Consider the following 1,135,663-nt stretch of genomic DNA (forward strand, 5'->3'; position numbering starts at 1 on the left):
AGACTCACTGCCAAAACAATCAAATCTGGATAAAGCTGGTTTAAAGCTCTTGCTCCATGTTGATTACTACACAAAAAACATGACAAATATTGTAAGATTGGAATTTTACTCCAGTGCAGAGCGTGTTACTGCACGTGTCTCCTTCCCAGTGCCACGATCAATAAATATAACCTCAGTGCAGTGTCCTTGGGATGGCCACAATTCACTGCCCAGCGCTGCCATTATGGCTCTCCCCCTCCTCTGGATCTCTAGACTCACTGTTACCGCCCACCCCTAAAATACACGCACACACATACACCATCCACTGCATCCTTCCTTGAATTAATCCTTCCTCTACATCCTCTTATCAGGTCCACATACTCTTTCACCAAACTCACATGGTGCTATCTTTCTCCTACATTACACCCAGAGGAAAAAGCTCTAATAATGGAACAATGTTGTGCTGCTGTTTTCCAGAATTACAATATTTAAATAAAGGGCATCTGGCAATCATTAGAATGACAGAAGTGAAATGAAGAGGAAAATTTAAGCCACATTCAAAGTAGAACAACATCCTTGATAATCTATTAGCTACAGTGCTTTGTTGCTCTGATTGGCCCGTAAAGATGTGACAGACAGAACGTTCATCAAATCACACTCCGATTTTTTTTCAAATCCTTTACCCTTTCCCAAACACTTAGTATTAAAGGTTTTCCAGTGTCAGGTTACATTCTAGTTAGTTTAATTTGTAAAATAGCCTAACTAGCTGGCAAAAGCGGTGTGCAACAATACTTGCAGAAACGGTTGAATCTTGACCCTTTTTTCATCTGCACCAGAATTACGAGCCGGCTAAACTTTTTAAAATTTCTTATTAGTTTCAACCTTGCCCTTTAATCCAATATAAACATCTGCTAAGTGTTTTAGCCTCCACAGCCTGTCATAGGAACAGCATGGTTTAGCACTATTTAATCTAGAAAATGGGGATAAAGTTTTCCATAGAATGTCTGCAAAAGAATCGAAGGCCTGTGATGCTAGCACTGCTAACTTTAGCCAGATTCAACAAACATACATACTAAAGTGTGATGACATTGTACCATTGCAAAGTGAAGTTGGTTTATAGAATGTTTTTATCTAGTGAGCACTAACTTTAGCTGTCTTCAGTTGCTAAGCTGTAGCTAATGAGCCATCAAATGTGGCCAGTTTCTTTTTGGAAATTTGAATATATGTCATAATGGAGAAGCTAACCTGTAACTTCATTATGCTTGAGTGATGAAGTATCAGTGGTGGAGCTGGAAGTGGTACATATCCAGGACTTATGGTGTGTTCCAGCTGATCTCAAAAAGTGGAAATTCTGAGTTGCCAGTCGTATACGTCAATTCCCTGAAGTCAGGATTCCTACTCTGAGGAACTTCAGTACAATGAGTTACCAACTGATAGCAACTGGAATGCAATCAATTCAGGTGTGATGCAATTGCCAGCTCCAACGTCTGACTTCCAAGATGGAACCAACAACCCCAATGACAAAAAAGTTGGGTCACTATGTAAAATGTGAAAAACCAAATGCAATGATTGTCAAATCTCATAAGCCCACATTTTGTTCACAATAGAACATAAGCAACATATCATGAGTTGAAAATCAGACATTTCACCATTTCATAAAAAATATTAGCTCATTATGAATTTGATGGCAGAACATATTTTAAAAAATAGGGACAGGGCCATATTTACCTTTGTGTAGCATCCCCTCTTCTTTTAGCAACAGTCTGCAAATGACTTAGAAGTGAGGAGACCACTTTCTGGACTTTTGGGTGAGGAATGTTGTCCCATTCTTATCTGATGTAGGATTCTAGCCGCTCAACAGTCCTGGGATTTTTCCTTTTATGATGCACCAGATGTTTTCTATTGGCGAAAGGTCTGCATTGCAGGCAGGCTAGTTCAGCACCCAGACTGGTCTACTAAGAAGCCATGCTGTTGTAACAGGACAGTATGTGGTTCCTTCCATGAAACAGATGTTGTCTGGATGGGAGCACATGTTGCTGTAAAACCTCTTTATTCTTCTTAGCATTGATAGTGCCCTTACAAATGTGTAAGCTGCCCACGCCATCTGCACTAATACAACCCTACACCATTAAAGATAATAACAAGCTGGATGGTTTCCAAAAAGGAATTCAAATTTTAATTCCTCTGACCACAGAACAGTTTTCCATTTCCATGCCTATAACTTCAAACAGCAGTACGAAAAAGCATTTGATCACTTGATTTGGTCTAAATAAAGGGGTAAATGAAGGAATAGTTGTACAAATTTGATTGCCCTCTATGAAAAAGTATATGCAAGATAAATGAGGGGTAACAATTGACACAAAGTTTATAATTAAGGGAAACAAGTTATGAGTGAAGAGGATATTTGCTTGACCTTCTTAAAAAATTAACAGTGCCCGTATCAGATGGCTGGCTTGATTCATAAAGACACAAAAATTATGCTGCATATTTTCTGATCTAAATGCACTGAAACATAACCACGGACCAGATGGCTGGACTGTGGTAAACCATGCGGTGAAAATGGGAATAAGAAGGGGTTCTTTCTCTCCCAGACTGACCCCTTGTGATTATGTGACATTTAAAAAAAAAAAAAAGCTTAAGAAGTCACCAAAATGTTATCTGTATAAGTAAAAAAGATCTCATGCAAGAGTATTTCCAGGAGAAGCTTCTGTCTTCCCTTTTCTCTTCTACTCATCTCTCCAGCTGCTTTCCTCCCCTACCACGGGTCAGGTAAATTGCTCATCATCATTTAAATTAGTTCTGAAGCATTAGGCAGAATTGGCCCTGGGTATCAGTTAATTTATGGCCCAGTTGAGGCAACATGCACCACTACACAGAGCCATATTGTTGAGCTTCAGGGCCATTATCTTTCCCATTTGTTTCCCTTCACTTTCAGAGTTTGCAGCAGTGAGTTCAGTTCAAGTAGTTTTTAGTGAGAACCGAGCCAACATTTCGTTTCGATTTGTCCAGAAGCGTGTGAGGTGGGTCTGAGGTCGACCTGTGTGCGCAGTTGTGTGTAGACTGAGGTGCGGCTTTCACTCATACTGTGATCACTCTTGGCAAGCTGTAAACACAAAGGTGAGGATATCGCCTCTGGATGGGTTACCATGTCTGTCTGTATCTGTCTCCATTTAACTGAACCAGACTTCTCAGGCAGGAAGACACCACAGCTCTTGTTAATTGTGTGCTTCAACTGTGGTACATGGTATTTTTTAAACTTTGTTTTATATTATATTTGGTGGAATTGTATATTGTTGCATGCTTACTGATAGAATGGTTTTGAAGTTTTTTTTTTTTTGGGGGGGGGGGGGGGGGGTGGTGTGGCACCATTTTTCATGCTCCTGTTTCCTCACAACTTGGTCCCTAAAAATGAATGTAGAAAATCCTGGTTTAATAAAAAAATCTGACTGTTTTGATCAAACATGCAATGCATTTTATATTAAAGACACTAGTTAGCTAGTACCTGTCTGCAAATCCATTGTTCGTCCTACTAGACTGATGAACTCAACTGTAACCACCATTGCCTTAAAACTATAAAATCCAACAATCATGGTTTATTTGGAATAATCTCGAAAAAAAAAAAAAAAGATGAGAAAAGTGTCCTTTTGGAAAGTTCACAGCTCTGTCAATGGCTCTTCCCTGCATCTTATGTTCACTGCTGCTGCAGAATAGCCAGAATTCCCCAAGAAAATTCTCCCAGCATCAGTTAACTGAGATGAACACTCCCCTCCAAAGATATTCAAACAGTGAAACCAATTTATTTATTCCTGCTGTAAACTGAAAACAATTGGAAGATAGAAGATTGCTGATAGATAGCACCTTTTGTAACGGAACACCAAATTTTTAGGTGAGCAAAAGTAGTGGAACAGATAGACTTAAAACCGATCGAAGTGAATAAGACTTCAAAACGGCATCAAGCCTGTGATCACTGACATCACCAAAGTTTTGGGGTTTACTCCCACCAGTATGCTCTTTAGCAGGTAAAATTCATGCTCTATAGGGTTTAAGTTTAACTTTCTGCTTCTTGCCCCTGATGAACTCCTTTGTTGTTTTGCCAGTGTGTTTTGGGTCATTATCTTTCTGCATGATGAAAGATCTCCCAATCAGTTTGGTTGCATCTTCCTTAAATTGGCAGACCAAATGTTTCTGTAGACTTCTGAGTTTATTTCTGCTCCCATCATGTGTTACATCATCAATGAAGATTAATGAGCTTGTCCATCCAGAAGCCATGCAAGCCCAAGCCAGGACATCACCTCCACTGTGTTTCACAGATGAGCTTGTACGATTGTTTCTTTCTCCAAACTTTAGCCTTTCTATCACTTTGGTAAAGGTTCATCTTTGTCTTGCCAGTCCATAAACTTTGTCCAAGAATTTTTGAGACTCGTCTCTGTATTTTTTGGCAAATTCCAGCCTGGCCTTCTGTTTCTTAACGCTAATGAATGGCTTAGCCTTTTTACTTTTGTTCATGAAGTCTTCTGCCAACAGTAGATGGTGATACCGTCCCTCCTGCCCTCTAGAGGTTGTTGTTGATGTCACTAACAGTTGTTTCAGGGTCTTTCTTTACAGCTCTTACAATGTTTAACTGCTGCTGTTTTCTTGGTCTACCCGTTTGACATTTGTTACTGAGTACACCAGCAGTTTCTTTCTTCTTCAGGACATTCCAAATGGTTGTACTGGCTATGGCCGTTGTTTGTGCAATGGCTCTGATTGATTTTACATCTCTCAGCTTCACAATAGCTTGTTTTTCACCCATAGGCAGCTCTCTGGTTTTCATATTGGTTACACCGAGTGAAACCCAAATCCACCCACTTTGGCAACAAAACACACTTACATGATGCAGATGTCAATACCTGGAAATAAAAGCTGAAATTTTGATCTCTTGTCTCATATTCATCTTTTGATGTCAAAACCAAATGTTTTCAGTCTACAGCAAAAAAAGGAATTGGCCTCACTGTTCCAATACTTCAGGAGGGGAGTGTATGTATTTATGCTTCACTGGTGCGAGGCAAGTTTGGGGAAGTTTGTTAGACAATAATATAGAGAATATTTTGGGTGCAAAACTTGCCTCTGTTTCCCTTTGATGGTGTTTGTTTGCCTTTACCCAAATTTGGCCAGGCCTTAAGCTTCTGTCTGCTAGCCCAATATTGTCGGACTCAGCCTAATATTTGTCTGAATGCTAGTCAAATACTTGCAACATGTAAGGCAAATAGAGGAGAAACTTCACATTAGTCTTTGTTTTGCTTCTTGGCTTAATCGCTGATGGGCTTTGCAGGAAGACATCCTTCTCATTTCTAAAAATGTTTCCCCTTCAGATGTTTTTTTTCTGTTTTCATGAAATATGTTGGAAAGAGATACTAATAAAAGCAAAAAAAAGAGCACTGGGCTTCTTTATAGAGAGCTTAAATTCTCAGCAAAGACTGGCAGCTTTCATCAACAACACTTACAAATCCCTGATAATAAAACTACTGCCAAAACACTATGACAGCTTTTTCACTTTACAGCTACTGAATCAGATCACTCCTCATCAGGTTTTCAAATCCTTGTTCAGCCTTTTTTTAAAGCCTCTCTCATTTGGTCGACTAGAACATTCTTCATTCCTACAGCTCATGCAAATCACTGCAACACTTTCTGACCGGCCTGTCTGAGAGGTCATTACCCAACAGTCCCAGGTAATTGTGTTTGCCGTGAGCTGGCCAAGGTGTCAATCAGAGGCAGGCAATAGCTCTCATGTGTTTCTATGTTTGATTGATTTACCCTTCATAAATGTCACTAATTGGTCATACTGTACATTTTAAATGTCAGTATTTTATTGGCAACATTTGAGAGAGAAGCAAACAAGTCAAACTGGCTGCGTAGGTGATAGTCACTGCTCAAAATCTGCTGCTGATCTCACACTGTGGGTTTCAGTCCAGCTGTGTCACAGTCTCAGGAATCTCACGATCAGTACAAATGCTGTTAAAAATCCTCAAATACAGAGTCATCTGCAGGCTGTTTGATTTTTTTTTAAAAGTTGTGATGAAGATTATGTACCTGCTCTACTTACACGGTCCTGTCAGACACACACAAACATCGAAACACACACACACACCCTTCCTGCCATTTGCTGATAAGCTCTCCCCGTCAGCCAGCTGCAGCCACAGCACTCTCACTCCTGAGGGACATAACATTTCCATCCTTGAGGACATCTAAGCTGTAACTAATCTCTGGTATCTACATACAGTGATGATGCACTGATATTTAAGTACAATTCACAGCATCTGACCTTGATAAGTTATGACATGTGCTCCCAATGCAGCTTTACATTCAGTGTCGTGATAGATAAGTACTGGGATTCCCCATAAGACCAGCTTTCTTTGAAATCATTCATCAGCCTTGCTCCTTTATTTCCATTTAGATGACAAATACAGTTTGATAAACAGGCCTCCCTTTGTGCCATACTGTGAATGTACTCCATGTACATTATTCAGTCATTACAGCAAAATGGCAGAACATCAAAGGTTAAAGACTGCATTTCCTGTTTGAATGTCCGTGAGGTTCACCGGCCACAGCTTTGGTTAGGGGATCTCCAAAGTCATTATGTTTGTCCTCCGGGTATAATAAATATGTGCATAAATATTGTATCTACTGAAATGAAGGGGTACTCTCACATGACTGAGGGCCTTAAGCAACAATGCATTTAGGTAGACAATAGTATCAATACTTACCGTTTCAATACCACGGTCTTCATACAATACAATATCAGTTCTTGTTATTATGTTTGATTGTACTGAAATGTACCAAAGTGATGAAACAATGCTTTAAAATGTTAACAAAGACCTCAACATCTGCACACAAATGAGGAAGAAGCAGGATGTTTTTAGTAGCTGTTGTAGTTGTGTTGCTTTCTGCCGTCTGCATGTCTCTCTGCTCTACACCGTGTTCCAAATTATTACTCATGTTTTTGCTCATTTTTCCTAAAAAATTCGATATAATGGGGAGTTAACAGGTTTTTCATTCCTCACCAATTACATTGTAATCTGGGTTTATTCGACAAAATTAGGGTTAGAGTTAGGGATAACCCTAAACATAGGAGCCCTTCTTTGATATCTCTATAACAACTCTCTCATCCATTGAACTTGTATGTCCATGTATAGTTTCTGCCTGTATTTGCCCAGAGCTGCTGTTTTGAGGTAAACTGCCATCCACCCTCATCAAGCTCCCATTTAAGGATGCTCCACAGGTTCTCAACAGGGTTTAGGTCAGGGGATGATAGTGGCCACACCATGATTTTTTTTTTCTCCCTTTATGCCCATAGCAGCCAAGGCCTCAGTGGGATTTTTTACAGCATAGGATGGTGCGTTGTCTTGCATGAAAATGATTTTACCCTGGAAGGCATGGTTCATCTTGTTATACCATGATACAAATGGGAGTTAAAAACTCCACACATTTTGCTGAAGAAAATTTCCTGAGTACACTTTTATCTGAACAAACCCATCTGTGCTCTGAATCACACACAAATCTTTTCACAGTGCGATAATCTTTCTTAACTTTTGATGTCATATCCCGTGTTTTCATACTTTTTGCAAGATTGCACTAGACTGCACTATTTCACGCTTTTCATCTGCAGAAAGATTTTTCTTCTTCCCCATAATGCATAAAACCTTTGACTTGCTCAATAATGTGGAACAACCTCCTTAAGTAGTCTCCCTTTGATTAGTCTCACCTGGCAAACTAGTTATCAAACCTGTCTGAGCTCAATGTCAGTGATGTAACTGAAAGGATAAGGAAAAAAAAAATTGAATGTCTGTTTCATTGGAATCCTATTTCCATAATAATTTGCAATATGTTGGAACACCGTGTGCGTGTCTATATACAGTATATGTATATATATTTGTACCAGTGTTAATTTTGGCAGCTTTTTAAAATTTTAGTCTTAGTTTTAGTCTGTAAATGAAATTCATCCTAGTTTTAGTCACATTTTAGTCATTTCTATCCTTTAAAGTTTTAGTCTAGGTTTCCTCGACGAAAACTCAAAAACATTTTAGTCTAGTTTCAGCCCATAAAAGTTCTGCACATTTTAGTCGTTACTTTTAGTCAAAGCATTTATGTTCTCTCCTAAATCTGGTATCAAATCATGTTAGTGTGTTCTATGCACTCCTACAAACCTGGGGTCCCTGCTTTCTACAGCTGAGAGGCAGAATAGATACAGATGCACTGTATTTTGACAGATTTACCCACAATGAAAAAATATTACAAATTATGTCGGACGAAAACAATATTACATTTCAGTCTAGTTTTAGTCATCTTGACAAAAACTAAACTTAGTTTTTGTACGTTTTATTCATCATAGATCAATTTTTGTTAGTCTTAGTCATGGAAAAAAAGGCTGTCGACAAACAGTTTTAGTCGACGAAATTAACACTGATTTGGATGAGTATCAAATAGACAGCAAAATTAAAAAAACACTGAGACCAAACATTTTTTAAAGTGGCTTTGGATATGATTTGTGCTGTTTAAACTGGTATTTTCACATGGAACCCAGTGGAGATTCATTGGCTCAGTCAGCCTCAAGTGGACTCCTAAAGAACTGCAATATTTTAGTTGCCAACTGGAATAACCTAATATTATGTCCCTATGGCCTCAGACTTTATTTTATCTTGGTAATGTTAGTTTTGAGTAGGCCTACTTATTTAAATTTAATTTATATCGCAGTTATTCATTTTTATAGAAGTGCAACAAAATACAAAATACACTGCTGCAGTACTTTTGGACAGACATGCAACATCAGACCAGCTCAGAAATTCAACATTCTGTTGTTAGATTATATTCCTGTATGGACTGTGACTGATAGATGTCTTACATTTTACCTTTAACAAATACAACCTTGCACTATTTATTGTGCCCTCACACTTTTTGTAGAACAAAATTGTACAAACAGAATGACCATTCCAAAAAGGTCCAACACAAAATGACTATATCAGAGATAGCTTGGTTAGTGACCTGGATATATACGGCCAGTGTTAAACCCCTATAGACTGCATACATTTATAGTCCATCCTTTTCCCACCACCATGGGCTAACACTGCCATATCCTGCTGCACTTTACACTTCAACTGCTGATGTATGAATGTGTTGATTGTACTGCACAGGCCACAAAAGTAATCACTGCTTTCTAACTGGGATGTGTAGTGAGGCATCATGCTCCTGAGAAGACCACTAGCACAGAGGCAAACAGCATGACACATGCTTAAGTAACCGTCCACCGACTTGATGTACATAAACACCATTCTGAAGCCATTTTCACACTTCACACATGGCTCTCCATGGAGACTTATATTGTGCAGCTCTGTGTGGTGCGTGCTATTTATCAGTGTTTGCACTCCCATGATTCTGCTCCTTTACAAAATGAGCACTTTTAAAAGTCCCAGTATTAACAAGGCAGCAAATGCGACTGTAAATATACAAGTTTTCTGTTAAAGCAGTGAATATTAAACTCTTCCCACGCTCCTTACATTGTTCTGAACACTCAAAGCCCTCAAGCCTCCTCAATAATGCATTAAAGAGTAACTTTCAGGTCAATGCAGGGAGGCGGTGGTGGTAAATACAGCATCAATATGGATAAGACTCACACGGGCCGCGTCGCTAGAGTCTCTTGGACTTTCCGCTCGCTCTCTCACCTCAGCCTCATGGTCATTTCTCTCTTTCTCACACACATAGAGACAAATTCACACACACACACTACTGGTAGGGCATGATTGCATAACACTGACGCTCACAGCTGCTGGTTTATCATTTATTAATGCTTCTTTCAGAGGCATAATTTGCTGTGCTCTGTATGGGACAGTAATAATTCAGGTGATACGCTGAGAAAAATGGGAGATGAGCCAGGAAATGAACCTAAAAGAGTTTTGGAGAAGAAAAGTATTTTCATTCCCTTTAGCAAAAGGGTCATTTAACAATTTAAAGGCAGCCATATAAAGAAAAAAGCCCTTTGAACTAAGAGATAGGTATTTCAAAATCAAACAAGTAAGTGGAATATATTTCCTGAGCTTTCCAGGGTATAAGTCTGAGAATATCCTGTCTGGGGGAAACCATTACAAATCTATGAACACCTCTCGGGAAACCAGCCTGGAGGAATACAGAGAAAACATCAGCACAACAGGATTAAAGCGGTATAAGAGCATCGATAAAACAAAGATGTTCCTTAAATATGGAAATTTGCTCATACCCTGAATAGAGCTCTGAAAAGCTTGATGAATCTGACCCCACAGGAGAAAAAAAAAGAGCAGACATATTGAGATGGTAAGCAGACAAAAAATCTGAAAAAGGAAAGAGAGGAGCAAGAAAAAGCAGCTGAAAGTCAGAGGAGACAGACAGAAAAGTACCAAGAGGAGAAGAGGAGGCAGGATGGCAATTTAACAAAAAACCCCTCTGAGAAAATGAAACAAGACCAACAGAAGGAAGAGAGGCTTCAGTGTCAAAAGGTGATGATGGTGGAAGAGGAGCATGTCCAGATGCCTAGGTGACTGTAAGTGCTTTGAAAAAAGAGCAACAGAGAAGGTGGAGGAGGCTGCCAAGAGTGGGACAAAGCCAGTCAAGAAGTGAAGGCTGAGTGGCAGATCAGAAATAAACCTCTACAGGTCCCGCATAAAAGTGCAAAATTTAGTTTTGGTGTACCTGTCAGAGAGAAGGTCAACCAAAACAGCTCAATCCATCTCTGCTTGGATGCAACACCCGACCTATGAAGTCTATTTCACTTCTCTTACATTCTGGGATAGAGCACAGTAAAGTTATTTTGAAGTGAAAGACTATTTTTGAGTGTGAGGAAGATAAATCTATTAAAGTTAAACTCATAACACAAACACTGCTGTGCTGAAGTCAGAGGTAAACAAAATGAGAGTCTGAACCCATTCTAGCTGCTCTCAGAGCTTTGGGATGAATACTGACCTTCATAGCTCCATGTACGTTAAAGTGTCACAAACACCAGGAATGTTTCTTTTGTGTGGCAAATATAGTCCTTACCTTAGATATTTTGGTTAGGTCAAGGAGCCCCTAGTAGGCCATCTCATCTGTAATAATTTTACAGATCCCTCATTACATGGGGTTGTGCATGCTCTTGCTGGCAAACAATGTTAATATGCAAACACAGGTCAACTGGAGGCCTGTTTGCTCTGGAAATATATCAATTGGTTGAAGTACCTGCACTTCTCCTGCTAATTTAATTACCAGGGAGCCAGCACAAGGACAGAAGATGGTGACAAACTTGAAATTCAGAGCATGATAGAGAGGAAGACAAGGCAGGACTGCTGAGGAATTTCTCAAAGGTATAATAAATAGCAAATCTTTTCTATAGATTTTCTGCACCATTTTCTCCACAACCTGACGTGATTTCTTTTAGGCAGCAGAGAGATGCAGTAAATCAACTGTTAAGAGATGAATGCATGAATGATTTTTATCCGGTCAGCTCTTTTCAACTGTTTATCAAAATTCAATTTGGCTTCATAAGCTGACTTATGGCACCGATGGACTAAGGGCACACATTGTCCTCATGGTATATGGATGACAGATGTATGAACTACAGGGGTTTATGGTCCACAGCATTCAGCATATAAGGGACCCTCTGTTAGTGTGGATTTTTCTGCAATATAACAAAAATGAATCTTCAGATCTCTTCGATACTAAAACCCTGAAATAAAGGTAGGTCTCATTTGCTGTAGAAGGGTAAAATAATACAACAGTCAAGTGACATAAGAGACTGACATGTCAGAAACACAATGCATTTTTTCCTTATTTGACATCTTAAGGGAAGGTGATGCACAGACTTTTTGAAAGTACAGGATGAAAGAGTTGCATATAAAGTAAGAGAACTTATCACAGTCTTCCTAAAGGGGCACTTCGCAAAATTTACACATCAAAGTCTATGTACAGGTCTGGGTTAGCACTGCTGCATTACAAAAATAAAAAAGGGGGCTTACGCTGACAGCAACGTATTATTATGAACCATATATACTCTGTAAAGTTAGTCATAAAGAGCTTAGTGGACAGTGGCAATGAGAACATGTAGATTTTACATAATTTGACATTGTTTTAAAGTCCAGCTAGGAATGTTTGGTTTGCAACTATCCAGCTTGTTATCAGCGCACAGTTCAAAGGTCTTCATCTCTTTTTTTTTTTTTTTTTTAAGGTTTATTTTTGGCATTTTTGTGCCTTTATTTGATAGAGGAGGATAGTGGATAGAATCGGAAACAAGGACAAGAGTGGGGGAGAGACATGCAGTAAAGGGCCTCAGGCCAGATTCAATCCCGGGCCATCCGCGTACATGGGGCACGCCTTAACCACTCCGCCACCTGCGCCCCAAAGGTCTGCATCTCTGATGGTATGGGGTGGCATTAGTGCCTTTGGCGTGGGCAGCTAACACATCTGGAGAGGCACTATCAGTGCTGAAAAGCATATAGAGGTTTTAACGCAAACATATGCTTCCATCTAAACCATGTCTCTTTCATGGAAGGCCTTGCATATTTAAGCAAGACAATGTGAAACTACATACCGTCCCATCACAACATCATGGCTTCTCAGTAGAAGAGTCCGGGTGCTGAACTGGCCTGCCTGCAGTCCAGACCTTTCACTGATGGAAAGCATTTGGTTCAGCTTGAACTGTACATCAGACAAGAATGGGACAGCATTCCTCACCCAAAACTCCAGCAACTGGTCTCCTCTCTACCCAGTTGTTTACTGTTGTTAAAAGGAGAGGGGATGCTACACATTGTTAAACATGGCCCTGACTGAGCCAATGGGGAGTTGGCACTTTAAAGAGAATAAGTACCATTTGTAATGTGTCTGAAAGGTGCACAAAATCAGCACCAAACATCTCACTAAAGACCTGAAATTTAAAAAAAAAAAAAAAAAAGTCTACAAAGAGACTTTAGCCAGACAATTTAAAGTGGTTCTGTGTTCTAATCTACCAATGTTTTGCCTGAAACACTGCACAGCCATTACCCACTAAAAAGTGTTTTTAAGCTGTCAGTGTTGTTAAATATCTACTGCTGCACTGCACCTGCATCCACCTGCTGATTTCCCAAGAGAGAGCCTAATGGATGTATTAATTTGCATTTATTTATTTCAGGAAAGACATGATAAACAAGCAAAGTGATGCAAATAAAAGCAAAATATGGAAAAATATGTCTCTAGTAATAACATACTTACTTATAAGGATATAAGACACTACATAAAGAAGCAAAAGTCAACAGTGAGGTGACCCTGTAGGATTACTGTGATAAAGAATGCATGTTTGATGGTATTTATGTGCTTATTATGAGACCATCAGACGGCATAGAAGACTATTAAGGCATATTAGATCAACAGTGATGTATTGTTGGAATAATATGGATAAAATGCATTAAAGTCACACAGTTTCTGGACCACGACACTGTCAGTGCTCTCATGCACTGCCTGAGGACACTCACATAAAAAACAAGAACAAATCCATCGTCATTATGCTTCCCGTTGCTTTTTTTCCCTCTCTTCTCCCCTATCTGTTTAAGACGACAAGAACAAATGGCAATCATTTTGTTTTGTGAGATGAGATGAGAGAGGATACTGTGCTGAGCAAGCCTCACGAGCTACAACAGGCTCTGAAATCTGTCGTGTGTGCTGCAGCAGAAAATGAAACACAGATGTCATGCTGGACTGTGTATCACAGAACAATGAGGGCTGAAAAGACTTAGAGTGACAAGATGGTGCATGATGAAGAATCCCAATCCTTGTCTTAATGCAGGCTATAAATCTACATGTTTTCTGTTGGTCAGAAAGTTATAAACACATACTATTTCCATAGATGAATATGAATGACAACAGTAAAAAAAAAAATCTTATGGAGCTCAGTGACACCTACCACTATCTCTTTATGGCAGAAAGCACATTAAACACATCTATCAACTGATCTTTTTTCTACTTTGAACAGGATAAAAGTCTTTTTAATTTTGTCATTCTGCTTCAAGGCAAGCTTCACGTTACTTCATGCAGGGTATGGAAGCCATACACCCCAGCTGTAACAAGCTGGCAGCCTGCTGATTCAATGATTGTTTCTCATCTTCCACTAACCAATCACAGCTCATTCTTTAAACCCCCACTTCTGATCCATATACACCAATGCTGCTGCTAGAAAAGTCTTACTAACTCAAAGCTCATGTCCAACCTTGTATTGGGGGGCCCCCTGAAAAGCCATGGCATGACAGCACTAAGTTTAAGATTATTTTTGGGCTTTTCCCTTATTTGATAGGACAACTGAAGAGAGTGTGGGGGAGTGGGAGTAGGATAGAACATGCCCATAATAGTGCCAGGATTTAGGATTTGAACCTCTGACAAGTGTGTTGAGAACTGTCGCCTCTGAATATGGGGGCCTACCCTGTCAGCTGAGCTACACAGGTGCCATAACACACCACATTTAACCATATCTTGAATTGGCAATAAATTGTTAATCTAGGATGAGTGTTCCTCAACTTTTGCTTTTACATTTGGACCCTCTTTCTTAAAAACCTTTAAAGCTATCTACAGTTGGTAGATTTATTTCATTATTCACATAAACAATTATGTAGAAATATTAGTGATGCGAAGTTTCACTTTTATGCTGATGATACTGTTGTATATGCCTATTTATCTTTTCAGAAAATACAACTTATAACCTACAAGCAGCACTTAAAGCTGTCCAGAGAAACATCTATGCATTAAGACTTGTACTTAATGCCTACAAGACCAAAATGATGTACTTTTAAAGGTCAAAGCCACAAATCCAAGATAGTGTTCATATATTTACCTTAAAAAAAATAAGTGAAAATAAGTGACTGAATGTGTTCAAACATAAATCAATGGCTGGGCTTTTTACCAGAAAAAAAAATACTGTTAACCAGCATATTGATTTGTCTAACAGAAAAAATAAAAGAGGTTGAAATTGGGAAGAAACCTATACAAGCAAGGCTCTTGTCTGTAATTGATTATGGTGATATTCCTTACATTCATGCTGCATCATCTTAGCTGAAAATATTGGACTCTCTGTAACACGCCACCTTGTGATTTGTATCTGGTTTGTGTCCGCTACTTTATAGAAATTAACAATTACTCTGGATACTTGTCACACAAAAGCTACTTTACTTAAAATAAAAAAATGTTGGTTGGTAATCTCTGACACAGAGGCATGAAAAACACTAGTTCCTTTAATGCATAAACCCCTCGTTGGGCATTCACCAGCTTACATAACACCCATGCTGAACTGGACCTCTGGGCTCTACCAGACTCACTCTACTAACAGTCTAGTGCTTCAAGTCCCACAGGTTTACTCTGAACTCTAAAATTCCACATTTAGCTTTCACGCTCCAAAAATGTGGAATAATTTAAAATGAATTCCTCGAGACACTCTGCTTTACCTTGGAAAAAGAAAATAATAATCTCATACAATTTTTCCTTAGTTTTTGCAGAGAATCATCTTTTCTTGGGTTGTCTTCATTATGATTTCTAGCATCTTGACATCATTGGATTTGGGGAAACCTTATTGACTGTTTAAGCTGAAGTAAAGGGTTAATAATGGAAGTTATTTAAAACCACTTCACATGAAAACATACTCCATGCTGTATAGTGTCTTGCTGTATTGCCAACAAGCTGTAAATATGTTATTGGGAAGATGTAATGCCAGTGAAGAAAACATATATCATTGCTTAGATGTGATGCTGACCAACACTAAATGTAATTTGCTGTAGATGCAAGGCTAACCAACTATATATATGTTGTTTTGGAGATGTCACGCCCACCAATACATTATGTTATGGATATGTCACGCTGTGCAGAAGTAAGGCCATTTTTTACATTTCTAGGATGTGCTTCATACAATGAAGGTCAGCAAAAACTCCATATATTTTATGGATCCATCAAACTATAAATCTTGATTTCTCTCTGGTTTATTACAATGACAATTTAAATATGCAGAGCATCAATCAGTGAGGCAACATTGTGCATTAAATCATGGTGAGTAGCTGCCTGAGCAGGCTAATAGCAGCGTCAGCCGAATAGCATCAAAGTAATTCCAGACAATCCCCTCTTTGAGGAATTTTAACATCCCCTTCCTCTAGTTAAAGATAACGTTCCAAAAAATCTGAAACCAATTATGACATATGTCCAATCCTAAACCTTCGTGATATAATCTCACTGTCTTATACTCTCTTATTGTATTACTGGGCCTTGCTGTAGAAAGGATTTTCTCATGTGGGATGTGAACTGAGCTGAGTTCAGGCAGCACTTTCTGAGAGAGAAAATCAAGAAAAGGAGGAAGAAAGTGATTGTCAGTGATTGAAGTGGTGTGGTTTGAAATGTGCCAAGGGTCCAAGCGAAGGTCAGTCCTCTGCAGAGAAAAACCAGACAGAAGTTTTTTTTGGTATGACTGGGGAAGACTGCTTATAAAACTCTAAAAACAGGAAAAACACAACACTGATTTAATGCAAACTTCTGGCGTTTGGGGGTGAATGACATTGATTTAAAAAGGTCTATTAGAAATCATTTAAGTCAGCGTATATCTAATGATGGTATTTGGCCTCCATTAATGATTTGACTTGCCAATTACTCATTGATTTTCCTCTCTAAGGGCGTTGTGCTCAGGTCATCTGAGGTTTGACCAGTGGTGTATGTTAAGTAACCCAACAGTTTCCCTCTCATCAATAAACCTCTGGGATGCTACATCAGAGTCACAAGCAAACACGGATCCAGAAATAGCTTTTCTCCAATGTCAGGATGACAAAGAGAAACTTTCCACTGCAACATCTGAGCCCAGAATCCATGCAGACGCACAAACACACGCTCACACAAGAGAGGCACAGATAGCTCACCTGGCTCTTTGTTATGTAAATCAATGGAATCAATATGACAAATGTTCTGTAAAGGGGGGAAAATACAATGCTTTTTCATCTGCACTCACATTCATCCTTAACCACTGGTCTTATCGCCATTCCCAGCCATGAGCAGAGACCTGATTAATGGCCGCCACGTGTCAGATACGTAAATCGTCGGAGCACGCTTGGTCGCATATGAATGGACTGGGTGTGAATTGGAGGGCGACACACATAACCAATGGTTCAGGGTTTCCACCTCTGAATCTATAGAGCTATACTAAGGCGCTATTTCAGAGGATTATTCTACATATTCTGTAAAATATGTAAAAGAAACTGGTGGATTTTCAATACATTCAAGCTAAATTGAAATAATTTCTCACAAAAAATAAATAGTAATGTGAAATTACTGCATAAAATTGGGTTTTAAAATTAAAAACTGAACATTTGAGTGGATTTTGTATTTTAGGGATCTGATTGTACTCCTTCAGAGCCAAAAATGACCATGACTGAACTGAAAATGGGACTTATGGCGCTTCAAGGTTTGAGAGGCATCTGGTTGCAGTTGGGATTTTTCTTAGTTTGAGGTGTTATTTTTAATTATACCCCACCTCCCCCTAATCTTTTGGTGTGGGTGCCTAAACCTAACCCTCTTTGGGCTTTCCTTAGTTTGTAGCATTATCTTTAATGCTATCTCAGACAGTGGATGACAGAGGAAGTTCAGAATACTTTAGCTATTGAATCAGCAGAGTGTTGGCGACTTTTCCACACCATGCACCTTAGCAGTGGATGACCCTGCTCTTTGATTTTATGTGGTCTTACACTTCATGGCTGAGTTGCTGTTGTTCCTAAATGCTTCCACTTTCTAATATCCAGCAGGGATGAAATTGTACGAACAGTCTTACTGTAAAGGTAGCACCCATCGCAGCACTACACTTGAAGTCCCTGAGCTCTTCAGAGCAGCCCATTTTGTATCACAAATGTTTGCAAATGAAGTCTGCATGCCTAGGCACTTGACTTTATACATCCGTGGCAGTGAGTCAGACTGAAACGCCTGAATTCAATAATTAACAGGTGTGGCCAAATACTTCTGTTCATATAGTGTATATTCCATGCAATGGATATATGAAACAGTCTATCTGGCATGTTTGGTTTGGAATAATATGCCTTGAGTTACTGTCATCACACTAACATACCCTCAATACTAAAATCAGCTGCTATGAAATAACAAGATGTCCACTGTCAGAGCCCTCCTCAGGTTAATTGTGACCATTGGTGACTATGTATTATTTAATGCACCTTCGGGTTCAAATTGTGCAACTTTGCTGCCTGCATAACAGCCACATGGCCCCTCAGTGTGCCTGTAACATTACCTCAGGCTGATCATCAGCGTGCGGTTGCTTACTTTTATACCACATCTGTACATGTCCATTCCCTCTCTGATGTAATACTTCCTCCTGATGACACACACAGGAAACAATCTGATTATCGCATAGCTTCTGTCAGAGCAGCCCAGGAACGTCCTGCAACATAAGGGAGGGGATTTCGGGTCACGCAGATGGCATTTTTTCCCCCTTTTTTTAGACATATTGATGTTTTCATATGCTTGTATTTCAACCTTAAAAGGATTTGCTCTCTCCAGTGAGGCTCCACTCTGTTACTATTTAATATTCATGATTTTCACAAAAATGACAAGATACTTTTTGATGCTACAGTTTCTCTGTCATTCCTTTTTCTGTCAGGTTTGTAGTCTCATAAATACATAAAATCTCAGCTGTGAAGATGCAAAACTTAAACACCTTTATGTCAAATTTCTGATTGTTACTGCAACTTTAGAAAAAGAAAATATATGACTCAGTGATTTAGTGTATAAATACTGCATTACTAGTAAAAATACATGTAATACACTCTTACAAAACCTTAGAATAGCGCAAGTACTATTCATTGTCCTTAAAAGTAGTTCAGTGTGCTTAATAGGCCATCTGGGGGATGCAGACGTAAATCTCAGAATCTAGGGCTCACATGTTGAATAAAACAAAAACATCTACTACTTAAGATAACTATGGCAGCACATGCATAAAAAAGAAAGAGAAAGAGAGAGAGGGAAGGTATTTACAAAGTCTCCATTCATCCATCCTTAATGCCAGATTATATCGAGATTGCATGAAACATCTGTCATGCAAGGAGCCGAGTTAACTGCACAATATGACTTTGAATGTCACAGAAGTGAAAACTAATCTGCTGACCTAAGAAGGAGAGAGAGAGTTTAAGATGTGTTTATCTGCATGACATGCTACAATAAAAAGGACTACGAGTTATGGAGCTCTGGTCTGTTAATGCTGTGAAGATAGTGTATGGATCTTTCAGATATGTCAGTGTTTTCATTGAATTCCTGAGTTTAAATGAGGGGTATTTAGATTCGTTTATATTGTTAAACTCATATCTAAGTTAGATTTACTTCTAAGAGGACATTAAAAAGGGGGAAACGCTAAAAGATTCCCCATTCTGGCCAAAGTTTGCAAAGGCCAGAAAATCTGATAGTTCTAAGATGATCTTGCTATGTTTTTGTTTAGTCTTTGGTGTGGAGCCTATGTCAACAGTCACTTTTCTTGGACTGGCAGTGCTCATTTTCAATATAAAACCAACGTAGTTTGAGTTCTCAGCATCCTGAGTGCGAAAACGCCCTCAGTGTCAGCTTTTTTTTGTCAATTAAATTTGCACACACAAGTTTTGTGTGTGCAAATTTGAGTTTTGAAAGTGGAGAATCTGGCTTTGTGAATGGTAGTCTGTTAGTTCAGAGTGCTGTTTTGACTTTAGATCTGTTCTTTAAGATTTAAAAGAATCGAAGAATGCAACTTTATTTTTGGTATTTTTGCCGATTTTTTGGAGAGCAAAACAGTAGATATCAGGGGAAATCGGGTAGAAAGCCTTGAGGATGACATGCAGGAAAGGGGTCACAGGTTGGACTTAAACCTGCACTGCCAGCTTGGAAGACTGCCTTCCGCACATGGGGTGTGACCTTAACACTAGGCTATATGTACCACAGCTTTTGAAAATCTTTTAGTGTGTTAAGATAAACAGCAAGCTACAGTCCTTCAAATATAAAAAATCTAAGAAGAACTGTATACCAGTGATATTTCTGCTTCTTAGTATCTACAAGAATCCCAGATCTATAACATCCCAGAGTTGCAAAGCGATCAGTATACAGTGCCGTGAAGAAGTACCCCCCCCACCCCCCGATTCCCGAGTTTTTTTTTTTGCATATTTATCACACTTAAATATTTCGGGTCATCAAACCAATTTTTATATTTCACAAAGACAATCTAAGTAAATAGAAAATAGAAAATGCAGTGTTTGAATGATTACTTAATTTTTTAAGGGGGGAAAAAAATTCAAACCTATCTGGCCCTGTGTGAAAAAATAATTTCCCCCCTGAGCCTAATAACTGGTTGTGCCACTCTTGGCAGCAATAACTGGAATCAAGCATTTTTGATAACTGGTGATGAGTCTTTCACAACGCTGGGTTAGGGTTAGAGTTAGAGGTGGACTTACTGGTATATTTTAGGTCGCTGTCCTGCTGCATAACCCAAGAGCGCTTGAGCTTGAGGTCATGGACTGATGGCCGAACGTTGGCCTTCAGGATTTTCTGGTAGACAGCAGAATTCATTGTTCTATCAATCACAGCAAGTGGTCCAGGTCCTGAAGCAGCAAAGCAGCCTCAGACCATCACACTGCCACCACCATGTTTGACTGTTTGCATGAAGTTCTTGTTATCAAACGCTGTTATTTTTACACAAGATGTAATAGGCCGCACACCTTCCAAAAAGTTCAACTTTTGTCTTGTCAGTCCACAGAATATTTCTCCAAAAGTCTTGGGGATCATCAAGATGTTTTTAGGAAAATTTGAGACAAGCCTTTGTGCTCTTTTTAGTCAGCAGTGGTTTTGGCCTTGGAACTCTCCCATGGATGCCATTGTTGCCCAGTGACTTTCTTATGGTTGAGCCATGAACTCTGACCTTAACTGTGGCCAGTAAGGGGCCTACAGGTTTTCGGATGTTGTTCTGGGTTCATTTGTGACCTCCTGGATGAGTCATCGTTGCTCTCTTGGAGTCATTTTGGTTTGCTGACCACTCCTGGGAAGGTTCACCACTGTTCCCAGTTTTCTCCATTTGTGGATAATAGCTCTGACTGTGGTTTGCTGGAGTCCCAAAGCCTTGGAAATGGCTTTGTTACCTTTTCCGGACTGATAGATTTCATTCACTTTGTTTTTTCATTTGTTCTTGAATTTCTTTGGATCGTGGCATGATGCTTTTCCATTTGAGATCTTGTAGCCTACTTCACTTTGTCTGACAGCTTCTATTTAAATGATTTCTTGATTCAACAAATTTGGCATTAATCAGGCCTGGTGTGGCCTGTGAAACTGAACTCAGCTTTCAAAGAACTGTGGCTAATCATAGTTAACTCATGATTTAACAAGAGGGGCAATTACTTTTTCACACAGGGCCAAACAGGTTTGGATTTTTTCCCCCCTTAAAAAATTTAATAATCATTCAAACACTGCATTTTCTAGTGTGATAAAGTAAGTGTGATAAATATGCAAAACATCAGGTATCAGAAAGGGAGCAAATACTTTTTCACAACACTGTATCTAGAAGACTGAAAAATGCATTTTCTAACAAATAAGTCAATTTAGCATCACAAATATGCCCCAAAACACCCGATAAAGTTCACGCAATGTAGCTCATATAGTAGAGTTTCCAGGAAAAGCATGAGTAGGTGAACAGGCAGCTGTAACAGAGCCATAATAGAGTTACATCAGATCCCTTTCATATTTATTCGAGGGCTAAATAAATAAAGTAAAGGCTTACGTGCCATCTAACAGACGGTTCGGGATTCCACAGCTTAGACTAAACAGGCTGTAGAGGTCATTTATTTCCCTATCCATCAAATTACAAATAAATACATGCTTTGTTGATCTGAATGTGCTGTGTCTCAGTTACCTTCACTGTAGTTTTCCTTCATGGTGAGATGGGTGTCTGTCTGAGTCTGCTCTGTTTGTACAGTCCAAAACAGCTCCACAATCTGCTCACATCCTCGCCCTGATGATACACAGAAGACAAAAAAGAGGGGAGAGTTGAAATATTATCGTTAATATGGTTATAGAAACAACAACAAAAAGTCAATTCATAAGGGATTTGTTTAATCTGGCTGGGTTTAATGAAGGCAGGATTATTTACTGTTACGCAGGAGGCTTTGGTGTCACATGTCCACAGCGTCTAGGATAGGGATAGGGCTCTGCACCACAGGGAAACCTCTTACATCCTTTTGCCCTCCAACTGACCAGATTATGGTTTACTTCAGTGATGACTAACTCAGTCTGAATGACCACAAATTCAGTACATTTAGGTGTGCAGGGTACACATAAACATATGTTCTTTTTAATTTTTAAATTATTAAGCCTTTACTTCCCTTTTTCAAAAATGTGTGCATGATTGTGAAATTATCTGCATGGAAATGAATGCTTTATCCCAAAGAAGTCTGAAAATTACTGTGAGTGTCATTCTTTTGAGCATTCTCTGCTGTTCAATTTTTCTGAAGCATTTTATTTGTGCACAGTGCTTTATGCTTTTTACAGATGCCCTCACATGAGAGATTGTCGGATCAGACTCCATTCATTCATGCTCAGAAACAGTGCACACGTCATTCCCTCAGATTTAATATAATCCCACCATAACAATAACAATAGTAATTGTTGAAAGCAGTTCTCTGAAAAAAGAGGGATTCATCCACAATGGACCTTAAGGACTGGCTGTTCCTTTCCTTTCTAAACAGATGATATGAAACAATGCCATGAACTGTGGCGCTCTTATGTAATGGCATGTGATTTTCTTTCATTACATTAGAATTCAACAGCCATGCATGGTTGCATGCTTGGTAACATAAACATCAGATCAGATGTGCTCAAAGAAATCATGTGCTTTCCCTGACAGAGACAGCATTTTGAGTTATTAAAGTAGAGAGGATGTACATGTCACCACCAATGAAAAGTATACTCCATCTAATATATTATCAAAGTAAATATGGTGAAATTTTCTTGTTCTTGCATGACTGTTTTGTTTGAGAGATAATGTTTTTGTATGGATAATAATAACTCATAAAATATATCAAGTTTAATGATTCAAGTAGGGCCTAGTTATTTAAAATCAACAACTTGAAATAGATCACAGAACAAATTCAGTACCCATTTTAAATAAAAGGTTGATTTTAATAATTCAGTAAAACTCTGAACGCAGTACCACTGCTATTTTCTTACCAGAAAAACATCACTCCTGATCCGGGACGCTTTGCTGGCTGCTGTGGTCTGGGTCAGAAGTGTCGTGGATGGGCTTGCTGGCTAAGTTCACCTGGCTGAGGCTGGATCTTCTAAATTCTAAAAAACAGTGGAACAAATGTATGATGTGTTGTCTCCTAAAAATTTCTTAAAGGTAAATTAGTGATGAAACAGTGCACCAAAGTCTTTAAAACTCTCCACTGCAGGTGTGAAGTTTCAGACATTTCTATCTAGAGTCAAGCGAAAGTGCAAAGTTTTTTCAAGCCAAGTCACAATAATTGCATATTGGAATGCTAAAAGTCAAAATCACGGAAATTACATGCAAGGATTATGTGTTGTTAATGATAAGAAATGATTATGCAATTACTGGATTATCACTTTTTTGACTTCACAAACAATTTCACCACTCGTTATTCTAATTTGTGTGCATTTCCAAGTCATTTACTTTCATCATTTTAATTTTTCTTCATCACTTTCGTTACTTACACCCTTTGACCACTTTCCTTAAACGACAAATGATTGCGCTGTTAATGAGAAATGATGAGTGAAAAACAATGAAAAAGATGAAATTCACCACTATTTTGATCAAATTGCAACATCAAGTTTCAATTTTATTGAATTTTTATCATTTATTTTTTTGTTACTTTCATCCTCCATACAGGTTTATCGGTTCTCAAAGAGAAAAATTAATAAATGTGAAACTCGGTCATAGTTCTGGTCTTACTGCGCAACAGCTAAGCTAACATTGCATGACAAGGACTCCCCTTGCTTTCAATAGGCTATTTTGCCCTGTCATTGTTTTCTACACCTTATATTTTCAGACGCTTAAATGTGTAATTAGGAGTTATTGGCTCCCCCAAATAATCAGAAGGGGGTCACCGTCCTAGTAAACTGGCAACAAATTTAAAAATAGAGGCTGCCGAATTCATTAGTGCGCAACAGCTAGCTTGACTAGCTAGCTAGCTAGCTACCTGTCGGTAGCTTTTTGATGTGACGACGAGGCGAGAGCTCTGCAATCCTCCTCAATCCATTTTTTAAAAAGAAATTTAAAACTCTTCCTACAGTATTTAAGTAAAGCAACGTGGCGCTGGATACGTATCTTTAAAGTCTTACCTTGAATTTGAAGCGAAAACTTCCCCGTCGTCTGGCAGGGTTCCCACAGGATTGCGGCTTTTCCAAAACCTCATATTTGTACCAAGGTAAGACTGTTTTCTCGCAGTTAATTTATGTTTATGAACGTTGACAGAGCATTTTATTCATTTGTGATTTAAGTCGTGTTTGTGGTCCGTTTTCCCAGACCAAAATGTCTTCAGTTCGACTTGTTATTGCCCTCTAAAGTTGGTAGAGATTTAAGCTAGCCGTCATCTGTAAACTTCAATTGACATCAGACACTTCTGTCAGCAGAGGCTTGTGAAGTCAACCTGGCTGTTATGGTGAACTATGATCAGTGTTAGTAATATTTAAGCACAGTGAGTGATATGAGTTTAGCAGTGGCATGTTGTTTTTTCCAGTTAGTGCTTCATATCATGTAGTGGTATGTAATTTGTGAGCCTCCAGCAGAGGGTAATATAGCACTACTCTAGGGTCTTGTGCATCAAATTTTGTGGGCTTGCAACTAACCTCTTTTTTAGCAACTGAACTGCATTTTTTGTGTGCCTTGAACATTAAAGCCATGCCTATTGATGCTTAGTTTTTAATTAAATTCAGTTCAATTAAAAAAAATGTATTTTTCCCTTGGGTGCGGTTCAAGGCACTTAGAGCAGCAGCATTACAAAAAGCAAAGAGTAGAAGTCTAACAAACCCCCCTCCACCCCCCACCCCAAAAATCAAGTTTAAATATATTTTCATAAAGAAAAGAGAAGTATTTAAACAATACATACAATATATGAAGTCTATATACAAAAATAAACACTGTAAACAGATCATTTTAAATATTGTTCCCAGATATTGATAGTAACAACATTTTAATATATGGACCAAGATTTACAATTACAGTTAAAAAAAAAATGAGAGCCAAAAAAAGGTTGTAGTGCGAAGAGAAGAAAGATTTCAACTGGAAATAAATATATAAACAGGTGAGTAAAATGAAATGTACCAATAATATTAACGAAGTGGTTGGAATGCAATAAAATTAAATCCAAATATTTAAATCTTAATATAAACAGAGGTTTATGAAGGGGAGCAGGTGTATTAGTGCAAAAAAGGACAAAGTTAGAGTACCTACAAAGTAACTGTGACTGTTGAGTGGTCATCAGAGTAACTGTGTGTCTGCTGAGTGATTTTCTGCTGGCCTAAACTGATTGAGATGGATTTAAGCAAAGCAAATGTCTCACTGATGGTATCAGTGCCAATTTTTCACTCCCAGAAGTCTCCATATCTTTTATTTAAAGCAGGGAACTGTTCATAATCCCTGAAGGAACATGTTAAGAATCTGGGCAACAGTGTTGTACATTAAGTATATTAAGCTATTTTTAACTGGCTGACTGAAATTCATTTGATTTTCATTTTTATACACAAGGATTAGATCCAGCACAGTCATTTGTCACCAAAACAGCAAGAAAAAAAGGAAAAAACACAATTTATCAACAAGACGTGTTGAGTACTGAGATGACATGGTGCAACCAGGATCATGATAACAACCACAGTACAGCTCATACTATAATGAAATAAAGCTTTATTATTATAGCCTGATAAGTGAAGCTGTTTGGGCCACTCAAGGTCAGCAAAGAAGTGATTAGAGGAGAAGGTGGTAAACCTGAGGCTAGGGTTGATACTTGTTATTAATTTACAGGATTTTATGAATAAAACGCAGCTTTGTAGTGAAGCTTTTGTCAAGTGTAATACTCACACAGTGTCTATGATGTTAGCCTCGCCTTAGCCTTTAAAACCTTTAAAACTATAAAACACCTCTGTGCTTTTTTAATTTAAGTTTTGGTAATTAGATAATCTTGGGAATTTTTAAAACCAAATGCAAAACATTTCAGTTAAAACTTCTTAAATGTTAACATTTGTGTCTGTACTTTATTTTTCTGATGATTAAATTGAATGGTTTTGTTATTTGGACTGGAATCTTTAATACATTATTTGATGACCCCTTAGACTTTGGGAAATCATGATTGGTTATTTAACTTTTTCTTAGAAGACAGTTTCTTAAGGGGTGCTGGTGGCCTTGTGATTATGTCCTAGTGTCCTTTGTGTGGAGGTTGTTATCCTCAAAACAGGTGATCCACATTCTGGTCAGGCCTGTGGCTTTTTTATCGTGTCATTTCCCACTCTCTCTTCCTAGTCTCTGACTCTATCCAGTGTCCTACCTAAACAAAAGCCTGATTATACACTTTTATATCACTCAACAAGTAACATCAAAACTGTGACAGTAAGAGTAAAGCGTATGAGTTATTTTACAATATAAAGGTAGCACAAAATGTAAGGAAATTTGTGTTTGGTATTATCTGTTGTAACAATGCTTCTTGGAAATAAATCTGATATCTGTTATAGCCTGTTTATTTCTCTTTTAAATGGTGCCACATTTGTAAGGAGCATGCATGGTAACATGGGATGCTGAGTGGACAAAGCTGAGTATGTGGGTTTCGCCCGTGGAAAATTAGCCAAATCTTCTCTGGCAAGGACTAACAGCTTATTTTTCTGTCACTATTGACTCTTCTTTGGAGCTTCTTGTACCCCCAGGTGCTGACAATCAGTTATCTGATTGCCACTTGATTGTCAGCACCTGTGAGCATGGGCCCTGCCACAGTGGTCAGTAGGTGTATACTCCAAGAATCAGCATGCCGTGTTTGACTTTCTAGATAGGGCTGTGTGACAGGGCATCTTTTGGTGGAGGCAGTGTGATGGTGTGGGGCGGCATCTCCCTCTCTGGAAAAACAAGGCTTGTCATCATTGGAGGCAATCTCAATGCAGAGAGATATGGAGGTGAGATTCTGCAACCATCAGCAATCCCATTTCTCCCACTCTGTCTTCCAAGATGACAACGCTCACCCCAACAAAACGAGGTTTATCAGAGACCACCTCCAGAATTTGGAAGTGGAGAGGATGGAATGGCCTGCCAGCAGTCCTGACCTCAACCCCACTGAACACTTGTGGGATCATCATTGTCTGACTTGCGACAAATGCTGGTTGAAGAATGGGATGCCATCCTGCAGCAGTGTGTGACCAGCATGAGGAGGAAGTGCCAGGCTGTTGTGGCTGTGTATGGTTCTTCCACACGCTACTGAGGCTCCTTTCAGTTTAACATATAAATTGTTGAATTGCCAATGTCTTGTTTGTTTGGTGGATCAACTAATCCACCAAACAACAGTCAATGACAGAATAAGATGATTGGAACTGGCAGGGATTTGGCAAATTTTTCATGTGCGCAGCTCACCTACTCAGCTCACACACATGCATATACCCTACAAATGTGGCACCATTTAAAAGAGAAATAAACAGGCTTTCCAACAGTATATTTATTGCCAAGAAGCATTGTTACAACAAAGAAGTAATCTACTAAATACAATTTCCTTACTTTTGTGATAAGTTAATAAGGCAGGGACTTCTATTGTCGAGAATTTTTCCAGTATTATAAAATCCACATGAGGAATTTAACAGACACATTACACACTAAAGCCCTGAACATATTTAACAAATAAACCTTTGTAATAATACTGTGTGCTGGACTTTCTGGGAAAGTATTAATCTTGTCTCGTTCAGACAGATTAATGTTGGAGAGCAGAGGAGTAGGTCTGGTAAAGGGATATTGTATGTTGTCCTTGATGCAGTGACAAGATAATCTGGTGATGGAGACCCCCTAAGAGGACCCCTGCTGCATGTGTGTGGGATCAAAGCCGCCAGTCAATCAGAGAGAGGGATTCAGATGAGAGACTCAAGATATGGAGGGTCTCCAAGGGTGTTGTAGTCATCCACCATTGAGTGTGTGGTGTGTTTGATATGACATCAAATACAGCGCAAGACAAGAATCTTTGAATAGATTTTATGAATTCATGGTGTTTACTCACAGTGACATATTAATCTTTGTCAGGAACCTAAAAGAAAACGGAGCTGGATCACATTTGTGCATGCAAATGAAGATGAATGATCTTTGAAGAAGCTCAATAAAATTTTTCAATAAATTCGATAACATCCCCCTCCTACTGTATCAGATCTAATATCCTTCTCCCTGCAGTTAGTCAGCACTTTATTCAGCTATTATCTCTGCATTGTGGAGCACAGCTGGACTGAGGCAAACCTGTGGGGCTTTGTGCCTTTTTAATCTTTTTAGTTCCCTCATGGTTGCGTTCTGGTGCTTGACTTTGTGCAGATGTTGATGTGATTTTAATCTGGTTACCTACGACTGGGAGGTATTTTTTGGTGATATTTGTCTTTTGGCCTGTTCCCTTTTGTCAGCAGGATTAAAGAGAAGTGCTGGATTGATTTTCATGATACTCGGTGAAAAGGTGGACCTCATGTTATGTTTTTTACTGGGTCCAGAGCTGAATCAAAGAAGCTAAAACAGCAAAATATTAGTTGTTAAAAAAAGCAAACATTCTCAGTGAAATTCATATCTTGCCTACCTGTGGACAAAGCCTCAGTCAGGAGTATTAGGTTTGTGGAGGTCTGTGTGCCCTTGGAGAAATCATCAAATTTATTTTGATGTATTTTCATTGATTGAAAGGTTGAGATTTAGTTGCCTTGACATGTTTTGACTGCTGACTTTCTGTAATCTTTAGACTGCTGATAGAAAGACTGCAGTCAAAACACGTCAAGGCAACTAAAGTTCTAACTGTTGATCAATGAAAATACACAGAAATAAGTTAGCCTATATTTGTAAGATATTATGGACTTATTTGTTTATAAGTTCAAATGTTTATGTTTACGATAGACTAACTATAATTTGATATGGTATATATATATATATTTACAGCTTCTTTTAGTTTTTCTTTAATAGAAAAAATAACTGCGTTGCTGGGGTTCAGTACACGGCATTAGCCTTGCCTGCCACCCGGTCTACATTGCACCCCACCCCGATGCCTATCCCTGCAGGTGGTGGGCTCACAGCGTGGCTACTTCATGTTGTCTTCTTGGGCTCAGCCTGGCTGGGAAAGAGGCCCAGCCACCTGACACTTCCTGTCAAAAGTCTGTGGCCTTTTACCTCAAAAGTTAACTTTTCCTCGTCAATGGTGCCATTGTAGCTCTGTGACCCCCCTGAACTCCTGATGACCTTTTGCTCATGCTGCAGAATGAGCTGCATTCTTGATATAGTGATGATTTACAATCAGGAGTCTGTGCATTGTGGTATATATTGAAGTTGTCTGGATACTTTGCTGATTTGGATCGATCTGCTCTACGTGGATTGGTGCGGCTTGGCAGCAGCCTGCAATGAGACCTTCAGCATATCTCCATCAAAGCGGAGCAGAATGTTGCTTCAGGGACGTGCTGGAGCTGGACTGGAGAGCGGGCAGTGGAACTGCTACGATTGACTAGAGAAGGAGCAGTTTGCCCTGCAGAATGATTAGCCAGCGAACTGTGGCCATTGCATGTGGAAATTTGAGGTCAGGATGAAATGGAAAACATTGCTGGGGAGAGGAGAGATGTCTGGGTTGACTTACTTTGCCTGCTGCCACTGCAACCTTACCTCGGAAAAGCGAAAGAAGTAGGATGGATGGATGGATTGAAAAATGACTATCGATTGAAAAATATGTGCTCTCTTTCAGCTGTAGTGGCTTCTGAATGTATAGAAATGTTGAGGTTTATAATCAGTTATCACTAAAACCAGCCCTATTTAAAAAGCTTCTTGGCTGACCATACTGTTACAGAATTTCCTCTATTTTGACTTTGTATTGACAGCTGTAATAATGTGGTGTAGAGAGTATAAAAAAGGAGAATAAAAGTGCAGGACCGGCAAAAATCTGCCAACTGCTGACAGTTCATCAATAGGTGTTTGAGTTGTGGAGGCAGAGCTGCGTCAGCAACATGAACGCTGAAAACAAAGAGCCAAGGTTGCTCATAAAATAATATTAACATTTAATTTCACCTCACGCAGCCTTTCATGCTTTCATGAGTTTTCCTTTCCTGGGCAAACGATCAAACTAGTTAAAGTGGGTAATGAGGATCCTAATTATTCTAACACTGGTGGTAGAAAAGCTTTTAGTAGGGGAGAAACAGGACATACAACTGAGTTTGTGCGTGAGAGCAAGGAAGTAGAAAGTGTGTGAGTTAACAAGAATCTCCTGGCCTCCACCATGAGGTCAGCGCAGACGTCCTGCAGTCATATCTGAGGTTAAATGCTATGTGAAGGCGAGGTGCTTGGGAAAGGTCAAAGTGACTCACAGCACATCTGGGTACCACACGCAAGAAACAAAACAAAAAGAAACAGAAACAGCCCGCTATAGTCGGAGGAAATGTCATTTGTCTTCAGCTTGATCTCTGTGGGAGCAGAGATGAGCTGCTGCACGCATACTGCTTCACTGAAGAGTTCATTTCAGGTTACTGAATGGATCAATTACTCAGTCAACTAAAAACAAATCAGTGACAGGTTCAATAATCAACTAATTACCAGTCAATGTGTGGGTACTGAGTATTTTCTTACACATTAGTGTAAATTGATTACCTTAAATTGGGGTGTTCCCTTCAACTGCAGTGCAGATTTTCAGAAAAACGCAAAAGAGTGACTAATAAATGTTCTTCTTCTATCCTGTTTTAACATTGGTGGTTGGTTCTTTGAGATAAAGAGGCAGCTGCCATCAGAAAAGAGGTGGCAATGAGGTGACGTAAACCCCATAGACAACAATGTAAAGGAGCCAAACAATATAAGAAAATAGCATTTTGTTTGAGTCATGGATCATATGACCACCAGCAGTTAAATGGGAGAGTTGATCCAAGTCATGTAGTTTAAAATCTGTCATCCTCTTACTGCTTAGGTGACTAAAGAATACAGTTTTAAAATTTACCTGTACCAGACCAACAGCTGCTCCAGTTCATAATCATATAAAGAGCTAAAGTACTTGCCGTCACAGTGTATAGGCTGAATGCCCAGCACCTGTGTACCTCCATAGACCTCCGTAAGCATCTATTTATAAAAAAAAAACATGGCTCATCATCTTATTTGGAGTGGATCCAAAGTGTCAATACCTGAGTGCTATTTATATTACAGAGTGCCAGCTGCTGTGAGACATACACAACAAGGTGATCTGTCATACAGCGCCAAAGTGAAACTGAAGCCTCTGGGTTCTGTTCCAGAAGTGAGAAAACATCATTTAATATCCTGCTGACATTTGTAGCAACATGTATAACATTATCAAGTCCTGACATAAAACCTTGCTTAGAAATACTTTTTTTTTTTAATCATACCATATATGGCTTGAACTTGGAAATCTAGTACCAAATATAGTCTGTTGTTTAATAAACTTCTGCAGCTATTAGCTGCCTCTAAAGGCTGACTATGCAACTTTCAAAACAGATATTCAGACCAAGACAAAGTCTGTCTTTGGATCTCTCCTCCCATCATGCCTCCAAACTTATAAATCATACATATAAATCTTAGAATACATGTAAATCCTAGATACTGTGGCACTTTTTTTTTTCCAGGCACAAATTTGCAACCCACTGAAAGCAACGACACAACCCAATTTTTTGGTCCCGACCCACCAGTTGAGAACCACTTGTTTATAGTAGAACTAAGCAATTAATTGAAAAATTATTAAAAACCAGTATTTAGAGCCTCAAACTGACGAAAACCTTCCATGTCAGTTATTTCAGTTTTTTCCCTTGTAATATCTATCTCTACTAATGTACCAACCCCTTTAAAACAAACTACTAGCTGTGTAGTCACGTGATAGGCAGCCAGGTGTCACAAAGGCATGCAGACTGCTGGAAACCCAGCAGAAGAAGAAGTGCTAGTCATATGACATCATCCCATCCAGTCCACTAAAACTCAACCAACAGTGCAACATGAGCAGCCGATTTATTTTCTACTTTTTATACAGCAGCTCCTGAAACTGCTCTAGGAACTACATGGAGTCCACCCAGCCTATTCGATGGCCACATCTGGCCCATGTAATTGAAACACAAGAACATCAGTTTAATTTCAGCTGATGTGTGTTTTGATTTCAGTTGTTTCAATAAATAACCATAAATTTTTCATCTTTGTATGTTCCTTTCAGTTATATGTTTTAAAATTAGGCAAATACTTACAGAAAAAACAGAGTTGGAGGTTGGTGGTGGAATAATCATTCTTTAATCGCATTTGAGGTAAAGAGTTCAATTAATCGTGGTTTTGATTTTTGCCATAATTGCCCAGCCCTAGTCTATGGCACCATTTGCACAGGATTAGGACTACCTGTGGAACTCTGGTGATTTATGAGTTAGCCCCTGACATTAGTGTTTGTCGCAGTGCATTTGTACAGGAAAAGCAAAGTCTGTAATGTACTTACATTTCTTGACATTTCTGAAAAAAAACTTGGAGATGCTGTATGACAGCAGCAATGAAAAAGTGCACGGTAAATTTTGAATTCTATTCAAAATTGCAATGTTCTGCACATTGCATTTTGCAGGTAATGTGTCCTTCATATAGCATATCCTAGACATACTGTTAATCAGAGTGTACGATAGATAACATGGTCCAAAGTGTTTTTGTTAAACTTTTTTATAATCCTTAAAAAGCTTTTAGTAATTATGTAACTGGAGAACAATCTTCCCTGCCGTTTTTACTCCACAAATGACAGATAAGGTCAATTCACACAGGATTATAAACACAAACATTCCACATGATTTTTTAAAACTACAGGGGCTCCCAGGGTAATACTAATCTGGTCTGAATAAGGCTTATATTTAGTTTAGTTTATTATGATCCCCATTAGCTGCTGCTTTGCTGCAGCTATTCTCTGGGAAATACTAAACAAAGCATGTATGAAACATGTTTAAGCCTTAAAATAAAAAAAATAACTAAAGGAAGCACTTTCTCCTCAGTGTGAGCACAGAGCTGAGAACAACAAACCCAGAAGAACTTGGATTTACCTCCTTTTGTAAGTCATTATTACACAATATACGTATCTCCATGTAGCATATTTGCTATATTAGTATTCAGAACGTTGCATTATAAGCCTTTAGCTACCAAAACATTGCAATGAAACCATTTCAGGTAAAATGTTGAAGGTCTGCAGAAGAGGTGTAGCATGCTGCTTTCATGGCTCACAAATTGATCTGAGATGTCTGTAATGACAAGAGTGAAAGGACTGAAGTTATAAACTGTTTCTAGAGCAGCAGAGATTATTGCATAAATGTTCTCACATATTGGGAGAGTGTCAGTAAATTTTGGATAGTGAGAGACAGAGATGTCTACTTAAGCACCTGTTCTCTGAGTCTGGTAAATATTAATCAGCAATGTAGGATTTTGTATTAGTTCTTAGATCCAACTTCTTTAAGTCCTGCAGTAAACACTGATTTTTCCTCATACAAATATTAGATTTCATCTAGAAATGCTGATGAAACTGGTAAAAACAAGTGTTAAGTGACCTTTAGATGCATTTTTCATAGCAAATATTGGTCTAGGTGTGTTGTTAAATCTAGGCATATGTTTTCTATTCAGTACAACTGAATGGCCCTGTAAACACAAGCCCCATTTTTTAATTTGGCTTGTATGGAAATTATTTTAAGGGGCTGTAAAGCAGAATGAGACAGACAGCAACCCTCCAAAATTTTAATTCATGCAGTCGCGCCGAATATCTGTTCCACATTAAAAACATCCTCCATGAAGGGCAGACTGAGACCTCACAGAGCTAATCTTGATCGACTTTTGTGTTGCTACAGACTTCAGTATTGAGCTCAGATCACAAAGGCAGAACTCCTACTGCGCTCTGTTTGAAGAGGGTGCATAATGAGATCGCTTTTGCAGTGCCAAATTACCTCTGACTATTTGATGTCCTTATTAGTGTATTTAAATGAATGGATCCTTACCTTAGACAAACCTTTCAACATTTTTGTGTAACTTTTTTGATTTGGCTGTGAGATGAATGAAAAATGAAGTCTTTTATGAGAATGTTCCCTTATTATTTCTTTCCACTGACATCAAAGTTTATATACAAATTTCTTGCCCCATATCAACATGGTTTTGAATTTATTCTGAATTTGAAATAAACACTGCCTATAAGGTTGATAAGCTTAAGCACTGTAATGTTGTACTGCTTTTTTTTCTTGTCGCAAGTCACATAAACATAGGAAATCTAGCAAGTATAGTAATTATAATTTTCAGCACCTAATTTAATTTGAATGTCAACATAACGTCAACCAGTGGTGGAATCAAGCCATCTTAGCACCCACAATTTCCTGGGAGAAAATCCTAAACCACAATTATGGCATAATTGTATTCATTTGTTTAACCTAAAGAATCAATTACTGCAGCCCTACTGCATACAGATAGCCATTACCATGCCTCTGGAGCTCAGCTGGCTACTTTTTCTTTGGCTGAGAGTGGCCTGATTGCCTGCTTTTAGCACTTTGTAACTTTTGGCAGTGGGCTGCGGTTCCTTCACAAGAAGTGCAGACAACCTAAGAGAGGGAAAAGGACGGTCACAGATGAAGCTAAGAGGAGAGAGTGACCAAGCAAAAGGTCAGACTGAAGTAAATATTGGACTGGCTTTTAAATGTTGGTGAGAGCTTTGCAAAACAGTAGGCTGTAAGTCTGGTGCTCAGTCAGCTATGTTGCTGTTGGACAGTTGCAAGTAGGTATTATAATTCACCCTGCGCCTACTGGGAAAGTCACAGTCCAACGGCTGAGTGTCACAGCCCTGCAGATATTATTCAGATCACATTGTGATGTAATGTTAGGCTGTATTATTGTCATTGTTTTCTCATATTTAGCTGCTTGGATGCAAAAAAATAATGAACACAAGTTATGTCTGAAGTTGGCAAATGAAGTTGTTATCATAAGTTGTTATATGTTGTAGTTTAAGTAGGTTGATATTATATGAGAAAGATCCATCTAGTTCAAAGGTTACAGGGTTCATAAAACAAGACACGGGCTTGAGAGTGTGTTACTGAATGTGTGTATGCCTGATCTGTAGACAAATAGGTTGAGTAGACACAGACAAGAAGAAGAGGACAAACAGCAGCAGGACAGCTCTTGAATTCTAATCAGTCGCCTGTTTTGATTCCCAGAAAGCTCTCACCCAACAGGCCTGGACATTGTGCATCTCATCAGTGCTTGCACAGATACTGAGTAAACACAAACACACACACTGACAGAGCAACATGAATCTGACTCATGACAGTGGGGAAATATCGGATGGGAAAGAGCCGGCTGACCATGGGACGGACAGAAAATGAGATGACCCCACTTAAATGGGTTCACAATCAATTTCTGGTCTGCTGTTGAAATGAAAAGCTGCATAAATTTGACTAAAACCTCCCAACATGATCTTGTGGATTACTGTGGTTGTCTTTCCTGTTAGGTGTGACCTTACACGGGCACCTGAGGACGATCGCTCAGTTCTTAATGTCACAAATGTCTTGGGGATGATTGCTGAAATGAAATGTGACCGAGGAGGGAAGTTAAGCTGACATTGATTGGACTGGCATGATGAATTGATCACAGGGACAAACAGGGCACACACTGAAGGGGCTGCCTCCCTCTTAACTGACAAGAGGTGGTGTGCATGCAATAATTAAATGAATGAATGAGCTTCAGACAATAATATAGATGAGAATATGCAGTGATTTATTTAGTCCTTAAGTGAAATGGCTGAAAAGTCTTTACCAAACTGGCAAAATGTGTTCCATGTTTCTCTAACTTAGCATACTGTAGCATATCAGTACTTTCCCTTCATTAAATAAGTACATTTTGGTGTTTTATTGTTTTAGAGTATGTGTCTACACTAAGATTCTGCACATTGTCAAAGTTACCAATATATTTGACAGCATGCAATTTTTGACAGCATGCAAGATGCAGTATGCAGCAATTTTTGATAACTGAAAATAAGAAATTACCCTGGAGATACTGTAGGTACTTCAAGTCTGCAGATAAGCCTTCCACTGTTGTTTACTAAGGCTTGGTAATTAATCAAAATTTAGATTAAATTGCAATTTGGGCTTCTGAAGTTTCCAAATTGCAGAAGATGCAATATTTCTTTGACCTAAATTGTGTCAAAAAAGAGTTTAATATAACTTTTTATGCAGCATTGATATATTCTACATAATTCTAGCATCGAAGTGTCAATTTTATCTACTGTAGAATAGTTTGCAAAACATCCTACCTTCCTTATTAGAATGACATAAAAAGGATCATACCCTTCAATACAACAGTTCATATTGAGTTCTCAATGAATCAGAATAATTGCAGTAAGACATTTTTTCAAACAAATGCAGCATTTATGCTGCTAAAAGAAGCAAAGTAAGCAGTAAAAGGCCATACTAGTTGTAAAAAGTCAAAACAGATTTATATGAAAAAAGTCATTTTTTAGGAACTGTTACCTTCAGATAGAAGAAGGTTATCTAAATTGTCGACACTTTCCAATACATCGTTTTAAACATTACATCTGCCATTCTTTTAAAAAAGTTCCTGAAACCTCAGAGCACTTCTGTTACTTGAACATCTATGTACAGTATGGGCATTCACTAGTATTGTAATCAGTTTGGATCCAAATCTTGACATACTAAAGTATTGAAATTCTACATTTTGTGTTAGAAATATGCTTAGTGACTGCCCTCTACTCACCAGCCACTTTATTAGGTACACCTTTCTGGTACCGGGTTTGACCCCCTTTTGCCTTCAGAACTCTGACATAGTTTCAACAAGGTGTTGGAAAGATCCTCAGAGATTTTGGTCCATATTGACATGGTAGCATCACACAGTGGCTGCAGATTTGTTGGCTGCACAACCATGATGCAAATCTCCTGTTCCATCACATGCCAAAGTTGCTTTATTGGATTGAGATCTGATGACTATAGAGGCAGTACAGTGGGTACAGGGTGAAGGGAAGTCATTGTCATGTCAAGAAACCAGTTTTAGATGTTTTAAGCTTTGTGACAAGGTGCATTATCCTGCTGGAAGTAGCCATCAGAAGAGGGGAACACTGTGGTCATAAAGGGATGGACATGGTCAGCAACAATACTTAGGCTTTGGTGTTTTAACAATGCTCAGTTGATACTAAGATGTTCAAAGTGTGCCACAAAAATATCCCCCACACTATTACACCACCAGGACGAGCCTGAGCTGTTGATAGAAAAAAGCATGAATCCATGCTTTCATGTTGTTTACACTAAATTGTGACTCTACCATCTGAACATTGGGTCGAAATTGAGACTCATCACACCAGGCAATGTTTTTCTATTGTCCAATTTTGATGAGCCCATGTGACTTTTAGCCTCAGTTTCCTGTTCTTGGCTGTAAAGAGTTGCACTTGGTTCGGTGTTCGGCTGCTGTAGCCCATCTGCTTCAAGGTTGACATGTTGTGCGTTCAGAGATGGTATTCTGCGTACCCTGGTTGTAACGGGTGGTTATTTGAGTTACTATTTCCTTTCTATCATCCTGAACCAGTCTGCCCATTTTCCTCTGACCTCTGACATCAACGAGGTATTTTTGTCCACACAACTGCTGCTCACTGGATGTTTTCCCTTTTCGGACCATTCTCTGGAAACCCTAGGCATGGTTGTGTGTGAAAATCCCAGAAGATCAGCAGTTTCTGAAATACTCAGACAAGCCCAACCAAGACCCATGCTACGTTCAAAGTCACTTAAATCCCCATTCTTCCCCATTCTGATGCTTTGTTTGAACTTCAGCAAGTCGTCTTGACCATGTCTACATGCCGAAATGCATTGAGTTGCTGCCATGTGATTGGCTCATTAGTATTTTGTGTTTACAATTGGACAAGTGTCTAACAAAGTGTCTGGTGAGTGAATGTCTTCTGCAGGAGCATACAGCTTTGGTTATTACTCGGGTAGAATGTGGTAAGTCTGCCTTGGATTATTATTATATTCTGACTGATAATGAAATCAGTAAAACCTGCCTAGACTGAACGATGTTGTGGATGATAGGAAGGAGTGAGTCTGCGAGACTTATCTCTCCCCCTCCTGGCCCTGTCCACCGCATTCCTAAGACATTCTTTAAATCTCAGTGTAGATGCCCTCAGCTGGACCTCTGGGGTGTAGGTACTCTTTAATCTCATAGTTCTATTACTTTGATAAAGATCATAAATCACATTTTACTAAATCTCTGTAAAGCTGGCAGACGGCCTTAAAAGTATTTAAGGTGGAAAATCCACCATCGGCATTGTCATAAAAATTTTAAACAGTTGAAGCAATGACATGATAGTTTAACCTATGTTTATTTGTCATACTCTGAAATCTGTGACGCTGCAGTGACTCCCTGCAGCATGATTAATTTTCAGAACTACACACATGTGTGTCATAGAGCACAGCATTGATTCTAATACACAGACATGCCACCAAACCCATTAAAGTACTTGGTGTATGGCAGAAGCTCATTAAGCCCTTGATAAATGATAAAAATGTTGCCAGATAACTAATTAGTTTCGTTAGATATATGTGAACGGGGAAGTAATTAAATTTCATATCCATTTCCTCCCAGCTGGGAGCACTCCATAGATTTTTATTCCATCTCTAGCCATTTGTCTCCAGTTTAAACCCTACATCACATTTCTATTTCTCTCCACCTTATACTGTGATGTTTTGTCCTTGGTACACGTCAGCTTACATGACTGTTGACCTCGGTGCTGCAGGATGAACAAACTCTGTCCATATGCAATCTTAAATAATTGAATCTATGGGATAACATGCTTCTAGAGGACAAACAAATGTGTTTGCAGGTCACAAGTAATTTCATGGTCATACCAAGGTTAAACTGCATGTTCTTTCTGTGTAATTCTATAATGACAACACCACACAATTGCTACACAGATGGATGTCATACAAAGACCTCTACTTTACCTGGCTGAATACATTTCAGCTGGTAATCACACGGAAGAGTACTGTATAGATTGGAATTATTCCCCTCCATGCCCCTTATCAGGTAATCCTTAAGTCTACCTGCAACTTGAAATCTGGAAAACTAATTCCTGTATACACTAAAATGATTTTGCCAGGTGATACTAATGCTCTCTAACAAGCTAATAATAACCAGATTGTTTGTTAATAAAGGAGCTTATTTTTTTCTCTTTAACATGTTTTTCAACCTTGACTTACAGCTGGATCAGTAAGGGTCAAGCCTAAGCCTGTCACCTTATTTTAGCCTTCTTTCAAAGGACATAACCCCACCAGCAGTAATCCTCACTGTATACATAAAGATCTGCCAGAGAGGTCAGAGCATAACCAGGAACTGGGACACTGGTAACCTGGAAGACAACATTTTAAAATAAATCTATTTATTTTTATGGTCTACTTTCAAGAATTTCCCTAAAATACAACTACATTAAAGCAACTATTTTATATAATATTGTCAAATATCGAGAACTGATTGATTAGCAATGATTGTTTGTCTCTTTTAACAACCAGGAAAGTAGCTGGTTGTACTTTAAAAAAAACTAAAGCACAGGCTTGGTCAGTGTCTTTGGTGTTCCTGGATGTTCCAGTGCCTGTAGCGAGGTGTAAGGAGAATGGAGAAAAACTGATTGTTATTTAATCAGTTAAATAAACTATACAGTTTTCTTTTCCAGTCCTTTGAGACAAAATTAGCTAGTTTTAACAAATTAATTTCAAACAGCTAGGGTTGTTCTGATTCCAACACCGGTATCTGAAATACGTCTGACACTGCTTAAAATTCAGGCATTGATATTGCGAGTACATGAGTTTATGCACCAATCCGATACTGTTTGGTTTAGCTTTATATTTTGCTCTAACTAGCCATGCTAAGTGTTAGATATTGGTCACCCTTTGTGAGGGTCTGTCGGCCAATCGCAGGCTGTTCCATAATCATGTCATGCTACCCAAATAGAGCACAATGGGGTGAGATAGAGAGATCCAGTGATGCAGTCCACTGTACCATCTTATTTAAATATTTAGCAGTAAAAATCAATAATCAGCAGAAAAACAACTCTAGGGTCAGATGCCCCACGGAGGAAACTCATTTCAGCTGCCTGTATCCATGATCTCTTTCTTTCGGTCTCTACCCACAGCTCGTGACTGTAGGTGAGGGTAGGAACGTAGATCAACTGGTAAATCGAGAAGCTCTGCCTTTCGGCTCAGCTCTTTCTTTATCACAACAGACTGATGCAGAGACCACATCACTGCCGACGCTGCACCGATCCGCCTGTCCATCTCCCGCTCCATTCTCCCCTCACTGGTGAACAAGACCCAGAGATACTTGAACTCCTTCACTTGGGGCAGGATCTCATTCCTAACCTGGAGAGGGCATTCCACCCTTTTTCGACTTAGGACCATGGCCTCAGATTTGGGGCACCTTATTTTTTAAAATATATATGTCATCATTTGGCAACAGAGATTTGATAATTGATTCACTAAAGTCAGGAAGACACTATTGCCATACCTACAATGTGGCCCACCCCTTTTATCCATAATGAATAGGAGATGTTGCTCATAGTGTTGGTTCTGGAAGTGTACATGAAGGTTTTTATTTACCTTTGCTAGTTTATCAATGTGAAACACAACCTGATGCAACCCTTTGGCGTCTCGTTTAATTAGCTAACTAGCTCTAATGGTGCTGGTTTCAACACAGAGTTTAACATTGGAAAAATAAATTTACCAAATACCAAGTATACCAAGTATTAAATACTTACTGACCAGCATATCAGTTGTATTCAAAATCTTTATTGGATATTGTTTGCTCAAAATTTGTTTGATTTAAATGAGTTAGCTCTTTTAAGATTTAATCACATACAGGACCCGTAAGACTCAACAGCATTATTGATAAACTCAAATATTAGTGATTTCTGGGTTTTACAAATGTGGAACCAGGTCCTCAGGGAACCATTCCTACATTAATCAGGAGCTCTTTCTGGTTTTAGGTCACCTTAGTTCATTTTTCAGAGCTTTTGTGCTCCAGCTGTTCTGCTATATATGAACATCCAGTATTTATGCTGCCTAGCATTGACACACGTGAATATTCAGAGATCTTTCTACACTTCCATGTAATATTGTCCTCAGTGCTCAGAATAAAGGTAGATAAAGGATGCTCCAATTCTGGATCAGGTTGTGGTTTCTTTCTTTTTTTATGGCAGCTAATAATGTTGGCTGTGGTTCAATTACCCATGTTTAAGTACGCTAATCAGGCTGTTCATTCATCCCATTAAGCCGTGCTATCTCTATAATTAAACAGAAGTTGAACAGTTTTACCAGCTGAATGGAAGATGAATGGATGTGCTTTGTTCCTGTAGCACGCTGTAACTCCCAGAACAGTAACAGATTTAGAAAGGCCTGGCATGCCCTACCCCACAGCAAATGCATCTCTGCCACACTGTAGAGGAAGTAAGGAGCTCTACTGGTGCATGATATCCTCGTACATATATGCATCAACCTTTTTCAAAAAAGCACCATAGTGGTTTAGGTTGTCAGAGGAAACAAGTAATCATTGAGTCAAATATAGCACAGTTATTAATAAAACATTTTCTCTTTCTACTTACCTCACAGTCCAAAGAGCAGACTTTTATTTTATTCATTTGATTCTTATATACAAGCAGGAAATATAAAAGGAAAATTAATATTTCAAATATAGAACTAATATTATTATTTAATGCATTGTTTACTCAAAGTCTAAATAGAAATCAATATATTCTCATACATGTTCTCATGTAAGATGTATGTGACAGCTGTGGTCATTGTATCCTGGGAAACAAAGCTCCTTTAACTCAGTAGAAACTCAGAACCGTCAGTCACAACACACAGACACATAGTTAAAAATTTAATTCCCCCTGAATACAATTACTCACATTTAATGAAGACTTAATGCCTAATTGAGGGCAGCATCCCTGAGAATGGAGAGCCATGGATCAGCTGAAGTGTGCGTCACCTCTGCGTAACCCCTGCGAGTCTGGCTTTCAAAAGGTAACTGCAAACCACCTCTGCAATATGAGCTGTGCTCAACTTCTACTTTATACTGAAGGCAGAAAACAGCAACATAGAAGGGTAGAGTACTCAGAGATGAGGCTTTGAGATGGTTTTAAAAAGTGCTTAGGAATGTACCACTAGAGATAAGAGCAGGAGTTGTTTCAGGCATTGATGTAAGTTATTTGATCTGTTTGCTCAAGACAACTTTTTTCAGCATTAAACCCACATATTTACAGTGTAAAGAAAAAAAACATTCATATCCAGATGTTTAAGTGGTTCCTTTGGGGTGACATGATCAAAGAAATGCATTCTACACAGGCCTGCACCATTAGAAAAGTATACCACTTTTAATAACATTTATTGTCATCAGATTCAAGTCCCTGCAAAATGAAATCAAACTTTGTGTTTTCACACAACAGACATGTTGGAATAAGGTTGTTGTAAACATGTGAAAACACTGAGATCTGTGTGTGACTGAATTTTGGTTATAAACTTGTTAAAGAGTTTTTCATCTCTTTCCTGGCTTGGTTTAATTTGAGCAGGGCAAAAATTTGAGCTCTAGGCATTACAGGTCTTGATGGGGAAATTACCCCGACCTCCTGATGCTACAATGATATAAAATCACAGAGAAGTTCATCTCAGTATAGTCTGTCTGTGCAGTCTGTCACTGCCTTCACTGAAAGTTAACAGCCACTTATATGCTGTGTTTTTGTTCATTGTGAGGTAAATTACCAAAATCTATCAGACACAGTAGCCTACGGGTCATTAGAAGTATTATAACAGAGAGATTTGTAACAGAAAGCAGTTAATTTAATACCCGAGTTCTGCCTGATTAGAAGCATTTTTAAGATTTGAGTAGATTGCTGAGTGGGCATGGCTCCCACTCATTCAACCAACAGGCCCACACCATCCTAGAGCAGATTTTACTGTCTCATTTTTCATGATTTTGAAGCTTTATTTTATAAACCTAGAGATGTTTTTTTGACTGAACGGTCCACAACACAGTGGCCTGTCATACAACAAACACAGAATACATATTTTTTTATCACCTTACAGGGACTTTAATAGTAAAATCATATGTTAAGTCAGCACAGGCTTGCATTTGTTGAGCTCTCTGAGCTGTCAAGTGACTGAAGTTAATATAATGGCTTTTACAAGCCTGATTTGGACCTCTCAGGCTTTTATTTTGAAATCTGTCACGAGAGACTCACTGTTAGTTTTACTTATGTACATGTTTAAGTGAAAGCAGTCATGCCAAACTAATTTTAGTCCTCTAATGTCTTGCCCTGTTCTCCACTATTTTGCTGGTGTAAGCTAATTTTAGTGCTTTGCTAACCAAATGATGTGGCTGCAGAGACTTTGTAAGGCTTAAAGCAAGCTCATTACCAACATTTAGATAAATGGCAAACTTCCAGTGACCGATTATGAAACCCATGTGAGCTCAGAGCTTTGACTAGTTCTGCTCTCTGACCATCAGGACACAGGCTACAGGTAGCAGGTGAAGGCATGGAATTTCAACAATCGGGAAGTGAAAAACCAGTATGGACACAGAGCTTTGAAAACAGGGTTGTTTGGATAGAAAGCTGTGCTTCTTTTGTAAAAATGAGGGGTCTGAAAGAATGATACTGACAGTAGTGTAGGTCTGACGCCATAGTAAATAGCCCCTAACTCAAACTCTTTCTGATTACTTCAAAATGTCTCAACCTGGGCTATTACACGTAGGCCTCAAAGGGTAAAATGTACACATGCTAAGTGGGAAAGTGTTGCTTATTTACAGGAATGTCTCTGTAGTTTTTTTCAATTCTGACTTCTACAATGTGTTTATCAAAATTGAGCTCTTGGAAGCTCATCTGGGATGTCCTTTTCATGTGTCTTGTTTTGCTGTGATTGTTTTGATGGATTCTTGCTTTTGGCGTATGAATCAAATCAATCAATCAAAATATTTCAAAATGAGGTAATTTACCATGAATTGCTAAGGGAAGCTGCAGATTAGTAATATGTATAACTCAAAATGTAGTTTATTGTTGCTCCTCTTTTGATAATACAGAATAGTTTTAGTATGAGCAACATGCTAGCCTGCATTTTGACTTCAGAAACAGCATGATTGATCCGTCTCTATTTATAATAACATGGATTTAGAGGTAATAAATCAAAATCCCTCTGTGCCACATCCAGGGATTTTCCACTTGGGCTAAAGCAGCTGACAAACACTGTTCCTGAAAATGCCTCACCCTCCATCTCTGCTTCATCTCCCCAATCATTCCTCCAGTTTCTCCCTGGATCGAATTATAAATGAGTAAAATCCCCCTCACATCCAGCCTGTCTCCATCAAAACACTCACTGCTTCACAACAGAAAGACACACACTCGCTGTAAGATGACAATATGTCGTTTATTTTCTATATTTTAAAGGTTTATTATTTACAAACAAAATAAACAAAAAAAAATCAAAAAGATTTTTTGACAAACACTGTTTGTCTGCATATTGTTGTAAGAAAGTTTACATTTATCTTTCTTTCGTCTGTACCAAGTAACCAACTGAAAGTTCGTTTTCTCAAAGCCTTGGATTACATAAATGAGCTGAACAATGACCATGTGAGTGGGGTTGAAGAGGACCGAGCAGCTTCTTGTAGCTTCTGCCCCTCCCTCCACTCGGCATATCATCAGTAAACATATGAAAACCTGTGATCACACAAACCAAATGAGCATCTGGTTTGTCCTCCATGGGCATTATCCTCAGTTCCTTTTTGCATCTCTTTTATTCTCAAACCAACAGAACAAGAAAAAAAAGAAATATACAAATATATGTGCTGGTTTGTTGAGTCTCTATACTGCTAATATGTAAGCTTGTAAGTTTGTGTTTTACATCACCATTAATGCCCATTCCAGTATGTTATTTGTGATTGGTAAAGTGAAAAAAAGCACATAGTTGGGAAGCTCTCCCTCCAAAGGCATGTATCAAGAACAGCACAAACTAACAGTGCTGCTATCCATCTCAACTGTGTACTAGTTCCTATACACTATGGCATATTCACGATTAAGCGCTCTTAGTTGTAGAACACCTCCCACCCTAATTTAAAACCTCATACAGTATCAGGGTAGCACAAACTCTCGAGGATATTCACCAGATTCACACGGAAGCCATTTTTCTCTGACATCACATTCAGGATGGGAGGCTTAAATGCTCATATAACGCTGCACTGCCGTTTTCCAGGTTTTGAATCATATAAATGTCAGATTTCAGAAATGTTCCTTTATTTGAATACTCCCCGATCGTTAAACACATAGAAAAACAACTTATGGTAAAAACTTGGAAGTAGATCAGGCCATACTTCAAGGTAAAACTGCATATTTTTAAGTTTGTTTGCTGCTTTTCAACAAATGCTAACTTCAGCATTCTGGTGCTAAGCACAAACAACTTACATAATGTAATAAGTGACTTAGACTTGTTATACTGACTGATAGTTTGGATGGTTAAATTCCTGGCTAACTTCACTTTAACAAGGAAGTAGAGAAGGAGATGACAGCATTATTGGACCACTCTTTTTCACCACACTGTAATTTAAAATGTTGCCTTTTGCTCATAATCACACACTTTATGAACTAAAGCATTCAGCCTCACCTGTAAATTGTTTTTTTTTTCAGGGTTTGGGCTAGACTCCTTATCTCCGGTGAACGAAAATCTTGATATTTCAGCATACTAAGTCATTTTGTATGATGCTATGTTTGGAGGTCTTTTTCTGCTCCAACGTGGCTGTGCCCTGATGAACAAAGCAAGTTTTATAAAGACATGGTTTGAAGAATTTGGTGTGGAAGAACTTGACTGGACCACACAGAGCCCTGATCTCAACCCCATCAAGCACCTTTGGAATAACTGGAACATAGACGGCGAGCCAGGCCTTCTCGTCCAACTGACTGTAAACGTTCCACAGAATGAGGGGTTCCTGATTCCTGTCAAAATCAAATATTTTACAAGAAACAGCTAATGGCCAATGTTAGCATTTTAGCTAACATTACATAAACATTAGCAACACTCCTCGGTAAAATTTCTCGAGCTAGGAATGTTAGCTTTTCTACCTCAACTTATAACGCCAAAAAACGACATATCAGTTAACCATTTAGAAGCTTTTTTTAAAAAATATATTATACCTTATACGCTTAGACAAGAGTTAGCACTCAGCCAGTAAGCTAACATTAGATTTGCCAAAGTACATTTTATTTTAAAACAAAACACTACAAAATAGAGACATAAGCTTTTAGCTTTTTACTAGCTTAAAACACAAAGGGACGTACTAAAGGCTATTTTCAATCAAAACAATAAATATCTGTCTAACAGAACAGTATTTTTTTGTTTTTAGCTATCGTCAGACAGCAATAAATTTTCCCATTCATTAATTTTTATGGCAAACATTGCCTTTCCAAGGAGTGTGCCTTTCCTACTCCATGTTTCACTGTTCAGCTGTATTATAGCTGGTAGCCACTTCCTGGTAGGGATGCAAGTGGTTAAATAGTTTAATTTGTTGATCAAATTAGCTGGCATGAGATTTACGAGTAGGTTAAATTTATTACATATAATTTTTATAAACACGGGCTTGAAATCCTGGTCTATGATGTTCTTTTAAACTGTAATGAAACTCCCACCACGAGAGGCCGCTGTAGCTTCAGTTAATGGCCGCTGCCTTCCCATCTGAGAATTCCCCTGGCACTTGGCCAGATGTAAATATGTCCAGTTAGTAGGAACAGGGTGGTATGACAGTTTTTTTTAAGGTTTAAATTGAAATATAAACATGTATGTAGGCTGTCAAGGGTTGAACTCACGTATAACCAATCAGCGGAAGTGAAGGGAGGCCACACATCAAAGCATGATATTAATCTGCAAAGAGGTTAGAAGGCTTGTGCAGCTAGCTGCTAATGTTAGCCACACTGAACAGAGTATCTCTGGCTCACCCCCCCCCCCCCCCCCCAAACACAGTGGCCCTGTGAGGAATTTGACTGTTTTCTAAGTATTTTCTTCTCTTTAGACTAGTTGGTTAAATGCAGTTTAAACAGGCGCTTAGCTGAATGGCTTTTCTCAGGCTGTGGATGGTTAAGAAACTATGTTGTGTTTGAGTAATTTTGTCTTGGTCAAAGTGGTATCTCTTTAGAGAAGCTCCCTCAGCCTGATGCCTACCCCATGTCAGCATTCATAGGGATTATAAACAACGGTACAGAAATTGTTCACGTTAATACTGATGATATTCTCTGCTTTTGTATCTCATATAGAGGCAACCATATTAATTTGAGTCAGTTTCGTGACCAACTAAAAACTTCTCATTGTAGCTCTAAACTTGAAATATGACCTTGTCATTGAATGGCCACCATCCATTGTCTTTTCAGTTGTTGATCAATGAAGAAGTGTTGAAATGATAAGTCCTTTGACTTACAACCTGGAACACAACAGTACGGCATTTAAACATTTGAGCTACCAACCTGTGAGTGACATCAGAATGAAATGGCTATTTTGCAAATATGGTCAATCGCTCCCTTGCATACTCATTCAACATCTAAGTATAATCCACACCCTTTTTATTAGTAAATCAGAAAGTGCAATTTAAAACAAAGACAATGACTCAGAATGTTGCTTTGGCCAGTTTCCTTCCACACATCAATATTCAACCCAAACATCAGTGGCTATAGCTACAAAGAAAGGTATAAAGGTGCTCCGAATTTGTACAATGTCTCATCGAGCGTGATATGACTGCAAGTCTAATGATTGCACTTTTATTTTTTTCAAACTGTACACGACCTCATTAAATATTCTATATAGCTTGACTGACGATGTTAGAAAAACCTGCCTCTAGGAGTTCACATTGTGAGTAAAGATACCAATTGGATAAAGTGAGACATTTGGCCATCATCATTGCTTACTCCTTTCCTGTCTAAAAACACTGAGACATAGAACACATAGAGTATAGTAAGAATGAACGCGCAGTTGTGTGCAGAAGTGTCCCCCCGTACGCACCGAGCTCACACTCGTAACAAAGGATGGAACATGGCTATAGTTTAGGCACAAATACTTAAGAAATGTCCATGTGAAGAGTCAATGCTTCTGTTCACACACAGGTAACGTCTAGGCAGACAGACAGTGAACAAAACAGAATCTAACATTACATTTAACGTCAACATTTTTGAGATAGTATCTTTTTAAGTATTTGTGACAGTGCATGCTTTCATGACATTTGTGGGTTGACTGCATTGGTACACTATCGACACAATCTGTAGCGAAGACTTATCTTTTTAAAACGGCAGCTCAAAGGGCTTAAGCGCTCCAAACTGACGGGATATTCTGCGCCGTGAAAACTATGACTCTATAGGAGATTTTCCCTTACAGACTGCAAGAAGGCCATTTCTAATCTACTGTACATGCAGAGAAAAGGCCTGTGAGCCACAATGGCTGGCTGAGTCATCAATTGTTATTGTTAGATTGAAATAGTCTGCTTTAATGATAGAATCATAATATTCAGGCTTGACCTTCCTCTAACTCAAATCCAGGTCAGTTCAGAGTACCTAAGCCCACATAATGGATTTACACGAGACAGAAACCTTAATGCAAACCAGCATTTCTTTTTTCTTACACTTTAGGGTGAAAATGTCCACATACCTGACGTCTTTAACCTCTAATTTGTGTATTGAAAAATGTCACGCCAGGCTCTTCGGCTACAGTGATTGTGATATGACAGCGTACGGTAAAATTGGACTGGAAATGCAGCTTTGCAAGCACAATATATCAACAAAAGAAAAGGTTTAACGGTCGACAAAAGAGCTGAATTTCAATTATTGAAGAAAAGGATGAGAATTTGTTTTGGTTTTTGGGAAATGAGGCAATAGTAAAGACACATTTTCATAGCATGATTTGAAATAAAGTTGTGGGTTTATATATGAACTTAATGTGAAATTAAAGCCTACACTAGGATTAGGAGTAGTATACAACAAGAGAAAGGGGGATCCTTTAGTCCTCCAATCAGGCATTTCTCAGCATCAAGTACTGCTAGCTATTGCATTAAGGTTTGTCCATCTCTTATGAAACATATGTATTTTGTCGCTTAACCTTTTTCGCATATAGATGATATCCAGGTTCCTGATAGAAGTAAGACATTGTTATGATAGAGAATGCACCACACAGTATCTGTAAATACTAGATCTACAAAACTATTTACAGCACACATATAGGTAATCTTTATGTCACAGTCTATTGCATAATGGTGATAATCTTTAGTTTATAAATATTATAAATATACACAGAAATTTAAGCAACATTACATAACATCTCAGCCATCTAAAATCAGAAATAGAAAACAATAGCATCCATCCATATCTGTCTCCACATGACACTCTCCTGGAAAAACAAACAAAAAGTAAGCAGCATTTCTATGATCTATTCCCTTTGGACCCATAACACTGTCATGGTTTGTATGTGAGCCGCTGTGGGGGCAGAGTGGCTCAGCAGACTGTATTTTTGTTGCCAGGAGCGAAATAACACTTAGTTACAGTATCAGTGAGTTCTGAAATGAGCATTCAGGAGATTGGTTTTTATGTGCGTGTGCTTTTTCAGATTATTTTTGAGTTGCTTGCATTTATTATTCCACAGTGGTGCCTAAAGCTGCTTAATAGAGAAGATAAATTTTCTCTCATTGGTAAAAAAAAAAAAAGTCATTGTCAGAATCCACAATGCATTCCAGTTTAAAAAAAGCAAAAAGAGAAATCAAATAAAAATCCTCATACATTGTATATAATTCTTTATATTTCTCAGAAAGGAAGACTCATGTTTATACTACAGCTTTTAAATTGCCATTGCCAAATATTCTAGTGTGATTTTACACACACGGTCACATGCACACACTCATACACTCTCTCATACACACACCCATTCATACAGCAGCATATATATCCACACACATATATATAAATATATGTGTGCATATATATTTTGTATATAGCGCAAAGAAAAAGAGATGTATCTGTATAATATACATTCTTAAGTTTAGGGAGACAATGTGTCTAAAATATAATACAAGGGCTTGTATGTACAGGACTTCTATGAGGTTATTTTAGAAGATTGGAGAGAAACAAAAATGCTGAAGTTCCTCATTTTTATCTCTTTTGTTTGTATCTCCATTTTTAAAAATGAATTGAAAGATATATAGGTTTAAAAAATGAATAAAGGAAAAAAAAAATGGGATCATAAATTAGATGCAAAACGCATTTTGTCTTGCTCAGTCTCTGTACTGCTCAGGACAGAATCTCTCCTAGACCCAGGGGATTCCCTGTGCTGGGTTGAGGACGATGTTGATGATGCTGCCGCCACTGCTGCAGCCGCCGCCGCTGCTGCCGCGGCCGAGGCCGAGCGCACCGGAGGCAATGCTCCCGACGACATCTGGCGGAAAAGATTGACCCGCTGTGGGACTGTGGTGCGGATGCCGCTCTGCAGACTCATACCTGGGATCGCTGCGGCCGCTGGGGGCACGATGGAGGCCAGAGAGTCTCCTGAGGCTGGGTGTGCTCGGGGCCCCAGAGATGTGTCGTGTGGCAGTGATGGTTGGGAGGCTGATAAGTGTCTGACATCTCTGCTCAAGCTGCCTGACTGAAGAGCCTGTGTGCTCTTGTGGATTTCTCCCCGTTGAGGTGACGGCACCTGCTGCTGCTGCTGTTGCTGCTGCTGCTGCTGAGGCGATGCCTGCTGCTGCTGCTGCGGCGGCGGCTGTGTCTGCTGTTGTGGTGCCGACCCTGCAGCTGTAGTTGACACGGTAGGTTGCTGTGGGAGCTGCTGCTGCGTGGATAGAGACGGTTGAGCAATAGGCTGCTGGATAAGCGAGAGCTGGGAGGCTGTGCGTGAGCCGTACTGGAAGCTCCGGTTAGCCAGAGGGGTCTGCACAGGCGGACTGCACATGGCAGCGGTGAAGGAGCAAGGGGACATGATGGCCCCCTGCTGCTGGAGCGGGGTCTGTGGATTGGTGGAGGAAGAATTCAGGTTGCCATGGGATAGACTGGGTGCAGGGTAGACCCCTTGTGCTGCAGCAGCGGCGGCCGCAGCGGCCGGCAACATGCGAGCAGCAGATGCATTGGCGATAGCTGAAGCGCTGTAGGTCATGGGCACGGAGGACTGCTGGAGCTGGCTAGTGCCGAAGGCGGTGGGGAATGGTGGCTGCGCTGGTGAGTTAATGATTGAGTTTCCTGACATTGGAGTTGAGTTCATCCCGGTGACCGACTGCTTGCGGTCCACCATCATCACCATCTCCCTGTCCTGACGGATAATCTGCTTCAATATCTCGTTCTCCTGCGTGTTGAAAACGCCGGCGTTCAGGTCCTTCTGAAACTTCTGCAGCAGCAAGGAGTTCTTCTTCCCTGTTGGGATGCAGTCAGGAGAGGTGAGCACATAGAGAAGTGGCAAACTTTGGTTACTCTATGAAACAGGAAATAGTAAGAATCACAGCAATAGAAATGAAGATGCAGCTTGTAGGTTTTTGTAGGGAAACTTTAGCTTTATTTGCTGTTTTGCATCATCAGTTGATAAACTTTTGCTACTGCAATCACACACATGCCCTCCATTTCTTTCAACTCTTACAAGCTGCATCTTTCCATGTCTACTAACATCTGCCATATTGAATACAAAGTGTGAAAGACATTGAGTGGTTATGACTATGGGATATATACGATTGGAGAGGAGTGAAGGACACATAAGGAGACAGATTACTGAAAGAGTAATGTGAGTGCGTAGACTGTGAGGGTGCTGATGTGGACAATGAAACACAGAAGAATACTCAAACCCACACGTCACGCTACAGGAGCTTTTATGTTTTTTAAGAAAGGGTTAAAAGTCTGATCTCTAGTTTACATTGAAAGACTACTTCTACTGTATTTGAACCACAAGAATTCAACAAAAACAGCACAAAAACAACAAGGATTACCTTTAATTTTACATAAACACAAGCAAAAGAAGCCACAAAGATCTACTGGAAATACACCAGGAATTTGGTATAGTCTATAATGATCAATATACGTTAATCCATATATGGAAAACTACATTTTACTCATTTTACCACAGAATGTGTTATCACTCCTGAAAACAACTGAATTCAATTGCATTGTTTCCTTATGATTTACAGATAAGCAAAAAATGTCAGCTGAAATAAATAACAATAGATACACATTTCCTTAATATGGTAATCAAATTGTCTGTAAAAGTGGTATATTTAAGCACTACGGAGGGAGTTGTGAGCCCAATGGTCTGGTAATCCCTCTCGGCCTGTAACAGGTCATGGGCAATGATAATAAAAAAAGGCCTGACAGATGGATTTTAAACACCAAACACTTCTGTGGCTTTGGGAGTTAGGGAACAAACTGTGGTAAAATGCTAAGTGGTGCTAAAAGCCTAAAAGATGTCTTGATACTGGTCTTTAGTGGAGAAAAAAAATCCCTTTTTGAGTGTGCTAATGTTAAAGATCTGTTAATATGTTTACTCTGAATGACTGAGTCCAAATGTATTTCCTGTAATTACTGTTGACCTTGAGTATCGACAGGCTGCGAGACATTATTTGTCAGTGAAGAAGACAGAGTTGACTTTTAGTGTGCTGAGGGTTTTAGCCTCAGTCAATCAATCATTAAGCCCCGTCCTTGAGGGCAGAAGATTTCTGCAGAGTTTACAGCCGAGCAGCATTTGTTGGCCGGATTTCTCCCCTCTCAAGGCTGCCAGCGAGCCGGGCGCCGAGCTGTGAGACAAGACTCGCAGCTGTAACCGCTGAACACAGACTGATGTTATGTTGTGTAGCCATTTCTCAGAATCAAGTTCTCCATTTTGACTGAGACAGTCGCTACAGGGTCAGGGAGTCGAACGCTAAACTAGCACCAAATACATACACTACTGTTAACTTACAAGGCCTGTTTCATTGCATTTTTAAAGGTGACAGGGTTGAACTCTGTGGATTAGAAGGACAACATGTTTATTTATTTAAAGTTATAGATCAGGGTGCTGTTAGGAAATCCAGGAAACATCAGTCAATATGCCAATTCCATCAATTTTAAAGAATAATTACCACAGTTTTTCAATTCCTTGTCTAACACATGTTTAATCAGGCTGACAGCAAAGCAGTGAGCCATTTCACTTATCTATCCCTGTTCAGACTGCCTTCCTACACTCCCTTAGCCTTTTCAACACTTTGCTTTGTTGTTTAGTGAACTTTTCAAGTTAACATATTGTCACACCTACATCATCAAATAAGACCCCTCCGTTTGAGCCCATTAAAATTACAACATAGGTACCCTTCTAGCATTAGTTAGCATTCAAATGGCTACAAAGTCAAGCCAAGCAAATCACCATTACAAAGCAACATCCAGTTAGACATTCAAGATAGAGCTTTCTGAAAAACATTTATTTTTTATGAGTTTTGAATAGTAGTATGAAGAAAAAGCTAATCACTTAGGCTAGCAAAAGAAATCATGGTTTGGGTAGAGATGATTGCCAAGCTATGGATACTGGTTCCATACATAAGTTTAAGGGGCCTCCTTGGTTGAAAAGTGTGGTGATTTTTAGACCTATTTATTTCACTTGCCCAACACACAAATAATTTTCTTATCAAAGGAGTTCAGGACTGAATGCTAGTGGGGTACCTACATCATCACAACTCAAGGTACAGAACAGGCTGTGTTAATTGAAGACCTGGAAGTTGGAATTAGCAGTAAAGTTAAATATTCCAAGAGTTTTCTATTAAATGGAACTTGGCATTTGCTTTAGCTGTTAAAATTAAATGCTAAAACATAGCTATAATAACAATGGAAAAAAACACTAGTCTGAGCATCTAGACCATGGGTTCCCAAACTTTATCATGTCAAGGACAACCACATCGGATTAGCGTCCCACCCCATGAAACATTTGTGAAATTCTTTGTACATTTCAGTGGAAAATATTGAAGAATTTTCATTAACAATAAATACTGGTGATACTCATTGATTTCATTCAATGTTTTTTTTGTAAAATGTCTTGTAGAGTGTCTCAACAGTCTCTAATAGTTATGCAAATGGTAAACTTTTTAAATTATTGCTGTATTTTTATCTGCTCATGACATTACAATAGTCTTTTTTTCTGTTATAAACAGTCTTTGGAATTCCTCCTTACAACATTAAACAGACATTAAAGTAATAAACAGTAGATTGGTTGATTGCAGAGGTGTAACGGTATTGTTAATATCGTGGTATGGTGGTATCGTGGTATGGTGCTTCAACGTCCTCATGGATGTGATAGTTTCAATGATATCTTAAATGGCAAAAAGTGTCATTTTTGTTTTTTTTTAGTAGAGCAAAACAAAGGGAAGTGGGAGCTACAGGTAGTATCGGCTCTTGCACACCCATTATCCTTTGCACCGTACTCACTGGCTTGATCTAACTGAAAAAGCTGGATACTATGAGTGGTGAGGGAGAAATGAGTGTCAATGTTTTTGAGATTATCGAGGCTTCAGCGACTTTTACACTGCCAGACTATGGTGACACACTTGATGGGGAATACGAGTAGCATAAGGCAGATCATCACTCTTAAAAGAGTCGAGAGGATACATGGAGCAGAATCCTGCCAGGCTAAAAGACTCTCAAGGAAGCGTTCACAATCTCACTTCCCCACAACAGTGCAAGAGCACGACAGATCACAAGGTTATCGGTGAATATATCTGTAAATACCTACAGCTGTTTTCAGTGGTAAATATTGAAGGTTTAGAAGGTCAGTAAATATGCTGGAGCCAAAATATTAAGCACCTACAGAGCCTTTTTTGCACATATTGAAATATTCATTTATTAAATGCTGATGTCACTTTTTTCCACAAGTCTTTATTTGTTGTTTTGTTTTTTTTTTTATAGTGCAGTAAATACTTTCTGTGGACTTGTTACAGATTTTTATTGTACCATGAGATTATGATACCGTTACATCCCTCGTCAACTGGCACAAAAAGGGAATACAGATTTGAATACGCAGTGATTAATACCTTTAAGAAGTTATGTATTAAGATATTGTTGCCAAAAATAATTTTATTCTTTAACACCCCAACCCTATTTTTACACCTTTTCCCTTCATATCCCTCCACTGCCCCTTTGTGACCTTTTCTGAGGGTCAAGACCCCTGCTTTGGAAATTCAGTGGCCTTGATGCTGAACTTAAAATGCTTTTTTTTTTTTTTTTAACTAATCTGGCCTACTTTTCCAGGGACTCCCAGAGTAAAAAAAGGAACATGTTAAGCTGATAAATGCACGTCAAAGGGAAATATAACTTAAGAAAAGAGATTACAAAATTTACTAAATGAGAACAAACAAAAACAAACCTGAAATATAAACATAAGTCATGAACAAAAATATTTTTTCCCATTCAAAATAAAAGCAAATATTTTTACAATTTTAAAACATCAGATATGGTTGGAATTACAGTTAAACCAATTAAGGCGTTAGTTCTTAAGTCGAACCTTCAGATGAAGTTTAAAATTCAGTCATAGTTAAAAACAAAAATCATAATTCAGTGACAACCATATCTGAAACCTAAAACATCCTTATATAAAAACAGTCCGAAACCCAACTTCAGCACCAAACACATAAAAACAAACACCAAAACAACATTTATAATGTAAACAAACATCATAGAAAGAATGAAGGCTACATAATGTCATGCAGTCACATAAAGAATTAACTCGGTTTAAAAAAAAATCAACATATTAGCTTGATTCAGTACAGGGAAGATTGTGTTCTACAGTCTCTCTTGTTGATGGTTAAGGATAACAATACAGATGAGCATATTTAAGAGTGGAATACTCTTGAAGAGAACTGATCTTTACAGATTCAATCTAAAGTTTTTCTTTACATTCATTCAACATAATAGTTTAACTATTTGGGGCAAAATATAAGATTGACTCCCCTTGGACTATCACTCGAAAAGTTGTAATTTTGTCCTGAATTATTTACACAGACAGAATTCCTATTTAAGTCAGACAATCAGAAACAAACCTTTTTTTCTATTGGTGAAAACATGAATAAATAATGAAATGGGATTTCTGCATGTAACAAAAAGAGTTTGTGGCATTGCATTAGTAAAGTCTTTACTAATCTGGAGACATGGTGTCATTTGTGAATACACTTTGAACATTTATTCAAAGATTAAACAAAAAAATGTCACACAAATAAAGCTGAGCATGTGATCATAATCCAGTCGATTATTCTATTTCAAAATAAACATGGCATGTGACACTGAATGAGGAATCTTTGTTTCATTGATTGTCTTAGTTGTTGACATTTTGAATGTGTCCATCAAAACATCTGCAGGACTGGTGTGGGTGACTTGAGTTATGTGTCACTGATGCAGGAATTAAACAGTTCATGTAACTTCCAGCAAGAGCTCAAACTCTTGGAGGATGAATTTGAGACCGGCTCCATTTAGCAAACCTCTACAGGTCAATTTGTCCCTGTTTGTTTTCGAATGTTGGAATTGGAATAAAGTGTTTACCTGATGCCTACTCGTCGGCCAGGACACTCTTGAAAACGAGATGTGCTCGTCTCAAGACGGACTCCTGGTCAAATAATTTTTAGATAGATAAAAGATAATGTCAAATGTGCAACATGTTATTGGTTTCAAAGCATGGTTACTTTAATTTTTTCTTTCCTTTTATTGAGCAAGACAAGCATGTAACCAAATGCAGTTCATATATAGAAACGATACAACCAGCACGGATCATGACAAAGTATCTTCCCTCGTATGAGACAAAACCCCCTTCATGGTTAGTCTGAAAAGATGGATCCAATCTATGTCACTCTCTGAAGGGTTGGTCAGATTGGGATGCTAATTATATAGCCTGTAGTGAAAAGTTACCTTAGCTGGTAGCTCTCAGAAAAAGGGCAAATGTAGATTTGGACTGTTGAGGGCATATGGTATGGCAAAGCTCCATACACTTTAATAAAGGGCAAAAAAGATTACATTTCTTATGTTTATGCCAAAACATGCAACCTTTTCTCATGTGAAATACATTCATATGTAACTCTTTTAGTCTATAGTGCAAAGTTTCAATGAAAGAACATGTTTGACAATGATATATAGAAAAGCATGGATGTGACATACAAGTGGACAAAGTCTAGAACATACTGCTACAAAACACTGTTGTTAGCTTCTAAGTAAGACCACTAGGGGTGGGACATTTTTGGCGGCAGTATTATGGTCATCCTGACTCATGATAGAATTATCAGATTACTGCTGGTGTCAAATTTTTAATTTAAAAAATAAACCCCTCTTAAGCCAGGCATACACTGTGCGATTTTAAGCCGACCATACAACAGTTGTGGCAGAATGTCAACTCATACTGTGTGTCTGAATTGCATACGACACATGAGTATCACGCATGATTTATGTGCTCACACTATACGGTCCGGTGGTCGTGTCCGACCTGAGTGTTCACACTGTATGAGTGAAGTCTGGACGGACTGTGACAGAAATCTGTAGAGTTTCCTTTTTAAAAAGTCTCACAGTCTGACTGTGAAGTGTTTCCACTTATGTTCTCTCCCTCTTCCCTGCTTTCTCTCTCTATCTCACACACACCAACAGCATCACCATCGGTGTCAGCTGCAGGTCCACGGGTAGGAATATTTTCTGTTCATTTATTTCCTTTATCATAGCCAGGGGGCATCAAATTCCAATCAGACATTCCAATGGTTGTCATGGTAATTTAGGATGTTATCTGACAGTTTAGAAAGGAAAACAATATGGCCAAAAATTTTTATTCTGCTCGCTTTTATGCTCTCACTATGAAGTGTCTGGAGTCATATGACCAAAATATCAAACATGCCAGGAATACATGGGCCAGTCGGGAGCAGGTCATCGGGTCGTAGTCAGGCCGTGGTCAGCCGTCTTACAACAAATGGCGCCTGATCCAACTGAAAGTCAGCCTGACTTTAAAGTGAGTTGTGCGACTCAAAATTTGTGGCTAAATTGGATGAAAATTGCACAGTGTGTGCCCGGCTTTAACAGACTTCCCTGCCAGTTGGAACCATCATGTCACTATGTGACTTCTCAGTGTGGCACTTACAGTCATGGATGAAAGTATTGGCACCCCTGGAAATGTTCCAGAAAATACACCATTTCTCCCAGAAATTGTTGCAGTTAAAAATGTTTTTGGCATACATGTGTTTATTGCCTTTATGTGCATTGTAACAACACAAAAAAATCAGAAGAAAAAAGACAAAATTGACATAATTTTACACAAAACTCAAAAATTGGGCTGGACAAAATTATTGGCACCCTTTTAAAATTGTGGGTAAATCATTTTATTTCAAGCATGTGAAATAAAGACCATCTCCAGAGATCCTGAATTCCTTTGTCCACTGTGCGTAATATAATCAAGAAGTTTTTAACCCATGGAACTGTGGCTAATCTCACTGGACGTGGATGGAAGAGAAAAATTGACAAAAGAATGCAACGCAGGATAGTTGGAATGGTAGATAAACAACCTCAGTCAACTTCCATACAAATTCAGGCTGTCCTGCAGACTCAGGGTGCAAAAGTGTCAGCTTGGACCATACATCATAATCTGAATGAGATGAAGCACTATGGCAGGAGACCAAGGAGAGCCCCACTGCTGACAAAGAGACATAAAAAAGCCAGACTGGAATTTGCAAAAATGTACCTGAGTAAGCCTCAATCCTTCTGAGAGAACATTTTGTGGGCAGATGAGACTAAGGTAGAGCTTTTTGGAAAAGCATGTCATTCCACTGTTTACAGAAAACAGAATAAGGCCTACAAAGAAAAGAACACAGTACCTACAGTCAAACATGGTGGAGGTTCAAGGATGTTTTTGGGTTATTTTGCTGCCTCTGGCACTGGGTGCCTTGACTGTGTGCAAGGAATCATGAAATCTGGAGACTGTCAAAAAGTTTTGGGCTGCAATGTAGGGCCTAGTGTCAGAAAGCTAGGTTTGCGTCAGAGGTCATGGGTGTTCCAGCAGGACAATGACCCCAAACATACCTCAAAAAGCACCAAGAAATGGTTGGAGACAAAGCACTGGAGAGTTCTGAAGTGGCCAGCAATGAGTCCGGATCTAAATCCCGTTGAACACCTATGAAGAGATCTTAACATTGCTGTTGGAAGAAGCACCCTTCAATTCTGAGAAATCTGGAGCAGTTTGCAAAAGAAGAGTGGTCCAAAAATCCAGTTGAGAGGTGTAAGAAGCTTGTTGATGGTTATAGGAAGCGATTGGTTTCGGTTATTTCGGTGTGCAACCAAATATTAAGTTGAGGTGCCAGTAATTTTGTCCGGCCCATTTTTTGAGTTTTGTGTAAAATTATGTCAATTTTATCTTTTTTTCTTCTGATTTTTTGTGTTGTTCCAATGCACATAAAGGAAATGAACATGTGTATACCCACAACATTTGTAACTGCCACAATTTCTGGGAGAAATGGTGAATTTTCTGGAAAATTTCCAGGGGTGCCAATACTTTTGTCCATGACTGTACGACATGAATGAGGGAAATGTGAAAAAAGAAGTGGTTAACGGTAGGATAATGTTAGATAATGGTGATAGGACTTACAGGAAGAGGAGTAACTGAGGTAAACTGGCACCAAGTTAAAAATAAGCACAATTATCTCAAACTTAATCACTTATAAATCACTGTATCATATCGCGTTGCATCGTATCATTATATCATATCCTATCCTACCACTGTATCACATTCTGTCTTATTGTATCCCACCAAACTGCATTGGGTTTTGTCGAATTGCATTATACAGCATCCAATCGTCACATCAAGTTGTATCATATTGTAAAGTAATGTTTTATGGGGTTTTATTGTATTATATCACATTGCGTCAAATTGTATCTTCATATTGTACCTTCTACCCTTTGACTTTGTGTCCAACTGTTTCATATCATATCCTTAGTCACTGCAATTCCTAGCCTTAATAACCACAACTCTTACTTAAATTCCTAATTAGTTTATAATTGAAATTCACAATTTTTATGAAAGCAAGAACCCTTATGATAAATATTTAGCAGAGGTATTTAATATTTATTGTTACTATACAAATTGTGTGTTTAATTCTGGTGTGATTTTGCTTGTTTTTCCCCCAGAGATTTTAAAACAATCCACTCAACCTGCATCTATAAGGGTCCCTTCCCAAATCCTAGTTTCATATGAATGTAATTCTGAGGAGAAAAGGTTGTCCCAACAGTGACACAACTTCTGTTATATGCTTCTGATTCATCTCTTAATGGTCTTGCCCTGAATTTGTTGTTTAGCACTTGTTGCAAACTGCAGTATTGCATTTGTAAAATGAATAAAAATGTATTCATGTGCCTGTGTTGGGCAAAATAATGCACAAATACAAAGCCATGACAAAGAAAAACAACAATAACAGATAGTAGATTAGGTACAGACTGCAAGCTTAACCACTGATGTGAGACAACATTGGCACACTGTCATTATGCAAATTCAACTTTACTTTTGGAGACAGGCAATAACATTTTCTGGCACATAGAGAATCTAATCACCAAACATTATCATCTGTGGTGTTATTTGCAGGCATTAAACTTTATTGACAATGAGATGGCTTTTTTTGTAAAACACAGCAGCTACACGTTGACACAGTTTGGCTGATTAATTCCATAAAAGGCAACAATAACCATAAATCATGTGTTAAATGGTTATTTTAGAAATCCACTGCTTTAAGCTGTGAAATTATCAATAGGAAAGCATTTCTATGTAGAGCATGTAATAAAAGTGTTTTTGCAGCAGTAGTAAATGCTCATGGAGTACCTGATAAATTAGCTCTACTGCCGTTTATTTTATATGAAACAAAAATGCTCTGTATCATATAGTTAACAAGCTCTAATGGGGTTTAAAATATCTACTTTTGGGTATCCTTTATTATCACTTTTTCACTATTTTCCTCTGATGTCACACTGAGCTGGGGAAGCTGAAACACTTTTAACATATTACATTAGTCCAGGTTGTAAGTCAATTAAAGGCAGAGAATCTGACAAATCTCCTTCATTCCACCATAATCTACATATTTGTAACTATAGACAAAAGATAGTGAAAATCTGGAGGGCCATATTTTTGAAGTTTAATGCTTGTATGTCCATAAGCTACTGTAAGACAACAGCTAGTGTAGGCATTGAACACGTCCTGGCTAATTTTACCTTAGCTAGGAATTCAGTCCTTTCCAATTGTTTTTAGTAATAGAATCAAACATAAATACAAGTCTTTAGCCTCTTCCTAGCTAACATAAATATTAGCCAGTATATACCTAAATGCTAACATTAGCAGCTGTCTGTCTGTAGCTATTAGGTTATAGACTATGTTCTTATGTGTTAATTATTTTAGATTCACCCTAAATGTTTGTTCTTTTGTTTTAAGTTGGTGGGCAAATCTAGAAGTCAACAAGTGTTGATGATTTGTTAGTTATGCAACATTTAATTGTCTTACAACCTGGACTAAAGACTGTTTAAAGCATGGTTGCAGTCTCAAAAGCATTATCCATTGGTTTCTGAGCAACAGTCAGGCTACAAAAATGAAATGAGTTGAGGGGAGTTGGGCCTTAAACCTCCTGGTAAACAGGTGGTAGCAGCATCCTACTGTATTTCAACTCAGCCATGCCCATAATTCTGCAAATGTATGCATAACTCTTTGCCTAGACATCATCAAAATGTAGCCACATTTTCATTTCAGCTGTCAAAATGGGCTTTATAACGTGGGTGTTAATAGGACTTTTGGATCCTGCCTGAAATGGGACCTGCAAGTTATTGCATTTAATAACTGGCTTCATTTTTCAACACCATATGTTGAGTTTTTCTGAAACACAGTTTTTCAGGATTATAGGAGAGTGTGACATCAGAGGGAAACGGCTTTGTGAATGTGAATATCAGTGTTTAAGCTTTTCCTTTTTGAAGTATTTTCTAACTCTTTAATCTTAATGGTTTTTATATGGGTGTTATATGGTTAAATGTTTTTCTTGACCTCCATAACTTTAGCAAATATTCTTCTTTTTTTTGTCATCACAGGCTAACAATATCCTCTTCTAAATAGCGCATTAGTATAACCTGCAATTTCCATATAGTCTGTCTGCAGCATTCTGTCCATGCGGGGGTCTTTCTCTGCCTGACAGTGTGGAATTGCACAGGAATTGCAAATTCGCACAGTAACATCAGTAACAACAGTAACAACAGTAAAAGTGGGAGCAACAGGTTACTTTGCCTTTGTTTCATTGGTTTCATGTGCTATTATTCCTTGTTTTTTAATGATTTTTTGGGGGGGGGCATTTTTGCCTTTTCTTGCTTAGGACAGCTGAGGAGAGACAGGAAACACAGGAATAGTTGGGGAGGCTATTTGCCAAACATTGCTAAGACTGGTAATCAATCCAACAACCAGTGAGGCAAGGACAGACTCTGCCCATGGGCGCCCACTCCTACCACCAAACCATACTGGTGTCCATTATTCCCTGATTTTTTTGCTTCTACCGTGGCTTGTTTGTCAGGTAATCCAAATGTTTATGTTTTCTCAGTGTCCATTTTAAATTTGTGCCTCTTTGGGGGCTGTGGCTTGGTGGGTGAAATGGGTGCCATTGGGCAGAGGCTGTGGTCCTCAGCGTACTGGTCGTAGGATTGATTCCCAGTCTTGGTGCATGTTTGGTGCATGTCTTCCCCCGTTCTCTCTTCCCATATTTCCTGTCTCTCTATAGCTGTCCTATATATAAAGGCAAAAATACCTTAAAGATTAATGTTTTAATATGTGCTGCTTTGGTGGGCTGTAACCCACTAACACTTAGTAATTGTGAATCTGTATATATTGTTGTATTGTAAGGATGCCTTGTATTGGATTTTTGCCATTATCTGATTGATGGTACCTACAGACTCATTTTAGCTGATACAGATATTAATACCTATACCAATACACATCTATAGTTCAGACCTAAAACTTAAGTCCTTGAAACACACTGTAAAGTTTAAGGAATGCAGATGAACAAAGAAAAGGACTGTTAGTCCTGCTGAAAATTCCAAAAAGTTCTTTGTATTAACAGCCAATATAGGCAGCTATTGAGAGCCAATACGTCGGTCTTAAATACTGGCAGAAAGTTTCATATCTGCTCATACCGTGGTTAAATTTTTAAGCTAATATCAGACAATACTGATACTATACTGGTAACATTGTGCATTGTTGCATCGGACTCCTTGTATGGGTTGCTCTGCTCAGATTTATATGTTCTAGTGGTAGCGACTTAATGTGTATCTTGGGGCATGCACAGAACGCTGAGCAGGTGAACTATATGGAAATTGCAGATAAAGGTTACCACAGCATAATCACTTCCACATTTTTTACATCAGGTGTGCGCTGAGTGAAAGTACTTTAAAGTTAGCCACTAAACTATTCACATTTGTTCATACAGTACAGTGTGTTTTGCATTTTGACTTTCCCTTCAGTGTATCCTATCCTGTAATAAACAGAGTATGAGTCAGACTGTTACTAGAGCTAAAAATAGGTACATTAGTGTAGTACCTGGTGGATAAACACGTGATAAAAATAATCTTCATTATACTCCTAAGTCTACTTACTATAAAAGTCTGTAAGGAATGTAGGAGTAATATATAATGCTTGAGTGTCCCTCTCTGACATTGCTCAATTATTTATACATAAAAGGTTATAGACGGAGAAGATTATTTCAAAAAGATACGTAAAACTAATGCAGCCAAACATAAGCAAAGACAAAGACGTACAATCTACGCCTGCCACTCAGAAATGATCCTTTTAGGCAACACTTTCACATCATCTTAGAATCATCTACATGTTTTATTTATGAATATGTCGGTTCCAATTAATGTACTGGAGCAGACTCTTACAGAAGGAGTGGGAGAATGTGCAACATACAGGTCAGTGCAACCAATTATTGCCCTGTTTGCGTTACATACATGTGCCCCTTTTTAAAATGGTAATACAGCTTATTTTTTAATCTCGGCTCTAATCTGTCATGGCCGAGTTGTTTTGAGCTCTATCAGACAGTGAAGATAGGGGAGCTTTGTAGAAGGGGAGGGTTTAATGGGTCCTGCCTGTTGGCTAAGTGGGCAGGACCTGATGTACGAGGGGCTGTCAGTGCCTGAAACGACTCCCTGTTGTGACCTGGCCCTCCTCTTTTTGTTTTCATTTGACAGGGGCCTGGTTGATTTGGAGAGCTCTGATACGGGGCGGGGTGCTGCTCATACCCAGGAGTGCAGATGAGTGGAAAGAGGGCCGGACACACATGCATGTGAGGTTAGCTTCCATCCACTCGCTGACATCCAGTGGGGGGGTCAACACCAAACCAACGTGGGGGCGAAGTGACTCCCTCCCGGACAGCGACATGCACTGCCTTCCAGTTAATCCAACCACAAAACGCTACTTTGGTTCTTTAGAAGGATTAATGCTGGTTACAACAGATTTTCTTTTTTTTTGTTATTTAGGACAAAGACGAAAAGTTAAAGGAAAGAAACAAAATAGCATACAGGTCATGCAGCACAAGATGGCAGACACAATGCTTTTATGATGAATAAAAGGCAAACAAATTCTGATAAAGACAAGACAACAAGGCACAATGACAGGCAAGAGGTTCGACCAGTCAGGACAGGACAAGAATTAGATGTAGGCAGGTCTTACCAATACGGTCCAATCTGTCGATGGCAACTGTTTCGAAAGCACGTCGCATCATGGGGTACTCTTCTAGCACCTCATTGAAATGGTCGACAGAGAGGGAGAAGAGTCGGCAGTAGGTGTCTGCACGCACACTTGCTGTCCGTCTGCCCTTGGTGAGCAGACAGATCTCTGCAAGAGAAGAAGAGGGACAAAGGGAAATTATTTTAACAAGTAAAAAAAAAAAAAAAAAAACAACAACAGAAGAGGAGTGCACAGGGACATTAAAGGAATTATCCTGGTAATCACAATACAGATTAGCATATAGATGAAGCATGAGAACAAAAGGTACAGGAGCAGAAGCTAATGGGAATGTAAATAAATTGAGAAGCCCATCAGAGGTGCTGTCACTTGCATTATACTAAGATAATTCATCATCCTGCTGAGGCCTAATGGACCCATAATATCATACAGTAGTCAGCTTTAAAAAAACCTGTCAGGAATTGCTGCATCACTGCATCAAGCTCTGCATCAGCTCTCTAATGTAATGTACAATCAGCTCTCGGCACAGTTACATAGCATTCCTGTATTATGCTCAGTCACTCTGCTTTACTTGCATAAAGACACAAAAACAGACTTTTCTTATAATTGTACACCAGCTGATGATGAATGCACAGCCTTATCTCAGGTGTCAGTGTCACTATGTGTGAAAATTTAACAGTAATTTAGTAATTACTCAGCACGGTTTGATATCTAAAAGGACCCCACTCTGACCCGACATGCAAAGTCTAATTCAGCTCACTTAATCAAGAGGAAGTTAAATATTTCAGAAATTTATCTCCAAGTAGGGTGCTTGTTATTGCTTATACTGATTCAAGGGCCAAAATCTTCTGAACAGCATTTAAATGATTACAAACTGAACCCATGTTGAGTGGAAAAGTTCACACTTTTAACTGAAACTAAATGAGAAATCTAGCGGCCAAAAATGTGTTTCACTTCTGATGTCAGTAACGGCGGACAAAAATCCCTTTTCTGTGATCCGTTGAGTGAAAGCTTGGACTATTTCTAACTGTTTACAAAAGTAATCCTACACAACACAAGGGTTCAAGGCCATCAGAATCCCCTCAATGAAAATCTTACTTGGCTAGCATTTTCTAAAGGATGCTTGCTACTTTAGAGAATCTGTGATGATGGAGAAAAACGCTGAAACTGTGGCCAGTATAGAAAATGTTGAGCTGGAATAAAAATACATCTTTTACATGGGTGTAAGTAGGGCTGAATTATATTTTGTTGTATAATTCTGATGGCAATGTGTGATGTGAAACATGTCCTGCTGCCGCTTTTGTGCTTACTAAAACTGTGAGTTTGCTCATTTTTATGACTAATCTATATTAAAAGTCTGTTGTATCACCATCGGTAGTCAGACAGCTGTGTGCTGTGTTTGCAGTCTGTGATACTGATTTTTATCAGGGATGCATGATATTATTGGCTGATAATAGTTTAAAAACTTTATTATCTGTATCAGCTGATAATAAAATTTATGCCCATCTGTATGGCCGATAATGTGATGTCATAATTAAGCACATGCGATGACACTGGATGTGTGCCAACAACAAACTCAACGTGTCGGCTGTGTGGAAGAATTCTTAGGTGTGGGAACAAGACAACAAGGTAGCTGTTTGCATCGCTTGTAAAGTACATGTGATGTGAGGACTCAACAACACGCCGTTAACACCACCAGTTTAATTTTGCATTTAAAAAAACTGTCCCCGGTTGACTACAAGGACTTTCTTAAGATAAAGAATGACAAAACTTTGTGCCAGGGAAAACTCTTAAACAGCCTCTACTTAAGTCATTCCACAAAGCTAAACAATACAGCAGTGACCACCCAAAGGTAGGGAGCAGGACAGGTAAATCAGTGAATTTATAGCTCTTGATAATCAGCCTTTCAGCGTGGTGGAATATATGGGCTTCCGAGGGCTAATGATTTATTTAAAGCCCCGCTACGTTATACCTAACAAAGCTAAACATATTAGCTTCACCACGGATATATGGACATCCAGTGTCTGTCCTGTTAGCATGTTGAGCCTCACTCCCTCAGTGGATAGATGAGGGTTTCACTCTTAAAAAGCCTGTCCTGCACTCACAGGAGTGCTCACTCAGCAGCTACAGTTGCAGCTGCTTTTGATAACATGTTTCGGATATGGAAAACAGAGATAAAGAACATGCATGTCGTGCTAGGTGACAGTGCAGTAACATGGCAAAAGCAATGACGGACTTCTGTGTACCAAGTCTCCCTTGCATGGTGCACATAGGGTCTCTGTCTTCAGCATTAGAGATGTGGGTGTCACTTGGTTGTTACAGAGCTGCTTACAGTGAAATGCCCGTTAAACTTGTTGCTTAGTTAGTGCTGTGACTTTGGCTGTACTGTTAAAAATACATGTAGCATGTAATGCACATGTAACCCAAAAACATTACTCTAAGTTTTTCATTAGTCTATGGCTATATTTGAAAAAACAAAAACAAACAATACATCCTTTATTTCTAATAAAAAAAATAGACCAATATTTAAAAATATTTGTAGTACAGGATGGAATTGGTGTCTTTACAGTGGAAAAATTTAATTATCAGCATATCTGATATCGGCAAAATCCAGTATTGTGCATCCCTAATTTTGATCCTTTTTGCATTAATTTTTTAAAAAATTCAATAAGACTCAGGCACAAGTGGCCAAGAGGTTTAAGGCACGCACCATGTACGCGGTCAGCCCCAGTTTGAATCCGGCCTGTGGCACTTTCCCGCATGTCTCTCCCCAGCTCTCTTCTCCCTGTTTCCTATTCTATCCATTGTACTCCTCTATCAATAAAGGCATAAAAAGCCCAAAAATAAATCTTACATAAAAAAAAAAAATCCAATAAAACTGACTTTTTTGATCACCAAACTGGTGTGATTTAGGGCTAAATTTAACAGCTACTTACATATCATTATCTGGATATAGCAAAAATATATCACAGTATAAATTTTCTTCCATATTGCCTAGCCCTAATACATCTGTGATAGAACTTCATCGGTTCTACTTTACTGGACAGCTGATTTATCAGTCAAGCTGTGATCAACCCATTTACCCTCAGAGAGATTAATACACTTTAAACTGAATGTACTACACCTGACCATTACTTCACTAGCATTTAATGAATCAGTTACACAAAGCACCAAGTGCACAGTCTGTTCATACAACCCTTTTCCTCCACGCCCTTTCACTTCTCCTGTGCCCTTTGTTTCTCCACTCTTGTTCAACACCGCTCAACCTCCATCCACATTTTACACTTCCATCCAACCTACAGCCATGACTTCCATCTTCATTAAATTGTTAAATGTTAACTTGTCGTGGTGTGATCTTTCTCTGCAGTGCCATGAGCTGTCATGAAAATAGTGCGCAGTGTGCAAGGTGTAAGAGCAACACCCTCAAGCTGTGATTGTGAAGAAAGCGTTAGTGATGTTATAATGGAAAAGCTCCCTTTTAAGTGGTTTCTCTGTTAAAATGTACAGAGGAAGAGATGAGGGGAAAGAAAACCCAATCTTTAGTTGTAATTTTCAAAAGTGTGAGAAACAAGATTGACATATAAACACTCTAGCTAAAGTTGGCTGTTTGGACAAACTGTTAGCTTCTACTTTGAACCTCTATGCAAACCAAATTAACAGTCCCTGGGTGTAGCTTCATATTTTATTTACATTTTTCACGGCAGCTTACATTTTTCCTGGACAGCATGGACACAAAAACAGCAGGAAACAGCGTCTCTGCTCTGTCTAGGGGTTAAATGTGACTTCCTGCTGTTTAAAAGCTCTCTAATAAAGATGTTTCATATGTTTTTTAATCTGTAAATAAACTGAAGACGATTTTCTGCCCCCCTGCCCTCTCTGCATTATAATGTCTGAGTCACAATAACAGAATAACCTTCAAAATGCTTCAGACAAAGCTGAAAGAGATAATCCAAAAATCCCCGAGGAGCACTAACTGTCTAGCTGCCTAAAATCATTTCCTGGATTTACAAATAAGGCTTCCTGAGGTCAGCTTTCAGGGGAACAGTTTGTTCAGACTCCTGTCAGCTGAACTCTTTAGTTACTGTTGCTCAGACTAGGTGAACAATAGAAAGGGTTAGTTCAGGTTGAAGTTTCTCACTGTGCTCTGACATGATGGGAAAAATAATAGTCACAGCTGTACGCAATGCTCAAACCAGCTATGAATGAGACTTTAGGCCTTTTGCAAAAACAGCCCTGACCTTCAGGTACAACTAATAAAACAACAAAGACAGAAACATCACAGTCCCCTTTACTGACGACAGAAAGCTTAAATATTACCAGAAGCAGCTTAATGGCTCAAGAAATAGTCGGAGATAAAACTTTTTCTCTGATTTTGCTTTCCTCTGTAAGAAACTGCAGCACTAATTCACTCTGACAGTCTACACTGAACTCCAGTGGTGAGTGATTGTTTGGGAACATGGAAGGATCACGCTGACAATGAGCTGACAGAGAGCTGACAAAGAGCAGGAAAGTCTGTATTTTTAGGGCTTTGTGGTTTTAACATAATATACAGTACATACTGTACAGTATGCTGAGCCACGATATACTTTTATCTAGAGCTGTCTCAACTTCAACTTTTATATCATGCTAGTGAAAATTAAACAAACGATACCTGTGTTGATAACACAGGAACTAAACTAGAAGCCCTAGACATCTGACTTGGATAATATGTTATTTTTGATTACCAGAAGCTGTAGATAAGCTCCTCAACACTTTCCACTGATTCATTCTGATGGACTCATTCCTCTCCTATGCATCTTTCTTATGAAATAGATGTTTTTCAGTGCTTCAGTATTTTTCAATATCATTCATCGAAGAGTAACTAGCTGTGCTGCTTTTCCAGGTTTTTTTGGCAATAATATTACAACATCCACAGTAGTTTTACCATGAGCTACCTGGGTGTGAAATAATTATTTATGCCAGGGTTTCCCAAACTTTTTAGACCCAAAAAATAACACAGAAGCGACTGGGTACTGATCATCCCGGAGATGGAAAGTATATGATGTTGCACAAAGAATCATGTACGGGTTTACAATCTAAGGTGGTTTTCATACCTAATAGTTAGGGGGACTCGGTCCATGTTGGAGCGGAAATTGCAACATTGTTGCACTTTCCTTTTGGTTTGGTTCGAGTTCACATTGCTCATGGTCAAATGGACCAAACCGTCTGAACACCGACCACTCCTGCCTGTTAGGGGCGATGTCGTCACAAATGGCGACCAAGAAGAAAGGAATGTGTAGACAAAGACGAAACTGGAAATCAGTCTCCTTCCGCCAGTCTTTTTTTCCACATAAACAATGAAAAACACCACAGTTACGCTGTCTTGGGGTTTCTGCTTTTGCATAGGGGTATTATGAGCAGCAAGAAAGATGGTGAGCTGTCCAGCATGTTGTTCTTTACATGATACGGATAAATCAGCACCGACTACAATGTGTTGCTATGGCTATACAGACGCCAAACATGGTACTGACATGTATTTGAATGTATTAAATCACATATAAATCCATATATCATCACCTGCCTTTGGTTCACAAGTTGGTCCACTTTGCTTTCAAACCTCAAACCAACCACACCAGGGTTCGTTTGGAAGCGAACCAAGACCCCCTGTTTTCAAGTGGACCAGAATCCACTTGTTTTGTCCGCACCAGAGTTCGTGTGAGCTTTCACACCACTCCAAACGAACCGGACTATCCAGGAAAACGGACCAGAGTTTGTTTAAAGTGGACCAAACAGCTCTAGTTTGAATGCACCATAAGGCAGGGGTGTCTAGACTTTTTCTACCAAGAGCCACATACAGAAATATATAAGGATGTTTGGGCTACTTTAATATCCATAAGGCGAGGTATATGACATTGAATCACTCAGAAGCAGAATAAAGGAGGAGCTGGGTTGGAGGAGGGCTACAAGAGTAGCTTGTAAAGAGAGCAACAGAATCTGGCCAGACAGGAGCAGTTTGAATAAGGCAGATTAGTTTAAAAAAAACACATTGTGTCACATTAATCAGGCACATTTGAGTAAGGCAGTATAAGAGCAATTGGCCACACAATTTGGATTTGTGATTGTCAATCATTTTGGCCACAAAATATGGTTGTTATTTTTGACTTGTAATAACTATGTTGGGTAAAAGAACTGCACTACCCAGGATCCTGGAGTGTCACAGCCACATCTTTGATTGGCGAAGCCAACTTTATTAAACCACCAAAACCTTTGTGTTCAGCAGCTCCTTCTGAATTTTCTGACAACCGATGATTTAAATGGGGAAACGTTGGTATATTGCCCTGTAGTAGATGCTCGTCAGCTTGTTTACTATCAGTCTCATTTTAAGAAAAACATGGTTTATTTGCTCTCAGGGAAAAGAACAACAGGATCCCCAACCCTGTAGTATTACAAGGTCTCTGATGTCCGCACTGCTACCCAGTGGCATTCCTATCCCAGTCCTATCGGCTTCCACTATTGAAGTCAAGGATTGTGGATAAAGTTAATGGTAATGGTTGAACTCTGTGATCATGAAAGCTGGCACCACATATGCCATCTGCCTCTAAATCAGCCAGTGGCAAAATTTCAGTTGTAGTAGTTAGGTTTCTGTGGCGGGCAGGTATTTGGCATGTTTCTTACACAAAATGTACAGTTGAACTACTTCGCACTCAAATGTCAAGACTTAGAACCTAACTGATCAAAAATATAAAGAAAGTGGTCTGAGGATTTAGACCTGCTTTGAAATAAAGGTGTATATGTAGTTGTAATATAATGTTAAGTAATGGTAGCCTAAAATAATCACAGTCTTTAAAGTAACGTTTAGACCTGAAGTCATTCCCAACTGCAGCAGCAGCCATTAGCCTCCATACTCTGCTACTTTTAAGCCACCCAAAATGCTGCACTCAGGCACAATTTGGGTGCCTACTTTACCCTCAGCTGTGACTGGCAGGTGATAAAATTGCCAAAATTGCAGACGTGGAGCACAGCAACATTTTAAGCCTCTTTGCAGCATCATCTCAAAGGCACATGTGTGCACATCTGTACTCATTGGAGTGTTTGTGTGTAAGGCAAGGCCCTGTTAACACTCCCCATAATGCAGTTTGACACGTGTCAGTTGCCTCGCCATAGAGCGTCACCACTGACCCCGGGAGCATTGCTGATAATTTGCCATCACTTCATGTGTCACATACTCTCATGGCAACCAACCCCCCCTTTGTTGCCCGTCTCCCCTCACGGCTGGGTCTGAGGAGAGGAAGTCCCTCATGACTCAGACAGTCAAGCTCAATAGGGATTTTCACCCACAGTCTGTCATTGTCCTAGCATTACACTCTATTAGTCTCTTATTCTCAAAGTGACTCCACTGCAGAGCTGTGCGCAAGCGATATGTAATCCCATCTACGGTGGCCTGGGAGTGATTACTATGATATCTTTTTAGCATGCAGTCGTAGCGCTGACCGTGGATGGAGGTGCTTTTTGACCTACTGTCCTCATAGATGTCCTTCTCATTACTACGTTAATAGTTTCACATGGCCCGGCTTGCTTTCTGTTACCCGCTCTCCCTCTCTTCTGTTTCTATCTCACTGATTTCTTATTCCGGCCACGGTTTGGCCTGGTTGTAAGGCGAATGTGAATCATCGGAGAAAAGGGGGGAAGAGTGATGTGCCTGGCACAAGCAGCTGCTCCCAACCCAGGGCTCATCACTAATGCCATACAAAGGGGGAAAATACCAGCTGGGCAGAAGGCAACAGCAGGTGGCTGGGCACAAACAGAACACGGTAAAATGAGAAGAGCACCCTTATTATTTGGGCAGCTAGAACACATCTTTAATTAAAAGTTTAAATGTTTCATTGAATGGGGACATCTTCTACATGATCTGTTTGTTGTTTTCCCTTTTGTTGATCAGATTGCAGATGCTACTTCAGCTTCTGGCCTCTCTAATTGCACTCATGAACTTCTATTGTTTTCTACTGAAGCGAGCAGCCTTCATCAGACAGCAAAATACAGGATAAGTGACTTATTAAGCTACAAAATAAGCTCAAAATATTTTATTCAAAACACCTAAAAAGGCCATAAGAGCAAAACCTGCAAGACCTGCAACCTGATCTTTTCCTGCAGAGGTCAGTTTTCAGAGAAATGGTGTGTTTAGGCTCCTCTTAGACTTTAGACAGTGGTGTTTACACCAGGCAAAGCCAACGTGTTCACATTTCACCCTGTTCTTTACCAAGGAAATACGCTGTTGCATAGCAGACTATAAAATGTATCGACTGAGCCTCAAAACAACCATTATATTTTCATTGCTCAAAAGATAATTCACACAGGCCCATTCTTTCCAGCACAAATTGACAAGGCAATTAAAGCCCATTAAACCAAGAATAAAGTCGTTCCACAGTTGAAAACATTGTTAGTAAAACACTTTATGGCAAGGATTCTGGAGCCGTCTAACTTAAGCCAATTGTCCAACTTAAAATATTAATTTGGTTGAATTATATATAGTTATGTGATTTGAAACACAAAGAGAGTTGTCTTGTTTCAAAGTGCAGCAGACAGCTGGTGATAATTACTGAACTCAGATAAACCTCCTCTGGCTTTAAAAAATGATGCACTTTGACTGAAAATGGAGTTACAGGAATTGAGGGAATTGTCAAAGTTTTGTAAAAGCAGCAAATTTAAGAGTCACATCCCGGCCTTACTCTGAGTTACTTGTTTCATAGTGCCATAATGGCATTTATTGAATCAAAGTTACATTTGTAACGATACCTTATTTTTTAGCTTTGATATAATTGTAGTTATGATCAAATGATATCGGTTATTGTTTTGATACAGCAGAAAAAAGCAAGTCCTTGGCCAGGGATGAACAACTATGGCTACTGAGGCAGCCACATTAATATGTTGAATTACCAAATTTTTCCTAAGTGTATGGTAATTTTGATTTAACACTATAAATACTTTTAATTTGATTTTTAAAAAAAGAACAAAATATACAGGTTTCATCAATGCTAGCATTAATATTTTTGAAATCAAATGTTAATTTAATCTACTTTTCAAAAAATTGAAACCTGATGACTACTGGTTCTAGGCTCTTTGCAGATAAAGTCACACAGCAGCAGAGAACACCCCTAGGGGGCAATTAATGATTTCTGCATCCAGAAACTCTACCAAAAAGACCAGCTTTTGAGCTGCGTATGACTATCCCAAGCATTCAAGTTGCAAAAATTTAAAAAAAAAAAATTATAATAATAATCTTAATTCTTAAGCTACTTTTGTGTACTCAAATTAGTAAATTATTCAGGGGGAAGAGAATAAAAAAAGAAAGACCTCAGATAGCCTAGAGCTCTGAGCTATCCTAGGAACCAAAATGGTTCATTTATTGATTATATCAAAAATTGCAAGCACACTGCCTAAATTATGAAAGGCTGGCAGTACCAAATCTTGTCTATGTGTCGTTGTTATTTAATATTTTTTCTCTTCTTGTGGCTGCATTTAATTTTCTCTTTTTTATAAGGCTTTGGTGCTTTTCAATTTGAGCACTGATATGACAGACTGTATCATTTTAAAACGTGAAAAAGTATTATAGCGTAAGTTATTGTTACCTCCTTAATAATTTTTCCAGAAGTTATAAACTCCACATTGGGAAAGGCACAAAATGCCATGTCACAGTGCTTTATAAGGCTAAGTAAACACTTTCACAATAGTCCAAAACTCAAAGATAGGAGTGTAAGCTACCATTAATTTGATGGTCCTCTAACTGAAAACAAAAGCATTCAAACTACCTTTTTTAGTCTGAAACAGTTTGATAAATGCAGCCACTTCCACTGCCATTATGATCCATTTGTCAGAGCCTTATTTGCCGTAGGTTTTATCCTGACATTTCTGCTTGGTTTCTTGAACATGCTCGACTTGCTCTGCACCACAATGACTCCGTGGCAGAACGTCTCTGGAGCTGCTGCAGTCCCACAGGATTAATTGTTGGCATATATCTTCCTATATGACATGTCCACTCCATGTGGAGTTTAAAACGCCCCTTTTCTTCAGGCAATCCCACATTATGAGCCGGTAACTTTGACAGAAATTCTGTGTTTTGAACAAGAAGGCAAAAATCAAATACTTTCTTCTTCACTCCCCTGCCTTTCCTCAGCTCGCCTGTGAGACAAGCCCTGCATGCAGCAGACACACCAAAGCGAAGGTATTCTTAGACTCCTCAGCCTGTTTCCATAGCGGGGATGAACTCGTGAGATAAAATATGCAAGAACCTCTAAAATAGGAAACTTTGCTTTGCTTTCACATTGACAAAATCTGCAGGCAGGCTGTGTCATGTCTGGGTAAACAACTTGCAATGAAATTACATTTGACTTTTAAAACATTAATGCTGTCTGTAATGCTTTGGAGAGGTAATGGGACTGGAAAAAAGGAGAGAAGATGAAGACAGAAAATGAAAGGGCAGAGAACAGAGTGAGAAGACAGCTCGATATGCTGCTCATCAGCGTCAAGTATAGGCAGCAGGAGGAACGTATGGATGGAGGCGGGGGGAGAGAGTTCATGCATGTGGATGAGAGTGTGAGGGTGAGGATGAGAGTGGGGGAGGAACCTCTGTGTGTCCTAAGGGATGCCTGATCCACGCCTTGGCCTACTCCAACAGCCAGATGAGAGGTTATATAACTGCTGAAACTGACTAACGTCCAACACTGGTTAATGAGAATCTTCATCCACAATAAGTTCACTTCAAACAGCATCAAACGCACAACCTCAGGCTAGAATCACGTCTCGATAGATAATCGTATGAGCATCCTACAGGAATGCATGTGTGACTGTGAGGGTGGTGTTCATGCATGGCAGCATCAACATGTATAATTCACATTAGCAATAACATTTCATCATTTAACACAAGGAAAATAAGCACAAAAAATATATAGTGTCACCTTTTAAATCCCTTCTTAAAACACATCATAAAAGATTATAATTCAGAATAGAGTTTAAGTCGCACTGGTACATAATGCATCATCTATTTTGGGTGTTTACCAGAACGAAAAGGGTTTCCTGGAAAGAATCGGAATCCACAAACCTCAGGAAGCAGATGGGAAAAGTTAAAGACATCTTTGTAACAGAGAAGATGACACTTTCTAGGATTTATAGGAGCAATCTTTGCAAAACAGCAGGAGAAACAGACCCTTACTATTTGGACAAAAACAGATTTTGGGCTGTGTATATGAGAGTAGCTTTCAAACTTAAGCAACCCATGGGCTGCACGAGGTCATATGATGAAAAAAGGTAAAAATATGAAAAAAAAAAAAAGGTTTAAACCCTGCTTTTGTGGGACAGTGCCCCATTTGTTTGAAGATGTGGAGTTTGCAGTCCTTTTAGCTTTGATAGGGTAGTGGTGGGTGGTAACCCAGTATCAGTACTGTACCCCTCAACAGTATTACGTGAGCCATAAAAGGAATTTATTAATTCTTTCATCACCAATTCAGGCATAAACCTTTGTTTTAGTACACACATGAACCAGAACCCCTGCCACCAATTGCCCGACCTTTCAGCCACCATGGCAGAGTTTGTGCTGGAATGGACCAATTTGATTTTCCTGGAGGCCAACACAGCAGTGCTCTGCATCTCTAATACAACTTTAACGACTGCTCAAAGGTGTGTTTCAGCTTCTGACTTACTTTTCATTGTCCCTGCCCAACACAAAGATGTGAGCTATAGCTCTGATTGTGGTCAAAGTACTGCTAAAGGTCAATTAATTCAATGGTCAACACCTTATTCCTAACAAATTATTTACAACAGAAGTCCCTAGTTGTTATGTTGTTTGAATACTCTAACTATGAAAGAGCCATATCAGGAAATGGGGTGTTCACACAGTTTCAAAATAGACATGAAACTTGAAACACATCAAACTCCTTTACATCCACAACATACTGAGATCTGAACAAAGGCTAATTAAAGCATCTTTCTGTCATCTTATGCCCAGACATGAATTGAGTATTTTATCACAGGCTTATTTTTGGAAGAGGACATCTCTATTACAACTTTAACGACTCTCGAAGGTGTGTTTCAACTCATGACTTGCTTTTCATTGTCCCTGCTTTATTCAGAGAAGTGTGCTGTGGCTCTGATAGTGGTCAAAGTAGCAGCTGAAAATACTGTAATTCATTTCACTAGCTGCAAAAAGGTCAGTAAATTCAGTGGTAAACATTTTATTGTTTACTTATGTTTTTTCCAACAAATCATTTACAATAAAACTTATAAGTTATGTTGTTTGGGTGCTTGATTATGAAAGAGCCATATCAGGAAAAGGGGTGTTTTTCAGCAGCAGCTTCATTACGACTACATAAAACATGCTAAGATCTGAACAGAGGTTTATTACAGCATCAGTTAATTTGTTTAAAGCCATGCTGACCATCTCTTTAACGAGAAGTCAATTTATTAAAACTTCCCCCAGGTATTTACTTGACAATAGATGATTGTTTACTTGAAGTGCAGGATTATTTACTAACCAGGGAGAAAAGCTGATAAAAGAGCTACTGCTACCCTGATCTGGGTCAATATGCATCAGAGCATGCTTTGTGCAGCAAAGTAGACAGAACAGGTGTCGGGCAGTGGGTGACATGCCAACTGCACTTGTAGATATGATGGCTCATGTCTCAGCATTTTATACTGGTGTTGAGGCTGCGCTTGTATATTGAACGTGACCACTTTTTAGTTGTGTCTTTTGCGATGAACTTGTTTAATTTATTGTTCTTTCAAGGGAAGCATAAAATGTCCTTAAAAATGACATTACTTTCAGACTATAACTTTTATATAAAAAGCTAATAGATAAGAGATATAAAACAGTTTTTCCAGTCATTGTGTGTGTGTTCATACCTCCAAAGTAGGATCCGTCCGTCAGCTTCATCTCTTTGTTGAACTTTGTGATGACACTAGCAACACCATGTTGAATAAAGTACATCTTCTTCCCCACTGTTCCTTCTCTGATGATGTAGTCATTTGGCTGAAAAACTTCAAACTTCAACTTGCTCAGCATCCCTGTCACAAAGTTGGGGTCTGCATTGGCAAACAAAGGCATGGTGGCCACGAGCTTCCGGCAATTGAAGTTGACGATTTCCTGCAGGAGAAAAAAGGGAAATTTTAGTCAAAAGGAAAACTTCATGGCTTGAATATTTAAGTAATTTGCATTTAAAACTGAAAGAAGGGCGTTTTAGTTTTGTTGTCAGACATAAAACACTGCAAATCCTTCATCTCCACTGCTTTTAACTCAGGGTATAAAAGAATTGGATGCATATGGCAGCTTTATCCCTAATTCTTCTAAAGCACTTCCCATCGCTCCTGAGAAGAAACTTTTTGGCACATGGGCCACATCCTGATGAGTTTGCCCTGCGGTGCCGGCTGCAGGCCATGTCTCCGATCTCATCCTGTCCCCTCAGACTCAGCAGGAGATTAGGAGCGTGTTGTCTGTTTACCCATACATCTCTGTTGCTGTGCAGATGGAGCGCCGGGGCATTTGGCATCTCGCGGTTGTGTGTTGTTGACCCCCCTGTGACGGATAACTCTCCTCCAGTGACAACAGGACATTAACAGACAGATAACCAATCTCGGGGATGCTCGCTAGCTGAAGATGTTAGCACACGGGTCTCAGATGCCGGTGTCAGCTAATGCCACGGGGCTCTGACCTCAATCATGCACCAGAACTAATGAATTAGAGAGTAAGCAGTTTTCATGCCCAGCCAGAAGGCCTCGTGGGGAAACAATCTTTGGCTATGCCTATTTAAAGATTTGTCATATGGCTGGGAATGAAGACGAGACAGAGAAAAGGAGAGGAGGGAGGGGAACAGTAAGACAGCTTGGAAGTTATATCATATGCTAGCCCATTAATTACAAACTGTAAACATTTGACAGTGATTTATAATTTTTAAATCATTTGGCCAGCATGAATTGTTGAAAAACTAACAAAGAGAAGCAATCCATCAAAATAAACTTTTTGTCTCGTCATTGTTTTTCCACTGTCACTTTGTCATTTCAGGGTAATTAAGATGTGTTTTTTCAGTCTACAGAGTGTTTATCTAGTCCTATTTGAAATATGCTTTTTGAATATAATATAAAAAAGTTCAGTTAGAAAATCGTTAAGTATTCCCATGGTTAGACAGCAACTCTCTTAAAACAATTCTCCTGCACAGAGTAGTTTTTTTTTCCTAAAGTCAAGCGTGTGCATTTAGAAAAAGTACAACTGTGTATCAAATGCATGCTGCAAAATTATAAAAGCTTTAGCAAGAGTAGGTGCAAAGCAGTGAATGACACAGTTGTCTGCATAGAAATGAAAGCAACCATGGATTCTTTTGTCTGAGACGACTGGTTCGAAACTAAACAACAATGGGCCCGAAAACCAACCCTGAGGTGCCCCTTATGGTTTTCTGCACCTCATTTTTCTATTTCTTGTGAAAGTTACAATGGCATTTTTACTCACTGTAAACAATAAAGACCTTATTTTTCACAACTTGTATCTTAAGAAAAGATGTTCATCAGGACTGTCTAGGCGAATTTGGCTTCTAGTAAAGGTATCGATATATTTTTGAACAGATATTTTAAAAACATACTTGTCAATTTGCAGTTTTTTTGAGTATCTGATAGGGTGCTGGTTTGGCTCTATTGGTGGAGCAGGCGCTCGTGTACGAGGGCTTTAGGGCCTGTATAGGTGGCTTTTCAGGGTACTGGCAGCACTCATTATTAATTTTAAACTAATGAAGTCCAGCGTTTTGAGCGCTCAGCATCCTGGGGAGAAAAAGCTCCCTCTGCATTAGCTGTTCTCGCTGCCGCACTCTCAGCGCTCTCAACTGAAAATTGTTCAACTTTAGGAACAGCGCAGCGCTTGTTAATGTCACTTCTTCTTCACTTGCCAATCAAAATCAATAAGGGGCGGGACTTCTGACAATAGCGGAAGAGTAACAGATCCTCGTCTTTTTTCAAGGGGAGTTTTCAGGTGTGCAAGTAGTGCCTGTGCCAGGACAGGATTCCTGTACATTGTCTGCATGCCTTCTGTATGATATTGCATTAATATATGAAAATATGAAGCACAAAGAGCTATTTTAAAACAATGTTACAGATGCTCCTGAGGAAAGCAAGACTCTTTTTTTCCAAAGATAGCCCAGGTTGTACATCTTTGTTTTTTAGCTTGATGCTAACACATAATGCAAGAGTCATTGAAAGGCTAGCAGTAATAGCATCCAAAGGGAACTTGAAGAGGTGGGTGTTTCCCTTTTGAGGTCTTCAGGGCAGGGAAATGTGACTGGGGAGGGGGATGTCTGGGTTGCCTTGGGTAGTCTGCTATCACTACGACCCAGCACCAGATAGGCAGAATAATATGGTTCGAGAATATCATACAAAACAGTCTAATATTCTTGACAATGTTTAAGCAAAGAAGGCCGTTTCTTAAACAATGACAAGCTAAGGTTGATTTTTAGCATGCCTACTGCCATGAACTGAAGACTGTAGCTGGTGGTGTATGGGCAGAATGAATTTGGCCTGAATGATGAGTGAATCAGGAGGATGTAATGACATTTTCCTCTTGCTTACATTGAGAAACTAGATGTTCTGATATATTTTTGTATTGTGTGCAGGAGCAGTATGATTCTCCCTGCTGGCTGGACTCTGGGTTTTTTATGTGTTTTGTTGTACAGATTCTCTGATTTCAGACCGCATCAATGAAATACATTTTGCCAGCTTATAATCAATTATTGCACATTAGAGCGACCTTGAAAGTGACACCAAGGAGGGGTTTTAAAGTGGTTTCTGTCCACAGTGACAGTACATAAACAAACAGTTCAATTTGATGGATTACCTTCCTCAGCATGTTTGAATTCACTGCTTTTCATGGTGACTACAAAGGGTTATTAGAAAGAATTTGTGAAGCAGTGAAGGAATAAAATACAGAAAAATCACCTGAAAAGTAAAGCTAGGTCACATCTCAGCAGATCCATTTTGAATTACCATTGTCCACGGCAGCTGATTAACTGAGGACTTTGCTTTAAGCTTCATTACCTTTCACCTTCCCACAGCCCACACCTAGCCCCAGAGCTGTTTCATCCACTGAAGCACAGCTGTTATACTGATAATTGCTGGAGCTAACAGCGGCCTGAATCAGGCACACCTGGTTCACAGGCTCATAGATGACTTGCCAGAATCATCTGAAGTATACTTGGACTGATTTCACGACTCTTCTTTGGACCAAAACGAGTCTGAGTGCTGCTGAGTGGAGCTGATTCTGATCCCACATTGACCTGCGAGTCAGCTTCCCCCAAAAATATGGTGCAGAAAGAAAATAAGAGCCAACACTCAGCGGCAATCAGCCCGGCTCTGATACTGTCCCAGTCTGCCAAACAGGAATGGGCCGGCTTGAAGAGAATTATTGATTTCTGAAGCTAAGTGGTGAGGGACTGGGACACAGCCTGAGGATACAAAAACGAAAGCCCACTGCTCTTTTTAGCTCTCCTGTCAAAACTTATGGACACTCTTCTACAGAGGTCAAGGAGGCTGAACCTCACACAACAGAGAGGAGGCCATTAGCTGTGCCACACTGACGTATCATGGGGTGTCTAATTCAGGCAGCTATAATTTATTCCTGTTTGTAAAGTGTGACGGTTGCTTTTAGTCTGAAATGATTCAAATGGCAAAAGCAAAGGTCATTCAGAGAGGTGGTATTGGCATATTCATGATGGTTGGCATTTGTCTTTTGGCTTTTTAAAAGGATGCTCTAATAACAGGGAGAGGGGGAGGCAGGTTTTTACATGGGAAGCACAAAAGTGATCGAGCTAAAACCAACTAATGACAACAGCAGGGTGGCAAGTAGGGTCCTCATGGAGGCTGTCTTGAATTTTCCAACGACTTAACATTGGTAGAATTTTAACGTAATTGTTCCACTTAAAAGCACACACCTCCTTCTCAATGTATTTGCAAAATCTAAATGCATCAATCACACTTTTTAAACAACTAGAATTTTATTTTAACCACACTGAAAGTTCTCTACACCCAAATTTGGTAATATTATTGTTTTTAATGACCATAATTACAGACAAACTCCTGCACTGTCAAAAATACAGGCAGTGCTTAGATATTGTTATTGTTTTGTGCCATTTACCTGTGACTTGTGACGGTATCATTCCTCTATTACATGCCTGTCTTTTAAGATATGTTTGTATTTTTGTAGAGTGGCATGTAGAGTGCTAAGAATTCATCACAGGCCTGATGTGGGCTGGAGAGGGGGACTAGCCGGACAGAGTTAAGCTCGACGCCATCTCTTTTGTCCAGGCCTTTCACCCCTGGTGATACGCCTGAAGACCACCAGGTTTTTTTTGGCCCTTGGAACATCAGTAAAGCGAGACCAGGGGCTCATGGCACCCGGATGGTACCAAAGGCCATGCTTACCCATCCCATCCACCCCTTACTCCACCCTTAAGGTGTGGACTTTGTTAGTTTTCAACAGATTATTTTCCCATGCCCCTGGTAATGTGCAAGGACTTCCAGAGCATGGCCGGGGGTTGTGTCAACCCTCTTTCCCGCCCAGTGGTGCCCTCAGGCAGCTTAATTTCCACACCTATGCCTTACGTCAGTCTCATATTTTGGCCCTAACATGCCTGAAGGCTCTGACTAGTACTGTTTATTTTTCTTTTACTCTTTACAGTTAGCGTTTTTAAGCTAAATGTATTCATTTTACATTTGAATTTTGATATCTAAATCATTTTGGTTGCTTGTATTACCACTTATATGTCGAATGGTTGCGGTCTAGTATGGGTTTTCATGTTTTTGTTTTTTTTTATTCCTATTGAAATTGGTGAAAAACAGATTTTATGTGCAAGATGTTTGTGTTTACTTGGCTGGACAGGTAACGAAAAACATTTTACAAGACTTATTATTCAAAATAGTAATGTGACCAGTGAATGTGAATTTGAACTTCCATTATAATTTTAACTACTGTTGGTATTTTATGAGCTTCACTTCCTGCAAACAAAGACATTATTATTCATTCCTGTTTTTTATGTTGTCATAAAAGCTGTATAGTTTATTCAATGTGCAATTCTCACTAATATTATCCAGGAAATTATTTTTATTCATCGTATATAATACATTTTCTAGCTTATTATTTTACTATCAGAGTATAAAGTTGTATTTTTCATGGCTTTATTTTTGAAAATTCTGCTCTCTTCAACCAGGACCTGAGAACCTAATTTTATTCCTTTCATGCACCAACATTTTCTGGAATAATAACAGAGCCTACTCGCTTCAATATCCTTGAAAGTCAATTCAAAGATAATGCAAATATCATTTCTTTTCCATTGCTTGCCGTGGAGGAAAACTCAGAGCAGTGACTGGGTTGATTGAGTAGTTGTTTAATCCATTAGACATGTTACAAAGTGGCTTTAGGTGGAATAATAGCAATCAGGTGAAACTAACCATGATCATCAGCCTGCCTTTTTGTTGTTTTTCCATAAATTAAGCACAATAAGAAATATAAAGGAGCTTTAGAGGCACTTAACATCTCCGTCCTTGTAAAATAAAGTCAGTGTAATAATGTGCACTATAGGAATGATGATTGAGTATAGGATGATTATTGAGGTACTGACAAAGTAAAGAAACTCCCCAATTAGTAAGATTAAAAAAGCAGCCAAAAGAAGCTCTGTTGGCAGTACAAACACTGATCTGATTTTCCTGTCTTCCTGTGTGAAAGCACCAAGCCAACAGAGTAAAAAAACTGCACTAAGCTTGTAAACATACAGGAAAAGTAGAAGACCCACAGGGAGCTCATTTGGAACCAAACGTGGTACTAAATTGTAGCGTGATTTATGCATAAAGGTAATTTAAAGGCCCTGGGATTTAAGTAGTCTACAATTTAGAAATGAAGTCAAACCAAGGGTCCTTTGCTTAAAGATTGGTTCGGAATTAAGCAGCTTCTTCATTCGTCTCTTGGAGGGAACACGCTGTTGAAATAACCCGTACCTGACATTTCTTCAGAACAGATATTCGGTGAAACAGCAACCTAAGCTACTTTTTGTGTCCTGTTTTGCTCTGTCGCGACTCACTTTGTTTTTCCCCGTCAGTCCCGCGGGCACACAGCCTTCTTTGTGTGACACTGTCTCCATGCAGATTCTAACTTTTGCTTGCTCTGCACTGAGAACTAAGCCTGCAGGATTTTTTCTGTGTGGGAAGTCGTACCTTTAAAATCCCTGCACCTCCCTGTGAGTGTCTGGGCTCGTGCAGCGACTCCCCCCACCCTCCCTCGCCTTAGCGTTCCACTCTGCATGTTGACTTAATGGGGCTACATGAGGGATGGTCATGAATCCCAAAATCACCTTGCTTTTCTTTTTCTCCTCTCTCGTGTACCTGTGCATAATTACCTGTGCAATCTGCTGATAGGAGGAGGTTAGCCAAGAACTCAAAATCTGGTCAGTGAGTCCACAAAAATATTATTACCTCCACCGAGGAGGTTATGTGATCGGCAGGGTTTGTTAGCTTGTTTGTTAGTTTGTTTGTTAGCAACATAACTCAAAAAGTTATGGACGGATTTTGATGACATTTTCAGAAAATGTCAGAAATGGCACAAGGAGGAACTGATTAGATTTTGGGACTGATCAAGATCACTGTCTGGATCCAGGAATTTTTTAAAGGATTCTTTACGATTGGGAGATAAGGCTAATGGCGGAGGTCTGCGCTCTCCAAGTGCTTTTCTAGTTACACAGTGAGGTCTTGACTTTAGTGAGAGTTTTTTTTCCTTAAAGACCTTCTTTTTTAGCTGGTTTAAGCCTTGTCTTAGTTGAAAAGCATTTCAGTTATAGTTTCATTTCCAAACAGTACGCCAAAGTTTTAGTTTCATGGATTATTTTCTCTCTTAAAAATAGCCTTCCTGGTTCAGACTATGAGTGTTCCCAGAATGCTTTGTGAGTAGTGCACAGGGACAGTAGTGGATGTCACACTGCTGGAAAGGGCAGTAAGGGTCAGAAATCTGCTGGGAGCAGGCACCAGTGAGCTGAAGAAAATACTAAGCCTGTATACAGCTTTGGTCTACAACAGGGGTGTCCAAATTATGGCCTGAGGGCCAAATGTGGCCCACAGCCCAATTTTGATTGGCCTGCAGCAAATTCCAGAGAAAAAAATGAAATATGTCCCACATTAAAAACATGAAGCTTGTGCTTAAGTGTATTGTATTGCTTGTTTTCAGCACGAGATAGCGCAACCATATTAAATCTGTAAACAAACATTTTGACAAGAAGATATCTTAATTAATAACGTCCTGATGGATTATCAAAGGATATAGCAGCCCCAAAAACTTTTTAGGGGCAGAGCCAGTGGTAGCCAGGGCTAAATGGGGCCCCCTGAAATCAGATTGGCTCCTAGAAATTCTGAAAATGACTGTGTATTTGCCCTGTAAGCCATTAACTAGCCATTTAGGCATACTCAGTCACTGAGCATGTATTAACTTACATTGGATTAGTCTGACTAACTTTAAAATCCTCATGGTGAGGAATATAAAAGTGGCCCCACCATCCTAGTACATTTCTGTGTGTGGAAAAAGTTTGGACACCCCTGGTCTACAAACTAACCACCGAGATAAACCTGATTTATTGTTTTTATGAGGTAAAAAATAACACTTTATCTATCCCAAAGGATTGTGATGTATAGTCTTGCTAAACTTTAGCATTTGTCGTAGATCTCTGTGTTCTCCACTTTGGCTGCGTGTCTTTCTGACAGGTTCTGTATAAATAGTTGTTTTGTGCAGCTTCAAACCTGTAAATAGTGTAAATAAAACAGGGGTTGTTGCAGTTCTGGTTGATTCTCACAAGCCCATTCTGCTCTTTGTGCTGAATATTTCCTTGTTTTGCTCAGTCTGTGTTCACAGAAAATGCAGAGGAGAATCCGTTTTACTGTTTCCTCCCCGACCTTGTAACAGGAGCTGACAGGTGTTGATACATTTTTTCATCCTCAGTGACTAAACTCATTCATATCCAAAAACTTACATCTATGTCTCTTTCCTTTTTAAGATTTGGGCTGTTTTTTTAATATATTTTCTAAAAATACAGCCCAGCCTTCAAACGGAAGCCCTCAAAGAGATTTATAAATGTTATGAAGGAAACAAGGCTGGGATTCAGTTTTAGAAAGACGCCGTCTCACCTCCTTGAGGGGGTCGTTCAGTTCACTCAGGATGTTGTCCTCGTCGAAGATCTTGCCTTGGTAGCGATGTTCGTAGTAGTCGTGGATCTTCTGCCTCATGTCTGCTGGAAGCTTGTGGAAGGACATGTATTGCTCCACTTGTTTGTACTGGAAACACAGAAACAGATGGATTTTAGTAAGCACAAAACGAGCACACAGTATGTTTGGGGTTGTACCTAAATATATACAGCAAAGCTCTAGTCTCCTAATAATCTGTCCTCATGTTTCTGTATTGAGGACAATGCTCACTCTCACACAGTCTCAGTGCCACGTCCCGGTTCTGTGTGTGGAGGCAGAGACAGAGCAAGGGAGGCAGGTGGTAAGCCAACGAGTACAGGCCTGGGGCGATGTCAGACCAAGGTAGCGGTCCCGATTATCTCGCCTGTGCAGGAAGCTCCATCCTAATAGGCATCTGAGCTATGTTCAGATGTGAACTAGCACGTTTTACCTGATCCTGCAGAGAATTTAGAGCTTCATGAACAATGAAGCAGATGGAATAGATTGCACAAGTAATAAAGTGATAATGATTTGCATGGTTTCACCGAAAATACTATTATGATATCATTCATTCTGGCACATGTAAACAGGAATGATTTTAGGGCTTGAAATAAGAGCTAAGAGTTTCTCTGAACTCTCCCATGGAGAGGGGGTATTGCTGGTATCCTGCTCTACTTTATCAGCTGTACATGTAATCTTTAAAAATATTGAATATATATTCTAAAGAATGGAGCAGTTTCAGATCAGTAGATAATCATACATTTGAGATCTCAGAGCTCTGTTTTCAGGTAGCTTACAGGTTTCACAGTCAATTCTACCATGGACCACCAAAATCAACACAACTTCCCCAAAAATTCAAAGAGATTCCCCAAAAATTCTCAGAAAATACTTATGAATATTTTTACTGTATCCCATAACAAGTACACCAAAATTTCTACAAATTATTCAGTGAAAATTTAGCATAAAGCCTAAAACTTCCAGTAAAAAGTTCCTCAAAATATGTAATGTAAATTCAGGAAAAAATTCTAACAAATACCCCCTAAAGTTTCTTTAACAATTCCAAGATTTACAAACACATTCCCAAATTTCCATGCCCATATTTGAAAATTTCTAGACAGATTTCCCCAAACATCCAAATAAATTTCCCAAATTCCCATGAAAATACTAAAATACAAATTAAAAAGTGAAAATAAAAGCAAATTCTCCTAAATATGAAAATTTTCCATGAAAATACTTTATAAGCAAATTCCCAGAATAATCCATACGTAAAATTCTCCCAACATTTCAAACAATTGTTTGAACTTCAATGGAATTATTAAAAAAAAAATGTTAATAGCAGAATGATTAAAATGTTGTAGGAAAGCCAAAATCTAATGTCCCCATTTACTGTTCAAGAGTCCCACTAAGCAATGCCATAAGTAAATAATTACTGTACGGTAATTAACATGTTAATTAACATGTATCTTTAAATGTTAATTATAAACTTTACTTTTAGAACAAACTGAATAAACAAACAGAATATCTTTTACAAGTTCAGAAGAATCTCTGAATTGAATTGTTCTTGGCAACATATGCCCTTATTTTGCTTTAATATGACAATATTAGGGCATAAATTAGTAGACATAAACCCATATAATAAGAGTACTAGTACATCCTGACATTATAGAAAACTGTTGTTTGGAAAAGTGGAGAAAGAGGAATGGAGGATGTAAAGGGAGAAAGAGAATAGATAGTGGAAAGGATGAAGTAATGTTGGCCACACTATTAGAAAGCCAGATGGCCTGTGACTCTACTTTTTTTCTCTGTTCTGTGCATGCATGGCTGAATGCAGGACTTTTCCGGTTGTGCAATACAGCCAGTAACAGAGATGGGAGAACCATCTTGTTCCTGGTTAATTAATTGAATCTTAGAAGAAGTAAAAAAAGAAAAGAAAAAGAAATCTGTCCATGTTGACCTCGAGGCGAGTGTCGACCCTGAGAAGAGACAGAAAAGACTTCAGCTCCTCTGCTTTGATTAGTCTCTCCTGCCTCACGGAGGCTTTTTTCTTTGTCTGCAGATACAGACGAGGCTGTGAAAACAATCTGCCCAGACAGTCTGAGGGCCCTGACACCTGAAAATAAACACTGTCTCTCTGGCGGCTGGTAATCACAGTGGAGCTGTAGGTGAGAGCAAACAGCAGCCAGAGCAGAGGTTGGTAGCCCAGTCCAGTCTGATGTTCTGCTGCCACTCTGGTGAAAGAACAGCCCACAAAATAATCTTTCTCTTTAAGAGAGAAAAAACTTAAGTTTAATTTTACCATCTTTTAATCATATTAAACATGGCAGCCACTTTCCTCTGACACCATGAAGCTAAAATGATGTTATCAGGCGGTATACCAGGTTTAAAGTACAAAACAGTACAACATGTGAATGGAATTGAGATTGTATAGCACTTTCTAATCATATGAGTACTCCAATTCAAATCACAGCAAATACTGCTATGTAGAGTGGCCATAAGTATGAACCAGTCTCATTCCTTTGCATCTATACAAGCCACTGATGGAGCAGTGGCAGCAGTTTGGGCTGTCTTGCCCACGGAGACGTCAACATGCAACAGTCATGGCTGCGTACCTGTCGCTGAATTTGACCGAAAAATCAACCATTTTTTTAAATGACTCAAAATTTGACTAGAAGTCATGACTGCGAACCTGTTGCTCTGTTTGAGTGAAAAATCGACCATTTTTAAAAAGATGCAAAATTTGACCCAACAGTCAAGACTGCAGAGTTGAAAATTGACTGTTTTTAGAAACAACTCAAAATTTGACTCAAAAGTCATGACAGAGGACCTGTTGCTAAATCTGAGTGAATTTGAACCACAGGCCCCCTACAAAAAAATCATGAAAGTAGGAATGGCTGCTACGGCGAGCTTTACTGGACTGCCAGATTAGAAAAGGAAAGACTAAGTGAAAATGTAAAGAAAACTTTCTATAAACATTAGTGACTTACAAGAGAATCTGTTCTGCTATGGACTGAACCGACTTTACGGTCTTGTTGGGTGTGTGCTGTGGTCAGCAAAACAAGCTGTATCAGTTCAGCAATTTCACCTGCTAGTTCTAATCTGTGCATGTCTTGGCTTCAGAGTAGCTCATTATGCCAACACCTGTCACATGGGAGTATTTTGGCTTCACTTTTGTACAGGGGAAGGAGACGGGGATGCACTGTCCATATTAATATACAGTCAATGATAGTATCGTGCATCCCCATTAGCATTGATTTTAGATGGGAAGTGGCTGACTGCTAACATTGTTGTCCAGCAGAAACTAATCAGCCATTAAATGTGTTTTTCTTTTGATTCAAACATGGCCAGATAACCAGTGCCATTTTTATGACTATCCGAGGAAGCAGCGATTTGTCAAAATCCTAGCTTATAAATCCCAAGAACCCTACCCTAAAACATTCTAACATTATTTGAGCTTTCCATCCTGCGTGTGACATAAGAGCCAAATGTTAGCTGTATTGATACGGCGAATGCCTCTCATTGATCTTTCTCCTGATTCTGTGACCACGTCAAAAAAAAGGTCTCGACCGGGCCGTTTTCACAGGATTGTCAATGAACACAGAGTCAGGTCTCTAGCTTTAGGTCATGCCAGCTTTTCATAATGATGACATAATTCCCCCCTCCCACACAACCCCAAAATTGTATTGGTTTATCATGCAGGATCAATGCTGACCACATGCTGACTCCATTCATAACCATTTACCCTCTCTTTGGGTCTCTCATTCTTTCTCTCTCTAGAGATAGTCAGGCTGAACTATTGGTTCAAAAATGACATTTTTCTGGATTCTTGTTGTTATAATTTGCCCTGAGGGACTCTTTGTTATCTGCAAACAATATAATTACCTGCAAATGTATTTTTTTATGTAGGCTTAGGGCAGAATGTGGTAGATTCTAATTAAATATATCTACGATTGGAAGAAGTACTGAAAGAGAAAAGACATGGACAGATTGAAATAATATTTTAAGATTGTATTCTAAAAAGCAGATTTTATAAATATTTTTTAGAAGTTGCAATGACAGTGTGTCTTTGGCAAAGTTGTGGTGTTTGCTAATCTTGCAAAGCAGATAGACTGGCAAGATTTGGGGCTGGGTTCAAGTCCAGCATGTGGCTCCTTTCCCGGATGTCACCCCCCACCCCAGCCACCCACACTATTTTGGATTCAATCCACTGTCCTCCTTTATAAATAAAGCCTCAAAAAGCCCAAAAATAAATCTTCAAAACAACAAAAAAAGGCAAGAGTCTATGTTGATCATCAGGCACAAAGCTTTAAGCTCATAGAACAACCAGACCAATCAGCACTGTTTGAGGAGGCCAAGGCTGTAGCTTCTCTTGGTGGGAAAGATGTTTTTGCTCTTCTCCTGACTGACTCTGGCAAGAGTAGGTTTACTAACTGGCTCCACTGACGGTGAAAAAACATGTCCAATGGCTGCCTGTCAAACTTGCACCATGTAGTTTATTTCTTGGTAGCGCCTACTATGTTATGTTTTGTTGCTCTGATTGGCCCTTAATGAATGTGGCAGCCCTTCCCAAACACCGTCTGTGAGCAGTTGCAGATGGATGTGAAATACATCCCAAACAATGGATATGTCAAACAGTCCAAGTGGCATACCAGGTGGCATACCACAGCTGATAAGAGCTGGTTTATACAGGATCAAAAAAACCTCCTCTGCTGCTAGATACACATTATGTTTGACCAAAGCACGGCACAGACATTTTATTTAGACCGCAGTGGACTGTGTTCAGGAGTATGTCTAACATTGATGGCTGCACATTCAAGCTACTAGTATGCCACTCAGTTTGCACCTGACATAAATTCCCCTATATCTTGAATCCCATTTTAACCAGTGCAGTAAACCAGCACAGAGTAGTCAAGAGGGTTTGACATTACTGTCTAAGCCCTGTATAAGAGATAAGGACAGCTTTATAGTTGCTGGATGACACACAGCTGTATGCTGGCTTACAGTGATTCAGCACCAGGGCATCACAGCAGGCATGTCTACAGATTATGCATGCTTTACATCATCCCTCCCTAACCCCCTCCCACAATTCTTCTGATTCCTCTCTTCATCTTTTATCTCTTAGTTTTTCCATGTTATATTCTTTTAGTGTTTTTTAATTCAATTCTTAACTAAACATGGCATGAGAATATAAAATAACCAGTCAGTCAGCTGAGGACAGGGTGTTTGCTGTGAAAGGAGAAGCTATTGACAAGAATGATTGCTTCCATCATTCTTCCTCTTCCTTCCTCATCTTCTGTCCTTGTCATCATAAACACCTCCTGTCCCAAGCTAACCTCTAACCTCACACCTGCATCTATCTCTGTGTCCATGTCGCCCCCCCCCCAGCTGTGGCAGTGATAGATGTAACAACTGAGCGCCCTGAACTCGTCCCTGCTGCTCCACTCATATGCACAGCCACGCAGCAAATCAGCCCTCGCTGGATCTGGCTCCACACTGCAGCTCTGTTACCATGAACATGGCATTCACAGCCTCAGAGCTGTCACTTCAATGTCTGGAGGGATGCTGAGGGGCTGGAGTGGGATGTAGATTAAGCAGATTAGCTGGGAAGCAGATGTACATACATACTGAGCACGACACATGTCACTAAAGCAACTTTCAATGGCTAACTTGTTTGCTTTTGGTGGCCTGCTGTCATTAATTTTTTTTTTTTTTTTCAGTGGAGTGTGCTGTGACATCTGTGGGTCTGATCAATCATAAAATTATATTTTGGGTTAAAGTTAATGAAATTCATGAAAAAATCAGCCTCATGCTGGGAAATAAATACCCATGCAAGTGATTCTACTCATGTTTTGCAACGGGATTTTTTAGCCTTTAGTTTTTTATGGATCCTTGGCATGCTCTGTCTCACCACATTGGCATCTTCTGTCCTAATAGGGGTTTTGACAAAATATTGATATTTTAATTTTAAAAAATGGCCTATAAACACATAAACTCTTCCAGTTTGATCAACTGTGTTCCTACTCTCTCACTCACAGTATGCTTATTTGATTATATTCCCTTTCACTCCCAGAAAGAAAGAGGTCTTTCATGCTGTTTGCCCCAGCATCCTCTATAATAAACATTTTTAACATTCAGAGGTTCAGCCCCTTATTAAAAAAACAAGATATATTCTGACATTTTAGTAATTTTTTGACCAATCTCCAATTCTGTAACATGTCATTAATCAACAAATTAATTTATTTAAAAGCATAAATTCAGTATTTTAAACACTGAAACCAGGTAAAAGAGAGAATTACAGCACATTTTTGTAATTTGTTATGATTCATTTTAAACAGGAAACCTTGAGATTTGAGCAGTTGTAATACTTTAAGATTCCAGTGCTGTTGACATAGCCGCTCAGCCACAACCTGCTTATAAACAGATTTAAAGGGCAGGTTGAGATGTAGTCGTAAGCTCTAAATCTGTTCAGATCTTACCTGTAAAACAGAAATTTTGACGTGAGCTTGAGGAATACATCCTCCTCCTTAGGCCTCGTTACTTTTGGGGTTCCCCAAGCCCCCCATCTTGTGCCTTTTCTGTTTTTTACTTTATCTCATTAAGAAACATCCCACATCTTTCATCATTTTGCAGATGACACCCAGATGTATGTGCCTTGCACATCCCAATATATTTTAATCACTGAAACCAGGCTTTGAGAGAATTAAAGCCCCCAAACAGCTTATTGAGAAATGCATCATTCTCCTCATTACCTTGGGCCATTTCTTCAAGGCTCTGTTCTGGCACCTCTTCTGTTTTAACTTTCCCTTATTAAGATTTATGGCACAACTTTTAATTGTTTTGCAGATGACACCCATATATATGTGCCAGCCATTACAACCTATTTTTTTAATAAGCCAAGGGTATTTACATCTGCAAGGCCGAAATCTTCAGTGAATTGCATATAAAGAAGCAAATAAAAAGGAGTGTCTGGGGTGTGTCTGGCCCCTTGCCAGCTATTACAGAGAATGGGGGTTCAAGCCTTCACTTTTAAAACAAGACACTGCAACACTGCACCAAAAGCACACCAAGGGTTGTTTCCCTGGATTGCTTTGACCATGAGGGGATCTGACAAGGTCAGGCCATTGGTTTAGAATGAATTGATAATGGCTAAATGCTTTTATGTGCAAGTGTAAATTAATGAACTGGTATTTTAACATGTCCTGGTATAGTCACAGCCAAGGTGACTCTGCCGATTCCCTGATAAGAATTATGGCTGCAACCTTCTGAAGGATAACTGATGTGTGCTTTGTGTGTCAATCCGAGCCTACCTGAGTGTGTGTTGGTGTCTCTGTATTAGCACACACATATAAGACGGGTTGCAGCTAATATAATGAATAACTTATTATTATTTATTGTGTCATACAGCTGAAATGTAAACTGATAGAATAGTTGTCTTTAGAGCAAATTAAAAATTTCAATATTCACTGGTTGTTGAGCTGTTTTTACTTCTGTGATGATGTTTTTGACCAATTTAGGAAAATAAAAAGGTCATCACATTAATTCACAGCTCTGTTTTGCTTGTTCTTTTTTTAATTGTTTATTTGGTCAATTTAATTCCAAGGTTGACCTACAAAAATATTCTTAATTCCTGTTCAAATCATCTATTTCTAAAGCCAAAAAGCCAAAGATATTTCTAGGAATGGCCTCAAATAAGGCATTTATTGATTAATAAAAGTGATTCTTACTTCCTGGTAGTTTTAGCTCTTAAAGCAGTATGCTCACTCAAATGGGGATTTTTATGATTGCAACTTGAAAACCACACTAATACAAAATATGCTTTCATTCTTTCTTTCGACCCCATGTCCTGAAATGGCCTACAATAAATTGGTTTTCCCATTTGTATTCGTATATTCTATATTAATGGTAGATGAATCTAAGCTTACATCATCTCTGTAATCACATGGGTTAAAGATCAGGTCTTTATCTTTATCATACAGTAACTACAGTATCTCCTTAAGTAGATCATATCGTTCCTAAAGCTCTCTATGGTACAAACATACCGTAGAGAGCTGTAATCCCCCTACATTGAAATGCTCTATGCACGTGGAAATCTGCAGCATAAGCACAGGAAAAGTTTTGGAGTTGAAATGGGGCTCTTGCGTGCAAGCAGAGAGCATCAGTCGTGGCCTTGTGTTCTGGGAATCGCCCAGGCCCCCTCAGCGGAGATCACAGATGGTGGCTCGGCTGAAGCGCTGGATAATCACCCTTCATGCAACAAAAATAAAAGTGATGTAATAGGGGCCGAATTGAAAGTAAAGAATCAAATGTGTTCTCTGGCAGCATTCAGACAATGAGGTGGCCGGTCATGTCAAAGACCTTTTCACCCTGTTGGCCTTGTATGATCTGCTTGGGGATAGAAAATCCTCTTTCCTCGTCCTCGCCCCGGATATTGCGATTTGTGAAGCTCAACACTCTGGTCCACAGGGCCAATGTAAAATCACCTAATTTATTTAATTCTAGCTTCATGAGCAGGATTTTATGCAGATGTAAAGAGCAAAACCCCTTACAATAATACTATAAGACCATTTCAGTGGTACTTACTCGCCTTAAACAACGCATAGATGATCAGTAGTTCTTAGCATGCTGTTCCCTTTTTTGTGTATTGTTATGTAAAGCTCTTGTGAGTTTTGAAACAGGCTAAAATAAAAAATGATGACTGGATAAAACCTGCAAAAGCAAAGGCGGCGAGCAGCAGCAGGATTGACTGTCACTGTAATGTTACTACTATTGTCAAATCAAGACATCTAGAAAGTACCGCACAGGAGCTTTAATTGAAATTCCAGCATTGTTCTGCTGTAATGTTTACCTCTGTTTAGTTCTTACCTTTTCTTGGTATTGCCTTCGTGAAGAGTCCAGTGACTGGATGAGTGCTGTAGCATGTCCAACAAACATGGCGTAGCATGTAGCCCCTACGATCATACTCAGCATGGTGATCCACAGGTCGGACATGCTGACGGGCGCCCGGGCACCATACCCGATGCACAGCATGTGGCTCATGGCTTTGAAGAGGGCGTAGGAGTACTGCTTACCCCAGGAGACGTTCTGTAAGGACGGAGAGACAGCAAAGGGTTGGGGAGAGTTACTGCAAGGCAAATCTACCACAGTTCATCCACCACAGTTAGAAAGTAGTCATTATTCTCTGAAGTCACACAATGCTGGTACATTGTTCAACTGCTGAGTTACAGGATGTCAGTAAAAGTTGGAGAGAATCTCAAAAGTCATTTTCATTTTAACACTCCCTGATTAAACAGAAACTTGAAGACCAGGAACAGGAAAAAGGAGGAAAATTGGGCCATGTTTCAAAGTGAAAGTATATATTTGATTACATATTGATAGGCCTGCCACAGGAATGGCAGGGCTCCTGAAAGCCAAGTAAATGAGCCTTCCTCGGATGTCAGTTAATAATATTGACATCTGTACCTTGGATTAGCATTGCCAACACTAGCCCCCTGGCTAGCGTCTTCCTCTTGGGTATTATATCACCAAAATAACAGTTCATACCAGTTTAAGGAGAAGATTCTTTGGCATGACTATGTGATAGTTGCGGGGAATGGGTTAGTTGTTGTAAACAGCTAATGAGTTGTTGTGTCCCAGCTAACGACTCTAGCAGACCTGTCATTACCTGGGACTGAGCCGAAGCGGCGCTTTTGTCTGAACCAGACATTGTGTCTCATACAAACAAGTGCAGAGAGCAACACTGGAAGCTTTCTGTGACAGGAAAAAAATGTTCTCACTCTACTCCCAGTCTGTTACGGCATGGCTTTCCGATCATGGCGGTGGGCTTGTCCATATTTTCCAGCGTTAGCTGTTAGCTTGGATGTTGCTGTAGGACCGCTGCTGTTTACTCTGAAACTGGACTGCTGTTCTTATACTTGATTCGGACTCGTGATTTTAGACTCATGCACAATCTTCGGTTTTTAAATTTTCCATCATGATCTCCTGTCCCCCTTTCACTCTTTGTCCTATCGCCCCTTTCTCTTTGACCGTTCGTGCGTCATTTACACAGCAGCGTCAGCTGCTCTCTTCTCATTCTCGCCTGCTTTCATGCTGCATAAGAGGGACACACAGAAACACAACGCTCACGCCCACACCTACACTGAAACACACGCTAACATGTTGGTAGTGTAGACTCAAGGCTTTTATCTGTTGAGGGAAAATTTTCAGAATACTGGAGGATAAACAGCAGAACTTTCTCCTCTTAAAACTCCTCTCTGACCGTGGAGGACCAGCACATCAGCGCTGTGTGTTTGTGCTCCAGCTTTGTGTCTCTTTGTCACCCGCATGAGTCAGGGGTGTGCACTATGTTAAAAATATAAAAAAAAAATTGGTAAATATTCCATTGATACTATATGATTATGGGGAACAAATAAATGTTAAAATCTTCACATTTGCATTGTTAAGAGAACGCAATTTAAATGTTTGGCATGTCTTTATTTGCAGGGAATATGATAAATTTGATGTTTATTTAAAATAATGGATATTAAAAAACATTAAGGAACACTAAAGTAGAAATTCAGCTTAATTTTACACATATAAAGACCCTTAAATACCTGTCTGAGGAGAATTACAACTGTTCATGGAATGTGCTGCAGTTTTTATTTTATTTTAGAATAAACAGTTCATTAACAGTTAGTGTTTTATTGTTGGTATAAACTTACTACCATTAAAGACTTATATCTGACAAAAAACAAACGTTTAATCTCCAGTGACACTGTCTCAGTGAAGTCTGACACATGTCTCTGTAGTGTTTCATATGTACACAGAGAAGAGCTTTATTAAGAGGAGAGACAGAGAAAGAGGACAGCATGTAGCTATACATTAAAGTTGCAACAATAAATTTGGCTTACAAAAAAATAACAATAATGACAAAATCACTCTGCCAGTCAGGCATTTCAACAGACATCCCAGATAGGTGCGGTCAGCCATATACTAGGTTTTAGCATAGTCTTGTTTAAGTAAAAGAGAGTAATTGGGCTGTTAAATGAAGGGTGGATCATGATGGCCCCAATGAACCCAGCCATGATTCTAGGCCTCAGAAGGCTTTACCCTTTCCCCCTCTTATGGGCAGCCTAGCATCTAAGTACCAGGAAAGACAACAGAAAAAGCATACTCTGACCACTTCCACTAACATTACATTAGCTAGCAGTTAACACCTTTCCCACCTCCACTTCCGAGCTGTGACAAAGCTCTAATCAGAGAGTCCAGAACCTCTACCACGCGCTCAAACAGAATAGTATTCATTCACAATGTTTACACAGCAGTCATCTTTGCTGACATCATACTTAGTGAGAAAGGGCAGCTCAAATTCTGTTGTAATGCTAAAATGTGTGCCATGATGCAATCACAAAGAAGCAGGTAATTTCACTGTTTTACAATGTCAGAACCCTGTGGATAAGCAAATAAAATAACAATGGAATGGGAAAATCTGGAGTAGCATTTCTCAACCTTTTTGCTGTCAAGGCACCCTTTAAAATTTTGAGTCACCCCAAACAAAATGTACTGATGAAAGCATTCTACATTCCTATGACTGTTAATTTAGTTACAGAACTAAATAAATCTCTTATATAATCTCTTAACAATTAGAATGCCTTTATCTTTATATAAAGTTGGTGTAGAGCTTAAAATTACACTGATGGATTTTGGCACACCTGCTGATCTACTGTATGCTTTTACATTCACTGACCTCCATGCTGATGTGATGTCAGGAAAGGGCACATGAGACAATTAATGAGACTAGGAGACTTAATAATCTGTAAATCATGGTAACTCTTGAATGATTTGAAGCACTTTAAAGGCACATCTGTCAATGCCAGAAGGCTGTTAAGAATGGCTGATCTGGAGTGAAAACAGGCCTTATTCAAAGTTAGTATCAACATATATTCTTATTTTATTAATAAGTCAATAACTAGTATTAGATACCAGCAATCATCTGCCTTAAAAGACTTAATAGACTGTATAGAACATGGACAACATCTTATTGGTTTCTCAAGTGGTGTTTTAAAGTTAAATGGTGGCAGTCCCCATATTGGAAATGCTTTCTCCACTTAACTGACATTTATTCTGACAACAGGCAAAAAGTCGGCGGTCAGGTGGGTCTTAAGCTCCCTTGCAAACAGCTGTTCTCTTGTCAATCAGACTGGCCTCAGCCGTAATAAAAACAACAGATAAGTCTGAAATATCACCTCTTGTGAGCAAAAGTAGTTATTTTACCAGGCTGTAAACATGCTAATGTCTGCTGTGAAAATAGGAGCTTTAACATAGATGTGAATGAGCATTCCTTGGCTTTTGAAGCCAGCCTCAAGTGGACACTTAAAGAACTGCAGTTTTTTGGCTTCTTCTTTTTTTTTTTTGTTTTATATTCACAGGGAAAGGCTTCCCCCTACTTATTAGTGAACGATTAGTGAACTTACATAAAGATACGCTTTTTTTCTGTTTTCTAACTCACAGGTGAGTCTTATCAGCTGATCTTATGCAAGTTTGTTTGTCCTGACGAAGCCCCTTTTGCTGTCTGGCAATTTTTTGAGGATAGCATCCCAGGTGTGGGGCATCATTTAAGTCCTGGCTCATAATCCTATTGACCTATTTGCTGAGGGCCAGCTGATCCTAATTATCGTCTCCCAGCTTCCACAGCAAATCACACCTCTGTCTCTCAACTTAGCAGTTTGTTTTAACATGAATCACTTTCTCATTAATGCTGATGCACTACACTTCTGCTGCTGGCAAAGCTTAACCTCCTCCACCCCAGCCTCCTCCTTTATAGCATAAAGCTTGTTGCATAGGGTTATTCGGATTCATAATTTCTTTGGGACTAATTTAATAGTATTCAATACACATAGTTATTAATGTTTCTATTCATATGGGGGTTTCTAGCCATATGCTCCCTGGAAAGTCAAAGCATGCTGCTTCCACCAAGTAAAACAAATAAAATGGTTAAATGTATGATGAGTGTTCCTGACTGAACTAGCTTAACCAGCTGACACAAATGTAAGCTAGCTGTTATTATTATTATATAACACTACTGCTAGCTTAGAGGTGGTTGAATTCTTATGGACGTATAGTCATGTGTACCCTCAGATTCTCTCTGTCCTTTGCCTTTTAAGATGCTGCTGTGGGATTTGTAGGACTATAGCAGTATTTATGTCTTCTATGTGATGTCTGAGGAAAATGGCTGCTGTGTGAATTTGGCGAATGCCTCAGAACTGAGTGCCTGCACTGAGCAGCTGAACTTTCTACCTGTTTTTTTTTTTCAATGTCTGTGTTCAGCTCACTCAAAGCCTTTCTGCTCTCCCCCAGCCTGAGGGATGGAAAACAGCTCAGACTTGAAGTGCTCAAACTTGCATTATTTACCAAAGTCTGGGGCCCTGTTTTCCTTAAAACCCTCCTTCACAGCATGGGGTGCCGATAAAGGAGGGGGGATGGCCTGGATTGTTCTGTCATCTCTGTCAGAGGTTTGGTTTTCATAAGTGTTGTAACAGGACTTAGTATGCTGGAGACAGAGGAGCAGAAATACAAGGCTGAGAGGAAAGGATGACAGACTTGTTACATATCAGCTTGAACTTCGAACAAGCTTCCTAGTTGTAAATAAAGAACATCTGTCACGAAGGACTCCTTTGAACAGCTCTTTGTTAAGATCCGAGGATGTGATTTGCACTGGCTGGGAGTCGTTTCCTTTTACCGTTCACAACATGTGTTCTGCTCGCAAAGTGACATTGGATCATGTTCCTTTAACTACACAATGGCTGAGAGTTAAGTTCATAAGGCTGCTGTTATCTAATAATGTGTCCAGCTGGGTTTATGAGAAGCCAGTTCATTGTTGTGTCATCAGACTGAGTTGTGTGGAAAAGTCGCTGCCGACTGGGAAACAAGAAGAAATGCTGCCAGGCTGGACTTTAATTCTGCCAGTCAGGATCAGCCCCTTGACTCCTCCTGTATATCAATAGCATAGTTATATAAGTTATTACGTGACCAACTATAGTTTCTGACAGTATATTTACTCTTAAGACTGCAGTAATGTAAGGAGTGAGTTTTTAACAGTGAAGGTCAGTGCATATTTCTTGGGGATGGTCAACTTATGCAGTGGCACACTCCTATCATGAATTTGTGCTGAAGTCTACACACCTAGTCTGACATGCACCTCCACAAAAATACAGCCTCATGCAGACCAAAAGCCCTGTGATTGGTTCATTTAGTAGCATTAGGTATATGAGCATACTGTGTGTACTCTGGTGTGAGATAAATGGCTGCAGATGACAATGTCAAATCTGCATGCTGGAACTTTCTGATACAACAACCATACAGTCCATATAGAAAAAAACTTGTTTTGATTTAGTTCAACTCAACTGATCTACACTCTATCCACTGTAATTTCAAATCCCCCATCATGCCCTTGGGCAGAGTGCTTGGAAATTTTTTATGTGTTAAGTTCTGTTAAGCTGTTGCCTGGTCTACAGTAATTATTGCTTAACTGTTTAAATTTTGAAAATGACTGTCCCTGTCAGCCATTAACCAGCCATTTAAGCATACTCAATCGCTAAGCATGTATTAACTTACGTTGTATTAGTCTTACTAACTTTAAAATCCTCATGGCGAGGAACATGAAAGTGGCCCCACCCTCCTAACATATTTCTGTATGTGGCCCTCTGTGGAAAAAGTTTGGACACCCCTGCTCTATACAGTCAATTTTGCTGTGTATTTTACTTTACTATTTAAGAAGAGTGACCTTACCTGAACAACCTGGTTGAAAAACTGTTCTCTTGTTGTTATGACTGTACAACTCCTCAGTTGCTCTCCATACAATAAACTTTGTATTAAATACTTTTTTATTTTCACTGGAGTAAACCACCTGTGCCTGTGAGTTTAGCCATATTAACCCAAATTATTATGAAAAAAAGGGCAGCCATGGCACCTGCCATTCAAAACACTATAGAAGAAGGTGAACAGCTTTGGATTTAAAAACAAGCTTTTTTGGATTCGTGCACTTTTCTCTTAACTATTAAGCTTGGTTGTGACTCTGGGCTCTAACAAAATTAAAGCCACTCTATTATAGGTTATATGAAGACAAGTTTTCTCATCTTTACTGTATGAGAAAGGAAGGGCTCAGCCCTTCTAGCCATCTTATACCAGCCATCCTTTATAATTAATACACCAATAGGTTCACGGCACAGATGCCCCAAAGATCTCAACACTATCTATAGAATAAATCAAACATGAAGTTTTGCTTTCAATGATATCTGTCAGCGAAAAGGACTGTATTTTGGTGCAGATGGCCTAGTGGTTAGGTTGCTTCCCATGCATGCATGGCCCATGCTCAAGTCTGGCCTGTGGTTCTTTCACCGTGTTTCACTCCTCATCCCTGTTTCTGGCTCTTTCCACAAACCTTTCTCTCTCTAATAAAGACAACAAGCCCCAAAATAAACCTTATATTTACATAAACAGTGATAGGTTATAACAAGGTCCTTGTGCCACCAATATATGCTACAGTATGTTCCAGGGGTCAAAATGTTTTACTCAAAGCTCTCATCAGCCATTAAACAGAATATGATACTCACTCCCACTGTGTCCAGCAATTTCAGTTGCACTCCCAAAATTGACAGTGATAAAATCAGGACAAATTTTAATGTGATTGAGACGTAAAAAAAACGGAACAAACTTTGGATTGTCTTCATATCACTATTGCTTGTCCTTCACCCTTCAGCCATGTAAGATCTTAGAGCAAATATTTTAGATATCGAAAAGGCCTTTTAACCCTTCACCATGCAATCAGAAATCACCTTCCATGGATATGATTTACTGTAGACAGACATTTATCCCATTACCCATTAAGTGCTCTTGTTATGACAATAACAACAGAGTAAGATAAAAAGTATGGATGCATGACCTCCATACAGAAGGTGTTAAAATGTGACATCTGTCTTGTCTCTTCTCCTTTTTGTTGGTCTCAGCATCCGGGTTAGTCTCGTCTCAGTGTCAGAGCAGGATTTACTCTCCTCATTAATACAGTAGATGTCAAACGACCGCCTTTTTGCCCAGAGACAAGCAAAATCGTCATTGAGCAGCCTCACAGGCCCATCAAGCCTTCATGTGTGAAACCGGCTAAGTTCTAACCGGAGGCAGAAGTGACAGCTCTTTGGTACAGGCTAAAAACCACAGCTGAGCCGCTGACTTGTCGAGTTGTTTCACCTCCTGTGAGTGGGAAATGCTGAGGGAGCGCTCCATGCACAACACCTATCTCACCCAAAACAGAATAGCTAATGAAAGAAATGTAAAACCTCCAGAAACAAAAGAGAAAAAACATTTTGTTTTCTCCTGCTGGCTGACATAGTTCCTGTTACATGCCACACTGCAACAAGGCACATCTCATCACTTCTATTTTGTCATGATGGTCTACTTTCAGCTCATCATCATGCTGTCCATCAATTGGGATTAAATAAGTGAATTTACATCTGATCATGTGCCCTGGATGACTCACAGACTTATCTCTGAAAAAAAAAAGTGATAATTATATTTGCTGACTTTGATAATGAATCAAGTTCAGTGTTTGGTTTTTTCTGAAAGAGCAAACAAGAAACAGAGCTTCAGTGAAGGAACTGTTTCAAATGTTTGTAGTCAGGGCTGCATGATTAAAACAGTCTTGATAAAGGATGGCAGTAACATTTACAGAGGCCATAGAAAAACTATGGATATTCTGAATTGTGTTTTAATTGATGTGGTATCAATATCAGTAACAGTATCGATATATAAATGTAGATCAGACATAATACTTTGGTCCCTAAAACACATTTTACAGTTGAAGGAATGAGAATTCACAAAGAAAAATACTTTGGCTGATGTAGGTCTGTTGATCCTGCTTAAAATGGCAGATCATGCATCCAACCAATAATTACAGCTGGTACAGGCTGATATTTACATGCCCTTTAGGCTGATTACAGTTGATATAAACCAATATCTAAAGCCAATATAGCCTATATCTAAACCGGTATTTATAGCTGATGTAGGGTGATATTGACAGCAGATACAGGCTGAAATTTGCAGCCAACATAGGCTGATGTTTACAGCATAGAAAAGGTGATATTAACAGCTGATATAGAAAAAATTTAAAGCCAATATTGGCCAGTGTTTAGAGCTGAAATAAGCCCGTATTGAAAGGCAATATAGGCTGATGTTTACAGCAGATATAGGTCAATATTTACAGCTGATATAGGGCCATATTAACAACTGACATAGGCCCTTGTTAGTATTTATATAGGCCCATATTTACAGCTGACATGGACTGGAAATTTAGATCTTGTAAAGGCAATTTTTACAGCTGACATGACCAAAATTTGCATTAATATAGACCAATATTTACAGCTAAAATAGGCCCATATGTAGAGCTGTTATAGGCTGGTATTTAGAGCTGATATAGGCCAATATTTACAGATAATATTTGACCATATTTACATGATACAGGCCAATATTTAAAGATGATATAGGCCATCATTTAAAGCCAATTAAAGCCAATAATAAAAGCTGATATAGGGCAATATTTAAAGCCAATATGGGCCATCAATCACAGCTGATATAGGCCAATATTTAGAGCCTATATAGGCCTATATTTATAGTAGAAACAAGATGAGATTTACTGTTAAAATAAGCCGATATTTACTGCAGATACAGGCTGATATTTACAGCTGGTATAGGCCCATATTTACACTTAACATAGGCCCTTATTTACAGCGGATATAGGCCCGCATTTCAAACCAATTTAGGCCAATATTTACATTTGACATTTACCAATATTTACATCGATATAGTCCAATATTTACAGCTGATACATGCTGGTATTTAAAGCCAATTTAGGCTGGTATGTATAGAAGATACAGGCTGATATCTACAGCCAACAGAGGGCCAGATTTACACTGATATAGGCCAGCATTTAAAACCAATTAAGGCCAATAATAAAAACAAGATATAGGCCCATATTTACAGCAGATATGTCATTTGTGAATACTGGCAGAATATTTCACATTGACCATCTTTTCACACCAATATCTGCCAATACCAATATCCCTTTTTGCTTGAGTCAAATACATTTCTGTTCGCGCTGATCAAATGAACCAGATTTTGGGGAAACGTGTTCTCAAATCCAAGCCTGGCTCCAGTGTGAAACCACCATGAGACTAAGTGCTGTTCTCTGCTTCCATTATACACTCTGGAGTTAACACCCAGTTTTAACTATAAAGCATTGTTTCATCTGCCACTAAAAAGTGTTTTTTTTTTTTTCTATTCAGGCTTTTAATGCAACATTCTGAATATGAATAAAACAAAAATCCAATATAGCCTATGCAAGTGCTGTATATCACTGAGTAAGGACTTCAAAAAACAGAAAGAAGTCAAACTCCCTCTGGTTGTGTTGTTCTTCGCAGTGCTTCTTTCAGCTTGTTGTTGGGGGCGTCAGAGGCTCAAAAATGTTACATACATGCCTTTTTCATGTGAAATGTTGACTCTCCAATCATTTGCTTGGCCACCACATGGGGAAGAAGTAACGGTCCTGCCCACTCAGGGAAGAAATGCTGGGGCGTAACTGCTGAATGTCTTTGAAAAAGTACAACTCATGGAGAACCAATACAAACTTCTATCTTATTCATTCATACATTTCCAAATTAATTAAACACCAGCATCATGTTTGTTGCCTCATCATCCAGCATCTTAATGAGAATAAAATGTCATACTTTATAGTGAATCATGACAATAACACTGAATAATCTCTTAACACACACAGATAACAAACCCACCCGAGCATGTGACTGGAACAAATACCTTTTTTGGGGTCATGAGCCTTAGGTGTCCTTTCACATGCTTACTTTTAAGGTGCGTGCTTGAGATGGTTATTGAGCAACACTGCAGAATGCTTGTGTTGACATTTGTATGCATGGGAACACAGAGAAATGTGTTTTTGTCAGATGAAAACAGAAAGGCTGAGCTGACTCACTGCACCTTTTTGCTTTTTTTTCTGCATGTGTGCATTTGATGCACAGATAAACACATCCAACAGGGAATAAGTGCACTGGATGAGACCATGATATAATCCTCCTGTTGTATGGGTGCTATAGGGTTTGGGGATTGATGTCACATCTCGTAGCACCATATGACATGCATTTGATCATTGTTTACATAAAGAGAGGATACAGATGCTATTTTGGTGCATATTTCAGAACAGATTTTTCAAGGGAGCAGATACTGAGAAAAATATCATTCACCTCAGTTATTTAGCTGTTTCAAGTGAAAGAAAATTCTGTCTCTGTGTTGCCTTTAGTCAAACTGGTGATCTTCAATGAGAAGTCAAGTCCTTATTAATACAACCAGATACCAGCAAAAGGGTCCAAAATTTAACTCACCAAGTATTCTTTCAAGTCCCAGTTTCATAATAAATCAACGAAGTCATCTGCAAAGAATAACACTTTTTGTGGAGTGAGCAAAGCGTGGAGTTTTTATATTCTCCCTGTGCATGCATGGGTTCTTTCTATGTACAACAGGTTCCTCTTACAGTCCAAAGACATGCAAACTACATTAATTGGTGACCCTAAATTGCCAATTGGGATGAGTGTGAGTGACTGTGAGTATGTCTCTATATGTCAGTTCTTTGATTGATCTCAAGACCAAGAAAAGACAAGACTAGACTGAGACCAAGGACATAAAAATCTATTTAAAAAACCATCACATGGTGGAACAGAAAAGGGTACTCTCTCTTTAATTTTAGTTTACTTTTATATAAATTTGACAGTAAAAAACAAGGTGTTTGAAACTCTGCTTTCAAAGCACAACATTGCAAAAATCTCAAATCTTAACTTATAAATAAATAAATAAATAAATCTTTGTATGTATTAAAAAGCCTCTTACAAGTCTGGAATTATTTACATATCTGAATTTAACATGTTTATTGAGATTTGTCAGGTGAATGGGGCCTCAAATAATGTTAAGGGGCATTTCTGACTAGAAATAAGATGGACTGATTTGTGAAGATCTAAATTTTTGCAGGTGTCTGACACATACGGCACTTGCAAGGATTTCCAAGGAAGCATAACAGTCACTGACCTAATAGAAGCTGTTTTAAGTCAAATTACAACATTGCTTAATCAGGAACAGTTCAACTGAAAAGGACAATATATGCCAAGCCTTCACAAAATTCAGTAACAAAATGCTTAAAAATCTTAGCATTAATGGTGTCAAAAAATAGCATATCAGTGGTGGTCCGAGACCAAGACAAGACCGAGTAAAAAATGCTCCAATACAAGACCAAGACCAAGACCATTCAAAACGTGGTCTCAAGGCCGGTCTTGAGAGCAAGACTGTTCCGGAATACTACAGTGCAACTCAGTGGATAACCTCACTCATCATGCAAAACATATACCATCAAAAAGAACAACAATCTGACAGAAAAATGAGGACATTTCTAACTCTGTTGAATCAACACTGTCAAATAACTCAAACATTGAAGACCGCTTAATTCAGATTTGAGTTAAAATAACATTTTAAAATCAATTCTGCAATGTTTAACTCAACTACAGTTTTTGCTGTGTTGGGATCGGCTTCAACCCCAGTGTCCCACACTGGACAAGCAATGCCCGCCTTATTCCTGGGGGCTCTGTTGTATATGATTATGGGTTGCATTCATCTTTAGTTTAGCAAATACTGCTTCATTTTTAAAAAATCAAACATTCAACTAAATGTTAATATACACTGCAAGATATAAGTCTTTAATGTCTAAAAATGTTGCTTGGTCAGAAGGAACCGCAAGTCATACCTAGAAGTCAGGCAACATATCATGGGGGCTAGGAATAAGGTGGACAGATAATGGATAAAGAGATGAAAAGTTTAAACTTTGCAATCTGCTGATCGGTCTCAAGAGTTGTCACTTCCTGTGTCACAGCAGGGATTTAACAGCCATGACTGCAATGGTTTTTGAGAGTGTAATTTCAAGGCTGCTTTTGGGTTTTTTTGGCAATAATTTTAGCATTCAGCACTGCTCCATGCACAACCCCAGAGGTGCATTCTTACTAGGAATCAGTGGCGAAGAGGAGGTGCAGAGGAAGCTGGACAATAGCTGGATAGCTGGAACAAATACATGTTCCAGCTTTTATCACAAAGGATGGGTACATCCTGTTTACTCCCCAGCATACCAAGTAAAGGTATGGTTGGCTGTGGAAATGCAAGGAAGATGCTGAAAGACACCAGACAGCTAGGTGGAAGCACACCATTATGCAGCAGTTTATGTGGCATGATGTTTCCTTTAACATGCTGAACAATAACAGCAAATACAGAGAAAGAATTTCAACCTGTAGTTGGTTAAACGTCTTTGAGATGCATCACAGCAACACAGCAACACAGCATTTACAGTCACTTTCATTTGCTCGATCATTGCAGGAATATTGCAGCAATAACATCTGTGTAAGTACCAGTTTTATTCATGGAGTTTGTATTTTTCCTCATACTAAGTGACTCACAGCTGCTCTGGCGTGTTGTTATTGTAGCTATCAGCACAACACTACCTTTTCTGTCCACCTACAGTAGTAAACAGCACTGACACAAACATGTATTTTCCTCTGCATGTTCAGACTGTGTCAAACCTGCAGAAATCTCTCGGATTGACGGAGTTATTCTGTTGCTGTGTCTTGCTGTGCAGCCTTTCTGTCCTTTGGGAAGAGTGACTCATTGCAGTATTAACACATTCTCTCCACAAAATGCAGTTTCTAGGTTTTTTTTCCCACAGTCCTCCTGATTTTAATAAATATGGCTAACACAGCAGATGTATTCAGTTCCTCCACTGCTCCAAATATAATTAAGCTCTGGCTGCAGCAAAACAAGTGACATCAGATCCTGCATATTCATGTTCCAGCAGCTCGGCCTTTGTTTACAAGCTGAGCAGTAAAGTGAGTTCACAGACTTCATTATGCAGCTGGCATTAATACCAATCTAACCCCACACCATTGTCTGAGTGTTCACAACAACAACTATAGTTTCTATAATTAGTCTTGGACTCTGCTGCTCTAACAACTCGCCTACATTTTAATTCATTAGTCACAACATAAAGCCTCCAACAGACACGACATGTTACTGGTTATGTGACCAAGGAGGTGATCGATGATTCACCGTAGTCCCAGTGTAGAGTGGGACCCAGAGGTGTTGGTTACTGCACTGTCAACGGAGAGGTATGAAAGCAAAGAGGTGTAAAACACAGAGGCAGACCCTTGAACAGCCACAAAGATGTGCTATATTTCTTCAACCCCATTCAATCATTCCTATTTGAGATTCCAACTTCACTGTTGACATGGAGGCTAAATGAACTGATCTGATTCAAGCCAGCTACAAACAAGATAACTGTGCCAGTTTTTGCCCTGATTCCCCCTGTCTGACTTAAGTCAGCAAAGGCCCGAATATCCGACGGTTCTGGAGATTATCTTGCTAGATTTTCTTGTGATGCGTGGTGTGTGATGTCGGAAGACATCTGCAGCCACTCCAATATGAAAATGCAAGTATCAAACATGCTCAGTATTTACAATCTGAAATCCTGTTGTGTGGACAGACACTGAGTTCAGCAGAGTAGGTTTGAGAAAGATTGTTACGTGGAACTGAATAAACAAGCTAACAGAAAAAGGAAGCACAACAAACACAGCCATGGCAATGGTACTAAACATGAAGGAAAGTTAGATGGCCGCAGAAAAAGAGGATCAACTTCTTGATTATGGCAACACAGCAAGTTTTTATACAACATGTCCTTTAACACATACCATAATTTAACTGACACAGAGAAGAGCTGGACTAAAATAGCTGCCACAGTGGATGTAGCAGGTAACTAACAGCCAGCCAATTTATCATGATGACATCCATGGTAGTTACTTGTTTCATGTACAGTACTAGTGTGCAGAACTTTAAAGCATGTTTGGGCCAAAAAATGAGTCTGAACTAAGGCGTAGATGTGGTGGGTAAGCCACCTGAGGGCACAATTAGGCAGGAAGTAGGACTGGCACAACCTCGGTCATGCTCTTGATGTCCTTGCATTTGACAAGGGTCATGGGAAAATAATCTGTTGAAAAACGTGACAATGTCCACACCTTTAGGGCACAGTAAGGGGTTGATGTGAAGAACAAGTATGGCCTAGGGCAGTGGTTCCTGACCATTTTTCCTTGAAGGCCCCTCCTACTTGTATCAAAGGCAAACTGTGCCCCACCCAAAAAAAACTTGTCAACATACTGTAGCCAAAACTCAAGATCAATTAAACTGTTTCATTGAAAGAGCCTGAAGAATAGCACCCTACACATGTGTTTCTCACTAAAAGAGCATTGTATAAACTGTTCATTAAGCACATTATCAGATTTTACTTAGAATGTTAAAATCCAGTTTGAAAACCTCAGAGAAGACCAAGCTGAAGTCTTTGGTGCCACCTCTTAGGAACCACTAGCCTGGGATACTGTCCTGGGCAGGTAGTATGGTTGCCAGGAGCCCCTGGTCGTGCTATTAATGTCCCAACGGTCTAAAAACTGCTGCCGTTCTCCAGTTGATTACCAAGGGTGAAAAGGCACAGACAAAAGAGATACCATCAAGCTTGACCTTGGCTGCCGAGGGACAAGGTCAACATCTGTTGTGTTGTGGCCCTGTGATAAATCCTTAGCGCCATACATGCCTCAAACTACTACTGACTGTATTAATTCATTTCTTATCATGTTATCATTTTCTGTTGTAAACCATATTGCTCCTCAGGAACAAGATTTTCCAATCCAAACCAATCCAATCAGGTCTGGTTGTTATATTAATGATCAGTACTATTAAAAAGTTGGAAACTTTGAAAACTCTTTTGTTTCATTAGACTGGAGGATAGAAAGGGAATGAATTCATCAAAATTGCAGGCCAGCTCCTTTCAGTGTCTCAGTACCACTTTATTGTCAACAGTTTTGTTCAATTCAGTCGGTGTGCATCAGTTTGCTTGCATTTTTTAATTCAAAAGCAAAAACAAAACAAAACAAAAAAAACAACAACACAGTATTAGGTGCCAGGATTTTACTTTCTTAAATTACTGTGGTATCCAAACAGGTATAAACTGAAAATCTAGTATCAAAACAGCCCTGCATACTTGCATAAGCATGTAATCAGAATAAAACCACTTTCACATTTGCAGAGCTTCTCTAATATGCTGGAAATAGCAAAGGATGAGATAAGACGCTCAAGCATGACTTTTTAGAGTTCATCTACAGATCAGTTAAGTTTTCTCTTGCCTTTTTTTTTATCCATTTAGGCAATATCAAAAGTGGAAAGTTGTCATTTGTCACATGCCATGGGGCAGACAAATGCAGTGAGAATAATTTGACTCTAACCAGGAATGAAGTGTTTGCATGGATGTCCTGGAAAAAAAACAGCATACACCATCCCTCTCCACTGGGATGAAATTTCTTGCCAAGTGAGCTAGATGGGACTAATGTCTTCCTACTGACATGAGGTATTATCCTTTTAAGTGGTCAGAATAAACAAAGCAGCAGTTTCAGTCTTGTTGATCAATCCTTCCCTAAATCCTCTCACTGTTTTTGGTATTGTCTCATGCTAAAATGTGTGATTTTGCAGTGGCTCTTTAATTTAAGATTTTTGTTGTTCAATGAAGTTGCAGGGCAGTATGAATAATGCAGTAGGTGTACCTGTGGTGAATGTTGTTAGTGACCTTTTCAAAAGGGCTCCTGATTACAGCAAACTTTATGTCAAGAAATGCACCTGAGTCTTCCTAAACAAGCATCTAAATGATTTTTTTTTTCATCAAAATATCACTATTATTAAAAAAAAAAGAAGTTTAGGATGCAAAAACCAATGATAAATTTCATTAACAAATATAAACCTTGCACAAAGATATTTAGGGTCCAATAAACCTCATTATGCTTTCTCATGATGAGGTATCATGAACTAAAGGTTATTTTTGATTACATGTAATCAGTAAGGGATTGTTGTTGAACATACAAAAATTGAATAATTGATCAAGTTTACAGCATTTATGTGTTGATTTATCAAAGTAGCACGTGCAGGATTCAAAGGGATTGGTTAAAGTTACAGTTTTGAGTCTTTTTTATTCAAACAGTAAATGAGCGTTTGAATAAATCAATCATGTAACTCAGCAAGCTGTCCCATGCATGGGGAAAATTTGATGCACAATATTCATTTCTCAATTACATAATCAAACTGCAAGCTGTTCTCGATGGGAGGACACAGAAGGGCCCGACAGTCTTTGAACGCATCAGTGAGGCAGCACAGGGGTCATCAGGCCAGAACCCGATACAAACTGTAAGCTGGCAACAGAGAGTGCTCACAGCGGTGAGTCTCAGAGTGAACGACGTGCTTCTCTTTGTCTTATTAGTCTCACACTTACAGAAAGAATTATTCATTTAGTTGGTACGCCTTATGTCCAACCTTCCTACAGTTTTTACTTATTTTTCTTTTATTCAATTTTTCCCCTTTGTTTTCATTTTTTTCTTGGATTGAGATAAAAACGTTTTCAAAACGTGATATTATATCATAGGGCCATGGGCCTATGATAAAGTTGGACGTTTTTAATTTTTTAAATTTAAATTTCTATTAAGACAGGATCCAAAACATCCCACATCACAACTTAGCCCAAAGACTTCTTTTTTTTTTTTTTTTTTTTTTTACAGTTTTTAAAAAAAATATTGCTTATAATCTGCTGTTTTTATGTCAATCAACATCAAACTTGACATGCATGACAAGCGGCCCCTCTTCACATTAATGCTTTTAAAATTTCATTTAGTCATAGCGCCCTTCTGCAAAGACGAAGTTACTTCTCCTGAATCGTAATTTCTCATTTCTTAGTTGGTCGGATCTTCCTCAAACTGGCGTGGGACATCCCATAACCTGTGCCATACTACCATCAAACCTCCAAATCTGTTACCATGAAGCTGTGGTTAATGCCATCAAATAGGAAATAGGCTTAACATACTCCTACAGTCACAAAAATTCACACCCATTACCACGTTGGAAAGATGGGGCTACAGGGTGATTTTGATGGGTGGGCGTGGCTTATTGGCGAAGTGGTGCCCCCTATGATTTTTCCTAAAAAATCAGCCACTGCATCCTGTTTAGTTGGAATGTGCATCTTCTTTTTGAGTTCTTGAAGAACAAAGCTATGAAGGTGCCTATGTTGCCATTTGTATGTGTTGATGAGGTTTATTTCTTTTGTTTGCACATATATACCACCCCTGCAGAAGTCTGTGATTTGGTTGTGTAAGCCAAGTCCAAGTCTGGAAACACCTGTGATTTACCTCCCTCCTATTTTCTTTCATCTTAAACTAAAGAATAGGGTGCCAAACCTTGCAAATAATATAAGAATAAGTCTTTTCTATTGTATATAACAGATAGCATATTATTCTGTTTAAACACCATAGTTTTAGCCCTTTACCTTTACTTTTACTTTAAAAAGAAATGTTATAAATGCTCGCCTACAATCTGAGGAGTGACTTTACTTTTTCTTTTCCTGTCCAATCAGGTGCAATCAAGCATGCAGCGGCCACTTTTTCTGATGAACTCCCCCTCAATCACAGAGGTTAGACTATGAAAAGAGGTGAGCCCGTTTTAAATTTGCTACTCAGAAACTGCCTGCACTCTTGAAAGAACTGTAACTTTCACATGTGTGCAGTAAAGTGTTTGCTTGAGTGTCCGTACTCAACATTTGAATCCTTCAGATGAAGTAATCTCACATTTCTGGACACGCAGAGACAAGTATGGTCAGATCCTTGTGCTGTAATCAGCACTGATTCAAGACAGCTAAACAGAGCATTGAGACAGCACTGAGCAAGAATAAGACATGAAAACAGAAAATATGAGAGCCAAGGTTAGGGGGAAATGTCCATCACAACTCCCCAGATTCTTCAGTGACGTATTCAGATTGTTTCTTTTGTCAAACTAGAAAAACACTCATTCATAAAAGCACAGATTGTCCACATAAAAGAGGCTGTTAGCAGCTCTTTTAAATGACTATTTAATTGCTGCATTTTCAGTAAACAGTAATAAACCAACAGAGCGGTCCACAGCTTCTGGAAAAAGAGTGTTGCCTTCTACATTTATGAAGCCACTGTGTCCTTTTGTTGACTGACGTGTCCTGAGAGAGAGAGGAGGCCAAAAAGTTTGATTAATTCATAACCTCTGGATGGAGCCTGGCTGTGACTCATTCAGAGGTATGGAGAAAAAAAGATGGAAAGCAGCGGGCGGTCCAGGCCATAAAAGAGGCCAGAGATGGGTGAGCAATGCAGTAGATAGATGGTTAGCTGGGTCTGACCACTTTCAGTTTGCCTTTGAGAGATGAATCCTGATGTGTGAAAATGCAAACAAAATGCTTCCTGAGTATTACAGAAATGTATCTGAGATAGGGATGCATGATATGATATTTTTGTCAATATCTGATAGGCCAATGTTTCCAACTCATTTTTGCTGATACAGATACAAATCCTTTAACACTTTTTAATTAAGAACACTAGATGTCTTCTGTACTACAATTTACCAGTCACTATGATCCTGAAAATAAAACTGTTTTACAAACAGCCATAAACAAACATGAAAGAAGGCAAATATTTGATAAAAATGTAAATGTCTCAAAAACATGTTTTTCAACCATTTTTCTAATAACTCAGTCATGACCTTGGACTTGTTGCCAAACTTTAGTGAAGAATCAAGCTCCTTATTTGGCTAATCAAACATCGAGTTTGCTGAGACAATCCTGAAAAAGTGCTTGAAATAACCTAAAAACAAAGTATTTTTAAGCTAATATCTACTAATTCTGATATTTTAATAATATCATACATCCCTCATTCTGAGTATCTTGACTGTTTGTCGGGCCTAATAACGAATTAATGTGGATAATGGGCTTTTTATAGCTATTTCCTATTATCTAGTAGACCAATCAAATAGTACCATAAACTCTTACATGTAACACCCTCTTCAAACACTCATTTTTACGCCTCAGTGCTGATGATAGCCAGGGGTCAGGAGTATTACAGTATTGTGTTGGGGTGTCCATTGGTCCAGGCCATTCATGTGAACGTGGTATCTCAATAATTCTTGGAGCAAATTTCTTCAGTCTAAGCATGATTGTTTACTTTGACTCAAAGATGAGCTGATTACAGATTGGAGGTCAAAGGTCAATGGGGCCTCTTGTTTATTCCTGGATTGTGAGAGAAATATTTCAACAATACTCTGAGGATTTTCTTTAAACTCTTCAAAAATGTGCTCTCTGGCTCAAGGATGAACTGACTTTGGATGTACAAGGTGGGAGATCTGATGTGTGGGGGATCTTTACTGTAAGATCATTACCTCAGATGGCAATCTGAGTCGTCTAGTGTGTGGGTACAGGAGACTGTCACTGGAAAAATAGTTTGTCTGTCCAAATGTCTGTGGTCTCCCATGTTTTTGAAATCTTTAAGATTTGTAAATGGTCTATTGTGTGGCCAGCCTAAGAGGTCTCCTCAGGTAAAGAGAAGAAGTGGCCTGCAGATGGGCAGCATGGCTGTGGGTCTGTACTTAGCTATTGTCACCACAAGTTAAGGGCTCAACTGCCAGCCAGTAGCTAGCAGGAGAGCAAGCTCCACATGGTGAAAACAGATGGTTCTGAAATATCTACACAGCTGCAAACAAACTGAACATTGTGGACTTTGGTGAATGCAATGGAAGTTGTCACATAGATTCCCAGAAACAGACTGAGTCTCACAGTATATACACACTGAACCTATATTCCTATATTTTGTTTTTTACAAAACTATTCTGTTTTTTAAACTGGTAGATTTTTGTCCCTAATCATCCCTGATACACAGCCATCTGTTATTCTCTCAGTTTAAACCTAAAGAGAAGCAGTTAGCCCAAAAACACAAACAAAGCGCTCTTTAACACATACTGTTACAGCATTCAGTACATGCAGACAAAAGCAGCAGCCTGTCACCCTCTGGCCCAGGCCAACACAGCAACAGCAGCACTATCTGCTCTGGTGATTAAGTAAAAGCAGCCTCTAAAGAGTAAGACGCTCCTCTCAGGCCATTAGTCAGGACGATAACAGTGGTGCACCCTGCATGTACTGCAGCACTCAGCAGTATCTGCAGTCCTCGTCGGGGCCCGCTCTTCTTCTTCTCACAACCGGAGACACAAAGTACAGAGCCAACACGCGACAGAAAATAAAATATGACGCAATGTGGAGCTAAAGCAGCCCAGAGACACGCTCGACCTTCACCCGAGCGCTCCCCTCTCTCCTCACTTCTTGTGTTTTCTACCTGCAGTAAACAGGAGGGGGAACGTCTCATCAAGATTTTGAGCTCATGAACGCTAATGTGCTGTGATGGTGTGAGAAGAGGAATCCCTCATGCAGGCAGGGCTTTTCACTTTGGATTTGGCAGGCCACATTCAGCACACAGGCCTGGAGTTCTGCGCAGATCCACAGGGAGGAGGTTTCACAAATTGCTCATTCTAGCACATCGCAGTCAGTTACACTATGTTAGACACTCATGAGCTCACTGGAAGTACTGAAACAAACAAAGATGTTACCTCTAAAAAGCCTCATTTAAGGCTGCATATGGTGAGTCTTTTCTAAATGAAGTCTTCATCCATCAAGGAAACTGAAAGACTACACACGCAAAGCATTGAGGAATTTAAAGAGATCTCAGTCCGAGTATAGTTTCATTATTTTGCATCCCTTATTGTTTATGTATTGATTTCTCTTCAGCTATTCAAACATAGGCGACACACTTGAAGCTTCTCTTGAATATATATTATAAATAGTCCAACAATCAACTGCATTTTCCATGACTGATTAAACTAATAAGCACAACAAGAATTGAGATTCTTTCTTTTTTAACTACTGCCATCTATGGTGGAAGTTCTGCCAGTAAGCAGGTTTTCTTAAGTTTTTAAGTTGTAATAGTTCGACTCATTAGTGGTACATGATGCATAAGCCAACATTCTTGGCTTCCCTTACTGAATATAGGCTACTCTGTAAGAAAACGCTAAAAAGTAATAAAATAAGTCATACATGAATGTAAGATTTCTCCAGTTATAGCTTTGGCAACAAAAACTGCTTTACTGCAGCTACAGTAACGCTTAAAAGCCACATTACTCAAAAGACAGCTCAATGTCCAACATTTTTTTCAACCGAAAACAACATAAAGTATGTACCCCTGAGACCCTGCATGTACATACCACCACATTACATTTTGGTTTCCTACAACAAAGTAATTCTTCAGATATTTGTCAGGAATTCCAATAGAATTTGACATAATTTTCTTGTAATATTAGGGGGAATTTGCTTTAAATTATTTCACTGTCATGAAAATCTTTAGTGATATATTTTTATTTTTAATTTGAAGATTTTTTGGTGCGTTCTTGGAAATTTGATTAGAAATTTTGGGTGAAATTAGCTCCATTATTTTGGAGAATCTGCTTGCTTTTTCAGGAATTTTTATCCAGTTTCTTGGGAAAAATGTATATGACTCTTAAGGCCTTTTCAGAAAGTTTCACTGAAATGTTAGAGGAATATTTTCTTCTTTTTGGTAAAACAAAAAAAAAAAGATCTAAAAATATAAATTTCAGCATTTTTACTGATTTCTTTTTCTAAAATCTTGAAAATTTTAGGGAAATTTCAGGGGATTTTAACTGTTTTCCAAGTCCTCCCAAGAAGATCTGGCTGCAGACCTCTATGGGGGGGTGGGGGGGTTCGGGCTGTTGCAGACCTTTACAATTGGGCAACCTCAATCACAGGGTGGGATGTGACGTACGGACATAACCCCAGCTGGAACCAGGTTGGCGTACTGAATGACGTATATTTTCTGCTTGCTGTCAGAGGGTTATGGTAAGTTGCAGTTTTTCACAACAGCAGAATATTCTGAATAAAAGTCCAAAATTTACTGAGGGGATTTAAACACACCACAAACTAAGAAAAACCCGAATAAGGTTGGGTTAGGCACTTGAATCCTAAAGGTAGGGTTAGGGTAAGGGGGATAAAATTAAAAATAACACACCACAGACTAAGAAAAACCCAAGAAGGGTTATTACATCACTTCATGCCCCTCGGTCGAGGTTGCCCCACCATAGAGGTCTGCAGCCAGATGCCTCTCAGACCTCCAGAACTTTTAGTGGAAATTTACTTTAAACTTGACCTCTGGTCTCTTAATGACGGACTACATTGCCTACAGACTGAATGGCTCCCTACCAACTGGCGACACATGCCAAAACCCTGTTCAAAGGCGTGTTGTTCCTGCAGAAACCTGGCCTTCCAGAGATGTGCTGTGCTGCTGACATCTTTAGCACTTTAAAAACATATTCACTGTGAAAATGACTTCATACAAGTAAACAAATAGAAGTCTTATTTGTTGTTGTTGTACAGTGAGATAAGCCTATTGCCCCTATATGCAGACATCATTTATTGGTGAAAACTACTTCCTGTCCAATGATAAGGCTAAGTTGTTATATATATCAGGTCCTACTGATCCCAAATAAGTGGGATAAACTAAAAATGCTTTCAAGGTTGGCTCTCAGGAGGACATACAGTTTGTGTGTACCTGGGTACATGCTCATTAGATAATGCGAGTACTAGAAATTAAGAGTTAATCCTTATATCAATTAGCAACATTTTCAGTACCAACAGAGATGGAGCAGCAGTGGTCCATTATATTTAAGGACTTGCAAATACTGATATTTTTCAAAATAAAAGCTGTGTATGTTTCTTACAAACAGGCAAAGAAACAGACAAAGAGTTTGCTTGGAGTTTTAGGTAATTAAAAAGAAAAAAAAATACCCAATATTGGTCACCTGGGACTTCTATTTTTGCTGTTGTGGTATCAAACATATCAGTATGGTTTGATTTTTACCAGAAACATATGAGGGTTTGAAATTCTGCTACTGTGACTACCCTCTTTAAAAGCGATGGTTCATATTACCCAACCAAAGTCCAAGGACTCCAGAAGGTTCTGTAAATTAAAGGACAAAAATAACAAACACCTTCACATAAGAAGACTGAAGCAGATGCTGTTTGACCTCTTTTGTTGATAGCCTGACTGGAGCTGCAAAGCCATATTTTTGCATGTTATATCCGACTGACAAAGATATATTTTTTTTTAAATCTGTAAAGAAATAATAAATAATCGAACAAACGAATCACAAAACCAGAACTGCAAATTTTACATAGGATTCTATTAAAAATGAAACCATATCTGCTTAATGCCATGTCAGAAATATGTTCCAGCCTCTGACTGAAACATAAACAAGGATGCACCATCCTGTCAGTGTTAACTCAGGGCTGAGAACAACAAACCCAGAAGACATCATTACACCAGAATTTATGAATATAGGATGTTTTTTTGACATATTATGACTAAGAATTAAAGCATCATGGCTTTTCACGGTTAAATATTTTCTTTCACAGACAGCCAAGTGTTACTGTAGGAATTTCCACAGGGTAAACCCTGATTTAATCATGCTTACAGCTTTTTAATATTCCTTTGTGGTATGGCACGTCAGCATTGTCTGATGAATTCTAACCAACTTTGCACAGAGAGATCAACACATCAAGCCTGTAGTAGGCCTGGGCAATATGGCCTGAATATCATATCACTGTATTGTTCTTGCCCTTTATGATAACAATATTATACCACTGTATTACAAATTTCAAGAGATAACACATTTAAAAGCATAATCATGTTATAACCACCCTTTCTACAACAGGGGAAGTCTTTTACACTTAATGTTGAGCAATTTTTTGTTTGTTTGTTTTTTTTGATTGTCCAAAATGGCAGACAAATTCCTACACATGGTCTAAATTGTAAAAAAAAAAAAAAAAAAAAGTTTGCATCCTCTTAAGTTAAATACTCTTAAAATAAAAGATAGGTGTAATAATTTCCAAAATTCACAGCATGATTTTATTTAACAAGACATTCTGCTTTTAGTAGATATTTTTTGGTGTTTATAGTCTTGCAAAACAAAACTTCCATGTCCCCTTTCATATTTATCTACAGCTGTTTGCATCCTGAAGCACAGGCATCACCATCAGAGGACTTGATTCCAGCTGCAACCACTGCAGCAGTGATGTTCTGAAAGAGTCTTGTTGCATTGCAAATCGTGGTCTAAACACTACTTAACTCCTGAAGAGGTCTCATTGCTGCCAAAGTCAGTCTCTTCCACTCTGATGTCAAGAGGTAAAATTGAACTGATTGATGAAATCTATTGTCCTAATCCAGGAATGTATGTAAGAGAAACTGCTGGAATGTGGAAGCATTGTTGTGCTTTTACACAAACACTCTGAGCGTCTATATTTAGGTGTGAGAGTCTGAAGCTACAGCTGCAACATGTCACCACAATCCTTGAATCTGCTCAGAGCTGGGAGACATCTTTCTTCTGAATACAAATGATCTCACTGTTTCCGTCTTCCATAGGAGAGAGAATTGAGATTAATGAGTCGTCAGAGTCGTTTGAACTCACCTCTGATGCAGCATATTAGCTCTCTGCTTCAGAGGCCCATTTGCCATGTGAAGCTATGGCTATAGATTTCCACAGCGTGTGTGATCCTACCACACAGGGGGCAGTAAGTTAGCTTTTCACATGACTCCCATTAGGTATTGATTAGCATACAAGAAAGGGAATATATATCTGAGGAGGGGAGCAACACGTGTTAATAATTAAACTCCAGAGAGTTTAAAAAGTGAGCGGAGCTGCAGTAAATGAGAGATGTGTTGGCACTGTTTTGCACATAAGCATTAGCACAGATGAATTGTGACAGTTAAGTGGGAAATAATCTCACTGCACATTCATTTTGGTGCAAGTAGAGATGGATTATGTCTGTTTGGATGAATAACACATGCTAGTTGGTATCAGGGCTCACTCGGGCATCTCATCGCCTCAAAGTAAAAAACGGGAGTGGGATACAGAGTTTGTGATGTGGACGAAAGCTGACATTTGCACCTCCAGCTTGATGCCTGTGAGGCGTCAGTGTGCATGTGGAGAGCTGAGATGTAAGTTTCTGAGAGAGGGGGGAGAGAGAGAGAGAGAGAGAGAGAGAGAGAGAGAGAGATGAGCAGGCAGAAGAGCTCCTTGGGCGAGCATTTACAATCAGCATTACCCAGGAGGGCCGTACACACTTCTACACTGTCACGTCGCTCGGAGAGCAGCAACTGCAGTCCGTTTGACCCCCAGTCAGAGAGAGAGGGAGGAGGAGGAATACAGAAAAAGAGTAGAATAAAAAGACAGAGGAGACAGCCTGAGAAATGCCAAAAAAACGAAGCAATTTTCCTCCACTGAAATCCTCTCAGTTTAATGGGAACAACAGACATGAGTGCAGAATGAATGCTAGAGTTTTAAGGGAGACATTAATGTAATTTTTTAGAAAAGGATGCCAACGAAAACAAAGGAAACTGCTGCAAACGTTTATCAAGGTCTGACACTAACAGGGGTTTCCATAAGCGTCAGCTGTCAGCCAAACAGCAGACGATTCACTTAACTACAGCTGGCTTCTTTTCTCAGATTACTGACTTAATAAAATGGCTTCCTTGACTAGATGCAGCTTGTCTTTCCTGTACATTTTGGATTTATTCCAATGGTAGTTCGAGTCAAAGCCATTTTAAAAGTGATTGTTTGGCACTTCGACATAAACCTTGTCTCCTTATTGTAATTGTAACTTTATTTGAAATTAAAACAGTCATTTTTAGGATGGCCGTGTGTAAAACAGCATCAAGTGTGTGCAAGTGTCTGAAGGAAGAACACATGAAAACCAGAAGCTACAATATCCAAAGCTTGATCTGAAGAGGCTCCTGGACTAGAGATGTTCTAATACCTTCCGAATACCAATTCCAGTACCAGAGCCTTGAGTATCAGATGATACCGTGTACTTCTCTGATACTGGTATTAACTTTCTGGGCCAACCGGCTGTGGAAAACTGGCACATTATTTTAGCCCTACAGTGAACTCAGAACATGGTTCAGCAAATAAAAAGCCAATCTCCAGCTTCTCTGGGACCTTTAAAGTTGCTTTCCCTGCTGATTAATGTGAGTTTGCTGCTGAATGTGAAAATAACAGTGACAAGGAGGGACACATCGCAGTCTCTTTCTCTCCATTATGTGCTATTTAGGTCATGTCCATAATGATCTGTGTGTTTGTTTAAATTATTGAAAATTGATTAACAAATGGACACTAAGACATTCACCATCAGATATACCAGGGTGTATTTAAGTCCTGAAAATTCACCAAAGTTCCAGGCCTGCTAGAAAAGCTTCTGTATGGGGTTTGAAGGTATGAATATCATCACTGGAATGGTGCAAAAGCTGGCATCAAGAGGGTAAAAAAAAAGTAAGAGACTACAATTTATGGTTCAGTAAATAAGTGATGCAGGTAATAAGTTATTTAACTTTTATTACCTGTATCACTTATTTTAGTATAGAACAATGCTGGTATTAGTGAGTACATGTGTGTCAACCCGCAATTTCACCAGTATCGAAAGCATTTCCCATACTGGTATCGGAATTAGAACAACTCTAATATAGACTTTGCTTGAAGCCTTGAAGACAGTTTGCCGCTTCTCCAAAAAACTTCTGCAGTTCAGAAAAAAGCTTACAAGGACTTCAACCAAGCCTCTTTGGCTCAAGCTTTGGAGCTTTTTTTTTTCTTAAAGATTTCTTTTTGGCCCTTTTCGTGCCTTTATTAGATAGAGGAGGACAGTGGATAGACTTGAAATAGGGACGAGAGTGGGGAGAGACAGCTGGGATAGGCTCCAGCACCCCCGCAACCCCCCACGGGATAAGCGGTATAGAAAATGGATGGATGGACTACTTTACTGCTATAATTATTAATAATAGTTCTCTCTATTCCATTATCATCCTAGCTGCTAATTTTAATATTGCATTGTTCTATTTTCTATCAAGCATAGCTGGTACTACTAATTTTTTACATATTGCTACCATCATTACCTCCACCAAGGAGGTTATGTGATTGGGTGGGTTTGTTCGTTTGTTAGTTTGTTAGTTTGTTAGCAACATAACTCAAAAAGTTGTGGAAGGATTTTGATGAATTTTCAGGAAATGTCGTAAATGGCATAAGGAAGAACTGATTAGATTTTGGGAGTGATCCAGATCACCGTCTGGATTCAGAATTCTGTACTATTGGGAGATAGGGCTAATGGCGGAGGCCTGTGCTGTTACCACTTTACACCAGGAGATGGCGTACATGAGTAACTTCAATCCCAGCAACATTTTGGGTGTGTTGATATTCAAAGTTTTGGAGTTTATAGAGTTTGAAAGATGCACACCCGGTTGAGGAGACAAGTCGGAGCGTAACAGAGAGAAAGGCAGCGAATTGTAGCGAGAATACTCACAATGCTGGGAGGAATAGAGGAATATTCACCCTCTGCCATGACTTCCAGTCGTCTGGTAAGACCATGGGTGAGACTGTCAGTGCATCTGTTGGCACCAGTAGGCAATGCTTCCACCATGACAGTCCACCCGTAGCGAAGCCAATGCTTTGCCTCACGTGTGTCCACCCCACTGGGGAGGGAGTAATTGGCAAATGCCGTGGTGGGGGGTACATGGGAGCGGATCCAGGAATTTTTTAAAAGATTCTTCACTACTAGGAAATAGGGCTAATGGCAGAGGTCTGTGCTCTCTGGGTGCTTTTCTAGTTCATAAGGTAATGGCAATTTCCTACAAGATGAGAGATAAGTTTATGACCATAACTGCCGTAAAATTGTCTTTCAGTTGTTGTTTTGTTGTTTCTCTTGTTCCTTATTCTCTGCTTGCTTTTCTATCACTTTTACCCCTCCTTCTAGCCCTATCCAACCCCAGCACAGCTTCAGCAGAGAGCTGTCAACATGAGTTCTACTCGACATTTCTGCCCCTTAAGGGAAGGTTTTACAGTGTGCCACACTGTAACGGGACTTAATACTGCTAGTGCTGTGCTAGTTATGATTACACTGGTCTTTATTATAATAGGCCACATCAGAGAGTATGGGATGGACCTGCCCCCTTTGTAAAGTGTCTTTAGATAACTTTAGTTATGAATTGGCGCTATACAAACAAAGATTAATTGACTGATTGATTGATTTGGATAACTATGACCTGGATGAGTGAGAGCCTACAAAGACAAGATACCAAAATGTATTTCAAGTTACAATATCCATCTCAAAGCTGATTCAGATGCTATCAACCTCTTTTTTAGGCCAAAGTAAAATAATTTCATCTGTAAGTCTCTTGCCTTCATTTGCATTCTTGCAATGACACTTCTTCACTATGGACCATGAAACAATGCCCCTAGGTACGCAGGTCCATTGCTCTACCCCCACATGGTGGTGGAACTAATGGAGAGGGAGGGTTTCAAGTGAAAAAAAGCACCAAATAAAAAGGTTCAAGCCTTTGAGTTAAACATAAGCTAAAGGAAGCACCATCCTGGCAGTGTTAACTCAGAATATATTAACATAGGGTGTTTTTTTGCCATATAATCATTCAGAATGTCACATATTAAAGAATTATGGCTATTCACGGTTAAATATTTTCTTTCATGGTTTTAATCATACTAACAGCCTCTTGATGTAAACCTTCTTTGTGGTATGGCAAGTATTGTCTGTAATGAATTCACCACATTTTAAACATAGAGCCAACAGAAATAAGTTCATGATCAAGCCCATAGGTTTCCCTCTGCACTTACAAGCATGGCGCAACTCAACACAAACATTTCTTATTTTAGTTATTCACAAATTCCTTGCTCTTACCTCCTGGTGTTTTGTATGTAAAACACTTACTAGAACTGCTGCGTCCTCAAAAAGTAGAGCAATAGCTCAATATTACATTTAAATAGGCTGATCTCTGCCCAATGACTCGAGAATCCAGCTCCAAAGCTGGGTCAGACTTCGTAAGCAGCTCACTTATCATGGTGTGACTCACATTTTTACTTGCATCTAACATAACTGTTAGCCAAACAAAAAAAGGTTTCACCCTGGGAGAAATAAAGTAAAGTATGTTTCCCTATGTGTTTCCTGAATGGTCCTAGCAGCTCCAGCAGATGAAGCAATGGCAACACTGGACAGAGACAGAAGCAGTGGTTCAGGGTTGGTTAAACACGCGTCGCAGGAATTCACCACTGCGGCTGTGAGCAGCAGAGCGGGGAGACAAAAAGGATCGGGTGAAAAGGGCAGCTCTTTGCATATTGTTACACTCCTCTTCACCTCTTCCATCACCCCTGGATCTATTCTATTGACAGCTGGGTTGACAGTTATGTAATTTGGAGACACAAAAGGGTTTTTAAATCTAAAAGCCATTCATCATCCTGGTACTTGTTTTCAGAGTACAACAATGCAGCAGGAATAGAATCTACTTCACTGACAGTGTGATGCTCTCTGAGGTTAGCCTTTAAAATTGCAGAGACGAAGCACAGAGGAATACCAAATACTGGTCTGACATACCAAAGTTTACCTTACAACTATTATAAAGTCAGTTTGTAGCTTACTTAGTGATATCCATTGCAGTATTCCTTCTATGGTGAAGTATTACAAAAGTGCAGCAAGTTATTCCAAATCAATGCAGTGAGTTTTTATAGGCTCAAATGTTAGCAGTTAACATTTAAATACTGTCCTGGACCTTAAATCTGTGTTTAGCTATCTAGGGGCCTGCATTATAGGTGAGAAATATGATATGCAAATATTTTTTCATATTACAGCAATGATATAAAGCCAGAGGAATCAACTGATAGAGAATCCATATTAGAGTTAGCTATAGCTGTTAACAAATTTCTCCTGAATCCAATAAAAATCAAGTCATTTTTACCTCTTAATATTCCATCGTTACTCTTGAAAGTAGCTGATAGCTAGCTCGTGTTTCCCTGACTGCATGCAAAAGGTGTTTAAACGGACTAAAATATACTTTTGTACAGGAGCAGAGTGAAAAATTGCTTGTTGCATATTTTTTCTTATTTATTGCATAAATTCAGAGTTTTGCATTGTATATATTAAAAAGCTCACATTGCTTTACTGATGATATTGTGATTTATTTAGCACCTATTTTAAATTGTTTCACTTAAAGGCAATACACTTTGAGAAAGTGGTATTGGAAAAAAAATCTTTTCCACAATGCATTTTAATGTGGATGATCCTGCATTGATACAGAGACAGAACATAGTTGATTAAAAATTGTTAAAGGTGTAAAAATGTATTTTGTAAAGAAATTCACATTTACATTAAGAGTTTTGGTTAGTCAGACTTCTTGCCTCCATAAAAATAAGTGGCCATGTTTCATTTAAATTGTAAGATACATTGGATGAATCGTGATGCATCACCAATAGAATCAAATCATTTACCTGATGATCATAATTTAATCAAATCACAAGACAAGTCAGGTCTACTTTGTGACATGCATTACTCCATGGTTAAAAATGTCAAACTGGTTCGCCATGTGTGGCCAGTGTTAGCAGTGCTAACATCACCAGTCTCTAACCCTATGAGCGTGGTTTCACTTTGCTCCAGCTGGGTGGTTACATGCCAGTTCAAACTGTGACAGCATACACACAACTTTAACTCCATTCTCTAGATCAAAAAGTGTCAAAACTCAACAGATGCTATCTGTCCACTGTGCAAGTTTGAATCTAGACAGTAGAGCGAGGAGAGAAAGACTATTTACAGAAGCCACAGCTCCATCTAGTGGCAGGTAGCTGCATCAAAGCTAAGACACTACATGGAACCAGGATTGTGGGCCTGCATTTACTCACAGAGTAATTCCAGTGCACACTAGTCACCCATTTGTCCAAAACCCTCATTCAAAATAAGATGGTACTAGGTTCAAGGATACTCCTTAAAACAGCTCCTTTGATTTAACTTTTCTTACATTCTTAAAAATCCTTCCGCCAAAAATCAAAGACACATTATTTGTAAAACTGAGCTTTCCAGTAGTTCTATCTGCCTTTATCAACATGAAAATATGAAACCTAACAGTCATTGCAACAGTTTTATAGGGGCTCACTGGGCTTTGTAAAAGTAAGACTGCTGTATTGGATTGCTCTGACACATTAAAAAAAAGTTTCAATGCATTTAACTGAAAATAACAAACAAAGAGAAAAAAAGCGGGCAATACTTACAACCATACCGTTTAGCGACACCCAGCAGTCAGGGGGAAAGTCTTGGAGGAGCGGCACCAGATACTGGAGACAGCCATCCCAGTGACAAAGAAGCAGCATCATCCCTATTAGATTAAATATTCTTACCACTGCACTGGCCAGGTCATAAGTCATATGGAAGATCTGCAGAAGAGAGAGAGACAGAGAGACCCTGTAAGACCATTCAAGGAGTTCTTGGAGTTGTGAGACCGGAGATTTAAACATCAATACAATAATAATGACAATTTAATGGTATCAATGCCTGTTTTTATACCACAGTAGTAAAAATAATAGTCCAAGGCGAGCAATTTAGTTCTTTTGCTTTCTGTTTGTAAGAGACACACAAGAAACTTTAATGCCAAGTGAACATGTTGATTGTGATGGGTCACGACTACTACCTCTTATTTTCTTGCAGCAGATTTGGGTTAAAATGTGACTGAAGATCTGTTGGTTTATTTCAAGTTTCTATACTTCTGATAATATAAATCATTTAAAAAAGAGGTCGTACCAAATATTGTATTTAAAGCATATAGTATCAAAAAAGTTACTAGGTGTCAGAAATTTGGACAATCCTCAATGATTTTGATCTGTCAAGGCCAGGGATGGGAAACTTTGGTTACCTAGAGGGCTGCAATAACATTATTGTCAAAGCTAAAAGGCTAAAGGCTATCTCCTAATTTCTTGAAAACAACTAAACAAATACCAGTTATCAAAGATAAGAGAAAGGACTGTGTTGTCATGTTTTCTTTTTTGTTTATGATTGACAGTTATTTAAACCATGGCTGGGCAGCTGGCATCCTGGGGGCCACATGTGGCCCTTCACGTCATTTAATGCGGCCCCGAAGTCAATAATTGTGACATGTACATGCCATGTGCTGTTTTTGTTATTTGTATTGTATGTTCTGTTGTGCTTCTTACTATGTGATCATGGTCTGAGTCAGAAAAATAAATAAAATTAAATGAATTTTAAATACCAATAAATAATGAACCTTGAGGAAAGAGTCAAAATCTGCAAAGAAAAGCAATAAAAACAAACATTTCTCATATGATCTTTTGCTCCTGGCGATTAGTTTTCTTATAAAGATTTTTGATTAGATTTAAATAAAATAAAACCTTTTTACAATGTCTTTTGATAAAATTTTCTCTTATTTCTTAATTTTGATTTCTTTTTAATTTGTTTAGAATATACTTTTTTGTTTTATTTGATTGTATTTTTAATTATGTTTTCATTTTTTTTAATTGTGTCTGTTATTTATTTTTTAAGTTTTTAGTTTAAATAATATAAGATATATTCATTTATTAGTCCCGCATGGGGAAATTCCAAATTTACAGCAGCAAGAGTGGTGTTAATAAAGCACACAAGACACAAGAGAGTAAAAGAGCATTCAATTAGTACTATTAATAGTACAAAATTGGAATTACAAAATTGTAACTTACAAATTGAAAAAATTACAAGTTAAAAATTATAAATAGTATTTACAGCTGTTATGTACATGTTGAGTAAATTACAGATTGGATGGGGGAGATATTTATATGTCGAGGTCAAGAAATGTATTCATTTAATTCTTCATTTGTTTTATATTTTTTATTCTTGTTTTATCATCATAGTTTTATTATATTTTACTGAAATTTTCTCTATTTTAATTTTCTTCATCAGATTTGTAATTATCTTAATTTTCTTTTTATTTTTCAATTATTTTTTTGTTTTTTAGTTTAATTTAATTTGATATTTTATTACTTATTACTTATTTTTAAAATGTTTGAAATTTAGTTCCTTCTTTTTTCTTTTTAGTAGATTTAATTGGCTGCAGTTGTTTCTGTTAAAAGTTCTCATGCATCACAAAATGCACTTGTAAAAAGAATATGCAAATAAAATTCTAAGTATCATGTTCTGCATTGAAAAAGCAGCTTGAAATTGAAATAATTCTGTATTATCTCATTATATAAGCTAAGTCTACTTGCACTTGAGTTTAAAAACATAAATGTTGGTATAATAAGTTATCAGGAAAACATATTCTTCCTTGCATTGAATTATTAACAGAATTAATGCGACGGTTTTGGTAATTAAAGGTGCCCATCTCTGTTTGAACCTGACATGGGGTGTCATTGAGTTAGGTGGAGGGCTGCATGTGGTCCCCGGACCAGTTGGCCACCCTTAGTCAAGGCTTATTAATACTTCACTCCCACCCACTTCTCCAAAAGTTGCCAACTATGACCTACTATTTGGCGAACATGGAAGGAAAAAGCCCCCCAACACCCCCAGCTTCACCAACATTCCATGCTGTATATGCATACAGACATAAATAGGGCCTTCTGTCTCTGACCAGCAAAACAAAACCAAGAGGAATACTTGAAAATGGCTCAACTTTTCTAGGAAGGATAGCAGTGAGTTTGCCTGGGCAGGGGGATAGAAAACTATAACAGAACAGCCAGACATGAAGTAGACAGGAGCTAGGTGATGGCAGCAAAGGAGAAGTGGAGCTCGGTATGAAACCATGAAGTTTAGTGGATGAATTTCTCAGCATTCATATCAGTGTAACAGATTTACAAGTATATAGACAGGAGTGGCTGTATCGTCTAAAATGTACAGATAGATTTTTATATGTAAAGGAAGCCTAAATGAGCCGTTTGTGTCTCTGAAACATCACATGTATTGGTATTTCAGAGACACAAAAGATTAAAAGATACTTCACCTAAGTACAAAGTCACCTTTGATGTGTAGGGCAGGGTGTGTGGGTTTGTCCACCAGAGAATCTGGTTACCACCAGTGTGTGATTTTGAGTTATGAGTGTGTGTTTGTGCTGTGCATCACACAGATGTTGAGCTGCATAATTCAACATGGCTGCTCTCCAAAACAAACTGACCAGTGGAGGAAATCCTCACAGTGGCAGTGCAGAGCGAGCTTAATGAATTACTGAATGATGGAGAAATGCAGAGCTCGGGGATAATCAGGCGCTATGTGTGTTTAAACACCAGGAGCTGAGGCGGCTGTAACTGCAGGTGTGGCTATTTAATCAGAGCAGGAAGTTTGAGAATAGAAAGTCATCAGCTGGGTGAGTAAGCACATCCACCGTGTGAAACGGTTTCATTTACACAGGATCTGAGCGGGGAGAATTGACACACGCCCGGCTGGCTTTGACGCTAATTCAGAGTTTCCCATTAGCATGAGAATCCCATTTCTTCTTTCCAGGTTAGTTATTCCGTAATCGTCCTCACCCTCTGAATTTCTCTGTTTATAAAGTTAAATATGGAAAAAAGCGACTAGTAATGGCTGATTGATGAGTTTTGCATCATAAACCTGCCTCATCTGCTAATTTGCTAAATAGATTTTGAGTAATTGTTATCTATTTTTAAGTTTCCATTTACTTAACTGCCTATTTTACCCAATCAATGTTGTGGGAATTTAATGGGGAATATAATGAGTTTGGTGCACCATACTGTCATTAAGTTAAAAAAAATCACTGAAATATTTTGTCACTGTTCTAGTAGTCTTGTTCCTTACTAGCATAAATTCCCCAAACTGAATTTATGCAAATGAAAAAAATAAAAAAATCTAATAAAGTGATGCCAGAGGTTTGAAGTCACATATAAAGTATCCAAGACATTCAGTTTTCTATTGATATATTTCAGCCAAGACATAGCAGCTTTATTTATAGTTTACAGTGAATCCCAGAGGCATTACAAAAGGTCCAATATAGAAAAAGAAGTAGCAAAAAGGAGTATCAGACACTAAGTCAATACGTGTTAATAATTAAAAAATAACTTATTGACTGTAACATTGATATGAAATGAAAATAATAAAGGGAAAAAAGCAGAGACAGATGTAATCGCAGGTTATGGAGAAAAACTGAAATTTAAACTTAGGGCTGTTTCACATTAAGGACCCGGGCCTGGATCCAAGTACACTTAACCCTAAAGTCTGATTCATTTGTTCAAGCTTACTAGACTTAGGCATCATGCCAACGTCCCCTTGAGGAGGAAGTTTCAAGCATGTGTGCTCAAGCATGATCCATAGAGGATGTCAACACAACCATGCTCGAGTACAAGGTCCTCATCAGCTACTGGAGTTGTCAAGACAATTGTAAACATCTCCTGTCTCTTTAAAAACACTGTATCTGTGCAGCATGGGACCCAGTAACATTGTAAATGTAGAAGTAGGAGGAAGGTCACTGTTTGCATCTCAAAAAGAATGAAAACATCCATAGTAACTGGATGAACTCACACATAAACTACAGATTTGCAAGCCAGTATGTGCATACTGAAACCTACAGAATCAGACTGTGTCCATATATATGCAAGTCTGATCAAACAATATAAGTAATGTAAAAGCAGACCACGAGGGGAGAGGGGAAAGGCAATCAGAAAAGCAACATCAGCATGGTCTGGCCAAGCGCAACCTCTGCTAGTGATGCCAATGCAGGCCGACTGCAGAAAAAACATGCCCATTTTTGACAGCAGAAATTAACGTGATTATAATCTGGTTCAATAAATAGTTTGGGTCTAAATAGTGAACTTCTGTATTGCTAAAACACTCATCTGTTTTAATAACTCATCCTTTTTATGAAATAGAGGCTAGGAGTTGTAGAAGTTGCATAACATTTAGTTGACCTATGATGTGCACATTTGTCAGAAGGCTAAAGACTAGACTCAGTTCCGGCTCACTTCCTATTTTCATGTTTATTGATAGTATATGGTGACCACCATTGTTGGGTTTTGAAATGCTTCTTCAAAGTTGTTGGGTGATGTGACTGAGACTACATCCATGTTTTATACAGTCAACAAATTTACCTGACTGAAAATGTCAGTTTTGAATGATAGTGTCTCAAGGAACCCTGGGGAACACCACTTTCCATGCTAATTGATTCACATTACGTTTCACCAAATAAAACAACACACCTGGTCTCCATCATACAGTATATTCTGGACCAGCTGAGGACTATGCCACACATACCTGCCCCTGAGACCTGAGGACCCTGGAAGCTTAGCTGCTGTTACAGACTGTGATCTCTGCCAGATACGTAGGTGTACTTTTAAACGGTTAAATTCATTTATCAAATTAGCCGGCGCAACGTTGGTTAAACTTATTACCTATCATTTTTTTATCACTAGAGGCCATTGCAGCTTCAGTTAATGGCTGCTGCTTTCCTGTTAGAGCTTTCCCGTGGCACTTCACCAGACGTAAACTTGAGAAGCTTAACCGTTAGCATGTAGCAGGAACTGCTCAGTATGCTTTTTAAGTACAAAATGGAAATAAAGGGGTATGTAGGCTATCGAGGGTTGAACTCACGTATAACTTCTAAACAGAAGTGAAAAGAGCAACATATCAATCTGCAAAGAGAATCAAAGAAGCTGGCGGAGCTAGCTGCTAATGTTAGCCACACTCCACAGTGTATATCAGGCTCAGTCATACTCACTGACACAGAGACCCTGTGAAGACTGTTTTCTCTTAAGACTAGTCGGTTAAATGCAAGTTAAATGGGCATTTAGCTGAATGGGGAACATCCTTACTTTTTAATTCCAACTTTTCATTCTAGCCAGTTGTGTATCATCTCCAAAACATAAAACAGTAGTCTCTGGAAAAACCCATCCATGCGTTCATCTTCTCCAGACTGGACTATTGCAATTCCCTTTTAACCGATATCACCCATAAATCCCTCTCTCGCCTCCAACTAGTTCAGAATGCACTAGGTAGGCTTCTAACTGGTTTTAACAGATAACATCACACCAACCCCAATGATACCTTCCTTACATTGACTCCCTGTTAGTTTTAGAATTGTTTTTAAGATTTTACTCATTACTTTTAAAGCACGTATAACTTGACCTCTAAGCCAGATATCAGAATTATTAACCTGCTACAAGCCAGCCTTTGATGCTCAGGTGGGGGCCTCCTGGTCATTCCAAAGTCAAGACATAGAACCAAAGGTGAGCCAGCATTTTCCATCAGGGACCCTTGACTTTGGAATGACCTACCTGAGATAAGGTGTGCAGAACCATAGACTTCTTTAAAATCACTTTTTAGCTTTTATCTTCTAACATTTTTTAAATTATTTAGCATCTTTCAATTCCTCTTAATCTTTTACTTGCAGTTAATCCTTGTTAACCTCAATTTATTTAACCCTCCTTTTGGCTGTTTTTAATTGTTATAGCAGCCCTCTCTTTAATGCTTGCATCTCTTATTACTCTTTCCCCTTTACCTTTGCTATTATATTTGTTATTTTCACTGCTTTTGTATTTGTAATTTGTCTATCAAGAAGATTTTCAAGCAACAACAACAAAACAAATGTTTATCTCAACTAGTATTTAGACAAATATATTCCAACATCTTTATCAGTGAGGTCTCAGAGCTGTGGTATTATAAAAGGACAGCATGAAATCTTTGCAATGCCCATTTCTGTTTAAATGTTATTGAGTTGAATCAGAGCAATTTTCTCAATCGTATTTCAAATAAATAAAAGATTAGAGATTCGTCTTTGGTTATGCAATACGGTTGCTCAAAGTTGCCTTATTTTATTTGAGTAGGGGATTGTGTAACAGATTAAATCAGCAGTACTTTGTCATATTGAACATATCTACTTTTTGCATGATCTTTTCCTCTATATTTAACATCAAATCCAATCTTTTTGTGGTGTTATCTGCCTGTTATTTTCCATCCTTTGTTCTATTTTTGCAGAATTTGGAATAATACTGACCACTTCTGACCAAATTGCAAAGGCTTCTTGCTTCCTCTTCTCAGGGAGTGCAGTCACTCCAGAAAGCACAGAGAGGGCCTGAGCGTGGACCTCATTTTGTGCTGACATGCACCCTGCCATAATTCTCATCCTTTTTTCCTACATGTAGGCAAAATCTGCAAAACCCCAGGTGTTTTAAAAGCTCTTTGAATCCACATCTCTCCACCCCGGCCCATTGTGACTGTCCTGTAACCTTCTGCACAAAGGACACTGTCCACACAGAGAACAGATGAGAGAACAAGAGGCTGAGGCTGATGCTCAGATCCCTCTATGGTTCAACTCATCCACAGGGAGATACAGTGCACTGCCCTGACAGGCTAAAATTAGCCACTAGCTTACTGGATGGCTGTCTCAATGCACCCAGTATCTCTTCTGCTGCCTACATCTTTATTCTTAATATAGCAGAACTCGCTGTCCCTATGTTGAGCGACTGTGTCTTTACATTCTTTACATTCATTTCTTCATGATGACATAATTGTAGATAACAGACAGAGAGGTAAGGGGGAGACAAAAACAAAGGCGGAGATATAAAGGTAACTAATAGAAGCAGACATAACTGGAGGATTGCAATATGACTGGAAAAGAGGAAGTAGCACTTTGGTCCCTCTTTGAATTACAAATGATTCACAGCAGGCAGAAATAGAAAAGGGTCGACTGCCTGTCTGCCCTTTTCTCTTTTAACCGATGCATAATCAGAAAGCTCATCAAAGCAGACTCTCCAAACATAAGGAGAAGGGTCCAAAGGTTACAGGGTGGCTGTGTAAAATTCCCAGGGACCATTTCACTTTGTTGAAAGCCTGTGTGACCTCAGGGTCATGCTTGGGGCACAGGGGAGAGATGTAAAAGCTCATTAACGCAGTGTGGGATTTGTTTAGGTTTGTACTTCAGGGGCAGCAGGCTTCTGGTGGCAGCAGGTTGCCGAGAGGTAGCCATCTAAAAATAGAGTTGTTAATTATAGACAGTCCAGGTGTAGAACACTCTTATGTAGGGATATGTGAGGATGAAATTTGACAACTGTTGACAATGACATGTTAATGTTGTTTTCACCCCATTAGAAAAAAAACCAAACTCATGAGCAAAAAAAAGCCTGCATACAGGTTTTTTTAAGATACAGTTATTGTGAAAACGGGGGCTGATACTGCGATCATATTTCACTATAGCTCAATTGTTCTTTTTGGATTTTTTGAAATAAGTTATGAGAGCTGACAGTTGCCTGTCCTTTTGAAATGCCACTGGAACATATCTTACCAGCAGCATACTGCTGATCTTTCCCAGAGGTGGTGTTAAACTCCAAAACTGGCAATATTTTCTTGCACATTTGACCATGAAAGCAGATCAGTTTGACCAACAGGTGACTTCCTCTGCCCAATCAAAAGACTCTTTTCTGAATTAGCGGTTAGGTAAACAAGTGGCCTGCCAGTTTTAAATCCATGAAAGGCACCTCCTGTTACAATTCCAAATAATAATAATTTCCCTGTCTTTGAAAATTTTATGAAATATTTGGGATACTTTCTACATAATAGAAGGGGTAACTTTTAAAGTTATTTCAGTGCAGAAATCCTACATAATGTCTTAAAGTCCAAATAGCTGCAAAACTTCAGTGATAACTTGGCCAGTGTTTTAAATGTTTAGTGTTAAAGCTAAAATGATCATTTTCACTGCCAAGATCAAAATAGTTTTGGCCCCAAAAGTTTGTATCTTTTTTTCTACATAGTTTTAAGTGGGCTGTTTTTTTCTTAACTTCTTCAATCTGATTTGATTGAGCCGTGGAGTTTTTGCGTAACTTTGCATGAATTTGGAATGGTCAAGTCGACTGGTAGGTTGATGCATTGTATCTGCTTTTTAGGAGGCTGAAGGCCCAGCTTCTCCCCTTTGCCTGTCTCTAGATTATCAAAAGTTAGGTTAAAAAATCTTCTAATACAGCATCTACCATTCCAGGGCTTCATAATACCTTTGCAGGAACCAATGCTTTATGTCTCTAAGATCACCAGTACGGCTGTTTTTATCCAGGCTATGCTGGAGAATGTCTCTTACTGAAGGAAGTGAAAGCTTTTCAGATGGCCCATGGTCCTTCATGAATGTCATCCTAAGGATATGTGTTGTTAAACTAAGTCCTCTCTCTCTACAACTAGCAAACATGTACACATTGTACCATCCCTCAGGCTTTATCTGGGAATAAAAGCCTGCCACTGTTTTGTCCAACACACAAAATAAAGAAGCCAGTTATAAAAAGGAAAGCAGCACAACACTGACAGTGTTTTGACAATGTTTGAGCACACAAGTTAACAAGTAATCAACTTCTAGCTTGAATGAGAAAAGGTCTCTGGCCCTGGAAATATACTGTAAACAAATAAATCCAATCATCCTTCAAAACAAAACAATACTACATTTTTTCACCCTGAGTTCAGCATTCTTATAATGAGTGATAAATGTCTTTTGCACATGGGGTTTCCCCATTACCAGGTCTGCTTCTTCAAATTTCAATTCCTGTTGAATTTCAGTATCAAATAATGATAAAAACAGAACAGGTAATGAATTCTGCTAAAACACTTTGTGAAAAATTGCCTCCCAGAGCGGTACCTGAAATAATGGGAACCACTTTGCACCCTACCAGTGAAGCAAATGATCGAGGGCTTTTTTCTGAGAGAATTCTGGGCTTATAATTGGTCAAACCTGTGACACATGGGAGTGTGGTCGCCTTTCTTAAAATATAGGAGTAGTGTGAACACAGAAACAGCATTAGTATGAGTTTTAAATGTGTCATCAGGACAGACCCTGTTTGGTTTCAGTTCATCACTGAGCTGTTCCTTTACTGATTTATTTCTCTGGTTTTGAGACTCACTCTTTTTGTTCAAGTCCACGTATTTCATCTAAGGATGGGTGTTGCAGGGTGAGTCACAACAGAATATGAAACATATTATAATAAGAGATACAATAAGTGATACCAAATGCAATACAATACACTTTACAATATGCAAACTTGTGGCTGATGACAGCAATATCACAAAATAATCCTACAATAACTGATCTATCACAAGACAACCATATAATGATAAATCACAATATTTGATTAACTTGAGAATATAAAACAGCCAAAAGAAGTCAAATGCAAGGTCAATTATCAGTACACCATAATTTTAAAGATTGTTTTCTAGATTTTTGCCTTGATTTGAAAAGGACAGGACAATGGATAGTGTGGATAGGAAATCAGGGGAAGAGAGATAGGAATGACATGTGCATACATCTCTAAATTTCCTTTCAAGGCTCTCTAAAGTTAACCCTCCTGCTGACATTCTCACCATTTTTCACAAAATGGTGTAAATGTCGTTTTATAACAAATTAAGCTACATTAAAGTTAACCCCATTCATATATAAGCTTCACTGTAAGACTCATGAAGGAGTGACACGCCGCACCATACATTTATTTAATTTATTCATTTTCCAGTATTATTTTTGTGTCTTTTTATACTTTTATTTCAGAGCTAGGACAGTGGATAAAGTCAGAAACAGAGGACAGAGAAAGAAGGGAATGACATGTGGTAAAAGAGCTACAGGCTGGATTTGAACCCAGGCCGCCCTCTTCAAGGACAACAGCCTCTGTGTATGGGGCACGTGGACATAACTTTGCTACAGGCGCCCCAGGAGCGCTATAATTATTTCAAACTCCAGCATCAATTTGAAGCATTAATATCATAATTGAATCACAAGTCAGGGGACTAGAATATGGCTGTATTGTAGAGTGGCTTGTCTAAGTTTTATAAAATGTTTAATACTGTGATACTTTTTGGTGTCCTGAGCTTTAAAATGACACAGTAATATTGTAACCAATATTGGTTTTTAAGGATTGATATTGATGCAATTACTAGTTTGTCGTAAGATCGATAACCAAGAGTTGGAACTGCTTAGTATTATTATGATATACCAAATATACTTAATGTCGCAAAAGCAAATTGCATGATCAAAAAAGTGAAGGAAAATAAAATTTATTCCTAGCTCTATCAGCATGAGAAATGGCACAGAGCAGCCTAGTGCTAGCAGGAAAACAGGAAGTGATGCAAAACAGTTTGAGGGAGCGCAGATGGTCAAGTGGTTTAAGGCGCTACCCATGCACGCGGGCAGCCCGGGTTCAAATCCGGCCTGTGGCCCTTTGCCCCATGTCTCTCCCCACTCTCTTCCCTGTTTCCAAGTCTATCCACTGTCCTTCCTCTATCAAATAAAGGCATGAAAAAAAAAAACATTTTTTTTTATACAATTTTTCTGCACCAGAGATTTTTTCCCCTACACATTATGCATAAATTCAACTGTATTTTTTTTCGAATAGTTTACAAAAACCCTACTTTTCCTGTTAAAAAAAAATCTTAAAATGAGAATAACATAAAAATTATCCTCCCCCTCAGTATAGCAAAATCGCAATTAGATACTTTAAAAAAAAATAAAATAAAATTGTACTGATATACGATGTATTGCTTGTGTTTGTTGAACAATACATAAGCTGAGAAACCAAAAATAATTGCAAATCAAATCACTATTGCAGTATTGGGAAAAAAAAAATTGCAATTAGATTATTTTCACAAATCATTCAGCCCCACCGATAATTGCCAAATAATTGGGCAGGCTGATAATTGGTCTACCATCAATCTTAATAATTGATGGTAAGTGACAAAAGTTAAAAAGTTTTTAGACAGGTGCTTGGGAGATGAATGAATCCATCAAAAGTTGGCAAATTCCAACGGGGTGTCTAAAATTAAAAAAAAAAACAAAAAAAAACATTGGCAATGTTCCATCAATATATCCCTTTTCTTCCACTTCTCTTGGGCTGGGTGATGATGGCAGTAGGCTACATAAGTTAGACATCCCTTCCCCAAGCATCATTGTCCAGTTCCTCCTGGGTGATCCCAAGGCTAGAAGGGATATAGCACATTCTGTGTCTACCAAGAGATCTCCTCCCAGTTGGACATTCCCAGAAGACCTCCAAAGGTGTCCAAGAGGCATCTTGATCAGATTCCCAAACCACCTCAACTAGCGAGTGTGAAGGAGCAGAAGCTCTACTGCTGGTTCCCTCTGGATATCTGAAGTCCTTATCCTGCGTGTAAGGTTGAGCCCAGCCACCCTCCAAAGCACTTCTGGGTGCTTGTGTTGACAGTGTTTTTGAGTGATTCAGCTAAGCAAGCAGGAGTTTGCCTGCAAAACCTTTTTTGCCATGGTTCCAGTCAGGTATTGAGTGTTTGGTTCAAGCACTGTCCAGAAGTCATGTTAACACATTTATTTTATTTTGACTGTCTGGGATACTTAGAGATCCTGTTTGCAATTACACTCATGAAGACATTTTCTATTTTGTGCACATCATGAATGCATCTAGCCATGCAAGTATGACTTTCAGTTTATAAATTTGCAGATGATGCCTGTGTGTAGCTTAAAGAGACATTATTATTCCTTTAACTATTTGCTCATGTTACAGACACAAAGGTGAAGAAGACATTGACAATCAACGCACACTTCTAAAGCAGCTGACTGTTTTATGTGTCCACTAGAGAGATCTGAATCCATTTCATAGCTCTCTCTCTGCGGCTATAAGCTCCCATCAGCTGCGTGATTTCAGGAAATAGGTAGCACTGACTGAGTGCCAAAAACAACGCCAACACTCCCAGCTGGCATTGGCAAAATATAGGCTTAAAATTAAGTGCATCAAGCTTAAAATTGACGTGGATGGGGGCAAAGTTCGGCATAATCCTCTAATACAGGAGAGAAAAACAGCCAAGATGTGATGTGATAGCGGCACAAGGTCACACGCTGAATGTGTCAAGCCAGCATGGCGCTCATTCATATTTGGAACCATTCAACAGAGCAGAACAGGACATGTTTACATGTTTACATACACAAATATGCCTCTATTACAATTACCACAACCATTTAAACTCAATTTATCCAATCCATATTGGTTCTTATGTCGAGGTCTTACAATAACTCAAAATAATGCAAAAATCAACTTAGCCACTTACATGGTGCGTACTGATTTGTAATATTAGGAGTGTAGATCTGAGCTGATTGGACATATGTTTTACTCTGAAAGGGTCTGTGCCAGCTCAAAGTGCCAGTACTTTATGCAGAAATTGTCATGAAAAAGAAAGAGTTGAAGAACATCATCATGGAGCTGCCGTGGCACCTCCAACACGCAATTACGAAGCGATCTTTATGCATCTTCAAATTGGACATGAGTGACCTCTGCTCGAGGTTAGTGAGGATTAGCGAGGGACTAATTTGGGGGGATTAAATCCACCACTGGCTATTGCATTGGAGGATGACACAACTGCTTCCAGGAAAATCTGGAATTCTCCTGCTTCAAATCGTCTTGTAAATCTCCTTTTTGGACCTCGCCTGTTGGTTTTTTCCTTAATCACAAAGTTGAACTTGGATCTGAAAAATCATATGATCACGTGCTGAGAATTCACCGGGATTTAGTGAGTTGCTGCTGTTTTTGCCATGTCAGAAAAAGCAAATACCTCCTGAAGAAACCTCATGTCACAGCAGAGCTTATTATCACTCTTATCCATGGAGTGGGTGCAGTGTAATGCTGGAAATAGACTTTCAGTGCCCCCAAAAGAAAAGCAGCTCACTGAGAGAAATTATGTTTCACATGACTGCAATGCCCCGTGCATAATCATGTTCATATATGTAGAGTTCAGCAATAAACAAACGTAAATAGAGCTGGCATTTTTTCAGTGCTCCAGGCAGCATACTCTGAAAGCTCATCAGTCTGCAAATCCGTCTACAGCACAGACGGGAATAGAAAGGACGACACGGGCAGAGGAGAAATCTTATCTTGCACATACATGTACATGCTGGGTCATTGCCAAGCCATGTGAAAGCTGTGTTAAGAAACTGCTAAATGTTGTTTGCCAGCATTTAAAAGCTGCAGCTCCGAGCGGCAGTACATTTAGGTAATGAGGCCCAACAGTAATTTGTAGCCAGAGACTTAATTAAAAGGCAGGTGGTGATCAATGGGCCCTTTACACAGGCAGAAAACAAGTAGTGATCTATTAATGTAGCAGGATGCACTTTAAAGAGGAGGTCATTATTTCTTCACCGCATTCACTCCTGCCCTGCATGTAAATACTCCATTCATCCTGGGGTACAAAGTACAAGACAACCCTCCCTAATGCAGTGAAATACAAGTTTAAAGATGAAATAAAAGGGACTTTTTCAAGTAAAAGCTTGCATACCCTGCTTAAAGAGTAACTAAACCTTCGGACCACTTTCTTTAGATGAAGACCTGTGCATATGCTATATTTTGTGTTAGAAATATGCATAGCAACTGCCTACTACTGCTGCAAAGGAATTTATTGGGAAATTTTCTACTGGCTGCTCTCCGCTAACTTCACTCATAGCAGCCTACAGACAAAATCAGCAGCTCTACCAATCAGTGACAATGCTGTGACTCTCCAGGATTGTGGGTATTGGAGTGCTGTTGACTGAGATAACAAATAAGTCACATCTTTCTAAGGTCAAGGTAACACAAGGTCACTGATATACTTGCTTGGGTCTTGTGTATGACCACATCTTTGTTACCACAGCTTCATTAAGGTAGCGGAAGAACCCAGAAGTTTCATGGACAAAGCCAGGATCTAACAAAATGAGAAGTCAGGGTGACACTTAAGGATTATGGCAAATAGGGGTGACCCGGAATAGTTGGTGGTTTGATGATTTGATTCGGAGGAGTCTGATTCGACTATCACCTTAGAGTTGAATGTTGTTATGTAACCGAGATTGTACCATTCTGACTACATGGGGCTGATAAGCCTGAGTTTCCGTTAACCGGCATTTGCCGGTCATTGGCCGGTAAAAAGGGCAGAAGTCCGGCAGATAAAAATATAACCAGTCAAAATGTCTGGCAGAAAACATGCAAATGACCAGATAAATAAATACTGAATACTTGCATATCATATTTTGTGTAACCTAGAAGATATGTTGCAAGAATAATATAATTAATATAAACTAAAAGTTGTCTAATCTTACTACACCCACTGTCCTGCAGTGCTGGGGTTGTTTATCTCCTCAGACGGCAAGCACATGGCTAATTATGTATGCACGATGACGTCAAAGCAAAGCTATCTCTCTGCGCATGGTCAGTATTGCTGGGGACTATGCAGGGATAGTGGGAAAATTTGTCCAGAGCTTTCTCGTACAGCAGAATTTTAATCTAAGTGAGGTTTTCCTGGTTAACCAAAGGTTTAGTATCATCAGCGGTATGGAGGGATTTTGTGTCATCGCTGCGAGTAATGAAGAAGCTAAAACAAAGGAACTGTATAGCTGAGCGTCGTAAACACCGATGCAGCAGCAGAGAGAGAGAGAGAGAGAGGCTTACGCCGAGCAGAGTTGTAGTGAACTTCGATAAACTACCTATGACCAATACTCATATAAAGTTGGATTGTAGTCAACACAAAATCACATTGTGCAGAATGGCATGGACTGCTTGGAGCTTATAATGAAGGCTCTGTCTTTCTTCCTGGCTAATTAGCAGAAGCAGTTTTGGATAAGCCATTAATGAGAGGAGGACTGGACCGGACTACCTGCTGTGGAGCTTTTGTCTTTTCAGGACTAGTCCAAATAAACCAGGATGGTTGGATTTCCAGCTTTAGCAGAGGTTACAGTTTTATCATCATGAGATCTGATGGTAAGACTCATTTATCATTTGAAATGTAGAGTTCTAACGCAGTGTCCAATTAGGAGAGCACTTTTGTTATGTGTTTGGATGCTTTGTTGTTGTCCGTGGAGGATGGTATTTGGCTGTTGTAAGCTGCAAAGTTATGATAGTGGCCAAAGTGCTAACAGGATAACGGTGCTAATGTGAAGCTAACTGTTGTTGTTTATGAGTTTAACGTGGGCGTATATTGTGTAACTGACTGCGTGTGTAAGGAAAAGCACACAGCTTTCATTTTGATTCTTTAAACCACTTACACAAACAAAATAAGAGAGATTTATGCGTTTTGCTGCTGTTAATGCAGCAAAATAATGTTAAAGCATGTCCAGTAGTTGTTCTAAATGGCCGTAATTCTTCAGGACTGCCGGTCATTTTGACCGGGGACAAAAAAGTCTAGCGGAAACGCTGTTCGACTATTAATCGACTAAAGGCAAAATCTGACAAATCAGATTTGACTATGAAAATCCTTAGTCGAAGACACCTCTAATGGTGAATGCCTGAGATTGCAAATTAGCCATGCTTTTCTTACAATGAAGTGGAAATTGTGCAAAGTTGTGTCTTCTACATGACCATATTGTATTGTTTGACACTCCAGCAGCTCATGGGTATTTCACCTTGAATGGTTATTACTTTATGGCTAATAATCAGATCTAAAAAGCAGCACAGACTGAATGATGTGGCTGATGAGGGACAGCAGGAAAAAGGGAGTGGGTGCAACTTATCACCCCTTCCTCAAGATCAGTCTGTGATGTTCTAAGGGCGTATTTTGTCTGGTGACAGTTACATGCAACACTCTTCAAGAACGTTGCCTTAAAAAGTGCATGAAAAACACAAAAAAAAACCCTGTTTTATTATGAGTTAAGGTTGTCAGAATTTTTGATACGTTTTTGAACTTTTTGGATATCACATTTTTTCAGTGATACAATATCTATTATTTTTGGGCACTAAAAGTTATTTAAAAAAATAAAGAAATAAGCTTAACAGCATACTGCAAACTGCAGGAAGTTAATTGAGGGATAGGGGAGGGTAATTACTGGGGGGCTTGCCAGAATATTTAAATGTGTGTTTACACATGCAGGGAGAAGTCTAAACAAGTAAGGAAGGTAGGTTTCTCTGAAATTGAATTGAACAAGAAATGTTCAGGGTTTCATGTGTGGTAAGGGCTATACTTGCACAAAACTCCTGAAAATTTCCCTGAATTTACCTGGGTGAGCTGCACATGTGAACTTTTTTTCATTCTGGCTTTAACCTGAATTTCCAAGCAAGCCCCCTGGTTGCGTGGGGTGGTAAACAGGTATCAATACTATCATGAATGCACAGAATGCATTTTTACAACACCATCACCACGGGTTTAAATGTGTGCATTTTGTTGTAGTTTACAGGTGAAAACTGATGCCACTGCTAGTGTAGCAAGATGATGATTGACAAACAACAGCTCAGCCAAAGTACAGTCAGCAAGAGCAGCCATATAACAAACTCAACATCACTCATTCGAGCTGTTTAACTTAACATGCAACACAGTCAACAGGTAAAACGTGTCTTTATACCTTCACAATAAAAGTCCATATTTATTATTTCTTGAGTGTTTTAATTGTGACTCATTAAATCATTTTTTTGTGATTTTAAGCTTAGATAAGAGTTGAGTATGCCATCAAAGGTTTGTTTTGGTGGTAAGACGAGGTCTGCAGAACCTGAATATGTATTTCAATGTGTTATCTATTTAATTTTGTAATACCGCTGTATAATACTTCTACTGTAAAAGGTAAGAACAATTCTGTGTTATAATATTTAGGCCACATCACATAGGCCTACCCCTAGTCTTCTCCTCCCCCATCCTCTATTTACTCAAATGCAAACTACAGGAAATTCCCTGCTGTTAGAGACTAGTGTGAACAAAGCCCTTTTCACACATACAACCCTGACATTTTCATGAAATTTTCAGGGTAACCTATACAGAAAATTTCTTGACTTGTTTGTTCACACTTGTACTTTAGTGGAGGAGTGGGGGAGGGGAAATATAGGCGGCTTTAAGGGAATTTTCAGTATAAAAGTCAGGATGAAGAACTCTGCCGTTTGCGTTCACACATGCAGCTCACCCAGGTAAATTCAGTAAATTTTCAGGAGTTTTGAACAAGTGTAAATAAGAATCAAGTAAGTCAGGAAATGATTGGGGTAGGTTACACTGGAATTTCCCAGAAAATTTCAGGGTTGCATTTGTGAAAGGGGCTTGGAAGAAGGGGTGGGTTTATTGTCTTTTGTAAAAAACAAAGTAAGGCAATAATGAGACCTAAGATGCAATCCTTCTAATACTATTGGCATATTTGCCTTAGAGTTATTCATTAATCACAAAGCTTGTAATTAATTGTGTTTTTCAGTGATTGACAATGCTAAAAAACCTTGCCAGTCCCACATCTTGTGAATTTTTCTGACAAACATAAGAAAAAATAAGAATCACTCCTCCTGCCAACACTGCTAAACCACAAAAGCAGAGTCGTAGCTCTAACCAACACATTAAAACTCTTTGGGAATCACACGTTGACGTGTTAGCAGCACATGGCTTTCTTTAAAGTCTTACAAAACAAAAAAGGACTAGGAACTTTTACTTATGAGTGCTAAGGCCACTATTTTCATCTGTTAAGATTTATTTGGCTATATTCTCCAATAAAGATTGATATGATCTAAAAATAAGACTTCATATAAAAGTGAGAATATCTTGAAAAAGCCATCAGCAGAAAACCTACTCTTAATAATTAAAATTCTGCTCACGCTCAAATATCACTACTGAATGTGAGAGAGTTGGATAAAAATAGACGCTAGGCGTGGTGCTGTGGAGGATACGGTTCTTTACAGGATTAGCCCATTCCAACCATCAATCAGTGCGTTCATTTAACTGGAAAAGCCCTCCCTTGTAGATGTGTCAATCACAAGCTTAAATAAACATTCTGTTCTGCACATGTAGCTCTTTCCTGCGGGACTTCATCTGCTCTGTTTTCCATCATTTCTCTGTCCGTCAGCATTATTCTTCTTCTCCTTCTTCTCGCTCCTGCACTAAGCACATCACACTGTACTGCGAGCGGAGCTGCCTTGCCCGCTGTCTCACCCGCTCTGCGTCTATTTTGGTCGTGTGAGCGTGATAACCTCAACACTACAGTTCTGCCTTAATCTGCGCTCAACCATTCAGAGCTGCATTGGCAGGGGCAGCATTCTCTGGGGCACAAGCTCACACGGCTATGGGCGTCGGATTCGGGATGTTTTGTGCTTGGACTTTGTTGGAGGATGTTGTGTTTTTTTATGTAACACTGTAAACATTAAGTTGAAAAGTTGTATAAGAATTCTTCGCTTCTTCTAACAGCATTTATATACCCTGCACCGCTAAGATAAGCCTTTCTTTACCGTAAAAATGTTCTGTTATTCAGCGAGTCTAAAGAGATTAATGTATGCTGTTAATTTATGCACATTTTTACAGAAACGCCTATAACAAGTCTCTCTGCAGGAAGACAGGCTGTGTGCATCAGAGGAACAGCTAAATGTATTTCTGGCTGAGCGGGATGGTTTATGTTCTATTGATTTGTACCTGAAACTCGAGCACAGTAACAAAATAACATCAGCTCAGCTCTAAGAAAACATGTACACATGAATGACAACACCAAACACAAGCGTAAGAGCTCATCAGTGCAATGAGACTGTTGCAATATGTGTGGACATATTGTTCAAAAAGCACGCCAGTAGACTCAGCAACAACTGTTTTCCCACATGACCCATTTTCCCCTCCAATTGTCTGGTTATGCAAGTCTGTTTCAGGGCGACAGTTTGACAACATCATTCCAGGAATTAAATCAGTGTCCTCAGTCTATCGCTCTGTCACAGAGGGCTGAAGGAAAGAGACAAAGACAGCTGGCTGCCATGGAAAAACACAAACAGATGAATTCTGTAAAGTATTTAAATTGTGTGGATTATTATGGTTAAGTAGGTTTATTTTGGTAACCATGATTGATCTGTCAAAGGTAAAGAACTACTTAGTTTCACTTTTACAATTAGTAGAGATGCGTGACATTGGACTTTTGCTTTGCTCTTTTCTTGCAAAATCCAATATTTGCAAATTAATTGTATAAGTAATTTAGTTCAGAAATGCAAAATTATGTCACTTTGAAGTATAAGGATGAACAAAGAAACCGAGCTGAAGCCTTCAAAGTCACTTTGAAGTTAAAGGATGGTTAAACAAACAATCTGGAGCCCTTTAAAGGGATACAAAATAATCACGGAACATTGCGAGACAGAGATGTTTTAAAGCTAAATGCAAAGCCGGATCTACACTCCAGACATGGCTGCTGCACTGTGTTATTTTGCCCAGTGGTTTACTCAAGAAATAGTTCCGAGTATTTGCTTCATGTGTTGTAATGTTACACAATTATACGTTATTATTTCATAGCGTGGTGAATGTGCAGGTCACAACTTGTCCACGAGAGCGTTTTGGAGTTGTTGGATTGTGTATTTGATGAGTTTGATGAGGGAAAGCCGGATTACCATCTGCTTACATTGAGTTGGCACAGCAGGTCCGAACTCAGCAGCGCCGATCTAAAAACAGCTTGCATCAACAACTAAAGGTAACGAACCTATTACTAAGACTATAGGAATTATGGCAATGGGCGAATTTGCCAAAATGTTGAAGTATCCCTTTAAAGTCTCTTGGAAGTTTAAGGATGAACAGAAAACACTCTTGAGTTTTTCAAAGTCCCTTTAAAGTTTAAGGATGAACAAATAAACAATCATGAGTCCTTCAAAGTCACTTTTAAGTTAAAGGATGAACAAATAAACAATCTTGAGCCCTTCAAAGTCACTTTGAAGTTTAAGGATGAACAAATAAACAATCATGGGTCCTTCAAAGTCACTTTTAAGTTAAAGGATGAACAAAGAAACAATCTTGAGCCCTTCAAAGTCACTTTGAAGTTTAAGGATGAAAAAGAAAATGACTTAAACTGATGTTATTCTGTCAGACCTGACTTACACTCCACAAACTTTTCCAGATATAGGCCAATATGTACAGCCAGTATATCGGTTGTAAATACTGTCAGAAATGTTCACATCCACCAACACGTTATAAAATTTCTTAAGCTAATATTTGCCAGTACTTACATCATGCTAATTATATTGTGCGTCCCCAATGGCAATGCAGACAAACCTGGTGGTGCCATGTTTTGAACAGCTTTTCTCATTCGTGATGTCATAACCTCAGAGGAAATGGTGGTGTATTCATTTTTATTCCTCAAGCTGTGTGTACATATCTTTACGTATAAGATAACTGTGGCATAAACCTTTTCCTTTTCTAGACCCAAAAATAGGTTGCCTTTCATGTGCAACTTATATTTTGGACTTTATATTATATAAAGATTAAAGGGACTTTAAAAATAACCCTACATTATTAGGGAACTATCAGATGCCACCTTGAAGGTACTCAAAAGAACATCTTTCCATCACAAAGCATAGTATTCTCAAAGTATATGTAGTAGATGTTAGTCCAAATATTGGTGGGAATGGCAGGGTACTTCAGAAAATTAGATATGAGATGGTATGATACTATACAAAATGATTAGGGTGATTAGGAATGCACATTATTGGATTTTTTGCTGTTATCCGATATGCTATTTACAGATTATTTTCGCTAATATTGATATGGATATATTCAAAAATGTATTTCATACCTAAAACTTCAGTCCTTTAAACACATTTTAATGCGAGCATGAACAAAGAAACAAACTTCACTTAAAACACACTTTGAAGTTAAAAGATGGAGGAAGAACAAAGACAAAGACTTTACTGGCATAGGTCTATTGGTCTAGCCTAAAACTTAATATTAGAGTTATTATTATTATTATTATTATTATTATTATTATTGTACTTAATTTGTACAAATGGCAAAAAATTTAAGTTGTTATATTCTGATATTCACAGTCTCAGTAGAACAAAAATTGATATTACTATATCTCTGGTCATTTGAAAGAAGCTCATCATTAACATACACTTACTGTTAGTTAAACAAGTTGCACTAGCTTGATTGCAAATAGCTGTTAACTAACAAAAAAAATAACATTTCATGTGGAGTCACGTTTTTAATCTCTTGAAGTCCGGTATTAATTGTTTTTATAGTCCCGTTTTGTTCTCAACAAAGGATAACATGACATACTTTTTTAGCTGCGAAATGCTTCCCGTTAAGTTAGCTAGCTGCTAGTTAGACCTGTTAGCTGTTTGTTGCTGACTCACTTGTGTGCTTTCCTGCCAAGAGTTTCAGGAGAGGATTGACATGCAGAGCTTTTGTGTCTGTGTCTTAAGGTTTGGATTGGATCCAGTATATAATTAGCTCACTACATAAAATCACTTGTAATTGAGCTAAACAGCTGACCTGGCTCTTTCCCAAGTTTAATAATAGGCTACAAGTGTGGGTTGGCTAACAGGCCAACTAACACTTCTCAGCTTGGCAATGGTTGCAGAAATAAAACTCAACGTAAATCCAAACCTTCTCATTTTAACATTTTTTGTTTTTTTTTTAATTAGCAAGCCCAAGGAAAGCAGTTTCCTCGTGCCTTCGGTCTTTATGCTAAGCTAATCTAAGCTAAGAGCTACCTAACTTTGGCTAAATGCCTAACACACAAACACAGTGGAGTCAATCTTCTCATCACACTATAAGGGCAATGTTCCCCGTGTGTTTTAAATGTAATGTGATTTGAATTTAAGTGACATAGCATTTTCTCCAATAAACTGAGATGTCTGAAAACTTCACATCTAATTTTGAACTTTGTAAATACAGAATCAATCTTTTCCCTTTTTTGCATGTGCATTTTTTTAAATATCAAGCATGATTTACAACAAGGGGAGTGCAATTCAAGGAGGCAGAGGGAGAGAAGATGCAAGATGCAGTTTTTGCAAGTGTCAAGGAGGGCTGAGAGAGAGGAAGGGCTGGAGTTGTAGCCTGAGTCGCAGTTATGCTAAGAAGGCAGTCAGGGAAGATTAGTGCCCATGTGAGAGCAGGAGGGATTTGACCGGATTGCACAGGGTGACCTGCTGTGCTCATGTAAACATCAGCATGAAGGACCCTTCCTACCACTGTTTGCAGTGAGGACACACCATCCTCAGGGGAGGGGGAGTGATTAGAAAAGTCACTATGATGGCTCCTGTTATAAATATGTTTCCAGTTAGCACTGTTTTGACAGAGAAATTGACTTTGTAGCTTCCAATTAGTTCTAAGTAAATTTTTTTGGTCAGGATTGACAATAACATTTTCTGAATCTGAAAGATTTGGTTATAAAAAAACTGAGAGTGATTTCTTTGGTTTATATGCAAAATGTAACAGGACAGTAAACCAGAGCTACAAACAGCACTGTAACAACCTGTTGGCAAACAGTGAGCTCTGTTGTGTATAAAATTAACATGTGCTCTTTTTTAAGGAGCTTATACTATCACAATAAAATCAATTCTCCTAATTACACAACATGTTTGTCTCAGGGTGGTTCCATAAGACGATCCTGACAAAGTGCTAAAAATAACACATTACTCTCAAGAGTGAAAAATTAAACTAATCGTAGTGCAGGCTTAAAAATCACTCCTTAGACCATATTCTTAAGTTTAAGGAATGAGGTTGAAAAATGAACAAGGCCTAGAAATATTAGACTAAGCAAGAGTGACGCCAGCTGTTTTTCATCATGATGGGGCTTTTGAGTCCAATCCTCTGTGGTCACCATATTGAAAACGCTGTCTCAAACTAAGTTTATATCCACGGAGAAACAAAAAGGTAGAGTTAAAGTCAATGTGACGCCTCCTGATAAAGCTACTATGTCCCTAAAAAGGCATGAATCAATGTCCTTATTTAAAGTACCTGTAAAGTGATCCAAAAAATCTTTATTTAAGGTTCATTGTATGACCTGCCACTGTGTTATGAACCACCAGGCCAAATTTAAGTCATGAAAGACATCTCTAAGTTTATAAAATCAAGCTTAAAAATCATTAAAATTGAGGCAGTAGAATCGGCTCTAGGATGGTGTGGGCATGTCAGTTGTATGAGCTGAAGCCACGCCCACTCACAAGAATTACGATCCTTTCAAATCTAAAAATGCTTCTGATCAGAACGCAGCTGCCTAGCTCTGTGCCAGCGCAGAGAGACAGAAGTAAGGGTTGAATTTACTGTTTTCTGGCACAAATCTCTCTGTTATGAGGCCAATGTGGCTGATTAGTTTGGGAAATTTACCTCACATGTTTACACCTCACATTTTTACACCTTATTCCAACATATCTAGTGTGTTAAGACACAAATTTGGGGTTTTACTTTACAGGGACTTTAAGATAGCCAACATTTAAAAATGATTGAAGTGCTGATATTTTCGACAACTTCAGCTCTGAAAAAAAACCTAATTTGTGATTTGGCACTGTATAAATAAATAAATAAATAACTGATAAATCAGCTAAAGTGCCTTTTCCCTACAACAAAACTATAGGCAGTCATAACCCTGAATGGAGCATGCCCTGTTAGCTGTTGTCTCCAGACTAACTACACATGATAAGCTGCAATATCTAATCAGTGTTGTAGTAACAACCTGAACCCATAACACTGCATCTCTATGGTGTAAAAATAGCCCTTCCCTATAGTGATCATCTCATACAAACAATATAAATAGTTGTGTTTGGTTTCATATTGAGAGCCAGGCCTGAATAGATGATGAGCACAGCTGTCGTTGTAGCAGATGGATGAAGGGTGCTTCAGTAAATCCATCCTCTACTACATTAACTCCCAGGAAGTGAAAGTAGAAGAACCCTAAATGCTTCGCTAGTTACTAATTAATTATTTTGCACAAGACATCATTACAGGATGTGTGCGATGAGTGGTGCTGCTACCCCCCTAAATAACAAGCCGTCATTAGGAGCCTTAAGCAGAATCAGTGGAGAATGGAGAGCTTTCCCAGCCAACGACCAGGGATCACCAATGCATTGGTGATCCCTGCTAGTAGTGGGCTTACTTGACCGCACCCCACCCCCCTCATACAAACATGCCTCCCCCTTGACAACAGCCCAGCGAGCAAAAATAACCAAGATTAGCCTAATCTCCACACTTATCACTTTAGCCCCCTCCCAGGACTATATCTGTCATCTGTCTGCTTACTGTATGCTGCACACCAGGCTGAAGAAGACACAGGGATATCCCACAGGCATGGACCAAAGATCAACGCTGCTTTCATGGGCTATTCAAAAATGACGGGACAAAAAAAATTCATGCCGGTCTTGAATTTAGAAAATGAAGCTAAAAAACAACAGCAGATGTTGAAAGTAGCAGCAGATGTTGGTTTTGTTTTCCCCCTGCAGGCTGTAAAACAAAACACTGCATGTATAGCTTCTCATTTAGTGGTTTGGCTGCATCAAACCTGCTTGTATTTGTCTTTATTGCCATATTTATGATACGAAACACTACAAGTTTTAGCCTCCTGTCCTGACAAACTCTCCTCTTTCTCTATGTTTCTTCCCTCTTGATGTCACTGCCTCTCTGTCTCTGTGTCTGTACTGCGTGGACATGTCTGTTTCTATCTTACATCAAATAAAGAAAGGGCCAGGCTCAGAGACAGACTGACGTTGACAGTATAAGATGAAAACGCAGAGACAGACAGAGAGAAAGCCAACGCGAGAGAGATATGGAGGTACTCCCAGTGGAGGAGTATACAACATTTTAAATGTCATACATCAGCTGGCTGTGACAGTATGATACAAAGTGACCTATAAAGCCTGCTCACTAGGATAAAGACTGACTTATTGGGACTCCAAGCTAGGACGAAAATGATCTGTAAGCAGCAATGTTTTGATGTTTGAACATACACATACTAGGGTAGCCAGGATTTTAAACTGGGATATAATACTAATAAAAATAACACAATAGTCATTGTCAGCAACAAAATATAAGTGGCTGGTTTCAATATTGGGTAATGTCTTGGCCTTAATCATCAATGAATTGAATCACACGGTCTAATTTGTTCTTATGCTTGAGTAACATCGCTTTAAACATGACCAAATAATTTAAGCTTTAGCTCTTTTGGTCTAAATAAATCATTAAAATAATGAATAATGTACTGTTTTAAACATATAGGATAATTAAATGTCAAAATATTGAACATTTTCACAATGTTAGTTACAAAATAGTTCTCTAACACTGTGGGCGGGCATAGGACATCAGAATAGGCTGACATTTGAACTGCAGCTAACGTCACATGAGCGTACTAATGTATGAGGGTTCTTGGCTAAACAATAATATTTTTTATGGCTTTGTCAGGCAAATACTTTTCAACAGCTTCATGGAGGTGTGGTGCTGTGTTATTAAAGAGCAATGTGTGAAAAGGTAAGTTAAATATTAACATTTGATTTTTTTTTTTTTTTTTTTTTTTGCATAATTTTCAAATTTAATACAAGACTAGTTTAACTGGTGAGGCTACAAAAAACAAGTCTCATGTACGTCAGCTTATTTAACTGATGTTAAATGAGCTAACATCATTTTAGCTGAGCTTGTTCCAAGATTCTTGGCTAAACAATCATTTTTATGGCTTTGTTGGGCTAATACTTCTCAAAAGCTACGTGGAGGTAGGGCGCAATGTGTGATCAGGCAAGTTAAATATTAACATTTGAGATTTGTTGGTGAATATTTCAAATTTTATACAAGATTAGTTGAACTGGTGAGTATACAAACAAGAGGTCTCGCATCCACTTTTCTCACGAGAACTCAACCTCAGTTAAATAAGCTAACATCATGTTAGCTTAGCTTGTTCCAAGGTTCTCGGCTAACATTAATAATTTTGTGGCCTAGCTGATGACTACTCAAGAGCTGCATGGATTTAAGGTTGCAGTGTTACCAAAGAGTGCAACATGTGATTAAGTGAGTAAAATATTAACTGTTGGTGAGATGGGTGGTTTTCTTAAAATCCGTATGCAAGATTAATTTAACTGATGAGGCTACAAACAAGAAGTCTTGCATTTATTTTGACATACTTAGTTTAATAAGCTTACATCACGTTAGCTTAGCTTGTTTGGAGTTGCTTGGCTCAACAACAACTACAATGGCTTCCACTGGAAGTTACTGATCAAGAGCTGCAGAAGGAGAGGACAGGGTTACCAAAGAGTGTAACGGATTAAGTAAAATATTGACAGCTTGTTTTTTTTAGATTATTTTTTAAAATTCTGTACAACAGTACTGCTACTGGTGATTATGGAAACAGTAAGTTTCTTGTAAAAAATAATTTCTCAACATGTCAATGACAGAGGATGAATAGATGGATCATTATGTGAGCTACAGCTAATGTTACATTAGCTTAGCTTGTTGCAAGGTTCTCTTCCCAAACGTAATGTTATTATGGTCTCGCTGCTGAGTACTTTTTAAGAGTAACATGAAGGTAGTGTGTGGTGCTACAAAAGACTTTCACATGTAATAAAGTTGTAAAATTTAACAGTTGATGATTTTTGTAAGTGTTGGTTTTTTCAGATTTTATCAAAGATACCTTCATCTTTTAACAAGAAGTTTATTATAAAACAAAAATAATTTCTTACATCAAGAAAGACATGATGTCAAGATAGGCTATTATCTGTGATGCAGCTTAGCTTTTGGGGGGTTCTTAGCTCTTTGTAGGGTATACAGCAGGGTTAGATGGCTAGCCTGAAGCTGTCATGTTATATATATTTTAAGTGCAGAAAAATTGCCAATCTTCTGTCATGCTTTGATTAATTAAGCAGAGTAGAATTTCATTTAAAATACTATAAAAACGTAAATATGACTAGCTGATTTGCATATGCAGATTAATCCCATTTTCAATCACAAGGTCACACATTAAGATAAGTTCACGCATCAAAACATTATAATATAAATAGCAGAAGTATGTTTTTGTTTTCTCTACAATGAAAACCAATTTTAAGCTCTAAATGTAGTTTCTTCTTCAGCCCCATTCACATTACCAAAGACACTAGAAATTTGTGTGATGTCTGTGACTCATGGTTGCATCTCTTTTACATGCTTCATGTTCAGCTTTTTTTTCTGTTCCAGATTCATGACGGCAGTGCTGGCAATTAAAAATTAAAGTTTTGAAAGCATTTTGGCAGCAAAGTCAGGAGACACATTGGAATGCGCATCATAGAGACTGATTCACAGGAAACCAGATCTTAAATCCATCGGATGAGCTAAATCTCAGAATGATTCAGTACTGTAGATGGCATGTATGGCAGCAATAGGGAAAAGTTTTCAGTCCGTTAGAGCTTCTTCTTATGTTACACAAAGTCTGGACATTACAGCTTGGGAAATAAAAAATTAAAGACTGCGTTTTCTAAGATAAAAGAAAAATCATGGCAACATTATTAGCTCTAATTGGTCTTCAGTGAAATTTCAATCAAGGAGGAGGCATGTGCTCAGCATTCCTCTTATTTAAATACAAATTGCTTTTACTTCCATATTAATAGTCATTTTTTTAGAAGGGTATCAGAAAGACTTGCCATAGTGGCTTAACGTTTATAACCTCACTGCATTCGGTGCTTCATGTGTAGCAAAATGATCAATTTTTGCTTCTGTGTCGTCATTTAACAAAACACAGACATAAATTGTAGCTGTGCTTATTAAAATAAGTGCATTAAAGGCTCCATTCTCTCTCTGCTTTAACACCGAGGGTGTGACGATTAACTCTGTACTCTGAACCATATGGTCCAGCAATTAACACTCTCTACTGCAGTTAACAAGACCAACTAGCAACAGAAGGAGCGCCGTGCGACTTGGCGAGGAGAAAATGGGTTAAATCTACACAAGCAGAGGAGGAAAAAGTCCGTCTTTCAGGGCAGAAGAGGAAGCTGGGATTTTCCACCCTGTGGGCCGAGAGCGAGCTTCCCTCGGTGGGCTGAGCGAGAACATGATTCAAAGCACATTACGTTCATCGTCAGCGAGCAGCGTCTTAAAACAGAGAGGACAAGAGCACAGGCAGCATGTGAGGGGGAAAGCATTGTCCTTCATTTTTGTTTGCTAGACAAAATTGGACTGGAGGACTCTATTAGGCTGTGACTTCACTGGCTTTTGTGTGTATCTAGAGGTTTGTGTGGTAAGAAAAGAAGGAAATCGACAGAGTGAGGAGAGAGATTTTGGAGAAAATCCATTAAACTATAATTAGGATGATATCAGTAGGAATGTGAGGAGATATTAAAATGTGTTTTATATCTAATGAGGCTCAATAGATCAGATTTAAAGCGACAGAAACGCACATTTTCCATTTCTGCACATATTTCTTATAGTACAAAGAACTCATCATTATTCAAGTGTGCTTAACATTGATGTTAGCGCAGACCGACACTGTTGTTGCCTCTTAGTTAAACAGGAAAAGGTCCCTCTCCTCACAACATGTCAGATGTGTGACAGGCAGATTGTCACACATAAAAACACGTGACAGAGCTCTTTAGCCCCCCGCAGGCTGCAGCTCCCCACAAACAAGACAACAAATGTCTGCTTCGCCTCCCCACAGCCTGCTTGGTCATGCTCTGCTGCGCTGTATAAAGGGCGGGGTTCCCAAACAAAGGCTACAGTTCCCTATGAGGGTCTCCTGAATAGAATACAGCTCGTTTTCATCATCATTTAGACTAAATGCAAAGTGAAAATGATCTGATTTGAATACAAAATAACAGCACTCCCAAGCTATCCTGTCGGAAAGCCAAACTTTAATGCAAAAGATGCCAAACATGATATTAAAAATGCAAATCTGTTTGCGTTTTCCATGAAAAGGCAGCTGCTGTTTTTAGGCTTGCTCAACCAAACGGGATGAAACATGCACAAACACCACTCTGCAGCCGAACGCTGATGAAAAATGCAGGAGAGAAGAAGAGGGAACAGTGAATTCACTGCTCCACAGCCAAGTGCTGCAGCACTGGACAGCCAATGTGCTTCTTCTCCTGCTTCAGTGACAAATGCAATCTGCCCAATTATGAATATTTGTTTTAAGCATCCCCACAGTGTTCACTGATATCATATAGAGCTGTAGCTTTGAGTTTCCATAAATAATGTTCTCTTCCTCAGCTCTGGGCCTGGGCGGAGAGGGAGTTTAAATCCTAGTCTAGGATGCTACATGAACCCACAGTTCAAACATCCACGGCACCTCTTATTAAACAGGCATTTATTTTGGTGTAAGTCAGCAACTATGTCAACTTCCTGCTCACGCTGAGCTGACAGGCTGCAGTTTAGTGGTGGTATTTGTCCATCAGGCTCAGTAAATGAGCTCTTAAACACAATCCATCTGCACCTGCAAAAAAAACATTTAACATCTAATACTTATGAAGCCATCTTAATCAGTAAACATACAGATAGAAGTTTTGCAATGCTTAATGACCTATGAAGACAGTCTTAGAAAATGTAATGACATAATGAGTAACAGTACAACAAATACAGAGGCGGGGAAGATGATTTCAGCAGGAGCTCAGTTCAGAGCTGCATGTAGGAAGTAGGTGGCACTTGTATGACTAAACTCCCACATAACTGTGTCTAAATGTACAGTAGAAATGGCTGTCAGAGTGTCAGGGTGTATTCACCGTTGTGGGTTGGTCAAAGAATATCAAAGCCTTAACGGGGCAAAAAAAACCCAACAACACTCAAACCTGTACATTCATCCAACTTTACTGACCTCCATGCATTGTTGAAGACTCACATATTTTTAGATGTAAATGCATTAAAATCAAAAGTAACCTCACACAGAACATTTGGGCTTTAGTCTGCATCCTTTCACAAAGACTATAAAATCTGTGAAGCAAGAATCAAATCTTTGCATGAAAAGCAAATGAACATACGTATAAATGACATGTACACCTCCAGACGCAGAGATGTTCTCCTCCAGTGTCCTCAGCGCACCTTCTCGTGAAAGCAGTCCTTTGTCTGCAAAACCCTGTCCAATGTACTAAGTTCTCCCTGCTGGGACATTAAATATAAACAACCAGCTGTGCAGCTTTAGCTGCATGTGCAGGAGCAAAAGGAGAATCTGGGCTAAGAAACACCTGCTGAAAATCCAGCAGTGCTTGCTCCTTGTCCTCACAGAGTTCCTGAAAAAGTGATTTATTCCAAGAGAACATTACAGCTCTGCTCAGCCGATACATTAATGGGCCTAAATTGTCTTTAAGGTTTAAAATGCGGCCTTTTAAACATTGATCTAGCAGATATACCAGATAGATATCCTAAGGAAATAAATTGCTGAGTAATGACTCCAAAAAAATGAAGTTAAACTCCTTCTGGGTTTGTTGATTTCAACTTTGTGTTTACACTGAATCAGTGCTTCCTAATGCTTGTTTACTATAAAACAGGGAATGTAAGATACAGTCTGTCTCTCGCCCTGCATGACTGCTACCATTGCATTTAGCAAAGACCAAACAATGCTAAATACATGAATCAACCTTTGTCCTGTACTGCTCTGGCCTCTTGATAGTAATGGCCAAGGCCCATGCTCCATCTTTCCAGGTCTTCTTCCAGCAACCCTCTCCACGATGCACATAGCCACCCGACATTTGGACCAGCCCACTGGGTCCTGGGCACTCAGTATGCGTTGAGTTGGGAAAGCACACAAGGGGCCCATAAAAGCGCAGCTGCAGTTCCTGTATCAGGCAGCTGATCCTTTCCTATCCCTGCTCTCCTGAGCACTTCAGCATTAGAACCCACTGTAACCCACTGTAACCCTCCAGCTGGCATCTCTGGCCATCAGTCAACATCCAGGCCTCAAAAGGGTATAGTAAAACTGGAGGACCAGGGACCGAAAGACTCTGACTTTTGCCCGCCTGCTCAGATACCAGGAATGCCACTTTCTCACTTAGCAAACCCATTTCCCCATGCACGAGTCCATGACAAGTCTGTGGTTGATCTTATCCACGCAATCTATGGAATCGATGGGTTATGCTGCAAAGGTAGGTGAACTGCTCTACAACTTCTACGTTCTCACCAATCACAGATATAGATTTGATGGCAGCATCCAATGCATCCCTAAATGACTGGATCTTTGTTTTGGCCCAGGAGACGTGCATTCCCAAAAATTCAGCCTCCTCACTCAGCAAGTTAAGAGCCCCCACAAAGACAATCTCTGCAAGGATCAAGCATCATCAGCAAAGTCAACATCGGGACAGTGCCCAATGACACTCCTTAATTTGCTGCCCCATTATCCAGTCCATACAGGTACTGAAGAGTGTAGGAGTTAAGACGCACCTTTGCCTTACTCTAGAATCAACTAAAAAAGTCAGAGGTGGGGCCACCACACTTCACAGCACTCTCTCCTACAGCTATAGTTGTTAAGTACAGACCCATAGCCCGCAAGTCAGGCTGTCCACATCCACTGGCCATTTGTTGTTTGTAACTGTGGGGTCATTAAAATCAAATCAGTGCACCATAAGGTTTATTTACTAAACAGTACACCTAATGTAGTAGAAAAGCTGGTAAAAACTGGTGTCAAGCTAGTCTGCATAATTGTTTCCCAGTATGTTTTGAGTGATGAAGTAGGTGCGTGAAATACACAATGAATGAGGGCAAATTTTCACTACCACTTGATCTCATGCAGTGGGTATTGGTGGCGACTGCACTGGAGGTAATGATGGCGCAACTATCTTAGGATTTTATCTTAGAATATTGTTTGCACAGATATCAAGTTTTAAGACCATAATCCATGGTTGAAGTTTTTTTCACCGCTAACCATTGGCATCCTTGACACATGTGCGAGGTAAGCTGGCCCAACCCACTACGTGTCTACCGATTATGACCCTGGCAGATTATCAGGGCCAGTGCTGAATTAGAGAAGTTTTTTACTGGGCAGAAGATGAGACCTGTTGGGCAAACTATGATCTGTATTTAAGGTTTTAACGTGAGAGAAAATGACGGCATTGTTGAAGTTTGGCACCAAAAGAAGCAACATCTTCTGGGCATTTGCTCTGAAAGTCCCATGTTAATGAAATCAAATTGTCTTTGGCTGACATCAAACTCTATTGCTGCACTGTTTCTGTATGTTATCACAGAAAATCTACACAAGACCAGTTAATATTTGAGAGCTTATAGGTTACAATGTGTGATCTGTGTATTGACTGATATACTTGCAAACTGTTCTATTTAAGGCAAGTTTTGCAACAACTGGACTCAAAACACTATTTTTTGGTCAGTTTTGTGCATCATTTGTCTTTGCTGCAGTTAAATCATTCTAGAAATTGATCTTCGCTGAGTATCTGGCTGCAAAAACATGTTTTTTTTGTATCTATGAAATATTAAAGCAAAAATGATGTGCAAGCAAATTTGTGTATTCCACCTTCAGGCTACTCTGTATGAAACATCCAGATGTACGCACACAAACACCTCGATATGACACATTCTCTTGACAATCCTCAGCCCCACACATCGCATCACATCACATCACATCACATCAAAACTACGTCACATAACAGGAAACAGTTGTATACAGTCATTAGCCGGGGCTCAGCTCAAACGCAGCTCTGTCACAGACTCGAGTCCTGCAGCACGTCACACCCCCGCTCCTGTACGTGTGTCCCACAACTAAATGCCATTTGAGAGAGCATGATAATGAGGCCAGGCTCCTTTAATTATCCTCCCATGAATGTCATTTGCTTTTCTCCATGATGAATGCATACTTCCTTACATAGTCTTTGTTTAAGTTAGCGCTGTGGTCACTGTGATAAATTGCATGTAGGTGCAGCTTTAAGAGAGCAGAGGTTGATTGCATGTACCAAACTCTAAACCAACACCCCACAGTAAGAGAAAAAAACACAACCGGGTCACATTTTAAAATCTTTTGTACTCACTTTGGTTACAAGCTGCAATTACAGGGAGAAATAGGGTCACCACAATAGAAAATCAATCAGGGTAGCTTTGTACAGAAATCACTGTTGCTGTAGTGTGACAAGCGCAAAGATAAAATATAACCAACACGGCCCTCTTCCTTTTGTTTCTTCCTTTTTTTTATCTGTATCTATCAGTGTTTCTGTCTCTCCTGCTCTCTCTTTCAGATGCACACATGATTCAGCACTTCATGATTCAGCACTCCTTCTGTGTATGCACTTGTGTACCTCTGCACCTGTGTCCCTGCATGAGGCGGGGCGGTGGCCTCAAGGCTCTGTTGACTTGGCAAAGACTATTCTGATCTATAAACCCAGGCCAACTAATCTCCTTTGGCTCCAAACTATCTGTTGCTGAGGTGGCGAATTACAGAGAGCAGTGACTTCATTGAGATCTCCTTTTCTCACCTTACCCTGCTTCTGCCCTCGGCCACTTCATTAAGCTAACCACAAGTGGAATTTTCATGTATTTGTTTCCAGCTAGTGCTGGATGCAGGAGGAATTACGTTATCAGTTAAGTTTTTAAGTGGAATTGTCGAGATCAGTCAGATATCAGTACTGCATCTGATTCTACCGGGGCTAAGGTCCAGTATGCTAGTCAATGCAGTAGAATGCTACTTAAAGGCCTGAACCCTTCAGATCACTGCCCACAAGCACTTTTTATTACTAGGCTAAAAAGAATGACTTCTACCTCTCTCTGTAGAATTTATAATGTCTGTTTATATTCAACCCTAATTCCAAAAAAGTTGGGGCACTGTGTAAAATGTAAATAAAAACAGAATGCTATGATTTACAAATCCCATAAACCCATATTTTATTCACAACAGAACATAAACAACATATCAGATGTTGAAACTGAGACACTATTTGTGAAAGGTCTGGACTGCAGGCAGGCCAGTTCAGCACCTCTAATATTGTGAAACCATGCTGTCGTGATAGATAGGGGATGGGGTTTAGCATTACTACGCAAGACAATTAGGGATGCACGATATTATCAGTCTGATATGGGTATTGGCAGATATCAAAATTTACATCTGATATTTTGCCTGTGTATTTCAGCATATATTGACTGTAAATTTTTGTCCATGTACTAATAAATTAGTGGAGTTTTAGACTGAACCAACAGACCTATGTCAGTTGAGTTTGTTGTCTTTATTTATCTTCATTCTTTAAACTTTAAAGTGTTTTTTAAGGACTAAAGTTTTTTTCCCGGGTCATCCTCAAACCTTAAAGTGAGTCCAAAAGGACTCAACTTTCTTGTCCAAAAAGTATATTTAAATATTGATATAAGTATTGGCTAAAACAAATCTGTAAATATTGACGCATCGGATATTGGCAAAAATCCAGTATCGTGCATCCCTAAAGACAATGTCTGGATGGGAGCATATGTTGCTCTAAAGCCTCTATATACTTCTCAGCATTTATAGTGCCTTTCAAGATGTACAAGCTGCCCAAGGCACCTGTGCAACTCCAAACCATCAGAGATGCAGGCTTTTGAACTGCGTGTTAATAACCAGCTGGATAGTCATGCTCTGCAGAACACAGCGTCTGTGGTTTCCAAAAAGAATTCAAAATTTGGATTAATCTAACCACAGAACAGTTTTCCTTTTTCCTCAGTCCATTTTAAATGAACTTTCACCCAGAAAATACAGCGGTGTTTCTGGATCATGTTCACATATGACTTTTTCTTTGCAGCTTTAACTTGCATTTGCGGATGACACGGCAGGCTTTGTTAATAGACAGTGACTTCTGGAAGTGTTCCTGATCCTGTGATTTCCAGCACAAAATCATGCCTGTTTTTAACACAGTGCCTGAAGATCATGAGCATCCGATACAGACCTTCAGTCTTGTCTCTTGAGGATAGAGATTTCTCCAGATTCTCTGAATCTTTTGATGATGTAGACTGTAAATGGTTCGATGTTAAAAGTCCAATTTCTTCTAAAATTGTTCAACAATTTTTAGATGCAGTTTTGCACAGATTGATGAACCTCTGTGCATCTTTACTTCTAAGAGACTCTATCTCTCTAAAATGCTCCTTTATAACCAGTCCTGTGACTGACCTGTTGCTAACCTAATTAGTTGTTTTTCATTTGTACGACTTACTTTTCCTGCCATTTGTTGCCTTGTTGCTACTTTCTTGAGATGTGTTGCTGCCATCACTTTCAAAATAAGCTATTATTTGTTCATGAAATGGTGAAATGTCTCAGTTCCAACATCTGATATGTTGTTACGTTTTATTGTGAATAAAATATGGTATTGTGCATTTTCAACCTTTTCTTGTAACATGACTTGTTTTCTTTTCATTAATGCTTCTATTATTGTTACTTCACTGTGTTTTATTGTATTAAGTGTACAATAGTGTTTTAATTCATAACTAAAAACAACTTAAAGCTCTGTCTTTGTGATCAAACACTAGAACCAGGCATGGTTTAAGGTGCAGACAAACATTCACACCTCCACAGACAGTGTGTTGACATTCTGATGGAGGAGTTTAAAAAAGGTCTGTGGTCACGCTCTCACACTAGTGTTGTTTATTTCTGTGAGGACCAAATTTAGCCCGTGTCATTGTTACCGTAAGGTCTCCTCTTCTGCTCCCACGCACTGAACTAGATACCCAGGTCGGTCGGCTCACATTTTCCCCTTTTCAGATCAATTTACCGACCCAGGCGTGAATCAATCGTGCACCTTTGCACTGGCTGAGGACTATTCCTGCAGACTGTATAATTAAACACATCACCTGCATCACGCTCTGCAGCCTCCTGTATCTCTCAAACAAAAAAGCAGCAGATTAAAGGGTTGTAATCAACTGTTCTCTGTTATAAAGGGGAATATGTGGAAAAATCTGATCATGTAGATGTGACTCAGTTCACAGAAACAGGTTGTACTGTTGCATGACGGCTGACAAAGTGAAACTGCACTTAGGGGAACTAGCATAGCTGCCACTTCCTACATACAGCTGCTAAGTGCCTCACACACATAATTCATAATCCTATGAATATACTGTAATTGCATGCGAGAGATCATGAAATGAATCACTGATTAAGGAAAGGCCCCAACATAACAGTAGATTGTAAACGGAGCCCCTGATTGGCAGATGCTCATGAAAAGGACTCTTCAGGGCATATTTATACCACATCTCATCTCTGCTGATGACACAGTGGCATGAGATGATGAAACAGTCACATCACCGAGCGATGAACAAAAATGCACCACTCAGGAACTCCACTGTATGTTTTATCAATGAAGCCTCTCAGCAGGAAAGGGAATAAATAAATAAATAGAAGTAATGTATCTACAGTAGCTAGTATCACATAGGCAGGTGGAAGTGGTAACATTACCTCATTTCCTGTTACTGTAGTATGTTTATACTGACAGCAGGATGGAGGAATGGTTGTGTAACTCTCCACATGTGAGTATCAAATGTATCAAATGGTATCAATGTACGGTTGACTCTGCAACATGACCAGACGACATGTGCTGCGATACACTACAGTGTCTGTTCAATTAAAGATGAAAACAAGGCCTGGGCTGGAGAGACGACGTGTCAAAGACTTAATGCACATTTAGTCATTGCATTCAAGCATGCTTTTTTATTATTCTGAGCCACTGGAGTCTGTCTTTTTCAAAGCAAAGACACACAAATGATTAATTCAAATTAAAGCATTTTAAAACAGCCTTTGCTGCAATAGGGCATCTTTATGGAAGCCTGGAGAGGACATGCATAGAACACAATTAACAACTACATTACATATGTTTTTCGAGATTAGAAAATTATCATTAAAAAACAATGTTATTATCAATTTATACTGTAAATGGGGATCTACAGATAAGAACCTAAATGTACTCGATATATGGGGGTGTGTCTCCTTAGGGCTTCCACACATCTTCTTTAAAACCAGATAGAGAATTTCTCTTCAACTTTTTGCTAAGAATGATGTGCATTATTTAAAATATTTTCCTAAAAAATTAATCAAGTTTATAAGATTTTCCACCAATATACGAGCTCCACTTTTTGCAGTTTGCTTTACTAGCATGCAAAATATTTTCCTTGTTTATTTTTAATACTTATAGCACTACTGCATCCAAAAAAGTGTGTATTTTTGATCAGGATTAGACTTGTTTTTATTGCCAAGTACATAAGGAGTTTGACCTTGTATTTTGGCACAAAACAATGAAAACAGAAGAAGAATAAAGATGTTAAAGGCTACTAGATAGCAGTAACACCTGATAGACTGTTTCATTTATACATTGCATGGATATATGTTACATTCATCTAGAAAACCTCCCTTTCTGAGTGTTGAGAAAGGGCAGGACTTTTTAGGAAATCCTTGGAAGGTGATTGGATAACCATTCTGTCACATTCATTACAGGCCAATCAGAGCTCAAGACAAAATAAGGTAGTAGGCATGTTCTCAGCAGGCAGGCTGCTGTAGTTTAACGTTTGAGCTTGTTGGTGGATAAAATTAATGCTGAGGCCAGTCTGAAGAAGAACAACAACATCTGCTGAGAAAAATTTTCAGTTTGGTTTTTTTGCTCCACTATAAATTAAGAAATCCAGATCTGATAAAACTCTTGCGATTCTACAGCTATATTCAAGCTAATATCTACACTGGTAGGTGTCATTGCTGCAAACTTAAAATACAACTAACCTCTGCCCTAACTTCTTTTGATAAAGAAATGTGTTCCAGTTCAGGTAAAACTGCTTCTTAACTATCACTAAGACCAACAACAGTCATTGCTTCCAGTCCAACTAAACCCCGCCCATACCTAATGCATCATTCTCCTCAAATGATGTTGTGTGTTTTGATTCATTCTTAGACCTGGCACAGTCGTTTCAGACTGGATCTGCACGTCGCTTCAGACAAAATACTGCTAAATGACATTGTAAACTGGTGCCTGTTGCTCTTCTGTTTTTACTTAATATTAAACTTAAACTGACCACAGAACAGTTTTCCATTCTGACTCTCTTACACTTAATATTAGGCCTATGTCATGCCAACTCAAAAAGCAGTACCAAAAAGCTACACTTAATGTGCTAGTACATTTATAAATGTTGAATTTTGTGAGGCAAATGGAAGCAATAAAGAAGCACAGAAACAATTTGACTTTTTGAGACACATGGATGCTGATGAAGACCGCATGTCAAATGCCTTTGTTTTGGCCTGTCCACTGACAGCCCAGTAACAAACATTACCATAAAGTACATTTCAGAGCGCAGACTCTTCCTTTTTTAATACATTGAGACTGAAGATGAAGATTTACTTGCTGTTAACTACATGTACCCATACGCATCATTGCTGCCATGTACTCCTGTTCCAATTTAACACATCAGCTGTGCAGGTCCTCAAAAATTAACACAACACAGTCGCTAGATGCAGAATATACATGACTGGTAGGGGCATTGTGAAGGCAGAGGAGGAGTGACAGTCAACACAGCAGCAGAAACAAAACCCACTGAAAGTTTTAAAGACAAACTGTCAAACCAAGTCCACAATTAAACATATCTTTACAATGTGTTACTGTCACTCCACAGAGACAAACATGCCTGCAAAAGTAGATGACAACAGATAAATTCTGTTGTATGAGTCAACATGTAAATCTCTATAAGTGATGAAAGTAAGATTGGGGTTGCATCCGTGTCTGTGTTGTATTTATTTAGTTTTGAATTAAAAACATATCTGATGAGTTTACTTTGGCTCTTATGACGACAATGATGACATTCAGGAGATTTACATTAATGCGTGGAGAAAAATGTAGAAACAAAGTGCAGTGATGTTCTGAATGCCAGTCATCAGTCTGAGCTGAACTGATGTTACTATTAATAATTGATAAGCAATTGTATGGTACTTCTGATCCTAAAATTGACATAATAGAAACTTCATTAGGTGTAGCCATGTTTGTAGTTTACATCCCACACACCAGGTAGTTGTATACAGACTGGGCTCTCTGGTGAGCCCTCTCTAGGAGTAGAGTGAAATGGCAAGTGCAGTGCAGTAAGCACAGATTTCTATGTCTTTTTGTCATCACAAACATCTCAAAATCTAGACCTAAAACTAACACTTCCACTTTTGCTTGATTACTAATGAACTTAAATCTTAATTTACCCTTTACTGAGCATAGAGACAGTGCAGCAGAGCATAAAGTTATAGCATTTGTCATTTAGAGTAAAAGGCACATAAGAAATGCTTTGTTTTTATCTGTATAAAATCAACTGTACTGAGTTTAAATGATTTGTTACAGTTCAGTTTTAATCTGTGAGTAATGAAGAAATGCAGCCTGGGGGCTTCAGAAAGGCTACAGGCACCCATGGGGGCTGGTACTCTGCCACAAACCCAACCTGAGCCCTTGTCCTTGGGCTGGGATGTGGTGGGCGGTCTGGTGGTTGTGATGAGCCAGATGTGGCACTGGGAGCAGAGGGGATTCTCTACTGCAGTTTAAAATGCTGCCTCCTCATAAGCTTTTACATTTGTAGTCAAAATAATGAGCTATATCCAAAATCTGGAAACTTCTTCTGATAACCGGAAGATTTCAATACTAAATTAAAGCCGAAGTTAGGACTGTAAGGTCATTGAGATAATTAGCTTTGTATCTAAGAGGACAGGAAATAAAAAGAAAAAAACATAAGAGAAGCAGGCCCAGGAATGAACAGGGGCACGGGGCATTAATGTCCTTGAAAGATCTTGAAAATCCTGTGAAATTACAGATGAAAGGGCAAAAAATGCCCCTCTGAATGTTCTCATTATTTTATTGAATTATTAAATACCCAGTCATTAAATATGATTGCTGTGGGCTAGGCTAGGTGAGAGTCGACGAATCGTGACTTAAGGATTTTCTCTTGCAGCTCTCTGCTTCTGAAATTTTGAATCATGGCATTTGAAGTTCTTTAACTACTGTTCTGGGCCATGTGTGGGCAGAGAAAAGGCTGAGACAAAAACAATGTTTGAGCAACTTATGCAGTTTAATATGTTGGAAACTAGGGTTTCCACTAGACCAGAGTTTTAAACTTCAATATGATCCTTGTAAAAATCAAAAATATCTATAGTTAGGCTAGAAAAATAAAATATAGCTTCCCTATATTGGATGACTTCTTGTTCACTTGTCCAAAAATGCATGCAAGCTCCTACATCCCAAGTGTATTACACAAAAACATCGGCAAGTTTCTGTTTTTGTATCAATTTGACAGTAGACAAGAGTTTTCCTGCATATTTTGATGGATTCATTCCTCTCCTTGCTTTTCTAAAAAATTTAATACGTTTTTGAAAGTTTTAGTAGTTTTTATGCTTCAAAGCCAGCGATAGCATGGGCTGTTCATTTAGGGCCCCTCTTTTGAAGTAATATCTCGAGATTGCTTTGTCCACCCTGACTCAAGGATGTACTGATCAACTTTTGGAGGCCAAAGGTCAAGGCCACTGTGGCCTAAACCTGTTGAGCACAAGCATGCATCAAGGGTTTTTTTTCCCCCAACATTTGGCACAGACCTACACTGGACTCGAGGGTAAACTTCATAGTTTTTAGGGGTCAAAGGTCACTACAACCTTACATATTGGAAGTAACAGTTACCTTGGGCTATATGGCATCTACTTGGGAGCTATACCTTGGCTAAAATTTCATCTTTTAAGTGGCTACTAGGGTTGAGTATCAGAATTAGATACCAATAGTGCACTGGTACCAACACATCCAATACACCAGACTGAATTTAAAGACAGATTTCCGTGCTAAATGTCTATACCTTTCCACCCTACCATGAACCTTGTCTCTCCAAAGGAAAGGCATTAATATGAAGAAGTTACACCTGCGTCATTACTTAAATGTTCTATTGGCATCTTGTTTCTGAATCATTTATGATACAGAGACAGTCAATGTTTTATTATGGACATGAAATTGAACTTCCATTTTCAAAAAAGGGGGGGGGGGGGTTGGTGTCAAAACTGTTTTTTAGGACCAAAACTGGTCAAAATCTTTATCAGGAGGCCAGACCAGGAAACAGTCAGAAATTAGAACTGGCCAGTCGAATTTGAATCAGTGAAGGAAAAAACCCTGTATAGAAGTACAATTAGCAGACATTGCACACCACTTTTTGCTTAGATTTGGTTTCCACCACTTCCTGAGGGGAACATTTAAAGTTGGGCTTCTTCTGTTAAATACAACATTCACTTGCTAACTAGAGTTCAGTATTGTTTGGGTTGTCTGTGATAGTGTTTTTAAAATGGTGCTAATGCCAAAACACTTTGCACTGCATACAAACAACAAAGGATATACAGTGCATACATTTAGGAAAGTTTGGGCCAGTAATTCGAGACTGATGTAGGGTGTAGACGTGGTGAGTAAGCCCGTCTGAGGGCACCATTGGGCAGGAAGCAGGATTGACACAGCCCCAATAAGTCTCTGGATGTCCTTGCATATAATCTGTTGAGAAAATAACAAATTCTACACCTTAAGCACAGAGTAAAGGGTAGATGTGGTGATGCCACAAGTAGGGTTGCCACAAGCCCCTGGACATGCTGTGAATGTCCCAAAGGCCTGAAAACCATCCGCAGTCTCTGGACATATTGCCAGGTGTGAAAAGGCCCAGACAAAAGAGATGCCATTGAGCTTGATCTTGGCTGCGAGTATAAATGTGTCAAGCTTGACTCTGGTCATCCCCCCTTCCCTCTCCAGTCTCTGGTTGTGGTAAGTCAGGCCTGCAGGTGAATACTTGGTGCCCTACATGCCTAAAACTTGAGGAAAACTGTCCCTCAGAACCTGCAAAAAGTGCACATAATTTACCTAAATTCCATAAAGTAGCATTATTTTTGCTTTTAATTTTAAGTGGCAGGGAGTCATGTTGGAGAGGCACCACAATCCGTGTTCTTATGCAGCCTGGTAGGCATGGTTTTCATGGATTTCAGTGTTGATCCAACGCTATAGGCCTGATGTTAGGTGCTGAGTAGGAAGCACACAGTAGGATTTCACAGGTTTTATTCACTGAAAACAGACACCTGTCATGCCTGGAACATATATAAATGTGGGCTGTGAGCATCAAAACAGAAAAGCCAAGGGGCTAAAACCAAAACAATGAGCTGAAAGGTGCTAAAACATCCATTAGAGGTGAGGATGTCTTCAGTCAGAGGTTAGAAGAATTGATTTCTTACAACTAAAGTGCACTCTTTGGCTTCTGTAAATCTGCAGACAAATGGCCAAAACTCTTAAGTCCATGTCAAGAAGCAAAACAACATGCCCTTGAAAAAGCATAACCCCAGGCCTAAGATGTAACTTAATGTTCATTCCTTATTGCCCTTTCTAGCGCACATACAAAATGCCTGAAACTCTTTCTGTACTCTCACGATAGGGTGCAGGTTACACGATATGAAGCCTTAGATACCACAGTAAAAACATGTTGATGTCACTAAGAATCACTAAAAATTTAGTGTTAAAATGGCCACAAGGAAATAAGAAAAGCGGAGTTACTTCCAGATGCGTACACAGCGAACCCGCCTCTGTTTGGTTAGTGCCTGTTTAAATCGTGGTGTTTGAGCATGGAGCATATTTACAGCTCTGCATGACCTTCACACTGAATGCTGCAATTTCCCTAAGCACTGTGCATTGCAATAATTATGTGTGAGCAAACAAATGAATGCATGATTGAACAAACACACAGAGAGTCAGGCATGCAGATGGGAGTAGTAGCATTGCCTGTGGCGTTGAAGCAAGCTCGATTCAAACAATGCAAAATCAAATCTTAGAGGTAGTATGCTCCTTCAGACTTCGATACAGACGTCATCATTTGTTGGACTAATTGGCACAGCCAGATGGAGTCATCTACTACTCCTCTCTAATGAGTGACATTCGAGTGAGTTCCTTAAATTAGATGCATCAGTTCCTCTGTGGCTGCTAATACTGTACACGCTCAGCTGTTTTATGTGGACCACAACACCCAGAAGTCACTTCCCAGAGGTACAGTTCATTAAAGGTTGGCACAAGAACTTTAAAAAGAAAAGTTGAGTAATGACCAAGAAAAATGCTACACAAAATAAGCAGAAATCATGTCAGCTGAAGTGTTCTTAAACTATTTTTTCTTTTACAACTCTGCTACCCAGACTTGAAGCTGCCTGATGCCAAGTTTCCAAATTCCCCCATGATTGAAAATGATCATTTTTATAAGGGCTATATAATACTGACCCTGTATGGTTTTGGTATCTTTATTATCAGGCCTGTCAAAGTAAAATAAAGTATTTCTAATGTTAAATGAATTACCTATTACTTTTTTTATAAACGCGGCCCTAAAAACCAACTCAAATGCTCTTTAAAATTGTAATAAAGCCTCCCATCACAAGTAGCTGCTGTAGCTTCGGTTCATGGCAGCTGCCTTCCTGTCGGAGCTTTCCTCAGTCGTAGGAACAGCATGGAATGGCAGTGTTAGGAACTAGAACATGGGAATAAAGTTGTTTGCAGGCTGTTGAGGTTTGTACTCATGTTTAACTACTCAGTTGAATTAACAAGTAACTACACTAAGCACAATATTACTCTGCAAAGAAGAAAAATGGCTGGCGGAGCTAACTGCTAACTTTAGCCACACTCAGCTCAGCACACCAGCCTTACATCATAGCCACTGACGTAATGACCCCGGGATGAATTTGACCATTTTTGGAGCATATCCAGAAGTGATGGTAAGACTTTCTTGTTGCTAGCTAAGCCAAGAAACTTGGCAGGAAGTGTGTCAACAACAAAGTCACATGGTGGAGAGATGAAAAGTTGAAGTCTGGTGGAACAGCGTCCTAACCATTTCCACAGTTAGAGATGCACGTTATTACATTTTTGCCAGTATCAGATATTTCCAATCTCATTAGAACAGATAAAGATGCCATATACCATACTGTGCAGAACATTTTGGTAAGCTTGGGCCAAAATTGAGGCTGAAGTAAAGCTGAGATTTGGCGAGTAAGCCGACTCAGGGCACCATTGGGTAGGAAAGAGGATTGAGATGACCTCGTAGTGCCCTGGATGTTCTTGTATATAACCAGGGGCGTGGGAAAATAATCTGTTGAAAAAAAAAAAAAAAGTCCACACCTTTAGGGCAGAGTAAGGGAGGAGTGGGGCAAGTTTGCACAGCCTAGGGTACCGTTCAGGTGGGTAGTAGGGTTGCCATGAGATCCAGGCCATGCTTTAGGACCTAAAAACTACAAACTAAAAACTATCCTTTGGGTAAATTACCAAGATTTAAAAAATGGACAAAAGATATGCTGTTGAGCTTGACCTTTGCTGCTTGTATCTCTAATTTTACTGACTAATCAAAGAAAATCATAGAAAAATAGAAAGTAATGGAAATTAACTTGAGGGCCACATTGAGTTGACCACCACTGAACTATATGGTTGTAATCTTCTGGGTTTTTTTTTCTGAATGAACAACATAACTATCATAGTACTTTGGAAAAAGGGCAGAATTTACTAGTTAACTACCTCATAAATTCAGAAAACATTACTTTTTTCCTGAAGTAATGGGTCAACTCTCTGCTTAATTTGAAAAATAGAGCTGTTTACATTTTACCATGAAAAAAAGTCTCATAATTTACTTGTAATGTCAATTTAAAACAGTAATAACTAACAAAAATAACTGAGAAATGACTTCAACAAGGTAGGTGTAAGACTGAAATGTTTTACCGAGTTATTAAAAGAATGCAGGTAAGATAGTAAGATTTTTGATTTAAAAACATGACCTACACAAGACATCAGCAGAGGTGTTTTCTCCACAGGTGGCACTGGAATCAACACAAAGTCAAAGTTCTTCAAAGGAGCTATAAGCTAACTCTCTTTTCACTTGGACACAGCTAGATTTGCTCATAATTAACAGAAAAAAAATCTTCAATGGTATAAAAATTAAGTTTGTGGGGGTGTGAGGTGTGGTAGATAAAGCCTCTTCTTGCTGCAGACCTTCAATGTGTGTGACATTTAGATCTATGAGAAATATGGAGGAGTAGTTCTGATAGACGGTGCTGATGAACCAACAAATCTGACTTAGCCCGGTCCTGACCATCCAGCCTGCGCTGATTAAATAACCGCAGATGGAGAGAAGAGATGGTGACAAAGTGAAGGAAGGGGGGGGGCACGGAGCACACGACAGATGAAGGAGTGACGGACACACAGGCTGTAGGATGATTTATAGTCCAAACTAACAGTCTGATTAACCAACCGCGTCCATCCCAAAGCTGATGTAATGATGCTGCGCTGCTTGAAGCCCATTATCATGGCAGGAGACTGCATTTGTCCCTCCATTACAGTGCTAATCCAGCATCCTACACCTAACATGTTACGACAGCTTGGAATTTTTCCACCCAGCTCTTTTTCTCTCCTCTCGAGTCTCCTGTGGATGTGTCTGATTCACTGTTGTTTTATTATTCAGCTAATGTGGTGACACTGCAAAAACTGTGTCCAATTTTTTTTTGTTTTTTTGAGTACTGGAGTCAGACACAACATCCAGAGATGTACAGAGGGCTAAAGGAGAGGAGGATGATATGCTGTGCGAGTGAGAACAGGCACGCAAGGAGAAGAGCCAGAGAGGAAGAAACGGGCAGAATTTGATAAGCAGAACGGAGACAAAGAGGAGTGACGGAGCGTGAGAGAGAGAGAGAGACATAGATTGAGAGAGAGAGAGAGAAACGAGCTGAGAGTGCAGGGCTGTAAGCTCTACTCTTGTATCCGAGCATTTCTGACACATCCCTACATACTGCACTGCCTGCCTCCCTGCATGCTCGCTGCAGAATTACATTAACCTTGAGGCACCGTCTATTTGTGTTTCTAACCTGGACCATACCGTCTCATCCTCCCACTGCATACAGCTGTGCAAACGAGACAGCAATGTAATATACAGGAATACTGGAATTCATAATCAACAGCCCACGTGTTGTGCATGCAGAGATAATCCATATGGTGCTCATGATCAGAAAAGGGTTTGCAGTATGTGCTTGTGAATCCTGAAATGTAGGATTTTATACTGAAAGGGCTGCACGATAAAAACATGGTTAAAGCTCCTGTGAGGGATAGTAATATGGCCATGAAGTTTATTGAAATTAATGTTGATGCCTTGTTATGAGCTACAAAAGCAAATGAAACCATCAGAAAAGAAAAAATGTACTATTTTTAATTAGGTATTTTAATTGCTTGCGACTATTGTGGTGGGATAGGTGTCAAAAAGTGATTAAAATCAGTTGCAACAAAATTATTCTCTTCAGTGACTTTGTTAGAAATCAGGAAGAGTCACAATAAACACTTAAATATGTGCAGAACAATAAGGCAAAGGAAAATAAGGTATAGTTAAGTCCACAGGGGGTGCCAAAATCAACACAGGATGAAGTTCCTCATAGGAGCTTTAACATTTTTGTTCTAAAAGAAAACCACTTCTCTTTAACAATTAAAGCATGATTGATGAGTTCAGGCACTTTTTCGGGTTAATATTGAAACTTAAAGCTTCTGTGAAAAAAATCCATCGAGTCAAGCGCTGCCACGTAATCAAGAACAGCTGACCTAACACACATCCTCATGACCTGAAGACCAGCTGATTCACTCTATGCATGCTATTGGCTAATTGCACTCATGCTGCTATATTTACTCTGTTGTAGCCTGGCTATGCTTTGCTGCTCCCTCTGCAAACTGCTTTTTTCAGCCCTCCTCCACACCAGCTCCTCCTTTATGCTATATCTGACTAAATCAATGTCATTCTGTTGTCACTGACGGATGCCCTGAGCCGACGTTTGGGGCAGGGAGATCCCAGAAAAGCCACACCTCCAGATATCGATAACAGCATTAAAAGAAAATGAATAACTGATAATAAGGGGCAAAATTTATAACCGCAAATCGTGTGTTTCTTGACAAAGTGGTCCTGACTGAACTGTCCATTTTTGTGCGTTTTGGCGCCCCCTGAGGACACTGCTTATCTTCTCTTGTACATAAAGAGAAGTTTCATCATGCTTTGTTTTCAGATTCAAACGCATCACTTGTCAAGAATCTTTGTCGAACTAAATGAAAACAGCTACATCAGCAGTGAACAGTTTTACTCAAGTGTTTGTTGGTAAAGAGACGATGTACATTAAAGCAATATTATTTAGGAGTTTTGGTTTGATACACTTTGACGCCCACTGAAGGCCTCTTTGTATTGTCTTGCTTGGCCACTCTTTGTACCTCTTTGTAGCCTTATCTATCACCATTGTCATCCATTTGATAGCCTCAGTCATATCAAACAGGACTGCAACAGACTAACTGGCTTCTTTTAAGCAGAATGCTGTTGTGTGAACTAGTGCTATAAAGCCACTTCTCTAGAGAGCAGCGCTTCAAGTTTTTCTATTGCACATCATTGTACTGTTAGCCACAAAAGGTCATGCTTATCTGCAGTCCCCTCACTAGATGATGTTTGGGTTCCTAGAATTGATTCCAATCAATGAATAATGATTAGTAATCACTGTGTCTGACACCTACCCCATACTTGCTGTTTCAGGCATCAAAATTAACGAGATAGAATGATCAGTCTTATCTCCGATGGTCTTCTGGGTATTTGTTTATAAAGAGACTTCAGTTTTAATTTGAGTCTATTTCATATCAAGCTTCACAGGGTCTTTAAATTGTATTGCTTCCTAATGGTAATGAAGGGTTCTTACTAGTTAATTAAAATAATAAAATACGGCCTAAAACCCTGCATCTATAATTATATGTAGAGAAATTAGACTTTATCGATTAACATGAAATCCTTTACAGAGACACAAAGTTATTGTAAGGTGCATCTGAGAATAAAGGATTCTTCTTCTTTTCCTTCCTGCTTAAAATTTTAAGTAATTTAGCAAAACTTGCTTTGCTGAAGCATGAGTAATGCTTTTGTTTTCTAAATGCCACACTGTGAACCAGGGGAAATAAAACTCACTTAAAAAAAGACACACTAACAGTAAAATAAAAGCCAACATAAACATTGTAAAAGCCTGCTGCCTCATTGGTACCTGAGCACAAAGATGATCTTTCCCTGCTCCACAATGTTCACTGATCCACAGCGAGGGGGGCCGGGAATAGGACACGCTTCACAATTTCCATATTTTTAATAAGTGCTGGGTGGAAATATTTGGCAGTATAACTTTAAGGGAGCTTGTAAAGGCTCATGCTGGTAGGTTAGGATCATTTAGCCTACAAAAAAGCTATTTTTTCACTGTTTATTCTGCCTTTGTTAATACAGAATCTTAAAAAACTCGGTACAAGACAATGGAGGTTTTCAATACTCTGATACTTTTAAATACCACCTGCAATTTTTTCAGGTTTGATTTCTGAGAGTTTTGAAATATTGGGTGAGCTCTTGTTTGTCATGACTATTTTTTGGTAATTATTTAAAAAATTCCCCCAGTACTGGGTGCCTAAATCTTCTATTTTTGTTGCACTGATGTCAATATATATTTTTTTTATTGTACAGTAACGAAGTGTAAAATGCTGGTTCTGTGACAGCCATAATATAGTATGTAAGCCTGTAATTTACATAGTGTCAGAGTTCTTATTCTGAAGCCCAAACAGCTTGTATTTCTGTCCGCCTATTATGATTGTGCCTGTATTCCTCCTTTTGACATTTTGTGAAAATGATATCTTCAAATAATACAGCGTGTGCCCTCTCTACAATGTAATCTCAGATTGAGCCCTTCCCTTACAACAACACAATTTGCTTCATCCAGAGTGACAAACAGCCTGGATAACAGCCCTGATAACAACAGGCAGAGTCAGACGACGAGGGACGAATAGGGCGCTGTGGGGCAAGGACGCTTAGGACGAGGTGTGTCAGAGAGCTCATTAAGAAGGACAGCGTTACGGTCAGCAATTTGCATTTTTATCTGGGCTATAGTATGAATAAAATGTAATGTGGTCTGCTTTGGTCATAGAGTCCAAATGTATCTGTCTGCCGGGGCGTTTCGGTCATGATATGAAGAAGCACAATCTTTCTATCAATCAGTGTGTAATGAAATCGTTACCAGGAGGAGGAGAGTAGAGCTTTGTTAAATAGTCTCAGTCAGGGAGTGCAATGACTCAATGGAGAGTAATAACGTTTCACTCTCCCTTATGTCCAGTGGGGTTTGACCTTGTGGATGTTAGCACAAAATCCACAAGACTCAACTAGAACCACTATCACCAGCAAATCACTGACAAAGTAGCCTCTAATGTACTTTACTCAGAAACCTCTTCATGAAAGGTATTTATGCACTGAATCTTTACATACCACTATATAGTTAGAAATGAAGCATTTCAGTGTGAAAAACAGAAGAATGAATTCATTTCACCCATCAGTGAGCCGAAACTGGCATTACCAGTTGTTATCCACAGATAAGCCTTCTGACTAGTGATGATTGACAGCATCTATTAGTTTTATATGTGCACAATCACATCCTGTGCTGTAACCTTTCAAGGTTGTTACCATGCTGCCTGGGAAAGCACCCCAAGAGCTGCAAAAAAGCAAAACCATTAACATTTACCTGCATCATTTCCCTACTCTTGCTTTAAAATCCATACTTTTTTTGCTTATTATATCATGCATACGCACCTCCTCCCACTGATGGATATATCTGATGAGTCGGGACAGTCTCAACAGACGCAGAAGACTGAGGATCTTGGTGAAGCGGACGATTCGCAGGGCACGGGCTGTTTTATATACCTCCGAGTCAAAGCCTTTCTCCACTATTAAAAAGATATAATCCACTGGAATGGAGGAGAGGAAGTCCACGACGAACCAGCTCTTCAGGTAATTCATCTTGATGACCTTGGGGTCGAGGATGATCTCGGAGCTCTCCTCGTTGACGATCCCCGTCCTGAAGTTCATGACCAGATCCACCAGGAAGATGGTGTCTGAGGCCACATTGAACACCAGCCAGGTGGTGGTAGTCTGCTCTGAGAAGAAGGTTATTCCCACAGGAATGATGATTAGATTCCCCATCATCATGATGAGCATTATCAAGTCCCAGTAGAACCTACAGAGAGAGACACGAATCAGTAAAGACACAAAGACAGGTGTAGAAAAAACAAGCTGAAAGATTGCCATTACACTTTTTGACCTTGAATATCGCTATATTTCCCAGCAGTCTATCGAATAGTTGCTGAACTTTTTATTAATCCAGTGTAAAAGTAGTGGTCCAACAATGCAGACACTATCTCCTAGTGCCATAAAGCTAATTATAGGCAGATACACATAACATAATTTGACATTTACACAAGAGCCATATTCCAACTTCACACTGCAAGTCTTTTATGAGAGTTAATAACATTTGGTACTTCTAAATTAAACAGCAATTGAAAGGCAATGATTAATTAATCTTGTGGAATATGCTACCATATATTAAGGGAAAAAGTTATTTTGTTACCCATTCATGACCACAAAATACCAGTAAGTGTTTGCAGTTAACCTATTTAGCTAACAATACTGTTAGTTAAGTTTTATTACCTTTCATGTAAACTATTGACATGTCGCATTGCATTACCAACATACTAGCCATTCAACCATTAATCACCCTACAGTAGCCTACTGTACTGATTTTTCTTGACCAAACTTTTTCACCTTGTAACATTATTAGCATGGTATTACAGCAGTCAACCTCCTATCACTGTTAATGGGATTCTTATCTTTCACTTTTCCTGTATCAGAAAAATGAAACTATTTATTAGCCTACACCGTTAGCAGGTTTTAACCTAATATCTGATAAAACTGTGGAAATGGTATTACGGCATTCAACCATCTATGAGCTAACAGTTTGTTGGAGGGTGTTCCATGAGCTTGGTGCATCAAAGAAAAATGTAGTTTTACCATGTTCAGTGCAAGCTCGAGGAACTTTAAGAACAAACCAATCAGTAGAGCGGGTCATGTGAGTGCTTGAACTCCACTCCAACAAATCTGAGATGTAAGGTGGTAGTTTCCCAATGAGGGCCTTAAGAATGTATAAAAACCAATGTCTGTTGCGCCTATTTTATGGTTACAGCGTTCAACCACTTATGAGCTAACATTGGCGTAAGCTAGTTTTTTGTACTTCTTCAAGGTATCTTATAACAATACTTAAACTGTTTGTATTATAGCATTAAAGTACTTAATCGCTAATAATACTATAATGTTTTCATCATACCTTTACCTTCATTTAAAGTACATGACATTACAGCATTCAACCATCTTTAAAATTACATTATTGTTAGCTAGTGTCATGCACTGTTTTTCTTTTGTATCTTTAAACACTATTAACATACTATTATAGCATTCAAGTACTTAATGGCTAACGATACTGTTATGTAATTTTTTTACACCATTCCTTTTGTTCAACATTGTGTATGGTATTACAGCATTCAGATATTTATAAGCTAACAGTGCCGTTAGCTAGTTTTTTGTACTTTGTGGTGGCGTATTACTATACTAAACATTCTCGTAAGATTAAAGTACAAAATAGCTAATAACACCATAAGGTATTTTCATACCTTTCCGTTTGCACGCTAAACCATATTTAGTATTACAGCATTCAACCATCTATAAGCTAAAAGTATTGTTTCCTAGTTTTAGCACTACTTTAATTTTGTATCTTGTAACATTAACTGTATCATAGCATTCAAGTAATTTAGTATATAATTTAGTATAGTTAAGTTAAATAGTAGTTTATACATAGTTTTTAGTATTCAACCACTTACTGTAAATGATGCATTTGGCTCGTAATGTTTTATTAACAGAATTGTAATGGGGATTTTTATGCTAACATTTCTTAGATGCTCTACTGTTGAAATTAAGCAGCTTTGAAATTGAACATTAAATTGTGTGGCAATGGTAAATGTGCCTGAACAACCAAAAACATACATTTTATTTAGAAAGATGTGTGGTTGTGCAAAGGGTTTTACATCCTTACATGGTAAGTCAAAGATTCAGCTCTGACAGCGACACGTGCTTGTGTCGCTGTCAAATCTCTTCTTACTTTGTCAGATAAAGCCCAAAGATAACAATGATTCAAGGACATGGAGAAAAGTGCTGCTGGGCTTGCACTTACTGTATGTATTGAGGGCTTTGTTAGAATGAGACCCTCTGACTGTGTTAATGTCTCTGCCCTCTGTCCTGTGATGAACAGAGTCAGAAGTGATTCATCAGCACCCCGCTCTGCTCTTTTCACCACGTGTCCTGGGTCTCAATAAAGGCCGAGCAACCATGAATGAAAATAGATGCTTTCAGGAATCCTATCTCATGCTAAAAACTCTCCACTGACGCCATCCTCGCAGCCTGTTTCTGCTCTGCCTTGCTATGCGTTGACGTTTACGATGAAAATGGACTTGCAGGCTGGTTGGCAGGCTGCCTGTCTGGCTGGCACAGTAATGGATCTGTTTGAACGAGTTAAGATGGGGCCTTGGCTTTATAAATATCCACAGATCATGTGTCCGATAATTGTCTCCGCTTCAGCCACACAGTGGCCATCTAGGTGGTGCAGAATATCTACTATAGGTATTTTTACACCAGCAGGTATTGAACTGAGGGCCTACTGAGTGGTCTCTATATGGAGATTGACTTAACTCCCTGAGTGGAACATCAAAGCACTGAGCATCTTTGATTTCTCTCATGTTAGCCTTCCCTCTTGAGGTTGAATGTGAGCAAATTGCTTCAACAATATAACGAGAATTAACTGTTAAAAGGACCAGAATTTAAACTCTGAACCAACACTACCAAGAATCAAACAACACTGATACCAGTTATGAAAAGACAACAAAATAAATAAAAGTCAAAGGCACCAATATCAGGTCATTTCTTTGCTCTGGGTTATCAGAAATTACAGGAAAACTCCTGCATAATGTCTAAATTGCTGAAAAACTGCCAATGTTGATGTAAAATGTAGACATGAAGCAAAAGTTTGCATTATGATTACATTTTTTTTTAATGGCGTCATTCCTCTACAATGCAACTGCCTTATAAAAAATAGAGGTAGAGGTTTAAACCTTAAATACTTGTAAATAATTGAAATATTAGAGATTGCATTTTTATAAGTGGTATCAAAAAGAGTATTGAAGTATAAAAATTTTGACTTTAAAGTCTTTTGATGCTTCCTCGTCTAACACGTCAGGAACTTTTTATGCCATTTGCATCTTAAAAGGGAATCACAATATTATTGGTATGGTATTGGTATTAGCAAAAAAGGAATCATCAGTGAACTGTGTGTTTTAATTGTTAGCTTTAGTTCAGCATATGCTCCCATACCTGACCCAACCTGACTTGATATGAGGGGGAACAAGAGCAAAAATAAAAATGAAAGCCATGGGCAGTCGAAGTCTGAGTGACAAAAGACAGGGGGTTGGGGTTGCTAAAGGGGGCTTTTGTAGTCAATTCACAGCGGCAGCCATATTGAAAATCCTTTCCCAAACTAACTTAAGATCAACCTGGAAACAGACAAAGATGTGAAGCATTAAGCTTTTACAAACAGCTATAATGTGCTAGCTTGCAGTCATATCAGCCATGCTGCAATTGCGAATCTTAAAACAAAACACACAACTTCTGAAAACAAAACTAATCCCAGTATAACATGTGCCTATAAATACATGAATTCCAACCAAAATCATTTTTGAACCCGAATGTGAACATGGTTAATTCTGCTGTAAAACCAGCATTTATACAAAGAGTGTCTATGTGACTTCTGGTGCTTCTGCACTCAGCCTCAAGTGGACACTTGAAGAACTGCAGTTTTTTGCACCCCTGCATTGGCATCATTAGATATTATTGGTGCACCTGTACATGTGAAGTAATATTTTTAAGAGCAATCTCATTCTGTTTTCTCTTAACAGTTGAATGTATCACTCATCAGGAGTCATGTTTAAAAAGGCAGATTTGGCAGCATGCTGTTGATTGCTTCTCTCACCTCCCCTACGGCAGACATTAAAAATAACTACAGGTAAATAATTAATCTTCATGATGATGGTCCCTTTTGCTTTTGTAGCTCATAAAGAGACTTCAGTATTTATTTCAGTCTGCTTCACAGCTACCTACAAAATCCTTGCAAGAGCTTTAAAAATTGAGCAGTATTATGAAAACAGAATAAGAAAATGGTAAAGTTAAGCATTAAGTCCTCAAAAATGTTTGGATATTATTGACATTTTTGGAAACGTTTTTATAATAAGTTATTCTAGAAATGTGTTCAATTGATTTGAATGAAGTTTCAAAACTCAAAGATGAAAATGATGCAAACAGTCAAAAGCTTTGCTTTGAAACCGAGAGCCCACAGAGTGCCCACATCTCCAATACATCTCCGTTCCTCTGATGGCTTGAGTAGGTGGTATTTATACTGTGCATGACCTCTAAGACACCCACTCTTCTGATGAATAAAACATTGTTTCACTTCTGGATTTAGAAGTAGAAAATGGTAGACTGTGAGCCATGCTGCATGAGACAGACTGTGTTTACAAAGTTCAAAGTTTGGAGAACAATCGCTGAGATATGAGGAACGTTTCAGATGTTAATAGTTTTAATACAGTTTGCTGAGCGAGCTACAAAGCAGTCCACTCAAACCACTAAAGGTTCAAAGTTTTTGATTTTTTTAAATACTGTGTTTTAAAATGATACAATCGCCATAAGTCTAGGGTTTTGAAACATCAAAATATGTTCAAGATAAAAAAAACTTCAGATCTTCAGTCAGATTTTTATTCTAAAGCAGCTATAAGAGAAAGAGAGAGACAGTTAAATTTGATGGGTTGGTTCATCTGTTTAATGAGTACAGTACTGTCAACTGCGCAAATACATTGGCAGCAGTTAATTATTAAAATCTTGCCAATGTATATGAGAAATATAGAAAGTGTTGAGGAGTTTGCTTGTATTTCTCTTGCAGTGGTAAGGAAACAGGTTGGTATCTTACTAGAATGGTACCAGAGTTTACACCACAGCTCTAAAACTGCACCCAGAACCTTTTACATTGTTATGTTAAAATCATGCTTTATATGCCTTTATCTGAAGCACAAGCCCAGCCCTGATAAAACCAGTAAATTATAGCAGAGCACCTCAGTCCATACAGTACATTTCTAACTCCACCTTAAACCTTCCAACAACAGGAGCTGTAGAACCCCAAGAAAAAAATGCACTAATTATCATAATTTAATGCACAGTCCTTGAAACCCATCAGAGAACCAGCTCAGGCTCAAATAGAAGACTTCTGATTGGTCCAAATCAAGCCGACTCATTTCTTCTTGTAGGTTTTCTCTGAAGTAAGTCAGTCACAGTCAGTACCAGAGCTCTCCTGCCAAGCAATAGAGGGGAACCCACGCAGTCTTCTTCAGCAAAGTCTGACCCAAAGTAACTTCAAATTTCAGACTTTTTTTTATGCAAGTCCACAGTGAGATAAAATATGGATTTAAGATGGAATAAATGGAAAGAAATCAACCACTTTATATTGCTTTGTTCATGCATGCACAGAATCTCTGGAAAGTGTCACTCAAACCTTACCCAGAATTTTTCCGTCAAGCTCACTGAGCTCTTGTGCCAATGCAGCAGGAAATACTTGGAATTCACAGAAATGGACTGAAATATGATTTTTATCTCATAAAGATTAACTTAGATTCATAAAGCATTTGGGACATCTCTTTTTGAAAATCAGAAAAAGTTCAAGCAGGAAGGCTGTTTGGACTCATTCACTAGTCACCACTCGTTCATATCTCTCCCTTTTTGATTCTTTCTCTCTTCTCGCTCTGATGAACAGCTGATATGGGCGTTCCAATCATCATGCACCCGTCATATTTTAAATCTGTCATTTCATTTTCACAGTCAGCCTGTTGTTTCAGCATTGACGCTGCCACCCTCCTCCCCCCCAGCCACCTCCATTCAGTTCATCAGCATCTAGCCCAGATCCTCTTGTGCTCCTGCATACCTCAGTCTCCTCCTCCAAGCCACCTCATTGGTTCCTGGTCCAGCTTCTCAGAAGTCTACTCTTCATCTGATCCCTCATCAAAACTACCACAAGTGTATTGACCCCCATAGGGGGGTATCCTATTCCTGTCGTTTGCCTCACTACCCCTTAAGGTACATGAGGTCATCACCATCATTCTAATCGCCGAAGACTTTGCACATTTCCCGTTGCACATATTAGGACTGCTCAATCTATTGAAAACATCCACTGGTTGCTTAAGACAGACCTTTTTGCTCTGGCTTTTAAATCAAGCTTGACATCTTGACATTTTATGGTGTAGATACTCTGTTTTATATAGTTTTTTATTGGTATTATATGACTAAAGGTGTTTTAAATGTGCCATATAAATAAACGTAGACTTTTTTATAGTCATCTAGTCCACTATCAATATAGTTTACTGTTTCGTCCTTATTGTGCATGTACTGAAGCTCTTTTCTTGTTGCAAGTATCCTCTTTACCTATTAAATGACACTGTCAATAATTTGAATAGCACCCAGCACTCATATGTAGGCAATAAATTGACAGAAACTCTCACTATATGAGGTGCATGTGTGAAACAAATGACTCCAAGGAAGATTTCAGGGATAGTCTGTTCTAAAACTTTCAGGGAATTTTCAGTAGTGCAGAAAAGGCTTTAGATAAGGCTTATCTAAACCCAGACTTAGGTATATAAAAGTCCTTATATCAGCACATAGAGGCATAATTCAATTTGGGGATTTTGACATGTGAATCCCTAGATGTAGGCACAAATCATGCAATTTTAAAAGACCTCTAGAGGTTAAAGGGAGAGAAATTTTTCTGTTTTCATGCACACTACTCTGGTTTCAGGCCAATGAAAAAGGCAAAGGCATAAAAGGCAAAGAAAATGACAGTGAGGTCATAATAACAAGCGTGTGACATTCTTAACTATGATATGATGTTGCTTTGTAATGGCTCAGAGCACACCCATGCGTCCACTTTGGAAGAAACATGACTGAGTCTTTCAGAGCCTTGACAAAGGCATCTCCTTAGCAGAAGCAGAAGTATATGAGGTCCATGCACAAGGCCTCTCTGAAAATCTATGAATAATGAATATTACTAACCTGCCATTAAACTTTAAGCAGCCACTGTGTACAAAGAATATGTCAGATATTGAGTTTCAAACACTCGCACAAAGCCATATAAAGCCCACGTGAATGGTGGTGTCATTCAGGGACTGTTCTTACGTAAGAGTTTTCATTAAAGGACCAGGCTGTTGTTTTTTTTTGTTTTGGGCATGCGGGGATCTGCCACAGTAAATGTTTAATATATGATATAACAATGAGGAGTCTCACTGGTAGAGTCATGTAGCCAAAAACACACAAACAAAAATAATTAGGTTGTTAAGTTGATCCCCAAAGTAGAGGGAGAGATTACTTTCTAAGCCTCGGTACAAGGGGAGCTGCCAGGCAAAGTGTACCCTTCACCTCCATCATTTATGCACCAGTAGGAGAGGCAGCTCAAAGCACAGGGATGTAACCTTACAGCTCTGTGGCACTTTTAAAGCCAGGAGGCAATCTCCCCCTGGTATAGAGGGGCTGGGTCTTTAAAGTAGCTCGAGGACAAGGACTGCCTATGAAAAACCGCCCTTTGCAAAATGTCATGTGGAAGGAACCTGAGGGGGGGCCGCGATGGTGAAACAGTTTCCAATACAGCAGAAATAAAAGGGCCAGATAGATAACATCAAAAAAATCCCAATTTGTGGCCATTTTTGCTTACAGTTTTGAGCAAAGATGTATGGTGGCATAATCCATCATTTCACAAGACTAACTTTTTCCTTGCACTTCTTCCAAATTCTACCACCATAGATTACAAATGCAGCACACTCACATATTAAACAGGTTCTTTACTGCTTTCTAGGATGTCAAAATTTGGCAAGATTGCAAGTATTGATATCATTTGAGTTTTACTAGTATAACATTCAAGTTTAAATATCCAGAATCATGAAAATAGTTTACAACAAGCACTCTGGTTGTTAAAATTCCCCAAATTGTGATACTTTTTTGATACCAAGTGTTAAAAAAAACCCTGCTATACCTCTGTTATTTTGATGATCACCAGTGCTTAAATGCAAGCCATCCAAGAGGAATTGCTGGGCTCCTCATAAGGCCTAATTAAAAATCCCTCCTCAGATGTGATTTAATAATATCCACATATCAATCAGCTGATGTTAGTGATAGCCTCCAGGCAGATATTCCTCACCTTAGCCAGGCTCAGATCAGGTCTGAAGCTGACTGGAAAAGTTCTGCAACCTTCATTCAGGTCCCAGCATGCCTACGCAGAGTTTGGATTTACTAGCTTAAAAGTTAAGTCTGAAGGGCAAGCCAGATGTTTACAATGCAAATTAAAGGCTGACATCATTTTAAGTTTCTGTTTTCTAAATTGACGGCAGCAAAGGAAAAAAAGACAAAATAAAACAAATAAATTTAATCAATGCTTAAATTTATGATGGACCATAAATCTGCTAACCTTCATGCCCCCTTAATGTAGAAAACTTTCTTCTTGTTGGCAGTATTGCTTGAAAGTACCAAAACAAGGCCTGGGCCAGGATTTGAAAAAATAAAATTCTAGATTTTCTTGTGAACATCCTAGTTCACAGTTATTCCACAATTTACAGCTACTCTCAGAAACATTGAGTTTCTTAGCTTTTAGCAATGATGTGCCATTTTTATACACTGCTCATACACAAGTGTTCTCCAACTAGAAGTAAAGCATCCTGTTGACATTAAAAAATAAAATATATCCCTAAACCTTGCAAAAATGGACTGGCCAGATTGTTTGTCTGTCATCAGGCAAATTCGTCTTGCAAAGTTCCAATCTAAAACAACTATGCCAGGTCTGGAAACAGCATCATTTGAGGAGAATGGCTGCCACTGATGTAGCAATTAGCTTGGATCTATCTATAGTAAAGGAGCAGTTTTATCAGAACTGGACCACATTTCTTTAGTGAATAAAGAGCAAAGAACAGCACTGAAAGCTTCTCATGGCAGGAAAGATGTTTTCGCTCTCCTCCCGGCCTGCTTCTGCATGAGTTTGCAATGGTTACAGGTGAGGTTTGGTTGTACTGTAAACTGGTACAATATCTGCCACCAGTGCAGCGATTAGCTCAGATGTCGCTATAGTATAGCAGCATTGAGACACATTTCTTTATTAAAAAATGAAAATAGAGCAACACCAAGAGCTTCTCTTGGCAGACGTGTTTTTGCACTTCTCCCGACCGGCCACAGCATGACCAACAAGCTCTACCGTCTGTTCAGCTCAGGTTGCAATTGGAGCTGCACATGCCTGACTGGGTCATTTTGTCTTGTCGTTCTGATAGTCCTATCATGAATGTTTGTCCAATCACCTCCTAAGAAATCATTGGAAAGGTCCCTCCCTTCCATCATGCTTTAATTCCAGTCTGTTTTCTTTAACAGATATAAACTTTCAGATCCTGAATGTTGATTTAAGTAACTTCCCCTCTCCTGAAACTACACCATGCACTTTTAAAAACAAGCTTACACTTTAACTCCAAAAGCGAAACTCGGATAACCTTTGCTAAATGTTATTGATTTTTCTTTGTTGTCTATTTAAGCTACAAAGAAAATCGATTAAAATCATTAATCTAGTTTGGGGTGGGAAAAAGTGCTGCCCAGACCTAGCAATATCTATTTTATACAGTGTGTAAGAGAAAGAACTCTTCACCAGTCATAGGCAAACTCCCGCACGGTATCTATGTGGCACGATGATATAAAAAGGTTCCAATGTTTTTGTATAATGTATGAAATTCTGTCAGACTGGGTGCCTAGGATCACTGTTGAAACAGCTGTTGATATAATTTTCTGCTTTTATATCCAAGTTTAAACTAACTGAAACCAGGATTAAAACCTGAAGAAACAATATTGTTAGTTTGAACCAAATATTAAATAACCATGGTTATGAATTCATTTCTTTTGTCATTCAAAAAGAGACTAATACATTCCCTGCTGTAAAAAATATATACATAATAAAATGACCAGTTGAAAGAACTTCAAACTGTACTTGTTATGTATGGTTTTTATACTTCTAAAAAAATTATTGGTGATTGTTTATGTTTATATGACTTTTTTATACTCAAACAAATCATCTACAGGGTTCTGTCACTCCAGCATGCAAGCTTTCGTGGATTTATCTTTATATTTTTGTGTGAAACAAATAAACCAGGCTAAACTTAACTAAAAAAGAGAATACATATAAAAAGAACCGCTCAGCTCCTACCCTTTAGTCATTTTTCAGAGGGGGCAATCTCCTTACATAATTGTTTTCAGAGACTGTTAAGCCCATTGACTGTTGTGTTGGGCTTTTAATCCATGCCCACTGTCATTGTACATCTGTGTGTGCAGATGGGCGTGTACATATGCCTGTGCCTTTGTTTGGGTGGGTACAGGATATCCCGGTGCGGATTAATTATATGGTGAGTGCAGTTCAAAGCTATGGATTGATAAAATAATTCCAAATAGTTTCACTTAAAGATTGGTAAATAATTAAAAGTAAGAAAAGCTTTAGAGTCCCAAAGGCCAGAGGGAGAGCAGCAGTAACTGAAAAATCCAGCGTGCAGGCTCAGAAACGGAGTGCTGCTCATACTGAGGCCTGCTGTGAGTTCAGCACCACGGACAGCTCCATGTCGGAGGCACAGGGCAGATCGACAAGCCTCAGCATGTTACATGTGGCTTCAGTGGAAAACGGAGATGATTGTCACCATCAAGCTGTGTCAGGGGACCGTGCCGGTGCACAGACCGGGGCCAGATGAGATGCTTAATTGGTTTGAGTGGTGAACTGTAAACACGCGGCTGGTGGAGGACGAGCCTGGGCTCTATACCTGAGCTCGTATGTTTGCTGGTTGGAGTCACTGTGATGGAAATGTGGAACACATGAAAAGTCGAAATGGCTGGACTCGTCTGCGACACATATGGTATTCTTTTCCATCAGGCTGTTTTATAGTCTAGTCTACTTTTACTTTGCCATTATTGAGGACAATAAGACATGCTTTAGGGCCTGGGATTGTTCAAAGAAAAAATCAACACCTAATATGGTGCCCTGTTAAACTGTCATCAATAAGCTTGTATTTCAGTTTTACGCCCTAAAAGCAGAAAAGAGAGTTTAGTTTGTGCTTGCTTATTTATCCTTGTTGATTACAACACAACACTGGCCCTGTACATTTTAAGAAAGCTTGTGGAAAATGTATTCCTATACAGTAGGGTTGTCACATTTACACATTTTAAACTTCAGTGTGATAATATTCAAACAAAGGATACTGACAGCTGTTTTGATACAATAGCAACAAAAATAGAAGGGCTAGAGCTGCCAAAATTGGGTAATTTCATGTTTTAATGATAAAAAATAGCAGGCAAACTCCAGCATGATGTCTAAATTGCCCAGAAATACTGGCAACATTGTGCTACTGAAACATTGCCAATGTTTAGTGCAATTAACTAGAAATTGTGCAGGAGTTTTAATGGAATCACCCCTCTTTGCACATATTTTTTTGGAAAAAGATTTATTTTTCTAAAATTTCCTTTTCAGTACTTCAGCCTACATTAGAGTTGTGACATGCCAGAACTTAAAGCTTGGCTAGGATGCTCAAAAAATTGAACAATATTGATGCCTTGTTCATTACAGTCCCTAGGAGTCCTAAGCAATCAGTATTGGGTGCTTTCTTGTTTTTTAGATAAAAAATTGCAGGCAAACTCTGGCATATTGTCTAAATTGCACAGAAAATTGGCAACATTTGAGTATGGAAACACAAAGTTTTGAGCAAATATTTCACCAGTTTGCCTGCAATTTTTGGAGTCATCCATCTTCAGAGTGCACATGTTTTGAAATACATATAATTTTCACTTTTCATTACTGTGATGTACATCAGAATTGTTGCATGCTAGAAGTTCTATCTTCCAATTTATATTAAAAAATACAAAGATGATAATAATATCTGATTTGATACAAAAATTACAGCTCTGGGCAACCAAAATTTAGTCATTTCTTGTTTTAAATGATCAAAAATGGCATGTAAATTCATGCAAACTGGCTAAATTGCACAGAAACATAAGCAACATTTCGGTCTCAGAACATTGCAAATGTCTGCAGGAGTTTGACTGCAATTTTTAAGGAGTCTTCCTGCTTCTCTGCACCTATGATTTGGAACATATCATAAGTGTGCTTTTCAATATTTTGATGTGCATTAGGGTTGTAATATGCCAGAATTTGAACTTGGATGTGAATCTTAAAACACTAATCAAAATTGTTACCATATTCAAATCAAAAATAGAAGGCCTAGGCAATGTACAATGGGTAATTTGTTGTTTTTAGGATCAAAAATTGCATTGGAAGCCGCTGCAGACCGTCTCAATTGTGCAAAAACACTGGCAACATTTGGGTAAGGAAACATTGCCAATGTTTTATGCAATTTTCAATGCAGTCGCCCCTCTTCTTTACACACATTTTTCAAATATATCTAGTTTTTTAAAGTTTACTTTTCACTACATTTGGGTTGTCACATGCCAGGATTTTAAACTTTAATATAACATTAAAAAAATATATATTGATACCTGATTAGATACAAAAATGAAAGGCGACTAATAACAAGTAGTTTCATCTCCAAAAACTGCATGCAAAAACACTGCAAACTGTCTAAACGGCACAGAAACATTGGCAACATTTCAGCACCAAAACACAGCCCATGTTTTATGCAGTTATGTCAGCACCCCAGAGTTTGCCTGCAATTTTTGACCCAGTCATCCCTCTTCTTTACGCATATTTTTGAAGTAGATGTAGTTTCCTTTTCAATACTTCAGTGAACATTAGGGTTGTCACGTGCCAGAATGTGAGCCAAATATACCAGAGTGTTATGACATAATAGCAACAAATTATAAATCTTAAGCCCCTAATATTGGGTAATTTCTTGCTGCCAACATCAGGCAAACTTCTGAAAATATTTCCCATTCTCCATTTAACTAAATTTTGTTTAAAATATGGCTAATTATTGGAGTTTTAGAGATTTTGGTGCTTTAAGGTAGAGATTGCATCATTTTGAAACAATTGGTACCCAAGAGTGATGAAGTTTTGACTATTTTGACAGGCTCACTATGTATTTAAGGCTGATTTGAGCCTGTCACTGTAAGACTTGTGGCGTTTAGATGAAGCCAATAGAAGAAGAGTTGCATGATGCTCCTGCAGCTCCTCTCAAACAAACACATTCCATCACATTTCCCAAACGCATCCCTCATGCATCAGTGCAGCTGATTGCTTTATGTGCGCCTCCACCACTATACCATCATGCTAATTTGAGCTAATTAATGCCAAACACGCATGTTTTCCCTCTTTAATCGTAGCCCTGCACGTTTTTTTTCCGCATTCAGTGCATATATTTTGGTGTGCAGGCCCGTCGCTGTCTCCCCGCCGCCTACAATGAAATGTTTACACCCGTGATGGTGCAATGGCACTGTCACGTTGTGTCCAGGTACACGGGGGGATGTCGCAATGAGGAGCTGACTGTGTGCGTTGTTGTGGATCCAGACAGTGTGTCTGCATGTGTGAGTCAAATGATGACATTCAGCATGCTTTTTCCAAGGACATCTCCCTGATACACCTTTGAAGCCTTCACGCGTGCCTCGTTTTGGACTAAAAATGCCGCAATGAGACACGGAGCCACTCCGTGGAGGGTGTTATTGCCTGAACACAGAGGTAGATTAGCGCTTGTGGGCTGCTTGTGTGAGTGTGTGCCGATGACAGAGCGTTATGTGTGAAAGTGTATATCTTGCAGACCCTAGGGGTGACAGGAGGAGGAGGAGGGGAGGGGAGGGGGTGTGAGGAGCAGGTGTCTCTTCCAGCTCTTACCTAAAATCGCTATATGGATGAATGATCCAGTATCCGGCCGTTTGCACCCTCTCCTGCTCTTTCTCCACCGCTTTCTGACTGCCGAACATACGCAAGGAGAACTTATTGACACCGGGCTGCATCATGGCCCCAAATTGCCTCTGCATAAACCCGTGTTGCCTTGCCGCCCCCTCCAGATCGTCAAAGCCGACCATGGCCTCTTCCCGCTCCCCCTTGAAGCCCACGGAGTTGCCATGGTCCTTCTGGCTTCCCGTGTTATTTTTCTGTATCGAGTCTTGCCTCTGAAAAACATTATTCCCATCCGCCTTCTCCTCCTTGCTGCTGGAGAACGAATTCGATTTGTCTTCCATGGTGTTTGGACTTCTTTTCCCGTTTTTTTCTTCTTCGTCTTTGCGGCAGAAAAAAAGCGTTCCGGCTCCGGGCTCGCGAGGGCTGCGCGCGCTAAACTCGAGAGGACCCGCCGTGAGCTCCCCTCTCTCTCTCTCTCTCTCTCTCGCTCTCCCTTTCGCGCTCTCTCTCCTGTGAGTGTTTTTTTTTATGTCCTTCAAAAGTGTTCAGCTCCTCTGCCTTCAGTGTGAGTGCTGCAAACTGAGACAGGGAGCCCGAGAAGCCGCTGGATCAGGTTTCTTGGGTTACCGCCATCTACCGACGGCCTCGGCACCTGCCGTCCAAAGCCTCCTGTTCTTCTCCCTCGCGCTCCGCACGGCACTGCGGTTTAACTGGCACATGCCCCTGCACCTTATTTACATAATGTGGATCATGATAGCCCCGCTCCCTCTCCCTTCTCCTCCCCCCTCCTCTGTCATCACTTTCACACATGACAGGAGGAAACCAATATCACAGGGGCTGCAGCGAATTCACTTCAGTGCTGGATAGAGTTAATAAAGAGCGTTTTTAAAAATCAATTGCAGCATGAGTGTGTGCTCTGGTGTGTGCGTGTCCACTTCCTGTGACTCTCTCTCTCTCCTGGCTGCAGGTTTGTTTCCCACTGAGCAGTGATAATAGAAGGCAACACGGTGAAACAGACTGTAATGTCGTAGAGAAAACTAGTGGAACATCTTGTGGAAATCACACCTTGTAAGGTGTTGCAGATATGATCCAACATTTACAGTGTGATTGTGCTAGATGGACTACTTTTCTGTATGCAGGCTGCAAGCACTTGTTTGCATAGGAGCCACCTGGAACCCATGATGCATTGCAAGTCATTTAAGCTGCAAATCAAATTATTTGCATGCTGTTTTAAATCACAGTCAGGAGAGAAAACCTGCTTATAGCTCCTCTTGAACATTTAGTTCCAAACTTCACATTCGCTTGAAAGGCTAATAACATGCTACTTTGGCTGGATTGTTTTAATTTAATTACAGGGTTTCTTTTTAGTTTTGACAAAGTTTGATGCAACGCACCCAAATTAATTAGATTGTTTATTTATCAAGTGCAGGTGGCCTGGTTTAGTTGACCCCATGTATGCAGGTGGTTAGGGTTCAAGTCCGGCCTGTGGCTCTTTCACCACGTCATTCCTTACTCTCTCATCCCTGATTCCAACTCTCTGCACTGTCATATCTCTTTGATCAAGGCAAAGAAGCCCTAAAATAAATCTTTTAAAAAAGTGATTACTCATAAAGCCATCCACAAGTTGAGTCCTAATGTCATACTGATATAGTTTCATTTCTTTACAAAAAATGTGCAAAGTTGAACACAGTTATGCACATGATATAGCACTGTAAATGTAATGGGACTCATTGCTTTAAAAAAAAAACAATGCCCCCTGTGGCTGTCCCTGTTATGTAATAAAAGATCTATTGAACCTCATGCATTGATGTAAAAGCAGCATTTTGGGATTGTTGGTTCGACTAAGCCTGTTTTCCCTGTGCATAAATGGCTCCAATTATATCACATATGAGCCCAGTTCTAGAGTCTCTTCTCTGGCTCCCAGTCCGATATGGCGGTGGTTCCCAAAGTGGGCCATGGAGTATATCTGGATGGGTAAAAGTAGCACCATGTAATATGATTATATAATCATATTATTATATTTATTCAATCAATCAACCAATCTTTATTTGTATAGCACTTTTCTTATAAAACAATGTAGCACATATTATGATTATATGATGATGTGATAGCTTATCAGATGGTGCTGGGTAAAACTTGTGAAAGTTGTTGTTAGTACCCTTCCCATTTTGATTTCTGCCGCTTCTGCATACATGGGCGTGACCCTTCCTATGACGTAATCAAGCACACTTGCTATCCTGTTCCAAATGTGTGTTCAAGAGTTGCCAGGGAGGACTCTGGCCTCGCCTCAGAGGGACCTGACCCAGGAGGCTCCTTCCTACAGAGGAAGGATCGTGGACTTTTAGAAACAGCTATAGTCTGCATTTTAGATTACACTGGAAAAGGAGTACCCACTGCTAAGCAGGAGAGTCCTGGTCACATCTTTTCTTTTTTAACATCCCACCAGTGTGAGACCAGTTTTTCTGCTGTTGCTCAATCAAGACAAAATGCAGCTCAAAGCTGGACTCTGAAAAAGAAACCATGAGTGGCGGTCTTACAGCTGCACCCAGATCCAGAGGTCTGTAGCACAAAACAGGCCCACTAGTTGCTGAAATCATTGCAGGACTGGAAGTATAAATCTTGACAAATGTTCACAAGGTTTTTCTTTTCAGGCAATTGTTCATCTTTAGAGAGTCAGATTTTTAAAAGTCTGTCAAAGGCGATGGTTTTTATTTCTTTAGAAGTTTGAAGTTCTATGTTGTGGTAATATAAAAAAATGATTTTTTATTGTGAAGTGTGACTGATGGTGTGTTTTACATACATTTACATATTTTTACATGTTGATTTGTATGGTGGGGGGCCTGAAAAATATTTTCATCTGCTAAAGGGGGGCTGGCAGAAAACATTTGGGAACAACTGCGGTGGATAGACTTTAAGATAGAATTGTTAGACATGAATAGCCCCATCCCATATAGCTAACCTTCACTACCATACATATGTCACACCAGCAGAACCCTCAGATTGTCAGATATGGGCCTAATGAAAGTCCCCTGTTCTGATTATAAACTTGGAGAAGATCATCAGAAATGGCCCCTTGACTTTGGAACAGCCTTCCATTCACAACCAGATTTGAAACTTAAGTGAAATGTATAGTTATCTAAATTAATTGCAAGCTATAATTATTAGATAAAGATATAGTTTTGTATGTTTGTTTAGCTGGGAAAAATGATAAAATTAAATGTAATTAGTTGCTGATTTTAACATCAGTTGATGATTGATAAATAGAGCAATTTTCCAATAAAAAGCTAATTTTCTGCACAGTTTGTCCATCAAAAAGTGAGTTTCTTAAATTTTTTGTCTTGTTTGTATGAACTTTTTCCTTCAAGTAATAATATCATGATGCTCTCCTCTTAAACGTAGTGGCGTTAAGAAGTAAATGTACTTTATTAGATCTCACTAAAAAGAAAGTCAGAAAAGGAAAGAGAGAGTGAGAAAAGAGACCCAAGCTGAATACGATTAACAAAAGAGGGAGGTGAATGTGCCGATTAGAATTACAAAACAGTGAAACATTTCTCAGCGGAATCATCAGAGGAGAGAAGTGATGCAGAAGAGTATTTACTACAGATGAGGAGGAAAACACGAGGAAGAGCAGAGAACAACTCAGAGGGTGTAACTTTACACAACAAACATTGTGTCAATCAGTCAACCTATAGATAATTTTATCACAGCTTTTATGACGAGTTAGTGTTAGTCCAACTCTGTAGTGAGTTAATCCAAGCTCCACTCACTGCCATTTTGAACCTGGGCCAATATGTAGGCATAGTTTTCCCATCATGCTCATGGGCAAAGAGTTTAGATGTTGCCTTTAATGCAGTGATCACTTCTGTGATTCCTTTGCTCATGTTTCTAGTGGATTATTGTTTTTTTTAAGTTAGACATTTTTGCACCATCAGAGAAGTTATCCACTGAGTTAGTGACTCCCCACCTGTAAAAATAAAACATTTAAAGTAATGGGGGGGGGGGGGGGGCAGAGAGCCAAGACCTTCTCTTACCCTGACCTTTGGCCTTCAGCTCAAACCACAAAGCCCAGACCGTCCCTTACCCTCACCCTTACTCCTGGGCCGTGACCTGGAGCGGCACCTTACTGTCCCAGGTCTCAGGTTTTATAAGACGGTGTTTCCTATCTTTGCATTGGTCTCTTAACACGTTCTGCAGTAAAGGTAGCAATCTTGATTAAATATGAAAAGTGCTTTGCAATGTGTAAATAATTAAAATGAAGAACATTGCAAATTAACACTTCAAGTGAAAAGAAATAGTGCAGCGCTGTGTTAAAAGTACAGTTTAATTTGAAAAAGCAACACCATGGAAGTTAAAAAACAGCAACCATTCCAAGTTTTCTCCATTTGTGGATAATGGCTCTCACTGTGGTTCCTTGAATACCCTTTGTAACCCTTTCCAGACAGATGTCAATGACTTTATTGATGATGATGTATTGCCCTCTCAGATCCCTGTTTACCCTACCCTACTTCACTTTGTCAAACAGGTTCTATTTAAGTGATATTGTGATTTACATATTGTAACACACCATTGTCCTCTTTTTAAACACAATATTTGTATGTACAAAACAGAAAACAGCTCAACAAAGATAAAAATATATGTGTCTTGAAACAGAAACCATATATAACCTCTTACCTCAGCAAAACACAGTGGATGGTTTTCAAAGGAACAGAGCAAAAGTCGTGCCTTATTCTGGGAAATGTGACAAAAAAAGAACAGGCTGTTGTGCTCACTGTTACACATTAACATTAATATGCATAGCTTACAAAAACAGAAAGCAGATGTAATCTCTGCAAATTCCCAGACTGTAGCTACATTAGTGACAACTATAAGCTTCCACCAGCAGAACTGATTAAAAAAGTAATGTCCTGCTGAGTATTAGAAGGGGAAGTGGTCCTCAATTGTTACGTAACACAAACATTAATTTATGTGACCGACAAAATAGACAACAGCTAGAAAAACATTGAAGAGTTCAAGCTGTACCAACATGAGTGACAGTCGTTATCACCCACCATCGTTATCATCAATCAGACCTGTTGCCACAGGTGTATAAAATCAACCACCTACCATGCAGTCTCCATGTGCAAACATTTGTGATACAAAATGGGTCGTTCTGAAGAGCTCAGTGACTTCAAGCGTGATACTGTGATGGATGACCATGCTAAAATGACAGTTTGTGAAATTTCAACACAGCTGAATATTCCACAGTCAGCTGTAAGTGCTATTATTAGACAGTGGAAGAGTTTAGGAACAACAGCAACTCAGCCAGTGGAAGGACCAAGTCCAATGCCACGCATCAGATGGAGAGGTGTAAAGCACACCGACATTACCGTGGAGCGGTGGAAATGTGTGGAGTGACGAATCACGCTTCTCCATTTGGCAGTTGGATGGGTGAGTCTGGGTTTAGCTGATAGGAGAACAGTACCTGCCTGACTGACTGCATTGTGCCAGCTGTGAAGTTTGGTATGGAGTTGTTTTCAGGGTTTGGACTAAACCGCTTAGACAATCTTAACGCTTCAGGATACCAAGACATTTGGATGATGCTATGCTTCCAACTTTCTGGCAACAGTTTGAGTAAGGGCCGTTTCTATTCCAGCATGACTGTGCTCCAGTGCACAAGGACTATACAGACATGGTTTGATGAGTTCAGTGTGGAATAACTTGACTGGCTTGCACAGAGCCCTGACCTCAACCCCATCGAGCACCTTTGGGATGAACTGGAACAGAGATTGGGAACCAGGCCTTCTCGTCCAGCATTAGTGCCTGACTTCATAAATGCTCTACAGAGTGAATGGACACAAATCTTGTCATCATAATTCCTGTTGGGTCATGGTCAGGCGTTCAAATACTTTTCTCTATAAAGTCTATCTCAGTTTACCAGAGGATGCTAGCAACCACACTGTAGATTTATGCAGTGCAGATATTTCTTTGAAAACCCATAATTTGGAAAAAAATGTATTTGGTACAATTTTGTGCCATTTATTCACATCACCTTTGGTGTGCAAAGACTGTAAATACAACAACAAAAAGTGGTAAAGAGTTCAAAGACTGCACTGACATAAGTGACAACCATCAGTTTTCACCAGCAGAAATGAATAACATTTGGAATCATAAGAAAGAATTGACATTGAGAGTACACAATGCTATTTGTGACAAAAGCAACAAATCAATTGTCATGTAGTTTTCATGTAAGCTTCAGTCTTGATAATCTTGTATACCTTGAGCTTTATCCTCTTGTCCCCTGAGTAACACTGAGGACAAATGTATGAATATTCCGTTATCCCAACCTGGAGAGTTATTCTATACATACACTGAGAACAAATCCCAAACATTAGGGATTTTCACCAAGTAATTACATTGTTTCACGACTTAAAGTTCAATATTGGATTCAGTTAATCTCCTCCATGAATATTAATCCTCCCAGGTAGAGTAAAGCAGTGAACAATTCTGACGTACTGTAAAACTTCTATTAATATCCCCAGCTTTATTTACTTCGGTCTATAAAATTACCCAGCCTTTCTTTGGGTTGTTCATCTATCAATAAGAGACAAATTTTCAGATATTATTATATAAACTTAGCTGTGCACAGAAGTAGAGAATAATTAAAAAATATTAAATCACTTATTTGATCACTGGTACATAACCTTTTATTATTATGTCTATCTGGACTGATGTTGAAGATTACCTATTTATATGTTTAAAAATGGGTCCTACCTATACCTATGTTTTAAGGTATTTAGCATGGGAAAACAAACAATATATCCCTTGAAATTCAAGGACTAAATACAGTGCATTCAGACCCCCTTTACTTTATTCAAATTTATGTTGCTGCCTGAAGCTATAATCAATTAAATTCATTTTTTCTCTCATTAATCTACATCCAGTACACCTTAATGACAAAGTGGAAACAAGATTTTTAGATTTTTTTGCAAAGTGTATTAAAAATAATAAAAAAAAAGACTTAAGCATACAGAAGTATTCAGACCCTGTACTGAAGTACTTAGTTGAAGCACCGTTGGCAGCAAATACAGCCTTGAGTTGTTACCTCCGCCAAGGAGGTTATGTGATCGGGTGGGTTTGTTAGTTTGTTAGCAACATAACTCAAAAAGTCATGGACCGATTCTCATGAAATTTTCAGGAAATGTCAGAAATGGCATAAGGAAGGACTGATTAGATGTTGGGAGTGAACCAGATCACCATCTGGATCCAGGAATTTTGTTCAAGTAACTTCAATCCCAGCAGCATTTTTGGGTGCGTTTATATTCAAAGTTTTGGAGTTTATAGAGTCGGTCGAGGAGATGAGTTGGAGCGTAACAGAGAGAAAGACAGCCAATTGTAGTGAGAATACTCACATTGTGGGGTGAATAGAGGAATATTCACCCTCTGCCGTGACTTTCAGTCATCTGCTGAAACCATGGGTGAGACTGTCAGTGCGGGAGGGAGTAATCGGCAAATTAGATTTTAGGAGTGATCCGGGTCGCCGTCTGGATCCAGGAATGTTTTTAAAGGATTCTTCACTATTGGGAGAAAGGGCTAATGGTGGAGGTCTGCGCTCTCTGAGTGCTTTTCTAGTTTTAGGTATGACCCACCAAGCTTTGCCCACCTGGATTGTGGATTTTCTGCCATTCCTGTTTTCAAGTCCCCTCAAGCTCAGTCAGATTGGATGGGGACCATCACTGGATTTTCAAGTCTCTCCAGAGATGTTTGATTGGGTTCAAGTCAGGGTTCTGGCTGTGCCCCTCTAGGACATTCACAGACTTATCCCCAAACCAATCCTGTGTTGTCTTGGCTGTGTGCTTGGGGTCATTGGTAACCCAGCACGCCAGATGGATGTGTTTCACACATCCATCTGGGAAACCCCTCACAGACAGGGATTGGGAAAGGGAAGAGCATTTGAAAAAATCTGGGAGGATGATTGGGTAAATGTTCTGTCTGTCACATCTTTACGGGCCAATCAGAGCAACAAAACACGTGATGTAGCCGCTACTGAGCTGCATCTGTACCGAAGGAGTAAACTCCATACAGAACTGCATGCAAACCACAGCGACTGTAGACATGTTAGTACACGACTTTTGTTGATTTTGAAAAGAGAACAGCTCATTGCTGTTCTTTGTTCTTCTTTCAACAAAAAAATGTCGTCAAGTTCTAATAAAACTGGTGCTTTAGCAGCATCCACGCTAAGCCCTTCTGCCATAATTGCACCGGCCTCTTGTTGCTGCTTGCTTACGTCACGACTCCGCCACACCTGAAAGTACTGCCCCTCGCCGCTGATTGGTCCTGTCACTTTCTAACTGGGCCCAAACAGTCCAGATGGGAGCTTTGCAAGATGGATTCGCCAGTAAGAAACACGGAAACGGGCGTATCCATCTGCTTTGCGAGGTTAGGTCATTAGTATGTTGGATGGCAAACCTTTGACCCAGTCTGAGGTCCTGAGCACTGCAGAACAGGTTTTTAGTGAGGATATCTCTGTACTTTGCTTCCTGTCCATGCTGCTGAAAAACACCCCCACAGCATGATGCTGCCACCACCATGATTAACTGTTGGGATGGTATTGGGCAGGTGATGTGTGTGCCTGGTTTCCTCCAGACATACTCTTTCAAGGTGAGGCCAAACAGTTCAAGACCAGAGAATCTTGTTTTCCACAGTCTGAGAGGCAACATTCCTGTCTCTGAGCATTGTGGGCAGTTGCTTTGACCTCATCATGGCTTGGTTTTTACCCTGATTTGCATTGTCAGCTGTGGGGCCTTCTATAGACAGATGTGTGCCTTTCCAAATCATGTTGAATCAATTTAATTTACCACAGGTGGACTCCAGTTAAAGTGGAGAAACATCTCAGCAACAATCAAGAGAAATGGGAGGAGCCTGAGCTAAATTTCAAGTGTTGTTTCAAATGGTTTGAATACTCATATCAATGTTATATTCCATTTTCTTCTTTTTCATAAATTTGCAAAAATCAGAAGGACTCTTAGACTGTGAGAAAAAAGATTCACTGGTCTGATGAAACCAAGATTGAACTGTTTGGCCTCAATTCTAAACGTTATGTCTGGAGTAAACCAGGCACCGTTCATCACCTGCCCAAAACCTTCCCAACAGTGAAGCATGGTGGTGGCAGCATCATGTTGTGGGGGCGGTTTTCAGCAGCATGGACTTGGAGACTGGTCAGGGTTGAGAGGAAGGTGGAGCGAAGGGCAGAGATATCCTCAATGAAAAACTGGTCCAGAGGTTCACCTTCTAACATGACAATGACCATGTGGATTTTTTTCTTTATGAAATAATAAATTTTTCAATAATTACAAATTTTAAGTCAAATTCTGACAGCATTCTTTGTTTTTTGTGGCTTTTTTCTTTAACATCGATTAAGAGATGTTTTTCGATTTTTCTTAAGTTAAAGGTTGTGGATGGTTTGTTCATTACAAATACAGATATGTCTTTTTTATTTCATTTTATTTTAAATAGTTTTATTTTAGCTTATTTTATTTTCAGTTTTGTGGGACCTTATACTGAGAGAAAAATTGTGTTTAACGCTGAATAAACTGAAGCATATTGAGCCGTCTTAAGCCGCCCTGACTTCATGAAGTCTGTTTACAAATAATCACAGAAACACTTCCTGGATTTGTTGTGTTGGTAGGGCAAGAGAGAGGCATGCAGCACACAATGTGGCATTACAAACCCACGCTGAACCCATGTGCTCTGTAATTTCATGACCACACAAAACCACAGCTGGCTGTGTCCACCACTAAAGAGAACATTAGCTCAGATATTTTGCATGTTTAGTGGCGGATTATTACGTAATGATCCAAATGTTATCCTAATTGAAACAGACATCCCTTGATTTTTTGTGTGTTTTTTCTCTCGGCTGGGGTTGGATTAGTTGGCATGCCAACTGTTTCCCCTCCACAGCGCTTGTGTAACTTCAGTCCCACGGTTTGTGGGGCGGGGAGGGGTACTGATGGAGAAAAAAAACATTGCATAAGATTTCTGGCTTAAAGTAATACTGGTATTGAACAAAGTGCAAATCCCAGATGGCCCCTTCACATGTCAGAGAAATACAGAAGAATTCATTCATCCGGTGAGGAAGGTTTGTTGGGGAAGAAAGGATTCATGGAAGAAAAACTTTTGGGGGTGGCTTCTTAGATTATCATCTGTGTTTTCAGTGGAAACATTCATCCTACTGTGAAGAAACCTCATTTTATTTAAGCAAGGAGAATGATAAATCATAGGAAAAAATGCTCCATGTGAAAGTTTAAAAATGTGGTTATTTTCTTTCATAATAAATGTTCATAATTTTGGGTGGTAATTAAAGAAAACTGTCATCATGTTTCTAAACATACATAACAGCTCAACTATTAGGATGAAAATAGACTAGGGCAGAGTACTGGAGGTAAAAATGTCCCATTTCTGCACATTTAAAAAAATGAATCCCCAAAAGGAGGCACCCAAGATCCATTGATCCGTCCATTTATCATCCATCCATCCATCCGTCCATCTGTCCGTCAGTCTGTTCCTCGGTTTGTCAGCACATCCATCCATCCTTCCATTCATCTGTCTGTCCATCTATCCATCCATGAACATAAGTACATCCATCCATCCATACATCCATCCATCATCCATCCATCCATCCATCCATCTCCCCACCAACACTTTCCAACTCTTTAGGAGGACTGAAGCGCTTCCGCAACCAGTGTTGGGAAAGTTACTGAAAAATAGTAACTAGTTACAGTTACTAGTTACTGCTTGCAAAAAGTAATTGAGTTAGTAACTGAGTTACTGCTTTGTAAAAGTAACTAGTTACTTTGGAGAGTAATTCAGGCGTTATTTTTTGCTTCTATCCTCATTATTGTATGCATCATATTCATTTGTGTTGTTGTGGCAGTGTGAGAGGAAATACCTCTAATGTTATGTAACATTGTAGCCATTATTATTATGTTGGAAAGTGGTGAAGCAACAGAACACAGTAGAACTGTTCCTCAACTTTTGATAGTGTGAAAGCATTTTACACTGTTTATGAAGTCTAAAACAGTTCTCTAAAAGTCTTTCAAAAGTCTTTCTGCATGGCAGTCCTTTCTCTTGTCTTATCTGGGATTTTTTCCCATTATTTCTCTGAAGGCAGCGGACTCCACAGCTTATATCAGCAGCATGTCTTTAACAACATACCTTGCTATCAGTCTGTTTAGTGCTTCCTTAGTGACACTCTGCAGTTGGCAGTGAATTAAATCCAGCCATGGTTGTTTGAATAGAGTGGCACCTCCTTGGTCTGCCGGGCTAACGGGAGCTGTACCTGGGTTAGCGGTGTTTGTAGCATCCGGCTCTCTGAAAACTAGTTTAGCTGAAGTGTGTTGCTTAACTTGGTACTTCATGAAGTTAAGATCACTGTTCTTGGAGGTGGAAAGGTTTACTTCCCTGTTCTTTTTAGTCCTTTATCTCGAAGAGGGAAAAGTAATGCTCGTATTTCCAAGACAGAAAGCTCACGCTCGAGTGCTCAGCCATGATGTGTGTGTGCGCCTCAGTGCCTGTGTTTGTTTGTGTGTTTCTGCAGAGGCTGTTCTCTCTCCCAGGATGCTGATGTGCTTACAGTCCTGTCATGCTGTCCGCCAAACTGGATGTTTACTAACCTCATCAACGAGTTGTTGGCTGTAAAAGTAACGAGTAACGCCTGATTTAAATTCCCACTAAATGTAACAGCATTATTAATTTTCAAAAGAAGCACGTTACACTACTAGTTACCATAAAAAGTAACAGAGTTACTGTAATGCGCTACTTAGTAACGCGTTATTCCCAACACTGCCCACAATAGACACAATTTATAATCCCCCCAGCCTATTCTGGGTGTTCCCCAAGGTCTGCTTCCATTCGGATGTGCCCAGAAGACCTCCTAAGGGAGGCACCCAGGACACATCCTGATTAGATGCTTAAACTGGCTCAACTGGCTCCTTTTGATGTGAAGGGGCAGCGGCTGCATCCCTAGTTCTCTCTTGGTGTCTGAACTCCTTACCCAATATCAAGGAATGAGCCCAGCCACCCTCTGGAGAAAACTCATTTCAACGGCTTGTATCCACAGTCTCATGCTTTTGTTCATTTCCAAGAGTTCATGACCATAGTTGAGGGTTGGGAGGTAGAGCGGTAAATCAAAAGCTTTGCCTTGGGGCTCAGCTCCTTCTTCACCACAATGGACTGGCACAATAACAACAGTACTGCTGATGCTGCACTAATCTACCTGTCAGTCTCATGTTCCCTTTTATACCCTCATTTGTAAATAAGACCTCGAGATACTTGAACTTCTTCACCTGAAGCAGAGACTCACTCCCTACTCTGAGGTAGCAATCCACTGCTTTCTGGCAGAGAACGATGGCCTCAAAAAAGTCCTGACCCTCATTCTTACCACTTGGCATTCAGCTGCAAACTGCCCCAAGGCCTGCTTGAGGTTCCCAGCTGAGGAAGCCAACTTAACCACATCATCCACAATGGCCCCATATTTCCACAGTACCCTCCATTTGACCCTTGAGGGATTGTAAACCTTCTCCAAGTCTACAAATCACAAGTAGACTTGATGAGCAGGACTGCTATATGAGGAAGCATGAACTGCTACTGGAAGCTGCTGTCCTGTTGATATATCTCATTCATAGTTGTTGCTGCTTACTTGAGCTGAACCACTTCAATTCTTTGCTATTAGCTGTGCATTCTGTTGCCCAAACTACCCCTATAATGCAAAACTTTATCCCCCACTCCGCTTCCCACCCTTGTTGCATTGTGTCCTCACAGGACATTTCAAGTCAAGTACAGATGCACTACTCAGCTCCTGACAGCCCCAATACTTTCTGCTGGTTTTAAAACCAGATGCTTGCACTTCCTTGTCTGCACTGAGAGCAATCCCAGAATGCTTCGCGAGTAGTTCTGGACACGAACTAGGAAAGCCACGCCTCCATCATGTGAAACACCTAAATAAGTCTTATAAAGGGCAGTTATTAGTGAGCAGAGCACTCAATTCAGATCAAGAGGTGGGCAGCAGAGGTGGACAGAGCTAAGCAGTTGGTCTTGTGTTATTATTCTGACTGAGTCTGGATGGTGGCTGAATTCTTCTTACTATGCATTTCAGTATAGTTGTGCAAGGACTGTAAGCAAAGAGTATGAGTGAGTAAAAATGCTTTTAAATAGGAAATGAATTATGCTGTATCCAGCTTAAACTGAATCATAGTAGGATTTAAACCTGTCTCCCATGTTTTCTTTTATGAGTTTCAGAAAATAGTGGGTCACATGTCCAGTTTTCTGCAGGATAAAATGTGCTCCTGATTCTTCTGATGGTCTTATTGGCTCTGCTGAAATTGCATTGTGTCTCTAAGATTACATCCAGTCATCTCTGCTTACAGTCAATACCTCATCTGGACATGAAACATTACATTCCCCTGCTCTGCCAGCCATTGCTTGTGCCGCAAATAGCATCAGGATGGCAGCATTGTGTTACAATAACCCCCTCATGGCCCCTTTTCATTTTCTGCAAGTCATTCAATGTATAGAAACCTTATTCCCTGGTCTGCTCTCCATAGTTTACAGTGTAATATACAATGATCCTTACATTGAAACTGAAATAATAGCTTTATAACGCTGTTTGAGGAACCAATCTTCCACTGTGTTTTTGTTTTTGAACACTTTTTGTGAATTTTGTAAGTAGGTAGTAAATCACCTGGAATATCACTGATACATCTAAGATCTAAAGCTGTGATAAGTTTAAAAAATCCCGTTCTTCCACCTCCTGGCTCAGACCATGTCCACTACTTCACTTTTCCTCTCTGGACTCAGTTTCCATGACTGACAGCTTTAATTAAAGCATGATTGGGGCTGAGTAGTGTTGTAATAGGATTGTGAGCTTTGGTCTGAGTCCAGCTGCACCTATCAGGGTATGGACCTCAGGGATGAGGCTGCTCTGGGCAGAGATCAGCTGACACCAAGGTTGACTTAATCAGCAAACAGACCGGGACAAAAAAATGAGAGTTTTACCGAGCTCAGACAAGATGATCAAAATGATAACATAATGGGCATCCAAAGGTACAGGAATTCAAATACTATCAGTATAAATGTTTGTTTTCTGTGCCTGATCGAGTCAGATGCTTTATTTTTTCTTGTTTGGGTCAGATCCAAATGCACACTAAAGTTTAATAGGTTCTTCCTTTTTTTCAGTATAATAAAGGCAAACCAACTGTACAGAGAGTCAGGCCTGTAGTTTGTCAGTCACCTTGCTTACAGACTAAAGCAGCAGCAATGAAAATCTCTTCTACACTGCTGAGGTATAAAGGTGGTTTGCATTATCCAGGGGTGGCAAAAAGACAAACAGATAGTGGCCACAAAATGCACCAAAGAATGTGTATCAGTTGCGCCACTATCTTCTCCATCTCAAGGGCTGATTGATAAATAAGGCCTTGAGATGGAGATGTATTCTGATGTTTTTGTTTAGGTCATTCAGACATGGATGAATGGAAGTTTCATCATCATTATTAGAAAGTCTGGGCATGACATTTCTTAAGGCTGGATCTACCTACACAAAGTTAGATATTGGCCAGATTGTGTTGTTGCCCATCCCAAAAATTGGGACCAACAGTGGCTGACTCAGGATGTTTGAGAGGCAGGGGCAAAAATAATAAAAGAGGCCCCTGCTATGGGGCCTATACTGTGGGGTATCAGCGCACATGTTTGCCCACTTGAAGGGCATATTGTAGGAAGGCACTGAAAAGCATATTGTCAAATTTCGACCATCTTAAAGGCACCAGAGAGTGATCTTTGGTGTCTTCTTAGGTGGCAAATTTTAAATTGGGAACACTTTGTCAAATTCTGCCTAAGAAGGAACCAAAGATGACATTTTATCAATTTTTTCTTACTAAGAATGGGAGAAAGAGGGCTCTTTGACAAATTTTGCCCACACAGTGTACCAAAGAGAGCACTTTGATAACTGTCCATCCATCTATCCATCCATTTTCTGTGGCAGCAGGCTAAGCAAGTCAACCCAGACATCTCTCTCCACCGCAAAATTTTCCAACTCCTCCTGTGGTATTCCAAGTGGTCCCAGGCCAGATGAGATATATAATCCCTCCAGCGAGTTCTGGGTCTACCCAGGGGTCTCTTTCCAGTTGGATGTGCCCGGAAGACCTCCACAGAGAAGCAACCATGGCATCCTGATCAGATGCGCAAACCACCTCAACTGGCTCCGTTCGACACAAAGGAGCAGCGGCTCTATTTTGAGATCCTCCCATATGTCTGAGCTCCTCACCCTATCTCTAAGGCAGAGCCCAGCCACCCTCCTGAGGAATCTCATCTCGATCACTTGGACCTGTGATCTTATTCTTTCAGTTATCACCCAGAGTTCATGACCATAGGTAAGGGTTGGGACAAAGATCAACCGGTAAATTTAGAGTTTTGCCTTCCTGCTCAGCTCCATCTTCACCACGACATCTGCAACACCACAGATGCTGCACCAATCGATCTCATGGCCCATTCTACCCTCACTCGTGAACAAAACCCTGAGTTACTTGAACTCCTTCACTTGGGGCAGTGACACACTTTGATAAATGTTTCCCACTCAAAGGGCAGCAAAGAGGGCACTTTGTCAAAGATATTCATTTGGAGGGCATCCTAGCAGAAAATTAGTCAATTTTTTTCCACCCAAAGGTACCAAAGAGAGCACCAAAGAGAGCACCAAAGAGAGCGTTTATGAGGTCAGGCACTGATGTTGGATGAGAAGGCCTGACGGATTAACACTGCCCTGAAAAACAGCCCCATACCATTATCCTTCTCCAAACTTCACAGTTGTGATTTTACGTGGTCTTCTGCTTGATGGCTGAGTTGCTGTTGTTCCTAAACTCTTCCATTTTCTAATAACACTTACAGTTGACTGTGGAATATCTAGCAGGGATGAAATTTCACAAACTGTCTTATTGCAAAGGTGGTATCCACCACAGTACCACACATGAAGTCACTGAGCTTCTCAGAATGGCCCATTTTGTATCACAAATATTTGCAAATGGAGGCTGCATGGTAAAGTGCTTGATTTTATACACCTGTGGCAACAGGTCTGATTGGAAAACCTGAATTCAATTAGTTACAGGTGTGGCCAAATACTTTTGTCTATATCGTGTATATCAGCAGTGTGTACGTTGGTGGGTGAAAAGTTTCAGAACATCCCATGCCTATGACCTGTTTTCAGATGTAACGGGAGTGGGCGGGGCTTACTGCACCAATTGAATAAATAAACTAGTTATCTGACAGAGGGGTTAATGTGACAGTTGGCAGAAACAGATTATAATAATTATATCCACAGAGCTGAGCTCTTGTTTAACCTTTACCAGATTAAACAGTAACAAAGCTGCAGCTGCACCTAACCGTGCTACACTTAAGCTTATGTCCATGAATTAATGTCAGCCACTGTGACTGCTGCTGAATAACATTTTGTAGGAAAGAAAGTTAGTGTGCCTCACAGTTAATGAGGCCTGTTGTGGCATTGTGCCATCAGTGGATAAAGTTACGCTGAAATATATAAAGGATGACCTTTGGCTGATCAGCACATGCAGCTGTTAACTAATGTGGATGAGATCCACAACCTTGGACTAAACACAGTTGTCACGATATCAGGAATTTAATCAATTTAATGTATCTTTATTTTTCAGAGATTAATCAACATGTTTGTAAATATAACAAAGGAAGCCAAAGGTCTAGTGTTAAACTGCAGTATCTGGCCAGATGTTAAAGTAAGCTCCCCAAGAAAAGCAAAAGTCCTATGAACATCAAGATGTTCTTGCAAATGTGAGACAAGCCTTTGTGTTCAAGTTGGTCAACACTGGTTTCGGCCTTGGAACTCTCCATTGAATGCCATTTTTGCCCAGTCTCTTTCTTACTGTTGAATCATGACTTTACTGAGTCAAATGAGGCCTGCAGGTCTTTAGATGTTGTTCTGGGTTCTTTTGTGACCTTTTGGATGAGCCATCAATTCGCCCTTGGAGTCATTTTGGTGGGCCAGCCACTCCTAGGAAGGTTCACAACTGTTCCAAATTTTCTCCATTTGCGGATAATGGCTCTCATCTTGGTTGGCTGAAGTCCCAAAGCCTCAGAAATGGCTTTGTAACCTTTTCCAGACTGATGTCAATTAGTGAGAATGACATGTCAAGCTATTAATCAGGATCATTCATTCAGGTTTTTATAACACATGGACAACATCCAAAAAAATTTTTAAAGTTTTTTCATGTATCATCCTTGGTTAATTTACAGTAATGACTCAATGTAGGACATTACAGCTGGCTAGCAGAGGCACTGAAGCTTAAAATCAGTGCTTTGCCATGTTAGAGGCTGGGGGAAAGGATTTTTGTCCCCTGCAGGAAGCCTTGCCCCAAGCTATGTGTCCATTTCTTTTATGTGCAAACTCAAAATTAGAAACTTTCCCCCATGCTTTCATTTTAATATAAATATCCTCCAATGGCTATGTTTTATTTTGGATTGAACTCATTTCATGTGTACATTTTGGGTAAAACAAATTCATCCATGCATCCTCTGTCTACACTGCTTATCCTGTTCAGGGTCATGTTGGGCTGAAGCTGATCCCAGCTGTCATTAGGCGAGAGGCAGTGTTCACCTTGGACTGGTCGTGAGCCAATCCCAGGGCTGACACATGGAGCCAAACTACCAGCCATGCACACATTCATGCCTACAGCAATTTAGAGTCACCAATTAACCTAACTAGCATGACTTTGAATAGTGAGAGAATCCTGGCATGCATGGGGAGAACATGCAAACTCTGCAAGGAAATGCCCTGGGATTCAGAACAGGAACCTTCTGGCGTGAGGTAACAGCACTAAATATTGCAGCCCCATTCAGCCAAGGAAAATAGTCCCAGCCGCGAAGCATATCACAACCCCCCCAAAACCCTGTGATTTCTCACAATTCCCACTTTTGTGGCTACGGGACTTCTGCACTCAAAGTTCCAGGTTCATAGACACACAATGGCATAAATCTTTCACAGTATCACTTTCTGTTTGTGAGATTGCTGTCTCACCCCCAAACAGCTAACTGCAGACATACCTGTAACAAAGTGTGGACTATAAGCATCCTGTGGAGTAGATTTGAGTCACAGCCAAAGTAAGTTCCTAACACTGTACCACAGCGGGCTGCCTGCCCAACCTGGATTCAGCCCAGCTCTCACAGACTCCACTGACCCAACACCTGAACCTGATTAGCTCCAAGTAGAAACTTTTGCTGGCTTCTACAAACAGATCTCTTTAGGTCAATTAGGTCGAGTAATGTACTGAGTACACAAGACTGCAACCTGGAATTGTGTCCAAATCTTAACAGGAAAAATCAGTGGATGTTGCCTCTTTTATTTGAAAAGCAATTATCCAACAAATCTTGCATTAATAGATAAAAGAAAGTCTTCAGATACACTATATTGCAAGAAGTATTCGCCCACCTGCCTAAACTCGCATATGAGCTTAAGTGACATCCCATTTTTAATCCATAGGGTTTAATATGACATTGGTCCACCCTTTGCAGCGATAACAGCTTCAACTCTTCTGGCTTTCCACAAGGTTTAGGAGTGTGTTTATGGGAACTTTTGACCATTCTTCCAGAAGCGCATCTGTGAGGTCACATACTGATGTTGGACCAGAAGGTCTGGCTCTCAGTCTCCGCTCTAATTCATCCCAAAGGTGTTCTATCAGGTTGAGGTCAGGACTTTGTGCAGGCCGGTCAAGTTCATCCACACCAAACTCTCTCATCCATGTCTTTATGGACCTCGCTTTCTACACTGGTGTACAGTCATGTTGGAACAGGAAGGGGCCATCCCTAAACTGTTCCACAAAGTTGGGAGCATGAACTAAGGGGACAAGCCCAGCTCTTGAAAAACAACCCCACACCAGAATCCCCCCTCAACCAAACTTTACATCTAGCACAATGCATTCAGACAAGTACCGTTCTCCTGGCAACTACCAAACCCAGACTCGTCCATCAGATTGCCAGATGGAAAAGCGTGATTTGTCACTCCAGAGAACGCGCCTCCACTGCTCTAGAGTCCAATGGCAGCGTGCTTTACACCACTGCATCCGATGCTTTGCATTGCACTTGGTGATGTATGGCTTGGATGCAGCTGCTCAGCCATGGAAACTCATTCCATGAAGCTCTCTACACGCTGTTCTTGAGCTACTCTGAAGGCCACATGAAGTTTGGAGGTCTGTAGCAATTGACTCTGCAGAAAGTTGGCGACCTCTGTGCACTATACTGCCTCTGCACACCCCGCTCTGTCATTTTATGTGGCCTGGGTTGCTAGCATTCCCAGTCACTTCCACTTTGTTATAATACCACTGACAGTTATCTGTGGAATATTTAGGAGCTAGGAAATTTCATGACTGGACTTGTTGCACAGGTGGTATCCTATCACAGTACCAGTACCTGGAGTTCACTGAGTTCCTGAGAGCGACCCATTCTTTCACAAATGTTTATAGAAAGAGTCTGCATGCCTAGGTGCTTGATTTTATACACCTGTGGCCTTGGAAGTGATTGGACCCCCTGATTCAATTATTTGGATGGGTTAATGAATACTTTCGGCAATATAGTGTATATCACTACATGGATGCAGTTACTTATAGGAGTAAGCTTTACTTTGTAAGTTTAATTCTACTATAGTTCTCGCAGTGGCACTCAGTGCATAGATCCTTTAATCTGTTGTTTTCACAATGAAATTAACCTGCCACTCTCCCTTTAACCTTTTTCATTCAAGTTGACAAAGTTCAGTGTAACATAGGGCACAGGTCATTTGAACCGGCACAGTCACGGCCACCTTTGCCCTGGGAATACTCACACTCAGTGGATCAGGTGCTGATGCACCATTGACAGCCTTTCAGTGCCTAATTCCAGCTTTGTGGCACACACAGTGTCCACTTGCTACGCGTAGTAATCCCAAAGGATTGGCAAGTATTTTTAGTAATGGATTTACTGACGTCCGTTGATCCCTTGATGGGTGGCGTCTTTCAGAACAGTCATGGAGGTGTGGGCCTTTGCTGAGCATGGCGCTCATGAGTATGCACGTGTGGGTGTGTGCACGGTGTGTGTGTTGGTGGGCTTCTTAGCAATGCCTTTGCAGGACAAGGATGATGGAGGAAACGTAATGGAGAAATGTAGTTTTCTTCATTCTAACTTTAACTTAAATGCTCTGTGTCTGCTATCTTACCTCATCTAAAACTCACTTAAACAGCAAAAAAATGTGATGTGGAATTAATCAGTGGCCTCATGGTACTCCTCTGTGTTCAGCTATGTTGGCTTCTTTAAGCCCGTCCAGTTAAGGCAGACTGCTGTACAACAAGGAATTTGGTTAGAGCAAAGTTTGTCCTTGTTGCTGTTGCAGAAGTGGCTACTCCTTATGATGGGTCTCTCTATAAAGTATGTTGAGCCTTCCTGGGGATTTTTGCCTTTATTCGGACAGGACAACTGAAGAGAGACAGAAATTATGGGTAGAGAGAATGGGGGAAGACATGCACCAAACAGCACAGAGACCAGGAATCAATCCAAAGACCAGTGTGCCAAGGATCACAGCCTCTGCACAAGAGTGCCTGCTTCACCAACTGAGCCAAACTGGCACCCATGTTGATTGTATGCTTGTGTGAAAGGTGCTGCACATCCTAAACTGGATCGGAATTATTATGAATTGTTAGATTGGTATTGCTTTCAATCATGGCTATCAAAGGCTAAAGCACTGCAAAAGTTCAAGTGATTTCCTTTGCAGAAAACAGGCTGCAAAAAAAAGAAAAAAAAATTAAATTAAAAAAAAAAACACAAACAGTAAAACCTACAAATTCCTATACTGCGCCATGCTGACAATGCTGACAATGATTCATGGCTTGTGCCACAGGATGAGTCGTATAGTGATGAGATTTACAGCTGCGTTGCGTTTCACACTTCGCTGTTGCAGGAACGTGAAAGAGCACGGCACAGTGGGAGCTCCACATGCACACACATTCAGATATAAACACCCAAACTCAGTGCCCCTACCGGCTCCACTGATCTGATTCTCATCTCTGTTACTATCTCTGAAGCCATTTCCTCCCTGCATTATGCCTCCAGTTCTTGACTGATCAAGTGTTAGTTTTAAAATGAAATTCATCAATAGAGCAACCACCATTGTCAGGCTTCAGATGCTTCTTCAGAAACCAAAGGGTGGCAAGGTTTACTAAAGTCCTTTTTTTTTAATGCCCCCCTATACTCCTGGACCATTTGACTCGAACAGTAAAGATATTTAGTACAAGCAATGTTCCCTCCTTTGAAATGTTTTAAAACACTGAAGCCTTACCTTCCCTGACTCACAGATGCGTCTGTTTCCAGACAGATCTGCCTTCAGAGAGCTCCTGCTAATGCATCTGTAATTGCCCGGGCTCTTACCATCTCACTTTGTGTTTCTGTCCCAAGCAGGATGAAATCTGAGTGTTTATCACCTCTCCGAAACAATTTTGTCCTGCCATTACAGGAGCAGAAAAAAGAAAACTGCTTTTCTGTTCTCACTATAATGTGAGCTAGCACAGCTGTGTGCAGTTCACAGCTGAAAGTTTTTTTTTTTCTCTGTACTTGGAACAAAATAATGAGAACAGGCTTCTGAGAACTCACGTTTTGGCTCTGCCTCTCTGTCTGTTTGCATGATTACTTCCAATATCTGCTGCATTAGTGGGTGTTGGACTTGGTTAGTGTGGCTGTCTGTCTTTGCTTTATGAGACACCTGTCACCTGAAGTCGTTTTACCTCACAGTGGATGTGGCTGATGGGAATATTTTGTGGGTACTCAGCTGGAAAATATCAAGACATATAAAAAAAGGCACGTCAAAACCATATGCAAGCAGCTTCTTGTCTCATATATATACAAGTCAGACTTTTTTTTTTTATCAAGGTTCCCTTTCAGATTTTATGATGGATGTAATTCATGCAGCAAATTATTTCTGAATTTCGGTACGGGGGGGTCAAAAGCCGTAAAATCTAGCACTCTTCACTGCTCCAGGTTGTAAGTCATCAGAAAAAGGATGTCCAAAATTAGTTGCATTTCATGAAACTGCTCCCATATTTTTCAGTGACTGAAAAGACAACTGAAAGGGAAAAACTGAAGGTTAGTCAGGGCATAATTTCAGTTTTAGCTACAACATGTCCTAAAAGCATTTAAAGTGAGTGAGAAACAGTGTCAAAATAAGTTTAAAGTCCCCGTAAAGTGATAAAAGAAAATTTATGTTAGGTTTGTGGTATGACAGGCAACTGTGTTATGAACCACCAGGCCAAATTTCAGTAATAAAAAACATCTTTAAGTTTATAGAATTAAGCTTCAAAATCAGGAAAAAAAAAATGAAGCAGTAAAATTTGCTCTAGGACAGCATGGGCATATCGTAGCCAAAGCCACACCCACTCATGAGAAATGTGATCTTCTCAAATAAAAAAAAAATGCCTCTGATCAGAGTGCAGCTGCCTGGCTCTGTGCCAGAGACAGAAGGTGGGGGTTAAATTTACTGTTTTCTGGCACAGATCTCTCTTTTATGATACTTTTAATGGCCCACTGTGTCTGATAGATATGGGAAATTTACTTCAAAATATACAAAAACGCAGCATATACCTGGCTGTTAATTTTCAGTGAAGGCAGTGACATTACAAAACAACAGACTGTACTGTGATAAGCTGCTTTGTGATTTTATATCATTGTAGCATTAGGGGGGCGGGGTAATTACCCTTCAAGACTGGTGATGTCATGGGCTCATATATTTGCCCTGCTCAAACAAAACCAAGCCAGGAAACAGGTGAACAACTTTGTAAAAATTCGACATCAAAAATTCAGTCACATGTAAAATTCAGTGTTTTCACATGTTAAAAGCAACCTTTTTCCAACATATCTAGTGTGTTTAGACACAAAGTTTGGATTTAACTTTACAGGGACTTTAATATATTTGCCCCATTTCCATTTTCCTCTCATTACTGCTTGCATAGACACAGACAAGAAAAAAGGAAGGTACTACAAGGCACTGGAAGTGTATGACAAGAACATTTTCTTGACTTTCTTTCACTTTTCTCATTTAGTAGAGCTTTTTAGCTTGTTTTACTAAGTAGAAATAGTGATGCATTATTAATGCCCATCTCTTGGATCAAAACATTTTGGTCTGACTTGTGAACACGCAGGCAAAATTATTCAGCTCACTGCCATCAAAGTCTCACTGACACAAAGTTTGTGTTTTTCCTCTTTCAACATAAAAGTTCAAGATATCTGACTGAGTACAAAGGGGCAGCGAGTGTCCACTATTTCCCTGTGTAAAGTCATATCTGTGCTCAAGTATGAGTAAACAATGTTAGTCAAAAGCTAAAGCTAGCATTCAACTGTCATGGCTAACACAAATTAGCTAATGTGCATTAGCTAAGAATTTACGCCTTTTTCTTCTGTAAAATGTAACACTAGAACAAAATATGCTCTCAGGTAACTTCTAGCAAACAAAATTATTAGCAAGGAAGTGTTTGAATTCTAATATAAGCTGTAGCTTGATGGTAGTTACTGGGTCAGCACATGTCTTATTTAAACATGAAACATTAAGAGATTTCCCTTCAGATTTCTCTGTTTATTATCTTTCCCTTTGTTATGAACCTAAATGCTGTGAAATGAACATTTGTCCCATCCACTGAATTTACAAAACATGAATACTAAGACACATTAGTTTGCCATAAAATCAGCATTTGGGCTTCAAACACTAAGCAGCTGAGAAAAATGGATTCTGTGTGAATACTGTCATTACTAGTAGAAGGCAGGACATATCCATTTATTAAAGGGATATTGTGGTATTTTTGAAGTTACTTTGTATAAAGTGCTTGGCAATAGAGTTGGAAGGAGCCTCTAGAGATTTCAATGAGCGCTACTCCTTCATACACAAGGCACTTTAATTTAGCGAATTTAAGGTATCAATGGACCAACAAATAATCTTGTCACAATTGTACGCTATATTGAAAAATTTTGAAGCATTTTGTTTTTCACTCTGAAAGCCTCAGTGTTTGGCATCTTTGTGTTGTAGTTTAATTTCACATGGAGGGAGAAAAGCTGTTAAAAGTGACCTTCCTGGATGGCGCCACAAGCTATCCCCAAAGCACTCTGGGATTGCTTGCAGGATAAGTCATTAAAATGTTTTACTTCTTATTAAACGCACCTTTTGAAGTGTAGATTATGTTGAAAAGACCTGTCGCTTTTGAAAAGTAAGCAACAGAGGTGGGCAGAGCCAAGCAGCCTATATTTACTTAGCTTTGAAATGTCTAGTGGGACCACACAGATCCAGGGTTTGGGGAGGGAGCTTGGACAGCAGAATGGCAGAGTAATTGAGGTCAAGTAAGCAGTGCAAAACATGAAACAAATACAGCAACTAAGCAGTAGCACTCCTTTAAGTGTCAGTCAATGACATAAAATCCAGCATTTTCGTGATGATGATATGTCATGTCATCACAGCACAGAGGCTTACTCAGGATGTTTAAAGGGGAGGTTTTAAAACCTCAAAGAATTAACTGTTTAAACATTTGTTTTACAAAGATAAAAGATAAAAGGGATTGTTAGTGAAAATTAACGTAACATTGAGAAACCTTTGTCACTTAAATGCACTTCATCACATTTGGTGCATGGAGAGTGATCCTTGGGACTTTATCATTTCTTCACTGAGATGATACCCTTTACAGTGTTTTTCCACAAGAAAGCCACCCAGTGGTAATTTCACCTCATTTGTCTGCTTAAAGGGAACCAAAGGGGGAACTTTCTTACAGTTTGTCCACTTGGATGGCACCCTGGAAGGCATTTTATCAGGTTTTCTAACTTGAAGGGCAGCCCGCAGGCCACTGCATCCCATTTTGTTCACTGTAAAGGCAAACTAGAGGGCCCTTTGTCATGCTTTATCCACTTGAACGGCACCCTGAAGGGCACCCTATCATATTTTGACTAGAATGACACCCCAGGGGTCACTTTATCGCATTTTGTCCACTTAAGAGGTCCCCTTATAGACACTTTATCATGTTATCCAACTGAAAGGGCACCTGGAAGACACTTCGTCAGGTTTTGACCACCAGAAGGTGATCATAGCACTTTTTCATGTTTTGGCCATTAGAAGGACACCGCAGAGGTCACTTTATCCCAATTTCTTCCACTGCAAGGACACCCTAAAAGGCACGTCATCCCATTTTGTTCAATTGGAGGGCACAGGCAGGAGGTCACTATATCTCATTTTGGTCACTAGAAAGCCAATGAAAAGGCACTTTATCACATTTTGTCCCATCACCCATATGGGCACTTTATCATGTCTTCCAACTGAAACGGCATCCTGGAAGGCATTTTGTCATGTTTTGATCATTAGTAGGGCACCCCAGGGGTCACTATAACCCATTTTCTCCCACTGCAAGGGCACCCTACAATGCACTTTATCATATTTTGTTCACTTGAGAGCCTCCCTGAATGGCACTTTTTTAAGTTTTCCAACTGAAAGGACACCCTTGATAGCACTTTATCCCGTTTTGTTGGAGGAGGCACTAGTGGACTCTTTGTCATGTTTTGACCTCTTAAAGGGCAAAGGTCGCTTCATCCCATTTTGAGCTCTTGAAGGAAACCCTATAGAGGGCACTTAATCATTTTTGTCCACTGGAAGGGCACCATTGAGGGCACTTTGTCACTTTTACCTTACATAGGGGTATCCAAAAGGGCACTTTTGCAGTGTTTTGCCAAACATTTAGCTGCTTGTTATACTACCCAAATAGGTCCAATCCCACCTCAGGACAGTTGCAATTTTGTTTCTCAGACTAGTATGTTGTGTTTTAAGTATGTTGGAAATATTTGAAAAAATATCTATTTTGTTTAAGAGCACTATGAGCTAGAATATCCATATGACACTCCCTGAGTCAGAGTCAACCTTCATTTTTGACTCTAAATGGCCTGTCTTTCTGCAAGTATGTTTTTGTCTCTTTGTTAATGTCCTATGTCAGGCTGCCTTCTTCCTTACATCCACTGTTACAGGCTGGAGCCGTCCTCCCACACCTCTCATGTGCTATAGCAAATGGATGTCTGTCTGTAAAGTTGCGTATACATGTCTGCCATGCTATGAGGAAGTTGAAACCCTGGATAAAGCGTTGCCCACGTCAAAGCTGGCAAAGTATGACTGGAATCTAATCGTTAATTATGGCTCCAAAAAGTCAAATCTCCCAAAGGTTGAAAGCCAGAGATTTTAGATGCCGCTGGGAAAATCCCATAGTAATCCATGGTGATCTGGAGTGGTCCAGCTTCCAGACAGCGCAGACAGACATGTGTGCATATGGTGCGTGTAGCTTGTACGTGTGTGTCTGTCTGCCTTCAGGGCAGTGAACGAGAGGAGGGAATTACTTTAGATGAATTCAGAACGTTTTATGGTAAGAGGATACGACGTGTTCCTGGTCCAAGGCTGAGGAAATGAAGTGAAGGATGCTCTTCAGACCTCGGAGAAAATACGTAACCTGTGACGTCAAACTTTCCCACTTTTTTCCTCTCCAAACACACAGCCTCCCTGACGACTACTTCTCACAACATATTTTTAGCCCTCCCCTCTTCACACCGCCTTTGTATCCTCTTGTTACCTCCTCATCTGTCCTCCTTAAAAAAATCTTTTTTCCCCGTTCTGTCATGGCGGTTAGACTTCCTGTTGTTTTGCTCTGCTGCCTCAGCAGCACAGCAAGGTTAAATCTCCCAAAAGAAAGAGGTTCCCTGCAGCTGCTCATTACCACATGCAGAGCCCTCACCTTGGAATAGTGAGTGTTCGGGTGAGATTATTCATTTCACTTTCAAAAAAGGGGAACACAGAGGGGAAACATAGGAAATATCCAGAGTGAAAAATGCCCTCTGTATAATCCAGGTGGCCGAGTGTTGTAATAAAGGTGAAGGTGTCAAGGATGAGTCAAGGTTATGTCACAGTGACAAAGTCTTAAGGTCTTAATCTCTGATATTTCTTGCCTTGAAATCAGCCCTTCAAGCAGGATTTAATCCCAAGCAGCTCCAACATGCTCCACCAGTCTAATGATTATGTTTAGGGTTTGCAAATCCTCATGAAGAAGCCAGGATTTGTGAAGTGTTATCTCAGCCGCTCCACTCGTGACAAGAAAGTCCCTGATGACGGACCAGGATAACCTCAGTGAGGGGTTTTCAGCTTTTCATGGGATTTCTTATCGATGACAGGAGATAAAACATCAGCCTTATCTGAAGAATAAAACATGAGAAAGAGTTCAGAATGAGAGAAAAATGGTTTAACAGTTAAACTAATTTAGCCCTCATTCTCAAGTTATCTACACTGAAAGATTTTTAAAATTCAATAAATGCTGAAAATGTGTAACACCACCCATGATGACAAATAATGATAGATCAAACTTTTTTTCATTTACTTTTGGGGCTTTATGCCTTCAGGACATGTCTGGGCTCCTAAAAATCCCAGAGAATGGGCCCGTCCCAGGTGTCATTTCTTAATATCAGTGCATGAATGTTGGACCGGTAGCACTGGTACCAGCCTGGCTAACAATTGCTCCCAAGAAGGTTGACGCAGTTCCTTCCCCTGTGTTTTTTCTAACAATGGTCTGTCCCCACTGATAAAATATAACATCATAAAAAGCGTGTATTGCTTTAGTGTAAAGGATTTACATGTTGCCTTTTGAAACGGGCTACATTTAATAAAAATAGATACAAATGTTTTTCATAAGAACAAATAACAAAAATGAAAAAATGTCCCATTTTGGGCTCAGTAAAGTACACCAATCTATCTTCATTTATTTATTAATGTAAACAGCAAAATCATGTGTTAAATCAACTCCAACAGTGTTTAAAACATTTAAATGTAACACTTTTTCTGAGTATATAAAATTTTTATAGGTTTGAAAAAAAACCACTTCATAATATAATAATAGTGTTAATATTTGATCTTTCCTGTAGTGTTAATCTTTAACAAACAGTGTTGTTCTTATGCATTAATATACTTTTAACAAAGTATTATGTTATTTCCTTTAACTTTAGATGAAATTCTGTAGTATTGATATTTATAATTATTGACACAGTACAAAGCAACGTTCATATTTAAGATTTAAGATTGCCACCTGGCCTGAAACACCTGAGGCAAATTCAGGTGTCTTATGGCAAGGACAAAACAAAGAAACAAATGCAGAGCTTATTATGTACCATCCCTTACCACAGACAGGAGCTGACCAACCCAGTGGATAACTTCACTCAAGTGTTTAACATCAAAAACAGCAATGGTTGACCAGAAACATGTGCAAAGGAATCCCACCAGTGATCACTGTACAACAGACAACAGCTACACACTCTACCCAAGGGCATGATGGGGAAACCACCAACCACCAGATTGGAAATGGCAGTAGGCAGAGCTTAACTCTGTAGGGTCATCTCTCTGCAGAGTTAAACTAACACTAGTGGAGTTAAGATTACATTTTGGCAGTTAAAATCATCTTTGAAAAGTTTAATACTGAGAATTCAACACTCCAGATTTTGCTAGCTATCCTTAAGCTGGCAACAATTTTAGATTGGATTTTAAGTATTTGGTAAGGGGAGGCAAATTTGCCCAATACTGTAATGGTCAAAAATTCCTCATCAAATTCATCCATTCACTCATCTATCCATCTTGAAGGCTGACTACAACTCTATAGGCCAGGTTTTCAGATGGGATTTGCCTGGTAATGTTATAGTTTGCGTTAGTTTGCATAACCGCCCAAAACCCCAACTCAATCCCTGTGGGATGACCAGATTTAAGGCATGTTGCAAATGAGTATTAGTCCAAATGATCCTCAAGTGTGTGGTGTCACTTAGATTTTTTTACTACTCCTAACTGAATGGGAACCTCCCTGACCTTGAGTTAATTTCTACAATTCCAGGTTGAGCTGCCTTCAGCTAAGTACCTACAATATGCGAGTGAGAGTCAAGACCGGCTAGGTCACCAACTGGATGTTGTGACTTTTTACAGCTCACAAACATCATCACAACTATACCGTCCTGTCAGCAAGGATTTCACCTATGTTTTTAACCTCATTTTTTGCCTATTGCTGCAAAACAGAACACCCACCAGGACAGCCAACTAAGGAAATGTCTTTACATTGACAACCTCAATGAATTGGTATAGCCACGGCCAAAAGACGAGAACATCGGTATGCATTAAGAGATCACTCTAAACTTACCTTAAACCATGGGAATATGTTGACAGATAATCTTAAGAACCATCAAAAAATCATGACCTTTCTTACTTTGTCTGGAGGAGAATCTGGCCTAACATCAGCCTGATTATCTTATAATGTGTACTCTGCTTTAATGTCCGCTAAATGTCCCATCTGTACACAGGTGCTGCTAATAACATTAAATATGGCTGACCTAGTTCCAGGTTCCTGCTGATCTGATTGGCAGGGCTTCAGGGAGCCCTTCAATTGATCGTTAAGGTTATTAGCAACACCTGGGCCTCTTCTTCTCCTATGACACGTCAACATGTCCCCCATAAAGGAGCCCATTAAGCGTGTGATATAGTGCCAACACCTGACAGAAGCAAAGTGGAGAAATGTTCACGGACGATTAAGACTCTGGCGTTTAAAGGTTGAGTTATTGATCTGAGAATCTCATGAGGGCTATTGAGTTTTAGATTGTCTTCAGTTAAACTGCTTCGTTATGACTCTTTAACTGCTTGTTGTACTCTGATCTACTCATTTGTTCTTGAAAACAAGACTTCAACATACAACAGCTCCATCTTTTATACATACGGACATTAGCATGCACTTTTAACGGCTCCTTTTAAGTCATTAGCAGACTTGGGGCAATGCTAAAGAACGTTTTGGGAAAATTAAGACCATTCATCTCTGACAGCCGCTCTCGCAGACCATTCGTCTGAGATGCCATATATTCAAGAACAGAAATACAGGCTAACACGGTCTACAACCAGACCCCTGTCTGGAGTTTAGGTAAGATTAGCACAGAACTAATAAAGAATAATTCAGGGAAGTAACCCCTAATTTCCACATACTCTGAATTGTAAAACGCAACATCCATCCATTGTTGCAAATGGTGGCACAAGATAGTCCACCTTAAGTATAATGATAATTTAAAAAACCTGTACAGAGAGTACTATCTGATGTTCTAAGGTAATCCGTTATCTAAGATATTTTGAATGCTATGAACTTATAAGTGTGTACAGTGCACTAAAAATATTAAGTATTGCACACTCAAAGTAGATGATTTAGCCTAAGTCCTGCAAACTTAAATTAACATTTGAATCTCAGTTTTGAGAACTTAATATAATTGATTTTAAACAAGTAGTGAATACTTAAAAAGTTCAAGTAGGAAAAGTACTGTACACTAAAAACAAACATGTTTTTTTAACTCACAAAAGTCAAGAGTAGTTTACTTGTTATTTTTGAGGCAACAAGTTTCCATATTTTTTTAAGTAAGCTCTATTAATTTTGTCTTACAGTGTGCCTGCTCAGCACAGCCCTGAAAAGCTAGAGACTTGAGATTACAAGATCACGGGAGAGCTATGAATTTACACTGGAGAGTATGTAAGTAATACACTGTTTTGCCTTTGTGGGGTTGATTTGCCATTAATTTTGATATAATTCCATGATTTTCTGCTTCTGCCATAGGCGAGTACATTAGGAAGTTATGAGGTTTGTTTAAATGGGATGCATGATGGCTCAGGGGTCAGCACTGTTGCATCACTGCAAGACAGCAAGAGTGGTTCAGATTCCAGTCAGACAGGGCCTTTCTGGGTGGAGTTTGCATGGTCTCTCCACGCACTCCGGCTTCCTCCCACAGTACAAAAACATGCTTGTCAGGTTAACAGGTGATTCTTAATTGCCCATAGGTGACTGACACTAGTCCAGGGTGTACCCTGCCTTCTGGCCAGTGACAGCTGGGAAAGGCTTCAGCCCCCCGAGCAATGAAAAACAGATTTGAACAAAGATGGGCTGCTAGAAAATGCTGCAGACGGACTGGAGTGTGTAACACCACCCATCTTTGCAGTGGAACCGCTAAAAATTGACAAGAAAGGGAGCATCTTAAAGATGTATTTGCATCTGTTGAATGTCACTGTAACATAAGGGGCTCCATAAAAAATGCTATCACTGATCTGGTCCATCATTTATCAACAGTACATAGAAAATATTGTGTTTTATGGATAAAATGCAGAACAGTTGCATTCAGAGACACCGCCAACGGGTGGCAGTTTAACTCAGTGGGTAGAACAGGTTTTGCACTGGAGTAAAACTATCCCAGCCTCAGTTGAATTTCACCTTCGAACATCTCAGTGTCCTTAGTAGAAGACAATCTCTTCTACAAAGGGATGCATTAGTTTAGATTGCCCTGGCAGTCAAAACCAATGCAATATTAAACATGTTCCCTGTCTGCCAGGATCTGAAAGTGAGATAAGAACCTCCTGGTTACAGCCGTACTCTCAAGATCACTTAAAGTTTAATTGGCCATCAGGCATCAAGTTTTTACGTGTGAGGTGTCCTTTTTTAAGTTACACCTTCAATTAAACATATGATTTCTTTCTGAGGGATTTATCTGATTCATTAGTCGAAGGGTTGTTACATCAATAAGAAAGAGTAAACTTTTATCTTTAATGTTTAAAATCATGAATATGAAAAAAGTGTTTTTAATCAGCTGGACCAGAGCGAAAACTCCCGCTAATAAAGGTTTGAATAAATATCTAAGTTGTAGCCACCACAAATGCTCTTTTCCATTGTGACATAAAGAGATTTGGATCAACAGGATGTCTCTGTCTCTTCACCATTCATTAGGACAAACAGAGGCTCAGGACAAAGCTGTAAATCCAGGTTTAAGTCCTTTGAGCTCATCCTTATGAATAATGAAGCAGCCCACAATGGCAAGGTGCCCCAGTTCGATCCAAAGCTAATGAATCTATCAGTAATGAGTCACTTACTTCATCAGGCCTGACATCAGTACATCCAACACTTAAACAACACAGCAGGACTCTGTTAGCTTGACGCATTACCGAGAGGTGTCAAAGTTCCTCTCTTACTCATGTCCAGCAACTCTTATTTCTCATGAGGATGAAACTCATTCGAGGACAGCCAGGAGTTTGTCTTACTGTCTCGCTTCTGAAAAACTGGGACTTTATCAGGCAGACTGACTGACCTAATCTTTTAGTCCCTTTGATATTTGGGTGGCTTTATCCTCTGCTAGAACGCATACTTCCTCAGTTCATGCAAAGAATGAAACTTTACTTAGGCACTAAAAAACAAATATATTTTTGGCACTAGCATTTTAACTGCCTCAGAAAGTAAGCTTTCTTTGCATTAGCTTGGTAGCAATCTCAGTGGCCATTGTTATGCTAATATGCTTACAGAAGATTTCAGTGGCAGTATTAAAGAATTCAACATGTTCTCAGTTATTAACTCAGACATTTTGAATTCTGTTAGTTAAAAAAGAATAAAACCACTTAAGAATAAAAGGGTTTACTAGTTTAATTAGTTTTTGGATCAGTAAATGAGGCTGTAGCATGTTAAAAGCAGAACTAAAACTGATAAATAAAGACGTGCATAGGCCTTTGGGTCTTCAAGGTGTTTCAGTGAAAGTCGGGTGATGCCATCAATGGTGTCATCTGTACCCCGCCTTCACCTGTAAGCAAACTGCAGAGGATCTAGGTCAGATTTATCTCTGATTTTAAAATGGACACAAGATATTTCTCAAAGCATTTCATCACTACAGAAGTTAAAGCCACTGGTCTAAAATCATTGTTAACAGATGGGCAGGGGGTTTTTGGGACATGAACAATAACTGATTTTTCCCAGAGCGAAGGGACTGTGTGCTGATCTACAGACTGCTGGAAGACACCAGGCTAATGTGAGCTCTTCTGAAAAAGTCTCTAAAAGAAAAGCAGAGATGCCATCTGGGCCAGCAGATTTAATTTTGTAAACCCCACTGAAAAGTGACCTGATTTTGAAGGGATGGATTATTAACCTAGTGCACAAATCAGTAGTTGTAATAGATTTTAAAATATTAGCACATTCCAAAGAAAATGAACATTTCCTTGTCAATGGCGCCAAAGTAGCTCCTTGACCCACTGACCTCCTCTTGACCTTTTGCTTGTGCCACAGGATGAGATGTAATGTTGATGCATTGTGCGTTGTGTTGTATTTTGATGTTGACTGGATGCTTAGCATGTTTTTCCAGGTGTGTGGATCTATTTGCTTTACATGGATTGATGCAGATTGGCAGCCGCCCACACTGAATATAGACTTGGCGTATATCTCCAGTGAAGCAGAGCTTAAAGGTGCTCCTGGTACATGTTAGAGCCAGACCAGGACGACTGTAGAATTGCAAAGATTGCTTAAGGAGAGAGCGATGCACTTTACAAGCAGATCCCAAACAGGATTCTTCAGGAACTCATTTAAAACCACTTGTTTTTGATACTTAAAAGGGACATAACTTGCCTAAAAGACTTGACTTAATGCAAATCATGTGAGGATTATACAATAGGCTTCTCCGTATTTAACATCTAATATCATCTCCAGTGTAACCTATCATACCATTGACTTATTTGCTATGTAAATTTGGAAATATGTAATTAATTTTAGCTTGTCATAAAAACAGAACTAATATAGGGTTATTCTTTTTTCCTGAAAGGAAATGCTTGAAAGCAAAAACATATTTTTATTTTAAAAATTGTCAGTAGATTTACCATTGCAGCAAACTGCAAAAATGTCTTTCCCAATTATTTGCAGTATCATTACAGTGCTCTCAGCTGCTTCTGGAAAAGTTTCCACCCCCAAACCGAGAGGTCAGAAGATAAATATCAGCTTGAGGCACACCAAAGCATTGTTCATAAAAGTGTGGGCAGTAACTCTCTGTCCTCCTGCTCATACTATCTGATTATACACAACCTAAAACACACAAAAGGCAAAGTGCATCTCAGCAGCTGGCAGACAGAACCAGAGCCAAACAGCGACTGAATGACCAGTTTTTATTTAATATAGAGAAAAGATTGTGTCAATACATTGTTCATTCTGTGATGTTGTTTATTGAAAATGTACTGTATTTGATAATGCAAACTGATGAAAGATGATTAAGGTAAAATGTCACCATGTTCATCCTTCAGTTATGTCTGTCAGGTCCATTCATGCAACCACTACATTTCAGGGAAGCATTTAGGGATTTCCTTCAATATTTGCATAAATTTCCACTCAGACTTAAGATGACCTGAGGCCTGTACAGCAAAGGTGGATTTTCTCTTATCGAGATAACTTCAGGATTAACCCTGGATTTTCTGTACGATGATACTGGTTCACTTCTTACTGGGATAAATCACCGTGGTAACTTATGCTGAACAGTTAACCTGCACCGAAGCAGGTTATGTTCTGGATACGAGATCAGCGAGTATAAAAGCACTGCCTCCTGACCAATCAGTTCTCTTGGAAAATGGCCTGCCCATTCTTAGAAGATCCTGTAGACGCTGGAGCACGGGTCGTGAGAAGCACTTAGGAGAGAAAGAATATTTAGGGTTAGATGATGGATAAATTCCAGTGATTTCATCCATTCAAAGCCTTGTCACTCGTCGCTTTGATGTATGTTTTTACATTTGATCTTCACTTGTTCCTAAGTCCTTGTTGCTCCACTAGGAACTCACGTTTACCCATTGCTTTAGAGTGGAAAAGGTCACCAAAGTTTTAAGGGATTTCCTTCAAACTTTGCACACGTTTTCTCTGACTCAGGTATGATTTGATTACATTTTGGAGGTCAAGTCCATATTGGCCCTTTTGATCACCCCTTGTTGATAAGATTTATAGGACTCACACATTACAGAGACCACTCCAACCCTTCTTGACCCACCACTGGTCAGGGTTATTAGGCCTTATGTTCATTCCTTGACTATGAATGTGAAATGTCATGAATGCTTTGAGGGATTTCCTTAAGACTTTGCACAAAAGTCCATCTCTGACAGATCTGATTAGATTATAGAGGCCAAGTCTGTTGGCCCCCAAGGCTTACACCTTGCTTATAAGATTTGTAGGAATCACACATCCACAGAAACCACCATGCTGCTTTGGACCTGCCAAGGTCAGTGTGCCTTATGTTCATCCCTAAATGTGAAATGTCAAGAACTCTTTGTGGGATTTTCTTCAAAATATGCATAAATATCCACTATGAGTCAAAGCTGGACTGATGGCGTTTGGAGGTCAAAGACATTGGGTCTCAAGTTTATCCCTTGCTTGTGAATGTGAAATATCAAGTTTTCTCTTTTGTTCATAAATGATTCTATTTTGGAAGTCAAGGCCATTGGCCTTCATGTTCGTTCCTTGCTTATGAGTTTTTTAGGAATCACATATTTACAGAAGTCACCCCAGCCTTTTTTGACCCACCACTGATTAGGAATATTGGCCCTCATGTTCATTCCTTGCCTTTGAATGTTGAATGTTGAATGTAATGAATGCTTTGAGGGATTTCCTTCAAACTTTGCACAAATGTCCACTCTGACTTGAGTATGATATGATTATATTTTGAAGGCCATGTTTATCCCATGCTTATGAGATTTTTCATAGTCACACATCTACCTCCTTTCTTCACAATCAAACCTTGTGGAGGAGTATAACCACCAGGGTTTCATTCTGTATTCCAGATCTTCTAAAATTGCTTCTAACAAGTATATTTTGAATGAAGTCATTGGTTCAGAGTCAGAAGATAACGTCAAGTCATCCTCTAGATATCCTGCCTTCTTAATGGCCCATGTGAGACATACAAAGAAATATTGCCAGCATCCTGATCACCATACATCTTTGTAATTTAGGATGAAAGTAAGCATTTAAAGCTCCTGTGAAGTGCTTTTTCAATGCAGATAATTTGGGGGCAGTATTAATTTCGTTGACTAAAACTATGACTAAAACTATTCGTTAACAACCTTTCTTCCATGACAAAAACTAGACTAAAACTGAAAAAAATAGATCTGTGATGACTAAAAATGACAAAAATACGTTTAGTTTTCGTCAAGATGACTAAAACTTGACTAATATGTAATGTAGTTTTCATCTGACATTCAAAATCTGTGATATTTCTCCACTGTGGGTAAATCTGTCAAAAAGCAATGCAGCTGTAGCTATTCTGCCTCTCAGCTGTGGAGAGCAGGGACCCCAGGTTTAGCAGAGTGTATAGAACACACTACCATGGTTTGGTACCAGATTTAGGCAAGAAAATAAATGCTTGGACTAAAAACAAAGCCTAAAATGTGTGGACTTTTTATGGACTAAAACTAGACTAAACTGTTTTGAGTTTTCGTTGACTAAAACTAGACTAAAACTAAAAAGGATAGAAATTACTAAAATGAGACAAAAATTAAAATGCATTTGATTTAAAGACTAAAACTAAGACTAAAATTAAAAATAGCTGCCAAAATTAACACTATTGGGGGGCCAAGTTGACAATGGTTTACCTCTTATTTCTCTGCTTATGTTGACCCGTGCATTGTTTTGTGATTAACACTCTCCACTGTCTTTGAAGAGTCAACCATATCACTAACAGTGATTCTGTGCTGTTTTGCACTTTTTTGTTTGAGCATTGTGTTTTTGCATGGTAGTTGCACATACAAAGACTTGAGCCAACAGGTTGTGAAGTGTGAAGTCCTTCCAGGATCAATATAAATGTGTTCCTACACACAATCTATCAGTCTGTGAGGGATAGTGGACAACATGTAGGATAGTGGGTGTTCCGTCTTTCTATTAGCTATTGCTCTCTCTGCCAAGCTTGCAATAAATCTGCTCTGCTGGGACAGACTAAGGATGACTCGGAGTCAGTCCACCTACTTCCATCACACTCATGCATCACAGGAGAAAAACCTTTGGCTCTGCAGCTGTAACCCCCGCTGACAAAGAGCCATTGTGTAATGCAGAAGAGCTCCAGCTGAGGGGATACAAACTGTCGCTGTATTTCAGACGCCGATGGCGGGAAGTTGGCAGCGTCCAGCCGTTGACTGATGTTACAACCGTGAAGAGGCTTTCAAGAAAATGAGGTTTCCGAGGCAGAACGTGCAGCCACTGATGGATTGCTCTCAACTTTAGACCTTTATGGACATCAGGGCAGGAAGCTCCTTCCTGCTCCCCAACCTTGTTACTCAAAGCACAACATGGTTCGATGGAAGGTCAGTCAGAAGTCCTTCAAATAAATCATATTACACAACAGCTACGTCTGACTGGTTAAGCACAGGACTTTCAATGAGTGCTGATTTAGAGTATAACTGCACTGGGCTATGTAAAATAAACATCACAGCAGAACATTTTTGTTTAAATAAAGTTTAATCTCTGAATCATACAGACTGTTGCGCTGTTGTATAGCAGTTTTTACAGCATATGCTGCCTGATGACCTGTTGTATGATTGCAATATCATACTCAAGACGGTGCTCTTAGAGGTCTTCACACCAAACCTCAAGGGCTGATCGCTTGTGCTGGTATGAAAGTTGTCAACTGATCTGTGTGCGGACCAAACAACAGTTAAAACACTGCTTCAAAAGGGGGGTCACAGAATGCAATTTTAGACTCTGGAGAAGTTCATTTGTATTGAGAACATGAACCTACCAGAAACCAACTTAACTGCAAGAAATCCAACTTTCTGAATTGAACTCACTACAGTAAATTTCCCAAGCCAATATCCACAGTTAAAACAGCCACTGTGCTGCTGGACATGCAGTAAAGAACACAGAAATACCTGACAAATCTTTGGAAATAATTTTGGCGGGATGTCTTGGGGGCATGGGTCCCTGCTATGACATTGTTTAAATCAGATATTCATATATTCTTTCTAAAATCATGATTAGAAACATGATGTACGACTGCATACAAGGGCAAACTAAAAAGACTTCTTTAAATGAAAATTCTGTTCATTTTTGAGGGGAAAAAGCTCTGCATTTTTGATATTAAGGAGTTTTTTATTTATAAGAAACCAAACTCCTTAATATCAAAGTTTTAAAGGTAATATATTTGTAAGGAAATACTGGATATTTTCAGGCTTAAAAAGTAAAAGATCTCCATAAAATAATTTAAAATCATGTTTTTAAAGTAAAAAATTTAAGAATCAAAAAGAATATTTTCAACACAAAATTCATGAGTCAGTATCAGTGATGGTGTGTGTGGGTGTGTGAGTGCCACTGACATGGGTCACTTGCATATCTGCGAAGGCACCATTGATACTGAAAGGAACAAAATAAGTCTTTATCCAGACATGTTTTTTAGGGACATACCTGCTAACTGTAGTAAGTTAGCAGGTAGCAGGTAAGTAACTAAAGTTTCAGTGCATAGAAGTTCAGTTGCTAGAAAAAGTATGTGAACCCTTTGAGATTTCTTGGATTTCTCCATAAATTGGTCATCAAATGTGTTCTGATCTTCATCTAATTCACAACAATAAACAAACACAGTCTGCTTAACCTAATACTGCACAAAAATGATATGTTTTCATGTTTTTATTGAACAAAACATGTAAACATTCACAGTGCAGGGTGGAGAAAGTATGTGAACCCCTAGGCTAATGACTTCTCCAAGAGCTAATTGGAGCCAGGAGTCAGCCAACCTGGAGTCCAATCAATGTGATGAGATTGGATGTGTTGGTTAAAGCTGCCCTGCCCTATAAAAAACACACACCAGTTTTGAGTTTGCTCTTCTCAAGAAGCATTGCCTGATGTGAACCATGCCTGGCACAAAAGACCTCTCAGAAGACCTACGATCAAAAATTGTTAATTTGCATGAAGGTGGAAAGGGTTACGAAAGTATCTCTAAAAGCCTTGATGTTCATGTGTCCAAGGTAAGACAGACTGTCTACAAATGCAGAAAGTTCAGCACTGTTGCTACTCCCCCTAGGTGTGGTCGTCATGTAAAGATGACTGCAAGAACACAGCTCAGAATGCTCAATGAGGTGAAGAAGACTCCTAGAGTGTCAGCTAAAGACTTACAGAAGTCTCCGGCACATGCCAACATTTGTGTTGACAAATCTACAATTAAGTAAAACATTAAACAAGAATGGAGTTCATGGGAGGACACCACGGAGGAAGCCACTGCTGTCCAAAAAAAACATTGCTGCACATTTGAAGTTTACAAAAGAGCACCTGGATGTTCCACAGCACTACTGGCAAAATATTCTGTCCATAGATGAAACCAAAATTGAGTTGTTTGGAAGGAACACACAACATTATGTGTGGAGAAAAAAAGGCACAGCACACCAACATCAAAACCCTCATCCCAACTGTGAAATATGGTGGAGGGGCCATCATGGTTTGGGGCTGCTTTGCTGCCTCAGGTCCTGGACAGATTGCTGTCATTGATGGAAAAATGAATTCCCAATTTTATCGAGACATTTTACAGGAAAACTTAATACCATCTGTCCGCCAACTGAAGCTCAACAGAGGATGGGTGATGCAACAGGACAACGACCCAAAGCATAGAAGTAAATCAACAGAATGGTTTCAATAGAAGAAAATACGCCTTCTGGAGTGGCCCAGTCAGAGTCTTGACCTCAACTTGATTGAGTTGCTGTGGCATGACCTCAAGAGAGCGATGCACACTAGACATCCGAATAATATTGCTGAACTGAAACAGTTTTGTAAAGAGGAATGGTCCAAAATTCCTCCTGACCATTGTGCAGGTCTGATCTGCAACTACAGGAAACGTTTGGTTGAGGTTATTGCTGCCAAAGGAGGGTCAACCAGTTATTAGCCTAGGGGTTCACATACTTTTTCCACCCTGCACTGTGAATGTTTACATGGTATGTTCAATAAAAACATGAAAACATATTTTTTGTGCAGTATTAGTTTAAGCAGACTGTGTTTGTCTATTGTTGTGAATTAGATGAAGATCGGAGCATATTTGATGACCAATTTATGCAGAAATCCAAGAAATCTCAAAGGGTTCACATACTTTTTCTAGCGACTATATATATATATATATATATATATATATATATATATATATATATATACATACACATACATATACATACATTTAATGAAAAATTGTGCAGTTTGGACTGGAGACAGAAGAAAAAGAAAAAGGCCAAATGAAATGTGCTTTAAAAGTGCATCATTACAGAAGCCCTAAGGGGACAAGCATGCATACATTTGATTTTACTCGGTTTCCCATAATAACATGTAAAAGATGGTTGTTTTCTCAAGAAATAAACACATTATCATGGGAGAACCAGCCCTGTTATTCCAAGATGGTGAGATAAATAAGTTTAGAGCTCTAGAGAAAATGAAAAAATCATTTGTTATCTTGTTGTAAATTGCATAAAAGTATTAAATATATGGCTGACTGGCTGCTTTGGGCTTCCACATTGTTTTAAAAGCATTTGTTCACCAACCAATGAAAAACCTCTTAACCAATGAAGAACCTCTGAATCATGAGGATTCTCGGTTACAAGGTTATAAGGTGGCAGCATATCAGCATTCGTTGATCACCTTGTGCACTTTACCCATAACTCTGACCCTGTAAATGACATGTAGCCGTGAAGATATTCAGAATTACATCCCCCACTCTCCTGTAATATTCAACTTATACATATCTCATTATACAAATCTTATAATAAAATCTGTCTCCAGCTGTGTATCCATCCTTTTTTCAGATATGTACATTTAAGCTCCATTTAGATCCAAAGCCTGACTGACGTGTTCCAAAGTGATGAGAACACACTGCAGCAGCTGTCTCAGATATGTGACTGCATGAGTCAGAGAATGAGCTACATCATGATTGATAAGCCCAAAGATTGCAATAATTGAAGACAGTGTGCCAGCTTGAAACAAACACACATGCACACATTCACGCAAACTTCACGCACGAATGAACACCAAACACAATGCAAACAGACACATGCTTTTCTCCCATTCATTTACTCTTGTTTACCCCCTGTTGGCTTCCTTTTTCTGCCGTTTCCACATCTCTCCTTCCTTTTGTTGCTAGCCAAAATCCCTTATGCAACAAACCAAAAAGCCTGTCTCCCTGTATTATCTGACTGCATGTTCATAATAATAACACAGCCAGTGCAACACGTGGGGAACAGCTGGTGCAGCTACCAGTCCAAATGTCCCCAGTTACACCCTCCTTCTCTCTGCCAGCATCCGTGCCCCCAGGATTTCACCGTTCCCCTTCTTTCATCTCATTATGCAACTCTTTTTCTGCCTCTAATTGTTACTGTATTCATATGCGTTAGAATGATTCTGTATTTTACAGGAGAGATGTCAGTGTAATCCTGGTATAACTAATTAGTCACGCTGAACTTCAGTGCATTTCCCTTTGTGCCTATGCCTATGAGTTTTGGTCTTCCCGGCTCCCAACCTCCTCACTGGTGCTTGGTTGGGACATTTCACTCGAGTTCTCTTGAGTCTCTGCCACGGACATCTTCATACTAGGCTACATACGTCTGGTATTTCCTTGCTGGAGTGTGATGTGATTTGTGTCGTGTGCAGGTGCGATTGATCCCATACAAACCAATAGGGTGTCAGAATGGTATTATGTTTGTACTTCTCATCCAACCACAATCAAATTCACTCTATTCAGATGGCGCGATTTATCTGGATAGGTTTTTGGGTTTTTTGTGTTTTTTTAAACAATGACAAGCCGGAATGAAAACAAGCTGAAATGAAATAGGAGTAACGAGGTAATTTTAAAATGTAAAGAGTAGAAAGTACAGATAATTGCATGAAAATGTAAGGAGTAGAAGTAAAAAGTTGGCTGAAAAATAATTACTCCAGTAAAGTATAGATACCCAAAATTTCTACTTAAAAAAGGTAACGAAGTATTTGTACTTTGTTACTTGACACCTCTGATACTGATGCACCATGCTGCTACTGCTGGAAAAGCTTAACCCCCTCCACCCCAGCCTCCTCTTTTATAGCATAAGTATTGTTGAACTCATTGAAATTCATGCTACTATTTATTAATTGCTTTTGAACAAATGTTCTTGTATTTAGTACGTATCGTCATAATGTATCTATCCACATCCCCATGCACTCCCTGGAGAGTCAAAGCATGTTGCATGTTGTCTCCGCCAATTAAAACTGTATATAAATTTTTTTAAATGGAAAAATGCATAATAAGAGTGTTCCTGACTGAACTGTGTATAAATAGAACAATCATTTGTTTACATCGACAGGGGCACAAGGTTCTCCATTGCATGGGAACAATGTTCATTTGCAAATCACTTTATTTTGTTTTTATTGCCATTTTACACAACGTCCCAACTTTTTTGAGATTGTGTTGTATATAGATTTCAACAAGTCATGGTGCAAATATATTAAAATAGAAATTATGTGACTGGAGAAGTCTTTTCCAAAGTAATCACACTGACCATTAGCACTTTTAATTACTAATGCCCTTCTGTGCAGTTTTACCGGACATGACGGCTTCAGCACTACACTCCTGCTTAATGATGAATGAGGGAGACTTCATAGATGCCAGCGGGCACCACTGTTTCCTTGTTAGCACCTCCTGTCTCCACACACACTGCGAGTATCTGTATGCTTCAATGATTATGTAAATGTGTGCTCATTTGCATATTTGGTATCAGTATATCAAGCACTTGCTCTTATTATCTTCTACATACTGCTCAGTTTGACATTTCATGCAAGTGTTACATTACACATTTGCATGAAGTTGATATTTAAGTCTGTTTTAACCAGATTATATCTAATTTAATTCAGGAGATTAATGTGTGTGTGTTAGTGCGCTAGAGTCAGTCACGATTCTTCTGGAAATGTGGGCAGAGGCTCTCGAGTTTCACAGAGCCACCTCTCTCTCCGGTATGGATGTGTTTACACATGCACCCATGGCACCTGAGACTTGTGGGTAATGTTAGAAGAGAGCCAACGCTCAAAACGGCACTGCTGGACAAGATTCAATCCTGGATGTCGAAAGTGTAAAATATGGACGGAGGTGAAGTTGGATATCTCTCATTATAAGAAGACATGAAGACGTGCATGTTTTGTTTTTTGTTTTTTTACCTATGCTATATGGACAAAAGTATTTGGCCACACCTTTTAGTTACTGAATTATTTAACCCTAACCCACACTGGGTCAATTTTTTTTCAGAACAGTATCCCCTGCTTCATTCTCACTTGCTCACCACCGCCTGACCTCTCCCCTCCCTTTGTCTCTCCCTCTCTTGCACCAAAATCTCACTTTAAACACTGTCATTTGCTTGGTTATTATGTGGATATCAACCGTGGAAATATAACAACAGATAGATGTGATTGATGATTCCGATCAGCACCTGTTGCTTTATTCTCTTTGCTCGCTCACCTCTGTCCAACCCCTCCCCATCTCTCTCCCGCTCTTGCACCAAAAACTCACTTTAAACACTGTAGTTTGCCCATGTACTATGTGGATATCAACCATAGAAATACTGTATAACAGAAAAAGGCACACGTAGCCTACTCACAGGTCATAACAGAGTCAGAATTAAAAAGTTGCTCTCCAATTTGACTCAGTGCTAACCTGACACGCCAGATGGATGTGTTTCACACATCCATCTGGGAAACCTTTGATAGACTGCGTTTAGGAAAGGGCAGAGCCTTTGAAAAAAAAACTCGGAGTGAGATTGGATGAACGTTCTGTCTGTCACATCTTTACAGGCCAATCAGAGCAACAAAACGTGTGACGTCGTAGCTGCCACCGAGGTGCGCGAGCACCACTACCGAGGTATAAACTCCACAGAACAGCATAACGCGAACCACAGCGACTGTAGACATGTCAGTACACAACTTCTGTTGTTTTTGAAAAAAAAAAAAAAAAAAAACTCAGTGCTGTTCTTTGTTCTTCTTTTGATGAAGAAATGTTGTCAAGTTCTGATAAAACTGGTGCTTTAGCAGCATCCACGCTAATTTCTTCCACCATAGATGCACCATCCTCTTGTCACCACTTGCTTACGTCACAACTCCGCTGTGCTCAAAAGTACTGCCCTTCAACGCTGATTGGCCCTATCACTTTCTAACCAGGACCAAACAGTTCAGGGGAGCTTTGCAAGATGGATTCGCCAGTGAGAAACATGGAAACGGGCGTATCCATCTGCTTTGCAAGGTCAGCTCAGTGCTATGACACTTCGTAAAGGAGTGACAGAGCCAAAGACTCGCAATACGAAACAATTTGCCACATTATATGAATTTTTGCAGTGAAGGCAAATAAAAACACAACGGACTCAGTGTGCAAAGTCCAAGCGCATGATGTTTTTTTTGAATTACGGATCCAAAAAAAAAAACAAAAAAAAACAGACCCAGTGTGTAAAGACCCAAGTTTCCAAAAAAATTTCGACAATGCATGTTTAGTTAATTGAATATGTTGCTGTTTGGATGATTGGACCAAAACACCTGATATAAAAAAGAAAAGGGACAAAACAGACAAATTTTAGACCTTTCTTTTTCTATCATTATATGTAATTTTTTGCCAATTTTCAAGAGAACTTGTGAAATTACTTCATCATCATAGAAAAGTAGCAACTAATTACAAGAAGAAAAGATAAATTAGTTGAAATATTGATCAAACATTTAAATTAACCTAATTTCACAGTAAAAGAGGGTAAAATAAAAGGTATCGATGTATGTCCAACAAGGACTTCAGGACATTTGCCACCTTTTTTTTTTTTTTTTAGACACCTAGTCACGACCCTTTGAAAACTGCTCTGCAACCCACTTTTGGGTCCTGACCCACCAGTTGAGAATCGCTGAACTAATGCATAGAAATAGTACTGGTAGAGGACCATTGAAGTCCAGTGATGTCACATTACCCAAAGCGTGGTACGGACTAAAACAGGACGGCATCCTGGTGAGTTAGCTTAAAATTATATTTACATTTTTCTGAAAATGCAGATATCATGCAGAGTTCCTTTTAATGGTTTAGCATACAAGACATTTTGGACTATGCTATGCTCCCAGATTTGTGGCAACAGTTAGGGAAAGGCCCTTTTCTATTCCAACATGAAAGCAAGGACTATAAAACATGGTTAAATGAGTTTGGTGTGGAGGAACTTGACTAACCTGCACCTTTGGGACAAACTGGAACAAATATCCTGAGTCAGGACTTCTCGTCCAACATCACCTACAGAATGGGGAAAAATTACCACAGAAAGCACTCCAAAACATGTGGAAAGTCTTCTAAGGAAAGTGGAGCTTCATATCAAAGTACATTTATTTAAATGCAGTGTAATTAGAGCCCCTGTTGTTGCAATAGTAAGGCGGCCAGTTTCTTTTGTCCATATATTGTATATCTCAGAATTCTCAACTTCTTGTCTTGTGAAATACAAACAGAAGAAGAGGAAACGATTGTACTCAGATGTAGATTGTGCACCATGCACATTTTCCCTCCATGATTTATACCACTGTTAACCAAGGAGCTGGAGATAAATCACAGCCCTCTGCTTTAAATATAATCTTCAACTCTTTGATGTCAGCACTACTGTATACAAGGACTTTTATGTAGGTCAGGTTCATGGATTATATTTTCAAGGATATTTCACATACAGTATGAAACCAGATCTGATGCAAAAAAGTACAACGATCTGTCTCTGAAGGGTATAAATTCACGAATAAACATTTGTGTTAAATGGAAGGAAAATGCAGAAATATTCACTCTCTTAAAGCCCTCCCACATTATCAAACATGTTTTCAAGCACATGCCTCCTCAGAGCATGTACACACTTACATGCAATAATGCTGGAAATGTATGAACAGCACACTCCAGGGTATTAGCAGCACATCTCGAGCTCTCTTGACCATTACACCTCTTTCCTGCTCTTCACACTAATGCCCTGTATGATGCAGCAGCCACTTCAACATATGCTGGTTCTGAATGACGAAGCATTCTATAGGCTGAGATAACTGTGTGCAAAGACAAACAATTCTGGCCTTTTCATTAAGTGTAATTTAAAAGCCTTATGTATTTTACAAATAATGCCTAATGAGGCCTGCAGACAGTTGTATTTTCCTTCATTGGCTGAGTAAAGAGAATAATCAAATACAAACATCAAAGTATGCTGTGGTTACATTAAAATCCCCTTCAAAGTGAGCTAAATTGGTTCTTGGAGTTAATTGCAATTAGAGTTTTACTATGTGCTTGTTCTGCTGGTCTTAGTTTTTCGAGGCTGAGTATGCACAATGCAGTGGAGCTGATAATTCACCTGCAGTGAGGCAAGTGTTCATGCAGTAAACTGTATGTTCTGTCTGCATCTCACACACCATACAGGTCCTGCATGGATGCACATACGCAGACTGCATTGCAGCACTTTACTGCCCCCTCCCCATCAGAGCCTTTGATATTCACTCAAAGATGCTGAATGCAGTCATATGTTTCTTTTATGCCGTGTTATGTTCTGTTGTAATTGTCTCACAACATTTTTCTTCTCTCACTTGCAACATGAAAGTGCTCCAATGAAGAGGCTTCTGCTTATTTATGTTCATATTAACATGTCTCACCATGAATGAGACATGTGACAATTTTCTGTTTTTTGTTGAGCTTGTAGTCTTTGATCAATATTTGATTGATCCACCATGAGGAAACACTTTGCAACGATGGCAAAGAATAAACATTCAGGCGATAAACTTATAGGACAGAACAAGACTCATTGGTGTGCAATCTTTTGCTAACACTGGCTATAAGGCAGGCAAAATAACAAAAAGAAAAACTTTACAGGAAAGGCACTACCATGACATCAATCACTGCAATGCATGGTAGAAGTACCAGTGTTGCATATGTCTGTGCTCCTTGCAGAATATTTGTGTAATGATATATTTTATGTAATATAATTTCTATTTCTTAGTACCTCATTTGTACCTCATGACTCTCCCATCTGTTGGGTCTCATGTATGTCTATGTAGTTAAATGTCAAGAAAGATTATACTGGCCTGAAACTTCTCTAAACTTTTATTTTCTACTGTAAAAGTACCAGTGTTGACATTGTGGTGTTTCAGAGTGGGTGCATGTTTGCTGCATGACGACCGTGGTGCATGTTTGCTTCGTCTCATACCATTATGTTGTTAATAGCGGGTGCATGTTTGCTGTGTTTCCTTGCCCTGTCTTTATTCATAAGTCTTACCTGTATAAATCTCCCTACAAGTGACTTTTTCCATTGTTTTGCCTCACTAAATAAAATAATTCAGAATAAAAGAATTCTGTTTAAACAAGGTGAGTTCTCCCCACATACACGTCAAACTGGCCTTTTACTTTGAAAAGCAAAAGCCAGAAGTGTAACCTTACAGTTTATCTTGCCTGTGACATGTTTAAGATTTTCTTGTCTATTTTGGCCGAGGAACACATGGCTTATAATTAAAAAAAAGGTCAGCCTCATGTTCATGAGAGTCTTGTGAGGCCAAAATGAAAACCAATCCATGACACAGCTGTTATGCAGCAACCACACAGCCAGTCTAAAACAGCCTTTGGGGTACTTTTGGTCAATAACTTGATTCCAGGTGGATTCTGGGGCTACACAATGTAACATAACAGAAGAGGCAACTTAACACGAATGAGCCAAAGGTGACCTCAAGGGCACTTGAAAACAGGGAACCTTGCAAAACTTGAAAAGAGGATTTATAACTGATGTCTCCTGGGATCATTTAGTCAAAACTTCAATCACACCAAAATTCCTCACACACATTAGCTATTTTTAACATCTTAACAAGAACATTTCTGATGTCTGTAAATGCTAATTTGGAAAACTTTGACCATCACAAAGAAGCATGTAATGTTTAACAGAGATATAACAGTATCAAAATCTCCAGTACAATAATAGCTTGGTAACAGGTCCATGGTTATGGCGCTATAAAAACTCCAAAACATATTCAGTTGTTGGCATTAAAAAACAGGGGCGTTGATTCTTGGGGGATTGTGGACAGGCCAGGGGCACATTTTTGCTAAAAATTCTGAAAAAGGGTATTTTGCATGATATGTGACCTTTAAGATATGTACTTATACTTAACCTCCAGTGTGTTTACTAACCTAAAACCTTCATTGTCCACTGGTGAAATGGACTGCAGGTCTCTGGAATTATATTCACTGATACACCTTGTGATCTGTAGAGCCTTTGTGCTGTTGTGGAGGAGTGGTATTATGAACACTTCCTGAGGAGTGTTTTGGCCCAGCCAGATTTGGCTCCTTTCATCTTTGTGAATCTTTTTATGGTGAATCTTTTTATGGTGATGATTTGCAAAGTGGCTCCTTATGTCGCTCATATTCTCCATCAAGTGTGTCACCACAGTCTGACAATTTCTGCATATTGTCTTTCGTTTTGTCACCTTTTTTCCTTCCCATTTCTTGACACAGTGAAACCAAGATGCTTCCACATGTCAGATTTAAAAGTCACTGGAGCCTCCACAGTCTCTTAAAAGTTCATCACTCTTCTTTTCCGAATTTTGTCAGGCTGTACACTGGAAAGTGTAATACTGCCCAAACTTTGACACTCGTTTCTCCATTGCCACATGTAGCATCCAGCATTTTTGTGCTGTTAGATCGAGCCAGTGAGTGGAGTGCAAAGGATATTGGGTACACAATGGCCAAGTTCCCGCTTCCCTTGCTCTGCTTCACTAAAAAAGACTACATCTTTTGCCCTGAGGTGCTAACATTTACAACTGCACACAACCACAGCGGTATTGAGATGCTCCTGTCACCACGATTCAAAATTAACAATACCATTACATAATATTTAAAGATATTAAGTATAAAAAGAAAAATAAAAATGATTCAGAAATTCATTTTTCTGATACTATCATTTGATTCTTGGGGTTGCATGTAAGGGCTTTTTGATCTAGTGATTGTTAAATAAAATCATCCGCTATTTTGATTCTATCTATTCATGCTTGGTATCTTATTTCCATTCAAAATACACATCTTAATCTTTTAAAGCAAATCTATATGTGAACCTCATATTTGATGTTCTCCTATCGTGGCTGCAAGAGGCTGCAAGCCGTTGCCTAACTCTGCCTGATGGTAAAACGGCGTATGTCTCTTTAAGTATGAAGTCACCTGATCATTAAGAGCTTTGTAGGTAAGAAAGTGGTTTAATTTTTTGTCTTGCATGTCACTTACATTAATTCTTCACATTTCAAACAGTTTATCTTTCTGGGAGTTCCTGAGCTTCCTGTGGATCATCACTGCCGACATCCAGCTGCTGTGGATCTGCCTGACTCACCAACTATTAATATCAGCCTTACTTTTATAATCACCCTTATTATGCTAATGCTCATATTAGGGCAGCTGGACTCCAACTGCTCTAATTGATATGATCAATTCTAATCCTATTATAATGATCATAATTGGATTCTATTATTAGATCTGTTGACTTTCATGGTGCTATGAGATGTTTGTAGCTGGTTGTGAAAGAGACAAATTAATACTGATACTTTTTAATGACTTATAAAAGCAAACAAAGCCATCAGTATCATAAGAGGGTTCACTTTGTATGGTACTTTTAAAGTCCTCTAATTCCTATATGCATACTTTATGTATATCATAGTGCTTTAATGCATTATCCCAGGTGCCAGCTTTATATTGTACGATACAGCCCTACTTAGTTTGTAGGTATTTTAAGCCTGCAGGGAGCTTAACTAGGTCCCTCTGCAACACATGTTGTCCTTTGCTTTCTCCTGCGTCATCACCTCTCTGTCCTGACCGCACTCTATATGAATATAGGGTTTGTATTTGTATGCTGTTATAGTGGAGATGTATGGGCTTTTGCTGCCCCAGAAAACGCCTCTCATAGGGTCTTAGAAAATCTGCTTCAGGTATTCAGAGACACATTAGAGCCTCATTTATTTCTGCTGCCAAACAAACCAGACCACTCATTTTTTCACAGCTCTGCCCACCAAACAAGGTGCATAAAGTCTTCATTCATATTACACTTTTCCTTATCCTGTGCTTGGAAATATATGAACATCACTAATCTGTCCAAAAATAGCCCAACTTCTACATTTATACGTCAGTTTTTTTGACTAATGATCATGGTCAAGCCCATCAGACAACAACACTGCCAGATGGAGCACACCAGATGTTCATGATTACTGGGAATACAAAATGATTCTCGATTTGAACATCATTAGCAAATAAAAAAAGGAAGAGAAGGGGTGGGAGGTGAGTGAGAGAAATTCCTTTTTCTGGCGTGGAGTCAACAGAAGCAAATGGGAATGCCCTTCGTTGTTTCCAACCTACAGTGGTAGAGGAGGGACGGGCTTGTTGGTATTGATGTAATCACTGCTTTAAAAAAAAAAAAGATGTGCTTGTCTCGCAAGGTCCCTCGCCCAGATGTTGTTGCGTAATAGTTCATTGAAAATAAAGCTCTGTTGTTTAGCTTTGGCTTCCAACCTCTGGGAGCAGCTTTGGCTGAATAAAGCTCTGCTGATGCCCACTGCCAGCCACAGGAGGTAAAGCCCCGACCATCGATAATAAACTGAGAGTAAGCCAGGAGAGGGATGGACGCTGCTGGGCAACACTTTAAAATCAGATATATTAGCCAGCTATAGTAGCATCCATATTTAGCACGGTCATGTATAATCACAGGGCTTAAAGGAGAGAGGATTGACTGAGTAGTTTGGGTATTATTGACATTTATTAGAAGATATAGAGAGTGACTATGCTGCTTATTGGCCCTCAGTACAGAAATGAGAAAGTATATATTTTGGTATAATAAAAAAGTCAACAAACCTAGGCCCAAACAGATTTATAAAAGATGCTTTGAATAAATTATTCCACTTGGCGGGACCAGATCCAGGGCTGGTGTGAAGTCAGAGCTTAAACCAAGAGTCTCAGATGCCCGCCTTGTAGACCACTAATGTGAGATGCCTCATCAGTCCCAACAGAAGTACACGCTAAAACTGGAGGCTACATAAGCTATGTAGATAATGTAGTTAAAAAACTGACTTTGCTCAGTCTATTAAAGCTATGCTTTCTATGTTAGCTTATGCTGCCTTGGTTTACCTATCGCTACACAGCTAAGTTAGCTTTAGCAATGTTTGCTATAGCTAACTTATCTACATTGTGTTATGTACTAACATTTATTATGTAGCTAGCATAGCTATGTAAGCTTTTACTAAAGCTAATGAAGCTCAAATGCGCCAACGATGGGTGCAGGTGGCCTAGTGGTTTAAGGTGCACCCCATGTATGTAGTCGGCACAGGTTATTAGGCCTGTGGCACTTTCTCTGTTTCTCATCCCTGCTTCCAGTTCTGTCCTCTATCCTCCTCTGTTGATAAAGGCATAAAAAGCCCAGAAGTAATTATTTTTATTGAGCTAACATTCGTGTAACTGCTTCAAAGATGGATCTACGCACAATTTAATCCCAGATTAGACCTCTGACCTTTTTATGTTTTATTTATGAAACGTTTCTAGTCTGTAATGTTTGCAGCGTGGTTATTTTCTGAATGTAACTGCCAGTGGGGATGCACAGATTGTTCGAGCAGTTTAAGGCATGCACCATGTACGCAGGGGGCCCGGGTTCAAATCTGGCCTGTGGCCCTTTACCGCATGTCTCCACCCACTCTTTTCCTTGTTTCTGAGTCTATCCACCATCCTCCTCTATCTAATAAAGGCACGAAAAGGCCCAAAAATAAATCTTTAAAAAATGAATGTAACTGACAGACTTTGTGTATGAATAAAGTTGAATTTTAAAAAGAACAAAAACTGGAAATACTTTGTACTGGCAAATTCTGGCATTTCCTTTCTGTGATGTATGGTGTCTCAGATGAACGGTCTGTTAGAGTGGCAGACAGAAATGTCTGCAGCCAAAAAAATAAAATAAAATAAACCTCTAGTGTGACACAAACTTCTTTCAGGTCTAGAGCAAGGGTTCCCAAACTTTCCCCCTGTAAACCCCAAAACTACCATACAAGAGACTGAGGATCCCCCACAATCCCTGGAGGTTGTTGAAGCATGTCACGCTGACTTTGGCTTGGTAGGTAGAGTCGGTCATTGACGTCTGCATTCTAATTTCTATGGCTAGGGTTAAGATTGGAGGGTACAAATAACCAGCAAGAATGCCATTTGGAAACAACATAGTTTTGAATGAAATGGCAAGATAACAGTGCAAAACAAATGTGTGCATAAAAGCAAAGCAGCAGTAGCTGTCTTCTGGCTGTGTGGGCCTCGAATGAAGTACAAAGAAAGCTGGAGGGGCTTATGAGCACAACTGCTACTGGGAAGGAAAGAAAGAAAGAACAAAGAAAATTGAATACAACAAGTGCTTCTTTTAAAAATGTGTCACCAGCATGGCTTATTTATTCTACTAAACCAACACAGTTTTGCATTTTCAGCCCTGAGCTGCCTGAGAACAAAACTGCCCTTGAACTTTGGCGTTATGCTGACTGGGAACGTTTAATGTTTGTTTTTTAAATGGGATTTTAAAAAGCCGTTTTGAATTTTTGACACTTTTTTTTGGTAATGTCTTGGAAATTTTAAGATTTCGGAGGATAATTTTTTTTTTGCAAGTTTTGGAAATGTCTGACTTTCCTGACTTCCTGCAAGTAAAGAAATATTTTTCTTTTTCTTGTTAGTAAGATTTTTTTTTTTCATATGTAGACATAACTTTTTGGTGAAAACTACTTCCTGTTCAAAGACAGGGCTTAGGTATGATAATCAATTGCCCCCACTTATCCCAAATAAGTGGGAGAAACTAAAAATGTATTCCAAACAAAAGCATGGGTCTCAGGATGTTAATACAGACCTGGATGGATTCTTCTGAAGCAGAAGACACAAGGCTGTTGGTGCTGCCACCAACAAAAGCAATCACAATGGACACAGGGCCTTTTTCATACAAGATATGAAGCATTAGGAACTTTTTTGCAAACATAATTAGACAAAAAAATGTTTAAAATACAACAAAAAGGACTGAAAGTATTGTGAAGCCAAACAAAAATCCTCATTACTGTTATTACGCCATTTTCAACACTGGAAGCTTGTTTAAACCTCACCAAAAACACAGTTAGTTTTGGTGAGTCTCATTTAACAGATTAATAAGCAGCTAAACATGAATTTCGGCACACTTTTGAAACGTGAGTTTCCATGGATTGCCAGGACACACCATTAAATTATTCCACCTTGCTGGATTAATTCATTATACAGAAAAAACTAATTAGTTTCCTCTCCTTACAATAGAGAAGCAGTCAATCAAGCGCTGATATAGTAAAAGCTTTCACTACCTGGTGTGTAACAGCACCTAATTTATCCTTTTAAGGCTCTGTATTATTTTTAAAACAGATTTTGATGTTAGCTGCAGACTTGTCGTTGGATGGGGTCAATTAGGTGGAAACTAGGCTCCAACATTTATATTCATCAGGTAATGTTTAGCTAAATACCAATTTCCAAATGTGTGAGGAAAGTTAGGGGCCTATTTTGGGACACTATCCACAGCCAGGATTTTATAATATGTGATCATTATTGCTTTTTAGTACCCAAGCAAGTGAATAAAAAACTGCTTAAACCCCTCCGCCTTCTGCAGTATAGGTCTAAACCCTGCCTCCTCCATGTTAACAGACAGGACATGGGGAAGACTTTGAGATTCAATATCTGTAAAACTAATGTGCCTAGTATGACGTAGACCTCAGGTTATTTCCTTGAATAAGTGAAGAAAAAAAATTCAATTAAAAGCTGGGCTAATATAAACGCTGACATCACTATAGATTCCTTCCAGAAAAGTCCACTAGTGTGAGAAGATTGTGTTGCCCTTTCAGACGCTGCTGCATTATTAATCAGAGCAGTCTCACATGGTTGCCAGCTTGTGTCACTTATCGTCCTCAAGTCCAATGACACACCTCAGCTTTTCACTCCACCAGCCGTTTAAGAGGAATCACAGAGCAGGATGGTTAAAGGTTGCTTTCATGACAGCAACATCTGCTTACTCATAATATAATGACAGGAACATACTTTTCTAAAACGCCTAGTTGTAAGGTAATAAAATACCCTCACAATATTACAATATCAGCAAGCCTGTACTTGGGTCTGATGTAGAACGCTTCCTTTGTAGGGAGTTCACTCACCCCTGATGGAACATAACCTGCAACAGACGAGACTAAGCCCAAGAACGGGTCAGTCTCACGTGCAGTCGACGCTCATTGACAGGCCTTACCTCTGTTATCATGTCAGCGACAGCTCCTCAGTGTGGTGTTCATCAGCGCAGCCACACCAGTAGTAGGTGTACCACCTCCCCACTAATCTCATTACTGCCAATTTATTAAATTTGCCAATTTATTAAATTGTATATCATTTAAATACTGTTGTTAATGTATTACACCTCATAACATTATGCTGCTTGTTAAAATAAGGTCGCTTACACTTAGTTATTTCCACCCTTCTGAGGTTGCAACAACCTAACGTGCACCGGGTGCAAGGGCCCTCCAGTGCTGCTTGCAGCCCTAGTTAGCTTAGTTGTTGATCAAAATATCTCATTCAGTCCGTTATTCAGTTATAGAGAAATAAAGAAAGAAACTAAGAAAGAAAAGAACGAAAAAAGGCAGCGGCAAATGTGCACATTGGCAACTTAAAACTCCTGTAAGTAGAGGCCAATGTTTGACATGAAAAAGGTTAACCCAGATTAGATGGGGCGTGTCTGAAGTTTTAGTAGAGCTAGGCTAACACTTTCCTTCTACTTTCATGTTTTCTTGCTAGCTTAGTTTACAACTTGCTTTAGCGCCATAGGACATCTGACAGACAGTATCTGAGCTCCTCTGTTGAAAAGAAAGCTGAAAAGTACATTTTAGCTATTAGCATCCTATATGTAACCTACTTTACAGACTTGCTAGACTTAATCTTAGTATGTTTTTTTACTGCAATGAAAAATGACCGAACAGCCAGTTTTATGGCAGTGGTCTCAATCTTTATCAAACAAAGTATAAAACACAGTTTTATGTTGTCTTTTGTCTTTGAATTTCATTTTTTTCTTAGCAGAAATAGTTTGGCTTCTAGCTTGGCTTAGCTGAGGCTAAGGTCTATTTTAGCTCACTCGCTAAGGACAAACCTTCATCCTGTCAGTTGTTTAGATGAAAAAAGATCCTGAGACTTAAGTGGTTAGCAAGAATGTTTTAGTTTGGAGTCATGAGCAATGGGAAACTTATTTAGACTATAGAGGAATAAGTTGTGTCGTGGAAGAAATACTAGTAGCTGCTAGTTTAGCTTCCCACTAACTGGCTGTAGTTTTATTTGCATTCTAGCAGACAGATCTGCCACTGCTGAAAGTCATTAAGCACATTTTCTCAAACTGGAGAACTACTGAAAGAAATTTTAATAAGTTGTCTGGGCTGACAGACTACTTCAAATTGTTCTTCCAATCAGTCACACTGAACAAAGTGGCTTTTAATGCAGGCCTATCCTTTTACCATGTCCACAGCTCATTCCTGCGCTCTAACTGGCACATATCACAACAGCCTGAATGTGGGTTTGCTGGCAGGCGAGCTCATCCATATCACATCACCGACTGAAACTGTACCACAGTCTTAAGTGTCTCTGAGGAACATGGGTCACACGCTGCCGGGTCCTGTCCTGTCCTGTAATAAGAGAATGGAAGGTGCCAGCTCGCACACTCAAACAAGCTGTTAGCAGCACAGGCAAACATCACATCAGCGCATTACCTCAGCTATTCATTGACCCGAACCCAAGTGCCCTTGTTTTTACAGCAGCCCTCATCCATTCACCGTCTGGATGAACTGAGCTCCTCTGATTTTTGGGGGGGAGCGGGAGGAGGTGGGGGAGGAAAGGGGGGAATCAGGTGACCGGTGACACTCCTTTGTTGGCTCATCGAGACTATGTAGGTCACACCCTCATTTAACAAATTAAAAATTCAGGATGGAGAGACCTGCTTTGTTCTACAGAGGTATGAGGAATATTAGAAAATGATAATAACACAATCTCAAGTGTTTTGAAAACTGAAACTTAAGTGCAACTAAGATTAAGGTTAGATATCTTAGACATCCAGAAAATATTAAACTGTGGAGCTGTGGTGGAAAAAAATTCCTGTATCCTTCAGATATCTTTATTAATCCTTATGATACCTCCTTTGTCCATTTCACTTCCCTCATTATTACAATTTTGCATCATTATTACAATTTTGCATCATCAGATATGGTTTTATTTGAATCAAGCAGTAACCTATAGTCCTGAAAATGAAGCAAGTGCAAATGCAGAAAAAAACTGAAGTTCCCTGGGTGTCCACCTGGGGCGAGCTTCTAAGGTATATTATCCCCATATGGCCCCATATTAAAATCCCCATATTTATAGCAGAATTAAACCAGTTTACTGCCTGGTCTCAAAAATGATTTTGGTGTCAATGCATCAACTATGCAGAAGTTACACTATATGGACAAAAGTTTTTGGCCACCTGACCATTACACCTACAGGGACTGTAGTGTCATTCAGTTCTATAGTCCATAAAGTGTAGGTGAATTTACAGACTACAAAAGGGATAAGTTGTTTGCAAATGGTGGCTCTGTTACAGCTAGAACTGATTATGAAACATTGCCATAAGCAATGGCTGAATGATGTGCACTAGACTCGACTGAGAAGTTGGTATACTCAGTGGAGACTAAAAAAAGCAGTATAAAGTATGTAGCATGCAACCAAACAATTACACAAAGTTAAAACTAAAATAGTAAGTGTGGTACTGTGGTGGATGCAACAACATGGTTCATGGAATTTAATTCCTGCTGGATATTCTACAGTCAACTGTAAGTGATATTAGAAAGTGGAAGCATTTAGAAACAACAGCAACTCCGCCACAAGCGGAAGGCTATGGAAAATCACAGAGTGGGGTCAAGGATTGCTAAGATGCATGGTGCATAAAAGTCGCCAATGATTGATTCTGTAGCTGAAGAGTTCGGAGTTTGGTGAAGCACCAAAACTAGACTGTGAAGAATCACGCTTCTCTGTTCGGAGGTTTGGAGGTCTGTTTGGAGGGCAAGTCTGGGTTTGGTGGATGCTAGGAGAACATTACCTGCCTGACTGCACTGTGTATGGGGCTGTTTTTCAGGGTTTGGTCTAGGCCCCTTATCTCTAATGAAGGGATCTCTTAATGCTTCAGCATACAAAGACATTTTGGACAATACGGGCTTCTAAATTTGTGGCAACAGTTTGCGGAATGCCGTGACTGCACAGTTGAGCTTAGATTCTTTCCTTTCTGCATGTTAGAGCAATATTTGTATGTATGAACAATGTTTACAATGTTTATGTCGACCATCCTGCTGTGTTTTGTAAGTTTCTTTGAAGTGTATGTGGTGTCACTTGAAGCTGCATTCAGCTAATAGATATGCAAATGCTAATAAGCTAGCGCCAACTAGTTAATAAGCTAATGCTGTGTTGATTTATGTTTAGACATGTCTAATTTCATTTCTGTGTAAAATGTTAGCGGAATTGTTTGTATTTTTTCAGCTTCACAGTCAAGAAAGAAACATAGCAACAAAGTAAACCTAATAAAAGTCATCATCTTGCTGTGGAGATCTTTGGGGACTGTTTAGCTGGTGGGAAAACTAGCACTGGACACTAGTGAGGTCTACACAGTCGCCATATTGGAAATGCTGTCTCCACCTCACTTTCAATAAATCTAGAAGACAAAGAGGTGAAGCTAGAATGCACATGCTCCTCAGTGAGATCAGCTGCACCCTCAACTATGGAAATACACATGTAGCTGTTGGCCGTAATATATTCTAAATAGATTAGTGATAAAATATATAATCATCCATAAAGTGTGTACTGATAAAGATACAAGTTATTCATACCAAATTTGTTTTTGAACCAGGCTGTAATTGTGATTATTTCTGCTGTAAAGTGGGTAAATTCACATAGATGTTAATTGACAATCCAGGGCTTTTGTAGCTAGCCTCAGGTGGACACTTGAGGAACTGCAGGTTTGTTTTGTCTTTGTTTTGTTTTTTTTTGTTGGTTGTTTTTTTTTTTTTTTTATCTCAACAGGCTTGAGTTTTTGAAACCTGATTTTGCTTGCACAGATAAAGGCCTACCTTCTTCCCTGTCAGTTCTAATGTTTTGCTTGTCTGTAGGCTGATCAAATGTTAGGGGGCATATTTTTTTTAAACAAAAGTCAGTCTTAAGTTGTAAAAGTAAGTAAATGGAAATAACAAAATACTAAGCTTCATCTCTCTGTATAACCTCCAGAAGTAAGAGCTAAAACAAAAGTCTTTGGGTTGAAAAAGGGAGAAAAATAAATGATCCAAATGACTTTACTCTTTCCTTGCTGATATTGTAATTTTGTTTTGACATCTAACAGATAATAGTGAGCTCAGTGAAGCGGACTCAGATCTGCTTTTAGAGCCCGGGGTTGTTATTTTCATGGCAAACACTTGAGCGTTTTAGATGTTTATGAAATAGAGGAGGATAACTGTCAAGGTGGTGATATTGTACTGTGTTAATGCGCAAATATGTTTATAACTCAAGCAGAACTCAGCAGATGAAGAGGTAAAGAGTTCACTGCAAAGAAAAAAAGTCAGATTTGGATTACTGCGTCCCTTGGACGATGAAGTAAGGTCATAATAATCAAAGTTGAACTAATATCCAATATCTGTTACATTTAAAGAGTGAAACAATGATGGATTCCCTTTGGTTCTTGCACAGTATTTTGCATGTAAGCTGTGCATAACATTTTGTTTGCATGTGACAGAAGTAGCTGACACACGCACTTAACACCGAGTTGATTAACATGTACCAAAGAAGCTTAATGCACTTTGAATTATTCAGCTGGACGTGGGCCCTGGAACATGCTGGGCATTATTGACATTTACAGTTTACAGGCCCTGAGTAATGTTAAAGTGGGAGTAGCAGAATATTAAACAGGGCCCCTGCTGATGCCACTAATAGGAATGTTTTTATACCATGGAAGATAAATTGGTCTGTTTTATATGGTTGCAGTACATGAGCATGTAGCCGGTTAGCTGAACTATAAGAACAGGATTAGAACAGCAAAAAAGAAGCCCAATCTAAAGACAGCACTCCTGGTGGGTGTTTTCTACAACTCAATGACTGTATGGCTTTGACTGTAGGTGGACTATGCTACATTTCAACAATAGGCAGTGTTAAAGTATGAACAGTGCGACTCTGTCTTCTTATGTTGCACAACAATGAAGCCAAAATACCTCCACAGTTGGTACTGATGCATTGCACTCATTTGTAGCTGAGACATGCATAGAAGGGAGCCAGCAGGTGGAGCCAAGGCATTCAACCATGCCAACTTACAGTTGAAGTTTCAAAGATCCAGCAGGGGGAGCTCCAACATTTGTTAAGCTTTCTTGTACCATTCCCTGTATACAATTGTAACAGTCAGAATATCACTGTAGTACCAAATAACACCTCGAGGTGTTGACCTTGCTATATTTCCATACATTTTCTATGCTGTTTTTGGGAGTCACACGGGGCTGGAACCTATTCACCTCTGTTGACTGCACAGTAGCACACAACAAGAGAATTAATTCACTACATCCCAAAACTGGAGTGTTGATGTCTCAAGGTTAAACATTTCGGAGTTGATTTTACCTCCCAAAGTTTAATTTCAACTCCATTCTGAGTAAAATGGTCTTCACTGTTGGAGTTGTTTGACAGTGTTGGTCCACCAGTGTTAGTTCAACTCTGTAGAGTCATCTAAGCTCAGCCCACTGCCATTTCAAATCTGGGCAGATGAGTGGGTGGAGTTTACCATCATACCCCTGGGCAGAGTGTTTAGATGTGTTTTGGATGTTTTTAGTTGTGTTTGGATGTTGCCTGTTGTACAGTGACCCCTGCTGGGGTTCGTTTGGCCATATTTCCAGTGGATTGTTGTTTGTGTCGTTAGACACATTTGTATCATGAATGATGTTATCCACTGAGTTAGAGTTGCCGCCTGGGACTTCAGGTGTAACTGAAGGATGCATAGTGCATTAGTATGCATTGCCCTGCAAAGAGGCTAAATCGTTACATTGGTCTTTCCAGAGGAGACCCACCTTGTCACAGATTTTCAAGAGTTACTACAGCTCTGTCATACTGTACACTTTCTAAAGTTTAGTTCAACTATATGTAGTGTGAACCAACAAAGACACTTTTAAAGAGTCAAATTTAAACCTTTATTTGTTAAATTAACACTGCCAAAATTTGCTGTGTGTTTTACTTTGTCGTAGAGGTGTGACCTTACCTGAACAACCTGGTTGGAGATCTATGCTCTTGTTGTTCTTGCCAATAAAAAAAAGATCTGATTTTACTGTACGACTCATCAGTAGCTGCTAAGTACTCAGGACTTAAAGCAAATCTTAAGCATATGCTTTTTCTTTTACTTGAATAGATTTACAGATCTACCTGATGTCAGACATGCCATCTGGCCAATCCAATATGTACCTTTTTCTGTTGAATAGACATTCAAAAGTGAACAATTTTTTGACAACAATTTGTAGACACAGACAGTGCGTTTACATGATTTCAAATAAGATTAATTTTTGTTAGACTGACTAAAACTGAACTTTTAAAATGTTCATTGACATGTTTTTCTGACTAAGTTGAGTTTCTCAAAGTTGCAACAATCAATACAATTTGCATTTGCTGCTCTTATAAATGTTGGGTTTTTAGGTAAAAAATAAAATTAGGTTTTTGTTGCTTATTAGAAGGATGAATCATGTTTTGCCGACTTCCATGGGCCTTTCCATAGGATTGCTCCCCAGGAAGCTTTCCCTCTTTTCCCCCTTTATAGGCAGCCCTGAAGCACCAAGCAGTAGTCCTTCAAACCACTCTCCATCTCTATATCTATGAAGTTTTTATTAAAGCCACTTTGATGCTCTTTTCAATGCTTTAAATGAAAAAATGATCAGATAAAGACACTAAAGCAGTGTTATCTGACAAATTGATTTTATAACCCTACATTAGACAATTGAAAACTGTTCAAAATAGTTGAGAAGTGTATTTCAACCCAATTCAAAAAATAGAAGAAAGTGATTTTCACTTGCAAGAGCATGGTACTCGTGTAGCATATGAATGCAGACTTGAATGACCATTGATTAAAACATGGTTGAATATACTGCTTGCTCGTGTAACTAAATCAGGGCTCATACTCACTTTAACAGGATGCATGCTGCACTGCTACTGTCACACTACTTCTGCTGAATTGCTTCCACGCAGAGTGCTAAATTATTATGTCAACTCCCCCCTCTCTCCCTCCACAGCACTGCCTTTATTCATGAAGCTCGCTCCATAACAAACATGCCATCCTGAAGGACTGCTCCTCATGACTGGACTGTGGAAACAAATCCAGCTGCCTCTGCCTCACAAAGACACATCCATGTGTTCTGTAATGGATGAAAAAAGTTGAACAAATTAAGAAATCCTCATGTGCTTTTGGGAAAGTGAGCAAAGTCTATTTTTTGGTGAATTGCACCTGGGAGGAAACAAACCGCTGTGCCCTAGTTAGAGCAGTGACGCGCAAGCAATTCTTGTTTTGAAAACAAGTTTATCACGCAAACTAAGGCCAGCTGTGCTTCTTTGACCTTAGCATGTCAATCTAGAGAGATGCATCCGTCAGTTTACTCAGGTTGGTAAAGTTGCATTGTTGGAGTAATTTGACCACGCTTTTGTTGGCGTTTTGCATGTTGTGGTTTGTTTTTTACGGATCAAAACAGCTGATGGAGGACATGGAGTGACAATGATCTGCTGACAGTGATATGCACCATCAACTATACTCTCCCTCTTTTCACTGATGATCTCTGCTTATTCTCAAAGCTCTCTTGAAGTTTTCACATCATAGCACAACAACCAGACTGCCCTCCTGTGGGAATAGAAAGAATTACATATTTATGTCCAGGTCTGGGGACACTTTGATTTGAAAAAGTCTCTCAACATGTTACTGATATTGATCTCTTTAGGGTGTCATATCGCCCTTTCATGAGGTTTTATCTAGCCTGATTGGGACACCAGACATTTTTGAGGATAATAGTACAACCCCAATTCCAAAAAAGTTGGGCTACTGTGTAAAATGTTAATGACAGAACAAAACAGAATGCAGTGATTGCCAAACTTCATAAACCCATACTTTATTCACAATAGAACATACATGACGTATCAGATGTTGAAACTGAGAAATTTTACCATTTCCTGAAAAACATGACCGTAGTCTGATTTTGATGGCAGCAACACATCTCAAAAAAGTAGGGACAGGACCATGTTTATCATGTTTAGCATCCCCTCTACTTTTACATTACCATCTGGGAAGAGAAGAGAAAAATTGCAGGGATGTTGGGAGAGGAATGTTGTCCCATTCTTGTCTGATGTAGGATTTTATCTTGTACTGGGTCTTCTTTTCCAGATTTTTTGTTTTTTAATAATAAGGGGTTAGCGCTGTTGCCTCACAGCAAGAAGGTTCCTGGTTCGCTTCCCTGGTTCGCTTCATTAGGTTAATTGATGACTCTAAATTGGCTGTAGGTATGAATGTGAGCGTGCCTGGTTGTCTGTCTCTATGTGTCAGCCCTGCGATTGACTGGCGACCAGTCCAGGGTGTAGCCTGCCTCTTGCCCAATGACAGCTGGGGGGGGGGTAAGGGGTATAGAAGATGGATGGATGGCTTTAATATTCAAGGCCTTTCCTGAAAGAGAAGTTGTCTGGATGGGAGCACATGTTCCTCTAAAACCGCTATGCACTTTTCAGCACTGACAGTGCTGATTTCAGTGGTTTCCAAAAGGAACTTCAGATTTTGATTCATCTGACAACAGAACAGTTTTCCGTTTTGCCTCAGTCCATTTTAGATGAGCTTTGGCTCAGAGAAGACGACAGCATTTCTGGGTTGTGTTCACTCTTAGCTTCCTCTTTGCATGATACAGCTTTAGATTACATTTGTGGATAGCACAGCCAGCCAGAACTTTCTCTAGATTCTTTTGATAATGTTATATACTGTAGATGGTGGGATATTCAAAACCTTTGTAAATGTATGACAAACATAGATTGATATTTCGTAATTTTTTAAGTCAGTTATTCGCAGATTGGTGAACCTCTGCCCATCTTTACTTTAGAGAGACTCTGCTCGTCTTAAATTGTCCTTTTATGCCTCGCCATGTTACTGGCCTGTCGCCTGTAAATAAGTTGCAAAATGCTCCTCCAGCTGTTTTTAATCAGAATCACTTACTTTTCCAGCCTTTTGTTGCCCTGTCCCAATGCTTTTGAGATGTGTTGCTGCCATCAAATTTAAAATGAGCTAATATTTTTAATGAAATGGTAAAATGTCTCGGATTTAACATCTGATATGTTGTTTGTGCTCTGTTGTAAATAAAATATGGGTTTATGAGATCGACAAATCATTGCAAACTGTTCTTATTTACATTTTACACATTTGTACCAGCTTTTTTGGAAATGGAATTGTATGATATTTGCATGAAATACAAAAAAGATTTTGGTGAAATATATGCACATATATAAACCAAAAATCAAACGGTTAAATTTGTTGGATTACATAAAAGCTTTTGCTGTTTCAGTACACAAAGAAGCTGTAGAGAAAGGTGAGGCTATGTATGTTAAAGTCTGCTTTGTTTTCCCCTGTGCAGCCAAATTTAAAGGAATCAGCGACTGACTGGGGGACTTCAGGCAGTCTTAAGTCAGTGGGTTCAGTTTAACTGATTTTTGAAACAAAATCCACACCTTTTCCTCACTGTGATCATTACAGATACTTGCTCTTATTAAAGTGATAAATGGACTCTATTTTAATACCTGGCTGGTGAGGGTCTATAAGAAATAGCCCCTCCCCCCTCCCAGCTGCAGGGCTGCTGACTTCAGGTTGAATTGTGCGTTACTTGCCGAGCAGGACGCAGGCAAACAGATGGGTAATAAGGTCACAGCAGACGTACTTCTCACTATAGCTCAGACAAATTGCAGACACACCAGCTGTGCTGACTCAGGACAACATTAGACTCAGGAGAATTGAATTAAGAGCTCTTTTCTTGTAATGAGGAGAGTTGTAGCTTTGTGTTTTATTGGCTTTCATGTGGTAAATAAGGGAATAAAAAAACTGAAAATCTTTTTTTCTATCAGTTCTTTTAAATGAAGGCAAGTTTTTACTTGAAACATTTCAGTTAATCGTTTTGTTTATGTATTTGTTTATAATGCTTTTTACAATCTGGATTTTTTTTTCCATTATCCTTAGCCTATCAGCATATTTTTTCTCCAAAGACAGCTCCTTTCTTCACGGGTCAATGCACTAAATCTACTAACAACCTCATCCTCTGCAGAGACCAGCTCCTTACACAGAATATTTTTTATTTCTGCTAAACATACTTCTAGAAAAATCCTTTCATCCTTGAAAAATGTGAAATAAATACACCAGAATCCTTATTTAAACACTTTTATTTTACAATAATACTGCCTGTGATGGGCAGCACAATAAATAATGACATTTTCAAACAAACAGGCACATGTACTCTTTTGTTGTGGCTTATTCACCTATATATTTAAAAATCTTTTTCTTTATCCCTGTAGTTTTGATTCAGAGTTGTCACTGCAATAATTACAACACCTTGCACTTGTGGAAAACCCATAAACTACACGTATTTTTCAATCAGCAGACATAGAAACAGTACACTACAGTACGGGTTTTGGCGAATAAAAATTCGTGTTCAGTGCATAATGTGCATGGCATGAGAGAGATACATTCATCACACCTATAGTGACCACGTGTCTGCTTCATTCCTCCGTGTCCGAGCTGTCTGCGGGGTCTGTGTTGTGTGTCAGCATGTAGTTGTCCATGTCAATGGAGGGGCAGTTGTGGATGGAGTAACGCAGACGCTCGGCCAGGATGGCCTGGCTCGTGTACGGGGGGAGGCGTAACAGGAAGAAGCAGGTCTGAGCAGTGGGGAGGCCGTTGACTGGCTAGAGGACACAAAAAGGGAAGTTTGTTTCACTTTTTTTGTAAAAGAAATCTTGTTTTTAATTCAGGAAAAGTGTCTAATTCACATCCATTATGCAACATAATATTAGGATGACTGCAACTTTATTAACATTCAAAATTATAACTCAATCAATAAAAACAGCAGCAAGTAAAACATCCATTTGATATCACAGCTGTAGCAGAGGCTTTGTCTACCAGAAATATTAACAGCTCTCTTTTTAGTTGCAGTTTGAAAAAATATACCTAAGTTTATCTAAATCATCTGTATTATATATTTGTGCTGCATTGTGATTTGTACTGTAATACCCTGTTACATGGTTGTTTCTTTTTAGCCATAGCCTCACCCTGTCAACCTTGATGATCTGAAACTTCTGTGTGATGTCAGCAGGGTTGGAAGGCAACCTCGACCTGCCAGAGACGAAACGCAGGAAAAGCACTCTCTCCTCGTTGGTGAACTCCTCCAGGCTCTGCCAGAACCAGCCAATGAGCTGGTGGCTCTCTGTGATGTCACGGTAGCGCACCAGCTTCTTCAGCATCTCGACGGAGACCTCGGGCAGGCCACAGACCAGCTGCTCCAGCTGCTGCGCCGTCAGCAGGGAGAGGAGGGGCACGGGGATGATGGTGGACATGCCCTCTCTGACTGCTGCCACCTGGACACGACACAACAACAAGCACAGGGCTACTTTGATACTTCAGAGGGGGACATAAAGGGAACGATAACAGCACTACAAACAGGATGAGCCCTAATGGAAGCTGGTGGGCGACCTGGTGTTCACAATGGATTTCTGCATTTCAGAGAGGGAAAAACCCACACTTAAGTTTTCACTGTGACAAAAATAACACAGCTTCTGATTGCTAAGCATGATGCTTTTTGACAGTTAAAAATATTAAATATGGTTTCAGCAATTGCAATTATTAATGAATACAAACATAATGATTATTTATGCTTTCTACCAAGATTGCCATGTTTTTCTTTATTTTCTGAAGCTAAAAAACTAAAAATATGCTTTAAGAAGACTCTCTTGGCAGAATTGTTATGACTATTCAGGCAAATTCATGTAACTTTTAAATACTAGATTAAATGCTTAATATTTAAAGCTCCATCTTTTGCTTAAAACAATAAAAGGGTACACATTAGAATTTCAAATACAGTTTTGCTTGCAGAAAATGAAGTGAAGTGATGCCTTAAGCCTGACATTCACTGTATAATTTCTAGTGCTGTCACAACCAGTACTCCCTTGTAGAAAAAAAAATCCTCAGCCAATAAAGGTTCAATAAAAAACTTCTTAATGTCAAAGTAAAATAGATTTCAACAAAATGTCAATTAGATAAAATATGTCATGTAAAAAAGTGACTGCATAAATATCAACCCCCTTTAAATTGACTGACCCAATTCAACAGAGGTCCAGCCAATTTTCTCACAATTAGTCAAATGAGGGTCACCTGAGTGCAGTGAATGTGTCTCAGGTGAATGTAGAACGAAGACACCTGTGTCTGGAAGGTCCAGTCGCTGGTTGATCAGTATTCCTGGCTTCCATTACACCGCAAAGACAAAAGGCACTGAACATTTCCTGGAGTTCAGTTAAATCCATCATCAGGCAGGAAATCTGTCTAAATCAGGCCATCCTCACCAACTGAGTGACTGTGCAAGAGTCTAGGAGACCAATGAGAGAGGCCATCAAGACACCTGACTACTCTGAAGGAGTTACATGCTTCGGCAGCTGAGATGGGAGAGACTCTGCATACAGCAACTGGCGCTGGTTCTTCATTAGTCAAAGCTTTCTGGAAGAGCGGCAAAGAGAATGCCACTGTTGAAGAAAACTCTTTGACTGGCGCCGTAGGTGCATCTACTAAACACTAACTTGAGATGGGTGAATATTTATGCATTGCTTATTTTACATTACATATTTTTATTTAATTTACATTACTTTGTAGAATCTGTTGTCACTTTGATATTAAATAGTTTTTTTTTGTATATTTGGTAAAAAAAAAAAATTTACTATGATTAATTTATAAAATCCATAAAGGGTAAATCATCCAAGGAGTAAATATGTTTATAGGCACAATATGTTTGACATTTTAACCAGACTTTTCTTTTTCTGTCCAGTTATTGCTGAGAATGGCTTTGTATTTGGTCTGATTTCAAGTACAGTGTTGGTTGCTTATGCATAGCTTTCAGTCACATGGCCATTTTCGAGGCCTGGAGGGCAAAAAGAGCTCAGGACAGTAGCAGCTACCACTAACCGCTGCATGGAGCCATCACATCGGGTATTTTAATTCTCCACCTATTCAAAATAACACGTTTACACCACCTACCACCCACAATCAGGGGAAAAAAGGCCTAAAGTTGGTAAATCAGTTTATGTCTCTGCTCTCACTTCTTGAGAGTATGAAGCCACACAACCAAAACAGCAAACATGCCAGCAGTTCAGTAAACTCTAGAGCAGCTGATTGGTCATGCAAGCAAAATATCTGGTGAGAAAAAGGCCCCAATATAAAAACTGCATGATACACCTTTCTGACTATAAAGGTTTAGTCATTTGAAACTTTTTTAAAAAGCAAGAACAGCAAAAATCAAACGTTCAACCCGAATATCTTTCACTGCTACCATGAAATCTTTTTTAGTCCATCTTTATGTAACTCTTTTTGTTTGTACCTCAGAATCAGCTAAAACAAACAAACTGTAGCTGCAAGACAGATCTGTATGCCTGCTGGGTTTGACTGGACCTCAGAAACAATATTCAGCATAATGTAGCTTCAAATCACTTTGTGTAATGATGGAGGATATGAGCTACAGAGGACTGCACACTGGTAGACATATAAGAGCTAATGACACATGAAATAGAGCTGTTATGTGTTGTTTCCCTTAAGAAATCAGTTTTTGTAGTAGTTTGCATGCTTATAGGTTTTAAGGTTGAAGCTCAACACCCCCAGAAATATTCTGTGTAATTCTTTCAAACCTGTGAGTCCATCTCATGCAGTCTGTAGTCCAGAGCCCGCTCCACGTATTCATTCCTGTTTGTAAATGTGAGGGAGATGTTCTGTCCTCCAGGAACCACAGGAACCAGCCGTCCGTCTGCACTGTGGGCCATGAATGAGTCCAGAGGGATCATCTTTGAAAACAGATCGGAGAGAAGTAGAAAAGGGGGGGTGAGAAGTCTGAAGGCCATTAAAGAAATCTGAATCAAGACAGTTTTCATATTTTCTTACCACGTGAAAATTTTCCTCTGTGATTCCGCTGTTTTCCAGGTGAAGGATGCCCTGCAGCGTACGGTATGTGAGCACATCAACCTCCTCCAGATCTGGCCCTCCCAGAGGCATCGAGCAGAGCTGCTTCCACACCCACGGAGCCAGATGGAGGTCCAGGGGTTTCTTTGTGCGGATAGCCACAGCCATGAGGATGCCCAGGAAGCGAAACTGGATCATGTGTTCATCTGAGAGTGCCGCTGGGTTTAACAAAAACCTGTGAAAAATAACAAGGACTATTTGAAAATTTGCTGTTCTTTCATTCTTTCAGGGTATTATTCAAAAACACAATGACTTACCTGTCTGTGTTACAGCCCACATCTGCAAAGCTGTTGGGAGTATGAATCAGAAGATCCACAACACCAGACTGCAGCTCCTGGATGAGGAACAGTGCAATGTCAAGCACAGAACATCTCAGGTTCTCTCTGTTGCTCTTAGACCTCCTCTCTGTGTTGTTTTTTATATCCTACCTGGCACATCTCAGTGATGGTGTCATCAAACACTCCTCCAGCATCGTCTGCTCCCTCTCCAACGAGCTTGACCTTCCAGGCTCGAGATGGAAGCCGCAGCTCGAGGGGGTTCAGGCTCACCACTTGCTTGGCGATCTGCACAAAGATGGGTTTGCTCGAACGGCCTCTGTGAAGGTGAGGAGTTTAGATCAGCACTTACAGACAGGACCAACAATAAAACCAAAGTGAAACTACATCAAGTAGAAAGTGTAAAGAAAAATGCAACAAAAACGTGATAAAGATCAAGGGATAGTTGTTTTGCATTTAAGTCCCTAAAATTTTGGAAGGATAGGGCTGAGGAGAAGAAGCCTCCAGAATAAATGACATCCTTTCTTTCTTGATGTTTATATCTTGTTTTACTCCATTTGTCCCAATTGTTTTTACAGTTTTGCTTTGATTTCATTTAATGTTTCAGCTTCTGCTTTTTTTTGCCCTGTCTATTGCTTTAACTGCATTTTTTTTTGTTTGCCTTCCGTTTTATGGCGTTATGACTGTTTTGTACTTTACATTTGTCACCTGTTTTTCCAACTGCTTTTTATGTTCTTTTTTTATTTACTTGGGGGTTGTTTCCCTTTTATTTATTTTAACTGTTTCTCTTTTCCTGATTTTTTATTGTTTCATTGTTAGTATCTTAATTTCCTGTTTTATTTTTTGCCATTTTCTTGATTCTTGCTTTTATCTTGTTTTATTATTTTCGTTTTTGCTTGTTTTATTGTTTTAAATCTTACCACTTTATACCAGGAGATGGCAGACATGAGTAACTTCAATCATAGCAGCAGTTTTTGGGTATGTTTTTATTCAAAGTTTTGGAGTTTATAGAGTTTGAAAGACGCACGCCCGGTCGAGGAGACGAGTGGGAGCGTAACAGAGAGAAAGAGCGAATCGTAGTGAGAATATTCACAATGCTAGGAGGAATAGAGGTATATTCACCCTCTGCCATGACTTCCAGTCGTCCAGTGAGACCATGGGTGCATCTGTTGGTACAAGTAGTGAAGCCAGTGCTTTGCCTCACCATGTTTCCACCCCCCTGGGGAGGGAGTAATCTGCGAAAGCCGTGGTGGAGGGCACATGGGGACGGATCCAGGAAATTTTTGAAGGGTTCTTCACTATTTGGAGATTGGGCTGAATGGTGGAGGTCTGTGCTCTCTGAGTGCTTTTCTAGTTTCTTTCTGTAATGTTTAAATCTCTTTTTCCATTCATCTTATCTTCTTACATATCTGTCTTAGTTCTTAAATTTTGGGTTTTATTTTAATTTTTTTTTTTTTTTTTTACATTTTTAGTTCTTATTTTTGCTTTTGCTTGTACATTAAAGCATTTCAATCTTTGTTTTGAAAGGTGCTATATTAAATAAATATTAATACAAAAAGATTCCAGATGGAAGTCCTGGAAATACAGAGGTCAAAATGTCCCTTTCTATTTTTTCACCAAATGACCCCCTGCAGTACAAATTTGTACAGATTCTGCCAACATACCAAGATCACATTCATCCTTACCTCGTGGAAATCCGCTTCACAGTAATCTGCGGCCCATATGTTTTGCCCTGTGTCATTGTCCTGCCAATGGAGCGCACCAGAGGCAAAGTGTTGACCTTGGGTGATAAAAGGCCTCTGAGTTCACCACGGATGATGGCTGTCGTCCCTGAACTGTAGCGTGAGGTGGACACCTGGATAGAGGGAAGGACAGGGAATCAATCATGGGGAAAGCAGAGGCATCAAAATAGAAGAGGAGGAGACTAACAGGCAGCAGGACTGATTTTTTTCTAACAAGGGTTATACATGGGATCAGAGCTTACAGGATTCCTGGCATCCAGGTTTAGCAGCCTCCAGGACTTGTACATGAGATCAGAGAAGTGGTAGAGGACCCTGAGGCGCATGCTGAGGACATCGGGGCTGCAGTCTTTGAGTGTGTTGTACTGCGGGGGGACTGACTGGGGACGGCCAAGCTGGAAGTTTCCAGGGCCACCTAGAGATGAAGATTAAAAACAGGAGTGTAAAGGATGTTTTTGTTCAGTATCATGGCTACGAAGACTGTTAGTGTGTTCCTGTACTGTGTGTGTACCTGAGTGTTTCATGGAGGTAGAGGGGGTGGTCCATGCTGAGCTGTGACAGCGACCAGCAGAGATCTGTCTGATGTTTTTCCCCTGGAGGGCTGTTACGAGTGTGGGCTCCTTCATAGGGTTTGCGTGTCCAAGGCCAAGCTGCAACACACACAAATAAGACAATGTAACAAGCTTCTAATGAGGAACTTCAGATTGTCGAGGTGTAGAATTTTCCATGATGGAGGATGTTCGTTACCTGTCCCTCGCTGTTGCAGCCCCAGGCATAGACGTCTCCAGTGGAGGACAGGGCGAGCACATGCTCACAGCCCACGGCTATATCCTCTATGAAAAGGCCCTCCAAGGATGGCACCACCTGAGGGCAGGATTTATTCTTCAGCATGGAATCCGGCAGGCCGATCAGCCGCTCTGTGGAATGAACAAACAATACAATGCATAACCCGCTGTGTACAAAAAATAAACAACAAAACAGAACTTTGGTTTACATGCAGCAGTTAAGTTGATTATTTGAACAGAAAAATACCTCTTAACCACACCTTTTCAATCAAAATCACAGAGAACCATCATAAGGAAAGGCAAGTTCATTTCTGGAACACCATTCAAGCAAACCTAAATTCTAAAAAAGTTGGGATGTTATGTAAAATATGAATAAATAGACCTCTCAGTATGAATGGTGCCTTACCAGATGTGCAAGTTAGCCATGCCAAGGGCACTAATACACCCCCACATCATCACAGATGCTGGCTTTTCAACATTGCACTGAAAACAATCTGGATGGTCTTTTTCGTCCTTATCCTGGAGGACACAATGGCCGTTATTTCAAAAAACAATTTGAAATGCAGACTCATCAGACCACAAAACGCTTTTCCACTTTAGATCAGTCCATCTGAGAGGAGCTTGGGCCCAGAGAAATAAGTTCAACTTCTGCGTTATGGCTTTAACTTTGCATGGATGATAGAGTCTTTGCTTATTTGTTGGTTGTTTCCAACTTTGCCCACTGTGTGCGGAAATTTCTCCAGATTCCCTGAATTTTTTGACGATATTATGGATTGTAGACAGTAAAATCTTGAAACTCCTGGTAATTACATGTTGAGAAATGTAAAGTATTTGGGCTTCAAACCTTGCTTCGTCATCGATTTTGAACAACTGGGCATTTCAGGAGTGCTTTTTTTATACCTAATTATGGTGCTACCTACTTACCTGTGGATTATTCCAGGTGCTTTCAGCGCATTCCGCTACTTTCCCAGTCTTTTGTTGCTCATGTTCCAGTTTTTTTTGGAATGAGTTGCAGGCATTGAATTAAGAATGTGTGTATATTTCCAAAACAATTAAACCCTTGTGCTGTATTCAGTTGCATATAGGTTGAGAAGGATTTTCATGTATCACTGTATTGTGGTTTTATTTGCATTTTACACAACGTTCCAACTTTTTTAAACCAGACTTTGAACAATGAGCAATTCAAGATGTGTAACACTGTTAAAAGCATAACATTTTAAACATCATGTGGCCAATAACACATAAAAAAATGCTCAAGTTTTTAACTGTCATTGGTTTTACTTTTTAGCTTCTTTAAGGAGGTAATGCATATTATACCAAATATATCAAAAATACCTTTTTGTGTCAACATGTCACTTGTGCTTATTTGATTTGGTTTTGCCCCTCAAACTCTACAAGATATCTTCTTAACTGATTTCTGAGATGATTTCAAAGCAGCTGATGTGCTTTAGGAAATTTGATGTTTATTAATTCATGTTCAGAATCAGTGAGGGAACTTCAAAGAGTGCAAACACCTGCCTGATGTGCAGAGAGGGAGAAAAAACAAAACCCTCAAAGCAAGGCCCCCCATATATGACAAGGCCCTACACGCTGTGCGTGGTCTGCATATGGGGAGGGGCAGGCCTGGATTATATTCATATGATTCTTAAAAATGTTTCTTAAAAATAATGATGACTGTTAGGAAATAGTGCCTACCATGACACATAAGAATTATTGTGCAACCCATCCGATTTGTATTTTTTCGGTTAAAAACACACTGTTTTTTAAAACATGGGTGAGAAATATTGTCGTCTATTTTGAGCCATCACGCAATCTAACATTTTAACTCATTAGTGAGGCATTTTATAAATCTGATGTTATATTAAAAGTACCTTGTCCAAATGTGTAAACGTGTCCATCACAACCCAACGCCACAGAGAACTGAGTTCCACAGCTGACTTTCTTAATGCCCTTGTTGCAGAGCTGCTCCACTTTCTGAAAATAGGAACAGCCAGAAATAATATTTCATCAATACTCTATCATAGCATGCAATCTAAGATATATTAAATGGATAAATGCAAGCATTACTTTCATAACACAAACTGCATTTACCAGGTAAACACAGTAACTTGCCTGAGGGTAATATTTGGCTGTAGAGGAACCTGTTCCCAGTTTGCCATAATCCCCATCTCCAAACGCCCACACGACCATGCCATCGAGGGACAGCACCAGTGTGTGGTTAAGACCACACGACACCTGGAAAACATTAATGGTTCATTTAGTGAGATTTTTTTTTCTGTTGAAATGTGGAGGCTGTTGTAACATCTTCCTTTAAGAATCAAACAGTCCATTTTTTACCTGCCCCACGTGATACCCTTCCAGCGCTGCAACTCTCTCAGGCAGCATCTTGTTGGATGTTGATCTTTGACCAAGGCGGCCAGATTCCCCACTGCCGAAGGTGAAGAGCTTCCCGTCTGCAGTGACCACAGCTGAGTGGCGGAAACCACAAGCAAGCTGGAGAGGGAAAGGAGAATGTTGAAAGAAACTGAAATATAGGTGGCGGATATTAAGTGGATGATTTATGTGTGTAACTGGAGTATTAAAGCTTCTTTTTAGAGGCTATAACTTGTTATGAAGTGGACGTAAGATCATTCAAGAGAAGACTGATTATTTTATTTTGTTATTTCATATGCTTGTCATTCTTGATATGGCAGGTGTCATATCGAGGAAATGAACTGCAGGAAAACCCCTTTTGAAATTTATTTGCCCCAAAGATTCATCCTGATCTGCAAATTTAGATATTTATAATTAAGAAAAATTAGACTTTTTCATCAGGAAAAATTACTCACACAAGCACAGGACAAAATAAGAAAGACAAAAATCATCTCTCTTTGTCCACAGGGGGCACAAAGTTCACCCTAAGTAACTTTCCAAAAGCAAAATGGAAACATAAAACTACCACATGGTTACCTGAATAACATCTTCTCCTTGTAATGCCTCTATTTGTTTGGGTCTCCTCTGCCTTTCACTGTTGCCATGGCCCAGTTTCCCAAAATCTCCGTCTCCCCAACTGAACACCTCCCCAGTCTCAGTCAGAGCCATGGAGTGTCCGTCAGAACCGCAGGACGTCACCAGCTGAGTCACCACATAACCTGCACACAGATCATTGAAGCTGTCACATCAAATTAACATCAATTATCATCTACTCCCTTTGCATTTTGGATTTTCTGCCTGTCTGAGGTGAGTGGAAATGTGACGGAATAGCAGAGCAGTTTATATTTGAGTTTTGACGATTTATTGAATAGTGTACCTTGAAAAGCAGAGATAATTGTAGGAACGTAGAGGTCATCAGAATTCCCCTGACCCAGTCTGCCATATTGCCCTTCTCCTACTGCCAGCACTGTGCCATTGGACTGGACCAGGAAGGTGCAGTTCTGTCCACAGACAACCTGAAAGATATTCAACACACCACAAAGGGAGAGAAATTTACAAAACAATCAAAGAGAGGGGACTGATTCCTGACTGTGTAGGAGTTTCTACCTGTTGTGTCTGTAACAGTGAGGGTGCGATGGCGGGCAACATGAGGTTGGTTCCCACTCCAGCCAGCTGTCCATAACGTCCATTCCCCCACAAGTACACCTCACTCTTTCCACCTTGTTGCCAGTCCTGAGAAATGCAGAGGATGAAAGAGAAATTACAATTGATTATAAAAGTCTATATCTCTCAAAGAAAATGCAAGTGCTAACCAAAGTATGATGGCTGATATTTTTTGCCTGAAGACTCGTCTTTAAAAGAAAATAAAATGAAGACAAAGCGTAGGATAATTCTCAACATGGTTTCACAAAGAACCAGGCACAAAGCTGGTTTCTTCCCACTGGCAGTCACTCTGGTGAAAACACAACTTGGCCGACAGTGTTGGAAACAATTTATGTGCAAATTACCCCGTGAAAACATCCAATGTGCCAGTCTTTTTCTTGAAAACTCTTATTCTGTACTGTACACTTTTCAAACCACCTATCTCATGTATAATCTGTAAAAGCAACCTGGTGTCATGGCTCATCTTTGTGCTGTTTATTTTTTCACTGCACTAATAGCTGATTGTAATTTGTACAGAAGAGCTTACTTTGACTCTCTAGTTTAAATTTCTATTAGCTGTTTAGAGTACAGTAAAAAACTATTTGCCCCCTTCTTGATTCTTTTGCATATTTGTTACACTAAAATGTTCTAGATCATCAAACAAATTTTAATATTAGACAAAGATAACCCAAGTAAATACAAAATCCAGTTTTTAAATGAGGTTTAATCTAAAAAAAAACATCCAAACCTGCCTGGCCCTATGTGAAAAAATAATTGTCTCCCCATTGTCAAATCATGAATTAATTGTGATTAACCACATTTCTTTTGGAAAGCTGAGTTCAGTTTCACTAGCCACAGCCAAGCCTGACTACTGCCAGACCTGCTGAGTCAAGTAATCACTTAGAAAAGCAAGGTGAAGCAGGCTAAAAGACCTCAAAAAGCAGCACATCATGCAAGCGATCCAAAGAAATACAAGAACAGGTGAGGAACTAAGTCAATGACATCCATCAGTCTGGAAAGGGTTACAAAGCCATTTCTGAGGCTTTGGGACTCCTTCACAGGAGTAGCTGCTAGTCTACTAAATTTTTTTTTCAAGAGATCATCAGTGACTCATCCAGGAGGTCACAAAAGAACCCAGAACAACATCTGAAGACCTGCAGCCCTCACTTGACTCAGTTAAGGTCAGTGTTCATGATTCACCAATAAAAAAAGACAGTGGGCAAAAATGACATCAATGAGAGTTCAAAGGCTAAAACCACTGCTGACGAAACAGAACTCAAAAACTCGTCTCACATTTGCCAAAAACAGGTTGACAATCCAGAAGACTTTGCGGAAAATATTCTGTGGACTGACGAGACAAAAGTGGAACTTTTTGGAAGGTGTAAATCCTGTTCCATCTGGCATATAAACCTGTAATGCAACAGGACAGTGATCTAAAGTGCACTTGCAGGTCCACCTTTGAATGGCTCAAAAAACAAACAAACAAACAAACAAACAAACAAATGGACTAAATCTGTGCTGTGACATGACCTTAAAGAGGTCATTCATTCTCTAAAACCCTGAGGCAGAATTAAAACAGTTCTGCAAAGACGAGAGGGCCAAAATTCCTCCAGAGGGATGTACGGGAATCATTGCCAGTCATCACAAACGCTTGCTTGTAGCTTTTTCTGCCAAAGATGGCACAACCAGTTATTAGGTTTTCGGGCTTTATTACTTTTTGTATAGAGCCAGGTAGGGTTTGATGTTTTTTCCCTTAAAAATTAAATCACCATTTGCTGCACTGTATAATTATTAAGGTTATCTTTGTCTTTTATTTATACTGCAATATTTAAGTGTGACAAATAAGCAAAAAAAGAAAGGAAAGGAAGGGTGTAAATACTTCTTTCACAGCATTGTACATGAACCGACTGGGCACACAGTGGCCCACATAGAACTGTGATAGTGCAAAAATATAGTCAAATATTGGCTGATGAAGTCAGCCTTCCTTTTGTTCTAAGGTCAGGGTGAGCTGATTTAAAAATGCAGCAGATAACACTAAGGATACTCACCAAAGAGAGTGGGACCATATCATGCAACTGGCATGTTTCAGATGTGATATCTACGTGTTATGAAGTTGCTTTACAATATTTTTTCCAGTATATTCTTCTCCAGTATTTTGATATGTGAACATGTCCATCTTAAAGCAGCAATAATGTCAAAGCCAAAACTACTACCAAAACATACAACTCTGCTGCTTCATCAGCCATTTCCCTGCTGTCCTTTTCCATGTCCTGCCTCCCACTGTGAGATGTATATGTGAACAAGCACAGGAAGAACTCAGAGGCAGCCTGTCTGACATTTGCTCAACATCTTGAGGAGAACATGAGTGTAAACAGCTTTAGAAACTTTTACCTCTGGTCTGGATGTTGCCCATGACATCAGCTGTTCATCCATTCTGAAGCTCCACTTACTGTTGTCCTGAAAGGAAAAGAAAGTTGCACAACAGGTGTCTTCATCATGGGAACTTGGAATTCAAATTCTGAAACACATCCAACAATTTCCCAAGCACAAACTCACCAGTGCTTTTAAGAGTCCACAATCTTCAGTCTCGTTAAATTCTGAAACAATGAAGGATTCTGGAAAGGCAGTACCACTGGCAATAGCCTCAGCACTACGGACAGTAGTAGCATACGTGGCGAGCCAGCTCCACTCTGACGGGCAGCAATGAGTGTCAGGACATGTGTGGTGTGGAGGGCGTGGAAAGCGGCACAGAAGTTTCTCTAAGGACAAACCAACACTCAGGGAGGCCAGACTCTGCAGGAAGGCACTGTGGACGAGCTGATCACCGGCTGCCACATGGCTCTGCATTAAGAGAGGGAATTTACAGGACTCAGCTTAGGCTCATGAAAGAACTCAAAGAAACAGCATTAGAGTATAGTTTCAGTAATGACCCGCTCGTAGCTGTACTGCTCCTGCAGCAGCATCGGCAGCCTCTCCAGGAAGACAGCCAAACAAGGGGCCCGATTTAGACCAAGGATGTTCTGACTTCTGAGGACCATCCGACAGGAAGCAAGCACGTGATTCTGGCTGATCCAATCAGGAGTGCAGCAGATCAACAACACGTCCTGGGAAAGAAACAATGACAAAGCAAGACTGTGAAGTGGCACAGGCAATGATGAAAACATTTGGATGTTTAGCAATTTTCTGGAACACACTGCATGTGTGAAAGGGGCTTTTGTAAGCAAAGATAGGTATCACCACAATGCAGATTATTAGACATGTGAGGTATATGTCTTTATTGCACTCTTTCCTGAAATGTTCTTTTCATGTCCGATGGCAATCAAATGTGTGCATGATCTGATTTACCTTCGACCTCCCAAAGCAGGCAGCTACACCTTGGTTTGGTATCCAGGTAGTGCTGACGACTGAGCCCAGACCTGTGACAGTCTGTGCGACCGAGCCATCCTGCAAGAGACGCAGAAAGATTTGAATTTCTTACTAATTCACAATAAAACATTACACATAGGTATGTTTCAGGTTAAGGACTGGCAGCAGCAGTAAATACTGCTTCCTGACCTGTAAGGACCAGATGTTGAGCAGTCCCCCAATCCCTCCAGAGACCAGGGCCAGTCCACTGGAGCAAAACGAGAGCGACTTCACTGCCGTAATGTGGCCATGCAGGACGAATACACACTTAGCACTCTCTTGCTGCAAAAAGAAAAAGTGCTTAACAACACAAAAAAATCCCAAATCACACATGAATAGTTTGCAAATAGAGTCCTGAAATGTTTTGGTTTATCCCCACAAAAAAGAGAAGGGTAGAGTCAGAGATAAAAAGCTTTAACAGCAGATACAAACTGACCTTGACTTCTGTGCTTTTATCCTGGCTCGGGGGGTTGTTCAGTATGTTGGGCAGAGATACAACGGTACCCCCCTGTGGCAATGACCAGACATGCACAGAGCCATTCTGACAGCCTCTGCACAAACGGGGAGAGCATTAACTCAGATGATGACCATTTCAACAAAAACACAACCACCCTACATGCAGCTAACAAACTTCAATTACTAATTTCATTTCATTACTTAGCAATGCAGCAGTGGTACATTTTCATAAGTTAAAAGCTAAAAAGCCAGAGTATTTTTAAAAAGTGTACTAACACAGCCATCATGAGTCTGGGATCTGGTGCTCTGCCCACGAGCGGACACCATTCTGCAATGTTAATGGTGCTGCTGTGGACGAGGGAGTGGAGGGTCACCCATGTGCCCCCAGAGCGCCCCAGTATCTTCACCACCTCTGACCTCCCCAAACAGAGCAGGAGGTATCCTGTGGGGTCCCATTTGAGAGAACTCACACCGTCCTGTAGAATGATAGAACAAAGAGAACAGAGCTGTGAATTAGGTCATGTAAATCCTACATTACAGTTTGTCATGCTTCTGAGTAAATAGTGAGTATGAGAATAAACAAACCTGGAAGACCGACATCTCTACAGGCTGCTCATTCTCATACATCTCTGTTGAAGCCAAAAGGATATTTCCACTGGGATAGCCCACTGCGAAGGGCTTGTCCTCACTGTGCCAGGCCACACACTGAGGAGCTAGGAGAGATCAGAGAAGACAGTTCATCCCTTTAACTCCTACTAGTTCGACATGTTGAAAACACACTTAATGATTTCTTGCCAAAAGTTAAACAGGAGGATTGATACCACTTTCATGTCTCTACAGGCCTACCCACAGCAAGTAATGTCCTCTGAAACTCCCAGTGAATGAGGCCCCCCAGATGTGATTTAATTATATCAGCACATCTTTGTTGGATCAGTAGTGTTAGCAGTAGCCTCCTGGCTAACATTTGTTTCCACTGCCTGGCTCTGATCATTGTTTGGAGCTGAAGAGATTATTAATGAGCTACTGTTGTAGTCAAATGCTATTCTTTCTTTTTCTGATTTTCCAACTTTTGTGCAGGTCCAAGCATAGTGACACACAATGGGGCATCACTGGGCAAACAGTTATGTTCAATTGGCCCGCCCACAGCAATTACAAAAAAAAAAATAAATAAAAAGACTACATTTTAATAAAGCATTAGAAATAGTTTAGATAGTGTAATAACAAGGGAATGAAAAGGATTTCTTTTTTGTCACTGCCCTGTAAAAACCACAAGCTGCAGTTTTACGTCTTTGGTGTACATATAAATTATTATTTTTTTTTCATAATTTATTTAAAAAGTCAAACTTAACATATGTTCTTGATTTATCACACACAAAGTGAAATATTTCAAGCCTTTTTTTGTTTCAGTCTTATTGATTATGGCTTATAGCTCATAAGAATCAAGAATTCATTACCTCAAAATATTATAATACAAAACAATGGTAAAACAAAACCAAATTGTTGATTAGGAAAATTGGCTCAGGGTGTACACAAAAAATTTGACTTTTAATCTAATACTGACCTTTTCTAAGAACCCTGTCAATATACTTTAAGACCCCATTGCATCTTTAATGTTGAACCAGTTACGCAGGTTATAGTAATGTGCATGTTTTGTGAAGACTGTAAGATAAAAATGTGACAGCATATAGTCAAGAAAATACAGATAGTTGTTGTTATTGTAGGATGCAAATGAAGTATTTTTTAAGATGTTAGCAGTGACATTATTTACAGACATTGTGCTAGTATTATACTAGGCAAAAAATTCCCTGTGAAGCTGATTTTTACTTATAAAATATTGTAAAATGTTTACAGGTGCTGGCCCAAGCTCCAACACCTTTTCCTTCAGCAACTTCTCAGAAAACTTTCATTTGCCTATCATTTGCATGCACACATCACTTGATCACAATTAACTTGCTAGCTAAGGACACAGCGGAGCAGTAAGGATGAAATGATAGCTCAGTGGACCAGATTATAAAAATGCATGCAGACTGATGTCATTACATGGCATGGAGACAATGACTCTCTGGCACTGCTTGGGTGTTAGGGAACCAGGTTGCCTTGTTGGAAGCCTTGCTTTGTCTGCACTGATGAGTCTGGTGCATCTCAACTTCACCTGAACAATACCCCAGAGATCCTTTAAGGGGTTTAAGTTATGCCAATCAAGCACTGTAATACCATGTACTGAACCAGTACATATGTCCATAGGTTGTTTCTACTGAATCAGTACATATGTCTGTATGTTGTTCGTCCTGAGCCAGAGTAAGAGAATAAAGGCTCAGGAAACCTTCGCAGGTGTTTTAAGTTATTAGCTGATGAAAGATCTCTTTGAGGCTGAAATAGCTGAGAAGAAATTTGACTTTTTCATAATATTCTAATATTCAGAGATACTTCTTTATGAGCTGTAAACCGTAATCAACAGGATTAAAACAGAAAGTCTTCAAATAAAGTAAGTGACTTTGTTTGTGATTTATCTAGGATATACAGTGCTTAACAAATTTATTAGACCACCCTAACCCCAACCAAATTAAGGTTTATGCCACAGCTACCCTAAATTAACAGCATTGGTAATTACCAAAATCATTTTTTATGTTTCTGCAATGGTTAATACACCAATATGTCGAAGCTCTTTAACCCAAATTATATTTTTAATGCTAAAATATAATTATTATTGTTATCCATGAATTTTCAAATTTACTGATTCACAAAAAAATGAAAAATACTAAAGCACATTATTATTTCTTGATTAACATGTCATACTATAGTTATTTACTTGCATTCCTGAACAGAAAAATTAGTTTTAGAGGTTGAATGTTATGCTTGATAATTTCTGACTTCTCAGAGAAGCCAAGTGAGCTGGCTCAAATTTGGGTGAATTCAGTTTGAAATCCCTCATTCCTGTTCAAAATGGTAAAATGTGGAGAGCTCACTGAAAATGAAAAGAGTCCAGATTAAAGCACTTCATGATGCTGGATGGTCTTTGAGACAAATATGGCAGGTGGTCTAATAAATTTGTTAAGCACTGTTAAGCACTTTACCTTTCTGGATTAAAATACAAGACAAAAATGAACCTTTTCATAATATTCTTATTTTTTAGATGCACCTGTATATATTTGTTAGTATACCTGATTAGGATAGAGCAATAAAAAAATACAGCTATCAGAATTGACTGCTCTTTCTTAAGAATGTATTTAGAAACATTGTGGCTCAATTTAATGGAGGATAAATACACAGTGAAAATATTTTTAGCAGAAACAAAAAAGGTTAGGGTCCATACTACAACAAAGACTGACTGAGCAGACAAATATTGTGACTGATATCCAAAAAAATAAGCACACTTGACATGTCAAACTAGCTGTTTCATCTACTCTAAGACTTTATGTTAAGCTAAGAAAAGCTAATTATCTTCTGGATGTATCATTTTATTTACTGCACAGAAGTTAAAGTGTTACCAACATTCTCATCTCACACTAATCACCAAAGGTAGTTTCTTTGGTTTAATAAGCCTCCAAAAAGGAAGGGGCCTAGAAATACCGTCTCACTACATGTGTAAATATTGAATCTCAGCTTGTAGCAGCCTTCTCACCTTCCTTCCTGTAGCAGTGGGTAAGCTCTGTGCTCTTCACATTTAAGTCGATCTCCTGCAGTGTGACCTGCAGCCAGCAGAGGGACCCATCTAGCCGTCCCACCAGCAGACTCTCAGCAGGTCGGTTCTTACCGGCAGCTGGCTGCTCAAGAACCCACAGGCTAAAGGCCTGAGCCCAGCAGAGGGCCGTGACCCGGGACACCTGAGCCTCCACATGGCAGTGAGATCCTGTGAAGTAAAAAACACAGGGAAAAAAGATTTACTCCTCTTAAAACCAGGCATCACAAAACTTTTCAATCATTTCCTTTTTAAAAAAGGCATGCTGCTTATGACACCAGGAAGGTGATGTAGTTTTCACTCTAAACAATGACTATTTTTCACTTTTGTCTGAATGACATTTCTTTAAAGAAAAAAGTACCATCATCACTACACAACAGGTTTTTTCAGAATGAACAAAAAGATCTGTGTTTTGTCACTTTCTGCTATTATATCAGCATACTAAAGTTTCACAAAAGCATGACTAAAGCAGGAAAAAAAAGGCTACTCTTGAGAAAAAAGCACAAGTTTGAAATAGATGTTATCCTTAAATCAGTGTGTTTTATGCACTTAATTAAGCAATATTATCTAGATTTTTTATTACAACAGCTGAAAAACTACAAACTATATTTAACATTTCTGTTCTAAAATTAAATTTCCATTAAACTCATTAAGACACATAAAGACAAACTTACCCCTGATGTTCATTATGTTGATGTGTTTGTTTTCTGGAGCTGCCAAAAAGTGTCCGCCTGTACTCCAGTAAACAGGAGACGTGTGAGGACATCTAGTGGACCTTTCACTACCTGACCTGTCCGTCTTACTGGAGAGACAGTAGAGGAAGGAAGAGAAGGAAGAGCATTCCCAGTTAATCACATCATAAAGTCTCTAAATTTGTGATTTGTGTGCTAGGTCTGTAAATAAACCTCTTGAATCAATATCCTAAGAAGTAATCTGTGGGCGAAGCATTGCAGATTGACAATTAATCACTTTCTACAGTTAAACAGTAACAAAAGAAAGCTCAAGATCCCAAGATATACTGGACTGTCTATATTAGCATCTCCTAGAGACCCTTGATTTCCTGGTATAAATAGAAATAGAAATTATTTAAAAATGCATGCCACAGAAAAACCCACACAGGTTTGTTAATACCTGGTGATGCATGAGAAAGTGGTCTGTAACTCAACAGCATTCTGGCTGAGGCTCCACAACTGAACCACCTTGTCCTGAGAGCAGGTCGCCAGCAAACTCTGATCACTGTTCCAGGAACAGCTGGTCACCTGAACACAACAGAAATAATTAAAACATTGTTTAATTTCTTCACTACTGATCATGTTTTTTTTAAATACCAGAACCCATCTGACAAAGTGCAGCAGGCTAAAAGAGCTAAAAAAAAAATCATGCTGCGATCTAAGGAAAATCAACAACAGATGAGAAACAAAGTCATTGATCTATCCGTCTGTGAAGGGATACAAAGCCATTTCTAAGGCTTTGGGACTCCAGTGAACCACAATGATAGCCATTATCCACAAACTGGGAAAACTTAGAACAGTGATGAACCTTCACAGGAGTTGCCATCCCAAAAATGGCTCAAAGAGTGCATCAACAACTCATCCAGGAGGTCACAAAAGAACCCAGGACAACATCTAGAATCCTGCAGGCCTCACTTGACTCAGTTAATGTCAGTGTTCATAATTTAACAATAAGAAAGAGACTGGGCAAAACTGGCATCTGGAGGAGTTCTAAGGCCAAAACCACTGCTGACCAAAAGAAGAATTCGACTCTCTACCAGAAAATCCTGAAGGAGAGTGACTGGCAATAAGTGCCTGACCTCGAGCTCGCTTGGGTTATGCAGCAGGACAAGGATCCAAAACACACCAGCAAGTCCACCTCTGAATGGCTTAAAAAAAAAAAAATTTTGGAGGGGCTAGGTCAAAGTCCAGACTAAAATCTGATTGAGATGCTGTAGAATCACTTGAAACTAGCTGTTCATGCTCAAAAACCCATCAATGAATTAATTTAATGAATTAAAGAAATCCTGCAAAGAGTGGGCCATTTTCCTCTACATCGATGAGACAGACTCATTGCCAGTTCTGCTCTATTGTGTGTATTGTGCTCGACTTGATACTTGATCTGTCTGAGGCTTCTTCTAAAAGCTTTTAGGGGCTTATCTGGACTTTTCGTTTAATCTCTCAGTTTCTATATAAAAGCCAATGAAATTTCCCCCAATGGATTAATTAAGTATTGTATGGTTCTGGTTTTGATAATGCATGGATTCTTTAGATGTGGATGGTTTACTTAATCCCAGCTTCAAGCAGAAATTTTTCTGAAAAACATCCAAGAGACAACTCTTTCAGAGTGAAAACAAAGTAAAGACTGTTTGATGAGTAACTGTAAAGATAAAAGGGGCAACAAAGATAAAACATGACTTTCTAAACCATTTTTTGCTATATCCTTCACCTTGTTGTAATGTCCTTCCAGCCTCTTGAGGGGACACTTGCGCAAATCACCAGCCAGGTCGCTGTATGTTTGGGGACGATTAGGACCGTCCCGTCCTGTGGCAGCCAAGGCCTGCACCAGCTGCTGCGCTGCCCACTGACGGTGCCTATCGGTCAGCCTGGCAGACAGAACACACGCTGCCAGAGCGTTGGCCAGCTCCAGAGGGCCCACTCTTGAGCTCAGGTGAGGGAGTGGGGAGGGAGGCAAGGACGAAGAAGACATGCCCTGGTTTCCAGCATCTAGGCCAAAAAGACACAATTTGAGAAAAGGTCTCCTGTGAATTTAAGATATGATTTAAAGACTTTATGATAAACATATGCATTACAGTAGAATTACTGCAGTAACCTTCTTTCTCTCACCATTAGCCTCGTGTTCAACCCTCTCTGAGCTGTAGCATTGAACACCCTTCTCAGTGAGCAGGGACACCAGGCTCTGTGTGACCAGGAACGTGGGAGGCGTCTGCTCATTGGAGCCTTTTTGATGCTGGACTCCTTGAACTACAACTGATAGACTAGTGCTCAGACAGCTCCTCTGCTGCGGGTCACTGATGGCTCCAATGTTGACTCCTGTAGCTGCTGCCATCAAATCCTTCAGCAGAAATATAAAAAATATATTCTTAGATCTATTTTCTAGATTTCACAAGTGTTCAAAATTTAGAAGTCTTTGTGCTTCTCCCTTGAGAAGGTTTAATAAACAGACCAGAATTTATACTTAGTCAGCATGGATGAGCAATAGAGATATTATCACATTAGCTCCACTCTCATCTCCTCACCTCTCTGAGTATAATCACTATGATTTACACTACAAGTAGTTTCATCTCCGCTAACACTGCAATCATGCAATCAGGTACACATTAAAAAGGCTTGAAGGACAATGATCACATAGGAAACAACTAAATGGGGAAGAGCAAAGCAGATGGTTGCCTTCAGTACCCAGAATGCACTGCAGAGTAAATATGGAGGCCTAAGTGTGTTTATAACTTCAGGTTTTCTCAAAAAGACACAAATGTTAATACAATAAGGTGAACATGTCTTAACATACAGGGTTCCTTTAAAGCCTGAACATACAACTTAATTAGCTTGTAAAACATCAACTCTGTGGTGCACAGTCAAGCTCTAAACATCCTTGTAGGACAACCTGGGTTTCAAGAATATGTTTGCTGTCACTTAAACTTAGTCTTAAACTGCTGCGAAAAATAATCAGTCTGTGTTGATTTTGGTGCCCCCTGTGGTTAAAGATGAATGATTATAAATCGGTATTTATTTTGTAAAAATTTAAAAGATGGCTGCTTGTGTGGCTTCATGTGAACAACTTTATCTGACACCTACACCATGGCAGCAGTTTTATATAAAAGGGAAACAAAAAGAAACCGTCTATCTCTTGTTGCTGATGGGCTCATTTGCTTTTCTGTGCCATGAAGAGGTTTCAGTATTAATCTCAGTCTGTCAAATGGTCTGATAAAAACTTAATTCCTCATTTCTTAGGGTAGAAAATGTGACACCTTTGGTTAGTTATTATGATGCAGATTTGCTAATTAATAATAAAAAAGGGTGTTCATTAATTTAAGTGGACTAACCAAAGCAAACTGACCTGAGTGCATATCTCCACCAGCTGTCTGTACGCAGTGGGGCTGTGAGACACCACACTGCCAATAGCTGAGGACAGGAAGCTGATGCGGGTGGAGTTGTTTCGCTCTGTTGTCATCCCTTTCACACCTGGCTGTCTGTCCACACAGGTGTGAGCTCTACCCCCCGCTGCCAGAGTCATCAAACGCACCAGGATACGAATATCTGCCAGACCCAGTGACTCCAGGCCGTTGGACTGACTGCACACAGATGCACTGGAGAGGGAGACGAAAAAAGGGTTGAAACGTATCAGATTGGTGAAAAATATTTTATCGACAAGGCTGGGTGCTGGGCGAACATACCTGGAGGCAGTCTGAGACAGAGCTCTCATCACCATGCTGTATGCCAGCAGGATCTGGGCTGTGGAGGTGACTCTTCTCAAAGCTTTCAGTCTGTCATGAGAGTCTCTCAGTGAAACTGCCTGCTGTCCGAGGCTCAGGGTGGCCTTCGGCTCAACAAGTGCATTACCTGGTGAGGAAACCACAAATTTAGAGCATTTTATTACAATTTATCACTGTACATTTCCCTAAACTAAAATTTTCAAAGCATGGTTCCATTGACAGCCAATCCAGTGTGGGCACACAAACATTCAAAATATGAAAGCAACTGTGGACAACTGTATGAGTATTTGTGCTTCACATGTCCAGCTATGATAAAAGAGGGATGAGTCACTCTGCTGCAGTACGTCTGGCTGTGGCAGGAATCTGCTCCTGCCAACAAACACAGAGGCAATGTGGGTGTGTGTTACAAGTAGGCTAAATCCTCCATCAGAGATAAAGTGACAGAAACAGTCACAACAACATGAACAACCAGAGAGAAAGAAACTGAATAACAACCACTAGATGCAATCCAACACTCAAGATCTGACCAGAAATTTAATATTTATAAATATATGAAGATAAAAGAGTACTAGTCACACAAGTGGGTAGATGCTGTATCACACTTATTCATAAAATTATGATTAAACTGCAAAAATGTGGCAGGAAATTTTCTTTTAAGGTGGTTTCACATAAGAGACCTGGGCCTAGATCTGAGTACACTTGACCCCAATGTCCTTTCCATAAGTCAGTGGGAGTGCAGTCACACCGCACTCGGGCAACATGCCCAAGTCTGCTGGAAGAGCTGTCAGGCATGATTCATGTGTACTCAGGCAGAGTATATGGGAGATATGAATGCAACTGTTCCCAAGAACAGGGTACACGTCAGCAAGTGGAGTTGCAAAGTCAACTCTAAGCATCGATTATCTCTTCAAAAATCTTTGTATCCACAAGGGCCCATTTCATCCTTTGAGCTGCAAAAAAGACGTGAAAGTAGGAAGAGGGTCATTGGTGTCTTTAAAAATATTTAAAAACATCCATATCAGTAGCCGGATGGACTCCACTGTCTGCATGGAGTAAAAACAAATGTTGAGGTGAGTAGCTGCCCTGGTTGTCTCTTCCTATTTTTCTGCATACAAAGTACGCTGGCACTGCCGCCTACCTTATCAGATAGAACACTTGTTCCCAACCTGGGTCTTGGCACCCCTAGAGGGGGCGTCTAAGAGCTCAGGGAGGGTGCAGGGCTCTGTCTACTCTAATGTCAGAATTAGATGTGCATATATTTTTTTAAAATCATGATTAGAAACATAATTCACAGCAGTGTATTAGGGCCAGTCTACAAGAAAAAAAAATAGAGAGGATCTGTTCAGTTCAAGAAAAAAAGGAATTTCTTGAGATCATAAAGTTGTAACAAGAAACCAAACTCACAATTTCAGAGTTTAAAAAGTCATAAATTTCTGAGAAAATAAACAAAATTTCCACTTTTAAAAAGTTTTACCTTTTGGCATTATAAACCAAAAAAAATCTAGTTTTTAAAGTAAACAGGACTAGATTGAAACTTAGTATATGGCTGACTACAACTATCTAGGATGCCTGTTGAAATGCCTGACAGGAGAGGGAAGTAGCTACACCTACTCCCTAGGACAAGGTATCCACAGCGCTATAGACAGTGCATGGCATCAGCAGAGGTCTACAATGCTTAGAGCCCTATGAAATCCATTTGATTTTTTTGACAAATTCTGGGTTTTTTTTCCTACTTTTTCACATTTTAATTTTTGTGAATTTCACTTTTTACCTTTACACTTATTTTACCATGAAAGAGAGTGTCCTGTTTACGTAAATGAATAAAATCTCCAATAACTGAATAGAAATAACCTCAGATTTAGTTAATTGATTGACAGGCCAGAGTTGGCCTGAGAGCCATAGTTAGGACAACCTTAATATAAGCAATGATATTTAGGGTAACAGTAAAAATTGACTTTAGTCATCTTAAACCAGAACTAGTTAAGAAAAACATCATACCTTTGGGAACTACTGCCCTGGTAAGATCTGCTGAGCTGTAAACTAGGGCCCCAAGGGGATCTGGTTCAGTGAAGGCGATGGGGTCTGGCACCAGCTTCTTCTCAGTCAGTCCCAGCGGTCTCAGCAAAACCCCAAAGTCCTCCAGTCCTGTCAGCTTGTCTGCATCACATTCATCTTGGTGGCTGATTTCCCAGTCATCTAAGCAAACACAGGAGCATTTCATTTAATAAATGTCATTGCAAAGTTTAAATCATTCTCTTGTATCACTGATGAGAGTAAAAATGAGCTTTCATACCATCAGAAGTGCCGTCCAAGTGGCCCACCAAATCAGATGTTAGACCTTTTATCCTACAGAAAGGAGGATGATGATAACAACATAGCAAATAGGCTGTTTGTGTAAGGAGAAACTTTTTTGGTTTATTGGTATAACTTCCTAAATCATCAACTGTACCTTTCATATTTAGAGCTTGGGTCGCTTAGGTTTGCAGCCAGGTACTTTTCCCTGCAGGAGCTGCACAGGAGGTAGAAGGGGAAGTTGGAGCCACACTCTCCTTTGAACCAGACGTCCACATAAGCCCCAGTGCTGTCGTAACCTTTACGTGCAGCGCTCTGACCGCAGCCTGGGTGACGGCGCTTTATGTGGTTGTTAAACTGTAGGGTTAGGGTGTTGCAGAGCTCACATTTCACCATCTGACTGTGTTCTTCTCCAACCTGAACAAAGGGAAGAACTTCACTGTAATAACTGTCTTTTACTCCTGCTTTGCAGCCCAGGTGATAAATGTGTGTGTTTTACCTCCACTATCTGGAGTGTGTCTCTCTCCAGGCTAAAGAACGAAGGTGTGAGCAGGTCTTCATAGCTTTCTTCATGGTATGGGTCATCCATGTAGCCCAGCTCAGACTCCTCCTCAGCAGAGTAGGGATGAAACTCAACCTGCTCCGGCCAGTCGCTGACAGATGTGTGCTGTTGGTAGAGCTGCGGGAGGGGGTTTGGTGATGGCAGGTCTGGAGAGAAAAATGTGTTGTCTTCAAGTGAAATTCTAAGGTGTTGTTGTGATTTTTGTTTCTACCTTTGGTAAAAAAAATATCAGAGTCAACATACAAATGGAAGGGATGTCTTAGATAATGTGTTGTGGATGCAAAACAGCTGGTTAAGCTCTATGCTCTTAATCATCCTTCTAAACTTAAAACAAAAAGTAAGGAAATTTGTGTTTGGTACATTATTTCTTTGTTGTAACAATGCTTCTTGGCAATAAATTTTGTACCGTTGGAAAGCCTGTTTATTACCCTTTTCAGTGGTGCCACATTTGTAAGGAACATGCATTTGTGGGATGAGCAGCAGAGCTGAGTATGTGGGTTGCGCCCATGAAAAATGTGCCAAATCTTCTCTGCCAATGCCAAACAGCCTATTCTGCCATTGACTCTTGTTTGGTGTTTGGTGGATTGGATGATTGAAGTCTGAACAAACAAGACATATTGATAATTTAAAAATGTATTCATTTAACAAACAGGAGCCTCAGTAAGGTGTGGAAGAACCATACACAGCCACAACAGCCTGGCACCTCCTCCTTATGCTGGTCACCAGCCTGGTCACACACTGCTGTAGAATGGCATCCAATTCTTCAACCAGCATTTGTCGTAAGTCAGCCAACATGGTTGTGTTGGTCACTCTGGCACAAACAGCACACCCAAGCTGATCCCACAAGTGTTCAGTGGGGTTGAGGTCAGGACTGCTGGCAGGCCATTCCATCCTCTCCACTCCCAAATTCTGGAGGTAGTCTCTGATAAATCCCGCTCTGTGGGGGTGAGTGTTGTCATCTTGGAAGATAGAGTTCTTACTGACAGGGTGAGAAAACGGTATTCTTGGGGTGTCGTCTTCTTGGGACACCCACTTCGCGGCCTGTCTCTGACATTCCCTGTTATATGGAACTTGGCCTTCAGTTTGGAGATGGTACAAGGATTAACTCCAAACAATGCCGCAACTTGGTTTTCCGGAACACCAGCTTGAAGTTGCCCAACCAACGGGCCCTATCCAGATCAGTCAAACGTGTCATGTGGATTCTTGAAGCAGACATCTACTGACCACTGTAGCAGGGCCCGTGCTCATAGGTGCTGCCAATTAGGCACCTGATTGGCAGCACCTGGGGGTACCAGAAGGTCAAAACAAGAGTCAATAGCATCAGCAAATAAGCTTTTTGGCACTGGCAGAGAAGATTTGGCACATTTTTCATGGGCATAGCCCACATACTCAGCTCTGCTGCTCATCCCACAAATGCATAATCCTTACAAATGTGGCATCATATAAAAGGGCAATAAACAGGGTTTCACAGGTATAAGATTTATTACCAAGAAGCATTGTTGCAAGAAAGAAATAATGTACCAAACACAAATTTTCTTACTTTTTGTTTTAAGTTTATTTATCCTATGCTTTCAAAACGTGCCATGACCCTATTCACGGAGGACCTTAAGGACTTTAAGCACTATTAATAACGACTTCAATGCTGTGTCTCTAACCTGCCCTTCTGAAGGAAGTCCTCTGACTCGGGCCTGAGCGTCGCCGGCGGGCAGGAGGAGGTCTGTTCCTGGTAAGGTGGACATCCAGGAAGTTCTCCCTCTCGATCCAGTCCAGCCCAGGCAGCAGACTTTAAACATAAACAGACAGCTCATTATTTCAAAACTTTCTATGTTTTTTTTATATAATACAATTATTCAGTGTAAAAAATGCCTGTATGTTTCTAGTGTCTGACCTTTCACTGGGTTGACTCGTGGGTCGCTCCGGACATTGTACCGTCTCTGGCCCATCTGGTGAAGGGGTATCAGGGGCACCCTCCGGTCGAGCTGACTCAGCTGCCTGCTGCTCCTCAGTCAGCGGGTGCTCTAACATCCAGCTGGCCAACACCTCGATAGTTTGTGAGTCCAGGTCGCCTGCTACATCTGGGAAGGACCACAGGGAAGGTGAACTGTCAGAGTTCAAACAGAAAAGATGGATCACGGAGCACCACCAGGCATCGGCATCACCACCAGGTGACTGTGCATCAGCGCACTGCTTGAGGACAAGTTTGCACATCTGCTCTGATCAAAGGATACCTAGTGTATGAGGAGGGTAAGAGAGTCAAATAATAAGTGGAGGAAACCTGACATTGAATAATGTGGAGGTTTATGGAATTAAAAAAGGTGATACTGACCACATTCCAATGCATGTTGGTGCATGTAAGTGTATCCATACAATTTTACTTTTATTTTCAAACATGTTCAGTTCTATGGCATGCATGAGGAAATAATAAGAATTAATTCGCCTTTACCAGGTTGGAAAGTTGCTGTCTTTGATCCCAGTATTTCCCTTTATATGAAATTTTCATGAAAATACGATTTTATTGTTGAAATAGCTGTAGAAATTTGAGCTCAAATGTCTCAAAGAACAATTGATATTTTTTAATCTTTTTTTTTTTTTTTACAAACTGAAAACAAATAACTTGCATTATAATGCATGCTATATTTGAAGCAACAGTTAAAGATGTCTACCTCATAAATAAAACATTTAGTCTTTAATTCAGATAACATACTCATATATATATATAACACTATAAAAGGGCTGCAGCACATGGTGAAGGACAGATGTTTGAAATAGAAAGCACATAAACAAAAACACAAAGCAGTACCTGCTGCTTCCATGGCCCAGTAGATATGTCTCATAGTGAATCCCATTTCTAGCAACCGACTGGTGACAAACATTTGTGTCCGTTCTGGTGGTTGAGGAGAAAAGTAAAAAACACAAAAAAAACAGAGAACAGAAACAGGCTCACAGCTCCCTTTAGAAATTTTGTACGACTATAGACCGTGATCAGATCTGCTAGATAAATGCCAAACTTTTGCCTCTTCTTTTTCCCTCCATTTCTGCTCTGTTAAAGCAGCTCAAAGATAATGCAAAAGCCATTTGAATTATTCAAACTTTGCTTTAAATAAAAATTACTCTGGCTATAATAAAATATTTAAAGTTTGAAAGTCTAAGTAATTACCTTTTTTTCGTTCAATTTGTTTAAAAATAAAACAAACATAACTGATGATGAAACAAATGGTGCCATTCAAGCGTGAGAGTGCACAAACTGTGCCATGCGTGCTATTTGCTAGTTTAATTATTAGCTGTGTCCCAGTTCAGGAGCTGCATTCTTTAAAGGGTAATTTTTAAGACAAATAGGTTCTTTGCAATCACAGAGCCCAAATGTCAGCTGTTGGTCAGGAAGTGGAAAGTTCGTACTTAACAGCTCTAAATCGTCCTTTGCGCTGCAATAATTATCAGAAAACTTCTACATATATCAAATACGATCCTTATACTTTACAAAATTTAAAGATCTACCTGACTTGGAGGTAATGAATATCACAAATTACTCAGTCCCACAACTTTCTAGCATCTAGCATCATCTAGCCAGATGAAGGGAGACAAGAGTCTTAAAGAGTCTTGAACAAAGCTAAGAGGCTAGCTGAGCCTCTTACGAAAAAAAAACAACATTTTGTCACAAACATGCTTTTAATTGAAACAGTGATATATATTATCAACTGAATAAACCTTGAGGGATAAGCGATCAAGCGATAAATCAGTAACTGATAATACCAGTATTTTAATATTGAGATGCGCCTTAAACATCAAATGATCTTTCATGTAACAGGCTAAGTTATTTGGCATCGGCTAGATCGGTGAAGGTTTGTAGTGTTTAGTTATATTAGTGCAAGGGCAGGAAAAGCTGGAGACACAAACATCTGTGGAACAGACAGTCTCATTTCAATTTGACCTAAGTGTTCTATACAGACTGGGCTTTTAGAAGGTTGCATTTCCTGAATTGGGACACAGCTATCGTCTGTCTAAATGTAAAGCAAAACACATGCTGTTTTGACCAGCAGCTTGGTTGTGATAAATTGCTGAACATAGAGGACCATGCAAGAGACAGACAGACCCCACAAACTAATATAAGTCTCCTTTACTTACTTTAATATAATTCAACTTTAAATTACTTAATAAGCTTGTTTGATCATGAAGCCAACATGAGGAAAAATGTTTAAAAATAATCTACAGAACTGCAACTATTCATCTTAATAACAGAGAAAGGTTAAAACAGACAATTTTCTTTTCCATGTAATAATTTCCAGACAGTTTTTTCCCCCATAAAGGTCACTGCGCTCCTTCTTACCCAGGCTGCTCCTGGCCTGTGTGCTGCAGGGACCTGGTTCCATGAAGCTAGTCTGCTGCTCTGTGAAGGCATCACAAGAAGCAGAGCTGGCCAGGCTGAAGCAGGGGTGAAGCACCGGGGTGGTGTTAACCAGGCCGGTAAGCGTAGGGAACCGAGTTAAGACCATGTGCCTGGAGGGAGTGAAGATACAGCAATAACAACACAGGAAAAAGCGCGGCTACATGGTCACGTCTCAGCCCTGACAAACTATCTGAAAATAAAGTTATCAGAAGGAATAACAATGAGTTCTTTTACTGTGATTTTCCACTTTGAGGTCTTTGAAAATCACAGTCAACCCAGCATGTACCCTTATGTAACATGCTACATTTGATCTTAACGACTCACATTCGAAGGAGGTGGAACCGTGAGTTTTGTCAAAACTCTCCTCTCTGAAGGAATGATTTCAATTTTCTGTTGATTCTGTTTCACAGCAGCAGCTTCTTTTATGGCTTCTAAAGCAGGAATATCACTGACACAACAGTCGGCTGGTTGTGTTAGGAGGAGAACAAGCAGGCAGAGCTGCAGCCTATGTTAAAGACAGTGTAGGCAGAATCCTCACCCACTCATTTAAAATCCTAACTCACCCATTCCCTCCACTTCAGAATAGCTGTCACTGCCAAAAGACATACGTCTGTTGTAATCAGTAACAGCCGGACAAGAGTCTAAGTAATTGTGTTCATTCCCTGGGAAAAATCAGTTACAGTTTAAATGTTTTATACTCACTGGAGGAGGCTGATTGGAAAGAAAGGGTTGAAACTATCCAGGGTGTCCGCCTGCAGGTTTGTTGGTAAAGAGGATGCTAAGTCAGTATTAGACGAGGAGGCTGAGGCTCTGTTTGATTGGCCGAAGATGGCGGTGCCTTCTGAACCAGCGCTGTACAGCGACACAGAGCTGGATGACTTGGAAACAGGCTGAGAGGACGAGTGGTGGCCAGATTCTGCAAGAAGAAGAGGTTACATCACACCCAAGTCTGACTTACTTGTACTACAGTGTTTATTTTAACCCTCAATAAAATAAAATACATGTCAGTCCTACAACACACTATTTCTTGTAGAAAAACTTGGGTTTTCATAAACAAAATGCAATTCAAGATACAAGTATTTCAAGTCTGACTGTTCATGTTATAACACTTTAACTTTTCCTTCAAAGGCTGCATTAATTATGTTTCTAATAGTCCTTTTTTATGTTGCTTTTAGAATTTGATGTTTTTGCTTGTCTTTACATTATAGTAAATCAAGTTTGTAAGGTTTTCTGCAATCCCTCAGTCAAATAAACAAAAAAAATTGTGGGGAATTGCTCTGCGAATAATATTAGATAAAAAAATTAATAAAAAAAACAACACAGACTACATCCCTTCAGTCTTCGTTCCAATATATACAGTTGAAACCAGAAGTTTACATACACTATATAAAAAGGCACATAAACTTTTTTTTCTCACCGTCTAACATTAAATTAGATTAAACTTTTCCTCTTTTTGGTCAATTAGGATTACCAAAATTATTTCTATTTGCTAAATGCCAGAATAATGAGAGAGATCATTTTTTAAGACATTTTTTTTTATTATTTTCTTGAGAGTCAGAAGTTTACATACATTTCATTAGTATTTGGTAGCATTACCTTTAAACTGTATGACTTGGGTCAAACATTTTGGATATGCTTCCACAAGCTTCTCACAATAGTTTGCAGGAATTTTGGCCCATTCCTCCTGGCAGAACTGGTGTAACTGAGCCAAGTTTGTAGGCCGCCTTGCTTGCGCATGCCTTTTCAGCTCTGCCCATAAATTTTCAATGGGACTGAGATCAGGGCTTTGTGATGGCCACTCCAAAACATTGACTTTGTTATCCTTAAGCCACTTTGTAACCAGTTTGGCAGTATGCTTAGGGTCATTGTCCATTTGGAAAACCCATTTGCGCCCAAGCTTTAACTTCCTGGCTGATGTCTTGAGATGTTGCTTCAGTATTTCCACATAATGTTCTTTCCTCATGATGCCATCTATTTTGTGAAGTGTACCAGTCCCTCCTGCAGCAAAACAACCCCACAACATGATGCTGCCACCCCCATGTTTCACAGTTGGGATGGTGTTCTCAGGCTTGCAAGCTTCTCCCTTTTTTCTCCAAATGTACAATGTTCATTATGGCCAAAAAGTTCAATTTTAGTTTCGTCAGACCACAGAACATGTCTCCAAAAATTAAGGTCTTTGTCTCTGTGTGCATTTGCAAACTGTAATCTGGCTTTTTTATGTTTCTTTTGGAGTAATGGCTTCTTCCTGGGAGAGTGGCCTTTCAGCCCATGTCGGTACAGGACTCGTTTGACTGTTGATAATGACACACTCTTACTAGCTTCAGCCAGCATCTTCACAAGGTCTTTTGCTTTTGTTCTTGGGTTGAGATGCACTTTTCAGGCAAAGGCACGTTCATCTATGGGACACAGAACCCGTCTCCTTCCTGAGCGGTATGATGGCTGGACATTCCCATGGTGTTTATACTTGCGTATAATTGTTTGAACAGATGAATGTGGCATCTTCAGGCATCTGGAAATTGCACCCAAGGATGAACCAGACTTGTGCAAGTCCACAATTCTCTTCCTGATATCTTGGCTGATTTCTTTTGATTTTCCCATGATGTTACACAAAGAAGCAGTGTGTTTCAGGTGTGCCTTAAAATACATTCACAGGTGTGCTTCTAATTAACTCAGATGTTGTCAATAAACCTATCAGAGGCTTCCAAAGACATGACATCATCATCTGGGCTTTCCCAAATTGTTTAAAGGCATAGTAATCTTAGTGTATGTAAACTTCTGACTTTGAAGAAAGTAATAAAAGTTGTCTAAAAAAAAATCCTTTTGTCATTATTCTGGCATTTAGCAAATAGAAATAATTTTGGTAATCCTAATTGACCAAAAACAGGAAAAGTTTAATCTGATTTAATGTTAGTCGGTGAGAAGAAAAAAGTTTATGTGCCTTTTTATATAGTGTATGTAAACTTTACTACTGGTTTCAACTGTAAATACATACCTGTTGCATACATGGGCAGAGCTAGGGGCTAGCAGGGACCACACTAAAGAAATAATAGTCCATTTCAAAATCATAATGTATGATTGGGTATTTGTGGCCTTGTCAGAGGAAGGATGAATGTTGAAATCATGTATGTGGGCTGTGTTGTAACAGACTGCAGGATGCTTTCTTTCCTGCATTTTCAGCTGTACACTTTCTTCTATTAATTCTTCAAATAGTGACATTGGACAAACATCTTTCTATTAAGTTCTATAAAATTAAGACAAGTAGACCTAAATGTTGCCACTCTATTTTTTTAAGTTCAACAGTTTAACAGCTTTTCAACACTTTAAAGTTATTAGCTAAAGTAAATATGGTTAGTGGAAATAGATGAGGTGAATAAATGTGATTACGTTGTTTGTTAGCACATTTTACACATCAGGCCAGCCCTGCAAAAGTCAGGAAAGCAGTTGGACCAGATGAGTCAAACTAAGTCTTTAAATTCTCAATATTTTAGTACTTTTTATGCCACTTGTTTTTGAATGATATATGCTTACGTTACTTAAAGATCTACAGTAGCGATTGAGAACTAGCAGTCCGAGGGCCATATCAGGCCCCCAAAGGGTCCCATTCAGCCCACAAAAGATTACTAAATTTAAAAAATGTGAGGAGGATAAAAGATGCTGTGTTTTTTAGTAAAGAGTATTTTTCAGAGGATTAACACTGAAACAGTTTTTAATTGCGTATAACTTGGTGTTTGACCTTCAGGCTCTATAGAGTGCATTTTCTGCATGAGAATCAAAACAAAGGACCTGTTTCCTGCACGATTTTCATCAATGATAAAGCAGCAAATTGGTGTTAAATCCATTGATGGAGAACATGGCTCCATTAGGGGCAGACTAGCATTAATGCCAAAAAATTACTTACATTTTGAATGAAAATACAAACACTTGAATAACTATATGTTGATCAGACCAAAATACTTTTACTTTAGTTTAAAAGTCTGGCCCCTGCAGCGTCTGTCAAAACAAATTCTGGTCCTTGTACAAATGTAGTTGATGGCCTCTAAACTACAGTATCAAAGAGTAACAAAAAAAAACAACAACAACACCTATATCATAACAGAGGTGTGAAGAGTAGGGAATAAATCAAAAATTGCTAGCAATTGTCTAAAACTTATTAATACTTTGGCACAAATCTGTGCATAAACATGCAGGACTTTACGTGTAATTTTTGATAAATAAAATTATACCCAACCCATTATTGGGTGTATGTGACTTCAATTTTTGTTTTATCCAAATAAGCATCAGTATTGTCCGAGTTCCATGAGTAATGTACCAAAGATAAAACTCAGGTATTTTGACAACCCCAGCTCCAGGACCGGTCTAGCTCAAAAGTTTTTCCAGAGTTATCAAGGTTGAAACTTTATACCTAAAAAGTTCACGTCAACCTCTAGCATTGCTTTTTAACTCAGACAAAAAAATCAATTTTCAAGTCTACAGCTCACCTACATACCAACCAAGCTGGAATAACAACCATAGGATCTCGATTCAGATCCTTAAATCCTGGTACCTTTGTGTTCTTTGTCCTCTTGCATCCTGTTGATGGCTCCTTTGTAGATCATGACTTGAGCCCTCTCCAGGTCAGCAAGAGACACGCTCTGTTTGATGGGGCACGGCCTGACTGCCCACTTCACCATGCTCTGCACCACATACTGCAGCACCGACCTCAGCTCGGCACTCTCATCCCACTGTTTGCCGCTAGCTTTCGCCTGGTCAAGGTCTGGACTGGAAAGGGGACTAGTTGTGGAGTTAGGGGGTTCGTGTTTGGGCACCAGGAGCAAATCTGAGAGTTTATCACAGCTAAAAATGACAGTTAGGGTTTTTAAAGCCCCAATGAGGAGGTATGAGACTCTAACAGCTCTCAGTTCAAGGACAAAGGCGTCCAGTTTGGAGTTTGTGTGGGTTTGAGAGGGCAACTCATGATGGTCAGTGGTCTTTGAAGCATCTTTGTTTGAGGTTGGAGATGAGGGGGGGTTGGTTTCAACACTCTGATCAAACTTCTTCTTCTCTTTGTCATCAATCGTGTCTTCATCCTGACGACCCTGATTCTCACTCTCCTTCATGTTCTCTTCAGAGTACTTCCTCCTAGGGGCTGGATTTGCCCCCGCCCATCCCTGCTCCTCAAGCAGCCCCATTAAATAAATAAGATCTAACAACACGGTTGGTTTGAGGCCTCCAAGCTGGGTGATGTTGCAGCAGGATACATCGCAGGGCTCCAGGGAGATGATCGGCGTGTCGCTGGGTGACCAAGAATTCATGGAGCTTAGTTATTGGGAAGGATGGGAAGAAGCCACAGATACAGCATGGAGTGACACCAGGGCGGATTCAACAGGGGTTAATGGATTTAAAAATGAAGAAGAGGAAGCAAGAAGAAAGTAAGATCAGGGGGGTAAATGATGAAAATAAAGAAAAATGTTAGACAAAGAAGAAAAAGGAAACACTACAAAAAAGAATCATACAGTCATAAACATGCTGAAAGGACCAAGACAAGGAAAATATAAGAGAATTTAATGGATGTCAATGGGAATCATCATTTGTGAAATACTCTCAGAAGAAAAGTGGCTGTATGAATAAAAATGTGTGATACCTGACAGAAAGGTCTGCCTCCTCCCACTGAAGCTTAGCAAGAGTGCTCCCCTCCTTCAAGACTCCCAGCAGGATGGCCTGCCGACCACTGGGTTTGTGCCGGCAAAGACCTCCAGCTCGAAGACCATTATCAACTCCTCCTATCAGAGCCAGGACGGGCCAGACCTCAGTGCAAAGAGCAGCCAGCCTGGCATCTGACAGAGATCGACGATGTGACAGTAATTCACCAGAATCTTCACCAGCAACATTTATCTCATTCTCATCCTTCTCAAAATGTGACGAGCTGAGACCTGCAGGAAAATGAGAGATAGAGTTGCTTCTGCAGAATGGTTAGCAATAAAAGATAACTATCCTACCTGTCGTCTTGGTCATAATTACAGGTAGGAAAAAATGTTGATATGGCTTTATACTGGGGTCCTGATTTGTGTGATACAATTCAGACAACAAGATCCAAAATTTGGTAGTTTAATTAAAAAATATGCCACTCAGGGGCGCAGATGGTCTAATGGTTTGGTCATGCCTGATGTGTGCAGGGTGGCCCAAGTTCAACATCAGCCTGTGGCTCCTTCTCACAAATCTCTCCCTCTCTCTCTTATCTCTGTTTCCAACTCTATCCACTTTCCACGTTTCAATAAAGGCATAAAAAGCCCCAAAACCTCTTTTTGTTGTTTCGTACTCTCATCCACAAACAACAATTTAAATTTTGGGAATATTGAGCGTCGCTTCGAGGGGAGCAACAACAAAGAGAATGGCTTGAGCAATCCATTGAAGACTGATAAAACATACTGCTTTACTATGGAACTAATCACTCTCTCGCTGAGGCCTCGGGAAAACAAATTTGAGGAACTGTAGGAGGACTGGAAGTCATTTGTGTCCCCTAAGTACCTTATCTTTAGAGGTCCCCAGGTAGTAATAACCCTGTAAAAAATAAGGCTTCTGGATGTAATTGAAACGATGACGACTAATGATCATCCTATGATGATTCTGTGAGATTCCATAGGAATATATAAAAATAAATTCAAACAAAAGCATGGTGTATTTACAAGGCTAGAATGGGCCAATTGAAAAAGACCACCATTTGAGCTGTATCTGACCTGGGCTGTAGCTCCCAAAGTCGTCCTCTTTCAGCAGGGGACCGATGAGCTCAAGGTGTGAGTGGATGTACTCATTGATGTGCGTGGCCCACTGTTCACACTGATGGAGCCGACGGAGGAGCTGCAATGTGGACTCCAGCAGCACCGTGGTCCGAGGGCTGCAGAGCGGCTCCCCGGGAAGAAGATTACTGGGCATACCTCGCATCTGGAGGTCACGCAGCGCCACCTGTAGGACACACAGAGGTACATTTGTGATATGCAAATAAATGTTCAACAAAACGTGAAATTTCTGATATTTCACTCTGGGGTCCAAGAAAACATAAACAATTTTTCTTCAGGGATTACTGAATTTAAGTTCTTTCTTTTTTAGCCATGATCAAAGATTATAGAGAGCACAATGTCTGATGGGAAAACACATATGCCTAAAGGATTTAAAAAAGAAAGATAAGATCATCTCTTTTCCTAAGGAGTTCATTCATATATGATGGACAGTTTATCTCATACCTTCTCCCCAGGGTTACTGCTGTAGAACAGTACACAAGGGTAGAGTTCAGAGGCAACCACACCTTCAAATGCTAACTTTGGCTCCTGGCAGAACAAAACAAACACACAATGTTAACAGAATTATATAGAAACAGTCCATCAGCTAAGACTTCAGCATCTGACTACTGTGGTTAAATATATCTTTTATAAAACCTTGTCATTCTTAGCAAATGAAATGGTGTGAGCCTCCATGTCCAGGATGCAGGTGATGGTGTCCCCCTGGGTGAATGAAGGAAGTGTGCGGACCAGCTCCCCTCCATGGTACAGGTTACCACTGTAGGCTCGATACAGCCACATGTCAGTGGTGGTGTGGTGGTTGTGATCTCTGACCGGCCAGCGTGAGACGCCGAGACATGTACCCTCATTGCCTCTGTTCTCTTTGGTTATGTAGAACTGAGGAGAGAAATTTGATAAGTGTTAGGATATATAGATATATAGAATAACAGCAAATTTGAAGGTTGTTCCTTGAAAAAGTGCAGTCAATGAATATTAACTGTACGAGTGACAGGTGTGTACTTGTCCTTACCTTCCAGATGAAACATCCAGATGTGATTGCAGTGGTTGCCAAGCCGTAACCTTTCCCCCCTGAGCCGTGCGACAGGATGTTTCCACTCTCCAAAGAACAGCAGACCAGCTTGTGTGGGTCGAAGGAAAAATCTCCAATGGGAATACATTCATCATAGCTGCCATGATTCTGCAGAAGGCGAGTGAGACAAAAGAAAGCACATTTTACCAACAATTCTCAACTTTTAACATTAATTTATAGCATATTGTTTATGTAAATAAGTTAGTTATTATTAGGCAGTCTCACTGCACAGGTGAAGAGCTATCATTATACAGTATATCATGACATATCCGTGCTCTCTCAATTTGACACTAATTAATTTGTTGTTATTTTCTGTCTTCTTCCTCCATCTCCAACATTGAGAACAGGCCCATCTGTTCTACTGAGTAGCCCTGCTGTTTCAATTTTATTACTGCCAGGAGTGAGTTTCACTTCATTTTAATGCAGCACTTTGAGTCCTGGATAACTGCAACTATTCATCATTTCCATGATAAACATATTTTCTGATACTGTTATCAGGGTTATAGTAAACTGTCTCTGTGCAATAATTCTTACCAAACTGTTAAAATTACCATATGTTTTAAAGCTCCCTTGATTATTTTTTTGCTTGTGATGAAACAGAACGGAATTAATATTTTCAATATTATAATATTATTATTATTACTATTCATTAAGAAATAAAAACAAACTAGATCACAACATATAGATACATAATTCCATAAAGTTATTTCAATTCCTGTAAATACTAACGCACACTAGGAGGTACAGCCTTTGTTTACATTTCCCACAACAAAGATTCATAATTTAAAGTCAGAAAGGTGATTATTTCACTGAAAATACTTCTGACACGTGTTCAGGACAAAATCAGCAAAGAATTAGGGTGTTATGTTTTTGTCCACAGGGTCCATGGAACTGATAGAAACTACATGTTCCTCACAGGAGCTTTAATGTTGAAGGTTAGACTTGCATTTATAATGCTGTTTGATTTGTTGGAATAATCTTTTCAAAGGTAAAACACACAACACCAGGTGAAGATTTTCCGGAAGAATATGCATTACTTCTACTGTGATTGGAAGCATGATACCATAGAAGTAAATGAGTAAATAATAATAATTTGAATATATCTGTAAGCTAATAATTCATAGAAAAGTAAGACACAGGTTTAGCTCAGTTAGCAAAGCAGGCATCCCTATGCGCAGGCTATAGGCTACATGTTTGGTGCATTTTCCCCCACTATGTCCCCCCATATTTCCTCCCTTTAGCTGTTCCTTCCAATTTTGGCAAAAAGTGAAAAAATATATAATTACACCAAATTCAAGTCAGGAATACAGATAAATCAGAATCAGCTTTATTGGCCAAGTATGCTTTTGCAACAAGGAATTTGACTCTGGTTAGCTTTGCTCTGAATGGAATTACACATTAAATACAAAAAGATAGATAAAAATGGAAAAAAAAAGTATTTAAAGATTTTTTATGTATGTAAAAACTCTTGTTAGTTATTTTTCCTGAATATACAAGTCCCTGTGCATTGGGTATATGGTTTCAAGATGTGAAAAGGGTGAAAAGGGTGCCCGGATGCTGAATAGACATGATCAGCAGTATAAAATATGCAAGGGTCTGGGCAGATTTACGAGGTGGACAAGATCATTTAAGATGGTTTATATTAATTAGTGCTAATGTGCATATGAGGCATTTCACCACAGTGAGCTTTCTTACAGTATTTGAATTGCAGTATGGATAAATTAGTGTAAATGTGCGTTAAAGCATTTTACCAGGATATTTTACATTAAGCAGGGCTAAGATGCCTGTAAAAAACAAAAGCTCTATTTTCTGACACTCTGTGAGCCAAGAGGAAGACACTATTTCTGTGTCAGGTTTTTTTGGCATGCTGTGCCCTGTAACATATACCTTATATAAATACTTTATTTCAGAATATTAAGAGCAAAAATAAGGTTTCAGATCCTGTTTGCTTTTTATCTTTTTTATTTATTCAACAGAGTAAAAGGCAGATCCTTTCACTACACAACTTTGCTACAAGCACATCATTCATGACTTATTCTTGATGGTATTATAATATTGATGTTTTATAGCAGGGTGTCATACAGCCAAGCCAAGACATTTTAGTGAGACAGGAGACTTTGGAAGATAATTCTAAGAGATTATCATGAATTTTATTAAATAAAACATAATTTGAATAAGATACATGCACACATATCAATTATAGTTCAAAGGATTTCTAAATTTGGCTGATTTAATAGCAGCCAAAATGGCACCAAATGAAGAGTCATTATGGTCTCATTACAGAGCGACCCCAATGAGCTAGCTCACTAACAGCCAGAATTGAAATCACATAAGACATTTTCTCATTTAATCAGGTTTGTAACACTTCTTGTATATATTCAAGGTTTTGGTATAGAATGGTAAGTATGAGCTTACAAAGTGATTTTAATGCAACACTGCTGTCTTACCCCCTTATCTTTTTCAGCCGTCTCCTCGTGGGTCCTCTCTGCTAGTGGTTCTTTCCACATGTAAACAGACAAGAGCTGAAAAAGTTGTTTAACAATCTGTAATAAAAGAGGGAACAGAATGTAATGGTCAAAGCTTTTGTTTACATGTTCACAATTTAAATACTTCGGTGTCTGCCTGTATTTTTGTGCTGAATATAGATTTTCTTGTGGTACTTCACATGCATGTTGCATTTATCATACCTGTTGAATTTGAGCAGGCTCAGAACAAGCAGGTAACAGTCTCTCTAAAACATGGAAGGCCAGAAGCTTCGTACGAAGGTTTTGAAAGCATGGAGACCCTAAAAAGAGAAAAAGTGACGGTGAAAAATGTCCAAACAATATCAAAGCTGTGTTTTCTGTAACATCAAAATGTCTTACCTAAAGTGCACTTGTGTGAAATTATGGCCATTAGTGGTTCAACCCATTTGACAAAAGTAGAAAGTCTTTTCATTACTCTTAATGACAGAACACGCCTCAGAAACACCAAGAAATCTGCCAGCTGAGATTCAACCACTCTGCTGTTTTCCACTCCTAGAAACATCAAAAACAGAGGAAAAAAAGGATGTAAAACAGAAGAAAAGGCTGGCAGTGCCTAATTTGTGCCCAGATGAATGAAAATTTCAATAAAGGACTTTGTTTTAGCAAATTCTAATATAGTCAAGTTTGCAAACCATGCAGATTTGTGCTCTTGCTCCCAGACTCTGAATCTGCTCTCTCAGCTGTTCCTCTCTCTGCTGTCTGCTGTTGGTGGAAAGTATACAGGATGTTTTGGAGCTGTTCACACATCACCTCCATCAGTGCGTGGGATACATCCAATGGTAGCAAATCCTCACAGGAACTACAAGCCAAAGACAAATTGCAATAGAGAAGTTAACATCAAATTTGAAATTCACATACTAATGATTTAAATTACAAAGGAAGAAGTCTACATTTACCTTGCAGCCACTGTCAGTATCTGTAACAAACGAGTGCAAGCCAATTTTAAAGCTCCACTTAGTAACATGGATCCAGATGTGGAGGCTGCAAACCAGCCCTGATTCATCAGTGCACAGCTGTTGTTGGTCAGCGTGGAAAGGATTTCCAGGATGCCACATTTGATGACCAGTACCAGGTCCACTGGCTGGTAGCAGAAATTCAGTGCAAACATTGTGGCCAGGAGAAGATGCTGGCATGATCCTGTGTGGGATCAAGACAAAATCTTACCTACATGAAAACTAAAATAGAAACATGGAGTGATACCAAGTGATATTAAAACAAGAAACGCTGCCAAACAAACCTGGATGCTCTTTTTCAAGCACAACCCTCTGTTTAAGGACACGCACCACCTGCTGGTAGAAGATGTGGGCTGCAGATTGCAGCTCTGTTTGAGTATCCACTGAAGCTGATTGTGTACCAGACTAGTTAGATAAAAGGGATCAGAAAGTAATTCATAAAACAGCATATTAGTGCATAAAATCATTAACACTTTTCCTCTTTTCACATGGCTTGAATCAAATATTAATTAAATCTTTCCAAAAACATCCACACAATCATCATAATAGCAAAATTAGTAGACTTACCATGTAATGCTGCGTCTCGTAATTAGCACCAGAGTGAGAGCTGATGATTTGTGTTCCCAAAGCGAAGCACCCAGAGAGGAACTGAAGCTGCACAGACTGCAACAATGCAGGAAACTGAGAGGAGACGGTGAACCCACTGCTCTTTACCTCCATCTTAGACAGGAAGGATGACATCTGGCACAAAGCCTCCAGTCGCAACTGTTGAAAGAGAAGAAAAAGATAGTCTCAGACAAAGTTAAGGGTGGGAATTACAGCATAAATTCTAATATGGTGTGATGTAAAACATTATGCAACTAGAATGGCCGTCTGAGGCGGCAGACCCACGCCTAAGCAGCCCCACCGAGGAACTCACGCTCCCATTGATTACTATGGTGTTCAAACAGGTGCACAGATCATCACCAAAATCTAATCGATTCTTCCCTGTCACTATCCCAATATTCTCTGAAAGTTTGGTGAAGATATGACTTTCCGTTCGCGAGTTATCTTGTACACATACAAACGAACAAACAAAGATACGGAACCCTTTACATAACCCCCTGCCTATTTCATCGGCGTGGGTAATTATAGGATACAATATGAGGATATTTCATGAAATAGTTTTGTTAAAATTGTTAGTATTTTATTCATGACACTCATTTATGTCCTGACCACCACTGTGAGGAGTCATGAAGTGGGGATGAATTGAGTCAAAAGCCCAGAGAATCGTTTGTGTTCTAGCACCAGTAGCACCATATTTTATCATGAGCTGGGACTATATACAGTCCTACTGACATTTCCCCCATCCCTGGCTCATATTATGCATTCACAGAACACCCTTATATGCTCATATTAAATTCAGTCTAATTTTTATCAAGGCTCTATGTTGCTTCATACCTCATTATCATCATCAAACTTCTATGAAAGGAAAGTAAGTGAACAAAAAAGATGGAGATGATGAACATTACCTCTGCCCTCTGCTGCTGCTGCAGTATAGCAAATGTGATGGCCCTAGGATCTGCCTGACTACACGTCTGTCCAGCAGGCAGTGTAGGTGCCAGGGGCGACAACTGGCTCAGGCTCCCACAGACAAAGTGGAACACCTGGTTGAGAATGGGCAAAGTGTTGTTGCCACTGTGAGGCATGGGGGTGGTTGGGCTGATACACTGCCGCAGGCGATCCCAGGCGTCTTTCATGATTCCCAGAGAGCACAAAGGTAAGCCTGAAACAGACACAAGAAAAGATAGTAAAAGTGTTTTTTAGTCATTTCTAATGTAATTTTTTAATCACATCTTACAGTGACAACTGTTCAGTGTTTCTTCAAAACTAAAGAAATGATTTTCACAAGAGTGGCACATTTGTTAGAGAGAACGATGTGTGAGGAAGCAGCAAAGGCCAGAAGGTCAGATGAAGCAAAACTGTATTTTTATGGATAAGATTTCTTATTGATATTTAACTAAGAGACAAACAATTCCCATTATAGCTAGGGGCCTTTTGAGGCATTAAATTACATAAAATGAAGGTGTTTACACCAAGTATGTTATTTTCATTGTCTTTTTTAAATACTATTTTGGAGCTTTTTGCCTTTATTCGACAGGACAGCTGGAGGGAAACTGGAAAAACAGGAAGAGCAAGAACCTTAGCCAAGACAGGAAATTGATCCTCTGACTAGCGCATTGAGGACCATAGCCTTAGCATATGGACGCCCGCTCTACCAGCTGAGCAAAACCAGCATACTGAGTCTGCTATTTTGTATTTTTTTGATACATAATTCAATAAAACACACCACAAACGCAAACCCTGCACAGCAAGTCTAATGCGTTTATTTGTCTATTAATTGTGAAAAGCTGCATTAGAAGGCAAAATGGTCTCACAAACAAATCAGTGGAGATGATTTTGTAGCTCTTACACTCCTTGAAAAAATAAAAGAAAACTAGGTCCATCCATTCCTGACAGAGACTTTAAGGTATTTAGGTTATTTGAACAAGCTTGTGCCTCATAGTGCTGTTCTCAATTAGTGAGACAAAGCGCAAGTTTTTGAGTTCAGTCTTTGATTTCCATGTAGGACATGGCTAAAGCGTGGAGTTTTAAGTGAAGTTTCAGCGCAAGGAAGAGATCAAAAGAGCTGCAGGAACTGTGACCCATTAAAATTACTTTGATGGATGTGAAGAAATGCAAATATTTAAAACTGTTCTGAGATATATAACGGACAAAAGTTTCAGAGTCAATGCAATGTGATTGCCACAACATAAGATTGTATGTCATTTTTAAAATGCAGCAATTTCTGCCAAAAAAACAGACTCGGTGTGCAAGGGCCTTAAGTTAGCATATAAAAATGATATAATCAGGAAAACCAAAAATGAATTATTCATTTAAGCTACAAACCTTTTTATGTTCAAATTAAACTCTAAAGCAAACTTATCTTCAACATATTGGGCTGTAGTGTGGAACATTACTTACAGTATCTTTTCAAGAAAAAATAACTAAAACAATATTTAGTGTTAACATATTTCACTTACCCATTTTGTTCTTGGAAGATCCAAGGGAGATTTTTAGTTGGTCAGACTAAAAAAAAACAAAGACAGAACAGTAATATAAGCGCCCTATCCCCTCAAAATTTTAGGCATGTAAAACAAAAAAAACCCCTCATATTCAATTGAAAGTAGCACAAGACCATATCAAATGTTAAAACTGAGAAATGTTAATATTTCAGAAAAAAATATATGCCTATTTTAACTTTAATTCCAGCAATACTTTAAAAAAAGGTTTGGACAAGGTCATCCACTACAGATGAAATCCCCTGAATCTTTGGAGTTTTACATTTAAACCCCAGTCTTTCTGCTCTTATTACACCCAATCATGTTTCTGACCAGCTGCCAGTTAACATTTTTATCTGTGAGATGTCCCATCAGGCAAAGCAATTCAAGTGCTTTACAGAGTTAAACCTACAATATCACAAAACAACATCAGGTGTCTTCTTCACAGTGTTTCCAGTCTTTTGTTGTCACTGTCCCAACTTTTTGGAAAAACCCCAATGAAATTTCTCAAGGCTTTTTGTTCATTCGATATGCTGTCTTTGTGCTATTTCAAAGTTTTGAAAATCATCACATTCTATGAAATCTTCATTTAATACAGTGTCCCAACTTTTAGGAAATTAGGGAAAAATCTCAGCACCTGTTTGCGACCATCAGCAGACATCACAAAGGGTTCAGAGGTTGATTTTCTACAAGTGAAATGATTTGGACAGTTAGTTCATAAACAGCTCACTAAATCATAAAACGTACTAGAGCAAAGAAACTCTACCTCGTTCCGCTCTTCATAGCCTGGCTGTTCTCTCTCTCGCTGGGCTCCACCCATGCAGGCCTGACGCCCAGCAGCAGGAAGAGACAGCGGGACACCACCAGATGGCAGGCGGCAGGAAAAGACATGCTCTCCTCAGATTCCTTTTGCTTCTCCCACTGCTGCTTGGGATCCAGCTCCTTCTCTGGACTCACCGGGCTCTCCATGCTGCTGGGGAGGGTGGAAGTGCCAAAAGACTCATACACTGTCACACTCTGCTGGACCTGCATCGCTTCCCTGGTGGCCATGAATGACTCCAGAACCTCTGCAGAGATGGGACAGACAGACAGATGTGTTTGTGTTGTGTATTTCTATGTGAGATTTTGACATCACTGGCTGTGTGGCAGAAACACAGATGAACATTTCTAACCTGACAGGTACATACGACTGTTGCCAAACGTGTCATCCTCTGTAATCTCCTCCTGGTTGTGGTTTGCTGTGGGTGCTGGTGGAACTTGCACCTCCCGGCTGCAGTGACCTCTTGACTGCTGTTCTGGTTCCTTCCCTGCTTGCTCTCCTGAGGTGCTCGGCTCCTGCCGGTCTGCTTCAGGACTTTGAGGAGATTGAGCCGTCTGCAATTTAGGAAAAGCAATCAAAAGAAACATTTTCTTAACATTTTTATCTAAGTGGCATTATTTCCAATAAACCGACGTGGCCCTATGTGGAAAAGTAATGGCCTTTGATAATTCTTGAAAATAACTCCGGTTAACAACAGTTCTTGGAAAGATGAGTTAAATTTCACTAGCCACACCAAGGACTGATTACTGCCAGACCTGTTGAATCAAGAAATCACTTCAAAAGAACCTGTCTGACAAAGGGAAGATGGCGAAAAGATCTTAAAAAGCATCACATCAGGGAGCAGGTGGCCTAGTGGTTTAAGGCGCTCCCCATTTACGCGAGCAGCCTGGGTTCGAATCCAGTCTGAGGCCCTTTACCACATATCTCTTCCCCACTCTTGACCCTTTTTCTGACTCTATCCACTGACCTTCTCTATCTAATAAAGGCACAAAAATACCCAAAAGTAAATCTTAAAAAGCAACACATCCTACTGCAATCTAAAGAAATTCAAGAACAGATGAGAAACATCTATCAGTCAGGAAAGGGTAACAAAGCCATTTCTAAGGCTCTGGGTCTCCAGTGAACTATGGTGAGAGCCATTATCCACAAATGGAGAAAACTTGGAAAAGGGGTGAACCTTCCCAAGAGTTGGCTGGCCTACCAAAATTACTCCATGAGTGCATCACTGGCCCATCTAAGAGTTCACAAAAGAACCCAGAATCATTAATCCCATTAACTTTTAAATTTAAAGGGCAATTTCTTTCATTACTTTTTTAAAATTTTAAACCTTAATATCCTGCAACTAATTTCTTTCCAGAAGTAATTTAGTTAATGACTAAGATATTTTCTCAGTGAACTGTTCTTTGCTGTACTTCTATTTGTTGTTCATATATGTTACATGTCTTTTGTACTGTCTTCTGTACTGTATACTTAACCTCTGGTTTTGGAAAAAGCTCTGATTTTGGAACACAAATCTTCTTCTCGGTTATTGCCTGTTTAGCAGTAACTTAACTACAGTGAAAGAGATGGAAAAACTTAAATTTAGATCACATTGGGCTCATACATGGCTGGAATCATGAGTAAGGCTGTTAAAACTTAAAAATTTTTGTTAATTCAGTGTTTATACTGATGAATTTTACTAACAAGAAGTTACTACCACAGAGAATTGGAGAGGCAGAGCAGAGGCTGTTGTGAAAGATGCAGGCAGTGTGTGCTACTGTTTGTGTACTTATGTGTGCACCCATGGAGAAGAGATGAGAGTAGCTGAGCAGAATCTTCAGACTAAAATCATCTGCAACTAAACATTAGTATAAGAGACTCTTCACAAAACCGAGTGCACAACCAGATGAGATTTAAACACGATGATGCATTTAAAAAATAAATTTTAAAAAGATTAATTTTTCACAAGCGGAACACATATTTAAAACGTACATAACCACCAACAATTGCTGGTGGTTATTTACGTTTCTTTGATCGTTTCTTTGATTGTTTCTTTGATCGTAAAATGGTCAAAACTGTGATTGAGATTTGAATTAAATTCTTTGTGCCACTCTAACTGAAGTAATGGCCAATTCACGTCTGTGGTTCACAGGCTCATACCATATCTGGCTTTGGCTTTAGTCTTCAGTTTTGGTGGGAAGTGGGGAAACGTACAGTATCTATCTATGAGAGGAGGGTTAGGGGTCCTCCCCAGGAAAACGTTGGGATTTAACATTGTATTTCTTGCTTTCTGCTATATTTTATGCTCTTATTCCTCATGAAATTGTTTTTTGTGAGGGAATCATAAAACCAATAATGTCTTTGAAATAAAAGCCTAAATGTCTTGCTTTCTCTTGCCACATGAATTTTCACATGAGGGGGATTAACTTTAAATCAGTATGTTTTTATTCAGAAGTTCCACATACTAGAAAAACACATTGTATTTTTAGCACAGTTGGAATATTAGGCGCAGAAGGCTGTGTTGTTTACCCCTTTTTCTCTGCAATGTTTTTCTGCTTCTCCTTTTTCTAACCCATTATTGATAAATACTCTTTTATAATACTTTCACAATACTTTAGTGTGTCTTTGTTTTTGATTACAATCAAGACCTTAGGGTGCTGAACTATAACCTTTATAAATAAGATGATGAAGTGTTACGAAAATTTGAGGATAGCAATAGAAGTGTGGACAAAAAAAATGAAAACAGAGCTCTGTCCTTTCCTGACATTTTCAGTTAGCTTGCCTTTAGCTCATGCAGAGTGTAGCCGTTCATGTGTACCTTGAAATAGATTGTGGGTTGCCAGGTCACACACAGGGACGGGCTGAAATAATCTGGTTATGTACAGGGTTTGTGTAATATGATTCAGACATGATCTGGCAACTTTGGTATCCTCAAACATACAAAACGTATGAATCTGTGTATGTGAATTGGCATATCTGTAGTAAAGCCATGAAAATGACAGAAGTATCCAGGAGGTGGGTGGAAGGTGGCATAAAAATATGCAAAAAACGTGAGGGAAATGGGAGTGTTAGCAGGTATGCCACTTACAGGATGTCGGCTCCCCAAGGTGTCCAGAAGAGTAACTCTTTTTTCTATAATTTCAAAATTGCTGAAGTAAATGTGGTAAAAAATAGATTTCAAAAGCTCCTTCACAAAGAAAATGCAGTAATCAGAAACTAGATGCTAGTATTTATCATGTATACAGAGATTTGCTTGGTTTAAATGTCTTATCCTGAATTTGATGGGAAACAGGATGGGGCTCATAACTGGGAAAGGTTGCACAAAAGTGTAGTTTTAACTCAGGTAAGTACATTCTTCTGTAATTTAGAGTAAATCTATTCACCTTCAGTGTACAGTTTTCATAAATAAAGTCTTTTAATCGTCTTTAAGCACTTGTTTGTCATAAATAGCTGCACTGTGTATATCTGATTATGCCATTAAGTGGAGTCGTTTCAGTAATGGTACCTGTTTGGCAGCAGTCTGCACCTGCGACATCCTTGGAGAGTTTTTATGGGCCAACAGAGTGCTTCTGATTTTATAAACCATTTCGTAGAGGTCTAACAGCGTCTCACTGGGCTCGTATCTGTCTCAGAGAGGAAAAAGGAAGAGGATAATTAGCTTCTTTCTGCACTGAGGTATGCATTTTAGAAATGCAATTGTTTAGCTCACATCACTTCACCCTAAATGACACATAAAGCTCACTATTTAAGAAGCTCCATCTAGGTTAGTGAAAAGCACAGGAACAGGCATTTTAGTTGATTTAGCATTTTCTATTACTGACCTGTCCTGCCAGCAGGCCTCATTCTGCAGCCCAGTGTGTTTCAGAAGAGCTGCCAGACTGCAGCGACATACAGTCTGCAGTAAACAGTCTCCTGAAGTGCCTCCACTCTCCCACTCTGCTCCCCCAGTGAAACAACACAATTAAATCACAACTCAGCCGATGATAAAATGTGATGCAAGTATATGCAGTGCAATACTATCTAATACTCTTATCTTTCAGAAGTATTACGATAAAGACACACAAACAAGTCAAAGTACCTTTACTGTGTGCGTACTCCTCCATCTTCTGCCACAGGGCCCCTGCTGCTCCTCTGGAGGACCCCAATGCAAGTTCCAGTAAAGTTCTGGTTTCCTCATTCAGACTAAGCTCTGACAGTCGAGCATCACTGCCACCCATAAGCACAACCTCAATCAGCCAGGCCATGCTAGAGTCTGCATGGGGGCACATCACAAGAGAGTAAGAAAAAACATCATAATGATGTAGACCGTTGCTGATATTTGTAACATTTGCACAACAGTGTTAATTTTGTTGACTAATTATTTTCATTACGGTTTTCGTTAACAGCCTTTTTTTCCCTGGTGAAAACGAGACAGTAACTAATAAAAACAAGTGCACATGGACAAAAACTAAAACTAAATTGACTGACATTTTAGTCAACAAAGTTTTGTCACCTAAAACTAGACTAAAACTAAAACAATTTAGGTGACTAAATCATGACTAAAGCTAAAAGATATTTTTGGCAAAAGACTATAAAACTAAATTAAAAAGTGCTGTCAAAATTAACACTGTTGCACAACAAAGAAAAGATGTCTTAAGCTAAAGGTGTTTTTCAGGACTTCATTGGGCCTTAATGGTCCATGACTTACCATGTAAGGCAAGCTAGATGACTTAACTAATTCTCTTATATATCATTCTAACCCAGCGTAAATCCCTTCCATCCTCAAAGACCTCATAAGTCCCTATATGTACATATGAGGACATGACCTTTTGACTTTCTGACAGCATGGTTTCTGCTTTGAGAAATTTTGAGATAATTGAGCAGAATGTCCAGTAAAGTTAAGAAATTGTTTTGAAATGTTGGGAGACTTTGTGGTAAAATTTCAGGAGTATTTCCCCAGAAATGTCCCACATTTTCAACGAATTTTGAAGAACGTATTTGAAAATTTCTGGGTATCTTAAAAAAAGTTCTAAAATGTATTTGCTTTTACATTTGGAGGAATTTGCTTAAAATTTTTAAGGAATTTACATGGCTTCTTTTGTTGTGTGTGTGTGTGTGTGGGGGGGGGGTATTGAAATGTTTAGACTTTATTAAAAGTTTCATTGAAATATTTGGGAATATTTCAAGATATTTTGGGGTTCCTGTGTTGGAATACTTAAAAAATATGCTTAAGGATTTTTCCAGAAATGTTATGTAATTTCTTTGAAATTTCAGGGAATTTTGAGGCTTTTGGAACTTTTCAGAAGAAATTCAGATCTGTTAGTGGAAATGCTGTTTATTCTTGGCCTGATCAAGTCCTTGTGGTCCATCATCTACATTACAGAGAAAAATGACTCCACCATACTGAATGACTGACACCATGTCCTACTGACTGAAGACCCCCAACAACTGACCAAAAGGCAAGACATATGCTCTAAAACCTCTCTAGTGCTGTATTTTCTGCAGAAACAGGGCCTTCAGGGGATTTGTGGACATAATGTTTGGTCAAAACTAATTCCTGCTCAAAGACAAAGCTTAAGCCTTAAACTCATCAGGTCCTACTAATCCCAAATAGGTTGGAGAAACTAAAAATGTATTCCAAACAAAAGCTCATATCTCAGGAGGTGAGGAGAAAAAAGAGGTACACCTATAAACTTTCTGAACAGTTTGCTGTTATTCCATGCCCTGTCATAAATCTAACAACCGTGGTTTATTTTATTTTTAGGGTCCAATCACAGAATGTGTACGCATGGTTGCATCAGATTCTAGGGATGAACATTCAGACTGACAGAACAGTGGTACAGATATGACAGCAGGCAGTCTGTATTCCTACCCAGCTGTTCGTGGTCCGTCTCCAGGCCGTTCCTGAGGAGGACATTTGATAGCCAGAACTCCGACATTTTCTCCTGAAGTGACGGCGGTGGGCCTTGAAGCATACCACTGAGGCAACGGCCGACTGCCAATGCCACTGACCTCTCCAGATCCAACAGCCAAACCCACTTACACTCCTCCTCCTCCTGTTGCTGCTGTCCAGGGCATGCGTCTTCACTTTTATCTGTATGTACACACCATTATTGGATTACTACATCATTTGAGTGGCCATTCATATATCATTCTTTTAATGATGAATGCTTTACAAAATAAGCATATTCAACTGACCTGTAGAGGTTTTCTCCACCTCCATCCCCAGCTCTTGTTCCTCCATGAGGCCTGTCTCTGGCAGGAGCCTGTTGAAATCATTGAGGTGCTCCAACAAGGCCAGTAATTGGCTCAGGAGAGGTTGAACTGTGGCCAGGGGCAGCAGCAGCAAGGAGTACATGACCTGGCACAGCAGGCTGCCAGCAACAGAGTTGTACAAGACCACTGGGAGAAGAGCAGAGACGACAGAGGGGGGATAAAAGTGTGCCATAAAATAACTGAGAATTACAAAAAGGTATCAGATCAAGGAGTGAATAAATGAAGTATGGTAATGGTAGTTTGGGATTTTTCAACATTTTCTATCTTGATTTCATGGTGACCTCTTTTCAAATTCTTAACTAAATTTCAGTTTAGTTTTGGTTTATTTTAATGCAGGTTTGTTAGTTAATGTTATTACTTTCTCAAAATGCTAAACTTAGTTTTGTTGCTTTCAATGTTCATTTTGTGTCCTTCATAATATGGATACTTGGTGGGGTTGACACCACAAATCACCAGAAAAAGTAAATGTAATACATTTCTAAAGAAAATATTTGTTAACATTTTATTTTAGCAGACCCTAATTACTTAGAAATTTTATAGTAAAAAGTGGTAATCATCTGTAATCACCAGATAACTGCCACAATATTACGAGGGTTAGGCTTAGGGTAAGAGGGTGAGGGTTAGGGTAAAATACCAACTAATTACCAGATAATTGCTACAATATTAAGAGGATTATGGTTAAGGTAAGAAGGATAGATACTACCTAATTACCAGAGAACTGCAGCAACATTACAAGGAAATACTTAATAATTAATACATTATTACAAGGTAAATACTTCCTTAATATTACTGCAAAATGCCAACTCATTACTAGGTAGTCCTTATTCTTGAGAAATGATTAGATGTTTATAACTTATTTCTATAAATGTACCAGGTAATTAGGGCTTACTGATAAAACGTGCCATGAAATATTCAAATACTGATTTATTTTACTTTAATTCTAGGAAATTCATACCTGACATCTGAATGCAATTCAACACAAAAAATACCAGCGCCTGAAGTTTTGACCAATCAAATTAGGCCACTCTAGCATTTAGTCCCCCATTCAAAAATGTATGCAGTCACCCGTTTTTTAAACTTTTGTAAGTGCAATCACTATCAGGTCATGTTATTCTCATAGTTCTATTGATGGTTAGACAACCTCTCAAAGATTTGTTCATCTTTCCTTTACTGATCTCATCTCTAGTGATGGACGCTGCCTCTAACAAGAATCACATCTAATATCATAATAGCTTTTACGAGCTGAAACTGAAAAATCCTGATTAATGCAGAAAAGACAGGCGGTAGTACTGAATGTTTCTACCTGATGTAATTGCCCCTAAATTGTCATAAAAGAGCAGACTGTTTCTGATGAGAAACACTCATGAACTGACAGCGCAGCGTGGTGTATCTCTTTGTAGTTCAACAGCAGCATTTTCTCCCTCATCACTATCAATATAAACAGATAACACTCCATTCAGATCAGCAACAAGAGGAGCTTGGTATTTTTGTTTTAGAGGCTCATAAAAGGCTAAAGTCTTTGCCTACAACACCTACAAAATAAAAAAGGCGATCAGCTTTAATTTTCAGTATAAACAAGCTCATGCAAAATGTAAAACACTGTGCCTACGGCGAGGACGTGTGACTCAGTAAGCCTGTGTCAAAGACTAAAACTAAGGGCATTTTGTACATGAGTGTATTTTTGTTTTGGTTTGTTTAGAAACCCATACAGTTTTTTAAAATAATGCCTTATTCTAATTTAGTTACAGTTAATGAGAATGATTTTTACATTTATTTGTATAATGTCATTATTGTTAGTTACTGATAATAACCTGGTATAAATAACAACAAATCTATGGAATGGGAAATCTAAAAAAAAAAAAAAAAAAAAAAAAAAAAAGAAAAAAAAAGGGCTGTTTACACAGCATCCTGTTGACCCGAGCCCCTTAGCAAGGCTAACAGGCATGCATAATACTTATAAAGAAGTAAACAGTCTTGTTTCTGATGGTTCTGACTACTTTTACAGGTCATGTAGAGACATTAGTATCCTTTTCAGTCTGTTTTGCTACATGATAAAGACTCATCACAGGGGCTTTAAAGATCAGTTTTCTTACTGTGCAGCTTCTTAATTATTTGTTTATCCAGGGAACTGTCCTTAAGCAGTTTGGTTGATCTCCTGAGGGTTTCAGCAGCGCAGGGAAGCAGCAGGTAAAGATGCTCACGAAGCAGTGTCACACTGCTGTCATCCTAGAGAGCAACGGGAATGTTGTAAACATAGAGTCAAACATAAAACTAAAGCAGAAAAATTCAGTGTTTATTGGAGAAATGTGAGTATGCAGTGTAGGAATTTGGAATTTCCCCTTGTGGGACTAATAAAGGAATATCTTATCTTATATTATCTTATTTTATTTTATCTTGTATTATCTTATCCTTTTTATCTTATCTTATCTTAGGAAAATTTGCGAGTTTGACCAAAAAATAGGAAGTTTTAAACTTTTAAAATTTTATACAGTATATAGCATAGAGCTGATTGTGTGGCATACCTCAGTGCTTGAATGGATGTAACAATGTGCCAGTAGGTGTTTGTGAAGTCCAGACAACAGCTGGTGGAAGTGTGAGGGAGGATCAGTCTGTCCCTGGTTATCATTTGTTAGCTGCTTGTCACTGTTTTTCTCCAGCTCCCCAAAAGCTCGCTCCTGTATAAGTGGAAAAAGGAAATGGAAGTGAGAGAAACCATGCTTTTAACACTAATGTGCACAACAATTTTCTAGACAAAGAAAATAATGTGTTTCAAGTCAAAATTACACAATCCATTAGCAGCACATGCTCCTCATGTTCATACCGTGTAAAAGCCGATGCTGAGGAGCAGAGTCCTGAGCAGCACCTCTGCTAAGTGCAAGGGATCATAGGCCTCAACAGAGCTGGATGTAGAGGCCATCCGGACGGACATAGCAGGTGTCAGAGGAGGTCCCAGGGCTGTCACCTCCCCAAAGTTGCTGTAGCCCAGAAGAGAAGCCACATGGCTCTGATCCTGAAGACTGCTTAGGACCATATCCAACTGCAGACGCTTTAAAAGATAAAGAAGAATTTTCCAGTACTCTTTCATTAAATGTAAGTTTGCCAAAAGAATCTGCTAGGGAGGAATAATTATTTCACATTTTTCACAACACTGAAGCAGTCTTCAACCCGTATTGCCTAGCAACGCTTTGACTTGGCACCATTTGTCAGCTTAATCCATCCATTTATTTTCAAGCCAACTATCTGAATCATAGGGTAGTTTAAATGAGGACAGCCAAGCAGCCAAAGCAGAAACAATGTCCGTCATTAAAAGAGATAGAACGTAAACATGCAGGTATGTCCTTAATTTACATCAATAGCTCCAATCAAAAAACACATTCATAAACAAAAAAAGACGATTTTGAGCTATGCTTAGTACAAAATGCAATACCAAAACATACAACATAAGTAGTTCTAGAGCTCTCCATACCTGTCCTTTGGAGAGGACATTTAAGCTCTGTGGGCCCTGAGGAAGGAGGGAGAGGAGCAGTTCTGTTCTTTCTCTTAGTGGAGGCAGCAACAAAGACGCACCAATGGACAAAGTGTTCAAAACTGCCTGAAGAGGGAAAGAAATGTCAAAATGGTGAAAACAAACAAAGATTTGTACTATCTGCAGGCAAGAAGTGACACAAATTAGCACAAACATGATTCAGACCACAGTCTAATAATCTATATTATGGTTCTACACCAGCACCAACAATCATACAAGTTTACCTGCTGAATGGAGTCAGGCATGTTTGTATCTATGAGTCTGAAGAGTAGGTTTCTGAGGGGCCGGCCCTGGGCCCCTAGAACCATGGCACCAGTGCCTCCAGCATGGGCCAAAGACAGGTGGATGGACAGCAGCTTCATGCACAGGAGGAGGAACTGATGATGGTCCCTGAGGAGTTCATGCAGAGGGTTAAAGTATGCCAGTGAAGTGAAGAGGACGGAAAACAATGTGGGGATGTGGAAATTTGCCCTTGTTAGAGATAATTATGCTGGATTAAAATATATGACTCTACAGTAGATCCAGATTTAAAGGGCTGCAAATATGTAATTCTTACAAGAGAAAACATTTTTAGCATATAATAACTAAAAATAGACAATAACAGTATCCATGCGTCAGTGATAGGTAATACAATCATAAATTACAGGGTTGACATCCATGGGTCATGAGTAATCATCATGACCAATACAAACTTAAAGCTCCTGCAAAAGCCTTTCAACATGTGTCGTTTTTTGTGCCCGTGTTGCCTCTAACATCTTTGCTGCTATTTTTTGTGTTTTCAACAATCCTGCTTTTTTAACAGTCAAATATATCACTATTTGAGAATTTTTGCCAAGAAAAATGCACATAAAAAAACTCTTTCTAAATAATGTTGTTTATCTTTGTCTAACACCTACCCTGCAGCAAATATTTCAGGCATTTTAAATAATATAGAAATTGTACTTCTTCATAATGATTGCCTGGTTGGTATTTGCAGTTCACAGAAAAGCATTCTTATACAGTCATGTGCATACGTTTTAGGCATGTAGGGCACTAAGGATTCATCATGAGGCCCGATATGCCACAACCTGAAGCTGGTGGGGGGGAGAGGGGCGGCCAGAGTCAAGCTCAACACATGTCAACACACACATATTGCTTAGAAGCAAAGGTTAAGCTTGGCAATTTTCTGGTCCTTGGGAAATCCACAGCACAACAAGGGGCTCCTGGCAACCCAACTATCAGCCCAAACAGTACCCAAGGCCATACTCACCACATCCACCCCTTACTGTGCCCTAAAGGTGTGGACTTTGTTATTTTTCAACAGATTATTTTGCCCCTGTTAATATGCAAGGCTTACTCACCATTACAATACAAGCCTTACTTCTGCCTCAACTTGTGGGCCACGCCAAAACACCTAAAAGTTCTGCACGGTACTGTATTTTAGGCTGTTTTATTGTAAGTAAAAAAGTTCTCAAAGGAGCTCTAAAACATCAATGGAAATGTATGTTTATGATACTTTGACGGATATAACAGTCTACATATACATTTTTTCAAAGTAGACTTTGTGTATTTGAATGCCTGGAGTTGCTATAAATGAAACTGACTGTGTTAAAAACGGCAGATAATGATGTCTCTGTTGGTAGTAGGAACTAGAATTAGATATTATAATGTTGTATCACACCCCCTATGGACAAAGTTGTACCTCATCGTGTAGCTGGTCATGTACAGTACATATGAAATGATGCTTTAAGATAAGAGAACACATCCTGCTGTCTTTGAACATATAAATGGTTCACTCATTGAAAATATTTACTGCAAAAAATGAAAAAAAGGCTGATCTGTAAATCCCTTTGTCTGACACCTACCCTGCAGCAGTAGTAGTAATAGGCATATCATATAGACACTATCAGTCTTGTTGCTGATTGTCTCATTTGCTATTGTGGCTCATAAAAGGGCATCACTTCTATTTTCAGTCTGACTGAAAACCAAAGAAAAACTTCTCACAGGAGCTTTAATTTCATACCTTTTAGATAAGAATGGAGCAGGAGGTGTGTCGTTCCCAATGCCATCACAGTAACTCTCAAGGAAGTTACGCAAGTAGGTGAATGTGCTCTCTTCCAAGTCGACACAAAAGGGCCTGTGCCATGCGACAAGTTGCCTGGAAAAAAAACACTAAGTGGCTTAAAAAGAGCTGTGCCAGCATGAATGTGTCAGAACTAGAAATACAGATCCAAAGATTTGACAGCAAAGGAAAAGAGACCAGATCAGCAGTTTAGAAGAATGCTGAACCCTGAAATCTTGGAAGACAAGGCTGCCACTTTGATTCCTTTGGTAAAATGAAATAGTTATACAGTGTAGAGGAAAAGTATATCAAAGTATAAATACAGAAAACAAAATAGCTGAGAATATGAGACTTTGTCCACTGAGTTAAAAGCCCATGGGGATAGAAATATAAAAACTTTAATTTTCTCCAAAGAGGATGCAGCTGTACCTGTCTGTTGGCACAGCAGTCCAAGCCAGGCTATGAGAAGTGCCAGCAGTGATCTGCTGAATGGACACTCCCTCTAAACCAAGCACTTTCTTGGGTTTAGTGATTGGTGTTGAGGTGTGGCCCTGTCCACACTGACCCATAGTGTTGTTCCCCCAGGCATACACTTCATTCTCTGAGAAAAGGTGACAAGTGTGGAGTGAAGTCAGGAGGCATTCACAATTATACATCCCACTGAAGAAATTGTCAAAATTGTCATACCTATACAGAACCTAAAATGATTATTGCACACACTTAACACTAATGACCTGAACATCATAATGTTGACTGTCAAAATGTCTCCTACCATGTGACAAAGCCAGGCAGTGGCTGTCTCCACACGAGATGTCAATGATCTTGGTGATGCTCAGGTCTTCTATAAACCTTGGTCTCAGAGAGGTCGTCTCAGAGGAGCCACAGCCCAAACATGAGCCACAGCCCCATGCAAAAACCTGAGAAACAAGGGTAAAAAATAGTAAATTACACCTAGCACTGATACACAGCCACCCCTATCAGCCAGAATTATCCATGTAGTTGTTTTTTCTCCTTTGTTGTTTTATCCTTTTATTTAGGTTTTATTGAAGGACACATTTTAGACCAATCATACTGTTGATATTTTGACATTTTTCTTTTTTTTTCTTCCTATCAAAACTTTAGTCTAATGCAGGTGCTAAAAATATTAATCAATACCAGTTAGTCATAGCTACAAGACAATCATACTCAAGTAAAAGTAAAGTTACTTGGGTTAAAGTCTACTTAAGTAAAAATAAAAGTGCTGAGAAATAAATCCATTCAAGTAAAAGGAAAAAAGTTTAGTTAAAGTACCTAGTAGCTACTTTTGATTGGGTTGTGCAATAAGATATTATCTTCCCTTACTGTGCAATAATAACAAGAGAATATGAATCTACAACCAGGTTATTGTAAGGTGTGACTTCACCGAAAGTAAAACAAAACAGCTGTTTTTGGCTGAAATGTGGAAACATTCTCTTGTAATACGCTACTGATGTCATGTGTTGTCAAAGCCAAACTAGAGGCCTATTTCATGTTGCTGGCAGAAGGCTTGGATCTCCATGTTTTGGCTTTCAGTGCTGATTTTTTTACTCAATACTTGATGCTTTTTAAAATGAAGTGAAGTACAATATTTCACCCAAGATACACTCAAGGACAAGTAAAATATTGTAAGTATATAACGTTACTTCGGGCAGCCGTGGAGTCAAGCACTGCTATAATTGAGATCAGCTGATATCATGCAAGTGTTCATTAGCTGACATCCGGCTGATCTGCTCTGAGCTCACTATTGGCATATTCCTTTAATGCTGCCTTATTCAAACTGCTCTTGCCTGTCTACGCTCTGACTCACTCTCCTTATAGCTGTTCTTGCAACCCCCCCCACCCCCCCCACCCCAGCTCCTCCTTTATTCTGCTTTTGACTTAATCGATGTCATTCTCTTGTCACTGATGCCTCCTGCTCTAGGTTTTGCTGCTTCTCTCTCCCAGCCTCAGGCTTTCCTTATCTGCACAGGAAGAGCAGGAACATGTGCTATTCCTGCCTAATGCTATCCACCTAAGCTTGTGAAAGAGTGGGAGGATCCTCGAACAGCCACACCACCAAACATAAGTGCTAATTAATAACTGCTTATTAAGAAATATATAGCCTCTCATCATGTGTGTTTTAGTCAACCATGGCCTTACCCGTGCCTCCTGTTTCGTTTCAACATATCAAATTTGAAGACAAAGTTAACACTTGCTGTCTAATATATCCCCGCTCACTGACAGCTGCCATTGTAAGGGGATAATTAGTGATATTCACTTCCCCTGACTGTAATAAAATTGTTCTGGCCGACCAGTTTATTACAAGCAGACTCTGACATTGACATTGTCCGACATTGTAAATCCATGCCGACAAAACTGGGTCATCTCACCTGTCCAGCAGAGGTAAGGGCCAGAGATGACTGGCTGCCTGCACACACTTTCCTAATGATGAATCCATGCAGAGCCTCTATGACCTTTGGGCGATACACACGGTTGGTGTCTCCATGACCTAGTTTACCTATAATTTATACGTGAGCAACAGAATTAGTTCACACTGACTTAAGACATTTACACTATGACAGAATATAATTCACACTATCATGGTACTGTCCTTCAAGTAAAACAGAGAGAACAGACATACCATTGTCTCCTCCACCAAAGGACCACACAGTACGTCCATCTTGTGCTACAGCAATGGTGTGAGAGCTGCCACAGGCTACTTGACCCACGCCACTGATGTCTTTCACTAGAGTGGGCACATTTCGACTCTGACTGTCACTGTGACCTGAACAGGGGAGACAAAGAGGATTGTCAGGATAACTGAATTTAAACTTGGTAAAAACACTGGTAAAAAAAAAAAAAGAAAAAAAAAAAAGAAAAGAAAAGAAAAGAAAGAAAAAAAAAGTTGATTCTTGTTTCAATACTTGAAAAATACCGGTAAATATGAGACCCAGACACCTAATATCAGGTCATCCATTTCTTTTTTTTTCCAATTACCAACATTTTTCAGCAAACAGGAACACTGGCAGCATGTTGGTAACAAAACATTTTCTATATTTTTGGGCTATTTAGAAATCTGCAAACTGCAGCATTTGGTAGAAAAAAAAAAAACTACCAAATCATAGATTTTAAAAATCTTCTTTATTTTCAGATGCTATCAATCCCTAAAATGATAAAGATTATATTGTTCTTAAATAGATGGTATCAAAAAGTATTGAAAGTATTTCAATATAAACAACTGCGAAAACCTTAACAGTACAACAGCAAAGGGTATTCATTCCAGTGGATGAGACAACTAAGCACAAGCAAACTGAGAAATAAAGCATGTACCAAGTCTGCCAAAGTCTCCTTCTCCCCACGTATACAGCTCTCCATCATTAGTCACAGCAGCGCTGTGTCTGTAGCCAGCAGACACACAAACAACAACCTGGCAAAGAAACAACATTTGATCAAATTTATGCATCAAAAGCAACAAAAGAAGACACTCCCATACAGAATATTACACCCATTCTCTTCTAAGCAGCCTTGTCTGCATGCTTACCTTCCCGAGCAGGGGCCCTTGAATGATTTTGGGATATTTTTGAGTAGCACTATTGCCATGGCCCAGTTTGCCATATTCCCCATCACCCCAGCTGAACACCTGAAAGAAACAATTCAAAGTTAAATTTTTTTCAGATTATTTTTGGAGGGCTTTTTCCTTCACAGGATAGGAGAACTGAATAGAGACAGGAAATATGGGGGGCTGGTAGGGACAAAATATGACAATTTACTGTTAATTTGATAATTATTGTATCAGGAGTCCCAAATATTCATACTTTGATTTGAGAATTAAGAAGCTCCCCCAACAGATTTCCCTGCCAATTAGATTCACCACATCACAAATAATTACTCCTCACTGTGGCGCTTATGACATGAATAATGGTAGCATATCACCTTGTCCCACAAGGTATCCCACAACTCTCACCACTTTTATATACTAGTTCTTTGATTGAGACAAACTGTCAAATGTCAGTGTTATACTCTCAAACGTCTAAAACACAGTATGTTGCAGTAGTCTTCTTAACTTCTCACCTCTCCCTCTACAGTTATAGCCAGCGTGTGACCATCAGAGCCCTTTGAGGATGACACCTTCTTCATGTTCCTGTGCGGCTCCAGAACCAGTTTCTTGGGCATGGACTGATTGTTGGAGTCCCCCAGGCCCAAACGCCCATAGCTGCCTTTACCACACGCTTTCACTGAACCGTCTGCAGACACAGAGAAGGTACAGTACTGTCCGGCCTCGATCTAAAAGAGTAAAACAGAAGAAAAAGTCATAATACCTATTTAGAAAAAATGTCTAAAATTTGGTTTTTCATTTCTGGTATCTTAAATATAAACCAACCCACAAATATCAACAGCTACACAGCAGATTCAAAGGATTCTGGTGCTGCTACAGAAAGTGGAATTTTATTCAGATTTGAATTTACTTTTTTGCCGTAATTTCAAAGGTTTCCCCCTGAAATCTCCAAACCATTTTGTGATAACTGTATAAAAGCTATAGCTAATCTCAAGCTTCAGCGATTTAAATTATGACCAATTAAATTGTGCATGTTATAACATTTTAACCTGTAAGATTAAGGATGCATGGTATAGGATTTTGCTGATACCCAATATGCCCCTTATTTTAAATTCATTTTAGCAGATACTAATTCTGTTCCCGACGTTTAAATGTTAGGTTTAATTTGTGATAGAAATCTGAATGATTTTTGAGGGACATATATACGTATATACCTCTATTTTCTAAAAAGAAGAAAAGATTATGTATGAAGAAGGTATGAAGAAAATAAATGAGCAACATGGACTTTAAATTGCTATGAGAGGATTAGAAATATTAACGTGCCCACAAAGATTAAGCAATGACTTGTTTATTGCAATATGAACCAAATGTAAACAATATTTATCAAAATATTACATGTGCTTATTGGTTTGCCCGGCTCATTTTCACTGCTAAAAATGCCATTTACTTCTCTTTTACTGTTTACTTTGGTAACCCTACAAATCTTGAAAGGCTGTGCAAACATCCCCCATCCATAATCTATAAATTAGGTTGTTAATACGTGACAAAGATGCTGCTGTTCTGCACTTTTTATAGTACTTTAAAAAAAATCTTTGTGTTTAAAGTAGAATTACGTTACATGTGGGTGTTTGTTTTTTAACATGAATATTCTAAACCCTCTCTCATGACATGAACAAGGTTATTAAAAATTGTTAAGTCCAATCCTGATGGCCATACCATTTGGGCATCACTGAAGCCCTGAGTCAGCTTTGGCAGCAAGATTTTCTCCAACGTTCCCTCTGCCAGCTGGTGGCTGCTGTTGCTGCCCCACACGTACACCATCACTGTGTCGCTGTCTGTACCCGGAGAAGTTGCATCTGTGCTGCAGGAGCACAGGCAGTAGGATGCTAGGTTACAAATCTGTGATAGAAGAAGAGATTGAGGTTACAGAAAATTCAGTTACCACAAACTAGAACAGTTCATCACTGTGCCAAAATGCTAGAGCATGTGACTTAAATCTTTCTTACCTCCTCAAACAGGCAGAGAGCTGCCTGAGAGAGTCGACACAGTCCATCAGAGTCCTTTTTTAGCACCTGAGTATTGACAGAGTCTCCACGGAAACCCTAGAAAAGGAGATTTAGGTTTAGTCGAATGTATGTTAGTTCCACTGTACATAACCATGTTTGGATGCCCTGCCCTTTTTTTGTTTTCATTCATGTTTTCTATCTAAACCAGAAGTTTACAGCAAAACAAGTACAGTCTTTCTCCCTGAACAAGGGCATGTAGCTGCATGATTGTCAAAAAGCAGGAAGCCAAAAAGCTTCAGGGCACAGTATTTGAGATCCTTGTCCCAAGAAGCAGACCTTACAGTGTTCTTTTCTGTCTAAGCCTATTACAGAGCCCTAAATTACATGTTGGATGTGGATAACAGGCAAAATCAATCATGAGGTTGTTGGAAACACACATCCCTGGCTGTAAACTGTCAAGAAATGCTGTGAAGCTGATTAGCCCGCTGAGGAGTGAGGCATATCAAGAGACAGCAAGAAGACTGACTCAATCATAATCCTTATCAGCACATGAATGTATCACTCTAAGCTTCGAATGAGTACACAAATAAAAAGCACAGCCTGCAGCAGGGAGCCATTTTCCTGCTCTGCAGACAATGAGCCTCATTCATGAGAATGTTCATACATGTTTTATGTAGGTAGCCTCGTATTATTTATGAACGAACCACTGCTGCCAATGGAAATGCATTAATGCAACAAAGCAAGAACACAACAAGTTGGATGCAAGCAAACCACAAATGGGAAGAGGCGGAGTAAACATACCACTTTTGGCTTTTTTTTTTTTTTCAAGGCACATGTAAGAGAGAAGAACAGGAACTCCTTAAAATTACTAATAGCAATATGATGAGCGATGACAAAAGGGAGTTTTCCATCTTAGTTGTATCAGACCTCCTCCATTATCTGGTCTATCTACAGTTCTAATTTACAAAGCATATCATGCTAATCATCAAGAACCAACACTTCAATAAAGTTTGACAGCTTTGCGCTGTTAGCTCTTGTTTTGCATCTGAACGTCTTTGTATCAAACACTGCTGCACTGAGCATTGCGTTTTTCTCATCCTAACAAGGGCTGGATCCAGTTATAGCCAGGGCTGACCAGTCCCCCCTAGAATCCAACTGGACATCCTAAAACCCTCAAGAATCACTGGCTATTTGCCTTGTCAGCCATAAAATCTGTGATGAAGGCTGCTTTTAAATCAAGCACATTCAATCACAAAGGGTATCTTAACCTACAACGGTTTAAAAATAGTGAACGTAAGGTGTATCAAAGTGGCCCAGCCATCTTAATATTTTTCTGTGTGTGACCTTCAGTGAAAAAGAACAGGACACTATATTAACAACAAGAAGCTCTACTCTGCTTACTTGTCATATGGAGTCCCACAAGGATCAATTCGGGGTCCAATAATGTTATTCGTATGTGTTATCCCTTGGTGATTTAGTCAAGCCTGCCTGTAGCTATTCTAACCAGTGCTGGCTAGATGACACTCAGCTTTCTGACTGTCTACCTTCATTTTACAACCAGATGGCACTAGTGTTCAATTTGGCAGCTATTTTAAATTTAGTGTTAGTCTGTGTATTAAAATGTCCATTAGTTTTGTGCACATTTTAGTCATTTTTAACCTGTTTAGTGTGGTTTTAGCTGACAAAAACTATAAAACATTTTAGTGCCTTTTTAGTCAATAAAAAGTTCTTACATTTTCAGTCTTTACTTTTGTTTATTTTTTGAAACTAACTAATCAGCCAAATTGTAAAATTGATATAAAAGTCAAACACTCATACTAATGCACCATAAATATTTTGATTCATTTAAAATACACTGATGAAAATACTGACATACTTTGCATGCACAGTGGACAAATATCACGGATTTTAAATGCCCAACAGTACAGCGCTAACAAACGAGTCTCAATTTAGTGTCCTTGACAAGGACTAAACTTATTTTTCTTCTGTTTTTATCACCAAAGATCTACTTTTAGCTGGTCTTGGTCAAGCCTTCCTCATGGGAAAAGGTAACATATTTAGTCATAGGTTTAGGTGACAAAATTAACACACGCAAATTTGACATATATACTTATTTGAACCTGAATAAAACTGAGACCCTTCAGCTGGGATTATTTTAGTCAGCAAAAGCCATATTACGAAGCTAGTTCAGTCCTGATTCTATCAGTTAGGAAGCATAGTTAAAACCAAACCCTTATAAAGTCAAAAACACAAAACTTAAAATTCACACCACAGTCTTCTCTTCATTATTACTGTAATTCCATCCTTATATACATAACCTGTTCCTCAATATTACAACTACAAGTCAAGTTCAGAGACTTATCAAAATTTTACTAATCACATACAAGACCCTGAACATCCTGGCTCATGTATACATAACAGACTTACAGTCCCCTTATTCTAGCAGCCGCCCTTTCCAATAATCTCATCAGGGCCTTTTAACAGTTCCATTCATATTTTATAACCAGAGGTGAGGTGGTAAAACCGCAGCTGCTAAACTATGAAACAAGCCAGCCTGTGACAACAGGTTTGCCCAATCTGTAGTTTCTTATAAAAAGCAGCTAAAACCCTAATTTTTACTACCAACATTTTTGGTAGCACTTTATTTTGCTGGCTGCATTTTTCAGGTAATAACTCAGAAATATGGTAATATTAAGGAAGTAATTGTCTGGTTATAATTCATTAATTATCAAGTAATTCCTTGTAATAGTGTGTCCATTTTCTGGTAATTAGGTGGTATTCTACTCTAACCTTAGTAATACTGTGGCAATTCTCTGGTAGTAAGGTGGTATTTTACCAAGTACTGTATTTCCTTAGAAATAAATTGATAATTTTCTACATAAGTTTTCTGATAATCCCCAGGTAATATCTTTATTTTGGCCCACTGTATAAAGTGAGTCCTTACTGAATATATTTCAAGGGTCATAATATTACAAGGAATTACTTGCTCATTAATAAGTCATTACTATGTTAAAAACTTTGTTAATATACAATTTTTCCGAGTTGTTACTTAGTAAAATGCCAACTTCTTTCTAGGTAACTACTAGGTAATAAGGGCCCACAGAAATAAAGTGCTACTGCTTTTTTATAAAACCTGTGTGTCTGTGCATTTTATCTATACTAGTGTGTTTGATGTTGGTTTGTATGGATGTGTTTATTAGTCCTTACTCTTAGTTTTGTGCTCTAAAAGCTGATTTATAAATAAGTTAAAAGAACCTTTTGCTCTAAAGAAGATGGAATATTTTTCATTACCAATTTTAATTGGTCCAGGTGGAATATCACACCACCAAAAAATATATATATCTAAATTATCATGTAATGTTACACTGAAATACTTTAAGAATTAGAACACTATCAGCTTGATCTATGACATCTGTGCTGTCTGTAATCGCCAAATAGAGGCAATGGAATATAATGACGATGAAAGAGTGCCACAAAACAGCAAAAAGGACAAGCAAACAACCAAATATGAAGAACACATTTCATACCGAATATTGCCTCATTTGGAGAAGAGTTTGATGGATTACATCAAAGCCCACACCAGCTGACTGCTGAGAACTCAGTGAGGTGGAGGAGGAAGACAGTGTAGAGGTGGATGAGGACATGGAAGCAGCCAAAGCAACCTCCACCCACTCCAGCAGGAACTTGAGAGATCCTCTCTGCATGGCCAGGCCAAGGAGCAGCTCCAGCGCCAACCTCCGCCCGGTCGGGTCTGCCCCGCCAGCCCCGCTGCTCACAGACGTCTTCTTCAGGAAGTCTGCAACCTGTGCCAGACAGTCCAGCCCGACAGATGGGATCTTATTCTCATTGGCCAAAGAGAGCGGCGGCAGAGAGGCCAGCACGGATGACGCTGTGGTAAGGACGTCATTGCAAAGCACTGACTCTGGATGCACAGATGCTGCGTATCTCCAGTTCTGCTGCAGCAATGAGAAGAGTAGACTCAAACCTGTCCTCACTCCCATCTCTATCAGAACATCCGTGCCCGATTTGACTTTGGATGCAGCGCCCGACAGGCAGGGCTCTGAGGCCAGCTCAAGTTGCCCACATTCAGTCCCGCTGTCCGTGGACTGGGAGGGCAGCTGCACCCTGAACTTGTCATGGTATTTACTGTGGAGTGCGTAGTAGATCCTCTGGAGGACCACCAGCCTGTGGTGGAGGCCGAGGGTGTAGGAGGTTTGCGTCAGCATGCGGTGAGCGAGCCATCGCTGGCTGTGAAGCAGGGATGACAGGTACTCTTCCTTCTCCGCGGAGGCACTAGACTCACACTCAAAGTCTGGCAAGCGTGGGCCGACGAGCTCTTGAACAGGTTGAGCTAGAGTCACCACCTCCTTGTTTTGAAGGAGTTTGTTGTAGAGCTCAGCAGCTCCATGCCTCCTGGCTGTCTGTATGCTGTCCTCTGAAGCCCAGGAGCTGTTAAAGTGCTCCTGCCACTTCAGTAACACATGAGTCTGACAGGGCACCATGTCTGAGCATTATATCTGTACTGTCATGTCCCCCTGAAAAACACAGAGGAAAAAATGATTAACAGAGCAAAGGATGCCTGTGTTTATCTGTGAAAAATAAATTCACACATATCATTCCTTCACACTTGATTAACATAATGAAACGGATCATTTACAAGTAACAGTTGCAGCCAAAAGCTAATGTGATAATGCCTCTCTTGCCAAGTAAATTCACTGTAGAAGTGTCAGGTTTCTCCTTTAATTATGGCGCTTTTCCAACATAGAACACATCCAGGCTAGTGGCATAGGCCCAGTGGGTTTCACTGAAATGGGTCAGCTCACCCTATGCTAACAGCTAATCAACACACCCACACTGAGAATGAGAATTTTTGTCTCATAAGATGTTACATCACACAGCAGCAAAAGGATGCATTTGGTTTATCATAATTTAAAAGTTTCATATGTAAAAGGGTAAGAAAAAAAGGCAAGAGAGTCCTTATAATCTGACCTTCTTCATATCTGATTCATAGTCTTTGTCTCAATCACATCTCATAACAAAAAATATTGTGAGACACATGACCACTTAGCTTCACCAAACCCTAAATCTGGCTGTATTTTATTGTCTTTAAAAAAAGAAAGGGAGAATGTCTTGTTTCTGTCAAATGGAATTGTAGAAGAACAGATTGCCTCAGAGATAAGGAGAATTAGTGTTTTTTTGTTTGCTTTTAGGGCTTTTAGACAATGCCAGTTTCTTTGAAACCAAACAAGGAGAGGTCAGACTTATAATTTGCTTAGGGCTGAAAAGTCATAACCAGAAAAAAACTAAGGTAACATGTTTTTCAAAAATTAAAAAACCTTATATAAATGGGCTAAAGCACCTACGCATTTCAACTTACAAACAGTGCATTAAGGACTTTAGCCTGAATATACAGGCATCTGCTCTACCCACTCAGTCAATCCAGCGCCAACTTTGGCCTTTATTGTAAATACACTCCTCTGATTTGCTTTGATAACCTCTAGATAGCAAAGTTTTTAATGAGAAAAATACTACATTAAAGATAATCTACAGTTGCTCAGCTGTAAGAAACAAACTCTTGGATCATGGTCTTGAATTTTTCCAGCACAAAATGTCAGAGGAGTGAGAGAATGCTAGTTACAGGCAGCAAAAATATGCAAGCATGCCACTTTGACCATTCTCCACAGTCACACAGCCTCATCCGTCTAGCCTTGCCTGAGGCCTGCGGGGCGATATGGTTTCCACTTTCGCCAAAAATAACAGCAAGCATTGATATAGTAATGGGCCCTTCAGTCAGACAACCACCAGCCAGCAACCACCAGAAATGTTACTATGAAATTGTGGGAAATTAACATTCAGGACACCTCTTGGGTTTGACTCTGTTTTCTATTCTTGCTCAGCTAGATTCAGACTTCATCTCCCAGTCACTACACAGCTCTGCTAACAGTTCTATTAATAAACATAGACATAAAAACATCTTATATTACTTGCTGTTAATTACAGATGAAAATTTGAGATGAGCAACTTTCCAGTAAGCTGTAAAATTAAAATTAAAACAAAAGGGGCTCAAGTGTTAGGCTTGGGGCTAAAATTAAACATGCTGTATTCAAACAGTAAAAATCAGTTTAAGTGACTGGCTTTGAATGCACGCAGCACCCTGCATGATGAGAGGAAAAGCAAATGTCAGGGATATTAAGAAGAGCTGACTGGAACTGGGTCACATTTTTCTGCAGATATGTGAACCTGTAATGTGACATATTTTAGTCTCGGTTTTCCAAATAGTTGTCAAAATACTAATTGGATGAAGCAATACTCTTTACTACAGCACGAATGTGATTGTTAAAGAGCTGAAATTTTAAATAATAATAGTTAGATAATAATAATAGTTAGATATGAATAATAGTTAATTTAGGGCTGTTATGACTCCTAACAACACAATTAAATCCCCTTTAAATACATTTTAAATCAATATGACAAAAATTGAATTATGCAACTCTTCATTTTTGATCAGTGGAGGGTGCTACCTGATGTTAGTATCACTTGTTCCACTTCAGTAGCTAAAGCAGAAGAACTTATTGGTGCCACTTACAACGATTAGTTATAAAAAGAGATTACTTGTATTCATTCAAGTGATTGTGTCAATTCAGAAATTCACTTTATTCTTGTGTTTTTCTGTACAAATGGAAAACTAAGACATTGTGATATACTCCAAACCAAGCCCCATTGTTCAAAAACAAAGCCAATGTGGAAGTGCAAAGACTGCAGTGTCCACTTGGGTCTGGCTCTAAACACCCCAAAGTCCCATATACAGTCGTGTAAATGTTTTAGGCTTTCATGTAGGGCACTAAGGATTCATCCCGGGCCCAATTTGCCACAACCCGGGGCTGGAGATGGTGGGAGAGGGCGGCCAATCAAGCTCAACACACTTCTACACATCGATTCGCAGCCAAGGTCAAACTGATAATATGCCCAGAGATGGACATCCACAGCAGGAACAGGGTCTTGTGGCAACCCTACTACCCCCCTGGATGAAACATAAGCCATACTTATTCACCACAGCCACCCCTCCCTACTTCTTAAAGATGTGGACTTTGTATTTTCTTAACAGATTCTTTTCTCATGCCCCTGGTAATACGCAAAGACATCCAGAGCACAACAAGGTTGTGTCATTCCTCCTTCACGCCCGATGGTGCCCTCTGACAGTTTACCCCCCACATCTATGCCTTACTGCAGCCTCAATTTTTTGCTTAGACATGCTTTGAAATTAAGCACAGTACTGTGCACCAAAGTAAAAAGTAGAAGTCAACTGATTATCAGCCCTGATTATCATGGCTGATTATCTGTGTCTACATCACTGTCAGTACAGATAGTTGGTTTAAAAAGTGTGCTACTTGACTCCACTGTGACTTACGTCTTCTGTTCTGTTTTCACTCTCCAGTCTCCCAAAATTCCCACTTCTAACACTATTTGACTGGCTAGATAGAATACCAATTATAGCCTTATTAATTTTTAGCAATTACTTAAGTTCTTTTAAAATACAGATTTAAAGTCCATCAATCCTGCCCTCAGGCAGAACTGCATCAAAAACAGGCATAATTCTGTACTGGGAATCACTGCATGGGCTAAAGAAAAATTCCAGAAATCATTGTCTATCAATACAGTTAACATAACGGCACCATCCACAAATTCCAGTTAAAGCTGTATCATGCAAAGAAGAGGCCATATGTGAACAAAAACCCAAAAGGCTGCCATCTTCTCTGGGCCAAAGCTCATTTAAAATGGACTGACGCACAATGGAAAACTGTTCTGTGGTCAGATGGATCAAATTTGAAATTCTTTTTGGAAACCATGGACGCTGTGTCCTGTGGACTAAAGAGGAGAGGGACCATCCAGCTTGTTATCAGCACACAGCTCACAAGCCTGAATGTCTGTTGGTATGGGGTGGCATTAGTGCCTGTGGTGTGGGCAGCTTACACATCTGGAGAGACACTATCAGAGGTTTAAAAGCAAATATGTTCCCATCCAGACAGTGTCTCTTTCAGGGAAGGCCTTGCACATTTCAGCAAGACAATGCTAAACCAGATACCTCATCCATCACAACAGCATGGCTTCACAGTAAAAAGGCCAGGCGCTGGATTGGTCTGCCTGCAGTCCATACCTTTCACCAACAGACACTGAAGAATGTTAAAACAATGCTACACAATGGTAGGCATGGCCCTGTTCCTATTTTTTGAGATGTGTTGCTGCCATTAAATTCAATATGAGCTAATATTTTTCATGAAATGAAAAAAGTGTTCTATTGTGAATAAAGCATGGGTTTATGAGATTTGCAAATCCATTTTATTTACCATTTGCACAGATCTCCAGCTTACTTGAAAGTGGGTTTGTAGTTAACAATCCACTGAGTAAGATTTGAGGCAGGTCAGAATTTTTCTTTTTTTATCCACCACAATTAGAAGTTATAAAATAAAAACATGCAAACCAAAACCCTGCTTGGTTGTTCTTATAATAAGCCTACCCTGCAGCACAGGTACAGAAGGTGGCCATCATTTACACCAAGGTAAGTAGCTCAGCTATTTGGGAGGAACGTTGCTCTCCTAAATCACAGACAAAAAGGTTGTGGTTGATGACTTTTGGCCCCCTGACTCTCGTGACTCCCTGGGTCTTGGTGAGAGGAGTCCCTCAGGCTAACTTCAGACCGGTTGAAGGTGTTACATTTCCCATGCAAAGGCATGCAGACTGAGCTGGAGGACGTTTTGGCTGCTGTCACAACGACAACACTACAATAAGCATAAAACAATCGATGTTAAGATGAACAGTAGACAAAAAATAATGTAATCATTTCTTTGAGCCATAAACTGAGAATACCCTCAGTTAAATGACTGTACGTTTCATTCTAACCTGGGCTGTTGAGTAAATTAACCGTTAAAAAACCGTTAGTCTATTCACAATGTCATATCATAAGTTTTGAGTTGGACAACTATGCTAATGACATTAGCTGATAGCATCACACAATTAACACACAATTAACGGCACAGTCCAGCCCTGCTATCTGCCTTCTCACTTTGAAGCATCTGTCAACATTTCGTAGCGCCTACATGTTTTTCCATGTTAAACGATAGTAGGCTCCTTCTTACATTATTTTTATTTGCTGAACCGACACTAAATACGAAATATGTGTATTTTAAACGCACTCCCCGCCGTGCCATTCAAAAACACCGGTAATATTATTCTGCATCCACCGTGACAGCTGAGCTAACGCTGGCTGCAGTGCAGTTGCTAGTCAGCTCCATGGCTGTCAAAACCGACCAAGCCCCTCCGCTGCTTGTTTGACAGCTCCAAGAGAAACACTGTCGGGGCTCGTCAACGTCCAAACAGTATTTCAAGCTAAGTATGATAACAATAAAATAGAGCGCAGACATGTTAGTTACCTTGACTGTAAACCCCCGCAGTTTTATGGTTTGCGTTACCTGTCCCGTCCCAGTGAGGTCTCCCTCGGACGTGAATATCATATCAACCTTCTCCTCTTTCCCTCTTCTTCTTCGTCTGTTTGGTGCACAAACAACGGTAGCTAAATTCTACCGCCACCTCGTGATTAGGAGTACGGATTGCAGCCGTTGTCTACAACACCACCATGATTTTTATTCTGTTTACCTAAATTTCGACATCAATTTGGACTCTAGGCCACCATAGTTTTGAATATGTTAAAGCACTTTGATTCAGAAGGCGAATTTTCTGAGCAATTGGACATCAAAGTGTTTTCGAATCTTATAAAAAAGGATATCATATGCTCAAAAAAATAAAATAATTATTACAATAAATCATAGACAACACTAGATCATATGAACAACATGGATCCAATTGCTTTAATCAAGATTATCATTATTCTTTGACAGGGAAATTGCTAAATATAGGCCTATTTTTCTTCATCAGAACTGAAGATCTTTTTTTGCATGGGCATATTTGTCAAACTTTACTTTTTCAGATCATTAAACAAATCTTAATTCAAGACAAAGATAACCTCAGTGAATACCAAAGGATGTGTTTAAATGATGATTTTATTTATTAAGGGGGAAAAAAAACATCCAAACCTGCCTGGCCCTTTGTGAAAAAGTAATTGCCCCCTTAACCTAATATCTAGTTATGCCACTCATGGCTGCAAGAACTGCAAGCAAGCATTTGCAATAACTGATGATGAGTATTTCGCATCGCTGTTGAGGAATTTTGTCCCATTCTTCAGAATTGTTTTAATTCAGCCACATCAGTGGGTTTTCAATCATGAACGGCCTGTTTAAGGTCATGCCACAACATCTCAATCAGATATAAGTCTGTACTTTGAGTAGGCCACTGTAAAACCTTTATTCTGTTTTTTAAAGCCATTCAGGGGTGGACTTGTTGGTATGTTTCGGATCATTTTCCTTCTGCATGACCCAAGTGCCCTTGAGCTTGAGGTCACAAACTGATGGCAGGACATTCTCCTTCAGGATTTTCTGGCAGTGAGAAGATTTAGTGGTTCCATAAATTACGGCAAGTGGTCCAGGGTTTGCCCAGTCACTTTCTTGTTGTAATAGGAGTAATTTTGGTAGACAAGCTACTTCTGGGAAAGTTTACCACTGTTATAAGTTTTCTCCATTTGTGGACAATGGCTCTCATCATGGTTCGCTGGAGTCCCAAATCCTTAGAAATGGGATTGTAACACTTCCCAGACTGATGAATGTCAGAGGTTTTGTTTCTCGTCTGTTCTTGAATTTCTTCAGATTGCAAAATGATGTGTTGCTTTTTGAGATCTTTCAGCCTACTTCACTTTTTCAGACAGGTTCTATTGAAGTGATTTCTTGATTCAAAAAAGCTGGCAGTAATCAGGCCAAAAATGAGGTTAATCACAGTTAACTCATGATTTAACAAGGGGGTAATTACCTTTCCATGTTAGGCCAGTGAGGTTTGAAATTTTTTTTTTCCTTAATGAATGAAAATCATTTTTAAACGGCATTTTTGTATTTACTTTGGTTATCTTTGTCTCATATTAAAATGTGTTTGTTAATCTGAAATATTTAAGTTTGAAAAACATGCAAATAAATAAACAAATCAGTAAGAGAGCAAAAAAATTTTCACAGCATCTTAAATCATTGCCATTATGAGGTTGCATAGTCACTTAAAAAACTACGAATTCTTTTTCTAAAAGAAAAAGGACAGTGATAATGTCTTATGAAATCCATGCATTAAGAGTGCTTGGGGTTCACTTCAGCCTCACACATTTAACCAGGTTCCAATTTATGACTCATCTTTCATGTTGGCAGAAAGCTTGCTCCTTTCCTATATGTCTGATAATCTGGCAGTAAAGTACTTATTTTAAAAACAACTCAAAAATGCACAAAAAAAAAAAAGCCAGTCATAATGGAAATATGAGTAATTGTAATTATTTACTTTGCACCCCTGAATGCAGTGGTAGACTCAGGGTGATCAAGGGGCTGGGGCAAAAACCAAAATACAAACAGGCACCTGCTGTAGTGGGACACCAGCACACCAAAATCTGCCACATATTTATGGTGAAATAGTTTAGATAACATAGTTAAGATTAAACATTTTTTATTAAAAGCTTATATCTACTAGAAAAAAAACTATTTCGCAATTTATTTTACAAAGATACACAAGTGAGGATGTCAGCTTTAGCTTCAGTTTGGACAATGGCTGCTCTACTGGAGCAGCTGTCACTGGGGAGGTGATATATACAGTAGTTTTAGGTGCTTGGTGCTAGGAAAGGGGCACTTTATCACATTTTGTCCAATAAGACGACAACCTAGAGAGCACTTTATCACATACTCCCCATTAGAAGAGCACCTATCTAGAGCATTAATTATGTTTTATCAACTGGAAAAGGCCCTATGGAGGGCACCTTATCCTAATTTGCCTTCTAAGAGGGTACTCTAGAGGGGTGTAACATTCATTTTGTATCATTATCTGTAGTAAATTATGATTAATCACTTCCTTTTTATTGCATTTTAAAATTCCACAGTTTTTCATCTAAGACTGTTTTTGTGCCATTTTTGGAATTTTATACTGTATAAAAATAAGGGTATTTGACTTCTTGTTTGGATACAGAGCTGCTTTAATGGACAAATTAAAAATTATGATATATATTTAACCACAGAAAAAGGAAATTGTTATGGATTGAAATGGAAATAAGTAAACAGTAAAATGTAAAGGTTTGTTAACACACTGTGCAGATGATTTTTTACTTTTCCACTATGAGTGTTTTTTTAAGTGAATTAGGGCTTTAAAGGCAGTGGTGGACTTATTTTACATCACTGTTTTTAATCCAATTTCATTTTGAAAGTTTTTTAAGGGTGTATTTCTCACCAGAGGTGCTGCTAACAGTGGCGGTTTGCAGACGGGGCATCTGAGAGCTGCGGTCTGCAGCCAGACTGTCCTGTGGTACTTTTATCAATATCAAGACTATAAAATAACTGTTGAAAAAATAACTTGCTATGGACTGAAATGGAAATAAGACATAAAAGAGCAGCAATGGACTCACTGCAGTGGCTTCAATGGTGTAGCTAAGGATTTAGGGGCCCTAGAAAGAATGTTACACAGGGACCCCCTTAACCAGCAAGCCAAGCAGCAAATATTGCCTAATTTTTACAGATATCACTGCATTTTAATGTATTTTTAACCATAATTTCCCCATGTATGAGCAATATCTTTACTAAATTTACCTGTATTATTTTGCACTGCTGGACCACACCATTTGGACATTTTTTAAGGGAGGAGCAGGGCCCCCCAGTATTGTGTTTTACTCTATTTGATACAAATTTCAGTCAGTTGACCTATTCAGTTTGTCAATTTTGATTCAATGATGACACCAAATACTAAGAAAAATAAATGAAAACACACTTTTTATTGCAGGCTTCTTAAGGGCCCCTTCCTACTGTGGGCCCTGGTAATCAGTACCCTTCCCCCCCCCCCCGTGCTACGCCCCTGAGGGGCTTAACCACAGTACTCTGCACTGATATGGGACAATAGGGCCTGCGATTTATCGGGTTGTAAACAGTGCACTAACTTAATTCATCGCGATTAATTCAATTGATCTTGACAGTCCTGACAATAACGTAAATTTTCTCTGTGAAAAAAATCACATCACATATTATACCAGCTCCCATTCACAGAGCTTAACCTTTTCAGCTGTGTTAAATGTGAATGTCCTCTAATCAAAGGATGTCGAGCTGAAAATATCCTACATCAATGTAATCCTTCTTCTCCAAGCCAGTCACGACAAACCTGATGCAATGGGATGTTTGGGGGTGCCGTCACCACTCACCAAGACAAAAACAAACCAAAGATAACTTATGACATCAGGTCACACGCATTTCAATTCCTGGACGGCGGTGGTGCAGAGTAAATCCCACTTCCAGGCCGGATTTCTAAAAAGGGGGCTGAGTGGCTAAAGGGACGACAACACCGGAATGAGGAAATTGACGAGGGTAAGTCATGTGCAAAAACAAAGTTGTTCAATGCTGATAACCGTACAACCTGATGCACCACGGGTCACTCTGCACAAGTCTCCCAGAGGTGCTCCCCGTCTCTGTCTCTCCATCGAAACCCACAGCAGCCCCTCCACGCGCTCTCCCCGGATCCAGCCATGTCTTTTCTCCTCCTCACAGTCTTGTATTCACTTCTGGTGCACGATGCGGAGGCGTGGGGCAACAATGTGAAGTACGCGGTGAACTGTCCGGACAGATGCAACGCGGAGCGGTGCGGCGGGACGCAGCGGTGCACACGGACCGTCCTGGACGACTGCGGCTGTTGTCAGGTGTGTGCAGCCGGCAGAGGGGAGCACTGTTACCGCACCGTGTCGGGCATGCACGGGGTGAAGTGTGGACCAGGATTATTCTGCGAGTTCTACAAGGATGAGGACGACTATGGAGACGAGTATGGCATCTGCAAAGGTAGGATAACATTTAGCACTGAAATGTGCCTGTGTGCTGCATTAGGAGTAAAGACTCCTCTGCTGCACCAAACCCCATTATGTTTTTACATTATTTTAAGGTCTGTTTACTGAAATGTCTCCTAACATTCTGATTCTACTAATTCTTTGTGGACATCTGCATTTGTAAGTTGAAGTCATGCATGTTAATTTTAATATAAGAATGGACACCATGCCTGTAGAAGCTTATGATGCTTTCAAACATCACTCTTCCTGCAACTATACATCTGCATTTTTGTGTGCATTGCCCCCTTTATTTTCTCACTGATTACCATTTTGTTGTGCGTGATAATGGAACTGCAGCTCTATAAAAAAGCAGATCTTTTCCCCCACTTCTCATTCTGAATTTGTAGCAGACTACTAAGAAACACCATCTTTATCCCCCCACAGACTGCCTGTATGGGACTTGGGGAGTTGAGTGCCGCAAGACATGCAACTGTAAAGGTGGCATATGTGACAGAGAGACCGGAGCTTGCCTCAACCTCAAATTCTTTGCCAAAATCGCCAGCAAGCTCAAGACTGAGCCACAAATAGGTAAAACAATCTGAAACTTCTTACAAAGAAGATTTTACATGCATATGTTTTACAGTGTTTTTATCAGCGACTTAAAAATTTGGATAAATCTAGTCTCTTAAATGAAATGTTAATTTCTTCATGTATAATATGATTAAATGTGTTTTCAGGTGGAGAGTTGGGCTCAGGAGAGGTCAGCGCTGCTCAGAGCACGGACCAGCACTCAGACAGATCCACGGTTCAGAAGCGGCTCAACCCTCGCTGACAGGTGCTGTGGAGACTGAATCTGTTCAGTGTAAATGTAGCATTAACTTATAAATGAACTGAAAGATATATTTTATTATGTTAAACAATGATGTCAAACCCCTTTTTGCAGCATTACAGAGTTTTATTTGGTTGTTTGGTTCTCAGTTGAAATCATTATCTATAAATATGCAGATGAAATATGTTATTCTCTTCAAGTTTTGTCTTTTATATTTTAATTTAAATAACCTATTTTGTTTGTTCCCATCAGCATCCACAGTATGCTTACATTTCTTGTTAAGTGCACAGCAATGTTTCTCATTGATTTATTCTGATGTGAATAAGTTTTCCATGAATATGGTTTGTTTGTACTGTGAAGGCCAGCATGTAAAATATAATGTATTTGACACCAGCCAATGTAAAGAATGCTCTTACAATTAAAACCAAAGCTATCACTTAGTGTTGTCCTTTATTTCTTTATGCTAATTTATCAATTAACTTCATGTATTATGCATCACTTGGTAGGATTACTGGATCTTCTTAAAACCTTGACACAGCGGTTTATCGAGCATTTCCACGGACATAAGCTGTGGGAAAATAGCCAGCAAGGTGGGTCTGAAAGTTAACCCCTACCCCAGTTTATTACAGTGGGGCACAAGTGTTAAGAGAGCAGGAAACCTTGAGCATCACCATCAATGGTGAATTTTTAGGCAACACTCTGCAGTAGAGATCAATTATATACAGGGAAAGCACTGAAGTTTTAAGTCATTGCAAAAAAAAATCAACTCCTTGATTTACAAAGCTCACACTGTTGCAGGATTTACCTATTTTTTAAACTGGTGGTCATTTTAAATGAATGCTTCACTGCATAAAACAGTATCTGGTGTTCAATACTTCAAAAGCTTGAATATATAAAGACTTTCAGAGTTTAAAACCTAAGTCACAAACTTAGAATAACAGCCAAACATGAAACACACAAGGAGTGATTGCACCACTCTGTTAGTTTTTATTCATTTTGCATTAATCAATGTTGATTTAAAATTGCTTTGAGATTATACAGTGTAGAAATTAATCTTAAATCTAGAGTAAAAGTGAGTCACAACTTGACAGTCAAACTATTTTATCAAGTAAAAAATATGAAAAAAGTAGCCAGCTGTATTTAAGTGAGAAGTCAGCTGGGAGCTGCTGCTTATAGAAAGCCATGCAGTTCTGTTAGTTAAAAATGTGGCTCTTTGACATATTTTTCATTTTGGATTAATGCAACATCTTAAACAGAGGGTGTTTTTTTAACTTTCTGTTTGGATACCAGCCTGCTTTTAATCTCAAAGAAAGTAAGGAACTTCTGGTAGACTGAAGATTTTTTCAAAATAGCATCACAATTACAGCAATAAAGCTGACAGCCTTTGTTAGAAGTTAAAGGCATAAATGGAAAATAAATCAGACTTTTGGTGGTAACTATAGTGACTTTTAAATATTTGCCATTACACAGTTGGCTGGCCTGCATTGTCTTCAATCATGCAAAAGAATATTTGCACATTTTTATTTTTAAGGCAGTACTTGCACTGATTCTTTCCAGTTTTATGAAAATGTTGGAAGCTATAATCTCTGTTCTGTGTAAAACAGAAAACAGAAAAAGTTGGAAAATCTGTCCCTGCTATTTGTTTGGAAAGTGTGCACTGGAAAGGGAGTTTCAGATTTGCTGATCCTGCTTGGATTCTGGTTTGGGGTCTGGAGAAGGTTGAGTCTTTTAATCATCTTTCAATTAGGTTGAAGTATGGAGGATGATTCTGATTCATATGTGATTCATAAGATCCAAAGGATTAAAAAAATGAAAGTGCAGTAAAGTTAATAACAGAACAGCAAAAGACAAGTTCTGATCAAATAAAAAATGGTAAATGGGCTTGAGCACTTCTTAAATCTGACTACTGAAAAGGCTTTTACAACTATTCACTTATTCATGGTTGCTGCTGCTTTATAAAGTGTTTATCAGTGAGGATCCACAATATCAGCATGATAATGATGTGGGCAGATATGGAGATATTCTTAACTTTCTGCCGATAATGGCTGTAATTATCAGCATTTTCAAAGACATTTTAAATAAATCAGCTGTTTATGCTGGAGTCTTCAACAACCTCTCTTGAGTTTTACAACCCTACATCTGGATTTAACCAGTCTTAATGAACACAGATTATTTGTACTTATGCTCTTGAGTATTTTTAGCCCTTTTATATACTTTTAAGTATCTCAGGCTCTTAACTGTAAGGCTACGTGGTTCTCTGGAGTCTGATAAAAAGCTCTGCAGAGGTTTCTCAAAATCTCTGTCATGGTGGCATCCACAACAACATGCATGACCCTTAAGAGCTGGAAAGATGACTCTTGCAGTGGTTTGTTTAGTTCATCCATAATAAATCAAATCAAGCTAGCATTTTACAAATAATCCCAAAGAGGATTAACAGCTCTGTAAATTTGCTTAATCCCAATAATGATTCCAATAAACTCTTAAAGAAGTTCTGTGAAAACAGAAGAAATGCTGGTTTTCTTGAAAGACATTCCAGGGAAAAAAAAGTTTTGATTAAAGGGAAGTGGGAACTGCTTCTCTGAACAGTACAAATGTTGGGAAGTCTGCATAGAAGCATGTCTTTTGCGTTGAGGTTGTCTCGTTTCCCATGTCAACACGACACACAAACTGAAGAGCACAAGAGGTTTTCAAGTGCTGAGAATTTTTCGGGCATCCTTGACTCATAACGTCCTGGAATGCCCTTCTTTTCTCCAGAAATGGTGAAATTTTCTTTGTTTCCCATGCAGAAAGCATTTCTCAGGAATGTCAAAATGTTCAACAGCTAATAGCATGAGAAGAACTGGAGAGTAAAGACAGGGCTACTGGCTTCACATAGAGGGATATTTATGAGGAGAAAACTTACTGTTGTCTGGAAACAAACTGCAAATAAATCAGTGAATAAAAATGAACATTTACATGATAGCGCAAAAAGCTCAAAGAAAAAAAAGGATCACTAGCAACAACATCAATAGCTTCTATAAGACTATACTGAATGCCTGAATCTAATGGAAGAGTAGGTGAAAGAAAAAGTGATTGAATATGCAGCCACAACAGCCTTAGTTACATTTTACACTGTTGTGTAGTTTGCTGGTTTAGCTCAGTCAGTAGGGCAGGCACCTACATAAAAAGGCTACAGACCCTGGCACAATGGTCTCAGGTTCAAATCCACACGCTGGCGCTGTTTGGTGTAGGCCATCTCCCATATTTCCTGGCTCTCTTCAGCAAAAGGCACCAAGTAAATCCTAAAGAGTAATGCAAACAAATGTAATCTATCATCAAAAACAATTCCTGGGGTACGGCTGGCCTAGTGGATTAAGGGGCACCCTATATGTGTGGTCGGCCCAGGTTGAAATCTGGCCAGTGACACTGTACCGCATCTCTCCCCAGCTCTCTCAGCCCTATTACCGGTTCTATCCACTGTACTCCGCTATCAATAAAGGCATAAAAAGCCTTTAAAAAAAAAAAAAAGCCAAAATAAGAAAAGCTTACAGCTGATTTTACCTAATAAAGAAAAAGTAAAATGTGCTCGGAAAGTAACAGACCTTGGAGGATATTATGTAAAACCTAATTTATTTAAATCTATACCTTCAATTATGTGCCACTGATCGCCTTCACAATACATTGAAAAAGTGTATCTGAATTTAAGAGTGTTAGCTGGCATACAGTATTGTTTAGCAGGAGCTAGCTTAGTATTAAGACTGTAAGCAGGCAGACACAGCTAGCCTGCTCTGTTAGCAAGATCCAACCACTTTAATAAACCTTTAAATCTGCTGAACTAACATTAGTTTAGTGTTTTTTTTTTAGCTTGCTTTAATACCCAGATTTGCATCGTGTAAGATGACTAACCGTGAGGCTAGCTTTATAGCCAGCTATTTTGTTTCAAAAGAGTTAGCTAGAAAAAGTTTTAATTGTTTCCTGTACTCATGCTCAACTAAGCTATCAGCTGAAAAGAGAAAAGATTTGCTAAAATCTTTTGCAAAGGCAAATGATTTGAGCGTGTAATGCTGTTAAAATGGTTGTGTTGGTCGCCATGAAACAGGAAGTAGTTTTTTTGATGGACTTAAAACACTTAATAAAGCCATGAAACCCGGCAGATAAAATCATAGCGGGAATGGGAATGGATTTGTATCAAATTGGTAGGTGGGTGTGGCTTATTGGCTCAGTGGCGCCCCCTACACTGTTTCAAAAATTAAGTCCCTGTAACAAGTTTAACCTAAAAATCTGAAAATTAATTGATATAAGGATCATGCAGAGACCTACAAAAAAACCTCTGCACCCACATTTTCATCTCAACAGGAAGTCCAGCTTTTCATATTATGCCATGATAAAGGCATAAAGAAGGCATTTTGAAGGTACCGGCTTATATCAACTCCTCCTGGGATGCTCATTCTTTCCACCTGAAATTCCTTTTACTGGTTGAAGAGACATGATGAAATAAAATCTTTTTTTTTTTTTTTTTTTTTTTTTTTTTTGCATGTATTCTAAACTCTAAGGGTATGGCTGTGCCAATCTGCCAAAAAAAATACATTGTCTATAACCCAGTTAATCAGGGTTAGGCTTCTCAACCTTTAATGGAAGTCATGGAAATTCATAGCTGTTTAACAAGATAAAAAAGCTAGCTTCACACAAAGTTAAAAAAAATCGTTTACCGGAAAGGTAATGCTTTACATTGCTGTTTTTATGAGGACAAAACAAATGTTACATGATGTTTTTATTTGTAAGCTTTAAAGAAAGTATAAGGTACAACATTTTTACACATGGGCAGAGTTTGACAAGCTCTTTGTCTCTTTACTGAGCTAAACTAAGATAGCTTCACTGTATAATCAGGGATATGTATAGCCTTATAAGTCTGGTTTCATTCTTCTCCAACTTATGAGATGACAAATTGGTAATTTCCAAAAACATCAGACTAGAGTTATACTCTTAACTGAATGCATTTGTATGTATTGATTTTTTAAATCATTTTTGGTGGATCAATAGGTAGCGATAACATACCAAACATCTTGCATAGATCTAATTCTTTGGCTCAGACTGCATAAATATCCCTGTGCTGTCTAAAAATATCTCTTATGAGCCTCACCTCTGACTCTTACTGGTACAAAAAAATGTTTTCCAGTATTCAGCTTGTTTATTTCCTGTGCTTCCTGACACCTGTGAAAATGGCCCTTCTTCCTGTTGTTGTTGTGTCTACAGAGGACAGGAATCTAAAAGCATGGGCCCTTTTTTTTTCAGGAGACACTCCAAAAGCTTGGAATTTGTAAGTGACACAAAAAACTTCCTTTGTCGGGTTGTTAGAAGAGGAAACTTCCTATCCGCTTTGTTTAATTTTAATTTATATGAAGGCCTGACACCTTTGCACACATCAACAAACACACTGTCACTGTGACAAAGTTTTAAATACATTAAACATATAAGTTCTTTACAATAAGAGAAATATAGGGGACAAAGATTTGACATGGGTATATCCTCAGTATAGTTATCCATTAAGTAAAACAAAAAAAAAACCTTCATTTCTCCCAAGAAGGCCATTTTGCTTAACATGTAAGACCAACAAACTAAGATACAATTTGTTTTTCTTTCCATTCCCGGTTTGGGAATTATAAGGAATGTCTATTAATCAAAATATTAAGTAGGGGAGAAAAAAATTGCAACATTTTTTACATATTCCTTCATAACTCATAGATTACTTGGAATGCACACGCCATTTTTAAATATAAGAAACATATACTTTTGCACTAGTTAATAAAGCTACTGCTGTATTTTAACTCATAAAGTCGTGACTGTTTTGTTCAGTTCAATCCAAGTAGTCAGGGTGTTATGGTTGCCCCTGTAACAGGGGTAATTGTAACAGTGTTTGGGGGCAATTGTAACATTGACCAGAAACATCATATTTACCCTCTATATTTCAGATTAAGGGTAACACTAAAGTATTCCCATTTCTGCTACAGTATCACATAAATTTACCAAGGTGTTTTTTTTAGCCAATATGGTTTCTTATTTTCCCCAATTCAAGTAGGCTCTAATATGAATTCAAATCAAAAGATGTATCTATTTATGGACACATCAAAACTTATTGCACTACTAAATCACAGTAAGAATTATTTTCTACTCAGTAAATTTTTATTATTTAGATCTATTCAAATCATTTCAGATTCATCAATCAAGAACTCTCTTGCCAAACTTCGATAACACTTTGCAAAATAGACACATTAAAATCACAACATAAACAAGATTGATTAACATGCATTTTCTTTTAAAATTTGTGAAATATATCTATTCTTAAAAAAAATTAAGTCAGCATTTGCTTACATGAGGCAGTATGGCCTGTAGTAGGCTGTGGCAATTGCAACACAATTGAAACGGTGTTATAATTGCCCCTGACTCAGCAGCCATAATAAAGTCTCTCATACTAACTACTGGCACTCATGTTAGCATAGGTTGTTCATGTTGATTTTTTTACCAAAAGGCCAGGGATCAAATTAAACAGCATTGTACTTTACTATCATCTAACCTTAAGACAACAGAAGAAAAACATTTGTCAAACCAAAAAGTAACTTTCATACCTCAAAATCAGTTTTTTTTTTGTTTGTTTTGTTTTTTTTGTTTTTGTGTACAGCTTCTGTGGTGTGGAAGTATTCCTGCTCTTTTTCAGCAGACAGAGAGAATCCTTCTGAGCATGTGCAGAGTAGCTTGTTTCTAATTGGAGGAATTAAGTGTGTTACAAACGTCCTGTGTTACAATTGCACCCGGTCTCTCCTACTTGCATTTGGTGACATTAAACTGGCTCATATTTCAAAATATTTTTTTTGTTATTATTAATGTATTTAAGTTCAAGAAATAAGAACGCTATCAATTTACTTCCAGTCAGTGGACAGTAGTGTACCATTTCTGAAGCCAACAGCCTGTAGAACCGTCAAAAAAGAACTTAACATATTATCAAACAGCAACAGTTAAGCTAACATGTTTATTTCAGCTCCTAAACGTGTCCAACAGATTTGCAGAGATAATAAGTATTTTTTCCTGTGCTGTTTTGAAGCTAGCTAACTGGTTATTGGCAGTTTTACCTCTGTAAATGAAAGGAACAATATGAGCAAGACTGGAAAAAGCTCATGCTAGCAATTTTAATGGCTATGACTAATTACTGGAATAAGCTAACATGTTGATGCTTGTTTTAACTAGACTGAATATGAATGCTGTTTACAATAAAACAAATATTGAGGAGAGTTTTTCCTGACTTTATCCTAAATTTGTTTGAGATATCTGTAAATGCAATGGGATTGACCGTCTATGGGGTGTTGTCCACTAAGATATTAGAGAGAAAACAATTTGGAATTCCAGATGTAGAGTTAAGTATGATCGTTTTAAAAATGTTCAGTGTATGGATAGATGTCTACTTAGGGCTTATATATTTTATTTATATTGACATAATAAGAGCTAAAAATGTAGCTTATTCTGACTTTTATTTGAAGTTTAGTTATTTTGTAGTTATTGACATTTTATAGATACAGCAGAACTTCTAAAGGTCTAGAGGTCTCTCGAAGTTCTCTAAGCCAGATATTTGTCACTTCAGGGATGTATCTCCTTAAAACCAAGGACAAGGTGACACGCTAACAGATAATTATAACCGCACGCACACACACAGACACACACGGTGACACAGACAGGTATGGGAGCAGCCTGCTTTTGAGGGCCAGAGTGTTCATAAGTGCTCAGGCTCAAATGTTCCTCTTGTTCCCCTGAGAACCGATAGGCCTCGCAACCAAACAAAGGACCCTGGAAAATAACAGGAAAGCGTTGGTGAGAAATACCCTTTATCTGACTCCCTGAACACGTCACTGCTGCCTCTACAGAAACAAAGGTGCGTGAACGGAGTAGTAAATAACACTGATTTACTGCAAATAGATGTTCTGGTATTTACAGTCTGGCCCGGCCTCAACAGGTTGTTTATTGGAGCAGTGGAATGACAAAGCTTAATGGAGACAACATAAACACTGTGAACAAGGAAATTAAGCAATTAGATTGATTACACTGATAGCAAATATCTACACCGCACAGTGACACACATGCTAGCATGCTAATTGTTCCCAAAGTAAATTTTGCGTATTTGATGCCTTAAATAGGCTTTTCCCTTCCTTTAGTATCTTATCTTGTCTTTTCTTCTCTCATAAACATCTCATAGTTTACTGGCACAACAGGCGTGTGCAGCCTTGACCTCTTTGACCTGACAGATTACTGACCCCTGGAAGGATTGTCTCTCACTTGTTTGACATGACGTTAGAAGACATTTCCTAACAGGTCAAATATCATTCCTAAGATTTATGAAGACCTAAAATATTTGTACTTTGTTTTTTCTCTGTTGAATAATAGGTGAAGTTGCTGTCCAGACATGATGAAGTTAAGCACTGTTTAAAAAAAAAAAAAAAGAATGACACTCTGTTAGTACAATTCCTTTCACCACTACTTCCTGTTATGTACAAAAATGTTGTCCCACATTGAGCTAAATGTGATATTTGACCATATATGTGTCACATATACTGTGATACTAAGCACCAGCAACTGCAATTTCAGATCCGAGGGGTCTGTGGGTAGAGTCTCCTATCATGCTGTTCTGCAGAATGTTTAGAAGTGTAATGTGTTTATTTGTGTCTAGATGTTTCCTGTTGCACAGTGATCCCTGCTGGGGTTCTGTTGGTCATGTTTCTGGCGGACTGTTGTTATTTTTGTGGCTCGACACATTTGCACCATGGGTGAAGTTATCCACTGAGTTAGGGTCCCAACCTGTGACTTTAAGCGATCTAAAAGCTTACTCTCTGATTTGTTCTTGTCAGAGGAGACCCGCTTTGCAACCCATCTGGGATACCCAGGTGGGTACAATGAACCCGCTAACAATCACACATAGATCCCAGTTTGCAATCCCATGTAGACCCCATGTGGGGCCATGTATTTTGCCCAATTGATCTCCACCCAACACCCATTGTAATCCTGTTTGAAACCAGTATTGGTTGTTGACATGGGGCCATCATGGTACATGCGGACAATCCCACTTAGAACCTATTTCACAGTCCCATGCAGTCTCCATGTACCAACATAGAACTTTCAGCTAGGACAGAGATGGGTCTCATGCATTTTGCCAAATTGGGCCCCATCCAACACCTTGTAAGAGCCATATTGGTAGTTGGCATGATGGGGCCATTAATCCACAGACAATCCCAAAGAGAACCCAATTTACATTCCCATATGGGACCCACCATCTAGCCCATTTTGGCCCCACATAGACATGTTAGCTGGGAAGAAATCGACACATTATCTCGGAGGAAAAAACTCATTTTTTATCCAAAGATGACAAAATAAAAGTAGGTGTAGTCTCAAGAAAACAACCGAAGAGAATCAGTTAAAACGTTCAAACAAATAAAAAATGTATGGTTACATATCCACTTTGGGCATACATACATCATACACTTTTTTAAAACCATTTTTACAGGCACATTTGTGACCCACAAACTTGCTCAGTAACGTCTGACGTCACGTGATCAATGACCGTTGGTTTTTTGTTCCTTGTTATTAAAAGGCATTAGCTGATGGGTTATTCATTGGCTATGGTTAATGCTGTATTAACCATCTTGATTATTTAGAGTTCTAATTTAAAGTCGTGAGATGGATGCCAACCGCCGTAAAACCATAAGAGGAAGAAAAGGCTACTTTTTAACGCCCTCTGATAGCCATCTACGAAGAAGCTTCAGTATTAGTTTCTAAGTAGCACTAACAGAAGATGGCGCAAAAGTTAAGCTAACACGTTCATTCGAGCTCTTAGAAGGGTCGGACATATTCGGTAAAACATCGAAGTTATTGCAACATTCTGTATGTTGCTGAAACTAGCTAGCTGGTGACTGTTTTACTTATTATAAGTCTGTTATTGAAGGAAAAACGCGCGAGAGCGGGTGAAGTTAGCGTCTACAAGTCTCTTTGGATACGGCTAATTCCTGGAGTGAGGATGCTAGCCGCCGAAGTGTAGAGGGGCGCCAACCATGGGCAATTAAGAGATGCTTTAAGGAGAGGAGTGCCTGGAGCCTGATAGCCGACGTGTATGTATAACTCTACTTAAAAAGTTCTTAATTTTTTTGACACACCTCATACATTTATTAAGGTTACCACTCTTCAAACAATGATAGTTAGCCATTTTAGACCTACATATTCTTGATATAGTAAAATAAATTTCCCCCATTTAGATTAGGGAAAGTAATACAAGGACTGAGCCAAATACATATAAGTTTTAAGTGCCAAATGTTCATGCTTTGGAAAAATATTGTTTTGACTGCATACAATTCAGAGAAGTAACCACAACAGGCTGTTCAAGTCTCACAATCAAGAAACTTTAAAAGCCACCAGTAGAGGGCAATGTAGCATCAACTGAAGATGAGATCTGTGGACACTTTCTAAGAAATATAGTTCTTCAAATTTTGATGAAAATTTTGCCTGAGGGGTAGTGAAGGGTAAGCAAAACACAAGGCCAAATAAATTTTTAAATTTTAAATTTAGTGGTAGTCCGATGTTTTAACTTTGTGGAGGTCAGAGTTCACCAGATTTTATATACATAGAAGAGGAGAAGGAATTGCCTGCACAGCCTCACTAATAATAAGATGAAAACGTTTGTAGAGGAGTGTCAGTGCATGCTGACCTTGCATGCAATCATTGTCAGGTAAAAAAGCAAATAACACTTTTTTGCTGCATGTTTTTGTCCCAGTTGAGACAAATTATGACATGGATGAAGAGATGTAGGGAGTGACACTTAGACATATGGTGCTGTGAAACAAGTATTTTCCCCTGTCCTGATTTCTTATTTTTTGCACATTTGCCACATTTAAATGTTTCACATCAGTCAAATTTTAATATTAGACAAACATAACCCCAATAAATTTGTTGGCTTTGTTTATTAAGGGAAAAAGCCATCCAAACCTGCACTGCCCAATGTGAAAAGTAATTGCCCTCCCCCACCAAAAACCCTCAGCTATCCCCCCCTATCTGATTGTACCACAACTGCAAGCGTTTGTGGTAACTGAAGGTGAGTTTTTTACATCTCTGTGGAGGAATCTTGGCCCCCTCTGCTCTCCAGAATTCTTTTAATTCAGCCATATTTGAGGGTGTTCGAGCAATAAATGGACAGTGAAGGCCAGACAGGATTTCTGGTAGTAAGCAGAATTCATTGTTCCATCAATTACAGCAGATTGTCCTGGTCCTGATGCAGCAAAGCAGCCCTGGATCATCACACTAACACTGTTATGTTTGACTCTATGATGTTATGTATATGACATGCTGTTAGTTTTACACCAGATACAACGGGATGCACACTGTCCAAAAAGTTAAACTTTTGTCTTGTCGATCCACAGAATATTTTCCCAAAAGTCTTGGGGATCATCAAGATATTTTTTTGGTAAATGTGAGACAAGCCTTTTTGTTCTCAGTAGTGGTTCTGGCCTTTAAACTCTCCCATGGATGCCATTTTTCCCACTCTCTTTCTTGTTGTTGAATCATGAACACTGATCTTAACTGATTCAAGTGGGACCTGCGAGTCTTTAGATGCAGTTCTGGGTTCTTTTGCGACCTCCTGGATGAGTCGTTGATGTTCTCTTGGAGTAATTTTGGTTGACCAGTCAATCCTGGGAAGGTTCACTGCTGTTCCAAGTTTTCTCCATTTGTGGATAGCGGCTCTCACCATGGTTGGCTGGCGTCCATAAGCTGTAGAAATGGATTTGTAACACTTTCCACACTGATAATGTCAGTGACTTCTTGAATTTCTTTAGGTGGCAGCATGATGTGTTGCTTTTTGAGATCTTTAAGCCACTTCACTTTGTCCAAAACATAAAAAATCAGGAAGGAAACAAATAGTTTTTCTCAGCACTGTACTGTAGTGTACGGTCTTCTCACTTTGAAAATGCAGCAGTCGTCTAAAATATAATCTTATGTCCATTGCATTTTTCAGCAAACTTTTGCCTAGAGAGATTCAATAACAGAGTCCACAAGAAAAAGGGACAGATGTAATCTGGGAAAGTTATGAATTCTGTGTTGATTCATTACCTTTAGTGTGATGGCTGAAAACCTTTGGAAATTAAAAATGCAGTAACTAAATTTGGCCACTTGAGGGCATCAGAGATAAAGTTTAAACAGATCATATGTGCAGACTTTAATCTATGTAGAGTAGTTGTGATACGGTCTCCTTTCAAGAAGTCATTCAACCACTGATTAATGTCTGCATTAACAAAGAATAAAATTAAGAAATGGCTATTAATGGAAATTATTATTCTGTATAATATTGCCCTTATTATACTGTTTTATGATATTCAAAGTAAAAAAGAACAACAAAAACAGTACAAGCAATGTCAGAAGAGACCTGTACTGTATTTAAAAACAAAAGTGCAGTTGGTGCAAGAATTAAGACGAGGCATAGAGACATATAAAGCCATACAGAGATATTTCAAATACAGTATGTTCAATGGATTTCAGCAGCAGGATGTTAGTTGTTGACATTTTTATGACCTCTGAAATGAAGCTGCTATAATTTCTATAATCAGCAAATTCACTAATATTTATTTCAGATTGACCAAAGAATTGTGATGTTTTTTGGAGAATTTTAAAAGTTGATCTGGGATCAGTTATTATGGTGCCATGAAACAAAATAAACTAGAATGGCCGTCTGAGGTGGCAGACCCACGCCTAAGCAGCGCCACCGGGGAACATTGATTACTATGGTGTTCAAAATTCGAAGTCCGAGAAAATGGGTGCGTGCATCACCAAAATCTAATCGATTCTTCCCTGTCACTATCCCAATATTCCCTGAAAGTTTGGTGAAGATCTGACTTTCTGTTCTCGAGTTATCTTGTACACATACAAACAAAGAAAAAACAAAGATACGGAACCCTTTACATAACCCCCCTGCCGATTTCATCAGTGTGGGTAAACAGCAGCTGATGTTTGCTCAGGGGATGCATGCCTTGTATTTTTAAAGCCCAGAGTCTTGCAGGTTATAAATAAAGCTACATTTCTGTGTCATCCCCATCAGTCCCTGACTGAACGGGATAATAGATCAATTACTTGTTACAACCAAACTGAAAGATGATGACCAGTAGACAGTTGTTGTCATGTCTGTTTTTATTTAGTATCATACACCTGTCTCACTGTAGAGAGTAGTATAGCTAGCTGATTAGTTTGTGAACTAACATTAAAGAGGGATCCTAGTGTTTTGATCCAGCGAATCATGGGTATTTGCTTCAGATTGGTGAACGTGTTTTAGTAGAGAGCTCATGTTAGTCTGTTGTTAGCTCCCATGATATATTGGTCTGTTTTTCTTTTTGCACACTTTCTACCAACAAAGAGAGTTACATCAGGAATATGTGGTAAAAACGTTGAACTCAATGTCTGTCAGAGTGTTAGAGGTTTTAAGTTTTTTATTCAGCTACACTGACTTAACGTCTTTGTCTGCACTGTTTAGCAAGGTGCTGATGTCACTGCTCCAGGCTAGCAATAATTAGGGATGTTCCAATACCATTTTTTTCCTTCCCGATACAATTCCGATACCAAGGTGTTGTATCGGCCGATACCCAGTACTGAGCTGATATGCGATTCTCAATCAATATTTTAATAGTATGCTTTAATACTAGCAATGATGTATGCTAAAATATGAATAACTGTTTCAAAAGTTAAGTGTAATATATGGGTTAATAAATTCTGTAGTATTCTTACTACAGTGCAAAAAGAATCTTTCAGTAGGAAATTCTACCTGAATCACTGACTTCAATCTTCTTTGGACAGTTGAGACATAAGATTTTAGCTCGACCGGACAGCAACAGCCATCACTTGAGTGAAAATAATGATGAGACTGGCGGTAGTGGTGGGAGCAGCAGCAGCAACATTAACCTCCATCTTCTGGTCACCGGTCGTTTAAAATCTCTGCCTCAGCAGGTTCTCTTGGTTTAGTTTTATTTATTTATTTATTTATTTTTTGCGGGAGGCTCCGCAAGACCTGGCCAGCATCGCCATACTTTTTACTTTTTTCCTACTTCTTCTCATTCTTTTTTTTTTCTTACTACTTCTTCATCTACGAGCAAGGAGGCAGTGTTGCCAACTCCTCAGCAAGGAAAGTCACTATTGGCTGTGCTAAAAGTCACCAGAGGTCGCTAAATGAGGTCATTGCCTAATTTGCATAATTGTCTGTATGGATTTAATTATAAAGGACGCTGTAGGAGAGAGGAAAAACCTCACAAGAGAGACAAAAGTGAGTAAAAAGACCCTTATGTGTAGAACTACAAATGAACTTGCTTCTGTCGATTCTTGTTTTTATAACATCACAATTCCAACCCTCCTTTATCTGGGCTAGGCAGAATGACTCAAGAAATACGCTGGCAGAGTAACTTTAAATTTTATTTTTGGATTATCATTTATTTATTATTCTATTTATCTTAGAAGTTTAGTTTTCTTATGTTTGTTTTAGCTTTAAAGCTCATGGTCCACTTAAGAACCTTCAACAAATCAATTTATTTTTTTTTGTATACAGTCTTCATTAACAATCTAAATGGACCAAAAAGAGACAATAGAAAAAACTATCAAGGCGCCTTCACAGTGCGGTGAATTATGTCATGACTGACGCACTTACGTGACCAAAGATCATCTCGGCCTGAGTACACATTACTCTGCCAGGAAACCAGCTGATACCAGCATTGTTCTCCAGTAACAAATAAAAGTAAATTTTTGTTGGTAAAAAGAAATAACTCGCCAGAGTGGCGAGTGGTCTTAAAAATTTACCAGCCAGGGACAAAATCTACCCGTAATTGGCAAGTGACGAGTGTTAGTTTTGGACCCTGATAGGAAGTATTTGCGATACTGGTATCGGAATCAGAACAACCCTAGCAATAATATACTAGAAGGGGTGGCACTTGTCACCAAGAGAACAGGGAACACAGATGCTTGTTAGGTGATCACAGAGAAAATGAATTTATGGCAAGTTATTGTGTGGATGTTGATGCTGACTGTTTGATCGGTAATAAGAAACAAAAATGAATGATAAAAAAGCAAAGACTAATGTGTTCATGTGCCTTGTTTTTTGGAGATATTAACTGTGATATCCTCTACCCTATGGTATGATTTGACTGTTGTTTTGGTGTTAAAAGGAAAAGAAAATCGTAATTATTTATACTGCCTAATGGTGACCTATCAAATTGACACCCAAGAATCATGATAAAGTGTATTGGGAGAAAGGCATATCGTCCCAGCTCTAATATTAGCACTCAGCAATGCAAAGACCTTTAACATGAATGACTTGTGTCATCCTGTTGCACTGGGAAAGGCTTCTCTGTCTGCCTCTTAGGATTTTCATTATCTTTCCTAGAAGTCACCAACTGTCCAAAACCTCTGACTGCAAGGCCATGAGAATAGCAATCCCACTGAGGACAACTCAATTCCCAGGGGCTTTTTCTGTGAAGATTCATCCGTTCTAATCTTATGACTTATCTCCTATCAGATACAGTCACCCCTGCACTTCCTCATGGGAGAAGATGCAGCTCCAGCTTGTTTACAGATGACCACTTTTTACGTCACAAGGTCACAGTGTTTCGTGTTCGGCATTCCACATCCTGCAAATATAATAAAACATGCTGAAAGATGGCTGAGGACAGATGGCTTAGAGTCGACTGTTGTTTAGTTCCAACAGTTCATTTCATCTTATTGAAACTTTCACTGTACCTAGAAAACTCTCCTTCTGTCTGTCTTGATATTAGATTTTATTGGGAGGATTAGATTTGACTGTATTCTCACTGCTGATAATTGCTGTAAATATAAATATCCTGAATAGCTGCAAGTAAACAAATTTGATTCCAAGATCTCTTTCAATAGTATGCCATTCTGTTAACAAAGATAATAGAGAAACAAAAGTTTCAAAGTTCATCATTAAAAGTTTTCTACCAAGTGCATAAATGGTTTATGCAGATAAGCAAGCATGAGTCACAAAAGTAATAGCAGTCACATAGTGAAAGAAACAATATAATTGCTGCAGAAGAAACGTAAATGCACTACTAAGGCTCCTCAGAGGGTCTTAAAGAAATCCACATAGGTCACAAGATGTTTAAAGTAGGGATGTGTGCTATTAGGCAGCTAACTCATTGAATGCTGCATCTTTTACTAGTTGGCATTGTAAATATTTTATGTCCTGGCCCTGAGTGTTTGTCAGCGTTGTTTCAAATGGTAGTGAAGCCACCTCCCACTCATTTGGGCTGTAGTCATGGACTGGCTTTTACTGGGCCTTCTCCTTTGGCTCTACTGTCTGGATGTAAACTTTCGCTGGAAGTGGATAGCATTTTGTAGCGTGGTTCACTATACAAGCTGTGCGATATGAACCAAAATTTAATTTGATGCCCCCCTAACACTACAGTGATATAGAGTCGCATTCATCTCAATGCTGTCCGTTAGCTGATGTCCCTGCCTTCATTGAAAGTTAACAGCCAGCTACATGTGGGATTTTTGGCCATCGTAAGGTAACTTTCTCAAATCTATCAGCTATGGTGGCCTTCAGGTCATTACCAGCATCATAGCAAATAGATTTGTACCAGAAAACAGTAAATTGAATCCCCATCTTCTGTCTCTTTGCTTGGGTACAAGCCTGGAAGCTGTGCTCTGACCAGTGGCATTTTTCTTTTTATTTGAGAGGATCGTATTTCTCATGAGTGGGTGTGGCTTCAGCTCATTCAACTGACACGCCCACACCGTCCAAATAGCAGATTTTCCTGCCTCTTTTTTCATGATTTTGAAGCTTAATTTTATTAACTTGGAGATGTTTTGCATGACTGAAATTTGGCCTGGTGGTTCATAACACAGCAGCCTGTCATACTACATACTACAAACCACATACTACAAACTTTAAATACATTTTTTTTATCACTTCACAGGGACTTTAAATATCAGTACCAGTAGTTGTTTTGGTTAGAATTAATTAATAAATATCTACATACTGCATATTAGCAAAAATCCACTGTCTTGCATCCCTAAAATAATTGCCTTAATACCATAATTCTAAACTTTGTTACAACTCTAGTAAAATTAAATAATACTAATACATGTGTGACATCAAGTCCTAAAGCTTCAGCACACTGACTAAATTGTACTAAAAACAGTGACAACATTACTTTACATTGAGGTTGTCAAAAAATGCACACTTATTTATCTATGTTAAAATGATACAAATCTGAACAAAAACAAAAGTGTTTTTGACAGAAAGATTTCTTTTGAGTGTTTTGAATATGAATGTACTAAAGAGGATGAGAAATAGTTTAATTTTCCTGAAAAGTTTTTAAAATACTTTAAAAATAATCTAAATGCTTTTTTATTGTTATTGTAGCTTAATTGTAGCAATGAGTGCATAGTTAGTAAATTAAAGATGTGGTAGACTATTTAAATGAAAGTTTTGATTTGAAGAGCACTCAAACGTACAGTTTGAGTTAGATAACTCAAACTGTGTGTAAGTATTGATAGCCTGTTCAGTACAAGAGGAGTTAGTTTAAACATTTCTGAATAGACCTGAATTGCTCTGCAATTATGACTTTCTGCTGTATAAAGGACATATTATCCACTCATGTATTTTTTCCAAATTTAAAAAACAAAAGAAAAAAAAACAACACAAAAGAAAAAGGAAAATCTTGTCTCATCTTGTTCACATGGGGCCAAATCTCGTCTCATCTCGCAAGATCCAAGTCTCGTCACACCCCCAGTAATGCATAATCTCTCTGTCTTTTGACGCACATTTCAGGTCAAAGAATTAATGTAACTCCTGTGATTTGAAATCTGCAGTAGGACATGTTGTGATTGAATCTAGTTTTTGATTATTTGCCCAGCCTTACTCCCACAACTCTGAACAGGATAGGTGATGTATGGATGGATGGATTTTTAAAAATATTTTTAACTAAAAGAGAGAGAGCACTGTCTAAATGGCACAAATAAGTTTGCAACATAAAAACGTTATATTTCCCCATTTCGACTAAACATTTCAAGTAGATTATCTTGTGGTCAATCAGCATATCACTTTAAGTGGTTCTTACTGTAAGCAGTAATTTTACAGAGCACGAGGCCTGGCATTTATTATTTTTTTGTCCAAAACTATCCATTCAAAAATTGTACTCCCCAAAGGCCTGATAAAGTCAGATGAAATTAATGTTTGTTATAATGCAACATCAGTCGTATCAATATGAATGACACTGTCTTACCCTTTTAAATGCATCTCTACTAAAGAGAAATTTCCCATCTCAATTTGACACTACTTTGTAGAAAGTGCAGAAAAAGTTGTTTTCAAGGAAACTTTGTCAGGTTAAACAGAAATATTGACCAGAACTACATGCAAAGGAATTTATCACAAACGTGGAAGTTCATCTGCAAGGAAGACTGGGAGCTGGTGGTTCTAGCACTGTTGCTATTAGCCATGCTTGGCGAACCTATCAGACATCTTTTACCTGCAGACACTGTGATTCTGCGTTCTGTCTGAAATAGGACACAGCACATTGAGAAAATGATAACAAGTACTTCCTCTCAACTTGACCAAATTGTGCTTAATTTTGAATGCATTTGAGTGTTCTTTTACCTACAGTCAAACCGACTGCTCTAAGCACTATTAATAGAAGAAAACAGATCCTTCTTACAGAACTGTATTCACATTTATGCAAAGATCTGTTTTTTGTGCTGCTGCAATACTGGATGGTTCAGGCTGACATTACTGGACACACATCACCACACACACGCATATTACTGCCAACTATTAGGGGACAGTTTAAATAAATAATGGCTTAGGGTGACCGTCATGACCTCAGATCTGGCTGACCATTAAGAAAATACTTGCCAATAGCTCGCACATCTCTTATTGATGCAACCTGTTCTGTAAGATGCTAGTTAGTTATCTCAGGTTGTCCTGATCTAGTAGGTTATCTGACCAAACCCTGATTATAGCATGTGCAGTTATAAGATTCCCAGTTTGAAGCTTTGGGCAGATTCATGTTCTGCTGCTGCCTCTTTGATCAATCGTTTGACGGATGCTAATCGAAGGTTCAAATGTGACACTGACCTCCCTCCTGCCTCTCCACTCAGGGCGTGCCCGTACATCAAACAGATCAATAGGTAATGTGTTCAGCCTGACCCAACTCATGACCCTCTCACACCTAAATAACCTAGTCAGGTCTGTGTTAGTCCACGTCACCTCCCCCACAGTCGGCAGGGCTCTGAACAACTCTGCCACCAAATTTAACCAGCTCTCCTAAGTCACAAACACAAACTTTTGGCCCAGTTTGCCCCTGTTTTAATGTACTGCATTACAAGTGAGTCTGTAAATGAACTAATTCCATCCTGTTGATTGGATTTTGAGGAAGTAATTATTGTTGACACGTCAGCCGCCTCCCAATCGGATAGGAATTTCCCTCCCTTATTAGTGCTGAGGACATTAGCAGGGGATGTGGCTGACACGTGCCAGAGATACATTAAGATTGCGTAAATGTTCTGTACTGTCTAGGCTGATAATATAAATTGTAGTTGGCATGTTGGTAGCCTCTTTATAATGAAGATTGGGTTTAATAATATTCAGACTCCCAAGAGGAATTGTTTTTACACCCATACTAAAACAACTTAAAAATGTGTATCATCTATCCTCCTTAAAGAAAAGTTTTCAGGTCAAAATAGTGAAAGTAACACTCCCTTTTTGTGAATGGATATGGATATATGAGCCAGACATGACCATGTTTGAGGAGAAGGGGTTCTAAAGGGAAGGGAGGAGATTACAAGCACTAACTGATCAGAGCTGTACAGTCTTTGCTTGTTGCTAATTTATTAACTGGGCAATAATCACGGTATACATAAAATTAGGTGCTTTTTGAGGTGGGAATAATGTATCAGTCCCAGCAAGAAGTTGAGATTATTCGACCAGCTATTTACCCAAATTCGGCCAGTCCCAGCAAATTCTGTTCATTGCTTGCACTTTCTCAGATCACTGCAACTTCTCTTACAGCAATCACATAATCTTTAACCTTTTCTTATCAAGGCCACTTTGAACACAAAAAACAGCTACAACTTTTTTTTGTAATTTAGTAGACCTTACTTTTTTCAAAGCTGCATTTTGCCACCAACAATCATAGAAAAGCCCAAGAAATCCTGGAGGGAAAGGTTTATTTATCAGGCTGAAGAAGGTGAAAGACCTTGTTGACTTTTGGATTGACAAGTGAGCAAAGCTAGCCAGCAGGTATTTCTGTAGCTTAGTATTCTTTCTGTTAGAAAAGGAGTGCAATTTGTGCAATCAGGAGTCCTGTGCAGGCCTGCCCACTATAATGACTGGACTCTGAAAGTGAAGTGGGTCCTCCCCAGGTGTCATGTATAGGCTGATTCCACAGAGTGGTCCGGTTCAGTCCGAAACAGCACAGTGTGTGTTTATTTGTATTTCTGTTATCAAAAGCTGGAAGGGTTCCAAATAACCAACTCGTTCATCCTACTTTTTTGGAACCCTTCCATAGACGTGCCAAGCTTACCAATCTGTGATTTCCCGGTCAGTGTCACCCCATGGATGACCTCTGAGGCACCATCTCGGTGGCTGTCAGTGACAAGGTGCAAAGGGAATTGGATGGTACACTGAGGTGCAAGGAAGAGCTCCATCTAGTGGTGTAGCCTCGCCAGCTGACTTACAACGCCAGCCACCAAGTGAGGGTACGCGTGTACATGGAAATCACTAAATTTTTTGAGGTTTGCCACAACAAACTGTTACTAGTCAAACAGGAACCCCTGGTGGAAATACAGCTTTAGTAATGTCAGCACATGCATGCATAAGTAATGTTAGCGCTTGCCACTTTGCTAATACCTCACCTCATGGGATTTTGCATTTTGAATCATGCTACAGTTAATGAAGTGCTGTTTGTTGCCCTAATACGTAAAGGTGGGTATTAGTTTTTAATAAAAGATTTATTGCTCAAATTTCAAATGGACCATGTAATTGCTAACCTTCTTAGGCACCTCCATGGTGTTGGGCCCAAGAAAGCTTTCCCCTTTTTTTCCCCTTAATAGACAGCCTTGGTCCAATGCATGTTTTAATCAATTTATGTGAAACCCTTCAACAACTTAAAAAAACAGCTACAGTTAGCATAGGGAGCATGGATACTTTATAGCATGTACTTGGAAAAATAATACAAGTATCACTTATCAAAAAAACTGGAACAAATATTCCTAGGATGGTCTATTGTAGTCTTGTCATAATATTAGATAATTAAACTTCAACACAATATCAAGAAATGATATTATGGCATCCAAAATCAAAGTGCCAGACATCTAGTACTGGGTAATTTATTGTTTCTATTACCAAAAATTGTAGTTATCTCCTGCTCACTGTTGTGATACCAAAACGTTACCCACATATTTGTGCAGTATGAGAAACTGTTTTTTAAAACGTGACTAAAGAGCTGTAGTGGCGGTTAAAGATTTTCTACTTCTCAATACCACTGATCATTAAAATAATTGACAGTCTATATTTGTAGAAGACAGTATGGAACAGTATTGACCAACCAGAAATCTTGACAGCCTTAGTCTATTGGTAAAACTGTCAGCATATCAGTTAGGGATGTGCAGATGCATTGATTCAAACATTGGTATTAGCAAAAGTATCATTGGTACCCGCCCAGATTTTATAATCCGTTCATTTATAATAGCAAGTCTAATATTTGGATGTTTTTATTCGTAAAACTGTTGTAATTATTTGGCTTTTTGATAAAAGGCCTAATTGAGATATCGTTCCTTTTAGAGCCACCCTCATGTTGCCACTTCAGGAACTGCAGTTTTTGCACTCCAGCATCTTCCCTGTCTGTATACTGACTGACTGACTAAGTGACTGGGTGAGTGATCCTTTTGTATAAGCCATAGAATACAGAGTTGGATTTGCTTGGACTAAATGCTGTCGGTAATGGCTGCCTCCTCTGTGTTAACTAGAGCCATACATACAGAGTTGCACTATGGGCGGGGTTTAGTGGGACTAAAAACTATACAATTCTTTATTAAAAAAAAGAGAAGAGAGCAACCAGAGATAGGGACTCGAGTTGCACGTAAGTTCCACACACTGGTGACTTGAGACTTGACTTGGACTCGTGCGCAAAAGGCTACAGACTTGACTCTGACTCGTGATTTGAGACTCCTGCACAATCTTTGGTTTTTAATTTTTCCATCATGATCTCCTGTCCCCCTGTCACTCTTTCTCCTATCGTCCCTTTCTCTTTGACTATTAATGCGTCAGCTTCTCAAGTCTCATCCTCGTCTTCTATCATGCTGCATAAGAGTGACATACACACAAACACGACGCTCATGCACACACCTACACTGAAACACACGCTAACATGTCGGTAGTGTAGACTTCAGGCTTCTATCTGTTGAGGGCAAAAGTTTCAAAATACTGGAGGATAAACATCTAAACTTTCTCCTCGTAAAACTTCCCTCTGATCACGGAGTATCAGCGCGTCAGCACTGTGTGTGTGTGCTCCAGCTGTGTGTGTCTGTGTTGCCCGCGTGAGCCAGGAGTGTGCGCTATGTTAAAAAAAAAATTGGTAAATAATCCCTTAATATTATATGATTATGGGGAACAAAAAAATGTTAAAATCTCCACGTTTGCGTTGTTAAGAGAACGCTACTTAAACGTTTAGCACATCTTTATTTGCAGGGAATATGATAAATGTGCTGTTTATAGATAACGGATATAAAAGACGATAGGAACACTGAAACTTTAAATAATGTTTATTAAGGCAGTGAGAAACAGAGGCCGATGGATAAGAATCTTTAACAGATAAATGAGTAACTTAGGAGTCCAGGAGATTTCAGATGAATAAAGTAAAAATTCAGCTTAATTTTACGCATATAAAGACCCTTACACACCTGTCTGAGTGAGAATTAGAAATGTTCATGAAACCTGATGCAGTTTTTCTTTTATTTTAGAACAAACAGTTCATTAACAGTTAGTGTTTCATTGTTAGTATAAACTTACTACCATTAAAACTTATATCTGGCAAAAAAAAAAAAAAAAATTAATCTCCAGTGACTCAGTGTCTGTCTGCATGAGTGAAGTCCGACACGTCTCTGTAGTATGTACACAGATGTACACAGAGAAGAGCTTTATTAGGAGGAGAGACAGAGAGAGAGGAGAGACAGAGAGAGAGAGAGAGGACAGCACGTAGCTATGCATTATAGTAGCAACAATAAATTTGGCTAACAAAAAAAATAACAAATGACAAAATCCCTCTGCCAGTAGGGCATTTCAACAGGCATCCCAGATAGTTGTGGTCAGCAATATACTAGGTTTTTACCTAGTCTTGTTAGTCTATGATGTTGCCACTTCTTGGCTTATAAGGTTTTTATTTTGCAGACAGTTCCGTGGAATCTCTTCTAAGACATCTACAGTTCTGTGTAGAACTTTTAGGCATGTTTGGATCAAAAACTGAAGCTGAAGTAAGGCGTGTAATGGCGAATAAGCCCACTTGAGGGCATCATTGGGCAAGAAGGAGGAGTGACACAAACTGAGTGCTCTGGATGTCCTTGCATGTTACGGGGGGCATGGGAAAATAATCTTTGAAAAAATAACAAAGTCCACACCTTTAGGTTGGAGTACGGGGAAGATATGGTGAATAAGCACCTTTAGGGTACCGTCTAGGCAGGAAGCAGGGTCACCACAAGCTCCTAGTTGTGCTGTGGATGTCCCCAGCCACGAAAAACAGCAGCAGTCTATGGGCATATCATCAGGGGTTAAAAGGCCCAGACAGCAGAAATGCCGTTTAGCTTGACCTTGGCTGCCATGTGACACACGTGAGTCCAGATGTGTTGAGCTTGACTTTGCCCCCCCCCCTTTGGACCTGGGCTGTTGCACATTGGGCCCCGTGATGAATCCCTAGCGCCTACATGCACCAAAATTGTGCACATGACTGTACATGAAATCAAAAATTTGATGTTTAGGTCCTTTCTGTCTTGAATAAACTGCATTTTTGGCAGCTAGGATGGATAAGAAACTCAGCGATTGGATAATAGGGCTAAAAAACGTATTGTTCTGGTTTAAATACCTTTGATTGTAACATGATAGCAGACACAGTGGCTTAACAGTTGACATTTTTCTATTTTTGCACATAAAAAGGAAAAAAAAATCCTCTTAATATGGATGGTTGTAGTCTTCAGAATTACTCACTGTAAGACTAACCAGTATGAGGAAATCTTGAACCACTTGCAGGTAAACAAGATGCACTTTCCACCGGTGTGTATACAGCTGGGCTTGCACCAAAGTGAGGATACTGTCACTGAATAAATGTTTGTCGAGCTGAATGCATGCAGTCATTTGTATGTGTCACCCTGAAGACTCCTTTAAACTAGGGCAGCTTTCTGTGTTTGTTTGCAGAATTACTCACAGATGATGTATGAGGGAATCTGAAGTGATTTACACTCTACATAATGAAGCATGGAAAAGTTTGGAAACTTCACAGCAGATAATGTCTTCAGCTGCTTGAAAATATAAGGGAAAGATAACTGCACTGCTGCTCAATGAGAGCTCTAAACTTGAGACTTCCTAAAACATGCTTACACACACATACACACACTCCCCCCTCCCTCTCCCTCCTCCTCCTTCTCTGTAGCAAACATACATACACGCTCTTCCCAGACTGAGTGTGAGCTCTCACCAGTCAGGATGACTAGAGGAGTTCGGACTGCATAGCCCACAGTGTTTGTGCCGGGAGAGTGTGCGTTTGTGTGCATGTGTCTGGGCGGACTCCCTGCTCCATGTGTGACTGTGCTGACCGCGACAGCCATTCAGTCCACAGCCGAGGCTTTCTCAGCATGCAGATGGTGTGAGCAGTCAGGGGGAAAGTTTGTAACAGCTCGTCTGAGCCTCAACAACTCAATCCTCTGCACACACAGAGAGGTGTTCTGGAGGGAAGTAGCAGTCTAAGCTGAGCCGGACTACAACTTCAGCTCCTGTCAGCTGAGGATTTCTCTTCATGTTGATTGATTACCTGTAACAGGACTGGATACTTTAGTTGTGCATCATCAGAGCCAAGGGATTTAAAAAGGCTGTTTATTTGAGAGGTGAGTCTGCTGTTTTAAGTTGGACACTTTGATGTGTTTAAGCCTCTAAAGTTGGTTAAAGATTTGGGATGTTGTGGCGGTGTGTCTGCATTGTCTTGCTCTCACAGCTCTACACACTTGGCATGTAACATGAGCCTGAAGATGCTGAAGGAAAGTGGTCTGTCTGACAGCTCAAGTCTTATAATCCTTGAGTGACACCTAAAGTTATGTAATTTATATTTTAAGGCTGGTGTGTCTGGAGCTGATACAGCATAAAGCAGCATATGGTAGTAGCTGAGACATTTTATTTTATGAGTTTATTGACATGCAAAAAACACCTTTAGTGAACTAAAAAATATTACGCTAAGAGACATAAGTGTTTGTATTTTTCTTTTGAATCACCTTTTCAAACAAACTTGTTGTCACTCTTCCCAATAGGCTTGATCCATAGGCATGTGAGTCATTTATTTGTTGTGACAGAGCTGTAACACCAGCAGTTAAGTTTTGTGTCAAGATTGGGGTATCAAACTCAATCACAGCAGGGGCTGGATTCTGAATTTAGCTCTTACCCGAGAGCTTAACAGGGTCAACATTTAACCACAAACTGTCAATCTCATTTTCACAATTGAATTGAATTATGGGAAGAAAACTAAGCACTGATGATTATTGATTTTGAGATTTAAAAATTTGACAAAATGATGAGGTTAAAGGCTCAAAATCAGAGATTAAGAGTCAAACGTATTATTTAAGTTCAAAACACAAAATTAAAAGTCAAAATGATGTTTTTCAAAAGCAGATATATATGAAAGAAAGTTGAAATCTTGAATTTTAAAAGCCAAAATATAAGTTTTATTTTCAAATTGTGAGCCTAAAAGATTAAAATTGTGGATTAAAATTCAAAGTTAGGAGTTGTAATGGTCAAAACATGAGATAAAAAGCAAATCACGGGTTTTAAAGGTCAAAATTTGACTTGAAATTTAAATTGTAAATCTAAAGGGTCAAAATGTGTGATTAAATAGTCAAAATCATAAGTTTACATCATATTGTGAGATGCCAAATTGAAAAAATGAAATGAAAACACAAATTAATTTCTTTTCCCACATTACTGACTTTTCATCTAATTATTTTTACCCTTTACTTTTTCACATTTTTATGACTTTACAAGGATATTTTAAATGTTCAATCTTAAGTATACATGCTCATACTAGAGAAAATCTGCAGACCTCTTACCGGTGGGCCAGTTATAATAGAAATATGGTATGGCCTTGTAGGGTGGTATAACTGTACCATGGGCCTTATTTGGCCCCCAGGCCTTTAGTTTGACACCACTGGTGTAAAGGAAGTAGGTCCGCAACTTGTTCTGCAGCCATAAGTTGTGCAGAACTTATGGCTGTTTGATTATGGCATAAGTCATTATCATTATTTTAAATGATATTGAGATCATGATTGTTAAACATGATTACACACTGCATGCATTTATCGAACTTAAACTTTCGTCACACTTAGAATAAACAAGCAAAAATGAGTGGAAATTAATGGATAAAAAACATAAAAGTTGAAATAAATATATTCAGCAACAATGAATAAACTTAAAGAAATACTTTCATGGACAAAATATCACAACAAACACTGAAACTTTTACCATGTGACCATATGAACAGTTCTGTTTAGTGACAGTTATTATGTTTGGATGAGCATGGGAAGCCAAAACTGTAATTGAAATTGAAACTTGAGTAATTGCCAAGCACTTGAAGCATCACTCTATGAGCTGCTGTCTGAAACTTGCTGTAAACAGGGAAACTGTTGCACTCTTTACCTAAAGCAGCATCTGTCTGGAGGTGAATACTTTAAATTTACCAAAGTAATCCCTGCTGAGCAGCTGGAAAGCATTCATTTTTACGTGTTTTTTCCAGATAGTTATTAGTTATGTGATTAATATTCATCACAGTCAACTATCGCTTTGTTGGAGCAGCATTTTGCAACGGTCTGGCTAATTCTGCTGTAGAACATGCAGATGGCCAGACCGTTGCATATGGCATCCAAAACACACTGACCCCCTGTCAGCCTGTCGGCTGGCCAAACAGGCAAGAAAACTCAATTATGTCAGGATTAATGCACTTGTTGTCAGTGTTGTTGCCTGTTACTCACAGTGCATCAGAAAATGAACAACGTGCAGAGAAGAAGGATGAAAACATTTTAAGAATACAAGGACGAGAAAGGCAAGAAGAGTAAATTTTGATAAATGGCAGGGAAAGAACATCGTTGTGACTTGTTCCCCCACCTGGTGTGTTAATGGAAAAGGAAGATGTGAAAGCAAACAAGCCGTGAGCTGAGGTAGAAGGAGGGAAGACATGATGACCCCTGTGAGCCAGGAATGTGCGCAGTGCACAAGCTGTGCTGCTGGAAAGCTCAGGGATCAGGTTCCCTGTGTCAGCTGCCACACTCGACTGTTCCCAGGTCTAACTCTGTGATGGCTGTGTGCTGAGAGAATGGGATGGAGATTGAAATGAGATCTGCAGCAAAACTTGAGTTGAGATAAAATGGAAAAAGCATGAGTCAAAGGAATAGTTTGACATTTAGAGAGATGGATTTATTTCCTGTACTGCAGATGGGTTGATGAGAAGACTGTCACTCGTTTCTGTGTGCTTGATTAACTTCTCATTACAGCTAGCTTAGCTTAAAATTAAGTCTGACTTAATTTAAGGGCATCCAATTTGGCTCCCAGCATCTCAAAATTATTTAAATGGCACATCAGGCCAAATGTTTAAAAGTGTCCCAGAGTTAAAGCATTAAACACAATAACTAATAGTTTTTATTCCATGTTAGGCACACTAGCTTGCTGGAACCTCCACTGGTGATCTGGTAACTGCCCTTGGACAGACCTTCTCTGGCTTAAAGCCCTGCTATAATAATGGCATTTTTCTCTTTGTTTGTACTGTGTGCTAAGGCCTTGTCCACAAGTAGATGGATATTTTGGAAAACACAGGTTTTTCTGTCCATTTTGGCCTTCTGTAGTCATGCAAACTGTGTTTAAGATCACTGAAAATACACCATTTTGAAACTCTTTCCAGGGTGAAAATGTTGAGGAACTCCGTTTACTGCATTTATGTGTAGATGGGGTAGAGAGAGATTTGGCTTCTACTGTCATACCGAGCGCTGGTTTCTCCTATGTTTGATGTTAGTAGTGTGCAACCCATCACTTTTATTTACATGGCAGCAGTGGATGCTAAACTTGTGCTGATTTCAACATTGCTAACTCCAAAGATACAAACCTACCCGTGAATATTGGTGCTTCTAGATCAGACCCAGTTTGGATTGATGGGACAGCCTTGAAAATGAAATTGTCGTTGCAGAAGAACAGCAAGGATATTTTTACATTAAAGACATTGTCGCTGTCTCTTAGTGAGCTTGACTTGCTGAGCAACAAATAAATCTGAATACCACTGCTGTTGACATGTCAAGCTCCTTACAACATGTAAAAGTACATTCCTGCATTTTCATGTAGACAAAGATGTTAAGTGTGGACAAGATTACTCTCCTACTTTGTTAAAAATACTCGCCTACATGTGGACAGTGCCTAACTTAAGGTAATGGCTGCTCACAGTGGCTTTAAATTTGCTGTAAAGATATGATTACAGCTCCTGTGTTTAGCTTAGGATATAACCTGTTGTTATGCTCTTTGGTCTCTAAAACCTTCAAGTTGCTTGGTAAAGGTCAGCTTTAGAGATGTTGGTTTATGATTCAAATGATGTTTTGACTAGGTGTGGGAATCAGCATGACTCACAACACAACACAGCATGATATGATTAGGGATGAGAACCGAAAATGGTACCGGTACCAACACATCTGATAGCTACAGAACTGAATAAAATTGCAGATTTCTGTGCTACATTTAGGGACCCTGCCACCCTGACATGACCCTCTGCCAATCCAGATGAAATCCACAAAAAGCATAAAGTTTGAGACTCTTGGAGGTTACTCCTTTACTTGTATGTTTTATTCACATCTTTGAAGATATTTCTTTGAATCATTTATGATTACACGACAGCTTTTATTCTTTATTTTTCCTTAAAGTATTGATTCAGGCATGATTTTAAAAAGCATCGATTCAACACTGGTATGGAAAAGAGCAGTGCTGCATTACTTCCTGCTTTCCATTGTGACCGCACCCCCATCTGTGGGAAAACAAGACCTCAGATTGAATGGCAGAACATTACAAAACAGCAGTGACAATGCGATTAAAAGCCATTTTGTTGAGTTCTGTGCTTTGAACAATCAAAAAGCCACAATTTAAGCCATGTTTTGTTACTCTCAAATGATGAAAGAGTGTCAGAGAAGAGTTCTGTGTCTTTTGGCTGAAACTAGAGAGAAGTAAAGGGGGCAAATGTTGGACCGATGCTCTGTTCTTAATGCACTAAGGCTAGCAATAGCTCTGGGACAGCAGGAGCCTGTTATCAGCTTTTTCACACATTTACTAACTAATTAACCAAATTCAGTTGTTAAGATCCACACACATAAGGTATGTTATGTCGGATCATGACATAAATGTTCTACATTATATGCTTATCTCACTGGCCATTGGATTTTGGCTCCCAATTATCATTTAACTGCATGGTTTTCATATTTTAAGCTTATAAATTCCTAATGACCCAATCTTTCTGATTTACTGCGTTCATTATGGAATGTTTTCCCCCAGAAAGGGGTGGGCCCGCCATCGTTTTGGCAAAGTAGCCGAATGAGTTGCGCTTATCTATCGGAAATAAAGAAATGATACCCAATCCTAGATTAACCTTGCAAAGCAGATGGATTCGCCTGTTTCCGTGGGAGGGACAGTATTTTCAGGTGCAGCGGGGTCATGAGCCATAAGCAAGCAGCGACAAGAGGTCATTGCATTCATGGCGGAAGAGATTAGCATGAAAGCTGCTAAAGCACCAGTTTTATCAGAAGTTGACTACATTTCTTTGTTAAAAGAAAAACAAAGGACACCGTTGAGTTTTCTTTTCAAAAATGATAAAAGTCATGTACTGACATGTCTACAGCCACCATGGACCAAATATTAATATTAAATATTAAAATGTTTTCATTCTTCTTCTAAGTTAACTCGTGGGTAGCTGCGCACCTTGGTTTGGGGCTACGACGCCGTGTTTCGTTGCTCTGATTGGCGTGTAAAGACAGACAGAACGTCCATCCAATCAACCTCCGAGGTTTTCAAAGGCTCTGCCCTTTCCCAGACGCCGTCTATGGAAGGTTTACCAGATGGATGTGTTTCACACATCCATCTAGCCTGTCAAGTTAATTCTAGATATGATGCGTTATGATACGATTCAATGCAGTACGATACAATACAATAAGATCTGATATGATATATGGTAAAGTAGGATGAGGAGTGAGTGGCTCATAGCAATAATAATATCACAATACAATTCTTCAGTAACTTGATTTATCACCCAATAATCATACAATGATGGGTTACAATTTTATTTACTGAATTATGAAAAATGCCTCCATGAAGGTAAAGTGAAGGCTCCATTTATTTATTCAATACAATTTGGTACCAGTTTGACCTTAAGTCTTTTATCCTAGACCGTCACCTGTGTCCAGCATCACCTTAATGTTTCTGTTTCTGCTGTAAACTTCTTTGGCTATTAAATTCTGTTCATGTCTCCTACATTGATGTTCAAGTTCCATATTGAGGAGTCATGAATTGGTGAGTCAGGGAAATTGGTAAAGAGTTCTGTATTTTTGAATTAGATTATAGATTGTGGCCCCAGTGATTCAGTAAATGCACAATGATATATACTATTGCCATATGGATATTTTGCTCCTACCCCAGTTTTAACCGTTGGCTATCGTTCCCCCTGGTCTTCACCTTTAATGCTGAGCTAAGTTAATTGAATGCTCACTGTAGCTTTAAACTATTAAGTTGCTGTTAAGACATGAAAGAAACATCCATCTTCTCTTCTAACTTTGTGCCAGAGAGCAATTCTGTCAACACAGGCTGGCTCAACCAGAGCATCTACAGTAAGGTGACATTCATGAAGGTTGAAATGCCGAGTCAGCTCTTCATGAACTGCACACAAAGTCCTGGGGGAAAATGACTGTGATCACAGGTGTGATTTTCAGTTCGCCCCTCTCACCTTGTGAGCATAGCATCTTCCATCTTATTTAGTCTGGAAAATATCCCCTTGTATTCACCGTACTGCATTACAAAGGAAAGCCACATCAGCAGTATCACGCTTCGAGTGAAAACAGTGTGTCAAACACATGTAGAGTGAGTCAGCAGCCAATGTGAAATCTTCATCTTCCTTTCTTTGCTAGGCTGCGTCTCAGTTCCCAGACACACTGTGACACATGGCATGGAGGAAAATAAAGAGGGAGGGGTGGCAGTGTGAGTGAGTGGGTATCGAGACATCACACCAAACGGGCTGCGTTGTGGACTATGAAGGGGGCAACATATGGTGTCTAAAATGGTGTGTAGACAAAATAGACTCTGAGTCAACTCTTGATTCAAAAAAGGGAGAAAAGCGGGTACACACATAAGGATTTTCTAAATCTTGAGATTTTTTATCTGTTAGAGACCCACACATAAAGATAAAAAATCAGGCATTGAACAGCCTTGATCTACTGTGTGTGGTGTGCTTGGATAATCTCAACACAGCACACCACACACATCATGATTCTGTCCCACCACCAATGTAGAATCTCGTCCTCTAAGCTAGAAATCTCACATGATCACACATGATCTAACAAAAACAACAAAGAAGAAACATAGCAACAACCGGAAAACACAGCACACAACATAGAAGAGGACATAGAAGAAGAGGGAATGCTGGTGTTCTTGGGACTATTTTTAACGGAAAAATCACAAAGTAAGAAAAAAAAGATAAGACTGTGGAGAAAATCCTGGAGACAGCTCGAACATGGACTTTATAGTCTACTGGGTGAGCTAGAGATGAGTTGTTGTCATAGACATTATATACGAATATAATGTCTATGGTTGTTGTCAGTCAGCTCACTTCTTGATTGGCTACATTCTGTTCCACGTCACAATTCACAGAGTCATGACTTGGGAGTCGTCGGCTTGCCACACACACATGAAGATTTGTAAATATTGAACAAGTTTAACATTTACGATTGTCGGCCCTGACCGTTTTCGGAGCCAATTATCGGGACAAATTCACTCTTAACACACCTCAGACCACAGGATAATCTTATAGGATAATCTTATAAACATACGATGATAGGGCGTTTGCCGTCCTTGGTCGGGAAGGAGGAAAATTGGGACAAAAACAGGCCGATTATCTTAATGTGTGCACCCTGTTTTAGAAATTCTTTTGGCAGAGGATAAGGTCATCAAAATATTAAGTACTTCAGTACTTCTGAATACCAAGTGTTTTTAAATGTTGCAGTTTTTATAGTAATGTTCAGTAGTTTTAGGTACCTAAATGTTTTGATGTATTTAGACTATGCAGGAGTACATAGTCTTGAATTGCGCATTTAAGATTAAAGGTCATTAAAGGCCTCAAAATCCTGGTTTTTACCAGTGAGAGGTCTTAAATTTCTGCAGGCACTTTAGTAAGCATGGCCTTATCCATTTTTCTAGCCAAGCTTGCCCAATTTTAATCATATTACCCAAAAGAATTTTTGCACAAATATTCTCCATATTTCAGGGAATTCAGTGTTGGATGTTTCTAAATTTCCTGGAGAAGGACCCTAGACCCCTCTCTGATTTTGTCTGACTTACTGTGATTTAATGAACTCTGTATTGTTGTGAAACTTTTGTCCAGTTCTCTAACATTTGGGCTACTAGGTTGCCTGCAAAAAGTATCATTCTGCTTTCTAATAGTGAAACTGTTTAGAATCAGGTCAGCATACCTGCTTAGCACCAAAAATGTGATATGATAATATCAGTATACTGTATATTAACAGAAGTCATCCAATTTTAGTGTTTATGACTGAAAGAATTTCTTTTGCCCTGTACCCTTTGATATTTGTCAACAGTTATTAAATCATAAAAATTCAACTGTGGTCGTGTGAGAAATCCAATGCCTCTCCTTTTTGACAGTTTACCATGCAAAAAGTAGTTTTAATTTTTCTTGAGTTAAAGGGCCTTCGATCAGGTTTGAGAGGGAAAAATTCGCTCTTAACACACCACACACACCACAGGATAAATTGGCAAGATAATCTTTAGATAATCAAGCCTAGCTGACTTTGGTTGTAAGAGTGGATTCAGGCCAACAATAAGCATGATTATCATGTGGCCTGCTTAACTTACTGCAAACTACTACTAACTTAGGGGAATTGACTTCCTGTTTGAAAACAGACCTCTTTTATTTTGAAAGAAAACAAAGGAACTTTGGGTAGACTGATGTCATGACCTAGCCTTGGAAAAGGAGCTTGTTATGGATTGAAAAGGTGCAGAGGACTTTTAATTTGTCCACTGAGCTCTCTGTTTTTGTCTCATGTAAAGAAAGACAACTCACCGCCTCTCTGGCTGCTCGTAGGGCCCTATGAATTCCGCTTTAACGGAATCACAGAATTGGCACAACGGATTTACAATGTAACTCAGAAATCGCAGAATTGAATTGATTTGACCGAAATGTGTTGTTTTAAGAAAGAGGAACATATATCTGGGGAATATATTCCAGGGGATCACTAAAGCAGGCCACAACTTGTGCCTAACTTCACAAACACTCACCCCGCCCCCTTTTAAACAATACAAAGCATGTCAAAGCAGCTGCATGAAACGCCAGCGAACATCAGGTAGCTCAACACAGGGCTGTGGTACCATGGAACATAATGTTGCACCTTTAAGAAAACTCATCCGTGCTACGAGTTATTTTACCTCATCACACCAGAGAGTCACGGAGAGAGAGAAGTGTGTCTGTGCACGAGCCTAACAGCTGAAGTCACAACTTGAAGACCTACTCACTCCTTGAGGGCTTCAAACCGTAGTCTAAATGATGTTACATTCGAGTATCCTCCCATAGTGGTTCCCTTTGGTTGCTTAAGGAGCTAATACTTGTCTGCATTAATGTAGCAGTCTGATATGAGGCAGGCGGACAGACAGCGAGGATGGAGGGAGATGATGAGAGAACCGTTACAGTCAGTAGTAAAACACAATGCAGCATCAAACTGCATGGACTGTTACATACTGTGAGAGTAAAGAAGAATTTAGGGAACAGGTTTAATTTTAACCATTTAACTTTAATGTGACCTTCTTATTAAGTTACTATCACTCTGTGTTTGAGAAAACAGAAGAATTTCTTTATTAACATTATAAACATCAGTTAACATTTCAGACAGTTTGCTCCGCTTGAACAAGAGCAGTGTGAATGTGAACCAAACCAAAGAACAGTGCAACAATGTTGCAATTTCTGTTCCAAACCGGACTATCAGGTGTGAAAATGGCCTTAAATTGAAATCAGCTCAAAGTACACTGTTAGCCTATTAAAAGGAATTTTCAAGCTAACATACTCAGGTGTACATCCTGGTCAAGCTCTTAGACTATTCAAATTTCTATCCAGTAATCGTCAGTGACTTTCTAGGAGTCATTTTCCCTGAAATGCGCATCCCTAATTTTAACATCCCTTATACAGGAAAAGGGAAATATTTCATATTGATGATGTGTTCTGTGATATATTTCATCATCCACCTTTACCTCCTCTCCCCTCTTTCTGCTCCGGTCAATTCATGGCTTATAGTGGGCTTCATACTTATGCTGGACTAGCCAGTAATGAAAGAGAGCTAACTCTGCTTGTTAAATAAAGACAGAACTAACATGCGCGTGTGTTGGAAGAAGCAATGGATCAGTTCATTTTTCATATGTGTGAGTACTTCCATCTGTGAGAGCTCTAAAGCCCTTCCTCTTTCACATCCTCCTCCAACAATTACCAACAGCTTCAGCCCAGTGAGAAACATGCCCTCCTCTCACCTCTGTGACTTTACAGCAGGAGTCGGACAGAAACAGACTGCTCTGGAGGTAGCAGCTTGGGTAGCAGACGGGTTATATTTGTCTTTAACATGTGGGTTGTGTAGGCCCGGCTGTGCAGACTGTAAGGGGGAAGTTTGCTTAGAGATATATTAAGGGTCGACAGCATTGACTAGCTATGTGAAGTTCATGTTTCATCTTTATGGTGTTTTTATGCCGTTAGCAGGGTACAAGGTTGGAAACATGCAAACAAGTTGGGAATTACAGACTGTCAATAAGGCTAACTTAAACTTTTTCAAATGTGTTGGTTTTGACCGAACTTGGCATTGGATGGATGGTTTCTAATGAAGCACAGAGTGTCTGTCATTGCCAGGTGGACTGAATCAGCTGTCAAACATGCTGACTTACATATGCTTCAAAGGTGACACATCCAATAATCATATCTTACTGTGTGTATCTGTACTGGTGGTGTACCTAAGATATCATGGATAGATAGATGCTGTAAACATTCTACAAACCAACTTCACACCATTATGGTGTGAAAGAAAGAAACTGGTACATCAGTCATCCCCAGTTTTGTTCAAGCCCTATTTGCTATGAAGATGGATACATGGATAGATAGAAATAAGGGTCCACAGATAGATAAGATGATGGTTATGGATAGCTTTAAAGATGGATGCATGAATACATACAGTATGGAGACAGCGCGATAGAAATGTATATAGATGTGCAGATGGATTGATAGTAGAGGAGAATGATACGTGGATAAAGTAAGTGGGATACATGCCTAGATACAAGATGCACAGACAGATGGGAAGGATGATGCATGGATTGATACAAAGATGCACTCAGATATGATGGTGGATACTCGGACAAAAAGATGGATACAGGGAAAGATACAAGTTTGGAATCTCAGATTGTTATATGGATAGATTGGAATAGGAATTAATGGATTAATACAGGGGTTCCCAAACTTGTCAGCCTACGACCCCCGAAATAATGGTGACGAAGACCGGGGACCCTCACTGTCTCAAGATTGGTTGTGGCATAGTTGAACACAGCCATGCACATTAAAGAATCGTAATGTGCAGGACTTTTTAAACACTGCTTTAATTTCAGCATAAATCAACAAATGATCATGTTTTGTTTTTAATTGAGCTAATTTTATGCAAATATTTCTGCAGAAATGTGCAAAATATACAATTTAAAACCTTTTTAAAATACTCTCTGTCTCTTGGAAGGCATCTCGCGACCCCCATTCAGTGTCTCTTGACCCCCCCAGGGGGTCTTGACCCCTACTTTGGGAACCACTGGATTCATAGACAGTTACACTGAGGGACTGATAAATAACAAAATGAATACAGGGGTAGATTAAAGGATAAATTAATGACTGAATATGAATATGGATATATTGATAGATAAGTAGTTAGGTAAAGAATTATAGTGTTTTCTTAAGTTATTTTTAATGCCTTTAATCAGAGTGGAGATAAATGGAAAGAGTCAGAAACAGTGTTGAGAGACCATGGGAGAGACATGAGGGAAAGGAGCCGCAGGCCCGACATACATGGGGGTGATTGAGGCCAACTGTGCCCCTAATTGTAGCATTTTAGTTAGTGCGATAGATAAGTAGACAGATAAATGATGCAAAGTTTGATAGAGACCTTTATAGATTGATTCATAAAGATTGAAAATACAATTCAAAACCCAGTGGTTGCAATGTTTAGACTCTTCACTGTGACATTTTGTGTTTAACACCCCATTGACCTTTGCATCATCCAAGAAAAGTTGGCCCAGCCTTCCCTGGCAAGCACTGAGGCCAATGTGATGAACAACAGCTGCTGAAAATACAACACTGAGTGCTGAAGATGGACAGATGGTAATGACACTGTCTGCCACATGTTAATGGATATGAATAAAGAATTCATGTCTGCTATTCATCAGTGAATCATTAAGGCTTCAGCAGTCAATTATTTGCTTGACTCACTAATTATTAGTTTCCATCAACACTTTGAAAAATGTCGTTAATTGAAAGTCTACTACATTTGACCCTTTGCTTAACCTCTCAAAAAATCTTGTCAAATCATGCTGTGGCTTAGAGTTTGGAAGTCAAGCCTGGCATGTCAAGCTTTGTCTTTTGGGTGGTGTCTTATTTTCTTAGCTTTCCGAAACCAGGAATTCAAGTGCAAAAATAACCAACATGCTCTGTGGGGAGGCCCAACTGGCACTGGGTGCTAACAGTTAAGGTTAATGTTATAGCAGCTCTGCCAAGCGCTGCCTAAAAGTCAGACACATTGGTTAAAACAAAACAGCAGTTTGAAAGGTGTGAAACTGTGCCACATGATGTCAGTAAAATACACGTTGGCACTTCCATGTTTACCATTTCAGCCCGTGGTGCTTCACAAGCACCACACTGCGGGAAAGTCACTGGATCTAAGTTTGTTGAGTCCAATTTTCCCTCAACAGATTGCTCCCTTGCTGGTGTTGTGACCTAGCCACTTCCTGTGGTCACATAAGATTTCCTTCACTGTCCCTACCCGGCGCCAATATTTTAGACTGTTCGGGAAACAGCTTCAGAGTCTCACTAAGGAGAAAATGTAATGCTCTTCTTTTGCAGTCTAAACTGGATGATTTTTGGCTACTTGTTCTCCTGCACAACTTTTATTTCCCTCAGGACGAACCTGAATGAGAATTAAATAAAGCCTCTCTCTCTCCCCTCCACCAAACCAGCTCAGTTCAAACAAAGATGTGTCAAACAGCAGCTCAGGCTTGCTGTGAGCTGTGAGCTTCACTACTTTCCCATATGGGGAACAAACAGTCTGTGTAAGCAGTGAAAACCAGAAGCCTCCTGATGCTGTGAGTCAGGTCCTGTATAACAAGGAGCTCTGCAGTATCACATTTCAGAGATTTTACTATCTCATCAAACATTCTTTCTTGTCCTCATATTTATGGGTATGATGCAAGTCATGATGTAGCCAACATATGGTGCATTGTGTCCACATGAAAAAAAAAACATTTTACTGATCTTTAAAGGTTCCTAGCAACTTATTTAAGCCTGCATTCATGCAAAATGATCATTCATAGCTCCTGACATAAGAGATTAATCATCATATATATCAGTTTACATCAAATAGTCGTCTTCAAATGATTTAATGGCAGATTGTGTGCTTTCTTGGCTGCCCTGAGCACAGCTTTCATCTCTAAAGACACGTCCAGTAGCTGTATTTTAGGATTTCACTGACAGATGCACATTTTTTAACCACAACAAGGCGTCCCTGATCCTCAGATGGCCTTGCTCAGAATCTGTTTTACCCACGGACGAGGACAGACACAGAATACTAACACCTCAGAGCTGAAACCCAGCATTTATTGCCCTTATCAAGGAGTTTGTGCTCACTTTTTAGATGGTGTTTTCATTGATTCAAAGCCACAAACTATGGATTCACTGCTGCATGGGTGAAAATAGGTACTGAATGATACCTGCCCTGTTGACCTGCTCTGTAGGGAGTATAACAGCATGTCTGAGAAATATCAGTCATCCTTATGGAACCCCTGAGACTCACTAGCACTACCAAAGAGCTATAATGTTAAAGATTTTTGGGTTTTGAAAAATACAGATCTGGGTCCAGAACTGAGTTTTGCTCCTTTAGAACCCAATAGCAATCACTGTCTGTTATCTTCTGATTGATGCTTTATGCCTCTGGGAACAACAGTGAACTTTTTTATAATTCCAATAAAGCCAGCTGTTAGTGGAGAAAACTTCCAGGCAAGACTTCCTTTGCTGTGTCATCTCTTGCCCAGAACAACCTGGGCAAGTGGTTCCCTTTTACCTTTTGAGTCTCAGTCCAATGGTACAATTTACTTGTTCTCACTTCAGGGGAAATACATAGTAAGGAATAACAACACAATAATGCGGATTTGTAAAAAAAAGTGGTGCTGTCAAGTGATAAAAAAGAATTAATTACAGGCCTGGTGACTGATTAATCATAAAAAATCACATCTATGGATAATATGAGCAGGACAGCATTACAGGTAGATTTACAGTATAATCCTGTTTGTAATTGGTTACATATTTAAATTTATGAATATATGATTATTTGTAGCCAATATTTTACTCTGGTCATGGTGTGTAACAGTCACCACCACTGCTGATTCTGTGGCTGAAGAGTTCTGAATTTCCACTGGCATTAATGAGAGCACGAAAACTGTGCGTCAGGAGCTTTATGGAATGGGTTTCCATAGCCGGGCAGCTGCATGCAAGCCCCACATCACCATGTCCAATGCCAAGTGTGGTGTAAAGCACACAACACTGAACTGTGGAGCAGTGGAAACGTGTTGCCTGGAGTGACATGTTACATTTCTCTGTTTGGCAGTCAGATGGGCAAGTCTGGATTCGGTGGATGCTGGGAGAACGTTGCCTGCCTGACTGCATTGTGCCAACTGGGAAGTTTGGTGGAGGAGGGATAATGGAATGGGGCTGTTTTTCAGGGTGTGGGCTAGGCCTCTTACCTCCAGTGAAGGGCAATCATAATGCTTACCAAGACATTTTGGACAATTCTATCGCAGCACACAAAGCAAGGACTATAAAGACATGAGCCTGACACAGTCCTGTCCAACATCAGTGCCTGACCTCTTAAATGCTCTACAGAGTGATTGGGAACAAATTCCCACAGAAACACTCCCATATCTTTTGGAAAGCCTTCCAATAGGAGTGGAGACTGTTGTAGCTGCTGGGACCAACTCCATATTTGTTGTAACAGGTCTGTCAGGTGGTTGAATACTTTTTTCCATCTAGTGAATCATGAGTTGAGTGTTTTGTTGCATTCCCAAATCACATAACTCATTTGAAAACAGTCACATAATTATGTGAAAGTAATGAAAGAAAAGCATCATAATCTGTTTTCAGCTAAACTGTTATTTTAAACATCAGTGTCAGCTCTGATTTTCACAGATGATGCATTTCTATTATTTGGTACTTGCCTTTAAAAACAACAGTGCGTGCCACAAAACCCTCAGGGGCTTTTTCTTGACTGTCTTTGTATTGTCCTTTCAAGCGTACAGCATGGGTTCATGGTGATTTTGTGTTTGTAGTGAAGGTCAGGATGTCTCTTCCCACCGACCTCTGAGTGTGGAGAAAGTTCTCAGTTGGACTGTGAGAAAATAAAGGGATATTTGTAAACCCATGGCATCTATAGTAAATGGAGGGAAGTGTTGAGCAGATGGTAATATAAAGTGTTAATGACTAGTCTGGAGATTGCATGGGCCATCATACTGTTAGGCTTATCACACATCAGATCAGACTTGATGTATTGATTCTTGGAGAAAATCTGTGATGACTTCTTTACCATTAAGCTTTTGGCATCAGTACACCTTAGAAACGTTATTACTTTGTATGTTAGCAAGTAAGCATCAGCCAGCCTCATAAAGTGGATTTCTTTGTTTGTTAACGTTCCTTTCTCAGCCTTGTTGTAAATATTATATGTCCAATTCTTGCTTATTTTGGAGCTCAAGGCTCATGGGACTCATACAGACACCTACAGTATAATACAGTACACATGCACCTGCTCACAAAGGCATATTACAGGGACACAGAATGCACCTGTGAGGGGCTGTTTGCAATATGCTGAATGGACAAAAGGTAGTGATGTGCTCTTGCACTTTTGTCATAAAAGTGTTTAGATAGCACAGTGAGGTTCACTGGAAACAAGAAATCACTACATAAAAAATCTTTGTTCAGAAAACAGGTCACCTACCTCTCCTTTGGTCCATGATGGTTTGTTGTTTCTTGTAAAATCAGGTAGATTAATCTAAATCAAGGTGTGTCAGCTCATGACTCTGCTGCAGAACCTTATGCTGATGTTATAGTGTGATTTATTTAACAAGCATAATGTGAGAGTTTTGTGTATATGTTCTTTGGTATGACCTTCCTCATGACACAGGACTTGAATAATTAGTTTAATATTTTAGATATCATCTAGAAACACTAAGGGTCTTTTTGCACAAGCCATTATGAGTTTAATGATTTTTGTGCACACATCTGCATGAATAGTTTTGTATTAATTTGTGTATATGTTTTTAACTTAAAATGTGTTACTACTTTATTATTATGCTTTTCTATGTATGAGCTTTGGAATGAGGTAGAACCACAGTAGGGAGCAAGATGTGCAAAGCTTTTAAATCATATGAAATTTACTTTTTTGCTTATGAATCAGTTGTCAATGGAGAGCTCTCAGTCAATTGCATTTTAGTTTTACACTAAGGTTATGCAGTGTGAGGCAATATAATTTAACTGGTTCCCTTAAAGGAGTAAATATACTTTTAATATGCATTTTTGTAAGCAAAAATGTGAATTGAAGTCTAGTTTTTGACATTTCCCAGAGTGAAAATGTGCTTACTTTAGCTTTTGTTATTAAAAAATGTATACAAGTTATTTCAAACTATTTCAGTTTATTTAATAAAAATCAATCAGGGAATACTCAAACTGCTGTATACTGGTGAGTAGCAGTAATAAACCACTGTCAGCCTAAGGTGACGTTGACAGTTGTGAGTAGGGCTGAACGATTATGGCCAAAGTGATTATTTTGATGATTTTAATCAGCACTGATATCAAAATTATCAATCTTGATTATTTTTTAATTTCTAAGGACGTTATGTATTGTTTATGATTTATCTTTAAAATTTATATCCATGTACTTTATATCCTGCTGCTCATCTGTTGCCAGGCCTGGACTGGGACAGAAATCTGACCTGGTGTTTTTGGCCCACATCTGCCTCTAAAATCTGTGACGACTTGACCATGACCAAGAAATGATGCACAATATCCATACTCTACTAAAAGAAAGATCAGTGTACAATATTGATCCTCATCTAAGAATGTGTTTTATAAAAAAAGGTACTAAATATAAAAACTTAAGGGGTATTTCAGTGTTTTTGAAGTTGGGTTGTCAAAAGTCATTGGTAACAGTAGTAGCATCAGCCTCAAGAGATTTCAGAGAGCATTGCCCCTGTAAGTAGACTCGCTGTATAGCTAGGTTATACGGCATAACAGACAGGTAAACTAGTTCTGTGTAATTTAGAGATTTTTGGTAAAATTGGCTTTAAAAAATAATGTTGGTTCAGTTGTAGGCTATTCAGAAAATGTTTGCATCATTTTATCTTTCATCCAGAAAGCCTCTGTATTTAGGACTACTAAAGCCAGGCATAGACTTTGCGACTGTCATCTGATTCAGCCACAGATTTTGAGTCGCACAACTCACTTGGAAGTTGCATCGACTCACAGTCTAATTGTATGTCCTTTGTCATGCTGTGTACAGAGCAATACGACAGCCAACTGTGACCCGATCACAGCCCGACCAGCTGCTCTGTACTGATCACTAAGTAATCCATCTAAAGAGATACACTACTCGTGGGTCTTTCAGTCAAACAATTAAGCAAATATCTAAAATAGGAAGTTTAAAGTGGTCCCAACACCATCATCTGAACATTATGAAAGTATTTAGGATTCATCTGTTTATAGCTGTTGTAAACCCACAGTGTCCCATTGTTCTATTAGATGTGTCTTTAAGCAGTAGCATAGAATTTAAATTGAGCATCTTTCTAAAGGTCACAATTCATCTTACTGTTCTCACTTGAGTTAAAGAACCACTAACATTTCCACTGATCTTCCTCTGTTTGTCTGTTAATTTATAGATAAAGTTATGCTCATGCATTCTATCCCTGTCTGACCATTTATTACCTCTGGGCTGGACTGCAGTGTAATGTAAATTTCAAGCATCATCTCTGCTCTCAGGCACCTTTAAGTTATTCCCATTAATAAATCCCTGAGTTATTTACCATTTCAGTTCATGGTGGTGCAGAACAGCCCCAGCAGTGCTGTTAACTAGGCGTTGTGCAGGAGGCATGAAATTGTAAAGGGGCTGTGGTACCAGACTGGCAACACAGCGGGGGAATCCATCAACATATGTGTGTACACACCCCAGACAGTGATGTGTTTGTGTGCTCTTACAGATTGGTTAAGCTAAGAGAATCAAGTGTGTGGGAAGCAGCAAGGTTAGAGAGGTTGTTCCCTAAAATATTAGTGTTAAATGATCCCATGCAATGAAGAATTTTCCCTTCAATGAACCTTTAACAGATGATAGCTTTCACTGCTGTTGAACTAAGAGCACAACCCACTTTTTCCTCCACATAGATCTAACATGGAAGTCAAGCAAAGATAAAGTAGCAACAGACTACAGATAATAAGCAGGTTATGACTACAGGAGTGCAAAACAAGTGAAAAACAGCATTTTTCTCAGAGGAATTCAGGTTAGCAAACATGTCTATGCAGGCACATGGCATGCATACAGGACATACTGACTTGGACTGTGTGCATGGAACAAGAGAGGGGTCTCCTATCACCACAAAAGCTCTGCTACTGCACTTGCTCCACTGCTGCTGAAATGCTGCCTAGCTGCATCTGGTCCTCATCTGGACCTGTGGGCTGTTTGGATCTCCACCAATGCAAGCTCAACCAGAGCCACAGACAACATGGCAATGCTTAACACTGACAGCAGCAGTCTCCAAGTAGTGGCAGATGTCGCTGAATGATGCAGAGGTTTGAACAATGTCTTATTCTTATGGAAACATTGACTTTCTATAGAGGCATAAAAAAGATAATTTGTAGAATGGTCTAAGAGTATCCTATAGCGCATCATGAGAAGTAATGCATAACTCTTTATCCCTGAATAAATACAACCCTAATTCCAAAAAAGTTGGGGCCTTTAAAAAAGTTTAACTGAACACAATGCAATGATTTGGACATCTCACAAACCCATATTTTATTCCCCATGTAACATAACAACATATCAGATGTTGAAACTAAGACATTTTACTATTTCATGAAAAATATAAACTCATTTTCAATTGGATGGCAGCAGCATATCTCCAAAAACTTTTGTGGAATTGGGGTTGTACTAAGGAGTGATAGACAGGTATTGTATTGCATTGCTATATCCAATTTTTGTATGGTATCATATTATACAGTAGTGCATCACTGTTTGGTACCTTATTGTATTTCTACATTTTATTTTATTGTATTAGTGCCTCATATTGAAGTGCTATATCATATAATTATATGGTTTTACATTGCATATTATGGCTGCATGGTATCATGATGTATGGTACAGTTTTAGTTAGGAATGCTCTCATTGTGAAAATTTGGGCCATACTTTTTGTTCATTCAGGAACACTTGTCATACATTTAACCATTTTATTGCAAAATGGATATACAGTTTTCCTTGGCGGAGAAGGCTTTGCTCATAAGATACTCATGAACACATGGCTCGAAACCCTCATATGGATAGATACATTTATGTCAGTGCAGACTGAATACAATAAAATTTGTTCAGAAGCAACTGATCCATATTAGCATGAATCTGAGAATGAGGGTACAACATGTCTTATGCTATGAAGGAGGAGTCTGGGGTGGACAAGGTTAAGCTTTTCCAGCAGCAGCAGCAGCGGCAGCTTGGTGCATCAGCATTATTGCAAGCAGGGACTTATGCGAAGAATGTCATATTTAAATACACCGCTGTGTTGAAAGAGGTGTGATTGGCTGTGGGTGCTGGGAGAAGACAATTAGGACCAGCTGGCTGTCAGCTGATCACAGCTGGCCGTATGACTATCGTGTCCTGCATGAACTAACACTAGGCTTAATTTGTTTGACCATGAAAACAGATCAGAGTTTGTCCAAAAATATCTTCTGCCTTTTTAAAAACTCATCTTTTTATCAAAAGTTCAGTGATTTGGATGCTGAAAAAATTGATTGAACACAACAGAGAGATATGATAATTGATAACTGATAAAAGTATTTCATATTTGAAGATGTTTGCCAACAGAGCTGCTATTGGCCAATACCAATGTTAAACCAGTGCATCCCTATTATCATTGTATGGCATTATATTAGATTGTTGTATTGTATTTTATCATATGGCTGTACGGTGTATCTATGTGTGGTATCATATTTTATTGCTACACTACATCTTGTAATGTATCACTGTATGCTAAAGCTACATGTATCATTTAGCTTAAGTTCAAAACTGTGATTAAAGTTGAGGGTCAAAAGAGAGACGCAATGTTCCTATGAAACATGGCATGCTACCATGTGTAGGTGGGTGTTAGAAAAAAAGGATGAAAGAGATTCAAGGTTTGGCCTGTGGTCATGTTATCTGGCTTATGAATTCCTCCTCCCACGTTATTCTCCTGCCTTTGTCTCCTTTCAACACTCAACTTTGTCTGCCCCTGTCCATCATATTAAGTGAATGGCAAACAGCAAATAAGTCACATCTGCCTGTTGAGGCTGGTTTCTCCAAATCCCTAAAAACAAAAAAGTTTTCCTATTTACCTTCTGTGGTATCTAGCCATGCAGATGGTTAAGGAGTTATTTGCTGAGGTTTTAACAGAGTCAGGAGATGTACGGTAGTTAAATTGAAAATGTCATTTAAAAAAAACAAACTCAGAACAAATCAGAGATTCTACTGGAAGAGAATTGTTTTCATTAGCTGTCATGAATAAATAAATGAACAGCCTTGGTGCTGCCACATTTGTATTGGGAAATGAGGATTGTGGTTTCTGTAAATGTAACACTCTTTCTATTTCACATGCACATTCCCACACTGGTTGCAATCTTTCAGAATGTAAGCGTTTGAATGCTGGATTTATTTATAGTTTTCCAAATAATTCTACATATATTGAATACACACATTCCACGTAAACTATTTTAAAGATGTTGCAAAAAGTTTCTTATTGCCAACTTGTAACCTGCAGTCGCTATAAATCTAAACACATACTGCCTGTTTTTGCAGATCTGAGCTTCTGTAATGGACGACCAGTGTGTGTCCCACAGCAGTCCTCAGCGCAGCGGAGGTCAGGCCGGCACAGAGACGCAGAGGCAGGGACGGCCCAGTGTTATCAGGTGTGGGTGGCTCAGGAAGCAAGGAGGTTTTGTCAAGACTTGGCACAGCCGCTGGTTTGTTCTCCGAGGGGAGCAGCTCTACTATTACAAAGACGAGGAGGAGACCAAAGCCCTGGTAAGGCTGCAACATTATTTACATATTTTAATACTTAAAGACTGTTTCTTTTTCAATCATAACATCACAGATTAGCGTGGATGCTACTAAAGCTGCAGTTTTATCAGAACTTGACATTTCTTCTTTAAAAGAAGAGCAATGTACAGCAGTGAGTTGTTTTCTTTTCAAAAATGACAAAAATGGTGTACTGACATGTCTACAGCAGCCATGGTTTCCGTTATTCCTCGGTAGCTGCGCACGCGCACATCTGTTGAGGCTACTTCACGTGTTTTGTTGCTCTGATTGGCCCATAAAGACGTGACAGACAGAACATTCATCCAATCACACTCCGAGTTTTTTTCAAATCCTCTCCTTTCCCAAATGCTTAGTATTGATGGTTTTCCAGATGGATGTGTGAAACAAATCCATTTGGCGTGTCAGGTTAGCATTGCACTTTATCTTATTATATCTTATCGCATCGAATTGTATTGTATTATATTGTATCCTATCGCATTGTATCTTATCTTATCATATAATTTGGTATTATATAATTGTGGATCATATCACATCGTAGTTGGTTGTATATCTAGTTTTGGACCGTATTGTATCTTGTGCCTTCTCGTATCGTATTGTATCGTATCGTATCGTATCGTATCCTATCATATGGATTGAGTAGACAATGGTTAAAGGAATTGCGCCAGTAGCCTAGTGTCTATGTTTGCATGCTTAGTGTGCAGAGCCTGTTGTCCTTGAAGGTGGCCACCTGGGATGAAACACCTCCTGTGGCATCTTTCCTGCATGTTGTTCCCTAGTCTTTCTCACCAGTTTCCAGCTCTATCCATTGTCCTATCCGAATAAAGGCATAAAAGCCCCCAAAGTAAAACATAATAAAATGATGGCATTTTGGTTGAATAGCTGCTAAATCAACAAACAACTTTAATCACTTCTGAGCTCATAAAGTTTGCAAATGAATGATTCCAGAAGGCAGCTTACTGGGTTGCACAGAAATCTTGAGGAATTTGAACATGTGATTGAACAGATAAGATCAGAAATGGATGCTGCGGATGTAATTATTTTTTTGTATGACACAAAGAGACAGAAGAGGAAAGAATGAGTCTTATTCCAGTGTTCTCTGATCAGCCCAGTAGATAATGAAATGCATGTTTTATTAGAAGTTCCAACAAGGAAGTATGAGTTTTCAGAATTATTAGAGAAGAAGAGGCAACTCTTGAGTCTGTTAGGCCCTTGGGAAAAAATTCACAGGAGGCCAGTCAAACCATTAACGTTTTTATTTTATTAATCACCAAAAAGGGGGTAAGTTGACCTATAATTCCCCCTAAGTTTAAAGTAAAAGTATTTTCTAAACATAAACAAAAACACATTTAAAGCCTTTAATTTCCTGTGGTAAATTTCATTGACAGACTGAGGTTTTCACAGTAATAATGCACTTGCATTATGCAATGCAATGCTTAGCAGTGCAGCTGGAATGAGAACTTTTGCATGGGGCCCACTAAGGGAGGTTTCCTGCTGTCATTGCAAAATTTGCACATTTTGAACCTCTGCAGTGGTTCAAAGTTTCGTAGCCCTTGGGAGTCCCCCAACATTCTGGGGCCTAAAGCAGTTGCCCATCTACCTTGCCGACAAGCAGACTCAGTGTAGAAAACAAATGAAACTCAACTATTTCTTAGTAAAGGTGTGTTTGCTTGACTAACAATGCTCAAAACATAAATTAATATGAATGCATTTCTTCAGTGAATGTTGCAAATCAGGACATTTCCTTTATACATATAGGACCTTGAAGCATTAGACAAGTTACTAAAATAAAACCTGCATTATTGGGAGAAAAAATAATTAGCTTACTTTGAGGAATAAATCTGTTTTTTTTAATTTTAATGATGCAGGTTTTACTAAATCTCGCCAAAGCCCAGATGGCAAAATGGTTAATTTCCAAGTGGTAGAGTCATGACCTCATTACCTGATTCACTTCTATGAATGTAGAATATTGGCTGTACTTTTTTTAAAATTAAAAGACCATCTGTCTTTGTCTGACGCTTTTTCCGGCACAGGAGTGTTATTTCCTTTATTTTTTTATTTATAGATATTTAGCAACATGGAAATCAACAGAGAAATTCAAAGTGTCTCTGAAAGAACGGACAGCTTGTGTCTACAGATCAGATAATGCATCTTCAGCCAAATAAAATGGCAGCATCTAACTCAAATTCAAACCAGGCAGCTTTGTGAGTGTTTGAAGGCTGAAGCAGACACACAAAGCTGTTCTAAAGAAGCAAAGACAATGAGTGATGCAGACAATAATACCGTCTCTAACGTTACTGTAACCAGGCAGCCTCCTTCACTGAGCATGTGCAGATTGAACAAAGATGCAGAAACAAATGGACTTTTGACTCTCATCAGAAAAACAAATCACACTCAGGTGGAAATCTGGACAAGAAGGATGCATTATTCATTCCACTAGGTTATTGAGATAAAGCTCTACCTGCTTGTAACAAACTTTGTGTGGTGAAGTTAAACTGACATCTGGGATAAAGAGAAATTAGAAAGTGATGACATTGATTTATGTTACTTCTGTTTTAGAGCTGCTCAGGGATCAGTTTGCTGGGATTGAGTGTCAGGGAGACAGAGACAGCTGAATACAGACTACAAGGGGTATTAAAGGAGTAGTTCAACATCTTGGGGGATATATTCATTAGATACCGCTTTAATATCCCTCAGCTAAATATAAAACTACAGGAGGTTATTACTAGCGTAGTATGGGTAAAAAGCCAGACTCAGAAGTGTGGGTAGCATTACATCTACCCTTCCTGTGTGGCAATTTCCATGTAGCTCAGCAAGGTCCATAACATGCAGTTTATGTACAGCTGTGTAGCTCTTTATGGTGCCTTCTACTTTGACCATGAGGGTTTTGCAATCCTCCTAGCTACTGGTGCAGTAGTTGAGCTCTCAGGCTATGGTCATGCTGACAGTTGTTCTGTACAGACATACAACTCCCAAAACACACTGCTCACCTCTGCTGGTCACGTGTTTATCTCTAACTTAGAAGTCTTTTGAAACAAATTTGCACTCCATAAGGTTTATTTGCTTAACAGTGTATCCACATTTCCTTTGAAGCAGTAGTGTGGTTTAATGAGGGAGAAAAGCTGTTAAAAAGTGGCACAACCTGTCTGGTCTATGTCACAATGTTTCCCAGAATGTATTTTTCATCAATCAACGATGAATAGGGGAAAATTTTCGGTTCATCCTGTGGACATTGATGGCAAATGCACTTACAGTCATGATGCCACATGTCTCTACATTTTCATTTGGGATCATCTCATCAGTGTACATGGCACATCCAGCTTTTTACACAAAAAAAGTAAATACAATGAGTTTTGTACTTCTGATTTGACAGTTTTTACCATTTACTGACATTTACTGAAATGCACAATGTCTGTCTTTGGCTGCTCTGTGCTATACAACACAACGGGCCTGTTCCACTGGCACAGGAATAAAGAGAAACTCGCCTGGAGGAAAGTGAGTGAGGAGGTCGGATTGCCTGGTAAATTGTGAAAACATTTGTCTGTCACTTGAATTCAGTCATCTACTACCAAGTTAGCACCATAGTTAGCACCGCCTGAGTTAGCATAAACACTTCAGGGAAGCTGTTATTGTTTGTTGAAAACTGACTGAAATGCTGGATGTGGGAGATGGAAGCCTCTCCCCTCCCATATCTTTTGGGCACTCATGAGCACATAATTTTTGCGCAAGTGGAGCAAGTTACTCTCGCAAATTAAAAAAGAGTAAACTCTCTATTTTTGCACATTTAGATATTAGATATCCTTCCTTTTTTTTTCTTTCCCAGGTCATAAAGACACATCAGTTTTGAATTCTATTGGCTTGATTACCAGCTATTAACTCTGCACAAGAGCTTTAAACACTTAAATATTAAATGTGTAATTAACTAAAATTGTGTATAGGGCTCAGTTAACCAACAATTTCCTGGAATTAGGGATGGGGATCGTTAATTTTTTTTGATATTGATATTCTTATCAATACTCCTTATTGATCTGAGTCCTTATCCATACCACTATCTAAACTTTTCTATAGTTTGGTGGAAAGACAGATCCGAGTTTCGATTCCCATCCCTACCTGGAATTAGTTATTCTATTGTCTGTCCATGAGTAAATAACTATTTCCTGACTTATGCCTTACTCATACTTTTATTCCTTTCAGTGAAATGTTGTTTAGTGTTATGGTTTTTGCTTCTAAAGCCCAGCTGTTTCACACCACAAGCTCTGTTCTTTGTTTGCACAGAAAGAAGAAATTACACAGAGGACCACAACCATTTATGATATCTATTCCTTCCAAACAATATCCTCTTTTTCCAGGGGAAACTTGAACACTTGGTTCACAATTGAATTGTTCATTCTGCTCATCTACCCACTCTTCTGAGTCTGGCTGATTTCCCAGAAAGCTCAGCGTGGCCAAACCTAAGCCACATCATCAGCAGAAGTCTGTGAAGGTTAAAGCTCCAGACCTGAGGGTGGGCCAGTGGCCAGATACAGTGAGAGGAGATATTCTTTACTTCTATTTCTGGGTAGCTCTGGTTCTTACTGTGGATTTATATCTGGAGCACCAACAGTTTTTGTTTGTGCTCTTGTTGCTGCCGCTATCCTGAGGGAATGATGCAAAATCTGGGGAGCAGTTTTTCAAAATAATACAAAGAAAATAACAGGAAACAATTTGTTTTCCTTGAAATATTCTTGTCATCTACATAAAATGTTATTTATTAATGTTCCTACAACTTGGATGAAAACTCCACACTTATTCTTAACTTTCTTCCCTATTTCTGAGATGAAGCCAACATCAATTTCAGATACCTAAACCTGCTTCTTTCTGCAGAGAATGGGAAATTTCACTAAAACTAGGTCAGACACAGAGCAGTGTGCTCAAAGTCCTTAAATCTCTGTGACCTCCAAAGCAGAACAGCATGGAATAGCACAGAAAAAAAGGAGTCTAACAAGACACAGCAGTACCCATCAGGAGAATAGAGAACAAGTGTAGAGTTTCTAACATCCTGAAAGACAGAACTCAAGTAGGGCAAAGAGGAAAGAGAGCATCCACTTAAGTTCTTCTTAGCCTTTAACACTGATGTTCAGGATGAGGGTGAAAACAGACGACACATCAGAAAAGTCAAAGCCTGTGAAGAGGAGCCATGAACCACACAATGCAGTGGTGTGATGCCATATTTAGATCAGCTATTAATTAATTCTCTCATAGGCTGTGAAGTCTCCATTTGTTACCTGTCACATTCGCCTAATTGCTGCCTCCTCTGTGGGAGTGGGAACATCTGCCTCGCTCTGATGCCATGGAAACACAGACGCCAGAAATTTTTCATCACACCTGAAATGTCAAATCTTTCCCTGGTGTTACATAGCAGACTTAAAACACATTCTAAGATATTTAGTGCGTCTAACTGTAAGAGGTACTGTGAATTAAGTGTCCTAAATCTTTGGTGTCACTAACATTAACAGCTCCACTCCAAATTATGAAAATGCATAAATTTCACTTGTACAATTTAATATTCAAAACTGAACTCAGGAGTGATATCTTCTTTAAATGATCTGATCCTTTCCAGTGGGGCTTTGCTGCAAATGTGTACCCAGCCCTACTAACCTGACATACCGGATAGACTCTTCCACATATGCACTGTTTCATATCTATCCAGACAACTGCCAATGTCTGTGTTTGGGAAGGGCAGAAAAAAAATCTCAGTGGGTGACTGGAAAAACGTTCTGTCCATCTCATTCATTATGAGCCAGTCTGAGCAACTTAACATGTAATGTGGTATGCATGGGCAGTAGTCGCTGTTGTTGCTAACCATTAGTGGAGCCAGTCAGTGAAACAAACTCATGCCAAAGAAGAGCTAAACATCTTTTGCACCAAAAATAACTTTAATTGTAGTTCTTTTAACAAAGTTTTGATAAAAACAGCTTCCATAGCTACTACATCCAAGGGAATCGCTCTACCAGATGCCAGTGTATACCTACTTTCAGTACAGATAAATCCCTGCCATAGCTGCCGCCTTGTTCTCCTCAAATAATGTTGATTGAACTGTCCGTTCTCAGACCCAGCACAATTGTTTCAGATCGGAGCTACGAAAAAGAAGAGGAAGAAGAAGTCTACCCTATCTTTGTTATTCTATTGAATAGTCAACCCATAGACTGCCTAAGAAGATGGAAGGCACAATGGTTCCCCGAAAGCAAAACCTAAACATTTGGAGTCACCCTTCCCGCTGCAATACATGTCATAAACCCGGATCCTGACAGTGATTAGACAAGGGTCAAACTATAAAATCATAGAACAGCATTTCTCAACCTTTTTTCAGTCAAGGCACCCTGCAAACACCTGAAGTACTACCAGTGAAGTGACTACCAGGGATTTGTAATAGAATTTAAAGGATAAACTTCAAAGCAGTTGCTCTCAACTGGTGGGTCATCACTCAAACGTGGGCCGTGGAGCCGTGGAGCTGTTTTTACTGGAATAGTAGGGATATTTAAATGTTTTTTTGTATTTCATCACATTAATCTCCTTTTTTTCTGACTACAAAAGCTTATTTTCCCATTGTAATGGCATGATTCCACATAATCTTTGGAAATGTGACAAAAATGTACACACTATGGGGAAATGGGGCTTAAATGTCGTGTCTGTTTTTTTTTAAATGTCCTGTACAAAATTGGAACTTTAACATTTCATTTGACAACCACTCAAAAGCTTTTTCTTAAAGCACTTTCTTGAAACAATTGAAATGCCTGTATATTCATGGAATTGGCGTGGAGACCTTCAAAACACACTTTTGTGCATTTTGATCAACCTACAGAAATTTAAAAACTGAATTTAAATAAGCACAATTCTTTAGCAGTGCTAATTGACATGCAGCTATTCATTTGACCCAGACACTAAAATAATTTTGGTAGGAGGGCAAATGAGACAATTTTACTGGTAATGTCAGGATAGCTAATGTTCTGCATATTCATGGTAGTTCTTGGTTGAATTTAAATCATTTTGAAGACACCCCTGATGATGCTAGAAGGCAATGGATTGACCCAGAAGACAAGGGTTTGGAGATGAATCCATACATTGTGCACAGCTTTGACCCAATATTTTCCAATTTCCAACCGAGGTAGTCACTTTAGGATAACCAATCCAAAAGCTTGTAACAACTCAGGGAACTGATATGTTGTGGAAAAACACAAAATATTGAGCAACAGTTTGACAGACTTGTCTGCAGGCAGGTTGCATTTAAAAATACATGAAGATCCAAATATGGAGAAGCACTGGTGCACACTTTTTCTTCAGATATATTTGGAGGACTTTGATAACGTTACTAGAATCAGAGTTTTATTAATATGGTCCATACAGAGGGACAATATAGTGTCCTTTACAGTCGGGCCAAACCTCTCAGAGCAACGTTTGGAATCTGAAGAATGGAAGTCAGATGGAGGTGAAGGGTCACCAGAAAGCATGCACAGGGTATGGCACGTGTGGGCTCGTTGTCGACATGCCATCTGCCTGCCCTCACTCGTCCGTGGAGATGTATGCACGCACAAGCATGTAGTCGCTCACACAGATATGCTCTCAGATTTCATCTGCTGGAGCCATAAACAAAGACAGTATTCATCCAGCGGGTGAAATGGAGTGATTATTGTAATTTAAACCACTTAGCATCAAATCCCTCTTCTAGGGAAGTAAATAAGGTAGCTTCATGAATGAATGAATGAGAGAATAGCAAATGAATATAATACACCAATTATGTTTTATTATACTTTATAAAGAAATGGCAGACTTATCAAAGTTTAATCAGGATTTTAGGATTCTAGCCACAACAAGACTGGAGTTTATTAATATTCATATCACGAGGAGGCTGTGCCTGAACCCCAGACAGAACCTGAAGATAAGTAGTTGACTTTAATGAGAAATTGTATTAAATCAATAATGCAACAGCGCAGTAATTCACTGAAAACCCTTTGTTTTTGAAGAGTTGAGCTGGAAACTGTTTGACCTTGGCATTTAACTGGAGTAAATAAAATGCCACAGTAGCTCTGTAATTATTCATACTACAAAAATGTGTGCTACTGCTGTTTTCATGAAACAATAACATTGAAACAATTGTTTGACCTTCACCACATAAATGTAGCAACTTTAAGCATTAAAAAGCACATCTGAATAACCAAAACAGAATCTGTGTATCCTTGTTTTAGTGGAGGTTTGTGTGATGCAGTAACACACAGACGCGATTTGACGTATGAGTAGTTTGGATGTCAGAGGAATGTGGACAGTAGTGATGTGTACGTCACAGCTGACATCATCCTCTACTAACAAGTCCAAACACTGACTTTGCATCTAAGTGTTACATTTTACCCGCATGTTCTTCTGTGGTCATGGCAGGGTGCCATCTGGAGCACGAGTGGCATACTAAGAGCCAATTACTGCATCGTCTCATTCCAGACATGATTACTGTAGTTAGACAATAATGTCGGCAATTATTTCTTTAGCAGGCCTAATACATTAGTGCAGGAAAATTAACACAAGGCAGTTTTAGTTGTCAGCATTCATAGCATGAACTCTAAATACTGAGGTTAGTCCTCCACTCTCTGTATGGTGACTGCATGTCTGATAAGTTTTGTATTGATGGATGGAAAAGTCAATTAACTCTCACTGGAATTGCAACAAGTCTCTACAAGTTCTGTTTTCTGAGCACTTTCTCTCACACATTTTAGGTGGAAACAGGGAGCTGCTATGAGTCTGAGGTATGTGCAGGTGTAGTGGTATTTGTGCTACTGAGGGAAAACATTTCCTCACAAGTAGTAAGCCTGCAGCTGGTGCAGGAGTTGTGTGATGTTAAATCACATCAAAATTCTTCTCACACAACAGGGAGTTTCAGCTCCTATCTATGGGCAAAAGACCTTATCTGACTTGTGTTTTCACCTTCCAATCACTGCATGGATTAGACTTGATGTTGTCCTTCAGATTAGGATAGTAAGTGTTTTCTGACATTTGGAGTGATGCTGATGCTGCAGTGGCTACAGTCAATATATTGTAGAACACATAGTATATGAATGTTAAACACAACACTGGCTCTGAAGTTCTTGCTCTTTTTTAACAAGCCTTTCAGCATCTTTTAGCCAGCTTTGAGGTTCTCCCCAAGCTGCAAGTGTAAAAAATGATGCCAGAGCCGAAGTGCGAAAAATTGCGGCTCAACAAGTGCTGTTAGGCTTGCTCCAAATAAAGTAATAACCATTAGGCTCCATATTAGAATATCCATTCAAACAGCAGAAATCAACATGTCAAAATCCTGTTCAAAAACAAATTAGTAGCTAGAGATGTTCTATTTCTATGACCATTTTTCCTTTCTGATACGGATTCTGATTCCAGTGCATTGTTTTACCCCTACAGTGAACTCAGAACATGGCTGAAAAATAGAATGGCCGTGTACAACCTCTCTGTGACACTTGAAGTTGTTTTTCCTGCTAATTACTGTTTTACTGATAAATATTAGAATAACCATGACACAGATCTCACAGCTCTCAGTCTCATCTTTTCTCTATTATGAGCTTTTCAGGCCATCTCCATAATGATCTGCAGGTTAAAGCTTGCACAAGTTGAGACAGCATGAGGTAATAGGGGAACACTGGTTAACACCCCCTCACAAAGCAACAATATGGCTGTTAGCATTCGTTAGCATTCAGGCTGGCGGCAAATGGAGGAAAGTGGGGTGAAAAGTAAGATGCTAGGATTTATGGCTCAAAAGTTACTTACCTTTTAATAACCTGTGCCACTTCTTGTCGTATATGGCAAGGCTTGAAAGTCTGGAAGGGTTTTAACAAATACATATAGACAGATAGGATTGGTGCATAAACACGTGTACTTGCTGATAGTCAGTACCAGCAGTATTGGATATATTTCTGATACTGGTATTCGAATCACAACAACTCTTTAAGTTGTTCATTTCTTTTTTGGTAGATCAGAGCTTTCCACAAGCACCAGCTGTCAGCCAAACAGCAGACTACTCACTCAATTACACCCTGCTATTTTTTTCCCTTTGTTGACCTGATAAAGTAGTGTGACTAACATGTTGTGACTTATTTTCCTGTACAGTTTTGATTAAATCAAATGGATTGTCTTCTTTAAATAAGGTAGTTTTAGATTAAAAAGCCCCCCTAACTTGCTATTTTGCAAGGTGACTTCTTTGTATGTGTTTGTAAAGCCCTGGCTATAACATACAGAGGTTTAATTTTCTACTTGGCTATTTGAAGGCTAAAGTAGATGCACACATTTGCACTATTGAAGGCTGGTCGACTTGACTAACAGGTGAACTTATTGTTGTTTGCCAGGAGGCTAAAGGCCCATCTTTCCTGTAATTTCTATATTGTCTGTGTCCACAGCATTCTGTCTGTGCTTCAGTTTTATTCTAGTTTTCCAGAAAGGACATGTGGTTTCATACAAGATCCTGTGGAATAGAGCTCTTAATTGGGCCACACCCCCTGATCACAAGGGCAGGCAGATTGGTCCTAAAAATAGCCTTGACATGTAATTCCTGGATGACCCCCCATATATACCCAGTGGTCAAACACAGAGACCGGCAACACATGAAACAATGCCACACAGATGTGAGGGCTGAAAAGAACAGGTTGCAAAAAATATTTAACAATACAAACAGTAATTAGTCAACTCAAAGAACCAAAAGGGGGCTGTAGGCACTGGCCGAACAGAACAAAAGGTGAAATATGACACAGGCCAACCTAGCATTGTATCATAGGATATACTTCTCAGATGTAATGAGACTTGTATTTCTATAAATACAAAGTTACCTTAAGAGATAGGATGAGTTAATAGCTTAAGTGCTCCTCTGTTTTATGTATTTGACACCGAATAATAAATCAAAGCCATCCTTTAGGTTTGCTTTTAAATTATCCCCTGTCTGCAGCTTTAGAGAGAGCCACAAAGATTGAATTACCTCTAAGGGTGCATTAAGGTACAGCACATGTGCAAAGAGAAACATCAATAATATGACCTTCGTGTTTGCCTATTGAACTGTTTGATTGTCACTGCAAATCTATCGGACCATGCAGTTCATATTTATTTGACTTTTTTCCAGCTATCTCTTATTACAAATCTAAAAACATTTATGAATGTTTCCTATATTATTGTGCAGTTCTTTTGGATTCTAAAGACTAAGCTTATGTTAAAGCTATACATCTCTCTACTGTTGCAGTTTGCTGCCAGTTATTTTTCTTGTGGAGGAATCTCGTCTAAAATGTGGAATCTATTGAAATGATAATTGCATTGAAATCCCTTTTGTGGCATCTCCTTTCTGTTCATTCTTTGCTCAAAATCTTCTCTCCTGATAAGATCAAACTGTATAACAGAGCGTATCTCATTCTGCTGTAGGCAGGCTGTGATGAAATTTGCTGAGCATGTATATTCATACATGCATCTGTAATTCTGGTTACCTGGGATCTATACAGTGTAATCTCAATGATGTTTACCTTTAATGTCTTCAGTTTATTTAATGCATTTTTCTCTATTTGTCAGTCAACATCTCCTGTTTGTAGTAATAGTATACAGAGTGCAAACACTGATAACAGGCAGGCTGTGTATGTCATTTCTTTTGGTCCGGCTCAGCTAAATGTCGTCACATTATCACTTCTTAAGACTCTGTATCAAGCCTTATTTTTGACTTTTTTTTTTTCCTGGTTTGGCTTCTTGGAAAACAGTTATCTTCAAGTCACAGGGATGTTTACCTTTTAAGATTCCAGACAGTCTACCTTAAGATGTCTCATTTGACTCATCTGCTTCTTACAGGCTTTATTAAACAAAACATTGACATTCAAGTTTAATGTGAGGACTTAAGACTTACTCTGGGTTGCCTTGCTGCAGCTAAGATACTCTTGAGTATTACTAATAAATATAGGACACAAGAAATGCAGAAATAGTAAGTTGATTCTATCTGATCTGCAGCTATGTTCTAGTTTTAAAGCTGGGAGCTGTTTTCACCTGATAGTCCAGTTGATTAAGCTTGAAAATGTTCAGGGGAGAATGGGTAGCCTGCAGAAATATGGTCCTGTCTATTCTTTGGTTTATTTGTAAAATTTACAGGACAGTGATGCAATGCAGTAATTTAATTCCATCCTCATCTGTGCTCTTGTTCAGATTGATAACTGTGACTTAGCTTAGTTGAGCACTTTGGTCCTTTTTGTAATAACTACTGAGTTTTGTAAAGCATTGCTATAGTTCTCTTGTTATTTGCCAGTTAAACTGACACAACTTAGATTGGATCTGATGTCAGTTTTAGAACACAATACAACTAAACCACTCAGTGCTATAAGATGCCACCTGACCACTGTGCTGGTTTAGATCCATGTTGGAGAGACTTATGGTTGTTGCCGTTAGGCAGTAAACAGCTGGCTTGTGGCATCTGGCCACATGACAACTTACATTGGTCCTAACTGCACACTAGCCTCAGATATTGATTCCCTTTGCGCAGCACTGGATGCTCACTCTGCACTGCATCTGTTAAAATAGTTACTTCCTTACTCTGAATTTCCAACCTGACATACCAGATAGACTCTTTTGTACATTGTATGTGATGTATTTCACATCCATGTTGACATCTGCCCATAGTTTTTGTTTGGGAAGGGCATAACCTTGGAAAAAAATTGTGTAGATTGAAAAGAAGAATGTTCTGTCACAGTCATTATGGGTTTGTCAAGATATGTGATGTGTTGGGCCTTCGCAGTTGTGAATGTGATGTATGATGTGTGTGGAGTGTTGTCGATTGCAAACAAAACCCAACCAGCTGGTGGAAGCCTGGGAGGGAGAGAGGAGAGAGAGATGTTAGAGTGGAAGCTACTTAAATAAGCTGAGACCTGATTAACACAAGTGTGCAGAGTTAACTGCTATATCCACTGATGGTCCTCCTGACTCTGCCTATTGGCTGCTGAACCAGGAAACCAAACCAACCAAACTCATAGGCATAGAGCAGGCCGTCAAACCATGAGGACAGTGAATAGAATGAGAAAGTGGGGGAGGGACATGTGGGAAAGGAGCTGCAGGCTGGACTCAAGCCTGGGCGGCCAGTGGACAAGGGGTGGCAATCTGGGCCCCCATGTTGTCCAGTTCTGATAGAAGTTGCCACTGTAGCTACATCTAAGCTAATCCCTTCACTGGCAACCATTGTTTACCAGCTTGCAGAACACCTAAACCACACCTGTAGCTATTGGGACTGGGTACGTCCCCCGGCCTCACAATATGATGCGTATCACAATACACACTGATTTGGGGTCATAAACATGACATAATAAACGTCATTGTTCTACACTGTATTCACTACAGCAGCTTGTCATTATTGTAGAGGTTAACAAAAGAGGTATAGTTCAAAGGTTTTTACAGTTTTAAATGGTTATATTCAGATCCTGAGAGATCCAAGTAAATTAAAATAGTCTTTTAATAACCACTAGGCATTCAGAAATTAAAATACAGTAATATTTTATTTTCTAAACTTAAAAAAGACTCTCTGTTGTCTCTCCTCCTGTTGTTTTTCCAACTTTACATGTAATATAAATGGTTTAACTTAACTATAAGCTCACTTTCATTTTTAAGAACATTTTTCGCTTTACTTTTGCCAAAAAGAAATTAAAACAGACCTGCTGTTTCTTTAATGAGTGGACAAGTGAGGGTTAAACAGCAGTACTAACACTGCCTGCAGCAGCTGCCTGAAGCCATTAACAGACAAAGATTCGTACATTAACAGACATAGCTTTGTATATTAACAGAGAAAATTTCATACATTAAGGGACAAAATTTCATATTTTAACATAGTTTCGCAAGAGAACAGATAAAGTTTTATATGTTAACAGATAAAGTTTTAAAAGTTAAAGTGGGGGTATTATGCCTTTCTTCAAAGCTTTACACCATCTCTCTGATACCCACGAAGTAGCTTCACATGGTTTAGAGCTCAAAAAACTCCTCATGTTTCTCACACTAGAGTCCTGAAGAACCCTTATTTTAACCTCCGTCCAGTGTTGCCAACTCCTCAGTAAGGAAAGTAGCTATTGGCTGTGCTAAAAGTCACCAGAAGTCACTAAATGATCTCATCACCTAATTTGCATAATTGTCCATATGGATTTAATTGTAAAGGATGCTGTAGGAGAGAGGAAAAACATCATGAGAGAGACAAAAGTGAGTAAAAAGACCCTTATTATGTGTAGAACAACAAATGAACTTGCTTCTGTCGATTCTTGTTTTTATAACATCACAATTCCAACCCTCCTTTATCTGGGCTAGGCAAAATGACTCAAGAGATACTCCAGCAGAGTAACTTTAAATTTTATTTTGGTTTATCATTTATTTATTATTCTATTTTTCTTAGAAGTTTAGTTTTCTTACATTTGGTTTAGTTTTAAACCTTATGGTCCATTTAAGAGCCTACAAAAAACCAATTTATTTTTTTTGTATACAGTCCTCATTAACAATCTAAATGGACCAAAAAGAGACAATCAAAAAAACTGTCACTGCCTTCCCAGCGCGGTTAATCTGTAGTCTGGACATGGAGGCGTGAGCATCTCCTTCTCTGACCGCAGCTGAAAGGGACTGCTGCACAAGGAGTGGGCTGCCTTTCAGTGCTTTGGGACGGGAAGGGGCCCACGGCAGCACCCGCAGCTCAGAGGTGCTACAACGATATGTGCTTTCACGTCAGAGTCTGCAAAAGTCTCCAGTAACACCAGAAAAAGTCACTAGATTTGTCACTAGTCCCTTTTTGAAAAAGAGTTGCTAGAGCGGTCTAAAAACTCGCTAAATATAGCGACAAAGTCGCTAAGTTGGCAACACTGCCTCCGTCTGCACTGCCTCCGTTTAAAACGCTTTGTTTTCGCTGCTGTCTCTTTAAACCCCCCCCCCCCCCCCCACTGACCTGCTGTCTTTCGATTGGCTGATTTTCTGGAGGCTGGCCGGCGGCAGGACACAATGTTTTGTGCCTGCTCCCTCCAGTGTGGCTATATTGCTATGCTAGTACTTGTAAACTTTGAATGAACCGATCCAACTGAGTAAAATATGGCGAATTTTGATATATGTCCGTACGTGTTAGACCAGGAGTCTGCCCCTTATAGTTTGGAGAGAGAGGGGGAAGAAAACCAGCAGCAGCGAAGGATAGAGAAGGACGTATCTGTTTTGTAAGTGTTTAATTACTGTGTTACTAAATGGCTTTGATTATGTGGACTCTCTGTTCATCTTGTGGGGGCAGTCTGTTCCGCTTTGCCGGCAGCATGGACGAACCAGTCAGGAGGTCCTATTGCGATGACCTCATCAGTTCGCTCCATCAAAATCTCGTCTCGGGAAGATCTCGGAGAGATTCCCGACAAACCGTTTTCATCAATTTACAGTCTAATTCCAAGATAACTGCCACATACATTTATCTTTTGGTTTGAAAATTTTGCTTACATGAAGTATGGACACCCAACATTGTGACTTTATATTTATGTTTTAAAAATCGGAAAAGTATAATACCCCCTCTTTAACAGATAAAGTTTTTAAGTTAACAGATAAAGTTTCTTAAATTAACAGATAAAGTTTGAAAGTTAACAGATAAAGTTTCATACATTAAGTTCATTTACCATTTTGCTAACATTCCTATTATATGTGTGAGTGTGCCTGGGATTGGCTCCGGCCCCCCTGCGACCCCCAGCGGGATAAGCGGTATAGAAAATGGATGGATGGATGGATAGGCTAATATTTTTGCACAACTATCTTAAATTTGCAAAACAAGCTAACTTGATGGTATGGTACTTGAGGGACAAATTTTAAACATTAGCTGTGCAAAACCCCCCTTTTTTTTTTTTTTTTTTTTTTTTGGATAAACACTTCTTATTTTATAGCACTATGTCAAAAAAGTCCAACTTCAGCATGAAAACTGATAGTTTGTCCTTTGAGTGACTTTGGAGTTAAGATATTGGCTGTGGTAAAGGATAAATCCATGAGCACATGAAGCCAAAAAGGCACTCTGACTTTACTATGGTAGCTTAAAGACATTACCTATAAAAGTATAGAGATTTTGTATTTATAAGGTTAAGTAAAGAAAGACACTGAGACAGTGAGAATTGCAGAGGGATTCCTGTTAGTGGGCTATTCAATGAATCATCACACATGAGGGTACATTATGTTTAACTTTGCCCTTCAGTGATAGAAATGTATAAAAACCAGATATTTGAAAATGAGCTATTTTATTGCATTACTATATCCTGTATGTTGTGTAATTGTCAAGATATAATAAGGCCTCTCAAAGGTCAGAAATAGTCATTATCTAAAACTAAAAGAAGAAGGGATAGACAGTAAAAAAATACTAATTAACTTTCTTGAACTTTAACATTCCTCCTCTGAAGGTTTGGCTTTTTAAAAGAGGAGCATTCAATCTCCATGCTTGTATTTTATTAGATTTCAATGTAATTGCTTTCGCATTTAATGTTCTATGTAAAAAAGAAGGCAGATCAATACAGGCACTTTCTGAAAAAGTTTGAGGCATTTTATGAATTTTTTTAAACATGCAAGTTCTTGGATGGAGAGAAAAGTTGTCAACATCATGTAGGCAGCAGCAGAAGAAGGAGCAACAGTGACAGGAATTCCTGTTAGAAAGTGACAGGAACATTGTGTTTTCCAGCTGCTTGCTCTCAAATCACTGAAGGCTTTTTGTCTTCGGGATCTTGTACTTTTTGATGGATTTTCTGTGTTTGTCAAAGAAGCATTCTTGCCAATGTTGTTGCCTACTTCTGTAGCTCTCTGTCCCAGATTTATTTGCCTGAAGGTCCTGTGTTATGTTTGTTCTAGGTGCCAGAGATGTACTATTTTCATGAAAGTCTGCTCAACACTTTTCAGGTGATTGGAAATAAACATTCTCCTTTTCTGATTTCCAGTCCTTTTAATTTTCTTGCTGATTTGAATCTTCCTGATTTATCCTGTCTTACTTCTTCACATCATTCACACACAGTTAATCCACAGGGTTAATAAAATTAATGTAGAAGTTCTCTATTTTTTCTGCCCTGTTGCATTTGACTGGCATATCAATATTTTAGTGAATGTTTTGCAGTCACAGCTGTGGATTTTACTGCGGCTTTTAAAACAAGGCTCAGCCAGCCAGTGCTGAAGATGTGTAGTACCTGTTTTATAACTGTGAACTAAGGATGACATTTATTGGATTGATGGACTCAGTGGAGCGATCAGAGCTGAATAACCTTTGGTAACTCTTTGCCACTTGAATAGAGAGGTCTTCTAGAAGGTGTTCAGGTACAGCTGAGCTTAGGTAGTAGATAATAAAAAACATAGGCAGGCTGATGCTGCAACACACTATAGTTCAGTCATGTACATACCTTACACAGATGTCTGACAGAGTCAGACTTCCTGTTTGAGAGCTCAGTGAAAGTGAAAGTACAGATGAGTCAGTTGATAAAAAAAGACAAGTGCTCAACCAGCCAATGAGCTCTTAAATGACCTGATACACAATGACTTCTGCTTGATTGACTTCAGTGAGAATATTTGTACTCTGAAATCAATGTTTGCCTCAGTATATTAGACTGTTTAATTATCCCGCCACATATCCTGTTTTCTAAACTCATTCTTCAGGCCATATTATGGTTAACAAACTAAGACTGTCTCTTTACTGAAGCTTGAATCTTGCTTCATTTTAACGTTAAAATCTTTGTTTTCATACTTCTACAGAGAAATCCCTTCGGCACAACAGTTGTTATTTTTAAAGCATTATATTGACATATTTTACAACATTCCTGTTTCACCATCAAGTGTCTGTGAGATGGCGAGCAACTTACAATAATGATGAAACATCTGAAAAACAGATGCTGCGGTCAATTATGAGTAATATATGCATCTCAGAGTTGATTCCATTATCTGTCTTTTTAGGCTAAGAAAATATTTTCTTCTGTTTTGAGGGCCTGTTGGTCCTCTTCAGCTGTACTGTGACAGCGACACGCTGTCATTGTACCCTTAAAAACAGCATCTCTGAATTGGTGAAGCTATCACTCTTTCCCAATATGAGGGCATGGCTAAAGGTTGATAATGGGGTTTCACGGATGATGAAATGTGTTTGAGCTTCTGAGTGAAACATAACAGGTGCAATCAGTGTGAATTCAGAGTTGAGAACAACAAACCTAGCAAGAGTTTAACTTTCATTGTCTTTCACAGTTGTGGCTTCCTCACAATATTTTAACAAAGGGTGGATTTGATTTTCTTCCCACAGTTTATTAATGCTCAGACAATATAATTGTACAGAAGTTGCTACAAAGACATAAAGATAGAAACTAAATATAAAAACAGGAAGTGGTTTGATAATTTGGCTATACTATCTAGCTGTGATTGAATTTATTTATGGGAAATATGCAAGAAGTCCAACACCAGCTGCTAATTTATACATCCTTTTTTATTAAAAGGATGAATTATTTATGAATCAGACTTAACAAAAAGCAAGAATTAACCATGGATACTCTCCTGGATAAGTCATAGCGGTAGTATTTCATTCTAAAGTCTATTTTAATTAAGAACCTAATGAAGAAATTGGCATTGCCCCCCTTTTCTCCATAACCATGACTGTACTTTAAACAAGCTTAGAGCGTAGAGGTAAAATGTTTGTTTAATGATCCATTTGGACATTGCTGGTGTGTGTGCCAGCTGGTCAGACTAAGTTGAGAAAAAGCCATTAAATGAACAGACTTGGAGTCAGAATGAGTAATCAGGTATTTGCTTACAGTCAAAGAAAACTCTGGGTTTCATTTAATTTAGAGCATTCATCTTTAAAAACAAACATGAGCTGTCTGCTGTTGCTCTTCTGTTGTAGATTTCCCTTCAGTATTTTCTGTCTCATGTTTGTTTTGCTTTTGGCTGAGCATTGAACATAATTGGATTTGGATCATTACACTGTTTCCAAAAAAATGACCTCAGCTTTGTTAACGACAATATAAAAATGCAGAAATTTCCCAAAATAGGCTGGGACTTTTTGCTCCACAATGGGTTGGGTCAGGCTACCGTACTATTTGCCGGGTAAATATTCCTCTGTCTGTGGTCAGGTTTGTCTGCAGCAAACAACAGCCTAACAGGGAGGATGTCTGTGTGGAAAGTGTGGCTGAGGCTTGGCAACATCAGAGGGACAGCAGCAGTGTTGAGGTTTTACAGTATGTAGGAACGGAGGTTGTAGGAATGTGTACTTTGATACTTTTTGATGCCATGTGTTTTAAATAGGAGTCTGTAGTTTTTATTATTGATCATATCTACAGTTATTTAGACCGTTACAAATGTATTTGTGCAATTTAGACAAAGGCATGACCTTGCTTGCAATTTTGTTGAACAAGTTATGACCCAGTATTAGTTGCTTAGGACTAGTATTTTTGTTGTTGTGCAATTGAACAAGCTTAGTTATGTATGATTTTTAATATTCTGGGAGAGACTGAAATATACACTGACCAAAGGCACATATTTTAGGTATATTTGACCCATCTATGATTCATTGAAGATGTTTCCAGTTTCCCTCAAACCATTACAATGTGCACAACAAAAAGCTCCATGCCCACTTAAAAACTTCTCCAAGAGCATTTTAATCCCATGACACTGAAGCTGAGCAGATTGTCTTGCTTACAACCACATCAAACAATCTCTGTCACTCCCTCATTCCTCCTCTTTGTAGCATGTCTGTCCCATCTTTATGACCCCCTCCTTTAAAAGCACTTCATCTGGGGCCTCAGGTTGGGTTTCCACTTCCTTGTTGTCACAGTTATTCAGTGCTGCTCATTAAAGAGCTCTCCCTCTCAGCAGGAAGGAAACCGACTCCCCTCAGATCTTGTGTATGTGCGTGGGTCCCTAATACTGAAGCTGTCACCCGTGGACATCTTGTTTGCATTAACTGTAACCCAGATAGAGGGCACCCTAATGACTGTCAGATGCTGCCATGTGGCACTGATGTGAGAGTTGTTAATCAAGTGAGAAGTCAGCGAGTACATAAAGTAACAACCTGCTGCTGGCTGTGTTGTAATCCTTTTTATATTCTTAATTAGAAGACATAGTGCAGTAAGAAGCTATGGTGCTGTTCTCACTGGATCAACATATTCAGTGTTTTCAACAACTTAATTCTAAGTTAGAATTAAGTTGTGTGTGGCACGCCGGTAGTCGAGTGGTTAAGGTGCACGCCATGTACGCAGGCAACCCGGGTTCGAATCCGGCCCGTGGCACTATTTCCTGCATGTCTCTCCCGCTCTCCTCCCTGTTTCCGACTCTATCCACTGTCCTATCTAAAAAAGGCAAAAAAGGCCAAAAATAAAATCTTTAAAAACAAAAAAAAAAAGAATTAAGTTGTGTGTGGTTTATCTAACACAAAAATTATGAATTTGTCAATAGATCAATCTGATTTTTTTTCTTTTTCAGCAACTTTAGTGAGCCCATTAAATGTCAAAAATAGGCCTAATATCAAATTGGGTTAAACATCAATGAGTGAATGTGGCTAACTTTAGCAGTGCTAACACAGCTGGCTTTCAGTCCCTGCAGGTTTGTGTCCACATGTCTATGTTGAAAATGGTCACTCATTGCTTTGGTCAAGTGGTTACACGAGATAATGTCCTAAAGCAGCCTACATTCAACTTTATCTCCATTTTCAGATCAAAAATTTGTAAACAGCAAGTGACGTTTTGAGCTTCCTCAGATCAAAACACTGCCAATCTACCACTGCCACTATATGATAAATGATCCTGCAATGCACATAAAAAAGTATTTGGTGTTAGTTATTTCATTGGTAAAACCCTAAGAATGGACCCATATTACCTTTGTATTAACTTAATCATGATTTTGATTAGCAGCTGCAAAGATCTCATTTGGCAAACTCAGAGCAAACGAAGCCCTCCTGAGATCCCCCATTTACAGTGTTTTAGATTTTGCATGGCAGTCAAATTTTTACATGTAAAACGCTAATAAAGTTACTACTACCTGTTTTTCTGCAGCAGCTGTCAAAAATGAGGGATGTTCTAGGCATCTATTTCCCTTTTTGGCTAAACGGCAAGTTAATTTCCATTTATCCAACTAGTCTAAAGAGAAGAAAATACTTAGAAAACAGTCAGATTCATCACAGGGTTGTTTTGTTAGTGGGTGTGATGTCAGCCTGATATACTGTGTAAAGTGTAGCTAACATTAGCAGCTAGCTCCGCCAGCCTTCGTTCCTCTTTGCAGACATAATATCGTGCTTTGATATGTGGCCTTTTCACCTCAGTTGAGTAGTTATATGTAAGTTCAACCATTTTATAACCATTCAACCAGCCTACATGCCAGTTAATTTCCATTTATTACTTAAAAAACTGCACTGTTCCTACTACATGCTAACCTACAAGCTTTTCATTCTTACATATGTTCATGTTCTGGTGAAGTGCCGGGGGAAAGCTCAGACAGGAAGGCAGGCCTTTCAGTGAAGCTACAGCGGCTTTTAGAGGCAGGAGGTTCATTACAGTTTAAAAGAGCATTATAGACCTACTTGTAATTCTCACACCTGCCAATTTATTAATTGAATCTAACCGTTTAACTGCACATCCCTATCAAATACAACATAAGAAGTTTGAATTTGTGGAGAAAAAGTGACTAAAAGCGACATGGCATGCATCTTTTCCATCATTTAACACGCTCCTCTATGGTCTAAATGACAAGTTTGTGCTTTCAAAGGTTAATGTGGATCAAGCATCAGAGGAAGTTTTTGACCCCATGTAAGAGGGACACTCAGAACACTTTGCTTTGGTGTGTGCCTCTTTGAATATGAATGAGCTCCTCCTCACCCCATCCATCTCCTCTGTGGGGTGTGCCCACCATAATACCACTGTAGGCTCCCATGGCTATGGGTGGAGACACCATGCATGTGAGGAGCAGGTATTAATAAAATGAAACCCTTTTAAGTACGCTATATGCAAAAGCAGTTTCTTAACACCACTACTGTATATGACCCTCAGAGGTTCACAGGTATGAAGACGAGCATTTCTATCTCTTCAGGTCTTCCAGTATAAGAGGTGTTATCTCAGGGTTTCTCTTGCCCAGTTAATGAGTGTAGATCCACCATGATACTCAAAGACCACATCACGCATAAATCCCTCACTGCCTCATTAACAGGCAGTGTGACTCTTCAGTGAAGTTGTTGAGAGGTTGACTCTCTGAAAAGCTGATGCTGAAGCTCCTTCTGTTTAAAGCAAAGAATCTCTGGCCTTTAGTGTCACACAGATGATGTATCATTGTGGACAGAGACCACAGAGATGGTGATCTGCTGTAACGTAATCACTTTGCCACTTTTTATAACAGCTCACCTCCAACATCCATCCATAATACTGGGGACCTACTCTGTACACACAACCGTCTCTGCTGTCTGAGTACATTCTGAGTATGAAAGAGCAGGGTCCTTTAACAAACTTGGTAGAGTTTCAGAATCAACTGTCCAGTGATTGTCCGATGTTTCTAAAAAGGTCAAGCAAAGTTAAAAGTGCAAGATCAAAGAGTCAGTTACATAAAAGAAAAATAAGGCTGTTTGATCTTAAACCAGGTGCAACTCTAATAAAAAGCACTGAAATTAAACATCAGACATGTGCCATCGTGAAAAGAAAGTCTTCCTTTGATTTTTTTGTTTGATGTCTTAAAAAGAGCACCTAACATTTTGAGTCTTTTTTCCATACAATTTTCAGCTGAAAATAGCTAGATTTACTGATCAAAAATGCAGAATGTCGGCATTTATTTTTTAATGTTTTACATGATAGATAGTTTTACTGGTTTGTCTACTGATCCATCTGTTCTTTATTCCACAGGGAGCCATTTTCTTGCCTGGAAACAAAGTTTCAGAGCATCCAAGCAGCAGTGATGATGGGGGGAAATTTCTCTTTGAGGTCATTCCAGGTAAGATAGAGCAACTTTATCGATTGAATCTTTGCCAAGGACAAACAAGAAGATAAAGATCAACATGTGTAGTACAAATGTGCATACTTGTACTCTTACATGTGGCTTTTGCCATACATCCAGACTTTGTCTCTGAACGATCATGCCTTCGTCTTTTGTTCAGAATCGTCAAGGCAGTCGCTCTAGATGTTATCATAACTGTACCAACACGAAACAGGTTTTAAGCATTCAGCTTCAATGCAGCGGAGTCTAGCTAGATGAGATTTTACGAGATTTGCAAAGCTCACGCCCAAAACTCCCTTCAATGGAAACACATTCAAAGCACAATTGTACTTAGTCGAAATTAAGGAAATATTGTTTTTATTTTGCGAAATACTGTTATGGAAAGTCAGCTAGTAATAGTTGTGAAGTACAGGCATCAGGCAAGCATCGAACCAGCACTCCACAAAGTTTATTTACTTGATAGTATACCACCGTTTTCTTTAGATGTAGGATTATGACCTAATGAGGGAGAAATGCTGTTAAAACGGGGGCACCACCACCTTGGTCTGCATCCCTGTCTATCTTAGCATGTTTGTGCAGTGAAGTGGCCACTTGCAGTACGCAGTGAATGGGGGTGAATTTTCAGTAACAACAGGTCATATGCACAGTGATGGCGAGGGCTGCACTTGGTGGTCATAACAGTGTGTGTCTCAGCATTTTATACTGGTGTGTCAGCCACACTAGTACACTGGACCAAACCAGCTTTTGAATGAACAAATAGGTACCCTCTGGTCGTCAGATCTCACAGTTTACATTTTTATGAATTCATGTGAAAACCCAAATGTTACATAAGTTATCAGTTTTCAAAGTTATATAACTGATGTTAATAGTCCAAGCTAATGAAGGCTGCTGTTGACTGTGGCTTTCACTGAACAGTGTATAAAAGAACAGATTTAGTGCATTTGCACTAAGCTGTATTGTTGTGTGGTTTACATAAGTGAAGTTTTTTTCCCGGTCAACCTCTTCACTAGACAGCGGGACATACAGTATATCTGTTGTTTTTTTTGCATTACACAAATTGTGCTTAAACACAGCAACATGCTGGCATCCCTATGGCTTCCCAGTATTTTGGATTTTTGGTCAATTTTGCTAAAAATTGCCAGTTATCATGATAAACTAGCCACATCTGTAGGGCTGTATAGTCCAACATTTGAGCTGGTACTGTGGCAGATTTTTCAATAAAGGGACCGTGCTGGCTACCATCTTCTATCAGTGATGTAACGCCCTTAAAGAATAACTCAACAAATACCATTTTAAAAAGTATCTCTTTAAGTAAAGCTAGGCTTCTCACCTAAATAACTGAGCTTGCCAGAATGTTATGCTGCTTTTATTCAGATATTTGAAGCTTTGTTCAAAAGCTTCATCCTCTTAAATAAGGGACCACGCACACAGATAAACTCCACACAAACTCATGTAAAGAGTATAGATGCCAGAAGAGTGCATTGAAGTGTTGTAACCAACACAAAGAATTGTGGGGTATTTTCTAGAGGAAAGCGTTGTCAAGAATGTGAATCTGTGGATATTTAAAACAGACATGCACATTGGGGACACAGACAGCTGGTAAAAGAAACAGTAGCAGAGTGCATCAACAACACCAGTTGATCATCCTACAGTAAAAGTCCATAGAGAAAACACAGGAAGTGTGCAGAAGCTACTTGCAGTTTATTTGTCTTAAGTATTTTCCCTTGTGTGTATTAACTACAAAAACTTGACTTCAGTGGATTCTTTCTCATGATTTATAGCTCCCATTGGACACAGTGTAAAACAATGTGACTTGGGAGATTTTACACCAAGTTCATGCACACATTTGTCAGTAAAGGTCGATAAAAGGCTGGAAGGATTGAGCCAAAATAAAATGAGTGGTGTGGGCAGTTGGCCAGAGCTGACAGATGTAGTCCAGGTGTGCCACAGGTTGTTTGGAACTCTGTTTGTAGTGTTTTATTTTTATCTATTTTTTCTGAATGACTATTTTATTGTAGTTCCTTTAAACAGCAGATCAGCTTTAGATGGCAAACAATTCATAAAATTCTGACAACACCAGCAAAGCTGATACTCACTCAGCCCCTCCCATACCCTCCCACACCCAGTGCAGTGTTTTATTTTTTGAGATGGTAATGTCCTTGGTGGTTGGGCCCTAAAAGATTGAGACTTCACCTTCAGACAGATCATCTCAGCAACCTTAAGTTGATTCTTGCTGGAGACTTTCCATGATCACTTAAGAATGTGACAAAGTTCAAATAACAACTTTGGATAAACAATTGTAATGCTGGAAGATGGTTAAGTTATTGAAAAAAAAAAGCAAAAAAGAGAGCTCAACATTATAATGGGCGCAGATGTAGGATTGAAAGGCAGACATAAAGCCAATGCATCTCTCGCTTTTGATCCTGACATTCAGCTTCTGGTATAAAGGTGAAGGATGTAATTGAAGTACATCCTGCCTTTCTTTGAGTCCAAAAAGTGACTGCTTGATGCTACTCCTATGCTGGACTAGGGTGATGTTTCATAAAGACGCATCTTGTGTCAGAGTTTACATGCCACATGTATATATTAGGGAGCTCTTAATAGGGGTCAACCAAAATTGTTTTTTCAGGGCCGATATCAATACCGATTATTATTTGTACATGTGACCGATAACTGATATTTGGAACTGATATGCAGTTATGACAAACAAAATGTAATCACTGTGGCAAAAGTAAAACTGCATGTTAAAAAAATTAAGGAAAATAAACAGTTTAGTGCTAGCTCTGTCAAACAGCACAGAGCAGCACATGTTGATTGGCTGGTAGTTGTGTGACATCAAGCCATCAGATATTGCTGTGGGCAGGACTGTAGAGAGTGAAAATAAACCAGAGGGGAAGACACATCTCACAGTGGAGCCAAAATAGCACATCTTTGAATGAACTGATCATCGGTACAATAAAATGCAGATACTTATAATCACTAATTGCCAAATATTGACATCAATAATTGCCATCAATAAACACTTTCTTGGTCCTTAAAATGTTATATTACCATGTTGGCTGGTCTTCTTTCTCAACACAAAACTGAAACACTGGCCTATTCTAATATACAAGGCTAGTTTAGGTCTAGTACCTCCATACATACTGACCTACCCAGAAGAGTACAGGAACTTACCAGTGCAAATTCCAAATTTCAGGGGTGATCAGCTCCTAAAGAAACTGTGACATGTAGACATTCTTGCAAGTATTCAGTAAGTCCACAATTACAAATTGGTCTACATATTTGCAGATCTGTGCTAGCATTTGTGGATCTTTGTACAAATGTGCAGATCTTTACACGGATTTGCAGATCTTTACACGCATTTGCAGATCTTTACACGCATTTGCAGATCTTTACACGCATTTGCAGATCTGTACACGCATTTGCAGATCTGTACACGCATTTGTGGATCTGTGCATGCATTTGTGGATTTGTGCACGGATCTTTGTATGCATTTGCAAATACTTTTGCAACAGTAATAGCTCCATACACATCACCCCTACCCTCATCCACCTCCACTGGTTCCCAGTTACATTCTGAATCAAATACAAAATCCTCCTCCTCACTTACAAATCTCTTCATGCCCTTGCCCCTCAGTACCTCTCTGACCTCCTTCATCCATATACCCCAACAATTGAAACTGTAATCTAGGTGATTATGAGTATCGGATTGGGACTCGGTATCAGCAGATATTCAATATTAAAATTTTGAGATTGGAGGCCAAAAATGCTGATCGGGACAACCCTAAAAAATACCCAACAGATAAACAGGTGTATGTAATTTTTGAGTGCTATTTGTACTCTCATAGAGTAAATACTTAACAGTAGTGACAAAACTGTGGTTTACCTACAAGGGAGAAGTGAAACAATGAGGGGCACCATCACTCAGAGAAATGTATGACAGAGATACACAGTAAAGTAGGATTAAATACACCATTAACAATATAATGGTGATTATGTAATATTTCCTACCACTGAAGCCACTGCTAAACGTGGCCCCTCATTAGTGCTTTCTCTACAGGATCAGTCCCACTTTTATCCAGTGGCAATTCTAAATGGTTTGATGAAACTTTAAATATAGTTATGTAAAGAAAGAAAGGAAACTGAAGAGAAAAATGAAACTGTTATTTAGAAGCCACCCTAAATCATTGTGCCACCTGTCAGTCTCACTTCCTACTTCCAGGCATAAAGTATACTTGCATGCTGTTAGCTGTGCTCACTTCAAATGTTCATTTTTTTTTTTATTCACCTAAAAGTTTATGAGGTGTGACTGATTTTTAATTTCTGTGGAGCCTGTGAGACTCACTATTTTCCAGGCGCAGCTACAAACACTTTATATATTTTTCCACATGGGACAGACTGCAGTATGAGGGGAAAACACATTTGAAATCTGGTGACTCAATTTTTTCTCTATCTGCAATAACAGTCACAACAGAGTATCCACATAAAATCAGGTGCTGTCGCAAAGAACTGCTGATGAAAACTAGCCTCTGAGCTACCAATGGTGCATTGACATCTGTCTGATGGGGCGTTTGATGGTTTGCAGTAACAATACCAGTGCAATATTCATAAAAAGCCCTCTAAAAATGTTGTTTTGTGCAGGAAACAGTGATTAAAATAGAAATTTAAGGAATAGTTGCCCTTAGAAGCAGTCCAGATCACAGGAGCAGAGGAAATTTACCCTCTGATGAAAACCTGATTCAAGAAGTATAATAATATATTAGTTATCATTAACAAATACACAAGAAAAATGTCTCCAGCTGGTAGAGTGCAGTATATCCTAATTTATCTGTGATGTTTGGAAGTGAAAACTCTGGGCAAAAGGCCCACAGTAATGAATGACTTCACCTTTAAATCTGTTTTTCCTCTTGTTTCAAAGGCAACATCTTCACTGACTAATGAGGCTTCATAACACTTTATGCTGAAATTAAGTTTTGTTTTGTTCCAGCTGAATTTATGTGGGATTTTTTACCCGATTTGGCATAAACCCAACATACATTAATGGTTCAGACTATTTATTTAGACAAATGATAGTTAGAAATGAAAAATACTACATTTGTATCATCTTCTTATGCACAAATATTTTCCTGGTACTGATTTTATTGTGAGATCATGCAACTTTTCCTGAACAGAGTAGACACAGCTTAATTGTGTCAAGGGTAAACAAAACATGTTTCTGATGACATGCTGCATGCAAGGGGCCCAGGACCGGATCTGAGTGTATGTTAGCCCAAAGTCTGGTCTGGTTTTGTCAGTGTGAATGCAAACAGACCTCACTCATGCACTGGAAATCATTAGGATCCAGTCATGTCTGGAGTTTGGTGATATTTGAAGAAAGATTAGAGCACCAAAGGTAGAGCACACTGCAAACTATGCACTGCTATTGGGTCCAAACCCACCAAGTTGAGAGCCTCTGCTCTACAGGGAACTCCCTACATTGGGTAGGCAGAGGAGAATAAGTGTGTTTGACTCAGCCTTTGTCCCAATGCTAAGCTTAGCTAAGCTAACCAGCTCACATTAGAGACATTGTGGTTTGGATCTGGCCCCAAAAGAATGTCAATAAACATTTTTACCCAAAATGTCAAGTATTCCATCAGCTATCACATGGTTTACTCATACATACCATAAGGCTTCTCTGGTTTGTGAATATAGATAAATCTGTCCAGTGTCTATTGTAAAGTTTCCTCTTCCAACTTTAAAAGGTTGGCTTTGTTCTGGCTTTGCTTCTGATTCCATGAAATTACTCACAGACCAAAACACAGGGATTAAAACAGTGACCGTCTGTATGTTCACTACAAAGGCCTCATGGGATTTTAGAGCACATCACATCTCTGCAGTCTTAATGCGTCATCTGACTTAAAAGAACCACCATTACTACCAAACTGTTTTCCTCAGTGTTCAGCGTCCACTACACTACGCCCTCCTAATGATGGAAAAGAGGAACATTTCTTGTTATGAGACAGCAAATAAAGAGGTCTCACAGAGGCAGAGGGAGCAGTGAAAGGAAAACACAACACATTTATTCCACTGGTCTAAATGGAGCCCTGCAGTTTGAACACAACACAAGGACAGTCGCTGGCAGACGGACAGACGGGAAGTGATGGAGGGGGGTCAGAGTTGTACAGAGATGTCCGTTGTCTTGGGAGGGCGGTGGTGAGGTTTGGACACGAGCAGCATCAGGACATCTGAACAGGGAGAGATTCTGCTCTCCGATCAACACTGTGTTCTGAATCCCAAATCTGTTGTAACCTTCAAGCATTATAATTTAGGATGGTAGTGTGTGCCTTAAGGTTTAAAAAATGGCATTTTATTCAAAGCTGTGAAACAAATATGGGCATCTCAGGTAATGCTGGTTATATATGCTTACTGCAAACCCACCATGCTTTGACCAACTGTTATTCTCTGTATTTTATTAAATTTTAGTTCTGTGTCTTGTATTATATTTGTATGTATGGCTGCTCAATTTTGAATTAATGTTAACTGTGCCCATCTTGTCCAGGATACTCTTAAATAGGAGATTACTCATCTCAGTGGTTTTCCTGGTCAAATAACATTTGTGATACAAACTTGAGGAGTTTGCATAGAAAATACTGGGATATCATCTTAGATTCCGTACAAGTTTAACAAGTTGCATTTTTGTTTCCTACAACATAGTAAAAAAGGGGGTGGGGGGGGGGTAATTGGGTTTTTGAGGGGCAATTTGATTGGACAATTTGCTGGAATTTGCCTCGAAATTTAGGGGAATTTGCTTGAAAATTTGAGGAATTCCATGGGATTTTGTGGGATTTTTGTTTAAGGTGTTTTAGAATAGTTTCACTGAGAAATTTAGAAATTATTATACGATTTTTTAAAAAGTATTATTCTATAGGATTTTGAAAAAAAGAATTGTACAAATTTTCATAGAAATTTTCTTTAAGTTTTGGAAATGTTACCGAACTTAAGCAATTTTTTGTTTCGGAAACGTCTAATAATTTTAATTTTTTTTTTTTTTTTTTTTTTTAAAGACATCCAGTACTTTTAGTAGAAAGCCAAAAACCTGACCTGTAAAACCTGATTATAAAATGTTTATTAAACCGAGTAAACAGTCTGCTTATGGAGAAAAAGCTTGTCCTCTGTGAAAACATTCCAGTGCAGCCAGCTTAACTTACATAGCTCTGTTAGCTATGAAAGCTGTGTAGAAAACTGAGCTACATAGCTAGCAGAGCTAAAGCTAAGCTCACAAAGCAGCAACACAAGCTACATATCTGCATCACTGTGTAGCTAACTTAGCTTTAGATAACCAACCTATGTAGCTATGTAGGTACATTATTTACTTAGCTACATTAGCTTTAGTGACGTTTGCTAATGCTCACATTGCTAAAGCCAACTTAGCTACACTGGCTAATGCAGTAGTGTTGATTATTAAGCTAGCACAGCTATGCTAGCTTTAGCTAAAGCTAACAAAGCTAAAGTGAGCCACTGTCTTAATTCAATCCTGGCTTAGACCTCTGTTCCTTTTTTCTGTTTTATTTTTGAAATGTTGCTCATTCTGTAAAGTTAGCAATGTGGCTACTTCATGAATTTAACTGCCAGACTGAATTCACGCATAAAGTTGAATTTTTGTTGAGTTTTCTACACACTTGCCTGTGGAGCAGACATTTTTAGCACTATAAAAATATTTTTTGCGAAAATGACTTCCCGCAAGTAAAGAAATAATATTTTTGTTCTGTGTAGTACAGTAAGAAGTAAGATTAGTTCTGAACTCTCAGTAAGCAAGAACGAGAAGAGCTTTTTCTGTTCTTCTTTCTTGCTAGTCTCATCTTTCATTTCTCTCTGTCTTTGACTGTTTCTATCAACATCTGGGTCCTCAACCTGCAGAAAGTGTCACTGATGCAGAGAGAGGGGGGGGGTTTCACCACACAGCTAACAATATTTAGACTAGACTCATGGCCTTTATTTTGAACTGTCTGACAGAGACACTCAGGTACAGACACAATAGGGCTTTTGTTCTGCTCACCAAAACAGAGACTTCAAGCACCTCTTGATGTTTCACTCTGTCACGCTGACACGTTCCAGCATGTAAATGCACTCATGGGCCTGAGCTCAATGCACGCATATGTCTGTCAAAACTTCAGGCATTGATGCTCATTTTTACGTAATCTGAGCAAACGTATGTGAGCAGATGTTACTATACAGTTATATTTGGATGTATCTGCAAACTTCTATATTCTGGTGCTTCCTAGGGGATCACAGAGGAAGTCGCCTCTTAAGAGTAGCCTCACACAGGCAGCTCTGACAGAATAAAACCTGGATTTCTCTCAGTCCATATATCTGGAATACATATCAGAACATCCTGCCGCTTAGGATTAGTGTGCAGTTATCTGATGTTGTTGAATCCTCCCAAGAATGTCAGCTATGATGTGAATACATCTGTGGTATATGCTGAGCAGCTACAAGCTGATTTTTTAGACTGAGATAGTGAGAAAGCAGAATAATGAGTTTGGGTAAAATGGCACAGACTTGGTTGCACAAATACCTGTAGCTAAATGTCACTCCCCATGGTTCAACTGTGATTAATCATCCTGTTCCTTTTAAAACGGCACAGGAAGCATTCCCCACTGTGTTTGTGATGGAGAAACTGTGTGCTCCTCTTTCCCCGAGCGCTAATAAACAGGAGACTTCGGTTCCAGCACAAGTCGAGTATGTCTCTCTCTCTCTCTCTCTCTCTTTGCCCCAGGCGCAGTCTTTTCCTCCATTCCTCTCTTTATTTGCTTGGTGGCCTGGTTAAAGTCGCTTGCTGGTCAGGGCGCCCACAGTTGAATTATGGGAATATTTCCCCACTCATCCCCTGAGGCCTCCATCCCTCCATTCATGAGAAGACCCTGGGATCATGTTGCCAGAAGCAGGTGGCTAGCCTGGGGCATAAATGCTGTTTACAGAGCAAAGCCTGGGCCAGTATAAAACATACCTGCAGAGTAGAAGTTTCCTCTGCAGTATAAGAGATCATGTTTGGGTTCAGTGGTGTGTTTACACTTGTGAATAATGTCTTGGTATTTCCTTATTTTGACTTTGTTTTAATAGTGCTCTAGGGAAGTTAGAACCAAGAAGAGCCTCCCTATCTAAAAAAAAGTCTGACAGTGCCATCATGTGGCTATTGAGGTCATTACAGTGCTGGAGAAACCCCCCCCCCCCCCCCCATGATCCAGTCTGCTTAGGTTAATCTTTTTTTCTTAAATGTGAAACTGATCATGCTTATTTTTTTAAACTAAGAGGATTAAGGTGAGAACGTGAGTGCAGGCCCATGTGTTTCTGAAACTGATGCAATGCACTAATGGTGTGTTAAGCTGTTTTAATGAATTATTTATTTATTTACTTATTCATTCTCCGTTAGTGCCTAATGGATCCCCATTAGGCACTAATGAATTAGCAGCTACTCGCCTTAGGGTCTACACAGGAAAACACTAAAAGATTCAGTCAATTTACAGTATTAAAAGTCAAAGAAAAATGGATAAAGACAATGTAGAAGTCATATCAAAACAATAGTAATAGTAAAAAAACCACAGAAACAGTGAGAAAGTAAGTTCACGTCTCTCTGACTACACAAACTGAGTTTGCCTTTCAAATTACTGCCACTTTTATTGCCTCTTATGGTGCTGTGAAAAAAAAATTTGCCCCCCAAGATAACCAGAGTAAATACATAATGCAATTTTTGAATGATAATTTCATTCATTAAGGGAAAATTACCATTCAAACCTACCTTGCCTCCCCCATTGTTAAATCATAAATTAACTGTTATTATCCACGTTTTTTGGAAAGCTGAGTTCATTTTCAAGACGTCACTTAAATAGAACCTGTCTGGCAAAGTGAAGTAGGCTAAAAGATCTCAAAGAGCAACATATGCTGCCATCTAAAGGAAGAACAGATGGGAAATAAAGTCCCTGATGTCTATCAGTCTGGAATGGCCAACAAAGCCATTTCTAAGGCTGTGGGACTCCAGCAAATCATGTTGAGAGCCATTATCCACAAATGGGGAAAACTCCTGGAGTCAAAATTACTCCAGGAGCACATAAACAACTAATCCAGGAGGTCACAAAAGAACCCAGAACAGCATCTAAAGACCTGCAGATGTCACTTGACTCAGATAAGGTCAGTGTTCATGAGAAAGAGACTGGACAAAAATGTCATCCAGGGTAGAGCTCCCCAGCCAAAACCACTACTGACCAAAAACAACACAAAGGCTCGTCTCACATTTGCCATGAACATCTCTATCAGCCCCAAGACTTTCAGGAAAATATTCCGAGGACTGATGAGACTAAAGCTGAACTTTTTGAAAGGTGTTCAGGTTCCATCTGAAGTAAAACTAACAGCATTTCATGAAAAGAACATCATAGCAGTCAGACATGGTAGTGTGGGGCTTTGCTGCTTCGGGACTTGGACAACTTGCTGCAGTTGATGGAGCCATGAACTGTTCTCTCCACCAGAAAATCCTGAAGGACAATGTCTTGCCATCAGTCCATGACCTCAAGGGCACTTGGGTTATGCAGCAGGATAATGATGAGAAAAACATGAGCAAATCCACCCCTGAATGGCTTAAATAAATAAAGGTTTTGGACTGGCCTGGTTGAAGTATGGACTCAAATCTGATTGAGGTACTATGACATGACCTTAAAAAGGCTGTTCATGCTAGAAAATCAATATAGTCTGCAAAACTATTTTTAATTCTTGAATCAGATGAGGTGAGAGTAATGTCTTTGCATTTCATTACTTACACAGTTACAGGACAACCCCAGCAAACAGATAAGGGATACCATTTTGTCCAAATGGGGGCGCCGAAATCAGCACAAGCAGAGATCCTCGCAGGAGTTATAAACTTTTTTATGAAATACCTCTGATTCATAGCAGCTCTCTCTTGTGTGTTTCAATCATTACTTAACAATATGCATGAATCTCATTAGTGACAACTTAAAAGTTTAAAATGTTGTTGTTTGTTTTTTTAAATGAAGTGTGTCCATGATTAATGCTACCTGAGCCTCCGGTGACTGCCTATGTGACATATGCCTGATGGGTTACCACTTAGGCAGCAGCTGTGGTGACCTCTGCAGTGACTTATGAGTGTCACATGTAAGTGAAGTGAATGTTTTATTTACAGTGTGCCTGGTGTGATGGATTTATGATGATCAGAGTGTAAATAAGAGCAGGTAGGCGAGGCAGAGTGGGAGTAAATCAGAGGAGGATCTGAAAACATTCAGCATGGAAATCCTCCTTTTATTATTTTTCTGCTTAACGAATAAAACTGAATACAAGCTGTCATTACATGATTACTCAAGGAATGTGCTGCTTTACTTACCATTATTGCCAGGCTTCTCATTAAACAGCAATTGGAGAGTGATGACAGCCGTGCAGCCGTAGACCACAGACCTCTGTACTGTTTGCTATGTAGAAGCCAGAGTTATTTATTAGCTAGAACTTAAGCCCTTTAAGTTGATGACTGAATGACGGATGGATGAATTAAATTTCAAAAAAAGCCAAACCCAGCCAGGAACCGTGTTAGTAACACACACAATTCCTCCACTTGTTGTTTGCTGGTCATAAATATGGCTGCTACGAGAGCCGTCCCCCAGGCATGAGGGTTTAAGGTGAAAGAAGCCCCAGTGGACTCACTGGGAAAGAGAATTAATATGTGGTGCTGACATTTCAGTGTCAGGGTCTATGGAAGTGCCTCTCAAACTGGCCCCAGTGTCTCATTAGTCATGGATAATTTCTGCTTCTAACCTTGGCTGTATAGAAAGTATATGGAGGTATAAACAAAGGTTCACTGACTGCTGGTGCAGCTTTGACATTGCTATAATTAAGTTTATTTCTGAACTACTACAATCCATTCTTTATAATCTCCTGTCATCTGAGGCTCAACTCTGCACACATTATAATGGTGTTTATGGAGTGTCTGGAAGCCTGTGGGTTATTTTAATCCAACAACAGACTCACAGCTTCATCAGCGGTGCTATTTTAAGGCAAACACAGAGCAGCAACTGGATTTCTCTGTTTTCAGAACTTTGACTTTCCATACTTGTTCGTTATCTCTCAATGCAGTGGTTCCCAACCTGGGGCCTGAGGACCCCTGGGGCACTGAAGATCTCAGGGGGGTGCAGGGCCCTGTCTTTTCTGACGTTGTCAAACTTTGATGCATATATTGCTCATTGAGCCAAAACCTCATATCTCCAGAATGACCACTGTTCAGGGAATGAGAAAAAGCTGTATCTGTCAATCAATTTAACACTGAATGGTAATACTCTGCATATTTTTGAAACTTTTATTGCTTTAAAGTTGGTTAAAATCCACTGCCAGATGTAAAGGGTGACTAATAGCAATGCTTTATAAAAAAAAAAAGTGATTCAAGGCCAGCAATATATTCTTTTAGTGTCATGTATGATGGCATGTAAGGGTTTCTAAAAAGAATTTTAAAAATTAAAATGATCCGTCCTTTTGTGAGCACAAAAAAAGAGATTTTATTTTTTAAGGAGGGGCATTTTATTCAAGATTATAAGGTCATATATTTACAAGAAAACAAACTCAAAGTTTAAAAAGTTCTTAATTTATGCAAAAAAAAAATGTTCCTTGAAGTTTCTTTCTTTAAAAAGTCTTGAATTTTTTCATTAAATGCTCAAATATTTTCAAACTGATTAATCTACAACAATGTAAAATCAAAACTTACATGAAACCAAACTGAAAACAGTGGTTGGAGTTTTGACATTTCAACTTTTTAATCTAAAGAAATTTGATTTGGTTCACATACATTTCTGACTTTCAAAGTAAAAAAAACATCATAAATTAACACATTTTAAACTTGAGAATCTCACATTTTTTTCTTGAAAATTAGCAGATCCTCTATTATTTTTTATTTTAGAGTTGCCCTAATACACTGTCATAACAATAGAATGTTTACAAATAGATATTTTGTCAAGAACAAAAGTATTCAGGCCTGCTATGTTGGGATTTAGTAAATAAGGTGAATTAGTTAGTTCCCATCAAATGTTCATATCGTGGACCTGATTGCACTGCTAGTGAAGAAAACAATAATGAAGAGGTTAACATCAATGATAGTATCTGGGTTGGTCTTCGGTGTTAAGGCTCTGTTATGCTCTCCATGTTAACGGCTGCACGGACACAAAATAATGCAGAATCAGAATGCCGAAACATCTGATGCTTTTATTCCTAGCGCCAGCCTTCTCCTTGCAGTAAATTTATATTTCCCCAAAAGTTAGGGGGAAGTGTCTTAAAATGTCACATGTAGCATGTTTTGATATCTGACACATCTGCGTCTGTAAACATTTCAGAGATGTGCACGGCCGGGCAGAAATTTGCCACACAGGACCTCATGTCTGAAGATTTAAGGTCGCATTTGATGCATGGACACCTGCTGCTCTGCAGATACATCAGGCATCAAACAGGCTTGAGCCTAGAGAGAAAGTGGTCGTTGGCTGTACGTTCTGACTGAAACAAGTCTAAGCAGAGTTGATCACACCTGGTCTGATCATCCCAATATCTCAGTGATCACATGAACACTTACCCACTTCATGTGCAAATAAGCATGGAGCCCCATTCTCCTTCAACAGCCTTTAAAAACAGGAAATACAGACAACATACTGCGGACATGATCTGCACATTCATTATGGATGTGTTGGCTTTATTTCTGTACAGTGGTAGGAGGCTGAGGTGCATTGTACATATAAATATATAGACTTCACACAACCATAGCCTCCTACACGTGCTCCACAGCCAGAGCTAGAATATATTTTAAATCCAAACACAGGTTTGATCAAATTAATCTGACACATAAGATATACACCGTCATCTTTGTAGTTCAAAACGCAAGTTTTGATATATTGATTTAATTAGCAGTGAGATGTATAGTACCCACAAGGCTTCTAATGCATCATAAATCCAGAAAGCAACAGTACCAATGCATGCATTAAAGGGGAAGCAGTAAATTAATCCATGGATATTACTGTGGTGAAAATAAAGCCAGATGACACGTTTCTGTTTTGCTCATAAATGTGTTGACAACCTTCACTGGCATGTCTGATTTTAAGACGTGTGATGCTGTCGTTGTCCTTTCTCATGACATTTTCAAAAAGGTCATAAACAGAACTTGTATTTCCTTTCTCTTTCCTCGCCTTCAGTGTGTGTTTGTACGTGTGGGATTGTTTGTGTGCCGACGTGTTTACACACTCATGTTTTCCCAGCGTGCAGATAAAGTCAGTAACCTGCTGTCTATGACACAGGGACATATGGCCTCTTGGAGGAGTTGTGGCCCAGCAATCTGCTGTTGACATTTGTCATATGAGGCTTCTAAGACTCATACTCCATGTTGTTGTTCTCCTGAAATTTTGAAAAGAAAAGAGCTCCAGAGGGGCCGAAGGCCTTCTCACACAGACACGTCAGCAGGGGAAAAGTCTCTGAATGCACCAAAAATTATTTTATACCAGTAGAGAATTCTGTCAGATTTTTCCCTATTGCTCAATTTTTCATATTGGATTAGGTCATTATATCAGGAAGTTGTATGTGCCTGTTTGTGTGCCAAAATCCAATTACTGAATCATTTCCTCCCAACGCAACATGCAATATAGAAATAGTGAGCCACCCACTGATTTAATTAGGGACATCTTCACCATAGGGTGTATCAAGGAAGGATTTTTCTGATCTGGAATGTTCATTTAATGCTCGCTACGGTGGCATGAGGCATCAGCAGTTATATCAGTGATATTTTGAAATGTGTGAATGGGATTGTGTTGGCTTTTTTCTTTGGTAAATACACATAGTTGTCTTGGAAAACAGACAAATGTTTGTTTTTTTTTGTTTTTGTTTTTGTTTTAGGGATGCAGAGTATTAACAGAAAAAACTGTACTGGCAGATATGAAAATTTCTGCCAATATTTACTACCAATATTTTGACTATAAAATCATCAGCAGTGAATATTGGCCATACAAACAAATAAGTTATTGATGTTCAGGCTGGACCAACAGATCTACATCACCTTGTCTTTTTCTTTATCAATCATCATCCTTACTCTTTAAAGGTGTTTTTTAAGGACTGAAATTTCAGGTCAGATCCATATTTGAATATCGGTATTGATATTCATATCAGCTTAAATTATGTGGAAATATAGTATCAGCATATTGGCATCCCCATTTTTTTTTAGCTGTAGTAGATATTTACATTGATAAGTGGATCTCTGTTTAGCTTTATATAGTTATTAGGTCTGGGTATTTCCCTCAGCCATGTTACACATCACAATACGGGCTACATTATATGTGTTCCGATACATGTTGATTTGGGATGATAAATATACCCTAATAAACACATCCTACACAGAACTCACTATGGCAGTAGTTAGTTATTGTAGACAATAAAAGAGACAGCATTTTTAAGGCTCCTATACTTAAAAACATTTAAATTCACTGCCATAGAGATCTAAATAAATCAAATTTGTCTATTGATTATCCATAAGGTATTAATGATAGCATATACGGTAATATTTATCTTTTTAAACTTTAAATGGCCATTTCTATTGTCCCTCCTCCCGTTGTTTTTCATACTTTTCATATGATATTCTGGGTTCACTTTACTATAAGCTCACTTGCATATAAGAATGACTTTTTGCTGTACATCTGCACAAAACCGGGCATCTCAGTATCTGTGCAGCGTTTCTCAAACTCCTTAAAGACTTCATGATGAGCACCAATGTTCGGTTAGTGTGTACAAATACAGCATAAAGTGCCACTGATCTTCTTAAGTTGAGAAAAGTGTTGACTTTCCAGGGTCATTTAATGCTGGTTGGGACGATACTAGTGAGCCTAGCTGTTGTTGCTAACTGCTAACAAAGGCTCATTTATGCTCTGTGTTTGGAGTGCATATGTTACAGACAGACCTTTCTGTCCATACTCTGCATTCATTTTATCCATTTTTCGTCTGTTTCCTCAATGCTTACAGGTATGGACCAAACTTAGCAATTCCACCACCAATGAGGCAAAACAGTTTAGTAGCAAAACTCAACAAAGAAGAAACATTTGGTATAAAAGGTGGAACTTAACTGGGGTTTCGAAAGAAATATCAGTAAATATCGAGTGAAGTGTTAGAAAATACAAACATATCAGTGGTGTTAGCTCACCTTGGCACAAAGACAACTTCATGAGCACAGCTGGGTAGTAAATGGCCTGTTCTATCTTCATTCCATGGAACAGATGGAGCAGCATCAAAGTAGCTCCATGAGAAATGGTGCCCCTAGTGGATTTGTTTTAAAAATCCTCTGAAATATGAGGGCAGTAGTGGTGGTAATGTTTATAATGCACATGTCTATTTTTAATAGGTGCATAGAGCATAAATGAGCCTTAAGCCTGTTGTTGTGTGTCAATAGAGATTGGTGTTGCTGTAATATTTTACCTTGTTTACTTCATAGCTTGCATGTCTCTCTACCTACTCCTGACTGTGGTTTTGAAGTAACGGAAAATAATCCAGTATCTTTGCTTTTACCCTGCAGGTAGTAGATAGACACTATGATCAATTTTCACAAGTCAGCAGCTGGCAAGGAAATCCTCATTTTAACTGAGTTACTAATACCTTCAAATTATTACAATTAAAACAACAAAGACAGAGTTTGAGGCCTGCCTGACATTATCCCATTTGTTCAATATCTCCTCTTCATGCCAGCAGTGCTGCTATAGCCTAAATTTGCCTAAACAAAAGCTTGGGTTGGGAGAAGATAATAAAGCCAGAGGAGATTCTTTTAAGGTTTCCCACTTTGGTTATGGAAAATCACTCAGTGTCCCAGAAGGTAGATTGAAGACATTTTGTCTTTGCAGAGGGGGTGAAACGCTGACATTGACTGGGAAAATACTTGGAAGGTGTAAGAGGCGGTTTGAGAAAGAAAACCCAGTGGACTCATTCGTTATTCAGGAGAAAAGAAGGAACATTCTGAGTCTGAGAAAATACCTCTGGCAGTGGTTACTCAGATATTTAGAGAACTAGTAAACATAAAGACAAAAGGACTGGAGGAAACTTTGTTTCAAGTTTTGTAATTCTTCATTTACACTGTATTTAACTACTGCTCCATGATTCTGTATTGGTAATTTCTGGAAGCAGAACATTTTTAGAGAACAGAGTGTTAAAAATCTCAGACAACTCAAACTTTTCCCTCTAACAGCCTGTGACAAAGTGCTGGAAAGGAAACTCTGGCTGACTGTCAAATGGATTTAGAAGTAGCAGAGCAGACTCCTGGAGGTTAGCAAAGTAAAGACAAAATCTTTTCTCTTTCCTCCCACACTCCACTTGAAGTTTTGGGGTTGGTAATCCTGACTGCATAAGTCTTTGTGGACTAGGAAAAGGTCACTGACCAGGTTTCCTAAGGTATCTTGCAGGAGGAGCTGTGGGAGTTTGTTCTGCAGAGCTTCAGCAGAAAGCTGTTCTTTTAATGACCAGGCTTGTTAGAAGGGGCACTGGACTTGCTGTCAAGGATGCCGCCCCTCTGTGAGGGATTTTCACAGAGCGCTCATTAAGGAAGAGGGTCTGGAGAATGTTTACTTTTGAGGCATTAGGGGGAGTCTAGTGTTCTTGGTAGTCTTTGTTGAATATTTATTTTCAAATGGACATGACATTGATTTGATGACTAACATGTCTCAGTCTTTGATAGTGTTGGCCATCGCATCCATTTAATATAGAAAAATCAAAGCAATAAAGCTTTAATTGAAAGACTCCACTCTTATATGTGATGATAATGAAGCTACATCTAGCAACTATTTAGACAAGCTTAGCAATAATAAGCAATTAAATTGCAAGGTAACTAGCTAAATCACCAGGAGGCTGCTACAGCTGACAGTGTTGCCTGGCTAAATGGAAATTCACAACTACACAGTATATTAAAGCAGGGCTTCTCAACTGATCTAGCACCAGGACTCATGACCACTTCCTAAATGACAAATCACAAAAATTATTGTAAGTTTAAAAATGCATGCAGGATTTCCTGCACTGTGAGAGCAAAACTTGTGGGAACTGAATATTTCGTTTGCGATTCTCGCAATCCTGCAACTAAGTCCAGGCCTATACCTAATACATATGTGTTACAAATCCTCATTAGGAGGGGGAAGTGTACAGCAGCCAGGGTGCAGAGCAAAGTAGGCTCAAATGCTGATGTACTAGTATATACAGCTGAAACCAGCTTTCTCAAGACCATTGAAATATGAAAATGGACAAAAAAATTCGTCACTTTTCTTGGGTGGGTGTCAATTTACCTGGGCAGGCAAGTATAACCTATGTGTTGGAAACAATGGATATTGTTGATATCATAGATAAGACAGGACCCAGTGTTAGTATTGAACCTTGGGATACCCCTTCTGACTAACAGACAATGATAATTTTAACTAAAACAGAACACTGTAGTCTCTGTGACAGATAGTAATGGAGCCATTTACATGATAGAAAGTCAAAATGAGTCTCTCTTAAGCTCAAAGGAGCAAAGAATTGTCAACAGCATCAAAGACTTTTGTTAAATCTATCATTTGTGACGTATGGATTTAATATGTGTATTCAGTCAAACTAATGCTCCACAAAGTTAATTTACTTAACGGTATAATCCTCATACTTGAAATGCAGGATTATTATCTAAGGAGGGAGAAAAGTTGTTAAAAAGTGGCAACAACCCCTGCTGGTCTCGTCTGGTCTGGTCTGTGTCATTATGTATTTTAGCAACATCTTGAGCCAAGAAGTGACCATGTATACATCAGATTACATAGTAATTGGCTTTAAGTCTAAATGCCATTGAAAACTGTGCCTCCCTGGAAAAGAGCTGGTGAGCCAGTGTGGAATCGTTTCATTTTCCATCATTGACTTGTCACTGGCACACATAGATTTAGAGAGGAATTATGCTTGCATAGCAGCACAACACGAGTGATTGCTGTCAGATGGGGCCCCCTTGGGGAGGTTTCCTACTGTCATTGCTAACTTTGCACATTTTCAGCTACTGCCGTGGAGCGTATTTTAAACTTGAGGGCTACTGGCCAGGGGCCCTAAGCAGTTACTTGCCCTGCCTGTTGACAAGCACTACCTCTATCTGTTGGTGGGCAGATTTTGTCACCTCGACTGGATGTTGGCTTTAGCTTCATGACCTGTCCTGTTACTTTCATCAAATAAGATTGAAACCTTCAAATTAAAAAAAAAGGGGAAACTTAAACTCAGGATTTAGCCATTTTTTTGTAAGTGGAGGTTAACATTTTAAAATAGCACAGTGTTTACTTGATATATTGGAGTGATGGGAACAAAGCCTGTGGTAGCTCATATAATGACTTTAACTTCACTGTGGATAATGAAGGCCATTTTTCATAAGGCCATGATTGATCAGTCACAAAATAGGAAATGACAGCTGCAATAACAACATAAGGTGATAATGTGTAGGATGAGAGGACATACAGTGTTGCCACTACGCTTTATATACTGCACAGGAGATGTGCCCTCCATTAACTGCTAGCAAAGCTGTCATATAATGAAAAGATGATAAAGTAGCAGCTTGTGGTGGTTAATGGTTTTGTGGGTGAGCGTTGACAGACAATAAACTGTACATAAAACACAATGAACAAACTATGACCCTGTAGGTGACAGTTAATTGACCAACGCACAGTCTTCAAATCTCAAGCAGCAACAAACTGTCATGATGAGTTTTTAAAACTGATGAAATACTGATTCAACAATGTACATGACAAAATAAACAGGGGACTTAGGATTCAGCACATCTAAACAATAAGCTGCATACCTTTTGAACATGGTGGATGCTGTTTGAAATGCAGAGAATTCCAGGCCTTCTTCTTCCTTTTTTGTGTCCCTGTGTGTTTGAGTCTGCAGCAGTGAGATCCTCTAGAGGAAACACAGAAACAGGCCGCGTCTCGGGCCAGTGAAAGGGACAGGACAGGAAGCCCAGATGCTTACGTTACTGCCTTATTGAGGAGATTGGTATTTGACATGTCACATAGCGCTAACCCCCGTCCACAACACTTGCTCCCACATGTATCAGGTTGACTGGGTCTCAGCGAGGGCACATTTTGGACCCCGGGGAAGTTTCGGCACAACTTTACAGTATGTTTGTCTTAAGGGGACGCTTGACTTGAGTTCAGTCCAATGGTATGTAAACTGATTTGTCTCTGAATAAATATTTAGATGTCTTTTTTCCTCTCTGAGTTTAAACCAACAGGTAGTGTCAGTCCTTAATTTTATCACCCTACAGGGTCAAAGGGACTGCAGCTGTCGTTTAGAGTAGTTCCCATAACAGTGTTGGCAAGAAACCCTCGCAATTCTAGAAATCAAAAACAATATCAATACATGTTTGAGTATCATGGCAGCAAAAATAGAAGTTCAAGGTGACCTGTATTGGGTGTCTTCTTGTTTTTAATCAATACATTTGCAGCTCATGTACCCTGTCTAAACTGCACAAATGCAAAGACAGCATTAAAGTAACTAAATATTAATGATATATATGTACAATTTAGACAGCCTCAGAGCTATTGACACCAGACCATTAGAGAAACGGAATCCATATTGAATAAAAACATATTAAAAAACGAAGTATTTTTACAATGTCACAATGTAATTTTAAATCATTATTCTTTTTTTTTTTGTTTTCCTAATATTAAAAACATCATCAACAATAAAACAACAAGCCATCAGCATGAGATCTCTCATCATCATGTCATTGTCTTCACCAGCATATTGCACCAAATTACCAAGTGCTGGGATGTTCACAAAGAGCTGGGCCTGAAACTTTCAGATGCAGAGCAGGACAGTGCAAGCCAACTGTATTTGGCAAACTTATTCTACCACTGGGGACAACAGAGGGGAGGAGTCTAGCTGAGTGCATAGTGTTACCCAGAGACTAGATGTGCTGCTGCTGTGTTCTGGACAGAGCCGGTCCAAGCCATTTTGATGCCCTAAGTGTAAATATAATTCCAGGCCCCCTACTCCCCAGCACTTATCATCAACTTGGAGAGAATGTAGAATATTTACTTTATTCACTTATCTCTTTAAAATGTAGAATATTGCAAAGATAACAGGACCTAATCATATCGTGCACAGCCCAAACCTCTGTAAAGGGTCAAGGGTTTTTCCCTCTGGATATTTTTTATAAAAAGCTCTATTTTTAGGCTATTTTATGCACTCTGAACACTTAATTTACAATCAAAATCCTTGATATTTTAAAATGTGTATTTTCTAATTTCATTTATAGTTGTCTTTTAGAATTGTAAATTTTTTTTTGAGCATTTCTATTTCGACAATTTAATTGTTACAGTTAATATTAAAGTCCCTGTAAAGTGAAATCCAAATATTGTGTCTTCACATCCTAAATATGTTGGAAGAAGGTTGCTGTAAACATCTGAAAACACTTAGATCTATGTGTGTCTGATTTTTTAAAAATTTATACTGTTAGAAGTTGTTCAACTCTTGGCTTGGTTTCATTTGGTTTCATGAGCCCATGACATCACCGACATCAAATTCAGAATATCATCCTCTATTTTGATACAATTTTATACATTGTGGACCTCTTATTTACATACAAAAACATTTAACTCATGCACAATTGATGCACACCTGCCATCATTAAACATTTAGGCAAATTATCTGAGTTGGAGAAAAAGGTGTATGCTTATATGTTTACCTCTCATCAGCCGCTGATCTGTCTCTGTTCTCTCCATGACCTGCAGCTATCTGTTTGACCAGATAGCAGTAATCACATAAATGCACATTTAATATTGGCATCAGTGATGGTGATAAATAAAGGCTGCCTCAGTAGTGTCAGTGTCAACATTTTTACATGTTTTTCTGGACTATTTTTCTTACTCGCACAGTTCAACAAATATGAAAGTTGACAGTGTGGGAGGCTTACACTGTCTCTCAGAAAGATCAGTGACATGCAGTTTGTAAGAAATGTTCCAGCAGCATTTCAAGAAGAGAGACCACTTGCAAAATTTTGAATACATTAAATGTCATTACTTACTTGAGAAACAGATTGGGGAATGAGCAGAAAATAAGACAAATATCTGTATTAGCCTATGAGTGTCTCAATCTGAGCACCTATACCCCTTATTGTATTCCTGGTATTGCCACAGGTAAGGGCAGCAGTGTATCAGAACATCTCTCCATTAAACAGAAGCTGAAGCTTTGTGCTTTTCCCTTCAATCCCGGTGCAACTGAAAGACGATAAACAGGCTATTAAGACCTTTCCTCCATGAGGGAGAAACCCCCGTGTCTCAAGGCTTCTTGGCCACCAGTAGCAGCAGCCTCACCGACCCCGCACGGCTGTATTTATAGAGCGCTGTGGATGAGTCATTTGGCCGAGTGCCCACTCTTCGTTCGCCAGATTTACAGGTCCCCACTTTAGGGAGGGCTGCATGATTTACGGTACATCCCCCCTCCACCACCAGCTCCCACCCCACCCCTCTCACTTCCTTCTGAGACGAGCAGACACACCATCTTGCCTTTGGCTTGCTGTCTCACTCGTTTTCATTCTCTCCTGCACTTCTTTCGTGTGTTCGTCTTAGAAAAATGCCTCCTTTGCTCTTGCAGCTGCTTTGATAGAAGTTTGTGCAGAGGCAAAGCTTCCTGAGAGGCAGACAGACTAGCCTTAGCCTGACCTCGCCAAACTGCCGCTGATTGGCGTGTCACAGTGACCTGCTTTTGACTTCACAAAAATGAAGTTTTAGGTGAGAGTTATATGAGGAGGAGAAAAGCAAGGAGGAGGGGGAGAGAAGGAAAGACAGCAGTGGGGTGTGTTTTAGTCGAAACAGCAGGAGGTAAATCTGTCTGTGGTTCAGAACAGATGAAGTGGTGGCACCGGGGGGCCGGCGGTCAGCAGCGACAGCGTGGCTTTTGCTCTCTCGACCACCAGCTGAGAAGGGGGCACGTCTTCCTCTGCGCCCCATGGATCTTAACTCCAACCCAGGTCTGTCTCTTTTACATAACAGGAATGAACACTAACATGCTTGTGTGTGGTTTGGACCGTTGCATTACGGTGGCTGTGATATTATTAGACTTTGCACAGTCTTTAGTTTCAGTTACGACTGCAGGAAGGGACGGAAGGATTTCTCAGACAGCTTTACTTGCCTTAAAGTTAAGACACAAAAATGCTTGCAAATGAGTTGCAAAATGCTCTCTCATCTCATTGAGAAGGGGAGTGTCCATTTATCATGTCAGTCCACTTTTGTACAAATTACACTTCATAGATGACGATTACTAAAGCTGTGACTTCAGATAAAAACTTCTTGGAGTTTGCTTTCCTGATTTTCTTTTTGTTGTTGACAGCATTTCAGCTTCCTTAGTTATTTTGTTGTATACCAAAAACTGTAAACAGGCTCTGTAATAGTGGAGTTAATTCATTCAGACCAAATGTTTAGTTTTATTTGCAGTGATGTCTTTTTATGGTGAGGATTTTCTGTGCGGCAGGATGCAACTGACAATCTCCAGGGATTAATGAAGTTGCTATTTCATGGGGTGGGAATCTCAGGATATGATACAATACAATTTGATACATGGCCCATAATAATGATATCAGGATATAGCAGTGTTTCATGTGTGGGAAGGCAGTCAAATCGGGCAACAGTCACAGTTGGGGCTTAGTCCCATTTCTAAGTTTTACCCCTACCCCTCAGTGCGTGACCCTTGAAGAAGAAGTAGTGGTGAAGTTTTCCCTTAGAAATGAGACAACCCTTCAAGTTCTTGATACATTTCTGTGGACAGCAGTACAGAATATTTCTGTTTTAAGTAATTTTTTTTAAATGCTTGGTCAAAATCTGAAGAACCACAGCACATTAACCCAACATTAGATTATGTCTAAATGTATATCATTTTTAACCAGAAGCTGCTGAGAATATAAGAGAAAGCACTGCTGTGATGTTTGCTAATATTAAATCTCAGTTTAAAAGCTTCATGTCATAACAACACTTATCAGGAGTTAGAATATATTCCAAAAAGGCCTCTATTCATAGTTGTGAATGTGCTACATTATTTTTTACTTCAGTTTGGTTCTGTGACAGTTTCATGAAATTAAAAGCATTGTAATTGTAAATGGCATCAATTAACTATATAGCATATATAAATCAAATTGTTATAACAGTGCACCGCTTTATTTTGATCAGGTCATATGAAAGAAGACCAGGAAAAATATTACAGACTTCAGAAGAGGAAGCTGTCCTGTAAGGATTAGCAGTTATTGTTTGTATCATTGAATTGTGCTTTTAACAGTTTTAGTGCACTTACAGTGCTTAACAAATTTATTAGACCACCACCCAAAGTAAGGTTTATGCCACAGCTGCATCATGAACTGCTTTAATGCGGACTCTTGCGTTTTCAGTGAGCTCTCAACTTTTTACCATTTTGAACAGGAATGAAGAATTTCAAACTGAATTTACTTTTTATACCCAAATTTGAGCCGGCTCACTGGGCTTCTCTGAGAAGTCAGAAATTAATCAAGCATAACATTCAATCACTAAAACTAATTTTTCTGCTCAGGAATGCAAAAAAATAACTATAATTTGACATATTAATCAAGAAATAATAATGTGCTTTACTATTTTTTCAGTTTTTTGTAAATCAGTACATTTGAAAACTCATGGATAACAATAATGATTATATTTTACCATTAAAAATATCATTTGGGTTAAAGAGCTTCTACATATTGGTGTATTAACCATTGCAGAAACATAGAAAATGATTTTGGTAATTACCAATGCTGTTAATTTAGGGCAGCTGTGGCATTAAACTTGCTTTGGGTGGTGGTCTAATGAATTTGTTAAGCAATGTAATTCAGTCAATTACTGTAACAGTGTGATGTGGTGGCTGTGACTCAGTGGCTGAGTCTGTTGTCTATCGCCTGTAAGGTTGGGGGTTTGATCTCCAGCTCTTTGGGTTACATGTTGAAGTGTCTTTGGACAAAACACTATACCCAAAAATACTCTAACTCTGAATGAGTTCATACTGATGGGCACTTCACTTACATTCAAAAAGTGATTTTTGAATGGGTACCATGGGTACCATATAACATCATGGGTATTATAAGAACAAACTAACTAGTATTAACTTATAGTAAATATTAGGGCTGAAAGCTTCCATTCAATTGGTTGGTTGTTTGGTCAGAAAGCTTTGGTCCACCCTGGTTGGCGAGTCTGTACATTTTACAGTATATTTTAAGATCATTCAGAGCACCAAGCAGGTGCAGAAAGGAACCTGTCGTGGATTAAACTGGTCCCCCAGCAAGGGATTTTTTTTCTTTTTTTAAACAGGAACGACTGACCAATCGGTTCGTGGCTGGGTGTGATTTCGGTTGACTAAGTTTTTCTTTGGTTGACTACAGGCCTAGTAAATATAAATGAAAGACATAAAACTAGGGCCTGACCGATTGACTGGCTCCCTGATTCAATTGTCTGATTTTGGCCAATTAAAAATAATCGATAATCCAAAAATTGGCAGATAGACGCCAGTGTTAACACTTGTTTTTTGCTAATAAAAAGCAAGGGATGAGACTTGGTGTTACTCAGGCATGATGTCTGTGTTCCATTATTTATCCAGTAGAGGTCACGCCAACTCCTTGCATGGCACATGCTCCATATTTACCTCCTCACAGCAGAGAGACTACAACCCAGTGCAGCTTGGCTGAGCATCAGATTTGTTGTTTACCTTTATGGTAATTTTACATTTAGTTAGCGAAATAAACAATTACTCAGTAAGTTTCATGTTCCAGTTCAACCCACTTCTCCAAGAGTCATGACGTGCATCATTATGTTGGTCTGTTTATGTTAGCAAGCAGAAGTTATACAGGCAGCCACATGCTGTCGGATAAGACCAGCAGGGTTTCGGGGCATCTCTGGTCGGAGTTTGACTCACAATGGCTTCACAATTCAGGAAGATAGAGGAGAGAAAATCTGCATTTAGAGGACATCAGTCAAATTGTCTTCTGCCAGTGACTTATAAGACTGTATTTATCTGCTTACCTAATACCTAAGGATGACAATAAGTTCATCATTGGTAAATACACTCACTGATCACTTCATTAGACACATCTGTGCAATGTAATGCCTACCAATAACATCTCTACCAGGAATTCTGCGTCAAAAAATGTATGACTTTGTAAATGTTGTTGACACAGTAAAAGAGATGATTCTTTCTTCTTTTCTCAGATAAGACTGAGGGTTGCTCTTGTTGTAAGAGGTGTTCCTAATATTTTGACCCTCTGGTGCATGTGAGTAGGTTTGGCAAATAGCACAGACTCCTCAACATAATGCTCCTCACACCAACAACCACTACCACCTCAATAAGAAGCATACAGAAGAACTGTAAGCTCTCTGACAGTCTCGCTATTTGTGTCGTTTATTAATTGATAAAAGATGTACTGTATGCAAAAACTGAATTGGTATAAGGAATTTTATATCCCCTAGTATCAGTATCGGCATAATGAGATTGGGTTTCATAAAGGTTGGGTCAGTAGATGGCGGCACGTTTCTGTAACGTTGTTTTGTGGTCAGCAGATATAACCAATGAAGAAAAGCATTTGCGTTAAATCCTGGCACTTGCATGATTTGCCCCCCTTCTCTTACATCATTCAAGCCACAGCCTTCTTCTTCACTTCATCATGGACTAAAAGCCAGCTAGCCATAAGTTAAACACTCCTTTAAACAGTTAATTAACAAGCGGACTGCTTATGCTGTCCAAGTGCTGTCCAATCTGGACCAGAGCATACCTGTCAATCCTGATGAGTGCTCCTATCTCATCCTGTACAGCTTTTTTACATTTATGGTCGTCTGTTTTTGACCGGCACAGCTTCTAGCATCACACGTGACGCAACTCAGCCAATCAGATGCTTCACTCAGAAGAAAGGTTGGAAAGACACACAGAAAAGTCAGGGAAGACCAAGAAATGCAGTGGAGGAAGTGAGCTAAGAGCTAAGAGAAGAGTAAAGATACTGAGCTTTAAAATAAGAAAAGATGGCAACGAAAAAAAGAGACATTTAATAGGCCTAATGTTCATTCTTCCCAGGGGCGCAGTAAAACCAGCGTGCCTCATATATTACAACACACGATCATTACATGCGGTAATGTCAAACATTAACGAGTCAAAGCTCACATCCTTGAACATTCACACTGACATCTAGTCTGAGGGATGGAACAATTATTCTCTGACCAGGATTTAAACAGGATAACCAAGAGGGACAGACAGAGAAATGAATATCTAGAAAACAAGAGAGAGGGAGAAACCAAGACTTTGCCTTTTATATGATTTTTCTAAATTAAGCCTTTTTATGTGAACTCGGCACTTTTCAAGAGTAAGCTACTTTGTATCTGAATAGCCTAAAAAGCCTCTTTACTTGCAACAAAAATAAATTATTCTGATTTTTTTTTGATTTGTTAGAATATTCTAATCTTATTTTTTACCTCCAGTTCATAAAATATTGTTGTTTTAATGGTTTTCGTGAACTAAACTAAATTATATTACAGGTTAGATGGAATGATATTCCTGTCCTTGGCTTAAGGAAATTCTGTCCAACTGAACCTACTGGAATTTCAATTATTGACCCCTGATTTAAGCACTTAGAATATCTTGTTAGCATTTAAAGTTTTTAAGCCACACATGCAGTTAAAATACCACCCAGGTGAGGTTGTTGAAGACACCTAGCTGTAAAAAGAAAATCTTGCCAGAGGACTAAAAATCATACTAAGCAATAAAGCCTTCTCATGGCTGGGTCAAATTTCACTTTGCCTTCCTGCTAGAGGCAGATAACAGACTAACACACTCGTGAATTCATGGCTCCCAGCCTGCCTGTAAATCCATCCTGGTAAAAACTTTGTAAAAACCTGAAGCAGCAGATGGAGAGAAATGGTCCAGAAGAATTGCTGTATGTGTGATATGTAAGGAAATTAGATTTCAAGAATCCCTATAGGAGGCGAGAAGAGACGAAAGAGGAGAGGGTTTTTTATGCCTGGGATGTTCTACTTGAAAGTTTTGAGCATCAATCATAGTTCATTTTTAAAGCCTGGCTTTGATTGTTTTGTCTTTTATAGGATCATTGTTGACTGTGATGGATAAAACTGCATCAAAACCAGTCCATGTAATGATAGAAAGCACAGCAGGACAACCAACAACAGCAACTGAACACACCTCTCTAATTACTGGCTCATGATTATAGCTTTTATAGAATGGTGGTACTTATCAAAAACAGCAAACTGACAGCATGTTTTCATTTGAAGAGTTTGGAGACAAATTGCACTCATTTTTATGCTATAAATATCTATTTTTGGCATACATGACTCAAAGAAATTGAGTGAAACCTGGAGAACTGACTGAATAATTTCAGCAGCAGTCCAGCAGTCCACACTCAGACACAGAGGGAGAGCCAACTTCATCGTCAGCATTCCTCTGTCTCTGCACTTAGATCATCACCAATCTTTTTCTCTGTCCAGCCTGCATACACCCCCCACCACTCTGCACTGCAGCCCTCTCCGTCCAACAGTGCTTTGGCCAGCTTTGTCAGAAAAAACAAGGATGTGGAGACAGGACTGCTGCGATGGCCAAAATGAAAACATGCTTATCCTGCTGAAGTTGGCCATCTCTTTCCATCTCGTGTGCAAAGAACTGGACAGAGACATGCATGCAGACACACTGGCACACACCAAAATGATGTAACCTTTAATCCATGTTCCACCTCATCTGTCACTAAGAGAAATATGAAGTGGTACCACATAATGCTTGGTGATGATTGATGGATGTCAGATTTATCTATGCTTTCTATCACTATAATGTTCAGCCGTGACAGGACCTTCAATCTCCTAAAGCAATCTAGCAAATGAAAAAGGTGATTAATGTTTCTGTGACATAACCAGACTGAATTCCATTTAATATAAAATTACTTCAAACAAATCAAAATCAGGAAAAGCATTTTTCTCAAAAGCTAGCTGTCAGGATTTGGTTCCCTCCACATTATAGTCCCTCTGGTCATATATCCTATCAAAACACCTCAAGTTCCAAGTCATTTCTCTCTTCTTTAGCCCAGTGTGTTTTCTTAAAAGATGTTTTTTATTAAAATATTCTAAAATAATTGTTTAGCACAATTTGTCTCATATTTGTTTGTATTTGAGGGTTGATTTTGATGGATGCATTCTTCCTTGGTTAAATTTTGAATGTTACATCACACCTGCTGTCAAAGTGCCTTTTAGCTAGCTGGTGTAAAAACGTGTAAATATGAAGACATAACTCAAAGAAGACCCCAGGTCCAAACGGATGATTTTAATAAAGTTTTTGTGGCATTGATGAATGTGCAGGCATAGAATCTTTTTCTTTTAGACAGTATTGTCAGCCCAAATTCCAGAAAACTTTGGGCACTGTATAAAATGCAAATAAATACAGAATGCAGTAATTTTCAAATCTCATAAACCCATATTTTATTTACAACAGAACATAAAAACATATCAGATGTTAAAACTGAGACATTTTCACATTTCATAAAAATATTAGCTCATTTGGAATTTGATGGCAGCAAACATATCACAAAAGTTAGGACAGTGCCATGTTTACCATTGTGCAGCATCCTTTTTTTCTTTTAAAAACACTCTGTAAATGTCTGGGAAGTGAGAAGACCAGTTGCTGGAGTTTTGGGAGAGATTTTTTGTCCCATTCTTGTTAGCTGGATTCTAGCTGTGGAACAGTCCTGGCTCGTCTAAGCCAGATTTTTGCATGTTTTATGGTGTGCCAAATGTTTTCTATTGGTGAAAGGTCTGGGCTGTGAAACCATGCTGTTGTGATGGATGCAGTATGAGTCCTAGCATTATCTTTCTGAGGTATGCAAGGCCTTCCCTGAAAGAGACATTGTCTTGATAGGAGCACATGTTGCTCTAAAACCTCTATCTACATTTTGGCATTGATAGCACCTTTCCAGATGTGTAAGCTAGCCACACCATAGACACTGATGTAACCCCATACCATCAGATGCAGGGTTTTTTTTTATGTCAAACACTACCTTTTGGACGTTTTGCCTTTATTAGAGAGGAAATCCAAAGTGAGGCAGAAATTATGGGAAGACAGAGTGGAGGAAGACATGACTTGATCCTGTAACCAGTGTAGTGAGGACTATAGCCTCAGCGTTTGGGTGCCTGCTCCACCAGCTGAGCTAAACTACAGCCTAGAGATGCAGGCTTTTGAACTATGGCCTGGATTTAAGCTGTTTGGTTCCTCACCTCTTAAGTCCGCATGCCACAGTGTGCATGGTTTCCAAAAAGGATCTCAAATATGGATTCATCTGACCACAGAACAGTTTTTCATTTTACCTCAGTCCATTTTGAAATAGATAAGATGGCAGGATTGTGTTAATAAATGGCTTCTTTTTTTTGCATGATACAGCTTGAACTTATATGCAGTGATTTCCAGTTCAGAATCATGCCTGTTTTTAATGCAGTACAGGTTGAGGGCCCAAGATGACAAGCATCAAAAATTGACCTCCTGCCTTTTCTCTTGCGCAGAGATTTCTCTGGAACCTCTAAATCTTTAACTTCAGCTTTGCTTGAATCATCCTCGTTTTGCACTGTAGACACTTAATGTTTAAAAAAAAGAGTGTGTAATGGTATTGGCTAAAACAAGTTTGGAAATATTGGCATGTATGACAAATATTTAGTGTTTTGAATCCTTAGTTACATGGCAGTCTATCCTGGCACAGCCTAAGTATGACTTTATCTTCATTTTCTCATTCACTACTACTGTTAAACCAGTCTACAATGGGAGATGTCGTCTGTCCACTGTGCTGGCATAAATCTGGGCAGTAGAGCTGAGACTGAGAGGAAGTGCCCATTGCCTGAAGCGACAGCCCTGGCTAGTTGCCAGTGGTTGCCATACTACTAAGACACAACATTTGACCAGCATCACAGGCCTGAACTTTTAAAAGTATGATTAATCAGACTTGCTTGTCTTCAGACATTACCTCATGTTGCTCCTCGTTGTAGTAACCCATGTAACACAGCGGGTCATAATTGGCCCAAACTGAACAGGGTCCCGGAGGATGACCAGACTCATCTGCCAGACCAAATAAAACATGAGCCCCAGTGTTGTCTGGTTCCCAGGCTGAGTTTTCTGTGGTTCTCATGGGGAGAGAAGTGGATAAATAAGTCGTTCTGCCTGCAGTAGTCACACAATAAAGCTGAAGTCAGGTTTCCATAACGCTGTCTGGAAAGTTCAAAGGGCTTCTCCCAAAGGCCAGGCTGACTCAACCTACCAATTCTGGCTGTGGGGAGTGCAGGTGTGCATCTGCCCTGAGGCCCTCATCAGCACTGAAAGGTGATATTAGAAGGTATTAGTGAGCTGAGCAACAGGTACTTTGTTAAGTCCACTCCTTGTATTCTTCTGGTTTGGATAAAAGGACTATCACTCCCTTCTTTTGGAGCCGGGATGTTTGTCTTCAGTGTCTTTCTCTGCTTTAATTAACATGCAAACGATAATGTATTGAGTTTCAGCATTTTTACGGCCTTATCTGCATCTTTGTGTAAACACGGGTTTGTAAGTGCGTGTATCAGGCTTAGCACAACATCCGGTATCTTAATCAAAACAAATATGGGAGATCATTTATTCTAGGTCACAGAGTTCACATCAAGGATGAATTCCAGACATTCACACCATAAAGATTTACAATCCCACGACCATGAGAGCATGATATACACTTGTAGGATTGGTGATCTGTCATGGTGAGATATGTTTACATAACCGTAAGACGCCTACATCTTTCACACAACATTACATACATATTTCAGCACAGGCACATACAGTGCAGAGATATACTGTACATTCAAAACTCATCCTGTTCAGCACATTTGAGCCCCACAGCATATGTAACAGTATGTTTAAAGTGCCTGGATTTGAAACATGAATTCTCTGAGAGTGTTTCAGGGCTAAAATTGCACTTATAACCAGTCCTAGGTTGATTTTAAGGAGTTTTTCTATAATGGCTGGACCTATCAGCGGCCCCCTCTCAGTCCCCCTCACTGATGTAATATTTAAGCCTCCCAGCATGGCATTTAAGTGTTTAAGTGACAAAAGTCAGCACTCCTAACGTTTAAATGGGGCATTAATCCCCCAGCCAGTCGTCAGTGAAGCTGTTAGTGGTCTCAGTGGCGCACTCGTAAGGTTTTTGGTATTTTAACAAACCTCAAAGTCTTGTTGTGCATAGTTTAAAGATGTTTGGAGTTAGTCTAGAATTACTCTCACTCTATACTGTATGTCCACAATGAGAAGGTTTAGTTCAACAGAGTGTTTGTGGTTTTATAGCAAAGCTCCATGCATTCATAACTGTCATTTGTGATGTTATTAGCAAACATTAGATTTGGCTTTAAACCCTGAAAACTGAAGCAAATATTAAATGACAAATCTGTTGTTTTGTTTCTCTAACAATTCATCTAACAATTGATATTGATATCAATTTTTTACTCTTGGGGTTATGATTCAATTAAAAAACAATCTATGATTCACAGAACTTTCCCCTTTTGTTAAAAATAGGTGAATCTTTTACAGTCTACTCCAGTCTGACTTGCACTATGAAGCAGTAAATTATTTTTACAATGAAAAACCTCCTATCTGCAGGATACTGATGTTCTAGAGCTTCATTTTCCCAAGAAATTTGAAAGCAAAAGTTTGCATGTTTAGGCTGATTTTAGTGGTGTAGCAGCTTTAGCGTCCCTCTGTCCATGAATAATTATATGGGGCTTTACCATTACGTTGAGTGGCTTGGCTTGACTTAGTTTGACTCAGTTGGCAGCATAGCTCTGCAAAGGATTTGCTGTTCCACCACAACTGGGCTAACCATTTGAGGGAGCATCTAAAGCTAATGATATGGCGTTTTGAGTCGATGACACCAAATAGCTGCGCTTCAGTAAGCATTGTTTTATTCTTTCAGAAGAAGAAGAGTTTTATTGGTATTCTGGCAGGTATTTCAAAGTTTGATGCAGTGGTTGCCGCTTAAAAATGACTATGAGACATCCCTGAATGATAATGAACCACTGTGATGTCACTGCAGCGCGCTTGGAGGCGGGGCAGGCATGCTTAAGCTCTGCTCCGGAACAGGACCACTCTGGGCGTAGTCCAGTGTGGCCACACTGGATCGGCACGACCAAAGTCATCGTGAAAAAGCCCCACAAGTTCTACTGTAATACCACAGCTTCATCCTTATTTAGATGAATTGCACTGTGTGATTTCAAGCTGACTATCTTACACTCATGGTGGAAGGTCAGCTCACATGCATCTGAACCATTTATGTCTCACAACAAATGCTAACAGTATGTGTGATCCAATCGTCGGCCATGATCTGAGTGCTCACACTGTCCCAGTGGAGTCGTGACAGATCAGTTTTAGGCGCAGATTGAAGAATGCAGATAAATTTTTTTGTTTACACAGCTCCAACAGCTACAAACAGTGACAGAATCCCTCTCACTATCTCTTACACATACAGTACACCACATCTCAAGCAAACACAACTAGCACCTGAGTAACAAATATTCCATCAGCTAAGTGATGGGAATTTATTAGCACTTTATTTAAGTTGCCCCTGATAACCTAATAGTTTTATTGTAATAAGAAGTCAATATCTTGTAATTTTTCAAAAATAAGCTGCTGAAAGTTGGCATTTTAACAAGTCCAGCTGGAGAGGGAGAAAGCAGCTCTCCTTGAAAGAAAAGGAGAACCTTGAAAAGCTGCTTAAAGCTGAAATGACAGAAGCTACTAAGAAGATTGGTCGCCTCCTTTTTGATCAGTCTGAGAAACATGCAGCAACAAGACAGGCTGAGCTAAAGGCTGCACATCTGGAGGAAGCTCTCCAAGCAGAGAAGAAGAAGAGGGAGGAGGCAGAGATGCTCCTGACAGCAGAAACCACCACACTGAGAGCTGCTCTGGTCCAGGCAAAGCAGAACCTGGAGCAGGAGCGACACCAGTGGGTGAAAGAACGCACTCTTCTAGTGGAGGAACACATGAAAGACACCTCTAAAATGAAGGCCACTCTGCTTCAGCTGCAGCAGAACGTAGACCAATAGAGACTCCTATGGCAGCAGGAGAAATCCAGTCTCCTGGAGACCATGACATACATGAAAGAGGTCCTTGGAGAGAAGGAGGAAGAAGAGAAGAAGACAAGAGCCATTCTGATGGAGAGGCTGATGGATCTGGAGATCAGGATGGAGGAACTCAAAAAGAAACCCAAGAGGAAGTCTCTGTGGCAGAGATTCCTCCAACTCTTTAAAAGAAGTGACCGGTCTGATCCCTCTGCGGACCAGTAATCTTGTCTTGTTTCAATAAATGTATGAAAAGAAAAAAAATGATGTTGTATGAATGAACTTGTATTGTTTCTACAATTTTATAAATCCCGCTTTTTAAAAAATGTGTTAAATTAATATTTGTGTTACATCAGTTGGCTGACAGGCTCTGATGACAAGTTCACCATGCAGCTCATGATGACACAACATCTACAGTTTCTCAAGAACACTTCAGACTGACTGCTAAAGCCTAAGAACCTCTTTAGGCCCCAACCATCTTTAAATGCACTTTTTACAGCATAAATATGCATTTACTGACTGGTACCAATAATTTTGGTCAATGAGCTAAATATGAGGAGATATCAAGGATAAAATAAACCTTGCATAAATGTATGTTTGATTGCATAAAGAGAGCTGTTTACAGAAATTCTAAGGGACAAAGTAAGATAAATATTTATAAAAATGGTCAATGAAATGATGCAACAGGTCAAGAGAATAAACATGTAAGATACGCTGTAATAGGTTAAAGTAAGTCAAACTATGAATTCAAGTCAACTTACATAAAAATTTACAAAACCAAACTGACCTCTAAGGCACAGGGAAGATGGCTCATATATAAGATTACAAAAGATGTCATTGTCTTTTCAGGATAACATCAATTTTTGTTAATCTGCATTCAAGATATTGTCTTTCTATTTTCTTAACATTTTATCAGCTGATAGCAATCATGTTTATCCACAGTGGAAAACCTAAAATCAAGATAATGTTTATGTTAGACTTGGAAAATTCTTACAACATGAATACGATTCGTGGGCTTAAACGCAGAGTGTGTAAAATTAGACCACCAGGGGGCTCCCAACCAAAACAGTAACACAACATAGTATGATGAGTACAGACCAGCATTGTCCAGCTCTGTATCATTTAGCAGGCACTTTGATCTGAAGTGCCATACATCTGAGATAGGTGTTCCTGGCCCTGGGACCTTGCCCAAGGGGCCCATACTGGATACTCATGCCTTGGTCAAGATTTGAACCCCTAACTCTACTATAACTTAGCCAGCAATGTAACCCACAGAGTTATCCAGCCGATTACATTAATTCTAATTTTGAATTGAGGACTCTGTTAAATAAAAACAGAAACTTAAAAGGCGAGTTTAATGGGACAACTGACGTTTTATTTTCATTCATAAATTTCACGTAATGGTGGAGGAAGGCACTAGATAGGCACTTCTGCATTTGCTTTGGAAACAGTCCCAGGACGGGCATGTGCACTGGAAGCATTGCTTCTTTTTGAGCACCTGAACAAGTTGTCCACGCACTCTTGAAGTAATTTTGATAGGCCAGCCACTCATGGGAAGGTTGACCACTGTTCCAAGTTTTCTCCATTTGTGGCAAATGACTCTCATCTTGTTTCTGATAGTTGTCAGTGCCTTTGTTTCTCATCTGTTCTTAAATTACTTTCACAACAGGATGTGTTCATTTTCAAGACCTTTTAGCCTTCTTCACTTTGTTAGACAGGTTGTTGCTTGTAAAGTTGAATTTAGCTTTCCAAAAAACTGGGTTTAATCACAGTCAACTCACAGTCAAGATTTTGGTGACTTTTTCACTTAGTGAATAAAATCATCTTTTAAAAATTGTATTTTGTATTTACTCAGGTTGTCTTTGTCCAATATTAACATCTAAGTTGCTAATATGCAATAAAATAAGAAATCAAGAAGTGGGCACATAATTTTTCATGGCACCATATCATGTGGCCCTTGGAGCTCAAGGCCTTGGGCAATACCCAACCTTTGCCTGTGCCTGTGTGGTAAAACTGCCCATGCCATTAAGAATTATCTGAAAGATCAGTTAAATGGTGCTAGGTACATCAGTCAGTGGTTGTTGGCAGCTGTTCCTTTTATTTTGGATGGCTGGATATGATGTGAGCTCAGACATTGAATCCCTCCTAAAGTACTTGACTTTTTACCTTGAAGATCCCAGAATCCAAAGTGTGCCTTAAAACTTGTCTTCAGTGAAAACAGGACTTGCTTTATGTCTGCTCTTCAGACAGTACAGGCAGTTCAGTAGCATGTCAAACACAGCATACGTTTCCAGTGCTGAAAGCTACTGTAGCTAATGACAGCAGGGCTACTGACCACTCAGGACCGACACTCCCCCACGGTATCAGTGTACAAAGGAAGGTGGAGAGAGAGTGTGTGGCTACTGGTAAAGATTCATTTTGGATGAAGGAAGTAAGTTCTGAAATGTTGATTTTTGAATTGATTCAGAATCTTAGACATTAATTTGCAATTCTTACATCAGTTGATACCCATATTTTTACCCCTTGCAGCCATTTTCCAAAGCAAGATATATTTTAAGGGTTTTCTCAAATCTTCTGCCCTGAAGGCTGCTGCGAGTGTCCTTTTCAGTTAGGCATAAACACCAGCTTTGTAAAAATTGAAACTGTCTGATACAACACATGAAATGTGGCATTCCATTGGAAAAGAATAAGTATATCATTGCTACAAAATGCGATGTTTATAGAAAACTGGTTAAGAAATACAACACAACAGGACCCTTTTTTAAAAAGCAACAGCACATACATCAAACTCACTTTTACTTCAGTATTTTAATCTCATTTTATGATCGACTTGTCAGCTTATGTTCCAACACAAGCTCTGGCCTTTGAGCCCAGCCTGAGCCGTGTTTCCTTTTCCTAAAGTTGAAATTGATTCCCCTTACATAATGGTATATTTACAGCAGCCTTGGCAGGACATGCAGACATAGCTCTTTATTTAGTTGGCATGAAATCAGAACAGAGACACTTGGCTTTTTGACAGAGCTGTGACCTCCCTGAACGGGCTGACCCAGTCGCTTCCCCTACTGTCCTCATGACAACTCATTAAAACTCGGCTCATTCATAATACTCAACAGATGCCTTTGACCAGAGACATCCACTCCTCTTTGTGAGAGAACAGAGAAGTGAATATGTAGCGGCTGAATATCTTCCTTGTTTGAGTCTGAATTCAAAGACCTTCTGCTGAAGACCTGGGTTATTTTGTAGATCTGACTTAAGGTATCATATTTTCCTTTCAGCATTTAAGAATAGACAGAATTCAGAGTGGATGTGGCCATTATTCTTCATTTTTCCTGCTTTGATTTTCAGTGGGCTGCTGTAGAAAGGGACAGTAGAGCCAAACAACCCTTGCCCTCTTTGACGTCCTGTCTTTATTCACTTTGTTTCTCATTCAGCATCAGATGGTAATGGATAGCCGTAGTAACTCTATGGAGTCTGTGTTCTCCACCAGACAAAGTCTTTGGGGACCCAAGCAGAGGGAGGCTAATGTTGTGATGTCTGCCTCCAGATTATGTCGATTGACAGGCAAGGACCACCGTGACACCAGGAAGAGAACTAGCCATCGATACCTGGTTGGGGATCGGGTGACACGGGACACCCGTTATAGATACATGGGAAGATGTAGCTGCAGAGAGAGGAGCTTTATACAAAGAGTCTGTGCAGCTTGACTCATGTTCACAGTAGAGCTGTGTATAATCGCAATTATGCTAAATGGGCTTTTTCAGTAGACACAGTGGATTTGTCTGTAAATAAGGAAAGTCATCCTATGTAAACAAGCAGTGCCTGTTGGATGGAGATCTACTTTAAGTTAAATGACCATTCCTTTGCACAATTTTGAATGTCGTGTGCATGCCTGACTGTGTTTGTATCCTGCAATGAAGCAACGCAATATGAATTAACATACAGGGACATCAAGTATCAATATGAATGTCTTAAGGGGTTGTGAGGTACTGGGTAATTGGTGCATTGTACTTGGTAGTCTGCCGGTGCCTGTAAGCACTCATTTAATAACAGGGTACCTAATTGTTCTGGTAAGTTCCTATATAAATACAGATACTTCTGATTACAAGGATGTAGAACGACTTGATAAACACTGTAGAACTAAAAATACAGACAAACAAATACAAACAGACAAAAAGTTAATTTCTTAAATTTATACATTCTTCATCAAAGAAAACATTCTTATTATAACAAATGTTGACATAATCAAATGCAAGCAAAAGACAAAATATACTGATCACTTTGCCTGCTTGCAACCGATGAGAGGGGTTAGAACAAATGCTTTTGAAGAACTCTGAACTTTGTCTTGAACACAATAACACATCTTTCATTGATTAATATTATACACAATCTTGATGATCATCAAACTATTCACTTTCTTGATGCACACAACACCCCCACAATAAACTCCTGACTGCTTCCCTACAGAAAAAACGTGGGTCTGCTGCCAGCAAACCAGAAAAGAAAAAAAGCAGTAGAAACTGCAAGACAAAGAACTTAAACTGACAAAAATAATTATAGCACCACCAAGACAAGTGGTCAAACACTGCAACTGCACCAAACAGCCAGCAGCTCCAACCGTGCCCCACACCAAAATAGTAAGCACAAAAATAATGTAAATTCATGACTGCATTTACAGCGCATGATGTGTAAAAGTCGCCACTGCTCTGGTGATTTCATAGCTGAAGAGTTCTCAACTTCAACTCCACTGTGCTTCCACTGGCAAGCACAAAAACTGTGCAGTGGGAGTTTCATAAAATGGGTTTCCATGGCTGGGAAGCTGCACACAAGCTTTACATCTTCAAGTCTGATGCCAAGTGTTGGATTAAGTGGTGTAAAGCACACCAACAGTGGACTGTGGAGCAGAGGAACTGGGTCTGGGTTTGGCAGAGGACGTTACCTGCCTGACTGCACACTTTCATCAGCTCTCTCAGACAGTAGGCTAATCTTTACTGTATTTACTGTGTTGTTACCGTCGTCATCATTAAATGCTTAATGCAATACAGCTAATTTGCATGGAAAGGTTTTTTTTTTCTCCAAATAACTGCATAATGGCTCAGCGTCTCCATGCACATATTTGTGGTGATTGGACGACAGGCCCCTTCTGGACAATGCTTCCAACTTTGTGGCAACAGTTTAGGGAAGGCCCTTTTCTATTCAACATGACTGAGCCCCAGTGCATGAAGCAAGAACTACAAAGGCATGGTTTGATGAGTTTGGTGTGGAAGAACATGACTGGCCCTCACAGAGTCCTGGCCTTAACCCCTTCAAGCACCTTTGGGATGAAAGGGCAGGAGATGCTAGCCAGACTTTCACGTCCAACATCATTGAAGAGGGACCAAATCCATATTAAAGTCATTAAGGTCCCTTTGTAAGTTGCGGTGAAAAATCCTTGCACAGAAAAGTCATATTTCTAATGTTCACTGGACATTTGATTTGGGCTTTCAGTAGCCATTAAACTGTATAGTTTTCATATTGTAAACTTTTGAATCCCTGAAGATCCCTTCCTCTACTATACCACCATTTATTTGGGGTTGGGCCAGCATCATTTGGATAAAGTACCTGGATGGATTGTGCTTATCAATAGCCTTAAGCAGATCTCACTGCAGAGGTCTGCTTCACTCATTTCTTTACTTCATACTGCTGTTTCCCCCCTTTTTTTAATCTACTTTCAAGATAAATCAAGCTTATGGGGCCTTGACTGGCATCATTTGAGGCAAACTATCAACACTGGCACCCTTAAATACCTCACAAAGTGTTAATGGTTTGGATAGTTCAAAAGTGAAGTCATTTTTTTTTTTTTACATATTTTATTTGTTCACTATAGTCAGTCGTGATAGACTTGTTCAGTTTAAATAATTGTGTCAATACTATCTACATTCTCAGTGATCTAAGTAAGACTGGTTTGATCCCATTTCAAAAGGAATCAATACCATTACATCACTAAGCTGTAAACAGGCAGTGGTTAAATGTTGAATAGCACCGCGGTGTGAATGGGACATCCCATGTTTGCTTATGGGGTCGTGCCCTGTCAGACCAGTGGCCTTTCTAAGCCCATGCCTTCACAGAGATTTTCCCATTGTTCCCATACAGTGCTCCAGAGAAGTATGTGCGTACTCCCCAACCCCCTCTTCAAACCTCACCTCCCTCCCCTCCTTCCCCTTTCTCTTTCACACCCTCTCAGCTGTGCTCACTCACTCACTCTGAGCCCGGCCAAAAAAACTGGCAGAGCGGCTCCTCAGTCAGGAACTCCCATCCTCAAGTTAACCCAGACGGCCGGGACTCGCTAACCCACTCGGGGGGCTTCTATGCTGGAGAGTGGAAGAGACATGGAGATGGTTCACCAAGGGATTCATAGTTTCCCTCAGTTTGGATTTTCTGATTTCATCTCCTCACATCCAGGTAACAAATAAGTGTTTATTTTTGACTGTTTGAGCCTGTTTGCAGATTTATTCACCACTGAATACGATGGAGGTGTTTCTGTTGGCTCTGATGTCTTTACTACAGACTTCTTTGTTGCAACAGCTGCACCTTTCAGAGGGATTAGATCATGTGGAGGTTATATTACTCATGAATGAAAGGCTGTAAATAAGGCTGCTATCATTTGTATTCAAAGACAAGGAAACAGCGCTTTGTTTGCACTTGCTTTTCCTGATGAAAAATGTTGACTTGTATTGTGTCTTGTTGCCCCGATAGTGACTTCCTCTCCTGTTGGAGATATTTATGATGTGTAGACTTCTGAGAAGACTATCATTAGACACAATATTCAATCTCAACTTGCCCCTGCTTGCATGTCAACAGGAACACTCTTGTAGACAAGATACAAAGAACACCCATGTGTTCATTTAATCTCCCACTGCACACAAACACTCACAGACGCAGACACGCACTGTGAGAATTATGACACATATTTTTGCCATTTAGAGCCAAACAAGGTAGTTACAGTGTCTGCATTGTTTTCAGAGCCAACAGCAGCAGCTGTTTCCTTCACTTGGCAGAGAAGACAATCAAAGTCTGGAAGAAGTTAAAATTTTCTAAACTTGTCTCACACAGAATGTGTCCTGCTTTTGGGAAACTGAATATTTTAGGTCATTTTCCATACTTAATCTCTTTCTTCCTTTGTGAGATGTCTGTCTAATTTTCACTTTTTTAATGTTAGTTTTTGCGATAAGGTAAAGTGAAGGTTTTCATGGATTTCTGATGTGTTAAGAGTGCTTTGAAAGTACAGAGACATGCCTTAATTTTGAAATTATTTTAGACATTCTGTCTTGCCTTACCTAGAGACATTTCTGTTCTTTTTCAAAAATACTACTTTAAAAAATAGCTTGGAAAAATGCTCTCTTCACTAAAGCTTTAAATTTTTTTTGTGACACACTTTTTAGGCTTCTTTGATTGTTTTTATTTAGCTAAATTTATGAGATATTTGGCTTAGTCTAGTATACAGACACTAAAAGTTGGATCTAGCTTGGATCCCAGGATAAGAAAAAAGTTAGAAGTCAGCCTTTTAAACTGAAGCTTACTTATAAAATGCAACATTGTGTATATAAAAGCTTCTGTGAGGATTTTTTATCCAGTTATGTAACAAACTGAGACTAAAGTCAATGTCTCTGTGAGCTACAAAAGCAAACATGTCGAGAAAAAATAATTTTACATGGTTGTGTTTAAAGCCTGAAGTTGACGACACAGGATAGGTGCCAGACATGGGAACCAGCTGCTGAAACAGTCTTTTTTTCTTAACAAAGATTCTCTTTGACTGAAACATTTGATTGTCTAAAGAAAACAGGACAAGATTTTTCTGAAAAATCACAATTTAATATGTTAATGGCAAAATTAACTCAGTGATGACAGGTAATGCTTTGTCCGCAGGGGGCGCCAGATTCGACACAAGCTTAATGCTCCTCACAGAAGCTTTAAATTATTACAAATTTAAAAACATTTTTTTTTAGGTTTTTAGTCCAAACAAAACAGTCTCAATTTGAATTTCTCAAAATTGGACCACCACATTTAGATAATGCAGGCCAGGTCAAGTATGGGAGCCCTTCGCTGTGTCAGCCTTGGTCCTGTACTGCTCGGCCTCTCAACAGTCATCGACCAGGTCTGCACCAGGCCCATGCCCCATCTCTCCAGGTATTTTCCCAGCTGCCCACTCCACAGAGCTTGCAGTCGCCCCTGGTGTCTGGACCAGCCCACCAGGTCCTGGGCACCCAGTATGGGATTAGCTGGATGGGGCCTGGGAAAGTGCGCCAGGTGCCTGTAAAAGGGCAGCTGCTGTTCCATTATCAGGCAATTGACCCTTCCCATCCTAGCTCTCCTGAGGGCATCTGCATCAGACACAGTCTTCTCAAAGATGCGCCGAAAAGAAGTTGCCACATATGCATGTAGATAATGCAGTTGAAGATAAACTTACTCTCCTTGTATATGATTTAATCTGACCTGACTGACTGTGGCATTCTGCTCATGCTCCACAGTCTCTGCACCAGACTTTGACCTGGAAATCGAAAAGCATAACTAAATATAGCAGCCGTTACGTTGTCAACTGTTATCAGTTTTTGTTATCAGATTTATGGCATTCATCTTACTTGTATCAAAAGTCTATGATAGAGTGTGTATGAGATGTGTGGAGCTGTGAAGTATGTTCATGTTTTCACCTTTCAGTATCCTGTTAGATTATTTCTAACTGGTTAGCAAGACTACCTGGAAGGTCAATAGCAGCTAGCTAGAAAGGGACATATTGCCACGTTCTCCCATCTATAAATCTATTTACTTGCTCAGCTCTTATAGTTGGAAAGGTACTGAGCTTTAACTGTTGCTCCATCTAACTTTGCATGCAGATTTATTGATTTATAGACAACGGATATCATTTCTTAGTCAGTGGCAGCAATGATAAAACAGAAGTATTTAAGAAAAACACAACCATTATTGAAAGCATTATCTGTATAGAATATGATCATGTTTAACAAGGTGCATTCCATTACAGTGACAACTGGAGATAAAAATATTATGATAGTTTTCTGCATGGTATTATAGCAGATATTCTGTGATCATCTACAGCAATCACTGTACATATTGTAGAATAGACACAGTGTTGTTTTACCAACCGCGGCACTAGGCAGAGTGAAGTGTATCAGTGCTCCAGGTATTTGTGAGCAATTACAGCACAGTGGGATCCTTTGTAGTCTCCCACCTGTTTTGAGCCATTAGTTAAAGACCAGTCTGCAGCTGGCCACTTATTAAGGCCAGTGGTCCAAAGTGGATTGAACAGTTGTTGGCTGCTCAAACTCAAACTAACTGAGATGTTTTTATGACTCAGGCAGGGGGCAGCTTTGAACAGTAGAATAGTCAGTGGTTGGAGTGATGCAGGACCTTATTGCTTTTGTTTAGTGCTGCGTATAATTTTAAGGTTGACTGTATTGAGCAATGCAGATTAATCATTCCATTATACAAAAGTGAAGCCAAAATTTTTCCATGGAAATCTGAGGTATTGCGCTGGTGATGATTCAAAGCCTAAGCATCATCAACCAGTCCTTAGGTCTGTATAGTTCCCAGCAACATGCACATTGGCCCATTTATAGCAGACACTCATGTTTATTGAACTTTCAATGATTCTAATATGTTTTGTAACTTTTTTCTATCACATTTCATGCTCTAATAATTGGATCAACAACATTGCAAGGAGCTACATTTGTCAATGAAACTGTCAATCATAATGCAATCTTTACTCTTTTGGCATCAAATTAAAAAAATTACTCAGAAAAATGAGCATATAGACATAAATCCCCTTGAAAATAACTTTCACAACCGATTCTGTTTGAGAAAAATTCACAATTTGATGTGTGTTTTATCTTTCTACTTTGCCCTGTGTCCTGTCTGTCAACATGGAAGATGTGGGTTTTATGACATATACTGCAGCCATTCCAGACAAGGACCTCTAAATATCTTGGCTTCACTCCAAACAGGCTGTTTCCCGTCCTTCTTAATATACAGTCAATGGTAAAAACAGATTGAGTCACCCTGAAGTTGGAGTACAGTGTTCCTGTATGTAAATGGCAGAAGTTAGCATGAATCAAGTCGTTTTAATGTTTCACTGAAGAGAATATCATAAAATCACAGCTGAAAAGTGAAATGACGGGGCATTTTCTCTCATCCGTAACTTTTGTAATGGTCTAAGTCTCAAGGTGAAAGAGGTGTCTGGATGTATTTTCTATCTTTAATCCAAGCTGTCGTCTGAGGTAAAGTCTGCATGCTGCTGTTGAGCTGACAATTGTTCACCGCTGAGTGTCTAAAACTTTGCGGCAGTGTGCTGAAGCGTGGTGAATCAGGGGAATTGTGACAGCTGTCACGCTTGTCTCTTCAGGTACAGTCGTGCTGAAAGTGAAGATATTCAACTCTCTCTGGCAGTGAACTCCTGCTAGCATTGGTCTCATTTAAGAGGCGATGATGGAGGGTTTTTTATTTATTTTCCTAGACAGAAATCACAGGCAGTCTGACAATGGTGTGGTGGAGAATAATTCTTGCAGGCAGCTTAACTACACCTTGTAAAGAATCTGTCAAAGGGGAGCCTCCAGTCATTTATTTAATGGACAGATACTGCGAGTTTGCCCACAGGCTACAACATGATATTTGAGCCTTTTATCTCTCTGCAGCCTTTCTTTCAAACCTTGGCTGGGAAAGTTACAGACACCTAATTAAAACACAAATATTTGTTGTTCTCTGCTAAGTGGCCCTGGTTTCTCTGCTTATCTGTTTACTTGATGATTGTCTAAACGAGGAGTCGAATCATTGATCGACTTTTATGAGCCTTAGATCAGCAGACAATCCTGATTTATCTTGGAATGATGTTTGGGATCCAGCTGAAAGTGAGTCTCCAAATAAAAGGACACTTTCTGCATAAAGCTAAAAAAAAAGATTTCCTGTGGAAAATGTCAGACTATTAACTAATAATGTTGACCAAGTACGGAAATAAAACTATTAATGGATGCCTGAAGTAGGCTTAAACACCTATGTCATTGACCAATTGATGACTCAATCATTGCAGCTGCTCCTGTGTTTTTATAATAAACCCGTTAGCTCCTAGTCATGAACACATGGCATTTTGTTGAAAGCTGAATGACACATTTGTGCCAGACAGTAAAACAGTTTTCTCTTTCTCTTTTTTCTCTTTTGATTAAGGTTGTTTGTTACAGGCAGAGGTGGAAAAGGTACTAGGCTACTGTACTCAGGTAAAAGTACAGACACTTTGGTTAAAATTTACTTAAGTAGAAGTAAAAGTATTGTTCTATAAATCTACTTAAGCAAAAGGAAAAAAAGTAGATCATTCAAAGTTTACTCAAAGTACTGAGTAATTGGCTACTTTTAAATACTGATGGGATTTAAGAGAGAAACCCTAATACACTGTCATGAAAATCTAGATAATGTTGACCTTATAAAACATAGCTGTAGTCTCAGTGGCTTCTGAAGAGGCGATGGTGGTCACTATATTGGAAACGCTGTTTTAACCTTATACAGACAAAGAAGTCACGTTGCAGCCCTAACTCCCCTAGCATAAAGCTACAATGTGCCCCCTGTAGGTCAAATCAGCCATGATTGTATAGTATAGTTTTTACCAATAAAGTACAATGACTAATGAAACATTTAGACCACCAAAATGGTTACTTGTACTTGGCCCTGGTTTTGTCATTTAATGGCGAAGCATACTACAGTGTGTTCTTTTTAAAATGTTAGTTTTAGTTTGTTTGCAAAAAGGGGAGCAATGACTTGCCTGTTAACTTATCAGTTAAAGTCCATAGTATAGATGGCAGTCAGAACTGAGAATCTGAGGCACTCTGATGTAATAAAAATCCTTCATTAAACAGGGATATCTACGACTCCAAAGAGTCTTCATCAGGACATAATGAGCAGATAACAAACGTGTTAAAGTACAAAAAAGTATCATGTGACACAATCACGTGACAAAAGGTCACCACAACATATAAAAAACATACAAACATCATTCAGCACAGAACTCTTATTGGAATAGCAATATAAATAGTTCATAATAACGTACAGCATTAAAGGGCTTCACAGATTTAAGTGAGAAAAGTCACCACAAAAATGGTAAAAATTACATCAAACATGGACTCAGTAAAGTGACAGCAAGGTTACTAGAGTGCAAGAGTTGAGCATAGTTTAATTTTTAAAAAGTCAAAAAACACACCTGAAGAGGAGCCATGATGATGATAAGCCTAAGATGTCACCAGTATCAGTTCAAATTACAGTAGGGTTTACCATCAGGATAGCACTGTATCATCAGTTACATCAGAACAAGCAACATAAAGGTCCAACATGACTGATCGATAATAGATGCAGCATCATAACAGTTTGCAATATCACATCACATAAGAGACACATGAAAAAACAGTGACTCTAAAAATGGATGTAACACAGTACTGGGTACACTAAGTCTTAAAAAAAAAATGGGGGAGAAGTCAATCTCGTTGTTGAGACCTGGGAAGGAAGTAGCCCCAAGTGTGTAAATCCAAAATGTCTCTCGCTGCAAGAGGTGTTTGAGTTTGAGTCACTCACCCACCTTTTTTCCTACGTTAGTTTTAGTTTGTATACATTTTCCTCTTTGTAAGATAAACTCTAATAAGATGTCCCCGAGCTGAAACTGCTGGTGATAAAGAAGTGAAGCCAAAAACCAAAGTGAATATGACTGCAGTTCTTAGAGTGACCACTAGGGGTTGGCTCCAAAAGCTGAGGAATTTCTATAAGTTCCTATATTAAAACAACTGTTTTTACGAAGAAATAAACATGTAAACAGCCTGATTCAAACATTGCATTTAATATCAGTAGTTTGGTTCTTTATTGGTTCATATTGTATGGGTGGTGAATATTTGATAAGTCATTAGTTTGGATTTTATTAAGGCTAAATAAATAACATAAATCCGCATCATTAGGGACATTTTAGTGTTCGCTTACAGGTGGATCTACATGGGTTTTTGCCACAATATGGCTTCAGATCAAATGGTCTTGACTCTACTTGTTTTTCTTTTCATTAGGAATTATACCCTATAGCTGGAATGTTTTTGATGTTATCTTTACAAAATTCCAAGCGAGCTGAGCTGACTCTAAAATGTGACATAAAGACACTGTTGACCACCTAGGTGTCAGAGTATTGTTACTAGAACCATTATGAGTGGGATGTCCAGCACAGGATTTAGCTGCACCTTTCGCTGGCTCAGTGCAGCTGTATAACTCCCAGACTTTCCTATGCTTGTACCCTTGCTGTGACAAAAAGCTGCGGACCCAGAACCAGGTACACCATTACTTCAGCGTCCTCCATTCTTGCTGTGTTGGATGTCACAGCATATTTAAGCAGCGCTTTGCATTGCCACTACTGCATACATTGAGGAGGTACTATCAAAGTATATTATACTGTAATGGAAAATGAAGTGCCTGTCATTAAAATTGGGTAAAGTTGAGCTGAATCCATCAGTAGTGCCTTTTTGCCTGTTAGTAGATTACCTTTGATGTAAGGTCAAGATAGCACCCCTAATGTGGTGACAACCATTGTTACACAACACTGTCCCAGAAACCAATGTGACATCACTTTTAAAAACTCCACGTTTCTTGCAATCTGTGCTTCACCTTAAAGCAAATGAGATGATCAATATAATATTCCGTTGTGTTGGATGCATCATTATTTTCAGATGCTATAGAGTATGCATATTTGTGGCAAAAAAAGCTCTGGTATGTGAGTGAAGCATGTGTTCTGCCTCATGGTTTTTGAGATAAATACTTAGATTTGTGTAATAAAAACAGGTTTCAGACTCATAGGTGGACAACAATTTGTTCCTGAGCCATTAAAGAAATCTCTGCAACTTTCCCTCCCATGTTTTGTTATGACAGTTAAAAAGTTTAGTCTAGAAAGTTGTCCAAGTTTAAAGTGAGTTTGACACATCACCCGTTTGTATAAACCACGCGGCCGGTTCAGCCACTGTGGAGGAAAGCTAAGCATCAACAGGATATGGCAGGAGGAACAGGACTGTGTGTAATAGCCGTGGTATGCTGTATAATCCTGTTGCACGCTTGTTTAACAGCTTCACAAGCGTTGTTTCCAACAGGAAATGCTGTCTTCCCATCCAGGCAGCGGAAACACAGGCTGAACACTGAGGGCTGATTGATTTTAAACATGGACAAAAGCACTCACAGTGACACCAGGGAATCACAATTACTGTGCATGACAATCAGAGCAAACAATGCTGAGAAAGTGTTGTGTGGCAAATTAGCCAATCTGTCTGATTGATGGCACTGAAGAATTCAGCTGACAGATCTAATGTGAAGGTCAACACGTCAAATTTAGACTGATGGGGCTGAGGATTGGGACATTCTGACAAGCAGAACTGTGTGGAAATACCTGTCATTCTCTTGATACTGGTACTTTGAAATGTTTATTTTCTAGACACAAGATATCAGCGGTAGTTTCTGCTCCAGCCCACAGATTTTCTTCTCCTTCTTACAGCTGAAGTGGCTGGTTTTACAACACCACTCATTTTCCCAGAGCACATTCACAACAAAGAGTGTTTTCCCGTCACACAGGCCCATAAATTGCCACAAATAGTCCACACCTGCTGTGACATGGTAACCTGAGATGTCAGTAGTAGCTGAGCTGACACAAAACTTCCCAAATCACAGCTCTTTCTGTCAAAGACCATAAAATGAGATCATTACGTTGTCAGTTTTATTGCCTTAAAGTTATTGCCTTTAAGGCAATAAAGTATGCTAAAACATATTATATTTTATGTTTTCAATTAGAATAATTTAGATGTATTTGTGTATTGTTGATAAACTCCAAACATAAAAGGCCCACATGTTCTTGACAAAAGATCTGTGTTAAACTATCCATTATTACGATGGTGTATAAAGGCCATTGTAGAAAAAAAAAACTATAAAAAGGATCTAGTAATTCTTAAGTAAAAAAAATACTCCTAATTCTTAAGTTTAAATAGTCATTAATTGGGGGGAGGGGGTATATTTTTTCACTTTAAAAAAAAAGAAAAAGTTTACAGTGTTGTAAACTTCACATTTTTGAGTTTCTAGTGTCACAATTTAAGGCTTTATACACTTTGAAATTTCATTTTTTTTCATGTTAATGTTTTTCTTTTTAAGTTTGATGTCTTGTAAATATACAAGTTTATAATCATTTTTTTCCCCAAAATGTTGACTTTTTTTTGCACAAAAACAATAGATTCTTTTCAATTTTGTTCATCTTTCACGTTGGCCCTCATTGATTATGTCTCTCATCATGGTTTTAAATATTTATGTATGTACATCTAAGAGTAGATAGCCCCCCCCCCCAGCTCCCAAGTTATAAAACACTGCTCTAAATCAGGTTTTATCTTCTATTATTGTGATTTTACCACACATTTATTCATTGTGTTATTGATTTTTTTAATTGTATATATCTACTTTTGTACACTTTGCTTGTTATAAAGACATGGGGCTTTGACTTCATGGGGGGGGGGGGGTAAATAGAATGAAAGTGTAATAGCAAGAGATGAAGGAGCTTGGTTCAGCACTATTAGAGTCTTCCCAGATTCACATGTGTATCAATCCACTGCTGAAAATGGTCTACAACAAAAAACAACAACTTTTTTTTCAGTTTGACTAACATTAAAACGTCTAAAATGTCACATTGTCTTCTCATTATCACTTCAAAATGTATACTGATAGTTGGTGACTCCTTTTTAAGGCGGTAGAGTATGGTTTCTGCTGGGTTTGGGGTTGGACCCTTGAAAACGTTGTCACGCCCCTGGTCGCTGCCGGGCTACACGGTCTGTATCTCACAGTGGACTCACCGACACATCGATCCTCTTCCTCTTCCTCTCCCCTCCTCCTCCTCCTCCTCTCTGAATTAAATCCATAATGATATCAGCCGCTGTGAGGAGTTTGCCCCGCGGATTAATCTTGTGAAGCGCTGTTAGCGAACGAAGTCTTTCGGAGCGGCGGAGCGTCAACACCGGCAGCAGGACAAATCACATGTGCGAATGTAAGTGAGCTGCATTCACCGGCGCCGTTCAGGGCTGTTGACTAATTGCTTCATTGAATATCTGTTGCGCGTCGCAGGTTGAAGGAACGAAAAGAATAACTGTACCGAGAGGATGTGGCTCAAACACTTACGAGGTGAGCTACAGCTACCTCTTTGTTTATTTTGTTCATTAATGACTGAAACGTGTACTGCCAGACATTAGTATGCACATATTTCCTAAGTTTAATGCAAGTGTTGCTTTGCATGTTCGTGTCTAACTATGGGGGTGTGATTGAGAATCAATGTAGTCCACCTCATGTGAAGTGTAATTAATGAGAGCTCAGGGGGAAAGTCAATAGCGGGTAATGACTAATCACTGGATTAGGAGCTGAAAGCACTAGCCTGGGATTAAAAGGAGGAGGGTACTTCCTGGACACGAATCACAATATGTGTCAAATAGTTAATGTCTTGTGTGTTTAAGCTGTTCAGTGTTGGTACATTAAACATCTTCTATTTGCTACTGTAGAGTAGATAATGATTTGATGCCTGTATTGTTAAGGTTGATCAGAAACTTTGGCTTTTCAATATTGCTTAAAATGCTCTTGAACATAATCTTAACATCAGTTGCACACATAAATTGTAAGTTATTCATAGAGAAATGTCACACAATGATCATCCGTCAAGATGGACTTTTTGGAAGGTTGTAAAAATTAGTAGATAGCAGATATTAAGCTGTGTAAATACATTTGTTATTGACATCATTAACAATCTATACCTTCAAAACAAATTTGTCCATGAAATCCAGTCTGGCTTGCCAAGGTCCAATAATTGTTTATTTATCTATTTTATTTATATTATTCATATAACTAATATCCTATTTCCATCTGTAGTTCCCTGCAGGTTGAAGGTATACATATAAAAGTGTACATGGGGCATGTACACATTAAAAGGACATAAATTAAACCAAACAACACGCAGAGACCAAACAACATAAACAGTACATTAATATATCAAGACCCACATTTAACAATACAGAAGGTGGCTGCATGTCTGTGCTTAGACTGACCAGATGGTAAAGTGCCATAGGGCTTTATTGCTGAAGTGCTATAGCATTGCATTTAATTATAAATCTTGCATTTTTGCTCTTGGCCTGTTTATTCCAAGTCCTGGTGTAATTACACATAGCCCTAACGCCCAGAATTTGCATATACAGACGTGTTAATGCATTTATTATTGAACAGAGATAGTATGCATAGTTGTATTTATATTTATGTATCTAATGTTGCAAAAGGGTGGTGGGGGGCGTGTCTGCTCTGAGGTGTTTTTAAAATTAGAAGTACCTATACTTTTTTAAAATTATGGTAAGAAACATAATGGAAGACGGTGCACTAGGGCCATCCTCAAAGATTAAAAAATAAAGAGGATCCACTAATTTTTTAGAAAAAAGTCAAATTTTTGAAAGGATAAATTAAATTTTTGAGGTTGTAGAGTTGTATATTTACAAGAAATAGTTTAAAAACTCATACATTTTGACATCATAAACCCCAGAATTTCAAGTTTTAAAAGTCGTGAAATTACGACACTGTATAATCAAAAATAATAAATCTGAAAACACCGTTGGGATAACCCCAGTTTACAGAAATGTCTACTCCAAGTCCAGAAGATAACAATAATGTGATGATTCTGGGCTAAAACCACAAGTACTCCCTGATTGCCCCCACCCAGTAAGACGTATCATTTCATTTGGCTCTCAACTGTAGGAAATCTTTATATGGTCACATTTTCTTCCATCCCATCAGCTATTTTCAACATTATCTCAAAAATTCCAGGTTTTGGTTCAAATAAATAAATAAATGGTTTTTAAAGCAGAAAACTTAAAGGTTTTTTTTCCTTGTAAATTTACAACTTTTTAAACTCAAAAAATTTGAGTATGGTCCGGAAAATGAACAGATCCTCTTTTTTAGAGTAGCCTTATATGCTGTCGTACTATTGGAAAGTTTATAAATAGATATTTTGGCGAAAAACTATGAAATAATAAGTCTGCCTGCTATGTTGGGATTTTGTCAATGAAAACAATTAAAGGGGTCTGGGAGAGGCTTAGCTTTTCTTAGATACAAGTGGGGTCCCTAAGGAAAAACAGATTGGGAACCACTGGCTGTATATGAGCTCATAAAGATAATAAAATGGTTGTCTCAGACAACACATTCATTAGATATTGAAGCAAGCAGTAATTACAACTGACGAATAGTTTTAGTTCAGATTTGTTAACTTTTCATTTAATGAAGGAAATGCAAGTGAAAGTAACACAATTAGAACTTCATTAGTGAATCTTACCATGGCCTTGTTTTCTTAAATATGGCTGAAGGGCTTTCATTTTGACCCCCAAACACAACCTGCTGATAATATCCACAAGGTCAGATACACAATTAGCAAGTTGTTGGTATGAAATGCAGCCTAAAGTATTAACTTTATCTGCTCAATGAGGTGAAATTTCACACCATGATAGACCTTACATCACTAAAGAATGCAGCCCAACTGCAGTTACACTTCCCTAAAGACTCCCTGCCTTAAACCCATGGAGTTGATCCTGTCTGTGTTTTAGCAGAGAGCCCATAAACATTGTGGACATGTAGTGTTTGCCCTGTGTGGCATACTCTGGGCAAACACAGGCATCTGCCACCCGCTAATGAGATCTCATTAAGAATGACTGGAAGCATCCATCTCACTGTCAAAGTTTGGCTCCAAATACAGAGGAGCTGTCCAGGGACAGAGACATTTTAGTGTAGATAAATGGCTCGCTTTTTTCTTTGGATGTATCATAAAAGAGTGTTTATGTAATTACCATATCAAATGCACCTACTGGGATCTCTCTTTGACCCGCTGGCGTAATTATCTCATCAAATTTGCATTAAAAAGTTAGCTTTACTTACTCCTCAAAGGGGGAAATATTTAAAGAAAGTAACTTAAATATAGAGCCACATTATGTTGTTGCATTTTGTGTGGAATTGACAGTAAAACAGTAAATGATGGACATTTCATGCTTTTTTTAAACTTTCATTCGAAGGTTTTATAATAAGTGTGTGATTTTCACCAAAATAATCTGGCCTTATTCTCTCCAAATTATTGTGCATCTTTATTGCAACAGGGGTTGTAAATGACTAGTTTAATCATGATATTATACAGAAATTATTCTTTGGACAACAGTGATGTGTTTTCTTTTATTTAACAATAAGGGTTTCTGATTAGAGCTGCTGGCAAAAATCATTAACACAATTATTTTGATTATCATTGAGATCACGATTATTAAACATGGTTTAGATCGGTATCTGTGGAATGTTAAGGCTTCTGTATATTGTTGTGTTACATGGAGGCAGCCACAGTTTTGTACTGGGTCTAAAAAAGAGTCTTAAAAAGTGTTAAAAGATGGTAAATCAGTTTAGCCAAAATTATTTATTTAAAAAAGTATTCAAAGTCTCACATTCAAGACCATAAGGTCTTGAAAATTGAAAACATATACAATTTTTTTTCTGCATTTTTTTGTAAACTTAAAGCAAAAAGTAAGGAAATTTGTGTTTGGTACATTATTTCTTTGTTGTAGCAATGCTTCTTGGCAATAATTGTTATACCATTGGAAAGCCTGTTTATTACCCTTTTAAATGGTGCCACATTTGTAAGGAACATGCATTTGTGGGATGAGCAGCAGAGCTGAGTGTGTGGGTTGCGCCCATGAAGAATGTGCCAGATCTTCTCTGCCAAGGCCAAACAGCTGATTCTGCCATTGACTCTTGTTTGGTGTTTGGTAGATTGGATGATTGAAGTTTGAAAAAACAAGATATATTGACAATTTAACAGTTTATTCATCTAACAACAGGAGCCTCAGTAGTGTGTGGAAGAACCATACACAGCCACAACAGCCTGGCACCTCTTCCTCATGCTGGTCACACACTGCAGTGGGATGGCATCCAGTTCTTCAACCAGTATTTGTCGCAAGTCAGCCAACATGGTTGTGTTGGTCATTCTGGCACAAACAGCACGCTCAAGCTAATCCCACAAGTGTTCAATGGGGTTAAGGTCAGGACTGCTGGCAGGACATTTCATCCTCTCCACTCCTAAATTCTGGAGGTAGTCTGATAAACCCCGCTCTGCGGGGGCGAATGTTGTCATCTCGGAGGATAGAGTTCTTGTTAACAGGGTGAGAAAACAGTATTCTTGAGGTGTTGTCTTCTTGGGATGCCCACTTCGCAGCCTGTCTCTGACATTCCCCGTTATATGGAACTTGGCCTTCAGTTTGGAGATGGTACTAGGGTTCACTCCAAATAATGCTGCAACTTGGTTCTGAGAAACACCAGCCTGAAGTTGCCCAACCGACGGGCCCTATCCAGATCAGTCAAAAGTGGCATGCCGATTCTTGAAGCAGACATCTACTGACCACTGTAGCAGGGCCTGTGCTCACAGGGTACCAGAAGCTCAAAACAAGAGTCAATATCATCAGCAAAATAAGCTGTTTGGCATTGGCAGAGAAGATTTGGCACATTTTTAATGGGTGCAGCCCACATACTAAGCTCTGCTGCTCATCCCACAAATGCATGATCCTTGCAAATGTGGCACCATTTAAAAGGGAAATAAACAGGCTTTCCAACGGTATAAGATTTATTACCAAGAAGCATTGTTACAACAAAGAAATCATGTACCAAACACAAATTTCCTTACTTTTTGTTTCAAGTTTATTTAGGCTCAATCACAAGTGAGATTCTGATGGAACTCACCAGATCTGACATCAGTCTGCACACTTGTTTATGTTCTGTCCTGTTGAGCTATCAGTGCATCCTTAAAGCCCTACTAGCTAGCAAGTTACCTATGTGACTGAGTGATATGTGCATGTATTATTGGCAAATGCAGGTTTTCTGAGAAGTGGTTGGAGGAGAAGGTGTTAGAGGCGAGGCTAGGGCCGATCGATGGAAATCGATTTGGTCATTTTAGAAATGTCTGTTCACTTCCTGAGTGCTGTCAAAGGGCCTTTGGGCAAAGCATTGTATCCCTGAACCACCAGGACACCACCTCGTGGGACACACCACCTCACTCAAACACCATTGATGGTGTGTTCCCTTTTAACCTCAGAAATTCCAAGTTGAAGTCATCAAAAATGTGCAATGAACTCATAATTCTGACTCAGAAAGTTGGATCAACCCCATTACGGCCATTTACGAGCTTGTATAAAATGGAACACATTCAACTCAGGTGTGACATTATTCTCATTTCCAACATCTGACCTCTGAGGTAAATGGAACACAATGTATGCCCGTAAACACTAATGCCGTGTCTCTGCCGCTCTGCAAAACTCTGCCCAAAAAGTTAGCAATGCGACTCTTATGCCAGTTCCTTGTCCTGTTGCCACACTTCCTGGTTTTTTTTTCTGCACAGGAAACCATTGCAGCTAACACAAGCATACTGTTTTAGTGGGAGCTGATTAACATTGAGCATCAGTTGATTATGTTGCAGTTACTGCAAAGAGGAAAAAAGAGGAGACATCGGAGGAGATGGAAAGAATGGCTGCTCAGTCAGCTGAGGCAGAGGATGGGGGGTAAATGTTTTGCTCTCTTTCGCCTCCTGAGAGAGACATTTTCTGATGTCAACAAGTAGCTTTGAGAAGTTGAATCATTCACAGTCATTTGTCTCACCAGAGAGCACGCAGTATGCCTGCATACACTAGTCAGAGACTGATTAGCAGTCTGTTGTTTCTGTGTGTAGTCAAATTTGAGGATGTGCATGTCGGCCACAAGCGTAGGCCTCTGCAGCATATGCTTTGGCATTGCTTTGATGCAGAAGCATAAATCAGGCTTTGGTGCATGTCCATAGCATCCTGATTGTGCATATGTTTGTGTCTCAGCTTATGCATTTAGAATATTTAACATCAAAGTGTAGGAAATGAATTTCCCATTAAGGGAATATTAAAGTATAGCTTTTTCTTCCATATTTTTCTGCCTCAAACGTTTCTATGAGGAGCCACATATGTAGAATACTTTTGTTTTTCTGCTTTCTTGTTTTTATTGTGATCCAGACTTGTGCTCTTTTTGTACCCTAGTCAAAATTTGTTCAATATATTTCACAGATGAACTTGAATAGATATTGTGTTCTCTTCTTTTAGCCCTTCATGCTTTCTGCTTCATTTTATGAAAGTGTAGCAGTTTGAGGTAAGAGTCAGATTAAGGCATTAATCCAGTTTAATTGCAACAAATATCAGTTATTGAAGGTAGTGAATCTGGTAGTGATGCCTTCTAAGATTTTAGTGTACCCCTATTCTGAGGAACATGATGAAATTCCGATTCTCTTGTGTTTCTGCTCTGTTTCTGCTTCATTAGGACTTCATTACAGTAAACCTGATCCCTGAGCTTGTCTGTCATGTAGTGTTGGAGCGGTCTATAAATATTTTCAGTATGCAACACGCAGATCTCATCCTGTGCCTCAATCAATGGAGCAGCATCCCTGGTGGTCAAACTCATGAATAATTCAATGTTTGTGTGACACACCATTTGTCTGGTAATGGCTCATCTCCTCCCATAATACACCAGGTGCATCCGTGTGAAATGCAAAAAAAACAAATGAGTTGTTTTGTCTTAATGAAGCTAAAGTGGAGCAGTGGAAATGGTTCTGTTGTCATAGCGATTGCTGTGACCAGATTGGTCATGTGAAACAGGTCCAGACCCTCAGCTCCAGTCTGTCCAACTTCACATGACGGCAGAGAGCTCGTGGTCAATAACCATGGGGATGGCTGCACCTGTATCTAAAGGCAGATATTTTATTCACACAACATATTACAAACAGGTTTGTGATACATTAAGTCGTGTATGTGTCCAGAAAGCCATGTTTAGAGACCCTTACTTCTTATATTCTAGTCAAAAATTCTGTTCTACTAGGGTTGCAACAATTTTTGATAGGACAGCCTGTTATTGTTCTTACAGGTATGATTCAGTGACTGTATATGAGGTGATAAGAGGTGAAATTGATTAATACAATTAATACCTTTTCATAAGCACCTTATATTCTACAGTTAATTTGGTATTGTGCTGTAACATTGATTGTCTGATATGATATTGCTATAGTAAGCACTGCAATTCCTGACTCTGGGGTATACTGGGTCATAAATCCCCCTGTTATTTCCTACTTTATCCTGCATTGTTTGTATTTCATTTACCATATAGAGTTACCCTGCAATTCCCACCTCTGTTATATTTTGTATCCAGGGATGCAGGATATTGGATCTTTGTCAGTACTCAATATGCCAATATTGATTATTGATTAATTTTAGCTTTTAGATACTGATATCAATACTGATATAAATGCACTTCAGTCTTTAAAACCCACTTTAAAGTTTTAGAGATGAGGATAAACAAAAAAGACTGCTGATTTGAGATGTTCAGATTTGAAAATGTTGATAATGAATAATGTAAGCCAATATCTGTCGCTAATATCATGCATCCATAACTGTATCATATAATATCACAAGTTCCAGTGCATGTCCTTCCCCTCTGGCATATTGTATGGCATTGTGCCATAGCATGAGCTATTTTGCAGTTTCCACTCAAGTTGTGGGCAGTTACCCAGCTAAATAGACCAACTGGCACCAGTATCAGTAGTTGGCTAACCTAACTACTAATATTTTTAGCCAGACCAGTCCATATACCAAATCAAGTGCGCCGTCTAGGCTATAACATAGTCTGCCACTTCTAATAGTTGCCGGTATTAACTCCAGTTAATAGCTACTGCAATGCTGTTAGGGATGTGCATAGTTAGTCAATTAAACGTCTAAATGCATATATCAGATAGACAATGCAAGATTTTACAAGTCGGTTAAACTAATAATCTGTCTTTTTTAATAAACACAGGTCTAAAATCCCTGTCAGATGCCCTTTTTAAACTGCAATAAAGTCTCCCCACCACTATTAGCTGCTGTAGCTTCAGTTAACGGCCGCTACATCCTGCCACAGCTTTCCCTCAGCCCTCTGCTGGACATAAACATGGGAAGCTTATTGCTTGGTGTTTGCAGGAACAGCTCGATATGGCAGTATTTTGATTCAGAAATTGAAATAAAGTTGTTTGTAGGCTGGCGGCACTAGCTGCTTACTTTAGCCACAGTCTATTAGGCACATCAGCTTCACATGTTGTACCTGCTGACATAACAAACCTGTGATGAATATGATTGTTTTCTGAGTGCTTGCTTAACTTTAGACTAGTTGGTTAAAAGCAATTTAGATGCATGTTTAGCTGGACTGGAAAATAGATGCCTTGGTTGATATACTGCTTTTTAACGCAAATGTAAACAACAGTGAACCAATAGCACCCACAGCATTTTTGAGATTTAGCAAAATTTTGATCTAGAAAATGGGGTTAAAGTTGTATGTAGGCTGTGTAACATTATACTTGCATATAAGAGAGGTATAGCGTGGAGACATTCCACAGAAGAATGTGGCTGTTAACTGGCTGAGAAACTCAAAGGCTGGTGGTGCTATCATTGCTAACATTAACCACATTCTGTAAACCAACTTCATACTGTAGTGACTGCTGCTGTTACCAGTCATAGATAAATAGTGCTCCCTTTTAATTTTTTCTTAGTGTTTCCTGAACCTTTGATTGGGTGACGAAACACAATTATGATTTGCATTTAACCAGATTTGAGATTATTTACCCAAGAACATCACTAATTTCCAGGCCTGTTGCACATCATACTGTGAGTTACCCTGTAATTTCCACTCTATTGCATATTGTATCATACTGTTTCATGTGCTGATATCTCGGGATTCCCACCCCTAAAACCTATCCTATCATATCTTATTGTATCCTATTTTATCGTGTCATATAGTACTATTTTGTTTCACATCCTTATGTATTACAATGTATGATATATTGCATTGTATACCATGCATTACCAAGTGATTCACATCCAAATTATCAAAAGACATTAATGCTGTGTAGGTACTATGAGGTCAGATACTGCTTGAAGCTTCATCTTGAAGTCACCTTCCTTTCAATGATACATTTTTCTTATCATCTATTAAACATATTTTCTTTTATTTCAAAATTTAGGTGCTGCAGGGACAGAGTGTCTATGTGTTTACATGGGTTTGATGATTGTATGACATCACATTCAGAGCCTAGCAATGCATCTTGCACATGTGAGATGAGGGAACTTGAAGCCTCCAGGGCACAAACACTGAGAATGTTATATTCATCAAAGCAGGACACATCTGGTGTCTTTTGAAATAAAGGATATTTCCATATCTGAAGATTTTACTTCTTTGTGAGGCACAAAGACTGGGTGACTTTAAAAATGTAGAACAAGGTGATGGAAACTTTTTTGAAACAAATGTTTTAAAACCCCCTAAAAATAATCTGAAGCATCTGCGGATATTATGTCTGGAGGAGATGTTTAACTTCTAAAATGTTTTCAAAGTTGCTCAGTTATCTTAATTCTAATATATTATTGGATTTAAAGATCAGGTTCATGATTTGTCAAAGCTGGGATTTTTTGTTCCAGTTTAATTCTGTATAAATTCATAATGAGAGCTTGCCACTTAAGAGTTCCAGGTATTACTTTCTCACATTTATCATCCGTCCTTATGTCTTTTATGTTTGTCCAGGGGGAGACAGAGAGCGGATGACAGCCAACCATGAGACCTACCTTCTTATGGCCAGCACCCAGAATGACATGGAGGATTGGGTGAAGACGATCCGCAGGGTCATCTGGGCTCCTTTTGGTGGAGGTCAGTAAACATGCCAGCCTTGACTTTGTTTGCTAACTGATACTGCTAACATTCATTTCCTGAGTTTGATTTTTAACTGAGAGATTCAGCATTTTTAGTAGTTAAATGATGCAGACACATGCTGTGATGCAGATCAGTTTCTTCCTCTCTGATCTAATTGTTGATTGCATGCTGGGATACAGACATTCAAATGCATTCTTTTTATGCAAAAAGCATGTCAACATGACACGTAACACTGTGTACGATGATAACTTAGGTGAAGTGCTTAGAAGACACACAGGCAATGAGAGGACTTAGCAGTAATTCCATTGTCCAGCACCCTGCCCTCCCTAACAGTTTCTATTGGGTGTTGCCCAAAGTTGATATGAGTCTATCTGGCATGTCAGGTTAATGATACTCTTTAATGCCCCCTTGTTGAAACGAGTCTTGGCCTCCAGTGCTGCACACTCTGTGCTCCTCTACAGTAATGGTGAGATCATTGTGCTGATGGCTGAGTCTCCTGCTGCCTTGTTTTTGACTTTGCTGGCAGACATTGGCCTACATTCTGTGTTAGCAGGGCAACAAGTGGGGCGCTTGCAACCGGACGGGCCGTTCAGGCAGCCCTCGGTGTCACACTGAATGGATGAGGCTGAGCTGGCCCCTCTGTTTTCAGAGCAGTGAGTTTGATGTCTATTGCAGCTGACTGCTCTTCAAAAGGACGAGCCATTTGTCAAAGATGCCACAAGAAAGGTGGCTCTGTGTTGGAGCCGAGCCGGCTTTCTCTGTCTCTCAAACACACACACACACACACACACACACCCCCACACACACACACACACACCCACACACTCATATGAATACACACATATTTGAGGCTTTCACAATTTGCAGGAGCAGCAAAGACTAACTGAGCCCTGATTGGCTATAGAGTTTGTGTAAAAATCCTGTTCAGAGAGTGACAGACGGACAGGGAGCTCAAAAAACAATCCCCAGTGTTTAACCCACACAAGGACTCGGAGCCCCGGATGGCTCGCTGTCATGTTGTGCTGAACACTCGCTATGATGCTGAATTAATTACCGGGCAGCGTGAACAAACAGTTGGACAAGAGAGCGTTCAGAGTCAGACCTTTGAGAAATGTGCAGCTGTGGCTTCTCCATCTGGATCTTTGGAGATGTATTTCATGGTAATTACCAAATGTTTGTTGTTTTGGAATGAGTTTGCATTTTGATTTGAGATTTCAAAACAGTTTTCAGTTTGTTAAAATATATCACCACTTTTTTTAACTTCATTTTAGACATATTAGCCTATTTAGGCATGATGTTATTGGTTTTAATGAAACATTTCCCAGCTTTTCTGAGCTCTTGTTGAAGTAGAGTGACTTTAGAATAATAATTTTCAGCCCACCAAAGAGACATTTTCCTCAGGTTCTGACGTGTCATGTCTTTTTCAGTCTGCCTTCAACATTTGACATCTATCATTTGAAACGAGTCAGGATTCAGTTCAGTTTAACACATTTGTTAAAGCTACTTTAAACTGTGATGTTTCCCTGCCTTCTGGGTGTAGATCAGAGTTCTCTGCACCAGACAGACAAGCCCTAGAAAAGATCCTCAGTCTGTCAGGGTTCGTCTGACTGCAGCTGATTCGTTTCAGGACAATGAGATCTCACAGTCACTACCTGCTATTTCTATTCTGCCTCTGAGCTCCAGTGATCTGTTCTGTTTAGCTGTGATTTCACCCCTATTGAACTTTTCAGAGAAATGTAATCGCCATGTATTTATATCCATATCCAACTGATGGAAGAATTTGTAGGCTGATATTGGCTGCGGAGGGAAAACATCCACAGTTTGCTGTTATGTTGACTTGTATGTTGATTTTTAAAGGATTGTGGCCTAAATTTGCATCAATTTAACGATGTAAAGGTACTCTAAAGTGTCATGAAAATTGTGTGCTTGTAGAGCTAAGGTTGAATCACTGAACTGCATGAATTATAGATGGATGGAGGCATGTTTTGAAGGTGAATTATTGCACTTGGAGCCAGAGTAGTTATAATCAATATAATTTTGCTTTTTGGACCAAAAAAAAAAAAATACAAAAAAACCTCCTCAATGTCAAACCAAAAACAGATTCCTACAAAGTAATGTCAACCTAAAATATATAATGTTAAATACGTGACTGAATTAATTCATCCCCTTTAAAGTGACTGACATAATTCAACGGAGATCCAGCCAGTTGATCCTAGTAGTCTCACAATTAATCATGTGAATTAGAATCACCTGAGTGCAGTGAATTTTCGTATAAGTGATTTTAGTATGGAGACACCTGTGTCTGTAAGACCCAGTAACTGGTTAATCATTGTTCCTTGCTACTATTACACCATGAAGACTAAAGAACACTCCAAGCAACTCAGAGAAAAGATTATTGAAAGTACAAGTCAGGGGATGGATATTTAAACAATCCCAAGGCTCTGAACCTCCCCTGGAGTTCAGTTAAATCTGTGAACAAGAAATGGAAGGAATATGGCACATGTTTAAATCAGGCCATCCTGAGAAACTGAGTGACTGTGCAAGAAGGAGACTAGTGAGATTGGCTGCCAAGACACTTATGACTACTTTGAAGGAGTTACAAGTTTCAGCAGCTGAGATGAGAGAGACTCTGCATACAACAACTGATACCCAGGTTCTTTACCAGTTAAAGCTTTTTTGGAGAGTGGCAGAAACAAAGCCAATGCTGAAGAAAACTCACATTTAATCTCAACTAGAATTCGCTAAAAGGCATGTGGGAGACTCCATGGTCAAGTGGAAGAAAGTTCTCTGGTCTGATAAGACCAAAATGATGCTGCACGTCACCACAAACACACCATCCCCACTGTGAAAGATGGCGGTGGCAGCATCATGCTGTGGGGATGCTTCTTGGCAGCTGACTCTGAAAGGGTTGTAAAGGTAGATGGTAAAATGAATGTGGTAAAATATAGGAAAATCCTGGAGGGCAAATCTTGTTTAGTCTACAAGAGCACCACGGCTTGTGGGAAGATTTATTTTCCAGGAAGACCTCGACCCAAAGCATACAGCGACAGCTACACATTAATGGTTTAAAGACAACAAAGTTAATGTTCTGGAATGGCCCAGTCAAAGCACAGACCTCAGTCCAACAAAGAATAGTTGTCGGACTTGTTCACACTGTTCACATAGTGCTGACGTAGAAAAAGTCTCTGAACACATGCCAACTCATTTGAAGAGTTGATCTGTTGACAGTAAAAAAGTGTACCACAGTGGAGGGGATTGTGATTAAAAGAATTTAAGCTGAATCAAAGGACATTTTTTAAAATCTGTTTAATGAATCAATGTAAGGAGTGGGGAAATAGATATGGTATTGTTCAGAGTAAACAGCCCCATTACTTACCATCTTTATTATCTTGATTAAGGAGCACAGTAAAAACCAGAGAACATGATGATTTATGTGGATCAGGATGCAATCCTCAAACAGTTGAGCATGTTATGTGTCAGTCAATATCTCATCTAGTTAAGTGAGGAAGGTGCTAGCTTTAGAAACATTCACCTACTGTATAAAAGCAATGAAGAAGAACAAGAGTTAAATAAAGAGCAGAGGCTGAGGAAGGGAAATGAAACTGTGTTGTGGCTGACCCGTTGCTCCCTCCATGTTGTGTACACTTGACTGTGTTTGCAGGATTTGGCTGTGTACCTTAGAAAAGCTGAGACTGTTGAATGACCTTGCTATGTTGTCCTAAAGTAACATTTTCTCTTTTCTTCTCCTCTGAAGTCTTTGCATCGTGTAGTCGGTCCAGTCACAACAGGAAACTTACATATACTGTAGACACACATGCTTCATAAGCCGCGACGCGCACACTCTTTACATGTGACCTGGGAAAACATTCCCAGACTCATGACCAGAACGTCTGGAGGGATGACCTGGTTTTCACTTTGCCTCATTTGTTCTCTGATGCTCTCGCCGATGCGTGAGGATATTCATCATTCTTTCCTCTGCTGAAGCTCAACGTAAATCTGTTTCACTCTGATCTGTCTCAGATTTGGAAAACGAATACACAGCTTTGAATTTTTCTGGGGACTTTCTGAGTGTTTATTCATTCGTCTTATGTGGGCTGTGAGAGGGATTGAAGTGGAAAAAATCTCAAAGGCGTCAGCCCCGGAGAATGAAGAAAAGAATGGAAGATTCTGCTGTTAACTTCTGAGTGAGCAGATGACTGGAAAACAAATTTACTGAGGGATGAGATGAAGACCGTCTGACTGACCTGCTGTCAAACTCTTTGATTTCTTCTTTCTGTCATTACAGCTAAACAAAGGCTGGTTTTTGGAAAATGCTAAAATGCAAACACTTAAAAGTCTGCACAACTGGTGTGTTATCTTATCACAAATTCATTCATGGGCTTTTTTTCCGTAAACTTAGAAGTTGTGTCAGTTTTAAAAGCGGTGAGTATGGGGTTTGGATTGTTCTTATGGGAAGTGTTTGGGTTTCTGTTTGTATAGACTATGAAGTCCTAGCTGTTTAGACCTTCCATGAATCAGCAGAACTTGATATGTGCAGGAGAAATAGCCCCCGTGGACAGCAAAAAGCTGAATGCATCCTACTGCTCCATAGTGTCATGATTCCTCTGTGCTCACTTAAATTCAGTCACCCTGTCGTACTACATGTACACCTTCGTGTTAGTAGCCTCAGTCCTTATCTGAGGGCTGGAAAACTAAGTAGATCCACATCTTTATCCCTTCTTGTTGCATCCGCATGAAACAGCTACAAATGGAAATGAGTTTTTCACCACTGCCTCAGACAAAAGGCGAGAAGGGCTCAGTAGGAAGTCTCAGATTTGATCATCAGACTAAAGCTTTGTGGGTGTACATATTATTTCACTCAGACTGTCTCGCTGGCCTTATCAGATGTTTTTCTTTTCCAACTGATTTAACATATCCCTTTGATGTTGCCTAAGCTGCGGATGCAAGGCTTTTTGGATAATGCTCCTTTCTCTAGAAGGGAGAAAGTAAAGTCATGCAGGATATTAACAGTATCAATATTTCAAATGATAAACTGTGATTTTTGTCATTTCAGGATCATACCCTTAATAATTCAGCTTCAAAAGAGAACTTAGTCACGTATATCTGTTATCAAAACATTAATTATTCATGGGGATATTGCTCTAAGCTTCTTTGGTATGTTAAACTCACTTATTACCACTTTTGCTCAGTGTGGTTATGAAGTTTCTCCTGCAATACAAATTTTGTCATAAAAAAGCTGAGTGGTTATGATCAAAAGGGCTGGTTTCCTCTAGCATTTCCATTCATCTGCAGTACTCTGAGCATCATTAAAATGTCTATTTTTCAGGGATTTTTGGTCAGAAGTTGGAGGAAACTGTGCGATATGAACGCCGCTTTGGGAACAAACTGGCCCCCATGCTGGTGGAGCAGTGCGTGGACTTCATTCGGCAGTGGGGCCTCAGAGAGGAGGGACTGTTCAGGCTGCCTGGACAGGCCAACCTGGTCAAAGAGCTGCAGGATGCTTTCGACTGCGGGGAGAAACCTTCTTTTGATTGGTGAGTCTCTTGGATTACATCAGTGTATTTTAATAAGAGACTGCTATATGACTGGACTTGAATGGACAGATTTTGCACCTCTAAAACCAATGGAGATGTTGGTAAATGTGCATAATTTAGCTGGGTCTAGTTGAGGAGAACATGATCTTACCAAACCATTAACTACATATACAGAGCTTAACAAATTTATTCAACCACCTGTCATAAAAATGAGAAAACATAAATATTTTAGAAATCTTTCAAAAACTTATTTAAAACTAAAAATGTTATTGTTATTTATTTGGAAAATAACAAACTGGAACAACTACATAGTCTTTTTTTCACACATAATAACCAAAAAACTTGATATTTTGTGTGGCCTCCTTTGGCCTTGATAACAGCTTGCATTCTTGCTGGCATTGTTTTTATGTACTTTTCCACAGTCTCTTTTGTTATTGAGTTCCAAATAGTTTCCAGCTGTTACCACAGACTTGCTTTAGACGAAACTTTTGTGCGATCAATCTTTGAATCTACTAAATCCCAAATTTGTTCAATAGGATTCAAAGCCTGACTTTGACTTAGCCAGTCCATCAGTTCCAGTACTTCAGATTCCTTTTTCTTGGTCAAATAGTCTCTGCACAGCTTTGAAGTATGATTGGGGTCATTGTCTTGTTGGCATATGAACCCATGACCAATTCAGTCCAGAAGGGATTCCATGATGCACTAAGATCTTGTGGTAGATGTTCTTGTTCATGGTCCTGTCCATTTTCACTAATTTGCCCACGCCGTATCCACAAATGGAACCCCATATCATAATGGAATCTCCACCGTGTTTCACTGTGGATGCAATGCATCTGGCATCAAAACGTTGTCCTGCTTTTCTGCGGACATAAACACGACCATGCTGACCGAAGGGTTCAAACTTGGACTCGTCCATCCAGAGTACCTTCTTCCAGTCATCAACAGTCCAGTGTTTGTGCTCCCTGGCAAATCTGAGGCGTTTCTGGATGTTTGCAGGCCTCCATAATGGCTTCTTAGCAGCTATTCTTCCCTTTAAGCCTTGTTGCGTCAGTCATCTGCTTATGGTCATTCTGGAGACTTTCTCAGACTCTGATCTAGAAGCATTCATCTCTGCCTGAAGCTGTGGTCTTCCTTTGGTCTCCAGTACTTCAAATCTCAAGGTGTCTGACATCTGCTTCAGTTAACTTTCGATTTCTGCCTTTTTTCCTGCGCATTTTGCAAGTACCAGTCTCAGCAGTTGACTCCAAAGCATACTTGACCACACTGTGAGAACACTTTATGTCTTTCCCTATTTGTCTCAGAGACCATCCAGCGTCATAAAGTGCTTTAATGCGGACTCTTTCATTCTCAGTGAGCTCTCGATGTTTTACCGTTTTGATCAGGAATGAGGAATTTCAAACTGAATTCACCTTTTTATACCCCAATTTGAGCCAGCTCACTGGGCTTCTCTGAGAAGTCAGAAATTAATCAAGCATAACATTAAATCACTAAAACTCATTTTTGTGTTCAGGAATGACAGTAAATAACTATAATTTGATATATATATTAATCAAGAAATAATAATGGGCTTTACTATTTTTTCACTTTTTTTGTAAATCAGTACATTTGAAAATTCATGGATAACAATAATAATTATATTTTAGCATTAAAAATATCATTTCGGTTAAAGAGCTTCTACATATTGGTGTACTAACCATTGCAGAAACATAAAAAACGATTTTGGTAATTACCAATGCTGTTAATTTAGGGCAGCTGTGGCATAAACCTTACTTTGGGTGGTGGTCTGATAAATTTGTTAAGCACTGTACATGCAGACTTGATTTTTGGTACCTGAAGCCCTTAAAGGGATTATAGATCTCATCTGGCCTGGGAATGCCTCGGAATCCCCCAGGAAGAGCCGCTTGGGAGAGGATTGACCGTGACCCATCCCTGGAATAAGTGGAAGAAAATGGATGGATGGAAGGATGGGAATTAACTTGCCATGCCTTATACACTTTGTATTCTTTAAGATAAAAGTTTGAAATAAGTTATGGAATTGTGAACTGAAAGCAAGAAATTGCAACACCAAGCGTGTATATTTTCAGTGGCATTGATGCACAGACTAGTTCAAACTCTCCACAGTCCAGCAGCTTAAAACGTAAGTTTCTGTGTGGCTTCATGTTGTGTAGGTGGCTGTACTGACGGACTGAGAGCTTTTTTTTAATGTGACAACCTTCATCCACCATTCAGGGTGACGGACAAATGCTTGAGTGATAGAAAATACCACCTCCACATCTATTCTTCCCTTCTCTGCTTGTCCTCCTTCATTTACTTGACCTTCCTCTCCATCCTCATCTTCTTATGACCATAAATCAAATTTGGCCATGACTGTCAGCACCCGGCTATACATCTTAGCATTTCCTAGAAACAAAGGGATCAGATTCCCTGTAAGAGCCGTCAATGTTTCATCAACATATCTCCACCCTCTGATACTTGCTTTAACACATGTTACACCCTCCTGTCTCCACCCACGTCCGGTAATTTGTTTCTCACTGTCCTTGTAACATCCTGCCGACCCAACAAAACATGAATTCATGTTTTTAGACCCACAAAAGAAATCTTTTTTTCTCTGGGAGTTCATCTTAGCTGCCCCAGTGTTCTTGATATTACTTTTCTTTCTTGTGCTGTAACCCGTTATCCCTCCTGTTGCTTCTGTTCTGTTTGACACTTTATTTTCTTTTATCAAATCAAATAACCATGAACACTGAATTTTTCTGACATTTTGACAAGATACTCAAAAGCAAAGTAACACATTTTTTAGAAATATTTTATTTGCCTTCTAGCAATGAGTTAAATAGAAGGATTGCTACTTGTAGCCTTTTTTAGATTATATTTTGGGCCTTTTTGCCTTTATTTGGTAGGACAGCTGAAAAGAGACAGAATATATGGGGTGATAATGTGGGGGAGGACATGCATCAAATAGTGCCTGTATTGGGATTCAAACCTACAGCCAGTTTTGGACTGTAAACTCTGTATACGAGTCTATGCTTTACCAATTGAGCTAAATCGGTGCCTTCTCATAGGCTTTTTCTGTACAACACTAAAGCTAGCTGGAGGCAAAGTAGGGCAAGTGTACTTTTAAAAGTAAATCATTACTAACAGAGGAAAGTAGCGCGTTAGAGTACCTCTGCTTTACAAAAATTAAAACCCCTTTAACAATTTGTTCCACTTCAGTTACACATAGCCAACTATAAATCTTCCTTTAGATGTCTTAAGTTTTCAGTCATTCTACAGCCTTTTACTGCCCCTAATGTTTAACTCTACACCCTAATGACAGGAATAACAGACACAAAAAAGCCACAACTCCTTTGGTAGGCAGAGGCATACAGTATTACGCACAGGCTGTGCATAGTACTGTATGCCTCACTTTAATGGAATCGAGAAATCTCAAGCTTTTGAACTTAGATTTTTTTATGATGTCCTTGTTTTCTTTGGTCCAAAAATGCAACATAAGGGGGAATGTTTCAGCTGTGTAAAGCTGTTCCTTCTGACATCACTGCTCAGTCAGGAGAATAAAAGGCACATTTTTGTTGTTAGTGAGGTGGGGTTTGGGAAGGGTAGGACACTTATCTAATAAGTATCTAATAATGCATTACTTGACTTGTAAAACTGGCGTGTTATGTCAACTAGTGTGTAGACCACATGACCCCAACAAATAAGGCAGTTTGTCATTATCATCTTCTGTTTTGTGTTGAATACAAACATGATAATCTCTTAATTGGTGGACTTTAAATATAACAAATCAGCTTGTTCCCAGTCTTTGGTTAGGCTGATGGTTCCCTATGATGGCTGTAGTCTCATTTTTATGCACAAACAAGGGTGGTATCCATCCTTACCCTTTTATTAAATTATGAAGAAGTTGGTTTCCAGAAAGGTCTTGTAAATGTGATAAGTTGTGTTGGTGCTCTGTGTTTTCTCACTTGTGGTATTTCTGTTCTTTTTCCTTCTGATGTCCATCTTATTACCCCCCTTGCTGCAGGAGCATTCCTAGTTTATGATTGTCTCCATGTTGTGTAAAGTAATGAATCACTCAGCCTCTGTTTGTCTCTTTTGTCTCCTCAGTAACACCGATGTGCACACAGTAGCCTCTCTCCTGAAGCTGTACCTCAGAGAGCTGCCCGAGCCCGTCATCCCCTTCCACAAGTACGATGACTTCCTGGCCTGTGCCAAACTCCTCAGCAAGGATGATGAAACGGTGAGAAAGGCTACTCGATTTGTTTCTTTGTACCTGTATTCAACACTAACTTGGCTTTTCACACACTTCAAAGCTCTACATAAAGTTTTCAAAGTTAAAATACCAAGGAAAGTGGTCCCATAAATCATTCAGAGTCCTGCTCTGTGGCATTAAAGCTGCTCCCCCACTGCCCGGTCATCCATTCTCCACTCTGCTGTTTCTCATGTAATGATTTTGCTGTGCCTGTTTTGACCTTTTACAGCCAAGCAGCATTGAGGAGTGTGTTACAGCAGTTTACCATTGCAAACATTACTCTGTTGTGTTTTCACTTACAATTCTGTAGCAGTTCTGTCTTTGTGAATACAAACGCATTTGCCATATTGTATCTAGTGAGAACAATTTAAGATCCAAGCAAGGATTAGAAGCTCCTTCACTTTCAAATTTTTAAGGACATCTGACTAAAGAAGGAGCACAGTGAGCATGTTAAGTTTGCCATAAGTTTCCTTTCCTGTGCCCACAAAGAAAGCCTGAGACAGGGAGAGAAGCAGCAAGAAACCCAGAGAAGAGCAGGCATCAATGACACAGTCTGACATTGATTAAGTCAGATGTAGCATAATGGAGGAGCTGGGGTGGAGGAGGGTTAGAAAAAGCAGCTTACAGTGGAAGCAGCATTTTAATTTGGATAAATTCTGAGAAAATGTGGGATTCATAATAGACTACAGGTACAAAAATATAAAAAGTTTGTTACCTTCTTTCTTTGATTTTGAATTTATTTTTTTTTTCAATTATGTAGTTAATAAAAATCCCAGAGTCTCTTATGCATATCATTCAGTAGTTTGTTACATTTTTCCTTAGGAAGGGTAAAGGCATGGCACACCTTACTCTGCGTCTGATTGGCTTGGACTCAATGTATCCTTCCTTCCTAGAATCAGAGGGAGAGTAGGGCGAGTCAAACTTGACGGTTCTCCTGGGTATCTAGCAACACAAACAGAGCTGGTGGCTCTTATCTCTATCAAGCAACAAAGTTGCATCAATTTCTAGATAAAAAGGTGAACAAGTTTACAAAAGAGGCTGTGTATCTGTTGCTGGATATGTTGCAAAGAAAAGAAGAGGGAAAGTGAGAGATGACATGCACCACACCATGCCAGAACTGGGATTTCATCCTGTGACTGCTTGGATGAGGACTGCTGCTTCTTTACACAGGACGACTGCTCTCTCCACTGAGCTAAACCATGGCCCCTTTTCAAGTTACTTCATCTTTGACTGTTTTGTTTTCTATTTGCTCTGCATGTCCCTGACTTGCTGTAAATGTTTTACATTAACTCTATATTACCTCAATGTGTCTGTGACCTGCAGGGCATGAAGGAGTTGAGAAGGCTTGTTGATTGTCTACCTCCAGTGAACTACAATCTTCTGAAGTACATCTGCAGGTAGTGACTGATGGTTGAAGTGGCTGATTTGTCAAATTCTGACCTTTTAATCAAGTGTCAGAAGCTGATTGGTCTTGTTTGGCAGATTTCTAGATGAAGTCCAGTCATATTCAGGAGTGAACAAGATGAGCGTCCAGAACTTAGCCACAGTTTTCGGGCCAAACATCCTGAGGCCGAAGGTTGAAGATCCAGTGGCGATAATGGAAGGTTGGTACTGGAGCTTGTCTCGCTCTTTAATGTTTGTTTTCTGCTGATCTTAATTAGATGAACACTTTGAAAGTCAAGATCTGACATGTGGTTTTTGTTGTCAGGTACTGTTCTGGTCCAACAGCTCATGGCTGTTCTGATTGGCCGACATGACGTTCTGTTCCCCCACAGCGAGGACAGCCCAACAGCTCTGGAGCTGGTCAACAACAACAACATTGAACCACTAAAACGACAAAAAAACACAACTACTACCTCTGCCATTACTGCTGTGTCTCAGAACGCTGAGAACAACAACACCCAGACAGTCAGGCAGTGTGTCTGGGAAGCTCCTGAGTCTCCCTCACATCGCCAGCATGTTGATAACAGCAGCTCCCCACGGTCAGCGAGCCCTCATAACGGAGTCATAGGACGCTTTGATATGACCCGCAGCCCGCCACTGACTGTAAAAAAGAACCCTGCTTTCAGCAAAGGGAGTGGGATTGTTACAAATGGCTCCTTTAGCTCCTCCCCCTCCTCTGATCCTAATCAAGAGAAGGGTCAGACTTTACCAGGAGGTGGGAGTTTACCGATGGCACGGCGTAGTGGAGCTCTCAAAGGCTCCGGGACAAAAATGGGAACCAGTGGTGTAACGAGCGGAAGCGGCAGTGGGGGTAGCGGGACTGGAGTTGTCCGATTGGGTGTTTCTGGCACTGAGACACAAAGCCGCAATGTTCTGTGGATGCCAAACGGCTCTGTCACGTTACGTGACAGCAACAAAACACACACAGATCAAACATCCAATCAGAACCGGCTTTCTACTTATGACAATGTCCACTTAAACCATCAGAACCAGCAGCAGAACCACGTCACTAACACGTGTCTGAACAGCAGCTGTGAGGACAAGCAGAGTGTAGACAGCGCCACCTGGTCCACCTCCTCCTGTGAAATCTCTCTCCCAGACAACTCCACTTCCTGTCGCTCCTCCACCACCACCTGCCCTGAGCAGGACTTCTATGGGGGTCACTTTGAGGACTTGGATGGACCAGGGCAGGAAAATGACCCTCCTCAGTCTGGAGGAGGAGGAGAGGCAGAGGGCAGGAACAGCAACAGAGAGGCCAGCGGAGATGCAACAGGGCGGAGCAGTCGGGGCACCAGCAGTAGTGAGAACAGTGACGGTCCTACTGTGGGTAACGGACCTGGCAGTCACAGCGCTCTACACAGTTTAGTGGCCAGTCTGAAACAGGAGATGCAAAAACAGAAGGCAGAGTATGAGGCTCGGATAAAAAGGTAGGGTCCTGTTTGTGGAAGGAAGTATTTTTAGGGCACTACTAAACATGATTGAAGGACAATAGCATGTTGACTAAAGTTTTAATTTAATGATGCTAATACTGTCAGCCTGTTAATGATTTGAACTCCACTATACACCTGTATAAGTAATTAAAATGCAAAGACGAGCTTAAGCTGCTTCCTTTTCCTTACCCACTGTTTGCCTCCTTTCACAGCTTGGAGCAGCGTAACCTGGACCTGGAGACCGAAATGGTGAACCTTCACGAGGAGCTGGACCAGGAGAGGAAAAAGTACACGATGGCCGAGATCAAGTTACGTAACGCAGAGCGCGCCAAGGACGACGCAGAGAGAAGAAATCAGATGCTGCAGAAAGAGATGGAACAGTTTTTCTCCACGTTCAGTGACCTCACTGCAACTGGCAACGCCGCTGTAACCGACCCCCGGCGACCAGAACGCAACAACCCCATCTGGATACAGTGAGGGAGGGTGGGCGGGGGACGTAGAGCAAAGACTGAAAATTATATGATGTGAACATTACGAGGGCTCCAAACAGGATTTGGCTGCTGGCTGCAGAGGGGAAGTTTGGAAAAGGAAGGTTAAGGCATGTTTTAATTTAAGAAATAGGAGATGCAGGGCTAATGTGAGCCAACTTTATAAATACAGACATCACCTGGAGTGATGCCACACTGACATTCTCTGTAAATACAGCATTATTTAAACAAAAAGACACTCTGACTTGTTCAGAAACTGAATCAGTCACTCCCCTGACTACGCAGTGAAGTAAAGGTAAAACATACTACAGTGTATGATAATACACAGTTATACCTCTGTTTTACTGAAGCTCCTGGAGCTTAAAGGAGTAAAAAAAAAAACGATTAAAAGGAAGCAATCTTCAAATAAAAAAAACATCATGGTCGTAAAAAGACAAGAACTCCTCCCTATTGTAATCCACTTTTAAAATCCAATCAAACATGTTACTGGGATTCTACATCTGCTCTTGTACATAGAGGGAAAGCTAAGCAGAAACACACACAGTGTCATATGTTTGTAAAAAGGAATGAGAATAATACTTAAATGTTTATCTGATATTTAAGCTCGTATCAATGTGTGATGTGTGTTTTATATTAAGACTTTTCCTTGCACTTACATGTTCTGCGAGTCTCTGCAAGGTGGTACTGAATGTTTTGTTGCTCGATGTGTGCTCAGTTTAAATTGGACAATATACTGTAAATGTGCCTGTGCTTCTGTGCTGTTTCTTTTACCCCCATGACCAAAAAAAGAGCTTGTATGTACATACTTTATGGATATTTGTAGACGCTTCTAGTTAGTCAGCACTGTGGTTTGACTCATAATCTGATGGATGCGGCACCAGTTAGGATGATACTGAATGGGGGATGTTTTTTTTAGCTTTAAAAGATGAATATGAAGATTTGCACGATGAGTAAATGGTATTAATCCCAGGTAAAATGGAAGCAACTATCATGGACTTAAAGTTCAGGCAACACGTTTTAATCTCTCTAATTAGGAATTTGCTTCACATCAACACAAACAAAATTCCAGTTTAAAGCTTTTCCTTGCCAATACTCAGGCTTCATAATGGCTGATACTGAAGACCCCTTAAAAACTTCTAAATACTGATAGAGAAACACCATCTACATTGAAACCAGCTGATTTTTGTAGATTGGCCTATGTATTTGACCAGTACACTGACTGATATGTTCTTTGTTCTACAGATATTGCTTCCAAGGTAGTTTATCAGTACTGGTAGTTTTCTGATGCCAGCATGAGTGGCATTAAAATTATCATTGTTATGAAGCTGATACTAATACAGATTCTGGTACTGGTTTTGGTAGTTTGCTCATACAGATGTGGAAACTGCTGCTGGTGTTGGTCTGATACTGATCTGAACTAAACAGATTTTTCTTTTTTCAAACATGTAAAAAATCAAATATTGCACAAAAAGTAGTAGTTTCTGATAGGGTTACTGATACTGGTATCAATATTGTTCTAATACTGATACCAGTACTTGTATCTGTAATGGTAATCAGTGTTGGGTAGCATTAACTTAAAAAGCGAACTTGTTTGATTGTTCCACTCATTTGGTCATTAAAGGAATATTTCTGTATTTTTGTATGAGGTGCTTAGCAAAAGTAATAATGGAACTAGCCTCCAGAGATTTCACTCTGCATTGCCCCTTTAAGGAGAGCGCGGGGGGCAATGGCAAGGACACTAGGCTATACAGCAACTCAGATCGCTACAGTTGCTCTCCATTATTTAGTGAGTTTTAGGTAGAAAGATGGGACAAAAAAAACAATGCCGGCCCAAATGTACACTATATCAAAAAGAAAACCATGGAAGTGCTTTTTTTTTTTTTTTTTTTTTTTTAAATCCTGAATTAAAGAAAAGAAGCCATGGTAAAAACCAGCTGATCTGGAGATGACAATACACAGAGGGGAATGAACACATAGCCGAAAGCTGCACCACAAATTAGTGGCAACCACGGAGGCTTTCCAGAGAAAATTAAATGCTTTAAATGTTTTGGATGTTGCGTAGACTTGAGCCAACATTACGTTTGGCCCATTTTTACTTGAAACTTGTTAATCTTGCAAAGCAACTGTACCCATCTGTGGTACAAGGGGTTGCTTACTGTTTAGGTTATCTCTAATACCGGTGCTAAATCAATACCTTTTATATGGTGCTGATGCCTAAATGGTGCCTGCTCTGAATCTTTTGAGAGAAAAGGATGTGCTGAAAGTCAGTGGGAGAGGAAGAGTTTACTGGGTAATGTAATTGATTCATAAAAATAATTTTACAAGACACCAGTCTAACATGGGATGAGAAAAGGAAACTGCTATAACTCAACTCCTAATTCACGCAAATTCCATTACATATTCTGGCCTTTCATTCAGTACAAAAGGTATCAAATTCAGTATTGATATCTGTGTTGTAATTTGGTCCGGTACAGGTAGATTGGTACCAGTACCCTGTAGATTTCAATACTCATCCATATGTATTACCATAGAGCTAAGCTTCCTTGCTGATGCCAGCAGTACGCTCTCTCCTTAAAGGGGCAGAACACTGAAATCTCTGAAGGCTAATGCCATTACTGTTGTCAAGTACCCTTACACAACACAACTCCAAAATAGCCAAAATCTCCCTTTAAAATGGCACATAGCCAGCACTCTTGGTAGTTTTCTGATACTGATAGGAACTATTGATATTTTTTCTTGGAAGGATATTAGTGTTGTTATTGTTGGAATAATTGTACTGGTATAAGTACTGGTAACCAGATACAAAAACTGATTTAAGCAGCCTATTTGTGGCCTGTCAATTCAATGCAGCCATCTGGTTCACCTAACTGCTGATTTAGAGACAGAATCTTGTCACGGGTCATGGCAAACTCTGATCAGTTTTCGTGGTCAAACATGACAAAGTGTTGGCATAGTTACTATGAGGGGTACACCAAAAGCAGTGATGAAAGTCACCTTAGTGTCAGTATCAACTAAAATTTTATATTAAACCCTGATTTTCCCTTCTCTAATTGTAACATCTCTAATGTCTAGTTTTAAAAATCAACCTTGAAATCTACATGACAGGACTAGTTTAAATCCTGACATAGTCCAAAGAAAGAGTTGCAGAGCTAGTTTCATGTTTGTTGGTGATAACTGTGAATAAGGGGGATTACTGCATCAAGTCTGTCCACGTCTAGGACATAAACAGCCTGGTTGTTAGCTTGTGTAGCAAGTTGTGCGTGCATGGTGCATGAGTGCTTGAGGGCCAGTGTACAATAAGTGAATGTCTGTACAGTGACTGCATATCAATGAGGAGTGTATTGATGTAGCTTTTAACCAAACGTCTACAAAGCGTGGATTTGCTGATGGGTACAAAACAGGACAGTCATGTGACTGCAGACCTGAGCTGGACTTCTGCAAAGAGAGGTGCGCACAAACCGGCCGCTGGCTCGTCTTTCCTCTGAAGACCAGGTGTCCTTTAAACCTGCTGCTGGTCAATGCAGGACATGAAGAATGTGCACACAGAGAGGAAAAAAAAGTGCCTGAACAAGTGAAAGACGGAGGGCGGGGAGAGCTCAGACTTCTCATTTTGCACCCTTCACCGGGAAGTAATGGGCTTAATCCGAGCTGGCAGCGGCTCCTGGTTTTGTGAATTCAACACAAAAGAGCAGATTATGGACACAGGGCGAGAGGGACGGGAGGACTGGGATGGTGGAATATTTTCATGACATGATACTTGACACACAAAAGAACTTAAAAAAATGACTTAATATGAATAAAAAGGCATTTTCATGTGAATCTTCCATTGTTATGTACTTTTAATGCAAACCTCACAAAACAGACAATATTTAAACTTGTTTTAATGTGTTTATTAAATTTAAGGGTACTTTAAGGCATTTCACTGATAAAAATTCCAGTGTCTATAAGGATAGTATTGTTCACTTGGTATATAAGAAAATGTACCAAAGTAGCAGATGATTTTAGTAAAGATGCCTGACATTTTATAAAGATAGATTTTCTAGTCAATGGCATGGTGTTATCCTTTAGACAGAGATTTTATATACATCTTAGACTCATAAATGAGTAAATAAGAATTATAAGAATTTCACGTTATAACCTGAGGATCTTTTGTGACTTAAAAAGTTACTCTTTATACAGATGGTAATTAAATCATATATGTAATTTAATTTCTCTGAATTGTGATAGCCATGATTCTGTGAGTGTTTCTGTTACAGCCATTTGATCAGCTGCTGACCATCCAGGATGTAATTCTTTCCCACGGCCAGTTGGATTGGCTCAACCTAACATACCACTCGTGTGGGACACTCGTGAGGAAAGATGGTATGGACAACTGATGTAAATATTGTCACGTAGTTCTGAAGAAAAACCCTAGTTCGGAAAAAAGCCCTGTTGTATCCCACCATGGCAGATAAACAATAAAATTTCCTCATAGATGTGGCAGATAAACATTAAAATTCCCTCATAGATGTGGCAGATAAACAACAAAATTCCCTCATAGATGTCTTATCATTGGGCAACATTTGACAAATTGCCCTCTTTAGTGACCCGTAAGTGGATGAAATTTGATAAAATGTCCACTTTGGTACCCTCAATGTAGAATTGGCAAATTGCCCTCTTTGATGCCCTCCAAGATGACCAAGTTTGACGAATTGCCTGCTGTGGCGCACTGTTAGTGGACCAAATTTGACAAATTGCCCTCTTTGGTGCCCTAAACTACATTTGACAAAGTACAATGTTTCATGTCCTCTGAGTGAATTAAATTCAAAAAAGTGCTCTTTTTGGTGCACTCTTTAGTGGACAAAATTAGGCTTAGTGTGCTTTCTAAGTATTAAAAATTTTGCTCAGTGCTTTCTAAAGTTCGCTTTGAATTGATACAGTTTGATCAAGTGCCTTGTTGAGTAGCAAAGACATGCTGATTCGGAGACTAAATTCCCTTTAATGTGATTGTTTCTGTCTGCATGTCAGCCCTGCTACTGACCGGTGACCAGTCCAGGACATACCCTGGTTCATCCCTTATGACAGCTGGGATTTTCCCCAGCCCCCCATAAGTGTGTGCATCATGTCTTACCTCTTCTTTCACTCTCCTCTAACATAGTAGAAAAGTTTCCTGCAGCAGTTTTCTTCCTGCACTACATTTCTGTGCTCTTTCTGCCTTGGTCTTTGTAATGGTTGCCAGCTTTCAGACAGAGTGTCCAGCAGACCTGAGCGGGACTAAAAGCTGATTTGGAGTCTGTGTAGGTGGGACTCAGCATCACTGTGACACTTTGGACAGATGGTTCCTACTTAAAAAGCTGGAGAAACACTCTGATGGACAGGAAAATCCAACATATTGAATTTCAAATCACAGCAGGTATAAGAAAAACATGAGCACAGTCCAAGATCAAAGGTTTTGTTTATTTTCAATCACATACATATACTATTTTTACATACACAGTTCCTTTAAAATGTCGTGTTTACAGTAACAGCTTTCAGTAATTTTTTCTTTATCTTTTGCGTTTGTTTCGACTTAATTTGAAACGCTAGAGCCTGAAGCTTTGAGATCAGCGTGAAACAGATACAATTTCCTTTATTTTTTTGTCTTTATTTTTCAACCTGACAATGTCAAAAAGAATGATTCGTTAAAACAGCACGGAGTAAAAGAAAAAACAAGAGAAGAAAATCAACATCACCTGATTCAGATGAGCTATACAGGGTTTTTCACCTTTGTAGTCCACCTAACATTTTAGCATCACCTGACCTTTGCAGTAGCTTGCCTCCCTGTCTGAGTGCAATAGTGTTTATTGCATTGTTGGGTTGTTGTTATTTACAATATGACACAAAGAAAAATAAAGTGGGAAACAAAAAAAAGGCTGGAGATCACAAGTACTGGGTCCAAAGATTTTATGTTGGCACAGCTGAGATGTGTCCTAATACCATGGCTGTATGACAAGTCGGCCATTTTTAAATAAACGGCTAAACAATCCTGATTCATCAGCAAACATTTTCAGTCCCGTACTTTGATAAAAACTCAATCAGGATTGACACATTTCTAACTCTATGTGACTGAACATGAATACACACATGAAATACACCCAAACACATTTAACAACTCTCCATTAACATTCCTTAAATAATCCCACATCTTATGACTTTATTTTGAAGGACAAATCAGACAACCTTCGCAGCGTTTGTTGCTGGTTCGTTTGATATCACACACACACTGATGACCGAGCAGAGCAGCAATGACGTGAGTGAAAAACAATTCTACATTCAGTGCAGACAACCCGCCTGTTTTTGTGTTTAAATCCGGTCGACTTCAGGCGCAGGACTAAAAGCACCTTTTTAATACAACAGAATTGTCTGGAGGGACGTCTTATAAAAAGATTCACATTCAAAGAAAGGAAAAGAACATGATTGAGTGGTTGTTCTCTGTGTGAAACGTTAGAATATTGAAGTATGGATGGTTAAAAATGCCCCTGTAGATTATCTGCAACAGTACTGTGAGTATTAGTGGTGCAGGAGCGAACGAGTCCCCTGCTGTGATAAAGTCATCTGTACATCTCAGAAACAGTAAAAGTTATTCTTCAAAGTTGCACCCTGTTTTTTTATAGATTTCCCCGACCAGACCCTGGACAGAAAGCCAAGCTAGCCATAGCTTATTATGGAGACGCCACCGCCGCCGTTAGGTGCCCTCTGAGCTCTATGAAGGTCACTGTGAGTCTGAGTGTGGTTTATAGTGCACAGGCTGAGTGTTAACAAAGTAGCTTTCTGGAGTTACATACTCGACTCTAGGGAGGGTTTTGAGACATTGTATGTACAGTGAAGGGGGTTATTAACCAGTGGGAGAAAAACCAGAGAGAAAGTTGGACCATTAAATTACATGCTAACAGACAAATATTGGAAATATGCTTCAAAACAGTCCCCTAAAGACATCCCCATTTATTAAACAATTCATGACGAAACGTTAGAGGAACGCTGCTAATTAAGACATGTACTTTTTGAGACTATCTCTTTTTAGGTGTAAAGAAACACAAAACTTGTGCATTTGAGAAAAAAAACAACATGTAGGCTGCCATTGTTGTGAAATTCACTCTGAGTAATGATGTCAAATGGTTAGTATTTTTATCTAGAAAATGGAATTTAAGTTGTGTGTTAGCTGTTGAGGGTTATAGACCTGTACTACTTGTCAACCAAGGTGATGAGTAACCACATAAAGTCAATATTAATCCGCAACGACAAACAGAGGCTGATGGACGTAGCTGCTAACTTTCGCCACATTCTACTCGGCACACCTGCCCCATGGCACAATGACCCTGTAATGGATTTGACTGTTTTCTGAGTGCTTTCTTCAATTTATACTAGCCAGTTTAATGCAATTTAAATGTTTAGCCAAATAGGGAAGTAGCCGCCTGGGAACATCCTTCGTTTTTGAGTTGATTCTGAACTTTTAAAAAGTCATTAATAAGTTGAATTAGTGTCAAAGACAGATCACTGGCTTTAAGTAGGAACATGACACCAGTCCAGTGTCTGACCACTATAATCTTCTCTAGTTTTGGCCCAAAGCCACAGAGATCTTTTTTTTTTTACACTCTTTTGTCAATTGGGATAAAAACATGTTGTAAATTATGGCTTTTTAATTAATTTTTGCACAAAACACAATGCTAAAGTGTTTCATCGTGTTCAGACATGAGGTTCATTTTCAACCGGATGGGGTCGTGGTCACTTTGGAGAGCAGGAAGTGATGGTGCACTGCTCATAAGAATAAGGAAGGAGCTGAACTATAGTACCATCGTTAGCGTTGTCGCCTCACAGTCAGAAGGCTCCTGGTTTGAGCCCCGGTCATACAGGGCCTTTCTGTGTAGAGTTTTTATGTTCTATTTGTGCATGTGTGGGGTACTCCTGCTTCTTTCACAGTCCAAAAACATGCTAGTTAAGTCAACTTGTAACTCTACATTGCCCATAGGTGTTAGTGTTGCAGGTTGTTTGTCAGCCCTGTGATGGGCTGGCAACAAGTCCGGGGTCCAGGGTGTACCCTGCCAATTGCCCAATGATGGCAACTGCCCCTTAAGACCTCAAATGGGACACACGGTATAAATAAAGGAAAGATGGCCAATAAAGGAGAAGTAGCTGATGTAGATCGAGGTGAATAGAATGGGAAAGATGTAGGAAGACGAACAACAACCATTTGATGTCACTACCCAGAGTGCATTGCACGAGAAAGATGGCCTAAATGTGAGACAATTTTGTTATTTTTCTCAAAATACAGAAATATATTTAGTTTCTTTTCACAGTTTACATATAAAAGAGACTATTGTGGATCCAATAAGGTCTTAGTGTGCAGGGTTTCATTTAAAATCTTAACCAGTGGTCATGCAATTTCCATAAGAGGAAAACATGGGGATTTGGTAATATTTACATTTTTATGTTGTGTTTTACTTTGTTAACAAAGTCAAGTGTCCCCCTTTTCATCCCATAAAATCTGTTGGCTCTGTTTGCAGCAACACAAAGCACAAATCCTGGAAAATCTTTCATCTATCATCGGAATTGTTCCATCAGAAATTTATTTGCTTGTAGAATTAGAATTTAATTTGTTAAAGCTCTCCCTGAATCCAGCGTGGCGGAAAAGGAGTTCTGCAAGGAGATTATCTACACACTGCCGTAACAGCCTTCATCAGCCTGCACCTGACTGTTAAAGACGGCAGAGTGATATCTTTGTTTAAGAGCACCACTTAGGCTGGCTACACAGTAGACAGTTTCATATCTTAACTGATTTTAAAAACTTGCTGTTTTTAGGGTGCGCAGATGGCCTAGCAGTCCATGTACATGGGCTCTCCCCTCTCTCTCTCCCATTTTCAATTCTATTCACTGTCCTCCTCTATCCAGTGAAGGCACGAAAAGCCCAAAAATAGATCTTAAAAAAAAAAAAAAAAAAACTTGCTGTTTAAGGAAACAATTTCACAGAGGAGATTGTAACATCCAGTAGGTGGCACCACCTAGTATGCTTGCTCTCATTGGTTGTTGCGGTTCAGAGGCAAGCTGACCTGGAATCATAAATCTGAAACTTGTGATATTTCTGATTTGAGGCTTAAAGTCAGCTTAAAACTGTCAAGTGTGTAGCCAGCCTTACACAGCAACAAAGAGATAGAAGATATCACTTTGTCCACAGGTGGCAAAATCAACATAAAGAGAAAGTTTTTCATACCAGCTTTAAGAATTTATTGCCTAGAAACCAACTAAATCTGCATGTAATGTAGTGGTGAAATTATTTTTCTCATTCGTGTGTAAATAACGTCATACACATAAGGAGTTAACAGATTGTTTCTACTAGAATTGTATTTGATCTGAAGCATTAAAAGGAAATTTGAATTCCACCTAAAACTGTTATAAAAATAATGAAAAAAATCCTAGAATTTGACTAGAAATGAAGATCATATGGCATGGTTTTTGTTACAGTTTGTTTGCAGATGATGCCACGCCATTTCATTAGGAAGATCTCCAGATGGGAGTCTACAACTAAGTCCATTTGTGATATTTATCACCTTCAAGCCCAGGAAATCGGTCAACCAATGTGAAAAACCCCTCTCAGGGATGATTATCTGATACTCGCTGTATGCAGGTCCTATATATCTTTACATCTTAAAGGCCCTTGCAAAGTTCAACGAAAACGACGCATGTAAGAGTATGAGTGTGTGCTAGTGCCCCAGCTCGTGAATCTCTGGTAGTACGTTCAAATGGGGTTTGAGTAGAGTCCTAAAAGTGGTGGCATTAAATCAAAACTTTATGAAAATGAGGAAACCTTTCATATAATGTCGCATTAAGACCACAAGCATACTGTAATTAGGCCATTCAGTCTGAGGAGTTTGACTTACACCTCAAAATTTCTCTACCTCTTGCTAAAATGTAAAATTAAACTGCAACATGAGTTCAAACTTGTCATTATTGTTCTACCAACAGCAGTGGACTGGGGATTCAGATAGTTTTAAGGCAGAAAAAGAAGAAGCAGAGGGAAAAAAAATATAATTTCTGCACTTGCAATGCTTCATTCCAAAAGGCACTTGCCATATTCAGGTTCCACCTGTCAAAATAAATAAGTCAATAAATAAATCTTCCAGCTAAGAAATAATTTAGTGGAAATATCTAGTTCCAACAAAAGAAGGATGTTAGCTTCTGTAGTGTGTAGTGCGATCATAATATTACAGAATGAAATGTTGTATGGCTACCACGTTAACACTCAACACCAGCCTGTAAACTACCGGCTGTATTCCCTTCAATAAGCCTCCTATGTCTCAGTTAAATCAATAATAATGTTCTCTTAATAGTAAACCCACAGTGAATCAGACCAGCCCCCATGCCTATGAGGGGTTCATGTTACGATTCACCACATTTACACCACGGCCTTTTGCTGATTTCACTCTAAGTGGTGAGCTCAAATGTGCATTACTGTTGTATTCCATGTAGTCCGTCATATAAAAGTAAATAGTAGTGACTGTTAAAAAAGGGGGGTTACATAATGTCATTCTAAGAATAAAGCTTGAACTTCCTGTTTTACAACCCATAATAAAGCGATAGTTAACATCAGCATTCAACTACTTCCTAGCTATAATGGCGTCACAGAGTAACAATAATACAGACAAGGTGTCAACTCCTAGCTAACAGTTAAATTTATCAGTGTCACTGAGTATTATTTCATTTTTCAAGCTTTGACAAAACATTTCAGAAACTACTGTGTCCTCAAAGTAGCCAATCGTGGTAAGGATTAGCATTAAAGCTAAACAAAGCTGTAGCATACTCCTATTTACTTAAAACAAGCTCAAAATATTTAGCCCATTAGCTAGTGTATCCTACAGCTAACTAGTATTTAATTAGTTCCTAGCATAGCATTCAATTTGACATGATAGAAAGTGTCAGAAATTTGTTGCGAACTGTAGATTTAAACATCGTCTGTGGAGGCTGTGCCAAACTTTCAACCAACACAAGATTTCCAACCCCTTTAGCTCGAGTAAGCTACGGCTAACTTCAGCAATTAAACAGTTAGCTATCATAAGAAGCCTGCATAATAGGTAAGTCACAAATTGATAGCTAATGGTAGATTGTTTTTGGTAAACATTTGGCTAGATTTTCAACCAAAACAAAATAGTTTACCCATTAGCATTAGCTTATTTAACCTTCTGCTAAGTGTCATTGATCCAATATGATTTTTATTGCTTATTTGTTGCTATCTATTTCAACATTGTCTGGGCCATATTTTCAACTTACACAAACTATTTAACCCATTAGCTAGTGTAATCTACAGCTAATTTTAGCAATATACCAGCTCCTAACTCATATTAGCAGTGACTTGACTTGATAGAAAAGTCATACATTTGTCGCTAACTTTAGGCTTTCATACTGTCCCTCAACACTGGCCAATACTTTACGCTAACACCAGCTATTTAGGGACTGTAACTTACATGATATGACCTAGCTACCAGCAGATTCTAGCTTTGTTTCTTGACACTGGACCATATTTTAAGCAAATTATTTGACCCATTAGCTACCGTACACTAGAGCTTAATTTAGCATTAAACTGATTCCAAGCTAACATTACTGTCCAACAGTTTTATGAAGCCAGTTAGTATTAGAATGCTTATGTTAATTGTTATTGAGCAGGGTAATCAAGTTTACCCTTGTCCAAATAATCCCCAATTTTTAACTCAAAACAAAACTCTAAAGACACCTTACAGTTAATGTGAAAGTAGTTAAATGTCTAATAAGTCTAATTAACTACATTTTTTCCTTACTACCTGGATTACAGCAGTAACATTATCACAGCATTAAAGCTCCCCAATGTTAGCGTCACATCAGTAATAACGGCCTCTGTGTCAATATGGTGAATGGCATGAAGGGCTGCGGGCCAGCCTGTGGAAAACACTGATCATACTCTACCAGAGGAAATAAAAGGGACATTACACACAAATCAGACTTTTAAAACTCCTCATAAGAAGTCTGAGCACACGCAAAATAATTCACTCTACTGAGTGTACTGACCCTTAAAGTCCCAAACTCAGCCCTGACATTTACACACATCTTGATGACTTGCCTGTGGTTAACATACTCACACTCATACTCACACGCTCACACATACTATCATGTGACCAGACCCCTGATTTCTGGATTTGAGTTAGTTCACATCGTATATAAACAAAAGTCTCTATACAGACTCATCTTAGCATACAGTGAGATTAGCATCGTTTTAAATCTAATCATGCAGGACTACAGCATTAGGCAGGGGCAACTGAGGTGGAAAGCGGTGATGTGGCAAGGTGCGCAAGTCAGAAAAAAAACTCCCAGTGTACTGGCCGTCAGTCCCACTCTATGTGCCCTTCAGCTGTACAGAATTACATTATTTACAAATAGAGCAGGGAGCGCCGCTCAGGGTGAGAGCAACATTGTATCCCTGCAGAATAACCACATAAGAACACAAATCAGGCAACCTTACATGGGGATTGTGTTGGATGAGGATAAGGGCATCTAAGACCAAGCTTAGAGATCAAAATACAACAGTGTTGTTACATAAGGAAAGGGGATGGAGTTTTTATTGTACAGTTCAAATGAGAAAAATGTCCGCCCACCTTGCCACAATGATTGGAGCATAATGCTTTTGTAAGGAGACCAGCAGCCAGCCAATATGCACTTTACAGGAGATGCAAGTCTAAGCATTTGGTCTTTTTTGTTCGGATGCCATATACAAGATATGTGGGGTATATAAGCAAAGCAACTAGAGGATCATTAACATATGTCTCAGCTCATTTAGTTCAGTTTAAATGCTGTTTTTGAATGACAATGCACAGGCTTTGAGATTTCCTCATTTCAGATTCTCTGTTTCCATAACTCATCTTTTGTTCTTCATATATATTAATTTTGATCATTTTCTCTTTTTGTGTGTGTGTGTATTTTCAGTGGGTCGTTTCTTTCGGGGTTCTTCACCTTCGGAAGAACATGGGGTTGCGCAGGCAGGCGGCTAGTCACCTGCAACACCCCAGGGGTCCTGCAGAGGTCTCCAGGCTGCTGTCAGTGTCTGAGGCCAGGGTCTGGTCGGTGGACATGGAGGAGATGTCGTTGATGGAGGAGGAGGGAGGGAGGCTCTCGCTGCTGTTCACGGCTGCACCTGTGCTAAGGGAATCAACAGCAGCAGGGGGTTACAACGTAAAAAGAGTCCAGAGGAAGGCAGCAGCAGCAGGAAAACACAAGCAGAAGAGGTATTTTGAAAGTGCACACAAAGGGAACAGTGAGAGAAATGTTGTAGCTGGAAATGTTCTGTGACACTGAGACGTCAACAACATCCACACAACCTGTAGAACAACGATATCACAGCATGTGTGTGTGTGTGTGTGTGTTTGTGTGTGATGAGAGAGGTGTTGTGGTAAGGTTTGGGTCCAGTGGGTTTCACAGGAAAGATTGTCAGAGGATGCAGCTGGTCCTTAAAGTCCTCAAAAAAAGTCCTCCCCACAAGTTATTTTATTTTGTTTTAAAGGGCCTGCTATGGCTTTTTTTTTGTCAAAATGATTTGCATTCAGGCATTTACCTATTTTTTAGACACACAGTATGCAAATTCTGCCACCAGGGGGCTCTCAGTCAAAACGAGCAGTGCTCAGCTCTGCTCGTCTCCAATGTTTACCTCTTGTTTTGAATTGAAAACTCTGTTCAGCTAAAACTGTGCTACATAAGGTGTATTTTCTAAACAGAGAAACCTAGATTGTAGTTTCATTGATAAATTTCACACAATGAGGAGGAAAAGCTGTTAAAAGTGCCATTCCTTATTTGTGCTACTTGAAAAGCATTCTGGGATCCCTCACAGTATCAACCTTGAAAGGGTACTTTTAACAGCTTTTCTTCCTCATTATGTGATATTCATCCATAAAGTGAAGATACCGTAGACCCTCTTCCGTTGATATTGCTAACAAGTGGACAAACACTACACATCCATACACTTTGCAGACATTGTGTTTTTACTTTGGATCGAACATAATGCATGCTATCCCCCTAGCTTACAGGAAAATCTGAGGACAAATGACTTCACAGCATCTGCTATGTTTAGCAATTATGCTTATCAACTTCCGGGTAAATGTCCAGCATTAGAACCAAAGAGCATGTGCAGAATGTAAAGTCCAGTTTAGGTCCAACTGAGACATAAATATGCAAAACTAAACGCTGTCATAAGGTGTGATCATCTGATTTTGCCCATCTTTAGTCAGGCTAACAATAATTTGACTATTCTTGTATTTGTACAGTGATAAAAATTTGTGCCTTTGTCCACAGAGGGCGCTAAATTAACACAAACAAAAAGTTCCTCACAGAGGCTTTAAAGGTATAAAACCAAACTTTCTGAATTTGAAATAAACACGAGCTACTTTTACCCCAATGACAGAATAAGTGCTTAGCAAAGAGACCCCTACACTACATCATGCTCTTTTCTTTCATCCCCTGAAAGTCAACCACCTAGACCAGGATTGTCCAAACTGTGGCTGAGGGGCCAAATGTGGCCCGCAGCCCATTTTTGATTGCCCCCCCCCACAAAAATTGTTAAATTAAATGAAATATAGCCCTCAATGGAGCATGACGCTTGTGCTAGACTGTATTATTCTTTTTAGTTTCAGCATAAGGCAGTGCTTCCATATTAACACTGTAAACAAACATTTTACAAGTTTTCATGTTTTTTTAAAGACTAAATTGAGACAAAAGTATAATTAGTAAACATGTTGGAAACCAAAGTAATAAATATATCTTGAGTTATAAAGCCCTAATGGATAACAACAGCAAAAAGCAGCCCAAATGATGTTCCAGGGGTGGAGCCAGTGGTAGCCAGAGCCGACTTGGGCCGCCTGAAATCTGATTGGCCTCCCCAAAATCCTTTAAAAGGATTGGCTGTTTGCCTTTTCAGCCATCAACTAGTCATTTAAGCATACCCAATCACTCAGCATATCTGAAGCGACATTAGATTGGGTTTACTTACTTTTATATCAAGGTGAGGTATATGAAAGTGGCCCCACCATCCTTACATATTTCTGTATGCGGCCCCCAGTGGAAATGGTTTGGACACCTAGACTGACTGGCAGCAAGAGCCAGGACACCATCAGAGTTGTCAAGTAGGAACCTCCCTTTATGGGATTTCATCCCACTGGTCCTACAACACCTAAAAGATCAAATATATTTGATGTAAATGTAGTGTGGAGTCACGACTTCTTTAGAAGAAAGCTTTCTGTGTGGCTCTTTGCTCTTATTTTAATAAAGAAATGTAGCCCAGTTCTGATAAAACTGCTGCTATACTAAGGCTACATCCAAGCTACTCACTACACCCATGGCAGCCATTGTGTATACCAGCTACAGTACAACTAAAAAAACACCTGAAAATGCTGAAAATAAATGCAGGCAGAAGAGTGAAAACATCTTCATGAATAGCTTTTGGTCCTGTTCTCTGCTCTTTATTTAAAAACAAGATGTGGTCCAGGTCTGATAAAACTACTGCTTTATAGCTACATCTGAGGTAAATGCTACACCGGCAGCGCTCATTGCTACTGACTTCCAGCACAACAAAACCCCACTCATAGCTACTGCCCCATTCTCCTCAAATGACGCTGATTGGTCAGGTCCAGTATCAGACCTGGCACAATGGTTTCAGATTGGATGGATCTGCCTTGGACAGATGGAATCTGGCCAGGCCATCAGCTTTGCAAAATGAAAATGACAGAATGTTATTGCAGGAGTGCAAATGGATGATAACCAACAGAAGTTACCAAACCAAAGAAATTGTTTTCATTGAGCTAAAAAGTGAGGGAACAACTGAATCAATTTAAGATGACCACTTGGAGTAATTTTCAAACTCTTGTTTGCTGTTAGTTAGCACTTTTTCACTGCTCTGTATCTCATTTTGAGTTGTTTGTGAGATAAGAAGGAGGTGAAGGAGGGATGAAAGAGAGTTGCAGGGAGCTGGGAAGTTGTGTCTAAAAACAGCATTTGTTTCAGTCTGAAAATCTGCTCTAAAAGTCACACAGTAAGGATTTGAAGAACTCCTTATTGTGCCTGCTATTTTCTCTATTTTGCCCTAATCATCAGTAATAATGATAAGGCTTCTCAAATGCCTCTTGAATGTGGGACACACACTTGGAGGACAACAGCTTCTGTATGTGGGGGTGGGCACAACTACTGGGCTAACAGTGTCCCTGTTCTTGATAACTATTGCAGAAAATCATTATTTAAAAAAACAAGCTACCTGCTTCTTTTATGATATTTAAACTCATAAAGACTGATGAAAAAGTATAACAAAAAATGTGTCCATGTGAGGAAATCACTAAGACGGCTCCTTTAGTTCCATGGCATGTAAGCAGTTAACATCCACAGAGGACATGTTCACTGTACAGTACAGTCTAACTGTAAATCAGCTGTTTGTGTCTGCTCTCTGTTGGAGGTAATTGCTTAATGGAGACTGTTGGGCACTTCAGCTGACCCAAAACAAAACAGAGAACAAAGAAGGATTAATGGCTGGCATTAACTTGAGCAGCAGGTTTACTTACTGTAAATACATCAGAATGAAATGTTGAAAGTCGTCGTGTGGGAGCAGCAGGAGTTTAAGGTTTTATAGATGACAAGTACAAAAAAATATACCAGTTCTGAGAAAGTTTATGTTCTATGCTGTTCTTCTGTAATAAATAAGGTCTGCTGATAAAACACAGCCAAATGCCCAAAAATTCTGGATTCTGGTGTTTCCAGATCTCAGTAGATTAAGATAGATAGATCATTTTATTAGGTACACTTAGGCAATGCTTTTAGATATGTAGTCAAGGTCAGAATGATCTGCTTAAGTTCAAACTGAGCATCACAACGGGTAAGAAAGATAATTTATGTGACAAGTTAGCAACAAGTTAGTGTTGTGATAGCTTTATATAAAATAATTAAAGTATCAAAGATGTTGATGCGATAGACCAAAAGGAGCTGCAGAACCAGTCTGGCTCTGTCTCAGCATCGTGTGTGCTCTCAGCTCTTCTGTTTTCTCGCTGCAGTAAAAACACTGCTGTCTGCAGAGCCTGCAATGCACTGAGTGTGCTGCACTCAGCATCAGACAGCCGGCCCATCTGCTTAATTACAAGTGGATGGCAAAAAAAAAAACAGGGAAATGATGGTGATGCATTTGTAAGAGGCAAAGTGAAGAGAAAAGAACAGCTGTTGAATGAAAGCAGAGATTTAACCCATGAGCCGTCAGTTGATTTCAATAATTCAGGATCATTTTTGCTCTGTAATGTTTCTGTTTGTAGATGTTTAAGAAAGATATACTGTTTTAACGGCTGGTTTTCACGATGCTAGTTTGTATTATTTTTGGCTGAGCAAACAGACAAAAGGGTGTTAAGCCTTTGACAAGAAGCTCTCTTCTTGCAAAAGTTTTAACTATAAGGAGAGTACGATAAGAGGTCATGTTCAGTGCAGTGAAATCTGCCTATGTTGCAGTCATTCTTCCTTTTCAAATGAACTCAGAGTACTTTTATGAATTGTCAAAATGTACTTTTGATTTTTTTTTTCTTCCTGTGTTCTTACAATGAATGAAGTCTGGTATTAACCTGGACTGTTTTCCCTCATAGTAGAGGCTTGATGAGCTGGTCAGTGTGCGTTCATGACTCCACACTGCCCCTCTGTGGCAAACACAAAGAACTACACCCGATGTTCTTTGCTGCTCTGCAGAGAGCAACACAGTACAAAATGTCAGCTGCTGCTGCTGACTGAAATGTCCTATGATAGACCCCAGAGGACCCAAATCTTTGTCTGTTCAACATCAACACATACATACTCATAAAAATGCATCATGTGCTAATAGATATTGTGTGATTAAAAGCAACATTAGCAGTTCTTTGGTTCACCAACAGTACTTTTTAACAAATATACTTGTCACAAGAGAACAACACTGCACGTTTAAAAAACAGAAGATGCAAAAGACAGAGACACATGGTCAACAGCACGATGGATTATTTAATTTACAAGAGACTCCAGTAAGGTTATAGTAAATTCACTTACAGAGCGATTAGGGTTATGCACTGAGAGTACCTGAAGGTGAAGGCTGTCCCTTCACTACGCCATTCTTCGTTCTCTCCTCAAAGTTCATCACCTCTTTGTAGATGAGTTCTGCCGAGGAGAAAAGTGAACAGAAAATATGATGTGAATATCAGGACCAATTTTGACTCGCAGATTCTGTTCTCAGCACATCTCTGTGATTCTTGTGTCTGTTTTTGATGTTAGCCCTGAGATTTGATGTATTTGAATTGTTAGTAGTCATCCTTCTGCTTGAAATGTCACTGGAACATTCGTGTTGCTGATATTAACAGATGGTGTAAGACTCCCACACTGCTGATATTTTCTTTCACACTTGACCATGAAAACAAATCAAGAGTTTTTCAAAGACGCGACTTCTCCTGCCCAATAAAAAAACACTTTTCTGAGTCAACAGTAAGGTATAAAGATTGCCAATAGTATATTGATGCGACACAACAGACACATATCTGCGTCTGACAGTGATGCATACTATTTGATTTGCCAATGAGTCAGTTCTCCAAAACAAGTGCCGACATCTGCTAAAACTGAGCTCAACTAATGGATTGTTGTTGCAACACCAGTATCACATTGATGTGATACTGGTAAAATCAAATGACATTTGGGTCATGATAGTCAAACTATCATACAATATCAAAATTGTACAAATCCATCCATCCATCCATTATCAATACCGCTGATCTCTTTTGGGGTCAAAGGACACTGGAGCCTTCCAAGAGGCAGGATACAACTGGGACTGGTGGCTAACAATCACAATGTTATGTGGTTTTCCTGCAATTTCTGGTTGATTTGGCTACACTGTATGGACAAAAGTATTTTGCAACACCTGGTAATTATTGAATTCAAGTGTATTAGTTATACCCCTTGCCACAGATGCATAAAATCAAGCACCTAGCAGTGTAGTCTCTATTTGCAAACATTTGTGATACAAAATGGGTCGTTCTGAAGAGATCAGTGACTTCAAGCTCGGTCTGTGATGGATGCCACCTTTGCAATAAGATGGTTTTGGGAAATTTTATCCCTGCTGGATATTCCACAGACAACTGTAAGAGATACTGTTAGAAAGTGGAAGTGTTTAGGAACAGCAACTCAGCCATGAAGCAGAAGACCACGTAAAATCACAGAGAGGGGTCAACGACTGCTAAGGTGCATGTTGTGTAAAAGGCACCAACGCTCTCCTGATTCAGAGTTCAGAACTTCCTCCAGCATGATTTATGTTTGCATGGCCAAGCAGCTGTATGCAAGCCTCACATCAAAAGTTCAATGCCAAGCGTCAGATAGAGTGGTGTAAGTTACACTGACACTGGACTGTGGATTTGGCAGATACTGGGAGAACATTACCTGCCTGACTGCATTGTACCAACTGTGAAGTTTGGTGGAGGAGGGACAATGGTATGGGACCAATCTTATTGCTTTAGCATACCAAGACATTTTGGACAATAATATGCTTCCAACTTTGTGGCAACAGTGTGGAGAGGCCCTTTTCTGTTCCAACATGACTGTACCCCAGTGCACAAAGCAAGGACTATAAAGACATGATGAGTCTAGTGTGGAAGAACTTGACTAGCCCTTTAGAGAGCCCGGACCTCAACCCCATCAAGCACCTTTGGGATGAACTGGAACAGTGATTGTGAGGAAGGCCTTCTTGTCCAACATCAGAGCTTGACCTCATAAATGCTCTACAGAATGAATGGGCACAAATTCCCACAGAAACACTCCAAAATCTTGTTGAAAGCCTTCCTAGAAGAGTGAAGACTGTTATAGCTGCAGAATTAAAAGCTTATTTTAGACGCTGAGTGAAGTCTTCACCAGATATGTCGCAGACGTGACAAATGTCATGATTAGCTTATCTAAATGCCACAGACATGTGATGCCACACTTGTATTACATGATGCACATAAAGTCCATAGCTGAGGTCAAAACAGTGATGTGCATGAAAATGTATGCCCTCGCCAACCTTGGCACCCACAAATATCCTCACAATTTCATCACGGAGAACTCGAAACCCTGTTAATACACTTGACGGTGCATTAACACAGCATTTGTTAGTAATCCTCACCTTTCCATTCATCAATGGAGTGTTCTCTTTCATCCAGCTGCTTGTCGTAGATCTGAGGTGGAGGCTAAAGGAAATAAAGCACAAACATTTTAGTAACACTTCAGCTCACAATCAGACATTCTCATTGAAGGTAACATGAATTAATATCACTGTGCATCTCCAGGTACAATAAATGAGTTACAGACAAGATTTTACACATTTATGTTGAAGTTAGCTGTATGGTATTGTTAACAAATAGATTAAAATATGGAAATGAAAAATTATCCAAACATGAGAAATAAAAACATCTAACTAATAAGTGATGTCTGTACACAGAGATGTGTTAGGCTGACACGTGTGGATAATGGAGGAAAAAATAATGTAATAAAGGAAAACAATGATTGATTAATAATACTTAATTGTACAAAAAGATGGTTGATGTAATTTGCAAAACATTTTTTCTATAAAAAATGAGAATAAGACATTTGACAGATGGAGGGATAAGAACAGCTCTGGTGATCTTTTCTTGCTAAATTGCAGCTGTCACTTCTTCTAATAGGACACAAATCTGCTGTCTGTCATCCAGTCAGCTCTCCTTAGAACAATCTGAGACCATAATCAGACAGGGGCACCAATAAACCTCCCTGATATGACCATGGAGGGGCGTATTTTCTCTCTTTACTCCTTAGCATTCAGCAGCTACAGCAAGACAGATGAATTCTCACTTGTAAACATCCTAAAGAGGCCGCTGTTATCACACTGCAATGAAGCCCCTTTTCCCACAGTGGCATCACACTACAATGCCAATCACATATTATATTCTACTTGCTATGAATATGTATAAATTGTCTCTTTTATCATCTTTAATGGTTGACAGTGCTGAAATAACTATGTCAAAGTGTCTCTGATCTAAACTCCTCAGTCCCTTTGAGTTTTTGTTTTTGATTCGATGTAGGGCGGTTGTTATTTACCATGGATATTTGGATGAGATCTCTGGCCTTCATCAGCATGAGATGACATTAGAGAAAGGGAAAACAGCAGAAAATGTGTTGAAATGCCATTCACAGCCAAAAATACAAACCACATCAAGTCTAACAACAAAAACAGCATGAAAACCATCATATAGCTACACAACTAAGACAGGTGCATAGTCATGAAATCCTCTGAGAATGATTGGAGGTGTGTCATGTTGTAAAAGGTAATACAGGTAGCACTTTAATTCATGTGCTGGTCATGTATTCATTGGTGTTTTGCTGCAGGTAGAAGAAGTGGTATCTGTGCAAGTCAATAATGCTGCAGATGGCTTTTTTCCCAATCTCACTGTCACCTCATACTAATGAGGCACTGATGAAGAAATTAGACTTCACCAAATAGACCAGAAAACACCACCACTCTAAACAGAACAATGAGCAGAGTCTCTGTTACCAGTAGCAGCAAGAATTTGGGGAATTTTTAAATTAAACTTAAAATATTATTCAAGTATAAGGTATAAAAAAAAATGTGTGAGAATAAGAAAATGAACATGACATGAACAAAAATTTAAAAAAATGAAACAATAAATGCACTGATACAACATTTATTACTGGTACAGAAAACCTGTACAAACCCCAATTCCAAAAAAGTTGGGATGTTGTATAAACTGAAAAACATAGAACACTATGATTTGCAAATCCTATTAAATCTATAGTCAATTGAATAAAGCACAAAGACATTTAAAGTTCAAACTGCCTGCAACACATTCCAAAACAGTTGGGACTAGAACATATTTACCACTGTGTTATCTTTTCTTCTTTTTTTTTAAAAAAGATTTGTTTCTGGGTTTTTGGCCTTTATTAGAGAGATATGACAGTGGATAGAGCTGGGGACAGAGATGAGACAGTTGGGAATAACATGCTATGGGAGAGCCAAGGGCTGGACTTGAACCAGGGCTGCCTGTATACATGGGATGCAACCTAACAATCTGTGTCCCTACACCATACATTTTCTATGGGATGCAGGCCAGTCTAGTGCTTGCACTTGTGGATTGTGAAGCCATGCTTTTGTAACTTGTGCAGAATGTGGCTGGCATTGTCTTGGTGAAATAAAAGGAATGTCATTTAAAAAGACATTGTCTGACTGGAAGCATATGTAGCTTGAAAACCTGTTTTTACCACAGTGCCTTCACAGAGGTGAAAGTTACTATGCTAACTATTGTGAAATGTGGACTCGTCAGACCACAGCACACTTTCCCCTATTAAGCCTACCTGGAATCCCTCATCTGGGTCGACACTTCCTTTTGCCCACTATGCTTGGGCAGCGAAAGGCGTCTGGTATTTCCATCAGACCCCTTAGTCACTAGCTCAACTCTTCTCCTTTGTTGTCCTTTGATTGTGAAATGAATTACCCAACTCCATTTGATCCGCAGAGTCCCTTTCTACTTACAAGAGAAGGCTAAAGACCCAGCTCTTTAGAGAACACTATGCACTCAGCTAGGCTCTTCTCCACAGTTTGTTCCCAGTGGTAGAATGAGTCCCAACTACTGTTGGCTCACACTGTCCTGCTCTACTTCTGGGGTTTTGTGCCCAACTCTTTGTGAGTGACCCAGCCTTTGGTGCTTTGGTTAAGACAATTTAATTGATGGTAATGATGAGAGGTCTTCTCACGTTAATGATTGGTTATTCCACTGTTGATATTTTTCTTTTAAAAATGTAGAAAAAACACAGATTTTCTGCACCATGTGCATTGCCTCTAGTGCTGAATGGCAGCAACTTCATCCGACTGGATTTGAAGCACTTTGAGGCTATAACTGATGTTTTTCTCTCCTGTCTAGATCTTTGCTTGTGTTGCTCTTACTCTCAGATGTGCACCGCTTTGGACAAAAGCATGTGACAAATGACAATGTAACACTGTAGCATTGTAAGTCAGTGTGTCTCAGATGAGCTCAGGTCCAGAGAAGTTGGCTTCACTTCTGGATGATGTTGATATATGACTTTTATTTCACAGGGTAGAGTCTAAACTGACATTTTTTTTATAGAGACAGGTGTTAGCTGACTTGGTTTTCTGCATAAATCCTGAGCCCACTTTGTAATAATGATGTTGGTTTTTAATGGTGTTGTCTGGGACTTCAAAGGTCATGGGCATTCAGTGTTGGTTTTCAGTCTTGACCTCTACTTGCAGAGATTTCTCCAGATTCTGTGCATCTTTTGATATTATGGACTGTAGATGGTGAAATCTCACAATTCCTTGCAATTGCACATTGGGCAAAGTTGTTCAGAAGCTTCTGGACTATTTGCCAACAAAGTCTTTATCAAAGTGGAGAACCTCATCCCATAGTTTATTGTTAATAACTGAGCCTTTCAGGAGTGCTACTTACTCCCCATCACCTGTTACTAACTAACCTACTTACCTGTGGAATGTTCCAGGTAGGGCTGGGCAATTAATCAAAAATTAGATTAAATCGCAATATGGCCTGCTGCAATTTTCAAATCACTAAATGTGCAATATTTCTTTGACCTGTAATTTGTGTCAAAATACTAGTTTTAAATTTGTTTTTGTAGCAGAGATTTTATGCATGACATATCATGCAATCTTATTGCAATACCTTTTTTCTTATTAAATATAAGAATGACAAAAACCCTTAAGTGCAATAATTCACATCCAATTTGCAATACGAATCAAAATCATCAGAATTAGACACTTTTAAAGACTTGTTTAGCCCTTGTTTAGGAATAAAAGAAAGTTGAAGAAAAATCACATATCAAATTGCAATTGCAATATGAGGGGGGAAAAAAATGCAATTACATTATTTTCCAAAACCGTTTGGCCCTAGTTGCAGGTGTCTTTTTAGCATTCAAAAACTTTCCCAATCTTTTCTTGATCCATTCCCAACTTTTTTTGGAACAATTTGCAGGCATCAAATTCATAGTGGGTGTGTATATTTCTAAAAACAGTCAACCTTATAAGTTAATTTACATTTGTCTATATGCTGTAGTCAATTGCATAAAAGCTGAAAAGATTTGTAAATCACTGTATTCTGTTTTTATTCATATTTTACACTATGTCCCAACTTTTTTTGGTAATTGGGGTTTGTAGTTGAAAAATGTATTTAAAGCTCCTGTGAGGAACTTTTTGATTGTGGTGGGTATGGCGCCCCCTTTGGACAAAACTGCTCATATCTTTGCTGATTTGCCGTGCGCATGCAGATGTCATGTTTCCTGGCAAATATCTCATCCTGTGGTCTTTAAAAGGTCAAATACATCACTTATTGTTAATTTTTTCTGTGGAAAATATTGAAAAATGTTTCTACTTTATGTTTCTCTGACACCTACCCTGTGGCAAAGGAAATAGCTATGTTGGAAGTATTCACAATGTTTTGTGTAGTTTTATAATTCCACATTTAGTTGTTTATTTGTTAGCTTTTGTGGGTTACATGGAGGCATATCAGTTCATTTCAGTTTGTTTCATGACCAGGGAAAACTCTTCACAGGAGCTTTAAAATGAAAAGACAATGGAGTCATCCACATTATTATCTTTAGTAACATTCAAATTAACATTCAAAAACATGGAGGAGACTAGGATTAGACTTGGGACAATAATCAATACACAGCTCTGCCAGAGGCCTACTCACCGCCTCCACCTCAGCCGGATCGTACCACACGTTGATGTAGGGGTGCTGTAAGGCCTCGTCCACCGATATCCGTTTAGCCGGGTCGATGATGAGCATCTTAGACAGCAGGTCTCTGGCCTGGCTCGCTGTGGTGTGTTGAAGAAAAAAAAAAAAAGAAACATCTGGTTGAGATCAAGAGGCAAGAAAATGATATTCCTATGTCACCAAAACGCCTGAGGGAACATAAAAAACACAATAAGGACAGGGAGAGAAATGGATTAAAGGATATAATAAACAACAGCAGCCTCAGAGGGGAAACCAGAATCACACAGACCCTTTTCAGCAAATAACACTTTTACAAAAGGAAAGGTTTGGGGGAAAGCTCTGTTTTGACTATTTGTTATGGTGAATTATGTGGGAAATGTAGAACGGATAATTCTGCTATTCCCTATCAGCCATCCTGATCGCTCTTGTTTTTTTTAATCTAATTGAAATTCAAGACTCAGGCTTGTCCCAAATACTGTTTATCTCTGATTCATGCAAAATTCAGGCCTTGGTGCTATTTGTTACGTGATGATTCAGTCATCTCGGTCTTAAATAATTTATGAAATCTGCAAAATTACCTGCTCCCACTGGTACCTTTCTAAATAAAGACGTCAGTATGGCGAATATTATTTTTCTCTGAAAGTGCTTGGATGCTCCAAACCAAGACCTGACTGACTGATGTGAAACTGAGAGCCCTTCAACCACACACCATGCCTCTCCTACACACACTGACCCTGATATAAATAGCTCTACAGCAGCACAGGACTCAAGAAACTGAACCGAGAGCACGCAGAGACAGATGAGCCACGGCGCACACTCTGAGGCTTTCTGCCTCAGCATCCACACGTCGATAACAAAAGGACGGTAAACCAGAAAAATGACTCCTCTATCGCTCTCCTTTAACCTTCCTTTACCCTTTATCTCTCTTTTTTCACTCCACCCTGTCTACGTCTCTTCTCCTACGATTCAAAAATACCAAAGCCCAAAGGATGTCTCCATCAGTTCCTGCCTGTAAGAGCACAAAACATTCACAACAACAGCACTTCAACCCGCTCTCACTCCCTCCCACTCCTACTCTCTCTCTGTAGGTGCTTTTCCTTCAACACCGTCACTCCAGCAGGGAGCAGCCGGCATGCAGCAGTGATTCATGAGGAGCGTACCAGACAGGAACTTTGATGCTAAAGCGGGGATACGAACAAAAAAAGCTGAATTTCCTGTATTTTCATTGGAGGGAATTTCTTCTTTTATAAGTTTAGGAAGAGACGCCAGGAATCTCAGTAGAGATAGAAGCAACATTCTGCATGATGTCTTTGTTAACAGTGCGTGTGAGTAGATTTAATTCACCTAGACTAGAGGGATGAGCTTTAAAGAGGACATTTTAGTGAACACATTTCAGATTATTGTGTGAAGCCTGAGGGTAAACTGAAGAGGAGAAGTTTTCTGAGGTAAAGGTTGACCAGAATAAAGTTTTGTATGAGAATGAAACTGAGTCTGCAGCCTTCCTGGGTGCTGTTTGAGGCTGCTCTTGAGCACAGCTGTTTTAGCTAAATTACAACATTAGCATACTAACAAGGGAATTTCTGTCAAAGGTATTATATGTGACATTATAATCATTTATAAAGCAGATACAGAAAATACCCTAACTATATATATTGCTGAGCAATGTTTCCCTAAAGAGAGAGTAAAGTCAAACTCTCTGGGTTTGTTGTTCTCAGCTCTGTGTTCACACTGAACTGATTGTTCATGTTTTGATGAGAGACTCAAAAATGTTTCATAAGCCCTATTTACATGCTAACAAATGTATATCTCCCCCCATTCTCTCTCCTCATATTTCTAAATATCAGAATCTGCCCAATAATATTGGCCAACCAATATATCAGTCAGGCCCTATCTAGCATTGGCCCCGTTTCCTGTGAGTGTCAGAGAAACAGAGGTAAAGACTGCTTCATGAATTGCAATATAATTACTGAACATTTAATGGACAGATAACATATTAGTGTTCTGATTTATAGAGGCCATTATTATTTTTATTACACATCAGACATGCTCAGTTCTGTGTAAAAAAAAATCATGTTTTTGTCCACAACTAAGCTGTAAGAAAACTATTGGTTGTAAATCTAATTATGTCCCATGAGATTGGCACAGAGTTACACTTTCAATTGCTTCTGTCGTCTTTAAAAATTATTTCCTTTAAGTCATGTCCTGGTGCAAGTTTTCACTTCCTGTTAGGTCATGTAGGAAATACTGTAGGGACAATCCTGGCTGTGAGTACAAGAGAACACCACAAGGACACTAGCGTATGTAAACACAGACGTGCTGAGGTTTTAAATGCTGATAATCAGTCAATGAAATGCAGGGCAGGGATAGGACAGCATATTGATATGTGACTGTATCTTCATATAATTATCCCATCATTTGTGGGAAAATATCAACACTTCAAGCAAAAAATATGGCACTCTAATACGTTTTTACTTATGTGACTTGAGGCATCATATATGACTCCTCATGGTGGTACTTCAACAAAATAAAGTGACAGGAAGTTAACTGGCCAAATAAGAAATTGATAGAATCAGATTGTATCCCATATTACATTGAATTGCTTGGTACTGCAAAGTATAGTATTATATTTCAGAGCATTTTTTCATATCATACCATAACGAATGGTGTCAGATCTTCCTATTGTATCACTTACATGTCATCATATCAAATCATGTATAGTAGTATACTGTACTGTGTCTTATCATATTCAGTCTTTTTAAAATGGCTAGACTGCAGATCATAAATGCATCTTACCTTTGAGTTTGTTGTGCTCAGAGTCAGCAGGGAAAAGGCAGTCAGGGAACAGCTTGGGAAAGGTGAGGCCGGCGTACTTTGGCCGGTTCTCCACATAATTCCTCACTGTGGGCTGCAGCTTCTTCATGAATTCCGGTGAAGGCGTTCCCAGCTGCTCTATGACCTTGTTCCACTGGTCGATGTCTGATGTGGGTTCAGGATTAAGGAATACACGAGTGGAAGAGGCAGCATCCTGTTTACCTACGATACTAGACTCAGGACAAGTAAGAAAAATAATCCTGGACTCTCTTTCTAATAATCATCTTGACTTCAAACTAAAGGATGTGAGACTACATAAAAAAATGTAAAAAAAAAAAAAACTAACAAAGGGACTTTTCTAAAGTGTGATTATAAAATTTCACTGATTTAACGATTCATCTGAACTCCATCAGGCTGACTTTGTGCCATCAAACAGAAAGTTTTTGGAAATGATGGGCCTTGATGTGCATCAAATCAAAAGTTTCTCATTAAGCAAAAAAGATCTCGGTCCAATTTTGTCAATATATTTCACTTCTTTAAACTTAGTTATTTCATTTCTGGAGGAAAATTCTTATAGTCTTGAATTTTGTTTGCTTCCTGGATTTTAATTTATCCTTTTCTCTCTTTGACCAAAACTGTGTCTTTAAACTGCTCTAGAATACATGCATTAATGCCTACTTGTTTTTTTCTCTTCTGTCTATCCTACTTAAAGCATGTTAGGAATTTTCTGTGTGTGTTGATTCTGGCGCCCCCTGTGGACAAAGCAGTATTTCTTATCTTATGTAGAGGCAACAGTATTAACTTAAGTCTGTTTTCTAACAGCTTAAAAACTCCTCATGGGACCTTTATAATACAATAATAGTTCAAGCTGATTTCCAAAAAAGCTGGAATTTCATGAAAAATGAAAAAAAAAAAAACTATATTCAGCTGAATACAGCAGGAAAACAGGTCTGTTATGTTCAAACTGGCAACAATCAACAATGGTTTGAGGATCTCCACTTTGCTAAAGATTGCAAGGGCATATCACATTTGGCCTGACCTTACCTTGAGAAGCCTACATTTCAAATTGTTTTTTCAAACAACACTTTCTTAAAAGAAGAAAATGACCATAAATATTGTACCAAAGCAATGTTTAAAAGCCAGAATCTGTGATGGTGTTGGGTGTATTAGTGCCTATGGCATGGGTAATTTGCACATCTGTTAAGACACGATTCATACTGAGATACAGGTTTTGGAGCAAACTATGCTTCCATCAAAGTAATGTCTCTTCAGAAACAGCACATCATATTTTAGCAAGATAATGCAAAGCCACATTCTGCAGAAGTTACAACAACATGGCTTGAGTCTTCAGACCTTACAGAGTGTTGGTAGAAGAAAAGATGATATAACACAGGGGTAAACACGTTCCTGTCCTGACCTTTTTGAACATGTTGCAGGCATGAACTTCAGAATGTCACTAAATTTCCAAAAACACAAAAAAGTTTATTGGTGTAAACATTAAATGTCTTGTTTTTGTGCTGTATTCAATTGAATTTATGTTTAAAGGGATCTGCAAATCATATACTGTTTGTATTCACAACTCAGGCAGCGTCCAAACTTTTTTAGAATTGGAGTTTGTACTTTATATTCCCTGTAGTGTTGAGCCAACTTATAAAAAGGTTCCATCTTAAAAGAGCAGACCTATAGAGTATATAAATTAGTTTTTCATTAACACTGGGAGTGTAGCGAGTACTGTACATGTGGTTGTTTCCTGAAAAATGTCCTTTCTTACCCCTCCACTACCCCAGCGACCCCCTCCCCTTCCCGTTTTCTCACACAGCTTGCCAGATGAGGCACTTAGCTGCCAGGACCACCAGAGAGCCCCGATACTTCAGCTCACTGGAACGCCTCAGACTTCCACCTCTATTTTGTCTCCGTTGCACATTGGCCATGATCCACCCAGTGCTCTGTGAGGCATTTTGCTTTATCCAGTAAGTTTCTTATCCATGGCTCCTTGGCAAGTTCAGACAGCTTGAGGTGCTCCTTTTTTTCCTGACAGTGTGTCAGTGCCAAAATACATGATGCTCCACTGTGTTTGGAGCTGTCTGGGGCAACCTGTCTCATGAAAATGCTTCCTATAAAATTCATGTGTAGATGTGAGGAAGCAGAAGGATACGATCCGTCCCTGGGAACAGCACTGTTCCTCTTATCACCTCGCCAAAGATGCAGCCCACTGACCACATGTCCACTGGGGTCACACACAAATAGGTTTATTTGACTTCAGTCATTCCTGTACTGGATATTTTGTTTTACAAACCCAATGCCGAAAAAATTGGGGTGCTGTGCAAAATGTGAATAAAAACAGATTGCAATCATTTGCAAATCTCAACAACCTATGATTTACTCATGATAGAACAACAACTTATCAGTGTGTTGAAACTGAGACGTTTTACCATCATAAATATCAGCTCATTTTGAATTAAATAGTAGAAACACATTTTTAAAAAAAAGTCAAGACAGGGCTATTTTACCATCGTGTAACACCCTCCTTCTTTGAGACCTGCTGCTGGAGTTTTGGGAGAGGAATGTTGTCCCTCTCTTGTCTGATGTTGGATTCTAGCCGCTCTACAGTCCTGTGTCTTCTTTGCCCAATTTTTCTTTTATGCTGTGCCAGATGTTTTCTATTGGAGTAAGGTCTGGACTGCAGGCAGGCCAGTTCAGCACCCTGACTCTTCGACTGTGAAGCCATATTGTTGTGAAGGATGTGGAATGTGGTTCAGCATTATTTTGATGAAATATGCCTTCCCCTGAAAAAGTCTGGATGGGATGTTGCTCTAAAACCTCAAGCACTGATAGAGTCTTTCCAGATGTGTAAGCTGCCCACGCCATAGAAACTAATGCAACCCCATACCATCAGATGCAGGGTTTTGAACTGTGTGCTTGTAACAGGCTGGATGATCCCTCTCCTCTTTAGTCCACATGACATGGCATTTCCAAAAAGAATTTCAATTTTGATTCATGTGACCACAGAACAGTTTTCCATCTTGCCTCAGTCCATTTTAAAGGGATATTTCAGTATTTTTGAGATACCTAGCAGTAGAAGTTGCATTAGCCTCCAGTGTTTTAAGTGAGCATTGCTCCTTTAAGAAGGACTCGCTGGTTGTACCCTCCAGGAAGCTGGGCTATACAGTCTAGCAAATGGGTACAGTTTCTCCACAGAATTTGGCAATTTTTCAGTAAAAATGGGCCACAAAACAACACTGGCTTAAATGTACACACTATTAAGAACTTTTGAAGCATTTAATTTTTTACCCAGAAAGCCTCTGTGTTGTTGTCACTATTTTACAATGCAGGCTTTGGCTACCAGTTACATGCTCTTGCGATGCAAAATAGTGACAAAAAAACAGAGGCTTTCTAGGTATAAAATAAATGCTTCAAAGACTTTTGATAATGCCTACATTGTTACCAAACATTGGCTTGTGGCTCATTGTTATCAAAAACTCACTAAATTCTGCTGAGACACTGAACCCATCTGTTACACTGTATAGCCTATCTTCTTGGCCAGTACAAGCGAATCCTTCTTAAAGGAGCAATGCGCATTGAAATCACTGGAGGCTAATGAAAAATAATACTGTAGTGTACCTCATATAACTCAGCTTAAAAAATACTGAAATATCCCTTTAAGTGAGTGGCATTTCTGGGTTCATATAAGGCTTATGCTTTGTGTTGGCAGAAAATAATCTGCGGAAGCGTTCCTGAGCCCACCGTTGATTTCCAGTACAGAATCATGTCTGTTTTTAATGCAGTGCTGCCAGAGTGCCCGTAGATCATGAGCATCCAATACTGACCCTGGGTCTTGTCCATTGAGCACAGAAATGTCTCCAGATTCTCTTATCTTTTTATGATATTATGCAATGTAAATGGTGGGATATTCAAAGTGCTTGCAATATTATGTTGAGGAACATTTTTCTGAAATTGTTTTCCTTTTTTAGACTTTTTAGACAGCCCATCTTAACTTCTGAGAGTCTGCCTCTCTAAAATACTCCTTTTATACCAGGTCATGTTAGTGACCTGCTGCCAAATAACCTAATTAGTTGCAAAATGCTCCTACAGCTTTTTTTCATTAGTTCCACTTGCTTTTCCAATCTTTTGTTGCCCCGTCCCTACTTTTTGAGATGTGTCGTTCATGAATTGGTAAAATGTCTCAGTTTAATCTGATTGGTTGTTTATGTTCTATTAAGAATAAAATATGGGTTTATGAAATTTGCAAATCATTACATTCTGTTTTTATTTACTTTTCACACAGTGCCCCAACTTTTTTGAGAACTAAGGGTTGTAAATTAACATACACATTGCTGAAGTTGATGCTAAAATTCCATTAGAGTGTTACTTGGCCATTAAAGATTCTTGATCAATAAAGAGTGATTCATTTTACTTTTCTCACCTGTTCATTTAAGTTCCCTCGCTATCACTCCATAGCTCTTTGGCACCCTGCTGCTCTATCAGCCATCAAACAGCCAGTCACCCTGAGGCTCACCGTGCTGTGGCCCATACCAACAGGACCACTATTCTTTATCATCATTTGACAGACAGTCAGCTCCAGCCAGGTCAATACACAAAGTCAAAAAGTCTTTGAAGTAAATTTAGATTAGCAACAGTAAAGTACCAGTCTAAAAGTGAAGATTAACAGAAGTGTGCATGACTACAGAGCATTGATGCTTAGTGAGAGAAGATGGAGTGTTAGGGGGGGTGAGGTTGTTCTGAGAGCAGACAGAGAGGACTAGAGAGAGAGATTGCAGAGCTCATTGCAGGGGTTTTCTTGTTCTACTGAGCATTAATCTTTCAGAGACTGCATGTTCAGTGATGTACCGAGTATTAGTGACAAGCACCTGCAGAATCACAAGTGTTGCTTTTCTCACTGCACATCTCCACCTTAATGTGACAGAAGAAACTCAATTTAAAGAGAGAGTTGAGCTTTATTTTCTATTTTGTTGGTGTATAATGCCACAGAAGGAAACATGCCAGCTCATCAGAACATATTAATCTTCAAAAACAGTTCCCAAATACATATTTCTGTCTTTAAAAATGCCTTCAGAATTCCCTTAATAGCTGAAAAACTTTGAAAATGATTGAAATAAATGCATAAATAGCACATTTGAGTTTGTGCTAATTGTTATTAACAGCAGTAGAACTAAGGATTATTATGCATACTTGCCAAAGTAACAGCAGGGTTCCTTTTTTTTTTAACAACAGCCGAGAAATGAGATCTATCTAGCTTCAGCTGGTCCAACGATCACACTTCTTAATGGAGGAATTTATGTTTAATTTGGTCTCTTGTGGAAATATTTGACATAGCTGATGAGATGATTTATTTTGTGCTTCATCTAGTTTTAAATGCAACCATATTAAAGAAGAGGAGAATATAGCCTAGGGTACTGAATAAAATAGCATCTAATGCCTGCATATCTCCTAAAGACCAGCAGGGGGCAACACCAATAAAGTTGCAAAGTCCCAACTGATGGTTCTTAAAATAAATGACACAATAGCCACAAATCTGCCAAGAAGAAAAAGGAAGAAGAGGCAACCATAGAAACCACTCAGGTGGACATTTGTTTATGCTCTGTGCAGACAGTGGAGTCCATCCTGCAGGCTACTATGGATTATTTTTACAACACTATCAATGACCCTCTTCTTACTTCCATATCTAGAGTGCAGCTCAGAGGATGAAATCATCACATATTACACATTTCTGAAGAGAAAACTCTTCAAGTGGACTTGTAAACAATACCCGAGTACACTACCGTTTTCACTGTTCAAATGAACTGGACTTCAGGATTGAGACTAATCGGGTCTTGGCATGTGTCTCTAATGTAAAAACCACCTTTACAGTATGCCTCCACAGAATTCTTCCAAGTGGGGATTTGATGAAGTGTAGTGCTCTGCCCACCTTCATAGCCTACAATCTTTTCTTGAACTTAAGAGTCCTTTCATTTAAAACTGAACTCCATATGTTGTAGGTATAACACTGTAACACCAAAGTTTAATTTTTGTGGATGAATTTCACATATTGAGAGAGAAAAACTGTTTCAAAACCGCTGGCTTGTGCTTCTGGTGGATACAAGCTACATGCAAAGCTTTTCTGGAACCTGAAGCAGCATGAGTCTGGAAGGGAAACTGGAGAGAGTAGGGCATGGCATGCAGTACCTGAACCCAGAAGACTGCAGTCTCAGCACACAGGGTGCACAAACCCGACCACTAGGCCACCAACCCCCCAATCTGTGATTTTAAAAACCTTCTTTGTGAACCAGGTTTAAGAAGTCCAACTGTTGTCCATCAACTTGAATGAATACTTCAGTAAACATTGTCTCACCAAGTCTGTGGTCTCAGTCGCATGGCATACTATTCCTTCTCTAAATTTGTTGTCATTCTACTCTGAAACAGCCAATTTATAACTGTATGTATTTAAGGCAGGGCTATCTTCCATCCAGACACTTTCTTCTGCTTATTTGGGGCCAGGTTGCAGTTGCAGCTGACCACACAAGTTAGCCCAGACATCCATCTCCCTTGCGACTTTTTCCAGCCCTTCCTGGGGTACAATCCCTCTGCAATACTGGGTGTACGCTGGGGTCTCCACCCAGTTGGACACGCCCAAAAGACCTCCACAGAGAGGCGACCAAGAGGCATCCCAATAAGATACCTGAACCATCTCATCTGGCTCTCCAAAAAGAAGGAGCAGCGGCTCTACTTCAAGCTCCTTCTGAATGTCTGTGCTCCCTATTTCTGTCTGAGTTATCGTTTTATACACAATCTTCTACAAACACATCCTTTGGTCCCTTGCCATTAAAATTCCAAGACAGCCACAGTCCAATGACCACACCAGTCTGCACAACAGTTCACAAGCAGCTTCAACCTTTGCACTTTCTTCAAAGCACCAAGTTTCATCAACTTAGCAGCCAAAAACAGATCCACGAAATGAAAACATTTGCTGTTCATTATTACTCACTGAATGCTTATATCTGACTCACATGTGTGGGCTCCCTCAGGTGACAAGATGCACTTAACATGTGAATAAACTCAGCGGTATGATGGTTATTCAAACCCTTCCTACAGAGAAGGAGTCATCTGACAGCCTCTTCACTGCAGGAGAACACAGCAGGTCACTCTTAAGAAACACTCAAAATAACACATACTTAAATATTCAGAGACAAAGATGGAGAGCTTTCTTTAGCCTAAACAAGAGAGTGCAAACTAGATACAAAGAAAAGTTTTGGATGCTCATTTCATGGTGTTACTGAAGGGTCAGTGAGAAATTTTAGAGAGATCAGTTAACAGGAAGCATGTTATGAAGACAGCCAGGAGTGAGAGTGGTTTAGTTCACCTCAGTGACATACAGAGAACATCAGGCCAGCACAGACATCTGACATGCCTATGGTGAAAATGTAGCTACAACGTCAGTTACTCCAGACCCTGGGTTTGAACTTCAGCAGATCGTATTGACCATGTCTACACACCTTTAAGTACTTTCACTGCTATGAGATTGGCTGATTGGATATTTGTATCGATGAGCAGTTGAACAGGTATACCTAATGAAGTGACCAGCAAGTGTACATAAATGCATAGAACTGATATAAAATACTGTAAGTAATATAATTTCATATTAATTTATAAAAAGATAACTGGCCATTACTTTGATATATAAGTATGGAAGTAATATGTTTATATTATTGATTAATATAAAAAGCCACATAAGTAATATATTGATACACATGCACAAAAAATGTTACACATACTTTTTATTTACACAGGTTTAAGAAAATGTATTGATTTATGGGCTTAAAATAATGAGATAGTTATCCATCAGTGGCTTATGGAGAAGTGTGGGGTGATCATTTTTTTCTGTTTAGTTTTACATCCTCAAACTCCACTTTGGAAATGTAAATACAATAATCATAAGCTATGATTTTTGGTATTACTGAATTTAAGTGGGCCCTTATCATTTTGTAATTGTATTGTAATAACCTTAATTTTCTAGTAATTTCTCAAGAATAAGATGCAACTACCTTAGTTAATATTTCACCAGGTAATAACTCAGAATTATGGTAATATTAAGGCGGTATTTTACCAAACCCTAACCACCTTGCCCTAACCAACAAACCCCTTTCTATCTAACCTCTAACCCTAACCAAACAACCATCATATCCCTAATCCTTACCCTAAAAATAACCCTAAGGACTCAATTTAATTTATTCAGCCAAAACAGAGAAACTACCTGGGATTGATCAAGCAATCTATATTGAATATCATCTTATTTGTAAGAAATTACTTGGTAAAATATCACCTAATTACCAGAGAAGTGCCACCATATTACATGGAATAACTTTATAATAAATATATTATCACTATGTGAATATTTCCTGAATATTACCTAGTTATTACTTGATAAAAGCCAACTTATTACTTGGTAATTACACCTTTCTCTTGAACAATTACTCTATAATTACCACTTATTACTATAAAATTGCTCTGAAATTGGGACCCGCTCAAATAAACCGCCATCAGCTTTTCTTTCTTTCTTTATTCTATTCCATTTATTATTCATCAATACTTTTTCTGCCTGCCATATTTTTTGTTTTGATCACTTTTTAGCTTGTTTGATATAAAAATTTCAAATAAAATTTTGAAAAATCAAAACAATATCGTTTTGAAAGGTTTGTGAGCGACACTTTAAATTCAGCTTAAAAATATTTGAAACAATGTTTTTAAATTCTGCTAAACATACAGAGAGCATAAACCTACAAAATAAAAGAAAAATATTGTTACCATCAGGAATATTTGCTTTGTACTAATAAGGATACAGTCCCGGCCAGGGAAGAGGATTTTGTGGCGCACCATTTCTCCCATAATGCACCCCACCGACCATATATCCACTGCACGCATAGAGGTGACAGTAAGACGAAGCAGGAGCAAAGGAAAAGAGAGGAAGGCAAATGGTTAGTGTTTGACACATAAAGCAACAGTGATTAGAAATAGTAGACTGTATAAAGAATGGACAGCACATCAGCCCTTCAGAGGTGAAGCCAATAGTTTTATTGCTACCTCTACTGACCAGCTACAGTGTAGGACATAATCCCCGCCCTTTCCATGTAAACAGATGGGGCATGTGGGAAACTTTAGTTTAAGTTTTTTTCTCCTATATGATTTCTGTCATTGTAGTTAGTTTTTATAACACTGATTAATCGACCAAGTCTTCATTTTTGCATACAACTGTGATTTTGATGATTTATTTGATGCTAGAAAGAGCAGATGTAATATCAGGTATCTGGTGACAAATGAGGCTTCTGCTGAGTTTGTTATTGAATCAGCAGTGTAGAGGAGGAAAGGTGAGAGGAAACCGAAGGAAAACTCACATTAAAGTTATGAGGATTTCCATAACTCTGAATGTCTGCTTCAAACCTTTAATAGGATTTTGTTCTGCTGTGGACTTTAGCAACCAGAGGGATCTTTTCAGCTTTATCTGTTAGCTGAGTTTGTGCTTTGGTTTGCAGAAAGGGCTTGGTGTCAGTTTTGCAGCCACTCATGCCAGCTCCCCTCTGCTCGTTTGGCTACGAATAATAAAACCAGCCAAATTTGTCAGTTCTCTTCAGAGTATTTTGGCTTCAACTTTGAAAGGAGAATGAGATGTCTTGTCCATATAATTATACAGTCTATGTAAGAAATTGTTATTCAACAGAGAGGATTAATTAGCAAGTGGCACATGGAGTAAAATGAGAATTAAATAGCAGATTTATACAAAAAGCAGCAAAGCAGAGGCTTAAAGAGCCTTTTAGCAACAGGAAACTCAAAGTGTTGGCTCCTACAGGCTTTCATCCATGAGAGAAATAAAGCTAATGAGTCATAACTTAAGCTGGCATTCAATCACATGTCTTATGATCTGGTGGCTTTTATTCAGTGACTCATACATCCAACACTTCAGCTCCCTTGAGCTTGTGTGTGAAGTGCGATTAAATGAGAATTGTTTGTCAGGTGTCAAAGATAACACCATGAGACTTTCATCCATTATCATTAGGGGTAACATGTGCGTTATTTCCTTTGTCATTAATGCCCACAAGTAGATAATTACTTTTTCCACAGCTACTGCAGGATTTTCTCGGGTGAATGACTGTCCCAGTGGTTTAAAAACTGCATTACATACAGCACACATAGACGTACAGCTGCTGTAATGTCATCCACCTCCTAAAGCAACTGTGTAACACAGTTTTATCAAAGTTTTATTTGACTGCAGACAGATGTTGGCTGCACTAACTTCAGCTTTCTGTCTTCACAGCCATCAAGAAAAGTAGCTCAGTGCAATTTTGGAAACACTGAAAATAGCTCTAGAAAACTTATTCCGTGATCCTCCATATTAACAAATTCCGCTTTGAGCGAGCGCTAGCCTAATTGTGTGTGTAATTAAGAAGTGGAAATAATAGAATGACTCCAGTGTTACCCCTAAATCTGATCCATGCAATCTTCAACAACCTAAACTCTCACCGTTCTCTTTGTATCCCATTCCCAGGATCACCTCCGGGGCTCTGTAGTATCTAGTCACCACATAAGGGGTCATCATGAAGCTCGTGCCTGCGGTCCTGGCCAAACCAAAGTCCAGGATCTTCAGAGTGCAGTCTGACTTCACCACTATATTGCTTGGTTTGAGGTCCTGGAGATGGGAAAAGACCAGAGTGAGAATGTTTTCTTGTTTCTGGGCAGATTGATAGATGGAGCTGCAAGTTGATCCACACTGAGACAGTCTGTCAGCGTATTTTCTGAATCATTTTTACTGAACAAGCTGAAAAAGAAGATGTAATGATTTTGCAACAGAAAGCTCAGGTTAGGGTTTAAAGGGGAGTTCAATAGATAGCTACATTTTTATTTTAGGGGTGCCAGATAACCTTGATTCTGTTGCATATCCTATGCATCGAGGCAATGATCCTCAAAGGGGAGGCAGCCTGGACTACTCCGACCTGCTACACTTTACCCTTCCTCTCCTGACACAATACGGTTTTATACTTTACAACTGCACAATTGTTTCAGATCGGAGCTTTGAAAGTTTGATTTGCCTGATGACAGATGTGGAATCTGGCCAGTCCATTAGCTTTGCAAGGTTAGCAAAGCTCAGCTCTTCATTAAGCCTGAAAATGGGGTAAAACAAGCAAACTAGCTGTCCTGTCTCTGTCCAAAAGTTAAAAAAAACACCTATTTGATCCTCTAAAAGCTAGAATAGAAACACCAAATCAGCATTTCAAGAGGAGTTTATAAATTACGTCTTTGCCATAATGACTGACCCAGACATGCTGCTATTCAATTTTCAACCTTTATGCTAGTAAGATAAGCTAAAAACAGCATTGTGCTAATCAATGCTGCCTCTCCACCAATGACCAATCAAAATTTAAATGGGGTGGGACTTATAATGCTATTATCAAAAACAATGGCAGAGGAGAGAGAAACAGATCTGACTTGTATTTTGAAGGTACTGTTTCAGGTCTATAGATGCTGCTAAAGCCAGGACAGGAGTCTTGAGATACTTGATTAAAGTTCACAGAGCTTTTTAAAACCTACCATATGGATACCTTCAACAATAAGTGCCTATAAGAAGGGCTCAGAAACTGAGGTTGTGGACACTACCAGTTTAAGTGAAAAATGGTGCCAATGGACACAAACATTAAGTGGTATCAATCTACTCTTCTAACTCTCCCTTACACAGAAAATACATGTTTTTTCCTAAAATGATTTTCTAAATCACCTTTTGTTAATAAAAAATGAACTTTTATCAGAAGCTGCTGGGCTGGAAATAGAAATAAAGAGGAAATAATTCATTAGCACTCAGTGAAAAGGCATTTTTTCCCCTCATACCATGGCTCTACTTTCACTGCTAAGCTGTTTGCTTTCTCTAACCAACCTGCCAGTAGGGAACTTGACGTAGAAGAAGAAGCATGTGCTACATCCCCTTGATCCTATTTTGTTGTTTGCGATGGGCAATTAGTCTGATCTGCTGGTGCCTTGACAATGACACCGTCCCTAACAAGCTTCCAACCTGGGGAACAATGCCAGGTGTGTTAGGATTAAGGCCTGGAGACTCTAGTGCTTTGTGGGTATCCATTAAATGCCACACAGATGACCAAACAATTATTAAGGTCTAAAATGAGCCTACTGATATTGTACTAAAAGTTGATATCTGACAACACAAAAATAGCCCCATTAATGATTGTATATTCAGTGGTGAAATGAGACCTCCCGTTCACTTACCCTGTGAATAATGCCAGCTGAGTGCAGATGTTTGATACCACACAGCATCTGGTAGAGCAGGTAGGACATTCTCTCATGATCAAGCTCCATCTGAATCACCTGGCACAAGTTGGCATCCATCAGCTCCATCACTAGGTATCTGGAAAAGAGTTTGTTGAGTTATAAGCAGTTTGCAATCTTGACTGATCAGTATTTGATGGATTAGCTGTCTGATAAAATGCATCAGCCCAAGTGGTTAATTCCTACCAATTGGCCAGGTCGTTTCAGTTCAGTAGGCAATTATCTGTGTTTTTTATTGGCAAAAGTTGGGAAAAGAACCAAAATAGCCAATCAGAATCATCTTATGTTTTTGCAACCTTCTGCTGGGGTGCCAAGCGTACCTATCAGAACCTAAAGAGAGGAGCTAGACGTACTGCTGAGTTCCACCCCCACCTGTTAAATGATGGTCCAGATGATGCAAACAAGCATGATCCTAGGATGCAAGGATGAAGTGCTACTGAACACTTTGTAGTATTCAGTAGCGCTTCACCTGTTTAGCAGCTAAAGTGCCACAAAGACTCACAAATCACTAGGCAGAATTTTTTACCCAGAGACTGTTCTAAACGTGAAACACTCATTCATCATTCTGTGTGAGAACATGATACTTTCAGCAGCCTCAGGTTACACCTACAATACTTTCACTAATAACATGTTGTGTCATCACAACTGCAGGTGTGAAGGAGGAATACAGAAGCAGATATTACAATCAGTCCCCTTCCTCTTTCTGTCACCTACCTGGTTAAATGAAAATAAGCGATCTTTTATTAGCAGCAACATGAACTCTTTAATTTTTAAACATAGAGATGTTGTTATGTAGGTTTGCGATACTCACACATCCTGGAATTCCTCTAATGATTTCTGTGGTGTGAAGACATTTAATAAACTGATAATCTAAAAGAGAAGAACGGAGAAAGAATCAACAGATGGCTGTTAGAAAAATAAACTAAAAATGTAACAGTGAAGGATAATCAGTGCACTACATTCACAGGAAGATAAAGCTGCAGTTATAGATTGATTAAACCATTGGTTCCCAACCTGGGGTCCAGGACCCCACAGGGGGGCCCGAGGCTTTGCCTGCGCTATGTTGATTTTTGGGCAGCAGCTAATAATGAGTGTATTATGTTGGAGTTGGAACAGATAAGCAGCAGTTTTCGCATTGCTCACACTTGAGCACTGAGAATACCCCTACATTAGTCAGAGACTAATTAGGCAGTCTCCCAGTGGACCAATGACATTGCGGGCTTAGAATCTGCATTGTTTTGGTGTGTAGAGGAGGTGCACATCAACTCAATGCATAGCTTTTTTGCTTTTTATGTTGTAATGGTTTTGTGTTAAAAAACAATGTATACATTAGATCTCTCTCTTTGTGACTTAATATCATTTTTGGCTTGCTGGTTTGCATCCCCACTTTTTTGTGCATTTTATTTTATTATTATTATTTTTCTTTTTTTTCTTTACTTATTTTGCTGGTTGTTATTATTGTCACTAGATTTATAAAAAACGCTACTTGTTTTGCAATTGTAGTTATCAAAGGATATATTTAATAAACATAATTTGGAAAAAAAGAGTAAAACATGATAAGATTGAGCTGATCTTACTTTAAAAACTTAACCCTAGTATGATTTAAGCTTTAAAAACATATTAACATGTATTTTAAAGGGCAAGATTTAGTCAACCCAAATCAGGCTGGCCCTTCTCAACCATTTTTCAAACAGCTCAAACACAGTTAGAACATGCTGCATGTTCATTTAAGTGTCACAAGGACAGAAATCAGGATTGTGGAGGCATTTCTTCTAAATTATTTTAAGTAGCAAAGATGTAATTTCAATGTATTTTTATCCTTTATGCAAACTCTTAATGCACTTTATTGGGTGTGTCACATTATTAGGTGCAAGGACTTTGCTGTGCAGGTCTGACACCTAGGTGCTGACGTAATTGATGGATGCCTAAACCAGAAATTGGTGAATGCAGGACTTACACTGATGCAATTTTAAGATCAAATCTGACTCAGTATTTTTATATTGGTGATTGTAAAACATTGCTAGTAACTTAATCTTTTTTTTTTTTGCTAAATTTAAGATGGGATGTGAATATCCCTTCTTTGGGGGTGAATGTGACACAAATTTCTTGAAATGAACAGATTTTGTAGTAAGCATCCTCAAGCTTTCACATTTAAACCTGTTTAGAATGTCTTTTAATTGTGCACAGTCATTTACTCTGAGAAGTTTGTCATGACCCTGATGAAGGACACTGCCGAGCGAGAGACAGAATCGAGATGGAACAAAAGAGTGGGGATAAATTTGCAGAAGAGGAAAAAGAGACAGAAAAGAGGAAAAAGAGACAGAAAAGAATAAAAGAGCACAAACTGCAGCACTGGAGATTACATTCATGCCTCAGGGGGCTTTCTGTTTCACTTTCCTGCCAGTTCAGTACATTTCTGGAGGCAAGGAATTTAGCACGGCCACAACATCGCAGTCACTTGTCTCCGTTTTGTGGGGAAGGGATTTATCCAGAACCAAAAATAGACCCTGACTCGGGTACTCTGTGAAGCTTTGCTTCAATCTGACAATGGCGCTGTCATCTTTTATTCTTTTGTACCTCTTTTTCACCTCAAATGAATCACTTACATTTTTGTGATTGACACATTTCATGAGCACCAACTCCCGATAAGCCCTCTTGGCGTGGGTCTGGTTCTGGAAGGGTCTGCTCAGCTTCTTGATGGCTACATTTCTGTCCAGGACAGCATCATAGCCCGCACTGCAGAAGAACAAGAATAGCAGAGCATGTTCATTTTTGTCTTCATGGCCTGATATGCATGATTGCATGACACTGTGACAATCCCTGCTGATTATTTGGTCACAAAAACAAAAGGATTATTTTCCAATCTGCAAACACACAGATTCATGGAAACAGTTGTCTGTTGCAGAGAAATATTGACAATGTTAGGAGATATTCTACCTGGCTGCTGAGTGGAAAAAAACACTTCGACCTAACACTTTGTTACCAATATTAAATGGAAAGTTTGACAGGGCTGAAAGTTAATAATCTTTAATACAACACCAACAGCCTTTATCAGTGGTCTCAAGAGCTGTTGCTAGAAATATACATAAACTTGAGATACTGTAACATCTTGAAGAGGCTATTTCACGTGGATATGAATATGGGGTTTTTTTAAATTTGGGCTTGATCTTGGGCATGCCTTAGGCCAAAAAACTTTTCTATCGATTATTAGACTGAGTTAACAGAGGTTTAATCCAGTTTGTTTGTTTTTTTTTTTGTTTTAGCTTCTTTGAAACCCCTTACAATATAAGAAGCAACTATATAAGCTTGGCTAACTAGCAATAAAGTCTTCAACTGGATTACTCTGAGGTTTGTTTTCTAATATAAACATAAACACACCTTTCAGCTTTTTAACCAGAAGCTAAACCCATTGTGCAGTTTCCCTGAGTAATGACTAAAATATAAAAAGCAAGCAAGGAGATAGCTAGCTTACATCGTTTATATAATTTGAAACAAGCTAACAATGGAATAACAGTTGTTATTTTTCTTCTTTTCCCAACAGCACACATACAGACTATTTGGCTCATTTAACATCTAAACCTAGTTTATTTATTTGAAGTTCTCAGAAAAGAAAACCTCGAGATATAAAACGCTGCAAAAGTAGCAAGCTATCAATGAAGTAAAAGCCTTAACAAAGGTGGATTTTTTTCATGGCTAGTTTATGGTATTTGAACAACTGGACAACAAACTAATTAGTTTGGCAGTCTTGAGGTCTGATAGTGGGAGGTTTTCAGTTTTAGCACAAATTTTGGCTATTAGGCTCATTTAAAAGACCCTGAGCTAAACTCTATCTGTTAAATATTTATTTATTCATCACTCAAAATTTATGAAGCGGCAGAAAAGTTAGCTAGTTTAAACTATGTCATCAATCTGGCAAGAAGCTAGCTAGCAATAGGATGTTGGAAATAGAGTAAATGGAAGAGAGTTTCTTCTGTTCTGCATGGGTTTTATAGGACTATATGCAGAACAGAAGAAATAACTTGGATGGGAAAAGAGTTTTGCAGTCGTAACTTTGGACTGAGCTAGCTACCTGCTCCAAGCTAACCTAAGCTAGCTAGGCTCCTAGCTTCAGCTACATGTTGGAAAGAATTAACCAACACCATTTTTTGGTTTTCACTGATGTTTTTTCTTTTAAATCTAATATCTAACAAAGTGCAAAACTAGGTTATACAAACTAGCAATGGAATTAGTCTTTAAATTGAAACATCAGGGAGGTTTTGTTTTCTGTTTATTTTCCCTTAACAGCACACATAAAGACTATTTGGCCCATAGGCTATAAGGGAGCTAAACCTGGTTTGTTTGCAGTACCCCTCAGAAAAGAAAAACCTCAAGATAAATAGTGCAGCAAAATTAAGACCCTTAGCTAAACTAAGTTTTTTGATAGTTTCTATTTTTCACCTTTCAAAATTTATGAATCAAAGTTAGCTAATTTTAAACAAAAAGGAATGATCCGCCACACACTGAGATAGACTTCACTGTTTATTGAGAGCGAACAATGCGTTGAAGAACACGGATCATTTCTCTTCATTTACTTCGGACCTGCTGCCGACCGGCACCTGACTACCTGGGCTGTTCACGTTTAAGATTTAGCTAATTTTAACTTTTAGCATATCACAAATGAAATACTTATGTCAGCATACTCCATTACAGTACACTTAAATGCAGCACAGAGCACTGAATCACAGCAGGTTAGTATTGCTTTTCTGCACTAACAGGAAGCGACATTGTTTCTTTCTCTACTTCTTTTTAAACAGCAAAATGTAAAGCTTTAGGTTAGGTGATTATAATCAAAATGTGACAGCTATTCTCTCACGCTATTAAATTCATGTAACTTGAATTTTATGTTAACATGATTTGATTCGAAATAATATGAAAATACTTTTCCTTAAATTACCTTTTCTTGATTAAAAATCTGCTGCCATTGCTAAAAACAATAACTAGCTTGTGGATGCTAATGTTAGCTTGTTGGCAAGTATGCTAACAGTGCAATATCCACAATTTCATCCTCATTGGGGGTGTGAAGTTTTGAGTGCACCAGCAGTTAACTGCATCAGAGAATACTTATCTGAGTGGACGCACTTTGTACCCTTATGCTCTGAAAATATGGAGTATTTTGTACAATAGTATGCTATTTGACAACAAGCCAGCTAGCAAAAGGGTCTTGAAACTGGAGTAAATGAAAGTTTCTATTCTGCACACATTTTACAGGCCTATTTGCAGAATAAGGTACTAACAAACAATGGGTAGGAGTTTTTCTATCTTACAGAGTAGATAGCAAAACTACCTGCCCCAAGCTAAACAAAACATTTTTTGTTGTTGTTTGTCTTTCAAATTAAATATGAAAATAAGCTAGCAAAGTGCAAAGCTAAGTTATATTCTGTTTCTTTATGCTTAGCTAGCTAAGCAGAAGATTTGAACTAGCTTTAATTTTCTCATCCACTGCCATCCCTAAAGTTTTATGAATGAATGAATGAACGAACAAATACATAAATGAAAATGTCCGTTATTTTGTTTCTACTTACAACAATTCAGATACAAACCATGCTATTAATACACTTTCCCTAATTTTTACAATGTTCAATTATATTTAGCTTAGTTAGCAGAAAATATCTATAAATATAAGCAACAAATAGTTATAGGAATCACTTTGTTGATGCAGCTTTACAAGAATTAGTAGTACATTTCTAAAGCATTGATAGAGAGGAGGGGATATTTGAAAAAAGGCCCCTGTTTCTACTGTGGTGAAGCCCGTTTTAGAGGTCATTACAGCAGAGTGAGCTCTTTGCTAGCCCAGCACAATCTCAACATCCTTAAAAACCTTTGGGATTTCAGCTCTTTGGGTAGATTTATGCTTGTTTACAATGAAAGGCCTACCTCAGCCATAAAGAAGCCATGCACATCAAATATTCAACTATATCACAGTCTGTGCCTTTTCTTGAAAATGCTCCCTACATGATGCTACAAACTGAGTCACAATGCATCTGTATGCAGACTATATGCAACCGAGATAATGCTGTGTGTGGGTTTGTGTATAGCTGGGCTGGATACACTGACTGTGGTTCAGATATCTCCGGAGACTGCAGGCCAGGGATGATGTGTGACCATGGAAACAGTGAAGTCTTCATAAAAGCATTGATTCAATAGGGATTTAAGCCTGTCATCACTTTTCAAGCTGAGTGAAAGATGATGTCATGACCAGCTCAACTACTTAAAGCCTTCATCCCTTCCTAAGATGCTTCTGAAAGCTGAGCCTGACCAAGCACAAGAGTCACAAGGGCAGAGATGTGCACAGATTGCGATGTTTGTAGGCGACAACATTGACAGAGCGAGCCTTAGAAGCAACAGTGATTCACATTTTTTCCTCATTAACATGTCGCCAGGATTTACTGGGGCAAGAGTCTCTGGATTGCATAAGAAGAGCAGAATTGACTGTTGATTTTCTATGCAGAGTCAGCTCATGTGCGGCATGTAATAACTGTTATTAGAAAGGATTCGACTGCTTGTGCAGACAGATGTTGTGTTGGGATGATGTCATGCAGCTGGGGATTATGCTGATAAAAATGCACGGTAAACAAGTCACTCTAATTATTTAATCATCATAGTCCAGTGAAACCTCCCTTTTTTAGCAAAAAAAATACATTTCACGGTTTTGGTTACATCAACATCCAATTATGAGTTCCTCCATAGTTTGTCCCTTTTAATCTGCATAATCATTAAGATATTATGTCAGTCATTTAGTTGTGGTAATATCATCATCAAATGACACCAGATGACAGCTGTGGGCAGAGCCAAACAGCGCACAGCAGAGCAGGTTCAATTAGATTTGCAGTGTCTCCCTGCAATCCATCTCAACAATATCCTTCAAACGGGCACAATCCCAGCATTAGCGGCTACAGCCTGCCTGGCCTGGCCTGTCCAAGCTCCTTTGCAAATGCACAAAATTGCTTTGGAGCGGAAGGGGGAAAAGACTGAGGGCATGGGAAGCAAAGAAGGGACAATGAAAGAGGGCGAGCGGAGGGCAGAGGGTTTACAGTGCTGAGAGCCAATGATTCTTCAAACACTGTATAAAACATCAAAAATGTCAGTGTGGGTCAACTGGGAGCTAGCAGTGACCCAGCATTAGCATAAATATAAGTTATGGGTCTTTTTAGTCATTTGACAAACACTGTGAGTTGCATTCCTTTAAGTGGAGCCTTGGCAGCAGTTTCTCTGCATTCTGACAGGACAGGCATGAGATGAATTACAATGAATACAAGCTCTCTGCAATCTGGATTAAGGATTCACTTAAGTGCTCATCTTGTTATGCTCTTAAAGCCCTCATATCTATATTCTAAATAACAGACATGTATGGCATCATAGACTTGGAGAAGCCTCCTTACATACTTTTCATGGTCCTGGAAAACACTTGATATTACACTGATAATATGCAACTTTCTTAAAGGAGCAGCAACATAACCATTCATTTCTTTACATTGATTTTCTTAGCTTTTCTTTACCCTAATGCATGTTAATGTTGAGTAATCCTCTTGGTTTTGTATGACTGAAAAAGGGACATTTCTCAGGTGGATGCCCTTCCCATTCAATTGCAGCGAATTTTACTGAATATTTCTAGCAGTGTTAGAACAATGGCTCACTCCAGTTTTCTTGGATAATTCACTCGGGCCTTGCAGGGGAAAATCCAGGTAAATTCAGGGTGAAAAATTTGTTAGCAATCACACATGTACAGTAGCTCACCCCAAACTTTTCAAGTAGTTTTCAGGAGTTTTGTTTACATTTCAAAGCAAAGTACACTCTTAAACTGAACAAAAGGATCATATCATATCATTTTGTTGAAACTGATGACATCAACGTTTTTAAGTGGTGGAAATTGATTTTTTTTTTTATAATTCCTGATGAGTTAATAAAACTCAAAACATTAGGGGCAACTGATTACATGAAACTCTAAACTACACTTGTCTAACTGAGTCAGTAACTTTACTCATGGTGCAACAGTGTCTAATTCTGAGCGGTATTCTGGCAAAGCTCTGCAGATTAGGGGTTGATTGTCAAATCATTTGATTACAAAAACTTAAAATACATAACGTGATTGAGTACTGTTCACCTAAAACTAAAAATGTCAACCATTGATTGTCCTTTTTTTGATCAGAACACAATAACAAAAAGATGGAAAACGAAGCAGATCTCATTTATTTTGATTCTTTTAGAGGGGAAAAGGAGAAAAGGACAATAAAAAAATAGAAAACTGAAAATGAAAAAATGTTAATTTTTTTGTTTTCCAGTTTTTGATTCCCAATTCAATATGTATATAAGCTGCCTGAAAGGGCCAAGGGTTGGTTTTTGTGTTTTGTTTTCCAATTTTGAATGGTAATTGGGAAAAAGCTTTTTCCTCCTTTTGGATTTTTGATTTAACTTAAAAAATCTGTTGGAATGTAAATACACTAACTGTAGTGACAGTGTATCTGATTCACAGCCTGAGGCTTTTTTTGTTGCAGCAAGGAGACAAGTTTAGTTCCAGAGACAGTCGCAAGGAACAAGACAAAATACTACTGAAAAGTACCAGAGTTTGGGAACCTGTACAGCTGTGGAAATCTGACCAATGAAAGAAGACAATATTCCGGACAGACATCCCACTCATGACACTGCTAGTGATGATACTCTCTGACCATTCAGTGCTCAGCACTGTGTTGACATCCACTAAGTATCAGCTAAGCTTGCTTGGAACCTCTAGAAAGGTGATACCAAAAGAGCACCAGGTACAATCCTGAATGAAAAATTAAGGGAAAAACTTGTAGAGTCAAGATGAGTCAAGCCAGAAACACAGTGGAAAAGCAGTGTTATATGACTTGTCAGGCACTATATATGTTTCCATGGAAATTAAAAACAAGGCTTCATTTGCCTAATTACTCCATTATTAATCAGGGAGAGTTTCTACAGTTTTATTAAATTAAATTCTTCAGCCCTTCCTTCACACAACATCGTAAAACAATAAACCTCCCTTAATAATCTCCCATAGCAATAAACTACAAGACAATTAGAAAAACAACTTAGAGCCAAATGAGATAATTGCTCATTAAGTACTGCATAAAAACACATAAAGTAGCTTGATATTATGTAAAACAGGACATAAAAGAAATGCATGGCTGGATTCTTACCAGACTATTCCCTGAGCTCCGGAGCCAATGGGCTTTAAATTCTGATAACGTTTTAAAACTGTGAAGGTAGAGTCTCCTACTTCCACGCTGTAAAACTGGTTGTCCACTTTGCTTTTGCTCATGTTGTAATGTTTGGCAATATATGACACATCCACTTGTTTTCCAAAACCCTGCAATGAGGAAAGACAACATAACAGACTCCGTTACTAATGCTAAAGATGATTTTGGTTTTTACTTACCTGGACAGTATAACACACCTGGAAGAGAATTGTCACATTACAAAATAGGACATTGATTCACATATCAAGATATTAACATTTAACATATTTCAGTTGCTGTTATATCATCAGCTCCACTTCTACAACTACTATTCATCAATATAGGTCAAATACAGTGAGTGTCATGGTCTAATTGGTCAAACTGGAAGGTAGGATAAACAGGACGGGGCATGCAGTACAGTTGAGTTTACACTTTGATTATTTCCATGCAGAAATGTGAACTCTATATTAGCCATGTAATGACATTAGTGTCACTAATGTCTTTACTGTAGTAACTGGACTAAAGACATTATTCTTTCATTAGAGTGCACACAACAATCGGGCTATAATTACTTGGGCAGAGCAGTCGAACAAATGGTGCCACAACAAAAAATCAGTTAATTACAGAGGGGCTAATTACAACACAGCTCACAAACCAAACAAAGCTGTGCCACTGTGTGTTATTACTGTGGGGCACACCAGTTTGAAACACTGCCCTCGGACGCCATGAAAAATTAATACATGTGATGTAATACATTAAATCCAGCATGGCTGGTGGGTCATTGAAATCTATGATCTAATTATTTCAATACATTGGACTGCAGCATTTGCTGTGCAGCCACTGGTACCTATACAGCATCAAGCTAAACATGCATCTGTAATGCAGACATTTCATGCAAAGATAACCTGTGCTATTGTGCCCTGTAGGCTTTACTTCTAGTCCTTAAATATATGTTTACTAGCATTTCTTAGAATATAAACTGCTCTGGTGTAAAATCATAACTCCATAAGAGATGGCAGTTAAATTTTGAGATGACTACTGAGTTAGTGGTGTGAAGCTGTGTTTCCACCAAGCTGTCAAGTTCAGTTCAGTTTGGTACAGTACACAGTTAGCCTTTCTAATGACAAAAGTTGGAAAAGGTACCAAAATAACCAATTCATACTGTCCTCCTTTTTGGCACTCCTTCGTTAAGGTACCAAGCGCACCTATTCAACATTGAAGGGGGGAGAAAGACTCACTGTCAGCCCTGTGATTGACTGGCGACCAGTCCAGGGTGTAACCCGCCTCTCGCCCAGTGCCAGCCCAGAGGATAAGCTCCAGCCCCCACGCGACCCCTGACGGGATAAGCTGTATAGAAACCCTGTGACCCCCACTAAGCACTATATAAAATGGATGGATGGATGAAAGACTCACTGCAGTCCATTGATTGGTTGAAATAATCGTCACTTCCTGTGTGACAGCGCTAATGATGAACATACACAATATATGCCATGTTTGTACTGATCTGAACAACTTTTCTTCCTTATTTTGTCATGCACATGCTTGTACAGAAAATAAGGATATTCTATTTGGCAAGAAAAAGAAAAAACTTGTGTCAACCTTGGTCCTGTACTGTCCTGGACTCTGATGGCCATTGTCCAGGCCTGTATCAGGTCCATGCCCCATCTCTCAAGATGTCTTCCATGATGCACACAGTTGTCCTTGATGTCTGGTCCAGCCCAACAGGTTCTGTGTGCCCAGTATGCAGTGAGCTGGATCAGGCTGGAGAAAGTGTGCCAGGTGTCCATGGAAGCACAACTGTGGCTCCTGTGTTCAGCAGCTGACCCCTCCCATCCCGCTCTCCTGAGCTTGTCATCATTAGACACTTGACCAAATGGACAAATGTGCCGGAGACAAGTCGTCACAAAGGAGTCCAGCCGACGCCACTTGCCATCAGTCAGCATCCAGGTCCAGAGCATAGTAAGATTGGGCGAACCAAGGAGTGAAAAACTCGGACTTTCGTCCACATACTCAGAAACCGGGAGCACCACGCCACCTTGCCCATCAAACCCAGTGCCGAAGTGCAAGTCTGCAATTGATCTCAGCCTAGCAGTTATTGGATCGATAGATTTCACTACCAGGGTAGGTGAACTCCTCCACAACCTGCATGCTCTCACCATTCACAGGCACAGATTTGATAGCAGCATCCAAGGTGTCCCAGAATGCCTGGATCTTTGATTTGGTCCAGGAGATGTGCCTTCCCAAAGGTTTAGCTTCTACACTCAGCAAGTTAAGAACTCACAAATGGACATCTACAGTCTCACAAGGATCACAACATCATCAGCAAAGTCCAGATTGGTGATTGTGAGCGTGCTGGTTGACAGATTAATGGTTGTGCACTGAAGCTACACCATAGCCCACGCTGTAGGTATGCATAACCCTGAACCCTACACAGACACCAAAAATGAACTCCATGTCAAATGAAACAGACTGCAAGCCCTGTGACTGTGCCACTGGTTATCACTGGTGACTGCCAGTCCCTGAATAATGTATCCATCTCCTTCGATGTCTCCTCACTTTTTCTCTTTCCTCTTTGTTTGGGTGTGAGTTTGAGTGACACAGACGTACCAACATAAAAGTATGCAGTTTTCACTATGGCATAGTTCACGCCTTGAAATAGATGCACAGACCAGGTCTAAGAGCCAGCTGTTTTACATGACCGGCAGATGCCAGACTCCTTGAGAGCCCATAACTTTTATTATGTTACACTTATACAGTGGTTGCACAGACATATTAAAAGCCTGAACTGGACTCAATGAAGAGCTATTGAGAAGCTGAAACATACTCTTATGATGAAGATGAGCCAAATGATAGGGATCTCTACACTTTTGCTAGGCTGTCTGTAGAAATGCAAGAAGATCTGGGTTTACTGTACCAATATATCTTGAATGAAACAGGACTTCTTAGTGGAAATGCACCACAAGAAAATCACTTTAAGTACTAGACGTCATGAAACCCTCTTTTGCTTAATCATCCTAAACTTTGCATGAAATGTTTTACCTATCCAGAAAGTCTTCCATTTTCATTACATTATACATACATACATTAGTCATATGTATAGTTAATATTTTATCTTTATTCCTATGTAAATGTAGCTTTTGTAAACTCAAACTTGATTTTTTACACTTTACACACATAAAACACAACATATCCACGACAAATAGAGCAATGAAAGGGGAAATGGAAGTGAATGAATACTGTACCTTTTTTACCTGTAAGGAACACACACCTGACAAAAGGCTATCTTCACATCCAGGATTGGTTGGCTGCAGTTATATAAGAAATGTCTGCTCATAAATACCTGCAAGACACAAAGAGAGGAGAGCCAAGATCAGAGGGTAATGTGTGTAAAGTGTGGACATGAGTAACAAGAATTTACAATATGAGCTACAACGGGAAATGACCTGACTCTGAGTCCATAAACTTTTCTCCTCTCCACTGAGGTATGGGTATCATCTATCCTACTGCCAAAACTCTACATAAAATATAGTGCAGTTTCATTTATCGTGGTCTCTCTGTGAACAGAATTCTTTGACATGCCCACCAAAGTGATGGATAAGATGTTTGGACCAGTGTATATACACGCCTCCAGATGTAGAACTAAATTCTTCCAGACAACTGATGGCTTGCTTCTCTTTGTCACCATCATTCTTGTTACATGAGAGGAATACTAGTCTCCTACCTGCCTACATACCCCTGTATGATACAGGAATGGACCAGTATATGGATTCTTATTACAGCATGGCTACAATCACAAATGTCCTTCAGATACTGGTGTGACATTCTATTAGCTTTATTAGCTTAACTCTATAAAGGACTAAGAAACAATATTGACATTTTGTTAGTTTCCTCCTTGCAAGCTGAAGTCTTCCATTTCACCTCTTTGTACTACCCTTTATCTAGGAACACAGCATAAACATAACCTGACACGCCAGATGGATGTGTTTCACACATCCATCTGGTAAAGCTTCAATAGGAAACGTTTGGGAAAAGGCAGAGGCTTTGAAAAAAACTCGGAGTGTGATTGGATGAACGTTCTGTCACATCTCTATGGGCCAATCAGAGCAACAAAACAAGTGACGTAGTCGCTATCGAGCTGCACATGCGCAGCTACCGAGGAATAACGCAAAACATGGCGACTATAGACATGTAAGTACTTGACTTTTGTTGTTTTTTGAAAAGAAAACAACTCAATGCTGTTCTTTGTTCTTCTTTTAACAAAGACATGTCATCAAGTTCTGATAAAACTGGCGCTTTAGCAGCATCTACGCTAAGCTATTCCGCCATAATTGCACCGGCCTCTTGCTGCTGCTTGTTTATGTCACGACTCTGCCGCGCCTGAAAGTACTGCCCCTCGTCGCTGATTGGTCCTGTCACTTTCTAACCAGGCCCAAATGGTTCAGATGGGAGCTTTGCAAGATGGAAGAAGCACTCGGAGAGCACACACCTCCGCCATTAGCCCTATCTCCCAATAGTGAGAAATCCTTTAAAAAATTCCTGGATCCATCCCAATGTGCCCCCCACCACGGCATTCGCCGATTACTCCTTCCCTGGTGGGGTGGACACCCTGTGAGCCAACAGATGCACCCATGGTCTCACCGGACGACTAGAAGTCATGGCAGAGGGTGAATATTCCTCTATTCCTCCCAGCAGTGTGAGTATTTTCGCTACAATTCGCTGTCTTTCTCTCTGTTACGCTCCAACTTGTCTCCTCAACCGGGCATGCGTCTTTCAAACTTTATAAACTCCAAAGCTTTGAATAGAAACACACCCAAAAACTGCTGCTGGGATTGAAGTAACTCATGTCCGCCATCTCCTGGTGTAAAGTGGTAATAGCGCAGACCTCCGCCATTAGCCCTATCCCCAACAGTACAGAATCCTTTAAAAAATTCCTGGATCCAGACAGTGACCTGGATCACTTTCAAAATCTAATCAGTTCTTCCTTATGCCATTTCTGACATTTCCTGAAAATTTCATCAAAATCCATCCACAACTTTTTGAGGTATGTTGCTAACAAACAAACTAACCAACAAACAAACTCACCCGATCACATAACCTCCTTGGCAGAGGTAATTAACTTAACATGCATTGTTGAAAATTTTTTGGAAACTTGGGTTACGATCTCTCATAAGACAGACTGGTGGGTCCTGAGCATGGACCAGTTGAGAACTACTGCTTTTGATTACTATTTAAATCTCCATACATATAATGTATGGAATACAATACAATATTTTCTATTTTAGGACCACAGACCCTTAAAGAGAAAAACAGAACAGCCAATTATAAACATAAACATTTTTATTTTCATCCAGTAAGACTGTATGCACTTATCAGCATTCACATTGTATTGCCCTGACACTTATTAACCTCCTCAACCTACAAGTAGGCTGTGAGTTATGAGATAACAAAGGCAGCTTCAAAGGGTTACATTTAATACTGCCTTCATATATGAAGGCAACTTTCAAAGAGCTCATAACATCAGGCAAGGCATTTGCATAGAAGTAGAGTAGTCATTTTTGGCACAGTCGAGGGGCTTTTTATTGCAAATGGGGCAGTTACTGGGTCGATTTGGTTTTCACATTTTCTGAGGCTTTTTTTTTTTTTTCTTTTGGCAGCACTATTCGAAGGATTGCAATGAAGGAATAAAGGGCAGCTGCTCCCACATTAAGAAGGAGCTGAAAAGGCTGCAGCTATCACCCACAATGACTTTGGCTTCAAGGATTTTCCAGGTAATGAAGCTCCCAGTATGCTGATGATTATGTGTTCTGCATGGATTCATGTGTGGGGCTCATGGTGGCTTTGAAAATGATGAAAGAAAAAAACAGACTGGGGGTAGCTCATAAAACAGCGACAGGGCCTCAAAAATGCTTACTCTGCTCTAGCCCTTCACAAAATATAAATGAACACTCAACAAGCTTTGCAATTTACCCTCAGAAGGTAAATGTAGGACTTTAGAGACACAAATTTATCTGTCAGCTTCACCAGTCCTCCACTAATGCCACAGCCGAGGGTTTAGTGTCTGTGCTCAATCTAAGAGGAGCAGGACGACATTAAAAAAAGAGATGTGGGACACAAAGGCTTGAGTTTTCTGCTTTGGCCTATTTGGGTTGACCTTTTACTTCAAAAACATGCAGTGACACTTTAAAAAAGATGGCTGATACTCCTGTAGTGTGCACCTTTTATTGAGTTTGCAGTGTTTGAAACTCTGAGCAAAATAGAAAGTAGAGATGAGTGAAAAATTATGCAAACATGAGGCTACAGTGATATGGATGAGGTTTAAGCTGTAACTTTTGTTCACAATCAGTACATCAGTTGCAATCTCTCAAGCCACCATTAATATTTCACATCACACTTGTATGTTTGACATGACAACACTGCCACAGCATCAACAAGCACAATGTTTACTATTAATCTAACAGGTCAACACAGACACACCTCGCTAGCGATGTTTTCCCTTCCCTTCCCCTAAACATGTCCCCTTTTTATCTGTAGCCATCAGTACACACAGATATCGAACCCCTCCCATGGTCAAACTGTCTTTTAGTTTGTCTTTCAGCAGTATGCACTGTTACAACTCATACACCTGGATTATTGTTTGACAAGGTTTTGAAGGTTGAAAGCAAACATGCAAAGGAGATACCACTACATTTATGCAGACCTTCAAATCAGACTTAGATAATAGTTTTCTCTGTTTTTCCCAATATAAACACAATTACTTGAGAAAACAACATGATGAAAATGCGTGAAAGAAAATGGCCAAATGTTGCTAAAAGGCTTCTGAACATTGCCACTGCTGATGGAAGAAATTCATATCAAGATCAACGGATTTGAACAGCCAGCAGGAAGATTATATTATAGAGAAGGTAAATGGAGAACAATGTCACTCATGATAACAAGTGACACGACACGATACAAAAAGATGGGACACAATACAGTGGGATAGGTTACAATATGAGGCAATACGATATGAAACCATAAGACACTATACAATACTTTAAGATACAATGCCTTACCAAATGATAAAACATGATGCTGGGAACACAATAGGGATGATATTACAATACAGAATTTCTGTGATAATAAACACTTGACATGACATGACGGGGTAAGACATGATATTCTACAATATGATATACGATACAGAACAATACCATACATCCAGATACAATGCTAGGACCACAATATGGATAATATCACATAGTTTGTATATTATTTTATTACATTGTATTATATATCATTAAAAAAATACTCAAAAGTAAGCACATCAAAACAAGCCCATACATTGAATATGTTTATTATTTGATTAATTTTGAAATATTCTTGTTTGATATGAATAGGGCACTTCATATTTTTTTAGCTATTTGTTAACATTTATTATAGAACAACACAATATTACACAAATCAATAGGATACAATACAATAAAATATAATACTACACGACACAACAGGATAGAATGCGATAGGATACGATAAGATATGATGGGGGTGATGTGATATGATACAATACAAAGAACAAAACAATATAATATGAAACAATATGAAACCATACAAAACAACATAATAAGCTAAAATACAATACAAATGATACAACACAATGCAAAACAATACGCTATATGGATATGCTGCATGAGATACGATGCTAGGAATGTAATATGGATTTATTTTAGTTTTTTATTCATGTTTTATCATACACCAATACAATAGAAACAATACAATACTATATGATATACTTAACAAAACAAAATGATACTATGCAGTACAATATGATACAAAACAATACAAGACAATATGATATGATACAATATGATGCAGTACAATACAAAATAAAACAAAATGAAAAGGTTTGATACAAAACAGTATGATATGACAGGATACATCCAGATACAACACTAGGAACACAATAAGGATAATATCACATAATATATATATATGGTAAAAAATGTATCATTTAAAAATCCTCAAAAGTAAGCACATTCAATTTAGCTCGTACTTTATGGATCTGTGTGGTTTCTGATTAATTCTGAAATTAATTCATTAGAATATAGATAGTGCACTTCATTTTTTTAGTTATTTGTTAATGTTTACAATAGACGGATATGAAACAAAACAATACAAAACCATATGATAAGATATGGTATACAAAGCCATATGATATGGTATGATAGGATACGTCCAGATACGATGCTGGGGAAGCAATATGGACCATATCACAATTTATATATGCAAAAAAATTATGTGTTATTGAAAAATTCCTAAAAGTAAACACATTAAAACTAGCCTATACTTTGTATACAGCGCCTGTATAATTTTTGATGAGTTTGGAAATGTATTCATGGTTTATATAAATAGTGCAGCTCACTCTTTTAGTTACTTATTAATGTTTATAATTGTTTGACCTCAACGACTATACTGTAGTTATCAGCCATTCTTATATGGTCACTGACATTAGAGGTTTTCTATGTGATATCATCAACAGATCATTCAGTTACAAAGCTCCGTCTGACTATAACAATCTACCCTGCTCATTGAAGTTTGGGTATGTTGCTCCTTATTTGCATAGCTACTGACTACTTATAAATCATTTAATTGTTTTTACTGTTGTATCTTTTTTTTTTTTTCCGGAGCCCCTCAAAAATGAGATGCTGCATCTCAAGGGGTTATCCTTTAATAAATTCAATTCAATTCAACATAATACATTAGAGGCTGGAATTACAGAGTAGCTCATGACATGGAACAACTGGATATGTTAGGATTTGATAGGATACAATATGATGCAATACAACATGTGATTTGATACACAGTGTGTGGCCTACAGTAACATTAGGATCATGATATAGCACTAAAACAATGATTGATATATTCAAGACAGTCCCATTGGCACATCACTATATCTGATTTACTGAAGAATACAAAATACCTTTATAGAGGACAAATACAGGCATACTGTATTGGCTTATTTACTGCAATCTGGTTTAACTTTCATCTTATCCTGTGTTACATTCATCTGCCATCTTCTTCAGTCCCCTCAATCATGCCATAAAGGCCACTGTGATGAGTCATGAACTGGTGACGCAGTGAGTCAAATTGACAGGGAAATCTGAGAACCGTATTAATTCTCGTTTAAGTATTCATATTTAGCACCAGCAATCCAATAACTTATCACACAAGTCAGGAAAATATTATTTTGACATACTTGTATTTAATTCAATTACAAAAAAATAATAAAATATGAAGGTGTTTATAATACATTCATGGTGAAAGAAATGCCAATATTGTACACATCTTTAGATTGGTAGAGAGAAAAAACAAAGAATGATTTTAAAATCTTTATCAAAAAACACTAGCTGTGTCAACATTTGAGTCATCTCAAGTGGACTGCTCTTTTCATCATTAAAATCCTGATCTATAACTCAGATAAAGAGTTTATCCTGCAGATTTTATAAAGAGCAAGAGGAGCAGCACTAGTCTTAACTTGATAAAGGCCATAAAAACTTCACAGGGATTTACACATCCCAAAGATTATGAATAAGACAGTCAACGTCTGTCAAGCAATAAAAAAGTCAATTTGATTTGTGTATTTATCAGCAACAGTTAATAATGAAAATGTGATGATGGGGCCAAATCAAAACCCTCCAATGCAATTATTACACTAGTGAGGCAGAGAGCGAGTGAAGCAGCAGATTCTGTGATTGTGTTTGTTCAACCTTTTGAACCAGATTGTGCTGATAGCAGTCACACTCAGCACCGTCTTTAAAATGCTCATATATCACTCCTCCTACAAGGTGTGTCATCAGTGCAAGCCAATGTCTGGGGACTGAATAAAAAAAGGTGGTCAGTGAAGTTTCCTTTTCTACTCCTGCCTCGTCTGAGTTCAGAGGGATGAGAGTCACAAGCGTAAATGTTGGCAAGCACTTGCCAATGTTTGGCAACATGGCTGAGGAAAAATGTCCTTTTAATAGGCAGAAACCTTGAGCAGAACAAGACTCACTGGTGAGCTGTGTCACTGTTAGGGATGAGAAAGTGAGATAGCGGCAGAGACAGAAAAAAGAGGGGGATAGGGATAAACAAATAAAGCTCAGCCCTAAGGTTGTGATGCATGTAGATATATTAAAGAACATTCAATACAGAGATGTGGCAAAATATCAACAAGGCAGATTTTTTCTGACCTGTGTGATACAATTATTGAATCTCTGGTGATGTTAATGTTTGAATAAAAGAGAAAGATGGTACTCAATTAATATCAGGCAGTTGTGAAAAGAAGTTAAAGGATGGATTGTGATAAGAAGCAAAATTGATATCTGATCGTTTAAAACTGAATTTTAAGATTTTACAAATTACTTTTAAGGGTCCAAACAAAGGGTCCAAACTATATAATAGAAATTTTAACATCCTATGTCCCAGCCCGAAGCCTTAGATTCTCAGGTGCCAAAGTCCAGACTTAAAACTAAAGGTCACCAAGCATTTTCCATTAGGGCTGCTCGACTTTGGAACGACCTACCTGAGGAGATAAGGCATGCAGAATCACTCCTTTTAAACCACTTCTTAAAACGTATGTGATGTGATGTGATATCGTCTTCTTAATTCATTTTGTTTAATTTTGTTCTAACCTTTTAACAGATTTATTTCTATTTTTATGCTTCTTTTAGTTCACATTGTGTCGTATATCATTGCGTTGTATTGTATTGTAATGCATGTATCATATTGTTTAATTTCAAATCATTTATTATCATTAGTTTCATAGCAAACTACATCACATTGCATCATATCACCCAGCATCATATTATATCATATCTTATTATATAAAATTAAATCATACAGTATCATTATCCAACGCATAACTTTTTGCACATATCGTTCTGCATATCCTCCAGTTGTATAATATTGTATAATAGTATATTACATTGCATCATTTTGCATTGTATTATACTGTATTGCAGTGGTTCCCAACTTTTTTCATTACCCTCACTATTCATATCCAAGAAAAGCTAAGTAGATCATCACACACTTGTTTTTGCCAAAAGATCCACATATAAACTATCCACTATGCTTCTTATCTTGATTTTAAACTATATTCACATTTGTCATAACGCAGCTTAACATTTTGTAACGTATTGTAGCATAATGAAACACAAGAAAATGTATCTTATCAAACTGCATTGCAATCTAGCAGAACTTAAGGTATGGTACTGTATCATATCGTATTGTATTGAGTCATATCGAGTCGAATCATATCAGATCATGTCGTATCCTATTGAATCATATTGTATTGTAATGTAACATAATATATCATATGGTATGATACTGTATCGCATCATAAAGAATTGTATTGTATGGTGTGGTATTGTATTGTATTGAATTGTACCGATTGCATCGTGTCATATCCAATCAAAAACTGTCATAGCATACATCCATTCTCAGGGCGGTGATCGTATTGCATATTTTGTGTTCCCCTGTGCAATACTGGCATTCATACTACAATGACAGTGACATTTGTAGCAGCTAACGTCAAAGGTCATATACAAACATTGAGAACTATAGTATTGATAGTTTATTGTCTAAACTTTGACAAATTTGGTTGAATGAATTCTACCAAAAAGTCTAAAAATTAAGATAATGTCTTTGTATTTTTTTAATCATTTTAAGAAATGTTTAAAATTGAAGGAAAAATTCATCCATGCATCTTTGTAGCACAAAAACAAGTCTTTTTCTCTTATGCATAACTTAGTTTCTCTATCCAGCATCACTCAAAGTTGATAAAGCAGGGAAAAGATAACATGGAGATAACTCATGGAATGAAAATCAGAGGAGGATAAAAATAATAGATATCTGCTCTATGATGTAAGCATCAACTACAATCTCTATAAGACTCCCCCCTCCTGTGTCTCACTCATGAGACTCTCTTATCAGCGTTGCTTTGTGTTGCATCAGAGGAAACCTAGCATCTGCAGGACAGACAGGAGATCTGGACTTTTTGTTATATACATAGAATGACATTGCCCATTCATATTAATAGTAGGATGTTTTTAGTGATGGAGCATTATTCTTTGTATGAAATCTGATGTTGTTTATGGAATAACCAGGCTGTACAAATCACAGATTCAACCTTCAAGAGAAAACTCAGAGCCTGTGCCAAAGCAATTTAACACCAGACAAGAGGAGGCACATGAGCACACTCCCATTATGCCTACACCAACATGTAATTACTGTGCCGTGTTTTGATGTAAATCATGATTGATGTACATCTGTGTTGAGTGAATGAATCATTGCACCAGACTAGTAATCATGAACAGTGAAACACCATAGGAAAAAGATGCCTGGCATTTGTAAGCTATCACTAGAAGCGTCCTAGGTAGAATAAATTGGATTTTAGTAGGGTGTTGTTTGCATTCAACAGTTTAAAAGTGGTTAATTATTTGATTTTGGGCTCATATGTTGATTTATTTTAATATTTTCTTTATGTAATACTGTTCTCTATGCTCTCTAGAAGCATTTAAAACACACGGATGTGCTGCACAATCCCAAAACGATGCTCCACTCATGAGATAGCAGTCATGAAGGAAAAATGAAAGAGACTCCAGACCAGGAGAGGCAGTTTTAATCATCCTCAATGGGCCAGTGCATTTCACTGATACAGCACACCATTAATCTCCAGGGCTGGCCTCGCTGATGCTGAATAGTGCGGCTGTGTGATGCATGTATGAGTGTGAGCGTGCTCTGCAGTTGTGGCTGGTCCTTGGTGTTTGGATCCTGGGCATTCTGTTACATCCGCCCTCATGGGCACAACAACGCCTCAGGCAAACTAGTGATCACTCTGCAGACTTCAGGAGGGAGAGTGCCGTTGTACAGCAGTAGCTATCAATCCAGGTCAGTCTACTGTATAAGACGTCCAGTTCTCTGATGTACCTTCAAGTTTATCGCACACAACTGGCAGCCAAGTCAGACTTTGATTAGATGGCTAGAGGAGCAGATTCACCTCTATAAAAGAGTCAAGCACTCACATGTCTTTCACCTCTTTACTACCACCAGTTATTGTTTGTTGTCAATTTTGTAGTTTCAAACACAATATTGGTGATGCATAACCTTGCAAAGCCAATGGATTGGCCAGACTTCATGTCTGTCATCAGACCCATCCATCTTGCAAAGCTCCAATCTGAAACAATTGTGCCCTAACTGATCCACGTCATTTGAGGAGAAAGAAGTGGTAGCCACGTGCAGGGTTTAGCTGTACTGGAAACCAACAGCAATGGCTGCCGCAGGTGAGGTGATTACTTCTGAAAGCGTAGCGGCAGATTTGTCAGATCTAGGGACATTTCTTTATTGAAACAGGAGCAAAGAGCCACACCAACAGATTCTCTTAGTGGAAAAGATGTTTTTGCACTTCACCTGAATGATATCAGCATGAGTTTGATCCACCAACAAGCTCAACCATTCAAAAACTACTGTCGAGCTCAGGATACAACCGAAGCTGCTTATGTCTACTACCTCAATTTGTCTTGTCGCCCTGATTTGCCCAAAATGAATGTGACAGACAGCATTTTTCCAATCACCTTCTGAGAATTTTGTGAAAAATCCTGCCTTTCTTAAGTGCTTTGTATGGGAGGTTTCCCAAATGAATGGGAATTTTATCCTATATAAAGTAAATAGACTGGTTTGTCAAATTGGGAAATACATTGATGATGTCAAAGTCTTGACAGTTCTGTTTCAAAGGCTAACATTATTTATTTTACACACTTAGCTGTTTATAATACCTGTATTGTTAGATCTACAAACATGGATGTAGTCCCACTGATGTCAGCCATTGGTTCTTGAAGAGGTGCTTTAAGTTCAACAATGGCGGCCACCGTACTAGTAAATGGTAATATGACTTGAGTCTGTATACTGTTTTAAACTATCTTTACACTACATGCTGCATATGTCCATTCACATCAAATTTACACTTTCTGTACGTTTATATGCACTAGTTACTAGTTAATGGACCTTCTTCCTGTTGACTCTGGTGGATACAAGAAAAAACTGGGTGTACTTAAGATAAACAATGAAGCTATGTACAACACTTCAACATGTGACTACAGGAGCCAGGGATCAAACCCCCGATCTTTCAGATCTTTCAGAAATGACCAGCTGTACTTAGCACACAGTTATTAAAATGCTATCTCACTATGACTTAAATCTAGAAACAGACAAAGAAGTGTGGTTAATAAAGCTTGAAGGCTGGCAAACAGCTACCAAGACAACTCAACCTCATCCCTTTATGCTAATTTACTCATAATATTGTGCTTAATAGCTGAAAAATGAATGAGTTAACAACAAATTAACAACCTATGCTGTGTGTAGCAATAAATAAATATGTGATCAGTACCAAGTTTGTATTTTGAACCAGGCTGTAAACATGTTTATTTCTTCTGTGAAAATTGAAATTTTAATATGGGACCTCATGGGGATTCCTTGCTGTTGGGGTCTGCGTCAAGTGGACACTTTAAGAACTGCAGGTTTTTTCAGCATTGGCTTCATTTGTAACTCATTGGTAATAACAGGCTGAATGCTAACTTAATGATGCTAATCAGAAAGGCCAGAAAGTGTGCATATATGAAATCATTAGGGAAACACCAACAGTCCTTGTCAAGCACAGGTGTAACAAGTTATATTTACCATGGCTTCATATTTTTTTTAGGTTTGTCAGACACGGGGGGCTGCTACAGCTCTATTTATGATAGGCAATAAATGTGAAATGTAAGTGCTGCAGTGAGACACACCACTGAGTGAGGATGCACAGTACAAGGGTTTATTCGCTCCACCTGTGGTTTCTCTGCTATAGCATGCTGTGGCAAAGCTCTGCTATGGCATGCTGGCTCACCGGCATGCCAAAAAGTGGAGCTAAAATTAATGTTTGCAGTTACAGCTGTCATATTAATGTGATGAGAAAAAGAGTGTTTGAGAACAAATCATTGTGGATGAAATACAACTGTGCCTGTTTGTTGGTGGTTAAATGTAGGGCTAGGTAATACTGTATGTCCACATAGTGTATCCACAGCAACAACATAGAAGTCCTAGAATATTTTAATGATAAAAATGCAGGGAAACACTTATTTGCACCAGTACATTAGTAATTTGGAAAAGTGAGTGGAATGTCCTATGAATGAGGGTTTCTCACCCCTCACTAGTTCAAGCCAGACAGTGCTCACTCTCATTTGGTTTGTCATTATGAAACTAACGGTATTTATTAGTACATTTTTTGACAACCTCAGTACATGGAAAGTTGACGGTGTCTGCAATTTTTGATACAACAAAATTAAAAAATGCCCTTTTTGTGAGGGTCAAGGACTTCTATATCCTCCAAAACACTGCATTAGATTCCACAAGCTCTTCAAAGTTAAATATCTCAAATACAGTGATGACAGATCCTACAAAAATGCAAATCTCATACAAAAATTTTGCTTCAGTATGCAATTTCTATGCTAGTCAAAAAGCCAGAGCCCTGTTAATAATACAACCACAAACACTTTGAAGTCATACTATATGGATTGGTGACGTAGCGGAGTACATCACTGATGTTCTTTATTCTACATCTTTATAATATTTGGCCTGAAATACTTACAACAAATGGTGAACAGTTTCTCAGCTTAGATGTAAGACATGTAGAGGTACATTGATCTGCTTTGGAGCTTTTCTTGGCTGAAACATTTATGATTAAAGAACAGGATATGAGATATTTCCCATGTGTCTTCAGGGTACATTTCATTACTTGTTGGAGATGTGCACCCGGGGGACATGGCACATCAATATCTAGTGTCTCAGGAATGAGGGGCTTTTGACTGGAGATGAATTTTATGAACATTTTAATAGTGAGTTATCTGGGAAAAAAAAAAATATAAGAATGACTCATCTTATAATAAGAACACATGTGCTGTTTGAAATATACATGAGGTACATGTTTGAGTAAAAAATGTTGAAAATGTACAATTTGCTTAAAGTTTACTTTTCAGACACTATTTCTAAACCAATCCAGCTCAGGATTGGAAAAAAGATTTATGATGCTATTCCTTCTTCTTGATATCCTGATTGGAGTACTGGTTAAAAGAACCGTTAAATTGTCTGATAGTTAATTCTTGAGTGTCCTGGCTTTCAAAAGAAACTTCTAGGCTATACCCAAATAAATACACCTTTAGAATGTAGACGTTAAGGTTCATTGCAACCACAATTCAACCTAACACAGAGTGTTATGCCTGCACTCTGCGTTAATTTCTTCTACATTTCCATATGTTTTCTGGAAGCTTGCAGACATGGACCAAACTTGTCAGCGCTACAAGAGACCAGTGTCAAGCTGTGCAGTCGACAGATAAAGTCAGACCAGAAAAAACACAATGAAAAAGAGCATTTAACACATAAAACATACACAACCCCAATTTAAAAAAAATATATATATGTATATATATTTTCCTGAAATGGTACAACTTCTCTGTTTGAATATCTGCTATGTTGTTTATGTTCTATTGTGAATATATGAGTTTATGAGATTTGCAAATTACTCCATTCTGTTTATATTTACATATGATTACAATCCAGAAATGCCCTATCTTCTTTGAGCCAAATTTCATTCAAAATGGACTGAGGCAAAATGGAAAACAGTTCTGTGGCCAGATGAATGAAAATTTGAAATTATTTTTAGAAACAACGGATGCTGTGTCCTGTTGACTAAAGAGAGGATGGACGATCCACCGCAGATTCAAAAACCTGAATCTCTGATAGTATTGGGTTGCATTAGTGCCTATGGCGTGGGCAGCTTACACATCTGGAAAGGCACTATAATGCTGAAAAGTGTATAAAGGTTTTAAAGCAACATATTCTTATCCAAACAACAACTCTTTGAGAGAAATTCTTGACTCTTTCAGTAAGATAATGCTAAACCACATACTGCATCCATCACATTAGCATAGCCGAGTGCTGAACTGACTTGCCTGCAGACCTTTCACAATAGAAAACGGATGGTGCATCATAAAAGGAAAAATCCAACAAAGAAGACCCAGGACCCAGAAACCGGTCTCCTTAATTCCCAGACATTTACAGACCGATTTTAAAAGAAAAGGGGATGCTACAGAATAAACAAGGCCTTATTCCTTACTCTGGAAAACTGAGATGACGTGACTTGTTTTAGCATAGTTTGTTGCTGTTGTCTCTAAATATCAGGAGATGACAATAAGTTGTGGTGGAAGGACATGTAGCCAAATATTGCACTGCAAATTAGTGCCAACAAAAGCTTTCTGAGTGAAAAATAAAAAGCTGAAAAAAATTTGATTGAGCATACAATTAAGCCAACATTGTTCCTTCACCCATTTTTACATAAAGATCCCTAAATTATGCAATGAAACTGTACCCATCTGTTCCACTCTACAGCCCAGCTTCCCTGCCCATTTCCCCAATGCATCCTTCTTAAAGGAGCAACACACTCTGAAATCACAGGAGGCCAATGCCGCCACTACTGCCCAGTACCTTAGACAACCCAACTTTAAAAATACAGGAGTCTCCCTTAAAGGTGAATTAATAAGTGAACTGGCTATAACCAGGTGCAGCTTTTTGAACCATATCAGAGGCATTTTGGATACTCAAATTGGTTATCTGAAGTCTTTGGCAGCTTGCCAGTATTGTGTGTTAAATTCAGCCTCTGTGCTGTACATTTACAGCTACGTACGGTTTGCGTTCAGTTATAAACAATATTTTATGTCTGCATTAAAGAGGCTGATTGACTGCTAGGCGTGTTATAAAACACAGTGGTGCCTGTATAAAACCCCACTACACACTAGTGTTATTGTTTCCTGTCGAATCCATCTTTGCTTCCTTTCCTCCCACCATTCTTCTTCCCTCTGTCATGCTTTCAGACTTACACACATTTTGCAAATGTCAAATAATGCACGCCACAGCATCATCCATAAGTCTTCATTCTCTCCTCCATCCTTAGCATTGCTGAGTGCCGCCACTCTCCTTTTCCTGCCTCTCTCTCTCTCTCTCTTTTGTCCCTCCCTTGCTCCCACCATTCCTGCTCCCAGGCTCCCAGCCTCGCTGCAACCGCCTCTCCCCTCCCCCTCCCTCTGAGCTCCATTGTGAGTGCTGCTTGGTTCAGCAGCCCAAGCCTCTCCTGCAGTACGTCGCTTTGCCTTGAGTTGCGTTTGCTGTGCAGCTCCAGCCAAATGCAGCACAGCCTCCCATATGGGCTCAGGGGAGAGGAAGGGAAGGAAAGCACTTCAAACTGCAGACCCAGCCAGGAAAACAAGGCAGCATGGAGTCCCAAACTCATCTAGAGGCTGTGAGAATCTGAATGATCGCTGACATCTATTGATTTGTTTCTTTAGAGCTGAAAATACACTTATCCTCTGTGTTTGCACTGTTGTCTCCCTCACACTCCTCCAGTTACTTGAAGTAAACACCAGGCATGTTAGCTTAAAATCTGCTTATGATGCAGTTTTCTGATCAGCCGCATGGTATCAGCGTGTACAGCTTTGGCAGGTGCATGAGCACGAACATGTGATTTACAGCTTTTCTTACAGAACCTGAATCCCACTCGATGGGAGGGCAAGACTGGAGCACGCTTTTGAAATCACTTTGCCTGCAGTAAGACAACCTCCTCATCTGTAACATGATGAATATATTTCATTTCCCATCATCACTGAGCTGTTCTGATGCCATGGTTACAGCAGGTAATGCTTTCAAAAATAGACACCTGCTGCAAAAGTATGCCTATTCTCTCAGGAGATTTCACCACACCTACTTGTGAAAACAGCACTTTTGCACCAATCTTTAAAGTGAGTACATGGAGAGAGAGAGTAAAAATAAAAGGCAGGTTTTCGGTATTGTATTAAGTCAGGATTTAAAATCCTTTGATGGCCGAGTTGCTACAAAGTCTGACCCCCACTGAGCCGTAATTCTCTTTGCAGATGTGCTGTGAGCAGATTGGGACCAAGGCTACCACAGCTTAAAGTCTTGCACTCAGCAATCTGCAGACATCAAATAAAAGCTGCATATTTGTCTGATCAAATCCAATTATATAACTGTGCATCTCAGTCTGCAGGCGTATTCCTGTTTACTGGAGCCCCGGGGAATCAACTTTCATGCTGCAAGAATTTCATTTTACTTATAAGTACGTGGGGGGGAACCCCTAACTGAATAAGACAGTATTATTGCTGAGCAAGACACAAGGAAGTGTCAACACAAAGCTTTTAGTTTAGAGCTGAATGCTGGCATTTAAATGCAAAAACACCATACAGCAAAAATGACTGAGTAATTCAAATAGCCTGCCGCAATTGTAAAAGCATTAAAAAGCAATAAGGCCCATAATGTCGAAACTTTAAACTATATTAGTTAAGGAGGGCTCACTCATTTACTTCTATGGTATGATATGACTCAATACAACATAATACAGTGCAACTGGATACAGTACCATACCAAACCATGTCATACCATACCATATCATATCATACCATAGCACAGTGATACTCGAAAAGAAGCGACACAATAAAATAAACATGTTTAATAAGCACATTACTGTAGAAGGACATGCTTGAATATATTTCAACTAACTTATTTTCCTAAGACAACATGGAAATGTGGTGTTTCTTGAGGTATTTCCTTACTATTTTGGGAAAACTAGCATTTATTATCTGGGGAAGAGGAGGTAAATAAGTCAAAAACTTTACAAAAATACCAAAAATCACTCGTCATTTAGCTAAACCTTAAAAAAATGAATGTACTGTAGGTCCACTTGGGATTCTGTACATCACTGACTTTTTGTCACTTTCTTTTATTCCTGGCAAACAGTCGCGACCCACTGGACACAGTTTTGCAAACCAGTTTTGGGTTCAGACCCACCAGTTGAGAACCACTACCATAGTAAACTCCTTCATATAGCTGGTTCAGAACCCATAGCATAGCTTACGATACCAAAGGACAGCATAGCATAGCATACTATAGTATACCATACTAAACCATAACATACTATAAAATACAAAAGCATACCATAGCAAACCATACCCTACAATACCATACCCTTCAATCGCAAACCAAACCATACCACACCATACAGTACTATAGCATGATACATATGTGCCACAATAAATATGTCATTCCAATATAGTGACTGCACAACTATTCATACATTTACTCTTTTAAAATCCTTCAATGATACATCATAATATTTGATTAACTAAGAAATTAAACTGTAAAAAACAGCGTTCATTGCTCTAAAAGTTTACTTTTAAATTCTTCTTGAATACTTGCCCTTATTTAAGGAAATATATCCAGAAACCTGCAAACATCACAAATGAATCCCACCTTTGAATTTTCAGCAGGTTTGAATCTGAAAATTGCACCCTCAAAAACATAGGTCATGCAGAGGTACTCTAACAGTTTTAGCAGCATGTAAGACAGTAAAAAGTTCCTTTTCTCAGTCTGTAACACGGTTTTGTAATGAGTTACATTTAAAAGTAACACTACCCAAAACTAGTTGGGAGTAATGAAGTAGTGGCCAACTGAGTCTGACTGGCAGGGGAATCTGTTAGGAGGGATTACCCCTTTTGGAAATGCAATCTTTTCCAACTTTTGATTTATGTAGAAAGAGGTGGAAATGGGGCTTGAAACATGGTACAGGTACAATGCATCAGTTAAATCAACCACTGAAACACTTTATTTCCCCACAAATCTATGAATATCTTTCAGCCAAATATCATAAACATGGATTAGCTATTCTACCAAAAAAGAAACGAGCTATTCAACCCAAAAAATGTTTCTGAGCCAGAATGCAAACACCTATTCTGGCTGGGAAAAAAACTGACATTAACATGGGACCTAATGGGGAAACACTGAAAGATACTGATTAAGGTATATTAATATCAGCCAAATGGTATATAACATTGACCAATTCAAGTCTTCTCATGCAAACAAATGAGCAAGTCATGCTTGGTATGTTTTGTAGCTTCTTCAGTTACTTACTTGCTAAACCTACACAAATATGCTTCAGGGCGACTTGTTTTTCTTATTCAACATTTTTTCTAAACCAAGTGATTCATCTTTCTTTTTTTTAAATCTTTTTATCATTATGTAACATGAACAGGCCCAGCCACTAAAAGTGGCTGGGCCCCTGAAAAACCAAATGAACCCTCCCCTGGTGTCATTTACTGATATCAGCGTATGCACATTGGATCAGTCGTGTTTGCTGGCTAACATTTATCTCCTAGGCCTGGCTCTGATCATCTTTGGAGCTGACTGAAAAAGTTTATTGCAGGTCTTGGCATTGCTACAGTGACATCATGGCTACTCTGAAATTGCTGTCTGGAGTTTAATAGTCCTGCCCAGGGAATTGATATTACAAATAAAGCCTCTTCTGATGACCTTCAGGGTTGCATTTTAATACTGGAAATGCATAAAACATGTAGAAATGGTCGTTTAAAAAGAAAAATTGCCATTGCTTGACAGTAGTCCCCCCCCCCCCGCCATGAACAGCCTTGAACATGGCAAAAATGAATTAATTTAAAGCACCTGTAAGGAAGTCTTGGGTGTGTGTGGACTTTAGTGCCCCCAGTGGACATACTAATAAGTTTTATCCCTTTTTGATCGTGTCCTGTACATATATGTTGTTTCTTGATCTAATAAACAAATCCTGCTTTGTTTTTACAGTGTATGACTCACTGTTAGTCTTTGCTGTGGGAATGTAGTCCGTGTCTGTTTCTTCATCATGCTGTTTATCTCTAGGTCTAACGCCCACCCATGGCAGCATCTACAGACATTAAAAATAACTTAATAGATATAATCAATCTTTTCTCTTATGGTTTCATTTGCATTTCAAGCTCTAAAAGAGAACCAGGAGCTTGAATCTGTCTGTTCTAATATTTGAGCTTCTATGATCACATATTGGGATGGATAATTAAGCACACAGTGTTACACAGTAAGAAACAACACCAAGCCAGGGTCACTGTGTGATGATGGACCACGCTATTGTTCCTCATCCATCCTCCTCTAATGACCACAGTGACCTTCCCTATAATCATAATAAGAACTTTGGCAGAATGGCGGCCAAAAGACTGATGAGGACATTTAAGTAATTGATGGTCAGTGAGAATTGTTCTGGAAAAAGTCCTGAAATTTTCTCATTAGGCCTCTATCAACCTTCAAACAAGCTGAGCTTGTCTGGACTGGGAGGGTATTATTAATGAACTGTAGTGAAGTATGCCCCTTAACTCTGGTGGGTTTGTATTTTTAAGAAACTTTGCGGTTTTGTCAGGATAACAAATGTGAAACTTTAATACCCTTTTATTATCATCATGGCAAAAGCAAGCCCTATAGGTACACAATATTTGGTACATTCTTATTTTAATTACCAAAAAAAATGTAAGTTAACTCTTGGATATACAGTCTAAATTGCAAAAATGCATTGATAACATCAAAATGTTACCAACATATTACACAGTGACAGCAGTCTAGTTCTCTTTAACTTGCAGTAGCTTTGGGTTAGCCTTATGGCATTAAGTTTTTTAAAGCTTTGGTACTTTTTGATGCCACTGATCTTTAGATACAGGAGATTTATACATTTAAATTACATACACATCAACATCATTACGTAAACATTTAACACACTTAGAAAAAGAAAAGAAGTATTGCATATTCTGAAAAACTATAGTTTGTGGTGTCATGAATGTTTCTCATTCTATAAATTTTAACTGTAAAATACGTTTACATGAAGATACTAGACTTCTAAATAGTAGAACAGCACAATAACAACACATTCATACTTTTAGATCCATCCTGGCTTTTATGTTTCTTCAGTGAATCCATTTTCCCTTGCCAATTTGCCAAAATCTTTTGTTACAGTTATTTCTTATGTAGTAGAAATGATTAAAAGCCAGTTGAAGGAGATTTTTCAAACAAAATAAGCCAAACATCTTGATGGTTTCAGCCACTGAATTGCTGTATTTCTCTTTGAACAAATAACAACGCTTCTTCCAGGAACCTAACAGTTCCTTGCACTACAATTCAAAATTAAATCAAATATTGACAATTAAAATCAGTTTGCTTTTTTTCAATGTCAGTCCATAAAGAATAAAGACCTACAGATGTGAAGAATCAAATGAACTTTTGAGATTAAGAATTAAAGTTATTTCAAAGATATGAGAGGAGCTGTAAAATAATACAAGGTTGTAATTATACAACCTAAAACGAATATTTGTGGCCAGAGAACTGGAGAGGGGTTTAGCTGCAGACTGTTCATCTCTGACGGCGACTCTCATAGACCGTTACAATACAAGCTATAAAACTCCCAAAATAAAACTTCGGTTCAGAAATTCAAATTAAACTTCTGTTTAGGGTTAGGGTTAAATAACAGTTAGGCTAATTTAACAAAAGTTAAAAACCTGTCCTTCAAAGCCTAATTACAAAATGTTTTATAATACCAAGTAAACAGTCTGCTTACATAAAAAAACTTGTCCTCCATAAAACCACTCTAACGCAGCAAGCATAGCTTTCATAGCACCGTAAGCTGCATAAGCTTAGCTACGTAGCTACGTAGCTAAAGCTAAGCTCGCAAAGCAGCAATGTATGTACATTATCTACATAGATGTTAGCTTTAGCTACGTTTGCTAAAGCTCACATTGCTTAAGCTAACTTGCGTAGTAATGCTAATTGCGTAGCTTGCGTTAGCTTTAGCTAACATGTTGTTTAATCGGTAATGTTTGCAGATTTAAAGAGAATATAAAACTGGAACTACATTGTACTGGCAATTATGGCCCTTCTGAGATATGAGGCATCTCCGATGAATGGTCTGACAGAGTGGCCATCAAAGAACCGTCTACAGCCAGACTGTCTTGGAGATCCGAAGATGTGAGGACCATATCTGAAAGCAACACTCTATCATTTTTTTTTCCCAGCAATAGGATTGTTTATTTGAGGGCTTTAACATGACCTCAAACTTACAAAAATTTACACGAAAAATACCCTCGACTCACTTTGACATACATGTACGAAAATTGGTAGGCATATGTATCATGGCAAAATCAACAAAAAGTATATTATCATGGTGAAAAATACACAGTACACCGGCTGTTTACAGCTGATTGTCAAATTTTGATGATATTGGCTAATTAACAGGATCCACATTTTAACAAACTTGTCCAAGGGGCTTCATCTGATTGACTACAGATTTTTTTAGCTCATTGTCCACACAGTGATTATCAAAATGTATCAAAAAGCTTCTTTTTTTTGTAAAAGAGGGAGGCTGTAATCAGAGGGCAAAGTTGGATTAGTTTTTTTGGCACAGTGCCAAAAAAGAAATCAATTATAACTATAAAGTACTTATTTCAATCACCACCAAACTTAGCAGATATGATAACACTCATGGCCAGAACACATTCAGGTGCAAAATTTTTCATTTTGTTACAGCGCGAGGGGGGACAAGCTTTTTTTCCTGTAAACAGACTGTAAACTAGGCTTTTTAAATATTTTGTCATCAGGTTTTGCTGGTCAGGTTTTAACTTTTGGTATCCTTACCCTTACCATAGGCCTCAACAGAAGTTTGATCTGATTTTATTTTGAAAGTTTTAGCGTGTATTTCAGTTTGGAAGTAGATGGCATCTCAGATGAACTGACTGTGAGAAAGGCTGTCAGAGATGTATGGTCTGCAGCAACACCCCCCTCTATACTGAGGTAGGTATCATGAGTTGAGTGTATTGTTTCATCCTTATCCTCTCTGTAGGTTAGACAAAACAATCAAGTTAAGAATGTTCCACTGGACACTGGCAAATATGCACATGCAATTTTCACTAATTTGTGACATTATAAATTTTTGTATCAATGAATACTATACACCATAAAAACATTAGTCAGATACTAGAAATGATCGGACATCGCAGCTCTTTTTCTTTACTTAGCTGATTAACCATACTTGCAGTCCCACTATGATCTCATCTAAATACACTGCCTTATTTTGTTGCATAACAAAGGATTAGTATACTCATGCTGCAAAACAAATGGAATTAAAATGCCAGCTTCATCTCTTGCAAGATAACATTTGTCTGCTGTTGACTCGCTCCACTGATGATTCTCCACCAGCCAAACAAGCTTTCTACTTCAAAATCAATATCAGCAAGTGTCCTGCAGTGTCTACTACCTCAAATAATACAGATTGGGTTAAAAACTGAAGCTATGCAAGGAATTCAGCAGAAATACTGACAAACTAGTCAAGACAAATGATGCATCACAAAGTGGAGATGATGACAAGAAGTAAGATTAACCCATTTATCTTCTAAAAGAGAGATGTCATCTCCTCCACCGCTGCAGAATCACCATAAAAAGCTTTGTTTAATTGTTAAGCGTGTTCCCTGCAGCACTTTCACAGGCATGGAAGCCTGCTCCTGAATTATTCAGCAGCCAAGGTCACAGCGCTAAAACCTCTCTCTGTTTGTTCCTCCTGAATGTGGAGAGTTTGTTGTGACACCTTTAAACCTTCACTGACTCAACAACAGAAATTTAGTGCAGGACTGTGGGCACGCACCAAACAAAATGTGAAATCTGAGAGTATAATTGGACCAAAAATCAGCTGCTTGTGTATTCAATTTGATGCCTTGCTATCAACGATAATCCATGTGCAGAGGATTTCAGATTTGGATAAATTACCTTCCTCTGTAGCTTCATCTCATTTAACCCAATATGTCCTGAACAGACTGACTCCTAAGGTGGATAACATCCCATCCTCTCTGCATTATGATTGCTCTAGAGTCCCCCCAGCTGCCTTGATATGTCGCACAAACACATACAAAAGAAAAACACCAAAATGAATCGATAAAGAAGCATTGCTTCAGCCTGATTCCTGCTCACTAAAGCACTTGGGGATGGATCCGAGGGTGGTCCCATCCCTTCAGTGAAGTGGTGATGGTCTGCATAATGCACAAGGTGCGCAGCTGACTTCTGAGGGGGAGGATGGACAAACTCTCTCTCTGCATGCAGGCAGGCCTACAGTAGAGCTGTGTGGCCCGTGCAAGGCTTGTGTTTAGAAGGAGCATCATCCATTTGCAGCACTGAGGGACTTCTAATCAAAAATGCATTGCGTGCTTCACAACAGTGAAGTGATAATTCAGGCTTAAACAAGCCAGAAATTCAAGTTTAAGAGAAAAACATGCATTATGTTAGATTTTTAAGGGTAAATAGTGACTAATAAAACCCTTTATTTGAATGGTGTTAATGCCAGAGTACAGCTAATGATTACACAGGCATGTTTGAATGGATGGAGATGAGAAGGATTCACATTTGGAGAAGTGGAGTCAAACGCCATAATGACAAAGATGCCAGTAGTTATACAATGGTGTTGATGGAGGGGATATTTTTTTAAGTCGCTGTCCCTTTCCCCACTGAGGCATCTCTAGTGGACTTCATTAACCTTCGCTTCCAATCAATATTCATCACTCCACCCTCCAGGGCAGCATCGCACCCACATTAAAACAAACCCGAGCCCGGCCCTCAGCCTTACCATTCCGTGCCAGCTGATGACGATCCCAGTCCTGTGACAGTCCTTTTTCAAAACATCCCGACGCCAAACATTGCGCTGACCGTAGCCCAACGCTTCATTTAGAAATACAAAGATGGCGAAGGAGGAGAAGGGACAAGACAAGACAGAAAAAAAAAGGCGATGAGGAAAGGAAAAGCGGAAGAAGAAGCAGAAGTGGACGAAACCGAGGATTTGCTGATGCTGAATCACTCTTCCCCCAGCTCACCACCACCTTGCAACCATTGTGCTGCAAGATGCTGGCTGTACCATTGTGGACCTACCAGAGCACAGAGAGCGCGAGAGAGAGGGAGGGAAGAGGAAGAGGGGGTATAGGGAAATATGTTGCCATAGCGACTGCACAGGAGCACGTCTGACGTCAAAGCCCGAGCAGAGAGAGAGAGAGAGAGAGAGAGAGAGAGAGAGAGAGGGAGATCACATGGAGGCTGTGTCTCTTGATGGGAGGGGAGGATGGGGGTGTGGGAGCATCTCTCTGATCCCCTTCTGTACCGTCCCGTCAGTGTGATCAGCAGACTCAATAAGAAGATGGAGACGGCTGTTGTTGGCTGGATTTTCTTCCCTGAAAGCCGTTCACATTTTACGCCCCTCATGAATTAACAAAGCCACTCAAAAGAGAATTGAATATTTTTTATTTGAACATTTTTGCACAAAAGGGATAAAAGAAAAACATTTGTCAAGTGTAACAGAGAGAAGTATGGAAGCCCCAAACAGCCATAATTTTTGTTTGTTTTCCTATGATTACACAAATGGTAAATCGATGACAACCAGTTTATGGTTGTTGTACTCAAGTAAAATTACAGGTTAATATGTACTCAAGTGGAAGTGAAGATACTGGCCCATGAATCTATTCAATTAAAGTAAGACATATTTCATTTAAAGTCTACTTTAATTACTGAGTAGCTACTAAGGAAATAAGTGAAATATGGTCTTAGTGGCAAGAAAAACTAGACAAATGATCTCCAACCAGATTGTTCAGTTAAAGTAACACCTCTACAATAAAATAAAATACCCAGCAAAATTGGCAGTGTAAATTAAACTTATGTAGAGTTAAATTCAACACTTTAATGGTGTGTACACTGGACCACACTATAGTTGAACTATACTTTTGAACTTGTAAAATAACTTACAGTATCATAGAGCTGCAGTAACTTTTAAAACCTTAGGCAACTGCTCTAACTCAGTGGATAACTTCACTCATGGTGCAAATGTGTCCAACTACAAAAACAACAGCAATCCACCGGAAACACCCAAACACAACTAAAGAAATATAAAACACATTTAAACACTCTGCCCAAGGGCATGATGGGGATTTGAAATCGCAGTCGGTAGGTAGCTGAGGTAAAGTTTGTGTGTGGAAAGCTATGGTATCTGGTTTTTGACACATACCAATCAGGCTCCAGTAGCTGATTTAATTCAGAAAAGTGCAGTGCTTCATGAAGTTAGGTCTGATTGAAATCCGTTCATGTTCTAACTGTTCTAGGACCTACGCCAGAATCAGAATAATAGTGGACCAGTACCAACCTTTTCAAGCAGTCTCAATGCAGTTGTTTGGTGTGCACCAGGGTTTGACTGACAGCTTTAACACCAGGGCAAATGAACTGCACCAACTTGGCAAAGAACTAAGGTTTGTTTCAACAGCCCTGGTGTACTACAGGTCATTAAAAGTATTAACCTTGCAAAGCAGATAGATCCGCCCGTTTCTGTGATTCTCACTGGCGAATCCATCTTGCAAAGCTCCCGTCTGAACTATTTAGGCTCGGTTAGAAAGTGATGGGACCAATCAGCGTCGAGGCAGTGCTTTCGGGTGCGGCAGAGTCGTGACGTAAGCAAGTTGCAACAAGAGGCTGGTGCAGTTATGGAGGAAGACATTAGTGTGGATTTAGTTTTATCAGAACTTGACGAAATTTCTTTATTAAAAGAAGAACAATGAACAGCATTGAATTGTTTTCTTTTCAAAAACAACTAAGTCATGTTCTCACATGTCTACAGTCGCCATGGTTTGTGTTATGCAGTTCTCTGTGGAGCTTACTCCTAGACAGGGGCACGCCTTGCTAGCGCCCACGTCACATGTTTTTTTTTTGCTCTGATTGGCCCGTAAAGATGTGACAGACAGAACGTTCATCCAACCACACTTCGGGTGTTTTTCAAAGGCCCTGCCCTTTCCCAAACGCTGTGTATTAGAGATTTTCCAGAAGGATTGCATGTCAGGTTACATTTCCCTCAGAAAAAGATGGAAAAAACTGTTATTCTGTTTAAAACTTACTTGAGTAAAAGTAGAACAACTGATTTTAAAATGCAATCAAAAAATTTACAAGTACCTCCCTCAAAATTACTGTCACATTTATTTGAGTAAATGTAATTAGTCACTTCCCTCCTTTCAATGAGTTAATTTCTCAAGATCTCAAGAACTCGTTATTATTATAACAAGAAAGCCAACCATGCTTTCCCAAGATAAGGTATCTAAGTGATAATCTTGAAAAAACAACCTCTCCTCAGGTCAGGTCAAGTATGGGGGCTTCGGCGCTTTGCTGCCAACCTTAGTCCTGTACTGCTCTGGTCTCCTGATGGCCATCAACCATGCCTGTACAAGGCCAAAGCCTAATCTCTCCAGGTTCTCCCATCTGACCCCTTCATGATGCATGGATGTCACATTGGTATAAACGCTCCTCTCCAAAAGTATTGGAACGGTGGGGCCAATTCCTTTATTTTGTTGTGGACTGAAAACATTTAGGGTTGACACAAAAAGCTGAATATAAGAAAAGAGATCAACATTTCAGCTTTTATTTCCATGTATTTACATCTAGATCTGATATACAACTTAGAAGATAGCATTATTTTTAATGCAACACCAAATTATTAGGTGAGCACCTGGGCAACAAAACACACCTGTCCAGATCCAGATGTAAATACTTGGAAATAAAAGCTGAAATGTTGAAGAATTAGCCTCACTGTTTCAATACTTTTGGAGGGGAGTGTATATAATCATCATTTACTTAATGTGAAAGGAACTTGGATGAAATTTATTTTAGTTTTATTAAAGATATATTGAAACATGTCCTCTCTGGGCCTCCGCAGAGAGATTTCTGGAAGAAATTCAATTTAAAAAATTTAAAGAAAGCATCACCCTTGTCTTAATCTTTAGCATGCACACAAAAACTGACAACATGTAGATGCAATAAGGGATGCATGATTTATCAAGTTACTTCTAGTGCAGTCAATAAAACCTATACAGAGGAAATAACATTTGTGTATTTATCCTGCAGTCTTGGGAAACCAAAACACAGATCAATTTGTACAAATACAGACAACGCAAATGAGAAGTGTCTGGGTTGTGTGTGCACATGGTTTCAATCTTTAGGCTCACTTCAGAAAAATTATATAGCCACGCTAAAAAAAAACTGCATCAAAGTAGAGAGTAGGAAAATGTAAAGTAATGTAAAGGGAGGCAGCTCTCACAGGACACCATGATAAACTAGATGAACACATGTAATTGTTTTGGAGACGATATTTACCAGAAAGCAGCTCTGTGCCCTCAATAACAACTTGATTAAATTCTGATAAATATCTGACTGAAGAAGGCTCTTAGAGAGGTTAAATTTTGATTTCCACAGCTGTGCTCAGAATGTAAAATATGTAACGACCTTAAGTTTCACGATGAGATGATTAAAACTCTACAGCATTGAGAGGAATTCAAATAATTTAGTAATAACCTTGAAGCGTATTTATCTCTCTCAGTCAGCTGCACCTAAATGAGACATTAATGCTGTATCAAAACATGCTTTTATTATGAATGCTCAGACATTAATCATGTCATATTTGCAGTGAAAATCGTTGCATGAAGTTCAAACTAAACTGTGACAGATGTGATTCTACAACTTTGATGATTTGTATCATTAATATTTTAAATCTGCATATGCTGTTCATATTAATTGATTTAATCTAGCTTTTTAGCTCTATTCTATCTTCTAATGCTATCCCACCTCCTCTTTACCTCTGTTTTGGCATTTTTAGGTCATTCATGACAAAAGCGTTTGCAGTAATACAGTACTATCCCTTCAGATATATTTGTATTAGCGTTCTTACTGCCTCGCAGCTTCAAAGCTCAAACAGGGTCTGCTATGGTCTAAACCATAAGTCAAGACCATTAGGGATGTGATGAAGTCCCAGGTTGGCCCAAATCAGCAGTAATGTACCCAGACACACATCTGACTAAGCAGAAAATGTGTTCAGACAGCACAGGACCACCTGCCAGGAGGTTTCTCAAACCCACAGAAACCAGTTCTGGCAAAAGCAGCAAAGTTGGGAAAGCACTAAAGCCGCTCTAAGAACTGAAAGAGCCCCAGAATTAGCGGCCTGTGATATGGCTAATTGTATAGAGCTTCTTAGATCTGCCAAAAGGACAGCCCTATGCTGCATAATAAAACTGTCTTTAACCAGAATCACAAAACCATCAAACCCTGAGATGATAAATGTTTTTGATCAGCTTCACGTGGAAATCTCACTGTCAGCCATGGCAGGAGGTTACTGCTTCATTTAAATCATTTACACTTGTTACCTGGTGGGACAGCAACTTGAAAAACTGAAAAAAAAAAAAAAAACAGAGGTCAGGGGTCAGCTTTTTAAATATTCTTTAAGGGTAAAATTCAGCAATACTTTGGGAAATAGAAAAAAAAAATCTGAAATATTTGGTTGAAATTTCCAAAATATTCTCATTAAAGTTTGTAAATTGACAGCAAATAATTTGAATACTTAGGACCAGCATTTCCGACTGTCTTCTGATAAAAGCACTACAAAATTTCCAATAGAAGGTTTTGAAAATTCCTGAAAATTTCCACTTTAATTTCCTAAAATTTCGACTGGAGGTTTTGGGTATGTTCTGGGGAAATTTTCAGGATATTTCCCAAAAGGACCAAAGTTCTTAGAAATTGTAATGAAAGTTCCCATATTATTCTGATGATGGTTGCTGAAAGTTTTGAAAAACTTTAATTCTTACAAAAATGTAATTCTAAAGTTTTTGAAAATTTCAGATGACATTTTGGAAAATTTGCCACAGAGCCCAAAAAGCGACATTAGCAGAAAAAAATGTATACAGGTTTCTCGTGAGCACGTAATTGTTTCTTGTGCTTTGTGAGCACAGGAAAAGTTCTGCTGAGAAAGTTTTGCATGCACACAAGAAACTTACAATATTATTTTTTTCAGCCAGTGTCCCTTTGGTGGCTCCATAATTTGCTGACAAAGCTTCAGTAAATATCTTGTAAAAATTTTCAATTACCTTCTGGTGAAAATTCTTGAAAATTCTCAAGAAAATTCCACTAAAATTTTAAATATTTGAACAAAGGTTCCACACAGGTTTACTTGGACTGAATATGAAATTTTCTGCAGATATTCCCGCCCTTAAAAAATCTAAGCAAGTCGGAAAATTAGGGCAAAGTTTCCTGAAAACATTGAAAAAGTTACTAGACAAATATTTGGAAGTTTCCAAATTTTTACAACTTATTGTTTCTGATTTTTTTAAGATTTCCCCCAAAATTCCTAAGCAAGTCTGACAGTTTCAGCAAAATTTTCTAAAATGTACAGAAAAAAAAAAAAAAAAAGTCAATAGAAATGTTGGACAAAATTTTCAAATTGATTTGGAAATTTACGACACTTTCCTGAATTCAACAAAATTCAATTCAGAAAATGCTGCAAAATTTGCTGCAAAAGTTTATAGAAAAATAACACAAAAGTTCCCAAAAGAAAAGTTCAAAATTTTTCAGAAAATCCTAAGCAAGTCATAATAAATGTCCATACAATTTTGGGAAAACGTCCAAAAATTTCTGGAAATGTAAGAAAAAAGTTTGCAAAGTTTCAAATTAACTCTTTGGGATTTTCTATCTCAAATAAATCCTGAGCAAGTCAGAAAATGTTTGCAAAATTTGCTGCAAACTATGTTAGTTTCGAGAAATACGAGAAAAAAGTTTCCAAACTTTTAAGAATGAATTTCTATGAAAATTTAAAAATTTCAATAAAATAAAAAACCTAAGCAAATTGGCAAATATGTTAAATGTTTCCAAAATTTTCAGACTGATGTTTACAACTTTTGTAAATGAAAGCTTTTTCCAATTTTTCCTTTGATAGTTTACAAACTTTTCGACCAAAGTTTCCTTAGATGGTAGGATTTTTATACATTCAGAATGGTTTTACTACACATCAAGAGTCATGCTGTAATAATATTTGAAGTGAGAGCACAAGCCATGAAAAGCCTGTGGAATGAAAACCAAGCAAAGAAATATTAACACTCTCATGGACCTATGTTCATTTGGATGTCCGACACATTACCAGACATTAGCAGACAAGACACTATTCTATTTGAACTCCAAGCAGACCAAAGGCAGTGGAAAGCACCTCCAGTACAGTTTTTAATGCTCTCCAGCTGGACCCAAAGGCTAAACTCACCAGTCAGCAAACCACATGCCTTCAATCTACCAGGTGCCCCACATTTCCAGGACTTTCTGAGCACTTTCAAGGCTTCAGAGCAAATCACCTCCAGGGCTCAGACCAGCTCTGATGTGAAGGTATTAAGGGCAGTACTGACGGAAATAGGGGGGAAAGAAATCCCAAAACCAGGACCCTGAAGTTATGAGACATCACTTACCTTGTTAGCCGTATCAGTCTCCTAATGAAGCCTTTTTGCCTCAGGTGATGTTTGGAGATTAAAAGCTTTAAGTTACAGGAGATAGAGCGCTGGCAGATCTCTTAGACAGCTGCTGAGTTTCCATGCTTGCCAAAATTAAAAAGAAAGGTTACTCAAGTGATCTCTGGGGAAATTCAGGACAGCTCACATACCAAGAATGGACCTCCACCTACATGCAATAACTCAATTTAATCTCTTCCTCCTTTCCATGGAAATGCCGTGACCTGGAAATGAACAGGAAGTTTAGAAAAAACAATGCCATTCCATCCAAGTCTCATTAAAGCAATATCTTCATTTTAAAATGTACCCTGTGTTACAATTAACCACTAGTCACACACTATCATCACTGCTATCTGATAAAATTAGTGCTCATAGCCATCTAAGGAAGTATTTTCTGTCTTTAGAAGTAATAATTCAAAACCAGATAGGCTACCTAAACTTCTCATATAGCAGGGGTGTCCAAACTATGGCCCGGGGGCCAAATGTGGCCCATGGCCCATTTTTGAATGGCCTCCAAAAATTCCCTATATAGAGCCTGAAGCTTGTGTTAGACTGTATAATTCTTCTTAGTTTCAGCACAAGGCAGTGCTACCATACTAAGACTGTAAACAAACATTTTGAAAATAACTTTTATGCTGTGTTTTTCAGGATTAAATTGAGGCAGCACTATGACTAGTAAACATATTGACGACCAAAATAATAGATATCTTGATTTATAAAGCCCTAAAAGGGTCTTTTTCTGCATTTATTTGAAAGAAAAGATAGTAAATAAAGCTGGAAACTGAGGTGAGAACGAGTCTGGAAAAACATACAGGAAAATAGCCACAGGTTAGTGCTAGCCCATACTAATTTATCTATTTAGAGGAAAGACAACACCTCAAGTCTGGTTACAATCTCTTCCTCTTTCACTAATATTGCCATATTTAATGTTTTTGAGTTGTTCAGTTTTAACTTCCTCGGTAGATTGATAGAAACTTAAAATATCACCATAATTTGCTTCACTTGCTTCAATGTGTGTGAAAAATAGCCTTGGTATAGAAGAATGGAAGTCCTAAGAGGCCATACCTACATTCAAGGTGGTGCCCGATGTGCAACAACCTTTCTTTTGTCTGTGCATTTTCACCCCAGTCATATGCCTGGAGACCGCTGGAGAGTTGGCACAACAAAGGCAAACTCTGGGGCACTTTTTTGATGCACTTTATTGATAAAGCAAATCAAAAAGGGCACTTTATCTATTTTTTTTTCTACTAGCAGGGCACCAAAGAAGACAGTCTGTCAATTGTTTTCATTAAGAGGGCATCAAAGGGAACATTTTATTGATTTTTTTTATTTGGAGAGCATCAAAGGGGGCACTTCATCAAGATTTTTCATGTGGAGGACATGGAAGGGGGTCCTTTAACCAATGGGTTCATTAAGAGGACATCAAAGGGGGACCTTAATCAAATCTGTTCATTTAGAGGACATCAAGGGGAGCGCTTTACCAAATATGGTAATTCAGAGGACATCAAAGGGAGTGTGTTACCAAATTTGTTCATTTGAAAAAAAATTAAAAGAGGGCAGTATCACAAAATGTATTACTTTGGAGGGCATCAAAGGGTGATCTTCATCCATTATGTTAATTCAGGGGGATCCAAAGGGGGCACTTTTTCAAATTTGTACATTTGAAAGGTTTCAAAGCGGGCACTATGTCAAAATTTGTTTATTTAGATGGATTCAAATAGGGCAGTATGACAAAATTTGTTCATTTAAAGGGCACCAAAGAGAGCACTTTCTTAAATTTTGTCTACTTCCATGGTACCCAAGAGGGGTGATTCTTATCTACCATAAAGGCATCCAGGGAATTGGTGCATCGGCACATTAGGGCATCAGTGGGGGAAAATCTCCCCTTGCCCGTCTAAGTCAACCATTGTGATGACTTATCACTCCTGTTAAAGGATAGTGATCATAATCACGCCTTTTAACAGACACAGCCAGGCAGAATGATAACAGACTCTATTTACATAGAGCAACTTGTAATGACGATTAATAGCCACTAGATGGCGCGAGACAGAGCTTTAATGAGGCAGCTTTGAAGTGCACCATAGGAAGGAAGTACTCAGCTGTGAATTGCTTCCTGACTGCTAAGAATGCTCTCAGGAAACTTTGATGTTGTGGGAAATACTGCGAATATATGCTGGGCTTGATTTTTATTGGGTTTGTGAAATGTCAGCACCCTCACACGGTGTAGGGGTGAACGGAAACATCACATAATACTCAACATGGACTCTTCTTTACCTCAGAAAGTTATTTAAAACTAATTTAAGCATGTATTGCACTGTTTTTCTGCCCATATAAACATTAAACAAACCTGACTCACTGTACATTTTACTCCCAGTTGTGTTCGTCGCCATAGAAACGGATAAATGACAGTCCCCCCTCGTGAAGAGCCAATGGACGGCCTCAGTAAGGTGTCTGGTTACTCCCAGTCAGCCCACGCTAGCTGGGCTAAAGGAGGGGTTACTCCGCTCCTCAGCAGTAATGGTGACTGGGTTGCGCTTGAAGGGAGACCAGTTCTGTTCAGTGAGCATCAAACACGACTTTTAAACACTTTTAGAGGAGGAGTTTTTATACTTTTCAATAGCACCGAGCTCGGGATATATTTACTCCAGCATAGTGGATTTTTTATTACTTTACTTGGAGACCTGTTGCCTACCTTGCCAGCCTGCCTCGCCGCATACTGAACCACCGACTACCCAAGATGTTGCTTTGTGGATGGGATGGCCTCAGGTCCTGTCTGTGTGCGCACTCGTAGCCTTGTTGGAGTACGAATAATTCCATTTAAAGTGATTTTGTAGCGCTTCTTGCCCGGTAAGTAACATTTCTGAGCACTTAAACGTGACGTTTGAAAACTTTGCTGTGTTTTAGCTAACGCACTTTAGCGTAACGTTTGCCAGCAGTTGTCCCCGGGAAAACGGAGTCTGTTATGCTTCAGTTTAAAAACGTCGACGTTTCTTTTATCTCCAGAACCGTAGTTAAGGATGTTAGCTATCTGCTTTAGTGCTTTTTAACACGACACTTAGCTTGTTTCGACTTAAAAGTTCTTCTATAAATGTCGTACGTTTGTCAAAACAATACAGCTCATTTTAATATCTGACACAGGGCATCTTCGTTAAGTTAGGGAGGGATAACAAGCTGTCTAAAGCTAGCTTTAGCTTTATTGTTTTTCCTGAAAATGTGCAACATATATGACAGTCAACAGTAAATTTTCCCTTGTGGCAGCTCAGAATGAAGGTTTTATGGGGGTTGTAGGGAGGCATTTGTACCCCCTCCCCCTTCATTACCATAGAAAAGTAGTAAAGTTAACTCAAAGTCAAAGGTCATGAAGGTTTTAAATATTTCACCCAAGACTAAACAGGAAGGTGGTTGAGCAGTCTCCAGGATTGAGCAAGATGTACACCCCCACCCAAAGTGGTTATGATGGTGATGGTGTGAGCATCATCATAGGAAAAATGGGGAAAATAGTCAGTGGGTTGGGTTTATGTGTGTTGGGAAGAGGTTGAGGAAGGGGGGAGTTGCAGTGAGGTTTTGCAAAACCATGCTCTGCATGTCACGGTACTCATAGCAACCCTGTGATTAACAGAAATGGAGCGGATGAGGTGGAGACTGAAATGAAAAGTAAGGGCCGTTGGTCCAGAGCTAGGCTGATTATCATGGAAAGGTCCTCATTGTGTTTTCTGCCTGGTCTCTGACCCTGGAAGGGGCTGAGAAACCCAAAACACAACATACACAGTGGCTGATGTAGAAAGATAAGTCCACAAGGAAGATGTCAGTTACTATAATGTCCTTGTCAGAATTTCCAATACTTTGATTCTTTTCAATATCACGTTTTAAATTGATGCAGTCTAATTTTGTAATAGTTGATAGTATTAACAAGTACCCAGGCTTTTAAAGAAGAGTGATCAGTCGTATTTTCAACCCAAATTGAAAAAGAGAGAGTTGAGACCAGCTGATGTGTTGCAACAGATAGGTCTTACTTTAATGTTTCCCACTAGGGATGACTATCAAAAACACAGTACCAACATAGTACCGATACCAACACATCCAATACCTACTGTACCAAATTACAAGACAAATATTAGGGCTTTGTTTGACCACCTTACCTTGCCACCCCAACAAGATCTGTCATTCCAAAGGAAATGCACGAAATATGCTATGTGAAGAAATTACACCTGTTGCCTTGACTTATATGTTCTACTGGCATCTTATTTCTGAATCATTTACGTCACCAAGAAAGCTTTTAGACCTTTTGAATGCTTTTTTTCTTAAAATTATCATCTCAGGCAATGTTTAGGCGTCAGCATCTTTTAAAAAGTATCAATTTAGCATTGGTATCAGAAAAAACAAGCGATGCCCACCCCTTTTTCTGACAAAGGTGGGCCCCCAAGTATATTTGCCTACCATTTTTTATAATTGCAAGCCATCTGAATGCACAAGAGAGATATCAACTTGATATCCAGCCCCAGCGCAGCTTCGGCAGAGTGTCATCAATATGAGTCTTGTCTGCTTGACATCCCTGCCTGTTAGAGGGAAGGTTTTTGTTACCTCTGTTACAGGGCTAAATGTGACTAGTGCTGTGCTCATGGTGATTAACATCTGTCTTTTTATTATAATGGGTCACAACAGAGAGTACAGTCTAGATCTGCCACTTTGTAGTTTAGAGATAACTTTGGTTATGACTTAGCTCTATACAAACGAAGATTGTTTAATTGATTGACTTGTAGATCCCTCCTGATAAAGCATTTATTTCAGTGCAATGACTTTGATTGAAAATTTGTTTCAGTATTTTTCTGCAGCTCCTTGCAACCTCCAACTTCCTTCCAACCTTGATTGCAGTGATATGCTACCTCATCAGCAATACGTCTCCCAGCATACAGCTCATGCTATGATTAAGGAATATAGAGCGAAACATTTCAATAGGAAAATGATGTGATTTGAATGTCTTCATACGACATACTGTTGATGAATACCGTCAAAAGAGCAGAAACCTTGACAGATAAACATAAAGAATAAGGCTTGGCAGGGTTGATCATCTGCTACCCAAGTACAGTGCCGTAATTAGTGGTGATAGATAAAAAGAAGTTACCCAATAGTTGATCTCCAGGCATAGATATAATTTGATTTTGCTAGAATTGTAAGGACGTTAAAACATATTGACTGTGACATCCCTATTGCCAGTGTTGTTTCCATAAAACATTCTCATCTAGTCATTGTTAGTCCTTTAAAGCTTGTAGGCTGCTCTACAAAACTCTAGTGAAAATAAAGAAAACCAACCATTGGGTGTTCCCCTTTTTGTAGGTGAGTCACAGTGTCTGCTCCATTCCTGCTACTGTTTTCTTCACACGATACTTTAGAAAGGCACAGCTGTGAGTGACAGCCTCTCTGTTTGGAGAGAGCACATCTAGTGCTGTATATAAGGTGGAGGTTCTTCAACTATGTGTCTACACTTCTTCAGCTTAATACTGTACAATCTGGTTTAAGTTTTCTGCTTGCGTTTCAAAAACATCGGTCCTTACATCATCTGTCTTGTTGCTTCAGAAGACATCCTGATCCAGTCCTTCCTCGACGTGTTTCGAATTTGAGTCCTGTGCTTGCAGGCTGCATATGATTCTGGGAATATGAGGTTCACTCAGAGTTTGTTGATGAATTTTCCTGGCATGGATGACTTCAGGAAGATTTTAACCCCATTGTTGGCGCACAGTACCTCCTCTTGAACGGCTTCTGTTCCAAATGTGTTTGCCAGCTGAGACCACAGTTTTGATGTTTGGAGGATATGAACGAATTCCTCCTCATATCTTGTGTTGCAGGTTATGATTTTGGAACTAGCTGTGGAATCAGCTTTTTAAGAATTGGGAAATTGCATCAATTTTTTGGGCTTTCTCTGATTTAAAAGCATGTAAAGATAAGAAAGATTGTGTTGGAGGCATATTTGTGAGTTTTTTAAAGATGATCTAGTGATTGTGATTTTTTTTCAATACTTGAATGAATTTCAGTCATAATTTTAAGCAAAAGCTGCACAAGAGAAGGAGAGCACTGCCTTAAGTGCACCAGTTGTTGCTTAAGTTTCTTCTTGCAAATATAGTCGAGCAGCTGAGGATCAATAGATAATTGCTTTGCAATTTAAGTGATTAAAGACAAGAAATTTCCCAGCATATGGGGCCTATGACTTGTGATTTTTTTTTTTTTTTGCAGTGGTATTGATGTCATTTGAATGGAAGAAGATTAAAAATCTGCTATCATGACAACCTTACGCAGCAGAAAGTGAAATGATGTGTCCCTATTTTGGTATGTCTCACTGAACTGTGCTGCAGTTTTCAGCGGATTGTTTTTAAATCCATTTCATGAGTTGTAGCTGTGTCACTGACAGGAAGGTGGGAGGAAAGGAAAAGCTTCTCTTAAGTGCACAGTAAGGAGCACTATCACGTTTCCAGGATTATTTTCTTTAAGTTCTTGTGACTGAGGCCAAGACTTTCAAACACTTAGCAGCAGCAGCAGCAGACTAAGCCTTGTTTAGATTTTTTTTTCTTTCTAGCTATAGTGTGGGAATACCTGGGAACAAACATCCCCAGTGTTTGAAAAAGAAAAAGAGAATGAGGCGCTGAAGTGGTGAAGGCTGTCTGCTCTCGCTGTTTTGGGCCGCTGCCTCCTAAGCCCCCTCAATAATGAGCGGGACCATAGTCCAATGCGAGAGGAGCTGGCCCGCACAGCAGCCTCAGCGCGGATAAAAAACATTCCACTGTAGGTCTCTGTTGAAATAACAAGGGCCGCAAAACAATCAGTCTTCACAGCACCCGCTCTCCCCATTCTCATGGGTAATGAGCAAGATGGGTAGTAACCCACTTCGCCTCAGCCTTCACGCCTCCCATTGACTAGAATGGTTAACCTGCATTCCTGCATAAACATTTAGGCCTGTGACATGCTTACTCATTAACTCTCTTCTTAAAACTGGGATTCACAGAAAGGACACATAATTCTTTCATAGATGAAGCCTGACACTAATGAGGAAGATGACCCAGATTGAGCAAAAAATTTGGTTAAAGGACATGTCAGAAATGTAGTTTGTCCGTAATAAATTGATGCATGTTCTTTACATTTTCAACCATCCAAGCCAACAGTGTGGCTCAAATGATGCCTGTGTTCATGTCTTTTTTTAGTCACTCTATTCATCACTGCTGGACTTTACTGAAATTGGATGAATTTCCCAAAAAGTAACATTTAATTGTCTTTCCTAAAGCGAGAACCGAACTTTGGAGAAATATGGGGACATGTCTTTCAGAGTCTGTCAGACCATTCAACAAGTATTTTACTAGGATATACTGTTTGACTGGAAATTAAAATGATGTGTTTCTGACAGAAACACAGCATTTAGCAAAACTGAAACATGGCAACATAAGAGACAGGGCAGAAAGTAACCATCAAACTGATGCTAAATAAATACAGAAAATGTTCAGATTTGCTTTACTTATAGGCCAAAAAAACAAGTTTAACGATGTAATAGCTGTTTAAATGTTAACCTTCAGTGGCCATATTGCCAGCGAACGCACATTAACTCTTCACTTTAATCACAGAGAGAAACCAAATGTGATCTGACACATCAAATCTGCTCATCTTTGGTAATAAGCCCTTTTGAGTCTTTAAGCTAAAACTGTGCCCCTACCCTCTCTTTAGATCAGAGATGATGTTTCCAGGTGCAGGCGCTATACTGTTTGACTTAACATTTAACAGCAGCAATGGCTAAATCTGGAGGCAGCGACTTTAAAGCAATAGCAGACACACGTGATGTTCGGTTCATCCTGTATGGGAATTGTGAGTCATTCTTTGTTGTTTATGTTTGCTTATGCTTCAAAAAATTCTGGTGAGAGCTATGATTTTGCAAGTCCAAATGCTCTCTGTAGTGTATTTAATGTGGGTTTTGCTTCATACAGTCAATTGTTTGGGGAAATTTGCGGGATAAAGTGAAATAAAACAGAATGCAAAGATGGCAATGAAAACATCAAGCTTTTGCAAAGGGGGATATTCTTTTGGATTTCAGTTTCATAAGTTTTAGGTTACTTTCTTGTTATATTCTGCCATAACTCTCTGCTATTGTCATGTAGAAGCTGGATGTTGGAGAATTTAGAAGCTGCGCCCTAAATTTTGAGACTTTGAGAAGAAGAGGACAGAAGAAAAAGAGCTGTCAGTTTCTGAAGCCTCTCAGGCACTCAGAGCAAAGGTTTGGACTTGAGATTTTCTAGAAAAATCACATTTGATTGGGCAGGGAAACCTCGACAGACTGATAATTTGAGGCAGATTGTAGAGCATGGGAGACAGGCTGCCTTAAATCACTGTATTTCATGCTCCAAGGACCATCAATCTTATCCTGACTTGTCCTATTCAGACAGCGCAGGTCTCTTTATGTGCTCTCTTTTCTTTGAGAAGGCTGTATATCCTCAGCTTTGTCTGGGGCATTGTCCTCTGTGAATCCTTAGCATTTCCTTACACATAGAACATGAGCATGAGAACAAAAACCTTTGTGTTGGAAGCAGGTGTACATTATCTTTAAATGCCCCTCTGGTGGGTGGACTTTGAGAAATGGAATATCCAGCTTGCTTCTTCCTATATATTATCTAATTTAGATCTTTTTCTCCTCTTTTAAGGATAAATATCTTCTTTACAATCACCACTTGCCCACAAAAGCACCTCTCGTACATGCAAGAATTCAGTGCATGTGCAACAGGCACCAAAGAAGTTGAAACTGGAGCTTCCTGCTTTGCCCACATTTGCATCATGATATGGTTGGATTTGGAAGATTACAGCTCATTGTCACTGGCTCACAAGGGCTAGGGTTTCGATAGATGACAACCAGACTTTAAAGCTCCATAAGACTGATGTTTAACCTGTTTATTGGTCAAACCCTATATCAGCCTGGTGTTTTTGTTTTTGGACAGTTACTGGCTAAGAAAGACATCAAACCCTTGTGACTTCAAATTAAATCATAAAGAAATCAAATCTTGTAAAACAGCCAGCCTTTATGTCACATGAGTAAATTCTAAGTTTCACCCTTAGGCATTGCGTGTTGTGGCCCATGTGCACTCTAAATCCAAGTGAAAACGCTTAAATCATGCTGCTCTGGCACATTAGTTAATAAATTTTCATATATTTTACAGCTAAGCCTGAGTTTGCTGTGTCACTGTCTTTCATAAGACCATATAAACTACTGAGGTTGAGCCTTTCCCACTTGTACTTTTATGACATGTAATCAGGAAACACAAGCAGCTTTAAGACCAAGCCAGAAAAGTGCTGTTTTGCTTTTCTAGATTAGTGTCAGCTGGAAGCTGCCATCCAAACTCTCAGAAGCTTGTAGGCCCCTAGAAATAAACCGGGACTTTAATGTAAGTCAAGTAAAGGAGGGGGTGAGTGTGCATGCATATCATGTGCTTGCACTACCTCCATGGTTGCAGAGGATGATAAGATGGCTTACATTAAAAAGACATGGGGGCTTGCCCAGGGGGAAAAGAGCAAAAACTGTTGATCAGAACTGGTGTTAAATGCATCAGTGCTGAACAGTGATATGGAAATGTGGGCTTATTGCTTTCATGATCAACTGTAGGCCAGTCAGGACAAGTAGATGGCTGATTCTCACAGGAGGGAAGTTCTCAAATGAAATCACGGCTAGAGCCCGTCTGCGAATCCTGTTAAAAATGTGTGGGTTGACATGAAGACAGCCAAGCACAGGAAAAGTGACAGATTTTGGTTACTTTTGCAAGAAAGATTTGGCAAATTCTTTCATGTCATGATAGGTTCTCTGACAGACTACTAACCAAAAAAGACTGAATGTTGTAACAAAATCAAAAAGTATTTTTAATCAGGACCACACAATTTGTGGCTTTAAATATTTATTTATTAGCAGTTATTAATAGCACTTATGCTTTTATTTATGTTTGGTGGTGTGGCTGTCGTGGGATTCCCTTCCCCTTCCGCAAGCCTACGTGGAAAACATTAAGCAGGAACAGCACACAGTCCTGCTCCTCCTATCCCAATAAAGAAAGCATGAGGCAGGAAGAGAGAAGCTGCAAAATAAAAAAAACAGAGCAGAGCAGGCTTAATGACAACAGAATGACACTGATTAAGTCGGAAGCAGAGTGAAGGAGGAGCTGGGGTGGAGGATGGTTGCAAAAGCAGCTTGAAGAGAAAGCGGCAGAGCATAGCCAGGGAAGAGCAGTTTAAAGAAGAAGGCATGAGAGCGGTTAGCCAATAGTGTGCTTAGAGCAAACCAGCAGGCCATCAGTTGATGAGTTATGTGAGATCAGCTGATGTCAATTATGGCAGCCCTTGACTCCATGGCCTGCCTGAACTAATGCTTTATGCTCAATTTAAGGACATTTTATTTCATGTTGTACATCTATGCAACAAGTGTATTTGTGTTACTATTAATCTTCTTGATATTATATGTCACTTAATTATTTATTTCTGTTATAAAAATGTGAAATTTTGACAGAGATGTGAAGACTATAATGCCTCTGTAAATAAGCTCAAGATACCAACCAAAAACTTATATACTTCCTAGACTTGTTTGTCACAATTTATTTTGCCAGCTGTTCCTACAAGATCCAGCAGCTCAGTGATCCTATTTTGGGTCCATACCCACCATTTGAGAACCATAACTCAAAATGATGTGCTCTTAGTCATTATCTTTCACTGTTTAGATTGTACAAATACGTTGGCATTGTTTCATTAATAAACATTTATTTATTTGAGCAATACAGCATGCTGAAAATTGCCTGCAATTGTTGATTCCTTTCCTGTGCATTATTTTTATGAAATAGGTGTAGTTTTCTAAGCTTTGGTGCTTTTCAGTGCTATTATTAAAATGATAGAGATTTTGTCATTTAAAACAGACTGTTTTGAAGAGTGTCAAAAGGCGTTCATTTCAGTACAGTCAATGTAAAGTGCAGATGCTCTGTGTCGCTGGCCTGATTTGACCCTCCTGTCATAACTACATCGTGACAGGAAAAATGTCCCCTTTCTCCAATTATGGTTAAGACTTCTGTACATATGTGCTTGAGTAAGTCAGTTTTTTCCTCTCTGAATTCTTTGCACAGGGAAGATGCACGTGTCTCTGGCAGAAGCGTTGGAGGTTCGAGGAGGTCCGCTGCAGGAGGAGGAGGTCTGGGCGGTGCTCAGCCAGAGTGCTGAAAGCCTCCAAGAACTCTTTCACAAAGGTAAGAAGAGTAGAAGGATGTCATGCATAAGTTTCATCACAATGCAGTCTGTACACTATCTGTCAGATGACAATATTTATGCTTTTGAAATGTTATCAGTAAAATCAGAACATTTAATCACTTCACCCACTGTTTTATCAGTGTTTTGCATTCTGGTTTTGCATCATTCAAGTCTTTAAATGCCCTTGAGCTAAGAAAGAGATGATGCCTCCCAGTTTTGGGAAAGAGCAACTTCCTGGTGCTGAATCTCAGAAAATGTGGACTCTTTAAAGTAAGCCTGCTACTGCATGTAGCACTTTATATTGTTATAACAAACCTCTCTGGGGTATTTTCAATGGCATGTATTTGCACATGCAAGTCAAAGACAAATTTTTGTCTTTTGCATACTAATAGATAGACAATGAAATCTTCTTGTTTCTGTTTTGTTTGAAGCTCCATTGTGCCTCATTCTGGCTTTAGTAGTGTCATCATTGGCTGTGTGAACTATTACCAAGCTGCTACCAAGATTTATTAGTGAGATTCTGCATCAACCAGCTTGACCTTAACTTCCAGTTTTGCTCTCTGGCTCCATTATATACTGTGCTGGTATGCTGTAGGAATTCTCTCTCATCAGCCTGGCCTGAAGATATGTCTTTATCCAGCTTATTTCACATTCATATTTCATAAATGCTCATGTCTCTCATCCAAGGCTTCAGAGATAAAATTCAGAACACTAAGGACAGATTGGTAGGCTTAGATACTCAGAGTTTTTCAGATGTTTGTATACAATCTTTGCATGATGTTATGTAGCACTGGTTGCTAACACGTCCATCTTTTCCTTCAGTGTGGAGTTGTGTAGCTAAACAGAGTAAATTGTGGCCTCTCATGTGTATAGTTTTAGACTGCTGAGCTGAGCTAAAATTTGAAGAGCAGATGTTGGAACCAGCTATTATAGAGTCACTGAGCTATGTGGAGAAGTATGTTTACCACGAGTGTGGATTAATAACATCAAACATTTAAACTTTAGTTTCTGGTGGATTCGTCACGTGTCCTGGTCAACTAGAAAGAAGCAACAACAGGACATGGTTTCTCCTTTTAAAGCATATATACTAGAAAAGTCTGTGTTTATAGGTACGTTTTTCCCCATGAGTTGAAGATAAAGTAAATGTTAGTACATAAACTGCTGATGGAGCAGACAGGCTTTTTATTGACTTAGCAAACCTTTACACAACTTCTCAGACATTGTGTGTAGTCTCACATCATCAAACACTGAACCACCAGCGCTGTGTGTACATAGTAGTGGTTAGTTACAACGTTTGTATAAGAATGATTTGTTTAAAGAAGCAATGTGTGAATATATCTGATTTGTTAGCACAATTCCTCAGAGAAGCTTGGTCTGTAGAATATTTGGGATTAAATATAACCTAGTGCTGCTTTTGCCTCTATCTGCTCCTGTGCTTGGCTTTCTGTTAATGCCACCTACTGCTTTACGTCTGCCCAACCTGTCGCTCTAATGGCAGGTTTGCTTTGGATCTTGGATGCATGGTTCACTGTGAACTTTGAAGGAATCTACTTTGAAAAGAGAGCTGCCGGCTTAGCATAGTAATGTAGTTTTATTCCCTGCCCCTTGCTTAGAAAGCAGCTCATCAGTCTGACTGTAGGGCTGCTCAAAGGTTGTCGAATTTCGAATACTTTTTAGTTTTAACTAGGCCTGTTAATATAAACGCGTTAATGCTTGTGATTAATCTGGAAAGCTTAGCGATTAAAAAGATAATAACACAATTTAATCATATGATTAAGTTTGACCACAACTTCCTCCCGTAATCCTCCTGCACAGATGTTTTCATCCCTGGGGTGAAAAGGTTAAAGGCGGGTCAAATGCAGCCAGCAGTGATGAGGAGACAGACCCAGGTCTGCTTCACGGCAAATTTCGATTTAAAAAGCTGCCTAATGGAAGTCTGGATGAAACAAAAGTTGTGTGTACATAATGCAGTGATGAACTGTCTTTACACAGAAACACAACAAGTCTGAAGTACCACCTCTGGGCAAAATGCATCTTTGCTAATGTTAGCAAAGATGCTAACAGAAACACGGGATCAAGCCATGATAGCTAATGTTGCTAATGTTTGCAAAGATGCTAACAACAACAAAGGGTCAAGCCATGATAGCTAATGTTGCTAATGTTTGCAAAGATGCTAACAACAACAAAGGGTCAAGCCATAATGTCAAGCTACACCGGCGCAGTCGGCCTGTATGACGAAGCTGGATTAACAAGGCCGGGGTATCTCTCCTGGATTGACTTATCAAGACATTCGCAATCCAGATCAGCTGTACGATGGAGCTGGTTATCAACTCGATAACTGCACCCAGGCTTTTCCAATCTTAATCAGTGCGCGCTCACATAAAAGGAGTGGTGTTTGCTGTGTCTGACCAATCGCAGACATAGAGAAACCCTGCAGAGCAGCGTATTTCTCAATGGAGGAACAGACAATCATTCTTCAAAAATATGAGGAATTTAAAGCAATCATCCAGGCCAGAAGCAACACTTTCGCCGCAACAAAAGCCAGGAAGGAATGCTGGCAGAAAATCGCTGACTCTGTTAATCCGTAAATTCGTCAGATTATACAATATTGATTCATTGGACAGTATAAACGGACAGCACTCTGATCACTCAGTTTCACTTTATTACGGCACAGATGTGTGGGGCAGAGCTTCCCCAGCCAATTTTGTGTTGTAATATTAATTCCTCACCTTGATTAGTACCACAAAATAAAGTTTATGAACATGATTAGAATATTAAATGTACAGTTGTCATAACCGGCTCAAGTTTTTGTGACAGTGCAGACTCCCTGAAGATCTGGGAGTCATGAACGGACCATGGCCACTTAGCCCCAAGGCTGGTGACCATCATTTGATGGTCACATGTCATCTGCAGAAGCATTTGGGGTTACATTAGTCAATGTGCACTTGAAAAGACTTGAATAAAGTTCAACTGTGACAACAGTGTTGTGTGGGCCTCTTTGTATATGTGGACTGTTTAATTATGATTTATAATGATTATGATATAAATTATGGAAATTAAGACAAGACATATTGATAATGAACTAACTGAAAGTGAAATGTTTGTGCATTGCAAATGTTTCTGTATTATGTGAACTACCTGAATGTTGAGGCTGTAAAAGTTTTTTTCTGCAAAAATTACTACAAAAAATATATTTGCAAGAGCCTCAGTCTAAGTGGTGAAAAGTGGCAATTAAAATAAGTTAAAGGTGGCAAAAATGGTCAAAAAGTGGCAAAAATGGTCTAAAAGTGGCAAAAATCAGCAAAAGGGAGCCAAAAAGTGGCATTTAATTGCAAAAGGCAGCGTAAATGAGTGAAAAGTGGGTGAAAATAATGCCAAAAAGAGCCAACATTTGCAAAAAGCAGGATGAAACAGGCAAAACTGGTGAAAAATTGGCAACAACAGGATAAAAGTGGCAAAAGAAGTTTTCAAAGTGGGCTTAAAGCAGTAAAAATAGATCACAAGTGGCAAAAAAGGGGGAAAAATTGTTGACGATTAAAGCAAACAGTATTATTGTGGGAAACAAACAGATTAATGTGACTTGCAATGGGTTATTTCTGAAGTCAAAGTCTCTCTTTGTTATGGTTTTCAGGGGGAATAATATTTGAAATGAAGACATAAGAGAGCCACAAATCGTCACAAAAGAGCCACAGGTTGAGTATCACTGATCTGTATCTTTGGTATAGGATGTCATCAGGTAAATCGAAAGGATTGCATCTATCCCTAAATATTCTTTCTCTCCTAAGCGATCCTCCGTGCACCAGCGTCTACAGGATCTTCTAAAAATAGGCAGGCCATTTTTCCAAGAGAACTGATTGGTCAGGAGGCGGTGCTTTTATACTTGCTGATCTCATATCCAGAACATAACCTGCTCCGGAACAGGTCAGCTGTTCAGCATAAGTTACCACAGTGATTTATCCCGGTAAGATGTGAACCAGTGTCATCATACAGAAAATCCAGGGTTAATCCTGAAGTTATCTCAGTAAGAAAAAATCCAGCTTCGTCGTACAGGCCTCTGGATTTGTCCCCAAAACGACAACATCTAAGCTAACTAAAGCGGTTGCTAATGGGGTGCCAGAGACTGCAAACAGACATTGCTAATGACAAGGGGCTTCAAAACATCATCCAGGTCACCTCAGATGACCTGTACCACAGAACACCTACGAGAACTACTGTCACAAGAATCCGTAAACTGCAGCCAGAACCTCTTGATACTGACACAAGTACAAACTTTCAAGGTTCTGCCCAGAAATTCTAAAACCTGACCATTGCCTTATAAAACAAAACTATGGCCAGTGTTTTGGAATATTCAACCATTATTACTGAAGAAAAATCAAAGACGATGAAACTTTTATCCTAGTTAGAAATATATCTTTTTATACTATTTCCACCTCTACCTTGTGTTAACATGGAACTGCCAGAGCAAGTCTGTACTGCATCTGAAAGCCGTTTACCAACTGCAATTAAATAACAAAAGAAGAAAAATTCATTAGACCATTAAAGGTCACATATTTTACTCCTTTAAGACAAGTTAATACTGGTCTCAGAGGTCCCTGAAATATGCCTGTGAAGTCTGTTGCTGAAAAAACACTCCAGTATTGGATTTTTGCATGTCTTAAAACCCCTCTGTTTCAGCCCTGCTCAGAGCGAGCTGTTTCTGTGTCTGTGGCTTTAAATCCTACTGAGCTGTCTGACTCTGCCCCTCTCAGGAAATGAATTTGGCTTAATGGGTGTGGCTCTCCTGAGCCTCCTGGAGGGCAGAACTTTCTTCCAAGCGGGGAGGGCCAACAGAACCTGGGGGCGGGGCTAACTCCCCACATGACATCATGAGGGGGAAACTGAGAACGGCTTGTTTTGCACACATTTTCTGAAAGGTGGAGAAAGAGAGGGAGAGAGGGAATGGATTTTTCTGGTACTTGAGGGGATTGTGGAAAGGACAGGGGCACATATGTTTTTTTTTAGAAAAGCCTGAAAAAATATGTCCCCTTTAAAGGCCAGTTCCATGATGAGTTACCATGAAGCTAACACATGTAGATGCACATTCGTTGTTCATCTTTTAGAGGCTTTGAATTTTCTTATAACCTTGCAAAGCAGATGGATACACCCCCTTCTCTTGTTTTTCACTGGTGAATCCATCTTGCAAAGCTTCCATCTGAACCGTTTGGGCCTGGTTAGAAAGTGACAGGACCAATCAGCGACGAGGGGCAGTACTTTCAGGCGCAGCAGAGTCGTGACGTAAACAAGCAGCAGCAAGAACTGGTGCAGTTATGGAGGAAGAGATTAGTGTGGATGCTGCTAAAGCACCAGTTTTATCAGAACTTGACAAAATTTCTTTGCTAAAAGAAGAACAAAGAACAGCATTGAGTTGTTTTTTTTCTAAAACAACAAAAGTCAGGTACTTACATGTCTATAGTCGCCATGTTTTGGGTTTTTCTCAGTAGCTGTGCACGCGCAGCTCGATAGCTGCCATGTTACGTGTTTTGTTGCTCTGATTGGCCCGTAGAGATGTGACAGAACGTTCACCTCATCACACTCCGACTTTTTTTCTTGCCTTTTCTCAAACGTTCCCTATTGAAGCTTTCCCAGATGGATGTGTGAAATGCGCATCCCTTACTGTCGACATGTATGGCCCGTTTATCGGCTATAAATATTGGCAGAAAATTTTTGTATCTTCTGATACTGATAATTTACTTTTCAAGCTAACATCTGCTGATACTGTTATCATGCTGATACTATCATTACTAGCATTACTAAATTTGACAAGGATTATTCGCAGCAATGTGCTGTTTGAAACAGGAAAGGCCATAGAAAGCAGATTTTGAGTTACAGGGATAAACTCTTTGAATTCTACCCCGCATTATTATTGCAGTATTGAACAATGTTACTGCACATTGCATATTTTTCATATACTAGTATATTTTTCTATATTTTCTTAACTGACATTATTAAAAGATCAAGAACTTGCGGTTAGAAATATTTGCAGCCTTTTGAATCATGAGTGAATCAAATGATGCATGTTTTCAAAGTTTTGATTTCTCTGAGATTCAACAGTCAGTTTCCATCGGATTTTCTTCTGCCAGCGTCTTTAATTTATTGAAACTGTTGATTTATTTGCAATCCTTACTGAAACAAATGTGCTCAGACGAAGTCATGCACATCTGCCAGCTGAATTATCAATATACTAGAGCAAACGTTTTATCTGGAATACACCTAGTCTTCTTCTGAGTGAGATTTCCAAAACGGTCACAGGAATCTAAAACAGGAAACTTATATTTACTTAGTAAATTCCAGCTTTTGAAAGCAGATATTTGGTGCCTCAAATTCAGTTCCTCTGTTCGTCTCTCTGCTCCTCTCGAGGTGAAGTATCAGTAAAAAGAAAAGAATTTTGCAGCGCAGCTCAAACATTCCTCTGTATATTTTTAAAACATCCTCCGACCATAGCTCTGGCTGTGGCTTATGCAGGAAAAGGAGAATTACGTTGTGTAGCCATTCCTTTCTGCTTCTATGCCTCAACAGTTATTTTCTCGCAGGCTAAGAAAGCACCATGTGTTTTTGTTTACTTCAATCTTCTTGAGTTTCCATAAAATGCCAAAGTCTTAGCAAGAAACATCCACTGTGGTTGGATTCAGTTGCAGCTTCTAGGCTGTAAATGCTTGACTTAACTTTGATGCTAGAATCACTATTTAAATCCCCATACTTCTTATTAGCTCTGCAACTTTGGCATGGAAATAAGATAATCACAACCACGGTATGTTGTTTTTCTGTTTTATGTTCCTGATTTTATCTCCAGTGGTTACATATTCTGTTCCCCTCTCCAGATCCTTCAGCCATGGGCTTCATCATCTCTCCTTGGTCCCTCCTGCTCATGCCCTCTGGAAACATCTCATTCACAGACGAGTATGTCACCCAGCAGGACCTGAGAGCCTTCACAGCTCCAGAGGTCCTCGAGGGGGTCTCCCTGTCTTCTGTCTCTGACATAGAGAAGGTACAAAAGCTTTATAACTTCTTTTTGACGCAACATAATTTTTTGATTAGTCTACATCATTCAAAGCTTCCCTGCTGTGATTTTATAAACTATCCTAAATTCTCTTGTTAAAGCTTTGTGGAAAACTGACTTAAATTCATAGTTATGTTTAAAAGTTATGTTTTATGTACCTGTAAAGGCAAGAGACCTTAAGCAATGAGAACTGCAAAATTCAGAACTCGGGTCACACCAGTATATGAGACGCAGTCTGTTTTGAACAAAGATTTTCATTGGGTTTGGCAAAGGCCACAACATGCAGTTTCTGTGCAGCTCTGTTGCTCTTTTAGTATTATATATTATATGCAGTTTACAGTCCTGCTAGCTAACCAAAGCTTTGTGGAACTTTTAGCTGATGATGATAAATCTGATTTATGCCTCTGTATTGACTTAACACAGACCCCTTGCTGCAAAGCTCGTTGATCCACTTGGTAGCACAGGGTAACTCCCAGTCTCTGAGTACTCTTGTTGTTTACTCTAGAGCTTCTCAGCTGGTGGGTTGGGACCCAAAAGTGGGTTTAGACCGGTGTAGAAGCACTGCTCTGTTGAGTAGAAAAGGCTGCAGATGATAAACTAATTTGTCAAAACTGTTTTTTTGAGGTCTGAAAATACCAGAAGTGTATTTCCTCATCTATGTCTTTCAGTGGCAGAGTAAGTGCAAAAAATTCCCCTGTCCTCTGTCGTAAACTTTTTGTCTTCATTACAATAATAACATTTTCATCAACTGCTGTTCAGTATTCATAAGCTCAAAAAAGAACATAATATACTTGGATTCAGTAGCCATGTTTTTTCCTTGGCATTAACAAGCGGAGAATGTGGCAGGACCAGCATGGAAATCGTACTGCTGACTAGCGTTTGGGCGGACTATTTCAGAGCTATGGTGATATGCCAGTATACAAGTATGTAGTGCTCACTACAGCAAAGGCCAATACTTTGAAGCTACAGTGTAGATTGGACACAGCATTATAAACCAGAGGCTGCATGGTGGTGCAGGAGTTGGTGCTGTTGACTCACAGAAAGAAGGTTCCTGGTTCGACTCCTGGTGAGGGCCTCTCTGTGCAGAGGTTGCATGTTTTCCCCATGCATGCTTGGGTTCTCTCTGGGTACTCTGGCTTCCATCATTTCAAAGACATAAAAGTTAGTTCAGTTGGTGACACTGAATTGCCCATAGGAGTGAGAGTGAGCATGCCTGGTTGTCTCTATATGTCAGCGACACCGAAAGAGATTCACGGTGTAGAAAATGGATAGAGTATAACCACACTAGAGTAGAGAAGTGCGGGCCCATGAGCTATGCTGCCCTAACCTTGCAAAGCAGATGGATACGTCCGTTTCCTTGTTTTTCACTGGCGAATCCATCTTGCAAAGCTCCCATCTGAAACATTTGGGCCCTGTTAGAAAGTGACTGGACCAATCAGCGACGAGGGGCAGTACTTTCAGGCGCAGCAGAGTCGTAACATAAGCAAGCAGCAGCAAAAGCTGGTGCAGTTATGGAGGAAGAGATTAGCTTGGATGCTGCTAAAGCGCCAGTTTTATCAGAACTTGACAACATTTCTTCCCGAAAAGAAGAACAAAGAACAGCAGTGAGTTGTTTTCTTTTCAAAAATGACAAAAGTCAGGTACTTACATGTCTATAGTCGCCATGTTTTGCCAGATGGATGTGTGAAACAAATCCATCTGGCATGTCAGGGTAATGCTGCCCACCTCCTCTGGTCTTTTTTTAATCAGAGAGTCTTTTCAGTTAAATCAGCACTCCATCATTTACAGTACATTACCAGTATGGCCTTATGAGGGAGAAAAGCTGTTAAAAAGTGTAACTGCCAGACTGGTCTGTATCAGTATGTATCCCAGCATGCAGTACATGCAGACTGCGGTACTACATACGTATTTATAGGACAACATTAGCAAGACAAGCTTTGTCTTGCTAATGTTGTCCCAAATGTTTTCTATATCAAGGCTTTTTAAAATTTCCCTAACAATGAACTGATGCACTTTTATGTTGAAAATCATACTGCAGTCAAAGAAATAGGTCAATGCATGTTTTGAATGAATAATTCTCCAGATATAGTGTTGAAACCAGTGCTGTTGTGACAGGTTAAGAAGGTGTTTAATAAGGTCACATCTTTCTTGAGTAACTCATCACCTCAAAACCCTGAACATACATTTTCGTTCTTTGCAAATCTTGTATGGTTGTGGAGTTGCAACACTTAGAAGCAAGGTTGTAAGCAAACATAACAAATCCCTACCATGCATGACGACTTGTTTTCCTGATGCACAGGACCACACCCCCCTCTTTTCGTCTGCAAGCAGAGCTAAAAATCTTGCATGACTGGATTCCCGTCCTGGCTTGGTCCCACAGACCTCAACACAGTTTTGTGCTGAGTCAGTTTTCCAGCCGTGGTCCCGCCTCACGAGCCAGCTGAGTTATTTCAGTGTAGAAAATCTAATCTGCTTCTCCCATTATCAGAGACTGTGGGTAAATACACGTCAGCTGCAAGTGCCACAATTTTCCTTACACTCTTTCAACATTCAAGGTGGTGGGGTTCCTTTAAATGGGGGGGGGTCTTGATATTTTCCACATTTGCTTAACAGTACGTCTTTGAGTTTGAGGTCAACTTTGTTCCTGAAAGACCTTGAAGGTTATGTTGCATTCTTTGGCAATCCCTGAATTATTCTTTCCTCTACCAAGCCCAACATTCAGAGGAAGTGATTTCTCTCCCAAATAGTGAGTGCAGAGTAATAAGGAGGGGGAAATGGAAAAAAGTTTTTGGATTTAGGCAGAAAGCCCTGTCCTTTCCTTTCCAAATAAGTATGAATTCAGCTTTTATTATACTCCAGCAGTTGTTGCGCTTTTGTCTGTATCTCTTTTCTCCCTACAGGGCCTTGGGACTTGATTTAGTTTGGTTCAGTTATTTGTTTATCTGAATGAAACAAAACCTGCATCTATTTAATCTTTAAACGTGATCATTTTAGAGTTAATTTTTGAAAACAGAAAATGTACCTTATTAGTCTTGTCCTTTATTTACTTCAGTCTGAGAGTGTCCTTGACTAAGGATTTAGATTGTCGAATTTGAGCAGACTTTGCCTGTAGTCGACTAATCACTGAATATCTTTTCACACAGTATGTTTATGTGTCTGTCATAGAGAGGGGGCGTACTGAGAGGAGATTGCATGTATGAAATCACATTATTTCTCCAAAAACAAATATATAGATTCATTGTTCATAGCCTATCTGGGAGCGATGCTGAGGTAAAGTTTGCGTGTGGAAAGCTAAGGTAGCAGCCTGCTGAGTCGAACAAAAAACACCTATTTCTCAAGATCATTCAGGTCTGCCTCTGGTTTTTGACACATACCAATCAGACTCCAGTAGCTGATTTAATTCAGAAAAGTGCAGTGCTTCCTGAAGTTAGGTCTGATTGAAATGTTCTAACTATACTAAGACCTACACCAGAATTAGAATAATATTGGACCGGTACCAACCTTTTCAAGCAGTCTCAATGCTGTTGTTTGGTGTGCTCCAGGGTTTGATTGACAGCTTTAACACCAGGGCAAATGATCTGCACCAACTCGGCAAAGAACTAAGGTTTGTTTCAACAGCCATGGTGTACTACAGGTCATTGAAAGTATTAACCTTGCAAAACAGATAGATCTGCCCGTTTCTGTGTTTCTCACTGGCAAATCCATCTTGCAAAGCTCCCATCTGAAACATTTAGGCCCGGTTAGAAAGTGACGGGACCAATCAGCGTCGAGGCAGTGCTTTCAAGTGCAGCAGAGTCGTGACATAAGAGCAAGAAGCGACAAGAGCTGGTGCATCTATGGCGGAAGAGATTAGCATGGATGCTGCTAAAGCGCCAGTTTTATCAGAACTTGACAACATTTCTTCGTTAAAAGAAGAACAACGAACAGCATTGAGTTGTTTTCTTTTCAAAAACAACAAAGTCATGTACTGTCTGCAGTCGCCATGGTTTGCGTTATGCTGTTCTCTATGGAGTTTATTTCTCAGTAGCGGTGCACACACACTTCGGTAGTGGCCAGGACATCACGTGTTTTGTTGCTCTGATTGGCCTGTTAAGATGTGACAGACAGAGCGTTCATCAAACCACACTCCAAGTATTTTTTCAAAGGTTCTGCCCTTTCCCAAACGCTGTTTATCAGAGGTTTCCCAGATGGATGTGTGAAACACATCCATCTGGCGTGTCAGGTTATAAAAGTATCACAATGGAGAAATTTGTGCCAGAAAACAGTAAATTTAATCTCCAACTTTGGTCTTTCTGCTCTAGCACAGTGCCAGGCAGCTGTGCTCTGATCAGAAGCATTTTTTTTTTTTTAATCTGAGAGGTTCATATTTTTGTGAGTTGGTGTGGCTTCATCTCAGTCGACTAACACGCCCCCACAATCCATGAGCAGGTTTTACTGCCTCATTTTTCATGCATTTAAAGCTTAATTTGACATACTTAGAGATGTTTTTCATGACTGAAATATGGCCTGGTGGTTCATAACACAGTGACCTGTCATACAACAAACCTAAAATTAAGATTTTACAGGGACTTTAAATTTTTGCTACTCTTTTTTAAAATCCCTAAACCCTTTCAAGACTAAATACCTGTGGCACTTTAATCAAGACATTCCTGTATTTGTTTTTTTTTTTTTTACAAATATGTCAAATTTTATGATATGTCTTCATAAAGATTTCCTGATTTATAATGTGTATAACACAGAACCATTGCTTGTTCCCTACAGATGCACATGTACTCTCTTGGGATGACTCTGTTCTGGGGGGCGGACTACGAGATCCCTCAAAGTCAGGTAAATTCTTAAGCTTCAAGTACAGTTGGCTAAAGATTAAAGTTGATTATTAAAATGTGTTTAATATTATAGGTAGTAGACTTTCCAAGTTAAATTGATACTGGTCCCTCAGTATGATCTATTGAAGCCAACAAGACCTGCAAAGAATCATAACAACTGATACAGTTGGCCTAAAATGAAGCAGGATGAAATTTTCTTAAAAGGAACCCTGCATGATCAGACAAGTTCATCTTGTTGGATAGATATTTGTATCTCTTAAATGTATATTGAACTAAAAATCTCCCCAAATACCCCACATATCTGCATTTTGAGTAAAATTGAGCTCATAAACTCACCAGGAGGCGCTGGTAGTATGATGTCACAGTTCCGCAGTGCTCCCTATGAGCTCCTTACTGTTGCCAACAGTAACTGTTTTTCAGACAATTTTGCTGCTTGCAGCTGTTGCTGACATGAGTTTGCTGCGTGTTGGTTTTGTCTCCCTGCTCTCGTTCCTCCTACGTTTTACCTCAATAAAACTCCCTAAAAGTGAGTCCCTCATAGTATAGTGGAAGCGTGCTGGGAGCTTTTCAAAATAAAAGCAGTATGTACATTCGAACAGAGTTTCCAAAGAAATGCTAAATTGGACTTTTACTTTGAAAATGGCAAACCAGTGCTTTCATACTGTGTTTATCTTTACCTGAACTGTGTGGAAACAGAAAGCATCATAAAGAGTAGAAGTTTGGAACAACTTTGTTAAACAGATGCGTTTTAGCTTTTGGCCTTCATCTGGTTCATCAAGAAACTGATTTCAAACCTATTCTACCCATGTGGATTTAGATATTTGCTACAACAAGGTAAATATGGCTCTGTATCATTTATCATATATCATTTTCCTGTCTAGATGGACAGATAACCGCTTGTGGTGCAAATAAAAAATAGAAGAGATTTCAAATTTAAAATTCTCTGTGCGTGAGACAAGCTGCATTTCTGAGATGCAGCCCTAACGCTGGCTGCCAGTCTGACACAGTAGTTACTGCATAGGAACAGTGAGGAGCGCTGTGGAACTGTGATGTCACAGCGACCAAAATATGGCAGCCTCCTGGTGAGTTTATAAACTCAAATTACTGAAGATGAACTTGTCTGGTCATGCAGGGTTCCTTTTAAGTACACCCTATATAGGGCAGGACAAAATCACCAGAGATGAGAAGTGCTACTAACTGTAGATTTAAAGTTTAAACTTTGAATCTCAAACAGTGCTGTACACACTGGATAGAACCTTCTAAACAAAATTTGAATGCTTAAGTATCACCAGCTATGGATATTAAAGTTTTTCTTCTATTCTACAAGTTAATTCTTAGAGACTGGTTTAATAGGCACACGTGGAATGCATATAAAAAGTTGACACAATTAATGTTGTTCAGGGACATCACCCAAAACAAATATTATTGTCAAAGTTAGAGTTTGTTAGTTTTTCAAATTGTGCAAGTCACAATCAGAATGTAGACATGCAGGCGCTACAGCGTGTAAGTTCAGTTATGTTCAGGACATGACATCAGCATCTCTGTCTTATAATTTGCTGCCAAGTTGCCTCATACCCTCTTAAAAAACCTACATGATGATTCTGATTGGGAACAACTTTGACTAAAATGACGTCTGTATAGAAATATCTCATCTGAAGAGGAAAAGGTGCAAGCTGTAAATATGGAATGTGTCTGTATCTGCCAAGACAAGGAGACGCTCTGGTTCTTCAGGCATTCATATCTCTGCTGGAGTCAGCCAAGGATAAAGAGCTATAATCTATTCAGAGCATTCACATGAGTCTCCCTGATCCATAAAAAGAGGTGCTGTAGTCACGCTGTTAAAACATTTGGTCAGAAACACGCTGCATGCAGATAAAAAGTTGTACATGTTACCCACCATGCAATTTATATATCTATTGTTTCCTTACACATCATGCACAATAATGACAGCTATGTATAATTCATACTCGTAAAATAATGATCCGTATCACGCATGTCAGGAAGTATAATGAAAAGTTATTTAGAGGCCAACAGAAACAAGTTCTCTATTTTGCTATAACCTAATTTCCTAAAAAAGGTGGGACACTGTGTTAATTGTATTTCAAAACAGAATGTGACGATTTGCAAACTTTGAAACACCATATTCTATCAAAAATGGCACTAACAATATTGTTTGAGATGCTGACACTGGGTTTTTTTCTTTCTTTTTTTTCTCAAATGATTGTGCTGTGTCCGAAAACAGACCAGACCAATCAGCATCATTTTAGGAGAACGAGGTTGTAGCTACAGGCAAGTTTTACTTGTAATGGAAGCTGATAGCAATGGCTGCTGCTGGTGTAGCATTTAGCTTGGATGTATCTGTAGTATAGCGGCATTTTTATGAGAACTGGACCACATTTCTTTATAAAATGAAGAGCCAAGAAGGGCACTGAAAGCTTTTAATGACTGAATAGGTGTTTTCACACTTCTCTTGACCTGCTGTTGCACGAGTTTAGGATAGTTACAGACAGGGTTTAGATGTACTGAAGCCGGTGTATACAATGGCAGCCGCTGATAAAGCATTTAACTTGGATGTAGCAACATTTTTATCAGAAGTAGGCCTTATTTCTTTATTAAAACAAGATCAAAAAGTCACACTGAAACCCTCTCTTGGTGGAGAACATGTTGTTGAACTTCTCCTGACTGGCCTTGGCATGAGTTTTATTCACCAACAAGCGCCAACATTCATAAATGACGGTAACGCCTGCCTATTGAGCTGTGCATCCCTACTACCTCAATGTGTTTCATCTCTCTGATTGGTCCATAATGAATGTGACTGACAGAATGTTTGTCCAGTCATCTTCTGAGAATTTTTTGAAAAGTCCCGCCCTTTCCAGACCCCTTGTACAGGAGGTTTCCTGTGCAATGGATACATGAAGCAGTCCATCTGGCAAGCCAGGTTACAAATTCTGGAAATTTTGGAAATCATTAATAACACTCTTAAAGGAGACATACTGTGAGTAAAATCAGTGTTTACTAGTTTGAAAAATAATGGGTATCTTCTAATTCATGAGATGTAAATAAGATAACCTAGTCCAAGTTTGTGATCAACTTATGTCTGAAAACATGAAATTTGACATTCTGTTCAGAATCTGCTCTCATTGGGAGGGATTTTCAAAAGCCACCATCTTTTAAGGTGGGGGCTCTAGTGGTGCATCTGACGTGGGTAATCTGCACTTCTGTGAAGGTAATCTGCACATCTGTGAGGATTCACTAAGTGCAGCATGATACATAGAGGTTTTGCTGCATGTATTGCAACACATGCTGTCTTTTCCAGAAAAGGTGGTGATTACTTCAGCAAGACAATGCCAAACCACATTCTGCACATATTACAACAGCATAGCTCCTTAGTAAAAGTATGTGGGTGCTAAACTGGCCTGTCTTCAGCCCTGATTGGACACCCGCTGAAAACATTATGAAATGTAAAACATGAAAAAGTAGATCCTCAACACATGACTGGCTATTCAACAATAATGGGAAGATATTCCAGTTTCAAAAGGCTAAAAAGTAGTCCCCTCAAGATTGTTACAGGGTTGTTAAAAGATGAGGTGATACAACAGAGTAAAGAACATGACCCTGTGCTAATATTTATGAAATATGTGGTAGGCATAACATTTTAAACAGGGATTTAATTTTCTAAAAACATAGACATTTCTTGGTGTCAACATTTGCTTTAATGCCATCTTTGTTTTTTTCAGTTTTGTATAGAATTTCAATAATTTATATAATGTCCAGTTTAGCTTGTCTTTACGTTTATCACAGTGTCCACACCTTTTTCAAAGTTTTTAGGACTGAGATAAAAATTGGCAGCTTTTTAATTGAAAATATGCAGGGACATTTTGTGTCCCCTAGCTTAACACTATAAAATAGTGCTGCACCATAAACCTGATTTTATGCATTTTTTTTTTTTTTTTTGCCAACAAGCAATGCTTTCTCACACAGCATGTCTACAATTTTCTAGCCCTGCAAAGCTGTGATTGGCTAAATTCTATGTCCATTATCAGGCAGGTCAATCTTGCAAAGCTTCAAGCTGGAACATACTTTCCTGGTCACAGAATGGCTGGACCAATTATTGTCATTTGCACGTCTAAAGCTCTGGATATGGTTTAGCTGGAGTGACTGCAAGCCTGTAAACAATGGCAGAAGAGATTAGGATGACTCTAGTTGTAGCAGCAGTTTTACCGGAACTGGAAAAGATTTCCTTATTTAAAGAAGAGCGAAGAATCACCCTATAAACTGTTTTGGTGGAAAAGATGTTTTTTGTTTTCTCCTGAGCAGCTTCAGCTGATAGTGTAGAATTGAATATTGAAAACAGAGCCCAGCTAAGCGTGCCTTATGTAGTCACTCCTTGGCTGCTGCGTTGCTCTAATTGGCCTGCAATGAACATAGAAGACAGGATGTTCAACCAATCGCTGTCCAAGTTTTATTTTGAAAGGTTCTGCCCTTCACACATAAGTGAGTTTACTCAGAGGAACAGCTGCACATTTAGTTGGTAATTTGCTTGTTTCACATCTAGATTAATGGGACACCAAAGAGCTATGGTTTAAGATGAGAGATTCTTTAACGGTTTTTTATTTGCCACACATCATATCATTATAATATACTTGGGCTGTCAAAAATAATCATAGTAATCGCGAATAATTTAGGGCTGCAATTGCGATCACTCAAGAGCTTTATTTCCCCTTTCAGCACACTTTGGTTAAGTCAATCAGTGCCTTTCTTTAGCCATAGTGATGTAAAATAAAAGGTTTTTTTTTCTGTATTTAAGTCCAAGTAGAACATCAATATTCCTGCGGGTCTGTATCCACAAAGAAAGTTAATTACCATTAGTTTAAGACAGTAGAAAAATCCAAAATAGCACAAAAACTGTTTTGAATCCAAAATAGATGCATTAAAAATGCATTAAATAGGATGCAGTTCATCATGATTAACTATAGAAAATCTGTGATTAATTACAATTAAAATGTTTGTCTTTTGACAGCCCTACATTATACTTCAAATCAGTTTGGTGCATCAACATTTTTACATGTAAGATTCAAATATTATTAATGCCTTTATTTAAGGCAGTTGATGTTGATGAAAAAGTTATTGCAAAGTCACCTTTGCCAGTATTGTCTAGCCCTACTATGAATGCCAATATGATGGACAGATTTCAGAATCAGCAGTACCAGAAGAGTTTGTCTCTTACAAAGAACACTTCCTGTATTTGCTGTTACATGCTGTCTTTCTAATCTCTTTTTCTCTGTAGCCAATGAAGTTGGGGGAGCACCTAAACAGCCTGCTTCTCAACATGTGTGACGATGTAACACTGAGTCGAATGTCACTGCGCACGGTGCTGGACATCTGCAGCAAACATATTCGAAACTCCAGTTGTGACCCTCCCTTCTCCTATATCAGAAAACTGGTCCGGTTGGTACTGGGCAGCCTTTCTCAGGTAGGCTTTTTCTTTTTAAAATCTAGGTCAAATACATTAATCCTAAGTAGTTTTAATGATTGTATTTTGGCTGCTTATTAAGAAAGCCTACTTTTCTTAAGTAATAGCAAATTAAAAGCCTATTCATAGCTCTATTTAAAGAACAGTAGGTTTGTAGAATTACACAACAGATAATGGGGCTCCTGTTGATATAGAATGATTTCCAAATGGATGACTCTCAGGAGGAATGGCCCTCTAACTTCCGTTTTTTCCCTTCCCCTCTCTTTCTCTCTCTCTGTCTTGCTTTTTCACCTCCGGCTCTTTGTTTTCCTTCCTCTCCTGTCATCTTTTTCTCAGCTGGACGGTCTGCTGACTGATAGAGAGTCTCTTCCGGAGCGGAGTAAGGAGATTCGGGAGAGGCTGAGGGGTAAAGGTTTGCCCTCAGGTAAGACAAGCTGCTCTTAAATGTTCATTTAACAGGAAGCCACATTTGTTTTTAACATTCGGACAAGAAAGTCTACCATCTGTTACTGTTTCCCAATGAATAACTGTGATTACAAGTGTGTTGTGTTGACATTTACGTAACTTTTATAAAAAAAATAATTTGAAAGGCCTTTCTTGAAGCTTTTCATCACTTATATCCTCACTTTCTAAGTATGCGTAAAAGAATCAAAAGTACACGGGGAACAACACACTGCAAACCTCGAATCGTTTTTTATTCAGGAAAATATGACCAAATCTTCCCAGTGGTTTCTGAGAGAGCTCCGGCATTTTTCCAGGCCGTGGAAAGGAAAGCGGAGCACAAACATGGCTTCGTTATACCCATTATGTAAGCACAGAATGGCATTGATTACAGATGCATATTTTGGAATCACCAGTGAAGCTGCCCGTCTGCTGTTTGTATTAGTGCTTTGTTTCCTCCGCTGAGCACCAGCCAGCCCTAGGGAAAGTACATGCAAAGAGTATTACTCAGTTCTTAAGCGCCTTTCTTCTCAAGTAGCAGCTCTCCTCTCTCCCTCCTGCGTGTCAGCGCTCCCAAGTTGTAATTGCTGAATTAGAGGAACTCAGACATTGTCTCCTTTCATGTTGGATGTTTTATATCCCCATTTCTTCATTGCTGTGTCCATATGACAGCTTCATCACTCACATTTTTGCTGGGAAACAGATTTCTTAGAAAATAAAAGATCCTGCTGACAAAAATCCTTGCGCTTCTCTGAGTTCCTGGAAGACAGTGAGTCTGTTTGAAGTGTTTCCCTGTTAAGACCAAGCATATGCTTTGTAGATTAAACCACCACATGCAGTGTTTTTTTTTCCTTCCCCTCCCTTATATCTGCATCTCTACCCTTGTTTAACTCTTGCACAAACACTTGCTTACCTTCTGTTTACATCTTTCTCTTTAAACCAGTGCTGCCACTAACAGAGTCTGTATACAGCTCATCTGGAAGTCAAACATGCTCAGTTGAAGAGGAACACATCCATTGCTCCATTTATAGAAAGGCACAAGGAAAGATGGGCTCAGTGCCTGAAATTATGCTGCAGAATAACTTCTTTTGTGAGTTTTTAATGATCAGGAGAAACTGGCTGCAGAACAAAATCGACTCTGCAGAATTGTGGGTATCCCTTAAGGTCAAGAGCAGCATGCCATGTTTCTTAATTTGCTTTTCCTTGTGCTGTAATAAGTTTACTCTACAAATTAATTAGTTTTATGTGCCATTAATGGCTGCTACATTTCCTTCCTGGGGCTGTATTGCAGAAACATCCTATTACTGCTTCTAATTCTCTTTAAAAGGCATCTTATCGAGCCAATAACAATGGAGAAAACAATCTGGAGCTTGATTAGAGCATCTTAATTAGAATTTAAGGTTGAACTAGAACGGAAATATGTTTCTTTTTAAGGCACTTGGCTATAAATGTTCATTTGAGGCTCTCTCTAGATTATTAGATGTTATGTAAGCAGTGTCAATCATCGTATCTTGTGCTCTACATCTCCTATTAAAACAGGACGGTGAATCTGAGGACATCTTCTCATGCCTCCTCCCAATTATTTCTTTACTGTAGCTGCTCATCTGCATCACATCTTTGATTAGAGGGGCCATGAGAGGCCCCTGCAGGTGTTCAGCCTGCAGAGGCCAAGCCAGGGTATGAGTGCAAGGGAGGGGAAGTCTGCAGCAGACAGCGCTGTATTCAGCTGTCGTGTTATGTTGATGCTATTAGAAATGGATGCAAGTTTGGACAGGCACTTAGGCATAATGAGGCGTACACTATTTATTCAAATGTAAATCCTTTTTAATCCCTCTCTAGGACCTCTACTCATCCTAATTTAATGAGTGTAGTGTTAGTAATGATGTTAACCTCCAGGAATAATATGATCATCAGTATAGGGCTTTCAAACTTAAACAGAACTGCTGAAAATTTGCTAAATGTTTTGTTATTGGCTGCAAACAGCAGCATTTTTCATCCTAACTTTATTGTAAGCTTTTCTTTGCTTTTCTTTTGCAAAAATTACAGAGAACACTACAGGAAATATTCAGGAAAACTCCCAGTGAGCAAGCATGTGGGGCTGATGCTGTTAATAAATAAAAATCTAATATCGAGCATTCCTAGATAAAATGAAGGCAGAAATTGTCATGCCAGGGTCAGACCCTTCCATGAGTCCTTTTTTATGTAATGTTCAGCTTTCTGAGACATCTTACTCCCTGTCCTGTCCAATAGGAACAGTCTCCCCCTGTGGGGTGCACATGTAAAAAAACTAACTTAGGAAGATTTCAGAGGTTGCCTCTGCTGACAAACTTTCCAAGGATGTATTTGTGAGAAATTATATTCTGTATAGAGATGATAAAGGAAGAGAACCCAGTTATACATTTACTATATGGTTTATATTTCTTTAATATCCAGCTAAATGGTTTAACTTTGCTAGTGTGATTGACTTGGCATGGTTTGATTGAACATTGGTTCTCTTCTGCACTCAGGGAGGAGCGCAGCACCCAGAGTCCTGGAGCGTTATCGAGCCCGGACACAGGAACAGACGTCTCTAAACCGAGGACTCAGCCGCTCCATGGGCTCTCTGCCAATCCAGGGACTGTTAAAGGGGGATGAAGGGGCAGCCCTACCATACTCCCTACCCAACTCTGACTCCCCCACGGACCTCTACACCAGACCCCCCTCACTCCATCATCAGCACTCCTATCCCTATCTACACCCCCTCCACCCCCAGCAGAAGGGCCGGCCTGTGGAGCTGGACAGGAGGTCTTTACCTTTTCAGAGGGAGGACGTGGGCCCAGGTCAGGCCAGAAAGACTTGGGCTTCCTCTGTGGACTTGGCTTACATTGACCCGGAGGCTCTTCGTTTCGGGGCTCTGGAGGATGCACGGAGGGGAAGCAGTGCCATAAGTACTCACTCCATGGGCAGGCGCAAATCTCCCTTGATGTCATCCCGGGAGAGGGACACTCGCTACTCTGAGTTTGCGGGACTGAAAAGTAGGAAGCCTCATCACCACTCGGCCCTGTCTGTGGGTTCAGGCCTCCCTGGGGCCTACGACAGGATAAAGGAGAAACAGAGGAAACTTCAGGTGCTCAGACAGGCAGTGGATGGTGAGTCAACTTCTTTCTGATTGTGTTTATTTTGGCAAGACCTTTGAGCAAGGTGAAACTTATCGCTCATCACTTTGCTGATTTTGTTCTGTGAGCTGTTTCCTGACAAAAACGTCATCCTATTTTCTTTAAACGGTCAAATGGTTCCCTCTTATATATAAAAAGCTACATCATTATGCAGGTGGTGTTGTTTGCTTTTGTAGCTCTAAATGAGGTGTCAGAATTGCATTCGGTCTGTTTATTAACCAGTGAAAAAATTTTTGCAGAAGCTTCATGTTGAAATAAAAAAGAAGGAGCAGCTGTACTTTAACCACAACTCAGTAAATCTTTTCTTAAATTTGGATCTTATTTTGGGCATTGACTGCAAAGGAAGAAAAAATACTTGTGGAATTTACAAAAGCACATGTCATTAGTATTTAAATCAAATTTCTTTTAGTTTTGCATGAATTTGATCTTCCTCTCAAGGCTGCCTTTCCCTCATTACAAGTACTTGTCAAAAAGACATCAAGCTTATCTCCAAAAATGAGCAACAAGAGGATTCTCTGTTCTTATCATTTGTAAGGAATGCAATAATTATGAGTAATCCTTGTTGTTTGCCTTCTACTATGAGTTATGTAAAGTTAAAATCTTGGCACTTTGTTTCAAAACTGATTGTTACAGCTGTGTCAGACGGTGTGCATGGTGGTTGTGCAACAGCTGCATAATGTCTTGATCTCATTTTGGTGTGCATGTTAACAAGTCAGGGCTCTTAGACTGAGTGAGCAATAGGGCTGAATAATTTGCAATAAAATCGAATTGCGATTTTTTTGTTCCAGATATTGCGATTTGATATGCGATTATTTCTTGGGTTAATCTGATATATTTTTTGAAAATATTCAAGCAGTAAATAATTCCATAAATAAGACCATGTGTATTGAAAACAATTAAATTATTTCCGAAGCAATTAATCCATAATAGCATGAATCTGAATATGGGGTGCAACAAGCTTTTAGCTATAAAGGAGGCGGCTGGGGTGGGGGAGGTGAGGCTGGCTAACAGCTGATCACAGCTGGGGTATGACTTTTGTGAAGTAATGCTAGGCTTCATCAGTTTTAGATAAAATGAGCTAACTATTTTTGCTCGTATCGCAAATGCAATGTCATTTGCTTTGTTTAAGGGCATTATCATTTTTATGTCACTCATTTTGATTAAAATTGCTCTTTTTGCATAAAACACAAAAAGGAGGATTTTTGTAAACCATTAAAAAAGTTGACACTTGAATGTTTGTATAATGTGCATACAATCATACAAAAGTTAAAGAAATATGGCAACGTCAGCAATTTGAAAATTGCAGCAGGCCATATTGAAATTTAATCTCATCTGTGATTAATTGCCCAGCCCTAGTGAGCACTGCATCTCATGCACCTGAAATACACAGTACACACAGTGCTTAACAAATTTATTAGACCACCACTCAAAGTAAGGTTTATGCCACAGCTGCTCTAAATTAACAGCATTGGTAATTACCAAAATCATTTTTTATGTTTCTGCAATGGTTAATACACCAATATGTAGAAGCTCTTTAACCGAAATGATATTTTTAATGCTAAAATATAATTAATGTTGTTATCCATGAATTTTCAAATTTACTGATTTACAAAAAGACTGAAAAAATAGTAAAGCACATTAATATTTATTGATCAATATGTCAAATTATAGTTATTTACTGTAATTACTGAACAGAAAAATGAGTTTAAGTGGTTGAATGTTATGCTTGGTTTATTTCTGACTTCTCAGAGAAGCTCAGTGAGCTGGCTCAAATTTGGGTATAAAAAGGTGAACTCAGTTTGAAATTCCTCATTCCTGTTCAAAATGGTAAAAAGTGGAGAGCTGACTGAAAATGAAAGAGTCCGCGTTAAAGCACTTCATGATGCAGCTGTGGCACAAACCTTACTTTGGGTGGTGGTCTAATAAATTTGTTAAGCACTGTATATGTGGAGAATCTTGAGAATAAAGGGCTTGCCTAATCTTATTGCTAGGGAAAATACTGGATTTTTTTCTTGGTTTAAAAAAAAAACAAAAATTGCAGGCAAACCTACAAATTTTACAAACATATCAGCAATGTTTCAGATCTGAAATTTTGCCTTTATTGATCCCATTTATCATTAGTGTGTATATTGTAGCTTTTTAGAACACTTTATTGAAATGTTTCTAAAATTTTACAACTATTCAATTTTGTTTTTTAATTATCAAAGTTATTGATTCAATCTCAGATGATAATTTCTCACTCCATAAGAGAAAACTTTGATTCCTCACCATTCTTATCACAATGGTTCACCCGTCTTGTTTACCCTTTTCTGAAAACAGACAAAACTGTTCCACGTGTCCCATATAAATCTCAAACTTACTGAGGCTAATTTTCAACTACAGCTTGTTTCAAATGCTTAATGCACACTTTATTTTAGCGTACTCCAGCAGATTACTCAAAACAGTCAGGTCATAAGTAGAGCAAGATCAGGGAGTTCTGGTGAGAGATCTGAGCTTGGTCTTTTGTCATTATTGTGTAATGTGTACCAGTGATTTGTTTAACCATGTAGTGAATATGCTTTAGAGATCATAAATCGATGTCACGAGTGAGGTCGTCCATAATGTCAAACAGTTAAACTCCACAGACGTAATCAGCTTTATCATGCTGCTGAGACAAAGAATAAAATCAGTGAAATAAAGCCTTTTGAGGTCCCAGATGTGTCAGTGAGATGCACAGTGACACGTCAAACACTTGTAAAGTACAGGCAATAAAAGCTCAGCAGCTTGTGTGGAAAGGCTGCAGGGAGGCTTCAGCTGATCTGAAACGTGACAGTAATGGGATGACGCGAGCAGACATCAACACAGACTAGTTACAGGTCCTGTGTCTGTCTGTAACTACCATGTGGGATGGGACCTGGGTGCTCGCTGGCTGGAGTGAAGTATCGTTGGCGGTGTATGTTTAGACAGAATGTATGAGTCACTTCTGCAGAGGTTTCCAAATGACTGCTTCTAATTACAGGCTAGCTTAATTCTAGCCTGCTGCTAGCTGTCATACATGCTATATAGCAAAATCTCTTGCTCTTTTTTTCTAGCATGACTGTAAACACACACATAAATGTTCACTGTAGTACTGCAGGGTGTTTACAGACAAGAAAACAAGCTTCATTTGATCACATGCTTAAGCCCAGCACACACAACACAATTGTTTGACACCTCAACAGTCAGCCGCAACAGCTTTAAGTTTCCCTTAGGAGCTTAATGCATTCTTGGTAAAGTCTCTATAGGCAGACAAGCTCGTGTACAGAGTAGCTGTATGGATCTGCTGGCCATCTGGGGACAGTGGAGGAGCATGAGTGGCTTCATATAATAAACCTCTGTCTACTACCTCTCTTTCCTGCTGCTTTCCCAATCTTTAGCTTCCTCTGACCTCCAGCCTCCCTGCTTTTTTGGCAGCTATTTTAATGCTGACCAAGCCACCAACCAAAGGCATTCTTCTCCTCTTGACTGTGGCTTTTTATCCCCAGCAAGTCCTGCCTTTCTTTGCTTCCCTTCCCCTTTGGCCTTGCACTGATTGTAATCAGAGGAGGGCTTAACGATTTGGGAAAACAGTCCAGTTGCATTCCCCAACCAAAATGGCAATCAAATGTGTGAATATTTTTAAGTTCCTCGTCTTGTTTTTTTTTCAGCAAACACAAGTAATACAACCCCAATTCCAAAAAAGTTGGGATGCTGTGTAAAATGTAACTGCAAATTTCATAAACACACATTTAATCACAATGTTGAAACTGAGACATTTTACTATTTCATCCAAAACTTTAGCTCATTCAAGATTTGAGAGCAGCAACACATCTTAAAAAAGTAGGGACAGAGCAGCAAAAGCTGGAAAAGTAAGTGGTATTAAGGAGAAACAGCTGAAGGGTTATTTTGCAACTGGCTCAATTATTGTCAACAAGTAAGTAACAGGATCGGGTATAAAAGGAGCATTTAAGAGAGAAAGAGTCCCTCGGAAGCAAAGATGGGCAGAGGTTTACCAAACTGCGAAAACTGTCCAAAAAATTGCAGATTTAAGAAAAAATGTTCCTCAATGAAAAAATTTCCATGACTTTGAATATCCCACCTTCCACCTTGTACGGTATATCATATGTTCAAAAGATTCAGGGAATCTGGAGAAATCTCTACACAAGGGACAAGGCCGAATGTCAATGCTGGATGCTGTGATCTTCGGGCCCTCAGGTGGCACTGATGATTCTGTGCTGGAAATCACTGCATGGGCTCAGGAACATATGTGTTATTTTTTTTGGAATTGGGGTTGTAAATCAAAGTCCCAATTATGGCTGAATGATTTTACAGAAATATCTAATTGCGATTATTTTTACTCATATTGCAAATTCAATATGAATTGAATGATCATTTTTAAGCCATTTTATTAAAAAACATACAAAATAAGAAGAGTGGCAGTCAAACTCAAGTTATTTGGTCTGGACTTTCAGACTTTCAGTTTTATCCAAACCAAAATGATAGGTGTGAAACCTCCCCTGGACCATGGTCTGGACCAAACAGCCAGACCTTGGTCTGACCAAAAGAGATGGTCTTAGTCCAGACGGACTAGACCAAACTGCACCATGGTCTGTTCATGCCCAGCGTGAAAGCATTATTCTGAAAGGTTCAAACCTTCGTATCAATGATAGGAAATTACTGCATGAGAGCCAGAAAAACGGAAATCCAACACCAAAACACAATGAGCTACGAAAGCACATGGGGATAAGAGGAGACAAAGTTATCAGGAGCCAACTGGAAAAAGCGCATAAGATAACTTTCCAGCTATTTTCCAAGAGGATGAACGAGAGAGGGTAGGAGAGGATGGGAGAACAGTGCCACCTGAAGATAAAGAAACTATGGCAGTAATATATGAAGGTGTGTGATGCTTAATGAAAAAGCGGTGCTTCACACAACTCACCTTCTTTTCCAAGTCAGTGTTGACATGGCTCACAGGACTGCATACTATCTTCTCCTTTCCTGTATGCAACCATAAAGTTGTTTTCTAAAGAGGAAGCCCATTAGGCAAACTAGTCCTAGCCTTATGTACTGCTCTTCCAGACAGCACTGCTGGTAGCACTAAATCAACAATAACATGATGGTGGAAATGACTATTTCATTCATTTTTTACGACATACAAGCTACTCACATCGGTCAACATGCTGATATGTTTGCATGATGCGTACGGCATCATATCTGCAAAAAAGCAAAGGAAAAAATGTAATGAACTGGTATTTTGACACACATTTTAGGTTCAAGAAATATTGCACTTTCTGAAAGGTTACAATTTTTCTCAATTTGATGAATTGCCCTGCTTAAAATCAATGGCATATTTTGTTTCTTCATATGATGGTGTGGGAAGATGAGTATAAACTAAAACAATGTATAGCCTCTTCTTAGTTTTTGTTTGTTCCTGCTCAGATGGTTATCTTTGTGAATTCTTTTTGATTAATAGTAAATTATGGTTGACACAAAGGAATCTCTACACCCGTGAAAACTAACTGAGGTCGACTGTGAAGGCAGAGCCAAAGTATTTTTGTCTCCCATCCCAGAGCTATTTGGCGAAAGTATGAATGGGGCCTAATTGAGCACAGACCATTTGCAGGGCCTCGTGGATGTGTTACTTGGCAGAGCTCCTCTTCTTTCTTTTCCTCTTACTTTTTTCTGTTCTTTCCTGCAGGAAAGTGATGGCGCAGCAGTGGTCAGTGCTCTCAGGTTTCACCCAGTTACACTCTGCTTTTTTTCTTGCCTTCTGTGTGTGCATTCATGTTCTTTGGAATTACGTGGGCATAACTAAACATTGTATGTGTGCATGCCTGCGTGTGCATGGGCATGTTTATACCTGGTCTCCTTTGCTTCACACAATGGCCCCCTTCCCTCCCACCTTTTTATGCCAAGGTGCTTCAATCAGTAGGAACTTTCCTCGCAGACCTAGAGGCTGCAATTGGAGTCATGCGCAGCGGATGAGGGAATTCCAAACATTATTGGACTTTTCCGGCACTTGGCGGCAGGTCATGTGGCTTTGGACCCGGGGCAGGTCCGGCTTGGACGACATTACCGAACGCTGAAGCCTCAGCAGAAGGAAAGTTAGTTACTAAAGAACCACCCCTCCCTGTTCTCATAATTGGATCACATTTTGGTTTGTTGACTCTGAAAGTGGTAGAGGAAAAGATTATAGTATTTCTATGAAAAAGCTTTTGACAATCGAGTTTATTCATGATCCGTTTTAATCAGCTTCTTGACTCAGTTCCAAGAAGCTCTATGAATGTTCACAGGCACTGTAGGAATTTTGTATAGACATTTTTCATTAGCAGACTTATTTCTACACCTGCAACCTCACAAAATATAAGCTCTAAGTTGTTTGAAACTTGATGTAAGTTGTTTAAACCTTGACGCTCTTCAGTAGTGTTGTCATGGCATCAGGATGTTACACTTTGATAAGATACTAGTAAAAACCAAACCATATTAATATCTCTTTTGATACTGCAGTGGAAAAAAAGAAATAGGCACATAGTATTCAGACCTAAGGTTGTCAAAATATTCTAGACTTTAATACTTTCTTGTTGCTACGTGCTTTAAATGGCACAATATCCCTTATTCCTAAAGAAAAAATAGACACTCATTTTCATCTTAAAATTGCAGCTAAAGGAGAGAAAGAGATAGGCGAGTGCCAGTAGTGAAAACAAAGCAGTGATACAGAGAAACGGCATTTTCTGATTGTTCTGCTGTGCTTATGTTCCAAAAAGCCTCAAAACCTGCCAATACCTCTGCACAGACATGAAGAAGATTTAGACTTGTCCTCATTGCATGCCTCTCCAACTTGCCCTCCATCGCAGCCTCTATTCGTGCTGTCACTGCAAACACAACCCTGGAAGACAGTTGCTCTTGTCTGCTGCCTTTGCTGTACTAGCATGTGGCTGCCTAGCTCAAGGCAAAAGACGCGCACCTTACCATATTTGCTCCAAACAATTCTTCACAAGGTATCTCACAGCCTTTTAGTCATCATTTTTCATACCTGGATTCATTCCTTTCCTAAGCACCTGCCTTATGAAAAAGATGTCGTTTTAGTAAAGCTTATGCACTTTTCAGCATCTTTTCAAAGTAACATAGAAAAAAGCAGAAAACCCAAACACAAAGAACACAGCTCAAATGAGCTAACCAAAAAAACAGCCCAGAGAACCAAGGCAGCAAAAACCCATCCAACATAATTAACCCAGTCATCACAAGAGCCATCATAGGGAGCTCAATAAAATCATTAAATAGCTGAGACTGTGTCATATAGAAATACTTGTTATGGAAACATGCTTCTAATTCGTATGAAAACGTGACATTTTAGCTCCTTTTTTCTCCACTCACTGAAAGCTCATGTAGAGGTGTCAAAAATCCTAGATCTGCTGGAAAACATACGCAGACGAGGAGAAAATAAACAGGCATGTGTGGGAGAGGAAATGAGAAGATGGGAGGAGAGAGACGCAGGGAGATAAATGCAGGTTGCATTTGTTATTCCCTGCAAATGATACTCTTCTGCTTAAAATGTGAACAGAATTTTCTAGCTAGTGCATGTGACTCCACATTCTCAGAAAAAGACATGATAGAGCAGAGAGAAATAGCCTGGCATGAAACTATAATGGAACGGATTGTGTTTTTGTACATTAACCCTCTCATAAATTTAGTTAAAACCAGTATTTCCAGAAAATGACTGTAATCCTCCTCTTCTTTTCATTCTTTTATGTCTTCTAGTAAATTTCTGTGGATGCGTGTACATGCCTGCTACTTACAATTGTGGGATTGTATTGTAGAAGAAAGGATTTAGGGAATCATCAGATTCCATCTGTAGATCTTTTGTCTTAATCTGTTTTGCAGCGTTTTAGACTTCCTGGCAAATTAATGATACCAGCTAGAGCAGACCAAAGACAGTCAAGATGTACTACATATTTTTCTGAGTCAGCCTCTGGCAAAACCTTCTGCTTCCACTGCTGTATAGTAAAATAATTCTAATTATGAGAAAGTTATCAGCCATGATCTTTCTAGTAAACTGTGACTCTCTCTGCTTTTTACCCCTTTTTAATTATTAGAACTAGTGCTTTTTTTTTAACGGGATTTCTTTTTTAAAATATGTGTCATATGTGTAAGCCATCAACAGTTTAAAACATAAACGCTGTTGTTTTTGAAGATGCTTTTGAAGCCAAATAATGATATCCATGTTAGATATTCCAAGTCCTCTTAACTTAAATCATAATGGTTTCACTGACAAAATCCCAAAAGGCCAATGCAAGCTTTTCTTATCAGAATACCTTTGCATATACAACTTAATAACTGCTCTATCACGGTTTTAGTCAATATTTGCAAATGTAATTGTGGCAGCCTCGGAACAGACAATCAAACACGTTTGATATTTACAATTTGGGATTTTGGAGGCTATGATGTGATTTGGTGCAGTAAAACAATCGTGTTGACACCACACACGAGGATTATTCAGGCAAATAGTCGTTTGCGACAAGGCTCCTCTCGGGATACGCCCCCACAATCATCGGGGGAGGCAAATCTTGCCGCAAATCAGGCTTAAAATCATCTGGCCTTAGCAGATGTTTATGTCCATATTAGTAGAATTTATCACAGCCAAGATATAGAAACGGCTAAATTTCCACTGTTTCTTGAATGCTTTCAAGACCGACAACATCCAGGCAAGAACTCACCATAATAAGGCATAAAATAAATCATTTATAACATCTATTTGTCTACTGATTAACAGCTTATTCTACAGTAAATGGCACAAATTCTTGTGAAAAAAAACATTCATCCATTTAGTGAGAAATATAGAAATAATACAGTGGAAATATCGTGAGAAAGTGGGCAAGGACAAGCACCAAATGTGCACCAGGATTAGGGATGGAGATTGAAATGGGGGTTGGAAAAGACCTGGTTCTGTATTTTTCAAAAACTCAAAAATTAATAACATTTTAGTATATCGAAACTGCCACATAGTCTCACATGCTTTGTGACGTAATATCATTTTATGATACCGATATGGTGAAAATGCACACCATTTTTTGCAAGGGGAACATGAGCCGTCACACAGCTGACATGCGCCCAGTCTGAAAATGGCTGTAAGCCTCAGCGTCCTCAAAACTGATGAATTATAAAAGATTAAACCCCACACAGTTTTAACCAGTGAAGAAATGATCTTTATAGACCATCACCGTGTTTGAACCAGGCTCTAAACATGCATATTTATGCTGTGATGGGATGGTGGGCATTTTAATTTGGCACTCAACAGAGATTCACTGGCTCAAGTGGGTACTCAGAAAATGCCTTTTTTTCCCCTCACTTCAACACTTGCTTCATGTTTAACCACTGCAGGTTGCTGCTTTGTTTAGACTTCATCTTGCAATAATTTAGCACCATCTATTAAACACTTGGTGACACTTCTATAATCCCTAATGTTGTTACTTGTGTAAAAAGGTAACAGCAACAAGAAAAGTGTTTTTTTTCTTGGTCTTTAATTGAGACCATCTCATAGTTTGCTGCCTCAAAAATCTTGACACTTCGGTTACCTGTAAGTAAAGTTGCTGTTTTTTAGTCATCAAATTAGAATGGGAGATGATCAATATTTGGCTCAGTTTTCAAGCATTGTCCCCAGTTTAACAGTTATTCTCACAACTTGCTGATTCACCCTCATGTCAAATCTGACATTCACGGAGGACACTTGAAACTTCAAACTTGGAATTCTGTAACAAGACAGTACTTCCTCCTTACATGTTCATCATGTTCACATAAAAGTTACAGATGAAGCTCTAAAGTACAGTGTTATATAATTAGGTTTATTAAGTTGGATTTCAGTTCTGATGGCAAAAAGGGACTAGCTTTTTTCCTCCTCTGCATTGTCTTCTCATCCCTTTTTGTCACCTCGTAGGTCCCTGATGCATCATTACTGCACATATTGCAACCTACTGTAATGTATAGTAAAGGACAGAGCACGTTTCCAGTTGAAGTCCCCTTTTTTTTTACTCGTTTCTAAGCAGAAGAGAAAAAGCTTTTTTGGAAAACTATTTTCAGGCTTCTGCCCTCCAAGTTAGATTAAATTCTTGCTGAAACACAATGCTTTTTACTTGTGATGCATTCATGAGGCAGACATCCTCACAAAGAGGAGTCTGTTGCACTGGGAAACTCTTCAACTAAAGTCTCTGAGCAATAGTTGGGGAATGCTACTCATTCGAGCTATGTAGCTGATACTGAAGAGCAGGACTTTCAAGTTCAGTGAAACACATGACACATCAGGCTTTGGTTTACATTGTTTCAAGTATTATTCTATTGTTTTCCTATTGTACCAGTGATTCAGTATATTACTGAGTTTACCAAGCAATGATTGGAGAAAGGCAAATAATTGTGGTGAGCTTCTGTTTAGAACATTATATCCTCTGCTAACCTGACTGGAGGCATGCCTGTGTGCTAAAGCAGCTTTTCAGTGCGTTCCACATGTCTTTTATTTGGGTTGTTTACCAACAGCATGACTAAAACCTGCTTTGTGTTCCTCGGTCTACTGGTTTGGGGTCACTATTGGTCTCAGAAGGATGAGGAAGAGTCTTGTAAACACAGTGTAAAGCATTTTGTACTACCTGTAGCGAAATAACATTTTTTTGGTCATTTTACATGAAAAAGGGAACATGTTTAATCCAAACACTCTCCACAGTCAGTATAACAAGGAATGTAATGATACACTCGGGATTCTCCACCTTTGTAAATATTTATAAAGAAATTCAATTAGACCATTTCTGATTAAGTTAATTCTTTTATCTCAGACAAAAATTGCAGGTTACTTTTTCTTATATTTTCTTTATACCACATAGCTTGGGTAGAGAATTACCTTTAATTCTAAGAAAAATTGAACATTTTGAAGAACAATCTTGTTTTTAGGAAGAAATCATTTATTTGAAAAAATAAGCAGACATATTAAATAAAAAGATCACTTTTATTAACACCTGTTAAATAAAAACATGTTTTCACTGCATTTTAGATTAAATTGTCACATATTAAATTCCTATTTGAAAAGTTTCACACATGATTCTGTTGCGTTCCTTGTATTTCCGGTTAAGAACAGATGCTGCTCATCTGCTAAATTTTTTTATCTTAGTTGCTTTTATCTTAGTTATCTTAGTTGTTGGTGATTAGTTGTTTATTTAAACAATGCTGCATTGATCATCGCTATCTTAAAATTTGCATCATAACCTTGGATGTCGGTGAACTTGCCCAACTTGGGGGCCACTGTGTTGCGGTTGATCTCCCTTGTGTTTCTCCTCCTGGTGTCTCCCCCTGCCTTTTCAGCTTTTACTTACACTCCCTACACAGAGAAGCAGCGCTGTCTATTGTGAATTAATATTTGCATTTAAAACTCTAGGCCATAGGTTCCAACCTTATCTACCCTCAGAACCCACCACCACTTCCTTACAGAGAGATAATTACTACCCAAATTAAAAAAATGTTAACCTCTTGAATTGGACCTTAGATGGAAGAGAAATCAGTGCATTTTAAATGAGTTTAAGCGCTGACAGTGCATTTATAATGAATGTTTTATATTTATATTGTTTTTACAGTTTGGCTGATTGAAATACTTCTAAGAGAATAAACATTGTGACAAAAGCAAAGACTAAAATGTAAGGACTTCTTAATGACTACAACTGGACTAAAATGTTTTTGGATTTTTATTGGCTAAACTAGACTAAAACTGTAAGGGTTAAATGTCAAGAAAAATTGGACCAAAGCTAAATAATATTTTTATCTAAATACATAGACTACATTTGAAATATGCCTGCATATATTTTATTTTACATTTCATTCTACTCTTTAGGCTGTCTTCTAGAGGTCTGGGGAAATTATTTTGGTAAAACCAGCTTTGTAATACCAAAAGTAATGAGATTTATGAGTCAGGATCTTAAGAAAACAAGCAAAAAACAGAAGATAAAACACTGGTTCAGGCAGGAGTCAAGCACTGACAAGCGTTGAGATCAGCTCGTCTAACGCAAGCTCTCATCAGCTGACAGCTGATTTCCTCAAGCCTGCCGTTGGCTGATCTCTTTCATACTGCCATATTTCAACTGCTCTTGCCTGGCTGCACTATTGCAAGTTACAAACTGCTCTTGCAACCCTCCTCCACCCCAGCTCCTCCTTCATTCTGCTTCTGTGTCATGATGTCTGCTTTGCTCTGGGTGCGGCTTCTCTCCCTGCCTTCAACTTCCCTTATCGACATAAGAAGAGCATTGAGCGTGTGCTGTTCCTGTAAAATGCTTGCCAACAGACACGTGGGGGCAGGGGGATCCCAGAACAGCCCCACTGCCAAACACAAATAACAGCAATAAGTGCGGATTAATAGCAGCTAATAAAGAAATATTTATAGCAGCAAATCATTTGTGTTTCCTGATGAAGTGGTCGTGACTGAACTACTTTTTATTATAGAGAAAATAGAGTAAAAGAAATTGTATGGATGTACAGTATATCCACTTTGGACTAAGGTACATTGCAGACTATGTTTTCCCTGGCACACATTCATCTCCCACTCAAAACAGCCCTGCTACCCACTTTTGGGTTTCCACCCACCAGTTGAGAACCACTAGTCTAGACTTCTCATATGAATATGACCCCACTTTTTTAGGGTTTAAAGGGAAAATATCGTAATATTCGGGCAAACATGGTTCATATTAGGATTATTTTTTAATTTGTCTGATATGGAGCCCCTACCAAAACGTTTGTATCATTTTCTTTATCAAACATATTGTTTAGTACTATTACTTTAAGTACATACTATGTAGTTAAACAAAAGATATTAAAGCAAGCTAAAAACCACATCCAAAAACAAACCAAGCAAAAAGCAGATTTTGACATCTGCAGGTTATAGTAAAGTATATTTATTGATATGAATTTTTCATGTATGATTTGGTTTTAATTCTATTGTGAGGTGTTGTTGCATCCCCATATTTAACCATTTAGAATGTGTCTTCTGTGCATGATGGTTTTGGTTGTAAGCATTTTTTCATCACACAAAAAATACATGATGTTGTATACATTATGCCTGCATGATTTATATTAAGATGTTATTTGAAAAGATGGTCTAATGGTCTTTCTTTTTCCCCAGATCCGGTCCACACCCACCACAGGTACCACAGTGACTACAGCTCATCTAGCGAAAGCCCCTCAGTGACCTCCTCTGATCCAGACTACAGACAAGGTACACGATGCATCTGAGGGAATATCTATCATTGCTGTTATCCCGTTCGTTGAGGCTTTTATGGCATATGTGTGATTTGTGTGTGTGTTACACTTTAGCAACAGGTGCAGATGCTGCACAAACATAACTTATCTTGGTGCGTGCAACTGAGGTAAAATTTAAAACCCCAAGGAGCGAATCCTTCCTGTGTAGTATAAAACGCCTATTAAAGTACACTAAATAAAACACCAGGACTGCATGGTTTTCAGTTCTATTCCTGCCGGTTTTCTTTTTATCCATTCACTAAAGATCTGATTTATACCCGGAACAATGAGCAGATCATTTAACAAGAAAAACAGCAGTAGTTTTACCGCTCACAGTGAATATCCTGCTGTTCTGTTTGAAATAATCACAGACAGAATAATCACACAAACAAAATATCCCTTACTCCAAATTTTTGAAGTGGAAAGAATCTTATGTTTATTCCAGGTAAATGCCACGTCAGTGTATCTCAGTCACTTTCTAGGTGTGTAATGGAACTAGGTCATGCTCTTAGCATTGAGAGATTGCACAAGACTACATACAACAGACAGTATCAAAGCAGTGTGGGAAACTGGCTGGATTACAGTTTCAAGTGGTAAACAAATCTCTGGCTCCAGTATTGAAAAAAACTCATCAGATCAGATCTAATCTCCAAGAGTTGAGTTACAGATTATCACTACCACCTCTGTCAGTCTGTGTTTAATGCCTCAGTTACTGTGTTATTTAAACACTCATATAAGCTGTTTTATGTGAATTGTACATATATTTATTTTTTGTTTAAGAATAAATTTAAAGAATTGGGGTCATGACAAAGTATTGATACAGCAACATATTGCCATCCTGGCTTGTGCGACAAACATTATTATCAAATTCTTTATGCCAAACATCATATTGTATCGTTTCCAAACATGTCCATTCATATTATATTGAATTCTAATGTATTGTATCCTATTGTATTCCATTTAATTGTATTGCATCCTCTCTTATCATAAATGTTTTACCAACATGTCCAGTTGAATTGCATCACATTACATCATATTATGACTTGGGTCAAATTTTGAGTTGTTTCAAAAATGATTATCAGATTCTTATATTGTGATTTTGTCTTTATACTGTGCTCTGACATTTTGTGTCATATCATTTGATATTGTATAGTACATTATTATATTGATGTATATTGTAATATTCATTATAAAATACCATGTGATTCCATCCCGACACATTATCTGATCAGTTATTCTCAAACTTATAATTACAATTAGGGCACAGCTAGCAAAGTCCTAAAAGTATTTATTTAGAATCACCTAACACCTTTAGTCCTCATAAAGACTGTCATGGGCTTCACTAGTGCAGATGTTGATCTTAGACAGATGTGGAGAGTTTGCCATACTGTCAGAAATGTGTCAAACATGTTCCAATAAGTTCTTACACAAAGGTAAAAGTGTCTTGGTTTATTTTAGTAAGGTTTAACACATTGTTTGTTCACAATTTTAACTCAGGACAACAAAGCTGTGTGTTGGTTTGACCTGATTTACCTATTCACTAACTAGTCCTGCTTTTCAACACATGTTCATGCAGGTACATTGGCACCACAGTGTGGGTGTGTTTTTAAATGCATGTGAAAGCAGACTATACTCCTTTGTGTATGTTTTTTGTTAGTAATTCCATTTCTTTCCCAGCTAAGAAACCGGGCGAGGTCAGGAGGTTTGGCTCTCAGCTGGCTCTTCCCTCTGAGCATGATGCTTTGTCATTGACGAGTCACAGCGCACACAGACTAAGGTAAAACTCAAATATGCAGAATATAAAGTAAGTGCCAGTGTAACGTTTTATCCCCAAGCAGCCTTAGGAAAGCTATTGTCATCCTTAAGCATTTGTATTCATACTGTAAGCTTACTTCAGTATGATGAACTCCTTTCTAACACACATCTTTGTACCTATGAACTCAGGATGTTGTGAAACATCAGTGATGCAAGCATGTATTGGTTTGTGCCTTTGTTTCCTGGAGGATTCTTTTAGTACATGCCCCTTGCAGAACTGTAAAGCTACTGTCCTGTTCGCTCCTCTGGACCACACACAGCTGGTGTGGCGCAGCAGGGTCAGCCCCATGCTTCCCTAGTGAGGTCATCTAACGTGACATCCACATTCAGCAATCTCTATCTCTCTAATCTCTGGCATTACAGAGGACTGCCTGCTGCTGTTACTATGTCTGCTAACAGAAAACTGTGTTTTCTGTCCATCCCACAGCACAGAGCGCTTGTTTTCCCCTGATGCTCAAAGAAAACACACAACACCTTCTGTTTTATGTCTTTGTGTGTGCACATTGTGTTAGACATATGTCATTGTGTCCCTACTTGTATAGATAAAAGCAATAAAACAGGGTTAAAAAGACATAGAAAAGTATTGTTTCCCTTTCTCCCTGTAGGCAGTATGAGGGTGCAGCTGATGAAGGCCTGGTTGGAGCAGAGCTGCTCCTCCAGAAGCAGGAGGAGGAGGTGCAGCGACTGCAGGCTCACCTGGCCAACAGGCTGTCCAGGGCAAACCTCTACCCCACAGACGACCCTCTGGCCCCACCTCGCACTTCCATGCTTGACCTCCGAGACCCACTATACCCCTCCTCTGTACCACTTCGCAAACCCAAGGTGCTTTATTCCTCATATTTTAATCACCTTCATCCTTTTCCAAACAGTAATCTCAAAGAATTCAAAATTTCGAAATTTCTCTATGTATCCAAGTCTTCCAGTTTACATCACAATATTTGATCAGGATTATACTGTTTTATCTCACTGGCAGCTCTTTTGTTGATGCTGTGCTCCTTGGATTCTCTGTATACACAAAAATGCTGACTTGGAAACATAATTGATGTCAGATTCCCAATGATGATTACCGATGAATGGGACTGTGGGACATGTGGGATTTTTTGGGTACGGGGTGATTTATGACACCAACTATCACAAACTGAAATTGTGTTAACAGATGTGGTAAACATGGCAACAATTCTGCTGATGCTGGCTGTAAACCTTCAGTGTTGTATATCAGTTATAGTCCTGTTTAGTGAATTATACGCTGACAGGCCAGGCCTGATCACTGCAGTGTGTTTATGGGTAATTCTACAGTAATTTGAGTTTGGATGTGAGGGTTTCCATTCATTACTAGAAAAACCTTCAACTTAAAGCAAAGGAATCTTGCTCTTCCACTTCTGATGAGAGCTAATTACACTAGAAAACAAACAGGGAAGTGTGCGTCACACATAATCCCATGAGCTGTTGTCATGGGGTTCATGATAATGGCTGCTACTTCCTTAAAGAAAGGTCATCAAAAATGTTGTTACATTGATTTTTTCGATAGTTTAGATACCAGTTGTTTTAAAATGATACAGTTTCCAGGATCTATAGAATCAGGTCACACATACCCATTCACATCATGTTCACACACTGATTGTGAAGGCTGCTACAAAGATAGGCCATCAGTATTTACCAATTCCATTCATAGGCATCCAAACAAATTTACACGCTGCTGACACAGCAGTGGTCGCAAATAGGGTTAAATGTATTGCCACATGACCAACTTTACCTATTGAGTCACAGTAACCCTAAATTTGGGATCATGCTAAAATATAAAAAAAATGAGTCCCAAGTTTAAAAAAGCATGTATTTCTAGTCAAGAAGAAATCTGTCTCAAATTATCTTTTTTTTTAATCTGTACACCCCCAACAGAACTTCCACGGGCCTGAGTTTGTGAAGATGGCCAGTGAACCTCCTGTTGCCTTAACTGTCCCCTCTTCAATAATGGTAAAGATGGGATTAATGCTAGTGCACAAATGTATCTAAAAAGTACTTTATGTCCCATTCATTATACATTTGACCTTTTTTTCTCTCTTTATAACCAGAAACGTGGGAAGATGGAGGAGGTGCAGAGAAAGGTTGGTGTAGTTCTGCTGAACAGCCAAAAGCTGGAGCTGAGCTGTGACATTAAGGCAGTGTGTAAAGACGTTCTTGACATGGTGGTCGCTCACATCGGGCTTGTGGAGCACCATCTCTTCAGCCTCGCATACCTCAGAGGTACTGTTTGTTTCTTCTCTGTGTGTCTGTGATGTGTCAGGAACATCTAGCATATCAGTGTGGAGGTTTTTTTTTTTTTGCTTTTCATATCTTACAGTAATTGTCAAAATTCTTTGTTAGTTCAGCCACATATTCATGTTGACCTTAGATAACTTATTTTAGATTAGAAAACTTCTCAAGAATCCAGTGGTGACTTTAGAAGCAGCATGTAATTTATTTAAGATAAAATTTTCCCTTTTAAATGCAAGTTATAAAACTTTGAGATTACATGTCAAGCATATACGATGAGTTTCAGTGAGTTTTTAGTGCAGAGGTTAATGGTATTTCCATATAAACTCATTTTCTACACCTACTATCTCATTAAAGATGCAAAGTCTATGTGTCGGCAAGCAGACTGATTAATTCCTTCTCATTCTGACACTTCTCAACCTCCCTGATCCCCTCCCTGTAACAATCCTACACACAGATAATGAGTTTTTCTTCGTTGATCCCGATGCCAAACTCTCGAAAGTGGCCCCAGAGGGATGGAAGGAGGATCCTAAGAAGAAGAAACTGGATGTGCCTTTTAATCTTTTCTTACGCATCAAATTCTTCCTCGATGACGTCAACCTCATACAGTATGTGTGCAAGGATGTAATTACACCATTAAATCATGAAAAGACAATGGTAGTATGTCCTGTTTAAGATATTTTAAAAACTGATTTTCTGTGTGTTAAAGGCACGCTATGACCAAACATCAGTACTACCTACAGACGAGGAAGGATATTTTGGAGGAAAGGACGCGCTGTGACACAGACAATGCCATGCTGCTGGCTTCACTTGCTCTGCAGGCTGAATTCAGCGATTACCAACCTGAGGTATCTGTTTTCTTTAAGGTCTATGTAAGGGAGAAGTGTAAAGGTCACACTGATTTGAAATGTGTGTGGAAAAACAAGATATTTCAAATCTGGGTTCTGACGCACACCTGAAAGTGGAAACACAACTTTTGCTGAGGTACTATACTCTTGTACTTTTTGCAACTCTGTCGACTCCACAGTAGCACATAGAGAGAGAATTATTCCACATCACATCCATTAACATTAAAAACTGAAGTCTTGATATCTCAGGATTAAACATTTCTGAGTAGATTTTAACAAAGGGTCAGTTTAACTCTGTTCTGAGTAAAATGGTCTACAGTGATGGAGCTACAGTGTTGATCCACCATTGTTAGCTCGTATGTGTTTTTTTGGTGGATTGTTGTTGTTTTGTGATTTTAGACACATTTGCACCATAAGTGAAGTTATCCAGTGAGATAGGGTTCCTGCCTGTGATTTAAGGTGCTCCTAAAGGACATTTTTAAAGTGTTAATTTTAACTATGAGTTTAAATTAACTTTTAATTAGCTACATTTTACTCTAACTTGAGTAGATTTATAGACCTGTAATTTTCCTTTTTCCTTTTTCCTAAATTTTAACTGTACTTTTACTTGAGTACAATAGTCATACTTTTTCCACCTCTGTCTATAACAATAACCTTAGCTGCCGCAGAAGAAATATTATGCTACTCATCTGCTCAGATTGGGTTTGAAAATTGATCTCAAACTTTGTCATAAGTTGCATGGGTTATAAGTAGGGATGTGTGCAGTTAATTAAATTTGTGCAAGATGAGTCAGTTAAACTAATTACCTCTCATTTTTATAAACACAAGCTTTACCCAGCTTCTTTTAAAAATGTGCAGTTGTGGGGGGCGCAGGTTGGCCGAGTGGTTAAGGCGCGCCCCATGTACGCGGACGGCCCAGCTTCGAATCCAGCCTGAGGCCCTTTACCGCATGTCTCTCCCCCACTCTCGTCGCTGTTTCTGACTCTATCCACTATCCTCCTCTATCAAATAAAGGCCCAAAAATGCCCCAGAAATAAACCTTTAAAAAAAAGAAATGTGCAGTTGTCTTGGTCTCTGCCAAATATCTGAGGGTCTCTATAGGGATACTGATTAGGCCTCATAAGACTCATAAGACTTGATCATTCTAAATAAATACCTAAAAAAAACCTCCTCTCATGTTCTCATGTATTTCAGTTGAAGTGATTACCTGAAACGTAACCATTTTACTGTCTGTACCTCAGCTCCATGGGAAGACTTACTTTCGAGTGGAGCACTACTTGCCAGCTTCAGTCTTGGATAAGGTGAACCAGACGACCATCAAGGAGGAGCTGCCCAAACTTCACAGCAACTACTACGGAGCATCTGAGTCCGAGGCAGAGTTTGAGTTTCTTAAGGTCAGCATTCAGCACTCATGGTTTCAGGAGGATGGTCTGCTCATACTGTTTTTCCTTACATTATCACTGGACAAGGCCCTTGTCTAGTCAAGTATTCATAATTGTCAATGAAATTTTACTTCATTTGCATTTCATACCTTTAGTTAAACATCTACTATCTAGATTTAACTGCACCAAATTGAAATTAACACACCAGACAGTGCTCAATGGGATAAAAATCGGTACTTTGCTACTGGGTCACTGACCTCTGCATGAGAAGTTCAGCACTTGCGTTTAATCTGCTCAGAATCACTCATTCCCTCCTCATTTTTTGAGATTTTAAGACTGTACATTTATGACCTTAAAGGTGAGCCAGAGGCTGACGGAGTACGGTGTCCATTTCCATCGGGTGCTTCCTGAGAAAAGGTCCCAGACCGGCATCATGTTGGGCGTCTTCTCCAAAGGGGTACTCATCTTTGAGGTCCTTAATGGAAATCGGACGGCTGTGCTAAGGTTCCCCTGGAGGGAGACGAAAAAGATTTCCTTTGCAGTACGTTCTTTATCAGAAACAATTCTTTGCCAGATAATAGTTATGCATTTACTTTAATTGACCTTGCTGGTCCTTGCTTTTATTTGAATTTCTAACTTTACATCCTGCAGAAAAAGAAGATCTGCCTTCAGAACACATCAGATGGGATCAAACACCAGTTTCAGACAGATAGCAACAAAACGTGTCAGTATCTGCTACAGCTCTGCTCAGATCAGCACAAGTTCCACCTACAGATGAAGGCCCGCCAAAACAACCAGGAGCTACAGGAGCTAGGTAGGAAAGGAGGAGTGGGGTAAAAATCCTAAAGCCTAGATTCATACAGAGGTTAATCATTGGCTTTCAAGAAGTGGCTTATTTTTTTCTCTGAGAGGAAGGCTTAGAAAAGTGACAGCCACTAAGTTTTTTCTTTTATTTATGTAACCATTTTTTAAACAGGAAAAACCTTGTTGAGTTATAAAATGTCATTTTCAAGGGTGTCCTGGCAAAGAAAGGCAGCAGCATAATAGACAAACTTTCTGACAATAAGAATAATACAAGATAGATAATTTTAATACATTAAGAAACACAGAATAACACATTTTGAACAAATAGTATTTGTCAAACATTCCCACAAACATAATTATATCAAAAACAGAACATCCACAGATAGGTCTGCCCCCAAGTCATCTAGCTTCCTCTTTAAAGTCTCCACTTAGATCAGCTCATAAAGTTTACGATATTTTGTAATTGTTTCAAGTACAAGAAGAAGCAAACCTTCTCCCCTGTTCAGCTCTGACTTTTAAAACAGACAGTAAGAAAAGATCCCACTCATACATTTCTGTCATTTTCTTTACCAATGCAGGTCAGAAAAGTACAGAAAGAAAGTAGACCTTAAATAGCTTTGTGAATGAAATTAAGCCAGGACAAGGATGTCAATCTAACATATTAATAAGACGGACAGCAATGTATGACAGCTTTAACAGAAGTAATGAACACCAGATATCCATGTTACATGTGTCCAGAACATGTAAGCTCTTAGATGTACAAACATCTCCATAGCAAAGACACAAAAGTAGATGCAACCAGTCTGTTTCAGGTGAAAGAGAAAGGCAGGATTTAACTTGTTTAAGTTGTTAAACAAGTTAAATCCTCGTTGTTTAACCTGAAAAGTGAGGATTAAAGGAAATCTTTGAGATTTTACATTAGAAGACAGCATGACATTTGATTGGTTAGCATTTAAAATAGTTTGCAAATCATTAGAAAATTGTTGATTAGTGTTTAACCTCCTAAGACTCTGCATGTACACAAATTAACATTACATTTTGGCTTTTTTGCAAGTCTCTCAGGCCTTACCCACATGGAGAAGAAAACCATTTATTTCTCATTTTAAAAAAGTTTTCCATAAACACGGCATCGTTTCAAGAAATATCTCTGTCAATAAAAAAACGACTGAAAACGCTGTAGTAAATGTGCCAGGCAGAGAAGAAGGTTATGGAGCAAGCACACCCAAAACTTTCTCCTGGCTGCCCTTCTAATTGGGGCAGATCTAAGAACATGTGGCGTATGCTGTTCTCCATGACCACTTGTTGCTCACAGTGGTAGTAGGGGAGCATAAAATTTTGCTGTAAGAGCCTTAATAAGCTCAGTAGCTTCAGCTGCAAAATCAAAATCATTGCCATTTATGCTGTTGATGGGGTTAGCACATGCGGGTTAAGGGGGCAATGACGTGATGGCTTCAGAAAAGACATGCTTGGGTAGGGGTGGCGTTTACAGGTTTGACCCAGTTTCAAAAGGTAGCTTTTTTGGGATCCCAAAATACTGATCTGTGTGGATGAAACCCTGATACAGTTAAAAACCTTTCTGAATACTCCTGATCTTGTCTCTGAGTGGACGGCCCCTCAGTGTTTTGATTGCCCATTTTGTTGATATTTTCAAGTTGATTTGATTCCTCCAGTGTTAACTCTTTGTGCTGCTTCTCTCTATTTAGTTTTTCCTCTCACTCTTTAGCCACATTCCAGTCATCATAGTTGTTGTAGTAACCAAATAAATTAGATAAAATTATGAAATTGCTCATTGTTGTATTTAATTTGCTATATTATGTCCTTGTAGAATACGACAGCTTCACTTTGCTTTGGTTGCTAATTTTAAAGTTCCATAGGTGATCAAATAATCAGCTTTGTCCAAATCCCACCCACAAGATTGTTGACACAAAGTCACAACCAGGTTTTTAAGTTGATGAATGCCAGGAAGACTTGTCAGACCATTAACCCTGATGGATATCACCAGAGCAAAAGACTGCTTACCTGTGATTTTGTTCAGAAAACAATTACTCCAGACTGCCTAGTGAAGTTAATGATGAACCTTTGGAAGTTCCCTGCGTTATTGGGTTTTTACTCATAATGTTGTAGTAATTATGAACAAACTGATAAAAAATACTTTATTATTGTCTTCATGTTTCTTTTTTCAGAGAACAGTCCTTTAAGCAACTTGCAGTATCCCATCGACCCTCGGAGTGTAGACACAGGAGGCAGGACTGTGAGCTCAGTCAGCCTGGGCCCCAGCTTATCCACACGCTCCAATCCAGACCACCTGAAGAGGATCTCATACTCGGAAGTTGCTCTCAACAAGGCCCCGTCAGGACCCATATTGGTCCAAGATGAGCTCCACTTTCCAGGTTTCAATCCAGCTGTCTCCACGGTCCTTTCCAACCCAAGAGCCTTAAGCCGCTCCCACCACAACCTCACTCAGACGCCAGAGTCACCAGAACACAGAGCATCCGAGTCATACCACGGCCAGTTGCACATCAGGATGAGTCAGCCACCACCAAAACAAACGACTTCTCACTTGCTCCAGCAGCAGAGGGCCGGCTCAGATACAGACTCGCTTTTACAACAACAGGACAAGTGAGTAAAAGAAGGGGAATGCTGTGCAAACCCCTCACAAAAAAACAGATTTGCGCCTTACAGGTACCAATGCAGCTTGAGCACAACTCTCTCAGACCAAAACAAAGCACCCTGCTTTCCTTTTTCCCACCCCTCTCTAAGTGTTACGCCATTTGTTCAGTAATTTATAAGACTGATCTCCATTCAGATTTGTTCATTCAGAAAAAATACCTGTAAAAAGCATGTTTAAGGACCTGAGAGAAACATAAACAAGCTGAAGGAAGCACTATTCTGTCTGTATGAACACAGAGCTGAGAATAACAAACGAAAAACGAGTATGACGTCATTTTTAGTCAGTACTTAAAGATTTATTTACTTGGGATTTATTTGACATATGCTACATTAATGCTTAAAATAGTTCAAATCAAGCCTTCAGATTTGCAGCAGGCAACATGAAAATTCACATGGGGGGGGAAAACACCTCTCTATCTGCTGCCTTGTATCTATCAAACTGTTAAGCCTTGCCCACCAAACATGCAAACATTCAAACTGCTGATACTGCAAACTGTCTGTTCCATTTAGCTGGTAGAGTTAAAAGCCAGAGAAGACTGACAGCTAACCAATATGCATCTGACAAAAGTTAAAAAGTTGCAACTACAAAGAAAGCGTTTTTTAAAAATTATTATTTTTGGGGCTTTTTACCTCAATTCTGAAAGAACAGCTGAAGAGAGACAGGACGCCCAAATCCGATATCATGCATCTATAATAACATAGCTTTAATTACTTTCTGGGCACTTACCTGTAACTGCTCAAGGAGCTTGTTCATCTGCAGCCGCCTCACTGTGACATCTCCTTATGTATGCATGCCTGTAGGATCCTCTTCATGCCTTTATGTCTTCCTGTATATGTAGCATGTTCAACAACCAGAGTGAAAACTGAAGACTTAATAAAGTTTGTTTGCCTCTTTTAAATCAAGTCAAAGTGAGTGTTTATTGTTACGGTTTTTAATCAGTTTACCGTCCATAAACCTGACGGCAACTCTGATGTTTCATGGATATTTTTACTCCCTCACTTTCTTAATTAACCCTTTAAAGTCTTATTTCAAGCACATGTAAGGCTGCACATTGTAGTGTCGACAGTTTCCAAGCCTACTTGAAGACACACTCAGGTTACTAAGGAAGTTCCAGTAACAAGCTCCCACTTACACCACAGAGACGCAGAGCGCTCCACCTTCATCCTCTAATTAAGCCTCTGGGGCTCTGAGTGAGTGGGTGCACATGCACCCTTGTGTCTGTGCTTCTGCTGTTGTGCGATTGTGCCAACCAGTGTGTACTTTTAAAGAGTAACAAGCCCTTTCATGTGTCAGCTGCTCCCTCTCGTGTCAGCTTTAAAGAAGATGTGGGATTATAGGAGTATTAGGATTCTGTGTGCATAGAAAGCCAAGACACAGGATCATTAGTGGTTAGAATTAGTGAATGTGACTCGAAAAAAAGAAAATCTGTCTCATCTGTCGGGTTGTCATGATATCAGAAGTACCAGCAATTTTTTTTTTACCCAGACACCCTATGTTGGGTATTTTATTGTCTTAAATTGCCAGAAATTGCAAGCAAACTCCAGCACACGACCTGAATTTTACAAATAAAACTTACTGTCACCTCCTCTTCTCTGTCTTTCTCTGTAAGAGAAATAAATCTAACTTCTGCATCTTTTTGAGGACTCATGAAATGTCGGTAACCACCACCCCTGCTCCCTCTCTTCGACTCTTTGGCAGCGTTTGGCTAAAAGTATTTCTAGAGATCTTAAGTTTATTTAAACCTTGAAGAGTTAAAGTTTAAACATTGAAGAGTTTGACAGCCTTACTCATCGGGCTAAATGTTCTGTGTTTTCTCTGTCCTTTTCAGGTCATTTGGCACAGTGTCCCACAGCAGCCCAGCCTGGAGTCACAAAAAAGAGTCTGACTCGTCCTCCATAGAGGACTCTGGGCAAGCATATGTAGTAGGTAAGAATGCTGGAGTATGATGCAAACTGTGATGAAGCGCAAAATCTGTTAGCAGATAGCAGAAACAAAAATAAAAGAAATGTGTTTTTCTTTTTAGTTGCCACATGAAATTAAAGACCATGTATGAGTACATGTTATTTAAGTGGACAATGCATGTAGACCTTGTTTGTTTGAAGGAGAGCCTAAAACAAGAGGAACACACTGAATTATTTTCAGTGTGGCAACATGGTGGCAAATCAACAGTAAGCTTGTAAATCTAGCAATATCTCATGTTGATTTTTTGTCTTTGTTGCATTTGCTATTATCTTAATGTGTAGCTCAAAAGCACCCATTTTTATTGATTGTTCAACTCTTGTCTAGAGTGCTCATTTTATCTGAATAAATTCAGACCTATAAAACAAACCGTATCTTAATCTCCCTTCCCTTAAGGCTAGAAAAGATGATCTTGTCTTCTGTTTTTTAATAATACATTTAAATAGTTTTTTTTCTTATGCCATAACAGGAGAAGAGCTTCTTTTAACATAAGTGTAGTCCCAACTGTTTCTGTGTATGTATAAAATAGGTTTAACCTTAATACCTGCAACAAATTTTGAAGTCATTTGCCCACTGTGTTTAGCTTTACTTATTTGGTGCATGACACACTTTGATTAAAAAAGTGGTCAAAACTGACCTCATGTTTTCTGTTTCAAGGTGTCAGTATGCACAGTTCCTCTGGCACGCCTTCAACCCCAGCCTCAGTCAATGGTATGTATTAACCACTTAGAGACACATCATTAAAGAAAACATTAAAGAAAATTCTCTGCATCCTATGCAGTTTGGATTTTGAGTAAACCATCCTACTAAAACAGCATGTTGCTACTTTCTTGAAGTCATTAAAGGTAGCCTTGATAAGGGTATGGTGGTGCCATGTCTTGACCTATCAAAGGGGTTTGACTCAGTTAAACATTTAATCCCTATCAAAGTCTTCTACATTTAGACTCTCAGTTAATGTATTAAACTAGAGTGTGTGTGGATAGATGACAAAATGTCATCTTTAATAACCCATCAGTGTGTGATGGTGTGGGAACTCTAATATATGCGGACAGCACAGTCTTGGAAAGATCCTGAACAAGCAGCAGTTATTTGTTTCTGGCAATGGAAAAAGTTACAATGTGGCTTCAACACTCCTGTTTCACTACAACTAATACTTAAATCAGTGACAATTTATTTTTTGAATAAACAGGGAAATATGGTATTCCCAAATACTCTTGTCAATAGAGAAATACATTTTTTATGGTGATTCATGTTTGAATGTTGTGATTTCTTCTTACTGTCATTATTGTATACTTTGTCGTTTTCCGAGAGATTCGCATTTTAAGTCATAACACCTGCTTTTTTAGATTAACCCATTAAATGCAAATGAGACCTTGCTATGGAGTTTGATGTTTAACTCTCCATAACATGATTGGCTGGTATCTAATACATTTAAAGTTTTCTAAGCTTACTGTTTTTATAAAATGTGTTGGACAGACATTGTGATATTAGATGCCAAAGATCTGTTGAAAGTAATTTATTTTCCTTGATTAATAGACAAAGGCTTTCTACACAGTATAATGCAGCTAATTTCTGATCAGTGCTCATTTTGCAAAATCTCAGTCCTTCTCTTTGATCTTTTCTGCTTTCTGACTGAGACTCTGCCAACTTTGAATATAAAAAGCAGGAAAAAATCCCTTCTGTGTTCTAAATCAGACTTATGTAATGCAGAAATTAGTCTCTGTCCTCTGCTGCCTGTCTGTGAATCTGGCACAGGTCCCGCTGTTTAATAGCTTCATGCTTTGCACTGAACTCATGACCTTCCCTTTCATCCCAGATAAACCCGTCTATTTCCAAAGTAGAGGCCCTTTTGCAGCAGATTCATGCCGCCCTGATTAATAGTATCTATGTGGATTTATGCACTCAAAGTGGTTTAACTAATACGCACTCTAAAAAATAAATCAACAAAATGACACGTTCCAGTAAATGCAACAACTTCTGCATCCTTGTTTTGCACAGATTCACTCAAGAAAAAGCTCAGTGCCTTACCATCTCCGGAGAGAGAAATCACGACTGTGCACCTGAAGAAAGATGTGAAATATGGTCTGGGTGAGAGGGTTTATAAGTTTTCCTTAAATAACAACTCTATTTCGCACCATCTCTGCTGCCATTTCTCAGCTGTCAGAGCTGACACGTTTTATGGATAGCAGTCGTGTCGCCCTGTTGTTTTGTATTTGAATGTGTCCACATACTGTATATTTACTTGTTTACATCTGTTTGTGTTTGTGTATTTGTCCTCCAGGGTTTCAGGTTGTAGGAGGAGAGAACTCTGGTCGAATGGACCTCGGTACCATAATCAGTTCCATCACTCCTGGGGGTCCTGCTGATGTCGACGGCCGCCTCAAACCTGGTAGGGCAGCATTTTGCCTCAGTCTTTTCCCATAATGCTTAGAAATGTTTTCTATCTGCTGCAATGTCTTGCCACAGAATGCAAACATGAAAAACATCAACATCATGACAAGAAGAAAAGACAAGGCATTTGAATTAAAAAACATCTAATTAAAGATAAAAAAAGATGTTTTCATTAGAACCCCAGTTAAAAAAAGTTGGCACTATATAAAATGTAAATAAAAATAGAATGCTTTATTTTTCTAACCCCAGAAACCCATAATTTTTTCATATTTTTATTATTTGTTTCATGTTGTGCCAAATGTTTTCCATCGGTGAAAGAGTCTTGACTGTAGGCAGGCCAGTTCATCACCAAGACTCCTCTATTGCAAAGCCATGCTGTTGTTCTGGATGTGGTTATGCATTGTCCTACTGAAATATTCAAGTCCTTCCCTGAAACAGATGTTGTCTGGATGGGGACATGTGTTGCTGTAATACCTCTATATACTTTTCAGCATTGATAGTGCCTTTCCAAATATGTAAGCTGCCCACGACAGAGACACTAATGTGACCTGATACCAACAGACATGCAGACTTTTGAGCTGTTAAATGATAACAAGCTGGATGGTTCCTCTCCTCTTTAGTCACAGGACAGGGTGTCCGTGGTTTATAAAGGAATTTCAAATTTCGATTCATCTGACCACAGATCAGTTTCCCATTTTGCCTCAGTCCCTTTTGAATGAGCTTTGACTTAGAGAAGTTAGGACCATTTCTGGATCATGTTTACATATGGCTTCTTCTTTGCATGATAAGCTTTAACTTGCATTTGTGGATGGCACAGTGAACTGTGTTGATAGATAATGATTCCTGGAAGTGTTCCTGAGACTATACAGTTATTTCCAGTACAGAATCATTCTTGATTTTAACGCAGTGCCTCCTTAGGACCAAAATATCACAATCATCCAATACAGACCTTCAGCCATGTCCCTTGATGATATTACAAACTGTAGATGGTGGGACATGTTAAGACTTTGTAATAATATGTTGAGGGACATTTTTCTGCAATTTTCTGCAATTTTCTGATGCATTTTTTTCACAGATTGTGAGCCTCTACCTCTGAGGGACACTACCTTCTCTAAAATGCCTCATTTATACCCAGTCATGTCCGACCTGTTTCCAATTAGCCAGATACGTTTTTTTTTTTTTTACAAAATGTTTCCACTGCTGATTCTTAATAGTATCACTTAGTTTTCCAGCCTTCTGTTGCCCTATCCCAACTTTTTTGAGAAGTGTTGCTGCCATCGAATTCAAAATGAGATCATATTTTCATGTAATGGTAAAACATCTGATATGTTGTTGATGTTCTATTGTAAATAAGATATGGGTTTATGAGATTTTAAAATCATTGCATTCTACTTTTATTTACATTTCATACAGCGCCTAAACTTTTTTGGAATAGATGTACAGTTTGTTTAAAAAAATCTTAAAATGATTATTAAAATTCACTAAGAATTTTCAGAAAGATAGCAAAAAGGCTAATTTGCAGCTGATTAAAATATTAGATGAATTAGAAATAAGTATTCACTGAATGAAAAGAATTGTTTATAGAGTGCTAAAAAGTGCTTGAACCTGTTGGAATTTGGCAGTAAATAAAAAATGTTTTAAGACTCTTTAAAAGAACTAACTGATATAGAAAGCCTCAGGTCATCTGGTAGTCTGTTCCTTAGGTGAAGAGTGTAGCGTGTGATCGGTTTTGCGAGCACCATGTCCGTGAGAGGAGCTGTATGAATATGAGAAGAGCGCATTGAGGAGTCCCCTGAGGCTCTGTCCCTGTCATGAGAGAGTCCTCTGATGATTCCCAGGAAATAAAGGTTCTTGACCAGTTTTAAAAATTAACAGATCATCCCAAAAGAAGTTCCTGTATTTGCTTTGTAATTTTCACAAAATGAAGACACAGAGGGATAAAATCTTGAATCACTTGAACTTCATTAACCTGTCTGCTTCTTATTGAACAGCTTTGAATATGGGAAAGTGCTTTACTCTATTGTTGGATTGATTTCCCTCTCTAAAGTCTAATTAACAGTGTAGACGGATAAAGATTTTTTTAGAGGAGTAATTCACAAATTTGGTGATGAGCTCCTGACTCTCAAGTAGGAGAGAAAGACTCTAAAAGCGTGACTTGAAATGTTTTTTTCCTCACACTGTGCTTAAGCTACACACTGGAGTGGGGTGGATTATACCTAAAGCTGAATTGTACAAAAAAAAAGCAAAATTGTTGTCTAATTAAAATTAGTAATGCACTTCAACCCTGTAGTGCAGCATAAAGCAATTTTTTTTGTACTTTCTGTGCAGCAGTGCTTGACTAAAGGTATTATTATAGTTATGGCAAAATGGCGTATACATGAATTTTCTAGATGTTTTTAGATCTGTTTAGTTTGAATGAGAATTTTGAGTGAAAATGTGATATTCATATTTTGTAACGATGATGTAGGTGACCGGTTGATCGCTGTGAATGATGTGAACCTTCATGGGCTGTCTCATGCCACTACAGTTGAAATCCTCCAAAATGCTCCTGATGATGTTAATCTGGTGGTGTCCCAGCCCATAGAGAGGCTCTACAAAGGTAGAAACAGATATCTTATTGTAGTTTTAGGAAGTGTTCAAGACTTCCAGCCCAGAAGTGATAACCTTCTTCCTTGTTTTAACAGAACCTTCTTCAGGCTATGCTTCCTACCAAGCCAACTCTCCATTAAAGGCACTTAACTCCGGACAGAGACGAGAACTTGAATATGATAGCTCCTCAGAGGAGAAGGTAGGAGCAGGAAGTCCCATTACCCCTCTCCAAAATCCTGGGACGCCGTCATCCACTTCTTCCCCGGTCCACCAGCTCATCCTCCTCAACTCGCAGGACACCAGAACAGGCAGCACGGCTAAAATTAGCAAACCTCCTGTTATCAATGTTCAGCAGTGCCTGGAAAGAGCTAAAGCTGCTCCCCCTGCTGCTGCCCAGCATCACAGACCAGAACTTGACATGGGTCCGGATCCAACACCTCCGGCTCTGCCACCCAAAACTAGAAAACCTAAAGTGTCTGAAGCTCCAAAAGTCACAGAGCATTCAGACGACTGGGGGGATTCAGACATGGACGAGGAGACTTATTCAAGTAGTCAAGAGAAACTCAAAGTCAAAAAGGTGTGGTCTGTGTTTTTTTGAATTCTCTTGGGTTGAAGATTTTTTTTAACATCCTCCTACATTGAGGTTTTCTACAGAAGCCCTAATTAGACATACATCAGTGCATTTTGTTTTACTCCGTTTGAGGCAGTGGTTCCAATCCTTCTTTACTCCTTTTCTCAAAAACCTTAAGTTCCTTGCCCCGCTAAGAAAAGAAAAAGTGATACATAACTTTCAGAAATGTCAAAATGTAAACTTCTGTTTGAATCCCAATGGAATAGACCTACACATTGTTGTTTATACCTTTGTAAAAACGATCCACAAAGTGTCTTACTGTTATTGCAGTTTAAATGACAGAATCAAATTCTGACAACCTCAAACAGAGAGAGTCCCGGATCTAGACCCCAAGTTGAGTTGAACCAATTGTTAATGGCCCCACTGGTCTAAAGGTTAGGTTGCATCTCATGTATAGATGCTTTAGACCAGTGGGGCCAGGTGGTCAAGTTTTGACCTGCAGGCACTTTCCTGCATGCCTTCCCAATTTCTCTGCCTGATTTCCTATTAAAATGAAAGCATGAGACAGCTCAAAAATACATATTTAGAATATACACATATTTATTTTACATGGTTTTCCCATAATAACTACTGAATTTTGGTTGTTTTTTCAAAATCATGATTTATTTGTATGTAATCCTGTGTTAGAATGCCTTCCCATGGCATGTCAATTTCTACATAATATTATCAGTACAAAGGTATTGGCATATTATAGCTCAAAAAGTCGATTATCATTATCAGTACAGATATTTACAGCTGATATTGGCTGAAGATAAAGCAAAATGTATTAATAACTTTGTGCCATTTCACACAAGAACCCCCACTGGGCAAAATATACCAGAGGCTGTTCTTTAATTGTCTTGAACTCCATATTGATAAAATTTCAAAGTCTGTCAGTGGTTAACTCTTCCTAAAAGTTTGTTTTTTTTTAGCACATGGTGTCATAAAAATTTGTTTTTGCATAAATGGCCATTTATACCTAAAACCGCCATGCGGGTAAAATTTACCACTTAAGAAAGCATTGATTTTCCCTGTGTTTTATTTCACACCAGCACATAAACAATACATGCTGCCATTAAAATACCTTCTCTCTGTTGCTGCACTGCCTAATCAGAAGACATAGGTCAACCTTCAACATGGATACTACAGGCAAAAAAAAGACATTCATTATTGTGAAATATCAATGGTTTTGCTCAGTGCTTTGAGCAAAGAATAATCTGATCAATGAAAAGTTTCTGGACTAAGCGATCAGCTCTATGACAGCTTGGATGTGAGGATAGTCATCTGCTAGTGATATAGTTGTCTTTCTGCAGTTAATGAGCTGTTCTTAATAATTGCTCTTGATCAGTGCTATTAATGAAAATCAATGCACTGAAATAATGGGTACATTTTACCCACTGGTTGTATATCAAGATCCCTGTTAGTTCTAGAGTTAAAGACTCGTTTATATCTCAGTTGTTCAAAATGCATGTAGATACTAGTGGCTTTTTGTCCATTCTTTACCATGCTGCATTTAATTCATCTGTATTCCTTCATGTTCTTTCAAAACTTGTGGATTCAGACCAAACGTTGCAATACCACTGCCAACTATGGGGGCAGTGTTGAGCTATGTAGCCAACAATTCACAGCAGCGAAGCAAAACAAAGGTCTGTGTAAAACAGCCAGCTCTAGTGGGTTCATTTTTTAACCTCTATCTAAACATAACAGACAAGTGTCAGCATACGGGCAGTGATGGTTGAATCATTTAAAACGCACAGATCTATTTTTGTATATGAAGGGACAACGAGCCCTAAAGCAGGGTCAACGGACCTGCCTCAGCCAAAGTTATTTTTTTATAATCCTTATTCCTTAAACTTAAATGTGTTCTGAGGCCTGAAGTATTTGCTCTGAAGTACACTTGAAAAGAACATATTTTTTGTTTTGTTTTCAAGAATTTTTAGGATTGTTTTCAGGAACAGCTTATGGGAGAACTTGGCGTTCTTAACAATTAAAAAAAGTTTTGTATACATGGGTAAAGGTACTTGCTAAAATGAGTTTGAAAGTACTGGCAAATCAGATTTTGACAAAAGTCTAATATTTTGCACCCTTAAAAATCATCTTATCACAAGCAAGTGTTAATATCTTGGTATAACAAAATGAGTCAAATCAAGAAAAAATTCAAATCTATCACTATTGTGCAGTGGAGTAAAATAAACTGTACAGAGGCATGTCCTCTTAGGGCTTCCATACTATTCTACTTAAGAAATTTTGGAATTTAACATCACTACACTGTGTGTGTTCATCCTAATCATATAAATCTACTCAAGTCAATGGACAAATTAGGAATACTTCTTCCACAGGCATCATTACACATAGTGTGCTTGGCTAAACTAACTGTCTTTTAAATATAACTCTTGCCATTCATTGAATTTACAATGTCAATGCAAGGCACTGTGTTTTACCTGTAAACTGCATGTTTTACTGCTCTTTCCTCTCAGCATAAGCAGGTTCACCCTCCTCGCCCTCCCCTGATCCCTTTTCTCTCTCTGCATGTCCCAGCTTGTGATAATTCCACTTAATGCCCCTGTTCTCTGTTTGCAGGAATACATCATGGAAAATTTAAATGGTAATGTCCCAGGAGTCAATAGTCTCCGTCCAGGAGATCTATTTGACGTTGAGCTGTCCAAAAAAGACAGCAGCCTGGGCATAAGTGTCACGGTACTGTTCGGCAAGGTTTTCACCCTCTCTTTGTTTTGACCCTTTCCCCCTCCTCATCTCGTCACTGTTGTTCGTTTGTATTCATGTCGCTTGGAGTGGTTTGCTTTTTTTACGCTGCATGCTGTCTGATCTGGAAGCTCTTGTGGGAATAAACTGTCTGCTGAATTTTTGCATGCTTTCTTTTTTCTACATTGTTTCTAATTTATAAAGTCATAAATTATGTACCTTTACTGTAAGGAGGACTGGTTTGTAAACTTTCCCATGGTTTCCTTCATGTTTGCTGCTGACTCTAGAGTGACTCACTGGAGTGCCACTAATATCATTCCTCTCTTTTATTAACACTCAATAACAACTCATTTGACTGTGTGTTTCAGATCAGGGTTGCTGTCATTATTAGTGTTGAAAATAATCAGTGATTTAGTGTTTTGTTGTATTCGCAAACATCATCAGAAATAACCACAAAATCCATTTTAACATTAAACTCATCATCATGACCATCATCACTGAATAGACACTGGAATGTAGCTCACTAGTCTCTGATTATTTAGTTTTCACTGTTTTTGGATGTAACATCACACTGTAGCATGGAGTTCAAACTGAGTCATGACTGTGATATGATAAATGCTTTGTCTAACTTGTTTTAGGAAAAACTGGAAAATTCAACCAAAGCTTAAAGCTCCTGTGAGGAGTTCTTAACAGGGTGAAAGAGACTGAAATTAATTGACTTACTAAAGCAAACAAGATCATCAGAGAAAAGACTGAAAATTTATGTACACATAATTTGATGTTTATAAAAACTGCAGCAGGGTAGGTGTCAGTATGATGCCCAAACAGCTGTTTTTCATGGTAAAGACTGTCATTAAGTGATTTAATTTTTTGCAAAATAAAGTAGAATGGGACTTCATATAATGAAATCCAAATTCCGGGAATGTGCATAGACATACTATGATAAAGGAAAGACTTTTGATTAGCTGCAATTGCAGACCATTATTGTATATTTTATTTGCAAAGACTTTCCAAGCAGCACTCGCACATTTTTTTTGCTCTAGCGTGCATTTTTGCCACCTGACAGGGGAAAATATTCATGTTTGCATGCACAGTTGTATTGCAAACATGATCGTTTTCTTCATGCTCACTTACAGTGTTTCTCTCTGCTCTGTCTGGATAAAAACTTCTCATCTTTGTTAGGCGCAGTAATGCCGTCCACTTGAATATGATTGGCTACATTGATGCCGTCCTCCTCTCTTATGATTGGATGTTGTGGGAGACAGTGGAACAACTCTACTTAACTTCCCCTTTGGTGAAAAAAAGCAGAGAAGTAAAAATTTCAGCTGGTTTTAGAGGATTTTAACTATTGCCAGAGAAATGTGCATACAGTAAGAGCTATATCATATTACTATTTGCATTTTGGCTGACTTGTACGATACTGTGAAACTGTGGATTCATTAGCTATAATATAAAGCATGCATCCATTTAGTGCATGTTAATGTAATGGCATGGCTTCGTTTTGCTGTATTACCACTTTAAAACTCCATATATTTCCAAAAAACATATTTCCTAATTAGAATTCCGGGTAAAACTGAGTCAGAATAACCTCTCCAGGAATACCCAAATTAAATTGAATGTTGTTTCAACCTTTTGGAGTACAAGCTCAAACAAGTTGTGTTTAGAAAGGTAACACTCATTTCTTCCCAAGCAGTCAGACTCACTGAAGCTGTTACAGGTGTTGAGTAATACAACCAAAAGCATATTATTTTTTTCCCGTCTGAATTTTTATTTAGAAACAGAGGCCTTCAGATGAATGTAGCTGGAAAACTCAACAGGACTAAGCATGAAAGCATGAAAGCTAACACGAGCACCTGTTTTTATGAGGAAAAGACCAAGCGATTGAGAAAAAAGACATTTTTACGGTGGATTATTGAAAACAAAAGTGGTAAATTTGAAATTATACAAAACAAGTTCACGGATTTTTATTGATATAATCATGTTTTTGGACTAAATATTTGACTGGATTTAGATTTTGGGGACTTTATCAAACGGAGAAGGACTGTTTCTGATGAAATATTATGACTAGAGGCGAGCATCTAATGGTGAGCTGTGTCTTTTTTTGTTATTGTTTGATAGTAACCTGACAGTGCACTAATTGTGGCTGCTGTGGTTTTATCCTGGAATGGTTAAAATGGTCAAAATCTCTTATATCTTATATAATATAATATCTTTCTGGCAATGTACAACATGTGGTATACTTATAAACAGTCATTATTAATGGCCATAGTTAGGTCATAAATAATAAAAATTTTAATGCTTAACATTCAATTTTCAGCCCTAACTGTGAAGCAAAGTACAATCTAACAAGCCATTCTCATGTTGCTTAAAACATGATCATAAAAGAGGAGGCTGATGTTACTGGAGCCAGTCATATTTTTGTGCAATGCTGGTGTGCCCGGCCACTACCTTACAAAAACAGTTTTTACTTCTGCGAGCAGAGAGAACAACTGCAAGTAAACGTGAAGAGAACAATCACACCTATGGTACGACTGTGGGCACATGCAAAATACAGTTTTTCCTCTCAGGCAGCAAAAACCATGCATGCTCCAACAGAGAACTGTTGCGGGAGTGCTGTTAAAGACCTTGTAAATATATTATGTGTGCATTGCTGTTTGACATGTGCTTGCAGCTCTTCTAAATCATTGCTTATCTTTTGGTGAAGACTCTGACTTCACAGCTTACACGTGCAAGACAATACCCTCAAGTTCCTTACTGGAGCTTTGATTTGACTATGAAGGGCTTTTCACAGGGGCACATCAATAATTCTTATCAACAAAATAAAAAGAGCAGTCTAAGGGGTATGTGGCTGTGTGTAACTCATAGTGAAATGTTTAACAAAGTGGCAGTAAAAGTTTACTCTGAGGATTTTGGACTGTAGGCCTTAAATGACTTGAGTCATATGTTAACGATACAAATTGACTTGAAGCAGAAATCCTAAAACAATAAACATGTCTGTATACAAACTACAGCAGGTCCTTTTTTAGACTTTTAAACTGAATGTTCTTGAAAAATGGCCTTCATAGACTTCTGTCATTACCTTTGGTTGAATTTTTCTTTTTAATATCAGTAAACAAACATAAATTACCACAATTATCTTTTCATTTTAGACAAAGCATTTGTTGTTCACTAGTTACACTTGTTAAGTAAAAGACCCCCCTGCCTTTGACCCCCATTGATAATACATAATTATCTTTGTTTTAGTTGCAACTAATAAGTGTATTTTTTTTTTTCAAAGGGGGGAGTCAACACGACTGTTCGACACGGAGGCATCTACGTCAAAGCCATCATCCCAAAAGGAGCTGCTGAGCTTGATGGAAGGATACAGAAAGGTATCGTCTGCATACAATGTTAACATTTTCAAGTTCCTAGGCAGTAGGAATGCAGCTTCTACTTCTACATTTTTTGTTTTTTCACCAAATAACCAAGTCATGTTCTTTGTATGTGAAACTTTCTTTATTCTAAAATTCTGAATTACATCTGAAATAATCCTTACGGACGAAAATGCTCATCATCTGTTGAGACTTTCTTGTAAAGTTGAAACTGGTCTCTTCTGTGCTCAGGGGATCGTGTGCTGGCTGTAAATGGAAAAAGTCTGGATGGAGCCACTCATCAGCAAGCTGTAGAGGCTCTCAGAGACACTGGGCAGGTAAGGGATGTCATAATGTTGTTAGTATAGTGTTTATGAACAACTTACTAACAGATATGGTTGGCAATATACCAGAATTTTAAACATTATTATATTCCAGTACTCAAATAAGAGATACTTTCTCTAGATACCATAATAAAAAAAGTCCCAGGCACCCTATTATGGGTTATTTCTTGGTTTTAACAAACAAAAATGGCAAGAAAAAAACTGTAAGTCAGACACTAGAGGGATGTTTGCTTGCATATTTGGATGGGTTACTCATATTAATGCACCTGTCCTATGAAGTCTTCTTTACATTTGAAAGCTTAAGTGCTTTGAGAAATTGTTTATCATTAAAATAACAGGTTATATCAATTTTTAAAAAATTGTATCAAAAAGAATTTAAGTGTTGAACATTTTGACAATATTACTAACAGATGATTTAATTCCTGCTCATCTGAGCACTAACACACAGAAATCAACTTTTATGTCTTAGATGGTGCACTTGTTACTGGAGAAGGGTCATCTGCCTGCAGACAGCATCCACGCTCCTCTCACTCCTCAGCGCACTCCACCACAATCTGACAGCAGACAAGAGCAGAACAATGGGCAGCCACTGGAGGTCAAAGAGAAACCAGAGTACAGTTTTATTACAGAAGGTGAGGACTGAAAATGAAACTGTAAATGTTAACCAAAGCTGATGGACATGCCAGACTCCATGTCTTTTGTCAGGCGAATCCGTCTCACAAAACTCCAATCTACAACATTTGTGCTGAACCAAAAAAGGTTCCGCACAAAAGCGTATAATATCTTGATATAAGATTTTTTTGATTCAACATGCCCAGTAAATTTGGATTAGAATGAGAGCAATAAGATATTTTTTCTTTGAAATAAGACAAATCCACTCGCTGAGATGGGAGTTTTTGCAGTGTGCTTCTCTGTCCCCTTGAGACAGTCAGAATTTTTGCAACCTGGAAACTAAATAAGATAAAATGATGTGGTATGACAAAGAAAACATTTACTAGTGTTTCACAGACTTTAGTCAGGTAAAGAGTAGGGATTCAGGGGTTTCAACTACATATCTGTAAGGGTCAGACAGGGCTGAGGCTGATTTCATCAGGGAACTGTTAAGCATCCTGAAGTCAGAGGACTGTGCAAAGAACTCATTTATAACTAAAATAACCTAGAATAAAACAGAGAAATTGCTTTTACAATAAATTAGAGTAGCTTTGAGTATGTTCACAGCATACCTAGTACTTAGAAAGCCCCATCCAAACCAGATACAGCTTGTAATCGGTAGCAGCTTGTAGCTAATTGGTTGTACACACATCCTCATTATCTATCAAATGGGATTACTAACATCAAGTAACTTCATTACAGAGAACAAGGTCTTAGTGATTCGCTGTTAAACACCGAAATGAGCAGAGTGTTTTCCTGCTTACTCATCATCCTTGCAGACTCACATAAACTGACCTGAAAAAAGGTGCAAACGCTACCAATTAGATAAACTAAGTTGCTTTAAAACAGGCTGAAATTGATACTGAAAATTCTTAATGAGCGATGTCTGTAAACTAGTCCACATCAATAGGACTGACGAGAATGTCACACTGACATTTTGATTAGAAAATTGTCCCCAAACGGCAACAACTATGGATCTAATTTACAAGTAGAAATACATATTTATGGAAACCAACTGATGCTGATGTTGGTTAACATAAATTTTCCACTACTCTTCATAAATAACATTTTTTGTGCCTTATGCTAATGCGGTATGTTATGGTAGTTTATTTCTGTGCACAGTGGTGTCTTCAAAGTGTTTTATGTGAAGTTTCATCTTTGTGTTTCCTTGTTATGTAACAATACTGAACTAAAATCACTTTCCACTGAATTAATATTTGATAGACATCCTCATGATTTGCTTAATTGCTATAACCTCACTGTGTTTAACCCTGGGATTGCATCACTGGCTCTTGTCCCAGTCACTTTTTTAAAGCTCATACTCACAGCCCACATGTCTATCTCTCTGTACCTGCATGCTTTTGTCCCTGCAGATAACGTGTTTGAAGTTTGCCTGCTCAAGAACACATCAGGGCTCGGTTTCAGTTTCAGTCGGGAAGAGAATATCCCCGATGAACCACACGGCTCCAGCATGGTCCGGGTTAAAAAACTGTTTCCTGGTCAACCAGCTGCAGAGAGCGGTCGCATCAACGTGGGCGATGTTATCTTGAAGGTCAATCAGACCCCCTTGAAAGGACTCTCACAGCATGTAAGTGGACTGTTCTATCTGAACCTCCTGTATGTACATAAGAGGACAATAAAGTTTGATTTTCCTACAATTATGAACTATTTCTCCTTTAAATTTTTGGAGATAATTATCCAGAATGTCCCTTGAAGTTTTTGTAATTTGCTTAAAATTTTGGGAGTATTGGATGAATATTTTGAAGAATTTGCTTGGGAATTTTCAATTATTTTTATCCAAATTTTGGGAATATATTTGTTTGGATTTTTGGTGCAATTTCTTTTGGAATTTTTGGGCATTTTCATTTATATTTATATTTGGGAAATTAGATTAGTAATGGGCCCAGAATTTCCTTTGAAATCTTCAAGAATTTTCATGGAAATATCAGGGAATTTGTTTAGATATTTTGAGGAATTTGCTTGGAAAATATCAAGTATTTTCATCCATATTTGGGGGAATGTATTTGTATATTTCAGAGTTTCACTTGAGGTTGTTGGGGAAATCTGCTCTGAAATCTATTTGGGAGTTTTCTTGGTGATTTGGGAAATTCATTTGGATGTTTGATAGAATTTCCTTTGAAATTTGGGGCATTTTCATTTAAATTTGGGAAAATTATTTTATCTTTTTTGGGGAATTTGATTGGCAATGGGGGCAGGGTTTCCTTTTCAAGAATTTCTAATGGAATTTATAGAAATTTGTTTGGATGTTTGGGGGACTTTTCTGCCATTTCCATGGAATTATGGGGAACTTATTTGTAAATTTTTGGGGATTAGCTGTGAAAATTTGGGGGATTTCCTCGGAAACTTTCTGGAATTAACATCAAGTTTTCGGGTGAGATTTTTATTAAAATGTCTTGGCTTTAGGATAAAGTCTCACTGAAACATTTGGGGAATATTTAAAGAAATTATGGGATTTTTTATGGGATACTTTGACAATATGTTTAAGAAATTTCACAGAAATTTAAGGTGCTTTCTTTGAAATTGTAGTGAATTTGTTTGGATTTTAGAAGGAAAATTTTCCGATATTTATATCTTTAAGAGTACATTTTGTCCACCACCTCTGTCAATGACTGACAACATTTCTTACTGACTGAAGACTCCCAACAACTGTCCGAACAAAGCCAAAACATCTGCTCAAAAACCTTTCCAGTGCTGTGTTTTCTGTTGACACAGGACCTCCATGAGATTTGCAGACATCATTTTTGGTGTCCTGATCAAAGATGTGGCTTGGGTTTTAAAGCTATCAAGTCCTATCTATCCCACATAAGTAGGAGAAACTAAAAATGCATTCAAAACAGAAGCTCAGGTCTCAGGTTGATATTTTTATATGACTTTAGGAGGTGATATCAGCCCTGAGAGGAACAGGACAGGAGGTGACTTTGCTCCTCTGTAGACCTGAACCTGGGATTCTTCCTGAAATTGATGCCTCAGCCTTGGTGAGTCTGTTTAAAATACTCTTTTTGCTTTTAAGTCACGATTGTATGGGCATTTTAACTTCCAGTAATTGTTGATAACTTAGTTCTTACTTATTTCTCCCTAGACTCCCATGCCATCTCCCCGAAAGGAGCCGTTGCCTCCACTTGAGTCCAGCATTAGCTCCAACAGAGCCACCTCTTCTTCAGACACGCAGGACAGGATGCTTCAGGGCGCCGTGGAGGAGGCTCTGGAGAGGCTGCGGCTCAAAACCCCCGGTCGCCACAACAGCTACAGCGACAGCACAGAGGGGGATGAGGAGGTGGAAGAAGCCTTCAGCCCGAGCAATGTGGAGCAGAACAAACAAATGTGGGAAAGGAGCGTCTACCATACCCCTGGAAGTACCATGGGACTGGGGCGCTACGACAGCACGGGGCAGCTGGACGACAGCACCCACTCAGCGTTCTACTCCCCAGACCTGTCTATGACGAGATCTGACCTCAGCAAGAGGTACCTGATTAAAAAAAGGAATCAGAGTCATATTCAGTCTTTGTTTAGATATAAACTCTTAATTTAGTCGTCAAGGGTTACCTTACTTGACTGAGATAGGTGAATACCAAACCTGCACCATTGAGTAAGCATTGTACTAAGAGAGAAGTACAATGCAAGGAAACGCAGGGCAAAGCAAAGTTGGCCACACCTTGACTTTATGTGGAAATTTTAAAAGGCTTAAAAAATCTCAAATTTGATGCTAAAACTTTGCAGCAATACTGATATGCTTTGTAGCTCCAGGGTGGAGTTTCAAGTTGATTATAAAACAGAAATTAATTATTGATGCTTCTGTATGAGCTACAAATACAAAAAAGAGATTCAGAGACAAACTGATAATTTCTGTGTGTACTGCTTTGCCAAACACTGCCTTGGGGTAGTTATCAGAGGAGGTTAGATGCAGCGCTCTGCTTCAACAGCCTTAGTTCAAGCAGTTTGCTCAGAGAGATAGAATAAACCGCTCAGTCCACAAGAAGCACCAAAATTGTCACAAACCAATGGCTCTCAGAGGAGTTTTAATTTGATGTATACCATCTCATATCATTTTGTTTTTTTGACAGGGGCCATCCTTCCCCTTTAATGGCCGATCTGGAGTCATCTCCCCAGCCAATGGTGTCCTCCCCCTCTGCTCCAAGCCCAGATCCCCTGCCTCCCCCTCTGCCTCTGCCATTAAACCTGACCATGTCTGGCAATGGACAGGACATGGACGAATTTGTGCCGGTACGAACAAAAACAAAAGGAAAAAGACTAATGCTGCCAAAATTGTAGATGGTTGGATACTTGTTGATACCACATGTTTGAAAATGGCACAGTCTGTTATTTTAATGATCATAGTGTTGAAAAGTAGCAGTTGTTTTGGCACCATCAGCATCATCAGTGTTTTTGTTCAATTTAGACAGTGTGCATGAGTTTGCCTGCAGTTTCTGGTCATTAAAAGTAAGAATTACTCATCATTGGGTAACAAAGATTTCTCTTTTTTGGCTGTGGTATCAAAACAGGTATCAAAAATGTTTGATTTTACAAGTTTTGCACAAACTTATGTGTAGCTAAGTCTGATTTTCATAACTAAGATGTATCTCTGTTCCTAGGATGTAGAACTTAAAGTCTCCTTGGTGAAGTCAGAAAAAGGCAGCCTGGGTTTCACCCTCACCAAAGGAAATGATCAGGGGTGCTACATCCACGACATCGTCCAGGATCCAGCCAAAGGAGATGGACGGCTCAGGCCTGGGGACCGAATGATTATGGTACAGATTTATTTTTTATCCAAACTCTTATCCAATCCTACAGCACGTCCTAGCCTATATTATCTAGTACTTTATCCATAGTAGCTTTCAAAAGAAGGGGCTACAGGGTCTTTGAGATACATGTTCACACCCCCTTCACTTTTACAGTTTTGTCATGTAGTAACCTGATGCTACAGTAAAAAACTACACATTTTTATTCTTAATAATCTACACTCAGTACCCAATAATGACCAAGTGCAAACAGAATTTTGAAAATTGTGCTAATTTTTTACAAATAAAAAAACTGAAATATGACATTGACTTAAGTATTCAGACCGTTTGTAAAACACTGTAAATTTAGTTCAGGTTGCTCCCCCTTGCCTGATCTTTCCTGAGATGTTTCCCCACCTTGAGTGATGTCCACCTGTGGTTAATCAAATTGATTGGACATAATTTGGGAAGGCACACTTCTGTCTATAGAGCAAAATCCAAGCCATGTCGTCAAAGGAGCTGCCTGCAGACCTTAGAGACAGGATTGTTGCAAGGCACAGATCATGGGAAGGCGACAAAAACTAATTCTGCTGCACTGAAGGCTCCCAAGAGCACAGTGGCCTCTGTAATTCTCAAATGGAAGAAGTTTTTCACATCCAGGGGCTCTTCCAAGAGCTGGCCTTCCGGCCAAACTGAGGGATCGAGGGAATAAGGCTTATTAAGAGGGGTGACTGGGAATCTGTGGTCACTCCCAGTGATCTCCAGAGGTCCTGTGTAGAGATGGGACAGTTCCAGAGGGACAACAATCACTGAAGCCCTCCACTGATCTGGGCTTATGGTACAGAGGCAAGACGGAAACCTTTCCTGGATGTAAAACACATGGAAGCCCACTTGGCTTTCACATGGAGTTTTTTGCAAACTCCAAATGGGCTTTCATATGGTTTAAACTGACCTGAGGCATCTGTCTAACCACTCTGCCACAACCCTAGATTAAAAATACTGATTTTGAGAAAGCCTAACCTGCTTTTCCTCTAAACTAAGGTTGATGATTAAATGTTGATTCTACTTTTTTATTTTGCACACGATTAAACCAATATGATGCTAAGCCTTCTTCTCATTTCAAGGTGAATAACACAGACGTGAGCAACATGGGTCACACTGAGGTGGTCAATCTTGTGCGTGCAGCCCCCCGTGTTGTTGACCTGGTAGTCGGAAGGGTCTTGGAGCCTCCCAAGCCCCCCATAGAAGCCCACCTGCTGCCTGACATTTGCTTTAAAGGCGACCAAGAACCACTGGGTAAGAAACAGACCCCATTAATGAGATCAAACACCAGAGGCATGGCTGAAATTCAGAGTAAATGTCTTGCTCATAGGTCATGTTTATGTGTTTTTCTCCCTTATTGTTTACCAGGTTTGGTTCTGGACGGAGGCAGTGACAGTGTTTATCATGTCTTATATGTGAAAGACATCCTGCCTGGTTCATTAGCTTCTGAGGAGGGGAGTCTGAGGCCACTCGATCTGATCCACTACATCAACGGTGCTCCCACCCAGGACCTGACTCTCAGTGAGAGCACCAGGCTGCTGGAGCTCTCCCTCGATGACCTTACTCTCAAGGCAACAAGGTAGTTTTAAAAAACTTTCTACAACCATTATCATGCTTAATAACTTTTTAAAAATCCAAATGGCATAATAAAAGGATTCAGACATGGTTTGTGTAATACTTTCAACAACCTTATTCTTCAAAGGGATGGAAAGCCTGTGTTTCCTGGGCAGAAAAGTGTCTCATTTCTCAACAACAACATCAGCCCCAAGGTTTCATCCAGCATTAATGGTTTGTTTCAGAACTTAAAAGTGTGACCTTTGCACATTTTAATTGAGTTAATATTTTTGGATCTTAATCCATTTTCTTTTCTCTTGCAGGGTTTCTGATAGGAGAGGATCCCAGAGATACTGAGGGTCTTGCAGCCCTTTGTCCTATAGAGGTACTTTTTTCAGCATACATTACTTTAACTACTTTGCCTTTGTAATGGCTTCCTCTATAGCTTTTTATAGAGATTACAAGTTGGTTTGTTGATTATGTATTTAGGAGGACATCATAACGCTGGATCTAGAGAAGCCACATGCAGGAGGTCTGGGTTTCTCTGTGATTGGAGGGGAGAGAGGGATATTTGTGAAGTCTATCACACCAGGAGGGATTGCAGAGTCCTCAGGCAAGCTGCAAGTGGGAGACCGGCTGCTGAAAGTGAGTGATGTTTGACATTTACTACTCAGATTTAAGGCTCTTATAAACAGTTTTTTATGCCTCCATGCTGGTTTTAGTTGAGACTGAAAGCATTATGTTTTGGGTCTGTCCATCCAGGCCATTATTAAAAGGCCATATCTCCTGAACACTTTGAAGGATTTTCTTTTAACTTTGCAAAAATGTACCATCTGACTCAAGGATAAACTGGTTAGATTTTGGAAGTCTTAGGTCAAAGGTTAAAGTCAGTGGCCTCATGTTTATCCCTCGCTTGTGAATGCAATATCTCTAACAGACTTTGAGGGATTCTGCTTAAAACTTTTGCACAAGTTTGTACTCTGACTCAATGATGAACTGATGAGATTTTTTGGCTCGAAGGTTATTTAGCCTCATGTTTGTACCTTGCTTATAAGATTCTTATGAATTGCACTACCACAAAAACCACCCCAGCCCTTCCTAGATCCACCACTCAACTTTCACTGCCACAGCTGCACACCTTACAATGCCAGGTGTCAGTTTTAGGTTTACATGCATACTGTTCAATTACTGTTTGTTTCCCATCAAATGCAATTAACTTTGGGCCCCTGTCTCAATCAAATATGGCAAAATGTATAATGTATTAAAATTATACAGTGTTGTTTTACATGTAAGCAGTAGGTGATTGTTTTTTTTTTTAATAAGGGGGATGCACCTTGTTATGATGTTAAAATCATAACAAAATCCCATTCAAAATCTACACTGGCATATTAAAAAATATATTTAAAACCTTAGCAAGTTGTGTTTGTATTTAAGTACTGTGTTTAAAAGTAATAAATAAATACAACATTAAAGTGGACTGAGTTTATTCAGGCAGGATTTTCTCATGGTTTTTTTTACAATAAACTAATATAGCCAGTTAGAGTTCATGTAAGAAAAAACTCAGCACAGAGAAAGTTTAACATTACTCAGAAAAATTTATTAATAATGAACACGCAGAGATGGGCACAAATACAAAATAAAAAGTATCTTGTTACAAATACTTGCTAAAAATGTAACAAAATACATATAGAAAATATAGGATGAGAAATGTAGTCCATTGAACTGTAAATACTTTTTTGTCATTTCAAATTAGGAAAATGATTCAACAAACTGATATATGATATAAAAGCTGGCAACAAATCAATTAATGGACTAATCATTTTGGTTTTCAATGAGCACAGAGAAACTTTCTACTTTCAGCAGATTAATGTGAAAACAGCCTACAGCAGCAGTATTCAACCTTATTCTACCCAGGAGCCTCATTGTCTTAAAAAAACTATTGTGAGAGATTATTGTGTTGTTAAATGAGATGAAATAGGCTACATAAAAATGTCTCTTTAGTGTCAGAAGAAAGATCCACAAATGCATGCACTAATCTGCAAATATGTAGACCAATTTGTAATTGTGGACTTAGTTCATTTTGGTTCAGAATCTGCCTCTCAGTTGGCTGTCATACAAACGTGACTTTTGCAAAACTTGTACCGCGCACGATTTGTACTCAGATCCGTAAGCGTGTACTTAGATCTATAAGCGTAAAGGCTGGGTCTCTTGCCCTCAGTGCAGGCTCACAGGCAAGGCTGCCTTTCTTATCACACAGTAGGCAGCAGTTAACACTTAGTAACGGCTCTATATAATGTCAGTGTGAAAGGAGAAATGTTATTGTATTATACTGCTATTGTTATCATTCATATTTTCATTGTAGGATCATCATAACAGCAAACAATTTAAGCACCAAACATTTTTATTTCCTCATGCCCTCGGATCAGAAACCGTCTATAGATATGCTACAGGTGGAATTTCAAAATAAAAGCATAAATGTGACAGTTTAAATCAGTGTTTTGACTTTCTATTGATCTGATTGGATAACTGAATATTTACACCCCTAACCAGGAGGTCTGAAGGCCTGAGTAAATTGTGATATTGATTTCCTCAATGCCAGTTAAATCTGTTGTGCTTTGAAAATAAATCAGAGCTTTGTAAAGTGCAGGTTTCGTATTCAGTGTATGTAGACCAAGATTATTATAGTTAACTAAAACTAACTAAAACTAAAATATAAAAATCATTTTAGTTAACTGAAACTAAATAAAAATGAAGCTTTTAAAACAAACAACTACTAACCAAAACTAAATTCTGTGCTAAGAAATTAACTAAAAGAAATAAGATTAAAGACAGATCTCCTTAGTTTAATCTTTGACGGCGGCAGACTGACTGACATGTATGCCCAAGCCTGGAGAGAGTTAAATCCCCTGATTTGATTGGAGACTTCACACAATGGTCATTTTTGTCTTAAGTCTAGGACCCTGTCTAGGGTGTCGCCCCTGACAGGTTTCTGATATTGCCAGAAAACTAAAACTAACACTAAAACTAATAAAAACTAAACTAAGATAAAGCATTTCTGCAAAATAAAAAGGAAACTAAACCAGCAATCCAGCAGGAAAAACTAATTAAAACTATAATGGTAAAAACAAAATAGAAACAAAAACTAATGAAAAACCCAAAACTATTTTAACCTTGTAGACATTTTCTGATGGTAATTGTAGAGTACAGCTCCACTTTGAGCTTTAAAGTACCAACTTTCCTACGTTCCCATTCATTCCTAAGGCTGTCCGTTACTTCCTGACCCCCAGTGGACATTCAGGGTTGCAAAACAACCTACTGGAACATTTCTGCTATTTACTGCATTTTAATTTGAAAATATACATGGATACTTCCTGTCTGGCGGAATGTTGGGAACACCCTTTTTTTTTTTTTTTTTTTTGGAATGTTTGGAACATTCCGTGCCCTTTGATCCAATGGGACTTATGCCTTATGACATCACAGAACATTCCCAGAAACCCTTAAATAGGCTGAAAAACAGCAGACCTCTTTAGTCCTGTTAGTAGTACGAGTCTGACAGCACTTGTTTGTATCGAGCTATCACAGCAAGATATTTAACCATTTCAGTGTTTTTTGGATTGAACAACCGTACAAAAATGCAAAGAAGTGTACCAACGACTGAGCATTTTGGTAGATTTACAGCAGAAATGATGCCTAAAACCATGGTGTCGCAGACATCTGAAGAAACCCATGAGGAATCATGGTCAAATGACGAAAATGAGTCATTTGTTTTGAGTGTCAAGAAGCCAGAGCCAGCGAAAAAGAAGAAGAAGAAGAAAAAGAAGACACTCAAATATGAGGAGGAGGAGGAGGACCCAATGAAACAGATCCACTGCAGCTATGGGTTTCCTTCAGGTCTGGAAACTGAGCTTGACTGTGAAGACCCCCAGGATCCAGGATTCAGGTTTTCACGAACACGTTCAGTGATGCTGCATCTTGGAGAGTCTGTCCCCTCTCAGCAGGTTAGTAGAGAAGAGCCTGGAGAGAAAAAACCATCTGGAGAGACTCCTAAAGATATTCAGTCTGCAGCTGCAGACGACAAGTATCAGGAGACCAACCAGGCCCCGGTTCAACTCCCTGACTCCTCAGACCTGCGTCTGCTCCATGTTGAGGTTCCCAAAAAAACGGCCAAAGCATGGGCAGACGTGGTGAAAATGGGGACAGAGGAGCTTGAGCAAACTTCCTCAGCAGAAAAGACACCTGAAGACATGGTGTCTCAGACATCTGAAGAAACCCATGAGGAATCATGGTCAAATGACGAAAATGAGTCATTTGTTTTGAGTGTCAAGAAGCCAGAGCCAGCGAAAAAGAAGAAGAAGAAGAAAAAGAAGACACTCAAATATGAGGAGGAAGAGGACGACCCCATGAAACAGATCCAGTGCAGCTATGGGTTTCCTTCAGGTCTGGAAACTGAGCTTGACTGTGAAGACCCCCAGGATCCAGGATTCAGGTTTTCACGAACACGTTCAGTGATGCTGCATCTTGGAGAGTCTGTCCCCTCTCAGCAGGTTAGTAGAGAAGAGCCTGGAGAGAAAAAACCATCTGGAGAGACTCCTAAAGATATTCAGTCTGCGGCTGCAGACGACAAGTATCAGGAGACCAACCAGGCCCCGGTTCAACTCCCTGACTCCTCAGACCTGCGTCTGCTCCATGCTGAGGTTCCCAAAAAAACAGCCAAAGCATGGGCAGAGGTGGCGAAAATGGGGACAGAGGAGCTTGAGCAAACTTCCTCAGCAGAAAAGACACCTGAAGACATGGTGTCTCAGACATCTGCAGAAACCCATGAGGAGTCATGGTCAAATGACAAAAATGAGTCATTTGTTTTGAGCGTCAAGAAGCCAGAGCCAGCAAAAAAGAAAACAAAAAAGAAAAAGAAGACACTCAACTATTGGGAGGAAGAAACATACCCCTGGAATCAGATCCACTGCAGCTTTGGGTTTCCTTCAGGTCTGGAAGATGAAATCAATTGTGAAGACTATGCAGGATTCACATTTTCACTAAGACCTAGAGAGACGCTGCAGCTCAGGGAGTCTGTGCCGGCTCAGCATTTTACTGGAGAAGAGCCTCCTGAAAATATTCAGTCTGTGGCTGCAGACAACAAGTTTCAGGAGACCGACCAGGCCCCGGTTCAACTCCCTGAACGTGAGCAGAAGCCAGAGGGTCAGGCCAAAGTCTCCTCAGACACGCCTCTGCTCCATGCTGAGGTCCTGACAAAACAGGCCACAGCAGGGGCAGAAGGGGTGAAGGAGGGGACAGAGGACTGCCTTGCCAAGATCAGAAATGAGAACCTTGGACTGAAGGGTTCGCTGTCCCGGGCTAACATGGCCCTGCAGAGCCAAAGGGAGAGGTGGGAGCGAAATAAGACGAGGCTGGTGGGAAAAATAGAAGCACTGACTGCTGCAAACCACCAGGCCAACGTCGAGAATGAGGACCTGAGGAGACAGTTGGCAGAAAATGAGAGGTTGGGCAATGAGACCTGTGCTCTCAAGAGTGAGCTCAAGCAGGCCCATGAAGACCTGGAGAAGATGAGGAGGGAATTAGAGGAGGAGAGGTCCCGTCGGATGGAGAACTGTGCAGAAAACTCCAAACTGAAGGTGGAACTCAGCCAGGCCAAAGAAGACCTGGCACAAAAGGAAAAAATGCACCTCCTGGCAGAGATTGACACAGCTGCTCCAAATCAGGAACACCTGAGGAAGGACGAGGTCTCCAGAGAAAACACCACCCTTAAGGCGGCCCTCAGCCAGGCCAAAGAAGACCTGGCGAAGAAAAGCCGCCATTGGGAGGAGGAGACCTCCAGGATTAAGGCCTCCATGGAGCAGGCGAAAGCAGACCAGAAAAAGCAACGTCTGGTGTGGAAGGAGGAACGATCTCGCCTCATCACAAGCCACCAGGAAGCTGTCTGCAGGCTAGAGAGGGAACTCGTAGACACCCAAAATGAGCTCAAAAACAGCAAGAGCTCATGGGAGAAACAACAGTTTGAGTTCCTTATCTCTCAGATGAACGAAAGGGCCAAAGCCAAAGCAGAGATAGACCAGGTCCGAGACAGTTTAGAAAACCTTAGAGGCCAGTATGACGAGGAGCGATCCCGTCTCCTGGCAGAACATGAGGAGGACTCTGTAAGGATGAAGGCTGCTCTGTGTAAGGCCAGAGAGGACCAGGCAAGAGTGGAACGCCAGTGGGAGGAAGACATCTCAAGGCTCCTTGGTGAACGAAGTCAGGAAATGACAAAGCTGGTGGAGGAACTGGCCAAAGCGACGAGGGATCTGGTCAACCAGAAATCCGAGTGGGAGGGGGAAAGATCAGGACTCCTCAGAGAAAATGCCTGCCTGAAAGACTCTCTGCAACAAATGGAGACAGAGAAGCAGGACTGGCTGAGAGAAAAAGCCTCTCTTCTGGAGTCTGTGACTGTCCTCACGCAGACCCTGAAGGAGAGTGAGGACGAGAGAGCCAGGACGTCAGAAAGTCTGCAGCAGAGGATGGGCCGACTGGAGCTCCAGCTGGAGGAGCAGAAGAAGAAAAAGGAGAAGAAGAGGGGAGGGTTTCTGAGCTGTTTTAGAAGACGTTCAGGAGCCTCAACCTCTGACTCCTGACTCCTCCCTCCTTCCTGTCACCTGTTAACTGTCTGTCATGAAACTAGAACAAAAGAAGGGCTGCATGGTGGGACGGTGGTGAACACCTCATAGGAGGAAGGTTTCTGGTTCGACTGCCTGTTGGACAGGAGCCTTTCTCTGTGGAGTTACCATCATCTATCGTGCATGTGTGGGTTCTCTCCGGGTGCTCCGGCTTCCTCCCGAAGACTAAAAACATGACAGCAGCTTAACAGGTGACTATATATAATACAAAAATAAAAAATAAAAAAACAAAAATCAGCTTTAAAAGCATGATTCTTTAAACCTCATTTTGAGAATAAAAACATTTACATATTAATTGAAAGTTACTGATGCAGTATGTGCACACAGATGTCTGTGCCGTGTGTTAAGTTGCTCAATAAAGACTCATCTAAACATAAATCTGAGTTTAAATTTGCATGAAAATATTATGAAGCATGTGCTGTTTTCAGAAATGTTTGGATAAAGATGTCAGACATGCTTTATTAAGAATGGTCCATTTTAAAATGTAGTACTGTGCAGAACTTTTGGGCATGTTTGTGTCAGAAACTGAGACTGAAGTAAGTCGTAGGTGTGGCAGGTAAACCCACCTGAGTGCACCATCAGGCAAGGCATGCAAATCAGGGGGAATAAAGGGGAGAGCTTCTGGGACCCTGCTAAACGGGGGTCCACGGAGGTCAGAAAATCATGATTCATTATAAAGTCAAGCTGTGATAACCATATTTTATTTTAACCTAAATAATAATCACTCAACGCAACAAAATTAGTATTTATTTGTGCTGTAGTACAACGAAGCCATTTTTAAAAAAAGTAAACCTCTTTACTTGATATGGAATTACTTGTTTTTATATATATATATAATGATAACAACATGGGCAGGCACATTGAGCTCAACCATTTGGAAAGTAATGCCAGGCGTCAGGATGCCAAACACAAAGTGGAAGACACTTTGACATCTCCAGTAGAAAAATAATCAAATATTTGCAAAATGATGCAAAAGTGAGTGATAAGTGGTGGTAATGAGTTAAAGTGGTAAAAAAAGAGGAAAATTTGGTTTGAAGTCGCAAAAAAGTAGTGAAATGTGTTTAAAGGGCCAAAAAGTGGTGTTAGTGCGTTAAAAGTTGCTTAAACAGTTGCACAAAGAGGTTGAAAGTGACCAAAAAAGTGGTGAAAATGGGTTTAAAGTTTGTAAAAAGTAGAAAAAGGTGTTGTAAGAGGCAAAAAATGCCAAAAGTGGAAGAAAAAGTGGCTAAAATTGGTTAAAGGTGACATAAAGAAGAGGTTGAAAGAGCAGAAATGTTGTAAAAAAAGTGACAGAAATGGGCTGATTATGGGAATTATGGGGCCAAAAATGGTTAGAAAATGCAAAATTTGGTTTGTTGATAGAAAGTAGCAATAAGGTGTTAAAAGAGGAAAAGGGGAGAAAATGGGCCAATAGTGATAGGAAAAAAGTGGCAGAAAGTGGTGAATATGGATTTAAAGTGACAGAAATGGATTCAAATTTGCTGAAAATAGTGACAGAAAAGCTGCAACATGGGTTGAAAATGGCAAAAAAGAGCAAAGGTGGTTAAGAGTGGCATAAAAATGACAGAAATAGTGGAAGAATAAAGGAAAAACTGGCAAGAAAGTGGCACAAGTGGTCTTTTTGTGTTAAAGGTGAAATGTGTTAAATGTGCCAAAAAGGGGAGTGAAGTTGATAAAAGTAGCAAAAATGTGGTAAAAGGGGGCAAAAATTGGTTGAAAATGACCAAAAGCAACAAAGTGGCTGAATGTGGTTATCAGAGGCTATAAAAAGTGGTTAAAATGGGCTGAACATGGCAGAAAGTGGTGAAGATTGGTTGAAAGTGGCAAAAAGATGTCTGGAGTCACTGAAAAAGGAGAACAATGGACTTAGTGGCAAAAGTGCAAAAACTGGATGAAAAGTGGCAAAAGGGTTTAATGTTGCAAAAAACTTGGTCAGAATACATTCAAAGTGGCAATAAAGCAGCAAACTGGGTTAAAAGGCCAAAAAGTGGTGTTAATTGTTCAACATGGCTAAAAAGTGTCAAAATAGATAAAATATGGGCGAGTATTGGCAGAAAAAAGCTGCAAGATCAGGTTAAAAGTGGCAAAAGTAGTAAAAATAGGATAAAAGTGGAAAAAAAAGGTGTTGAAAGAGCGAACATGTGCAAAAATGGGCTAATCATTACATAAAAAGTGGCAGATTTGGGTTAAAAGTGGTAAGAAAGGGCAAAATTTTGTTTCAAATGGCAAAAAAGTAGTTAAATGGGTTTAAATTGCGATAAAATGGCTTAAATGGGTTGAAACTTGATTTAAAAAAAGCAGAGACTCGTTAAAGTGGCAAAACAAAGAGATGAAAATAGGTAAAATGTATTTAAGTGATAAAAAACATTTAATGTAGCAGAGAGTGGCAAGATGGGTTGAATGTGGCGAAAAGGATTAAAAGTTGCAAATGGATTATCAGTGGCAATAATAGTGGCAAACGTGTTGAAAATGGGTTAAAAGTGGGAAAAAATGGCAAAAATGGGAATAAGTGGCAGAACCAGGTGAGAAAGGGATGAAAAGATGCTAAAATGTGGCATGATTTCAATATCAGAACTAATAAAACCTCAATAGCTTTTAAGCTCTAAAATGAGGAAATTGTTAGCCAGGATGCTAACAGCAATGCTGCTAGTCTAACACACACATGCATGGATATTGTAAGTACAAAACAACCTAGGAGGGCCCATTCTCTGGGTTTTTCAGGGGCCCAGCCAACTCCATGGGCAGGCCTACCATCGGGTGGGATGGAGGATTCACATAAACCCGTGCTCTGGATGTCTGTGCATCTTACCAGGGGGAATGGGAAAATAATTAGTTGGAAAAAATAACAAGTCCACACCCTTTATGGAGGAGTAAGGGGTGGATGAGGTGAGTAAGCATGGCCTAGGGTTCCGTGCCGCTGGGTAGCAGGGCTGCCATGAGCCCTTAGTCATGCTGTGGATGTCCCAAGGGGCCAGAAACGCCAGAAATCTCCAGGTACCCGAAAGGCTCAGACAAAAGACATGCTGTTGACGCATGAGTGAACGCTTGTCAAGCTTAACTCACTTGACAACAATTCTTTATTAAAAGGAGAACAAAGAAGCACAGTGAAACCTCTTACCTGCTGTAAAAAATGTTTTGCTTTTATTCCTGCAGGTTTTTAATTAGCCTACTAACTCCATTTAAAGTCTGCAACTATAGCAGCTGTTCAAGTGAGAATCCTTACGCTCAGTCAAGGTTTTAAAACACACTGGTGTAGCAGTGCAGTATTTATTTAAATAATTAATCTAAAAACAATCATTATAAAAAACATCTTTGCATTGATTTGATTCTCAAATGAAGACTGGTTAGAATTGCTTGTCAGTTAATCTGATACATTGTCAATATGGACTAAGTGATAATTTGATTGACTGTGATTAATTGTCAAAATAAAGTGTTAAATTTAAAAAGTCATCCTTTGACAGCTCTAAACATGAAGCGATATACATGGAAAGTTCAGCTTCTGTGTTCTGATTTTGAATTGTATATATTTTTAAGCTTTAAATATTGATAAAAGTAGAAGAAGCAACATCCTTTGACATCAACTTTCACATCCTGCTGTAATTTTCAAGGTGTAAAAATGCTCTTTGATTTTTTCTTGAAGCTTTCAGCAGCACGCAGCATCTTGACCACATGTGATAGCACACTGAACTACACAAACCACACAGCATTAACAAATTAGGACTCTTTTTATTTGAAATTGTTCATCTTTTACACACTGACAGAAAATATACACAAGCCTTTGTGGTCCCTCTGGCCCCAGACATGAATGTGTGCTGGATATCAACTAGAATGGCTCATGGCAGGTTTTAATCTCTCTCACAATCAGTCACGCTCTCATACAAACATCGACGAGCACACTCACACAAGCATTAGTACGTACCTGCACATGCACACATAGATGTGCCAGGACGAATACAAAAACACACATTACGACACGTACGCTAACAATCTAATACAGTCTGGCCATCTAATGTAGATATCAACAGAGGCAGGGCTTAAATTGCAAACAGGAAACAGAGGAGGGCCTTTTCTCGCTTGCTCATAGGATCGGTAATAGCCTTTAAATCAGGAACGACAGTAATCCTCCACTAAAGCAATGATGTTAGCATATCCAGACTGTACTGTAGCTCAAACTGTGCCTTGCATCATGACTTTATGACACTGCATAGTTCTCAGGGTTAGTCTTTATATTATTGCAGTACGATGTGGGTCCAGGTCCAGGTTTGGGGACCGAGTGTGAGCTGCAAAATAGATGCTTTAGCCCAAGTTTTCAGAGGAAATGGAGAAAGAAATCCAGCTAGCTATTTGCTAGCTTTCTCTTCCCCTGTTATTTATATAAATATAAATGTTACAGACCACTCTATCAATCTTACTGCTAACATCACCTGGCTCATACAACGTCATAATAGAGATTTCTGTTAAATACAACACAATGAACCCCTGTCTTTAAGAGATGGCAATACAACCACCACTGTGATACGATTTGGAGATAAGGAAGTCATTATTGTATTCAGTCTTTCACTGAAAATATGAATGATAACAATAGCAGTATAATACAATAGCATTTCTCCTTTCACATTGACGTTATATAGAGCCATTACTAAGTGTTAACTGCTGCCTACTGTGTGATGAGAAAGGCAGCCTTGCCTGTGAGCCTGCGCTGAGGGCAACAGACCCAGCCTTTACGCTTACATATCTAAGTACACGCTTACAGATCTGAGTACAAATCGTGCGCGGTACAAGTGTTGCAAAAGTCACGTGTATATGACAGCCAGTGGAGAGGCAGATTCTGAACCAAAATGAACTAAGTCCACAATTACAAATTGGCCTACATATTTGCAGATTAGTGCAGGCATTTGTGGATCTTTGTACAAATTTGCAAAACTTTGCACACATTTGCAGATCTTTACATGGATTTGCAGATCTGTACACACATTTGTGGATTTGTGCATGCATTTGTGGATTTGTGTGCAGATCTTTGTACACATTTGCAAATACTTTTGCAACAATAATAGCTCCATAACTTAGAGCTTTGAGAAGCTTTTCAAAGAGCTGATTAATTATGGGTGTCTGTTTCGGTATTTATATTCCTTATTTTGGACATTTACTGTAGTTCTGTGACTCTATTAACTTAAAGTTATGCTTTCTATTTTTTTCCTCTCGTTATTATTGCTTTTAGCTAAAGGGGGAGGATCCCCATATTGGTCTTTGCCCTGGGCCTCCAAATGGCTAAAACCGGCTCTGCCTCACACCTGCAGCTTCCCCTCACAAATCTTTCTGTCCTGCCAGCTTGTTGCTTTCATTTTTCTGTTCCTGCCCTTTTGACAGTATTTATTATTAGTACATTTGAGATAAAATACAACACCCATGTTTGGACAAGTTTTACTAAATTTTACATTATTTCAAAACGTGATCCGTGTGTATTTGGCTCGTTGATGATGCGCATCGCAAAAGTCATCATCAAACACGAGTATGCGAGAGCATTGGCAGGAAGTGACTGAAGAAATTTGTTAAAACGAGGCCACTAGAAGCTTCACTTTGAACACAAGACAGCGCACCTCAATTAATGAAGTTACTGAAGAGATGCGCCATCAGCGGACTTCCTCTGCGCTCTTTTACGCATGTTCCTCCGCCCTGGGCGCACCCAACAGTAATAATATACAAGTTTTCATTTGAATTTGGAAGTTAAAGTCTGTCTTCTTTGTGTGGACTTAGATTTATTGATATGACTTATTGCAGTCTTTACTGCTGACAGTTTCACCTTTATAGAGGATTTCGGGAGGATTTTTTATTAGTAAGCCTTAAAAGAGCCGCAACTGGTCACTAAAGAGCCACATGCGGCTCAAGAGCTGCGGGTTGAGTAGGCTATCACTGGCCTACAGTGTCGAACTCCGAGCTTCACTGTACACCCAGGAGGAGAGAGGGAGGCGGGGTAACGGCCCAGCATCCGGGCATTGAACAGGCTGTGTATCCATGGGACACAACAAGTTATGCTGGATGGGAGTGCCGACGTGAAAACAGGGGGGTAATTAAACAGTGGCAATCAGCTGCAGTTTAATACATAAATGGGAAACCCTGTAAAGGATCAATAAGTCAGGCAGAACATACTCAACTAAGCATCCCTGCTCTGCCCTGACAGAGAGGGGATGGCAGGTTAACAAAGGGGACGCATTTTGGTCGTTTTGCTAACAAGGGGGACACCACCCCCCCCATGCCTCCTCAAATCGCCTACTGCATTTAAGGCACAGAAACAGGGCTTAACCTGTATAAAACTTCATTCAAACATAATGCTCAGAATCCTTTAATTCATGGTTTTAATGACCTCTTTTTTTATTACAGGTGAATGAAGATCTAATGACAGGTGTGTCTCACACCAAAGCTGTCACCACCATCCGTAAAGCTAAAGGCCTCGTACACCTCGTGGTGTCAAGACCACCTGACCAGCATCCAAACACATACCTGGCTTACCTGCCAATCAACTCTGATAACTGCAATGGAAACACAGGTAAAAGCCAAGAAGAAAAACATGCTTGAATGCTCACCTTTTCCCTTCTTTTAGTGTAAAAGTTATGATTTTATAGTGTTTGTTATAGTGTTTTAATGAATTGGCATCATCTTTGACAGTCAGCACACTTTTCATGCTTCATTTTCAGATCTTAGTGAAGACAGCGGAGTCAAAACAAAGCTGTTAGCTTCCAAGGATGAGCGGAAAACAAGCAGCTTCCCTACAATACCACCAATAGGTAATATAAATCACAGGCACTGAAAATGCACAGAAAGTTAGTACAAGTGCAAAAGAAGGAGAAACAGTTTTGAATGTTGAGTAAGCTCTTGATAAGGAAATTGATGTTTAAACTCAACAAGCATACCTACATGCCCATTTTCACAGACTATGAAGACGATCCTCTAGAAGAGAAAAGAGTGATGGAGCACAGTGCAGAGCTTTCAGAGGACACTGACTGCGATGGCTCTTCTTTACCTGAAGACTCCCCCGAGGTACAAAAATCAAGTCCATGATGAAACACTAAAAATATTCTATGCCTTTATGCACATTTTAATATGATTTTATGATTCTGTTTTTACAGAATTCCCGGAAAGTGGAATGGCAAGAGGAGAGTGTTGATGATCCAAGGAATGAAAAGTGAGATGTGGTTTTTATTGGCTCTTAAAACTTTTCCAAATAGAACTTTGGAGTATAATCGTGTCTCACTTCTTGCTCCATGGCTTATATTTTATGAAATAACAGCTATCTACAGATGAGTGCTGGACAGCCAGAGGAAGATGAAATCACATGGGGGAGTGATGAACTGCCTATTGAAACCATGAACTCCAAATCAAGAGAGGGTAAGTCAGATGTGTTGACTTTGTGTGAGTAATTTTACACTAGAAATTATTCATGGCTCATAGATACAGATACAGATTGGATTTATGTCTCTTTTTATTGATCAGAATTATTGGGCTCATTTCTGCAGGGAATGCCAGAAATGCTCCCAAAGGGTTCCTCATTTGCTGCCGTGTTAACTTCACTAGATTAGCAAAATACAGCTCTTTTTTTTATTTATTAACCTTTTATTTAATTATTTTCTGTAATACTTCATCTCCCTAAAACACCTTTTGAGCCAGGTGAAGCCCGCCCGCGGACACCCCTAGTGCTGTACACATTATACACATTAATGTTAAACCATCAAACACAAGTCCTGAGTGTGTAGCGGGCCTGTAGTAGGAGGTGTGGAGAAAATATCAGCCCTATTCTGTAAACACCAATAACAAAACCACTCTTAAATGGGATACGGATCTCATGAATCACATAAAAGATCCAGCTCTTTGAGTCTGCTCATTTCATGACTTACCATAATTTAACGTGTTAGTTGGGACAAGATACTCTTTCATCAGTATTTGGTCTACCCCCTTTCTCCCTCCATAATTTTTTGTTCCTTTACAGCTGTCACTGACTGTAATCCTTCATTATGTTCTCCCATAGATGGACCAATCATAACAGAGGACGAGCTGACCTCATTGCCCCTTGTCAAAGTGGTCCCTGACGGTCAGTACACAGGGCTGAAGCTCAGCACTGTGGTCCGCATGATGAGAGGGCTTCTGGAACAGAAAGTCCCCCTGCAGGAGTTTGAGGTAAGAACCTGCTCTTTCTCTCATTGCTTTAGAATGAATTACAGATCATTTACTTTTTTGTAAACATGTAATTTACATCTCTGTCAGAATCTCCAGAACCTCCAGCCTCTGGATGACTGTTTAATTGGTCAGACGAAGGAGAACAAGAAAAAGAATCGCTACAAGAACATTGTCCCATGTAAGAAGATTTACACGTTTAGCCTGGTGTCCAGGCTTTTCAAAAATGAATAAACTGAAAGTTGAACATCTTCTTCTTTTATGTGTCTGTCTGTTCTAGTTGACACAACTCGAGTCATGCTGGGCAAAGATGGCGGCTACATCAACGCCAACTTCATCAAGATGCCCGTGAAGGACGAGAGCTACATGTACATCGCCTGTCAGGGTCCCTTGCCCACCACTCTGGGCGACTTTTGGCAGATGGTTTGGGAGCAGAAGTCTAATGTGATTGCCATGATGACGCAGGAAGTGGAGGGAGGGAAAGTGAAGTGTCAACGGTACTGGCCGGACACACCGAGGACAGCAGAGATGGTGGACGACCGGCTGCAGATCACGCTAATCAAAGACCAATATCTCGATAATTTTGTTATTCGGCTTATTGAGGTCAAAAATGTCCAGGTTAGTTTTTATATTGATTCATGCTTCTTTACTTTGATGAACACTGTTTTTTGATACATTAAAGTAAGTTTCTCCCTCCTCAGACCAATGAAATCCAGTGCGTGACTCATCTCAACTACACGGGATGGCCGGACCACGGGACACCTTCACAGCCAGAGCAGCTTCTTACATTTATTTCTTACATGAGGCACGTTCATCGATCGGGGCCAATAATCACACACTGCAGCGCAGGCATCGGCCGATCTGGGACGCTCATCTGTATAGACGTGGTTTTGGGTCTCATCAGTAAAGATGCTGACGTAAGTTGTGCATCTTTTCCTTACAGTATGAAGGAGTAGAGGCTGCATACCGGTATATCTTAATTACATTATTTGTTTATATTTACACATGTGTGAAGTATAATTACTGAGTACAAGATCGTTACTTGAAAAAGAAAGAGGTAAATGAAGAGAAGCTGCGAAGTAAACCTAAATTACATAACTGACAATTGTACAGTCCACTCAGATTTGCTGTTCTTTAAGGTCATTTACAAGCTGTTTCAAGCTGTGATATTTCCAACCCTGTGATTTTTTACCTTCACTGTGGATGTCACACAGGTGAATGGGGGATTAAAGTGCCTGGGCTTCTAAGATGTCAAAAAAGCGTTACAGAAATGAGAACAGGATCGGCAGAGCCAGTGGGGGGGGTGGGGGGGGTGGGGGTGGGGGGGGGTGTATGAAGAAACCCTACTGTGCCTAGCTCTCTTGCCCTGCTGCAAAACTGTAATGCAGTGTGAATTGAAAGACGGGAGCACGTAATATCATGTTGTTGCAGTATCAGGTCTCCACAGTGATGGCGTAGCTGTGATGAAAATGCATTGTGAAAGCACCTTTTGAGTCTCTTGCAGTTCTAAGCCCACATCAGCCTTAACCAGATGGGCCAGAAATGGCTCCCAGATGGCCTGAAAGGTCCTCACTGAACCTCTAGGACCCAAGTCTTTACATTAATAAGTCTGCCATCAAAAACATCCTTTAAAAAAGAAAGGAAAGAGGACTTCTAGTATCCCAGAGGTCAAGAGGTCTCACCAGAATGGAAATTACTACTGAGTAATGTAAAGTGCAATGTGTTAGGAATAATAGTGAAAGAAAAACAACCTCAGAGCTTATTACCATTAGGGAAATAAATTTCATTGGTGATAAATAAAACCATGATATTCTAGCTTGTTTGGCTTGACTTTTCCTGAATATATCCTGCCCTGCTCATGCAGCAGTTCAACCCACATTATGGGGAAATTTTACTGTAGTGCTGGCAAAAAATTGCATTAAAATAGGGAGGGAAATGTGGGCATGCAGCTCACCCTGATATTGGGGGGTGCCTTTATTGGACAGAACAGCAGAGGAGAAACAGCAAATATGGGCAACTGAAGAAAAGTAAACCAAAATTACACAGCTGTCAGTCGTGTAGTATACTCTAATATATACTTTTGGCTGAATCCCGGTGCAGTTTTAAGTTGGGATGTTTACGCTTTTGTAAAGCTTTGCCTTCACGATGAAGTTTGTTGGGAATGCTTCAGAGGTAGTCACAGGAGCGTTTTAAAGACAAAACCAGGATCAGCAGAGTCAGCAGAAGGAGCACAGTGATGTGTGTGTACATGGAGAGAGAATGGGACTTGCACCAAACAGAAATAGCACTGGGATTGGTATTTTAACCAGCAACCAGTTCATTTAGGACTGTAGCCTCTGTATATAGACGCCTGCTCTACCAACTGAGCTAAACCACCCTGAAAGTTTTGGGAAATTTTAAGAACATTTCTGCATATTTGAAAATAGCTCATTAGTCTGACAGTGATAGAATAAGAATGTATTTAGTGAATAGAATTGAATTATTTTAACATTGAATTTATGGTCTCACGTGCTGTTTTAAGTCTTCTTCAACATGACATGAAGTCTATTCTGTAAAAAAAAATTTGCTATCTGAAGTAAAATGGAGAATAAGACAGGATATGTTTCAGGATAAAAACATAGCAGTGTTTCTCTACCTTGTAGTATAAATATGCTCATTATACTCAGATAGCCTGAATTCAGAGCTAGAAAATTACAGTTTACAAACAAATGGGTGACATCTCAGTGATTCTATTTATTTCTAATGTACTGTCTGTTTATCAGGTTGGATTGATGAGGTTACCATATGAATAATGATTTGCTTGTCCTGCTATGTGGGCCTTTAAGGGGGGCTTCTATATCCATTTTCCTTGTTTTTGCTCTGTATGATCACAATCTAACAGACGTTTCTTTATAGTTTGATATTTCAGATGTCGTACGGAACATGAGACTTCAGAGACAGGGAATGGTCCAAACAGAGGTGAGTCTAAATGTTTGTAGCTGTATAACTCTTCCCATATTTTTTAATCCTACAACTTATTCATTTTCTCCCTTTTTTCCCACAGGACCAGTATATTTTCTGCTATCAAGTAATCCTCTATGTCCTCAGATGCCTTCAAGCAGAAGAAAACATCTCAGGATAGCAGAAACATCTGTATCGTTGTCACATCCGCGCTGGGTGGCTGTTACACAAGTGCAAAAACAAAACTGGAGGAGTGTTGACACAGGCAAACATTGCCAAATTTACACTACATGTTTTTAAAATGCCTTAAAATATTCAACTCCATGAGAGTCATTCCTTTTAAAGAAGTCTATATTTTTATGTTTGCTTTTTGAGTTCTCTTTCTTCGGCTGCTACTCCCTTTCGATGCATTTATGAGAACTTCTGATTGTATTTCTTACTATCGTCACCCACAAGAGAACGTCAATGTTTTTTCCCCCACAGATTCTTGGATATTTTAAAAATAATTATGAAAATGATCAATGACTTCGTATTTTATGTGGAACAAAATTGTTTATTTTGAATCCTACTTTGATGCTGGAACATGCCTTGACAGAATACTATGTCAGTATTTGCTTTGTAAATCTATTATACAGTACAGTGCTTACTGCCTGAGGTAAATGATGAAATTAAGTGTACATATTCATCTCCTGAAGATTAAACTGGATACATTTTATATCATGTTGTGGAAATGTTCTTTTTTCACAGTCTTTTAATTTCCCTCTCCTGTTTTTGCATTTTCCTTTTCACTGCATCTTAAACCTTCTGTTTTATTCTCAGAATGAAAATGTGCAAGAGATTAAAATCACACTCCAAACTTCATTTTATAAAAGCTCAACCCTGTGTAGCTTTTACAGCTAGATTGCCAACAAAATCACTGAAAAGTATGAGAAGAAGAGATTTAAATCTATTCTCATGCATAAGAGTGGATTATTTGAAATTACTGCACACATAGTAGCAGTAATGCTCATAATGTTGAATCTATATGAAGGCTGTTCAGAAATTTGGAGGTTAAATTTACCTCTTTTTATTTTATTTTGTTCACTATTTTGCAACCTAGTAATCAAACTGCCATTAAAAATGGGCACAGAATCGCATCAACCATCCCCAAAGAGCATCATTACAAAGCTTGTAGTTGTTTAATGCCTGTTTTTTGCATTTGAATGAATGTGAGTAATCATTGAGTAATCATTTTTTCCTGCTAATATCATTGTTAAAAATAATTGCTTGCAATGAAGGAACATCTCAAGGCAACAAAGTGATGGACTGTGCAGCAGAAAGCAGGTAAGAATGTCTAGCATCTGTTTTACCACTAAGTGGTGCCAAAATTCTTTTGCACTACAGTGGAGTTTTTTTTTTGTTTGTTTGTTTGTTTTTTGTTTTTTGCATTACCCTGTTATTCAATGAAATCTCAAGACTATCAAGGCATTCTGGAGTGAAATGTGCTGCCCAGCGTCAGAAATCTTGGTCTCAGTCACAGGTGATGGATCCTCAAACAGGATAATGACCCAAAACACACAGCTAAAAACACTCAAGAACAGCTAAGAACAAAACTTTGGACTATTCTGAAGTGGCCTGTGAGCCCTAATCGAAATCTTACTGAACACCTGTGGAAGGAGCTGAAACATGCAGTCTGGAGAAGGCACCCTTCAAAACTGGTAGTCTTTGGCTTTCCAAAATGGTCTGCTCTTGTTTTCTGCCTTTTCCCCAACGCTCTGTTTGGTGACACATCCTCAGCTCCTTCATCCTCAGTTTTCTCATACTGTCTCTTCAGTTGAAAACAAAAACCCATGATGTCCACTCAAGTGAACATGTAAAAATTTCCTTGACATAATTTGGAATTAAAAAAAGTTATAATAAAGTTCAAGTCTTGTTTTTCATGCCTTAAGAACAATTTAAAAACATGGGGAAAATCCTGGCTGAAGTTGCCGTACTTGACACATGAGGGGTTAATAGTTGGAACATCTCCCTTTATTAAATAGTCTGCACCTTCAATACTTCCTGTCTTAATTAGAATTATATACCTTATAAATGATGTTGCTTGTTAAAATCAAGTGGCTGATGAAAAAAAAGGCAGTGAGTGGTAACTTATCAGCTACTGTTGCTGTAAGGCAAAACTCAACATTATTTTTTGCAAAAGTATTGAGGAAATCCAAGCCCTTGCATCATAAGCCCTTCTCACATTTGCACAAAACTCCTGAAAATTGCATATGGGCTACGTGTGTGGATGCAGATAGTTGACTTTTTAACCCCCAGGCTTTTTCCTGCTTGCTCCCTGGTATTTTCTCCTTTCCCTTGTCTGACATAAAAACTCTCATTTTAAGGACGAGTGTGAACAAACTAGTTGGGAAATTTTCCAGCCATGTTATCCTGAAACTTCATAGAAATTTTCAGGAATGCGTCATGTGTGAAAAAGACAAACACAAATACCAGCAAAAAAATAAGACTTTTTTTGATTGAATAAAATTAAAGGGCATTACATAAAGCCATACATACAAACATAATGTTGACAGACTATAATAATAACTTAAGATAAACCAACGTAAACAAAGGTACAACAGAGACAAAATGAATCCTATACACAAAATAATACAGTAAGGCTTACCAAACAAACAAGCAAACAAAACAAAACAATATGAAACAAAGAAACTCATTTATGAAGGACTAAAGAATTTTTTATATATTTCTAAGGTTTATGCGGATTTTCTGTTCCAAGTGGTTAGAGATCTCATGTAGTTATTTGATTCAAATAAAAAAAACCTTGAAGTGGGGGCGGCTATTTTCGGTAAATTTCATTTTGTGGATGTGGTATTTTCCCATTATGATAAATTCAAAATGTTTGTTTTGGTGATTGAAATTAATTATCATACTTTGATTACTGAGATTAATTATTTTAGAGGTTTTTTGAGCGACAAATAGAAGAAAAATAAGACGTCTCCTTTAAAGAAAGCGGATGTGACGGAGGGGTGGCCGGATGTGAGGTATGTCTTTTTTTTTTATGCATGTTTAATGGCAGCCTACATTCTGGCCACGCTTCCCTTTTAAATTGTACATTTTCTTGGTATTTCCCGGATATTTAAGCAGGATAATATCTAGTTATGTCGGGGCGACAGAACAACAAGTTGCCCAATAATTTACCACAACTGCAAAATCTCATAAAAAGAGACCCACAGTCCTACGTAGATGAGGTAAGTGTTGTTAGCAATGAGAGCTAGCAGAGGTTTTAGCAAGTGGACTTCAGATTGAAGGGAACCCAGCTAAAAAAGTATAAATAAACAAGGAAATTACTCCTGTTTTATCTATTTGCTGTGTACAGGAAAACAAAATGGCAGCAGTTTACGAGGCATGACATGTCAACATTGTGTTACAGTACCAAGTGACTGTTTTTTTCACAGTTTCTGCAGCAGTACAGACATTACCAGTCCAATGTACAGATCTTCAAACTCCAACCTGACAAGCCCAACAAGGAGCTGGCAGACCTTGTTATGTTTCTTGCGCAGGTATTTTATCTTCGTTACCTTTAAGCTTTCATCCACAAGTCGGCTTCAGTACCCTGATCAGTGATCAGAAACTTCAATAGCGTTGTAACGAATGGTATTTTTGTCCTTCAGATTGGTCACTGTTACCTACAGCATCTGTCCACCTTCCCACAAGAGCTGTCAGAGTTATTACTGAGTCACCACACTCTACTAGAGCCTGACCTCAGGATGGTGAGATTTTCCAGAGCTGATTTTACATGCAAAGCATTTGCTTGTTGATATTTATGCTTATAATACTGGTATAAATTTGTGGTTTCCTGTCTCTGTCAGACCTTCTGTAAAGCATTGATTCTTTTGAGGAATAAAGGTCTGATTGACCCCTCTGGCCTCTTGGAGCTCTTTTTTGAGCTGCTGCGTTGTCACGACAAGCTTCTTAGAAAGGTAACATAAAAACTTCTCTGCTTTGATTCTCTGTTGATGTGTAGTCATCTGTTTGTACACACTTTTCCTGCCATGGTAATAAGACTAGGGGGTGACCAATTTTCTGCCTGGCTGATTATTGAGGCCTTTATTTGGCATTTGGTTGATTATCAGTTTCAGCACTTTATTTTACTGATGATCAGTATGATTAGTTTATCAAAAAGGGACTGCTTTGGATCCACTGCAAGGTATGTCTTCTAGTCTGGCTTTATTTTCACTCTCCACAGTCTCACCAAATGTCTTTTATTCAACACAGTCTATTAGCTAGATGTTACATGATTATTAACCAGTCAGCGCTTAAGCCATGTTATTGGCACAGTCATATGGTATTACTTCCAGTTTTCCTGTTGCTCCTGATGCTCTATGCTGTTACTCATACAGATAGACGTTGAGCTAAAATGTTTTTTTTTTTTTTAATTTGATCACTCAATTTTACTTCTGACACATAAAGTACATTTTGTACATCATGACTAATGGATATCAGTTACATATATCGGCTATCGGTATCATGAACCACTGATCGATATCAGCCCTGAAAATAACATCAGCCGAACCCTAAATAAGAACATATTGAATTTAAATATATTGCAGATTGCAAATATGTTAATTGATTTATGTACTCATTAATTTCTTTTTTTCCATGGTCTGACCTGCCAATTTTCTGTCTTTAAAAAACCACTGTTGACAGCAAAAACAACTTTGTTGTAACTTTTCCTTACCAGAAATTTAATTGTATGCTGAAAAAACACCACTTACGGATAACTTGTCCAACTATTAATCAAAAAATATTCAAAGCTCTACAAAGATTCTTCTCCCATTCCCATGTAAGGTTCACTTTACCCGTTTCACTCTCTTCAGCTATATTCTCCTTGATCCCTGACAGATGCATTACCCAAAATAATAGCTGTAAATGTGGTCTTTCATGAGGCTGTTTCTTGAAGTATTTGCCTGTCCGTCTCTTTGTTTCTCACTGCCTCTCTGAATGACATTTGCAGTTGCAAAGAGACTCTAACTTCTTCTATCTCTGAATGATCAATGTATAGAAATGTATGATATTTCCTGCAAAGTTGTGTGTCTTACAACAGGTAAAACTTTTTTAATCACACACTGAGGTTTTATCATTCAAGAGTCCCAACAGTAACTAGAGATTGGAATATGAATTAGTGATATTTCAATGTACTGAGCTCCCCCAGCTCTTGTTAGCATATGAGAGGCAGAGCACCTATAGGTGCAGGCATTATGAATGCTAGAAAAAACTGGCAGAGGTACTTTTGGGAAGGAGGGGAAAGTGTGAGGAAGCCTTCTTTATTTTACCTTTAATATGTCATAGATTTCCTCCTCTATTATTGATCATATTAGCTATCATGTGTTTTTTGCTGTTGCATGAAACCTGCGGCTAATGCCTGTGAATCTGAGATCAGCTCAGTGTAGGGTGTAGGTTACATTGAAGAGGACTGAACATACTAAAGTAGTTCTGAATTAGTTGGAAGTAGTTCGGGGTAGATGGGGAATTTGTCTGGTCATTCTCTTTTACTGTTGAATGTTTTTGAAATCATGCTACTCTTTTAAATAGTTGACTTGGCTTTGTCCTTTTGCTAGTTCATTTCAGTCATTCCTCCACACTTAAACATTGTATTTTTTGTCTCTCTGCAGACTCTGTACACCCACATCGTCGCAGATATCAAAAATATTAATGCAAAGCACAAAAACAACAAAGTGAACACAGTGAGTGTATATACTTCCTTCATGTGAGATGGCAAACACTTCTGTTATAAAGCAGCTTAGAGCAGTTGGTGCTCATTATCTGTGTTATACTATCTGTGTTTCAGACGTTACAAAACTTCATGTACACCATGCTGAGAGACAGTAACCCCATAGCTGCAAAGATCTCTTTAGATGTTATGGTGGAGCTTTACAAAAGGAACATATGGTGAGCTTTATTTGTGTTATTTACAGGCATGTTGATTTTGTTGTTATTTTTAAAGTTGCATAACTGTTTTTTTGTCCGTGCCACAGGAACGATGCCAAAACAGTTAATGTCATCACAACAGCGTGTTTCTCCAAGGTGACAAAGGTGAGTTTGGCACATTAATGTAATGCTTTGTTTATCGTTTTAAATAACTGTCAGATCAGCATATGCTAACCTGCCTCCCGTCTTGTTTAGATCCTTGTTGCAGGTCTTAAATTCTTCCTGGGAAAAGATGAGGATGAGAAAAATGAGAGTGATTCAGACTCAGAGGTATGTACAGAAAATAACAGTATTTTGAAAAATAAATGATCTTTGAAGCCTAGAGAAAATGACATTTTTTGTGAAATGAATTTAGGGTTGTCAAATACTAGCTTTAAAATTTTATACAACACTAGTAAAAATCAGGCAATGTTAATACTCAAGTCAATACTATAGCAACAAAAACAGAAGTTTTGGGTGCACTATACATGGTATCTTGTTTTTCATTAACATTTGCATGCAAACTCAGTTGGAATCACACTAATACATTGCTAAGGTTTGAAACATTGTCTGTGTATGTGTGCAGTTTAGACAATGCCCTCCCTCTCTCAGGTAAAAACATGATTGCAGGGCCTTTTCTCTGTACTTTTTTATACTGTTGTAACTAAAATTACTATCTACTGTCATTAAAATACAATAGACTTAATTGTTATTAAGCCTGCCCAATTAAATTGTATGAAGGTGTTGAAATTTATGACAACCTTAATAAGATGTACAAATGTGCTGTCTAATCCTTCAGACAGAGGGACCGACAGCTCGAGACCTGAAGGTGAGATACAACACCGGCAAGAAAACCTCCAAAAACAAGAAGAAGCTGGAAAAGGCGATGAAAGTCCTCAAGGTATCACTGTTTAAAAATAAAAATGGAGTGACTCATATTATGAAATCCCTGCTAACAAAAATAAAATTAATTCTTTTACTTTTTTTGGCAGAAACACAAGAAAAAGAACAAAGCAGAAGTGTTCAATTTCTCTGCTATTCATCTGATTCATGATCCTCAAGGTAGGTGTACCTGTCCAATAACTTTCTTAAAGATAAGTTATGTTACAATGTCTGAAACATGACAGATAATTTCGCCTTGTTTTATACAGATTTCTCTGAGAAACTCTTGAAGCAGTTGGAAGACTCTAAAGAGCGCTTCGAGGTGAAGATCATGATGATGGAGCTCATATCAAGGCTGGTTGGAATCCATGAGGTGAGTAAGAAAAGAGAGGAACTGAATCCTGCAGGAGTACCACAAACAAGAGCATGGCACATAATGTAGCCTCATAGCATAATTGCCTAAGTCATATTTTAAGGTTTTTAGAAAAATAAGGCGCAATGAATGCGCAGCGTTAGGAGAGTATAGTAAGGCAGATATCACAATTTGGCCAAAATAAGGAAATTATGCTATGAGGCTAAGGATATGTGAAATATTACACTTTTCTCAGTCAGTCTATATATATATCTGTGCTGTATGGTGGCAGATGATTTAAACATTCACCACAGGAACACAGCAGGAACTTGCTTGCAAATTTGTCATTTCCCTCTGTGACAGCTTATCAGTGTTGTTTTCAGCTGCTTTTTGGTTTCCTCCAGATGTTGATGTGCAAGTGTTGATTATATTGAAATATATGCAGAACATAGCAGATTTTTACAGAAGTGGTACCAATCAAAACTAAATTAAAACAGCTGCTGGAGTTGCAAGAATTACGCCTTGAATTCTGTGTTTTCTTTTCATACTCAGTTGTGATTAAAAAGTGATGAAACTTTTTTGCTCTTCTCCAGCTCTTCCTCTTTAACTTTTACCCGTTCATCCAGAGATTTCTCCAGCCACATCAGAGAGGTAAAAATAGCACCCAAGCAGGGGAATATTGATTTTCTTTACCTCTTTAAATGAGATATTTCAATGAACTTGTCTTTTCAGAGGTGACAAAGATTCTCCTCTGTGCTGCCCAGGCCTCGCACCAACTTGTTCCACCAGAGGTACATGAAGATCATTTACACATCTTTCTGTTAGCAACATAAGTGAACTTAACTTATTTTAGTATAGCACGCTGCTCACATTCCTACTTCTGCAGATCATTGAACCTGTAATCATGACCATCGCCAACAACTTCGTGACGGATAGAAACTCAGGAGAGGTCATGACAGTGGGGTCAGTAGAACAGTATGTCTCCATACAGATGTTGTTCAACTGCAAATCCAAGGATATTATTTAACTTTTTCTGTGTTTGTTTTCCAGTCTTAATGCCATCAAAGAAGTGGCAGCACGCTGTCCACTTGCCATCACTGAAGATCTACTGCAGGATCTGGCTCAGTACAAGATCCACAAAGACAAAAGTTAGTAACTATTTTGAATTGATACATCATTAACAGATTGTGTATTTGTGCATGTGTGTTTGCATAAACCACATCTTTATTTCTACAGATGTGATGATGTCAGCCAGAGGACTGATCCAGCTGTTCAGGAATCTAAATCCACAGATGCTACACAAGAAGGACAGGGTAAGTCGAAGGACTGACAACAGCATTTATAAACAAATACATCATAAAAAAATCTATATTTTGCACCCATAATTGAAAAACTATCACATTTTTGTGCATGGCCTGTTTTTAAGAGCATGTTATAACATCGTTTTAGTTGAAGAGACACAAAAGCAGAAGCATTGTTCTGCATTTCTGCTCTAAATGACATTTTAGCAGAATATGTGTATGCATCGGAATATGCAGTTCTACCATGACAGTAGTGCACACTCACCACACTTTTTTTTTGTTGCTCTGATTGGCCCACAATGAATTTGACCATCAAAAGTTTCATCCATCCATTCTCTGAGTTTATTTTTTGAAAGAGTTTACTCTTCCCAAACTCTACCTAAGGGGTGTTGCCCAGATGGATGTGAGATACAACCCTTTGGATATGTGATCGAGTCAGGTTATGGGACATGTGGGACATTTACAAGAGATGTGTAAGGGTTTTTTAAAATGTGGACAAAAATTCAAATCAGAAACTGAAATCCTTTTCAGATTTATAATGTTTTTTGTTGAGTTAGTCACAGTACAATTTAGGTATTTAACTACATCACTTGTTCTCCAGGGGAGGCCCACAGAAGCATCAGCAGAGGCAAAAATCAAAGACTACGGAGAGCTGGACGCTAAAGACTACATCCCTGGAGCTGAAGTCCTGGAGGTGGAGGAGGAGAAGAAAGAAGGAGAAGAGGACGGTAAGCAGAAACATTTTAGTCCATAAGTGTTTTGACACATGATGATTTCAGACAGGAGGGGGTGTCCTCTGATGTAGACATGTCATAAAAAAAAAGATGTGGAAACCTCAGCTGGCAAACAAAGCTACATAACCAGCACCATGCCGTGTTTTGTACCCTTACAAGAAAGTGCTGAGAAGAACATACTGCTGAGCAGAAAACATAATGAGGCAGCTTCATTACATTCACATAGATTGCACCAATTGCTCACTGATTGCCTGATATTAATGTCATCAACCCTGCCTTCTCTCTTGCTGTGAATTTCTCTGAATATTTCCTGTAGCGTCACACATCAGCCCCCCCCCCCACCCACCCACACACACACACACACACACACACACACTTTAAAAGGAAATTTATCAGAGAGGTGGCAGAAAAACTATAGATGAAAAAACTTGGCTGTTTGCCTTCAGTCATGAAGCTCACACCCAAAATTTGGGGACATTTTTCAGAGTTTTGTTCATGTGTGAAGACATCAATACAAGTGGTAGTAGATTGTTGACTAATGAGTCATTCAGCTTTTTATTGGACTTCATACATGATCAATATAGGATTTTCATCCATTTCCCTTGTATTGTACCACAGATGGCTGGGAGAGTGCCAGTATCAGCGATGATGATGAAGATGGAGAGTGGGTGGATGTTCACCACTCATCTGATGAAGACACAACAGAAGTGGTGAGGATAGAATTGCAAAATCAAACAACTGATGGTAAGTGATGTCTTATTTTAATGAAATTGTGTCCTGTGTCGGTTTTAGGCTGAGAAGCTTGAGAGCATGCCTGTGGAGGAGAGGAAAGCCATTGCAGCTGCAGTCAGCAGCAGCAGGCTCCTAACTCAAGACGACTTCAAGAAGATCCGCCTGGCTCAGCTGGCCAAGGAGGTCAATGCTGCACCAGGGAAGGGCCAGAAGAGGAAGAATGTGGACAGTGATGACGAGGAAGACAGCAAGTTAGAAAGCTACTTTGTGTATAAAACTTATAGCATTCATTTGTCGACAGAAAAGCAAAATGTGCTAAAAATTTGTTGTTTTATGAATCATGCAGAGGGGAGCTGCTGAGCTTGAGGAACATTGAGAAGCTCCATAAGAAACCAAAATCAGACAAGGAAACACGGCTAGCAACGGCCATGGTAAAACTTTAACACGAGGATGACTGATACTGTTCTATAATTTACCGACTATTGCTGGACACATATTCATAGAGCCTAAGAGACTTATTCAGATTGCTAGTTTTGTCTGAAAGTGGACAGATCTATGATAACCTGCTGCTGTAGCATGAATTTTTCCATATGGGATAAAAAAAAAACTACATATATCTATGTTATCAAGCATTGAGGGGCATTAAAAATAGCTGTGAATGAACTTTGTGTCTAACTATTTGCACTAATGCATTTTTTAAAATTCTAGGCGGGACGGCCCGACCGTAAGGACTTTGTCAGAAAGCGGATCAAGCTGAATCCACATGCCAGCACCAGCAACAAAGAGAAGAGGAAAACAAAGAACTTCATGATGATGAGGCACAGTCAGAACGTCAGAACAAAAGGCAAACGCTCCTTCAGAGAGAAACAGGTCCGTTTAACATAACCAAACAAATTAAATTCATTTGACTATGGATGTACATGATGTATTAAAACTACAGACTTTATATTTGAAGTTAAAACTATATTTTTTGTGCTTTCTGTCCAGCTGGCTCTCCGGGATGCACTGCTGAAGAAAAAGAAGCACTATAAGTAGGACGCATGGACGTGGTTGCTGAATATGCCTTATACATTGTACATCCTCCAACTACTCTGTAAAAAAATGGTCTGTTTAATTATTAGTGTATTATATGCAGATAATGACTTGCATACATTTTCAATGTCCTGAAATAAACAATCTTTGATAATTGGATGTTCGTTTTTGCATTTAAGGCTTCTAATGTTGTTTCATATTATTTCATTCCACCTTGGTTGGAAAATGCTTTACCAATGTACAGTAAAAGGAATCAGTGGGGATGTGAAGGTGTTGTTAATGTATAATTTTAGAAAACATAATTGGCCAATATAGTTATATTACAACTATAATTGCAGCAAAACATTCCCTTATTTTGAACTTTAGCCTGAAGTTTAGTGCCATATTTTGATAGTGTCAGTGTTATTTACTGAGACCTATGTTCAGTAAGGCATAAGTCAGATTGAGACACAAATTAGCATGAAATGAAGGAGCATTATTTAAAAAAAAAAAACAGAATGCAACATACAAGTGTTTTTCCTCTTTTTTGTATCACTTTTAACTTTTATTCGAACAATAGTCCTCTGTTTTCAAGTTGAAGCATTATAATTTCCCATATTGTTTATCATTTCGAGTTGCTGTGATCTTAAGTTTAAAAAAAATTCCATAAATTTTGTGCTTCTAAATAACAGCGATAGCTTTTGTCAGTCCCTAATATCAATGCTCGGTTGTATGGGCTGCATATCTTTAATTACCTTAAAACTACATTTCCCATGAAGCACCTGGATTTACAGCAAACGTGCTAATACCAAACATTCCGCTCAATGAAGCCGGCATTTTAATTCTTGCTGCGACATGAGGTAACTTATTTTGATTTTCTTGACACAACAGAACGATTGTCTTTTATTTTGTTCTGATTTTTTGCCGTGTACTTTCAGTATTTTAGTGAAATTATCGGCTAAATCTGCTTCGTTGACTGCCAGCTAACATCTGTTCACTCGAGTGCTAGCATTACAGCTATTGGCCGCTAGCAAACAAGCTAATCCCCTTACAGTTAGCCTTATTTTGCTTGGTAGTTTTATAATTTAAATACTTGTATTGTTTTCAGTTTACAAATGGATTTTTTACTTTGCACTTATACCAAAATACTGTGTTATTTACTCTCATCGTAACCATATCATTGATAACCCGAACTATGCTATACAATCTGTTGAAATGTGGCTGTTTGATGTTGCTGTCACATTTTAAGACAGTTTCTGTCAATTGTTATGCATGATAGAAGATACCAACCTAACAACAACTAGCAAAACTGTGTTTAAGTATCGCATTACCACTGGTAAGAATACAGTAGTTGTCTTAAATGAGAAATGAAAGTGCTTCGTAGGTATTTGCATTACAGCTGGTGACATATCTTGGTTATTTGCATCCCCTACAGCTTTTTCTTTGTGTCGTTTCCCTTTTTTAAGGCCACCTCATGTTTTCTATGTACAGGAAATTATAACCTGCACACACATGTATTTGAGTAAATGGAGTGCTTATTAGACTTAAGGGTAATTAGGGCGATAGGTTAGGTATGACTGAATATTTAGCGTGTGAAGAATACAGTAGTTTGAGTCTGCTCCTTTTACAGAGGTAATAGGAGAACAAAATAAAGCTGTGAGCTGCTTTCGTGACCAGATAAACACGGATTATTTATAGGAAGCCCGTGAACGCTATGTTATTAGAGGACAAAAAGTTAGATGCTCAGCCCCTCCATTAGTCTGTATATGAGGTTGATCTGCAGTTGCGAGTATACTAGACAATATTGCGATTAAATTATATCACATTAATAGTGCAATAATCAACCTGTTTGTTTTGTTTGAGAATAATACTAGTTTTGACGTTTGTATTTCCCAACTCGAAACATACAAATATTAAGTAGCATAAGGTTTGGAAAATAAGGGTACTTTACTAAATGCACCATATTTTTGCAAACCTTTCAAGTACTACATAATACAAAAATATTGCAGCCTTTTATGCAGCTATGCAATTGTGCAGCACTATAAGACACCCAATATCTTGTGTTAAGTTACTCAAAAATGGAGGCTAACTATTGCACAAGAAGATAAGGAAAATTTCAGTAGTGTAAATTGCAAATTGCAAATATTTTGTAAAATGTCTTCAGTGTGCAGGATTTTGCCTGCAATTTTTGAAAAGCCCACTCATTTATAGCACTTGCCTCATGAAGTAGATGTATTTTTGAAGGAGTTGGTACATTTTGATAATGTATATTATTAAGTAAACATAGATTTTATTGTTGTTAATTACATGATATTGCAAAGAAGTCAACATTTTGTCAAATAAACTGCAATAGAAATACTTTCTTTCAACGGTTATATTTCTTGTTGCATCCCCTGTTAATTCTCTAAACATGGTTTGGAAATATAGCCATTCAGTTTGCAGGAAGCCGACTCATTAGTAGGCTAATAATCCCTACAGTCACTGATCACAGCACTAACCATAGAGGCATTGCAATTGGCTGCTGGTGTAGCACAGTGTTGGACAAGTGGGTCAAGTAATCTGACATGACAACTGTAGGTCTCTTGAGCGCTCCCCAGTCTTCTTTGTGCCTTTAATATCTAATGTGTTCTGCTGGGTGCTTACTGGGAGTCTCTTTTGTATTGTGAGCAATCTTGGGTGTCTTTGAACATATGATACAATCTCCATTATTTTAAAGATGATTAACACCGAAAGTGCAAAGCTTGATCTAGACTTCAGATTTTCAGTCATATTCTTTAACTGATAGCTGCTGCAGGCTGAAGATAGAGAGAGCTTGCATGTATGTTGGTAATATTTGTGCAGTTTAAACAGTGCTCAAGATTCTGCTGATTTGCTTTGGTTAAAGACAACACATGACCCAACATTGAGTGCCTAGGACTTCTGTGTTTGTTGCCCTGGCATCAAACATTGATATCAATGTTGTTTGATTTTTTCCAAAATAGTTATGAAGTTTGAAATCTGGTGTCATGACAAGTCAATCCTGTTATCTTGGAAGAGGTCCATGTTGGCACAGTTTGTTTTTCACTTTGCACTCAGTGGAGTTTGATAGTTGTGCAACCCATCTTTGTCATTAAATTATTGACTACCTCACTCCTCATAAATAATACAGCATGATGATGTTATCATGTGAGGCCATGAAAGTGCTTCAGCAGATCCAGAGTCTGCCTTTGAACCAATGGACTGCTGAGACTTTCTACATGTGTTGAGAAACAGAACAGTTTCAAAGACAGAGCCTATCTATGAATGTACAAAGTGGAGAGAGTCTTTGATCACTGGTGCATATGATGGGAGTTGATGTTTCTGCTCTTATAGCCAAGGGGACTAGTGATGAGGGGGCGATACACTGAGACTATTCACAGTCAGGGAGCTAGCTAAAAAGAGAGACAGTGCATAGTCTGTAAGGTGTGGGTGGAGCTTTGCCCTCTGGCTGTCTGCTCTCTGTATCTCTGTCATATCGACTGTGGAGATTTTTCAACGGATTCAGCAATAGGTAGGAATTTTTATGGGTGTGATTGTGCAGTATTTTTTATTTGTTTTGTGCTGTGTAAGTTTGGAGGAATCTGCTTGTCTGCTTTTTTCACATTTGTCTGCAATCTGTGCTGGATGAGTAAAGGGGAAGTGGCACTAAAGGGGGAGGAATTCTGACCAAACTTGCTAAGCTGGAAGGCAATGTCACCCACCACTTTCTCCCTTTTGTTTCCTCCATTGACGAATGCAAGGTGTAATTTAGACACAGTAGCAGTTTCCATTTCATACTAGAGGTTATTCTGGGCTTGGTGTGGTGGAAGAAAAAAAACAACCTGGTTATGACCAGTAGCACTGGGTGATTATTCTATCAGTGACTATTGTGATTATCTCTTTCTTATAATTGCATTTGATTGCTTTACTAAACAACTAATGAGATGTTTAGTCTATGAAATGTCAGAAATGATGGAAAAGGTTTACATACTGTTTCATATGATTTCAAACTTGGATGTTGTGCACCTACAAACCAAAGAAATTTAGTTTACTGTCATAGAGGTTCCATTCAAATTTTTGGTTGGAATCTAAAATAGTTGCTTTTCATTTTAAAAATATTTTAAATGGTTGATATAACAGGTTATTTAATAAGCACCATTCACACATGGAGCAGTTCAAGCACTTTAGAAGAATAGGGTGGCACAATATTATTGTCCTGATATCAATATTCACAGATACAACCAAGTTTGTGGAATTTTAGATTGGACCAACAGATCTATGTCAATTGAAGTTATCTTCTTTGGGTGTCCTTGTTCTTTAAACCCTTAAAGTGTGTTTTAAGGAAAAACACTTAAAGTCTGAAATACATAAATGAATATCGATATTGTTGTCAGTTAAAATAAATTCCTGAATATATGCATGTATCATATATTAGCAAAAACCTAACATCGTGCAAGCTGGTTTCCTTAAGAATACTCTTTCAGGAAGGTTTCAAATGCTCTTGTCTTTATTCTAGGTACTGTTTCCTGTAGCCAGCTATGGCACCGGGGGATGTGGTGCCAGACCATCCCAAGCAGCTCAAGCCCAAGGAGAAGCGACCTGGAAACAGGGCATCGAAAGCAGACTGTGAGCCGGATGGATCCTTTGTCTTCGAGGCTCATGAGGCTTGGAAGGATTTCCATAACTCCCTCAGGCATTTCTATGAAGTAGGCGAGCTCTGCGATGTGACACTGAAGGTAGGTCATGCTGTCCAGACTGGATGAACACAGCCTTATCTTCAGCTTTAGGTCTCCACTTCTCTCTGTTATCAGCAATTTCTGGTTTAAGCGTGCGATTTAGAATATATCGATTCATGTATTAAAGGCTTATTAATCTTAATTTTGTGCACAGCATTTTTGTGCTGTTTTGTTTTGATGTGTTTTTAATGTTTTTTCCCCTTTTTGTAGGTCGGCAGTAGGCTGATACCATGCCACAAGCTAGTGCTCGCTTGTGTAATCCCTTATTTCAGGTATGTTTCTTACTCATGTTTCGCTATTTTGCTCTTAATACTTACAAGAGAGATTAAGCAACAAATAACTGCAAATGACTGCAATATTTATTGGAAAAAATTATGAAAAATCCAAGTAAGATTTATATTTTTGTGTTGGTAAGACATATCACATTGATATCCTTGAATAGAAACATGATATGTTTAACCTCTGATTAACATGTGGCAATGAAGGGAACATTTATCCTCTCTGTTGGCTTCCATCCTAGAGGAATGGATACCAGTAGAGTAACCCCTAAAACACAAGGACAGCATGTGTTTTTATAAGTTTTTTCTTCATGGTAAGTGTTTTTATTAGCGTTGTTCTAATCAGAGTTTATGTTTCTTCCCTCAGGGCCATGTTCCTGTCAGAGATGTCTGAGGCAAAGCAGGAGCTGATAGAGATCAAGGATTTTGATGGTGATGCTATCCAGGATCTGGTGCATTTTGCTTACTCCTCCAAGCTCACGTTAACTGTGGATAATGTTCAGCCGCTGCTTTATGCTGCCTGCATCCTCCAGGTAATAAAACAAGAAATCAACAGGCCATGCATGCATTGAAGGATTTTCTCTCTGTTAAGTAGTTATATTGTTTGAATTAATCAGGTGGAGTTGGTGGCGAGAGCCTGCTGTGAGTATATGAAGGCCCACTTCCACCCCACAAACTGCCTGGCTGTTCGTACCTTCGCTGAGAGCCACAATCGCGTGGACCTGATGGACATGGCCGACCGTTACGCCTGCGAACACTTCACTGAGGTGGTGGAGTGTGAGGACTTTACATGCGTGTCTCCACAGCACTTGCGCACATTATTGTCCTCCAGCGAGCTCAATATTCACTCAGAGACTCAGGTGTACAACGCAGCAGTGAAATGGCTTAAAGCAAACCCACAGCACCATGAGGCCTGGCTGGACCAGATCATGTCTCAGGTTAGGGCGTGCAAAGCTTCCTCTGTTTGTGTTTGACAAAGGGCTGATATGATACCAAAGAATTCATATTTGAAACAGTGCTTGTAAAACTGAACGATTTTGAACCACCATACAAGTCCCATGCACCTTGTAGGTCATGTTTTTTGCAAACTGTCAAAATTACTGGTAAAAAATATGAATGTGAATCTGTTGTTTTTAAAAATATCATTTCTTTTTGATACTGCTGGTCAAAAATGACTAAAATTGCATTTCTGTAGAACACAAAGTGACAACCTTGGTTTGAAAATATCTCTAAATATGTTCTCTCGGGGTTAGACTTTATACCTTTTTTTTTTTTTTTACTTGTTACACAGAGTTACATATGTGTTAACAGCTTTTATGTAACCCATTTTACAACCACAAAACAACATGCATGCTGGTCTCTACTGCAGGTGCGCCTCCCCCTTCTCCCTGTAGAGTTCTTGACTGGAACAGTAGCGAAGGACGAGATGATCAAAGGTAACCTGAGTTGCCGTGACCTGATGGATGAAGCCAGGAACTACCACCTCCACCTCAGCAACAAGGTGGTGCAGGACTTTGAGTATTCAGTCCGCACCATACCCCGGAAACACACAGCAGGTAGTAAATCTATACTGGGTGGTTTAGTGTTGGTTTTGATCTACTGATTTTATTAGTGGCATGTGTAGCTGCACTCAGCATGTCTCTTCAACACCCTGACAAGGTAGATAGTGATATTCATGAACATAAATGTTAATGTGTAGTTAAAAGGTTAATATTGTCTTCCAAATGCAAGCAAGTTCTCAAAAATGTAATGTGGTCTCAATTTAGAAAGACTTTCTTGACTTGAATAATTCTTTTATATATATATATATATATATATATATATATATATATATATATATATATATATATATATATATCCCTAGGCTGTGTGCACTTGAACTGAGCTGTTTGTTCTCTCCCTCTGCAAACATTTTGTTCTTTTCTATCACCTCCTCAGGGGTTTTGTTCTGCGTGGGTGGCCGTGGGGGCTCAGGTGACCCATTTCGCAGCATCGAGTGCTACTCCATCACTAAGAACAGCTGGTTTTTTGGCCCTGAAATGAACAGCAGACGGCGTCACGTGGGTGTAATATCTGTAGGAGGTAAGAGGGGTTATATGTAATGGCAGGGCAGAAAGTATGATGTGATGTGAGGATAGATGGGAAAAGTCAAGAGCACAGCGAAATACTGTGACATAAATTATACCCTTAGCAAGCAGAAAAAAGTAAATGTGGTGTCATATGACACTCCAGTAAAGACCTCTACCTCCCTGAAGGTTAGAATGTTCCATTTTTAGAGGCTGCAGTTCAAGGTAATGTTGAGTTGAATATTATGCAGAGAGGTGTTCCTATTGTTCAGTTAGACTTAAAAGCAGGCTTTTTGTAGGGCAGTCACAAAACCAGAATTTTAAACTTCCATACTAAGAAAAATCAAACAATAACGATACCTGTTTTGATGAAGTGGCAACAAAAATAGATGTCCTAGGTAAATACACAAAACTGCAGGTAAACTCCAGCATGTTGTCAAAATGCACACTAATATTGGCAACATTACAAAAAATGTCAGCACTGTACTTATGCAATTTTATCTGCCCTCTCTCTTCAACCTATGACATATTTTGGTTTAAAATATCACTTAAGACCAGAAGTTTTTTTTTTTAAAGGTTATGTATTTTGGATTCTACTGACTAGGGCTGAATGATTTATTGTTTTACAACTTAGTTGGTGATGTTCACATGCTGAGTAGTTAAAGAGAGAGCAAAATTATGTGCACACTACCCAGGTGCAGGGCTTTCAGAAAAGTATTGAAAAGAGAAGAAGAAACGCTGTCTATTAAAACTTTTGTAGCATTGAGTAAAGTGCACATGCTCAATAGTCACATGACATGAAGCACATCAGGCTCCCTCTTCTTTGTTGTTAGATGAGAACCAAAACTGTGACTTTTGTTGTTTTTCTTGACTAATCTACGTTAAAGTCCTCCTAATAGCAACATCATCAGTCAGAGAACTGAGCAATGTGCATGCAGAGACTGTGTTTCTCCTGTATTCACATTCGGGTCACAGTTGACGCTTTTGCCATCACAGATACACCAGCATGACATTGGAGGCAGACACTCATTGAAGCAGTGCCAATTCTTACTACCCATTAGTCTGCATGGTTGACTTCTGGAGGCAAAAGTAATTGAGTAAGGATTTCTTCACTGAGTGCTGATCCTCTCTGTAGGGCACACATATTTTGTGTGTTATTCAGAATTATTATGGGAGTGTATTCTTGGTAACAACAGCATCTTGCCCCTGTGCATGATAATATACAGTCTGTAACAACATAGAAGTGCTTTCACCCTCCTCCTCTACTTTGTGTATTTGCCAGAGCCATTGTCAGAGGGCTATTCAGTGTTTGATATGACTTAGGGACCAAAATAACAAAAAAATGTTTGAGTTAAAATCTAATTCATGTACATAAAAATGCACTCCATTTATCTGGTTTCATTTGCATTTGTGTTTGATAAAATCTCAACTTATGTCTCTGAAAAATACTGTTTAACAAATAACATTCAGCCATACTACTACAACTTTAAAACACAAGGTAAAGAAAAGTGTGCAAGTATCAAAACATTTTTCACAACCCCTTTTTTTTAACTAGAGTTTGGTATGTACCTAATATCTTCTTTTTCAGTAAGATTCATTTTTTTAACCGCAGAATCATATTTCAATAAAAATTTTAGCTCTTTCCAAGTTAAGAATCCCTTATTGATTTTCTTCTTAGCTGCAAAAGGACCATAAATGATTGTTAATTCCCACCTACATCTTTTTTACCCTCAGGTAAAGTGTATGCTGTCGGAGGTCATGATGGTAACGAGCACTTGGGAAACATGGAGATGTTCGACCCACTAACCAACAAGTGGATGATGAAAGCCTCCATGAATACTAAGAGGTACACATAGACTCTACATTATGATGAGTATCATAAGGACTTTTAGCTTTATAGAGTGTGTTATCAAACCAACATTATGAATAATATAAAAAGGCTGTATTTCTTCAAACACACATATATTTTCATAACACACATCTAGCAGGATGAATGTTAAAATGTCAGTCTGGTGTTGTTTTGCCAATGAGAAAAACAGCCTTTATTTGTATTGTTTGTGTTGAAAATGTCACCATACAGTGCAGAGCAACAGTGGAGCTTAACAAAATTCACCAGAGCCTGAAGGATTATCTTTGGGGGAAATCCACTAAGCTGGACAAACTAATTTGAAAAATGGCATGTAATGATATTATAAAAGCTTTGAAATCATTCATACTGCTCTTAACTATTTGATAGCTGCCTAGATTTTCTGAATCCTAAATATAATATTTTCTTTTTACTACAAAATTGAACTTTTTCTGGAACAAAGCAAATTGATCCCCAGTGTAACATTTAGTATTAACAACACTAGACAGGTCTCTGAACATGCATTTTTGTGGTTTCCAGGAGGGGCATCGCTCTGGCAGCTCTTGGTGGTCCCATCTATGCTATTGGAGGTCTCGATGACAACTCCTGCTTCAACGATGTGGAGCGTTATGACATAGAAAGTGACTGTTGGAGCGCTGTGGCTCCTATGAACACACCCAGAGGAGGAGTGGGGTCTGTGGCTTTAGGGGTAAGACTTTAAACAAGATGTTTTGAATTTATTCTGACTGTTCTGGGATTTCTCCTCCGTGAGTCACTTGTTTTATTCTTCCTCCTTGTCAGAGTTTTGTTTACGCAGTGGGTGGCAACGATGGTGTGGCTTCACTGTCTAGTGTGGAACGGTTTAACCCACATCTCAACAAGTGGACAGAGGTCAGTGAGATGGGCCAGAGACGGGCAGGAAACGGAGTCAGCAAACTCAATGGCTGCCTCTACGTAGTTGGTAAGATGAATAAGTAGACTAAATATGGATTTTAGAACACAGATAAATGTACCTCTTTGGAAGTGAATACTTCAATAGCAGGGTTTTCTGTTTTTATCAAAATTCAAGGTATTTCTAAGGCTGGAGATAGATTTGCCTTTAACTATCTTCTGGTATTCAAGATGGCTGCCCTGCATGCCCTGCCTCTGTTTGGAGCATCAACTGTGCAATCTGTGCAATCTTTGTTTTGATGTTCAATAGCACCAAAAACTTCTGAAACTATAAAAAAATTTAGGAAATGTTTGTAACGTTTATGTGCAATTTAGAGGGTGTGCAGGAGTTTGCCTGCAGTTTTTTGCACAGAAAATCAAGAAATTGCAGAATACAGAGTGTCTTGGACTTCTATTATTTGCTGTAATCAAACATGCATTGATATTGTTTTATTTTCAGTAGTATGCTGTGAAAGTTTAAGATTTTGATGTCAGCCATAAGCAGGGTTCACACTACAAGACTAGAAAAGAACTCTGAGAGCGCAGACCTCTGCCATTAGCCCTATCACCCAATAGTAAAGAATCCTTTTAAAAATTCTTGGATCCAGATGGTCTTAAATCTCATCAGTTCTTCCTTATGCCATTTCTGACATTTCCAGAAAGTTTCATCAAAATCCGTCCAGAACTTTTTGAGTCATGTTCCTAACAAACTAACTAAATAACAAACCCTGCTGATCACATAACCTTCTTGGTGGAGGTAATAATGGTGCCGATTTTGGAGCCAGATTTCCCCCATTTGATCCAGCCAGCAAAGGGCTATTTATGAGATGTTTTTAAAGATTAGTATGACAGATTTTCCTTTGGTGTGTTAATTGTGATCTTTCCCTCTCAGATTTGCTCAGAAGACACTCTGACTTGAGATCATAAATGTATTGTTGGTCAACATTTACATCAGAAATCCTGTTGTGTGGGGGGAATGCCAAAGAGAGCTAAACAGACATGGGCAGGATTGTTATGGAATAGAACATTAGCCAATCAGGAAGCAAGCTGACCGACGGAGGAAGCACAACTAACACAGTCATGGAACTGAAAATACACATGACGGATACAGTTAGATGGATGTCATGAGTGTTTATGCCGTGCCTTGTAAAGCATACCACTATCAAACTGACAGACAGAGGAGCAGGGATAAAATTACTTCTGAAAGAAAAGATGTAGCAAGTAGCTAACAGCAACCCGCATTTAGTGTATTACTCTAATGTCATGTTTGACCATGCAAGATTTGACTTGGAGACTCTGGTTGTTGGTGACAGATAAGTCATCTCTAAAATGAAATGCAATCATGCTGACTGTTCACCCTACAACTATCAGATGAGATGTAAGGTCTGCGTTGATGCCCCTGTTGCTTCTCCAGCCATGATCTTAGAATCGACATAGTAACCTTCATGTGTGATGCTATGTCTGTGGTTCATTTCCTTGATACTGGTTATTTGTATGTAACCTGAGCTCCTCAGGGGGCCCTCTTGAGTATTTCTCCTGTCACACAAGTCTGTGGCCAAGCATAAGCCATTCATGACACAGCTGTGTACATGGTCACAAGCTTTAAAAAAAAGTGAGTTTCCAGCACGAGACTTTTATTGTATTGTCTGCATTTACTTCTGCTGCAGTGTTATTCACCTCTTGATTATTATATTGCTGTTTCCTCCCCTTACTGTAATGTGATTTTTTATTTTTGATACATCCAAGTCACATGCATGCTAGTTACACACCCCACGGTTTATACACAAACGTGGGAGTCAGGAAAGGAAAGGTGCATGTTTTGTAAAGCTATCTGGTTACTGATTTGCACAGTGTCAGGCTGATATTTTTATTGTACCAATTAAATTTGAAGAGTCATTTAAGGTTCATTAGAGCTTCTCTTACGGCATTTTGCCGGTCAGTAGCTTGGCTCAGTGTTTGGAGCCATGAAATCCTCTTAACACTTGCCTGATTCATTAGTGTCAGCACATTCCTACTCAAAGCAACTGTTCGCAGCTATTACCCCGAGTTGCAAATTTCTGGTTTGCCTTGTTATATTATCACCAAAACACCAGATAGAGTAGTAATAAAACAAGTTTCTTTGATTTTTAAATATCTGTCTCTTTTGTGTTTCCTGAAGGTGGTTTTGATGACAATTCACCCCTGAGCTCCGTGGAGCGTTTTGACCCACGAATGCACCGCTGGGAATACGTGTCTGAACTGACTACACCACGTGGGGGAGTTGGGGTCGCGACAGTGATGGGAAGAGTGTTTGCAGTTGGGGGTCATAATGGGAACATCTACCTGAACACAGTGGAGGCTTTTGAGCCAAGAATGAACAGGTGAGGAAGAGATGAACAAGGACTGTGAGATGTGAAGTGTTTTAAGGTATCAAGGTGAGATCTTGGGGGAGAAAGGTTTTAAACTATGCTACTTCTTGACTATTACCGTGTCTTTAAGAAAAGTGCAAAATGTGCAGTTTTGTGCTCTTTTAGTACCATGTTATTTATGGAGCCATATGGAGTTTCGCATCTACTAGCTACAGTACGGTAATTGAGATCTTTGCTTGCAGTGATTGTTGTGAGACAGCTCAGCTCGTGAGTCGCTCTTTCTTCCTTCGCCTATCATCTGTCCTTTCTTTTCACTCCAAAGAGTTTATTCCTTACCTGTTTTCTTTAGATGCAGAATTGTTACCTAGCAAAGGAGAAAAGCAGTTTAAAAGTGGTGGTCTGCTCCGTGTCATTATGTATTTTAGCAAGTTCTGTGCATCAAAGTGACAGTTTACAATTCACAGTGATAGAGTGGATTTTCAATCTAGTTAGATATCATGCAGGGTCTGACAGTGGCAGCTGCACTTACTTGCAGTAGTGATGTTGCACGTGTCGGCATTTAAGACTGGTTTATTGGATATTATTAGATACATCAGATGAAAATATAGGTACTAAAAGTGCACCTTATACACTTGATTTATATCAAACTTCATGATTTGCTCTTTGACCCATGTCCACTGCAGCTGGAAGTTTCCCTGTCAGACAGGGAGGGGGGAGGTAGACATCACACTCAGAGATGGCTGATGATAACATAGTCGGATGCTGTTATGACTTTTTTCGCCTTAATATTTATGTGTAACTGGATGTATTCACTGCATAAATTAAAGAGAGGAGAACATACCATCAAGCAAATCAATGGTGTGAAACAGTTTCATTACTAGGGGTGGGAGAAAATATCGATATAGCATTGTATCACAATATTTTGTCTGGCAATATATCGTATCATCTCCTCTACCTCGTATCATTTTTTTTTTCTTTTTTCAATAAATTGCTAATGGAAAAATAAAGTCAATTTTGAGGTTGACAGAGGTGGCAGTCATACAGCAGGACAAAGTTAGTACAGCAAACATGGCAGCACTAGAGAAAGGAAAAAGAGAAGTTGAAAAAAATGGTATATATCACAATATATGGTATTGCAATACCATATATTGTGATATATGGTATTGCAATACTCACTCTATTGCAAAATGTTAAAATAACAATAATATCGAATTGTGACCCAAGTATTGTGATAATATCATATCGTGGGACCACTAGTGATTCCCACCCCTATTCATTACATGCATAAAGGTCATCACACCCACCTGTTCACTCGGCTTGAGTTTCCTTAATATTTCCTGCTCTGTAAACAAGGTGGCTCACCCTGGGTATACATGGAAATTTTACTTGGTGGCTGGTAGGAAAAATTCAGCTTAAAATAGGTGTGAAAATTCAACATTCACACAAGCAATCACACTGAATATTTTGGGACATTTTCCAGAGGTTTGTACATGTGTGATTAAGGCCATCCAGCAATAGGGGGTAATGAAATTGTTTCCAGCAAGTGGTCCGGTTTGAGGACTTGCTCTTTAAAAAGATGCTTTAAGTTGGAATTACATTTGATGAATCCAATGCATGAAATATGATCCAAAAAAGATAAAATTGGAATTTAAGAACAAAATCTGAATTAAAAAACTGTTAGTTGAACTGATGTACGTGCACAAATTAAACATTTTGATTAAGCCCAGTAGAGTTTATCATGCTTTTCCAAATGTTGACACTGCTGTAGGGAAGGGAAATATTTTAAATATTTTAAATGATGCGGGTTTAGACCTTTTTAAAAAGCGATACTGTATTGTTTAAGCTGTAAACTGTGTTTTCTTCTCATACTTTTTTCTATTTTCTCTACTTGCCTGCTGTTCAGGTGGGAGCTGGTAGGATCCGTGTCTCACTGCAGGGCCGGAGCCGGGGTAGCTGTCTGTTCATCTCACGTCAGCCAGATCAGGGACGTCGGCCAGGGCTCCAGCAATGTGGCCAACTGCATGTGACGGCCGGCCCGCATGTTACCAGGTGACTGACTGCCTGCCAGGCCGCCACCAGATCTGATCACCGCACAAGCACACAACACAAAGCACACAGACAGTGACTGCGGGGTCTCGCCCGACAGCTTTGTAACAGTCGCCACTGATTGAACATCAGCCTACTAGTGATTCCAGCTGATGTTCAGTTTGCACATAGATAACGGAACGTTAGGGAGATTTTACTGACTGAAGTGCACATCTGACAAATCTGAAGTTTTTGTTTTGTGACAAAATGACACATTTGAGACATGTTTCTTGACTCCAGCTGGTGTTTTTTGCAATCAGTGCTGTAGTATTTCGTACTGTATTTTCATCTGATTTACTGCCTTCATTGTGTTAAGGGAATAAGTAGCTGAGCCTTGAGTTTAATACTAACATCTTGAGAATGTGGTGAGTTCAGAACTGTAAGGTTAACTACACATTATGAATGTGGACTGTTTAGTAGGCCAGTAAAATAAACATTTCAAAGGTCTCATCAAGATTTTTAGGGCTCTGCAGTTTTATTTTTCTCAAAGAGTAGTGAATGGACTGGATTCAAAGCATTGTTTGCTGTGAACTAAGTGCAGTAAAAAAACTAAAATATTTTCTTTAGCCACCAAAATATGTCGAACACATTTCTAAAATACTGTAGTAGTAAGCAAGGAAACATTAAAAACTGTACTGCAATCGTTTTCAGTCCTTGAAATGTTCTCCTTCTACATGACAAGGTTTTGATAAAAACCGCATGAGCAATGCTGGAGTATACATGCCATAAACACACAAAAATTGCCAATAAACAAACATTTGTGTAGTGAGAAGGGGCTGCTCTTTTGAGTGACCCATAACCACAAAATGAGTAAATTTCAGGGAAATGTTGATTTTGAGTGAGCAGCGCTAAAGGGATTTTGGTGTCGGCCATTGTTGTTGTAGTCCAGGCTTGTCTTATCACTGAAACTGCGATCAGCTTGTGCAAAAAGACTCACTTTTCAGAGGGTGTTGCCAGTTCGCATTACAATATAAACTGTGGTGATTTCACAAGTTTGCACTCTGGAACTTGTTTTCAAAATGTCACCTTTTTCAGGCATCCAAATGAAATTTCTGTCATGTTAACATCGCAATAGTCTTCATTAAGTATTCATAAGAGTAAGTTTAAGTTTAAAGGAGTTTTTCAGAAATTTTCGATCAGCATCAAGCTGCATTTTCGTCAGATTTTCCTGCAACTGTGTTTGAACAATCATTTAAAGCTCACTGAGACAAATCACTCACTGGCAAGGAGGTGACAGGTTTGTGGATTTTCACCGCTGCAAGTGCCAAACAGAAAAAACGTGCATCAGCTGTGCTAGGAAGCTGTAGATGCAGACCTGTTTGAGCTGCCCGCTGGATCTGGAGCCCTAAACTTCAACCTCAGAATAAAAGATTTACTGACAGTTCACCTGAGAGACCAGGACTGATTAGAGCAATAAGACAACCTCTCTAGTCCTTTTTGGCTTTTACTTCGTTGTTCAGAGATCTGCTCAAACTGACAGGGACCCGTTTCTGAAGTCAAGACTTGTGTGTATCGATAGCTGGCCTGTCAGAAATCAGATGTGTATGAGATTCAGCTGAGGTTTGTTTCTGCAGATGGTTATGTTATATTTTAATATATGGACGTTTTGTATAATAAAATAGGTGTATCTTTGGTATTATTCTTTACTACGCTATATAATCCATTGCTGTGCACTATTTTCCTAGAATAGATGTGAAGTCTTGAGTATATTTTTGTCCTAAATGGAGGATTTTCATGTTATTCACGTGATACGTTTGCAGATGTTTATTTAACAAATGTGTATATTTCTGCCATATCTGAGACAAATGTAAACATTTCTGGTTCTAGTTGTTTTTAAGATGAGGCTGAAAGAGTTTTAAACAAAATATATACAGTTTATACCAGACAAATACATATTATTGCACAGTTTGTGTCCTGCCGGTATTAAAGAGATTGCATTTTATCAGCTTCAGTATATATTATCAATATTTTTATCACATTTGTAAGTAAGTGAGGCAGATTTTGAGTCTTTTTGTAAACTTCACTGTAACTTGTGTTCTTTCTCCTCTTGACTGCTTCCATATTTTACTTTTTGTTTACATGTATTTGGTATAAATTGGTACAATAAAGTTATGTGTAAAAAGATCATTGCTGTTATCCCTCTTTTCTGAAACTCAGAGTTTGGACTTACACCATCAAGTTTGTGATAATCCCCATTTACAGGGTTTTAAGGAGCTCCAAGGTGATTTTTTTTTCTCACAAATCCTCTCAAATAATATTCCTGTGTTTAAAGGAACCTTCATATAAAGAGATGTTACCTTCTTTGGATTAACATTAATGTCACTTGTATTTATGATGTGTAAAGAAACGCCCTAGATTTTTACTTTATGAGAAAATGTAGGCAACCACAGTTGTGCAGTGCACCCTGGGAAGTGATGTTCTATTCCCAGCTGTAGTAGTAGACAAATTATCAGCCATGGTAGATTATCAGGGGTGATGTTCAGCATTTCGCCAATTACCTGCATCAGCATTTTATTCTGTCAATTGCATTAAATCTGTAAATATTAAAGTGGGCTACTTTGGACTGCTACGAGTTGTGTCTTCCCTTCTGGTTGTTTTCACTCCCCAAAGTCTCCCTTATGTCCTCTCTGATTGGCTAGACACCATGAGTAATAGCCTTAATCACCTTGAGCAGTTAGAGTGACATGAAAAAGTATTTGCCCCCTGCCTGATTTTGCTCATTTGTCAGATCAGCAAAGTAATTTAAATATTAGTCCAAAATAGCCAGAATAAATACAAAATGCAGTTTTTAATAATGTATATGATATAAAAATAATTTAATAATGTTATCTATTAAGGCAAAAAAAACCTTAAAAATTTACCTGGCTTGCTGACATGATGTTCTTATTATGAAATATTGTTAGTTTTACACCAGTTGTAACAGGAAAGTTCAACTTTTTTCTCGTCTGTCCACAAAATATATTCCCAAAGGTCTTGGGGATCATTGAGATGATCTTATGGCAAATGAGTCTTTGTGTTCTTCTTGGTTTTTCCTATGATTCCATTTTTGCCCAGTCTCTTTCTTATTGTCAAATCATGAACACTGACCTTAACTTAGTCAAGTGAGACCTGCAGGTCTTTAGATGTAGCTCCAGGTTCTTTTGTGACCTCATGGATGAGTCATAGATGTACCCTTGGAGTCATTTTTGTAGGCCGGCCCCTCATGGGAAGGTTTACCACTGTTCCACGTTTTCTCCATTTGTGGATAATGGCTCTCACTGTGGTTTGCTGGAGCCCCAAAGCCCTAGAAATGACTTTGATGGATGTCAGTGACTGTTTCTCATCTGTTTTTGAAATTTTTTAGATCGCAGCATTGTGTGTTGCTTTTTGAGATCTTTCAGCATCCTTCTCTTTTTTTATAACCTTAAACTTTTGAAGCTTACTGAAGGTAACATTTTGCAAAATGCTTGTATGATGTTTAATGTAGTATATAGACTCAATGATGGACTCCCTCTCATGCACATAGTAGAAGGAACAAACAACTCCTAACAGATAAGACACGTAAACTGAAATGTACAAGCTTTAGTGTGACCTGCAGAGGTCCACAAATCTAGAATGAGGTTGAAACCACAATAAAAAAAATGTCATCATCTTTGCATTCAAAAAGAGCCTGAGATTAAAATATGTTCAATCCTAAATTTCTGAGGATCTCTGATCATTTCTTAATAGCTTTCTCTATGGAAAATATACTCAAATTAATTTATTTTGCTATTTTCTAAGTGCCATTGTCTACATGTACTGTATCAATATCATATTTAGGATCTTAGGAGTAAATTTAAAGGTATCTTAGTGTTTGTCTTTTGTATATTATTTGTAAATTGTATAATAATGTCTGCTCCACATAGATTCTGGTGAGTTCCATTTCACAAATGAGTTTATGGAATTATCACGATGGATTGTATTGCATTTTTTCATGGGTTTGTGAATAAATGTTATGTTTATTTTTTAATCTTTCTTGTGTTTCATTTTTCTCAGTAATCAGGCCTGGGTATGGCTTGTGAAATTGAACTCAGCTTTTCAAAAAAAATGGGGTAAATCACTGTTGATTTATGATTTAACAAGGCGAGGCAATAACTTTTTCACATAGGGCCAAGTAGGTTTGCATGTTTTTTCTTCCTAATGAATTAAATCCTCATTTAAAAACTGCATTTTGTATTTTTTTTAGGTTATCTTTGTGTAATATTGGAATTTGTTGGATGATCTGAAACATTTAAGTGTGACAAATAACTAAAACAAGAAATCAGGAAAGGGCCTTATTTTGTAGTCTTTGATTTTTCCTTGTTCTGAAATGTCTGCCAAGTGCTAAATTGAACACATAACTTGATTTAGAAATGTACATTTATTGTTTTGTAACACCTTGTAAACTCAGTTAAAAAGTAACAGTTTGAGGCAGATGTTTGTCAGAATAAAGTTTACTGACCGCCGACATGTGCTTTCTATAAACTTTCTTCTGGACTTTGTGGTTGAGCCGTGTGAAGTGTGATAATGCTCACTCATATAACCATTAAAACGCCTTACACTCCTGACGCATGTATGTTTATAAACCCTAATGGTTTTTACAGTGTTAACAACAAAGTCTGAAGACCACAAAGCTACAGAAGCCCTAAGAGGACATACATCCATACATTTTATTTTACTCAGTTAACCTATTGAGATTTTGATTTATTTATTTGGGACAACAACCAAAGCTGGTTTTACCTTAACGATGAGTTGGCTTTAGCTGTTTTTTCAAAAACTCAAATAAAAGAAGCGCATCATCACAAGAAACCAGAGAGAACAACAGTGAACTATTTGCTCATGAAAAAGAGAAGAAAATAAAATTAAAATTTGAAATCAAAAATTTAAGTTAAAGTATCTTCGCCATTAAAGACTACAGCTATTAAAGGTATTACTGCAGTTCTTCAGGCTCTTTTATAAGTGCAGCAAATGGAATTACAAACACATTCAGTCATGAGTACATTTAAACATCCATAGATACTTCCGCATTTATCAAGCAATAAAAGGCAGTTTGGGACCTAGCTCAAATCTGGCCTATGACCTCTTTTCCACATGTCATTCCCCTTTCTCTCCCAAGTGTCCAACATGTCATAACCTGTCCCTTAATAGGCACGACAGGTTCATTTTAAATACTTATGTTATATTTCTGACTTGGACTGAATCTAATTAGAAGATTTAAGCTTTGAAAGAGGAAAAGAATGTTAATTTATATGATTTTTGGCACTTTTTCTGCAGGGACCCATTTTGGTTCCAAGGGTCCTAAGTGTGACTTTTTGATATAAACCTGTACTCCTCGCAATTAACAAAGCAGCAAAAATCAATGTTGTTACAATTTATTGACATAAAAAGGCTCTAAAAGCTCCAACCCACACATTCTACTCTTCAATTCATAATTTATATTTTGCATTATTCTTGTTAAAATAGGAGGTGCTCTAATGACTGAACAACATAAAAATGTCAAATATTTTAAAAAAATGAATAAAAAAGTTATAGTTCTGATAGTGTAGAAACTAAAAGATTTGAGCTTTGAAAGTTGAAAAAATATTAATTTATATGATTTTTACAGCAGTTTTTTTTGAAGGGACCTGTTTAGGTCCTAAGAGTCTTCAGTGTGAGTTTTTCTGGAGGGACCCAGGAGGGTTAAAGAGTCACATATAAGGATACAAACAACACAAAAAATGAATCTTTTCTTACAAAACAAACTTTACAAAAAAAGGATAACTACAGAAAACTATCTGCTTTATATTTTTAATATCGGAACTATTTGTTTTTTTTGAAGTGTTAAAGTTTTTTCCATAGTGTTTCCAGCAATCTTTGTTCATAATCATAATTTTATGGGTGTGAAAATCCATTCGATTTAAATGTAGAAACTGAGCCAAGGAGTGGAGTGTTTGTCATCTGTGTTTTACAGCTTTCAGTCTTTGGACCCTGGACGGACGCTGAAAACGGAGAAAGTGAGGAGAAGATGCTCAGAGGTCTGATGACAGGGAGATACATCACATCTCACATCTCACTGCAGTGCTGAGGGAGTTTGGAGAACAACGTACAGATTATTAGGATGTGTAGAAACTCACCGTAAGGTAGAAACAGCAAAATAGAGATGGACAGAAGACACAGAGTGTTGCTGCTGCTGCTCAGCTTTGCTTCTCTTCTGGCTTGTGGTAAGTTTTTCTTTTTTTATTACAACTTTTTGTTGTGCTTGTGAGTCCTTTGGTTTCTGAGATTACAGTTTGCATAACACCACAAGGGTAACATATTAATGTTAAAGCTGTGATACAGGGAATTATTTATGGATAAAAACTTAAGTGAAGTTAATGTCCATATTAACCTAACAAGTTAATGAGCAATATGAGCAAGCTTTGGGCAAATCTCATGAATGTGTTTGGAGAAACAAGAAGGGCAATTCCACATGATAAGGGTAAATGTTCCATATGAAGAGTTTAGTGCAGTGGTTATTCCTGATGTTTCACTGAAGATTCCTGACTCTAATCCCAGTTGGACAGGGTCTTTCTGTGTGGAATTTGTGTATTCTTCCCGGGCATTTTTTGGTCTTTTCCAGTTCTCTCCCACAGTCCAAAAACACGCATTTTAGCTTAAACGGGGACTCTAGATTGTCTGCTCCAGTACCCCGCCACTCTGAAGGGGCCGAGCAGTGTGGATAATGAATGGTTAATGATGACAAGTTAGTTTGCATGAAAAAGACAAAAAGAAACATTGAAATAAAAAATCATATGATTTGTTTTCCTCAGTTTTTATACTTCTTTTCTAGTTTTGTTTTTATCTGTCTATCATAGCAAATATAAAGATAAGCTTTCTATACATGATCGCTAAGCCTTGTATGTTTTGTACAACTAATTCTAATTATTACTAATAACTTTATGTCATGAATGCATATTAGATCAACACCTTTGGATAAAATATTCCCACCCTGCTGTCTTTACAGCCAAAATATGTTTATTACACCAAACATCTTAACAAAAAATTCCAAGGGAAGCACCCATGCAGCTTTTCAGACCAAGTACAAGTAGTTCTATTTGGTTACCAGTATGAATCTGTTCTATTGTTATCGTCATTTATATTAATACATCATTGAACTGCAGACAAGGTTCTTGAATGAATACAGTATAGAGTTTTTGAGTGTTTATCTGAGCACTCAGGCTTGGTATTCACGCCCCTAACCAATGCTGGTACTGGTATCAGCGATGGTATCAGGTAATGAACGATGTAATATGAAGCCAGGTAAAAAGCCAATAAGGAAACCACTCATTCTACCTTTAATCAGTTCAACTTTGTGTCCACTGTGGTTTTCTGATGGTCTTTAAAAATCCACACAGAGGTGAGCAAATCATGTGATTCTCATGTCTGTGCAAGTTGTTAAAGTCAAACATTACCTCTGAGAGTTGACTGACACAGCTGGATGTGAGTCTGTCATGGGACTTTTATGATCGATTGGTATTTAAGTGATTCACTGAATTTTTTTCACTGAATTTTACAGTCACTTTTTAAACAGTTTTTACATTTTTGTCAAGGATGAAGAAAATCAAAGTGTTTTTCCCTCAAAAATTTGATTTCAGTATTTTTCATTTACATGATTATGAATGATTATATATACATCTATGATTACGAATAAAACAATGCCTAATCTCTTCAAAAATGTTTTTAAAATGTAATTATCTGAGCTTTTAAGCCATTGCAAGGAGTTTTTAGCTGTTTATGAAACAGACTGTACAGATGCCTTTGGATGACCCTCAGAAACAAAAAAAAAACAGGTCATCTGCATAAAGACTGTTTCTAAACAATTATTTTAAATGTCTGACACTGATGCAGCCTCTGTTTTTATTGTTAACAACAAATTTATACAACTTAGCATTTTCCATCGAGGATCCTGTGGTCAACTAACATACTATGAGGATTTTTTCTTAATATACAAACATTCCTTTTACTCTTTATGGGGCCATCAGAGGGCTCTTCAAGGTCACTTTTAATCTTTAAAGCCTTTTTGAGTAGAAGCATCCATATAGAGGACTAGCTACACTGCCTAATATTATTTATTTATTTTTTAAAAGTTCAGGGTTTTAATCATTTTTCAGGAGACGGTGTCTGGTGTCCTTCAAGAATATAGTTCAGCTTTTTATACCCCCTACATAACAACAGAAAATAAAGCTGTAAAAAGGTGTCCACAGGGTCCTTAAAATATATTAAGGTTGATGAGTTAATTTAAAGTCTTAAATGCAAGCCTATAAGTTCTTAATTTTTTTTTTTTTTTGTATTTGTAATCTGAAGAAGTTCCAGGCTTTAAAATGCTTCATGATCAGAATTAAAGGGTATTTTAAGTATCCTGAAATGGGAAATTATTCCTTGTTTGTTTTGCTTTGTTTTTCTCCAAACCTAAATGTCTTCTGTTCTACTTTTTTAGCTTTAACTCCAGCGTAAAACTTGTAAATAGCTTCTTTTAGATTGTGCTGTAACTGCTTAAGGCCGCATCGGGTTTTTTCTCATGGTCTAATCGCAAAATTCTCCAAGAAAGTCCAATTTACATACTACAATAAGAAATACTACTGACTTTTTTTGTTTCCAGCAAAACCTGGAGTGTTGAATTCTCAGTACTAAACATTTCAGAGTTGATTTTAACTCGCAAAGTCTAACTTTGACTCCATTCTGAGTTAAACTGACATCAGTGTTGGAGTTTCTTGACAGTGTGTTGCTCATGTTCCTGCTGTTTTGTTGTTTTTGATGTGAAGCACTTCTGCACTGTGGGTGAGGGTATCCAGTGAGTTAGTGACTTCCAGCCTGTGGCAATAGGTGGTCTACAGGAAAGGACTGGGGGTGCAAAATCTCATAATAGGGTGTTTCTTAACTCTTTCATGCTCCATCCTAACAGAAAACTCCTGATGTTGCCACAGGTGGCTGATACAAAATGTCACTTTTTGGTAACCATGAAAAATACACTGCAATGTGACATTAATTAAGATTTTAAAAACTTAAAATTTACATCCTAAGAGAAAGTAAATAACACATTGTTTAATTAAAACCCTTAGTTTAGCAATATTTCATTTTTTTTTTAAGTAATCCTACAGTTTACAGCTATGAGTATGACACTTTGATAAAACACTATAAAGAAGTGATGAACTAAAGTGATACTGGTTAGTGTTAAGAAGAATCCACCCTGTGTTAAGGGACAGGGCTTTTAATTGTTCTATGACCCCTTCTCCCCTTGTCTTTTTAACATGTTTATTATTGTTCTGTTTTCCAGCCCACTGTCAGTGTCAGCAGGGCTGGAGGGAGTATGAGAATAAATGTTACTTCTTTTCGTCTGATACAAAGACATGGCTGGATGCTCAGGCCTTCTGTTTGGAGCAAAACAGCAACCTGATGAGCATTCAGGACATCCACGAGAGGGTGAGACGACACATGCAGACTCTGATCAATGCTCCCATATCACTTTATATTAATGTTTATTTCTATGTCTTATTCCTAGCTGTGGATAAGGACACAAATCAGCTCAGACATCTACTGGATCGGCCTGAATGATCGAGCTGTGGAGGGTGTTTGGGAGTGGGCAGATGGAGATCCTTTTATTGAAGCCTTATCGTATGTAACACTGCCATTACTGCCAGATCAGAGCAGAAAGATAAAAATGATTTGTTCTGACAGTGATGCATCTGGTTTCAGATACTGGGCTGCAGGTCAGCCTGATAACTATGGAGCTGAACCAGGTGAGGACTGTGGTCAGGTGTTGGGAGAAAACAATGGACTCTGGAATGATGAGAACTGCAGCATCAGGAGGAAATACATCTGCAAGCATGTTAACTGTGAGTCCACAAACTTCGGACCATGTTTTGGAACGTTTAATCTGTTTTCCATTACAGAGCTTGGCTGAGCAAAATGGCGACTTTATGTCAGCAACATGGCAAATCAAAGTGCTTTAGACATAATAATAATAATAAATGAATTAATAAGACACAATTGAAATTATTGCATTATGGCTGAAAGCTCTACTTATCACTAAATTTTTTAATACACTAGCATCAAGCCAACCTTGATTCATATCACACAAGTCAAGGTGATGATATATTGCTGCACTGATTTCTACACATGGGAGCCCGTCTACATGTGAGACTTTTGTCCTGCTCTTTAGCAAACCCTGCCCCACAGTGTGACTTAACCAACGGCTGGAGACAATACGGCTCCAACTGCTACAAGCTGCAGGCAGAAAACAGGAAGAGCTGGTCTGATGCCAGACATGACTGCGTACGGCATGGAGGAGACCTGGTGTCCATCACCTCAGCAGCAGAGGAGCAGTTTGTGACTGCAACAGTGGACTCGTCACAAATCGACCTCTGGATCGGACTGTCCACACTGGTGAGAGGAAATACAGTGGCATAAAGAAGCTCACCTTCTTATTTTTTGTTTAACACTGAATTTGAATTTGGCTTTCTCCAGAAATGCAACAAGATTGGATGCCAGGTTGAAGCAGGAAACACTCAGTGGGCCTGGTCTGATACCACACAAGTGGGTTATTTAAACTGGGGCACAGGAGAACCTACAGTGTGAGATATCTTTTTAAAAATATATTAGACTTTAAGATGAAATTTTAAGTGCCTGTCAGTGAAAATTTAAACACATGTTCTCCAACAGTGATGCTCAGAGCGGCTCGTGCTCTGCAATAATCAAAGATGCAACAGATGAATTTGGAAAATGGAAATCTCATATCTGCAGATATGAGCGACCCTACATGTGCAAACGGCCCCTGAACAGTAAGCTGGGTTGTTTTCTAAAGAACATAAAAAAAACATATTTTATGAAAAATACAGTAAATGTTGAGATTTTCTTTTTCTTGTCTTTTTTCTGTTATCCCCTGCAGCGATCTGTCCCACCGGCTGGCTGAGCTTCTCCGGCAGTTGTTACTGGGTGGTCAGTAATATTAACCTGTTGACCACCTGGCATGATGCTGTCCTCAAGTGTGATGGCATGGGAGCCCACCTGCTCTACATTAATAAGTAAGAGGGGACAAAAACTGTAAGAAACATACACTTAAGTAAACTCTGCATAACTGAAAGGCTCCTAGTATCAATCTAGCACATTTAGTAAAGGTATAAAGGCATCTCTGCTCAAATCCATACAGTCCAGGTTGGCTCATGTTAGCTGACAGCTGCTAATTTTAAAGACACACCTCAGTCTGAGATCAATATTGCTCGCTTGTTTTTTTTTTTTTTTTTTTTAATAAAGGACACAAGGAATAGAAAGACAAACTGGAATGGAAGTTTTAAAATGTTATGGCTAGTAGTTGTATTGATGACTCTGTACCCTCACCCTTTGAGTGATCTCTTCTTCCAAGGTATCGCTCACAATTACATCACACTTTGCTAACAAAACTCTTGTTTATATTGTACTGAAATGGCTTTAAACATGCACAAATATCAATCATCAATGACTTAGTAAATGCAAAAATATTAAACTGAACTTTTAGGCATATTTGGGCCAAAATTGAGGCTGAAGTAAGGCGTACATGTAGCGAGAAAGCCTGCCTGAGGGCACAATCAGGAAGGAAAGAGGACTGACACAACCGCAGTCATGTTACCAGGGGCATGGGAAAAAAATCTGTAGAAAAATTAACAAATTTCCCACCTTTATGGTAGAGTACAGGGTTGATGTGATGAGTCAGCACACATTCTCTTGTTCTTTACAAAAAATCTATGTGTAAACTGTTCATTATCATGACAGTGTGTTCGGGCCACTCTAAAAAAATATAAAGAGGATTTGTTAAATTTTCAAGAAACAAAACCTTGAAATTCTCAAATTAAGATACATAATGTGTACTGTAGATTCTGAATGCACCAGCCCCCCTTTTTAAAACAGTTTCTTAATGATGTCTTTAACACTGAAACCGCCGTGGATCTCTATTATACCTAAAACAGCCACTGGGCCAAATTTACCTGTCATTAAAGTGCCTTGATTTTCATAAAAAGCACTGATCAAGGACTGTCAATTATCCACGTACACTGGGCAGCTTATTAACCACAGTTAGCAAACTAGATCACTGTTGGAAGATGATCCATCACATAGAAAATCGTCATTGGACTGATTGCTTATACTGAAATGTCCTCATCACCAGATTCCTCTTAATTAAGAGCACTGAGATTATCTTTTGACATTCAACAATGGTAAATGTCTTTTTTTCCCCGTTGTATCCATGTTGAAGGTTGATCTGTGGACTTCTGAGTTGGCATTGCTGCAATAGAGAGAAGGTGTTTCCATTATGCCATCTATTTATTGCTGGTGTGAAGTAAAACATTGGGAAAATCAAGGCTAAATGGGAATTCGACCTGCATGGTGGTTCTAGATGTAAATGTCCATTAACAAAATGGATTTTGGCAATGATTTTTTTATGACACCAGGTGGTATAAAACAAACTTTGAGTAAGATACAATTAAAGAACAACCATTAGGTACATTTTACCCATTGGCAGTTCTAGCGTTAAATAAAGTACAGGCTGTCACTGAGGGGAAATTTCCACTTATTTCCACTCTACGGTCAAACAGAATTCAAAGGAATTCAACATACATAATTGAGATTGCAACCACATTTTTGCTGCTTGTGAGGGGAGTAGAAATCTTATGATTTTCATTATTTGTTGTTTGCAGTCAGGAAGAACAGTACTTCATTAATGGGAAGCTTCCAGACTTTCACCAAGTAGACATCCCAGACATCTGGCTCGGTTTATCAGGTATGTTTCACTCATTGTGGTTTAATAATATTGACAATTCTTACCAGTGCTACTTCCATTTATTTTATTTCTGCTGATGTTTCCAGATAAAGACGATGATGGAACCTTCCGATGGTTTGATAAAACAGACATCACGTTCTCCAACTATGGTCCTGGTTGGCCTAGAAACACGGAGGACGTCTGGGACTGTGGACAAATCTTCACAGGTAAATCCCAATGATTATGTGAGCCCTAATCTGACATCTTCATCTTTTATAAATTATAGGCAGACACTGAAAAACAATCCCAAATCAGCTGAGTTTATGTCCTCTTTCAGGAAATTATCAAGGCAAATGGGAAACAACGAACTGCTTCAAGAGACTGGGCTACATTTGTGAGCTAACAGGTGGACAGAACATTAAACCCACTCCAGCTCCAGGTCAGGCTGACGTCACTTTTTGTCTTCAAGTTTTATTAAGCTGCATATGAGTTTAAAACATGCAACAACTTTCCATTTCATCACCACAGACTCTCACTGTGACACTGGATATTTGCTATATAAGGACTTCTGCTATCAGTTTGAGACTGAAACTGTGAAAAGCTGGCAGGATGCACAAGCCCACTGCGTCCAAGAGGGTGCTAACCTAGTCAGCATTCACGACGAGGAAGAACTGAGTTTTATAGTCGGTAAGCAGCTGTAGTTTATTCTAGTGTTGTTTAATAATTCATCAAGAAACTGGGGAGATGATGTTGGCTCTTGTTTTGTATCTACAGCTCACATGCCGGCACAGGCCTGGATTGGTTATAATGACATTAATGTTGAAGGCACCTGGGTAAACATCGATGGGAGTGATGCAGTAAGTAATAAAAACAGTAACATTTCAGGGAAGGAGTGTTTGAAAAATGGGGGTACAAAGATATTGTTTTTCTGCACAAAATAATGAAGATATCAGTTTAATACAAATTAGTAAATGTGTTGAAATTCCTGGACTTTGCTTTGCAAAACCAGACTTCATTTATTCTGCCCACCATCAGAGCTTTCTTTCACCTTTATATTCAGCAGTCTGTAGCCTTTGGCAGCGAATTATGCTCCTGAAGTGTGTCTCAGAGGAGCAAATTATAGATCTCAGCATAAAGTAGGACCACTTTTAGACTCCCTAAAACTTACTAAGCTTAATTTTTGGACTCTTGGACTTTATTCAACTTGCATGACCAAAGCAAGGTGGCAAAAAACTCAAACTGACAATTTCTAAGAAAGCATGGTTGCTTTTATGGATTACTAATATCAATTACAAGTTTTATGACATAAAAACTGAAACTTGAGTACTCAAAACTAGGTTTAAAAAATCAGGAATTAAAGAGTTTCACCACTAAAATTGCAATTACTGTCTCAGTATTATTGTAGAATTAATTTACACATAAAATACGATATATAATAGGATAGGAAACGATCTGAGAAGATACGATACCATGACAACACATCAAGATGATTGATGTGAAACAATAAGATTATATAAGAAAATATATGATAAAAAAAGGTAAGGTTTGACAAAATATGATACAATACAGCAGGATATATATGGCATGTGATTTGATACCATACAATACTAAAGAATACAATATAATACAGTGATTTAAGGAAAGATACAATATGAATGACGTCAAAGAAGACCATTACATATAAAAAGAAAAGACACAGAAAGATAACATATGATGAGATAGGATACGATGTGATATGTTACAATATAGTATCATGGGGGAAAAAATACAATATCGTTACAAAATAATCCAACTGTATTGACAAAGATAAGATGAAAGAAGGAATGAAATGTAAAACAAAACAATAGGATATGCAATATTATTGGATGTGATGTGCTGTGATATAATATGATAAGACAGCTTTGATGCAATAACATGAGCTTTATGTGATATAGAAAAGTTATGATATGGTAAATTCTAAGAATGTAAAAATAGAAATATGACTATCTAAGTACCTTGACAATCATTTTGGCTGTGCAGACCAGATCCAGGCTCCAGGATTGGCTGCTATCCTATTTACAGATTTGTCACAAAAAGGGCCCACATGACGCTCATTCTTTTTTGGTTTGTTTGTTTGTTTTGTTTTAATTTCAGGACTTCGAGCTGTGGGCACCCAGCCAGCCCGACAACTGGCAGAATAATGAGGACTGTGCTCATATCAGAGGGCCGGGTCACTCTGAAGCTGGAAAATATAATGATGATTTCTGTACCGCTACAAAGGAATTCATCTGCAAAAAAGGTCAAATACACATTTGTTTTATACATTTATGTGTCTCTTGTGTTTTATTTGTACTTGATATTTAGTTATTCTTTGTTTTGTAACTCTAAAGCCAAGGGACAAGGACCTCCTCCACAGCCACCAACATCTGGACCAGGTTAGTTTAATGTTACATTGATCGTCACACTTTCGGCAGGGTGATGATTTAAACCTGTCTAAATGGCTGTATGAACTGTTAATCTGCTGTTTTTTAACAGGATGGAATGTTAAATGTGGTTCCTGGATGGCCGACCCTTTTAACGACTACTGCTACCTGTTCAACTACCTGTCCATGAGGACGTGGGCGGAGGCTCGAGCCGACTGTCTAAACCAGGGTGGAGACCTCCTCAGTATCACAGATCCCTTTGAGCAGGCCTTCGTACAAGGTGTGACCTCAACATCTTCAACCCAGTGTCTCTGCTGTTTCTCCTTTTCTTTTATTATTACATCATTAGTTTTTTATTGTGTAGTAACAGTAAGACATACTTACTGAGTAGTAACAGTAAGACATACATACGTACTACATACCCCCAAAACATGTGCTTAAGGGGTTTTATTTCATTTTCCTAATAAAGACTCAATACAACTTTGGCCACTATTAGGAGCCATTAGTTCTAATGGCTGATAAATAGACAAGCTAGAGTTGGCACAACATGTTTATTTTATACAGTGTGACAGCTGAGTTTCTTCTCTTTTGGCTCATTGACACTATGTGGTTGTCTAAGATTCACAGTTTGTGACATTAATAAGGTTTCTTCTTCTTTTTTTCCCCTAAAAATTGTATTTAAACTTTATTCTTGACATTTGGACATTTTCTCAACATTTCCACTTTAATACAAAGACTGTATTTTTACTTTTTTTCACAAAATTGTGACTCTATTCTTGACATTTCTACTTTTTCTCTTCATTTCAACTTTATTCTCGTTGACCACAGCATTATTTTTTCCTTCACCCCTGGCCCTAATCCTCTTTCAGATATTAGAGAGACATATCATTGTGGTCAAAAAGCAGATTTTACAGTTTTTTGCTTGTTTTAAGTTACTCAAAAAAAGGTTTCCGTTCAGGTGGCTTTATTGGTACTTGTAGGATATATTTTGCAGCCAGTGATTTTTATCCTGACTTACTATTAACAAAACAGATGAAACACTGAAATAACACATTAGACCGGCAGAAAAATAAGTAAATCATACAAAAATGCATACTAAAAATTATCAAAATGATCAAGATGAAGAGACTGCTTAAGGTTCTACCAATAAGGAAAAGTAAGCGAGAGAAATACCAACTAATTAAACCAACACAAAATCAAGGAAATAAACTGAAAAAGTCAGAAATTTGTGTTTTGGTCTACATAAACTGAGTGTTTTTTCTTTGGATTAAACTGTGCATGTTTTTGCATTAGGTGTGATCCAGCTGAGTCCAACAGGGATCGCTCTGTGGATGGGCGGTCATGACTCAGTCACTGAGGGCGGCTGGGAGTGGAGTGATGGCTCTCCTTTCAGATATATTCGCTGGAATGCAGGTGAATATAAATTTAAATGTATTCCACATGATTTCTCTTGGAAAACATTTAAAAGTAGATTTATATCTTACCAAAATGCTGACTAAATTCCCTTTCTTGTTCTCTTTCTTCAAGGTAACCCTGATGACTATTACGGTGAAGACTGTCTCTCTATACTCATCAACAACGGCTACTGGAATGATGACAACTGTGAGTACAAGAGAGGATACGTCTGCAAGCGGAAAGGTGACAAATCTGACCTTACTAAAAGATTTAAATGCCAGTTTAAGTGTTGACGATGTTAGTTACACATGTGATCTTTTTCAGGAGAAACTCCCGAGCCTCCCCCACCTCATGATGGTAACATTACAGAGCTATTTCTTTAACAAATCTCAGTCATCAAATGACAGAACAAAACCAGTGCATTCATTTGTTTCCTGCTGCAGGTTATATGACAGCTCTGGTGTGCGACGGCTCTACAGCTGTTCTTCACTGTCCTCAGGAAAGCGTCATCAACATAAAGTCTGCTTTCTATGGACGGCAGAGCGCTGAAATCTGCCCGTTTCTGGGTGGGGGAACAGGTACAGCATATTAAAAGTGAAAAATGAGGCTTGAGTTGCTTTGGTGGTGGATAAAGTTCAAGCTTTTTCACTTGAGTCAAAGTAAAGTTACTGCTGGTCAAATATTAATCCAATACAAGTGAAAGCTGCACAATATTTTACATTTTACACATTTTTTTTAGTTACAAGGGTATTTGCTTAAAAACATACTTAAGTATTTATGATGCCTTAAAAAATCCCAAGATCCTTTTTCTTTTTAAGCACCTGATAGTTTGTGAAGTTTCTGTGCAGGAAAAAAACTTTAAACATGAGCAAGATATGACCTTTTGTGCTCAAATGGAGAATGGTCATCCTTATCTGCTGTAGCCATCAACAGCACCACAAAATGATCTGCCTGATCTTAATGACATTTGCTGTACTTTTAACCATGATGTGCAATGTACAGGTAGAAGTCCATAGGCTGGCATCTGCACTAAAGGACTAGATAATCGTCAAGTGTGTGTGGTGTCAATATGATTATTTTTTTGCTCTTGATTGAGTCTGAGCCTGCTGGATTGAGAGGGGTCTGGCAGCAAACTGCCGGTCTCAGATGCCCCCTCCTGCAGGCCACTACTGTGAGACACCACCTCCGCCTGGACAAAAGTGACTTTATTTGCCAGAACACAAATATGCCAACATAAAAGTAGTTCTGCCAAAGATGGATAACTTTAGCTACTTTAGTTGTGTTTGTCTGTTACACTGTTTAGCCGCCTATAGTGAACATTTTGAAATAAGATTTTGCAGGTCAGCATTTAACATTCACATCGTACCTAACCTTTACCCTAACCAGAGTTGTAATCGGACATTCTGACAGATTGATGGCAATGGAGGGAAGTAAAAAAAAAAAAACAACTCTCTGACACCAAAATTGCGGTGCTTGTGGGTGAAAGGACAGTTAGACAGACTCAAAGGTCAGATTCTTTGTGTGAAAAGTGGTGCACATTAACTTCAGGCCCCCGTTTTGTGCGTACACATCAGTTATAAATGAGACCCCAGAACATTCCTGAAGATAAAGGGAAGTAAAAATTACAATATTTGTCTTTTGAATGTACTCGAGTAAAGGTGAGAGATACTTAAATCCAGTACTTGAGTAAATGTACTTTCTTACTGTCCACCACTAAATTGACTGCATTTATTAAGTTTATTGAATAAGGATCAGATTGCATTTTTTGGAAACTTTAAAACTAAGTTTGGCATCATTTTTCTAAGGTCCAAACTGCAACAATAAAACTAATTTAAACACATTTAATTGATTGAAATTTGGGTGATAATTTCTTATTAAAGAGTTAATAACCACTTCCTTAACTTTATGAAATCTATAGATGAATATTTATCTTTGCTTCATTTAGACATAATTCCCGTTTTGCAGGAAGCTGCACCGTGGAGGGAGTCCTTCCTATCTTCAGAAAGTTGTGTGACAATAAACCTTTCTGCTTCGTGTACCCACCTGAGACCGACTCCTGTCCAGATGTTTCTAAATATCTCGAGATTGTCTACACTTGTGAACAAAAAGGTTGGATTTTCTTCTGCTTCTTTGATTGATTTTATTTGTATAAACCCACCCTATGCTTCATGAGAATTACAAGATGCACGTTTTCTATCACTGGGATAATGTTGACTTTTATGATTCGGCTGCTCATAGTGTGTTTGCATGGCCTGGGCATCGAGGACAGAAACATCTCAGACTCTCAGCTCATTGCCTCCTCCTCGAAGAGTGGATTCGCTCCCAGCCAAGCTCGTCTGAATGGAAACTCTTGCTGGAGACCTTCAGGAAGTGGTATATATCAACCCAGATATCACACCTCTAAAGTTATATTTCACTGATATATACAGGGGGAGTGAAAAAAAATGTGTTAAATACGCATCATAACTTTAACCTTATACTGAATTTAATTCTTTTTCCAGTAACTTCAAGCTGGATCCAGGTGAACTTAGGCGAGCCCAGAAAAATCACAGGAATAGTAATCCAGGGTTGTCCTCAGTATGACTACTGGGTCACCAAATATAAGATCCAGCACAGCTCGGATGGCACAACCTGGACTGACCACACTGCCGATGGGGAGGTGAGTTAGCAGAAACACTCACTAAAATCCAAACTTTTTTTTTTTTTTTTTTTTTTTTTTTTTTTGTTAAATGAGGGTTTAACTACATCTCTTTTATTTCCAGTTTTTCCTGGGTGCAACAGACAGAACCACTCCTGAGACTCAGCTGATTGGATCACCTATGGCAGCTCAGTATGTACGCATCCTTCCTCTGGAGGTCAACGGTCAGGCAGGCCTTCGCTTTGAAGTCTTGGGATGCACACCAGACTGTAAGAAAGTGACTCAAACTACACAAATTGAACTTTAAAGCTCCTGTGAGGGGATTTTTTTTTGTTACGAAGCAGACTGAATTTAATAGTGATACCTCTTCATCACCTAAAAAAGCAAATAAGACTATCACTGACATGACAGACTATCTCTGTATAGTTATTTTTAATGTGTGAAACCGCTGCTAGGGGTGTAGGTGTCAGACATGATTTATATCATGCTGCAAAAACATATTTAACTTATATTTCCATAGCAAAGAGTTGCAGTGAGTATTATATTTGACTTAAACAAATACCACTTTGTTAACAGGTGGTGCTAAAATCTACCCACAGGAGCTTTAACATCTGCTGTAATAATATTTTGTTTTTGGTCACTAATGAAATCTTGTGGCTTAACAGATGCTATCTCATGTGCAAGCTGGCCAAACTTCAACTTTGCCAATGAGAAAATTACGTGAGTAACTGACATGATAATATCAGTCTCAATCTCAGACCTTACGAACAACTAGAAATCAGCCATTCAAGAAAATGATATAAATCAAAATGTATGGATGCATGTCAGCTCAGAGCCTCTGTGGTATTTTGTTAAGTACCATAATCAGCTTTTATTGAGATATTACATGTCTCTAATGCATTTGTGTCTTTTAGAGTTCACTGTCCAGCCCGCTGTGCTGATAGTTATTACCGTGTGTTTGGCACTTCAACCTATCGAGGGGTAGGTAAATACCTTTTTTGTTTCTCTGCAATACATTTGCTGACAAAAACTAAATATAATTTCCTCTTTGTGTCTCATTTAACAGGATTCAAACACCTGTGCTGCAGCCATCCACGCTGGAGTGATACTCAATGAAAATGGAGGAGACTGTACTCTGCTGAAACAGGATGGACAGGACTTCTATGCTGGCTCCACCAGGAATGGCATTGTCTCCCAACAGTAAGAAAAAACAGAACTAATGAAACTCTACTCAGCCCAATCCTAATTTTCCACATTCAGGAAGTCACAGACATGGAGGTGTGAGAAAGGGCTCTTATGCAGACTTATCAGTGCCTTAATTTAAAGGTTCTATTTTTTCACAGATTTGATGGAAACTATGCTGTCTCCTACACTTTTGCTGATGGAGGTGAGTTAAGATTCATCTAGGCCTCTCAATTGATATTTTTTTCATCAGAGCAGACAGATTTAGTGTTTTATCTTAATCCAAGTATATTTTTTTCATTCACCATAAACTGACTCTGGGGTCCTTCCTTCTGTCTTACAGAGCTGAGGTGTTCAGGGCCCGACTGGTATGAGTTTGGAGAGTTCTGCTACAAACCTTTTGATGACAAGAAGTCTTGGAGAGATGCCCAGACTACCTGCAGGAGCATGGGCGCTGAGCTTGTATCCATTCTATCAATGACAGAGCAGATGTGGCTGGAAAGCTACTTGTACTTAGGTATGGAATTTAAGTTGAATACGCTTGTTTGATGATAAAAAAGAAGAAGCAATGTAAGTTGTCATGTCAAGCATGTAGCAGTAATAATGGAAAATGTGGCCAATTCCATAAAGCTATCAGATATGTGAATGTAAAAAAGTTCAGAAGAGGAACAAAAGAAAATGAAAAAAAAACCCATATAATACAATACATTACAACAATAATGATAATACACCAATACAGTGTAATAGAATACACTGTGATGCTTTGTAATGCAATATGATGTGATACGAAGTAGTGCGAAATGTTATATTACTATATGATACACTCAATAGCTCCCTTCCAGTATGGTTTGAAATGATAAAATACGATGAAACCAAACTTTACAGTACCCTACAACACTGTTTGATGCTGAACAATACAATATGGTATGATAGGATCTGCTAAAATACTGTACAGGATGCAATAGAATACAATACTGTATCCAGGCTGTAGGAGCGGCGTACCTAAAACCCTTTTTTTTCCCATTTCAAGATGGACCTTGGGACCAGATAGCTAAAGTAAATTTTGTGACTGAGTCACAGAGCAAAGATTGTGCTGAATATGCTGAATACAATGATGTATTAAGGACTTAAGATTGGTTATAAACCTCAGCGCCCTATGGTACATAGTATCCAAAGATTGAAGGCATTGAGAAGATGCATCCATGTACAGAATATCACTGTAGTCAATCAAAGGCAGAAAAGTGGCTGCAACAAGCCTTTTCTTTCCAGCAAAAGAAAAATGAGACTTATTTCTGAGGTAAAAGCCCAGTCGAAGCGTCAATTTCTTTACAAGTTGCTTAATATAAAGATTAAAAGTCAAAGAATCATCCATCAAGAAACCAAGATATTCATAAGAAGATACAGATTCAATCACATCACCCTGAGATGTAGTGACAGAAGGAAGGCTCATTGGCTTCTTGTTTGAGTTTGAAAACACCATGAGTTTGATTTTGTCAGGATTCAGAACTAATTTTAACTCACAAAGAGCGTCCTGTGCAATATCAAAGGCTTCCTGTAAGTGACAGAGAGCTTGATGCTGTGTAGGAAAGGAGCAATAGATTACAGTGTCATCAGCATATAAATCAACATTTGGCACATTTTGACTGACACAGTTGATATAAAGCATAAACAGCAGTGGTCCCAAGATTGAGCCCTGAGTCACTCCATTTGATACTATACTACGATGTGCTCTGATGCAATGCAATAGGACATGATATGCTACGAAATGACACAACATGATACAATATGATACAGTATGATGTGATTTGATACTCCCCATTGATACGATACAGTACAATACTCTTTTGTTGGCATGATACTACGCGATAGCCTACCCTGTGACATGATATTAGATACTAAGAAAGGACATGACACAATATGTTACCCTACCATAAGATGCAATGCATTGTAATTATACGATACGATATGTTATTTTCAAGTGTTACCTTGGGAAAATTTACTAGGGTACTAAGATAAGATACAATAAGGTATGTTAAGCTATAATAAGATGTGATACACTTAATTGATCCTCAAGTATATTAATTTTGGATTTCAGTGACACCCAAACTGAGCTTACACCACAGGAGAGCCATTAAATAAAAACAACAGAGACAAACAGAAGTCCACATGTAAACCAAGAAGAGCTCACCAATGACAACTACAAACAAGAAATATTGGGCAGTAGTTGATGTAGCATGTCCCCTTAAAAACACAACATAAATGAAAGAAAAAGTTATGAAAAAGATTACACATGAAGCTTAACAAAACATCATTTTTTTCTTGCTTTCTTTCCCCACAGCCACCAGTGACGTATGGACCGGTCTGAATGACCTGGTTGTACCTGGTATGTTTACCTGGTCAGATGAACACTTGACCACTTTTACCTACTGGGCTCCAGGGGAACCAAACAACCACGATGGATTCAGTGAGGACTGTGTGGAGATGTTACACCAGGTGAGAACAATGAATAAAAAAGTCTTGTACATCAGTTAAAATACATCTTATCAGAGCTCTACAAAGTGCATCATGCATGGGAACCAAAGCTGCCCACATCATGCTTCATTGGCTGTAACTCGTTCATTTTTGCTTCAGACTGGGCGATGGAACGACGTATCCTGCACAGAACTTAATACCTACATTTGCAAAATGCCCAAAGCTCATTACCCACTGCCCTCTGTGAAACCTACTGCATATGGATGCCCTCAGGTTGGTCCAACCCAACCATATTAGTTATTTTTTCTCAACCAAAGATCAAAGATATATAGCCTATACAACATGTAAATTCATCTAATTAAAAACCACTGCACACCTCTGTAATATGTGTCAGGGCTGGGATGCCTACGGTTATGCCTGCTACTGGATGGAAGTGGGCGGAAGGACCTGGACTGAAGCTAAGGCATTCTGTGAAGATCAGGACGCCTTCCTGGCGCACATCGGAGACATGTGAGTCACACTGGAGGACAAAGATGTTCAAGATCATAACCTTCAAAATAACTATAAAATTTAAAACCTGCATTTAATATTTTAATAATAGTGTGCTTTTTCAAGTTTTATTCCCCCTTGTTGAAATTTTTATAGTCATTAAAATGATGTGAAATCTCAAAACTCCTCTCTGTGGTAAAAAGCAGAGGAAGCTCTAGGATGACATATTCCCATATATTTAAATTTAGGCTTTTCTCCCATGAAAATCTCAAAATCTCTGCTTAATCATCTAGTTATCTTGGAATAACAATGTTGTTTCTCTGGTGATAAAGATTTGATTGAAGTTGTTTTCTCAAGATCTTAAGATAAAAAACAGAAGATAACTAGACAACAACCAAAAATGCTTGTTATCATGGGAAAACAAAGTCAAACTGATTTTGTACATTCATGCCTCTGTATGTTGACCTCTCTCCAATGTGGACTAAACAACTCATCAATCTGGTGATGCATTGGTGTGAACTTATTTACAGATATTCACAGATTCCAGACTCTATCAATTTAAATTAGCAGTTTTTTTCTCCCCAACAATAAAGTTTGTCCAAATCTGTTACAGGGGCTGACTATGGCTTATAGAACTCCTTATTGGTCAAACTAAACTGTGTTAAAATGGCTGCAAATAATTGGCATAAACCTTGGCTACTGGTTTAAATGTTAGCATTTTACTGAGCTTCACATGCTCAACATGTTCGTAATACCACAGTAGTAAGATTTGAAACAAGATGATATAATACCAGATAACTGTTCTCATGTAGAATTAACTATTTAGATGAAATGTTGTACGAATAGTTTATGAATGTCTATACTATTAGACATGACACAATAGCCTAAGACACAACATGAAATGAAACAATACGATAAGACAAGAAACAATACGAAAAGATTTGACACAGTACAGTACAATACGATATGATCAGTAGTTTTCCTGTGAAAACTAATAGCCTTAATAACATGAGTTTAAATTACCACACTGTACCCTACCATACCATATGGTACATTTAATTTCCTCTAAAAGCAATTACCTCTTTCAATGACAAGCAATATAAATACACATAATATACAATGATATGAATGGATGCAATACAATGTTTTACTATACAATTTGATACAATGTGATATGATACAAATCTCATAACTGTTCCTTTGGGAAAATTTTAATAACATGTTGTTAGGATGAACAAAAAACAATGAAGTATGATAAGATATGATACAATCAACAGTATGATATAGAATAAAACAATCAGTAGCTCCCTTACAATGCCTATACAATGTGATATGATATGATACAATGAGACGATACGATACAATACGATATGATACAATACAATATGATGCGAAAGGATAGGATATGATACGATATAAATAGGATACAATACAATAAGGTACGATACAATACGACACGATATGATACAACACGATACGATACGATGTGGTACAATATGACACAATCTGATAACATAATTTATGATACACTCAATTTCTTTTTTAGGAGCTTACCTTGAGTGTACATATTTAAATGTTAGCACATTACTGAGCTAAAATAACATGCTAAACATGTTCTTGATGTCATTATTAGTATTTTTCCATTTGATGGTCTTACATTTAGCTCTAATAAAAACATTATGCAGCTTAAAATTACCTTTGGACAGTGAGTCATGACTTTTACTCTGGCCCCTCAAACCTTACTCATAAATGTTATTGATCTGTGAGTGATTGTTTAGTTTATGACGCATTAAGAATCCTTTATAAGTTGGTTGTCTACAGTGGCTTACTCACTTGTGTTTCTGTGTTTCACTGCAGTTACGAGCAGGCTCATTTTACAGTGGCACTGACTGGACAGACCGGCATGTGGTGGATCGGCCTCCATGCTGCAGGCCAAGGTGGAGGAGTTGACTACATATGGGACAATGGTTTACCTCTGACCTTCACTCACTGGGACAGAGATCAGCCAGGTACAGACCCGGCACCACAAACAAGCTGCTCAGGATGATGAGCATACATTGGATAACAGTGATGCTCTTTCTGTTTCTAGATGATGGGGATGGCTCATGTGTGGCCATGACAACTGGGGCTGTTGGAGGTTTCTGGGATGACAAGCCGTGTACAGAGAAGTACTCCTTCATCTGTGAGAAACCCAGACCAGACATAACCCCACCCCCGAAACCCCCTACTGCGCCACCTGCACAGGGCTGCGCAGTTGACTGGACGTCTCAGCCTCATTTCAGACACTGTTTTAAGGTATAAAGGGCAATAAATTAATCAATTCACTGGACAGCTGTTGTTTATTCATCTTAAATACAGTCAAACCATGATTCTCTGCAGAGATCGGTGCTGATTTATCATTTGCTGACTGTTATTTTAGCTCTTCCACAATGTAAAATGGTCCCAAAAGAAGAGCTGGGAGAGAGCAAACGAAGACTGCATCTCCAGAGGAGCCAGCCTGGTCAGCATCCACACTCAGGAGGAGGAGGAGTTCCTGTCTACGTACACTAAAGGAACCAGCAAGTGGATTGGCCTCAAACACAACTCCTTAGAAGGAGGTGAGTAAAATGTGTCGTCTATAGAGTAGACCCCAGCGGAATTAGGATGCAATGATAATAACACACAGACAACCTAACACTATTCTGATCCTATAGGCTATTCCTGGAGCGATGGCACCCCACTGTCCCACACAAACTGGGGCCATGGGGAACCAAATGACCACGAGGGCCGTGAGGAGTGTGTGGAGATGGTGAGCTCCACTAATGGGACCTACTCCTGGTGGAACGATCTCAACTGTGATGCTCACCAGGACTGGATCTGCAAGATTGTTAAAGGACAAACCCCTATATTGCCCCCAGTTCCCCCATCTCCTGAACCAGGTACACTGTCCCTGGAACATTTCTGATTGATCTGAGACTGTACCTTTTCCCTGTTATATTCTACATGATTTCTCTTTACATCTAAATATAAGATATGTTCCACGTGATTACCATAAGATATGATACAATGCTACAATATGATATGACATGAAAGAATAAGGTATTAAACAAAATGAAATGATACAATGTGATATGAGACAATAAGACATGATACGATATGAGATGATTTGAGCCGATATAATATGAGACAGCATTGCTCACTACAGCGATTTTGAGGCATTCTAAAGAAAAGCAAAATAGAAATGATCAATGTTGATATTGATGGTCCAGTTTGCTTTCATAACTCATGCTGAAGCTTCACTTTTAAATGCAGTCTGTTTCAAAACCAGCAAAAGCCTCCCCATGCCAGCTTTAAATGAACTCATTGCTTTTCTCATATCTCCACACTTAGCTCCTGATTGTGGTTCAAACCCTGGCTGGAGAAAGAACAACAACATGTGCTACTACTACAACGACACCGACATCGTCGACTTCTACACTGCAATTCTACGCTGCTACGCTGAGAAGGCTTTACTCGTCTCAATCCACAGCAAAGAAGAACAGGCATTTGTTAACAGCATGGTATGTTTTTTTTCCTCTGTTACGTCTTTTACGGTCATCAAATACGTTGAGGAGTTCAGCAGTGAAAGAAAGATTTTGACTTGTACTGCTCCTGTAGGTGGGGACAGGTGATGTCGCTGCAGCATGGATTGGGATGGCCATGTCTGGCATTGCAAGTGGACAATATGTGTAAGTGTTTTTCACAATAGGAAAAATATAAGATTTAATGTTATCTGATTTTAATATATGGCTCAGTTTTTTGTATATTTCATGTTTTCCCTACTTGAGATCTTTGACAATTACTGTAGTGCCAGTGTAGACACTGTAGTGTCTTTAAAGAGAAATTCTGCTAAAAATACAGAAAATATTTTGAATTGTTAAGGGAAATGTAAGTCTGTGTAAAGAAATAGAAAAAAAGATTGCCAATTAAGCAATGGTTTCTGCCCTGGGATGTGTGGGCTTGCCTAAACCACACCCACCTCTGCCAACTATTAAAACTGCTATGGTCCTTGAAAAAAGGAACCAAAAAATGATGAAAAACTAACAGTTTAAATCACTCATTCCCAAAATCTAGGCCAAGACCCACAGTTGGGTCATAGGTAATTTTTAATAGTTTTCAGAATTTCTTTGCCACAGAATCTAATGTGACATTTATGTCTGCATTTCACATTATTGCCACATGGGGAGCTCAACCCTTCAACGCGTACCCTTTCCGCCATAAAAAAAAAAACAAACAAAACAAAACAAGACTCTACCAGCCACTGGAGGACAAAAGGGTGAAAGTCACAGTTATTGATGCTTGGCTAATAAAAAAAGAAACACATTGTTCCAGACCAGACAGCCCCTAAAGGCCTAAGGCAGGGGTCATCAAGTACATTTGCACAAGGGCCAGATTTAGTCTTGACAGAGACTCTGGGGGCCAGATTTTCAAATTAACAAAAATTAAATCAAAATTTTGGCCAGATTTACATATCATTGTATCAGTATATATTTTCTTTCATATCCCAGAGAATGGGCCCTCCCCAACTGTGATGTAGCACCAATATGAACTCATTTTTGACACTTACAACCACTTTTCTCTACTTCATTCAGCCAATTCTGCAACAATTTTTGCCACTCCTAACCTATTTTGATCATTTGTTGTCACTTTTAAATCAAGATATGCCACTTCTCACCCATTTTGTCACTCTTTAACCCCTTTTAGCCACTTTCCTGCCAATTATTGCCCCGTGTGCCACTTTTAAACTCCTTTTCACTACTTTGCCAGGCTATTCCTGCTATACTTTTGCCGAACTATTGCCAGTGTTAATTCATTTTTTATACTTTTAACCCCGTTTTGCCTCTCTGACCCAATTTTTGCCATTCTATAATCCCTTTGTACCACTTCCCCTTCCCATATTTGACCCTCTGTGCCACTCCACACCCCACTTTGACACTTATCACCCACTTTTGCCACTCCGTCATTTTTGCAACATTTCCATCAGTCTTAACACATTTTTTAAAATATATTCAAAATATTTACTAATAATGGCTGACAAGTAAATTTCTGTAAAAACAGGTCAAATGTTAAGCCATTCTAAAACTCTTTCAATATTAATTGTTTTTGGAGTGGATTTGACAGCTGCAGACATTTAATGCCAAAAGATGCCCTTAAAACCACAACATTTTCTTTTCCTCCTTTTCTGAATTTAATGATCCTCTGGGGGCCAGACAGGCAGCTTGGGGGGGGGGGGGGCTGATAGGGCCCTCGGCTGCCAGTTGATTATCAGTGGTCTATGTTATTGCAATGGGAGTCAGCCTTTTACAATTAACAACAGCATAGCACACTGAGACCAGCTAATGATGTTTCCTCACACAGACACAATTTAGAAAATTTAGAAAATAAAACTGAGCTTGATAGCATTGCTTGTTGGATGCATGCATGGTTGAAATCCCTGCACACATGATGTAATTATTTTGTTTTTATTCTGAGATTTCTCTTTTTATCTGTACAGGTGGGTGGATTTCTCCCCTGTGACATACACTCACTGGGGTCCAGGTGAGCCCAACAATGCCAACGGAGAGGAACAGTGTGTACAGATGAACAGACATCAAGGTATGATTACTCCTTTCAGATATGTGAAAGTCTAAATACTGTAAATCGGCTTCACGGTTGTGAGTGTTTCATGTATAGACTTGTTGTCAGTGATATTTATAACATCATACTTTGTCACGTTTAGGTGGATGGAACGATGCCAACTGTGGCCGAGCCGTAGCAGGTTACGTTTGTAAGAAGTACCCTGGAGACGTCCACACCCCTCCTCCACCCACACAGCCATGGGAGGGCAACTGCCCCGAAGGTAACCCACACACTTTTAAGATGTTCTAAGAGAATGATTTACTGAAATTTAAACCAAAAGTTCCACACAGATGCTTTTATACTTCTTTAGAGTCTCCCACTTTCCATTTAAAAATAAATACCAAGTTATATCATAACTCTGCAGTGATCATGAGTGCAAAGTGTGTGCAAATATGTATATTGTTTCAACATATTCATAAAAATACTACTCAAATCTTCTACATTACGTGATGCAATATTTGACCTTCCTCCCTCCAGGTTGGCTTCGCTTTGGGAGTAAGTGCTTCTTGTTCAAAGGAAAGAAAGACGAAATTAAACTTGGCTGGGGCGAAGCTCGAGATTGGTGCAAGGAACAAGGAGGAGACCTCGCTGTTATTGATACCCAGTATGAGAACGGTAAGATTAATAATAACAAAAAATCACCAGGTATCGCAGGCTTTCTTTATTCCAATCCTCCTCTCTCTCCTCCAGACTTTGTAGCGAGTTACCTGAAAGACCTGGAGCTCCCCACGTGGATTGGCCTTTCAGATACGCTGCTGGAGAATCAGTACGCATGGGCTGATGGGAGCTCAGTGCGCTACACTAACTGGAACGACAAGGAACCAAACAATGCGGGAGGAGCGGTGAGGAGTACAGTTGTTAAAAAAGTTGAATTTAAAAAATCAACACAAATCTAGTAATGGATGCCCATACCTGTTTGATACCACAGAAACTATAGGAGTCCTTGGCCCCCAATATTGGTAACTTCTTCTTCTGTCTGAAATTGGTGTAGTTTTATTACATTTCTGTACATTTCTTTTCTAGAGATCAGTCTATCAATCTTTTATTTCTATAATTCAAATTCATAACTTAAGACATTTTACAAGAGAGTGGGTCTAGACTGTACTCTCTGTTACATTACTTATATAAAGAAAGCCAAAAATAATCAACTGTGAGCACAACATTAAGCAGTGGCAACTTTTCTACAACGTGTGGTTTTAAACAATACTTACATTTTGACTACCTTTGTCATTTTTGCTTACACCATGTTTAAAACACATTTGTCTGCAGATAATTTAAAGGTTTTCTTGTCTTTCTCAACAGGAGCATTGTGCGGCATTAACTCACAACCACCTGGTTACTGGCAGGTGGAACGATGACGCCTGTCATAAGAATCACAGCTTCGTCTGCTACAGGAAGAAATGTCAGTACAAAACTCAACTGTTTGGCTTTTGCATATCGGCATTTATTAAAATAATTAATAAACATTTCTTCAACTGTGTCCAAATCAGCCAGCAGCTTTGACCCACCCCCAACCAAGAACCCCTGCCCGGATGGTTATATCTCCTGGTACGCAAACTGCTACAAGCTGGTGGAGGAGGAGGCAACGTGGGATGCAGCTCAGGAAGCGTGTGAGAAGCAGAAAGGGAATCTGGCCAGCATTGATATGAGCTACGACCAGGCCTTTGTCGCTGGAGCGGTGCTGCAGGGCAAAGGAGACGCATGGATTGGACTCAGACGCAAGGTACTGTCATGAGGATGAAACAAACTCTGTGAAGATGTTCAAAACTCCTGTAGACTGTTAGCACTGATACCTAAAATAGCAAACAAGTTATTTCATGATGCTGAACACCTCCTCTATGAGACTGCCTACCTGTAGGTTTGAGTCAGTCATTTTTAAAATTTCTGCCTGAGTTAATTCTAGCAAAACTTTGAATATGGGATGACTCCATTAAGACTTGCTCAGACCCTATCTCATATGTCTTTGTCTTGCAGGGTGACACTTACACTTGGACAGATGGATGGCCAGTGTTCTTCACTCAGTGGGGACCAGGAGAACCCAGCAACATAAAGGATGAGGGCTGTGTCAGTATGCACGGTGAACGCTTCTTCCACGGGACCTGGAACGACACCAAGTGCAGCCTAACTAAACCCTACATCTGCAAGATTTCCAAGGGTATCCAGCATCATTTATCATGATTATTTAACTGTGTATTTAAGCCCTATGCTACAAGAAAGCTCCATTTATGGAGGGCTGGGCTTCTGAAAAACTTACTGAACAGTCACTTGACAAGATATGAATGAATACTATCAACATCTCTGCAATGCATCAGCAGTGTTAGTGCTAACCTTTTGGCTAACGCTGGGCTTCATTCAACAATATCCTCCTATGATTTTTCTTAAATTTGTTCTCAAGTTGCCCTGTACAGTTAAAAATTACTGGCCTAATGGTTACGTCTAATGGACCAGCCCACCATGTCAACTTGATTAAAAAAATGCTTTTACCATTTTTAGAAAAGGTTTTTCTCATTTTGGAAACAGGCAACATTTGTACTGAAGCAACAATGAATAACATTTGTGTTTTTGCTGCTTTTGTAAACGTTGCAAGTTTAGGTTAGAGATCAAATTTGGTTGCAATTGATTGACAGGACATTGGATCATGGGCTTCCCCTATTTACCCCTTAATGATGTCCTTGGTTGCTAATTATTTAACTCATTGTCTTCCAGAGAAACCCCCACCAACTCCAGCCCCTGGTGATGGGAAGTGTCTGCCATTCTGGATACCGTACGGCCGCTACTGTTACACCGTGTACAACGAGCAGCAGGGCTTCTCTTGGCCGGACTCCCGTCACTACTGCCAGAGCATCAGAGGGGGAGATCTGGCGTCCATCCACAGCAGAGCAGAGGTGGAGTTCATCAGAAACCTCAACCACACCAAATACCACAATCTCTGGATCGGCCTCACCAGGGACAACAACTGTGAGTGAACAAAAACGTACGCTGATGTTTCTCTGTTTGAGTTTGTGCTCTAACCTTGAAGCTGGTGCCTTGTTTGTTGGACTCTTCAGTCGGCTGGGGCTGGACGGACAAGACGTCTGTTAGCTTCCTGAACTGGGCACAGGGAGAGCCGAATGCAGCCTTTCACCACGGAGAAGTGGCTGAAGAGAACTGTGTGGAGATGTATGCAGATGGACACTGGAATGACAACAACTGTCTGCAAAAGAGAGGTTTTGTGTGCAAACATCGACAGTGTAAGGATGTTTTTATAAATATATTTAAAAAAAAAGCATTGATTCACACTGATATTTAATATCTCCTTTCTTCAATGGCTGAGTTAGGTTTTTCTGACAGACCAACCCTGGCCGATCTATTTGCAACTCTAATTCAAAAAAGTTGGGACGCTGGGTAGAGTGTAAATAAAATCAGAATGCAATGATTTGCAAACCTCACAAAGCCATATTTATTAGCAAAAGAACAAGATGTTGAAAGTGAGACATTTTACCATTCCATGAAAAATATTAGCTCATTTTGAATTTGATAGCAGCAACACATCTTACAAAAAAAGTGGGGATGAGGCAACAAAAGGCTGGAAAAGTAAGTGGCACCACTGAAAAACAGCTGGAGCATTTTTGCAACTAATTAGCTTAATTGGCCTGTCTGCAGTCCAGACGTTCTACCAAATTTGGAGAATCATAAAATAAAATATTCAACAAAGAAGACCCAGGACTGTCGAGCAGCTAGAATCCTACATCAGATAAGAATGAGAATGAGAATTCATTCTCTCATTAATTTCAGGATTCCAGAAGTTTCCATTAACATATTCCTTAAATCAAACATCTACAATACCAGCAAAAAATAATTCCTAGGTTATAATTCACAAAAATATTGACACTTTGTAGCCGAATTAAAGCTGTCACTCTGAACATGAACCGGTCCTTATCAAGTTAGACTTTGTGACATAGAAAACTAAGAATTTAGCTCAGCAAAGCAGGCATACTCTCTCTTTCTATCCTGCAGTCATTTCTGTTTGTTCATTAACTGACTTGAAGAATTCTCTTTCAGTCTATACAACAGATGAAAACGGTCCTGTTTTTCCCACTGATGGCCCCGGTGGAAGCAGTAAGTGCAACAAATTTCTAAATAACCTCTTTTTAAAACTTTTTTTTTATTGATCTCTGTCCTGATAGAACTAAAATATTAATGTCAATTCAGGCACAATAGCTATTGTGGTTAAATACTGCAAATCTGGCTGTCATTAATTGATGTGTGGCCATGAAACTTTGTTACAACATTAGTGAAGCTCAGAAATTAAGTATTACTTCTTTGATGGGATTTTAGTGCCAACAGGTCAAACAGATGCAAAAAAAGATATAGATTTGTATAGACGCCCAAAAAAAGACATACATTTCACATTCACTCTTTTTGCATTGATAAGTAAATTTGTTTTCTCAAAGTCTTGATGTATATATGTGTGTACATGTCATCATCTCAGGGTCATAAAGCTGGTTTTTCCAGTGATAATGACAACCCCAAAATACTTTTCATCACTGGAAAAAGCAGAGTTTATTAATATTTATGGACACATGCTTAAGGCTTCAGTAGTTTTGAGATGTAATGACATGTTTGGATTTTTAAAAGTTTAGAAAAATGGATTAAAAATTTGTTGTGCCATTCTTTTGCACAGATGGAGGAGTCATAGCCGGTGGCATCATTGGAGCCATTGTTGTTTTCACCTTGATTATTGGACTTTTGTACTACGTCTTTAGCGTGCGTGGTTATAAACTGAGCAGCGTAAGTCTGCCAACTAAAGCATCCAGTCATGTTGATGTGGTAAGTTATTGATTAGCCTGATATATTCGCATATATTCCCAGTGCTGTTTTAATGGGAACATAGATACTAAGATGTTGAATTCTTTTGTCTTACAGCCCGCCTTCACCAACCCAAACTTTGCAGGAGAATCAGACACGTAAAGCATCACTCAAGTTTTGTACAGTTCTTCAAATTTAATGTTTTTTTTTTTTAAAGAATCAGTGATATTGTAGTTTTTACAGCCTCAGAGGTTCTACAAAATTCTTATCTATTGTATATACTGTGATATACAAATTAAATAAATGATGTTAAAGCCTAAAGCCTTGATTTCAACTGAAAACAGTAATGTTTTGTTGTGTTTTGGCTGTTCGTCTACATAATAATGGCATTTCAAATGCCTGAAAATGTCCCAAAGTGTAAACTTTATAAAATGCAACTATTTCCTTTGTTGTGTAAAATGGCAATGCAAAGTTACTTCTGAGCCCAGAGACTTTTAGCACACATACATCATGTTTCCAGTTAATAGTCATGTGCAAATTAGTGGACTAAAAAATTATGGCAGACTTGTGAGTTCTGTTTTTGTTACACATTCCCAGTCGGCATTTTCTGTCTTAGCAGTCTGCCTCAGGACCAACTAACTACCAGTTCCTTCAAGAGCTATTGCTACCCAAATTTCTGATGTTTTTTTTTTTTTTTTTTTTTTTTACCAGATTTATTTAAAGAAACATTTGAATTAACATTTAAATTAACATTAAAAACATTACAATTTCCTCTCTCTGAGAATTTTCTTTATAGATTTTTAGGAAAATGCCAACAGAAAACTCCCCAAAATCAAAGGAAAATTACTTTCCCCAAAAAATTACAGCGGAAACTCCTTAAAGATTTCTGGGAAAGTTACAAAGAAAACTCTTCAATATTCAGAAAAAAAAAAATTCTGGCATGCACTATTTTTGTTCCCTTTCTACTATTAAAAACAGTTAAAGCACTTTATAGGCATTTTAACTTTTTTTCTCCCCCAGTACACATTTGCAGCCCACTGGAGACAGCTCCATGACCCACTTTTGAGTGCAGTCCCACCAGTTGTGACCCAGTAATGTGGAGAAGCAACCCTCCCTCATCATCTATCCACACAAAAGAATTTGCGTTAGTCATTTTTGTATGGTTGAACCTCACCTTTCTGGGCATTAGAACGGGTCTGCCTTGTACTTTACAGTCTGTGGGTCAGATGCGCAGTAAACAAAAGGCTCTGATGTGACCAATTTTCTTTTTAATAATCTTTATTTTACTTTCAAACAAGGCACAGTTTACATTTAAGAACTCAGTTCCTATTGGCTGTCGGACTGAACAGGTAAACATCAATATTAATAAAGTAAAGATAAAATAAAAAACAAAATAGATATTAAAAGGGGGTCATTACAAGAGGTCATTCATGAAGTAGTTTGCATAGATCCCAAGCTATAGGGCTTTCAGATTCATATAATCTTGAGTATGTCCTGCCTCCTGAACCTTTTTAAATATCTGCCTTAATCTAATATTTTTGTTTTACCTGATTATGAACTAAATATGGTGATTACAGATTGCCCAGCATGCAACCCTTGGCAACTTGTTTAACTGCAATGCTCATTGACTTTGCTGGGTGGCGCAGTCACGAAAAAAGGGGGTCCTAGTCCTGCAGTCCTGAAACTTTGGTCCTGGAGCTGCTGCCTGTGTCTGCAGATAGGAACTATTGGAAGGACGCAGATATGCGTATTGTTTCATTGCAAAGTCATTCTGCCATCTACTGGCCTTGCCTTAGTGCTAGAGCATTTTTGCCATTTATGAGCATCTGTCATCAAAACATTACCGTCTGACCGCAAAATTTTTTTGAGACTAAAAAACAAAAAAATTGAATTCATTTTGAGTGGCATGTTTCCATGTAAACATGGCCGTGGTTTTATAATGTTTACAGAAACTTGAAACATTTCTGTTTATAAAAGCTGACTGTGATTTACTGTTAAGTTTGTTTTAGAAAAATTCAAAAACAGTACACAACAAGACATTATTTTCCAGTGTTTATTCATCTCTGTACACTGCAACACAAATTATTTACATTTTTCACAAAAGAAAGAAAGCATCCTTCAAAAATCTTTCTGAACATTTTTCCAGTAAATAATTATTTGGACAAGAAGTGTAAACTTGTTGCAGATTAACTCATAAATTAAGCACCAACAGTTAAAAATGATGAAAATAAAGCCACAGGTTGGAAAAGACAAAAAAAGAAGGCAATGCACTGTTCATGAATGTTGGAAGCCATATTTAGCTCATGTGTAGTGAAGACATCTGTGGCAGAAAAAAAAAAGAATCTCAGACGCCACAGCACTGGTGAACTTGTTACTTAATTAAAAAGTACCACTTTGTTATTTATGTCAGAAAATAAAGTTAGGACCATTTAATGATCCTCATTTAGCCCTTTGATGGTTTTTATTACAGACACAGCAACTCAGTATACAGGTGAACATGCCAAAAGCTAATCTAAACTCCACATCATACTGATTATTATTTGTGTCCCCCAGTGTATGAATAATTCACCCTTAGTAAAAAACGTGAGCCAACAAAACTGCTTTATTGCTTAGAGTCAAAGTTACAGCAAACAAAGAGTAAACACAAGGGAACTTTGTTGTCTTGTGTTCATTAACACGCTGAAATTTACTACTAATACTAAAACAAAGTGCATACTTCAGTCAGCTATACTTTTGGCCATTTACAGATTAAGTCAACGTTTTGCTATTGAACATTTTTGCTGCTCAACTAAAGTGTCTGTAACCGAGGAGAGCAGCTTACTGGAGCAAAAACAAATAAAGAAAACACGACTGTAGTTTCAGATTTGTTTAAAGACTGTGGAAGCTCCACTTCACTTGAAAGGTAACTCAAAAATGGCCAAAGTGAACCACTACATCCACAACTTAAACCAAAGAAAGCCAGGAATGCTAATTCATCCCTCCTTTTCTTGGTCTTGCCAAGAGAACACAAGTGCAAACATCTCTTTTTGAACAGGATGATAGTGATAAAACCTCTCTAGTCGCTACTTGTCAGCCAAGTTACCTCTGCCACATCCCTGAGCCAAAACATGAGTCAGCAGTCCATCAGATGTCAGAAATTCATGATCAACAGACACTCGTACACAAGATGTGGGGCAAAATGTCACAGGAGCGTGTGGCGACAGGCAAGCTATAGAAAGACAACGGATCATAGATTGATAGGCATAGAAACTCCCTCCTGGGAGTAAATACAGGATATTTGGATTTCCCCCTGCCTCCTCAATGATAACAAATGAGCCAAAATATAAAAGTTAAGATACATGTCCAGTAATTTCTTTCTAAAACTTTGAGTCCACTATGATAGTGAATTGTCATCATGCAAATTTTCATCCAGATTTCATCTTTATGAGTAGTTTAGTTTTACAACTGTTGGCAGATGCAGTGTTGCCAACCTAATTTGCACAGTAGAGGAGGAAAGGGAAGAGAAGACGCAATAACAACTCAATACAGTCACTGAACTTTCAATAAACACGTCTGCTTTAGAACAACTGAAGAGTACTTTCTGTTGTGGACTGTACCAGCATAAGAGATATTTCTTCCATGTTTTACTGACAAGTTCAATGCCGTTAGTAAAGGAGGTGTACGGTTCAAACAGTCATCTCCCCTTCTGAGCCTGTCCCAACTCCAATGGCACCAGCGAAATATATTAATGCAGGATTATTCTGGCTTCAGTTCCATTCAGTGGAAGAAGACCGAGAAGCTCTCTGCATTGGTATGAACAGTTTAGGCTTAAATGATAAATTTACACCTTTGCTGCTCCAACACCTGACACATGCACACTTCTTAACTGATTGATAAAAAGCAAACTGTTCAGCTTCCATTTAAGGTAAAAGTGTCCAACATCTTGCCTGCTTTGTCTTCTTATCTCATGATTCATGTACTAATTTTTATCTAAATGTGTCCAGCTTTGTTTGTTAGACACTACATTCACAATCATTACTCAATATTCAATGTGTGTTTCATCCTGAGGGAGCAAACAGAGGGGCATATTTGGAATTTTTCCCGGTACCTGGCTTATTTTTGTTCAGTGTTACAGAAGTTATACAGAAATTACAACATGATAAAGAAAAGCATATGCAGCATTCTGGTCAAATGCATGAATATAAGTGAATCCTGGTTTTATAAATAGCTGGCACTTTGCACGCTCTTTCAGTTTGCTGCTAATTCCTACACAGACAACAACAATGTCATAGGAAAACCGTCAATCTTTGGTTGCATTTTGGCTGTTAATTAACATAACTGCCTTTAGTATGTCTGACAACAGGTTTCAGAGTACACACTCTTGAAAGCGCCACCATTTTCATTGTCCTGTAAACTGCCAAGTGTGAGTAGGTGGACTACAACATCAGTGGCAGACACAGACTTCTGCCGTGCAGCTCAACATTTTGTCTTAAATTTCTTGCTCTGAGATTTAGGGTCACTTGGAGTTTAAGCGGTGTTTTTTGTCGTTTTTTTCTGATCTGTGCAGACAGGTGTTATCAAAACATGAATGCAGAATCTAATCGAAATGGATTACAACAGATGATTTCACTTTCAGTAAGAACACGGCCTTAGATTGAGCTACAGGCAAAAATTTAAGGACACATTAGATGGTGCAAATTCTGCTCTACAAAAACACCTGAATTCTCATCGGGATTGTAGCCGATTTGTGTTGAACAAACAGAATATCAGAAAAAAAAACATAATCCCTGAATCCAATTTTTTTTAATTAAACAACAGAACTAGATCTTGTTTTATGGAGAGATGAACTGAAATAAATTAGAATTAATGGTCTAACAGGGAGTTAAGTTTTACATGTATAGCTCTCCTGCCTTCTGCCTACTCAAAAGCCTTTCTAAACTTGTTATGACAGCAGGATTAACAACAAAAGCTATGCTGATAGTCAAGAAATGTGTCAGTACATGAACCCAAAATCAGGATAAGGCCAAATCATAGAGCAACAAAGTGATAAGCTTGATGTAGTTTCAAATACATTTAAATAATAAAGGATCAACTTGTAAAAGCCAATATAGGGAACATAATGTGCAAGACATGACATGTCTGGATTACAGCAGACATAATCCGCGTTTATAAAAGTGCCAGAGAGAAAGAGAGAAACAATAAAGTGGCCATGGTAATGAAAAACAAGTGCAACGATCAGCTGTAAGGACACACGAGAGATGACATCTGTTTTCACCTTTTTATGGATGAGATGAGTTCATATCCATAGACAGACACAGCCAGAACACGCTCTGAGGGAGAGTCCAGCTCAGTGTTTGACTCACCGAAGTGAAGTGGACGTGTAGAGAGAGAGAGAGTGAAGAGTCAACACGTGTTCTGCAGCAGTTTGTTGGTCACTTTACCTTCAGGCTGTCTAGACGCAGCCAGTGAACCCCCTGTCTGGTGTACCGCACCATAGAGCTCATGCTGGATGTCAGACGCAGTGGACCCATGACCGTGTCCAGCTCCATCAGTAAACCTGAAACATTCAAATAACAGTAAGAAAAATAATCACTATAGAATGATTAATTTTAGCATTAATTTAAATCAACAGTAAAAACACATGGGGAGAATTAAACATCTCATTGTCACACTAGTGAGTGTAATAAGTTGATGCACAAGATTTTTCAAAAGCATGATACACACTGAACGATTTTCAAAATCTAAACCAGTTTTGAAAATGTGAGACATCACACATGATGAGCAATAATGACTAATTGACAGTTTTTTCTTGTAGTGTGTGGTGTGGAACAAGATGATCAGTACAGCACACCACAAACTAACAAGCAGTCTCCACACTAAAAAACACAAATCTCCCGCTGTCAAACTCTAGCTTTTAGCAACCTGGTAGCATCTTTGGTCCTTCTCCTCTCCTCAGTTTGTGTGTAAGATGCTTTACAGGGCATGTTTTACAAACACTTGCTTTGTTTCCACAAATTAACCAGGTGGTCCTCCATTCCTAACGTGAATCTAACTTCATGCTTTGTATTGACTGTAGTTACTATGGCTGTTCCAGTTTTAATTTTGACTAAAAGTATGACTTAAAATATTCACGGACCAACATGATGGGCTTCAAAACTATAAAAACTGTTACTCTAGTGATCACCAGTATTAAAAGTAACAAAGCTTTTAAAGAACTACAGATCTTCTGTCATATTTTTGACCAATGAGTGAAGTAGAGAACACAAATTGGTGCAATTCAGACACTGTGCATGAGTTTGCTTGTAATCTTTGGTGAGAAAGAAAACAAACAAGAAATTGACCAATATTGGGAGGCTGTGATTATCTCTGTTATGCCAATGTGTTAAACAACTATCAATATCGTTTAATTTTACTAGTAACATATTAAAGTATAAAAACCGGGCATCATCACAAACTTACTCCACAGAGAGATGATTAGATTCTTGCTTTTACTGATATGACTGTTTCACAGCTATATTCACTGCCTCCTTACATCTTGTTTAATGTAGTGTCTGTCAAACAATTTTTTCAATAAAGAATAAAATGTTTTAATGTCAAGAGTACTGTCAAGAGTAACAGTAGTGATCACAACAAATTAAGAATCACAATTCCTGCAAATATCTTTTTTAATCATGACTAATTGCATGCTCTATTCCCTTCAAGACACTTTTCTTAGACAAGTCAGTGTCTCTGTGCAGCCACAGAGATGTAAAATAAATCCACCACTGTTCCTGAATGTCTCATTTTACTTTAAAAACTCAAATACAGCTCAGTGGACAAGTAAGTAGTCATCTGCACCTTGTATTGTCAAATATTTACCTTTTTACTGGCCTCTCATTTCATTTAAAACCACAACAAGTTCGTTTTTCATGTTTAAATACATGTTATAATTCTTGATCTACCACTCCAAAAGTAGGTTTGTATCTGAACATAAAGTCAATTAACCCTCAGGCCATCCTAGAGCCCTTGTAGGCTTTTTCCAATGTATGTATTTTTTGCTCTCACTTTGGCAACTATCATGCTAAGATGATGATATTTGACAAAGATGTTCATTTTTTAATGAATTTCATTTTCCACACTGTGTTGACAGAATTTTCCCCTGTGTAAACAAAAAACTCACACTCTCCCTCCTGGAGCCCTTTTAGGCCACACTGACTACCATTAAAACCACTTATTTTCATTCTGCTGCCATTGCAAAACAGAAATAAGAACTCCTGTTAACTCCTCTGTAATTCAGTCATTCAGATGTAAATGTCTTTTGAAGTAAAAGATAAAAGGTGGTTAAAAATTCCCTTTCATCAACATGACCTTTGTAACCATGTCTGCATCATAAATAAAAGTTTTGGAACCAAGAAAAGGCCAATCAGAGTGTAAACAGTACAGCCATGTGCACCCACTTGTTTATGCAGGTGCACCAGCTAAAAAGTGGCATTATGTAAATAAACTGGCATTTATAGGGTTAAAATTATAAAGATTAATTCACATTTGCTATACATGATGTGGACTGGGGTCAAGGACCAAAAAAAATTTTTTTCTTTCATGTTTAATATTTTTAAATATATCTAATGTCCTAAAAGGGCTCTAAGAGAGAAAGTGTGATTTTTTTTTTAAAGGAAGGGCCTGAGGATTAAGGCCGGCCACACACTACTGGATTTTAAGCCTGATTTGGGGCAAGATTTGCCTCCCCTGACGATCGTGAGGCCGTATACCAACTGGAGCCTCGTCGCAAACGATTATTTGTCTGAGTTGTCTGCATGTGTGTGGTGTCAACACAATTAATTTACTGCTCCAAATTGCGTCATAGCCTCCCAAACCCTGAATCATAAATATCAAACATGTTTGGCATTTACGATTCTAGGTCGTAGTGCCGCTGACAGAGTACCCACAACAACCAATGAGAGCGAGCACACCGGGTAGCGTCACCAGACAAGTCATTTGTAGCCTACTTTCACCACTCACAACCATAAACACAACGGTACTTTAATTCCAGCCGGATTTCGTCCTGAGTCTTTCCCTTGTTTTATGATTGTTGCTGCATGTAGTGCATGCCAGGACACTCTGTTGTGGAGAGACAGCAAAACGGTATCGACGGACATCAGAGTTTTTTTTTCTGAAGTCACGTGATCACGCAAGGTCGTAGGCAGGTCGGCAGGTGTGTGGTCTCCAGTGATCTGGCAATCTGGCTGAGACATCTAGTGTGTGCGTTCAGAGGATTAAAGATGAAAAATCTTTGGAAACTGTCCTGAAGTCTGTGGTCTCCCATGGTTTTAAAATCGTTTCAGATTAAAAAATTGTCTAGTGTGTGGCCGGCCTAAGACAGCACAAAAGTCCAAAATGACACAAAAACCATTTTAAATGCAAAATAGTTGAATTTTAAAATGCAACAAAAAGGATGCGAAAAATCACAATTGACTTCAGAAATTCTGAGATCAATCATAATTTGAATCTTTTGACAGCCCTAGTTTTCAGGTGGATAAAAAATGAATATCATTAAACAGCATCAGTAAACATGATACATCATATTAGGAAAAACAGGATGAGGGGAAATGTTAAGGTATAACCAAATAACTGTCACTTTTCCCCATCTATAATCTTACCACTGCCTTTGTGTGCCAGCTCCTCCGCCTGCTCCCAGATGTCATGAGCGCTGAGGAATAAAGTGGTGATGTTGACATAGGTGAAAGCCACTTGTTCGATGGCCTGAGGAACCACCACTGTGCTGCTGATGGGGTCTACAACCAGTCCGCTACCACTGTGGTTGGAGGCAGGACCTGAGCTGGTGAATGTGTTGGCTGGAGACGGCAGACTGGATACAGGGGACGGTGTATCCGAGGATCTAAAGGGCACAGGTAAAGAGGATTAAGATATTTTAGAAACTATTGCTTTAATAGCTTTCTACAATATGCCCCAACAGTGATTAAAGAGGCTTACTTTGATGTTTGAGGGTCAGGTGTTTTCTGAGCAGAGATCTGAAAAGGAAATGAAGTAAGTTACAGAAGCAAAATACCAACTATGCCTTTAGCTTTGAGTAAAAGTGGATTATTCTCTAGCTCTGAATACACTAGTGATCGTTGTTAAAATGCACAAAACAAAATGATATGTAATTAAGCCTTCCAACTTACACTGAAGTGATCAGTGAGAGTCTTCGAGTACTTCAGTGCAGTTTTTTGTTTGTGGCGAAACATGGCCATCTGCAGGAGAGACTGGCACTTCAGACTACAAGACAAGACTTAATGTTAGTAAATAATTCAACAATGACACAACTCAAAGAAAATAAAAGGTAAAACCATAAAAACCCAAATGGTGTGGGGAGAAACATGAAGTACATTTACCATAGCGCTAAAAAGTCCTTTTCTGATGGCGGAGTTGAGGAGTCCAATGAGTTTTTAAGCTTCAGTACAAACCTGTGACAACAGAGAACAGGGAAGGTAATCAAATGCATGAATGAATCCAAAAGTAATTATCTTATTAAGTAAGAGAAAAGCTTTGTATTGCAAGTTGTATTTTGAACTAGCTTAAGGAAAATATCCTTACTTTAGAAACATGCAATCTCATGATCACTAAAAACGTATAAATAGTGAAGATCATAACAAGTTGGTTCTTACTTCAGCAGTTCCACCGTCTCTGCAAACATTGTATAGGAAGACATTGAAATCTGAGGATCTTTTTCCATGGCAATCCCACTCTCAACAAAGAACATGGCTGCGTCCAGGTAGTTGAAAGCTTTGGTGAGCTTATCAGACTACAAAGATTAGAGCAAAGGTAAACATTAACGTCATGTGGTTATGGTATTAGTTTTACTGGTCAAACTGCAGGTTTTTCAGCACACTTCAAACAAAGACTGAAACGTACCTCTGCGTCTGCTTTATGCTTCAGTTTTTTGGCCTCCTTAATATAATGCTTCACAGGATACTGCCTATGGGTGAAGCACTTCATTAGATTGAATAACAAAACACTATAAACAACACCTAACACAATCTCTTTCAAGATCAAGTTAGGTTCTGCACCTTCAAAATTTAAAGAAAGTTCTTGCAGATGTTGAGTCTTCCAAGACAAGGACCAAACAGTGACAACAGGCATCAAAGCTAATTGGGGCATTACTAATCCAAGATGAATGTAGTGCTTTTATTTAAAATTGTGGCAACAGGGTACTGGTTTAGCTAAGTGTTCCTATAGACCTCATACTGTCAGCCGAAGACAACTCACACCCTCAACCACTCCGTGTCATCCCTCTCTCTGCTTCCTGTTGTCCTGTCCATTGTCTTGTCCTCTCAATGAAGCATGAAGAAGTCCATAATGAATCTAACATGTGGTAACAGCTGACTGGAATGACTTAAACTCAGAGTTACCTAGCAAAGGAGAATATCTTTTACCTGTCTTGTAACTGGAGCAAGGGCCTTTTGGTCAAAGTTTCCCTGGTAGACTGTAAGGGGGCTGCAACGCTGCTCTTTGGGAGCTTCTGTGAGGATTGTAGGGTAGAAATTTAGTGACGCTATTAATACGACACAATAACTTTAAAAATAACAACTTCCTGCTCTATAGAAGGAAGCAGTTTACTATTAATATGCTGACAGTCACCTTCTCAGAGTGTGAGTGCTCTGTGTGCTTCCGACTGCCCCTTTTCTTTTTCCGGGAATCAGCATTTACGGCCTTCTTACTGCTGCCCTGAGTCTCTCCTGACGTGGCTTCCTGTAATTTTGACTTCTTTTCAGAGTCTTTTGGTTTTATAGGACGCTGCAAAGGATTTTTCTTTGTCTTCTTTCCCTCTGAATTTTCTGTTGAATTGCTGGAACTTCTGCAGACAACAAGATGAGAACGAGAGTGATTTGACCAAAATCTGCAAACAAAAAATAAAAAACGTAAATAAAAAAGAAATGAAAACAAATCTAAAATTGAGGGGACGCACTCCAGTTTGGCAGATGGATGACTTGATAAGGTATTCTTGTTTTCCAATCTTTGTTTCTTCCTGGGAACATTTTTATTTTCTACCTCAACCTAAAAGAGAACAAGTCACAAATTAAAACAATCGCTTTCAAGTAAATATGTGCTTATCTAAAAAAAATTTCATAATTCTCACATTTTGGGGTATACTCTTTTTGCTGGTTTTGCTCAGTCTGAGTGATGTGTTTACATCACTGCAGCGTCCATCCTGCTTTATGACCATGACGGATCTCTTGGACTTGCTGGGCATTTCCTGGTGGTTGCCGGACATCTGTGGAACTCTTGAGAGCAAACTGAGATCAATTCTCACTAGCAGGGATCTAGGAGGCTTGGGAGTATTTTTGCTTTCAGCCTCATTCTGGCCTGAGTGTTTCTGGGTTGTTTTGTGGGGAGTTTTGGTGCCCTTCTGGCAGATAGTTTCCAAGTTTGCTTTGATTCTGACAGATGGGGCAGCAGACAAATGGTCCGGCTGAGCAGGACTTTGGGTGGGACATGAACAGGGAGTAGGATATTGAACCCTGCATGATGGACAATGACCGTGCAGGTTAAGCATGACATTCGGCTCTGATTCAGCCTTTCGCTTGTCGAGTGACGTGTGTTTAGAAGTCCTTTTACTGTCTCTTTTAGCGTCACCACTGTCCTTTCTTTTCCTACTGTTTCCTGTTTTCGTCTTTACTTTTGGTCTGTCTGTGAAACACGAGTCTTTGTCTCTCGTAACAACAACATCCTCACACTTCACATCAAGAGCAGCTTCTGAGCTGCCTGTCTTTGCTGATTTTGAGGAGTTGGTGTTGCATGAAAGTTTTCTCAAACTGCTGAAGCTCTTCCGATCAACAGAGGGAGATTTTTGGCTAATTTGCTGGTTGTAGTTGTCCTGAAGGCTTTCCCTGCACACCTGGGGTTTTCCAAGGCCATCGGTAGACTCCTTCTGGTGAGAAGACACCTGAGGTTTAAGCTCTTTGGTGGGGTCAACCTCCTTCACAGCGGAATGCTTGGTGCTCTGTGTTGGGTGAGGCTGTTTGTGAGCTGGGCTCTCAGAAGCCTGTGCTCCACACTGACTCTCAGTTTTTGAACTCTGGCTGGACCTGATCCAGTTCCCTAACTGCCAGTCTCCATGGGTCACTGCTGGAGCATCAGGCTACAAAAAGAAAGAAAATTTAAAAACAGCCAAGAAAATGCAGATTTTCAAGTCCTTCATACAGTACTTGTACATATATGTGAGGAAAAGCAGAAAAATGACCTTTGGTTTGACCGAGTTGCTCGCTGAGGGTTGGGGCGGCTCCTCTGTGGTGCTTTCACTGTCTGACTCTGATCTGGAACTGCTCTCTGAGTCGCTGGAGCTGGCGGACTCTACCCCTCTGGAATGTACTGCTTGCAAGGAACTACAGCAAAAAGACACAGCAACCCCAAAATATGACAAAGTAGTACCAAAGCTATAATTACACCACAAACATTGTGGCCTTCATGCTCAAGCTCTGCTGTTTATCATAGTAAATCGTAGTTTTTTTTTATGTTTGAAGAAACTGATGTGGCAAGTGTTTATTTTTTTATATTTTGTTTTTACTAAATCTGCTTCAAAATGGAGCTAAAACAAACAGCCCTTAGGACAATAATTTGAATGGCTGAAATGTGACCTTTTCTAAAATATGGCATTTAGACCAATAAACATAAATACCACATCTTCTTGTTTCGGTTATAAAAATGATCGTTATAAAAAATCCTTTTGAGATTCTGAAATTTCTTTAAGATTTTTTAGCAGTATTAATTATGTTCTCTACACAAAAATAATGATCATACATTGTGCAAAATAGCTGATGGCCAAACTATATTTGCTGCTATTATAACATTTGTTATAGCTTTTCTCCCAGCATTTTCTATTGTGGATTCGGACAGTGTATTGTTTGAAAAAAAAAAAAGTTTTTTTTTAAATGGAACCTCTTTAACAACAAATTAAAACCAGCTAAATCCGAATGGCAATTATGTTCTGCAAACATTGCAGTGTGATGCCTCTGTCAGAACCCCCGATGGTTCCAAATAGCCAAGTATTCCATGACTGAGTCTTATTTGACTTCCAATTTCACAAACACCTGCTAATGTAACAGGGACAATGAATAAAATTTAAGAAAATAGACAATTAGTCAACAATAGGCAAAATGTGACTGATCACATTAAACTATTTAAATCTTGAAATCCCTACAGAGGTCTTGCTGATTTATTGAAATTAAAGGAAAATCTGTGTTGATTTTTGAAAAATCTAGTAAATGTCAATGTTTCCCTGGTTAGCAAGTGAAACCACTTACGATGAAGAACTCTGCTGGATGTGCTGGGCTGGGTCTGATGAGGAGGTGTAGTTTTCATAAAGAAACACAGAAAAACAATGTCTGTTAAAAACAACAAATGTTCATTCTTTTAGAAAATAAACCATCTTTAACCACAAATATTTATTCACTAGTGACTTATGAACCTACCTCTCAAAACCAGGATCTATACAACACTTGATACCAACCATCAATTTCATAATATGATCTAATACATTCTTGCTGTGAAGAAACTTAACTTACTAAAGTCCTGAATCAACACAACCATGTCATTCATGCTAGGGTGATCACACTTGTACAATATTTCATATAGCAATACATTTTGTTACACTTTTTCCACACTTCTTAAAATCCTGACTTGCCTTAATTCCAAAAGGTTTGCACGAATACTGCCTATTTCACAATGTTGTTTCAAATAGATTAATATGGCCAATAAAGCCACCGTACAAACTATACAAACAAAAGAGAGGTAGCACTGTAGCTTGAAATGTAAGATAAGAAGTCTTTGGAAATGTATGCCTGATCAGAGTTTAGCCTCTCTCGTTTGTCTCAAACTAGAGCACTACTAGGCTTATTTGGTTGCAAATGCTTTAAAATTATATAGAAAAAAACATCAATATATGAGAAAGGAGACAACTTGTGGTGTTTTTACAGTGCATTTCTGCAACAGCACCATAAAGGTCTGCCATCATTATGCCTTAAGTCATCCTTATTCAGTGTTTATGCAGAAAATCTGACATTAAATTTAATACTTCTGGAAACCTTTTCAAGACCGTCTTCATACATTTTAAGACCCTATTGGATCTTCAATTTTCTACCTGTTACGTTGCAACACAGCTGTGTATGTTTTGTGTTGATTTTGAAATAAAAATGAGACAACATAGCAAAGAAAAAGGTATTTATTATTAAATTCAAATCAAGCTTTCTTGGAGCAGTCTGCTTAATTAGACTTTAATAAAAAATTGGCCTAAGTGGTCAACTTAAGCCTTTAATTGCCTAAGTGGCAGGCAATTAAAGGCCTAACTTTTAAATACTTTTTAAAAGCCTTAATCTTTGCTAAACTGAATGATCAGCTTTTAATTCTTTTGAAGACCCAGTAGAGATCCTATTATTGATTTTACAATGGTGGGATATTCCGAGACTTCATCTGAAAATTCACGCTGCGATATAGCGATGCGGGAGCTCGAGAGAGAGCACAAGACAGTGGGGACTCCAAATACAGGGTATGTTGGTGCTGCTGATCCTGTTATCTTCCCTGCAACACCTTTAATTCTACTTCCAACGCCTGCCCAGAGGAGAGATCACTTCTTCCCCTTTTATGCCTTTGTGATATTAATACTGAAGGCAAAACATCACAGGGGTGTAAATATGACACCTTGAAATGACAGTGTGAGTCAACCTGTAACTTATGTTGGAATAAAACACTGGAAGACAGGCAAATAAAAACGCTTTAAGTGAATTTTAAAAGAAAATGGAAACAAGAATAGCATGCATAAAAGACAGGAGGTGAATGCCAAAATGAATGTGGTTTTTTTGTGGAGGTTAATTTCAGAGAAAATCACAGGGCTTTTAATTTCCTCTAGTATTCTTGTGGTCTCTTTACAAAATAGTGGTACCATGGAAACATTTCTTTGGAGTAAAACAAGCAAAACCACAAGGGTGAGGAATAGAAGAGAGAGGGTATTTATCCTTTCAAATCGGATTTTAACAATAATTACCAACATAATAGACTCTAACCCTGGTTTTCTCTGCCATTCTTTCCCCGCAGCATAATTTCACAGCATCTGCGTCACTATTCTTTGTCATCATGTTCATCTGTTCTCCTCATCTGAGTTGTACTCTGCTTTACTCCCTCATTACTTACTTTGACTTGGACATGAAGAAACACGCTCTGCTTCCTGTGTAGACAGACACAAAAAAGGGCTTGACTCTGGGTCACACAAATGTTTTGATTAACATGTTCTCATGCAATAGTTAAATAGAGGAAGGACTGAAATCTTTCTAAATCTGAAAGCTCTTACCTTGGTTTGAAAAGGGGACTTGAAGGGCTCAGCTGTGTCAGGTGCATCTATTAATGTCAGAAGAGGAGGCCATGAGTGGGTCATTTCCTGTGGAGTAAAAGAGAAAACTTTTGCTTTATTGGTCACTGGGTAGTAGAGGAGGTGCATGTACAGAGGCTACAGTCCTCGTTAAACTAGTTGCAGGCTCTACTCCTAATCTGGACCCTTATTGGTGCATGTCATTCCCCACTCTCTCTCCCCCAATTTCCTATCTACCTCCAGTTGTCCTGTCAAACACAGGCTAAAAAGGCAGCTAAATCCAGGTACATGTTTTAAGTTCAATTTAAGGCTAACAAACAACTATTAGTGATCAGAAACTGATGCATTAAAAGTATATCTGACACTCTGGGGACCTTCAACAGAGATTTTGACATTTTGAATTGATTAATGCAGTTAAGAAGACAAGTATTAAAACATTTGAGTAATCTGAATGCACATTGCACATTATTTTCAGTTTGAAGCAAGATATACAAGGCAGGAGTCATTTGAGTCACTAAGAATCATGAATCCAATGCTAAGCTTTAAAATTAAACTCCAGAAAATATTACCCTCACGATGTAATATATTGTTAACCTTTTATATAAAAAACTGATACAGATAAAACCAAACAAACTGGAGAAATAAGTGACCTTTAAAGGGTAACTGAATGTCACATGATCCTTGGCAAAGCTAGTACCATACCTTAACCCCTGCTCCTCTTAACATTTGTAGGATGGCTACAAGGAAAAAAATACAGCTGGACATACCTTTAAGATGTCCTCCACACACTGAGCTTCATTTATCCTTGTCTGTAGAGAAGAAACAAATAATGAGTTTCCAAACAGTAAAATCTAACAGTTTACCATAGAGAAAATTCATAGACATTTGTTTGGAAGATTTTTGTTCAAAAGTTTAAAACATTTAAAACATAAAAATGATGAACCTCGGACTGCTTGATCCTAGCAAAAATCATAATCACAAATATTTTCAGTGAAATGGAAAGCGTGATTATCAAACATGATCACTCATTGATTTTACATTGATTTTCTGCATCACCTGAATTTAATATTTTAACATTCTAAAAAAATGGTCAACCTTTTCACCCTTTTACCACACCTTGGTGTAGTTCGTTAGTTTGTAGGGTTGTACAATATTGGATTTTTGCTGATATCTGATATGCCAATATAAAACTCCACTAATTGATTTGTTCTCCAAATCAATTTTTATAGCTGATACAGGCAGGTTTTGGTGTCAAAATATTGGTTGTAAACATGGACAGAAATTTTAAATCTGCTGATGTGATAATTCACATTTTAAGCTCATATCTGCCGATATCATAATCATGTTGATAATATCCTGATTACCAACAAAGTTGTTTTCTTCCAAAATAAAAGTGGGTCTGTACCCAAATAGGAGGTCAGTTACCTTTAGTTTCAGACAGCACAAAAATCCAAAATTAAAAAAAAAAAAAGTTATAAAAATGGTGGAATTTTAAAATGCTGTCAAAAGGGAGAATGATCGAGATAAATTTTTTTAATCATTTGACAGCCCAAGAAGTAACTACAAATAAAAAGAAATAAATCAAAATAAATCCACTTTTTTTGAGGTAGTGGCCAGAATACAAACACTGAAAAATTTACCAGACGTAACATACCCATGGACAAAATGAGTTCAACACAGCATGCTGCATTGTAATCATTTAAACAATTATCTTTTTTCATAATCATTGGAAGCCAAATTCATAACTGAACTTAAAACTCAATTAACTGGCCAGCACAAGCTGGAATTACAAATAAACATATTAAATCTCTCTTTATAAGAATGCCAGTTACAGAGGAATGTCTATGTCAGTTCTTATACTAGAATGTTCTCTTATTAAGTGTTGTTTAAGGGAGCCTGTAGTTATAAACAAGCACAAATAAGATGCCTGAAAATCAAAATACAATGGTAGCTGGGAAATGCTCAAATTAATGCATATAAAGTTAGTCCAATTTTAATGCTTGCATCAATTTTGTTTTTATTTGACAAGAACATAATATATATGTAATGAGAGCTGACAAAGCTTTCAAACATCTAAACTTGAACACCTTTTACTATAACCTCGATCACTGCACCGCAGTGATGCAATCATCCATATCATGCCGATAAAAACATCACATAAAATCCTTTTTGTGTGCTAGTGTAAGAGTCAACAGGCTACATTAGAGTTTGTTTTCTACCCTGTCTTTCAGTGTTTTTCCTTCTGAATGAACAGCGTTTGAGATAAGGTCACAGTGAACGGGCCCCCGGAGCAGTTATGTAAGTTGGTGACAAAGCTCATTTATTGTTCTGCTGAGCCTGCGGCTGAAGTTATCAGAGGCAGCTGAGGTCACATTTACACACAGACAGAGAGAAAGACCCACAAACCCTCGGCTGCTTACACTATGCCATAAAAATGAATTTAAAATTTTTAAATACACAAACATGTTGTTGAATTTATTCCTCTAAAACTTTGTCCAAACCAACAAAGCTTTTGTCTTCTAAACATTACATGCTTTCCAGTGTTTGAGAGTATATTCTGTTTTCTTTTGTATAGCAATATGTAACCCAACCAAATAAGGTCCCAATTAGCCTCTTTATTGTATAGGGAACAGGGGATGTTTTTTGATTATAGTACTTATCTAAAAAGGTTCAATGTATTGCTTACATAGGAGTTGTTTGACTTTAACAGCTAGTGAAAAACAGGAGTATGACTGAATGCCCATCTACCCTGTACTGGATTAGTCCCAGCTTTGAAAACAGCAGCACACATTCAGCTGCAGGAGGGTAAGGGGGAGGCGTGGAGTGATGCAGGTGCAAGTGTTGTGTTTGTGAGCGTGTGAGAGGGAAAGAGACAGTAAAACAAAGAAAAGATGAATGGATAGGGACTGGAATTCAGCCAAACAAAAAAAAAATACTACAACCCCTTATAAACATTTGAACAGCTGAAGAAGGAATATCAAAACTATGAGATGGTTTAAGAGAACATCCTGTGATCAGCAGAGACACAATCCTCTTAATCCACATTACTGTGTATTCAAATCCTATAGGACAACACTAAGCAATAATAAGTAGGACTTTTCATGCCTGATAACCTTTGGATTCCTCAAAGTAATTTAAGGATGCATTGGTATTAGATATATTAAAACATTTATGATAAAATGCAATTTATCAACCTTGTACAGTACAGTACTATTAGATATTACAAAAAGGTACTGCATTTTAAAAATGTGCACGGAGTGGATGCAGTACCAGACTGGTATTGCATGCACATTTTTAGTGGTACTACAAGCTGGAGAAAAAGCCACATTTACAGCCAACAACCGCTATAAGAATGATAAAGATGAGACAAGAGAAGCAGAATTGAAGGATGATTTGCAACATGTCAATAAAGTTACTTCAGATTCATGGACAGATATCTCCATGGTGTCATGTGTTACTACAATGCTATTTTGTCCAGGAGTAGAGTAAAACTCTGGATAAAAGTATCCTGTGTACTTTTATTTTGAAGGGTGAAAACAAAAGTGCTGTCCTTATGTACAGTTGAGGAATTGACAGCAATGGGCAAATTAAATTGAACTGCTCCATCTTGACGTTTTCTGTATATCTATACCATTAAGGTGAAACTAACAACCCTTGGTGATATTACCATCACTTGCACCATTCAGACTGGGTAATTGCAGTACTGATGAGCAGCACACCACAGAACACACAGTGTACCACTGGCATGCTCATGTCCAAGCTAGCATGCAAAAATAATTAATCAAAGAATAGGTTTTTATAGGGCTGAAGAAGTCACCTTTTTGAAAAGTGATTTGTTTCATGGTTTCTTAACCAGTTTCCTAAGATAACATCTGTCGTGAACTGGCACAAATAATGATTGATTAATTAACTGATGTTAAATTTGTCCCAACAAAAGCAGTCTATAAATAAATGGACACAAACATAAGAGATAGGGAAGTATCTATCTCTAATGAGGCAAAACAACTACAGCTACTACTACCTTGACAAGACCATCGTGTACTGCACAGAGGCCAAATGGTGAAGTAAAGTTGTTGCACCTGATCTGGAATCAGAGGTAGTAACAAAGGCATAACTGGGGGAATGGTGGCAATGTGCTGGGCTTATTGAGAGCCATACTGTAATATATGTTATGTTTAAGTTCAAAGGCATAATGAACCTGAACCGTTGTTAAATCACTGTTGCAGAATCACATGCTGTAAAGGCCTTTTTTCTCCCTACATTCACTTTATTCTGCAATTTTCTTTTTCCAACTGGCAACGTAGCCTGGCCAAAAGAGTAAATTAATGATTTTATGACAGTTGATGGAGATGAAAGACAATATACTCACCTCCAGAAACTGTGGCAGTATCTTCCTTTTGCCCTGGTCAGATTTGCTGATCAACTCTGGTAAAGGTGCATATGGCTCTGGTGATGGTTTAAGCTCAGGCGACTCACTGACAACTTGGTCCTGACCGTCCATGGGCCTCACATACGCTGTTGGCTTCTGGGTCATGACTACACTGGTCTGCTTGGATGACAGGAGTGAGGGGAACGTCTGGGAGGGTAGTGCACTACCCTTGTTGCCCTGAGGCTGGGGTGCATCTTTGGGGGACTGTTTGTGGGGAAATGTGGAAACATCCACCATGCATGCAGACTCGGAGGGGTCATTTGTAGACCCCTGTAGCTGATGCTGATCAAAAGTATCCTTAGTGTCCATCTCAGTGTTTTCATGGTCACTGGAATGGAAGAATGGTGGTGGTGGTGGTTTGACATCAGGAGACTGAGAGGGTGTTTCCTGCTCCCTGTGACCTGAATAGGCATCGCTTTTCTTTAACTGATGTGCTGAAAAAGCTGATAAATGTCCACAGTGGTTAGAGGAGGAAGAAGCAGAGGATGTTGTCACTGGCTGAGAGGAGCAAGTGCTACTAGGTGGAGCTTTTTGACTTTGGCTGGACGTGTAATAGACCTGGCTGTGGAATGGAGGTTGTGTTTGTTTGTCTGTGTTTGTCAGACTTTGATCAGACTGAGGGAAGGTTACATAAGAAGGAATGGATAAAGGCTCTGCAGGAATTGGATGGGGATTATTCACATCTTCATAACTTCCCAGCATCCTCTGGATTCGAGTGGAAAGTTCATCCCCTTTGTTTGTCTAAAAAGAAACAGGGTGTATGTAGTTAAGACAAAAGGATTTTGGGTTTACAATTTTTTTCCAACAATGAACCAAAAAATGATTTCACTGACCAGCACATGAGCTGCACCAACCTACAGTTAGGATTTCTCAAAAGTTAGAAAACTGATAAAGATAACCAAGGGCGTTTTCTGCAAAAAAGTTTTAATTGTAAACCAAAGCTATCTATAAATTGCATGCCACATTTTAAAAATGTCCTTTTTTAGCCCTGCCAACATTTACAGTTGGCTTTAATCACTAGGATAATATGTTCAATAAAGTGTCCAAGATCTCTAAATCCAGATGAGAGCAAAGAGTAGTTTGCTAAAGAAAAACACGGATATGTCATCTGAGTCACCAGTAACTACTATCATGTGCGAACAGCTATTTCACTCGCAGTAATTAAAGTTTATGTGAAGCAGTCAGTGTTTTCTCTGCACATTTTATGCCTCTCCCTCCAAATACAGAACATCCCGTCTTATTTATGGACACTCTTGAGACGTTTGCAGCCTCAGAGGAAGAGAGCAGACTCTGGTCAAGAATAAATTAAGTCCTCCCAACTCTTAAAATGAAATTTATAACTTGACACTTTATCGTCTCTCACAAGATGTAAGCAATAGACCCAAGTTAAAATGTACGTTCTTTGTGTAAAATGGAACGTATAATAATCTGATTCACTATCAAGGACAGTAAATGGCTGCGCCCAATCCCACACAACAGACTCTCATTCAGCCTCTGTTGTGTAGCATTAAAATGAACCCTTTAAGTCAGACTTAGTACATCTTATTAGCACACACTGGACTCAACTATTGTCTACCTACACTGCACTAACCTTGCAAAGCCGATGGTTTGCCAGACTCCATCTCTGTCATCAGGCAAACCCATATTGACAAGCTCCCACACTTGGAACAATCAGCGTCGTTTAAGGAGAACAAGAACGGTAGCTATGGGCGGGGTTTAGTTATACTAGCCAATTGCAATGGCTACTGCGGTGATTACCTCGGATATAGCGCTAGTATAGCATCAATTTTACCAGGACTGGACCATGTTTCTGTATGAAATAAAGAATAAAAACAACATCATAAGCTTTGGCTCTTCTCCCTGACTGCTGTGGCATGAGTTTGTGAGAGTTACTAGGGGAAAGGATTAGTTGTTGTCTGAGTGGTTGTGTACAATAGCTGCTAGTGGAGCGATTAGCTCGGACTTAGCCACAGCGGCAGTTTTGTCATTATTGGACAAAATTCCTTTATTACAACAAGGGCAGAGAGCAACACTGAAAGCTTTTCAGGATGGAAAAGATGTTTTTGCTCTACTCCCAGTCTGCTTCGGCATGGGTTTGTGATCGTTTCAGGTGGGGTTTGCCAATGTATCCAACAACTGCAAACACAGCTGTAGCCTCATTCCTGACAGGATTTTATCTGGAGTCTTTCCCTTGTTTTATGGTTTTTGCTGCACCTGTACTCATATCATGAGTGAGTGCAATTACAATTTGAAAACACATCTTTGTTGAGGTACCCCACTACTCGAGATGTAATACTGACAGGTAATTAAATGCTCATATTTAACTGAAGAGGTTCAACATTATTATGATAGCAATAATAAAGCCCTGTCAGCGAGCTCAGCTGTTTACAGTGAAATGGACAAAAAAGCAATCTGTAGCTTCATTATGACAGGATTCTGTTTCTATTATGTGAGTTTTTACCTTGTATGGTTGCCCAAAGAGTGGCACGCTCTCTCTGTTCATTTCTTTGACCTGGCCTGTCTCTTGGATCCTCTGTTCCCATGCTCGGAGTCGGAGAATGTTTCTTTCTTCATTGTACACACTGGAGAACATCAAAGAATACCTTAAAAATCAGCATTTCAATTACAAATACGTCATATCGACACTAGGACTAAATGAATTAACCGAGCCAAATATCAAAGGTGCCTCCTAAAACATACCTCCTAAAACATACCACTACTAACAAACTTTGAGACACACAAAATCACTCTCTCTTTTAAATTTCTAAGCCATTTTGTTCTTATGATCCTCAGAATAATGAACAAAATTGCTTTATAATAAAATTGATTTGAAGTTAAGACACCAGAAAATTTATAGAGTGCAATTTTAAGGCATCTTATCACAGACTGATCTATCCCTGGGGCAGAGAAGCAGTGTCTAATGGGAGGAGACAGTGCCCATCATATCTACAGACAAGTGTAATTAGTCTCACAGACTCCATGAGGATTCAGCACAACATTCACATCTGTTCCCTTTAGTCCCTAAAGATGACAGGCAGCCCAGACACACACATCAAATGGATGATTATGGCCACTAGTCCTGATATGATCCCAGTGGCAGAAAGAGTTTGTTTACAGTGGTAAATATATTGTGGAAAACATGAGCTTTCATGGGAATTGGTCCTGCTTCAAACTTTTAATTTACCAAAGTAAACTTAGAACATGTCTGCATTTTCAAATTTAGTAGTTTTCTTTCCAAAATTATGGTGTTGATGATTCCCAGCCACCCCAGAGGAATGCTTCCATAGCAACTATTGGAGCATCACAGATTTGGGATTTAATCAAACAGCTGAGCACTCATTAATTCAGAAACGACACAGGCCAAGGTATAGGTACAGCCCACTACAGACCTGTAGCACCCAAAGGTGAATGAACAAAGTGTGCCTGCCTTCAAAAACAAGCAAGAGATGCACATTTTGTCAATTTTTGTATGGGATAGTGATACAGCACAAGCACTTTGGAACTATACCAAGAGTTGAATTATTGATTAAAGAACATGTGCTGTGCACTTTTTGGCCATACACAATCTAAAAATCCCCATATAATTATCAGTTACATCTGCAGGAATACTCTATTGAAGAGATACAATGCCAATACACTTGACCAACTAAAAAGTGCTAGCAGGAGCTTTAAATAGAAATCCATGGATAAAAATACATTAAATTACCAGCTTGTTGCCAAAAGACAAGGTCTTCATAATGCAGGAAGACCAAACTGAATAACTTCAATCAGTCTTATTGGTTCTGTGTTCAGCTAAGATTGTGCCTTTCTGTCTTTAATTTGCTGTTCCCCTGCCCTTTCTATGGTACCTTCCATTAGGATGAGTCACAGAGTTTTGCCATATTAGCTCAGCCAAATTTACAAAATAACACCCCAAAAGAAGCCGTGATGATAGTGAAAAGCCCAACTGAAGATGAGAGAGAGAAAACTTACTAAAACCTTGGAGCTAAACAGTTTTTGTTCTTTTTAAAATAGTTTTTCAAAATCAGTAGGAAATTATTAGGAAGGCTGTTTTTTGATTCAAATTCAACAAAAAACGACACAACAAATACAACTGACTACTTAACCCAAATGTATGACAGCAATCACAAAATTTACAGACAGTTTGACTCTGGTCAGTAAAACTTTTCATGTTTAAAAAGAGCCATTAATACACAACAACCACAAAACAAGTTTAAGTTTTCAAAGTAAGTGTTTAGTTATATTCTTAATTATAACTTGAGCACACAGGTCTAGAATAGATACACGTAAAAGCCAAACGGGGGCCTTCTTACTCTGAAACATCTTCTAAGAAAGCAGTGAAATTTAAGGTAGCACAAAAAAACATCTGTTTAGGGTCCATTAAAACTAAGACAGCCTAAAGGAAATAAAAATAAGTAACTCTTTAAAAGGGATGGATGTATATTTAATGATGGTGAAAAAGATTAAGGTCACACAGTGCACTAGAAATGCAAATCCTTCTCCACAGTTCTGCATGATAAAAAGAAGTTCCCTGAGGACCACTGGAGAAAGAGGCAACCTGGGAGTATGTAAGCGACATCATTTGGAGTTTACTGAGTTCATATGGTTTGTTTGTTATCAGGTTCGAGCTGCTTCCACAGTTTCCCACTAAAAAAAAACCTGAACACTTTCTTTAATACTGCTAAGTTGGTTATTTCTCTGAAGACATCAATGTCGTATTCAAATATTTCCTCTGTGAGGACATAAGGCCTAGATCTCAAGGGAAACAAAAAAAATAATTTTTAATATTGTGACACATCTTAGCCTCTGGTTCGGACTGTGTGATATGTCGATCTTATACATTAATTCACATTTGTGTGTTTAGGGCAATTTTAGAAATAATAATCTATATTTTTTAATTCCTCCCTAGCTACTCTTTCTCTCTCCCTCGGGCACCTGTAGTTCTTTGTCATTTGTGTGTGCTTTTTTAAAACAAGGATAAAAAAAAATTTAAATTGTAAATAACATTTTTTAAAAGGAAAATTGGAGATTAGATTTTTAGGCCATATCAAGCATGTTTCAAATTATACACATACATTGTTGTGTACACCTTTGTTGCCACTGACATACCTTTATAAAAAAAGATTTACTGCAGATTTCATCATATACCAGCTATAAGTGATAATGAATGTAATAACAGATGGAAAAAAGCACTATCGATCTGTAACTTAACATGATCATGAACTATGTGCCCCCCCACCCCACATACACACACACACAAAAAGCAACTTTAAGCCTACTCTGCATTATATCTTTTAAACTCTGAGACTCATCAAATCTGTCTATAAATACACAGCCAAAATCGCCTGAGTCATTAAACAGTAATCTTATTTTTACTCTCAGCCATTGTAATAGCAGTTAATGTATTTCGGATCTAAAACTTCAGCCCTTAAAACACATTTCCAAGTTCAAGGATGAACAAGATAAAGACTTGAGCTGATGTAGATCTGTTGATCCTGCCAAAACTCAACAAACTTTTTTGTGTACAGCCAATATTTACTGCCAATTTATTGGTTGTAAATATCAGCAGAAGTTTTCATAACTGTGGGGACCGGTAATTCACTTTTTGAAGGTAATATCAGCCGATACCGAAGTCATGATGATATCATAGTGAATGCATAATAAATCACTGTCCTGATGATCTTGTCTGCTTTAAAGGTTACATACACATGAGGTTTCATTTCAACCTGTTTCATAACCTGCTATAAGTCCTCAAAGCAGCTTTAAAGCTCCTGTGAGTAACTTTTACTTTCTGCTGATTTGGCAACCGCTGTGGGGTAGATTATCTCATCTCCTCTCTGTTCTTGTTCTGCATATATGGAAGCAACAGGAAGTGTGAAAAATAATACTGTACTCAAGTTAAATTACAGTTGTCTTAAGTAGATGGGAAAAAATGAACTGAAAAGTTCATTTGGATTTGAGAAGTAAAATATGATCTCTCCTTCTGCTGCAGAGCAAAAACAAGAACAGAGAATATCAATCTCCATCAACATTATTTAACAAAATGTACCCCTTTATAATAAAATGCTATTGCAAACCCTGAATGTAATGAGGTATCACTCTCTTGCTGTGTTAGTAACCGTAATGGGGTAGAGAATCCAAAGAGCTGTCTAGTTCTTAGTAAAGCTTGCTCTTCCTTCTTTTGCAAATTAGTTGATACTTTTCCTACTCTGTAACACATGCTGATTAAAATGCAGCACAGAAGCATATTTCCTGAAAATGTACTTACTGTAAGTAAAAGTAAATTACTTGAAAATTGCACACATGTACACAAATTAGATATCAAGCACAGAAAGGTGAGAAAATGTTATTTATATTCATCCATGCCTGGTGTATGGTTGTTTCAGAGCCTCCTTTTGTTTTATTAACGTCAAATTAAAACGTGCTGCCAAAACTGTAACATAAGGAGGCTGTTTCTGAGGAGTGTTGTACATTGTAATGCCTGATATCTACCTTGTAGCAGTGGTAGAGCATAAACAGTTGTGAAATAGAAAAATCAACCAGGTCATGGACGGTCTCATATGTATTTTTTTTAGGATCTAAGAGGGAACCAGTACAAGTTCAGTAAATTTCATAACCTGTAAAAACTCATCATAGAGGCTTTATGTAATAAAAATGTTTAAGCTAGTTGAAAAACTAGACCTACAAATTAGTATTCCTAGCCCTATATATCACTTCTACTTTGCCTTGCCCAAAATTACATGTTGTAGTTTCTGGGTGGTTGAATTTGCTTACAGTCTTCATTTAAAGGAATACAGTAAATGACATAAATGCAGTCACACAGAAGAATAACCCTGCACATGTATACGACTTCGCATTCAAAATCCAAACTAATGAAACAACACGGGATTTTACAGAGATTTCCTTGCGGGACAAGCAGCATTCAAACGTTAAAAAGCTTGTATAAACAAGACAAGCCCCCTTTTGACCAGCTGGTAAAAATCACATCAGCCTGCCCTTTCCAGCTGATTCCACCTCCTCGAATTGCTTATCAAGCTGAAAATCTCTAATGTCAGTATCAAACCAACTACATAAAATTGCCAAACCACCTCTTTTTTAAACTATTAAAAACTTTCAAAGTTCAACTTCACTCACAGACGTGTGAACTGCGCCGCTAGTGAGAGAGCAGGCTAACCGTCTCGAGCTAATTAACGTCAGTCACACAGACAGACAGTGAAGCTAACCGCTAACAGCTAGCTGTGTCTGCCTACCTCGGCTGCTGAGACTCCATAGTGCGCCTCTCACAACAACCAAACTTGGTTGTCATGTGTTTCTGACAGTCCTCCCCACGGCGTCCTCCTCACTTTGTCACATTGTTTACCGGTGGAGATAATTTAAGTCATTTAAATGACTTGTCAGGCCGCCGTTGTTTGGTACTTGTCTGCTAACCGAGCGTCTTTGGGCTGTCCACTCTCTCTCCCAGCCTGCTGGATTGTTCTACTCTGTTCAGCCACCCGGGGACCTAGCTTGGTTTTATACACTCAAAGCAGAAAATACTTTCGATGAAATACCTCCAACGTGACAGCTGTACAATTACAAGCGTGGTGTGGGGATAAATATGACAAATACATTCATTTTGAGCTACATTATCAACTCGTTTTCTTCCTAGGCACTGTTTGACCAAACTTTACACAAATACCCCTGCGTGTTTGACATGGTACAGTCACCTGTGTTTATGTTTTTACAGCAGAGTGGTGCTATGAGTCCAGATTAAACTTTTGGCTGCGTATTTATACAACTGCATACTACACATAAACACCTACTTTGTGTATAGTAATATAACTCTATACACAGTCAAATTATTTTGCTTTAAATGAATTGTATGTATTATCTTTATATTTATCTTTCAGATGCAACATAGGCTAATAAAGGCCAACAGAAAATGTAATTACTGGTACTCTCCAAAAATAAATCCTTTACTTGCATATTAACTGGATTTAAGCTCCTAAAATGGGTTTAAAATTTATTGAATATAATGTCTTTTAAAAGCCAACAAAAACAAACAAGATCAGCGACAAGTCTGACTACTTTTGTATTTTAATTACACATAAACAACACAAACTAAAAGTTCCTCACAGGAGCTTTAATTGTAAGCACAGCAAAAATACAATGTTTAAATTCCTTACTTTTTTAGAAGGGTAAACTGGCCCTGATTACTACTAAGTATTTAAAGAACAACTTCAGAAAAGAGATATAGGCTATATTTGTCCACAGGGGTCACCAAAATAAACACAAGCTGTCACAGGTGCTTTCAGTTATTACAAAATGACATTTTTAAACCTAGGATTTGGACCTATGTGCAGGTTTATTTATTTGCCAGGTTAAGAAATGTTTCTTTAGTCTTAGTTCAATACTAAGCTAACAGTACCTCCAATGCAGTTTGATAGTAGTCGCACCAGACTTGCATAGGCATTGTGTGCATGTTAAGCAGTCTCTGCACCTGGCTTTGACTCAGAATTTGAATATCATAGGTGCCAGTTTAACTCAGCTAGTAGAGCAGGTGGCCGTACTCAGAGGCAGTCCTTAACGCACTGGTTGCCGCTTTGAATCCGGTCCCTGGCCTTTGTCTGGTGCATGGCTTGCTCTATTCTTTCTCTGCATATTTCCTGTGTCTCTTCAGCTGTCTCATCTAGAAAAGGCAACCCCCACCACTCAAAAAATAACCTAAAAAATTAGATATACTACTTTAGATGTGCAGGATCAAATATAAAATCACAGAGTACTCCAGAAGTGGCACAAACCATGAGTTCCTCACAGCAGCTTAAGTAAAAGTGGAGAAACTCCTTAAAGGGATATTTATCAAAAGGATGTTCACTGAATACAGAAATGATATACAGTTGAAATAAAAACAGGCCCAAATGTCCTTGTTGGAAAAAAAACAAACAATGGCCAACTCCTATAAACTAAGCAGCAATGAACAAACCAAACATGATACACCAAAAGAAACATCTGCTACACCCTTTTAAGAATCTATGTTGTTGATAGATAAGCTTACCTGTTTACATCTACAAATTTAGAGCTTCTAGACCTGTCAGGCATTCATTGTCCTGCCAAGAAATACTGAAGTAGATCCTCTGACTCACTTTGCCACCTCTGTGACAGTTTTGGTGAGTGAGTTTGGATTTGATGACACTCAGCCAGAAAAGCCTGCAGCTTTAACAGCCAATAACAGAAAACAGATGAATCACTGAACACATTTCAACAAGACATGTAGGACGACCATGCTAAGTGCATCATAAAACGGTTCTGTCATGTGGTGAATTAAATCAAGCTGGTTGGGTTGCTGTTTTAAGAGTATGGATAAAGGAATGTGTATGATTTAATGCAGCCATGTTATTGGACACTTACTTTGGATGGTTATTTAATGCTGCCACCAGCTGTTCACTTACATTTAGACCTGGAGACTCAGGACAGTCAAAGGATTAAGATGAAGACAATTCAGAGATGTTTTAGCCTTATAATAATATGTTTAAGATATTTGCACGTTTGAAAAATATACACCTTCTCTATTGTATTTTTTGTAATTTTTATGATTTTCTACCTTATCGTTTAATATTGCTTTTTATATATTTTTTTATATACAGGTTACCATTCTTTGGTAAGGAGTGTTCTTTAATTTTATGTTAATTGTTTTTGCAACAAAACACCAAGATAAATTAATGTAAGTGTAAACTGTTGGCAACAAAGCCGGACACTGATGCCATACAAAATTTAACAATATAATACAAAATATTCAAAATTTTCATGAGATTCAAATGACACAGAGGGTCTGCATAGACAGAAATATGGGATGTTGTTAAATTATTTTCTAATTTGTGTTGGGGTGGCTGTGGTGCAGTGTTAAAATGTGTTGTTTGTCAAGAGAGAAGTCACGGCTTCGATCCCCAGCTCCTGCAGCCACATGTTGACACTTCCTTGGGCAAGACATTTTACCCTAAGTCCTTGCTACTGCTATGTCAGTGGTGCGTAAATGTCTATGGATGGGATTTGTTAATATTGATAGACAGATTAAATTGCAGCCTCCACCATCAGTGTGTGAATTGGTGTGAATGGGTGACCTGTGTTGTAAAAAGTGCTATATAAGAGGAAGCCTGTTTACTTTAAAAAGTAGAAAATCAAGTTTTAAAGAGGTGATTTAGTGTGCATTAGCTGTGATTTATTCATTCATCAATATCATTAATGGGCTGAAAATGGGGTTTAAATCTGCTATATTGGAAAAAAAAAAAAAAAAGATTTCCAGGCCAAATTGCAATGCAACATAGAAGTTTTGTTGTGTGAACTGTCTCAGGTGATGAAAAATACAAATATTTCTGGTAACGTTTCAGCTGTATTCACATTTTACATAGCACACCACAGTGAGGAATTCCAGAGAACAGAAACACAATGCTGCAACAAGCATGCCATCCAGAGGCTGCAGGAGGGGAAGGACTACGGTCCTGGAAATTTTAAGTTCCCACAATAACCAGTAGGCGGCACTGTTTCTTTCTATGATAGAGCAGAAGAAGTAATAGACAGGTGTTTTTTGTGTACATGTGAAGGATTGAAGCTCCAAGCTGAAGCAGAACACAATGACATGCAACATATGTTTACCATAACAAGACAAACACACAAGACATGCTACTGTATATTATGTTAGTGTTCCAAACACAGCATTATGTCTCTAGAGACTGCATGGCAAATCCAAACAAATCTGTTGTGCACAAATGATGTATTGCAACACTTTGCAATAGTTTGAAGGTGCTAAATACAAGTTCAATTATATATATCAAACTAAATCAATCGTTTTCTAAATAGTTAAGCAGAATAAACAAAGATAACATGTACATGTAACTTGGATATAATTATGACAAACACAAGATTTACCCTGGTTGAGCATTGAGGTAAATAAAAAAAACCTCAATGCTCTGCTACTTTGTTGTCAAAGATATTACAGCTGTGGAATGTTACTTTTACACAAGTGCATTTGCAAAAGTATAAGGTGAATATTATGTAGCTGAGTAGTTCTCTTTATGATATTTTTACTCTACAAAACTTCAGAGGAAAAATGCACTCTTAGCTTATGTAAAAATTACCTGACAACCTAATTTCTCAAATTAGGAATATGTGCCTACTATATATATATATATATTTATATGAGAACTTATGATATTATATGATAGATAAGTATGAAGGCTATGATCCCATCACCCCCCAACCATAGAGTGCTGCAGTATTAAGTCTTTAAGGTCATGAATTTTAGTACATTTGATTCCATCATACTTAAGTCTGTGGGATTTATGAATCAGTTTTTTGTTAGATGCTTGAGATAAGGTCTGTGCTAAACACAAGCTTAAGAGATTTTTATTTGTTTTGTCGATGGAACCTGAGTAATGCTTCCTTCTGGGTTGGCCTACAAAAATAAGTCATCCCTGCAGCACTCTATTGGCTTTGTTAGCACAGGTGGGAAGAGACAGCCCCGCCCACAATGAGACACTCATTGTAGTGGGAAGGAGGGGTGCTGAGGGAGTTTGTAGTCGGACATACTGGTTTTTAAAGTGCAAGATGTACTAGACTGGAAGTTGCATATTATACCATTAAAGCTCATGTGAGAAGTTTTAGTCATTTATAAAAAGATATTACAGTGATGCCTCTTTATGAGCTATGAATGGACAAAGAAAAAAACAAACACTTCAGACTAAATCAGATAAGCAATAACAGGTACTGCTTTGTCCACAGGGGGCAGCAAAGTCAACATTAAACCAAAGTTTCACACCAGAGCTTTAAGTACATTTGTCCAGATTTTAGTGACATTCTTGTAATCGTTTGAAATGCATGATAGCCACTTTTACTGGAGCATTTTTACAGTGTGGAAATGGTACTTCTACATAAGTAAAACATTTGAGAGCAACATCAGTGACTGTGACTTTATCTGACACCTCCTTGGTTGGACTGATTTGTATTTCTCTGCCAGAAGGTGACCAAAAAGGGAGGGCATTTCAGGACATTGTCCTCCAGGATGTCCTTCAGGGTGCCTACTTGTATGCAGAATGAAGTCCCCGCTGTTTCACTCCTGAAGCGCTGTGTGACATCGTAGCGGAGGCCGCAGTCGTCTGCTACTGTGGTGGGGCTGTTGTGTGCGTTTAGTGCTTCAGCTGTGGGGCCAGTGGCTTTGACTTCCAGCATTTCATGTGTGACTGTAGATGTATCCACAGGAAGCACCACATAGGCCTGCTGGAAGCTCTCTCCAACTGTGCATTTCAGCTCTGTGGACCAACAGAACTCCCCAAGATCCCCTGGGAAAAGAGACACTATTTTATGAATACTTAATAATGCAGGTCATTTCATGTACCCTAAATAGCCATTACATTAGATCACCAAAGCCATCTATTACAATCCAACATAGCCGCTTTTACCAAGCGTCTTCATTTTCAGTTTTTGTTGACGTGGTCATAACAGTGATAATTCTTCCTGACTTAGTCCTGATGCTGTATTGCATGCATTTATGTGTGTGTGTATGGGTTATACAAACCGCAGTTCCAAAAAAGTTGGGACAATGGGTAAAATGTGAGTGATTTGCAAATCCTTTACAACATATTACGTTGAATACAGCAAAAAGACAACATATTTAATCTCTAAATGATAAGCTTTATTAAATATACACACGTTCTGGATTCCAGGTCTGCAACATATTCCAGAAAATTTGGGACAGGAGCTTGTTTACGACTGTATTTTATCACCTTTTCTTCTAAAAATGCTCTGTAAGCATGTGGGGACTGAAGACAGTAACTGTAGAAGTGTTAAAGGGCAGTTTTTTCCCCACTTTTGCTTGATGTACAGTGCTTAACAAATTTATTAGACCACCTGTCATATTTGTCTCAGAGACCATCCAGCATCATAAAGTGCTTTAATGCGAACTCTTTCATTTTCAGTGAGCTCTCCACATTTTACCATTTTGAACAAGAATGAGGGATTTCAAACTGAATTCACCTTTTTATACCCAAATTTGAGCCGGCTCACTGGGCTTCTCTGAGAAGTCAGAAATTAATTAATCAAGCATAACATTCAACCACTAAAACTCATTTTTCTGTTCAGGAATGCAAGTAAATAACTATAATTTGTGATATTAATCAAGAAATAATAATGTGCTTTACTATTTTTTCACTTTTTTTGTAAATCAGTACATTTGAAAATTCATGGATAACAATAATAATTATATTTTAGCATTAAATATATCATTTGGGTTACATATTGGTGTATTAACCATTGCTGAAACATAAAAAATGATTTTGGTAATTACCAATGCTGTTAATTTAGGGCAGCTGTGGCATAGACTTACTTAGGGTGGTGGTCTAATAAATTTGTTAAGCACTGAACATTTCAAGTTACTCAGTGCAGTTCCTGTTGTCATATTTGGATGTTGTTGCTTTCCCTTTGCATGGTAGAGTCTTAACTTACATTTGTAGATGCAGCAATGTACTGTGCTAACTGATAAAGGTTTTCAAAAGTGTTTCCAATGGTCACATCACAAAATTCCTTGCAATTGCATGTTGAGGAATGCTGCTCATAAACTATTGGACTATTTTCCCATGCAGTCTTTCACTAAATGTTGAACGCCGCCTATTAATTGTGAATGACTGAGCCTTTTAGAAGTGCTGTTATACCCAATCATGGCACTATCATCTGCAACCAATTAACCTACAGACCTGTGGAATGTCCAGATGTGTTTTGAGCATTTCAAAATTTCTGAGTCTTTTCTTGCCCCTGTCCCAACTTTTTTGGAAAGTGTTGCAGGCATCATATTCATATTTGTGTGATTTTCCCCCCAAAATAATTTTTTTTAAATTATAAATCACTTTATTCCTTTTTGGTTTTCTTTATGTTGTATGATATTGAATATAGCTTTATAGGATTAACAAACAACTGTTTTTATTCCAAGTTTGCAGTTTATGTGCCAACTTTTTGGGGAAGTTGGGTCTGTACCACCTACTATGACTTCAACAATAATTATGAAATTAAATCATGACCTCTTTTACCTGGAAAACAAAAACTGAAATTGTAGGAGGTTCATAAAATCAGAATTTATTGTAGAACTACTGTATCAGATCACTTGAAATCCCTCAAACATTGACAGATGAATATAAGAGTGCACACTTCTCTACCTGAAATGACTTAACATTTAGTTCAGGTTATATTTTTGTAGGAAAAGATGGCTTACAGTATTTGATTTTGCTGCATTTCAAAGTTAAAAATATCACAGTCTCCTTACCTTCTCTAGAATCTGTGAGCCTTATATTATGGTTGTCCTGTAGCTGCAGTTTTTTGATATACGTCATCTGAGTGCACTCCATCAAACAGTCCGTTAGCTGTGTCACAGTCCTGGGGATCGGATTCAGCAAAGTTTCCTTCTCTGAACACACAATTGCACCTGCACCCATCAGATGGGGTAACAGTATGATCAAGGACAGCCACGCAGTTGACATTTTGTCAAGATTCTGAATAAATTCAAACTGCTGGCAATGTTCAAGTATCAGCCCAGATCTCCCTGTCCTCCTGGAGAGTTAGTGTTTTAGTGTAGTCAAGATTCAGTGAGTTCAGATTCCAAGAAAATATATATTTTAAATCCTCTGTGAAAATGCATGAACAGATACGGAGTTCTGAGTTTTCAGAAGTGCGCAACATGTTGCTCTTCCCCTCAATACGGTGCCAACATTTCTGCCTCTGCTATATTCCTCCCTCAAGTTAACACATCACAGTCTGGCAGGCACAACATCCTGAAAGGTCGGCACACAGAACAGCATTTCATTAAGAGCTATATTAAGATCAGTCATCATTAAAGCTCCCAGGGTAATAATAAAAACAAAAAGGAAGCCAAAAAAGAAAGATTGACTTGAGTCATTTTTATTGAAGAATTTTTCTAAGCAAAAAATCAGTAAATGAGTACAAAGGATAAAACGGATTACAGCAGGCTCATAACCCGGATAAAACATTATGCATTGATGTAAATATATAAATGAGGTTATATATTAAGCGCCAGAGTGTGTCTGTGGGATACAGCTAAAAAAGAGAAGAGTGAGGTAACTTTGCAAATAGACTATTTTAGAATCAAAACAAAAGAAAGAAAAATAAACTCAAATATATGCTATTGTACTTTAAAAATGTAACTGAGAACCGCAATCAAAGAAACACATTCTATTTAAAGTCGAACAAAAAATGTGTAAAAATAAAACACATTCTTCAATATGAGTGATTATACAACAGTTAGTTTTGGCAAAGTAATCTGATTGGACAAGCAACATTCATCAGTGATGATATAAGAGAAGAGCAACTTTCACAATATGTATGACTACACCTCAGACAGGAATTCTAAAATATTTCTAATATGGTCTACATTTACAACTGACTGTGTTTTTCTTTTCAGCAAAAATCACACAAAAGACTCTAATTTCACTGCTTTCAGGATAAGTTGTATCTCTTTGAATCAGGGCTGTAAAATGATATAAGGTTTTAAGTTGTTAAGTTACCCCCCTCTTCACGTTTTAAACTTAACCTGTTTTGCATTTAAGACCATTTTAGTTTCATTTTGTTTTTTCTGTACTGCCTTAAACTAGGGGTAATTGACCTCCTGTTCTGTGATACCAATTGTTATGGAGTACCAAGAGTGCCATGCAATGTTTGGGTTGCCTGCTCTGATTTCAGACTACGTTGGTGAAGTTAAAAAATAATTAGTGTTTTCGGGTTCTTCAAGTTGTTGTATTGGATATTGTAACTGTTGTGTTTATCTCTGGCACTCACCCTCCTGCCTACAAACAAATCACTGCAGTGACAATATTCAATCAACATCACTTCTTATGTGACACTGCTTAATCTAAAAGAAGAAATTTCAAAGAGATACTGAAATTCTCATAAAATAAAAATACAAATCTTTTCAGTTAGTTGTAGTGAAAAGGTTAAAATAAGGTCCCATTAGCACTCAAATGTGCTGTATGTCAAAGGAAATTGATAATTTATTTTTCTTGATTTATGTCCTAAATCACAACTTATTTTAAAGTGATGTTCTTTAAAGTGTTAAAGGATGATCTCTTCTATAACAAAAAATATGTTATATGCAGCATATTAAAGGTAAATGTTTTGCAGTTGCACACTAGTGTTATTTCTTTTAGCTCTCTGCCATAGAAACGGTTAAAAATGGAGCATGGCAAGTGGATGTGTATGGGAAAGCACAGAAATACTCAGAGAATATTACATTTAAGGGTCAGACAGTTTATCTTCTGGAAACAATCTACACTTATTCCTTTGGACAAAGTCATAATTCGGTAGTAAAATTAACAAAAATATCTTTTCTTTGACCTTGGTCTGACAGTTTCATCCATAAGAGCAAGCGATGGTTTATTAACTGGCCTGTGAGAGGATTTGGCTCTGAACAGTCTCACATTTTTGAAGGGAACGCTCCGTAACATTAAGTAGCTTTAAATAGCACTCTGTACTCATGAGATTTATTTAGAAATAAACTGGCACCAAAATCAGACTAGTGTCTGCTTCACATCATATCAGTCTCTTGGTGAAAAAGAAATAAACTTTTTCACAGAATTTTTTCTTGTTTATTGTTTTGAAAAGTCCTTAAAAGCTTAATTTTTTTGGTGATTTACTATGGACTACAACAGCACAAAAATTAAGATTATACACTCAGGTTAATTGTTCATAAATAAGATGAATAATGTCATACAAGTACAATTTTAAGACTAATTTAAGAAGGTTCCTGTTCTGGTTCTTTCAATCATTCTTTCCAGCTAAACAGAGAGACAGGAATGCAAAACTAAGTTCTTACAAAAATCTGATTTAGTTCCCATGCTCAGTGTTGAACCCACACAGAAAGGATCTAAGATAACACCTTGCATAAAGAGAAATAGCCAATGACAAAATCAGCATCTACTGGAGAGAACAATAGGCTCACATATGATGTTGTTTGAGTCTGCAGGGTGTCACATACTAAGGACTATAAATCAAACTTTACTCTCCGCTGGGCTGCAGGAGGTCGGCGCGCCCACAGCCGCAGCTGCTGGTTAGCTGCATGGAGGAGAGGACCACAGTGCCGGATTCATCCACGTAAATGACGTGCACTTTTTCCTCTGAGGTTGGCTGGCAGTATGGCGCCTGGACCTGCAGGAGGACAAAGAGGGGAGGGGTCAGGCATGAAGAAACAAGCTGTGGGAGACAATCAAATATATCAACAAAGGAATGTGTTGCATCAAGTTTATTCATTCTTGTTCCAAAGGTAGTTTGCATTCTTAGATAAAGTATTAAGTGATTTCAAGATTAGTTTGTTTAAAGAACCCTGGTAGGAAGATAAACTGTTGACACAATGGACATATATTAAATTAGACTTGACTAAATATACATAATATGAACGATATGCTTTGATAACAATCAAATAACTAAAACTCTATTGTGAATGTATTTTTTTACACTCATATTTTTTGACAAAATGTGATCAGGCATTGTTAACATCCTTTTTTTAATCAATGATGTATCAATTATTGTTTCATCATATTATATTGTTTTTTTTAAAGCAAGCACTCCAGGCCTTTAACTCTAGTAAAAACTTGACTGGGCAGCTTTCCCTTGTATTAGAGTAACATTTGACCTGGCGTATCAATACTTTTACTCAAGTACTCTGTCCACCATTTTTTTCTTCAAATAAATGGATATTTTTTTAACTTCTTGTGGCTTGATTTCAGCTATGTGAACTCGTTTAGTCATAGTTACACCATCTGCTGTTTCCAAAACACATCTGCTACCACATTGCATGCATTTCAGGTTGATCAGATTTAGGGAGCGCCTTGGCTTGTGTTAGGTCGAGGTTTTTGTTGGCATGAGGAGAAAAAAACAGGCTTATCTACTGGCAGCTGGCAGCACCACCAGAACATACCGAAGTTAACTATGGTTTTTGCTGAGGACACAAAGGTGCAAAAGAAACCAAAAACCCAAATTAAAGTAGTGAATATAATGCAACTTCTACAAGACAAGATTCATTCATTCCGACTAGTGATGAGTCATGAATGTTTTAATACTTTTATTGTTTAATCAATTGATATTTTACACTAAATCTGCAGAAGAAAAATGAAGGCTTACAATAGTGCTCTGGTCACAAAGATACAATCAAAAAGAGTTAGTTGTACAAAATAACAAATCCTTTCATTTAAAATAAAGTTTTTTTTGTTTTGTTTTGTTTTTTTAACCTCTGCTGAAGCTTTAAAGAAGTATTATACTTGTTGTATTTTTTCAGTCATCCAATAGGAAGCATTTCAGTTAGATGAGCTGTTCTCAACTGGCTTATCCTCAAGCAACCAAAAACACATTAATATTAGACTAAATGTAATAAATTATATCCTAACCACTAAAATATATTTAAAAAGAAATATTTCAGTTTGGACCTTAGAAGGAATAAAAAATATGACTGATCTAAGTGAATTAAAAACCTCAAGGAGAACATGCATGCATATATTTCATTTTAATCTGTTTACATTGATAGCATGTAGATTTTTAGTGTTTTAGAAATAGCGATTAACACGCTATCATGTGCAGAACCAGATTTATCACCCCCACTAGAAAAAATAAGTAGAGAATCATGAGAAAATAAGCCAAATTTACTCCTAACTGCAGCAAAACTGAGTTAGATAAAATGTATGGCTGTATGTCTGTAATGACCCACTGATCATAGTCCCATGTCCCACTTTTGGGTCCTGACCCATAAGTTGATTTCAAACTGATTTAGATCATGTTTTTGAGAGCTATTATGTGGACATCTTTGCACATAAGGGAAAATTTCTTGCCGTGTATGAGTCTTTATTTGTATACCTGTGAGTCTGCATCCTGGACACCAGAGAGGGGTGATGGGCACTGCACAATGTGCCCTTCAGGGCTGCAGAGTGCACATCGGACAATGGTAACGCTGACAGGGAGGATCACCCAGCTGTCCCATCCAAGATCTGCAACATAAGGATGGATATGAAAGGGATTTTTGTTATAATTCCTCTTATACAAGTGCAAATGCATGTACAGTATGTAAAAAGCAACAATGATGCACACCTTTCATGTAGACCTCAGAGGCCATGGAACAGCACCTCATGCTTGTGCTGTTTCCACAATCAGAGCTGCCAGAAACAGCTGGAGCTGCAAGAAATAGGACAGAGAAAAGGCGGTTAGACTTTCAGCTGACATGAAAAGTAACTCTCTATAAAGGTTTTGTATTTCACCAACCTGCAGCATCCCTTTCTCTGTGAGCCATATTGCTGAAAGTGGTCCTCCATTGCTCTCTGACGTGGTCCAACCCAGCGTTGGGGAGCCGTGGTTCAATCTGCAGGTTGAGGGCTCTGAGGAGGCTCTTCCTGATGGACTGCAACGACTCACCCTGGCACCTGAACATCAAAAAGCACACATTTCAGTGAAATAGTTCTCAATATTGAAAATTACTCTGCAGAAATGTTTAAGAATTAAGAAATCCTTCGCAAAAATTAAGAGCAACAGCAGCATGCCCTCCCAATGATCTGGTTTACCATTTTACAGACATTTAGTTGATGAAGGTGATCAATTCTTGCACAACATACTTAAACAGTCAAAATACCTTAAACCATTGATAAAATCTCATGTTTGCCAAACCCATATAAAAAGGCCAAAGTATGCATTTTAAAATTTTAACCCTACAGCATAAAAGACATCTTTGCACATACACTGCTGTTCCCCAAGCATCATTCAACTTGACATGTGACTACTAATGCCATAAAGCTTGCATATCAACAAAAAACATAAATGAACAATCAGGTTTGGTACTGACCTGTGATGGGAAACAGGAGAGTTTGCAGAGGCTGCAGGTTCCTCCTTAGATGACTGCAAGACAAATGCAATCACCATTGAAGAGCCCAGAAGCATTGTCATGACAACAAACGCGCAGGACATGGTGCACGAGGTGGATGGCCAAGCTGTAGATCAACTAATGCAGCGTTAGAACCGCAGGGGACGAAGGGTGCAGATGGTAGTGTGTCTCTGGTTGGAGGAGCAGGAAGAGATACAAGTGACAAGTCAGTGATGCTGCACAAGGTACTGTTTGTCAGGGCTTGGGAACCTGGGTTTTTATCTTTCCGTACCCCAGCTTGGCCTTGAGATACTTAACATTGTTGTCTTGTCCACTGGTCTGTGCGAAAGATGGGAGTAAAATCTGGCGGTGAAAGAAAGAGACCCTAACAGACAGGAATTAAAGGTAGGAGGAAGGCATTAAGACCAAAGTCTATGTCTAGTCTAAAGTTATGATGTAAATTGGTCTGTTTTAAATTCCAAAAAGATAACACTAATGAAAATCACACCAGATCCATAGATGGCCCTTTGAACTTGAGCCACTGCAGTGGTGTGTGAACCCACTTTCAGCCAATCAAAGTTCACGAATTCAATTTTACACACATTAATAAAGTTGTACTTAAAGGTGATGTTGTACTGTAATGCCTTATTAAAGGTGTTAGTTTGTTCTTTATACGAACATGCATGAGATGGGGCCAGACACCAGAAACATCTGTCGGTCTTATGCAACACCACCACTAACCATTAGCATATTAATACAAGAAATTTCAATAGTAAATGCAATGCAAATTAAGCACAAGAAAAGTAGCTTAGAGTACATAACAGGAAGATCAAAGTCAGACTGACACTGGATGTAGTTTGTCTAAATTTTGTCATGTTAATCTAGGACTCTCCATGGTCAATGTCTACAGAAATAGTTACTCATGGCCATTACACACAAAAAATCCCTAACCAAATAGGGTGCCTATTTTTACGTTTTGAATAACAGAGCACAGAGAAACAAAACACAAAGTAACTATTTTTTTCTGCAATTGGGTTGTAATCATTACACATCCCATATTTTTGCTGCGAAAATAATAGCAGAAATATCAGCTGATAAACAGAATACTAATATTATTCCCCTGCAGTGGTTGTTCAAGGACAGAAATGTAACACTAAGATGTGATGGGTGCTGCAGGTGATGTTAATATCTCAAAGCCTAGAGCAAAAAACTTGGCAACACTGACAGCTGTAGAAGCTGGTTAGGTCCAGAAGCATGCAAAGAATGGGAACTTTGAGTCCAGTTCCCTTTTCTCTGAGGCCTCAACGGGGTCACCAAAACATTTTCCCATGCAGCCCAAAATACTCAGTTTATCTTCTGCAGTGGTTATCGAACCATATTTCATCAACAGTGCCAGAGGGATTCTTGGTACAAATTGATACACGACTTTGCAAAGCTTTCTTTTTTATGATGGATACAAAATGACTCAGTGGATGTGAAGATGCAGACTGAGGTTGTGAGAAAGTAATCAATAAACATCACTATTTGAATAATTTTTTTTAATACTGTTTTCACTGTCATATGGATACTCAATATATAAATATATTAATTGCTCCCATCGTGGCACCACGTTAATGAATCAACTCCTGTTCACTAAATAAGACAAAAACAGTTTCTTCAAAATGTTAAGACCATTTGCCTGCTGTATTTTGTGAAACTACTGTATACCTTATATTCAACAAGGTTGTTCTATACAAAATAATGAGATAAAAAAATCCCTTTGATTCCAAAATTATGTAAATTTCCTTTTTAAAAATTATACTATTAAGAATGGATAACTATACAGCTGTAGTTTCTAGTAACTCTTCAGGCTCACACTTCATTGTTTAGTTGAAGGCCATTGGCATATTTAGATCAGAGGTTTTGCTCCACATTTATGAGAAGTAAAGCGATGGGCTCCTCTGCACAAATTCACAATAGATGAAACTCTGTGCCTAAATACTGAGCAGAGAATTAAAAAAAAAAATGCAACTAAAAAAGGATTGTTTATGCAGTGATGTTCTCTTTTTGCTATTTGATTGCCAAAGTTCATTGCACAATATTTATAGATACACATTAAGCAACTAGCCATGTCTGAAGGATTGATTAATAAATAATTATAATAATAATAATAAATAATAATAATTGATTATAATTATCATTACTAGACCAAAATACTGATACTAATAATACTTTTGAACTTCTACTTGAAACAGATTGTGGTGATCTATTCAAAAAGAGTGACATTTCATCTTTGATTTACTGAAGACATCTGACATTTCTAACATTGGCACAACTTGCCAAATTCTAAAGCCTAGAACAATATGTGCCCTCAGTAACCTATCTGGGCATCACAACACAAAAATGTGCCACACTTTTATCCAAGATGTTCAACAGGTCTCAACAGCACAGTAAAGATGTCATACTCAGGTGTTTAATTGTTGTCAGGTCTCAACTTCTCAGAGTTGGACCACTTTCAAGGAGTGCAAAGCCATAAGTCAACTTTAACTGGAGAAGAAATTATTTTCAAATTTACATGACTTTTTTTTTCTACAAACAACTGTATCGCCAGAACATGCATAATACATAAATTGCCCCTGACTTTTTGCCCTTCCCCATTCTACATTGTTTGTAATCTTTTCAAAAGTAAGTGTTTTTGAGCACTCGTAGAGTAGAGATTTACCAGAGAATAAGCTTCGATCCAGTGGTGTTCACTTAAAAAACACCTGTTTATTTGTCATAGAAAATGAATTACCATACAACACTGTTTCCAAAAAGTTGAAAGTTTATATCAAAGGTGCCTAGAAGAGTTTTTCTTTAGAAAACCAAAGTAATAGCTGCTTGAATTTCATCTCACTTAAAACCAGGGGTGGAACGTAACTACGTAATAACATTTACTCAAATTACAGTAATTGAGTAGCTTTTTTGTGTACTTGTACTTCCTTAAAAACATTTTGAAATCAGTACTTTTACTTCTACTTTACTAAATTTTAACTAGAGTAACTGTACTTTTACTTGACTACTATACTATTGTACCGTTCCACCTCTTTTCACTACACAGAAGAACACAGAGAGAATGATTCAACATCATAGACCAAAGCTCTACTTTTGCACCATCAGTGAAGTTATTCACTGAGTTAGAGGTGAAAACTGTGACTTTAGTTGCTCTTAAGGGCACAAATTCTTCATCAGTATGTATCACCTTGCAATAAGGCTGACTCTCTGTTTTGTTCATGCCAGAGGAGACCCACAATGCCACAGGTGAAGAGTTACTGCAGGTCTGTCGAACTGTAAGATATTTAACACTTTCAAAAGTATAGTTTATCTGTACGTAATGTGGACAAAAATTTAAATTTAACTCTATATGACTTTAATTAACACTGTCAACTTTGCTGTGTATTTGCCTTTATTATAGAGGTGTGACTCTACCTGAACAACCTGGTTGAAGATCTATTCTCTTCTTTTTTGTGCCAATAAGGAACGATCGTATTTACTGTACAACTCCTCTGTAGCTACTCAGTACTCAGCACTTAAAGAAAATTTTAAATACTTTTTACTTTTACTTAAGTAGATGTATAGACCAGAACTTTCCCTCAAGTCAATTTTTTTCAACATTTTTTCCCTCAAGTAACGGTACTTTTACTTGAATACAGTAGTCGTGTCCTTTTTCACCTCTGCTTGAAACACGTTTCTGGTAACAAATTCATTACAGGCATGTCATTTTCCAAAAACAATAAAATTTCTCATCTGTCATGTCTGATACACTGTATTTGTGTTATTTCTAAACAAGAATATGGTTTCTGTGTTTTAAAAATCATCAAACTTCCTTTAATTTACATTAGATACACCCCAACTTTTGGAATCAGAGTTGCATATAATAAGCTATTGAATAAATCAGTTGGTAAGACTAAACATTGGTTTTGAGTGCAAAGCAATAATGCAACCAAAAGACCTGTGTTTATTTTTTTTTTCTCTTCATAAGAATGAAAATATCTTATAATATCATGAGCCATATCCTCTCCTCATCACATACACAAAAACACATGCACACATACCGGAGGTCACTGCTTCTGACGTTCCCCTACTGTGGATGAATGAGCGGAGTCCTTGAGTATCAGGCAACTCCCACAACTTCGTTGTTGTAGTAGCGATGGGAGTCACGCCACTGACAGCTGCTCCTGGAGAGGATCACAAAGAGCCTTTATGTAAAGATGAAGGCCTCTGGAGGATGCAGGATGCAGTTTTTCACACAGCAGACGCAACAGAAGATGTGGTGAAGTGTATGTTAACACATGAGAACAGATAAAGGGTAGTGTTGCAGGGTCTTTTGAAAACCACTGCCTTTCATCAATGTGTAATATAATCTCCAAGATGGAGAAGCAAAACTGACTCAACTCACCTGTTAAGAGATGCTAATACAAAAGATACATTTCAAAATGCACGTCCACACATGAGAATTAAAATGGTTTGTCGTAGATAAATAGAACAGCTGGTGCTACAATGTGATACACACTGCCTTGTGAATTCTACCTTTGTTAGCATAAAATCTGTGCTCTCCTGAGGTCAGAAGGGCAGCAAAATGAGCTGCTGCTAGCTTACTACTAGCCTTTAAACAAGGCAGCAACATTCAAAGTTAAACGTTGTTAATGTTAGGTTTCCAATGCTCAGTCTCTAAAAGTGCAGTGGTGGTTAAAGCCAGAGAATCAAAGAAAACCAGGGCTGCAAGCAGCACTGATGGGGCCCTCGCACCTACAAGCACGTCAGGGTTTGGTGCACAACGGGCTTGTGGCATAGCTGCTAAATGCAGTTTTAGATACATCTTTCAAACACAAAATCTCAAATTCTCTGATGTGTCACATCCGTAACAGCCAACATGAAACAAAAATACACAGTGTAGCCAGCTAAAACATGTCATAAAAATATTGCTTAATCTTAATACAGGTGGCCCATTGAAACACGCAATATTTCCAGTTATGACATCACTGAGTCAATTTGCAGCCATGCCCTGTGCCCATATTTCTGCAACTATGGTTGCATATATGCTGATGTAGTTACTCACGTCTCTTTGTAGTCTTTCTCTGTGCTGCGATAAGACACCACGTGGATCAGTGTGTAGACCCTGTAAATAGAGAGCAAGCAAGATGACACACCAGTAGAAAGTGGAAACATGTAAATGATAAAAAGATAAACATTATGGTAAATGTTTTATTAATGTTCCTTATAATTCTCTATAAAGCTGATATTTTGAAACCTTCCAGCTGAAAGTGGGTAAATATTTTGCACATGTTATAAAACTTATTCCCCTTTCACTGAATTAGAGCCGTATGACTAAAAGTTAAGGTATGACACACTGACTAGAAGGGAACACTGAAATTGTGATAAGGTGCTTATTTGTCTAAGTTTGTACCTGTGATACAACATGGCCAGGAACTGGATAAGCGGTAGAACAGCAAAAGACAACAGGAACATCAAACTGAGAGGCTCCACCTGTCAATACAAAATGAAAGTTGTCACTGTTTTATAATAAGTTATAGGTTTTACTATATGATATGAAAAAAAGACCACAGTCCTTTAATTATCTTTATCTCTGCTGAGGTTGTCAAACTGTCAAAAGTTACTTTTCAGAGCTAAGTTTTATTCCATTCAGTCTAAACTTTCTGATCTTTGCTATTTTACTGATTAACAGCATTATTATCAGCCATGGCTGCCTACGGGTTATGAAAGCATCATTACAGAGAGATATGTACCAGAAAACTGTCAATATAATACCCAGTCTCTGTCGCTCTGCTCTGACACAGAGCCAAGCAGCTATGCTCTGATCAGAAGTAATTTTTTTTTTTAAGAGGCTTGTATTTCTTGAGTGGGCGTGGCTTTCAACCCATACGCTGCACCATCTTAGAGCAGATTTTACAGCCTCATTTTTTATGATTTTTAAGCTTAATTATATACACTTGGAGATGATTTTCATGACTGAAACTTGGCCTGGTGGTTTATAACACAACGGCCTGTTCTACAACAAACAAAAATTAAATTAGTTTTTAATCACCTTACAGGGACTTTAAAGATATTCAGTCATATTTCAAGGAAATTGTGCCACAAGCAAAAGCAGCAGTGGGCCATTCAAATTCATTGATCTGCAAATATTGAAATTTTGTCCTTTTAACATCTCATGAATTTCATCTTGTCTCTTACAAATGGAAAGACATTGACTGAACTACACAGATACATGTATGTGCTATTTTCTTTATTTTTCCTAACCAACAGTTGCCCTTCTGTTGTCTTCTTAAGCTATCTTAAAGTCCTTTAAGTTTAGTCTTTTAGTCCTTTTCCCTTATTATATAGAACTCTTCATATTGTAGTGAGACTGCTTAAAGTTACTGTCTCACTGTGGACACTTGGGGGGGATAGAGGTCCTGCATTTACCTGGAACTGATGAACTAATGAACTGATGACACTCAGCTGTGTGAGGATGTGGGAAACACGGTTTGGCTGTTAAGAGGGGGTTTGAATGGGCACGTGGGTGTGAGAAAGACATGACTGCTGTCGTCTGTGGCCGTGGCCGTGGCCAGGGGGACAGAGACATAGACAATGACAGAGTGTGCTGTCCGTGATTTTTAGTGTTACCGACAGTGAAGATAGCTGGAAAAGGGAGCAGTTCCTGCGTTAGGAGGGGAGGTTTGTTGTCTCCTGTAAGTAGAGAGCGGGGGGACCAGACCGGATGAACAAAGGTGGTGGCAGCGTAGACCTTTATAATAAAATAAAAATAGACTTTTCTTACAATAGCTATGGTCACCAGTTAACAGGGTCGCTCGTTAAACCGAAACACCGGAAGTATTACCGACCAGCAACCCCGTGTTGTATTGAGGGAATTGTACCCCTTAAGGCCAGTTCAGACCAAAGATTCATGATGAGACTGTTTTAATGTCGCTGGCGAGAGTCACAGTAGTCTGAGCTGAGCGTTGCAGCTCGCATGTAGCCGTATGATGGAGTCGCCAGTGAAGTCGCAGAGAGCGGGTTTAAGAACACAGCAAGCAGAGAAATGTGAAAAGGGAAATATAAATCTCGTTTTGAAAGGCTATAGGCTGTACGCCTATTTCGTCAGATATTCTGCTATTAATTTTAAAAATATACTGCGGTCAAGCCAGCCGTCTCTGTTTTTTGCAAGAGGGTCTGGCTGCAGCCCTCGAGCAAACCTCTACGCTGGGGTGTTCAGTTGGAGACCCATACGCTGGTTCGGTTTAGTCGTTTTAATCTGACTGGTTAGGTTTAGGCATTGAAATCCGACTGGTTAGGTTTAGAGCCTGTCGGCAAGCGGATAGGGCTGAAATTTTGTTGCGGGTAATGTACGTCACGCCCCAGCGTAGAGGTCCGCCGGCTCGGGCAATATACGTCACGCCCCAGCGTAGAGGTTTCGCCCCAGCGTAGAGGTCTTCAACCGAGCGCCCCAGCGTAGAGGTTTGCCCGAGGGCTGCAGCCAGATGCCTCTCGTTTTTTGTGCAGTCAAGCCAGCCCTCCAACATTTCAAGTGCTCCTGTATTGCAGACTTTATGGCAAATACACGGAGGCAGTTAAAAAAGTCGGCGCTAGGATGCTACGGCGTGGACCAATTTCCAGTTTTCAAAATAAAATGTGGGTTATTGAAAGGCAATAAAAAGACACGTACCAGTGTGATCCTACACTGATATGGAGTCCTAAGGCAACACGACCTGGAAGCTATTTAGCTAAAATGCTAATGTTTACATTAAAAAATATTTTAGAAATAAGAGAAATATTAAAATGTAATAAAAAAAATGGGTAAGCTATTGAGCTAAAATGCTAAGATTTACATTAAAAGTATATTAAGAATGAGAGAAATATTAAAATGTAACAAAAAAGAGGTGTATCTCCACCAGCCAGTGTAGTACTATGATCCTGCACCGATTTTGAGTCATTAGGTCACATGACCTGGAAGCTATTGAGCTAAAATCCTAATGTTTACATTAAAAAATATTTTAGAAATAAGAGAAATATTAAAATGTAATAAAAAAAATGGGTGTATCTCAACCAGCCAGTGTAGTACTATGATACAGCACTGATTTTGAGTCATTAAGTCACATGACCTGGAAGCTATTGAGCTAAAATGCTAATATTTACATTAAAAAAAGTATTAAAAATATCAGGAGTGTTGGGATGTAATAAAAATAGGTGTATCTCCACCAGCAAGCGTAGTACTATGGCCCTGCACTGATTTTGAGTCAATAGGCCACATGACCTGGAAGCTATTAAGCTAAAATGCTAAGATTTACATTAAAAGTATATTAAGAATGAGAGAAATATTAAAATGTAACAAAAAAAGAGGTGTATCTCCACCAGCCAGTGTAGTACTATGATCCTGCACCGATTTTGAGTCATTAGGTCACATGACCTGGAAGCTATTGAGCTAAAATCCTAATGGTTACATTAAAAAATATTTTAGAAATAAGAGAAATATTAAAATGTAATAAAAAAAGAGGTGTATCTCAACCAGCAGGTGTAGTACTATAAACCTGCACTGATTTTGAGTCATTAGGTCACATGTCCTGGAAGCTATTAAGCTAAAATGCTAATATTTGAATTATAAAATATATTAAAGGACTTTGACAGTACAGGATCATAGTACTACACCTGCTGGTGGAGATACACCTCTTTTTATTACATTTTCATATTTCTCTTATTTTTTAATATATTTATTAAATTGACTCTTCCTTACACTAACCAGTGTTACTGTTGCTCTGGTACACTTATTTTTAGTGTTAGAAATGTACTCTCTTAGTGTAACATTTTTAGAAGATTTCCTTTAATTTTCAGTGTAAACGTCTGCCAAGATTTTTGTTTGATTTTAATATTGCATATCATTTATCATAATTACGAGACCTTGTCATGTAAAATGGAACACGAAGTGTGAACAAAGTCAAGGTTTCTCTGCTATGTTGTTTGTCCGTTGATTGTTTTTTAAAAAAATGTATCTTATTTTATTTTATTTTATTTCTTATTTATCTTTTTTTTAAATTGTTTTTAATAAATCTTTTATGCATGCATTTGTTGTTTTTATGGACTTCTATGTCTGTCAATATAGATGAAGTTGATGATACATGGTGGTAAGAACCTTCTGCAATATCAGGAAGTGTTTACCCATTTAAACCATCTCAGTATATTCATGTTTGAACTGGATTAACCGCATGTGGAAAGTCTATGACTCAGTGGACAATGTCACTCATTGTACAGATGCATCTAACAACAAAAACAACAATAATCCACCAAAAACATGAGCAAATGAACCCCAGGAGTCATTTATGTACAACAAGTAGCATCTAAACACATATGAATACACATAAAAACATCTAACAACACCTAAAACACATCTAAACACAAAATGCATGATGGGAAAACTCTGCAACCCAGATCTGAAGTGGCAGTGTAAAGTGTTTGGATTAACTGACTCTACAGAGTTAAACCAACACTGAATGCATTAACACTGTCAACTAACTCCAACACTGAAGACCATTTCACTCAGAATTGAGTTAATGTAACACTTAGGGGCTTAAAATTAACTCTGAAAGGTTTAACACAGATTTCAACACTCCAGGTTTTGCTGTGTACTATCTGAACCCCCCTTGCATTCCTTTATGTGTCATGAACTGTACTATTTCTATGCGTGTTTTGTGAAATATATTTTGCGCTTTTCAAATATTTATTCCTATTGGCCTTCAGGGCCACCGTAATTTCGCCAAGTCAAAAAGAACATTTTGGTATCCGAAAATACATTCTGCCTATCGAAAATTGTCATTTAAGATATCTACAACGTCATTTTGACTAGGCGAAATGACGTCACTTTTGCCATTCATGTGAATGGGGTTCGTCATTTCCGATATCTACAATGTCATTTCGGATATCCAAAATGTGACTTACGGATACCTGCAAATGAATTGTAGATACCTGTAATTCTAATTCAAGATATCTCTAATTACATTTTGACTAGGCAGAATTAGAATTACAGATATCTTTGATTTGCATCAATTCTATACAATTTTTTTATATTTTCAGTGTTTTCTTATTGATTTCATATCTTCTTTTTGATATGCATTTGTTGCACTGTAGCAAACGTCCTTGGCCACATTAGTTTTGCCACAGGTTGTTGGGCCAAAAGGAATTGTCAATTGTCAATGTTTTCTCTTGTTAATTCAAGTACTTTTATTTATGATGAAAATTTGGATCCTGTACTGGATTTTTTCAAGACTTATTTTCTATTTTATTTAACCTTTATTTGTGAAGTGTAAAAAGAAGTTTAGGATAAATGGATCCACTACAAAGGGAAAAAGAAGTTTTAGGATTAAAGGGTCCTGCTGAGCATGTTTTTCTTAAAAGTGCTTTTACTTGAAGTAATAATAAAAAATGCATGGTTCTGGCATGCATATTTTGTTCATCATGCAAAATTGTACCAAAAATGTATTTTTGCAAACAACTTCAATAGTTACCATGTGAATGCAACAGACTATGCACTTGTGTTGAAATAAAAATGATGGTGTTAAACAGAACTGCTCCTTGTTTTGTATGTATAGTCATATTGCTGTAATAAAGAAGTAATCTATGCAAATAAAAAAAAATCTAAGACAGACTATTATGGAGGACTGAGAGTGCCAAAATGAAATATATAATTCATTAATTAATTAAATGTGCCATTAATTAAATGTGTCATTTATTAATTAAATGTGTCATTAATTAAATGTGCAATTAATTAATTAAATGTGCCATGAATTAATTAAATGTGCAATTAATGAATTAAATGTGCCATGAATTAATTAAATTTGAAATTTATGAATTATTAAATGTGTCATGAATTAATTTAATGTGAAATTTATGAATTAATTAAAATAGTCATGAATTAATTAAATGTGTAATTTATGAATTAATTAAATGTGTCATGAATTAATTAAATTTGAATTACATATTTAATTAATTCATGACACATTTAATTGATTCATGATACATTTAATTAATTCATAAATCACACATTTAATTAATTCATAAATTACACATTTAATTAATTCATGACTATTTTAATTAATTCATTAATCACACATTTAAATAATTAATAAATTACACATTCAATTAATTAATGACACATTTTATCAATTCATAAATTACACATTTAATTAATTAATGGCACATTTAATTAATTAATTGCACATTTAATTAATTCATGACACATTTAATTAATTAATGGCACATTTAATTAATTAATGAATTATACATTTCAATTTGGCACTCTCAGTCCTCCATATTAAACCCATACAGTATGTATTAAAGAGCTTACAGCTACTCAACAATCTACTCAAGAGCCACACTGACAACAGGTACTTTGCAAGAGCCACAATCCAAACTGTCCCTTTCTTCTCTGAGAACAGTTTGTACTTAGGAGAAAGGGTTTTGGCTGAGATTTGTTAAGAGAAGGCAATCATGATGCTGTGCAATATAAGGATTGGTTTATTTTTATTGACACCCTTATTGATACTCTTATTGATAATGTGATGATTTATCTGTGTAGTGACTCCAAAAACCAGCCTTGTCGCTTGAGAGGAAAGGTGTTGGTCCTGTATTTGTCTGACGCGCTGCCGGCTTGTCAAGAGATGCACACTGAGGCTCTGAATGCACTTTAGGTGTTTTTAAGAAACAGCGGCTTTCACGGTTACACACACTGGACGGATTTGAGTACACAGTAGCAACAAAAGGCAAAGCGAAGCAATCAACAAAAATTACGGTTACCCCGCTCTCCTCTCTCCTCCTGACTGCAGGTAAGCATGCCTCTTAGTAGTAACCGGCATTCACCACATACGTCACGTGACCCAAGCTCCCGTGCGTTACCACAGCAACCCAAACACCACGTGACACATACACACATACTACATTATGGCTCCTACAAACCAGCCCCTTAATTATTACTCAATAATTACCATTATCAATTTAACAAATAGGAGACATAAACGCAGCAGCAATAATAAATGACAATTATACAAGCCTGCAAATTAGTGTCCATCAATACTAATAATCCACACTGGAATCTTCTTTCTTCATGTTTCAAGTCATAAGCCAAAATCAAGTAAAGTCAAAAATGTCTCAAAAAACAAGTTCACAGTCAAATGTGAGCAAAAAAAAAATCACCAAAAAAGAAAAAATCAAAAAGTAATCCACAAATCGAGTTCTGCAAGGGGTCCACAGGATCCAAAGTCTCTACTGAAGCCACTTCGTCCTTAACCAGCCTCAGCCTCCTGCAGCAAACAGATCTTCGTAACAGGCCAGTCCAGACAGCTGGTCCGTGTTTTTATCCGTACCTGACGGACAAATCCCCTTCGGTCTGGAAAAGTTTGAATCACTCGTCCCATCAGCCATGAGTTCCGAGGCGCTGTGCTGTCCATGATAAGGATGAAGTCTCCAACATTGAAGTTCCTTCTTGCTCCTGTCCATTTCTGGCGCTCCTGCAGTTGAGGTAAGTATTCTTTCACCCATCTTTTCCAAAACGGATCAGACATGTATTGGACCTGTTTCCATCTCCTGTGTGCATACGTATCTGTTGGCTGGAACACTCCTGGTGGTAAGGATGGAGAGGTTTTTAACAATAGCAGGTGGTTAGGAGTCAATGATTCCAGGTCATTCACATCCATAGAAGCCTTTGTGATTGGCCGGCTGTTGATGATGGCCTCGGCCCGCAAAGCACTGTATGCAAGCCTTCTTCATCCATGTTTTGTACTATTAAGGTGGAATTAAGTACCTTGTGGACAGATCTTACAAGGCGTTCCCATGGTCCTCCATGGTGTGAGCCAGCTGGTGGATTAAAGCTCCATTTTATTCCCCTTTTGCAGCATGACATCCATAATCTGCTCACTGTTCCACTGCTCAATAAAACACAGAGAAACAATGTTTGTTAAAAACAACAAAAGTTCATTCTTTTAGAAAATAAACCATCTTTAACTACAAATATTTATTCACCAGTGACTTATGAACCTACCTCTCAAAACCAGGATCTTTACAACACGTAGTACCAACATCAATTTCATAATATGATCTAATACATTCCTGCTGTGATGAAACTTAACTTACTAAAGTCCTGAATCAACACAACCATGTCATTCATGCTAGGGTGATCACACTTGTACAAAATTTCATACAGTAATCCACTTTGTTACACATTTGCAAGAATACTGCCTATTTCACAATGTTGTTTCAAATAGAATAATATAGCCAATAAAGCCACCGTACAAACTATACAAACAAAAGAGAGGTAGCACTGTAGCTTGAAATGTAAGATAAGAAGTCTTTGGAAATGTATGCCTGATCAGAGTTTAGCCTCTCTAGTTTGTCTCAAACTAGAGCACTACTTGGCGTATTTAGTTCCAAATGCTTTAAGACTATATAGAAAAAAAAAATCAATATATGAGAAAGGAGACAACTTATGGTGTTTTTACAGTGCATTTCTGCAACAGCACCAGAGCAAAGCTCTGCCATCATTATGCCTTTAGTCTTCCTTATTCAAGGTTTATGCAGAAAATCTGACATTAAATTTAATACTTCTGGATACCTTTTCAAGACCGTCTTCATACATTTTAAGACCCTATTGGATCTTCAATTTTCTACCTGTTACGTTGCAACACAGCTGTGTATGTTTTGTGTTGATTTTGAGATAAAAATGTGACAACATAGCAAAGAAAATGTTGGTGGTATTTATTATCAAATTCAAATCAAGCTTTCTTGGAGCAGTCTGCTTAATTAGACTTTAATAAAAAAGTGGCCTAAGTGGTCAACTTAAGCCTTTAATTGCCTAAGTGGCAGGCAATTAAAGGCCTAACTTTTAAATACTTTTTAAAAGCCTTAATTTTTGCTAAATTGATTGACCAACTTTTAATTCTTTTGAAGACCCAGCAGAGATCATATTATTGATTTCACAATGGTGGGATATTCTGAGTCTTCATCTGAAAATTCACGCTGCATTGCTCCAAATACAGGGTATGTTGGTGCTGCTGATCCTGTTATCTTCCCTGCAACACCTTTAATTCTACTTCCAATGCCTGCCCAGAGGAGAGATCACTTCTTCCCCTTTTATGCCTTTGTGATATTAATACTGAAGGCAAAACATCACAGGGGTGTAAATATGACACCTTGAAATGACAGTGTGAGTCAACCTGTAACTTATGTTGGAATAAAACACTGGAAGACAGGCAAATAAAAACGCTTTAAGTGAATTTTAAAAGAAAATGGAAACAAGAATAGCATGCATAAAAGACAGGTGGTGAATGCCAAAATGAATGGTTTTTTTGTGGAAGTTAATTACAGAGAAAATCACAAGGCTTTTAATTTCCTCTAGTATTCTTGTGGTCACTTTACAAAATAGTGGGAGTAAAACAAGCAAAACCACGAGGGTGAGGAACAGAAGAGAGAGGATATTTATCCTTTCAAATCTGATTTTGACTATAATTACCAACATAATAGACTCTTAGCCTGGTTTTCTCTGCCATTCTTTCCCCGCAGCATAATTTCACAGCATCTGCGTCACTATTCTTTGTCATCATGTTCATCTTTTCTCTTCATCTGAGTTGTACTCTGCTTTACTCCCTCGTTACTTACTTTGACTTTGTCTACACAGGAAGCAGAGCGTGTCACTTCATGTCAGACACAAAAAAGGGCTTAAATCTGGGTCACACAAATGTTTTGATTTACATGTTCTCATACAATAGTTAAATAGAGGAAGGACTTGAATCTTTTTAAATCTGAAAGCTCTTACCTTGGTTTGAAAAGGGGACTTGAAGGGTTCAGCTGTGTCAGGTGCATCTATTAACGTCAGAAGAGGAGGCCATGAGTGGGTCATTTCCTGTGGAGTAAAAGAGAAAACTTTTGCTTTATTGGGTAGTAAAGAAGGTGCATGTACAGAGGCTACAGTCCTCGTTAAACTAGGCTCTACTCCTAATCTGGACCCTTATTGGTGCATGTCATTCCCCACTCTCTCTCCCCCAATTTCCTATATTTCTTGTGATTAGAGTGAATTAATGACACAGTTCTGACAGTCCTGAGCTGGAAGCACACATGATCTCATCCCTTTGAAATAGCTGCTGCCCTTTATTAGAGCCTTCTTCTGTTTATTCAGCATAGATAGCAGCCATAGTTAGATTTAATCCTAATCCACTTGCATGTTGTTTTGTTTATGTGATTACAGGGTCTAACACACTTGGCACTGCTCTTCACAGACCTTTATCCACTATAGATTGTGTAGTGGCTGAACATACCTTCCAGCAGAGAATGGACATTCAGTTACGAAACTGAAAACACTTGGACCTTGGAAATCAAATTTCCACACATTATTATTATAAATGCGAATGTATGACTGGGAAGTTTGGATAAAAAGGCAGTGTTTCATTAAAGCTACTGGGAGGCAATGAAAGAAAGATAACCAACAGGGTAAGAAAAAACTCAGTTATTATTCTATTTGATTGGTGAATTGTTCCGTTTTCAATCATATTAAGTTAAGTGCATGATATTTAAAATTTAGCATTGAATTGACTACGTTAAGTCAAAATGATTATAACTACTTAATAGGTTTTTTTTAGTTACGTACTTCCGACAGATTTCGAAGCCCTATTAAATGCCCTCCTTTCCTCCACCCCTGGACCCCATTACGATGTGGCTCCACTGGACATTTTGACCTGCCTTTCCTGCTTAAGTCTGATACTGAAACACAGTTTTTTCAACTAAATATGCACACCATGAGGTGTGTCACTAGACAGGGAGCCACTGTTTTTGTTTCATAGAAGAATTTTATAAATGAGGGAGAAAAGCTGTTAAAAGTTGCTTTTCTCCCTCATGTGAAATCCATCAGTTAAACAGAAATGGTGGTTTGTTATTTAGCAAATGCACATTATTGGAGGCAGTTTTGTTGACCAGAGTCCTATTAATTTTTTTCTAGTGAGCAAAAAAGGTGGGCAGGCCTGAGTAGCACCTTGCTATACATGATCTTTTGTCTTGATCGAGAGTCCCCTGGTGGTGGGGTTTACAGGTTCAAACAGCAGGTTCAAGTCTGTCCATTATCCTCCAGCTCTTTAAAGACTGAGTATGGTTTAAGTGATTGTTTTGATGTGACTATTTAGCCTATTTACAATTAGATTTTATATTTCAAAATTTAATCTGATCTAAGAAAAATGGAAACATTAAAACAGTTGAAAAATGTCTTAATATTGCAGTTTTTGCTTGTAAGACACAAAAAACAAGGTCAGATGTCTCATACTGGCATGTAAAGTGTTGTAATCTTCAACAGAAAAAGCAGCAAAGGATCATGGGATGTGGCTGGGGAAAATCAGAAAAACAACTGAAGAAATGCGACAGAGGTGTGAGCTTTAGCACAATCATTTTACTTATAAGTAAACCTTTCAGTATAGAAAAATCAACTCCTTGTCGCAATTATTCACAAACACTGCTTTTTTTGTCTTTTTTAGTGAGCATCTCAGTTCCAGGTAAATATGTGTTTAATTCCATATTTGACTATTGTGTTTCAAATATGTGTTAAATAAAATCTCAGCTATGCTGTTTGATAACTAATGTTACATGCCCTCATTGAAGCTGCCATTGGTAAGTGTTCAAGTCGCTGATATAGGAAAAGAAAATTTGGTGTTATGAAAGGAAGATTACCACAGTGTATTTATGAATAACTGTCCCTAAACTTGCAGCCATCAGAGCAGCTCTGCTTATCCAGCGCTGGTACCGTCAGTATGTGGCCCGACTAGAAATGAGACGCAGGTGCACTTGGAATATCTTCCAATCTATTGAATATGCAGGAGAGCAAGACCAGATCAAGGTGAGTCTCTACACTTAATTGAGATAACCCTAAGTTCTCTCTCTTGTGGGTTCTAGTTACTCCATCTTCCTTCTACAGTCCAAAGATATGCTTGTTTGGTTCATTGGTGCCTTTTAACTGCATCTCACCGTGAGCCCTAATGATGACTTCTGAGTTTTTTCTCAAACTGTGTTTTTTTGGTTTGTCTGTTCACATTACTTTTTAAAATTTGGCCTCCCTTCACTCAAATGGATTCACATTAAAAAGCGGCCGAAGTCTGATTTCCAAAGATCTGATTTCAGTGTTACTTGTGATGCTCAAACTGTCATGAGACAACCAGATCTGTCAAACAGAAAACACTAAATTGCCCGTAGTTGTGAGTGGGAGTGCCTGTCAGTCTCGACGTGTCAGCCCTGTGATTGGCTGGTGACCAGACCAGAGTGTACCCCTCTAATCGGCCAACGTCAGCTGGGAACTTGCACCAAACTAGGGGTGGACTGATTATTGACCTGGCCGTTTAGGCTGATTTTTGGCTTTTGGTCAATTATCAGTATCGGCACTTTATTTTACTTACTGATAATCAATCAAATTGATTTACCAAAAATTGAGCTAATTTGTTTTCACTGCAAAGTGTGTCGTCCTCTCTGGCTTTATTTTCACTCTCCACGGCCTCACCAGATACCCCGTATGCAACACAGTCTGATTGGTTAGTTGTCACATGACTACTAGCAAATTAACACTTAAGCTTTGGTGCTACTGGCATCACTTCCTGTTTTCCTGCTGCTACTGTAATGCTCTGTGCCATTATTCATGCAGATAGACCTTGGGCTGAATTGTTTATCTTTAATTGTTTGATCATGCACTTTTACTTTTGTCACATTAAGTACAATTTGTACATCATAATAAAATCATTTAGCTGCATGTATGGTAAATGAAATTTTCCTTTTTTTTACTACAGCTTTACAATTTCTTTGGTTACCTGATGGACCACTTCATCCCAGCCAGTAGTGAAAGTAAGCATGACTCTCTACTCTCATCTGAACATGGATTTTTTAGATTAAAAACATTGAGTTCTTAAGTAACTGCTGTGAAAAATACTGCCTACCTGTACCCCAGTAATCAATCTCTTTTCTTCCATTCTGCCCTCTAATGCAGGAAACCTAATCGCTCACATCTTTCATAAGGATGAAATCTGTCATGATACAGAATGGGAGACTTACTTTTGCTACAAGAGCATCCAGCTACCTGACAGCTACACCGGCCCTCACCTCACCTTCCCAATAACCTTCAGTGGGGTGTCAAAACTGGTGGAGGCCTTCAAGCACAAACAAGTAACTACAAGCTGATATCCAAAGCCCATACAAGTAATTAATGGTTGCCTTTTCCTTCATCACTGCGTATATTTCTTGTCTTGTTTTCCCAGTAGCAGCTCCATGCTCGATATGTTCTGCAGCTTTTTGGAGAGGCTTGGAGACTTTTAAGAATTCTCCCAAATATCAATCATGTCTCTGCCTGCCACAACAAGGAAATCACCATATGTGGTACAGAACAGCAAGCCCTTCTTGGACACGTTTTGCATCTGGCAAATTTTCTTTAATAACCTTGGACATGTACTAAGATACCATTTCCTTTTTTTCATCCCTTCTTAGGAGATTTACACGGACAACTTGAAGATCTGCTGCTGATATTCTATAAGGTATTTACAACATGCAAACCATCACAACTTAAATAATAACATGCTCCTTAAGATGGAAACTTTTAATTCAACCTGTGCAGATGTAGCCGCCTACAAATGGCTGAGAAATGTTAATATGAATGGAGATGCTCAGACACGATGCTTCCATTCAGGCAGCTTCAGCGAGAACTGAATTACAATTTAAAATATTTACATAGTTACAAAGTTTCCTTTGGTTTGAAGCATTTGCATTTCCTTCATCACTGGATTGTTCACAAAAGGTACTCACTAATTTAGTTTCACTTTACTTTTACAAGCAAATAAAACAGGTAAATAAACAATCTTTGTTAAACAGCTATTTTATGTTTTTCTTACATTTTCATACTTCTTGTTATTATATTCTTGTTTTTATTTAAGAACTAAAACATAAATTCTCTGTACACAAAACAAACAGTAAATATAACCATAAAACACATCTAAAACCGTCTCTTTCTCGGTCTTGGGGCATTTCTTATTTGGCGGCATGTTCCACACACACACATACTGAATTGTAGCAACACTGACCTCTTGTGGCGCTATTTTAACTGCAGGCAGAACAAACCGAACTAGCTTAAACAGTCTCAAATTACAGTCATAAGATGTAAATAAATCAACCAAAACACTCAGACTTTAGTTGAAAATACTTAAAAATGCAACATAGAAACTTTACAAACGTTTTTCTAGGATAAAAACAAAGAAAAAGTCAGTTATTACCTGAGAAAGGATCATACGAGTAAAGATGCTCAGACAGATTAATCCATTCAGGTTTTAGAATGAGTCATCATGGCCGAGAGCTCCCCTTCCGACCTGAGCAGGCATGACTAATCAATCACAGGCAGCATTTCTCAGAATAGGCTTAGCAGGTAGAACACAGAAAAACAATTCTTGACAGGAAAATCCTTACGTGTTGAGTACTTTCAACCAAAAAAAGGGTTTTAAAGTGTTTAAAACTTTTTAGAAGGATTCTATTTCTTTACACTTAAGTCGGTTGAACCATTTTAAACCTTACATGAATTTTAACAGTTGCTTTTATGACCCTTCTAACAATATAACTGCATTTCTATGTCACTACAGCTGTTTTAATCACTTTTTTTATTTTTAACTGACTGCATTTTAAAATAAAATTCACTCTGTCACACAGAATGGTTTACCATCCCCTGAGAAACCGTACGTCTTTAATGGAGATTTTGTCGATCGTGGTAAAAGCTCCTTGGAGATTCTGCTCATTCTGTTTGGGTTCTTGCTTGTTTATCCCAACAATGTCCATCTAAACAGAGGGAACCATGAGGACCACATTGTTAACCTCAGGTATGCGGAGTGAGCTCATAGTGAGCATTATACTTTTTATTTTCTTAGTTTAATTCACTAACAGCTGATGTATAAATATATATATATACCAATGAGGTTTTTGATTGTTCTTTTCAGATATGGCTTCACTAAAGAAGTCTTAGGCAAATACCGGGTAGGTCTTGAACCATCATATTTTGCTGCTAGCAGCCAAACTCTAAAAAGAAAAAAAATGCTTGATTAAAGGTGTCCATTAAAACAGCTCAGGATAAATTTCAGAGTTGAAATATGCAAGCTGATATTCTGAATATATTATATTCCATCCTTCCATCCATTTTTTTATACTGCTTATGCCAATGGGGGGTCGCAGGGGACTGGAGGCTATCCCAGCTGTTATTGGTTGAGAGGTGGGTACACCCTGGACTGGTCCTCAGCCAATCAGGGCTGATATATAGAGACCAGGCATGTTCACACTCACACCTACGGCCAATAAAGGGTGATCAGTTAACCTAACGAGCATGTCTTTGGTGGTGGGATACATCCTCTGTGGGTTATGAGTGTCTCTACAAAGTTTCATGGATATTAGAGCAAAAGTTTCTACTTGTTCCAGTGTCATTCCCCAATAGTGTTAGATAACAAAATCATGTTTTTATTGATTTGTCTTACTGCAGCGAAGTCCCCGTCAGCTTGATTTGTTTGCAGGTGCATGGCAAGAAGATCCTTAAACTTCTCCAGAAGATTTTCAGCGCGCTGCCTCTGGCCACAATAATTGACCAAAAGGTGCTGATTGTCCATGGTGGGATCTCTCATATGACAGACCTTAAAGCTGTAGCCAAGCTGGACAGACACAAAGTAAGAGAGACCCTGAGCACAAATAACACAAGTGTACTTTAAGTGTATTTTACAAACATTAATTCTTAAAATATTACCCTGATCATGACAATACATGACATGTATTTTGATATTTTAAACTGTGTCCAGTACGTCTCAGCTCTAAGGCCTCCTAAGCAGATCAACCATGGAGTTCATGGCACAAAGACTGGGGAGGTCAGGCCAACGGATGGCCGGCGACGAGTTTGTTCTCTGACTTACCATGGTTCCTCTCCAGCTCAAAAGCATGACCTTCCACGGCACTCCCTTGACTTTTCAACGACAGGCCGTCATTTCGACTGTGAACTGGAAGAGGAGCTGAAAAGGAGGCGCAGATTGGCGGGATTTGGCCAGTCCTATGGAGAACTGAAGAAGAGTGAATCAGGGTCAGATATGGAGACTGGTGAAGCAGCAGACACAGATGAGCATGAGTGGAAACAAGTAAGTAATAGGAAGAACTGCTTATAAATTCTCACAATTTTATTAAAGTCAGGTAAAGTGTTACATAGATGTATTTATTCGGCCAGATAGTGGACATGTTGTGGAGTGACCCAATGCCTCAAAGTGGCTGCATTCCCAATGAGGTGCGAGGCGGAGGCTGCTACTGGGGACCAGATGTCACTGAGGAAGTTCTGGGAAGACACGACCTCCACCTGCTCATCCGCTCACATGAGTGCAAACAGGAAGGCTATGAGTTCTGCCACGACGGCAAGGTAAGAATGAAGAAGATGGTGTAGCTTGTATGACTGTACTGTATCCATATGGACGATACATCATCATCTTCTCACACTGAACACAAGTGAAAGCAAAGAAGTTCATTAACTCGTGTATTACTTTTCATAATAATTCCATTGGGCACTCCCTATCTACAGCTGCTGATATGATGAAGAACACTTCTGAGAACAGCCTTTCAACAATGACCTTCTGCGGCTTACCCTCCTTGTGAAGGGTGCTGATGATTGTCTTCTGGACAATAGTAGAGTCAGCAGTCTTTCCCATGATTGCAGTTGTGTGTACCCAGCTATAGTGAGAGAATAACGGCTCAGGAAATCTTTCCAAATCAGACTTTTCCACATTATTCTAATATTTTGAGATAGTGGATTTTTGATCTTCTTAAGCTGAAAGCCATACTAATCAAGAATATCAAAAGACTTACAGGGGACATAATATGCAAAAATCACTTTTTCAGGGTTTTCTAACAGAATATGTGCCCCTGTCCACAATTCTTCCAGAAAGTGTGTGCTAAAACAAGTCGTTCTCAGTTTTTTCCCTCATGATGTCATGTGGGGAGTTAGCACCGCATCCAGGTTCGAACTGTCTGAACTAAATCACAGGAAAAAAGGAACTTTTACGTGATATGATAATTATTTGAGGTGCACCTGTGTAGGTAAGATTGTAGATGCCTGCCAAAAACATAACAAGTGGTAGGGGCTTGTATTTTGTGACTCTGCCAGTTTTCTATTAATGTTAACGTCCATGCCTCTAAAAAATTTGTCTTTACATATGAAGTACAAATATGGAGATTTAAGAGGGTTTTGTGGGCCTCAGCATTCTCAAGCTTGGGAAAGGCTGGTCTGGTTTGGATCTTTTCCAGGGCTCTTGTATGAAATTGGGAAGGGGTGGACATTTGAAATAACAGATAAAAAAGGATGATGGCAGCGGTGCAAGTTATTCCTGCAAGGAACCATTGTGACGAATCCTCAGTTATAAAGTCTCCCAGCAATTAATAATTAATGGATATGCTACAGTAAGTGGGTCTAGTGCTAACTGTTCTTTGTTGCATCCAGGTGCTGACTATATTTTCAGCTTCTAATTACTATGAGATGGGCAGCAACAGAGGAGCCTACATCCGAATGGGCCCTGATCTGGTCCCCCACTTCTTCCAGTATCAGGCCAGCAGGACAAATAGAGAGCTCACCCTGAGACAAAGGTCAGCAGCTCAAATTGAGAAGAACATGAGACTAGATAGAATTCAATGTAATGTGCAGAGTAAATATAATAGAAGCATGGGATTACTGGGTTACAAAAGGCTGGGCCGCAACTTGCTTTAAAAATCATCACTGAAAGTATGATGTCACACTCAAAGCAACATCGTTTTTCCTTTCCTGTGCTTCATTAGTATCGGGTGGACAGAGAGATCAGCCCTGCAAGCTCTACGGAAACAACTGTTTGTACATAAGTCAGTTCTCATAAGTGCCTACCAGGAATTTGATCCAAAAAACACAGGTAAACACAAAAACTGCTGAGAATTTAAGCCTTAAAGGTTCAGAGGAAAAAAACCTGGTTTATCTTGATTGACTGCCAGCATTTAAATGCTTCCACATCCTCACAATATGTAAGGTTGCGGTGACTTTGACCTCCAAAACACAGTTCATTCATCCTCAAGTCGTAGCGTAGGTTTTTGCCAAATTTCTCAAAAGTCCCTGTATGTTTCCTTGAAATACTATGCCCACATGTTTTGGGGTCACAATACCGTTAAGTCAGAATGGATAAGTTTGGAGAAGATCCTTAAAAACATTAATGAGATATTGTGTACACAATCTAAGAAAAGACATGAGGCCCAATGACCTTGGCCTTTGGCCTCCAAATTCTTATCAGTTTATCATTGAGTCAGGGTGGATATGTATGCAAAGTTTGCAGAAAATATCTAAAAGCGTTTTGGAGGTATTGAATTCACAAGCAATAGATGAACATAAGGCCAATGACCCTAATCTTTGACCTCCACAATCTGACTCCTGACCTTGATCCATGACCTCCAATATCTTATTAGTTCATCCTTGTGTTAGAGTGGACACAAGGATATATCTGGTTCTATCCACTGTCCTTTTCTGTCAATAAAAGTACACAAAGCCCAAAAATAAATCTTGAAAAAAGGGATTCTAGAGCTATCCAGTCACAAGCAAGGGGTGAACAAGAGGCACAACTGAGGAACTCTGAACTGAGGAACTCCAAAATCTAATGAGTTCAGCCTTGAAACAGAGGAGATTATCTGTAAAATTTGAAGAAAACACATGAATCCAATGAAAGTTTATCCATGGGTCAAAGTGGATACTTGTGAAAGTTTGAAAAAATCCCTGACAGCATTATTGAGGTACTAACCAGCAACAAATGAGCATGAGACCAATGATTCTGACTTCTAAAAAATGACTTTCAAAATTTTTAAAGTCAGCTTGAAAGTGGTTATTTATGCAAAATTTGATAAAAAAAAATACTTGAATATATTTCAGAGATATTGCATTCAAAATCAATGGATGAACATGAAACCAAATGACCTTGGTCCATGACCTCCAAAATCCCATTTTCTCCTCTCTGTCAGAGTGGATATGGAGACCATCCCTCAAAGCATCCCAGAGATATCCTGTTTAGAAGCAACAGAAGGACATGATGCCTGGCCTTTGAACTATGACCTCTAAAATCTTTTGAGATCGTCCTTGAGTCAGAGTGGATATTTATGCAAAGGTTGAAGACAATCCCTCACAATGTTCTGGAAAAATTTCTCTTTCACAGGAATGGCTCAGACAAATGGACAGACAACCTGTAAACACTATACTTTCACATGTGGCTATCATTGGTGCAGAGGTATAAAAATGCTGATAAGAAAAATTTAGTTTTCATACTTATGATCTTATTTGCTTTTGTAGCTCTTGAAAAGGCATTATAATTCATTAAACTCTAAAAAACATTCATTGAACTCTATTTCATAGCAAAAAAAAATCCAGAATAACAGAATAACACTCATTAATCACTCACCAGTGGTAGTGCATGAGGCTGAAAATACTATTTAATAAAAAACAACATAACCATCTGTTTCTGTCTGTATCTCAGGGGTCATTTCTCTGAGTCACTGGGCCAGTGCCACTGAGGGAGTACTGAATCTGGGTCTGCCTTGGAGGGTGCTGCGCCCACAGCTTGTCAGCAGCGCCCAGTGTGGCATGGTGGACTACCAGCAGTGGATAAGGGAGCTCTCCATTACTGAACCCAAACTAGAGGTTAGACTTATACAACTGATAGACCATGTGGCATTTCTGGCAGTCAGAGCTGTAAAATATTTATCAATTTGTATCTTCCCTCACAGATCTGTGATGACAGCATCCTGGAGACAATGTACAAGAACCACTCCAACTTGGAAACTATATTCCGGATAATAGACACAGATCACTCAGGTGAATAAGCAGCACAGTCAGGATTTCAGGAATGTAGGTGCTGTTTTCACTGCTAGACTCCTGAATATTTATAGAAAACTTCACACAAACGACCCCCTAAGTGTCCCTGAATTGCTTGTTTATGCAGGCATCTCACAGCAGAAAACTTTCCAAATGAAGGGTGAGTTGAATGAATGACGTCATACCCGCCAGTCGCTCATGTTGAATCTTTCTGCATATGACTGCTGCATTCATATATCAGATTGCCTCAACTTTAAACTGGAAGTTTATTAAGGGGCTTTGAATTTGTCTGAGGATACACCAGGAAGTATTCAGGAAAACTGAGTGGGAAGGGATGGTTGCTTTTGCATCCTGTGTTTGGTATAGAGATGTGTCAGTCGCAAACGAGCCAGCTCTATGTGTTGGATCTTTAGGGTTAACGATGGGAGCCGACACACTGCCGTCTACTGCCAAGAGCCGTCTACCCCTCATAAATTCCTTTTAAATAAGGACTGGTAGCAGGCTGTGTAACATAGCTTTTATACAAAACATCAGTAATGGACATTCTTTGAGTTTTATGGTTTATTTTTTGTCCCCATGCTCCATTTATAGTCTGATTTATTTGGGAAATATTTAGATCAAGTGTTATGTATTTTATTATCATTTATATTTGAATGGAAAACAGAAGACTACTCGCACTCTTTTGTGTTTAATGTAAAATAACCAGACAGCATTCAACACAATAAAAGATTATAGAATTGGTGCTTGATTGTCTAAAGTTATATCAATCATGGGTCAAAAAATGCTTAATTTTTCTGATTTATTAAAAGCCTACCTACTGAGAATCCCAACTCCCCCCTTGTTTGACAGGGAGTCTCATTGTGAGGAGCATGCATAAACATGAAACTTTCCCAGATTTAAGGCACAGATTGCCTTAAGAATAAAGTCACTTCCTTTATTTGATGAAGATAGGTATTATATGTAGATTTTTGGAAGTGTTCAGCTTTATCCTCGTCATCATTTTTTCTCCTTTCAAAGGTTTGATCTCTTTTGAGGAGTTCCGTCAGACCTGGAAACTTCTGAGTTCCCACCTCAAGACAGAGATCAGCGATGAGGCCATCGCAGACCTGGCCCAGAGCATCGACTTCAACAAAGACGGGAGCATTGATATCAACGAGTTCATGGAGGCTTTTCGACTGGTGGAGCTCTCTGCACAAACATAAGAGAAAGGACTAAGATTGAAGAGACAAACAGAATATCTGTATTTAAATATACTGGGCAATCTTGTTGACCCATGAGCTTCTGTGGAATTCAAATGTTTATTTACCTCCAATCCATATTTTCAGCAATGTGCAACCAAGACTTTTCTACAACAATTAGGCAAAAATGATTACAGGTCTTACAAAGTCTAACAAGCAAGTTTGTAACGTTTTTTTACTTGTAATATTTTACTTTTGAATTTCAGTTTTAATTTGTTTCTAAATGTTTGTTTGATAGTTCAGTGTAGTTTCTTATGCTTTGTTCAGTTCAGTTTAAGAAACAAGGCTTGTTTTTGTAATATGGAGAACCTTTCAGGTGCTCTCTCTCTTCTCTCTTCAACACTAAACTCATCAAACCATGTTTTTATACTTCTTGCTTTGTGCACTGGGGCATAGTCATGTATTAAGATTGTATTGAGCATTAAGATTGCCCTTCACTGGGGCCTCAGCCCAAACCCTGAAATACAGCCCAGTACTATATAGTCAGACAGGTAACATTTTCCCAGCATCTGTGAAATACAGACTCACCCATCTGATTGCCAAACAGAAAAGCATGATGTGTCACTCCACAGAGCATTTTACGATGCTTAAAACCACTCCATCCAATGCTTGGCATTGGACTTGGTGATGTGAGGCAGCTGCTTAGCCATGTAACCCATCCCATGAAGCTCCCACTGCACACTTTAATGCCAGTGGAAGTTCAGAACACTTCAGCTATGGAATCATCAGAGTGTTTGCAACTTTTATGCACCATGCACCTTAGAGGCAATCAACCCTGCTCTGATTTTGCATGGTCTTTCACTCTCTGGCTGAGTTGCTGTTGTTCCTAAATGTTTCCACTTTCTAATGATATCACTCACAGTTGACTGTGGACCACCCGTCTTATTACAGAGGCAGCATCCATCACAGGACTGAAGTCACTGGGCTCTTCAAATGTTTGCAATTCGACTGCATGGTTAGATGTTTAGTTTTATACACCTGTGACAACAGGTCTGACTGAAACATCTGAATTCAATGACAAACAGGTGTGGCCAATTACTTTTGTCCATATATGTATGTGACACTATCTATTGAATGGTACAGATTTTGTGCAGGTGATAGCTTGCATTTCTTGAAGGATTTATTCCTCTCCTAAGGAGGACATTAAGAAAAGCTATGAACATCCCTTGATGGGTGCTGGATCCAAAATGAACACGCATAAAGAAACACAAAGATCATCACACTAGGAAGCTCCTGTTAAAGGATTTATTAAGCAGCAAGTGGTGTTTCTAAGTGCTCTTCCTTAGACTTGGAAATGTATTTGTGAGTAACCAATCATACTCTTGGGAAATGAGGTGTCTATGCTCCCTGAGGGGATTTAATCCCTCTCTATCAGTTCAGCTGTCAATCATCTGTTTAATCCTGTGAGGTGGTGAATCCAGGGCATTAATCCTATAAACTCAAGCCCTTTTTTGATGAGATGTAAGAGAGGTCTTTACTGAGCATTAACACAGAGATGTCCAGTAAAGTCAACCAAATGATGCCCATCTGCAGTACATCCCATCTTGAGTGGAAAAATGGTAAAGTGAGACGGGTTTACAAAAAAAAAGCAATGAAAAAACATCCTGACTTGTGGTAATGCATGCAAGAGAATCGATGTAGCATTCCTTTTTTTCATCCAAGATGCCCTGTTGGTGTTAGAGGAAAAATCCTTCAAACATCAAAGTGAGTAGGATACATCCTCTGTGGAGACTTTGTTTAGACAAATGTCTATACCTACCTTGACTTCTCTAAACTTAATCTAACTAATCCGAATTTATTCTAAGATATCTGTGCAACATGTACAACACAGAAGCTTAGCTCTTATGCTGCTTTACTGGATGCTGAGGGGATCCTTCTAAGGGTCATCCTTAGGCTGGACCAGGCCAGATCCTGGCCAGGGTGTAGCCCATTAGGAGATGCTATTACACAAAGTTTCATATTTTGATCAATGATTTTTTTTCTTTTTGGTAGGAAAAAGTCCTCACCTCATACAGACCAAAGTTTAAACCAAACCAAAAGTAACAAACACATTTCTATTAGATTAAAAAACAAGTTTTATAGCCTTTTTATGCCATGTTGTCAACAATCTATATATTGTTTGTGTGATTTGCTCCTCAAATTTTGGTCAACAAATCAAAAAACATATTTACACAGGAAGGCTGAGATAAGCGAGAGCATTTTGATTTTTTTTCTGCTCTACTGCAGGAAAACATGTTGCCAAAAGTTAAGTTCCAAGTAAACTACACTAACTACAATCAACTTTAAGTTTACCAAAAAATAAGCTTTAAAATAACCATAAGAGACCTGTGATTTAACCCTTTATGACCTACAATAGAACAAGTCTGCCAAAGAATATCTTTACATTTTTACATGCTGTAGTGCCATTTTTGAGTATTTGAATTGACTTTACATCAGTACAACCCTTAGAACCCAAATTTTAATGATGTTTATGTGATAAATCCATAGTAACAAATTAAATAGCTCGAAAGTGCAAAAAAAAAAAAAAAACACAAGAAAAATGGAAAGGTTTTTTTTTTTTTTTTTTTTTTTACATATTTTCCTCAACACAGAAATGTCATAGCTCATAAATAGCTCATAAATTTGTCATAAATTTATCTATCTTATTGATCAGTCTTATAGGATAGGATGGTCACTTTTGTAGAGTCTGGGAGTGTCTGATTTTGCTCTGAACATTATTTGCATTATTTTGTGGTAAAACAAGCCAAAAAAATTTCTCAACATGGAAATGTGTTAATGATGCTGTATGGTAATGAATATGGTGTGTTTTGACATTTTGGTATGATCTTAGGTGGACCTTGGGGGGAAAAAAAGCACTTATGGCTTAGGATGTGAGTGCATCCCAGCTCTGATAATGGATTTTACAGTGACACAAAAAGGCCACAAGATGGCGCTGTTACTCTAGTAGAACATGCAATAACTTGCCTTTAACACACTGTTTTTGCTAGAAAACGAGATGTTTTTGTAAAACTATTCAATTTGGCAGGTTTTGTTATCATGTTGTTGTCTTGTACATTAGGGTTGCCTCAGGACACTTCAAATGAGCTCAGAATTTCCCAATCTCTTTCCTATTTGAGCCTAGTTCAATAACAGTTCAGCTTATAGGCACACAAAGCCTCTCTCTCTCTTTAGATAATCAGTCATCTTTTTTATTAAACAAGGACACATGGTTCATTCTGAAGGACAAAAAGTTGTGCTTTTATACAGAAATAATTGCTGAATAAGCCTGGTTATGATTCTTGAGTAAAATGTGTGTCATTTGGATGTAAAAACTTTGCTTTCATGTTTTTATACGTCCATTCTATGATATAGCTAGAAAAATAAACACCAGTTAAATTCAGGACATGGATATCTGCTCTCATCATCTTGAAAGGATCTGTGGATTGTTTTTAAAACAGATTTTAATTTGATTTTTCTGGTTTTTTTGGGGGTTTTTTTTGGTTGACTGATAAGTAAACAAATGAGAATTCTGAAGGTTGTATTTTCATGGAAGATGATCTAAAAAAGGGAATCTGTTAAATCAAAGATGGTTTCAGACACTTAGAAACCTGTGAATAAAAGAAAACACTTGAAATATCTTATAGGATAGTATAGTTATCTTATTCTAAGGGCTTCATTGATTGGAAGAATTTCCATCATTTTATTCAAAACAATTTCATTAAAGGTCATCCAAAACTTAGATTATTTCTTGTTATTATTACCTCCGCCAATGAGGTAATGTGACTGGGTGGGTTTGTTCGTTTGTTTGTTCGTTTGTTAGCAACATAACTCCAAAAGTTGTGGATGGATTTTGATAAAAAATTTCAGGAAATGTCAGAAATGGCATAAGGAAGAGCTGGTTAGATTTTGGGACTGATCCGGATCACTGTCTGGATCTAGGAATTTTTTAAAGGATTCTGTACTATTGGGAGATAGGGCTAATGGCAGAAGTCTGCGCTGTTACCACTTTTTACCAGGAGATGGCAGACATAAGTAGCTTCAATCCCAGCAGCAGTTTTTGGGTGTGTTTCTATTCAAAGTTTTGGAGTTTATGGAGGTTGAAAGACACACCTCCAGTCGAGGAGATGAGTTGGAGCATAACAGAGAGAAAGACAGCAAATTATAGTGAGAATATTCACAATGCTGGGAGGAATAGAGGAATAGTCACCCTCTGCCATGACTTCCACTCATCCTGTGAGACCATGGGTGCATCTGTTGGCACCCGTAGTGAAGCCACTGCTTTTCCTCACCATGCTTCCACCCCACTGGGGAGGGAGTACTTGGCGAATGACGTGGTGGGGGGCACAAGGGATCCAGGAATTTTTTTAAGGATTCTTCACTGTTGGGAGATAGGGCTAATGGCAGAGGCCTGCGCTCTCCAAGTACTTTTCTAGTTTTAACTAAATTCTGCTTATAATGTGATCAGTCACACTCTGTGTTTCAATTCCATTTCCATGTCCCTGCATCTTAAATCTTTAAGTTTTGATCATTATGACAGAATAAAACAAGCTGTTTATTAAAATAATCCATCTTATGACTTTCTTGTTAAACATTCTCTCCTTCAAGACCAAAACCATCAAGACCAAAACCATCTAGACCAAAACCATCTAGACCAAAACCAAGTAAGAACAGTTTCTTCCTCTCTGCTGTCGGCATCATGAGCAGTACTCCGGCCCTCTCGTCTCGTCTGATACTAAAGAGAGACATGTGAAAAGTAGGAGCATTGATAGCCTCTTAAATTATGGGAAGAAGGCTTATAAAGTATTGAGACTCATCCATGCACAAAGGAAAAGGAAGTGACAAAGTTAAGAGCGCCTGACCGGCTAGACACATTGAAGGCTGACCTAGACAGTTTCCAGAAGAATAGTCAGCTTTTTCAAACATATACAGTCTGTCCCATTCATAAAGAAAAACTACAAACAGAATGAAATAAACACAAGCTTAAATGAATTCACTTTGCCAAAAATCATTCATCATAGCCTATCTACTTGCTATGATGATTTTCTTTTGTTTCCAATCCAGCAAAGCCTGCAACCTTTTAATAATTTCCATCATGTTTAAAATCTCAAAATCAGAGTCAAAGTGTGCCTCTCTGTTGAGTATGTTTGGAGTTCTGAACAGGAAGACTCCGTTTCCTCTCTCTGGCTGTGCTCTTAACTTAGACTGAACATCAGGAAGCACGACTCCACCAGATCCCGAGGCATGATTTAGAGCTCCGCTATAAACATCCGCATTCTGAGATGCATAGATGATCTTTGTCAACTTTTACTGCACTGTCTTTCAAAGCTGGTGATATAAAGACACAGGGACTACAGTATGGAAGGCATGTAGTTTTATTAAAGACACTAATTTTATGGTAACACAGTACAGTTAAACAAGACGCTTATTTAAAATAAAAAACCAAACAGAACATCCTAAAAGAAATTAACATCCAAATAAAAAGATCTAAAACAAAATGTAATTTCCTCTCCTCTGTGAGTGAAATGAGGCTGTGTCCCCTTCTTCTTCCACTGTAAAAGAAGCAAAACTATTTATATCTGAGTTGAAATTCAGCTACTGTAAATGTGTTATAAAAGTTGTAAATGTAGTGGACTCTGACCTTCACACCACAGCACAGGAGCGAGGCTCTCTGAAAGGGTTACTGCCCGTGGGGACTCCCACCAGCAGGGCGTCTTTGCCAGCGTTCTGCAGACAATACTGCTGCAGCTCTGCAGCTGCCTGAGACACCTGGGAACACAAACACACATAATTTATGTAGTTTATGATGAGTACAGAAGCCCTAAAAGGACAGGATTTATTTATTATACTATACTGGGCTTGATAATGAAAGGGCCAAATTAAGGTTGTTTCTGTCAAGATCTTTCCTAAGAATGGTTACATGTTATTCATCACTGTTCACCCCAAATTCCAGTTAATCTGACTAGCCAAGTGTGCCCACTGTTTGCTTGCAGAGGCGGTTCCAGGCACTTTACATGTGAGCACAACCAGCAGAAGATGTGATTGTGGCCATGCTCGAGTACAGGGTACTGGTCAGTGACCTGAGTCTTAACATTTCCTGTCTCTTCAGTACATCTTATCTGAGGTAAAGGGTGTGCTCCATTGGCTCAGTAGCTTTAAATGTGCTACTGTGATAGATGCCACCTTGCAAAAAAAAAAAAAGAAAGAGGGTTCGTGAAATTTCATTGCTGCAGAATATTCCACTGTCAGCTGTGAGTGATATCACTGGAAAGTAGAAGCGTTTAGGAACAACAGCAACTCAGGCATGGAGTGGAAGGCCGTCTAAAATCAGAGCGGGGTCAAACACTGCTAAGGCACATGGTGCATAAAAGTCACCAACGCACTGCTGATCCCATAGCTGAAGAGTTCTGGACTCCCAATGTAAGCACAAGAACTGTGCAGAGGGAGCTTCATGATAGGGTTTCCATGGCTGAGCAGCTGCATGCACGCCTCATGTTACCAAGTCCAATGCGAAGTATTGGATGGAGTGGTGTAAAGCACACCAACACTGGACTATGGCATTGTTTGTTTGTTTTTTTTTTACAGTTTTTTTACATTTTAGTCTCAGTCTTAGTCTTTAGATTAGTTTTAGACACATTTTAGTGATTTCTACCCTTTATAGTTTCAGTCACCAAAAATTCAGAAACATTTTAGCCCAGTTAAGTCCATAAAAAGTCCTCACATTTTAGTCTTAACCTTTAATTTATTCTCTTACCTGAATCTGGTACCAAATCATGCTAGTGTTTTCTAGGCACTCTTCCAAACCTGGAGTCCCTGCTTTCTACAGCTGAGAGGCAGAATAGCTACAGATGCATTGTACTCTGACAGATTTACCATCAGTGGAGAAATATCACGGACTTTGAATGTGTGACAACAACAAAATTACATTTTAGTCTTGTTTAAGTCATCTTGATGAAAGCTAAACTTACTTTTAGTCATCAAAGATCTATTTTGGCTAGTTTTAGTCTAGTCTTTCTAGTGGAAAAAGGCTGTCGAAGAACATTTTTAGTCATAGTTTCAGTCGACGAAACTAACACTGGACTGGGGAGAAGTGGAAATCGTGTTCTGTGGGGGGACGAATCATGCTTCTCTGTTTGGCAGTCAGATGGGGGAGTCTTGGTTTGGCAGATGCTGGGATGCTACCTGTGTGATTGTATTTTCAAACTATGAAGTTTGGTGGAGGAGTGATAATCATATGGGGCTGTTTTGGGCAATGCTATGCTTCCAATTTTGTGGGAACAATTTTTGGGTAGGCCCTTTTCTGTGTTTTTTTTTTTTTTTTTTTTGAAATCAATTTATGATTCTTTGATATCAGTACCCTAACATTAAAACTGCAACATTACACTTTTCCTTGTTTTTCTTTATAATGATTAAAAGTGCACTAAATACTGAGGTTATAAAGTTAATACTAACACAAAACATATATTGCAATATATATATTGTCAAATGGTATGAAAATAAAGACCTGACAGTGGAAGTTATCAGTGTTTATAGGGGAAGTTAAGCAGTTAGATTCTCTAAACACACTTGTCTATGATTTAGTGTACACATTAAAAAAATGCATATTTGATCCTTGTTTTTTTCTCTTTATTGGGTTCTATCCTTGGTATGTGTGGAATAATGGTAAATAACAGTAACCAACAGAAAATAGAACAGTGCAGTATAAAAAGATCAAGTTGAAACAAGAGCAGTAGATGGATTAAAAACTAAAATATTCTATGTAGTTATGGCAAATATTAAAGAAGAAATGTTCTGAATTGAATATGTTATTTATGTGCTTCAGCACTTATATTCTACTGGTATATTAGAGTTAAACAAACAACGAAAGCAAGTCCTTACCTTGATTCTTTCCACACTTGCCTCCAGCTTCAGCTGCTCCACCAACCGTCTCATGTTAGATAAATTAGAATTAGACGTCATGTTGGTGTTAAGTTGTTTTGGGAGAGAAAGATATCCTGTAAGAACGGTCCCCTCGGTCTTTCAACACAGGAGCTGACTCCACTAATGGGCAGAGAACGCTGGTGGAGGAAGAGCGTCTGAGTTTCCTTCCAGTGACCTCAGTCCACTCCACAGAGGAAAAAAGGGGGGACAGAGGAACTTGATTCACACTCTCATTCAAGTAAATATTTTTAAAACTATTTCCAGACATTAGCTTTAATTTTCAATGTTTTTTTTGTTTGATTGGGACTTTTTTGGATGCAAAAAGTTGAGAGATGAGATAAGGGGAGGGGAGGCTGGTTAAAGATGAAGGAAATGGGTGGAGGAAGGAGATAGAAAGACGGATTCTCACGATTTGTTTCAGCATTACTCCTACCAATAGGAAAATGTTGGCGAGAAAAGAATACAGAAGCTATCAGTGACAAAATAGAGGGAGAAAACAGACAAATATTTAAATGTGTTTTTGTTTTATTGCATTTATTTGGTATCTTGTGTGACTGTTAGCATTTTAAGATCAATGCTGGATCAATAAACAGTATTATTAAAGTGTTGAGAATGACCTGGCTGCAGAGCAAATGGCTGATGAAAAACGTTGATGGTTGCTCTTACAGGAAATAGAGTTGTGAAAACGCGTGGTGGTGGTTCTTCTGTGCGGTTCTGCTGTAAGAGATGAAACAAGAAGACAGAGTCTGCGAGTAAAGACAGAGAAGTGATGGTGAGTGCAAATAGAGGATACTGCAGTCTTCACTTTGAATAATATGATGTGTTGGCTGAGTTTTCCATCATGCCCTTGGGCAGAGTGTTTAGTTGTGTTTTATATGTGTTTAGTTGTGTTAAGATATTGCCTGTTGTACAGTGATCCCTGCTGGTGTTCTTTAGGTCATTTTGCAAGTGGATTGTTGTCATTTTTGTTGTTAGAAACATTTGCACTGTGAGTGAAGTTATCCACTGAGATTGTTTCCATTCTACTCTACTTTGTCATCTTCGATTATGTTAAAATATCACCAAACTGCAGGCATGGCTCCAACTTTGACTGCATACTCACACAATGAGGCTAACAGCATGCTTTAAAATGATACAGAGTTCAGTATCTGTTATTTTCTATGAGTACAAGTACAAGGACAAAGGTGTGATATCAGCACCGATACCAGATACTGGTATCAGCATCAGTGCACCCCTGGAGACATTAAGTTTTTTTGCAAAATATCCCAGGGTTTGGATGATTTACTTCAGAAGAACAGGCTTCCATCTTGCCACCCCACTCTATAGCCAAACATATAGGATACAAGGGTGAAAACAGCCCACGTGAAGCATGTCAGGGGCAGCATCCTGCTTTTGGGCCTGTTTTTCTCCATCTAGAATTGGGGTTTTAGTTAAAGTGGAGGGAACTATCAAAAGTTCCAAATACCAAGCAGTCTGGACACAAAACTTTCAGGTGTCTGCTTGAAAGCTGAAGATTAAAGACCAATTTTCCCCTTATAGCTTCACCAGAAGAAAATACAAGGTTTTGGATGGCCAAGCCGGAGCCCAGACTCGAATCCTGCTGAAAAATCTGTGGGGTTACCTGAGGAAGGCTGTGCACAAAAAATGGCCTTTAAAACTGACTGATTCTGATCACTTCTGAAAAGACGACAGGGCAAGTTCTGCTAAATCAGGCTTGGTTGTGCTGACAGACTCCTAACCAAAATAATATATGATGTTATTAAATCAAAATGTGCTTAAATGCAGTGGTTTAGAACCTTTTCTTCCTTGGAGTCCCCCCACCACCCCATTCATATGAAGACAAGCCTAAACCCCCCTAAAACACACAAAAAATAGTTAACATGTTGCCTAAAATCAACATCTATTCAATAATTTAATTGATAAAAAATAATGAAGTGGGTCTCTACATATTTTCTTACCAAAAGGCCACTGTATAAACTGTTTGGTGTTTTAACATGATTTTACTTAATATTTGAAAATCTAATTTTGACAACCTCAGAGCAGACCAAGCCTCATGCCCACCCTGAGATCGTTGGCACATTTTATTTATTTGTTTTAAGGTGTTCCTCATTTAAAAAAAAAAAAATGCTTTTTTGTCTCCATGCTCGCTTACTGTATCTAGCTGGAACCGTTAATGAGTGACATGACAACCTTTCTTCTGTGCTTAATAGGTTAGTCTTTAAAGGAACTGCATCAAATAGATTAAGGTGTTTGTGTTAAAGTTTCATTTCACATTGTTGTAAATATAAGAATAGTTGCACTCTTCTTAATTATCTTTGTCTTTAAAATTTCTGCTGAATTGCTGCAGGTGTCTGCATGTGTGAATATTCAAAAAATCATATTTTTAGGGAAATACGCGTCAACTACACCCAAGCGGCTTTGCGCATGCGTGCTTTCGTGGTGCCTGAAAGCGCTGAGAGCTGTCGTGCTGCTGCCGGTCTGTAAAGTAGCAGCTTTCGAGCTGCGTCTGACTGGCTGCAGCTTTTCCCGGAGACTCACGTGGCTAATGAATTACAACAGTGTGCTCTTGTTTCCTCATTGGTTGGCAGGTGATTATCAGGATTGGCTGTAAGTAGCTTTCTCAGAAAGGTTCACTTTTCAGGAGGTCCGACATAAGGAAATGTGAGCTGGAGCTGTCACACCTCCGCCTCCTTATTTTGAAGTGAGACTTTAGCAGATATGGTGGAGGTGTTCACCGGACGGACTCTGCTGAATAAAGACGGGGAATTTGTGGACCCCGAAGAGGCGCTGAGGAATAAAGTGGTGGGGATTTACTTTTCTGCGGGTTGGTGTCCACCTTGCAGAGACTTTACACCCATACTGTGTGATTTCTACACGGAGCTAGTTGAAGAAAATGAACCTCCTGCTCAGTTTGAGATAGTTTTTGTTTCCTCCGACAAGTCTACGGATGACATGGTTGAATATTATCATGATATGCACGGAGACTGGCTCGCTCTGCCCTGGACGGATGACTACAAACAGTGAGTACCAACATCTTCAGTAACTGGGCTCTGGTTACTCTGGTGAAGTTTTCTCTCAGTACTCAGTCAAGGAAAAAGTTTCAATTATATGCAGTTTTGAATAAGCTTTCATTTTGTGCTTTATTATAAAACCTCATTAGGATGAAACACAATTATCTACTAGCTTATTAGGCTGTGCTCCAGCTTATGTAAAATGCTTATGGGGGTCACCCTTTCTAGGATTAGATCTAAGTGGAAAGCATGCAGTCTGCTTCTGACAGCTCAGACTGGCAGTTCTGTGTGTTTTTTCTAAATGGTTGTGATTTATACTGAAGTTAAGGAACAAGCGATATGGATCAAAACATCTTATCTCTGCATTTTTGAGCTAAAAGGCAATGTATTTCTCCCTGTTTTCTCTGTAGGGATAAGACAAATGGTAGTCAAAATATCAGCTATAAACTTTGGATTGATTCTAGTAAAAATTTAACATTTGATACCTGTTTGATACCACTGTAGCAGAAATAGATGTCCTCCACACCCAGAATTGGGTAATTTCTAGTTTTAAATGATAAAAAAGGGCAAAGAAGCTCCTATATTTGTCTAAATTGTACAAAACATTTGCAACATTTCCAAAAGCTGTCACTGCATTATAGACAGTGCAGGAGTTTGCCTGCTATTTTTTGATAATTTAGAAAAAAATAACTCAATGTTGGATGTCTGTTAGGACTTCTATTTTTGTTGTTGTGACATCAGTCAGGTTTCAATATCATTTAGATTTTACTACTAATAAAAAATGCTCATTAATAAATTTAAAGAAAAATAATGTCCCATTTAGACTAAAAAAATCAAATAATTTATCCTGCGATCAATAAGCACAACCCTGCTTGCGGTTCTTGCTGTAAAGAGTCTCTCCACTGAGTATATGGCCTGGCATTTATATACTGTATTCAAATAAACAATAATGTCTTATTCTATCGTTCTAAAATATATTTATGTATCTCAAAAACTCAATATATAACCCAGCTGTTGTAGCATAAAATCAATTATACAAAATCAAAAAACTTTCTCTGTATTGGTCCACTAGTAAATAATCAAATCAAATCTCTGCTGGTTACAAAGACAACTTTACCAAAATACCACCATTACCATAATACCATTAACAATATGTACACAAGTGCTGCTTTTGCAAAGAGAGGCTGAGTCAAGTGAAGCTGAGAAAGGAGTAGGGAAGTAGTCTGATAGCTGTTTTACATTTAGGACTTAATTAAAAAATGTTCAGAGCTCACAGTGTGTGTGTGGTTTCTTAGGAAACACCTATACCTGATGGTACAGTTGTACATTTTGTCAATATCTAAGGCCAATTTATGATATAAATTGCTGATATGTATGGCCAGTATATTCGCAAGAAATGTTCTTATCTCCCGATACGATATTTAACTTTCTAAGCTAATAAGTGCTGACAGTGATATCCTCTGCCAATAATATCATGCTTTAAATTACCCAAAATTGCAGAGAAATATTTACATACTGTCTCAATTGCACAAACTTGTTCCTCTAAATATATTCATGCAATTAAGATGGCTCTCTCTTTTTCACTTGTGGCAAATTTTGGTGAAAATATGACTTATGATCTTAAGATTTTCATGACTTTTGGTACATTTTTACTTCCTATGAGTGCCTTATTTTTTACTTATTGCTTACTACTATTTCCTCTTTTTGCACATATCTTTTTCTGTTGACTTAATTGTCTTTTTCCCCTCCTTCAGTGAGTTGAAGCAGCGGTACAAGATCACAGCAGTGCCCAAACTAGTGATCGTGAAGGAGAACGGCGACGTGATCACCGACAAGGGAAGAAAGCAGATCAGAGACCGAGGCCTGGCCTGCTTCAGATCTTGGCTTGATGCTGCTGAGATCTTCCAGAACTTTAAGGGATAAAGACCAAAAGCACGAATGAGGAGGAAAGCTTCAGTAGATTTCTTTACCGAGAATTATACAGACACGTTAAAGAGCTGAACAAAACCAACATTCTCTTCTTTAACTTTTAGGGTTCTGGTTCCTGCGTTTAGGATTCATATTGCCAAGATGATTTAAAGCATGTGAAAGAGCAAATTATATCTTTACTTAGTTCACTTTATTCTGGTCTACTCCTGGATGCTTCCTAAACCCTCTGAAAACAGTCTGAGATTCAGTGTCTTTGTCCTTTGCTCATGTTATGCTTTAATGATTGGCCTTTAACTCGATGTTGATTTATTTTTAAGCCATTGGGGATACCAAGTTACTAGTTTCTGACTTTTGGTAAACACTATGCATTTTAAGACAACCCTCAGGCATTTAGTTTGCACGTGAGAACTGCTCTGCTTTAGATGAATTTTACAAGTTTCATAGCACTACTGAAAACATCTTCATGACTGAAAAAAGTCAGTGCATCTAACACCTTAAAGCTCCTGTGAGAAACTTCGAGTCTGTGTTGATTTGCTGTCCCCTGAGCTACTTAAAAAAAACCAGCCAGGGATGGATCATGAATTTTTCAGATATTTAAATAACCACTAATTAAGAAATATTCAAAGTGATGATGCGACAACCAGATGGTGGCAGATGGTGGCAGATGGTGACAATACCATATCTGAAAGCTGTTTGCTGACCACTTGTAAATAAAAGAAAGTGTCAGTGTCAGGCGACACAACTGTCACATTAAAGACTTTATGCAGTAAAACTGGCTTAGCATCTTCTAATTCAATCAGACAGTCAATTAGGGTCAATTTACTCTACATTGTTAAGTAAAAAGGCATGCAATCACTGTGATTGCAATGCTAAATCTGTAAGCCCATTGATGGAAATTTCCATTATGTGTTAGCACTATGCTAACAGAGTTAGATATACACCCCGGTCCATCTGTGTGCAAATTTTGAAAAAGTAATTTTACTTGAAATGTGATGCCCACATACTTCTGAAATGCACAATGCCTAGTGTTAGCAGTATGCAGGTAATTTCTTTGTTTGACACCTAACCAGTGGCAGCAGCAGTTTAGGCAATAAGAATGACTATATAGAAATTTTCTGTCTTGTCACTGATGGTCTCACATGCTTTTATTGGTCAAAGGGACATGTCTGTAGTAATTTACATCTGTTTCATAAGTACTTAAAAATTCCTCACAGGAGCTTTAACCTTGCCCACGTTTTCTTTCCAGAGTGCTTCTGAAGCTCTCTTGCTTTTGTATTTTCAAAGTCTGACTTGTAGTTCTACCCTGAGCTGCCTGTATATTTTTGTATTCTTTTTTTATGAGTTGTAAAAGTGGATATTATTAAAAAAAATATCCAACTCTGTGACTTTTGTGGCAGATTTATTTTAATGTTTTGTTTTGCCCCACATTTCTGTGTTAATGTCAAGTAGCCTGAGTGCGTGTTTAACAGGCAAACAAAGCAATTCCCTTTGGTCTCGTTAAGACGCACAAAAAGCCCAAAGGACACTGTTTTCAGCATGCAAGCATATTCACATCATTCGTCCTAATTGGTTTTTTCCCTTTGTGCACGCTGACGTTGAGGTTATCATCATTTTGTACATAAAACATCCAACAGGCATGATGATGACATAACGATGAGTCTGCACAGGGCACAGGTTAACGCTGCAAGTCTTCAAAGAATAACCTGCCACGTTAGGTAACACCAGAAGGCTCCATTTGAGGATAGATTATTCTTCCCCACCTCACTTAAGGTGTATCAGCCGCCCTTTATCTTGGGTGTGTCTCAGAGGATTGTACCAAGGAAAGGAGACTTCCTACATCTCTAAGTCTGTGAGCAAATACAGTGATGCAACTCCTCAAAGATAAGAGTGAAGCACAAGACTAGTCCAACAAAGACATGTCCAACTTGGTGATGTATCATGACGTCTACTAACACTTCACTGATCTTTTGAACTATTGTTACTCGGTGTGGTTTTTTTTCTGTGAAACCTACAGTTCTTTAGCAAGCCATATGGGGTCACTGTTGAGTCATATATGAAAAACATGGTCTTATTCTAAACTCTTTCTGAGTCAGACAACATGCTTTGAATGTTGATTTAGAAAGATAAATATTGATTCATACTAAATTAAATTTATTTTGAGATTAAGTCTCACTCCATGAAAAATCTGCTTTTATTGTTTGGATGTGTCATATTTAATATACAAAAAAGGCAGTTTCTCTTTGTTTAAGCTGAAACTTTATATGTCTACTTAGAAGTGTTTCCTGTTTTACTGAAAAGGGCTTTTCACTGTGATAGAGACATTTTAATCGGTCTATTTACTTTAACATAGCATTGTTTGCGTGGTCAATGATTCTGGGCTTGTGATTCTTCCCAAGACTGCAAGAGTAGAGGTCATTTAAGGAATTTAGGGGAACGAAATCTTCCTTTCCGGGTGTTTTATAAATATTGTAAAGTGTCTTTGTGATCCATCTTTATGTCAAAGTCTGAGGGCAGGGAGTTCAGCCTTGCTTTTCTTTGCACATTCCCCCTCATCATATGACAGTGTGTCTGTCTTATCATAGGTTTAAATGGAGGTTACACTATCCTGTTGGGGTGCAAGGGTGTGTGTGGTTGTGTTATCTCACTAGCTGTAAAAGAGAGTGAGTGTGGCATGAAGTAAGGCCACATGACAACAAAGCCCCCATTTTTCAGGATCTCTAAACCAAAAACAAAAAAATCTCTGTGGAATACCAAGTTGATAAGCTGTAACTACTTTATTCTCACTCAGTTCATGATGAACTGATGGTTCAAACAGCTGTCAGAAGTCACTTTTTGAATCCAGAAGAACTTACTTCTTCTTTTACTTGCATCTTTTTAACTGTTGCCCCTGATGATTTAAATGAATTTTATTTTTAATCTAGCACAAATGCGCCAAAGGTTATTGGAACAAAAAGAGCTGCGTTCAAATGTCCCTTTTGTCTGACCAATATCCAAATACTATTAATATTAAATTTACTCAAATGTCCCAATAAGGAAATCAGTAAACTAGATTTAAAAACAACCAAGTCTCTTTAAAGTGGGAGGGGTCTGGCTGCAGACCACAGATCTCAGACCCCCTCTTTAAGACCTTCTTTAAATAAACTTTATTCAAAAAAAAAGTCTGGCAGTTATATTCATACAGTGAATGGTAGTGGCAGTGACAGACTAAGCAAAATTTCATAAATAAAACTATTACTACTACTAAAAAGGTATGATGTCTGATCAGGGATTTAATTATGTTAAGACCCATTTTAGCTTTAGCGTTGTTAGCTTTAGCTAGAGCTAACATAGCTTTGCTAGCCACATAGTTAATGTTACTTCATAGCTTAAGCTAATGAAGCTAAAGTAGACCACGGTTTGCATGATTACTTCTAAACCGGGTCTAGCTTTAGCGAAGGTAGCATAATCTAACGTAGCTAACATGGAGTTTGCTCTAGCTACATTAGTTACAGATCTACATTACCTACACAGCTAACATAGCTTTGTTAGCTTTAGAGTTAGCTACATTGGCTAAATTACTTACATATCTACCATAGCTTCGTTAGCTTTAGCCGTAGCTACATTAGCTGCATTTTTTTTTTTTTTTTTCTTGAAGGACAAGCTATTTCACTGTAAGCAGGCGGCTTGGCTTTATTAATCATTTTGTAATCAGGTCTTGCAGGTCAAGTTTTTGACTTTTAACTTTTGGTATCCTAACCTTCACTCTTACCCTAACTAGAAGTTTAATCCAATTTTATTTTGAAAGATTTAGTGTGTATTTCCATTCTGACAAATGCAGCATCTCACTGTAGTGGTCTGCAAGGGGGGCGTCTGAGATCTGCTGTCTGCAGCCAGACTGCCTTCATTAAAGCTTTTCAAAGAGCAAACTCACTTCATGTCTAGAAAATGTGCAATGAGTAGCCTTCTTGAAGCGCCCGTGAGGAACTTTTGGTCAAGGTCAGGTTTGACACCCCCCAGTGGACAAATGTATATGTCTTGTGTATTTCCTGATCTTTCCCTCTACCAAAACGTTGAAGTATCAAAAGATTATTTCCTCCTCAGTTGAAAGTGGTTGATATAAAACCCAGAATTACAAGATGCATTTGCATAGTATTTTAGGGATTTTTTTGTTTTTTTTGTTTGTTTGTTTATTGCCCCCCACCTCCCAAAGCAAGAAAAAAAAGAAAAAAAGAAAATCCCATTCAGTAAATGCAGGTATAAAAAAAAAAAATCAAATTATTGGGCTAAGTCAACAAAAAATGTTTTCTGACTTTTATTCCTGTTGGTTTTGTTTGCTTTTGTAAGTCATACAGAGGCATCTGTATTCATTCCACTTCAGGTTTCAAAAGCAGCTGAACACTTCTCCCCGAACGCTTTTGATCCATGGATTGTTTTTGTTGCTGGACCTAAATGTATAAAAGACATTTTGGCGTTTCTACCCCATCTTAGCTCCCTACTGGGTTCTCCCTAGTATAATTACGGTAATTGAATTTTTAGTCTTTAGTAGTCTTCAGAGGAATTTGGGGATCTTCGTTCAAACACGAGTCTCTAATTACAATTAAAGACCACGCGATTTTTCCGTGTGGAAGGATAGAGAAAGCCCCCTCAGGTCTTAAAGTTTTATTTTTGTGCTCCCAGCTCGCAGCTTGATACAGACCCTGGTCTGCAGGTCATTTCAGATGAAGATGGATCTTTATGTCGACTTCACATTTATTGGAGTCCGCTGAACTTGATGAATGAAAGGCAGTAGTGTCTCAGCTCCTGTAACGGTGTCTCGAGTCAAGTAACAAGGCTGTCTTTATGTCAGAGCAGGAGGGAGGGAGGCGGAGAGCTAGGAGGACCGGCGGACCCTAGACAGAAAGAGCGCCAGCGTCAAGGTAAATACGGTACTACTTAGAACTTCCGCTCAAATCCTTCAAAATAAGAGGCGCTTGTGAGCGTTTTTAATTTCGAGCATAGCTCATTATTATTATCATCAGACTACCGTAAGTAGTTTCTAATAACACTTGAGCAGTTTTGAAATGCTGAAGTATGTTAATTAACTAGAACCAGGAAATAAACCACATTGCTTTTATAAATAGCTTCTCGGCAGCATTGAATCCCTGTATGAAATGTGGGATAAAATGTAATAGCCCACTTCTAAGCTCTTTATATCTCAAAAAAACTCACGATATCATAGCTGCTACCTTCTAGATCCTTCTTCCAGAATGCCATAAATAGGGAATCCAAAAGTACTATTGGAGGTTGACTCTCTCCTTTGGAGTTATTTACTAAAGGCCTGGAAGCAGACATTGTTTCTACTTTAAAGAGTAGGCTAAAACTTTCCTTTCCCCCCTGCCTTTCAGGCCTAGCTTATACAGAACTAGCAGTTAAGTTGAAATGGAGCCATTTGAATGGTGGCATACATCACACAGCTTACAGCTCATTTATGTTGCCAGACATCAGATTTTCTCTGCTGCAAGGACAACCTGAAGAAACCATTCTTCATATTGAGCAGCTTTGGGGGCATGTTATTGTTATCTCTTAAATATACATAAATATTCAAGCCCCTGTAATTTTCACTTAAGCCAGGGTGATATATGTTGGCTTAAAAGATGTAAATGCGCTGTTTTTGTTTAAGTAATTAACTTTGAATTCTTCTGCCTATGAGTGGAGCTCTGTATATAAACGTTTCTTGCCATGCTCTCAGTGATTACACAACATTATTTGGGGTGTGGGCAGCAGTTTAAAGGCTAAAATGTCATTTTGTCACTGTGAGTAGTAATATAAAGGATCCAAGCTACTACTTCCTGACACTTTTCTGTGCACCATAATCTATACGATTGAGCATTACAGGAAGTACGTGCTTTTATTTTGAAGGAAGCCGCCCTTAATGCCGTTGTTTTTCTTCCTCTTTACGGTCAGGCTTCACGCGCCTTGGTGGTACAAACGCTCACACCCGCTCGTGCACTCTGCGATAGGCGGCTGTAGACCGGGGAAGGGTAGCAGGAGGGAACCTCAGCAGCACCGGGACAAAATAAAAAACCTCCAGTCAGGATTCACGGAGTGCACGAGAGAGAGAGAGAGGTGAGTTTACCTGGTGAGAGCGCACGTGAACAGTATAAACCGCGGACATCAAAAATGTTAAATTGCATTTGATGATATTTAATTGAATGAGCGTACGGTGACTTTATGACTCTGCTACATGTTAACCTTAACTTTTTTTGTGTGAATTTACCTTTAAATGTAATTTCAGAAAAAAGGGGCGCAAATAGCACTTTATTTGATGTCTTATTCCTTGATAATTTCTGGGCACACTTTGAAAGAATTCAGTGATTTTTTTCTTGCTTTTAATTACTGTCTAACTTGGTTTTTATTTAAGTTTAAGTGCTTCTTTGTTGTTAGAAGGAACTGTGCGGAGGAGGGTTTATTTACTCATTTCATCATTACTTTTCATGCAAATTTAGAAAACATAAAACACTCCTTATTGGCAAACACATGAAATATCAGCCAGGTTATCACTCTGTGGGATCAGCATTGAAGTCATTTGAAAAACAAACAAATTCAATGATGAAAAGAAAAGGAAACGCCCACAGTAATTCTCGGAGGTAGGCAGACCCAGGTAATGAAATTACAAGCACTCAGTGAAAGTGCAGCTTCTTTCCCACACAGTTTTCCCTGTCACACACACGCATGCAAACAGTGTACAGCATACTGAGCGAGCCTGCGGTTTTATCAGGAAAATTGCTCTAATCCTGCTTAGTGCATTCACTAACAGGCACCTAGCACCCTGAAATATTTGGTTTGCAAGCTGGCAGAGTTGTTTTTCTTCTCACATTGGAAGAATGAAACTGGAGATTATGTGGGATTTCAGGCTGTTAAGCAAGCAGGGAAGAGAAACACTTTGCAGCGTGTACACATGCTGAATGCTGAGAGTAAACTATCCTACGTGCCTGCAGCCTATATGAGTGATTAAGTGGAAAAATTGATGTGATACTTGATGACATGTATGTGTTTCATGTGCCTGGGAGATAAAGTTGCCCCCTTTAATATGCTCGATACATGTGAGCATGTGCCCTGATTGTGTTTGGTGCATATCTGCAAGTGCCTGTTTGTACTTTGTGTTGCATTGCAGACCACATTTAATCTCATGTTTCACAGATCAGATCACAAAATCTAACAGGACATTTACCCAGCAGCACTTTAATGGGCGCTGATGTAATGCCCCTGCAGCGTATTGAAAACCTCTGATTGTATTACACTTGCCCATGCTCATTTAGATAATGCAGGTTTACTGAAATCTATTAAATTAAATGGAAAGCTTATGACAGGTATATTTCCTCTAGGGCAGCCTGTCAGATTCACTCAACTAGTGTATATTTTTTAACAGCAGAGGGTGGAGCTGGTTCAGACACCTTTATTGCTGTAAACAACAATAAGACCTGTTTTTACTTGCTAACAGCCATAGAAACAGCAGTGCACCTTCGCATGCAAAGAGGCTACAGTTGACAAATGCAACACTTCAGCGTGGTAGTTAAGTCAGTGTGGCGGTTTACTGTCCAGGGGAAAGAGGGAAGTAATGAGCTCTGTCTCCATCTTACTGGCACTTGCCAAAGTCTTTCTCAACTCATTTGCCAAACAGGACATTGCAAAGGAGGTTATGTGCCATTTTAACTGTTCATTGCAGGTGGACTGTGATAAATAGATTGGATCTGGGGCACACTTGTTTTATCAGTTTATGTTTTTTTTTTAGCTCAAGTTATCCCTATAAACCACTGGCAAATTAAAAAAAACCTCAAAGGCTGATGTAATGTGTTACTGGCTCAGAGGGCAATTAATTGCTATCATTTCTTATCAGCAGCTTCTGAATTGATCGACAAACAAGAAAGAAAAAGACAATCTGATACAAATTGGAGGGAGTTTCAGGAAATGCCATAATGCATCAATAAGTTTGATGCAACTTTGTCAGCATTTTCAATATGAGACATATGATATAACAGTATATTTACTGCAGGAGCATACTCATGGACACCTCTCTCATGCATGGATGGTAACTATATACAGATTTAAAAAAGAAAGAAACATCCATCCATCCACCTATCTTCCACCACTTATCCAAGCCTAAGCAGGGAAGCCCAGACTTCCCTCTCCCTGGCCACTTCGTCCAGCTCTTCCCGGGATCCCAAGGCATTCCCAGGCCAGCCGAGCAACATAGTCTCTCCAGCGTGTCCTGGGTCTTCCCCGGGGCCTTCTCCCAGTGGGACCTGGCCACCTCACTAGGCAGGCGTCCAGAAGGCATCTGGACCAGATGCCTGAGCCACCTTATCTGGCTCCTCTCAACGCGGAGGAGCGGCGGCTCTACTCCGAGTCTCTCCCGGATGGCCGAGCTTCTCACCCTATCTCTAAGGGAGAGCCCAGCCACCCTGCGGAGGAAACTCATTTCAGCTGCCTGTATCCGTGATCTCGTCCTTTCGGTCACAACCCACAGCTCGTGACCATAGGTGAGGGTAGGAACGTAGATCAAGCAGTAAATCAAGAGTGGAGGAGTTCAAGTATCTTGGGGTCTTGTTCACGAGTGAGGGAAGAATGGAGCGGTAGATTGACAGGCGGATCGGTGCGGCATTGGCAGTGATGCGGTCTCTACATCGGTCTGTCGTGGTGAAGAAAGAGCTAAATCGAAAGGCGAAAGAAAGAAACAATGTTCAGCAAATATACTTGGGATGGCTGTAAATATACGCATGCCCAGGTATCATCTACAGTGCATTTTAAAAGTATTCACTATGTTTTCTTCAACAGTGGCTTTCTCTTTGCCATTCTCCCAGCAGTTGTATGCAGAGTCTCTACCATCTCAGCTGCTGAAGCTTGTTGATATCTTAGTGGACTCTCTCACTAGTCTACTTCTTGTGCAGTCACTTAGTTTGAGAGGAGGATGGCCGGGTCTTTGTAGTTTACATGTGCCATGGTCCTTACATTACTGATGGATTTAACTGAACTCCAGGGAATGTTCAGTGCCTTGGACATTTTTGTTTGTATCCACACCTTTCAATAACCTTTTCTCTGAGCTACTTGGAGTGTTCTTTTGACCTCATGGTGTGATGGTAGCCAGGAATACTCATTTACCCATGAATAGACCTAGGACCAATCAGCTGGACCTCTGTTGAATTAGGCTAGTTACTTTAAAGGGGGTAAATATTTATGCAGTCACTTATTTTATCTTACATGTAAATTGACATTACTTTTACGGAATCTGATTTGTTTTCTCTTTTGTATTTTTTTCTTCTAAAAAAGCCAAATCATATTGACAGTGATTGACTTACAAAATGAATAAAAGGGTAAAAAATCCAAGGGGGTGAATACTTTTTATAGGCACTGTATGCATGGGAATGCATGGCTAATGTATGAATTTTTCAAATAGTCTTATTGTTTTGAATTGAGATGAGTCATTTGGTGAAAACAGAAAGCATCTAACCAGCTCTTCTGTGTCAAACTGTGGAACCGAAATCAATAGGAAGTTTTCAAATGCTAAAGAAAGCTGTCGTCTAATAGTAGCTTTTCAGTAGCTCATTAGTTTTTCCAGTATGTTGTCTGAACTTGAAATAACTCACTGGGGTGAAAAAAGTTGAGTCAAAACAGCCAATAGTGACATTTCATTACTGCTAGCTGGCTGTACTGTGAGCTGGGAACAAAACAAAACAAAAAAATAAACCACACTGGCTGTTGTCTAATAAGATTTAATATATTTTTAACTATAAACATGGCCAGATTGTTTTCAGTCCTTGACCAATCAGGAAGCTATGACTTTGAAATAGTTCATCCAGTTCTCGTCTTTAGCATAATTTGAAAACCTAAAGCTCTGCAGACATTTGAGGTCTCCGACCTAAGCATGATGCCGGAGGAATATGGGCGTCAAGTGGACGGTGAAAAGCTATCTTTCTATCAGCAAGTCGTAATTTCCCACTTGTGAAATTGCTGTCAGCAACATTGAGGCCTGTAAGAAAGGGAGTGTCTTGCTGTACAAACTAAGATTTATTGTATCTCACTATAATTACCCAGAGATGAGCTATGCTCTATCTGAGCTGTATTGTGGGTTTTCATTGTGTTGCTCTGAATGGAGTGCCAACTAATTTTCCCTGTGGTGCAAAGACATTTAGTGTGCAGCACACTGTAGGATTGGGTGGTGGCTGTTGTTGTATCATTGGTTTATGGAAAAGATCAATCAGTTCTTTTGACTCCTGAGTTCACTGAAATCAATGTTTGTGCTGCCCTGTGTTCATTTCTATGACAGTGACTCTTCATGACAGCTGTTTTACATAATCAGACGGTGTTTCTTTTTTTAAAAGCTTAAAAAGCACATCTCTGCATTGTCAACAGACAGACAGATACAGGGCTTTGGAAGCAAATACCAAGATCATCATTTAATATTATTTGCTGATGGTTTATTGGTTCGCCACAGAACAATAACTCTTCCTAAACCAAATATTTGTTGAACCTATGTGCTGCTTTGTATTTATATTTGCCGATATACATCAATGAAGCTGGGATCCGGTTTTTAAATTGGGCCACTGGATTTAAAACTCAATCAGTACTGCTTTTTATTAGAATCAATACGACCTTAACACATTTTATGGAAAGTATTTTGATGAGGATATCATATGAAGTTTTTCCTGTGTCCACCTCTTTTATCTTCTTTTTAACCTAAAAAGTTGTCAGTGTCTCATCTTGATTTAGGAGACTGTTGCTGTATTCATCCAATCAAATGTGAGTTCAGCATATTGCCCTTTCGTAGCCTGCTGGGTTTTTTTGTTATCAACAGCTCTGTCTTTCTTAGACAGTTCTTATGCTGATTTCAGTGCACTACCATCCTGGCCACCACATAAATGTCCCACTACTGCCTGCTGACTGTGACAGCAGCAGAGATGGTTGAATAAAATAGGATGGCTAGCAACCGATAAAAGTGCCTTATTTTCAAATTTCTTTTTTTTTTTTCATTTTTCAGCAATTTTTTTCATGGCAGCCCCTATTATAACAGGAAAACCGCATAATATGAAACATTTTCCAAGTATTAATTTCAGAGTGGAATGTTTAGGGTGAACTTATTAGAGCCTGGTATATGTCAATAAATTATAACAACATTAATTTTGTTGCATTATTGTTTTTGACCAGTAGCGATTTAAGATAAAAACTCACACTCAGGACCCTTGGGACCCAAATGGGTCCCTTTAGAGAAAGTGCTAAAAAAAAAAAAGATAAAAATTGTTTCCACTTTCAATGCTTAAATCTTTTAATCAGCTTCAACCCTAATCAGAACACTAAAGTTTTTATTTATTTTCAATTTTTTTTTTTTTACATTTTTCTGCTTTTTTCATAATGGCAGCCCCATTACAACAAGAAAACCGCATATGAAACATTTTCCAAATATTAATTGCAGAGAGGGATGTTTGGGCTGAAGTTATTAGAGCCTTGTATATGTCAATAAATTATAATAAATTGATATTGTTGCATTATCATTGTTTGAGCAATACAGGTTCATATCAAAAACTCACTCCTAGGACTCTCAGCTTTCAGAATCATATAAATTAATATCTCTTTTCACTTTTATCAGGTTTATTTCTAATTAGAACTATTACATTTACATAAACTCTTTTGAATAAACATATGGATAAACTAGGGCGGTTCATGCATTAACGCTTGGGATTAATCTTGAAACCTTAGCATGAATATTGAAAAATAAAAAGTGGCTAAAAGGACCCAATTGGGGTCAGTTAGAATTTGCATATTCCAAACCAAAGTCTAATATGTGTCTGTCCACCATATAAATTGCTGTAATAAAACCGTATTTTGCTCGCTAGTTATCTAAAAAAATCAGCCGCTGCATTTAATCCTCACAAAATAGAAGCTTCAACAAATACATTCTTTAATAAAAGTCCATTGCATTCATATTTTATCATTTTTACTGAAGTAGTTGGCTTGAAATTCTTACAGGCTGCTCTTACTTAATAACTGAATGACTGCTAGAAGTCTACAAGACTCTTTTATGAATCATCTGGAGATAAACGATAAAATGGCATCTACAAGTCAGTCACACAGAAGCAAAATGGTTCCACTGTTCTCGATCCTCGTCTGAAGAACATCTCAATCATCTGTGCGATCAGTGAATCAGTGTAAAGTGTCCTCACATACAGGAGCACCACTGATGTACTGATGGTGAAAATTAGTGTCAATGCTGTTACCAAAGTTTGAAATAACTATCTAGTTAATACTGAGGCTGATTATTTTATTTTTTATCACTTTATCGGTGTAAAAGTCCCACCATGCCAACGTTTTCTTTTGTGTTTGACCATGAAAACTTAACAGAGTTTGCCCAACAGCTGACGTCTTCTGCCCAGTAACATAATCTCTCATTAGATCCAGGAGTTAGGACAACTAGATTCCAGCCTTAAATGGGCAGGCATTGGCTACCACTTTCTGTTCATGCCACAGTATTTGCCAATGATTGATTGTCAAAAGGACTGATTTCAGTCGTTACTTATGCTAAACTGACGTGCATTCGTCAGTGCATCCCTACTAAAAAGCACCCAAACTAGGGATGCATGATATTGGATGTTTGCCCATATCTGATAAGCTGATTTTTACAAATTACATTTAACTAATATCAATACTAATATTTAAATATAGACCTCAAATTTGAGTCCTGAAAACACATACTTTAAGGTTTAACAAATTTTAGTCCTTAAAACAAACTTATAAGTGTAAGAAATAATAATGAATAAAGAAAAAGACTTCTTATAGCCAATATTTGTAAATGATACAGGCAGATTTTTATAGCAAAAATGTTGATCGTAACCATCGGTAGAAATTTCCTATCTGTCAATACCGATATCATAACGATGACAGTGCATCCCTGACTAAAATGTTTTCAAAATGCCTGATTTTGGTCATAATTTATACAAAAGCCAATGCAAACTAAAGGAACAGAGTACTGTCTAAACCAGTGGGATATGTACAACTGTAAGTAATTACTACATAGGTTTAGTCAGGTCTACTTTGTCAAGAAACACACTTGATGTGTGGTTATAAATTGATTTCTTTATTAGCAGATATAAATTTGCAGTCATTGCTTTCATGCATATATCTGTTTTGTCCTTCCACAAGCTGACATGGATAGCATAAAGCAAGAACACCACTTGTTTCTGCCTTTCCTGTGCCTACAATGAAAACCTGGGGCAGGAAGAGAGGCAGCAAAAAAACCCAAATCAGAGCAGGCAACATACCGGCATAACGACGCACTTGAACTCAGAGGCAGAATAAAAGAGGAGCTGGGGTGGTGAGGGATTGTCAAAAGGGGCTTGCAGAAGGAGCGTAGCTGAAAAATGTAAATATGGCAGCATGAGTTCAATTTGCCAATGGTGTGCTGAATGAACGGATCAGCTGATGAGGGCTTGCGAGATCAGCTGATCTTAGTTGTATGGCAGCACTTGACTGTGGCCTGCCTGTATTTACCGTAATATGTAAGAGGCTATGTTGTATAGATATGGTTTTGGTGTGTCTTAAAATTTTGTCTTAATCTCGGGTGTGCCTTGGGCAAAAAAAGTTGAAATCACTCGTCTAAAGCATTGTTTTTCAGACTGGGGTCTGGGCCCCCCTGGTGGTGTGCCAAAGATCTCCAGGTAGGCATGGGTTCTGTCTGCTCTGAGGCTGTCAAAATTAGATTTGCATGATTAATTAATATTTTGGTAAAACACTTGTTGAATAGTTTATAAAAAGGTCCTTTGGTACAAAGAATACATACATAGACATTCCTTCTGTGGGTTATATCAATAAAACAATTAAAATGGATAAAAATTGTTTTTTGACAGCAATGTGGGAGGGCTCAGCCACATGGTGGGTCCATGGAGGGCAGCAGAAACAAAGTCCAAATAAAGCTGGCAATGAAAACCATGTTTTATATTCAAAGTAAATGGCCAACATTCTTATCAAAGAAACAAAAATACAATTTTTGTTACTTCTGTAGCAAATTGTAATCCCCTTTTGTTAAACACAGTGAGCCTTTTTGGGGCTTTATGTTGACTGTCTGAATGAGCTCACTGAAGAAAACTATTCATTTACTAAAATCAGAATTTATAGCTAAGCTATGAACTGTAAAAAAAAGACAGGGTGCAGGAGAAGATGTTGGAGATGAAATAAAAAAAACTTTCCAGGGAACATATCAACCCAGCAATAACTTAACACACTTCAAAATAATGATATAATTACTACATCACATCTGGGTGGTCCATTTCCTGCACTTTCTGTAGGCAGGCCTGGATACAAATAAGAGGGCTTCAAAAATACAAATTAATTAAAACAATGTGAAGATTTCTTTTTGGTATTTAAAGTCAATAAATTCATATAGAAGATCAAAATTCACGTTTGGTTGCTGTAGGCTCTTCTGCTTGTCAGCTTCTGCCCGCTACCTTGTATGGTTTAGGTTTTTTATTTATCATATGTGGATGCTTGGCAAGACTTAAAATGACTCGACAAATTCTAGAAGAGTGCAAGGTCGAAAAAAACTGAATACCAGTGATCGCCCAGCCAGAATATACACATCAGCTGCAGCCATCATGATTTTGTTTACAAAACTGCCCCCACAGTGCCTAGACCCGCCCCATGTGGGGCAATAACTGTGATTGGTCTGACCTAAATCAAAGTCGGTTGAAAACCTATCTGACAGGAGGATGGCCAGTTGCATCTTAAGGGCAAATTAAATAGGAGCAGAATATTCGTCTGGTTTATCTAGCTATCTATCTGTCTACCTGTCTGTCTGGCAGGGTGTCTGTCTAGAATCTTCTTTCTATCTAGATTTACTTCTGCTGCAATGACCTATTTTCCCCACGGGGATCCATTAAAGTTTCATCTGATACAATCTAACCTAACTGTGAAGAAATGGGACACTTTGAGGACCGATGGATAGGAAAGGAGAGGGGGGCGGCTGGTGAATGTTAGCACGGGCAGCTTGTAGAGAAGTAGTGGAGTGTAATGTGGTTTGTTTTTTAAGGGCCTTCCAGATGGCACGTCGACAGGAAGGTTCCGGGGAAACCGGCCCCTAATGAATGGGAGGGAGAATCACCTGAGGGGACAGGAGACATCAAAGGAACCTTTCTCTGCCTCTCTCTCCTTTTTTCCCTCCCACATGCTCACTTTATCCTCACTTCATTTTCTCCTCACGCCATGTATCTGATCCACCGGTTTATTAGCCCCCTCAAGTAATCTGCAGGCATGCTTAACGTTGTTTTTTGTAATTCATTTTTTAAATTTATCTTAATTAATCTCTTCCTCTCCTCTTTCCTCTACACCTCGTATCCTTCTTTTTCCCTCCCCAGAGGACATTCCTCATTTTTACAGTGCAATAGCTGCAGGGCAGGTTCAGACAGAGCTGTCTGAGAAGACGAAGTCCTGACATTCAGTGAGGCCAGCGTGCACATAAACGCATTAACATCCTTGACCTGTAACAAATACACAGCCCACTAGAGGCTGTAGGAAGACAGGAGAGAGAGGCGCTGACAGACAGTATGGAGCACGCTGCTGTGGTTTATCAGTCTGTTTGTAATGATCACAGAGGCTTTTTCTACTGAGAAAGCCTGGATGTGTAAGGGAGATGAGGCAGGAGGGAGGAAGGGTGTTGTTTAAAGATTAATGCAACCAAGCTCTTACTATAAACATGTGGGAATCTGAGTTTAAAGAGAGAGGGCCATAACAGCAATACTGAATGCCAGTAAAGCAGACTTTTTCATCTTTTTATTTAGCCTGTGAACCTGATTTGGCCCTTTATATATTTACAAAAATGCTTATAAATTATAGCTATATTTAAAGCCCTGTGAGGAGTTTTTAATATATTGTGAAACAGACTGAAATTGATAGTGCTTCCTCTTCGTGATCTGCACAAGCAACAAGACCATCACTGACAAGATGGACAGTTTTTAATTGTAATTTTTATTGCCTGTAACAGCTGCCACAGGGTAGGTGTCAGACAAGATAATTAGCAGCACTCTGGAGAAACAGCCTCCCTCTTTTAACACCTTTCACAGCAAATATTCAGGATAAGATCGTGGAGGCAATGCCATCACTGGTATAATTTCGGCCATGGAGTGGATTTTTGCAACTCTGTCATCACCGGTTTAAATTTATTTGCTATGTTGCATAGCAACAGCAAGGCCTATCCGATGCCACCATCAGCGTAGCTGAGTGATATATGACAGACATCAGCTCATTCTGAGTGCAGTCATCAGTATGTTTTACTGACGATAAAGAGCCGCCAGGTAACAAGCTACTGACACCCATTTGTGGCAGTGTAATTAACATGAAGCCCAGCAGTGAGGTAAAACGTGCTCTCTCATCTCAAAATTGAATGTTGTACTAACAGCAACACAAAGTAAGAGAGCCTGCTGTTGACTTTTCTGGGGCTTTAACACAGGCTGTGAGCTAAAATGGCTTGTCTCGGGCTCTGCGCTGTAGCAATCACATCACAATGGCTTAAACAACAGGTGTGTTTTAACTCATAGCGTGCTTGTTTTAAGTCCACAATGAGTCAAAGACACGTAATCTGAAATGCCAGATAGATTGTTTCACAAATCCATCGCATGGGCTTTGCCTCACATCCATCTGGGTAACTGCCAAAAGTCTAGGTTTGAAGAATTTTTTTGGAAACTTAAAACTACAGGCATAGGTACAAAGAAATGAGCACGGAAATATTTTTTTCTGTGATCTGTGCTCAGACATGAGTTAAGTATGACATCACAGGCTTGTTTCAGGGGGAGAAGGGCATTTGTAACACCAGAATATGTGTTTAAATGTGTTGTCTTGTCTATATCACTCAGCCCCAGGGTAACAGATATACTTTATCATCAAAAGAAAGAGATCTGTCTTTAGAGGAAACAACTTCTGCATGCATACCTAGGCCAAGATCTGCATTAAAAAAATGTACTGCTTTGTCCACAGGGGGCGCCAAATCTGCCCATACTGAAAAATCTTACAGGAGCTTTACAAATATAGAAAATAGTATAAACAGTGTTTAAAATGTGGAAAATCATCTTCCTATAAATTAAATTACCTCCCACATTGCTGTAGCAGCCATATCCAGCTACTGTAAGTCTGTTCATTTAAAGATTTCCAGACTAACAGTATGCTAACAAGCACTTCCATTTGTTTTTGTTGTAAAGCAAAGAAATGCTTTAACCGTGACTGTTAAGCTAGAGGAGATTGTGCTGGTAAACGCTGAAAACATCTCAAGAATGCTGAATGGTGCATTTTTATGCAACAACATACTCCTCATCTTAGTTCAAAACATTACAGTGTCGTTGAATTTGAATTACTAGGCAAGGCAAAGGAAAGGTTAACTGATTTATACAGCACATTTCAGCAGCAAGGCAATTCAGAGCGCTTCGTGCAAGACATCAAAACATCAAAACAAAGGGAAAAGAGACATTAAAGAGGGAATAAAAAAACTATTTTAGAATACAATTAAATATGCAAATAAATATTATATCAACAGAAATAGAAGCCAACATGTAATAATAGGGTACTACAGGAAAAGCATCTTTGTAATCATTGAACAAAAGTCAGCTTTGAATAGGTTACTCTTCTGCCTTGGTTTGAATAATAAAAGTGCAGCAGGCTTAACTTTGGTATTATGAATGTCCAGCCCCTAAATTGCATAAAGTATACTTAAAAAATAACAGCGCATTATTTCACACATTTCTGCAATTAAGAAAATTCTAATGGTCTCAGTTGTGTAACACTTAAACTTCAAGTCTGCATTTGTTTCTGTCAAGCTGTTGTTAGGTAATGTGCAGACTGCAAATGGGGAACTCCTTTGCCACACATCAAGATGTGTTTACTCATCATGCGTTAAGTAGTCCTCAGGCAGTGAAATCAGTTGTATAATGTCTCCAGTGTCCCCTTTAAGAGCCTTCTTAAGACCGTGATGATGTCATCAGGATTACACAGTATAGCCTGTGTTCCTGTGTTTTGATTGGGGGTTGTGGTGTCTGAAAGAATTGTACATCAGGGATGCTAACCAGCCAAACACTGTGTACTACTGCAGATCTGATATTCTTTTAATTGAAAGATTGAGTGTTTTTGAAGTTGTGGTTTTTTGATCGACTGAAAAATCATGATATCAGAGGCTTTATTCATTCAGTAGCTGTTGCAAAGGGTAACAAGGATCCAACAGTGATAAATTATTCAGTGTCAAATTTCTTGCATTGACAGCAACACTCGACAGATGCACTGAAGAGGATCCAGCTCCATCATGCTTTGATTATTTTCATAACAGTAACTGTGTTTACATCTTTCATGCAAACTGTGATATGATCAACAATCAGAGGTCTCCTCATAAGTAAATATGAAAATACTGAGTGTGGCCAGTGAATATGAGGTTTGCCTTTTATGGAAAAAATGTGTCGTGAAGGACTTGTAGTTGCCATTGTCAGTGAAGCTAAACATTTGAACCCCCTACTTACTAGCTGCACTATATGTTATAAACCAAGCCACCTCCATGTTAACAGATGGTGCATGGGTTAAAAAAAATCAATTAATCACTTAGCTAAAATGCCAGCGCTGCCCACCTTACTTTTTAAAGATCTCTCAAGCAAAAACTGCATCCCTTACTGCTCCGTAAACAACCATTTTCATTTTGGGGATGAATGTCAAATGATGAGGGGGAAAAGCTGTTAAAGTAGCTTTCCTGGTTTATGCATTGAGATACTTAGAAAGCATTTTGGGATCTTGTAGTGATGGCGAACTGTTTGGTAAATACGCAGCATAAAGTGTTTTTTCTTCTGCTGTAAAGACTGCTCAAAATAAGTTAGGGGAGGCGAAGTTATGCTTTACTATGTGTCCTAACTGCACATGATGCAGGCAAGCTTGATTGCACATTGAGCGATACAGTGCCAGGATGCAATGCTCAGGTGATTGCCTTAATAGAAAATAAATCTTCTTTCAATCCATAGGGTTGTCGCATATTTTGCCACCTTCATTTTACTCTCTACAGGAAGCATCCCCACAGTATGATGCTGCCACCACCGTGCTTCACAGTGGGGATGGTGTGTTCGTGGTGATTTGCGATGTTTGGTGTCCACCAAAACAAGGCATCTTCTGATGGCCTAAAAGCATTGTTTTGGTCTCATCAGACCAAGGAGCAACTTTCTTCCACTTGACCATGGAGTCTCCCACATGCCTTTTGGTGAACTCTAGTCAAGATTGAATGAGTTCTCTTCAACAGTGGCTCTCTCTCTGCCACTCTCTCAGAAAGCTTTGACTGGTGAAGAACCCAGGCAAAAGTTGTTGTATGCAGAGTCTCTCTCATCTCTAAGCCTGTAACTCCTTCAGATGAGTCATAGGTGTCTTGGTGGCCTCTCTCATGAGTCTCCTTCTAGCACGGCAGATTTACACATGTGCCATATTCCTTCCATTTCTTGATGATGAACTCGGGGGGATGTTTAGTGCCTTTGAATTTTGTTGTCTTTATATCACAATCACTTGAGACACATTCATTGCACTCAGGTGATCGCCATTTCACTTATTTTGAGACTAATAACACAAGTTGGCTGGACCTCTGTTGAATTAGGTCAGTCACTTTAAAGGTAGTGAATAAAGCTATCACTTTTTGTGCATTATATATATTTTTTTATAGAGACTATACAGCATAGGCGTAGTCATTTTTTAATTAATGTAGTCAGTTCAGAGTAAAAATTCTATGCATTGATCTTTAAAGCATCTGCAAAGTTCATCAGCCTCTGGAATAACACATGCAGTATCTGCATGGTCTCAGTGCATACATTATTCTATAAGGGTGACCTGATTGGGGTTTGAATACATTAAATAACAGCAAAGTACAGAGAGAAACATCCTTTAACTCTTACAGCAATGCTGAGATGCTGCATTTGTCACAATGAGAGGGTCATAAGGCCCCTTCTCAAATGCCTCTGACTTTTTAAAGTTGACCCATGTAGGCTGCAGCACACAGAGGAGCACACACACTCACTTGTGTGTGATGTCTGTTGTACCAGTGCGACCAGAAAAACAAACTTATCTCTTTTCTCAGGCTCTTTTTTCCCTTCCTGACTTCTCTTTCACAGCTTTTTTAACAGGTGTTAAAAAGGGTTACATTAATATTTTTGCTGCAAACTGAGCAGATAGACACATGCACTTATTCACACACTCTTTCAAGCACACATACACGACTAGCCTGTGGGCAGGAAGCAGCAGCAGGAGGGGAGGAAGTGATTTCAGAGCCTCAACCAGATGCCGCAGAGCTCTTCTCTGGAAACATATCTGGTCACCGAACACTTAATCATTCTCTTTCTTCTCTTTCTCTTTCTCCTCTATATGACAGCCTGATCATTTATTTCTCCTCTCGCTCGCTGACCCTCCACCACTCTCGCTCCTGTTTCTATTTCTAGCAGAGAGAAAGAAATGTGCGATAAGGAGGGAAAGCACATTTATCAGTTATGTCATCTCAGGAAGTGGAAGAAATGTGCCTTGTTTCTCTGTTGGTAAACAAACCTGGCAGTGTTTCCATTGCATGTAGATTTATTAGCTCTGCTGTGTGAAGAGGATTTCAGCAGATGAAACAGATCTAGTCCTTTGTTTTAGGCTGTATTTAAACTGATGTACAGGTAAAAGTGAAACAAACACAAGGAAACTAAGATCAGGTGCTGGTCCTGCCTGGGACACAGAGATGGAGAGGGGAGTCATTGCCCTAAAAAGAGTTTAAAACAGCAGGAAATGTTAAATCTTATGTTCCAACACAGCTCTCTTTATTTGGAAATACACTGCTACTGAGATATGCAGTTTAAGAGGGATAATAAACACATCAACTATGCATGCTGCTGGGTAAATTCAAGACAGGGTGTTGCGGTGAGGTGTCAAACAGTCTCACTTTTGAAAGACGCTGTTTTTTCACAGTTCAGGTTGATTTCACTGAAAATGTCGCCTTTGGGGCAACCAAAGAAAAACTTGGTCGACTGACACACCAACACAGTCGGCACCAACTAATCAGTCGGTTGTCGCAAGAAAGAAGAAAACAAAAATCTTTCTGTTATCTCTAGATCAGCCTTATCAGTGACAGAGTCCTCAGTGCCTTCTCTAAATGAACTTGAAATGAAAATAACAAGCTTTTACAGCATAATAAATTAGTTTAAACCTCATTATTCTGCACTAAACACATGATTCAAAGCCAAACAGCATGCACCTGTCTACATTCAAAGGATTTCAGTGATCATAACAAAATATCTACTTAAAATTATTAACAATTCAGCTTCAGAAAATTGTTTTGTCTATTTGTCTTATTTAATATCAAAGTTTAACAGGGCCCACTTGTTCCATCTCTGTTGTGTAATATAAGATCATATGCCAGACAGCATTCAACAAAGATTAGTGTCCTGAGATGAAATGAAAATAAGGCCCCGTCCACACAGAGACGAAATCAGGAGTATACCAAAAGTTTTTTGTCGTATCAGCGTTTCATCCAAATGGATTGTTTTGGGGGGCCGTAAATGCTACTTTTTGAAACCGGTTCTCAGAGTGAACAAATCTGTAAATACTTACTGTTTCGTCTCTGTGTGGACAACAAACCGCATCTTTCTTGAAACGATTACGTCACACATAATGTAGCACACCTTCGCCTCATGCGCTGTCGAACCAAAACAACAATGGCGGATAACAGCGCCGTGTTCGTACTGTAGAAGCTACTGAGCTTATTATAGCTTTTACAGCAAAATCTGATGCTCCTTTACCACCACCGAGAACAGCAGACACAAGATGTTCTTAAATCCATCGCGGAAAACAACCAGAAGGGCGACTAAGAAGAAAGTTTGTGGCAGTTTACTGTTATCTTCTTCTCTCTTTTGGTGCATTTCCGTGGCAGTGTTACAGCGCCACTTATAGGCTTGGCATAAATACTACAGCGTTTTCAGTGAATCCGTGCTTATGCAGACATTTCCTGAAACAATCCCGTGTTTACAGAAAACTTTTTCAAACCAAAAACGAAAAATATATCCTTGTAGTCTCTGTGTGGACAAGGCCTAAGTCCACAGGTCAGGTCACAAAGAAAACCTTCAAGAACCAGGAGTCATCACTTTGTCTCTCCTCTGCTCTCTATCTGTCTTTAACATACTGACTTAATAAAACAACCAGTAAATAAAAGAGACAGCCCGGGCAGAGGCTGTGACAGAAAGACGGCGCAAATCATACCGCCAAGACAAGCAAAATCCTTTCAGCACATATGTGTTGACTTTTTGATGTCTTTCTTACTCTTTATAGTGTAACCACTGTGAAAGGCCTTTTGTAAAGTGCTTTGCAGATGACAAAACACAGCAGCAGAGAACACCTCCTGAGGGGCAAGAAGTTATTTTCACACAGAAACATTCCCAAAAAGGCCATGTTTTGAGATGTTTAAGACTATGCTAAGTGTTCAAAGTGGGAAAGTATAAATATAAGCAACAATTTTACTTCTTAAGCAATTTTGTGTACCGAAAGTAGTGAAAAATTTAAGCTAAAAAATAAAGTTTAAAAAAAGTCAAAGAGAAATGGCAGCAGGTAGGAATAAAAAAAAAAACCTCCGTCTACAGCCTGGACCAGCCTCTCATGTGTGGTTCATTCCATTACAGTTTTGCTTTGGTTAAACACATTAAACTCTATTCTTACCCGTGTTTCCTCAGTCTGTCTCTGCAACCTCCAACCTCACTTGTTGTGATGGGTATCAGCCTCTTAAAGAGATCCAGATTATTTGGCTCAGCTCAGTAGAGCTGGTTGTTCTGCTGTACCAGCTTGACTTTAAATGTGGATTTAAAAAAACAACAAATCAAGGAGGAAAGGAAATTGACACTCAAATGGCAACCAGCTACCTCGGCTAACATTGAAGAACTGTTTCAGAGCACAGGCTCATTTGTGAATGGCCCATCATTACTCAGCCTTTCACCCCACAAGGTATACTCGAGTATGTCGCTGCTTTAGTTAAAAACATGTTTAGACAAAATTAGGATTTTATATGTTGAAGGGGCTCAGCTAGTCTCTTAGCTAAGTACAAGACTGTTTGAGATTCTTGTTTCCACTTCATCGGGCTAGACAGCTCTCGATGCTGGGAGGTCTGCAAGGCTGATTTGTGATATTGACCGCCATCATGGCAGGTAAATCAAATAAACTGTGGTAAAAATCACTGTTTTGTAAAGTATAGGAATCATACTCAATGTATGTCCAAATTTTCGAATGATAAGTGGAGCATACAGGTTCATTTAGAGCGGTTAAGTACTAACTTTCCTCTGTTCCTATTGATTCCTTATGGTTGTCCCCCATTACTTGACCCCCAGTGGACATTCTGGATCATGTGATTGCAAACGACTTACAGTGTAAACGATGTGAAGCCACAAACCATTGTGAAACTCAGATTGGTACTTCTAACTGGTACATGTTCTCCCGTCTAAATACTTTACATGTTCACCATGTTATTCTATGGGTTAGCTTCAAATCCTTCTAATCTTGCTGTTATTCTCCAAACCAAGGCACTGGATTTGAACCAATAATCGCAGATGGAAAGCCTGTTGAAACCAAAAAGTTATTGCAAGTCATTCTTTTGGGAGAAATGTGTGTATGCACAAAATTCCAAAGAAGTTAACTCAAAAATTGTTGAGATATTTTGTTCAAAACCTCTTATGTGAACCTCATGGAGAGAAAAAGCTGGAGGATTATCAGATTCAAAAGGATGCATTGTGTGGGAGTCTTGAACGTCTGTGCCAATTTTTTTTGCCAACCTTGCAAATACGTGTTTAATGATTTAAAAATGTGTACGACACTCTGCGCCAATTAGTCCAATGTTTACAGATATATTTCTGTGGGATATGCTATACTAAAACATTACTGAACATTTTAAAGCTATTTCGTCTATCCAGAACGGATGTGCAGAGTGTGGCATGGAAAAATAAATACCACATATGAAAACCATGCTCTAGTAATAAATATAAAGATAAGAACTGTGTGGTTTCAAGTTTGATAAAACAGAGCAGGAAGTTGCAGATGTCTGTTTAGACAACCCTGCACCAATAAAAACAAACATGATTATTCAGCTGTCAGTGTTCCCGTGTTGCAGCCATGCCTATCCCACTGGGAGTCAAATAACCAGCACTGAATCAACTCATTCATCTCCGGTGAGACTCAGTGGTTTGACTGTGAGTCTGCTCATAAATTTCAGCCACACCAGCCCTCCTGTCAGTGATGAGTCTTATGTTTGTAACAGCGGGGATTGACTGCTTTTCCACAGTGGATGTGCACTTCTATTGTGTTCGAGGTATCTGACAGTTGTTTCTAAAAGTAACATGTCTTAGTATGAGGTTACAGGGAAAGATATGCTGTGTTGTCAAACACAGATATGCATGGTGCTTCTGTATTGTCTCAGTGCAGTGTCTGACATTGTTCCATATTAAACTGGTTTATATTAGCAGCACAAGAACTTTTCATTTAACAGAACAATAGAAAAAAGAATTGTCAGAATGCATCATTGTTTTAAAGGGTATCTTTATTTGCTAAGGTTGACTGTACTGGCTGCAGAGGATGTTCCTTTTGTTGCTTTTTTTTTAAAAGCATTGATATGGTTTGGTATTGACAGATAGTATGGAAGTCTTACATTCCTGTGTTGTGGCAACCCTAGCTGTCATGACTAAGCAGAAAATATGAAGTTATAAGCTAGCCTCACAAAATAGCTAAAAGAGAAGAGCAGGGGAAACAGCTAGCATATGCTGGACAGCAAAATAACCTTAATGCCAAAAAATGACAATTTTCTTTTCCTCATTATGGGGCTAGCTTACAGCCAGAAAAAAACCCAAACCTAGCATACTAGCTGAAATGTCCTGTCAGCTTTCATGTCTGCCAGCTAAGCTAAAACAAGCAGTTAGCTTAGCTGTAGGATGCTAACGCTTCAGCTGGCTCTGTCCAAAGCTAACAACAAAAGCAAAAATTGTCCTTTTTGATGTTATTTTTAATATCATTACACACCTGGGATGTAATGTTTCACAGAGCTTTGTCAGGGAGATTGTGGGAGGTGAGTTTACATAGCCTCAAACAGAGCCAGGTTAACCGTAGTCCGGGTTTTCCGTCTGGATGCTAAGCTAGCTGGTTGTCTTTTGGATCTAGTCAGCAAAAATATAGCTGCTTAAAATGTGTTAAATGCAGTTATTTGCTGAATGTTTCAGTTGTGTTAGGGAAATTATTCTCGTAGCTGTATGTACAGAAATGTAAAGTCATCACTGAAAAGTTGTGACACACTTTTTCAAACATTTCATGGTTTTATCATAAAATTATCAACTTAAACAGATGATTGTTGAATAATTTCCTAGTGTAGATTGGATGTACATTAAAAGTTGTCTTGGAAGTAAATGTATACATTTCTGTTTATCATTAGATGTTTTGGACAACGATGTGTTTACAACATGTCTTGTGGTTGTGTTGAGATTAGCATGCCTGTGTGCTCTTTAGTAAGCCGTACTATCATTTAAAATGCAGAGTACTACATTTTCTCCCTCCACAACATCCAATTTGCCCTCCACAATGGCAAAACTAAGTTCATGTTTTTAATTGTGAGAATGCTTGTGGTCCTTTCACTGGCATTACAGCAACTCATTACAGGAAGTCTAGAAACCAGGAAAGCCAAAATCATCAGGGAGAAGTGATGTAATTATTTAAAGGTTCCCAGCTTGTGATCTCAAGGATACGAGAATAATGAGGACTGCTTGTGAAGCAAGCAGAGAAAGTGATTAAACTGCCACCAAACCATTAATGTCTTGCCACATTTTTCCAAGGATTTATAGACTCATATAATGACATCACGAGGGTTTTCCTCTAATTGAAAAGATGATGCTTCATCAAAGCAGCCATGTTTTGCTCGACAGAAATCACTCAGCCACTTTTCCCCTGAGCTGCCTCTGCTCAAACATTTCTGAGTCACAGAGGAGGTCCTGCTGGAGAGACGCCCCGGCTCTCCTGATTCAGCCGTCTGTTCAAGCACAGTCCAGTATTCAGCCAGGCCTTATACTGATCCTTTCATAGGCTCGACTTCAGGCAGCTGTGTCAAAGAGCTGACTGTGTGAGGAGTCTAGAGAGTGAGGCTGATACACAGAGATACATTTAAAGATATGTACTGTAACTCAAACACTGAAACACCCATGTGCATACCCAGGACTCGCATTCCTTTCAAACACTCTCTATACTTGTGTTTGATACAAGAAAGTATCCATCTATTCATTTACATGCATGCGCATATTTGTTAAAGCTTCTGAGGGGACTTTTTAGCTGCTTATAAAACATACTGAGATCATTACTGATACCTCCCAATGACCTAAAAAGAAATGAGATCATCATCAGCAGAAAGGCTGACTTTTTTATTTAATTGCTTCGATGGCTGACAGTACTGTAGTGGGGTAGGTGTCAAAGGAAATGATTAACAATATGCTGTTGAAAAAGCATCTTTTTACTTAAAAATTCCAAGTGGAATTCCAAGTGGAAAGAGATTAGAAAAACACCACTTACACATCTTCAGGATAAAATAAGCAAGGGGAGAGCAGGCATTCTTTGTCCACAGGAAAGCCAACATCAACTCAAATTCTTGAAAGGAGCGTCAATGATCACAGAGACAATAATTAAGGCAATGTCAGTTACTGATTATTTGCCACTGATTTTATCAGCTGATGATAATGTAATTTTTCAGATTGTTTCATTTCCGGGGTTTTTGAGTCCCTGATTTTTAAGTATTTTACAAGGAAGAAAGAGAGAAACATTTTCTATTTTCATCTCTTTAAAGGGATGCAAAATCTGTCTGTTCAGTTAATTTGAAAGAGCTAAACAGGTAGACCTCTTCCTCTTTGATACTCATTCTAAACACTTGATATAGCGCAGGACTAACAAGGCAGTTAGCCTGACTTAGCATTAATGCTGGAAACAGGAGTTAGCAGCTAGCATACATGATCCTTAATTTGTGTCTGTTCAGCACTTTCAATTTGAAAAATATCAAAATGACGTCAGAAGAAAAAGTTAATAAGTTGCTTGAAGCCGTTTGAAGGTGTATTTTGCTACCTAAAGTGCCAAGCTAGATTTTTTTTTTTCAAATTCCTACTGCCTCTGCAAAGCTATGCAAATATGCAACTAGCTGCACTCTTCTATTTAAAGAAGTAGTTTGACATATTGAGAAATGTGCTTATTTGCTAACTGCTAATTAATGTAAATAATCTAATCAGGCAACAGCAAGGAAGCAACTTTTGATGTGTCCTTGGGTAAAACACGTAACCCTGGTTTGCTTCCACTGCTTTGACGGTGGCTTGAAAATGGGTATGGATGAATGGGATTAGCTAATACTGATGGCCAAATTTCCATAACAGCCATCAGTGTGTGAATATGGATTGAAAGGGTGTAAATGTAAGGTGTGACCTGCGGTGTAAAAGCACTCTGAGTCATCAGACGACTAGAAAGGGCTGTACAAGCTTAAGTCCATTTACCATTTAACTGATTCATTTCAGCAACTGTTCACATCTACTGACGTTCAAATTAAGTATCAGAATGGGTAAGAAAGTTGATTCAAGTGACTTGAACATGCCTTTGTTGTTGGTGGTCTAGCATGCTTTCGTGTTGTTCATGCCAAAATCTGATCCTTCAATTTGAAAGTTGTAGCAGAAATCAACTCATCAGACCAGACAATGTTTTCCCTGTTGTTTGGTGATTCAGTGCAAATTGTAGCCTCAGTTTCCTGGCAGGAGTGGCAACCAGTGAGGTTATTTTCTTCTGCAGCCCATCTGCTTCTCATCTAGTGCTGGGCAACAATTTGATTTTCAATTTCAATCACAATTTTGGCTTCCAGTGATCATGAAAACAAGATAATGGTGATTAAATGATTTTAAGACCTCATGCCTTTTTTTTCCGTTCTGATTCATATTCAGACAATCCCAAAAGGGCAATTCAGTTTTACAGTCTACCACGCTTTATTAAAAAAAACTAAAACAATCAGGATAACAACACTGGTGAGACAGTCACGTTACTGTTCTCCCATGGTTTTTTGTTATTTGTAGTAAATATTTCAGTGCTTGTTTTCTGTTTTGCAACAACATCAGCATTCCTTAAACATGGTTAATTTGTTTTGATTTATTAATAATGATTTTTATGTTAATATTCATATTTTTTAAATGTTCATTTTTACATATTAATTGGTTTTCAACATGTTTTTATTGATGCATTTGATGTAGATGTAAAATCAGTGACTAATCATGTTTGATAATCTTGATCTTAGTATCAACTTAAGTCATGATGATCATCATTTTTGCCATGGTTGAGCATCACTAGTTCTGCATGTTTTGCATTCAGAGATGCCCGTCTGTATACCTGAGTTGTAACAACGAGCAGTTATTGTTGCTGCCAGCTTCAACCAGGCTGGTTTTTCTTATCTGACTTCTACCATCAACAAAGCATTTTGGCCCTTGAGAAATGCCGCTAACTGGATATTTTCCCTTTTCAGGCCATTTTCTATGAACTTTAGAGAAGGTTACTTGGAAAAATCCCAGTAGATTGTCAGCTTGTGAAATATTGAGACCAGCCCAGCTGGCACCAACAACTACGGCACTTTTAAAGTCATTTAAATCACCTTTTCTTTCCCATTCTGATGCTTAGTTTGAAATTGAGCAGAATGTTTTGACCATATCTACATCCATCAGTTGCTGTTGTTGTGATTGGCTGATGAGGTATTTGTATTAATAACAGATGAAAAGGTATGCCTAATGAAGTGGTCAGTGAACATCACTCGTCTTGGTAAATAAAGAGCTAATGCTACAAGGTGGTATCTAGAGATGAGGGTAGGTTGATCTGTTCATAGATAACAAAATTAACCTACCCTCATCTTTATATATATTATACATTACAGTAACTAAGAGAGAAACTTTGGCATTTGTAGTCTTGTCATCATTGTGATTTCTCCAAAGGAAAACCAGAGACTGGCTTTTATCCTTTCTCTTTTTCCCCTCATAAGCTAAGCCTAATATCTTGTAGCTGTGATTGATAATTGATGGACAGAGACCCCATGTGATGTTTCTTTTCTCTCACTGGTCCACATGGGTAACAATCTAAACTAACAAAATGTCTTTTTCATAAAATATTATATTAATCTGTTTGCTTTAGCCAGATATTTTTCTTTGCAGGGTTGCTTAGAGTTTGAGTCAATGCGAAAGCCTGGTACATCACTACAGTTTGCCTGTCAATCACAGGCAGGGAGACAATCATTCATGCTCACAATCATATCTACAGATTATTTAGAGTACCTCATTTGCATGTCTTTGGACTGTGGCAGGAAACAGGGGCATATAAAGGTCCAACTCTGGGCTTAAAATAACAATTACAGAAACCTAATTTGGAAACACGGCTTTTGTATCAGCCAGTCAAACACTGCATAAAAATAAAATGATTTATAATGACTGTAATGGTTTTAAATAGGCATGGATATCACATTGAGCCTCTCAAAATAGAGATAAAATATCACAAGAGAGTTAAATAAAACTTAAATAAATAAATAAACAGAGCAGCCAAGCAGCATATCACTGCAGTGGCTCCACTGTAAATATACTTTTGTGGCAAACTTTTCTCTTCACTGAACACACACTCACGATGAAACACACTCACGGTTAAGCACACAGCCTCACATATTGCCTCATACTCTAACACGTCAGTGACAACTTTGTTTTCCAGGAGCAGCAGTCCTGAAGGAATGCTTAGTTTGGCGAAGACCGTGTAACTCTGTGCCATGCTAAGCTGACATGTCAAAGTGGCCTGGAGTGTTCTGGATTCTTAACTTGCACAAGTCATGTTGATGTGATACAGTTTAAAGAGGCTTAAAAAATTTAAAAAGTTCTATCTCTGTCTGTTTTCTATTTCAGGAAATCATCATAAGAGAACCATCACTGGTCAGCGAGGATTTACTTTCTCATGAAATGCAGCATTTTTGCCCCGTGCATCACCCCTTTTCATCCGGCCTGGATATTGAATCACCCTGAGACATTTCCTGAGACACTTTCTTCGTCTCGGTGAAAGTCTAGCAGACAGGAAGAAGACATTTAAGACAGACTGAGAGCCCATACGAACAGATGAGTCACATATGAGTGATGTAACAATGTTTGGGACAGAATCTTCTTGCAGAATATGGAGCTAATTGGAGCAACAGAGAAGGAGAAAATGTTTTTTTCCAGGCTTTTGAGCATCGCACATTCAATTTGCAAATGACAAAATGCGTTACAATCTCAGGCGGCAGAGAGGCAATGACCTAATTCAGATTAAATGACCTCATACTGATAAGTGGCCGGCCTCCGCACTGGGTGATGGAAAATAATCACAAATGGGCTCTTATCATCGAGGCTGGGGTGTGTGAGGTTACATGATATTTTGGCGTGTGGGTGTTTGATCTGAGAGGAGTGAGTTTTGATGCATGCAGCAATGTTGCGGCGTGGACTTCTCGCCTGGGTTTCCCGAGTTGGAGGCTTCCTGGTGATCCTCTGCTGCTCCCTGTCCCTCCTATATGTAATGACTTGCAGCCCACCACACTCTGATGACCCTCCACTGAGCCACGCCCTCCCCAGAGCCGGACCTAATCACCCTAGTTTGGGGGGCACAGGACCAGGGATTGGAGCAGTGGCAGGTGGGACAGGAGGAGCACGGACTGGGGTTGTTCAAAGTGGAGGTCCCCCCGGTGCTCAGTCTTACCAGGTGCTCCTCCAAGAGCGCGAAGAGCAGCATCGCCTCCACATCTCCTCCTTGAAGAAGCAGATCGCTCAGCTCAAGGAGGCTTTACAAGAGCGAAGCCAGCAACTGAAAGGAGTGCAGGAGAGCCTGAAGAGGGCTGCAGGAGGCCCCGCAGAGGGACAGGAAGCTGGGGCCATATCACAAGGAGGTGGTCTCGGAGAGGCTCAGGGAGCTAAGAGCCAGCAGACGGACCTCCAGGAGTACTTAAGGAGTCAGCTGTCAAAGGCGGAGGTGACCGCTGGCTCCAGGTTGCCCAGTGAATATGCAGTGGTGCCTTTTGAGAGTTTCACCCTGCAGAGGGTGTACCAGCTGGAGATGGGGCTGACGAGGCACCCTGAGGAGAAGCCAGTGAGGAAGGACAAGAGAGAAGAGCTGGGGGAGGTACTGGAGATGGCTCTGCACAGTCTGAACATGCCATCAACACAGCTGGATGATAGGAGTTTAGTGGGAAAGACTCAAACCAGTAAAGTGTACTCACCCTCTGACTTCATCGAAGGTAGGTGCATGTCAAATCACAACTCGTATATAAATAATGGTGTTCACATTTAAAATCAAATGCAATGCTTTCAAGGAAAATACCCAATTTTCCTTCCTTTTATCATCCAATAGCAACTGCTTACTCAAAGATAAATGACTGATTTGAATGAGGGAAAGATCCCAGCTAGTGCATTAAAGAGGGGGCTAGAGAGGTTTTACCTGGGTTAGTTGGGCCTCTACTGGGCCAGGACCCTGAGTACACATGGAAGTAGGACGGTGTAAAGGCTCAGATAGGAAACAAAGAGGTAATTACACCAGCTTAGAATGGGTATACCAATTAAACACAAAAATGGGGTACTTGATGGCTCCAAGTAGGCTATATTCACACATTATGGCGCCTGCATCGAACCCATTAAAGGCCCTTCATCAGCCCTGTGGGGTCTCCATGGAAACAGTGGACCTAATTGGTGAGGCCCCAGCTGGGTAACCCAGATGAGTCCAGGTGCTCCCAATTAAGTCCCCAAATGGGTGCGCTAGCTGGGTTCATGGTCTGGTTTATGCAATATTCCTCTGAATCATGAAACACAAGGCAACATTGCTTAATCAGTTTTGGCAAATGACAGATCAAGAATAACAAATCACCAAATACTTTGATCATTCATTTATCATTTTGGTGGTTTTGTAATAAAAATGTGAAATGTTTGCTTGCTCCAGACTCATAAATGAAAAACTTTGTAATGAAAAGTGTGGGGGTTTTAAGTGTTGTTTTGACAATGAAGCAATTTGAAGACAATGCTTTGGTCTCTAGGAGTTTTTGATGGGTGCTTTCATAATGTCAACATTTAACAGACTAAAAGATCTGTCAAATTATACAAAAAAAATGTTTAGAATTGAGACTCTTTAGCTGCAGCCCTACAAAATCTAACCTTGTACATATTCTTACCAGTCAGGGATTTCTATTAATGCAGCATTGAAGTCAAAGACAAATTCACCCCAGGGGATGATGAAGTGTATTTTATGGCATTGTACTGTATTATGATACTGCATTAATCTTCTTGTATCAAACAAGGCTTTCCACAGACAATGGAATAATCCGCTTGTGGGTTAAAGTAGCCAGACAGGGTCTTTGAAAGCTTTCCTCCCCCTGGTTAATTAAACAAAGTGAGGCGTACTTACAAAGAAAGTATCTCCAGGAAGTTTTGCACTTTCAACACTTCAATCTGGTGAATAATTAAACAACTATTTTTAGTTAGAGTTCAATTATGTAAAAGGGAAACAAGTTATGAACTAAATAATGACAATAATTCAGCTACTTTGTGCATGAAGCTTCTGTTGTTGCAAGAATCTGATCTGTTGTTTTTCACATAGCTATTTTTGAAATTAGTGGTTTAATGTAAAAGACAAACCTCATGAGAGAATTACGTTTACTGCTCTAAATACTTGAATTAAGAGGAATAGATGGCTTAGCAGTTAGATTATGTCCCATGTACAGTATGCATGCAGTCTGGGTGACAGTCTGACCCGGTTCCTTTTCCTCATGTCATTTCTCACTCTCTCTTCTGACTCTATCCACTGCTTGAAGCCTGAATTAAACAAGCTGTAGCTGCAAATATGGTGCCTAATGTTGTTACTACTTTACACCAGGAGATGGCGGACCTGAGTAATTTCAATCCCAGCAGCATTTTGGGGTTTCTTTCCATTCAAAGTTTTGTAGAGAGAGGGTTTGAAGACGCACTGCCAGTCGAGGAGATGAGGAAGCGGTAGTAGTGGTTGTAGTCGGTGCGTAAAAGAGAAAAAGAGAGCAAATTGTAGCAAGAATACTCACAATGCTGGGAGGAATAGTGGAATATTCACCCTTGTGACGATGACATTCAGTCATCCAGTGAGACCAAGAGGTTGGAGCCACAGCGACTCCGTGTACCATGAGAGTCCACAAGCGGCACATACCGAAGCCGATGCTTTTCCTCACCGTGGCCGGGGTGGGAACATGGTGGGGGTTGCAGGGGTGGTCAAAACACAAACATTGACGGAGGTAGCAATCTGGCGCTCAAACTGGAGCTAGCTCCAGTAGCTCACATAAAAGAGACATTTTGTAGAACAGGCTTGTTGCTTAACCCACAAGGTTCCTTGAATGATAGTGCATTGTTTCAATTATGAGCATGTTTGCAACAAATTTAGGAATTTTTTATGTTAACGGGGCTCAGCTAGCCTCTCAGTTCAGTCAAGACTACTCTAAACTCTTGTCTCCCTTCATCTGGCTTGACAACGCTATGCTAGGAAGTCTGCTGGACTGAGTAAATTGTGATATGGATCAACTCCCCACTGGGGAAATTTTGTCAAACTGTGGAAAAAAAAAATCAACTTTTTGTAGTGGTCGTAACAGAAAGTATGAACATTTTCTGATGATTATTGCAGCATACAGGTCCATTTAGAGCTGTTAAGTACAAACTTGCCTCCGATCCCATTCATTCTTATGGTTGTTCCCCACTTCCTGACACCCTTCGGGCATTCCCGTGTCATCAGGGTCGTATGATTGCAGACAACTTATGAGTGATACAACCACCAAAAGGAGATTAATTTTATGTTTATATTGAAAATGATAATTTTATGTGGAAAATTACTTTATTTTAAGCTGACATACTGTTGGAATTAAGTTAAAAAAGTTTAGGAAAAGCAGGTAAGTCAACAACAGGAAAATAGTTGAGTGACTAAGTGACTAGTTTGCTGTTAGGCTGACAGCTAGCACTTGGAAAGCCCTGTCATGTTGTTATTCTATTTTGCCATAGTGTGTCACAGTATTCTACTGTATTGTGTCTTAGTATCCTGTTGTATTGTCTTGTATTTCTTGTCAGAAAATTGAGTTGTTTCGTATCATACCATATCTTTCCTTAATGTATCGTATTGTGTTATGTCATGTTGTGTTGTACTTCATCGCACTGTATCTTGTCTTTCCTTATTGTTTTGAATCATATTGTATTGTATCTTTCCTTATCGTATCATATCGTATCGTCTCATTGTGAGTAGTATTCTAATGGAGGCATCATTCTTTGCATACAGCCTGCACAGAGTGCTGACACATTCATCTCTACATTGTAATTTGGAAAACCAACCTACGTTCCCAGAGACAGACTTACAAATTTAGCTCCAGTTTTCTACATCCAAACACCTTCCCTTTCTTCATCAACCTTGGCTTACTTTATTATTTTTTTTTTGTCTTGTAAACAAATCTCTTGAAGGTCAGAAATATATGAGTGTGTTTGTGAAGAAGAACAGCCAGGATTTCCTCCTCGTTTGTTCTGCTCTGCCTCAAACACAACCTCAGGAAATGAACACAGCTGCTCCTCATTCACAGTGCAGCATCTTTTCCAACACTGTATTTCAGTGTGTGTATGTGTGTGAGTGAATATCTCTGCGGTGGGTGATCTACTCTTTGAAGGTCACCCCCTTCAGCGTGAGAGTGGGAGGAGGATTTAAAGTGAGTAATAGGGGCACCTAGCTCAGAGGGAAATGAGCCATAGGTCAGGACGTGGAGCCTCGTACATGTGTATGAGCTGTGTGTGGTCTTCAGTAATGTATATGTGTGTTTATGCAACGGGGATTTTAATAGATGTGCATACGTTTGTGTTTATCTAAACAACCTTCACGGTTCTGAGACAAAACAGAGGAAAAAGTGCAGCTTGCTTTTAGCGACATTGCATCTCTCTCTGGCTCATATTTGGCTCCTAAAACTCCTTAATGGATATTGATTTTAAACAAATCTTGAACAAGCAGGGAGATTTATTCAACCAGCCAGACAAATGAAAGGCAGGCAAGATTGCCAGACTGACAAAAGCATCTTCAGGGAGCTTTCAGGGCTGCATTAGCAGGCTAGTGAGCTGAAACTGCACACAAACAGAAGAGGTATGCACAATGAACTCTCCAACCACTCAATTCAGTCCATAGAAAGGGACTGAAGTAGAGCTGTGACAGTCACAGAATTTTAAATAAAGATGTAATGCAAGAAAATCCAACAATATGGATACCACAGCGACAAATGCAACGTCCTTGGCTCTAATTAATGAAAATGATTTCAAAGGCCAGTTCGTAGTGAGGTGGTTGTCATGGCAGGATGGAACATGACAGGGTAAGCAGGACCCTGACCCCATGCAGAGGGGTCCTGGCACACCATGAAGGAGTGTCTCAGCTATTAAAACTAGTTCAGTATGTATTATGCTGCTCACTGCATGGTTACTCAACTTAGAAACTAATCATTTGATTTAAAAAATATTCAGAAATTATTTTACTGATTTAAAAATGAACATTTTTTTGCTGCTCTACAAAAGCATAGTTGTAAGCTAAAATTGGAATTCTGTACACAGCTACACTTATGCCCCAGTTACACAACATTTTCGAGTGAAAACGCAAAAGTTTTGTAGCGTTTCGGCTGTCCGTTTACACGGCAATGGCGTTTTGGTGCCTGAAAATGGAGCTTTTCGGAAACAGGCTCCAGAGTGGAAGTTTTTCAAAACGCCCCCATCTCCGTCTCCACGTAAACAGGGAAACCAGTGCTTTCTTAAAATGGACATGCGCACTGCGGCTGCAGTAAATATCCGTATGTGAGTAGGCTTACATTGCATGCACGGATGGGAAGCCCAAAACAAACCAAAGATGATTGACACCAGTGTACTGTTTGTGCTTCTCACTCTTTTGAATTTAACTGTACTTCTCCAACAAAGTGTTGATTTCCTCCGCCATCACTTGGATCAGCGGAGACGTATTCCGTGCACCAGATTCTGACCTGACCCATACGCCCTTTGACGGCGTATGGGTCGGGTCAGAATCTGATGCAAGTGCGAAAATCACACTGCCATCTACTGGCCTGACATGTATACTACATCGTTTTTGGTGTTACCCGCAGTCTCATGTGAATGTAGATCATTTTGATAACTTTGCCGTCTGAATGTGGAACTCTTTGGAAACGACAACGGAAAGCGAAGCAAAACGTTGTCGTGCTAAGCTACCTGTTGTAAACTGCATAAAACTGAAAATTTCTCTTACTAACTACGTTAGCCGTTCTAACTCACATTAAAATCTGGATGTAGTTTGGAAATTATTTGACATTATTTGCTGCAGTTAGATAGCAGACGGGAAATGGAGACATTTAGTTGAAAATATTTGGAATATTTACTAAAACAAAGCTTATGTTCGGAAATGAGGCCTCCCACTAACAGGAAGTGGGCAAACTTAACAGGAAGACCTTAATTTCATGCCACTGTCTGACTGTAAATCCTTGCCCACAGACTTCCCTTATTCCAGCTTCTTCACTTTCTCCTTTATTATCTGTCCTACTCTCTCTCTGAAGGCCTTTTTAGTGATTGGTCTTCCTCTTTCTCCTGATCTGTTTCTCTCTAGTTTCACTTCCTACTTTCCCTATCTCCATTCCCCTTTTCTCTCTGCCCCTGTAGACCTCAGCGGCTCCATTTGCAAGTAATAATCCTTGTAATTGAAAAATAACGCCTCTCTGAGGAGCAAGCTACCACTAAGGCCTGCAACAAGAAAATTGGTCGGATCACCAGAATAGCCTCTGTGTCTCTGTGTGAGTGTTTTATGTGAATATTCAGCCTGGCTTCTCATCCCAGCAGCATCTGAGTGCATGGACAATGTCTCCAGTGGCCTTGAATCCTCTCTTCATTTTCCCACAAACATTCAGTTTCATTACGTCACAGAGAGAACTGAAGAATAAGGATGAAGCTGGTTCTTGAAAATGTTCCCTTGAAAATGTTTATTTTACAGATCATCTGCTGAGATAGAAACTCACAGGGAAAAGCGTGATCTTTGGCCCTTGCAAACGCCAAAATCTGGAGTGATGTAAACAATAGCAGCACCCTGGAGAAAACGAGAAACAAAATCGTTGCAACACACAGATAAGCAGAGGAACAGGCACTGGAACCCAAATCCTGACTTCAAATCTTGGTGTTTTCCTCTGGCTTACATTAATTCACATATAGCAGTTTATAATTTTAATGTGAGTGGTACAAATGTAATAAAGTAAATCTTTTTCCAAACCTACAAGAAGTTAAACTCTTAGAAGACGGTCCTTCTGCAGCAAGTAGAAGCATGTTTTTGTTGAGATTAAAAGATCAATAGCGCTTTGTATCAGTCTGTTCTGTGTTGAGGTTAAATGACCTCCTGTAAAACCACAAATAGATGCTTTTAACTTTGTTTCTTGTACAGATTAAGTTAGATTGACAGTATGCTAACAAGGAAGCTATTAGAGAGGCTGGTTGGAAGATTTTCTGTTGTGTGACTGTGAATAACAATGTTGTTCGATCAGTTGACATGTCTGGCTTTAAGACAACTTTCTTTGTCTTAATTGGCTGTGTAGACCAATTAGGTGTAGATGTCATGGTTTAGTCACAGCAGATGTGTATGCATATTGGTGGCAGAACAATGGAGTGGAAGCAAACTGAGAGAAATGCAGAGAAGTAGAACAGATCCCTGATAGAGGGGGAAATGTCCTATGGTGCAACTGGATTTCAGGATATATGAATAAACATTACCACATTTGTATAAGATACCATCATCAAAGACACTCTATGAAGCACAAAGCGGGCTTTTATAGTTGTGTATATATAGTAATAACAGCACTATAGTTTGAATTCTTCTATGCAAAACACCTAAATAAATGATGAGTTAATAAAAGAGTTAATACTAACCCAGCCATGCAAGTGCAAGTGCATAAAGTACTGATGTTAATCAACCACACACGACCACCACGACTACAGCTAGCAAACTTTCTGCCACCAGTTGGGATCTGTATTAGAATATGTTAAAGATGCTGTCCAAGCATGAGAAACCAGGTCAGGCCAGGATCCCCACCCCTTTCTTTGGGCCCAGGCAGGGTCAGGCTCAGGGGATTCAAAGATGTTCTTTCAGACCTGGAAGTATAGTTGAATTTATTTTACCCTACATTTTTGAGATTTAACCTATTTTTCTTGTAGGTAACTCAAGAACAACTTCCTTTGGTGAAAACCCACTGCACAAATAATGACTATGTGGGTGTGCTCCTGACTCTGGTCGAATAAGATTGGGTGCCAGTCGCCTTGGGGAGCCAGATGTTGCTCAGGTGTATGCAGCTGGGCTTATGGCCACTCTTGGAGCACCAACACCTCTCGAGATCCTGAGTCTCTCTGGGCGGACTTCAGGTCCAGTACCTTGGCTGCTGCCAGTGAATGCATTCTAAAGTTACTGAGGAGTTGGAGGGGTCATCTCTGAGGAAACCATGGGTATCATTGAGGGGCAGGACTTGATGGCAACACTGAACTGGGCAGGAGACTGAGGTGTGAGGCTGCGTGGCCTTTGTGAGATGGTAGAGAGCCGCCTGGTCACAACTATGCCCACCCAGCTTACAGGGCCATACAGCGCCTCGAGGCAGCTGCATCCTCTCCACATTGCTCCTCAGTGAAGGCGCCTGATGGCACGATCCTGACAGAAGAGTCAGATATCAAGGAATGATAGTCTGGCTACTTTGAGGAGTTGTATCATGTAGATCTTTCCAGTTGTGTGCTCCAAATGGATGCTGCAGAAGCACTGAGTGTAGACCCACCTGTAAGTTGGGATCCTTCAACTGTCGAGGAGACTCAACAGTTGAAGGACTACAGTAGGCTACATCCTGACTCTTTAGATCCTCACTGAGTGCTTTCGGTAATTCAAGGGTTGCTTGCAGCTTATGTTGATTTCTGGAAGGTGTTGGACTCAGTGAGTAGAGATACCCTCTGGATGATTTTGGAGCTCCATGGGGCCCCACATTCGCTATTCCAGCTGATGTCTGGCCTATATTTTGGGACAGAGAGTGCTTTGTGGTGTGGTGGCTCCACTTCTGACTTCTTCCCAGTAGATTCTTGGGTGAGGCTGGATAGTAGGGCAAGTTACAGGGGCAACAACTGTCGTGTGCCATTTGGTGAAGTCCAGATCACTGATATGGACTTTGCTGATGCTGTGATCCTTGTGGAGTCTGTCCTTGTGGGGGTTTTTACCTTGCTGAGTGAGGGGGCTGAAGCAAGGGGATGCACGTTTCCTGGGCAAAAACAAAGATCCAGGCATTTGGGGATGCAGTGGATGCTGCCATTCAATCCTTGTCTATGAACGGTGAGAGCGTTGAAGTCTTGAAGCAGTTTACCTACCTACTCAGTGTAATCCATCAATTTACTTATTGCAAGGCTGAAATCAACTTCAGATTTGGGCCTGCACATGGGATGATGGTTTCACTGAGCAAGACAGTGTGGCGTTCCCAGTATCTGAGTATGCAGATCAAACTCATAGTCTTTCAGTCCTTTGTCCTCCAGGTCTTACGATACTGTTGTGTGGGCTTGGGAAGGGGCAGCTGCTTGATACAGGGACAGCAGCTGTACTTTTATGGGCACAAGGCGCACCTACCCAGGTCTGATCCAGCTCAGGTCTGGGTGCTAAGGACCTGGTGGGCTCAGACGGTGAGAGTGACTGCATGAGTCATGGACGGGGAAGCTGGGAGGATACCTGGAGGTGCGGCATGGGCCTGGCACAGGCCTCGAGGATGGCCATCAGGAGGCCAGAGCAGTATAGGAACAAGGTTGAAGCGGCAACGTGCCAAACCATCATATGCTCCCAGACCTGACCTGACCTTTGTATAAACTATTTAATTTGTATTTTACCATGATATAAGTTGATATGTTTGACCCCCTCCTGGGGGTCCCAGACCCCAGTTGTGAGACAAACGAAATAGACAGATGTATTCAAGATAGTAATTTGAACAGACAAACTAGGAAAGACTTCAAAAGGGTTAACAGGCAGTGCGAGGACAGAGAAAGTGAGGGAGAAAATTAAAGTTTGTCCGGTGACCTTATAGCAGTGCAGAGTGAATTTAGGGTAGAGTATATGTATATTAATATGCATTTAGGAATGTGTAGGTGTGTGAAAAGCAATTATTTCAGGGGATTGATGAGGTTGAGGACCAGTGGTTTGTAGCTGTGGTGGTAAAATATATCTTCTGATGATAACTAATAACATGCTTGGGTGCTTTCACTGTATCTAAATCAGTTTAGTCATGACTTTACCTCTCTTGTCTCACCTGTCAGGTATCACCCGCACAGAGAGGGACAAAGGGACGCTGTATGAGCTCACCTTCAAAGGGGAATCAAGTCATGAATTTAGACGCCTGGTACTCTTCCGTCCATTTGGACCTCTCATGAAGGTGAAAAACGAGCGGGTGGACACCATCAACATCCCGATCAACATTATCGTCCCGCTGTCCAGGCGCACCGACAAGTTCAAACAGTTCATGCACAACTTCAGGTGAGACCCAGCCATCCTACCTTTTGACACTTCATCCTCTTGCTCGCTCTTTATCTGAAAGTCAAACTTTGTGACATAAACAGACGATACTGAATTATTCAGTATGCTTCACTAATTCAGGAAAATGTGATACTCTGTTATTCAAAACCTGAGATTCAGCTCCAGTTTTACATTTTAATTGGGCAACCGGCAGACAGAGACAAGGAGTGGGAGAGATTAGAGGAGAGGAAATTAACATCAGAGGAGCTATTTTTGAAGAAACATGCAATTAAAATTTTGAAACTGCATATGTGGTGTTATCAGTTAATTTATTTTGGTGCTGGTCCGCATAATTAGAATGTAAACAAATCTGAGTGAGGCTTAAATGATTCAGACAAGAGCATGAATAAAGATGTCTATTGCAAGACCACAGAAAAATATGTTTAATACATATTTATACATATTTTTCTCTGGTATTTAGACCCTAAAATGTTAATTTTACAGCAAATATATCCTTTTCTCTGTGTGTATGAGATAAATCTGTGCAGAATTTCTGATAACGACAAAGTATGAGAGGTTGATTGGCCGTACAAGCCCATCCGCCTGGAGAAAAATGTGCTTTTTTGAGCTCTGCAGTCCGTCACCATCAGTTCAGGAAACATCCTCCTTAGTGTCTGATTTATTGTGCTGCTACTGCTGCTTATCACAGCTCTTTTTACATGATAAATCCTGCTTAGTAGCAGTGTTGCGGCCCATTAAAAAGCCCCCCTGGGCAGACTACCAGCAGCTGATATACAACGTGGCACAAAGTGTACTTACTTGAAAGAGTCGGCGAGTCGCTGAGCAAACACTTTACACTCATCCATATTTAAGAACAAACTGTGTGTATGTGCTGGCGTGCATTTAGGGGGTGATAGCAGTGAGTAACTGCATGTTTATTGTATATGCTTTTTCACTTTTTGGCTGGGAAATAACAGCACTTATCATGCACTGTGATATGTCACCCAAGTGCAGAATAGAGATATAAATTGTGAGTTTGCAAACATTTTCAGACTAGGACTTGGGCTGTTAAAGAAGAAATATTACCCTTACATGACGGCATAATCCAAACAGCCTCATTTAATCTACTTTGTGGCTTCAATAGCAAAATTCCTCAACAAAGCCCTGCAGAAAATCTATTTATTTCTATGAATGCAAACATTTAGAGCACGTCTGAAACACAACTGCAGCTATAATATCTGTAAAAATCATATTAGTCAGATGATTCAGTATTCCCTGCATGCATTAGGTTATTTTTAAGCATCTCACACTCATCTTGTTGTGTTTTATGAGACATATTCCCCCATGTGCTCGTGGGGAGAATTCTGACATGCTGTATGTGTGTGTGCTACGGGACAGAAGGTGAATTATCTTCAGCATGTGTGTGATGTATTTGACATGTCTCCATCAAAGTGCCTGCAGGCATCTCCCACCTGGTCTCTCCACATGAACGGTCTCTTTCTTCACTTTACACGTAGAGTCTGGAAGAGGAGAGACAGAAATATTTCAAAAATAGGGATTATTATTTTGAGCATCAATTGTTTTGAGGATTTTTTTTTGTTTATTTAAGCCTTGAAAATTTTCAAAACAGATGAAAAACACATTAAATTCCTCAAATGAAGATCATCTTTATTTTTAATTCCATTGTTTTGGTGGTGTAATGTTTGATTTGTTATCCTTCAGCCTCTTAATGTCAAAAATTGAAAACAATTTTTAAACCTCCTAGATCCAAACATGAGCAGTGAACAAAACTGAGAGTGAAATAAAACAAATTAAGTAAATCATCACAATTTAGAAGCTAAAACCTTGACTTTTACGCTAGCTTTGATTGAAACTGTTTATGTGCAATTGTTTTTGACTCCTCATTTGAGTACTTTAGGGACTAAAACCTTCAAAACACGGCCTTGCTTTTGGTTTTTATTTGTTTGCTGTGATTTGTGGATTTACTTAAATAATCCTTAAGCTTTTAAAATGTCAAAACAGTGAATCAAAGTCGGCTGCGTTTAAGGGTGTTGTCTTTATAACTGAACATTAAGATTATTTTAGCTTTTCATTCCATTATTTATGTTTTTCTTTATTTCTTTTTAAATATTGCCTCTAAATATCAAACATTTGACCAGGAATATAAATTCCTCTCCGGTCCAAAGGTGAAAATATTTCTGCCAGCAGAGAAACACCCAAATGTAAACGGGCAATAAAGGAGTGAATGATCACAATTAGGCTGCTAAAGCCTGCTAAAACTTAGGAGTTGTACTTTACGATTGATTTAAACTTTTTATCTGAGCTGTTGTTGACTTCTAAATTTAATACTTTAGAGCAGTGGTTCTCAACCTGGGGGTCAGGACCCCCATGGGACTCACAAGACTCTGAGAGGGGGTTGCCAGATGCCTTCCAAACAAGACAAGGTTAAAACCTAGTATATGGCTGACCACAACTATTCTGGATACCTGTTGAAATGCTTGGCTGAAATGTGTGTTCTGGCAGAGTGAATTTGTCATGATTGTTAGTAGTTCATTATTTTTAGCCAAAGGTATAGTAAGTGGTTACTGAAACATAAAAAGCTACATGTTGCCCTCTTTCTCTGTCTGAGCAGCGTCATCCCCCTCCCCTCCTGCTTTTGTTCTACCGCATTTGATCGGTTAAACACAGATGCACATCCACTCAGCTGACGCTCTCTGTATTCTTTGCTATTACTGCGTGAATGGGAGACAACACTACAAGAAAAGGGCAAAAACCTCCCCTCTGCACAAGACAAACTGTCCGTGTGGCTCTGTGCTCTGGATTTAACAAGAACAGCGGTCCAGGCTGGAGTAACCTGCAGCGGTCCTTCTGCTACGTCCAAGCTAACAGCTAACAGTGGACTAAACAGGACAAGCTCACCACCGTGATCGGAAAGCCATGCCGAAACAGACCGGGAGTAGAGCAAGAACATTTTTTTCTGTCAGAAAGCTTTCAGTGTTGCTCTCTGCTTTTGTTTGGATTTAGACATGTTGTCTGGTTCTGACAAAAGTGCCGCTGCAGCTCAGTCCCAGCTATTAACTCCACTAGCAGGCCTGCTAGAATCATTAGCTGGGACACAACAACTCATTAGCTGTATACAACAACTAACCCTTTCCCCGTAACTATCACATTGTCATGCCAAAGCGGGGCGGCAGAAGAGCGACAACATCGTTTTCTTTCACAGAAAGCTTTCCGTGTTGATCTCAGCACTAACTGTGATGAAGAAATGTGTTGGTCTGGCTAAGGCCGAGCTAACGTTCGGCTACGTGTATACAAGTACATCAAGCAACCCTTTCCCCCCTTAACTATTACACACTCATGCTGAAGTGGTTTGGCAGAAGAGCAAAAACACCCTTTCTGTTACAGAAATCTTTTAGTGTTGCTATCTTTGCTTTAATCGTTTTAATAAAGAAATGTCCAGTTTTGACTAAAGTGCTGCTGTGACTTAGTCAGAGCTAATCGCTACATGAGCAGCCATTGTACACAAGCATTCACACCAGACTTTACCTTTTCCCCCTCAACTATCACAGTCATGCCAAAGCAGGTAAGCAGAGGAGTGAAACATCTTTCCCAACATGAAAAGTAACTCACTCAGTCAGTTACTTACTGAGTTACTTACTTACTCAGACACAGACATTGCCATATATAGGGCTGACCTCAGCAGTCAGCCAAAAATAAGGACTATTTTCAAATGTTATGTTTTACCCAGTTTTATAAAAGTATATGCATAAAAGTAGTTACATGTAGAATAAAAACTTGGTCTTAAAATGTAAGCTGCACATGACTATTACTGAAAGTGCATAAATGTGTTCAACTATGCTTCAACCACCCTCTTGTACAATGGGGGTCCTGGTTTCTGGCATTATTTTTGGAGTCAGTGGCTTAAAAATTTGAGAACCCCTGCCTTAGATGCTAAAACCTTGAAAGCAATGCCTTGGTTTCATGTTTTATTTTATTTAAGTGATTATGAATAAGGTAATCCTATCACAGGGGTTAGCGCTATTACCTCACAGCAAGAAGGTTCCTGGTCTGAATCCCGGTCGGACAGAGCCTTTCTGTGCAGAGTTTCTTTGTTCTGCTTGTGCATGTGTGGATTCTCACAGATCAAAGACAAGCTCATTAGGCTAATTGGTGACCCTGTATTAACTATAGGTGTGAGTTGTTTGTCTCTATGTGTCAACCATGTGATTGACTGACGACCAACCCCGCCTCTCGCCCAATGACAGCTGAGATTGGCTTCAGCTCCCAGTGACCCTGAATGGGAAAAGCTGTGTAAATAATGGATGGAGTAATCAGTAAACCTGTAATGTCAAATGTCAGAGCAGAGTATTAGAATCTGTAAGGTGTGAAGATAATGCCTCCTAGCTTAACATTAAGATTATTGTAGTTAAAAACTTCATTGTTGTTGACAATTTTGTCTTTAAATGATAAACATTGGAAAATGAACTTCAGAAAATCCTAGATATGAATGTGACTTGTTTTCCAAGCAGAAAATTCACCCAAATATAAGGTGAAAGGAAAACACTTCTGGCTCATGTGGGTGTTTTAAATCCTTGAAAATGCTTTAATGTTGTTTTCCAACTTTGAATGTGCTTGGATTACGGATAAGTACTTGAAATTGTAATTGTGTGCCTGAATGATAAAATCTGACTGAACAGCTGCCTTGTTAGATAGAGAAGTAAAATTAGTTCAAGGGTCTTTCACATGAAAAACAAAAAATAATGTTGAGATTTAGTAAAAGAAAACAGTTTCTCTCTAGAACAGGGGTGTCAAACTTACGGCCCGCAGGCCACTTACAGTCCGGTCCTGTCTGCACCTCAGTTTTCCTGTTTCCTTCCTCGGGCCTTAATGAATGTCAGAGGTTTTTGCCTTGTAAAACCAAACTTGAAAAGGCATGAAAATTCCACACGGAGATGGCCCTGTTCATGATGATCCAGAGAGAACGCACATGCAGAAGAACGACTGTTGGGGCACAGACATGTGCTTTAAAGTCAAGTTTTCAAGTCAAGTAGGTGAGGTTTTGTAGCTCTATGAGTAGTATGTAAGCGCAGCAGTCTGCAATAAATCTTCACAGGATCCTCCTCTCTCTCTGTACTTTCTCTCACTCATCTCCTCTCTGGACTCTGTCACCTGATCCCAGGCCAGGTGAAATAAGTATCAGATCAGATTTTGTAAACAGGTTGCCATTTTAAATCCATAAACAGTCATGCTGAATGTATATTTATAATGAATATTCCAGTCTTGTAAATTTAGCATTAGTGGGTCTTAAAAACGTTAAAAATCTGAAAAAAACGCCATGTGATACAAGGGCAGCATATTAATGTCTGACCTGTTTGTAAATCCTGTCTAAAGTAGCTAATATATACCCTTTTGTGTGTGTATATATATATATATATATATATATATATATATATATAGTCACATTTCTGCAAGTCGCATGACGTGAAGGACAGGGGTCATGGACAGGGAAAGTAACAAAAAGAAAATCTGCACCTTTATACAAAACAAAGATAAGGCCTTTGGGGTCTAAAAGATGGAGTGGAGTTATGCTTCTCCACAGCCACCCACTAATTTTGCCAAAAGTTGGCAAACTAAAGTAAAAAGGCCTCAAACAGAGGTAGAATCGCTTGTTGGGGAGAAAACACTAAGTGCAGAAATCTCCTTAGAGATCAACCCTCACAAAAACTCTAGAATTTACCCTCTTTCCCTCAAAACACATAACCACTCTCACACTCTCAAAAACACTCATCACACAAACCAAAAGAAACCAACTGAAGGTGTTGGCTCTTTGGTGTCACACACCAAACTGAGGGAAAGAACCTCCTTTTATAGACTACCCAGGCTGATGAGCACCAGCTGAGTGCAATGAGGACAGGTGAGCTGAGTGAGAAGCTCGTTAGGAGTGCTGGAGGTCACAGACTACCTCCATCTGTAACAATATATATATATATATATATATATATATATATATATATATATATATATATTTGTATATACACACACATACATACATGCATATTGCTAAAAAAAGAACACAGCCCACAGAACATGTCATTGGAGCAAATCCGGCCCCTGAGCCTGAATGAGTTTGACACCCCTTGAGTAAACTCAAGGTATTAATTATCTTTTTAATGAGTAAGCACATTCACAGTATCATGAAAAAATGTAAAATGTGAAAATATGTGGTGTTTTTTGGGCAAATGTTAGTTCATCAGTTAACTACAAGAAAATAGGTCTTTATATTTTTTTAATTGACCAGAGACCTTAACTTTTAAATAGATGTTTTATTCTGATTTTAGAAAAAAAGGTGGTCAGTAAAAAATTTTTTGGGAAACTGCACTAGTCAGCAGCATCTAAACACTCCATTACACAATGTAATTCTGGATGGGTACAGACAGAATGTGTGTTTAAAATGATAAGGAATTGAAATTCTGTAAATGTGTAATATAAGAACTTAGTGAAAAATAGATAGTAAGTTCCCCAAAGGGAAAAACATCATAAACTGTCTTCCCATGTGATATTTTTTTTTTCAATCAGCAAAGTCCACATTGTGTAGTTTTTGTGCCATAGTGCCTCACCACATTGGTTTGTTGTCTCGTGTTTGCTGCTTACTATTACACAGCAGTTGAGCTCTCAGCCTGTGGCTCTGTTTGTCACTTTATGTCTTTAACTTAGGAGACTTTTCAATCAAAGCAGCAATCTACAAGCTTTATTTAGTTTACAGTAAACGTTCTGTTCTCTTAAGATGCAGTATTATGATCTAATGAGGGAAAAAGGATGGTAAACACTGACGCCAAACCCCACCAGTCTGGTCTGCATGGCTGTGTCTCTTGCAATACACAGAAATGCGTTCAGAGGAGGATGGTGGTGGTCATGATAGCGCATCAGTATTTAGGTCACAGCCAGCCTTTTGGATGAAAAAATAGGTATTAAAGAGAGTCTCACACTAGAGTTAGTTTCATTGACTTTAACATTACTACAAATGTTTGTTGACTACTTTTTTTCAATGAGGAAGACGGGGCTAAGATGAGACTAGCAAAAAGTAGATCTAAAACGCTGATAAAAAAGTATGTTTAGTTTTTGTCAAGGAGACCAAACACAACAAAAATGTAATCTAGTTTTCAATGGACATTCAAAATTCATGATATGAGAGAGCACAAGCTGTTAGGTAGGGTGAACCTGAGGCTCTACTGCCTCTCAGCTGTAGAAAGCAGGGATACCAGGTTTTACAGGGTGCATAGAACACACAAAAAGGGTTTTGTGATTTTAGTAGAGACTTTGAGGACTTTGAGGACTTTTTATGGACTAAACCTGGACTAAGATGTTTTTGATTTTTCGTTGACCAAGCTAGAACAAACTATCTGATATACCTATATTTAGAAATTAATTTTAGCCAATACTGATTTGTAAGTGCAGTTCAGACCTAGGACTTCAGTCCTTAAAACACAAAATTTAAAGTTTAAGGATGTACAAATTGACAAATCTCAGTGTAAGAAATGATGAATGAAGAAAAAGACTTAAGATGACGTAGATCTGTTGGTCCAACCTTAAACTCTGCTAACTTAATTGTTGGTGTAGAAAATATTTACAGCTGATATGGGAAGATTTTCATAGACACAATATAAGTTGGAAATATCAGCAGAAATGTTCATATCTTCCAATAAAGATATTTCCTTTTTTAAGCTAATATCATGCCGATATGATATCATGCTGGTAATATTATGCATCCCAAAAAGAAACAATTAAATATGACTAAAACAAAAAGACATTTTAATGTAGACAAAGACTTAATTTAAGATAGCTCAAAAGTATCCCTCTCTCTCTCTCACACTCATTTTTACAGTTAATATGTATTTGTGCAAGTAAAATCTTTAACACAGTTGTAGGCTCCTTGAAAATCTAGAAAATGCACCTTAAAGTGCTTGAATTTGACCTTAAAAAGGTCTATAACTCCTGAACACTTAAAATATTCCATAAACCTGCAATGCTAGAGATTTCAGCTTTATGATGGATTCAAGCTGTTTCTCTGGGTTGATGCCAGGCTTCTTTATTCATTGCTCCGGAGACTAAAAAAACCTCAGAAACAAGGTCTTGTTTTCAAAAACCTTCATTTTATCACAACTCTCTTCCTTCCTGTAACCCTCTCTTTCCCTCCTCTGCTTGATTTGAGAGTGCTTTCAGCCCTCATGTCTCTTCCTCTCTGTGTGTTCAGGGAAGTGTGTGTGCGTCAAGACGGCCGGGTCCATCTGACGGTGGTGTATTTCGGGAACGAGCAGATGAGCGAGGTCCGCAGCACTCTGGAGAACACATCCAGGTGGGTTGGAAACACAGCCAAGATCAGATCTCTCGTATTAGAGGGTGAACTCAGAGGATGGAGGGCAGATTATGAGAGGAAGATGGACTCTGCTGCAGGTTTTCAGAAGCAGATGCTGTGAAAGTGTCTTTTCCTGCACATACACCAAAAATCTCATTTTTTGAATTTTGTTCTCCGCCTCTCCCAACATTCACGCAAACAACACACACACACACACACACACACACACACACAGGCATGCATACACCTCCTGGCTGGGCGTCCTGCCACAGCCACTCATCTGTCTGATGAATAATGGAGTAGCAGTGTGCCACCCACGCCGAGGAGCCGAGAGCCACCAGCCAACACAGATAAATTACATCGGCTCTGTGATCATCCCTGACTCACGCTAAAACCTCTCACACACGGACCTCGACACCCACACCTCTAGAGACGAGCGCCGTTGCCCCATTGGGTTTTCTCTCTCTCTCTCTCTGGACTGAGCCGCAGATCCTCCCCAGGGGGTTGCTATGGCGACGCTTGTCGATTCGCCTTGAGGGTTTTTTTGTTTGGCCTCGAGTCAGTTGGACGGTTTGTTGTATCTTGCAGTGTCTCTTTGTTTCCCGGTGTCTCTGCCTTCTGCTATCGCTTAAAAGAGACTGTGAGGATTTAAAAAAAGGCTGAGCTTAAAACACTTAAAAAGAAATGAAATATTATCAAAGGCGAAATAAATCCTGTTGTACTGGAGAGATGAACACAGAAACTGTGGAAGTACAGTTGATTGACTGCATTTCGATCACAGATGTCCAGACCACAGTAACAATTTAACCTTTAACTTGGCAGGAATTGACTAATGAATAAGTTGTCCATGCATGTAAAATAGTGCCGTGCACTTACTTGCAATTTCATCATTATGTTTGTATGAGCATTCATGGTAGACATGATAAACACTTTTGCATGCTGATTTTTCCCTTTCCTTTCAGCTCCCTTGTGGATTTTCCTGGTAAAGTCGGGAAGAGTGTTGACCCTGATTAAGGATTTACATTGTCCAGTCTGATTGGTCAGATTTTGCCCATAGTTGATTGGTATATGTAGACAGATTGATGGATGTCATGGGTTTATTCCTAAATCATCAGATGTCCTCTGGTAATCCTGTGTAAAAAAATCTGTATTATGGTGACCTTTTAGTAATAAGGTAACACACAAGGATGTTTTCACCCTTGACACTGTGAGCTACTGGGAAACTAAAAAGATTGAAGACCAGCCGATGCACCATTGCTCCAAAGCCTGCAAAATGACTCAGTCCACCTTGAATTACTGGGTTGACTCAGTCATGCACGCATCCTGGAGACTGGTTAAAAATACATGGATTATTTTCAGAATTGTATTAAAAGTGTTCATAAGTTATACCAAGATAGCAAATGGGTCATGATTTATTTGGCGAAATAGACAAATTATGTAAAATCAGCCGTTTAAAACCCCAGTGTGAATGGAGGGATCCTTGTTTTATAAGCAGGTGTTTGACTATGAGTGTGGCAGTTAACTGAGGCTCTTTCAAACAAATTGTCAACTATTCATATATATTTGAAGTCATCTGATATAAAGGCAAAAATTGTCACCACAGCATTGGACTCTGGGGCTTTTGTCTGCAGTGTTCATGTTTCCGCCCTTTTGTCCTACCTGCTAAAAGTCCCTCTCACATCCAGCAGGGAAAGTTTCCCTCTATGAGATGCATGTGTAAACAAGCAATTCAGGAAGATTTTCTCAATCTTTTCATAAATACATGCGTGGAAATTGTTTTTAAAAGCTATCAGCTATGCTTGGGGTAATTGGTGCCAATATAGTGGAGAAAAAGTAAAGTTATCTTAGATTCAAAGGGAACATGATGCAAACTCGAGGAACAGCAGATTGACATGAAACTAGAGTCAAATGTTCATCCGTCAACACAGAGTTGTGAGCATTTTTCACCCTGTTAAACTTTAATACAATTGAAAGGTCATTTATTGTTTCAGGCTTAAAACTAACCCTGTCTTTATAGAGAAGTGGTTTGCAAACTTTTGCTTCCGGTGCAAAAAGCTTAACCTGGCATGGGCATACAGACTTTCTCACACATCTATGACATGGGATATATTTCACATCCATCTGGGCAACACCTCATAGACAGTGTTTGGAAATGGCAGAATCTTACAGTTAAAAAAACACAACTCTGACCATGACTGGACAAATGTCAGCATGGGCCAATCAGAGCAACAAAACATACAACATAGTAGGAGTGCAAGGAGCAAACTGGAAGTGCAGCCGTTATCATTGATCACTGTCAGTGGAGCCAGTTAGTAGATCAATTCTTGTCAAAGCCACTCTGAAGTAGAGCCAAAACATCAGAAAAAGCTTTCAGTGTCGTGGTTTGATCTTCTTCACCATTAGCCATTGTTCACTGGCTTTCAACCGCGCTGAAGCTACTTGCTCTTACTACTCAAAAAAGTGCAGATTTGTCCAGCCATTCTTGACCAGGAACAAGTGTTTCAGCTTGAAGCTTTGCAAGATGGATCTGCTTGATGACAGACATGGAATATGGCCAGTCCATCTGCTTAGCAAGGTTACCCCTGCTATGTGACAGTGCATCGATGCCAACAAAGTGCAATGTGTTCATTTTAATCACCAATGAGTGCTGTTCAGACATGCCAGTCTATGAAGCTGTCTATACATTTCAGTATAGCTTTTATTTGTTATTAAAAACATATGATGTACCTGTTAAAATCAGGCCAAAATGACAAAGGAGAAAAACAATCCTTTGATTTCAGTGTTATTTCAATTTTTCTCTTCCATCTAAAGCCAACAAAAGCAACAGAGTCCTCTGCATCCCTCCTGTCACTCACTGACGGGTGAATTTCTCTTGCTTTCATCCTGATCAGTTGGCAGGAGATGGTGTCTAATTGAGAGTGGTATTTATTTATTTAAAAGATGCAGCCACACCTGGTTAGTCAGAGGGACTGGAAGTGTAATTTGCATCAGCTTTTATTTGAAGTTTTTCTTTCATTTAGACCAAACAGAGTTCTCTGGGGTTAACATCTACAAATTATTTTCCTTGTACAGTTGAGAAACCACTGCTTAAAGATGCTCCATTCCCCACAGACTGCAGTAAATTTAATGAGAATTAAATCTTTCAAAAAATTCTCGTTAAGATAAAATTAGGAAGTGAACTCACACCACTCTTATTAAATTAGAATTTTGTTTTTCTCTTTAAGCATTAATTCAGTCAAAATTTACAGTTCACAGTGTAACATTGCAACGCCTCAAACTGATAGTTAGACAGTCTAAAGATAACTTGTTGCTAGTTTAGTGTCAACTAAGCAAAATATATGCGATGGCATGTTTTTTTTTACAGTAATTGTAAAGTGAAAGATTTAAATAAAGCATGAAGCATTTGTCTTTTATAGTTAGCCTTAACCTTTCACATATGAGTTAACAAATAAAACAGCCTACATAAGCCAAGACAGTCTGGCTGCAGACCGTAGAGCTACTTCAGCTTTAGTAGGCCTAAAAAAAAGGTCTGGCAGTTACAGAAGTCTAGCATGGGGGTAAATTATGTACAGATGTGTTTTAAGAGTAGATATGTGACAGGAGGCTCTCTTTAGCTTTTTTAGCTTTAGCTCAAGCTAACAGAGCTATCTTAGCTATGTAGTCATTGTTTCTTTGTAAGCCAATGTAGCAAAGTTAGCTTTAGCCATGTGAGCTTTAGCAAGCGCAGCTAAAGCTAACATAGCTTTGCAAGCTTCGTAGCTTATGTAGCTACTGTTAGCTTCCTAGCTTCATTAGTATAGATTTCCATAAGCCTTGTGAGCTTTAGCTTTTGCTACATCAGCTACCTAGCAGTTGTCTTGTCCATTAGCTTACACAGCTAATGCAGCTATGTATACCACCTTTGCTAGGTTAAAATGTTTGCATGAAAGATGAGCTTTTTCCCTGTAAGCAAACTGTTTACAAAACTTTTGATATCCTGACCCTCAGCTTAATCCTAACTAAAATTTTAATTTTTTTGAAACTTTTAGTGTGTATTTCTGTTCTGACAGAACAGTTACTCACAGTTACTGTCTGCAGGAGGGGGCGTCTGAGAGCTAGAGCAGCCAGACCCGTCTCTACATAACAAACCTCTTTCACCATCGCGTCTACTTCATAATATCAAGCTAGCAACAACTACATAACACTGAACTTCCTGGGATTTCAAAAGAAAGGCATTTCAACACATATTCTGTCAGTAACACATTTCCTTACAGCTTTTCCTGTCAAATCTATAATCCTAAATAATCACATTTAGTCATTTTTTGAACATAAAGGATGTAAGTTGTGTGTTTTTACATTTCATTATGAGCTTATTTAACTATGTGTGGCACATAAGATCAGAGTTTGAGGACTTTCCTACATCCTTAAAGTAGGTCAATATTTTTGCTCAATTTGAAACAAGTTGTACAATTGATTGGTTTTAAAATATAAACCAATCAATTGTACTAGAACGATTGAAACTACCATAGGGAGGTTAGTTAAGGAGAGTTTGTAAGAGTGAATAAAACAGTATGACTCGAGAACAGTTAGAGCAGAAGAAAGTGAAAGTACAGTCAGAGACTTTGAAAACTCTCCTGTAATTTCTCTCCCTGAGCAGTGGTTCAGCCTTGAACTCTACATGGTTTTGTATTCCTCTCACAGCTCATGCGATGCATTCTCCGGTCATGTAGCAGCTTATCTGGATGTGAATCAGCGCTTGTAATCAACTCTGTTCTCCGCATTGCTTTATCCTGCTTTCAGACTATGATTACAATGAATGGGAATCGTCATTGGAGATAGCTACCTGTGGTTCAATTATCCCGGGCGCAGACACACACATACAGAACACACAAACACACAGTTAGAATCAGCTCACAGAGGAAGATGAACGACTGCCTGCACAGCAATTTGGCTGCAACTGAGATTAATATTCTCTATTGATTTTTCTATCATTTATTTTAATAATACAAAGAAAGTTGGGAGGGCTGAATCTTCCATCGTTTCTGTATCATTTTCCGTGGCAATTTGTGTGCTCAAATAACTGCAGCGTGGTAAAAAGCTTCCTGGAGAAAGTGTCTGAAAACATGCCTGGTATCAGTGACTGTAGTGTGAGCTCGTTCTCTTTTTTTTAGCATAACCCATGAGGCATAACAGTGCTCTGAGTTAGTGCCAACGCTGGCAGTGATAACGCGCTCAGAACAAGCTATTGTTTTGCAGGTAAAGTGTCGATCATGTTTACAGTCTGCTAATCTTGATGCATGCCAACAGCTTTGGCAGCTTATCTAGATCTGCTCTTTGTCTGCAGATGAAAATGTTTATCAGGTTTGGACTCTCTTTACCCTCCATAACTTCAGCCTAGAAACACTGAGTCTAGATTTAATGAATTAAAAAGTCACTACTTTTACTTATTGCCTTTCTCTCTTTAACAGAGTTGAATTAGCCTAATACAGGTATGCTGGTACCTAGGTGACAGGTTTAGTGTTCCCTATAGAATGACACTTTATTTGCATGGCCATCCCAGCCCCCCTATGAAAATGCCTTTTTTTTAAGTGTTTCCCAAGTAGCATTAAACAGAGCAAGGAATTATTAACCCAGTGTTTGCAAACATTGTAGTTTTATTTTGGATCTACTTTGCACACAGAAAAAAAAATCTGTTTCACAAAAAACAAGAACTAAATTATTAGCCCCCGACATTGCACAACAGCAGTCAGTGCTATTGCTCAACAAAAAGGTCAGATCTAAAGGGGCTGGGAAGTAATTTAGAAAACTGAAATTTTCATGGAAGGGCTAATAAATTTCCACCTCATCAGAACCTGGGCAGGAGAGTTGTGCAAGTGAATGTCTCTCACTTGGGCAGACAATATAAAGAAAAGAAAATATGCTCTACAAATATACTTGGGTGGCTTTGAATATACCTGGTTGGCCCATCCAAGTATTATTTTTAGGAAACACTACGGTTAAAAAAAGTGTTTAAATCTGTCTAATGTCTTTCTTACCATAAGATGTGATTCCACCAACACAATCAGTTTTGTTTCCCCTGTCAAAAGTTGGGAAGGGCACTAAAATACCTGATCCATGTTAGCCTACTTTGTTGGCATCCGTCTATTTTAATGCCAGATGTACCTGTCTGACCTGAAATGGAAGAAAGCCCAAGTCAGACTACATGTTTCCAAAATGTTAAAGATAAGGGTTTGCTGAACTTTCCTGTTGTTTTGTCTTGTGCAGTGTGTCATAGTGAATGTCAGAAGCTGCGTTTCCATTGTAGTTTTTCACAAAATAAAAGTGATACTTCTTCAATTTCGACTAAGTACAATTGCATTTTGACTGTGTTTAGGGAGTTTTGGACATGAGCCTCACAATTCTCGTAAAACCTCGTCTCGTGAGACTTCGCTGCGAGGAAGCTGGGCGTTCAAAACCTTTTGTGTGTTGGTACGGTTATGATTACAGCTACAGCAGCTGCCTTGACAATTTTGAACAAAAGACGAAGGCAACGGATGATAGTTCAGAGGCAAACTCCCATGTATGGCAAAAGCCACGTATAAGGGTATAAGTAGAATGTTAAGAAAAGTCTTGGGCTCCTCTTCTGTCCACACGTACCGTGCCAGGTTGTCTCGGAGTGATCTGGTCATGTGACACCATAGGTTAGGTCCTGTGACTTGTAAATGCGGAAAAGTGTTTCCATTGCACTTTTGCGATATATTTCTAATCAAACGTCTAAAAAAAAAACTCCTTATGAGGGCTTAGAAACTTTGCGGAGATAGTCCAACGGTGTTTTTTGAGATTCAGGTGTTTCTATTACCATATTTTTATCTTGCTATTTATTTTGCACATTTCACAGTGACCTTGACCAATGAAAGCAGAGAGCGCTCTGCTCTCTGTACAGTATTACAGTGTTTGTTTACAGTCTTCTTTTTAGGTATCGTCTAGCCCTGCCCCCTTCTTTCTGACAACTTTGCACCGGTCATTTGTCATGTATGTCGGTCGAGTCAAAGCCCAAATTTATGGCTCTGTGATCACCTGATCTAAAATGGTGACCATTGTAACAGATAAACACTTGTGTGGTCTGGCCTTGGCTTTAGACTCACTTCATTGATTGATCAAAAGAATCATCTCTTCCTATGACTGATAATAGGCAAACATGAAGCACGCCATGTTTCATACTGAGCTTAGAGGCTAGCAATGCCTTTTTAACAGCTTTTCACTCACATTTTTTCATACAATTGCTTTTAAAAGAAAAGTTGATAAACTATTTGACAACTTTTTGTTGTTTAACGTACAGAAAAAAGCCAAACGAAGATCTAGTTGGGAGCTGCAAGAGCAGCTCTTTTAACTGAGCTGAGTGAAACGATTCACTGTGTCAACCTTAGTGAACTTTACTGAACCAAACAGGACTGCTTTGTGAAAGCGCATCATTCGTTTAATAACCTAGTCAAGACTCTCCCATGTAATGCTGCTGTGACTACCTACTAGCTTTACTCTTCCACTGAAATTGTTGCTACAGGGCATCTCTCAGTCTCTCGTTACTAAGAGTGCATTGCTTTTTCTCTCCCTTTGGAAATGAATGAACTAAATGTCTCCATGTCTCTGATTTTTCCCACCCTGCTGTGATGTTTTTAACAACATACCACTTTGGGACATCATCACATGTAAAGCTGGGTTGGATTCAGGGGTGTCTATGCACATCGTGAACCAATTCAACAAGTAAGAGGAATGCATTAGTTTTATTTTGACAGAACAGACGCGCAGCAGGGGAAATATCATAAATATGAATGTCTGTCAGCCAACCATTAATATTTCAGTACAGTCTAGTCTCGTTAACAGATCCAACACATACACATCCCTAAAGTTTTTCTATCAAAGATCTTAAGCTCTTTTGCCCATGGAAAAATGGCTTTAACAAACATGTTTGATCATGGTTTTCTTTTATGAAATCAACATGGCAGTGCTTAATATTATTAGACACAAGTAAAGCTAAGGCTTGTCGTTATCTCGTTGGTTGTGTGCAGTCACAAAGCAGTTTTGGATGTGGATGAGAACACAGGGATGTCCAAAATTCCCAGGTGAGCAGGAACAGAATGCAAATCCATCCCCTCTGTTGAAAAGTTACTCTATAAAAGTCTTGATATAAATGACAAAATAACTCCTAAAATACAAACAGCACACAAGAGCTTGGACATTTCCAACCAGAATCCATCTTGGTGAGAATCCACACCTGCAAAATGAAGCTTGAATCAATTTGGCGTGACAGTATAAGAGTTTCACCTGGCAGGTGTAGTGAATAAATCTGGACAAGACTATACGCTGTGTATTATCCAAAAAATCATCAAAGTTCTTTGATTTGTCTTTTGGGAAAGATGAATATCTGTGCCTGATTTCATGACAATCATAAAACAATTTTTGAGATTAACCTGATAACTGATAATCTTCTCTTGATTCAATAATCACAAACCAGTGCTTGAGTTTGTGAAGTTATGTTGAACCGACTTATGTTTATTTGACTTGATTAATGACTTTGAATTAATCCGCTATAACAATTGTCTTTTATCGACCCACTAATCTGTTACACTAATTGACTTAGAGCCCAACCAATAGTGCATGCATGCATGCAAATTTATCAGCATCTTTGATTCAGTGTTAATCCTGTACAAGTCCTAACCATGCAGCAGCTTACAGTGCAGTCAGTGCAGAAGTGCACAAAACTGCACATCCATTTAAAACTGGCTGCAAAAGGCAAGGAATCTCCATGAAGTCTCATGTTAAACTGCCCAGGATTTACAGCAGAAATAAAGAGGGATGCTCTGAGCCAACTCTAAATTCTGACGCCAATCCAATACCGATAGTTCAAATTAACAACCCATAGTCCTCCCTGTGTATGAGATAGGGAATCATTTATCCGCTGCATTAGATATTCATAATTTTTTAAAACAACTTTTAATGAAAACATATTAACTGACTAAATTGTTGCTCCAGTCTGCCCCATAATCTTTGCACCAATTAACACAGCATCCCTCACCCTCTGGCGTCACACTGAACCCTCGATGACAGGGATCTGCATTGTGTGAATGCAGTATTGTCATTTAACATGTACAAAGCAACCAAAGCTGTGTTCTATTTTGTTGTCTATGGCATTTTGTGTTGACCAGATCAAACATTTGTTTTTTTAAGCTTGTGAAATAAAGTTGTAGGTGCGTGATTAGCTAGTACTCATGTGACATCTAGCCAGTAAGACTGAGTTGTATTCAGGACATTTAGAGAGACTGTGGAGAGTGAAAATAAAGCCACAGGGTACAGTACACCTTACAGTGGAACAAAAGTAGCACACTTTTTGGTGAATTGATTTTATCAATTATTGGTAAAAAAATATATATATATTGATACTGATAGTCAGCCAAATGTCAAATATCAGTCTTAATAATCGACCAGGCCTATAATCATCCAAACCCCCACATCCTAATGTACCCCTCCCCCAAGGTAGAAGCAAAAAGATCATGGAATATTAGCGAAATGAATGGGGAATCAATGCCAGAAAGACAAAGAAATCTATTGATTACTCTTCCTGTGCGAATTCCTAGTTCAAGTCTCCTGCTGCTAAGTGCTGTACTCTTGAAACACTTCCAGTAAGTGACGGTGCCTGGTAGGTTGAAGCAAAATGCTATGCCCTCGGCAGCGCTAGCAGAGTATGTGGAATTCGAGGGTAACATGGTTCTAAGTGTTTCAGACTATCATTGGAAAGTTTCATCATTCTCTGCAAAGCAGCAGACAAACTAAACTGACTTGCTTAGTTTCATTGGCCCACTTTATTTGTTTAAAGTTCTACTATAACCTCTTGAAACATGAGCTGAGCAGAAATTGAGAGTATCTGTTGCAGTTGTTGATCTAACAACTTCCACACTGCTCAGCCTTTGGACAGCGATGTTGCATGTGCTTTTCACGAAAACAGAACAGCATAGGACTTAGCTGTATGTAATACAGTGGCCCCGTTGATTGTCCCATTATCACAATACCTGATCAAATTCAAAAAGTGAATTTGGGATAAATATTTTATTTTTTGCTCACACTGAATTTGGTTGACATGAATTCATAACGTATGCGAGTCACCAGTGTGTCCCTCGGCAACTACCATCTTGAATACGTTGATGACAACACTCCTCTCAGCCCTTCCTACAGTCAGCTGAGAGACACACCATCGACAATGAGGAGGAAGTAAAGCTTGGCCGGCAAGCGAGCTGGACAAAAACCAAGTTCATGCACCGGACCGGACCCCTGTACAGCTTGGCGATGATGCTCTAGAGTTTGTCAGCAACTTTGTGTATCTGGGCTCCAAAGTGACCAACAATGGGGACCTAAGACCAAAGGTCATGGCCTTGCAGCATCAGCCCTGCAGGCATTCTGGAAACCACTCTGGCACCACCGCACAATCTCACACACAAGACAAAGCTCCAAATCTATAACTAGTCTGTAGTATTTTCAAGTTCAACCCCAGGAATACAGGATGGAAAAGACCAGGGCTGACAGCTCTCATTCAATTGGTCGATTGTTTGATCGAAAAACTTTTGTCCGACCCTGGCACTGACCAGGGGGCAGAAGCATTAGTGTGCAGCTGACTGATATAGAGGGGACGCTTTGGGATGTTTTCTGATAATTTTACAGCTGTAACGCTCAAAATAACTCTGAAACACCTGAACGACCAGTCGATTGGTTGGTGCCTGGGTGCGATTTTGGTCGACCAAGTTTTTCTTTGGTAGACTACAGGCCTAGAAAAGACCAAGAGGCAGGCCTCTCACCAGCTGGCTAGGTGTCATCAAGAAGGACCTCCAACAGCTCGGAGTTGGCATTGAGGAGGCTGAGGAGGCTGAGGAACTGGCGCAAGACTGACAGCATTGGCAGACAGCATTGGCAGACACCAGTAAACTCGACTGGCCCTACGCATGATGATGGGCACATCTCACAGGAGCAGTGAGAGGCTTAAGATTCACAACTCTGTGGAATTTTGGATGAGGCTGACTTGGCTGCCAGCTGAGCATGTTGTACCTTTTTCCAGGAGATTTAAGATGCACCTAAAATTAAACACTTTGCCTGTTTCTGGATTTACAGAAAGTTATGTAGGTAGCATTTGCACTATATTGACTGCCATGAATTGGCTTCACAATGCCTCTTCAGAAAGCAGTAGGTGATGTCACTGCGACTACATACAAATTTTATACAGTATGGGTCCAAACCCTAAGACCAAATCAGGATTGGCTTAAAACATCCTCACTTTCAAGGTCTAAAAGCTCAGATTGGTTTGCACAACCCAACAGTTCAAATACACACAGACACACACCTTCACTTACAAACAAGTCAATATCTGTTCCCAGCAGTGATGGCATCATTACAGGCTGATCCGGTTCTATGCTGCCCTTCCTACAAATTAAATTCACCCCTTGAAAGTGCTTTGATTTGTCTCTGCCCTCAGACAACCTCAAGCTATTTGTCCTTTTGTTCAGAGCTCTTACACACATCGCTTCAGCGAGATATTGTCCCTGCTTGAATTAGTCAGTTTTCAATACCAGATACAGAAAACTCTGAGAAAATTTCCAACAAGTTCTACAAGAAATGAATGATGCTAGATCCCCCCTAGCTTTCTAACCTCCATTAAATTCTTTTCAAGAATTAAGTGGCGGTTAAATGGGTTGGCTTTTTTTTTTTTTTTTTTGCAGGTAATAAGATAGACATCAAATGCCAGACTCATTGTTTTGTAACTAACGCTACAGTAGAAGAAAAGATAAAAAAGCATTGCTCCAGAAAATCAGAGCCTCAGTTTCAAGCCTCCTGCAGACACCAGGGATATCGTCTAAAATAGATGGGATCAGCTGCCGAAGTTTCGAGTATTACGCTTACACATCCACACTTCAAAGCCTGAACTCGGGATCAAACCATCAGGGGGGCATGTACGTTTCTGAGCCCTACACGCTCAGGAATAATGATTCAGAGACACATTAGATAAAGAGGAAGAGATACAACTGGGGGAGGGTGAGGAAAAGGAATGAGTGATCTGTTTTTAAAGAGAAACCAGTCGATACGTTGGAGAGGCAGAGAAGATGATGGCCGGGAGGGGGAAGAGATGGGAAGTTGGAGCAAAAGGTGCAAAGATAAGATGAGGGAAGCTGCAGGAAGGACAGGTTTTTCCAAGGATAGAAGAAGAGCATCAACAAGGATATCAAAGGAAGTAGTATGTTTAGATGAAAGAGAGGGGGTAGACATTTAGACAGATAAAGAAACAAAGGATGAGATCAGTCTGTCACTCTGTCAGCTGAAGCATCTTTCTCTTGCACCATCAGACGCTCCAATAAGCCTTTAATGTTAGTGTGGCTTTTCTTTCAGTTCACAGACAGGTCAACAACTCTCTGAAGAGTCCCTGACAGCTCTAAAGAAATGAGCCTATAATGTCCTCCAGAAGGTGTTTGGGTAAAGATCATGATAAACAAATCACGGTGGAGATTTGAAAGCAGTCCATTATTCATCCTAAAGAGAGAGAGTGCGTCTCTTTGCAAATTACTCACCACTGATAAGTCGTGTAGCTGTCTCGCCTGAGGGCTGAGTGATCACAACAAGTCTACATTTTTTATAACGTGCACTTACCTCAGTGTTACATGCACAGACTGCTGATTCCCCATCTCACTGTAAAGCACAAGCCTTTTTTCTTTCTTCTTCTTCTTCTACACAAAAGCCCAGAGAGAATACAGCAGCCTGCCTGCTCTGTAAACAGAAGACAAGATGAAAGACGGGCAGGCAGGAAAATTGAGTTGCTTAAAATCGATTGCAGGTATTAAAAAGATCCAAAGTGGAAGAGAGCTGACAGTCTGTTTTGCTGCATAAAAAACAAAAGGATGTAGAGAAAGTGAGAGCAGTTCTGCTCCTTTACTTCAAATGTATTTATGAGGCAATCAGACTTATGGTGAAGGCCCATTAAATGTGGCATTAAGTTTGTCCCATTTATCCCATATGGTGCTTGAGGAATTGCTCTGCAATGCATTGTGGGATTTCAGGCAGGAAATGAATGAAAAAGGATGCTGAACAGCAAAGACTACATTTTTACAAATAAGGGGGGATTTGCAGTAGCAATTAGCCAGAAAAAAAAATCACTGAGTGAAAGGAAGTGAAGGATTTACCTGCACCGGCTAACTGTGTAGAATCCCACTTTTCTGCATCTCCTGCCTGCAGGGTTTTATTCAGAGAGGAAGTACTTCTTAATTAGCACAACATCAGGACAACTGTGGAATTTTAAGTTCAGTTTCCTTATTTATCTGATGGTTGCTAATGAGAAAGCTCTTCGCCATCTTGTGAGGGGATTACACTGCAAGGAGGGAAAAGGGTTCAGGTAATATCAGCAGTTTAATCATTTAGGTTCATAAGAACAGCACTCAAATGAGGACAAAATCCATCTAAGCAGTGTTTTGCCAGGAATAAACAACTTAACATTTGACTGCTTAGTCAAGATGTCTCTACTCTTATTCCAAATGCTAACACTCTTAAAGGCTAATTCATGCTGCTTTTATGTAGATTCGTCGCTGTCCTCATGAGTCTACACCTGACTGCCAGATACATCCATCTGAAAACCTTCAATACTAAGCGTTTGGGCAAGGGCAGAGGATTTGAAAAAAACTCGGAGTGTGATTGGATAATTGCACCGGCCTCTTGTTGCTGCTTTCTTACGTCACGACTCAGCCACGCCTGAAAGTACTGCCCCTCGTCGCTGATTGATCCTGTCACTTTCTAACCGGGCCCAAACAGTTCAGACGAGAGCTTTGCAAGATGGATTCGCCAGTGGAAAATAAGGAAACAGGCATATCTATCTGCTTTGCAAGGTTACATGAGTCTGTTACATTATTAAAAAAAATAATCCACTAGAGGTCACTGTCTCACACAGAGCTCTACACCTCCATCCTTGCTTCTCCTTCCATCCCTGAGAGTAAAGTCTCACCATTTACTAATTATTCTTTTTGTTCAGATTTGCTGATCTGCCTGAGCTGTTGGCTACATTGCTCACCACTGCCCCCATGATTTGTGGGGGTATTGCAACGTTTGGTCCATTTGTGTAAGCTTCAAGAGAATGTGAGAAATACAAACTGGAGTAAAGACAGAAAGCTCTGTCCTTATCCATATGTGTTGCAAATTCAGAGCATAAATAATCCTTTAGTCATTTTCACACAAGAAAATTCCCTGACTTGCTTGTTTACTCATGTCCCTCACAGCAGGAAGTTTTCCTTTCTCAGTCAATGGAGAAGTGGAGGAGGGAAAAATAGGGGGCTAGAAGGGAAGTTTCAGGGTAAAGCCAGGGAGGCAAACTTTGCGGTTTGCAATTGCACATGCAGCTCACCCAGGGAGAGTGAGGACAGTTTCAGGAGTTTTGTGAAAATTTGGGTAGACAATTCTTCCATGTTCACGGTAAACAGGTTACTGTTTGTGATGGGCCATTCGCAACATTTTAAAGTGATTTATGTCTTAAGTTACTGCACTATCAATCTATCGCTAGAAATTGGACAGCTCTGCACATTCACTGTTTTTCTGTATTTTTATCATCATAATAATGTTTAACATCAGGCAGAATGAGGGTGATTCATCACTAATTCCCTTTTTTATCACCATTATTGCATGGCAGCTTAATTTCATGGCAAAAATACACACAAGATATGCTTCGATAGTTCAGCTTTGATTTAGAAAAGATATAATCGGAAAACACTGTTTTTCTCAGTGGACAAATTTAGCAACTACAGCCTTGAATCTCTCATGTTTTAGCAGGGTTAGCACTGCTCATCCTGCTTATGTGCACTGATTGCAGGACAGTAGTGTTAATCAGGCTATTGTTTATGTGTTGAAAGTTTATTTGAAAAAAATGCAATCTTTTCCAAAATTCAAAGCATGACTTGATCTAAAGGAATATTCTAATTTGAGCAAATATTTGTGTCATTTCTAGCCTGAGATTTTCATCTTTCATTTCACATTTATCTGCCTGCAGCATCCATAAACCAGTTATTGGCAGTTTGAATCGCACGAAACTCCATCAGCCGGCTTGATTTAAGGTACAACAGCTCAGTTCGCACAGCTCCAACTGTCCCCAGAGAGGTTCCAAAACAGTTTCAATGTGTCATAAATCTCTGGTGTTAACTGGGCTTTAACCATCTTAGTTGTGTTACATATCATTTTAGCACAAAGAGCTAGCACAAAAGTCTAGGAAAGCTGAAGCTTAAGAAAATGTTTTATCTCATATTGGGCAATATATTATTAATCAATTATAAAATGAAATGTTGAACATCAACATAGACCCTGGTGCCTGTGTTAAGTTCCAATTTGGGCCTTGGATTGTATAAAACATTGGTGAAGTCACCCACTGGTGTCTGAAACGGGATTATCACGTCCAACTATAATGGTGGCCATAGTGAAATGTCTACAACTAACTTTTATCAGTCTAGAAACAGGCAAAGATGCTGTGAAACAGCGAGAATGCACTCACCTAACAGTCGAATCAGCTACACCATTAATATGCCTAATTCAGCAAAAACTCTTAGTCTTTATAGAATCAAAACGTGTGGGCTTTGTGGACACTCAAGGAATTCAAACCGCTGACCAGTGCGTTTAGGACTGTAGTCCCTGTATATGAGCGCCTGCTCTGCCAACTAAGCTGAACTACTGTATGTATTTATGCACTCTTATTTTCCCCACAGAGACTTTGGTTTCTTTCCTCTAAATAAAAACTTGTTGATAGAGGTCAAAGCAGAGCAGCTTCATTCATATAAACATCGCCGTGTCCTACCTGTTGCATTTACACAATCAGGACGTGCAGATCTTATTACACATTTTCTCCAACAAATTTATAAAAAATCTGAGATTTTACTTAAAACTAGAGTCAAACCTTCACTTTGTTTCACAAAAGTCAAGTCAAACTCAGCAGAATTCATCTCCTGAAGACCATTAATACTCTTTTGAAAAATCATGGTAATCCACCAAATAGTTGGTGAGCCATTTCTATCAGAACTGTTGTTGTTGGGCAGCAAAGAGACTAAAACTGTCATCCTTCCAGCCATGCTGCTAGTATGGCTTGAGAGCAAAATAATTAAATACTATCTGAAAAACTTGTTTAGCCTGAGAAGGAGCCTGGATACAGTCACATAGAGGAGCTCACAGGCGAGATTTTTCACATTTAGTAAGCACCATATCTGCAGTCAGTCCTCGAGCTATATCCACATGCAAGCAAATAAACATAACGGCTGCACGGAGGCACAGAGTCGCAGGGAAAGAAAAGAGACAGAGAAAATCTGGTCTCGGCTCCCCCATCCTCAGCAGAACTAACAGGATCAGGCCTGCTGCTGAGACACAACATGACAGCTCTTTACACGATTCACACTCTGACACACTTTTAACAATTTAGCTCGTACTAGGTACCCGCCATCACGCCCACAGTAAACAAATTGACTATTTTAAGCCATAATAGGGGTTCTGATGCCTGTGGGGAAGAAGGGAGAAAAACAGCCAAATATAAAAAGTAATTTAGAAAACAAGGCTACTGCAGGGTTCAAGTGGAGTTTTCCGCTAGATACACGATAATACTGCATGTGTTCATATTTCAGGCACTTTAGAGCCCCAGGAAATAAGTGAGTGGACAAATAAACATCTCAGAATTATTTAGAGATCTAATTCCCTCAGGCCAGCACACACTGCACTCACTTACCGAATGAATAATAGATCAACTATGGCTCTCTGAGACAATTACATCCCCTTTAAATAATCTAAATAATGTTGGTAATCAGGAAAACATCAGCACCATAAATTCACTGGTGAATTATTAATCATCTCACAAGATATGCACAAAGCAGAACTATGTAATCATTGCTGGAGATTCACTAAAGAAGTGTAACTGTAAGCTTATTTTAAAGCTGCTTGCAGGAGATGGTTAGCTTTGTTTGGCAATAAACTAAGGGGAAGGTCACAAAGTTCCCTTGCAAACACCTCTAAAGCAAACATTTATTGTCTTTCCTGTTAAAAGTGTTGCAAAGCTAAACTTGTAAAAGCATGCTGTTTTTTTTAAACAAAGGTCAGAGCTAATATAAGTGTCTAGGCCTGCCTCTTAGGTATATTCTAAATCACTACTTCTGTATGAAATACATGATATTTTGAGTGGCAAAGTGGGCTCTTAAAATGTTTTGCCTTACACGCCTTTTTCTTGATTAAAACGTACTGCTGTTGCTAATGACACCTAAGCTAGTAAGTGGATGCTAACATTTGAAACAACTCAAAATTTGACTAAAAAGTCATGACCGCTAACCTGTCCCCAAATTTGAGCATAAAAAATCAACCATTCATGAAACTACTCAGAATTTGACCAAACAATCTGAGCACTTATGTACTCAAATGCTGAGCATTTATTACAGATGTGTGCAATTAGGACTCACTGTCAGTGTGAAATGACGCACACTTCCCAACCTCAGTGAACGCCATACTGGTGATTTTGTATCTTCCTGAATAGACAGCAGTGACATGGTCACTGTGAATATTCTGTATTGTATAGATGCAAGTGATAAATATTTTACTTTAAGCGCAAAGCAAGAAGATGCATGACAATCATTGTATTTATAGGTAGGTACAGGTAGCTGCCATCAATAATGTACGTTAGTTCTGTAATGATTTGGTACACTATTTATTTCATTGAAACTAAAAATGAAAGTTAATTACTTTTTGTCCATGAGGAAGACTAGATTAAGACTAGCTAAAAATAGATCTTTAGGGATAAAAACTCTGATGAAAGAAAGAGAAGAGTTCATGAAGTTCAGAAGTTTATTTTTTGATCAGGCTGTCTTAGAGAGCCTGATCATGTACGGTATCCCAGTGGGGTTTGGGAACCTGCCTGTGTAGTTAAAATCCAAACTGATGCAACTTATTCAGACTGGAGGAAAACACACTTTTTTTGAACAGACTGCTCTGCAAAAGGCCACGATTGTGAATGATTATCTAATTTTTTATATCCAGGGTATGAACTGCTGCCCTCCAGTAGGAGGTTCAGGGTTCCCCGCTGTAGTGGCTGTGTCCGAAACCACTCACTCATTCCCTACTCCCTTACCACTGAGCTGGATATAGTGGACTATATAGTAGACTCACTGTAAATACACAAAATGATTTCGACACTACTCTGGCCACGGGCAATGACGTCATCGCCATCTCACAATCAAAACGTTTAGCAACAACAGCTCGTAGATTTCGATGACAATGGCTGAGGATCGACATTTACTGTAGAATTTCACTGAAAACTAATACAAAATGTAACATATTTTCACAAAAAAAAATACTAATAGATAAAAAATGTGTCTTAAGTAGCTAAATAGTACATTTTTGTGTGTATTATAACTTATTTTCTGACAAAGATGTTGGTCTAATGTCTTGTAATCCTCATCGGGGAGGGAGTTACTCTGTTTTGATTCCTTAATATTTTCTTACAGATTATACTGATTGGTTAAAACCATCAAACAAAAAAGTATATGAAAAAAAGTTTTATATACACTGCCTGGCCAAAAAAAAGTGGCCACCTGGATTTAACTAAGCAAATAGGTACAAGCCTCCTATTCGATAATTACTGCATGGGCGATTATCTTTCAGCTGGCAACAAGTTATTTAACCCCAGCTGATGCAATGAGTAACTTCCCATTTCTTACACAACCATGTCGAAAGACACATCCTGTGGTCGTGGAAAAGATATTAGTCTGTTTAAGAAGGGTCAAATCATTGGCATGCAAAAAAGGCTTCAGTTTGCTAGGGATCATAAAGATTGGACTCTGGAGGAATGGAAGAAGGTCATGTGGTCTGATGAGTCCAGATTTACCCTGTTCCAGAGCGATGGGTGCATCAGGGTAAGAAGAGAGGCAGGTGAAGTGATGCACCCATCATGCCTAGTGCCTGCTGTACAAGCCTGTGGGGGCAGTGCTATGATCTGGGGTTGCTGCAGTTGGTCAGGTCTAGGTTCGGCAACATTATGTGCCCAGAGAATGAGGTCAGCTGAATACTGAATGACCAGGTTATTCCATCAGTGGATTTTTTCTTCCCTAATGGCACGGGCATACTCCAAGATGACATTGCCAGGATTCATCGGGCTTAAATTGTGAAAGAGTGGTTCAGGGAGCATGAGACATCATTTTCACACATGGATTGGCCACCACAGAGTCCAGACCTTAACCCCATTGAGAATCTGTGGGATGTGCTGGAGAAGGCTTTGCGCAGTGGTCAGACTCTCCCATCATCAATACAAGATATTGGAGAAAAATTAATGCAACACCGGATGGAAATAAATCTTGTGACATTGCAGAAGCTTATCGAAACAATGCCACAGCGAATGCGTGCTGTGATCAAAGCTAAAGGTGGTCCAACGAAATATTAGAGTGTGTGACCTTTTTTTAGTGGCGACTTTTTTTGGGCCAGGCTGTGTATGTTCCTGTGCTCCTCTCGTTCATCCGTCAGCAGCAGCCACGATGCATTATGGTAAATATTGCTGGGCTAGTGACCATCGGCTGGTCACTACTTTTCAAAATGCATTGTGGGAAAGAATGAGTTATATATATAGTGAGTAACAATGCTCACTCAGAATTTGGACACCACTACAATATGGCATATTCACTATATAGTGCATTATTTAGTGAATAGGAAGTGATTTCGGAAACAGCCAGTGGTACATTTGAATGAGCCATGAACATCTAGCAGAAGCGTAACCTGCCTTATGCCTGTTTGCAATTTGCCATCCAAAAAAAAGTACAAGAAAAAAAGCTGGTGTAACCTTCATAACCTCAAGTAGATACAAAACAGCAGTGCACAATTTGGGACAACACTATGGTGTTGAGATCAATGCTGTGTACTGCAGGAAAGTATACTGACAGAAGTATGCGATCTTGAACTCACTACCTGTTATAAAACAGCAGCAAAACGTTGTGTTTTAAGAAATTTGTAGGGCGTTTTCTTCCATTGTTGGACACGTTTGTTAAGCTTCATAAAAACATTTAATGTAAGAAAGAATCTTTTAAAGTTTCTGTATGTGGCAACAACTTCTTGCTAGCTGTTTAAAGCCTTTCAAGCATATCTGCTAAGCTACGCTAAGATAGCCTGCTGCTGGCTATAGCTGCATACAAGGCAAATATATTGGTTTTCATGTACAAGGTACTAGCTAGCTAACTTTAGCTTAGCTTATAGAGTACAGGTAGAAGTAAGAGCTAGCTTTGATTGTTTTTTGGGGGGTGGGGGTTGTCAGACTTCATAATACAACACATTTAAATATCACAAAAAAGGTATTTAAATTCTAGCTGGTGCAAAGGCTTCTAGTTAGCATTTTTTTTCTGTCTTGAATCTTTTTGCTGAGGTAAGCTACAACGTTTCTAGCTGTAGCTTCATAGTCAGCAAACACTATTTAGTCAGTTTATTCAGCTTCTAATTATCAATTATTGGTAGATTGGAGCTGTTATTTTCTTGCTGTTGTTCAGTACCACCCTCAGAACAGCCAGTTTCTTGTTAGTTAAGCTTAAATTCTAAAAGCAAGGTAAAAAGAGCTAGCTTTAATTGCAAAGGCAACAATATCTACATAATGACCCTTTTAAAGGCTATTGTGTTTTAGTGCCACATTTCCCTTTTAAGTAAAAGCATACAAACAAACAAATAATTTGACTTTTTGGTCTATTTGCAGGAAATAATCCATATCTTTTCTTCTTATTGAGTCGCTTCCTTTCAAAGTGTAGTTTCTCAGACAAAAGAGCTTCCCGCCCCATTAAAGTTGAGACTGAATCAACATGTGAGCGTAGCTGCTTTGGCATTAACATTGTTTAAGACAAACAGAGCTATTGTGCGCTGGTTCCACCATCTGTGGACAGTTTAGTGCCAGCGGGTGGGTCAGCCTCTCCTGGGACTCTCTGTAGACTGAAACAGACCGACTCTGTTTGGATTCATAAACTGTGGACAGACGTGGAGTCTGCTCTCTGTTTGCAGACAAATTGAGTGACGGCACAGGCACACATGTTGATTGGTGCTTTGTAAATGTTGCATTTTTACTTGAATCGTCAGACAAATTAGCCGATAAGTGGAGTCATTTGGGGAAATCAGGTCTTTTTTATGTAGAGGGGTAAAAGGATGCAAGCAAGGCAAAGGTTTCTCACCGTTTTTTACCGAGTTTGCTTGAAAAAGCATGCACTGATGTCGCCGCTCTCAAGCACAGAACAAAGAGCTCGGAAAGCATGATTCAAGCTGCCTCTAGCACAAACAAACAGCATGCTTTCAATAGTCATCCTGGTTTCCTCCTGTGTCTACCTGCTCTGCCTTTGCTACACATGTGTTAAACCATCCAGAGTCACATGGCTGAAGTAGGAGGTTGGATCCTGTTTGTTCTGCCTCATACAGAGAAACAATGTCCCTTAGTATCTTGTTACTGCGTTAGATGAAAGTGTGCGCTTGTGTGTGTGAATCTGTGTATGCATGAGTAAAGGATTAGTCACTAACAGCTTGAATTGTTATGGTGTAGAAAAAGCCACAGCTGTGTGCATCTGGATCCAGCTGTTTGCCTCGACTGTCACCACATCCTCGCTGAACTTCATGGAGCTTTTGTTCTTCAGTGCAATTAATTTCTGGTTCCCGTAAAAACCATGTGCCAGGAGAAATTAGTGAGGAAATGAAAGTTAGGCTGATGTGAAACAGAGGATTTGTGAGGTCATTATGTTGTAATCTTTGGTTGGGAAATATTAAAGGCACAAAACGGAGGATAACCAGGGACAGATTAACCCGCAAGGGAAGCCTGAGGCAGAAATTGTACAGTTGTTAGCCTCTGCTGACCCTCCTCTGTGGCCTTTAAGTACCCATTAAATACAGCACATTTGGCAGCTGCGTGAGTCCTAGAAACCAACCCGCTCTCTGAGAATAATCTGACTCTGTGCATGCCATGTTGTGTTAGATTGTGGTAATTTGATTTACCATAAATATATTCAGAAGAAACACCCTTTGAGGACAGTATCAACCAACATAATAATGGCATTTAGATAGAATTTTTGCAACTGGGTTTCTGTTTAGTTTGTATTCTACTTTAGTTATTTAGGAGCAGCTATAGCTTGGTGTGTAAAGACTTTGGCTGAGAACTGGAGGGTCGTTTGTTCAAGTCCCGGTTGGACAGAGTCTGAAAATTGTTCTGGCTGCTGCCAAGGTGCCTTTTAACAAGGCACTGAACCCCCAACTGCTCATGCAGTGCTCACTGGCATCTCCCCATTAGTGCATCCTGTTTGCATGCATCTCAGCCTCTGTTTGTGCAGCATGCTAAAGAATAGGGTGTAAAAAATTGAATTTTCCCCTGAGGGATTAATAAAATATATCTTCTTCTTCCTTCTAGAAAGTTTTAGCTTATCCAATGTATTTACCACAAAATGACCTTCAGAGTGACTCTGAGGCTCTGGAACAGTTTCCTTCTTTTCTTAGTTGCTCATTCAGCCTCATGAATCAGCTCTATGATGCAGCTGCCAGAGTATCAGGATGCAGATCATGATAATCTATTTGTAGCAGATTGGACACAATAAGATTTCACAGCTGATGTGCTCAATGGGCTCAGAGGCCCTCAGTCATGCCAGCCCTACACATTACAGGTGGAAGTTCAATTTACAAAATAATTATTGAACCAGGCTATGTATTTCTTCATCTTTTATATGTTTATCACTGAAATTCACTGATTCCAGTGGAGTTACAGTATGAGGAGCCAGGGATTCTTGTTTGATTATTACTGGAATGATACCTAAGTTTAGATTCTTGTATTCTAACTTCTTTCTTTTTAATCATTTTTGATCGTCTTCATATCTAAGTTTGAAATCTGCAATGCCTTCTAATTTTTAGCCTAACCACCATCTATCTCTGTGTCTCTGCAGGGAAGCGAACTTTAAGAACTTCACTCTGCTGCAGTTGGATGAGGAGTTTTCTCGAGGACGGGGTCTAGATGTCGGGGCCCGAGCCTGGAAGGGAGGCAACGTGCTGCTTTTCTTCTGTGATGTGGATATTTACTTCACCGCTGACTTCCTCAACACCTGCAGACTCAACACACAGCCCGGTGAGACACTAACAAACTTCATGACCCATTTTATTGTAGAAACATTTAGCATGAAAATGTAGATAAGATTCAGTTTTTCTTAAATGCATTTATGGTCGTAAAAGTTATATCAAATTATTTCTCACTATTGTTTTCAGGCATCTTAAAGAGAAATGTGATGGCAGATTTTTTTGTTACATAAATACTAAGCCTTGGCTGGTCATTTTTGCTGAATTAGATAATCATTGATTTTAATGGCATACGGCACAAATTTAGTGGTTTCCAGTAAGGCTGCAAAAGCACCTTTTATCCAACAACACATCATCTAACAACTCTTAAGAGACTTGCTTTCTTTGACTCTGGCTTAGCTCATTTAGCAGTAGAGGTTTGTAGTGAGTCTGAATGACCATTTTGATTGTTTTAATTGTTTCAATAACCTTCATTTTACCAGCTGTTAAATGGTTCAATGTTGTGTTTGTGCTGGCTCCACAGATTCTAGCTTTATGGGACACTGAGTTCACTGTTTCCCAAACAGGAAAATAAACAGTGCCATGTGTTTTGTGTAGGTGAAGAGACTAGATTCGGTTTCCTCATCTCGCAAACAGGGCTGAAAAATTAGTACACATCAAAAGTCAGTGTTTTTGTGCAGTGTCAAGGGAATTTGCTCAACTGACCGCTTGTCTTTATGCGGCAAGGATATCTCTGCAGACAAATTCTTCACAATAAAAGTTCCTATGGTTTATTTAGTTTATATTCCTACATTTTGAAAGAACATAGCAGGATACTGAGATGTCTTCAGCTCAACAAATCTCTGAAAATATCAGCACAGACTTGGGGGGGGGGCTCCTCAGACCACTTATAGCCATTTAGAAGAACACATTGTCTTTAATAAGTTAATAAGGTCAGGCATTGTAAGGTAGAACCTATTAATGGTTTACAGGGCTCCCTACAAACTGTCTTCCATCTCTCTTTTTCAGGTAAAAAGGTTTTTTATCCGGTTCTGTTCAGCCAGTACAACCCCACTCTGATCTACGGGAGTCCTGAGCACATCCCACCTGTGGAGCAACAGCTGGTAACAAACACCAATCTAATATCTCTACTCTCTTCTTTCCTGTCAAACTCTCTACAAGCCATAAATGGAAATATCACACTAAGTGCTGTGCTGCAAGGTTAAGAAATATTTCCCCCCTCTAGCTGCTCGACGTACAGATCCACAGAGAAGCCTGCTCCTGTTGAATACCTCCCCCGTGTGCTGAGCTGATATATTTCCATTCATAAGCTCTCTAAGACTCATTCTCTTCTCTGCAGGTGATCAAGAAAGACACAGGCTTCTGGAGGGATTTCGGTTTCGGCATGACCTGCCAGTACAGGTCCGACTTCATCAACATAGGTAGAGTAGATACTACAGCAGCAATGTTAACATAAGCAAAACATGCCAACACAACATCTTATCAGTGCAGGAATGTTTGAATGGTAGCTCTTTGGAGTTTATTATCTGTGCAGAGGTGTTACATAACGCGGGGTAAAAATGGGCTTCCTGGATTGCTACCAAAACATCCGCTCTGCCATGCTAATGGAGCCATAGCTTAATGGATACATCAGAACAGAAATATTACATTACTTTTTTTTAACAGGAAGGAGATTCCATTATATTACACTGCATGGAGCAGATCTGAGCAGCAGCAGCATATATTAGCATATCTCATAGCCCAGCGTCCTCTCCATCTGTATATTAGTGGAGGAATATCGGCTCTCAAGACAGATTTACATCAATTTAGTTTCCCTCCAAAGTGAAATCAATGAGGGGCCAGAGGGAAATTCAGAGTGGTTTATTGCATCACACACTAACACACACACGCACACACAAGCATACAAATGCTCTCACTTAACGGCTAAAATTTGAAACAACAAACGAGAAGTTGAGAAATCCATTTGGACCTAATGCTCAGACATTTTGCAGAAACTGGCTCATAAACTTTCAGTTGAAGGGTAAAATACAAGCTCATTTATTTAGGCAGCTTTTTATATGCACATGTATTTGGTGGCTCTGGTTGGTTAAAAAAATCCCATAATATATTCACACGTGTCCAAAATTAGAGTATTGCAACTAATATATGCAGTTAATATGTAACAGTCAGCACTGGCATTGCTTAGATTAGCTTTGCTTAGAATAAAGACAGCAGGCAGGAGGAAACAGTTGGGTAAGATATATGAAAAAAAATCTTTCCAAAAAGTACAGCTCACTGATTTTTATGTACAAAAATATTCATATTTAAACTATCAGTGTTGTTGTGGTGAAGCTGAAAGAGTTATTGTAAAATGGAATATAATTTTAAAAAGAAAATACCATGTTATTTTTGTTTAAAAAAAGAAGAAAAGGTAAAGCCTGATCACTTACCCCAAAGTATGCATGTCATAAGTGTGCAGGCATTACCATTTCTTAGTTTTGAGGATTTTTTTTTTAAAAGTCTTGCACCTAGGTGATATAATTACTCTTTCTCTATTTTGATTTTATAACCATTAAAATGAAGGTCACCTAGACATATTTCTTTTGTAATTGTTCAAACTTACAGACCACTCTTTCTTGTTCTGAAGCAAGTTGTTTATTCTTATGGCTGGTTTCCAAAATGCAAAAAGAACACCTGACTGAATACAAACAACCAAATTTTACATCCTGACTTTGGTAAAAAATTTCATGTGAGCTTGTTGAGAGGATGTTCATATAACCCAACCACTGATGATTGGTGGAGATGTGAAACTTTCAGTATCTCACGATATGATTGGTTTCCGATTCTGGGTGTCACAATTCAAAACAGAATCGATTTTCAATTCAAATGCAATCACAGTTCAGTCCTATCTTTTTCTTTATAAAGAGGTGCTTATTTTAGAGCTTCAGGCTCGATGGTGTTTTGTGCCCTCAACTTTGCCTGGAAGGTAGTGGCCACCTTTCAATCAGGCGAAGTCATGAACTTTACCTCTCATCCAATCACCAGTCAGCATGGTATTGAGTGAGCAAGCGTGCCACTCTCCCAGTCAGCTATGCTAGCTTGCTTGCTAGCTTCTATATTAGGCGTACGTTTGTTAATATTAGCTACCTTAAGTCAAATTTGAATAATGCCATAGATTAAAACAAACAAACTAAATCAACCCAGTTGGATTTCCTTAACAAATTAAGAGAAGCTTATTTTTTGGTAGGCATCTAGATGGCTTCTAGGATGCTTAGCAACTTATTATATAGAGTCTAGCTGACTTCAAGGCGGCTAAAGACATGAAAGGGACATGTTAGTGTCTTGCAGGCTGCCAGGCAGCCTGTTGGTGGTGGATAACTGCAAGGAAGTCCGGCATAGTTACCTCTTGCCTTCTAGACTGCCTTTGTATACTGTCTACCTGCCAGGCAGCCTGTTTATGGTGGATGACTGTGTGCCAGCTCGGCGTAGTTAGTGCCTGCCCTCTGAGCTTATTTCAGCATCTACTCCAGTCTGCTGTTCACTAGGAATCTCTAATTGATTATTTAACACTAAAATATTTTTGATGTGTTCAAGATAATGTATTTTCAGCCTACATTTCTTATGTTTTAATCAGCTGATAAGAATTATGTAAATGACAGGTAAACCTCGTACAAAGAGACATTGATTTGTGCTTAAACAGCAAAATACTTTAAAATGAATAAAATGGGTGGGCTTAAGCAAAAAAGGAAATATTTATCATAAACTTGCCAGTGAAAAAAATGCTAACAAATCTTAAGCCTTTACTACTGACGATGCTGCAGAAGAGCGGGTGTTACGGTGCAACAGGTGACTGTGTAAACTGCAGATTTTAGCTGAATCTATCAGTGGTTATACCGCAGTAATAACATGGTTAAAAAGCTGAATATTTTCTGTTATGTCTATAATATATTTCTAGATTCTCTATGGGGTTCAGGTCAAACCAGCTGAATGGCCAATCAAGCATAGTAATATCATAGACAGCAACCCAGTATCAGGTAGTTTTGGCTTCACTGTGGGCTAGTGTCAAGTCCTGCTGGAAATCACTGACTGTGGAAATTTCACACAGATTTCAAGCACCTTGGATTCTGTGCCTCTCCAATCTTACTCCAGACTCTGGGACCTTGACTTCCAAATTAAATTCTAAATTTTCTTTAATCTAAAAACAGGATTTTGGACCAGTGAGCAACAGTCCAGATCTTTTTCTCCTTAGCCCTGGTGAAACGCTTACAACGTTGTATGTGGTTCAAGATTGGCTCGACACAACGCTTGTAGCCCATTTCCAGGACCCGTCTGTGTGTGGTGGCTCTTGATCCACTGACTCCAGTTTCAGTCCACTCCTTGTGAAGCTCCCCTAAGTTCTTGAATCTGCTTTGTTTGACAATCCTCTGAAGGCTGAGCTCAGCCCTGTTGCTTGTGCACCTTTTCTTACCACACTTCCAGTCAACTTTCAATGAATATGCTTTTATACAGCCTCTGAGAACAGCCTTTCAGCAGTGACATTCTGTGGCTTACCGTCCTTTTGAAGGTTGTGAATGATTGTCTTCTGGGCAAAAGTCAAGTCAGCAGTCATTCCCATAATTCCTGTTGTGTGAATGAAGAGTTGGGGAACCTTCGCAAGTTGGACTTTTCCACACTATTCTAATAGTTTGAGAAAGTGGATTTTTGATCATCAAGATTACAACAAAAAAGTCTCGAAAAATTTCACTTTGCCTGAGATGGAACTTGAATATATGGATGCTTAACTTTCTGAATTAAATCCCAGAAAAAAAGAACTTTTTCACAATATTCTAATTTCTTTTATATGCACCTGTAGATCATCACCTTTATTGTGTTGTTTCTCTTTAAACACAAAGAAAAAATCATTTTGCATTTGTATAGAAAGCCAGGAGAACAGTGCTCCTTATGCATCCATGTTGCGTTTCCTAGTAACAGTGTTTCCATAAGATTACCGTTTGATTGCCATGTACATGATTCATGCCTTCACAAGACTCATTTGAAGGCCACTTGGGCCAAGAGGTAAATACATAATGTCATGCCTCTATCTTAATTGGCATGCTACTGAGGTAACAACTTGTCAATCAATAAAGATGGCATCTATAAGCATACTCTACATTATCATCTGTTTAGCTCCAAATTGCACAAGTAAACCATCCGACGTCTTCATATTATGAAGATTAAATTGAGCAATTTCAACAGTAACTGTATACAGTGTGTTTTCCTTAAGGTAAGACCGCTTTCCCATACAATTTACTATGAAAGGAATTATTTTGCAAACATGGGCGTCAACCCCCCACTTGGCCCTTGGAGAGACCGCAGGTGTAAGACATAGAAGCACTTCTGGACAGAGTTGTGCCACATTAAAAAAAGTGAGAGAGTTGATGGTAAAATGTTGCTTTGTAATGGTTTTGGAAGGCACAGACTGATGATGGTGTCACGTCTAGAAAACACTTCTAAGTCTGGAAGGCACAGACAAGAAACTTAAATTTGATCGACTTGTTGCAAATTCTGTTTGTTTAAGCAACATGTTTTGGTTCCAAAGGGGCCTATTAGAGAGCACTGTTTGTTTTATTAGTGAATTTGGAGTTATGCAGATTGGTTTATAAATAGAAAAAGCAAAGTGAGCTGTATTTGCCACACAGATTTATCATGTTCTCCACTAACTTCTGGTAAAAGAAGAATGAGCCTGTTTTCCCTCAAAGAGAGTTTTCACTTCTCCAGAATTCTGTGCAGTATGTAAACTTTATGATGCATGCACACAAACAACTGAACAATTGATCACTTGGCTTCAGAGTCCCGTCTTATCTCTGTTTAGCCCTGCAGCACGAGTGAGAGACAGACAGAAAAATCAAATAAAAGCTGCAGAGAGACCCAGCGTGAACAGAAACAGACATGAGTAATTTAGATGTCTAAAGATGCAGGTTTAAACACGCCTGGTCAAGATCTACTCACACAGCATCAGTCCAAAGCTTCCTCACCGCCCCCTCATGAAGCAACAAACCTAGCAGTGTGGAGAGAAAGCTGATTATAATCGCACAGCGTAGACTCTAATCAAGATTCATTACCAGCATTCCTTTAAGAGGTTGAGAACACAGAGATGAAATCATAATTACTTGGAAATGAATGCTATCAAAAGGTTTAACATGGTTGTTTAACATCCTCAGATGGAGTGATAAAGCTTTATACTATTCTGCATTATTAACCTCTGGCTCTCTCTTTTCTGCAGGTGGGTTTGATATCGACATCAAAGGCTGGGGCGGTGAAGACGTCCACCTGTACAGGAAGTACCTCCACAGCAACCTGCTGGTGGTCAGAGCGCCATCACGAGGCTTGTTCCACCTGTGGCATGAGAAACACTGTGCAGATGAGCTCCCGCCAGACCAGTACCGCATGTGCATGCAGTCAAAGGCCATGAACGAGGCCTCCCACGGACAGCTGGGGATGCTGTTCTTCAGGCACGAGATTGAGGCTCACCTTCGCAAACAGAAACAGCAGCAAAACTTAAATCCCAAGAAAACATGAAGACTTAAGGAGGGTTGAGTTATAATCACCAGAATGACTGCAGTCTGTCGAGAGAGACTGTTTTATAGGAATGGGTACAAAGTTTTGGAGATTGCACTTATTTGCTCTGCTGCCAGGGGTTTGATGAAAAATGATAATAGCCTAATTTCTGTACTGTTAATATAAAGCTTAAGACAGCGGGTGTTAGTTTAGCTTAGCATGAAGATTGGAAACAGGATGAAACAGCTAGTCCACTCTGTAGAGATTAAAGGAGACTTAAAGTACCTTTAAAGCTTGCTAATTAGCATTCATTTATTGTATTTTTGCTTGTTTTTAATTGTCTTTAAAATCTTCAAATGCTAAGCGTGACAAAACGTGAATTCATAGTTTTATGTGTAGCTTCATGCTTTTTTATTTCTTGTTTGAGTTAGCAAGTAACTAACTGCTGTTTTTGTAAGGGCTAAACAAATATGGAAGGAAGTTTTAATTTGTAAGTTTTAAAGGTACTGCCAGAAATCTTTTAACTTTAAGACAGTCAGACTAGCTCCTCTCCTATGGTTCTTTTATCAGTGCTTGCAATGCTAACCCTCTATGAGCTGTAGCTTGATATTAAAGCTAAAGATATAAGGCTTGCATCACTCCTTCAACTCATGACAAGAATGCAAATAGGTCTATTTCCATAAATTTCAAACCATTCCTCGACTGAAAAAATGTGAAGACCTTTTCAACTTTTCAAGGACTCAGAGCACTTTGTTGCTTCGTTTGAAAAGACAACGTGAGATTGTCATTTTTAAAACTGACTGAGGGATTCACCTTCGCCACTGAAGTGGACTTCAGCTGAACATTTACAAACAAACCTGCCTGAAAAAATCTTTGACAACTTGAGAACAAATTCCTCTTTAACTGCCGCAAGGACTTTCAGAAAGAAAACACAGGCGATTTGTTTGAGTCTCTCTGAACCGTGTGCCTTTTGTGAATAAAAAACCCAAACACTGTCTCCTCAGGGTGGCTGGTAAAGACTGAACAAACCTACATTTTTATGTGTAGGAAAACGGGACCACCTAGTGGACTGAATGTGACAATGAAGGACTCTTAATAAGCCTGGAATGGCCTTGTAAAAAATGAATAAATTATTGATCTGTGTATTCATTTATTAATCTTTTTTCATTATAATTATTTTGCTTATTTCATCATTTATAAGGACTTATCTCCTGGTGTTGTGTTTGGCTTTTCACAACTATAAAAGGTAAAACGGATGCTGTTTTAAAATCACAAAGAAATCATATTAATGGCAGTATTACCCTGGAAAGTCAACGACAACAGAAAAAGTGTTTTTGAGACAAAAGCATTGAAAAGTTTTAAGGCTGGCAGCTCAGAGTGAAACATACTCAAAGGTAAAAATGATTTTGTCGTCTTTGTGCGCTTGCTGTTTACCTGCCAAAAATATTTGCCTTAGGTGTGAAACAGTAAATACAAAGACCTTTGCCTTTAGATAACCTGTACTTAACGCCCAGATAAACTGAAGGTTATCAGGCAGTAAAATATGCTCCAACAGCTTTAGCGTCTATTTAAGCTAGCTTATTTAGAAACAAGAAGAAGCTTTGCATATATTACTGATTTATTTATTTAAATATAATGGTAATTAACATGGTGACATTTAGATTAAATCAAAATGTGGTTTAGAATATCTTAACAGCACCAAATTACTGGAAATACAAGACAAAAATTCATGGCTGCTAAAGAGGTTGACTAGGCTAGCTATCATTAGCCAGCTTGTTCTACTTCTCTTTTGTCATGAATTTATTAGGCTGATTCCTTTATCCCCTTATGCTTACATAAAAACATAAAAATCCTTCAGTATCTTGAATTTACAGATGATATTTAGAGAAATTAATCAAAATTTAATAGCAGTCTCAAGCTAGCTTAAACTTCCTGTTGCCTATCTGATTAGCACTACAGCAGAGAGCTCAGTGACCGTCACAGTGTGGTTAAACAGGTGTATGCTGTGCTTTGCTTTTAAGGATTGAATTTTCTAAGGTTTTATTAGTAAAATTCAAAGGCTTTTTCACAGTTACCAATATTTCAGTGGCTTTATTTTTCATAAGGCTAAATACAGGTTAGCTTATAAAATGTATGTTTTACCCTAAGACTGTGGCTTGCCTTTGGAAGTATTAGTATGGGCAGTAATGTGTTTTGTTTTCTTTATAAAACAGTATGAGATATGTCTTTAATAACTGCATATAATTAAAGATCATTTAATTATTTGGTGGTTAAATTGTAACACTATACTGTAAGCATCTCATAACTTAGGCCTATATTTGGGTTAAAGGACATCAGTGTTGCAATATTGGACTGTATTAAAAGGCAGTATTACTGTTTGGTGTCATGTAACTGACTATGACTTAACTTAAGTCAGAATAAAACTACTCTTATTAATATTTTAATTCTGTTTTTCAAATGTGATTTTGTGTATCTTGTCATGAATACACACAGAGTGAAAACGTGAAGATTAGTTGCGTTGCTGTGCAGTCACAGAAACTGGAGATGTTTTAAGTTATAACATATAATAGCCTCAGTGGTTACTATTTGGTTGTATTATTGTTTGTGTTTTATATTCTTATACTATCTGGCTCCAGCACTTCTGCAATCCTTAACAGCAAGACAAGCTGTATTTTTGGTGGATGACCAAAGATGTGAAGATGTGAGGCACTTTTTGAATCTTATTTGTATTTTTTGCCATTCGGGCCTTCTAGTAATAGTACATTTAATCATTTTCTTTATGTTCAAGGTATTTTTCACTTCATGTAAATGAGCTGAATAAAAGAATTTGTGCATTCTCCATGTTTGTTTTTTCCATCCATTTTTGTGTGTGTGTAAAATTGCACAAAACCGATATATATATATTTTTAAAGAAGCTTAATTTTGTGCCAAAGACCAATTTTTGATATTCTTGTGTTGAATCAAATACTTCAAATCGGCTTATTTTAAGATTAACTGAGTTTGCAGAGTAGTTTATTGTATCAAACTTTTTTGTCTGTTTCTTCATTTTCCCCATTAGTTTTCTCGACATTCTTTTTTTTTTTTTTTTTGCATCTCCACATTTATACAAAATAAATGGCTCATAATATTACTCTTATGACCTTTCGCTTTCTTACAAATGTCTTACACAGAGTGTCATAATTAATGTTGTTATTTTATTTATTTATTTATTTCATTTAAATACCAAACAAAAAAATCTTGAATCCAGAATGAAAAGTAGTAAAAAGAAGAATTATCTCATAATTGATTTGGAATTATTTATCCTACATAAGAATTATCTTATATAATCTGCCCCACATTGATTAACAAAGCATGTAAACACACAAAATATAGAAATAAAAGGCTGCAGGCCAAAACAGCTACTCACATGCTATCATGACTTCCCAAAAACTTAACACATTTTATTGTATATCCTCAAAATAAGTCCTCTAAGAACAGAAGGGATGATAGCAACATTTTTGACAGGTTCTGAGGACCTGTGAGATAGTAATGAAACAAAGTTATAAGGTGGGTGAGTAGTTTGACTGATTTTGGATGAACTAAAACATTGTAGTATTGATTAGTCTTATTTCCATCCGGCACTTTCTTCGCACCCAGAATTTAGTATTTTAACGCTGTGGCTGTAACAAAAAATGCACTAGGGGGCGCCAGGGAGCTAATAACAATTACATGCCAACCCTTAGAGACGAGTGAATAAACGGTACACGTACAGCTGTTTGTACACGTTGCGGAAGGTGATAAACAGTAACTAAGTAGCAGGGTAAATAATGTTTTATTAATACAATTTACTGAAGCCCAAAATCTCACTCAGAACATTTCCTTTTTTAATTTATCCTCAAAAAGATGCACAGGCTTGATCAGACAGCAGTTTGACAACCAGGCTAAGCACAGGTATATATGGCAATATTTAAGTCATGTACAGGTATATTACTAATTCTACTGAGACATTACTCCATCTGTGGCCTCAGCAAACAGTCCAGAGTACCAGTGTTTTAACCAGCCTGTAATGAGGCATCGTTTATCACTGACACATTTTGTGACCCCATATGCCTACAGTTAAGCAGTATTGAAAATTGTTTTGTCCAGACCAAATATAACATTTAAACACAACATTTTCTCTAACTGTAACCTGATCCTTTTATATTAGAGGTAACCAGGAGGGATTTTGGAAATACTCAAGAAAAGTGAAATAAATATACAGACATTTCATTACACCACCCCCAGGCATTTTTGATTAAAAGAATCATATCTAGTCAGCTTAGCGTAGGACATGGACGAATCCATTAAATTTGATTCAAGTCAGATAAATTCAGTACACTTTAATGGGGGACTGTAATTGGCACAGTTGCCAAGGAGTAATGTTATAATAATATAAAAAAGTGAAAAAACAGTTTAAAGTAAATCAGTTCAGATATAAAATGAAATATTAAAAACAAGCAATTTGTTGAGTTTCTGACAAAGAGGATAACTGTCAGCCTTATGGAAGATTGGGGAGCCACTGCACCATTCAATCAATTGATCAATCAGTCAATCAATCAATTAATCAATTGAGGTCCAAATTTTCATTCAAACTTTAATTTTGCAACCTGTATATGTTTTATGTGTGTGTATGTATAAGTCCTTTTTTGACACTGTAATTTATTTCAAATGTCTGTCAACTCATAACAAAACTCTGGTCATTAAAGCTTTAGAAATATTAATATAAGAAGATAAGAATGTTCTGTTGACAATTTTGTTTGATTTTGTAGACCCTAAAGACTCACCAGTATTAAGTTCAGCCTGTTATATAACAAGTTTAAAAGCCCCTCAGATGAGCTTTAAGTATTGATCTTTCATTCTGTTCAGTGCTTTTTGAATGTATGAACGTAGAGATAGCTGCAGCATTATGCTTATTTTAAATCTCACTGACTGGAAAAAAAGAAAGTGTTTATTTATGAAGTTGTATCTTTTTCTTCAGACTGTGTTAAAGGTCACATATTTTACCCCTTTGAGACAAGTTTATATTGGTCCCAGAAGTCCAAAAAAAAAAAAAAAAAAAAGCCTGTGATGTTTGTTAATGAAAAAAAACTCCACTGCTGGATTTTTGCACGTCTGAAAACACTGTTTCAGCCCTGCTCTGAATGAGCGGTTTCTGTGACTGTGGCTTTAAATGTTACTGAGCCGTCTGACTCCGCCCCTCTCAGGAATTGGATGTGTCTTAATGAATGTGGCTCTCCTGAGCCATTTCTCAATTCAAAGTTCACAAGTTCGAGCTTGCATTCTCTGGAAGTTCGGACTTGGCAAGTTTGTTCCAGAGTTCAGACTTCAGGGGTACGGGAGTCCGCTGAACAATCCTACTACTATTGGAACAGCAGCTGACTTTGCTAGCGTCCCCTTCTACGTACCTACACGTCACATTCGGTTGTCCCATTGCTAGCGTTTCCAAAAACACCGACATCATCCATTTAGAATTTATCAAGGATGAATTTTATCCAACTCATCCAACGTTTCTGGGTTTCAAACACAATTCGATCACAAACAAGCAATTTATTCATATTTTTACGCAGCAGCAATGGTTACTTACAGTTGTGTGACTTTTCCTCCACCATTGTTTGTGTTTCCTGCTGGACGGCGCAAATTGCATTGTGGGATTGTAACTGTGAAAAGTCCGCTCAAGTTACGTCCAGCAGCAGACTCAGTAAAAGGGGCGGGGGGAGTCCACATCCAGGTACTTCAACCGAACTTGTTTCTATGTGGACTTTGAATTGGAACAGAACTTTGGCTTTGATTGATGACGAATCACAAGTCCGTAAGTCCAGAAGTACGCTGAAGTACGCATACTGAGAAACAGCTCTGACCAGTAGAGGAGGGCGGAACTTTCTTCCAAGCGCGGAGCGCCAACTGAACCTGGGGGTGGGGCTAAGTCCCCACATGACATCATGAGGGGAAAATCTAACAACGGCTTGTTTCAGCACACATTTTCTGAAAGGTGGAGAAAGAGAGAGGGGGAGGGAATGGATTGTTCCGATTCTTGGGTGATTGTGGACAGGCCAGAGCACATATTTTTGCTAGAAAAGCCTGAAAAAGTGTATTTTATGTGACCTTTAAAGCTCCTATGAGGACATCTCTGTTTTTGTTGGTTCTGGTGCCCCCTGTTATTCCAGTGATGTTTTTTTAACCACAATCTCAACCACCCTTTAGTGAAATCTTTTGCTGACAGAGAATCATTTTCATGAGAAATAGAAATAACCATTCCTACCCTGCAGTAGCAGTTTCAGGAATTAAAAATAAATATAGCAGTAGGTTAATATCTTGTTGAAAATGGTTTGGTTTGCATCACTGTATTGTGTTATTTTTGGCAGCCTTTAATTATTTAGTCACATTTTAGTCATTATTTACCACTAGAGTTTAGTCTAGTTTTAGTCAACAAAGAAAGAAAAAACATTGTTGTCTAGTTTTAGCCAATATACAGTCCCCAGATTTTAGTTCTTACTTTTGGTCGAGGCATTTAATTATATTTTAATCATCAGAGCAGTAAAATCAATATGAATGTAAACCACTTAAATTCCCAAAAGTTCAGCACCAACATTTAGTCACTGTGACGAAAAAAGAAGACTTACTTTTTGTCATAGTTTTTATAAATTCCTTTTTCTCCCAGCCTAGTCTTAGTCTCGTAACCTTGACGGAGAAGAATGTAGTCTATTAATATTTTAGTTATAGGTTTAGTTGAAAAAAACTGCTTCTTAAACAACTTAAAAAACCTCTCAAACACTTAAAAGAGCGCATTCCTTCCAATGTGACGTGCTGAGCTCACATTTCCGACGCACATGAACGCAGCACCACCAGGCCCACCGTCGCGGTCATCCTCGGAGGTTTCCGGGTCCGTTTAACGACTCCTGCGCCACACGTCGGCACGGGACAGGTGTCCGTCCAAATGACCGGTCCAGCTTGAGAGTGTGGGTTTATTTTTCGTGTAACACCTTTGAGAAAGAACCACAATGACAGACAAGTGGAGCTGTCGTCTCTGCTGCAGTCTACTCAACAACAACAACAACAACAGGAGCAGCAGCAAGTACAGCGACGGGACGTGGTGTATCTTCTCATGATATGTGCTTCCTTATGGTCTGGGCGGTCTGTGCTTTTGTTACGAGGGCGTCGACCTTAAAGTGAGTTTTGTGTGCTGTTGCGGTTTTCTTATCTCAGGCCGTTGGAAATATTCACAACAGCGGGAGCAGCAGCGCCGTCCCAAGGAGGAGCATCCCCCTGGTGTTTATTACAGGAGAGGAGGACGCACTATCACAAGCCAGGGACTCTACTCGGAGACACACAAGAGCAAACATGTTTGAGGCGAGAGGAATCCCCTTTGTGCTGCTCGACATAGCCTGCCTGGTTCTGGGTATGTATTTAATGAACATTTTTGTTTAACCGACTGCTGTGAGCTGATTGTTAGAGCTATTTTCATTGGTATAAGCCGATTTGTGACTTGATATAATCCCACTGTTCGGATATTTAACAGCTTGCCATCACGTGAAGGGAGTGGTGAATGCTGAGAAGCCCACGAGCGTGGTTAACTGTCGTTAACGCACACTTTTACTTGAACCTCTAGTGGTAAAACTGATCCAACATTATGTTAAGTGAAATTTAAGACACTTGCATAACGTCTTCCCCCTTATTATTGTGTAGAATTACTTGACTCTTTTTCCAATGTATGCAAATTAGTGCAACGTCCTCCAGGAGAACCAGTATGGGTGCAATGTTATGTAATAACGCACTAAAAGCGGCATAGCAATGATAATCCCTCACGATTGTAGTGTCATATCCCTTTCTGAAGGTGAAACTCTAACTCAGACTTGTGCTTATTAGCTCAAACGATCACATATGTCCACATATGCGTCTGATATAATTAGATTCAAGCTTAAACGAGCTTTAAGACATAACTAAGAAGTTTTTCTTGAGAGATCGTTTTATAATTGGGACTTCTGATGTTAAACTTATGTCTAAAACCCACATAAGATCAGCGCCAAAGCTCACCTAAATTTCCTGATTCATCATGTAACTGCACGTTTTACTAAAGAAGGTCTATAATCGTTACACCAGTGGGGGTCTGCAGTCATAACAGCACTGAAACTCCTATCTGATCATGTCAGTTGACTACTTGAATTAAATTATTACTCATTGCAAGGTTTCAGTTTTGCACAAGCAAAGAAAAACTGGGACTTTGGTGCTTTTATAATCGTGAGTATGTATGATCAATACTTCAGTGATGACTTGCTCCCTTTCCAAAGTCAGCAGCATGATTTGGATATTTTCTTTTTAGAATTAGATTACCACGTGTTAACATTAAATGTGGCCTCAGGGTATGATTTAAACATAAGTTGATTCTTTGCCATGAGTGTCTCACACAGCAGAACATTTGTGCAGCAAGAAGCAGCATGACTGCACTTAGGATAGGTGATGCACAGGGGAACTTGATTATTCTGCTAATGGGACAGACTATTAGGTTATAGCCAGGCATCCAGGCAGGGGTTATTTTAAATAGTCATGCATGGCTGTGTATGTCCTACAATGAAAATAGGTTAAGCCTGATAGAGGTGAGACTTTACAGGAACATTTAAAGTGCAGAAAGAAGCTGTGAGTTTCCTTTTTGTATTTTATGAAAAGCTGCCATTGAGTCTTGAGAAAAGGTGAATGGAAACAGAAAAGCACATGCAAGTATTAATGTAAAACACCCGCATTTTTCTGTCTGTATGTTACATTGTGTCACAGTGAAAGAGATGAGGACAAGTTAAAGAGTAACAAAGCTGCTGCCGCAGTTAGTGACTAGTGGCGTCCTGCCTGTTGGTCTGTATGTGTTTGCGCCCAGACTTTCTCGCATTTCCAGCTGTTGTTGTCCGTCAGCTGAGGATGGCACAGCTGATGGTAGCAACAGCTGCAGATAGAGGAGACAGATCAGAAACACCACACAGATAAAAGCTGCGGGAGAAGGTGTAGCACCATGTGATGTCTCATCATTTTAATGTGCACTACAGCTCAATAGCACACCCTAATTTTTTGCTTGATGGCAGGGGAAATCTTTAATTGGGCCGCCTGTGCAGAGGACTTACGCAACCAGAGAACACATGGCATTCAGATGCTGAACTGTCAAAACCTATTAGCATAATCTGTTATCTTTATGGTTTTATAGCTAAGGAGTGCCTGTGTTCACTGCTCATGTCACATGTGCTGAAGTCAAATACAAATACACAGTCAAACATCAGGTATCCTCTGCTGAAAATGACATTAAAGATGCTGTCATAGAGTGTCTTTTATTTTATGTAATATTAGAATGGAGGATGGTAATGCAATTTTTTAAAGTTTTGTGACTAAGGTTATGACTTGCACTTATTGGTATTTTTCTTACCATGAACAGATAAAATGAGAGGATTTTATACAATGTATCATTCCTATAGGTAAATTATATATTCTGTTGACTTCCATTGTTGTCCAAAAACTATTGAAAAATACTGACTGTATGTATTTTTCTTGCAATGAAGAGATTGAATGAAAAGACCAAAATTAACCTTTAATAAATCCTTAACTTGTTAATAATTGGTATTTACTCCTGATTTCCATACAGTGCTTTCTACAGACATATGGAGTAGTCAGCCTGTAGGAAAAAGCACTCAGCTTCAGTGTCCAAAAGCCTGCCCCCCATCCTGTTCAATAAAAAAGGGAGGTACAATCAATGATAGAGCACCCTGTAGTCCTCCCACTAGAACTTTGAGCATTCAACACCTAATTCCTGCAAGCTGGTGAATATGTAAGCAACAAATTTAGGAGGAATTCATTATGAAGCTTTGAAGCTTAAATTGTTGCATAAATATTTGATGTTATTTTTCAAATGGTCATTTTAATATGAATAGTTTTAAACAAATACAAATAAAATGAGAGAAACTGCTTTAAACATTAAATTAGACTTTCAGAGTTAAAAAACTAGGCCACAGACCTTCCATAACAGCCACATAAGAGATGAAGAATTACTGATATCACTAAAGTAAGGAGATTATATAAATGTTAAGGATGCAAAGAAACATTTTAAGTAGAACATTATTTAACATTATCTTAACTGAAATGAATCTGCAATGTGTATGGAAAACAGGTTTTAATTTGTTAGTCAAACTTTTTTATTAGACTAGTTGGCTCTTTGGGAAACTGCTGGCGCTCATGGAAAGCCCTGTTTCCATCCTTCTCCCAAACCTATGAAGAGCATATCCATTGAATTGGCAAAAGAGCTATAGTTCGATTTTCCCTACAGCGCCTATATGTCAGGAAAACATAAAAAAGAACAACAAATTGAATCAAAATCAGTAATGTCAATGTAAACTTACAACTCAAATCCAAAAACTTTAAGCAATAGATTTGAAAGGATTTTATTGTAATAATTTGTATAGTAAATACACAGTTGATTCTGGTCTTCTCATTGAAACTTATTATAATGGACAAATGAAGTCAGGCATCACTTTTAATATCCAGAAGGGCTGAGGTCTCTTTTTCAGTCCTAAAGATTTTGTCTGGCATATTTTCACCTGCAGGTTTTCATGTTATTCGAAGAGATTACAGTCGTCATCGTCACTCTGTCATTGTATTTTATGTAATCTTTTGACCATTTTTCCCCCGATCTCTCCGTCCACAGGAGGTCTGCCCCTGGCAGCCTTCAACCTGGGTAAGATCCGCCCTTATCAGAGGGGCTTTTTCTGTAACGACGACAGCATCAAGTACCCTTTCCACTCCAGCACAATCACCTCCACAGTGCTCTACACTGTGGGCTTCACCCTGCCCATTAGCTGTGTAAGTAGGAGTCAATCTAAGGCAGGTCAGGCGACATTAACGTCTTTCCATGGCAGATATATCCACTTGTTAAACATCTGAATGCAATACAATGTATGCAAAGAGCTGGAGCAGAACTTTTGGAAAGCAGCTGATATTTTTTATCAGTATTATGTAGTGACAAGTCAAAATATCTGCTGTGAGGAAGCTGACTGTGAACCAGAAGAGATTATTCGAGAGCATAATGGAGGTTATAAATTATGCATTTATGAAATTACCTTCCTGTTTGATAACCCAGACGCTTATTTCAATCATTCAGCAGATGTTCTATAGCAAATCTACTTGCTATTGAAACATGATAAGTTTAGTAGAAAGCTTTTGCTCACCAACTTTGGTATCAACACCTAAAGGCCAAGGAAGATGTCCACTTAAACATAAGTTATGTAAAATAAAATTAGCTGGAGTCATTGCAAAGACATGTGGTCTCGAAATAGACAAACACCAGTCGACAAAGATTTAATCGACCCAAGGCAGAAGTGGGTTCTGAGGTTTCATGACTGTAGATACAACCAAAGCACAGTTGGCAGCACATTTAAAAGGAACCCTGCATATTGAGACATGTTGGTTTTATTAGACTTACATTAGCAGATTTTATGTGTGTTAGACAAAGAAACTCACTAGATTTAAGACATTTCAAAGTTAGAGTCACATGATGGCTGCCAGTTTTGTCATGCTCGGGGTATAAATGTCAAATGGTTGCATTGTTCTGCTTCTCACATCTTCTCCTATGTGTCAAAGCTTTTTGAATTTCAAAGTATACTTTTAGTAAAGATGACATCAAGGGAAAAGTTACTGGAATGTAGACTAAGATGAATACAATGGAAAGATGTGGGAAGAGGAACAATGCAACTATTCGACATAGATACTCAGAGGGCATAGCACAACAATAGCAGTCTACAAATGATTTTTTTCATTTCCTCATAATGTAGAAACGTAGTGTTTTCCTTTGAAAAAACATACCTATAAGATAATGTAAGAACAATAAGGGTTATAAAGGTTTCCTTGAAGGACTTTCACTCAAGCAACAGGCTCAACTTTAGTTAAAACAGAAAAATCATGAAACAGTTAAACCTGTACAGAGTTTTCTTTGTACATTAGCATGCAGAAGTCTTTGGCCACTACTGGTGCTATTGTTTTAGATGAGTAAGACAACCAGAAAAATACCCCACACACACAAAACAGTCTGCAACAGGAAGTATAAACTAAAATTAAAAACAAAAACATTCAGGAAGAAATTGACAAGTACAGTTAAAGGCTGCACATCTTGAACTCTTTTAGGGGATCTTTTTCTCTAGCCCTCTTTTTGTACATTATCAGTCTCTTTTCAGAGCTCTTGTCTAACTCTGTCCACTTGATCCCATCCAGGTGATCTCTGCCACCACCATCTGGTGGTTATACACCTCTGTGAGATATACAATTTCCAGGCAGTGAAAGTACGGTTTCTGGGGTAACTTTGACCTAAAAGTCAAATCAGTCTATCTTGAAGTGTTTTTAAAAGAAGGCTTTTATAGGCTGACAGACCACCTGAAAACATGATGCCTCCGGATTTGGTTATTGCCGGCACAGAGGCATAAAAATGCCCCCAAAAAGAAGCTTTTATGAAAGAAATGCATGATGAATTGCAGCAAGATTGGTTAAATAACTAATTTAATGAGGACTGAGGACTTTTCTCATTGCTGTATATTTTAATGTACTACCAATTGAAGTATCTCTAAGTATTTGTATTGATAAGTATTATCCTTATAAACAATACAACAATAATCATCCACAAGCTCCCTCAGCCATACTGAAAATGAATGAGCAGTGTGACATTTAAAAAAATCTAGTAATTCAAAAACAAGGCCTTTCATGTCTATTCTCATCCATCAGTGTAGCTTTTTTCCCTCTGTTAATTAGTTCAGCACACATACGGCCGCGTGCTTTGTCCATCTGTTCCTTAAAATAGCTGGAATGCTCCCCTGGATCAGAGCGATTGTTTTCTTTTTTTCAAGATCGACAGAGGCCAGAAACTGTTGCTGGTGTGCGTGTTGCTCATGTATCGTCTGTTATTCTCCTGTGGTGTCGGTGATTTATCCCTTTCAGTTTTCTCTAAATCTGTAGCACTCATTTTCACTTTTCAGTTTATATTTTAGGCTCTTTTTTATCAACATTTAATATAGTTTACCTCCGCCAGAGAGGAATAAGGGAGAACTAAGAGCTGGAGTCAGCTTGAGTTGAAGCTAAAAGAAGATAAACTAAAGTTCCAGTTTTTTTTTCATAGTCACAGCAGATGGTGCAAGATAAGTGTGCATTATAAATGTGTTGTGGTCACATATGTGAGACTGCTGTCAACAGCTGTGGCTTTGTTTGTGAGAAATTCAACCGTAGGAGCTGAAGCCAATTTAGAAACACAATCCCTCCTGCACGTATCACAACCTGAAGTGAAAGGGAAGAGGTTTCACGTTTCACTGTGGCTCATTAACCTGCTAAGGAATGTCTTTTTGTGAACTTTTCTTTATTAACATGCACTTTTTATTGACACTTAATGCCTCCTAACCATTAATATCTGCACACCCTTTTTCCTGAAAGCTGGCGAAGGTCACTGCTTCCTCCATCTCCACTTCAGAGGATGCAACACGGCCACCGTGTCCTGCTCTGCACGGGCAGGAACACAGTGTTGCATCATGGGTCAGAAATGTCTTGTAACCTGTATTTTTTTTCCTTGTTTTTTTCTCTCATTGCTTCTCTGCCAGTTGGACTCCCCTTTGTAATACTCACTGTGCGGCACAGTCCTTACCGCCGAGGCTTTTACTGTAATGATGATTCAATCAAGTACCCCTATAAAGAAGATACCATTTCCTATCAGTTGTTAGGAGGTGTAATGATTCCCGTCACAATACTCACTGTAAGTGCACCTGTTTTGTTTGCTGGTTAACAGTTGTCATTTCTTCTTCTCATTTCATGCTTCATTACTTCTTTTAAAAGGGCTTCCCATAACCCACTTTCATCTTTTCTCTTAATCCATGTTTGACAAGATTTTTTTTTAATATTTCTGCAACAATATTATGTTATTTTAACTGCTTGCACAAGACACTAATCATTCTCGGCTAGTTTGTTAACCGCATGTAGAAAATGTTTACCTATCCTTTAAAGCCTGATTTATGGTTCTGCATTAGATCTATACCGTAGCAGATGCATAGGTCCACATAGCCCCGTTCCTCTGCAGAGACCTTAGTGCGAAGACTGACTTGCACCCTTTCTAAAATGCAACTGCATGTTCAAACAACTGGTTTCTCAGTGGCCAACAAATGCAAATAATACCCCTGTTCTTTGCCTTGATGTCCCCTCTCTTTTCTTCTTTGCAGTAACCGCAGTATATTCATTAATGGTTTCACTTGTCATGGTTTCCTGTACTCAAACAAGCAGTGAACATAGCAGCAGGACCCTGAACTGGCATGAAATCGCACTGCTAATTAGCATCAATGGACAAGTATGAAATGCTTACAACAGCGCATCTACTGTGTAGATTCACTGCAGAAGTATAAACCCGGCTTCATGCTTCAATATAAAACAAAAGGTTCTCCAAGTATGCAATAATTCACTACTCTTAAATACCACTTGTTTTTAAATCAAGCTTTGTTTCCTACTGATTGATTGTATTCAGAGTAACCAGAGCTTTATAATATCCCCTAAAATCTTCAGTCGTGTTTTTCCAGTGAGCTACTGTGAGCAGAAAGACAGAAAGCTCTTTTTAAACTTCACAAATACAATGGCAACTTTGGCAAGTTTGCAGGAGATTTCCTCCATTTTTGCTCATTAAATGAGAAATGACCCAGTACTGGGTGCCAGGAAATTGTCTTTTTGATGCCATGGCATTGAAACAGGTTTGGATATTGAATAGAATGGTATCAAAGTTCAAAATTCTAGTATAATGATTATACCGCTGTACTCTTAAAGGACCTTAACTTTGAAACCCTAGCTTCATCTCCAGCTGCTGCAGAGACACTAAATATACGACGGCTGTGAAACTCTTCACATGCAGCTGAGGCAGTAGTAAACTCGGTCAGTTGATGTTGAATGAATTAAAAGTATGTGATAGCATTTCAAGAGCTATAAAGAGAGAGAGGCTCAGTCAACTCTGTGATGTTTTCACAGTTCTGGATACTTGTCAATATAACATGTTTTAAACAAACAGTTTCTTTTATATTAATGATCTGTTGTATGACACAGTTCAGAAGCTCTAAAAAACTACAACTTTTCTGTCATATTTTAACTAAAACTACTACTAGCAAACAAGAGAATACTGTCTAGATTGCACGAAGATGATGGCAAAGTTTACCAAAACAGCATTACCAATGTATATGTGCATTAAGACACTGCAGGAGCTAACTTGCAATTTTTAGTAATTAAAATTAAAACTGCTCTGTATAGGGTATCTAAGATTTTATATTTTTGTGGCCATGGTATCAAAACAGATATGATTCGTGTTCATTTTTACTAAAACTGTATCAAATTTTAAAGCCATTAAAGCCAAAAGACCTTAATTTTAACAGACCTTTATTTTGAAATTCACTTGCTCTGGATTCGTCTCCAGCTGCAGCACAGAGACTTTAAATGAAACTCTTCAAATACAGCACAGCAATCAATGCTGAGCGGAGCTGGAAAATGTGATGGCACAAAACGTTTCCAAACTAAAGGTTATAGCTTTGAAAATTCTTGACAACAAAGCAGGCAGCCAACTTACATTTATACCTATAAAGTTATCACTCTGAGTAACAGACACGTTTAGTTCCCTAAATAAAAGCTTTGAAAGATTATAGAGCTGCAACAATAAGCCCTGTCGATCATTTCTTACACCCTCAGGGCCCGTTATCTCCAAACAAGGTTGTGAAACAATTCATAGACACACATCTACACCACAGCACTCACGAAAAGAGGAACTAATGAGTCATGCTTTTGACGTTTCACATTTACTCCAAACACAGATGTAGAAGCCTTTAAAGTTAGACTAGCAGATTTTAGACATCCAATTTGAACTCAAGCATCAAATCTCATTATATAAATATTTATTATTTTAAGTGGACATCATCTTCTGGCTGTGATACCTTAAACATTATGTTACATCTCTGGAATTTTATGCAGAAAAAGGTTAAAAAAGTGCCCAATAGACACATTATTGTCTTGTAAATTCATTCAGTAAGCAAAAGCTAGATAGCTAAAGTTAGTATAAAGACAGAAAACGAGGGAAACAGCTAGCATGGATCTAATGGTAGGATTGTTTCTTAAAGCTCCTGTGAGGAACTTTCTGTTTGCATTGCTTTTGGTGCCCCTGTGGACAATGCAGTACATCTTATCTTGTCCTGAACATGCCTAGTAAAGCTCTTTAGAGACAAATTATATTCAGAGACAAATGATTGTCCCATTGGGAATACTTTTATTGAAAATTAAGAAAGACTTTCTTCAGTGTGCTGCTAATTGTCTTGCCTGACACCTACCCCACAGCAGCTGTTAAAGGCATCAAAATTACAGTAAAAATACTGCTAATCTTGTAACTGATAATCTAGCTTGCTTTTTTAGGTCATAAATAGAAATCCCTCTAAATTTCAGGCTGTCTCTCAAGCAGTTAAAAACTCCTCCCTGGGGCTTTAAGCTGATTTAATTTAGATGTTAGCTAAAGTTTTTAAAAACACTGAAGTGCCAGTAGGCTGACTTAGTTAGCTTAGCAGGCTAGCCATCCTACTGCACTCCCCCGAGTTTTAAATCTTGATGCTAAGCTAGGCTAACAAGCTATTGTTCATGTGTACAAACATGGCAGTTTTTAGCATCAAAGTCTTGACAAGAAAGCTAACCTGTCTGTATCTCCAAAAGTCTCTGAGTTAAAGTAGTAAGAAAGGTTAAATTATGTACAACCCAGAGTTTTAGAGAACATTTCTGGCTCTGATATTTTATATTTTATTCAGTTGCATCATTGTTTGTATTTTTAAGTGTGGTATTTCTGTATAAACCTCTAACCTTCCACCCTGTCCTCCTCCTTTACAGATGGTTATTGGCGAGTGCCTTTCAGTTTATCTAAACCGCATCAAATCCAAGTCGTCTTTCGGCAGCTATGTGTCCTCTGTTTACAAAGCCGTCGGTACCTTCCTGTTTGGGGCGGCAATGAGCCAGTCTCTGACCGACATAGCCAAGTATTCGATCGGTCGGCTCAGACCACACTTCCTGGACGTGTGCAAACCTGATTGGAAAAATATCAACTGTTCGTCAGGGGCTTATATCGAAGACTTCACCTGCAGTGGAAACCCAACCATGGTCAACGAGGGCAGGTAGGTTTAGCTAAAACTCAAAACTTTTGACACTTTTAGACATTTCAGACATTAGTAGATGAATGCAGAGCTCTGATTTATAAGCCGATGGAGAGGAAAGAAAACTGGTGTTTTTTAATAATTTATTATACTTTATTACTATTATGTCACTACCAGTGTGGCTGTAATGGCAATGTATGCTCCAGCCAGTCGATACATGTATAATGCCGATGCAAAGGATCCACTCACTAACACTTTTTCTAGACATCCCAAGTGTGCAAGTACAAAGGTTAAATCGCTGAACTTATGAATGATTATGCAGTTGTTGCTATAAAAACACAAAGGCCAATCCCAAGTGAGGGTGTGCAACATGAAGTTTGTAGTATAAAGATGGGAGGCTGTGTTTTTAGCAGGGTGCATGTGCCGCACACGACAGCAGAGGTTGAGTAACATCACAGGAATGTAAAGCTTGTTTTCATTATGGCTTGAATGTGTTATCAGCTCTGAGCAGAGGGAAGTATGGAGGGAGGAGAGGATATCCACTTCTCACTCTGATGTAGCAATAGCCAGAAGGGAAAGGTGGTAATTATAGAAGCAGAGTCCTGAAAAGATTCATCAGCAGTGCAGATTTTATCACTCTTATGAAGGCTTTATTGATGCTTTAAGGAGCTTTTTATCTGCACTGCTCAGTAGCTGAAAAGCTAAAGGAAATAGTCATTTGTCTATTGAAGAGTCTTGGCATTTGAGCCTGAAAGCTCTGTGAAACTGTGAACACCTACCCTCTCTGCGCTCAGGTTTATCTACTAAAAATCTTCCAGGGTGTGGTGCACAATTCTGATATTTCCTTAGGCTTTGTTACCACTCTGACATCAGAAGAAGCAGAATAAGGGACAAATTAGCAGCAGGCCAAAGGAGTTAGATACGCCCTTTGAATTTTTTTTAACTGAATTTCCTGTGATTCTAATTTTTCATAAACCTGTAAAAATATGTAAGGCTCTTTTAAGACACCAGTTTGATAAAAAAAAAAATTTATTATTTATTTTAGATATTTTTCATTGTCTGCCCTATTCTGTTGAAGATTTTTTTTCTGACACAAGGGGACTTTGTGTTTCCTTTTTTCTATTTTAAGTTTTTCTATTTTGGTCTGCTTTTTAACATTAGGGATTTCCATTATCAGAAATAACTGTAAAAAAAATCTAATAATATAAGGTACTTGATTAGATTTTTTTTTTTACAGTGCATTAGGTGAAACAAAAGAAAACAGAACTGGACTGTAGATGAGCTTTTTACTAAACAAACTGATAAAATATGTTCTTTTTAAATAGTGAAAATTTAAATATTTATACTGTTTATTTTATTTTATTTGAATTTCTTGTCAGTCGGAGTTTGTTAGTCTAATTCTCTTGCATTTTTTATATTTTGCCTTTTTTAAAATTTTGGTCACGATAACAGATAAGAACTGCTCTGATAAGATAAGAAAAAAGTCATGCTTATAAATAAAATAGATTATTGTTCAAAACAGACAATAAATAGATCCAAGTCGGGCTGAAATTAAACGTAAATGGGGCACCGGTGTCCAGGTCATGGTTATGTCCATGCACCATTCAGTATGTTCAGAGGCTGTTGTTCTCAGGTGTGGCCTTCGGCTCCTTTCCAGCATGTCATTCCTGACTCTCTCTCTCTCCCATGTTTTTGGATGTATCCACTGTGCTTACAAATAAAAGCTAAAAAAATAATCTCTTAACCCTTTTAAGGCTAAACCTTAAAGGGATACTTCAACATTACTTCAACAGTTATAGAGCTAATAAGCACAGCCGGACAGGGAAGGGCACATCAGGGTGGCCCGAACAGGATCATCTTACTGTAACATGATTCCCCCATGAGTCAGTCTGACTTCCTGACAAGAGACCAGGCCCGCTGTCAGAGCAGGGTGTTGACATTTAATGGGAAAATGTGCCCATTTTACCAAAAAAATAAATGAAATTTAAATAAAAAGACTCATTTTATAAGATGGCAGTCCACATGGCTTATCTAAAGTCTGCCTTGATTGGATGCTGAAAATGTAGAACTAGTAAAGGCCTTACAGGGTTTGGTCTGTCAATTATTAATCTGATCCAACAGAGGGATGTATAGAGGTCAGCTGGATGATTGTACTTGTTTGCGTATTTTGTTACTGAAGTGGTTTTGATTGCCTACAAGAACTGCAATGATCAAAGAACTTAAATGATTAAAAATCAGTCCCAAATTTTCAAGAAATGATATATTTATCCATCATGAGAAAATTTAATAATTAGGCTGTAACATCACTGCTGATGGGGTTTCTTTACAATTGTGTAATTGTTTGACTGGTATAAAACTCCAAAATAAAACAGAGAAGAGTCTAACTAAAAAGAGAAACAAGTTCAGTGCTAAAATTCTGGTTCAATTTGAAAGGAACCCATCCTCTTTTTGTCTTAAGTTTTATTGTGTAAAGTTACTTCAACGAGCATTTACAGGCACTCAAAGAGCCCTGAGAGACCAAGGCAAACTTGGCAACATGCTCACAAATCAGCGCTAAAATGCAAGTACTTCACCAGTGTTGAGATTGCAAAGTTTTGTTTCTTAGTTAAGTGTATCAAGCCACTAATTATCACTCATTCTTTACCTTTTTCTTACACTGAAGTTCAGTCATCCCACAAGTTAGCACATTTACTCCTTAAGCCAAAATTCCCCACAAACTCATCAGATAGGTGGGAGACATTTTTGTCTTGGACATTAAAACTGGATCGTTTGACCGACTGATATTCTGAAACTGGAACAAACATGGTAAAAAAAAAAAAAAAAAAAGCTCCAGGAAAGACATTGTAGACTGCAAACTTTTCCAGCTGAGATTTCCTAGGTGCAGGCATGAATTACAACTTAAATTTTGCACCTAGTATGTGTTAAGTCCTCTTATAAGTTCCAGTTGCAGTAGCCCATCATTTTTAAAACCTAGGCTAGCTAAAAAAAATCTCAAAGAATAGATGACTTTACCTGCAGTTTATGCAGTGGACCGCCTGAGCAGAATACATCCCTTAGAAATGTTTGATTACAACAAACTACAACACAACAGAGATGGAAACTGGGCACACGGTCCTTCTCAGTTGATATTTTGCAGCTGGATCAATTCAAAAGTAAGTAGGTGATTCAAAAGTGGATAACTCCACTGTGTTTAAAGTACTGGTAAAACGAGCTGTTATATTACCAACAGGGGTGGTTTTAGCGATTTGGAGGCTCCAGGCAAAGACCAGTATGAAGCGTTCACCCTTTTGCTAAAAACAGTCATAGTGAGTGAACAAAATAATATGAAGCATCTGTTTTTAAGGTACAAAAAGCCCGGGAACTGTTGGACATACTCAAATCTGAAATGTAAATACCCAACAGCGCTTCATCGCCTCTTAAAAAGGAATTATAAGTCAAACTTTCCACACCTAATAACTTCAATTAAAACATGCTTTTAAGCCAACTGTATCTTATAAAAAATAGACGCTCACTTTGTTGCAATATTATTCTCCACTATAAATCATATACATATATATTTTTAAAAAAACATTTTACCACAATAATCTACCATTTTGTTGTCTCAGTATGTCTTTTGGGACCTGACTTACTGTTATTCATTTGATATGAAGACATTTTGGAGGGGAGGTTAGGGGCTTGGACCTAGCTGTTTGGGCAAGGGGTCCTCTAGTTTATTTTTTTTCGAATAATCAAAATCTATTTTGATGCTCTTCTATTCACTCCTGGCTATATATCATGACTGTTATATGTTGTTACTTTTTGCTAGAGTTTAGTTTTTCATAATCAAAATACCTAGTCATATTTTACACACATTTCCATTTCTGTTGGTGCATTGATAGTAGTTCATGGATGTTACATGCAGCCTGTAGTCAGTTTAAGGAGGTTTAAGCAGGACAGTGATTTTATTAATTCACTGAGATCAGAATCTGTTCTCATCTGTTCTTATTTTATAGCCTGAGGCCACCAACCATCCATCAAATGCTCACTAAATTAGCCGGTTTATGGTATTAATAGATGGGATGTGTGTGTGTATTCTTGGTTGCTGTCGTAGAAGTGGTCTAGACAACAGAATTAAACACAACACTGTTATTATAAATAGGAAGTAACCATGGCAGGAAGCGGGGGCTATAGGGCCTGCTTTTTTAGCTTCTGCTATTAATTTTTAAAATATTTTGACTATACCTGTTCTTGACTCCACTGTAAATAAAGGTCTGCCAGGATGTGGAAATATGTGTTTTTTCCGTTTTTACTGTCGATCATAAGATAGCCCGGTTCCATCTGATTAGTTTGTTTTATTTGCTGACAGAGGAAAGTGCTGAGCTGAGCTTTGTTTTTCTGTTTCAGGCTTTCCTTCTACTCCGGACACTCGTCTTTCTCCATGTACTGCATGCTGTTCCTGGCTGTAAGTGCTTAATGACATAATGTACTGTTCTGCTTATCATATCAATCACCACCTATGGAACATGGTGCTGAAACTAGATTGTATAGGAGGACATTTTGGGCTTCCATGCAAGCCCTTGAACATCTGGAAAATTGTTTAAAAATTCATAGTTATTTTTCATAGCTGGACAAATTTCACTTGATATGCTTATGACTTTTTAACAGTGATAAATGCTAAGATTTTTAACCACCCTTTTTAAAAAACCTAGGTTATCTATGCCTTCAATAGAGATAGAACAGTGGACTAAGCAGGAAGTGGTGGAGAGAGAGACATGTCTGTTAAAAATGACATCTTAGCATGTTAGCTTAAAGTCAGGAATTACGGTGTAAAACTACACCTCGCACTTTACAAAGTTAATCAGTGAAACTCCATTTTTTAAGGGTTTATATTGCTAATGTCAGGCCAAAACCTCATATCTCCAAAAGTACCGTTTTTCAGGGAATGAAATAAAACTGTATTCTTTAAAATAATTTAACACTAAATGGACATGGCCAGCATCTTTATAACCCCTTTTATTGGTTTAAATTTGTAAAAACCACTGACAAATGTAAAGGGTGACCAGCAGCAGTAATTTATGAATTAAAAAAAACATGAAAATGGAGATATAAGGTTTTGGCCTGACGCCAGCAATATATGGGTCTTGCAGGTGTTGTGTCGTCTGCAGAACTGTTTTTGGCTAGCAGGGATTTCCCAACTGTTTTTAAACTAAATGTCTGTCTGGTAAATAGGAAGCTACAGAAAGCTCCAGTTAGCCTGAAGAAAGGAAACAGTCATAGTTGCACTTTGGATTGTATTTACATATTAAATAAATTAGATCCCAGGTGAAACGGGTCACGTTGCATTCAGGGACAGTGTATTGCCTGGTAAAAGTTGATGCTCAGTGTAGAGGACATGAAACAGCAGCAGCACGAGTCAAGCAGGGCAGTGCCCCTGCATGTTATCAGGGTTTGTCTTTATCCCCGTTGATACTTCTAGTTTAATACTAAGCAAGGCCAAAAGTCTGCTTGCTGAAGCCTTTTATTTCCAAACATATGATTTTGATCTACTCATTATACAAGTTGCCCCAAAAAGAGGCCACAAAGTTGCTTGGATGGGTGCTGGTTTAGCTCAGTTGGTAGAGTGGTCACCCAGTGCAGAGGTTTGGGTGCTCACAGGTTTGGACCCTGATCCTGGCACTGTTTGGTGCATGTCTTTAGGACTCTCTCCCCTATATTTCCTGTCTTCAGCTGTCCAGCTAAACATTACATGTAGGCTATGCATAAAGACAGTAAATATGCAAAGCTGTTAAGACTCTACAGGCTGTCCAGGTAAAGGGCTTGTGTGCTAGCATAAACATTCGTAGTAAGGCAAATTGGTAGATTAGAAATACACGACAAATGATTTGAAGCTCATCATTAATATATTTAATCCCATCTGTTGTAGTATAAATTGAACCCAAAGCCTAAAAAAGAAAGCATACAGACCAGAGCTGTCAAGATTATTGTGATTAACTATGACCCACAGTTAGTGCACTGATTTCTAAAATCGCGATTAATCGCATGCTGTACTGCCACTTCAACAAACAGCCTCAGTGATGTAAAAAAAAAGTCAATCTCCCCCTCCTAGAGTCCCACTCCAGTTTTAAAACTTACTGACGGCTCAGTGGATATTCAAAAGTCATCTGATCCATGTGTCATCAAGCAGTTACCTTTTTACTGTTCACTTATTTCCTTTTCAGTCCATTACAAGTTTCCTTTTCCTGGTTCAGTATGTTAAAATCTAATCGCAATTAAAAATGTTAATCTTCTGACAGCCCCAGTATAGACTTTTGGTTTGTTTTCACCAAGCAGTCTGGTTCAGTTTACTACTTTAGTTGTTGTGTTTCTACCATCAAGATGCGGGACCTTTCTGTTGGGGTACCAAACATTCCCATTCAGCTCTAAAGGGTGAATCTAGACCCACTACTGGCTGACATCCCTGCCCACCAACTAACAGCACAGATGGATGTGGAAACTCACACCATATCAAATTGTACTGAATCAAACCAGACAGCTTGGTGGAAATACACCATCAGCTGTTTGTTTTTACAAAGCCGTGTCAGATTTTTGCTATATTTATGCAAAGCTAAGCCTTTTGTCTGTAGTTTTATACTACACAGAGGGATGTGACTTGTATTAATTGTCTTATCTCACTTTTAAAATATAAAGATTTCTTTATCAACCTTGATAACCTCATAATAATCAGCGTGATTGTTCTGTGAATGAGAAAATCAGGATCTTTGTGTCCCCACTGTTTGTCCTGAGCCCAGCCCTGATAAACTTTATAAGGCTGCTGATTCATTCAATCCCAGCAGAGATATAAATAGACTCTGGGACAAAGTCCTGGCACCAACATAAAGCCCCCCCCATGAAGGAAGAGAAACAGACGATGACATTTAAACATTTACCTAGACACAGTGGCGTTTCTATTTAAAAAAGAATTTGCGTCAGAGATATTGTGTCAGCCAGAGAAACATAGATGTGGACTGAGCAGCACAACTTGTTTGTGCCTTATGTTAAACAGCGTAGCCACACCCTGATTAGAATATAAACAAAAGGTTGGTTTATGACATGCGAGTATGTGACATTCAGCTTACCAGTCACTTTTCTGGATCCCCATCCTGCGTCAGCAGTGGTGGATATTAAACTTTCACTGTAGATTAGACATCATGCCACTGAGAAGAAACACTCCTATGCTATGCTTTCAGTGAAATTGATTTCTTCAGGACCTCTTTGATGAAGTGAAATTACTTTTTAAAGAGGAAGTTATTTTTGGACATCTTAACTTGAACCATACAGAGAGGATGTTTGTTTTGTTATGACCATTTTCCTGCAGAAAAGATTTGTTTCTGGTTTTGTAGGAAATGGAAATACACAGTCATCTTCAAATCACTGCAGCTCACTTTTCCTGCCACTCTGTAAATAGATGCACTCAATGTTCACCCATAAACTAAACTTTACAATAAGGCTTCCTCCTCTTGTTAGTTTATGTGACCCTGAACTCAGCTGCTTCCAGTGGTACTTACATATCATGTCCCCTCCTCAGCTCTACCTGCAGGCTCGCCTCCAGGCCGAGTGGGCGAGGCTCCTGAGACCCACGATCCAGTTTTTCTTGATCGCTGCAACCATTTACACCGGATTGTCAAGGGTGTCCGACTATAAACATCACTGGAGCGATGTACTTGCTGGGCTTCTACAGGGCGCCCTCATGGCGATCCTTGTGGTAAGTGATGTGTGACATTTACCTTACATTTAAAGGAACCCTGCATAAAAGATGTCGGCCTAATTAGATTAACATCAGTGTATTTTTTATATGCAGACTGTACAAAGAAACATTCTAGATTTCTACATTTTGAGGCTCTTATTGTGTTATGCCCTCTGGAAAGTGATGTCAAAGGGTTGCATTGTTCTTCCTCCCACATCTTTTCTAGTGTGTCATCCTTAAAGCCTTTTTAATTTTAAACCAGGGTGCAGATTCAGAGAAGAGGACAGGAAGAAGGAAGTTACTGCAATGTAAATCAAGGAGAGTACAGTAAATAGGATGTGGGAAGAACAATGCAACCATTTCACATTACTACCCAGAATGCATTGCACAACAGCCTACATGTTTAACTATTCTTCTAAATTTCTTGTACAGCATAGCTATAAAATACACTAATGTTATTCTAGGTTGGACAATATGTCACAGTATTTAGGGTTCCCTTTTAAATAACAGGTTGTCATTGTAAATGCATGTTAATCTTTTTTCATTTCAGGCACTTCTTTCTATTGTGAAATATGGTAAAATTATTTTGGGCTAAGTTAATTTTTCCTTGCATTAGTCACCAAAACAACAATGTTTCAGTTTTCTTATTTATATTTCGCAACCAATAATTGTCTCTGTAAGACAGGAGTTGTTGTCCTCACCGGAGAAATTTAACTGTTAACTGGGGGAATTCTTTTAGAGATGCAGCTCCATAAATTTCCTCCATGCCCGTGCCTCTTTCCTCCCTCTCAATATCATAAAGATTTAAAATGTTTTAAGCTTCTGGTTCTCACAGGAGGCTAAAATAAAATGTCCTCCATACTCAATCTTTGTAACGTTAAGGAAATGTCAACACTGAGACTTTTATTGCAGGATTTTTGTCCCCAGATGATATTATTTGAATTTGCATTAGAGTGCATAGACATTGTGTAAAGGTCTCTCACCATCAGGCAGAAAAAGCCCACATGCATTAGAGAAAGGTTTAGATTAGCTTAGCATAACGACTGGCAGCAGGTTTTCTAAATTAGATTTACACATACTGACTAAAATCATGGTTAAACACTTATTAGTTGATACCAGTGATCAACAACTGGCTGCCCGAGGGCCATATCTGGCCCCCAGAACATCATTACATTACAAAAATGTGAGGAGGAAAGAAGATGTTGTAGTTTTAAGGTTATCTTACCCCAAAACAATTAATATATAACAGTTTTACCTGGAATTACTGAACATTTGATCTGTTTTTACAGAAATTCACTTATCAGCCATTAGTGTGTTTAATTGTACAACATTTTAACTGCAACATCCACCTGTATGTCAATATTTTATTTTTATATTTTGCATTTATGTGCAATGACAAAAACTGTGAAACTCTTCAGGAGTATGAACAAGACATTGAGTGAATGGAAGAGTTTGAGGTACTAATAGGCAGAGTCTACATTTAAAAAGATTCCTTTTTTTACGTTAAACTAAACTCCTGGAATTAAAAAAGACTGACGTGCAAACTATTTTATACTCTTGGGAAAAGATTTGAGGTTGAACTGTTCCTCTACAGTTATTTAATGATCTGTAGACTTAACATGATTTTCAAAGACACAAATAATAAGAACCCTTCTCACATAAATATTCAGTTTTATACCTTTGTCTCTATATCTTGCAGGTCTTCTTTGTGTCCGACTTTTTCAAGCCTCGTGTCGTCCCCCATAAAGAGGAAGACATCCCACACACAACTCTGCAAGAGACCCCAACAAATGGAAACCACTTTGAGAGTCCAAACTAAGCTAAAAGAAAGGAGAAAGACGAACTGTGCTCTGTCCAAACGCACACCAAGAATCTCAGCTCTCCACCCGTTCATCTCACACTCATTCTCCCAAAACTCCTGCATGGATTTGCAACAAACCTGAATCTGACTTTAAGGAAGCTTGTGGATGACTGTGCACCCCCCAAAAAAATCACCTCAGGCCTGTTAAGATTTTTAGACTTTAATTTTAGGAAATTTGCATCGTCCACCTTTTCTCCAGCTGAAAGGAAAACAGTGAGACTGCCTGTTAAAGAATTGTAAATACGCTTTTAAGAGACTGAGATGGACACATGTTTGAGGCTGGAGACACTGTGAGAACAGGAACCAACAAATGATCATGTTTGTGTCTACTGAGCTGGTGGGAAGACTAACCTGCACGCGCCCACTAAAGGGTCTGACCACTGCTGAGAGAGAAGAGGGTTGGAAACCTGTGAATGTAAACTTGCTTTGTGCTTTTCCCTGACCTGGAGTCAGTCTGATGGAGGATCTGATTCAGGGTTTGAGACATCTCAGTGTTATTACGTTGCTGCCTTATGGCCTGGTGTTAATTTAAAAGGGCTGATTTAAAAGAGGAGCTTTAGCTTCTGAAGGCTAGAAAGTGCTAGAGGCTAAAGCTAATCACATCCTGAGCTGCTGACTCCAGGTCAACACCGCTGACGCCTTTTTTCTCCAACCATCTAACCTCAACGTGGTCGAGGAATAAGCTTGCCTCTGATGTTCGGTTAGAAGGTTGAAGATGTCAGTCTAAGTCCTGCATTGCCTTTACTGGACTGCTCCTGCTGCTATCAGCTCCCTGTGTATCTACAAACTAATAGAAACAAGTGAACCACATCAGACGTGCTTTCATGTCATCTGTATGTAAGAATGAATTGCATACAGACTTTTATTGAAACAGAAATGTTACAAGTATGTACAAATGTGTGAAATAAGACAACCAGGAAAGATAAAGCCATTTTACTCACTAACATGAACTCAAATGCAACATAAATGTTTAATGTATGTCATGAGCCTTAAATTAAAGTCTGAAGTATGTTGTATCATGAACCACTATTTTCATGTAAGAAGACATAATAAAAGCATGAATGCTGAAGTGGGATCATGCCAGAAGGATGCATCTATCAGTCATTTTTACCACATATTTCCCACACATGGCTCAACAGAATATAACCACTCACTGAAGTGTTATAATTATAGAACAAACAGAATGGAGAAGTGGAAGATGGTTTTCAGACTGAAACCAATTGAACCATCACTTTGTGCAATAAAGTCACAAGTTTAAACCCTGTATTAAGATGAAGGATGAAGATGTAGGTCAGAAAGATCAGCCAGGGGTCAATGAAAACTAAAAAAGTGAAGATAAAACATTAATCATCCATGTAAAAAAGCTGTGAGGCATTTAAAGGTAGAGACTGGCAGCAAAAACAATGTCTCTTTTGATCTTCGTTATTCCTGCAGAGACAAAAATTAACACTGAATTAATGTCTTATAAGAAATTTACCCCAAATAGAAAAGTTAACACCAAACAGGAAATGCTATTTCATTGTTTGGGATTGAAGAAGTTCTGCTATACTAAGAGTCCTTTTTGAAAAGTTCACAGTCTGACTGTTAAATCACATACATGTTAATATGCCGAGGGCTGCCAAACAGTTCAGCATGTAGGTGGATGTTTGATTTTTTTTTTTTTTAATTCTTTAATTGGATTTTTTTTGCCCACATATTAAGACAATAAAGCAAAAGATGAAGGATGCAGTGTTTCCCATTAGTACCTAGGGTTGTGCCATACTCTTATTTTTATTGCCACAGCCTAATCTGCCCAATCAGTATTACACCTCATAAAACTAACATCCCAGTCGGCCTCGCTCAGAAGTGAACCTGTCCGTGCACATGAGCTGTGCTGCGTACACAGTGTGGCACGCTCTGCACCATTTGACTGAGCTTCAAACACTTAAAACTACAGGAGCCGAAGCCTTCAGACATTTCAGGAGAAATTCTTGTTACGCTTTACCTTAAAGGTGGCATATTATACCCCTTTAAGACAAGCTTATATTGGTCTCAGGTCTCCCAAAAATATGCATGTGAAGTTTATTTCTGAAAAAACACTCCAGTATAAGATTTTTTTTCATGCCTAAAAACCCCTCTTTTTCAATCTTGCTCAGAACAAGCTTTTTCTGTGTCTGTGGCTTTAAATGTTTCTGAGCAGTCTGACTCCGCCCCTCTCAGGAAAAGGATGTGGCTTAATGGATGTGACTCTCCTGATCCTCCTCTCAAAAAAACAACTGGAATCAGCAAATCAAGATATATTCAGTACACCTCTGATTTAATCGCTGCAAGAGGAAATCTTTTGATATTTTCATAGATTTTTTCTCTTCATTTTGTTTTAAAAAACGCACAAGGCTCGTGCATTTAACTTCAGAATGTCAACATTTTTCTCCCAGGGGAGCATGTTTAAATGCATGTTAAATTTGAATTTTCTGCTTAAACTAAATACTACTTTGAAAACTTAATTCATAGTGTTAGCTGAATACATGGTGGTGTTTCTTACCTTCAGCAAACTTGTTCTCCAGTTCCGTGTTTCCGATGGCCTTTGCTGCTGAACACATTTGTCTGAGGACCTCCTCCAGACGACGCATGCAGCGAATGATACTCCCTGCGAAGGACGGACACACACACAGTGTTAGCAAGTGTGAATCTGTGTCTGTGAGATCATAGATCTATAATCCTGCTTTAATTCACACAAAACATTTTCAGGCAGAACAAGTCCATCATGCAGAAATACCCTCTGATTTTTATCATGAGAAATCAGAAATTCAGCTTTAGAACAGCAACAATCATTCTCAACTGAAAGACAATCGGCAGAGATTTATAGATTCTTAAAATCTACATCCTTAAGCAAAACTTTATCATACAGATATAATTTGTTACTAAAGATGATGAATTTCTAGACAGTGTTTCAGTGAAAGATATAAATATTGATTATTCCTACAGTGTAGCCTGGAGAAACCTTTGCGCAAGACCAAAAAAAAAATATTTATTTTACTTAAAATAGACCATCATGTTCAGGCAAATTCAAAGTTTCCTGATAAGTGACACAAAGAAACTTTCCAGGAAATTATTTTGAAATAACCGACCTGCAAAATAAATCCTTGTTTTGATACATTTCAAAATGCTCTCTTGACAATAGTTCATCTTAAGACTCCCTAGTAAAAGTTTCTCAACCCTGACTCACTTCCTTTTTATAAACATGACTAATATTTTACAGCTGAGGTCATTAATGAAGAGCCGGAGATAAAATTTACAATATGAACTGATAGGGAGGATAACATTTAGATGAAAGTAGTAGTAGAAGTAAAAAACTTAAAAGAAGGTTTCCCTTCAAATTGTATTTTATATGGCAGATTTTGTTAGACATGCCACGTTTTCAGTCAGGTTATAGATTTAATTTTAGTAAATACAGGTGAGTATTGACCTTCAAAGACATCTGTCATCTTGCAGATTTGAGAAAACGTTGCTCCGTTGGCCCAGGCGTACACCACGTCCATCAGGTGAGGTTTGAACTGGTTCAGATACGTCTCCTCGTCCACCTCCAGTTTGGCGTCTGCAGAAACTTTGGCGATTCGCTTTGCACACTCCTGAACACATGGAAAGCAGCAGCAGTGTACAGTTTAACATCAATTAAAACTTGTGTTGATTTGAAACTTTCTATCATGTCGTCTTTATGTCGTCTCACCTGCATTTGTCTCAGAGGTGCTGCCAGTTGTTCTGTCAGTTTGGGCATCTCATTGGCCTAGAGGGAAAATTGTAATGTTTGAGTTTTAGCTTCAAACTGAAGCTTTAGAGCCTAAACTTCATGAAAACAAGTTTCTGATTTCAACAGATCTACTTTGACCAAGCAAAAGAAGCAGAATTTGGATTTATGAGGTGTTCACATTTGGAGTGGAAGAGGGCTCACTGCTGCTCAGGTTACTTTTTTAAAACTCACAAGTTTGACCTGTTTTCCTTTTTACGCTAACTGGAGCACTGTGAAGCCAGAATATGTCAGTGGGTCAGAATGCTGGAGGTTTGCAGACATCCTAAGCTGGACTAGCAGCATGTGTTCTTAAATGACAGACGACAGCTGCACACTCACAACATATGCTAACAGCTGCTCGTCATCAGCCCCTCTCTGACAGCTCCTTTGAGTGAGACACAAAAGAGAGACAACGACAGAGGGGAAGAGCTGAGCTGACTCTGAGCCAAAGAAAAGCTTTCTTTCAACAATCCGATGCTGGATTGTCTCATTGAGAGAACAGGCTTCATTAGGCAAGAAAAAACACACAGCGCCCTCAAGTTTCTGTTTGGTTTACAGCGGGGGAAGAGGTGAAGAATGAGACTGGAGCTGGGATGTGTGGGAATGGCACTCGGCTGTTTATCTCAGTGTTCACCAGGGGGAAAGGCTTAAATATGTGTTTGTGTGGAGAATTAGGGGAATTATGCGTGTTTGTGTGCGTCTGCTCGTACGTTCTCCTGGAAGACGAAGCAGGACAGCAGGGCGGTGGCTTGTTCCACCGTCAGATCGTTGAAGAGGCCGTTGAAAACCATCTCGGTCAGAAGGAGCTCGTCAGCACTGGGAACATCAGCAAAGAATCAGAGGAAATCATTATGATTTTATCAGAAGATTTCTTTGACATTTTGCCTTTTTCTGTGTAAGAAAGCAGAATTGTGTCCTGGTTGAATTAATGAAGACTACAGGGAGCAGATGACTTCTCATTTATAGCCTGAAACCATGGGCTTTTGTTTTTTAAAACTGAACTTCAATGTTCTCTGATCTTATCAGTTGCTGGAAATAAACAGAGACTCTGGGATTAGATTAAACAAGGAAAGTCCAGTCTTCTATTTTGATTTACCTTCCTGCACTTTAATTATTATTAAACCCTTGTGTATTTAATTAACTTATCCTTACATCTTTCAAATTCAGACTGAGGGTCGGACTCAAGCAGGATGTTTATTTTTTCCAAACACACTGGTCCTAAACAATTTCAGTCAGTGCTGTGAGACTGAATCCTCTCCATAATACCTTCATTATCAAGACTGCAATTCTGAAAACAGAGCCAGAGTTCTGCTACCATTACACCTTTGCACGTACACCTTGCACCTGCAAATAATGAAATACTTGGCTCTACACTGTTGCACAACCACAAAAGGGAAGCATGAAAACACTGCAGGAGTGTCAGACACACAGTGCTATTCTGTATTGCATCTCCTGTCGTTCTGACCTCCGTTTCCACCATAGAATACAGAAAGTATTGAGTGACGTCAACCATTTAGTTACTGAAGCTGTTTTTCTAAGTAAATCCAGAGCTGGTAACTACCAACGACTATACATCAACAAGTGTGAGTCTGTTGAGACAGTCATTATCTGGGGCTGACACCTTCCAGCTGGTTGGTCTCATTCGATCGAGATTCTGCTTGTTGGTTAATACACCGGTCAGCAAACACATTGAGTGAAGTCTCTTTATCATCTCATTTAAATGCAGATGTTAGAGTTAGTGTATGTTACAGACTGACAGAGAGCAGAGGAGAGAAAAGATGATGTCTTCTGGTCATTTAGTCCAAACCAGCAGACTTTCTTTCACCTCACCTTAGTAAATAAACACAGCATACTGTCTGACATACATGATGACACTGTTATAAATAACACAGTGTAGTCTTGTTAATAGTTATTGTTAAAAATGTATACAAACAATTATCTGAGGATGTTTTGTAGGCTATATGATGCTACATGCCATGCTCATGTAACTTATATGATTAAAAGTCAGTGCACGCTGATCATCTCTGAGTCAGCTGTTGTTTAAGAAATAATGCTTCATAAAGTTTGTTATGTTTATTTTTGAGCTCATTCAGCTGTGTAAAGGCCATCTGATTATCTAAACATTCCCCAGTGTGCTACCTCGCTCACATCAACTGTTGGATCTGTTTACATCTACTGTAGGGCAATCTGGTTGGCAACATTATTGAAAATGCCTTTCACTAGCAAACAAACATGAAAAAAAATTAAGTTTAATAATATCTGAATTTATACATCTTTTTTGCAGGGTGTCAGTGCGTCCTGCCTCACCTGCTGATTTCACAGGCAACCCGTCCTTTCATTTCGATGACATCGGAGGGACTAGCGAAGCCAAGGCGCCTCAGGACTCTCTTCCTGCACTTCAGCTTGTCCATCTGCAGCACGGTGCGAGCTTTCTTCAGCTCCCGCTTGGCTGTTCGAACATCTGCAGCAATCTAAAATCAAACATATCTGCTGTTATACCAAGAAACAGATCACTTCTTTGAGGATTTTGCTGTAAATTGCTTGTAATGATTGAGTGTAAAGTGATAACCACCAGCTGTTTTGTTCATGAGATAATTCTGAACACTGTTATCTATCATGGTGATGGATATGTCTTATCTGGTCTTTGGCCTGCTAATCTCTCCACGATGAAGTCCATTCTCTGTTTAAACTTTGAAACTCAGCATTACTAAACCCCTCAGGGCCAAAGAAGCAAACACAAGTACACAGAGATTTCACAAGTTTGGCTCATTACTCAAAAATTTTATTTAAATTTTTGAGAAACTGAAGCACATTTGTCCTAAGTTTGGCACAACTGATCACATGTGGGTTTGGATCAAATGAAAAATCTCCCAAGAGTGCACACAAAAGCTGAAAGGTTTAGATATTCAGATGCTTGTTCTAGAAAATTCAGAAAAAGCATCAAAAGTCTGATGAAAAGGCTCAACAATAGCAGCTACGGTGTTTTAGTAGATTCGAGTGAAGGCATGCTGAACAAATACAGTAGGTGAGGTATCAGTGCTGCAAAAGGTTAAACTGGAGGTCAGATACAGGCTGAGACAGAGGATTAGCTGCAGGGATTACACTAGAAGATGGCTAATCTCTTCTTCTGCTAATGAAACATGAAGTCATCCTCAACTCAACCTCACATTTCACAACACAAACAGGAGCACAGGGGGAATGTAAATCTTTATGCAAATTGTTTAATCTGGTCTGGTTTGAATTTAACCCCCACTGGTAGAAACAGAAGATTTTGCATCACCCACACTGGGATGTGAAATGTGCTGCAGATATCCATGGTTCTATGCAGATCGGTTTTAATAATCTTGACTTAAAAAAAATATTCTATACTTTTATTTAAATATTTACATTGTAGTTTACATGCTAAATAGAATGACCAATACGTTTAACTTGAATGCTAAATTGAGGGCTAAGACAAGGCGCTTTGATGTTGTTTAAAACAACAGAACCTCTATTTATTTAGTGACAGTTTTAAAAAAGTACTAAAACTTAAAAAATCCTGACTTTCAGACACATTTTATGTACAAGTAAAAAAAGATAACCCTGACTTTACTGCACAAAAATATTTGGCAACATTTCAAAGCCATAACTTTGCTAATGTTGTTTTTTTTTTTTGGTAATTTTTCGGAATGGCTTATGTAAGCCCTGAAGTTGTCAGTCTAGTTTTGATAAAGGTAACTTAAAACAAATTTAAACTAACTGCTGTGATTAGTTCCATATTCCATTATTATTTAATGACTTAAAATTTAAAAATCAGTGTCTGAAAAACAAACATAGATAAGCAGTAAGATAGTCACATTTTTTGATAACTTGATCCCCCCCCCCACCTTTTATATTGGGCAAACAAGAAGACAAAAAAAAGTTCTATTTCAAGATGACTTTTTGGGGCCTTTTAGCTTTATTTTGATAGGACAGCAGGGGATATGTAACCAAACAGTACTGGGATTGAGACGATCATGCAACCAGTGCACTGAGAACTGCAGCTCTAGTCCATGGGCGCTTGCTCCACTAGCTGAGCCAAACCAGTGCCCCAAAATGACCCACTATTGTGCCCCTAAAGACTTTTTGTTGCTGCGATGTCAAAATGCTTTGATATCATTCAATTTTTTATAATTCTGTATCAAATTAAAACTCTGGTAAAGGCGCAGGAAATGTAAAGCTTGCGCTGCTCAAATGAACTGCTGATAGCTGTTAGTCACTCCACTCATGGCATCCACTGTTATGAAGGCATTTATGCAAGGGACGCTGCCTTAGGGTGCACTCACACTAGGCCATCCGTACCGTGCCTGGGCCTGTTTCAGCCTTAAGTCTGGTCTACCATTGGCCAGTGTGAGTGCAATCGTTCTGTGCTTCGGCCCGGCACGCTTCGCGGCCCTGGAACGGAAGGACGAGGTGGGCCTAGACAAGGCACGGATGCAAATGAAGGAGCACAAGCGTGGGAATGTGATGTAATGTGAAGTAACAAAAGGACCAGCTTCAGAGCAAAGAGAGCACACCAGGCAGCAGCTGCATGCTAGAGAAAGCAGGATTTTTTCTAGAAAGAGAGATAGAACTATATATTTTGACTCACTGAATTTCAACAAGTTACAAAGATTTTATAAGAGCTGAAGAATTTAACTTCACACATCTCCACTACGACCTTGTTCTAATGGATCCCAGTCCAGTCCACATTCCTGACCAGTTTCTAGCAAAGTAAGGCTTTAACAACTGTGAGAGGTTTTTTTGGTTTGGTTTGTGAAATAAAGCTTCTTCCCTTGATTGAGCCACAAACAGCAGCTCACAAGATAACAAACACCTTACATCCTCTGTGCATAAAGGAGAGTGCCAAATACACAGAAGAATGTGTGTAGGGGTTAATCTCACACCTGATTTAACCTCTCTTATTATAAAATTATGATACAATACTATCATTAACTGAATTAACTTACCTTTAATTCTATTTCATGTTATCAAGAAGTGAAATTGTGGTCTTGATTGCTGACGTTTGAATGGAGCATTGTTTATTAATCCTGCGGCGTATTCACCTCCAGCTCTCATCAGATGGTTAAAAATTGCTCTTGTCGTGATAAAAAAAGAAAATTTTAACTGGACATTTAATCCTGCTCTGGACACGGACTGTCCTATGACATGAGAGCTTGTTTGGTGCAACTCTGAAAGGCAACCACAATTATGCAGAGAGATGGCACAGTTCATGGTGCATAAAGGAATGCCAGGGGGATTCAGACAGTTTACGAACACACAGAGGAATGACTGTAGGGGATCATTTAAGTTACAAAGTCTGGGTTTCATTCAGCAGAAGTGCTTGGAACCCTGATCAGGCTCCAGATTATATGCTGTGAGTGATAACTCGCCGCTATGAACCGCTTTCTCACAGGGCTCTGTATAGTTAATGTATCTACTGATCCCAGGTCAGCTGAAATAACTCTGGTGTCAGATCAGATTTTGTATAAATCTGATGCTATTTTACAGCCTATAAAACAATACTTATGTATACTGAGTCATCAACACGTATAAGTTCATCAACAGTGGATGCTTCGTGCGATGGAAGTCGGTGCGTGACGTATCCGTGCCCAGGCCTGGATGCGTTGAGCAGTGGGAGTGCGGGCCAAAGGGGGGAAAGGGGAGGGGGTCAGATGGGCTTTAGCACGGTTAGAATATGGCACAGTAAGGATGGCCTATTGCGAGTGCGCCCTTGTCTCTTTTAAGGTGAGTGGAATACAAAGTACTGTACCTACAAAAACTTAACAAGACAATTTTTTTAATGTCAATTCTAAATATAACACCATCAGTGTACGTCACGTTCTCTCTCTGTTCTGGGTGTTGGTCTTTCAAAGACTCAGCTGCTTAATTTCTCTTTTCAATGCAGGAGTTTAGCTGCTGATTTGTGATAAAGAGCTGAAAGACGGGAAGCAAGGTCCCTGTCTGCTATATCAAACAACAGAGTTGAACCCAGTACATTGTGCTCACCGTTCATGATCTACTGTTTTGTGACCTATAACTGAGGGTGAGGTTCTTGGGAATTACGTCCCTGCTTTCTTCCTGTAATTGTCATTACCAGTATATACGGCCAAAGCCGACATGTCTGGCAGGAAAAGACAAAGAAAGGTCATGATTTGTAACCCTATTAAATGGTAGCTGATGTAAATAAAAGGAAAGATATGGTTTACTCATGATTCAGTGGTAACAAAACATAAGTGTGATCTGTTGTTAAATGAGCTGCTGTAGTGAAGGACTTGACATTTAGCAGTGTTTTCAAATGCTGTGTTTTTAATGAGGGAAACATGAATTTCTCACCAGAGCTTTCTTCTCACACAGAGAATAGATAGATTCAAGGTTTGGGTCGCTGTGCAGGGGGTGTGAGTACATGCGGTGCTCGAAGGCCTCCACTTTCTGGATAACTTTCTTCAGTGCCGGGTCTTTGATGCCCATGTCGTCTATGGGATCGAGGAGGGGAACGCCATCTGGGAATCGTTTCTGCACCTCCTGCCGACAAAATGTTTGGAGGGGGAGATAAATCAATAGCAACAAAGGGGATTAGGATTGTAATGGTCCACATGTTTGACCATCATGTTTTTTTTTTTTCAAAGCTGGAGGCTGCACCTGTATAGATTTAAGCATGAGCTGCCTGTTGTCAAAGGGCCTGAGGTCTTTGGGGATGTAAAGACGGACCGAGCTGATGGAGGTGAGGAGATGGAGCATCACTGGAACAACCTGCATAAAAAGAATAATGATAAAAAAAGTGAAGTCATATTTATTCCATTACAGGCTGATAGGCATGCTTTCTTTGTTGCACCCACCTGCATCTCTCCAGTCTCCCCTTGACCTGCAGGCTTAGCAGCCTCTGTTGCAGCGTCTTTCACACTCTCTTTACTACAGTGCAACAAAACCTCCACCACATACAGCGGATCAGTGTCTGTACTGGTCTAAAAGAGGAGATGCACATAAGTCACAGTAACATGTGAATGGATTCATATATGAGCGATAATGGAACACTAACTTACTTTTACATTAGACTTCTTGCAGAAGTTTACAACAACTCCCCAGCCAAAGTCATGCTCTTCATTTTTCACCTTAAGTAACAATAAAAAAAGACATTAAAACACAAGTGAATCAAGTTTTATTTATATTGATTGTACATGTTTGTAAGTTTACCTTCACAAGCCGTCCCGGCTGCAGGAAGGGTAAGCAGTATTTAGGTTTGTGGATGAACTCTTGGATCTCTTTGCCTAGTTTGGCAAGCTGCTGTCGGATTTTAAAGTAAGTGACCACACTCTCTTCATTGGGAATCTCAATGGAGTGGTACTGCTCCTCATATTTCTTTATTTCTGAAAAAAAAGAAAAAAGAAAAAAAAGTAACATGACTGAAGTTTATGCTAGAACTCTGCACCAACAGAACAGAAAATTCTCTTGGATTTCTGAAATTTCTAATGCAATTTGCACAGCTATTAACAAAGATATTAAGAATGCTTCGCACCAGATGGCCTGAAATAGGGTTTTATTACACTGTACACATCTTTGAAGTTTTGACTTTAAATTGGTTATGAAAACTTAACAAAATATTATATACTATTGTGTCCTGTCTACATTAACCCAGTTAGATACAGCTCCCTTAAACTGGAAATCGGTGATTTGTAGACTTAAATGTCTCATCCCTGTTTATTTTCCATCCCCTTTCATTCTCTTCCAAATAAACAATTGTCAAGACTTCTTGTTTGACATGAAGTTGGGCAAACTGTGTCAGTCAGATCTAAAAACCCTTTAAAAAATTTCTCTTGCTCACAACGAGAGCCTGCCAGAACTTTCAGTGATTGATCCAAGAGTCTGAAGCATCCAAAAAATGTTTTAACACAAAAAACAAACTAAACTGTGGTTCAGTTTGATCTGGACTGAGAAGAACTCTTTTTGACAGGCCAAGCTGCAGTGTTTTGGTCCAGATCATTGACTGTTTATGAACATGGATAGAGCAACAGCTGCCTAGGAGTGAAGACAAAATGTTCAGAGCTCCCCCTGCTGACTAGCTGTAGAATATCATAAAACACACCGACCCTATGTTAACAGAGGGAGATGGGGCTAACGTGAGCAAACCTTTCATAACCATCCCATTGCAACATTAATTTTCATGCATAATTATTCTCAGTTGTTCATTTCTTGATGTTTTATTTTAATTTGTTTTTGTAGCAAAGACACAGATGTAACATCCTGACTGACAGCTTTGTAGTTAGCATTTTCAACAGGATTAGCAGAGTTAAGGAGGGAGAGGAAATATAACAAAAAACCTGACACTATAGTTATTTGTAGTTTCCTCCCAAGCTGTAGTTCTCTTGCAAAATGAGTAAGATCATCCTCCAGGAATTTCCTATACTTGACTGCATCATTTTACCCTCTAACTTTACAAGCCTGTGAGGAGAAGAATCCCCACAGCATGATGCTGCCACCACAGTGCTTCTCAGTGGGAATGGTGTGTTTGTTGTGATGTGCAGTGTTTGGTGTGTGCGAAATCATATTTACAGTTATTGATTTATAAAATCAACAAAAGGGTAAAACATCAAAGGGTATGAATACTATTTATAGAAACGGTACAGTCAACAGTCCAGAATGTTGCCTAAGTTGGTTTCACATGTGTAAATATGTTTCAGATTAAATCAGAAGCCCAAAATCTTAAGCAAACATAAAAAAAAAAACTAAAACCTGCTTAATTTATCATCTGTCATCCGTTTGTATTCTAATTGATGCAGAATTCCTCTGCCTGAAAGCTTTCCAGTTTAATTCATTCTTACAGATTTCCACCACAGCACAAATCCCACTCATCCCAATAATCTCAGAAAATCTGAAAAAATCACTCACTCTCTACCACACCAGGCAAAGCTCTATAATGCTGAAACTGGTAGAAAGATTTCTCCAGCATGTACTCAGGGTTGATCTCCTCCACTCGCAGCAGGTTGAGCACCATGTTGTAGGTCAGGTGGAAGGCGCTGTTCAAAGGATCTGCTGAGCCCTGCAGGGAAGGAAAATAAATAAAAATTAAAGCTTTCATGATGCTAAGTAACATACAGCTGTGGTTAATGATGTGTTTTTGTAATGTTGTAAGTGTTTTATTGTGAGAGCCAAGAAAGCTGAGAGGTTTAAATTAATGCTGTCTGAAGTCACTTCTCCCAAAATAAACACTGAGCAAGCTTTTGCAATCACAACTCCAAAAACCACAGATATGTTGCTGAGCTTTCCAAGACTCCCTGGGAGTTCAGCCCCATGACAGCGCCAACAAACAGTTTTACATTAAAACAACCTTGTTGGAAACCTGCACAGCTACATATTAATGGTAGATATAAATCTTTCAAATCAAAGACACAAAAACACAAGATTGGCTTCTCTGTGACTGCAATATCAAGATTTAACTGGAGCAACATATGACCGGATGATCCTTGGAAGGAAACTTAAAAGTCACTTCTGATAATTTCCATTGAAGTGGTCCAACAAATACTCAGAAAATCAGTGAAGAGATATGTTTCATTGATGTGAGAGTGGAGTTCTTTCACAGAAGAGTGTGTAGACATCACTGAAGTGGTTTAAAGGATGTGATGAATAGCTAGTAGTTAAATCCAGAAAAATAAGCCAGCAGTCACATTCACTGTACCTTGAGCAGCTGTTTGCCCACAGCTGGACTCATCTTTTCATCCACCATGAAGATAACAATGCCCCTGTCATCCATTCCTCTTCTCCCAGCTCGCCCAGACATCTGGATGTACTCACCTGATGTAAGCTGGATCACATAAGGAGGAAAGAAATGTGTTAAAATGCTTCTCTAGTTATAACTTGCATGACAAAACTGAGTTAAAAAAGAAGGGAGAGGAGCTTTGTGATAAATGTTTGCTGCATATTTGAGTGAGAATGTGACCAAAAATATTAAAAGAAAAAAAAATGAGGTATTTCTGCATAAACAATAGAGAAATCTTCATGAAGAAACTGTCTCGTGAGGATGAGATTAAACCAGTTTTCCACAACTCTCTGAGGACTTTTCTCCGAGCAGCACATGGCTCTGATTAAACTCCACATATCTACTAGTCTTTGTGCAATAAAAACGCTACAATAAGGGCAGATAAGATCATCCCTGTGTTGAAATGATCAGATTTTAATTTAAGGCATGCAAGGGGATCAGCTCTTGATTTGAAACACAGTGCAGTTCAGGAATGAGAGTCGCGTGTATTCAAATGTGTGAGTGCCTGCGTGGAGCTTTGGCATCATCACCGGCACCAGATGTTCTTCATGAGCCTCTTGGAGGGCAGTTTCCTTCTCTCTCTCACTGTGCAAGAGTATGAAGTGAAGTTGAAGGGTGCTGCTAAGTGACGGCAGCTCCACTCACAGCCCCCCACCTCCTATAAACAATACGTGGCTGTTTATGTGGCGATGTGAGCTGCAGGGCCTGCAGACCTTATAAAGGCCTCAGAGTAACGCACTGTGTGACAGCCTTGCACTGTACAAAGACCAGGGCTGTTGTTATAAAGAGATAACAGTTTAAAGGGAGTTTAGCCATTTCACTGGCTTCTCTATGAAGGTACAATAACAAGAAGATTAGCCTCATTTAGCTCGGTAATTCCATGTTTACAGGTTAAAAATCAGCTTCTCTTTAGAAGCAAGGAAACCTTTCCGAAAATGGCTGCTTCCCTCGCTTTAACTAGACTTTTATGGTTGCTATTTTCTTTCTTAAGTTTGATGAAGGGATGATGCATGCAATGTAGGATTAGGGAGAAAATCTGAACAAATTTCACAAGAGAATTTTCTCTCTACATGATAGCTATTGGTTTCTTATATGAAAATAATGGTGTGCATGTGTGTTTGCTCTTACAAAGCGGTTTTTCTTGCCATCAAACTTGCGTGCGCCGGTGAAGAGCACAGTGCGAGCTGGCATGTTGATGCCCATGGCAAATGTCTCCGTGGCAAACAGGGCCTGAAATGAGAACAAGAAGGGCGACATTCATTTTATCACAATTTTAGACTTAGCAATTTTCAGTCCAGTTTTAAAAAGTATCCTTCAGGACAGTGGTTCTCAGCCGGTCTAGCCTCTGGACCCAATACAGGTTCCATAATGACAGATTGTGACTCAAATTTCTGGTATATTTGTAACACTTGATAGACAAGTGCTTTTTGAAGCCCAGATAGAAATAAGACAGAGCGAAGAGATTGAAGAAAGTATGGCATATGAGATAAAGGATTAAAAAAAAAAAAAAACATTTCCAGGAAAGAATCATAGAAAATTTCTGAAACTTTCTGGGGAAAATCACAGATAAAATTCAGACACTTTCTGGAAAAATTCCCCAAAATTAATGTTTCCAATGAAAATTAGCTACTGAAACATTACTAGAGAAGGTTGCTGAAAATTCCTGAAAGTCCCATGCTCATCTTTAAATTTTCTTCAGCGAAGAGGAAAGGTATCTGAGAATATCAAAAGTTTCGGGGGAAATGCCCAAAGAAACCCTCAAAAACATTCTAGAAAAAAATCTTTCACCTATTTGGTAAAATTACTTTAAGTTTCTTTAAAAAAATCATTGATAAAATCTCCTATTACTTCTGGTGAATTTAAAATAAAATCAGGGAAAAATGCAAAGCAGTTTTTATTTCCTTTCTGCTGTTAAAAACTTTAAGAAAAAGCACTTAAAAAAACTTTTAGACAAATTTGTGACCCACTGAAAACAGCTGTGCGACCCACTCTAGTCCAGACGCACTAGTTGAGAACTTCTTCAGGGTATTCTGTCAAATTATTAACCTTCTGTTGAAACTGTGGCTGTCTTCGATGATTAATGTGGTCAATGTTTCATTCCTCAAATAACATTTTCAAGAACAATTTCTAAGAAAGAAAGATTTAGTCAGAAAAAACCTTGAAAGCTCTTCAAAAGCATTTAGTAGTTTTTGTAAAGAAAAAGGAAATTGTAAACAGTGGTAAACAGAAAAGATCTGCACACCAAGGAACTTCAATATCAGGCGTTTATTAGCATCCAAGTGACGTTTTAAGCCGGCATGCTTTTCTCTCTCTCTCTCTCTCTCTCTCTCGCTCTCTCTCTCGCTCTCTCTCTCGCTCTCTCTCTCGCTCTCTCTCTCTCTCAAGCTGTGTGAATGAGCGGGCATCCTTGTGTGTGTGTGCACAATCAAAACAAATCCCAAATACTTTTAACACTGCTTCACTGCCATATTAGTGGTACAGAGACAGCTTGGGTTGCACAAATTACACTATTGTTAATTTTTGACTCACTCAGGGGTAGAAACCACCGAATCACAGATTTGTTTGATTCTATTCTACCCAGTTTTGTTATTTTTCTGAACTAGGGCCAGAGTACCTAATTTTGTTCTCATGTGCTACATGCTGCAAAATTCCACAGAAGATCTAAGAATCCTCAAATCATTAAGATTTGATACACAGAGGATGCAGTGGTATAGATGAGATTTTTTTGGAGGGTCTCCCAGACGGAGAAAAAAGCATTTTCCACTGAGCCTGCTACCCAGCTCCAGCTCTAAGGATATACAGATCAAGTCTTTTATGAGTTACAGATATCTTGGAATTTTGATTGACCAATCTCTCCCTTTTGCTCCTCACATTCAGCAGCTGGTTAAAAGGCTCATACTGAAACTGGGTTTCAGCCTAATCTTGGTTTTTATTTAGGCAGATCTTATTGGGGTTTTGCTTTTACCCTCTTGATACTTACTTTTTCCTTCCTCTTACTTATTCTTTCACATTTATTTTTCATTATAATTTTACCTCTTGATGTTTTTAGTTCTTATTGCTTCTCTTTTTATTGCTTTTAAAACTTCGGTCCCCTTGGTCTCAGGTTCTTGTCGCTGGGTTCCTGTGTTGGGACTCATGGGTTCTTGTGATGTCTTAGTTCTTTTGTTACCCTTGGATGTCTCAGTCCTTATGATGTCTTAGTTCTGGTGCTGTCATGGGATATCTAAGTGCTTATGATGTTTCTGGATGTTTTAGTTCTAATAATTTCTCATGCTGTCTATGTATTAATGTTTGGGTTTAATATGCAGGTTGGTTTTTATATTGTTTAGGTCCTTTAACCTTGAGTGTTGTCTTGATGTTGTTTTGCAGTCTTTCTCTCTTGTTTGGGTTCTGCTGCTTTATTTTTCTGCATGTCAAAGCACTTTGTAAAACCTTGTTTTTAAAGTGGTATACAAATAAAGTTTTAACAAAAATAACTAGAATGGCCGTCTGAGGCGGCAGACCCGCGCTTAAGCAGCGCCACCGAGGAACTCACGCTCCCATTGATTACTATGGTGTTCAAAATTAGAAGTCAGAGAAAAACCGAACGGGTGCGCGGATCATCACCAAAATCTAACTTTAAATCTAATCCAGCTTTCTGTTCTTGAGTTATCTTGTACACAAAGAAACAAACAAAGATACAGAACCCTTTACATAACCCCCTGCCGATTTCATCGGTGTGGGTAACTATTAATATTACATGCTCTAAACACAGTTAACAATAGAGCTCTGAGGTTCATAAGTAATTCTGAAGCACTCACCCATCATTTTGTTTTGTATGAATGTGTTGGATGGTCTTCTTTGTCTATCCCTTGTCTAAGACACTGGAATATTCTTATCTACAAGGTTATTCTCTGTTGTCTACTTCTTTCTGACCAAGATCAGTCAGAAGAGTACTGGAACTTCAAATCTCTGATATCAGGGTCTTTTCTTGCCATCTGTTCTAAAGGTCAGAACTCAACTGGGAAAAAGGCATAAAAGTTTGCTTATGCAATCAATGCTTTGAGCAGTGAAGTGACTAGTAGTAAGAAGCATTGATTTGACATTGTAATATTTGATGAACACAAATGTCCTTTAAAAGGTAGAGTGCAGAAACCCAGTGCATTCATTCACAGCAATTTAGTGTTTGTTTCAACTTTTTACACTGATTTCTAATTCTTCCTTGGCCAACTGACTTTTGTCCATATTGACCTCATTCATACCACAAACTCCATGATGAGTCATAAAGAGGTGAGCAATGAGTCAAATTGGCAGGGAAATCTGTTTTAAAGTGTCATATTTTATTACAACTAGAATACTGACATTTAGCACCTCTGATAGTTTCACACAAATCAGAACAGTGACTGCGTTTAAATGGACTTGAGTATCCCATTTTCTCTTTGTGTATGTATACACCTGCAGAAACTGGGATACTACTTTCTCTCATGTATACAGGGATATGAATAACCGGGTTTCTCTGTGCACATGTAAACACAGTATCCCAAATGTGATAAAAACCGGGATATGACTCATAACCGGGATACTCAGGTCCATGTAAATGCAGTTACTGATATATTCATATGGGTTTTTTGCTACTTACTAAACTCTCCTTATGTTTGTACGTATATACAAAATTCCTGAATTTGGGTATTAAACTGTAAGTAATAACTGATTTAATCTTAATCTTAAAGAGAGCTTGATGTGGCATCAGTCGTACCTTGATCAGGCCCTCAGAGAAAAGGATCTCTATGGTCTCTTTCAGGATTGGCAGCAGACCTCCATGATGGATTCCTATCCCCCTTTTCAACAACGGCAGCACATGCTCCACCTAAACATTGAGGGCATCAACAGGCAGATTAGTGTCTATTTAACAGATAATTCATGTAATAACAGCATCAGTGACACAGAAACTGAGTGAAAAGCATTGAACCTTGTAGTGGAAAAGTGTGGTGTACATTGGCCCTGTCACTGCTGGTGCTGTTGAGGTCTACCCACTAACAACTATTACCTCAACACGGCTGGTTTTCATAAAGTGGCTCAGCATAGTCGGGTAGAATAACAGGAGCTCTATGTTAGAGCTTGTGTTGACATTATGTGAGCAGCTATTTACATCAGAGTAGTTAAACTGTCTTTTCATAGAGGGGAGAATGACCCTGAAGGAAATGCTGAGTTCGTTCCTCTGAGCTTTACAAGGTGACAGTGCAGTGTTCAAAAACTTGACCGAGAACAATGTGGATGTTAATAAAAACATCAAACAATCTGAGAGGAAATAGTGAGAATAAACGGTCCTCCTCACCTGAGGGAGCTTCTTGTCTTCGTCTGACAGACAGTCCACCGCATTGTTAAACACTTCCTCCACCAGACGTTTCTCATCATCTGGAACAAACAAATGGGACATTTTTATCAACCTCCTCTCAAACTGACCAGACATCTTCATAAATATTAGCACAAAGACATCTTTGCATCCTGGAGCTGTGCCTCTTGAGTGTTTCTCAAAAAAAAATCCCAAACAATCCCAAAACTACAGGTCATTTTAAATTGTTTAGAAATTTAATTCCTCATGGCTGTGTGGTCAACAGTTTGCTTCCAGGAAAACCATCCAGTGATTAATCAAGTTAGACTTTATTCCATGTTCAACAGCATAGTTTCTCTAATTTATGTCCTTCTGTGGGATTTTTGATTTAGTTTGTGAACGTTTACAAATATTCTCTTTGAAAAGTTACTGACAGGGTTTTTAAAGTTGCCAGAAGATGCTGAGGTTTAATTATGAAACAAATCATCGTGTAAAAGTGGTTAATATCTCCCATAATTTATTACTCTACTGACTTGTAAATTTCTACACTGATTGTTCCAACACCAGTGTGTTATGATGGAGTCGGTTATAGTGCATTGTTTGCTTTGGATGGCCATGTGGAAACTTAGTCACCATCCTGGGAACGTTTCCCTCTTATGTCCCTGTGTTAGTCACAGTCTTGGAGTCTTATTACCCCAGAATTTATTTCTAATGTCACATAATTGTATCATGTCCATTAGACCCTTTTAATGTTTCAATAACAAAGCAATACCGCAGACAAATAAACAAGTCAATGCAGACCCCAGAGGGTGCATCATTATTCAGACTGTGCTGTGTGAAAACCGAGTGCACACTGACTAATGCACACTTTAAAGATTGTCCTGGAGACTTCCCAGCGTGCCAGAAGTCTTAAGATGTTTCCTGAGGGTGGGTCGTAACTAAAGCTCAGAGAGGATTCAAAAAGGAAACTGAATGAGAGGGACTGTACCTCACTAACAATCTAATCCCACTGCAATCTGATCTTGGTTTTTGATGTTTCTTTTATGCAACCGCTATAACTGCCCTGATAACAAAGACTAAACAGAGTAAACAAAAATAAAAGATTACAAGAGAAGGTATATGGCAGACAATTTTCAGAATCATCTGTTCAGTAGGTTCTTACCTAGCCTGTCAGAAAATTTTTAAACCAACTAAAATGTAACAGGTTTTTTTCCCAGCAAAGTGTCTTCCAATTAAATACTTTGCATTACAGATTGTTGGAACATTGAGATATAGTGTTCTTTGGCTTATTCACTATATGGTTTGAATGGTGTTTGGGTTCTTATCTTTTTCAGGGCTGAGTTTCCTTTGGTTTTTTGAGTTTTTGTCCTTTGTTTTTTGTGGTTTTGGGGTTATTGTGTCACTTTTTTTCTTTATTGTCTGGGTTCTTCTGTTCTTTTTTAGGTTCTTGTGTTGCCTGGGCTTTGATTTATTTTGGTTTTTAAAGAGCTGCATGATAGAACCTGGTATTTAATTTTTATCTTTACAGTAACATTACAATATCACTTAATATCCCAAATTATGAGGGATAATGCATTTAAACAAAAGTTTAAAATCGGGTTTTAAAACCAAGAACATTTTCACATAAAAGTAATATGACTTGGTGTTTGGTGCAAAACAAGTAACATAGAGGAAGAATAAAAGTGTTAGCAAGCTAATTAAAAAAGAAAAACTTTATATTAAATATTAAGGGATTAGACTTAAATAGATGAGGATGAAAAAAAGTGTGTTCAAGTGCTACACCCCCCTGAAGTCCTGAACTCAGATCACAATAAATTTCCTCGGTTCTCAGTATGCTGAATCTTGTTACTGAATCTGTGTTGTACCACCACTTCTGAAAAACGCCTCTGGTAGGTCTTTCATAATAAATTGCATTCAAACACCATTACAACAGTTATTGGAAAAGACATGTTTAACACAGAACTGACTGAGCTCTAGCTAAGCTACAACTCACAGCTAGCGTACAGAGACTTACAGTATTTAAAACCATTTCTTTGACCACGATCAGAGCCACAACCCACTTCTTTTCCTCATCTTGGACTAAACCAAGCAGGTCACAAGTTCAAACACCTCTAAGCAGTTACTGAAACTCTTGTAATGCAAAGTGCTGCAGCAGCGGTCTCAAGACAAATCAAGCTGATCCATTCCAGCACATCGCCCGTGTTAAAGCCTCACACAGACCATCAGAGACTCTGTGCAAAGCGAGCACACTGGCATAACGTTACTGTTATTTGCAGACATAAATCTTAACAGAATAATGCTACTTACACATTTGCTCACTGAAGACGCTGACATTACACTGACACTAGGGGGGGATGGTTCCATTTAGGGGTGCAAGATACTATCTGCATGATATCCATATAGGCAGATATTAGCTTCAAATCAGTATTAGCAGATGCCAATATTTTACTTGCACTTATATCATTGGCTAATAAACACATGAAATGTAAAAGATGTAAATCTTCAGAGATAAAGCCTCATCTTTATTGCTGTTGTACTTACTGATACCAATTCAAACTCAGAATTTTTTATTAAAAGCCTTTTATTTTACTGTAAATAAATATCAGTTTCATGAGCCCTTATAATCTATAATGATCCCAAAAAAACAATGTCCATCAACCACCTGTATTTAAAATTAAGTTTCAGGATTTTTAGTTAGGGCCAGTAGACCTAAAACAGCTAAAGTCTTTGTTTTTTGTTCTTTCTTGTTGCTCAAACTTTAAAGTGTGTTCTAAGGACTGAAGTTTGTTTAATTTTTCATCCTTAAGCTTAAAATTGTGTTTTAGGGACTTAAGTTTTAGGTCTGAAAAACTTTATTTTAATTTCAGTGCTGATATTAGTATCGGGTAAAATTGTTCTGTAAATACAGGCATTTTAGATATCGGCAAAAAATTCAATATCATGCATCCTCAGTTCCGATTTGTATCCAAATAAACTGTAATCATGACATACATTTAAACCCATGCCACTTTTTATGTGTAATAATGTTTTATTTTATTCTTTAATAGAAAAATTACTTGGAAAAAAAACCTTCTGAGAATGTTTGTAATCATAATAAAACAAATTCAAAATGAAAAGATGTTTTTGCATTTCATCCCATCCTATATATTCCTTTCATTATTGACCTCCATAGAAATGAGTGAATCCGTTTCTAATAAAATTGATATCCTTTCTGATCAGCTGGAAGTTAATTTTACTTTTTTTAACACTGACACTTAAGTCTAAGAACAATCACTGACAGAAAAATTTCCCCAAACCTTCTGTGGGTCAGCAAAGATGTACAGGTGTATTGGCTTTGCCAATAATGACAAAACCAGCAATTACACTGTTGTACAGTGAAAAATAACGACCACTGCAGCTCCACAGCAACACAAACTATCTTTTCCCCCTGATATTTTTTTGGTTTTTTAAAGCTGCAGTTCTTCAACGGGTCACTTGGTTTAAGTTTCAGCACTGGCCGGTCCCCTGGCTCCAGCCCTGCTTTGCCATTCCTCTCACACACACTGCCCAGAAAGTATTTGTCACTGCACACAGCAGGAGAGAGGAGGGAAGTTAGAGGGGCCTATCATAAAAACAGACTGAGAAAAATAGATATGGATTGAAGGAAGACTGAGAGTGTGGACTCCATCCCTTCAGTTTAACCCAGCTACATATACTTGGGAAACGCCACAATAAACATCAACCTCCCAACAAGCACGGGTTTGACAATTTAACATCTACATTGTTTACAGGAGAGGACTGGCCCCTAATGACACCGAAAAAAATAAGGAAACAACTCTGACAATTGTAACTCATGTAAAATACAAGTGGTCAGGTCTGAGCAGACCAAGCAGTGATTTCGGCAAATAAGTGATGAAATGTTTCTGAAGGCTTTAAACATCATAAACACTTTGTTATAAAGTCTTTGAGCTACTTAAGTTGATGGAATAATCTGATTCATGTGTAAATCCAATTATTTCATTAAACATTTTTCATCTAGTTTTCCTCAGTCTAACTGAATCCTCCGACTGCTATCACTGAACACCATCTGCTTTCATTTTCTAAGAACGTTTGTCCAAGAAAATTCTCATGAAACTGTGGGAAATGAGAAATTACTTCTGGCAGAGTTCTTCCATTTGTTTCTTTTTTCATATTAACGAAAGAATTGGCAGCACTGACTGAAGAAAGACCCTCAGTGTTGGAAGTACTGAGCATTAAAACAAACCTCCACATTTATGAGAATGTCACAATGCAGGAAAAACAAACCAAGATGAGGGAGGGGAAATGTTTCCCAAGTCAGACTTCATGTTTTATTTCACTGACAGAGCCTGAAGCAGGTGGACGCAGGCCAACCTCAATCTACTGCTGGACAATCTCCCATCCTGCAGAGATTTGTCCTTGTGAAGCAACTCCACTTATCCATTGAACCAAACAGCAGGACCAGCTGTGAAGCAACAATAAACCATTTTCATGGCACTCACTGTGTGGGGAGGATTTATTCTGCTCTGGTTGCCAACAATGCAACATTATAGTGAGCGGTTTCGCTTGCCTAATTTCAACTCCCTCCTGAATTTACAGCTATTTGTCATAGAAAATGTATTTGTGTGGCCGTCTGGTTGATTCAAAATATGCTTATTGTTAATTTTGTTGATAGAGAAAATTCACATTTAAAAACTTGCAAATGTGGTCAGTTAACACAGGCTGAGCACACAGCAAGGATTTGTCAACCTTCAGGCCTGACTGAAAATCAAGAAATGTGCTAGTTATTTGTCAAAAAATGTCAAATTTAAAGAAAGATCTACAACCTACTGTGACACAAAAAGATTTAACTGTCTGAAAAAAATCACAAAAGTTTAAAATTTGTATCAAAGTCAAACATAGGGAAGTTTTGATTTTTTTTTTTTTATTACATTATAAACAAAGATTATACAATTATAGTCGTTTTAATGTAATAATTGCTTCATATTGGTGCAGAAACTTTGCTGACTTGCGACTAGTTCCTTTATTTGCCTGTGCCTCAGAAAGCAGTATTAGATTGTAGAATTGTAGACAGTAAAGGTGCATTTCCACCAAGTTTGGTTCAGTACAGTATGCAATTAACTAGGGATGCACAGTATTGGATTTTTGACACACAATTTAAAATATAATGAACAAATTAATATATTTCAGTCCTTAAAATGTATTTTAATGTTTAAAGGGATACTTCAACATTTTGACAAATTCGCCCATTGCCATAATTAGTTATAGGTCTCCTTTAGGACCGTTTCCTTTAGTTGTCGGTGCAAGCCATTTCTAGATCTGGGGGGATTGTTAAACCAGCTGCACGCTAACACTATGTTAGCAGATAGAATTTATGCTTTCCCTCATCAAACTCACCGAATACACAATCCAACAACTACTAAACGCAAGTTGTGACCTGTACATTCACCACGCTATGAAATAATCATGGAACATTACGAGACGGAGATGTTATAAAGTTAAATGCAAAGCCGGAACTACACTCCAGACATGGCTGCTGCATTGTGTCACTCCACCCAGTGGTTTACTCAAGAAATAGTTCAGAGTATTTGCTTCTTGTGTCGTAATGTTACATAATTATATGTTATTATTTCATAGCATGGTGAATGTACAGGTCACAACTTGTCCACGAGAGCGTTTTGGAGTTGATGGATTGTGTATTTGATGAGTTTGATGAGGGAAAGCATAAATTCCGTCTGCTAACATAGCGTTAGCGTGCAGCTGGTTTAACGGTCCCCCCAGATCTAGAAACAGCTTGCACCGACAACTAAAGGAAACAGACCTATTACTAAGACTATAGGAATTATGGCAATGGGCGAATTCGCCAAAATGTTGAAGTATCCCTTTAAGGAATGATGATGAATAAATAAAAAGACTTGAACTGACATAGGTCTTTTGGTCCAGACTAAAACTTCACTACCTTGCTTATCAGCAGAAGATTCCAGGCTGCAGGAGCAGCATACCTGCAACCCTTTTTACCCATTTCAAGACAGACTTCGGGCTCAGACGGCTTCTTTTATGAGTTTGAAAACAACATGAGTTTGTTTTTGTCAGGATTCAGAACCAATTTTTACTCACAAAGAGTGTCCTGTACAATGTCAAAAGGCTTCTTGTAAGCAACTGAGAGCCTGATGCTGTGTAGAAGCAGAGCAATAGTAGATGTAGTTATAGAACCAGTTTGACAAGATTTTTCTTTTCTCAACCACAAAATAATTTCCTAACACCACGCTCAACAGCTCTGCATAAAACTAAACCTCACGTGCCCATGAAACCACAGGGAAAAAAATTGGGTGAGTGACCTCTAGACTAGAAATCCCACAAACTCACACTGATCCTCTGGATCAAGAGCCTGACATGAGTCTAAATTCACTGCACCAATTGAAAAAAACAAGGAGAGTACTGAAGATAGCTACTTTATCTGAACAAGGGCTTGAACATTTCAAACACAAACTGATATCGATACAGGATGTGATAAAAGCAGAACTCTGAATTACAAGACAACACCTACCTCTGTTGAAGTCCAGTTTGGCAACCTGCAGAGCGTAGGCCTCACACTCTTTCTTACTGAAGCTGAAAATGATGACAGGCTGGAAGTTCCTCTCCATGATCATCTTTACAATCTTAAATACACTGGATGGACCTATAGATACCAAATATGAGCAAATATAGGCATATACCAGGATTGAAATTACCAAATTATAAAGACATTTGCATAATTTATCAGTGAGCTCTAACAAACCTTTAGTGGGTCCTTTTCGTCCTCTGTCCCATTTGCCTCCTCCACTGCTGCTCCCAGAATCCCCAGCGTCCCTAAGAACCTGCATAGCTGTGTTGAAATTGTCCTCTCTGAAATCTCCCTTAATAAAACAAAAGATTTCTGAAATGTGAGGACATGTCCTAATGGAAGTCTTTCATATCATGAAACAGTAACCCCTTTCTCTTTGACATTAGTGTGATTTCTAAAGGATTAATTATCTGGCTCCCTTTCAGAACCTTGACCAGAGCATTACGGGGTTTCTCTCTTACATTCTCATCAACAACCAGATGGAGTCCGTCGCCCCCTGCTGGAAAGATGTAGTGCTGCAGCGGAGTAGGACGGTAGTCTGTGTAGACTACATGGCATGGCTGCAGGACATAAGAGATGAAAATATTTTATTCCTTAGCTTATTAAAAAATCTTAACATTTTAACAGAGAGACATAACATCCCTCCCTTCATTACATTTAAAGAAATTGTATAGAAGCTATTCATTCCTTTTAATAACGACCACAGAACAAAATCCCACCTGTTTATGTAAGTGGCAGATCCACTCAGCAAACTGTCTGGCGTTGGGGATGGTGGCGGACAGGAAGACGTAGTGCACGTTGTCAGGAAGAAGAATGATAGTCTCCTCCCACACCACACCACGCTCTGAAATACAGTTTCAGAAATATATTTTTTCAATTAAAACCTATGAGCCTACCTTTTTTCAATGAGGTTTGCTGATAGAATCGTCTCCTTCCAGAGCCAAAAATCTCTCAGCATTAAAAACTTGCTATGAATTGCTGTTCTAGCCCATTAGATTACCATGTTAGTGAACTGCACTTCTTAGGGTAAATATTACCAACCACAACAGATGTTTAGTTTAGAGAAAATATGTATCTACCGTGTGATTCTCCACACACCTGAATCTCTCATGTAATGGATCTCGTCAAAGATAACCCATGCCACTTCCCTCATGATCTCAGAGCCTCGGTACAGCATGCTCCTTAGGATCTGAAGGGAAAAGAAATTCATCATCTCAGACGAGGCACGAAAAGCTGAACTTGCTGCACAACTTCCAAAGACAACCCTCCAATAAAGAGTTATTTCTGCAAAATTCAGTGCTGAATCTGCTCCCTGACACAACCGTGTCTCACCTCTGTTGTCATGACGAGGCAGGAGGCTGTGGGGTTGATGGTGACATCACCTGTCATCAGTCCCACATCCTGAAACTCCTCGTACATCTCTCTGTACTTCTGGTTGGAGAGCGCCTTAATGGGACTGGTGAAGATCACTCTCTGCTTCTCTCTAAGGGCTAGAGCAATGGCATATCTGCAAGTGTAAGGTATGACTCAGTTTAGATCACAAATCTGATTTAAGTCGACAAAATGAAACTGAGACTAAGTGTGATAAAAAGTTTAAACGTCAACAAATGAAAGACAACAAGATTTATATGCTGTAGTTTGTAGTGACAGATATATTTCAAACCCAATCAATAACTATAACTAGAATGGCTGTCTGAGGCGGCAGACCCACGCCTAAGCAGTGCCACCGAGGAACTCACGCTCCCATTGATTACTAAAGCCTTCAAAATTCGAAGTCCGAGTATTACCAAACGGGTGTGCGGATCATCACCAAAATCTGATCGATTCTTCCCTGTCACTATCCCAATATTCCCTGAAAGTTTGGTGAAGATCCAACTTTCTGTTCTCGAGTTTTCTTGTACACATACAAACAAAGAAATGAACAAACAAAGACACAGAACCCTTTACATAACTCCCTGCCGATTTCATCGGCATGGGTAACTACACAAACCACAGCATATGTTAATGATGACTGTCTGCTGAAGATACTTACTCAGCACAAACAGTCTTTCCCGCAGAAGTGTGTGCAGACACGAGCACTGACTCATTGTTGTCAATACATAAAATGGCCTCACGCTGGAATGGGTCAAGAATAAAAGGATATTCCTGCAAGACAAATCACAGGAAAGAAAAGTTTAGGTGTTGTTTCCATTTATGTGAACCAAAGAAAACAATAGCTCAAAGTCTGTCCTTATAAAACAAACAAATATGTTTTGAGAAAACGTACTTACAGTATAAAGTTTTGAATATGTTTTGTCTGATGTTAGATTTCAAAAGCTGAATAATTTAATGAAAGGAAGTCTATCTGTATGATAGATATTCAAGAGACTATTATTCAACAATTTCTAAAGTGTCAGAATGGATTTAAAACCATATTATACCTTGGCTGCCTTTCCCACTCGTGGTTTCAATGGTTTATAATCATCAGCAGCAGGAAGAGCAACCTATAAAGAGAAATATCAAGGTAAACAATCAAAGTTTTGACATTTTAGAGCAAGAATAAAATGCTACAGAATAAGGATCATCTAATATAAGGAGACCCTCTTTGATCTAAAAAAATTTTTCTGTCTGTACCTCATGTGAGCAGCCTTCCATGGTCTCAACTTGCTCCACCTTCACTTGGGGCATAAATTCTGCAAGACTGAAGTACAAACAACATCTGTTACCCAAAAGCAGTTTTAAAGTATATTTCTACAACATCTATCAATGGCTAGTACTTCCTGTGAAAACAGTACATGCTCCTGATGCCAGTGACTAAGTTGAACAGCTTTCCACAGATGTATGGAGTAGAATAGCCAGCTGGTGGAAAAAAGTAGTCAACAAGTGGAGGGTTCAGAAAGTTTGCAAGTAAAGAGAAGGGCATCTGCCCCAGAAATACTCAATATTTTGTCCTGCCATCTAGTGAATGTTTGGTGCAATGTAAAGACAGTCTAAATACATAATGTATTTACCACTTTAGACTTTTAAATTAACATAAGAATTTTAAACTTTCGAACCAAATACCATAACCTTACATAGCAGGATAACACAAATTATATGACAGATTTTACCAAAAGGAGATTTGTTTTAAATTTAAGTTGCAAGGAAGCATTTTTAATAGGAAAAATTACTTTAATATTAAACATTGCTGCAATAATTCTACAACATATAAGAAAAGTGAGTCGCAACCTGTGAGCTGAAATATTTCACAAAGTCAAGAACAGGAAAAAAAGCCGGCTGATTGGCTGACAGCTGGTGCTAGAGGAAAGCCCTGAATGGAATAAAAAACCTCTGTGAAACAGTCAATGAAAACTAATAATAAGATAACAGAAGAACATCATTGTCTTTGTATTATTCTATATATTTATAGTTTTGCCTCTTATTTATTTCCTTTATTCTTATATTTCAAAGTGGTAACTAGCTTTGATAAATAAAAGCTTAGATGAACTTTTATAGAAATAGGGGAACCTATAAAGGCACCTACGCAGCTTCTTCTGGCATAATGTCTTAAAATATCTTACTTCAGGTCATTTGCAGAGACTGCTTCATGTCGAGGCTTCTTGACGAACACCACCTCCTCTCCACCATCACTGTCTGCCTCCCTCTTAACTCGGACAGATGGACCAGCATCCTTGTCAGTTCCATTTTTACTAACAACTTTACTGGAAACGAGAAAACGTACAGAAAAATGATTAGCTTAGTACATAATGATACAATATAAACGGCAACGTTACACCAACGCTTAGCTAGCTAGCTCGACTCAACACCTGAATTTAATGGACTCAAACATTTAAATGGTATGACTTTAACACAAAATATAAGCCTCTGAGGTAATTCAGATAAAATTTATCAGCACAGTCAAGTAATAAAACACACTTCTTATCAACTAGCTAGCTAATTAGCAAGTTAACGGTGTGTTTCATTTCTCGCACGAGCACACATGATGCTACGTCCACGGTCCCCGGAATATCGTCGGTCTGCAGCTTTTAACCCTAAACTTTAATATGCTAAACCCCAATATTTACCCTATGTCTGGTGTCAAAGACGCAGGGATCTTTTTACTCGATGTCGTTTGTTGTTCTTCATCAAACACGCTGAACAACCCGTCTCCAAAGGCGTCCGCCATGATTGTTAGGGGTACAATTCCCACAATACAACACGAGGTTTCTAGTCGGTAATACTTCCGGTGTTACGGTTTAACGAGCGACCCTGTTAACTGATGACTGTCAGCTGAACCTATCGTTGGTTGTTATGGTTACACTGGAGCGGTTGAAAATGAGGAGGGGCGGGCGTCTGTCTTCGTGAGTCCAACACATCTTCAGTTTTTTTAATCAAAATGCCACATTTGTTCAGTAGATATTTCCGTAATGAAAAACCATTAACCATTGTAGTCACACTAACTACGATAACACGGGACACGTTCAGCGGAAGGTCATCAGTTAACACGGTCGCTCTTTACAACGATACACCGGTACGGAAGCTGTGTGGTCCAAAATTACCTGATCTGACATGACAGCAGACAGAAACACGACGTAGCGCAATTTCTACGCTCTGTACAAAACCATCACAATTCAGTGCTTTTCCTATGACTTCTCACCAAAGGTCCTAGAGACGAGCCTCAAACCAGCTGACTTCTGTGGACGTAATGGGAGGAAAGAAGAAGAAAGCGGCGGCGCAAGCTGCTACCCCCGGAGCCCCGGCTGGAGCAGCAGGCAGGACTGGTGCCACTGCACCGGGCAACGGCGTGGCGGAAGACCCGAAGAAACAGCCAGTCGGCAACAAACCGAGCAAAGCAGCCAAAGAAAACAAGTCAAAAGGTTGTATTTCCTTAATGATGTTGGATAACTATGTATTCAGGAGGAAAAAACACTTATTGAGACACCTAACAGTTACAGGGAGACGTTTTTTTATAGATGAGATGCTATAGGCAGAGGTGTCATATTGTGTATAGATGTATAGTTTTAAATTCCTTTTACAAAGCGTAGAAAACCATTTGTCTTCAGTCATATTGCTATCAAAAACTGCTGATTTGTATATGTCAATGCATTTGTACAATTTTAGACAGTTTACAGTACTTTGCTTGCAATGTTTTTGGCATTTGAAACAATAAATTGCCCACGTCTTATACTTTTGTTATCATGACATTGTAACAGCTATCAATATAGTTTCATTTCTTTGCTAGAAAGGTATCAAAATGTAAAAATATGGTATCTTAACAAACCGAGTAGGTAAACACATCCATAACACTAAACTCTGGAACTTATGCAATCTGGTTCAGCTTGAACGTACATTATTCTTTCCTAATGCCATTTCCTCTTTCCGTTGTCCAGCTCCAAAAACCTATAGTCTTGCCAACACTGCCCAGGTTGACACAAGTGGAGTGTCAGACAAGTCTATCCTCAAAGTAAGTCTTTGCTTCATTAACATACAGTCATGTGCATACATTCATGTAGGCATGTAGGATGATGAGGATTTATCATGGGGCCTGATGTGCCACAACCTGTGGCTGGAGAGGGCAGCCAGAGTCAAGCTCAATGGCATTTCTTCTGTCTGAGGCCTTTTCACCCCTGGTGATATGTCTGGAGACTGTCAGCGGTTTTCAGGGCCTTGGAACACCCACAGCATGACCAGGGGCTCGTTGCAACCTTATTACCCACCCAGACAATACCTTAGGCTATGCTTACTCACTGCATTCACCCCTTACAGCACCCTAAAGGTGTGGACTTTGTTTTTTCAACAAATTATTTTCCCATACTCCTGGTATTATGCAAGGATATCCAATCCTTCTTCCCACCCAGCGATGCCCTCAGGTGGACTTACACACCTCATTTCAGCCTCAAGTTTTGGCACAAACATGGCTAAAACTTGCACACAGTGCTGTATGTCTCTCTCTATGCCAAGCACATATTGCTGCTGCACCTTGGTGTGGTTAGCTTGTAAAGTTACGTGTTGAAAACATCTAAAATTAAATAAATAAATGACATTTTTTCACAGGTTGCTATCCAAGCTGACCTTGAGAAGAAGATCATCAAACTGATCAATGACTTCAGAGAGGAAAATGGAGACAAAGGACCAATATCAGGCAGACTAACGAGCAAAAAGTTGCTGGTAATGCAAAACTCAACTTGGACCTTCATGCTAATAAAACAAATTAGTATCTGTTTCCATGACTAAAGGTTGTGTTGGGAGTAGGGGTGGAAATTACAGGGTAATTCATGATAGGAAAATATCATATCATATAATACCAAAGTATATTATACAGTTTGGCATGAAATGATACTGTATTTGATGTTATGATTCTAGATGATTTGTTACGATACAGTAGTATGCGATGCTATATGATATGATAAGACTCTATATATGATTACCACGAGAACCCAGCAACATATTTGATATAAATTGAGGCTGGAAGGACCAAAGGATGTAAGAAGTTTTAAGCAATAAATAAAAACTTTCAAGAAGTAATGATGGGGTGAGTCAGGTTGGAGGGAATCTTGCCATCATTTAAAAACATTAAAATAGTTATAAAAGGCCCTTACAATTCGATGACTGGGCAGCGAAACACTTCTGTACTGATATTTTGTCCCACCTCTAGCTCATGTTACATCTTCCTCATATGTCCCCAGGACCTGTACACAGCTCTGCAGAAATTCAACTTTAAGAGAGAACACATAGAGGAGGCGATGAAGAGTAGCGTGCTGTATGGAGGGGATCTCCACTCTGCTCTTGACTGGCTCTGCCTCAACCTTAGAGATGGTAACAAAAGATCAGTATTCTTTAATTCATACAGTATGGCAATCTTACTGTAACTGTAACACCTTATATTTTCCACATAACACAGAGGAGCTGCCGGAGGGTTTTAGCCAGCAGATGCAGGAAGAGAGTCAGAAGAGCAGGCCTAGGTTTCAGCCTCCGGCTCAGCAGAAACCTGCAGCACAAAGCCCCAAAGCTGCCAGCAGGACCAGCAAAGAATCAACCAAGGTTTGTATTGTAAAAACAGACTAAGAGTGGTACATTTTTGCATGAGATTTAACCTTATAAATGGGTTGATTACTAGGAGACAGAAAAGGATGAAGCTGTCAGCATGAAGGACTGGATTTTAAGGTATGCAGAGCAGAGCAGTGATGAAGAGGAGGAGGACGAGGAAGAGGAAGGAGGGAGGAAGGCTGCACGAAATCCTGAATTGGATGAAAAGTTTGATCCGGTAAGTGAACCCAAAGCTTCTTTCAGTTAAAGAAAGTTTGAGGTTTTTATAGATGAACAAAAAAAGAAAATTAAACTATAATTCAGGATGTTCATTCATACATTTTTTTTTAGAATGACAGGTATTTAATCCTCACTGCTCAACTGTATGACACTAAAGAAATGGCCACTGCTTCAAAGACAAAAGGAGACAAACAGGGCCAGAGGATGGCACAGGACAGGATACGCATCATACAGCAAGGTAAGTGTGCTCTAACTCTAACACACAGACTCTGAACAATTCATTTCAACTCAATCTTGACTTAAAATTTGAAAAATGAATGATCTGTCTATAGAAATGAAGCAGTTGGAGTCCCACCCCATGTTCAATTCAGCTATAAAAGTGGTAGATGCACCTCAGAAGGAGAAGAAAACAGCCCCAGTGAGTCAAGACAAAGAAGATTTTGGCTTTAACTTGTTTGAACAAGCTGAGAAGGCTCCTCCTGCAGAGAAAGGTTTGCTAAAACACTGATCAAACAAAATAATAAACTGTACCATCAGGATGTGATACTATATACAGCATACAGCATATATGCATATATATATATATATGTGTGTGTATATATATATATATATATATATATATATATATATATATATATATATATATATATATATATATCAAACACAATCAAACACTCAGATTTGAAATATGAATATCTGTGTGTCAAGTGCTGGGCAATTGATCGATTTTCAATTTCAATCACAATTTTAGCTTCCCACAATCATGAAAACAGATAATCATGATTAAGCACTTACTGTCCCACATGCCGTTTTGCCCATAGGATTTATCCAGTGGTAAAAGTTTCAGTATTTGTTACTATATATTGTTATTTTGGCCACAATAGTTATTATTTTGTTAATTGAATATTATTTTTGATATTAAGGGGTTAAGAGTTTCTAGCTTCAATAAGTGTGTGTATCATATTGTTCATTATGTTGTAAAATCAAAAAGCAATTGTGTTTCATAATTGTGATCTTAATACCAATCAAAATAATTGGGATTATGATTTTTGACTTCTACTTGCATTAACCTCTTCAAACAGGGGTGTCCAGTTTTTTCCACTGAGGGCCACACTCAGGAGATCATAAGGATGATTGGGCCACTTTTATATGCCTCATCTTTATGATACTGAAGTTAGTAAATCCAGTCTAATTCAGGTAAAGATGTGCTTAGTGATTCAGATTGGATATGCTTAAGCCCTGGCTATCACTCACTCCAGCCTGGTCAGAATGAGAATGACACCTCATGTACCAGAGAATTTACAGTGTTGTGTCAGTTTAAGTCACGAAAAAAGCCCATTAATAAATTGTCCTGTAAAAATGTTTGTGTACAGAATTAGCATGGTAGCACTAATGAGTATAGTTTTGTTTTAGTGTCCCGGACGAGCCCCCAAGGTAACACAAAACTATTCTTATTTGTCAATAAGAAAACACAGATAAATTTACTGTCAAGCACAAGTTTTATGTTCATGTGGGCCATTTTTCATTTATGTTTTAGAATTTGCTGCTAACAAACTGAAAATGAGCAAAGGGCCGCATTTGCCCCCAGGACATAGTTTGGGCACCCCTACCTAAGATCATGAATCTCATGACATCTAAATATTTTAACACGTGTCCAGGCCGACTAACTACAAAAATAAACAGTATGCCCTCTATTGGTGCATTATCTGTTCTTCTGCCACAAATAACACTTTTGTTCAAATTTATGCATGCAATTATACCACACAGTAGTCTACTAAGTCATTGTGTTAGTATGTTTTTAGGGATGTACCTAATCATAATTTGCCTGATATGAAGACATTTTTTTTGAGGGGCTTGGACCTTCATGTTAAAGCCAGAGGTTCTCCACTGGGACTTCTTTAGATAATCAAAAAACATTTTTCACTCTTAGCCCTTTATTTAAATTCAAAATACACATTTCCTTTATCAAAAGGAGCGTGAGGCCCCAGACCATTCCCCGTCTCTTCCATATGGTAAAACTGTCTTTGAGTAAAGTACCACTGTAAAAGATGCTGAGAACTAAATTTTACACAAATTATAAATTTTAACACTGAAGTTGGCATGACATCATACTGCTGAGTTTAGCCTGGGAATACAACTTTATGAAGATTTACCGCACAATTTTATGATTTAAGGCCATAGGCCCTGCCCAAATAAACCCAAGCCAGGAAAGAGGCGAACAACTTTCAAGTTATACATAGATCTCCATGTTTTCACATGTTTATAGCAACTTTATTAAAACATATCTAGTATGTCAAGACACAAATTTTGGATTTCACTTTACAGGGACTTTAATGCTGATTTAGAGAAGAGTGTTTCTGTCTATCAGAAGAGGCAACCTGTAGTACAAACTTGGATCTTGACACCAAAAGAAGTAATGAAAAACAAGTTAAAAATGTTGTTTTAAACATTTATGTCTGCCCTGATTTTTGTGCATCTCTAATCAAAAATAACTTTGCACAGAAGAGCCTTTTACTAAATTACACCCTACATAAAGTGTCATGAGTAGTTTTGTTACATTAAAAGTATTGCACTTTAAGAAATATTTGTCAGTGAATGCAGAGTATTCTGTGTATTAAATGTTGATTATGGATTCGTAAATTTCTCTTTCCAGTTGTGAAAAAGAATGAGCCAAAGGACATCCGTAACTTTGATTACACCGCTCGCAGCTGGACTGGAAAGTCTCCCAAACAGTTTCTTATTGACTGGGTCAGAAAGAACCTGCCCAAGAGTCCAGCGCCAGCTTTTCACAAGGTCGCTGCTGGGAGATACTGGAGATGCAAGTAAGTGTGTTCACATGCTTCTCTGTCCTTTTTTCTGTTCACAAAGGTATACTGTCAATCCACTGAATCTTGTGCTGTAAAGATTTACTGTTAAAGAAAAGGTGTCTGAGATCATGCTACACTAATGCTCTGTGTCCATCAGGGTGCGAATTCAAAAGCCAGATGATGTTCTTGAAGTTTGTCCGACCATCCTGACTGAAGACAGCATGCAGGCTCAACACCTAGCAGCCACACTGGCCCTCTACACTCTGGTTAAAGGACAGGTAATACAATAATTCTGTGCTCATTACCTCTCGTGTTCTTTCTCTAATGATTAACACACCTCCATCCCTCTCGATCTTTCCCTCTCAGTCGGTGCACCAGCTCCTCCCTCCCACCTACAGAGACGTGTGGCTGGAGTGGAGAGACAGTGAGCAGCAGCAGCAGGAAGAGAGCCGCACCGCTGCCAACAAACCCCGAGACCAGTTCATCTCACGGCTTCTGACTAGACTTAAACAGCAGCAGAACCAGAACCAAGGGCAGGGTTCTGGATCCATGGGACTGCAAGGGCAGGACGGAGATGGAGACGAAGAGCCTGAGGAGTCCTGGGAAAACTTGGCTGGTCTTGAACTTGGGGAGCGAGGAGAGGAAGTGGAGGAGAAGAGTGAAAGAAGAGGAGGCAGGAAGGAAGGTGCATTTCAGACATCCAGAGAGCTCTTTCAGAAGCTGAAGAAGTCCTCACTGGCCCAAAAGCTGCAGGTAAATACGCTGAAGTGAAGCAGAGTCTTCTATGATGAAGATTTTTTCATGTTATAGACCATAGAAACAACAAGTAATTTATTTTTTAGGCAGAGCGAGAGCAGCTCCCAGTGTTTCAGCATCGCCACAGAGTCCTGGAAGCTCTGCAGCGCCACCCTGTGGTGGTGGTAGCAGGTGAGACAGGCAGCGGGAAGAGCACTCAGATTCCTCAGTTCCTCCTGGAGGAGCTGTTAACAGGAAGCAAAGAGCCCAAACCCTGCAACATCGTGGTGACACAGCCACGCAGAATCTCTGCCATGAGTCTGGCCAGCAGAGTCAGCCAGGAGATTGGGTGTGAGGACGGACCAGGGGCGAAGGTGAGGGCACATTTTTACAGAGACTTTTTACAGCTTGATGTTAAACTTCATGCTTAAATGTTTCATGCTCATGTTTCATGTTGAAATCTTGTTTCAGTCATCACTGTGTGGATACCAGATCCGGATGGAGAATCAGTCTGGGGAGTGGACCCGCCTGCTCTACTGTACAACTGGAGTTCTGCTTCGAAAACTGCAGCATGATCGGCACCTCAGCTCCCTAACACACATCATAGTAGACGAGGTACTGACAGTTCTGCATCCAACACAGGATTTGCAAATAAATATACTGCAACTTCTTTTTAATTATTAGATTTACTCGATTGACACTCGATTGACACGGTGTTATGTGTGCTACAGGGGGCAGTGAAGAATGTGATAAACAGCTAAAAGCAGTTCAAGGAAACTTGTACAAAGAAAAGAGAATGGGGCTTAAATGGAGCCTTGGAGAACCCCCAAATATTGGTGATGCTGCTAAACATTTCTGGCTAAGATGGACAGAGAAAATAGATAAGACTGCGGCCGTTTAAGGACAGTGTCTTTATTGCTAACACAGTTCAATGTGAAATAATATGTTAATCAGCTGTGCCAAAAGAAGCAGTCAAGTGTAAAAGCAACATCACAGCAAAGTTCCAAGAGTCTTCAGTGAAAAAGAGTTATTTGAAATGCTTTTAAAGCTCCTGTAAAGTGAAATGCAAACTTTTTTGTATCATTACTTGAAATATTTGAATAAGGTTGCTGTAAACACAGGAAAACACTGAGATTTATGTATGTGTGACTGAATTTTTGCTTTAGATCGTTAAAAAGTCATTCACCTCTTTCCAGGCTTGTTTTTATTCATGCCGGGCAAATATCTGAGCCCATGATACCGCTTGTCTTGATTGGGAACTAGCCCGTGTCATGACCCAGCTCAAAGACATGACCACACCCACTCCTTAACACTACAACAATGAAATCACTTACTAGTTAATCTCAGTACTGTCTGATGTTAGCTGATGTCACTGCCTTCATTTAAGTTAACAGTCAGTTACGTGCTTTTTTGTCATTGTGAGGTAAATTTTCCAAATCTATCAGCCACAATGGCCTACAGGTCATTAAAAGTATCATAACAAAGAAATTTGTGCCAGAAAACAGTAAATTTATTCCCCAAATTTTGTATCTCTGCTGTTGCACAGAGCAAGGCAGCTGTGCTCTGATCAGAAGCATTTTTTTTAAATTTGAGAGGATCGTATTTCTCAGGATTGGATGTGGCTTGAGCACATTCGACTGACATGCCCACACCATCCTAAAGCAGAGATTACTGCATCATTTTTCATTATTTTGAAACTTAATTCTAAAATCTAGGCAATGTTTTTCATGACTGAAATTTGGCATTGTGGTTCATAAGACAGTAGCCTGTCATACAGCCTAGTGGTTTAAGGTGCACCCCATGAAAGCCCAGGATCAAATCTGGCCTGTGGCTGTATTGTTTTATAAAGTGGTGGAAGCTGAGCATTTATGATATTCACCTCTGTGACTGAAAAATGTGCTCAAACTTGTGTCAGTACAGAGCCATGTTCTGCAGTTAAATCCCTTTAAGTAACAAATACCTTCAATGATAACCATTAAGATAGAAAACTTTAAAGTCATATCAAAAGTTCACTTTGATATTTAACACCATCCATTACCCCTGCTACTCTCATCTCTGTATTTTTCAGGTCCATGAGCGTAGTGTTCAGTCAGACTTCCTGTTAACTATACTCAAAGATGTTGTCATGAGGAGGTCAGACCTACAGCTGATCCTGATGAGCGCCACAGTGGACTGTGACAAGTTCTCCAACTACTTCAACCGCTGCCCCATCATCAACATCCCAGGCAGGACATTCCCAGTTGAAGTAAGAAAGTCCACATTCACATAATCTTATTTCACCATCTTTTTTTTGGTTTGTTCAGTTAAATGAAAATCAATCTTAGGAAAAAGAAGAAGATTTGGGTCGCTTCAATCTTTTGTGGTTGTATTTCTAGGTGTTCCACTTAGAAGACATAGTGGAGGAGACGGGCTACGTCCTAGAAAAAGACTCGGAGTACAGCCAGAAAATTCTGGAGGAAGAGGAAGAAGTTAGCGTCTCTGTCACTCAAAAAGGTGGCAAGACGTTACAGCACCAGGTAGCCTTTATTCTGTCTGCAGACTGTATGTGTGGTACTCTAAAACACAGATTATAAGTCAGCCATTTTTTAAATATGAAAAATTAGTAATAAAAGTGCAAATTATACAGTGTATTTTACAATAATTGTTTAGACTCTCCATGTAACTTTCCTCTGTCTGTTCAAGGAGTTTATCGTAAGAGACTCATCCTCCGGCTGGGACCTGGGCCCAGATCTGGACCACTTCAGCAGCAGGACTCGGCATGTGCTGCAGTACATGAACCCTAACAAGATCAACATGGACTTGATGGTTGACCTCATCGACTACCTGGGTAAAAATCAAACATTTCCTAGGCATAGGATATTAAATGTTTAAGTCATGTGGGTGATATATTTCTGCATATTTGTTCTCCAACAGAAAAATCCCCACAGTTTGCAAAAGTAGAAGGAGCTATTCTCGTGTTTCTTCCTGGTCTAGCTCACATCCAGCAGCTCTTTGACCTGCTCACTACAGACAAGAGGTTTAAGGACAAAAACAGGTGAAAAACACAAACAAGTATTATTAAATGTCAAGATGCAGAAACTTTTTATTTTATTTATTTTTTATTTTCCTCTTTCAGGTACAAAATTGTTGCACTGCACTCTACTCTCTCATCAAAGGATCAGGCTGCTGCATTTACAGTGCCACCTGCTGGAGTCAGAAAGGTACTTCAGAGTCATTTTTTAAAAACGTCATTTCTGTCAGAAACATTGGATATTGATATTTCATATTATCCTCTTTTGTGTCTCTTTTAGATCGTCTTGTCCACGAACATTGCTGAGACAGGTGTCACTATTCCTGATGTCGTGTTTGTCATCGACACAGGGAAGACAAAAGAGAACAAGTAAGGGCTCATGAACAACACCAAAGACATCCTGCATATTTTAGTGTCATTTGTAAATCATCTTAAAATCAGTTTAAACAGACATTTTCTATATTAAGTGATTTGCTGAACAGCAGTCAGGAACACTCTTGCCATGGATTTAACCTTTTATTGCAAAAAGGATATACAGCTTTGCTAGGCATTGACGGCTCTGCTCATAAGACGGTTCCTGGGTTAGCAAAGCAACATGCTTTGACTCTCCAGGGAGCACGGTGCTAATAAAAACCCCTATGAGGATGCAACTAAAGGTCTACACACTTTCCAAAGGTTTTCTCATGCTGTAAGCTAGATTGAGTTTTGACCAGTGGTTGGGCTAGATTTAAGTTCTCAAAAACTCAAATTTCAACATCATGATGTAGTTCCATGAAGTCTCATATCATCCAAGCCACCAGGACACATTGTCTGAGTACAAAGCATGTTTGTACCTATTTTCATGGCAGTCCATTTGATAGTAGTGCAAATCAGTGGTTCTCAACTGGTAGGTCAGGACCCAAAAGTGGGTTGCAAAGTCATTTTCTCACATTCATATGTAGGGCTAATTTAGAGTCAGCAAATAATTCTAATGAACATGTCTTTGGTGGTGGGAGGAAGCTGGAGTACCCGGACAGAGCCCAGGCATGCACAGGGAGAACATGCATACTCTGCACCAGGAAGCGAACCAGGAACCTTCTTGCCGCCATGCCTGGGAAAATAGACGTTGCAAAAAGTCTATGATGACCCTTTGAAACACTGTTTTGTATCCTTTTTCCTTCACATTTTGGTTTGAGCTAGTTCCAAACTTCAGCATTTGTCTGATTCGCTGGAAAAAAAAATCACAAATTTGGATCATGATTCGTCATCGATGAGGAGGTGATTGGTCCTGAGAATAGACCAGCTGAGAACCACTGGGGAAGATATTTCAATGTGGACCAAAGTGATGTTATAATAATCAACTAGCATATTTAATACTTAATGTAAAGGATAAATAGAGGGGAACTTGCTTCTAAAAAGACTAAACTCCAATCATTCCTCGTGTGTCGCTCAGGTACCATGAGAGCAGCCAGATGAGTTCTCTGGTAGAAACTTTTGTCTCCAAAGCCAGCGCCCTCCAGAGGCAGGGCAGAGCAGGACGAGTGCGAAATGGCTTCTGCTTCAGACTCTACCCAAAATACAGGTACAAAGATAATCTACACCCTGATCTAATTATTTATGAGGTATAAACTAATAGAATGGCAAACAAAGAAAGGTATTTTTTAAAGAATGGGACTTATGATTGCTTTGCTTCTTACTTCCTCAGTAATAATGACCAAAATAAACTCCAGCTAATAGTAGTTTCTTAAAAATAATGTCATATTCCTGTTGCTGTTTGACTCTGTGTACTCAGGTTTGATGCTTTCATGGATTACTCCATTCCTGAGATTCTGAGGGTCCCACTGGAGGAGCTCTGCCTCCATATAATGGTATATAAAACAAACACAGTCATACAGAAATGCAGATTCATGCAACAGAAAAAATGACCCACCAAATGTTAAAACATTACTTAACCCTCCCTGATCCCCTCCCCTCATATAGAAATGTCAGTACGGCTCACCGGAGGACTTCCTGAGCCGGGCGCTGGATCCTCCTCAGCCTCAGTCCGTCAGTAACGCCGTCAACCTGCTGAGAAAGATCGGTGCTTGTCATTTAAACAATCACATCCTCACTCCTCTGGGACATCACCTGGCCAGTTTACCTGTGAATGTGAAGATCGGCAAGATGCTCATCTATGGAGCCATCCTCGGCTGCTTGGAGCCCATTGTGAGTCCCTCTGCTTCAGAATTCACAAAACCAACACTTATACTACAATTCTTAGCAACTGCATTAGAATATTCACTTCTATTTGGATCATTGTGATGAATAACCCGAAGACTTCTTTTCAGGCAACCATCGCAGCAGCCATCACAGAGAAGTCTCCTTTTTCCACACCTATGAACAGGAAGGAGGAAGCAAACCTGGCCAAATCCGCTCTAGCAGTCGCAAACTCAGATCACCTGACAATATACAACGCTTATTTAGGGTAAAGACTTCAAGCACAGACTGTTTTCTTATTAAGGAGCTCGAATCATGAAATTTGATAGACTTACTGTAACTAGTAGTAGAAGAATCACCAAATCAACCTGTTTTAAGGACTTAACAAACATAGCAGGTTAAGAAGTCCTACAAAAGGATTTGAAATATCGGGGTCTGCTGTTAGATCTCAACATGACTTAGTCTTTTCTGACATGAGGCTGCTGGTTGTCAAAAGTACAATGCTTGATAAAAACAAGTGAGACTGCTGTGTGAACGGTGTGTAATGCCCATTTCTCTGTCCTTTAGGTGGAAGAACTCTCAGACTGAGAGAACAGAAATGTCCTACTGTAGGAAACACTTCCTCAATCGCACAGCTCTGCTCACAATCGAGGTGATTAGTGAGTCTCTGTTGAATATAAAAATATCTCCCAACTCCTGTCGTATTCTTTATGTTTGACTCTCTTCTTCTCTCCAGGATGTGAAGTACGAGCTGATGAAGATGATGGAGCAGGCAGGGTTCTGGTCGTCCCGCTCCTCATCAAGCTCCAAGTCACAGGCCGCCTCTCTTTCCAAGCAGCAGATCTCCGTACTGAATGCCGTGTTGACAGCAGGGCTTTACGACAGCGTGGGTCGTGTCTTATGCACTCCCTCAGTGGATGTTCTGGAGCGAGTGGCCTGCACAGTAGAGACGCCACAGGGGAAGGCTCAGGTCCACCCCTCGTCTGTGAACCGTAATCTGCAGACGCACGGCTGGCTGCTGTACCAGGAGAAGGTGCAACTGCGGACTTCTTCTTTTTTTTTTTTTTTTTGCTTCCTAACTGTTTGAAACATTCATGCTTAAAGTCTTCTGTTCCATAGGTGAAATACACAAAGATCTACCTGCGAGACACCACTCTGATTCGCCCTTTCCCTATGCTGCTGTTTGGAGGAGACATTGATATCCAGCATAGAGAGAGGCTTATCACGCTGGACAGTTGGATTCACTTTCAGGTCAGAAGCAGCAGTTTTGTATGTGCAAGATTAACAAATGGAACATTTAAAGTTTTTTTCTAACTAGAGGTATGTTGTCAACACATAAAGGCTCCCGTACGGATCGGTGTCATCTTCAAACATCTGCGGAAACTGATGGACTCTCTGCTTGAGAAGAAGCTGGAGAATCCCAGGATGAATCTGGAAGGTAAAGTCAAGCTTTGCAACACACTGTAGGTTAATATGAGGTTATCCCCTGGGAGAAATTCAAGCGTAGCAGGTACTCTTGTGCAGAGGGTAAGCAAATATGTGTAAAACTGTGTTGATTAAAACAACTCAATTATACAATATATTTAAAGAAAAGGGGGAAATAGAAACAAACTACGCTATTCAGCAATAAATATAAATCATGAGATATGTGCAGCCAATACAGACAAAATACAAAAATATTTCTGGAAAATAATTGAAAATAAATGCCAGAACTGTATAAATCAGCTGAATTAAGAACAATGTTTAATTAAATTTGTTGACTCTGCATTATTGGAGTTCTGTAAAGTGAATGTTGCAGCAAAACCCGAATAATCCTGTTAAACGAAACAATTCAAGAACCCATGTTTGTTCTCTGCAGTTTTACAAAAATCAATCTAGCAATGGTTTTAAAATGTCAAATTAAATGTAGAACTGTTTCCTGGTAGTTAAATGCCTCTGCAAGGCTGGACAGGGAAGATATAATGATGGATCAAGACGAATCATTCTTATGGGGTTTTTCACCAAGACCTTGTACCTCTAAAATGCAGTCACTTTAAACCTGACTCAGAGTGGAAATGTATGCAAAGTGTAAAGAAAATCCCTCAAATGAAATATTGTCTTTACAAGAATGGCATACAACCAGAAGACATAATGCCTCCTTTTCTGACTGTAGCCAACACAGAGACATACGAATCTGTCTTAAAATTACAGTTTCAGCAAACAAGACCTTCAGAGAAAAGATGGATTACAACTGTCTAGTTTTTTATTTGCCTTTAATCTCTGCTTTTAGGTAGGTGATGAATAACATGCTACCAATCATGTTCCACACTGAAAAGTCATTGTGAGTTGCGTGTATGACATTTAAAATAAAGTAGGATGAGATTTATTGTAAGAAAATGTTGCGTAGGTACAGGACAGGCTTAACAGAGATGCATTCTCCCTTTTGTCCACAAGGGAGCTCCAAAATCATCACACCCAACAGATTCCAAGAATTTTTTGTATTATTTTATGGTGTATGAGGCATTCTTGTTTCCTCTTTTACCTTCACTTTAATAACCCTGGTTGTTTTAAATGTGCTACATAAAGAAAAATGATTTGACTACCTGAAACTTCCTGGCTTTAAATGAAATTGCACCTTATTGTAGACACATTAAGACTGTCTTGGCCCTGGAAATCAGAAAAATGTGTTTGATAGCCAGACCAGATAGCAAGACACCCCTTCAAGACTAACCTCTTTCTTTGATGAGTTTGTCTATTTATATTATAGTATATTGTTTGATATCCCCACAGAGTGACTGTTTACATGGGGCAGTTTTTACAGAATTCAAAGTCTGGACTCCAATTATAAGAAACTTTATTTCAAGTGTGTTACACAGGAAAAAAGCCCTGTTACATATTTGGGTAAATGCACAATTCTTAATAACTTGTCATTTTCTTGCCGTATAACTTATTTGTCTGTTTCTTACTGATAGAGCAGCTAATCTTGTGTAAAAAGTCTTCTTGGAAGTAACAAAATAAAATGCTTAAACCAATTCGCTTGTCTCTTGTAGGTGAAAGGACCATCCAGCTGATTCTGGATCTGATCAAATCTGAGCACACTGTGTGATATCAGACCACCAAAGGATCTGACTGCCACTGAAGAACCTGCAAACCAGAACCTTATCTTACAACTTCCTCAGATCTCCGCATGCTGTAGTCCTGGGGATGAAGTGTTTTCTCTTTTTCTTACTCTGATGTGCAGGATGAATGCACCCAGTAAACAAAGATGAACTGATTACCAAGGATGTTTACTCACATTGAGGAGGACTGTATTATATGTAATGCAAAGATAAATGCTGAAATTTGAGAAGAAAAAAAAACCCTGAGAGAATATTATGTTGTTAAAAGCGCTGAAATAAAACTGTATGCATTTTTATTCAAGCCTTTCATTGTGCTTAGGTTATTATTCTCCCAAAATATAACAAACTTTCATAGATTACACAACAGCCAAGGTGCAAATGCTAAGGTTAATGGGGTTTTCATACATGCAATGATTCATTGGTATGTTACAACCAACCCCATCACAAGGATGGTTGTCACGCACTATGGGGTTGTTTTAATGGGAAAACACTTAAAAAGAAGGCAGAAATAAATTTGAAACTTGAATTGCATTGACAAGGTAACAAATACATAACTTGATGCATGTTAAAAAATGAGCAAGTAACATGAGCAGGAATATCTTTAGGCCAGCCTATAGGCCAATATCAACATAAAGAACAAAACAAAAAGGCCTAACAAAAATAGCCTATTCAACCAAGCTACATGCTTTTACTATCATGTGACAACCAATCCCAAAGAGAATGTGACGACCAACCCAAACTAGAATTTCTTGCTAGCATCAAGGCTAACAACGTTCTAACACCTGGTTAGCTAGCTAACAACAATCTAAACTATAGCTTTCCCTTCACACTTTAAAGGATAATTCTTTTGTTATAACCCCTTTGTGTAAATGCCTTAAAATACAGAGTAGCTTAATGTTTACAATTTGACATGGAAAACACAGAAATTCCTCTTACCTCATGTTCAGCTGTCCTACTCCAGAGAAGAATATATAGTTGAATTCTGATCCCAGTTCTGGAAATTTCCATACCAAATTTCGGAAGACAGACTTTCTGGTGGTGTGATATAATGAGTGTGACAACCAACCCCGTTCTCCCTTATTACTTTCCACAGAAAAAGATCACAAAGTCCTATAGATCACCAAAGCTGGTTGTGCAACAGCATTTTGCACTGGCTCTATGCAATTCAACTGTGCACCCTTAACCCTTTAAGGGCATTCACTGAAATACTTTGAAATTCAAAATCAAAAGTATGGATGAGGCTTTAAAGACAATATTGTGTTTGAATTTTTGACCTGTTAGGAATAGAAATAAGAAGATCAAGTTTAAATGGAGAGACGCTGATTTATTTGAACAATACCAATACCAGCTGAGTTGCTCCGGGAAGTATCGTCCTCATAACAATGAAGCTATACAAAGTGCAAGTTTCAACAGTAGTTCTCGGGTACACAAAAATCTAAGACATGATCACAAATAAGTCTAGGGTTCACAACCCTATTTAACCTGAGCTTTCTTACCATCTTTAAAAATACATGCAAAAAAAAAAAAAAAACTGAGGATGCAGGTTGTAGAACAACAGACAGCACTTTAACAGGGACAGGAAAAGTGAGTAATGTGCCTGAGCTGTCACGTTCAACCACAAGATCCCTGTTAGCTGACACATTATTTCTCACATTCAAGAGGAAATGAAATTGTATGCAGATGACAACAATGTATTGTTTAAAATCTCTATTAGAAATGTTACAAAGGCATGTCTACATTTAAATACAGAGGTGAAGATGAGGAAGCACTTAAGTAAAAGAATATGCATTTCACAGCATACAGTGAATACCGTTATGTGAATTCAAATATCTGCTAAACAAAGATACCTAAAAAAACCATTGTTAAGTTACCTAGAAGTTGTCGTAATGCTTTCACGTCTTTATGTTTCTTAGTTTTAGTTTTGAATTAAAAGAATGCAATTTACATAAAAATACTCAGCATCTGTTCGGATTTAATTATTGCTGGATTTTAAAAATACACCTGAGGAACAAATGGTGACAAACTTTCTGTTTATAGAACCATGATCTCTTTAAACACCACCCAAACCTAAACTTAAAATACACATGCACACATTTATTACTCTCATTTCCATCTGCTATCTTTACAGGAAATTACAAACGAGGAAGTAAAGAGGCTTGTGTGACCTTTAAGTCCATTACAAAGCTCCGGCGCTGCACAGAGAACACAATATCTGCTCCAGCTGATCTGTGCCTTGTGTTAGTATTGGATGACACTGTATCCAGCATCCTGCACTGTTGAGTAGATAGTGGTATCTGCAACCAAAGCAAAGATCTGTGGTTAAGTTTGGAAGGCAGAACTGTACAGCAGCTGGTGGTTTATGATAAAGCCACAATCCCATCACTGAGAACACCTTTTGTTTTTCACACAGAAGCAAGCAACACAATTCATAATGTATAAGGTAAAACACAAAACATACCCCTGCTGTTGTTGGCTGGATCTGGTAATGGCCCCCTCCTTCAAATTCATAAAACAAGGTGAACAATTACAGCATAGTCAGTTGGAGTGTGAAAGCATGCCAAAGACATGGCTGATATGTAAAAGTTTAAATAAATCTTTACCTGGTGACAGGTGGAGGCATTCTAGTGGGTGGAGCTCCAGTTGGTGATCTCTGACCACTGTAGAAGTTTTCATACACAATTGGAGCTGTTGGGGAGGAAGAAAGATAATTTTTGAGTGCTGGTTTATTTGCTGGTACTGCTTTCCTCTACCTTGTCACTCCAGCGGTGGTTAATAGTTATTTTTGTAAATTAGTACTACTGGATTCCTACCTGGTGGTCTGTCACCAGTCCGCCTGAGGTTAACAAAGTGTTCAATATCTGCCTGGACATCAGACTGTTCCAGAGACTTTCTCACTTCCTCGTACATCTATGTACACACAAAAAACAGAGTAAAAAAAGGTCAGAGTCTAACTAAGCCATATAAGTAGACTATTTCTAGTTGGCTGGTGACTATAATCCAACTGTGAATTGTTTTCTGTCGTGGTAGCAGCATATGATCAGCCTATAGGGATTGTGAAGTAAAGGGCTAGTCTGTTGTGGCCTGTTCATACAACAAGCATAAATTAAGAAATATAAACTTTAGTTGCTGCCTGATGACAGTAAGTGCAACATCTAGCTCTCATTTTAGCTCTGTTTTTGGTCTCCACCAACTCAACCAAGGGGACTGGATTAACATTCTTTTTTAGGTGACTATCAAATGTTTGATAATTCTATAAATTACTTTCCATATCATGTGTTTGAGAAATATACACCACGTTCCAAATTATAATGCAAAATATATTTTTTTCTGATTTTCCTAAAATCTCTCTCTAGTTTTCTTTCCAATATTTTTGAAATCTTTCTCTTCATACCTCTGCCAGGCTTGTTCTGTTCTGTGTGGCTCACTTTGAATTTCTTAATTATATTTCTCACTCCAGTTTTGATTTCTGAGGTAAATAGCATCAGTTAATGAGAACCAAAATTTGTTGATCAAGACTTTAAAAAACAAATTCCCTTGATAGACTTTTATCTTAGTTTATTTTGAAGGTTTTTCCATCACAAAGAAACCACTTTCACTTTCATGAATAAAAATGCAAACATATGTAAAAGTTAATGACTACTACAAGACTACAACTTCTCAACATTTGACAGTTTTGTGAAAAAATCAGTTCAGATTCGGGGGTGGGGTGGGGTCCTCACAATTGTATGAAAACTGTCTGTTATGGCAGAGAAGTTAAAAAGTCAAATCAGAGATAAATGTGAAACCTCACATTTAGTCGGAGCATCCAGAAATATCTGCAAGTGAATTATTCTAATGGAACACAATAAAAAAAAAAAGCAGATTGGTGCTGTTAAAGGAAAAAAGAAGATAATAAAACTTTAAATATGAACTATTTTATCTCAAAATGTATGATCTCTACTTTTAAAGTGTGAACTTCCACAACACTCATTCTAGCAGCTTTAAAGGGGACATATTATACAAAAAATGTTTTCATGCTTTTTAACAAGAATATATGTCCCTGTCCTGTCCACAATCCCCTCAAATACCAGAAAAATCCATTCTCTTCCCCCCTCTCTTTCTCCACCTTTCAGAAAATGTGTGCTGAAACAAGTCATTCTCAGATTTTCTCCTCATGATCTCATGTGGGGACTAAGCACCGCCCCCAGGTTTGGTTGGCCCTCCCCACCTGAGAGGGGGATAGCTCAGTGGGTTACCCTGGTGACTCTGGACTGGGAGATCGCAGGTTCAAATTCCAAAAGTGTCTGTAACATTGTAACATTAGGAGTGCTACATCAATTTTGGGAGAGGGGTATGGTCAGGGGCGGAGTCAGACAGCTCATTAACATTTAAAGCCACAGACACAGAAATGGCTTGCTCTGAAAAGAGACAGAGGGCTTTTTAGACATGCAAAAATACTATACTAGAGTATTTTTCAGCAACAAACTTCACAGGCATGATTTTGGGACCTCTGAGAACAATATAAACTTGTCTTAAAGGGGTAAAATATGTCCCCTTTATGTTATTGTTCTAATAGTGCTTAATTCAAATAACTGCAAAAATAGCTTTACCTCATCATTGGCCACACACTGCTGAGAAAGCTGGTTGAGATGAGTCCACACTGTGTTCCTCACAAAGTTAATTCGCTCTGTTGCCTGTTTTTCAAACATCTGTTGATAAAAATTTAGGCGACATCCAGTTTATTGACATGACTAGAGTTGAATTAAAACCTTTCTGAGAGTCTTAAAGTTTTACCTCACAGGTTTTGACATGTTCCTTCAGCCATTCATCTCTAATCTTTCCCAGCGTCGTCACACTCTGTTGGTATAACCTGTCTAGCAGTAAAACAGATACATCAGTTTAACAAAAAAAAAAAAGTAATAACAACAAATACATCACTGTAACCTTCTAACTAGTACAGTCTGTTGAGGTGTAACACAGCTACACAAGCCTTTTCTCATATCAGCCTTGTTTAAAGCCATGCTATCAGAGATCAGTTCAGGGAAACTGCAACTGTGTTAATATACACTGCATTCCAAATCATTATGCAAATGATATGTCTCTCTGATTTTCCTAAATAGTCCATGCAAATGACAGTCAGTACAATTTTCAAGTCATCAACCATCAGAACATAATTCAAGTTTTACTGAACAAACCTCCCAAAGATAACACAACAGCTTTTAAAAACATTTTATAGGTTGTAAAGAGCTGGAAATGAATATTTGTTGGATTTGCAGCATTAGGAGGTCATAATTACTGAATTCAAAAGCTATTTCAATCAAAAACATCTTAACAGGCCAAGTTACATGTTAACATAGGACCCCTTCTTTGATATCACCTTCACAATTCTTGCATCCATTGAATTTGTGAGTTTTTGGAGAGTTTCTGCTAGAATTTATTTGCAAGATGTCAGAATATCCTCCCAGAACTGCTGTTTTGATGTGAACTGCCTCCCACCCTCATAGATCTTTAGCTTGAGGATGCTCCAAAGGTTCTTAATAGGGTTGAAGTCAGGGGAGGATGGGGGCCACACCATGAGTTTCTCTCCTTTTATGCCCATAGCAGCCAATGACACAGAGGTATTCTTTGCAGCATGAGATGGTGCATTGTCATGCAGGAAGATAATTTTGCTGCGGAAGGCACTGCTCTTCTTTTTGTACCATGGAAGAAAGTGGTGAGTCAGAAACTCTTTCTACTTTCCCCAGGGCATTTTCACACCTTCAGGGACCCTAAAGGGGGCTACCAGCTCTTTCCTCATGATTCCAGCCCAAAACACGGCTACGCCACCTCCCCGCTGACGTCGCAGCCTTGTTGGGACATGGTGGCCATCCACCAACCATCCACTACTCCATCCATCTGGAATGAATGCAAGCCTCTGGAGGGTCCTACACCTTGAAGTTCGTGGGACTCCAGAGGCACCAGCAGCTTCAAACACCTGTTTGCTGCTTTGTAATGGCATTTTAACAGCTGTTCTCTTAATCCAATGAATTTGTCTGGCAGAAACCTTCCTCATTATGCCTTTATCTGCAAAAACCCGTCTGTGCTCTGAATCAGCCACAAATTTCTTCACAGTACGATCACACTTAAGATTTCATAGGTATTTTCATACCTTTTCCAAGGCATTGCACTATTTGACACTTTTTGGCAGCAAAGATCCTTTTTCTTTTCCATACTGCTTGAAACCTGTGGCCTGCTTAATAATGGGGAATGTCCTTTTCAGGTGGTTTTCCTTCAGTTGGGCTCACCTGGCAAACTAATTATCACAGGTGTCTGAGATTAATATCAGTGATCAAAAGAGCCCTGAGACACAATACCATACATGAGGTTAACTGAAAAACAAAAAATTTAATGTTTATGACACTAAAATCCAATTTGCATAATAATTTGGAACGTGGTTTAATGACATAACATGCTCCAAAGAATGATAATCTAAATGACAGTTATACAGATATTTGGATGAAAACTCAAACTAATGGAAGATTTTCCATTTTACCACATGATGACACTTAGCTAAGGTTTCCTTATGGGAGTTGATGTGCAGTTTTAGTGCAATTCTTAAGAAATATCCTGCAAATACATTTATGTGAACCTGAGGATGGCATTAGAGGATTACCAAAGTTATGAGATGAAGATAATTTAGTTCAGCCAGAGGAGATGCACTGATGATGTCATAAAAGAACTATAAGGCAAGACACAAAAACCTAAAATGCTTAATTTAGCTATTGCTGTGAGAGTTGTCTGTGTGAAAGCATGCAATGCAAGCAAAATGCAAATGCAATTTATCTCCAGTTATTTGGTATACACAAGCCAAGGTTAACAGCTTACACATACACAATATTCTAGAGCTGTAGGAGACTAGTTATTTTTGAAAACTTACCTGCTTCATCTGCATTCTGTTTTGCTTGCTGTGCTTTAGCATAGAGCTGAAAGACATTAAGGAGCATTAATTCTCTGACAGTGAGTCAAAGGTAAACACACAAGTCAGGTTAAATCAGAGAGTACGGTCTAGACCTGCCCTCTTTGTTAAGTGTCTTGAGATAACTTTGATTGTGAATTGGCGCTATACAAAAAAAGACTGATAAGAAATGAAAGCAGAAATTCCATGAAAAAGACCACATCAGTATTGTTATCTAGCACCACTCTGTATGCCAGCTCATACACACATAACAAGGAAGAGAGCTATAATTTTTAAAGCATTAATGATTTACCAGCAGCACCTTTAGAGTTCTATGTCCTCCTCAGGACAAAGCACGGCTGCTTTACATCACAGAGAACACAATTTAACAGTTTTGCCTCAAATCTGACAGGAGGTATAATACAGAATATTTAAATATACTTACTTAAAAGCCTTGTTATTACTATGACAACATAAAGTTGTCATATAATGGCAATTGTATATAACAGCTCCTGTGTTGATTTTTTTTTAAGGAAAAAAGCCATCCAAACCTACCTGGCCCTATGTGAAAAATGAATTGCCCCCTAAACCTAATAACTGGTTGTGCCATCCTGAGTGACAACAACTGCAGGCAAGAGTTGTGATGACTGGAAAAGAGTATTTCCCACTGCTGCATGGTCTGGCAGTAATCGGGCCTTGATGTGGCTGGTGAAATATTTTTCGAGCTTTCAAAAATGTTAAATCATGATTTAACAAGTGCCAGGTAGGTTTAGATGGCTTTTTTCCCTTGATGAATAAAATCATCATTAAAAACTCAATTTTGTTATGACAAAGGGTTATCTTTATCTAATGTTAAAATTTGTTTGATGAGCTGAAACATTTAGTGATAAATATGCAAAAAAAAAAAAAAAAAATCAGGAAGAGGAAAATACTTTTTCATGGCACTGTATGTAGTAGCCATCTGTGGTCGCTTGTAAAGAAAAATTCTAAATATACTTTACATCTGAAAAAGGAAACAGACTGTTTTAGCATTTTGCTGTTAATCTTTTTACACGCTGCAAGAGAGAAAAAAATCTATTTCGCTGACTGTCTTGTTTGCTTCTGTAAGTCTTAACACGTGTCAGTATTACTTTCAGTCAGTTTCACATCCAGCTTAAAAAATATTCACGGGAACTTTTATAACTGGCATCAACAAATAAATATGTAAATAAAATGTGGCAACAAAAAGAGCACTTTTACAACTTTTTTAACATTTCTGAACAAATGAATGTATACAACATAATCCCTCTGCGCAACCAAATGGAGAAATAAGCATTTAACTCTTAGTTTAATTTGTTAATCATTCTCCACTGTTTCTTTTTCACTTTACCTTCTCTACATGCTTGGCATTGTTGGCGTTTCGGTTCACATTCTGATCTGCTTCTTCTTTATCTCGGCACTTCTGCTCGTAAGTCTTCTTAGTCTGGAAACATGCAACACAGTCAACATAAAATCAATCTACTGGCATTCTCTTTGTTTGGATTCTATTTCAAATCCTTCATGCTGCTCATGACAACTACTTCTGCTTTTAAGATATTAATGCTATTAAATGTTGCCCTGTGGTTTGCTTCCCAAACTGGCCAACATAACTTCCCCCCGGTTGAGCGAAAGAGCAGAGAAAGGCTAAGCATTTTCACTGTTTTCAATACACAACTGATACCCCTCCAACATGACTCACCAAAGAAGCTCTGTTGGCGTCAGTTTACAGAAATACTTCACTTCCGTTTTTTTTTTTTTTTATCTTAAATCCAGCATGACGTAAGATTAAAAAGAACTATTGCTATTAGACCTTTCAATGTCAGAAAAATGAATATTATTGCCATTATTTCTGCTTGTGTCCTAACACATATCAGCTCAGCAGTTTGACAACATGTTACATGGAATATAAAAGCTGTAAAAAATGTCTGAAAATGTCCTTTAAGTGATTTATCCTGCAGTGGGACCACAATATTTTGACTCACATCCATCGTCTTCTTGAACTGTGAGGACTTCTGCTTGTGGATCGCATCCATCTGTTGTTCAAGCTGAAAAAGAAAGTCATACCTAGTCAGAAACTCAAAGAGGTTTTTTAGTATTATAGCGCTGCAGAATCAAACTACCAACCCTTTTCCTTGCTTCTTTTTGTTTTTCTCTGAAGTCTTCCAGCTTCTTGGTCTCGTCCCTCATGCCCTGGGCCAGCTGTAGATGTGACAGACCTACATGTTCAGTCTCTGCAAGGGTTAAAACTTGGGTTATTGCTTGAGCTACACAGGAAAATAAACAAAAATACTTTCTAAATTAGCATGGTTCAATGAAAGTAATAATGAAAGAGTAAAATTTAAGGCACTTACGTAATTTGAACACATCGAGGGATCTTTTTAATGTGCTATAAAGAAAAAGAAACAAAGATTATAAAGAGGTTTCTCAGATTGCAAAATCTACATCAAATGAGCACACCATTCAATTTGACAGCATCCGTCAGAACCCAGGGCTGGACTGGTAATCTGGCATACAGGGCATTTTCCTGGTGGGCTGTCACACTTTGGGGCTGGTATGATTTTATTGAGCACAAATTTTTTAATTTATACTAACTTCTTAAGCACCTCTGCTAATATAAGGGTACTGTGTCCACCACATGACCAAATAACGTCAGGAGGGGCAGTGAAAACAGAGTGAATGCATGCCATTTTATTTTTCTATGTTAGTCTGAGGGAACCTATTAAAGGGCATAAAGGAAGATTTATGTCATGTTCAAACCAGGGCTAAACGATTTGTGAAAATAATCTAACTGAATTTTATTCCCCCGATATTGCGATTTAATTTGCGATTGCTTTTAGGTTCCTCATCTTATATATTTTTCAATAAACACAAGCAATACATAATTCAATATAGAATAGAATAAACTTAAGCTGGTTAATTTATGAAAAATATATTGAACTGTGATTATTTTGGCTCACATTACAAATTTGATATAAATTGCTATACCGAAGTAACCTTGCAAAGCAGATGGATATGCCTGTTTCCATGTTTCTCACTGGCGAATCCATCTTGCAAAGCTCCCATCTGAACCGTTTGGGCCCGGCTAGAAAGTGACAGGACCAATCAGCGACGAGGTGCAGTACTTTCAGGGGCAGCAGAGTCGTGACGTAAACAAGCAGCAGCAAGAGCTGGTGCAGTTATGGAGGAAGAGCTTAGCGTGGATGCTGCTAAAGCGCCAGTTTTATCAGAACTTGACGACATTTCGACATTTTGTTGCTCATATTGGCCTGTAGAGATGTGACAGACAGAAAGTTCATCCATCACACTCCGAGTTTTTTTTCACAGCCTCTGCCTTTTCCTCAAAAGTTTCCTATTGAAGCTTTCCCAGACATTCCCAGGCATGCTAGGTTAAGACCGAAGGGGATGATAATTTATATGTCATTCTCGTTTTGATTAAAAAACATACATTAACAAGAAAAGCAAGATTTTTGTGAACCAATATAAAAAAAGACACCTGAATATTTGCATATACGCTTAAAATCTCTGCTATAAACAAATGTATTAAACTGGTATTTTACACATTTCAGGTTAAAGAAAAATTACAACTTCTGCAATTTGTAAATCGCAGCAGGTAATATTGTGATTTAATCTAAATTGGCGATTAATTTCCTTGCTCTAGTTCAAACCTCTAACTCTAACCAGGAGTAAAGGGCTGGTTCGTACCAAAAAACGCCAGGGCCAAATTTTCTTCCCAGTCTAGCACTGTCAGAACCTCATGGATCCACTATATATCACACACAGAGGAATCTGAAGCTCTCCTGTTAAGTTTTTTGGCCTCTATCAAACAATTAACTGTGCTAATAAACATCACCAATAAAGGCAGTGAAAAAGACTGCTGACATCTAATGCAAGATGCAAGACTTCAAGCCAGGCTCCCCAGGGTTAGTGTATTTTAACTGAAAACTTTAAAAACTTCTAAATCCAAAACAGATTTCAAAGTTCTCCCTATTTTGGGGGCTTTTATTCAAACAGGACAGCTGAAGTACGACAGGAAATGTGGGGCGAGGGTGCAGGGAAGACATGCACCAAACCGCGTCCAGACCGGGAATCGATAACCTGACACCAGATAGGCTGTTTCATACATCCACTACATAGGATTTATTTCACATTTGCCTGAAGGCAGATATGGAATCTGATCACTGGGGTATGTTAAAAAAACTGAAAAAATTAAATATGGAAAGCAAGAGCGACTATAGGAGTGAACCCAACTAGGGATGAATATTGTTTGGGTTTTTCTGAGAGTGCTGGTGCCTAAACAGTGTCTGAATAGATAGAAAAAAGTCTGTTAAAGTCAATGGAAGACTAAAAGCTGTCAGGGTATAGTACTAAAATATCTTTGTAAGATGCCAAACACTGTACTCTGGCAATGTCACTAAACCTATTTATTCAATCCTGACAGTGTGCTGGAGTTTTCCTCCAACTTCTATGAATAAAAAACAAGAAATGGCATTTGATTGTCTCTGACTTCTGTGTTTGTTTCTTTGGTACTGAAAAGACAAGAAATGATGTTTTTGCAAAAAATGTACCAAAGTTTATGATTTTACAAATATCTTCAAACATGCTATGACTCTAAATCTCCATAACTACTGAATAAACAGGCTCATGCATTTGCAATCCATCATCACACCAACCTTTCTTTTAGTAAAAATCAAACAGAGAAGGTCTCCTTAGAACATAAATGCAAACAAAGACTTTTTTAATCAATTCTGAGGACTTTTTTCAAGGACTGAATTTCCTGCCTTTCATATGTTTTGAGACCTGTAGATACCTTATTGAATGGCATAAACAAAGCAGTGGTAATAAAACAGTCACTTTAGTTTGTTTGCAAAAGTACTCACAAAAATCCTTAAATGGGAAGTGTTATTAAGTGATTCTAAGAAATGAGTGCTCTTCTTTGTCACCCTCCCCCATTAGTCTTCCTTCCTCTTCCCACATTAACAAAACCTCTGAGCAAAAATGGCAGAAGCACAGCACTGTGTAACCACACAGAATGGGAACTACACTTGCTCATACAGAAACACCATGTGAACATTGATGCATAAAATTTGTTAGACTTAAGCATCACTGAAAAACTGCAGAAAACAAAATAACGCAAACTTTATTCTTTCAGATGGTTGTAAATGATCTCACGCATTGCTTTGAGACCGGACCTTAAATATTGCTTTGACCTTTCTTCCTGTTTCACCTCATGAAAATATCTAGTTCTGCAAAGACAGACTGAACAAAACAATGTATTAACATAACAACACATCTCAGCATAGAGGTCACTCACTTCATCTCATTGTGTCCACACACCTTCTTGGACAAACCAAGGAGATCTTTGGCGTACTTCTCTTCGATTGATGCCCTGAAAGAAACCACCAGAGGAAACAACTCAAATGAATACATTTTCACAGAAAAGCAGCTACACTATGTGGACAAAGATTTTGGTCACACCTGTTAATAGCCATTTGCAAACATTTATCAACTGTAGGTGATATTATGACAAAGTGGAAGCGTCTAGGAACAACAGCGACTCAACCACAGTGGGAGACCACATAATATCACAGGGTGGGGTTGACAACTTCTAAGTGCGTAAAAGTTGTCAATGCTCTGCTGATTCCAAAGCTGAAGAGTTCTGAACTTCCACTGGCATTAATGTAAGCATAAAAACTGTGCAGCAGGAGCTTTATGAATGGGTTTCCATGGCCAAGCAGCTGCATGCAAGCTTTACATCACCAAGTCCAATGCCAAGCATCAGATGGAGTGATGTAAAGCACACCGACACTGGGCTGTGGAGGAGTGGAAACGTGATCTGTGGAGTGACAAACCACGCCTGTTTGGCAGTCAGATTGTTGAGTCTGGGTTCGGCAGACGCCAGGAGAATGTTACCTGCCTGACTGCATTGTGCCAACTGTGAAGTCTGGTGGAGGAGGGATAATGGTATGGGGCTGTTTCTCAGCGTTTGGGCTAGGCCCCTTGTCTCCAGTAAGTGACAATCTTAATGCCTCAGAATACCAAGACATTCTGGACAATGCTATGCTTCCATCTTTGTGGCAACAGTTTGGGGAAGGCCCTTCTATTCTAACTTCACGGTGCCACAGTGTACAAAGCAAGGGCTATAAAGACATAGTTTGATGAGTTTGGTGTGGAAGACCTTGACTGGCCCGCTCAGAGCCTCAGCCCCATTGAGCACCTTTGGGATGAACTGGAACAGAGATTGCTAGTCAGGCCTTCTCATCCAACATCAGCGCCTGGCCTCACAAATGCTCTACAGGATGAAATGGACCTGAATTCCCACAGAAACACTCCAAAATTTTGTGGAAAGTCTTCCAAGATGAGTGGAGGCTGTGGGGCCAACTCCATATTAAAGTACATGTATTTGAATACAATGTCATTACAGTCTCTGTTGGTGTAATGGTCAGGCCATACTTTTGTCCATAAAGTGGATGTTATCTTCAGATAAGTTATTATTAAGGTATGAAAATTACCAAAAATGCACATTATCATGGTAACAAAGAGAAAAACAAACATACTGATTCATATGCACTGAGGAGATATGTAGTTTCAAATTCTTGTTAAGTAAACAAAATATATGTGATATAGAAAATTTACAACAGAACTATATCAAAAAGTTGACTTTAAAAGCAAAAATGTTCATTAAAAACTTCTAATATTTGATGTTGTTACAATTATATTACAGAGTAAATTAAAAATATCTTTATATTGATCTATTGTTAAAAGATGATAAAACCTCTCTATAGGATTGAGATCCTGGTTTGTACTGATTTACTGTACACGTTTATCAGTGAGATTCCGATGTCACTAAAAATCGAATGTTTGTGCTGCATGTGTGAAACAAGCCAAGACAACGTGGATGCCATTTTAGTTATACTGACGGTAACCTAGTTTCATTTCATCATGTCTCTGTGGAATCAGGAAGTAAACGAAGCTACTTTTATTGACATTCAGCTGACACCGTGCAGTTTACAGAAAACACAACACACAACACACACCTAAATATTTCTGTTGCATTTTTACACAATTGACTAAAAGCTACATCTATGATTTGCTTATATTTTGTTTTGCTTATAATGAATGCAAAAGAAAGTCCGAAGCTCTATCCTGTCATTACATTTGATTTTCTGATCATCTCTCTGTCAATCTGAAGTGAAGATTGTGCTTACTGACCATGTTACTGACCCCATAAAATCTATGACATTAAAGTATTCAGCAGTCTTATCCACTTCTCCACACATAAATACTTGAACTGATATCTATATCTTGTTTTCATACCACATGATATTTTAAAAATGTGTATGTAAATTTTGTGGCTGCTGTTTTTGCGATACTTTGGAAACCACTGTAAAAGCTTCTCATGCTAACATGAGGTTACTTTTAGTTGTGTTACTATGTAATATCCTTTTTTGCTATTTTTAAATCTGTGTTTTATTGTGTTGAAATAAAGCTTCTGTTTAGTCCATAAATAATTAATGTTACTGCATCATTTTTAACAGCTGCAGCTAAAGCAGTGGAAGTTGCAGTACTTTCTTGCACACAATAGATGTTGAAAATTATGGTTAATCATTGATTAATATTTCCTTTATTAGTACAGAGTAATCACATCAATAATAGAGATAGTCATTCACTCAGCACTCTTATGTCCTGTGTCATCAACAGCTACTACATACATGCAACTAAAACAAAAGAGATAACAGCAGTATGTGGCTTTAAAATAAAACTAATCTGACCTACTCCCTATCTACCAATCTACTTTGATCTTCAGCAGAGGATGCAACCTGCGGAAAATAATTTCCTTGTCTGGTATCCGTGCTGTCACGTGTTTGTTCCCAGTGCTCTCCTGAACAACTTCTTCTTAACATGGAAATATTGAATCCTTTTCTGTTGATTTCTTTAAATGCTCCCAAATCCATGGACACACCTTGGTTATATCCAAACCACTTAACCTTATAAAACCTTACATTTACTTCTATAATGTCTCTGCAATGTCCACAGATCATGTTCCTCAATTTTTACCTTTAGTTTCCTGTAAACTCCTTATCTATCACCTACCACCTATTTTACATACTGCAACACAAACAAAGTTTATTGTGTTTGATAGCAAAATGAGGAAAGCCACAAGAGCTTATGAGCTGAACTTTGCTACTATATATATCTCTAGCCCTTACCTACACTGTGCTAATAGATCTTATGCCCTAGTTAATACATGACAACAACTACCATAAAGGGAACATAACAGATCTAATGCTCAGATAAAGTTAAAGTCAAACAACTTTATAAAACCCACAACGGGCAGATAAGCTGAGTTGTGACCTTACAATTCTAAAATATAATATTAAGGTTGTCAAAATGGTCAATCATTTGATATTTTTCAATAATGAATGTTTTAAAATGATCAAATCACTGTTATTTTATTGATTAATAGAAGTGAAAGGTACAAAGCTTCAAAAACAGAAAATTACAATATTTTTTATAAAACTGGTGGGGTGGAGAAGAATAAATAAATTAAAAATTGAAAAATGAAAACCCTCCTTACACTAAATTGTTTAAATATGTTGATGTCATTTGGGTTTTCTTTCAATTTTTTTAATCAAAACTAACAAATAACCCAATATTGAATGTCTAGGACATTTTTTCCTTTGCCTTTGTATCCAAACACCAGAACCAGATCAAAGTTCAACATTCTTGTATTGTGTTACCTTGCTTTCATGAATTCCTCCACCTCCTTGCACGTCCTCCTGCCATCATTGAGATACTGAATGATAGCATCATAGCCACCAGTGCTGGTCAGGTCACAGTTCTGTCAATAAGATGAAAAACATTTCATTATGTTTACTAATGTAAAGTGATTCACTTAGAGGCGCCAGTAGCCAGGTGGATATCTGCATGCTCCATGCACAGAGGCTGTTGTCCTTGAAGCAGGCAGTGCAGGTTAAGAACTAACCTGAGGCTCCTGTCTCATATTTAATCCCCCACTGTCTCTCTCCCTGTAGTTTCCAACTCTATCAACTGTCATTATTTGAAAAAAAGACATAAAAGCCCTGAAATAAAAATTACAAATGCAGCCTTGAGATAAAGTACCTGTAAAAAGTATTCACCCCTCTGGCTATTTTAACCTTTTATTGATTTTATAAACCAATCACTACCTCTTGTATGTCAAATTGAAAACAGATTTTCTACAAAGTAAAGTCAATTAATTTAAAAATATGTCATGTAAAATAAGTTGCTGTATAAATATTCCTCCCCTTCAAGTCAGTATTTAGATGTGCCTTTGGCTGCAATCACAGCACTGAGTCTGTGTGGATAGGTCTAAATCAGGTTTGCACATCTGGACACTGTGATTTCACTCCATTCTTTGCAAAAGTACTCGTTGCCACTCTCCAATAAAACACTGACCAGAGAAGAACCCGGGTATCAGTTGTTGTATGCAAAGTCTCTCACATCTCAGCTGCTGAAGCTTGTAACTCCTTCAGAGCTGTCACAGGTGTCTTAGTGGCCTCTCTCACTGGTCTCCTTCTTGCACGGTCACTCAGTTTGTGAGGACGGCCTGATCTAAGCAGATTTACACACGTGCTGTATTTCTTACATTTCTCGATGATAGATTTGATTGAACTCTGGGGGATGTTCAGTGACTTGTAAATTTTTGTATCCATCCCCTGACTAACACTTTTCAATAAGCTTTTTCTGTGAGTGTTCTTTTGTCTTCGTGGTGTGATGGTAGCCAGAGTTACTGCTAAACCAATGACTGGACCTTCCAGACACAGGTGTTTATACTACACAGAGACCCATGCACTGCCCTCAGGGGCTACCCATTTCACTTTTTGTGAGACTACTAGCACTAATAGGCTGGACCTCTATTGAATTAGGTCAGTCACTTTAAAGGGGTTGAATATTTATGCAGTCACTTATTTTAGATCATATGTTATTATTCAATTGACATTACTTTGTAGAAATCTGTTTTCACTTTGACCTTTTTTTGTCAAAAAAGCCTAATTATGTTTATCATGATTGATTTATGAAGTCATTAAAAGGGTAAACCTCCAAGGCTCTGAATACTTTTTATACTGTACATGATATTTGATATATATATATAAATATATATATATATATATATTGTCGTTGCATGACTGCGACCTGACAGACATCAGTAAAACTTTACTGCTTTTCTAACACCCAGTCTTTCACTGAAAGCCAAGTGGTTTCTGTTTAAACTTGTGTTACTCTTAGTTCACACTTCAAACTTCTAAATCAGCCATGTGCACTAATATATAATCATACACTTTGACATTAGCATGGTAAACATGGAGTGTAATTGACGGTTGCACATAACTTCTCCATAATTAAGGTAAGCATGGTAGAAAAACATATAATCAACCTAAGCATGTAGATGTTGAAATCAGCAGTTAAATAATTTTGTATTCCTTAAAGAGATACAAAGTCTTGTCATTCTATTCTTGTTTTTGGGGGGTCTGTAGTACATTTATTGAATTTCATAGCTCGGTGTGTTATGGTACTGGACAACTGTGTAAGTAGGCTATTGCACTAAAACAATTACAGTTGGTTTACTTGACTATCAGTCAGCTTCAGTCTCAAGAACTTATGAACCCACTGATGTAGTTCACAATATGAGTTGAGTGTATTACATCCCTACATTATATGCTACTTTAAACTTCTACACCACTACATTTAAAGGGGAAATTAAACCTTTACTCTCATACATTGATTTATTCAATTATATTTCAGTTATTTTGCACTTTATGACATTCTGTACCAAAAAAGTCGAAATTTCAACCTTGAGTAAAATTGAGGGAAGAAAAGATTTTATCTGTCTGAAAACAGCAGTTGAAACTCACCCAGAAGAAATCCTTGAAGTGAAGATTTTTCATAGCTATAGTCAATGTTGAAGTAAACAATGTTAACCAGGTCTGTCGGCTGACTGACAATGACTGAAATTGACCGTTAAACTCTCCGCATGTGGAAGTCACAGCTTCGGTGTGAGCTGAACAAGTAGGAGGTAACGTCATCAGAGCTCACGGTCAGGTTGAGGGTGCGTTGCTACCCCCTAGTGGTCATTGGAAGAACCCGCGTCACTATTATGTTTAAGTTGTGGACCGCGTTTATCAGACTTGGGTGTTATCGTCAGGGTCCAAAAATGTGAGTGGCTCAATTTTAATTTAAAGGGATCAGATTCCAAGTGAAATGAGCCTTTCAAACTGTCTTAAAATAAAATAAAAAACAGGTCCCTTTGGCCTGTAGTGTGAATGCATTCTATTTTCTTCATCCAAATGGTGACATAAAAAACCAATGCGTTTTGTATCTGGCCCTGTCAGAATTATTAAAGGTCATTATCTTAAGGTATATTAGATTCATCGAACTTTGTGAGCTGAATTATCTACCGTATGACAAAGGTAGATGCTCATATGTAGAAGTGACTTGTGCAGGACTACTCATCATGTAAATTCAAAGTCAATTTTTGTAAGCGGTGCAACTGGCCTCTTAAAGTGGGTGGTGCTACAGCAAAACCATGAATTAATCATTTAGAAATATGTAAAGGGGAAGACCCTGATCATAAATCTGAAATGTGAAGCATATCAGGCAATCTTTATGAATACATGTCAGTGTTTGAAACATAAAAAATGATTATAATAGAAATTATATATATATATATATATATATATATATATATATATATATATATATATATAAAACGAGTTTTACAATATTAGAATCCATTTGGCTGAAAGATGATCAATAATTATTGGGCCTTAATTAAAAAGAATTAGAGACACATTATCAACATAAGATAAAATTAATGAAAGGATGTATTTGATGCCCCCCTGGCTGAAAAAAAAATGTATATATAATTCATCTTGCTCTATTTCTTTATGAGCTTTCCAGTTAAAGTTGTCTAAGTACTCAACACAAAGAAAATTGTGAAAATCTGGAGAGTAACTGAGGATAAGAGTTGTAGATTTTGCTGAGGAGTAGGAGGACATTATGCGTTTGTTTTGCTAGGCAGTGTTTAAGCTGTTGCTGCTGCATAAGTACGCACGAATTTACAAAGAGATGAGTAACTTTGCTTTTATTATGGGGAAAATCAGAGCTTTGTATGAACACACCTGCCTTATTTTAACAGGTATCTAAATCATTAACACTGACGCTGTGAAACAAGCACGGTCCGAGCGAAACAAAGGTTGTCAAGCTGATAAATTCCTCTGGCCATAGTGGCTGGTTAAGGTCATCCACGGCTGAAATCTACCTGTCTGTCAATGTCAAGCCCTGCCTGCAAATATTTGTAAGTGTATAAGGGATAAAGAAAGGTAGTTTTTATTTTCCTCAGATGAGGCTGAACCTTTAGCTTTGGGGCCCCCTATTGGCCTGTGGGGCCCTTTGCATTTGCATAGTCCGCATATAGCAAGAAACGGCTCTGCCCGAACAGGTGAAAAAAGTATAAACAATAGAGCTCTCGCAGGCCCTACTAAATTATGCTTTATTTTAATTTTCCTTCTAGTTAAATGTTTTCAGGGAAGTAAATGAGTACGATCTTTGACGCATCGTCATCACTTGGTCCCGACGCCTCCCGATGACGCCAGCAGCGTGCGACAGAGCTCCAGAGTTGGCAGTAGCGGAGGCAGGCGGACAGAGATGACTGCACCCACGGAGCGGTGCAGCCGCTGCGGCGGCGGAGGTTCCTCTGGGTGTCCGCGGTCGTCGAAGCCCTGGTTTCGGCTCTTGGTGCTCCTGTTCTCCGTTAGTTCCCTGCCGGCGGTTTCTGGGCTGGTGGAGGGCCTGTACTGCGGCACGGAGGTCTGTTACGATGTGCTCGGAGTCACCCGGGAGGCCACCAAAGCGGAGATCGCCCGGGCTTACCGGCAGCTTGCCCGAAGGTACCACCCGGATCGATTCAGGCCCGGAGAGCCCGGTATGGAGGGAGAGACCACGGAGAGCGCCCAGACGAAGTTCCTGCTCATAGCGACCGCGTACGAAACGTTAAAGGTCTGTTAGAGGGTCTGTGGAAGAGTCAGTCAAGTTTTCAGCAGTATACTGGTCTAGGAGCAGCTTCGCCTTATTTACTTTGATTTATTTACCCAAACCACGTCACAGTTTAACGATATCCTTATAACATCTCCCCTCTATCAAACCAGTCCTGATGGGACCTTTTGTTCCCATTCTTCTCTATAAATAATCCAGCAGAGCTCTTACAAATATACACTGTTCTCAGTGTGCAGTTTTTATGATATTTAGAAAGCTGCTTTATTTTTAGCCAACTTTTTAGATCTTGTCTTGAACTAAAAGCAGCAGTGTGCATTACTTTTGTCATCCTCATTTATGTTAAAATACCAAACTGCAGGCATGGCCCCAGCTTTTCCCACCTACTTTAGTAATGTGAGGTAAACATCATGCTGTAAAACAGTGGTGGAAAAGTGGCAGCCCTCCTCATCACTCAGTGTGGCCTTTGAAATATCAACATATTGTAAACATGAACATTCATAAAGTTAAACTCCCATAAATTCTTTATTCATCTCATAAGTGAAATATTTGAAGACTTTTTTGTTTCAATCTTGATGCTTACTGCTTGCACCTCATGAAAGTCAAAACTATCTCAAGATATTAGAGAATATTGTGAAAAATGAAAATGCAAATGTTTCCCAAGTCTTCATTCTCTGTATTTCTGGATCAGTACACATAATGTCAACATTTCTGTCTTGTAGATCCTTTTTTCTGGACTGGTATTTTGTGATATTCTAATACTTTGAAATAGTGGCTCTTTTTTTTTTGTCCTCGATAATTTATGCGACAAAGACAAGAGATGCAGAAAGCACATGTGTTGGACTAGTGGTGTAGACAGAGGAGATGTGAGAGTGAACCTGGCAGCAGGAACAACAATAAGATGAAATCTGTTTACGCTCTTAAGGGAAAGTTAAATATTTGACTGTGTGAATGCAAGACGGACGTAGACAAATATGTCTGAAGACTTTTTTAATTTCTCTGTCACAGTGCCACGTAGACTGAATAACTATGTGAATTTGGAAAATGTTCTTCCCCTGTTATATTGTGTCCTCAAAATCAAAACAAGAGCAAAAAGTGCTTGTAAAAGAGAGAAAGAAAACCTGCAGGTAAGAGTAAAACATCCTAACCTGAAAAAATGATTATATTTATGTATTTTTAATAAACCACCAAATCTATACCTGATGTGGTTTTTACCTTAAAAAAACTTCATATAAAAATTGACATGATGTCTCTTTGTCTGTGTTTGCAGGATGAGGACTCTCGGCGGGACTACGACTACATGCTGGACCATCCTGAGGAGTACTACCAGCACTACTACGCCTACTACCGTCGACGGCTCACTCCCAAAGTGGACGTCAGGGTCGTCATCCTTGTCACCATCTGTGCCATCTCCATTTTTCAGGTACAGCTGCAGCTTTCAGCGTGGATACACATTCTGGAAACATCTCTGTCCATAAGTATCAGGATAGAATGCTCCTGAAGTCCAAGGCATGGACAGTATTTAAAAATGAAGTCCTTTTTTTCTAGTGAATGTCTTTGTGATGTGCTTTTATCCTTGTTTGGCTTGTTTTCTATCTTTACAGATATGAATCAGCCTCAGACAGGCAGGTGAACATGTCCCTCTCACCTCTCTGTCTCTCCTCTAGTACTACAGCTGGCACAGCAGCTACAACGAGGCCATCAACTACCTGGTAACCGTCCCCAAGTACCGAATCCAGGCCACCGAGATCGCCAAGCAGCAGGGCCTCCTCAACCGCACCAAAGAGAAGGGCAAAAACCGCCGCTCCAAAGAGGAGATCAGGGAGCAGGAGGAGGAAGTGATCAGAGAAATCATCAAAACAAAGATTGACATTAAAGGAGGATACCAGAAACCCAACCTGTCTGACATCCTGCTCTGTCAGATCGTCCTCTTCCCGTATTATCTGACCAACTACGTGGCTTGGTATGTCTCCTGGGTTTACCGCTTTACGATCTGCAGGGAGGAGTACGGAGATGAGGAGAAGCTCTACATCATCAGGTCAGTTCTTACTCTAAGTTGAAACTAAAGGCAGTGTTGTTCCAGCTTTCTTTGCTCATAGTGGACTCTGTTTGAACCCTCAGGAGGTTCATGAAGATGTCTCAGTCTCAGTTCGACAGCCTGGATGAACACAATAAACAAACCTTCCTGGAGAAAAAACTCTGGATCAAAGAGAACTTTGAGGTTTGTCTCTTAAATCCTCTTACTGTAGATCTCTTTGCCTCTTCCTTCTAATCTTGTTCCCCTAGCCGTGACCTGCTTTTTTCCTTAGTACTACCCCATGTTTGTCATTTTAATTTGCTCTTTTATTGTTGAAAAAACTTCTGAGAAGTGTGGTAAGAGATGAAAGTGACACCAAAGTCTTGTGAATAATTGATAAATACATTAATCCTGCACCTCTGTATACAAACATTAGCAGTGAACAGTGAATGGAGTTTGATATCAGGGAGAGAGGAAGGAGAAGCTGCGGTCAGACTTATCTGACTGCATCTTAGCCAATTTGAATATTATAAAAAAGTATTTTTTTTCTAGAAACACAATCAAATGTGAAACTTCCTTATGGTCTAGATTTATCACACACAAAGTTAAATTTTTCCAGATGTCTTCTGTTTTAATCTTTAAAGTTAGGGCTTATATCTCTCAAAAATTAAAGTTCTTCTATCTTAAAGTATTTTAATGTTACAAACCATCAGAGATTTTTTATACAGAAATATTGACTAGGAAAGTTCTGTTCATATATGCACTCACTTTGTGTGTGATGAATTTGGAATTTACGGAAGTTTCATTTATTCTAATGAAACAAATGATATTCTAAATTATCGAGATGCTTTCATATTCGTTTTCATTTTTCTAAAAGTACAACCAGTAAAACTCATCAGAGCAGGTTGAATCTAAAAGCATTTTCAACACCAGCTTTCTCAGTAAGAAAACAGTTAAAGACTTGTAAGATCTCCTGAAACAGCCAGTGGTAAGCTTGGTTTGGTGTCTCTCAGTCTTACAGGAAGGAGCAGGAGGAGGAGATGAAGGTGAGGATGGCGACCGACCCAAGGATGAAGAGATACCGACGCTGGATGAGGAACGAGGGACCGGGGCGACTGACCTTCATCGACGACTGATCACCACAAGCTCCGTCTGTCACAAACATGCCTGCCTCAGTGCCGCCACGCACGGACACAAGCCGCGCTGTGTGGAGAATCGCCTGTACAGAGAGTTAACTTTGTCTGTTTATACAGCGAGAGATATTTTCATAGCAATCAGGACTCGATGAGAAGACGTCTGAGCGGATAAACTATGAGCATGGGCTGCAGATTTCTGAGTCATTTTTTACATCATGCTGGGGTTATTTTGTTTTTTAAACCAACATGTCAGATATGTTTCAAATGAAGTTTAAAGATATCATGATTTTCTCCAGATGCTTTTTGTGGGGCAGAGTTTGTCTGGTTAAAAACCAACAGTACTGTCAAAGTGTCCTTGGGCGTGGCATCAGACAGCTGCCTGCTCACTCTGTTTGCTGCTGCAGACTGTCAGTTAAAGGCTGCTAGCATTTGTTGCTTTTTTTGTTGAATAAATCAGGGCCAGAGAACTTTGTTTTATTGTTTCATTTAAAGCAGTGATCATTGACTGAAGGGTATTTCTGGTATTTTTTAACTTTAGCCCTACTGTTACCATATTTTGGGCTCCAGTTGACTCATACATGCACAAGTTTTGGAATTGAACATCCACTTATGTGGTTTTGGAAAAAAATAACAGAGAATATGTCACTTGTTCAAACTTTGTAGTGTATACTAATCTGGACATCGCTTCTTAGTCTCCTATCACACTGAACTGAAGCCAGATTATCTCTGCGATATCCCTTGACAGATTGACTTGGGGACTCATTTTGGAGCCAAGGCACGACGCCACTCTTCTCCTAACCAAAACTTTACCATAAATCATCAAAGATACCTCAGGGTGGTCCACAGCAGAGCAGACTCTTGTCAGTTTGAAGCAGAAACTCATGTTTATGGGCATTTTTACGATTGTATTGTGACTGTTCATTAGGTTTTCTCTCACCACTCATCATGCAGGAACCTCATTTGTCAACTCAATCATGATCTTAGGTCTGCTTTAATAACTGATTACAACAAAACTACTCAGAAACAAGTGCACTTGGATGTACAACTGTATTTGAAGCGTAGTTGACCTTCAGAGTTTGGCTCATGTCGCATCTGTTGATAACTGCTCCACAGAGTAACCACATCCCCGTTTTTTTTTTGTGTTTAAAAAGTTAAGCTCCAACTCCTTTACCAAGGTCAATACCACATAAGTGACATCAGTTTATGGCATCTGTGGTCACATTAAGGGCTCCACATTGACAGAAAGAGTCTGAACAGACTCTCATATACACCAGTACCTTTATTTACATTCTACTGCTGCCATCCCCGGTTCATAAATCCACCCATGAAAATGTATTTTCTTTAACATATTTCCACGTGCTGTTAAACAAAGCAAGGAATTTTTAACACAGCTTTTCCAAACATCCCAACATTAATGTTTCACAAAAACTACCGGGGTCAAAAGTATTAGCCCCCTTTTTGTTGAGCCATAGCACAAACCACTGTTGTACAATGATGTGCTTTCACTTTGCCATGCTCAAAGCTTTTAAAATCAAGTTAAAACTGAGAGTTATCTTCTAATTTACACACAGTATAAAAAGTCCAGTATGGGTTTGAGCTGTCACTGGAAAAAGCGTCACGGCAAAAACAAAAGAAATCAGTTTAGACTTGAGAAAAGTTATCACACATTTCCAAGTGTCAAGAACTGAAGTGAGAATGATCATCAAGAAATTCAAACAGGGCAACACAGTCCAGAACAAGCCTGGCAGAGGTAGGAAAAGAAAGATTTCAAAGACTGGAAAGAAAACTAATGAGAGATATGTCAGAACAACTGCAGAGACATTTGTGAATGACATAGCCAAGTCAGGAATGGTAGTCTCAAAGAAGACAATCACTAGAGCCATGCACAGGAATGGACTGAGAGGTTACAGACCAAGACAAATTTCACTTCTGCAGAAGAGACATCTTCAAGCCAGACTGAAGTATGCTAAGGACAACCTGGAGAAAGATTCTGCATACTGGAAGCGTGTCCTTTAGTTAGATGAAACTAAACAAGAGCTCTTTGGCCATAGAGATGTTTTTGATGTTTGGAGAAAGGAGAGGTGTATCTACCCAAAGAGCACCATCCCCACAGTGAAACATGGTGGTGTGAGTATTATGCTGTGGGTGTGTGTGTAACTGGGAATCTCATCAAGGTGGAAGGAGTCATGAAGAAAGAAAGATATGTGAAGATTTTGAATGAAAATCTCAAGCAGTCAGCAGTATCAGGTAGTTGTAGCCACCTGAGCTCTCGAGTGTGCCCTCTTGAGATTTCTTCCAGTTACATGCATAGTGTTTATGCAAGTATATTTACAAGAATGTTTGTGTCATGCATAGAGCCATGGTTTTTAACTGGTCTCCCATCACGACAAATCATTACCCACAAAAGATGTGATGGAACAAAGAGCTAGAGACATATCTTTCAAAATAAAAGCACATCATTGACTGTTACCTTTTATTTTCAATAGGCACACATCTGCAGCCCATTGGAAATGGCTTTGCAACCCACTTTGGAGTCCTGACCCACCAGATGAGAACCACACAGCTAGATGCAAACACAAGGTGAAACAGAAAGTACATCTCTGGCTTGAAAGGACAATTAAGCAATATGAACCAGCTAATGTTAGCTAATTAGCACACCTGTGCTTTAACTAAGAAGAATTGCTGCCCCTTCTCTTCCCAAACAGAAGCATTATTGATCCAAACACATGGTAAATACATAAAAGTGGCCATACTTTTGTTGACTTTCATCCTAGCAGCTGTATAAGGGGACAGGTTCCCTTTTACTGTAGATACAGAAGTGAAGTTCTGGCTGGATCTGGTTTTAGTGATTTGAATAGTGGACACTGTTTAAGTGTACAGATTGACCAGAACCTGCAGTTTAAATCAAGAAATCAATTTTTCTGCAGCTGTAGCCCTAGGTCAGAGGTGTCCAAACGTTTTCCACTGAGGGCCGCATGGAAAATGTATAAGGATGGTGGGGACACTTTAATATGCGTCATAGTGAGGATAGTAGAGTTAGTAAAACCAATGTTATGATTGTTAAGATATGCTTAGTGATTGGTATGCTTAAATGGATAGATAATGGCTGACAAGGCAATAAGCCAATCATTTTAAGGATTTTAGGGAGGCCAATCAGATTTCAGGGGTCCCTGGTCAGCCCTGGCTACTACCAGCTCTGTCTCTAAAACACCATCAGTACTGCTATTAGCCTTCATAATCCATCAGGGTGTTATAAATCTAAATATTGTTATTGTTAATTATTTTGGTTGCCAGTATGTTCTCCATTTACAGTGCTGACTTCACTTATTCACAAAAAAAACTCATCTCAAGAAATTCTTCTGGTCAAAATGTTTGTTTACAGAATTAGCATGGAAGCACTGCCTTGTGCATGAAACAAAAAATACAATACAGTCAAGCACAAGCTTCATGTTCAAAGGTGGGCCTTATTTGCATTTTAGTTTAGAATTTGCTGTGGGCCAATCAAAAATGAACCGCGGGCCACATTTGGCACCCGAGCCACAGTTAGGACATCCCTGCTCTAGGCGGTGGTCAACGGTGGCTGCCACTCTTGCACTATTTTTGCCCTTCAGGCTTCTGTGCCGGTCACATGGCTGAATATTTTGGCTTCACACCATGTCAGATGTTGCTTTGTCCATTCTCATGTACAGTCTATGGAGATGAAATTAAACTGGTTAGCAGTATAAACCAAGCTGTCATATCAAGGTAACGTGCCACTTCTCTGTTCTGTAAAGACCCAAAAAGGGTTGCTAACATTCAAATATTTTTGCAAATCATTCTTGTGCAAAAGCCAAAGTCACAGCTGTGTTTTTTCTGTACATTAAGCAACTAATGAAGTTTATCTGTTTTTTTTTAGTCGGATTTTAAAAAGTTGCTTACCGTTTACAGCTGCTTACTGAGCGTGATTTATTCTACACTGCTTCACTGCTCTTCTCTTTGATTTGGGGTGGCATTAACCTTGTGCTGTTTGTTAAGACACCAATGTAGAATTATTTTTAATAAACAACTAAAAAGGTGTTTTTGAAAGTGATTAATTCCCTGTTGGCTAAAATTGTCCTACCTTTGCAACCTTATAAAACATAACAGGTCGTTTAAGTTTTACATTTTTTCATGCTCACCAAACCATCCGTGTTTTCAAGAACATTTTAATAGATTCTTGTTCCAATAAACCTAGAAATGTAAATGTAACCCAGCCCTCATCCAGCGTGCAGCCCTCTACTCAAAGTTACCAGCTAACTTCCTTCTTAGGGTGTCCAGCCTTCTTCGGGAGCTTACCCGTTAGCTTCTTCCCGTTTTCAGGAGGTTACTTAAACTTCACCTGCTTACCTCCTCAAGAGGTTACTTGTTATCTCCCTTCTTAGGGTGTCCAGCCTTCTCCAGGAAGTAACCCGTTAACTTCCCTCCTTCTCCCGCCAGTTACCTTTTAACCTAACCTTCTGACTTCTTCAGAAAGTTAGTTGTTAAAATTCTTTGTATATGGTGTCCAGCCTTCTTTAGGAGGTTAGCTGTTTACCTTCTTCCTTCTTAAGTAAGTAACCTGCTATGAAAACCTCTAGGACATCCAGCCTTCTTTAAGAAGGCTGGATGTCCTAGAAGTTTTAAGAAGTTTTAAGAATCTTCCTTCCCTATGGCGTCCAGCTTTCTTCAGGAGGTATGATGATTACTTGACCTCCTTCCTAATTAAGTCGGACATAACTTATCTGTTTCTATAGAAATGCTGAATGTTGTATAAAAAGACTTGCAGCTTAAACTGCTAATGCAAGTGCCTTTCTTTTGCTGTATCCAATTCATGTTTTGTGCTGCTAACTAATTGTGATGGACCACAAGTATTCCACTACTATTAGTCAAAAGTCAAAGTGCTCAAGCTTACTCCCCAAATTTTTTGTTCAATTTGCACCACAAGTGTGAGGGAAAACATCAGCAGTAGTCTAGTTGTAATCTTGTAAACAGAGTTTCAGTTTCAAGTCTTTTTGAAGGGAGCATGACTTTGTCTCTGTAGACCACAATGCAGAACCTCCATTTTCCACAGTGGCCAAAAACAGACAAGAAGCTAGCTTTAGCTTGGGTGTTTTTACATATTTCTTGACTACACTTAGGCCTTGTTCACATCTAGGCAGGTAAAACTGAGGTTTACCTTCTCACTGTCCACATGCTCAATCTCAAAAACATCTTTGTCCACATGAAAAATAATAATAATAATAATAAAAAATCACTTTTTGCTTCTTTACTCTTGTTGACACAAAGGAATTAGGTTCGCAGAAAAGAAATTTAAGACCACTTCCTGCCCATTATCACCATTTTTCTGAAGTACCCTCAAGCATTTCAACAAACCTTTGTCTTAAAAAACCTGAAACTGAACCAGACTGGAAAGAAACAACAAACCACACCATTTTTAGGTTTTCCATTAACAATAAAAATTATTAACATACATTTTTAAACATACAAAAACAAACGATACAAGGCAGAAAGATGATAGAAGGCCAATGTCATTCCAACATTAACATCAATAATCTGTTTTCATTATAACAGTGAAATGTTCGGACTGGATCGGATGTAAAAATGATTCTGTCAATCGAGTTTTTAGCAAATATTTAGCATTTACTGATTAATATCGGCCTACTGAGATGATCTGAGATAGACAAATAAAGAAATATACAAGTGCAGAAACAACAGATCTCTGGGAAATCTGCCTTCTTCTTTTTTTAGTGTGGTTATAGTAAGAGCTGTAATCTGCCCAGCGACTAACTACATCACAGGAAGTACTCAGACTGAAGGTTTAATCCACATAGTCATAGCTGAGTTTTTATTCAGAGGAGCCTTCTGATTGGTTGAGATGGCTCTTTGAATTTTTTTTGTTTTCCACTTAAAACAACAATAAATAACCGTAAATATTCACAGAAAATGATGGAACTGAGTGCTCAAAAATAAGGAAAATTCCATGTACTTTTTCTCCAAATTGTTGAAATTACCTCAATATGCACACTGAAGGGCGATAAGCAGTATTTCTATAAAATAGCCCTCTCTTTTTTACCTTGTTTGTAAAACGTCATCATAAAAACCCTCAAATGATCCATCTAAGGATGCACATTCTTGGATTTTTGCACATACTTCAGGTTCAACCTCTGATTTCTTTCCACCAAAGTGCAGGGGAAAAAAGCCTGTTGTTATCTTGGATTCTTCATAAATTCAGACCGATTCTCTGAGCAATTATTTTGATTTTTTTACATGCTTTGACAGGGGGTCCAAAAACGCATCAATCTTAAGCTGAATTCTACCTCCCAGTATATTTAATTACATAATTATTATTTAATGCATATTTTCTCAAATGCAGTCTATGGATTACAGTGAGAAGTAAAGGTTATGTGCAGTAAAGGCTCCAAAACTTGAATATCATTGACATTTTTGGCAATAAAGGTTTACAAAAGATATGAAATCAGATGTTTTTTGAGCTTTCCAAACAAAATAAGCATCCATGTCAGTAATCAACCAGAAAGAGTTTGCTACTTTAGCTGTGCAAAAACATCTGCAAAAGTCCTTTTACTGCATCCCTAGAAAGAAGATTTATATGCTCCTCATTCCTGGAGTTACTGAACAAACAAAGAAACATGCATCCCCTTAAAACAAGAAATAGAACAAGTTTGAAGAACACATTGATGCAAAACCTTCAGTCTGGAGTACCTCTGAATAAAAAGGTAACTTTAAACCTTCATGTTTGTTAATCTCTTCATAATAAACACATCTGACTGTGACGTCTCTTACTGCATACATACATACAAACAGACCTGATTACACTTGATTTCAGTAAAAACTGGGATACTTTAGTTTATAATCATTTCAACTCAAACGTAAAGTCACTGGAATTTTTAAGTGTTCACAGGAAGCTTGGAAAATGAAAACTCAACTGTTTCACTACAGTAAATCTGTTTTTCTAGAAGATTCTGGTGAAAATGAACTCATTCTTTTGTCCTCCTCCTGTGGTTTAAGGTGCATCAGACCACCATGCTGCTTTTTGCTACGTAAATCAACAATTTGAGCCGGTGAGATTCCACCGCCGTGTTTAAAGTTCAAACAGAAGAACGGGAACGCAACAAAAGTCAGTCTGTGACGACGACATCAAAAACAAATCGCCAACGACAGAAGGAGCTTTGGCCGAGTTTCATTTTCTCCTTCCTGTTTCGTCATCGATGACGTAGAAAAGACGACACGAGAGCAAATCCAAAGGCTTTAGTGAAATCACAAGAAAAAAGCAGTCCCATTGTCTTTCACAAAACAGAACTCCACGACAGGAGGGGGTTTGGCAATGATAAAAAAGGCTAAATAAAAAGCCCCCATCTTTTGTTAAAGCACAGTTTACATCTGCAGATGTCTTCTGAGGATTTTTCCACCCTCTTCCATGAATTTCAGTGAAATGGAGCCTGCAGAAGCAGCACAGCAAATGATGAACGAAGTCTTGTTTTGTCCTGTACAACAGCAAAAAGGCCGTAACGTTTGTCTTCAGATATTTCCAAGGTTCCTCTAGTGTTTCAGTTAACCATCAAGCTTGTTTTACATTTTTCATCACTAGGCTTCAGAAGGTCTCTCAGCTAACATTGAGGTCAGGACCAGTTTCTGTTTCTTTTGTGTTGTGTTTTATGGATTTTAGTTAACACCACTTCAGCCATGAAAAACGGAAAAAGATGACTTTATGAGTGTGGTTAATTCAAAGGAGTATCAGGTAACTCTAAAAAATTAGAGAAAAAAAGCCCTGCTAATTTTCAAGAAAAAAACTTTTTCAGTTAAAGTTGTGATTTTTTGAGAAATCAAACTCAAAACCTCTTGAGTTAATTAAGTTGTAATTTTCTGAGATTTTTTTTGAGTTAAAATAAGCAAATTTTTACCTCCCAACACTGGAAATTTCAAGATTTATTTCACTTGAATTTACAGCTTTATATATTGAGAAAGGGATTCTTTTCATGTAAATTAACAACTTTTTAAACTAAAAAAGATGCTTGTTTTGTTAATTCATGACTTCCTAAACCTAAAAATTGGAAGGCTTTTTCCACATAAATTCCCAAACCTGTCAGGCTCAGAAAATTAAAGGCTTTTCTGAAAATTTTGCAGTTTTCTAAACTTTAAAATTTCAAGTTTTCATCTCCTAAATTTATGACTTTTGTAAAAAAAATTCTGTTTTTTTCATGTTAATTTTAAGCTTTAATAAGCTAAACATGTCATGTTTCTTTTTTAAAAATGAACAGATTCTCTTCATCATTGTGAATATAACAGAAAAAAGGACAAAATCTGCCACAAAAATAAGAAAAAACAAATTTTACCATTATAATAAAATGATCAGTACTATATGTTTGTTTTTGCAAGAAATAAAAGATCTAACCGGCTATATTTTTATCTGTAAAATGTATTCATATTCATTACCAAATGCATTATTACAAATATACTAGCATCAACTATGCTGATGGCATTAAAATTTAGCTTCAATTGGCTTGAATTTGTGCCTAGCTCTTTAAATAAGGTATTACTATTTGCATTTGATTTTAAAAATATCAACCTTGGAGAAATGAATTCAGACAAAAGCTTTATACTTGTCCCTTTTGTTAAGTTCTGAGTAATTATTACAGTTACAACGAGAATATCCTACAATTTGTAATAACATGGCCCTATAAAATTAATGTTTCCCTCCTTGTCATTTAAGTTGCCTATCCCTGATCTATGCCATGGCTTATGCCCTGGGTTTTGGTAGAGCTGTGCCTAAACAGAAGCCTATGTATGCAGCCTTACTTTTATCTCCTCAAAATGCAATAACATTTAAAAACAAAGCAGACTGGTCGGTTAAATAGAATCATATTACTAGCCTTTGCAAAAAACAGAAAACAACTAAATTATTCCCTCGTCCTTTGCTTCAATTGATTCATCAGCTGTACTTTCCATCTCTTCTTATGTCTCCTGTCTTCCTCTTCAATAGCAGCAGTAAAATCAGCTCATGTTAAATATTTATCATCTACAACTCCAACATGATTCGCTCTCTTTCAGTCGCCTCAGTTTCTGAACACAAACCAGTGGGAAGTGTGTGAGAGAGACCAGGAACTGGCATAAAAATAACACTGCTGAGGAGCATTTTGGAGGAGTATAACAGAGAAAACTGACACCCCAACACACGAGCACAGCGTAGGTCTTAACAGTTTTGATGCCAAAGTACAAATTAGGCTTAAGCCATTACTATTTCACATGTAGGTTTTTGGGGACTGGGGAAAATAATTAGTAGTTGGCCTAAGTTATGATTTTTAAATCAGAATCAAGATCATTCAAACAAGTTGGTGAACTTGTCAAAACTATGAACCTTAAAAACAAGCAGGATTTATGAGCTCAAAACAAAAAGAAAACTCCAATAATGAAAAAAGACATCATCATTCAAAGGTCAATTCTAATTAGGACAAAATCATAGCAAAAAACTTTAAATTATAAAGTCATCTTTTGCCTTAGTGTCTCCTAAATTTCCTCATTCTTAATCTGTTTTTCTTTTCATTGCAGAAGCCGGAGCCAGCTGTGATGAAAATCTTTACAGATAGAGACAAATTATAGATTAAGAGAAATAATCAGAGCACTGAAATGTGTTGATGGTCCTGATTTAAGGGGTCCTCGAAGCAAAAACAAGCTTGAGATGATAGATGTTTGTTTATCCGCTTCATTATTCTCCTTCTTCCTCTCCTTTGTGAAGCTTTAGTTTCTCTTGCTACAGTAAAACTGAATTTTTGGATGCCTTCACTCACCTTCTCACCTCTACAATGTCCTGGACACTTAGATTTAAAACCACGGTCCTTTTTTTCTTTTTTTAAGAGTTTAAAAGCTCTTAAAGTCTTCACCAAACACTCTTTTACACAAATGAAGTCAATTCTCATGAAGCATTCTCTCATCTTTTACTATTGTGAGATTCCTTTTTTAATGTCTTTGTCTCCCGTCTTTGATGATTGGAGGAACGAGCGTTAGTTTAAAATACTTCAGATGGTTCATCATGTGATGGTTTTTGTTTCTGTGATGTAAGGAGGGAACTCAGGGTGTCCACAGAGTCTTATGAAGTTTTGACCAGGTCGTAGACGTAAATGAGAAAGTCGTCGTCGAACTTGATGAAGTAGACGGACGGTTTGGCTTCCACCTGGTGAATGACCATCCCTGTTCGCTTCCCGCCGTCCTCTTTGGCGTACTCGACCTGTTTGCCCACTAGGCTGTCCACCACCTCACCAGGTTCTCTCTCCGCTGGGACGCTGTCGTCTGCAAAAGGAAAAAGAAAAATTAAAACTTATTTCTTTTTCTAGCAAACACTTAAGGGAAATTCAGATGGATTTGAAGGAACAATCTTGTAATTCTTACACTGAGAAAATTAAACAGGATTATATAAGAGCATGAATAAAAGGAGCTGACTCACTGGAGTCGGGCATGATGCGGAGGTCTCCCTCCTTGTAGTCGTCCAGCAGCTGGTACATGTAGAGGACGGGGTCTTTCTCATACGTGATGTAGAACCAGGTGGTCATGATGGGAGCTCGGGCCAATACCATCCCTCTCCACTCCTCCTTTGGACCCTCCTCCGTTTCAAACATGTGCTCCACCGCTTTACCGATCATGGTGTCTGCTAGGTTAACGTCTGTTAGACGGGATTTAGCTGGAGGGATCAGAAAAATGTAGACATAAAAAGATAAACATTATGTGATAGAGTTAATAGCACTGGTGAACTAATGTTTGATTAGTTTAAGAAGCAGCAGCGACAACTTCCTACTACAGCAGATGAATAAGTCTCCCGTGTGCTTTCTGACTTACGTCTTGACTCTGCTACAGGAAGTTTAACACTTATTTGTAGAATTAAACGCTCTTAGAGTTTGGCAGGCCAAGATGTAGTTGTAGTGGCCACCACCACTGAGCTATGTTTGTTTGAGTGTCCCATCACGGCAGCTGATTTATGATCTATTCTTTCTGTACTTGTGGCTGCTCATTGTCTATCAGTAACATTTTAACTGTGCTCCTGCCTGCGTGGGCCAAAACACTCTTGAAAAGGAGATTCTTCATCTCAATGAGGTTTTCCTGGTTAAATAAAAGTAAAAGTTGCATATGCAACTCTCTGCAAAGCTAGTAAGAAGGTGATGTGGTTCATTACTCAATCAAGGCTCCAGAAAACAATGCCATTTACATTTACATAATAAAAAGCATGCCTAATGATGTAACGGGTCATCTGCAGCTAATTTTGTGATGGACTTATGTCGATGCATCCCTTATTATCTCTGTCTGTACCTGTCTTCGTGTCAGACTTACCGAGTCTGTCAGGGAGCACCTCGAGTCCCTGAACCCTCTCGTCTTTATGAAGCTCCAGACCATAAACGCAGTCGAAACCATCATACTTTATCAGATAGAGGGACGGGTTCACCGGCACCTGGCGGACGGAAACACATGAAATCACCTCTATTCTTCCATTTTGTCGCCTCTTTCCCCACATCCTCAGAGAATTTTTTGAGTCTTTCATTCAGTAAACACTGGATCTCAGTGTGATATATATAATATTTTAGGTAAATGGCCAAGTACAGTCATGGAGGAAAGTATTGGCAGCCCTGGAATTTTTCCAGAAAATACACCATTTCTCCCAGAAATTGTTGCAATTACAAATGTTTTTGGTATACACATGTTTATTTCTCTTCTTTTGCAAACTGCTCCAGGTCTCTCAGCCTTATCTTTATAGATCTTTGTCCATTATTCATAATTATTCTTCCTATTTTTTTTTGCTTAAGAACAACACCCCACTGCACAAGTTATGATGCATGCTTTCATAAAAACTACAGTTCAGTCAGTTTTTTTTTCTAACAGTATATCACTTGTTTCTTTATATGTCTGTTTTTGACAAGCTGAGGGGAAAAGTCATTAAAGAGTGGCTCTCCCAGCCTGCCCCACCCCACAAGCACACAGTGAAATAGTGCAGGGGGTGGGCTGAGTGAGAAAGAGAAAGCAAATAGGAAACAGATGCAAATAATTTAACTGATCGTCTGTTCTAATACAACTAAATTTACCAATGAAGTCGTCTGTTAACAGACGAATGAGCAAAAAAGCTCAGACTGTTGGGGGCACACTGATGTGTCTGTGTTGTCCTCAATGCTCTTTTAATTCTAAACAATGATGAGCCACGTGTGGATACATGCTGTTGTGCTCATTCAGATGTAATCTGAACAGATTTTTGTCATTAAAACAACTCAGAATAGTTCAAACTTAATCATAAAAGTCGTATTTATTTTTGGGTTCGAATCAGGCTTGGGCCTCAATGGGGTTGGCCAAGCTTAAAGTAAATGAGCGTGGGCTCAGGTTGGGTCAGGCTGGAATTTTTGGGTCCCATCTAAAATGACATCAGTCTTTTTTAATCAAAATCAACAAGTCATTCTAAACAATATTATCAGGCCCTATATCTCGTTTGAAAATAATCGATTTATGTAAAAAACTTAAAGTGTAAGTGAACCTCCGTAATTCAAAAAATGCCCAGAAAGTTTGGTACTGAGAGGAGGGAGGGGAAAAGGACAGGAGTTTTCCAGTTGAGGCGGGAGTGACAGTGATGTCCCCTTGTCAGAGAGAGATACAGACAGAGTCCCACAACACTGCTGCCTCATAGCGATCTTTTAAAGTGGAGGAGTTTTCCCCTCTAGAGTCCCCTGACACAAGCTATAGTGTGGTGGCGGACCATGGTGGTCCTGAGCACTACCTGTTCGGGTTTTTCATTTTTTTCAAGATTTTTCAAGGCAGATGTCTGTTTGAGCTAATTAAAAGCCGTAAAATCCACATTTTTATCAGTTTGGTGCAAATTTCAGCTGCGACACCAAAACTGATGTGTTTTATTATAGTTCAGTAAATTACCTTACTGTACAGATGAAAAAAAATGTTAAAGTGTTCACTACCTCTTTAGTATGCTGCCAAGCCCTACCTGGACCCTCTGCTCACCTGGTCAAGCACGGTTCCCTTCCAGATGACATGTCCTCCTCCTTCCTTCCACACGTGTTGGATCCTACAGCCAACGATGTTTCTCCGAGGCTGAGACAGAACTTTGGTGGTCGGACCCAGACTGCTCTTATGTTTCCTTCAAAGAGACATGAAATATCACATCAACAAATATCTACTCTGGGTCTGTCGTTTTAGTTCGAAGTTCAAAAAATTCTCCACTACAAAAGAAATGAGTCAAAAATGATTGAGCTGCAGAGTATTTGAACTCACTTGTGGGGATTCTTTTTCTTCATCATATTTGCAGAAACACCTGCATGCCCTGAGAACAAAAACACAAAAACAGCTTGTGTCACTTCACCCTCTCAGTCTTTATGTTTAGATAAAATGGCAAGTCTTTAAGTCTACTCTCCAGACTCTCCAATGTTGATATTTTTGATATAAAGGGTATAAAGGGTTAGGGCTTTTAAGTTGATTTTCCATAATCTAATGGTAATTGATTTTAAAATATATGCCAGTTCTTTACAAATACATTAAATGTTTGAAGCTGTGCGTGGAGTCTGACCTGCATCAGCTGTGTCTCTGGGTCCCGGAGCGTTCTTCATTCATCTGGAGGCAGAGAGGCAGCAAGGCTGCCTGACCACAGCTACAGCACACACCTGGTCACAGCTTTAATCACAGAAGAGAGATTATCTGCTAAATCTGAGTATGATCTACACTAGAGCAACAGATGAAGCTCTTCTTTAAATCTTGACACTACTCAAGACCTGTCATGCCCTTTACTGATATCTAGTGGTGAATGGATGAATTACAAAAACATCAAAACACCTCTTGAGTTGTCTGATGTCCTATCGCCAAACCTGATGGATCATCCTTTTATTACATGTTCACTGCAGATTGCTTGGTCATAACTAATACATAACTATTCACCAACACATTACATCACATTGGATACAACACTGGTAATGGTTTGTTTTTTCTAAAATCAAATCAAAGATTTTCATTTTAGAATCGGGGCAACCGTTTGTTATTTTTCTACTCTTTGGTCTATAGGGTTCAGCCCTATTTGTCTGTAAATAAAACTGCCTTGAAATTTTCTCAGTCCCTGTGTCTTATCTATTTCATCCAAAATGATCAACACAGGACAACAAGATAAATGCAGGTTTGTCTTTTTACCCAGTCTTCAGTTCTGAGGAGTGTTGATGAGATGTTCAGGATTCACATCTGCAGATCAAAAATCAGGCTCAAACCTGTGAGGAAAAACAGAAAGTCAAATATTTGAAGATTATTACTCCAAAAAAAAAAACAAGATCCTGGCCTCCAGTGACAATTTTATACTCAACATTAATCAACAATGCTCCAACATTTCATCACTGAGCTCCTTTGCTAGAAATACATGAGCCTTAGATTGAAATGAAGACATCCTCTCAGTGTTTTTGATCCTGACCAGCAGGGGGCGTCAGTCAGCCTCTCTCTGACATTAATGGTGTTTGATGTCTGATGTTTTTTCCTGCTGCTGAATCTTGCGTAATGTCCAGAACTCTGACTGCAGGCTGCATTATTCATCAGCAGGAATCGCACCTTCATGTTTCATTTATCACAGCAGAAAGAAAGAAAGCAAAGCTTCATTCAACACAGCAGCTGCTCAGTTTGTGACATAACAAACACGCTTCCCGTTCTCCACTCAAACAGGTGAGGGATTTCACCTTTTGCTCATAGGCACTTCACACAAACTTCATAAATACATGAGAAGTTTAGACAGTATAAGAAGTGGATGTAGCCTGTGGTTTACAAAGAGAGACAATGCTGTTCTTAGTGTGTTTACATGCCGTTAGAAAAAGTCAAATTATTGTGTTAGTCTGACTAATACTGGACTTTAAAAGCATGTGACCTTGTAGTTCAACTGAAATCTTCCTAAATCGAATATTCAAAGTCAGATTTAGATTAAATTAATACACCCAGAGACATACAGGAAGGAGCTGCAGGCTGGACCTGAACCCAGACCGCCTGCATACATGAGGCGTGAGCTAACTGCTTGACCATCTGCACCCCAATAGCATGATTTTAATGGAAACACTGCTATACTTATTTAGCAATAAACTGTTTGCATGAAAAGGTTATTCACAAACTAGCCAGTTCTACAAAATGGCTCTTTTTCATGATTGACAGGAGCTGGATCCTCTTTGAGAGCAACTTTCCTTTTTTATTCCATTTTTGTTGTTAAATTCAAATTTAAACAGCCAAACTGGTATCAAACGAAGAGTTGTTTGGGAGCCAATAAACTGTCTGTTATTGATGAGCTGAACCAAATGATCCAGATCTCCAAAAAGAGACGGATTTCCCATAATGAAAAGACTGGACGGACATTGCTGGCTGTAGAAACACAACCAAGATCAGGGTTTGCGGTGGCAAACTGACAGTGTGTGAGCGCTGATTGGCTTTGCTCACCCAGGCTTTAGATGGAGGATTTTAATCCTTGTCTGCTACAGTTTCTAGCACAGACACAAACAGCACAAACCTTTGGCATTTTGATAGCACTTGTCTATGCAGAAACCACTTCCTGCCCCCCATCTGGAGTTCTCAACAATGCCATGACATCATCTAAACAACCTATGGGATCCAAACTGGCCTGAGTGTTCTGAGCATGCTTTACCAGGCTTTGACTCACCACTAGTTAAAAAAAGGTATAGTATTGAGACCAAACACATTTGATCTGCCAGTTTTGCAAGACTTACAAATGACTGATGTGAAGATAATGTGTTGGCATTTTAAACTAGCCTAAAGCTGTGAACAACTCACCTACTGACTCTACTGTCTAGAGGTATAACATGAAAAATACATTATCTGTGGACTCTGTAGACAATCAGAGCGCTGTGAGCTCAACTCTTGGTGGATCAGCCTCCAGAAAGGTTTCATGTCCTGAACATGAGACTTCAATTATTGATCAGCAGAGCCTGTGAGTAAAGCTGGTGGTGTATTATTTATCTGCAGACGGGGAATTGTGTAACACATCTGACCCCTTAACTTCTCACTGTACCATTAAAAAAGTACAACAAAGATTATGTAAAGAACACCTGGGAGAATCTAAATGTCACCAACCATCAACATTAGCAACCTGAACCTTTAAGATAAAATCAGGATTAAACCAAGTGTAGCAAGGGATGTGTATATTTAGCCAACTAAATGATTAAATATAATCACCCTCAATAGTCTGCACCGGGATTACCATTCAGTTAACAAAATTTTAATGTTATATATTTTCCCTCAACGCCAGTCAAATGAGCACTGTGTCCCAACTAACTACTGTACACAGGCATGTGGACGGTAGCCTGCAAGAACCAGAGCATGGTGGTGCCAGCACTGCTAACAGTAGCAACACTCTGCAAAACAAACTGGCATAATTTCTCTGCAGATGCTCTCTATAAGGTCAAAAAGGCTGAACAACTCAACACAACATTGACTTCACAAGATATGCTTCCCCTCAACTTCAAAAAATTTGGCTCAATTTTGGCTGTTTCCTAAGTGCTTAAACACCTTCAGACCACAGGTTGCACACCTAAGATCAAGCCAAAACCTCAAGGCACACCATATTATACATGAATATATAGACTCTTTAAGGGTTGCATGATCTTAGATGTTAGCTGATATCCAATATGATGACATTTACAAATCAATTATAGCCAATAACTATATTCAAGAAGTTCAGACCAAAAACTTAAGTCCTTAAAACATGTTTTAAAGTGCAAGAATGAACAAAGAAGCCAACTTCAGTCCTTAAAATGTACTTTAAAGTTTAAGGAATGAAAAGAACAGAAATAAAGACTTCTGCTGATAGGTTTATTGGTCCTGCACTAGTTTATTTGTATACAGCCGATACTGACACCCTATATCAGCCAACATTTACAGCCAATACAGGCTTACAGACTAACAGCCTTCATAGGCCAATATTTACAGCAAATACCAATACTTGCAAATATCAATATATGCCAAAATTTACAGGTGATATAGGCCAATATTTACAGTTGATATAGGTCAATATTTACAGTTAATATAGGCCAATATTTACAGTTAATATAGGCCAATATTTGCAGTCAGTATAGGCCAATATTTGCAGTTGATATAGGCCAATATTTGCAGTCAATATAGGCCAATATTTACAGTTAATATAGGCCAATATTTGCAGTTGATATAGGCCAATATTTGCAGTTGATATAGGCCAATATTTACAGTTAATATAGGCCAATATTTGCAGTCAATATAGGCCAATATTTGCAGTTGATATAGGTCAACTGCAGTCGATATAGACCAATATTTAAAGTTAATACAGGCCAATATTTGCAGTCCACATTTGTGGATATTTACACCCGTTACAGGCTTATATATAAAGCCAATAGAGGCAAATATTTACAGGATAAACATATATCTATATCTATAATCTATATTTTCTACTATTAACCGTGATATAGACTGAACTCTAAACTTTATATAGGCCAGTATTTACAGCCAATATAGGCCAATTAAACTACTGATAAAGTCTGATATTTACAACCAATATTGGCTGATATTTACAAATGACACAGACCAAAATTTACAGCCAATATAGCTGATATCTGCAGTCAACATAAGCCAATATTTAAAGCCAATTTAGAACGATATTTACGCCCGATATAGGCTTATGTTTACAGTCAACAAAGGTAAATAAGAAGGCTGTTAAGTACAGCTGATATAAGCCGATCATTACATAAGTTAAAGGCTGATTTTTACACCAGACATAGGCCAGTTTTTGCAGCTGTCATAAGATGATATTTACAGCAAAATAAGCCAAATTTTTATAGCAGACATAGGCCAATACTTACACCAAATACAGGCCGTTATTGAAAGCAGATAAAGGCCAATACTTATACCAGACATAGGCTGATATTTACAGCCAATATTTTCTGCTGACAAATATTTTCCCTCCACATTTACCGATATTTACAGCCATAGACAGACTTATAAACTGGCCAACCAATTATCAACCTGGCCAATTACTGAGGTTGATATGTGACATTTGACCAATTACTTGTATTAGCATTTAATTGTACTGATAATCAAGAGTCTTTCCTCTGGCTCTGTCACCCCAAGGTCTCACATGATGTCCTGACAACAACACTATCAGACTGACTAGATGTCCCACAAGTACCAGCCAATCAACGCTGAGGCCTGGGTGTCACTGACACAGTGAGTATATGGCACCACTTCCCATGTTCCTGCTGCTACTGTGTTGCTCTGTGCCATTGACACAGTTAGCATAAAATGTTGAATTTTCTTTATTTCATTTTTTAATTAAGTACATTTTATTTATCACCATAAATGTATATGGATATATGTATATGGAATAGGTGCTAGGAACACCTCCTGTGAATACAAACAAATCTAACCTCAAATTAAAGTTAAGTTGTTGCTTTCTGTCTTTAAATACTGTTGTTTAAGAATCAAAATCAGGCTTTAGACAAAAGAGAATATTTAAAGAAGCCAGCTTAGGCCTCTAAAGTTGAAAAATTTTTAGACAATTCAAATAAAATACTACACACTACAGTGGACATCAGTTGCAGTTCAGCTGGTCCCACCATTGTTTCATGAAGACCTTCAACACTGTGGCTGACTTTTCTCACTGCTGGTTACCTTCCGAGAAAACCATCCAACCAGAAACACAGAGACATTTTGCAGCACTTGACTGCAGCTGCTGGTGATTTCCCTCCTGTTACCCTAAGCAACACAGCCAGTCATCTGTTGTCATGAAAAGCCAAACGATGCAGGACAGAAGCAACCCAACATACCATACTAGCCATGACAAAACTGAAACCTTCAGGTGAAAATCAGAGTGAAACTGGGAGTAAAACTACATCCTCTTCTATACACAGGCTAAAGAAGTGAAAAATCTCTCCACAACTGAGGGTTTCACTGTGTTCTCCTCTGAAACATCTGGATTATATAAAGTCCCAGCACTGCCCGAGCTGTTCAAACATTCAGACTGCAGCTCCATGACTCAACAAGAACAATAAAGCTGGGAGTTTCCTTACATCTGTTTCTAAGACTCTTACTAGTGCTTTAACATCAAGTCTTTGAGTCAAAGTTCCCTTAAGCATATTTCTCTTTTAAACCTTTAAAGTACATTTTTATTGTATTGTATTTTCTCAGCGTTATAACCTGCCAGTGTTCAAATCAAAACTGAAGGCATGCTTTTGATCAGCAAGAGCTTCTGATTTTACCATACATTGTAACGCACATTGTAAACTGCGACTAATATCCATGCAGCACCTTAGAAAGCTTCCATATACCAAATGCATTTGACCTGCATCCATGCTTCAACATATCAAACATATGACCACACTAAGAGCGATGCTTTATGCATGCAGAGCTGCAAACCAAGCCCACACCTCTAGTGTTGAAAAATAAGGCCAATGCTGAAGTGCACTGCGGTTCCTTGAGTGTCCACTTGAGAAAGGCTACAGAAGCCCCAGAAGTCCCATTAACACACATATCAAAGTGTGCATTTAGACAGCAGAAATACGCATACAGGCTAAGCAGCATCTCCACTGCACACAGCATGCAGGGATACAAAGCCACAGTAAGGCAACTTGTTGATTAATGTTATGGGCATACTAAAGTGAGGCCCTGTCCACACGGAGATGAAAACGATATATTGCCGTTTCGTTTTGTAAAGTTTTCTGTAAAGACAGGATTATTTCAGGAAATATCCACGTAGGCACGGAACCACTGAAAATGACTGAAAATGCTGTAGTGTACATGCCAAGCTTGTACATGGTGCTCTATTGCTGCCACAGAAATGCACAAAAAGAGAGAAAAAGATCACAGAAAACTGACACAAACTTTCTTCTAGTTGCCCTTCTGGTTGTTCTCCACTTTGGATTTAAGAACATATGGTGTATGCGTTTCGCGGTGGCGGTAAAGGAGCATCAGATTTTGCTGTAAAAGCCATAACAAGCTCAGTAGCTTCTGCAGCAGGAACACAATCATGCAATCCGCCATTGTTGTTTTGGTCGACCCATGCAGGTGTCTTAAGAGAGCTACGCTATGTGTGACGTAATCGTTTCAAGAAAGATGCCGTTGGCCGTCCACACGGACACAAAACAGCAGTAGTTTACGAATTTGTGCACTCTGGGACCCGTTTTCAAAAAGTATCATTTACAGTCACCCAAAACACCATTTCTGTGTGGATGAAACGCCGATACGACAAAAAACTTTTGCGTATACCTGGTATCTGAATGCCCGAAATGGATCGTTAATGCTAAACACAAACAGGGTCTTTGTCTGTGACTATGGCTGACAAAAACTTATTCTGAGTCCGCATTTCTCACAAGGCAATTGCCATCATTAGGCTTCAAAACTCCACTGCAGAAACCAGTGGGTAAAATCACAAAGACTATGTCCATATTTATACAGTGTATTAAACTACACACTGCCTGGGACACTGACGTTAAATCATAAAGGAGACAAAGTTTAAGTGAAAAGGGGTAATGAAGGTAAAGCTTTGTTATGATTTATCATTCGAAGCCCTATTCGCACAGGATAAGTATAACCTAGTGCCCTCTAGTAATTTGTAATAATTTCACTGGATGCCTGTGTTTTTAACCCCTTGCAAATCAACCATGTGTAATTTGCAAAGTAAAAATTCCAGGGCAAATTACCTATCATATCTTAGCAAACACAGAGGTCCACAGGTAATACTAACCCTGTGCAAATAGTATTGCTATGCATCTGTAGCTAGTATCCATTAAACAATTTAGCACAGATGTCACCTTAATACTTAAGTACTTAAAATGCTGTTATTGATCAACAATATTGATACCTGATTGTTTTGATGCAAAGGTAATAAAATAAAAGTTCCATGCACCCAATACTTGGTTAATTGATTGTTTTCAGTTATCAAAATTTGAAAAAGTACTCCTGCATTGTCTACACTCACTGGCCCCTTTAGGTACACCTGTTCAACTGCTTGTTAAAACAAATTGCTAATCAGCCAATCGCATAGCAGCAACTAAATGCATTCAGGCATGTAGATGTAGCCAAGAATACTTGCTGAAGTCCAAACTGAGCATCACAATGGAGAAGAAAGGGATTTAAGTGACTTTGAATGTTGCATGATTGTTGGTGATTTCAGGAACTGCTGATCTACTGGGATTTTCACACACAACCATCTCTAGTGTTTACAGAGAATGGGAAAACATCAAGGAGAGGCAGTTGTGCGGATGAAAATGCCAGAGGAGAATGGGGAGACTCGGCTTTTACCTTGAAAAGCACAAACTGGAACTATAGTGCCTGTGGTATATCCTTCCGTTGTGGACATACATATCCGTTAAAACAAGGTAAACATGGCTCTCTTTTTAGCATTCACCTGACTATTTTGGCCAAGACATGTGAGCTGTTTACAGTAAAAAATGAGCAAGCCAAACTAAAAGTCAGGCCTTGACGTAGCTGTTGTGCAGCCACCCTGCACCCAGTCTAAACTGTCTGTCAGTAGGTAGGGCCACTACAACCTGCAAGGTGAAGGTCACATGAAAGATAACAACAGCCTTTTAAACAAGGCTTATAAAAGCACAATATAAGCTACCAAAAAATGCCCTATCGATGCCATCGTTCACCCACATTAGGTCACTATACCCTCAGCTTGCACACTGTTGTCTTCAAGATTTCAACCTTGACTTGGTCCAAATGATAGCACCACAAAAAAAGCATTGATTTCCATTTAATCCAGGTGCTGGAGATCATGTCAGTGGCCAGTATCTCATCATTATTGTTATTTTTAGATGGATACAGAAAAATAGCCATCAGGAAAGGTGGATTAATTATTTTCAGGTAAACCACCTCATCTTTTGGTGGCAGATATCTTCAAGATCTTTTACAACTGATTTTGTGCATAGTAACCAAATAAAACCAGCCACTTTAATTTTTAACCACTAATCTTCATTTTTGTAGGAGGTGGGTATCAGCAGATGGGTTGTAGTTTTACCTGCAGGATCAGACTCCAGGGGACCTTTGCTTTGATTTGCTTCCAAGTTAATAAAGGGGGCGTTACGATCCGGAAGAGTCAGACCAGATGTCAACGTGAATACAAGAAAACTGAAGCTGAACACATTTTTACTACTGCAAAACAATCTGTCAAAGGCAGAACCTGACCAAACCCTTTACTAGATGAATGACTTAACTTCCCTTAGGCTAAACTATGACAGCTAAAAAGAAAATGATGTTAATTTCCACTCATAGGAAAAAGACATGCTAGTTTTATCATCATCTAGTTGGCTGGCTTTGTTTGAAGAAAATAATATCATCTGCACTGAAACAAGCAAGCAGGTTCTGCAGGGCCAGCGTCAGCCATGTTGCTCGCCTTTTTTACTATTATTATTTACAGTCCGTGATCAGAGGAGCGTGGTGGTTCAGAGGCCTCTAAAATCTGTAAACAGCGGGGCTGTCGAACAGCATTCCTGCCGAAAAGGCAGTATAATCCCGGACAGAAAGACAGCAGCAGACTGGGTTAGGTCTTCGGCTGTCTGCTTCCCCCGCCCCTCCCCCGCCAGACCAACCGTCGGCGGGAGAACGTCAACGGCAAAACGAGCGCCCAGTGTTTTTTTTTTTTTTTTTTTTTTTTTTTTTTTTTTTTTTTTGTATGGCTGTTTACCTGCGGGCTGGCTCGCGAGCAAACGGACAGGTGCACGTCATTTGTATGTCTCTTACCGTTATCATAATTTAAAAATGGAGGTCGACGGGGGGCTGCGGTGGGGTGTCTCGCCTCCTGCTGTCTGTCCACAGAACCCGTTTCGACTTCACAGGAACCAGCAGAGACTCCACGGCCATCTCACCACCGAACGTTAGGCTAGCAGTGGTTAAACACGGGACATCCGGTTAGACCTTTCACAATAAAGGGGCCAGTGAACCCAGTGGACAACAGTACATATAAGGGGAACATCGAATTAGTCGACGCCCATGGCCCAGTATAAGGTCTTTGATTTTCTTTGAAACTATTCTATTTCATAGCCTTTGTTTAAAAGTACAGACACTGCTCTATTACAGGGATGGGCAACCAAGAGGGCCACGTTTATTTTATAGTCAATGCCAAAGGGCCAAATTGTTAGAAACTGTTGGGTTTTCTCAGTTTAATCATTGTGGTAACTAATAATACAATACTAGGACGAATATTTTCCCCCTCCCCTTTTATTTACTCCTAGATGGATGATTTCTCTTTATCTCCAAGAATGTCATTCTTCTTCCTTTGCAGCTCTTAGCAGTGCAGCATAATGCTCGATAGAGGGAGGGGGGTCCTACTGTCATTGCATTGCACACTTTGCTAGTTTTCAGACACTGCTGTGGTTTAAATTTTGCCAGCCTTAAGTTGCTTGCTGTCTGTATTGTCTAGTTGGAAATTGGTTTTCTCTGTATCTTGGGATAACAAAGCTTGTTTTCCTATTATGATGCATTCATTTCTTGACATATCTCAAAACAACCAAAATTTACATGTAATAATGAGATACTGCAGGTCTGCCCAGGGTTTCAGTAGTCATGCTCTTTTTTATTTATTTTGAATCTATTCATGGTTTAAATAGTTTTGAATAGCTTTTAACACTCTTTATAGCAATTGTTTTTTGTCTTTGTTTTATCAATTTAGATACAATAGTATGCTTTTTTAAAATGTTGTTTTGTGTCATCTTTGTAGTGTTTAGTTATATTTTTGCAGAAAAAATAGCACAAAAATAACAAAAAAAAAAAAATAACAAAAAAAAAAAGTAAATGCATATTCAGCAAGCGTAGGAAGATTTTGAACGTAAGGTTATATCTCAGCTTTAAGTTAAAAACACAGCCCTTATTTTTCAGAACTAGTGTACTTCCGGTTGTATTACCGTAACGTTGACGTTTTCTCTCTCTAGCTCTCTCTCTCTCTCTCTCTCTCCGCCCCTCGCTCGATCTGCCAAATAGTGCAACCGAGAGGAGCTACAAGGACGTCAACTGCTGCATTACGCTGTTTTTCCTGCTTTATAGTGATCCACCGTGCTGCTGTTGAATGCGACAGAGGAGGAGACAGGCATGAAGACAGACAGAGAAATGCACTGACAGGCAGATATTATTAAAACAAAAAGAGGGACGGAGAGAAGAAAATGAAACCAAAACAAATGTCATCATTCACAGAGGATCAATAAAAATGAGTTTTGGTGGATTTTGAGCTAAGACTGTAGCTCTTGAAGATGATTCAAGTTCTGATTGGTTGATTAACCTGTCCATTTTTTAAAGGTCATAATTTACAAACAACACAAAGAGGCAGCACTGTCAGCAATGTGTCATTGCTAGTAGGCTAATATACTTGAAATAACAGAAATAAGTTAAGATGGCGGTGATGTTTAGCTACATTTTGTACTGTGCCTCGGTTTGCATCCCCTTCCCACTGATCTGCCTTCACATCAGTAACATCTTTTCCTGCCTGAGTATACTGGCATAGTATATTCTATCCAAAGGCAGTTGGTGGCAGTATGTGGCAAATCTGCCAAGAAGAAGAAAGAAGAAGAGACAACCATTTTCACCTTTTGAGTTAATATTTGTTTTGCGGCTAATGGAGTCCATCCTGCAGGCCCCTGTGGATGTTTTTAGGGTTTTTAGGACACCAACAATGCCCCTTTTCCTGATTCCACATCCACCGTACTGCTCAGAGGATGAAAATACACTTGCGTTCATACTGGCGAAATGGAAACAAATTCAGTGTCAAGTGTACTCAGATCTTGACTCGGTTCCAACCGTGAAATTTGGTCAAGTACATCTGACAAAAAATATTAGTTACCTATCATTTTTACATGTGGAAGATTAGACTAAGACTAGCTAAAAGAAATCTTTGGTGACAAAAACACTGACATATAGTAAATGTAGTTTTTATTAGGGAGAACAAGACTAACATGTTATGTCGGACAAAGCTTTCAGTATAGTCCTTACTCTTCTTTTCCAACTGTTCCATCAACAGCCATGGTTTACAAGCTTGCGGTAGCTAGACCCCGGCTGTAGCTAATGCCTTTTTCTCAACTGATGCTGATTGGTCAGCTGCTGGATACAGGAGTGGCAGCTGCCAGGCAGCTGGTATGGACCTAGTGGATTGGACCAGGCCTTGGGGGTGGCTGGTTCAGCTGGGATAATACCTGGAGAGATGGGACATGGACCTGTACGATGGCCGTCAGGAGGCCAAAACCGTACAAGTTACTAGGTGCTGAACCAGCTTATGGACTGATACCGGTCCTGAGCTTTCAACTGAGAGAGCGCGATCAGCACTGCCCCAAAGACACTGAGCAAAAAGAACGCGGGAATATACTAGGTTTCTTTGACTTTTCCTTTTATTTGCAGCTTAGTACTAGATGGGGCCCCCTTAGGGAGGGTTTCTACTGTCATTGCAAACTTTGCACTTTCTGATAGGCTATACTGCTGTGGTTTAAAGTTGCTTCTTCCCTGGGGCCTCGTACTGGCCTGCAGCCACCGGAAGTTACCTGTAATACCTTTAGAGGCAGCCCATCTATTAGCATGCTAATGTTAGCATTTATGTCTCCTCACCAGGCTTACGCATCTTTAAGCATGCCAGCAGATTTAGTTTGTTTTCTCCAAATTTCTTGCAAAGTTCTTTCTTCCTCCTATCTTTTTCGATTAAAACAAGAATTATAACTTTGTAAAGAAGTTATTAAAAACATATTCTTAAGGATGATTAAAACAAAGAGCAAACCTGCAAGAACTTTAGTATTTTTTTTTTAATTCAAAACATTTTAAGTATCAAACATGACATTATCTATCTATCTATCTATCTATCTATCTATCTATCTATCTATCTATCTCACATCCCTTTAAACTGTTGCATGATGGACAGCAGGTGCTCGCTGCGTTTCTGGATGTTGTTCTGCTCCTCCTTCAGCCTCTCCTGCTCCTGCTGCACCTCTTCCTGAGCAGAGAAATGAGTCAAATATGAAATAAGATATGTATGGAACGAGTGAAAAGGATGTGAGGTGACACTTATTAGAGTTATGTTTATAAAGTGTTTACTGACTCTGAGTCTGCAGAGGTCCCGTCGCTCTCGGTCGTTCTCCTCGGCTCTCGCTCGGAGCCATGCTTCATTTTGGGAGCGATGTCTGTCCAACATCTCCTGCAGTTCCTGATACAATCAACACACACATTAACACCTCCAGTAAAGTTTGATTTCCAGTGCCAAGTAACTGTCACTAGCAGGAACAGACAGTAGTATGTAAACTCTGCCACCAGGGGGCTCCCATTCAGATGAGTTTGAAGTAATGAACCTGCTGTTGTTGTTGTCTGTGAGCTTCATGAGCTTCTTTCTCTCTCTGCAGAGCAACAGCACCTTTAGACAGCTCTGATTTTTCCCTGCAAAAAAGAAAAATAGTAAATTGAGTAGGAAATAAAATGCTGGGTTCATTTTGTAAATAATCAGATGGGTCATTAGTGACAAAAACAGGTTTATGAGATTTGCATATCATTACATTCTGTTTTTATTTATATTTTAGACAGCGTCCCAACTTTTTAAGAATTAGTCACAAAGGCAGCCAGGTAATCTTTTCAAAATGTTTCATAAACATTGTTTTTATTGGTTAAACTAATTTTAGCTGGCATTTATTGTCAGATATAAATAGATGAAATACAACCCCAATTCCAAAAAAGTTGGGTTGCTGTGTAAAATGTAAATAAAAACAATGCAGTGGTTGTCAAATCTTTCCATATTTTATCCACACTAGAACACGAATAACATATCAGATGTTGAAAGTGAGACATTTTACAGTTTCATGAAAAATATTAGCTAATTTTAGATTTGCTGGTAGCAACACTTCTCAAAAAGGAGACAGGGCCATGTTTACCATTGTGTAGCATCCCTATTCTTTTAACAACAGTGTGTAAACATCTGGGAAGTGTGGAGACCAGTTGCTGGAGTTTAGGGACAGGAATGTTGTCCTATTCTTGTCTGATGTAGGATTTGAGGTGCTTATCAGTCCTTGGACTTCTTTAATTGATTTTCTCTTTTGTGATGTGCCAGATGTTTTCTATTGGTGAAAGGTCTGGAATCCAGACAGGCCAGTTCAGCACCCCAACTCTTCTATTGTGAAGCCATGCTGTTGTGATGGATGCAGTAAGTGGTTTAGTGTGGTCTAGTGTGGTCTTGCTGAAATCGCCAAGGCCAATGCCATTCCCATATGATGTCTTCTTTGCAAGATACAGCTTTAACTTGTATTTTTGGATTGTACGGCCAACTGTGTTGACAGACAATGATTTCTTGAAGTGTTCCTGAGCCTGCATAGTGATTTCCAGTGAAGAATCAAGCCTGATTTTAATGCAGTGCTGCCTGAGGGCCCGAAAATCACCCGCATCGAATATTAACCTATGGCCTTGTCCCTTGTGCACAGAGATCTCTCAAAATTCTCCAGATGGTTTGATGGTATTATGTACAGTAGATGATGAAATATTCTAATCATTTTACAATTTTACATTTCCTGAAACTGTCACACAATTTTCAGACACATTTTTCTACAGATTGGTGAACCTCTGCCCGTCTTTACTTCTGAGAGACTCTGTCACACCAAAATGCTCCTTTTATACCCAGTCATGGTACTGACCTGATTCCAATTAACCTAATTAGTAGCAAAATGCTCTTACAGCTCTTTTTCATTAGTACCCCTTACTTTTCCAGCCTTTAATTGTCCTGTCCCTACTTTTTTGAAATATGTTGCTGCAGTCAATTTCAAAATTAGCTGATATTTTTCATGAAATGGTCAAACATCTGAAATGTTTATGTTTTGTTGTGAATAAAATATGGGTTTAGGATATTTGACAATGATTGTATTGTTTTTATTCATATTTTACACAGCACCCCAACTTTTTTGGAGGTAAACATAGGTAAATAACGATGCAGAAGTACCTGTCGAGTTTCTGAAACTCCTGATCCAGCAGACTGAACGCTGTTTGGATCATTTTCATCGCCTGATCTCTAACGGCGCTGAAGTCTCTGTGAACGAGCACCTGCAGGAGGATATGTTGTATTATGTTTCTAGAGTGATACGTATCTATTTACTAGACTGTTACTATGATGGCGACATCTGCTGCTGCTATACTTCACTTTGCGAGTACTTCAGGTTGCACTGGTAGTAATTTAGGATGTCAAGCCATTATTTTTAAAATTTCAATAATATCTGATTGTCAATAGTTACATTTAAAACTAAATTAGTTTTCATTTCAAAACATTTTACCCTTATTAGTCCAATCTTTGACATATTAAACTCTATGTTTTGTGTGCACTAGGATCACCTGTGCATTTGTTGGTGTGTTTCTGGACTGGTTGGGTGGAGCAAACTCGCTCAGCTCATAGCGAACATTGGGAACCTTTGTGGGAGTGAAGCTGTCAAAACCAAAATGAAACAAAGTGTTAGAGTAAAACTGAGAGATGGGAGCCAAACAGAGCATGACTTTTAGCAGCAGCTGACCTGTGGCTGACTCCCTGCAGACCAAACTCTGACAGAATCTCCTTCATCACTGGGGAGAAAAATGAACTCTTTCTGAGATGTTTCATGTTTCCTTTTACCACTATGATTGGCTCAGAGGGTAAAAAAAAGTCATCAGTGACTCTTTTGTGTATACTTTCAGGCTTTAGTTTTAATGAATGCAGCAGACTCTGGTATTTATGTAACAGTATATAAATTATAAATGAAGTACCTGGCTGTCTCTCTGAGGGGTTGATGAGTTTCATCACCTTCAGGTCATTAAACTCCTGCTCTTCATTCTTCCCTCCAAATGCGTACAACTGTCAAACAAACCAGCACAAAAACATTCATACCTTTGATTATAAGACATGAATGAATGGAGATACAAGGTTAAACTATTCAGTGACAGACTGACGTGGCTGTGGAGGATGAAGGCTGTGTGTCCGTGTCGACGAGCTGGAGGAATCCCGACGTAAAGAGGAACCTTCCACTTCATTTTAGCTGCAGTGGAAAACATTTAAAGTTATCACTCAATTCTTAGTCTCATTCGGAATAAATCACAGCTTTCGTCTCACTCACCTATACTGAGTTTGTGGATTTCATTAGAAGACGTCTCGGTGCCATCTTCACTCATAGTCTTACCACCAAACAGATAGATATCCTCCATGGAATTTAACAAGAAAATAGTCCTTAATCAGCAGAAATATTATCAGAAATGTTGAAAAGCTTACCTTGGCATCATTTAAGTTAGGTTGTATGAGGTGCTCATGAAAACTCAGTGTAACCTAGTGGTGTACAAGCTTTTTTCTTTGGACCCTCCCTAATGACGTTGCTAAAAACTAACCCCTTAGATGTTTTACCCTTTTATTGATTTATTAATTCAATCATGGACAGTATGATTTGGCTTTTATGACAACAAATGAATAAAAAAAACTCTTTAATGTTAGAGTGAAAACAGATTTCTATAAAGTAATTTCAATCAAATAAAAATATGTGGGGCAAAATAAGTGACAGCATAAATCAAGTTAGTATTTAGTTGATGCACCTGGAAAATAATCTCCCAAGCTGTAGTTCTCTCAAAGACTGAATAACATTGTCCTCCAAGATTTTCCTACATTTTGCCACATTCCTTTTAACCTCTACCTTTACAAGCCATCCAGGGCCGGCTGCTGAGAAGCATCCCCACAGCATGACGCTGCCACCACTGTGCTTTACAGTGAGGATAATGTGTTTGTGGTGATGTGCATTATTTGGTGTCCGCTGATCCTGTCTGATGGCCAAAAAGCACAATTTGGTCTCATCAGACCAAAGAACTTTCTTTAACTTGACCCCAGAGTCTCCTGCATGCCTTTTGTCGAGCTAGAAAAGATTTATGATGTTTCCCGCAGGATGTTCTTCCTATGACTTATACTTTTTGATAACCTTTTCTCTGAGTTGCCAGGAGTGTTCCTTTGTTTTCACGGGATAATGGTAGCCAGGAATACTGATAAACCAGTGACTGGACCTTCCAGACACAGGCGTCTTTTTACCAAAATCATTTGAGACACACTGACTGAACTCAGGGGATCCTAGACCTATGTTCAGTTAAGTCAGACACTCTAAAAGGGGGTGAATATTTATGCCATCACTTATTTTACTTTCCCTATTTTTGTTTAAATTGCATTATTTTATAGAAATCTGTTTACACTTTGACATTAAAGAGGTTTTTTTTTATTTTGTAAAAATAAAAAATAAAGCCAAATCATGTTTACTATGATTGATGTATAAAATCAATAAAAGGGTCCACCACCTCCTGGACTTCCAGGTTGGGAAAAACTTCATTAAAGGCTATAATATGTTTTCACTGTTTACCATGTCTGCAGAAGATCTTTGATTTGGCTCTTGTGCTGCAACCATGACAAACAGTTTTGGAGAGAGCCTAAGGTTGCTTTCACACCTATGGCTCATTTGTTTTTTCTGATTCGTGACAAAATGATTCATTGTTAGGTTTTTCCCTTTCATCATTCTGTGTTCACAAAGCACTTTTTAGACAATTTTAGCCAAAACATGCACCAATGAGAGGGTTACTTTATGTCATCATGTCACAGCCTGCTTCTCCAGTAGTACACAAAAGCCCTCAGACTCTATGCTTCATCTGTGTCACCCATAAATATTGTATGAGACCTGTGTAAGTATATGTCTGTGTTTACCTTATCATGGTGAGCTGTCAGTGTTTGTCCACTACAGGCTGCAGGTGATTCTCCTCTCACTTCCCATTTCTGCCAAAACAAGGTTTCTACAAACAAGAAAAAATATTGTAAATAATCCAGAGAAAAGGGCGAGTCAACTTCAACAACAGTAGGGCCACATAGAAAAAACCCTGGGCATAAGTGGGTTGCACATTTAACCTTTAACCATTAACCTTTAAATGAACTTGTTACATCTGGAACCCAGAGAAATTGGTAATTTCCTTTAGAGCAGGGGTATCCAAGCTATGGCCTGTGAGCCAACTGTGGTCTGTGGAGAATTTGGCCTGCAGCAAATTCTTTAAATGACATGAAATGTGAAAACAAATTTTATAGTGTCAATTAAACAACTATATAAGGTAAAATAAGTGACTGCATAAATATTCACCCCCCTTTAAAGTGTCTGACCTAACTGAACAGAGGTCCAGCCATGGGACTAGTAGGCTCTCATTTAGTGAAATGGGAATCACCTGAGTGCAGTCAGTGTGTCTCTGGTGACTGTAGTTTAAAGACACCTGTGTCTGGAAGGTTCAGTCACTGGTTTATCAGTATTCCTGGCAACCATTACACCATGAAGACAAAGGAACACTCCAAGCAACTCAGATAAAATGCCACTGAAAAGTATAAGGCAGGGAGTGGAAGACAAAAATTTATGTCACATTATATGACACATGTGTGAATCTGCCTGGATCAGGCCGTTCTCACAAACTGAGTGACCGTGCAAGAATGAGACTAGTGAGAGCGCCAACCAAGACGCCTAAGCTTCAGCAGCTGAGGGGAGACTTTGCATACAACAACTGCTGCCCGGGTTCTTCACCAGTCAAAGCTTTATGGGAGAGTGGCAAAGAGTAAGCTACTGTTGAAGAAAAGTCATTAAATCTGGACGAGAGTTTGCCAAAAGGCATGTGGGAGACTCCGGGGTCAAGTGGAAGAAACTTCTTTAGTCTGATTAACCAGAATGATGCCTTGTGGCCTTCAGACAAGACACCAAACACAGCACATCACCACAAACACACCATCCCCACTGTGAAGCACAGTGGTGGCAGCATCATGCTGTGGGGATGCTTCTCGGCAGCTGGCCCTGTTAGGCTTGCAAAGGTAAAATGAATGTGGCAAAATGTAGGAAATTCCATATTAATGCAATCACTTATAATATATATTTTTGTTTGGCTTTGTAGAAATCTGTTTTGTTCTATTTAGTATTTTTGTTTTTGTCAAAAAAAAGCTAAATAATATTGATCATGACTGATATATAAAATCAATTAAAGGGTAAAACACCTAAAGGGGTGACTACTTTTAACTGGCACTAGACTAACTTTAATAGAGTAAAGGTTAAGGTGTATCAGAATGGCCACGTCATCTTTACCTTCTTTTGCGTACGGCCCTCTGCTTGGTCAGATTAGAGCTGATGGAAACCCTAGTTTTATAGACAGGTTGGGTAGATATAGCTCAGTATTTACCTGTGTTGAGAACATGCAGGTCTTTACAGAAGTCTCCTCCGACATCATAACCCCCGAACATAAACACCTGATCCCCAACCAGAGCAAAACTTTGACCACATCTACACAGAAAAAATGCAAACTCTTGAAACAGTGTAACCCTATATTTTATCCATAAAAAAATATAAAGAAGACCCAACAAATGTAAGGTAATCTTCCAACGTAAGATCACACACTGTGGCCTGAATATATGCAAATATTTTTCAATGTAATACAGTGAAAGAGTCATGTAATACATCACAGCTTAAACAGTTAGTGTCTCACAGAGCAGGAGGTAGAGAGCCGTTAGTTTTCACAGGTGTCCAGGAGAGAGATACTGAAACACAAAAAGAGGAAATTAAAGACATTTGGTTTTTAGGGCTTGATGCTTTCATGAAAATTTAAAAGGACTAAGAATTAAAGCAGAAACATGTGTGGACCTGTGTTAAAGACCATGAGGTCATCTGTTGGATTCCCTCCCACTTTTCCTCCGTAGACGTAGATGTTGTCTCCTACAGCCACAGAGCTGTGTCTGAGGGTCCTCAGGGCCACGCCTCCGACTGAGAGACAATCCCAGGTCAGAGTCACTGATAAGAAAGAAATTATTTGCTTTAGTGCTCGGCTTATGTTGAAGTAGTAGTGATTCAACTTCACATAATTTGTTCTTTTTTACTTCTCTGATTGTGTAAAAACTGATTATCAAGTGTTTTTATGAGTTTCCACTGCAACTGGTGCTTTGGGTATTAGAGTGCCCTCTGCTGGGGCAAATTAAGACCTGAGTGGTACAGCCCATGTGCCATAGCCTGTCTGCAGTATGCTGTCCTCATGCTAACTTTATTAGTAATAAAATAAGTTTGCTTTTCCTGGTAAAAGCACTGTTTATCTATTTCATGTGTTTGTGAGCATCTATGACATAATATTGATCCCTGATGATATTGATTAGTTGCTGAGTAACTTAAACTCACCACATTGTCAGGCTTTGCAATAGAACGGCTCTGCTTTTGATCTCAGTGGTGTAGCTTGTTAGCCAACACTTAGCTAAAGTGGAATTTTAAGCCTGGCGCAAATGAGAGTACACAAATACATACACCTAACTAGACTGGATATGTTTTTCTCCTCTCTTCCTGTAGCGGTCTCACCTATATCGAAGCTGTAGACTCCTGGGAGACACTCAGTGGCGTTGGGGCTGGACGCTCCTCCAAACAGATACAGCTTTCCATTTACAACACTTAAAAACAAGAGAGCAAAACGGACACTTAAAATGCACCTGCTGCTGGCTCTGCAGACCCCACTGACAATTAACTTTTCTACAGACCTTAGAGGTTCAGATTGTCTTGGTTACATTCTACAGAAACATAATAAGAGTCTAAAACTATACGCCTCTGTAGAGTGCTTTCCCAAACTTCAATATGCTGCAGCCATAACCTGAGAATCTGAGGCCCACCAAAGCCATTGTACAGTCCCTATAAAAAGTATTGCAGTATAGTACACCAACACCCTGGTGTTGTATTTTACCACAGCGTGTGTCCTTCTCTCGCGGGGGGAACATCTCCACTCTGAGGAATCTCCTCCCACATCAAGTCATCAGGAGAGACTACAAACAACAGCAAACAACACTGGTTAGAGTGTTTTAGTCACAACAAAGACACCTTTATTTATAATTTACTCACTCACGGCAGAATGTTTTTTAGCAGAGCCAGCTGCTCTCAGCTGTTATGAGATATTTATGGAGGACTAAATCTGTCCTTTTGGGCTAACAAATAAATGCATTCATTGGAATTTAAAATTATTTTTCTAATTGCAAAATGTTCAAAATGTGATGCATGCAAACAACATAAAATGCAATGTAATCTTCGCATTTTTTTCCACTCAAAGGATTTTTCCCCTTTATCTGAGCCAATATCATGATTTAATTGGACTATATATGAGTCATATTCAACTAGGTGTAGAGAAAACTGTAAGCACTGATCACCATAATGAGTTGGACATGTTTTAATTCATACCTGTTAGCATGTAGAAGTCATTGAAGTAAACAAGATTATCCTCCTAAAATTAACAGAGAATAAAATGGTTTATTTTCCAACCATCTCTCACTGTACAACCCAAAATTTTAAGAGCTTCTGTGACTAAATATCAACGATGATGCTGTAAAATAATGATCTAAATGCCATTTTTAAAAAAAGTCACCTCCTGGTTGATGGTGGAAGCTCCTCCGAACAGAAAGGCGACATTTCCCGCCACAGCTACAGCGTGACCGTGTCTGTGAGAGAAATCATTAAATCTCTTCCTGTTTTTTCTCCACTTACAGCTTTAAATGATACGTTTATGACTCGAAACAGAAGCTAGATGAACCATTAATCTAGTCTTTGGCTGTTGTACATTTTAGAGAGGTATAAAGATAAAACGTCCCACCTTGGACTTGGAGCTTCTCCTCTCATCTCTCTCTCCATCCAGTGACCGCTGGCTAAAGCCATTTTCACCTCTGCTGTCTCACAGCAACACAGACACACAGCTACATGAACAAAAGCATGGATACAAAGTCAGCTGGCCAGTAGGAATCCAATTCTACAAGTTTTTTAGTTGGTGCATCTGTTTGACACCTTGCTTGCTTTCCCATAAACCCAGTCACATTTCATAAATAGATTTGATTTGATGTGTTTTAAAATAATGGGTAAATAACCAATATTAAATAATTTAAAAAGCTCTTTTTTTCTTGAAAGGCATCTTATGACCCTCCTTATGACCCCTTGACTACTTATCTGACCAACCCCCACATTTCAACACTGCATGTAAATCTGAATGATGACAGAAATCAACCTTAAAATTAACCATCTCTTTGTCATACCAAATATATGATGTATTTAATAAATCTAGATGATTCAATTCCTTGCAGGACGACCGATCAGCCTTCTGCTTCAAACAAACATCAGCAGATCAACCTACCTGTTGAGGTTTTGTTTGTCTTGGAGTTGAAGCTTCTTTTTTAAAGCTACCGGTGAGTCACCCAGCTCTCAGTCTGACAGCTGTCCTCTGTGTCTCAGCTTACAGGTGAGATACACTTTCCTCTCTCTGCAGGTACACTGTTGCTAAGCAACTTCTCTCAACACAATGGCGACAAGAGCAGGTCAGCATTAAAAAAAGAACTGATAGAAGAAAGAGAAATCATTCAGGATGCTGTGGATTTGAAACAGTAACCCACAAAATCAAACTCAGGCTTTGACCTTTAATTTTAAAGGTAGTCAGCGCTTTTATGGTCCATTAGATATAAATAGATCTCATTATCATTCAGTGCATAAGAAGCTGACCCATCTGGACCAAAAGAGTGATTTATATTGATATGCACAGTGCATACCTGCTGGTGCATATCCATAAATCCTTTCTGACTTTACTATCCATTAAACTTTAAATGGGATCATAACTCACAAAATGAGCATCATGCCGTATTAAAGAAGACTTTAAACTAGAGGTTGAGACCATAAACTCACTAGAAGAACATTTACTGAGGGCATAAATCTACTGAGAAGAAGCACTATTTAATCATAACCTTACTCCTGCTTCTATTTTAGGTAAGGTACACTTTAGGCCTGAATATAACACTTCCATGATTTCCTGACACCCCCAATGTCAAAATGTGCTTTTGTTTTGATTGCTAGCCCAATAACTTGTTTTCATGTACATCTATGATGGATGTCTGTATAACAGATGATGCCCTCTAGTGTCTAACATAAGGAAGTGCATTTACTTACAGATTGATAGAAATTACCTGTAATCATGGGAAGAGGAAATTTTTGTCTTTTTTTTTTCCATCTGATAGTTTTGAATATGTGTTTGGGATTTACAGGGACAAAAACAAGACTAACATTGCATTTAAATAAATAAGTAAACAAGTTGGCCCTGCCAGAGCATCTATCACTTTGTGCTGGACAGTATTTCTGCTCACTTTCTGCTTTTTTAAAACGCACAGTACGTTAAATTCCACCACCAGGGGGCTCTTAACCAAAACTAACATAAAACGACAATTACAGACCAGCACTACCCATCGCTGCTGTTTACTTCTTGTTTTGAATTTATCTCTCTTCAATAGAAAACGCCACCACATAAGGCATATTTACCAACAGACACAGTTTTGTTTATACTCATTAATTTCTTATGATAAGGGAGAAATGCAGTTAAAAAGGCACTTGCACATTTGCATTGCATATGGTCTCAGGATGCACGTGTGCCCGCTAGACTACACAAAATCCCTCTGTTAATAAATTTCTAAAGTTCATTTCTAAAAAAAAAAGAAAGGAATTTCAGGAGAGTCTGACTGCAGTCCTCAGATCTCCAACGCCTCCCTTGCAGACCACCACAGTGAGACGCTGCCCCTGTCAGAATGGATAGACATGCTGAAACTTTCTAAATAAAATGGGCTTAAACTCCTGGTTAGGGTTAGGGTTAAGGTAAGGGTTAAGATACCAAAAGTCAAGTCAAAATCCTGACTTGCAAAACTTGATTACAAAATGTTTGACAGGGCTGAGTTAACAGTTTGCTAACAGGAAAAAAGCTAGCCTGCCATGATAACACTCTAATGCAGCTAACACCGCTAAGACTTAAGAAAATTAAGCTACATTAGCAATGTATTTTAATTACTTAGCTAACAAGAAAATATAATGCTAATGAAGCTAACCAAGATAGGTCAGCTACAAAGATAACGTGACTATGTAGCTAAATATAAGACTAACAAAGCTATGTTAGCTATGTAAGCTACATAGGTAATGTAGCTATGCAGCTGACAGCTAAATCTATGGCTAATGAAGCTGTGTTAACTATGTAAACTACTTAGGAAACATAAGTACATTATTAACATTCGGTGGCTTAAGCTAAAGCAAACAAAGCTATGTTAGCTACGTTAGGTAATGCTATCTTTGCTTAAGCTAGACTTAGCTACAATGATTCATATCATACATAGTAACTTGAACTATGTAGCGAGTGAAATATGTTAACTTAAGCTATGACCAACTACTTCTGAAACAGGCCTATAGCTACTTTAATCCCAGATCAGACATCTGACCTTTTTTCTGTTTTATCTATGAAATGTTGCTTAGTCTGTAACGTTTTCAGTACGGTTATTTCATGAATCTAACTGCCTGCCTTTGTTTATGAAAAAGTTGAATAAAAAAAACCCTAAAATATAGGAAGGGTGACTTTTTGAAATTGATATAGATTCTTTGGTGCATAATTTCTACACATTGTATCTTTAAAGGATGCTTTGTTTGGCTTTACCCCATTCTAGAGAAAACCATTAAATTGTCTCTGCATATGCAATCTCATAACATCATCATCCACATTTTAAATCCATAAATCCAAGATCTTAAAAACTTTAAAAATGAATATAATCATAGAACAACTTGAACAGAAATATTGTGGAAGGGAGGAATTTTGCAGGCATGTCAGGTATCACAGAGATTCGTAGATCAAATGGACATCTGATTGACTTGCCTCCATATCCAGAGGTAGAAATGAGGGGTCCAAAAAAAGAAAAAAAAAAAACAAAACACAAACATAATAAAATTTTGTGACATGAATGTTTGTGTTTATTGATTTTGTTCCCCTCTGTTGACTTTCAGGGCCACCTATCCTATCCTCAAAATATAAACTAAAAACAATACACCATTTCTCTGTGATTATTTCTGAGATATAAATATTGCCTCTAAGTAGCATTTGGCTTGTTCACTGACTCATGTCTTTGGTTGCTTTTTTAAAAAAAAAGTTCATCTGTTGGGACACAGTCTGTGTGTGAAAATCTGTGGGCATGAACACTGATGCTCTGGTAAATCTGCTCACACACTTTCACATCTTATTTATTCAGACAAGATCAAACAGTTTCTGCATCTGAAATCAAACAAGTAAAACGATAGGAACCATGCAGAAAATTCTGGCTTTTATAATACCTGTGTATTGTGTCCTTGCAAGAATAAATTGTGTTTTTTATTTATTTATTCCAAGGCGTCTTGTTTTCATTTCCTGTGCATGCACATTTGCAGACCCTTCCTCCGTTGTGACCTAAAAAATAGAAAAGGGGAGAAAGAATCAAAAATCTTCTTTCTGATCCCCATTATTATAAGTGAACTGCATAATGATAACATGGAGGTTGGAAATTAAAACGGATAAATCGGTGACAACGTGCCGCTCATGTTTAAACGGGTCGTCTCGTTCGTCGTCTGATTGATGACGTAAGGCAAACAGTCACGTTTCCCACCGTCACCACTCATTTTTTTCTTCTAATCATGTTTTATTCAGACACACACACACTACCACACACACAGCACAACCACAGCCACCGACACGTGATAAGTAAATTCGCCTCTGTCTGCCTCTGTCAAAGCAGCCGGAAGTTGTTTTTAAGAATAAAATTTACATGATGACAAATTTGTTAATTAATCTTTAACGTTGCAGATACGTAATATTTGGGATTCGATCACCTTTGTGAGCAATACATTACACTGTAGGAAATAAGAAATTTAGTTATGCGTTAAAAACTATGTTATTATTATTTTTTGTTGCAAGGTCTTACTTCCGATGTGACGCCAGCTTTATCTTCAGTGCTTAAGCTTACAAGCCGATTTCTTTTTTCTCTCTAGCTATTCTAACATTGGCCTGGTTTGGTGGCATCTTAGTCAATGTTTTAAGCGATTTAATCAACATAAGACCCTAAAATGTCACTGCAACCTGTAATTGACGGGACCGAACCTAATTGTTCAGATCAAGTTGAAAATATAAAACCGGAAGTAGAGTATGGTAGAAAAGAGGAAAATGCGAAACTGTTGTTAAATTAACCCTTAGCTGGTTCATTATTTGAAAAGTTAGAGCATGTGATAGCTGACAATACTCTTAAAATGAGAATGAGAATATGATGATGATATGATTAAGGAAAAATTTAGGCTATTTGAAAGATGCAAGGCCTTCTGGCAATGATTATTCAAAAGAAAAGAAACTAAAACTGTGAGCCTGTTATCATACCATCACTTATTATTTAAAACACATTAATCCCCCCCAGTTAAATGTAAATTATAATTAAAGCATTATCTCTATCCATCTACTGACTGTAAGAAATTAAAATATGTGCAAGTACAATTTACAGTACAATTTACATGTATTCAAGCTTTGCAGGGCATAATAAGAGCTAGTATTCAACTTCAACTTGAAAGAGATTTATTGGTAGAATTTCCATGATGACAGAAATGTTGCTAGTAGAGAGCATGCCAAAACTTGGACTACAATTAAGGGGCAAAAATTTACCTCAGTGTGTGACTTTGATATTTTTTGTCAGTTAATTCATTTATTTTAGGTTGAAGACACAAGCATATTTAAAACCCATGACTTTACGTTTTTACAGGAGATGTATATATTGTGATACTTTTACTAATAAGAAGCCTTCGTGAGCTTTAAAGATAATTACCTTTAGCCTTCAGTTTCTATTAATTTCATAAACCTCTGGTGTGACAAAGGGAAATATTTCATGCATTTTAAACTCTCAATCGTGACAAACTTAAATTCATCTGATTTATTTTAGAAACTGTCTACTAATTACCAGGTTATCCTTTAGTACCCATTTTGGTCTTGCTCTCTGATCAAATTAGTTGATTTTCTGTTTATGGTATTTGGATTCTCTTAAACTAGCTTGTTTTCCCTCATCTGTAGGCTTGCTTTTTGTTTTTACATCTTTGTTGTAGACCTTTAGTTCTGTTAAGTTTCTGTGAAGCCCTTATTTGCAATGTGTCAATGCATTAAACAAAGTAGAGCAGTTTCGACTTTTATCTTCTGCTACCATGGAAACTGGTGTGGTAAAACTTACACAATCTCTTGTGGATGTTACTGATTTTTTATGAGAAACACTTTTGATTTGAAGATGCCAAACCGGAAGTGCTATCCTAGTTCCGCGTAACTTGACCCTGTCCGTTGGTGTTCACGCGAGCTGCGGGCTGTCTGTCTGACCTGACGAGGGATCTAACGATAGACATTGTGGACGTTATCTCATCGCGGTTTGAATTACCATTATCCGTTGGGTCGGTTTTAGCCTTTTGGGGGGCTAAATACGGATTCATCCTGGAAGAATCCGGAGAACCGCGGATATCTACGCGGCATGGTTGCTTCGTGACCCGCGGCAGGTGTGAAGAGATGCCGGGGGAGCCGCCGGCGGGAACCGGCCGGGTGGTGCTGGTGAAGAAGATCGTCATGAAGGACGGAGCTGCGGTGAGTGGATGACCCGCCATTTTTATTTTATTCAATTAATTTCTTTTTAATGTACCAACCTGCAGGATTATTTATCATGCATTAATCCAGTACATTAACGTTGCTTTCTGTCATTTAGACTACAATAAAATTCATTTAAATATTTTAGTTACACCTGCCTTCTACAGTTAGCTGTTACTGTTAGTGTATGACATAACAGTGTATTAAACTATCATGACGTATTGCATTTGGTTATGCGTAGAAAACAGCAAACATAAAAATATGATCAAACAAGCTCTATAGACACATTAACGGCGCATTTACCTACATTAAGAAGCTGTATTATCTCCATGCAAATGTGAATGATGTGTAATGATTATTTAAGGTATAAAAATGAATAAAAATGAGCCCGAGCACACCAGTATTGGTCTAAAATGGCTGTTTTCAGTCGTATGTGGCTGAATGGTTGTTGTAATGGAGACAGCAGAGCAGGTTTAATGTGGCCCTCAGTCAGCTCGGCTTAGTGTGAGGATGATGATGATGTGGATCCATTATCTGTTACATAACAGCTCAGTACACTGAGGGCAGGCGGAGACTGCAGATTCAACACTGCACAGCCAGCCAGCGTCCATTTTAACAGCCCTGCTGAGACATAACAGACACATTTACATTGTTATAAAAGCATCAAGAGCTACAGCACTGGGCCTGATCCATTTTCTCTGATATCTGAAATGCCAGGGTAACAAAATAGGCCTTTTAAATTACCTTTATCTGGTTATATCAGACTCTTATTACAGCATTAACCATTTTCTGCCTCCCATAATATAAACAGAATAAATATAAATGACTGCACTTTTTAAATTCACTGTTAGTCTGATGGATGACAAATCTAAGGATCAAATTTTGATGAGCATTTTTTCATATTTTTAAAGCATATTTTATTGAATGAAAATTAACAGGCCTAACAGAAAAGGATTGATGGATGGGTTTAGTATTAAGGGACACAGTTGTTCATAGTAGAAGCTCTTCAAGCAGCATAAAGACAAAATGGGTAACAACACAACAAACCGGATTAATGTCTGAAACACAACAAAAACCTTTATTTCTATAATATGCAGCAGGACGAGCCAAAAAAATTTATTGAAATAAATAATATCCGTTCATCTGCTATGTTTTCCCCTTTCTGAACAAGCAAAGGATAAATAAAGCAGATGGTTTCCCTTGATATTTAATCAGTGCTCTGTTTTGGCACCTATGTTATGTCTTCATTATTTTGGATAGTCTTGATTTAAAGTGTTTTTAAGACAAAAGGATGCGTATTTGTTTAAAAGTTACATTTTTAGGAAGGGCTCTTAATTCCCAGCATTTCAGGACCAGTTCAGCTTTTTTTTGTGCATGACTCACTTGGAAAGATACTATAAAGATTCCAACAATGTAGAAAGAGATTAAAAAAAAAAGCTGCTGTTTGGACATTTTTGGCACCTACCTTAATGATGAGATGTAAATATCAAATGAAAAGACATGAACATCAGTTGTTTTAGATTGTAAATTAGACGTTTTCTATCATGTCTGAAATGTAGCTAAATATCCTTTGTGTATCTGATATTAATTAATTTTAAGTTATACCTAAAACTATAACTTTTGTAATTTACAGGGTGTAAACTTCAGATAAAGATAGTTTTGAAGATTATCATACCTTACATGATTTATATCTTAAGGATGCATAATACTGGACTTTTGCTTGATATGTCAATATTCAAACAATCATTTTAGCCAATATTGGTGTGAGAATGTAGTTATGTTGTTAGACCTGAAATATCATTCCTTAAAAAAACACTTTTAAGGACTGAGGATGAACAAAGAAAAAGACTTATGATTATGTGTGGCCTGTTTGTCCAGCCTGAAATACTACAACTCTCAACAACAACTAATTTATACAAATGGCAGATATTTGAAGCCAATATAGGCCAATATTTACAGCTGATGTAGGGTGATGTAGGTTGATAATTACAGCTGATACAGGCAATTATTTACAGCCAAAATAGGTAGAAATTTACATTCAATATAGGCTGATATTTACATCAGATATTGGCCGATATTTATAGCTGATATAGGATGAATTTTACAGTTGATGTAGACCATTGTTTATGGCTGATATAGCCTGATATAAAATTGCAATATAGGCTGATATTTACAGCTGATATAGGCCAACAATTACAGCTTTTATAGACTACTTACTACCAATATAGGCAGATATTTAACAGCTGCTATAGGTGGACATGTACAGCTGATATGGGCTGATATTTACTGATGTTATGGGCTGGTATGTACAGCCAATAAAGGCTGATATTTACAGCTGATAGAGGCTGATGTTTAGAGCTGATATTGCTTGATATTTAAGTAAAATACAGGCCAATATTTACAGCTGATAAAGGCCAATGAATTCAACTAATGTAGGCTATTTGCATCTGATAGAGGCCAATATTTACAGCCAATATCAGCTGTTATTTATAGCTGATGTAGGCCAATAATTTCAACTAATATAAGCTATTTACAGCTGATATAGACCAATGTTTACAGCTGATATAGGCAGATATTTATAGCTGAACTATCGGTAATTATTTTCAGAAAAATCGGAAAAAGAAAGATCTGCTGAAACCGATATTAAAAGGACAATTTTGTGCATTAGTCCTGTATCTTTATGTTATTGGGGTTGCCTCCAGTTATTGAAGTAAATACACTGATATCTCTATAACTGATCCTTTACATGATTTAATACAGAGCCCGATATTTCAGCAGTGTATCAATCTTTTTGTTGCCTTTATAAACTGCTAACCACGCAAAGATTTTTTCAGATACCTCTGCACTGACTTTTGAAACGGAATTTGAAAAGAAGGCACAAGATCCTAAACCATGAAGATTTAATGTGTTACTCTTGAAAGAGGAGTTCCCAACTTACATGAATGCTCTCTCAGAGACTTTGATTAATGTGAATAGCTCAGGCTGTACATTGATAATATGGAGCACCTTTAAGGCCTATTTTAGAGGAAGTGTGGTACCCTTTTCTTCATTGCTGAGAAAGAAAACAATGGGTTGAAATTTATTGAACATAATTTAATTAGTCTAGAGAGGCAGCAGTGCTTAAGTAATGGCCCTGCTTATTGCCACTTGAGAGACAATTAGTGGTTCTTCTCCAGCGTAGTTTCTGCTGTTGTTGCTGATTTCTATCCTGTTTTGTGCTGTGTCTCATGGTTCTTCAAAACATTTAGCACTCATTTTTTGCTTGTCAATTTGTTTGTAGCTTTGTTGTGTCTGTGAGTCAAGGTCATAGCCAGAGACCTTCATATAAACTATTCACTAAGCTTTTTACTGGTATTTAGACAAAGCCTCATGCCCTCATGATCATTAATTAAACACCTTTGCTTTTCTGCAGAGTCGTACTTTCTCCCCTGTTAAAATAAGTCCAACGTAGATTCTTAGAGTCCACAGTGGCCTCTTCAGATGTCCTCTTTTTGTTTAAGGTTCAATCTGAATTCAGATATAATCAGTTTAAATTTCAATAAAAAAAGAGGAAAGCAGCAAATCATCTAATAAGAAAAGCCAGAAAACAGAGGAAATGTGCTATTATTGAAACAATTAAGTCTTTAATATTAAACACCTGTATTCTCATTATTAAAGGCAGTAGGTCAGACAAAACCAAATTAATGAAAATGACCCAAAAACTCAGATAATAATGAAACCCTTCACCCTGTTATAATGTTCTGTAATAATTCTCACAGGGACTCCCACCTGCCGACCTGGAGCTTAATGACAGCAGAGATAACTCATTATCTAAGTAGACTAAATCTGCTCTATGATAACCTTTGATTGTTCTAGCTAAAGATAGAAAACAGTCCATTTGACCAACTAAATCTTTTGTATCTGTGTCAGTAGGCTAACCATCACTTTGGGTCACTTCAGTGGTGCGCTAGTTAGATGACCATTTTATCATAACCTAAAATAAAGCTCAACTGAGTTAGAAAATCAGTCTATATGGCTCAGATTAAGCCTCAATATGTTACATCTGATTAAAGGGAAGTTGCTCCTTTCTCTCCCACAACATTGTTTGTAATTGATGTTGATTTTGGAGGGAAACTGTTCTCAAAGATCAAACTGGACAAATCCATGTTAGTGGTAGTAAAAGAAAAACGATCCTTCAATGGTTACAGTCATCAAATATGCAGATTTTGTTATCTGAGTAGGGAATTCAAGAAGAGATAGCATAACTCATTTTTTTGGAGAATCTAATGATGTCTCAGAGTGCTCCGTTTAGTGTAAATATCTTACATATGAATGCTCACTTTGTGTGAAAATACATTTGGCTCTAATTCTAAGACATCAGAGCCCATAAAAAGGACTATTTCACACAAAAAAAGTTTACAAAAGGAAGAAGATGTAACTTAAGATATAAAAATAGCTTCGAGACTAATTTCAACTCTTTGCTGGTATGGTTGTCACCAAATCAGAGTCACATTAAACATTAATACAGTACTAATAAAAAACAAATATTGATACTTATTGTGATTTTTTAAAATTAAATGCAAGAAAACTCTCAAAACACTACCTAGATAGCAAAAGTACATTGGCAGAGTATTTGTGTCACCTCTGCTCTTGGTCTACAAACTGTTTTATGCTTCTATGTTGAATCTACACAGAAGCATTAAACAGCTTACACCTAAGTGGTAACCTCTGGTCCTGAAAAATGAAGCCAATGCTGAAGTGCCAAAAAATGCAATACCGCGAGTGTCCACTTGAGGCTGGCTGCAGGAACACCGCAAGTCCCGTCTGTACACCTGTTGAACAGTCTATACACCTGGTTTACAGCCTGGTTCGAAATACTAAACAGATCTCATTAGCTAATGTCTTCATGTACTCTCACTGTATGGGGGTGAATTTTTTTGTACCACAATGGTTTATATTATATCATCATCATCAACTTTTATTTGAATCTCGAGAATCATTGAGGTCTCCATCATTTACAATGATGTCGAGTTACAGGATAATAATAAAAACAATGAAATTAAAACACTACTACCAGCAAAAATACATGTAAATACTACTAATAATGACTAAAGTATAGTTACAGATTAAGAGAAATAATCACAAACTGTGGTCAAATAATTTGAAAAAAATCAACTCAAATTGTCTCAGGGAAATGAGAGTATCAATCTTAAGCGTAGGTAAAACCTCACTGCTGACTGATTGGCGCATCTCATTTGATTGACAGCTCGACAGGCAGAAGCTACGTTTCCTTCAACCAGAATGCTAGCTAGCTAGCTGACAGAAAGTCGCACTTAATGGGTGGGCCGTTAGGTTGATTCAAAGGTCAGCTGAGACCGCAATTTCAATATGGAAGCCACTGCGGATTGGCTTCAACAGCTCTGTGTAGTTCTGAGCCTCACTAAATACCAACGCTGGATGGTGGAATATTGTAAAGTAACTCAGACTCAACACCTCTCAAGTACTTTATGTGTAGTAATCTCATCACAATTGCAGTGTCAGGCTGTGCAGTTGCATAATTGCATAAAAGGCTGTAATTATTTTTGTACCAAGTACTTGAAAGGTTTACAGGATTCTGATGGAACTCCACCAGATCTGACATAAGTCTGCATGCTTATTTATGTTCTGGCCTGTTGAGCTTTCAGTGCATCCTTAAAGTCCCTGTAAAGTGAAATCCAAAATTATTGTCTGTTATATGTTGGAATATGGTTGCTGTAAACATCGGAAAACATTGAGACCTATGTATCACTGAATTTTGGATTTAAATTGTTAGAAAGTTGTTCACCTCTTTCCTGGCTTGGTTTTGTTTGAGCAAGGTAAATATAGGAGCCCATGACATCACCAGTCTTGATGGGGAATTACCCCGCCCCCCTAATGCTACAATGATATAGAATCAGCAAGCAGTTCATCTCAATAATATCTGTTGTTAGCTAAGGTCACTGATGTCACAATGAAGTAATAATGATGACACGTACATTTACAACATGATTCACAAGAACTATTATATCCCAATGGAAATGGTACAGTGTTGTTGTTAGGGTAGTCACAGATCAGTGTTGACATTGTTGGCTCTCAATCAACCATATTTTAACATTGTGTTTAAATAAATGATTGGATGTTGACTCTCTAATTGGTTGGGGTATTAAATTCCACTGATGTGATGCTCTAAAGGAAAGACAGTCTGTCCATATGTGGTTTTCCTGAGTGGAATTATGCAGTCCCTCCTAGCAGCACCTCTAGTGGTTGTTTGCATTATTTATAAAGTTAATAAAGCCTGGTAGAGGTGGGGGTGCTAAGCCATGTAGAATCCTATACACTAGAAAGATATTTTTGTATTTTAATCAGGTTTCCCCACCGGAACAGACTATAATTCTTAAGGATCAATGAAAACTGAATGGTTTCTTGTCTAAAATTGTGAGTGCTTGTTTTTATGTCATGATTCCAGTGTTTTTAGGGCTGTAGTGTATGTATTTGACCAACATTACACATAATAGGCTATGTGGAAATGGTTTTTGATGATTCTACATTGATGCAGCAACAGAACATAATCAACTGTTGCAGTCTTTCATTGTCTGTAGGTTTTCAGTCTGACGCTGGACTTAAATAATTTACTTTCCTTGGTTTACAGTGTAAACGCATTGATGTTGAATTGACTTCTGAAACACTTAAACAACCCATTGTGATGCATCATGATATTAATCTTAAATTGTTGGTAGTTTATCAGATCAAAGACCAGTGAAGATACACAGACTTTCTTTGCTTGTATGACACAAAAAATACACTTTTGTGTATTTATGAGATGCCGAGTTGACTTGAGAAAATATCAGCATTTACCAACTTTTGACTTATGAAATGTCACTGCTTTTTCTCTGACTTTTGACAATTCTGGGTTAAAGATACAGCTAAAGGTGTGTAGTTTTTTTAAGTTTTAACTTGACAATTCTGTGGAACTATAAAATATGTGGATGATATTATATTGTTTGGAAATGTAATGTTGACCCAAAATGTCAAAGAATAAATTAAATGTATCATAATTTCCTGGAAAATGACGACTTTTCTGTCCACTTTTCCAATCCCATTTCTGTGAGGTATCAGGAGCACCGTAGGGAAATCAGACAGATTTGGCTTCAGTGTTCAAACTAATTAGACTGTAATGGTCATTTAAAGTCATTGTGATGGTAAAATGTGTTTGTTCTCTTTGTTTCAGCTGCAGCAGGGCATCGGCAGGCCCAGTGTGTATCATGCTGTCGTGGTCATCTTCTTGGAGTTCTTCGCCTGGGGTTTACTCACCACGCCAATGCTCACTGTGAGTAACACTCTGAGCTGATGACACCACGGTTGTCACGTGTTTGTGTCCACAGCTTGGCAGCACAATGATTTTATATGAATTTATCACAGAAAGACTTAAATCTGTTTTCCGGATTAATGTCTGAAACATATTGTCCACATTTTTTATTAAAGATCTGCTTTTCTAAAGACAGAAATCCAGAGATGTTATCAAATATTAAAATAAGAGTTGTGGTGATTTGTTGGCAGAGGAGATATGAGAGAAAAGAAAGAAGAAAAACTGATAAACCAAGTCCATGATTCTCTGCATTTTTTATGGTGTTTTGCTTCTCTTCGTAGGTTTTACATGAAACATTCCCTCAGCACACGTTCTTGATAAACGGACTCATTCAGGGCGTGAAGGTAAGAATCTCTGTTTCTTTATGTCATCTTTTTTTGTTTTAGAGTAAAATAACAAAAAGTTACACTTTACTGTTGCTGACATTTCTTAAACAAGGTTTGTGTTGATGTCATGATTTCTGCCTTTTCTTGTCCAGGGTCTGCTTTCATTCATGTCTGCTCCTCTGATTGGTGCTCTATCTGATGTATGGGGCAGGCGGACATTCCTATTGGTCACTGTCTTCTTCACCTGTGCACCAATCCCTCTGATGAGGCTCAGCCCCTGGTAGGAATCACTATTGTCTGCTGGTTAAATAATGCTACTAGACTCATGTTAAAGATAGCGCCCCAAACTGTAGGGGTAGGGCCAAGCAGCAGGGGGCAAGGGGTGTGTCTGTTCAGGGCTGTACAAACTGGACAGAGATGGACGGATTTTGGCTCAGAGGAATCAGAAAACCCTGTAGTTGTTGTTGAAAAGGTTTTTGCTTATCCTACAGGTGGTACTTTGCCATGATCTCCATGTCTGGAGCTTTCTCTGTCACCTTCTCGGTCATCTTTGCCTACGTCGCTGATGTGACAGACGAGAGAGAGAGGAGTACAGCGTATGGTCTGGTAGGTTCTCTTAACCCTAACCCAAGCAAAATTTAGACATCTAATTTTAAAGATGAATAGTATACATAATGGTAGTATGAAGAGGTAGGCATGCCATGTGTCCTTTAGCATAATACTTAGATAAAGGCCTCATTATGAGTATGACTAGTCCAATAAAGATCCAAGAACATAAAATGCAAAGTTTAATGCCTTGAATGCCTTGTCAACCATCTAAAACCCAATGACAGTAAAATAAATGAGAAAGATACATTTAAAGGGGCATATATTAGTTCACCTGTTGTTCAGCCATTTATAATTGCAAATCAAAGTAGTTTGTGAGCAAGTATCCTAATATTTTTGTACCAGACTACTTAAACTTTAAATGACAAGCAGATATACATGTCTTTCCAAAATGTATCTGAGTGAATAAAATGGAGCAGTCATGTAGTCATGTAGTTGCATAACTTCACAGTGACCTCTGACCTTCAGATGAACAAAACAGATGGATAACAGAGGTGTTGGATGACACTGAGTCTGCAACCTTCGAGCTGAACTTGACAAGTCAGTGTAATTGGAAATCAAACATCAGGTCATAACAGACAATATCTGAGGGAGAAACAACCTTTGTGTTTGTTTTTCTTCCAAAATTACATAATAAGGACAAAGTGATAGCTGTTATTCAGGATTAGAGTTTCAACTGTCAATCATAGGTGACTGTGGTGAGATGCTTTTTGGCCTTTTATACTCTAATAGCATTTTCACACCTATCCTGTTTGGTTTTGGTCAAAACAAACTAGAGGAGCTGCCATGTTAGTACAGTTTGTTTTTGCTTGTTTGAGAGCTGTCAGACTAACCCTGTGGTGGACCAAACAGTGGTACTGAGAATGCTTAAAAAGGCTTGTAAGTGTCCCCCTTTCTGGGGCTTTGGTGAGGTTTGTTGGACCTGACCTAATAGCTCAGGCAAACCTGATGGATCTTGAAAAGTATTTGGGTAGATGAGAAGGTCATGGTCAGAAGGATTAATGTTCACCTTCAACTTAACTGTCCTGATAAGCACCTTTAGTGACTCCAGCAGAACACCAACTTGTTATTTTCCTAACTGCAGTTGCATCTCATTTTCAAATGGTACTGTTTGCCTGCGGGATAAATGCAAAAATATAAAAACTGATCTGCAGAGCCATCAATCAGTGTAGTTGCTCCTCCATTTTAAAATAGGAAAGTGTCTTTTGAGCAGCCACAGCCAGACACGAGTCAGCTAGATTTTGTTTTTTACCTCAACACAGCTTCAGCAGTTTGCTGCTCAACATGACTCTGGTTCTGCTCCTGCTTTCTGCCTGGTAAAGGAAGTTTTTCCTTGCTAATGAAACTTTGGTCAACTTGTAAATGCCCTTACACAGAGCAAGCCGTAGGTAACTACGCAATAATACGCAAACTAAACTATGATTCATACCAGAGCTAATGAACAACCAAAATAAGTGCCTATAAGGGACTAAAATTATTATCAGGCTGTATTGTAAAAAAGGCCTAGCTAAAGCAAGAGATTGAGACTGCAAACTCAGAAGGAAAACATTTACTTTGAGGAAACATTTTCTCATAGATGGGTTTGAACTGGTCGTCATCCTCATGAATATGTCCTTCATGCCTGCAGGTGTCAGCTACTTTTGCAGCCAGCCTGGTGACGAGTCCGGCCATCGGAGCGTACCTGTCCGCCTGGTACGGAGACAACCTTGTGGTTCTCGTGGCCACACTGATCGCTCTAGCTGACATCTGCTTCATCCTGCTGGCTGTACCTGAATCTCTGCCTGACAAGATGAGGCTGAACACATGGGGGGCGCCTATTTCCTGGGAGCAGGCTGACCCCTTCGCTGTTAGTACACAATAATGAATTTTTAAAGTACTTTTATTGTTTTAATAAAGAGATTGTTCCCTTTTATTTAGTTTCGTAGTCAAAGAAGGTCTTTTTCTCTCAATGATTTATTCTGATCTCTGTTTCTGGACTCAGTATGTAGAGTTGAGACGTGGGCGAAGGCACCTCAGTGTTCCTCAACACAGTATCATTATTTGATATTTTAGTCCTGCTAAAGAATTACAGTTTTGAGTGGAAGAATTTTAATATAGAACAATGAGATTAACTTAAAAAACATTACCTTTTAACCCTTTTAACCCAGGTTAAAAGGGTGTAAGACTTTTCTATCATCTTACATCTTTTTTACTTTTATCCCTTCTGTCTCCGTCTCCTTTAGTCTCTGAGAAAGGTGGGTCAGGACTCGACGGTCCTGTTGATCTGTATCACTGTGTTCTTGTCGTACCTGCCTGAGGCTGGACAGTACTCCAGCTTCTTCCTCTACCTAAGACAGGTGAGAAACTTGGCTGACTACTGCAGCTACTCAAGATTCAATACTTAAGATGCTTGTTTCCATTACAACTCAATGTATTTTGCTTTGAGGCTTGACGTTTCTGCCCATTAAAGTAAAGTCTTGCTACTATAACTTTAATTACAACCCTTCGCAAACACTGTGTCTGGTTGTGAAAGTATTAAAAGACTGATTTAAAAAGATTTTATGGTGAGCTAATATTTGAAGCCAAAGTTAGCTGTAATTTAAAATTATTTTACGTAGCAAAATTTGCCACAAGTTGATATTCTACATGATGTTAGCGATATAATTGTCATTTTTATTCTTTCTGTGATACTTGTAAAACCCTTTAGAAAGAGTCTCAGTAAAACTGATGAATTCTGTCTTCCTTCTAGGTCATAAATTTCTCCTCAACAACCCTCGCTGTGTTTATCGGAGTGGTGGGAATTCTGTCCATCGTAGCACAGGTAACACATGCACAAACTCAAACAGCATTTCAGGTGTCACATCCTGATTAGATGTAAGGAGTTACATGTGCTCGTATCATATTGATGAGTTTAGTAGCCACATCACAAATCTGAAAAAGCATTATGCATGGCATGTAAATCAAGGCCTGTTACACAGCAATCTATCACTGACTGCAAACATGTATAATGCAACATCTGCTCTGTAACAGTAAGTTTGAATAATAACCAAAAACATTTTCTTTCACAAAATTTGTTTTGATGTTAGAAGATGAGATTAAACCAGTTAAAGGTCACAAGTAGTCAGTTTAAATGCTACATTAAAAATATTACTCACATTTCTCAAACAAGTATAAAGTTAGAGCACTACTGATTGCTCTCCCTCTTTCAGACTCTGTTCCTCACGCTGCTAATGAGAACTCTGGGGAACAAAAACACAGTTCTGTTGGGTTTGGGCTTCCAGATCCTTCAGCTGGCCTGGTACGGCTTTGGATCAGAGCCATGGTGAGACATGCTTGTACTTTTTTCTGCTTTTGTTTGCTACTTAACAAGAAGAAATATAAAACCAGACAGCTGCTCTGTCAGATTCTTATTTGGCCGCTTGGCTTGTGCACTTCTTTCAGACAGCGTGCTTCCATTTTTTTAAATACTACAAAGTAAAAGTCTCTTTTATTTTATATTGACAGATTTGTGTAGGCAATGTTAAACTCTGGGGAGTTTTTTGAAGTGTAAAAACAATCCCTAAATCCAATAAAAGGGCAGGAGAGAGCTGCTAAGATTAGCCTAATCTCTGAAAGCATCCAGAGCGTCTTCCTCACTGGAAGACATGTCTAAACTGCTAATGAGCTAGTATGACTGTTGACCTTACAGAGTTGTCCCTAAATGATAAATTCAATCACAGCTTTGGAAGTAACACGATTTATTGTTTGAGGTGGCAAGTTAGTCACCTGGGCATCCTCTAATCACAGCTTTAGTCAATCATAGCTCTGAAGCCACTGTGATTCTTAAACTGCCCTTTTAGAAGCCTTGAGTGTAGATCACCTTGGCTGACACCACCTTAGGTCGTCTAGAAGTCACCTAATTGAACAAGAGGGTAGAGTTGGGGTGAGGTGAGTTGCTTGCAAATGCTAAATTATCACGGCTAAACAGTCTGTCTTGGATGATTTGATTGATGGCATTAAAAGAGAAATGAGCTACAGAGACCAAAACTGATCTTTGTTCCAGGCTTTAAATCAGTACATTTTTGCTCCATGTTGGTTGTTTAATAGAGTTCTATAGAGACAGCCTCAAGTGGACACTAGAGGAACTGCATGTTCTGGTAACATCTGCGCTGGCTACCTTTATCAGCCAAGGGTGTTTTTCTCTTGGATTTATTATAATATTCATGAGCTTCTGCTACAAATGCAGCAGAAACATGATCTAAAAGTCACCATCTTGTCTGCTGAGTGAATGCTTGATATCACACAGAGATTGGAAATGTTCACGTTTGACTCTGGAGTGTTTTTGTGTGTGAACAGGATGATGTGGGCGGCCGGTGCTGTAGCAGCGATGTCCTCCATCACCTTCCCGGCCGTCTCTGCTCTGGTGTCACAGTCTGCTGATCCTGATAAACAAGGTGACAGAATCTCATCCTCTCTCCTTCTCTCCCCTCCCCACATCACTACCCTCTCTATGAGCTAGTCGATGTTTTTCTTTTCCTTTGCTATAATACTCTACCCTTACTTTCTTTTATCTCCTCATCATCACTACCTAAGGTGGTTTCTACATCGAAAAAGTGATGGTTTATTAATATCTCTATGTTCCAATTGATAAGACGGAAACATTTGAAAGTTATGTAACAGATTTGGAAAGAAATTAGCTTTTCTTCGGAAATGATCCTGTTGTTGTAATCATTTAGATATAAGGTTGTAAAAATGTTCGATACTTCAGTGCTTTTTTATACCACCTGCTTGAAATAAATATTTCCCAAACTATTTTTCTGGTTGCCCACTCTTAGAGGTACAATCCATTGTGACCCAGTTCAAAATTTGCTTGATCTATAAATCATTTGGGAGGTGTATTGTGCATAAGTAAATGTTTCTAAAAACTTTAATACGGTTTCTACTATTGTACTAATATTTTAATTGCTCCTAAATTAGATAAAATTATATTTTCCCATGTAGATTAATCATCTCAAATGAATGAATTTGTTGTCCAAAAGCATATTATAGCACTTTCAGTGCTGTGAACAGTCTTTAATTGAGCATTAGGCCTGGCAGCTTTTTTCTCTTCCTGCAAACCTCCTTCCTCTTCTCTCTTCTTCCTCTCCCACCATTCCTGCTATTCCACTCCTCTCTCTCTTTTCTTGTCCTCTCTCCTCATCCTCTTCTCTTGGCTCCATCATTCTTCTCTTCATTTCTTCTTTTCCTCCGTCTCTCTTCCTCCTCAGATCAATAGGTCAGTGTGTTGCTATGGATTTTTTGGATTGCAGTCTGTGTTACTAAACCACTCATTGAAACACATCCTCCCACAGCTGAGGATTTCAGCAGATAGTGTTCATTATGTCAGCAGTAACTTATCTGATCAATAACCTGATCGATCTGTCCTGCAGGTGTGGTTCAGGGGATGATAACAGGGATCAGAGGTCTCTGTAATGGTCTTGGTCCAGCTCTTTATGGATTCATCTTCTTCCTCTTTAATGTGGAGTTAAACGCCATGGACCCCATCCAGGGCGACTTTAACATCGACCCCCTGCCTCTGCACAGTCCTACTGAGGTATAGAAAATATTAACATCATTTACATAAATGAAAAACCAGCCTACAGCTGTCATTTCAAACCAAATTTGCATAAAACACATACAGAGTGCTCCGTCTGAGGCAAACAGGCACATCGACTCAGAGCCAGCCAGCCTGCGTGGGAGAGCAGATCCAGTATTTTAGACCGTGATGTGTGGATCAGCGCTGAATTCATCCAAATCCACCTGCACCTGCACAGATAATCCATCAGTATCCCACTCTAAGAAATTATTTTGTCTATTTTGAGAGTGGCACCCACCTGCTGCTGCTTTTTAAAATGTGACAGAAAGCTTTACAAGGGATTTCGTTACTTTGAGTTAACTCTATTGTGAAGTCAAATTTTTTGAAAAATGGTCTCTAAACATTTTACATGTTGGAAAATGGGGATGCAGGATATTATCAGCAACATGTTGGTATCAGCAGATGATAGCTTAAAAAGTTAATTTTTGGTATTGGCAGATATGGAAATTCCTGCTAGTACATGAGCCGATGTTGGCAATATAGGATGAAACTTCATCTCTTTGCCTCTCTTCGCACAAGAGAGACTTCAGGCTTTTATAGAATAGAAAAGGTGTGTTTATATCCGTATTGGTAAAATGAGTTTGGAAATATCGGCATAGTGGATATAGACAAAAGTTTCATATTGTGCATCCCTTTCGGATGTTTTGAATCAATTCAGAATCATAGAAATTAATATTTGTGATTCTGACGTGTATCATGCTTTCCCAACATCTCCACAGCTGACAGTGGACAAACTAAGCTTAGAAAATGTAAAGGACAACTCAGTCTGAGCTCTTATTCTATTCAACAGAATCTGACCCAGTTACAGAGTTGACAGACATTAAAAATGAATCAGTAGAAATGTTCCCTCCTCTGGCTGATAGTCTGGTTTGCTCTTGGTTCAGATAGAGACATCAGTAACACTAAAGGGTTTATAAGCTGTTAAAGGTTCTCATAGTTTGTTACATAAACTTAATCTTAAATAAGAGGCCCCTCATTTAACCCATGATCATTTTCCTTACCCGCAATGTTTTTGTGACCAGATAGATGCCATAACTGAAACGTTTAAATGGTGCATTAAGGGGCTGGAGCGGTTCTCACTCTTCAACAACACTCAGTTTGTTTATGACACGTAGGCTGCAGCCCACGTTTGTGTGCTTCTCTTGTTTGCTTTTGTTCCTTTATGAAGCTTAGCCTGCCAACTGCTGTCAATGGAAAAAGACTCCAATACATCCCTCTAGGCGTCAAAAAAAGGAGCAATTCTTCCTCAACTGTCTCCTAAGCTATTTACAAAAAACCACAGTAAATGCTCTGAAATAAAGCATACAAGATCAATTGAATTTTCATGTTAATCTGAGAAAATTACCTTTTATATTGTAAATGCTCGATTGAAGAAAATTGAAAGTAAACATTTGTCTTTATCTCCCTCAGCATGCCCTCATTCCCGGCCCACCCTTCCTGTTGGGAGCATGCACCGTAGTCGTCGCCTTCCTCGTGGCCCTCTTCATCCCAGAGAAACCCTCCTGCTCCTCATCCTCATCCCACTTGTCCCTCAGCGACAAGCCCCGCCCAGACAGTAAAGAGTCGATGTCCTCGCTGGCTGGCGTTCACATCAACACGCCTCTACCAGGCAGTGATGAGGAGACGCCACCCACTGCCAGTGATGAGGACTTTGAGCCTCTTCTTCAGGACAGCATTGTTTGATTGACACCTGGAATAACCACTTGATGGAGCTTTTTTGACTGACACTTTGTTTCAGAACAAAGAATCAGTTATAACATTTCCAAGGCGGGACTAAGTGTTTTTTATTGTCAGAAGATTCACAGCAAGCAGCTCCAATTGCATTCTCACGTTGCCAGAAGGATATAATCCACCTTCTATGGGAGCTAGCATCATCTTTTGAGCGACCAATGAGGATGTCAATTGTGCAAGTTGGCAGGAGCTAAAAGCTGCCCACACAATGTCTCTGAATTGACAGTTTTTTTGGATTGAAATAAAGAAGGCGAGGCCAGCTTGGACAGCACAGTTAAATGGAAACCATCGAATGATTTCGCAAGTGGAGGGACCAACTGTGTTTTTCATGGCATGGGCACGCCCAGTTTTGGGACCCACCTGGATAAAATTGCCCTAACGGGATGAAAGAGTATATTTTGAAGCTTTAATGGAAGGATTACTATTTATCTTTAAGCTTGAAGTCTTTGATTGTTTTTGTGATAAACAAAAAAGGTATTTTTACCTTCAGCTGTATCATTTGAAGCTGTATTTTACTTATTTCTCATTGGTTACTGAACAAAAAAAGTAAGATGTCTGCGGAGTACTAACAGCAGCCAAAACATCAGTGTTGTTTAATATTTTTGTGCGTGTTGAAGAACATTTTTGTTACACTTTTTGTTTTTTGTTGGGTCAAGGGATTTGTATTTTTTTTAAGTGTACAGTATCTTAACTTCTATTGATGCTAACGAGGTATGAATGTGACGATTTGAGAGATAAGTCAGCAACATGAAATCCTACATGTCCAATTATTGATTTTAAGATATTTTTGTCTTATTTCAATGGCCAATTATTTTATTTTCCTCCTTAGATTTCCCTAAGGGAAATGTTTTAGCCAAAAAAGTCAAAATATATTTATTATACATATTTGAAAAATAGCCCAGATCTATACAGTTTAAAAAAGTAACCAAATAAACACCTCTGTTCGATCGTAATTTTCCTTTGTATTTCACCAGTCAGTGTCCCTGTTTGTCACTCTACCTCAAATCACATGTTTTGAACCGCTTTCAACCTGAATTCCACCTTCACCTTTGTTTTATTTTTGTATAGGAGTCACTTTATGAAAGTGCTGCTGGCTGCTGGCAGTGGGAAACCTCAGAGCTGCAACCCTGTGTTTAACTTTTTAAGTATGATTTTAGTTTCATTAAGATAAAAGTCAAACAGTTTTAAACAATTAAGTGTTTAATTAGTGATATCTTCAGAGTAAGATCTTCAAACATCACTAGTTTCAGTGCAATATCCCTGTGATGCTGATTGCAATAGATTCTCAAGGTGACACCAAATTTAGTATGATCCAGTTCTTTTCAAACTTTCCATACTAAATTTGGTAGCGCTGTGACTCAGTGTTAGGCTCAAGATGTTTTCAGACCAAAATTGAGGAAAAAATCTGTTTTTGAAAATGTCTCTAAATTGAAGAAACTGAGAAAGAACTATTCATGGAGCCATCCTGAGACCCACCAGTAATTCTCCATTAGGGCCTGTGTCCATAGACAGCACTTTTTTGTGCCAGCAGCCCCTACACCACAACCTTAGTTTCACAGTACCTGTGCGCTTAATGTTGTCCTTTATTTAGTCAAGGCATGAGTATTCATAGATCGTGATTCATATCCAGAGCAATACACAGTGCTTACCGTTAAAAACCAGAACATTAAGAGCTAAGGCTGAGTAATTTCAAAACTTACATTACATCTCAATCATGCCAACTACAATCTTCAGTTTGCAGAGGGTTAAATATTTCTTTAGTCTGATGTGTCAGACTATCCAGTTAATACTTTTTTGAAGCTAGTGCTGTACTTATCATGCCAACACTCAAGTGCCATTTTTAAAGAAAAGTTTGTAAAAATCCTGCTTTCCTTATGTTTATGGTAATGTGTTTGTTAATCAAAATGAGACTGACATAAAAATGATTATTTCCTTCAAAACAAGTCCTGTTGGATTTCTAATATCAGCCAACATAATTGCAGTTAGATTTTTTTCTTCTGTACGGTTCAGCCCTATTAAGATCATTAAAGACAGCCAAAAGATTTTAGAAATGAAATGTATTCAAATATAAGACAAAAAAAATGACATTAAGTAAAGATAAGAATTTTTAGGTCTTATCTAAGTCCTCTTCCCAAAGATCTCAGTTCACCGTTTGCAGACCATGGCATTGTTCCCTTAAAAAGACAAGTTAGATTAGATTCTCCTTTGCCATTGTTGATGACAAAGCAGAAATCAAAAGTCCCGTGCCTTTTGATTGTGACTGGCCAGAGACAGAACGGTGAAAGAAATAACTAGGCAGAATGTTTGGCGCAGGACAAGAAAATCATCAAAGAGAAACAGGTCTGCACACTATTAAGAAAAATGTTTTAAAAGGACACATTTCTGTTTACTGGAGAGCTAGGGGGAAGTTCTTGTAGATTGAAACGTTGCCTTTTGAAAGGACATTGATGAGCATGGCTCTGTTCAAAACCGTATCAACAAGAACAGCTAACTTCGAGGGTGTTTTTTGCACTTCAGAAAACACTTGACTGCACTGGGTTTATATTGATATTGTGCGCTGCCAGAACAGAAAACATGAACTACGAATACAGGCCCTAATTTGTGATAAACAGTTTAAAAATTAAAGGAGTATTTCAAAATTTTAGCTGTGTTTGTCACTGAATGATCTTAAGTGGCTCATTCAGGGGGGTGTATGTTGTCTAAAATATTGAGAACTGCAAATAGTGTCTGATTATGTTCAACCCAAGTAAACAAATACAAATGATAATGAAAGAAAACCCCTTTGCTTTTGGTCTGAACTCAGCTGGAGCTCACTAGATGTGGTCGCTGGGCTTCTAAAGTCCTCCCAAACTGTAAGAGTGAACTTGTAATAATTCTTTTTGTATATTTCAGTAGGGAATATGTAGCATCACTCAGCTTTTCATGGCATCATACTGTCATCTAGAATGGTGGTTATTATTGCCACTAGTCGGCAGTCTGACACCATTAAGTCGTGTGAGTACAGCATTGTTCCTGGCTCCCATTGTCCAGTGTTGTGTGCCTTCTGTTGGCTTTTATTTCAGCTGTGAGATCATTAAAACACAATTGAGCTTAAGATAGTGCTTCAATTCTGCAGTTGTGATGTTTTCCTCTGCCAGTGGTTATTTTTCTTTGAATGAACTTATACTTGAAGCATCAGAAAGAGATTCTATGAGAGCTTTAGAGTTGAAATGCTGTAGAGTTTAAGATTATTTAACTAACACAGAGTGTACATAGTTATTTGCTTTATGACCTTAAAATGTAAATGTACATGCGAATGACATAATGGTATGTATATAATGTGAGTGAAGCGTGGGTTGGCTTGTTTGTTGTGGTTGGTAGGAAGGTTTTCCTTCAGGTTTCAGTGCAGTGACACTCAATGGCACTAAAACAGTCTGGATTGGAGTTCTTCTCCCTTTCTGCAGTTTGGCACTTAATAAGAGCATTAATCTTAATTTTTTTGTTTTTCTAACTCATGTAAACAATTCAATCCTCCCTTTTCTCTATCATCCTCCCTGGAGTTTGTTTATAAGCACTCTGCTATCTTTGGCATCATGTTTTCTGTCAGATGATGATCGTTCACTCTTTTATACCAACTTAAAGGTGCTAGATCAGATCAAGTTTTCTGCTTTTTATCTCATCTGTTGTAGCTTTTTTATCTTTTCTTTTCATTACCATAACTGCTACACTGTTTTGTTGCAGCTTCTTTTTTATAACCCAGCTCATGTGATGTAGGAGTTTATAAACCAGGATAGGTCTTAATCCAGCTCTCTGTAGTCCAGATGTTTGTAAAAGATAAAATTCCAAACCCCATCTAATAAATTATGTGTTAGCACTACAATGAGTTAAACTGACTTAGCCATGTAAATACTGTACATGGATTTGATGTGTGTACATGTGAAGAATTAAATGTAAATGGGACTCATTGTAAATACACTCTGTCTGTTGTATCGTCTGAAAGTGTATACAAGCCAGATGTTGGTTATTGGAAATTAAAACAAAACCCTTGCTATCTGACTTAAGAGTGTTTATTTCCAACTGGTCAGCCATCTGATTTGCTTTATTTCCTGCCTGATTCTTGTTAAATATGAGTTAAATAAAAGTCAAGTGCAGTGATGTAATATTGAACATTTAAACCAGTTCAAAATGAGGAAGGTCACTAGAAGTCTTATTCCTGAAATTAGAATCATGCAATCACAACGAAGGCTCCGTTAGCCAATCCCAACAACGAGATGACACAAGACATTCAAAGTCTGCAGATGGAAATCAAAAACTTTTCAAGTATATCCTTGAATTACTGTTTGGTTGACACTTTCATTATGGTCTGTTTTTCTCAGCTGCTATACAGGTATAAGATATAAAAATAATAAATCAGCCTTTCTTAAACTTCTGTATGCCAGCACCAAGCATCATAAAACCATAACATGACTCTCAACTTATTAACGTCTGTATTTTATTTCATGAAAAGAGAATTTTAATCAAATGCTTAGTCAAAAAAAAAAAAATCTGAGGAGTCACAAAGTACAATTAACAAACCAGTTATTTTTAAGACGATCTACTCTATACAATATGGAAGCCAATATCTGCCACTTGAAAAAGAAACAAAATGAAAGTTCTCATTTAAGAATAGAAAATAAACCACAAAATGTAGACGAAATTATAAAATATAAAATTTGGAATTATGACATTAAAAAGTCCTAATTGCATGATAAAAAGTCAAATTTATGAGCTGAAAGGTTAAAACTATGATGAGAAATTATTAATTAAAAAAATCATCATTATTACACAAAAAAATTTAAACATGATTTAAAATGTCTACTATGAGATTTAAAACTGAGAATTATGAGACCAAAAGTTAAAAATAAGAAAAAGTGATGAATATGAAAAAAGAATAAATTATGAGAATCAATAATGACATTAAGAAGAAAGAGCAAAGACAATACTTGAAGTTTTTCTTATTGTTGTTTATCTATTTATTAAAGCTTACTTTTTAAATTTTGACTCTCAAATACTGAACTTTATATTTCATATATGCCTTTTTATCTCATCATTATCTTAACTTTAAAATTTCACATTTATGGCAGATTATATCATAATTTTGAATTTTATCAAATAATTATAACTTTTATCTCTGAACTGAGACATTTTTATCTCATAATTTCAACTTTTTAAGCTCATTTCTCCAATTTAAAATCTTGTAATTTTGTTTTAAAGCCTCATTGCTGTGACTTGCTATCTCAAAATTCCCCTTTTTATCTCACAGTTTGACTGAATTGCCCTTTTGGGAAAAATAAAGTTTCTTGGATATCACTTTTTCTGTCATTTTTGACATTCTATAGTGCTTTCAAAATTTGGATTTTTTTGATTATGATATTTAATCTCATAATTTCAAATTGTTTCTACAAAAAAGATAACAAAAACTGTGGCAGCCATCTAACTTTTGTTGTGATCCTGGCATTATTCCCACCTTTACCTTGACCAAAATAAGAAATATTTTTAAATACAACATTCAATTATTAATTGCCCTATGTAGACTGAATATTTATTAACTCAGTATGTCTGTGATAGCTAACAAATTAAATCAGTTTTTTGAAATCTGGATTCATTTACCTCATTACCTTTGGATAGCAACACTTTTTCCCGAATTAGATTTTTTAAGATCTTCTGAATCTACATTGTTTTCTCAGGATGATAAGATGTAGATTCATCCACATTGTTATCTTTTCTCTCAGTGAGAGAAAAAACATACATTTTGATTATGAGAAAATAGAGTAATATAAAATGTATGGATACATGTCCTCTAAGGGACACAGTTTTTATTTGTCCTATTTCAAATTTAAAATACTGCTATATGATAGATCTCTTTTTTAAATAAAAAAAGCTGTTGCTTTATTATTGATGTGTTAATAATAGCCAAACAACAGTATTGTAAAAAGATTGGCATTTTCAGAAATTGCAGCCCACGTTGTCAATGACAAATCGTTTATTCACACCTTGTCCAGGAGTCAAATGTAATTTTAGATGAGTTTATTCCTTTCCTAAGCACCTGTATCCTTTTCCTTTAAGAGAATAGAGACTGATCATCACTAGAGACCAAACACTTTGACAAAAATAAGTTAATAGTTTGATATTATCAATACGGCTGTTCTTGTCAAAATATTCCCTGAGAAACTGAGAGAATTGCAGAAAAGGTATGGAGACAAATCCATGCCAAAAGTTTTGTTAATTTGAAAAAAAAAAGGAACTGAAAAAATAAATTTTAAACTAAAAGTTTATGGTTTGATCCTGAATCAAAACTAAAAAATAAAAGTAAGCATAAGAGAAGTTTTTATTAATCTAAATAATGCTGAGAAACTTTGAAAAGTAGGGATGCTCAAAAAGACATTTTTTTGTATCAATGCAGTAAGTAGGCATAAGGGTAGCATGAACTAGCGGAATGCTATTTAGCGGCTGTTAAAGTCGGAGTCCTTAGTGTTTAGATGAAACTTCAGGCTTCAGTTGTCATTGATGACATCTGTGTGTCAGTTACTTATGCAGCTGTTAAGAGCTGGTAAAAATCAGGGCTTGTGCAGCCGCAGCCACTGTTGAGTTATAGTCCACATGCTAGCAAAAACAGATAATGTCAATGACAGCTTTGACAACTGAAGACTGAAGGTTGAGCTCTGTGACAGTGATGGTGAGATGAAGCTTCATGAAGCACTGAAGCTTCCCATCCAGTTGGTTCACTCATGGACCGAAGCTTCATGGTGCTTCATTTGCTCCACTGTGCCATCAAGTGGAAAATAAATGTCAAACAGACAGAATAATTATGATGACACCATGGCTTTGGTGTGTGAAGATTTGAGGTGCATAAATGAATGAACACAATGAATGACATTTGTGATGCCAATACATAAAATATGAATTTATTAATATTGTGTCTGTCTTCATAATAAAATGGCAGGGTCAATAGGAAAAGTGGTAACAAATTGGGGTGTTGTGATGTGACTGTGCTTGTGGTACTTGGGACATTTTTTTGATTTTCATTTAAAAATAACAGTTTCTCAACAGTGCTGGGCCTCAGGCGGTTTCTTTTTTTTTTTGAGAGAGAGAGGATTTCGCCTGCTTTTGACAATACCCTTTCACAGGGAACTGATGATACTGGGGTACATAAAAAAGCCACAGCAAGTCTGTAGAGGTGGGGATACACATTTTTGTTTTTCCCCAATAGTCCAGGGGATTCCCCAGCCTCCCAATGTTTGGTTCATCGAGGTATGTTTGGACCTCAACTGTTGGGTCCGCTGTGACGTTTTGGGTCCCGTCTGCAGGACTGTGGTGTCCAAACGATGCACAGAGTAACTCTGTGACTGTTGAGCAGAATCATAAATATTTAACATGTTATACATTTACAATTTTGGGAGGATATGGCGCGATTTGTAGCACTAAAACAATCGTGTTGACACCACACACGAGGATATTCAGACAAATAGTCGTTGCGATGAGGCTATACTAGGGATATGTCCCCACAATCGACAAGGGGAGGCAAATCTTGCCTCAAATCGAGCTTAAAGTCCTGTAGTGTGTGGCCGGCCTAAACTGCTAAGGATTTTGGCACACTGAGCTACTGCCTCTCCTGCTCCTCTTTATGCCATCATGTTGTATTTAATGCGTGCAGCTTACTTAAAATCTTTATATCTCATTAATTTCTACTGTGTAGAGTAGTGCTGACCGTGTGACTGTATGTTGCAGCCTATGGATAGACAGGCTAAACAAACAAGCGCCTGTCACATCCTGATTTGTGCCCAACATCATCATATCCTTTAACACCCCACCAATCACAGACAATCAAGCGCTAATTTCAAAGTTAACATTAGCAGCAAGAGTTCATTTTAGCTAACAAAATGGACAAACATTTTTGAAGGCAAAAGATAAAAACAGCTTTGACCCAGAAGTCATCAGCAGAAGTCGTGACACTTTTGTTGCATTTCACACATTTAACAACCAGTTGCTTCAGTAAACTTCCACTTAGCCCATAGCTTATTAGCCATCATTAGCAGCTAACAGTCAGATATCCTCCACACAAAACACCAACAAAAACTCAGCATTTTAAATCAACTATGTTGCTCACCCATTGATGATTTTGGTCCTCATAAGATGATGAATTCAGCTGCAACCACTGTTCACCTTCACTTCAGTAGCCTCGCCATGGAAAGAAAAATTACTCCTCTAGTTCAGTAACAGTTAAGTATTGTCCTCCACTTGTTGATAGTTTAGTGCTGTCCCTTTGACGTTAATCGATTGTGGCAACTCAGGGGTGAGATTTTATACAGCCATTGATTCCACTTCACAATTACCATAAGGTTTAAGACCAACAACCCCACCTTGGGAATTTCACCCAAGGAATTAACTGACTCACAGTAAGGGCACAGATTCGTTACTGAGCAGGCAGGAGACGTGGTTCCAGTCAATAAAAATATTCTTTATTACAACTTTTAGCAATGAATAAAAATCACTAAAGGCTATAAAAAAAGGAGAATAGGGAAAATAAGACCAAACAGAAACTGAGGCTACCAGGGGTGAAAAGGGCTGACGTGAAGGGAGGGGGATCCCAAAAATAACAGAAAATACCTGAAATCACCCCAGGAGCTCGTGCCAAGCACACACTCACTCTCACAGACGTGGAGGGGGAACCTTAACCAGGGAACACAGCACACCAGGAGGGGGACACCACCACCCAGGACACCAACTCCTCTACCCGTGGCTCTCAACTTCTGAAAGGAAAAAAAGTACATTAGATTGGCCAACAAACAGAATGCAAAATAACACAATGTTTCAAAACCTAAATGACTCAATGAGGAAAAGAATAACTAAAACAAAATTAACCAAACAATATCAATTAAGGGGAATAACTAATCACCTTAACTAATGTGGAAAACAACATAACCAAAGTAACTCCAAACATTCAATTTACAAAAGAAAAGATTAAGGTTTAAGGTTAACTCAAAGAAATATACCTTAACGTAAACAATTAGATTCCCAATTTCCCAAACAGTTCAATTCACTAGTCAAAGAAACAACCCAACCCCAAAATAAATCAAAATAGACCCCAAAAAGACATAATCACAAATAAACCCCAAAAGGAAATAATAAGCAATAAGCCCCAGGAGAAATAATCAGAAATAAACCCCAAAAGAAAGAAATTACCTTAACAAACCCCGAAAAGAAATAATTAATGGAGTTACAAACACCAACCAAATGGTTAACAAAACTGAAAGGTTAACTGTAACTCAAATGGTCCAATATACTCCCCAAACCCCATAATCATAATCATTAAAAGGCGTCCTCATGCCAGTTCATATCAAGCGCATGCAAAAGAGTCCATCAGCATGCAGTTAGAAAGGTGAGTCATGTGCCAGCAAATTAGACCAGTAAGCAAAGTATTCACAGCGCAAAGCAGGGCAAAAGCGCATGCAGCCAAGCAGCGGTGAGTAGCACCAGGCTTTGCACAAGTAACGTAGGTCCAGTCAGGCAATACACGTCGAACAAAGCAGAATAAGGCACATGCAGTGGAGAATCAAAGCAGCGGTAGCAAAGCAAAGCAAAGCAGCTGTAGCAAAGCAAAGCAGCCGTATTCCTTCCACCTCTGTAGCAGGCACGGGCTCTAACAAATAAGAAAAATCATCTCATTACAATTAGTGTGAATGTTTAAATGCCACCACAGTACGGACGGTTACTATGAGGGTTACATACCAGTCAGGCAGGTTTGCACACCCGAGAGAGAGAGCGACAACATTACGCGCTGGTATCCCCTATTCTGTTGCCATCCCCACAGGATAACCCACACAGCAGTATCTAAAAAGAGCATTAAATACCTGCGGTCACAGCGCCAGTAAAACAAAGCAAATAGATGAAATGGAGGCGGCTAACCGCTAGCCTACCTGTACCAGGGAGCAGCCGACAGAAGCCGGCTGAGCCAGAAGTGGGCGGAGCCAAGAACCACCGAGCAAGAGAGCGACCGCGGGGGTGTTATGAATTAAAAAAAAAAAAAAAAGATAAAGGCCCTCCGATTTCCCAGATACTACTGGCAGAGTGTATAGCACAATGGCATCGACGCTCGCCTGTGGATCACAGCCCATACTTTCGCGCCCCGGTGGAGGCAGTTGGGATCCCCGAATGGAGGAGTTAGGTGGAAAGAGCGGGCGGATGAGGGGGAGCTGGGCCGCACCCGCAATCGGTTCGCTAGCTTGCCTGGTGCCGCGTTCACCAAAAAGCACTCTGCCACAAATTTTAACACTTCCATTTGAACCCCACCATGACCACAAACAATCTGCTTCACACTTTTCACCAAACAAGGCTACATTGTCACTCACCACACATTAAAGGCCTTTCAACAATCCTATTCAGTCTCACTCATTCTCTTACCCATTAAACTTACATTTATATAAAAATGTTTTGCAAGGATTAATAGGTTATTGAACAGAAATTCCAACATGGAATCCTCCAAAAGTTCACCAAGTCTTCCATTATTATATGTTAATGTTAAAAAAGGCAAGTTATGGTCAGAAAGCCATTTCTGAAACTTTTTCCCAAAATAAATCAGAAGTATTACAAGAAAAGAAAAGGTGTTCCTGACTTTCAGCATTTTTGCAGAATGTATATTCATTTGAATGGATATTAAACTTAAGGTGCATAAAATCTCTACGTGGATACAGCTCATTCATTGTTCTAAAGTGCACTTTTTTGGCTTTAGGTGGAATAGAAAATTTCAGATAGTTACATCAGATTTTTCTAGAGGTGAAAAGAATGTTTGAGTATCCTTGGAACAAAAACCTCCTTTTTAAGGGTGAGGGGAAACACTCTTTTGAGAGTAATGATCTTAGAAATGTGTTTTTGCTACATTTTTCATGTGAAAAAAAAGACTGTCTTGACCAAACAGAGTTTGGTTCTTTTTGGTGCAGTTTAAGTTGTATTTCTTACAGAATTCTGTAAAATCTCAAATATTACCTCTGTCATCCATCACACAGGCCTGAGGCAGCAGTTAAGACTTAGTAGCGGCTCTATATAACATCAGTGTGTAAGGAGAAATTTTATGGTATTATACTGTTATTGTTACTATTTCTATTTTGATTGAAAGAGTGCTAAAAGAATGACTTCTTTCTCTCCAAAATGGCATCACAGTGGTGGTTCATTGTGTTGTATTTGACATAAATCTCCATTATGAAGCTGTATGAGCCAGGTGATGTTAGCAATAAGATCGATGGAGTGGTCTGTAACATTTCTATTCCTATAAATAGAGGGGGAAGGGAAAGAGTGTGGGTTTTGTACGGAGTTCTATGCACTGACCAATGTTGCCATTTAAATAACATTACTACGGGGATTTTGTATACGCTGATGAGGTGACAGAGTGCTAAAGTTGCGGACTGTCAAGTATGAAGTCTGGGGTTTGAATCTTGCAGAGTTCTCTAAATTGATTTCTTATTACCTGGCAAGGAAACATAAAGGACTTGAAAATTTGCTTCAATGTGTGATCATAACGACCGGCCCAACAAAATATTCATTACAGTTCGCACTAAATGGTCATTTTAATATTCGGATTATTTGCTCTGACATCACGCTGATAGTTCCGTCAGCTGCCCTTAAAATAGAAAATTGCTCTGCAGTCCTGTGAGCAAAGGAATCCCAACATAAAAACGTAATCGATAGCTAAAGTTCTGCTGTGGCTACCAGAAAAACTCTGAAATTAGAGACCTCAGAGTCACCTCGCTCTGCCCAATGTGGTGTTGATCTTGCACCTGCAGCACAAACGCTACAGCGTGATGACTCTTTGTCCACTGGTGAAGACTCTGTCTACCTGTCATCTACTCCCGCCCGCACATGCGCGGGTTCTGGCCTGATGCTGATTCACTGAAAGCATCCAGGATGACAAATACTGCGTATATTTCCTGGCCTGAGTGATTAAATTCATGATCAGTGCACAAGAGTTACCAGCCAAAAACAAACAGGTAAGAAGAAATCAATTTAGACAACTCTGCAAGATTCAAACCACGGACTTCATAATTGAAAGTCTGCAACTTTAGCACTCTGCCACCTCATTGGCATATCTGTAACTGCCTAAGTAATGTTATTTAAATGTTAACATTGGTCGGTGCATAGAGCTCCATACAAAACCCATAATCCCCCCCATTTATAGAAATAGAAATGTTACAGACCACTCCATCGATCTTATTGCTAACATCGCCCGGCTCATACAGCGTCATAATGGAGATTTATGTTAAATACAACACAATGAACCACCGCTGTGATGCCATTTTGGAGAGAAAGAAGTCATTCTTTTAATCACTCTTTCAATCAAAATAGAAATAGTAACAATAACAGTATAATACCATAAAATTTCTCCTTACACACTGACGTTATATAAAGCCGCTACTAAGTCTTACAGTTTTTCTCAGTTGGTTTGGCTCATATCTTGAAACAGAAATTACATTCTCAAAATAACAGGGACAAACCTCCAAACCACTTGGCAATTGTTCATAACAGAATGGAATTTCTCCTTCATTTATCAAATTGCAAATGTCTTAGTACGTGTCTCAATGTCTTAGTACATCTTTGCAAATGATTAAGTACAGATAGCCTGCATTTAGCACAATTTCCAAGTGAATAGATCTTGTTGATCTGAACTGATTGTTGACTTCTCAGTCTGATGGTTGTTCTCACCAAAACATGACAGCATCATTTCATTGTATAAGTCATCACATGCACAATAGTCTGTTCAATTGTCAAAACCATGAATACCATACATGAATCTCTTGGAACATTGGATAAATTGATTGACAGTCAGGTGAAACTAGAACTTGACGAACGAAATAGAAGTTTGACACATCTCAGATGACCAATCAAACTGTGTTTAGTTACCTGACAGGTGTTGTTCATGATTGTGAATGCTGCCAAACACGTACATATAGGTCAGGGTACACCCTGATCCCCCCACGCCAGAACAGGGCCAAAAGTTTGAACCTGAAAAAAAATACGATCTGAAAGTGAAAAAAAAAATCTGAACCCAAGAAAAGAAGATTTGAATGTGAAACATAAAGATTTTAATGTGAAAACATTAAACCTGCAACTAAAAAAGACCCATCTTAAATGTGGAAATATATTCAAGAGTAAAAAATGAAAATTAATTATTTAATTGAAAAAAATTACAGAGCTAAAAAAAAATATTTAGATTGAAAAAAACGTATGCTTATTTGTAGTTTCAGTTTAGTCTTTTTTATTCAGGATCAAACCATACACTTCTAGTTTCAAATGTATGTTTTGCACTAACATTTTTTTGTTTTATTTTTTCAAATTAACAAAACTTTTGGCATGAATTTAGCTCCATAAAACGGTTGATGCAACCAACCCCAGTCTCATTTAAGTATGATGTGATGAACAAGCCAATGTAAAACTTAATCACCAAGTCAGCTTATTACCGAGAAATAAAGCTTTATTTCAAAGGGATTTAGGGATGCCAATAAACCCAATAAACAGCTACTAAATACACCTTTGGTATTGAAAATCTCTGCTTTAATTTTTTTGGCAACGGCTTCCTCATTGTGTAGATAAACCGCGATCAACAACGACCTCTACAGGGCAACTACCATAGAATCTCCGGGAATCGTCCAATCACAGCCACAATTTCGGATCACGTGTCCCCGCTGCTTGGTACAGAAGGGAATGAGCAGCAACAGTAAACATGGCGTCGTCTCCGTTCATCTTCATACCAGAACGACACTGGACGGAGGAGAAAGAGAGGGCGCTCATTGCGTTTTTCTCCAGTAAGTTAGACTGTCCACACCAGCAACTTTAATTTAAGTTTAGAATTGCTTTCAAAATTGCTGTGGAGTCGGGAAGGGCAACATTTGCGGGCAACCGTTGCTCGAAGGGACCGACGGTTGTTAGCATTGAGCAATATCGACAGTAAATAGCAATGGCGATAGCAACTTACGTCAAATAGCTGGTATTTTCTGTAAAAAAACATCCAAACGAAAATATTTGGGCTGTTTATGTATTATCGACGCTTCGCTTGCATGTTTTACCATAAATATAGGAAATTTAAGAAGTTTGTGGACTTTATATTTCATCTCAATCTTTCATATTTGGGGCTATATTTTGGTTGAGAAACATTTTTGGTATTTCAGCCTTGTCCCCTGTAAGAAACAACAGCACCTCGGAAAGGCTAAAATTTCTCTTTAAATGACTCCTAACGCTTAAGAAGACACACACCAAAACATTAGAAAAGGGAATTACATAAAACTTGCAGAAAATCCATGAAGCCCCACAGAAAAGACCAATTTTCCCCTGAAATACATGCAAAAATTATAAAGCCCAAATGATTATAAATTGTGTGAATGATGTACTATTATTAGTTACTCAACTTATAAAAATGACTTTTTCAGCAGTCCTCTTGGACTTATCAAAATAAATATGAAATATGACACCAACTGTTATAATATACTGTACAGGTGACTAAAAATGCATTTTGATTTACTTTGGTATCTCTAAAGTACAGATTATTTAAAGTTCCTTTTGAAATCAAAGTTTTTATGTATGAGAAAATTTTACTATTAACTGTATTTGACACAGTGATGTTAGATTATTTCCTCCCTGTATGTTTAGTTTTACTGTTTGTCACATGAAACATTTCACATTTTAACCATTTTTAACTTTTCCTTGAGAAACTTTGATTTAATTTGGATCAATAGCAAGTTCTTTTTTTCATGGTTAAGCTAATGGTTTAACCTTTGATAAACCTCAAGTTCCTGATGTCATTTAGAAAAAGCAGTTTTTTTTCTGGAAAGGAAGTAAAGCCCCCCTTTCTTAAGACAGTACAAATTACAGTAGAAGTATAACAAACAAGAGTTTCTTGAGAAATTTAGGAAGCTTAGTATTTAACCTTAACTGAGTTACTTACACAGAGAAAGCAACTAAATATGAGTATCCAAATGTTTTGGGCTTGATTGAGGTTCTTCATTGAGGTCCAGTTGACCCCTTGATGGACATTTGGATAACCATGACCTGGATGAATGAGAACCTACACAAAAGTATATGTGAGAAGTGTTAATGCTGTCACATTAACCAGGGATCACTGGACCTATATAAGTCATTTTGTACATGCAGTCTTGCATATCTCTCAATCTTTTAACAGTGTTAAACAGCATTTTTGACAGAATGGAATAAGTCATGATTTCAGACCACTCTGCTGCAGCAGTGTAGCACTCATTTAAATTATCAGTCGCAGAGGCCAACATTATAAAACAATCTCTTTGACTTCATTTAGTCTACCTGGGAAGAATTGCTTCACATTGTCAATATGGAGATAGAAACTTCTTTTAAAAGTGAGTAGTGATTGAATTTTAAGCATGAAATTTATTGCAGTTAACAGTCACATTTAAGCCATCAATTGAAAATGTATTTGAAAGCTCTGTTATCAGTGTTACAGCAATGCTCAAAACCAAGGATGTCCTTAGAGTGGGGCATTCCTGGATGCAATTTTACAAATGCAGAATATGATGAATGTTTGTTATGGCATATGTAAATTCCTGATGCACCAACACATAACTTTTTTTTTTTTTTTAAAGATTTGTTTTTGGGCTTTTATGTCTCTATTTGAAATGACAGTAAATGGAGAAGGACATCGGGACTCCAACTGCCCAGTTCAGAAACTAGAGCCTCCTTACATCCCCATTGGGCATTACCATCTGCACCTTGACACAAAACTAACTTGAAGGTTTCAAACTGAAAAAGAAAATGGTGGACCAACCTAGCTTCAGTTTGTAACGATCAATTGAACCGATTTTATTCAACTCAAGTAGAAAAGTTGCATCTCAAGTTAACTTCAGGAAACTTGTTAACATGAGTTGAATAAACTGAATTCAGTTTTTTTTTTTTTTTTTTTTTTTTTTACAAGTTGAGGCATTTTTTCTTAGGCTCCTGATGTTTTCTTTTTTTTCAGTGCAGACTTATCTCTTGCAGTGGAAATCACTGACACCCCCCCCCCCCCCCCCCGTCTGAGATGTGTGCTCAAATGTTTAATAATAATTTCAGTATGAAGTTTGTTTGTTTTCTCCTAGAGCACAGCTGTCTGTGGAACCACAAAACAGAGGGCTACAAGAACCGACAACTGAGACTGAACACACTAGAACACCTAAGGGTCCTTCTGTCAGCCCACCCCCCTCCTGTTCGATTCACAAGTAAGGCATTTCTCATTTTCGGTACAGTTGTTGCATTTCAGCCACCAGCACTCCGAATTTGAAATATAGTATTTTTCTTATCCCTTTTTTCAAGGTACAAAGGAAAAGTACTATCCTCTTTGTTTTTCTTTATAGTTGAAGACATCAAGAACAAGTTCAGAAACCTCCGCACTACCTTCCAGCGTCAGCACAAACTGGTGAAGGAGAGCGAGGCATGCAGTTCAGCAGACGTGTACGTGCCTCAGTGGAAACACTACCAGCAGCTCATGTTTCTGCAGGATCTGCAGGGATCTTCCTTGGACCAGGAGGATGGACAGGATGAGCCCCCACTTTCACCGCCGATGGTTCAAGAAGATGACAGCAAACCTGTAGTCCACCCTCAAGGACTGATCATCTCCTTCCTCCCCAACCAGCCAACGATCCCTTCCTCACCCTCCTCCTCGTCCTCCTGCGTCCCCACCGACATGACGATGAAATCTTTCTGGACTGAAGAGAAGGAGCGTGCACTCATAGCTTTTTACTCGGGTAAAGAAAACAAATATTAAGACTGATTAAGTGTTTAGATTCATACAGTTTTAGAAATTTACAAGGTGATTTATGTATTGTTATACACAGAACATAGTTGTCTCTGGAACAGGAAGTCTGAAAAACACAACAACCGTCAGCTCAGATCAAGGCTGCTGGAGAATTTGAGGAGCCAGCTGTCTGACAACACAGTGCCTTTCTCAGGTAAATATCACCTGCTCCTGTAGTTTAAAAACTACAACCCCACACATAACTGTCGGAGATTTTAAATAGCTCAGCTTGCTTAATATTTTTCTCTGTTCAAGTAATTTTCACCAGACAACATAACAACAGTTAGGATTTGTTCCCTGGAGTTAACAGCAGCTCTAGACCTAGATATTAAATTCTTAATAAACAAGCAGCCTAGTTTCTCTCTCCCTTGCCATTGTTGTTGACAAAGCTGTTACTGTAAGTCCCACCCTTTCTTGACTTTCAGCCAGTCACCAAAAAGAGCAAGAACATATTTTGCTTGATTGGGTGTATTTGCTCTTAAGGATTATATGGCAATATTATGACTTACTTACTTATCTGGACCAGTTCTAAAACCTGTAGTACCTTAAAGTTATTTACTCCTGAATAAATGCACCTCAATTACCTTTAAACTTGAGACAAAGAAAAAAAACAACCTGAAATTTGAAAGAAACAAAGTAGATGCATATGTTTTTGTGTTTATTTCGCAGTTGAAGACATAAAGGCCAAATTCAAGAACCTTCGGACAGTTTTTAACCGAGAGTACAAGACGGTGCAGTCTAGCAGAGTGTACGACAACCTCTACATGTCCAAATGGAAACACTACCAGCAGATGCTCTTCCTCTGTGAGGCCTGTGATGAAGATGACAACCAGGACTGTGTAGAGATGCTAGCTCCACTGGAGGATGAGGAACATGGAAACACAACGACCTCCTCCATCCTGAGCAGCATCTCCTCCAGCTCCACGCACGCCAACAGCATCAAGTTCATCAGCTCCTCCGCTCCTTCCAACGATAAAATTAACCACAGCACTGCTTACCAAATCTTCCTCCCTCAGTGTCCAGATAATCTGAAAATAGTGAACCACAAGTCTGCTCCTACACTCCCCCTCTCTCGAACAACGTCACCACCAGACATTAAACCCTCCATAGCCCCCTCCACTCTAACTTTCTCTACGTCCAGTTCAGTTCATACAGACAGCTTACAGACCACTGACTCTCGTATTCACTGGAACGAAGCCAAAGTTCGGCAGCTCATTTCCTTTTACTCTGGTAGGTGGCACCAGTTTTCTTCTATCTTTTCAGATAAAGGGCTGTGTAGTTGAGTGGTATCTACTAGTCGTACTTTAAGATGTTTTATTGGGCCCTAGACTGATTAAAAATCAGATGATCGAGTCTCTTTTTGCTTGCTCCAGACGTTACTAGTTTAATTAAAGATATAAGACTTAAATTAGGTGAAAGATTGTATGCTAATTGTGTGGTTGATTATGATATCTAGCACACAGCTGCCTATGGAACCACAAGTCAGAGAGCTACAAAAACAGACTGCTGAGACAAAGCCTGCTGAAGATGTTGAGCAACATCCTGTCAGACCACGAGTCTGTCCCTTTTACAGGTAACAGATGCTCTTTTTGTCTGTTATGATGGTCACTGTTAACCCTTTCCCCCAAGCCAGTTCTGGGGCTGGTGCTGAGCTAGAGCTTCATCCAATTTGAAAAACTGTGTATTCTGGCCTAATTTATCTCCTTTTGGGGAAACAGAACTGGTTTTCCCAAGATAATACATTTCTCATTATTAAAGAAAACAACTGAAATGTACCCATTATCATGAGTAAAGTTACATTTATGCATGCATTCTTTGTCAGGGATTTTATAATGAGGCACTTTTATAATGTCTGTTTTGTTGTTTCTTTGCTCAGTCATTTTGTTCCAATTCAAATCCAAACAAAAACATTTTTTACAAATTTAATTTGTGAGGTTGAAAATTTACAGATAATTAGGAAATCATGCTTGATTTTTTTTGGGCCTGTGGATCCTAAAACGCTACGTCTGCCAAATCAAGCTATAATTGTTTTAACATGTCGTCTGTTCCATGCATTAAGATCTTGATAATAACAGAATTCGGAAAAGCTAATATAGGCACATTTAATAATAATAGTAATAATAATAATAATAATAATAATAATAATAATAATAATAAATCCCCGAAGGGAAATTAATTTTTTTATTACTATTAAATTTATTATTTATTATTAAATTCATTATTTAATGCAAAAAATTCACGTTTTATAACACCTAAACCATTCCCATATTTTCAGGGATGTCCGCATTAATGCATTTATTAAGATTAATAAAGGTCTATAGTTAGTGAATTGATTTTTTTGAATTCCATTATTTGCAACGCTTTATTGTCCCTTTTAGCACAGTTTGGCTAAGCTACATCAGTGCCACCCTACAGCCACAATGGTGGAAAATAAATCCACCAATTAGGGATGGCAATCGAGAACCGGTTCCAGTTGACAGCCAGTTCCAATTGGTTTAATCCACCAATATCATTTACATTTTTATAAAAATCCGCAAACAGAGTGACATGCACCGTCTGTTTAACAGTGGTTTCATGCCAAGCATGCATCTTTTTGCACAAGGACTCTTGATTTTGTCCAAGATAACAGTTTATTTACATATGCCCAGAGATCTAGGACTCAGAGACTAGATAATTATTTTATTTTATTTGCTTGAGGTTTTATCATTTTGTTTTCTTGAAAAAACACCACAAAATGCAAGGAAAATTGAGATTAACTAAGAAGTTCTGAGGCTAACACTTTTGGCATTTTTTGTTTTTCTATCCAGTTGAAGACATAAAGACAAAGTTCAGAAACTTGCGAACAACCTTCCAGCGGGAACACAAGGCGGTGAACTCCAACCAAACGTGCGGCTCGGAGGACTTTTACGTCCCCAAGTGGAAACACTACAATGACCTCATGTTCCTCTGCGACTCCTGCGACGAGGATGACCGCCCTGAAGAGGTGCACTACATAATACCACAGGAGCCCCCTCCTCTCCGCCTGGACAACCATGCCCCACCCACTGCCCTACATTACCACACCCCCACCCAAACTGAAGCCAGAATCAACATCCCATCACAGAGCCGGGAAGCCCCGCCCTCGCCTACTCCTCCGGACTCTCAGCGCTCCTCTCCCTCCTCCTCCTCCGCATGCACCTCCCCCTCCTCACGAACAGAAAGCAGAGTGTCGGGACGCAAGCGAGCAAGCTTCCGGCCCCCAGGGATCTCCAAAGAGGTTCTGGATTTTATGAGAACACTGTGTCAAAGCCAGGTGGCGTCACCGCACGCTGGCTTTCTGAAGTACGTAGAGGAGTGTTTGAACGAGACGCCGCCAGATAAAGTGAAGAAACTGAAGAAGACGATAATCGAGACGATCCACAGTGCTTCAGAGGAAAGTTAGGATCTTGGTTTCAGCCTTTTCCCATTCCACAGCAAAAGTTAGGATTTTAGTCATGAGTTGTCATCTGATTCTGATTTAACCTTTTTAAAAAAACCTGAGTGAGATTTAAGCCTTATTTAACCTGCCTGCAAGGGAAGGCAACTTAAAGTGCTATAATTAGGCATAAAAATGGCAAAGAAACATGTCTAACATTAGAAACCAATGAAGAAAAAAAACATTGAGCAAGCAAACCTAAACAAAAACAGTTTGTTAAAAGAGAAAGCAAAATATGAAATATGATACAGATGACAGCATCATAGCCTTAATGATCATTTCAACAGAGCAATCATTGGGATGTTAGCATTTTGTTGAGGCTCCCAGTAACCAAACAGTAATATATGCTAAATCTGATTAATTTTCTTAATATAGTTCAACATGATCGTGCCCTACTGTGCTATGATTGGCCGGTACACGTCACCTTTAAGTTTGATATTATGACTTTATTTAACAATGTTTTCCCACACTGTCTAAGGCCTGGTTCACAGATAGGACAGAGGGGGTTTTTTTGCCTTTAATTCACAAGAAACTGGGTGTTAGGTCACTGAAAATGCTATTTTGCTATGCTATTTTTAAAAAGTGAACATTTTAGAAAATCTGTTTACAGTGTTTATGTGACATTTCACTCATTTAATGCTCTGATTCCTCAAACACTAAACTATCTGAATAGCATTTCATACATTTAGAAGACTTTTAATATGAACATTTGAAAAACACTTCATTATACTGTATGTTACAAGAACCATTTGTTACTTGCAGACGTGAAGCACCTTTATGTTAACATACCTAAGGACAGGCATACACTGTATGATTTCAATATTTATGTCCATGACAGTCGTGGTGGTTGTTGTCTCAGACCAAAGATTCAGACGCAACGAGACATCTGATGATGTTGCCTGCAATTCAGTTTGTCGAACCCTAGACAGCTGGTTTCAGGACGTTGTAAGCAGAAAAATGTTAAAAGGGAAATATAAATTTTGTTTTATAAGCCTGTAAACATCATCAATTTAGTCCCAGTGGAATATTTAAAAGTTAAAATCATGCACGAATTTTGGGAACAATTGCATGTTTTTTACTTTTCAAACAGAACATGAGCCTGATGAACACTCCTCTCCCCTAAATGAGCAGCACACATGACCAGGATGTGCAGCGATGTAAACGCCATTTGATAAATTCAGCGCTGTAGGAGCTAAAATTGTCCATGGAAAATTAATTATCCTCAGCAGATATTTGAGATGTAAGAAGCTGAGCTAGCAAAGCAAATTTGTGCTCTATATGTGCTGTGAGATTTTGCTGCCCCCCAACGATGGTGATGAAGAATTAGTGGTGCCTGATGTTATGCATGAACAAGAGGATCAATATGATGAAAATGTAGTAAAAATGTAATGTTCAATACTGTCCGTCTTGTAGAGAGGTCTGGACTGGTCTTAAGACACACCTGAGGCTCATGATGTCTGTAATCATGCTGTACGAGTGAAATAAGGACAACTCTGACAGATGCCAATAAATTCTCTTTTTAAAAGTCCTGCAGGTAGAGACTGAAGTTATGTTGAGGGCGACTGCAAGAGAGTCAGTCATCACTCACCCAAGACGGTTGAAAGTTTGATGTCATGCAGAGTCAGAGTCAGACTACATGTTCTTTTTTTTTTGGGGACAGTGGTCATTATGGTCAACAGAGAACAAGAGGGTTGGGGCTACACAACCCCTGGTGAACAAACATACTGTATGAACTGTATGCATTGAATGATATGCTTTCCTAAAAATGCTTAAGGTGGTTACAGAGTGCATCTGTTGTTCATCAACATTTCTTTATTTTAGGTCTGTTGTGGTAGTTTATTTTCTCTGTGTCATAGTTTCATCTCAATCACCCATCTTTCACTTTGGACATTTGAAATGCAGTCCTAGAACTCTAATCAATCAGTCATGCAAAAAGTTCATCTGACTGGTCTGGAGCAGCTGATCATGTTCCTCTGAAAACTGGTCCAACTTCTAATCCCACCATGACTTGTGTCAGAATCATGTTGAAATCCCTCAGTGCACGCCTGGATTAATTTAGCATATCAGTCATAAAGTATCCTGTCTGTAAGTAAAGTGTTTTACTAAAAGAAATTTCAAGGGATCAAGAACATTTTCTGCACTAGTATGCTTGGGCGCTGTTATCTTTATTTTTGAATACATTGAGTGCTTTTATACAACATATTCTGAACAGTGAAATCCTTCCTCCTTCCGTGGCTGTAATGTGATCAGTATTAAAATATTTCTATTTTTCAAACAGGTTGAACAGATGTCTTAAACTCACACCACTGTAATTAACTTTATGTTGTCAAACAGCTCTGAAAATGTGGGCTCAGAAGATTTGTGCTGTACGTATGAACAGAGCTGTAAAATGTAATCAAATTAACATTTTAATATTCCTTAATATTTAATAAGCTTTTATGTTAAATGCACTTATAAGTACTGTTACTCCTTTTATATTTATGTCCTAAATTGTTACTTTAATGCCTTTTTTTTCTGTTTTAAACTCATTTTGAAATGCTGCACAGCTGTAAGATACCTGCAAGTTGTTGATTGAGTTAAGAACTGATCATTATGCAGCCTTTTAAATTTTGTTTGTTTCAATAACATTTTGAAACATTAATATATTTTCTGCATTGTATCAGCAGCTGTAGTTACCATTTTTCAGTATGCTTTGGAGTTGCACGTATAAATGCGATTGTTTTATTTCCTACTTTGTTCAGCGTTTGCACGTTTAGGTATGAATTTAAAGTGCCTTAACAGAATCACACTTGATGTTTTTTTCTGTAAATTTGCCAAAATTTCTTTTTTCACCCCCTTTTTTTTTTTTACTGAAAATGTGTTAAGTTCAATGTTGATTTATAAAACTTAAGAAAAAACAAGCACGTGTAGTGGTGTTGTCTTTTGTTCTTGGCTCAATGTTTCTTTATAAAAGTATGGGGTTTCTTGTATTTTACCAGAAGTCACATTCAAAAACCTCCTTTTTTACATTTGCAGCCTAATCTTTTATAAAAACAACCGATACGATGAGGAACCTTGTAGTACACTTAAGGTGATTGTACACAGTGGAGTGCCCTCACACCCCGGTGCATGTCGCAACCTTGAGAGTGTGGGAATAATTGAGTGTGAGTGACCCGTACTGTGTGCTGCAGCAAAGCACAGTAAGCATCTCAATCCTCTTAGGACTATTTTTCATGTAAAATGAGAAAAAAACAGGACATTACATATTAGTGATGCTACTGCTTTCTTGCAGTAGGTGGTGCCAGGGTTGGAAAATAAGTTTTTACCTACCTGCCACAGTGGCTGGTGAATTAAAACATCAAATGGCCACTCACATTTTTGTTGCCAGCCACATTATTTGACCGAGCAGCATAATGTTATGAGGTGTAATAACAATAACAACAGTATTTCAATTATAAGCCATTTAATAAAATGTTTCAATTATTAAAAAAATGGCATGCTCTCTGCCACATTGACATTCTGAGGCTGGATTATGAGCTTTTCTGGTGAATCCTTACAATCATAAAGGTTACTGGGATGCATGAGTGCTATTTTGTTTTCACCTATAATAGCATTATTACATGTTCCATGTGTAAAGATTCTAGAACTACTCAATAATGTACAGAACAAGATCAGACAGAACAGATGGACCATTTTCTTTACACAAACTTTAAGTTTCTCACTGTTACTTTAACTATCAGTTCTCAGGCACATTTAATCTATGATACAATTTCTCTCTTTTCTGGGAATTATCACCATGAGATTCTCAAAACTGTTATGCAGCAGCGTCCTTTCTGATCAGTTCAGCCTGAGACGCCTTATTCCAATCAGACATTCTAACACTGATGAGGTGGAACAGTAAGGAGTTACAGAAGATGTTAACTTAAGGACTGTTTCACAAACCAACTAAGTGTAATTGTACCTAAAGGTTGAAAGCAGAGTGGGGCCGATTGTTTTAATCTTTTTAAGCGAAAATATATGAACGAAAATCCTGTAGCCACCTGGGAATATCAGAGGCATACATCTTATCAGGGTGATTTTATGAAATTTGGTGCTGATTGATGAAAGCATTTAAAAGTTACATGGAGTCATTTGTCTAAAAGAAACAGAAAAACTAAGAAAAAATGTTTTTGAAATTTGGTCCCTGCTTTTGGCGGCTACAGATACAATAGGGTTCTGGCTTCCGCAGTGCCCTAATAAAAACAGCACAATAACAGAATTTTAGTAAGATAATTAAAGACAGAAAGCTCCAATACATTCCACTAGATGGCAGACTCTAATCACACACTTTGTTAGCACTGGCCTTGACGTCTTAACTCTTTTAAATAGCAATCAGACCCATTGATTCCCCCATCTCCTCACTGTTAACAAATAAATAAATAAACTTAACTGAACCAGGCATCTTAATTAGATGGCAACTTGACGTCTTGTAAGTCTTTTACAATCTTCACAACAATTGGAGATTCTCTTTAGGCAGCCTGAAATTGCAGTCAAGACGTCAAAAAACATTGAGGTTTATTGAAATACTGTGCAAGAAATTATTTATAAAAAGCATACAGGTAGCAGAACATCAAGCCTCCTGCTGCTGCACAATTTTTGCGCTTACACCAATGCCAGTGGAAGTTCAGAAATCTTCAGCTGTGGAAAAAGCAGAGCGTTGGCAATTTTATGCACCATTGCCTTAGCAATCATTGACCCCGCTATGTTTTTATGTGGTCATGCTTCAAAGCTGAGTTGCTGTTGTTCCTAAACACTTCCACTTTATAATAATATCAGTTACAGTTGACTGTGGAATATCCAGCAGGGGGGGACATTTCCAAACCATCTTACTGTAAAGGTGACATCCATGCTTGTAGTCACTGAGTTCCTCAGGACGACCCATATTGTATCACAAATGTATGTAAATGGGGACTGCATGGCTAGGTGCTTGGTTTTATTCACCTGTGGCAACCGGTCTGATTGAAACACATGAATTCAGTAATCTACAGGTGTGACCAAATCATTTTGTCCATATAGTGATATGTGACTGCTTACTACACCTCTGTCATAAAATAGAGGATTTTTAAACTACTGTATTAAACCATTTATCTCACAAAAAGGGTGTGTGTGTGATCTAGAAGGGCAGCCTGGATTGTATCAGGGTTTGTGCAATGGCAGGGCAGTGGGTCTACTTATTTCTGCTCCTACTCTGCACTACCCCAGTGCTCCAAACATACTGTAAAATATGATCCTACTGTATAGTGCATGGTTCTCCTTTCATATTTCCAATCGTAGCTATTTAAAATAGGTCACAAGGGGGCAGGCCACACTTCTCTTTGAATAGAGAGTTTTATGTTTTCTCCAAGCACTGACTGTTAAACTAGTTAATGATAATACTTCAACTACTGGGCTGTGATTGTCCACTTGATTTGGCACGGGGGATGAATGCATTGTATGCAGCAGAACACTTTTTGAGCATCTTCAGGCCTTTATTTTTCTTGTTGGTGAGTCAGTGAGGCCTGTTCATCAGCGCTGATAACCTTTTAATGTAAAGCGTGTAAACAATTGGATCCAGCAGGTTGTTTAATGTGTTTCTGCAGCAGTAATCTGGTTTCAGTGTGAAGGGAAACAGTGTCAGAGCTGCAGAGTTCAGCTCCACTGTGGAGGATTGGATTACAACTCATCAGGAAACACACCGGGAAACACTCTCAAAGTCTTTTCTTTTCTATTTTCTATATTTCTATTTTCTCCCTTTTCTTCCTTGTTTTCCTTTTCCTTTGATTTATATTCCATTTTTCTTCCCTTCTTTCCTCCTTATCTCCTCCCGTCTTTCCTTTCTAACTTATTTCCTCGCGTCTCTCTCACCTCTCGTCCTCCACTCACTCGCTCACCCTCTCTCTCTCTCTCTCTCTCTCCTTTCTTCTCGCTCACTGAGTCGCAGTAAATCCTATTGTGATGCTAAACTGATTTTCGGAAGAGAGATAGAGAGAGACAGAGAAGGAGAGACACGGAGAGGGGAGGTTTGGGTTTCTGTGTGATCTGATCTGATCTGACTGTGGTTGATTTGGAAGTTTTGAACATTTCCTCCTCTCTTTGTAACTTTTTAACCTCCTTTAAAGTCCAGTTTCGGCTGTTTTTGGAGTCACTCCCCTCGTGGATCAGCCTCTCTCTGCGCGTCAGGAATGCACTTTGCAGGAAACGCAGCTCGGTGCTCGGACACTTTCTTTCCCTTTTGTCGTATTAACGAGGATTAATCAATGAATGGATTAATGAATCAATGAACTGAGGCTATGAGCTCGTAGAGGAGTCACCGGTAACGACAGTCCGCCGGGCTGCACGGGGCTGAGGACAGAGCAGCCCGCAGACAGCGCTCCCTAGCCCGGCATGGAGAGCAGCGCTGGCCGGGCGGGAGGAGGAGGAGGAGGAGGAGGCAGCTGGGTGCTGGTGGAGGCCCTGCTGCAGGGAGGAGCACCGTGGGGCTTCACCCTGCAGGGCGGCCTGGAGCACGGAGAGCCGCTCATCATCTCCAAGGTACCAAACCAGACACATTTCACTGTCATTGTACGGGATAGGGCCCACAAGAGACATAAAGGATAGGGCCCACATGACGTGCCATTACACATCTATAATACACTACAAGGACCTGTTGAGTGTCAGTGTCACATTTAGACAACAGTAATCGACTATTTATGACTAACTGATCAACTTAAACCCAATGTAAGTGATGGAATAAGACATAATCAACCCCTTAGTTTGAATATGATGCTAAATGATAAGTGAGATTTTAAGTGAGTCCTATATGGATTTTAAAACGATAGTAATTCTCCAATAAATGTTATGGCCATACATATAGGCCTAATTAATTAAAAACCTTCCCTGTAAATGAAGTTTTAAAGTGGATTCTGGTTCTACAAACACGCCTTTACATGGATGAGGACTGCTTTTTTTCAAATTACTTAATTTGGGAATATTTTACATTTTTCTCCATCAGCTGTCTGCTTTATTAGAACAGTCTGCCTCAGCTGAACTCAATGACACCATTTCTAATTCAATGGAGGCATTGTTTTCTTTATTAGGTTATGCTCTGTTAACAGAGCTGGGGGTAACACGCTACATCTGTCAGAGTAATCAATAGGGCCCAATATCAATATCAGAGAATAAAAATCTTTCTGAACCATTGGTTCGTTATGAATCAAACAGCAAACTGGTCTTTACTCGTGTTATACAAATTTTCTAGCATTATATTACTGTGAGATATTGCACCATTAGGTTCATTGTGTTATTATCGGCTAAAGTTTATAGCTAGCTAAAATTAAGCTAGGTTAGCCTAACTTTAACGGCTAACCTAACGAGCCTGCATGAAAGAAGTTAGAGCGCCCTCTACTGGATAAATAATAGAACACAGACATCACGTCTAACTAAAACCAAGTCATATTCCCTGCACTATATTAGTGAAAATACAAGTGTCAATCAGATATTAACAGATATATATATAGTTATTTCTAGTAGGCTATAATCTCCTGATTAAATCAACCTGATAATCAATCGATTTCCGCCCTAGTATTAAAAAAATCCTTTTCTGTTGTAACTAGTATCATGTTAGTTCTGCAATTTAAGTAGCCTGTCATTTCCAAACCAGGTTGTAAATGTTTATTTCTGCTGCCAGCCACTCCTGGACACTTTTGAGGAACTGCAGTTTGTAAACTTCCACATTGGCCCCATTCTTTCAGCACTGGAGGTTAAAAAGAAACACAATTATGGTCAATATAATCGATCAATCTTGTTTGTATTGCGCCAATTCAGAAACTAAGTTATCTCAAGACACCAAAGATGGCCGATCTAGACCATACTTTCTGTTGTGGCCATATTATCACAGACCAGTGTTTATCGATATTCCCCCAATTTATACACTGCACCTTTAAAGCTGATGAAAGTCTACAAAAGTTTGAAAAGTTTTATGTGTTACACTGTGTTTGGGTCAGTAGAAAGAAAAGTTGTTATCAAGGAGTAGACAAGCCATGGTTAGACTTCTACAGAACACCATCAGAGAAGAAAAAACAATGCTGGTAGATGCTTCACTGTTTCTTTAGGGAACAACTCATTATTGACCAGATTTCTCTCCCTACTCTGCTATTAAATATTATCTTCACTTAACCAAAATATGACTCTTAACTCAGTGGATCTCAACCTTGTTCCCTTGGAGCACCCTCACTAATAATACCCAAGAAAAGGTGTGCCCCCCATGACCCACACTGATAAAAAAGTGATACACTGTTGACAAGGATTTTGATTATTTCATTGATAAATCCCTGAAAAAAAATGGGTCAGCTTGTTTTTCAAAAGACCATCGTATAAACATTGTTTTTAATTTTAGTTCATATTTGTTAATCTTACTTTGACAACCTCAGCTCAGACAAAGCTTTGTGCCCCATGAGATCTTTGGCACCCTCAGACCCCAGGTTGCAGAGCAATGATTGAACTAAAATTACAGCGCCAGAACACCGACAGACCACTCACAGTGGTCCTGATAATACTACTAATTACCACTCACCTGTGATTTAATGATGAAGACTTTATTTCCCTTAACTTCCCACACAGAGGTATTATAGTCCCAAACACATGCTAAATCAAACTGTCCATACTTTTGTTTACTTTCATCCTGGTGGCAGTGTTAGGAGAAGGATTCTTCTCTACTGTTGAGCTGAGTTCTGGTCAAGACTTCTCTGATTCGAGTGTTAAAGAGCAGAGGTGCTGAAGTTAAAATTTTTCAATGTTTTGCGGCAAAACCTCTTCCTTGAGTCTGTTTTCCTGTTTCTGGCAGATATTTAAAGTGTAATTTGGGCTTTACTCCACGACTTTTCTTTTTTAAGATTTCCCTATCATTCGTCTTTAGCTTGCTGATCATTTGGAGAGCTTTGAAACACGGCTGTCAGATTCCTTATGTTTAAACTGCCTACAATCTGGAGTCCAGCCGTATTAAATTATGACGGCGTTTGTGCCGCCTGCATAGAGCATGACATCAGAGAAAAATGGCCGCCTTTTGATTATGCTGAAGTCGTCAGGTACGGGAGACTTTTTCTTCCCTAAATCAAATCGTTGAGCGGTGAAGACATGCAGATTTTTTTCTTTTTTTGTCCCCCAGGAGCAGCTACAAAACTTGTTACTCTCCTTTATTTTTAAAACTTCTAAAATTTCAAATATCACCAGAAACCATTCGGTGTCTGTGCTTTGTTTACTTTCTCCCCTTTTACCCAACCCAATCAATCAGTGCTTTGCAACACCAAGCCCAACCTAAAGCTAAAAATCAGCATCCAATTACACATATACACGCCAAACACTAAAGTGCTAAATATTCAAACATCAGTCACTTGTAAGCGATCAGTGATAGTTGGAGTAGCTATAACTTTTTGATCAAATACAGCCCCTTTCTCATAAAAAATGATGATTAACTGACTTAATTTTTCTTATGAAGCTGATGTAGAGAGAGCAGCAGCTTCATGTGTGACAGTAAATGTAAAATGACCACTCACTGATTAATCCCTCTCCGTCCCTACAGCCATCATGGCCTCATTTTATTAGCATGCAAATCAGCGGCTGAGATGACCGTGTGGTGAGTCTGTGTTTGCGTGTGGAGGTTATCCTGGGACTGAAGCCAAACGGCTGTAAAATAGGACAAGAATGTGAATTATGTGTTTTCGGGGCTTTCAAACACAGTCATGCTTTGATTTTGTGAAGCTCGGTGTTAGCTCTTTTCTCCATGATTAACCAAACGACTGTCTCATGTCTTTCCTCCATAAATCTCTTCATCAACTCTACAATTACTCTCGTCTTTGCCTCCATCTTACTCTACATGGTATCTGTTTGCGTCTTCATATCCATAATGTTAGTATTTGTCTTTTTCTCTTTGGGGGTCCTCGGTCTCTGGCGCTGTTATTTTGGTTGATAGTCATTTTCTAAGAAGATGGCATGAAATTAGGATGAATTTTGCTTTATTTTAAGAAATAGTCGTGTTCTTCTTTGTACAGTAAATGAATCTGTGGGTTATTGGACTGATGGTTGAGCAAAACAAGCAATTTGAAGATGACCAACAAATAAAAATAATAAGTCAGACTTGATTATGGAAAATCAAACATTTTAAGGAACTCTACCTTTTTATACTGTCTTCTCTGCATTAACGGTTGAAATGTGCAGAGTTGAAACCTGCAGACTTGAGTGAAACATCAAATAAAAGGAGCAAATTGTCAAGGATATACAGATTCATATTTGTAAAATTCACATAGAATATGAAGAAGTTCTGTACAGACAGAGCTGAACAATCAGATTTGTCTCCATCATCTTGTTTATTATTGATACAGGACGTTTCTTTGGGGTCAAAGGTCATTCTGAGGGTAATCCATGCTGCCTGGCTCACGTTACACAATCTTAATGAGTTTAATCTCAAAGTCTCGTGATTGGCACCAAATTGAAAATGTGCACTAATGCTGCCTCAGTTACACCTTAAAAAAGAAAAACTTGTTAAAGCAGAGACCCACACTGTCTGCTGAGAATGGGTGCTTACAGATGTCTTCATTCTTCTCTGTAAGGCTAGTCTGTCAGATGTCATAAGGGGACGTCTTCATACGGCTTCTCTAGTCGAGTCTAACACCAGTGTCCAAGGGTGGTTTTACACCTGGGCCCTGACCTGAGTAAACCTGCCCCCAAAGTCTGGTTCAACAGAAATAACAATGCAGCCATAAGGCATCAGTTCCCAGAATGCAGTGCAGTGTTAGCCTACATGTGACTCATCTTTAAATGTTCTTATAATGTAGAAATCTACGTTTCTACATTATGTGTTAATCTTATGGTTGTCAGCATCAGGCACTAATCAGGATGCAGTCCATAGTCCATGATTAGTGCTTTTATTTTTTCTAAATCCCATGCTTCAATGTCCCTTTCAGCAACACATATTGATGTGAAATAAGTCCACCACTGCTCCTTCATGTCTTGTTTCACTTTAAAAACTCACAGACAGCTCAGTGGACAAGTAAAAAGTAGGGATTCACAAGATTGTTGGAATGATATCGGTATCAGCAGATACAAATGTTCATGACACAACAATTAAAACCCATATATTGAAATGTAAAATGTAATGCTTATTTGACAAAAGAAAAGAAACAGCATATCCTCTCCCTTTCACTTTGACATTAAAGAGGTTGTTTTTGTAATCTTTACTCTCCAAAGTTCCCTAATTTCTTTCAATTTAAGAACAGGTCTATATCCATCAAGAGGTTTTTGCCCTTAGTTTCAGACATTAGAAAAATAAATTAAACAGTGGGGTTTGAAATGTGACAAAAAAGGGAAATAGAAAGATAGAAAGATAAATCACAACTAACCACACATATAATGAGATGATTGAAGACTTCTGTAGTTAAACAGCCCAAGTTAGCATGCAGGTTTCCCTTGAAAGATGGATTAGATAAACAAAAATGGTCAAAAGTGTCAGTTCTGGTCAGAATGTTGTCATGTTTTTCTCTCCGAGGATGTTTTCCACATTCTCCATTGATTAGATGAGATGTTGTTTCAGTCGTAGTCGGAGCAGGCCGAGCCCCTCCATTTAGAGATCTCTGACGGCGCCGTAATGAATTTCAGCTGGAATACCAAAGTCTCTGACTGATACAGACTTCGAGCGTGAAACCTTATTTGGGTATATTTATTCCTGAAAAAGGAGAACAGAGCAGCATGTGCTTGGCTCTGCAGAACTGACTTGGAGTTTACATTTTAGCCATTGTTTTTCTTTCACAGCTCAGAGAGGATGTTTGGTTTCCTTCTTCTATCAGCATGGATCATTGGACTTATCTCATGCTTGTGTTACGTTTTCTAGATTTGATAAGCCAGCTTTAGTGTTGCTTTAGCCTTACACTAATTCATTTGATTTTATCTGAGTATTTTTGTGAGTTTTGTGAAATGAAATCAGTTTTTCTGTAGGTTTCTCCCATAATCTATGATCCTTGACTCTTTTGGGGTGCTGCACTGTGTGGGCCAAACACAGCCTGTTTTTGTTCAAACCTAACACATGTTGAAATTCAGAGGAGGCTCAGACACACCCCGAGTTAAATTCTTGGCAGTTGTTTTAACATTCGAAGAGCCCCAGCCGGGTGGAGTTTATTGTTTCAGAACAGTGCTATGGATACCTTTGTCAATCAGGAGAACATGTGGAACCCGCCATTAATTGAAGCGTCTTTCAGCTGTATCTTTAAACTTGCAGTGAACCCAAACTTCAGTCCGTGGTGTTTTCTACAACAAGTCACACTCAGCTTCAGTTTCTGCATCTGTGACGTCTTAAAATTGGGGAAAATTGGGTGAGCAAATTTGGTGTCACAATCAAGCAACAACCAGCAGATTGTCAATCAGACAATCATGTCTCCAAACATGCAGTAAAGTGCACTTCCTCTTGGGCTTTAAGGCTGAAAAACAGAACAAAATTAAAGTAAGTTAAGAACATTATGTTACAATAACATTTTAATATATATATAACTTTAAAGGCAGCAATGGAGAAAGCTTTGAAAAGATAAACTCTGTATTAACACTCTGTTGAACTGGTCTCTAAAACCTATTAACATGCACAAAAAACTCCCCAAAATGTCCTGAAGTTTTCTGGATTAGCCATAGATATACCCAGACTAAACCCAAGAATCTACTACCATTCTTGCAGTATATTTTTCCTATATTTAGCTGCATTCATTTTACTCTCTACCTTTACAAACCTCCCAGGGCCGACTGCTGAGAAGCATCCCAGCAGCATGATGCTGCCACCACCGTGCTTCACAATGGGGATGGTGTGGTTGGTGCCCGCCAAACATAGCGTCTTTCATTATTTTGGTCTCACTAGATCACAGAACTTTCTCCCACTTGACCATGGAGTCTCCCTTATGCCCTCTGGGGACCTCAAACAGAGATTCAATGAGTTTTCTCTAACAGCGTCTTTCTCTTTGACTGGTTAAGAACTGTGCTTTTCAATAACCTTTTCCCTGAGTTGCTTGGAGTGTTCTTTTGTTTTCATGGTGTAGTAGTAGTCAGGCATACTTTTTAACCAGCGACTGGACCTTCCAGACACAGGTGTATGTTGTCTTTAGTCATAAAAAAACTCAAATCATTAAAGTCTTCTTGTCAAAATGTTTGTTTACAGAAATAGCATGGTAGCACTGCCTTGGGCTGAAATGAAGAAGTACGATACAGTCAAGCTTCATGTTCAAATGCGGGCCATATTTTATTTAATGTTTAGAATTTTCTTAGAGCCAATCAAAAATGGACGCATTTGGCCCCCAGACTGTAGTTTGGACACCCCTGTCCTACATCATCAGTAGTTCTCACAGATGTAACATCAGTACTGGGCGTTTCTGCTGCATGTGAATTTTTAAAATGCTTGTTTAAAATCAGATGAGCATTGAAACAAAATTAAGTTATGATGTCAGATTTTTGTCATAATTTTCTTGCAAATGATTTTCAGGCCATTTCCTGTGATACTTGGTTTAGAGAGTACCTTGGGAAAATTTCTGTTTGAAGTAGCCCTAGCACTTCTCTGTATCCCTCCATTCCAACAAGAATCAGATACTCTACTATGAATGCACAAAATCTAGAGGCAGGACTAAATGGAAAGTACAGGAGATGAATTGGGACTAAGCTATAGTCTCCCACTGTGATGTGCATGTCAATTGGAGCCATGAGAAGAAGAAAACATGTTTAATTTCACTGCTAGTCCATCTTTAAACTCAGCAAACATCCAGGAATAAAGTGAGACATTTTGACGTCCAGTTCGGGGTTTAATCGAGCTTATCACACAGAGACAAGCTCACAAGGCAATGTGACCTCAAAGAGGACGAAAACACACACTCAGACACTCGGTGATAAACAGAGAGACATTCTGCACAGTGACAGAGCGCTGAGAGGCTTCAACAACAGCTCTGATAAAACTCAGAGGTCATTTTGATACTGCAGCGGGGTTGCATCCAAGTCTGTGTCGGAGCATGTGTCACACCTGGAGCTTCACTTGAATCATCTCTAAGTTTAGACAACAAGAAGTGACAGGAACTTAACAGGAATTTGTGCCTAACTAAACTTAGATAAAATATAATGAGGTAGCATCACACTGAAAGAAGAGCTGCTGTAGTGTTAATCAGCACGTCAATGATTGATAATCAGAGCAGTGCTGATATTTCAAAAATCAGCTTGACCTTTAGTGAGATACAGCTTCAATAAACAAGTATAATAAATAAGTTAACAGTGATAAGCAGCGGGGAATCCTTCCTATTTAAATTTAATTGTATTTGGCTTAAAAACAAGTCAGATCGGTGTAATTTCTATCAATGATACCATGATTAAAAATACTTTTGTTGACCTTTATCATGCAAAAGACGAGGCCATGACAAGCTTAAAATGGATTTTTAATATTGAAACTCCTACAAAAAGCTGAGTTTCTTTCAGCTCCACTCAGCACACTGAGATTACATCCATCCCATGACTTATACCTTTCAATAACAGTTTCTCTGAGTTGCTTGGAGTGTTCTTTTGTCTTCATGATGAGATGGTACCAGGAATACTGATTAACAGTGACTGGGCCTTCCAGAAACAGGTGCATTACTAGATTCACTTCACACACCAAGATCGATTGACACATGTACCGATGAATCAGGATTAATCTTTGACATGCGGTATGTTAGTTATGTTTTTCTATCGGCTAAATCACAACAGTCCGGACAATGGTACTGACTAACATACTGTATATACAGAATATACAGATAAAGTGTAGCATCATTTTAGGGACTTTTAAGCCTGAAAATGGGACAGCCCTGGTTACATTGGCACATATGGTCACCGATGAATGAAGTTAGAATCTAACTTATGTTGAGCTGACTATAGCTGTGTAAAAGTTCTATAACACTGCAGGATAATCAACACTTCTAATGCTGGAGCTAGATTTCCTAGTGCATAGTGGCTGGAGGGGTTTATGTATAAGTCTGTTAGGATGGTAATGTGTTTAAGTGTCACATAAAAAAAAAAACAAAACAAGAAGAAAATGCCTTTGTTTTGAGGAGAATTGTGCTTGTTTTCTCAGCGATATTAAAACAGATAAAGCCAGTGAAGTCCTGCTGTGGACACCATCTGGTTTCTGTTGGTCTGGTGAAGGTTAGGGGCAAATTAAGATCAACTTCTCTCTTTTGTAGAGAAACTGAAAACATCCTTCAAAGAACAATAGACTCAGAAAGGACATGAGAATTACAAATCTGAGAGGAAAACAGCTAAAACCTCCGACTCTCCCCTACAGAGAACCCACGCACAAACGCATCACGAGTGTTCCCGACCTCCCAGAACAATAGAAAGCCTGATAACAGCTGCCACAGCAAGTGTGACTCGACAAGCTTCATGACTGTGGGTGCAGAACAGATACAGTCTGCATGAGTTACATAGCTCAGCTCAGACTGCACAGAAGAGAAGCTGCAGAATGAATCTCTGAGAGCAGCTTAAAGGAGCTGAAAATTCAAAATGAGCTGAAAATCTTGTTTGTTTTTATGTGCAGGTGGAGGAGGGTGGTAAGGCGGACAGTTTGGACCAACCCCTGCTGGTTGGAGATGAGATAGTCGTCATTAACGAGGTGGAGCTGACTGGATACAGACAGGAAGCCATCGCTCTGGTTAAAGGATCGTACAAGACGCTGCAGCTCACCGTCCGCAGGTACAGATAATGATTGTGTTCATCCTTCTAGATAACATGCAGCTCTTTAGAACAGTGATGAAGACGCACCTCATCATTAAAGTGTCAGCTTCAGAGAGACTTAGGCTGACTGGTGGAGAGAGTGCCAGCCAACTTTCCGGTCCCACTTTCTGAGGGTACTGAATCCACATGTGCTTGGGTGCTTTTTCATGTACAGCCCCTCACTTTGACATTTCTCCACTGGTGCATGGTCATAGGATCCTGTTTGTACATGTGCTAAATGCTGCTGTGACCAGACCTGCCCACAGGTTTGGATGGACCCCTGACAAACACAGAAAACAGGCCCTCCCCAGGTGTTATTTATTGATGATGTCAATGCATGTGTGTTGGACCAATAGCATCAACTAGCCCTCACTTTGGAGCTGAAAAAGTCTGTCAAACTATTATTGGGTTCTGATTTTGAAACTATTTATTTCTGCCACTTTTTAAACACTTTTCTGGCCCATTTTGGCCACTATGGTTTACCATGCGTCATCAGGTTTGCACAATTTTTCCCTCTTTTCACTCACTTTTGAAACTTTAACCCAAATTTTGCAACATTTTCATCACTTTTTTAACCAATTTTTGCCACTTGCAAAAGATTTAGGGGCTTTTAACCCATTCTGGCCACTTTTCAATCCCATTTAACCTAATTTTTCTGCCTATTTTTGCCACTTGTAAGCCAGTTTTGCCACTTTTTAATGTCCTCTCTTACCACTTTTAATGCCCATTTTGCCAATTTTAACCACATTGTACTAATTTTTGTTTATTTTGGCACTTTAAAGATATTTTTTCCAATTGTAACCCCTTTTCATCCATTTTTTTTCTGTTTATGCCTCTCTTTACCCATTTTTGCCAAATTTAACCTATATCTGATACTTTTAAAATTCCATTACATCACTTTTTCTGCCAAATTTTGCCCCTTTTAACTCATTTCAATTCTGTTTTTAGAAAAGAGGTTTACATTTTTAAGAAGGTGATATACTAAGGCACAAATAATAGGTGTTTGTTGCTTTGATAAGAGTGGTTGTTGTTTAGGTTAAAAAAAATTAAATATGGAATCACAGCTCAATTTTTTAATGGACCACTATTTTGCTGACCTTCATGTGCCCTCATTTGTCTGAGCCTAAAAATATCTCTCCTTTATCCCTCCTTATGTGCAGCCTTCTCTGTGACATAAAGGTGGCGTCTGCTCCAGACTGATCTTCATAACATTAATGGGGATGTCAATAAATTGGACAGACAGATAACTTTAGGCATGCTGTTACACCGGCGCTGTGTGGAGCTTTTATATGGCCTCAAACAGCTGATTTTGAAATGTTGTCCTCTGTTTGTGAGTCAGCTTTTGTTGATGATGCTCAGATGGTCAATAATGAATGACCGATATAAACCACTGCCTAAGAAGGTTCCCTCGTCTTTGCTTCCTTGAGTTGGTCTAATCTATAACTGGTCTGGATTACATCCTGGTTCAGAGTCCAAATCAGAGCTCACAGTCCTAAACAAACACAGACAAAACACACGGCTACTAACAGTTATCAGTACTGCTGCCATTATGAATTATTCATGAAATCTTTAGACAAACAGGGAATGAATATGAACTCATAAGTGTTAAATATTCTTCTAAAATCTAAAATACTGTATGTTCTCCTCATGCACACGTGGGTTCTCTCCAGGTAAACAGCTGCACAGCATAGACTTTTTAGCCGAAGTTTTCTTATTCTTAAGCACACATTAGTGACCCACTTAAAAAGGCTCACAAAAAAGACCCCCTTTTGGGTCCTGACATTAGACGACTAGAGATTAAAGAAAAGTGTTTAACATTCAGGTCTGTTTGTGCTACATTTAGTGTTAGCATCTTAGCTAATCTTTAGCTCTGCAGTCTCAACAGGTGAGATAAATGTGCTGCTGTTGTTCATAACCGCTTTTCTCCAAGCGTACAGACAGGTGGCTATTTTTAAAGTTTCCCTTCCACATGACTGGATTTAAGAGGAAGAGAACTGAGACATTTTGCTACGATCAATGCAGCACATCCAGCTACCTGGCGAGTACGGCTATTGTAACTGTCATCTAGAGGTAAAAGGTCACCGTGAGTTGTGCAGGATTAAAGACACAGAGCCAAAGCATGGCTCCACAGATCAATGCAATATGACGACAAGATTGGTTTACCTTTACACCACTACCATCTCAGTTTTTCTGCAGTTTTAAAGTGATGTTTACATGCAACATTTTGAAGAGACTCTTAAATCAGACAGATAAGGTCATGAAGAAATGATGAGTTTACACAGAAGTGGACACATTGGATGTTAAACAGCCTGAGACCTTCTATCTGGCTGCTGTAGGGAGTGTTTTGCAGGTGTCCCGTAGCATCTGAGGGAGTATTCAGGCTGGAGTCTGGTCAGGTATAAAGCCAGGTATGTGTTTAGGTTTTGGGTGTGACTGGAAGCAATGCTGCTGTTGCTACTGTCGCTTTTATTGACAGGAAGACGTGTGAGAGGCACGACACAATGCAGGACTTTAGACTTCACAGACCGCAGGACATGTGGAGGAGAACACATGGCATTATGGGAAGGCGTGCCGAGGAGGGAAGGCGTGAGAATTTCTTCTTCCAGACGAGCAGAGAGCAGCAGCATGTTTCTGTCTGATCGGCTTCCTGTAGGGATCTGATGGCGAAGCCGGCTCTTCTCAGGTGTGTTATTTTAGCAGGAGATCTGTTCTTTATGATAGTGTGATGATAAATGCGTCATAATATCTCCTGCTGATAATATCTCCAGCTGTAATGGGGCAGGAAGCTGTGGACTTTGGTCTGCATGTTGTGCTCAGTGGATTGAGGAGAAGGGCATACTCTGCAGTTGCATACCTATCTTGTTCTCACCTTTGGACTCTAGTATCCTGTCAGAAAACTAATTTTCCCTTGAGCACCTGCAGCCAGGACAAATACGTGTTCTTATTTACCAAAAGGAAAAACAATTTATGGTTACAAAGCATAGAAAATGTGTTTGTAGAGCACATGTCAGCAATGAAACATTGCAAAGGACTTAACAAAAGACATCACAACATCATGACAGAGGTGGAAGGCATGATAAAAGAGCATATTTAAGGTATTAAAATCAGACGTTATGAAGCCAAAAGAAAAGAAAATGAAATGAATTGGTATTTTTAGGTTATTAGAGTTCACATACAATAATTTTCAGTCTACATGACTAAATTTAGCCTTTTGCAATATCTCTGCCAAGTTCATATGCAAAAATGTTAAAACTGACACTTATTGATCAGCCCTAACTCTCGTCATATTGTTGGCTGTGTTACCCAGCCACCCTCCTCCATCAGATCTCTACAGTTACACTAACACTCTGTGAAAGACCATAAAGATTTATTGACCTGAACTGATGGTTATTGAAGCTCAGGACCAAAGTCTGTGACCAGTGAGGCTTTATTTAGCTGTAAACGCTGGTGTGCAGCTGTAGGTGTTTTTAGAGTTGTATGCATGTGTTTTATTGTGTATGTGATGTAGAGCTGGGAATTATGGGACAAAAATCAGATCTTAGCGATAACTACACTTTAAATAATGTCCAGACAGCATGCTGCATAGTTTCATTTACTGAGATGAATGGGAAAAAACATCCACTGGTCGACCTGAGATGAAAAGAAACATGTCAGGGAGGAGGAGGCATTGCTGTGTCTCTCCTCTGCTCTCTCCTGTACCTCTCACTATCACTGTCTGTCGGGGCGCAGAGACATAAAGGGACAAGTAAACACCACAAATGTATTGACATTGTGCATCAAATTTAACCTAAATCCAGTAGTCTACCTTAGACTGTTGGCTCGGTGAGAAAAACCAAACAATCTCAGAAAGTCCATGAAAGCAAACCAAAGAAAGCCACAAAGTTAGTAAAGATGCTGTCATACTTTCTGTGTATTTCTTCATTGTACTGACTCTGTTAGACTGCATGTGTTGTACAACAATGCCTTGAGTAATGTGAGGCCGGCGGGTCCATCATGCTTCGGCATGGAATGAGTAGAATTCGTGGGCCCTTAAATGGGGGAAACTACTGAGGAGCAGGAGACTCCTTGGCATTTCATCCATTTTCCAACTGCTGCAAATAGATTTCTGCAGTTCAGATTAGGGCTGAGCCATTATAAAACACTAATTTATGATAAATTTGATTTATACTGCGGTTTTTGATATGGTTAGTTATCACATTTTTATTTCACTGCTCTTTTTTAATTGAAAAATGTATTGAATGATTATTGATAGAAAGAGTATAAACATGATTGATAAGTATGTTTTTTAATTTCATATTTCCTCTTTTTTTATTTTTCATTTGTGTTTGTTCATCAGAGCATCTCTTCTGAAAAATATTAGAGTTTTGAGATAATTGTCCGGAGTGCCCACTGAAGTTTTTCACTTAAAATGTAGGTAGAATTTGCTTTAAAATTTTCAGGATTTATCCTGAAATTTTTAGAGAAGTTGTTTGGATATTTTAGGCAATGCGCCATGAAATTTTAAAAGTATTTCATGGAAATTTTGGGGACATGGTTGTATATTTTGGAGTGTTTCATGGGAAGCTTTGAAATTTCTGTCATTTTCATGGGAGCCTGGGAAATTTGTTTGGATGTTAGAGGGCATTTGGAATTTTTCAGACATTTTCATGGACATGTGGAGAAACTAGTTTTTAAGAATTTTAATGGAAATATCAGGGAATTTGTTTTGATGTTTGGGTGATTTTTTTTCGTTATTTTAATGTAATTTTGAGGAATGCATTTGTACATTTTGTGAAATTTGATAAGACATGTTTGGGGGAAATCAATACAGAATTTTGCGATTTTATGGAATTTTAGATTTTTTTTTTAATTTCAGGGAATTTTAGATTTTTTTATTTAATTTCAGGGAATTTTAGATTTTTAAAATTGTTATTATTATCGTTTTTTTTTTATTTCAGGGAATTTTTGTGGATTTTAGAAAGGAAAATTTCCAAGAAATCCAGAATTTTTTGTGCAAATGTTGATGCTTTATCCTCGTGGTCCATCTTCAAAATGTCTCCACCATACCTCTATCAGCCAAAACATCTGTTATAAAACTGAAGCAGTCCTGGGTTTTCTGCAGAAACAGGACCTTAGGAAGATTTATGGACACGATATTTGGTAAAAAAAAGCAAGTCCTGTTTAAAATCAAGTTAATTAAATGATAATTCCCTATTTAGACTAAACATTTCCATTTGGTTATGCAGTACGCTTTTTACTTGGTTCTTCTTACTGAATACAATCTTTCTACTGGACATTAGGCATGAATCTTTTTTGAACAAATTCGTTCAGCCTTTCTCTCACGATGGCCAGAAGAAGTCAGAGAAAACATGACATTATTTAAACCCAATATAAATGATATTGATACAATCAATGTCGTATTCTTTTTCAAATATCTTAGTAATGTGGTTTAACGTGATTTTCCCAGCCCTAGCGAGTGGGTGCGTGCTTTACATCTCTTTGACAGCAGGTGTGTGAGTGAAGTCGACACCAAACACACCTGTCAGCCTTGCTCACCTCACCGGTCTGTCTGACTCTCTCTCTCCTCCAAACCTGCTCCTCTCACTCTGATTGGTGTGTTCTGGTGAGCTCTGATTGGCTGAGAGCGGACAGGTAAAGTAAAACGGAGACTAACAGAGACACACACTCCCAGAGAGAGAGAACGATGCCATCAGTTCACTCACAACAAGCTGAAAACAACGGCGAGTGTGTTTTCTGACCGGCTGTCCATCAGAGCTGTGAGTCTGTGTACTTGCATTGTTTATTTGTTTGCTTGTTCGAAGTCCATCTGCCTTTTTGAGCAAGTTATTTTTATGAATTCAGAACAAAATACATTTAGATTTGCCAGAAAGGAGGGAAATGTTAAGGCTGATATACATCTTTACTACATTTTTCTTTAATTTTTATGTTTATTTATATTGGTATAGTTGTTACTGTCTTGCAAAACTTCTTGAATGGTTTTTAAGCTTTTAGACTGGGATATTTTCACACTTATTGTGAGATTTAACAACTCCATAAACAATACACAAGTTGAATAGATATGAGTTAATCTTTAAGAAGTCCTAAAAACTCCACTTTTAAGTTAAAGAAAAGACTTCAAAATGAATGAATAATGTCCAATAAGCAGTGTTCAGAGCAAACATTTAGATTCATAGCACTATGCTATGAAAAACATTGGAGATTAAGTTGTCAATCTTGTTTCTCCCAACTGATTCTGAACAACAACTGCTCATCACAACAACTATTTCAGGCTCCATGGGGTCACACCCCTCTACATCAGGCTTGTCTGAATAAAACATTGAAAAGGCATCGAGCTGCAGGAATGCTGTTTGTGACAGCACCGCTGTAAACGTAAATCTGGATGTGAATGCAGAATATGAAGGTGACAGACTAGATTTTTTTAGTGCCTTCTTGTTTCCATTCCTAGACACAATAGTTTGAACACGTTTTGATTGTAAGCCGTAAGACCATGTGGAGAAGAGGAGAGGAGGAGCGCATGATGAATCTCCAGGACCCACTGTCCGTCTTTAGATCTGTAGTTCTCAAGTGATGTAACACTGGGACCCACACGCCACTCCGTAATGAGAAATAAGGACCCAACTTTTATAAAATGTGCTAAAATTCAGATGTAATTGAAGAAAAAAGTTGCAGTTTTGGCTTCACAGTTGACTGAACAAAGGGCAAAATTAATATTTAAGGCGCATTATTAGAGTAGTCTTTGGAGGACATGCATTTATTTTATTCCACTTCATTGTCAAATTTTGGCAGTTTTCCCCAGTATTTCTAGAGCTAAACTTGCCATCATGGGCAGGGTGGCAATTATCCATCTTTACTGATGTAGGTATCCATGTAATCCTACTGTTTATGCAGTGTTTTGTTTTTACCACGGCTAACCCCGACCTGATATTTAAATGTACTACATCGTTCATCTCTGATGGATATTTTCACAGACCGTTCATCTGAGATGCTGTATATCTCAGTAAGGAAATGTAAGTTGCTGGTACAATGGATATCCAGTTTCAGGTTATTTTTAAATAAATTAAATGAACATAAAGGTCAGAGGTATAATCTGGGATTGAATCATGTATGGGCCCATTTTAGTAGTTACACAAAGCATGACTTGCTTTAGCTTAGTTAGCTAGCTATGTAATTAATGTAACTGCATAAGCCAATGAAACTAAATTAGCTTTAGCAATGTGAGCTGTAGTAAATGTTACCAAAGCTAATGCAGCTATGTAGATAGCGTATCTATGTAGCTTACATAGCTGCTTTGTGATCTTGGCTTTAGCTATGTAAGCTACGTAACAGCATTAGCTAAATATCTGCTTTAGCTATGTAGCTATATTAGCTATAGCCAAGTAAGCTTTAGGAATGTGAGTTTTAGCAAACGTAGCCAAAGCTAATGTAGCTATGTACATAAGGTGTGTACATAGCTGACATAACTGCTTTGTGAGTTGAACTTTAGCGACGTTAGCTACATAACTTTGTTAACTATGTAATTACGTTAGTTATGTAGCCATCTACATAGCTACATTAGCTTTGGCTACATTTGCTAAAGCTCAAAGTGCTAAAGCTAATGTAGCTATAGATAATAACGCTTCATAGCTAATGTTGCTGCTTTGTGGGCTATTTTTTTGCTCTGTAACCATTACCTAAACCTGTATCCTAAATAGATTTAAATCTGAGATGAATGGTCTGCAGCTGTCAGAAAAACTTGTCTTTTGCATTGATACATAGAGCTAAGCCAGAAAACTTCAAGTTTTCTGGAGTTTTGTACGTTTGTAGATACAGCTGTAAATTTGCTAAAATACGAGGTTTTGCAGTAAACCGACTAATGACGTCTCTGCATGATCAGCTGACATTGATATAGTTTACTCTGATATAAACTGTACATATTCTTTTATAATTGTTTATCCTTAACAACAGGCATTCCTCCTCTCACTGGTCACATTTCAGCTCTCAAAAGTCATTAAGGGTTTTATTTTAATGATTTAATGTTTACTTTTACAGAGAAAACCTAATTTCAGGTCCAGCAGGCTAACAGGGAGCTAATCAGCTTTGGTAGGTCTACAATAGCAATGTTTATATTGATCTGAGTATTGTAATTATAATCACTTTAATAGTCTTAATTTTAAAAATGTATGTAAATGACTCATTCAGAACAAACAGACCTGAAGCACTCGGACTTTCAGTCATTTACAGAGAATTATTTCATAAAACAAAATGTACAATGTAAACAATATAACCACATTAACTCCAGTCTGAGTGGTTACTTTGCACTCATGTTGTCGGAGAACTAAGTTGTTTTAAGTTATAAATATGTATGCTTTATTAAGAGCAATTCAATTAAATAAACCACAGAGCAAACAATAGACATATTTATTTAAAAAGCTAGTGGGCATCACCTAGTGCCTCACGGTTGAGGTCGCCCCATTGTAGAGGTCTGCAGTCAGATCCTCCTAGATCTACCTCTGAAAAAGCAAATATCCATAAACTGTGGGAAGTTTCCAACAATTTAGAGTATCTTCACTGCACATCACTTATTTTGGTGCACTCATAAATGCACCAAAATGTGCATTACCTTTTTACATATACCTTTTCATATAACTATCAGTCATGTTTTAGGAAAACAGAGTACGACCACTGCTGTTCTTAAAGTAGTCAGGATTTTATTGAGTCTTCGGACAGCAAAGAACATTGTGCTCCTCTTTTTAGTGATTCATCAAAAGCCTTCGATACTGTGGGCCGTGTAAGTTTGTTCGAACAATCTATTCATTGGTTTGAATAGAATCAAACAGATTGCAGTATGTGCAGGCTGAAGGCTTTACTTATAAATGTCATACAGTTAAAAATGGAGAGCCTCAGGGCTCAGTCTTGGGACTGCTGTAATTTACACTTTATGTAAACAGCATCCGTCAGAGTGTTCCCAAGGCAAATTGTCATGTATATGCCGATGACACTGTTATTTACTGCTATGCTCCAACACAGCATTGAACCAAACTCATGATGTTTCAAACTCAGAAAAAAAGTCACTGAACCTTCATTCTATCACCCCGTCCCAGGGTGATGACTGAATCTGTATCGTCTTATTTTTGATTGAGGAGTTGCCATCTGTTAAGCTTCATACTGAACAACTTAAGAAGATGGAGTTGTAAAACTCTGTACCATTGGGTACTGAGGTTTGTAACAAGTTTTTAACAAGTCTTAAGTCCTCAACTTACTATTCTGTATGATGGAGTTGGCCTTCATTGAGTACATTGACAAAATCATTGGCATGTCCGTATTTATAAGGCTCTATTCAGTCTGCTTCCCTCATACTTGTGTGATTTTGTTCAGGTTAGAGGTGTTGGGAGCTACAGAATTCACTCTGTGACTCAGAGCTCTTTGTGCCTGAAGTCTGTCTTGAAATGGCTAGAGGGAGAGTTTCATCAGCAAGTGTATTTGTGTATTAATGCAGTTAAATATGTCTCATATCAAGGTTTAAAATCCTGGCATTGTGAAAACTGATATTAATTTTCCTTAATATAGACAGTTAAGGAAAACGAATAACTGAAATGCTTAAATGAGGAACTTAATCTTTAAACATGTTAGCCTATAATATGTTTGGAGCAGCTGTAAAGGTGGCGAATGCCTGAAGCATGACCTACAGTTGTCCATTATGAACTTCCTTATTGCGTGGAGGAGCAGCATGTGTGCAGCGTGTCTGTCTGCCTTTTTATTGATACCTGACACTTGTGGCTTCACCTATGAGCACAGTAAGGTTATCACCACACACCTGTACTCTGAGTCTGTTTATTTACAGCAGCATGCTGTGTGAAAATGCTTTGTCATATACTCATAGCTGCAGATGAAAAAGCATGAAGAGTCTAAAAGTGTTAAAATGCTCCTCATCTTGTGTTGTTTCATCATTATGTTTCTTCATTGCTTGTATTACTCATTCTTTGCACCCTGCAGCTGTAGTTCTTTCCTTTAATCCTCATTAAGCAGCGGTCTCCACTGGTGTTACGTTTCACATGAAAAGTTTTTGTTTTCCTTAAGGCTAAACCTTAGACGTAAGGCACCTGCTGCTCTAAAGGAGCAATCATCATTTTTAGAGTGTTTTCTTAATTGTAAGTCTTTACACACTGCTGGGTTACATTCCTGCTAAAAGGTGCAAAGTTCACATCAGAGCACGCCACGAGTAATGTGGTTATTTAGCTTCTGTTAGAGCAGTACTGACTGCTTGAACTTAAATGATGATGGTGTTTGAGGGTCAGTGATGGCTTTTTGAGATTTTGAGGGTTATTGTCATAGAGAAAGTGCCAGGGTGATGTATGTTTTGTGGATAAAAGTGCAGTTTTCAATTTTCCTTTTGCCAAGAAGTGAAGTGTAAAATGCCGTGCCAACCATGCACATTCATGCAAGTGAGACCTGAGACCCTTTTATACCTTACATTAACGTAGGTGAACATCAGTTTTGGGCATTCAGATACCTCAATGCTCTCTGTGAATGTAAATGTGTACTGAAAATGGTTCGATATCTGATAGTTCAGACTGCACACACAGAGCTGATCTGGGGTGTCTTGATCTGGATTGGTGCTGGATTTAGTGGTGCAGATGCTACATGAACTGGGAGGCATTTCAAACAACAATGTCAATGGATGTGATCAATGATAGTCTGCTGTAAATAACAGATATGGTTTATTTCTGTTGTCCAGCCATACTGCTAGTGTAGTTCAGAGATCTGGGATATTTGGCTCAAGAAACAGCTCTTCCTTTGATATAGTTAGATTTGTATAATCTAAAAAACAACAAAAGAAGAGACGCAGGACATTATCCATCCATATGACATCAGTATCAGCAGATATGAAAATTTCTGCCGATTTCACAACCAGTATACCAGCTGTTAATATCAAACTGTATCAGCTGTGCTTTGGCAATATAGACTTTAAATATTGAGCTATATCAGCTGTAAATATTGGCCTTTATCTGCTGTGATATAAGACGTTAGAGGCTGGAAATGTCTGCCTATATGGCAGTAAATCTTGATCTATGTAAGTTGTAAATATCAGCCTATATAGACTGTACTTACCAGCTTTTATCAATTGTAAATATTGGCCTAAATCAGCTGTAAGTATCTGCCTATATAAGCTGGAAATATCTGCTCATATGGGCTGTGGATTTCTGTCAGTATGAGCTATAAATAACAAATTACTTTCTACCAATATCACCTTTATATATGGCACTATCTAAGCTGCAAACATCAGCCTATATCAACTGTAAATATGGACATATCCCAGCTGTTATGTAGGAGGCTGTATATATCGCTCTATATAAGCTTTAAATATTGGCAGATCTCAGCTGTTATATCAGACAGTATAAGCTGTATATATTGATCTATATAAGCTGTAAATATCATACTAAATAAGCTGTATATATCATCCTATGTCAGCTGTCAATATTGGAACATATCTGCTGTTATATCAGACAGTGTAGGCTGTCAATATTGGCCTATATCAGCTTTAAATATCCCCTTATATAAGCTGTAAATATCCCTATACATCAGCTGTATATATCAACCTTTATCAGCTGTCAACACTGGCATATATCAGCTTTTGTTATCGTGACATATGAGCTGGAAATATACTGTATCAGCTGTATAATATATCAACATATATCAGCTGTAAATACTGGACTATATCTTCTGTGATATCCGACAGTGTAGGCAGTATCTTACACTTGATATAAGCTGTGATTATTGCTATATATCAAGTGCATGTATCAACCTAAATCAGCCTTCAATATCAGCCTATATCAGCTGTAAATATTGTGATATATTAGCTGCATGTATTGGCCTTTATCCTCTAAATAATGTATTACCATTTTCTTGAAAATCTTTTTATGACAGTATGAGGGAGAAAAGCTGTTAAAGAGGCAATGCTGGCCTCTTATTGGTGGCTAATCCAGCTGCAAAGTCTAGGACATCCCTTGTAGAAGTATGAAGACCGCTGGAGCAGAAACAGAGGTAATTTTTCAGCCACAGCTTTACAGCTATGTCTCCTGATTTGTGGTACACGTGTTTAAAAAGCTAGCTGACAGACAGCATCTGGAGGTTTTACAGTCAGAGTCGTCTGGTGCATAAAAACAACCCCATGAGTGTTTTTAAGGCTGAGATAGTGTCCTGTCGCTGTGAACAGGCTCCTCTGACAGTGAGTTAGTACATTGTTGAGCAGGTTTGGTGGCCGTCCTCTTCTGTATTTGCATGTGTTTTGTTTTGCTTTGTGTGACTCGCACTGAATGCAAAACTGAATGAAACACCCGTCCCTCTTTATTCAGACCATGTGTTTGGACAAATGGCTGGCTTAAACCCAAGAGTTTAATCTCTAATCAAGAAAACTTTCCATCATGTCCTCAGGATCCTTTATTTGAGAGTTTTGGGACAAAAAAGGTGGTAATTGTATTATTACATAACCCTTAAAGGAAGAGATTACACGCTCAAATCCTCGTTCTCTGTAAAAAAGAACTCTCCTCTGTTCAAGATACCCAAAGTCTTTGTTGATTTAGCTGTCTTTGATTGGCTAGGACCAGCAGATTATGATGGCCCAATGTTAGCACTGCCTTTCTTTGTGTCTTTTACAGCAAATTATGGGGTTAAATATGGGGAATAATAAAAAGCAGCCAAAGTGTGTGGGGACCTTCAGTCACTCCTGTCATACTGGAATGTAATGTAAAAAATATGTATCTCATTATAACAACCTCCACTCTCCAAGTTTAAGGCTTTTCTTCAGATTTTGAACCTGGCTGCAGGGATTTGTTCCTGTTATGACACAAGAGCTTTCACAGGCTTTTAGACCAAACAAACCAGTGTTAAATCAACACCATGTTGGGGCTGCTGTTTAAGATCCCATTATGTAATCAAATACAACCGAGGATGTCTAGGTGGAGTAACAGATTAAAGAGTTTAAATACAGGACTATATTAGAAGAAGTCTCTGTACTGAGACGACGTCAGCTATCGGTGAGTAAACTGCTGTTTAAGAGCCTCATGGTTGGCAGTTTGATGGCCACATCTTCATTTTTTTGGAAACATAATTGACCAGAATTGGCAATGGGATGGACCTGGAGAGGAGTGAGGGTCTTTCTTACTTTAATGAAGGTCAGGAAAATCAGGGTCCATTGTAAAGTTACGTTTTGATAACTATATTTCATTTTTTTTTACCTGAAAAACAACCACCCTTATCAAAGCAACAAATAATTTATTAACCTATTTGTGCTGTAGTATGTAGCCTTGTTCAGAATGTAAACCCAAGTGTTTAAAGTGGCACAAATGGGTTAAAAGTGGAAAAAATGGGTTAACAGAAGCAAGTTAAATGAAGTTGCAAAAATGGCTTGCAATTGTAAAAAAAAAAGGAAAAAAGCAGGAAAAAGGTATAAAGGGGTTATAAGTGGCAAAAATAAGGGTAGGAAAATGTCAAATGCAGTTAAGACTGGGAAAAATTGGCATAAAAAATGGTGAAAAGGGGTTAATAGTGGCAGAAATGGGTTAACAGGCAAAATGGGCAGAAAAAGTGATGGAAAGTGTAAAAAAAATACTTTAATGTAGCAGAATGGGTGAATTAGAATTAAAACAGGAACAAATGGGTTAGAATTGGCAAAAATTGAAAAAAATTATTGCGAAAAAGGGTTAAAAAGTAGCAAAGATTGGTTAACAGAGGTAAATATGGGGCGCACAGATGGTCGAGTGATTTAAGACGTGTTCATGTACGAGGGTGGCCGGGGTTCAAATCCGGTCTGTGGCCCTTTGCCATATGTCTCTCCCCACTCTTGTCCCTGTTTCTGAATCCATCCACTGTCCTCTATAAGATAAAGGCACAAAATGCCCAAAAATAAATCTAAAAACAATAGGTCAATATAGGTCAAAAGTGGCAAAAATGGCGGAAAAAAATGGGGGAAAAGGTTAGGTGGTGGCCAAAATGTGTAAAAATGGACAAATTGGGTAAAAGTGTGAAAAACTGATGAAAGGTGGCTCATAAAAGTGGTAAAAATTTGCTAAAAAGGTGGTTATAAAGAGGTTAAAAATGGCAAAAATAAATCTCTTCAATCTCAGACCCAACAATAGCTTGACACAATTTAAGTCTCCAAAAGGAAGCTTCTGTTAGCTAGGATAGCTAGCGCCAATGCTACTGATCCAACACACAATGATATCATCAATAAATCACTGCTGGGGAGGCCCCATTCTCTGGGGCTTTCAGGGGCACAGCCAAATCTGTGTGCAGGCCTGGTTAGATTAACTGTTTAAAAAAGGAGGTTGTTAAAAAGTCAGCCTGCACAGCAGTACTGAAGAGAGAAATGAACTAACGAGACAAAAACTGTTTTTGTACCTGGCTTTAAATATGATTATCATCTGCTGTAAAGTTAAATATTTTAACATGAAGTTAAATGGGGATTGAGTCATGTTTGAAGACAGCTGCTGGTGGCTTGAGGTACAACTGTTTCAGTGTTGTTTATTCCATTGTGGTGTTTTTCTATCTATTTCATCCTTGTTATTATAAAGTCAGCTCTGTAAAGACTGATGAATCAGTGAAGTGAGAGAGTCAAGGTCATGAGTCATGGTATCTGTATGGAGGACATGCAGCTTACCGGCACAGTTTCAGCTCAGAGTGAGTGACACAGCAGTTTAGTGTTTGATTCAGGTCTCATTGTGGACAAATGAAGAGATCAGTAAAAGAGGAGGGATGAAAATGACTTTAATTAGAAGCAAACGGAGGTAAAGAGGATTATTAACACTTGTGTCTTGTGGCCAATTTTAATTACAGCCGTGTATCTCTCTCTCTCTTTTGCTCACTTGCCCTTTGTCTCCTTCCATTCATCTCTGCTGACTCTCCGTCTTTGTCCTCTTGTCTTTTGTGGTCAGTTGACGTAATCGAGCTTAATCAATGTTTGAGTTTCTGTGCTCAAAAAAGAACAGGAAGAAGTCCTTACAAGGATGACACTGTTTCCACAGCAACCGGTGGCCTATGTCTGTGTTGATGGCATTCTGGGTTCTGTAGACATGCTCACTCTCGGATTGAATGGCCCTGAGGCTAGAAACTAAACAACATTGGATTTATCTTCATGGTCACATTTAGTGAGACACTCCTCTCAGACAGGATAGCTACAGTATGAAGAATTTAGGAGTCACCTGGCCACAGTCTAACTAGTTGTGAAAATTAACTGTGGAAAATGCAGAAACCTCATTTGATGTTCGACAGATGTACTCGTGACTCTCTTTTCACTTTCTCTTTGAGCTCCAAATGTAGGCGTACTCTCACCTGAAATGAAACGTGTTAACAGATTTTAATTAAGCCCTTCGGGGGTTCAGCCAGGGGCCGAGGAAGACGTTTTTCCGTTTTGGTGCAGGTCCAGAAATTCTTGAAGGATTTGCATTTAATTCTCAGGATTTTTCTTCAGGATGGAGTTATTGAACAAAAAAAAATTCCCAGGTTAACCCTCTCTGCGTCACTATCAATTTAATATTTTCAACCAGCTTACTTTATAACCTTTTCCATCCATACTAAGAGGAACTAATGGCATCAATTCAAAAGCTGTATTGGTCTTTGTGTCTAATAGGCCTTTTGATATGATTGCATTTTGCATAATTCAGTAGTTTTATATGCATCATGAGGGTGAGCATGTCTTCCTTGTTGCAGTTTACAATCACCAAAGTAGAATCAATGGAAGTATGTTTGACTCTACAAGTTACAAACAGGTATGCAAGAAATTTTTTTGCCAATTTGCGCTCAATTCACATCACATACAAATGCAGCCTTCTGTCTGTACTTTTTCAATGGTTTTGTCCAGAATTTTGCATGATTCCAACCCAGTGTTGTGATTCCTCTGGGCACACAACAAAGATTAATTTTTAAAAGACTGAGAACTTTCTAAAGAAATATTTAAAAACTATCTGGGTGGAGGATAACCTTGCAAAGCAAATGGATACGCTCGTTTCCTTGTTTCTCACTGGCAAATCCATCTTGCAAAGCTCCTGTCTGAACTGTTTGGGCCCGGTTAGAAAGTGACAGGACCAATCAGCTACAGAGGGCAGTACTTTCAGGCGTGGCGGAGTCGTGACGTAAGCAAGCACCAACAAGAGGCCGGTGCAGTTATAGCGGAAGTTTTATCAGAACTTGATGACATTTCTTTGTTAAAAGAAGAACAAAGAACAGCAGAAGCCAATGCAGAAGTGCAAAAAGTTGCAATACTATGAGTGTCCACTTGAGACTGGCGGCAGGAACACCGGAAGTCCCGTCTGGACACCTGTTAAACAGCCAGTACTTACACTAGAAATAAACTGGTTTACAGGCTGGTTCAAAAAACCAAACGTGTCTCATTAGCTAGTGTCTTCATGTGCTCTCACTGTACGGGGGTGAATTTTTTTGTACCACAATGGTTTAAATTATATTTAGGAAAAACCTCAAACCTCAGGGCGCCGTGCTGAGAGCAATGGACTAAATTGGTTTTGAATTGGAAAGGTGCGCTGCCAGTGGAAAGAGAGAATAAAATGCCTGGTGCTGCAGCTTCTCATAGTTGTCAATAGGATCTGCTACAAGGCTCAGGTTTAGCTCAGTGGGTAGAGCAGGCGCCCATATGTGCATATGGGCGCCCTTTAACTCTCATGCATGCATGTCTTCACTCACTCTCTCTCCCAAAAACAAATGCTCACTTCTCAGAAATAAGGTTCCTGGTTTGAATCAGTTGGACACTTCATGTATGAGTTCTCTCTGGGATGGATGGATCAACCTAAACTGTAATGATATAATGGTCTTTGTTTGAATATATTAATATATTTGAATTTATTTCCCAGTCCTTTTTATTCCTCATTATTCTTAATGGATCTTCAAGTGTTGATATATTTCTATCAAGCAGCGCGTGGTTCAGTTAAAAGTTTAAAGGTGTTTACTTTGTTTTCCCTGGCTGAACGCTGCTGTTTCACTCCTGGATGTCAATGTAACGACCTGGAACTCACCCAGGTGAGTTTATTGTCACATTAAAGGTGCAGTGACAACAGTGGTTTTGTGTGGAGTTGGAAAGTGGAATGTGACAACGTCGTCCCTCCCGTTCAGGTGATTTTCTGGGTGTTGTGGCTGCCGCGCATTCCTGCAACCCGCCCGACAGGTTTCACTTTAATGACTCTTTATCTCTGCACCTGCATGTGAGAGTGTTTGGTGTGTGGCTCATATGATTGTTTAGATGTGTTTTTTATGAAGTCTTTTCTCAGCAGAGGAATGTCTTCAGATCATTTATAATGAGTCTGGGTGTGTTTTTCACAGGGTCTGTTGTATTTTGTGTGTGTATAGTTGTGTATTGTCTTGTCTGTTTTTAAAAGGATTGAACTCTTTAAAGGTTCAGCTGGGTGGAGGGTGGAATCAGCTCCGGCTTTAAAGCCTGAATTGTTTGTTTTCTGAAGACAAAAGTTGTTTTTGATTCTATATGATTAGAATCAATTCAAGCAGGTGGACACACTTATTTCTCTCTTTAGATAACTTGTATTGGTTATTCAGAACAAATAAGAAAAAATGTAAGAGAAAGTTATGAGGTAATATTGTTTATTATATTGTTGTTGTCAGGATGTTTGAAGCCGTAATGGATTTATCTCTTTGAGTCTTCCACATATAATCTATTGGTGAAAGGTCTGGACTCCCGGCAGGCCAGTTCAGCACCCGAGCTCTTCTATTGTGAAGCCATGCTGTTGTGATGGATGTGGTATGTGGTTTAGCATTGTCATGCTGAAATATGCAAGGGCCTCCATGAAAGAGATGTTGTCTGGATGGGAGCATACACAACAAGATGCACACAACACTCAGCACTTCTTATACTTAAGAAAGAGTGCCACCTCGCATTGCATAACTGTGGCAAAGTAAAATGTCTTACAGCAACAATGGAGCAAAGTGACAAATGTAGAACTATGATACGCCCTGACTTGTAGGTCTACAATAAAACCCCCCTTTGTGGCAGACCATCCCTTACCATAGGCAGGGAGTGACCAACTTAGTGGTTAACTTCACTCATGGTGCAGAGTTGTTTAACAAAAAACATGAGCAAAGGAATCCCAAAAGTGATAACTGTACAATAGGCAACATATGAACACATGTTAACACATGTACAAACACATAAAACACAACTAAACACTCTGCCATAGGGCATGATGGGAAAACTCCACCACCCACTGTTGAAATGGCAGTGAGCAGAGCTTAGATCAATTGACTCTCTACCTTTTTTAATCCTTTTTTAATTAGAATGGAGATAAAATTACACTTTGAGAGTTAAAGTCAACTCTGAAATGTTTAAACCTGAGAATGCAACACTCCAGTTGCTGCTGTGTATGCTGCTCTAAAATCTCTGTATACTTTACAGCATTGATAGTGCCTGAGTTACAGATGTGTAAGCTGCCCACGCCATCGGCACTAAGCCTGCAAAGCAGATGGATTTGCCCATTTCCATGTTTCTCACTGGCGAATCCATCTTGCAAAGCTCCCATCTGCACACATTAACCCTGTAAGAAAATGACGGAACCAGTCAGGAGTAAGAGGCAGTGCTTTTGGGCGCTGCGGAGTCGTGACGTAGCAAGCAGCGACAAGAGGCTGGTGCAATTACGGCAAAAGAGCTTAGTGAAGATGATGCTATAGCGTCAGTTTTTTCAGAACTTGATAACATTTCTTTGTTAAAAGAAGAACAAAGAACAGCATTGAGTTGTTTCCTTTTCTAAAAAGGCACAAGTCATTTACTGACATGTCTACAGCCGCCGTGTCATGCAGTTCTGTATGGAGTTTACTCCTCTGTAGCAGCACACACCTACAATGTCATGTTTTATTGCTCTGATTGGCCCGTAAAGATGTAACAGACAGAACCTTCATCCAATCACCCTCACCCTCACACAGCGACCCAACGTTTTTGGAATTGGGGTTGTAAATAATGGTAAGGTTATTATATATTATCAAATTATTAGGTTTTTTTTTCTAAAACCCATGTATTTATTTATTTATTGAAAGATAAAGTTTTATCCATTGATTTGTTGATTTTGGAGGCTTTTTGTCCACGTCCCCTGAATGTTTTCAGCACATGTTATTTGCCTTATAATTGACTGAAAATGACTCATTGTTATTGTGATTGATGGATGCTCTTTAGTGATCAATTGAGTATGAATAAAGGTTAATTATAATCGTAAAGTTGATGCTGTATAAGTGGTAAATAAATTAACACACTCAAACATATTATAGCACTCTCTTTAACCACCAAAAGGCCTCATGGGAGTTTTTTTTTACTTCCAGGAGTGTGGTCGCAACTCTCTGACTGTTTCTCTGTAATTATGACACTATGTAGGCCAAGGTGGTTTACAGCGTTTGATCATTTGGCTGCTGAATCATAAATGTGATGTCATACAGAAACAAACCTGCAGACCAGCCTGTTTGAACAGGTCAGACCTGAACATACCGGCCTGGTTTATTTTGGCAGTCATGCGGTGATTTTGAAGGTGTGATGGTTGAAGGTTACCCAATTTACTCTCAGAAGAAAAATGACACATTAAAAACTCTCTGTCCCTTCACTGGGAATGAAAAGCATCAACACTTTGTGATTCCTTTACCATCTTTCTCCTTAGAGAGTTGGATCCAGGATACATTGAGGAGTTTGACACTCCATGTTCATCTCCTCCTGCTCTCCCTCCTCCTTCTCCACCTCCTCTGTCGTCCCATCCTCGCCCGTCAACGCCACAACAGCGACAACAAACGGCATCACCATCACCGTCCCATCACAGCAGGGCATGTTCAGCAGGAGGAGTTCAGCTACGTATCAAGAACAGGTAAGAGAAAGAGCCGACCCACTCCGTATAGAGGCGTCTACTGAACCCAGCTCTGAAAACATCACGGTCTATTCATTTCTCCAACAAGTCAGCGGTGGCATATGAAGGCAGCAGCACTATCTCAGACTCTGCCTCCATGATTAATACGGCATCTTCGTATGATTACTTAAAAAATTTTTATGAAACGTCAGTGATGATTTAGGTGGGAAAAATCTTACCTTTTTGTTTAAACTTTGCCCGCCGGGTTTCAAGAAGCATCCCCGTACATCAATAACGTCAATAGCAAACCTGAAACGGCACATTGAACTTAGCCTTTCAAGGTATGTTTGGAAAATTATTGAAATGGAAAAACATTTGCACCTTAAGGACTACTGTCCTGTTTTTGTTTTAATAATTCCTCATTTAAAAAGACCATTCATGCAGCAAGTTTTTCCTCATGTTTTTGAGAACATACTGTACAGGTGAAATCTGCAGCTGGCTACTAGTGTGGACTGAATGGGTGGCAACAATGGGGAAATGCCAGCATTCTAAGGGTAATAGCTCACAGCAACATATAAAAAAAAAGAACTATGAACTAGTTCATTTTAAAATTTATGAACTGAACTTTGAAGTATGTAGAAATTGAACTTTCCCAGTACTGATGATTGTGGGCCGACAAAACTCCCCAAAACCTGCAACTCTCACTGGGACATCCTGTCTGACTTCATTTCCTTCCAGTGTGGATAAATCCTCTTCATTGTCCTAACCTTTGGATGGTAGGATGTGCTGTTGGTTCACAGCGGAAGTGATGTCATCTCAGTGACAGTTTTACTGCAGTCAGCTGAAGAGGTTATCACCCCCGATGTTAGGACGTCCTGCCTGTGTTTCCTTTGAGTGTGAGCGTGCTTAGAGTTTAAACTCAGATCAACAGGAAAACCACAGAATAAACAGAGTCTGCTCAGGTTTCTACGGTAACAACCTCACAATGTTTCCTGTGTCTTCATCACACAACCTGAACTTATAATACCGTTAGTTCTTTCGAAGCCTCATCGCACTGTCAAACTATTTTATTATTTTATTGCCTTTAATAACTGTTTTTTAGTAGTTCAGGCATGATAAATCACAGTATCGAGATGTTTTATATACTTTAGGCTCCATATTGAAGATGTCAGCATCCCACTTTGTTGATTATTGAATTAGATGAAGTCAATCAGGTGTATTTTATGATGTTACTTTTAGATTGCTTATTTAAATGAGTGTTGCACTGCTACATTAGTTTTGACACTGTATTAGGAGACAGATTCAAAGTGCTTTTTCTGTCATTTACACTGTTTAGCACTGCTATACATAGAGAAATATGCAGAGGTGCATGTACAAAATGACTCACTGACATCTGATGATCCCTGGTTATTGTGACACCATTTACACTTTTAAGGAGTTTATGTTCTCTGTGTAATGTTAACAAAAAGTGATTATTTTCTTTCAGGTCTAACTCATGGTTGTAAAAGTCCATGAAGCTCTGGAACATCAGATATGATGTTGCTGCTTGTGATCATTTTGAGCTTGAACATGCAGATTCCAGCTTTATGAGTTTTAATCTTCATTTTTATGAACTGAGTCTGTGCAGACAAACAGTCTATAAATACTGAAACTCAGAACACCAAGTTTCATCCTAATATGGAGGCCAAGGCCTGGAAATGTTCTCACTTTCTAACCTCCAGGGGGTGCTACTGTTACGACTCCATTCACATTTTAATCTCTTAAATGATTTCTCTTGTGTCCCTTTGGTTATCACAGCCGTTAAAGTCTGATTAAATCAAGTCTGACTCTTTAGTCAAACATTTCAAAAAGCAGAGCTTTGAATCAATGTTCCTGCTTCCTAGGAAGCTCAATAAGTTTAATGAAATGTGAAAGAAAGTCTGATAAATAGGCAGAATGACTCTATTCTCCCACAATCCCCCAGGCTCTGGGTGGTTATCAGATATCACTGAGGAGAGAGGAGGGGGGCAGAGGGAGGGGAAACACTCGTCTCTTATTGGTTCAAAAACAGGAAGAGAGCCATCAGAGCCCCATGAGGCTGGGCGAGGACAGGCGGGCTGATTTATAATCACAGCGTCTCTCTCTTTCTCTCTCTCTAACGCCTTATTTCCTTTCTTTTTCCTTCAACATCTCCTCATCTGTTCTTTCCTTATTCGACTCCTCTCCTCCTTACTTTCTCCTCACATGTTTCTTTAGTTGAATCACCACATTTTTCTTAAACCACATCAGCACTTAACTGCTCACGAACAAGAGAAATACAAACATACTCCCTAACACAGAACCACACATGCAGCGTCTCCTCTAGTCCAGTCTAGTGCCCCGGTATCAACAGACTAATCAGTCGAAGAAAACAGTGATTAATCTGACCTCCATCATAATACCAGCAGGAAAAATGAAAACATGACTTTAATAACTGTAAACACATTATTTTTTAACTTTTTGATCCCTAATTTACAAAGACATGCTTGCATTTCAAGGTCCAAAATCAAGGTATCTTTAAAAGAGTCTTAAAAGGTAGATTTTTGTGCAGACAGGAGTTTTAATGTTCCAAAGATAAAAACAACAAATAACAGCAATACTAATTTACAGTTCAGGACACATCCTGACAAAATACATGAAAAACTGCCAACGAAATGTTAGAAAATGTTAGAACAAACGCTATTTATCAAGTTAAGTCAACGTAAGATGCTTTCCAAGACACAAACTCTGGAGCTGTAGTATGCAAGGCTGCCCATAAGGGGGGACGAAGGGGGAGCTATCTAGGGCCCAGCCAAATCTGGGGCCCATGGGGGTCAGCAACATCATGGTCCATTGTACAGTTAAGCTGTGATAACCATATTTTAATTTTTACGTGAATAATAAAGTTTGTCCAAGCAAAAATGTTTTAAGTTGATTTATGCCATAGTAATAGCCTTTTTCAAAATGTAAACACCTTCTCAAATCGGAATTGAATCTTTAAGGTAATGTTAACAATGCGGGATTAGAGTCAGACTTCATAGCCAAGCAATGATGTGCACAAATTTCAGAATGCCAGGAAATGAAGCAGAAGAAACTGAAACAACTTCAGGACAGACATAGGCAAAAAGTGAAAAAAATGGGTAAAAAGTGGCAAAAAAAAAAGGTTTACATGTGGCAAAAATGGGTGTACAAGGTGGCAAAAAGGGGCTAGAAGTGGCAAAAGCAGGAAAATAGTGACAACAACAGTCAGAAAAGTGGCAAAAACTGTTAAAAGGTGGCAAAAGGGGTTTAAAAAAGTCAAAAATGGGTCAACCACGAGGCAAAAAAAATAGGTGGAAAGTTGTAAAAATTGTCCAAAAGTGGTCAAAATTGGTGGAAGGATGGTGAAATGGATTAACAGCGGGAAAAAAATGCAGAAAAGGGTGGTTAAATGTAATTTTAGAAGTTGTGAAATGGGATTAAATTTGAAAACGTATTTAAAGTGGCAAAAATGGGCAAAAAAGTGATGAAAAGGGGTTAAAATGTAGTCAAGATGGATGAAAAGTGGCAAAAATGGGAAAAGAGGTGATGAAAAGGGGTTAATATGTGGTAAAAATAGATATAAAGTGGCAACAAAGGGTATATAAAGACTAACAATGCCAGAAAAGTGTCAAAAGGGGATTAAAAGTGACAAAGATGAGCAGAAAATGTAGTTAAAAGAGGTTCAAAAGTGGCACAAACAAATAATTTCAACATAAGAACCCATAATAGGGAGCTACAAGGAAAAATGGTTGGAAAGACTGCTTTAATACATAGATAAACATCACCAGCAAACACAACTTGCAGCTACATTATAAAAAATATTCCATGTCAAATGGAGAACTGCAGAAGGGCCTGTTTTTCTTTGTTTATTTTCTTTCTATAGTTAGGAAAGGCGTAACAAACAGGCATTCTTTTATGGTGATTAAACAGACGCTTTTCTACTGCTGCATTAGAGCAAATCGTTTCAGCAGTAGCAGCCGCTGTATACACCGGCTCACAGTACAACTCAACCCACCTGTAACCATCTCAGACTCGTTGTATGTTGTGAGAAGAGCGAAAACATCTTTTCCGTCATGAAAACCTTTAATGTGACTCCATGCTCTTGCTTTAATAAAGAAATGTGGTCCAGTTCTGATGAAACTGTCACTACACAATAGCTACATCCTAGCCAACTGTAACACAAGCAAAAGCCATAGATAACGGCTACAAGTCCAATTAAACCCCGCCCTTAGCTCGTTCTCTTCAAATGACGGTGGCTGGACAGACTGTAGTCTGCTGTCAAATCCCCCATACTCTGCACAACAAATGGCACATGATCAGGCTAAGAGACGGCCCAATGTCCAAGTGAATTGTGCATCGTAGAATTGGCTGAAAATCACACTGTGCACCTGCCTTTAAGTGTTTAGAAATTTGCTGTACTTTCTGAATTGATTAATTAAAAAAATTCAGCATTTGCATAAAGAAATAAAAAATATCTTTGTTACTCTGAGTTACCACCATCACTATCTTGGAATTTATGAAATTTGTTGGAGGTGCATGGTAAAATGGTTTCTTGTTTCATAATTGGATTCCAGAAGAATCTGAAGGAAGAGCATGAGTGATAGAGGAAGCTCTGAGCCATGTGGAAAGTATAAACTCATGTCTGTGCGCAGGGTGTGTCTCTCTCTGAACAGACCTTATCTGTTGCCGTGGGAAACTTTTCCTTCAGCTTATAATAATAATCAGAGATCTGCCTGGCGACTAAAATTCAATGCAGAGAGAAACAGAGAGAAAGGAGAGGGATGCACATGCAGAATAAAGTAAAATAGATGCTGATACACTTGAAGTTTTCATCTAATGTGTGGAACATGTTTATAAAACTGTGTTAATAAGTGAGGAGGGTGTGTCAAACACATGCATGTGTCGTCTGTGTTTATACAACGACACTGGCTGATCCTGGTCTCAGCTGCAAATGCGGTTCCTCCATAAGGTCATCTGTTTTATCTCATTTCTAAAGATTTATTTTGGGCCTTCTGATGCCTTTATTTATAGAAAGGGAAAGTAGATAAAGTCAAACAGGGATGAAAGAGTGAGGAATGACATGCGGGAAAGGAGCCACAGGCCAAACTTCAACCCAGGCCACCCACATGCATGGGGCGTAACCTCACCAGCAGTAACCTCACCACCAGGACATATGCTCCCTTTATGTCAGCTTTTAATTAAATGACAGGAATAATAATGACAGGAATGGAGGAATTTTGGTTGGCCAGTGATGGAGGAGTCACACCGATGAACACAGTGCTGGCAAAAACAGCTGCCATAGAAGATGTTTTCCCCGCTTGGGAAGCTGTGTGAAAACTCTGGACTACATCTTTTCACTTCAGACTTTCTTGTTACATGGCTGCAAATTGAAACCCTGCATCATCATCAAAGTGCATAACAAGCTGCACACTGCATGAGTGTGATTTATCGGTGAAGATGCAGACATGCATGCGTCTAGCCATTATTGTGTGGCAGCGCAATTACACAACACATATAATCACAAAAATGCTCAGCTAGCCCAGTCTTGTTATATGGCTAGATAAACTAGTCATGTATGTCAATGTGACTGTTATAAAATTTAAGAATATCTTTGGCTTTAAGTATTTGCTGGAAATATTTGACGTAAAGTAAGATTTCAACCTAAACATATAAAAGTTGTCATTTTTTGAATTAAAATGGGTATTTCATTGCAAAGATTTTACATTTTGTAGCTTTCAGTCACAGATATATTATTCATGCACAACTGTTTACACTTTGTAAACCAAGCTGAGCTCTGTCAAGTAAGGAAAATAAAAAAAATATTTATTAAAAATCGTCCTGTCAGACACTTCTGGTTCCTTGTCATCTTCCTTTTTCCTCGTTCACTGCCCATCTAATTGAACACTAGAATCAGAGGACAGTAGGGATGAGGGGACAGGTTAAAATTATCATGCTGGACTTGAAATGGGCTGTTCACGCCTGATCCCTGTGCAACCTGACAGAGATTGATCAGTTTTGCAAAGAAGAATGGAGTAAAACTGCAGTGTCCAGATGAGCAAGCCTGATTGGCTGATTGAGAGCTATCGACACAGACCCAGTGCTGTGATATCAGCCAAAAGTGCATCTGCACAACACTGACTTGAAGGGGGTTAATATGTATATAATCAAGCTGATTTTGCTGCCATTGCTTGCAAGTGCTGCATTCAGTAAGGACATGACCATTTGGATTACAACATCACAATAAAAAAAGGTTTTTGATTAGACATTAATTTTCAGAATGATGTTAGTATTTTTTCTTTAGTGTTCTTGTCACTCAGCTGAACAATTCTTGCAACATTCATCAATACGTCTGCCCTTTATTTAGACTCCAGTCCAGTCAATACCTTTCATTGTGTTGGACCACATGCTGCATCATGAGACGTCTCTTTCCCTGCGGCTTCAGGACCCATCTCTGAGCTGTTTTCAGCCACTAGTTTTTATTTTACCTCTCTGTTTCCTCTCTGGGACCCTGAAGAATTTCTAACTCTTCCTTCTTTTATGTCCTATTTCTGTCTTTCTCTCAGAGAGACTTTGAGTTGCTTCATTTGTCGGGAGCTACTCTTTTACTCCTCTTATCTCCCTGCATACTCCCTCTCTCATTCTCTTCCACTATTTCTCACCCTTCCTCCCTCTTTCCTCCCTCTCCAGACTTTCAGTGTCTCTCGCTCTCTCACTACATCAACAGCCACTAGGCTGGGATGAGGATGTTTACTTTATGCTTTTATCGTATGGTGGCCTAATGACGCTTAATTGCATAATTTGCTTAACGATCTCGGGGCCTCAGACTAACACAGCACGACTCAGTCGGACGACCTCAGACTGGAAGTGAAGCACTGATGGTCGAGACAAGAAGAGGTAGATCTGGTTGTTGGAGTTTGGATGGTCAAAGTGAGAAGATCAACTCTGGAAAGAAGAAACAGAAGAAAGTTGACAGTAAGGCGGTTTATTTCTGTCAGTTTTGAGTAGAAGTTGGTAGGAAGTCAAAGGACAGTCCTTGCTGAAAGGTTCAAAAGGTACAATTTTAAAAGAGAAGGCTGAAGAACCAAGGGATGTCATGAAGAACAGCAAAAAGTAGGTCTTCTTGGATGTCTTTTTGAAGGAAAATGGATGTGGAAGTCAAACTTTCTGGGACTTTCGATGTGAAGAATAAGACGTAAGAAGAGTAGAGCTGAAAAGAAAGTGTTAAAGAAGAAACTAGAATAGATTGGATTTGACCGAATCGAGGCTATGGAGCTGCTGGAGGCGTTCTACCGTAGGAAGCTTCGGAAGAAGCAGAAGAAGAAAGTCGATCTGGGTCGGTCTGAAGGGGCGCTCTGTCGGTCGCCGTCAGAAGCCAGCGTCAACAGCCTGGCCACCGGTCTCATCACCAAAGTCCTCAGGTTCACTTCCAGGTAAAAGTGGTCACTCACAAATGCTGCATTCCTATTCAGAAAGACGTCAAAGTTCAGGAAAAGAGGTCCAATTATGGATCAAGAAGTCTGAGATAGTAAACAATAGACCCATGGCTGATTAGCGAATGTTTGTCCTTAAAAGTAATTCAAAATAGAGCTCAGAATAATGATTTCCCACAACTACAGAAATTGTTGTTTTAAAAATGACTCAACTTTACATTGAAAAGTCATGATTATTTTTGTTTTATTCCCATTGATTTGTCGGATAAAGCTAGACAAAGTCAAAATGCTTGGTCAACTTAAGATTTTCAGTTGAAATCTGTAAATAATGGTTTTGACCACTTGATAAGGTGCAGAATCAGTTATTTTCAGAGCTGTAATCTTTCAAAAATACGTCACACAATTAAACCTTGGTTTAACACCAAGTCTGATATTTTTTTTCTGTTCATTATGGAAATTCACAGCATGAAATGAGATGGTCTAGTACTGTGAAGAAAAAGCAGTGAAGATGATTTTGTGGTTCGTTCTTAAAAAAGAAAAAGAAAACACGTCTGTGCGTCCATTCTGATGGACTGTTTATCACAGTGTAGTGCAAAGATAGAGAGAAAGTGTGCAAATTCACTCTCTTTGCTATGTTGCTGTGTTCAATTTTTGCTTTTATCTATAATGTTCGGCGGTTGCTATCTACATTATACACAGATAAAGCTTAAGTTACATAAGTGTCAGTTTGAGGAAAAGAGAGAGAGACAGGGCGCTGCAGCACGTCCGGAGAAGGCCTCTCTCTACTGAGTCTTTCCAACCCGCCATTTTCATGGGTGGGCTTGAGGCTGACTGCACCATATGTCTGTAGAAAGCCCTGTACTTTATGCAATATAAATAAATCTGGTGTGACATTTTTACTTGTACATGTCAAGGACATGCTTTTAAGGCTCTGACATAGCTTGTTTGAAAGCAAGTCTAAGAAAAGTTCACAAGGTTTTATTACATATGATGCTACATCTGCATTTATAAACTGTATGGCTTGGGTCTGTTTTTTTAATTGATTATTCAGCTGTAACCTTCATGATCCTCCAGATAAAGAAACAACAATTCATTTTCTTATGACGCTGATGGCCTAAAAGTATTTGTTGGTGAGTTTTTTTTTGTAGTTAAGTCAGCAAGTAGAGGTGAGTGTCATCTGCATAGAGATCGAGTTAAATGTAATAGATTGTCAATCAGAGTAAAAATAAAAGGATGGGGCTCAAAACTAAGCCCTGGTGGATGCTTTAAAAATTGACGTAGGGACCCAAAGGTGAAACACAGCCATGTTTACTTTTTGGTCTTGGCTAACGCCGGGCTGTAACACGTGTTGATATAAGCCAGTTTGGACCAGCCCTACGTGATTGCAAGAACCAGTGTGGATAGCTAAAGATGATAAGACCCATCTCCATGTGATTTTCTTGTTTTTACATGGGGTTAGCATTCATTTTTCTACTTTCAATCAGCTTACTTTTAAAATATTTTAAATAATAATTTCTCCATGCTATATACAGTTATGTGCAAAAGTTTTAGGCATGCAAGGTGCTAAGTATCAAGTTCAACACATATCAACATACGTGCACCACTTGGCAGTAAAGGTCAGTCTCTTTTGTCCTGGCCTTTTCACACCTGGTTATATGCCTCGAGATTCCTGGCGTTTTTTTGGGTCCCTGGGACATCCACGGCACAACCAGGGGCTTGTGCCAACCCGACTTCCTTCTTAGACAATACCCTAGACCAAACTCCACCCTCAATGTTGACTTTACATTTTATCAACTGATTACTTTCCTATGCATAACCCACTGGTATTATGCAAGGACATCCAGAGCACAAACAGGGTTTTGTCAATCTGTCCTGCTTTGTGGTGCTTCAGGTGGGCTCACTGGCCACATCTATACCTCAGCCTCAATTTTTGACCCGAACATGCCTCGAAGTTCTGCAAAGTACTATATATATATACATAAAGTACATAGCTATGCCTCACACCCTGGAAAATTAGGCGTTGGAAGAAAATGATAGGACCCAAAATTGAGCCCTGAGGGATGCCATAATCTGTTTTACTTGGGTGGCACAAAATTTTACTGATTATGGTTGCTGTGTACTAAGTTGAAAGTGTCTATAAGATAAACTGGTACAAAGGAAAAGTAAGAATTACATTTCTACTTCATGTGTATTTACATGATCCAGGTTTAAAATAAAACGATGACGATAAAATAGTACTTATTTTCCATTAATGCATTACAGACAAAAAAACATAACTGTTTAGTGTTTAATTCAAAAGCAATTGCCCCATGATTTATGTGTGCACACACTTATAATATCTAGATGCTTGACTTTGTTTATTCCGCGGCTGTTAGATTCAAACTGACCACAAATCATGTCTAAACTTTACTCTGTGCCCCAAAGCCAACAGAGAGGGTGACTATCTGTACAAGTATAGCATCGATGATAACGCGCTGAGGTATTCCAGCCATGTCCTGTCATTACCCAGAATCCTTTGGTCCATGCAGACTTTCATGTCTCTGTCTCCTCCTGACTCTGATACAATCTTTTCCTGTTTATATGTGTGGATAAATACAGAGCAGCACAACATGTCAAATGTGAAGAGGATGAGGGGAGAGTATTTTGACTCACCATATTTTTTTCCAACGTCTCTGTTACCATAACAGTTTAAATAATAAACATTCAAATAAAATGATAGGATTTCCATATTATTATAAAATTTAATGGCAAGCCTCAGATAAACCAAATATTATCAAGATCATGTGGTTTATCTAGCTGTATAAGATTGTTGCATTTACTTACTATTTATAACCTTTAACTCAGTTTTAATTTGTTGACTTTATCATTAAAACACTCTCTGAATGATTAACATAGACTCTTCTATGTTGTTTGGTTAACTGGAATGGAAAACTAGAGCTTGCATGAGGTGTACAAGTGATGGTCAGTGGTAGGAAGAAATACTTAACTGGTTTCTATGGTAGTGTGATTTGTAGAAGTCCCATGAGCAAGGAACAACCATTAGACCCATTGGACTTTGACCAGTGAAATTAAAGGGATGTTTCAGTATTTTTGTACTGGGATTGTGTGAGGTACTTGGCAATAGTAGTGCCATTAGCCTACAGTGATTTCAGTGAGCGTTGTCCCTTCATACAGGACATGCTGCGGGGAGCTAGGCTGTACAGCGTAGCAGATGGGTATAGTTTCACTGTGTGATTTAGCCAGTTTAAGGTAAAAAGGGGCCAAAAAACAATGTTGGCTCAATTGTGCACTCTATCAAAAATTTCTAAGTGTTTTATTTTTCACCAAGAAAGCCTTTATGTTTGACATTTTTTTTGCAATGCGAGCTTCGGCTACCGGCTACATGTTCTTCCACCTCAGTGTATCTGAGAAGTAAGTAGCCAATGACTTTAGCTTGTCTTTTATCAGCCATTAGACTAATGAAGCCACAGCCATAAAACTTACCTGGATGACAGATTTTCAGTCATCTCTTTTGGTCGGGTCGGTTTCTCCAATTTATCTAAAGAAATTTGAAGAAGGTCCATAAAACAGACCGGGGACTCTGTATATTTGTTGGCTGTTTTTCTGTCAGGCTACATGTGGACTAGGCCTCTGACTTATACCTGCTGTGTTCACACTTTGACTTCATCTGACCTCACTCAGACTTTTTACAGGATGCTGCAGGGAAAACATTTGTCGTTTTGGCTCACACATTCACTCCACCTATGCAATGTCAGGAAATATTTAAGTGTACAGTGCATGTGTAACAGTGGCTTTAGGCTCCTTCCATGCTGCAGGGATCTTCATTCAAAGAACCTTTAATGATTAGAAGAATCAAACACTGAGCAGAGTTTAATATCAGAGCCATTGAACTATTTCAACATCAGTTTTCTTCCTGATGTGTCCTCCCACAGTAACAGCAAAAAAACACAGCTGCAGACCCTCATTCCACAGAAGTCTGACTCACCTTCTGCCGCTCCCTTACTCTGGAAAACATGCTGAAATACTTTTAGCTTCATAAAGGCTCCTAAAAAGCTATCTGAGAGGTGCAAGGTAATGCATAAGAGATGGGTGGTTTGTAGTGGTAGTTTAGTGGTTTTTCTGAATTCTTACTGTGAAATCTGCAGCAGACGTGACACATTTTCAGTCATCTGTCCTGTCAGTGTATTCAACTGCAATTGACCTATAAAATGAGCCCTTAAAAATTCATTTGCATGCAAATTTTAGATGCAGATGCATCTGATTGTGCTGATGTTGATGTTTCTTTTCAGCGCTTGATGGTGTGACACTTCCACAATGCCGACATTTTCTCTCATCTTTGACCATTTTTTTGCATTTGTCTGAAAAGAAAACCAGTTGAAAGGTTTTTTTTGTCAAAAAATGCCAACTTCATGTCAAGAACCAAATTTGACAGATGTAAGACATACATAGTCTACAATAGGGTGGGCTTAAATCAACACAAATCAAGACCTCACTTTAAAAAAATGTAACATTTCTTTCAGATCATTTTATATGACGGCATGTCAACTCCAGTCAAAATAAATGAATAAATAAAGAGGTTCTGTTGATTATCATGGGAAAAGAATTTACTTTCTCAGGTTTAAAAGAAATGTTGATTTATGGGATCCAAAAGTTTGATTTTTGGAAATTATGAAGTCAAAAATATCCTATTACATTAAATGAAATCATGATGTGGTTTTCCCTGCAAAAGTAATGCTGTTTAGGGCCTTCTCAAATTATAATTTTTACTTGGACTAATCAATAAGAAAGAACTCATGAAATTAGCCCAGAATTATCAAACTATCAGTTTCATTTGGACTTATCCCACAGCTGTCTTCAGTTCATTTCCTTGTACATTTACCGCTTTTAAAGTTATATTTTCTATTTTAAAAAACATATATTTTTTCAAGTTTTTAAAGTAAGTATAGACATGACTTTGTAACTCACAAATTTCAAAATTTTTGTGAGTTTACAACTTTTAAAACAAAATAAAAATCAGAGTTTTGTTTCCTGATTTAAGACTTTATGATCTCAAAAATTTGAAGTTTTTTCTCAAAAGTAAACGGATCCTGTTTTTTTATTTTTATTCAGTGGCCCTTTATGCTTTTGTACTTTTGACATTTTTCTCTAGTTAAGATGTACTTTTGGGCTTTTGATGTATATAGGACAGGACAGTGAATAGGGAAATCAGAAGGAGAAGGAGAGGGGCATTGACAAAAGGGAAAGGAGCTACAGGTTGAACTTTAACTTGGGACATCCTAAAACCAAGGCCACTGGTGCCCCAATTATTCCAGATTTTAATCGAAGGCATCAGTGTCATCAAATGATTTGATAGTAAATGTGATTCAAGCATTGCTCATGTACAAACCCTTTTGTTTGTGTTTAATCCTCACAGGCACCGTGAGCCGGCGTCCCGTCCTCACTCATGGCACTCAACAAAGCTCGGTGACGTACAGCAGGATCTGGACCAGGGAGGGATGGACACGATGAGCAGCGCCTGGCACCACGGCTACCACGCCAGGTCTGCGCTTAAAAACAGCTATGATGATAAACATGCGCTCATATCTATATTTATTTGATAGCTTTGGTGTAGAAATCCAGCAGAACTGTATATAAACTAAACCGAGGTGGTGATTCCTTGGATCCTGGTTTTTATTTCACTGTTTTTAATCAGACGCTTTGAGATATATATTTCAGAGAGAAACATAACGTCTCAGGTCTTATCTTATCTCTAACAGACACAGACCAGTCTTTGCTCTTGACTTTAAATGAGTCCCACTTCAAGATATCACCTATGAGAACAACTTTTACAAGTTTTACTCTGCATTTGCTGCTTTTTAACACCAGTTAAACTTCTAATCATGATTACTGTGTTTTTATGGAACCTTGCAGTTGTTTTTAATGCCCACGCCCTTATGGATGACAGTAAAAAAAACACAGCAGCGGTCTGGACAAGTAAACCATCTCTTAAGAAACAATACCAAGGAAGTTTTATGATCCGTAATTATGACATGATGCCATAAAAGCTCCACTGAGTTTCACTGAACGATGATAGTGCTTGCTTAACATTTGTTCTTAACAAAACTATGCCTGTTTTTTTTATGGTAGTAGGAGCAGAGATGAATCAATATGTGTGGTTGTCAGCTGTTATCTGTTTAAATGATGTGACCTTTGCCTGTCTGTGTGTTGTGTTAAATCACAGCTCTTGTATGTTAAAAGTTCACCACTAACAGCTCTCTATAGCTCAAAAAATTATATTAGTCTGCACTAAAGTGGACCTGCATCCCCAGAGGTTCTTCCAAGTCTGTTAGTAGTAGTGATACACCATGGGTTGCACAGTTCTGCAGGGGTTGATTATTGCGTCACGGTAAGAAGGTTCCTGGTTTGACTCCTAGTCAAAAAGGGCATTTCTGAGTGGAGTTTCCATGGTCAGTCATGTCCCCTGACTCTAAATTGCCCATAGGTGTGAGTCTGTGCATGCGTGTTTACCTCTCTTTGTCAGCCCTGTCATTAACTTGTGGTGTCTCTAAGGTGTAACCCTGCTAATAGAGTGGTCAGATTGGCTTATCAGCTCGGTAACCCTCACTTAATGACAGCTGGGATTGGCTCCAGTCCTAACCTTGCAAAGCAGATGGATACGCCCGTTTCCTTGTTTTTCACTGGTGAATCCATCTTGTTAAGCTCCCGTCTGAACCGTGTGGGCCCCGGTTAGACAGTGACAGGACCAATCAGTGACAAGGGGCAGTACTTTCAGGCAGACGGAGTCGTGACGCAAACAAACAGCAGCAGGAGCTGGTGCAGTTATGGAGGAAGAGATTAGCGTGGATGCTGCTTAAGCGCCAGTTTTATCAGAACTTGATGACATGTCTTCATGAAAAGAAGTACAAAGAACAGCAGTAAGTTGTTTTCTTTTCAAAAACAACAAACGTTGAGTACTTACATGTCTATTGTCACCATGTTTCGCGTTATTCCTTACTAGCTGCACGCAAAGCTCGATAACAGCTACGTCACGTGTTTTGTTGCTCTTATTGGCCCGTAGAGATGTGACAGACAGAACGTTCATTCAATCAAACTCCGAGTTTTTTTCAAATCCTCTGCCTTTTCTCAAACATTTCCTATTGAAGCTTTCCCAGATGGATGTGTGAAACACATCCATCTGGCATGTCAGGTTACTCCAGTCCACCATGACCCCAAGAGGAATAAACGGTGGATGAATGGATGGATGAATAGGGATGCACTGGCTTAACATCAGTATTGACTGATATCAGCCCCGTTGACAAACATCATCCATCACTAAATATTGTGGCATGACCAGATACCAGTAGCCTATGTTTATCTGTTGTATACAATCCATTTAATGCTGAAATCTTGTATGAATGAATCAAACAAGAGATTTTTAACAGGCCAGAAGAAGTCACCTGATGAAAAAACTGTTCTGTGACCTTCAGAGTGGATTAACATAGCTTGCAGCCCCTAAAATATTTTGTTTCAGTTGCTGTCTTCAAGAGCCTCCTCCCCACAGATTGGCTAGCTGAATGGAGAAATATCCAACAAAATTTCCCACAGTCCGTCACTAACATTTTAGTAACGTTAAAAAAATACTTGGAGCGAAGATGCCCTCTTGGTTTAAGGCACGCCCTATGTGGCCCGTGTTCGAATCCGACCTGTGGCCCTTCCCTGCATCTCTTTCCCCACTCTCTTGTCCCTGTTTCCAACTCCATTCAGTGTCCTCCTCTATCAGTAAAGGCACAAAAAGCCCTTAGTCTATCTTCCTCATTAAGAAACGGTTGTTGACAAACATTTTGAGTCATAGTTTTAGTTGATGAAAATAACACTGCTATCAGTATGCAGGAGAGCATGTACAAAATGACTCACTGACATCCAATGATCCCTGGTTAATGTAAGAGCATTTACACTTTTCTTTTTGGAACTTCTGCTTTAAAGAGCCTCTACACTTATCCTCAAGTTTAGCTACTTTATGCTATGTACTTCACATCCATCTGGGCAACACCCCACAGCCAGCGTTTGGTAAGGGCAGAAACTTTCAAAAAATTCTTGGAGGTTGATTGCAGGAATGTTAATCTGCAAAAATCTAAACTACATTACGTTAGCTCCACAGGCAGCTGTTATTGTTGTTCACCAACAGTGGAGCAGTCAGTAAAATTAACTCTTGCCAAAGTCAGTCAGGAAAGAGGGAAAACATTTTTTAAATAAGGAAATCTTTCAGTGTGGTTCTTTGCTCTTCCTTTCGAAAAAGAAATGTTGTCCAGTTCTGAATTTACTGCCACATAGTTTCATCCATAATAATCTCTTCACTGGCCACCATTGTTTACACAGTGGTTCTCAAACTGGGGTCCAGGGACCTCTGGGGGGCCATGAGCCACAGCTTGGGGGTCTGCGAAATAATTCAAAATAAATTATTAAAGTAATGCCATGTCATTAAAAAGCAAATAAAGTTTGAGAAACCCTGGTTTACAAGCATGCAGTCACTTCAACTGAACACCTGTAACTAGCACCTCTTTTTCCTCAAATAATGCATATTGGTGCAATCATACTCTGAGAAAAGCATTTCTGCTCAAAGCTGTGTGAGATAGATCAGCCTATAATCTGACCAATCCAATCCTTTGGCAGGTTCAGAAAAGTATTTTTGTTGAAATAATCAAAATGAATTATATAGAAGACTTTCAAGTAGACCAAAAACTGAGGCTGAAGTAAAGTGATAGATGTGACAAGTTAGCTGCCTAAAGGGGAACCATTGGGCTGGACAGAGGATTTGCACATGGCTCTGAATATCCTTGCATATTATGAGGGGCACTGGAAAATAATCTGTGGAAAGAAAAACAAAGTCCACACCTTAAGGATGAAGTAAAGACTTATTGTGGTGAGTAAGCACAGCTAATGGTACTCTCACAAGCCCCTGTGAGTGTACCAAGGGCCCAAAAACTGCTGGCAGTCTCCAGACGTATAACCAGGTGCAAACACTGTTTGCCAGTGAGGACATGAGCTATTGATAACAAATTTGTTTTTTGAAAAGGCTGTAAACAAGTTTATTTCTGCTTTAAAAATCAGCATTTTAGCATGGGTGTTAATAGGACCTTTGAGGCTTTTGGAGCCAGCCTCTAGTGGACACTCAAGGAACTGCAGCCAATCGCAACTCTTCATTGAAGTCGATTTTCAGTGCTGAAGGTTGATGCTTAAAATTAAGTCTTTTAGTAAGATAAGATGAGTACTGACCTGCTTTTGGAGATGGCCTCAAGTGGTCATTCATGGAATTGCAGGTATTGGTAGTTCTTTTGCCAGTCTTAACTGGCCACCTGTTATTTGACATAACTGAGACTTTAGTTGATGTTTTCATGTAGCGGTAGAGATAGTATTGCGATCTATTGATTCAGGGGCCCTTGATTGATAATATGAGAGGGTAATTATAATCAAATTTTGCTTCCTACAGTAACATTTGTTCCACTGCTACAGTACTTTTAGTCTTCTCAGTTACACAAACACGCCGGTAGATAATAGCCATGATTTAGTGTTGTGCTTGTTGTTTTCGCTGTGAGCTGAAGCCGTTGGTCAGCAGCTTTTTGTCATCAGAGTTACATCACTCTTTCTTTGAAACGGCAGAGAAGGATGAATGAAACTCTGTGACGTGGCCGTGTTGGGTGGACGGGGCATTGACGTCGATGCCCACAGAGAGGGGCATTCCTGGTGCCCTTCCCCCTCCCCGCATGGTCTCTCATGGCAACCACCGCCCCATAGACAGACACAGACACAATAAACAGGGGTCTGAATGAATAGTTTGTGAAAACTCCTCTACGGCACAGTTTAAGTAGAACCGTATTTTTTTCAACGCAGGAGTCAGAAAGAGACGGTGATACAAAAGTTAAAGAAGTTTGTGACACAGGAAAAGAGAAAAAGAGACGAACACAGACAGAGACTGTCCTCTTTTTCAGAGCAGTAATTGGGTTTTGTTCGCTTGAGAGATTTGGTGGGTCAAACTGTGACGTGGACACGCACGCACACACAAACATTTACATTCCAGTCAGTTATCTGGGGTGAGGTAACAGCAGCAAATTACCAACCTTACAACCAACTAGCCCTACAAATAAAAGCCTTTCAGACATAAATCTGATTAAATCTGGCAATCAAAGTTGAGACTTAAGATTTGCATTGCAATGAGACCCTTTAAGGGGACCGTTGCAGCTTGAACCAGGTCGACTGAAAGTGTTATCTGCTTTGATATATACAAGGTATTATGCTGTTATCTGTAAATTACGTTAAATTACTCAGAGCTGCTATACCTTTGTATAGAGTTGTATACTCTGGCTTTTGTTGTTGCCCTTAGCATGCTCTCCTTAAAGGGGTATGGCAGACTGAAATCATTTGTCGCTAATTCTACTACTTTGAAGTACCTTAAACCAACCCTCTTCAAAACTGACTAAATCAGGGGTGCAGATGGCCTGGTGGTTTGAGGCCCTATGTGCGCTGGCGGCCTGTGTTCGGATCTGGCCTGTGGCCCTTTCCCGCATGTCTCTCCCCATTCACTTGTCCCTGTTTCCAAATCTGTCCACTGTCTTTTTCTATCAAATAAAGGCAGAGAAAGCTCAAAATAAATCTAAAAAAAGACTAAATCAGAGTCAGAATCAAAATTAGAATTGGGTTTTAATACAAGTACATTTTTACGAACAAGGAATTTTACTTGGTGTTTAGTGCAAACAAGTAGCATGGACAAAGAATAAAACTATAAATAGGCTAATGAAATTAAGATAAAAATGTAAAATATTGGGGCACAGATGGCCTCGTGGTATAAGGCACGCTGTCCACTGCCCACTGCCCACCTCTTTCAATAAAGGCATAAAAATTTCCAAAATAAATCTTAAAAAAAAAAAAACATATATATATATATATATATATAAATAAAATATATATATATATATATATATTTATTTATTTATTTATTTATTTAAAAAAAAATTTTTTTAAGGGATTAGACGTAAATCAATTGCTATAGAAAAAAACTCTAAACACTTAAGTCTGTTATAAATAGCATTATTTCATGTTCTGATTCTGAGGTTCATTGAGAGTCTGCAGGGGGAGGGCTGGAGTACTGTTCATTAGACTGACAGCAGAGGGGAAGAGATTGTTCTTGTAGTGGGAGGTTTTAGTCCATGTCCAGGGTGAGAGGTGTCAGCTGCAATTTTACCTGCGGGCTTCAGCGTCCTGCAGGTGTATGGGTCATGGAGAGATGGTAGATTGAGGCCAGTCACCTTCTCTGCAGAGTAAATGATATTGTTTCTGTACCTCACTGTGGCTGCAGCTTACCAGACTAAATATACCTTTTGTCAACAATTTGTAAGTTTGTATGATGATTAGGCCACATTTTCATTGCTACTACATGAGTTAATAAAGATACAATTTGAATTCTGTATCTGTGTCCCTTAGTGCCTCGACAACTGACCTGTCTGGTGGGTTCGACTCTGGCGGTGGCTACTTGAGGAAGAGTCCAGACCAGTACAGCTCCAGAGGCAGCATGGAGAGCCTCGATCCTCCTCAGTCGTCCCACCTCCACTCTGGAGCTCAACAACACCACCATCATACCAACAGTGGACCCCACCCAGCCTACTCCTCCTGCCAACAGCTGTCATCTGCCAGGTAAATTTAAATAAAAACATTGACTGTTATCTTCTGACAGCAGGTTTAGTATGTTTCTACTCTAGCTTAGCCTGAAGGCTAAAAGAAAAGCTGGACAAAGGAACAACCCACCTTCAAAATGCTCCAACAAACAGCCATTGAAATAGAAATGTTAAAAGAGATATTGTATAGTAGCAATTAGCATTGCAGTTATGTGGTGGCCTTCCTTCTGTTTGCTGCAGAGTCCTAGTGGTAGGGTTGTGAGTGTTTAGATCTGCCCTACATCTTTGATCAAGCAACTGTGACGCCCAAACAGTGTTGCCCTGTTTCATCAATGGTCCTCTAAGAAACAAAGAAATGTAATGAGCAAGGGTATTTGTTTTCATGAATCTCCAGGAACCTTTACCCTACCTCTGAATAATCTAAATGAAAAAGTTCTGCCACAAATGTTTGTTTTGTTGCCAATATTAATAACCAATTCCATTTGAGTAGACTTTGGTGGTGTTTAGGAAAACAGAGAGAAAAAAGAGGTGGAACAATTGAACAGAAAGCAATCACTGAGGTTGCACTGTATTGCTTAAATGGTTTGCTAACCGTTACCAATTGACAAGCAGGTGGTCAGTGAGGTTTTCTGCTGGCTACACCAAGAAATGTCCAAAAATACCGACCCCTCCAATATCCATAATCACAATCATACTAATTGTGATTAGGCAATGATCACATAAGTAGAATAAAGATGCAAAATGCTATTGAATACCAGCGCTCCTGCTGTTACTTAACTTAATCTCTTTTTTAAGAATTCAAAAAAGTTGGGACATTGTGGGAAACATGAAAAAACCCACTGTAATTTGCAAGTCTTTTCAACCAGTATTGAAATTTAAAAGGTAAAGACAATATATTTAATGTTAATTTGATGTTTCAAAAAAACTGGGGCAGGACCATGTTTACGTCTGTATAACATCACCTTTTTTTCTAACAAAACTATGTAAGCATCTGAGGACTGAAGAGACTAACTGCTGAAATATTTAAAGTGAAATTCTTTCTTATTTTTACCTGATGTACATAATAAGTTGCTCAACAGTGATGCATTTCTGGTGTTGTAGTTTGTGCTTCAAATGCACCATATATTTTCAATGGAAGACAGGTGTGGACTGCTGCAGGCCACACTGGGTAGGCCCCACCTTTTTTTTTTTGCTGTGAAGCCATGGTGTTGTGACTTGTGCAGTTATGTGTTATTTTTTGTAGATTTGTCACACTTGAATAGTGTAGATCATCAGACACTTTTTAAACTAAGACAAAGATAACCAAAGTAAATATAAAATTCAGTTTGTAAAATGATGATTTCATTTATCAAGGGGAAAAAGCCATCCAAACCTACCCGGCCCTATGTGAGAAAGTAATTGCCCCCTTGTTAAATTATGAATGAATTGATTAAGCACACTTTTTGAAAAGTTAAGTTCAATTTCACTAGCCATACCCTGAACTGATTTCTGTCAGACCTGTTGAATAAAAAAAAATCACTTAACTAGAGCATGTCTGGCAAAGTGCAGTAGGCTTAAAGATCTCAAAAAGTAACATATCATGCTGCAATCTAAAGCAACTCATGAACAGATGAGAAACACAGGCACAGGCATCTACAAGTCTGGGAAAGGTTAAAAAGCCATTTCTTAGGCTGAGATTCCACCGAATCACAATGAGAGCTATTATCCACAAATGGGGAAAATTTGGAACAGGAGTGGCCAGTCTACCAATATGACTTCAAGAGCAAATCAACAACTCATCCAGGAGGTTCTGTGGACTGATGGGAAAAAAGTTGAACTCTATGGAAGGGGGCAGGGTTATTTTTTAATATTACAATTTGTTTGATGATCTAAAATATTTAAATGAGACAAATATGGAAAAAAAGAAATGAAGAAGGAGCCTTCATAGATGTGCAAGTTACCCAAGCCATGGCCCCTAATACCCCCCCCCCCAGCAATAAGGTCAAGGTCAGGGTCAACTTTATTTAGAGAGCACTTTAAAAACAAACAGAGTTTGTACCAAAGTGCTGTACAGGAAATTTTGAACAGGGTTATTTAAAAACACCAAGTAAAACATCATCATGTTGTAAGTGCCACATAAGATGCCACATCATATAGTTTAACAAGAGACAATATGATACAATACAGTATAAAACTATGCAATGCAATAAAAAACAGAGCAAAATAATACAAGACATTTTGCTGTCCCATAGGGAAACGTTGTCTTGGACAGATTGGTGCACAGGTTTAGCTTCCTCCACTGTTAGACTAATACACATAAATAAAGCAGCAACAGCTATTCAGTTCATATGTAAACAGAGAAACACAACACAGATGATTACACAACAAGAAGAAGTGAGAAACTTAAGAACACCTTGAGACAATTGCACATTATTCAAGATTAGACTGAGACAGGCCAAATGAGCTCTTAAACAGTGAGTTAGTATCTCTTTATTAAACTGTTTCATCTGTCAGGTGGCTAGCTTATTTGCCCTTCATAGCTTTAAATATCCCAACATAACAATCTCACATCAAATCTCTTATTTTGTTCCAGGTCCTCCAACAGCATCGACCACCTCCACAACAAACGGGACTCTGCCTACTCCTCGTTCTCCAACAGCTCCAGTATCCCTGACTACCTTGCCTCGACGCCCTCCTTCAGCCCGGAGCGTTCATATTCGCTGGAGACGGTCCCTCAGAGAGGAGGAGGGAGTGGAGAGTTACAACAGGCTGACATGCGTTACGTCCGGACAGTTTACGACGCCCAACAGGGGTTATCTCAAGAACACGAGCTGGGCTCATCGTCTGCTGCTTTGCTACGCAGCAGCGACTCCAGAGGCAGTGGAGGAACGAGAGCAGGACCTAGCCGAGATGTTCAAGGTAAAGTTTCTCTTTGAAGAGTGGTTTTAAATGAAGTTATCTGAATATTATGACCTGGTTTAAGTGTATCTTCATTTCCAGCTTCAGTAGGTGGTGTTTGTTACCGCGTAAGCAGCAGTGGCAGCAGCAGTGGTGGTGCACCTGCTTCAAACAGACACAGTGTTGGCCCGATATGGGTCCCAGCAACCAGCCGCAGCTCCTATGAGAGCCTGAAGGGGGCACCAGCTCCACCAAGGCGCAGCGACAGCTACGCAGCCATCAGGAACCATGAGAGGCCAAACTCTTGGTCCAGTCTGGATCATGCCAGGTCACTACGGTGAGTATGCTCAGTCAGCAGGAGACTGCCCTCTCAAACAAGATGTTTCTATGACCAAACAAGACCCTTATATGATAAAACAAGACCCTTATATGACACTGATATTCATGATGAGGATGTAAGGGAGTTGTAAGCAGACATTTCAACAAATCTTCAATCTAGCTTGCCTTGAAAATGCCTTCTTTTTCTATTAATACCTGAAGATAAGTTGACTTAAAGCTTTATGTCTCTCTCCTTCATGATACATTGGTATGATCTTGATAACTTTATGGTAAAATATCAATGGATTTGTACCTTTTATTTGTGATCGAAGTTTTGTTTAGCAGCTGACAGCCAAGAACAATCCAGTTTATGTCTTTTTGAATAAATCGTCCAGACATTTGCAGTATCAAATATTGAGGTTTAGAATTAAACAACATGGTTCAGACAGGTATTGAACAATGCAGCCCAGTCACATTAATTAATCTAGTCTCATTTATTTCACTCAGGTCTCTGCAGAAAGGTTCCTGGCATCACTCCAGTGGTCCTGTGGCTTCAGGTGCAGGTATGCGTTTATCGTTCGCCCATGATTTTACACTTGTTTCTAGGACTTACTCTTGCTTTTCTTAAAATGTTGTTTTACAGCACGTTAGCTTCACTAAAGGCCAGATCAGTCTACAGGAATTTAGCCCAATTGTGTCGTTGGAGCCCGCCGCCAAAGTTGGACTGGAATATGAACATCAGGAACAAGAAACGTTAATGTAGTGCACCATAATCAACAAATGTTTGACACCCTGACCAGATATTAACATGTATCCTGATGCTCACCAATAGGATAGCAGTTGCCTTAAACAACAGTTATATTAAACATACCTTTGATTCTTAATTTACAAGAGTGACGCTATGTTACTCTGAGGGACCTTCTGTTACATTCAGCTAAACTAGCATAACTGGTAACCTGGCAAGCCAGATGGATTTGTTTCACACATCCATCTGGAAAACCTTTGGCGTGTGGGAAAGAGCAGAGCCTTTGAAAAAAAAACTTGGAGGGTGATTCTGTCTGTCACATCTTTACAGAGCAACAAAACACGGGACATAGCCCCCAAATCGAGGTACACTGCTACCGATGAGTAAACTCCATAGAGAGATGCATAACGCGAACCATGGTGACTGTAGACATGTCAGTGCATGACTTTTTGTTGTTTTTGAAAAAAACCAAACCTCAATGTGGTTCTTTGTTCTTCTTTAAACAAAGAAATGTCATCAAGTTCTGATAAAACTGGCGCTTTAGCAGCATCCACGCTAATGTCCCCATAATTGCATAAATGTCTTGCTATGTTATCACATTTGTGGATCAAGTTCTCTTTGAAGGATTGACAGTCCATATTGTCCTCTTCTAGATATAAAGGGATGAGTCCACTACAGGGGTTTAAAGTCAGTAATTACATTCATACCAAGTTACTGTTGTTGAGTAGTTTCTTTGGGTACTTGTAGCTTTTTGAGTACTTTTTTGTGTACATTTTGGAATCACATCACAACACAAAACAGCTGATGATGCTGGGATTCTTTTGTTCATGTTTATGGTGGATTGTTGTTGTTTTTGATGTAAGATGCATTTTCGCCGTGGATAAAGTTATCCACTGAGTTAAACGTCCTGCATAACCCTTTATTGTTCCTTGACCCAGAAGGGTTTAATGCATACACTAGATTATTGGGCTTTTATACACACATGTCTTTTGTGATAACATTTTTACTGTTTGAATTTCATCAAACTTCACCAGCTTTTTCCATAATTCCAGAAACTGATTTTTTAATATCCTATTTTGCATGGGGCAGAGTTGTGTTTATTTTCAATGCCATGGTTGTGAGCTGTGAAAGTACACTACATCCAGTTGGTAATGCTTGATGATCTGCTCTCTCTCATCAGCTTTAGGGAATATTTCAGAGAGGCAGCCTGACCTTTAATCTAAATATCACAAAAATAAAATTAGTGGACACATTCCTAAGTTTTATTCTATCATCAGAGGTTGAAGTGGTTTCTATAAGTAAACGTATTGGTTATTCAAGGCAGGAAATGTATAAATGTCAAAATTAGAGCAACAAGATCCCCATAATCTTCTGCATCTCTCTAACAAACACTGACATTAATACTGTCATTCCAGCTAAAGGCTTGTACAGCGCTGAGGGCCAGCTCCACACAGTCATAGAGAAGAGTCCAGAGAGCAGTCCAACCACAAAACCCCGACAGGGTGGAGGCTTTCCACAGCCTCCTTCCCCTACAGGACCCGCCCCCCAGTCTGGTAGGTTAATTCTACCCACTGGCATGTACCCCGTCCCCCAGCCTGAGCCCCAATTTGCACAGATGCCCAGCACCAGTCCAGGACCTGCCTCCTCTGGAGTCTATCCTGCCCTGACCAAGGAGAACAGCCGGCAACAACACCAGGGGCTGGAAGGTGCCGGAAGGAGACATGATGCAGTGACCGATGGGCAGAGCGAAAGAAGGATGTCAGCAACAGAAAATGGATACCAAAATAGCACTTCATCTTCACCATACCCCTACTCCTCTTCACAGTTTAGAGCTCTACCACATGAAGACATCAGGTATTTGAAACAAATATTGAACCCAACAACTGTGTTAAAGTGCTTGTTTGGTTGCACAGGTCAAAATCTTTTTGACTGAATTTCTAGTTCAGGCAACAACTCTTAGTTAGTGGTTTTGAACCAAAAAAATTCCTTGTTGATGACCAAGACCTCTACTTGCAGGCCTCAAAAAGAAGAGTCTTACTATGAACACAACAAACCCAATCCCCTAACTGCTGGAGGTGGATCAAAGAGCCAGCCAGGGGCAAAAAGACCCCAAAATCACCAGGGACATAACAGTCAGGGCTTCCAAGAGTCCCATATTCATCCTAGCCAGGGATCCCATGGCCAAGTGTTCCAGGAACCCCACAAAGAATTTTATATTCCCAACATCCAGTCCACCCAACAAGAAGTCAGACCTTCTTCTTCACAAGACTGGAGGGAACCATCCTCATCGGTTCATTTGAGGGGAGAAAGGAGCAGGTACAGTAAGGAGGGACTGTTTTCAGAAATGTTTGACATTGAATTCAGTGAGATGTGTCATACAGATGTCCCATTTAGAGATCTGCTAAAGGCTGTCTTCTTCTTTGAGAGGCTGGGCAGTGGTGTTCTATATCACTGAGATGTTGTTTGAGACCCAGACAAACTTAACTTGCTCTTGTTGTGAGTCCCTCTATGTTAGAACTAATCATGGGTTGAATGAACTTTCTGCAGACCAGAGTCCCTATGTTAGTAAGATAAATGAAATATAGAAATGGTTAGGTTGAAATAGCTCCCTAACTTAAGGCAAAAACAAGACCAGCAAGGCTATATCTTTGCAGTCACTGGAGATATAATCATAATGCAAAGTGTGGGCTTCTGTTTGGAAAAAGTGCTGCAGAAGACTTTCCATCAAGTTTGAAATGACTGAAGAGGATGTGGGTGGGAACATTGTCTTACTTTACTTAGCAACAGACAAATCCACAACAGAAACTCCTTAGTTATTGGCCAGTTAACACCTTTTAGTCAATAAAAGCAGCTGTCTGACTTTGAATAGTTGGGTACTTCATCTGCTGTTAACAGCCAATGATTATGTGTAATGTTTCCCCTCCTCTATTTCCTCATGTAGATCAATGGACCAGACCAGCATTCCTTCAGAGCCGGTGGCATCGCCCAAACTTGCCCAGGGTCAGGTGCCCCCCACACCCTTGCCTGTCCACCCTCAGCCCCAGCCCCAGGCTCCAACCACCCCTGCCTCCCACCCTTCCCCCCGCCACCTCAGTGACTCAGCAGCTCTGCAGTACCATCATCATTGGGAGCAGGACAAAGACCGAGAACACCCGCTGACCCGCCTGGAGATCGCCCTTGCCGAAGTCCAACGATGTACCACCCCGGACAGTGTTTTCTCTGTCAGCAGCCATGGCAACAGTAACTTTGGAGAAGACAGCCAGGGACCTACTCGCAGCCTCTCTGTGCTGGAGAAAGTCAGTCGTTTTGAGCGTCGGGAACGTGCCGGAAAGCAGCGTAGTCAAAGCACCACCACACCACATAGAGCCAGCCCACTGAGGGTAACTATTTACACTGATTCGACTAAGACAGAGTGATGGTAAAAGCTTGCATCTTGTTGGCTGTGATGATGCCTAAATGCTTTTCTTTTTTGATCAGTTGAGTGAAAAAGGTCGCAGCACCGCCTGTGGAGCAGAAGATCTCAGAAACATGCTGGAGAGAAGCAGCAGCAAAGCCCACCGAACAATGAGCTACAGAGGAGGCAGCAATGAACAAATGAAACAAAGGTAGAAGGGTTGGGCGTCATTTATTAAACTAAATTACTAGTATCTTTATAGCTCAGTTTTTTCCACCAGGTTCATCTCCTTCTAGATGATTACCTATATTTGTCATATACATTGTAATACTTTACCATATGTCTGAATCCTTTTGGGTATGGCTCTTTTGGAAAGCGATTCAGTAGCTTAATCTCTGTGTGGTCTTCAGGACCCCAACAGATCCCAACGCAGCCCTCCAGAGAAGTCGCAGCAGCTTTCATCTTAATGAATCCAGGGAGGGAAACAGCAGTAGAGACTTACCCTGGAGACAGGAAATCCATCAGTTGATGGGCTCAGTGCAGGACACTTCCCCCAACAGGTACGAGTTCTTGAACAAGGATGAGTCTTTAAAAAGGGTCAGAGTGCTTCATAGGTCAGAGTCTTTTTAGAGAAAGGGTCATCAAACAAGTCAGTCCTTATATCGTCAATGTCAACCAATGGTTGGACCTTTTTCCAAGTCTGAGGTCATGAACAGACAAGTGTCCTTGGGTGAAAGCCCTCAAGGTTTGAGGTTGGATTTCTTGGTATTATTGCCCAGGTCAAAGTCTTTTACTGGATCAGACTTCTATCTCTGAATAAGAGTCTTTACCAACATGTTTAACATGCATCTCAGCAACACCCCAATTACAGGCCAATCAGAGCAAAAAAACATATGACGTAGTAGGCGTGTGCTACCATGACATCACTGTTAACAGCATGTAGAGCCAGTCGGTCAATTAAATTCTTGCCCAAGCTCGTCAGGAGAAGAACAAAAAATCCCCACCTTTTCCACTACTTTTATTTGACTTGTTGCTTCGTCCTCTGCTGTCACTTCAAACTAGAAACCCAAAAGCTGGCCTTTTCCAGGTCACTGTCCTCCACTGTCTTTAAATGCTAGACCACAACACACTGTTTTTTTTTTTTTTGCTTAGTCGAGATTCTCTTTTAATCTCAGTGAAGATGGAAATTTGTCTCTCACAGATCTTACAGGGACTCCTTGATAGACGCCCAGTCTAAGGTCCTTAGGTCCACCTCTTTCAGACGGAGAGACCTGAGCTCCTCCATCAGCCCTCCACCTCCTGCAGCTTCACCTCCCATGTTGTCCTCCAGCAGCCATCAGCCTTCACCCGTCTCTGCTAAATTCCAATCCCCGGAGAAAAAGGGCCCTAAGACGATGCCAAAACCACAGGGCGTCATCATCCCAACCCAGTCATCGCCTCCTATCACCTCCCCTCATACCCCGAAGGAGCGATATGTGGTCAGCCCAGATGTTCGAGGTCCAAGCCCACCACCCCTCCCTAGTGTCCCACCTGTCGGACCTCCTGCTCTGCTACGGATCTGCGGTCGCAAGCGCCTAGCAGCGGACCAGAAGAAGCGGTCATACTCAGAGCCCGAGAACATGAATGAGGTTGGAGTTTCAGATCCGGAGACTACTGCCCTCTTCAGGCGTGGAGGAGGTAAATAAATAAAGATAGGCCAAATACTAGACCAATTCTGGGGTTCCGTAGCTCCAGGGACCCCAGAATTGAATGGTACCCACCTTACAAGCAATCTTGGCAGTTCTAGAATCTCCTGAATATGTGCCTGCTTCTAAAATGAATTTTACATTATAGGTAGATTAGTACTGTCCTCAATGGGTAGCTATTTCAGGCATAAAGCATCAGCAGCACTTGGTTTATATATAAAACCCTGTCTTGACCCTGATCGGCGTGTCTTTCAGAAACCAGCGTTGCTGATCGGCGGAAGATGTTTGAACAAAATGCTTCATCAAGAACAGACCTACGTCAGCTTCAACATGACGCTCTTGCTGAGTACATACAGAGGAAAAGAGGTGGGAAAAGAGACAAAGGAGGGCAAAAGAGTGGACAGAGGCCTCGCAGCGCTTTTCTACAGGCTGAAAACAGCCACCCTCCAGGTTTGTAGAAGGATGGGAAGATTAATAGATCTAGGATCACTGATCAGAAAGTGTTTGACAGTTAGACTCGTTCTTTTTCTTTCCTCAGTGTCATCCTGTCACTCAGACACCCTCAGCCTCTCCTCCGCCTCCAGCCTGCTCTCCCTCCAGGAGTCCAGCTTCTCCTCTGAAGGGAGGAGTCTCTGCTCCAGCGTCCCTCCAGGGACAGACCTGAGGAGTCTCCAGTCCAACCTGTTCTATCCAGGCAGGGTGACGTCACCGAGGCCTCCAGCTCATCCACCACCAGGGTAGCCAAAGCTAAATACCAGATCCAACACTAACCTAAGAATTAAAATGAAATTCAGTTTGACAGCTGGTTTAACACAGCCTGGATATTTGATCTTTAAGATGTCAAAGTCTACTTTATCGTCAGTTCTTTGATGCTTCAGTTTTCATATTTACCAAAAAAGAAACAGTGCTGACCTTTTTTATGAAGTTGAATTATGTCAATCTTACTTTGATAAATTGTCTTCTTTATCTCTGCTCCCAGTGGCTCTCCTCCTCGGCTCCAGGCACAGAGCCTCCAGGATCTCACCCCTGAGTCCGGGTTCAGCAGGCAGAGTCAGTCATCCCTCAGAGATCTCGCTCGCATCCACCAGAATCAGACAACAGAGCCTCAAGTTAACCTGGGACTGTCCAAGCAGCTGAACGGGGCTCTACAGAGAGCTGGATCAGCTCGGGGGTCAGGGAAGTCGGCTTCCGCAGAAGATCTCCTGGAGAGAACCGAGGAGAAACCAGTCTCTCCTCAACACTACAGATCACGCTCCTCACCCATAGTGGAGAGACTCAACCAGGTAACATTCCAGTCCCTCCAGGAGAGGACCATTTTCTCTTGTTTTATTCACCCTCTGTGAAACATTTATATTGACAGCAAGATGGAAAAGTCCTGCCTTGAATATACAATGTAAAAAGGGCTTTCCCTTGTATGAAACATTACAGAACAAACAAAAATGAAAATCAAATACCTTATTGACTTTTCATCATTCAACAGCATTAGTGCTCTTCTCTGCAGTAAGATTTAATCCGTGACATTTTCACGGAGGGACATTTGAGCCACACAGGAAATACCCAGAATCCTCAGTTTCCTGTGAGGTGCCAGAGAGCCGGGGACGGTGGCTGGGCGCTGTCCGATACGGATGATAGCAAAGATAACACACTCACTGGCTCACACACGTATACATACATCATAGTCATCTACACAGTATCTAAAAGAATGCAGTAAAATCTCCATCGCTGATCAGAGCGCCTGAGTCACATAAACATCATTAGACTTCAGAGTCACAAAAAAACATCATCATGCTTTTAAGAATAGATTTGACTGCTTTTTATTTTTTGGGTATTTTATTATATAAACAAAAGTTAAGGACACCATAATGCTCTTATTTTAAAACTTCCAACAGAGGCAAATCTCCTTTTTTCAAGGCACGTTAGGATTTTGTTGGTACAAACCTGGAATCAGTGAGACGTGTTAAATGACTCCTTCCAGAGAAAAACAGTATATCTCAGGCAGTAGTTTTCAAATTGTGTCTTTACAAATTAGGGGAATGTGTTTGGTTAGACGTGTGATCGCTGGTGGAGCCAGTGTCTAAATTTATTTTCTCTTAAGGGTCAGGGCGTCAAGGCGTAAAAACAAAATGATTAAGAGAATATGGCTGGTTTTATCTGATTGAATGTGGTCTAAAGGGCTCCTGAATCACATTAGAATTAAATTAGGAGTATTATATCATGGATTCAAAGGGAAAAGCCAGCTGTATCATAGTTTGAACCACATTGTTTAACAAAATAGGGATTAAAATTGCCAAAAGAGATGGTCACTCCCTGGTGCTATAAATGGCTTTAATTGTGAATTTATGCAATTAAATCTTTTTTTAACCTGCCATAGCAGAAAAAGTAAGGACATTTGATTCGGCAAATTATTCATGGGTGCATCCTGCATACTCAGCTCTGCTGCTCATTCCACAAATGCATGTTTGTTACAAATGTGGCTCCATTTAACCCTTTATAACCTACCATACAACAAATCAGCCAGACTATATCTTTGCATTTTTACATGCTATAGTGCCATTTTTTGGAGTATTTGAATTGGCTACACATCAATACAACCCTTAGAACACAAATTTTAATGATATGTATTTGGTAAGTGCAAAAAACCACAAGAAAAATGAAAAGCATTTTTTACACATTTTCCTAAATACAGAGATGTCTTAGCTGTATCCCTCAAAATTGTGACTGTAAAAAAGTTGCACAAGATCATTTCATCCCACAAAAAAAACAAAAAACAAAAACAAAAACAAAAAAAACAAACAAAAAAAAAAACATTTTGAGTATGGCCATAAATTCATTTTTGAAATAATCTTCTCTTTGTAAACTGTGGCAAAAATTAAAATAAAATGAAATTGTGCACAATTTGCAAAAAGACAGCATCCTTTTAAAAATAAAACTATTTGCAGTAGTGCAATCACATCTCTAAGTGTGCCAGATACTTGTGAGCATACATGTGCTTGGAGAAGACCATGTAAAAATAATAATAGCTGCGACTTGTGACCTGCTAGAAACAACACAATTGTAGCCCGGATTATATTATAGTATATTGCTTTTGATGTGTGTGCTTTATACTACATTTCTGCAAAAGAAGGAAGGATATTTCTAGAAGGAAACAGTGCTCTTGAACACATTGAATGTATGTTAGTGTCACTCCTCTGGTTTTATATGCAAAAAGAATTATTGCTCTATCTCATTTGGATACAATTCTACCCACAGTTAAAAATGGATATGCAAATGGGAGTGCTGGCGATCCTGTAGGTTTTAAAGGGCTTAAAGGGAAATAAACAGGCTTTCTAAAATTATAAGATTTATTGCCAAGAGGCATTGTTACACAAAGAAATAATCTACCAAACAAATATTTCTTTATGTTATTTTTTTAATTGTCAAAGGAGGTTTACCCACTCGCTGTAAACTAAATCTCCTTATTAGTACAAACAAAGTTTCCTAATGTAACCTAACTTTGTGTTTGTGTTTAAGGATCTTCCTCCAGGTGACGTCGGAGTGTTCGATGTCTTCATCTCTGAACCCAGACGCTGCTCGCTGGCTGCTGACAGGTCGATCTCACCTGTAATCACACCATCTGATAATGCACGTGAAAATGTCTTTCATCGGTTAGTCCCTGGCATCTTATTTGTCACATCTTTGCTGATGAACCTGAAAGGTGAAAAAATACAAGATAGATGTCGGATAGACCCATTATCGAGCCCTGTCCTCACCAGGCTCTCATAGACACCCTGAGTAGATGTTTTAGCCATGCTGAAGGAACCAAATTAGGGTCTCAATTTCACCATAATGTCCTGAAAGAATTTTTCCCAGGTGGAAGTTTGTCTATCTGGAAGTTGTCCAGTAAAGGTAATAATCTGACTGGTTGGTCAGCGAACAGTTAAGCCAAGCATCATCTTTTTCCCACAGATATTTTCTTTCTAATAATCTCTGTGATTAAACATTTTGAAATGTCAGACTGCTGTTTGTTTACTGTCAGAGGACTGAAGGATCATGGGTATTTAGACCATATTTGTGCTCATATTTTAGCTCTTTTCCATCACAAGCTCTTAAAGGGCTTTTCTATTTTAAAATCAGCTACAGCCTTGAGAGAGGCTGATGATGATGAAAGGGAGACAGAGAGAAAGAAGGAGAGAAAGAGGGGGCAGGAATGGAAAAGGAAAAAAGGATGGAGATATGGAAAAATCAGAGGAATGATGATGGACTTGTGTGGCTCTTAAAAATAATTTCAAAGCTGTTTATTTAGAAACTACAAGAGTCTGAAATTTAATCTCAGAAGGCTTTACTTAAGATTTCCTCAGAGCTCAGGGGAAGAAAGGAGGGGGGAGGTTTGAAAGGAGTAGACAAGGAGTGAGGCAGCTGAGGACAGGTGAAAGGAGTCTGACGGGAAGGGTGGAGGTTTCAAAGGAAACTAAGGGATCAGATGACGGAAAAACAGACATAAAGAAGGAGTATAAAGGAATGAGAGTTCAGAGGAGGTGAAGGAGAGGAGGAGAGGAGCTGAGGAATTTGTCTGGCACAGAGAGAAAAATAAACAAAATACCATCTTCAGTCATGAGCATTTATAATCCTTAGACTCTTAAATATGTTTGCTCTGAAAATGTGAAGGTCGAGGGTCTCTGCAGGAATCCTGAATGTGTTTATACAGAGCAAACTGTGTCTGAATATAACCAGGAACATGAATACATGATCACTGCTGCTTACAGAGAACAGGCCTTTAAAAATCAGCTCATTAAATCCCAGTCAAAGTGGACAATTGACACAAGCTAGTGACAAATACAACAGTGAAAAGGCCCATGAGATAGTGTTTATAATATGCTGTTGAACAGTCAACTAATCATTTGTCATATTTTTGATGGATTTGCTTCAATTCAGGCAGTCTAAAGTCCCACTAGAGCACCTTAGAAGCTGCATGATGCATCACACCTATAATTCTCTCCCTCTGGTTTTGTTGTTCTCAGCTCTGTGTTCACACTCATGACACCGTGCTGCATTCAGCCTTTTTAGGTTTCACTCACAGGGTCAAACACACATAGCAGATAAAAGCACAAAGTCTAAGCTGTGGCATTGTGGGATGCAAACAAGGTGAATAATTATGACTTTCTATAAACATCTAACCTTAGCCTTTATGAGGAAAAGAAAGTGGTTCCAGACACAGAGACATGAAAACTTTGAAGGTCAAAGCTGAGTAGTACAAGGTCTGATTTCTTTTTTTTTTTTTTATTATTAAATCGGGAATATGATAGCTATCTAAAACCCCAATTCCAAAAATGCTGGGACTTGTTTAACTTTAACAACTCTGGTAGCATCTAAGGATCTGAGGCTGAAGTGTTGAAAGTGCAATTCTTTCTCATTCTTGCGTGCTGCACATCTTGATTTGCTCATCAATCAGAGGGTTCCAGTTTCAAGAGCAGACAGGTCTGGACTGCATGTAGGTCAGGTTAAGCTAAGCCCTCTTTACCTGTGAAGCCATGTTGTTGTAACTCATATAGAATGTGTCTTGGCATTGTCTTGCTGAAATAAGCAGGAAAGACATCGTCTAGACAGAGGCATTTGTTGCTGCGAAACCAGTATGTAGCTCTCAGTGTCAGCGGTGTCTTCACAGATGTGCAAGTAACCCATGCCATGTGCACTAATACACCCCCACACCATCACGGATGCTGGCTTTTGAACTTTGCATCGGTATCAATCTGGATGGTCCTTTTCATCTTTAGGCCAGAAGAATCAGTGGTCATTATTTCCAAAAACAATCTAAAATGTGGACTCATCAGACCGCAGCACACTTTCCCTTTAGGTCAGGGGAGCTCTGGCCCAGAGAAGTGCATGGTGGAGGCTTGAATTATATTTGTAAGTGCAGCATTGTATGTTGTTAACTGAGAATGTTTTTTTGAAGCCCATGATGTAATATCCATCACAGAATGATGACGGTTATGATGCAGCACCACCTGAAGGGTCAAAGGTCATGCATACTCAATGTTGGTTGTCAGCCTTGCCCCTTAAATGCTGAGATTCCTCCAGACTCTCTGAATCTTTGGATGATATTATGGACTGTAGAATCTCTAAATTCCTCACAGTTGCACTCTGACGAACAACGTGTTTTATACACAAAGTCTTACACAAAGTGGAGAGCCATGCTCCTTTGCTGATTTGAACAATTGAGCCTTGCAGGAGTCTTCCTTTTCCAAGGTGTTTTTGAGTATTCCACAACTTTCCCAGTCTTTTCTTGCTTCTGTCCCAATTTTTTGGTCACATGTTGCTGGTATCAAATTCAGAATGTGTGAAAGCACAAACATTAACACCAATTATCTTGTCTTTGCCCTGTTTTCAGATGAATATAGATTTGAAAGGATTTGCCAATCCCTGTATTCTGTTTTTAATCACATGTTGCACATGTCCCAACTTTTTTGGAATTAGAGAATAAGGGAAGGACACTGAAACCAATGAACAAAACTGGGATGTTGTTCTAAACACTTCTTGATATTGAGCTAAATAACCCTGCTGATATCTCATGATTTTAGACAGATATAGCTACCTTTGAGCTGTGGATAGTTAGATTATATAACTTGTAAAAATTGGTACCCCATTCCTCTGTAACGTGTTGTAATCCATCAGTAAGAATTTAAGTAGAAGGGATTATCCTGGATTCCTCGTGTCATAGTCTATCATTGTAATCACCTCCGTAATCCACAAAGACAACAGTTACTCCACTTTCCCATCACTATTTATGTGCTCTCCTTCATGTTTCTCTGTCACATTTCTCTCTGATATATTCATGCCTTAAACTGAACATTTTAAGATTTTAATGCTCAGACATTTGTACTTATCTTACATTCTCTTTCCCTGTCCGTGTTTCTCTCAGACCGACAGACATCCAGATATCAGAAGGCCTTGTCTCTGCTCAACAGTCCAACAATCTGAACACCGTCCAGCCTGCAGGTCCATTTAAAGGTAAGCTGCATAAAACCCCCTACACCTATACACACCACAAGGCTGGAGGAGTTAAAGCCAACTTTTTCTGCACAGGCATCAGGCGTGAACATTTCAAGTCCAGCCACAAATTCTCTATCGGACTGAGGTCTGGGCTTCAACTCAGCCACTTCAGAACATTCACCTTGTTGTCGTTAAACCATCTCTGTGTAGCTCTCACTGTACACTTCAGGTCATTGTCCTGCTGGGAAATAAATCTTCTCCCAAGCTGTAGTTCTCATGCAGACTAAATAAGATTATCCTCTAGGATTTTCCTATATTTTGCCACATTCATTTTACCCTCAACCTTTATCAGCCTTCCAGGGGTGACTGCTGAGAAGCATCCCCACAGCATGATGCTGCCACCAAAAAGCACCCTTTTGGTCTCATCAAACCAAAGAACTTTCTTCCACTTGACCACAGAGTCTCCCACATGCCTTCTGGCCAACCCTAGTCCATATTTAATGACTTTTCTTCAACTTTTTATAAAATCAATAAGGGGGTAAATACTTTTTAAAGGCACTGTACAATGAAAACAAGATATGGTACCGACTGCTCCTGTCCTTGAATAGCCTGAAAGGTGACACATCAGGTTTTTAATGACTTGTCTCTTTTCTAAATCTCCTTTCACGCTCTCCTTTAAATTCTCTCTCTGAACCGTCTGCTCCACCACAGACCCCGGCTTCTCTCACACTCCCGTCACTCGTAGAGAGCGTCAGAGAAATGGCGAACGACAACGAGCCAACAGCACCTCCACCTTGGCAGCGTCTGTTGGCCTTCCCTGCCCCTTCTCTCCACCTGGGCCCAAAGATGGAGGCAGCACTGAATGGCATGCTAATGAGAGACTAAGCCAAGCCAACCTGGACTCCATCACCTTCCCCGGATTAACACAAACCGACACAGAGGATGCTGTAACCTCTCCTAGCTACAATGAAACCTCAGCGATGGACAGACAAATGAGACACAGCCTGGGTGATGCCAGCAATTTAGATGACACCACAAAGGACGTTTACAGAGAGAGAACGTTCAGTTTGGACATGAGAAGAGGACAATCTGCTGAAAATGCATCTGTGACGTCAACACTTGTGACAGATTTCCAGACTCCAGCTCCACCAAACAAAAGGGAGAACACGCCGTCTCCTCCCTTGTCCTATCAACAGCGTCTGTCCTCGCTCCGTATCTCTGAGTCGAACCTTATCAGCAGCCCCACTGAGTGGCATCCTCCTCTAAAAGCAGGCCTTTCTCAGGAGGAGTATGATGAAGTTTTCCTCCAGAATCCTAAAAATCCTCTCAAAGAGACGACCATCGAGGATGACTTCCCTCCTCCGCCGCCTCCTGTTGAATTGGAGCAAGAAGTTGAGCAGACTCAGGAGAGGTTTGTAAAGCTCAAACATAAATTTGCTCTTACCCTGTTATGATTCAACTGCTGACTCTTTATCTGTCCTTATTTTTTTGTATTCAGACCTACCCTCGAGGTCTTAAACAACTCCATCATCCCCAACAGGAAGTCGAGCCTCCCCTCCCCTCCAACGTCACCTTCCTCCACTGCCTTCCCTCCACCTGTGCTCAGTCACCTTCCTACTCCGAAGCCCACCAGTATCACCCCCATCACCACTTCCACTCCATCAGAGGAAAGCTTTGGTCTGGAGTATCAGCCGCTACCCAAGAGAGAGAAGACGTCTGAGGAGCAGAGAGTAGAGGAGCTGGCCCGACAACTGGTGGGTACCTCAATTTAGAAAATGAAGTACTAGCTGTCCCTTTCACTAAAGGTCTTTATTGAATCCAGACTGTATCTACACCATCGTGACCTACACATATGGGAGTACCACATACTTCTTGGCTACATGGGTAGTCCTCTGAGTAGGGTTCAAAGCGACATGAACTATAGCTTCAATGCAGCAGCATAAATCAGGTTTAACTCTACATCAGTGTGCATTATTATAACTTTACCTTGTCCAAAGTACCTACAATGCATTCAGAAAGTATTTGGATGTGAAATACCACATTTACATAAGTATTCAGAGCCTGTCCAAGCTTCACCTTGATTGGAGTCCACCTGTAAATAAATGGCACAGTGGCCTCCATAATTCTCATATTGAAAAAGTTTAGCACAACCAGGACTCTTCCAAGAGCTGGTCGCCCAGCCAAGCTGAGCAATCAGGGAACCTGATGGTCACTGACTAAGATCAGAGATCCTGTTTGGAGATGGGGTTTCAGAAGGACAACCATCACTGCAATCCTCCACTGATCTGGGCTTTATGGCAGAGTGGCTAGCAGACGCTGCTTCTCAGGCAAAAGCCCGCTTGGAGTTTGCAAAAAAAAAAGCACCTGAATGACTCCCAGACTGTGAGAAACAAGATTCTCTAGTCTGATGAAACCACAATTGAACTGTTTTGCCTAGATTCTATCTACATAATGCCTGGGGGAAACCAGGCGCCACTCATCGCCTTCCCATTACCATCCCAACAGTGAGTCATGGTGGTGGCAGCATCATGCTGTGGGGGTGCTTTTCAGCAGCAGAGACTGGGAGACTGGTCAGGGTTGAAAGAAAGTTAAATGGAGCAAGATACGTAGATATCCTCAATGAAAACCTGTTCCTCAGAGCTCAGGATGTCAGACTGGGCCAAAGGTTCACCTTCCAACATGGAAATGACTCTAAGCACACAGCCAAGACAACACAGGAGTGGCTAAGAGGTATCTCTGTGAATGTCCTAGAGTGGCCTAGTCAGACTTAAACCCTATCAGACATGTCTGGAGAGACCTGAAAATGATCGACGGTCCCAATTCAACCTGAATGAGCCTGAGAGGATTTGCAAAGAAAGATAGCAGAAAATCCCCCAATCCAGGTGTGCAATGCTTGTTGTGTCATAATCAAAAAGATTCAAGACTGTGATTGCTGCTAAAGGTGCTTCAACTAAATGCTGGGTAAAGGGTCTGAATACATATGCCAGTGCGATTTTCTTTCATAAAAATTCTAAAATTCTGTTTTTACAACCTTCTTTTGTTGTAACTAATCTTCATTCTTCCTGTTATTTTACTTTCTTCTGACTAAAAAATAAGATTGTGCCTAGTGTTTAGTCTTTTTCTTGTGGTAATCCAACATTTATTTTTTGTCGTTGTACATTCACCTAGACCTACGTTGTCTTTCCAACTAGTCCTGACTTTACATTTATGAAATATAATTCTATCAGTGCTTTTGTTGTCCTTTATAGTTACGTTTTTCTTTGTTTGATTTTATCCAGATGTTGCAGGATGGCTCTCTGGTGCCCCTTCTGGACACATGGGGAGGTAAATCCACCGTGGAGCTCATGGAAGACATCTTTCCAAACAGCAAAGTGGGTGGGAAATCTCCCTGGCAACGTAGAGGCAGCAGCCGATTGGATGAAAGGTAAATCTGGCATACAGGTAGGCTTTAAATAGCAATATACTTATACTGGACTTTAAAGTGGGTTGTTTTTTTGTGTGAAACAGCCAATCCAAAGAATATTAGAAATAGATGTTGCAATATCCTCTAGACAAGGAACTTGGGTAATCAAACTGGGGATGTACTAGGTAAACTCCATTCATAAATAATGGCTGATAAATGGAGTCCATTGGGGTTCTTTAAGTTTATTTTTGGGGCTTTGCCTTTATTTGGAGAGAACAGGCCAAATTTGAGTATGCTACTGAAAGTCTCCTACAGCCATGATATGAGAATTAAAGTATTTACAACCATATGTCTACTTTATAAACAGAGAATGACCTTTAAGAGACATTATCATTAAAAGGCAAGCTTTTGCAGAGTTGCAAAAACAAGCCTTGAGTGTTTATTATGTTTTTAGCATGCATCTGCAGAGTCACCTATACATTTTCTCAAAAATGCATCTCTTTAAATGTACTCTGTAACCCTGCAAATACTTTCCTTAAAACCTTAATCTGGCAGTAGTTATTTATTATAATTGAGATGTGCAAAAGTAGAATTTAGCCCTAACATCTTCACAGCTGACCACAAAAGAATCCTGGTACTGAAATGTATTGCAGTGCTGGATTGCGCCACACTGAAAATGTCCACAGTATTTAAAGTGTTTTATGTGAGACAAAGATGTTTAGTTTTGTGTTTATTCAGGCTTCAGACCAAGATTGCAAACGTGACTTTATGTAACAGAGAGAAAACATGAACCCTGAGAGGAAAAGTGTCTTCCTGTAAACCTGCGTTTGTCACTCTTGTTGTGTTTGCTGACAGTTTCCTCCTCCTATCTGCTGCTGAATGAGAACAAACTTCTGCAAGCTTCTGCTGTGGCCTTTAAAGTCAGTGACATTTTAAATGCGCTGTGATAGTGAACGTGATGTTCAGAAAAGGAATGTCTCCTTGCTAAAAGGAAGCGGTCATTAATTTAAAGGCATCATCCTGTGAAATAGGCGAAATAAATCTAGTATAAATATGGCTTTGAACTGCGGCAAAGGGGACAAAAGGCATTTTATTTTCTTATTGTTATCTTTACTATTCTATGCTCTTGTCATCAACATACAGTAGATCTTGTTTCCTGTGTTTGTTATGGTTTTCAGCTCGCTTGTACAGCACTTTGGTCACTTTTAACTGTTGTTCAGTGCTTCATGAATCATTTTTGTTAACCACAGTGACCTTGAAGGCTACTGTAGGTTATTTCTTCAACATAGGAAACTGTCATCGATGAATGCAGTTGCTGGCATGTTTAAATAACTCGAGGTTTTGAACCAGGCTAGCAAGTTTGGCAGTTTTTCTGCATTGTCAACCACAGGAGAGACCAGACAAACCTGATCAATGTGTCATAAGAGAGCAGGAGTCCAAACCAAGCTGCGTCCTCTGTGCTTAAATAAAGACATGTGGAAATGCAAAATAGATCTGCTCTCTCCAAAGGAGGGTCTTATCACCTACTGTAGCCGAGGCAAACTTAAAACATCATTAAATCATACATCAGGTGTAAGAGCCTTGGTATGGCTGTTGTTTTGGTGTTTACATGACTGGAAAGTGGCAGATGTGGCTTTATTAAATGCCTTTGTCTCGTTCTTCAGCAGTTATATGTTCCTTAATTAAAGGAAAGATTTCTCAATGATCAGGTGGCTTCAAGCGGTAAATAAAAACTGGACAACACTGACACCTAGTGTCCACAGTCAGTATAACAGCAGGAACTTACTGTGAGCAATGGAAGCATAAAGGATGTTGTGTTATTCTAATGATGGAGCCCCATATCCATTAGTCTGTTTCTGTTCAAAGAGGTTGTATTTTCCATCTTCCAAGTCTTGGTATGCCATAAAATTTTGTACCATACATAATTCCACATATAACCTGATTACATTAAAAAAGTTAGCTGTGTGAAATGTAAATAAAATAATAATAATAAATAAAATAATAACAGAATGCAATAATTGTAATTGTGAAACTGAGAAATTTTACTACTTCATAAAAACTATATTAACTCATTGTGAATTTGATCACAGCAACACGTCTCAAAAAAAGTTGGGATGGGGTGACAAAATGCTGGAAAAAAGTCAGTGGTACCAATGAAAAACAGCTTGAGAAGAAATTTGCAACTAATTAGGTCAATTGGCAACAGGTGAATTTTAGACTTGGTATAAGAAAAACTTTAAAGAGGCAGAGTCGCTCAGAAGTAAAGATGGGTAGAGGATCAAACTGTGAAAAACTGTCTAAAAAGAAGTTCAGGAATACCTCAGGTCATTGTCTGTCACGATCCAGAAACACCACCATCTTATCCAGGCCAAAATTAATCTAAAATGAACTGAGGCAACTGGAAAACTGTTCTGTGGTCAGATGAATTAAAAATGTTCTTTTTGGACCATCCAGCTTTTTATCAGCACACAGTTCAAAAGTCTGTATCTCCAATGGTATGGGGTTGCATATGGTGTGGGCAGCTTACATATCTATGAAGGCACTGTCAATGCTGAGAAGTATATAGAGATTTTAGAGCAATATATGTCCCCATCCAGACAGAGTCTCTTTCACAGAAGGCCTTTCATACTCTTGCAAGACAGTGGTAAACCACATATCACATCCATCACAGAAGCTTGGCTTTACAGTAGAAGAGTCTGAGTGCTAAGCTGGTCCAGACCTATGACCAATAGAAAACATTGGGTTTATCACAAAAGGAAAAATCTGGCAAAGAAGACCCGGGACTGTTGAGCAGCTGGAATCCTACATCAGACAAAAATGGGACAAAATTCTGGCAACTGGTCTCTTCACTTTCCAGATGTTTAAAGACTGTTGTTAAAAGAAAAGTGGAGGCTACACAACGGTAAACATGGCCCTGTCCCTATTTTTTTGAGATGTGTTGCTGCCATCAAATCTAAAATGAGCTAATATTTCTCAGGAAATGGATAAATGTCTCACTTTCAACATCTGATATGTTGACAGTGCTCTACTGGGAATAAGATATGGGTTTATGGGATTTGAAAAACATCACATTCTGTTTTTATTAAATTTTTGGTGCAAGATAATGAAATAATGTCATTATTTAATTTATTTAAATTTGTTATTCCAAACTGACAAAAACAAGTCAAGATCCACAGGAGAATTAATTCTAAACTAATCCAATTAAGCGTATGCATGCATGTCCATTTTGGGCTTCCATACAACAACAGCAGCAATGTGATTTTGAGATGGATAAAATGCAGGAATGACACCTAAGGATAACTGTTTGGTTCTTATAAAATTTTTTTTTTTTTTTACTTTTCTAGGATCCAAGATGGCGTCTGTGATCTCACTCAGAGCACCACAACAGATGGAAGGAAGGAGACCAATCTGGACGAGGAAGAGAAAGACCTCAACACCAGGAAGGTAAAATCAAAAGATTTCTTCTTAAACTTGTGTCTAATAATAGAATAGGGCGAGATAGGTTTGGACACTCCCCCCACCCCTTAAAAAAACGAAGTAATAATTAAAACACTGCATTTTCTATTTACTTGGGTTGTCTTTGTGAAATGTAAAAATTGGTTTAAAGATCCGAAACGTTTAAATGATAAATTTACAAAAAAGTCAGGAATCAGAAAGGGGCAAATACTTTTTCACAGCATCATATATGGCACTGTTTGCTAAACTCCTTTCATTTTTCTGATATCATTTTCACAGTAGCTCATGTCAAATTCCTGACTACATCTTTGTTTCTCGCTCTCTTTGCAGGTGGAGCTGTGTGAAGCTCTGAGGAGCAGTGTGGCGGCTCTACGGCGAGAGAAGGAGGCGCTGAGTGAAGAGCAGAGGCGCCACCAGTCGCTTGGTGCGAGCATCGAGACGTTAGTGCAAGAACACCTCAAACCCAATGAGAGGGATAAGTACAGCATGTTCATCGGTACGACAGTACAATGATTACTTTATTAATGCTCAACAATGACAGCTCCCATCATGCTTTGCTGATGCACTTGACTATGAGATGTTCATGTTTTTGTTTGCAGGAGATCTGGACAGGATCGTGAACCTGCTGCTGTCTCTTTGCAGCCGGCTGTCGAGGATCGACCGATCTTTGCTCGCTCTGGAGAGAGACGATCTGACGCAGGAAGGAGTGGCTGAGGAGAGGGTGAGACTGACAGACACTTCATGAGGCTGCTTATAGTGGGTTTACAGTTCATTCATTGGTCAGAGTGGACACTGATGCAAAGTTTGAAGAAAAGCCCTTACAGCATTCTTGGAATTTCCCATTAATAACAATGGCACGGATGGACATACTCTACATATGGATCCATGCACAAACAAACAAAACATTTCACGCCTCACCCGTGGCTATTGCCACTAGGGAGGAATAGAATTAAGATAATAAAGCCTGAACTACCTGTGATGAGTAGAAACATCTGCCAATGCAGCAAAAATGTAAAAACCTTGAAATAGGATGATCAGATGACTTGTCTGGTGAATGTGAATCATAAGAAGTGTAATGACAAACTTCGTCTAGAAATCAGTCAAGAACACTTGCAAAGATTCAAGTTTAACTGTGAATCTGCAGCTGCTGTCTTTCTGGCTATTTCACATCTTTTGTGGCTTAAACAACTGTAGGTCATTCATGTTTCTGATGAAATAAGAATAATAATGATTCACTACAACTTTCCAGTAAGATCTAATCAAGCTAAACTGTGTGCTTTTCAGGCAAATTAAAGCTCTCTATCATGGTACACATGTATGATCACAGAGAATGAATAAAAAGACAGCTTTTGTTAATGTTTACTTAGGTGATCAATGTTTCACAGTGTCGGAGCTTTAAGGGAACTCACGGATCAATCATTAACTTTTAAACCCTCTTATCTTCTGCTTTGTCCTCACTGATTATCCCTCAGATTATCAGATCACAATGCCTGTTCAATAAAGGAAAAAGCAAGTAATGCTTTATTTTAAACTAGTAAATCATATAAGACTCATGATAATATTACAAGGACATAACTGGTTATGAAGCTCACTCAGTTTAAGTGTGTTTAGCCTACTGACTAACCTTGCATAGCAGATGGATACACCCGTTTCCTTGTTTTTCACTGGCGAATCCATCTTGCAAAGCTCCCATCTGAACCGTTTGGGCCCGGTTAGAAAGTGACAGGACCAATCAGCTACGAGGGGCAGTACTTTCAGGCGCAGCAGAGTCGTGACGTAAAGAAGCAGCAGCAAGAGCTGGTGTAGTTACGGAGGAAGAGGTTAGCGTGGATGCTGCTAAAGCGCCAGTTTTATCGGAACTTGACATTTCTTTGTTAAAAGAAGTACAAAGAACAGCAGTGAGTTGTTTTCTTTTCAAAAACGACAAAAGCCATGTTTATTCCTCAGTAGCTGCGCACACACAGCTTGCTAGCGGCTACATCACGTGCTTTGTTGTTCTGATTGGCCCGTAGAGATGTGACAGACAGAACGTTCATCCAATCACACTCCAAGGGTTTTTCAAAGCCTCTGCCTTTTCTCACACGTTTCCTATTGAAGCTTTCCCAGAATGACGTGTAAAACACATCCATCTGGCATGTCAGGTTACCTACTGACTACTTCTTTAGATGTAATTTTCATTTCACTTTTATTTTTTCCAGTAAGTTAATTATATGTAGGCCATAGCAAAAAGACCTTTTTAACAGTTTTACAGATGAAGAGAATCACTCCTATGATTCCCCACTGTCCTCCATCTATTTTTTTTGTTGAGAGCCTGCTGATGAAATAATTTACATTTTCTGTTTTTAATGATTATAATAACTTAAAACTAGTGCTGCTAAAGTATCTTAAAAAATCCTAACCATGAATATTTTAATGATACTAAAATTACAATTTAATTATCAATTTTATAATATCAGGATCCTGTGACTTTATTAAATTCCCTTTTTTAACACTTTGCAATTCTGGACACTTTGAAAAATAAGTAAAAGTAAATATAGGAAAAATAGAAATTTTTCATTATAATGATAATTATGAATAAAGAATGATAGATTATGTTTTTTTAAGTTATTCAATCCTGGGACAAAAACAAAATACTGAAAATACACTGAAACATTTGCTGCGAATTATTGGAATTAAAGTCAATTAATTGCCCAACAGTACTTAAAATGTATTTTTTTTTCTTGTGCATATATGTGTTACCCTTACTCTAAAATCTTTTATGAACAGTTGAAATATTTTCTTTCTACAAACAACATCCTGAGCCCATATCAGTCAGGCTGTAGAGCAGGCTTTAGAACAGGTACTATTAATGCCATAACAAAGGTTGTAAATGGCATTATTTCAGCATTGTTTGGCACTTTTAGTTGATTTAACCAAAGCATTTGATACTGTGAATCATGCACTGCCCCTGCAAAAGCTATGTAGTATGACAGCACATGTACGTTAGGTTGGCTGACACTGGCTACAGGGGGCTGGCTAGCTAGAGCCTAGAATAAAGGTTTGGATTCAGTGGTGTGGAGTTACAAATAAGTGATACACTTACATGTACCATGATTGGTTGAGGAGGACGGGGAAAAGCTGAACATCTGGCACACTGAGCAGGAGAGGCAGAAGCAGACAGAGAAGCCGATTCTAAGCTAGGCTAAATTGTTGTAAAAGATGAAAGGGAGACTAAGAGAAAAGCAGCCAAACTGTGAAAGTAGTTGCCTATATGTACACCTAAATGCACAACAGCTATAAGACAGTAGTGATTAGTAGTAGAAAGAGTGAAAATGTAACTGTTGCTGATCGACGCCTTGAGAAAACACCTTAACAGAGCAACCGCACAAACAGGAAGTGATGCAATACACTCACCGTACATAGATATAAAATAATTTCACAAACTCTAACTTTGTAGGAGAGCAGGTTTGCAGTTGTTTGTTTAATTTTGTTTTCTCATTGTAGTCTCCATTAGGTTGTTTTAAAACAAACTGATAAAGTTTCATCTCCTCCCCCTCAGGACTCCCTCCATCACAAGCGCTCCCTCCTCCTCTGCCAGACCGAAGACGCCCGCGAGCTCAAGGAGAACCTGGACCGGCGGCAGCGAGTCGTCCACGCCATCCTGTCTGGCTACCTCACCGATCCGCAGCTGCAGGACTACCGCCACTTCGTCAGCACCAAACCCTCCCTTCTGATTCACCAGCGGCAGCTCGATGACCTCATACGGCAGGGGGAGGAGCAGCTGACGCGACTGGCCGAGAGCCTGCCGCAGGAAGTGGCGGAGGCTCACGGCTGGTCCAGAGGATTTCCATTCCTGTCGTCAAGCCCCGCCCACTGCTCTTCACCTATTCCTACGCTGCTCCCGCCCTCTGCGACTCCGGCTCACTCTGTCAGGTCTACGACGGTGACATCACTGTGATGTCAGGGAAAGACAAACAGCTCCTTTAAGATTTTAAATGAAGGATTGATGTTTCTGAACGCAGCTCTGATCACACTGAAATACCTATGCAGACATGAAGAAGAACCTTTAATGTGCCTCGATTTATTTACATCTGACTTTATGTTACACGTCTGTTTGCCTCAACATCAACAACCGCCGCTGTGTGGACTCAACTCACTGCCAACATCTCTGCCAACCCTCATTCTCTGTTTAAAGATCATTCTAAAAGGCCATCAGGTGTTTTTTAGCTAACAAGATCATTATCAGATAATTCAAAGGTCATTTTTCCAGCTATTATTCACACTGTCTTTTTTTATAATCATGATATGTTTGGGTTTGATATTTATATAATGTCTAAAACATCATACAGTCAAGATAAAAGCAGGATTTAAAGCTGTAAAGGTCAAATCAGCTTTAATGTATGAATTTAAGGTTATTTTTCAAAGTTCTTACTACTTTGGACTTATAAACGGTAATTCAGGTATATTATCAAACTTCGTCCAAGTTATTTGTTTTGCATATTTGGGCTCTTGTTGATCAATAGGGACAAAAAGGTTAAGAATTGCTTCACTAAGCTGCTTAAACCTGCAGAAGAACTGCTGCAACAAAATCTTAATGGCAAAATGTGTTCACTTAAGCACCAACTTGAAAAAGTCCTCTCTGAATGAAGGAAAACCACAACAGTCACATTGTCGTCATGCATAAGTGTGCCACACATGGATTTAAAAAAAGCAGCTGGGAGCCTCAGACTGATGTAACTCCTGGTTATGGCTTAGCAATAGCTATGTCAAAGTATCAATTACTGACACATTTATATAAAGTCACAGAGGTGGAATTGTTTTCTGATCTCTGGAAAGTTTATGTGGCATAAAAACTGCAGCACACTTCCATCAACTCTTTCAGACAGTAGACTTATCTTTACCATAATCAATGCAGTGCTGTTAACAACATAGTCATTAGATGCTTTAGACCAATTTGCATGAAAAGGGTATTTTTCCCAAAATACTGCATAATGGCTCAGTGTCTCTGCGTGCTGGTGCATATTTGTAGTATAACATAATAAGGGGAGCATCAGCGCTGTGCCTTTGAATTTTGACTTGCACAAGCTCCATGGTCCATTGTGGGCAATATTTTGATATCTTGCTGCAGGCCAGTTAAAAATGGATTGCAGGGCCCCGTAGTTTGGACATACCTGCCCTATAACAAAATTTAAAGCCACAGAAACACAAAAACAAACCAAACAATTAAAGTGTAAGCCTATTTTCTGGTAAAATTAGATCTGGTTTTGCTTGGTTGGTGGAGTAGTCGTCAATGTGCAAGGGCTGCACAGCTCAGTACAAGGGCTGCAAGTTGGGGTCCAGTCCTAGCACTGTTTGGTGCAGGTCTTCCCCAAGTCTCTCCCCAGATTTCCTATCTCTGTTAAGCTATCCTTTCAAATACACCACCCAGCTGAAAATTTGGATTTCTGTCAGTGGAAATGGTGGCTTTGACAAGATCTTTAGACTTTCTAATTCAGGAAAAGCGACTTTTTTAACAGTGAGTCTTTAGTGTGTAGGGATCCTTACTGTAATGTTGCTGCACACTAAAAAAACAAACAAAAAAAAACTGACAATCTGTTGAGATCAAAACCTTGAATTTCTTGTGAACACATTTGCCCTGAGGATGACATTGAAGCCATGGCAGTTCTATCAGCTCTGGACAAAAGCAACCTAATGAAGCAATTATAAAACTTTTTATATTCATGAGTCATTTAGACCCAAGTATAGAAAAAAAAAATACAAGCACATAAAAAAAAAAATAAATAAAAGAAATATCTCCTTTGACCTTTAATAACCCTCATGGTGCTTTCAGGGCCCTCAAACATTCAGACTCCCCTCAAAGGTTGCCTTGTTTTATAATGAATTATGCAGGTGTTTTAACTCTAAAATCCACGTACTCTTATTTTCAAAGTTCTTTTGTATTATTTCTAAATTTAAGAGAAGTCCTGCTCGCCTTCGCACATGTACAGTGAATTTTTAAAAACACCAAAATGTGGAGGGATGCCGTTTAGAAAGACGGAGAGATAAACATAAACGGAGAGTATAAATGAAGGGTTAACTGTTCTTGTTTTTATTCACTGTCACATAATACTGTAACACTACTACTGTCACTACTGTCTGGAGCACTTTTAGAGTATTTTAACTACTGTTTGCAGCAGAATTTACACTGAATCATCCCCATATTTCTCACTGTGCCTCAATGAGTAGATGTGTTGAAACATTTGAAGCTGAAATTTTAAAAATTGAGATCCCAAAGATTTCCCCTTTACAAACATGAACTCTATTCATGTTCTGATTTGAGTTTTTTTGGTCCAAAATCAGATTTTTTTTTTTTACCTCTTAATGAAAATTCATTGCAAATTATCTCAGTATTTCAGGTCTAAGGAGGTTAAGATAGAGATCAACTTTACAACATAGCAGAAATAGATGCCCTGAAACCTGTTCCCACAGGCCCAGGTCATCAAGTTGAATAAAAATTAATTAAATTAAATTTAATGTCCAGAACATCAAGAAAAGCAGCAAATTGTTACAACCAAAAGCCAATTAATTTATATATTGTAAAATGATAAGGAGAAGTTTTAAAATGAAAACTAATGTAAATAAGGAATCAAATTTTGATAAGTGTCCTGTAAATCACATAATTTATGAATTTCTTTTTTCTTTGGTTTAAACACATTTTTAAGATTCAAGAGCAAAATGTTCAACATGTTAGAGAATGATCTCCATCTCATGCTATTTTTGCAAACAGAAAGTTAAGACAAGAAGTCAAAAGAACAGAATGGAGTTAAATAAAAGATATGTAAGCTTGTCCTCTTAGGGCTTCCATAGTTTGGGTTTATTAGAGAGACAAGTAATAAAAGGAATGATGAAAATGTAAGCTTTAGAGGCTGAAATTTCCGGACTTTTTATCCCTTGTTTGATCCCTCCACAAACACACACACTACAACTCCCATAATCCTACTTGATAACTACTTTTTATTAGACATTCTTTATCAACATTTTAAAACCCCTTTGCATTAGTTTATTGTTCAGGTTTTTGTTTTTTGAATTCTCGATGCTGATCACTGCTGACGTCAATGTGGTGAAAATGTTTTTTTCACCTTTTTAACCTGTTTTACACCATTCACATGGATCTGGAAGTATTTTTACTACCGTCATGAAAAGGTAACATTAACAAAAGTTTCTGTGGTGCAACCATGAAGTATTTATTTATGTAGAAGTAATGAATGTGGCAGATTTGATCTGTGAAGTAAACGAAGATGAGGTGCAATAATCAGCAGAAAAAAAACAATAAATCACTGTCTCTTACTTCACTATCACTCATAATAATCTCAATATGAAGTGCAGAAGCATCAGTATGATAGAACTATTTACATCAAACTATTTTGTGTCATTTATTTGGGGACTCCAAACAGCACAAGAAGAAACAGATCCACATATCCATATCTAACTTTTAATGAAAGGAGTTTTCACACAGCTGAAGTGCTTATCATTGTGTTTTTACACTTTTTCATTTTTCACCTTCATTTCCTGTTTGTTTTAGTTTAAAGAGCACATTTGACATAAATATTCCCATATTCTGTATACATTAAACTGTCTTATGCTCTTATCCATTACTCAGATTTTACTGTTGATTATTGTTTGTATTTGCTCTTTTGATTTTCAGAGGCACAGCAGATTATCTGAGGTGTGTTTTGGTTTGTTATTAAACGATATTCAAAGTTCACTTTATGAAAGAAGGACTATTGAGAAACAACTCTTGTGTTTTTTGCAAAATAAATGAATATTTTGTAAAGGACTCTGAGTCTTCTTAGCAAAGTCAAGCACACAAATAAAAAAAAAAACCAATCAATTCAATATGTCTCCCTGCAGGCAGAGTGATGAAAAAAGTCCTCCACTGTTCCTTAACGTCTCATTTTACTGTAAAAAACTCTCAGACAGGTCAGTGGACCAGTCAAAGTCATCTGAACCCTCAATTATCAAACATTTACCTTTTTTTCTGCTCCCTTTTTCCCTTTCAGATCCATGACAAAGTCCTTTTTCTGTGGTAAAGTTCATGGCATAATCTTCAGTCTACATGAAGGTCATTCAAAATAAAAGCAGGTCTGTATAAGTAAGCTATCTTTAGTTTAAGACAGAACAAAAATAAAAAAATAAATTGAAAAACATTTAAAACTCAAAATAGTGAAGTTTCACAATGCAACAAAAGGAGATTAATCACAAAAAAGCAGTCCATACATAAATTCATAAGGGATGCATGATAAAGGTGATAATATTTGCTGATACCTAATATGCTGATGCTTCCTTTGGGCCAATTTCTGTATCAGTGCTGACATTGGTATCTGAATAGAGTTAAATACCAAAACATGCTTATATTTACATCTGTTGAAATTTAAAACCCTAACCCAATATAAATCAATAATTACGACTAATATAAGCTAATATTTGAAGCTAATATAAGACAATATTTATATCAACTATATACAGCATTAAAAGGCAATATTTACAGCAAATATAAGCCAATAGATGCAGCATAAGCCAATATTTATAGCAAATATAAGCCAAATATTTAAAGCCAATATAGGCCAATATTTACAGCAAATATAAGCTGATATTTGAAGCCGGTATAAGCCAAATTTCAAAGCTGATATAAGATGATATTACAGTCAAATAAGCCAACATTTAAAGGCAACATATACCAATATTTACATCAAAAATAAGCCAAATATTTAAAGCTAAAATAAGCCAATATTTACAGCAAATGTAAGCTGATATTTAAAGTAGGTAAAAGCTTATATTTCCATTTGATAATTAATATTTAATATAGTGCGAAAATAACCCAATATTTTCAGCCATTAAAGGCCAATATTAATATTGGATATTAGCTGATATGTACAGCTAAAATAAGTCAATATAAGCTGATGTTTAAAGCCAATGATAGCCAAACTTCACAGAAGATATAAGCCAATATCTACAGCCAATACAAGCTGACACTTATGGCCAATATTTACAGACAATTTAAGACAAATATAAGCTGGCATTTATACCAATGTAATCCTATATTTGAATCCAATATAAGAAAATTTTTACAGCCAATCAAAGCAGATATTTATTATGGATATAAGCTTTTATATACAGCCAATACAAGCTGATATTTACATGTTTTTGAGCTGATATTGTTAGTGCATATTAGCCAATATTATTGTCACTACAAGTTGATATTTATAACCAATATAACTTATATTTACAGCTACTATATGCTGGTATTTATGGTCAATATAAGCTGATATTTACTGCTGATATAGTATGATATTTACAGTCAGTATAAGTAAATATATCTACAACTATCAGAAGCCGATATCTACAGCCAATGTAAACTGATAAATAAAGCTGATATAAGATGATATAAACAACCAATATTTCAGCCTAGTCTCAAATTTGAATTTTTCAAATTTCATGATGATTATTTTTTTTGGCTTATGTCTGCTAGATATAAATATGAATTGTCATTAGCATATATATGTCAAGAGTAAATTAGTTAATTAAAACATGTTTTGCTTGAAGTAACCAAAAAAGAAGAAAAAAAGAGATTTTAGATTAAAACATTTTTAGACATACCAAAAATAAATAGCCACAATTATATGAATAGTTAAACATATAGCTCACGCCTCTTATTGTGTAGAATTTAAGTGTAGGACTTTACTATGAAAAGCAAAACACTGAACCCATTTGGTCCTGTTGCTTTATTATAACAACATCTGGTCTCAGAAAATGAAAAACGGACTGTTTTTTGTTTGTTTGTTTTCTAGTTATTTTCTTTGTTGAAACAGGAAATGAAAATCAAATTATTTTAACTGTATTTTTGATAAACAGCTTTTGACCATACCACAGACAATAAGCTTTTATTTCTTGAGTGGGCCTAATCCAAAGAAAAAAATACGCGGACCATACAGCCAATCATATTTGTATTTTAGTTCTCTGTCCTTTTTTTTTTTTTTTTTAATAAAGCTTTATATTCTTCCTGTTTATTTTCCTGTGTATTTTGTAATTGTGTCTCTTTCTTTTTCCCATTTTTAATGTAAATTTTATGGCCAAAGTTTTGTTTGAAAATAAGTTTTCTTCCATATTGATGCCTGCCCTGCTTCTAGGAATTCTTTAATTGTAATATATTGTGTGTTTTTAAAGGAATGTAGGCCGTATTATACATTATAACTTTAGTTCCTGTCCCAGTGAAAGTAGAACAGGAGCTCCAATCAGAAACATCCGGGTTACCTGCAGGAATGTAGCAGGTGAGGATCGGACGGGCGGAGCTTCAATCCAGTCTGACAGAAAGTTAACAGCTCCCCGACCTTTGAAACCAGCAGGCAGGGAGAGGGGACAGAAAGGGGTCTAAGTTTGGAGCAGAATGGCTTCAGAGTTGACTCAGGACGCGGTGCTTCAGTTCCTCCGGAGCGGCGGAGGCTCTGTGAAAAACTCGGATCTGCTGCTTCACTTCAGGAGATTCATCCGCGACCATGAGGACCGAGACAGAAACCGAGAGATGTTTAAAAAGTTTGTCAACTCCGTGGCCACCGTCCAGCAGCTCGACGGGGTCTCATATGTGGTACTCAAGAGGAAATTTAAAGGAAGATCACCCGGTGGAGGAGAGAGGGGGAGGAGGGAGCCCTCCCCGGGGAACGCGCGAGTGAGCCCGGAGAAGCCTCGGAAGAAACCACAGCCTATGGAGATGACAACCACCGCCCCACCGGGAGGAACCGCCTCAGAAACAATCCTACCTGCAGCTGGGATTATGCAGAACAACAACAATGTGGAGACGAATTTTAATATCAAACAACAGGATGAAACCAGTAGACCGGGTTATTACGGTGGACCAGCTCCAGGTCAGACAGCCAGACTTTTACAGCCACTGCCCCCAGATCAGAGATCTAAAATCGGATACAGTAAGGTTGGTTTTGACCCTATAGCTCCTGTAATTACACCTGTAGTTTCTGCAGTCAGACCTCATGGAGAAACCAGGCAGCAAATCCCAATCCAGGAGCCACTAAGAGGGAGGGAGGCTGAACGGAAGGCCACCAGTTTCCCAGAGCTTCCTGCCCAGGATTGGAGCACAAAAATAGGGCAACACGAGGCAGGTTTCACCCCCTTAGATCCAGGAATTACACCTGTAGTTTCTGCAGTCAGGCCTCATGGAGAAACCAGGCAGCAAATCCCCATCCAAGAGCGACATAGGGGGAGGGACGCAGAGCGTCAGATCCTCAGCTTCTCAGAGCCCCCTGTCCAAGATTGGAGCAGAAAAGTGGGGCAACACGAGGCAGGTTTCACCCCCATAGCTCCTGGGATTACTCCTGTAGTTCCTGCAGTCAGATCTCATTCAGAAACCCGGCAGCAAATCCCCAGCCAGGAGCCACTCAGGGGGAGAGAGGCTGAACTTAAGACCCCGAGCTTCTTGGAGTCTCCTGCTTTAGATCGAAGCCCCAAAATGGGGCAGAATAGGTTCAGTTTTGACCCTGTAGCTTCTGGGATCACACCTGCAGTTCATGCAGTCAGATCTCATGAAGAAATCAGGCAGCAAATCCCCATCCAGGAGCCAATCAGAGGGAGAGAGGCTGAACTGAAGACCCCCAGCTTTCCAGAGCCTCCTGCCCTAGATCGGAGCCCCAAAATGGGGCAGAATAGATTCAGTTTTGACCCTGTAGCTTCTGGGATCACACCTACAGTTCATCCAGTCAGATCTCATGAAGAAATCAGGCAGCAAATCCCCATCCAAGAGCCAATCAGAGGGAGGGAGGCTGAACTGAAGACCACCAGCTTCCCTAAACGTCCTACCCAGGATCGGACCTCCAAAACTGGACATAGTAAGTTCGGTTTTAGCTCTCTGTTTTCTGGGATCACATCTGTAGTATCTAAAGTAAGAACTCATGGAGAAACCAAGCAACAAGAGCCACTCAGAGGGAGGGAGGCTGAATTAAAGACCCCTACCTTCCCAGAGTCTCCTGCTCTGGATCGGAGCCCCAAAATTGGACGGTTTAGTTTTGACCCCCTTGCTTCTGGGATTACACCTGTGATTTCTGAAGTCAGACGTCATGAAGAAATCAGGCAGCAAATCGCCATCAAAGAGCCGCTCAGAGGGAGAGAGCATGGTAGGTCATCTAACTCTGTGCTTTGGTTAATTCCTTTCACTCCAGTTTTTTGTTTAAATTAAAACTGCGCTCAGATCCCAATTTTTGGTTACTCATTACTTGTTTTAACTTCTTTCAGATCTTAAAGAAATTCCTCGCCAGGATGTAGAACTCCATCCCCCCAGCTTCTCAGACCCTCCTGCACGAGATCAGAGCCCCAAAGTAGGACACAAGGTGGGTTTCGCCCCTGTAGCTCCTGAGATAATCACAATGGATACTGAGGTCAGAGCTTATGGAGAAACCGTCCCCACTCCAGAAACTCAGGTCAGTGTCAATGCTCCACGCCGCCGCCACAGACACAGAAAGAGCTACAAATCTGCTGTGTCTTATGATGAAGACGAGGATGAAGAGGAGGAAGAGATGGTCCCAGTTAGGCGTGGCTCATCAGGAGGAGAGTGGCCCCTCAGCGTTCCTCTCGGGGACATGGGGAAGGCCCTCTCTGCCTCCTCCCCGTGCATCATAGACGTTCCTTCAATCTCCACGTCTCCAGCGGAGAAGCTCCCAAAAATTTATGTCCAGGGTGTCAAAGAGGAAGCACCGCCCCCTAGAGAAGGCCAACACAGCTTTCCGTTAGAAGCAGAGCACTACATCCCGTCAACAAAGATGATGCTGCATCATGACGATGTTCACGCCGACCGCCGTTTCTCACAGCCTGCAGGTTTCCAGCAAAGAGGGTCGCTCTCATCAAGTACCAGTAACATCTACTCGCCCTCGTCTGATTCAGGTCTGTCGATGAGAGACTGGCCGATGTCTGGCTCCCCCAGAGGATTGGGGTGGAATAGCAGCTTAGAAGATCTGCACACAAGAGCAGGTGAGACATATAAAAGATTTTTGTGTTTTGTGATTAAAGACAAATTCAGGAAAAGGCTGGACAAAAAAAGATGCATAAAAACTCCTGCCCATCGTCCAAATTGTACAAAAACATCAGCAGTATTTCCATACATGGAGATTGTCAGGCTTTTTGTATTTTTAAATACCACCTGCTTTAAAATGATCAAATCATTATTCTAACTATTGGTAGTATCAGAAACTTTAGGATCATAAATTGTATTTTCTTAAGATTATTTTGTGGACATTAATTGTTTCTTGAAACTGTTGTTTTCATCAGGAAACTCTGGGAGTGATCTTCAGATCCAGGAAGCTCTCCGGAGAGCACAGAAAAACAAAGTGGAGTCTTCAACAGGGCTTCATACCGGCAGTAAACTCCAGGCACCTTGGCATCACTCTACAGGACATCTCCATGAGGACCAGGAGCCCAAAGCTTATTTATCACCATTTTGTCACTCCACAGACCGTCTCCATGAAAACCAGCAGTCTGCAGGCCGTGTGAAGCTAAAGCATCTCTCTACAGGTCAGACATAAGGCTTCCTGTATTCACTAAAATACAAAGGTTTATAAATGTTCTTTTTATTTCTGTAGTATATGCACGCTTCAGTCATTATTAGATTTAAAGAGATCCTTCATTGTGATTGAACATGTCAGTAAAGAGGCACAGTTTGGTTGTCTCTGTGAGGTAAACCGGACGCTCCTCTCCACAGGCGATCTCTACGATGATCACCAGGAGGCGGAGTTAAGCGAGGAGTCCACCTCTTCATCCCCATCGCGGCAGCACTCAGCGATCCCCAGGCGTCTTGGCAGCCACCTGAGGAGCAGAATGTGCCGCAGCATGGCGGCTGACATCGACCAGCTCCTTCAGGAGGAGGAGGAGAGAGGAGGAGGAGGCGACAATGAGGCAGCTCGTCTGAACCGACTCCACCTCATCTCCTCCACACTCAGCCTTCCCTACAACGTGTCAACGTCATCGTTGTCGTCCTGTTCAACGCCTCCTCTTAGCCACAGCTTTGCCAACCTGACAGAGGGAGGAGAGGGAAGAGGAGGGAAGAAGAGCATCCCTAACACCTCGTCTTCTGCTCCTCCTGAAGGCTCTGGCAGACAGGTAAAACTAAATAAAGATTATGTAATAATGATGAGAACTACCACTGACTAAACATTTTGGGTCCTAACATCTTTAGATTTCTAGATGGCAACCATCACATTAACTCTCTCAGGTGGAGATGGTTGTGGATCCATGAGAAAAAAACTGAGATATCGTTTGCTCTTACTTTCAGTCTCAGGTTCCTCTGGAGTCCAGAGAGCATGACTGGTTGGTTAAAGGGGCGGCGGGGGCGTGGCCCGACATCTATTCATTATTCAGAGAGGACTCGACTCTTCTCAACAGACGGGACTTTATCACCGGCTTCACTGTTCTGCACTGGATTGCCAAACATGGAGACCACAGAGTCCTCAACACTTTATGGTACAATACGAGCAATTAACCCATCTTAAAAGTCATGGTTTAAATATTCAGTTGCTTTTTTAGCTTTAATTTGTGATACCTGAGGTGTTTACATGGATCTTTAATGGATCTTTTATGTTTTCTGCAATCCTTTAAAACCCCTCAGCCTAATGGAGAAATTCAAAATGAAAATAAAATCACTGACTGGTAACATAGTTGTCTTTTTCATATAGACTACCACTGTAAGCTAACTGGCTTTAGAAAAGTACAGGTGTACTTAAGCTGAGTTTAGTCTCTGCCAAGCTTCATGTTTGTTGTGTTTGAATTTGTGCAGGGAAAATTAAGCACATTACTTACAATGTTTAAGTTGACCTGAAGAAAATGTGCTGACTTCTAGGAATTTTCTAAAAGGAAAATCTTATTTTAACTTTTAAACTTTTTTTAAATCTCAACAGATCACTGATATCTATGGTGGCCCTGAAGTTCAACTGCAAAACATTTCACTACAAACAACTGTACAGAGAAAACTAAAATATTTCACAAACAAAACATTATCACAAAAAGCAAATTATTCATTGGAGTATATTCTTTTTAAATGAAACTTCATAAAATCCAAAAAACATTTAACAAAAAGTAAATTATTTAATTTAGTTCACAAAACAAAAGTAGTTAAAAAGAAGCAAAATTTAAAGTATGAATATTTACAATAAAAATGATTTCCAAAATATTAATGAAATACATAAATATTTCATTGAAGTAAAAAATAAATTAAACTAAAATATTTCAAAAAAGATATATGGAAATTGAATATATCAAAAAACAAAATTTTGAAATATTAAACGAACCCCCAAGATAATTCACAATAGGTAAAATATTTCATCAAACACACAAATTTACACAAAATAAAAATATGTGATGAGACAGGTATTTTCATATGCAAAAAAAATCACATCACAAAAAAGAAATGCAATTGTTTCAAGGAACTCAGAACTCGAATTTACAGTGAAACACAGGAATATTTTTATGTATGATACCATATTTGTTCATAACATAAGTATAAAAAAAATACACAAATGTTTCCCAAAAGACAAAGATGAAGAAAATATATTATTTAAAACACAAATACTCAAAACATATTAAAAAAAAAGAAGAAAGAAAGAAAAGAAACAAATATTTAAAAGATCACAAAAATATTTAATAAAATTTGAGTATTTTATTACAAACAAAATCTGGAACATTTTATAAAAGGAAGTTATCAAACTAAACGTAACATATTAATGAATTTTGAATATCACACAAAAAATACCTAATGAAAAATATTTTTTAAAAATATGGAAATATTTCAAAAACACACAAAAAAATGTTTCCAAGAATTAAAAAAAAAATTTCAGACACAAATATTTTAGAAAACCAGAAATGTCTGATGAAAAATGTAATAAATAATCCATAAAGTAAAAATACTTGAATCATGAAATCTCAAATATTTTGCTGATCTAAGTTAAAGTAAACTAAAACTGAAACCCAAATAACTGTAGTCCTGATAAATCTTTTTGTACGTCATCATATATTTTACACCTCTGTGAAATGCTTTTTGTGTTCAGAGAAATATTAACACAGTTGACCTTTTCGGCCAACGTACTGATCCACTGTCTCTGGTTCTGTTTTCAGGTACGGTGTTCAGAAGGCTGGTCTGTCATTTGACATAAATGCCAGGTCAACATGTGGCCACACCCCTCTCCACATCGCTGCCATGCATGGCCACAAGAACATCATGCGCTTGCTGGTGAACAAATTCCACGCTGATGTGAGGCTGAGGGACACGGCGGGGAAGAAACCCTGGCACTACCTGAGCCATTTCTCACCGCCTGATGTCTTCCAGCTGCTGGGAGCTCCAGCACGGGCTGCTTTAGGAGGAGGTGGCAGCAGTGGGGGAGGAGGAGGAGGGGGAGGAGTTGTGAGGTCCGAGTCTATGTGGAAACATGAAAAGCGTAGGAGGAGGCATCATCTCTCCTCAGCTTCTTCAGCAGAAAGACCGCAGAGCATTTCAGCAAAGGTTAAAAGATCGTCGTCCATCGCTGCTTTTCTCAAACACAAATCACTGCGACACTTACAGGGTCATCAGTCCGACTCGCCCATTTAAAAACTTCCACTGATGGATTAAAAGCCCTTGCTTTGGAGAGATGTTTAATTTACTAACCATCAGAGGAACAGCTGCTGGTGTACTGAACAGTTTAAGCAGCTCAGAGAGGTTTAAAACTGGATTTAAAGAGCACAAAGTGTGCTATTTCTGATACAAATGTATTATATTTATATCTATGGGACCATTCACACTAGTCTGTCAGTTTATGCTCCACTTCTTCTAATGGATTAATTCATGTTTGCCAGTGCCATAAAGATCCTCCCTAAAAATCAGCTGGATAACTTCAGTATGTCTTGGCTTATTAAACTACAGTTTGACCAAATCTTATAAATTTTGATGGGCATGTAGAGACCTTTAGCTTAGATTTTTGATTTAATCCCCAAGATTTTAAGCCACTCTTAAAAATAAGTCTAAGTAACTTAATCAAGTCTTCTGCCCACTGATAAGAGTCTGCAGGTTTTGTAATATTCATTGAAATTACAAACTGGGTGCAAAGCCAGCATCCCCAGGAAAAATCACAACCTGCATCATGATCTAGATATTTTTAATCCTCCAGAGAGAGTAGGTGGAAGCACAAACAGCTTTACTGTTCCAGATTATGATCATATCAGCCACACCTCTAATTATACATGGTAAGCATCCTTCTTTAAACCAGAACAGACAAGTTATAAAACAAATTCTCCTCCAGTACAATGTGCCCTGAAAGACGTGATCTTTTCTGACCCAAACTGTATTTTGGACCAGGCTGTAAACATGTTTATCTCCGCTGTAAAAATTGTCATTTTAACATGGGTGTGTATGTGGCCTCTGCTACTTCTGCATCCAGCCTCTGGTGGACATTTGAGGAACTGCAATTTTAGGGCTTCTTCACTGACTTCACTTTGCAATCACGGAGGTTTCTGTTGACAGCTTCTCCCTTTCATTTTACTTTGTGGAAAATTTCGACCCCAGCTGTTTTCAAGTTCTTTACTCAAAGTATCCTTTCTAATCTTTTTGAGCATGTTTCCTGAACTGTTAAGGAGCTAAAATCTTCCCAGCAGCATGGATTACACTGCAGGAGAGCAAGATCAACCTTTCTTACTGCCTTTTTGATGGCAGTGAACTTCTTTTTTATTTGTACATAGTCATCGTAAGTTTGATTTATTTTGCAGGATTATCAGCCTTTTCTCTCTCAAGCCTCCCTGTGAGTGTGGTCTTCTGACTTTAGCTCAAAATTTTAAACTCAGGCTTATTAACTGCAGCTGCAGGGAGTTTCAGTGCCTCAGAACTCTTGTAACACAAAGGCTGTAAAGGGAAGCAAGAGGTGAACCACAGCATGTTGCAGAGCAGAGCAGAGCAGGTTTCATTGTGATCTCCTGATGTCATTGTTGTTGGAAGGAAAGACAAACAGGGCAAGGTTGAAGTTTAAGAGCCGCAGGACACAAAGAGCTGCAGTTTCTGTCTGCAGCTGTGATTTACATGCAGAGAAGACACTGCAGCTTGTTAACACTTGTCACATGTATCCAAACTTTGCTAATGTGGACTCAACATTCCTCACATTGTTTTAGGAATTCATCATTATATATAATGTTTTCTTCCTTTAAAGCTGTCTTTAGCTGCAGGCTTGGAAAGTTACGTTGCACTGGATTTAAATCTAATAAGGTAGTGATAAAAACATGACAATCACCTGCACGACAATTCTGTATTAGTTTGTTTTTAAATACGCTTTGAAGCCTTGCTGGCACTTAATCCAAGAATTTGCAAGTAGATTTATTTTTTTAATCAATTTATAGAGCACTTTTTGAACTCCATATCACTCAGGGCTTTACAAATGCGTCAAAATAAAAACAGGAAGGTGGTTTCTTACCTTTGGCATCCAAAAATCCTTGAGTATGTGCTGACTTACAAATTTTGAAGAACATCTCTCAAAGTGTCTTAGAAGAAACCCTACATGATAGAACAAGTTTATTTTACTGGATAGATATTTTTATCTCTTATATGCATACTGAATTAAAAAAACTTTCTATATATCTACATTTTAAAATAACTTTGACATTATGAACTCACAAGGTGCCATGTTTTACTTTGCTGGGTATAATGACGCTTCAGCAACATTAGTTGCCCATCAAATATTTGTATTGTGAACATGATTCCACTATTAAGAGATAATTGTGATGGTTTTACTCTCAGTGTAAATCAAGCAAATGTAGTTATAGAGGCAAAAAGATGGCGAATGGAGCTGATTTTATGAGTGCCTGCTGAGAAAGAGATGCAAACAAGCATGGAGCCCCGTTCATCACCAACAGTCTTTAAAGGTCACATATTATGCCAAATACACATTTTAAGACTTTTCTAACCAAAATATGTGGTCCTAGCCTGTCCACAATCCCCCCAACAATCAGAAAAATCCATTCCCTCCCCCCTCTCTTTTTCCACCTTGCAGAAAATGTGTGCTGAAACTAGCAGTTCTCAGATTTCCCCCTCATGATGTCATGTGGGGAATTAGCACCAACCCCAGGTTTGATTGGCCCACCCCACTTGGAAGAAGGTTCTGCCCTCCTCTCCTGGTCCTCCTCTCAGCTGCCAGCTGAGGGCCACATCCATTAAGCCGCATCTACGTCCTGAGAGGGGCAGAGTCACACAGCTTATTAACATTTAAAGCCACAGATACAGAAACAGCTCGTTCTGAGCAGGGCTGAAACAGAGGGGTTTTATAGACATGCAAAAATCCAACACTGGAGTGTTTCATCAGCAACAATCTTCACAGGCATGTTTTATACTCTGAGACCAATACGAACTTGTCTTAAACGTGTAAAATATTTGACCTTTAATAAAGGCAATGAAAGCGACATACCAGAAACATGAGCGGTGCTTTGATTAGGCGGACCTTTAACCCCGTTTTTTGTAATTTATGCAGAGACACCTTATCTATCAATCTTAAGCACAGCATCTATTGATATTAACAGCAAGGATTTATCTTGTAAGTTCTCTTTATATGTAGAGATTCACAAGATAAATGCGCTTTCTTTTAATATCTCCAGCTGGCACATGTTTAATAGTATTTTTTATAAGGCGAGTCTGTATACATAAAGAAAAGAAACAGATCGCGTTTGTGGTATGTCACCATTATTTCCTATTTAAAGATATTGGTTGGGAATGGGGCTCCTTGTTTATTTGCATATGAAGAGAGAAAGCATCCAGGTGATCACTGAGACATTGGGATATATGTTTGATTATGTTCATAATATTAAGATGTGGTGGGGGACTAGTGCACAGAATTGGTACCGACAGAGGACCGCGGAAGACTCATCACCTCATATTACTCAGAGGGCAGTGCAGACTAAAACATGGCGTCATCTTGGTGAGGTAGTTTAAATTTTCATTCAGAAGTTTCTCAAAATACAGATATTTAGTGAGTTTTTGTTCATGATTATAAGGTATTCAAATATCTATCCAGTATGGTGAATTTGTCTGATAATGCAGAGTTCCTTATGGCTCAGATGTATGACCATGTATACATCCATACGTCTAGACCTACAGATAGACAGCCCAAAAATAAAATGCCTTGGTTCCCTGGGGCGTAGTACCAAATCTGGTATAATCAGGAAAGCCTCATCAGTAAAAGTCAACAGAAGAGATTTAAAAGAGATCCGGCTCTGTTTACAGTGATTTTATTTTGACGTAAAACTTCTGCCTTGAGAGCTTTAAGTTGTAATAAAGCTTGCTATGGTATAAATATTTTTGTTATGGTAGGTTGAGTGTTATGTTTATAGCAAGTATTATTTATTGAAAGTCTTCTGTTCATAAAAGCCTGAAAACAGTCCTCTTAACAGCAGGCTTTTCATATAGGAACATGGCACTGGCTGCTTTTCTAGCAAAGCAGCAATATGCATCCTCAAATTGAACACATCATACTTATAAATTATATTTCTTAATTATGTTAATATATTGATTTATAATGATACACTAAAAAAAATTAACATCAAATAATACTCAGTCACTGTGTTTTGAGTAGAATAAAGCGATGAAATATTCTGTCGTGAACAAATATTGTTTAGCCTTTCATATTTAGATTTCCCTTTCCTTTTATCTGCTTGTGACGTCTAAAACCAGCTATTGAGGATTCTACAAACCATCAGCTGGTCTGATTCAAGCTGCAGTGGCTCAGTTCACAGCTGAAACTGTCCTTTGCAATATTATGAAACTGTGCAGAGTTTTAGTCTAAAGTCGACTTCAGTGAACAAATTTTCAGCCTTAAAAGGAAGAAAAGCAATCTGAAAACTGTCGAAATATTAAAAAAACTGTATAAACAGTAATGGAAGTACTGTAGATGACTCGTAATAAGTGGTGTTTAACTTTGTAAATGAATCTGCTCTGAAGTCTACTCTCATATTACTATTTCTGAAACCAGGGTTAATGTGTATCCACAGAACAAGTATTAAAATGTTTTACAGCTGGACGTAATGCAGTTTTATTTTTGTCTTCGAGGTTGTATTTAATCTTTATATATTTCCCTTTTATGAGAATCAAACCCATGACTAAAGACACAAAATTTCAGTTCTTTAAATCGGGAAAACGCAAACCACTTTTTACAGAAATGCTTGATTACTAAAAAACGACTGATCGTAAGCTGTAGAAATGTATGGGAAATTGAGCCCACTTCTCAGGTGATTTCCACTTAATTAACATTTGGTTTTTTTTATGTCATAATAGAGACATATCTGAAAGAGCGTTCACTGTGATTGCAGACTACAGCACAGCACTCATAGCCTTAAAACTGATATAACCCACAATTAGTTCAATTGTTGGAGACTCGGTGTTTAATGAAACATAAAGGTTTGCTGATGATAACGCTTCATTCCAGTAAATCTTATTTGATGTGAAAGAGGCACTTTAAGTCCAAATACAACACTAGGTCTAACTTTTTCTCTCAGGATAAACCATGGATACTGAGCATGTTTCAACAAAGCCCTTCAGTTAGTACATCCATACTCGTGTAGAGCTCACTATAACAAAAACAAAGAGTCGTGATCAAACATGTCCTTCGGCCTGCAGCGTCTCTCTTCTCAGATTGAACATGTACATGCCAGTTTGACACCAACAAAACAAAATGCAAGGTATTTATATATAAAGCTACTGAGTGGACCCACTGAACATGATCCAGTCAAATTCATCTGTGTTTAAATATTAGACCTAAGACATGGAATCAATTTAGAGACTCAGAAACCTCATATGAGGCAGTAAGGTTACGTGATAATACTAAACTCCAGGGTATTTTAAGGAAGTC

General features: G+C 38.9%; 25 protein-coding genes and 2 long non-coding RNA genes across 52 annotated transcripts; 17 read left to right on the forward strand and 10 right to left on the reverse strand.

Annotated features, from left to right (window-relative positions):
• Positions 1–18,271: 18,271 nt before the first annotated feature.
• Positions 18,272–24,390, reverse strand: LOC121525441. The gene is made up of 4 exons (XR_005993218.1): positions 24,310–24,390; positions 23,179–23,295; positions 21,866–21,964; positions 18,272–18,388 (listed from the first exon to the last, which is right to left on the reverse strand). It is a non-coding gene; the product is annotated as an uncharacterized LOC121525441 (long non-coding RNA).
• LOC121525440 lies at positions 24,273–112,700 on the forward strand. The gene is made up of 3 exons (XR_005993217.1): positions 24,273–24,395; positions 64,383–64,482; positions 112,622–112,700. It is a non-coding gene; the product is annotated as an uncharacterized LOC121525440 (long non-coding RNA).
• Positions 47,185–190,922, reverse strand: LOC121525439 (potassium/sodium hyperpolarization-activated cyclic nucleotide-gated channel 1). The gene is made up of 8 exons (XM_041811441.1): positions 190,245–190,922; positions 176,027–176,450; positions 126,208–126,369; positions 94,933–95,151; positions 86,038–86,184; positions 77,749–77,989; positions 64,864–65,028; positions 47,185–51,578 (listed from the first exon to the last, which is right to left on the reverse strand). Exons 1-8 carry the CDS (start codon positions 190,592–190,594, stop codon positions 50,416–50,418), a joined length of 2,871 nt encoding a protein of 956 aa, XP_041667375.1. The 5' UTR covers positions 190,595–190,922; the 3' UTR covers positions 47,185–50,415.
• Positions 190,923–254,566: 63,644 nt separating this feature from the next.
• Positions 254,567–326,095, reverse strand: LOC121524915 (probable E3 ubiquitin-protein ligase HERC1). 4 transcript variants are annotated; one of them, XM_041810498.1, is made up of 80 exons: positions 326,035–326,095; positions 320,095–321,102; positions 316,568–316,663; positions 316,278–316,460; positions 315,077–315,289; positions 314,547–314,645; positions 314,336–314,432; positions 313,647–313,790; positions 313,396–313,523; positions 311,781–311,925; positions 311,438–311,609; positions 310,970–311,104; positions 309,192–309,357; positions 308,908–309,033; positions 308,263–308,487; positions 307,964–308,116; positions 307,535–307,667; positions 305,364–305,567; positions 305,038–305,259; positions 303,265–303,438; positions 303,008–303,122; positions 302,692–302,809; positions 299,560–299,761; positions 299,154–299,454; positions 299,025–299,073; positions 298,370–298,415; positions 296,819–297,072; positions 295,875–296,072; positions 295,592–295,712; positions 295,251–295,491; positions 294,987–295,153; positions 294,694–294,846; positions 294,517–294,614; positions 294,277–294,372; positions 291,770–291,937; positions 291,397–291,636; positions 291,205–291,288; positions 290,701–290,926; positions 289,608–289,896; positions 288,531–289,282; positions 284,690–284,903; positions 283,928–284,097; positions 282,404–282,487; positions 281,492–281,678; positions 281,259–281,386; positions 279,541–279,749; positions 279,199–279,458; positions 279,043–279,095; positions 278,748–278,945; positions 276,711–276,876; positions 276,374–276,623; positions 275,143–275,371; positions 274,745–275,022; positions 273,437–273,564; positions 272,980–273,107; positions 272,249–272,476; positions 269,212–269,339; positions 268,903–269,102; positions 268,607–268,721; positions 268,321–268,452; positions 268,111–268,209; positions 267,696–267,869; positions 267,322–267,606; positions 267,157–267,222; positions 264,730–264,855; positions 264,500–264,638; positions 264,160–264,341; positions 263,548–263,703; positions 263,323–263,445; positions 263,082–263,184; positions 261,173–261,342; positions 260,937–261,075; positions 260,671–260,840; positions 260,372–260,541; positions 258,840–259,005; positions 258,669–258,745; positions 258,334–258,586; positions 258,084–258,236; positions 255,468–255,773; positions 254,567–255,104 (listed from the first exon to the last, which is right to left on the reverse strand). In XM_041810498.1, the coding sequence occupies exons 2-80, from the start codon at positions 321,067–321,069 to the stop codon at positions 254,919–254,921; spliced, it is 14,436 nt and encodes a 4,811-aa protein (XP_041666432.1). In that variant the 5' UTR covers positions 321,070–321,102; positions 326,035–326,095; the 3' UTR covers positions 254,567–254,918. The 4 variants fall into 4 exon arrangements, with proteins under 4 accessions (XP_041666432.1, XP_041666433.1, XP_041666431.1 ...); XM_041810499.1 differs by having other exon boundaries at positions 288,531–289,258; positions 325,996–326,087; XM_041810497.1 differs by having other exon boundaries at positions 325,996–326,087.
• Positions 326,096–329,969: 3,874 nt separating this feature from the next.
• esm1 (endothelial cell-specific molecule 1) lies at positions 329,970–331,756 on the forward strand. Its single transcript, XM_041811516.1, has 3 exons — positions 329,970–330,507; positions 330,936–331,079; positions 331,229–331,756. Exons 1-3 carry the CDS (start codon positions 330,201–330,203, stop codon positions 331,321–331,323), a joined length of 546 nt encoding a protein of 181 aa, XP_041667450.1. The 5' UTR covers positions 329,970–330,200; the 3' UTR covers positions 331,324–331,756.
• A 9,271-nt stretch (positions 331,757–341,027) lies between these two features.
• On the forward strand, positions 341,028–477,223 carry arhgap24 (Rho GTPase activating protein 24). Of its 7 annotated transcripts, none has more exons than XM_041810905.1 (10): positions 341,028–341,441; positions 377,209–377,433; positions 400,278–400,365; positions 460,157–460,279; positions 465,609–465,816; positions 469,918–470,050; positions 471,386–471,459; positions 471,545–471,666; positions 471,771–472,932; positions 473,148–477,223. In XM_041810905.1, exons 2-10 carry the CDS (start codon positions 377,224–377,226, stop codon positions 473,410–473,412), a joined length of 2,385 nt encoding a protein of 794 aa, XP_041666839.1. In that variant the 5' UTR covers positions 341,028–341,441; positions 377,209–377,223; the 3' UTR covers positions 473,413–477,223. The 7 variants fall into 7 exon arrangements, with proteins under 7 accessions (XP_041666839.1, XP_041666838.1, XP_041666842.1 ...); XM_041810904.1 differs by lacking the exon at positions 341,028–341,441 and adding an exon at positions 356,056–356,460; XM_041810907.1 differs by lacking the exons at positions 341,028–341,441; positions 377,209–377,433; positions 400,278–400,365 and adding exons at positions 450,369–450,542; positions 450,620–450,676.
• A 1,681-nt stretch (positions 477,224–478,904) lies between these two features.
• On the reverse strand, positions 478,905–549,370 carry mapk10 (mitogen-activated protein kinase 10). 5 transcript variants are annotated; one of them, XM_041810774.1, is made up of 14 exons: positions 549,083–549,370; positions 525,815–525,886; positions 522,508–522,677; positions 515,923–516,052; positions 514,128–514,186; positions 513,257–513,395; positions 511,505–511,670; positions 509,830–509,901; positions 500,978–501,160; positions 498,161–498,285; positions 494,526–494,552; positions 493,576–493,639; positions 491,514–491,591; positions 478,905–486,591 (listed from the first exon to the last, which is right to left on the reverse strand). In XM_041810774.1, exons 1-14 carry the CDS (start codon positions 549,083–549,085, stop codon positions 486,449–486,451), a joined length of 1,431 nt encoding a protein of 476 aa, XP_041666708.1. In that variant the 5' UTR covers positions 549,086–549,370; the 3' UTR covers positions 478,905–486,448. The 5 variants fall into 5 exon arrangements, with proteins under 5 accessions (XP_041666708.1, XP_041666710.1, XP_041666711.1 ...); XM_041810776.1 differs by having other exon boundaries at positions 525,789–525,886; XM_041810777.1 differs by having other exon boundaries at positions 486,448–486,596.
• Positions 549,371–558,321: 8,951 nt separating this feature from the next.
• ptpn13 (protein tyrosine phosphatase non-receptor type 13) lies at positions 558,322–650,405 on the forward strand. Of its 4 annotated transcripts, none has more exons than XM_041810770.1 (49): positions 558,322–558,638; positions 566,909–567,028; positions 573,887–574,053; positions 578,827–578,892; positions 584,179–584,364; positions 584,701–584,788; positions 587,313–587,933; positions 601,102–601,194; positions 602,895–602,994; positions 603,638–603,854; positions 604,929–605,003; positions 605,102–605,273; positions 605,740–605,890; positions 605,992–606,130; positions 607,372–607,524; positions 607,871–608,053; positions 608,164–608,326; positions 610,500–610,935; positions 612,816–612,913; positions 613,604–613,657; positions 614,945–615,034; positions 615,228–615,335; positions 617,805–617,936; positions 618,022–618,503; positions 621,117–621,248; positions 624,517–624,610; positions 624,842–624,927; positions 625,403–625,565; positions 626,958–627,172; positions 628,482–628,580; positions 628,685–629,067; positions 629,667–629,826; positions 630,195–630,350; positions 631,445–631,616; positions 631,731–631,941; positions 632,065–632,150; positions 632,240–632,301; positions 632,406–632,561; positions 644,963–645,128; positions 645,277–645,366; positions 645,513–645,619; positions 645,709–645,764; positions 645,870–645,967; positions 646,605–646,753; positions 646,841–646,931; positions 647,031–647,368; positions 647,452–647,667; positions 649,646–649,708; positions 649,794–650,405. In XM_041810770.1, the coding sequence occupies exons 2-49, from the start codon at positions 566,914–566,916 to the stop codon at positions 649,869–649,871; spliced, it is 7,716 nt and encodes a 2,571-aa protein (XP_041666704.1). In that variant the 5' UTR covers positions 558,322–558,638; positions 566,909–566,913; the 3' UTR covers positions 649,872–650,405. The 4 variants fall into 4 exon arrangements, with proteins under 4 accessions (XP_041666704.1, XP_041666705.1, XP_041666706.1 ...); XM_041810771.1 differs by having other exon boundaries at positions 621,117–621,233; XM_041810772.1 differs by having other exon boundaries at positions 617,865–617,936.
• A 2,310-nt stretch (positions 650,406–652,715) lies between these two features.
• sdad1 (SDA1 domain containing 1) lies at positions 652,716–660,828 on the forward strand. Its single transcript, XM_041810969.1, has 22 exons — positions 652,716–652,917; positions 653,125–653,229; positions 653,341–653,439; positions 653,539–653,649; positions 655,342–655,413; positions 655,518–655,618; positions 655,705–655,762; positions 655,853–655,927; positions 656,436–656,537; positions 656,629–656,698; positions 656,788–656,891; positions 657,464–657,521; positions 657,603–657,661; positions 657,757–657,833; positions 657,921–658,018; positions 658,107–658,183; positions 658,773–658,899; positions 659,524–659,615; positions 659,698–659,888; positions 659,984–660,068; positions 660,346–660,507; positions 660,625–660,828. Exons 1-22 carry the CDS (start codon positions 652,828–652,830, stop codon positions 660,670–660,672), a joined length of 2,061 nt encoding a protein of 686 aa, XP_041666903.1. The 5' UTR covers positions 652,716–652,827; the 3' UTR covers positions 660,673–660,828.
• A 606-nt stretch (positions 660,829–661,434) lies between these two features.
• klhl8 (kelch-like family member 8) lies at positions 661,435–677,056 on the forward strand. The gene is made up of 12 exons (XM_041811165.1): positions 661,435–661,508; positions 665,162–665,381; positions 665,592–665,653; positions 666,027–666,192; positions 666,277–666,597; positions 667,029–667,215; positions 667,598–667,741; positions 669,460–669,571; positions 670,112–670,280; positions 670,373–670,532; positions 672,660–672,861; positions 674,753–677,056. Exons 2-12 carry the CDS (start codon positions 665,184–665,186, stop codon positions 674,874–674,876), a joined length of 1,845 nt encoding a protein of 614 aa, XP_041667099.1. The 5' UTR covers positions 661,435–661,508; positions 665,162–665,183; the 3' UTR covers positions 674,877–677,056.
• A 3,904-nt stretch (positions 677,057–680,960) lies between these two features.
• Positions 680,961–709,243, forward strand: LOC121524679 (macrophage mannose receptor 1). The gene is made up of 50 exons (XM_041810139.1): positions 680,961–681,131; positions 684,224–684,369; positions 684,449–684,561; positions 684,643–684,782; positions 685,109–685,332; positions 685,414–685,520; positions 685,609–685,727; positions 685,835–685,970; positions 687,615–687,697; positions 687,784–687,903; positions 688,014–688,115; positions 688,205–688,363; positions 688,451–688,533; positions 689,810–689,954; positions 690,046–690,090; positions 690,191–690,358; positions 691,372–691,491; positions 691,606–691,716; positions 691,798–691,830; positions 691,917–692,051; positions 693,439–693,582; positions 693,712–693,846; positions 693,975–694,132; positions 694,236–694,380; positions 694,777–694,831; positions 695,026–695,092; positions 695,178–695,311; positions 695,455–695,498; positions 695,637–695,810; positions 697,632–697,786; positions 697,925–698,038; positions 698,160–698,275; positions 700,112–700,263; positions 700,344–700,549; positions 700,674–700,851; positions 700,948–701,172; positions 701,624–701,793; positions 701,891–701,961; positions 703,767–703,867; positions 703,992–704,111; positions 704,369–704,506; positions 704,582–704,733; positions 705,194–705,293; positions 705,382–705,614; positions 705,866–706,046; positions 706,598–706,849; positions 706,939–707,121; positions 707,933–707,989; positions 708,555–708,700; positions 708,797–709,243. Exons 1-50 carry the CDS (start codon positions 681,071–681,073, stop codon positions 708,839–708,841), a joined length of 6,501 nt encoding a protein of 2,166 aa, XP_041666073.1. The 5' UTR covers positions 680,961–681,070; the 3' UTR covers positions 708,842–709,243.
• Positions 709,244–709,968: 725 nt separating this feature from the next.
• On the reverse strand, positions 709,969–743,170 carry aff1 (AF4/FMR2 family, member 1). The gene is made up of 20 exons (XM_041810749.1): positions 742,709–743,170; positions 735,675–740,735; positions 730,886–731,006; positions 728,365–729,165; positions 724,763–724,804; positions 723,978–724,064; positions 723,821–723,854; positions 721,939–721,972; positions 720,879–721,020; positions 719,775–720,776; positions 719,604–719,692; positions 719,276–719,492; positions 719,071–719,156; positions 718,550–718,613; positions 718,303–718,439; positions 718,030–718,101; positions 717,820–717,913; positions 717,629–717,666; positions 717,295–717,533; positions 709,969–714,215 (listed from the first exon to the last, which is right to left on the reverse strand). The coding sequence occupies exons 2-20, from the start codon at positions 735,728–735,730 to the stop codon at positions 714,091–714,093; spliced, it is 3,480 nt and encodes a 1,159-aa protein (XP_041666683.1). The 5' UTR covers positions 735,731–740,735; positions 742,709–743,170; the 3' UTR covers positions 709,969–714,090.
• A 154-nt stretch (positions 743,171–743,324) lies between these two features.
• Positions 743,325–748,555, reverse strand: gsdf (gonadal somatic cell derived factor). Its single transcript, XM_041811688.1, has 5 exons — positions 748,274–748,555; positions 747,700–747,857; positions 747,529–747,612; positions 747,298–747,428; positions 743,325–745,599 (listed from the first exon to the last, which is right to left on the reverse strand). Exons 1-5 carry the CDS (start codon positions 748,393–748,395, stop codon positions 745,450–745,452), a joined length of 645 nt encoding a protein of 214 aa, XP_041667622.1. The 5' UTR covers positions 748,396–748,555; the 3' UTR covers positions 743,325–745,449.
• Positions 748,556–764,904: 16,349 nt separating this feature from the next.
• Positions 764,905–774,773, forward strand: LOC121525250 (serine/threonine-protein phosphatase with EF-hands 2-like). The gene is made up of 16 exons (XM_041811135.1): positions 764,905–764,935; positions 765,034–765,161; positions 766,099–766,153; positions 766,296–766,471; positions 766,567–766,681; positions 766,790–766,836; positions 767,996–768,162; positions 768,280–768,316; positions 768,844–768,993; positions 769,123–769,452; positions 769,539–769,724; positions 770,799–770,941; positions 771,131–771,237; positions 772,837–773,000; positions 773,087–773,174; positions 774,192–774,773. The coding sequence occupies exons 1-16, from the start codon at positions 764,905–764,907 to the stop codon at positions 774,374–774,376; spliced, it is 2,109 nt and encodes a 702-aa protein (XP_041667069.1). The 3' UTR covers positions 774,377–774,773.
• A 4,974-nt stretch (positions 774,774–779,747) lies between these two features.
• On the reverse strand, positions 779,748–782,454 carry gng10 (guanine nucleotide binding protein (G protein), gamma 10). Its single transcript, XM_041810177.1, has 3 exons — positions 782,267–782,454; positions 780,030–780,157; positions 779,748–779,940 (listed from the first exon to the last, which is right to left on the reverse strand). The coding sequence occupies exons 1-2, from the start codon at positions 782,345–782,347 to the stop codon at positions 780,032–780,034; spliced, it is 207 nt and encodes a 68-aa protein (XP_041666111.1). The 5' UTR covers positions 782,348–782,454; the 3' UTR covers positions 779,748–779,940; positions 780,030–780,031.
• A 13-nt stretch (positions 782,455–782,467) lies between these two features.
• On the forward strand, positions 782,468–788,595 carry nxnl2 (nucleoredoxin like 2). The gene is made up of 4 exons (XM_041810176.1): positions 782,468–782,546; positions 782,977–783,080; positions 784,897–785,328; positions 787,074–788,595. Exons 3-4 carry the CDS (start codon positions 785,027–785,029, stop codon positions 787,240–787,242), a joined length of 471 nt encoding a protein of 156 aa, XP_041666110.1. The 5' UTR covers positions 782,468–782,546; positions 782,977–783,080; positions 784,897–785,026; the 3' UTR covers positions 787,243–788,595.
• A 4,610-nt stretch (positions 788,596–793,205) lies between these two features.
• Positions 793,206–866,860, forward strand: csgalnact1a (chondroitin sulfate N-acetylgalactosaminyltransferase 1a). The gene is made up of 8 exons (XM_041811636.1): positions 793,206–793,332; positions 817,179–818,533; positions 827,607–827,823; positions 836,054–836,155; positions 859,075–859,253; positions 860,210–860,304; positions 860,541–860,622; positions 865,443–866,860. The coding sequence occupies exons 2-8, from the start codon at positions 817,720–817,722 to the stop codon at positions 865,736–865,738; spliced, it is 1,785 nt and encodes a 594-aa protein (XP_041667570.1). The 5' UTR covers positions 793,206–793,332; positions 817,179–817,719; the 3' UTR covers positions 865,739–866,860.
• A 5,717-nt stretch (positions 866,861–872,577) lies between these two features.
• On the forward strand, positions 872,578–893,796 carry plpp1a (phospholipid phosphatase 1a). Of its 2 annotated transcripts, none has more exons than XM_041810650.1 (6): positions 872,578–873,131; positions 879,334–879,485; positions 882,620–882,900; positions 887,263–887,320; positions 890,423–890,599; positions 892,281–892,458. In XM_041810650.1, the coding sequence occupies exons 1-6, from the start codon at positions 873,074–873,076 to the stop codon at positions 892,398–892,400; spliced, it is 846 nt and encodes a 281-aa protein (XP_041666584.1). In that variant the 5' UTR covers positions 872,578–873,073; the 3' UTR covers positions 892,401–892,458. The 2 variants fall into 2 exon arrangements, with proteins under 2 accessions (XP_041666584.1, XP_041666583.1); XM_041810649.1 differs by lacking the exon at positions 879,334–879,485 and adding an exon at positions 876,408–876,562 and having other exon boundaries at positions 872,584–873,131; positions 892,281–893,796.
• mtrex (Mtr4 exosome RNA helicase) lies at positions 893,260–922,045 on the reverse strand. Its single transcript, XM_041810648.1, has 27 exons — positions 921,915–922,045; positions 921,411–921,551; positions 920,485–920,551; positions 920,292–920,354; positions 919,904–920,016; positions 919,204–919,378; positions 918,970–919,060; positions 918,591–918,715; positions 918,333–918,431; positions 918,046–918,163; positions 917,815–917,946; positions 911,274–911,353; positions 910,695–910,805; positions 907,088–907,189; positions 905,879–906,004; positions 905,092–905,242; positions 903,400–903,572; positions 903,249–903,317; positions 903,045–903,170; positions 902,848–902,958; positions 902,542–902,730; positions 898,516–898,679; positions 896,919–897,024; positions 896,149–896,205; positions 895,888–896,050; positions 894,964–895,068; positions 893,260–893,870 (listed from the first exon to the last, which is right to left on the reverse strand). Exons 1-27 carry the CDS (start codon positions 922,013–922,015, stop codon positions 893,818–893,820), a joined length of 3,111 nt encoding a protein of 1,036 aa, XP_041666582.1. The 5' UTR covers positions 922,016–922,045; the 3' UTR covers positions 893,260–893,817.
• Positions 922,046–922,082: 37 nt separating this feature from the next.
• On the forward strand, positions 922,083–937,196 carry dhx29 (DEAH (Asp-Glu-Ala-His) box polypeptide 29). Of its 2 annotated transcripts, XM_041811820.1 has the most exons (30): positions 922,083–922,190; positions 922,281–922,360; positions 922,492–922,706; positions 923,220–923,293; positions 923,884–923,997; positions 924,516–924,645; positions 924,731–924,870; positions 924,947–925,093; positions 925,207–925,333; positions 925,428–925,586; positions 927,749–927,917; positions 928,060–928,180; positions 928,269–928,655; positions 928,745–929,011; positions 929,109–929,252; positions 930,706–930,882; positions 931,013–931,153; positions 931,320–931,464; positions 931,551–931,671; positions 931,753–931,837; positions 931,928–932,016; positions 933,080–933,208; positions 933,419–933,494; positions 933,607–933,831; positions 933,954–934,090; positions 934,390–934,474; positions 934,559–934,855; positions 934,942–935,073; positions 935,164–935,260; positions 936,852–937,196. In XM_041811820.1, exons 3-30 carry the CDS (start codon positions 922,535–922,537, stop codon positions 936,905–936,907), a joined length of 4,143 nt encoding a protein of 1,380 aa, XP_041667754.1. In that variant the 5' UTR covers positions 922,083–922,190; positions 922,281–922,360; positions 922,492–922,534; the 3' UTR covers positions 936,908–937,196. The 2 variants fall into 2 exon arrangements, with proteins under 2 accessions (XP_041667754.1, XP_041667753.1); XM_041811819.1 differs by lacking the exons at positions 922,083–922,190; positions 922,281–922,360 and having other exon boundaries at positions 922,383–922,706.
• Positions 937,197–938,282: 1,086 nt separating this feature from the next.
• On the reverse strand, positions 938,283–954,847 carry pstpip2 (proline-serine-threonine phosphatase interacting protein 2). Its single transcript, XM_041811333.1, has 14 exons — positions 954,744–954,847; positions 952,590–952,690; positions 949,163–949,237; positions 946,203–946,237; positions 945,976–946,082; positions 945,834–945,896; positions 945,203–945,295; positions 943,816–943,861; positions 941,694–941,773; positions 941,510–941,608; positions 939,731–939,827; positions 939,521–939,605; positions 939,379–939,416; positions 938,283–939,214 (listed from the first exon to the last, which is right to left on the reverse strand). Exons 1-14 carry the CDS (start codon positions 954,774–954,776, stop codon positions 939,159–939,161), a joined length of 1,008 nt encoding a protein of 335 aa, XP_041667267.1. The 5' UTR covers positions 954,777–954,847; the 3' UTR covers positions 938,283–939,158.
• A 1,639-nt stretch (positions 954,848–956,486) lies between these two features.
• dnajc25 (DnaJ (Hsp40) homolog, subfamily C, member 25) lies at positions 956,487–960,500 on the forward strand. 2 transcript variants are annotated; one of them, XM_041810049.1, is made up of 5 exons: positions 956,487–956,886; positions 958,151–958,303; positions 958,548–958,918; positions 959,002–959,101; positions 959,911–960,500. In XM_041810049.1, the coding sequence occupies exons 1-5, from the start codon at positions 956,536–956,538 to the stop codon at positions 960,031–960,033; spliced, it is 1,098 nt and encodes a 365-aa protein (XP_041665983.1). In that variant the 5' UTR covers positions 956,487–956,535; the 3' UTR covers positions 960,034–960,500. The 2 variants fall into 2 exon arrangements, with proteins under 2 accessions (XP_041665983.1, XP_041665984.1); XM_041810050.1 differs by lacking the exon at positions 956,487–956,886 and adding an exon at positions 956,893–958,007.
• Positions 960,501–965,471: 4,971 nt separating this feature from the next.
• Positions 965,472–982,895, reverse strand: LOC121525388 (spindlin-1-like). The gene is made up of 8 exons (XM_041811371.1): positions 982,759–982,895; positions 974,200–974,273; positions 973,589–973,692; positions 973,297–973,345; positions 973,027–973,162; positions 971,365–971,482; positions 970,487–970,720; positions 965,472–970,332 (listed from the first exon to the last, which is right to left on the reverse strand). The coding sequence occupies exons 3-8, from the start codon at positions 973,626–973,628 to the stop codon at positions 970,133–970,135; spliced, it is 777 nt and encodes a 258-aa protein (XP_041667305.1). The 5' UTR covers positions 973,629–973,692; positions 974,200–974,273; positions 982,759–982,895; the 3' UTR covers positions 965,472–970,132.
• A 17,262-nt stretch (positions 982,896–1,000,157) lies between these two features.
• mfsd14ba (major facilitator superfamily domain containing 14Ba) lies at positions 1,000,158–1,020,098 on the forward strand. 2 transcript variants are annotated; one of them, XM_041810878.1, is made up of 12 exons: positions 1,000,158–1,000,458; positions 1,007,684–1,007,782; positions 1,008,103–1,008,165; positions 1,008,300–1,008,427; positions 1,008,639–1,008,753; positions 1,010,381–1,010,599; positions 1,010,976–1,011,089; positions 1,011,482–1,011,553; positions 1,011,942–1,012,054; positions 1,013,068–1,013,165; positions 1,014,141–1,014,304; positions 1,015,757–1,020,098. In XM_041810878.1, exons 1-12 carry the CDS (start codon positions 1,000,384–1,000,386, stop codon positions 1,016,027–1,016,029), a joined length of 1,533 nt encoding a protein of 510 aa, XP_041666812.1. In that variant the 5' UTR covers positions 1,000,158–1,000,383; the 3' UTR covers positions 1,016,030–1,020,098. The 2 variants fall into 2 exon arrangements, with proteins under 2 accessions (XP_041666812.1, XP_041666813.1); XM_041810879.1 differs by lacking the exon at positions 1,015,757–1,020,098 and adding an exon at positions 1,014,392–1,015,718.
• Positions 1,020,099–1,029,795: 9,697 nt separating this feature from the next.
• On the forward strand, positions 1,029,796–1,039,186 carry LOC121524905. 2 transcript variants are annotated; one of them, XM_041810478.1, is made up of 7 exons: positions 1,029,796–1,029,888; positions 1,032,184–1,032,303; positions 1,032,439–1,032,828; positions 1,032,919–1,033,032; positions 1,033,548–1,034,108; positions 1,034,335–1,034,451; positions 1,035,686–1,039,186. In XM_041810478.1, the coding sequence occupies exons 1-7, from the start codon at positions 1,029,807–1,029,809 to the stop codon at positions 1,036,297–1,036,299; spliced, it is 1,998 nt and encodes a 665-aa protein (XP_041666412.1). In that variant the 5' UTR covers positions 1,029,796–1,029,806; the 3' UTR covers positions 1,036,300–1,039,186. The 2 variants fall into 2 exon arrangements, with proteins under 2 accessions (XP_041666412.1, XP_041666411.1); XM_041810477.1 differs by having other exon boundaries at positions 1,029,802–1,029,888; positions 1,032,165–1,032,303; positions 1,032,398–1,032,828.
• Positions 1,039,187–1,042,177: 2,991 nt separating this feature from the next.
• Positions 1,042,178–1,121,601, forward strand: shroom3 (shroom family member 3). Of its 5 annotated transcripts, none has more exons than XM_041810472.1 (26): positions 1,042,178–1,042,860; positions 1,051,883–1,052,037; positions 1,071,690–1,071,890; positions 1,084,731–1,084,856; positions 1,090,772–1,090,981; positions 1,093,535–1,093,860; positions 1,093,942–1,094,176; positions 1,094,665–1,094,720; positions 1,096,318–1,096,756; positions 1,096,919–1,097,218; positions 1,097,844–1,098,282; positions 1,098,380–1,098,507; positions 1,098,707–1,098,856; positions 1,099,498–1,099,973; positions 1,100,237–1,100,431; positions 1,100,520–1,100,718; positions 1,100,961–1,101,264; positions 1,103,492–1,103,625; positions 1,106,877–1,106,965; positions 1,107,659–1,108,358; positions 1,108,488–1,108,701; positions 1,110,226–1,110,371; positions 1,113,695–1,113,794; positions 1,114,137–1,114,302; positions 1,114,406–1,114,527; positions 1,117,345–1,121,601. In XM_041810472.1, the coding sequence occupies exons 1-26, from the start codon at positions 1,042,714–1,042,716 to the stop codon at positions 1,117,741–1,117,743; spliced, it is 6,156 nt and encodes a 2,051-aa protein (XP_041666406.1). In that variant the 5' UTR covers positions 1,042,178–1,042,713; the 3' UTR covers positions 1,117,744–1,121,601. The 5 variants fall into 5 exon arrangements, with proteins under 5 accessions (XP_041666406.1, XP_041666405.1, XP_041666407.1 ...); XM_041810471.1 differs by having other exon boundaries at positions 1,042,179–1,042,860; positions 1,108,446–1,108,701; XM_041810473.1 differs by having other exon boundaries at positions 1,042,179–1,042,860; positions 1,103,492–1,103,568; positions 1,108,446–1,108,701.
• A 2,483-nt stretch (positions 1,121,602–1,124,084) lies between these two features.
• On the forward strand, positions 1,124,085–1,133,027 carry LOC121524903. The gene is made up of 6 exons (XM_041810476.1): positions 1,124,085–1,125,943; positions 1,126,062–1,126,793; positions 1,127,091–1,127,333; positions 1,127,521–1,127,918; positions 1,128,091–1,128,278; positions 1,129,926–1,133,027. Exons 1-6 carry the CDS (start codon positions 1,124,209–1,124,211, stop codon positions 1,130,395–1,130,397), a joined length of 3,768 nt encoding a protein of 1,255 aa, XP_041666410.1. The 5' UTR covers positions 1,124,085–1,124,208; the 3' UTR covers positions 1,130,398–1,133,027.
• Positions 1,133,028–1,135,663: the final 2,636 nt, after the last annotated feature.

The sequence above is a fragment of the Cheilinus undulatus genome, linkage group 17 (assembly GCF_018320785.1).
Source record: "Cheilinus undulatus linkage group 17, ASM1832078v1, whole genome shotgun sequence".
In the NCBI taxonomy this organism is placed as follows: Eukaryota; Metazoa; Chordata; class Actinopteri; order Labriformes; family Labridae; genus Cheilinus; species Cheilinus undulatus.

What these genes read in the sequence shown, in the direction of transcription:
- LOC121524905 (XM_041810477.1), top strand. Translation starts at nt 1,029,807, where the DNA reads ATGGCGTCGTCTCCGTTCATCTTCATACCAGAACGACACTGGACGGAG. An exon ending in CCCTCCTGTTCGATTCACAA is followed by an intron (nt 1,032,304 to 1,032,397) that starts GTAAGGCATTTC and finishes CCTTTTTTCAAG; the next exon opens with GTACAAAGGAAAAGTACTAT. An exon ending in ACTCATAGCTTTTTACTCGG is followed by an intron (nt 1,032,829 to 1,032,918) that starts GTAAAGAAAACA and finishes TGTTATACACAG; the next exon opens with AACATAGTTGTCTCTGGAAC.
- sdad1 (XM_041810969.1), top strand. Translation starts at nt 652,828, where the DNA reads ATGTCGGGGCGACAGAACAACAAGTTGCCCAATAATTTACCACAACTG. An exon ending in TAGAGCCTGACCTCAGGATG is followed by an intron (nt 653,440 to 653,538) that starts GTGAGATTTTCC and finishes TGTCTCTGTCAG; the next exon opens with ACCTTCTGTAAAGCATTGAT. An exon ending in GGAGAGGTCATGACAGTGGG is followed by an intron (nt 657,834 to 657,920) that starts GTCAGTAGAACA and finishes TTTGTTTTCCAG; the next exon opens with TCTTAATGCCATCAAAGAAG.
- LOC121525250 (XM_041811135.1), top strand. Translation starts at nt 764,905, where the DNA reads ATGTTACATGCCCTCATTGAAGCTGCCATTG. An exon ending in CCAAGCTGGACAGACACAAA is followed by an intron (nt 768,994 to 769,122) that starts GTAAGAGAGACC and finishes AACTGTGTCCAG; the next exon opens with TACGTCTCAGCTCTAAGGCC. An exon ending in GAGCTCACCCTGAGACAAAG is followed by an intron (nt 770,942 to 771,130) that starts GTCAGCAGCTCA and finishes GTGCTTCATTAG; the next exon opens with TATCGGGTGGACAGAGAGAT.
- shroom3 (XM_041810471.1), top strand. Translation starts at nt 1,042,714, where the DNA reads ATGGAGAGCAGCGCTGGCCGGGCGGGAGGAGGAGGAGGAGGAGGAGGC. An exon ending in AGGAGCTGGCCCGACAACTG is followed by an intron (nt 1,108,702 to 1,110,225) that starts GTGGGTACCTCA and finishes GATTTTATCCAG; the next exon opens with ATGTTGCAGGATGGCTCTCT. An exon ending in AGCAGCCGATTGGATGAAAG is followed by an intron (nt 1,110,372 to 1,113,694) that starts GTAAATCTGGCA and finishes TTACTTTTCTAG; the next exon opens with GATCCAAGATGGCGTCTGTG.
- mtrex (XM_041810648.1), bottom strand. Translation starts at nt 922,015, where the DNA reads ATGGCGGACGCCTTTGGAGACGGGTTGTTCAGCGTGTTTGATGAAGAA. An exon ending in GTCTCTGCAAATGACCTGAA is followed by an intron (nt 920,552 to 921,410) that starts GTAAGATATTTT and finishes TTTGTACTTCAG; the next exon opens with TCTTGCAGAATTTATGCCCC. An exon ending in CCATTACATGAGAGATTCAG is followed by an intron (nt 918,716 to 918,969) that starts GTGTGTGGAGAA and finishes ACTGTATTTCAG; the next exon opens with AGCGTGGTGTGGTGTGGGAG.
- arhgap24 (XM_041810905.1), top strand. Translation starts at nt 377,224, where the DNA reads ATGGACGACCAGTGTGTGTCCCACAGCAGTCCTCAGCGCAGCGGAGGT. An exon ending in GAGAAACCTTCTTTTGATTG is followed by an intron (nt 465,817 to 469,917) that starts GTGAGTCTCTTG and finishes TTGTCTCCTCAG; the next exon opens with TAACACCGATGTGCACACAG. An exon ending in TATGAGGCTCGGATAAAAAG is followed by an intron (nt 472,933 to 473,147) that starts GTAGGGTCCTGT and finishes CTCCTTTCACAG; the next exon opens with CTTGGAGCAGCGTAACCTGG.
- ptpn13 (XM_041810770.1), top strand. Translation starts at nt 566,914, where the DNA reads ATGCACGTGTCTCTGGCAGAAGCGTTGGAGGTTCGAGGAGGTCCGCTG. An exon ending in CTGTCTCTGACATAGAGAAG is followed by an intron (nt 574,054 to 578,826) that starts GTACAAAAGCTT and finishes TGTTCCCTACAG; the next exon opens with ATGCACATGTACTCTCTTGG. An exon ending in CCCTACAATACCACCAATAG is followed by an intron (nt 645,367 to 645,512) that starts GTAATATAAATC and finishes CCATTTTCACAG; the next exon opens with ACTATGAAGACGATCCTCTA.
- gsdf (XM_041811688.1), bottom strand. Translation starts at nt 748,395, where the DNA reads ATGTCCTGCGCGTTTGTTGTCATGACAATGCTTCTGGGCTCTTCAATG. An exon ending in CAGAGAAAGGGATGCTGCAG is followed by an intron (nt 747,613 to 747,699) that starts GTTGGTGAAATA and finishes TATTTCTTGCAG; the next exon opens with CTCCAGCTGTTTCTGGCAGC. An exon ending in TCCAGGATGCAGACTCACAG is followed by an intron (nt 745,600 to 747,297) that starts GTATACAAATAA and finishes GTCCTCCTGCAG; the next exon opens with GTCCAGGCGCCATACTGCCA.
- klhl8 (XM_041811165.1), top strand. Translation starts at nt 665,184, where the DNA reads ATGGCACCGGGGGATGTGGTGCCAGACCATCCCAAGCAGCTCAAGCCC. An exon ending in TCTGCGATGTGACACTGAAG is followed by an intron (nt 665,382 to 665,591) that starts GTAGGTCATGCT and finishes CCCTTTTTGTAG; the next exon opens with GTCGGCAGTAGGCTGATACC. An exon ending in ACCCCGGAAACACACAGCAG is followed by an intron (nt 667,216 to 667,597) that starts GTAGTAAATCTA and finishes TCACCTCCTCAG; the next exon opens with GGGTTTTGTTCTGCGTGGGT.
- dhx29 (XM_041811820.1), top strand. Translation starts at nt 922,535, where the DNA reads ATGGGAGGAAAGAAGAAGAAAGCGGCGGCGCAAGCTGCTACCCCCGGA. An exon ending in AGGTTTAAGGACAAAAACAG is followed by an intron (nt 931,672 to 931,752) that starts GTGAAAAACACA and finishes TTCCTCTTTCAG; the next exon opens with GTACAAAATTGTTGCACTGC. An exon ending in ACAGTTGGATTCACTTTCAG is followed by an intron (nt 935,074 to 935,163) that starts GTCAGAAGCAGC and finishes CAACACATAAAG; the next exon opens with GCTCCCGTACGGATCGGTGT.
- dnajc25 (XM_041810049.1), top strand. Translation starts at nt 956,536, where the DNA reads ATGACTGCACCCACGGAGCGGTGCAGCCGCTGCGGCGGCGGAGGTTCC. An exon ending in CCGCGTACGAAACGTTAAAG is followed by an intron (nt 956,887 to 958,150) that starts GTCTGTTAGAGG and finishes CTGTGTTTGCAG; the next exon opens with GATGAGGACTCTCGGCGGGA. An exon ending in GGATCAAAGAGAACTTTGAG is followed by an intron (nt 959,102 to 959,910) that starts GTTTGTCTCTTA and finishes GGTGTCTCTCAG; the next exon opens with TCTTACAGGAAGGAGCAGGA.
- aff1 (XM_041810749.1), bottom strand. Translation starts at nt 735,730, where the DNA reads ATGACAACCAAGTTTGGTTGTTGTGAGAGGCGCACTATGGAGTCTCAG. An exon ending in GTGTGGAGGACATCTTAAAG is followed by an intron (nt 724,065 to 724,762) that starts GTATGTCCAGCT and finishes TTTACTCCACAG; the next exon opens with GAAATGACCCACTCATGGCC. An exon ending in GAGACGGTGGAACTGCTGAA is followed by an intron (nt 718,102 to 718,302) that starts GTAAGAACCAAC and finishes CTGTTGTCACAG; the next exon opens with GTTTGTACTGAAGCTTAAAA.
- LOC121524915 (XM_041810498.1), bottom strand. Translation starts at nt 321,069, where the DNA reads ATGGTGCCCTGTCAGACTCATGTGTTACTGAAGTGGCAGGAGCACTTT. An exon ending in CAGGGCAGTAGTTCCCAAAG is followed by an intron (nt 276,877 to 278,747) that starts GTATGATGTTTT and finishes TTTCCTCACCAG; the next exon opens with GTAATGCACTTGTTGAGCCG. An exon ending in CGTTTACACATTTGGACAAG is followed by an intron (nt 261,343 to 263,081) that starts GTACTTTTAATA and finishes TTCATTCCACAG; the next exon opens with AGCGGCTGATCGGCCTGCCG.
- gng10 (XM_041810177.1), bottom strand. Translation starts at nt 782,347, where the DNA reads ATGACGTCTAATTCTAATTTATCTAACATGAGACGGTTGGTGGAGCAG. An exon ending in CAAGTGTGGAAAGAATCAAG is followed by an intron (nt 780,158 to 782,266) that starts GTAAGGACTTGC and finishes TTGTGTTCCCAG; the next exon opens with GTGTCTCAGGCAGCTGCAGA.
- mfsd14ba (XM_041810878.1), top strand. Translation starts at nt 1,000,384, where the DNA reads ATGCCGGGGGAGCCGCCGGCGGGAACCGGCCGGGTGGTGCTGGTGAAG. An exon ending in GACTCATTCAGGGCGTGAAG is followed by an intron (nt 1,008,166 to 1,008,299) that starts GTAAGAATCTCT and finishes TTTCTTGTCCAG; the next exon opens with GGTCTGCTTTCATTCATGTC. An exon ending in TGCTGATCCTGATAAACAAG is followed by an intron (nt 1,013,166 to 1,014,140) that starts GTGACAGAATCT and finishes TCTGTCCTGCAG; the next exon opens with GTGTGGTTCAGGGGATGATA.
- esm1 (XM_041811516.1), top strand. Translation starts at nt 330,201, where the DNA reads ATGTCTTTTCTCCTCCTCACAGTCTTGTATTCACTTCTGGTGCACGAT. An exon ending in CGAGTATGGCATCTGCAAAG is followed by an intron (nt 330,508 to 330,935) that starts GTAGGATAACAT and finishes ATCCCCCCACAG; the next exon opens with ACTGCCTGTATGGGACTTGG. An exon ending in CAAGACTGAGCCACAAATAG is followed by an intron (nt 331,080 to 331,228) that starts GTAAAACAATCT and finishes ATGTGTTTTCAG; the next exon opens with GTGGAGAGTTGGGCTCAGGA.
- plpp1a (XM_041810649.1), top strand. Translation starts at nt 873,074, where the DNA reads ATGTTTGAGGCGAGAGGAATCCCCTTTGTGCTGCTCGACATAGCCTGC. An exon ending in ACCATGGTCAACGAGGGCAG is followed by an intron (nt 882,901 to 887,262) that starts GTAGGTTTAGCT and finishes TTTCTGTTTCAG; the next exon opens with GCTTTCCTTCTACTCCGGAC. An exon ending in CCCTCATGGCGATCCTTGTG is followed by an intron (nt 890,600 to 892,280) that starts GTAAGTGATGTG and finishes TATATCTTGCAG; the next exon opens with GTCTTCTTTGTGTCCGACTT.
- pstpip2 (XM_041811333.1), bottom strand. Translation starts at nt 954,776, where the DNA reads ATGAAAAATCTTCACTTCAAGGATTTCTTCTGG. An exon ending in AAAAAGAAGCAAGGAAAAGG is followed by an intron (nt 945,897 to 945,975) that starts GTTGGTAGTTTG and finishes TTTCTTTTTCAG; the next exon opens with CTTGAACAACAGATGGATGC. An exon ending in TCCAGCCAACAACAGCAGGG is followed by an intron (nt 939,215 to 939,378) that starts GTATGTTTTGTG and finishes CTTTGGTTGCAG; the next exon opens with ATACCACTATCTACTCAACA.
- mapk10 (XM_041810774.1), bottom strand. An exon ending in TGAAGATAGCCTTTTGTCAG is followed by an intron (nt 522,678 to 525,814) that starts GTGTGTGTTCCT and finishes TCCTCATTGCAG; the next exon opens with GGTTTTGGAAAACAAGTGGA. An exon ending in CAGCTGGCATTATTCACAGG is followed by an intron (nt 511,671 to 513,256) that starts GTAAGTGAACGG and finishes TCCCATCTCCAG; the next exon opens with GACCTCAAACCAAGCAATAT.
- LOC121524679 (XM_041810139.1), top strand. Translation starts at nt 681,071, where the DNA reads ATGGACAGAAGACACAGAGTGTTGCTGCTGCTGCTCAGCTTTGCTTCT. An exon ending in CTTGGGATGCACACCAGACT is followed by an intron (nt 694,381 to 694,776) that starts GTAAGAAAGTGA and finishes GTGGCTTAACAG; the next exon opens with ATGCTATCTCATGTGCAAGC. An exon ending in CAAACAATGCGGGAGGAGCG is followed by an intron (nt 704,734 to 705,193) that starts GTGAGGAGTACA and finishes CTTTCTCAACAG; the next exon opens with GAGCATTGTGCGGCATTAAC.
- csgalnact1a (XM_041811636.1), top strand. Translation starts at nt 817,720, where the DNA reads ATGCATGCAGCAATGTTGCGGCGTGGACTTCTCGCCTGGGTTTCCCGA. An exon ending in ACCCTCTGACTTCATCGAAG is followed by an intron (nt 818,534 to 827,606) that starts GTAGGTGCATGT and finishes CTCACCTGTCAG; the next exon opens with GTATCACCCGCACAGAGAGG. An exon ending in ACTCTGGAGAACACATCCAG is followed by an intron (nt 836,156 to 859,074) that starts GTGGGTTGGAAA and finishes GTGTCTCTGCAG; the next exon opens with GGAAGCGAACTTTAAGAACT.
- LOC121525439 (XM_041811441.1), bottom strand. Translation starts at nt 190,594, where the DNA reads ATGGAAGACAAATCGAATTCGTTCTCCAGCAGCAAGGAGGAGAAGGCG. An exon ending in TGTCGCTAAACGGTATGGTT is followed by an intron (nt 95,152 to 126,207) that starts GTAAGTATTGCC and finishes CCGTCCTTACAG; the next exon opens with AACGTCTCCTGGGGTAAGCA. An exon ending in GGACGGATCCTACTTTGGAG is followed by an intron (nt 65,029 to 77,748) that starts GTATGAACACAC and finishes CTTCTCTTGCAG; the next exon opens with AGATCTGTCTGCTCACCAAG.
- nxnl2 (XM_041810176.1), top strand. Translation starts at nt 785,027, where the DNA reads ATGGTGGAGGTGTTCACCGGACGGACTCTGCTGAATAAAGACGGGGAA. An exon ending in TGGACGGATGACTACAAACA is followed by an intron (nt 785,329 to 787,073) that starts GTGAGTACCAAC and finishes CCCCTCCTTCAG; the next exon opens with TGAGTTGAAGCAGCGGTACA.
- LOC121524903 (XM_041810476.1), top strand. Translation starts at nt 1,124,209, where the DNA reads ATGGCTTCAGAGTTGACTCAGGACGCGGTGCTTCAGTTCCTCCGGAGC. An exon ending in GCTAAAGCATCTCTCTACAG is followed by an intron (nt 1,127,334 to 1,127,520) that starts GTCAGACATAAG and finishes TCCTCTCCACAG; the next exon opens with GCGATCTCTACGATGATCAC. An exon ending in CTGAAGGCTCTGGCAGACAG is followed by an intron (nt 1,127,919 to 1,128,090) that starts GTAAAACTAAAT and finishes TCTTACTTTCAG; the next exon opens with TCTCAGGTTCCTCTGGAGTC.
- LOC121525388 (XM_041811371.1), bottom strand. Translation starts at nt 973,628, where the DNA reads ATGAAGAACGCTCCGGGACCCAGAGACACAGCTGATGCAG. An exon ending in AAGAAAAAGAATCCCCACAA is followed by an intron (nt 973,163 to 973,296) that starts GTGAGTTCAAAT and finishes GTCTCTTTGAAG; the next exon opens with GAAACATAAGAGCAGTCTGG. An exon ending in CCGCATCATGCCCGACTCCA is followed by an intron (nt 970,333 to 970,486) that starts GTGAGTCAGCTC and finishes TTCCTTTTGCAG; the next exon opens with ACGACAGCGTCCCAGCGGAG.